We start from the raw sequence: 808,330 nt of genomic DNA, 5'->3' as shown, positions 1-808,330 counted from the left end.
GGCCGGCGTGTGGCTTAAGTACGGCTGAGCGGACGGGAAGCCCTGTTTTCCACACCCTGTGGTCGTATGTATTTGGATTTTGAATGAGAAGATATATATAGGACTTCCCTCTTCCTCACCCAGCTAGAAAAAAGCTTCTTTAAGCATCCTGACAATTAGAGCCGGTATATGGCTTATATCCAGCCAGTAGAGTATAATATCATAACTTTCAAAACATAAAAAGTAACATACAACAGCTGGGATTCGCTGGTGGTCACCCACCCAACTACTAACCAGCCGGCGTGTGGCTTAAGTACGGCTGAGCGGACGGGAAGCCCTGTTCTCCACACCCTATGGTCGTATGTACTTGTTTTCCTGTAAGAATAGAATATATAGTGTAGAATGATACAAATGCATGTCTGTTCTTACGACTTCTTTTCACACAAGATGAATAACATCTACTAAAAGACATTAATGTAAACTTTGCACGTTCTCTGTTGGCGATCTCACCGCGAAACTCAACACGTGAGCAAGTGAACTGAATTCGATATCAACGATGATAGTATTACAATAATAAGAGCATAAGTTAAGAACATCAGATATCAATACACAGCCAGGGGATAACCATGGCATAAGGAAAAAGGGGGTACTAGTTCGCTAGGGTCGTAAACATCTCTTCGTTTCAAAAGGCAATTCAACTGTCTTAGAAGCGCTGGGTGCCGACATTGCGACGGTTATCCAAGTCAGAGTCGACGCGAGGGTCAAGCTTGTTCGCCACGTTGGACTTGTGAGGGCCGGCAGTGGCACTACCACCCGTAGTGTTGTAGCTGCTGCTAGCAAGACCCTCATGGCGAGCACGGTTGTCCATATCAGAGTCGAAACGAGGGTCGGCCTTGTTCGCGAGGTTGGAGTCGTGAGGGCCATGAGTCGAGGTAGTAGTGCCGACGCCGGCGCCTGTGCCGTAGCCATGGTTTGCACCTGAGGCATAGGCACCAGGAGTACCGACGGCACCAGTGGCTCCAAGGCCGGCGGCGCGGTTGTCTGGGAAATGTAAGTTTCTGATATGCTCATGTGTGGAGAGAGAAGTCAACCTACCTCGGTCACTGTCAACACGGGGGTCGACCTTGTTGCCCAAGTTGGACGAGTGAGGGCCATGAGCACCTCCTAAGGCCTCGTGGCGGGTGCGGTTGTCCCTGTCGCTATCAACACGGGGGTCAAGCTTGTTAGCGACGTTAGAGTTGTGAGGGCCGGCATTGGTGGAGTGGGAACCGGTAGTTCCAGTAGTTGAGAATGGAGCATCTACGCCACCAGCAGCACCAACAGGGGCATGCTGAGGGCCGTGGGTGCTGGAGTGGGTAGTTGTCGCACCAGTAGGGCCCGTAGTGGTGGTTGTGTGGTGAGCAGCGCGGTTGTCTTATGTTCAAGAATTAGTTCCGTACCTCATGTACACAGAGCCAAAACATAAAAAACAGCAGACTTACCACGGTCGCTATCGACACGGGGATCGACCTTGTTGCCCAAGTTGGATGAGTGAGGGCCATGAGCACCGCCTAAGGCCTCGTGGCGGGCGCGGTTATCCTTGTCGCTATCAACACGGGGGTCAAGCTTGTTAGCAATATTGGAGTTGTGAGGGCCGTGGTTGGTGGAGGTGCTGGTGTTATGGGTGTCAGAGGTCGAGTGGTGGTTGCCACTGACGGCCTCCTTGACTTTGTGGACGACTCCAGACATTGTGTGTGTTCTGTAGTTGATAGTATCGAAATAGGAATGAAATGTTTTGCTTGAGGTCTCTAATATGAAGTCAGATAGACAGGAATAGAGAGTTGTTTATATAACCTCCTCCCCATCCTCGTGGAACCAGATTGTCCTCCCGGATGACGTAGCATCTAGGGTTTTCTTCTGGGGTTGAACTTTATAGTAAATGTGAGGCTTGATATAGAACAGTCTGATTCGACCATGTCTGCATCATGAGTGGGGCCAGTGTGGCGCCTTATTAAATTCTTTGAAATTCATTGAATTAAATTGAAGCAATTCCCCTTATGACGGCATAGGATGACACCAAATAGTGGGCCATAGAATGAGTCTAAATAAATCAGATAGAGCTCAGGAGAAACTACCTTAATTGGCCGGGGGTGCTGCAGGGCTGAGGTCATTGTCCGTCTAGAACCTTGGATCGACTACGAACGGATGGGTACTTCCTTTTAGAATTCACTACATCCTACACGCTGAATGATCGATAAAATTAGTACACGAAGCAGGGCAATTTTTGACAGCAGGTTTCTGGCCCGTCGATCAGTTGGACGGGATATGTACTCTTGTACGCCTTCAGGTTTCTGTACGATCTAACCAACGCAGCGGGAACTTGTTACACTTGGCCCAGCTGAGGTTCACGGAATCCACCAAAAACTCTCCCAAGCCATGGCAGAGACAGCTCATTAATTCCATGTAACAATACTCAATCAGCATATGTGATATTGACATCATTCAACCTTGTTGTGATCCTTGTCGATCAATTGCTGATCATGACCTCAGCCCGATACAACACTACGTACTGTTAACAATGCTGCACTCGGGTCCAGCCATACTGAAACCACTCATGCTTAGCTCCCAGTCCTCGTCTCTGTTCCCTTGTCCAACGTTGTCCCTATACCAGGCCAACTGCTAGCTGCACGGATCGACCCCATGATGATGACGTCATCGGGGTTAGAATGAGGTTGAATTTGATATCCACTTTTAGGAACGTTGTTTACGTTCTCTACAATGCCTTCGATGAGGGCATTCACCTTTTTATCAAGCCATTGAACCTTAATCACGGGTGTCAGATCATAGCTGTCCACAATGGGAATACACGTGGAGACGACCAGCTCTCGCAAGAACAGTCCTTGCTTTGTGCATTAGGAAGATAGACAGAAACAGATAACAGCTTCGCTCGTCCGAGCTTTACTAGTAAGTTCATATATAATGTCATTGATTTAGCACTAAATCGTTCCGCATGTCGTGGCAGGTCTTCATAATCTGGGTCCACAGCAGCTAGCAACACTCCATACACGATATCTACGCATTCTACGGTCTGTGAGCTACTCGCAAGGCATCAATACTCCCCCCGCCGTCCGCTTCAAGCCCTTTACATTCATTACAGAACCAGATATCGTACCACAGCCCAAATACCCGAAGATTTTCACGTCAGAAGTGAACTCAACTCGAATTGTTTCGCCTATATTCCACGAGCAATTGACAGCAATAACTGAATATATGGACAACGTCAGGGCTGTGATTGCTTTCTTTCCTTTTGTATCATGCTTCTTTGAGAACCGCTAATCGATGGCGTTAACCAGCTGGCCTTGCGACCAACAGACACTTTAGTGGTTGAATGATCACTTGACCGGGATACGGGATCATTTCAGGGCTATGGCTGACTTACTCACAGTCCTCAAGGGAAGGTTCTCACTACACAGATGGCTAATATCATCTCTTCGACACGAACTAGCATCGCCGCAGATACTTCGGATAACTAGAAAAAGAAATCGATTCATGAGTAATACAGCTTCCATCTCAGAGCAAAGAATGCAACCAAGTCCAGAACTCAGTCACTCGGTCAACCCTAGTGGCACCCTGAAAAGAATAGCCTCGTGCCATTGTACCATGATAGACCATAATCTCTTGATCCTGCTATGAGCGCTGGATAATTCTGTCATTCTGTGCGGTACATTTTTTTGTCACACCGAGTAGGAGACAGCTCCTTTTAAGCAGTTGTTTTTTTTGTTATCTCACTCGCGCTCACATGAAGATTCGAATTTGTCAGAGAGCAGCTCGACCCTCTACTGAAGGTGAGATTCCGGGTACAAGTTCGCCTGCGTCTTCGGTTTACGTGTCCAATCACAGGGCTCTTTGGATCTCGCAGTTAGGGTACGTTCCGTCAAGCCAAGCTTCGCACTCGTTGCCTGGACAGATCAACTACGATAACTTCTTTCATAACAGCTATCGTGACTCTAGAGACCCTTTGCGCCAGTTATGGGAGCGAGCAATTGAGTTCGTCCGTGCCACTCCTTGTTAAAATGCGGGCACCTAATTAGGCAAGTATCGACAGATATTCATCCAATTGACCCATTAAACGTCTCGGCTTCTACTATCGCACCCGGAATGACGTTTCCAGAAGTGCAGAGATTAGGGCATTCTGCATAACAAGTGCGGGGCACCAAAGGATCACGCAAGAACGGTCAACAGTGCCATCATCTACTGTAGGTATAAGAAACGCTATGCCCTCAACCCAAATCATCCCTTTCGCATTATTACAACTAACGCAAGAAACAATTCTTCGTGACTCTTGCATATTCAGCAAACTGAGATTAGAATATTCATTCAGTGCAGCGACTTTACCAAAGGTTAATGTACCCATCCTTGGCAAACATGTATCGACACAAGGCTGATCATTGTGCTTTCAGCACGCATGATGCGCTCGCTCTGGCTTGCTTCGCTTTTTCCCTTGGTAGCTGCCGACTGGCAATTTAAGTCGCGTCCCGACCTAGCGCCTCCCAGGCTGAACATCACCATTCCTGCAGCGCCAGATGTTGAGAAAGGTTATCTCTTCGTTGCCCCTTTTGCAGGTTTTCCCGATGAACCGGGAGAAATGCATGGCCCTCGTCAAGCGGCTCCTTATATCTTCCGCGATGACGGAGAATTGATCTGGTCAGGCTATGGCTATTACTCCATCTGGGCGACAAACTTCCAGAAGGCACGCTGGAAGGGCAAGGACATTCTCTTCAGTTTTGAAGGAGATCATAATGCGGGCTACGGTCATGGCCATGGTCATACTACTATCTTGGATCAGCATTATGAGACCATTCGGGAGCTGCGCGCTGGCAACCACAAATTGACTGACAAGCATGAATTCCATATTATAAATGAGGAGACTGCTCTCATCCAGATTTACCAGCCTGTCCCAAAGGACCTCACGCGTTGGGGGGCAAGCCCAGATCAAAAGTGGATTGTGGATGCTATCTTTCAAGGTAACGACTAACCTCCTATATCCGATAGCGATGGAACTAAATATGGTATAGAGATCGACATTGAGACAAGAGAGCTTCTCTTCGAGTGGTCTAGCTTGGAACATGTGCTTCCAGATGGTGAGTTTAACATTAACATATCTAACAGGGACAATACTAACGTACTACAGAGGCAATTCTGCCCATCAATCCCGGGCAAGCTGGGTCCGGGTACAACTCGTCCGATGCGTGGGACTACTTCCACATCAACTCCGTCGACAAAGATTCTGAGGGCAACTATCTCATCTCAGCTCGTGATGCCTGTGCTGTCCACAAGATCAACGGCACCACAGGTGAAATTATCTGGCGTCTGGGTGGTATCAAGTCCGACTTCGATCTTGGACCCAACGTAAAATTCTGCTTCCAGCATCATGCCCGTTTTGTCTCCAAGGACGGCGACATAGAAGTCATCTCCCTCTACGACAACTCCGCGCACGGGACCGAGAACGGCCGTGGCCATGAAGTTCACACCCATCCCTTTTCCCAGGGCAAGATCATCGAAATCAACACAGCGACTTGGAAGGCATCAATTGTCCAAGCCTTCCACCCTCCAGATGGCCTCTTATCAAAATCCCAGGGAAGCACACAACTCCTCCCCAACGGCAACGCGCTCGTGAATTGGGGTTCCGAAGGCGCGCTAACCGAGTTTCGTCCTGACGGCACCCCAATCTTCCATACATACATGGACTCCGGTTTCCTAGGCTTAGGCGTCGAGAACTACCGTGGCTTCCGGTATAACTGGACGGGTCTCCCCAATGAGTCACCAGCCATCGTCTCCCTCGAAAACGACCGGGGCACTACCGTGTACGTGTCTTGGAACGGAGATACCGAAACCAAGGTCTGGCGCTTCTACCATGTTACGGATGAATATGGCTCGCGGCAGTATCTGGGTGAGACAAGACGGAATGGATTTGAGACTTTCTTTTCTCTCGATGGCCGCACTGTCCACGCGGTGTCGGCTGAAGCTATTGGCGCTACTGGTCACGTCCTCACTTCGACCGGTATTGTGAAGACGGAGGCAGAGGTTTTGCCGCCTGCCAATGTCGCTGGGCTGTCATCGTCCGTTTCGTTTCTTGACAATATGCATCAGGCCTTTTTGGGTCAAGGTCACTGATAGGATTGCAAGGTGCTCAGGGTCGATCACTTCCGTAGAGATTGGTATGTTTTTATGCAACTGGTATAGTATTGGAAAGAAAGGCACAATAAGCTGAGCGCAGGCAATTCCATTCATTTAATCACATTGTGCCAGTCATATCCATGAATATAAACTAATTATCCCAAATCACGCACAAAGTCAAACGTATGAGACTTTAGAACAAATTCAAATTGACAAAAATGTCAAATATGAATAAATACTCATACAAAATACAAAGGACAGTCGCCCACACGCACACAGAGAGAGTAAGAGAGAAAAGACAGTCTCAACTACCCCAATATCCAAAGTAAACAATCCAAAGTAAACAATACGACCAGTCTTTATATCAACTTTTATCAGACCCGCTATAAAACCTATAAGAGCTTTGAAACCGTCTAACCTTTATCGCTTACTTACGTGTGGATACTAATCTAGACGAATGATATCTCGGAGCGGACATCCAGCATTAAGCTCCAATATAGTATGTTTCTTTGCCTCTATATAGCGCTTCTGGCACCGGTTCCCGACACACTTATTGCAGCGGCCGTACAAGAAAACCCAGCGGGGTCCCGCCTTGGATTGCGCTCTACTAGATGTTATAGTGTAGGTGTGTCTGGTGAGCTTGGAGGTAAACCTGATGAGCCTGACGACGATCTTCTCTGCGAGGCGCATACCCTGGATAAGAGAATCTATAGACCGTCCTTCACAATTGGCATGGAGATCTTCGGCGTCGGGTTTTGCTACATCCACCATCGGTATGCCTTAGCTAGCAGCCGAGTTCAATAGGTACAAAGCAATAATAATCGAAATCCGATACGTTTGAGCTAAGCAAAGCGCAAATCGCCAATTGTACTATCAAGGCAGAAGGATAGGAAGAGTGACAAGGTGCTTATTTTAGGCTTCAATTTATAGTTTTCACTTTTAAATACTATCAAGAGGTAATTTCATCTTTTCTTTTCCCCTTTTTGCAGGGCGCTCTAGAGCGCTAGGCGACAGGGTACCGTAAACCTTAGATAGACACATCTCGACCAAGGAATCTGCTCCGGTGGGGGACTGACTATTGGATGCGGGAGAGGGTTAAAAAAAAAAAAAAAAAAAAAAAAAAAAACATGAAGAAAAAAAGAACGGGGCAAAAAATGGACACACCGGTAATCGAAACCGGGACCTCTTGAATGCAAATCAAGCGTTATACCACTAAACCATGCGCCCTTGATGGAAAATTGGGGTGGCAATTAGAATTATCATTGTAAGACTTTGCGATTCTTTTGGCAGCAATGTCTTTAATTACCTTGCCAATGTTTTTTCTCTTACGGTTTTGTCAATGCATTCCTATGAATACTTTGACTTCACCATGTGATGTGTTACCATCGGTCTGTGCTTTCTTAAGAATCGCAGTACAATGTCGACAAAGGGGCTTAGAGCAAGGCCCTACCTTTCTGAAGCGATATTCAACTTGGAGCCGGATTAAAATCAGTCTCTGATGTAGAAGTCGAATTAATATGCAAATTATTAGCATGACAGCAAGGTCAAATGCTGCGGTCCTTCAGAGGCAGGTCTCCATGTCACAGGCAAGAAAAGGAGCAAGTCCCTGCCGAATATATGTGCAGCGAAAGACCGTGGCCTAAGTCATGTAGACATGATGGAGATATGGAGGGGCCAATGACAGGGTGAGAAGCTGCTGGGGCGCACAGTGCCTTCTCAATAGTCCGTTCTAATCGTTCCCTGCACCCATATTTCAGCAAAAATGGGGGGTAAAAAAGTTGGTCCCAGGGAGGCTCGAACTCTCGACTTCTGAGTTATTAGCTCAGCACTCTAACCAACTGAGTTATGGGACCAATTGATTGTTATACATCGACTCGAATAATGATATTATAACTATTATGTTACTTAAAGAATTTTCCTTAAAGTTGCGTGGTGCACTGACATTGTTCCGATGAGATGTTTCAGGATCCAAGTATCTCCTATAGAGTAAAGTTAACGCACGTCATTTTGATCGAATCATAATGCTCATGAAGATAGTAGGCTACATTGGTAGGGTTAAAATATTATGTTGCGTCTATTAGCTGTTGTGGCATTGGTTTCCACATGCTGAGAGAAATATATATTTCTGACCGAAGGTGGAGTATAGCCCTAACATGACATTATGTGCACATCAACAATTGACTACATTTTCATAACAAAAATATTTTTGGGCTAAAGAAAATGGATAATATTAAGAAAGTTAACTATGAGTACTTATATTAAACAATAGAGGTAAGTGCAAAGGTTGAAAGTAAAAAAAAAAGTACAGAAAGACTTGGTTGCCCAAGAAATGCCAGCCCCAAGCAAAAATCTGTGGACTCGCCGGTAATCGAAACCGGGACCTCTCCAATGCGAATGGAGCGTTATACCACTAAACCACAAGCCCTTTTTATTGGTTGACGATTCGGATAAGACCTAGACAGACCCATGGATCAACCGTGGCATATCGATATCCTACTCTGATCTAGAAAGCGACTCAACTATATTTACAACAGGCCATCCGGTCTTGTTCCCCCATTCATTCGTCTTCTCAATCAATTCGCGGACCATCGCTGGGCTTTTAAGCCATGGCCCACCTATCTATGTTAGCAACAATTCCAGGAGCCACCTTTGTAAGACTAACAGAAGGAGATGGGCCCGAACGAATTGACCCACACGGGCGCAGAATGGCTAGAAATGGCTAGGGAAGAGACCTGTATTGCATGATAGTCAAGCGCCCTTTCGAAGTCATTGATTCGGTCAATTTGCTGTCGCGCATTCAAGGCTGTGTGCACCGGCTCAGCAATGATCAGGGTTGCCAAGGCAGTGTGGTAGTATTGTAAGCTCGAGGCTGATTTTTGTTAGCCAAATATGGCATACAATACATAGTCATCGCGAAGCGTTCATACCATGCCACCCACTGACTGTCCATTGGCACGAGAATTCGCTTTTCCCATAGAGTCCCGCAGTATTGATAGGCTGGAAGGAGGCTGGTAGAGATGCCCGCCACGTGTCAAGCTCATCTTTGAGTGACTCCCACTCCTGCCGTTCCAAGGGCAACGCGTCTCGATCAAGGCATCGGTTGATGACCTTCCCTAGTAGGTATGTTACCTTGTTGGCAAGGCCATCCTCGCCCCCAACTGTCGAAGGAAAGTGCTCTTGGGAGAGGTCTATCATGAGACTTCGCTTCTCTATAAGCGCAACAGTGATATCTTCCCGGAGGTAATTCCAGAAACCAGAACCGAGTAAGCCCGTTTCAAGCCCGGCAGGCCGGCTTGCTAATAAGGAATACGATCCTTGAAGATGGTTTTGGCAACTTACATTTTCTACATCGAGTTAGCGTGTTATCAGACAGTGAGGGGATACTTACGTGATATTATTTCATAGGATCTTAGAAGGCAAATGGCGGCAAGCGTCTCGCCGGTCCAGAATTCATCTAGACTTTTCGTGAGCTGTAACAGTGTCTGGACGCTCTCGAGATGGTATGACTCCGCCAAGTCCCATAGGTCTCTATTAAGGTAACAAGAGCTCTGACTCGCAGCGGCAAATGCTAGAATTGCACTGAGGAGCAGCGAGTTCCTTCGAGCGCAGGAGGGGACTATGTCACCGAAATGTCGCTTTGCGTCATTAAGATCATACCATCCAGCTAGATGCTCGATATAGTAACGAAATATTTCGGCGATATGGGGGTGTTGAAGTGTCTTTTCGGGGTCTTTGGTTGAGACATACCCAGTAGGTCGAGGCCTAGAATTTGTGCTTTGACCTGGGTTCACCGGGGAGCTAGAGTGTTGCACCTTTGCAGAACCGTTGCTCCACTGGCAATCTCGAGAACCTCGTCGACAGCGGAGACAGACGGGTCGTTGTCCGTCGCCTATAATACATATAAGCCATAGTTCGGACCGCTGAAGTTAAATTGATGGTCACACATTTAATTTTTCTTGATCTGCATTCCTCACTATTTTGTGTTAATAAAAAAAGCACTGCTGGATTCAAACCGAATAGGAATGGAGTCTACTATACCACCCTAATATAATATGTTTGTGGCACTACATTAGTGTATTGGGACATGGCTTAGCAAGGGCTAGGCTTACTGTTTGTTAGAAATGGCCGAGGCATAGTTGATGCTTCCTGAGTCTCGAGTGGATGCCAACTCGAGTTCGCATTATCCTCGCAGAACGAAATGCGTCACATTTAAGACCTCCTGATACGGCCAATCAAATCGCGCAGCTCAAGTGGAGTCTCTGTTATTACCACTGATCTTGTACCACCACGCCCATAAATTGTGCAGGAATCACTTGAAGGGATATGCACACGGACTATTGCTATAGGCACACGGCATATCTGACCCACTGAAACACGAAATGCGAAGTGCGAAAGCCGAGCCCTCCGCACGTTCTATATTGGAAAGCGACAGTTATGGCAGACAAGGCTATAAAATCTCGCCCAATCCATCAATATGCGATGGAGACATAATTTTCTAGCATGCTCTTTCAGGAATATCACCCACCGACTTCGATTAATACCACTTTAGAGTGACATCTATTCGAACAGCAGTATGCAGCGCATCACCCCCATTATTGAACTCTGCAAGCCTCCTAGGCTGAATTTCTCATCCCGTCGAAACATGTCAAGTTTCCCCGCCAGAATTTCCCCCTCTCAGTCAGAAATTAGGAACCGCCAACTCTCCCCGCAGAACGTGGAAATTGCAATCCGGAGTCTCCACCACGATGGCCTCGTCGTAGTGGAGAATGTCGTGCCCCACGATGCTCTGGACCAACTAAACACGAAAATGGTAGAAGATGCGAAAGTCCTTCAGAATAGGAAGGAAAATAGCCCCTATAACTACAACCCCGGCAATATTCAGCAGGACCCTCCTCCGGTACGACAGTATTTTGATCCTGACATCTTCCTCAGTACGTATCCCCGGTCGACTTAAACTACAATGTATACTAATGGGAGACCAGATCCAATAGCTACCCAAATCACTTCGACAGCCTTGGGCTCGCGCCCAAAATGGACATTCTGCTCTGGGAACTCAGCCATGCCACCTACAGCAGAAAGCCCGCATACATCTCAGCCAGTCCACTCTGATGCGGACTTCGACCACCCTACACACCCGTTCGCCTATGTGGTTAACATTCCACTAATTACCATGACGCCAGACAATGGGTCTACGGAGGTGTGGCTGGGAACACACCTTGATTCTGGTCTGCATGTTCAAGAAGGAATGCACGGCGAGCGAGCAAGTGGGAGAATCCAACTGGATGTGCTGGAGAAACGGAGGACAATCCGACCGCCGAGTCAACCTGTTGTGCCTAAGGGTGCAATAGTTCTGAGGGATTTGAGGCTATGGCATGCTGGAGTCGGTAACAAGACCAATGAGGTTAGGGTTATGTTGGCGATGAGTAAGTCTCTGGCTTGCCCTTGATGTGCAAGTCAATTAACTGATGGCACCAGTTCATTTTGCGCCGTGGTACCGAAATACGATGAGGCTGGAATTTGCGGAGGACCTGAAGCCTTTAATACAGGAACAGGCAAGCTTGGAAGTTCCCGTCGACTGGGTTACAAAGTCAGTGGCCATGTCGCGGTATTTGAACCGGGGATTTGGAAACTCGTATGATTTTAGCCAGCAACCATGAAGGGCTTGCAAAGGTCAACTACGTAAGAAACTACGTAAGAAGACGTAGGCTAAAAAATATAAAGATATTAAGAAATCATCTGTTTTTACCTCATTGGCCTTTGGGGCCATGGGTGCTTATCCCGACAAACTGGGAGAATAACTAGTAGTGTCGTGAGAACTCACGGTATCAGAGTATCGAGCCATTCTTCTTTTCGACAAGGACTTGCTTGTCCGGATGGTGTTGAATCTCAATTTCAGAATCTCAAGAACTGAGAATGCTTAACACCTCTTAGGTAAATTTTTGTCACAGGGGCCAAGAAGGTTAGGTAGGGGCTCTTCCGGTAGACATGTCAGCTGAACCATATAATGTGACAGTCGAGAATCTGACCTTTAATCAAAACCTGATAGTTGATCTAGCTCATGATGCTATTTACGTCATCAAAGGTATGATCTTTATTTTATATACTGTTGTATACTAAGTGTGTATTTTGATGTAACCCGTGATGAGTAATAACGAGTTCAATAAGCATACAACTAATGGCTTCTAAGGCCGACGTGTCGAAGTTGAGATCGAGGGCTATCATTAAAAAGAATTCTCTCAGTGAAACCCAAATTATCTCTGGGTTGTCTCCATCAGTCGACCAAGCAACAGAGGGCGCGGCGATCACAACAGAAGTTGCTCAGCGCCAATTGTGGGTGGATTGACTTGAGTAGCAAGCTGCGCTGTGTGAGGACAAGAGGAGGAATAATACGTCTGCTAAGTCCTAGGTAGTATGATTTTGCTATTCTGAAGGTAAATTCAAGAGGTTTAGAGCTTGGCCTTGTTGGTACTATATGTACCTGGCGGATCATTATTCGGCTTCCCCGCCGCCACCGGCTGTGTCCTTGAACTGTGAGCTTGTTATCAAGCCCATCCGATACGACATTCCGGGCCTGTTGGATTGCTTGGAGATTGTGCCTTTTTCTTCTTTCTTCAAGGATCAGAGAGATTAATGATGTTGTGTATGTAGTATATAATAATTCACTTCGTATCTCAGCCCTGAGTATGCTTTAGTGAGCTAGGCATGAACGCTCTGATTTACAGGCTATTAGTGTCAGCAGGTGCTTCCATCCAATATACATATTTTGCTTCCCTGTTTTGTAGGCTCTCGTGTTTCCCTTCCATCTACAAATCCTCAAGCACATATTGGATATCCACTAAATTTCAATACTTTATCCGTCCATGATATCTACTATATAGGGTAGAAGATCTGCCGAACAAATAAGAATATATAGACTAAAGAGGATAAAGTCTGAGATTATTTAATACGTAGGTATTAATAATAGAAACTAATACTTACTTTTCTAATATTACCAAGATTCGCCAATTTTTAGCCATTTATAGCTAAACATCCTTCATCCAAAGAATATACGTTCCTTATTGAAAATTTACGTTCTTATAGCTCATCCAAGGTCGAGCTGTCTCTTTTTTCCTTCTTGTTCTTACCTGATATTTCAAGATTCAATGTACGTCCATTGGTTTACTAGACTTGCTATGACTATCAGAAAATGATAGAGTCTAGATGGCTTTGTAATGTCTTTGATCGGTAGAAATGTCATTCCAAGTAAAAAGGGTTATCGAGAAGCTATGCCTCATTAACACAATTTGGTTATAAGGTGTCGTTCTAGATACGGCTATTGATAGTTTCAATAATAGGCATAATTGATAGTCACTTGAAAAGAGAGGAAAGACGAAGAGTAGCGTTTTTAGAATGTATGTTATAAACTGTCCAAACAAAGTAATTAACCCCAGCACTTATAAGATAAAAGACACCCAAAAGATTGATTGTTAGCTCCATATATATTTATACAGGGTGAGAAATATCAATGCAGAGTTTAAATAGGGCTATGTTTGTATTAGACAAGGATACGAACGTCGAGAATATGAAGCACTACTCATTTCATAGAACCAGCTTGGCCAACACGCTATGTGTGTATCTAGACGAATAAGTGGTACCCCACATCCTGACTTGAACACAAGATTGACTTGCAAACCATCAAGACAGTCTGGCTCCTAAAACATTATCTCACCTGGATATTCAGTGTTTTTATGCCTGTCACAGATAAAATAGGGAGGTTCTTGTGATGATGCGCTCGTGAATTACTTCGCAGAATTCCACATATCTCTCGTAAACATTGAAAGAATTAGAAACCCCACGCCATGCTTGAAAATTCTTAAATCCATAATAAATACACAAAAATAGGTATCATAACATCAAGCAAATAGAACCCCCAACCCCCAACGGTATACCGTATCACGGCAAGTTCCTCTCCTTAAACTCCTTCCACCTCGCCCGTAACCCACTCTTCCCTCTATTAACCTCCGGAGCATCAGAATCCCCAGACTTCTCCCCATCATCCTTCCCCTTGATCTGTGCAGTAAGATCCGGATTCACCTCCCCCCCAGCAGAAGATTGTGACTGTGTCGACTCTGGAACAAGCGTCCTCTCTGACATAGTCTCATCGACCACTTTCCCTTTCTGCACCGCAAGTTCCCTTTCCCGTCTGCGACGTTCTTGGCCCCGTCGGACGACGGCCTCGGCGCCGCCTCGCTCGCCGAGCATGACTGTTCCTCCTGGGCCGGGAGTGATGGCGCTGTAGTCTAAATTCCAGCCCATTTTTTTTCGGCGGTTTTGGTTGTGGTTTTGAGGATGTGGATGTGGGCGTGGTATTTGGTTCTTTGTTCTTGGTAGATTTAAGGTGACAATTGTGAAACACAATCTTGCATATGAGATTGGATAGATTTATGGAGAGTATTGACAGAATCTGGGACCCGGAGATACATATACTGACTAAAGGGGCAGTGTTCCACCAAAGGAATGGGAAGAGGTGGAGTTAGCCCTATAGAGCGATTACCCGAAGTGGTAGGGAATGACTTTCCGGAATGACGTCATGGGAATCACTGCCACTTTACCCTAGTTTTAGTTGGAAGGGATACTTGTCGATCGTAGGGGAGTTTGTTCTTGGTGGTTTGTGTCGGTTTGGTTGTCGTCTTTCACTGGTTCGGATTTGAGATATGTGTGTGGAGCGTTGGGCACACTGGCGTCAGGAATGTATTTAAGTAGTCCGGGGGCTGGGCTGCGTACTCCGTGATCGACCTGATGTTTGATGATGTCGCGGGATGTATAATTCGTACTGTGAGGTTCTTTCATTCCTTTTACGGCAAGGAGACTGGCCCAGCTATCATCATAAAATGATTTAACCGTGAGAAAGGCATGTTCTACTGTGCAGGATCAAACGCCTTCTTAAACGTCTCCAGGGTATGAACCCAGACTTTCCTCGGGAACTCCTCCGCCCGGTACCCGCTCATAACCTTCTCATTCGTCGTATCCTCCCCTTTATAATTGAGAATATACGACCCTCCACCGACTTTCCCAGTCGAAGCAACGCTCGTCTTCAACCCCTCAACGAGCGGAACCCCGACATTCCCCTCCCTAGGCACAGCAGGCGGATAAGCAGCGGAGGTAGAGATAAACACATTCCGCTCGCCGCTCTCCTCCGACGAGATCGACATCGGCCGGGAAAGGAAGCCAACGATGGAACCCGCAATCGGACCGATTGTTTTATTCATGAGAGGTGTGCGGACAATGCCGGGGAACATGTGAACGAAGCTGATGGAGGGATGTAATGTAGCCAGGTGCTCCACGGCGAGGGAGTTCATGGTCGCAGCATAGGTAGTGGATTTCATGAAGGACCAGGATTTCTGCAAGTCGAGGTTGTCTTCTTCAATTTTGCCTTCCTGGCCGCCGCCCAGGACGGTGACGACGCGTGCTGGCGTTTCGGATGCGCTGAGGAGGGGGAGGAGGTTGTGGACGAAGCGCATACGGGAGTAGTAGCGGAGGGCATGATTATTTTCGAGGCCTTCTTTGGTGTCTGTGTCTCTTAGTATCTGTTCTGGATATGCAGGTGATAGTGGTACTTGCTTTGCTTTGATGTTGCGAGATGTCCTGTGGACAGGAATAAGAGATCGATGGCTTTTTCTTTCTGCTTGATTTCTGAACAGGCTTCATCTACGTTCTTCAGGAGCGAGATATCTGATTGAATGAAATGGAAGGTTCCCTCAGGATTTGCTGATTTCAGTTCCTCCAATATCTTTGATCCAGCGACCGCGTTCCGTCCTATGAGGTGAATGGTCGGCTTTTTGATGACTTTCGTTAGCTCCTTGGCTGTTGCTTCTCCGATTCCGCTGGTCCCTCCCACGAATACCGCGACGAAGCTTCCATTGCGGGCGTGGAGAGTGGCATTCGACCTTCGGACTTCGTTGATGCCCACCATCGTGGTTGTAGGGTTGGGGATAGAAGATAGTGATGGGATCAGACGAGGTCTGGATTGAAACTAGCTTGAGTGAATATGACTGAAGTTATCAAGGTAGTCACAGTATTGAGACAAATAATAATGATCACACCCTACTTGGTTTATGAGGAGATAGACGTGTTCAGCAATGTCGCGCGCCCGAATTGCTATGCCCAATCCATTGCGTCACCACCCGCTCGGCCAATGGGAGTTGGACTTGACCAATCAGTTCCTATGACTGTACCCTAACCAGACCACTCATACTTGGAATAAGGTGAAAAACGTAGTAATTCCCGATGAAGGTCGTTTCCAAAAGGAAGTTAGGAACCGGGACTACGAAGATCGTAAACGAAGGATAAGTCTCTATTCTCGTGGTTTTCATTTCTTCGTTCAGCCATCCATATATCATGGCATTAGAATAAGAATAATTATATGGTTAAAATAGAAAGCTCGCCTTCATGCCTTAACAATTATCGTCTGTCGCCACGGGTATTAAGGGAAAAAACTATTGACATGAGTATGAAAATACCCGAAAGAGATTAGAAGAAAAAATAAAGAAAGTTTGGTCGTAACTTCATGAAAATTCCGGACTATTCGGAATCGTACAGTAGTTGCAAAGTAAGCCGAGATGGCTTAAGTTGACGATACCGTCGCTGCTGATTTGAATGCTGCTTCAACATCAGTCAGTCGGAAGCCCGGAGCTCGCCCCAGGATAACCATTTTCTGCAAGAGTGCTAGGACACATTAGAATCCTAAGCTTTATAAATATTGTTCCACAGCATCGTACCTTGAACAAACTCCTCGATATTGAGGACCCAAGATCCTTGCCCTGTTACACCGCCCTTCAAACCTGAGGTGCGCTCAGGGTTAACATCGATATTCCGAAGCGGGGACGATTTAGGCTCTTGATTGCCACCTATGTCCATGGGTATGTCCTTTGATAGATCATAAGCGGTTTTCTGATAATTTTCCTGGTTTTCAGTTGCCGGAGTAGCGAAAAGACACGGCGAACCATCAAGGCAGAAGCCCTTTTCCTCAAGATAGCCCTGAACATCTCGACAATCGAGCCAGGTGCCATCGAGCCCGTGCAATTTAAGAAGCTCCTGTCTCTTTTCTGGCGAAAGTTTGTTCTCCATCCCCTGGATGCTGCCTGTCATTGAGCTAAGGATTCGACCCGGAAGTCGCATGTTTTCTGGAAATAGGGGCTTCCCATCAGCCTGCACCTGAGGATAATGAGTGCCCGCTCCACCGATGCAGTAAAAGGGGGCCTTGGATGGCTCCAACGGGTCTTTCGGCCCTGCGCGGACGAGAGCGGCAAGGTAGCGGGCCATTTTATCCTCTTGACGGATGCACGACACGAGACGGAAGACACGGTAAATGTCCTGTGGGTCGGTCCGAGGATCGGTAAACAATCGATAGGCGTATTCTATGCATTGACGATGAAGCCGACGGGCAAATGTTGACTCGTTGAAGCTATAGGTGAAGGCAGAACTGCCGTTCATTGGCCTCTCGACTTGCTTTGGGAGATTGCCGAGATACGAACGTTGCGCGTATCTGGAAGGTGACATTCGAACGCGGTCATTTCCTGGTTGCTTGTAGAACATTCCATTCGCCCGGGGACTCATGTTCATTGTGTAACCAAAGGTAAACGCATCGCCGGCTGCTCCTGTCGACGATAGAGTGGCTAGTCCGAGACGGTGGAGTTCTGCAGTAGACGGTGGACTCCCATTTGGCGAATCTTCGCTCTTCGCCTGCGATACAGTGCTGTTGAGTTGCTGGAACAGGTAAGGGTGAGTGAGATGAAGATCAGACTGGATAGCCATATGATAGAATTTGGAAAGCGAGCCAGATATCCTGCTCATGCTATCTTCTAGCTCCGACACGCGTGATTTCATATCCTGAAACATGGCTTCCTTCTTTAATCGATAGGTCCTCTGTGCAGCTCGGATCTGAGCCCGACGGTCCTGCTTTGCTGTTAGCTATTCCCTGGAAGGAAACCGACCCCCAGAAGGGCAGTATTACATTCGGAGAAGTATTGCCAGAGGACATTCTCGGTCTACCGCGTTTTCTCACTCGGTTCGCCGACTGCGAGGGCTCGGGTGTACTTCTCTGTTCGAGATTATGGCCATCATCCGATCCCGGTTTTGCACCGGTTGTCTCCGATATGTGCGGAAACCGATCGGGCTGATAATACCGCGCCGACAGAGTTTGTGATAACAGATAATCGGCCATGGTTACCGCCTCGTCCAGTGGTCCGAACGGTTGAGTTGATTATATATCTGCGGAACTTTTCTATAGTGATATAATCATGGAGATGGAAGCGATGCTGGTATATATTCTTATTGACGATAGTAACATGATGGAAATTGCATGATGCTTGGCTGTGGTTTTCTGTGGTGTGAGATCTAGATTTCGCCTTCCATGTGCCTCGGCTGTTCAGATAATCGACGGTCCTTGATCCGAGGATCTCTTCTACTGGCCAATCAGGGGCCGGACTTGTGACCCAATATTTGCCCTATTCACGTTAGCATCATGTTTCCTTTTACGATAAGATACCTCATTACGTGCTCTTAGTGGCGCCTAAAGGACACCGATTCCATCGTGGCACGACTAGTTCTCTTTCTGACCCCCGTTCCGAATACGTTTAGCGTGGTCTATCAATGAGAGTTGATAGATTTCCCTTTTTGGTTAAATATGAAACTACATCTTATCACTTGATGCGTTTTGTGGCTTTGAAGCAGTCACCATCAAAGCGACAAGAGCGTTTCTGCCTCTGAAAAAATCACATTAGTCTCAGCCGAGAACGCGAAAAACCCATCCGATCATGAAAGTTAGCCTTGTGATATCCATCCCGACCCATCACCACCGGACCGATCCCGAGGACGCTGGAGTCGGGTTGACTAACCAAATCTGCTGATCAAGGACGGGAATAGATACGGCAAAGCTTGTGATCAAACACTTCCCAAATACAGTTGATCGATATGCAAATAGCTTCTATACGGAATCGACCTTTACCTTTGATCCCAGATCTGATGATTCCCCTGATACCGGCAAGCTATGTGCACGATAAGGGGCGGAAGTGGGTTCTGAAAATGCGTATCAATGCCCGTTAATGCCCGACTGTCGCTTGTGATGTCAGTTGATTTTCAGCTGCCAGAGAAAAAAAGGAAAGATTTAGCTAACTTAGTGGAGCCTAGAACCTAGGATCGTGAGTACTTGTTTAGCTAATGGTCTGTTGTGCTTTCTCTTCGACCTTGTTCGACACCTATTGAGTCGGATAGGTGCTAGACATCCGGGTTTACATGCTTCGACGTAATGCGATAGTCCAATATAGGGATATTACACCGTGCCAAAAGAAACGGGGCCAGGGAGAGACTAACATAATGAAAGTTTGGGTCGTGTTATCCCCCCGATATACTCGATTGTAGTAAGGAGAATATGCCACTCGTAGAATAAAGTAGCGGTACAAGATATTCTGCTAAGGCCTAGGACCTTCCCTTCAGGTGATGATCGGCGCTTCTAGGGCTATTTAGGCCGACTACAGATTCGATCATGCCATAGTTGGAAGCCTCTAATCTCCAACAAGAAATGAAGTGGGAAAGTTTACTATAGGCTCTTCGAATAACGTTCAAGGGTCTAAGATAAAAGTTAGACCGGACTGGTTCGGAGCGTCATCGAAAAAGCCCGGACCGATCTATTCCCCAAAAACCTCCGCAGCATCCCAAACCCTTGCCATATATCAACTTTAATCTATGTATATCACACACCATAGCAGCATACAAAGAGGAGAGGGATGGATGTGCGATCAAAGCCGGGCTTCTCTGGAACTTCACATACGAGCTTAGGGAATCGGGCACTGGACGGTGACACAACACCGCTCACAAGGTTAAAAATAAGAATAGTATGACCATGATGTTATACATCCGAGCTGCACTGGCCGTGGTTTGTGCTACACTGATCTCTCCATTTGCGGGATCGGTGTAGGACAAGTGGCGCAAGGAAGTGATATTAAAGCTCTGGACAAATCTAAGCCCCAATATATGTAACGTCCGAAGGATGAGGATGACTGCATTAAGGGCTTTTGTCTCCGAGAGACTGAAGTGTTCCATCAGTCTTTTGTACAAATGAAGGGGGAGAAATAGCGACCATAGTCTCTAAGAGGTATATCTGCGATTATGGATAGTGCTATACTATATACCCACGAACTTATCCCCGGCTGAGACAAGAGCAACCTTACGTGCTTTATATATTAGTGGGACACACTCAATCAAGAGTTTATCGTAACATAGGCTCTCTGATAGATTTGAATCCCATCTATCTCAAGGTTTTACACCCACCAGCTGTGGACGTTGAGCATTACCTGGGTTACACATACAATGATACTATCAAATGTTCTCAATCGTTAATGAACCGAGCAGACTGATTTGTTGACTGGCTCATCACAGTTGAACAGGTCTCATACGAGACTGTCGTGTTCACTGCACTTTGCTAGGATATCGGTAACAACGCCGGGTATTGAGGTCATACAAGAGTCTATGTCAGCTTACACGTTGCCTCGAAGAGTATAATCTACCACACATATCCCTAAAAATGATATCTATAAACATCGACTTCAAAGAAGGCCCGATTAACATAAATATGTCTACCATAACCCCTAAGAGTTCCCTCTAACCAAGCAAACCAACCCATATCAGATACAGGCAGCCTATGCCCAAATCCACCGACCGTCAAAATGCGTTTCTTCATCCCATTTACCCTCATACTAGCCACCATTGCTCTCGCCACGGCCCTAAATGCCGACAACATGGTGGATGAAAACAAACTCACTGTAGAGGAAGCGGCGCGTTGCCTCCGCGGATACCAGAAGTGCTTGGAAGTAAGTGCCTGCTAACTTCTCACACCGGTTTTGCTATGAGCCCTTGCTGACGTTCTATTCTTTGCTAGTCGTGCCGCCGCCATCATGGTGGACAAAGATGCTACAACGTGCGTGATCTTGCCCCCTAGATTTAATTGGTTTGGTACTGATTTGTATACACGTAGGCGTGCCACGCCCATTACTGCGTTTGAATCACTCATTCGCTGGCATGGATTGGTGTGCTATCTACCTTTTACTTCTCACGGGGGTGTGGAATGGAATATGGCTGGTATTTTTGGAATTGGGACTTTTGTTCGCTAAAATTTTGCTTTTGATTTTAGCCTTTGATGCCCCCGAGGATAGTGGCCACTCATTTAAGTCATATTATTGCGATTACGGAATTCGAACTACGGGTTATATCTAAGACCAGTAGCAAGACGGGTGACATTGGAAACGTAAATATCATCCTACAAAAATTAACAGATAATGCCATAGAGTGCTTATCTTCAACCTCGATTGAAATGCTCATATGTAGTAGACGAGCGCATGTGCAACCAATGACTGGGCTAGGGCGAGAAAGACACAACCCGAAGGCCCTCTTAGAGATAAAGATTTCTTCAAAATCAAAAGCATTGAAACTTGGTTAATTAGAATAAAAAGCCTCCCATGAACCGTCCTAGTAGTTCCATACCCTAGATTTTGGAGCAACATCAAACACTACCTTCTAAGATTGTGCATATGAAGAAATAGAGATTGGCCGTTTCTCCACTGTCAGGGGGCGCATGAATGCGAGCTTCTTCAGAGAGAAGCTCAATACAATCAACGGGTTCCCAACATGCCCTTGCTTCTTCGATAATCGCAGCATTAGGCTCTCTCCGTTTGAAGAGGACGTCTTTCATTCGCGTTGTCCAGTACCCGTGCAAAACCTTGGGCAAGAGGAGATTTAGCTCGAGGTATTTATATCCAAACTCGGGTACGAGATCATCTAGTTCCTGGAGTAATAATCTCTCTTCCTCGCGCATTTCAGCAATGTCGTGACTTGGAGCGGACTCGGACCACTCTAGCCGGTTATGGTCCCGCCTACTAGTGTGTTTAAGCCCCGATCCTTGAAATGTGAAATAGCGCAGAACTGCTGAAGCAATTTCAAAGCTGTCGTTTTCATCTTTAAGCAAGAAATCGAGTAGGCGAGTGCGAACGCAAGTCTGTCTACCGTGAATGGTCCAATAGGATGTTTGAAGGTTCTCCCTACCAAAAAGTCCGTGTAATGCAACGGATATTGGAAGACATCCTGCACTAGGAGAGCATAAGCATGAACAACTATCTGGAATCTAAAGAACTAAGGCAATCTCTCCAGAACCGTCGTTGCGGTTCGTTAAAGGCTTGGAAGGAGTCAGCCACACTCTGGCGAACACGTTTGCAGGTCAATGGACTCCCCACACTCAGATTTTCTTGCACTGCTATGTACACAAAGCATCCGATGATACTGCTATAGAAACTCTAAAATTGGTGGAAAGCCAATTTAGGATGATATGGGGTCTAGGCCTATATCAAATAACTACATGGCACGCTCAAGAGCGGTTGCTGGATCAAGATTCCGAGGATGACCCAGTGAGCACTTGTCTCGAAACCCGGCCTAATACAGCGTCTTCATCGAGTCTAAACGGACTATTTTCTCCAATATGGGACAGCTTTATCGACCATCAATCTATTTGGTACAGCTATCCCATTCTCATTTACAAACCCGCATAATCAGGCCGCACTTCCATCGGGAAACTTTCCTGCTGCGACTTCCAAACGAACTAGCTCGTCTACTGTCAAGTCTGACTCAGCTAGAGCACGAAGCATGGGATGCCGTTCAATAACCTTCGTTATTAGAATCGTGTATATTTACGTGCTGGATGACATCTTGAGGACAGATATTGAAGACGGTACGTCAGCGCGGACTAACAGTTCCGTGGAAGATAGTCTTTTACACCGAATGGCAGTCAGTGAGTGATGTATCTCGCTGAGAGAATATTCTCCCTTTCTTAAAAGAAACTCTAAGCCATCTGGCCAAGTAGCTGCCGATTCGAGTGGCACGGTGTGTGTATACATAAAACTTGGGTTTGACTGCACCGCGCATTATAGAGCAAACCTTGACTGATGTAGAATTGCCCAAATAAAATCGGAGATTTAAAGAAGTTTCTCTCAGTCAGAATGTAGGTTGCTAAGCTATGGTCGACGAGGCTTGGTGAGTATCTTCCTACTTTGTGTAAACATGCGTACAAGATCTTTCTTTCTTCTATAGGTACTAATGAATGCCGTACTAATCTCTGTCGCAAAGCTGCCATGCAGTAGCTGCCGAAGGAGATCCTGATGGTAATTTGGTTCTGGGTTATCCAGGCCATTTGATGCGGGAAAAAACAACATGGGGTCCAGACCAGGGATCAAAGTAGTCCAGTGGCGTGAGACCATCTCGATCTAGTTCAGATAGAACGTGAGTATTTGTAAAAAGGCTTACAGGTCGGCTGCATTGTTGTTTAGCATCGGGAAAGCTTAGGAATTTCCAATATAGCTCCTGATAGGTAGTTAATGCTTGATCACGCATGCTTTGCTGGTTGAGTATGGTAGATACTAACATGCAGAATTGTATGACCCCGTGGGTTTATATAATTGGGTCTAGCTCTTCCTTCCTCATAGATTTGACGAAGTTGGACAATAGCAATGTTGAAAAGCTTAATCATACATTCTACGTTGAGTGACAGTCTATCCCTCCTGATTTTGTCAATTAATGAAAAGGTTGAGAGCCAAAAAGGACTGTTGCGCGAAGGGTTAGACGCGGGGCTAGCGTCAGTCCGCCCGGCTCTTGGAAATAAACAAGGAGGCGGATACTCTTGGTGGTCTTCGATACCGAGCCGGATGATATCGACTATTTGGTGACAATTCTCGATGTAATTGCGATCTATGAGCGAGTCACAGTCCTTCAAGACCGTACTTAACAAGTTCATAACCTTTGCATTAATTCAGCCTTCTGAGCAACGCGACTGATTTCCTCGTCTCCCCGCACGCCTGAACAGTAGTTAATTATCCCGCTACAAACCATGATTCCTAGCGAAAGGACGCCGAAAGCCCCAGTTGTGATAGAGAATGAGTCACCCATGCTGTCCATATGCTTTGGCTAAAAGAATAAGGGAAATTGGAAAGGAAGAAAAAGGTCCAGGTACAAGGAGTATGATGTGGAATGGGAAAAGTTGCAGGTCAATATGTGGAGTCCTGTGCCAGGCTTCAAAGGCTGATGAACTCACGTGGTTGGATTCGTGCCTAATGGTTATAAACCACGCTATAACTAAAGAATATTCAGTTGGCATATTCGGACTCGTTGGACGGCTAAATACTTATCTGGGATTATTTTATTATCTCGAAGTTACTTTTATCTCCCTTTCTGACGAAAGACTCAATACGCCGAGTCAGTCTATGCAAGCATCCAGCTCTCGATGATGTATATACTTGAATTCCAGGTCTTCGATTAACCCTAAATTTCTGTTTCTGCTAATATAAAGTGACACGGCCCGTTAGTTAGCTAGAGTCTCAGGTTTCAAAGTATTTTGTGGCTTCATGGATCCGGAGAAGAACCTAGCCATATCATCGTAATCATCAACCTCCCCAACCCAGCTCACGTATTGATCCGGTCGGACAATGACAGCAGCTCCATGACTAGGGTCAATACCGTAATTAACATAGGCTTGACCATGCCCCTCGTGGTATGACTGATCATCTACAAAGACCTTCCAATAATCCCAACCCATCTGCTCGTCATAGGGGTGGAAAGCCTCCGGCAGATCTAGAAGTTCTAGGCTCGCCCGCGGTCCGGCATGGATTGTCAGAACTTCAATAAGGCTGTCAATTGCCTGACCGTACGGTGTGTATTGACGAATGAATGAGTTCGGGCTTCCTAGCTTCGCACCGAGCTTTTGCATGCGCTGCATGTTTCGGGATGTTGTAAGCTGGCCAGAGAACACGATTACCCGCCATCGCCCGTTGCTTTTCAGGAGCTCCTGCAGATGCCATGGACGGGCGTCGGATTGATTGAGGACCTTGAAACTCGGCATACGTTTCCCAATGTCAATCTTTGATGCCAGCTGCGGCTTGCTGATGACTCGATGCGAGGGACTGCCGGCGACATCAGTCCCATCGCCTTGTTCAACAGAGCTACCTTCTTTCGCAACGATGACACTGGTTCCATAATTGACCGCTACAGGATTAGTATATGCAATATAAAAATGATGGCGGTAGAGACGAATGAGCTTACCAATGCCGCTAGCGAACTCATTTCCTTTCTCAAACGCGTTCTTGAACTCTTCCATGCTGACACCCTCTTCGTCCATCACGTCCCTGGCTGGACGACCAGAGAACAGCCTGGAAAACCAATGGTCGAAAGCAATTAGATCCTGTGCAATGCGCCTTCTCTCCGATTGATATGTCTTCAAAATTGATCCCTCGCTGTACCCTTTAACCACATGAGCGATTTTCCATCCAAGGTTGTACGCTATGCGAGCAGCCAGTCAGTGTTGTCTTCTAGTGTGGTGTATCGGGTATGCTTACTATCCTGCATGCTCACATTCATGCCCTGCCCCGCTTTAGGCGAATGCGTATGAACCGCATCACCAGCGAGGAAGACACGCTCCATTAGCGAAAACTGGTTTCCCACACGCTGCCCAATCTGATACGCAGTCCACCAGTCACAGTACGAATAGTTCAACTTATACGGGTGCAGAATGCGCTGCGCGGACCGCAAAATAATATCCGGGGTAATCCACGACCGATCCGCTTTACCTCCAGTCTGCGCGTGCTCCGTCGCCTGCAGCTGAATGTACAGCCGGACGAGTTTATTTTCCCGTGGGATCACCATGACGCTACCGGCGTCGGCGGAGTGAATGGCACACCGCTGGCGGATATCGGGAAAGTCCGTGATGGGGACAATGTCCAGTACGCCCCAGATGTAGTCGGTGGAGTCGCCCTCTAACTTGAAGCCGAGCTGACGTCGCACCCATGAGTGGGCGCCGTCGCAGCCAACCATGAATTTGGCCTTGACTGTCTCGACGGAGTTGGCGTTGTCATTTTTTCTTGCAACGCGGATGAGATCATCCGTATCGTCTGCCGCTAGATTGCAGCGGAAGAGACCGTCATTGATGACCGATTGAGTGCCGTCGGCCGTTTTGTGATGTTGTTGTCGCTGAGCGGGCGTCGCCTCTTCCTCGGATAGAATGCGCAGAGTGACAGATATGGGGTAATCGTTAAATTCTGCTGCTTTGGACTCATCAAATTCGAAAGTAGTGGGTAGCACGCCGCGCTCAACTATAATATCGCTATGCTCTTTTATCGAATCGAGGAAGAACCGCTCAATGCGACCCTGGTGCAGCACGACCTGCTGAAACCGACTGATCCCAGGAATGGTATCTGGGATCCGGTCCGATCGTCGGAGAATACCATCCTGGTCGGGGTTCCAGAGGCAAATCTCAAGCATATGGTTCGATTCTCGCCAGGCACGGTGCGCGAAATCGAACGAGTCGAAGATCTCGAGGGTGCGGCATTGTAAGCCATCCGCTTGGCCATTGAAGATCCGCAGCTCTGTTAGCTCTCAGTGCCAGACTGAGGGATAGGAAAAATATACTTTGGTACCGCGCTTATCAACAATTCGGGTCTTGACGTCGAATCGACTCAACCAGTTTGCCAGCATGAGGCCGGCAGGTCCGGCTCCGACGATAAGAACGTCGACATGGTCTTCTTTGGAAGCAAGTGCTCCAGGCATGAAGACAGGATTGAACACCATAGTACAATTGTTAAATAGGGGAATACCAGCGCCTTTTCATGTCTATAACTGTGATTGAAGGCTTGCACACCTGCATCCGAGCCGGAACCCATGGCAGGAATAGCCGGTGGGGCATATGTGTTTACCCCGCAGAAAATCAGATCAACTCACTCTATAACCCCAGGGTCGATCATTCCGGAGAATTTTACCGTCCAATCCCCTACCCAGGACAACATTCGGAAGCGGGTTTCGGATCTTGGATCGGAAGTAGAAGGTATCGGAAGGATCTCGAGAAACCTTAAAGTTGGCCCAGCCCTAGGTTACCATCCCTTCGCCCGATATACGAACATGCTAATTGGCCCAAGTCTGCGCCGGGAAGGCATGAAGGATCGGGATTTTGCATACTGATATGCAATATCGAAGTTAAAATCCTTCAGGGGGTTCCCAACCGCGACAACCGAGGATAGGCGGGAATAACGTCATGTCTTGGTAGGAGACTCGAACGTCGAGGCGGTGTACCATCGACTCAAAGGATTCTTTGAGCATCATTTTGTATATGATAGGCCGGGATCCTCGCCATTCCTCGGTTCTAACGATGGTTGGTCCATGGTGTGTCTATCAGTCATCCCTTGAATGGCTTTGTGGTCTTCTGAGCGTTTCCCTGTAGCTCGACTAACGCGAGAAAGTATTGGTGTACTCGTACAGTAAAACAACAGTGCCACAAGGTTTCTGCATTATCTATTTGCTGGACAGTAATCCTACGGGGCGTCTTCGGTAACCAGTATCAATATCCAGAGTCGTTGCTCTTGGTCTTAGTACACCAGACCCGGGACCCGGGACCCTAACATGCTGTTTCCCTCAAGCGAATTAATTCACTAAGATAGAACACAAAGTCCTTCAGTTCCCAGAAAAACATGAAATAAACTCACGCATAGATATTCACGGCAATGTGGTTATTCTATCAATCTGGTCAGATTGTTTCTTCTATTTTTAACCATTCTGGAGCCGGAGGTCCTAAAACGATAACAGGATATGGTTGACAAAGAGGGGTGGGGAATAGGGAGAGAGCAAAAGAGAGAGATATATATAGAGAGTACGCTGCTTCTAGGCGAGGTACTCGACTTCTCCTTTGGTAGTTTCGAGGAATCATACGATCTCATTGATGGGGATGGAACTATATCTTTCACCTTAGGCCGTCCACTCCATAAAGGACCAACGTAAAGCGGGGTGTATATGAGTGTAGCATTCCCTATACATATTTTAAGATATCTATTTACTTTAGAATAACGCTCTTCATAGCTTGAGCATCTGGAAACATGCTATCGCACCACTAAGTGTGGAATCCTGCCCTTGGATGTTCGACTGAAGACATTATCGGCTAAGTTCGGAAAGGTTTACCTTTATTTAGTAGCCATGTGTGAGATTTAAAATAGAATCATCGCTCTAATAAGCGATACATACACTTGATGGTCACCTGAAAGTAAACCTCTGGCCCCAAGTTTGGTAAATAATCTTACATCAAGCCCTTTTAATGGATGTAAAAGGGGCGTTTGATCATGTGGATGCTGCAAGACTAGTGAAGCGCATGCTAGATCTAGGCCTAGATACAGACCTCTGCCGATGGGTACAATCATTTCTGGCAGACCGCAGGATACAGCTAGTGATCGACCAACAGACGTGTTCTGTACAGCCGATTGAATCAGGAGTTTCACAGGGCTCACCAGTATCCCTATTCTCTTCATTTTCTACCTAGGGGGGATCTTCAAGGCTATTGAGCAAGCTGTTCCTGGTATCAGAATAATATCTTATACAGATGATATAAGTCTACTGATATCGGCCAGCTCAGTACAGCAAGCCTGCCAGAGACTAGAGCTAGCTGCTAGTATAGCTATTGAACAGGGCAAGCAACAGGCAATTCAGTTTGATATAGAAAAAACAGAAGCAGTTCTCTTAACAAGGAAGAAAGGGAAGGAGCTTAAGAATCGGATAGAAGAGCATGGAGTCTCATTTAACTCTGAAGCCACACGATGGCTAGGAGTAAGGCTGGATAGAGGCCTAACCCCTAAAGACACATTACTATACCTGTCTATGTAAAGCCCGCAAGGTAGAGGTACAGGTACAAGCTCTATACCCAGAACAAGGTCTTTCATCAGGCCTAGTACAACGCATTCAGGTAGCTGCTGTACAGGCAGTAGCTCTATATGGAGCAGAACTCTGGTGGCAGGGTCAAAAGGATCGAGTTAGGGATATCTAGTATATAATAAACCGACAGGCACGCTCAATCACAGGGATGCTAAAAACTATTCTACTTGAGCCACTTATTAGAGAAGCAGCTCTATATCCAGCGGAAGCCCTGTTAGATAGACGCTAGAGGCAGTATATCCTAAGACTACTGGGATTACCCAAGGGCCATCTGGCTCAGGCGATTCTACCAGTTAGCTTCCGCATGGGGAACTGCCACGCACAGCCTGGGGAACAGTCTATAGATGATCGAATATGGGCGGAAGGCCCTAAGTCACGTGGCCCATGGAACCTAAGTCAATATCTAGCAGCCAGGATGGCCATTATCTTAAAGATAGATCCCTCAGCAGGATTAAAAGAAGTAGTGGAGACTTTTCCCAAGGTATTTCCAGGCACTATACTAGTGTCTGCAGAGGAAGAAGCCCTCCATAGAGGCCTAATAATATGGTCAGATGGATCACGCCTAGAGAATGGACGGACCGGTGCAGATATTACATGGTTAGAGCTCTCAGGTGTATGAAAGACTAAGCAGGTACCACTAGGACAGGAGAAAGAGATCTTTAATACAAAGCTAGCAGGTGCTTGTAAAGCAATTGAAATAACTGAGCAGCTGGGACATAAAGGCTCAATTAGGATTCTATTAGATTCCCAGGCAGCTATAGCCCGGCTGTAAAACAATAGAACTGGCCCAGGGCAAAGCTGGGTAATTCAGGTCTAAAATACAGCCTGAAGGCTTGAGAATCAAGGATAACTATTTAATGGATCCCAGGCTATTGAGGGGTCCTAGGGAACAAGAAGACCGCCCAGAGACAATAATGGCTTGTTAGGCACTGATAAAACAATCTTACAGGGCCTAACAGCGCTATCAATCCTGGAAAGAGTAGAATCTAGATCCAGTGGCAGGAGCAGTACTAAAGCAGCTCACTCATTAGTACTATTAGCTTAAGGTTAGGCATGCAGCAATACCAACCTATCTGAGTCACATAGAGTTCTGAGGCTCATCTAGGTACCAAAGCTGCCAGGCTCCACAGGGGACAACAGGCAATCAATTAATAGAATACAGACAATGGTGCCGCCAGAGACAGGTTCTGTATAGGGCCTTAGTCAAAGCAGGAGTATCACCACCCGGGTAGAAAGAAATAGCCCCAGAATCCCATCTCTTTGCTCATTAGAGAGCCATAAAGACCTTAATAACCTTCTTTATAACGATAAGGAAGCAGTCAGGGAGAAAGATAAAGCCTCTAGGAATAATCTTTAGGGCATAGAGCTGGTAAAAGAAGCAGAAAGTAGAGAAAAAGAATAGCAGAAGAGACTATCTAGGCATATCTAGGTAATACCTAGCAAGCAATGAATACCGAGGAGAGTATAGCCTAAAGTCTCTAGCGCAGATAGGCAGCTCAGGCAAGGAAAAGGACTAGAATAAACACACAAACAATAGAGGGGGGCCGATAGAGCCCCTAGGGACCATCTAGAGGAAGTGGCTTAGGCCACTGCCTAGACATATGTGTCATAGTCAACGGCTCGATACGGACGTTAAACTTGATTAATAATAATAATAATCTTACATCATCTCTCGGGGACTCGGGTTGCTTTAACTCCGTCCCACCAATCTATACTCCGTAGCAGTAAAGCCCACGGAGTTACAACGGCCATATTACTAGGACATAGAGCTAGTACCCTATCTAGTCACCGATCTATGACCTTATTGGCTAGACCCGACCGCGCCATATTGACCTGGCGGCCGCCAGTGGAGACCAAGGTTGCTAGCAGCCAAGCTCCGCGACAATCCATTCTAGCATATATACTCGAATATAAAAGACTACGAAATAGACACATTCCCCCCAATTCATATCCCACAACAACCTCAAACAACTAAATTCCACAATTACTAAACTAGACGCCACAATGGCAACCACCTACGCCAAAGACCAACCCGCCGACTTTCAAAACGAGATCCGGCACGTCGCTATCATCGGCGTACACCCCCTAACAAACCATTCCAAACCATCTACTGTGTAAAGGTAGAAAACTAACCAAAGTCCCTAGGCCGGAGGTTCCGTCGGCAAACCCATCACCCAAGCACTCCTCAAAACAGGAAAGCACACCATAACCGCCCTAACTCGCGCCAACAGCCTGACCACCTTACCCAACACCATCCACACCATCCCAGTCAACTACGACGACGAGCCGAGCCTTGTAAGCGCCCTTACCGGCCAGGATGCGCTCATCATCACCCTACCCGTGATGACGGCCCCGGATACACAATCCAAGATCGTGCAAGCTGCCGCAAAAGCCGGGGTCAAGTATATCATGCCGAATGTGTGGGGGTGCGACGTCACGGATGATGCGTTGGCGAAAGACATCCCGAACTGGGATAACGTTCGTGGGATTTTCGATGAGATCGAGAAGACGGGCGTCTCGTCATGGATTGCGCTTATCTGTGGGTTTTGGTATGAGCATAGTCTCTGTCTGGGGCCGGGCGGGTTTGGGTTTGATTTTGCAGCAAAGAAGTTGGTGTTGTTTGATGATGGGGAAACAAAGATTAATATTAGTACACATGAGCAGTGTGGGAGGGCTGTGGCGAGGTTGTTGAGTTTGAAGGTGTTGCCGGAGGATAAGAGTGATGGGAGTCTGACATTGAGTCGCTGGTTGAATAAGCCGGTGTTTATCTCGAGCTTTTTGATCAGTCAGAAGGATATGTTTGAGAGTTGGAAGCGGGTTACTGGTGAGACGGAGGAGGATTGGACGGTTGTCCATGAGTCCAGCAGTGAGAGATATAAGAAGGGGCTGGAGCGGATGAGGAAAGGAGAACATGCTGCTTTTGTGCAGGCTATGTACTCTCGTGTCTTCTTTCCCAATGGAGGTGGGGACTATGAGTATAAATATGGTCTGGCTAATGAGGCCCTTGGTCTTTCTGAGGAGGGTTTGGATGAGCATACCAAGAATGCTAAGGGTATGGTTGATCGGGGATATCATTATATGACAAACCGGAACTGAGACCACCGTGTTTAATTTTCATTACAACGTTGCCCACCAGCAGAAGAAGGGGCTTAGGATGACGCAGATAATCTGTGATTGTGAATTTGTTGCGTTCTTTCCTTAGAATAATGAGTTTGATGTTGTCAATATGAGGCTTTGCCAGATATTTTTGATTACAGATAGCCACCTTTTAAGGTGTAGTGAACAGTACGGTTGGATTGAAACTCGAACAAACCAACTCGCTCTAGAGTCTAGCAACACAGCTGAAAGTCTTTATATACCTATCCATATCACGTATCAATCCGCGACGGAAGGTGTCTTTGTCGGTAATCTTCCTCTTGGTTTTCTTCAAGCGATGTTCCACCTTTGTACCATTCTTCTGCAGGAATGGTGAGCGTGAAAACAGAACCTTCAACACCCGTAAGTATTTACAAAACGATATAATTGTTATATGCCGTTCCCATAGTCAGTCCAATCCAGACACTCTTCGGCTTTTATCCCGTTAGTCGAAAATCTTGCCTGGATTGAGTAGACACCTTAGATATTATCAGTGGTTAGCCAACCAAAAGTTAGCTTCAGTGAGAGATTTAGACTTACTGAGGATCCAAACTGTGTTTCAATGTGCGCATAACCCCAACAGTCTCAGGTCCTAGCTCTTCCAGCAAACACTCTTTCTTCCCGAGACCAATACCATGCTCACCCTAGGATAAACATTAGGCAATCCATAAGAGTAGATAAAAGGCTTGGCAATTCGCCTTTCTGGAGTCGACATTACTAACCGAAACAGTTCCTTCCATTTCCACGGCCCTATGTACCATTGCTAAGACGCAATCCCGAACAGATTGCTTTTGGCTCGGGTCGTCGGGGTTATACATGACAGCTTGATGGAAATTACCGTCCCCGACGTGGCCTAGCACGCTTGAGAAAAGTCCTAACGTGCCGGACTCCTTCTTAGAAAGGTCTAAAGGAATTAGTCAACATGCTCGGAAGCACCTATGTAGGGGAACGCTGTACCAATGATCTCAGCCATTCTCGATAATGGCACGGCAACATCTGTAGACCAGATCTGGGTACCCTCCGGTCGCTGCGCTAGCATCGCCCACAGCGACTCTTTCCTAGCTGCCCAAAGGCTGTGCATTTCCTCTTCACTTTTTGCAAATTCGAAATCCTCGCCTCCGTTCTGCGAGCTGATTGCTCGAACCCGTTCAACATCTTCATCGATGCCTCTCAAGGTTCCTGAAAATCTGCCTCGCATTTAGCGGTGTCTAGGAGTACGAGCGAGGGAAGACGCACTTGAAAAGTAATGTCGGCTTTTCGGTCCAGAACCTACCACCCGCACCTCCGTTCTTATTGATCACCTTCATCTGAGTCTCGTCCATCATCTCCAAGGCAGCAATTTGTATTCCCGTGCGCATGATCTTGGAAGCTGTAGCTGCAGCCTCTCGGATTGAGGGGAATGTAGCCACCGCTACACTCTGATTCTCTGGTATGGTTGCTAGTTTTAGGGTGATTTCTGTGATCATCCCAAGCGTCCCTTCACTACCGGTGAACAAGGATGTCAGGTTATATCCAGCTGATGTTTTCCTTCTCACTGTCAGTCTGTGGCTGAGAGTCGCAAGGAGGCAACATACCGTGGCCGGTGCCTCGTCTTGATAACAGTCCCGTCTGCCAGAACCACAGTGAGGTTGACGACCCAGTCCTTCATGGTACCATACCTCACTGCGTTTGTTCCGCTATTTGAAAACGCGCCATTTAGAAATAGCCCCCGGGCTTACCATGGACGATACGGAAATGCATGGACTTACCTGCAATTGGTTGCGACCATGCCCCCAATCAAAGCCTGCGAATAGATCGATTAGTGAATGCTCAAAGGCACTCGCAAATAATAAGCGTACTGTGGGACTAGGATCAAGTGGTAAGAAGAGGCCACTATCTTTGATCGCGTTGTTAAGATCAACCCAATTAACCCCCGGCTGAACTACAATATCCATGCTGATAGAACTATCAGCTACTACCTTTCCATCATACTTGCGATAGAAAGAACTTACTCCTCTGGGTGGAACGCGATAACTTGTTTCATGTCTGAAAAGTCGATACTCAACCCGGAATATGGTGCAACAAAATGCCCCTCGACACTTGAGCCTCCAGCAAATGGAACTAGATATTTTTCATGAGCAGATCGTTCGTGCCAGGTCAGACGCTAAGGTGGCTTACTCATAGGAATCTTGTAGGCAGAGCAGACTTTCGCGATAAATGACACCTCGTCTGTACTTTTCGGCCGAGCCACAGCCACCGGCCGTGCCTGGCAATTCGACGTCGACAATTCGGAGTACCCGTGGGCCGTGATCTCCTCTTCATCCCAAGAGATGATGTCCTTTCCCAGAGTTTCTTCGATTATCTTGATTCCCTACCCGTAACACGTATTAGTATGGGCTACGGAATCAAGTACATGACTTTGGAAAACATATTTACCTTTATCATAGCAGTCTTATCCGCATACCTGTCATCCCTTGCAACAGCAGGCGTTGCGGCCTCGGGCGGAGACGATTGCCAACGTGAAACCAGTGCGTACCCTCCAATCCCAGTGACCAGGCCCGTGAGAGCCCATTGGGCGGAGTTGCGACCGTGAGAATCGCCGCGAATCCGCTGCGTGGCCTCCACATGGTTCCAGCGAGCGAACGACACCCGTGTTGGGGTAGTTGCTCTGGTCCCAGGGCCGAACCTTGGCAATAACACTGCTCTGGATGGCGGCCGCATGGGTGCTATTTATATGAAGCAATGTTTTTCGAGGTATAGTAACGTCTTTTGTACGCTGACAGCGGAGATGTTCTTCGAGATGATTGGAGATGGAATGGAGCCTCTTGAATGTTATTCATCACGAGGCGCGGCTTGTCCCGATCAGGAGTATCCGAGCCTGCAAGTTGTGATTATGTAAATGGACTAGACAGATCGATCGATATATTATTTATAGTTCAATTTTAGATTATTTAGCTACTCTCTGAGTGGAGGAAAAATAGATAAAATGTATCCATACGTTTAAATTTATATAGTAGTGCTTTCTTTATCTGATCCGAGTTGGGAAGGGGTTATGAAAGTTCTCAATGGCATTACATTCCTGAGCCCACAAGCACGTACTCGGCAGTACGCTCGAGCCAAAACGAGGGTTCATGATTCTTGACACATATATAGTCTAAATATACATGTATCTAGATGAAACTCATAGCTACCCTACTACTAAGGAAGATGGATCCGCCCAGAACTCCGTATTAATCCATGGTTATCCATCAAATGGCAAACCTTGCCTACCATTTCCACGCCTCAACTATGGAATCTAGGGCTGTGCCTAGAACCACAAGCATTGCCCAGTGGTCCATTCGATACAGCGTCGCTATTACTCTCAACGACTCGTGCCGGCATATGAATTCGCGCTATTTCCTCCCCCAATGGTAATAAGATACGAGCAGTGTTACCGATTCCAATGCAGTTCGAAGAGGTGTACAGGAGTGTCTGGTGGCAGGCCGTCCAATTCAATCGCCCGTGTTAAGTGATGGCTGCAGAATAGGGAGGTCTCTCGTTGCCTTTGCATAGCTGTGTTGGCTATTAGCTGGTCTTGGGTTTCTAGTCTGGTGTCGGTCTGGTGGTCGTTCGGCCGTCCTCTGGGTAGTGGCATGCATCTTGGGCGACAAAACAGAGCGACAGTTTGAAAAGTATGAATATGTATATTTGGAGGGGAATGGAGTGGGATGTTTGGGAAACGGATTTACGTCGAGCGAGAGAATAAGAAGGCGGATAAGTCGTGGTATCTGGATCCTATAAACATTGAGTTTCCAAGCAGAACACTCTCTTGAGTATTATTCCGATACTTTGAGGAACTCCCAGTAAGAGGATAGGGGCTCAGCATACATTTGCAAACGACCTGAAGTTCCTAGGTATATTCTTTACTAAGTCCTAAGGCTTAGTTGCGGGAGGTAAGTTGCATTAGTTGCAAAAGACATCACTGTGCTAAAAAGATGTCTTCACGCCGAATTAATCGGAAGTACTGTATTATATATACATTTGACAACAATACACTTAGTATTGCCGCAGTATCATGCCCTGAGTAGAGCTTGAATGGTCCCGAAGGAGGATTCTTTAGGTGATATCAGGTTAGGCTGAGTGCATTGCATGGTAGAGACTATTCCATACCAAATCATGGTTAGTACTCTGCTCTGCAACTATATGACTGTGTATATACACGCTATGGGATGTCACTTGAACAACAGTCTATTTAGATTATACCATCTTGCGCAAATGCCATCCTCAGTCTGCAATGTTGAGCCACTATCCTCAGCAGAAGCCCTTGCATACCTTTGCAAGTTAGCTCAGCCTCATAATGCTTTTGATGAATTGGTGTATGTTCTATGAATCCGCATACGTTGATAACTGAATACCCACGCACGTAGTGTAGGTATTTAGGCCTTCGTATATTGAATTTGTTTTGTCTTGGATTTCTGGGGTATTCCGCGCCTGATGACACACCACTATAAAACATGGATCCTTGCTCATAGCTCCAAATCTAGTAGAGAAAGTGTGGAGACGAAGTACCTATAAGGTAACAGGCAGGCGGTATACAAGATGGCTCAAGGAGATTCATCAGCAACCATGAGCTGCACCACAATGCCAGTATAACCAGATGTCAAGAACAAGGCCCGAAACACCTTACGCAAAGACATCGGCCCAGTATCGGTCCCCCTTCAAATCTTGAACCCATTTCAAAGCGGTCTGCTCGTCCTCACCGACCGCCTCCGCACGGATCCGCGCCATCGCTTTTTCAATGCCCAATCCAACCACACCAGCACCACAGATGTAAATCTGAGCTCCCTGGCGGAAGAAGTTTGCGCTCTCGTCCCGATCAGCCCAGATACGGTCCTGGATATGTTTGCAGTTCTTAGACGCCTGTGGGTTGTGCGAGTAGGCTCGACGAACATCAACAACGCCCTGTGCTTGCCACTTGTCGAACTCATCCCTGTACATATCGTCCTCATCGGGGCTGTTACAACCATAGAACAGTAGGGCCGGCCCTACTTTAATTCCACCAGCTTTCTTAATCGCGCGTTCTTCAACAAAGGCGTGGAAAGGTGCCAGGCCAGTTCCTGCACATGCCATAATAATTGGGGTACGATCATCCACCGGGAGGTGAAATCCAGCACGGCTCGGACGCAAACTGATATGAAGGCGATCACCAACACTAAGGCGTTCCAGATACGTACTCGCGACACCAAGGAACCGATAGCCTTGGCGACTACCCTTGGCGGGAGCATCAATCACGCTGTAGGTCAGGGTACACTCCGATTCGGAGGCTAGTGGTGTGGAGGAGATGCTGTACTGACGCAACCGCATTGGTGGCACAGATGCCAAAAATTGCCCTAAAGTATAGGTTGCTGAGGGGTAATCTTCAAGGAGATCCAGGAGAGTAACATTAGACTTCTGGAAATCCTCTTGTGCTGCCCGTTTCTCCAGCTCCTCTGCCAGGCGCGTGTCGGGGATTGACTTGATGAGAGCAGCGGTAGCGCGGCCAGTTGCAGCTTGACCAAGTTCCACCATGCCAGTCAGTATATCATAGATGGTTAAAGGTCTCCCAGTGGGGAGAGATGTCACTGTAGAAGGATCGATGGTGATAGTGGCATCCCACGGCAATCTAAACCGGTTTATGACACGGCGTACGGTCTCTGGTGGGTTAAGGGGCAACACAGCCAGGTAATCACCTGCCTGATACGAGAGCCCAGTTGGTAGACGTATACCAATGTGGCGCTTCCTGGGGGTCCCGGGCTTGGTCAACAAACGGACTTCACTAACTTCACCAAGCTGGACATCCTGCCGAAGGAGAGACGACCGGGTCTGGACGTTTACTTCGATTTTAAACTCTTTTTGAGTAGCTTTTTCAAGACCACCGGACTTTCCGCCGAGCTTGCGCACAGCCGGCCAGAACTGGCCATCTTGCCAGTCGTTGAATGTATCGAAGATGTTCCCTTGAGTGATATCAGCGGCCAGTCGTTCAGTGAGGCGCTCTGCTCCTGCGTTGCTGAATGCCTCATCTACCACGATGGGGATTTTTTGGTAGGTCGTGTGCCACTCCTCTGTAGAGAACCGATCAGTACATGTCGCGTTGGAACTTGACAAGGGAGCAGATACTTACTATTGCCGACACCAAACACGGCGAACCGAACGTCTTTTAGCTCTGATGGGTCCGTAGCCTTCAGCCACTCCACAAAATGTGCGGCATTGTCCGGTGGCTGTCCTTCGTAGCTGGCCGTGATTATTGCAATCGGATCCTTACGTGGAAGCGCAGCAGCTGCGCTATCCAGGCACTTAACCTGGGGGGAAAACCCATTGTCAGGTGCAGCGGTAGCTAACTCGTTTGCGAGAGCCTCGCATGTTCCCGTGTTAGATCCATAGAGAATCAGGAGTGGTGTCCCACCCTTTGAAGGAGTTCCTGGCTGCTTTGATGCCTTCTGTGTAGATTTTGAGGCTGCTTCCGAGCTACTGACTCCTATCTTGTTCAAGAACTCTGGATCTCTGATCCTTGCGTTCATGTAGAAGTCTTGTGGTTTGATTGTCAGGGTTGTCTTGATCTGGAGTTGGTACGACGCGTTATTCTTCGTGAACTGGAATACTTGAAGAAGTGTTGCAACAGCGAGCAGAGCTTCCTGCCAGGCGAAGGGCCGGCCGATACAGGCACGGATGCCGTTTCCAAAAGGCTATTTCTAGGTCAACTATCCCGCCTTTTAGAAATTAACGGGAAATCATGCGCTTACCTTCCAGGTATTTGGGGGAAGCTTCGCGAACTCTTCGTCCAACATACGGGAAGGTCTGAATTCTTCTGCGTTAGATCCGTAAACTTCAGGGTCTCGGTGAAGCTGTCCTAGAAGGATATTGATAGTTTCCCCGTCTTTAATGGTATATCTCCCATCAAGAACCTGATCGCCCTTTGCTTCTAGACTAAACCCAGGGGCTGTGGGATGGAGACGAAGGGTCTCGCGCAGACATGCCTCTAGATAAGGAAGCTTTGACATATAATCAATGGTAATGTTATCCTTTCCAATCACTCTATCTACCTCTTCCTGTGCTTTTCTGTATGCTTCCGGGTTCTCAAGCAACTCATAGAATAGGAAAGAGAGCAACCCGGACGTCGTCTCATGGCCTTTAACAAAGATGGTCAATATCATACTTTGGAGAATAATAGGAAACGTAGAGGTCCTACCAGCGATCAAAAAAGTAATCATGTTGCGAATGATGGCATCATCGCTAAGTTTCTCCCCAGTCTTTGGGTCTTTATTCAAGACTAGCGCATTTAGAAGATCCTTTTTGTCTGTCGGGTTCTTCCTGCGAGACTCTAAAAGCTCCCTGGCTGTTTGTGTTAGTTGCTCAATGTCTGCCTGGTATTGCTTTTCCTGATTCTGATATAAAAGGCTAGCGAAGCCTGGCCGCCGAGATCGAGCGAAAGACTCCGTAAGCATTCCACCCATTGCTGCAACAAACGGGTGCTGTTTCTCATGGTAAAATGAGTTGAATCGGTCGCCCATGGCACATCTTAGGCAGAGATTAGCGTTCAGTCAAGACAGTGAGTGGATGAGAGTGGGTGGCGTACAAGGCGATTGAGTCCAGGGTGAGCCTTGTGAAATCGTCTGCAACATTAATTGGAGTATCGGGGCCAAAGCGAGCCCATTTCAGCACCATTTGAGAGACAATATCCTGCATTTCTGGCGCCCATGTCAGTGAATGGGAACCAGATTGAGACCGAACATCGGTAGTAATCAATTACCTGGAAACATTCCTCTGATGGACAGAGGTCCGAAAGCTGGCATCAGAGTGCGATGAGCTATCTCCCAATTGTGCTCCCCCGGGTATGCTGTGAATAGACCATCTTTGGTTGCGTTTCGGACTTGCTCCAGTGGGCCACGCACTGCCTTCTGGAATTTTTTCTCATCAAAAAGATCTCGCGCCAGCGCATAGTTCGCAACGAAGATACGTTCATCTGGGAGTCGTAGCCTGAAAATAGGTCCTAGTACAGCATTAGATATACAGGTTGTTCTTCTTTTCCTTTACTACTTTCTTTTTTGTAGCTTTTGTTCCGTTTTATTGACATACCGTAAATCTTAGCAATTCGTGCAAGGCTTTCCTGTGGATGTTCAGGGTCCACATCGAGGACATTGCCGAGAATTGGAATGCCATGTGGAGAAGGAATAGTTTCTGTCATGGTGCAATAATGACTTATGTTCAGAAAGTGGGATAGTGTCAATATTTTGAGACTTAAAAGTAGCAACACAAGGTATGTGCTGTTCCCCAAAATTGCGCATCCTTTTATACACACCACTACTCGGAGAGTCTGGACGTCACCGATATTGTTAAGTGTAGACTGAATGACGTTCATGGAAACCATACTTGCCTCGGCCGAGCAAGTTAGCTTTGGAGGAACCGTGGCAGAGTTACCTTTATCGGGTAGATCTTAACATCATAGAAGCTTGTAGTTTATCGCTGTTTATATTATCTATCGGCCAAAGCCGGACTGGCTTGTTCCAAAGCAAATTCGCTTCTCAATATAAAAATTATTCGAATATCGACCCTTTGTAATCGATGTGTAGAAGCTGGAATAACAACGTGATATTGATGGCGATCATATAGGGCATGACTATTATTACAGAACTTATGTGTACAATCCTTGGATTTCATTACTATCGACTGTTCAAGGTGCACTGAAGTTGTAATTTTCTACCTTCTGGCGCTTTGCTAGCACATAATATCTGCAGCTGCGTTCTATGGCGCCCGTCAAAATCCTGCTGATTTTAAAACTGGTGTTCTATATGTTCTTGTGTTTCGATATACGGAGAAAGAAACGGTGTTTTCTAATTCTCTAATAGAGAAGAGGACGTTTAGAGTGGGACAATGCCTCGTATTCTTCAGAAATTGTCGAATGGTTCATACCAACAATATACGAGGTCTATGTTGGCATAGATCTAGCCATGTGAGGACCGTGTGTCAGCCTTACGAGCCTTGCGTACATGAAATAATTCTTAATCCGTGATTTATTTATTCATCCGTTCTCCACTGCAACATGTTATCCTCCCAGCACCCTGAGCTCCTTATTTGCGTGGCATCCCATCTTACCACAAGTAGCGATATAAATTCGCTATGCGCGATCTTCAGCCCGGGTGTATGTCTCTCTAAACCACTATCTCCACCAGCTCGATCACCCCTACGTGACCCTCTGGGCGGCAGCAAATGGCAAGGAACACACTCTGCGACTCGCAACCCAAATCGGAAATGATCTTAACGTCGCTGAATCCTATGGAGGAAGTACGCCGACGAGGTTCCGCCATGTACCCTGCGTGGAGATCCTCATGGCAGAAGACATCAACGTCCACCTAGAGATCCGCGAGAGGGAGCTCGGCCTAACCGCTCTGCAATACGCAGCAAGGAGCACTGACCTAGAGATTATGAAACTTTTTCTGCGCTGAAGCGCTGAATGCCGCCGTGAGCCGGTCGCGAACCGAAACGGTGCAGCTCCTCCTCCAATGCGAAGATTTCGACCTGAACACACGGCACGGTTCAACGAGGAAGAAACCGCTTTGGCAATTGCCACTAGGATAAATGCCGAAGCCATTCGAAATATGCTCATCGACGGGCCCCACGTGGACCTGAATGTGGTAATTGTCGGCGACAGCCTTTACACGGGCCCACGACATATCCCTGTTACTATACATTTTGATCCTGTATGATGGGGCCCTGACACGTCTCCTGCAATACGTCTCGCGCATCGAACCGTCTGTCGTGGATACAGATGGCAATACGACCCTACATGTAGCGACTAAGCACGATACGGCGGCCAGCTGTGCGGGCTCTTCTCCGTCATCTTCCAAATCTTCTTCACGAGCGGAACAATGCGGGTGAAACGCCGTTCTTCTCTGCTTTACAGGGATGTTCTTCTCTACCTGTGTGCGAGGAGCGAAAGGAAGTCTGGGCAGTGTTTCTGAACCAGGCGTTAGATTACGACTGTACTACCTACCAGGGAAGAACCCTGGTCATGGAATCGACTCTATCCAGAGACATGGAATTGTTCCTTACGATATTAGCCCGAACGGAAAAAAGCCACATGTTCCTGGCTGACTCGGGGGGAAATACCCCCCTTAGTAACTCCGCGACAGGAGCCCATGTGGAAATTTTGCGGTATCTCCTAGACCATGACGCTGATTTGAATCATCAAGCTCATATAGGTGAATCTCCACTTTTGCTCGCTATCAAGAATAAATGTTCGGCAGCGGTGCGGGTGCTTCTCGCTGATGATAGAGTAAACATAAATGCGCAAAGATCAGATGGGATGACAGCATTGATGATGGCGGCGGAACGGCATGATCGAGAACCTGCGAAGTTGCTGTTAAATAGGAAGAATATTGATCTTGATTTGAGGGATAATTTTAGTTGGACTGCCCTGATCGTGGGCCCTGTCGCCATCTGACCAGCTATGGAAACGAGAAGATGGCGAAGATATTTACAGTGTACGCAGCGAAGCTTAGTGTGCGGTTCCGACTGCGACGTCTTTTGTCGGGTTTGTTTTCATTTCCTCCAAGATACTGTCGTGGACAGAAGCGAAATCTCGCGGAATATCTGTGATGCGACGTTTGCCAAGTTAATTGTCTCTCTCTATTTCTCTATGAGCCGTTAGAAACTACATCAATGCTCAATTTACATTAGTGTTACATTAAGTGTTTTCGAATACATTTTAGCTTTTAGTAAGATATTGTATAGAAAGCTGGAAGTTTACGTAGCTTCACCCTAGGAAAAGGAACTCGGGCCCGGTAGGGGAGATCAACAGGGTCCTATTTGAGGCATATCCGTCATTTAGCTCGGAGGATTAAGCATATAGTAATATCGCAAGCGTCGCTACTGCTAAATAATCTAGCCAATCTCTTCCCACTCGCTCTTGACCCGTACTTCGACATTACACGAACTAGCTGAAGACGCGCAGCTATCATGGTGGATTATTCCTATCTATCAATGCCTACCTTAGCTCTCGGCCCACTTCGCATGAATTTCCCAACTAGGAGTAGCCCATCTATATTTCTCGATTGCGAGGAAAGTTGATATGTGGGGCAATATAAGGAGAAAGCAATTGTTAGGCATTTTCATCATGTGCGGTCTTGAGCTTTGACATAATTTGTAGTTTCACCGAATCCGACGCCCGAAATCTGTCGGAGTCAGTGACAAGTTATTCGGCATATCTTTTTTTGGCTTGTCACCAGCATAAAATCATCATCTAGGGTTAATCCATCGGACATGACCAAAAGTAACTGTATCATAAGTCCACCGCTCAATACCCTACAAATACCCCAATCTAATCCTGACCAAACCCTATCCATACAATTCATGGACTATCAAGTAAGGATGGGTTAACAGGTCGTGTGGGGTTGGAGTATGTGTGCCAATACGATAAATCTTCCGGACTGATGCGGAGGCGCCAGAATTTCCCTTTTTGGAGTGGTTACCCCCTCCCCCCCCAAAACCCCGGGGGGTGGATTTTTGCGTATGGCAAGATAATCACGTGACGGGTAAATGCATGAAGAAGTTGGCGTATAAAAAGCGCTCTCGTCTGGTCTGGATATCTCTATTTCTTTTTGAAAGGAAAAAGTGAACCTCCCATTTCACGATTCATTCTATTTTACTATACTTAAAAAACATGGAGGTTCGTTGAGGACATACATACAGCGTGCGCGCTAACCCATCAAACATCGCCTGACTGGATTATAGAACCCTTCTTTCGTTCTGCGGGCAGTGAAAGACGTGGTCATTGAGGACCGTCCTCGACCCGAACTCAAAGATCCTCACGATGTGTTGGTTCATGTATCTCAGACGGGAATTTGCGGTAGTGATGTAGGTTTTCGTGGTCACCTCCATCTGCAACTAAACAATATAACCTTACTGGCCGTATTCACCAGGTCCATTAGTGCGTGATTTCATTCAGAACACAAACAACCGCACCGACCGTACTAACAACAATAGTTGGCAACGAGGCCGAATCGGCGATTACGTAGTCACAGGCCCGATGGTCCTCGGACACGAATCCTCCGGGGTAATCGTCGAAGTCGGCGAAAAGGTAAAGCACCTCAAGGCCGGCGATCGTGTTGCGATGGAACCCGGCGTCCCCTGCCGTCGATGCGATTACTGCCGGAAAGGCTCGTACCATCTATGCGGGGACATGATTTTCGCCGCCACCCCGCCATGGGATGGCACATTGGCCAAATACTACGTCAACGCAGCCGATTTCTGCTATAAGATCCCCGACAACATGGACCTGGAGGAAGCGGCGATGACCGAGCCGGTTTCCGTCGCAGTGGCGATCGCCAAGACCGCAGACCTCCACGCGCATCAGACGGTCCTGGTTTTGGGGTGCGGGCCGATCGGGGTGCTCTGTCAGGCGGTCGCGAAGGCGCATGGAGCCAAGACGGTTATTGGAGTTGATGTCGTGCAGTCGAGGCTCGACGTGGCCAGGTCGTATGGAGTCGATCATACCTTCATGCCGCCCTGGGCGGAGCCTGGAGCGGACCCCATTGCGCATGCGGAGAATGTCGCGGCCATGATGAATGAAGAGCTTGGTCTTGGGGATGGGCCAGATGTTGTCCTAGAGTGCTCGGGTGCGGAGCCGTGCATTCAGTTGGGCATCTTTGCGGCCAAGAGGGGCGCTACGTTTGTTCAGGCAGGGATGGGCACAGAGAATGTGCTGTTCCCGATTACAGCTGTGTGTACTAAGGGGCTAGTCATCAAGGGCTCGATTCGGTACCTCGCTGGCTGTTATCCTGCTGCGATTGATTTGATTTCGGGTGGGAAAATTGATGTTAAGAGGCTGATCACAAACCGATTCAAGTTTGAAGAATCGGAACAAGCATTTGAGCTGGTCAAGGCCAGACGACAGGATGTTTTTAAGGTTATGATCGCCGGGGTGCTGTAGAGAGAAATGCGCCATTTAGATCAAGCTATGAGTAGCATTGCAGATATTGGAATATGCAAAGAATGTTCATATGCTAGCTATTTTTCTTTTTTTTTTTTTGATCAAGTTATTCCTCGGAACACGGTCTCAGCCAGATATATTCAAAGAGTGGATCTATTTAACAAATGCCATATTCTATCTCTCCGTTGTGTGGTTTTTATCAACCTCTATTAAAAGTAACTTGAATAACCGCAGTTTGTCGACAAGAGAGGTGCAAAGTTTCAAGATCCAAAGTAATTGGAGCAACGTAAGCGATCGGCATTATAATTCTCTGTGCATAATCTCTCTAGATTGCCATTAGTGTTGAGACAGTCTATGACATTTGATAAACGCAAAACGAAAGAATGAGGAATCACCGTAGAATGGTCCTGTCTAGGTCTGCCGCCAAACATGGTCGTCCAAGTATAATGAGCAAAAATCTTTCTCTCTTTGTTCTGGACCTAAAGTCAATTAGTTCAACTAAGATCCTATGAACCTATTCTCTTTCTTTGTCGGGGCGGGTTGGCGCACCGGGAAACATAGTCGGAGTGGCTTATTACAATCGCAAAATTCGACTGAACTCGGAAGAACACGACAGGCTCTTCGCCTCTGTGATCAGCCACAGTAGAAAGTCCTACGAGGCTAGCACAAACTATACTCTGAGAGCAAGTTCCGTCTTGATCTGTGCTTGCCACTAGGGTGGAGAGGCTCTCAATGGTTCTCATCTAAACACGCTGACCGGCTGGCGGCTTGATGCCGGGAGTTTACCTTGTGAAATCGGGCGTTGATGGCGCTGGAATATCTATTTGTCGGATAGTTATAAAAGAACTAACATCTTGACCGATAGCCTGACTATCTTTAGGGCCATGAGTCTGCATACGATCTAATTAAGGGCTTACACGGCCCTGATTAATCTGTATGCTTTGCTCCCATAGTGGCCCAAAGCACTTCAGAAGAGCGCTAAGTATGCGGCTCCTGGTCCCAAGCTTCTTGCCGTCGTCTTCCCCGTCGGGCTATGCCGCCAGCCCAGATGGCTTCCCAAATCCCACTGACATGTGTGGTATTAGGTGGCTAGGTGCTTTCGCTTATCATGGAAGGATAAAGATGTTATGGCATAGAGGCGCATTCGAGGCTCGTCGCAACCTGTGTCCTACTAATTTAGGTCAATAGTTCGCGGCAAGATTAAATGCCAGAACATCGCCAACAAAACAATTTAGTCAGTTATAAATACTTAGTCCGTGCCAGGGCATTGTGTTCGCTTTACGAAGGTACAAAATGATCCGAAAAGATTATGTCACCGCAAATACGCATGAACCAGATTCGTCGATGCTGTACCGCCGGTTGCTATATATGCAGATTGCGGGGAGTCGTTCCCGTAGGTGTCTCAACAGCTTTGGTATTCTCCATTCAATCAATGACTGAGCTTACCTACCGTGGGCGGTGATGGATACATCAATCGGCCAAGTCTCTTAGAACTGGGGACTGACGGATGAGTCGAAAGCAATAGTTGAGCTCAAATGCTGGTTCCTTCATGAGTTGGCGTTCTCGAGATGAGCATAGTAATGAGTGGTAGAAGACAGGATCCGTATGCTCCCATAGCTTTGATTGTGGTTTACTCCAGCCGCATATACATGCCTTTTCGAGTTAGGGCAAAGATGTACGGAGTTGCATATGCTGAGATTATATAAGGAACATGAATTCTCCGAAGCTCGCATTCCACCAAGTCAATATTAAAACAATTGAGTCTAAAGTTAACGCGCAAGGTTCAACATTGTCCGATTTTCTAGTGAGTGAGCCTCCGTGTCCCGCCGTGAGAAACATGAAGTTACTAAGCTATGCAATTCATACAAAGTGGCATCCCAAGCAATTCAAGATATCCTCGAAGCGGTACCATCGCGTTACCGGGGGCCGGGAGGAGCAGTTGCGGTCTTAAAGAATGGCGAACTGGCTGGGAAACACGCTTGGGGTTATGCCGATTTGCAGAGGCGGATCCCCATGGACTCTTCAACGCTGATGCCAATCTGTTCTATCACGAAACAGATGCTGTGCATGATACTGAAAGATCTCGAATGCAACCCGACGCCGGAGATGGCAAAGCGGGGCAGTGTGCGTCAGCAGTTTTCAGACAGTCTTGACCAACTACTACGCCCCGAAATAATGGGGAAAACGGGACTCAGAATAGCGCACCTTTGTAACAACCAGTCTGGGATTCGGGATTATTGGGCAATGTCCATGTTTTGGGGTGCCCACCCTGATGGTGGATTCAAACTTGGAGAAGATGCCAAGAAGACGCTCGACCGCACCAGGTCCTTGCATTTTGAACCTGGCACCCAGTATGCGTACTGCAACCTAAACTTCCATGTTCTCGCACGAGTTGTCGAGAAAGTGAGTGGAAGCAAACTTGGTGACCTGCTCGACGAAAGACTCTTCTCGCTGGCTGGAATGAAAACTGCGACCTTGTGCGAAGACAACGCTAATCTTCCGCCGCCCTGCGTTGGGTATGAAGGGTGTGAATCTTTTGGCTTCGTTCCGGCTACCAACTGTATGCAGTGGTCCGGGGATGCCGGGGTTGTAGCATCTCTCAAAGACATGGTCGCTTATGAGAGTTATTTGGACAAATCCTGGGACAACCCGCACAGTTTGTATCGAGCGGTCGCCCGGGAACAGTCGTTCAAAGATGGTACAGCGGCACGATATGGGTATGGCCTAGCGCACGGTACTGTCGGAGGTGTGGTCACTATCGGGCATGGCGGTGCCCTTCGTGGTTTTCGCCTTCACAGACTCCACGCGCCATCCGAAAGACTGTCGGTTGTGGTTATGCTCAATCATCAGGCTGATGCAGAAGAGGTAGCGGATCACATTTTGAAATCCGTGCTCAAGTTATTTGGGCACCAGTTGCCATTCCTCAAAACCGCCAAACCCTCGCCAGATTGGGTTGGCACATTCTTCGACCCTGATGCCCAGCTGGCAGTTGAGGTCAGTTATGGCAGTCCGGGCCAAGTGATCGTCTCTTATACGGGTGGCGATGAGACGCTTACCTGTGTCGATGAAGTCAATGGCCAATCGACTACCATGAAGGGGAAAATAGACCGCGACATCCTCACGATTCATCGCTTAGTTGATAATCGCGTCGTCAATGCCCGACGCGTTGGCTCTAGTCAGGAGCCGCCCAAAGAACATTATATCGGCAAATATCGCTGTGCGGAGATCGACTCAACTTTCTATTGCAGCGGCGCGGGTGGCATGTTATATGGGGCTTTCGACGGATTCTTAGGACAAGGGCCAGCACACCTTATGCGATACCTGGGAGATGATATCTGGGCTCTCTCGTGCCCTCGAGGCTTGGACGCCCCGGCACCTGGTAACTGGACAGTCGTGTTTAAACGCGACGGCCATGGGTATATCACTAGTGTTGTGATTGGTTGTTGGTTAGCCAGAAAAGTGGTATTTATCAAACAGTGAACTAGCATTTGGACGAAATGTAAGGAAATAGGGTTTATGAACACAATCTCCAGCAGCTCGCCAAATGCCATAAAATTTTAGGAAGATCGCTCCTTTAAATCCCTTCTACTGTGATCCCAATGCACTCGACCAGATTGCTTTACCAACTCTTTAGTTTCCACTCCAGATTTCATGGGCTCCCGGTGGTTGTTAGGTGCAAGAACTAACCTGGCTATCAGTACTTGGATTTACGAGGCGGAATTGCAGTAAGCCATATGAGCGTTAGCCAGGTAAGGCTTGACTAGTACTATGTGCCCCTACATCGGATGCCCCACTTATTCGTTAATTAAAGCAAAGTCGGGTTAAGATAGCAACACTTGCGACATGCCGACCATTTTTTCTGAGTTTTGGGAGTTAGAATCGAGTGGTTTCTCGGTGGTCCGATCCGAATTTGGAAATACGACCTCATGCTTTAGAAATAGCAAACGCATAACTATTCAACCCAAGAAAAAGAAAGAAAAGGCGACTATAAACGCACCCAACAGCCGGGATTCCCTGGAATAGTCAACTGGCATGTGGCTTAATTACGGCTGAGTGGACAGTAAGCCCTATGGTCGCATGCATCAGAAAATTTGGTCAATTACGGCTGAAGACACTTGGCCCAATGATCTATACTACCCAATGGCTGGTGGATATCTTGGTGAACCGCATAGACACTCTTAACTTCAAGAAAACAACTCGCTAGAATATACCTAAAGGGTATATTTGGCCACTAGTTGGTGTGAAAAGTGAAACATCCGGCACCCTCAGCAACTATTTTCAATGGAGCCTTTTGCTAAGAGCCCAAAAATCTGGTTGGGCCAAAAGCTGATAGTCAGTACGCATGCCGCTGACGTAGAGCTATGGATTTGGGGAGAAGAAGTCATGAAAGCAAACACAACTATGCTGCAGCACCATTTTCTGTCCTCGTAACACCTGTCGAGCGGGCAAGCCATGTCACATCAGGGCAGGTTCAAAGTCAATGACTCTATGACAGATGATACATATCCAACAAGGTTAGTTTAGGGCCATTGATGTTGGCGACGGTGATGTACTGTGTACGGAGGTCCATTTGAACTCCTTAGGTTTATGACTCGGCCATTCCGGTTATCATATGGGTAATGGACCCAGTGAAAACGCTGAGGGTACTGGTTGTTTGGGTAAAAAGGTGAGACATACGAGTTTAGCTCGCCAATTTAGCACACTGTCATACATATAGTGTAGTCGAGGTCACGCACTATCAGCACATTCATGTTCTCGTTCACGGCAAGGTTGCGATCTTAATAGGATGTGTTATTTTTAAATGTGCCAGCTCTCTATCTTCTTTCATCAGTCATAACAACTTCATCTATTCTTCGCAGATTCTCAAATTTCAGTCCATGACCTCGATTCCTCTCGATCGCAATACTCCATGTCCGCAAAGTACAAGTGGTTCAATCCCCAACGGGGAAACGACCTACCCCTTCGGCGATTTATATGACAAAAGGTCCATTGGCACGGTGCCGCGCCAACTGGCCAATATTGAAAAGGTAAGTCGACTGAAAACTAGCGCTCTCTGCCCTCTAGTGGCTGACATGTTATAATGATGAGGAGACTCCTCCATACCTTGAATATGGCAAGAAGTTGACTTCTGGATGGCCGTACTTGCACAATCTTTCCGACTTTGCGATAGCGACTGTAACGCCGCCGCGGTAGCCAGACTCTTTCATCCCCAGACGATGCGATAGGGCTGTAAGTGGAAGAACGAAACAGTTGAAAAGGGCCAGTTGAGGCGAGCCCAGAAGCCAAAAGTGTACAGGCTAGACTATTACTCCGATGGTGAGCCAAAACATGACACTTGCGATGACATAAATGGACTGCAGCAGCTTTTCGACGGCGACCTCAAGTCTGACGAACGAGCTGGAGATGCAAGGTTCCAGCTCTTTGTTGTCGAAAACATCTCACCACAGGTCATTGAGAAATTTGGTTCAAGGCTCGATGTTGGCCCCCAATCCTTCGCGTCACAACTTAGGGACTGCACCAGGTACAACCTCCTAGACCATTGGAGAGTTCCCCCAAGCATCCACCTTGTAACCCACGAGCGGTCTTAGTTTACCCTTCGATTCGCGACAGCTCAGTATTTCGCGGGTTCGGAATCCTCTGTGAAAGAGACTAAGGAGGTGGGCGCATTCAATGTTTCCAGGGGACTGGACGATGTGAGAACAAGAGTCGCTGGGATGGAGGCAATTGTAGGCACCATGAGGACAAGGGCGTCCTTCTGGCTATGCCCTATGGATGAAGAGCAGGCAGAGAACCCTCATCGAACCGATATTGGTAGGTGATCATACCCCCACTATATCTATGTGATGATGGGTAAGCCCTTTATTCTGTTGCTGACCCGCTTTTCTCTTCCCCTTACGTATCCTCCTCCTAGATCCTACCATCCAAGAGGACTGGCCTCTCTGGCACTACCTCCGTAACTAGCAGACTCCTCCGTCCATGAAGGAAATGGAGGACCACGATCAAGAGAGCTGAGAAGGGCGAAGGACCTTGTTTGACGACATCATCCATTCGGCCAAAGCTCTCGATTACTGGAAGGCCACGTCGTCACCAGAGAAGCTACGGTGGGCAAACGCTAGCGTTCCATTGCAAGCCCTCCTAGACCGTACCTGCGCCGAGTGGCTAGCCATGAAAGAATATGTCAAAGCTCGACTCATTCAAATCGTACTAGAGGTATCAATCCTAAATACTTCCGTGTCGTCGGCGTCAAGACCAACAACATCTTGAAAAAGCTGAGCAACTGGAGGCGACGGGTCCCCTATTTACCGGATAATGCTAGAAGTGGCGCTGGGAATGCTGTTGGGGTTTCCCCACAGTTATCTACATTGCTGGGTGGTCTTGACGCACCTGATCCCAGGTAGAATCACAGGAGGGGTTCCTGTGTTGGCCAAATGCACAACCTGCCAGGCGATGTGAACAAGGTCAGTGAATACCGCTACGAGGTTGCCTCACTACTCACGGACATGGACAAGCACCAAAAGTACCTCAGCCAACTCGCCTCAATCGTCACGGCATCGATCAGCATTAACGATGCGCGGCGGGAATACGAGGCAAACCAGAATGTGAAGTGGCTGACTATCATAGTGACCATCTTCACCCCTGCTGGTCTGATGAATTCAATGCTTTCGATGCAGCCGCAGGCCAAATAGGGCCAACCGTTCGAACTCTGGTTCAAAACCGCGGTCCCGTTACTATTCCTGGTTGGCCTAACTGCCCTGATCTACACCGAGGCTAGGCTCTGACATTGGTAAAAGACAATCAAGCGAAAGTGGGCCCGATTGCACTTGTAAAACTGGGAATCAGGATCATCGCGCAATGGTCATGTTGAAGGTGACGTCGAAGGGACTTTACAGCTCCTCGTCGGAACTGACAAGGATTCGGCGTCTCTAGGGTTCAAGTCGAAGCACATGACCCTGGCCAATTTGCTTAGTAAGCTATCAGGTGATGATTTGTCCATTGATTGTATGACATTTCGGGTCCTAATCCCCTACCGTAGTGTTTCTGCACCCTGAGCACACAGCGCTTCCCGCAAAACTGTTTGTTTTGTGTGTACCACGGAGTATACCTAGAATTTAGTATCGACCTCCAATAGCTAGGAATCTCGAACTTTGTCTATGCCCTGCTAAGGGATACACATCAGTGGGGTAATCTTAGCTTCGAGTGGCGCTTGTCCGAACAAGGCTTCGCGTAAGCTTTCAACATCCGGGCTGTTCGCTGCTCTCCATTGCCGCCTCGGCAACAGACAATCTCACAGAGGGGTTTTCGCCATGACACTTCAGGAACGTGGTGGGGAAGGTGACTGTCAGGAGACCCTTACGACCGATGCTACATCTGATCTAGAGAGTCCAACCAAGTTTCAGCGTGAAGATTCTCAATTGATATACAGGCATTCCTGATTCTCGCGGAAATTGATACAAACTGCTTCAACGAAAGCGGGTAGTTCCGACAAAAAATGTCGAGAATATGCATGCTACTTTGCTGATCTTCCCTTGGCCACATGATTAATGGTCACAGTGCCATCTTGAATGTGATAAGGATTAGGTTGTATGATGATGTCGCCTCTGGTGGTGCCCGGCAATTACTACATCGTTCGGCATGAACGGATGTATGCCTGCTCGTTCATCAAAAACGGGATACAATCTTCGTCCGATTAGTTCAAAAAGCAACATGTACAGTTTGCAAGGATCACTTGGCGCCTTGAACATCCAATTCAATATCTCGGAACAAAAAACACCCATGAGTTCTATGGTATTCTCACTCGACTTATCAAATTCTGATGCTGCGACAAATCCAATGCCGCCAAACTCCGGTAAATGAGTTCTGTTTCATATTTTGGGGGTGGCCCACTTGCGAATCGTCCAGATCACCCACGAAACACTCTAATCTTATAGGGTTACATTTAACTCCCGCCAAGAGCTTTGTCTATTATTCTTGCATGATCTTTGGTTACCTTGGCACTTTAGTCTTCTATCGCTCACAAATGAATTGTTTCTTTGTCCAATTACAGCATTCAACATCGGGTTTGGAAATGAGGGAACATGCATAGGGTGACAAACCCTCTCCTAGGATCCAGTTACCTCGTCGAAAATATACCTAAGCAGAAGGTGGACTGTCTGCAGAACTGAGAATCATGGAATTAGGTGCCGATGTAACGTGACGAAACTATAGTTTCTGCAGGTCTCTCTCAAGACTCACCTCTCATATACGCTTTTACGTACTGCTAATTGATATGGGTCAGGTACTGGCCTGCTTCCTGATCAACGCCGAACAGTTTGTTAGTCACTTTGCCCAACATTTGTGTGTAGAACGTGATTATTGCTGTCTCTCGGTGCTATTGTATGCAAATAGGGAATCGAATATAACATACAACTCCCTAAGCGCCGTCAAATGTCACCGTTCGAGCAACCTGAGTTCTAGTACATGGAGCCCTCATTTTGTCGGAGGAGCGTAGTATCCACACGACATCGTAGTAAATAGGTATCATGCCTCAATTAATTTATCAACGTAGCATTGGCGGATACCACATATGATACACTCCCAAACGAAGTGAGCAAAAGGACTAACGCCAACTCATCGAGGACATAAAGACATAAGAACCCCGACTTGCTATCCATACAATGGCATCTCCAAACTTGCTTTGATTCCTCCTTCAAGCCTACTGCTAGCCTTCTACAACGACGGAATTCAGTCCCCGAACAAAGATGCACCTCAACACGTACCTTGTGGCTACCTTTGTGGCTGCCAGCACGGCTCTGGCACACATGGAAATGGTCCGCCCTTTCGCCATGAAGAGTCAGTACGATCCCAACAACGACTGGTCCAACATTGACTATGATAATACCTCCCCACTCGAGCCCAATGGTAAGCCTCGACTCGCCCTTCTATCCCATAACTCCAATCATCACGCCCAATCTAACAATTGCGTCTAATTCACAGGATCGAACTTCCCTTGCAGAGGCCACCACAAGGACACACCCTGGCGCACCGTCGCCAACTACACTGCCGGTCAAAGCGATCACATGGGGCTGGCCCCTGGCAATAATCATCGTGGTGGTTCATGCCAGATCTCGCTCAGTTACGATAACGGCGAGACATTCCGGGTCATCCAATCTTACATGGGAGGATGCCCGCTTAAGCTTGAGTGGGATTTTGAGATACCCTCCTTTGCACCAAGCGGCAAAGCGCTATTTGGATGGAGCTGGTTCAATATAGAGGGGAATCGGGAGATGTACATGAACTGCGCGCAGGTCGAGATTCAGGGCAGCTCTGCTTCTAGTACGAGTGCATTTGACCAGCTGCCCGAGATCTTCACTGCGAATATAGGAAATGGATGCTCGACTGTGGAGGGCAAAGATACCGTCTTTGCTCACCCTGGCGACAAAGTTGGATATGCTGGAAAGGTGAAACCAGGTGACGCTCCGTTCCCCAAATGTGGTGGAAATGTGGAATAAAGAGCAGAGTAATTTGATGGCTGGTTCATCTATTTTTTGTTTTCGTTATGTTTCTATTCTTATCAACGTGTTATTCTTCGCTGAATATGCGCCTATTTACTTTTTTCTTTAGTTAGCTATAAAGTTGATCCTTTAGTTACCTGTGTTTCTCAGCAAATAAACTGTTTACTTTGTTATTTGCAAATCTTGGATGTAAGGAAGCAGCGCAAACAGGGTGGAGTCTACAAGTCTTGGTAAGATTCCATATTGTGCCCGACCTTTTTTACCTGCTCATCACTATATTCCTCTATGCTTGTCAACGTCTCTCGCTATCGCGCCGAAAATTTATCTTATAACTTATACATCTACCTCCCACATATATGCTAACTAACTTATGATAAGATGTTCTATTGGGAAAATAATGTTTGAAACAGCTCTACCCCACAGGTTTGTTATTAGCGCTAGGTTAAAGATATTTATTTTTGATCGGACCGGGCCTTCTTTTTTTCTCATGAACACAGATCCCCAAACTCAAGGTCACTCTGTTCTTCTGGTACATTGCCTACACCAGTCATCCTACAAAGAACAAGGTAGCAGTGGAATATATACGCAGACCCAGGGCGGGTGAAATATGTGTGATAAAGCAAATAAATACATCAGGAGACCTACCTTCCCACCCTCCATCTTGTCATGCCACAGACTTTATAACGCAACGGCCCTCTACAATGCCAAACCCATAAGAAAGAGCTGGGGGCTTTCTGTGCCATTCCGCCTTTCTTAATCTTGATAAACAGGAACAAAAATTTTTATTTATTGTGGCCAGAGAGACAAGTGCGAGTTTTATAAATTGATGCCTGGAATGCTGACTATGTGTCCGCTATGAGAGCTTGAACAACTCGTCCCAAAGCAGTCTTCAGAGAACGGACGATAGTGTCATCGTAGATTCCCCTAAGAGGGTAGGAGTAAAAAGCCTTCGCGGCCGAAGAGTGTACGAAGGCAGCAGAAAATCGAAATCACCATAAACACCAAACTCACGGATAGCAGCTACGTAACTTGGGAAGAATTGGGAATAGGTAAGAATAGGTCTCGTTGTCTCATTTAACTTACTTCTTTACTCGAGAACCCCATTGGAATAGAACTACCCGCAGTTCATGTTACACACAATGCAGCCAAGACGATCCCCCAATATACGATAAAGCGCCAAGCGGATTGTACAGTATCCAAACCAATGAGGCAGAGCACATCTCAGTTTAGTTGATGACCATGAGAGCCGGGAGGAAAAGGAATAGAATGTAAACAAAACATGGGTAAGAATTGGAGAACAGAGTAAGGCCATCTCTAGGTATGAAAATGCGCATCACTGCATTACATACATGTACATCTCTAGTCTAGTATTCGGCAGGGCTACAGAAGGCAATTTGGATCTACGCTACAGGGCAACCCCCGATCTTCGCCGTATTTTATGACCGCCCACACAACATATATCTTCCCTCCTCGCCACATGAGCCCGATCAATTCTTGTCCATCAATAGCGGGCACACACTTTGGCAACACTATGTCGTCTCGCCGAGACATTTGTCTCCCATCATCTTATGCATTTTAGTTAACCTCCGCGAATCAAGACTTTGAGTATGCACCATATTTCCCTCCAGTTTGTCTGCTAAGCCTCAAATTAAAGCGAACAAGGTCCTACTACCTTTGGTAGACCAAAAGCTTTGCAATAGGGGTAACCACATCGCCTTACTCCGGACTCCGTTGCTGTACCTCATGATAGACCGTCCTACGTTTGTCGCTCCCTCCGAACGACTCTTGATCCGGAGTAGCCCACAGACAGACCGCGATTAGCGTACGTCTTAAGTTCCAAAGTTTCATTCCCTGCAATATATTTTCCTGTCCACGTGCTTTGAGAACGGCCGTTACGTGTCAGGGCTCTATTGGGTAAAGATGCCGTTGAGAAATACATACATCTTAGACGCGGGATCTTGTATGTACTTCAACTAATGGTGTTGCAGATCTCGTCGCTTTCCAATACCACTCTGCCGTTACGTATTTTACATTTTGTTATGATTACACATGGGAAGGGGACTGGCGAGATTGCTGATTGGCATGGCATTAGCTCTTTAGCCTCGCTTGTCCCTACTCATTCGAGCGCATTTGCTGATATGGGAATCAGAGAGGATTAGGTCGCCCCTTTTTATTTTTTTGGGAACAAAAACAAAAAGGCAACCTTTTGCCGGGGCGACCATGATTCGGGGAGAGGCAAAGATGGGGGTGGGAGAATGAAAAAAGTAAATCAGTAAAATCCATCAATGTGAAAGAGATAATAAAGTCAACACAAAGATAATTATTGAATATACCCATGAAATTACCTAGTATCGCAGGCATCTGGCGTATACCGGTGAATTGACGTCTGCGGAAGTATGTACACTGTTGAATACTATGATAGTTAGGCCACATATAAAAGGCCTCATAATTCCCACCTAGATGGGCCTCCTAGATAGTTGAAGCAGGATCATAAAAAATTTGATCGTTTTGATATCGTTTCATACGAATATCCTACATGATATTCTACAATAATCAACAAGGTATTGTATCTAGGGCTTAGCGGTCAAGTAGAGATACCAACAGTTGCACTAGGTAGGGAAGTCATGTGTGTAGCATATATATATAAATATGCACATATATACAGAGTATAAATATTGCGTGAACCTTAGGGTCTATCTACTCCGCGAAAAGGGCATTTCTCTGTCAAATTAACTTGATATCCGACTCAACCATGAGGGGCTCTTCACCGCTCCTTGCGACGACCGTGTGAGAATGACAAAATATTATTACCATCCAATCGTCCATACATACCGATATATTAATAGCATGGATGTTTAAAGCAATTGCCAAGAAAGAGTGCCTGAAGTGGACATTGGCTCGGGAGGGTCCGTCATCCATGCCTTAACTGTGGTTCGGTATGGTACGGATATTGGTATGACGTATACCGAAGGGAGAGTTGCCAATCTGGAGGGTAAAAGAAAGGTACCTACATACGGAGTACTCAGTATGGTATGCCAATATGTTCTTTCTTGTTCTTGAACATCAGTATTAGCTGGACCCACGCTCCCGGCACTTAAATCGAGTTTTTGATACCAGTACCCGTACTCTACTGACGGGGTGAAGTTTGTACTGTACTAGTATGTATGTACATACGCTGGTAATGTTGGTCTCCACTTCTCTTCCCGCCCCCGGTCGCATTTCATTTCTTTTCTTTCCTTTCCCTTCGATTTCCCTTAACTTTTAGGTAGTCATTGCTCACTCAACACCCCCCCCCTCCGTTCGGAATTTTCCCACTCGATTTCTTTCGCTCTTCGAACCTTCTCTCCGTCAAACAATCTATAAATTTTGGTAGCAGACGGTCGGTCTTCCGCTTGGGATCCGTCTCAACATCCCATGGAACTTCAGTAGGATCCCCAAAGTGGGTGACAAGACTCCCGTAACGGCTGCCGCAATCTTCGACCTTATACCTCAGAACACCCACTCTACCCGACCTTCACTTTTACTGACGACGTGAACGAATTTTCTTCTCCTTTCTCCTTCCCAATAATACTACCTACCCCCAATCTCACTGGGACCCCATAATCAATCGACCTGTCCTTGTCTAATTCGAATCCGGAGTGGACCAGTTCACCCATGCCCACCGGTTCAATGGACGCCCTAGGGGCCTTCACCCACCTTACCGATAATTTACCTCCGTGGATCAATCGTATCTCTGACTTGGCCGCTCACACCGCTACCAAGCACGCCGAATACGCCGAGGCTTACAAGAAGCTTGCGGTTGCATCGGGAAATCCACGTCGTCGCAAAAATAGCTCCGTTTGCTCCATACGGACCGGTGAGTTGCGAAAAGCCATCACACAACCTCAGCCAAGCGCAGATGGACCGACCCAGGATCCCACCGATGCACCCAAATCCGCCTTGTCGCCGAACCCATCGGCCCCCAATCCTCGAAAGCGAGGAACGGACGAAGCCCCGTCTTTTGCGTCCGAAGAGAACCCCTTTGTGAGTACGCGTTACAACCTTGTAATCCACTACGATGGGGATACCCAGAAGTCGCTGGAGGAAATGGTCCGGCATATCGGGACTGCGAGGAATAACATCCGGAGAGGCCGGATGTCGCAGATGGGGGCTATGGGAGGCGGCATGCGTAGTGGCACCTTTAGCAGAAGCCCGAGGATGAGCAGCGGGCCTCCCCTTGTTTCTTCCGGGGATGGCCCGGATGATCAGCTGCTATCTACCATCCGTAGCACCCGGAACCGCGGACCTCCACCTCAAAGCATGACGACGAAGGAATCGCCGTTTGATCGAGCGGATAAGCAGCTAGAATTGGCCCATAGTTTGTGTGAGAATGCGGCTTACCAGTTCCTCCGGGCGGGTGACTGCTCGACCGAATTGCGTGGGGTGGAAGACAAGTTTAAGACCCTGCTCGAACTTGCGAAGGCCGAAGTGCAACGTCTCACGGAGGAGCGGGAAAAGGAGCGTGCTACTAAGGAGGCAGAGGCCCCGAAGGTCGAATCCGTACAATTGACCGTCAGTCCCACGGGCAACAAGTTACCGGCTTCGAGCGCTGGGGCGATCGAGGTGGACGACGGTACGGAATCCGAAGAATCTATCGACTTATCTACCTTCCGCGCCCGACGAATGATGAGGGCATAGCGTGAACTGTTACTCATTGCACCGACTTACCATTTAGGAACTCCCCTGGCTTAGAGCAGTAGAGTGTCACCTTCCGTGGGAGGTAAAGAGTATAGCTTGCCTTTGAGCAGCTGTTTTGCTTGTTGAGTTGTTTTAGCGATGATACCTGACCACTCCGTTCATTTTTAGTCTCACACTCTCACTCATCATTTATTTTTTTTTTGTGTGTTACTTTGGTCCCTTCTTGGTCTACCTGAGCGATTGGTTACTTTCCCATTGACTGTCTTTCGTTCCTTATGAGCATGTTGGGCATACATCGGACCTGGGAGCGTGGCGTTAGCATTTGTTAGCATTTGGCATTCGATTTTTCTATCTTCTACGTGAGAAGTATACTTCTCGATCTGATTTTGTCAATACTCGAATATCAGAAGTATATATCATCACACATGGCATTGATACCATCTTTGCTCATTCTCTTTCCCCGGTCTGGTCTGATCCTATTGTGAGCTGATGGGATCATGTGCCCCGTCAAATACGTGTCGCCATGACCGTACGATACGATACAGGAGTGATGCCCTGTGATAGGCTCATGTCTGACCCCTTTTTGGCCACTGGCGTCGGGGGGAACTCCTTCCGGGGACGCTTCGTGCATTCGCCTGTTTCGGGTATGATTAGCACGGTGCTGTTCGGGTTGACACTTGAACGCTGTGCAGAGTCGTCCTAGATCATCAATAGGAAATCCTGTATGCCGGTGAGGTCAAATACTCCCGCGTTGTCTTTTGCGCAAAACCACGGGCCCCCGAATCATATAAGAAGGTAATCCCCTGATAAAGCAAAACTAAGTCTCGGCGTCCGGTGTCAACCCGACCGGTCTGCGTTGTAGACAGCTTATCCGTGTCTACCAGACTTGGGGAAGAAGGGCCTGAGTCCGGGCCGTGGTAGGAGTTGGAAAAAGTACCGACTGCCTAAATCGGATGTCTGCGTAGTGCGTGATATCCCCGTCCACTATAACCCTTGCTGGCGGGAGGGAACCATTCCTACTTAGGTAGTCGGTCGAGTACACCTGGCACCTGGTACTGACATTACATAGGAGTGATGTACACATATAGTATGTATGTACCCTGGTGAAAGGGAAGCCTTTGATGGAACCTGCGTTTTACCGAAAGATCATCCCATTGCGCTTGATAACTTTTGACGAATTAATTCCGAGTACATCGAATTCCCTCGTAAGGAAAGAATCGAAAGGATAACTGAAGTAGCCACCACGGCACCACGACCTGAAGGATTCGTGGAAGGAGGTCTAAGCACAACACCACTCCCACCAATACTCGCTTGATACCTACATCCCGTACATACATCTGTAAATACGTACCTAGATGTATCCTCAGGTATGTTTTACTCAACTTTATCCGTCTAAAGAAGAAAAAAAAAACCTATCTTCTTTCCTTTCCCGCTCAGTTCCTGAGTTACAACACTAGAGTAATAATAATAAAAAATAACCAGGCTAAGAGTGAAGGAACGGCACGAGGCGGATACAAACCCCGCCCATCAACCCTAATTTGATATCCGGCCCACCTATTCTATACAGTACCGCGGGTACCGCTTAATGCCAACACGTCAAGCCTTGGTTTATCTTGGAGGTGAAAGAGAGGTGAGGTGTTGTGTGCAGTAGTGTCGGGGCTTATGTAAATGGGACCTTTTGGCTACCCCGCCAGTCTCAACTTTTATTTTGTCCGAAGTGGGTTGAGGTTTAGTTTTCTAGTACGGTACGGTGGCTTGTCAGGTTCGTTACTTCGTGGTCTTTTCTGCAGAAGTGGTGGGGATTTCTCTCTCTCTCTCTCTCTCTCTTTTTTTTTTTTTTTTTTTTTTTGGATAAAACGGGGAAAAAAAAAGAAAAAAATATTATCACATCAGCGTGTAGGTAACTGACAATCTTTTGCACTCTATCTACACAGTACTATAGTAATTAGCAAGGTGGAATAAGGTTCACGTAAGGATCAGAACATAAATATTAGATTCCAGACTTAATGACTTCATTAAATGTTTAAATAAAGAATACAAAAGATCTGTTGACCTGGCGTAACATTCTCCTTGACTATGATTAATTACATCAGATCTCTATCCTGCTTCGTATCCGGGACGGAGTGATTTCCTTTTGCTTTGATGCGGTAAAAGCTCTGTGACTGTGCAGTGTGAAGTTTCATATAACGCTTTCCTCTTCAATTTCTTTTTCCATTTCCCCTTTCCCCTTTTTTCCTTTTTGCCAAATAAATGAGAAAAAAGAAGGGTAAATTCGGGGGCATCGTGTGCTGTGGGTGCCATATAGGAACCTTATTCTGTGGTGGCTTACGGGAATCCAGGAATGAGTATGCCGGGAACCAACGTGATGGACAGATGTTGTGGCATGTATAACTATAGATAGGGCGGTGAGTAGATTCATGATTGGGTAAGTGGAGGTTCTAGAAGCCTATGTTCTTTGTCAAAGTGGTACCCCGTAGGTGGTGACCTGATTCTGGATAGCAAGTAAGAAACTGGTTGAGAGACGGGATGCTGACTATTTAATAGAGGTTGAATGCTGTATAGCGTATTTAGGTATTGTTGATGGGTGAACATGGGAATAGATGTTGTGTTAGGGCTTGACGATTCACGTTAGTGTGCTTACTTAGATCTCATTCGCCAATTCCACATAGTAAGGGGATGCCGGATTGCTCGTTTGGGAAGTGCCGTGGGCTACCTGCAAAGGCATCGATCGCCTTCTGTCTACAAGGAGGAGTTATCAAGGCTCTTTAGACCGCGGTAGATCGGTAGGAATCCCGAAAGCGGATTGTAACTTATTTATCATCAAGTGCATTATCCACATACCGGTGAAGGGGATGTCAAGGGGTCGACCGAATGGGGAAAAACCCACAAGTGGTTTGAAGTTGTTGTACGCCTACCCTGCCATCCACGTGGGATTGAGAAGGAACCTTACATAATATAAGCCAAGAAACGTTTCCCGAGCTAACAAAACGTCGAACATCTCCCATATATTACCTCTGTTCACACAACGACCTCTCACGATCATGCTTGTATCCGATGCACTTCAAATCTATGTCTGGCAGGCAACTCAATATTTCATGGACCTTAACTTCTAGGGGATACAAGGCTCCAACCCACTAAAAAAGTGCGATCTTGATGCCACCCTATTGAGTATGTAGGCCTCGCTGGGGCCGCTTCAGGACTCTTAGTGTGTACACTGACTTGCAACCACACCTTTAGTGGCCTGGTTTGCCCGGTAAGATAACAAAGTCGCCAATATCTCATAGCTTGCATGATTCTAACTTGCGAAACCAGATATGCCCCAATACACAGGATTATGGGAGTCTCTGCAACCAGGCCTATCATGGCCTTCCTAGGGTTCGCATACTGTTGCCGATATATTTCGCAACTGGCGTAGTTGACAACTACTGGCCTTTTTCTGGAACTAGCATCTGAATGTGTCGCGAAATTAGGTTTGGCCGCTGTTCAGATCTTCAGGCTTGCTGCTGGGTAGTAGACCGCATTCGCGTGTCCACTCCATTATCGTATTCTGTCTAGCTAAAAACTGAGCTGCGTAGACTGATGCATCATTGACCACCAAAACCTTCTTAAATGATAGTTGGTGTTGCCTATCCCACTCCCGCAAGATCAGATCTTGATAGGCTGGAAGGTTCATCAAGGCTCCCGACAGAATGAGTGCACATCTACTTGGGTCACAGATCTCAGCCAGCGGCTTGATTTGTTGGGCTAAACAATTGGCTGCGGATGTCAGGATTTCAAGGGCTTGTGGATCAGGATCCTGTTCCCTGAACCCTAGCTTTGTGACCACCCTTGCAATGTTGCTTACCTTTTCCTTAGGCTGGGCATTTGAGTGATATATGCCTTTCAAAACTCCTACTTCGTTAGAGTTGAGCTCGTTTAGGATTACCCTCTCGAACTCTGTGAGTTCGTGCTTAGCTTGGAACTGCTTTTGCTCAACGCTGGATAAAACAAGTTGAAGTGCGCGCTTTCCGATGTCAAAAGCGCTTCCTTGATCCCCAATCAGGTAGCCCCAGCCTCCAGTGCGGCCAACCTGAATTATCTCGCCAGCAAGCCCCTTTTTGAAGGCTGTTGCTACAGAACCTGTTCCAGCGACCACTGAGATTCCAAATTCAACAGAATTATCCATGGCAATACAGGAGCCGAGTAGTATGCCATCACTGGTAAGGCGAAGGGTTCCACAATGGGTCGACACACCAAAGAGCTCCTCGAGGCGGCGAGTCAGGGTTGCAATTTGATCCGCATGGTGCAGCCCGGCCAATCCGACCCAGACCTTAGAGAACTTTGGTGTTGTGGGAAGGGCAAAGCCCTGCCTGGCGAAGGCCATCGATGAAGCCTGGTCTGTCGCCAGCTTTATATGATTAATGATTGCTCCTAGGGTGACGGAGTTGAAATTGCAAGGACCGGCTATCCCTTGACCTATAACCCCTGACCGAGTTGCGATCGAGACAGTGCAATTCGTTCCGCCCCCATCAACACAAAGGCAGTATTCTAGCCCTTCCTCGAGGGTCACGGGCTTTGGAGAAGTTTCTTTTTTAACCCCTTCGACAAAAACATGGAAGCTTCCGCCTGCGGACTCGAGCATTTGTCTGGCAACATCTGGATGATAGCCAGAAATAGCCACGGCGCAGGCTAGCTTGACACTGCCCCCACAGCCCTCGATCAGGATATCAATGGCAGCATCTCCTTCAACTGTTTCAGGAATGTCAATCGCCTGTGGTGAGGGTAGTCCGTTTTGGTCTATAATGTGCATTGGGGCTCCGTTGCAGGCTTGGCGCACAATTCTTCTTCCGCGCGCTTTTAGTTTCCAATTCTTTACCCGAACGTCAATCATAAGTCCCTTGTATGTCTTTCCAAGCTTTACCATAGAGCACGTGCTAATCATATTGAGAATCTGTTTAGCAGCGCTGCCTGCTTTGAGTCTAGTGCTACCCGAAAGGAATTCAGGGCCAACCAAAGCACAGATGAGGTGGTCGACTCCGAGTTTGGCAATGCTGGATGGATGTGTGTTTGTGATTCCGGCCGTGAGTGCATTATTTTTCAGAGCTACCTGGAGACCTCCTAAAACGAATGGAGTTCGACCCGAGGCTGAAATGCCAATAACTGTGTCCTTAGTACTGAGCTGTAAGGCCTCCATTCGCAACGCTCCTTCACTTTCCATGTCCTCAGCACCTTCTTGAGCCTTGATTATAGCCTCAGTGCCTCCTGCAACGATTGTTATGAACTGTTGGGGGTCTGCCGAAAATGTTACCGGCAATTCACTGCAATCCATGAACCCGACCCTGCCACTATTGCCGGCGCCGACATAGATGAGTCTGCCTCCAGCTCTGAGCCGCGGAACTACATCATCAATTAAGGAAGCAATGTCCGACAGACAGGATGCGATAGAGCCTGCCACTCGGCTCTCCTCTTTATTGAATGCTTCGCAGAGGCCAAGCGTGTCGAGAAAGTCGATTTTGTCCGCTGTGGAGGTTCGGGCCTCTGTCTGCAGTAGGTGTAAACGTTCATGCTCCGATGGCGCCATAGGGACGGAAATTAGCGTCTGAAAGTGGTGCAGCTATACCTCGAACAGTGTCTTGTATATTAATCTTTATAGACGCACATATATGTAGTTCGACAGGGGTCGGGGTGTACTAGGGCTCGGAGACATTGATGTATCGTGGAGCTCGGTGGCCGATATCCGCCCGACATCCGCATTGCATTTTGCACGAGAATAATACGCTCATCAGGTCAATTCACGTGTCGTCTTTTTCGTAAATGTAACTTCATTAAACGCTAAGCCTGTTCAGAGTTGGCGCACCCACCATCCATAGCTCATCCGATGTCCGCTTGGCGCTAGAAACTAGACTCTTGCTGTACCTTCGGCTATATATGCACGTCACGTCCATTTCTGAAATAGATTTCTTCATGATGATTCCCCGTTGATCGCACCCGCACAATGTCTGAAACCAAGCCCACAGAGCCAGACGTAATTTCTTCCTCCCTAGATGACGAACGTACGCCGCGGGCACCAGCCCCCAAAAATGTCTGGTCCAAAATATACCATGACCCCTGGTTCCAAGTCTCCCTGATCTCATTCATTTCGTTCTGCAACCCGGGTATGTACAATGCTCTCACTGGAATGGGAGGTTCCGGCCAGGTAGACGGCACCGTCGCTGCAAATTCCAACGTAGCGACTCACGCATGCACCGCCGGCGCAGCCCTGGTCCTAGTGGGCGCCTTCTACAAATACCTTGGACCCCGATTATCCCTCCTCGCAGGCGGGTGGACCTACGCCCTTTACGCAGGATCCCTCCTGCACTTCAACCGAACAGCGAACGGCGCATTCGTAATTGCAGCCGGCGCAGTTCTAGGTCTTGGCGCCGCTTTCTTCTGGGTCGCTCAAGGCACAATCATGGTGACCTATACTAATGACGACACGCGCGGGAGAGCCATCGCGCTCTTCTGGGTAGTGTTCAACCTCGGGGGAGCCATCGGCTCCCTGGCCAGTTTCGGGCTAAACTACCACTCCAAGTCCGGCACCGTGACCGACTCTACCTATATCGCGTACATCGTCGTGATGCTGTTCGGCTGGGTTCTCTCAACACTCGTGTGCTCCACCGAGTCGCTGTCTCGGAAGTACCGGGGTAGCAGGATCTCGCAGGACGCGAAGGTCCTCAGCTGGTCGAATCTCCAGCGCTCGATTAAGGAGACGGTTAGAATCGTCTTCGATTGGAGGGTCATGTGCCTGTATCCCATGTTTTACAATGCCAATGTGTTCTATTCCTACCAGCAAAATAGCGTGAACGGCATGACCTTTGATCTCCGGACGCGCTCGCTCAACGGTGCGCTGTACTGGATCGCGCAGATGATGGGCGGGCTGTTGATGGGCTCCATATTGGATCTGAACTGGCTCAATCGTCGCACCCGGGCGCGGATCGGCTGGGGTGTGTTGTTCGTCACCGGGATGGCTATTTGGGGTGGTGGGTACCAGTTCCAGGTGTGGAATGATCGGCGTCTGGAGCATGGTGTGAAACAGGATATTGATTATAAGGCTGGTAGTCGGTATCTTGGCCCAATGTTCTTATATTTCTTTTACGGTGCCTTTGATTCGTTTTGGCAGTCGTATTGCTACTGGATTATCGGCGCTCAGTCTCAGAATCCGGTGGTCAATGCTGTGATCATCGGCACTTACTCTGCTCTCAAGCCGGCTGGAGGGGCCATGGCTTGGCGCATCAATGCGAACAAAGTCAGCGCCATGACTCAGTTTGCTATGAACTGGGGACTCTGTATTGGTAGCCTTGTAGTGGCTATTCCTACCGTGTTTACTCTCAGCAAGGGGAGAGATGCTACGGGTGCAGGTCACTGTTGAGTCGGCGGCGGCTGATTGCCAGTGGCTATTAGGTCACAAGGCTCTTTTAATTAACTTAATCAGATTTGTCTGTGGCCTCGGATTATTGTATATAGTCGCCTAGACACGGGGTCCTAATTTGGCTTGCTTGATGATGTGCAATTAAGATTCTACGATGAAAATCAAGTCTCCACCAAGGGATTTTGTAAAACACCTTGGGAGATCTCTGGATAGGTAATATATGACCCTGCGCGGGCGAAACGCTTTGATATTCATTGCGATACCAAGGCTTTTAAGGCTTGATGAGGTCAATGAAGTGTAAGCGGACGAGAAATACTAGTTCGCCATCAAACTCCATCAGACCATCGTGTTCCCAGAATTCCGTACAAATATTTCTGATCGACGACATTGACTCCGCAGTTACATACATACATACGCAGGGATTCCAGGATGTTCGTGGCTCCATGGCCAATGGATAAATTAATACGCATAGTGTTTCTTGAATACATGAAACTGTAACCCTCCTTTGGGGCCAATACCCCCAGCAGTCGCTATGACCTTTTTTCCGAAAGCATGGATGTTGGTAAGAAAAGAAACGGTATGAGATCCTTAAGATACACCCGGGGAATGGTAATTTCACATGCTGCTAAGTTCTTTCCTAGTAGTAATACCGTATACGTATGCTGTATTTTCATTAAGTTACCTCCTTCTTGTGCCAATAGCCTTATAGATGGCGGGATGGCAGTTGCTACCCTTTTCTAGGAGGATAAAACATGATGACGGTTAGGGCTAGATCGACTTACCGGAAATAGTGGCCGAGATCCGATAGCGGCGGAATTCGGCATCCGGGTCGGACTTCTTTGTCCACCACAACTCTCCCCACACATTTCCTTCCATAGGTGGTGCCTTAGGCGTTTGCTGACCTCAATAATAAACGGTTCTAGACAGCGCTATCTCTGGCTGGATCCAGAGATTTGACGTGACAATAATCTCCGCCAGATCCCCATTGCAAGGGCCATGGGTGGGCCGAGGAAATCTGCTAGCTGTCTAATCTGCCGTCGGCGGAAGGTACGTGCCCACACTAGCTTGGAACGATATACCGACATATATGTACTGGTGGAGGACCTTATTTAACGTGAGTATGGCCAGATTAAATGTGACCGTAGCGCTGGGTTTTGCACCAACTGCCGTAATCTCGGCGAGCAGTGCGTGTATGGCAAGGAAGCTGCGACTGATATCAACGTTGCAGATGACGGACTCACGTCTAGCGACTCTGTCACGCAGGCGGGGCTCAAACGGCGACGAGTCCTGCGGTCCTGCTTAGAATGCAAGCGAACGAAGTCCAAGTGCTCGGGCGGTTCTGCCTGTACCCGATGCACGAAAAAAGGCCTGCATTGCTCGTTCCATGAGATAGAACCAAACATCCAAGAGGAGGCCTTTGTCCAGAGGTCATCATATGTGATCCCGGCATGGCTCCTAGCGAGGAATCTGCCACCAATTGATCGGGTGCGCGAGCTCATTGACATCTACTTCGCCCAAATCCATACAGTTCGCTGCATGGGGTTCTTGCATATTCCAACTTTCATGGAACGTTTTAGGGATCGCAAAATGGTCTATACTGAGATGTCCGGGCTGATATACTCCATGTGTGCATTGGCTGCTCCATTCTATTGTGCGAAAGTGATGACTGCTAAGGAAGATGGCTCTAACTCTAGTGTGCCATTCTTCAATGCTGGGAAAGGCTGGGCAGAGGCCGCGATGCAATGCATGTTCTCGAGCTTTGGTAGTCCGGGGATTGAGTGCCTCATGACTGGGGTGCTTCTTCATGATTATTATTTGCGAGTCGGCGATTATGCCAAGGGTTTTCTCGTCTCAGGCTTTATTGCTAGACAAGTTCAACTCTTGCAGCTTAATATGGAGTACGATGAGGATATTCTGTGTCAGAAGAATAAGATGTCATGGGCCGCAAAGGAAACCAGAAGACGCGTTGTGTGGGCGTGTTATCTGCTCGATGCATCTATCGAGTGCGGCATTGACCAACTCTGTCTTATTCCCTCTTATGACGTTCAAGTGCAGATGCCCTGTTCGGAAGATCTCTTTGTGCGTAACACCCCGTGCATTACAGAGACATTGGTCAGAGGCGAAGTACTTCCTTTTGTTGATCCTCCCCGGATAGATCCAGCGGTTAATCTTGATATTCGCGCATTTTACATTAGAGCAATGGTTACTCGCTCGAAGATCTTGAAATACGTCAAGCATCTAGAGGGAGAAGTTCCCTGGGAAATCACCGAAAACGCACGGTTTCACAAGCTCGACTCTGAAATCAAAGAGCTTGATGCTTCCATCCCGGACAACTTCAAGATGTCCGCGGAAAATGTATATATCTTCAAGGCTTCTGGCCGCTTAAACCTGTTTTTCGGTGTACACATCCTCATTGCCCAGACATTCAACGACTTATACCGTGTCGGTGTATCGCGACTGGTATTTCCGAATACTGCGACTAAATGGATCCGGGAAAATGCGCCAGACGAATTCCTCAAACTCTGCCATCGCACCTGTATCAGCAAGGCCTTCTATATCGGAACCCTCCTCAAAGACCTCTGGAACTGCCACAGGCTGAGCATCATTGACCTTCCATATGCGGTGCATGCACAGATATGTAGCAGCGTCTTGGTCACCAGTCTTTCCTCATGGGGAGAACCCGATCCCCCGCTACCACACCTATCCCAAAACGACTACAAGAGCGTATTGCAAACCAACGTCAAGATCCTTAAATACCTGCAACGGTACATCAAAGCCGACCTGTACTACGAATCCGCCAACCAGGCACTGAGACTCTTCAACACACGCTTCTCACACGAAACGCCAGAGCGCAGAGCACCTGGTTCGCTGGTCGAAACCAGCCCCATGGATGGCACTGATTACAGTAGGCCTTCGCAGTTTTCTCTGGAGTATATCTTGAATCCCCTGGGTACCTACCCCATGGCGCGTCAGCAGGTCCATCATTCTGACCACGCGCATGTGCGTGATGGGATAGCGGACCAGCCATCGTCCTCGCAGTCAGATATTGGAGCCTTCTGCCCGTCCGCTGGAGATAATCCGCCGAGTATGGATGGGCTCTCGGGTGTTCATGATAACTCCTTTTTCAGCCAGTTTCCCGACTGGGCTTCAGATATTCCGATGATGAGTGATATGGGATATCCTACGTTTCTGGATCAATATTCCGTTAGTATTGGGGATCCTACTCTGATGATCTGATCGAGTCTATGAGTTATTGACGTTGGGGTGGGGGAGGTTTATCTAATATGTTTGAGTGGATTATGGAAAGGAATTGATATCTTGAATACTTAAATGACAATATTGTACAATACTATTGCAAAAGCTCTTTTGATGATTAATACTTAAGAGACTGCAGAAATACTGGTCAATCCATTGGCACCTAAATTTAAAGTCATATATTAGAAAGAGAAGAGTTTAAGTCTACTATATTATCGATTTTTTGTATCTCGATTCCTTAAGGTTAATCGATCTCAATTCTGGTTATCAAACCTCGGGCTCTCTGCTCCCTGACTCTAAGTGTATTCACAGCCAAAGCCTATTCAGGAACCCCTGGATGCTGTCGTGATATTGGCGTTTCTGTGGCCGTGAACAAAGCGAATAGGATGTTCTATCTATTCTTCCCTCGAGTTTCATTGTTCTAGGGCTAAGTATGATCCCCGAGAATCTGATATACGATAAGGGCAATATTACAGAAGAAAGATAACGGTAGTACGATTAATATTATACAAAACTCTGATTATTGAGATTGATATAGGTAATATATTACTAGAGGTGTATTGATGTTGCGCTCGTCCACATCACCCTGCCGTAGAGATTTATTTCCTGGAGCTCAATAGGTAAAGCTTCAGCTACTGTAGCCTGCTTCGGCCAGGATTTAAATTTAGACTATCTAGGGAGTTTATGACAAACCTACTTTATAAATTTGACATGGCAAAGATGAGAAATTAGGGTTTGTCGCGAGAGTTAGTAGTAAGCTGGAGGCATCTACCAATGGCAGGAATGTATCCTTTGGCCAATAAAGTGTACGGGATCCGTATCACACCACTTCTGATTTCTCTTGTATGACACACTTCAACGGTCCAAGAATAGGCTCATCGATCGGACGCAGTTATGGGGTATCTTAACGGAAGATGTTCAGATCGCTAAAAATTAGAAGAATAATGTGAAGCTGGATGACGAGCCATTCACAGTTTTATATCTGTCGGCCATGACCTGGATACAAGCCCTCTGATAATCGCCCCATATGAAAAGACATATTGTGTAGGAATCATTGGCTATCCTTTTAAAGAACATCTGAGGCCCACGGTAGGTCTGGTCACGAGGACCCTGTGCCAACCAGGTATTTGAAGCGTCGTGAGCCCCTGTCTTCCTAACTTAAACTCACGTTCCTAAAAACGCACGGCCACTATGTCTCTTGAAACTATTACAGCAGTAGAGTTCTTGTCCCACACAGGAATTCTCGTCCAAACCATCGCGAGAAATCTGCGTGACAACAGACTAGATCGAAAGACGCTGCAGACACATCTCCTGGAATATGCCGCTCGCGCCGAATACGACGGCCGGTTGATCAACGCATCTAGGCAAGACTCTCGATGCGTCGAACATGGCTTATTCCTAGCATATGTCCACGTCGAGTTGATCACATGGCTAGCCCGATTTAACTACACAATTCCTGCAACATCTGTCAAATGGTACAGCTGGAAGAAACTACTCACGAAGTATCGTCTTCCTCTGTTTTCCGTTTCGTCGCAAACGGCGGAGTTGAGGGGTCAGTTAGAAAACATCAAAGCGAAGGCAGATTTAGTACAGGAGGACCTTGGAATCAATAATGTATGACTGCATTTACATTTTCGGCTGCTGACTTGCTGAAGTCGAGGAAAGGTTGACGTCCCAGCCACCTCTATCAACTACCGCAAGGTTCCGGGGTCACTCCCAGCCGGGGCTGGGCCTGAAGGTAGGCCTTCCATTTTGCAAATTATATAGCATCGTTGTGCTGACTTTGATGCTTTAGAGCTTCATGATCTCCTTCGGCGTGGTCTGCTTGCTCAGCGACAGCTAACCTGGTCATCGGAGTGATCACTGCCAGCCTTTCTCTCCCACGTATTGTTGCACAGCACGTTTCATCATTTTGTTCTCTTCCTTCCTTCTCTCATTCATGCTCAAGCTCTTGCGTAATGGATAGCCTCTGTTAACTATCAGATATTCGATATTCGTCTCTACTTTGCTGCCTATTGTCGGTTGGCGCTAACTAGCTCAACACCTTGGGTCTGCGAGAGAGTCTATCTTAATTGAAGAAAAAGGCCCTAGCATTACCTAGTAGGCCTCTCTCCCGCATTCCAGACTAAAGAACCGTTGAAGTAGAGTATATTCTATTACTAAACCCACATAACTCTGTCTCTAGACTCTCGAATATTAAAATCAAATAATCTTAGATGTTTATTGCTACCACCGCTAAGCCAAGCACAATATAGGCACCGTTTTCAAGTTATCAAGATATAAAGATTGTTTTACATTTGGCGAACCACCCTGCCAAAGTTGCATTGGTGCACTATAGTTAGTTCAACGAATACTGTCCTCAATGAATAATTCCATTTAATATATCGTCAACTGAGTGAACACTACTACAACAGTAAAGGTTGAGAACAATAGCCAGCATCACATTTCACAGGAGAAAAGGGAATCAAATACAATATCCACATTCACACCTACTAATCTTGGCCCAATCTACTAATCCTAAATATGGATAACCTCTCATCCCCTCTCCAACTCCATCCAAGCCTCTCATTCCTCTATCTTACCGTCTACTGCATACCCCATTGCCAATATGCTAGTACGCTAAATAGTGCTAGCCTTGCGAGTAGAGACAATATGTCGTCCTCTCCTTCATACCAGTTGGTCACGCATCCTTCCGCAGTTGCAAGCGGTTATTAATGGATGAATTGCCGTGTTAACACAGGCATCCCCATATGAGCCTATGCTACACGACTACCAAATCCTCTAAATTCTGGCTTGGCACCGTCTATCAAACCACTGAGTCGCCTACACGGTCTTGCTGTGAGAGCAACTGCACTTAGCCTTGCCCCGATGGCAGCAAAGTCCTATTACGACAAAAAGCATTAACCGATTTCTTTTTTAATGCCGGCGATCGGGTGCTGCTACGCCTATACTAAGGATATAATGTCCAAACAACTGTAAAGAAACCGAATTTCAGTTTGTGTTTCTGTCCACTAGAGTCACATTGAAGCCTCCTCTCTCTATGCTTTGTATGTGCTCAGATGAAGTTTGATGCATGGAGCATACTCCATCATCCATTCCGACTAGTAGCCGCGAAGAACACGTCGAGCCCGCCAAGTTGATCAAGATGCATGTTAGAATTCCGTTCAATGAGAGTCTAGCAGTGAGACACCCCTACGCTCATAGCATTACTGACACGCTTCACCAGAAGGCATAGCCAGCAGTCTACGAGCTATGGGACCCAGTCGCAGAGTACAATGGATGTCAATTCTGCAATATCAGGCACTCGGATATCTAATTCCCAAGCGCAAAATTCAAACTTGAAAATCAAAGAATGATAAGTTATGTGTGATGATTTGGTTCTAAATAGGGGTCTGCGATGCACTTGAGTCACTAGTGGAATCTTTGCAGTTGGCTTTTTACATGGCATGATGTGGCCAGTCCGCTCATGGCCTTTCCTGAATGAAAGACCTAAATAAAATATGGGGTCATATCCACCTATCAGTGGGCCATTTCGGCAGAAACTCGTCTGCGAATAGATCCGATGCATGCGTTACGAATGATGACATGCACTATAGTGAGGACTGGTCCTCTACCTGTATAGTTTGCCATACCTGGGGGATCATGTCCGTTCAATTCCGCAGCGTGGCGGCTCGTGAAGCTACAAGACAGGACCCACTGGTCTCCAGATCATGAAATGGATATTTTAGATCAATGGTCAAGGCTTACTAGAGACGAGACCATTTGACCAGCTTGCCCCAGCCCCAGCTCCTAGGCAAATCCTCTGAGCGATATGGCCGTCAAGCGACCGTTGGTACTCTAAGAGTCAGCTCTGGCTGTGATATTACTATCGAATCTCGTGCCACGAGTGGCAGGACACCAAATTGTCACATGTAGCCCTTCCTAGGACATCTTGAAGAAGTCTCTGGGGGCATCTGTTGAATGTTCATACGGGCTCACCCTCCCGCCACCGGCCTAACGAAGACAAGAAAGCTCTATGTTGAAGAATGTACTGCATACAGGTCCATTCATCAAAGCTAATAAGATATTTAGGCCGGGAGAAACGTCTGCCCCCGCCTTGTGGTGGGCTTTTCCATGTCGTCTGGCCTTTTCAGGGGAGACCCTATCACTTCTATGGAGGATGGAGCATTTCAAAATTCCCAAAAGACGGTTGCTATGTTCTATATTCCATTAGCTGTGGCGTAGATATCAGGACGGCCTGGCCCCCTAAGGTTCCATCAACACCAACCTCACGAACTACTTTGCATACCTCGGAGGCAAACGGATTCAGTTGACCCACCACCCCATTGATAGTGTCCTTGGCACTCAGGATTTCTCCGTTTACGTTAACAGTGATACGCTTGCTCAGATTGCCCCGGGCGACAGCGGTTGTCAAGCATCAGTTTGTTCCGGGAGGCAAGACGATACAACATGACCACCAAAGCTTTAACACCAATCTCAATGGACCAGGTTGTAGAGAAGTTCTATATCAGCTAAATCGCCCTTGAGGAGTCGTTTGGGAAAAGGGGAAGGTTTGAGGGGTCAAGACGGGGGTAGGAAGGCTGCTCATATATTCATTTATATATGCTCCTTTATCGTAGCAGACATTTCAATGATGGTCTAAACCTAATATCGAAGCAAGAATGGTAAGCAGTATGTTGCTGATGTGTCCATAACGGATGAGTTCAAGATGTCTATCATCTATTAACAATCTCCTCGATATTAGAATAGCAGAGTTAACTACAGCCTCTGGTACGGAGACACAGACACTCAAGGCACGAAAAAGCATGATTACGAAGCCAATGCCGAGATGATGGTGGCCGTGGAAGAGCACGGGTGTTAGCTACGGTGGCATATGCTATCTTCTTATGTATATTTGGGTTATGTTGACTCACTGGATATCTAGTTTCTCGGACACTTTATCTTCGTTGCCAAAATTTAGCCTTTGCAAGACACGAAGACAGTGGTACTATCGACTTTGAATTCGAGGGTTAAAAGAAGAGACAATTGACGGCAGAAGATGGAAATATTCTCCCCCGGGAAGTCCCTACGGCTACTACGTGTTCCGCACACAAGGTTGAATCCACTGACGTTGTCTATCTCCCGTTTAACAGCCTATTGGGCTACGATCTCTAGGGTGGTTACAAGCTCTCCGGCGGAGATGCGGGCTAGCTGTTGACGATCTCACTGCGGCTGTACCTATCAACGGCTTTTGTGCACGTCTCTTTGTGGTAGTTGGTCAGCACGACGATAGAGTCCATCTACTGAGACACATAATTATCTCGGATGGGTTGACTAATGGCCTTTACCAACCAATTTTTTCTTTTTTTTTTTTTTTTTTTTTTTTGATAGATTGATTGTTTCTTCAGGGGGTGAGTCTCCTCCAAAGACTTTGGCTTGTCACAACTTAATCACTGATATAGAGCTCCGATAGCAACGCTACGACAAGCTATTATGGCCCTAGACAGTGCTATGATCTGCCAGCTCAACTGGAAGAAAAGCTGGGGGAAGCTAAACGTCTGTCCTCATCAAGCTTTGTCTCTTTTCCTCGAAATTATTCTTGTTTCTGGCCGTCGTTGGGAGTGAAAAGGGCACCTGCTAACAAAATGCTAGAATATATTGATCACCCCGATAGGGGCTGTTCAATGGTCATTTATCTCACACGAAGATATTCCGGTCTAAGGCCCTTCCGACAAGGCTAGGAATGGCTACATACCTTGCTACAGATGCCGAGTAAACAGCTTTTGTGCGGAGGAGATCTTTGCTATCGGCCAGGGTCTGAGTCTCTTTGATAATTAACTATATCCATAGTAAGGTTGCTATCGCTATGTTTTACCTGCAACGCGCCGGGCGAAATGCCAATTGTGACGCTACGAGTTCTTTTCTCTGCTCAAGTTTCGTTACTGATTTAGCCCGGCTTCTCTCACTATGCTCGGCAGTGCCGCGGACATCAGCCTTATACTTGAATAGATAAAGAAATCGTTTTACACGAAGGCCAGGGAGAAAGATGATAAGGTTGCTATTGCTTTCCCCGCGGAGGCTAGCGAACAAATCGCCACCGCCGCTAAATACTCTTAGGAACCTGGCCCGCTCACCATTAGTATATCCAATGCCTTCAGTATACGGCTACGGCATTGCACGATAATTACAAGCTTGTCCATAGCTGTTTGCTTGTCTACTGCACAGTTCCCGCGGCAAGACATGTTCATAAACTACGTGCTCTGGCTGTGCTCCTTAAAGCTGCATTTACAGGCGTATATTGGTCATTGGAGAAAACAGACAAGGAATATGGTCTCCGTGACATTTCTACCTTTAATCGCCCATGTTGCGAAAAGGGCTATCCACATATAGCCTATTGCTGGACCCCATTGATCAATCTGGACAAGACTTCGAATTTACTGCCGAACAACTTGAAGCTCTTGCTGCAGGATCAAGCGAGGCTAGCGCACCCTTCGAGATCCCCCGTTTGTTTTGTGAGCAAGGGCTCGTTTTCATGTCACCAGTGCGCTGAGCGCGATAACCTCAATGCGAATCGGTAAAGTTTGGGGTCGATCACTTACGCTTTCCGTGCTCATGCTGCTAGGTTATCTGGGCAATGACATCGAGGTTCAGTGGGGTTTGGGATGGGCAGAAACCCCCCCCCCTCGTTTGATTTTGTTTGGCAGTTGCCGATGGTGTTGTGGACGGTGGAGATCTATATATTGTCGCACTCAGTAGTACTGGTGCCTCGACAAGCGAAAGGAGCCAAGCTCAAGCTCGTTTTGCCTATTATAACTCACATGATAAGCTAGTTAGGTCGTCAGAGATTGAAGGTTGAATATCATCCTAGGGATAGTGCAGTTGTAGGCGTGCATAGCAATATTCTCCTCGCTCCCATCCTTTATGTGCTTGAGCTCACGCCCAGGGCAGTATTGGCAAAGAACAGAGGGAATGCTACCGTGACTACAGCCAATCGTCAAAAAGGGAGATGGCAGAGACTGGAACCAGGTATCCTTCGCACAACGAACCGTCCGTTTTGTTTTGCCTATTGACAGCGTTTAACTTCAGAGGATAGACATTAAGTACAACTGCATTCTGTAGTTGAAGGCATCTGGACCTCGGCTGTGATCAATGAATTAAAATTACTATTCTGAATCAACTCCAGGGAAAGGCCGAAACTAAGTAAATCAAACGTATTATCAGGGAGGAAAGGTGTGTGATAACATGGGAATCTCTTCTATGGGGGACAATAAAAGGTAAAAGTAAGGTAAAAGGGGGGAGGAGCTGCCAAGTAGGGAGAAACGAGAATAAGACGGGGGAGAATAGAATAGCTAGATGCATGCCGTGAAAAGGGTCAGATAGGAGTAGTAGGTGTTTGACCAGCATAGTGTCCACAGCACGGCCGTGAGGCTGCTGTGATATGTCGCGTAGATTGCAGCGCCGCACAGTAGCCTATAAAAGGACAGGTCTATAAATAACACGCCCGCTGGATGCGAAAAGGAGCTGCAAAAAGGACGTAAACGGACACCATAGGCCGCTTCCCTCTCCCTCGTTAGTCACCGTTTGTTGCGTCAGCAGTTCTCCCAAGGTCACTAGTCAGCGAATACACTGACAGATCTGAGAAACTCTCGTGGGTGGGCGCCGGTAGTTGCGTCTTTGTGGTGGGCTGCGTGGCTCGCTTACCAACGCAACTGTTTGGGGGAAGGTGGACTGGAGACATGAGATCGCGGGTTTGGCCGGGAAACAGGCCCTTGTCAAGGTCACTTTGCCACAGCCTGCGTGACGCATCGAATGCCTTGTTAACTAACCCGCGTCGAAGGTCTTCATACTCCTCGAATAACCGAGGTAACGGGGCGTCGGGATTCTGGGCCAGGAGCTTGGCAAATATAATTGCATCTTCTACCGCGTATGCGGCAGATTCATCGCGTGGTGGCATCTGCATTCATATCAGCGTTATTGTAACCAGATTGCCGTGACGAAGGAACCCACCGCATGTGCGGCATCTCCCAGCAACAGTATCTTATCCGTGTGCCATTTGCCTCGTTGGCGAACCTGATAAACCGGGTATAGCATCCAATTCTCCGTTCGGTCGATGATCTCCCGGATGTACGGTAGACTGGACATGCCAAACTGCGCCCGGACCAAGTAGCGCATTGACATTCTCATATTGTTCTGTACCGATACGTCCGTTCCTGGCATCGTCTGGTATTTCTCGATCAGCAGTTCGCTAACGCGGACGATCGCCGCAACAAAAAGCTTCTCGTGTTTTGGATCGCAGTAACTAGTCAGGAGCGAGCTATGTCGGGCGAGGTGTACCGCTGTTTGGTTAAAAGGCATCGGTGTGGTCAGGCTCCGGGTGTCGGTCATGCTTTGTATAAAGGAGATACCGGTATATTCGGATCGATTACCAGGATCCACAATCTTCGTACGTGTTGCCGAGTGTACTCCATCGCAACCTAGCACCAAGTCCCCGGTGACGGTCGAACCATCTTCGAATTGTAGTGTGACATTCTCCGCCGTCGTGCTTCCTCCGACCAGCTTCATATCATAGTGAACTGAAACGTTGGGCAAATTTCGAGCCACTACCAGCATGGCTTCTGAAAGAGCGCTACGCAGGACCCGGCGACCCTTGTAGCCACCATAGCCATTTCCGTTCTCGTCAGTGAAGCGGAGGGGCCCTAATCGGCGTCCGGCACGCACGGAAAATAGATCAATGGCGTCCACTTCGATACCGGCTCGGTCGCCCATCTGATTCAATTCGGATAAAATCCCTAGCTCATCGAGATACCTCTGGGCGACCGGTGTCAAACTGATGGCACCGCCAGATGTCGTAGATTCCGATGCGCCATCATAAACCGAGATGTTCAGGTTAGGGATGAAGGAGGAGAGCTCGTCGGAAATGGCAATGGCGCTGGCGAGACCAGCAATGCCGGCACCGACGATGAGGATATCGCGTGGCATTGTGAGTTATCCCGCAGCGCTTCGTTTCTCCTCTCAGGGGATGGTCGACAGACACACTGTCGTAGGAAGGAAAGAAAAGAGGGACGAGGACGACAAGAAATTGGTGGGAACCGGTCAGCGAGGGTTGCACAGGGGCCAGAATTTGCCCTGCAGTCGGGAATCATATTGTTTCGTTGTATGCGCATCGTCGCACTGGTGGATGGGATTAGTGTCGAAAAATTAATTTAATTTCCGTATTTTTTCAATATTTTTTTTTTTTGACTTGTTCGCTCTTTACCCTTTCCAGATTGGGAGGTTCTCCGCGTCCGGCCGAAAGTTCATCATTCGGTGGCTCGGTTACACGAAGTCGGAGGTCGCACCAATCAGAGCGTGGCATTGCCCACCCCTCATGTGTCATGTCCAACCGTGAAGAACTTATCCGTTTCCATTGCTTTTCTGATTGGCAGCCCCCGGCATAAGCTTATAGATGGGTCTAGACGTCAAGGTGGCCATCCTTCACGGAACGAACCGACCGTTTTGCCTATTATATAACTCACACATGATAAGTTAGTTGACGTCCTCGGAGATTGAAGGTTTGGTAACTGTATCCACTTCAATTAGGCATTATTCATCATGATCCAGGATCAATAGCGTTAATACACTACATAATATGTACAGGACTGCTCACTTTGCCAAGGAGCGACGGCGTCAAAGAATCAAAACTTTGAAAAGATTTTTTAGTCATCGTTCAAGGTGTACTTCCATATGCCATTTGGTAACAGCGCTTGGCGTAACGTTTCCAACTTCTTCTTCAACATCACTGTCTCCGCTTCTAGTTCTCCAATATAATTGACGGCATCGGTCAGGACTGCCATCTTCTTGGAAGCATGCTTCCTTTGACAGTAGAACCGGGGCCGACCACTCCCAACCCCTCGGGTGTAGTAACTTTGCAGTGACGATTCAAGGGCAGTAAAGTTCTTGCTCAGATTCTCCCGATAACGCTTTTCAATTCTATTATGGGCGGATCGCCGGGACGAGGGATGAGCGGGCCCTTCATGGGGCGTGGATCGAGACGATCCAGACGGGGAAGAGGGAGGTGGCGAGAGTGAGGCGACTGGGGAGCTAGTCGCCGAGCAATGAGACTGTTGCGGGGACCCGCAGATTCTAGAGGGCGCGTCCAACGCCCTTTGGATTGCATCTGGCTTCAGTGACGGTTGCACTGGCGCTCCCTCGAAATTGTTGGGTACCGCCAAGGAGTGTTTCAGAGACGTCCAGTCCTCGTACACGTCCCATGGGAGAAGGTTGGAAGAAGAAGCCGACCATTGAGGCAAGTAGCATGAGAGAGAGTCGAGGCTGTCTTGCGAATTTGGCTGCGTAATAATTAGATATGAGACCGGCTAGAAACAAAGGCGTTCTTTTTTTCTTTCCCTATCGGGGGACTTACTCGACGATGGAGACTTGTGGAGGGTGGTTCAACCATGGTATCAAACGCAGGCATCGGCGCCAAGCCAGTGTCTAGGCCAATTATATTATCCCAGGTATAAGGAAGATCTTGGGACTGAGATTTCCACGGCAGAGATGAAGTTGGCATTTTGCGTTTGGTCGGAGGAACGGGTGGTTTGAGCTATTGATCCATATATAACACGGTACAGCGGGATCAACATAGCTTTAAATAAGCCTGATTTCCCCGAACTGTCTCGGAACGAGGCGCCGCCCACAATACAAGATTGTGCCATGCTGTTTGGATAGGTCACGGCCAGGATTTGCTTTCCGACGTTAGGGACTTTTTTTAATTTTGTTTTCGTGCGATCCTTGTTGCAAATGACCTCATGCGACCCTGTCTGGACCACAAAACTTTTCGCTCGGCTCCGACTCGGCCTTTACTCTCCCATGTCAGAATCCGGGCTCAAGTCTTCCATTTTCATCTCTCTCCTTCCGTTCAGCCCTAAATTTGACTTGATTCGTGGCATTGACCAGGAAGGTTAGTCGTAGATATCCAATGACTCACGGAGAATTGATTGCGAGCGAATTCGTAGTCAAACTCAAGTATAGCAGTTTGTTTTTTGTAGGACGGTGTGGAGAACCCCTTTAAACAAATAAGTAAACATTAGTATTAATGTTTTCTTTCCTCCCCTCCTCCCTAGTACTTTTACCCTGACCCCAACCCCACTTTGTCACAAAATATTGTTGACCCTGGCCAGGATCTGACTTATGTCTCAAGTAAAGCGAAAATTAAAAAAAAAAAAAAATTCATAAAAAAATATGCACCGGAAAATAATCTGCTGTGTGTGGGTAGGAAGGAATTAAGTGAAACGCTGCACTGCAACCATCCATACTAGTTAGCGCTGTTGCTGAAAAAGGTGGCAGGATGACCCCCTGTTCAAGATTTTCATTAGCGCGAGCGATTGTATATTCTAGATTGATGGCCCGACCACTAGTCGATCATTCTTGTAGAAACATTATCATCCAGTCTGGTCCTGCGATTGGCTGGAGATTGCATATTGGCCGGTCAATGTCCTTTTAGGATTTTGCGGAGAGATGACCACGGACACGTCGCAGCCATTCGGTCGAAGGACATTTTCGCGCCTGTACGTCCGATCATGAACCCTTTCTAGGCACGGCATGAAGGCCTCGGGTAACCAGCTGAAATGGTCATGATGTCAGTTCGTACCGCATGTCGAAATTCGTTCGATAGGCTCGGTATTCACCCAATCCCTTTTTTCCCATCCATTGCGTCATTCCAGGTGGTGAACCAAGCGAAGAGCTGAGAACTTGGACTTCAGACCCAAAGATAAATTAAGTTTGTCTCTTAGCGGTGTGCTTCGCCCACGTGGGCAACTCACGAGGAATGAGGGGGTTCCTTTTTCTTTTCTGCCTGAACTCAATAACAACTCTTTATTTTCTTTTTCTTACCCTAAAATCTTCTCTCTTTCACAAAAGCTTCTCTCCCTAGGTCACATTACAAACGTCGCAATGAACGTTTTCGAAGAACAACGAGGCATGATCTCCCTGTTCGCCTCCAAAGGCAAAGAGGGAGCGATCGTTGCCGTCATTCTTGAGGAGCTCAAGTGGGTCCCTTGAACCCAAAAGAATCCCGGAAAACCTGACTCATTGACATGACGGTAGACTCCCATATCGCCTCCATGTGGTCGAAAACCCACAAGATATCGATGCGAAATGCCTTCCAGTGCTCAAAAACATTCAAAGCGACGGCGAGCAGATTGATCTTTGCGGCTTCAAAGACGTGGTGTCGTACCTGATCGAACGCTATGACACAAAGCACGTAGTGTCCTATAAGCAGGGCTCCCAGGAAGAGGAGGAGGTCAAGAACTGGGTCGCGTCTTTATCCGAACCACATGGCGCCCATTCGGAGCAGCATCGTTTTAATCTCGATGCCGACGATGGAGTCCCCTTTGCCAGGAAGGCTATCCACCTGTATCTCCACCTGGAACAACATCTCCAGAAGTCGCACAACAACTACCTCGTGGGCAAGAAGTGGTACGTGGTTGATTCATTTATACCTCACCGAAAGCTTGGTCCTTGAAGGCTGACCATATATAGCACCCTCGCGGACCTCCTTCATCTTCCCTATGTGGCTGCTGCGGGCTCGGCCGGCCTCGATCTGGAGCGGTTCCCGGAATTAACTACGTGGTTTGACCGGGTTTACCAGCGGCCGGCGGTGCAGAAAGGCTTTGCTGCTTTCCATATGAAGCTTCGTGGATAGAGAGAACCCTTTTCTTCCCACATCAATTGGCCCCGCCATTGGTCAGCTAGCACCAGACCAATTAGTCTTTGTATCGAACGCTTTGTCCCTTTTTTCCTTCCTTCGCTTTTCATGCTGCTGCTGCTTCTTCACTGTATCCACTATTCAATTTCCTGTATAGAGTAGTGTATATTATAGATATATATACTGGTGGTAAGCTTATCGTGAGCTTTGTTATAGATGGGGGCAAAAATGGGACATTTCATGATAGCTTCAATTCTCAGCTGCCGATGATATCCGCACCCTTGTTGATGAAGGAAATTATTTCCCTTAAGACCTTCCTTTATAGTCGTATGTTACAAGCATGCAACCGAGGAGTCTAGAATTTTCATTGCATGAATCAATCAACTATTGCGGAGTAAACGATCCACTGGATAAAAATAGGGGCCTGGTGACTAGACCCTGACCGCCCATCACACCAGATTAGGCTAGCACTCAGAGCTAGCCTTAGGTGGGAAAGCGGTATGTCATATGACCTGAAGAAAGCGCCTTACCGGTATCAGTTGTAGATACGCATCCCTTTTGATTTCCATTTAATTCTTTTATGGTATTTTGAATATATATAGCGCCATAATATGGTATAGAAAATGACAGGCAAAGGTCAGGCCAGGCAGATCAGATAGGGCTGTTTGGCCTACGGATATCTAGCATTGGGCCGTTCTAATTTCTAGACCGCCTACCTATTTAATTGGGGTTCATATTTAGGTACGGTGGGCAGTGCTTGCATGCAAGTCCCTAAGAATAGCAAATGCGGGGAGGAATGAAACATGTGACTTCTAAACGTTTACTCAGATATAATCAAATCAGGTAATCATGGTAATGATATCATCGTCCATTCGCTGGAAGAAAAAATATGCCAAGTTAAGTACTTTACTTGGCTACGCTGCGCGTTCCATCGTGGTCAGCCACAGACGCTGCAAAGTACAGAAAGTACCAGTCCAATCCATCGCCTGACCTTTGCCTCACCGGTCAGAACACCCGTACTTACCCGGCCGTACGAGATCTCCCGTATAGTCTGATTAATTCGTTGTCTAGATAAATGGCGGCCACAATCAGCTTGATCGCAATGATTAGCAGTGCTGGCTAACACGGTCAACTTCCAACTACTCAGAAAGATAGCCTACAATACCCAACAAATTCAATATGTGCATTGCTTTTTTCTCTACCGCTCATCCCCAGTATCGCCTCATCATCTGCAACAACCGAGATGTATGTCTTTCCTACCTAGACTAACGCCTCTGATCGCCAATACTGACCGCATCACAGGAATTCCTCCACCGACCAACCTCCCGCGCAGACTGGTGGCCATCTCCCCACTCCCACGTCCTCAGCGCCCGGGACCTTGTGCGCCCCATCCACCCCACCTGGATGGGAATCACCAAACAAGGCCGCATCGCCGTGCTAACCAACTACCACGAAGAGTCGTGCGCCAAAGCCGTCGGCAGATACAGCCGCGGCGAGGTCGTCAACCGCTGGCTCGCATCGCCGCTGGAGAGCTCGCAAACCACCCAAGAGTTCGTAACCCAATGGACCGCCAACGGGGAGATAGCCAACATTGGTGGCTTCAACCTCGTTTGCGGGAATGTCATGGAGCCGCTGGCGATCATGGCCAGCCGGGTGTCGGAGACGGAACCCATATTCTGGATCGCGGACAAACCGGGCCAGACGGTCGGGTTGAGCAATACAGACTACGATGATCGGTCCTGGCCTAAGGTTGTCAAGGGCGAAGAGGCCGTAGTTGATGCGATTGCGGCGCATGTGCAGAACCAGGAGAGTGAGGACGCTCTGGTTGAGAGGTTGTTGGATGTGCTTAGTGCGGATACGCTTCCCCGGCTGGATGGTGGTGCTGGGGTGCAGGAGTACATTCCTCATCTTCCGCATAGTGTTTTCATTCCGCCTATCGGTCGTGATAAGGAGGCGCAGGTTGATGAGGTAGGGTCGCAGGATAAGAGGGAGGAGAGTCCAGTCCTGCCTTCTACTCCCGAGGGGACCCCCAATCATGCGTATCTAGAGGGGTTGTATGCGACGCAGAAGCAGACGGTTGTTTTGGTGGGATTCGATGGACGAGTCCGGTATTTTGAGCGCACATTGTACGATGATGACGCTCAACCGGTGTCTACGGAGAATCGCGATCGGTCGTTTGAATTCATGATTGAGAAGTAGACGGGACGGGAATACGGGGGTTATTGATTTTCGTGCTGGTTTCGTCCTCCCTTGTACAGTTAAGAGTGTATTATGGCGTTTCGATGGGATGGTTTTCGGGTCATGTATGTACATAGGTAATTTAATGACAGATCTAACGACGCACTCTACCCTGTCTCAGTATGGTCGTACTGGTAGTATTGGTTCTCGGAAGGTCGACGAACCGCGACGCTTCGGTTGCCCACGTGAGTCGAATCAGGCCGTTCGTCACGTTGTGGATTCCGGGAGTCTTCGTCGGCATCCCGATCCCTTACTGCCTAAGGTTCAAGTCGCATGTTGTGTGGGTTCATTGTGGAGCCTTGATAATATCAATTGATTGATACCGAGCTATAGGATCTTACATACAACCCAGGACTATCGTTGTCCGTCTGATATCCTCGTGAGTGTCGAGTTGGCCCCCTTATTTGCCCGTACTATAGCGCCACTGATGCTCACTAGTAGTACTTTCGTCGCACACAATCTTCCGTCCCAAGAGGAAGGATCAGTGCCCAGAATCTTGAAAATTCCAAAATGCGTACCCAACTACCTTGGTAAGACAGGGGGTTCGGAAATCCCCGATCTACTCCCACGGTGCCACGGTATTCCTGATCCCCTTGGTCATGTTGTTTTCCTTTTTCTTGTTTCAGTGTGGCAAACATTTCCTGTAAACGCTTATCCATTCACTTGTCCCACGTCTGTGCCATTTCCCGCGTACCACATCGGACCATATCGGCCTGTCAGAACAAAGGGAAGAAACACTATCATCAGGCCATCACGGGACAAGTCATTATGCGGATAATGACAGGTTCTCCCCTGCACGCCATCGGAGATAAAACCTGATATGCTGCTGCCTTCATGGATCGGTTGTCAAATTTGTCTCACTTTTAAATCTACCAACATTAGCATTTCATCCTGTGCTCAGTTCACACCATGACCAACTCTATATTAGATACTAGTTACTCCTCAAGGCGCAAGCCCCACCGCATCGGTATCCTGACATCAGGAGGCGATGCACCTGGGATGAATGGAGCGATTCGCGCCGTCGTTCGCACAGCGATCCAGAACGGCTGCGAAGCGTGGGCCATCCATGAAGGCTATGAGGGGCTCATTCAAGGTGGTGCGATGATGCATCCTCTCCATTGGGAAGATGTTCGAGGCTTTCTGTCGCGTGGTGGGACACTCATCGGCTCCGTACGTTGTGACCGTTTTCGCGAACGTGAAGGCCGTCTCCAAGCTGCCAGAAACATGGTCCTCTTTGGCATCGACGCCCTCGTAGTCTGTGGCGGAGATGGAAGCTTGACCGGTGCAGACCTTTTCCGATCTGAATGGCCTGAGCTGCTCAATGAGTTGGTATCCACTGGTATTTTGACAGTGGCTCAGGTCGCACCTCATCAAAATCTGAACATCGTTGGACTGCTCGGCTCGATCGACAATGACTTTTCTGGCACGGATGCCACCATTGGGTGTTATTCTGCGTTGACTCGGATTTGTGAGGCGATTGATGCGGTGTTCGATACGGCATCTTCCCATCGTAGGGGGTTCGTCGTTGAAGTCATGGGCCGGCACTGTGGCTGGTTGGCATTGATGGCTGCCATCGCCACTGGAGCGGATTGGTTGTTTATCCCAGAAAGGCCCCCGCGTGATGGCTGGGAGGATGATATGTGCTCGATTATCACCAAGGTACTATCTCTTGTTTGCTTTCTCGTGCCACACCTACCGAGAACAGGCATAATAAACTGACACAATATTACTAGAACCGCAATCGTGGCAAACGTCGCACCATTGTTATCCTAGCAGAGGGGGCCCAGGACAGCAACTTGGATCGTATTTCGTCGTCCGCCGTTAAAGAAGTTCTGAGCAAGCGCTTAGGACTCGATACCAGGGTTACTGTTTTGGGCCATATCCAACGGGGCGGATCTCCATGTGCCTACGATCGCTGGCTGTCAACGCTACAAGGCATCCACGCCGTCAATGCGGTGCTGTCTATGACCCCTGACACGCCTTCTCCGGTAGTCATCATCCGGGAGAACCGAATCAAGACCTCCTCGCTGGCTGAAACCGTTGCTCTCACGAAAGAGGCCAACGCTAGTATGCATGCCAAAGAGTTTGAGAAAGCAGCGATCCTTCGGGATCCCGAATTCTTGGAATATTACAGCGCTTACCGCCACTTGAACACGACTGATCATCCCAAGATGCTCTTGCCCGAAGACAAGGTATGTGGCTAGATTGTATGGTACAGGAATTAGGTCTAATGTGTATAATAGCGGATGCGAGTTGCGATCGTTCATGTTGGCGCCCCAGCTGCAGGAATGAATCCAGCAACCCGCGCAGTAGTTGCCTATTGTCTGTCTAGAGGACATACCCCGATCGCCATTCACAACGGCTTCCCTGGCCTTTGCCGGCACCATGCGGACACGCCTGGGTCTGTGCGCCCAATGCACTGGCTGGAATCGGGTGATTGGGTCAACGATGGAGGATCAGATATCGGTACGAATTCGGGGCTACCTTTGGACGATATGGAAACCACGGCTCAGTGTTTTGAACGATATAAGTTTGACGCACTCTTCGTCATTGGAGGCTTTGAGGCATTCACGGCCGTCAGTCAACTACGCAAGGCGCGTGAGCAATATCCCGCTTTCCGAATTCCCCTCGTTCTTCTACCCTCAAGCATGTCCAATAATGTCCCTGGCACGGAATACTCGCTCGGAAGCGATACTAGCCTGAACACTCTTGTTTATTTCTGCGATGTCGTCCGTCAATCCGCATCCTCCTCCGGTCACAGCGTGTTTGTGGTTGAAGCTCAAGGAGCCGAGTATCAGGCGACGGCTGCTGCGCTGGCTGCAGGGGCCATGACTGTATATACACCCGACCGAGGCATCAGCCTTCAGAGTCTCTCCGGTGACATCGAGTATCTGCGCCAACAGTTCTCACAAGACCACGGCGCCAATCGTTCCGGCAAGCTGATCATCCGCAACGACCAGACGTCCACCATCTACAGCACGACAGAGATCGCAAATATCATCAAACACGAGGCCAAGAATCGCTTTGATGCGCAGGGTGTGGTGCCAGGACACTTCCAACAAGGCGGAAAGGTCTCCCCCATTGATCGAATCCGCGCATTTCGGTTGGCCGTCAAGTGCATGGAACATCTGGAGACTTTCGCTGGCCGGTCGCCAGATGAGATCATGGGTGACGAGAACTCGGCTACGGTTATCAGCATCAAGCAATCCCATATCCTTCTGCTGCCGATGGGAGGTCCCGCTGGGGTCGAAGCCACAGACACCGATTGGGAGCGACAGCGGCCGAAGACCCAGAACTGGTTAGAGATTCAAGAAGCCGTGGATTCCTTGTCGGGACGGTCTTCCATACGTGTCATTCCGAATTGAAGCGAGCATACCATACAAAATGCCCTTTTTCTTCTCCCGTCTAAGTAATTTCTACGAAGAAGATCCCATAATACAAAGCAGGGTTTATCGATACACGCTTTCTCAATTCTTGCTATTAACTCGAATGAATCAAATTTATTGAACAAATTCAAATCAATGCACTACTCAAGCAAGCAATCATGACCAAGAAGTCACCTATAATCAACATCAAAAACACCAGATAAAACAATAGGACACAAACCCATCCCAAAACACCAAAAACTACCGGGCAGAAAAACATATCCTCATAAATCATAACCCAAGACAATCTCAATCTTAAATCCAACCTGAAACCTCCTCCCTCAACCCCCTCGACCTCGCCTTCCTCTTCCTCCCCTCAACGCACCTCATCTCCCCCACCTCCTCGGCGTTCCCTTTCCGAACACCCGGAGCCCCAGACCCAGAAGAAGAAAGCGATGTTGATGACGATGATGATGAAGCCATACGATTCCTCCACCTCTCGGCCCTCTCCTTCCTCTCTGTCCTTAACGTTTCCACCCCCCGCACCAAATTCTGATACATCTTATCCCCCACCGCGCGGTTCACGGATGCATACCCGACCACATGCCGCAGGTCGGGCTCCGGGCGCGCGGACTCCTGCTTGATTTTTGAGAGTGAGAGCTTGCTTAGTCGGTACTCGAGGGATTCATGGGAGTTTGTTGCGTAGGTTAGGGTGCGTTGTTGTTGCTGGCGGCGGAGGGGCTGCGTCAGGGGTTGAGTGTTTAGGGCCCGGGTTAGGTTTTTTGTGAAGCTCATTTCTTTTTCCTTTATTTCTTTTGGGTGTGTATGTTTTGTGTAGTTATGGTTGTATGTGGTTGTAGATGTAAATGTGGAGGTAGCAATGGTTGTGGTTGTAGATGTAGTTGTAGAAATGTTTGTGGTTGTTTACAGTCGTAACTGTAAACGTAGTTGAAAGGTGTATATAGTTGTTAGGACAACTGTAGATATAAAACACACCCGACCAATAAGTCGTAAATAGCGATAGATAGATAGATAGATGGATGGATGGATGGATAAAATAGCCGTAGACAAAGCTCAGTATACTAGTAACAAACAATAACTAAACATCCCTCCCCTGGCCCCCCTTATGAAGCACCAGACAACCCTCCTCTCCCTTCCCCATCATTCCCAACGATGACTCGACTCGAAAATCAGACGAAAAGGCAACGGCGGTAGGAAAGCGATCATCCGGCGTGGCGATCGCGGTCCTGTGACTCCCGATCAGGCCACCAAGCCCTAAATCAGGCGGTGTCAGAGCCAATCACGCGTCGATCGCCGGGTGGATCGTATGTTTTATGATGTAAAGTTACTAAAGTTCCCGTTGATCGTTAACTATTTTACTTTACTGAATTATGGATTTGGTTGACCGGAGGAGGATCCTCCGTGTTTTTTACCTCATTGTACATATTTGTCTACATATTTTAGGGTTGGATGTGAGGGGTTTTTCTTTCTGTTTTTTGTGGCGGACTCATTACTGTGTGTGGTAGGCATTGGATTCCAGAGCTTAGGTGTGCATTTAGTATGAATGTATGAATGTATGATGTATGTAGTTGTTGTAGTAGTCTACTTGTGTACAATCCAGCTAGGTCTCTATCTAATCAATCCTCCGTAATATATTTCCATATCCTTCAACAACGAAAAAACAGGAATATTCAGCTCCACAACAATGAATGAAGTGAACATCGTTGGGCCAATTGCAGCCATCGTATTACCGTGACTTTGCTGGGATCATATCGCCTTATGTGGGTTTGGTGAGATGGTTGGTTTCGGAATCAGTCCTGAATGGAAGGGAATGTGAAACGGGAGGGATACTATACCCCGCTTTATCAGTTGTTTCCTATCTTTTGGGGCCGAGTTAGAGTTAAAGTTAGGTCGTTGGGAGGGGAAGTGTTGAATTAGGGTTAAGTCGACTAGTCCGGCGGTGATTGCTTCATTGGTTACCTGTACATAGATAGCTCTCGTAGGATAGGGTGTAGGTGTAGTAGGTGTGGAAAGTGGGATGAAGGGGATACACGTCATGGTACTCTATCTTTCTTGTCTGTAGTTTTCAATCGAGCGGTTGCATGTCGTATACATATCAATTGAGATACATGAGGTCCCGATGGCCCGACATCGGTACTGAATATATATGTAGTGCTCTCTGAGACAAGATGGGATAATTTGAGCCTTGGGGAGTCTATACCCACGATATACATGGCTGACCTAGGCTCATCGTAGCCCAACCACCTCCCGGCAACTCACATACGTGGAAATGACATCGGAGTACGACGATGTGCGGAGAGCTACGCCGGATCTATCGGAGGAAGGGCCGAGATCTTGTCAGGGATGAAGAGAGAACGGTAGGCCATAGGTGACGATCTTATCTCCCAGGGCTAGTCAGCGCTTGGGGCTTCGACCTCTTGGTGTCGTGATGACACTGGCTATCTCGACGACGCAAGAAGACAAAGCCGACATTATTATACGAAACTGGTTAGAGAGACGTTGCGAGGGTAGTGGCAGGTGAGGGACACAACGTCTTATGCTCCCTCCCTGGTGTGAGGCTATGAGGCTGCATGTACTCTGAACCGGATCGATGGTGGCTGGATAAGGCAGGAGTGATGGTCATGATCCCAAACCCATTTGCTAAAAAGTAACGTCTATCCTGGTCGTGGTCAGTGCCTTCCTCCAGCTTGGGACCTCCTGTCATTGGTTAACCTCAAAGTCAGTGCAGGCAATACTCGGCCGATGAACTCAACCCTGGTGAGATACTGCCGGTGTGTCACGTTGAGATTGAATCCCTCTGTTTTGCTCCAGGCCTTTGTTCTGCACCCTGCCTAAGCTGGCAGGTTACGTCGCATTGTCAATCCTCCACTGACGGAGCCGCGATGGTGGTACAGCATATCGGTGTGAAACGTCAGACATTCTGCCGACGTGCGACCATTGCTCGAACGGAGGACTGAGCTCAGAGCAATGGGCGGTGGTGTTTACGATTAGGTGATCTATCAAGGCAAGCCAGATACCTGCCTGGGTACCGATCAACCTGGATCTAGACTTTCTCTCGCTTTTTACCCTTCGCGATGTAGAAAAAAAGGACGAAAGACCTCGCACGCTCGAAGCGAACCACAGCAATGGATCCGGCGCAGTTTGAAATTCAATCTAAGATGCGTTTCTCCAGGTAGTCAATCCTCGACGGACTGTGTGGCCCCTGCTATTTTTATCCAATGGTGGAGGCGAATCTACCGCTGCAAAAATCATCGTAAGGCTCGCTTCGATCTCTAAATGAATGGACGGACGTCCAAGTCGGCTTTTTTTTTTTTTTGCTTTTCTCTGAAGATTACTATCTTTCTCTCGTTGGTCTATCCTATCCCCAATGACCTGGGGTTGGTGTTGCGTGGCCTGGGGATCCTATCGGTCTATGGAAGACTAGGGACTAAGGTGATATGTGTCAGCCTCGCCTCTACATAACGGAGATACTTAGGCAGCTTCAGTTACCTCTGGCTCGGGTATACCTGTCCTCGCCTTCCTACCCTCACTGCCACTGAGCCTTCTGCCTGAACTATTGGCCCCCAGATTGCCTTCGCTTCGTGATCGTTCCATGCCCTACGAAGGCCATCTTAACCATGTCATCGTGAGTACCTCCCAATAACCAGCCGCTGCTCATCAGATAAGCTGACACCTTATAGTACCCGTACCATCTCTAAGAGGCCACCTAAGCTTCGAGCTGCCTGCAATGAGTGTCATGCCGCTAAGGTAAGCGGGGATTCTCACATATAATTGCACAGAAACATGAGATATAACTCTTGCTTGTAGGTTCGCTGTTCCGGAGAGAAAACCGGATGTCAGCGCTGCGCTAATCTTGGACTGGACTGTATCTTCTCGATCTCTAGGATTGGGAAGGTGCCTGGAAAACGAAGCAAAGCCAACCGCGCTGCAGCGGCTGCTGCTGCTGCTGCCGCCGCCACCGCCGTTACCGCTCCCCCATCTTCCTCGACAGCCACTTCGCTCACGGTGCCCTCGCACTTAGAACCTTCGAATGAGACGGTTCTTACATTTCAGTCATTTCCACACCCGCTCAGGGATCAAGGTGGGTCGGCGATGACCTCTTCGGTACGCCATGCTCCTTCCAGCTTCGCTGCGGATTCAATGATCGCCCCGATAATGGTGCATGAATATTCGGGTAACATACCGTTTTACGCTGGGGACAGCTGTGCTCCGGAGACCCTTTCGCTACCTGACACGGTACCGACTTCATCGAATCATATTTCCCACCAGCTGGGCCCCAATCTTGATCTGGGACTTTCAGAACCCGGCAACTTCTGCTGGACCTCGGATTTGGAGCCTCTCAGCGCCAACAGCCTTCCCACCCCGGGGCTGGAAATATCGGCGAGTAGAGGCCCCCTAAGCCTCGATCGTCGACTAAGCCACGACTGGGAGATGGAGACAAACGTGGCCAACGGCAGCCGCGACAACAGTCGATCTTGTACGACCTCAATCCGGCAACCCGCAACTCCACCGGAGTACCTAGCCGATGAAGGCATATACCCAGTCAGCGCCCTTGGAAACTTAGGACCAGAAACAAGCTTCGCGGTATACCTACAACTCCTACACAGTATTGAACAGACACTCGTCATGGGCCGCCAGTGCACCAAGGAGAACCCTACACTCGATGCCGTACTGGCCGCCAACCAGCAATACCTGACCACCCTTCTGCAGCTGACCGAGAGCCTCAATTTCGACCAAATGTACGACGGTCATCTGCTTTTCACCGTTGCGCTAAGCAAAATCATCACCTTGTTTAGCTTCGGATACCGCGACTTCACCTTGCTATCAGAAGCCCATCAATCTATGGGCTGCGCAGAGCGTCTAATCCGCTTCGGCGTATTTGAGATCGGCTTCGTTGAACAAAAGGATATATGCCGCGGTATCTTTCTCAGAGAACTGAAGCGCGCACGATTGTGCCTATCCCGACTTATGGACGTGCTGTGTCGGGAGAAATTCCCATTTGCGAGCGGACGGCACGAACGATTGTGCGAGGAAATGAAACAGCATTTGGATCAGTTAACGACTGCATTGGAAGCAAGCGAGACATAAATTTTTTTTTTCCAATTCTTTTCACTTCACTTAGCCTAGTTTCTTGAGTAATGACGCTTTATAATGACCCGAAGATTGCGAACATTTGTCCACCAGTCTAGCTGGTTCAAAAGTTCTAACTGAGTATACCCTGGGAGAAATTTGGGTTTATATAGGCAGAATTGAGGATACATGTCTCCACTTATGCTTTTAATTGTCGTTGCTTTCTTCTTGGCCCATCCTAGCTTAGGATGAATTGAATATCTAGATACTATCCCGTAAGCCTGTCTATACTGTTGTCTTCTAACTTCTCCCTACCTGATTCAACCATTATAGTGTAATGTGCTGAAGATTCCTAAACATACGGTTAACATTCAGCATCTTGTGCTTTCGCCAATCAATCCAAGACATCTTACACTGTAAATCATATTCGGCCTCCGAAAAACGGAGCCGTATACTTGGGTTCCTTGGGAAAATATGTGCTCTCAGGGCTAGCTCTTCCGTGATTATGTACGTGAAACTTCGACGAGTCTACCCGGGATCAATGCTATGGGTCCGAGAGAACAGGAGTCGCTCTATCGTGATTAGACTTCAGCGGAAGCGGTTTCTGGGGTTTATCATGCGACAAATGTTGATCTGTTCGTAGTCAAGCGAATACAGAGCATTCCCACCGATACGGTCGATATTGTATAATTGCAAGGTGTTATCTAGCCCTTTGTTTCGTTTATTGAGGCGCCGTGGGAATGCTGTCATGTTGCTGCGCATGAGATCATGGATGATAGGTGTATATATTCAGGGATGGCTCGGGAGTCCGAGGTGGGTATTTGGAAGATGTTTGTAGTGAAGCTGTGAGTAATGATGTTGAATGGATGATGTTCATGCTTAATACATGGTTCAAACAAGTTGGGTTCATCCTTGTTGGGGGAATGTTCCAGTTCGGAGTCATGCATGTGACATGTATGTCTCTCATTCTAAGCAATATTGTTCTATCTTTTCTACCTTCACATAACCCCGGGCTCGTGTAAGTCCCTAGCTTGATAATAGAACACAGGAGCTAGAAATTCCGCATCTGTTGTATCGGTATGTTTATATTCTGCCCCCGGCTCTACATCTTTAACCAGGTTAGAAATCCGATTACTTTCTAGAATCAAAATGAACCGCAAATTATATTCATGATATAGCTAACATTCACAGGTCTTGTCAAAACAGCCATAGTACACAATCGCAGCTCATATATAAATTAGGTATTAATAGACCGGTCAGGATCGTATTATCTCGGACGCGCTGCTGATGAGACCAGCAGCTGCCACATGGGTATCAAACAGAAGGGATGGGTGTTTTCCAATATATGCTCTGGAGCTGACTCGGTCAGAACATTATTACAGAGTTCAAATGAGTGACTTTAGTAGTAGATCTTCTCCTCATAGATGGGTGGAACGCCCTTGTCCATGTCCCAGTGAATCTTGTTCTTCTCGTCCAGCCATGCATCCTCGTCCGTGATAGGGATCACTCGCGCAGTATGCTTGATTTCCTGCTTGCTCACTCCCAATTCGTCCCGAGGGATCCACAGGAGAGGCGGCTGGGAAGTAATGGAAGGGTGGAAATACGCGTCACGTTCAACTTCTGGGGCATAACTGGTCGCGGAGTAGGCGTTGGGGACAAGACGTCGCAGCTGGGCGTAGCTACTGTACTTATCTGGGCGCAAATACTTGGTCAAGAAATTTCCCTCCGGCTCCGGAACGGGTCTAGTCAGGCCCTTCTCGGCCGAGTCAACGTTGGTCATACCATTGTCGACGCCCTCCTTTCCAGCTCCACTGGCGCCGGCACCATCGGATTGCTCGCCGGCAGATAAACCAAGTTCTCCCTTCTCATGGGAAAGAAGGGCCTCTTCCTCAGCTTCCAGATTCTTAGGGAGGTAGTTGATGAGAGGATCCAGCGCTTGGTTGAGAGAAACGTGATAAATGACCATGAACACTAGGAAGATAATCATGAGGATGAGAGGGCCAAGGGCTATCCGACGAGCGCCCGTTGCAATGGCGAAGAGACCGATGAGGCAGACGTTGAGCAAGTAGCAGCCAACGGTGATATGCTGCAAGGCCCGCACATAGCACTTGCCCTGGGTGTCAATATCTGCATTAGACACATATAACATATTGTACCGATAAGCGAAGTAGAACAGGTAGAGACCGATGGTGGCGAACCCGAGCACCAATGGGGCAATACACGAGTAGGTGATGGCTATTCGTCAAGAGATGCAATTAGTCCCTTTCCATACCAGGGGCACGGTCAGATTAGAGTGCTTACCGATGACTACCAGGAAGGTAAACGCGGGATATACGGTTCCCCAGCCCAGACCAGAAAGCGAGGACCAGCGATTATACATCTTGCGAGGAGTGTTATCCAATAGCGTCCCAAGGACCTTGCCCAGAATCAGACCGGAAATCTGAAGAAGCGCACCAGCGCTGAAGGACAGTCCCTGCAAGATGATGTAGGAGATATAGAAATTGGAAGCTTGAGGGATCTTTTGAGCCAGGAGCTGCGCAGCAGATGTAGGGTTGTTGATGATGTCGGAAACTACACTAGAAGCGGACGACGCAATGGTGACAACCAAGAATACCTGGACGACTTGGAATGCGAAGTAGAAGTTCTGGGTGGTCAACTCAACAGCCGCAGCGCTCGGAGCACCGCCAAGCTTGGCCATCACTAACAAATCAATGAGCGAAGTCCAGTAGCAAATACTACGCAGGGAGAACTCACGTCTGAGGATGATCGGCAGTAACGCCATCAGCACGGACATTAGAATGGTAGGGAGAAGACCGGTGATAACACCTCTGATCCAACTTGGGACATGGTTGATAAACCTAAGGAAAGGAACTTTTTCGGTCAAGAAGGTAATGTTCGAGATGGAACCCACCACGGCTGTGGGGATGGCCCAAAACACGACCAGAGCAACAACGAAGGCGACAGTTCCAAAGTAACGAATGACGCGCTCCCACCACCGAATGCGGAGATTGGACCAGATAACCTGGGTAGGCTCCAGCCCAATATAGCGCGGTGCCATATGCAGAGGTAAATTGTGGGCCACTGTAATCATACGTTAGGCTCAAGACCTTGTGAAGCAGTGAAGTTAAAAGAGGGCCATGGGGAAATGTACCGGACTGGAATGCAGACTGAGCATCTGGCTGATGATAAAACTCGACAAAGACGGACGAAACTAACTTCGCATCACCAGCACGATGCTTGGCCTGAAGCTCTTCGATCTCGGGGGTCAGGCGCTCGATTTCTGATCTGGCCCAATTGATCGTATCAACCTTCTTTCCAATGAGCATCTTGAGCCTGTGCGTGGGCCTCTCCGACGGTTTGACCCAGCGAGCTGCAACTGAGCCCGATTCGTCACTAGGTTCTTCACTGGGTGTAAGTGGGCCGTCTTCAACGTTGCCCTGCTTCTTCATAGCCTTGAGGCGTGCACCATTTGCGAGAGTAATGAGCTTTGTTTCCGCCGCTTCGAGCTTCATGGCGGCATCATCCCGTTCCTTGACTTTCTCCTCCAATTTAGAAGTATCGGTAGCAATCCAGACATTCTTCACCTTGTCGACACCAAACATTTTGCGAATCTTGTCGCGGCTGAGATAGTCCTGAGTGACCGCAGTGAACAGAACGGTCCGGGACGAAAGTCGGCTGGCGTAGGCAGGGGAAAGGGCGTAGGCCTGGCGCAAATTAATGTAGAAGATGCTTTCGCGTGTAACGGTGTACATGACAAAACCTGTACGAAGCGACACGTAAGACCAGAGGAAGGTAAATACCCAGAAATTTTCACCAGTTCTTACCAAGGAAGAGCCATGCAACAAAAGCATGGGCGAAGTAACGCGCGTACTTGCTTTCTTCGATGTTGGACATGCTCAGGATGTTCAATTGCTGATTGTTCCCACCACCAGTTGCATTGATCGGGAACAAGATCGGGAATGTAATGAGCGCACCCACCAGGCAGATCATGGAAACCATTTTGAGGAAGCGAAGTAGAAGGTAGGCGTCCATTGAATGATGTTGCAGGACATACTCATCGGGTAACTTGTACATGTCCATGATCCATCCCCATGGAGTAGTTGACGAGGGAGGGGTGCGCTCCCAGGGCTGCAAGACTCCCAGGTACGTCCGTGGCATATACATCCGGCGCTCACTGCGTCGAAGGATTAAGAAGATCAAGACCATCACTGCGGCTGACACCAATGCGGGAACGAGAGTGGTGACGAGCGCCGATGCCGTGGGCGGCGTTTTACTGGGGTCATCACTATCCTGCGATCTGTCAGATACGCTCTCCTCAAGCTCCCAGATCAAACGAGGTATAATCAATCGTTGAGTAATTGCAACTCACATCACGACGGATGAGGTGATGAAGGCCCCTCAGGCCAACATCGTACATCGCCATTGCGGGCGCGTGTAAATTTTCTGCTTTCTGGCGCTATCTTCGTCCAAGCGCTCTTTAAATCGATGTTTGTTACACGGGTATAGTACTTTGGAAGGTGTGATTCCGAAACCGCTGCGGGCAAAATCCGCAATCAGGTCAGGAAACCAGATTGTACGGATGTGAATCGGTTTCGAAGGGAGGCTTCAAGAAATAAAAATAGAAATAAAATATGAGAAAAGGAGTGGAAAGATCGAGATAAAGATACGCGAAAAGAAAAGGAAAATAAAAAAAAAAAGGAAGAGTGCAATGGGTCAACCACAGTCCAGCTGAAGAAGGAGAGGTTAGAAAAGAATGATACAAGAGGACCCAGGGAACCAAACCCAAGCTTCAGGGAGGGGCTGAACAGTTGTTTTTCCCTTTTTTTTTTTTGGTGATCCTTCGTCAAGAAAAGTGAAAGTTAAAAGTAAAGGCACATACTGATTGGCCAGCCAGGAATGAGAGAGTGTGGAAAGGGGACACAAACATTTACGTAGCTGCCCCGAGCTGAAAATGCTTTTTGTGCCTATGGAAGTCGTGGAACCATGCGAGCCAGTCAGCACCTGAACCCGCGAGGAGTGAAACATGGATCTGAGATGCGATCGCGGGAACAGAAATCAACGACTTCAAGAAAACCCGATCAGCTTGAATTTAGCTTTTTCTCTGGTCCAACTCATAGCGCTAAATTAAAATTTAAATAATTGAAGGAGCTAAAAAATCTTTTGTGGATTATTCCGTCCGATTTGTCGACGCCGTAACAAAACTGTACAGTCATGAGTTTTCTCCTCGTTTAACATGACACCAGGACCATAAGGAATTAAGTAATTCAGTTCTATTCAATTTGTGGTGGAGGTCTAGATTGATCCTTATTCTATATTAGTTAGATAGTAGTCCATGCATAATACTCTTAGCATCCGGACAATCAAGGAATAATGCCACCATCGGAAACAAATTTCGAACGGAAGATAAGGAAAAGTTAAGACTGAACTAGACTTCTTTAGGGTCACGAAGTGGATGAGTTGGCTCAATAGATCGCTTTTAGCGTGAAAGGAAAAAAGAAAGTACTCCCTTGTAATGATTCCTTACCAGTGGAAGTATTCAGAATTGTGGCAACCCCCCATGACTCGAGTATTCCCAGGTACCATGCATCACTCCGAAGTACATCCATGGGTACCACTACCACAGTAGGACTTGCCTTACGTACCCATCGTACCCTGTACCTTGGGTTGGTACCCGTTCCTGTACCATACGTACGTCATACGTACTGGTACTCCAGCACAACTACTAGTAGTCTACTCTGTATGTAGTAGCACTGATGCTGCTGTACCACATGTTACTGTAAATTAAGCACCTGCAGTACGAGACCTGTGGAACAAAACCCATAGATAGACCCGTTTTACGGGGTAGATTCTTCAACCGTGTTACCCCTTCTTGACTTGGGATCTATTTCCGAAACAACTTGCTAAAGCCACGAGCACAACATACTATTTCATCGGGTTATATCGTGCATTTTTGTCTACTCCATACACCGTTAAAAGATCCACGGAAATGTGGCTTGTGACTCTTGTCCTTCAGCTAAACCTTTGCCACTGACCTCAGCTACGCAAACCCAATCAGACCAGTTACACGCAGATCGGCAATCTTCCCGTGTCCTTAGCACCAGCCACAATTTCAACCCCAAGGAGAATGAAGTCATGGGATCCTTCCTTTCCCGACCGAATATCCCCGTCCTACGAAATTACCTACGACTTACAACTGTCAATACAAACATCCAAACTATCTAATCGGAGATCCGAGTCCTCCAGGCCACGGCCAAGATAAGAACTCACCCTCCAAACCCTAATACTTATAATCCATTCCTCGCACTTTTCTCTCCTAGCGCGAACCGATGAGTACAAAAAGTCCCTTCGGCAACGATAGCGCTCCACACGCACCATGGGTCCACGCTGCTACCCATGACGCTTACACGTTCCTGTGACTTATCGTTGCTCCACTGCTGTATCGCTCGTATGGGCTGATTTTGGCCCACTTTATCCGGCACCGATCGCTCAAGCCACACATAATCAGTCTTCGCCATATTTTTAAGAGCTGCATATGGAACGTCATCTGCTCCCAGCCACTTTGTAGGTCAGGTCAATCATTGTGATATCATGTTGGGTGCCGATCTTGGAAGGTTCCTGGTTATGGCTGCAGGAGCAGATGGTTTCATGGTAGGTAGGTTATGGTTGTTTGCCTTGGTGACTGAAGAGGTAGGTGGTTGGTTTCCTTCTGGAAATGGTAGGAGATTGGGTTGCTACTAGAGGTGTACTTGGTTTGTGGGTTTGTCTGCAGGGTAATGGGGGACGATGGGGGAGGTGGATTACCAGGCAACTTTAATCCCAGAGACGGCTTGGGGGAGGGGGGCGGTAAACTGGAACATACTTTATAGGGATAGCAGAGAGGATTGGAAAGGTCTGCGTAAGTTCTAATTAAGACATCGAATAGTAATTATATAGACGCTGGATTTTCTACCTAATCGAAGATATATCTCTCCTGTGCCTAGAAATGGAAGAACCTTTGCTGCTTATATCCCTGCTTGCTTGGATACGCTCATCTTGTAGGATTGTGGCTTTGTTAGGACAATTGTTTTTGTATATATTTGGCATCTTGACTGCTCGCCGTACCCCTCCATACATGATACCCCGGAGCTGTTGCTTGTGGAATATTGACGAGGATAGCTGTATATGAGAACTCACTATTGTTTCTACTATCGCAAGATGAAGCCTAAGCCCTGCTGACTCTATTTCGGTATGTGTAAGTGATACATATCCCATGTTTATTAGGTATAGGGTAATTGCGGTAGCAAGAATGGGTGACAACTGAGCACCTGCTCTTTTATCTGTGGTAGTATATACAAGAACATGAAGTACAACCCAAGGAGTCAAAAATCGGACAAAATGGGCACACGGCTGCCTGCAAACCGTTGAAGGGGTTGTCGCCATCTGAAACAATGTGGCGAGCGTACATTTATATGTACATGGAGAAATCAGTGACCCAGTTTTCGAGGAGCTCAGGCTTCTTCCTGTATCTCTGGCATAGAACTTTGCAACTCTTTCTCGAACCAATCAATCCCCCGCACTGGTGGTGCTAGCATCAGAAGGCTGAACATAATCTCACTGAACTGGAACTGGAGGTCTACCGGGAGCTGCTTGTACATTTTCAACAGCTCAACTGTAGACCAGCTTCTTTCGGGTTCCTGTAGATCTGCTTCATATCCTTCTAGTAGAAGCAGCCATATGAATGACTCGCATGCGGGATACCTGTCCAAATCATGGTCTCTCACCAACGTGTGTAGATAATCGAGAAATCGGCTAGTTTTGCTGGGGGATCCCTGGAAATCCCAGAGGGCCACTGTGATGTAGATCAAAGCCGCAGTCCGAGTGATCTCCTGGGTTGGCGCATGCTTCGTTATGATATATATGCGAGAAGCGTGCGGGACTTGAGAAGGACGGGGTCCGCTGGAAAGTAAAGAAAACAAAGGGCTGTCCATTTGAAAGGCAGTGCGGCGTTGGGGAACGGACGACAAATACTTATCGGTACTGTGCTCAAGCATCAATTCTTCTGCGCCTCGAAGGAATGTGACCAGCCATTGCTGGCCACCTTCGGGAACTGTGGAATGGGGCGGCATCATCATAAACTGCACATAATGCAACCATGCCTCGGGAATACGGTTAGACCCAACCCTTGAACGGAGGATCTGGACAGCCTGGTCCAAGGTTCCTCTAGCGTGTTGCTTGCTGCCGAATCTTTCTTCTTGTATCGCCAGGCCCGTCAAAGCCATGGCCAGACTATCCATGTCAATCTCCATAGTGCCGTTCATCACTTGTTCGATGCCTTTTTTGCTTAGCCCGGCATGCTTTTCAGCCTCGGGACTAAACTCTAGGTGGTACGCCTGCGCCTTCCAACGAGCACAATATGCAAGAACAACCGCTCGAAACGACAACGGATGGCTGAGGGCCGCTCGAAAGACTTGTTCTTTAATGGTGCTATTCTGGCCGGACCAGTATGCCAATCTATTTGTCCAAAAGTCCAGCAACACATAATCCTCTCTGCTGCATGGTATCGGTAAGGAGTCGAAAGGATCTTTCGGGGAGGCATCAAGTATAGTGACGGGAGAAATGGGGTGTGAAACAGATTCTGAAAACTGGTATCCGATTTGCATCTAGAAGGAACAAAAATCCCGTTGTGTTAGTAAAGCAATGATAGTAGAATTGCACCGCAAAGTCCCGTACCGTAGAGCCTCTTTTAGGTGCAGTCTCATTGGCAGATCTTTTGTATTCAATAATTTCGTTTTGGTCACCACTTAGAAATAGCTTCTTTTGCTGCCACGACAGATAGCGGAGAGGCCGATGGACCCTCTTATCGGTGTCGCTCCGAGGATGTGTATGTTTTAGTTGTTTTCGTTTCTCTTGTACGTGATGGCGCATAACATGGGCTCGTTTTTCTCGGGATGACGAGTTTGAGTCGACAAAATAAAAAATTTGGTTCTTAGACGAGGAGTCTTCGGAGGTGGGCAGGTGGTGCCTACGCCTTTTGGCCCTCACCGGATGTTCGGGGGCATTCTCGGGGGCTCCTGCTGAGAAATCAACATCAGCTCATGAGAAGAGGAAAAGAAGTGGGTTGAATGCGCCAACCTCGTTGTTCGGAGCCCGGGGAGGGGGAGGTGCCTTGCGACGCTGAGCTTGGATCGGAATGTGTCAAATTAACCAAAAGGGGATTGCCCACGGACATTGCGAACCGCCTCGTAGCAGTGAACTCGGGCCACTCTGAATAGACGAAACAAATGTCAAAGCTCCCTTAGAGGCGCATGTCGAGAGGGTTACCAGAATATCCTCATCGGATGAAGTAATTCGTCAGAAGAGATCATTGCAGGAGAAGAGGATGACGGCCGAGACCTAAGGAAATAAGTCATAGTCGTGCTTATCTACCACCGGCGCAGGATGACCCCGGCTTGCCCGTACGGGGTTCTTATTAGGGATGAGAGCAGCAAGCCAGTGGGGTCATTAAACAGGTAAAAGGTCTCGTTGGTTCAGCTCCGAAAGTATAACCAAACGGATTCCTCTACTTCATTGGCCCTGGAGAGCTTTGACCCCCTCAAAAAGCACGCTTCTAGCTTCCCCATTGGTAGGGGAATGGCAATATTTAGGAAGCCCTGGGCTGAGCCGCTGTCGGTAACTGGGTTGGAAAGGATCCGCTTGGTTGTGAGCCTGAGAACCTTTACCCTAACTCGGCTAGTCTAATGATGGTCATTCAGGATAGTCCTAATCGAGTAAGGGGATCGTACTTTTTTTGATGACATAAGCATCACCTCCCCGAGAGAAAACCACTTAACACGTCGGGCCCGCAATAATGTCTTCCCGACGCGTTTCGCGTGTCCACCGCGTCTCTTGACGGATTTTTGGCAGGGCAACTTGAATGCAATTATCCCAACCATCAACAACAACAATAATCCCCCCCCCCTCCCCCCAAGATTACCCACAACCAATACTTATCGTGTGAAGGGGGATAAAACAAAAAAGCGGACTACGCCTAGCTTGCTCGTTCGACCCAACTGTAAAGCGGCCTTGATCTGGCTGCCCTCCCGCCATGTCGTCCCTTTTCGACGCCGTTCTTCAATCCGAGTTGGACTCCAACGCCGGCTCTCGCGATCAGCGTCTTCATTCAGATCAACTTCCCAGCTCTCGCCCGCACCCACCTTCTGAAAGCAATGGCCCAATGAGTGATATGCATGCATTTCCCGACGACCAGGTCGTTGAATTAAATGCTTCGACCGTAAACCGACTCCGGAATCCATATGTGAAAGGGCCCCCACCTGTGATCGACGTGGCAGGCGAGAAAGTGCAGCAGGCGTTTGCAGAACTGCTTGAGACTTATATGGAGGAGCCCTCATGGTCTGAGCCGCCGCCTTCTTCGGAAATCCTCAGTGACAAATACTACATTGCTCAGATCAAGGGCATGCACAAATGGGAGCTTTCCACACTCTATGTGGACTTCACCCACTTGACGTCAATGGAGAACCCAGTCCTGGCAGACGCAATTGTAAATCAATACTACCGATTCCAACCGTTCTTAACGAGAGCGCTGCACAGTCTGATCTCAAAATATGAGCCCGATTATTATGCCCTCCATCGCAAACTTGACAATGTGCCTTCGGATGTCGGCACGTCTATGATGGCTGGCAATTCAAGTGGGAGCGTATCTGAAAAACATAAAATGGGTGAATTCATGCAGGAACGGACACGTCACCAGCAGACAGATAAATTATTCTCTCTCGCTTTCTATAACCTACCTCTTGTCTCCCGTTTGCGCCAACTTCGAACCTCACAGATTGGGAAACTGCTTTCGATCTCTGGCACTGTCACACGGACGTCAGAGATCCGGCCGGAGTTGTCCCTTGGTACTTTCATCTGCGAGAACTGCAAAACAGTTTGCCCCGATGTCGAGCAAACTTTCAAGTACACAGAGCCTTCGGAATGCCCTAACAGCACGTGCGGAAACCGCTCTGGTTGGCGCCTGGACATCGGCAAGAGCACGTTTGTCGATTGGCAGAAAGTCAAACTGCAAGAGTCCTCGCATGAGATTCCCACTGGTAGCATGCCCCGGACCATGGATGTCATTCTTCGCGGTGAAATGGTCGACCGTGCCAAGGCTGGTGAGCGGTGTATTTTCACCGGCACGTTGATCGTTGTCCCTGATGTTAGCCAGCTCGGACTGCCCGGTGTACGGCCGGAGGCGGTCCGTGATGACTCTGCATTCCGCAGTGGAGATGTGGGTGGAGGAGGACTCACGGGTCTCAAGGCGCTTGGTGCGAGGGATTTGACCTACCGTCTTGCTTTCCTCGCCTGCATGGTCACCCCAGACACTACAACCCCCGGCCAGCAATCGAACCAGCAGTTGAGTGGACAGTCTCATAACATTCTTGCTTCTCTAAACCAACTCACCGAGCCCGAAGCCAATGAGGACAAAGCGCAGGAGGCGTTTCTTCACACCTTAACCTCGTATGAGGTTGAGGACTTGAAAGGACTCGTTCATTCAGACTATATTTATTCCCGACTCGTGGACTCGATTGCTCCCATGATCTATGGCCATCGCCAGATCAAAAAGGGATTGCTCCTGCAACTGATTGGTGGAGTCAGCAAATCTACAGAGCAAGAAAATATGCAACTCCGTGGTGATCTCAACATCTGCATTGTCGGTGATCCTTCGACAAGCAAAAGTCAATTCTTGAAGTAGGTCTACGAACTTCTCACCCTTTCTAACGGGATAACTGACTGTATCATCAGGTACATTTGCTCTTTGCATCCTCGCGCCGTATATACAAGTGGAAAGGCCTCATCAGCAGCTGGTTTGACCGCTTCAGTTGTGAAGGATGCCGAGACCGGTGAATTTACGATTGAGGCCGGTGCCCTGATGCTTGCGGTATGCATATACCTGCTACTTCCCCTTTGGCTTGCTCCCAACATAACTGACTCTATTGTGATATATAGAATGGCGGTGGTATTTGTGCTATTGACGAATTTGACAAGATGGATATCAGCGACCAAGTTGCCATCCACGAAGCTATGGAACAACAAACGATCTCCATTGCAAAGGCAGGAATTCACACGACTCTCAATGCACGTGCATCTATCCTAGCCGCGGCGAACCCCATTGGTGGACGATACAATCCGAAAGCCACCCTACGAGCCAACCTCAACTTCAGTGCCCCCATTATGAGTAGATTCGATCTGTTCTTTGTTATTCGGGATGACCCCAACGAAGCCGTAGATCGCAATCTCGCTAACCACATCGTCAATGTGCATATGAACCGAGATGAAGCCGTTCAGCCAGAGCTCAGTACCGAGCAATTACAGCGCTATATTCGATTCGCTCGGACGTTCCGGCCAGTCTTCACTGACGAGGCTAAGGCTCTGTTAGTTGAGAAATACAAGGAGCTCCGTGCCAATGACTCCCAGGGCGGCGCCGGCCGCTCTTCATACCGTATCACTGTCCGCCAGCTGGAGTCTTTAATCCGTCTTTCCGAAGCCGTCGCTAAGGCTAACTGCGTAGAGGAGATCGTTCCGAAGTTCGTCCAAGAAGCATTTGACCTTCTCCGCCAGAGCATTGTAACTGTTGAAAAAGACGATGTCGAAGTCGATGATGACGACGAACTTGCCAATGCCAAGGAACGTGACGAGGATCACGAAATGGGCGATGGTGACCGTGACCGAGAAGGCGACAGCCCCATGCGCGATGAGGTGGAAGAACAACCGGCAGCATCGCGCCCAAGGACCAAGATCACTTTTGACAAGTACATGAAGATCCTGAACCTCGTCGTGCGCCGAGTTAACGAAGACGAGTCCACTTCCGGCGAGGGCGTGGAGGAGGAGGATCTCATTGTTTGGTACTTGGAACAAATTGAAGCCGAGCTGGAGAGCGAGGAAGATCTACAACGAGAGCGCAGTCTAGCAGTAAAGGTCTTGAAGAGAATGGTCAAGGTTTGTTCCCTTGCACAGCGTTCACTAGTCGGATTGTATGCCTAACGATTTACCTTTAGGACAACATACTCATGCCCATCCGAGGAGAAGGCCTGGTTGATGCAGCAGATGGTGACCAAGAGGCGTCCTTCCGCACTGTTTACGTTCTGCACCCCAACTGTGCGGTCGATGATATCGTGGTCCCGGATCCTAATAAGCGGCGGTGATAAAATAAGCATATATAAGTTGGAGTAATACTGATTACGAGTCATGAGGTGTGCTTGTGAATTGTTCATTCGGGTTGGATGTGGATTTCTGTGGATATATCGGATTAGACTAATAGGTTCGGCGCGTACGGTGGTTTCATTCCTCCTCCAACCAATATGAAGATGATGAAGTTTGATGATCTCTATCTCCATGCTTTTCCTAAATCTGACTACCCAGACCTTTCTATAGTTTTCAATTATCTTTTCTGATTCCTCTCTCCTTGTTGCTCCCAATTGTTCCCCAACTCACCCTCTTCACTCACTACATCTTTTCTACCTTATCCATGCCTTCTTTAACTTCGTCCTATCCACCACCTACTACGCGTCTATAAAATACTCATTTCTCTTCCAAACATGTTCTTCTTATGTCTTGGCAACTATCGAGGACTTAGATCGCCGTCCGTCTTCCTTGTACCAAACACCTCACAGCTTATAATCCCTTTAGCCTACGCTCTGATAGCTATCCAAAGTCCTTCATATTTTGTTCACGTTCCCCAACAATGAGATCACTCTCCAGTCGTCCCTTCACATTTCTCTCCTTCATCTGTATCATTTATCTTATATTCAGTCCACTGCCCTTCGCTTTAGGCTCGCTTATGATCCACTAGCATCTCGCAAAAAAGAAACTACTCCCTATCAAATCCAACGTCTTCTCTCCTACTCACCTCCACCTCATAAACTTACCCGAAAACATATCCCAACCGATTTCCACCTAGTAGCTTTCCTTTTCCTTTCATACTCCACATTCCTATCCCCTTTACATACTCACTGACAGTAGCTTCAGGCTTTGCCAACGTGGAGAATCCCAAACTTAGGTAATATCGATGCTTTCTAACGATGATCCTGAAGTTGCGCATGTTCTCCAATCATTTGTTTACAGCTCAAGGCATCGTTAAGAAACTTCTTTCAAGAAAACTGGTACAGGAACTCATCTTAACCCCCAAAGAGGGGAGAGGTCCTGAAAACCCCTCCCGCACAATTGTACAATGGATCAGGGCATTGAGAAAGGAGATCATAGTACCCGCGGCCCCGCAGAACAGAGAAGGTACGGGTCCCTCTGTAGATGAGCTTCATGGTAATAAAGAGGAGCTTACAAAACAGTTCAAAGCCTCTATGATGACGCTTCACGAGAACGAGCAGTGGTTCGAGCGATTTAACAGAACCCACTGCTCTGACTGCCGGTGGGGACTGGTGGACCCAGTTATCACATCCTGCATGCATCCGTGCTGTGAGGAGTGCTATTACTTTCCCATGAGCGAGGGTGAAACCTGTATCTGCTCGAGTTGTAATACGGGCATTGAATCAGCGGCAAGGTGCGACTTCTGGAAGCTGGAGAGGTCGGCGGGCCGTCTCCTACCCTTGATATAGGGACGAGCAAGAAAGGATCTCCCAAAAAGAACAAGAAGGTAATTTGGGAATGGCCTCTCTACGATGGTAACGCATGGGAGAGATGATGATGAGAATGAAGAGCCAGATGACGATGAAGAAACAGACTGGATCACTAGTTGTGATGGAGATATGCCTAGTGCTAAATTGGCGAAGATTTCCAGAAATCGTCAAAGGCTGGATTGAGGAGAACTCGGACATGAAAAAGGCCATATTCACGCAGTTTCTTGGCTTTGTCAGACTGCATGGGTACAGTGCTGGAACCAGGCGTGGGGTGCCACTTGTGTAAGTCACGACTCTTGTTCTCGATCCACGGAAAAGAGTCACTGACTCCACACAGTTAACCGGAACATGAGCATGAGCACCCGTAACCAGGGCGTGGAGAGATTCAAGAGTCGAGGAAATTCGGATCTTAGTCGCTAGTCTTAAAGCCGGGGGGATTAGACTTGATATGTCCATGGCGAATAAGTGTATCCTCGTGGATCTATGGTGGAATGAAGCAATAAAAGATCAGGTACGATAGATCCAGGCCATTTGTTTGGTGACGCAACTAATTGTTTCTAGGCATTCTGTCGCCTTTACAGAATCGGACAGTCCAAAGATGTGGAATTCGTCAAGATCATCATGAAAGTCTCAATTGACGAGTACTTGCTACGAATGCAGACGCACACGACGGTTGAAATCACAAGTACTTTGGGAGACGAGGTTCTGAAGAATCGAGATTCCGTCGTTGAACTCCAGGAATTGTTCGGCGGGATACGCAATTAAAACGAATCAGGTGTTCTTTTTGTTGAACGCAACCGCAGACCTCGTTACTGGGTGTCATAACCTACAGATGAGATGAGGTGTGATTTGAATCCAACAGTAGTTGGTCTATTGTTGGGTTCCTCGTTGCAGATATTCGGTTGATCTACCGTTATTTTTGGCTGTGAATGCTTTTGACTGTGATTTTCAAGTTAACTATCTTGATATTCAAACGCAATTGACGTCTACTTTTCTTTTCCTTTGTATTATCGATTCCATGTCCTTTTTCCTATTACGCGTCACTCAACAAGCAGCACATAATGAAGATGGTGATTTGCAACTAAACAGAGCTAACAGGGTAGACGCAATATCAAAGTCAAAGGCTGTACAGTCAAGAACTTAGTCACCATAAGCCCGCTTGTTCGACTAGGCTTTTCGATTCCACATTAGTATTTATCAACTTCATCAGATACATGACAGGTACAAGATTCCCGAAAAAGAAAAGCTGAAAGAGAGGAATACAAACCATTAGTACACAGAACCCACTGGAGAGACATCAAATACACACCACAATCACTCAAAATACACAACAGGGCGAGGCCTCAAGCAACGACGCTGAGCACCACCAACCCGACCCTCGGCCTCACTCGACCTTGGAGAAGGAAGCTGAGAGGGCAAATGGAAAGTTAAAGGATGAAAAAAAGCACTCAACGCATGGAACGACTCTCTAAGATCCTCCATCTCGACCCCCCGAACATCGACATCGAAATGGCCGTCATCACTCACCGACCCATCCTCAACTTCGGTATCGGTCTCCTCCATATGATACCCGTCCCGAGGTCCATCGAGCACTTGGTATCCGGAACCGAAATCCCCGGCAAAGAACCGATCAGTCGGCGGACGAGCCCACATTCTGGGGTTAGCACTAACTCGCTGACGGGGCAGCTGCTCGTACTCATCCTCCGTGGAGTTTTCTTTATCTTCGTCCGGGGAGGAATACGTAGTGAATCTCGACGTGAGAATTGAGTGATTTTCCAGATGCGAGTTATCGGTGTCCTCGTAGATGGGGAAGAGATGTGACGGGTGAACAATGTAGGTAGAGGAGGGTCTGTTGTGAATATCATCAGTATGGACCTCCACGTCTGTCTCCGTCTCGATGTCCATTGCTCCTTCGTCAACCTCCGTCGAGACATTGGCCCCAGTGACCGAGCTGCGGGTATCCGGCTCAGTGTCAGACCCAGAGCCCATGTTTTGGTCATGGTGAGTAGTAGCTGTGTGTTTGGCTTCCGGACTGGCATGTGGGTATTGGTACATCCCCTCGTCATTTGGGAGATCGGACTCCGGCTTCTCTGTGGTTTTGAGCTTCTTGTGGCCCCGTTCAGTGTTGACCGGGTCATTGTCGATCTCGGTGCCCCCTTCTAGGTCCTCATGTCTGCGCACCTTGGGGTTGGGTTTTGTCGTGCTATCTTGTCTCGCTGTGTCGGTGGTGGACTGGGTAGATTGCCACTTTGGCTCGCGGCGGGGGGTGGGTACCTGTGTTTTGTTTTTCGAGGTGAGTATTGGACATGGGGGAATTTCTTCGTCTGGGGCTTTCGCTCGGATGGCTATGGAAGAGAAACCACGCACATATTGATCGATGTCTAAGCAAAGCTCGAAATCGACCTCGTCCATCATATCGCCCAGCTGCGTAGACGGTGTGTCGGTTAGCTATTCTTCTCTTTTCACTGTCCTCGAGGTCTAGAAGGTTTCGTATCCAGGTCTGAGCATCGATTACAGGTGGTAGGTTTGACGCCTCCACATCTCTGTTGCTTAGGGTTTCTGGCTTGAAATTATTAGGACTGAGGGAGGTTGATGGTGAAGATCGTTTGGTTTAGGGAAGAACTTGCCTCGTTCTCGGGAATAGATTTATTGCTGCGATGAAAAATAGTATACAGATTGTGGGTTGTACCAAGATAGAGATGAGGTGGGAGGGGATGTGAGGTACAGACACATTAAGTATTAAATGTACTTGCCTTTGGGTTGGGCGCCATAGTAACCTAGGTGGTAGATATCCAAGCTCCTGGTCACAAAAATGATTGCTAGAGGGAATTTTGTAGTGCAAAAGAGTGCATCATGAAATGCCATGGCCTACTATTCACTGGACACGTTAGAACACTAACTTGCAGAGTTTGAATGGAGATTTTCCTTCACTTGCCAGAAGGTGTCACGGCCGGGTTCCACTTCATGAGCTCAATACAATCAATTATACAGTGCGTAACACGTTTATCAAGACAAGCCTTTAGTCAAGCAACAGATTGATTGCAATTGTCCAGTCATCTAGTTGAGTAGGTATAGTATGATCCAACTTATTAGATCACATACTTCACTAGGGATTGTTCAATCCACCTATTACTTTAATTTCGGTCAGTCTTGCAACGGAGCTGCACAACAGCAATGGGAACAGCCTCTGTTGACATTCCTCTGACTTTCTCACAGGCATATGGCAGTTTATTGATAACATCAAAGCCAGTCTTTGCAACACGGGCAGTGGGGCATCAAGAGAGGTAACACGTAGACTTGGAATACATATCAAATTTGGCACAAAACGGCGTAGTAAACTCAGAAATAATCCCGCCATATGCCGTTGAACATCTTGTTTCGCGTCACACTATAAGCCCTGCTACATCCACATGTCTGTTTATCTGAACTGGCCTGGACCTACCATGCCACCCCTAGCGTCTCCAGCCCCGACTTGCCCAAACATATCCAATAGGTGCCGAGAAGAAGGCGGAGGTCCCTGTGGACCGGGGTTGCCGTCAAAAGGCCCCTGGCCACCATGACCAAGGCCCATCAGGGCTTCAGCATTGGGTGGCATAGGCGGAAAACCAGACGGGGGAGGGCCGTTAATGTAACCCGGAGGAGGCATCATCGGGGGAGGCGGGAAACCTGCCGAGCCACTACCGCCAGCACCACGTGGGAAGGGTTGGCGTTCGACGAGTGGTGGAACATTGCCATGCATTGGCATCATATTAGACATGAAGTTCGGATTGACGCCCCTCGTTGGGGTCGGAATACCCGGTGGGGGAGCGAGGGGCCCAGGACCACCACCTTGCTGGGGAGGGAGCTGGTGGCCGGCCCATCCCGGAGGCGGCAAGTGCTCAAAACCGGGCGGTCTCTGGACTCCCATTCCAGGTAGACCCTGACCCTGAGGAGCTCGGCTTCCACCCGGGGTGATAGGAACTTGGCGACCTTGAGGGAACGGCATGTCTTCGAAGTAACCCATCGGAGGCCCGTTCGCGGGTCGTCGTCGCAGTTGGTCATGATCCGCCCTCTGCATATTAGCAATCGCCGGGTCGTCAATGAAGTTAGGAACTTTAGGCGCAGATGCGAGCCCTGGAGGGGGTGGGAGCATTTCTGGCATGTGCATCATACCAGGAGCCGCACCGGCGCTTTGAGGTAGACCATGATTACCTTGAACCTGATTTGTGACTGGGGTGACACGGACTTGTTGCATCAAGCGAAGCAAGTGCTCCCGTTCTCGGGCTTGAGGGTCCACAGCGGGTCCAGCACTCCGAATAGAGCTATCCTGCATGAGCATGGGGTCTGGCCGTTTGATCTGCTCCCGGGAAGGAGAGGAGATAGCACTCTGAATAGAATCTATTTGGGGGAGAGAGGGAGGCCGATTGGGTTGCGCGGTGTCATTATGAGGAGTAGCATTGCGTGACTTGCTTCCCCCCAACATCTGTAGAATACGCTGGAACCCTTCCTGATCAGCATCAGTAGTTGACGGCAGAACAGTAGGAGACATATTTCCGATCTGAAAGTCGGACTCTTTCGCCGGACTGCCGGGAGGTGGACTGAACAGCCCAGCAAAGCGAGAAGATTTGAAAGATTTCGGAGGTATGTTTTCCTTAGGGGTAGCCTGGCTGACCACGGTAGCCTCCAAAGGTGATGAGGTACTGGTTTCCTGGGGAGGTTTCTGCTCAACTAGAAGCCCGAAGAAGCGTTCCATTGCCGTATCTGATTGGAAGGGTGCGCCATTGCTGCTGAAGATTTCACCGTCGGTTGGCCTGGGCTCCGGTTTCTGGGTAGGGATAGGAGTTGGTTCTGCAGAAGTCTCTTTCTTCTCCTCTACAGGAGCTTGCGAAGATCCTGCTTTCATCCTTTCTTTCCAGCGCTCAAAATCTTCCTGGGTGTGCACCCTTCGGGGTTCATCCTTATCAGTTGAATCCAACCACTCAGGCTCCTGTTCAAATTTGGCACCGCGGGTCCAGTCACGATCAGCTCCATGTCGGTCTCGACGCCAATCTCGGCTCCGTATCGGCGTCTTCTCTTCTTCGCCATCGGGTCCATCCTGGTTGCTCTCATCGCGGAACCAACTTCCTTCATGTCGGGCACGCCCCGGCTGGCCATCCTTCCGAGGAAAGAATCGACTGTCCTTATCTCTGGCTCCTCGTTCAAAATTCGGAGTTTGCTGATCGCGGTCCCGGTTGAAGTCACGAGATTCCCACCTATCAAATTCCCCGTTACGTCTTGGTTTCCTCTCGTTTTCATCCTGACCAAAGGGGCGACGGGGACGACCGGCATTCCAGTCATCTCTGTCCCCACGACGGGGAGTGAAAGGATCGGTTTTCCCATCTCGTCGGTCAAAGTTATTATCGCCGGCTTCCCTATCCTTGAAGAACTTTCCGCGGAAGTTTAAACGGTCATTTTTGGTATCATCCGAATCAGGTTGCCTAGACGGCCGTTCCGTAGCATCTATCGAGCCCTTGCCCGGTACGCGGGATGCAGACGCAAATGCAGTCTTCGGTGGCCCAAGGATAATGTCCTCTAGAAGGAATTCGCAAACCCCCGAGTTAGCGATGATCTCTTGCAAGATTCCGTCCTATTACAGCTGAACGGCAGCCCGTGACAGTGCCATTATATTTACCTGAATTCGAATTCCGGGAGATATGACGTGATTCAAAGATACTCGATCTTCGAGGTGTTGTCTCATTAGGATTACTGGGATCGCGAGGGCCGGTGGATTTTCGCTGTGTCGTTGGGTCGGGTATCGGGCTAATTCAACATCGGCCAAGTCAGCTCCCGGGTCATGATAGGTGCAATCCGCAGAGTCCCCTACCCCATCCATTCTTCTACCGGAGGTAAGTTGGTGGGCTTGGTGACCAGAGGCGACGAGCGTAGCCATAGCAGCTCATCGATCTGGTAACGTCGCGCCATGAGGATGGCTAGGGTATGTGAGATGTTATCGGCAGACCGTTAGAACGTTCTCATTGGTTCACAAGGATCAAAGGCGGGAGCTGGAGTAGAGTCGCAGGGGACGTAGAATCAGAAGGGGAGAGGGTGTGTGTGTATGTAGTCCGGGGTAACGGTTCTTGTGTAATGGAGGGTGCGGTGTAGAGAGATGAGCAGTGAAGCAAAAGCCACTTGCTAGTGGCAAGATTGCCGGAGTTTCAATCAGTTAGTCAACTCGGGGGAACTCGATGAGGGGCAAAGGGGTTTTTCGTGGTCAGATCAAAGGATTTTCTCTGGCGATTGAAAATGTAACGTTCGATGTAGCAGGAGATTTACAGGGAAAGAATAACGGGAGATACGAGCGTTGGAAAGGAGGTAGTAAATAATGGGGGTGGTGAGAGTTGATTTCAACTGAGAGAGCGAACTTGTGGCCGCAAAACGTTTGTTTCCACTGTCGGCCTCAGGCTCTTGGACTCGACTGCCCAATGGGGAAAGTCGCTTTCCACCCCGACCACAACAACAGCAATTCATATTTTTCACATCCGCATGTTTCTCTTGCGTATAAGCGCTGCTTGGAGCAATTCCCTTTTCACTAATCACCAGAGTCCAGTATCCATCGTAATTCCCTAGAATGGCCGACACGACTTTCAGGATGAGGCTCCTTCGCTGCTATATATTGTTCCAAAAAGATGTATAGTCATGGCCAAATCATTATGATTTACCACGTCACGAATCAAGAGGGATACAAGTATCCTGCTATGAAATATAGAAAGAAAAGGTCGGAAGAAAAAAGAAAAAAAATATAGCCAAATGAATCCTTAGTATTATGACTATAGAGTAACAAGATCTATGCCCACATGTATAGATCCACTGCAGCCTTTTCTCCATGGATTGGGCGTCTACTCAGCGATGTTCTCAACAACCTGCACCACAGATCCTCCACTCCATTTTGCGACCCGATCCTGTTCCGAGGATTCGTACAAGGACTGAGCCATGGCTGTGAAGGTCGGTACCTCCTTGCCGCTCAACGCCGGAATCTGGCTCTGGATCCAGCTAACAATTCCAGCCCGAGTAACCAACGTCGTGCCACCTCGGACTTGAGTCGTGCGATACAGCAGGTGCAAAATCTTTCGCTTGGCTGGTTGACTAATTCCAGGTGATTCGTAGAAGGAAAGTGCTCGCTCAAAAACATTCGCACGGCGGTAGATCTCCATATCCTGATCTTCATTAGTATTGTTTCGTATAAATTGGAGCATGATGTCATACAGTCTTGGTGCGAAGACCTTTGATAAGCAAATCCAGTAGCCAGTTTGTTTCCTCGAAATAACCATCGTCTTGTTCAGGTTCGTGCAGCAGGATCTTGTCAATCCAATACGACGGAATTTTCTCCAGCTCCCAGGAAGGCGCCTTCTGGAGAAACATGTTGACTTTCCCATACAGCTTGTGCATTGGATTGACGAGAACCGCGAGACAACTAGAAGCACACTCCCCCACAATCCACGGTATAGGAGACTCAAGACCAGTCTGCTTCACTGTCTCAAGCAGTTCACCAGTGAGAATGAACACTGACCGCCATTCGGCATATTTGGATTCCTGGTAGTGTTAATCTTGGTAATTCGCTAGTTCAATAGTATTGGCAAAACATCAACTTACTCTGAGCTTGGTCATCAAACGAGTCATGTTGGCGAATGCCTGTCTTCGCACTTCTTCATGCTCTGAGCACAAGCACAGCATTAGTTCTGCCACCCGGCCTTGCTCCACGGAGATTTCCAAGTCGTCCTTTTCCCATCTGTGCAGCCCATTGTGAGTTTTGCCTTCTGTGGGCAATGCACCAAATGTCTCTTCCAAGTCTACAAGCAATTTCTCATTTCCAGAACCTGGAGATGCCCACTGTGCCACACTAGACTCCTTCTTTTTTCTATTCTCACATGAGCCCTCGTCGATATCTTTCAAAGCCTTTTTTAGAGTCGACCTAGTACGCTTGTCCTCGGTAGCAGCTAACAGGGTATCACGAGCAGCTTTCAGCATTTTCGAGTCTTCACCGGCATTTCTTAACTTCCCAAGAGTATTAGCAATCCATGCACTAACGGCACTTTCTGCGTCACCTCCAGACTTAACAACGAACGGCCATTGTTCAGTGATCGCAGCTACAATGGGGCTGATTGGCTTTAAGATATCCTCCGACAACGACCCAAGCAAGTCCTGATAGTGAACTGGTTTTTTCGCTACCCGGCAGACACAGTTATCGAAGAACGATAGCTGATGGTGGAGACGCTCCGAGTTGGACGTTTCAAAGCTGGATAGAAGCGGCAAAAAGGAGCTTGGGCCCTGTAATATAGAGTTTTCCGTAAGGACAGTCTTCAGCAGGGTATCAATGTCCCCGAGAGAATCACGAGACGATGCTCCCACTAAAACCTTTAGAATAGACGTGAACGCGGAGAATTGCATGGAGCCTATTATCATATCAGCAAATCGCTCACAGTGGGGATTCCTGGTGGGGCTCACCTGGTTGTTGCCACCAACGCATTGATGCGGATTGCTGCGCGATCTTAAGGATGCTTCCTAATTGCGCAAGTAACGATACTGAGTCTTCTTCGCTAGAACTTGACTCATCTAGCCGTTTCAAGATATCAACCAGAACGAGCGATACGTCAAAATTTTCTTCAAATGCAACATCAGGCACAATCTCATAAAAGCAAGAGAGCAAATCTGCAACGGCTTCTTGTTGTTGCAGATCCTCCCTGGCAGTTTTTTTGTACAATGATACAATATCCTTCATTACAGGACACCGGCGGCAGAACTCCGCTACCAATTTACCAGTGGCTTGAGCCCAGAATGACTGACTGACACCATGGTCTGAATTAAAAAGACGAAGGACCTTTCGCAGTTTATTGAAAGAGATAGTTAGAATCCGGACTGCGAACAAAGTGATTACCTCCGTGTTTAAATTCAAGCAGCGGGTTAATGTTTTCTGTGTAAGAGGACGAGGCAGGATGTTCTCGATCACCACTGACACGGGGGGTGGCATAGAAGGTAGTTTATCCTTCCAACCAAAGTTCGTTGGAACGGGCAAGCTGACTGTGGAGAAAAGAAGCGCAGACTCTGCCATCCATGATGATGTAGGTTTCGGGTCTGAAACGAACATGGTTTTCTTCGTGAAGAAATCGGCAACAAGTTCTGGAGCTTCTCTGAAAAGAGCTACTAGAAGCTCGATCTGCAGGCTATCTGCATCCGGACGAAGAGTCTGGGCGAGATAAGATAGTGTTCCGTTACGAACAGGCACAAACGTTCTATATTTGTCGACGTACACTGCAGAATCGAGTCCCAATTCGATCGATGTGTCGTCTTCAGCCGGTAAGGACTCCGGATCGCTTCCATTGGGGTACCAGCTTGTCTCCGACAACAAGACACCGTGGTTTGAATTGGTGCAGATATTCATCATAATCTTATGGATTTCACTAGCGATGGACACGCCAGTGGGATTCGGCTCCTCAGACTCCCGGTCATAGCCGTATAGAGTGACGAGCCTCTCCAGGTTGCCTCGGTTGAAAAATTTGGTCTTCGCATTTCTAGAAAGCGAAGTATCTTGCAAAATATCCCTCTCGATGGCCTTGATAATATCCAAAACAATATCTCGGGGATCTTTTCTTACATACTCAAGGAATGCTCTGATGACCTTGTACTGTTCAATAATGTCGCTTTTCGCGCTAGCATGCTGGAATCTCAAGTTCGCCAGAACGTATCTTTGCGCATTCCGCCGGAGAGTTGATTTTTGGCTGTCGTCCAACACCTCCTCTAATTGAGCTTTGTTCGGAGTCAAAAAGACTTCTATGCGTTTAAAAGTAATATATCGCACAGCGTAGAGGTGCCGTGCAACGGCACCTCCATCAAATGTGACAATCTCAGTAAGGAGACGAAGACAGGGCGAGATCAAATGCTCCTTGGACTTCGTTGCTGTCAAACCGCGGTTGTAAAACCTCAGTTGTTCCTTTCGTAGCAAGAATTTGCACAAAGCCAATCCGAAATCCCGGAAATCCAAATTAGTAGATACCGTCCTGATAAAAAGAGCCAAAACAGACGGAACGACGGTTAATAAAGACTCATTGTTGTTGGTGTCTGCAAAATTCCAAGTTTGGATTATATCTGGAAAGCAAGAAGGTTCTTCTTCATGCGAGATCTGTGAATCGCAGTAGGCTTTCAGGATGCGGAACTTCTTGGCTTTCTCGCCCTCGTTCTCAGCCTGTCCAGTCTCCAGGAGAAATTCTTTAAATTTCTTTATGCCTTCATATTATTCTGTGAGCATGATTTTACACCAATTCAGTATTCAAAAAGGGCAATGGCGCGCTGACCTTGTTTGACTTCGTTTATATTCTGTTGGAAAGTCAAGAGAGTGCGTAGTTGCCCATGAGACGTGATGTTCGTGGAAGCTTCGGATTCCTGAGTAGAATCCAACTTTCTCCTCTTATTCCGATGATCTTGAGACATCTTTCCGGTTTTGTGACGCTCCGGATTCAACTTGGAGACTCAAGATGCTGAGAGATAAAATTGAAGTTATGTAAAGTTCAGCTCCGGTTCAAAATTTTACGTCATCTGATTGGCTGCCGACAACCCAAAAGAAGAAATTTTGACCCGTAATAAACGGTAGAATTACTAGTAGCAGCTGAATAGTGACTACTCTACCATGCCAGATCGAGGTAGGAATCTCGTTCACAGGTTCTGAGATTTATAGTAATATGTCTACATATCTATTCAAGTATCATTTTGAACATGTACAAGTCTCATTCTTAGGGGAATCTAATGGTACTTCCATCATTCTCTTAGCCTTCAATGAAAAACACTTTAATCTGGGTATTGTTGTTAAAACGGCAGGAATCGTATATACCTAAACAATGGCAACATGGCATGATGAGATCAAAAGATGTATGAAATTAACCCCAGGTTCCTCCTCCACCACCTCTACCTTGACGTCTCTGCGCAGACAGACGCCAATCATCCTCGCCCGCAAAGCGATTGTGTAGAGGTTGGATACGCTCGGCCTTCTTACGCTTCGACAGACGATCAGTGGGTGCGACCTTGAAGAAGGTTGGGGCTGCCTCGACAAGCCATTTGGGCTCAATAGCTGTTGTGCAATGCATGTATTCCTTTGTTGTAAGAACCAACGTATGATAGATGACATGCTCAGCCGGCTTGCCAAACAATGCAGAACTGGGATGCATATACACGGGTGTACCCTCAACAAGTGTTTTGTATCCTTCCTGGGGATCTTTGCGCGCTGCATTTCTAAAAAACCCGGTACACAGTGCTTGACGCACCTTCGTGGTGTTCCTTCCGCATGAGACGATCCGGTGATGGTATCGGTCCATGATACCAAGAAGCTGCTGGCGAACATCTTGAGCGCGACGGATCTGACGTGCCTGAATGAAGTTCTCGAAACACCAAGCGTTGTTGAACTTCGAGTTTTTCCAACCGTTATACACATTGAGCAGAGTCAGGTGATCGCCTTGTGGGTCGTGGAACTTCGCTTTCTTTTGGTCTGCCTGCTGCTGCTTCTCTTTGGGTCTGTAAAAGACCGATTGAATAGAGAGCATGGCAACAATGCTAAGCATTTCTTCGGAGCATCCCATATCGACTGATGCGATGAGGACCTTGGCAAGTGCTGGTTCCATGGGGAAGTCTGCCATCTTCCTACCTAGCCGAGTCAAAAGACCTTCGTCATCGAGCGCAGATAGAGCGTAGAGCTCCTCTAACGCAGTAAGCATAGTGTTGGTCGGAGGTGGGTCCATGAAATCGAAATGAAGGAGATCATTGATACCCATAGCTTTAAGCATGAGAATCGTATGTGAGAGATTCTGTCGCTGGATTTCGGGGATCGTGGTTGGCAGCATTTCTGATTGGTAGGCTGCTTCGGTATATAAACGGAAACACTTTCCTGGGCCCGTTCTGCCTGCACGACCGGCCCGTTGCTTGGCCTGCGCCTGTGAGATAGGGGTTACCACCAAAGAGTCCATGCCGAGTTTCGGGTCATAAGCGTTTTGCTTCACAAACCCAGGATCAATGACATAGTAGATGTTGTCAATTGTAATGGATGTCTCAGCAATGTTAGTCGCAATAACAACTTTCCTACCCCCAGGGGGCGCAGGTTCAAAAATCCTACTCTGCATCTCGCTAGGAAGAGCAGAGTAGACAGGCAGGATAACAAGCTCTGGTACAGAAGAACCTAACGCTTTCATTCGTTCGTACAGAATCTCACACGCAGTATCAATCTCTTCCTGTCCAGTCAAGAAGAGAAGCATGTCACCAGAGGGCTCTGTTAAGTGAATCTGCATAACTGTGATCAGGGCCGCATCCAGATAGTCGGACTCCGGCTCCTTTGAATACATAATCTCGACAGGGAATGTACGTCCAGGAATTGAGAAGATGGGGCATCCGTTGAAGTATTCTGAGAACTTCTCTGCATCTAGTGTAGCGGAAGTAACGATAAGTCGAAGATCAGGCCTCCGCTTTAGAGTCTTCTTCAACAGCCCAAAAAGGACATCAGTCGCGATTGTCCGCTCATGCGCCTCATCAAGCATGATAACAGAGTATTTCTTCAAGTCTGGATCCAGGAGAACTTCTCTTTGGAGCATTCCATCAGTCATATACTTGATTCGCGTCTCCGGGCTAGTGCAGTCTTCGAAACGAATGGTATATCCAACCTCCGCACCGAGCTTGCAGCCAACTTCTTCAGCTACACGTTTGGCAACAGACATTGCAGCCACACGTCTAGGTTGTGTACATCCTATAATGCCATTATTTCCGTAGCCACCTTCAGCTAGGTACTGCGTCAGCTGCGTAGTCTTTCCGGATCCGGTGTCTCCGACAACAATCAGCAACTGGTTGTCACGAACAGCATCAAGAAGCTGCTTGCGGAATTTAAAGACCGGCAGACTTTCACGTTGCTGCTTAATCGACATGGAAGTTCGCTTGCCGAAAGACTGATTCTTGCCCATTGTAACTCGTTTCCACTCAGGCACAGCGTCATCAGGCTTAGGTTGCTGTGCCGTACGAAGATCAGCTGCAAACTTCCGATCTTCTGGTGCGACCATAGGATCTTGCCATTGTGCATTAAGATCAACATCCGCAGCTCGCTCTGCAGCCTTATCCTGAGCCTCCTGTTGCCGAAGATCTCTTCGTTCTTTAGCCAAGTTGGTACCCGCCATAGCTGATCGATTCATAGATCCATCTGGAGCTTTGACAACTCTGATAGGGGATAGCTCCAAGGACATCTTAGTTTGGCCAGCCAAGAAGGGCGGTTCTTCATCTCGAACTTCGATATCAACATCTTCTTCCTCTTCGAATGTGCCCTCGCCTGCCAGCGTAGCATGATACTCTTCATCAAGATCGGGGTAGTCGGCCGCTGACACAGCGCCAGATGAGATAAGCTGCTTAATTTCCCACCTCTCAGGTGAAGTCAAGCGCTTTCGATTTTTCATGGGCCTACCGTCTGATTCCTCGATGACAGGCACCTCCGAACTCAAGTTACCGTATCGCTCCTTCGCTGAGGTACCATCGAGGCGTTCCATGTTGGCACCTGACGCAAGTCGGCGTTGCGGGATAAGATCAAGTCCAGTCACTTGATCAACTTCCTTCATCGACAGTCCAATGCGAGACCCCTGTATACTGATAACCTTGACTTTTACTGGTTGACCTCTGGAAACTAGATCAGACGGGTGATTTACTCGCGCTCCTTCTTGCATCGCAGAAACGTGTACGAGGCCATCCACCTTTCCTTTGACGCCTAAAAGGTTCACGAAGGCCCCAAAATCCTTCACTCCTGTGACATGCCCATCATAGACCTTGTACAATATCGGGGCATCATCCAGTTCGACAGGAGGGGGTTTCCGAAAATGGTCATCCTCCTGGCTCCGGTCACGCCGACGCCGCCGCTCACTGTGGCCATTGCGCACTTCATCCCGACTAGAATACTTCTTTCGAGATCGGCCGAATTCGTCGACGTCGTCATCTCTTTTACGATAACGTGGGCTATGTGACCTCGACCGCGAACGATATTTATCCTTGCGACGGCGCCCACGTTCGTAATCGTCGTATCGTGGGCTTCTGCTTCGTTTCCTGCTGCTCCGAGTCTCCTCCGTTGTGCAACCCTTCTCTTCTCGAGCCTTTCCTGCGAGCCCTTCAAGCATTGCAAATGTATCATCCATTGCATCGGCCTTGGCATCACTTTCATCTGCATTTTTCCTATCCGTGTAATCGTCTTCATCCCACTGGGGCGCCTTGTCAGGAACAGCTAAACCTTTGAATACGCGCGCCTTCTTTTCGAGTGCATCGAGTGCATCCATATCGTCATCTCCCTCAGCCTTGCCAGCATCATCCGCTTTCCTCGCCTTGTATTTCGGGTGCATGGTGAGCACTAAACGATCAATACTCTCCATCAAGCTCTGAGGGAACTCCGCGCCCATCTCGTCCAGGGTCGCTTTAAACTTCGAGAAGGAGTCACATTTTAAGTGCTGGTCAATCACAAATTCAGCTAATGTCTTGTCATTGATACCCAAGTGGTTCTGGAGTTCGCTGGTAATTCGCGAAACGAGCGAAAAGAGCTCCAGGGACTGAAGGTCATCCATGACCGGCACTGAAAAAGTGGTCGCAAGTCAACCGACAATTGAGAAGGTTCAAATTGTTTCAGGTTGGGTGAATAATCTGCAGAAGAGAGTGCTAGGCACCTCTCTGGTCACCAGGTCGCGTTTCGTCAGTCTGAGAATGCTTGAACGGGAAAGCTCATTGTCGCGGAAAATCGTTGTGGCGTTTTGCGGACCACTTGCCACTGATAAGATAAGCCAACTTGTATTGAGATGGTGGTTACGGAGCATATCTATAAATCATGGTTATTTGCCTTGATTTTTTGCACGCCCTGATTCTATGTACTGATTTAATATACAATTAATTTACACTTATATGGTACACCTAGATCCAGTTCCTATCGTCCAATAACGACCGTGTATCATTCAGTCCGTACGATAAAGCTTTAGCTTGTATCGTTCCCGCTGCATCGTGATGACTAGAAAGTCTAGAGGGGAGAAAAGTGCGATGATTTGTCCAAACGAGACTCATGATATAAGAATCAAGAAGGCACTGTATATTATGCAGCTTGCGCCTCCGGACCAATCCTTTCTAAAGAGTTATTATCAGTGGAGAGATCAATTGAGGCCGTGTCTTCACTCTCGATAGAGTCAAAATCTGCTTCAGCAAGTAAACGTTTATGGTCCTGGATCTGCTTCTGCAAAGCGATCTGGCGGCGAAGTGAGGCGTCCTTTCTCAGTTTCTTGTTAGCAGAGAATTCAGTCAGCGCCCTGACCATCCTCTCCTCGACTAACTCCTTCACATGGGCGGCAAGAGTTCGGTCTGTGAAGACTCCACCGAAACGGAAACTGAGCCACGAGTACAGGATTACAGACTTGTGCAATATCTCCAAATCGTGCAAGTATTCCTTGTTTCCGGACACGGGCTCTTCCAAGACCTCCAAGTTTAAGTCCGGTATGTCCAGCAAGCGACCTCCTGAATGCTCGGCGACACACTGCGCAAATGCACAGGCAACACCGCGCGAGGAGATATCCCGGGTATGCATAGGAGCAGCCATAAAAGTCATCTGATCCTCGAATCTCAAGCCGCTCACAGTGTCTATGACCTCGGCATTACTTAACTGTCCATGAGGGTCGCACATGAAAAACAAAGGATGGACTTGAGAGACTTCTATAACACGTTTGATAATGTATTCCAACGGAATGCTCTGTGGGAAGTATGCAGCGAAGTTCTGGAAAATAGGTTCGGGGGGGAACAGACCAGCTGCAGTGATCGGAGGGGGCTCAATTGCCATTGCCTGGTGGATATAAGGAAGATCTACCTCTTCTAGGGATGACACATAACCGACGTTTGTCCCGTCATCCTCGGCAGAGTTTCCATTTCCCTGTTGAGCAGCCGACCGATAGCGACCAGCGCGTCCTGCAATCTGTTTAATTTCAGGCACGGAAAGCCTCACAAGACCACCCGGCACCCTTTTCACCAGGGTTTCGAAGATCACACGCTTGCAGCTCCTGCGAAATTTTGTTAGTATTTATGAGGGTAACGGTAAAGTGACAGTAGACTCACAGGTTGAGACCCATACCAATAGCATCACTAGCAACCAAATAGTCATACTCATTGTTGGGGTCATTGAAGAGACTGGCTTGCTGAGTACGGATTTCGGCTGGTAAGCTTCCATACACGATCGCTGCTCGTTTCCCAGTGACCTTTTCAATGTCTGCTTTTAAGGCGTGTATTCCAAGGCGAGAAAAGGCCACCAGACAGTCCCCCTTTTGAAGATTCTTCAGGTCGCCCCTCAGACTTCGGTCCATAACCTTTAGAGGATTTAGTCGCTCATAGCGGTGAATCTCGAGCTTGTCTCCCGTAAGAGCGGCGATTTGCCGGATCAAAGGAACAACCCTTTGCTCGCCACAGAGATGAAGCTCCTTAGCACGCGCGCCAAGAACAGCACGCGTCCAGGCCCATCCGCGTCTGGAATCACCGATCATTTGGATTTCATCGATGACTCCTACATCATACGTTTGCCCTAAATTAACCATCTCAACCGTATTGCTCACAATTGGTGAAACCCCGACCTCAGGGATCTTGACATCATCACCCGTGACAAGGCTGCATGTGGTTCCGTTGGCTGTAAACCGATGGTATACCTCTTGCGCAAGTAATCTTAAGGGGCCAGCATAGAAGCCACTTTTGCTAGCCTCGAGTCGTTTCAAAGCCTGATAAGTCTTTCCCGAGTTCGTTGGCCCAACGTGTAGATGTATTGTCCGTTGTATGGAGCGCGCCTGTGGATACCACTCTGCTGGGAAACGCATATCCGCCACTCTCGCCTGCTGTTCTAAGTTGGGCACAGAGTACTTCGAAGTGACATCCTCCGCATACAGGAGATATTCTAGCTCAGCCCTTAGGCCCTTGGTACCGGAATTTATGTAAGCCTTTTGTAATGTGAGCTTCAGCTGCCGTAAAGTGCCCAAGGCCCTGGTTCCTCGGTCCTCCAGCTTGCATGCGTTCATCACATAGCGTTCGAATCTCTGCCACCCAGTCAACGACGATTCGGATCTCTCTGCTAATTCTTTTTTTATCTCCTGCAGTAGAGTCGCCACGATGATCGAGAAGTCAGGAGTGGTAACATTCTGCCTTCCACTTCTTGTAGATGAACGCAAGGAAGGTCTGGCTGGAGACTATTCCAAAGGTGGTCAGTTAGTAATCTAAGGGTCACTGTAGAAGCGAAGAGGAGGGTAAATACAGTGTCGGCCTTGGTCTGCTTGGCCTCTTGCGCCTTCTTCGATGACCGCTTCGATCTCTGAAGGGCTGGTGTCGTGGTAAATGTCCGTACCCCTGAACGGAAAAATGGCCGTAGAGTGCATGACAGGCAATAGCTGCCTCTATTAGCCCATGCCTGCATTCCTTCAGTGGGAAGGTGGGTTTCAAATGAGTGAGCGGTTTAGAACGGCGCCGCGGGCGATTCGTAACCGAAAGGTTTAAGCTGCTGCAGATTTTGCGAGGCCGAAACGCTGCATATAGTAGTAGTGCATGGAGCTAGCAGGGAAGCCTGCGACTAGAACTGTGCAGTGCATTTAACGACCGGTGACAGGTTGGTTGAAAATTTTAAAGCATCCTTTCGATAGTGACATGGGGAAATTGATAGTATCCATCCAAGTCCCAGTACATCTTCCAGTTTTGGTATGCAACGGCTGCCGCCTTAGTCATACAAGCGCTGTCCCCTACACTGTATTCTTTAAGGCAGCAAGGGTTAATATCCTGATGAGGTCAAGGCTCCAAGAGGTACCGACGCCACACCGCATGAATGCTGCCGATCCGCCGCAATCTATGATGGATTGAATGGTGGGGACACTTGGGAGAGGGTCTCTAGTAACAGATACGTTTCAAAAAGAAAGAACTTACTCCCCTTCCCAACCCCTCCACCCCCTGATTGGGCTTTCTTGCTTGTCGCCTGTTGCTCTCTATTGTTTTACCCGAACCAGTCACCTCCAAACTGTAATCCTATTGCTTTCCAGTCTACGATTTCAAACCTCCATAGCTGAGGGCTGCCGGTCAGCCAAGATGAACTCCTCCATACTTACTATCCAACGCGACAGTGAGTCTTCTTTTGTTCCGCTATTTCTGGCTAATAACGCATTTCTTGTACTTACTATGTTGTTTCATAAGTCATTCTCAATACTATCCGGTATACAGCAGGGGATGAGGTGTGTTGGGATTCCTGTTCCTTGCAGACAGCGGAACTGACGGTGATGATGTACAGTGGAAAGTCCTGGTCGTAGACGAAACCAGTCGGAAATTGATTGATAATGCTGTGAGCGAGGATGATATTCTCAACCTCAATGTTACCAGTAAGCACGCGCATCCCGACCGTTGAGTAATTACATCGGCTAATGACGTCTCTTGCTAGATGTCGAGCAGATCGAGGAAAAGCGGAAGCCGAACCCTATGGATGCGCTTTATATCCTATCGCCCCAGTCACATATTGTCGATTGCTTAATGTCCGACTTTGAGCGAAAGAGATACAGGAAAGCGTGGTTGGTTTGGACATCATGTCGGTCACATCTCTGTTCCTGCGCCTGCGAGTTGAGTCCTAACCTCACCTACAGACCTTGATCCTCAGCAGCGCACTAGACTTGAACGATCACAGATGGCTCAAGAACAAATCGCTAGCTTCCGAGTGATGAGTGCCGACTACTTTCCGAGGGAATCGCGTCTTGTCACATTCCGAGACCCCTGGAGCTTTCCAGTCTTGTTCCATCCTGGCTGCAACCACTTGATACGCGGACATCTGGAGGGGCTGGCACAAAAGGTGGGCTATCTTTATTCTCTTTGGGAAAGATCAACGGAGTGGTCGACTGACTGAGAACTCAGATTGTATCCCTTTGCGTGAGCTTAGGGGAGTACCCGATAATTCGATACTACAAGCCTAGAGCACCAACCCATGAGGCCAGTGTGCTGTGCTCGCACCTTGCCCGGTTTGTCCAAAATGAACTCGATCAATTTGCCCACTTTCAAAAAGACTTTCCGCCTCCTTCGCAAAGACCTCGGGGCATCCTTATGATCGTAGACCGCTCTATGGACATCGTCGCGCCCCTTATTCACGAATTCACGTACCAGTCTATGGTGCACGACTTACTACCGATCAAAGATGGAGACAAGGTCACTTATAAAACAATTATAAACGAAGGTAGCCGTAATGAAGAACTCAAGGAGATGGAAATCTCCGAAAATGATCACGTTTGGGTTGATTATAGGCATCTTCATATGAAAGATGTGCTTGGAAAGCTGGGTGAAGACTTCGCCAAATTTAGAGCAGCAAATCCTCAGTTTGCTGAAGAGTGAGTGCTCGCTATCTTGGGATCTTGTGTTTATAGATATTTCCACGTTGCTAACCTTCCCATAGAAACGACAAAGCCAACGTGAACACAATCAAAGACATGTTAGCAGGCCTCACAGAGTTCCAACAGGGCAGAGATGCATATACGCTGCATCTTAACATGGCGCAAGAATGTATGAAACACTTCCAAGAGCACAAGCTACTGGAAGTGAGCTCGGTTGAACAGTGCCTGTCGACTGGTCTGGACGAGAACTACAAAAAGGCAAAGAATTTGGCTTCACAGCTTGTTCAACTGCTTGACGATGATGCAGTGGCACATTTGGATAGACTGAGACTTCTACTCCTCTATATCATTTACAGAGGGGGGATTCTTGGTGGAGATATCAGAAAACTCATGGCGCACGCTCAACTGCAGCCGCAGGACGGAGACGCTATCTACAATATTGATCTACTTGGGTCCCGAGTGGAGAAAAAATTGAAAGACGAGAAGATACCCGTTCAGCCGCTGTTCAGCAGGAAGTCTCCGTCGCCAGTGGAATCCGATGAAGCTAGTCTATCAAGGTATGAATTGAATATGAAATTAATGCTGGAAGAATTAGTTAGGGGAACGTTGGATCCGGCAGTTTTCCCTCCCACTCGTCCAAATACGGAGACAGAGGGCATGGGAGGACATCAGGATACCCTCTCGCAGGCCTCCCTGCGGAGTGCCAAACCGACGTGGGCTCGGACTCGTTCAACCACAGAGCAACCCCGACAGCGCATTATTGTCTTCATGGCTGGTGGCGCAACCTATGGCGAGGCTCGTTCCTGCTACGAAGTCTCTCAGGCGTTCGGCAAGGACGTTTTCCTTGCGACATCGCATATGCTGAGCCCCGGCTTGTTCTTAAAACAGGTCGGAGACCTCAGTGTCGACAGAAGGCGTCTAGATATTCCTGCCGAACGGCCGAAGCCAACTGCACCAGCCCATTTATTCGAGAAAGATCCTCCACCACAACCCCAACCAGCGCCTAAGAAGACTCCAGCCCCGATGCCCAATCTCAACCCTCCGGCACCCCCTTCTGCAGCTATGAGCGCGATGTCCTTAGGATCAAATTCTCAAAACGGTTCTGCATCAAGCCATGGGAAGCCACATAAGGAGAAGAAGGAAAAAAAGCGACATCACTTCTTCGGAAGATCATAGTGCACTGACCTTTTTTTCAAGATCACTTCGAGGATAATAACACCACTCCTTGACTACTGACGGCTATACCCGTCTAAATATTTCATTCTACTATAGCGTCTGTGATACCAATCTCTCAGGTTTTATTTTGAGCACCGGAGGCGCCACGGCGCTAGATGGATAGTTTTTGTATCTTGTTCCACCTTCTCTGATATAATCTTCTATCCATGTATCTAGTTAATGTATGTACTATTTTAACGCAATCTCCCCATAACGGAGGTATTGCAAGTCCCGAATTTGAAAAAGAAAAGAAAGAAAAACATCTCAAACTAAAAAAATGGGTATCTATCAAGCACACCAAACGCCAAACCCAACAACCCAAGCGCCGTGCTACTGCCCCAGATACTTCAAGACCTCATCACTAGTATAAAACAACTCCCGCAACCTTTCTCCCCTCTTCCTAGCCTCCAAATGGCCTCGCCTGACCTCCTTGGCATTCAACTTCTGTACCTTAGCCGATCTCACAACCTCCCTCCCCTTCCCAACCTCCTTTCCCTCCCCATCATCCCCAGCCCCTAAACCAACCGTGTCAGCCTTCACTTTCCCCTTCAATGGCTCCCGAATCCCTTCCCGCCCCGCAACCCCCAATCCCACTCTACTATCCGGATCCCACCCATAAGCAGCCAAATATCTCAACCCCCGCCTCGTCCGATCTAAATGCGACGGCGGATGCGAATGTGCCAAACACACCTGGTGCGCCAAGGACGCCTCATGCGGCCGGTCGCCCGCAACCGTAGGCCCCTCTCCATCAATCGGAAGATCACAAACGTCACATCGCGGCGCAACAACAGCAGAAGGCGAACTCGGAGCCGACTGTACGGTCTCTACGGCCGAATCACGATGTCCATCTTCACATGATATCCTCGGCGTAGCGGGTTCCGAAGCCTGCTTTTCTTTTGGTAATACAATAGATAGATATGTGTTCGCTATACTGGGGCCTGAAGAGGCAGGTTCCGCTGGCGCAGTCTGGGAGGTAGAGGTAGTGTTGAGTTCGTGTTCGGAGCGAACGAAAGGGACTTGTTTGCGGCGGATGCCGGCACCGAAGGGTCGTTGGGCTTCTACTGGGAGGAAGTAATCGTCGTCATTGTCGTCCGGCATGGTTGGTTCGTACGATAGGGCGGGTGGTTGTAGTTTGTTAGGTGACTTTACTGAATGGTACTAGTTACTAGTATATATATAGCTTGCTTGCCTCAGGCCTAGTTCTATTCCGTCGAAGCAGAGGGCGGTGGGCTGGGCGGTGACTTTATTTCGGGTCTAGACCCACCAGTTGACCCATGATTAGTACAGCTTAATTGTCCCTTTCCCTTTATTTTTGTTTCTCCCTGGGCTTTGTGTACATTCATCAACAATGCCTATTCCCTTGCTTGCACAGGGGTACCAGGAGGGTATCTCCTCTATTCCTTATGCGTGGGCGACTCTAAAGGTCGTGCCATGGGTACTTTTGGTTGGTGCTTTGAAGTATTATTTTGGGGGTGCCCGGAATCAGTCGGAGCGGTTGCTGCATTCGAAGGTTGTGATGGTTACGGTATGCTTATATGTCTTTGTTCCTGGCCTGATATAGGCCTAAGATGCCTAATGTGCGTTTCTACAGGGCGGAACATCAGGAATTGGAGCCAGCGTTGTTCACGAACTTGCATCCCGCGGTGCCCAGGTCATCCTCCTTACGCAACACGCCCCATCGGACATCTTCCTAATTGAATATATCGAGGATCTACGGAAATCAACGAACAACCAGCTCATCTATGCCGAGCAGGTAGATTTAGCCTCTTTGCACTCGATCCGCACGTTCGCGACGAAATGGATCGATAACGTCCCCCCACGCCGACTGGACATGATTGTCCTGTGCGCAAATACGGCAGTGCCTTCTTCCAGTCGAAAGCTGACCGGGGATGGACTGGACGAGGAGTGGCAGGTGAACTACCTTGCCAATTTCCACCTCTTGAGTATCCTCAGCCCGGCACTAAGGGCCCAGCCGGCTCATCGTGATGTGCGGGTCATTTTCACGACATGCTCGAGCTATATCGGTGCCAAACTCGACATGAACCAGATAGAAGCGACTTCTATTCCTGGCGCTGGTGCTTCTAACCGGGGAACGAAGTCTGGCAATAATGGGAAGAAAACAAGGGCTCAATCGAAATCAAAGCCTAGTCTTTTCGGAGCAAGTAAACTTGCGTTGATGGCATTCGCTCATTCCTTCCAGAAGCACTTAAATGCTTATGAACGCCCTGATAAGATGCCTCCGTGTACGCGTGTGATTGTTGTTGACCCTGGCTTCAGCCGCACTCCGGGTACCCGTCGCTGGTTGACGGGCGGTTCCCTCTGGGGACTTCTTCTCTATCTCATTGCCTGGCCATTTTGGTGGTTGGTCCTCAAGTCACCGCAACAAGGCGCCCAGAGTATCCTGTATGCCGCCATGGAGGCCAAGTATGGCCGTGGCACGGGTGGTTGGATGATCAAAGAATGTCGGGAGGTTGACTTTGCTCGCACAGATATAAAGGATGAAGAGGCCGGGAAGCTGCTTTGGCAATTTAGCGAAAAGCAAATTGAACTCAAGGAGAAAGAAAGCGCTGTAAAAAGGGCACTGGCCAACAAGGAGCAGCAGGAGAAGGAAAATCAGACAAGCAATAACTCATCGAATCCTAAGTCTGCAGTGAAGGAACAGACCCCTGGGTCTCGACGAAGCCGAAAGGCGAACAAATAAACCACACGCCAAAAATGATTCGAACAAAAAAAAATTGATAGAGCTCCAAAAGCAATTTTTACATTTTCATGCTTTCTATATCTATGACTGTACTTGTGATATATGTTTGTAAGATCATGAAGGAGCACATAATAGCCAATTATTCAGTTAAACAAAGAGATATGTGGCTCGACAAAAGAAACAAAGAAAAAGAAATTCGTCTCATCCAGTCTACTGGGCTTTTTGTGTCTATCGAGGGGCGATTTCGATGATCCCTCCACCTTCGCATCATAGATCCAAGCATCCTCACGTAGATGATTCTTTAGATTAAAGTAATTTATTTCTTCAGCTGTTCCAGCAGCTCAGCAGGGGGCTCCTGGCGGTAGCCCTGAGGGTTGTTCTTTGTCCAGCGCCAGAGGTCCTCGCAAGCTTGCTCGAGAGTGCGCTCAGCCTTCCAGCCAAGCTCGGTGTGGGCGCGGGTGGGGTTAGCGGTGAGGTTGAGGACATCACCAGCACGGCGGGGGGCAACATCGTAGGGGAGATCGCGGCCAACAGCGGCGGAGAAGGCACGAATCATCTCGTAGACAGTGCTGCCCCGGCCGGTACCCAAGTTCCAGGCACGGACACCAGGGTTGTTCGAGCGCAGGTAGTTGAGAGCCTTCAAGTGACCATCAGCAAGGTCAAGAATGTGAATGTAGTCACGAATGGCAGTGCCGTCATGGGAGGCGTAGTCTAGCGCCGGACAAGTCAGTCAAAGCACATTCTCGCGCAAATCTGGAGAAGCTGGAACACTTACCGTCACCGAACACGAGGAGCTTCTCGCGCTTGCCAGTAGCGACCTGGGCAAGAAGGGGCAGCAGGTTGTAAGGAACACCCTGGGGGTCCTCACCCATGATGCCACTGGGGTGAGCACCAGCGGGGTTGAAGTAGCGGAGCAGAGCACCGTTCCACTTCTGCGCCTCAGCCTCGTTTCCAGCCTTAATGGCATTGTTGCGCTGAGCGTTGATAAAATCGGTGATGGCGGTCTCAACGGAGAACTTGGTGTTACCATAGGGGTTGGTGGGGCCCAGAGGGCACTCCTCGGGGATGGGGATCATGTTGGGGAAGCGGGTGGCATCACCGTAGACGGTAGCCGAGCTGGAGAATACAATGTTGTAGACATTGTGGCGGACCATGGAACGGAGGAGGTTGATAGTGCCGTAGACGTTGACATAGTAGTAGTCCAGAGGCTTCTCACCGGACTCACCGACAGCCTAATATCAAAAGCGCAGTTGTGAGTGATCGAGATACTCGAGGCGGAATTGGATAAGCATACCTTCAGGGCAGCGAAGTGAATGACGCTGTCAATGTCGGGATGAGCCTCGAAAACCTTGTCGAAGGCGGCCTCGTCGGTGATATCGACCTGGGCGAACTCGGCCTTCTTACCCGAGATCAACTCAATGCGACGAAGAGCTTCGGCGGAGGAGTTGTAAAGGTTGTCAGCAACGACGACCTTGTAGCCAGCCTCAAGAAGGGCAAGGGCAGTGAAAGAGCCAATGTAGCCCGTTCCACTATATGGTTGCGCGATCAGTCCATTGAGTCCATGGTGGGGCATACTATGCCGCGGAGGGTGCTATATCTTACCCAGTGACAAGGACTGAACCAGAAGGCATGATGGCAGCTGCAATTGAAGACGAGAGTAGGAGGCGTAGGAGAAGTGATTAGAAGGGGAGAATTCTCTGGAGAGAAAAAGAGAAGAAAGAAAGAAACTCAAAGACAACGAGCGCTGGTAACGGGATATTTAAGGGGTACCGCAAATGGATTGGTGGGGAGGAGGACAATTGCGGAGGGGCATCCGTTCGGGTGGATTGACCTGGAAGTTACGCATGTCACCCTGCAGGTGATGCTGGTATTGGTAATTTTGCGAAAATCAAATATAAACCACCAAATTCAAGCTTAGTATGTTATCTATGTATTCTTCACATATTGATAGACTATCATACGTGTTTTTATGCATTTTCAAAAAGACTATTCTTCATTTATTTATTTTATTCTTCCACTGAACGCGAATTCTTCTCTTTAATGAAATAACCCCTATTGCTCATCGCTAATTTTCTTTGATCGGTGATCAGCGGTACAGTCCCAGACACACGTAATGCACCTTAAGCTCTAACAGCCTTCTTGCGTGACGATCAACCCTTCAATTTTACAGGGTGGTATAGGATGCGTACCACTTATTTTCCCATCACTACACGTGCGTACCACGTACTATATACTTCCCATAAATCCATCCCGCTTGTCAATGGCAGGCCCCCCTTTCCTTAAATCGGACATATATATACGCAAAACAGGCTTAGGCTAAGAGTCTATACTTCAAACGAACTCCGGTAAGCTGTAAGACTGTCCATCGGATAATCAAACCCTGTGAGAAATCTGGTCAGTCACCCCATATCACCCCATGCGGTGTTCGCTCGGCATCATTCGACCGGGCACGGCAACCCCGGTTAGATGCCTTCCCCGGGTAAAGAACGGGCCATTCGGCAACGATCTCGGTTTGCAATGTCGGATAATATCTGGCATTTGCACTCTGGGGTCCCTAGAAGATAAACGAACGAATCCGAAGGAACGTGTTGGCGAGACATCTCGAGAGGGTCGATTCTCTCCGGTCCAGTCGTCCTACGCTGAGCGGGTCAAGTTCCACTTCGTCGGTGGATTAAACAGGCCCTACATACAAAGATGACCCAAGGGTCCAGCCCGTTAATAGCAGTCAAGTAGCAATGCGATTGTTGTTCCAACTTCGCGCCGAGTGTTGTCCGGTCGATTGGTCCCGAGCAATATACGGAGTGCTGCAATAAAGTGGCGAGCCATCTTACAGCCTCACCGCGTCCTAATATAGCAGTGCCATGAGGCTTCCTACGTATTTAGCGTCATCTTACCAATATCATCGCTTCTATAGGCTTTCACATAATGAACTTTGCTTCACAAGTTATCTCCTAAGGAAGATGGCGCAGGGTTGAGACGCTTTATAGAGCAACAAATGAACATACCCGCAAACCCACCTAGCTCATAAAGCTCATAAATGATGCTAGAAAGAATCCAACGTTATATTCCAGTTACACGCTTATTGTGCCACTCATAGAGACTTAAGTGTTAAAATTTTCTTGACTTTTGCCTGTCGACTTGAGATAGAACCGGGAAAGAAATGTACATTCAAAGAATAGAAACAAATATGGATATACGGCATCACCACAATAGACCGCAGAGGAAAGTTCATCCGAGAATATCTTGTCGATTGCCCTCTTCACTTATCGTTACTAGCGTCATCAAACTCCTGGGGAGTTGATCATGATCCTTTCTCACACATTGACTTTAACCAATTAGTGGGATGATCCCTTGGCCTTCTCAGCCAAACCCTTCGCCCGGCCATTCACTTCTTCATCCCGGGTCCACAAGCGAGGATGGCGAACAGCTCGTGAGGAACCCGGGTTTGGGGTGACAGAGTCTCTCCCAGGCTGGTGCAAGCACCGGTTAATTACTTTTTACTTTGCCTTCTTTGGCATAGAGGCCTATCCATGCCATGTCTTAAAAGCACCAGCTCTCAACAATGTATAGGTATGCGGAGCCATTCCCTCTCTAACCGAGCAGTTCAACATCAAGACCGATGGCCCGCATGAAGAGGTTGACATTACCAAGTCGTTGGCTAGCCATGTCAGCCGGGAGAGTCTTGCTATACGCCACGGTTTCCATAACACGATCCCTGTAAAACTGTTAGCACCGTTGCCTTGGAAGATTTACACCCACAGAAAGGATGAGCTCCAGGAGGCAGAAATCATAGAGACAACTTACTTCACGGCGATAACCAAACGTTGTTGTTGTTCGGGACTAGCTCCAATCCCGACCGCGGCCAAGAATTGCCACACATACATATCGTCGCCTGCATTGATAGAGCTAGGGAAGACGTCCCCAAAAGTAGGCTCTAGAGTGTCAAACAAGACGTTGAAATTTTCAACCCATTGTTGCCAGTCCCGTTCAGTGGCCTGTCCGGCTTCCTTCACGATCTCTGCACGGCTTAGTAGCATAGTCAGAATGCCTAGTCCGATGCGGGTCCTAGCAACCATGTGTACATGAGTCTGCGCGATAACCAACCCCAAGAGCCCGATAATAATGTTGAATGGAGCCTCATTAACATAACCCAGTAGGCTGGGCATAACCGCTTGCGAGAACAGATCGATAGCCTCTCTCATGGCTAGAGAAGGCTGCGTTTCACCAGGCGCTGGCTGTCCATGCCGAACCACGTCCAAACTATCCAGATGCACGACGATCATAGTAAGGATGGTAATCCGCTGTTCCTGATCAATGTGACGGAAGATACGGGGAATAGCCTTCTTGCCCTTGGGGTACGAAAGGAATGCAATGAAGGGGTGCGGGGTGCTTGTATTGGGAACGATAGGTTCCATAACTTTGAGCTCCTGCCACAGCTTCTGGTTGAGAGTGTGGACCTTCTGTCGCCACTCCATGTGCTGTTGAATCGCTTCGGGTTCGTTTTCGTTTGGTGGAGGCGGCATTGTGCGTTCCATATCTTCCAGTTCCATTAACGTGTCATATACACTTTCGATGTTTGTTAAGATAGACTTCCGGTCACTGAGACTAAGGTCGGTATGCGGTTTCTTAGTCACCTTAGCTCCTTCAGAGGTCTCGGGGCGCTTGATATTGAGCATTGGCTTTGGTGTCTTCGCATTACTGAAAGAGATCTTGCCCAAGCTTCCCTCGATGATAAGTTGCTTATTTTTCGGTTTAGCCTTGGCGGCTTCAACTGCACGCTGGACCTGCTGCTGCATTCTTTGCATGTGGTTATCGGCACTCTGTGCCTGTCGTCGGGATCCATGACCACCGAGACGATTACCCGTCTGGAGAAGGTAGGTTTGTGCAAAATGACCGAGGGGCTGATGCGGGTGCTGTCTGGGCGCACCTCGGATCTGGCTGTAGACTTGATAGTAGAAGTCCTCAGCTAAGACAGCCTCCGAGTCTGCGCCTGCAACATTACCCGCGGCTGCTACTAGTTGCTGGAGCTGAATACGGGTGATGAAATTCTTGTCTTGCGGAGTCATCAGCCCATTACCCTTAGAAAGAAGGAAAATCTTGTGATTGCGCTTTGCACGCTTCGCATCTTCCATCAAGTACGCTACACGCTGTTCCTCCGTCAGCTGCATCAGCTGCTGAGGGTTTGTGATCAACGGCAGTGTGCCATTCGTTCCCCGTGAACCCTGCGACGTGTGGTAGGGCATCGGTGGCGGCGTCTGTTGCTGCTGTGGCTGCTGTTGTTGCGCCTGCTGCTGGGTCCGCTGCGCACGCGGGGGCCCTTGATGGTGAGGGGGAACCATGTGCTGGGGAGGAATATTGGCATTCTGCAGCAGATGCAATGGTATATTGGGGGGAGGATACGGCTCATGAACCATCGGGGGGTGATGCATCATCTGTGCAGGCGGCACACCTTTGGCAAACTGGGCCTGTAAGAATTCAGGCGGCAGCTGTGGGAAGCCTTCTGGGAGACCAGGGATCTGCTGAGGCCGCTGCAGAGGATGGAGTGCTTCAGCCATCGAGTGAGGAAGGGACACTGGGGGTAAGCCTGGCGCGGGTCCAATGCCCTGGTAACGCAACTGCGCTTCCACTTCCTCCAAACTCAACATCTTCCTGGTCTGCAACGCCGGCTGGGCCATGGCTGCGGGCGCGGGCGCGGGCGAGGGGGTGGACTCGGGCTTCTTCTGCAGATTCCATACACTAGATTTCGCTTGGAGATCAGGGATGTAATCCGGGTCCGAATATTTCTCATATCCCGTGCGCTTGGGCTTCTGGGCTGCGGTGCTCGTAGCAAGAGTCTCAACGGGTACCTCGGCGACAGGGGCGACAGCAGGAGCTTGGGGCTTCTGTAGGCTATAACGGACCTGCTCCTCTCCAATCGCATCGGCTACCTGGGCAGTCTTCCCGAAGAAGTCAAAGTCCTTGCCGACATGGCCAGAGCCGAGCTCCTCGCCGAACGTATCGTCGTTAAACGCATCCTGGTCATCATCGAGCTGATCTCCCAGACCATCATACGTATCCTCGAAATCAATTCTGGAAATAGACGAGAGATTAGTTACTTGGTGGCGAGGAGTCCCTTCGTATATGAACTATGAAATTGGAAGCGACACCAAGGGGGATGGGCAGTCTTACACATCATCATCGTCGTCATGATGTCCTTCCACTCGGGCGCGAGCGACTTCGGCAAACGGGTCAGGGGTATCAAAAATACCCCTCTGTCCACCTCGATCCCTCGGCAGGGTCGTATCAAAGCCGAAGAAGGACATCTTCAGCGGGACGTGGATGCAGGAGGATGGGGTAACAGGAGAGCGAGATTTACCGCCGCATAATTGTAGTGCGGGATGAAGTTGACCTTCCGGTCTGATATCACCCGCTTACCGACTCCAGGTTAGTGCCAGCGCAGGATATTCATGCCTGAGGCAACAACATTTGACAATTCAAGTTCAACAAGTGCACGGGACCTCAACATGGATCTGTTCCTTTTTTGTTCCATTATGGCAGCGAAAGGGAATACATTGGCCTTGTATAACCTTCTTTCCATTCTCATCTGTGACAATCGATCCAGCTTCTGCCCCAATCCCCAGGCAGGAATAGATCGTCGCCTTCAGAGTTGGCTTTTGCCCCATTCAAACATAAAACACAGTCTGAAGAACTGATGTGTATAAATCAACACGTATGGAAAGATGAATCGAACCTTTTTCTTTTAAAATTTTTTTTTTTTTTTACTTTCTCATATTTAAGTATATAAAGAACTCCTTTCATTCTTAGTATTGAAATGTTTACCTCACTAGAACATAGCACCTCTAGCAATAAATTTACCTACTTCCATAGCTACTACTACTGTACGAATAGGGGAGTGAGTCTTGGCCAATAAAAATCATAGAGAACATTACGTTGGCATTCCGCAGCCAAATCATGGTCTCAAGACGAAAGGTTCGACTTTTTCTTCTGTTCCTATAATTTCTCCTTGACTTGTGAAACTCAACATTCATATTTGTTCCCGTCCCCGACGGAATTCCTGTAAAGGGTGGGGATCCTGCAATTTCCTTGCTGACTAGAGGGTGATTTCTTCTTCCTGAAAGTGTCTCTCCCCCTTGTCTCATTGCTGTGGCCTCCATCGCCGCTCCCGCTGTCATCCTGTACTAAGTTGGGTCCTTCGGACGACATACTTAGACAGCCCTGTTTCTGATTGTCGGCTTAATTTACGAAACCATTTAAATCATCTCCGCCCTTTTCTTCTCCTTGTCATTCGTTTAGTTCCGCGTGCTACATCCCCCTTGCTTTGCGACCTGTCCGTTTTCGTATAGAAGCCAAGTTCGCCCCTCAGCCTAGGCACCCATCGTCAACATCAACAGGGTTCCAATTGTCCCGTGTCTGGCACGGTAGGGACATCTTATCACCATGTCATCGGGACCGGTGAGATATGTGCGATATCTTCTTTTCGCCGCTGTGGTTAGTGGTTTTCTGTCCCCATGCTATTCCTTACCAGTGGCTAACTTGGGATATATCGATATAGGGTTTGGCGCTTTTCTTTTTCGTCTCCAGAAGCGCTCTTCCTATTCCCGAAACCATCGGGTCGAAGTTAAACCCGTCAAACTACAAAGACACTTCCACTTCCACTTCTTCATCCTCATCCTCTCATGGCAATGCAGCTACCTCGAAGGAACATACCAACGGTGTTCCAGGGAACGGGAGCGCCCTTCAGGGTGAACGGGTCAATGCTACTTTTGTGACTTTGGCACGCAATTCCGATGTCTGGGATATCGCGAAATCGATCCGGAGTGTCGAAGATCGCTTCAATCGCAACTACCATTATGATTGGGTCTTCCTAAACGATAAGGAATTCGATGACAACTTCAAAAAGATCACTACGGCACTGGTTTCTGGCAACACCCATTACGGCGTTATTCCAAAGGAACACTGGTCGTATCCTGAGTGGATTGACCAAGACAAGGCGGCCAAGGTGCGCGAGGATATGGGCCAAAAGAAAATCATCTACGGTGATTCCGAGAGCTACCGACACATGTGCCGTTATGAGTCTGGATTCTTCTTCCGTCACCCGTTGATGCTGAATTACGAGTACTACTGGCGTGTGGAGCCCAGCATTGAACTGTTCTGCGATATTAGCTTCGACCCGTTCCGATTCATGAAGGAAAACGACAAGAAGTATAGCTTCGTTCTCAGTTTGTATGAGTACTTCGACACCATTCCCACTCTCTGGGATAGTGTGAAAAAGTTCATGAGCAACCACCCGGAACACATAGCCAAAGGGAACTCCATGGGATTCTTGAGCGACGATGGCGGAAAAACTTACAACAAGTGCCATTTCGTAAGTTCCTCGCATGTTTAGCCGTGATTCAGCTTCACTAACGCGAATGTTGTGAGCAGTGGTCGAACTTTGAAATCGGACATCTAGAATGGCTCAGATCCAAAGAATACCTTGATTACTTCGAATCCCTTGACCACGACGGCGGCTTCTTTTATGAACGATGGGGCGACGCTCCAGTGCACTCTATTGCTGCTGGTCTGCTCCTGAAAAAGGAGCAGATTCATTTCTTCAATGAAATTGCCTACTACCATATTCCCTTCACACACTGTCCGACTGGTGAGCAGTTGAGGCTGGATCTCAAGTGCCACTGCAACCCCAGCGAGAATTTTGACTGGAAGGGCTATTCCTGTATGTTGATACTCACTGCTACCAGGATCAGCTTACTGACGTATATTACTTCATCCAGGCACTTCCCGCTTCTTCCATGTTAATGATATGAAAAAGCCCGCGGGTTACGAGGATGAAAGTTGACTAGCCGTCCTCGGGAAAGTCTTCCTCTCAATTATCATCATTGGTGGCATTGTCCTTGCGATCAGCAAAAGCGTTCGAGTGCGAGTGGTCCATGGCGGACTATATCTACTTGATCGAATTGCCGCTGTTTGGACGGCCTATCTCAGACGCTGAGTAGCACCATACGAGAAGGTAGAATCCTTCGCTAAAATTGGATCTAACTGTAGATGCTGGACATTGGCCTTGTGGGCCCTTCTTTGTTCTTTCCATACGTTCGTGCGTCGTTCGCATGTCTTATTAGAGGGATCTTTGTTCGTTTTCTTTCCTTGTTTCTAGGAAGTGATTGTGCATATTCATGGAGCGCTAAGGTTACAGCAGGGCAATTATCATACTGTGTTTTGAGTTGAGGGGGAAAAGCAATTAGCCCATTCAATATCAAATCCCATCATAAATGTACATAGCTATTTATAACGATAACGACGATAACAGTCCGTTCGACAGAACCAAGTAGATAGTACAATACAGGCATTCTAGCATCGCCTTCTCACCCATCCACCTTGTCAGGGTATCTCTCCTCTCCAAGCGCAATTAATTAATCCCTCTTCGGCTTCTTAGTACCATATTTGGATCTGCTTGTCAACCGGTTGGCAACACCACCCTATAAAAGCCGTCAGCAACCACATCACTCAACCAACCCATCGACACTAAAGCGGAAAATGGCGACTTACCAGATCCATAGCACCCCGAACCAAATGGTACTTCACACCAGGGCAATCCTGAGCACGTCCACCACGAACAAGAACAACACTGTGCTGCTGCACATTATGGCCTATAGATCATCCAAGTCAGCGTCAATTGCCGAACAAACTCCCTCCCAGACCAGCATCAGAACGGGGAAGACCAACCTTCACCAGGAATATAAGCCGTAACCACCTTGCCACTACTCAAGCGTACTCTTGCCGTCTTCCTCTCACCGGAGTTAGGCTTCTTGGGCTTCGTGATACCCGTCTTCAAGCACACACCCTTCATCTCAGGCCTATCTTTGAGCGCGGGAGACCGGGCACGGCGCGCCCGCTGAGCAACACGGCATCCGCGACGGACTTGGTTGTAGGTTGCCTGGCGGAATGGGGAGGTCGAGAACTGGCGGATTGCAAGGCTGGGAGTGGCTGCGGCCGCAACGGCCGTGGGTGTGCGGAGGATGGGTTGGAATCGGGGGATGGAGTATGAGGGCTTCGGAGCGGCAATGGCAGTGAAGGTGGGACGCTGAATGATAGTCCGCAGCGTACGGATGGTGAGAGATGAGACGAATGGCGGCATTCTGGGGTGAGAAGTGTGGCGATGGCGGTCCTGTATTGCCTTCTATTGTCGGAGGTTCTGGTATAATTGATCGGGGACAATTTGCGATAGCGCTCACGTGATTCATCGGCTATTGCAGACGTGGTGCGCAAGGGACACCGGAGGAGCTGGACGCGCTATCCTACCGCTGCCTTACCTGAGTAGGTCACTGGTCTATCGTCAGAGCTTCTGGTATCTCTCTAACCTCTACTGCTTTCTTGCCCGGCTTCATCTTAAACGTTCACTTCCCCCATCATCCTCCACCACTTATCCACAGTCTCTAGAAGCTGTTCCATCCCAATAGATCTCCCCAATATTACCATAAGTCTCTCTCCTTCAAATCCACTACAATGGTACGTACTCACCTCCTACCCATCACCACCGCCCTCCATACAACACCCCATCCAAGAAACAAGAAACACATCAATTAACAAAAAAATCAACCAGTCTCTCCGCATCGCCCCAGCCACAAACCACCGCACCCAAACAACCAACACAACCACCCGCCAAAACATCCCCATCTCCCTCCCCCACCCCTCCAAAGGTGCCCCCTCAGCCCCCGGTCTCCCCGACACCCTCCGCGACAACATTACCCTCCCCGCGCCTCGCGGCCCTCCCTCCTCTCAATCCGAAATCCCCGCCTCCGCGCACCCACTCGAAGCCCGTCTCCTCGCCTGGCGCCAAACGCAGGATGCAATGAAAATGGAATCGCTCCGTCGGGCATACGGCATCGCCGAGCCCGTCCGCCGCGGCATGGAACTGAAGTTGGTACGGGATGGATCGTTCCGCCCGGCTGTGCTGGGGGGTACCAAGGGCGGGAACGTCCATGAGGATATCCTAGTACTGGGGGGCCGGGATGCGGAAGTTGGATGGGAGGATGTGTTTCAAGGTTCGTCTTGTTTTGTTGCTATATCTACCCTGTCTTATCTTCTTCGTCCTCATCTTCATTGTGTCGGTTTCGATTGCGGGATTTTGGGCGGGGAGGGGTTGAAAAGATATTAGTGGGTTTTAGTAGTATTCGCGCGTGACTAACTTAGTATACTATAGGAGACGAGTTCAGGGAACCGGCCACTTTCCACGACGAGATGGAGAAGAGGCTACAGATGGATTTCTAAGGACATGGACATGGGGCTTTGACGGGGCTCCGGTTATGAAACGTTTCGTTGGTCGTTTTATTTTAATTCGTTGGATGGGTCGTTATGATTCTTTTCTCGATACAGGCAGGATGCATACAAGAGTATTTGGGACGCGGCTCATGATATGCTGAGCGAATACTACTAGATGCAATTTAGACATACGGTTGCATGGACGAATTTCTGGCTAACACGTATCGACCGTGGGTGGGATCGTAGGCTGGGTCGCAGATATAAAGGGAGCCTTTGTACACCCTATGTGTAGCGATATTGTCTCAATAGTGACAGTGTCCCGGGTCATGTTACGATCAAAGGAAACCACAAGCCTTGCACTACTTATGATTGCTTCTACCTAGATCTTGCAGAGGCTAGGTTTCCCGCGGTCTTGAAGACAAGATTGTTGCGACAATTCTGTCAGGGTGTAGTATGTGCGACAGAAATTCCAGCTAACATGTTTCCGACGGTAATGGACGTCACTTGATGAGCCATGAAATAGTAAAATTTTGCTAATATGTAGACACATGCTGATAAACAACAGCTTCGAGGATCAAGGAAAATAGGGTATATACGAACGGGGTGAAGGACAAGAGCAGCATCGAGCAACTCAGGTAGTTATGCAAGCAAACGGAAACCATAGGACCAGAACACTGTCAAAACAAAAAAAAAACATATACCACACAAATGCCTCAGTGCTAGACGAGCAAATAACTAACATCCGGAACGCCGTCCCAGTTTACGGTCACAAGTGGCCAACTAGATAACCCGCATCGAGGCCACGAAGCGATGGCCATGCCAAAGCGCTCACAAATAAAAAGAGGACAGAACCAAGACAAGATAGATGGACGGGGAATGCGACATTATGAGCCCATCGCACCCAGCAGGAAACCAACTGGCCAGGGCCTCTGCTAATTTGGGTAGAGGACGACAGAGCAGAATAGCCAGTACCGGATGTCCAGTTTATGTCGGAGCTGGCAAGGATACAACCCCCATCATCTGCTGTATGTGCAAGTATTCAATCCAATGATTTCATTGGATAATGCAACGGCATCCCGGGCTGCGTTCACTGGCTTCGCGTTCCCGTGTGTACTGTGCCTTGGCACCTTTTGCATCCTCTTCGTCGATAAGCTCCTGAGGCTTGACCGTCATATGCACCACGTTAGGGGCATCGTGGTTAAATTTAGAGTCTAGACCATAGGTTAGCACATATCCAAGCGTCATTTTAGATAGTAAAAATATCGCATACCTGATAGAGGGGCTTTATCGTCAAGCAATTTACCAAACGAGATCAGCCGAATGTAACTAGGCGACGATGGTCGCGGCTCCCAATCTATGAAGATGCGCACGTCAGCTTCAGTCGCACTCAAATCGGGACTGATCCATGATATCTAATACACACCTTGCCGCCACTCTCTAAAGATCAACTCCTTGAGTGTATATACGCTCATAGCAAACGGATCGTAGTTTTCAACATTCACCGACCGTTTTCGGAGATATTGCCCGTCGATCTTGAATGGATGCCGCGAACCTGACGTCAAGAGCAATGTAATCACCAAAGACGGGCCGTTGTCTTCTTCCTTTGCATCAGACTCTTGCGATGGCTGCTCTGCAGGGCGCGTCTCAAGTGTCGAGGCTCCCGACTCAGTAGGGGGTTGGTTGGGAGCATTCGCATCACTTGGTGAATGCGTTGTGGTAGCGCTTTCGCCACCGGCGACGGGCTGCGAATCGGACGTTTCAGTCACTGTATCATGTTGAGGGGTACTTTCATGATGGTCAAGAATTTGTGAGCTCTCTGCAGGTGCTGAGGGCGAGACGGGAGCGGGTACTGGTTGCACATTGGATGCTTGAGAAGGTGCAATAGTGGTAGAGAGGGAGCGCTCATTGTCGTGTCCAAGGCTCAGGCTATCCGTCTGCAAATTGTCGTCGTTGGAGGCCATGTTCTAGCTTGATTCCCCCGGATGGGCGCTGACGCTAGGAGAGGTAACAATGATGGAAAGCGATAGGGTGATGAGGATGGGAGAGGATGCTTGGGGTGTTAAACGAGGGGAACGGTGATTGATTATTCTACTCCGATAGGAACAAGGATGGCGAAAACAGTTGTTTGGCAAGCGGGGGGAAAGAGGAGAAGGAACGATAAACGAGAGGAGCAAACGAGGATGAGACCAGTGATCCGCGGCTAAAAAGGAGGCGGGAGTGGGTTTGAATAAAGGGAAAAAAAGAGGTTCAGGCCAAACGGAGGAACCAAACGGAGGGATTCTATTTCGGGAGAAAGATGAAGGGGGCCATGCGACCGACGAAAGATAAAGGAGAGAGAGAGAGGAACAGGGAGTAAACAGTGTTGAGCTGGGTGGGTGTACTTTTTGCCCGGTAGGTAAGGTAAATAAGTATGGGAGGGAGGCGAGAAAGCCAAGGAGGTGAGACAATTCGAAGAGAGGAGATAGAAATAAATGCCTCGAACTGAAGCAAAAGCACCGGCAACAAGAGTTGAAGTTTGGTTCTCTGGGGGCGGAGAAGAAGGGGAGAAAAAAAAATAAAATAAAAAAAGGGAAAGAAAGGCGGTGATCTGGTTGGTCTGTTAGTCTTGCCGGATCCCCTTCTGTAACCCTACAGGGGAAATAGCTTGGTTGAACGAGTGGAATGACAGGTTATAGATGAGCAATTGATTTGGTATTTCCCCCCCCAAACTAGATGGTCACTTTTCCTTTGTCTTCGGATTTGATGACAAAACTTCGGGAGGGCAAATAGAGCACTGTTAACTGATTGCCGATCATCTCGTCCCGTGCGGAGATCCTGCAGCAACATAAAAAGTACGGACATATCACATGTAGCCGGAAGTATGTATGACGTGGTTTGTCTTCTTATGTCTGATTAGAATAAATTAAAAATTGCGGTGCATATGTGTCAAGATATCTATCAAGAAGAACCTATTGCCTCCGTTTGAGGGATACCGATATATACATTTTTAGAGCTATCCCCCCCAACATGGTCCCATTCTCTCATCGTCAATTTAATTACTGATATCGGAAGTAATGCAAGTCAGTCCGGAAGTCAACAGAAAGCATAAAATAAAACTCGGGTTGTGTTTTATTCTCTGATCAACGTACTCATCCTACCAGTAAGCTCCTGGGTGGAAATGCTCTCACCTTGATTGTCTCATAGAATACCAAAGGAAAAGGACTACGCCGCAGCAGATGAACATGAATAACGCGCCTGAAAATATCCCACTTCAAATCTCAACGGATTCAATCCTTGAGTAGATAGAATTTTGTATTTTCAGTATTGTAGATTGGCTGACACCAAGCCATTGTATTCTTAAGTACTAGTGCCTCGGGATCAAAAGCTTCCATGGCCGGCCAAGCGTGTTACCAAACACCATTATAGGTCTTACAAATGATATCATGTCCAGTTCGCCCCCTATGCACGGAATAGCTTATATCATCCTCCCACTGTTATAAAAATTGGTCTACACTTTTATATTGATCAGTGTGGCAGTTTGCTGTCATGTAGTGAAATTCTACAAGTGACATCCGTGTACCCAAGGAACCCACTAGTCGATTGAGTTGCTGACTTGTTCCAATATTATCTATCTCCTTTGTGGCTAAGAAGTGTGCGACTGTATTACTCAACTAATTCGTCCGGAGTGGAGAATAGGCTCCTCTTCTAGAGCTATATGCCTTCCTAAGGAAAGACCTTTCTTCCACAGCCTCTGGGAAACAGCAGAGCGTCGAGAAAACGCCAATCTCAAAACAGAATCAGACTTGGCTGTTGGCGGTGAGCGTCTCCTCGACTACGTCATCTTATAGATACTGCTATATGAGGAATTCGGTAGAACTCTTTTCACTTCTTTGGTCCAAGCCCAAGCTGAGCTAGCAGACTTCAAACATCCTGTACGCGGAAACTCATAGCTAAACAGATCGGGTATGTGCGGCTGCTCTAGACTTTCGGCCGATACTTCATTCGATACTTCATTCCTATGCTAGTGAATAGCCTGCTTTTTCTGTATTGCTCTTCATTAATCCGTATTTAATACAGCTAACACAGCTAACAAAGCCCAGTTTATTTAATAATTGCTTGGAAGAGGAACGCTAAGTGATTAGAGCATTTACTAGAAAGTCTGCCGAGTCTGCATCAGCATAATGCCCATATTCACATATTCGGGCATTCACAGCCACAATATAGATTTTATGCTGGACTTTCAGGCGCCCATTTGATTCTATATTAGGTCTAGCCTCCGTTTGTTGGCTTCCCTAACATAAATAGGGTTGCCCTCCCTGTTCTCGAAGCCTTCCAGTGAGAGATCCATCCGGCAACGTGAGGACCTAGGTTCTTGATTCCTCGCCATTCTTTTCACTTATCACGAAGGTTCAGTATTTAGTTTGGCCAAGTCGATAGTCACAGAAGAGAGACATTTCTTCTCTTAATGATTATACACATGTGTAAATGGACCTTTACTCTAGCCGAGGACTTATACGGTCAAATAGTTTGGGGCCGCTGCAGTGTATCCTTGGACGCTTCTGGTCTTATGGTCTCTTCCCGCCACACAAGGTAAACAAAAAGGCGTCTGCCTGGCAGTCTAACAATCAGACTATATCCTGCTTTGACTTGCTTTGCTCTCTTAGGTAGTTACTAGGTAGAAGTTAGCCCCATACAGATAGTCAAGCGAAAACTTTGGTCTTTGCACCCACTGCTAAATATCTCTTTCCAAAGTTCATCCTCGTTCAAGAGTGATGATATATGGGGCCCTAGGCATTACTTTTAGCCTAGCAGACCTATAATTGTCCACGAGCCAATCGTTAGTACTTCCACCAATTCGATCAGTGTCTGACACCACAACAAGTGTAGGCTTTGGCGCATGGCGATCCTCGAGCTCCTTGGGCTCAAATCTCCAATCAGAATGGATGACATCGGATACCTCCTTAACTCCCGTCCCAATTCTGGTTACATCTAACCGTGCCCCGAGCCATTTGGTGGACAAAATCGTCCTCACTAAGGCTGTGAATTTCCAGAAATTGAAGGTTGACTTTTCCTCATCATCTATTTTGCTAAAAATCACTTGCCGTAGGAATATTTTTCGCGCCGTCCAAAGTGGTCAATTTAGACCCAATGATACTTCTAAAGAGCCACTGAAGAAGATGAGTAGGAACTAGCTAAGTAGGTGTCCCGAAGGAGAAACTAGTTTTGCCAACTCAGCGTCTTTGCGTAGACTTTAAGATATTTCAGAGGCGAGAAGCCGGCGGTCAAGAGGCAACCTGCCGTTTTGCAAGCGGGCAGAAAAAGCCCCTAATTTCGTAGTCATATTTCATAGTTGCTTAAGCATTCCAGAGACACGCAAGGAGCAATGGGATGTACTGACCGCTACCTATCCGGTACGCAGTTGAGGAGCCCGTTGACCAATCGTCACTTTTGCTAGAAACACTAAAGCTAATGTGATTACAAAATATATACCTTGCTTTGATTAACCAAGTTGCTGTTCTTGAACGGTACTCTTTCTGAGTCCGGGAGAAAGTACCCCAGATGGATTTCTGCAAGCGCGTTGAGAAATCGTTGATACTTACGCTTTGATTCTGTATATGAAGCAGACCTAGCACGTCTCCTCCTTCCTACGCTTCAGGTATATTCTTGCTTTCATGTTCTGTCCATTCTTTGAGCAAGATGAGCTTTTACTCAACCTTTGGGTTCAAATGACGCGGTTCTCTTTGTTAAGGAATAATTTCTGCCGTTTCAAGAAATCGAATATCTAGGGCATAGTCGCAAGGATCTATGCATGACTATTCCGAGGTCGGCGTATTGGTTGTCCTACCAGTGTAAAAACCGTCCTTCTCACAGCTCTTTACCCTGCATTCCCCATATTGTGGAGATGCATATTTGACCCTACCGCCGATTCATCCCGGAAACATCCTCGCAAGATCTACACATGGTAGGAAGATGAGCAAATCACCATTAAAGAACGAGTTGATCCGACGCGCTCCCCCTCGCTCAGTTTAGTGTAGGGGCGAGCAGCAATGTCAGGTGATATCTTTGATCCACTGTTGTGATACTCAGTGAAATAAGCACCTAAGAAGTGGGTCTTGAATCCTACAGGTTGTGTGGAAGTGGACGATTGATAATAAGTCCCCATATAGAAAATAATTTACTCATCGAAGGCCTTTGACAATGTGTATGGTGGGTCGTCTAGACCGACGAGACATGTTCCTACGCGAAAATATCGGGAGGAATTGGAATGATGTTGCCATCTCATAGATCACTAGAGGGGGAAGAATTTTTCACGATCTTCCGCTAAAGTTTTTCTATCTATAGAACGACAAGTATAATTTTGTTGATAAGGGCCGGGTAAAACGGCTATCTTAGAAGCGGGAAAAATTGCCGAAAATCCTGTTCACTTAGTGTACTGTACATGTCGCCTCATCAGTCAGACAATTGAGTAATTGCTAGGGCCAAAACTAGACTATCTCCACCTAGGGTCGCAATATTTTCTGTGCTGCGTCTCCCTGATCTACAAGATACAGTGGCTATATGCAGACAAATTAACCCTAGAGAAAGGGGGCTAGAAAGAAAAAGGGGAAGATAAAGAAAAGGAAAAATGAAAAAGAGCAACCAATTAGAGAAACCTAGGGTTTTACAGTATTCTGAGATATAGTTGGACCATTACTTTCCATGTTTTGGAATGGAGGAATATGAGGTTGATGTCACGGACGTGTAATTCCTTAACTACTACTAGCAAATTGTATCCCAGATGGGAGAGACTAAAGTGCCAATCTGATGACAGGGATTAAAGGCTCTCACGCCACCCAACCACTCTAATGTTCAAACATGTTACAATCGTTTCTTTTTCGGCCAGGTCACCTGCCAGGCAAATCTTCTTTCCTCACCTGACCATACACTTGAAACATTGTTCATTACTATTACTTAGGAAGAACAATACAGTCGAAGAGGGTCCAGATAAGACTCAGTGGGTCCCCTTACCTTCTGGAATGTCTGAACTATAGAGCACCCCCAATACTTGCTTAGCTCTGTCGTCGTCTGATCGCCACAACAAGATTTCTACCTCCAAACAAACTGGAAAATGGCATCACAACCCCTGACCTTCGTGACATCACTCGCTACTGAGGACGCGTCGACAATAGCAAGTAGATAGTTGGTCCTAATGAAATAAATTCAAGGAGAAAATGAGGTACCGAATCATCCGATCGCATTTCAATGTCAGTTGTATTGCGATACCTTGGGTCGAAATTGATGTGCCGGTGTCTGGATCGCTCAGCCGTGGTACCCGGATACACTACAACGTCTAGTTGAGGTCAAGTGGACCTTCAGGTGCTATCGGGCAATTCTGGGCTCTGATATGCAGACTCCGCTGCAGATATCTTTTTGATGCAATCCAAAGTCTCCTGGACTGGGCCTAGACTTGGTTGGGTCATATGCCTAAGCTCCCAATACATCCCGACCATTGTGCTTTAGCTACTAGTCTCTACTATTTACAGACAATGGACGCCCTCCTACATAGTTTGGTTTTTCTCTGAATCCATTGTCCCTTCTCCCTTTTCTCTCACACACAACAATGCGACAGCGCTCGCTACCCACCTCCGACATTATGACTCGGACAAAGTCCAGTGAGCCTGAGCTCACCATCAACTTCACTGAGCCAGCGGTATTCGTGCCCACGTACACAAATAAACCCGCTGTGCTCCGGGGTTCTTGTGAACTGAAGGTCAAAGAAACGTTAATGGTGAAAAGATTGACGGTGAATTTTCGTGGAGTCTCCCATGTACACTGGCCTCATGGTAAGAAACTTAGGGTGCTAATAAAGCACCCAATCTACAAACCGACACCAGGAATTTTGTCTGACCCAAAAAAAAATTAGGTCTTCACGACTCAAATACCATCACAGATCGTACATTGACGGTATTCGGCCCGAAAACCCCAGGGACCGTAGTACCAGATCATGTCGATCAGGAAAATCTCGGGACGCTGGACATGGGGCGTACAGAATGCAATACATCACGTCAAAAATGCGGATTGTGGAATACCATCGCAAACAAGTTTTGCCCAAAATGCAGGAATGCTGCCGCGCCAGATTGTCGGCTATTATCTCCCGGTATCTACACTTACGATTTCGAAATGATTCTGCCCCCTCAACTACCCGAATCCGTTAATGTACGACGGAGCCATGTTCGATACAACGTCCGAGCATGCGTTGAATGCCCGGGGCCTTTCAGACACAATATTATACGGAATATGCCAATCGCTGTTATGCATTGCCCGGCAGAGGACTTTGTGGAGGATGCAGAGCCAGTTTACATCACCCGGACCTGGAAACGTTTGCTTCGATGCGATCTCCTTATGTCGAGAAGAGGCGCTCCTCTCTGCCATAGATTACCTGTGGCCGTGTCCTTTGCCGAGCTGGGGAATGCAAAGTTCCATGGGTTGCAAATTTATCTGTCAGAGAACGTCCAGTTTCTCCGAAAAGACGGACTCATTTCCTGCCTCGGTCCTTTCAAGAGGGCCCTCTTATATGAGGCGACAGATGGTCTTGTATCGACTATGTCTCCCTACAGATTGGGTGAGGATGACCACCCGGCAGGAGACAAGAGCGGCTTTGGTGTACAAGAGAGTGTTGTGCTTTCGGAATGGGCGGAGAAATCCGCGAACTTCGAAGTTAGAACGCTAAATATCGACTTGGCGTTACCCCCATGCCAGGACCATTTCGAGGATGATTGGATGCATTTTACCACCGAGTATAAGAGTGTACGGGTGAGCCACTGGCTTGAGGTAAGACCATCAGTGATTTTTTTGGTCCTAAAAAGAAAACCATTGTAGTAATGACGTCTAGTTTGTATTCTCCATGTCTAGATATGGGGCGCCAATTACAAACGGCGCGCCAGTCGTGCAGAAGATCGCCAGAGCTCCACTGGCGCTGCGATCCTGTTATGCACAACAGGCAAACGCATCCCTACCAGCTTATTCACAGTCATGTGATATTCACCATTTTGGCGCAATTTCCGCTGAAGGATCGTTCGACCAAGATCAGCCATGTTGGGTGGGAGACGATCACAGATATTCAGTTTCGTGATGACGAGTTTGAGTTTCCCGAAGGATGAACATAAGCTTTCCAAGTTCACTTAGCTTTCCTTGCGACCAATGATAGTGGCAAGTTTGGTTATGAGAAACTTGAAGACAATGGTTAACCACGAAACTCGAACGACGAAGGAAAAATTTTCTTCTTACTTCGCATGTTGATTCCATGGTGGGGACGACTCGGGGTGGAAATAAAGATGCTCTGTGAACGGGTATTACATCATTGGCATGCATACAGATCCACCTTCACCCAAATTTCTAGACCCCGATCATGCTTCTAAGTGGCCCTTCGTGCATTCCCCCAGTCAGAGAAAACCCTCATGATGTCAAGGACAGTAGCACCACGGTCTAATCGATTGTGGAGGTGAAAAGCAGTCTTCCCATAGGTGTTCCTCCCATATTGGAGTATGTGACGCCACATACTACTATATGCGGTATCTCCCGTCGACGATTGTCGACCTGGTCATGCCCTGCTTAAAGTCTGTCTTCTCCTGTCGTCATGCTCAAAATTTTTCTTTCTCTCAGGTCAACAACGTCTTATATATATAACAATTTTTAATTTCTTCTACAAACCGGCTATTGTGCATTGCATTGTTCTTCCTACGTAGGATAGTGCTCTCATCATGGCGCCTCCGACTTATGCGGGGATGTCAGGGCGGAAACTGTCCCTGACAGTCTCTACCATTGCGACAATGGGCTTTTTACTTTTCGGATATGATCGTGAGTCTCCTGCGCTTGAATTCATTCAGTGGGAGCAACGCTGACAACAACTACAGAGGGTGTGATGTCGGGCATCATCTCGGATCCCGCCTTCAATGACATGTTTACGGCAACGAAAGGCGATAACACCATGCAGGCTACTGTAACTGCAGTCTATGAAGTTGGTTAGTAGTCAATACGTCGTCAGCACTGTATCTTCCTCCCGATAAAGCTGATCTTTGAATGTAGGTTGCCTCTTCGGCGCAATTCTTGCATTGTTGTTTGGCGATCGGCTGGGTCGCCGGTGGATGGTTATCATAGGTGCGACTGTCATGATTGTCGGCGTCGTCATTCAGGTGTCTGCTATGCCAGGCTCGCTTCCTCTACTTCAATTTATCTTCGGTCGAGTCATTACCGGCATTGGAAATGGAATGAACACCTCCACAATTCCTACATATCAAGCCGAGTGTTCCAAAACCAGTAATCGAGGACTTCTCATTTGCATTGAAGGTGGTATCATTGCAATTGGCACAGCCATTGCTTACTGGATCGATTATGGCGCGCACTACGGCCCGCAAGATCTGGTTTGGAGATTCCCAATCGCGTTCCAGGTCTTGTTTGGTATCATCATCATTGTGGGCATGGTATACCTTCCGGAATCACCTCGCTATCTCATCGCTCACGACAAAATCGCCGACGGTGAGCGGGTTCTAGCCGCGCTGGCAGGTACCGAGATTGATGATCACCACACTCAGTTGGAAAAGACCCTGATTTTAGATTCCGTCCGAGCGTAAGTTCCCTATCCTATTGACATGTATCTAGCCTGTGAAACTCATACTGGAATAGTTCGGGTGCCGTAAAGGCCAAGTTTACCGATCTGCTTACCGGTGGCCCCTCTCAACATCTGCGTCGTATGCTGGTCGGTTCATCCTCGCAGATGTTCCAGCAGATCTCTGGTTGCAACGCTGTCATCTACTATCTCCCAGTCTTGCTCGAACAATCTATCGGCCAATCCCATAACTTTGCGCTCTTAATAGGTGGTATCAACATGATCTGCTACGCTATCTTCGCAACATTCTCTTGGTTCTTCATTGAAAAGATCGGTCGCCGAAAGTTATTCCTCGGGGGCAGTTATGGGCAGTGCGCTGCAATGATCATTGTATTCGGGTGCCTTATCCCTGGAGACTCCCAAACCGCGAAGGGTGCCGTCTTCGGCTTCTTCCTCTACATGTGTTTCTTCGGTGCCACCTGGCTGCCCCTGCCATGGCTCTATCCTGCCGAACTTTCCCCTATCAAGACCAGAGCCAAGGCCAATGCTATTTCCACTTGCAACAACTGGCTGTTCAACTTTACCGTGGTCATGATCACCCCTGTGATGGTGGAACATATCGGCTGGGGCACATATCTGTTCTTCGCTGCCTGGAACGCTGTTTTCATTCCAATCATCTGGTTCTTCTACCCAGAAACCGCAGGTCGTAGTCTGGAAGAAATCGACCTGATCTTCGCCAAGGGCTATGTCGAGAAGATGAACTACGTGCGTGCCTCGAAAGAACTCCCCAAGCTCTCGGACGAGGAGATCGAGGCCAAGGCAGCCGAATACGGCATTCTCAACAACGACGAGAAGATCGAAGAGAGAATCGCCGAGCATCACCCTCCGGATTCTCAGGAATACTCCTCCTACCTGCCTACTCAGATGTAAAGACATGGTGGGAAATATCATTCAACAACCCTCTATTCTAAATCGAATAGAACCACAAACCTTGAAAAAGAACTTGTATTGCGAAGGCGTTTCGGACTGTCTGAACTTGTTGGATACCCATTGCACTAGGGGAGGTTTTTCTATATGAGAGGATGTATGCTTGTACATACGGTTCATGATTATGCCACTTATGTCTGTAGTTTATGATGAGTCTTGGAGGCTCATCATACCTCCTTCAATGAATATCATGATGTGTTTTAAGGTTTTGCAACACATCTTTCTACAGCTAGAAATCATCAAGTATGCATTATTCTAGCAATACGTCTCACCAAAGTTCCTAGATACACCCCCGGCATGGCGGCGCTACTTTACCTCTACACATAGCTCCAGATGTAGACCGAGCGTACCTATGTACATATACATACACAATATAAATGTAAATGAACTAATATTGAGCAGCCAGTCCCTCTCTCATCAATATCTAAGATTATGCCGTGTGAGCCTAGCCAAGTATTCAAACCCACAATTCTTGGTTCTACTGACAATGGACAACAACCAACCCTCCTACTGCATAGAGCAAGACAATACCCAGAAAGCTTATTAGCACCTGTAATCAATATAGTAACACTAATTATTATTCCCTGGCTAGTCCAATATGTTCCACCCGTACATGTACTCTACCCCAGCACCTCGGTAAATATGTAGCTACCATGGATGAACACAAAGTAAAACTGGCTGTACAGGGCTACAACACGATTGATAGTCAATTGAGGCTCGAGGTTACATAATCCTATAGGTAATATAGTATTATATTATTTCTTTGCACAGTTTCCCTTATGTGCATGGGTACTACTGTGATGTAGGACTTGCTGTTCACAGCGCTGAGATTCAGTTATAGCGAGATCGCAGACTTAGGGTGGGAAGAAGGGTTCGTAACTTTTATATGGAATACGCACGGCAAGTCCTCGAACGTTATGGACAGTGGTACATGGGTTTTATAGGGGACAGCGGAGGCTTTGAAGAGAGGGTGTGTTGCCTTAGAGACGGAGTTCATGGTGAGAGGGATGTAGAGTGCTATGAGTGGCTTAGGTGTAGGATTCAGGGGGTTATATTAAGCATCGAGATTGAGATATGAATTAATTAAGTCTGTTATTGACAACTGGAGTTTGATGGAGGGTTTGGCATCAAGCTCAGAACCCTACCCAAGATGTTGGTGTCCCTTGTAACCTTCTACTCGGCTTTATATTGTACATGTCTCCCTTTCAGCAAAGGAAAAAAGACCCTAGTTACCTTCCGAGCTGGAATCGTGTTGTTTTGCAGGAGTGCTTGAACTATATCCTCATACATCAGTACAAACCCCCGCACTAGACAGTAAACAATCGAGCACAAGCACTAACCTTGCAATCTTCTTTGAGACAAACCAAACACAAGTGCCCACGAGAGCAAATTTCACCCATACTCCGATGCACCCAGGATGAGCTCGGGGCATGGGTGGGCGGTGGTAGAAGTACCTGAAGTTGATGGGGGCGGAGCGCATTTTGATGATGTATGTTTGTTGCAGTGGTAGATTGGCTTAAGGTGGTAGAGGGTGAATTACTATATGAGAATTAATTGGAATTAAACCATAGACAGATAACACTGCTTGTCTCTCTATGATGGACCGGCTTTTATGTGCATATGTATACTGTTTTCGGAGTAAAGGTAATTGTCCGATCCTTAGGGCCGACTTTCGGACTCGGCGTATAGACCAAGTCAAAATTAGGGGTAGGGATGACGTGGGTGCTATTGTCATTATCTCTACGTGGGGAGTTTAGGGATCTAGTTAACTTTTCTTCTTAATTTCTTACTTTCCTTTCTTTTTGGTGTTAGTAAGTACATGAGGCTTGGTTTGTTCGTCTGCACTAGGCTTATGCAACTCGGGGTTTGTTGTTAAGGATGGCTTCATCTTTATCATACTACGCAAATAGGGAGGGAACTTGAATTTGTTCTTATTTGATTATTTTATCCTTGAATTTGATCCTTTCTCACACACACAAACACTCACACTCACTTGAGCTGGACTTCGAGATATTGTTTCCCTGGTCATCTGGTAGCAGTATATCAATTATCAATCTTGGGGAGCTAACTTGCGAGGTTTCAATAATCGTGGTCATGTTTAGGCTAGAAATGCTCTTCGTCACTGGCGTCGCTATCGTAACAGAATGCTTGTGGGAGTGGAAGTAAAAGGAAGAAAGCAGACATTAACGCTGAGATTGAGCAGTGGAAGTCAGTAAGTATTTTAGGATGGATATCAGACACAGCATCCCCCAAATACTATGTAGGCTTGGGTTGTTCATTGCGCATGATGAGCATGTAAGCTAGGGGCTGGTGACGACACTCAACCTAAATCCATCCGGCATACTGCTCAAGAACTTCATTCTTGACCCCATCAGAGCCGTGACGCACTCCAAGGAGCCGGACGTTTCCTATCTTGCCACCGAAGTCGTCCTCCACCTTGCTTTCCCAGTTCTCGAAGAGCTCGCTCAACTTCTTTAACACCTGTGGATCATCCCGGATCAAGACAGCAATCGCGTCATACCCACCCGCACCGGGAACTACACCCCCAATGACTCCGTCAATTGCTGACACGGCATCGAGCAGCTCTGTTTGTACTTTTGGCTCAATGGGGACTCCCGCCTTGCGGGTCATGCTGCGAAGGTGATTTCGTGAGCGCTGGATGAGGCTGCGGACGTCATTGAAATCTTCGGGAGATTCTTGATTGGGACTCTGTGCTAGCTGCTTAAGTTGAAGGCACAGTCTTTCATTGTTCGACTGGAGGGCCGCCCAAAGAAGATCGGCTTCCTGCTGGTTTTGCTTTCGCCACTCGAGCACTTTCTTGACCAAAGAAGGGGAGTTTGAGCCGCACTCAACGTCGCACAGGACCATCTGCATGCCTCGAGGAAGTCGCATGCCGAAGTCTAGGCATTCCGTATCCCAAGGATGATTAGGATCGGCATCCTCCACAACTGCAAATAGTCGATCTTCGAATCCAGGGGAACCGACATCACAAACGGATTCCAAGACGCTCGGGGAGAATCGACGATATAAGCAAGAGCCATAGATAGCAGCAGCCACGTCAAACCCAGATCCCACTTTACCCTGAGCGGCGCAGTGCGCAGCCTGTGCTAAGTTATGTAGCTTGTCCCGAGAAGCTCCGAGGTCGTCCGGTTGTAAAGTTCGATGAATGACCAGGGACGATACCAGGGCGGTTACCAGAGCGGCAGAGGAACCTAATCCTGTCTTATGCGCCTCATGGAGGGGAACACCAAAGTTCACGAACCTTCCAGGAGCCTTGGAAGCTTTGGAGAAGGCGGTCTCGGAGTAGTAATCATTGTCAGCGAGGATTGTCACGGAGAGAGATCCAAAGTCCTTCGAGTCAGCGACGTAGCTAATGTAAGTAAGGGCATAGTTGAGAGAAGTTTCGACAAATGGATTACGACGCCTGGGACCCCTTAGCGCTTTAATAGATAGTGGAGGCCGCGAACACGCTCTTACCCTTCGTTTTTCTGAGCCACCTTGATACCGCCCCCATTCTCACAACGCTGTATGCTGTATTCCCACAGAGCGTCGACAAATTGTGGCGAGCGGACAACCACTACGTCTTCTTTATCCTTGTCGTCCACAGCACTTCCGTCATGGACTGTCTCCGTTTCGGGCCCTCCTTTCACTGAACTCGAGGACGCACCACGTCGATGACCCCTTCTCAACTGTTGGACAATGACATGGATCCTAGCATCGAGCGCGATTACCGTGCCTGTATAATTGCGGTCTAGGACGAGATAACCACCAGTAAGTAGAACCTTGCCCGGAGCGGACAAGGCAGTGCTCACAGAGGGCGGAAATGACATGAAGGCGGCCGGCGATCGTTTAAGCGGGGGCTCCCTTTTGCTCAGGGAATAGTTAGATGGGCTGGTTGGAGTCCAACTGGATCGGCGACAACTGGATATCAATAGTCAGTCAATACTCCGTATGCGTCTAGAAACAGCAGTTCTGCGACTTTAAACAAAGACCCGGTTGCGCTCGAGTTGTACGCACCAATGCGAGGATACTGAACGCCACAAAGAGCGAGCGTGGGGGAAAGGTTGGTGTTATTGACAAGAAGTAATGTACCCCGGTCTCATGTAGTAGTCTATGTTATTTCTTTCCCGAATCGATCAACTCTGCCCCGCCTTGAATCGTCACCGAAGACAGGATAGAGAAATGCGAAACTGAATGCCCGCAGGGGATCTGACTGTTCCCCAAGAAGATCATACGCTTATTATTATAATTATTAAATATGTAGATAGGACTGTTTATTTTCCTGAGGGAGAAAGCCGGGAGCTCCCCTAAACTCGTATTATTGTTCCACCGTTTGGGGTTTCCTGCTGTGGCTGCAGCTGATATAACATTGTGGCTGAGCCGGAGGGCTTGAGCTCCTTCGCTGACTAAGAAGCTTTTTCGCTTCTCACCTTCAAACAATCATCAAACAATGTCACCCAGGAAGGTCGTTCCAGCGTCATGCTATTTAATACTAGGTTATGCATTCGGCCGACTACTTAACCGCCGAGAGCAGGTTTGAATGACAGTTGATGCTCTGATCATCGTATGATATCGGACATTTCCCCATCGGACATTTAACCTCTGCTTGTCCTGTACTCCGTACTTATATATCCCAACAAAGTAGTTTCCAAGAACGAGGGAATAATTTGTACCTGCTAAGCAAGGATTAAACATCATCATTGGCACTAGAGAGGACAAGTGGCCAATACTACACGAGATGAGAAGTTTATCCCTTTCCTCGAATAACATGTCTCAGACTCAGCCTGCGATTACGTACCGAGGTGGATTGCTGGATTGCAAAACATGAAATAGTTCTATTCTGCCGGTCCATCTCTCTCTCTAAAAAACAGAGGGGGGAACAAATAAAATTCAATTCTAGCATACACTACTAACTGCCATGGAACGGTTTGCTATAGACTCGTCTATTAATCTGCCTTAGGCATCTCCGTCGGTCGTTCGGCCTGTCGGATATCCGGAGATGAAAATCCTGACCCACTCGGGGCTTAGATGCCAAACTCCGGTCAGGAAGAAAAAGACCCGGGACGCGGTGAGTCACGCTTGGCCAGCCAGAAGAATTCACGCTCCTGAATCTTCCTATGGCCCCAGTGTGATCGGCCCGCCGATTGGGTCAAGTCCCCTGATGGCTTCTCATCCTGGGGTTCGAGAGGGCCACCTGACCTGTGGCATTAGCCTTAGGCAACGAGGGAATGACGGGGTCGAATAGTACTTTTTGAAATTTTTTCTGTAATTCTCGTGTTTTCTAGTTTGCATCGGATGGATTTGGAAAAAAGCATAGCCATGCTCAGTCGCTCCTTTTAAATTACTCCCCCCTGGTTCCCGGCTGGGTCCTTGAAATGTAGACTGTTCATACTGATCTTCGTGGATACATACATTCCTTAGAATTCCTTCTAACAGGGTACGATCATCAAAGGTACGATATTGCATTTATTATCCATAATGCAGTCAAGTCATATCCGGGATCGGCACTAACCCTCTCTAGGATTGGTCGACGGATATCCTCGCCCTTCTCTCAAATATCCATCCCATTCCCTCTAGTCCGATCCGTCATATTTTTCGACATCTTAAAGAGAAGATTTTTTTCCCTTTACCTTCTTTTCGAACCCCTTGTATATATTAGCGCGTTCCTTTGACGACCGTTAGTCGTCAAATGAACCTGCATCCTTACTATAATTTTGATTGCAAGGTACGAATCAGATAACACCTCATTAGGAACCGCAGAGGCAACATCAATTGAAACCGCACGTGTCTAACCATTAAAACAGCATCGCCTCTTCACGCTGAAGAGGGCTCCTGCCAGATAAATGGTCTTCAAACCGTTTACCCATCTCGCACGTCAGAGTTTCACCAAAGCCTTCACCCATGGCTATGCTCAATCGGTAGTTGCGGCGTCGCAGACGTCCTACGCGTCCTCCACCACATTCAATTCTCTCGCCAATCAGCCGGCAAAGTTCTCCCGAACTGCTTTGCAAAATGTATTCCAACCCTCCAGTTCTTCCGGCGCTGGCGCCAAAGCCAGCCAAGGAGGCTCGGGCTCCGGTGACTTGGGTCTCGCGGCATATTATGCCGCGTGGCAACAGGCCCAACAGACCGGGGATGACAGTGATTGGAAACAGTTTCAAGTGAAGCGAAAATTGGGATGGAAGCCGTCGACGCAGGAGGAAGGGGCAAAGTCTAAGGAGAATAGCGTGAACTCGAATCCTCACAACTCGCCCCATCTCACGGCCTCGGCCAACGCCGATGTTAGTGCTCAAGTAGAGGAAGCGGTAGCTCGGGAAATTCAGATTCAGGAAGAGCAAGCCCAAGCTGAGGAAGCATCAGAAACTAGGGAGAACTCGGCCACAGAGGCATTCCCTGAATTACCACCAGACGTGGCCGCCATCTCGGATGCCTCTACGGAACAGGCACGTGTGGCTTCCGATCAAATTGTCCAGCTCGCTCTGTCAAAGCAGTACGCGGAGATTCCCAGTGCTTTCGAGGCACTGCTCAGAGATGGCATGACTCCCACGGTCGGTGCCTATAACGCTCTGCTGGAATCGGCCGTACGGCTTCATGGTGACACCGCTCACGCGATTCCTAAAGCGCTGGATGTCTACTCCGATATGCTCCGTCGCAGGGTAATTCCCGATGATCAAACATACCGGACTCTCGTTCAGCTCTTCGTGGAGCGTGCGCATGATGCCCTGAAGTCTAAGGCATCGCTCGAGCAGGACCGAATCCGCTACGGAGGGATGGAAGAGCCTGGCAAGTTCATGCTCCACTCGAGCGAATTGGAACAAGCCATTCTCGATGAGGACCACTCACTCGGTATTGCGATCAAGCTCTTCGACACTGCCACTACAAGACACACCGATCTCGTCTTCCCACTGGACACCTACAGCTACCTGATCATCGCCTGTGCCAAGGAGGGCCAGGTGGAGAATATGATCCGCATCTACGCCCACATGGAGACCAAGAAGGTCACACCGCACGCCTCTATCTTCCCATCCATGATCGATGCTTTCGCTTCTACTGGGGACCTCAAGAGCGCCGTGGAGTGCTACAATGAGTATAAGGCTCTGGCGGTTTCAGACGATAATGGTACTTTCAGCATTGTTAAGCGCCTGGACGGCCAAGTCTATGCCGCGTTGGTCAAAGCGTATCTATCGTGTGGTAAGGAAAAGGAGGCCTTGCGCTTTTTGGAGCGGATCCGAGCCTCTTTCGATGAGGTGACAGAAAATCGAGAATCTCGGAAAGATGCAGTTGAAACGGTGATTGTTCGAGATGGCCTTGTTTCGCACTCCCTAAAATCGGGTGAGCATGATAAAGCGTTGAGTCAAGCTAAGACACGGTTGCGCGATGGGGCCCTGGATCATGCCATTGCCGAAATCTGCATGGCTGCGGCGGATGCCGGTAACCTCAAAACGGCTTCCGAAGCATACGATTCTCTGCCTACTGATAACGCAAAACGTCATGGCCCTGCTATCTCGATGCTGGCATTATACGTGCGTCAAGGCAACGTGTCGGCGGCTAGGCCCCTGTGGGTGATGCTAAGCACCGTGGGTCAGACAACACCGGACATGGTTCAGCCGACGGCAATGTATTCGGTGGCCTTATTGAAGAGTGGTCAGATCGAGGAGGCGTTAATTGAAGCCCGTAATATGTTTGGGCGGATCCGCAACGCCTTGATCGACAACTCTTATCTACTCAACTCCGCCCGGGAGCAGATCAATGAAAGTCTTCATCTCATCGGTCGCGTTCTTATTCAGACTGCTGCTGTCCTCACTCCTCAAGCTGTCATGACTCTCCTCTGGTCAATGGTCGAGAATGGCGGACTGGTTTCCCCGGTCGCTGATCACGCTGTCGCCAGCCTCGGTCCCATTGCCATCCAACAACTCAACCCCCGCGATTTAACCCTTGCACTCCAGGTTCAGGCAGGCATGCTCGTCAACAGCTCTGCGTCTTTGGACGTTGCCCACCCAATCCGCTTCTCACACATGCTCGACATTGCTTTGGCTACCGGACTTCAAATGGACCCGTACACTACCCGTGTCGTCGACCAGGCCGTTGGGAAGCTATTCAACAGCCGCCCGGACATGGTAAGAAGATGGCACGACCACCTTGGACTAACCTCCAGCCCCTCTTCGTTCCTGTCCGATCGCCACACTCCGGTCTCTGAGATGTCGTCGACCATGACCTCAGCACCCAGCGAAGACTCGTTCGACCCGTACGCCTATGCCACCGACTTCAAAGGCTCTGCGTTGATTGCCGAACAGTTGGAAAGCACGAGCGGTCGGCCGGAGTCTCATCTCAACGAGGCCTTGACTCGATTGCGGACCATGCGCCGCTCTGGCCGTCATCCTCGCTACATTACCTATGCCAAACTGATCACCGCCGCCGCTAAATGTCATCGCAGCGATCTGGTCCATGAGATTCTCAGCATGGCTCGGCGCGATGTCCCTCTTCTGCATCAGTATCATGCTGTCAAGTACGGTTGGGTGTCTATCCTTGATGCCATGGTTGCTTCCTGCCTTACCCTAGGTGACCGCAGTCTCGCCTCCAAGTATCACCAGGAGCTTTCCGAACTCGGCTCGGCCCCTTCCGCCAACACCTTCGGTCTTTACATCACAACACTCAAGGAATCCATCAAGACCTTTGATGAAGCAACGGAAGCCCTGAAGATCTTCCACCGTGCGGTTGCCGAAGGTGTTGAGCCCACTTCATTCTTGTACAACGCCTTGATCGGTAAGCTTGGCAAAGCTCGCCGTATTGACGACTGTCTTCTGTACTTCGCCGAGATGCGTGCCAACGGTGTCCGACCAACCAGTGTCACCTACGGAACCATTGTGAACGCCCTTTGTCGAGTCAGCGATGAACGGTTCGCCGAGGAGATGTTCGAGGAGATGGAGTCGATGCCCAACTACAAGCCTCGCCCCGCCCCCTACAACTCCATGATTCAGTACTTCCTTAACACCAAGCGCGACCGCAGCAAGGTTCTTGCATACTATGAGCGTATGCTCAGCCGTAACATCAAACCTACCATGCACACCTACAAGCTACTCATCGACGCCTATGCCTCTCTGGAGCCTGTGGATATGAAGGCTGCGGAGAATGTCCTCGAAACCATCAAAGCCGCCAGACAACAACCTGAGGCCGTGCACTATGCATCCCTCATCCATGCTCATGGCTGTGTGATGCATGACATGGAGGCTGCCCAGCAGGTTTTCGAGTCGGTCGTCTCCAACAGGAACGTACGGCTGCAGCCTTGCCTATACCAAGCCCTTCTAGAGGCTATGGTGGCCAACCACCAGGTCGCACAGACGGAGGAGATTGTGAAGGACATGGCCCAGCGTCGAGTCGATATGACTGCCTACATTGCCAATACCCTGATTCAGGGATGGGCTACTGAGGGCAACGTTAACAAAGCCAAGGCCGTCTACGATAGCGTTGGTGTGGACAAGCGGGAGCCTAGCACGTACGAGGCTATGACTCGTGCCTTCCTTATGGCTAACGAGCGCGAGGATGCCTCTCGCATCGTGCAGGAGATGCTGTCTCGTGGATATCCGGCCGCTGTCGCCAGCAAGATCGTTGATCTTGTCGGTGGTGGTGCTACAGTCGCCGCTGCCCTCTAGGCGCTCGCGTCATGTCTGACGACTTGCCTTCCAATTTTATCGTTTGAGGCCGCACTAGAGATGCTGTTTTTCAAATCGGAAAGGGAAAAGAAAAAGAATATATTCATTTTTAATCTGTTCTCAGGGCTGGATCCCTGTCTTCGGCTGTTCCCAGCCCGTTTGGTCTCTGCATTGGCATTTGGGAGGCAATACAATGCCTATTGGTGTACATTGCTTTCTACATTTTGTTTATGATTTGCATTCAGCGGGTGATACGGCGTTCATGTAAAAATGGGGTTATTGGTGCTGTTTGATCTCTGGGTCAAATATTTACTATTATCTTTGTTGTTCCTAGACACTCCCAACTCACAAGTCAGGAAGATATACTGACTGCGGTTCGTTTTGGATTCTAATGCTTCTGTGGAGCTCACAGATCAGTTTTGGATAATCAATACAAGAACACAACTAAAGGAAAATTCTTTGTACCTCCTAACTATTCCCGTAGGGTTAGAGTAGGGTAGAGATGGTTGTTTGCGGCGTTACCGCCTTCGAACAGCTCCGGCTTATCGGCCAACCCCGCGGAATAGATTAAGTCATACAATCCATATACCTTCTGACTCCTTCCCTTCCCTGTCCCCTCCACTCCAATTAAATCATAGTCGATAGCAGACAGCTTATGCGTCCTCTCCAGCTGTCATCTTCGGCTCATTCATCGTTCCGTCACATTCAATTCGCTCAGGGTTATCTTAAAACCCCGCGACGTCTAGCCACCATGAACTCAGGGAGTCCAACTGCTGACCATGCCAGCCCTGGTGGTGACCATGGAAAACACCCCAGAAAGCTGATCTGTAGGTACTGCTCTTTAGGTCTCCTCCAGCGCAGCTACAGCTCTAGGAACTAGCTACTAACACATCTCTGCATTTGCCAGTCGCACCAGGTGACATCGACGTCTCCACCCCCAATGACCAGAGGACGCCCGCCAAACAGCCAGATACTGTTACGCCCACAAGTGTTTCTCGCCTCATCGCTGAGGCTCTCCGCTCGGAGACCTCCACGCCTGACTCTGTCACTGAAAATGAGATCGTCTCCCACCCCTCTCGCGCACATCAGTTCGTGACCAACCCGCCCCTCACCGTCTCCCAGATGCACCCCACCAACCCGCTCCACCAATTCCACACCTGGTTCCGCGATCCACGGTTGTCAGCATCATCGGCCCCGGAGACTTGTACCCTGGCTACAGCGTCTTTGCCCTCGGGTCGGGTGAGTGCGCGCATTGTATATCTGAAGGAGCTCGACGAGCGGGGCTGGGTAGTCTATAGTAACTGGGGCAGTCGGCAAGGGAAGGGTGCACAGGTCTTCGGCACCCAGATTGATGCAGACAGCGTTCTGGGCGCCATGCCTGAGCCAGACGCAGAGGACGGGGAAATGCCCCAAGGCAACAAGTGGGCGGCTCTCACATTCAGCTGGTCAACTACCGAACGGCAGGTGCGTATCGAAGGCCTCATTGAACCCCTCAGCCGCGAAGAGAGCGAACTATACTGGCGGACCCGCGAACGGGGCAGCCAGATCGGCGGCTGGGCCAGCTGGCAGAGCAAGGTGCTCTGGTCCGCGGAGCCGGACAGTTTGATCGAGCAGCGGCGGAAGAGTCTTGCGCAGGATGTGTACCCCCAGGCTCAGATCCCGGGTGACGTGAACGAGACAGACATCGATGATGGTCGGGCGCTGCTAGAGAAACGGGTGCGGGAAATAGAGGAGAGGTTCGCAAACACGGACCAGATCCCGTTGCCTCCTTTCTGGGGCGGCGTGCGCCTGGTGCCCGAGTCCGTGGAGTTCTGGCAGGGACGGCGTAGTCGACTGCATGATCGGTTCCGGTATGTGAGGGTGCATGATCCGAAAAGTGATTCGTATAAGTGGCGGATTGAGCGGCTGTCGCCATAGACTAGAGTATAGAGTAGATGGTTTGGGTAACTATATAAAAGAATTGAATAGCGACCATTGACATTCGACGATGATATACTCCTAACATACTCATTTTCACCTCTTATTATAATACAAACTCGTAATCTCCTAATCCTACTCTGTACTCTGCTTGTTATACCCGTCATGTCTTCAAGTACCACCAACTTCACTTACAACGATACCCAAAATACTTGGCAACAAACCGCCAAGAACCACCATCGATAACAACACTCACTCCATCCCGCAATCAACAACTACACACAGTACCTAACGCCCCCAATCAACAATCCCCAACTCCCTAAAACCATAATAAAAAATGTCTACCCACTCCCGCTGGGTCCTCCTAGCCCTATCCAGCGGCGCCTTCGCCGCCCTAAACGGCCTCTTCGCAAAACTGTACGTACCCAGGGTCATCCACCCAACCCCGTAAGAACAAGAACCACCCCCTAACACAACAATAGAACGACAGACTCCCAAACAACAACCTTCGCCAAATCCCTCCTTGCCTTCCTAAGTCTAACAGGCGACCATCCCACTCTGGAGATGCTAGTCAGGGGTGTATGTCACGATTAATTAATCCCTTTTCCTTCCTACCCCTTCTCACCACCTACCATGCCCCCTTCATCAATTATTCAAGAATTTAACCACCTCCCCAAAGTTCCATTTGCATGTGTAACCATACTAAAATGAGAAACAGGCTTGTCTGGGCCTTAACGTCCTCTGCAATGTGATTATGTGGGCTCTTTTTACGAGGGCGTTGACGGCTGCGCCGTCGACGGTGAAGGTATCAATTACGAATACGGCGGCGAATTTTCTTGTCACGGCCGTTCTGGGGATGCTTGTTTTTCGGGAGGAGGTAAGGGGGCTTTGGTGGGTTGGGGCTGGGATGATGGGGGGTGGGTGTGTTTTGGTGGGCATGAGGGATAATTAGATTCTTTTTGTTTGGTAATAGATCCGTTTATTTGTAGAGTTGGGTTGGCTTTTATTCTTTGGAGTTCTGGGGGAATATACATACGCAGTGTTATATGATAGGATATGTATTGGGATTTGGACTTGTTGGATACATGCATGGAGAATCAGGGTCATACAGTCTCTATATCTATATATACATACAAACATGAACAGGGATATCAGTGTTACCGTTCTTCTAGTTCCATCAGTCTGTCATTTTCGTCATCAGTGCCAGTTGGCATGCCTCTTCCTTCGCGCTGGTCGGGTAAGGCGACTCGATTTGTTCGTCGCCAACGGGGTAGTTGGGAGCCCACCCGTTGCATGAAATGCCATACCCGCTCTTCTAGCGTGTCGCTGGAGCGAGCACTCACCTCGCCGCCAAAGGGACCTTCCGTGGCCTGGGTTGCGGCAAGGGCATGTTCCTGGGCTTCGACTTTGAATTGGTACTTGAGACAGTCTTTGACGGTGACGAGGCCGGTCAAGCGGCCGCGGTGCTCCACGAGAATCACGCGAGGTCCGATCTTCTTGAAGATTTCAATCACGGTCTCTAGGGGAAGACGTGGGTGCACGGTTAGTGGTGTGTGGTCCGCATATCTGCTGAAGTCAACGTAGCTAGAGCCGACACTGTCCTGGATGGCATCAAAGGTATCAGGAGCCAAGTGGTTTCGTGAGGTGGAAGACGCCCTATGCACTACGGAAGCCTCGGCGGCTTCTTTAGTGAATACGCACCGGGCACTGGGGGACAGTATGCCTTCCGCTCTGATACGATCAATGGCGTACCGGAGTTCTGTGCGGCCGATGTATCCTACCAGGGTCTTCTTTGTTCGGTTGTCTACGATGGGGAAACCCTGAAATTTGTTGTCGCTCAAAAGGTGCTCTGCTTCGCGCAGTGGGAAATCGGATGCAGGAAGCGTGACAGGGTCGGCCGTCATCGCGTGCGACACGGGGACATTGAAGACATGGTCTTCCTTGTTATCAAGGAAAGGGAAACCGTTAAACCATATCATTCGGTCCGCGATGCCACCATTGCCGAAACGGTCACTGACGGCCTTCGTAATTCCTACCACAATCTGATTGTCGTGAATGTTAGTTGCGTATGACAAGTTGTAGTATCGGTATAAACTTACCATGGTAGGGAGGATATAAGTCAATGCTCCAGTCAACTCAAACATAATAACAGTGACAGAGATAGTTAAATGCATAATACCACTCAAAGCTGCTCCTGCACCTAAGAAAGCGTAGGTTCCTGGGGTAATACATGGCACGTCCGGCTCACAGGACGCGAAAAATGCCGAGTCAGGGAAGTGCTCGTGTAACGCCTGGACAAGGATTCCAACCAAGCGGCCAAATGACGCTCCGATGGCCATCGATGGCACGAAAATCCCCGCAGGTACTTTGCAACCGTACGATATAATGACCAAGAAAATGCGGAGTATCGTGGCGATGGCAAGCGAGCTGACCGAGGACCACCGGTTTTCGGCCCTAGCATCGTTAGCAATGCTTGCGAACCTCGTTAAAAGTACTCACTCGCAAAGACCATGGTAGTCATGACCGCCTTCACACTCCCGGAACAGGATCTCCATCATCTCCGTCATATTTATTTTCAAGAACGTGTTGGGATAGCACAGTAACGCCGTTATGGCGGCCAATACTACTGTTTCCATAACAGCATGCTGCGAGAGGTATTTCTTCCGGAAGGCTTGAACTCGGAGGTTCCACTTGATCACAAATGCCCCGTACAACCCACCAAACACACCCAGAAGGATAAAGAATATCAACTCAAAAAAGTGCCACGTGCGGTCGTATTGCACTTGGAACATGACCAGCTGTCCAGTCCTGAAAGGGTTCATCGCCTGGGCCACGTTAGCACCTGACGATCACTTCATATGTGAGGTACATACCGCTAACACGCCGGTCGCGACCAGGGCGCAAAAGTAGCTACGCCATAGGGTCTTGAGCGGGAAATAGGATGCCATTTCCTATACTCGATCAGTATCCTCGCCCCTAAACAATAGATACTCATGTGCGTACCTCAAGGGAAAAGAGCACTCCTCCAATGGGACTACCAAATGCGACAGCCACACCTGCTGCTGCTGTGGCCGTCAAAACCTCCCTTGTCTTTGAAGCACTCTGTTTATATTTGCTAAAGAGCCGCGAGATGACATTTCCAGCGCAAACAGCAAAGTGAACACTAGGTCCTTCTTTACCCACAGAGAGACCCGAGGCGATGGCCAACGGTAGCGCAATCGACTTAATCAGAAGCGTCCATGCACCCAAAAAGCCTTTCATAACAAACCCAGCGATGATGCATTTTATTTCGGATATACCGGAACCTGCGGCATATGGGGCGAATGATTTAACCAAAATCGCGGCGATAAAGGCAAACAACACCTGTTTAGGATTTAGTGACAACCTCTGCAGAATATGAAACGTGGATGACATACCGCAAAGAAGATATACACGATATAGTTCATGAGCCAGAAAGAGGTCCATGTCTTCCATTCAGGACAACCTAGGAATTGGTGAGCTCCATCACAATAGCCAGTAAGGCGGCAGTCGCAACACACCTCCCTCCGAACCCCAGCAACAGAATGATTCATTGAGGTAGAATGCTGTCGTACAATGGCCCAACTTAATATCGGACAGCCACTCGGTGATGATGTTTAAGAAGGCCGAAATAAACCCTATCACAGCGCCCACGATCGTGATAACTAGCCAAGCTTGTCCAGCGTCGTAGGACTCGCGCACCTTGCGTCTCCACCCAAAAGCGCCTTCTTTATCCCAGAAACCAAATCCATCTCGTCGCTTTGCTCTCCGTCGCGCTTGCTCATGAACCGCATCCTGAACCCAATCGATCGTTGTAAAATCCTCATATCGTTTGATCTCACTGATTTCTTCTGTAATTGCGGTGGAGTGGCCATTGGCCGGTTGCTCGGCAGTCGAAGTCGTGGATAAGCCTGATAACCTCCTCCAACTCCGTCGCTCAGACAGTACTGAGGGTGAATGCGGGGAGGTTGATGAGTCAGGCATCGAGCTCATACCATGGACTGAATTTGCGATAGGAGCATAGTCGATGGCGATCAAGAAGAGTAGTAAGTAGTAGAACTGATCCTGGGTTATGACGACTGATCAATTGATCGCAGCTTCATTATTGGGCAAAGCCGCGCGGCCACGTGAGAAAGCAACTAAATGAATTTCCGCCTTTCGGCATCTGAAACAGAAGAATAGAATAAAATAAGACTATTGGAGCTATAGACATTATTATAAACTGCCTTTAAGAAAAATTGAATCAGGATGAGAAGGAAAACAAATGCAAGCACAATAACAGCTCACAAGTTTTAGTTGATTTGAGGTATTGAATCCACTGATAACCAAATGTGTATTTTATCGGCACTGACGCCACACGCTATATGGATTTCCACGCCGCACGCCCCAGTGTCAATTGGTTAACACACCTCCTTCACTCTTCATAATTTCAGGGTTCTTGATCAAACACAAGAAAAGCTGGGACTGGTTCCTCGTAACTATCGACTTTACTTTCTTCCACAATTTTCAGCAAACTTTCCCATTCTCTACGTTGAGCCAACGCCGCGACCTCTCGACGCGACTCCGCGATGCCTCCCAAAGAGAAGAAGTCCACCCCGGACTCTGCACCCCCTCATGAGGTCACCGGCCAGAGCGCTCTTCCCAGTACGCGGGCAATACCCTCCGGAATAGAATTCCTCGGTTGACTGGTTTTGCAGTTTCTCGGATAAAAAAAATCATCCAGCTAGACGAGGACATAGTACAATGCTCAAGCAACGCTACGTTCGTGATTGCGATGGCTACAGTGCGTGGTTCTTTCGCGCCAGCGTCCTACTTAACTTGCTCACGCTGACGGCTTTTAGGAAATGTTCATCCAATATCTCACAGAGCAGGGGCACAACGTCGTCAAGTCCGAACGAAAACCACGAAAGCTCATTCAATACAAAGATCTAGGTCAGTCACGCGCAGTGTTTTTCTGCGCCTTGCGGTGTACTGATGTGAATCATAGCTACGGCGGTTTCGCGAATCGATAACTTGGAATTCCTCTCCGACGTTATTCCCAAGACTACCACCTATAAACAATTCAAGGAGAGGAAGGCGAAAGAAGCCAGCAGAGAAGGCGAAATCGAGAAAGGACAGCGCACCCTGAATGGAACGGTACCACACGCCAACGGAGAGTCGGAACATCAGGAGGATCTACAAGCTGTGGAAGAAAAGCCATCGAAGAGCCCTCGGACGCCGGTGGTTATGCATGCGACTGGCGCAGTGAGCACGCTAGTAGTCGATCGAACTATTGATAGCCAGTATAAGGGAGAGGATGGGGATGTGGAAATGGCTGACTAATGAATTGGTCGTTCTATACTTCCAAAATCATTGGGGAGTTGCATGTATGGGGAGTTCATGGATTTGGGTGCTTCATTTGTTGGCCAAAACGATAGTGTTAGTATGGTCTCTTTTGCAATTGGGTTAATGGGAATGGACGGAACGGGAAATCACGGGCACGCTCCGTCAGCTTGGAACAGTTGTTGTTTGGATTGTTTTTATATACTAAAAGGGAGTAATGGGGAAAAACAAAATTCAAATTGAATAAAGAATATTATAGAAACTAGTACTTCAATCTTCCAAAACATAATCTCAATATTGGAATTGAGGATAACAATTCCCGAGTACAATGGGGTACTCGTCAAGGTAGAAAATAAGGTGAGTGCCGGAGTGTGACCCAATCAGCCAATGAGGCGCCCCGTGATTCCGAAGCGAAAGCTCTGGTTCGACTTTCCGTATGCCGCGCCTCCGACTTCAACCTCCAACATCTGGAAAATCCTCCCTCGTCCACCTTGACTCCCCCCTCCACCCTCCCTCAACCGGTCGTCCGTCTTTGCAATTGACTGCAATTGCTTTGTCCGCCATGTCTCTCTCCTCCGCTTCCAGCTCTCTGTTGCGCGCTTGCGCCCGCCAACAGCTGCCCACTGCCCGCGCTGCCATGGCCTCCTGCCAGCAGCGGAGGGGAGTCGCTGATGCGTCCAAGTCCTCCTTCGACAGCCCTTTCACCAGCGCCAAGGAATCCTCGAACTACAAGGTCCCTGATTTCAGCAAATATGCCTCCAAGAAGTCCCCACGCTCCAACCAGGTCTTCTCTTACTTCATGGCCGGCTCCCTCGGTCTGGCCTCTGCTGTCGGTGCCAAGGCTACTGTTCAGGGTAGGTCTTCCCTGGGCATTATCGATTGAAAAGGAAGAACGGCGATGTATCCGAATATGGAATTGGGATAGTTGGGTTGTTTGGATAATCGGCGGATTGGATCATTCGGAGCGTATGGCTGATGACATTTTCACCAATAGACTTCCTAGTCAACATGTCCGCCTCTGCCGACGTCCTTGCTCAGGCTAAGGTTGAGATCGGCCTTGCTTCTATCCCTGAGGGCAAGAATGTATGTTAAGACAGTCCCTACGAAGCCGCTTTCTGTGTGACATGATTGGCTGATCTCATATCAAACAGGTCATTATCAAGTGGCGTGGAAAGCCCGTTTTCATCCGTCACCGTACCCAGGATGAAATCAACGAAGCCAACTCCATCGAATGGCAGTCTCTCCGTGATCCTCAGGCTGATGAGGACCGTGTTCAGAAGCCCGAGTGGCTTGTCATGCTTGGTATGTGATATGATCCGGAACGGCTACATATATACTTTAGCCGATATCTAATACATTTGCGTCTGCTTTAGGTGTCTGCACCCACCTTGGTTGTGTCCCCATCGGTGAATCTGGTGACTTTGGCGGCTGGTTCTGCCCCTGCCACGGTTCTCACTACGACATCTCCGGCCGTATCAGGAAGGGTCCCGCCCCTCTGAACCTTGAGGTTCCTCAGTACAGCTTCCCCGACGAGGACACCCTCATCATCGGTTAAGCGAGTCAAACAATGCCTATTTGAGCGAGCGGTTTATCCGACGGACGGGAAACGACGTTGAAGGGGATAGGAGAGTGAAGGTTTGTAACTGCACTTTAGATGAAATTTCTCTGTGTCTTGTCAAGATGAAAGAGACCTTGTTTTAATACGGATCGATTAGAAAAACTGAGCCTTGTGTTTCTATTACTTTCAACAACACCCCCCGTCCGTTTCTTTTTCGCTCCTAGAGCCTGTATCACTCATTGTCCTCGGGATCTTTTGCTCCTTTTGTTCTGGGTATAGAACCTTTCTGTCACTGGCTACCTTACCGTGTCCCCGCTCATCTTGTTCTTCCAACGCCTTAGAGGGACTGAGGAGAGTATCGATGAAAACAGGAGATGGTTGACATATAGATGTATACCTTCTGTACCTCCTTTACTTGTATCTACATAGTTGTTTTTCTGGGTATATTGACATGCGATTTCTTTTGTTCGTTCTTCCCGTCCTCTGGCCTTTTGATCTATCAGTAACGTAAAGTTAATATCGTTGAATATCATGGAGAATAATGGCACGATACTACTAATAAAAGCTTATAACCAAATTAGCGGTAAGCGACCGCCAACTCATCTATCTAAAAGTACTATGCGAGAAACAGCGGTCATACGAACATTTGCCGGTGTGACCCAATGCCTAGATGCAATAGATAATCATTCATTCAAGTCTATTTTACACAAATGCTCTATGCGAACATCTATACCACGTTTATACACAGTATTTCAAACAATGGTAGGCTAATTACAATGGCACATCTAGCTCGATACGCTTACATGCAGTCAATTCACCGCGGTCGGATAAGAGCAATCACTAGGCCCATAATAGCTGCACCAGCAGCCGCGCTCTGGAGAGCGAGGGATGATAGGTCCCGTTGGGTGAGGACGATGTTGCGATCGCTGAAAAGATCGCCGATATACTGACGCCATGATTCAACGGATGTAGGAGGCAGGCGCGCGAGTTGAGATTTGGCGGATTCGAGAAGATCGTTCAGGGCATTCGGGGTGTTAGGTGCTGTGGTTTCGGGTAGTGTTGTTTCGGGTGCAGTAGTCGCTGAGTCTGCGATGTCTGTGACTTCGGTTGAAATCACTGCGTCAGAGGCTGTGTCCTCGGCCGCTAGGGATGGGGCAGCCGCGACGAGAGGAGCGGATGAGTCGGCGGTAGAGGGCACAGCGGGGGTTTGCTGGGTGGTGCCAGCAGGAGCCAGGATTTCAACGTGGTTGATCGTCTTTTCCTTCTCTATAGCTTCGATAACCTTCTCCTCGAAGCCCTTGACCAGTCTCTTCCGGCGCCAGGGTTCCACGGCGATCTGGAAGATCAGGAAGAGAAGAACGTTCATGCCCATCAAACCCCAGGTACCCCAGGTACTCATCCGACGGATCTTGTCCGACCAGACCTGCTCCTCGTGGTACCGGGAAAGGATACTTTTGTTTAATTGCGCGGCAGCTTCCTCGGATTCACGTTCCGCTGCTGTCAGAGCCTCCTGCGCTTCGTTCTCAGCTACTTCGTTGGTGTGGTCGTTACGGTAGAGATGGGTGAATCGTTCCAGGTCTGCCGGCGACCAGGCATGTTTCCGCTGGAGAAGTTCGTTGACTTCACGCTGCGAGGTTGATCGATTGTTGATGGCGGCCGCGTAAGCATCTTTGGCTTCACGGACTCGAAGACGGGCTGCTCGAACTCGGTCCTCTGTTGGGGAGATTGGCGGTCAGTAGAGGCGGCCGGGTAACTCTCCTCCGAACAGAAGTATGTAAGGGGGCAGGTTCACTTGATTCATACCTTGGGTGTGTATATCTTTCTTGAGTGCTTCAATAGATGAATATCCAGTCAAATCATTCAATCGCTGGCCCGCCACGAAAACATTGGATTGAAGGTTATCCATCATGTTTGTAAATTGTTTTGAAAGCTGGGACCTGCGATTCTCCAGATAAGACGGCAGGCCATTGCCTTCGATTCCCTGGGAATTAACATCACCATTTACCCCCTGTTGTTTTATGTGCACAGTCTCATTCCCCTCCTTGAGAAGACCAGGAGTCTCCAAGCTCCCCGCTTTGAGGTGAATCGTTGAGCTCTCCTCAGGCAGAGCCGAGGCAGGCTGGTCCTTGTCCGCCCACTGCTCAGCGGTCTTTCCATCTTTCAATTTGTCCGCCTCATTGGATGAGTACAACGCAGGATGCGATCGGAATTGGCATTGTACACAGACTGAAAACTGCCGGCGTAAATCTTGACCAGCCAGAAGAGGCTTCGGGCCAACGGCGGAAAGAAGCGGTGATCGGACCGGACGAGATGGCCTTGTGAAGGTGGCAGTTGACCGGAGAGACTGCCTGAGCAGCAATGGCATGGACTGCATGGCCGGTTTGAAGGGCCACGAGAACCTGACCAGGCGCTGGTTCGTTTGTTGAATGGCTGTCAGGTGGTTTGTGGTTGGGGAGTGGATTCCAAAGGGAAGGCGGGAAAGTCGGCGGAATCGAATCGCCTGCGGTTTTCTTCGGGTTTCTGATAAGAAACACGATAAGTGATTGTGGCGTGGGTATGCTCATTCCACCATGCAATATGTCTGGATATATGAGAATGGCTCCAGTAATGATACGCAGTTATCTACTTGTACGTATCTATGAGAATTTTCGATTTGAATTGTCGACGGCGGTTCTACATAGAATGGAGCGGATCTATCACTAAGTCCGAAGCACATACCAGGGTCATAGCGATAAGAAAATACACAAACGATATCTTTTCATCTCTTGACATTAGACGTAAGCTAGCCCATACAAATAATAGTTTCATGACCTATAAATCTGGAGAAAGTACAGAAAATTACAACCGGTCATACCGCAACCCAAGCGGCCCTTACACACAGCAGTGATCCCGATAGGTGACAAACAGATGGCAGTACCTAAAGCCTTCCATGCTTGTCTATTATATTCAGTCCTGAACCTTGTGATCACCCTTGACGGCTTCCGCATACGTGGGTGGTGGCCGTGAATCACTCTGTGTTTGATCGCTGCTACTACCGGCTGCGGGCTCACCCTGGGGCTTAGGAGTAGGCTGTCGCTGTTGCTGTGAGGGGTTCTGTGCCGCCTGAGCTGGCGCCACCGTACCGTAGCTTCTCTGGGATGGATTCTCAATCTGTTGGTGAGAGACGTAGTAATATGTCACGTGGCCATTCTCGACGTCCCTTCGATGGGCCTCTCCAGGGATGGGTTGGTAATATGGATCATCAAAATCCAGTTCTGGGTACTTGAGAATGATGTACCAGGCATGCAATAAGCCTGGTACATAGCCGAGGCAACAAAGGGCAAGATTGATGATCGAGTCGGCCGTGCAGATGCCTACTTTGATCCACACTGCGTAGGGTTAGCGAGGAGTCTGACATCTAAGTGATGGGGGCACGATAAAGTAGTGGGGCAGGCAACTGATTTAGAGGGATGCCGATACGCACCTGCGACTGGTGGGAAGAATATCGCGAGAATCGCCAGGAAGATGTCTGAACCGCACATGATTGCTTCGGTAACTAGGTGCTATCTGGATGGGCCTGTTATCATGCAAGTCTTCAATATGGCAGAGACGCGCGCGCTATGTATTCTATAGTAATGTATCACGAAGTGAGTAGGTGCTGATAGTAGATTGTAGATGTTTGGATGACGGCAGCAGAAGTTCCAACTGTAGATGCCTGCGGGTCAGATGACGTCGTTGCGATCACCTGATCCTTGACGAATGGGATATCTCAAGCAGTCAAATAAGTGCCTTTATATTTGAAGTATGGTTCAATTTGTTTGGAGTATCATTTTCTATCTCACAGTTACTCCTTCGCATTGAGAACTTATGCGCATGTTCTCTTCCCCTCTACTAGTACGATACGGGCAATCGCAGGGGGGGTTCCTCCAAGAATATATATATTAGCCGTAGTGCTATATAGTTATGTACACCACTCACTACACGACGTAAAAAGCCCAATTCAATACTAAGTTGCGTTAAATATCGGGTGTCTTTTTTCTCTTTTTTTCATTTTTTTTTTCAAAAGGAAAACCGTTTCTCTCATCAACGACCATACATTTCTAATTCAGTTTTTCAGAGATATGATATACTCAATGTGTGGTATATACTTTGTGACTCATGTGAACTTTCTTCGAGTCCGTCATCGAGACTCAAGAGCGCAGTACCTTACACAAATCTATACTATCGATTATGTACTATATATATCTGTTGAGATGTCTATCATGAAATAGATCAAACGATATGAATGGGTGCGACATCTATTCTGTATGGCTGACTCTACAGTATATTATTACTAAGCGCGATTATGATAACTACGGACGAGAAAAGAAAAATTCCCCGATAGTTCGCTTGAGATTTGATTAAATTGGGAGAGATCCACTTTAAGAAGTCTGGTGGATGTGATGGATGTGGAGTATCCTGGTGTGTTTGTGCAATTAGTCTCCCTATGATTACCCTTACACTCTTTACATGGATACTTTTCTCATATTCAAGGGCTGTAATCCCTCGCTCTGGCCTAGCTAGGTAAGGGCCGGTCGAGCCTTCGAGTCTCCGAAGCAAGGAAAATAAACTGACCCACAAATGGGCCTGTCGTAGATTTATACGGGAGTCTCCACAGTTTGCATAGAAGTAATTAAAAACTGCACAAAGTTTCACGATGAACAAATGTGCCTGATCATGCAGAAACATGGTGTTGTCTTACTCGTATGTCAAGTCACTCGAGAGGCTAAGATGGTGATCGGCCAGCTCAGCTGCTGCGCACCTCACTGGGTAAGTAGAAGCCTAGAAGAAAGATTCCGAAACACCGGCCTCAAGGGTTGGATATTATCGATAGCACTAGGTACCACGCTGGTTTTATACTCTTTCGTCTCTGTATCTATGGGATCAGTCTAGTCTTTTGTCTCTTTCAAACAGATAGTGCGTAAGACACCCATACCATGGGATTTGCCTGAAAATTGGTCAAGCTTAATGAGGACATCTAGTGTATACTATTTTCTCCAATGAAATTAGAATGGATTGAAAAATATTTTCTTTCCTCTTTTTTATAGCAAGCGGCGGCATAGTAATTCTCAGTCCCAAGGGTCCAACCCGTCCTGTAGTCTGGAACGCCATGCAGCCCCACTTGATGAAAGAGGAAACTTCATCACAAGACAATTTAGAACCCTAAGCCAGGAACAGAGGCAGGTAAGGTAATTCACCGTATCAATGCTGCGGTGCGATCACAGATTACTATCGCTGGATAGGTGTTGGTGATCTGGCACCTGTGATGCTGTATTGGACACCAACGGGGCGAAAAAAAAGAAATAGCGCAAGAATATTCGACGGCTGGTCATGAAATGACCATTGATGGTCTCCATGTGCCACGTCAGAATGTTGAATGGGAGGGACAGTTATCTATCATGTCTCGGACTTGACCCTGTAGTTTTTATATGTACTGTACCGCTTCCAGCACGGAGTTTAGTATCTTCAATGTGAGTAAACTTTGCTTTTCCTGCAGTCGTCTTTGGCTCGGTTGGTCTTCCACTCGACTGGTCAACAACATTCTACTCTCCGGGATATCTTAAGGATCAGATTTCCCCTCCCAAGAATATCTCCAAATAAACATTGAGTTCATATCGCACTGTCGATCGATACTATCACATACTCTTTGTTCTTGAAACCTTTAATCTAGTCGGACCACCATCAAGTTCGATTCCCGTTCGCGTGAAAGTGGATCTTGTTGGTGAGTTTAGTCAAGTTTAATTTGGGCGCGGCGGCGGCAGCAGCAGCAGCACCACCAGTTGATCGGGATCCTAAACCTTGCGGAGGCAGTCTTTCAAATGTTCTAGTCCACCATTCCATATAGGTACTAATTGTTGGACGAACGAAGTTTAGTGACGAGTGGAGTCTAGTTTAATTGGAACGACGCCGACCCTCTTGTGAACCGCCCATTTTGTCGCTTCCTTTCCCCCCTTTTGCTTGAAGGCTTAAACTTAGCCTTGCTTTTTTGCCTGTGCCCTTGCGACACGATCGACCGACCGTGATATTATTACGACTACCCCAACCTAGGTTGGAAAGCTTCCGAACCGTTTGCCGGTTACTCAGCCTGGTTCTGTGCCGTTCATTGTTGAGCTCCTCAGGCAAGGAATAATTCCAGGATCTGGAAACCACGACCTTCTAGCCCATTACCTTCTTCTGTTCGGGGCAATTTTCTTTTTTTCCCTTTCTCTTCCCTCTTGTGTTTCTTCCCGTTCTTCGCAGGACTAGGCCACTCGTTCACTTCAATTCTTCGTCCCGTCGACTTTTGCTGACCTTTTTGTGCGCTTTGTTTCTTCTTTCGGACCCTGCTCCCTTTCGCTCCTTTTTGTACAGCTTGACGCGCTTCCAGTCCTTTTCGATCAGTGGTCGAAACGTTTTCCCCCCCCCCCTCTAAACTTTTCCGAACACTTCGCCCCGGAATTGAGAATACAGAGTCGCCAGCTAGCACCAACATGAGAGTATCCGCCAACTAAATCCCTGGCTGAACTGAACATCCGACTTACAGTTTGAGTGAGGGTCTTCAACCGCACGCCTGCATCTCAGTTTCGTCTTGGACAGAATCTCCCCACTGCCATTGGGACTATCGAACTGTTGAAAGACAATCGTATAGTCGCAGGCTGACATGGCAACCTGCATATCTCTCAAGGGCTCGACGCAATGTCCCGCCTGGAATGGTTCCTCAATATCAACTAGCTCCAGTCTCTACACGGATTTGTACGTCTCGCGGAAGTCAAAACCCTGCGACACCCCGGATTGGTTGAACTGACATTTTAATAGCCCATTCATGCAGAATGTAACAAGCGTAAAGCAATTTGACCAGGAGTTGAGCGATTACGTCAAAGGACGCTACGTTACCCAGAAGTAGGCCTTCCTTGTCCGCTAACATGTGGCTCATCTAACCTATCCTGCTTACCAGATATGTCAACTACTTGGGTTGCCAAAGTGCTAATCTCACAGATACTGATGAATTTTATGCGCGCTACACTATTAGCGCCATATGCAGCGGGCTTGTTCAAAGCTCGAAGAAAGATTGCGATCTATCCGATAATGAGTCCAAACCGCTCTGTGCCGATACCTGCGTTAGTGCTCCCCTGCCTAGCCAGTGCCGTATTTTCTTTTCTAACCACCTGGGACAGGCATTGATGGCTACAAGCGAGGCAACTATCTTACTTAACCCTGATCTTTGCCCCAAAAGATCTGGTAATTATATGAGTCAAGTCCGTTCGGACTTTACCGTGTGCGCTCTTCCCGCAGATTCATTAACTGTGACCTGCATCTCGGGAGCTGACAACGAGTCTACCGAATGTGGATATGGGTCGAATCTGGTCGGCTTGTGCGGATTCTGCGGCGCAAGTTCACCTAATTCTACTGATTCTTGCTGCATAAATTCGAACGCCGCGACTCGATGCAAAGACGTGACGATCCCCACCTCATCGGCCGTCCCGCCCATTTTCACATCGACATCTAGTCCGACTGCAGGGGCGTCGTCCGGCCATCTCTCGGGAGGCCAAATTGCGGGGGCTGTGATTGGAGCTGTGGCTGGAGTGGCCCTCTTAGCGGCACTAGCTGCGCTGGCTTTAATATGCTGGAGACGAAAGCGAAGGGCTCGAAATGACAACGCTCTGAATCAGCCAAACCCCCAAAGGAAGGGGTTCTCTCCAATGCAACCTAGTCCCAACCAGCAAGGTTTTGCGCCAATTCCGGGGGGACGAGTGGCCAGGATGTCAGCCCTGCGTGAGGCCCCTAGCTATTCACCTGGACGCTCTCGTAATTCTGGGGCCCTCTTTGGTGCTGGGAAATACAGCGATTCCTCTAATTCGGATCATTACGGGGCGAGTCCCGGGGCTATGTCAAAGAAGATACCCCCAACCGCAGGCAAACGTACTGCCTCGCTATCTAGCGCATCGGCTTTGGCTGGCGCAGGTAGTGATGGGTCACCTCGCTCCGGCATCGGTGGTCAATACTCATCCCCTGAGGGAGTAGCCAGTGGCCAGTCCGAGCAAATGTCGTCATTCCATGATTATTACTCACAAGACGACATTCATCCTGGGGACAAGGTTGCCGTCCTTTGGGCGTATCAACCACGAGCGGGTGACGAGTTTGGTCTGGAGCGAGGAGAGATGCTGAAGGTAATTGGAATTTGGGATGATGGCTGGGCGACTGGTATTCGAGTCCCAGAGAGTGCAGAGGACTATGATACCCGGCATCGAGAACAACGCGACAGTGGTGTGTCAAATGGCTCACACAGACCGATTGCTTCTCCTTCGCCAACCGGAGAGATAAAGGCATTCCCCATCGTCTGTGTGTGTCTACCTCAGCATTGGAGAAAAATTATCGATGGGGGACAGGGTGATGATGGCGTATGATAATCAGCAGCTACTCGTGCCCTAGCTGGAGAGCACGATGTCCTTAACTCTAATGCCGGTTTATGTTATTACGATAGCGCTTTTTGTCACTTTTCACCCACGACCTTCGCCGGGGCTGTTTGATAGATGTCGTTTGCTGCGGAATCAGCGGGAAAGGATTTTGTGCGTATTGGCATCGAAGGCCACCATACACGTACGCTTCCATCTAGCCATGCTCCTGAGACTCTCGCATACATCATTTTTCACTGATGGTTTTATCGACAACACGACACCCAATTGCTTCCGAACACGCCATGACGCAAAGGTTTGATTCTTTCACGTCTCTCCATCACAGTTGCGGACCATGCATAGGCATACTTCCGCGACCACTCGATATGTTTCCTATTCGTTCGTTCATATACCCCTTTACGGCAATGTAGATTGCTCTCCCCTTCTTCAAATACTGTTTCTTTATCGATACATAACATTTACTTCTACCCGACTGCCCTCTGCTCCGATGTAAGGTGCAGCGTGCTAACTCTAGAGGTTCGACTAATGATGAGTCGACGTTCGAAACGGCGATACCATCGAATAGGGGGCATTAGGGCTTTTTCTTCTCCTTATCATCGGGATCTTCCAGTACATACTATTGAAGTATGATTTAGTATATACCAAATTCTAGACCGTGGCTAGAACCTAGTTTTTTTCCAATCTAGTCGCTCTTACCTGGATGTCATCTTTTCCTGTAGTGCTGTCGACTTAGACAAGTATCAACTATCTGTTCGAGTACAATATAGTAATTAGAGCCGACCGTGTAGTATTTGTAGACATTGTACTGTTACGGCGAGCATGTGCAATTGTGTCTATGTAGAGGACATGCTTGCAAAATTAAAAAGCCGTAAGTGAGGGTTGTATCACTAATACTAAACATATGTGCAAACTTGGTTCGCTGGATTGAAGTCCCATGGTTGCATGTAGTAGATACGGTCCATTCAATTGGGACTTAGTCATCAAGACCCAATAACTAACTAACTAGTTATACCAAAAAATTGATAAAAAAAGAAACAAAAGTTATTCCCTGCCAACATAATTAAGATCTATTTAAGTCTCTACAATCTAGTATTGAGACAAGTTCCCCACACTACGAACGGGAATACGTGTCCGAGAATAGGCAGTCCCATGAAGAACCTTAGGGAGTACTCCGTAAACACTGGCAGTAAGTGCATACAACGGACAAACATGCTGCAGGCTGCAACCTCAGTACAGTAGCTCGGATGACATTCCAACCACATACTCATTTTTACTGCTGGAATATTCAGGGGCAAATGACTTATGACGAAAACACGGCCTGGTGGTGCGACGGATATATCACGTGACCAGACCACCCCCACCGGCGGCGCAACACCGCAAAGCACAACAACCAAATGCCCCTCTATCTCCATCCCCCATTATTATTCCTCTCTCACCCCCTCACCCGAAACTCGTCTCCGTTAGCTTCGTTTACCTCCAGACCTCCGTGGACACCTTTCGGGAGCAATCCTTTCCTTCTCTGGTAAGTAACTCAGATCGAACGGTTTTTCTCTAGCTGTAACAGGCGTTGTTCTTCATGGACGGGGAATTGCCACTAAAATCAGGGGAAAATAGCTACTGACATCGCGTGCCGGCGCAGCCAGCTTATCAACTTCGGCTTTTGTTTATTTCTATATCCACACCGCAACCATGTCGGTATGTATTATACTCCCATCTTTCATCTCTGTGGACGACTGATCTTGTGCTGACTCGATGTGCCTGGTGATCTTGTAGCTCGCATCTGGGTATGTTGATGATCGAAGCCCACATCTAAATAGAGCTTGAAAATCAGGATGAACCAGAAGTTCGGAAATGAGACTAACATCATCCGACAAATAGTGTCTCGATCACCGATGAGTGTCTCAACACATTCAATGACCTCCGTATGGGCAAGAAGCTCAAGTTTATCATCTTCAAGATCGCCGATAACAAGAAGGAGGTTGTCGTCGAGGAAGCCTCTGCGGAACCCGACTATGAGGTCTTCCGCACCAAGCTCGATGAGGCCCGCGATGCCAAGGGCAACCCAGTCCCTCGTTACGCAGCCTACGATGTCGAGTACGATCTCGGTGGTGGCGAAGGCAAGAGGTATAATTGCAGCTGTGGTGTCCTTCACGAAAGATAACTTACTAATGTGCCGCTGTATAGGAGCAAGATCGTCTTCATTTCCTGGGTTCCCAGTGACGCTTCTACTCTCGTACGCTCCTATCCCTCTCTTTCCCTCTTCTATCAAAGCCGCCGCTGACAACCCATACAATAGTGGTCCATGATCTACGCCAGCACTCGGGAGAACTTGAAGAACGCTCTTAACATCCCCACCTCCATTCACGCTGATGACAAGTCCGACATTGAGTGGAAGACTATTCTGGTCGAAGCTAGCGGCGGAAAGGCTGGTAAATAAGTAACGGCGCCGGCTGGGCCCGGGCCAGGTGAGCTTTGTGTGTGCTGGTTATTACACTGCGCCGCTCCGTTTCCAGTTCACGGAGTGTCTCGGAACGAAACAATTCAATGACATTCTCCTGCACAAATTCTAGTTCAATATGAGACCGTTACGACTTGTCTGCTTCCATAGTGACCGTATCATCGTTTTGCGCGATCGTGGCACTCTCCGTGACCGAACCTTTGGGGAGGGGGTTTCTTTTTTTTTGTCAGCGTTTACCTGTACAGAATATTGCTGCCTGGTATGGGGTGTGATTTCACAGGATCGGTGTAGAGTAGAATACACGACGTCACCCCCATCTTTAATATATCCTTTGATGTCGGTCCTTGCGTAAGACTGATAGGTCGTGTTATGATCCCGAGATTGCCCGTCAGGTGACCCAGTACGACTGATCTTGGTAGCACTGTAGAGAGAGAAAATGGGTTAATTGAGGAAAATCAAATCCACAACAATTGGGATATTCTGTAAGTTCCCTCACCAATTAGATAATTGACTATAATTTGAAGATGGCCTTGGGGGGAAAAGAAAAGCCAATTATATTGAATAGGGATGGAAGCATCAGGTGTTTTGAGTGAAGGGTGCAAAGGTCGGGACGGTCTGGGACGTGGACCAATGAGGGCGCAGGCAAAACGGACTAACCTAACCGGCCGGATACTCGACTTTCCACCTCAAACCACAGTCGAACGACGTCTTCGTTTCCCATCGCGAAGTCTCGATCACCTCCTCCGCTCCCATCCCACCTTAATTCATCCTCAAAATCGAGGAATCACATCTCTCGTTCACTGAGAGTGTATTTGATCTTCAATTGGTCTGTTTTTGTCGCGCGCACGCCCTCCCACACAATGTTCATTCAGTCTATCTCTCGGGCTGCTGCTCGCAGTTCGGCTATGCCCACCACTGCTATTCGTTCGTACCGTACTGTCTCGGGCCCAATGGCTTGCCTGAATGCCCGTCCTCAGCCTGTAAAGAAGTCTATCGCTCCCCAGCAGACCCGCGCCGCTTCCGAGCACGCCATCTCGAATCCCACACTCGCCGGTATCGAGAAGCGCTGGGAAGCTATGCCCCCTCAGGAGCAGGCTGAGCTGTGGATGCAGCTGCGGGACCGTATGAAGGTTGACTGGCACCAGATGACTCTCCAAGAGAAGAAGGCCGGTATGCTTTACCTCCCCACACAATCCCCGCTGCTCCCGATCGATCAGAATTTTGCTGATGAGCTTTCCTCCCCCGCATTCTAGCCTACTGGATTGCCTTTGGTCCTCATGGCCCTCGCGCACAGGCTCCTAAGGGAGAGGGTCTCCGAATTTTCGCCAAGGTCGTCCAGCTCACTGCCGTCTCCGTCGCCCTGTTCTACGCCATCCACTACTTCGCTAAGCCCCAGCCTAAGACCATGAGCAAGGAGTGGCAGGAGGCCTCCAACGAATACGCTAAGGTATGTGGAGATTACTCCCACTTGAGATCCCTCAGTCTGCAGTAGCTCTGAAAAATGGATACTGACGACAATTGTCACTACAGGCCGAGAAGATCAACCCTATCTATGGTGTCAGCGCCGAGGGTTACGAAGGCAAGGGCTTCGTTCAGAGCCCTCCTGCTGAGAAGTCATAGATTGTAGGCCGGTGACCCGGGCGGACCAGGTATAGCAATTGGACAAGCTGGATAGGATGTGCTGGGTATCTAATGGATACCTATCGCCGTCCACCTTCCGTTTTCTGATGCCGCCGGTTCTGTGCCTATCTTTGCGTGCGCACTTCCCTTCGCCTCTGTCTTATTTGTTTCGCCCAATGTCAGCCCAAAAGACTTGTATCTCGTACTGTGCCATAATCAATGTATCTCCTTTGTAGCCATAGAATCTATCGTTGTGAGTGGTAGTAACCATCTATCAAAAATCTGTGGATGTCGGGTATAGATATATAATTTTTTATGTAGATAGCGATGATCATTTCCCTAAGGACTACTGGAATTTCTTCGCCCGGAGAATGGTTGGTATTACAATTGTCGACTGTGATGTTTACGCCGGAGTTACATGACGGTTGTTGGAGAGGTGCTTATATTATGTATGCAAACGCTTGTGATCTTTACAGTACCCGCGGCAATAAATTAGCTCCTTTCTTTTTTTCTTCTCCTTTTATTACCGTAATCTTTTGCAATCACTTCTTCAGGTCATAGCAAAATGTTATTGTATGTATTTCAAAGAAGCATTTTACTCGTGGTTGTGGAATGTCCATCAAGCCCCGGAGTAAATTAGTTAACTTGCTTGATGGAGAATCACGGGAACACGTCAGAATTTTTTTTTTCCCTTATGCTGGCGTTCGTCCGAAATAGGAGTATCACTCCTTACGGTGTAAGGCCGCATGTGGGTTTCAAGACATAAAACTGTCACAGTTGGGTCTATACCCATTATGAAGTGTTTATTTATTCACCGTATTGATTTGAGCCGCATATAGTCATGCTCTTGACTAGTCACGGCTCTACTGGATAGTGTGCTGGACAGATGGCATTTTTGATGGGGTTCATTACTCCCTTGTATCCGAAGACTGCCAAGAAGCTCCTCATTTTGTGTGTAAATTTCCATGACAACCAACGGGAAACAGATCCGTCCACGGGTTGTATTGGCGTAGACAAGACGTATACAATTTATCCATCAGATTAAAATATTGGAGGGATTATACTAGGTGTTACAAGAGAACAATCGCCTAGCAACCATGAAGCTGATGCAGCTCTTTTCCATGTTTTCTGCGCGTTGCTCGGTACATCACGGGATCGTCGGCAAAACCGCCCCGGAAAGGCTAAGACCGGACACAGTCGCCCGTGTCCACCTCAACCTCAACCTCTTCCCTTCCCTCCCTCTTTCTTCCCTCTCCCCATCTTCTCGTCCCTTTGACCTCATCTATCCCCATTTCGCTCTTAAACACTATCATAATGTTCAAGAGGTGTGTTACGCCACCAAATATTGCCTTGTCGGCCCTTTGACTTTTTCCCCCCCGCTTGCTAACAGCTGTTTTTCCCTTTCACAGCGGTCTTGCCCGGACCTTCGGGAGGGCTGCTTTTGCCCGGCCGACCCCCGTCGCCCGTCGCATTCCCTCCAAGATCAATGGCCTCCCTTCCCTTACCAGACTGGCCAGCACTGAGACCGCTGCTGCCGGCAAGATTCACCAGGTCATTGGTGCCGTCGTCGACGGTATGTTCGCGGCTCCCGACGGAAACCCTACCACCCGGCTACGCGAAAATCTTTTCCTGGCCTCAATTCCATCTCAAAAATCATCAACAACGACCCAATGACTGTTTCAAAATACGATATCTAACTTTCGATTACAGTGAAGTTCGAGGGCGATAAGCTCCCTGCCATTCTTAACGCCATTGAGACCGAGAACAATGGCCAGAAGCTCGTCCTTGAGGTTTCTGTAGGTACCCGAGGAGCTCGAATGACATCAAGTCAAAGTAGCTAACCGAAACTAGCAACACTTGGGTGAGAACGTCGTCCGTACTATTGCTATGGATGGTAAGTCACACTTTTACTTCTATTATCCTAGGAAGTGCCGGCGTGGGCGTCGATATATTCTCGTCCTGTCTTCACCGCTCTCCTATACGCGGCCACGACGAATCCGGCATTGTGGCTGACATTTTACTCTTTCAGGTACCGAGGGTTTGACTCGTGGTGCCGCTGCCCGCGATACTGGTGCTCCCATCACTATCCCCGTCGGCCCTGCCACCCTGGGCCGTATCATCAACGTCACTGGTGACCCCATTGACGAGCGTGGTCCTATCAAGGCCACCAAGTTCGCCCCCATCCACGCTGAGGCCCCTGAGTTCGTTGAGCAGTCGACCGAGGCTGAGATTCTCGTCACTGGTATCAAGGTCGTCGACCTGCTTGCCCCCTACGCCCGTGGTGGTAAGATTGGTCTCTTCGGTGGTGCCGGTGTCGGTAAGACCGTCTTCATCCAGGAGTTGATTGTATGTATATCCACAGCTAAAAGCTTCTCACTCTCCACTCCGTTCTAACCCTTCCTTCACAGAACAACATTGCCAAGGCTCACGGTGGTTACTCCGTCTTCACTGGTGTCGGTGAGCGTACCCGTGAGGGTAACGATCTGTACCACGAAATGCAGGAGACCGGTGTCATTCAGCTCGATGGCGAATCCAAGGTGTCTCTCGTCTTCGGTCAGATGAACGAGCCCCCGGGTGCCCGTGCCCGTGTCGCCCTTACCGGTCTGACCATTGCCGAGTACTTCCGTGACGAGGAGGGTCAGGATGTGCTGCTCTTCATTGACAACATTTTCCGTTTCACCCAGGCCGGTTCTGAGGTGTCTGCCCTTCTGGGTCGTATCCCCTCTGCTGTCGGTTACCAGCCCACTCTGGCCGTCGACATGGGTGGTATGCAGGAGCGTATCACTACCACCACCAAGGGTTCCATTACCTCCGTCCAGGCCGTCTACGTCCCTGCTGACGATTTGACTGATCCTGCCCCCGCCACCACCTTCGCTCACTTGGACGCCACCACTGTCTTGTCTCGTGGTATCTCCGAGTTGGGTATCTACCCTGCTGTCGATCCTCTTGACTCCAAGTCTCGTATGCTCGACGCCCGTATTGTCGGCCAGGAGCACTACGACACAGCCACCCGTGTCCAGCAGATGCTCCAGGAGTACAAGTCCCTCCAGGATATCATTGCCATTTTGGGTATGGATGAACTGTCTGAGGCTGACAAGCTTACTGTCGAGCGTGCTCGTAAGCTTCAGCGTTTCCTGAGCCAGCCTTTCACCGTCGCCCAGGTCTTCACTGGTATCGAGGGTAAGCTGGTCGACCTCAAGGACACCATCCGCTCCTTCAAGGCCATCATTAACGGAGAGGGTGATGACCTTCCTGAGGGTAAGTTCTATTGATATCTACCATAACTTTTGTGGAATCGTGCTAATCCATGTCTTACAGCTGCTTTCTACATGGTTGGTGACCTCGAGTCTGCCCGTGCCAAGGGTGAGAAGCTCCTGGCCGAGCTCGAGAACAAGGCCTAAATGTAATATTGTTTTTAAGCGCCCTTTACTTTTTTCGTTAGACATGGAATTCCTTTCTTCAGTTTACCGTTTCCTGTCGATACGTGTACAGTATTCGAATTGAGAAAAGGGAGTTGAACGAAAGGCTTATCCTCCCTGTTCAGAAGGAAAAAGGAAGGGAGCACTATTACACCCACCTTAAAAGTCTGGATTAATCGTCTGGACTTGTGTTACACTACGTGCTCATGTAAGTAAGTTAAAACGACCACATTCAGCCTGATACCCTCGGGGCTGGGACAATTGTATTCATTTCTTTTGTTGGACAAGACCTGCCTTCCTTTTCCGTAAAGCTTGTAGATCTATACTGCCGTAGTTATGTTCACCTTGCCTGCTATGTCAAAGAGTCTTTGTTTCGGCCCTTAGCGATTTATGCAGTATCGATAGTAAGCACTTGAAGCTGTCTGTATGTCTAATAAGTATTAACCATATAACAAGACATGACCGATCGCCAATCGGTGTCCAGTAGATGAGATATGATGACAATCGTGAAGTTCTAGACTACGTAGGAGTCTTCTCAGCCGGTTATTCAACTATATAATATCGACGGTGATTCCAATACATTCTCAGAGGCGAGGCCCCTGGGTCATTGTATTATACTCCTCGACAAAAGAACAGTAATATCGAGACTGGAAAGTAACTGTAAGTCGGGCGTTTGCCTTTACTCCCTCGTGGTTGATTTTGATCACCCAGTTTCTCATAGTGGAACATGCAGGTCTTGGAAGAAGATTGATTCCCTGGAACCCATCCAGTATCGAGCATGTTCTAGCAGGATATTAAGAAGGATTACATGGTACTACATACACATACATATATATAATAGTTATGTCGCAGCTCCTCCAAGCTTTTAGACTTAGCATTGGGCCTTCCTTTTTTTGGTGGATGCTGGAGTGTTGAGAAAGCGAGCATCTATATCTATGTCTGCTGTGTTGTGTCTGTGTCGTGTTGGAGAATGTTCGTGGCTATAACTTCGATTCATAAAATGTGCTCCTTCTCTAGTAGCGTCTTATCGTTACTGGCTGTTACATACTACTCGTGTATTGTCACACCTTGAGTTACAGCATAGCGGAGTAAGAATGTTGGCCAGATCGATGTCTACAAAGAGAAGCAGACTAGCGCTGATGGCCATATTGCGCGGAGGATAGCGGAGCGCTGAAGGCAGACTCCTGATATAACCATGCTTTTAAAGATCTACGGAGTGCTCTGTGTTGGGACTTTGGGTGAGGTTGTGACCTTAGTAAATGGGATATGTATTGCTGTGATGTGGATGGGGGTTTTTTAAGATATTGGAACAGGCTTTGGCTTGTGTGTTGCTTTGTCGCGTTCTGGGTGTATCTCTAGTTCTGGGGTTAGATTGTTTATGTTATTTATTCTGTGTCGATTCCGGCTGCTCGGTAGAACGGGGGGTAAAGAACACTTGTTGGCCTAAGGGCTTATAGTTGATAGGATGGAGGAAGTTAAGGCTGTGGAGGAGGTATCTGGTACATATGCGATGGGTGATGATCCTCTATTTACAGTTCGATTGACATTATAAGTTTCCTGATACGAAGGATTAGTATTGTAATGCCCAAGTCTTGGAGATGACTATATAAGGACTGAGTTCTAAAGACTGATTTCTAAGGACAGGCAAATGATCTTAATCAAGAACTATGAAGCTAGGAAGAGACAGGCGAGCAACTGCTGTTGTGGATGGTAGCTTTACTAGATTTACTAGAGCGAAAGGTGTACTCGCAAATGCCCCAAAGATACAGGGGTATTACAGTGTTTCCTCTAATGCTAGGACCTGTGATGAGAAACAATTAGTATGCGCGGTCCTTTCTCTAGGGAACTTCTGTGTCAGGAGTGGGACGAATCTTACCAGCGCGGTCCTGGTGGGGATGTAGACTTGAAGAAAGTTACTCCGGCCATTCCATGCGAAATCAGTAGTGAAGAATCGAGTCTCCTTAATATTGCGCTTTAGCCCACCGAATGCTGGATCATCGGTGTCGAGTACAATACGGTACGTGCCTGCCTTCTCGACACCAACGCGGTAATCGGTGAAGCTGTTGGTTGGGTGAAAGTTGAAAATCCAAAGAAGCCCTGCACGCTCAAAGACGAGAACTTTGTCGGTTTCATTCTTGAGGCTGATGTATGCCTGTGGTGAATGCAACCAACCATATTTCTCCTCGGTCAATTGAACGGCGCGGTCAAATTCGTTGAGGAATTTGTATCGCAGGAGATGGTCCTCGGTTAGGTTCAGCTGGCGTCGTGCATACCAGAAGGAGTTGTTATTTCCTTCTCGGGGGAAGTCGAGCCACTCTGGGTGACCGAACTCGTTGCCTTCAAAGTTGAGGTAACCCTCACCTCCGAGACTATGGGTGACTAGTCGGATCATCTTGTGCAAGGCCATGCCTCGTTCGATGACAGGGGTGAACTCGGTTAGGACGGACATATGAGTGTACATTTCTTTATCGCATAGCCACATCATGAGTGTTTTGTCACCCACAAGCCTTGACAAGAAATCAGAAAACGAAGCTTGGTAGGATGTGTTTGTGGGTTGGTACACTTACGCTTGATCGTGGCTTTCTGCGTAGGCGATCGTCTTCTCGCCATGGCGCCTGTTTGTCAATGTGAAGGACAAGTTTCCTATGTCCCACTCATCGTCTTCCTTCTCTTTCAAGAGCTTGATGTACATGTCTGGGATGGCCATGGCAAGGCGGTAGTCAAAGCCTACGCCGCCGATGGAGTGCGGTAGACAGAGGGCTGGCATCCCAGAGACATCTTCCGCCACTGTAATACAATCGGGATAGAGGTTATGCAGCATTTCGTTGGCGAGTGCCAGATACATCACACCTTCTTCGTCAACAGAAGAACCGAAGTACTCATGGTATCCTCCAGAAAAGCCCCTGCATACTTTTAGTCAAAATTGGGTAGCATTGGTGAGACGGTCGGGTACTTACGTTCCGATTCCATGATGAGTGTAAAGCATACTTGTGACACCATCAAAGCGGAAACCGTCAAAGCCATACTCGTCCATCCAAAAGCGCAAGTTGCTTAGAAGAAAGCGCAGAACTTCATGATTACCGTAGTTAAACAATCGACTGTCCCACAGCTCATGTCGACCTTTTCCACCACCATGGAAGTACAGGTGGTCCGTGCCGTCAAACATGTTCAATCCGTCAAGCACGTTCTTTGATGCATGACTGTGAACAACATCGAGAAGCACTACAAGACCCATACTGTGGGCCGTGTCAACGAGCTCCTTCAAATCTTCAGGTGTACCGTAGCGGCTGCTCGCTGCGAAGAAGTTATTGACCTGGTATCCGAAGCTGGCGTAGTAGGCATGCTCCATGATGGCCATTAACTGAATTGCATTATAGCCCAGATATTTGATTCGAGGGAGCATGTTAGCAGTGAACTCTTTGTATGTCGCAACCTTGGTTTCGGGAGATGAAATTCCCACATGGGCCTCATAAATCCGAAGACTTTCAGGCTTCTTCGGGTGAGTATGCTGGAACTTATACTGTTTCTCGATGGGTGGATTCCAGAAGACCGACTCATATGTTGGTGACACATCCAGATCTTGCACCACACGTTTGATCCACGCGGGGATTCGATAGATTCGCTCTCCGCTGGGGGTTACCATAGTTATCTGGACAATATAAGTTATATTGAACAACACCACAAGGCTCAGTATTTGGATGTATACCTTGATCTTGCTACCATGGGGGATAGCCGGAGCACCATCTTTTGCTGGCACTGTAATCTCCCAGACGCCAAAATCGTTCTTCGCCATTGGGTGGGTCGTAACATCCCAGTTGTCTGTCAATCTCAGCATTGCTTCCTCGAATGGGACCCTCCACGTAGCTAGACATACTGAAGTCTCCAACTAGTTGCGCCTCCACGGCATTTGGAGCCCATTCTCTATAGACAATCTCACCGTTGGGTTGAACGTTGAGACCGAACCTCTCGTAACCCTAAAAGGCGATTGAAGTCAACATACATGGCCAGTACGGATAGGTCTAGTAAGAATCGCAACCCTCCTAGACTAAAGCAAGCAAGGATCAATTGATATGTTACCTTGCTAAATTTCTCCAGGCCTCCTTCCGCCTCATTGATGGTCTTGACCCAACCTTCGATGAAATTGAACCTCTGCTTTAGAACTTCCCGAAAGGGTTCTAGCCAAGGGTCCAGCTGTATAACACCTAGAAAAATCTCAGCGATAAAGTGGAATTGAGGAAGCTACCCATCACTGGAGGACTGACCTGTACCGTCTGGTGGGGAGCTACCCGCAGCTTGAGAAGATGCCATTTCCGGCAGCTGACAGGAACTGATAAGGCCCAATCAGGTACAAAACCTTATTACTGAGGGTCGTGAAGACAAAGTGAAATCAATTCGAGCTCACACCACAAATAATCGTAACCACGGAGTATTTAATAATTGGGGAGAATGGGAGAAGAGGTGAGGACGGAGGAAAGCTGATGTCCTGATGCGGGGGTTGTTTGCTGAGAGGCCAAAGCTCTCCCGTGACATCACCGTGAAATTAAATCCCTGCATTTGTTTGCTTCTCTTGTTTGTCGACCACTTCACAATTCCCTCTTCTTCAACCCTTCTATTCGATCGTATGCGATGTCTTACTTAATCCCCGAGATAAGTGAGTTTTATTATGTTGGACTAGTCTAACTGAGCTCGCAAGTAATCAAATGGGAAAAAAGGCATAGGGATTCCATGTCCAACCATGTCCGAAGGAGAAAATAACTGATTATATTGACAAAGGTGCCATCTAATTATACAGACTAAGAATTGAATGCCTATCCTTGCACTAATCTTGCTTAGTGATGGCTATGACGCCGATGGTGATGGTGGCTAGCACTGGGAGGACCCGTAGGTGCTGACATGTCATTTCCGAATGGGCAAGCACCCAGCTCAGTGGCGACAGCAGGAACTGGGCTGCTGGTGGGCGTCTCTCGCTCAGCTGTGGTAGAAGTTGCCTCCTCAGCTACCGTTGTCGGCTCCGAGGAAGCCACAACAGCCCGGACCTTTGCAGCCCCTGAGCCGCTGTTGGCCATCAAAGCACTGTACGGGGTCGCTCCAGGGTAGAAGGTGGTAGGGATAGTCGGGATCGGTATAGAGGCTGTAATGCCAAAGTCCGTCTTGAGGTCGGAAGTCATGGTGGCTGCCGAATAGCCAGATGGGGCACTGGAGACGGTGCTCGTGGTCGCTGCATAGACAGTATAGCTAGAGCCGGACTTGAGGCAGAATCCAGAGCCATAAGCATTACGGCAAGAGTACCACTGTCTTGGCCTAGAGCTGTCCTCAGTCCACATGGCAAAGTCCTCAATGGTGATGTCGTAGCAAGGGGCACTATCCGGGCAGACAATTTTGATAGGTCCTCTGTTAGCGCCATTCGCCTCGGTACCCTTCCAGTTTCGGACAGTGACATTGCTCAGTTCGACACCCTCTCCTCCCTGAGAGTGCATGCTGGTCCAGTAACTATCAATATCGAATGAGTAGGCATTACCATGGCCTGATGAACGGAGTACAGGATTAGCATCAAATGCCCAACAAACTCGCTATTTGTCTTGTTTGAGTGCCTGTACTCACCGATGAAGTTCTCAAATAGCAGGTTCTTCGCGGAGCCACTACCACCGTTACTCTTGATGAACATCATGTTGTTCGAATTCCAGGTGTAAATGTTCCGGTAGGTGATATCACTGATGTCAGTATCCTTCCCAAGAGAGCCCATGCCGCATCCACCGCTCCGATTACAGTAGATGTTCTCAATCAGGATGTTCTTAGAAGGGCTCTGCAGATATGTTAGAAGCTATATCGTGGTGGAAAGAGGGTTGTGGTGATTGCATACCTTAACTGTGATACATTCGTCTTTGTTGGTTACCTCAACCTATTGGCATGTTAGCTCATGAAGGTCCCTTGAACTATTTTGGTCCGCTCACATCATGGATCCAGATGTTCGTCGACCACACATCAACGCCATCCAAGCCGCCATGGTTACCACCGCGCACTGCCATGTTGTACACTTCGCCGTTGGTGGTAGTGTCCAGGGAGAAGTGGAAAGTAGGCGCATCAACAAGAATGATATCATGAACCGAGAAATCTGTAACGTCCCAAAGTCGCAAAAGACGAGGTCCACTCCATTTGTTGTCTTTGTGGAACTCATATCCCAAGCCCTGCATGGCACCCGACGATGTGCTACTGAAGAGCTCAAAGTCGCTAGTATGTTCGACCATGATCATGTTTCCGCCATCCGTACCAGTACGGTAAATGGTTCCGTCGAGCTGCAGGGCCCATGCTTTGCCATTAGCTAGCTTGACCCAGGTTTTCATCGCATAATCTCCCGATGGAATTTTAACCAGACCACCCGACTTGCAATCGGCGAACGCCGATGCTAGAGGGGGTCCGAGATCGGTTGACTTATCCGCCTTTGCTCCATAGTCGAGAACATTGCAAGTCTTCGTGGCGGCTTTGGTGGAAGCCGAGGTCAACGGTCCCACAGATCCAGAAAGGCTGGCCACCGCAAGGGTCGGTACCAGGCTCACGAGGGAGAACAGCGACAATGTATTGATCCGCATCTTGTTGAATGGGATCGGAAGAGAATTAAATGAGCGTGTTGGTTAAAACAAAAAGAAGGGCAGAAACGCGTGGGCGAGAAGGTCTCTTAAGTAGAACTAGACTCTGTTCTCGACCTGAATCACTTCCCTTGAGATATGGCGCCAGCATCTATTAGCCCTAGCTTCAAACAACCTTGGGCTACTGTACTCTCCCAGGTCTGAGCGACAATCTGTCAAGTCACCGGAGCTTCTAGAACCAGACTTTTGTCTGAATCAGATAAATTAGGTGGCGCGCTAGGAGCAACAATGCATGCCAATGTGTATTAAGAAATCATGGCGTGCTTTCGACGATTGAGCCAAGCACGAGCACTCCATACTGTGTTTCGCATCGCATATCGCCCGCTGCCCCCGTTCTGCATTACACCAACTCTGACGTCCACAGAGCTCTGCAGAGCTGCTCGATGATGTACGCACAATATTCTGTCCTTCATGGCAATTTCGATGCCTTTGCCGGTTGAGGCGGAATGACTCTCAAAAGAAGTGGACCCGAGGTCAAGATGAAACGCTCTAAAAGCACCGCTTTCGGAGAATAGCCGACACCGAAAGAACAATTTTGTGCAGCAAAAATCAGGAGACAAGCAACTCCAACTGAAGTTAGAGGGCAAGTATAAATGAAAATCTGAAGTTAAATTAATAGCTCATTGACTAGGTCAGTGATCTGGCCAAGGGCCACAGAGATCTGTTGCGAACAGTCTTATATTGGTATTTGGTTCAGACTGCAATATATGCAAGTTGTACTGATCGAGGTCACTACGCTCTCCTTTATGTCTACCCAGGTCTGAACTCGGCTCTAATTGACAGTTTGCTACTGCTACACCTAGAACTACTGCATGGGTATCTCCTGCACCATCTAAAACGTTTTCTAAAATAAGAATGGTTTGAAAGGGGCGAAAAAGAAGCGTGCGTCTGAATTAAATGTTGTATTCTCGGAAAGCCCCCAATATGTGCAACGAAACAGACATCCATCTGGACTCAATCAGACAGCAAATCGATAACAAATATTTAATCCTTCACGCTAGTCATTGTCGGCATGCCGAGTACACAGGTCTCAAGAATTTTAGTCTAGTGTGGCACCGTGACCACATTTCTAGAGCCACTCGCTGTACACTTTCCCGGGGTTAGCGAAACCCTTCATATTTCATTTAATCCACGCAAGGCAGTTAAACGAAATAATCATTTACAGGCTGGCGCCAAGGGTTGCGACAACACTGCCGACCGAAGTGCCTAGAGCAGGCAGACCGACACCAGAAAGGAGACCTGCAATGTCAGGAGAGAGCTTAATGAGAAGGAGAGAGCCATCCTGGGCGACGACAGTCAGGAGGTTCTTAACAGGCTCGCCGAGGTCCTTAAGGAGGTCTCCAACGTTGCCAGCGGTCTTAACAATCTCACCAACGGAGGTACCGACGCCGGGCAGGCCGAGGCTGGCGAGGAGGGAGGCGATAGAAGGGCTAAGCTGGATGAGAAGACGCTTGGCATCGGGACCGGTGACTTCGAGAACATCCTGAACCTTGGGGGCGACGTCCTCGACAATCTTACCATCGGCGGAACGCTTTAGGTTTTCGCCGAGTGTGGAGACAATCTTGCCAATGGGAATACCGACTCCAGGGAGGCCGAGGCCAGAGACTAGGCCAGCAACCTCAGGAGACAGCTTGATCAAGAGAGCGCCAACGTCCTTGCTGACAACGGTCAGAAGGCCGTCGACAACTGGGCCAAGGTCCTTGACCAGGTCGCCTACCGAGGCAGCAGACTTGACGATCTCTCCAACAGGGACACCCACAGCAGGAAGTCCGAGACCGGAGAGCAGACCAGCAACCTCGGGGCTGAGCTCAATGAGGAGCTTCTTCGCGTTCGGGCCGGTGACGGTCAGAACCTGGTTGATACCGTGACCAGCATCCTGGATAATGTGACCGCTGGCACCTGAAGAGGGCGCTGGGGTTGCTGCAGGAATAGCATAGGTGGTAGAGGCCACGGAAGTGGACTGGGAGAGGATGCTGACCTCAGGGAGGCCGCCCGCGGGGGCAGCCACAGCAGAGGAGGCTAGAGCAGCGATGGCAGTGATAAAAGTAGCCCTCATTGCGATGGGTTTGTCTCAAAGAAACTAAAATGAATGGAAGGGTATATTATCTGAGGCTGTAGCGGTTAAGGAAGGACAGAAGTTGGAGAGGGAGCGAAAGAACGAACGAATGGTGCGCTGCTGATCGAGAAAGAAACAGCAAGAGCGCTGGGAGGCTTTACCCTTATATACTACAGCTTCTCAGGGATCGACCTTTCTTTATTGTTTTTTTTGGAGAAAGCAGCTGGACAGCTTGATGACCCAGCTGGCGGGTCAACCCTTTGGCAAGAGTCCTGTGTCATTGCTTAGGTGAGTAAAGCATTATCACAAGCTTGATGGAGACAAAGGACCACTAGGCTGTGGATACTGAATACAGACCAAGGTACAGGTTGCCCAATGTACCCTTCTTGTGTCTTTAGAAACTCTGTTCCGTATCTTGTCTACGTTACTGCGTTACCTATGTTAACCTACAAGGTAGGTATCAAGACGAATTTCGTAGATTCTCGCAATGAAGCTCTGGTGACTCTTACGACTCTAAGAATATGGAGTTTGGAGAAGAGACTCAACTTGGCAGTGCTAAAAATTCGTTCCATAGACGTCATTCAGGAGGCCGATACTGCAACAAGCGTGCAATCATTGCTCGTTTGGGGAGTGCCGGATCCGATGATCTACACGCAATGGATTTTAAGACATTATGTCTTCCACGCCTTTCCTAGTTGCCTTTTGACTACCACCGTGATCTACATCTTAATCTTACCAGACATCTCTTCCATCACATGCTTTGATAGGAGTCGATGGAGTCCCAGTTTGCTACTCACTATTGACTTTATCGTACTTAGTGGAGAGATTATTGGCTAAACACTAGAACGAACACGAGCTCATTCATCCGGCGCGATAAAGTGTATCTTGGTCTAATCGAAATAGACCTAGAGTCGACTTCCCCGTCTCAAGCATGTATGGCGTGTAGGTTCTAGAAAGAGAAAACTTTCCTTAGTATGTTGTTGAGGGCCACCCGGGAAGCCGGTCTAACCGTGACGATCTTCAGCGATATCTCTAAGCTAACGTTGCTGTAGCTTGCTCTATGCCCAAGAGTACGGGGAACGCCGGAGAAGCTATTGAAGGTTACATACAGAGCACTCCGTATATGGCGAGGCCTGTCGATGCATGGGAGATATAGCTTTGCACCGATGGATTATTATTTCGGATTCTCAGCGAGACCTTACGACTTCTTAGTGGTAGCTCACATCACTGGTCGAGATTGACACCCACGCCCTCTTGGCCCCTTGTAATGATACATAGACTTCGCGTGTCCACGGCCTAATACGAGACACTCAGCTTCCTCTGTATGAAATTTAACCCCATAGCCGTAGCCTAGGGCTGGAAAAAAAAAAAGAAACCAAATTCAGGAGGGAGCTTAAATGGCTCGGCGGCTCCACCCCGAGGGCTTCCGCACACGAGCTGGAAACCAGAGTACCTATCTATCCTACTTGAGCTCAGAACAAGCTAGTTTTGTATATGGGGACTATGCTAAAAAGCTTTCTTGAATGGGTTGCTTTCACATGAATTTTGCCAAAGATTCGAATTTTGAGCCTTCGAATACTCAAGCCCTGCCCATGGGAAGAATATAGAAAAGGGGCTCCTCTAGAGCATCACGACAATTGCAGAAGGGGGGTCTGATCATCATCATGAAAACAATCGCGTCAACGGAATCCCACGGAGAAATCCCCGAGAACCAACACGCAAGAGGGTGCATGATCGTTAGGACCGTTACGGTCGATGATCGACAAGCTTAATAACTCCATTGCCGATCGACTCCATCAGGAACCGCGAATGAACTCCCTGTAGCCGAAACTCGACGGAGTCCTTTGTTACTATTGTTTCTACTATTGGCAAATATTATGGATAAAACTAAAAGAGACCCTGACAAACTACATGACACTGTCCTACGGCCACCCTCCGTTACGGTATATATCGCGACATTCGGGAAGGAAAGGGGAGCCCCCCCCTAATTACCGGTGCTCCGGTGGTGGATCCCGAGCCATTTCGGGAGCCGCTATTCTTTCTTTCCTCTTCGTTCCGCCCGACGACGATCAATGACTTATCAAAATTTACCTGCTGGCTCCCAGGTGTGGCGAATGAAGAATTTGGTCTTGTCAGCTGACAACATACGAGAAGTTGTCAGGTATGGCGACTCTGGAGGTATATGGTGTACGACAGGGTCCTCAGTGCCTGTGAAATGGTCCACATCTGCTAAGGAGCTGTGGCACGGAGAGTGTTTCTGGCCATTAAAATAGTAATATGGCGAGCTAGTCATATCTATACAGGGTATGTGTGAATATATCTATTTACAATCACGTGTCAAAGACAAAAGTTGTGCAAGTATATCAACTTCACGAAGCAGGACTGGGTGGCAACTCGCCGGTGAACCAGTCACTCGCAGCCTCTCCAAGCTCGAACTCTATGGTTCCTCCCTGGGCAAAAATATCGTCCCACGTGAACCAGTTCTTCTTCCAATCTTTTCCGTTCAACCGAAGCCTCTGCACATGGATTTTACTGTCGCCGTTGCCGTCGCCGCCGGTCGCGGTGATCTCTAACTTCTTCCCGTCTCCAAGCTCAATCGTCAAGGACTCGAACCACGGAGAATGTACCAAAAAAGTCGATTGCCCCGTGATGGGATATAGACCAATCATATTCCATATGAGCCACGTTTGCATGGCGCCAGCGTCGCTGTTACCGGGGAGACCTTTTACCCCAGTACCATAATAGGTCTTTGCAATGTTGCGCGATCGGGAAACCGATAGGTCCTGCCGGTCGATGTAGTGGTAAAGATATGGGATATTAAACATACTAATGGGACTGTCAGCCAGGCTATCCGCGCTAATATGGGACTAACTAGAGTGAAACCCAGTGGAGGATGAGGAAAACTTACGGTTCGTTGGTGGGATCGAAGATTATGCCACTAGAGCCGCTGGCTCCTTCGGTGAACATGGTGTCCAAACGTTTGAGGACAGTCTGGGCCCCGCCCATCATCTCAATCATATGCTCCATATCGTGAACACTTGCCCAGGAGTATGCCCATGAGCTAGCCTCGTAGAAAGGATCCCCCCAGTAGCCACTGTCCTTCAGTGGATCCGTTTCGATGAACCCGGTGGTGTCACGTGGAACCACAAAGCCCGAAAATCCCAGCGAGGTCTGTTTTGGATTCCAATGGTTTCTCCAATTTTGTGATCGGTTCAGGTATTTGTCTGCATCTTCATGCTTCCCAAGACCGGATGCGACCTGATAGAGACCAAAGTCGTTACAAGCATACTCGACCGCCCGAGTGACAGCGCGGCTGAATTTGGGTGTGATGAACCCGAGACTAAGCCAGTCGGACAGCGCACCTCGTCCCTCTTTGGTCGAGGAGTCTGGCGCCATAGGGTCGGCCGGATCGTTTGGCGGAACCACTTCGGCATCGTTCACCATTGCCCGGTACCCATCTTCCCAGTCAACAGCCCCTCGCACGCCCTTCACATAAGCATCGGCAAGGATATTGTCAGCATTTGAACCACCTTGTGTTCTTCCATTGTAATTCGATGAGCGAGCGTCGGGGAGATAACCTTCAAACCGCCAGATGTCAATCAAAGAGCGGATCTGTTCTTCATATGCTGCGGGCTGCAGTACTTGCATGAGAGCGGTAGAACAGCGGAAAAGATCCTAAACGCTTGTGAGCCATGGGACAATTTATATCGGCGTGCGCGAAGCTGTCGGAAGACCACACGTACCCAGTAAGTGAAGATATCTTGATAATACGGCTCTGAAGACGTCCAGTCGGGGTTCTCCCCGGTCTGATTGGTTGGGATTAGATGCATGAAGTAGAGGGATGTGTATAACAAGGTGAGACTTTTCTCGTTCGTGTTCGTTGTAATCACCTTGGACAAGACTTTGGAGCTCCATTCCGCCTGGGCATCATGAACAACTGACTTGAATTCTGTTCCCTCCGGAACCTCTTCTTGGACATTTTTACATGCTTTTTCTGTGGATAACCATGAGATGCCAACGCGCGAAGTAACTACAGATTGCTCGAAGGTAAACAATCCTCCAATGCGCGTTGTGCTCGAGGATGAAGATGCAAATCCACTGGGTTGTTCGACGCTATCTCCCGCACCAGTTGCGATATATGTTTTGTTACGAACTGGAGCAGCATCGAAATAGCCACCTATACATGGAGGTCAGTTCCCCGGTCATGATTGAGGGTTAAAAGTCAAAATAAACCTACAGAAATAGATCGACCAATCGGGTGAACGATTCCAGCCATTATCATACACTCCCTGGCCTTCATAATGCCCGTCGGGGAAAAGAGTGATGTTTCCACCTCTGTACCCTTGGCCTAGTCCCTGTCCTCGAAACGAAGGAAGGACATGAGAGACATCAACCAGGACATTTCCTGTGGATCCAGTGGGGAATGTATATTGATACATTCCTGCATGAGCTGATGCGGTCAGCTCGACAATGGTTCCCTCCGATGTCTGCGCCTTGTAATAGCCGACCGACGCTTTATCTGTGCCCTTCCGGGCGACAGTCTTGTTTGACAGAGGATTACTGATGTTTCCTACCAAGGGCAGCTGTGAAACTGTTCCGTACTTGGGCGCTCCTCCTGTGCCTTGCTCATGCATCATGCTGAAGCCAGAAAATTGGCCATTGGGCAGGTAGCCAGAATAGGCGTCTGTCCCTGAGACGAATAGATCAGGACCCAGCTTGACCATGCCGAACGGTCGAGCGGCACCAGGGAAATCATTTCCTCCACCTTCAGTACCCAGGCTTATGAAGTTAGAAGCCGCCTGTTATGAAACTTGCGCGCGACCTGAGACTTGATACTCACAAGAGATTTACATAGGTCGTTAAATCCGCAGAGTGGACCAGTGGCTGGAGCAGTGTTAGCACCAGAACAGTGCCTAGCAACGCCATGGTCAAGAATATTCCTAGAAGGATGCTTGTTAGGGCCGCCAGTCTTCCTATCTTCGTTGGTGACTCGGGAGCTGTCCTACAAGAGACGGAACGCAATTGAACACGGCTTACATCAGGATGCCGCAGGTTGCAATGGCTTTTCAATATATCTGTTCTGAAGTCTGAATAAGCGCGCAGTTGTGGGGGAGTTACACAGCCATTTCCTGAGCTACGAGGCACTAGTAGTAGCGAGGAGGGGAAAGTATGAGGCCACCGATTGTGAGGCACAGCCGCACATGTCCTGATCACAGGCGAACCAATACATGGGCTTGAGAGCCCTGTGGGTTCGGGCAAAGCAAGGATAGGCTGCACAGTAATAGAACTATGGAAGAATACCCTGTCTAGTGTCAAAAGGGGTAAAGACTAAAATTTTAGGCCCGGAGGCGGTCCCCATATAGGTTCTGGATGGAAGAGTAGCCCGCACACAGTGTGCCTCGTTGGTACCCCGTACTTCATGACGAAGAACTATCTAGTTATAGGGAAGATGGTCCAAGCCCGTTTTCACGAAAGAGTGCGCATTCTTTCCCTTAAGCCAGGCTTACCGGAATGTCCCTTTTTCTTGTCCACAAAACAAGCCGAAAAAAAAGACAAGGGAAATATCCGAAGCCACGATAGGGGAGCGAAAGGATAGGGCAAGCATGGACAACATAAGCACTAGGTATGTACTCCATACATTCCTAGGCCCTATCATATTCAAATTTGGTCTCAGGCTAAGATCTGACTTCGTTTGAGCATTATTCTCCAGTCGTAAGCTTACATGGCGCACATGCCGCTATTCCCCTGACCACACTGGTGCTTTAGCCCCCACCCCTTAGGAAGCTAAGATTCTGAAGTATGTCGATCATCCTACTCTCGGCATGATCCAGAATCAAGGGTTATCCTTCTGATCATGAGGAATCACCAATAACATGCTCGGCTCAGGGCGCCTCTGGACTCGAGATCTGATTGGACGGTTCCTTGCCCTAGTTTCCGGTGACTGGCTCCTGATATTACGTAAGGCTTGCTGCTGCCTGAGGATTTCCCCTTGCTTTCCAGGCCAGTTATACCACAAAGTGTTCACTGGTCACGATGGCTTGATCTAAGACTATATAACAAAGAATATGCACTCAAAGAAAAGAGATATTGATATAATGTTGATGGCCATCCGTCCCAATGATTTTCGCATTGGCCTTGGCCTGCGTAATAATATGTTTCGCGAATCCCGAATGCAACATATCTCCGAGCAAAGCCTTGCTTTCCCTGCGCCCGGTCTGATTGGGGTCCAGTTTCGTTTTAATAATATATGATCCATAAGTTATGACCCATATTCTGATATTAATGGTTTACCGCGGCAATTGTTTTTTCTCCACTACAGAACAACGCCCGCTCGAAGGTTACACCACCTCTGTTTATGGTGCAATCGTGCCTTACTATAACGGTTTACACCTGATAAATGAGATACAAGGTGGTAAACTTGCCAGAAATTGTATCTAACCGTGCACTGAAGGCTGCCGCCAGAGGCACATATCATAGAATTAAGTAGATTGATAGTCCGATCAAATAAAAAGAAAAACAAGTGACAGCCTGTTCATCAAAGGCCAGGCTACTTAAAGTTCCTCCAGTCAACCTGGCACACTTCAAAGTCATCCCAAAATCCCCTCCGGCAAATCAGGACCTACAGCAAACCCCAAAAGTCAGCCCACACATCCCCAAAAATCGAAAAGAAAAAAAGGACAACCTACCCCAAGCATGTAGATTATCCGGCGAAGCAGGAGATCTCCGCATGGCATGATCCCCATTCACCAAATCACTATCGACATAATGTTCGACGATAAAGCCAGATGGATTGAACCTGCAAAACGCGTATTAGACTAGACTCGAGAACACAACATCCATATCTACAGCGTAGACTCGAAACAAGCCAGTAGTCGAAGTCGTGCGTCTCGAAGGATGAGTGGTAGACGTGGGAGCTAGGGCCCTCAAAGAAAAAGAGGCTGTGGTGGTCTACTAGTTCTTCGCCGCGGTCTAGGTGTAGGAACGTGGTGATGTCTTTGCCAGCTGGATCGTGGATGAGCTGGTATGTATATTTGAATTCTTTAGTTCTGGGTATATATAGAGACTGAGGGTGTTTTCTGGTGAACTTACATCTCTGGGTTTGAAGTTGAATCTGGTTGTGTAGAAACCGAGCGCCTTTGCAAAGTTCGTCACACATCCCGAAATGACCCAGTTTGTGGACTGGTACTGGACCTAATGCAAGGATTACTTCTCTGTGTTAACTTAACCCCGTCTCGGTTGAGAGGCTACCTTGCTCAAATCGCTGCGTCCTATTCCCTGGTCAGTGTTTCTCAGTTGGCTTCAGAAATTAAATCAGCTTGGCTCGAATGTGGGAACCTCGCTACTGACAAAGTTGTACTTCAACTCATTTAGTTTCAGTCTTGCTACCCTGGCCATAAACCAAGTGAAGTAGAAATCCGTCGACAGGGTCCCGGAATGTGACCGCAAGGCCACCACCCGGAGCTCGATCCAATTCATAAATCCCTGTTGCGCCGGGGAGAGTTTGAGAGGCGTACTCGAGGTCTTCTTGAGTTTCTACCGCGAAGGCAGCGCCTCCGAATTCATTTGTATTGCCCTGTTTCGCGTAATATAAGAACGGTTCGGGTCCTGTGCCGCCGTAATAGATCTCGTTCCCGGTTTGGGAGATTTTCTGAAGACCGAAGTATGAGAGAAATTGCGTGGATTTCTATATGTGTGTAATACACGCGGGATAGTCGGGCAAGTCGGATTTGGCGGTAGGTTGTGTTATTGTTGGCTGGAGAAGTCATGTTGAGAGGGTGTGGATGGTTTTGGAAACAGAAGAGTAGAGATTCTGATGATCAGGCTATTCACAATGTCGTCATATCTTTATTGGCGTGAAGCTCTTGTTGATATTTAAAATCTCAGTACGTATGCACTTGAAGAATGAAGTCGGACCGACTTGACGTGGTAGTATTTCTCCAGGAGCAGAGCCATGGTAGAGGGGACTAATTTCGGTCCATCTTCAGTCCGGGTCCAATTCTTCGTCGACTCCCACTATACTTCCATGTATGGGCTCGAGAGCTTTGTTCGATCTTGATTGAAGGATGATCGCGTGGAGTAGAACGTTGCATTCCGGCCTTTCCTACCCGGGGTTTGCTATCTTCGGACTAAATTCGGTTTAACCCCCTCACCTCACTTACGACTGTTTGGTAATTCGGGATTGTTTATAACTGATCACGGCTAAGAATCATGGAGTCACGCTGATTCTAAGATACGATGTCTGGGATGGAATAAATGCAATCGCTAACCTGTGCGGATTTAGAGAACTACCCAAGAGAACAGTCAACCTGGAATTATATCAGAAGGCATCATCTTATTGTTTATTCCTGGCTCCACAAATACCATCAACTTCCAATATTCAACCCAAGCATAGGCTGCCTTTCTGCGTTAAATAATAAGAATATGCAAGCTTACTTACGCAAGCGAGCTAGACCCTTCAGCTCGACCTCTCAACAAGTCTACCGCGAACCCGCCCGCAGCACCACAAACCGATATGGTCGGTACAGAGTTCCTAATCAGTGGAGCCGGACCAGCCGGCACATTCCTGGCTTGTTTCCTTGGCTCATACGGTTAGCAATCTCCAGCGAGATGCGCGTTAAACTGAAACACAGGTAGCAAGATATCACAGGGCTTAAGGGCCCAATGATTAGCTCTGCACCAGGGACAGCAAGTACCCCAAGAGCACATATCACCAAAACTACGCTGACAGATCAAATAAGCAGAGATTTGGAATAGAAATTCGAAAGTTATTGAGGTTGACAGAGTGTAAGGCATCGCAACTATTTGAGATTTGGTATATAAATATAAAAATATGGGCACTTGGTTAAGTTGTTACGGATATGTGATCCGTATTCAGCCACACATCGGTCCTTGGGTTGGTGGCAGCAGAATTCAGAGCGAAATTAGAGCCAACACTAGGTAGCATTCCTTGGAAACTCACGTTAGACGATGAATCAAGCTATTGCTTTAGTATCTGGCATGAATATGACAGTAGTTCACGATATTAATTTGCATGAATAGCTCCATAGATCATTCAGACTAATTCCGGGGATTGCTATATTAAGAAGCTGATAATGCGTGGCCCCAATATCCAGTTAAGAAGGAGTGAGATGGGCCAATACTTTACATATACATCGTTCTGTCATTGAAAAGATGTATCTAATCCCTGCTGGAGATAGATTACGGCAATGAAAAGAATATGGCATTGATGCCTTTTGACGGCATAACATTTGCTAATTAGGCAGCTTATTCTGGAATCGCGCATACGGTTTCATCTCGTACTTCCGCCGGAACATATCGTCGACGTGCGTTAGATAGTATGTGCCTGGTGAGAGGCTGTCAATGCTTCCCTCAGGAGTGTAGTTCCTTTGTTGGTATGCCTTCACGCGGAGTTGACACATCTAAATCGATTAGACTACCGTTGTTATGGGGGTACACGCGTATATAAAGACTCACCTCATCATATACATCAGGAGTAACCGCTGTACGCTCATCTAAGCGATTATGCAGCTGGATCTTTCGAGCTATATCCGTTATATCGCCTCTGACCTGGAAGCTGAACATGCTGCTCGCAAGACCACCGCCATAGCTGAACATACCGATGCTCTTGTCCTGCAGCTCCTCACTCGGGACATTGCTCAACAGACTCACCAGCCCGGAGTATAAGCTGGCCGTATACATATTGCCACAATTGGCCGGGGCCGTAAGCGACGGCTGGACGCGCTCCAAAAACTTCTCCTTTATTAACCCGATACAGGCCTTCTCAATGCTTTTATCCGTCAAAGACGCCGCATACTCAACATTGCGGATCTCGGACGGGACATCATCGAAACGGTTGGGCTCTAGCCGGAAATCGTTAAATAGCAGACGACCATACCCTTTAACCACCAACTTGCAGTTGGGGGCATGGAAAACCATATAGTCAAAGGTATCTAGAAAGCTGTCCTTGTTCTCCACCCCGTTTGCCGCGCCATTGGTTTTGGCTAGCCTCTTACTGCGATATCGTTCATAGCAACCATCTAGCGCCTGGATGTAACAAGTATTCGAGAAGTGCCCGTCGACAAGAGGGTACTCGGACTTGAAATCAGCCTTGTAGAAGTCGTACACATGCTTCATGTACGATGCACGGAGTGGCTCCAGCACCAATGGCGCGTCCGGGCCAATGAGCATGGCGACGCAGCCAACACCGCCCGTCGGGCGCGCCGCCGGCGTGTCATATAAGGCAATATCGCCCGCGACGACGATCGCGTTGCGGCCGTCCCAAGCGGACGATTCGATCCAGTTAACCGCGTTGAACAATGCGTTCGTCCCGCCATAGCAGGCGTTGCATGTATCGACACCTTCGATATCAGGGTTATCGCTGAACAGCTGCATGAGGACGGACTTGCAGGACTTTGACTTGTCTAAGAGGGTTTCTGTTCCGACCTCTAGGCGGCCGATCGTCTTCGGATCGATTGAATATTTTCGGAGCAGCGAGGAAACAGTCGTGAGGGCTAAGGAGTAAATATCTGTTTATTACTGTCAGAAAGCTGTGTTAACAGGATTTAGAGGTTTTGCTCCTGGCTTACCTTCTCGGTCATCACAGAAGCTCATCTTCTGCTGGCCGAGTCCAATGGTAAACTTTCCGGCACTCGCCCCCAGAAAGCTCTCTAGTTCGGGCTGCGGTACATACTAAATTTGTTTATGGTTAGTATGCTTTCAGCTTATCTTTGCACCGGAGTAAGAGCGTACGCGGCTGGGAAAGTAAATCTCGATGGCTTTGATGCCAATGTTCTGGGGCTTCATTGACATGTTGGCGAACTGTGAATAAAGAGCAACGTAGGATTTCAGTAATAGGATAAAACTCCAGGGTCTCGAGGGTGTGAAGAGCGATGAGGTGGTTATATAGGAGTGATATTCACTGCTGACGAGTTGCTGAAACGGTATGAGGTCTACTATGTAGAATTAGTACTATGTTCACCTAAACACGGACGAATGGAAGAAGTGAATCCACCATGGGAATCCTGGGATGGACACTACCGTGTATATTGGAGCACCTCAGGCCATAACCCTTCTTATTGGATAGGTAGGTAGTAGATGTTTTGTTTATCTTTAGAGCGCCCTGCAGGAGCTTGCTGGACTCAGGCAATGCTGTTGCCGAGGTATGTCGGCGTTAGTTGATCGTCGAGTCGTCTATCGACTTGCAGATCTCGCATGCAATGAATTGTGAGTTATTATTGAGGTGTAGCATCACCAGCCTCTTGTGTTCGGAGATCCTTGGATGTCATGCCTTTTCTCCCCACTCTACACTAAAAATACCTTTATTTGTAAGCTAATAGCTAAATCATTGTCGATTCACATAGAGCTGCAGCGATGGATTGCCTTCGGTTCATTAACAGGCAATATTGGCAATCTAGTAGATCCTACCTTTCAAATAGGGCTTACTTAAGTACACTCGAGCCATATACACCAAAATGGTCTTGTACGATAGATAATCTTGCACCGGGAATAGAACGATTCCAGACCTTTGTTAATTGTCACTACAAGTATGCTGCTAAAAACCTTGAATCCTGCTATTTAGTTTTATATAGTACTGCCTTGCTTTTAGCTAATCAGTAGGATAAGATATGGCAGATATCAATAAGGAACCCCGAGGATGTTTGGAAACGTTAAAGGGAGAGGACACTGACTAGGTAACACGGAATCAGTCTGAAATTATGGAGGTTCGAACTGAAAAAGAGAAAGAAAAAAGATAGCTGAGGGTTCCTGTAGGAATACTAGTTAGGCAATAGTTCATCTAGTAACACACCTTCTGGCGGATGACATGCATATTTACGCGTCGTATAAAAACATATAACTACATCGCCTATGTATAGAATTCTGAATCTATTAAAGCAAAGTTAAGCAACCACTAATTGAAGAGGTTGTTCGAATGGCAGATGCATTGGGATGTTTTGCGAGTATCTGCGTCAACAAGAACGAGGTATCAGCGCGCGTCTTCCTGTATACGCCGTCTCATTCTCTAAACAAAAATGAAACAGGCTAAAACAAAGACAGATCTGCCTACAGTCGTGTAGGCTGATATCTGCATATAGCGTGCCATTTTCACGAATCACCCCTAGTTGCGCCTCAAGCTAGCTGGTCAAGACTATCTCGTCTTGGAATACGTGTTTGGGTGGGCCCTGTGCTATGTGGCCAAGATAGTCTACATAAATCAGTACAACCGGATAATTCCTGTTCCGGGACAAGTCTCTAGGTGCTATGAATATACTGTGCAGACGGGGTGTGGTCAGGATGGGATTAATACAAGCGTGTTTTATGTACTCGTCAGTTCAGCGGATGAGTTCGCAAAAAGCTGACTCTCACTGATAAGGCAAGCCAAGGAGATATCGTTCCAAGCCACAAATTAACCGCAGAGTTATCGTGCCAGTCGGTGAGAGATGTTCATGCATGGGGCTGTCTGCATGTAACCTAGGGCGGCTTTTGACTTCGGCCGAGTCAGTTGTGGCTTCACCGGTGACGATGACGATGACGACAATGTTGAACCTTTGAAGAGGATTTGTCCATGTTATATGGCTTGAGATGCTATTCAGGGCTTTAGAAAGACAATCATTGGTGGCTGAGTGGCTTCTATTTGGGTGAGTGTAGGTCATGCCATGCACTGGTTTGGGGGAAGACCCTCTTTTATAGGGGGATCATCCAGATGAGACATATCGAGCAAGGTAGTATCATTGATCAACGATTCTTGCCTTTGGCACTGCAACCACAGTAGATTGAAAATGGAGTCTAGCGGGCTCTTGGCGACCGTGCTCAGTGGACGGAAAAATGACATCCGGCCAACAGGGCAGAATTTCTCCGTCCAGATCCACAATGCGGATGTCGAAAAGAAGCATTGCCGAGTCACATCGATTCCCCCGGACTGCTCTATGGAGCATCGTGCGCGGGGAAAAGAGAGGTTTTGCGGGCGGCGCCGCCTATGGTGCTTAGCATGCTTCGGCAACAACCTATCGCAGTGCCGATCTGTCCTTCTAATGAAGTAGAGCTATGGAGCCCCCAGTCTACCAATTGATGGAGACGAGCTGGGGAAGGACTGGGGAATATATTGAGGATCTCCCCAGAGGTCGTGCTGAACCTTTTTGTTCTCCTCGAGAAGGCCCTCGGTTGAGCTGTCTGCCACCCATAGGTCCTGACCAATTCCGCCAAAATGGGATTGTTCAAGAATTATCGAGTTTATGTCTTGACGACAGTGGCCTACTCCGGGTCCCTGCTCTTTGGTATGTCTTTATGTAGACATAAAATGACTCACCTGCATGGTCTAATCTCGCTCTTTAGGGTTTGATACCGGAGTAATGGGCAGTGTCCTAGCCATGTCCAGTTTCAAGAATGATTTCGGGCTCCCAACGGGATCCGATGGTTTTGCAGACTCACAGAATGCCCAGGTCTCCTCCAACGTGGTGTCTCTGTTAACAGCCGGCTGTTTTTTTGGTGCTATCTTCGCTGCTTTCCTCAATGACCACCTCGGACGTCGCTACTCCCTCATGATCCTTACTGTGGTGTTCCTGATTGGAGCTGCCCTTCAGGTTGGCGCAAGTCATGCTATTGGCATGATTTATGCTGGCCGTGTCGTGGCTGGGTTGGGCATCGGTGGAATGTCCAGTATTACACCAGTGTTTGTGGGTGAGAGCTGTCCCCCGGAGATCCGAGGACGGATTGCGGGTCTGTTCCAAGAATTTCTAGTCATCGGAAGCACATTCGCGTACTGGCTGGATTATGGAGTGGCACTGCGCATCGAGCCTAGCACAAAGCAATGGCGGATTCCCGTCGCCATCCAGCTCATCCCGGGCGGGCTTATGTTGATTGGACTCTTCTTTCTCAAAGAGTCCCCTCGCTGGCTGACTAGTAAAGGCCGTCATGAAGAGGCGCTTCACTCTTTGGCGTATATTCGAAACGAGCCTATCGGCAATGAGGCCGTGCAGACAGAACTGGCTGAGATCCGTGCCTCCATCGAAGAGGAAAGAGCCGCAACAGAAGGGCTGACATGGAAGGAGTTCCTTCAGCAGAGCAACCGAAACCGCTTCGTATTTGCGTTTGTACTCATGCTTTGTCAGCAGTTCTCAGGCACGAATAGTATCGGATATTATGCGCCGCAGATCTTCCAGACCATCGGTCTCAGCGCGACCAACTCCTCTCTTTTTGCCACCGGCGTGTACGGAACCGTCAAGGTCGTCGCGACGGCAGTCTTCTTGTACATTGGTATTGATCGTTGGGGACGGAAGAAGAGTCTTATAGGTGGCTCGATCTGGATGGCTTCCATGATGTTTATCATCGGTGCCGTCTTGGCCACACACCCGCCTGACACATCCGCGTCAGGAGTTTCCTCGGCCTCTATTGCCATGGTCGTCATGATCTATCTTTATGTCATCGGCTACAGTGCCTCATGGGGGCCAACCCCTTGGGTCTATCTGAGTGAGGTAAGACTAGCTCTTAACTAACATATCGTCTGAGACATACGCTGACTAACTTTCTTAGATTTTCCCAACTCGCCTACGTGCATATGGCGTTGGCCTTGGAGCAAGCAGCCAATGGCTGTTCAACTTCGTTGTCACCGAATTTACACCCCACGCGGTGCACAACCTGGGCTGGCGGACGTTCCTGATGTTCGGCATCTTCTGCGTGGCCATGGGTGTCTTTGTCTTGTTCTTCGCCAAGGAAACCAAAGGCCGCTCCTTGGAGGAGATGGACGTTCTCTTTGGGGCAGTCGATGAAAATGAGCGACGCGCTGCAGTGGAACATAAATTGAACAAGGGCGTGGCTACTCACATCGAGCGGACCGAGGATGACAAAGTCTAGACGAGACTACGAAGCGACGATCGAAATTTTGTACAGAGTATAGAACGGATGAATCCCGGAATAGAGTTTGGACAGAAATAGACGTTCGGGCTGCGTTTTCTTTTTCTTTTCTCCCTAATTCCTTTTTCATTGTTTTCTTGGATCGTGTGACAACCGGTAGGGAATTTGAAATTAGGATTGCTCAAGGGTCAGCCAACAACGGCTGGATAGACAAAGATGGTAGACCGTTGGCAGTCCTTCCAACAGCCGAGTTAATTAATATCATTCATTATGATCACCATGAGCCGGGGTCAAGTGAAGGAAAACTCACTCGTCCGTGAATCACCATTTTGTCGTCGTAAAGCAATTGCGACAGTCTGTCATATTTCTTTCCTACTTGGCACTGATGTAATCTAAAACATTGCAATCTCCCTATGTGACCCTCACAGTAACAACGAACCATTGCCGACAACGATATTCGAGAAAAGGGGGCTAGCCGCTGTGCATCTCAGAGCATGTGGATAGTATTATTGGCAAGGGGCCAAGTCGATCTTCCAATATCAAAGGCCTGTGAATGTAACTCGGTTCCACAGAACCTGGAGTAGTTGACGCTATCGCAGCTTCCTATTGTACACTGTTGCCCTGAGTTCGATGAATAGCTTCAGAATTTCCAATTGGGTGAAGCTAGGCATTTCTTTGCCCCCTAAGCAGCATGAATATAACACGACGAAGGACCCCTGCTAATCACCTGTGCTTTGACTTCTTTGATCTTGAAAACTTCCGTCAACCCGGAGTTACACCGAAATATCAGGTATTGGACATCTCTCGTGTCTGGATACTTTTGGTGAAATGTCTGTACCCACCCTTGATCAACGCGACGAGGGAGGACCTCTTTGATGACCTGATGGTACCAAAGTTATACCATCGTTCAGGATGTGAACTTCACGGCCTGGCTGGACTTTCCCAAGCAAAGCGTAAAACAGGTTCTTCACGCCGACTTCGTCACTAACATCGAGAGTTAACTCTCCAAGTTGGAGACTAATCCGAACAATATCCACACGCTGAAGGATCTTAGAAGTTACACATAGAGCGACCCACGCGAGGAATATCATAGACGGGACACAGCCGAATGGGATGCAGCGCTTGCTCTTGGACTTAACAATACCTTTCCGGGACTCTGACCAATGTACTATATAGGTCGTGAGGGTGGTGTTTTGGGGGCTCTCTCGCGTCACGAGCTTGATGCGCTCATTCTTCCTACACCTCTGGCTGCCTATGTCCCATCGATCGTAGGTACGCCGGTGATTACGGTCCCGCTTGGCGCGCACCCCGCGCGAACAAAAATAGCGTACAACGAATTCGGTAACTTGGTGCAGACTGCTGAGAATGTTCCCTTCGGTATTAGCTCCATGGGTGCACACTGGAGCGAGGAGACGCTGATAGGCATGGCTTATGCGTTTGAGCAGCAGACCCTAGCTAGGCAGAAGCTGAGGCGCTATATTGAGCAACGTGTTGAAGTGTCGAGGCGATATGAAGATGAGGAAACTGACTAGTATAAATAGCAAGCCTTTTGACTGTAAAGTAGGTAATACTTTATATAAGACAGTTGTCAACGTACTTTCGTCTGGACGGTAGGAGAGTGGGTATACGAGCGGAAATCTCCGAAAAACTCAAAAAGGTACTGCTACCCGAATAGGTTTAGCCTTAGATACATCGTCCCGATAAGAGCAACTGAGAATCTTTCTTCACGCGGGGTCATCTGCCGCCCTTGGTATCACGAGAACCAAGGCACATCTGCCTCTACGCGCTACTTTACCCGTTTGATACGTGCCGGGCTGACAATGGGAGACATCGAAAACACCTGTGCCTCCCTGCGCGCCCAAATCGCCGCCACCGAGGCACACCTAGCGGGGCTGAAACGAGATCTTGAGAGTGCAGAGCAAGCGGCTGTTAATGCCCGGGCGCAGGACGCTCCAAACGCTATCTTTACAGTTGACAGCCAAGGTGGTGAAAAGAGGAGGTGGCCGCTGCTGGACGAGGAATATCAACGATATGGACGACAGATGATCGTACCGCAGGTGGGGTTACAGGGTGAGTGGTTTACATTCTCTGAACAAACGCTGCTTGACCGATTTTGTTACTAAAATTTGCTCTTCAACCCAACAGGTCAGCTGAAGCTTCGATCCGCAAGAGTTTTACTTGTTGGAGCTGGTGGTTTGGGATGTCCGGCCGCGCAGTATCTCGCCGGAGCTGGAGTAGGCACACTGGGCCTAGTCGATGGGGATACGGTGGAGTCTTCGAATCTTCATCGGCAGGTGCTGCACCGGAGCAAGAATGTGGGGAGGTTCAAGGTGGATAGTGCGATTGAATCTCTGCGGGAGTGAGTTTGGTTTGGTTTGCGCTCCCTGGATACCAAACACGTTTGCTAACCGACTTGCTATAGATTGAACCCTCACCCTACGTACATTGCTCACCGAGCGCATCTGGCACCCCAAGATGCGGCTGATATTTTCAAGGGTTATGACCTCATTCTCGACTGTACGGATAACCCGGCGACGCGTTATTTGATCTCGGATACCGCTGTGCTTCTTGGAAAACCATTGGTTTCAGCTTCTGCCCTGCGGACGGAAGGTCAACTGATGGTGTTGAACAACCCTCCGCGACCGGTAGGAGATAAGACGGGCGGTCCATGCTATCGATGTGTTTTCCCGAGACCACCTCCGGCAAACAGTATTCTTAGCTGTGCGGATGGTGGCATTCTTGGCCCGGTTGTCGGCACAATGGGTGTTTTGCAGGCTTTGGAGGCGATTAAGATTATGACCGGTGCAGATGAAGATATTAAGACCCCATCGCTGCATATTTTCTCGGCTTATTCTTCCCCTTTGTTCCGAACCATCAAGCTGCGTTCGCGCCGGCCAAATTGTGCCGTATGTTCTACAGAGGCTAGCGTGACATTGGAGACCGTCAAGTCAGGGTCTACCGACTATGCTTTCTTCTGTGGAAGTGTCAGCCCAGAGAAGCTGTTGCTGCCGGAAGAGCGCATCTCACCACTTGAGTATCGGATGAAGTATCCATTAACGTCTTCTAGCCCGGCTAGTGAAAGTGCTAGCAAGGAGCCCACGATCATTGATGTTCGGGAGAAGGTTCAATTCGATATCTGCAACCTCGAAAACAGCATCAACATTCCAATCTCGTCAATCTTGTCGTCCTCGTCGACGACGAGTAGTCCCAACGGGTATTCAGGCGACGCGCTGCCTTCGTGGGTTCCGGCGGATATCGCATCACCGGACTCCATTGATCCGATTTATGTGGTGTGCCGGCTCGGAAATGATTCGCAGATTGCAGTCAAACGACTGAAGGAACTGGGTCTGGATCGCGGAGGCAAGAGAGTCGTGGCGGATATTCGGGGCGGATTGCGCGCCTGGCGCGAACAGGTTGACCCCGAGTGGCCAGAGTATTAACAACATAGACATATATGCACATACATACACGGGTGAAGCAACTTAGATCAAGCAACGCACAAACATCATTTCCTTACCAATCGCTTCAAGAATAGCATCTCAACTCATGAAAAAATCGTAAAACTCGTATCACATCAGACGGAAACAGGCGTATCCTGCAACCACGCCCACTCAACCTTCACTCGACCTAAATCCATGTCCGCCAACTTTTTAAAAGCCGCTGGGCTCACGTCCAAATCTTTCATTGCACATCCCACACCTAGGTACCCGTTAATTATCACATAGACCTAACCGGCTGAACCCCCAGGACGAAAAACAAAAAAATAAAAATAAAAGAAATATAAAAAAAATACATACACCGATCAACAATCTTGACATCAACACTACTACTCCCCCTCTTCAATCGAACCTTCAACCCACAAAGCGGATTCGCATTCGGATTAGACCCTGTCGCCGCAGCATCAAACAGAACATGCGATACCGCGCAGATCAAATCCGAACTAGAACTGGTTATTCCGCATGAGCCCACGGCGGGATCGTAGTAAGTTAAATCACCCGTATAGGGGCCTCCGTGCGCTGTGGGGAGGTGCAGGTTCTCGTGTCTACGAATCATGGTCACACGGTTAGGTGCTTTGTTAGATCGTTCGGAAAAAGATAGACCACTTACGATTCTCGGGTGAGGCCGACCGCGAGGCCGATTATGAGGGCGATGAGGATTATGCCGATGGTTGCTGAAATGAAGATGATGCGTTGTCGTTTGGAGAGTTGGGACCATTTGGATTTGGGCCATTGCGTCCAGGAGTGGGACTGGAGTGGGTTCACTGGAGGTGGTGCTGTGGCGACAGTAGGGACGGGTTTCCGCTTGGGGATTCCAGTTGGCGGGTAGGGTTGGGATTCTGGATCTGGCATCTTTTCCATTTTGTAGTTGATTTCTTGAAGACTAGTTAGTGATTTTAAAAGTTGTGTAGCTGGGTAATGGTTGAAGTGAGGTGGTTTGTTTGATATCTGGTCGTGGTTCAGGGGTAATAATGGTAATAATGCGATGGGATTCTTGGCGGCCTCTACTGTTTGATTAATGCATGGGTGTTATTAATGGTTGGCCCTTTGTGTAGCGATAACTGGGGGTGAAGCTTCTGGGAACATTATTGATGACTTTGGGTCCTGGTGAGGATTCAATGGCTAGGTTTGGATCTTGCCGTGGCTAGAGAAGCATATTTGTGCACAACAACTCATCCAGTTGATATCCCCACATGGCTGGTGATTTTTGATGGGGTTTTCTTGGGAGAGCTCATCCCTGTCAGGAAGTTATACCCAATTAAGTTAGGGGAAGAAGCTGAAGTGATCGCGAAGAACTAACCTATATTCAACTTAATTCGAGTCACGGGATTGGTTAATCAAGATAGACGACTGATATTTGGTCTAGTTTTGGTCATGCTTGTAAGAGTGCTGGATCATTACTTGAAAAGTCTTATTGCCTATTTGAGTATTGGCAGTAGATCACTTGGCCTGTAGGTAACACAGACGGGACTCATTGAAGGCCCTTAATAATCCTATTCGAGAATAGAATCCACACAGAACAGGTGTTTGTGAGGTGCTCCTCACGTGCCCGGAACAATTGGATTGGAGTCGAAAAAGCTTCGATCTGTACAATGACGCAGCCCCAGCCTGCTCTTCCCTTCCCCAGACTTCCCGAGGTCGCTGTATGTGGGGTCAACATCTTCACCGTTCACAGAACGAGAATATTCTCGGCGCCGATCCTCTGCCTTCTCGTCTTGGCTTAAGTCCTCATTCCACCCCCCACATAGAAGAACATGAATTTTTTGGCTTTCACCCTGGCGCGTTAACTTCCCCTGTCATGTGTCGAAACTGTCCACTCATTCCTGCCTGCCTGGACTGAAGACGTTGTCCATAGCCGGCGCGAAGAAAAGAACACAACTCTTTGTCACACCTAGATCACGTGACATAGGACGGACGGTCGAGGAGGGGTTTTTGATCGGCATCCTTCATGAGCAAAAGTTGAGTGACTGGGAAAGAAAATAGAGGCCGCCCGGCAGAGCACGACGACACCGCGACTCAACATGTCGTCGCGACCCAGTTCGGAGGACTCGCAATGGCCGTTGCCAGAAGAGCCTGAGGTAAAACCTGAGAAGCAAAAAAAGAGCCTTCCGGCAAAATTAAAAGCAGGATGGAGTAGCCTGGGAATTGATATGCCGACCCTACTCCTGATGATGAAGTATGGCCCCTGATAGCTATTATATGCATTGCGCTAATGAATGTACAGAGGCGCCATTCCGCCGACAATTGCCCTAGCGATGTAAGACCGGTTCTAGAAGAGATTGAGCCTGGCGGGCGAGCTAACATCGACCAGTTTTCAAGCAGACACTGTGGCGTCCGAATACAACACAGTTGGATACCTCATGGCCATCATATCGGTGCTGGGCTTTTCTATCATGCCCCGCGCCAAGTTCATCCAGATGATGGTCCTTGACGTATTGGCCGTGTGTGTTGCATCCGCAGTTACCCTGCTCATGATGTACTCCTGTGTAAAGGCACGACAGCACACTGAGGTGACGTCTAGTGCAGGCGCTAGCATCGTAACCGCACCGTACAACTCTTCTGCCTCTGCCATCAGCGGAGTTTGGCTGTTTTTTCAGATATACGTCGTCCACTCATTCCGGGCCAAGTACCAGCAGTTCCAGTTCCCGGTTATTATTTACTCGATTGTCGCCAACGTAACTTTCAGTTATGCTGCGCGCATGACGACTATGACGGCTGCTATAGTCATGGTAACGAAATTGCTCGAGACGTGCCTGATTGGCTTGGCACTGTCCACTGGCGTATGTTTATTCATCTATCCTGTCACTTCCCGAAAGGTTGTATTCAAACAGATGACTGGCTATATTGGATGCTTGCGCGGGGCTCTTCAGGCGCATACTAAGTACTTCCAGTCTCTGGAAGAAGACGACATGTTTGGTAGGGCGGAAACCTATGATTCAAAGGTGGAGAAAATCACCAAGGAAGGTAAGGTATACAGTCCTGAAGCACAGGCTATCCGGACAGCGGTGCAAAAGATTACCGAGATCCATGGTAAGCTTCACGGAGACTTGACCTTCGCGAAGCGTGAGATTGCATTTGGCAACCTTGGTCCTGATGACCTCCAGGCGGTCTTTCGAAACCTCCGACAAGTCATGATCCCGGTAGTGGGCCTCAGCTTTACTGTAGACCTATTCCAGCGTCTATCAGAATACAACAAGTGGAACTCGCCGATCGATCCAACCGCAACTGATATACCGGATCTGGTACGCCATCGTGTTGTCCAAGAATGGAACGATATCATGCGGGCAGTACATGACCCGTTCAAGTCCATGATCCAGGCAATCGACGAGGGCCTACAGCATGTGTCATTTGTCTTGAAGCTGGCAAAGCCACCAAAGAAGACAGCCACTGCCGCAAATGGTACCACGCCATCAAGTGGTGCCGAGGATATCGAGGCTTCAGCAGTTCCATCTCCAGGCGACCAGAATTTCGCGGCCAATCTTGAACAGAGACTTCGTGATTTCAAGGTTGCTAAGCGGATAGCCCTTCGAACCTGGAGTGAAGAGAAGGGAATCAAACTGCCTAAAGACTTCTTCGATCGCCCCACAGAAGATATGGAGGACATCAGCTATGGTGATCCATTTATTGGCCGAGAGCGCAGTCAGCGACAATTGTACCTGTTTCTCTATGTAGGCATCTTGCCCTTGATTCCTGTCTGGCACCAGGTATTGACTATTCAATAGATGGAGCAGTTGCTCAGCTCAACCGGTCAGATGGTTTTAGATTTTGTGAAGTTTGCGGACGAAAAACGGGACAGTGGAAAGCTCTCGAGGCGCCATCTCATTATACCAGGCTGGAAGCGTTTGCGAAAATGGGCCACAAGCTTGCTCAAGGCTGGTGACTCACACGAAGATGACAATATGGGCGACATCAACACGCAGAACCACGTTCTCCAATTGGGTGAAGCATACAAACACAGGAAGGATCCAGAACACCTCCCGCCAGAGACCACCTTCCAAAAGATAGGCGACAAGGTCAGGCTTATCCCCGCGATGTTCCGCACAAAAGAGTCCGCGTACGGCTTTCGGGTCGCGTGTGCCACCATGACTATCGCCATTGTTGGTCTCCTTAGCGATACCCAGACCTTTTTCATAAAGCAACGCTTTATCTGGGCCATGATCATGGTCAACCTCAGTATGTCCCCTACATCAGGACAGAGCATATTTGGCTTCGTGCTCCGTATCTTTGGTACTGTATTAGCTATGGTCCTCAGCTTCCTAAGCTGGTATATTCCGGGCAAAGAGACCCCTGGGATAATTGTTTTCTTCTTTATATTTCTCACCTGCGTCTTCTACGTGCCAATCAAGCTGTTTCGCTTCCGTATTATTGGCATAATAACCATCATCTCAACATCTATGATAGTCGGCTATGAACTACAGGTTCGCAAAATTGGTGAGCAAGTCGCAACATCGAACGGACAGCAGTTTTACCCTATCTATCTCCTTGCGCCATATCGACTGGCAACCGTCACGGGCGGTATCGCAGTGTCGTTTTTCTGGACGTTCTTTCCCTATCCTATATCGGAGCACTCCGTGCTGCGCCAAAGCCTAGGTGCTTCTTTGTACCTCCTTGCTAATTACTATTCAATTATCCACGAGACTGTTTCGGCAAGGGTGCGTGGTGAGGCTGGTGATATGGCACTGAAGACCTCAGCCGGGCGCAGACTTTTGAAGTCACGGAACCAAGTGTTTTCGAAGCAGATGCTGATGCTGAATGGTCTTCGCACGTACTCCGAATTCCTCAAGTGGGAGGTACCGATCGGAGGTCGGTTCCCAAAAAAGCAGTATGATTCTATAATAGCATGCATCGAAAAGTGGGTACTTCATTGCCTCCTCATGTTCAGCCAACTAACTGTTTGACTAGTATCGTGAGCTACCTTAGTCTTCTGGGGTATGCCTCTGACACATTATTACAAATTGGTGACGATGAGGAATCCAACTCTGCCTGGCTCCATGACTTCAAGCGACTTGTTGCCAGTGCGGGTGTTACAACCCACGAGATCACAACTGTGCTGTGTCTTCTCTCGGCTAGCATCACAGATCGCAGACCTCTTCCCCCATATCTCAAGACACCAAGACCGTACAGCTTTTCTAAAAGACTGGAAGCGATGGATAAGGATATTCTGAATGTAAAGCATATTGCAGAGCCGGGGTTCGCCACCTTTGCGGTACTACAAATCTCCACTAGGTGTATTGGTGGTGATGTGGAAAGACTTATGAAGTAAGTGAAGAAGTCAACATTATAGAGCTACAATCACTGATCAAGGTAATAGGGACGTGAAGAAGTTGGTTGGCGAACTTGACTTCTCGTTTCATGCTGTAAGCACCGCACATAGTGTCAAGTCGTCCTCCGAGGTATCACGCTTTTCTAGAGTGACTGAGCGGAATAAGCTTGAGTAGCCGATATATAATGCACGATAGAGTGAACATAGAAAACAAAAACATGGGATTTCTTAATCATTGAGCGATTTAATGATGGTCTCGATATATATCATCGGAGAGGAGCGCAAATGCGAGCGCAAGGGTTAGGGGTCTCACTATCCAGCATGGCTTAAGATCTGTCTAACGTTTGACTATGTATTTTGGATATAATACAAGAATAATGATTCATTTAACCTGTGTTTGACTGAGCATCGAATAACGAGAAAGGCGTAACGAGCAGTACATATAGTTCATTTCACAGCAAGAGCAAATGCCTGATAGCACTCATTTGACTTGGAACTGAACGGTGTTTGACTCGAAGTCCCCCCGTTTCGCGTCTGATAGCTGTTCAAGCTTGGCACCATCGACATCGCTCACAGGTGATTCCCACACTGCATGCCATCTTCCCTGGGCACGAATCGAGAAATTATGTTCTGCCATGAGAGGCATGGGCGGCAGGGTGACGACAGTGTCCACTGTACTCTGTGGGGAGATCTCAAGGAGGTCGTCCGCAGCAGGAGGCAGCTTGCGGGAGATCTTGATAGTGTCGAGGGGCACAGCCTGACCATCTGTCTCATCCTGAACATTGAAAACTCCGAGAATGCCGGCTTTAGGATCGAACGGGGTGCCCCACTTGAGCATAGTTACCGGCACATTTGAAGGGTTTTCGATTGACGCTTTGACGGAGATAGCCGCCTGCTGGGATGGTGATTGTTCTATGGAAACCAACTGCGGCGCGAGAAGGACTTGAAGCGCTACAGCCGCACCCATCATTGTTGTCGGAACTGAAGACTCGCAAGAAGCAAATTAGAGGAGCAGAAAGTGGGCGACGTGGAGAAAGTACAAGGTATCATATGGGGTGCATGAGAGAAGGAGCGGCACTTCTCAGTTGGTCAGATATATCTCAGCCATCGATTCGCCACCTACGCAAGGCAAGCCCAGCACACGTTTCAATTAAATGTCATCACGGCAGTCCCGATGAAACCCAAGACAAATGATCGGCGTGTCATTTTATATCCGCACCAATGATCGCAGGAGAAATGTCCGGCCAAGTCTGCGTGGCGTGGTGTCGCTATGAGGGGTATTCCCATGATTATTGATTTATGGGCAAGGGAATCCCTACATCCGAAATATGCAGGGCTTCTGCCTAGCAATTTAATTGCAATTAGCTAGAAACCCTTGGGTAGCATTTCTCGATGAATCATCCCGTGGTGGCCGTGCGCTAAGCATTTTGGCGTTGCTTATTCCGAGACTAGGGCGCCTTTGACTAACACCACGATCATAGGTCTTTTGACTCCGTATATACTCCGTATGTCCATGGCTTCCGATTATCGTTGCCTGAAGATCTTGACCGTGACGGGAACATGTCCAAAGAACGAGACTACAGCCAAGACTCGGGAGACCGGCGGCATAGTCGCTAAAAGGTGGTCTTTTGTGGCCAGATCCAACGGCCCCATCCTTATCGGTGGAGAGACAGTAGATCATATACTGAAATGGACAACACATATACTCCCGGGCTCCGCCGGGCCAAGTCTCGAAATAAGTTTAGGGTTGGGGAAAAAGGCTTCTCTCATGATCGCGATCCTCTAACTTGAGAGACATGAGGTCGAATTTCACATTTGCCAAGAGATCCCTGATATTAGTGATTACAGCTTCGGGTACTACCTTCTCTTTACAGCGAGGGATATCGGGGCCGTACCCGTGGTGAGGTTTCAAGAGGTGCATAATGGCGATAATAACGGCCACCAAGGAAGAGGGAGGCAGGACTATAAAAGGCCTTGTTGTCCATCGGCTTTTCACCTTGAATTCCAGGCAACTCAGCTTCTTCAGTATCAAACTCACTTCAAATCTTTCCTCACAACCTAGCCCTTCCTTCACAAAACCGCCAGAATGCGTGTTACTGCTCTTTCAACTGCTATCTTTGCGTTGGCTTCGACCGCTGTGTCGGCGCCGGTTGTTGAGAACTCGTCGCCTTCTCTTGAGGTCAAGCTGACCCAGATTGACAACACTCGTGTGAAGGCAGTCGTCAAGAACACTGGCAGTGAGGAAGTGTCCTTCGTTCATCTGAACTTCTTCAAGGACGCCGGCCCTGTCAAGAAGGTTTCCGTCTTCCGTGGAGGTAGGCTCCCCTTCTATACGCTAGGAACTACCAATGGCTCTTATTGACAATTATACAGACGATGAAGTTCAGTTTGAAGGAATCAAGCGCCGTCTTAGGTCCAGTGGCATCACCAAGGAGGCCATCACCTCTCTCGGTGCCGGAGAGACCCTAGAGGATGAGTTTGATATCGCCTCAACCAGTGATCTCGCCAATGGCGGCCCCGTGTCCATCCGCAGCCACGGATTTGTTCCCATTGTTGTGGACGGAAAGGTCACCGGCTACATCCCCTACAAGTCTAACGACTTGACCGTCAACGTTGACGGCGTCAAGGCAGCCAAGGTGACCAAAGCGCTGTCGCAGCTTACTCGTCGCACTAAGGTTGCTGACTGCAAGGGTGACTCGGAGTCTGCGTTAACCACGGCTCTTTCTAACGCTGCCAAGCTAGCCAACCAGGCTGCCGAGGCTGCCGAGTCTGGTGACGAATCTAAGTTCAAGGAGTACTTCAAGACTACGGACAAGGAGACCCGGACGACCGTTGCTGAGCGCCTGCGTGCGGTCGCTAAGGAGGCTAGTTCCACCTCCGGTGGCTCTACAACCTATCACTGCAACGACCCCTATGGGTACTGCGAGCCGAACGTTCTCGCCTACACTCTGCCATCGAAGAATGAGATCGCTAACTGCGACATCTACTACTCCGAGCTTCCCCCCTTGGCTCAGAAGTGCCACGCCCAGGATCAGGCTACCACCTCTCTTCATGAGTTCACCCACGCCCCTGGTGTTTATCAGCCTGGCACCGAGGACTTGGGCTACGGCTATGATGCCGCCACACAGCTCAGTGCTAAGGACGCTTTGAACAACGCTGACTCGTATGCTCTGTACGCCAATGGTAAGCATTCCAAATACGAATGAATATGTACCATGCATTTGCTAACTTGTAATAGCCATCGAGTTGAAGTGCTAAATGTGATATGATACCGCACGTACTCTGCTGATTGGCAGATGTTGTATATAGTTCGTTCCTAGTTGATAGGTTGGGGTGACATGAACATGTACTCTGGTAGTTCGTTATGTTCATATACCGAACGCTTATGCTTTTTATCCAGTTTGAATAGGTTTGATAAACTGCATTGGCCCAGGTGTCTTACCTAATGGCTTGGGCTTTTAATGGGCCTTTGGCTGCATCAGCCAATCGAAGTAAGATAGACAGTTTAAATATTTAGTACTGCGTAGAGTGCAAGCAACAGCCTGGAGGCACGCCCCTACATACTCCCATCGATCGTAATCAGGAATGTCCTTCTCGTAGTACGTCTCTCAGACATTTCCAAAGCCAACTTCAGGTCCTCGAATAGACCACGGCCACCCATTTCCACTAGCAAAGAGGGCGAAATTGGCCCCTGCAAACACAAGCTAGCCTGGTGGTGCAAGAGCTAGCTACTTGGACTCAATAGACATCACTTAGTGCACTGGCGCGTTGGGCCCATGATATCCAAAATAGTAATACAGTGGCTCAGTTCGAATATGTAGAACAAGGCCATCTATAGTCGACATATCGAGCCTCACTTGGCTATACTGTCGGTGTCAACAGCGCACTTCTATCAAAGATCAAAGCGCCATGCCATACGTCATTCGTCCCATTCTTCAACAACTCAGTATAAACACAAGTCCCGGTAGCGTTCACATATCCCCGAACCCCAATATCCTGATGTTGAAACTCATTCAAATAGACACTTATTCCCACCGTTTCAGTCTGCCGAAGCCCACCAGCAATGGGAAGCAAATCCGTACTAAAGGTCATATTCAGCGACTTCTGCCTGCGCGAAACAGCCACCGGAACATCTCTATCACTTAGCGAATACCAATTCGGTCAGAAGACTACCCCCGTTCTCATTCCCAAGAACAACAAAGTTCTCCGTATAGGGCGTACGAATATGATACCGCCCATCACCAAGCACTAGCCCCTCAAGCGAATCAACTCAAGACACGGGACCCCGTTGATCAGGCACATCACCAAACGACTCACTCAGTAGAACCGCCTCCTCCCGTTAACAGCAGGTCACCCATCTTCCCACACCATAGGGGAAAGAAAGGTCTCCCCCCTCAACTGCGACGACCCATTAACCTTCATCCTAGCTAAATAAACAGCATACCACTCGCCCTGCGGAGCCTCAAAAATACTCGCATGTCCCCGTCGACTACACAGTCAGATTATCAAACCCATACGCACCATTAAATAGAACCGGATTTCCCGGCGCAAGCGTCCATAGACCCTCCAGCGATCGTGAGCGGGCGATATTCGCCCGGTGCATATCATCAGCCCCCACTGCAATATTCCAGTTTAGTTCATAAACCCCTCCCTTCCATGTACATCTATAAAGGAAAAAGGGGGAAAGCAAACCATACCCTCCACAATAACCGAATGATACCACTCCCCTCTATTAAACATCTTCGGATCCTCCGGTCTAGCCCGCGTATCGCGCTTCGTCATTCTATTCCACAACTTCCGGTACTCTACACATTTCACCGTCCCCAGATCAACCTGGAACTGGTAGATACCCCAAAGCCCGGTCTACTTGCTAGGCGGTGCCATCAAGTTCAAATATACATTTCCAGACACAGGATCCTAAAATAGGGACGGATCTACACCTCATGGCTCTGCCCAGATGGGTTCGCACCGGGTAATCAGATCAGGAGATGAGACCCATATGAGGCGTAGCTAGGCTTTAGAGACCGGATCGTATGTCCAGGGGGTCATGGTTGTTAGGTAGGAAGGTATTGTTTGTGTGGGTGAGCGATGGGGCCCAGGGTTTTTGGATTTGGGGCTAGGATCTTGCTTGGTTTGGAGGATGGTAACTTTAAAGATGGGGGTCCGGACTTACCGGCGTCATTTGGTGTTCCGTAGAGCATTAGTTGGTCGGGCCGGGATAGGGCATGGAAGTGGAGGGACCAAGTGCTTCGGTCTGCGGATTTGTAGATTGGGATTCCGGGGATGTATTCGGAGGAGGATGTTGCGAGGTAGGATACGTTGTTCACGCGGAGGATGAAGGGATCGGGGTTCCAGCCGGGTAGGATTGGGGGTTTCGATGGCGGTTATGGGGAGGACTAGGGGAGCAGGATGGAGATTTTGGGTAGGGGGTCCATATTTGTGGTTGGTACTGTGCATTTATGGGATTTTCTTCTTCTGGTGAGCTTTTCAGTGAGGGTTTTGGAGTTGCTTTGATAGTAATCGGTTCGTCTGATGGGGTCCGGTAGTTCTTCAAGAGAATTTCTCTCGCAGAAAACCTTTTAAGGTTGATAAGCTCCAGTGGAAATGGAACGCTTCTGGAACTACGATGACTTGTATAGCAATTTGAGGTATATTTAGGAAGAGAGGGCTACTGTAACTCGGGCTTACTTGATTTGGTAGAATCTATGTACATTGGATGTATATGTAATGTGTATATACCTGGATTCTACCAGTAATATAATCATTTGAAGTCATTTTGGCATCGGGTGAAGGCGATCGTAAAGTATATTCAAGAACCTGTGGGATGTACGAAAGGTTGTTAACTACAAGTTAGGATTGAAGCCTATAGAAAGATTAAGAAGGCTCCAAGCTGATAGATATTAGATAGAAGGGTAGAGCTATCAAATAATTGTTCGTGATCTATCGTGTTGTCCTGTGGGTATTGTCAAACACCCCAGGTCTAACAGCTTTTTTTCTTTTCCTTGACTACGACCTTACACTCTCATGAGCCTTAAACCTCTCAAGTTCAACCCCAGAGACACTCATTACAAGCTTGCCACAAACATTTGCACACAAATGTGCAGACCTAGTCCCGACCATCTCACCATCTGGACTAAATAATCCCTTTTAGCAAAACCAATTACCATCCCGGTAAGCCCGGCCTCACAATCGATGAGAATAACCCCAGCTCAATAGCCTCTAGACCGACAACAATATGGCCAGTCAATGTGTTATACTCACACGCTATCGCGACGACAAAGCCAAGATCTCTAAGGACGCGAAGCTGAAGAAGCAAAGAAAGCGCATCGCAGACATGACAAGACAGGAAGAAGTTAAGTACGATCGATTAGAGTAGAAGTATCCATCCTAACTGGCTAGGTCCATGAGCTGGAGCTAATTGATATAGCGTCGCTCAAAGCAGAAGTTGAATTCCTCCTGAAGATTAACGCCGAACTGAGGGCCGTGGTAGGGGAGGATTTTGACAAGGAGTGTGTTGAAGAGGATGTGGAGTGATTAGTTTTCTAGTCTCTTGATACGCCAAAGGGAACCCAAGCAGGCTCGTATTCGCCTCGCGACTATGTGAATCATAATATCAAGTGGAGTAGGGAGAATGAGTGGTAGGCTATCGCCGACAATCCCGTCGGCGTCCCAATTAGGAAATTATTGCATGTAACCCTCCCTTGGCGTGGGACCATGAACCATATAACATAAATTGTATCAAGGAGACTAGTAAGAGAACTCGCTATTCTTTACCCCAAGATTGACCTTCATTGTTCGACCAAGGACTTCAACCACCATAAACAAAAATGCCCAGTCTATCAACAATCTCTCTCCTTCCCGCATTGCCAGAAGATGCGCCAATACTATCTCGCGTTCACTCCGACGCCTTCCCCAACAACACGCTCTTTGATCTCATGTTTGGCCTTCCGACAGAGGAGAACATGAAGGGATTTACGAGCTATCTCTCGGAACTTATCGCTAGTGACAAAACAGGACTATTTGTGAAAGCCGTCGACAACAGCACTAATCAGATTGTGGGCTGGTCTTGGTGGAACTTCTACCTCGATCCTGAGTCTCATTTAGCAGGGGCTAAGGCTTTCGCGAAGGAACATAGCTCGCCGCCTGAGTCAGCCATTAACCCCGAGACCTTCATGGAATACTTCCAAGCGGTGATCTCGAGACGAGAGAAGTGGGTTGGCGGAAAGCCTGCCGCGTGTAAGTTATGCTTTTTCTTTTTTTTAACCCATACTCTAGCTTCTGGTTCCATTTTGCTCTTGAAGTGTCTTATACTGGAACTAATAGTTGGCCCAGACCTCCAAGTCCTTGTTGTCATCCCAGAATACCAAGGGAAGGGAATTGGCACAAAGCTCATGGAAAGGGGGCTTGAGAAAGCAGCGACCCATAACCTTCCGATCTGGCTAGAGTCATCTGAAGATGGATATGTATTGTATAAGAAGCTGGGCTTCAAGGACCTTAACGATACCATTATCATTGACTTCGCCAAATACGGAGAATCAGGTAAATGCATCACGGCCTGTATGCTGTTAACTCATGACAGCTCCTAGATAGAATTTCAATGAATGTAGATCTCGTGAAGGCATATTTCCTGAGATGCAGGTCATTTTATTAGGGTTTGACAGTACTGCTACAATCCCAAAGTCACTAGGTGGGATACAAGAGGGCCGGGTGAAGAGTGTCCTCCCCCTACCAAATTGTGTGACGACAAAGGACTATATACAGCTCTGGAGTTGTAAGAAATTCGATCTTAGTAAAGCGAAAAAGGAAGTGCAAGGCTTTCAAACGAGCGAGAAACGTGAACTAGAATAGGATCATCAAACAGCCACTATTCAGTCATGGCACGTAAGAATTATTGGCTTAAAGGGGAACAATGACAAGTAAGTTTGGGACATACTGATGAAGAGATGATGGGCCATGGGAAAAAAGTGGGATAGTAGCCAAAATTAGCATAGAGCATCTCGAAGCGCAGCATGTTTGTGAATCATTTCCATCATTTGTGTCTGGTTGAGCGGCTTGGGAAGGTAGTCATCCATTCCCGCTGCAATGCATTTTTCACGATCACCGAACATTGCATGAGCCGTCAGGGCAATAATTGGTGTGTGTGGAAGTGTATGGAGCCTTTCGTACTCCCGGATTCTAATAGTTGACTCGAATCCACCCATAACCGGCATCTGTACATCCATCAAGATCACATCGTACTGTTTATGGCGAAACTCATCTAGAGCTTCTTGCCCGTTAGACACAACTGTCACGTTATGGTGATACTTTTGCATTACTTTAAGAGCTACCTTTTGATTCACCTCGTTGTCCTCGGCAAGCAAAATGACCAAGGGGTGTGTCTTTTCTGAGGAACTGCGTGAAGGCCGACCTTCCAAAGCCGGAAGGATGCCATTGGCTAATTCGATCGGACGACAAGGTGTTGTTACGTAGGATGTGATGCCCAGATCTAAAGCGGACTTCATGGGCACTGAAACCACTGGACACACCAGTACAGCAGGAAGGGTCTTGAATTGGTCGAAATCTCTCAGATGAGAGACAGAGTCTATCGTCTGGGCAATCAAGACATCGTATTGTGATTGCCGGCGGAGCTCTTTGCCGTGTTGAATCACAGTTTCTGGCGGAGTACCATCCTCAAGCTTCACGACATCCACGTCGAGGCCCATCTCTTGTAACATCTGTTGAATTGTCCGCGGGTCCTCATTGCAGTGGCCATGGACTTCTTCAACGAATAATACGCGACAGCATTTATATGGTATAACATACTTGGCAATGTCCTTGACAGGAGGATCTAAGGATGTAAACGCGCAGGTGAAATGGAAAGTGCTTCCGACACCCACAGCCGAGGTAACCCATATATCTCCTCCCATTAGGTTGACCAACTTCTTCGAAATTGACAAGCCAAGACCAGTACCGCCAAACTTCCTTGTCATGGAGCCATCGGCCTGTTGAAACTTGTCGAATATCAGATCCAACTTGCTTTTGTCGATGCCAATCCCAGTATCTGAGACAGAAAACTCGAGCATATACTTGCCGGTAGGACATATTGGCGTTGCCTCCTTGATGGTAAGCTGAATCTGACCCGTCTCGGTGAATTTAATGGCGTTCCCGATCAGATTTAAAATGATCTGCCTCAACCGGAAAGCATCCCCAATCACATAGTCCCGGACAGAATTGTTGATATGGTATGTAAGATGGAGGCTTCTTTCACTCGCCTCGACAGCAAGAATTTTTAGGGCCTTGAAAACCGTTTGCCCCAGACTGAAAGGAACAGCCTCAATCTTCATGTGGTTGGCTTCGATCTTTGAGATATCAAGAATATCATCAATAATCACAAGGAGGCTATTTCCTAGATTATGGACCACGTTTAACATCTCTCGGGTAGGGGGAGGGAGATCGTCGGTGTCAAGTGCCAGTTGAGTCATGCCAATAATACCGTTCATGGGCGTCCGAATCTCATGGCTCATATTTGCCAAGAACTCTGATTTACTCTGGTTGGCTAATTCAGCTGCCTCTCGGGCTGCAGTATTCCTCTGGATGCTGTCGCGTAGGTTGGAGATCATTTTATTGATCTTTTGCTTCAGTTCGTCCATTTCGCCTGACGCACTGACGGTAATCAGTTTACTGAAGTCGCCATCAGTGGCGGCATTGGTGATTTGTCCAAACGCTCGAACCTGCGAGGTAAGATTGTCGGCCATCATATTGACATTGTCTGTCAAGGCTTTCCACTCTCCCTCAACATTGGCGACAACGGCCTGGCCCCCTAGGGTTCCATCAACACCAACCTCACGAGCCACTTTACATACCTCGGAGGCAAACTGATTCAGTTGACCAACCATCCCATTGATAGTGTCCTTGAGACTCAGGATTTCTCCGTTTACATTAGCAGTGATACGCTTGCTCAGGTCGCCCCGAGCAACAGCGGTTGTCACGTCCGCAATCTCTCGAACTTGATTTGTAAGGTTCATCGCCATCCTGTTAACACTCTCTGTTAGGTCCTTCCAGACCCCTTCAACCCCGTGAACGGTCGCCTGACCTCCTAAAACACCGTCCGTACCGACTTCTCGGGCAATCTTCGTCACCTCCTGGGCGAATTGGCGGAGCTGGTCAACCATTGAGTTGATAATATTTTTCAGAGCCAGTATCTCTCCCTTGCAGTCTGCCCGGACCTTCTGAGTGAGGTCACCATTTGCAACGGCAGTAGTCACGGTTGCAATGTCCCGTACCTGCATTGTCAGGTTATTGGCCATTGCGTTGACATTGGTTGTAAGCTCGTTCCACATCCCTTGAGTACCGTATACGCGTGCTTGCCCGCCAAGGACGCCTTCGATACCCACGTCACGGGCGACACGGATAACCTCAGTGGCAAAAGTACGGAGCTGGTCTACCATGGTGTTGAACGTATTCTGCAACAGGAAGATTTCGCCTTTGGCAGGACGTTCGATCTTCTTGCTTAAATCCCCATGCGCCACCGCAGTAGTGACCACTGCAATTTCCCGGACCTGATTGGTAAGGTTCAAAGCCATGGTGTTAACATTGTCAGTGACTTCTCGCCAAACGCCGTGCATCCCAGACACTTGGGCCTGGCCACCGAGAATGCCCTCGGTTCCCACCTCCCACGCTACTCTGGACACCTCACTGGCGAAAACCCGGAGCTGGTCAAGCATGGCGTTCATCGTGACTTTGAACGTGATGATGTCTGAGTCCATTTCTAATGGGTGGATTGGAACTTTCGTGGAGAGGTCCCCATTGGCAACTTTAGTGATGACCTTTGCGATCTCCTGTAATGCCGTCTGAAATGCTTTATTCATCTGTTGGTGTTTCCGGAGGTCTACCTCATGATCTGGGTGTTTATTTGCTGCACGGTGACGAAGCAATTCACAGAAAAGGCTAGAGACGACTTCCCTCGGAAGTCTGATTTCTTCCCTCTGCTCATCAAGTGCCCTTTTCACGAGAGAATAATGATCCTCACTTGCAAACTCATTCTCAGAGCTAGTATTCACAGGGCGACTGATTTGTATGTCATCTAGCCTATCCTCTAGATTAGGGCTGCAATATGGCAGCTTGCTAGGGATCGGTGTGCACGTACCATTCAAACTTCCGCTTACGAGGTGAGGGACTTTTGACCCTCCTGGTGCACTCCAGGGACTGTGTAGACCGCGGTGAATAATCATTTTCTGTTTCTGAATGCGGAGGCGATATGTCGCCCTGCTGCAGTGCACTATTTTCGAGAAATCCAATATGACCAACGAAGGCCTCAAGCTGTTTCTCAAAAGCTACCTTTGCGTCGCTTGGCTCTCCTGGTAGCTGAAAAAGGATGTGGTACATCTCCTCCGTCGGCGAAATCAACGGCTGCACAGAGCGGGCAGTATCAACCTTAGGTGGTAAGGCAGCTTCCAAACCGGCTGCAGCAGTCCAGAAGGCCTTCTCAACCGCTGCCATGGTCATCGATTGTTGTACACACGGCTATTGACAGTTTCTATGTGTCAAGAATAGGTTCCCCGCCAATTCATGGTCGAGGTGAAGCTATATTGGCAGAGTAGTGATCAGACAGGGTGGACGTGTAACTTGCAGTTTACTTGAGCAAAGTATAGGAGAAACTTTGTAAGAATCAAGATATGCTGCTCTATGACCATGAAATGGAACGAGCTTTAACATAAAATACCGCAAGAAACAGATGGCAGATGGATCAATCTAGCAGTAGCCATACAACACAATTCATGGTGAAAGAAGGTAGTGTAATTTGCCTCTTGAGGCCAGACGTTGTAAGGACAAGGGATACCATGGGAAGGGTCTCCCCCCAACGAAGGTTCGCCTCGACGGCCAAAACAGCGAATCTCACAGAGAAAGCAGAAATGATTGGATTAATGCGACTCGGATTCTTTAACCCTAGATTTCCCCCGCAGGGAAAAAGGGCCATTGAGGCTAGACTCAGAAGAGAATGGGAAATGATGAGGAAGAGGCTTGACGTTTCTCCAGAGATTCCGGTGATTCGCCGCAGCCACGGGCACATGATTGGCCAAGCCCCAGACCCTTGGAATGGAAAGCCCATCGAGCACCCAATGGACCCTTGAAGTCTATATTAATATTGTCCATAGCAAGGGTCAAATCGGCTCCTGGATCTTTGGTTTCGCCGGTTCTAGAACTTGTCTATCAGACCATCACCGCCATCGCCTAACGGATGATGACTTCATGGCCGAAACTACCTCTTATTTCGCTAGCATTATAACCTTTGTGGCTTTCATGAGGATTCCTCATGCCAGGTGAATTGTAATACCCCTTCCTTTCTTCTACGATTCTTACTCTGGAATCTTTGGGGCACTACTGGACCAAGGCTCTATTATTCTAGCCAGACCATAAGAGTATGGGCTCGTGCTAGACTTCCAAGACAAAGTTCAGCCGATCGCCCTGGGTTGTCCGGCCTCCGAGGCCCAATGAAGAATCGTGGATATCTGTTCCTAACCCGCGGGCGCAATTGGGACTGATAGATCGGTTTACTGGTGGCAGGACATTAGCGGGAAGGGGCACGCATATTCCGAAAAAGCCGTTTGGAACTAACAGTGTTCAATATATTTGACTCAAAAGGTGCGTCTATGTTGTGCGCATAAAATTGCCAGATGTACATTAGCGCCTGTAGGATGAGACATTTCTCTCTGTAAATTGCTATGTGGGTTGTTTTCGATGTGTCAGAAAGACTCACCCGATAACGTCGAAATCTCTTTCACTTTATTTGTGAGGCGATGGTACGACAGGAGGTCTTTAATACCTGTCCTGGATTGTCTCTTTAGAGATGTTTTATTCCCGCTAACTGACAAATCTTTTGTTGTGGTAGAGATTCGAAAACACACCCCCCTTCCCAGCATCTGTCCCATTTTCCCCGAACAGGCAATTACTCTTTTAAGCTTAAGATCCTTGTTTCCTCTCCCTTGATTGTCTTCAGAGCTTCCAGACAAACAATTTACATTCCTTTAATCTGGCTCCATGATCCACCGATGGCCAGATGCTTTTCGCCCTCTGGTATTTGTTTTTGCTGTCAAGTTCTACGTGTTTTGAACCCTGGATGCTTATCCGCATTTACGTTTGAGAAAGGAATTCGAGCATGTGAGATTCTGAGATATCAAGTGACGCGTCCTTTGATAGAATTTATCGAATTCGCTAATTTGTCTAGACCTTGATCTGTGGCATCTTCATGGCCCTTAGCGCAACTATGGGCTGCTCATGAGGGCTTGGTTCTTTTCCCCCTTGCTTTAGACAGCGACAACTCCTTACCTATCAAGCTCTCGAGTCGTCCTTTGATATCACGCCAACCAAACTTTTGGAAGACAGATATATTCGGTTCTAGGTAAGGTCCGTGGATATATTTACAAGCCATTGCCGAACATATTTAGGCAAGAGAGACCGTATCGTAGGGAAACACATGAGGTCAGGATTCTCTCTCAGCGCATTCCACGAATTGTCTGTACCAAGGATTGGCATTCTAGACTGTAGCTCCCAACGTGTCTTGTTATCCAACACAGTCTCCTCTAACATTGGCAGAAGTGGTCTCAACAGGTGTTGGGCGTCTGTATGTGACTGTAGTTGGCAATTTTTTACCCACTCTCCGTATGGAACTTCAGTCAAGGAGCCTCGTGGAAGAGCTTCGTTTACGCTCTGGAAGATCTCGGAAACAGGAATCATCGCGTCTCCATGGGGCTCAATAAGATTGTATGCACGGCCAGCGGAACCTTGGGACGACGCGATTTGTAGAAGTGCCATTACGACAAAATCTACCGACACAAAGGCATCGCGGTGCTCTGAGAGCTCAGGATATTGGCCCAGGCGCACGCAGCTTGGAATCAAGCGACTGAAGAAATCATCGGAATTCCCCACCCCTGTCTGGCTGTGGCCGAGGACAAAGCCTGGACGATGAATGGTCACGGCTAGACCGTTCGCGATAGCATTCCACGCAATAACCTCGGCAACAGATTTGCTTTGTGAATATCCGGTGTCATATTTCAAAGCCTCAAGATAGGCTTTAGGGGTTTTATCTTCTGCAATGTAAGTGGCCCCGGACACATACCCTACGGGGCCGTATACAGAAGTACTTGATAAGTGATGGATAGCTTTAGGCCGTTTTGTGTTCGCGAAACGGACCATGTTCAATAATCCTAGCACATTTGCCTGTCGGTGAGGCTCGTACGGCTCGATCCAATTCACACGAGCTCCCAGATGAAAGATTACGCTTGTCCATTCCGCAAAATACATAAATCGTTCGTTAGATAAGCCTAGATGTCGCTCGGAAAGGTCTCCTGGGATAGCCCAGAGCTTTTCTATGTGGTGCGGTCGAAGCGCATACCGTTCGAAGGCCGCGATGATGCGCTTCATGGCCTCCAGCTCATCTGTTGCACGCACTAAGCATGCCACTCGCTGAACATTAGGCCGAAGAAGTAGCTCCTCCAGCAGGAAGATACCGATAAACCCAGTTCCACCGGTAAGAAAAACGCGACCTTCACTTTCGATCGTCCAGTCTGGTATGGTGCCAGGCATAGGTTGTAAGTCTTTCCCGAGATCTAGGTCCTGCCCCCAAGAAGCTGCAGTATTCTCAGTCCATCTTTCACCTTTCCGCAGTGATCCAATAAGTTCATTGAGCTCTCGTAAAGTTGGACGCTCGTATATCATGGCAATTCGAAGTTGAACGCCAAGGACATCCTTGACGCGGGTTACCAGGCGGGCAGCGTGTAATGAAGAGCCACCCATTAAAAAGAAATTGTCATCTGCGCCGATGTGGAAGCCAAAGACATCTAGAAGAATTTCTTGAATTGGCGATAACCGCTCATGCGAGTTCAGTGCCATCTTCGGCACTATCTGCTGAGAGTATCGCTCAACCAACGTCTCACGATCGATCTTGTGGGTATTTGTCAAAGGTAGACGATCTACTATTTCCAGATGTGGGACCATGAGATGGGTCGCAAGCTTGACATATGTCTGCGTGATAGTCGATGCAGTCACATCGTCAGAGATTGGTACCACGCATGCCAGCAAGAGCGAATCTCTCTGGCTAGTACTACTAGCCGCGATCTTCACGGCTGCTGCCGCAGTAACCAACCCTGTTGCCACCAGGATGGACTCGATTGCTTCGAGCTCTATACGCTGACCTCGGATCTTGACTTGATTGTCTCGTCGACCTACGAATTCGAGCAGGCCGGCAAGACTCCACCGACCGAGGTCCCCCGTTCGATATACCCGCCCACCGGACCAAAGGTGCGGTAGCTCAATAAATGTACTACTGGTCTTCTCCAACTCACCAAAATAACCCCCTGCGACTCCTTTGCCACCGATTAACAATTCTCCTACTTCTCCACAGGGCAAGGCGCTAAGACCTTCGTCCACTACTATGACATTGTATCCATCCATCGGCTGCCCAATGGGGATGCTACCCCTCTCCACATCTTCAATGGAGATACTGTGGAATGTCGAGAACATGGTACACTCTGTCGGCCCATAAAGATTCAGCAATCGCTTTGGTGGGCCATGTTCCAGGATTTTCCGGGCCAGCTGCGCAGTCACTACCTCGCCCCCAGTCAGAAGCGTGTCCACTGTCGTATATGCTTGCGGATAAGCATTAATCGTTGCCGCCAACAGCGCCGGCGTTTGCCAAAGCACATCAATCATATCGTCTCGAATACATTTTGCCAGCTGGGCGGGATTAAGTACTGTGTCACGGTCTAATACTACCACTGTGGCACCGCGAAGAAATGATCCAAGAGTCTCCATAATAGACACATCAAACGTGACATTGCTCAAGTGGCCGAATCGCTGGCCTTGCTGGATCGGAACAAACGTTTCGTTGAGACAGTAATTGATAATTCCGCTGGCAAGTACCTGGACCGGCTTTGGACGACCAGTCGAGCCAGACGTATGAAATATATGGGAGCGATATTGTACCTGGGGCCGGTCAATTGCCCCCTCCTTGACCTTCTCGCATACTTGAGTAGGTAACAACCTGTGATCCACCATTATTTGTTGAAATTCATAGCCTTTCAGCCGGTCTGAATTGCCCTGATCCGTCAACAAAAGAGTGATATTGATGTTCTTTAGGAGATCGACCAGGTGCCGATCAGGCTGGTTCACATCTAACGGGACGCATGTTCCTCCAGCATATATGACAGCAATTTGTGAAACAATATGGTTTATACCTCGAGGTGAGAGGATACCAATGGGCCGTTCAGCTCCTATCTGTTGACACTGGATCTGATATGCAAGATTGAGCGCTTTCGCATGGACTTGTGCGTATGTAAATTGACTCCCATCGTCCTTTACAGCTAGCGAGGATGCAAAGCGTTCAAATTGTCGCGCTAGAAGACCAGCAAGCCCTATCTCTTGCGGAGGTTCCATTGTCGCGGAACTATATATACTACTGAATATGGGTATAGTGCTTTTGCTGGCATATTGGGAGCTCTGCTCGCCTTAATGCATGCGTGTTGTAAAGGCCCGTGGAAGCTGAGAACCGGCCCTTTTACGCTGTCCTACACTGGTACTACCTTTTAAACTCATGAAAAAGCGCACATCAGAGTCGAGTATCTTCCTCACTGCCCTATGTATCTGCAGTGACACCTACCGGGCTGCGGTACGGACGCGTACACTCGCTCATGTGAAAGTTATACAAGTAGGAACAACAACCACATTATTGTGGAGTCTCTTAGTCGATTTAGGCTGTACTCTACACTTTATTTGCTATACTTCGCCAGTTAGATACCGATTGCTCGATCAGTGTGGAACCTATGGGGCTATTATTGTAAAGCTAACAATCGTGAAGATCTACGTCAACATTCCTAATTCGGGAACGATATATATTAGATAACAGTTTCGGGGCACAATTTGCCGTTGAATCGTGGCTATTCGATATTTCCAAGCCACTAGCCTCAGTATAATGCTGTCCAATTCTAATCTAGTTTGTAAGGCGTCCGTTGTGAATAGGATATAAGAAAGGAAACATCGTCGGTAAAAATTCCCCGACAACTGAACCTCGGAGTTAATTGAACCACGTCAATTCATTCCCCCCGCAATCTCACTACACTACCAAGTATTGTTTTCCCCCAGGCCCCTGTACACCAGCCCACAATGCTACAAATCAATCTCGATCAAACCCTCGTCACACAGGCGTCTGGAAAGGTCGTCCTAATCACCGGCGCCGCCAATGGCATCGGCGCAGCAACAGCCTCGCTCTTCAACGCCCACGGCGCCAAAGTAGTGATATGCGACCTAGAAACATGCCAGAACACCGCTAAAAACCTCATATCCACATTCCAAAGCCCAGAAAATGCCCTCTTCATCGCAGCCGACATCCTCAATTGGGACCAGATGACCGCGCTCTTTAAGCGCGCGGCGGTACATTTCGGGCCCGTCGACATCGTCATCGCCAACGCAGGGACGATGGAAACGCAGCCTGTCCTGGACCTAACAGATGTAGACGAGGAGGGTATTCTCAAGGAATCGACAGAAGGATTCAAGGTACTTGATATCAATATAAAGGGGACAATGAACAGTCAGTACACTCCCCCTAATCTACTGACAACCCCTTACACCACGTTAACAATATCTTAAGCCCTGAGACTCGCTCTCCACCACATGAAATCCAACCCCTCGGCATCAGGATCCAAATCCATTGTCCTAATGGCCTCTACGTCCAGTTACTTCGGCGGCACCGGTGTAACCGCCTACGTGACCTCCAAGCACGGCGTCTTGGGTATGCTACGCTCCTCGCAGGATGTCGCCGCCCAACACGGGATCCGGGTTAATGCCGTTGCGCCTTTCTTCACGCCGACGCGCCTTACCGCGGGGTTCGCGCAGGAGTGGGAGGAGGCTGGGCTGGAGGCGAATACGCCCCAGCGTGTGGCGGAGACGATTGCCTATGTTGCGATGGATGGGGGGAGGACGGGGTCGTGTGTTCTTGTGCGTTTCCCCCTACCCCCCACCCCCTTCTTAACCCACTTTCATCGTTTGTGGGTGGTTTTGCTAATGTGTTTAGGTGGCGGGGAAGTATTTAAGGGAAATGGAAGAGACGATTACGGGGTTGATTCCGAGGTGGGTCGGGGAGGATGTGGAGGAGTTTATGGGGAGGGCGATGCGGTTTTTTGTTGATATTGGGGGGTATGTGTTGCCGAAAATTCTTTAGGTTGAATTTTGTCTGGGCTGGGATGTTGGACGGTCTTAGAGGTATCGTTATCTTGTACCTTTTCTCCCCTTGTTTTTAAAACTGGGATAGGAGTTCATGGAATCAAGCCGATGGTGAGGTTAAGTGAGGCGGTACGTGGGTGGAGATTTTGTTAGCGACGACCTATTCAACAGTCGCAGTTCCCAGAATGTTACAAACATAGGGGAGAAAATAAATGGGATACATATTAGAGGGTTTTATAAACTTGGCCAAGAACGAAATAATTCAAATCAAAGTTGCGAAATATATCCTGTAGGCTGAACCTAAGATATTTTTAGCTTTCCCTGGCAGAGCGTCAACCTTGGTATCTCAAGCCAAGATAGCTCATTATGCTCGGTAACCGAGCGCAATATAAGATCCACAGGCATATAAGGAGTAATGAATTGCTAATTGTATATATGTAAGGATGCTGCCTAGCCTTGGGTGCTTGTTGAGCGTACGTGGCATTGAACTAAGTCAAAAGCTGGAGCTGCTCGGGGAAAGTTGATCGAGATCAGCATTGACTACAATAAAACTAAATACCTGATAGACGTATCTACCGCTAGAGAGCACAGAATCCAGCCTGCCGCCTTAATGACTCGGTCTACCTTTGTGCATGCGTGTCGGACAATACAACAGTACAATGATATCCATTTCTCTTAAAACTGGACTAATGACAAAAAGCAAAGGCATGAAAACCATTCGAGGCATTCGGGGTTCAAGCCTGCAGCAACCCCAAGGGTCAGTCTGAGATGTTAGGCTTGGTATAGGGGCGACGAAACACTTAGATGCCAGCCCTGGCTTCACTTTTTGTAACAAGCAACCCGAATAAACATAAAGGAAACTTCTGATTGGCAGCTTTGTGAAGCGAAAGATTGCTGGCAGTGCAGCTCAAATCACAGAGGCAACATTACCGGGTCCGATGGGCGATTACTCTACGACCCATCTATATAGCAGTCTTCATATACTTATATTTCTGGAACCTCGTGAAGTTATCCTTGCTACTCATACACTACATCTTTCCACAGCTGCGACGTAAATCCCGTTGGCGATATGGAGCATCCATCTTCGTATATCTATTCAAGATCAAACTCCGATACGACGCCTAGGTAGAGACGAAACTTATGTTATCTCTTAAACCAGAAAAAGATGGCGACCGCTTCACCATTATCCAGCCGGAGAAGAGGCCCTCTATGCAGGTACACTCAACGACGGTCGAGTAAAACCAGCAGCAATAGGCGGCGTCAACCAAATATTCAGACCACTCAGACAACAGCAAAAAAAGTAATCCCACATTTCCAAGGTGGTGGCTTCGTCGTCTTTGACGCTCGAGAGATGTCCTACGGAGTCCTCTCACGCACCATAAACAAATACTTCGACGGTGCAAAGGTCTTCTGCCCCGACTACTGCCTGGCAAGTGCCCCGTAGAGCTACTTTCCTGCGCAGTTCCAGGACGCCGTAACGTCATACTGCTACCTGCTGGATGAGCTGGAGATTACATCTGTTTCTGCCGCATGATTCATTTAGATATTTCTGCTTTTTGGCTTCGAAGGGACACAGTATATGAGAAAGTACTTCAAGTTTGTTCAATCGAGAAACATATGGAGAACCACAAAGCGCACTCTTTCTGGGCTAGACAAAGATTAGGCTCTCGAGAAATCTTTCCAATCAATTTTGGCCAATCAACCGACTTCTGTCAGATTTAGTTCGCATATGCAGGGGCATAAATAAATGACAAGCAGTTAGGACGATCATTTACCTGAGATGGAGCGTTGATCATTGAGACGTCTCGTATGCGATCAGATGCCCATTGGCTCGCTCGTCTCGGGCAGTTATGCGTCTAGCCCTATGGTAATCTCTACATGCTTGGGTAAATCACGTCCAGCTGCTACGGCAACCACAAGGGTTTTAACATCGTTAAATACCTCGGTAGGAAGTAGCACGAACAGAAGTGGCCTACTGTATGGAAAATGTAGCTTATCAATAATCTACTAGACGGAACAAGTTGGAAATCTATGAACCAGCGCGTCGCATCGAGTATAACATCATCATTAGCGAAACCTGACCAGCCCTTTTTTTTTTTTTTTTTGCTACATGGTCGCCACACATTAAAGTGCTGTTTCCAGCTCCCCGGAGACCTAGAGCGCCGAGGAGTAGGTTTATCTGCCACTAGTCCTTAGGAGGTGAGCAATGATGCTCTATGCCTCCGTTCGTGTAAAAAACTCACTGTTGGCTCCACTTGTAGCAGGAGCAGTATTTTGGGAGAGAAAATTAAAAGGTTTGGCATATGACATCCCTCCTGCTACATTTCCTGTGTTCCCTATTTCATGCGGTAGTAAACGCCTATTCAGAGCTACGATTGGCTAGCAAAGAGATGTTGAGTTGCGAACAACAAAGTCGATGCTGCAAGACTAGAACAGGTGCCACTTGAGCTTCATTACGTTTACGGAGAGCTTCGGTCATTACTCAGGATGCATTGGTCAGTAGCATTTAAATCAGAGCAAATTAATTGTTACTTATCCTGCCGGGTAGTCAAAACTATGTATACTGTCCGGTTGGTCCCAACGCGAATCACCCAATTAAAGCTGGAGAATATTCGAATTATGGAAGGAATGTTAAGGTCGGTGCGAGTAGCAGGTAATTATGCTGCAATCTTCAATGACTAAGGAACAATTAAGGCTCAGAATAGCTACTTAATAGGCTACCAACTGCAATTGAAGCACTTACCAAGCTGTAGCCTAATATGAATTCCTTCACAAGTCCTTAGATGGTCTTACTACAGTGTCAATACCTCATTAAAGGAAAATTAGGTTGATTATTGAGGAAAATCCGGGATGTAGGGTTACACCTATTTCTGTCCACTCGTGTTTCAACAAGTTTCCATTTTGGGACATTCTTGAACGATCAGTGGGGATAGTGAGGCGGGGCTAACTGTTGTCTTACATCACAGCTTTCTCTCTAAACGTACCTCACCTCAGTATAGTGACGTCTCTTGCAGAGTAGCTCGCAAAAAAATATCCCAACGATGAGTTGTACAACTACAAGAGCGCTTGGCCGGGGGTCAAGCGCCCGGAAGGGTTCATTCCAACCACATGTCGACTGACTCGACCACAATTACAGAGACGCGAGAGCTCACAAATCACCCCAATAGCTTTCTCGCTGTTGTGAAGTTGCTAGAACCTGTCCAGTCCCCCCTGTGATATTCCACATACCAACCGACTATTAAGCGAATCATGGTCCCAAATGTGAGCAGTAGCGGTAAATCTTCTCTCGACTGGAATGTAGGACACCAATGATCGGCGCAGATCATCAGCTTTTATCCTCTCTAGAAGCCCCGAGAGTACGTATCACTTGTGTCAATGCGCCCAGGACTTTGCAATATAGTAAATGTTCCGATATCGACACCCCTTGCATGGATGCTATCCCCGCTCCTTAAATAAGTTCTATAAAGTCATATATCGCGATATTCCGTTCTGCCCCAAAGATTCTTTCTTTTGTTGTCAATATTTCATTTCCTGTCAACTGGACTGACTGATACTGTGTATAGGCAGTACGCTTTCTAAACTTCTTGTGTCAGATAGTATTCTCATTGCGAATTTACATAACCAATGGGCGTGGAGTCCATTGATGTTTACCATACGGATAATGTGCCGGGACCGAATACCTACCCTGAAACCAGCCAGCAATGTTTGGTTACTTCGCATGCTTCGGACTTTGCCGAGGCGACTCAATATACACACCGAGAAGATACCACGAGAGGACCTGAATGGACACCAGGCGTGAGAGAGTGGCTCGTCACGATATGTATCTCAATCTTAGTAATGATGGATGCGTTTAACATGACTGTGGTCATTCCCCTAATACCAGTATGTTATGTCTACACAAAAGGGGCGGAGCGGGAAGGTCCCAGATTCTGACCTGGACGTTGCGTAGGGTTTCTCGGACGTCTTCCGACAACCTCTTGAAAACACCCTTTGGGTAAATACTTCCTACCTTATTGGCAATGCTTCTGGCCAAGCTGTTTTTGCCATGTTAGCCGAAGTACTTGGACACGGATCTGTTTTACTTTCGTCTGCTGTTCTCGCAACAAGTGGTACGGGCATATGCGGCGGTTCGTTGAACCTATCTGTGCTGGTAGCGGGTCGATTCGTCCAAGGGATTGGTGGAGGAGGGGTGATGGGAGTTTCGCTTTTGATTATCTCCGACCTTATTCCGAAGTCGCATTGCGTCCAATTTTCTACTTACGTATTTCGCGCACAGGTGATTGGTATGATCATAGGCTCCATCGCTGGCGGGGTGTATCATGACTACACTACTTATATTTGGGCTTTCTATTCAAGTTTTGTGTTCTGCGCGATTGGGCTCTTGGTGATTCCATTTGCACTTGACCTAAAGGGGCACGGTCAGGAAAGCAAGGGGACTCATACGGGAAGTTTCCGTACAATGGACTGGATAGGGGCCCTGTTGATCCTTCTTAGTATTGGATCTCTACTTACAGGAATCAGCTGGGGTGGGACGCTGTATGCCTGGGATAGCTGGCAGATATTGTTACCGATTTGCATTGGTGGCAGCCTAATGGTCATTTTGGCCCTTTTTGAGACAATGTGGGCCACGCAGCCAATGTTCAGCTCAAAGGTGTTTCGGGACCTCCCGTCAATAATGCTGCAGACAGGCGGTTTTCTGCATGGATTCATTGTCAGTCTACCCTGAGTTAGCTAGACCTGCTTGGAAGGAGGATGACAGCTAATGATAACTTCAGGTTTCTTCTCACCTCCATTGCCTGTCGCTGTATCTCATCTTCGTCAAGTCCCTCAATAGTACATGGATAGGACTGAGTCTAGTTGCTCTTACGGGTCTAGCTGTACCTACCCTCATGATATCGGGCACAGGGCAGCTGTTTCGGCGGCCACACCTTTCTGCCTGGATTGCTCGTATAGGTTGGTTGTTTACTATTACCGCGACGGGATGTTCCATCTTGCTCAACACATCGATCCCGACAATAGGTTGGCTGGTTATCTTCCTGACTGCGGGACTGGGTTATGCTCTGCTTTTATTGGGACATAACGTTTGCATCCATATAAATGCTCTGCAGGTCTACCCTAGTCGAGAAAACGGTGAGAGTGGGAAGGTCTCCACCTCGTCCATCCTGATCTACTCGATACTACGCACATGGGGCATGTGCATCGCCATACCCATCAGCGGAACTATCATATTCAACTACCTATATGCAAGAGACATCCCTGATGTATCGATCGGGTATACGGCTCGCCACCCTTGGGGATACCTACCCCAGGAACAAAAGGCCGCTTACGTCGGCGCACTTCGAGCCCTCTGGCAAGGGTACACGGGCATCGCCGCTTTGGGAGGAATATCGTCTTTATTTATTCGGTCTGCAAGTGGAGCATAAATGCCTGCTTGTCTTTATAGTGTAATAGTAGTCCAATGACATCCTCAAATGTGGTCAAATATACAGGCGACACATCTCACGCCTCGATATCTGTAACCGTCTCGCGAAGCAACCACTCATAAGAGAAGATCGAACTGAACTGCGTCAACTGTTCGCTCTTCTTCGATGCGAGCAAAGCCAATCAGAGCACCGTTTAGGTTAGCGTGCAGGATGCATCAAGGATTTCGGATGTGTCCGCGCCGAGCGCGCTCTTCGCTCTCTGTCTCATTAAGGTTATGAATAGCCCACCGACCTTATTTCCTTCCCAACCCCGTGCCCTGCCATACCCTACTTCTTCCTCCGTAGCATCTTCAATAAAAGAAAAATAACCCACCCATGCAGCAAGTCAAAAACACTCTCGGTAAAGTAAGCGACCAAAAAAGAAAAAAGGAAACGATTCACAATTACCTCCTCCCTCAAACTAATGAACGCCCGTCCCCACAAGAAACGTCGAACTCCATTTGCTCAAAACCCTTGGCACAAAAGCATGCGTGGCTCAACTTGCCTTACCGCAAGAACCACGACGTACGATGTGTTGTATATTGCAGCGCGCTCCCCCCAAAAATAGCTAGTTGGTCCTCCCTTTATGGCGCCTTTCCCCTTTTGCTTGCCTTGCTTTTGACTTTGGGTGAGATTTCAGCCTCGTGCGCCGCCTTTGGGCACCGACCTGATTTAGTGTGCACATCTCTCTCTCTTGTCTCTGCCTGAGAAGGCCGTTTATGATATATTAGATTTTAGTTTCTGCCTTTTATCTTTTCTTGTTATTGTGTTCTTGACGAGACGTGATTTCTGTTTGTTTGTTTTTCTTTCTTTCTTTCTACATCTCTTTGTAGTATTAATATTGGGGTATTTTTTTTTTCTACGACTATTTCTTCCTCTTCTTGATTTTTCTCAACTGATCGATACCTTAAACCGTTTAATTTATACCCAAATACATAACTAAACCCAACACCCCAAAAAAAAACCAACAAAATGTCCCTCAAACACACAGTTCCCCTATCATCAACATCGTCACCACCACTTTTCTTCACAACCCTCCAGCTCCTCACTCTTATCTTGATCCTGTCCATCGTCGGCAAAAGGATCACAACCCTCCTCCTCGCCTCCGTATTCACCTTTTGGTTCAAGACCAGACTCACCCTCTACCAGGAGTATGTCGAGGAGCGGCGGTCAACTCGGCGGGAACGAGAGCGCCAGCTCCGGAGACAGGAGGTGAGGACTATCTCGGCGGCGATTGTGGAGCAGTTACTGAGAAGTGACACTGGTGTTTCGGCCGTGGGTAAGGAGGAGGTTGGGAGTGAAATGGCGAAGATGGTTAATGGCGTGAAGGATGAGGTTAAGGTTAATGGGATTATGCATGAGGTTGGTGAGGGCGAGGTTGAGGGTGAGAGTGAGGTGGCTTTTGGAGAGATTGATGGGGGTGTGGTTGTTGGGGTGGAGGTTTGTGAGGATCTGGTTCACGAACAGGGGGACGAGGAGTCTGTGAAAGTTGGAGAGGTGGAGGAGTTGGAGGGGGAGAAGGAGGTTCTAGGAGAGTGGTGGGATGAGGAGGTTGAGGAGGAGGTCGGGGTGGCTGACTTTCATGAGGATCCTGTTGAGCAAGATGCGTTCGAGGAGAAGCTGGAGGCTGATGTCGTTGAGGAGAAGGTAGAGGTGACTTCCGCACAATGGATTGATGATATCACTGAGCACCAAGAGGAGAAGCAGGGGATTCAGGATCAGAAGGCGCAGGAGATTGCAGAAGTGCCCCAGGCCAAGCAGGATGACGCCCGTGAGGAAGAACAGAAGACGGAAAGCAACACACGGGAAGAAGAAAAGCAAGTCACCGAGGCATGGGAGGAGGTGGAGGACGAGAAGCGAGAAAAACAGGAGAATCCTGCTGAGGAGAAGAGCGCCGTCCAAGAAGACACACCCAAAGTTGCTGAAAGCCTTCAGCAGCCCGAGCTCGAGAAGGAGGTCGAAAAGCGTGAGCCAAAACCAGTCGAGTCAAAACCCGGCGGGCTATCTCAATCACGCTGGAGCAGCTCCAAAAAAGTACTTGATCCACGAGCGACTACCTTCCAGCCAACGGAATTTAAGACCAGTGCGAAAAGCCATTATCAGTATTCCGTCCCGACAACAACTCGTCCTCAATCCTCCACGCCGCTTGCATACAGCTCCATTGGGATTTTGTCATCGTCAAGTACTAGCTCTCCCTTGTCTGCTTACTCCCAGCCGAGCATCTTTAGCTCCATGGGGAGAAGTACGCAGAGCTCAACCCCATCTTATGATGATTACGCCCAGAGCCCTTCCTATGGGTATACCTATGCCACTACTTCCTCTTATGGGAATTCACCCTCCTATACCAATTCATCGACCTATGCGAATACGTCTTCTTACGCGAATACTTCCTCGTATGGGAATACTTCAGCTTATGGAAATTCGTCTTACAGTTGTTACACTCCGAGTCCTTACTACAGCAGCTATAACTATGCATCCGCGAGTTGAGGAGGGGGGACGGAATCACCGGAAGCTAGAAGCAGCAGATACCGTCGAGGGTGGTCGGAACAATTTTTGACATTCGCGGGATTCTGTGACACAAGAAAAAAAAAAAGCGAAAAAAAGGCGCCGATACTGCTTCATTTTACTTTCTATTGATTGTCTTCCTCCTACCGTTGAGCGTTTCACTTTTTTTAATTGCATTAGCGACTAGCGTGTTGTTATACAATTTTCGTTCTTAGACACTTGTGTGTACAACTTTCTTCGGAAGCTTTTCAGAGCAGAATAGGTGGTTTTTCTTAATTATTCAATAAAATGCGCTCTACAAAGTAATATAGTGTGATGAAATTAACCGCTTAAAGCAGAACCCCCGAGTGTGGGATTGGCAGTAGAGCATGAGCAGGTACACTACGCAAAAATGAGCCGCTCTTGCCTCTCAATTATGATAGTATCACGTTGGATTATCCATTCCCCCCAAAGCAAAAGGTACATGAGACTTGTTGAATATTAAACTTCTCCTAATGAGAAGATGTGTGTCCATATGCCAGTCCCACGCCCTTCCCACTCATACAAAATTATTAACCACAAGCACCATTTGCTCAATGAACCTTCAATAATATGATGAGCAGACAACAGAATGAAAGAAATATAGTAGATCAGATGGGATAAAAGGCCTTCTCTTTTGCAATATCACTTAATTCAGTGAATGCACCTGAGTTTGATGGAGCAGTGCCAAAGAAAGGATAAGGTGTCGGTACTCTCCTCAAGGGACTTCCAAACTGCTCAGTCTCGGACTCCGAAACAGTCTCAGACTCCAAAATTGAAGACTTAGTCGCAAGAGGGGCAGGAGCCTCAGAGGGAGGAAAATCCACAGACTTGCGAGGATCGACCTGCTCGATCTTCTTGGACGTTCTTCTGTGATGCCTAAGCTTGGAGAGCCAAGCGTGGAGTATGTGTCCGACCGCCATGGCAGAGCTTATTGTCTTGAGTGTACAATGTACGAGTAAATAAGAGAGAGAGAGAGAGAGAGAGAGAGTGTGTGTGTGTGTGTGTGTGTGTGTGTGTGTGAGAGAGAGAGAGTGAGAGTCAATGTGTGGGGGTGGGTTTGGGGTCAAGGAGTTGTAAGAGACTAGTGAAAACGCATGATGGAGGTTTTATAGTATGTCTGATTTAGTCAGATAGTCCTCAGAAGCAACTCGGGTAGCGAGAAAAGCTTAAACTACTCGTTGTGCAAATTTACTCCATGATGAGCACATAGGGGCGTATGCTCTAAAGTCGAAACTCTAGAAGATCTATATAATTCTCTACGACGACATCCAAGTAAACTGGGATGTACTGTGTGACTCAGAGTCTCATTATATCTCCGTTAGATTATACAATCACGAGTAGCACTAAACATTTTCTAGCCTTATATCTGATATCATCCCATTATTCAACTCACCCATTTGCTTTCATGATTCCTTTGCCTTAGGCCAAAGTGGGACTCATTCTTTTGGCCACCACGATACCCTGTCTTCTCGCGGCTCCAAGCATATGGAATCCTCGCGACATCCCCCTTCCCGATGGCTTGCCTAATCCCCGCGAAGAGCAGCTGAAGACAATCCAATTAAAAGCACATGGTACACTCCCCAACACCCCTTTTCCCCCCCAAATTAGTAACGATGGAATCACCAATCTCCAACTAGTAGCCTTGAATGAATTACTCTTAAACATCGCCAAAAAAGTAGATAGTTATCAGTTCCTGAACCCCCAGACTCGAAAGGCCATCATTGAAGCCCTACCAGCAATTCTCACCTTAAGCCTACGTCCCAGCTAGATCTTAAATAATATTCTCTAATCAATACACCAGCAAAAAGTACACGCCTTGACCGCCAATAACCGCCGGTGTTTGAACAAATACCCTGTCCCCGGTGCAGACACAATTTAGCCACCGATGCGGAACATCAGACTATATACCGGCTATCTTTTTAAACGGAATCTGTAATGTTTCGGTCAAAAGCTCTTAGCTATAAATTAGTAAAGTGTTAATAGTAGAAAAGAAGTACAAATCAGCTTCATTTTAATAGCCATCTACTGCTTGATTCTTAGCATTCTTATTGTATCCTTAATTAAAGTTAGTTAACAGGTCTTCAACCCTGTATTGTAGACGTCCTTACCAAAAGACGCTGTTTAAATAGTCACACAGTACGCCTGGGGTCATCAGGTGTGGCAGGCATGCAGAAGAAACGAAGCAGATAAGGAGCCAGAATGGAGGCCACGCGTATACCTAATAGTGAGGCAGCAGGACAGCACTGTGGCAGGTATTTTAGTTGATTTTATGCTTTTTCGTTGTGGTAATATGCTGATCTCATATGTCTACTAATTAGGACTGAGGACCTACATGATATGCAGTTTAGATTCTGTCTCACTGGTGAGATGCCTGCATAGCTAAATATTCAGTAGTTGGGCTTTATCAGTCTGATAGAGTCTTGATTATCTGTTTAATTACTTAAGTCTATATACCTTGTTTACTCCAGCTTACTTACAGTATTTGTAACTACAGATTCTGCGAAGGAAAAGTAAGAGAAATCAATGATAGATAAATAGACAAGTATCCAAGGCAAACAAGGTTATTCTTTAGGTAATCCAATAATTGCCTCAAAAATAGATAGCTATAATAAGAAAGTATAGAAGATGATACTGCTATCTTATATACTAGATTAGCTTATATATTGAGCAGCTATTTTAAAAGAACTATCTTAAATTATATTTAAGCTAGTACCTTATAAGATATTCTTCTATATATTGCTATTAATTACTAGCAGTGCGTCTTGTAGCTTGCGCCAGGACTGCCTGCCGCGCTGGGCAGCAGTTACTGACTGAAACTCAGCTACCCGCATTCTCCGGTCAAAAGTTTCTAATGAGACCCAGCCATTGAAACCTTTATCTGCAATCCAGGACTTTACAACTTCTTGTAGTGGCATATATGCACCCAGCTGGGTCTCCAGGGGAAATGGTCGAGCATGCCGTGACCAGATAAACTGCGGCGCTTCACCTTCAAGATACCACGGATGGGATGTTGAAAAGGGAGGATCAAATCGTTCACCGTCTGAGAGTTGCACGTAGAAGATATTATCCAGAGGACAATGGTCTTGAAGATCGCGCAGTGACACTCGTAGATTATGATCCGCGTTAGGTAGTTTACCATCCGGATCAAATGGACTGGCCCATAGTTTGGTGAGCTCGTGGAAGCTATCCAGGCAGAGCCCAAAGTTCGGTCGATCCACAGCTTGCGTGATGCGTAACGCGCTCTGCCATGTCGAACAATGGGTCGACCATGACATAGGCTCATATGCAATGGCGACAATCGGCTGTTGGGCACTGGCAATGTCTGCCAGCTGCTGTAGCTCCGAGACGACCACTGCCTCCTCTCCCGTGCTGTCGCTGCTATATTGCGCAGGCACTTGGAGGTACGTCGCTTCAAGGATTCTCGCTATGTTGATCCACTTCTTGGCGGTTTCCAGCCTTCCCTCGAGGGGTGAGTTGTGACCCTCAAAGTTCTCGAACGGAGCCAGCGATAGGATTTCTACCTGATGTGTTTCACATATCCTCCGAATATCCTCCGCTGCCTCGGAGAAGGATAGTTCTTTTGTCCGGGCGTACACTTCCAGATCAGAGAAGACAATTTCAATCCCCGCAAAACCGTGAGAAGCTGCGACTATGATTTTGTGGTCAAGCAGGTGAGAAGGGTGCTGGCCCAACGACAAACTGCTGATCGCTAATTTGTTGCCGAACATGTTCGCGGGTAGGATATGAAAGTGAAAGTGGCAACACGGGACATCACCTATGATTTACATGCTATTTGAATGTGTTGCCGGAAATCGATTTCCGCAACGGAAGAAGCAAAGATGAATTGATTCCCTTCATTTTCCGTAGTGAGGCTGCAACGTATGTCCGAATAAAATGTATCTGCGCTTATAATCCTGGTATTTGATTTCCAAAGAGGCTATGCAGGTTCGTTCCTCCCATCTCACGTGTAATGATTCTATACACCTTGATAATATGCATAAATTATACCTAAGTGGCGATCTAACGAAACATCAAACGTAGAGAAGGAAGAGAGAAAGAAAGAAAGGAAGAATTCTATTATACAGAAACTGTGGAATCTTGTATTGTAGGATCAGATTAACAGCCAATAGAGCAAGAGAAGAGAACGAAAGTCTATACTAAATACTACATACTCACATGCAGTACACACGCCCAAGCTACATGTGCAATTTAGGGTGAAAGACAGGGAGCACTCAGTCAGCATACGAGCTGTACCCTATAATATTATGGTACGCTGGTCTAATATGATCTTCCAAGGAACATTTATCGCCGATGAGAGGCTTACGCATCTAATTCCTAATGAACAGACTAAAATGAATAACCTTATCCGCGCAGAAATATAGTGTCCTGCCTTATACAATGACCAGCCACAAAGACGTAGCAATAAAATGTGGTAAAACAAAAAGAACGGCGAAAGTCCAAATATCACATTAATGGTGTCAGACATGCATTGGTGAAAAGCACAAGGCTCAGTATCATGAAGGTCATCGGCTATACCCGGAGGTGCGTTTATAACTAGCGTCGACAAGAGCGCGTTACTGTTTCAACCAACAAGCAGGTGGGATATCCGGTGCGTACTTGTCACCGTAGAAGTTGAATTCCACAAGTGCAACGGTCCCGTCCGTGGAATATGCACTGGAACAGAACTGATAGATCCCCGCTGGTTCATGGGCCAGGTTGTTGAGGCACTGGATGAAGTGTCCCTTGACTGGCTTGATCTTGATGAGGAACGCCCTCCAGTTGACATTTTTGAGGAGCTTCAGGAAGCCACATCTCCTGCATGGAGAGCATGTATCTGGTACATTCAATCGATCCTAGTCCAATGGTTGACTGTCCAAAACCATGGGTCCCATGTCTACAGTGGTTAAACTCCGTCACGGAGAACCTGCTCGTGTTGTTCAGGTAAGACGGTATCAGGTAAAGGCGGAGATTCACTAAAATTACACGGTTGAACCCCTGGTGGCGGAGTGCTATCCAGCTCTGATTGCAACCAAGACCACTATCAAAAAAGCCAACCAGGCCGCTCGTGAGTATCTCCGGGAGGAGCTGGGCCCCAAACACCTTGCGCGGAAATGGGATGGGGTATACAGGACTGGTGGCAATATCCGTATTTGAGCCATCTACAGAGACTACACCAACAATGTTAAGGCTATTGTACGGGTAGAAGAAATATTGATGAATGATGAAGAGGTTGACAACCCTGGTGTAGAGATATAACTACTGTTGTGCTAGATAGATATTATTGTATAATAACCCGGTAACTATTAGAGTGACATAGCCTACCAGTTTACCTGATTGCTGGAACCTAGCCCTAACCTAGACCCAACCGGTGGCAGATACCCGAAATACATCCCTCCGTGTTGTCCCGGGTGATCATAGTAACGTGCATAGTGATTGTGCAAAAGGCATTGCGGTTGAATCCGCATCCCAAGGAGAGTAACTGCCTCAAACACTTCATCATAAACCCAATCCAGCCCTGCCGCTACCAGTTCCCCATAGCCGACTTTGACGCAGCCATCGCTCTGGCCGCTACATTCACCGGCATCCTCCTGGGCACATTACAAGACGTAGTCGTGCGACTTGCAGGTAACAATGATGTCGACCTTACCCGAGTTATGGCCGCGACAATCGGTAACGAAGGGGAGTGAAAAACAGGGTTGGTTCAGAGTTAACCAGGGCAATATACTAAGCGAACTACCTACCTTAACAACCAGCGATGCAAGTTTTGTCTTCACTGCTGTTCAAGCGTTTAAAGTTCCTGGGCCTTACCTAATTTGCACGATATCGCCTTGCATACATTCCGGACGCTGAAGATCCGTACGTCGCGAGCCGAAGACGCAGGATATTATCGTAAACTGGGGGTTGGAGTATGACCTTGCTACAGATAAGTTTTGGTTTACGTATGTGAATCACTTTATTGAGCCTATTGTAGAGCTGCTGAAGATCGAGGCCAAAGAAGGTGGTGGGAAGGTCGTTGCGAAAGCTCTTTTCCCGCATGAGGAGAATTTGATGAACTGGGTTGACTATCGCTACAGTGACTGGGAGCGGTGAGCCGTTTGCGAATGGTAACGCTGTCATGCAGGAGAAGCTATTTGGGCCTGGTTTGGTTATTGGTAATTGCTTTTTGTTGGTAGTTTTGGTAGAGGTATGTGTCCTCAACTCCCCAGGGATGCATATTAACGCCAGTTATTCGCTACCCATGGGAGTAACTATTGCCATTGAACGCTGTAAGGCAATAGATAGTACACAATGCATTTAGAGTATTGAATGTTTCATGTAAACATCGATCGACAATGATCGTCGGAATTACGTACACACGGTTCGTGAGAAGATCGTAGGTGGGCTGGTGGATGTGTTCGTACATCCTTGCCTCTTGGAGGTATACTTTCGGATCTTATATTAACCTGACAGTTCCACCGACGATCGTGGATCCTGTCAAGCTGGTCTACTAGTAGTTCATGATTATATTGCGAAGTATATAAAAAAGATTCATAAAATTTGATTTAGATATGTTCGGATAATGCCATGCAGCTATGATTGCTATAAATCCTTTCGCGGATATAATATTCTCTGCTATGGTTCTACGTACTACTACTACCTAGTACGATCAGGTCGCTGATAGCTCCCTATACAACTATGTTTGGGCAAATTTTACTCCGGTCCAATGCCTGAATTAGATCGATCGAAGGTTCAACAAAATTAGAGATATACAATATCCTGCAGGGTATTGGCATAATAAGAGATGTCATACATTCCTACCGGTAAGGTCACAAAACACAGAGGCTTCAAACTAGGTTAACATTGTTTGTAGCTTGCTTAGAAAATAGTATTACATAGAATTAGATACACGAAGCTTAATTATCGCCCCTATAACCTTCTACAGTCTCATTCCCACAAATTCCCTAAGTGAAGAACCTTCATTCAATGATTTAGAGCTTGCCCTGGCCGGCATTAGCCATGACCCACCGGGGAATGTTGGAGGCAAGGTGAGCAGGAGCGATGTTCTTGCCAGAGAACTTGGAGATGACAGCGGTATCAGCCTGGCTGAAAGATCCAGAGCTGCCGAAGGCGTTAATCTGGCAAGTACGGCCGAAGACAGATTTGCACTGAGCGTTGGTAGTGGCATCAGGGGCGCTGAAGAGTTGGCCGCTGATGGGGGACTCCACGGGGGCATCGACATTCTGGAAAGCGTTACCCTCGGCAAGGACGTAGCCGCCAGAGCCGATCTCGAAGGCGTGACCCTCAACGTTGTGGAAGTAGTTGTTGACAGCGTGGAGGAGGGTGTTGCCCTGAACCTTGGGCATACGGCCGGAGGTGTTGTAGAAGTAGTTACCCTTCATGGTGACCATGTCGTTGGATCCATCAAGGTAGACACCCCAGTAGTGGTGGCCGTTGCAGGTAGCAGAATAGTCGGAGCGGCCGTCGATGAGGGAATTGGAGATAGTGACACGGTTGTCGGCCTGGGTACCGAGGACGATGTGCTGACGGGCGATACGGGCAGTGGTAACGTGGTCGATCCAGACAAGGTCAGCCTGGTTCAGGGTGATGGCATCACCACCCCAGACATACTGAGGGTTGATGTCAGTGATAGCGATGTTCCTGTACATCAATATTAGTATGGATTGTAGAAGGCTATAAAAGCGAAAATACTCACTGGATGATGACGTTCTTGGCGCCGCTGACGATACGGACACCACGGCCCTTGATGACACCGGCACTGCCCTGGCCAATAAGAGACTTGTTGGAGTTGATGGTGATACCGAGAACACCGGCCTTGTTGTAGGTGATGCGGGACACTTTAGGGGCGTTGGGCTCGTAGTTGTTGCACCAGTTATCCTTGTTGATGGCGAGCTGGCAACCGGAGCCAGTACCCCAAGGAGCACAACCAGAAGTGGTTTCAGTGCCCTCAGTGTGGGTAAAGTCGAAGGTCTTGGTAAGGACGATAACACGCGGCTGGCTGTCACCGAGATATGAGACCAGCTCATCGGTAGTGGATGGGTAAACCGGAGTAGCACTGCCACCACCAGTGACGCCCTTGGCAAAACCCTCAGCAGCACCAGAAACGCCGACGGCGCCAACGGTGCTGGCAAAGGCGGCCGCAGCGGCGGCCAGGACAGACACGTACTTCATGTTGAAAAGAAAGACAAATGGAAAGGAAGGAAGGACTAAAGGGTGAAGTGTAAAGAAAGAATGAGTTGTTAATCCGGTTCAACAGCAGGTAATGGTTGCTAGCTTTATATGTAAGAATCCAATCCTCCGGTGGAGCTGCAAAAGGCAGACACCCTTTTGATCATATCATGTTCTAGAATGGAAGTTAGTGGAGGCTAAACATGAAACGTCCGACAAACGCCGGGGGTGCAGTAGAGTAAAACCAAGTCCCAGTCTTCTGGGGCAAGAAATACCTGAGTAATTTTATACCGAGAGATCCATTCTCTTTAATGGAGGTATGGGTGCTCCACTTCTCCAGCAGTCCGTTACAAACTGAACCGGAACCATTCGGATCACTGGCCGTCGAGAGGTAGGGCAAGAACTACATCTGATGCTTACCCATGTTCCCCTGAATGGAGTTTCTGAGATGTGCCGACCAAGACAGGGCCAGTAATAACCCTTGAAGCTATGTGGCTAAGGTTCATTAACGATGTTTCACGATTGCCACTTCGGGTTTTTTTAGTTCGGTAGTCTAAAAAGTCTAGTCTCGGATGATGCGAAATGAGAATAATGGAGCAGTTTCTCCGGCTTGGCATTTAATTTAAGCAGCCGGAGATCTACCGACACCACGTTTTCAGGTGTCTTTGTACGGATTGGATTCGTACTTGCTAGGATGTGGTGTTCATTCCTCACGGGATCTTTGGATTAGGGTTGGAGACACAACATTGCACCGTGCAGTTGATCAACACTTTAAGGGGACCTCCATTGGTTTTTTCCTTCGTAGTTTTTAAACTCTATATTTCCGGTTCATCCAAGGGCATTATGTTTTTATTTTTCCATAAGGTCTCCCATTCCAATCGCTTGGGAGCCCCGAAATAGAATGGTATGCAGGCATACGGAGCAATATCTCCTTTTGTAGCGTTGTGGACATCCAAACTCAGCAACGGTGTGAAATCGATCCACAGTGGGCCTCTCAGCTTTTCGGTTCCTGATGATATCAGATCCGCATGAACACCTTCTCCATTGTGAAAAGCTCAGTGGGGATAGACTGTTAGAAACAGTCATACGAAAGTTGAATTCTGAGCTATCCGTAAGCCACTTGAATATCACTCATGCTCATCAAAAGCCTGAGCGACGGCTACTCAGTAAAAACGTAATCCCTCGCAAAGCGTGTGAAACTTGTCTGTTTGAACATCATGCATTCCAGCGCACCAGTTTCCTTAATCCTAGTTTCATTCCTGTGGGCATGTCTTCCACATTATGCACTGTTGGTGCACTGGAGCCTACTTAGATTACTCATCATTTATCTTCGTTGTCGCCTGTCTTAGCTTCTCCTAATGAGTACCACCCTATCGAGATTCTTACAAATACGAACTTGCGGAATTAATCAAAAAGAAATAATACGGAGCCATTCACTCCTAAACCACATCGAGGAGCTTTCAAAGTAAAACAACAGCTTCGTAGAAAGTGCACATGGTTAGCAATCTCACTGTGTTCGAATGAGACACTCTTCCCCATAAAGAACTAGCTTTCAATGACCAAAGGAAGACACTTCCAAGAAAGTTACTCATTCTAATTTAAAATACCACTTTCAAGGTAGAATGCAAAAGTGGACCCCATAAGCTTGTAATAAGCTCGAATGACAGGTGGGGTTCTTGAGGACTCATTCGGAAATGACGATATACCTAGGGCATAAGTGGATTGGTAGCCACAATCAGCTGATTCCAATTTGCTTTAGCCACGGCGAATCAGTTGAATGGGTGAGAATGTGCCGAAAAAAATGAAGAACGTTCCATAGCCCTAAGGTAAAATATGAATATCCACTAGCTTAACCCCTTGTTGGTAGAATATGAAATGACACTCGACTACGGAATAATCCATGGACTTTCATATACACCATCGCTTGAGCTACTCACGAAAGTACGGCGAAAGCTGCGACTCAACCTACCTACCTGGCTATTATGATACTCACAAGTTGGGTCTCGCACTCTAAATCGTTCCGTTGGATATTTCAGATTAACGACACCCAGTGTCTTAGGCGATATGTTCATTCGTTAGAGACTAACCATGGCTCTATCCAAGACGGTGGGGCTTAGGCAAGAAAGGCTGTCTACTAAGGTACGTGTACAATAGTTGGAAGCCAAGTGGGAACGAGTCGAGCTAGTATCAAGCTGTAACTAGTATCCGACTAGAAGTTGAATGCGAGAGACTAAAGCAGAAGTAGTTACATGATGGTAGAATACGTATCCTTATATATTCGTAGTCCAGGGCCATGGTATTTTATAGCGTTGCTATGTATTATTACATCGCTGCGATGCCCTTCATATCCCTGATATGTCCGTGATCAACATGCTTAAATCAGTAACTTCCTCTGTTCCATTATCGGTCTGATATCTTTATCCAGCCGCCATGGAGTTTGCTAGCAGTAGTGTCCTATTCATCCGGAGCTGGGAGTCTCGTAACGTTGACCATCGACACCAATCCCTCGAATCATTGAATCAACTCATAGCAAGCGATCTTTCCTATGATTCTCACTGGCGCTTCACTGCTGAAATTCAGTATATCTTCTACAAGTCCCTTGGAATCCTCCTCAAAAGCTTTGAGAAACCCTTCCTTTTCTTCGAATGTCAGAATGGTCTGAACAATGTACGGCGACTCTGCGGCGTCGTACGCGCAAACAGTCCCATGTTTCAGGCTGTACTATCTCCATGTAGCGTTTGACTAGTGGTATATGTGTATTCAGGTAGTAGTCGAGGTCGAAGAAAGATGTATTCGATGGATATAACACAGAGACTGTGCATGCCATTTTGTTTGTCCGTGAAGATCTCTTCAATTGGGCAATACTTGCTTGTCCGGGCTGGTACACTGGGGACTTCGGCACGAGTGAGCTATCAAAAAAGCAAATATACAAGCGTGCACAAGAAAGCAATTACTTATTATGGCTGACTTCTCATAGCATAACCTCCCGAGCAATAGTACAAAGGATGCAGTCGGAGATAGGACGTATGAAATAAGCCCGCACTGGTATAGGCGACATTCGGCTTTACGATATCGTGGAACATTAATAATGTCATCAAAGTCGCCGAGATGGAGATTCTGTCAGAGATGGGCCCTCCAGCATTTTTTAATATTTTGATTCTTGTTCCATGGTACTAGCGTGGTTTCCTCTCCAGAAGTCTAAGAGCAATAAGTGTTTCTGTACCCTATTGTTTATATATTTTTAACCCTCTACACACTTTCACCAGCTCTATTCGACCTTGAATATCCCAGCATTTACCCTGTATAGTTTAGCTATGCTACGAAGGGTACTTTGCTAATCTTACAGAACGGTATGCAATCGTTTCAGGCCACAACATGCGTTGTTCAGTATGCTCTATGGTGTACTCATGGCCAGGTGGAAGCAGTGTTTGTTCTGAATAGGAATAGTGCACGGCCGGGAGAAGCCTTTATGCCTCAGGCAGCGGCTATATGCTTGAGTCTTGGCAGTGCATGCCTCAGGGTCGAGACGGCAACTGGACTCGGTTCCGTTTCCCCTTTGGGCAAGCGGCAAATGGTGAACGCAAATTGACTCGTGATGTAATTGGGAACAAGAGAAGATGGATTGCGATGGTCATGGCGCGGATTTGATTATGTACAAGATAGTGGCCCCTCAAGTCTAATTAGAATGCATTCTTGATAAATCATTCTGCAAGGTCTATCCTTCTCACGTGCGAGGAGAGAGAGACGGATTCCTCCAAAGCAGATTCGCCGTGTATCCCCGACGCTTGCAATTAGCCTTTGCATGATTGGCCAGCGGGCTGAGTCAGCAACCGGCCGGCCGTCAAACCCGAGGTTACCTCTTGGGTAAAGCTCACAAAACATCACTCTCCAAACTCCCTTCGACTTCATCTGTCGTTGCCGCTGGCTGGCTGTGTACTTGGTTGACTTGACCGCCCTCTCTCCTCTCCATTGACGATTGTCACCCTTTTTCATTACGTCTCCTCCGCTTCAATCCGCCTTCATTCTCACTTTTTTTCTTTTCTTTTGCACGTCATAGCCGCAAGTGTCCTCTCGCCCACCATGGCTGCTCTTCGCTCGACTTCGCGCCTTGTCGCATCCTCCAAGCCTCTCTTCCGCCCCGCCGTCTTCGCTCGCTCCTATGCGACTGTCGACCCGGTTGCCCAGGTGAGCGGGACAGGTTACGCCAGTTCTAAAACTGTTCCCGAATCTAAGACCTCAACTGCACAGGATCCCAACCCATCGGAGACCCCGAGAGTGAAGACATTCCATGTCTACCGCTGGAACCCCGACCAGCCGACCGAGAAGCCCAAGATGCAGTCCTACTCTCTGGATTTGAACAAGACCGGACCTATGATGCTCGACGCCCTGATCCGCATTAAGAACGAGATGGACCCTACCCTGACTTTCCGGAGAAGTTGCCGTGAAGGTATCTGCGGAAGTTGTGCGATGAACATCGACGGTGTCAACACCCTTGCTTGCTTGTGTATGTGACTCGCAATGTTTTAGGTACGACAAGGCGGGAATTGAGGTATTGACTGTGCTATATAGGCCGCATTCCTACCGACACCGCCAAGGATTCTCGCATCTACCCTCTTCCTCATACCTACGTTGTCAAGGATCTGGTTCCCGATCTGACCCAGTTCTACAAGCAATACAAGTCGATCAAGCCTTACCTGCAGCGTGATACCAAGACCGAAGATGTGAGTCTTGCACCATATCCTTGACTTCACTCGGTTTTAACGGCAAATTCTAACATACACTTAGGGCCTTGAATTCCGTCAAAGTCCTGAAGACCGCAAGAAGCTTGACGGTCTCTACGAGTGCATTCTGTGTGCCTGCTGCTCCACCTCCTGCCCCTCGTACTGGTGGAACAGCGAGGAGTACCTCGGACCTGCTATCCTCCTCCAATCCTACCGTTGGTTGGCCGATTCCCGTGATGAGAAGACTGCCGAGCGCAAGCACGCCCTAGACAACAGCATGAGCGTCTACCGTTGCCACACCATTCTCAACTGCTCGCGGACTTGCCCCAAGGGTCTGAACCCCGCCCGGGCTATTGCGGAGATCAAGAAGTTGATGGCCGCTCATTAAGGGGCTAGTGAATTAAAAGAAAAAGGGGTGTTTGTTATATATTCTGAGATATGTCTTCTTCGGTGGTTTCTTTTTTGTATCCTTTCCTTTCTATTTGTTTAAGCTTTTATTCCCTCGGTTTTTGAGGCCGTCATGTCGGATGTTTCAATAGGTGTAAATTGTGAATATTGATTTCAAAGCAACTGGCGATGAATAACCGTGTTTAGATGTGTACCTACGGGTATTCAATTCAAACTGCATTTCTATTGACAGGATCAGGAAAGGATTGTGAATGTTATCCATATCTGTTCGGAAGAAAGAAAAACCCGATTTTGCCGACGGTCTGTCCCCTAACCGCACGTGAATGACATAGGTCGGCCCGCCGGGGAAAATATATATATCGGCAAGTTTTCAGTGTATGATATACCGATGATATATAGATCCGTGCCCTGGACTAAACCATGGCCATCGTCTTTGTTGGTGCTCTCGGTCTGATCCGATGTAATCTGAGCATGGAAATGAGGATTGAATAATAAATGAAAAAGTGATCGGTAGAGAATTAAATGCTTCTAAATAAACAACCTCACACAAAGACACGCGGATCAACAATGGCCTTCTAGAAACAAAGAAATAACAACGATCTCACGTGGCCTCGATTTTACTGATATTTTTATGTATTGTGAAGGATGCATATGTTTGATTGGTAATGAGTACACATAACTTCTCTGGTCACCATGCGCCTCCCTAGTTAACTCGCAATTAAGATACAAGTAGAGGCCGCTTGTGGGTTGAAGAATCTATGCCGGGAGCCAACGACTGGTCCTTAGATACAACATTGGCTTCACCAGTGATCCAGGTATTCTACTATTTCACAATCATACCATGAACAAGCGTGCAACATTCGATTACTCTAAGTTGTAAGCAATGTCACTAATAGATATTAAATGCATCCATTGGGACGAGGGGAGCATTCTTAGCCAATCAGCCCTGTAGACTAGGAAACATCGCCGTATCCAAATACACAAAACCACACCTTATAAGCCCGCCTTATGACTGCCCATCAATTGTCATCAGTCTCTATCACGATATGAACCATCTCTCTTTCAAACAGACTATCCATCAGGACTATCTTGTGATTATCTCGTCACCTAGCGTACACCAATTCTTCCACCAAGCCTTCCTCCGTAAGCGCACGGAGTGCATAGAGATCGATTTCTTATCCCGGCCTAGGATCAGTCTTTACACCTACAGAGCCAGAGTGCTTCACGATGCCGCTCTAACAAATGTCAGAAGCAAATAATATCTGAGCCGCATTGTCTGCAAACTCAAAGGTGGGTTCTAGATGGGCCGCTTGCGTTGGCGTTGCTACTGATACATGGCGCCATCCGAACTCTGAGATGAACACCATTGATTATCGTAGTCGCGCGAGAAAAGACCAGTTGTGTAGTTGGGAATGCTTTAGATGATGGGGACGCAGTCTAACCAAGAGTAGGTGGTCGAGCATGTCGATAAGTTCAGTGAAATGCGTCGTTGACACTGCCGTTGGATTTTTCATTTTCCTCTCACGCAATCTGCAGGCATAGCCTTTAGGTCGTGGACCCCAATTAGACGAAAGAGGGGCAGGAAGGCTACGACAAGATCTGGACAAGGGTAATCTAGATTTTTTATGCCCTCGTTCAACTTGCCCGCTTGTTTCCAGCCGAAGTCACGGTGGTTTGGCAGGTGAACGGCATTCTGCGAGGAGAAATATTCGATATAGTTGACCGTACGGACGAGGCTGTCTAGTTTCCGGTAGTGTAAGGCAATATGGCTGGAGTCATCCTTGTCGGGAGCGTATACATGCGCCACAACTTTGACCGTACCCCGTGGAAACTCCTCGAATAGTTTAGTTTCTTCAAAGTCTCTGGAAAGCTTAGGTGTCAGCACACTTCGAGTCTTCTATATTGGAATGTGAGCCAATCATCATGCTCGCCCCGTTGAGGCGAGAGAGTATAGGTTGGGATGATGGTTACGAGGATGGAGACGCCGATGAAGAAGGATGTTACGGTCTCGATATGCTAAATTGGGTTCAGTGAGTGGTGCTCTTAACCTGAGAAGTAGCGATAGTTAAGAAACTCACTACTCGACCTGGACAAAGCGATTGGATGGCGGCTGTCAGCCATTAGTCACCGCAAGACGGTTCACGTGACCTGAAACGATAGACTTTTAGTGCTTTACATTGATTTTCTAATGATGTCCATCGTGCCATACTCACAGATACTGTACGGAGAACAGAAGTGAGGTATGAATCCTATCGAACGAAAAACCCTACTTGTGCCTTAATATTGCCTTATTCAACACTGATATGTGCGGAAAGAATCACAGTTAACGTGGCACAGTTGGACATTGGAAGTAGGACAGCTCAGCGTACGTAGGAATTTCTTTAGTATGACCACTCGAGTAATTAAAGTTACTTCCACAGTATATTACGGACCCTCCCATTGCTAGCATTTCATTGTCTCCTAAATCCCTTTTTGGGACTCGACAGCACTTATTCTCAAGAATATTTAGTGGTAATAAGAAATATGAAGTGGAAATAGAGAGCGTGCCAAAACACTTCTACCCACATTGAGCCATAACCAATCCTAGACAACCTCCAGGGGGATATTTCAGGATGGTTTCATAGCCACAGATGCACCACTCATGTCACAGCAGAGACCTGTAGAAGACTCGGAGAACATCACACGAGCATGGACTGTTGCTGTGTGGATGATTATTGGATGACGCTGTTGTGCTTTCAACCTGTGATATCGCTGCGTTTAATGTGGTAGAGTGTTACCTTACTCAGTGATTTTATTCGACCGCCCAGTGAACTTATTCCTTGTCTATAAGTCTGACCTATAGTCTGCCGTGCAGCGCCATAGGCTACAATATAAGCCTTTATTGATTTCCCCCAAGCTCTGTGAGAACGGTTTGGGCGGGCTTTCCGGGTACGCGTACCCGCCCACCACGCTGCAAGGATCCCGTGGGCAATTGATTTTGTCGCCCACTGGATTATGTTTTACATGATATATTTTAGATCGTGTGGGTATGTACTCCGTATGTATACATAGAGCACCTTTCATTGAGCATACAGACTTGACCGGATTCATGGTTGAGGAGCAGTTGTGCTTCAGGTTTCGACTATCGGACCTGTGAGCCGAATGGGTCAGGTCAGTCAGTCGGACCGAGTGTACTGAGGACTATTTTAGGGGTCTTAAGCCCGACTCTAATTATGGATTACATCTTTATAATACTCATTTAAAATTTAATTTCTTGTGTCTTTATGAGTCAACAGCTATGGAAGTGAAATCCCCCGTTCCAAGCGCCACATCATTGCGGCCTCTGGGTATAATTATCTTTTCCTTACTCGAGCGATTCTCTGACAATCATCAGGACATGTCGAGAAGTATTCGACGACACGAAGTCATTTGGGAATCTATCTCAACGTCGGTCTGACCGCCCGCTACAGGCGACCAAGCGGGGGGACCGTGAAGCCAAGGCTCTTTGGCGCGCTCTCCATACTCATCTCAAAGCACCCGATACTGTCAGCTATCCCTGCTGGGGTCGATACACCAAGTCCTTATTTTGTTCGACTTCCCAAAATCTCACTCAGTGAGGTCGTGGAATGTATCGACGAGAACACCAAACCCCGGAGCTCAGATTGGAGAGAGGAGCTCGACAATGTGCTCGAAGACCAACATAATCGTCCCTTCGAGACATTGCCAAACCAGACTCTTCCATTCTGGAGGATCTGCGTTCTCGAAGAGCACTCAACCCCCACACATTTTACTCTCATCTTCATATTCTACCATTCGCTGATGGACACCCAAAGCGCTCTTTCTTTCCATGAGGAACTAGAACGCTACATGGCTCAGGACACTGCGGCCGAAGTCCCTGATATGATTTCTACCCCATCAACCCCTCTCCCCCCTCCACTGGAAGACTTGCATACGCTTCCCATATCGCAGGATTACTTGCGATCTCAGGAAAAGCAACACTTCCCTCCACCAGATAGCTGGACAGGAGCGCCCCAATCCCTCCCCGTTAAGACCCGCTTCTCTTCTCTATGGCTATCCCCAGCCGAGACGCATAACCTAGTAAACATGAGCAAGAACGAACAAACATCCGTAACAGGCGCGCTCCAGACCCTCATCACGACGAGCGTATTCACCGTCCTTCCATCCACATATCGCACACTACAGGTCGACTGTGCAGTGTCGTTGCGAAGGTTCCTTCCGGAGAATATCACAGCCACGCCTTTGGGATGCTATGTTGGCTCATTGTCTATGGAGTATCGCAGGATGACATCTTTTAGCTGGAGCGAAGCTCGCCGGACCAAAGCGATTATCGAACAGATCATTGAAAAGAAAGGAGGTGATATGTCGGTTGGGTATTTGCGATTCATTCCCGACCTGCATCTGTGGATGCGTCAGAAACTGGGTCGAAAGCGGATGAGTGCTTTTGAGTTATCTAATGTAGGGAGGATTCCTGCGTCGAGGGGACGGTTGCAGTATGAGATTGAGAGCATGTTGTTTAGTCAGAGTGCTAGTGCGTGCAGTGCCGCGATCAAGGTTAGTTCCGTGACAGGACGGGATGGGAGGTTGGTATTGGGTTTTACTTGGCAGGAGGGTGTTGTTGAGGGTGATATGGTTGAGCAGATTATAAGGGTACTCAAGGGTGAGGTCGAAGGGCTAGTAGTGCAGAGTTAGTGATTTATGATGGTTATCCCAAGGTTGAGTGGTCTATGTACTGAGGGAGAGAGGAAGTGCGTCGTGTAATAAACCGCTTAGTATTATTAAGATATTATCTCAGACAATGTAAGACTTCGACTACTTCTGATGGAGATACAAGAACGACAGTATAATCTGCGACAGCTTCTCAGGCTGATCCTCTGGTGAAAAATGCCCACAACTCTCGAGAATCTCCAAGTCCGATCCAGGAATCGCCTTGTTCAGTTTATATGCCCAGTCAACAACCTGCCACGCATCATCGGCACCCCATATAATCTTAACAGGTATCTTTCCCAGCTCATGAAGCCGATCCGCAATTTCCATTGTGTGTACCGGATCATAATGTCGCACTTGGTGCTGAAACAGGCTCCCCTGGCCGATCGGTCCAGAGATATACTCCAAGAAAGTTTCCAAACTACCATCTGCAAACTTCTGCTTATCATGTACAGAGTCCAAGAGCCATTCTCTGAAATGCGCACGATGATCAGGGTCACCTGCGTCGATCAGTTGTTGCAGGCCATTCTTCATTTGTTCTCTCGTTCTCTTCGATGGATAGCTGTCGAAGCTCACAACGTCGATGAGTGTCAACGAGCGTAGCCGATGCGGGTAAAAGATCCCAAAACGTTGGGCAATACCGCCGCCAATGTCGTGTGCCACGAGGTGGAATGTGCCCAGACCCCAATGTGCTAGCAGACCTTCGAGAATCGGGACTTGGCCAGACATTGATGTGTCAACATTTGGGTCCCATGGGCGCTCGGACAGACCATAACCCAACAGGTCGAAAACATGGACTTTGAATCCGGCTTCTGTAAGGCGTGGGACTACGTTTCTCCAGAGCAGGGATGATGAGGGTGTTCCGTGCAGGAGGACAACTGGCTGGCCGGTGCCGTGGATGCCGTAAGTGATTCTGTTGTCCTTGATCAGGACGTTATTTGTAACAATGGGCTGCATCTTGTACACTCCTTTTGTGGAGAGGTCTTTGCCTATTATGGTTTTAGGAATGAATATTGAACCTGCTCCGCGACTTCTTATATATCTTTCGCATATGTCCTATGTTAGATTTCCTTTAGCAGAGCGATACGACGTCATACCAAGCATTATTAATGCTATACGAAGTGATCGAGCGAATAGTTGCCGTTTTGGGGACTGCGCAGCTAGCCGGTCGATGAAATGCTTAGAAATCAACCACCTGTCAGACCGGTACCTTGCCAATGTCTTGGTTATAGGGACAGCGTATCTTGGCTGCTGAATTGCGATTGTATAACCCGATACGGGGATATTCTGGGGGAATATATGACATGACTCTAACGATTGTCTTTTTTCACAAATGGTAGAGGACCTTGGGCACCTTTAATCCTGGGAACGGTAAACTGCCCTGATTTACTCGACATAATGCTAGAGCGAAGCACAGAGTTGTAATTGTAGCCCAGGAATATTCTGATATTAGAAAGGATCGATTAGCCCGATATCAAAAATGAAGGTGCATGACTCGTAGCACGACCGGGTCATTCGTATCTCCATTTGGCCTCAGTCGACGACGATGCCCCCCCGCCTGTCCGCGGAACTAGATGACCATTAATGGAGGTTACGAGGTAGATACCTAAGAGTTAACGAGTACCACTTAGAATATGCGTAAATACCGTGTTCATCTGCGCGAACATAGCACATTATGTACGAGGGAGATATCCAATCTGCTCAATGAGCTATCGAACCCATACCCGATGTACCGGACCGATCTGGTTATGGATCTGCGACATAAGGTGAGTACTGCAGCCCTTCATACACCACATTCACTCCAGCTGATATAGCAGCACACAGAAATAGCCCAGAATGACCATAGCTAAGGGCTGGTAGTCTTTTACACCCGCATTAGCCAGATAAAGACATCTGCAGTCTCAAGCCTGAGGTTATGCTCCAGGCACATCACGAATGGCTGGTTCATTTAATTTATCGTTCCCATATACATCTGGACCATGTGTTGATCCTGGATCTCACTCAGGGCAAGCTGGCGCAGTCCTTCTAGAGCTTGATGTTGCGTGGTTGGTTCAAATTTACGGAATTGAGCCCGGACGCTTAGCATCGATGCTAATGGTCCCGTTTTGAGCGATTCGTCGACAAAGTTAAGGATAGTGCCCGTACCCCGGATAAGGAGAAGCCAGTTGGCTATGCTGTCCTCAAAATGGATGAAGTTACCTAATTAGAGCGGCTTTGCGCAGCTAATGAAGGATGATATGGCGGATAAGAGGAACAGAGGAGCCGAGTTATCTGGGTTGATGTTTGCCATTTCGGGTGTAGCGAGCCTCAGTGCTGCTTCATGACGAGTGCTCGCCTGAGAAAGATGGAGCTGTGTCTTGTCCGGACGCAGATAAGCTAAGTGTAGAGCTGAAATGGCTAGAATTACACGGAGAGTGTATGGAGCGGCAAAACCGATTTGTGGGACTTCCACTCGCCAGAATGTTTGCAGCAGCGGATGGAGTGAGAATTTATAGGCGGTGGATGTAGTATAATGTGCAGTAGCTCTAGATCCGCGAAGTGGAGCTCGGAAGTCGCGGTTATCTGCGTTTGGCTGTCACTACCTGGGGAAGTGGAAAGGATCGCCCCTGGGAGTGGAAAGGGGGCCACGTTTTGACTGGCAGATGATAGGTGGTCGATCTTCCTCGGAGCAAAATAATAGCCTACACTATGTTTCCTGCAGTTGCTACAGGTTGGCTTCTCTTTCCCACACTAGAGTTGACTTAGCCGATCCACTTCTGTCGGTCAATCATCTAGCATGAACTTACCTTGACCTTTCGCTGTCTGCACTTTAGACAACCACTGCGTGACTTCTGATGAGACCGGCGCCCTTTCATTGCTGAGCTATTTGGAATGAGGGAGACAGAAAAGAACAACACCTTGCCTCAGTGTAATGAGCGTCTTTAGTTTCAATGCGTAATTTTTCCAGAGGAATTGCGTTGATGTGTCGTTAGGCCAGGACGTTTTAGTGATGCAGATATTGGAAGTTTCTATAGCTCTAGAGCTAAATGGCAATCTTTTCTTATGCCCAAAAGATCTTCTCGAAATGATAGTCACGCATTCCAGCCTTCACGGGCTCTTTCGACCTCATCCAGCCTCAAAAATTGATAGGCGTAAAACAGATATCCTTCCATAATGAAAACGTCTCCGATCTGCCCCCAGCATACTCACCCCTGGCCTACTCGGTTGCTTCCTCTGAGGTATCGCTGTGGGAAATCGAACCGGATGTAGCGCCCGATTTTACAATAACTCGCAAAGGTGGGATGGTTGTGCTGCTTTGGATGGTAGGACCGCTATACCTCAGAATAATGCGACCCCAGTGGATTAGCTAACATGGCTTTCTACCACGCACCAAAGAAGACATAAGCTCACCACCAAACTAGGGTATGAGTCACGCATATCAGCTTTTGTCCTGGCTTTCATGCGACCTAAAGCGCAATTGGTTAGTGTTGGATCAGATTCACGGGTTGCGCAGGACGATGGTCGGTCTGAGAGATAGACGCTCTTAGACTCTAGAGCAGTGCCGCTCGACCTTGTGATAATGATAGTTGGAGGTATATAATACTGGGTTTCTTGTATTGACCTCAGACCACTCATTCAATGCTAATTCAATAATATTATAGACAGTATTGTAACATTCGTCGCAGTGGGCAAGCGACTCCTCCAGGAACCACACAGAGTTCGGATCGCAGCGCATGCCTCATGTAAAGACTTGGTGAGGAGCAATGAACTTGACCTTTTTGCCGTCAGTTACAATCAGACCGATTTCATGGCACGTACCATACCTGGATGGCCTGTGGACAACTGCTCTACTAACAGTAACGGCTAGAGCGACACGAAGACTGGAGAAATTGTTTCTGGAACTCACACAATGGACTGGAGTCTCAGTGGAACTAAACATGCGCTATATAAAACCTACCACGACCGTTGGAGAGCATGTATCGCATCTTACAAACGCGAATCGCGGCCATTTTTTGGCAGATACGATCACTGCGAATCCACTAACACAGGCCCCATATCCACTGCGCTGAGCGTCTTTCCATTCCTTACATATCATGTCAACGATATTATGGACTAGAACGAAGGAATTTCCTCCGCTAGTCCGTATAGATGGAAGTGAAGGCATGGACCAAAAGACAGCAGATCTCTTCTCATATGGGATTGTGGAAGAATCGATCTGGACCGCGTAAGTTGATGGTGACTGGTGAAGTAAGCTGTTAATTTGTAGAACTGATTAATTGATTACAATTAGTATCATCGAACCTAAGAACCGTTTCCGGCAACATGTCCTGGGCTCGCAGAACATCTCCTCAACTGTTGAAGACTTATGATCGACGATATTGCATACACTTACTTCTGCTCGGAGGGACTTGTTCCAAGACCAAAAGATTGGGACAGGAACACTCGTATGTTAATATATTCGTTTAGCTCTTACAAGAAGGGGTGAGAAACTGACGATGGGCAGATAATTCAGGGTACGTATTTGGGGAAGATGTGGTGCCGTACAGCCCAGAAAACGACCTTTGCCATTTCATTGGGTCGGGCCCACCACCAATCCATTTTATGATGCAAGAGGACAATATGGAAAGCCTAGGGATACTAGCACGAGCTATTTAAGAAGTCGTGATAAAGCACAAGTTCCGTGTGCTTCTGTCTGAAGGATGTCGTGACATCTGTAGGGTTTTAAGCAATGATAATGTACTACTAGCTGAGAGTGTTCCAGATGGTGAATATGACCGATCGACCTTCAGACAGATTTTAACTTATTTCAAAATACAGGGCGGCTCCTACTTCGGGTAGCCGCTGTTGTTCATTCAGGAAGTGCAGATCATATTGCATCGGCTTTGCTGTATGGGTAGCCGAGTGTGGTAATCTCGTATATAGGGAGTAAATTTTTAGCAGAGAAAAGGTCAGTTCGCCTTTTAGAAGAACTAAAGTATCTCTAGGCAATTGTCTCAAGGCAGGGTGATCTCCAAAATTGGCGCAGTAGCTCCACCATTTAAGGACAAAATGCTCTCTCCAGAGACACTCACCCAGGCATTGGTAGTCTGCATCCGCTCGGATATCTATGACTCGACTCGCGCAGTTCAAATACAGGCCAGGGATGAATCAGGTCCCGAAACCGCCACCCAAGCCTTCTACCGCTGGTTGCCACCACAGATTTAAAGCTGTAGCATCACGGAAATGGATCTGGTCATGTATCAACTATGGAATCGACTCTCATATAGAATATCTCCTGAAGCGGTTGCAATTCTGCTAGAAGAGCGTCTCATAAAACGAACGGACATCTTGCAGTAGGTAACTCGCATCTCCATTTTTCTGCGTTTTATTAGCTATTCGTGCATTATTGTATTATGCAGAATCACCCGTCAGGTTTAAACGTCTAAACAGAAAATCGAGCGCTTTTGAGTATACTGCAATATGTTACTGGAACGGGGTCTCAAATGCTGCAAAAGACACCGCCGCTGCCTCTGACCTGGTGAGCATGCTACCCGGGATGAAATGAAAGGTAAGAATACTCGCGAACTACTTGGAACTCGGCCTGACTACTAGAAGGAAAGCGTGTCCGACGACGACAGTGTCGACAAGCCAGAGAGAAGAAATCTGGCCAAGGACGTTGGTATCGGTACAGCAAGTTTCTTTGGAAACATCGCACTGCTTCCCTTCACCAGTGGGTGCCTTCGAATGAGCCCCTTAAATGACCTGTCTGTTGAACTATTCATCGCAGACACCGCACTAGTGGTGAACACTGTCGCCTACGGAGGAAAGGTATTAGAGGAAGTAAGACTCTGGAGGACGAGAGGATAGTGACTGTTATGCTAGTGTCTTTTGATGTATAAGATAGCTCCGACTTCCCCTTATGTCGGTTATAATTATTGACCGGGTATACATAATAGGCCGAAATATCTCAGAATGACACTTCCACATCGCACGAGCTGCATTCATCGTCGAGTCAGGGATATGCATTCAAAACTGCACAACAGGGCATAAAAACGATGGGATCCACACACAAATGGCTCTTCAACAGGTGAGTCAATAGGATCATACACATGGTATTACCTCATATTTAGCCTATGCTGACCAAGCATAGCAGAAAGTACAGTAGGTACGAGAACCGGGCTACCCATATATTCTAGTGTGCGTAAAATCAAGACCGGGATGATGAACATGTTGAAGCCATCTGCCGCAGACAACTTGATCATGGGTTCAAAAGCCCGAGGCTTAAATAGTTCCGGCAGATGGTGATTAAAAAATTCCGGGAATGACTTGATGGGTGCATATAGGATAATCAAGTATATTTTCTACAACTGTGTTGTAATATCATATAGAAGATAGATGGTACGAGAGCTTCATAGTATAAGGATTGGTACTATATTCTCACAGCAATTTTCATATGTTCTTGGACAAATATGGGACGGAAACCTTATTGATTGGGTGGCTCTAAAATGGTAGAAAGAACATCAGTCTCTGTAGGAACAAAATCTGCTAGCAAGTTAAACGTCTAGCACTGTGTTTGCAACCTTATCTATTTACTTCAATTATCTGGGACTACTGATGAGAGACCCACTGCGACTCGGGCTCGGCTTCGTGTTCGGCTTCGGGCTCGGACAGTCAAGGATTCTATCCATTATATCCTGCTAATGATGCTTAGATATAAGTGAAAACATGCGAAGCGTTTCATGAGTCTAGAGATTATCTTATCAGCAAAAGCTATCGGGAAATACCCTATGCTTAACTCTAACCCTTCCTATTTTCTTCCCTAACAAAATACACCTAATAAAACAATAGCGAGTATATAAGTAGATCATGCTGGTTTCGGCTACGGCCATAACCATCATTCAATACCTGTACTTAGTTTTCCGAGGATCAAGTCTCCTCGGATCAACAAGACGATGACCCCCCTGACCCTGCATCACGCCGTAGTACCCCTTCTGCTTGACCACAATCCCCTTACACCTGCCCTGCAAATTACCAAATTCCCCACCCCAGGAGAATGACGGCCATCTGATAGATGTCAAAAGCATAGGCCGCTTAATCAGTAGTACTCATAAACCCGTCCGACATGCTTATCTGCGCCAACTGCATGACATTATGCCCAAGCGCAATAATCGAAATTACCAGCCTAAACGACTGATTCCATCGTTTCCACTTAGGCATCACCTCTAGACTCTCCTTAGATGGGTTACGACCAAGCCAGAAAGACATGACCGCATTATCGTTGAAAGCGAAGAGCCAGAAGATCAGCTGGGTAACCAGACTGATTTTGAGGAATGTGTCGCTTGCGTCCACCTTATGCTTGTCAGTGGCCGTGACGTTCATGATGATGCCGAGGCTGAGAAGAAGGAAAATTATGGCGTTCAGTATAAAGTACAATGGCCGGGCGTCTCGTGGGTTAAGGAAAACTTGTTTCTCCGCTCTTAGGGCTTTGGTGAATTCGGCGGCGGTTAGGTTCACCGTGAACATGATTATAGTGTTACAGACGTCGCAGCTGACTTTGAATGAGTATCGAGCATACAATTTCAGGTTACTGCCAAACCAAGTGCAATAGGACTGTGAAGGAGAGGGAAGAATTAGTTAGTTCCCGGTCTGGTACTTCTGGGGAAAGATTGAAGGGGACACCCTCTGATAGGAGTTTAGTTTGTTTGAACTCATTGCCAATGCTGATTGACTGATCATAGGGGATGTAGGGGATTCAAAAGCAAGGGTTTGAGATATTTAACCTGGCGGTTGTCTTTTATTCAACAGAAAGATCTTCTCGAAGTGTCCGTTTGCCTCTATACTTGTCCATTTTTGCTATTCTCACTTCGAGTCTTTCCGGGTTTCCTCTATTTACAATTGATCTGAGGGTAAACAGTGTGGGGTACCATTTGGCTTAACGGACCCCCTACACCACGTTCCTGGGTCGGTTAGATTAACTTAAACGGCTAATATCTGCCCTTCCCGACGGGTATTATGCAGCCAATAATATGGAACCGGCTGTATTGAATTGGGCCGATTTTACCGGCACTTATCGAACTAAGAGGACAGCCGGGCCGAGTCGGCTATCGGCCGATGTGCAATGTGTACTGGGCTTCACTATAGCGAATAACTATAGATGGGACTGATGTATGCAGTAATTGGATGATTGGGAGTTTAGATGAATCCTCTAGCATTATTCAGAAATGCCGGATTTATAGAAAAATTTAGAATGTTAATTTCTGGACGAGGGAGATGAAGAGAACACTGGCAACTGTCATCAAATTAACCTGTATTTTCTGTCTATGGTCTGCATGCACGCTATCAAGGATATCTCCCCGTCGACTTCAACATATCCATACACCTTTCCACTGCCTTCTGCATCTCATTTGTAGCTTCCTCCAGCAGAGCCGTCAAAGGCACACGCCCAGCCTTCTCCTTCTGCACCCGCACGTACTCATTATTCAACACCTTGTTGATATTAACCTTGGACACACCACAGTCAATGCACTTGGAAAAGATCTCCTCCGTAAATGGATCCGCCCCATGCAACACCAACCGGACCTTATCCCCAACGGTGTCATGAATGCGCTTCAATCGATCATACTCCAGCTGAATGCCTCGGGGTCCATACTCGCCATGGACATTGCCGAAAGCAGGGGCTAACCAATCAATCCCAGTATCCACAAACTCAACACTTTCCTCCGGAGTAGTCAACATGCCCTCTAAATCTGCCGTATCCGCAACTCCATCCTCTCCCCCCTCAATCCGTCCGGGCTCAGCTTCTGTCGCGATGCCCCGTTCATGACAATACGCGACCAATTCTTTCGTGAGTGCGAGATTCTCCTCTTTCTCATAGTGCGACATGTCGACCATAATACCATCGAATCCACCTAGGTCTGCCGCGTAACGAATAATCTCCGGTGTTTGCGCGTGATCCATGTGGACAGCAATCGGCACGGAGGCCTTGCGCGCGGCCTCGGCAGCGGCGTGGACGAGGAGCCCGTCGGCGTAGTGTACGGCCCATGGGAAGAGGAGGATCATTGCAGGCGATCGCTTTGCTTCTGCGGCTCGGACAGTGGCTAGGATGCCCTCTAGGTTGTAGCAGCACATTGCGGGGACGCCATAGTGGTTTGAGGCGGCGTGGTTTAGAATATCGAGGGCGCGGTTGTTAGAGGGGGGCATCTTCGTTGACTTCTTTGGGTATCTCCCTTGTGGACGGGTCACTTATAGTAAGAATAATGGGTATTAAGGGGCAGCTATCGGCGCAATGGGATTATTATAGGTGTTGTTGCGATGGAAGTTTAAGTGAAACCCCACTCGGTGGGATGCCCGAGGCCGGACTTCTTCCGACTGACGTCACGGTGTTAAATGTGCCTGAACTGTGTGTCTTGAGTTGATGCTTGTATAACCATCACATAACTGAACATTATCTAGACTAATTACACTACCACAAGTCCTCTCTTTACTCCTGTCCAAATACCTTGATCACACTGGTCGCACCCTCTCTTCCCAACCCAGCCCTCCTAGCTGTGAAAAGCACATTCAGCGCCGCGTTGCCCAAATGCAACGGGCAATGAAGGTCTCTCGCCTTTTGTACAACAGTCTCTAATTTTGAAATGACTTCATCGATAGTCTGCGATCCTGTCGGTGCCTTCTCTGCAATCTGCCCCTGGATCATTTCCAGCCCCTTGGTGTTGAAGATCTTACTGCCGCCTGCTGCCGCGCTAACAAGGTCATAAAATTGTGCGAGATCTACCTTGAGATACCGCGCGAAAGCAATGGCCTCTGCAGCAGCCACGAGGTTGACACCGAGCATTAAATCCAACACAAGTTGCAGCGCATCGCTTGGGTCCTCTGTCGATGCGGTCACAGAAGCGATAGGAGAAGGGTAATACTGGCGCACCATAGCCGAGTCATCCTTAGGCCCGTAGCCCTGTAGTAGGGAAGAGAGATAGATCTGCTCGGCCGTAGTACAGAGGGGCGTCGGGAACCGGTGTTGACGAGCAGACGTAGTGATAATACCCTATGATAACTTCAGTACCGGCTCAAACAACATGAGATGAGCCAATTATCAAGAGGACTTACCGCATCCTTCAAAATGATCGTCAACGCGCTGGCCCCAGGATTCCAGTCCTCCTCTACCATGCGCGGGAACCGATTCTCGTGCATCCACGTCCATGCATCAGACCTGATGATCTGGCCTGCTGTCTGTCGAGCGTCTAGACCCAACTGCGCTGCCAGTCCCATCGCCTCACTGGCCCCGAGGATGTGAATCGCTGCTAGAACCTGGTGTACCATCTTCATGTTACTTCCTGCTCCGACGCCACCTGGCACGAGGTACAATTTGCTGGGGGCGGACATGGCCTGTAACAGATCCCGACCGCTTGCGAGTGCCTCCTCTGTACCGCCTGCCATGATGGAGAGCGTCCCATCAGCGGCGCGCTTCGCGCCACCTGAGACGGGGCTGTCGATGAAGAGGATATCACCGCGGCCGCGGGATTGAAGTTCTGCGGCGACGGACTGGGCGTAGGAGGCGGGGACTGTAGAACAAAGTAGGAGGGTCGCATTCTGGGGCAGGTCTGAACCTCACTTTTAGTATTTCATGTACTCTGGGTTCTTCTAGTATGGCAGTGAAAGATCATAGGGAGGCGGGGTAGTGTGGGGGGAATACATTGTACAATGCCTGCATCGTCAAATAATACTGATTGTACCTGAGGCGCAGAGGCAACCATGCACACGTAAAATGACTTCCCCTCTGCAGATTCCCGCAAAGATGAAGCGGGGATGCCCCCGGCTGCTTGGAAGCGCTGTACAGAGGCGGGGGATACATCAAATCCATGGACGGGATAACCCTCCTGGACAAGATGAGTGGCCATGCCGAAGCCCATGGCTCCTAGGCCCACAAAGCCGATGGCAGGTTTTGACATGGTGAAGTTGCAGTAAAGAATGACTTAGTTTTGATTTTCGAATGTAGTAGCAGTCTTTGTGAAGGGTATTATGAATTATATGGGGTTGAATGCGGTTAATAAAGTGGGATAACCCAATCGGCAGTCGCTGTTCTCGCCGATGGTCTCAAAGTGGGATGTCTGTGGGGGTTTCGGAGTTGCGCCGATGTGTACTTTCCGGCTGATATCTATACTCATTCTTAGTACTCAGGTTATTGATTGCTCGCTGTAGTTAAACACACGATCTATCCCGACCGTAAATGATACCGATTATGTATCCAGCCTTATCAGGAGCTCTACTACTCTTGCTAGCTCTCTTTATAATGTCTACAGGACATGCATCTAGTTAGAATGGTCCTTTTCCACTAGAGTTCTTCCGGAAGTTCTAGGATTCAAGAAAAGTCTGCCCATGCAGATTGCTATCTCAGTTACCAAGATGCATATACCTGTACATTCTACTGCCACTTTCGTACATAGTTATATAGGCTAATGTCTGAATCCTTACAGGCAGTGCTTCCTGGACTCAACTCTCACCTAAGGAGAGTTCATGACACCACTTACAGGAATGGGTCTCTCATTCAACAATCCATCAAGCACTGGGTATACACACTTATTGCGACGTTGATTATACAGCGTTAGCCAAATGTTGAGTGCGGCTATAATACGGAAGTGTTGGTATATGTGGCGCTCGCATCACCGTTGTCAATCCGAAACTATGATCTGCACAGTAAGGATATAAAGCGCAAACGAAACTATCCACTCTTAAAAAACATTCATTACCGTATCTAAGGCAGAGAGTTATCCGAAGCCTCTAACTACTGCCTGATATTACATCATATTGCCTATATCCATCGTTTTCGGAGATGATAGACGCAGGATCACGAGACCTCTCATTTGCTCTACGCCCAAACATACTACACAATCAGATATTCTAACCAGTTTAGCTCGGCTGATGCTGTTACAATTAAATGGTGATCGAGGCGAAATCACCTTATGCGACCGCAAGAGCCAGTACGTCCTAGCCGAGGCACCTTCAATTGATCAAACCCCTCTCCATCGGCGTCGTGACAGGACTACACCGTGTGATTATGCTGCCATTGCCTTCATTGAGGACGATCAAGATGTCTTCCGAGTTCCAGACCTTACACAGGATTCCCGCTTCGATTCATATCGGCCAAATTTCCCCACTGATCATTCCTATATCGCAGTCCCGGTTCGGACCTCAGATGACGACTAGTCATCGGATCCATTGGAGTATATGGGACCACTCGGTGCGATGAGGTAAATGGCGAACAGCTAAGGCTTCTTCAAGATGGGGCGGGTGCCGTGTTGGGCCATCTAGCGACATTACGAACAATCCGCGAGGAGCATCGGGGGGAGAGGATGTGAAGGCCCTGGGCGTCTTCATGGAAGGTAAATCTAATATTGATGAATGGCTGTTGTCCGGTCCTAGTGAAGAGCAATCGCCCGACTCCGATTCGTCAGAGATGGCAGACCCTGTGACTTCTATTCGTCTCGCCAACAGCCAGAGGACGCTAGATATCCCTCCATCCCACATACCCCAAGTGGAACGAGGCATGCCATTTCGCGGTCGTCCGAATTCTTATCGCTCACGGTCGCCCCCACGCAAAGGACGGGGAGGATTCCTAGCCTCGGAAGAGACTTATTCAGTTCTTCAGAGGGCGTCCGTCTTAATCAGACAAGCCCTCGATGTCGATGGAGTAGCGTTCCTAGATATACGCGGATCCAACCAGGGTCGTCATGGCATTTCACACGCAGCATCAAGCAATTCTCGATCACGTTCGCCGGATGAAATGCAGGGCGCGCACTCAGCAGGCCAAGTACTTGGATGTTCACTTTCTCGAGAGAATAACAAGGATATAGTTGTTCCAGTATCACTTCTGAGAAGCTTGGTCCAACGGTACGGGAGAGGGGCGTATTTTTCACCTTGACGAGGGGAGACTTTCGCCCTGGAGCGATGAGAGTACGTCCGACATTGATGTATCATCTTCATCGCTTGAAGACATGGCGTCGACCTGCTATGGTATCGATATGCACCAGCTTTCCCATACATTCTCGGAAGCGAATAGCATCGCCTTTTTCCCTCTTTGGGATTTCCAGGAGAGATGCTGGTTTGCGGGCTGTTTCGCCTGGATTAAAAATTACATGAGTCTGTTTGTCGAATCGAAAGATTTAACTTACCTCACAGCTTTCAATAATAGTGTTCTGGCGGAGATCTCCCGTCTAGACCTTCGAGCTGCAGATCGTGAAAAGGCTGATTTCATCTCCTCCGTATCACATGAGTGGCGATCTCCCCTGCACGGCATACTCACCATGCTTGATATCATTAAAGAAACCAACGTTACCAGCGTGCAACGGTCCCTAATTGACATTACTGTGAATTGTGGTAAGTCTCCTTGATACCGTCAGCCATGTATTGGACTACGCCAAGATCAATAGCCTTGTCGAACCAACGACCCACAATGGGCAGCCGGAACATCCAGGGGCGCCGCAGGGATCCCACTTCGATGCTCCCGCGTTGATTAACCAGGTGAACCTGGCCGTCTTGATCGAAGAAGTGGCCGAAGCGCTGCTCGCCAGCCAGGACCATCTAGGGCGTAATGCGGAGGCTCTTTTCTCTGCCACGGAACAAACTTCTGACCGCGCATTCCGTGAGTCCAATCTCCGCAATTCGGTCCCTAGAGTAATCTTTGTGATTGTGGATATTCAATGGAGGGAAAGCTGGGATTACTGTGTCTCCGCGGGTGCCTGGCGCCGAGTTGTTCTGAATCTGTTTGGGAACGCGCTCAAGTTTACATTTTCGAGGTTTGTTCAATTGAAGCTTCGTCACGACACACTTAAAGGCGGTCGTCAGAATCTACCGGCTGTCCTCATTCAAATTAGCGATTCCAGGAGGGGGATCTCACCAGACATCTCGTTCACAGATCTGTACATACCAGTTCAACAAGAAGATTCTCCTTCACCAGGCATTGGAGTTGGCCTGAATATCGTTTATCGCATTGTAAATTCGATGCGTGGGTTGATAGTTATACGAAGTGAACCTGACCAAGCCAAGGAACGGTGGTCAGCGTTCTCCTGCCCATCTCACCAGCTCAACAGGCTCCCCTCTACCTCTTCCGTATAAGGACCTACGCAACTGATTGAGGGGAAGAACAGTATCCCTCTTTCCAAATACCTCCAAGTACGGAGACCTCAAGACAGACCCGATTATATTCGATACAATGTTGCGTAGCCTGGAAGAAATGATCATACAGTGGCTTGGAGTGCGTGTTCTCACACCCCATCAGCGGGAGCATGAACACTTCGACATTTCCATTATTACAGAACATGAATACCGCTATGGCGGAGCTGAGGAAAGCTCTGTCATGTATGCCAAAAGGTCCAGGGCTCGAAAACACCCCGCCACATCATTTCCCATTATCGTGCTCTGCAAGCATGCACATAGTTGGTTTAATAAGCAGCGAGATCCTCGAGAGCCAGTAGTCTTTCTTCAACAGCCGATTGCCCCGAAGACCTTGGCTGCTGCTCTGATGAGCTGCCTCGAACAAAGTACTCAGTCTCGCGTCGTGGGAAATGAAGAAGTACGCAATGTGTCTAGGACCGTTGATGAAGACACAGGCGACAGCGAGTTGAATCTTGCCTCGTCTGCTCCGTTGAACAACACGGAGCAGGATCAAAAAGAGGCGACTGACAAGACATTGGTTACGCACAAGGTAAAGGAAATAAGAGGCAGCCAGGACTCTTTAGCTCCTGATCAGCAGAATCGAAGGCAATGATGTAATGTTCTCCTAGTGGAGGATAATGACTTGAATCTCAAGGTATGCATGCACCTACATGCCGCGTATACCGCCCGTCATTGACTGCCGTTTTTCAGATTTTACAAACTACGATGAAAAAAGCCGGATTTGCCTATCAGAGTGCCGTCAACGGACTTGAAGCAATATAAAAGGTAGAAGGCGAGGCTTTTGACGCGATTATCATGGGTAAGTTAGGCCGGCCTTCTTTTGGTTCGTTTACTAATAAGTTAGATATCTCTATGCCGGTCATGGATGGCATGACTGCGTCTCGACAGATCCGCAACTATGAAAAGAGCAATTCACTGAGTCCGATGACTATTATTGCATTAACTGCGATTGATACCCAAGCCATGAAGAAAGGTGCGATGGGTAGTGGGATTGATATCTTTCTCACAAAACCTGCGAATATGAATCAAGTGAAGTAGATTTTGTCGCGACTACCGAACTGACTTTTTCTTGTGAATCACAATTCCATAATCTATCGTACTAATAGTACGGGCTTTTTGCTATTCAAACTAGTCTTCTATATAACTTCTAGTGTCGAAGGCCTAGAACTGAACACACGGTCTCTGCCATGGTGTTTGGCTCAATTATGCTCCGTACAGTTCACTGAAACTCAAAACGGTCCATATCACCGAATCCCTACAAAACCGAGTACTTGGTATCCACAGGATTCAGTGGGCCTTGACTCCACAGCTATACACTGGGGTGATATGATAGGTTGTACCTCTTTTCCTCTCAGGATGAGACTTGATGATTCATGCAGAATTTATCTTCTATTTTCAGAATATATATACAACCATCCAGCTACCAATACAATACGTGGCTCAGAAAACAAGTAACAATATGGATGCATTAAATGTCGAACTTAACCTCCTGAGTCAGTTGCGATGCCTCAAAACAAATACTCGGCAGCCTTCCTCTCCTCTACCGAAACCTACCTGGGTATAATTTTCTTTTGACTACACCTCTCTTGCCGCACTGAAGGCATTTGCCGAGGGGACGATGAGCTCGGAATTTGTTTCTACAGATGACGCGCCAAGCGCGTTTATCTAGCAGTCTGTTTTACGTGCTCGTCTTTCACGGCTATCACCATCCGACCTAACGACACTTGGTCGCGCTGCCAATGTAAGAAAGTTTTAGGTATTTCTCCAGCACATACCGGACTTTTCCAAAACATGGATTATCACAGCAATACGTTACAAGGTTTACTGGATAAGCCACTGGGCATGATCGCATCACAGCTCCGAACTACAGTAGATCCGCGAACATCCTCTTTACCGTCTCACACTCGCGTGCTGGCGACACATATCAACCGTCTCGCTGACAAACCTTGCATCTCCTTCGGTGCAACTGTTAAACCATCAACTGATATCATGATCAGCTTGTGGGCGAGCGTGAACTGGTACGATTTGGATATTGGGTTGGGGCTTGGAAAGCCGGCGGCCGTGCGGCGACCTCAATTTAAACCGGTTGAATGTTTGATCTATTTTATGCCCAAGAGACTGGATGGTGAGGTTTTCGTTGCTCTCTCGCTGCGCGAGGAGGACGGTGCGGTTAGCCACGGATCAAGGGTTCTCGAAGTTTGGAAGGTATGTTGCTTGGTTAGAGATTCCCTCTTAATACAATTGCTCCATGAAATATTTTGTAGCTTGTAATAAGGTTCTCGTTTACTATGCTACATTGTCTGTATTTACCTCAATACCATTACCTATCTTCAAGATCGATTCAACGCACTTGGGGAGGTAGAGACCGACGTGGAAGGAAGTATCACACTGGGCAGAATTTTTGAACGTTTTCTGTGCAACTATGAATAGTTGATTTTTTTTTTTTTTTTTTTTTTGCAAAGTCAGCACACTCAACTAGCTAAAGCTAACTGTATTCTTTGAATTGCTTGTATAGCTTACTAGAGGTGTTAGTGGTGAGGATAGCTGTTGAGAGTAGGAATAAGAATCATGATTTGGATCAGAATGATCTCCACATAGTGCATTAACAGGATATATCGATGTGCAAGCCTAGTAGGTCTTCAACTAATGTTGGACGTTTTTGATAGGGCGGGAAAAGGGAAAGAATTCCTCAATCTTACAACGTTAGAATCGGCTGGTATTCTGGGACAAGAAAATTTGGGTAATGCTGACTATCTGAACGCAAGCCTTGTCTTATGGCACCAAGAAGAACCAATAGGGAGTTACCGAACGGTTTTCTACTAACGAATATATCGGACTAAATCTGATTGGAGTAGTAGTTAACTAGGGTAGGTAGGTGGCATCGCGGTCAGAATCATCATCGCCCCTTACATTGCGGCTGTGTTGAAACAACCCTAAAGTCTCAATCGAGGTCAACCAACTTGACAATCACAGATATGTAATCAGTAGGATGCATATTGTGTGGGGTTTCGGGCTGTTAGAATCCGCCCCCGACCCGTGCCCGCTAGCTGACAACGTTTATTTGCGGAGCCGCTTGATCCATTTGACCTCTAGATCTTCCCATTGCTTCAATCACTTTGGACTCCATGACAGACTAGCCGAAATCCCCTCACCATGGCTTTGAACATGCGTCAGAATAGGAAAGAGCGAGCATTCTCCCGTCGTTCCCGCACGGGATGTCGGACCTGCAGGATCAGACATATCAAGTGCGATGAGACGCCAGGATCATGCACTAACTGTACATCCACAGGACGAACATGCGATGGGTATGCTATGGTCGTACTCCCCGCGGCTATGAGGAAGGGTGGACGTGCCCTGGCCCGGCCCAGGGCATATCTCAGCCTGAATCTCCCCGGGGCGACCTCGACCGAACGAAGATGCTTTGCCTTTTTCCAGAACCATACGGTGCCCATGCTCGTTGGCTATTTCGACTCACACGTGTGGCAGCAATTAGTTCTTCAGCTGAGCCAAGCAGAGCCGGCCGTGTGCCATGCCGCGGTCGCACTCGGGGCACTTCACGAGATCACGGAAGCGAGGGACACCGTTGGGAAAGTTGCGGTAATGAATGGGCGTTTACATGACCTATTCGCTCTGGAGCAGTATTGCCGTGCAATCTCAATGCTGCGACAGCGCTTGGGGTCGAAAGACCCCCAGCTCCGATTTACCGCATTGATCTGTTGTCTCATCTTTGTTTTCTACGAATTCATCCAGGAGAAATATGTCACGGCCCTCATGCACCTCAAGAACGGGATGTACCTGCTGGCAAACCAGAAGGGCTACATTGCGCGTTCGTCCATCTTGACTAGGCTCTATCGTCCACTCAACCGACCCTCCACCGCTGAAACAGCACTCGCCAGCGCCTTCGCTCATTTAGAAATCCAGTCCGCGCACTTCGACTCCCCGGAAACCTACATCCGGCTTTATCCTACAGATTACCATCTAACCGAGATCCAATACGACTACCTTCAGATCCAAAGTCTCCAGGAGGCAAAAGAAAAGCTGGACCCAATCATAAACAACGTTTTCCGATTCTTGTCCACCAGTGATATCCGTGTGAGAGATAAATCAGCCAATCACCTGACACTGCATATCGAGCAACACAAAATGCGAACGAACCTGCTAGACCACATATCGGCATTCGAGGAATTTCTTCTGCGGTTTTCGCCCCGCACAGAAAAGGAAACACGTAGTATAGACCTGATCCGATTGCATCACCTTATCCTTCTAATGAACGTGGAAACCTTCCTCAGTCTATCGGAAATGGTCTTTGATGTGCACGTCCATACCATGGAGAAATGCGTAGATCTATGCGAGCGGATAGCCGCTAGCTTTAGGGCTGAGTATGCGGATAATCCTCCCAACTTGCTCATGGACCTAGGAATTATTCCACCCCTATCCTGGATATCTCTGAAATGCCGTGGTTTTGGACTTAGAAGGCGAGCGCTGGATGTTTTGCGGTCATGGCCGCATCGGGAAGGGCCACATCACTCGATGGATTTGATGTATATGTCCCGGGAGGTTGTGGCGATTGAAGAGGGAGGGTTTGATGAATTGATGGGGTGTATTCCGGAGCTTTCGAGGGTACGGACTGTTGGATTGGAGAAGTTGGATGGGTCTAGTGCTGTACTGCTTTATGCGCTTTCAGATCCGTGCGGGGAGCGATTGGATTTGCGTCGGCGCGTGTTTCTTATGGATGGTAGAGCGTATTGAGTGATAGAGAAATATGTAGAATAGGCTACTCGATCAGTATTATATGTTAAGGGTAGTTCTCTTTTTCCTTTCATGGTTTATGAGAAGACGGAGTTTCATTAAGGTGGCACGGATGTCACTTACATTACAAACCGTTCTACTTCATCATTCCACTTACTTAAAATAACGAAACAAAGCCTTGCTATTGATTTGTCCACGATCAAAACCCACAGCACAGCTTTCCATCATCTTGTTCAGTCCAGCCCTCGCTTCCTACACAATAGCGGCACCAGCGTAGCCCATCATGGCCGTACTTCTGCTTGATGGCTCGAAGCCTGGGATAGTGAGGACAAAAGGACCACTGCCAGTTTGGCTCGTGCTGATTGGCCTGTATTATCAATCTAGCGTCAGCTGTCAAGGTATACCACTAGATCATGAAGTGGCCTTTACACCCCATTAAGATATGCGCCTGTGTCGGGAGACAGTTGACGGAGTGCATAGCCCTTCTCGTACGTGATATTTTTGATTTTGTACGCCACTTCCGAGGGGAGAGAGTCATCCCAGCCTTGAGATGTAATTACATGAGCAATAGAGTCTCGCTAACCCCAGGTTTAGGGCGCTATCCACGGGTGTCCTGCTACCGGTCATCGTACCCGATACCGAAGGTGCGGAAACTCCATTCTGTGCGATGTATATCAGTCGCCCGTTTAATATAACGAAATATCAGGGCTGTGGCTTGCCGTCGGCATTCCTTGTGGGGAGGTGATCTCATCTAAGGCCTTTGCGAACAATTCAATGTCTTTGCACTACTCGGCGTGGAATGAACCGAAATGCCCTAGCACCCTGCTTGGTTCCGACGGTTTCAATAACTGGTATGCTTTTCATGATATCATACCACGGCGCCGTCGCCATAAGGTAGACACTGGAAGCCACGGTTGCTGCAGAAGCATTCAGAACGACCCTCAGGGGAGCGAAAACCCTGGCTACGGTCTCATTCTTGGAATCATAGAGAAGCAAAGCACCATTCAGCGCCAGGGGTGGTCCGCTTATAGTATAATAGCCGTGAACACCAGAGTCTTACAGGCGGCTCAGATGGCCCTGGACCCGGGCAACCAGTCGATACCAAGCACAAGGTATAGCCCCATTAGTTGCTGACATTGCCAGACTGACGAGAGTCAACGAGGGCACCGGATATGCTTTCAGAGCCATACTTAATATGACACCGAAGGTTCCTCCCACCTCCGCCGCGTATTGCCCAGAAGAGATCTTCTTTCCGACAGTCATTAACCGCCACAAGCTCACCATCAGGCGTCACGATCACAGCTTCAAGAATATTGTCGGTGCCTATGCCGTACTTGCCGGTGGCCAGGCCGTGTCCGCCACGAGTCGCTCATCCCACGACCCCAATATCCTATTGGGGCTTTGGTTAGCTTCGTGCTCTCTACTTAGTTGGACACCGGGAGAAACTGTCTTACAGCGTTTGTTCCGCACATGGTAAGGGCATTGTATCCGGCCATGGCGGCGAATAGCTCTCCATCTTGTACGCCCGCCCCCGCAGTCACTGTCTGTGGGGTCTCTTCCTTTTCCCGTCCGCGCTACGAGCATCGCACGGCTCCGCGTGAAACCGCTCATGAAATGGTATACCCTTCAAATGATGAGTCCAAATCCTGCAAGAGTCAGCAAAACCCACATCCCTAATAGCGAGCAATCCCAGCCAGTATATCCACGTACGACAAGCTTCTATACCCCGTACTGACAAACAAACCAAGTAAAGTCAAGTTAGCCTCACTATACACCTCTAATGCAAAGGGATATGCACCCAAGATGTAATGTATACCCCCTCTCCGACCCATGTCCCGCATTCTTGATATTCGCCCACAAACCCCACCGTCTCGCAAACCCAACGCAGCCTGCACATGGCCCACCTCCATCACATTCACCACATAAGCAGGATACTTCCCAATGATCACACTTTCTCTTGTGCCCTGACATCACCGTTGATACTTATCCCGTGGGGATAGAGCGTGCTGCAGCTATTATTAGCTCATACAGTGTCATCGATGCTGGCTGGATCGGCCGCGTAGAAGGCTGACTTGATCCAGTTCGATAACACCGTGTTTAGGGATGTCCATGCTGAGGTCGGGGGCCAGTAGGGGCCGGAAGGGGTCTGGAGGGGGTGGATGGGGATGCGAGATTTGGACCGGATTAGTGTGGATTGGGGCTTCTTTGTTGGAGGGATGGGGTTATTTATCTGGGAGATTATTGGGTTTAACGATGTTGGGAATGGATGGATAATGGTCTTGATTTGGTTTCCGCCTGATACCATCTTAACTAGGTTAGGAAATTTATTATGGAGTGATGTGTCGGATGTGTCGGATGATTACTTTCCGTCTTATATTTGTGGTTCCATGATCGGCGTTCGTAGTCGTGACTATAAGAAGCGAGATGAGTGCGAATACGCATAACTTCCTAAATGGGAAAGGTGGCCGCCCTGAGCCCTATCCACGTTTGAAACTAGTCTTCAGCAAGTGGTCTGTCTAGGGGCCATGGCTATCGCGAAATGTGTAAATGTCTGAAATTTTTAGGGCATAGTGACCGTTTGCAGGCACAGGCTACCAGGTGATACAAGCCAAATTACTTAGGGAATCCCCTTTGTCAACCCCGCATTAGAAAAACGATCATGTCTGATTTACTGGCGGTTGCCATCCGACCTGATCCATCTGCCACCTTATCCGACACCGTTGTTGCTCATCGAGCGATCGATAAATCTCACTCATTACATGCTCTGGCCATCCCTGGATGAACCAATACGAATCCAACTGCTTTAACAAAACAATGAAGTATGATAGTAGTAGTAAAGAGAGCCATTTGCGCTGTTGAAGATCAAGGATAAACTCCTCCGGTAGTTGGTAGAGCCATTGGAAAACTTTCGCACATTTTTCGCCCCGTGGAGCGTCTTCCCTCTGATAAACACTGTCAAAGGCCCCAGCAAGGCGTTCAACTACTCGGGAGTATACAGCGTGACGGTAATCATCAACGAGATATTCAACCGTGAATATGTCTTGGTATTCTTGGAGACGGCATTTCCATTCCAGTAAGGCAGCCTCAACCACAGTCGGATTGGCGAACGAAGATGGACTTTTGTTTTTGTCAGCCCCGGCGGGAGGGACTGGATCGATCGAGAACACATCTCGGGTCATCTCGACAATAGATCGGACGCCACGTAGCAGTGTCAGCCATTCGGGATGGTTGGAATCACTGAACGCGATGTATTCGCCGGCCCGCGGACCTTTTCCCAAGTGACACAGACAGATGAGCACTGCACCAGAGTACACGGCATGACATGTAGTTTCGTTCAGGTCGCGAATCGAGTAGCTCACTTGACGAAGAGAGATATCATAATGACGGTCTGCCTCGGCAATGCGCTCATTTACCGCGATTGTATTAGGTAAAGAAGACCGATTTTGGTCTAGATGAGCGATATGATAGCCGGAGAAGGCCAAAAGGAGATGCAGGATATGATGGAAGCGGAATCCTAATTGTGGGATAGCCGTTTGCATAAAGTATCTACTTTCCTCATCATCTGCCATGGCGGTAGAGGTTGATGTTATATAGTGGTGGAAGAGCCCTAGATCAGCTGTACTAAATTGGAACATATGGTTAGTCGGTGGTGGAGAGACGGTCTCTGATGCCGGCCCCGGATTGGCTGAGAGAGGTTGTCGTCGGCGCCATCTCCGCTTAGGCGGATTGAAGTCTGTCTGAGTGGACGATATATAGACATGATCTTTATTCAGTAGGGGTTTGGGAAGATCCGTCTCAGGGGGTTGCGATGAGGTAATTCCTGGTGGACCGGAGGGGGGCGAAGTATCTGACGAGGTTGGGTCTGACTGACCACCTCGAGAGAATTGGCACAAGACGGAGTGGTTGATACATTGCCCACATGCGGGTTTGACCTCATCACACTATAAACTATTAGTGTGATCGTGCGGTTTGGTTTTGAATATGGTAGTTATCGTATCCGTATGCGCGGTGGAGTGGAGGGAAAGGAGCATTCTCCGCCACCTTGGATGCTCACCTTAATTCTGCGCCGCTTACAATTGCTGCATCCATTCCTCGATTTCCGATGTGATCTCCGAGAAATTATGGTTCGATTGCAGCCTGTCATCTGTGGAACAATAACTTCGTGGTTAGCGAGCAGGTGGAAAATAGGAGAAACTAGGCTAGGAATACAATTCAGGGTACAGGGCACATTCGTTCAACTGCTTGACGGAGATTATTACGGGTCTATAAGGTTCGATCCCTACATCAGAACGTTGTTCTTCAGCTAGCGTTAAGTTAGGGCTCCAGAAGGAAACCCTGTGGACGTTATAGGCTGTAGCCTAGACTAAGAAGGGTCTGCCGTACTATCCCAAAAATAGCAAGCGGCCCGACGTCCGATTTGGGAGGATTATCAAGATTCAATCCACAGGACGAGTTTAGTGGGTCAACGTGAAAAGCCCCCGAACAAAGATAGACGAGAGCGCTCACAACTAGACCAATCATGTGCTGGCATGAAGGTGCTTGATGGCATCGTCGGAAAAAGGAAACAGCGCTCATTGGGTACATCCGTAGCGGACGGAAGTGCCCAGCCAATGTGGCCGCTACAGTTATCGGTTTTGCTTATTGAAGATAATCGAGAGCGAAACAACCCGCGTGCAGTAATTTAGATATAGCGAAGAGATCGGATCTCATAAGACTAGTAAAGATCTCACCCACCTCCGCCTGCTGAACGACTCGACTCTTCTTCTCGGTCGTATGCGATTAGCCTTTAGCGTTCTAGCGCTGATCTTATGTTAACCGACCGGACTCTTGAACATAGACAACTCAATGAGGCACATTTCCACTAACGTCGGTCTGGAGAGGCCGAATGAAGGGAAAGAAAAGAGAAGCCATGCCGGACTGGTCCACAGGCAGCACCTACCAAAGGTAAAAAAGGTAGGTCAAGGAACAGAAGGTGGAATAAAGAGCCTAGCAGCAGCAAGTAACGGATGAACTCTCCATCATAATAACTACGGGTGAACAAAGAAGAGAAGTTGAGCTCACGTTATAATTCAGGAGGCCAATACGACCGTGACCCTCCACACACTATCACGTTGCCAGAGAAGAACCTCCCGAATTTTTATATAGGAAATGTAAGTCTAACTCTGAAGGAGTGTGAATGCAAGCCGGTTGCTGCGGCTCCAAGGGCGAGGAAAGTCTACTACATGTCTAACTTCCAACCAGCGCCCCTTATAGTGTGCAACTTACAATGAGCTGAAAATACCTCGACAGCGGTCGAGCATGTCGAGACATGTGAGCAGCTGGTCCTAGATGTGTAGTGAGATAACAGACCTGTAACCTAGGACTGGGAGAGGAAATGGAATGATGGGCTACAAAAGGAGGGGAAGCCGGAGAACAGAAGTGCAAAGGTTGCTGAAGGCACAGCAAACGTTATGGCTCTCTCAAGGCGTCTGCAGGCTGTTCTCAATGCCAACCTTAAAAAAGATCACACATGTTGTTCGAGAAGAGATAGCAACAGTGTTTGTCTATTGTGCCAAAAGGTGACCGTTAAAATCTGGACTGGATATGAACCCCTTCACAGGGCGCAGTACTTAATTTTATTTAATTTTATTTAATTTTAATTTAATTTTTATTTTTTTTGACATAAATGACCATATTAATGGAGTCGCATATGATTTTCGCAGATGTTCCATGTAGCGGTCGTGAATGTTTGGCTTTGCTATTTTCTCCGCGGTATGTCTTGAATACCAAGACTTCTAGATGTACTAGCATTGTAGGGGACTCTTAGGCCTAGACTAATTGGTCAAGATATGAAATCCCGAGAAGAGACTTCTATTCGCATGGAAATATAACGCTAGTCGAAGGAGAATATCGCCTTGTGGCCAAAATTATCTTGGTTACGAAGACCAACAGGTGGAGGAGTACCGAAAGAATTGGCAAAAGACATCTGGACCTCCCCAACTTTATTCGGTTCCGTTAACGAAGCGATTCCAGGTATTATTTGAATCTAAGTCACATCAGGCTGCAGTTGAAGAGTTGGTTTACTCGATATTTGAGTGGACCAGAAAGGCCTAAGCCAAAGAATGGTGAGCCAAGGTCTGGCTAGAAAAAACGTATGTACTGTAGGGAGGACGTAAAAGGACTAAGCCATTCAGAAAAAGGCCAATGATAGACCTGTAAAGCTAATGCTCGAGACAGGCTGGACGTGTCGGACTTCTTGCTGCATCGGATCCAGTCATTCAACCCGTGGGTGTGGGCAGAAAATCTATAGAGAAAAGAGAATAGTTGTCCCCACCTGGTCTCTGGCTGCTAACGTTATATTTTCAAAAGTATACTCCATATGTCCTATGCAGGCCTACCATAACGGGAACAGCGTTTATTCGTTTACCTGTCCTGCTTGAAAAGCCATTAGACAGTGGATTCTTTAGTAAAGGTTAGAGTGAACAGGGGAAGGGACCGCACAGTATAGTATGTATGGTACCAATGTGAATTTCGAATAAGGGATTCGTTATCATGATTGAACAGCAATTTAGTTTACTTTGTTCAGCTGTTAGGAAATAGGCAACACCATTGCAAGGTGAACTTGACACCGTGAAATCGGAGTAAATTTCAACACAAGCTATAATCGAGACACGGATTCAAACAGCGAGAAAGTGTGAATCTAAAATAGTTATGTACCCCCTCCCAAAGGTCCAAATTATTGTGTGACCGTTAGTAAAAATGCGCGTTAGTCGCTCGGGAAAGTTGTCCATCAGTCAAGCTTTCCCTCTGCTGTGGTCGGTGTAAAGATCGTGGTGGAGCTTTCAAACCCACTGTGGCATGGCCATAGCCCCCGTCTCGCCTCCTATGACAGTTCTGTATAATAGGCATAATTATAAGGGGAAAGGATGCTGCGAACCCCCTCACGGGCTCACACCGCGATCCTTTCGCCCTGTACCACAGTATGTATGAACAGGAAATCCAATCCTCTCATTAGACGCATGATCTTTCAACTCATTCTCGTGGCGCTGGCTATATTCTCTCTAAATTCCTTTACCAGCTATAAAAGAAAGTGTACCCAATTCCGTGAACATAGACAGCATACCATCTGTATAATCCAGCGAACATGACCTGATCGCTGGATAATATCGTCGCGTTCATTACACTCCTCCACCCCCCTTCGCCTCAGCGGCCTTGCTGGTATGGAAATACATCATACGTAGACAGTGGCGGTCTGCCACTGACAGTTAGTTCTTCACTCTTCTCCCTGAAAGACACACTACAGTTCTAATGTATCTTTCGTTTTGAATAAGGTCCTGAACGAATAGATCGGTCCGATTCCTCAAGGCCTTGGGACGACTGGAGGCTTACTTATGCCGCACTCGTAAGTGTAGACAATCTGCTTGAAGCGGGTCTTTACCGCGAGAGTGTCCTGATATAACCTGACAGTCGACCCCAATGTTTGTTTGTTGTGGGCTTACTGGGATCCGGGTAGTATATGACACGACGCGCGGTCCAGACCAATTCCCTTAGATAGCGAATCTGATCCAACACCGCCACGGAGGCTGTGCGTTGCTGGAGGGCTATCGGAAGCTGCTTACGCTCGATCAAGCAGCGAGTTGGTTGCTGGACATGAGATCAGGATGAGGGTATTGATACCATGCTTAATGTTAATGTTTAGTTGTAGAATAATAGATTAGGTCATTAGTACTGATTGCGAACCTGTCAACTAGTTCCTATTCGCTGTTCATTTCATCAAAAAGAGTTCGGCATTAATCCAGGAGCTCTTGTGCAGGCCATCCTGGTCTTACACGCCTAAGAAAGGGGAAAAGAAGTGGGCTAGAAACTAACTCGCTTAACCATAGCCTATTATATCAATTGTCTATATAAAGTACAATATATGATCTACGCCAAGATAGTCTTATCAAGAAGGGTTCTGAAGATAGAGGAAGCGGAGCGTGCGTGTGGAGACGATGGTCGATAACTCGGTAGTTCGGGCCAATGAGCCTATCCGGCTCGCCCAATATCTCCAGCATGTGTGGCCCGTCGGCGATTCGACAAATAGGGAAGAAAAGGGAATATGGTAGCCAGGAATAGCTATGCACTATGTCCATATGATGAGTCTGAGAGGTACAACAAGCCCGTCAAGTGACATCGTGCATATTGGCAGCTCAGTGCCCAGTTCACATAAAATATCCTTACTTCAGAGTGACTTATAAGTACTGCCTGCTGTCTGTCTATGTTTTGCGCATTCATATACCTTGTTTTATTTGCACTTATTAATAGCTTTGTTTATTGGTCTATCTATTGTTTACGTGGATATAACCATAGTGATGCGTTCTACTCTATCTCGATCTCTATCTCTATCGGAAGCAGCAAGGGCACGGCAGGGCTGGACTTCCCTTCGCCGATTCTCCCTCACTAGCAAAAGACATGAGCAGGTGAAAGGGGAGGCCACACAAAAGAATGAACACAAGCAGAATCCTGCCACTTCAGGAAGTGGATACAATAGCGCCATCATCCATACCAGACTGGACACCCGCCCTCCAACAATAGTAGGGAGCAAAGGGAACTATTTAATTACCGATGGTGGGCAAGAAATCCTCGACGCCAGTGGTGGTGCTGCGGTGGCCTGTCTCGGGCACAACAATGCTCGCGTCAACGATGCCATAATGCGTCAACTGCAGAGCTTCAGCTATATTTACGCGCCATTCTTCACGAGCGAAGCATCGGAAAAACTAGCCAAGATGTTATCCGACTCGACGCAGAAGCAGATGTCAAAAGCGTTTATTGTTAGTTCCGGTAGGGGTCATCCATCATCAAGTCATAGTGGAAGACATCACTCATACGTGAGCAGGGACGGAAGCAATCGAAGCCGCCCTGAAAATGGCACGCCAGTACTTCTTAGAATTGCCAAACCCAGAGCCCTCGAGAACGCGATTCGTTGCCCGGCGCCAGAGCTACCATGGAAACACACTCGGTTCCCTTTCCTTGGGAGGCCATGTTGCGCGCAGAGCGCCGTATGCACCGATCCTTACTAACAATATTTCCCATGTCTCACCGTGCTACCCATACAGAGATAAGGCCACGGGGGAAAGTGATGAGGCATACGTCGCGCGGCTGGCGCAGGAGCTGGAGAATGAGTTCCAAGCTGTTGGTCCGAGTAATGTGTGCGCATTTGTCGCGGAGACCGTCTCGGGCGCGGTAAGATACCCAGCCAAGGTGCTATTTGCCTAACTAACAATAGTGCCAGACGCTCGGGTCTGTTCCACCAGTGCCGGGATATTTTCAGGCCATGAAAAAGGTCTGCGACCGCCACGGAGCGTTGCTCATCTTAGATGAAGTGATGAGTGGGATGGGTCGTTGCGGCACGCTCCATGCATGGGAACAAGAAGGGGTTGTACCTGACTTACAGACTGTTGCTAAAGGCCTGGGTGGTGGCTACGCCCCTATTGGAGCTTTGTTGGTCAACAAGAGGGTTTCCCAAGTTTTAGAGAAGGGAACTGGCAGTTTCGTGCACAGTCAAACGTACCAGGGCCATCCAGTCGCATGTGCAGCGGGGTATGAAGTTCAGCATATTATTAAAGAGGATAATCTCTTAGAGAATGTCCGCAGCCTTGGTGAGTACCTCGGCAACAGTCTGAAAGAACGGCTTGGGGATCATAAGCATGTCGGTGACATTCGAGGTCGTGGATTTTTCTGGGCAGTGAGTATATAGACTCTTGTCCACAAGCAGAGGACACTCCGAGGCATTCAAGCAGTGCTAACAGCAGGAGCAGATTGAATTTGTGAAGGACAAGGAATCCAAGGAGCCCTTCCCGGCGGAGCGAAAGATTGCAGCACTTATTCACAAGACCGGAATATCAGAATACTCCATTTCATTGATCTATGGCAGCGGGGTGGCTGATGGAAAGAACGGAGACATAATTCAAATTGCACCCCCATATAATGCTAGTCGGGAGGATATCGATCTCATTATGGAGAGGACAGCGCTCGTCATAAAGCGCGTATTGGGCTGAGTGTGGCAGTCCAAAGGAGCAAAATACTAGTTGGGGATAGCAAATAGGGGGCTATTTACATCTATTGAAGGAATCTACAAATCGATGATGCTAATCATATATTTAGTCATTTTTTACCGAGGCCTAACTCATGGAGAACCGTGCAGTTTTAAGGAATTCAATATATGTTCTGCTTCAGCCAAGCTATCCTACCCATCGTGCGGTAGAGAGTTCAAGCGTATGGCGTAGCTGGGCTAATATTCATCATCTTCCCCGCCCCCAAGGCTAAACCGGTTGGTACTGTTATCAATAGCCTTCTTTCCATCAGTCTTTGCAGTCTCTGCGCCTTCCTCTATAGCCTTCTTTGCCGGCGAAGGAGGAAGATATTTTGTATCGTCCTCTATCTTCTGCACTCGAGATCCCATTCCAGCTAGAATCTTCCTTTGCGTCTGCATTATACCGTTAGCTTCATGTACCAAGCAAGAGCAAGGTAGATAAAAAGTCCCGGGGAAAAAACGAGGAAAAGAAAAGGCGGGCTGAGGGTGGATTTCTTACTTCACCTGCAATCTGCTTCACATTAGCCTGCGCGCCATCACTCCAATCATCTAGCTGGCTTTGTTTCTGCATAAGCTCATTGCCGCTGCTGTCAGATAGTTTGCTCATGTCGTTGCACAGGTCTAAACCTGGCATGATGCTTTTCACCGATAGTTGGTTCCACATTTTGGCAATATCAGCGAAGACGCTGAAATAAGCTCTAATGTAAACCACAGAGCTGAAGATTTGCTGTTTTCACGTGTTAGCTCACTCTCCCGAGAAGACATTGTGGATTTAATAATGGGAAGAGCAAGGTTAAGTGGAAGGGACATACCGATCTGTGCAGATCAGTCAGAGTGAAATCACCGATCTGGAGGCCGTCGAGATCGGAGGACTCTCCACCTGTTATGGCGGCTGTGACAAGTTTGAGGAATTTCTTGACGCCAAGATCTACTGCCGTTTTGATCATGTTCGACAATGCGTCAAAGAAGGAGACAAGCTGGCGAATTTGAATGCGAAGCCCAGCAATGAGCTGGATGCTTTCGAGGAGGATCTTCTTAACCGCTTCCTGTAAAGGATGAATTGATTAGTTGGGGGGGCTATTGTTTGGCGGAGGGACAATTGTATGCATACCAAGGATAACTTGGTATTTGCCAGTTTTGTTAAGAGGGCTTTTGTCTTTGATAACTCCGTTTCCTTTTCACCTAGCGCTTGTACACTATGGTCATAGAGCGATTCAGCGTTGCTCATAGCTGACTGGGCACTTTCAAGACGGGCCTGGGCAGCTGCTAAAGCACTGTCTCCTCCGGACTGGCTTTGGCCGTTGGTATTATAATTCATGTTGGCCATTGGAGTCATCTGGCCTGCAGCAGCCCCTGGCTGGGAATCGGCGGTCGCTTTGAGGCGGGCAACATTATCGTAAGCTACCTGGTACTCGCTCTTCCATTGCTGCACCTTGGGATCATCGGCGGGCAGGGACGTTTGGCTCATCTGGTGCCGCTGTGTGATCTCATCTTCTAGCTCAGTCGCCACCTGATCTATTATAAGCATCATGAAACCAAGAGCAAGAGCCTATCCCAGTGAGGAACGTACCTTAACGGCAGTCTGTAGGTAACCTTGATATGTTGCATCTGGAGTTCCGGGTTGAGCAGATGCAAATGCTTGCAAAGAGTGCTCAAACATCTGTTTCAAGAACGCCGGCCCTGCATTTGGATTTTTCTCATCCGCATCCCATTGAACGCTCCCCTCCGGACCGCCCGTAAGGACGGTATGAAGCGCTGTGAACAAAGGCATATCTTTATGAACAGCCGCATAGACATTATAATACTGACTCGCATTGTTCATTTGCTGGGTGGGGTTTAATGGATTACCACCTTTCATACCCCCAGTATTGGAGTTATTTGTGTTTCCCATGCCACCCATTCCCCCCATCATTCCACCGGTTCGGGCGCCCATCATACCGTTTAGCAGTCCAGTGCCAGTATTGATCAAACTGCGAATCATTTCTTGGCCGAAAACCTCCCATCTAACCAGTAGATCGATTATTAGCATGGTCAATATGAATACAACCAAAAAGATGTTGAACTCCATGCACCTACCCAGATGGTATGGCCTCCGCCGCTTTCTTATATTGCTTCTCCATTTCATCTAGGTGCTTCTCGTACTTCTCGGCTAGCCTCTTATTCTCTTTGACCTGTGCTTCCTGATCATCCTTGATGGATTCCTGGACCGCCAAGTTGACCTTCGTGTCCTGGAGATCATGTTCCGTGTTGGTGGACTTCTGCTCGCAGGCTGCGTGGAAGTCGGACATGAAGTTAAGCCACTCGAGGAACTTATCGTCAATCTTCTTAGCCTCCTGGTAGCATTCGTCTGCGGTATCGCGGAGCGACTCCATTTGAACACGAAGGGAAGTGCGAGCATCCTCGGGTGTTTGGAGGCACTCTACGACGTCCTCGACCTAATAGAGGTGTGAATATTTGTTGATATAGGTTGGCAAAGGGGTAAAGAGGAGGTAAAATGTAAGGCCAAGAGGCAACACTCCCTGAAACATACCGTCTCATAAACACCAGATGAAAGCTGTCCGATTAAGTCCATCCCGCTTTGAGCCTCCATGAACGCTCTGCATCCAAGCGCACCTCCTTCCACCAGGTTGGCCCTCAGGGAGGTGTATCTATTCCATGGTAGGACGAGTGTTAGTGATGGACAACAACGGAGCAAAAAAGAAGGCCCACCGCCGAAAAAAAAAAAAAAAAATTAAAGGTACTTGTCCAAGAGGGAAATTTACCTCAACTTTGATCCGGCTACAATATCCAGCATGATGGAAGCGGCTTCCGGCGCGGAAGCCGTGACAAAACAAATGCCCATACTATGTAATGCAATAGGCGCAGCACCTAGCATGTCTTCCCATTTGTTGTCGGGGTTCATCAACAGTGAGGATTTGATCTGGGCTATAATCTTCAAGGCGACCTTGGGGTCCTTTTCGCGGTTCTGGTCCGCTGTCGCCACGGTGCTCAGGTGGGAGTTGTTGTCGACTGTCATCTTGCTAAATGATAGGATATTTTCCTGAAGTGAAGTAGTTAGGGAAATCAGTCCTTGGTGTACGGTACGCCGAAAGAAAGAAGCGAACCCGGCGAGGGGAAGCGGGATGCGGTTATATTTAAAGGATGGATACCTTGGGAGTGTATGCCTACACGCTAGGCATAATATGGAACATTGTATATATACGCTACCTCAACAACAGTCAGTAGTAGTCTCTTAGGTCTAAATGACCATCAATGCCGCTGTTCAATGCTATGCCATGAAGTTCAGCTGGTCAGCCAGCCACAATACCTTCTGGCTTATGGGACTACACGTATGTGTCTCGTTCATGTAGGTCCTAACCGCTTGGGTCACCTGGATCATTTGAGACTAATCACAGAACATGATCTAGACTCTACACTTCAGGCAATCATCAGCTAAACCTAGTTCTGGAGTATGATAAACCTGTAGACCCCGAGGTTGCCGGTGTGTGGGCCCATGTGGGGAATAGGTGAATCTATAACATCAAAGCCCTCATTGAGTGTAGCTTCGGAGTATGAGACGTTTTCGTATTGCCTAGGCGTTGACTTAGATGGGTCGCTCATGTCCTAGTCCGAATCCACCAAGGCCTAGATAGTTAGCAAGATAGCAGATGACCAGTGCACAGAGAGAGATCTACTAGGCTGTAGCAGTTGAAAGCAAAAATAGCATTAACTTTGCATTTGACGTCCTGACAGACGAATTCTAGGGCTACGTGGCTAACCTTGTCTAATCAATCGGAACATCTACAGTTCGTTACGGTAATGCCCGGTATACGCTAGACTAGTACTGAAAAATATACGAGCCCGTTACCCGCCAATAGTCGATGTTTCTGCAGATTTCTAACTCGCTTCGCCGCGATGCTAAAATCTCACCTCGTTCAACTCGGTAGTTCTGGCCGTTACAAGCTTGACCTTGGCTGCATGAACACCCCGGGTACCCCGCGGCCTAGACCTTACTGCCGTGTTCATGCATCGAACTAACTTTAGTTAGTTTTTTATGCACCAGCCTAACCCATCGGTCAGTCCGGGTTGAGGAGTAATTACTCGTCACAGGCAGCCACTAGCCTCTATTCGTGAGTTGAATGTGTGCTTTGCAGATTCACACCAGCTGAACCAACCGTTCATGTTCCGGCTGCGGATGGTGGGACATTTAACATCTTGGACGGTGGCTGACTGACACAGAGTCTGGATGTTCCTGTCAAGATGGCTTTTATTCGATAGCAAGTCCCTGACGTATCGTGCCGGTTCACTTTGAATTTCCCAATTTCCCTCTCATAGAACCATTCTTCTTTGCTCCCCTGCGTTTCTACTGTCGGCCTTTTTCTGTTCTGCCGTACAATTATCAAAATGGTTGGTCGTCGAATTAATTTCACACCTATACACCAAGACCATGACCATTTCAGAAGCGGCCTCTACCATGGATGGCATAGCCTGAGCAGCCAGGGAAAACCGAGAGACTATGGAGAATGGGCCCTAGCGCTGATCGGTGATTCCTCTAATCATGACAAGCTCAGGACAGCACTGAGGGAAGAGGTTCTTGATGAGGTATGACCCTTCGATATTTCCTAAGGTAGCTTCAACGGAGCTTGTGACTATGGATCTAACAGTCAGATTTAGAACCTTCATTCGATGATCGAGAACCTGTTCCTGGGCCTCCATGAACTTGAAAGGGAGCGGTCAACAGATCATGTAGTCTCGAAAGGTGAAAGAGACTTAGAATGGATCCTCCAAGAAGAAAACAACCTGAGACAAAGCATTGCTGATGCGGAGAGCAATCTAAAATCGGAGTGGCTGTTTATGGCAGCCCGCGCCATGGATTCTCTGACTCTCGCGATGGATCAGATGTGTGCTGCGGCTGCAAGGTTGAGTGCGCCGCTAGATGATGTTAACTGGGCGTTTGTCCGGTTGTGTTTTTCGGATTCATCATGTGCATTTGAGCTGGCGGATTTGACTGTTGACGCCATGTTAGAGCTAGTTGCGCATTCTCAGGAGGAGGTAATTGACTTGCCCTTTTGGCATCACTACTTGAACGGATGCTAAGACTCCTCTAGGTCGTCGATTTATGGAGTCGGGAATCGTCAAAAATCCGTAAAACGATCAGTGATACTCTAGTCGATATTCACAACGATGAGAGCTTGCAGAGCAAAAGAATCGAGGAAGAGGAATCAGAGATTGAGAAGAGAGAACGCAGTCTCCAGACATTTCGCGATACGCTGAGTACACTAGAGAAGAAAAAGCACGAATGTCTAGCGCAAAGTGGCGAGATTAATCGTCGGATGCAACAGGTGAACGAGCAAATCGAGTCGACAGGTCGTCGCATTGGTGAATTAAGAAGACAGCAGGCCGACCAGCGCAGAACCTTGCAGCAGTTGAGGGACTTGGAACGTATGGTCACGGCATCCAGCTCCTACCTAAATCAGATTCAGGAACTCCAGGACTCCTTTAATGCTGGTGTCGTCGCTCTGAAGAAAGTCCTTCCTGTGGTTACCGGTGAGATGAGGTCCTTGCACAGCGCAGAGATTAATACTCGGGAAGGTGATTCGAAAAGACGGATTGCAGCCAGGCTACTCCAGGGTGGTGCTGAGAAGGCCCTCTTCTGTCCGCAGTTGGTACCTTACGCTCAGCAGATCCATGACTTGGTGATGGTCGCTTACAATGGCACAACCACCTTGCCGGACGATGTGAAATCAGCCGCCTTGGAGCTTGAAGGAAAACTTGGAAATCCTGTCCCAGCATTTCCTCTTGGACTTCCGGTCGACTATTCGGTCTTAAAGCCCAAAAATAGAACTCCAATGAAACCTCAACAGAGAGAATTGGACTATCCGGTCAGCCACGGGTCGCTTGTTGCCTTTTAGCGGGTTTACCCTTAGCCTGGTCTATGGAATATAACGGAATTATGGCTAGTATGTTTAGGATCGAATATGAGTCGAATGTTTATTGTCGTCTTATTTTTACTCCAGCGTAGTACTCAAACTTCTGCATCTTTTGGTAATAGTGAGTTTATAGTATGTAGCGACATACGTGGGATCAATGTAGAGAGATCGTTCAAATTTGGCCCTATTCTGAGTATTGTCGCTGATAAGATGGGGAGGACAGATTGGAAGATAACTAGAGTGCCTTCGTTCTATAATGGCGGTCTTTTAACTATTTCAGATTTCGTATCATACAGTCATCTTTGCTGCGTATTATGTTCCAGCACTAGATCAGCATCCGTATACTCTCATCAAACATTGTTTATAGACGTCGCACTCGAAAGGATACTTAAATATAAAGCAAGACCTGCCTATAACAGCGAATAACACGATAACTTCGATCCATTCCCCGACCTCCGACTTCACCGTAGCTTCTCCCAGCTATATCCTACGTATCCGCAAATACTGCCAATCGATGTCAAACAGTACTTCAGGTCCCCAACCACAACGTCCTTGTTGCTGCGATTGTCTTCGATAAGTCTCCAACTGCCGTTTTCTGTATACTTCTAAATCTCCCCATTGCAATGAAGCCTGCAAAGCCCGGTGCAACCCGCGCTGGTCCGTTCGATATCTGCCTTGGCTATACCGCTCCAGTTTCTCTACCCAAATCCTGACCACTCCCATATCTTGCCGTGTTCATTGAGTTGAAAAACTTCCCAAGCCCAGTCGCAATTTGCCGACCGAACAAAAAGTCCTCTATTCTTTCCCGGTGTCCGCCGCCCAGGGAATGCCCGATTTGGCTGTTGTTATGCAATTGAAACAATTTGTACGATACGGGCGGAAAAGCTTTTAAACATGACAGGTCTCTGGGACATATTTGAGCACGACCTTAAATTCAAGGCTCTGGTACTCTGCGGCGAGCGCGATGGTTCGAGGGTTCTCGTCAATCCAATCCTGGTTGCAGCCATTGTAGCGCCAGATAGAGTCTGACAGTAGTTGATAGACGTTGTCTCCTGAGGCCCAGATTCCAAGGAATTCCCATACGGCTCAATACAATCCCATGGTCTTCCATTGTACTCCCAGCCGGTGCCATTACTGTGTCTTTGGTACAACGCGTAGCCAGTAGTAAGGGAGGCGGAGCCATAGCCTCAGTCGTCTATGACTTTTCCTGGTTCGTCATCTTCAATTGACATCAACTGCTTGATGGTTCCTTCGCAAAGTAGTTGGTAGAGCTCTCTGCAAGGCGTGGGCAGCGAGGAGATTGGGATTTTAAAAAACCCCTCGTGCAATCGCCCTATCATTGGCATCCCACTATTGGCCTCCATATCCATAAATTATGTTTGGTACCCATGCATGCAGTGTCCTAAAGATGAAAGAACGATATCCCTGGAGCTTCGTGCGAAAGGGTGCCTTTGCTGGCAATGGAGATCTTGTACGGAGTGTGGGGTACTGATTCGATGTCTCTTTGACAAGATTACATACAGCCATTCTGTCACATTCTGAAATATGTCTTCTACCAGCTGAGAAGCTTGAAGCCACGGTGTTCCCTATCACCAATCGGCCTTTCTTGCTGATTGAGTGTATAGTCCTTTACAATACCAAACAGAACGTCAGATGTATGGGCGCTGTATCGTGAGGACAGTTGGCCATCGGGAATGCCGCGGATGGGCCCGGAACCGCCGAAGCCACAATGTGTCCGGTGACAGACTATGAGATGGACTAACTATAGCTCCACCTTAGCTTCGTCACATTTCCTTCCACTCGTATCTCTCAGCCAGCCTCGTGTATGACTCTCCCTCTGTTCAGCTTGTATCTATCGTGGTAAATGTCTCATCGCACGAATCATGACCTTTGCCTAGTTAATGGCTTCGCCCAATGCGGAAATTTATGTCGCGTCCTGTCACCCAGCACAATGAGGTTACCACACTACAGCATATCTCAACTAATATGGTACTTTATATGCGGGCCTACCTGTCTCCCTGGCTCATTTCAGTCTTCCACTAGGTGGGGAAAGCCTTCTGTGTTATCAACTGGCATAATACCATCCGAACACTTCCTTTGTGCAATACCTAGAGCCTAAGGCCCAAATTCCTACCTTCAATCCTTGACCTGACAATGACCGTGAAATTCAATGACAGCGGCTTCTTTCCTACAGGAGGCCTAGGGAGCCTTCAGGGTCGTAGTCCAGGTATCGTAGCTACTCCACAAGACATTGCCAGGTACGAACGGCAGGCTGCAGAGACCAAGTGGGATAACTACGGAATAGTGAAGGATGTCTTTTCAAGCCAGATTGATTTCCTCAGCTATCTATCACGGGCAGTTTGTAGGGATCTTCTAACCATGCGAATTCCCTACTCCATGCCATTACCCAGTGGACCCAATGCGCAGTAAGTCGTCTATCTGACTTTCAATCATCGGTGCAAGCCATCTATGCTAGGGGGAACTAGTGCTTGTGGACCCTAAGTAGTCCTACAATTCAATCATTAACAAATATGCAGAGTCATAGGTAGTTACCATTTGAACTGTGCCCAAGCACTGATTAACGCCATATCACGCAGCGAGAGATGCTGGACAACCGTCCAAAATCTTGCTAGTCGTATCAAAAGTCCGCATGCTACTACCGGTCACGCGGAGGATATCATAACCCTACGAAAGGAAACTGCGCAGATCCGCGACCAGCTTGTCGAAATCTTCAATGCATGTGGCACCTTCATTGGGGCAATCGATACCCTAATGTCGGACCTTAGTGTGCCGCCAAGCATTTCAAACTCCTTGACCGACCGATCGGATTTCACAAGCAATCTGCGTACGATTTCTAGTCAGGTAATTGGGCATTGCTCAAGGTTCTTGGTACCTACCCAGCTGTCCAAGTTCGAGCAGTTAGAGGGGCACATAGGAGACTATGAGAATGCTTTGGTTCGTAACATAACTCCATTTCCCACACATCCTCCCCCATTCTCGTTCCCCTGCGTTTCCCGTGCGTTGTCTTTGAGTTAATAAAGGCGTGAAGTAATATGAACTACTACTAATACGCTACGCAGCAACTACACAAGAGCACTGCAAACAGCATTTACTCGACTCATCAAGCCGAATCGGCTCGAATTATGGAACCACTCCGAAAGCTGATTATTGCAATCGAAAATATGTTCCAGCATTGTATCAACGGGGACGCAAAGAAGTCAACCCAGGAGAGTACTATTGATGGCTTGTTCGAGACCTATAACTCATCGTTTTCCGTACGTTGTCCAATAAAAACCTTCGTTTACTGCGGCCTTTGAAAGCTCATATTTTCTGACAGGACAACTTGAACAAACCAAACCACTTCGCAGTCCTGGCTCAGGTAGCCGAGGCGTACGTACGCTTTTCACAAGATCATCTACAACCGGGAGCAGACAAATGGCAAAATCTGATTGATGATTGTCTTTTCTCGCTGAACCCACCATCTCAGGAAAAGCTGAATGAGTTCCAGAGAGCGATCCAGGCTTGGGCGGACGATGCCAAGAGTCATGTTGGTGATTTAGATAAGGCACGTTGGCACACTTCCGTTGTTCTACAGATTTCAATTGTAGCTAACATGGTGTAGGATCTGCATGGGAAATATGAAATTATGCGCGGAAATGGGTTGCCTGACTTCTTGAGGCATGGAGGCATAGTCTCCTAACTATCGGGATCGTCCAATGAATAGTTGAGGACCAAGCCTCCTATTATCGGTTAGGTTTTCTGGCAGGAGACTCATGGGGGCCTCACGGTCGCCACGTACTCAGCCCTCGTTACATGTAGATTTCGTGATGCGAAATCAACGCAATGATAGCTTCATATAACCCTAAATTTGTTAAGTTCTATTTACTGTTGCCTTTTGCATTCCAAGACTTGCATTCGTATGACGTCCCGCAAGTGGCTTACTGCTATACGTGACGTCACAGTTCCCTTATATTGTTGTATCTCCACAAATCCAAATAGGTATTTCATTAGGAGACTTCAGGTTTCATGGTCTTCAGGGGGATTCCTACGTTAACTGGTAAATAACCAGGGAAGGTCAATGCCTGAAAACCTTAAGACTGATGTACCAGGTATACATAGAGTACTAGCTTATGGCATAAACAAGATATTGGTAGGATTAACGTCAGAATGCAAGCTAAACAAAGATATTCGATTCTTCTATGCTTTAAGCTTTATCAGCTGGTACTATTAGTTATTCATGAAGATTGGGGACGAATGGAAAAGGGAAAGCCTATTCGCGCGATGATAAGCGGTTGCTGATATATATTGTTGAGGTATGCAGGACTCCATGCCCCTTACTTGAGCCACCTGGTCAGTAAGAAGCAGCAAGGGGTGCACCAAACCCCAGAACTAGGGCGGAACGGGAAACAGAGCAATAAAGCGTCCCGAAAACTGGCCAGAGAGGCGGTAGAATGAACATAACTTGACAACGGATGTTGCAACGCAAATGGGCTAGTTTCATCCAGGGTGATATCAGTCATGCCGTATTAGGCTAAGTGCATTCCCAAAGGTGGGTCGGTCCGCAACCATATCTAATTTAAGGCCAATCACATCGCGGGAGCGCATCTCGAGCCATTGAACGAACGGTGCGTGATCCCTATATCCAGTATATTCCCAAGAGGCAATACCGGATTAGGAATATTAGTGTGATCGGTCATAAACGAATACGTCATGTACAGTACCCTTTGGACTTGGTGGAAACCAATGAAAAGACTTAAATTTGCCTCCTACCAAAGCAGAAGGATGATTCAAGATGATATTCGAAACGTGCTTAGTGACGCTGTTTCCCTACAAACATGGCCCATCATTTATCGTTCAATAAACCTTCCACTATCGCACCCACTGGATGCTGCTGGAGGCCTTACGATTACAACTTTTGTGCACTTGCTTCTCCAGAGCGCATCCAGGTCTGAGCTGCTCGTGCCATCATGAACCACCAAGATCAGATAACAAACGATACTCTAAGTAATGATACTGAGGAAGGGAGGCCAGATAAGGAGAAAACCGAGTGGCCAGACTCTCCAACATCCGCTGACTCATTCTCCCATGGGAAGCTCATCGAGGAGGGGAACGATGTAGAACAGCGGATCATAGACGCCGGCGAGGCGAAATATCATCGCCTGGGATGGAAGCGCCTTACGATTATGTTGATCGTTGAAGCTATAGCACTAGGATCCCTATCTATGCCATCTGCATTCGCAACCCTCGGGATGGTTGCTGGCGTCATATGTTCTGTTGGGGTAGGTATGCTCGCCATATATACCTCTTATATCATTGGACAAGTTAAACTCGCATATCCTTTTGTGCGGCATTATGGTGATGCCGGCACTCTAATGATGGGACGTACCGGGTATGAATTATTTACTGCCATGTTCCTCCTTCAACTTATCTTTGTTACGGGCTCTCACTGCCTGACCGGTACGATCGCATTTCGCCAAATCACGGGAAGCGATGTTTGTTCTCTGGTCTTTGGTATTGTCTCAGCCATCATCCTTTTGTTACTAGCCATTCCTTCATCATTCGCCGATATGGCCTTCCTTGGCTATATTGACTTTGCATCTATCATTGGTGCCATTGGGATCACTGTCATCGCAACGGGAATCAAGGCTTCGAACGAACCAGGTGGACTCCCAGCGGTGAACTGGTCTCCCATTTCGCAGGACAGTCCGACCTTCGCCCAAGCATTCATAGCCATTACCAACATTGTATTCGCATATTCCTTCGCCACATGTCAATTCTCCTTCATGGACGAGATGCATACGCCTAAAGACTATATAAAATCGATATGGGCGCTCGGACTACTCCAGATAGTCATTTACACCATCACGGGTGTCACGATCTACGCATTTGTCGGCCAAGACGTCAAGTCACCTGCACTATTGTCGGCTGGGACGATGATAAGCAGGATTGCACTTGGTGTAGCGCTTCCAGTGATATTCATATCTGGTTCGATCAATATCATCGTTGCTGGTCGCTTAATCCACGGTCGGATATATGAAAATAGTGTGATACGATATGTCAATACACCCAAAGCATGGATAGCCTGGTTGGCTGTAATCAGTAGCATTACAGTAATCTCATGGATTATTGCGGAAGCAATTCCCTTTTTCTCCGATTTGTTGTCTATCTCTTCATCGCTTTTCGCATCTGGGTTTTCGTTCTACATTCCCCCGGTTATGTGGCTTATGCTTCTGCGCAAGGGCAAGTGGTATTCTAAAGAAAACGTGTTCTTCAGTGTTGTGAATGGGTTGGTGTTTATCATCGGCATTGTGATCTTGGTTGGGGGTCTTTACTCCAGCATTCAGGATGTTGTAAGTTAACCCATCGCCTTGACGAATGAATGTATGTGTATGCTTACGGTACTTTAACAGAGGAGCAACTACAAGGCAGGCAAGGTCCACGGCGCCTTTAGCTGTGGCCCTGTCTAGCGGGCAGAGCGTATGCTCTCTTGTATGTATTGGTCAGGTCCTGCTCCAATACACAAACGTTCCGTCGCCCAAAGATAGACGAGAGCATTACAAAAGAGCTGATTAGTCCAAAGGGGTATCCAGTCGAAGCTTATATACGTACCGCGAGGTCAGTCCTACTGTCATTATACACCATCAGGCGATATATATCAAAACCATACCTGAGACTTTCCGACATATGTCGAGTACATAACAGCACAGAATGATGAAATGTGTTAGAAAGTTTGATCCCATAAACACAAATACATGCTCAAATGAGTCAACCTCCGCGTAAATGCTAAGCTCTGGACTAACAGCGTAGGTAGTATCCACAGCCACTATTCAACTTACCTGTCGTGTATAATAATGGGTAGTGGCTGGTACTTGTATCATTTGTCACCGCTGTAGGTAGACAAGCTTAGAATATCTCATCTAATCTAAGTTTTATGTCTGTGGAAGGTATCGTAATCAAATTGTGTGATACGATCAGAAACTAATCAGATTGATGGTCCTGGGAACTCACAGGAAACCCTATCTAGGTGGGAATCATGGGCACTTTTATATGTTGCCTGATTAGCATAGTATTCAACAATCCGCATACTTCGGCAGGTGGTCAATTCGCCAGGCATATGTTAGGCGCCTGCGATACTAGATAATTTCATGGGCGTATTCAATAATAACGTCGCTATCTGTCGTTGGAACGCCGTAAATAAACATCGCTATAAAATCTACGGCGAGGAGAAAAAACATTCACACAACATTCCTACCCACCACACTATCTGGCAATATCTGTTGAATATATTTGTAGTTCACAAGATCTTTCAGTCTTTTTCATGTTGCTCAGTGAAAGGGGGACCTGTAAGACTTGAGGACCTTTGTATGGGCTTGGCTATATAATGGCCCTCACCTACCCCCTATATCGCTCTAGCTAAGCACTTAGGCAGCTGAAATTTATCGTTTTCATATTTCAGAGATATTTCCGCAATATATACAGGGTAGTACATTCAAATAATGCTATTATCTGTTGTCAACCTAACCAGCGATTAATCCTGGTTTTCTGTCCTCAGTGAACCGGAGCCATACTTAGTTTCCATTCCAATTGATGGCCCTATACAAGTTCGTATTATAGATCCTTCGATCCCACCCGCCGAGCTTTTAGGGCGCCACGTAACATTAATCCACATGCCCTTTCTCATTGTTTCCCTTTGTCAGCGGCCTTACAGAGTACCCAGTTGACACGGCTCACCAGCACATCTACCTGCCAGGCCACAGCCACCCCCCTATCTAGAATCCTTTCCTCGTGAATAGGCAGCAATTGTCCAATCGCGATCGTATTCGTATGCACTGCCCCGAGATGCTTAGGGCTGAACAAAAGGGTTAGTCCTCCGATAGGTCACGCAGTTTCCGTTAAAAAGACTTCTTTTAAACTTGGCTCCACATTTAAGCGTTGTGTGGAGCACACCATCCCTCTTTGGGGTTCAATAGCCTCTCACTTTGTCTAACACAGGGTTTTCTAGGTTAGATTTTGCCGAGATTTGTAAAAGCCTGTCCCTGGCGAGATTTTAGTTGTCTTTGTTTTGCTTCCTAGGCACCACCTTCTTTGGCTACCATCTCCCACTTTGGCCACAAACGCTCGGTTATTGATAGGCAACCGTGTTAGAGATCAGCCAGCCTCAATACCAAAGCAGCGGCATTAACTATTGAAGATGGAGGGTGGAGTAAGGCGGATTCCGCTCAACGGGGAGACGGGAGAACCGAAACATTCTCAAAAATAGTGTACACCGCAACCATTTGCCCTTCTAACATGAAACCGACTAAGACTTGGGGTCGAATCCACCTAAGTAGTAAAGTATAGTGACAAGCCACGAACCCAGAACGAAACTTTATCCGTAACAGGCAGAAAACACGATTGATGGCTTGCTGGGCCCGCGTATATTGGGCTTTCGTTATTATTTCGGAGAATGGTAGCTGTTGATTGATGATCATTCGGAGTTGGCTTCCTCAAAAAACTGGACGGAAGCCTCAAACGTGGCGAGATTAGCTACATCTATGTCCAAAAAAAAAAAAAAAAAAAATCTGGAAGTGTATTACGGCACTAGCCTAAATTAGCATGTAAAATGAGTGGAACCCCTTCTGCAGAGCCCTGGGTGCTGGTTGTATCATTGGGAAATTATTGGCCCTTCTGGTAGAGAAAATTAAGGTTAAGGAATTTTAATAGACAATCAGGGTGCTTCGTAGTCTACTTTGTAACAAAGAATCCTATTCTCGTAGGAAGGGAACATATTATCTATCGCTCCCCGCCTTCATAACACTATGGAGGGTGATAGATAGAACCTCGCATAGGAGAAGGTGGTCTAGCACCGTCAAAGTGAGCATGAACGACGCTCCATTTACTGTTTCTAGACCCCCAATCAGTGTAGGGTAATGGGTTGTTAGAACCCTACTTGCCCTTGGCATAGTTCCTACCTGGTTCTAGTGTCCGGGATAAAGTATTTTGAATGCGTTACATGTCAAAGTGATGTTTACGTATTTAAGCACTTTGGCTCGAGCGCAGTTAAAGATAGTCTAGCACAATATAGTATCAGGCGACAAGGCATCGTACGAAGCATCATGACTCCATCAACCCTGAGTAGATCCTGACTTACGACTCGATCCTGCGGCCGAGATGAACCAACCACAAAACCATCCACTAGTGGATCACGTCACGAAGGCCAAGGAGCGATGTCTCAGAGCAGTGGCTCAATTACTGGGGATTGAGCATGCCTCGTGGCGATGCAGCTGTCTTAGAAGTCCCTGAAACCGTTCTTAAGTTCTCAAGTGCGCCCCGTTCCTACACAGGGCCTTATTTATATGAACTGTCCGCAATGGATCGAAAAGTGAAACGGGTCAAGCAAACTTCTATTTTCAGTCCACCATGATTCCGCTTTCATTTGCTGCATCTTTTTTCTACCTGTATATAACCGGCTCGGTATTCTTCGACACAGCACATTATCTCCTGCACCAATGGTCAAAGTCACAATGGCGTTTCCTCCGATGGCTATCATGGTGTCACCAATTCCACCACCTTTACTACAATCGCTCGCTAAAGTTCAATGATCGATACCTCCGCCAAAACGCCTGGATCTCCCTGCCGCTGGAGATGTTCAGTAAAATCCTCGGAAGCATTGTCGGCTGGTTCCTCGCTAGAAGCCTAATCACAGATACCAATGGCAACCCCGACACCATGCCATTGGTGGCCGTGTCCGCCTTCGAGTTCATAAGGACCACGGTGGTCATCGGTATGAGCGGCCGCGACTCAAACCACATCACCTTCGACACAGTCCCCAAAGACCGCAGCTGGCTTTTCGTCGGCCCCGAATTCCACGCCCTGCACCACGTCTACCCCGATCGGTACATGGGCTCGATGGTCAAGCTTTTCGACTGGGTCATGGGCACGGCCTACTCCGTCCGAAACAAAAAGGTCGTCATCACCGGCGGATCAGGCGCTTTCGGACGCGCGATCCAGGGGCAACTCTTATCAGAAGGCGTGAAAGATATCCAGAAGCTGCGGTTCGGGAAAGACTGGACGCATCACGACTTCTCGCGCGTCGGCCCTATCTTCGAAAACGCTGATATTCTGATCCTGACGCACGGCACGAAAGGCCTGGATGCTATGAATGCCAACTGCAATTCGACCATTCGCCTCATCGAGCTATTCCTGGAGCAGAAGGGCCTGGGTAAGGGTGGGCCGAGGAAGACTGTCCCCGAGATATGGTATGTCGGCAGCGAGATCGAGATTCATCCAGCTTGGGGTATTCCCGAGATGCAGCGGTACTCGGCCTCCAAGAGGGCATTTATGCCCTATGCTCGTGCGTTGTATGAGGATCCTCGTGTAATTTATCGGCATATTGTACCGGCAGCTTTTGACTCGTCAATGGGGAAGGCGATTGTGTCCGCGGATTGGGCTGCCGGTGTGGCTATGTGGTGGATTCGGCGCGGCGCTTATTATGTCCCCGTTACCTACTCGGGGCTTGCATTTTTGCATTTTTTTAAGTTTCTGTACCTTGTTCGGCCGGATGTGAGTGTTGCTTCGAAACTGAAATGAGACTGGGGGTAGTGGACTTGGGTTTGGGTGATATTGTATATAGTTATTTTGATTTCCTACCTGTATTATCGCCCCTGCGTTAGACCTGAATTGAGTTTAGGTTTGTACATATCGCTCCGCTCTTTTATACTCTAGTATGTATTTGCGTGCCAGAAGCACCTTCACCTTATACGTCGGCTGCTTTATGACGGTTCGAATCTTCAGCAGTATTCTCGAGATTCGGGGCCTAAAGTGTCCTGAAACATGAGGACTCTCACTGTCATAATCGGGCCCAATATCTTCAAGTTCTAGCTGTACTGATTTGAAGGCTTTATAGCACAGAAAGTCTGCATCTAGCGAAAGTTCACTAAAGGCTCACTGCGGTTAATTATTGCCTCGTGAAAGCAGACCTTGCTAGCAAACTTGAGTAGAGAGTATGTCACAGCCGTTCCTGCAAAGAAAGAAGACAGGGGCTAGACAATGGGGCGAGTGACTATCCTGGCGATCGAGCATATTGACTGGCCATATGCATGTATTTCGCCATGCAACGCCCCAGACCTGTCAAATTGGTCTCAGGTGAGGCGACAAGAGATTGTATTTGGTCAAAATAAAATTCTAGGATAAGAGGGTACGTTGGCTTGGGGGAGGCATGATTTCGTAATCTATTATTGAGCTAACCCAACTTTGAACCAGTGTTGAGATTGTTCGCTGTCTAGAGTTTAATTACATGAGGGGAAAAAAAGACACATCAACGAGCGCACCCACCCGCTTTGCTGTTTCGATCTTGCGTCAACTTTCTGGTCTGATAGACGTGAAGAGCCAACCTATGATATGCCAATCCAACCGTTGCCTGTTTAATGCACAAATGTTGTGTTGTTCCCCCAGGCATTGAGAGGTTGGCCACTCATACTGTTGATCCATGTCTCTCCGCCAAAGGGCAAGTCGAAGATATAGAGTCAGCTATGGGATACATCATTTGGTCAGAGAACAACTGTCTGTACAAAAGGCCACCATCAGTCTTAGGTACCAACGAACCGATCCGCCACCAACGTCGAGTTATTTGGAGCCAAAGTTGCTATCTGGTATTCACGTTGAAGCCGAAATGCCTTCTGCTTCTGTCTTTCGTACCAGACCTATCAATGAGCCAGAATGTAATCTCCACTGACGATAGAAATACCTTGAGCTTGGGGAACCAGACCACATAATATAACGACCCAACCCAGGGCAGGACATGACAAACACCTGACTGATACCAAAATGTGAATTCATTGTTGGGTCTGTCAAGTTACGACGGAGCGCCGGAGCGCCCCTTGGTTCAACTTGCTGTAATTCTGGATGCGGATGGGCTCCGCAGGTGGAGCACACCCATCCGCACCCGGCGTGTCTATGTCGAAAACCGAGGCATCGTCATGTGGCCTAGCGGATGGGGATGCGCCGGAGCGCAGTCCCGCGAGGTTTTAGTAACCCTCGTGGGCCGGGAGGCTCATCTACATACACCGAGTCAGTCATTCAGTGTTCAGAGAATCGATTGTGCACCACATGGTAACAATATTTACCAAGGGCTTTTCAATACGAGTAAGCTTCGCTAAAGCGTGTTCAACATCTAGCCGACGCGTTTGACTAGCGACGGGGGCCCTGGTATCTCGTGTTGAGGCAGTGTTTTGCCTTGGTTGTAGCATGAAGAGCCTGGTTTCTCTCGTTTGGGAGAGTGCTATTGGGAAGGATGTTAGCTTCTGTCGCCAGATCCACGTTCCGATGGTGGTTGAGAATGGTGGAGATGGGTCGCGTACCCAAGAGGCAATATAACATTACGACGACCAGACCGTGGCATGCCTTTTGCCTAGAGGCTGGGGATGAGAAGAGGATGGAATGAGAAGAAAAGTGAGCGGTGTTTGTTGAGAAACACAAAGACGGTCATGTGAGGTCCCAAAAGCGGCAACCACGCAAACTGCCTCAGGCTGAGGTCTCCCTGCCTTAGAGCACCCACTCATTCCCCGTTTTCGATATTCAAGTACACACACCTTACTGGCTCTACTACTATGGGAGGCGGCAATATTGATCATCCTCCTCCTCTCCGATGCGTAACATTCCAACCATGCCAACGATATTAATTACCTCAACAGCATCCATATCAAGAGAGCTACGGAGTAGAGAGCCAGAGAAAATACCTCTAATGAGCTATGGGGTAACATGGGCATAGTTCTAGGGGGAACAGGGGGCGTCTTGCATGCCAACAGCTCAGAGATCTGGTCCTTAGCTAAAAATAGAGATGAAAAACATTTACTTCGACATCTTTGCTGTGCGAGGCTGTATTCTCTTGATGGAAACATTGTGAACACGATCAAGAGCCACAGAATGTGCCACTCATTAAGAAGGTAAAAGCTACAAGGATATGAGGCAATAATGCGCCGGTCAATGAGAGACAGGGCCTAGATGTTATGTAGTGGATCACTGCAATCTAGATATACGTTGGTTTTCACCCTGGTTTGTACGAAGCTGTTCCGATCTTGTGTAACAATAAATAATTCATAACAGCACAGTTATGATATCTAGATATCTACTTGGAACATCATTGTTTGTACCCGATAGGACAAGAGTAGGTATTACAGATATGGTGTGGTGGGCTGTTGTTGTTCATGGAGGCTTAATAATCATGGTATATGCTGCAGAATAAGTTATCCAATAGTGAATGGCTTGCTAGACAGATAGGCAACAGCAGATATGCCTGTCATGCTGCCGGCCAATCGCGATACAGTGTATAAAGTAGGATAGAACACGTTTTGTAACATGGAGACATAATCCAAACAATCCAAAAATAGCCCAGGGAGTCGATCATCGGTCGAGTGCAATCCTCTTGGAAAGACTGCTTCTGTCTGCCCTTTTCTGTCCAAGTCCCACATGTTGTCCGGCTTATAGTTTATGGACTAACTGATATCCCTTTAGAAGAAGCTGTCACTAGGTTCGGGCGGGTCTACCCCCGATAACCCCTATGCTATTGAACACCACCTCCACTACTTGAAGGTGGGGGTTGGAGTAAACGGTGCGCCGTACGAGGCTAAGATTCGGTTTTGCTATGCTTGTCGAGGTGTAAAGTGTGGATCATTTGTTCATCCCTGCTGCCTACGGAGTATTACTTGCGGCCCTACAAAGGTCTAGGTTGCAGCGTTTGCAGAACGCTAATTTGTGAGTGGTCTATAGCAGATGTCTAGCAGATATATAGAATGCATGCGCTAATCACCAACGGCCATTCTAGAAGGCAAGCGACTGACTTTGCTCCTTTACGACGTGTTGTCTGGGCGTGGGTGTTTCCCGGGACATCCCTGTTGTGGATTTTATATATCATGTCTTAACACCTCGCATGCCAATTCCATTTGACGTTACGGTCCAACCAAGGCATATTTAGAACCCAGATCTCGTTGGCAGAAATCCCCCAAAAGAAGGGATAGGGGCGATACCATACCATCATCGACGTCTAGAAAGCCTCTATCGGAAATATTGAAAGGAAGCTAGAGATAGGGGTAGGCTTGATCGGCTGGATGCTTGCCAAGCCCCATCCGCAAGCTTATGAGAGATTTGAAAGAGCACGGAGGAGGGAAACTGACCCAGGGCTCTCGCGAAAACGGGTTGCCTCAATAAAAGATGCTGACAAGTCGATTAACTCTCCTTTGAAGCTGTGTTTCAGCCACAGAGCACTTCATCTGACCAATATGGCGAGAATACTATGCAACTCCGAGCCCGTTCACAGCCATTCTAGACCAAGATATTGGAGAGTGATGAGTCAGAAATCATGAAGATCAGAATGAGACCCACCCTAATAGCATAGTGCACGGAGGGCAAAAAGAAAGGGGTACGGACCCTCGTAACTTTTGCAGCTAAATTGTCCCCTCTCTTTTTCAAGAAACTCGTGATAGAGCCAGCACATACAGAAAGTCTTAAGGCAAGGAGCAAACAGAATCTCACCAATGGCATTTACGTGCTGACCATCTGCTCCGAAAAGTAAGGATTCGTGTGCTTGGCCTTCGTACTCTGCCCGACAGAACGCAAAAGGGCAAATAGAAATAGATAATGGCTGCTCCGCACAGCCTCAACCGAAAAGCTCACTAGGCTAATTGCCCACACCCACAAGGCATAGCCTGCTTGAGCCTCGTAAAATCCCGTGCTAATCTCTGACAGTTCACTCTAATGAATATCAGTGGGGCTTAATCTTAGCTCTGAATGGCCCCGACACGAACAGGCGTCCATGGAAGGAGAATGGCCTGCACCGAAAAATGCTGTAATTGGATACCTAGAAACCGTGTCCATGGGTAGGGTTTGCGGCTATGACCAGGGTGTATTTGAAGGATAGAGAGATTTTTGACGTAAGATTTTGATATAAGTAGACGAGAAGTGCACGAGAAGTGAATGGACTTGCAAAATTCTCTCCTTGTCTAGTCCTCTTATCGTCACTGATCTCTAAGAGACTCTATACCAAAGGAAAGAAGCTAATTCGCCTAGTCGTCATCATGGAGAAAGTTCCTTCCAGTATGTTTGCACCTTCAGGCCTCTCCTCTCAGATATGCGCCCTTCATCACTGACACTGACCATGGTAGCCCCCGTTCCTGTTTACGAACAACAGCCCCAATATTTCCCACCCCAGCCAGTCGCGCCTCCTGATGCACACGTCCACTCTCCTGTCAAAGATCCCAGCCAGATGGTGCCCCAACAGCAATATGTGCAGCCGATGGGCGGTCATCCAAGCGGATACAACGCCGCAACTCCACTGCACGCTTTACAACGTGGCCCTACTCCAGTCGACTGCCCAATCTGCGGAGTGCGCGAGATGACAAGGACCGAGGCGGAGTCCGGAAACACAACACAGTACGTATACCCAGTGTAATCACGTTTTGAAGGCGTTCAGCAGCCTAACAGAGAGTAGTGGGTGGGCTGCACTTATTTGCTGCTGTTTCTGTCTGGGATGTATCCCGTACCTCATGTCATCACTCAAGGACTACAACCATTACTGTGGGAAGTGTGGTACTATGCTGGCTACATGGCACAACAGTGGAAGAGTTGAGGTGCATCAGAATGTGAGGCAATAAGTGGCCTCCGAGTGATTTTCTTTTTCATTGTTTGCCGATTTCTTGTCTACGGTCGGAGTTTGGGGATTCCCATGGTTGATACCAAATTTTATTCATGAGAGGTGCTACGTTATCAATAATTAATTACTGGATGCAACTTATCACGGAAATGAAGGTCAACGGTGACAAGGGGTGTATAAAATAACAAAGGGTGGCTATAAATAATGGCACTAATCCGAGCTTTTATCTTATCTGGCATGATTAGATTTGACGCCATATCCGCATATCATGGCGAGAACTCCGCACTGCGTCGCCCACTCCACCCCATTCCAAAACTCATATGTAACCATTGTTGCCCATAAAATGCCTCCAGATCGAGGTCGAGCTTCTCGAGCATGTGCATCTTGTCGAAAGCAGAAGACAAGGTGTTATGAATCAGGTACTGGCGGACGCCCATGTCTTCGCTGCGAACGCCTCCAGCAAAGATGTTCGTTCGAGCAGAGTTTCGTCCGGGACGATCGTCCTGCTGAGGATACAAGTGTGCATGCAAGGTATGCGCGCGGCTAGATCCTTCCAGGTGTATAACACTTATATGATGTAGAGTTGCACACCTCGAGAGGATAGTTGGGACCTTATTAGAGCGACTTGGGGAGGACTCGTCTACTATTACCAGCCAGTCCGTCGCGCAGCCAAACCCTTCAGGCCATATATCATTGTCCTGCAACAATGCAGCGAGCGTGGTGTCAAAATCGGATTACCCATCTGCTCCACCTGTTATGGTCATCCGCGATCTAGCATCGGATATCGGGGTAAAGTCACCAGATGCCAGCTCGCACGAGCCAATATTAGATGGCCTCATACCGGCCGGTCTCGCACTCGATCTCATAACTATGTACGTTGCTCCCCCCTTCTTCCAGCATCAATGCTCATAGATAAAGCTTCCTAGAACATTATGGTCGGTGGGTTCTATTCGATCCAGCAAGTGACCCCATGGCTTTACTAAAGAGGGTGAGCCAATCGCCGTTACTGTTCTGCGCTTGCTGCTTAATCGCTGTCCGCCATACGACAGAAAGCGTGGCGACTAATCTTGCCCCCAAACTCTATCAATCCGCTCGATCTTTGATCTCAGCAGCTCTACTCATCTCACCGCAGCCGTTAGAATTCTTCCAGGCGGCCATTGTCCTCTCCCTGTGGTCTACGACGGTGGGCCAGGTTCCGCTAAGTATCGACAGTTGGCTTTTGAGCGGCTTTGCCCTGCAACATTGTCAATCTAGTCCGCTATTCGATGCAATCAATCACAGCCCTAACCACACTGAACTAACAAAAGCCACCCTTGACAGTTGGTGTATCTGGAACCATCTCTGCCTCGCGCATCTCCAATACTGCGTCGGGACAAGTAGAAAGTCCATGATCGATGCTTCCCAGATTCCAAGATGTCGAGCGATTGCCGGATCCGACCATGCAACAAACTACGAGCTCCGGATGGTAGCCGAGATCTATCTCTACTGGACAATCTACGAGCACACAACGACGGAGCCGACGGATCTCTTGAAGTCAACAGCAAGTCTACAAGACTGGAAGAAGGAATGGCAATTTATCCTAGGTAAAAATGATCCTCTAACTAAGACATCCATCCATGCACTAACCAAGGCAGAACAACCACGCGCCCAATTCCTGCTCATGGGATTCCACTTCGCCCACCTTCTCCTTTACGACCAATGCTTGAAATCCAAAACTGCGCGGGTGCGCGAGTCAGTTATTTCCGAGATGATCCGACATTCCACCTCCATCATCCGACTAGCCATTGACACCGCAGACGACCATACCCGCCATTTAACCGACCATATCTACCATATGATCACTTTCGCGGCGATTATTATCTGTCGGTTGCTGCACGCATACGAGGAGCAATTAGTCCTAACGCACAACCTAGACGAGCTGGACTCATTGATCCTCAGTCTCGTGCAATGGATGCAATCGATCGGTCTTCTGTGCCATGCAGCACACACCCTCGGCCACGTCATTGGGAAAGTGCACCAGAGGCTCCGGCCAGCGGTAGTTGTGCCAAGCCAGGCTACAGAGCAGAACGACGCCTTCTTCGGGCAGGACCTGGTGAACTACTTTCCCGGGTTCCTGGGGGTTGAAACGACAGGCGACGGGAGTTGGGATCTGTTACCCAGCTGGGATTTCTTGACATAATTGACATATGTTGGCTAGGGATTCCGGCCGGTAAGCATTTAGTTGTTAGTGATAAGCTAGCTCTAAATAGCATCAAGAAAATAACCATGATTCTAATAAGAATGAGCTCCATATAAAGCTCCAAGAACATATATATCATTGCTGTCGGGATAGCCTCACCCGCTGATAATATTGTATATACAAACTCAACCCCAAACCATTTAAACATTCAATGCCAAACTCAAAAGTAAGCTATTTCCCAGAAACCCGTTTCTCAACCCACCTCAACCCCAAAAAGACAATTCCCGAAAAAGCACCCGTCAACTCATGACCAACATTTGCCCCATTCCCGATCAACCCAGCGATCGACCCAACATACCACGCAACCTTCATCCCCAGCGCAGCCCCCACAAAGCCCGCGCCAAACGCCCCGATGGCCGACCACCCAAACTGCATCTTTGCCGGATCACCCCAGGCTTCCAGATCGTAGCCCTCCCAACCGCGTCGGAAGACGATATGCTCCTCCGCTACGACGACGATGTGTATGACAGTCCAGTAGCCAATTACGCTAAGGAATGTCTGCAATGTGTCCTTGAAGTACTGGGCCGCACAGCAGCCTACAATTACGGAGAGGACGAAGCCGAACGTGACGAGGGCGATGCGGGGGATGCGGAGGGCCCAGGGGCCGAAGTTCTGCGCATGGAGAGCGAAGGAGTAGTTGTTTGGGATGTTGTTCTGGCAGTTCCGGGTCAATTAGCTAGTAATCGAGCAGGGTATTAGGAAGATATGTACCTACCGGGATCGCGCTCAGTGCAGCTAGAACCATTAGAAATTTACCAAACCTACCGGCTGGTTCCAGCGCCATCTTAAGTAGCCCGCCTACTCCGGAACTGATATATGCTGCCTTCCACTGCGGAGAATGTATCGTGCCGGTGTACAGCGCGGCGCCTAGGGCTTGGACTAGCACGGAGGGGATCAGGATGCCGATGTACGTTGCGCCGAAGATCTTGGCGCGGGAGGTGTTGATCGGCATGCGGACATTGTAGTCCGCTGCGCAGTTGACCCATGAGACGGAGAAGGAGAAGATGACCGCCATGAAGGACAGAATCGCAGCCGCTCTGTCCTCGCTGGTGGTGAAGCTCTTGGGTTCGTTGCTGCTGAAATGCGACGCTCCTGTTCCTGCGGTTACACACCAGACTATCAGCGGCGGGATCCAGATAAAGCTATCGATTTTGTGGATCCAATTGATCCCTAGCACGCAGATGATCCAGACAACCGTGCAGATGATGATAACCCCAACCCAGGTTGGGCATTGTCCGTCGGAGAGAGCATTGAGGACTGCGGCACCGGAGATAGAGTTAATTGCGTTCCAGCCGGTGGTTGCGACCATTGAAAAAACAACGACGAGCAGATTGCCCCAGTAGCCGAAGGAGTATCGCCTGCTGTGGATTAGCTCACTACATACCGGCATGGTGGAGTTGTACCTACGAGAATGTGGTCATGCGCAGTCCTGTGAGACCAAATGCTGCAGTCCATGCTGGAAGCAGGTCACTGATCAAGTTAACGACCAGGATGACGATCAAACTATCCCCAAACCTGAGGCCCATGGGCCCACCAAGAGCGCCTGTGGTAAGAGTGGCTACAGCCATGTTCGCACTCAGCCTGATTTTGTCAGCTGCGTTTTAGTTACACCAATGGTCATATGGCGTGTCCATACCAAAAGGTGCATGCATTCCAGAAATGAGTAACATTATCCTGCCGTTGATCTGGTGTAACCCTTTGGATCCCCCCTGTCTCTATGGAGAGAGTGTGTATCCATGATGAATAGGCCTTCTCAGAAGCCTCTATGCTCGACGAAGTCTTGGTATGTATATCTGTGATTCGGTCCATCGTGGTCAGCTCTAAAGAGCATACTGAAGCTTTCCACACACACTCACCTACTCGCCAACTCGCCCAGTTATATCTAGTTTCCACTGTACAACTCATACAACTAAACCCCGCGGCATCCCGATAACACGATAATCACCAAACTGACGCCATATCAACCACGCAGATCCAAGCTATCAACCCGCGGCATACCGCGGCAAGCCGGTCGACTATCCGGACCTCACAAATCTTACTATATATGCCCTCAAAACTACACCTCCAAACTCCATTGTTAAAAAAAAAAAAGACCAAAATGGACCAACACACCCTCCGCCGCCGGGGTCTCGGCCTCCGCGGGAAATCCCCCAAAGCCACCCCGGGCTACATCCTCTACACGCCCCTAACCTCACAAACAACCCACCTCATCTCCCCAACAGGCAAAGAAGTCCACAAATGGACCCTGCCCTACCGCGCAGGCCGTCACGCGCGCCTCCTCCCCGACGGCACATTAGCCTATAACGGCGCACACCCCTCCGCTCCCGCCCTCTTCCCAATGTGGACCAAATACCGCGGTGGCGCAATGCTCCAAGTTTCGCCGTCGGGGACCATCCTCCGCGAATACCACGATCCAAAAGCCCACCACGACCAACACCACCTCCCCGGCGGGAAAATTCTCTACACGACCCTCGAACCATTGTCCCCGGAACAGGCCTCAAAAGTCCAGGGCGGGATACCCGGTTCCGAAGCGCCAGGCGGAATCATCTACGGCGATTGTATCCGCCTCGTGGAGCCGTGGTCTACCTCTACCGTCTCATCATCCGCAGACTTCGAGAAAGGGGGGAACGGGAAGGGTGGCGCAAAGCTCCTTTGGGAGTGGCGGGCGATCGAGCATCTTGACCCCACGGTGTTTACCATGAATGAGCATTATCCGCGGGAGCATTGGCCGCTTATTAATAGTGTTTCGTTTGATCGCGAGGGGAATGTTGTTGCTTCGATGCGGAATACTTCTTCTGTTGTTGTTATTAGTCGGGAGACGGGGGAGGTGGTTTGGCATCTTACGCAGCCGATTGTCAGTCAGCAGCATTGTGCATATGAGGTTTGCGAGGGGCATTTCTTGATCTTTGATAATGGTGTGTTTAGGCGGGGCAGTTCAGTGCCGTTTTCGAGGGCAATTGTTGTTTCGCGCGCGAAGAAGGAGGTGGTGTGGGAGTATAGGGATAACAGTACCGGGGGGATTGGGTTGTTTACGCCGTTTATGGGGTCTGCGCAGAGATTGGGGAATGGTAATGTAGTCCTTTGTGAGGCGGCTACGGGGAGGATTTTGGAGGTTACGGAAGATGGCGAGGTGGTGTGGGAGTTTGTGGCACCGGAGTTGAGAGATTATCGGCGGGTCCTTGGCGATAATGAGCTGAGGCAGATGGAGAAGCTGGGGTTTGCGTATGAGAGTAATGCTGTTTTTAGGGCGTATAAGTATCGTCCTGAGGAGGTGCCGTGGTTGAAGGAATAAAATGGGGAGAGGAGATATTCCACTGCAAGAACAAAGAAATTTTCAAATTGGTATCATGAGCCCAGATTAAAGATTAGTAGACAAAAATATCGACCATTGTTATATTCGTAGCAGTCCTGGAGGTTACTATGCCAGGATCAAGGCCGTTTAACCTGACTCTGTCCATCCATCTCCACCAATGGACGACTGCCCATTTCCACCAACTGGCGACTGTTGCTCAGTTCCGCGCCAGCCTTCTCCCCCGGAAGCTCCACGACGTTAGGCATAGAGGGTGTATAGCCCGTAGACGGAGGCACTGAGGACACTTGAGTCGTCATCGTTTCTGATGTGTTTGTGTCTGGCTTCGAGGCATCAGCAGCCTCGGGCAAATTTGCCTCATGTAGGCCAGGGGCTGGAGTCGATGAAGCAGCATTACGCTTCCGTCGACCCCAAAAGAAGAAGGACGCGGCCACAATCGCAAAACCAGCGACAACACCAATAACAATGCCAGCAATAGCACCGCCCGATAATGAAGATCCCGAATTATTACTGTTCCCCGACTGAGCCGTTCCGGTTGGGTCAACACTCGTTGCCGCAGGAATCGTAGACGAAGTCGTAGCCGCCGTAGAAGACATGCTGGACCTAGTCTTATCACTCCCACCAACACCATATGCACTCACTGAAGAGGGTGGCATATCATAGACATTAAAGGCCAAAAGAGGTTGCGACGCGAGCTGCTTCCACTTCCACCCCTCGCACGTTACGCCGGCCGACCTTATGCATGTTGCTTCCTTCCAGAACTGCAAACAAAATTTGCCTTCTGGATCGAACGAGAATTCTGAACCTTTTTGGTGGTAGATTGGTGTGCAGTTTCGGGGTGAATTGCCTGTCACAACTTCAGCACCGGTATCATTTCGCCAGACAAGAGTCCATGCGTTGGCGCAGGAGAGTAGGGTAAGGGCGAAGCATGTTAGAAGTAGTAATGGTAGACGAGCCATTGCTATGGCTGGTAAATGCTGCTTCCGAATCCTAGAAAGTATCGGCTGTCAGCCAGTTAGTGGGGGCTGTCTGGGAATAAGTATTTGTCAGTTGCACCCTCATCCTGGTATGCGCTAGGGATCGGGCCTATCCCGCTGAGGCCGCAGGCATGGATAAAGATTGTTTGCACGGCGGGTGGTGTGGATAATCTTTACTTAAAAGGAATCCGGAGCATTTGGCAGGAGCTCAAAATGAAGCGCACTAGAACCAATTCAGACACAACGGGATTATCATGTCACGGCGAGGTCCCTTGATGAGGTTAGCCATGGTAAACCTTGAGGATTGCAGAGCCTCTGTCAGGGCAGGATATCCCCTGATTGGATTGTAACACTACCCGAAGGCCACAACTCGTGCGCCCCAGTGGGTGTTTGAGCCCCCTTGGGTATGATCCAACAATCTTGGCCCTGCAGTTAACATTTTGAAAGGGGCTGATTGGTGACTAATTGGCCGAATACGAGGAAATGGATGCAAGGTGGAAACAAGTCCTCCAATTGGGCTAATTCTAAGGGGTTCGATCAACTAAGGAGGGAAGTCCCGTCAAGATGAATACTTGAAGTTGGAAGACAACGGGCCTATCCTTGTGGAGACTGGGAATCAATTGGCCAGAAGCGAACATTGTGATCTGGAAGATCACTTAATGTTGCAGTCTTGACGCGGAGTTGAATAACATAAGGAGGTTGAATAACTTAAGGATCCGCACGTATGACTAATGGGTCGTCTGCATGGATACCCAAACAGGAAGGTGTTATCACAAACCCTGTGAAGCGCTGTACATGATAGTCAGCCTTACAGAGGACATTACTTTAACCCTCTCTCCGTAGCTGAATGAGATATGTATGAAGTGTTCTTCCATACATGCCTCGTCGAATCACTCCCATGACTCACTGATTATCTCACATCGTCCCGGATATGTATGACGTCATCACCTTGTACCCTAACCTGAGCAATTTACTGTCTAGTAGGGTATAGGAGCCCCTTCAAAAGGCTGAGTTATGGGTCACCCACTCATGAGCAAACCCCCCTCTCATGACGCCTGACTGTACTGAGCACGATCCACAGGATCTGATCAAGTGGTGACGCCAGCGGGGCCGCCGGGACTCGAAGCTTAATATCTTCCTGCGTTCAATGCGGCCGGAAATTACCTAATAAAACATACCTTACTGCGGTGAGAATTCCAATGTCCGTACTTCAATTCTGGAATCCTTTGCCGGTTCATCATGCATAGGGTTTTAAATGCCCAGGCATAGTGGATATAAAACACCCAAGTGGGGTGAACGCGGAACACCGGTATGATCGTTGTAGATCGAGTCTTAAAGGTTAATTGGGGTGTGGGGATTTGACAGAATATGCTCCGAGACAGCCTTGGAAGTCAAGGAGTCTTACTATTCGGGAAATAACCTTTCATGGAGAACCGCAGGCTCCAATCGGCCAGACAGCAATTCACCAATGGCTATGCAGGACGGGCACCACAAACTGTAACCCAGAGGTAGAAACCCTGAAAAGCAAAGAAGTCATCACTGAAGCTTCCAGCCTAGGTGGGATCCAGGTTTCCATTGACTTTTGAGCCCGTGCCCTAAACTCCCAGTCCGATCATGTTGCATAGACTCGTCTCCTGCACGTCATTCCGATCATAGCTTCCGCTGCTCCCGACCTGTTCCTCTCCTGGAGCGTCCGACTCTATTACCCCCTTATCCTCCCCGTCGCGTAGTCAGTAGTTGCTAGTTTCGCGGCAGTCTCAACACAAGATATAGACCGTTTTTCTACTGTGCTTCGAAGGACATTTTGTACCCATCACTTTGGTAAGCACGGCGAACTCTCTCGCCAAGATAGTGAAAGAGCTAACGATTTCTAGACTATGCCCGCCATCCAGGACTTAACTCCCCGAGCCCGGGACCACATCATCAAGCGAGGCAATTGGGCTAGCAGGAATCCTGGTGTTGTCTTAGTCTTTGTAATCGTTTTTATCGTGGGCGTCGGCATCATCTCTCTATTTTTATACCGCGCATGGATGGCTCGGAAAGCAAAGAAACAGACCTACGAGATAGAGGAGCAAAAGTGAGCCACGGAATATCGAGCGTATATCACCACGACAGAGACAACTACTCGCTGGGAATGTGATTCATGTTCGTCCGAATAAGTCCAATCTGGAATTGGCGATACCCACTCCTGTTAATTTGCGGTGTATGGGATGTGTGATGGAACTCGACGGATGAGGAGTGTCGGATGGAAAGGGGGCTTACACTATACGGCGTTTCTTCTAGTATTTACTGGCATGGTTAATGAGGTTGATATTCATAATCTAGGAGTTAATGAGAGATACTTGAGAATATTCATTCAACATGACTGAGTAGGGAACATATGTAGGTAGGAGTTAATACGAAGGGACCCATCAGGCCATCTATTCGGCACTCGTTATGACCGAAAGAATTATGCACTGCCGCATACTATTGGTGGATGGGATACGAGCTCTTGGCACTAGTTTGATATCTAGCTCTCGACTTTTAAAAACACCTGAATTTCCTTCTTTCCCAACACGCTTGAATATCTGTGCACTTGTACTTATATTGCTGGAAACATGCCTTCTCTGCTTTACGTATCTTCTGTCCTGCTAGCCACGTCATCTGCGACAGTAACATACCTTTATTTCTTCCACCGTTCTCTCGGACATCGGCTCCACCACGAGTTCCACCAAAACACTCTTCCCGATTCCGTTTCTACAATCGCATCGCTTCCCCCCAAAGTATTTAGTGGAGAATGTCGTACATTTTATGACCATGCTTCTCGCCGCATCGATCGTAAACTACTCCCAACGCGAAAGCTAGAAGACATATTTACTCTCTTTCTACGTCGCAACATGACAGCTTTCTCCCGCTTTCCTCAGGCTTGGATAATCCGGTTGAATGTCACACCTGTAGATCGCAGAACATTTCATGCGTCTCATATTCAGTCGCTGCAGTTCAAAGAGGGCGACCTCATTTGCGGTCTCTACCGCGTTCAAGAACGGGCAGACAACAGAGTCGTGCTAGAGCTTCTTTTCGAGGGGGAAGTGAGTGGACGACTGGTCTTGCGATATTGGGAGGATGGTGACGACGTTGTATTCTGCACTGATACGATCATGTGGATAGGAAAGGCTCCCAGCGGACAAAGAAAGCGAGTCATTGTGCCTCTGGAGAATCCCATTCTTCGTTTCTTGCATGAGCTGGCAGCGTGGTGGTTGATTGATTCCGGCGTGGCTTATCTGATGGATCTTAAGGCAGCCGAGCCGATGTTGGAGAAACGCGCTGAATGAAAATAGGCAGGTTCCTTGAGGAACACGATGCTAGTGTTGAATGGAGCTGCATATAGACTATTCCTCGAGATGATTTTTTGTTTTGTGACTTTGTTCTCTTGTTTTCCTTTCATTATGGTCGCTATTATCGTTTTAGTGTATAAAACACCTTCTGTGGGCGTTAAGGTCTTGTCTTCCTCCCATGGATATCGTATTTTTCCTCTCACTCTATCATCGCAGCCAAAGCTATTGATACCGACCACCATATTTTCATTTCACCTAGCATCACTGTGTCTAATAGGCACATTGCATCGTTCACATTTGACAGCTGTACCAAAATCTTCAACTCGATGCGAGCGGATAGTACTGGAGCTTGCCATCAGGTCCACAAAAAGCTCGATCAGTTAAGGCATAACCATTCCCTTGGCTGTTTAAAGTGTGATGCATACCAGACAGACGGTCCAACCGGCCAGTCTTCGTCAGCAACCCTTTCACGATATATACCTCTGGAAGGAGCCGCCACGGATCTCCGAATTGTACGTTGTCACGCGGTGGTGAACTTTCGCCTAACGGGGATTTTGGGCGAGGATTCTGGGTTTCATTCATGTCGGAGTGCTCCAGTGCTTACCAATTCCGGCAATTGGGCATTACATGATGGACCGGGACCACTCTCAAAAAAGATAGATTGAGGAACTACACTATGGTATGGCTTGCTCCTTCAGTAAGGTATAGGTGTATAGGTACCGGGCGATCGGGTGGCTGATAGTTGTTAGGAAAGGGTACGGTGCTAAGAGAACCTTGCAGAAGCTAGAGTTTTACTTACCTTGGTTCATTATCATAGCTCTAGAACTAAAGAGCATCAGTCAACAAAAATTGCGGAGATGGAAATAGAAAAGAAATGAGAGGCACGCTTGTGGTCGAAAAAATGAAGCTTCATTAGTTACTAGGGTTCAGTATTAAACGATCGCCACGTACGTTTCCCTAGGTAAGTACTAACCATACTAGCATGAGTTATTTAAGCTGTCTAGTTGGCAATCATGTTCCCTATTTGCCCTTCTGTTTGTTTACCCTCCTACATTACGTCCATGGCACGGTCCATCATTTTAACATAAACGGAGTACCCTTGACACTTCAAATTCCACAACTATAAAGGCAACCATTTTCTTGTCGTAACACATGCTAGGTCTTGATACTTTGACAAAGAATCCTTTCAAGTATCTATACTAGTATATCTAGTCCGTTGATCGCGGTCGGCTAAGTTACAACCAACCTCGCCTCTATGATATATATTTATGGGCACAGAGAATATAAATCAGCTTACCATCAGTTCAGCATATATACTTTAGCAACCATGATAACCCAATAATGACTCTACCGATAATTAGACACACTCCGGATTTAGATACTCCATGTTGAGTATAGCTTGGTCTGCTCTGGGGGCAAGCATACGAACGTGAAAAGTTTCAACTTTCGAATAGGCTCTGAAAGACAGGGTATTTGTGATCAGAAAATACAATATGAATTGGATGTGCCTCCGCTAGGCTGTTATCCGTGCATTGGCGTACAGAATATCTGCTATGTGCCTCATGTTTCACTTGTGATGTGGGACTGGTCGGGTTAATGAGGTTCAGGGTCGCCCTGGCAGAGGTTTCTTTCGAGAACAAAACTTAGTTCTAGAAAGGATTTACAGTGTTTCACTTGACGCTGTGAAAATCATATTGATCATGCCAAGTGCTGAGGCTGTGAATGTCGACAAAACCATGGTCCGCGTGGACTGTGGAGAGATTTTCGGAGGATACTCGGTGAATTTATATGTGGGATGTCATCGACTGGAACAAAGCACCTAGTATGTTGGGTATTGTAATCGTTTGTTGCTTTATGCTTCTATATAGTGCAAATTGTAGAGAGAAGAGGGGAGCCTGTATGCCAGTACCGAGGGAAGTCTTGCATTGGATAATTTGGCATGCTCAGGTTCAAGGCACACCCTTCTGTTTTGCTGCTGGCACCACCGGTGGTGGAAATGCCAAGCCTGCTGCCCCTTCCAGCTTGAAGGTGTACACATGTTTGATCTAGCGAATATCGTCTACGTTTGCGTACAGGTGTTCATATGCCTCTAGGCTTGTACAATGGCTGACAGATGACACCCCTCGTGCTCTCATTGATCGTGAGTGGAATTTCACTGGCACCGAGGATACTACCAACGACCGGTGCTGCGTCACCAAGGTTACTACTTGCGAGGGTGGTACCTCGAAGGGCCAGGCTTGGATCCAGGACAAGTGTGCTGATGGCAAGTTTGAGCCCTGCAAGTGGGACAACGCTGCTCGTAAGGCGATCGAGGTCGGCTCCAACAAAGAGTATCGTCGGTGTTGGAAACAAGGGTGTTATCCGTGGAAAGGGTCTCCGCATTACCAACGGCAACAAGAACGTGATCATCCAGATCATCCACTTCACTATAAGTTCCGATTTAGAGCACCGTTACTGGGCGTCCCAGCTAGACTCTATCAGGAATTGAACCCTCAGTCACTTTCACTGGTTGCGACCAGATCTGGATTGATCACAACAAGGTGAGGGTATTCCCGTGAAAAAGCATATATGTGCAAAACTGACCAAGTGACTAGTTCTCCCTCATCGGTCGTCAGCACATCGTCAGCGGCTGGCAGCCTGCCGGACACGTCACTATCTCGAACAACGAATTCGACGGCCGCACTTAGTGATCTGCTGGATGCAAGGACCCTCCTGCTCATCGGTGAGAAGGACTACTACACCTTCACCGGTAAATGAGTCCACGACATCTCCGGCCGTGCTCCTCATATGCGAACCACTAAGACCAACTCCGGAAACTCCTTCCACGGCGTGAAATAACTACTTCCAGAACATCAGTGGTCATTCCTTCGACGTCGATACAACACTTGGATGCCCCCTTGAGCGCAACGTGTGGGAGTCCGTTGGCACCCCAATCACCGATACTGCCCTCAAGAGCGGCACTGTCATCTATAACGTCTCCAACACCCGGGCTGGCCGTGGCCGCGATCGCTAGGAGCTGTGAGGTCGGCCAGTTGAGCAAGTCTGCACAGTTCCCTCGCGCCGATGCCGATGTTCTGAAGAAGGCCAGCACCTACAAGGCGTCCATTCCTCCTAACACTCCCGTTGCCAATGTCCCTAAGAACGTCACGGCCAACGCGGGTGTTGCCAAGCTCAAATAAATGAGTGAAGCGAAAACGAACTGACGCTTCGAGGGGAGATACATTGAAAGGTGTTTTTCACTTCGATTCTTCACTTTTTTTCGATTCTCCAGCTACCTTTTCGGGCTGTCCTGTAGATACTTTTATTTAGGCCTTAGAAAGGAACGCAGTGTGCCATTAGTCAGCTTTTACTAATCTTCGGCCTCGGCCTCGGAGTCTGCTGACCAACATGACATCACCATTCTAGGGTTCTCGTTGAGAAAAGTACGACCTAACGATTCTCATGATGCTACAATCCTGCATATAAACAGGACAGCAGCTTGAATCGGTCAGACACAGAATTCACATAGAACCATTAAGCATCTACCTCCCGTGGTAACGAAAATGACCATCGCCCTCCTGATCACCGGTGCGACCGGCAAACAAGGTGGTGCTGTCGTCGACGGCTTACTCGCCCAAGGCGCAGATGTGGAGATCCTCGCCGTCACCCGCAATGCGCAGTCTCCATCGGCCCAGAAATTGGCTCAAAAGTCGGAAAAGATCAAGCTCGTCCAGGGTGATCTGAACAACCCCGCGGGGATCTTCGACAATGCCAAGAAAACTTCATCTTTGCCGGTTTGGGGGGTGTTCAGTCTGCAGGTATGAATGCGGATACACTACGAGGAAATGAACGTTTAAAATAAAATAAAATAAAATAAATAAATAGAAATGGAGGCTAACGTTGACGGAACAGAACCCCTTTGCCAAAGGCGAGAGTCTCGAAAGCGAAGAACGCCAAGGAAAGGCACTGATCGATGAGGCTATCAAAAATCGCGTGCAACACTTCGTCCAAACATCCGTAGATCGTGGCGGCGATGCGTCGACCGATAACCCGACGAATGTCCCCCATTTTATCACGAAGTATAATATCGAACAGCATTTGTTCGAGAAGACTAAGGATGGATGCATGGATTGGACGGTTCTCCGACCTGTGTTCTTCTTTGACAATCTTACACCGGACTTTATCGGCAAGGTGTCTGTTACGGCGTGGGACGCGTATCTGGAGGGAAAACCACTCCAGTGCATTGCCACCAGTGATATTGGAATCATTGCGGCCAAGGTCCTCTTGCAGCATGACCGATTCAAGAACCAGTGTCTGTCCCTGGCTGGCGACGAGCTTACCTTCGAGCAGATGGCGAAGAAGTTCAAGACCCAAACGGGAAAAAGCATCCCGACGACATTCCATCTCGTGGCGTATTTCATCATGATGGTGGCTAAGGATCTGAGGCTCATGTTTAAATGGTTTTATACCCAGGGATATGGTGCGGATATCAAGGAGATCAAGAAGATTCATCCGGGTTTGAAGGACTTTGATACCTGGTTGAAGGAGGAGAGTCAGTTTACGAAGCATTAATGTGTAATACCTATGCTAGTTTATGTCTACTGCTGTTGGGTTATAGCTCTTTTAATGTTTTACTCATCTAATGTACTTAGTGGAGCTTGATCTGGGGTCTGGGGATCAGTTCTGTCTGGCGTTTCTGGGTTGCCAAAACGGGTCTGAATGATCGATAAAAATGAAGTTATTCCGCAATGTTGTTTGTCTTTCATCGTCACAAATTGCTTTCACTTCAAAGAACTGAATCTCCTCCGACATTAATGAAAGATCATAGGCCATCCTACCCTGAGGACACTCAAGGGACGGAAGAACCTTCCTTACCAGCGTTCTCCTTCGCATAAAGCTGCGCAGCGAAAGAGAAACACTCCCGATTACGAGCGCAGAACTCCATCACACTATCAGCGTACTCCTTCCCAACATGCAACTGCTCTTCCAATCTATCTACCACAACAGCACTAGATTCTTGCCTTGCATGACCCTCCCTCTGCTGAGCTCTCAAGAACAAGGGAGCAACGTAATCCCTAGCGGCAGAGAAGCCAGATCTCAGAGCTCGAGCAAAGTCATCTACACCAGTACGGAACGTCTTCGACAAATGGTTGCTTTCACCACCGGTCTGTTGGCAAGCAGACATACTATACTCAGCCGACCACCCATTACGAAGAAGCCCATTTTCATCCTTGTCACCGACTTTGGCGCTAATATAGTAAGCCCGAGGAATAAGTGGTTTGATATCTTCATGTTCTCCGTGGTCTTTGACATCGGCATCCGCCACAACACCGCTACGCTTGGATACCTTCAGCGTTGCTGGAACGAGGCGGAAGGACTTGGCTTCGGTAAACCCGAGCATGTGCGCAGGTAGACATCCCTCCGATCTGTGGATTACTCGGATGACCTCGCCATCGCAGGAATCGGAGCTATACAGGGCAATCTCGTATCGATCGTCGTGGGGGTTCTCCTTTTCCATGCGCGTTGATTGTGTGATGCCAGTTTGGAACTTCTCGCAAGAGTTAGGGTGGTTTGTGTGATGAGTGGCTAATGGTGTGCTGTCGCATTCCTTGTCTTGATACTCGATGATGCGGTAGGAGGAGGCATGCGGGGCTAGGAGGCATAGCAATGCAATGTGGGATACAACATGAGTTAAGATATTCATCTTGATTATGGTGCGTGAACCCTCGAGGAGAAGGCTTAGGGCCTCTTTAAATATAAGTAAGCTGTTTGAGGACCGATCCTAAAGGGGCGTGGATGTTGGGCGATGACTTGGCCCCCCATATACATGCAAGAGACCCACCGTTAGGACGTATGAGAATCAGATTTGACCTGCATCCTTACGCGGTTGAGCCCCCTAGATGGTAGCCCACCAATGCCACCTCAGCCCGGGTGGGCCTTCGGAGTGTAACCATCTGTTCGCCGAAAAATAATACAATTTCCCTTGCCAATGAAGGGCACGTAGACTGACGATCATCTGGGAATGCCAAAGTCCACTCTCCAATAATCCCTCTACGCCTAACACAAAGTGTCAGGTAGTTAAGGAAAACATCAGCTGGGTATCACCTGAAGAGACCGAACGGGTCAGTATTTCTCTCCACTAGGAAAGCATCCATATGCACCTCTTAATGAACACGACACAACCCCGAAAGCCACAAGGCAACAGTGAAAGTCAACTGGCGAATTTAAACTAAATTCCTAACAATCCCAGTACCCTCTGGATTGTCTAGAAACACGAGTAGCTAGCGCCCAAAGAAAAGCCCAAGATACATACGCCAATCAACAAGCAACAAGTACCCTACCATATCCCATGAGCCGCCAACCCACCCCATCTCAGCTCTTCACCACTATCAACAACATCAAACCGAAAATGCGACTCAGGCCCATCCTTCGCAAACTTTGCTGCATTTTCAAAAAGTCCTTCTCAGTCTTTCTGATGGGCAAGGGCCCAATCACCCGTAGGAGCCATCTCCTTTTTCACCGCGGGGATGTCGTCAAATCCATCGATACTCAATAAATCTTGTCCCTGAGGTCTAACACAATGGTCTCTACAATCTTTGTTTCCAAGTCATGCGCGCGAGTGTATTCCCTAATGGACAGCTTCCCGTTCTGGCGCACCTCTCTAAGAAGGTGATATAGTGCGTCAAATAATAGCATCCTGCCTCTTCCGCGTCTGATTTCATTGATCTAGATGGAAAGTAGCTTGGTGATTTCACCCTTGAAGTGCTTGAGAACGACTGTATACTCGGAGCAATAGCCAAGGGCTACCTTGTAGAGGAGAGTGTAGACCTCCGAGCCTGATAGACGGCGTTTCCAGGCGCTGTCGAGGTGTCTACGGAGACCATATCCAGAGGCGAGGAGATCAAGTGGGACGAGGCGGAAAAGGTCGCCCTCGTCTGTCCGGAGACTCTCCAGGGAGGAAAAAAGGAAGTCCCGCTTTGGCAACCTCCGGTGCGAGGCCACGGTCGACGGGACGCTCCTCGGCGGAAGCGCCCTCGAACGTAACTTTCGGTCTGAAAGGTAACATGATCACGTTCTGCGAGGATTAGGGTTCTAGGATCAAGGTAGGTGTGGGTTTTCGACATGCTTATTTCCTGGAAGGCTGTTACGGGAGAAGTCTATATCGTCTTCCGTGGAGTTACTTCATTCTTACTTACGCTTTCTGGCGGCTGTCATAGAGACATAACTTTGCCGAATACATGACGTCTATGACTGTGGGGACTTACGTTGCCTTTCTTGGGCGCTTCTCTTATTATCGGGGTTTGTTTTGACATTTCCAGGTGGAATTATCCGGCGGGAACCGTGGATGTCTCGAGCTAGTTGTCATGGCTACTAGTCAGGGCAACTTCCAGACTAGGCATGAATCTATAAGTATTCGAGGCTGTTGATGTGAGATACGTGGTATTGGTCTTCACATATACTAACAAACGCAAGCGGATGAAATATTTATGCCGAGGAATTACATACGATCGTTATAGAAACTAAGCGACTAGTACTACAACAATCCCAACAAATTAACCGCCGAGCTCCTCTTCGACTTCTTCCCGTCGACATCCAACCCCATCAACCGACGAACCGCCATCTGCGCGCCCCTCACCACGTAATCCATAGTCACAACCGAGTCATTCGGAATATCTACAAACTGCCCGATAAGCGCAATATTCTCCATCCCCTCCGGGATAACATGCGGCCGATCACCGCAGTTCCGGGGTAGCAATGTTGCAGTCATCCGCGGCACAACGGAGGGAATAGTGATCGAGCTTTTGAGAATCTTCTCCACAGGGAACTGCAAATGACAAAGTATCTCCTCCATAATATCCTTCCCGGGGCAAGCCAACATAGGCTTCATAACATAGTCTCCGACAGCCTCGGGGCTCAGACCATAGCCCCAGAGGACTTGCACGTCGTCGGGCTGATCAGGGAAAAGCGGCTGCTTCGGGATATTCAGACTAATGACCCAGCTACTATCTTTTAGTGTCACGAACGCCGCCGTCCCGGGTTCGTTATCTGTTAATTTGGTGAATCGAGAGAAGAAGTCAGGATCCTTAAGCGTGACCGTGAACGATTCAAGGCGAGATTCGGGCATGCGTGTACAAAAATTATACGCGTTCCCGAATTTGGGGTCCTTTGTACATAGCTCGAGCCATAGAAGCCAGTTTTCGTCGAGGTCCTTCTCGATCTCCGTTAGCGTCAGTGAGGGTGGTTCGGTGTTGCTGCCGGTCGTTGTCCCGGACATGACTGAGCCCAGAGAGACGATGACGATGTCGTTTGGTCCGACGTCGATCCTGTGGTCGCGCTCGTCTCCTCTGTGTGCGCAGATAGAGGATACGCGCTTTTGTTCGTTGGCCGTGTCGATGACGATATCCGAGACGGTCGTATTGAATTGGAAATCAACCCCTTGGGAGGTTAGAAAGTGGGCGATAGGAGCGACGATGGCCTCGTGACGATTATACCGGCCGGAGTCAAGCACGCGGGGAAAGTTGAGGTTGTGAATATCGTGCATAAATTGGGCGATGTATCGCCGGAATTCGGCGGCGCTGTGCCACGGCTGGAACCCGAACCTGGAGATGGTTATTCCTGATAGTCACATCACGTTTCTGGGTGCCAACGCTCACGTTGTGGCTAGCACTATCCAATAGTTACTCTTGAAGAAAGCCTCATTGAAATGGTCCTTAATGCGTGTTCGCCCTAGAGTCTTCTCTGGCTTTGAGGTAAGCATGAAGAGATCGATGCGGTCGCGCAACCCAAGGTTGATTTTCCGGGGATCGATACGGCCCAAGCTTTGTGGTTTATTAGTTAGAAGGCGTGTGTGAGATATGCGATCCACGAGGCCGGTATTGGCGTACTCGAGGATGTCGTCTAGGGCTGTTTTGTTTTTTTGTGTTCTTGATGGGACGAGTTTAAGTAGTTCCTGCATGGGAGCTCCATTGAACGGAGGCATTCCTCCGGCGCGAAAATTGTATCCATTTACTGGATCGCCTTCGCTAATTGATCCTCCGCCTGCCATCCGAAGCTTTTCTATTATATGGACTTTCTCTGGTGGCACATTGGCTTCCTGGATTAAGTGAACGGCGGCTGTGAGGGAAGCGATGCCGCTCCCGAGGATCCAAACGTCCAACCTATCGGGCGGGCGCTGCGACTTGCCAACGAGGTTCAAGGACGTGCCCGATCTAGGAGACCTGAGGCTGGGCATGATGATCGTGTCTTGTATAGCAGGACAGAGAATGAAGAAGGCAATTTACCAGGGGAGAGGGCAGCTAGAATACATCTATTGTGATCTCCATCGAGCTTTTATTGAAGACAAGTCCAGATGGACCGGTGGCAATGAGAGTTTCTCTGATGTAAGACCTTACGCTATCTTCTGGGTGAGCTTCAAGTCGCCGGGTTCTGATAGGAACCTTGGAACGAACAGGTCAAATGTCTGGTAGACTTACTTTGATTTGCGGAATCGATAAGTCTGGATCGCTGCCGTTATGACGCCACATAGCCAATTTCCTCCATATAGCTTCTTTACTTTCCGCGGAAAGAAGGAAAAGGGTCTGTACGAGGGGATTTTGCAACCTTAAACACACATATATCTCTCATAACAGGTGTTGATTGGTAGGTAATATCAGGAACGCTTCCAGCCACCATTCACAAATATAGCTCATGCCTAGAACGGTATCAGGACCACTGCAATACATAAACATTTAGTCCACGAACGGTCTTTCTTTCCTGGATTTAACAAGTATATCGTAATATTCCTGCATTGTTCTGCGACCCTTCCCTTCAAAATACTTAGGCCCAAGGTCAGCAGTATCATATCCGTTGGGATAGTACTTTTCTGCTTCGTCCCCGGGCAAAGGGAGCCCTAACAACCAACTAAACCATGCTGACAGACCCCAGCGGTTCCATAGTGTTGGCCGAACGTAGTATGGTGCGCCACTCCAAATCCGTACATAGTAACGACCATATTCGTTGACGTCGGGCGTGAAGACCTCCTGACGGAGGAAGTTTGGTCGTGGAAGACACAAATACCGCAAGTAAAACCTGCGGACGGCCACAAGGGAGGCAAATATGGCTGAGTAGATCCGCGGAGGTGCTTCATAGCTGCGATTCAATCAGTAACTGGAAATTCACGTCGCCAAAAAGATCTCACATCATCGCCTCTCTCAATCTTTCATCCATCATGCATGATGCGAATCTTATACCCACGCCTTTCACCCAACCGGGCAATACGTAGACCAGCACATCCATAGTCTTATCCGCTACAGCCTTGTTCTCCGGACTGGGCTTCATATGTTCCGCTTCGTACTGATGGCTCCACTCCGTAATCTCCTCGATGAAGTGTAGTCCATCCCGGAACCCGACCTTCCCTGATGGCAAGACGCCGAAGTCAATCTCTAATGCGTCACCTAAATTCTTCCAGTACGTGCCAATGGCACATTTCTCCAACTCGCTCAAAGTTCGCCATTCGAATATCTCCACGAAGCGAATCGGTTCGATCGCAAATAGGCTCAGGGTATATAGCATGTCGGATTCGAGAATCTTACCACTAGCCCGGTACCAGGTATGAAGGAACTTCGTTCGCGCGATAGCATTAAGGGCGCGGTCGGAAGTCGGGCAAAAGGTCATAAATTGGCCAATGAGAGCACCTGTGTCGGCGTATCGCTTGAAAGAGGTCGCCGTGTTGGAGAATTGAGATGTCTTCAGTAGTAGGCTTGAGATTGAAGGGATACCGTATGTCTAGTTCGGCTAATCAGCACTTGTCTACCTCGTCTAGGGTTGATGTGCCCACCCGAAAAAGCGCGAACTGAAGAGCCTTCAACGAAATCGACGGAAACTCAAGTTGGAGTATCTGTTTTTGAATAGCCCATGCATCATTATCGGTCATGTGCGCCATCCCTTGACGCGTTGAGTATTGGGGGTATTTTCGGTGCATTCTGCGTAGCCTTTGGAATCGTAGATATGTGACCAGTACGAGATAGGCTGCGATGAGGGTCGCGGACGTGGTTATACGCCTGGTGGGATTTGCCCACAGCACGGTCAACATCTGATCGAAGGGGATGTCTTCCGACAAAGGTATTATGCGAGAGAGATATTTCTCCATCATTGATATCAATCAGTTCAACTAAGCTGTCCTCTATGGTGTCTATCCGAGTCATAGAGGAGTACAAGAATGCTACCTTTATACGCGTCATCCGCAACTTCCATCTTGTAGCACCAAGATGCCCAACACGTCTGCATGTGCCCGGACACGACTCAATATCCGTCAGGCCACCATCTCGCAGGCTAGATGGACCCAGGTAGTTTAGCAGTCTCAGTCATATGCGGCGATCTCTAATCTACCGCAGGCCGAGGGTAGGGATGAGGAATTGCGGGGAAATATGTCGATCAGCCGTGCGGGGGACGAACGATCAAAAGATAATAGCAAAACGGCGGGCTTACCATCCGAACCTCCGATCCCTTCTAGCAAATAGAAGAAAGAGCATTGGTCGGAAGGACCGAACCGACATCATATGAGCCGCCGAGCAGCGATAAGCTGGCGACGAGGAGATATACGGCAGTGTGAAGAGATCCGGGGTTGAAAGTGCCGAATGAACAGGAGGATTTATCGATCAGGAGCACAAAACGGGGTCTATGAATTATGTACGTCTCATGGGTCATGTCAGAACTCTCTCGGTGGTCAAGGGCCAAAACTTGGTATCATCGCAAGCCTCAGTGTAAAGTCACCGAAAGCAGATCCCGAATATTACCCTACTAGACATATCGACGTCAGGACATCGGGATATAAAGGACTCCTGCGTGATCAGCATCTGATAGGATGAGGAAACAGGGTCATGGCAATGCTGTTATTGTCTATTGGGTACTGGGCTAACCGGTGATCGTCGCACAAGCCGGTGCGGCGTGAAATAGCAGGTGTAGGCAGAACCACGCTGTCACCAACTGGTTTGCTGTATGGTTCTTTAGCCCTTAATCTAATCGATTAAAGCCATCTATCTCCCCTACTCTTTTCACGAAACGTTTTGGACATGAGCCTGACATTCCTATACGGAGAGACTGAAATTATGGGCAACAAAGGAGTTCCTTTGTGGCTAAAGGATTAGATGGGACTCTACATGCCAGAAATTCTGTAGTTAATTGAGCTGATAGCTCTAGTAAAGGTATTCTCTTATGAATACAAACATCGAACCTTGGCTTTATAGACCTGAGTACGCCTTAAGGTATAGTAGATTCAAAAAGGTATATGCACCGCGAAGTAAAAACAGACCAAAGTACTGCAGACTTAAGCACCACATTCCATCAGGTTTTATCAGACTCATCCACGAAACGCTATCTCAGTGTGCATTACAGATAGTCCAGCCATCAAGATAGGTACAGTGTCCCCTTCGGCTGCCCTGTCGGGTGAAGAACATTGCTATAGAAATCTATCTAGTCTTTAGGGAACGCTAGCAACGTGACCAAAACCAACGCCAGTAAGATCAACATTCGACATATCATCCGACCATTTTCTCATTTCCCTGGTAAGCATCATTTGCGTGCCCGATACCAAAGACATACTCCTAGCCGGCGGCCAAAGAGCGTCGCGATCGTCCACGCATCGATTAATACTTGTCTCAACCCTAATTTCACCCGGGGCGATGCTCATCCGGCGTTCAGACTTGTGAGTATTGGGCGTACGGTATGCCTGCGCTCGCACTTCAGAGTAACGGTCCTGTGAAAAGTTCGTGCAGTGTTTTTGGAACGGCCAGTAGTCCTCAAACTCGGTATATTCGGATGCGGTAAGTCGACCTTTGGATTGATGATAGCGGTGTTTACAAGATTGCGCACAACGTCTAAATATTGGAGGCATTAGAACAACCGAGGCGCACACGATAGCAAGGTCGATTTCGAGTAACGTCCATACTCTCTCTTTCGTCCCGCTTTCTGAGAATTATTAGCTGAAGTTGGGGGTACTATTCCCATCTACACCATACTCACCACTTAAATTGCCGGTGTGGTAATCTCGAAATTCTATCAGTCGCATAAGGCTACAAACACACACCCTAAGCACGTCAATAAAAGGACATTTGATGTGAGAGACTTTCAAGAACCTTACACTCCACCGACAGCAAATAGGATCGTCACCAGTATCTTTCTCCGGGGAGACATCTGCAATCTCCACACAATGGCAATAGGGGTTATAAGGAGCACAATATCCTCGAGTAGTGATACAGCTCCAGTGGCCATAAAAAGGGCCTTCTGTCCATGGATACAATATCCATCGACATCTTTGTTCCAGAAATACTGTGGCGGCCAGCATTGGAAGGTATTTGCAAGAAGAGCCGCCAAACCCCATGACACAGTGAAGACAATAAGAAATATGGTCAGAGAGCGCACGATTTTCACAGTCCCCAGCAGCCTGCGGAGAAGGATTATGATCGACACCTTAACGCAAACCTGCGAAGGAGGCCAGAACTTCTGGGTAATCCAGAACATCTTGTATGTTTTAGCATATTGTCCATTCCGATGCTTAATGTCGCATACCATTGTTACGCGGCGAGCAGTCTTCGCCGGCAAGGTCGAAATATCCTCCCCAACACCCTCAAACGTCGCTAATCCTGTCAATCTTCACATAATTAAATTCAAAGCACGTTGTACGTACCGATGACCGTGGTTATGGTGATGCCATAGGACAAGAGAAGCCCTAGACCTAGAAATACGTCACCAGCGTCTAGACTTCCGGCGCTCAAATGATGGCTACACAGGCGGAGAAAGTAGAACAGTGTGGCTAACACAGCGCCAGCAATCGAAAGGGCGATGAGTAGCCGGCTCCAATATTCGGGAGTGGTCATTAGCTAGACCCGACCTCCACTTGTGTTGAGATAAGCCCACTGAGATGCTGTAGTCACAATACTGTATTGGATGATCGAGTTGGCACTTGGATTCATCATGGACCGACTCGCCTCACGGCGACTAAATAATATATGCGAGACAGTACAAGACAGAGGAGCATGCGGTAAGAAAGACTCGTTTACCGCAAGCAGCTTGGTGACAGTATTTGATTATAAAACGCTTGCTTGTTTTTTTTTTTTTTTGTGTATTCAGGAAAGTCGTGATGTCACAACATTTAGGTCACAAAGTGGCGTCGTGAACCATGGAAAGCCAGAACAACTTGCTCGGATGTCATTGCGGATTTTCAGGGAACCAAAATCCTAATTATTGGCCGTCGGTCAGTTCCGCAATGCTGATTACCTCGACGGAACGATTGAGCACAGGCATCTCATGCCTCTCATACCTCTCTGGGGCAATGGAGGGTGTCGTGGAGGCCCCATCTGGCATCATCACCAACTCTCTGGCCAACTTTGGCGTTGGCAATTTCTTCTTCTATACATCTCTATGTGGAGGGAAACAAATCCCGACCGAAATTCTAGAAGCTGCATTGGATCCATCTTTCTACTGGTATCAATTACCCTCAGCCTGATCCATCGCTTCCTTAGCCGCACATGCGACCCGTGCAACCTCCCCGCCCTCCGTGGAGATCTGACTCAATCTTTCCTTCCAGAACTTCCACCGTTCAGGACATAGCTTCGCCGGTCCCTGGTACAATGGGCCACCAGCCATAGCGCGTTCCTCCTTCTGCTCTGCAACTGTGGTTTGCTGTTGCAAAACAGGTCCGCTGTGTCTGAACCACTCCCTAGCCACGGCAATATTGCAGTCAAGCTTCGCGCCCGAAGAATCTTCCTCGAGGGCATCGCGCAGAGCCCATACAGCGAAATTCGACCATTCCACAATACCTAGGGGTAGTAGGCGTGCGATGAATGAGTTTAGGCTGATCCAGTCCTGAACGCCTTGGTCCGATTCTGTGGCTTCCTTGGCTGTTGGAACCACTAGTAGTAGTCTGTCAGCCTTTGTTGATACATGCCCGATGGTGCGTGGTATACGTACGATTCCAAGCTTCTCTCATCTCTGGCCCCAGAAGTGGTAGGTCCACCCAAAGACTCGTATCATCCTAGGATTCTCAGTGAGAGCTTAAGAAACGGAAGGTGGAAAAGGACACTCACCCCCCAAATTTGTATTTTTGTTGGTTGTATCTCAGTCAACGCCTTCACAAGCTGCACCAAACGCTCCTGCGATGGGCTATTACAGGGAATTTGTTTGGCAAGGTTAATGAAAATGACCCAGAATTCATAAAGAAAGTTCTCCAAGCTTTCCGCATTGGAAAGGAGTGGCTTCGCAAAGCCATGGATGCTCTGCGCCGCGTCGGAAGCTGTGACGGAGCTAGAGGGCTGGAGGTAGTCATTTAATATCGTGAAGACTTGATTTTCTCGATCCGACGGCGATTCAATTCTTGAAGATAAAGTAAAAGCAGACATAATTGTGGATAGTGGGTGTGAAACTTGGTCGTTACTGTGGAAGTGGACACGAAGGCTGCAAGAGCTGACCTTCTATTTAATGTAACCTGCTTATCAGGCGGGGGTCCATTTTATCGGGTGAGGGCAATGAATCATCATGCGTTTCTTAGGCACGCGCTGATCTGCAGCCTGGGGTGGATATGATTGGAGGCGATGCTACTAGTGTCGGTCCATCGATGAGAGAACACTTGGCATTCGGTGGCTAATTGGTCTATCCTGCAAACAAATCGGATCTTAGTCAAAATTGGATACATATTCTTAGAGTACATTCTAGCTAATAGTAAATCAAGCGCTGGAACTAGTCTTTCTCCTGCGGACTCCCGACGTCATATCAGATTCCAACCAGCTTCAGCGACACTTCCCACAACTTGGCCGCTTTTGCCTCATCATACGCCCAAGGTGCGTATCCCTCTCCTGCCATCCCGGTGCTAGGATCGTACGCCTTAGCGATGTGACAATCCTCGAGATACTTGCCTCCATATCCCTCTAGTTCCTTGGCCACGGCGGCCCACGCAGTAGTGGCCGCCCCGTGCTCCGGGGTTTTCCACACACTAGATATTACATCGTCTGTCTCCCATGCGTCCCTCTGCTCTTTGGGGACGTACTGCTGCAGACCGGTTCGAATACCACCCGGATGGAGACTAAATGCATGAAGGCCCTGAGCGCCAAACCGTTTCTCAATCTCGTTCGCCATATAGATATTCGCAGTCTTGCTCTGACCATAAGACTTCCACGGCTCATAGATCCCTTCCAGGGTAAGATTATCAAAGACAACCTCGCCCCAACGATGCGCCATAGACGAGACATTGACCACACGCGAGTTGAACTCGGGCGTCGAGGAAGCCAACAGGGTGGGCCTTAGTAGGTTGAAAAGCAGGAAATGGCCCAGATGGTTGGTACCGAATTGAGTCTCGAATCCATCCTGTGTCCGGCCCTCGGGCGTTGCCATGACCGCGGCGTTGTTGATCAGGATGTTCAGTTGGGTACTCTTGGACAGGAATTCTTCCGCACAGGCCCGCACGCTGGCCAGCGAATCGAGGTTCAGAGTCAGGAGGTGGACGTTGGGTTGCTTCAGGAGGTCTCCCAATGCTGCCTCTGCCTTTTTCAAGTCACGCGCGGTGAGGTAGAGCGACGCTCCGGTGACGGAGAGGGCTTGGGCTGTGTAGATGCCGAGGCCTGAGGAGCAACCAGTGATCAGGATGACCTTGTTCTTGAGCTTGCCTTCCAGGCCATTGTTCTGTACGATCTCTAGGGCAGTAGGATGGCAGTTGGGGCCATTGGTGGTAGCGGTATTCGAGGTCATGGTCAAAGACGAAGATGGTTCAACCTTGGTTCTGACAAAGTGCTGCGTTGATATATATTCTGAAGCGGATCTTGGAAATTGATGTGTTGTGTTGGGTAGGTCAGGAAGACTAGGGACTGCTACCCCTTTTATATTCGTAAAAATGCCCAACATCATGTTAATTATATCAGTGAAAGGACTGGAACTTCACGATGGAGTTAGATCATGCTTAAAGCCGTGGTTGAAGAAGATCTTCATTCTCCATAGGAGATGCGGCCGCACGTGCGGGAGACTACTTACTAAAGGGTCCGCACGGCCGCCCGCATCCCGCCCGCAGCTTCATTCTTGCATACGTGGAAGTCAATCTCATCATATCATGCCGGATCAACCAGACCTTAGCTCTCGAGCTACTAACGCATGTCTTACTTGTCGCAAGCAAAAACGGAAATGTACCAAAGAGAAGCCACGATGTTCGGTCTGCCGAAAGACCGGGCGAGCCTGCGATTACACTCCGATCAGCAGAAACTCTGGCTCCGCGAAAGACGCTGCGGAAAGCTCAGAATTGCAAGGAACTACTGGGAATGGCCCTCAATCGCCGAAAAGCGCTCATCTTACGGGATTCGAGTCGAATGCATTGAAGACCCCAACCATGAGCGGTCTCTCCACTCTATTTCTCGACTCTGATATTTCTCCGGAACGAAGCTATCTGGAGAGCAATAGAAACATTGCTTTTCCCCCGGTCTACTTCCGTTATCTCCGAGGTTCTGCGCAGGTTCAGCACGAGGTGGACGTCTATTTCAATAGTGTTCACACTTTTCTCCCTATAGGTAGGAGACCCGGCCATTATTGGCTTGGCACGGAATGGTGTGGACGAATTGGACTGAAATGTTCTCTTGGCAGTTTCGAAATTGAGGCTGTACCAACAGCTTTCGAGTGCGAACCGTAACTATAATGCCGACCTTGCTCTTCTGTTAATCGCGATGCAATTGCATACGCGACCATGCGGCGACATAGAAACATCAGACGTAGATCTCTACAGGGTGGCGAAGGCTTGCTATGCGTACGTGGAGAGTAGCAATGTCTTCTCGATAAAAGTATTACAAGCACTGCTTCTCATCGCATTGTATGAGATATCTAATGCTATCTACCCGGCGGCGTATCTGACTGTGGGAAATTGCGCACGGCTTGGTCATGCCATGGGAGTGCATCAGCGAAGTGATGCACCGCAGATGCTTAATCGACCAGGTGAGTAACTTCCGCCCACGCACGGGATCGGCACTTGCTGAGCGCACAGGGACATGGGTGGAGTTTGAGGAAAGGCGCCGGACCTGGTGGGCAGTTATCATTCTGGACAGGTGAATCATCGAATACGTCCGCGTCCTTTGTACAGACAGAACAGGCTAATGGCTGTAGATATGTCAACCTCGGTGGTAGGAACCGCCCTTTTGCGTGCGAGGATGCACAGCCAGAGGATCTACTCCCGGCGGACGACAAGTGTTGGGACCGAGGGGTATGCACAGGCTCTCGATATGACAGCGGTATAAACAAAATACTGAATATAATCAGGAAGTTACAGTGGTAGAGCCTCTTGCAGTCCGCGCGAACACGACAATCCACGTGTGTCCGTTTACTCGAACATGTCAAGCAGCGCATGTGCTGGCCCGCGTGCTGGGCCACCGCAATGATCGCAGCTCTGAGATCGATTTTCGACACGAAGAAGCGATGCAACTTCACCGAACCGCGCAGGCGCTATCACATACATTGTCAACCGAACTAGAACAATGGATCGAGAATGATTACGATCCAACCGGCTATCTGCCACTGTTCTCTGCCATCGGGATCTGCTATAGCGCCCTGCTCCTGCTTTATGATAGCTACTGCTGCATTGGAATCAAGGAGGTAGGCGCGAACGTGCAAGTGCAACAAACAGCTCTCTCTGGCCTAGATGAGGTAAGCCGGGCGGTTTACCACTTTGCGAAACGGATTCGCTCCTCTATGGAACTCGGCGGTTCTCTTAAGATGAGCCCCCTCATACTCGACTGTCTATACCAAGCTGCTGCCAATTTCGTATGGAAAAGCCGCGAGACAGGAAACTCTGCCATGTTGCAAAGGGCAAACGAAGTGCAGGGTACTCTAGAAGTCCTTGGGATGCGATGGAAAGCCCCCCGTAAGTCTCCCTACTGAAACCTTTTCGTTTATCACGCTAACGCCCTAGATTTAGAGGCATACCTATCAATTCTCAAAACATCAGGTGGCCTATGCTAGAATCTGGTAAAGTAACAGTATCTGCCATCTTTAGCCACATCTATACCGACCCAATGAAATACACACTGAACCGAAACCCACTCTAAACACCAAAATCTACTCCAAGTTAGCGCCATCCTCACTCACAAGAAACTCAATAACAACCCCTTCAGTGCATGATATGTTGGCCTCGAGGGAGGAGTCGTAGGGGCTTTTGGCACGATGGGGGTTCTAAACTGGGTGGTTGAATACCACATTGGACGAGTAGTCCTGAGCTGTGAGGAAGTCCCCGCTTAGTGGCCTGATCTGGAGGAAATGTGAATGAGTGTAGAACCCTAGTCTCAGTCGATGGAGGTGAATACTAGCTGAGTAGACTCTGAGCGAGAAGATGAGCCGATACTATAGAGACGGAATCTCTCGCAATGCAGCGAAGGGCTAGCCAGATGAATGGCCTATTCTGCGGCACAATCAAATGCTACCTTTAGTGCGCCTGATCGATTCGCTGTTTGAGGCACAATTCGCCTCCTTTTTAAATAGCCGCCATGTTGTATAGGTAGTTAGGAAATTTGGTGGGACCCATGGGCGACAATATTAATTGCAGCGAACAGAATACTTGAGACAGGCATTGTTCCGACCACTATGTTCATATAAGTACAACTGAAACTAGGCATGCTTAATCTCATTTTTTGGCAAGAGAGTTTATAGCTATACTACCCCCCAGTCTACTATCCAGGTTACTTACATCCTTACGTATTCTCTACAAGGATTATATGCAGCTCAAGGGTCTAGTCACTGTTTGCCGGGATCATCCCTGCTTTCACTATAGCGACTATGCTCCCAAGTCTATAATTCGCTTGACTGCTTTCCTCTCAAGTTCTCTCAAAGCTTGTCTGGCTTGGCCGCTCTTGGTTTATGATCCTCATCTACCGTAGGGAAATATGCGGGGCGCCGATGGTGCCCCATAGTGTGAGTATCCCTTGCATGGACTCCTTCTCTTCCCCGCTGCTCGGTCGCTTATGTCCATCACAACAAGCCATTCATGCCTTTAAACCATTTTCAAAATGGTATACTTGGGTTTCCGGGGTAGATCGCTTAGAACCGTGCTGAGCTTGGTGGCGGCGACAGCATTTGCACTGCAAGGATATGATCAAGCCGTCATGAATGGTCTCTTAACATTACCGACCTTCCTCGGTGTGTTCCCTGGAATGGCCAACGCCGCCATCGAAGGTACCACATAAAGGAGAAAGTTTATCGGACATCCATTAAGTTAACTTTGGATAATAGGAACCGTAGTCGCCCTTTATGAGGTCGGCTGTGCCTTGGGCGCTCTGTCCTGCGCATTTATCGGCGACCCCCTCGGCCGGCGTCGGACAATTTTTGCTGCTGGATGCACAGCTCTGGTCGGTGTTATCCTGCAATCCTCTACTTTTGTACTCGGACAGCTGGTTACTGGCCGGATCATCACAGGTGTGTTACTAGTTCGAGCAGGTCCTTCCTCCTTCGGTTATGGCTTAACTTTCTGATATAACCAGGGCTCGGCGTGGGCGCGTTGACGGCCACTGCGCCCATGTGGGTGTCCGAATGTTCCAACGCCCGTGAACGGGGCCAGCATGTCTTGATGCAAGGCTTCTTCGCTATCGGAGGTATTGTCGTCGCGTCGTGGTTGGAGTTCGGGTTCTACTTTATCAAGAATAGCTCCGTGAACTGGCGGTTCCCCATCGCCTTCCAAGCATTTTTCTGCTTAATCGTCGCATCCCTCGTCCTATTCCTACCAGAGTCACCCAGATGGCTCGTCAAGCGCGGCCTTTACAATGAGGCCCAATCCGTCATGGGCGCCTTAGAAGACTGGCCCGCCAATTCAGCCACAATCCAGCAAGAACTAGACCAAATCCGCACGACATTCGCCGACGAACAGGACAGACCATCATCAATATGGGCCATGGGCCCAGACCGACCATTCCACCGCACCGTCCTCGCCATCGGCGTCGCCCTCCTCGCCCAAATGTCCGGCATTAACATCGTAACATTCTACTCCACGTCCATCTTCGAAGGTCAGCTGCACTACAGCCCAACCGAATCGCGGATCTTCTCCGGTTGCATCCAAATCTGGCAATTCTTCGGCTCCGGCCTAGCTATCTTCTTAATCGACCGCTTCGGCCGCCGAAATCTCCTCATGGCTGGCGCCGTCGGCATGTGCGTCGCCCAAGGCTGTCTCGCTGGCCTAACGTCAATCCGCGGTAACAAAGCTGCCGGAGAAGCAGCTATCTTCTTCTACTTCGTTGCTATGTTCTTCTTCCCGGTCAGCTTGTTCCTCATTCCCTTTATGTATGCGGCGGAGATCTCGCCCTTGTCTATTCGACACAAGGTTACGGCTATCAGCGCATGCACGAATTGGTTGTTTAACTTCCTCGTGGCGGAGGTGACGCCGCAAGCGATGCGGAATATAGGGTATCGGTATTATATTGTGTATGCCTGTATTAATGCATTTTCGTTTGTGGTGTTTTATCTGTTTTATCCCGAGACGAAGGGGCGCTCGCTGGAGGAGATAAATGATATCTTTGTGAGATCGAAAAATGTCTTTGATCCTGTTAGGGTTGCGGGACCATTGTTTGTGGAGGATGGGTCTGAGGTGGAGCGGATTAGAGAGCGTAGTGATGTAGATCGGGTGGATGAGATTGATACGGAACCTGCTGAGGAGGGTGGGAAGTGAGGCGTTATTGAATACCCGTCCTGTATAATTGGCACTTTACGTGGAATTCTTTTGGCAGGTCTTCTATCTACCCATTGGGCTGCTTTAGTATTCATTGCTATCACAAAGTTCGTTTTATAGGCAATTATTATACAGTGCCCCACAAAAGTTTGCATAATTTGATAGCCGCGCACCTTACCATGGTTCAACCCTCTATATGAAAATATATATATCTTGCAATACAAGATGGATTATATTAGTCTAAGTATATTAAAAATAGAATAAAAGGCCAGCAATTATGAAAGTATGTCAAAAAAGAAGAAAATGTTGGGTGCTTCTGATTATGGTGTAGAAAGATCGATCTCTTCTAGTCCCAGGAACAGGATGTTGCTATCCGTCTCTTAGGTCAGCAGACCCACCCGCCCTTCGGCGTGTTGGTCTGCCACAGGCATACGATAATTCCCACACAAACAATAAATTTGATCAAAATTGAAGATATTCAAGGCTCCTACACACCACCAATATGACTAAATTTAACGCTGAAGTTGAGAAGCGTATCTCTAAAGCCTAAGAAATTGCCAGACACCAAAAAAAACCCAATATCAGTGCTTTATCGCGTGAATTTAATGTTTCTTACCAATGGCTTCAAGCGCGTATCTATGGCAGATCTACTCTTTCTTCTTGTCCAGCTCCCTCTATAAAGATTCTTGATAATATACAAGAAAAGACACTGATCCGTTGGATCTGTCAGTTGAATTCTTTATATACTCTGCCTACACCGATGATGATTGAACACAGTGCCAACCAAATATTGCGGCAGAATATAGATAAGGAAGATAAAGGCCTACCTTGTACAGTTAGCAAGAACTGGGTTTACTGTTTTATTAAATGCCTCCCAGAGAAGTTTAAATTAATTAAACAGAAGCTAAAGGAAAAGAATTGTCTTAAAGCTAAAGATATTAGTCCTATCCAGCACTGGTATAACTGCTTAGAGCGGTTTATTAGGCAGATTCTAGCAAGAAATATCTATAACTTTAATAAGACTGGCTTTCAGTTAGGATAAGAAAAGAATCAAAAGGTGGTAACTATAAAGCCTAAGTAAACTGCAAGAGATTATCCTGCTGGAGACTCTAGTAAGTTAATCTCTACAGTTAAATATATTTCTACAGATAGCTTTACTGTTATATTACACTTTATCTTTAAAGATGTCAATTATCTTAAATATTGGTACAATTCAGATATTCCTGGTAATTGGCATATTACTGTATCTCCTAAAGAATACTCTACTGATTTAATTGGCCTGGACTGGATTTAACATTTCTATCAATATGCAAAGCACTGTCTCTTTAAGAAGGATAAGCCTTAATTATTGCTGTATAATGGCCACGGATCTTATCTTATATATAAGTTTCTTTAATTCTATAGAAAACACTATATTATTCCTTACTGCTTCCTTTCTTATATAACACATCTTATCCAGTCTCTTGATAGATAACCTTTTCAGGTTTATAAATACTACTATTACCAGCGAAATACCTATCTTGCTCAAATAGGTGTTAAGATAGATAATAAGAGTGATTTTCTACAAGAGATTAGTCCAATCCGTGAGAATATCTTTAAGCAGTGTACAATTCAGGATATATAGAAGAAGCAAGGGCTCTATTTCTTTAATCCAGAAGAGATAATGAAGTCTTTATATAATGCCCAAGCTTAAGATCTTGATCCAGTACTGCAATATAATGTTTTGCATTATATACTGTTAAGGGCTCTATATATATAATCTTTTTCTTTGATTTCTTTTTAAATTAAGGCTTGCAATGGTGCAGGTGTCGTTATAGATCACTTTAAAGTTGACTGGCCAATTCAGTGATTTTAAAAGAACTTTTAAATATACGGTTAAGACACTATATAAAGCTCTGGTTAAGCTCAGGGCTATTATTTATGAAGTCCTGTACTTTACTAATACTGTGACGAAGACCTCTTATTATAGAGGGAGGTAATAAGCTTGATAGTAGTGGCGGTGGTGTTATGATTATCTTAAGATTACAGTGAAAAAGACAACAAGATCTCTACTGGATTTAGAGAGTATAAACTTTAGAAGGCAATTAATCTACCCCACAGGCAGATACAGAGGTTTCATCTAGTATAGAGGCTAGTCAGGTGGATAAAGAAGGCCCAAGATTACCATATTGGATAGATACTCAGGGTGATGTGGTGTAATTGCTCAAATTTTGATCAAATTTATCGTTTGTGTGGGAATTATCGTATGCCTGTGGCAGACCAACACGCCGAAGGGCGGGTGGGGCTGCTGACCTAAGAGACGGCTTCCCTTTTTCTATATAAACTGGTTGCGCTCCTCACTATCCCCTTACGCAAGCGTATCGTCCACCATGGATGATGCTATTCGTCCGAATAGGACGGATTTTGATCGAGTTCTCTGTGAAAGTTTCAAATTATGGTCCTCTTATCTTAACACTTCCGATACTCCACCCCAACTCCCGTTTGATTGTATCAACTTGAAGAAGCTCCTCAGGCGAACGCCTTCTTTTCTTGGATTCGGCCTGCTTCCCCAAGATGTTCATATTCCCTTGAGACTTGTGAAAAAAGGGTCCAGAGAAGGCCATTACGGCCTTATGTCCAGCTGTCGCTCGATTTGGAGGACTTCCTGTAGCAAATGCCCCCTTGAGCCCAAAGCCATACCCGCTCACCTAATATTGGGGGTTCAAAATCCACTCACGGTGCAGATTTCTGACTCTGCTCCCTTAACAGAGTGGCCAGGTATTAAAGGAATATCGGGCCATGACGAAGGCAACTATCTTGCAGTCTTATTCCTTGCTTGGGCTTATATTTTTTCAGCACGATGGGCAGAACTATTAAAAAGTGTATCGGGTTGCAATATCAAATTTACAGCTGAAAATAACCCATTTTCTATCATACCCGGCAATGAATGTGCGGCTGAGATCGACTTTGGATATCATGTTGAAAAAGACGAAGCTGGCTGGTGGGCTGCTATATTATCTTCCGGGGGCTGCCGGCACATAACAGCAGACTATAACCAGAGAACATACTTGTCCCCATGGTCTGTTACGATCTCGGATACATCGCGCATTGCTGTTATGGGAAGTCCCTCAGTTTCTGGTATTGAGCTGCCGTCATCCAGCGTTGCCCTTGAATATCTAGCTCGGTTTTGTTCCCACCATCGCCTTTACGGCCAATGTTCTGCTGCTCTCGCTGCGGTGCTTTATGTTCCTTTCCTTAATGGGAGATCGGTGTCACTGCCAACGCCAAAACAAATCCTACGCCCACAGTCACCCGCAATATTCGCTCAACCAAATATTGATGTCATTGGGGAGCATGGAAACCTCCTCCCTCATTACATGACACTGAGCTCCAATGTGTGGGGAGTGCGGTCCCTACTCTGCAGCACCTTCTTTAATGCAGATATCGAATGTAACCTGGTCAGTGCTTGGCTAAACCCTGCATTCACTATAATAGATCCTCTTCTTCAAGCGAATGATATGCCTATGCTCGTGAAGGTCCTAGCAAATCGAGAACCTAAATTTGGCAGTCTGTGGCTCGGCGCAATTATTATGGGCATTGCCAAGTCTACAATACAAGATATTCGGACTGGGCTCACAGCGCTGGACCTTCACGCCGCTGCCTGGACCGGGACAGATCAGTCATTTATAACATTGAAGCCAGGCATTAGCGACGGGAAAACGATACGCCGCGAAGATGAGTGTCGCCTACTCTTCATTACAGGTTGCGATGGATTTACTAGAGTTCCAATTTACCCTTGGAAGCCTTTTGGAGACACTCTGCTGTACGACACAGAACCCCAGGTTCAGCAGCATGCATGTTGCGGATGCCATTATTTAGAATATTACTCTTGGAACTGGAGTCTAGCAAATGGTGAAGAACTTGAAGATCTGGGCATAGGTCTTGTTCCTGATGACGAAAATGATTTAAATACAGATGCACGAGACCAATATCCAGTAGCACGACACGATCTTAAATTGTTTTCAGAGTCATTGTCAGAGGCGGCTACACGCGGAATATTTGGCTGGTTACGGTCAACAGGATATCCAGCTAATGAAAGGCCTATATACCAGCACTCATGGATTGATATTGAAAGCTCTGATGATGAGGGTGTGGATGGCATCGAATCTGGTTCTATTGAGGGCTCTGGCTCACAGGAATTCATCGATGAATGGCTTAGGAAGCTTGACTGAAGTTTCAGGTCGATCCACTCCATAAAGCCATCAGGGCCACCTGCGGGATGATCTTTGCATTTCGAACATATAGCGTATTTGCCGGAAATTCCGTGGTCCCCAGTTTGGCAAATTTTCCACTGTTTCCGACAGCCAGCTTCCTTACAGGTGAATCTATTATGCGCGTCATTCCAGTGACTGCATTTAGAGTTCCTGCTGGAACCTGCTTGTCCAGAACTCCCTTCATCTACTGGGGCTGTTACGTCGCGAGCAAAGTATCTTTGTCCGTGACTATAGCAAACCCAGATACATTCACTATGCCCTCTCTTAATAGCCTCGTCGCATATCTTTTGTACCACCGATGGTTTAGCGGCACTGAGAGTCCCCGAAAGGAGGGGGATTCCACCAAGATCACTAACATTGCCTAATTCACTATCAGTGTTTGACAATTTATTGACGTCAAAGTAACTCACCGCTTCGAGGAGACATGAACAGCACAGTTGTCGAGTATGGGTATGGGTATGAGTAGGCTTCAGGCGAGAATATTTCGTTAACCTCTGAACTAAAATTGAAATAGGACGCTCGCTCCCTTCCAAGGCCCCCCGGTACTTATATCAGGATGTTTTGCCAGGCCACGAAAAACGATGACTACAATGGATACCAACCACGTAGGCCAAACTTTGTTTATATTCTGCCACCAAATAGAGCATCTATCAGGGTAAATGCAGTGTCTGCGCCACCTGCGCTATAGCCGCCAACATACTCTTTTACTCCTACTAGCCGGCGAAACCCTCAATTAGCCGCTGCCAATATTTGCTCCTTGGGCATACTTACCGCTCACCAATTATAACCTACTATTCAATCAATTTGCGTCAGGGTCCTTATTGTTGGCTGTTACTGTTGCCTAGTACGCCGGGTGCCTAGACGCGCACTACATTCCGAAACGACAGTCGTAACAGCTATGCTAGAAGTTACTAGCCTGATATGATTCGCTGTTTTTGAACGCCACCTTTGATAGACGCTCCAAGGATGACAAGCATCAGACAGAAGGCAAACGATACAGCAAATAAATAAAAGAAGGGACTGCGGATGACCAGATGGTATATGGAAGGTGAAATACTTGACTCTAAGTCGATTTAAGCCTCTTTGGTTCGTGAACAAGGGCATGACGACTGTCAAAGTCGCTGGTGTTTGGTTTCCAGGAGATGTGGGTCGTCCTCCTCAGGCTCTTGGTCGCACACAAGGAATATCTCTCACATGTGGCAACAATCAAAAAAGGGCTTTTTCGCCAGGTAAAGGTGATTTCAGTGAGTAGAGAAGTATATATAAGTTATCAAGGCTACTTATGTATAATATACTATCAGATCCCAACATTTGAAGGAATTTGAGCCAGGGGCCTTATCAGACTGATACTTGGAAGTGCATCTCACGGTCGAAGACGGATTCCATGAACCGTTTGGGTATGGTCCTTGAAATGAGGAATGCTGGAAGGGACAAAATCATCGTTTCGTATGCCACATAATCCACATTGTCGGGTGCCGGTTGCGAATGCTGCAAGTTCTTCTCTACGCAGGTTTTCCACATGGTCCCAGAGCTTATTGATCTTGCTTTTCTTCTTTTCACGAAGAGCGGGAGGGAGTCTCTGGTCAGATAGGCAAAATGGGCATTGCAATAGATTATATCTTGCTGGAACAGTGTTGACTGGCACAGATGTTTTGGGGACCGAATGTTGAGGCACAGCTACTACTGTCATTTACATTCCTCTACGCGGAGACTCCTTTCGATCCTGCCACCGGATCATGAGACGGATATACTTCAACCGGTGACGAAACGCCTCTCCCTCTGTCTTCGGGGGCAGGGAGTAGAATAGTAAATCCACCAGCTCCGCGTGTTCTGAAATCTGATAGTAATGGAAAGGATGATACTGAGCCTTACTTTAGGCCTGGAAATTATTTTTGTATCGCTAGTTAAATAGATTTGTGTCTATATAGTGAAAATGTCTCTGCCAGTTTTTTTGCTTCTTCTTTCCCTGGAGTTCAGTAAGCTTGCTGCTTAGATTTATGTCTGCCTGTTTCTTTTTCTCTCCAAGCTCTGTTCCGGCTGCTGCCTTTACACTTCAATATTCTCTTTGATATATCTCTGATGTGAGTCTTTGACAAACCTTTTGTAGGCGCCTGATGTCAGGATCTCTGCAGATTTTGCACTTCTGTTAGTCTGTTAAACCTAGAGGGGCAGTGTTGTCTGCCAGGAGAGTTGCTAATTAGAGCTCTCTTTATAGAGCTCTATTTAACAGCCGCTTAAAGAACGCAGCGGCTGTATCAAAATCCATTAATTCATTAAGGTAATATTTGACAGTATTGGACTTGTGATCAGCAATCTGATCCTGTACCGAGACCAGTGCCCTATCTGTTCCGTAGTCAGCCAAAGTCCCTGGTAAACTAGGAATAGATAAGGGTTATACTATTTATAGTATTAATACTGCCATGTTATAGTACTTTCTAAGTCAGGTTATCTTCTTCACCTAACTTCTCTCTGGTCTGTTTCAAATTTCGGTTCCAAGTTTGGGCTTTGAGGAATATTGAGTCTAATATTCAGTAGCCTTTAGGGGTGCGCTTTGGTTTGCGAAAGATAGGTTTATTTAACTATTCTCTCTTAACTTTCAGATACATGTCTCTTTGATGGGAGAGGATTAGGTGAGTATAAATATCTTCTATATCTCTAATCTCAGGCGCAAAAATACCATTGTGCCAGGCCAGTGACAGAAGCTATAGTTCTTGGACAAAAGTCTACGTAATTTCCCGCAACCACCAAAATATATATAATAATCGGAACACCATAATCTCATATAAAACAACCAGATATTATTATTTTTATATGATATTCAAATATGTGATAGTTATATTGTATATAAAGAATAGTATATATTTTATTTTATACTAATAGCATGTATACCATCCCTTTGCCTTTAAAACTATATTCACACGGCTCTCTATAGACCTTATTAAGAAATCAAAATAATCCTCTCCTAAGCTCTTCTATATATCTTTAATTACCTTATAAAATTGCTCTTTCAATTGGCTTTTGGTTCCATTAAATAACTTAAGGTCTGGATAAAGAATATAGATACGCTCTTTTAGCTTAGCCCAGCCATGCTCAATAGGGTTTAAATCAGGTGAGTATAGAAGCCAGTTAACAAGAGGAATACTATTCTCATTAAACTAATTCTTAATAATATTGGCTGTATGAATAGAAGCATTATCTTGCATAAACTCCATATCAGGTTCCTATATAGCAGGTAGGTAATCTTCTATAATTTCTAAATAGAAGCGTGAAGAATACCCCTCTCAAGCAGATTCCTTATCCCTACTCATTTGGTAAATTTCTGTATAACCATCATTCCAGATTGCTGCCTAAATCATAATAGAGATTCCTCTGCCTTTTATATATGGAATAATATACTTTTTTTTCCATTTTTCATTAAGGTAATTGAGCTGCTATATCTATTAATTTTTCTTTTCTTTGTCAAGCTTAATGGAATATTCATCACTCCAAATAATCTTGCTCCACTGCTTGTATATCCATTCCTTGCGTTTATATGCCCATTGATAGCATAGTTTAGCTATTTCCTCAGTTAATTAAGGTCTTTTTTGCGCTCTTCAGTGACCATACCTAGATTCTTTTAATATACACGCAACAGTGTGTGCAGAAACAGGCTTGTTAAGTAATTTGCAGATATCTTCTGTTTTTATAAAGGAATCCCGCTTAATTTGTAAAAGAATATATCGCTTATCAGTATCAGAAAGAATCTCTGGCCGTCTGGAGCGAGAAGAGCTAGACCCAGTAGTAGAGGTCTAATATATTTCAATAGTGGTTTAAATTGTTGTATATGGCAAATTCATTGCGTGTTGAATATCGGCCTTTTTCTGGCCTGCAAGAAACCGACCAATTATAATCCCACGTTGAAATGGTTCCAATTCATGTCTACTAGCCCTGTTAGAACTAGTAGATCGTAAAGGTGTGCGAGGCATGGTCCAGATGGTTGCAAAGATGAAGCATAGTATTGGGTAGCGCGTCGCGTGATGCGGAATTACGTAGACTTTTGTCATGTGACTGTATAATAGTAAATTAAAAATCAGATTCTCTTTATACTCGATCACAAACCTCTTTCTACACCCGAGTGAGAAACTTAATTATAGGTAGATTTAAGGGCTGGGGCTTATAGTTAAGGCTTCTGATCCTCTTTCTTAGTATAGAGAAGAGTTATAATTGCAGTGAGGATATTTAGATATTTAGGCACAGGGTGTCTGATAATATAGAACTTAACATGTCTTCAAAGAATAGTGCCAGTTTTATTATTACTAGCAAGATACCCATTATCTGTAATACTGGAATAGTCTAACAGGTAATCAATATCATTCTTTATATTAGAGAAAGAACTGTCACTGAATATTATAGAAGCTATGCTATCTTCTAGCTTCCCGGGTTTATCACTCCAGTTTATTTTATAACCAGAATTGCAGAGAGCCTTCTTACTCTAGCTATATAGTAAAGAGAGTAATGATTTATTATCTGCTAGCTTATCTTTCCTATAAACAGCTAGGCTGCTATCCAGCTAAATATTGATTGGATATCTTATGTCAAACAATGAAACCGCTTGGTAGGCAGTAACATTAGATAAGTTAAGGCCTACAGTATAATAGAGCCGTTGTTTCTCATTGGCAAATACTGAATTATAATAGATATAGTGTGTAGTTTAAAAATAAAGTAGGTTAATCGCTTTTTCTGTAGGTCTAGGCCTAGGCAGTCTGCATAAACCTATCCGCTGGCTAACAATATTTATATATTATTGTCTAGATTAGAAATCTGGCTCTCACTTGCAAGGAAAAGAGTAACTTATATTAATATAATTATTCTCAATCAGCGGCCCTATAGTTTTAAAATTTCTCATGGAATAGAGTCTCTTAAGTGTTCTCTAATAGTTTAAGAGCATTCTATAAGCTTTGATTAATCCCCAAAACTTCTTTTCAATCTAATCAAACCAAGACTTAATATCAGCTACAGTGTGATTTTGGAGCAAAACATCTGTATTATAGCATGCCTCAGAACAGAATCTAGACAGTATAAACGCCTCCAACACTAAACACTGACATAGAGCTTACTGAATCTATTTGCCTCATACCAACGCAGCCGAGACATTTATTCTAGGGGCATACAGCAGGAGTATTGGGCTGTTTACAAGATATAACTTCCAGCACTGAGCATAGTACAGATAGGATTTCTGATCAGGGTTGCTCTGCAATCCTTTCTTCCGAGGGAGTCCTGAGAATATCATGGTAAAGAGGGCCTGACTGGGAACAGGAAACGCAGAAGAGATGAAGTTCCTGGAAACAATACTGGAAGAGGAGGACAGATAGCATTATTTATGCGAAAAAAAGAATAATGAAGGATCAGTGGATTGGATACTTATAATCTTCATTTTCTTTTCTCGCTCTTCCAGCACCAGCGAGCCTGAGGGAGTTCAGCAAGTATAGTTCAGAACAGACACTGAGACAAAGTGGGTCACACTGATGTTGTAACACCATGTAATTTTGGATCTCTAAAGCGGCGTGCTTGAGCTTCTTTTTTGGGTTTAGCCTCCGGGGCCAAGGCGGCTGGATACGGCGTCGAGGGATGCCGTTGTAAATTGGGTCGAAACACATATTTATACCGTTGGCCGGAACCCAATTCAACCAAGTACTTATCAGACTATATAATCTTAGTCCAATCAGGGTCGCTATAATCTTAATATTTTAGAGCCCAATTATAACGCTGCTTGGCCATGTCTGGCATTAATTTAGGGCGCTTTTGAGCACGCTATTTGCTATATTCTGATTTCTAAAGTATGCGGTATAGTGTGGCATGGGGAATTGTAAAATATAGTATTTCTGGGACCTCTTAGTAGGTAATAAAAGGATTTTATTTAATTAATTAAATCAGCGACTGTTCATCTCTACCTGTAGAGGGTTTTGGATGACCAGAGCATGGTTGGGATTCAAACTTCTGCCTTGAAGATGATCAGTTTAGCGTAGTATAGATAGTTTGGAGGGGTCGTTTTAAACGCCTTGTAATTTCAGTAGCTTTTACACCACCTTCATAAAGACCCCGTATATAAGCTCTTTCTGGTGGACTCAGCTCTTGATAACGCTTAATATTAGCACTGAAGGGACTCAAAGGAGCCCTTCTAGGTGTCATGGTGTTTGAAAAGATGAGGATTTTTCAACGCGTCGGTTGACGCGACCGGGTGATTAGCGCGATTATGCAAACTTGACTAAGAGCTGTATATGGAAGGCTTATGGCCTATCTTGTCTTATCTTATCTTATATTGGTTGGGTCGGGTCGATTGATGACGACATAACATGTTTCTCCCTTTGCCCCGTCAGTATCAATCAGTAAGTATCAAATGAACCCAATCAACCCAAGAATTCTCGCATTCCACCAAACAAGAGAAACAAATCACCTTAGCAATGTCCAGCGATGACACAGTCATCTCCCTCCTCACCTCTCTCATCCAAACCACCAGTACCAGCGAACACGAACAGGAAATCGCCCGCTTCCTAGACACCCACCTCACCAACCTCGGCTACACGGTCGAACGACTCCCCATCGCCAAAGACTCCACGAGAGAAAATGTTTACGCCTACCTAGGCACCCAGCGCAAAACTCGAGTATGTCTCACATCCCACATGGACACCGTCCCGCCCTACATCCCCCTACGAATAGAAGGGTCGACGATCTACGGACGGGGCGCATGCGACGATAAAGGCCCCATGGCGGCGCAAATCTGTGCGCTAGAACAATTGCGAGCAGAAGGGGTAGCCAACGAGGGCGACGTGGGGCTCCTCTTCGTAGTCGGAGAGGAGAAGGGTGGCCCCGGGATGCTTGCGGCGAATAACCAGGAGCTGAGCTTCGAGGGCGTGATATTCGCGGAACCGACCGAGGGGAAATTGGTGACAGGCCATAAGGGGCATTTGGTGTTTGAGGTGATTGGGGAGGGCAAGGCTTGGTTAGTTCGTTCGTTGTTTTATTTGTGTGTTTGTTCTTGGGCTAATTACGAGAGCGTAGCCATTCCGGGTATCCCCAGCGTGGCGTTAATGCTAACATCGCACTTGTCGAGGCGCTCAATGACCTCACGAAGACAGAACTCCCCAGCTCGTCGCTCCTTGGCCCGTCGACGTTTAATATTGGGAAGATTGAGGGTGGGGTGAGCTATAATGTGGTTCCGGAGATAAGTAAAGCGCTCTGTGCCGTGCGGGTCGCGACAGATATGGATGGTATCAAGAAGATTGTGTCCGGTACGGTTGGCAGGCATACGAATGTTCGCCTGGAGTTTAAGTTTGAATACCCTGAGACTCTGCTGGATCATGACGTTGAAGGTCACATCTAGATTCGCCCGTTCCCATGAGGTACGAACTAACTGATGTGACTAGGATTTGAGACCGCGCCTGTCTCTTATGGGACAGATGTTCCTCGGTTGAAAGGAGACCATAAGAAATATCTTTATGGGCCAGGGTCTATTCTGGTGGCCCATGGTGATAATGAGCAGATTGAGATTAGTGAACTCGTCGAGGGTGTACGTGCGTACAAGAAACTAGTAAAACACCTGTTGAAGTTTAGCACGTAATAAATGTGGTGGTTCTAGGGAGCAAAGGCAGCTAGCCAGATATTCTGAGGCAAATGAGATAGTAGTACCGAGTGATGCATTCGGGTTACCTCTGAAGACCCCGGTTGAGCGAATCTAATGGGATTGAAGAACTTGGGAAACCGAGCTTCTATGAGATTTCCAAGATATGAACATTACCAACCTTGTATCTTAAACTAATTAAGGTCTCCTTCATATATTAAACATTTAATGTATCCGGGCTGGGCTGTCTCACCAACGGTCACAAAATGCAGGGAGCGTTTTGTTACGACAACGCGAAGTTGCGACTGTTTGGCGCCATCAACTAGGTCTAGTCTGCGCTGGCCGACTATCAAGCATTTCTCGAGTACTTGAGGCAAAGTGTTCTAAGCTTACTGAGATAAATAAGCATTAGCAATCACGATTTGGGGGCCGGCGCCTCGACCGCTGAGTCAGCGGGTAGCGGCCATATGAATAGCCCGAGAGATCTCGTGTATAGCAGGACCCCAGGTGGATTGTCCTATGAAGGGTGATGCGTCCCGATTCTAATACCTAAGACCAAATCATTCAGCGTTATGAGATCTATCAACCAAAATGACCACTATTTCAGAATTAGGAAACGCCACATTAGTCAGCCATCACCCTGACCATCTTTGACCTCACTTGTCCTATTTTGACTATTGATACATGTGTCAAATTGAGCAGTATTTAGTAGTGAGACTAGAGGCAAGAGATTCAGGAATTCAGAGCCTCGTGCATTAATATCTTTGGCCATAGAATTACGAGTGTATTCCGAATACAATAGATGTTGACAACATCAATCAAACTCAATGGAAAAATACTTCTGGAATTTTTTCGGGGGCGCTACTGGTTAAAGCCCGGTAATCCGTAATTCCGCACTGTCTCTCTAAGCAATGGGACTTCAATTCCGCTCCACCAATGAGGAATATTCTGGCGGATTATAAATTTCCCCAGTGGGCTTACAAAGCTCACCAGATTGCTTTGGCTCCCGCAATATGATTGGCTGATGATGGGGCCATCGGGGTGTAGGGACAGAATTATTAGAATTACGAATTTTATGGAGATGGAAACTAATGGCGGGGTGCCAAATATAGGGCGATTGCACGAGGGGCTATATAAAATCCAAATCTCCTCGCTGATCGACCTTTCTATCTCATCAGCTTCCTACGAAAGACTACCACAGCTACCAATCTATCTTCCACACTTCCTGCCTTTTCATCACCGCCAATACCGTCAAAATGGGCTCCACTCAGGTCGAATTCAAGAACGCTGCCACCTCCACTCTCCTTGAGTTGGTTAAGGCTCGTCGCACCTACTACGGTCTCAAGGCTGAGAGCCCTATCTCCGACGCCGCCATCGAGTCCATTGTTGAGGCCTCTGTCCTCCATGTGCCAAGCTCCTTCAACACCCAGACCTCCCGTGTCGTTCTCCTGCTGAAGGAAGAGCACCAGAAGGTGTGGGATATCGCCATCAAGGCCATGGAGGGCCTTGTTGCCGCCGGCCAGGTTCCCAAGGAGATGTACGAGAACCACACTAAGCCCAAGCTTGAAGCTTTCCGTGCCGGCTACGGAACTGTAAGTCCAATTACGCCCTCCGCTTTACTGCTGAGACGGACAATTAATGTGTATCTAATTCTACAGGTTCTCTTCTTCGTTGACTATGAGTCTCTCGCCCCCATTAAGGAGAAGTTCGCAATCTATGCCGACAAGTTCGACCCCTTCGCCCTCGAGTCCAACGCTATGTCCCAGTTCCTCGGTATGTCTATACTCAGAGAAAGCTCACTCTCATAATGGAAACCATATTAACACCTTGCAGTCTGGACCGCCCTCGAATCCGAAGGCTTCGGCGCCAACCTCCAGCACTACAGCCCTCTCATCGACGCTGACATCCAGAAGACCTGGAACCTGCCCGCCTCCTGGAAACTCGATGCCCAGCTGGTCTTCGGAACTCCCACCTCCGAGCCCGGCGAGAAGGTTTTCGCCCCGATTGAGGACCGTTTCAAGGTCTTCGGCAAGTCTGCATGATTTCCACGATAGATTCCTTACTTTGTGCACTTTCAGCGTCATAAACTAGATTAGAATACTATTTTTTTTCCATTGAATTTTGATCGCGTTTCGAAGTAAGTCCTGTAGAACCGAAGCCTGATTGGTGCGTGTCATTGTGGGACATTGTAGTATGGATTGTCTAGCAGATTTATGCTTGATGTAGCGTTACTATTATTGGTAGATGAGGTGTTGTGAATGAATGGGAGCCGTTGCCCCACGATCAACCACAATTGATCCCACTATCTAGAGCCAATGGCCATGGGACGAGAGACTATGCCTCAATAAGCGTGTCTAGATAATTGCATGACGCGGACTTAATCTGATAGTGTTGAATGTGATCTTCTATACGCCGCCACTGATAGGCCAGAAGCAACAGTAACGACATAGGACAACCGCAGCTAACTGAAAAATGAAAGCAGGCAGCAATGAATCGGGGAATCCCTCATGGTACAAGCCAATGCAGCCAAGTATCATATCCACGGCCAGAGACGCAGCGATGAATCAAAATCCCACGCCACAAGCAAGTCTACACGAGGGCACAAAGCACCATTCGCCAAAATCATGAACGGACCCACCGAAAGGAACTGAAACTCATCACCAGGAACCGCATCCAAGCATAGCTAAAATTAGGGTTTCTCCACCAATCCCTGCGTTAAGCTTTTTCACAGGGGGCTCCACTCGTATTCGTGCCCAGAATTCCCTAATCCGGTAATATCCTCGTTTTTCTTGTACATATGGTCTACGACATGGTCCAGATAAGCTATAAAGTAGAGACTGGGCTCTAATCCCCTGGAAGGAATGCCATGTCCCTTTCTCAGTCCTTTCTCTATCCTTGGAATATCCTGTCACCATCTCAAAAAATGGACTTCACCTTCCACCCCGGCGTAAACGGATCAGCCCCCTGGGTCGACTTCTACCCCTACAACCCATCCAAACCAGCCGGCTACGCCTTCGTGGCCATCTTCGGCATAATAACCGTCATCCACATTATCCTCATGTTCCCCTATAAAGCAGCCTACTTCATCCCCCTAATACTTGGCGGAATATGTACGTACCTGCACCTACAACCCCTTCTCCCCAATCCAACCAACCAATACAACTAACAAAATCCCCCCAAAAGGCGAAGCATTTGGCTACTACGGTCGTGCCTGGTCCCACAACCGCACAACCGCCATCGACTCCTGGTCCCTTCAACAAATGCTCATCCTGTGCGCCCCCACCTTCATAGCAGCAACAATCTACATGGTGCTCGGCCGCATAATCCGCTCCTTCGACGCCGAACACCTCTCCCCCATGCGAACAAAGAAAATAACCGTCATCTTCGTCCTCAATGACGTAATCTGCTTCTTTACTCAGCTCGGAGGCGCAGGCGTCCAGGTTACCGGTGATGCGAAGGTCATGGATATAGGACGCAAGGTCGTGCTCGTGGGCTTGGTGTTTGCGCTCGTTGTGTTTCTGCTGTTTGTTTGGGTGGCCTGGGCGTTTCATCAGCGGTTGGGGAGGGAGCCAACGTGGATTGTGGAGCAGAATCCTCAATTGGGGTGGAGGGAGTATATGTGGGCAATTTACGGGAGTTGTGCGTGTTTGATGGTGAGGAATTTTGTAAGGTTGGTGGAGTTTGGGGCTGTGAAGAGTGATTTGAATCAGAAGGAGGTGTATATTTATGTTTTTGATGCGTCTTTGATGGCTGTTTCAGTGGGGGTTTTGGTGGTTTGGCATCCTGGGTTGCTGATTAAGAGAGCGAGGAGAGCGGGGGTCGCGGGGAGGTTGTGTGCTGGTATGGGGGAGGGGGGTAGGGATGGGGTGCCCTTGACGGGGGTTAAGGGGTATCAGAGGTGTTGAGGGTTGGGGTTCGTGTTTTGGTGTTTGGGGTTTACGGGGTTGTTCTTCTTCAGTATTATAGACTTTTGTGGTTTATGTTGGGTATTAATTCACTGGCTGATTAGCATGTATGCTTGTTTACAAGATGTATATGAATTCTGCCAATGTGTATGCTAGTTTTCGTCCAAAAGTTCAAGCAAAGATTGGTGAGGGCGAAAGTTCTAGATAAGTGTAAATTATAGGCCTAGTATTGTTGTATCCTTTACGTTCTTCACTACCCTCCTCGAGCTCAAATCCTGCAGCCTTGTGAGTATGTGTCACTTTCTCGATTCTCCCTTCGTTTGTCCAGACGACTGCGTCGACGCCGTCTCGGAAGTACTTGACCATGCTACTCACCCTATGAGCTACAATGGTCACTGTGTGCCCTTGGCGGGTGAACTCTTCCTCTATAACTTCCTGCAGAACCGCTTCAGTATCCGGATCCATAGCAGAGGTGGCTTCATCCAGTAGAAGAATAGGTTTGCGACCCGGTGCATAATGCGTCTCAGTGTCATGGATTTCCAGATACAGAGTAGACCGTGCGTGAACGAGTGCACGTGATAACAGTAGTAGTTGCAGCTGTCCTGCTGAGAGTGCAGGGAGTGAAGACATTAGAAGACCAAGAAGAGGCTCCCCGGTCGCGGAAAGACCTTTCGTCGAAAAATTACGGATATGGTCCCAGAGTCCAGTTTTCTCAAGTGTGTCGATCAATGTTGCATCCGGGAGATTCTGCTCGGGATCAAAGTTGAAGCGGAGAGTAGCTCCTGTTAAGGTAAATGGATCTTGGGGAACGGTGGTAAAGCAATTGCGGCGTAGATATATTTTTTGATATGATCCACACACTGGTATCTTGTCTAGCAGACGACTGTGCAGAACAGTACCTGATCTCGGAGCGATCCTCGCACTCGTGGTCCTTGTGATATCAGTCATTGTACTGTAGAACTCGTGAATTACTATCGAGATCGACGACAACTTACCACATCGTACCATTGGTAGACACCCAACCGGTAGAAGCCAGAACCATGTAGCCTCCCATGTAGAACAGCGTTCTATTATCACTGGATACGCATATGGTAATTGCGCGACCCAGGGGCTTTGGCCGACCAAGTGGTAGCCACTCTCAACTAGGGGAGTAGGCAGAAGCCCAGTCCACTGAGATAGCCTATGTTGGCTCCGTAACCATTTCCACGCCTCATGGGTAACCACCTGACTGTTGGGCAATGATATGAGGGCCATTGGGAAGCATGTGAGCTTCGCGCTGTATGCCTTTCGATATAAATGCTAGGTGGAAGGGCGATTAAAATTGGTAACAACAAAGCTCCGGTAAGGAAGATTTGTGGTGATAATCAGAGTCACATTGTGAGCCGTACCCGACGGGGATTAGATCCAACAGTAAATAAGATTAGTGCCTTATCAAAGTGGTTATTGCCTCATATCTGCATGCATGACGCATCTAGGGTCCGGCTACCTAGTCTAACACTAAAGGTAGAACAGTCGCAAGAAAGCTTATCTGCGCTATTACAACGATAAGCTACTAGCCGCGTGGTCTGATCACGGCTTCCGGCCATTGAATCCATTCAAGAAACTCTTCGTTCAAAGACGACCGAATGCCCTTGATAACATGCTCATCCCAGCCGATAAAAAGCCAAGACGTGGTCATATATTTTAATAAAATACTCCAGTAAGCCAATATAAGGAGCGCTAGCGGTTCCTTTTCCTCCAGAAGTACGACAAACGGCTCTGGTCGTCGGTATATCCAACCTATAACCATCGGCAACAAAGCTACACCGTCTCGTCCGGCGCTTCGCATCTTGTAGACTTCCTCAAACGTTTCCGGCAGGGCGTTGACAGCGTGGATGAACAAGTCCCTGTTGGAGCCAACGGCCTGCGCGTCGATCAAAGCTTTCAATTCGGCAATGTGAGTACAATGTTTGAGCAATTCAGCCTGTAGTTCGGAGGTGACATGTTGAATGCTATCGTCCGACTGAGGCTCGAGTATACCCGAGAAGATCTCATCACGCTTCGATGACAGTATGGAGCGAACCCCTCGCATGAGGACTAGCCATTCAGCTCTTCCTTGGTCGCTGAAAACAAGATATTCACCAGAGCGGGGACCGTGTCCGAAATACACCAGGGAGATTAGAACGGCCGACATATATATCAGTTGGCAGTTCTCGGAGTTGAGCTGCGATAAAACGGCAGTAACAGATCGGACTCCAAATGTAAAATGGTCATCTGCTTGCATTACATACTGGCGTCGCAGGTCTGGTTGCTGATGACAAAGATGCAGAGCTGCCAAGGCCAGGAGTAAATGAAGAATTGATGGAAAAGAAATACCCCATTGCGGGAGGTGAATGAGCCACACTCGATGTGAATCTATCGACTCTTCCGATAACGTACGATAGGTCGACGTAGTATAGTGATGAAAGAGTTCAAGATCCGCAAATGAAATCCCTCTCGCACTACTGTCGCTGGCTGAAAGATTACATTGGACGGCGACGGAGTTCGTGTCGGCGTTCTGGCCCCCTTCATTGGGTGACGATGATGCGAGAGACTGATACTTGGATTCCTTGAAGCGGTACCGATGACGGGCTGGTGAGGCAGCCGGCGCTGATGGTGATAGGGATGTCGGAGTGGATCTCGAGAAGTCGCAGTCAATGGAGTGGTGCAAGCAATTGGTGCAGGATGGCTTCTTCTCGTCACACTGTGATGTGTAAGTGGCATACCGAGGTAAACGCTGATCTACCGGTTCATATCCTCTTAGATGGAAGCAAATGAGAGAACGTAGGAATGTCCACATGGTGAGGCTTCCATTCCATGTAACGAGGGTATGCGATCGTAGAGAAAAGGGAAAAAGGTCCCCTAACTTTGGGAAGGGAGGAGAGATGTTAAATACAAACGGATACTTACTTTTACACGCCGTCTCTTACAATTTTTGCAACCGAGCCGAGACTTCTGATGTGCTCTGCGAGAGCGAATCCTATGCGTGGTTTCGCTCTCCATACCTGTGGTGCTGTGTTGTCGTATTCGTTTCTATTTTATCCGACTTGGGCTTGAGCGGAAATAACGAGGACGTTTGTACCACGTTCGGTATGTTCACGTGACCTTTGCTTAGTCACCCACCTAGATAAACAACTCACCTGAGCCCCTTGAATACAAGAGAAATGTGCCTTGCCAACAGGTTATGAGATTTATATATCTTCTTTTTAGAGCTGAGAATAAGTGGCTTGGAGCCACCTGTTTTGTCTATTCAATTGCCTCCCAAGGAATTGATAGTAATTTCAACTGGAATGGCGCCGAAGAAAGGAAAAGCTTATACTAGGGATAACTCTCGGGATTCTATATCTAAACTGGGCACTCCAGCAGCACGATTACTACCATAAGATAATAAATTAGAGGATCCTGTACAGTGTCAGTTATATATAGGGTATATAGAAACATCCTTATATATATTTCATCCCAACGCTGGTTGACGGTAAAATGGCGGCCAAAAACGGCAGCCTGTCGATGCCGTTTTAAGCACCCTTTGTACCCAATAGCATCTCGCATCCACGTTAGTCAGCTTTAATCACGTGGGTGTGCTCACCCTAGATCACTGAGTGCTCAGTGAGCGCTCATGGTGCGCTCATCCCTACTCAGTCCAGGCTTCCTGAGCGCTCCCTGATCAACTCGCCCTCTATTCAGTCTGCTCAGGACACATTACAATTATATCATGAGCACTTCCAGGATTTTCACCATGCATAACGGCCGCCTGATGATTATGGTACTCATACTCTACTCTAAGTGGTTATACATATATTTCCTTCTATTTAAGGACTACTCCTAACATTTAATATTTTTCTCTTCATTCGCTTAATTTTTATTTCCTGTGTACTATATTTTTTAAGGATTTTGCTTTTCTCTTTTTGTCTTCCATTTGATTTCTCTTATATTTGACATTTATTCTAAATTAAAGAGCCAGTCTGGCTTCCTGCCCCTTCTCCCTCAAAATCATATTTTAATAAGGAATCTCCGCTATGGGTACTGCAGCTCTTTGTGGCTTCAGGAAAAAGAGTATCCTTGGCCCAGAATACTATCGGCAACATTGCTGAGACCTAGTGAATACAGGCATTTCTCAGAAACAATATAGCAAAGCGACAAAGAATAATATTAAAGGCATTAAGGATAAGTAGACAAAGTGAGAACTCATTCCATGTACTAGAGTAAGCTCATAGGATGCTTACAGAGGATTAATATCAGGTACTGTGACTTTCTCAGGGAACAATGACTAGAATTTCTTGTGGCTGCCTGAAAAGAAGATGTCATGATCTTCTTGAAATAGATAATAACTACACAATAAAAAAGTTCAGCAGTTTACATGAATACTAGAGACTATAATATCAGCTGTATTGCCAAGCTGTTAGCCGCAGTCTCTATACCAAATACTACAGTGACATCAATGATGTAAAATCCATCAATGTCTCTCCCTGTTCTATCCACTAACTACTGGCTAGTATATGACTGGGACCCTGGTTTCCTTATATAAACTGGACCTGTCTGTCAGAGACAAATCTGTCATGAATATTAATAACTTGTATCTGGTGCTTTATCATCACTAGGTACTAGATATAATGCTACATCCTGATAGCAGGTAAATTATCCAGCTAGCCTTTCTTCTCCTTATTTCCGCTTATACTGCTAGTCGGCCAGGGACATTAGTATATATGGAAAGGAATAAGCAGACTAATATTTCATATTTCTATAGCTGTGGTAATAATGATAACAATGGAGACAAGGAAGCAGATTAGGAATTTAGAATATAATAAGCAAGGACCTAAAAATCCTTTGCTATAGCTAGATAAGTTTAATCTTGTTACTAAATCCCTATAGCCCCCGTGACCACTTAGTAATGGAGATTGATCTGAAATACACAAAAGATTACTATAATAAGCCTAAGCAGTAAGTATTCTACTGAGAAAAATTATTACTAAAGCTAATAAGATTACAGTAAAATTTTTCTGATATCTGAAGTAAAAATGTCAGTATTTAATATTATAATACTTGTTATTATTATGGCAATTATTGATAATATATTTAAGAGTAATATTTATTCTGTCAAGAAAGTTTTCTCCAGTTATATACTTACTTCTTAACACTCTAACTGTATAAAATTTTATAAGGACAAATTAAATATTCCAGTATATTAATAACCTATCTTGACTGGGTATAGGACTAGGATGTATGATATAAAGCTACTGAAATATTATATATATCTTTATTATCTCTAATGGCTGAGTTTGGCTGTTGGTATGATTCGGGCTACAAGACCGTACAATCTATAGCAAGGCAGAGATAAAGCAGTTAACAGTAAGTTATTTGAACTGCTATTTTGTTATATATCTATTTGGACATTACTGAACAGCTGTTAACATATTAAACCCCTAGATATTGCATCACTTCCATTTCTACAGTAAGTTATGGAACATGTGTATGCCAGTGTCTTCCAGAAGTATATAAACTAGTGAGTCCAGTGCCTTGTCCAGACAGTATTTCTTGGAATACCTTCAGAGAATATATTGATAAATATCCTCAGTTATCAGAGTTATTATATGGATTCTCATGCACCAGCCTACTTTGATAATCTTACATCTACATAAAGAGCTTCAATCTCATCTTATCCAGAAATAATTTATCTTCAAGGACTATGAGATTCTTTAGCTGCAGAAGCGAAAGAGCTTTATAGATTAAGCAAGAATACAGCAGGCACAAAGATTGAAGAACTTAAGGCTAAGACTGAGACTAGCCTATGCTATATAAAGATAAAATTAGAAAAGAAAATTTTTAATACTACTTAATACAATTGACATAAAGGAAAAAAATAAGCAGCATGACCTGTCTTTTATTAATGTCAATAACAATGAATATTGCCCTGAATCTGTCGTTCACAAGCTGGAGAAGCAAAGACGCGTAGCAGACCTGATAAGACTCTCTACCAAGGATCTCTCAGAGAAAGAAGCTCTAGACTACCAGCTTGTACTGGCAAATACGCTGATTAATCTCGGCTGTGTGGTAAAAATACTATCAGAGAGAATATTGGAGAGAATACCTGGGAGAAGATATGGCTACCGACTCTGACAGGGCACTTCCGTGCCTTCATCTTATGCTTCGCTTAGAGAGAACTATGACCTAGGTCTGAGATCACTAGGCGTACGGCTAACAAAGCCTGGAGGCTGCCAACCCCACCATCCTCTCTACAACACTGCCCCAGCGAAGGACCAAATCATATCAGTACTATACTATACTAAGCACATGTCCTAATCCCCCTAACCAAAGAATTGTTTCCCAGCCCAGGCAGATGAGATGCCTCACAGTAAGTGCTCGCCAATTATCGTCTCAGCGGCCTATATAAAAATCAACAGTACAGGGTGTTTGGAAACTGAAGTCACCACCTATTACTCTTTGATTGTTTCAGTAACCCTAAGCCGAAACCAAGCTAAACTGAATTTGGAATGGAATGGAATAACAATTCTTCCGTGTCAGGCAGTGTACTGTAATAACAGATAATATTAGTTACATAAATGACATGACCCAGATCTCGGCTTTTGTCCCTTGACATGGAAACTTCTAGACTAAGAATGAGCGGTGAGCTATTTATGAAATTATCTAGAAATCATTGGAGAGTTCTTATTTACAGGAAAGAATTGTATATAAACCTCAACTATCCCCGGCCCTTCTTTTGCAAAGAAATTATAAAATAAGAAACCGGAGTGGAATATAAAGAACATTAACCTACTGTGTATAGAATCCTATTATAATAACCTGACCACGCAGATACCCGAGAGCAATTGTAGCGTCTTTGACTGCATGACAAGAGAATGAACGATACTCAGCAGGGAGCCACAATAGGTTCTCGCCTCCTAAAGCGATCCAAGTATTCGACAAAGATACTAGGGGATTAGAAGCGGGTTCGTCCAGATATGACACGACCGAACGTGAATGACCCTTGAGCGTCTGGCGCTCTGTGCCAGTCATGGTATCCCAGAGCTTGATAGTACCGTCGTAGGAGCGTGACGCCAGAGTGTGCCCATCGGGCGAGAAGGCCACTGAATTGACCGAATGTGAATGACCCTTGAGCGTCTGGCGCTCTGTGCCAGTCGTGGTATCCCAGAGCTTGATAGTATTGTAGGAGCCTGACGCCAGAGTGAGCCCATCGCACGAGAAGGCCACTGAATTGACCAAGAGCAAATGACCCTTGAGTGTCTGGCGCTCTGTGCCAGTCGTGGTATCCCAGAGCTTGATAGTCTTGTCATCCAAGCCTGACGCCAGAGTGCGCCCATCGGGCGAGAAGGCTACTGAAAAGACTGAACCTGAATGACTCTCGAGCGTCTGTAAGCTTGGACTCCATAAATTTTCCATGACTGGCAGTCTTTGTATATGTTTCAATATTTTGCTATAAAATATCATTTTCACAATACTTTGGGCAGGTGCGAATACCAGCCCGGAGCCATAGAGTTGAAGTGGAGCAATTCCAGCTATATAAGTATTCTGAAGAGTAAATCTTTTTATATCATACAGAAAGTCAGAAAACTCTGTACTAATACATCTCTATAATATAAATCAGCCACTGCTTAGCTATAAGGTTTAAAGAGACTTACCCATGTGCTTGACTTCAGTGTATCTATCATCTCCACCGCATCAGATATGCTTTCAATTAAAGTTAATGCCTCTAACCAGTGAAGAAAATGCCTTTTTAGAAAAGAGAGAACTTCAAACTCAGAGATATGACCTTCACTCTGTTCAAGATGATACACCCAGTAGCGGGAGGAGTACTGCAATTCAGCTGTCAGGTGCTGCTTAATAACCGGAGGGTCGATATCCTTGCGTTCTGTACCGTAGCTTGCTAGGCCACAGATGTTGTGTATAAGCCGATTTTCCATAACCCGGAGACAATGCAACGCTATTTTCGCGTGTGTATCCTTCTCGTCAATATGGAAGTCACCATCTGTGCTAATTAAGAAATCTCGAAATGATAAATGCAGAAGTCTGACTGGCATATCTAAATCACTTGGAACATTAAGCACCGACCGGAATACCTCCACTCGCCTTTGTATTAGATATATAGGTTTCCCAATGAGGTTTGCAAGCGCGTTGACTGAAAGGGGACTGGCAAGCACAATAATAACACCTAGTATTCCATGGAATTCCTGTTTGAGCTGTTGTGACTCGTTATCGTTTTGACCAGTAAGAAGCTGGGTTAATATTGGTAAGTATGTTCTGTCCATCAACGAAGCAGATTTTGTTGCCGGATCTCTAAGAAATTCGCTCAGACGCTCTTGAGGTGACCATTTCATATCCTCAATAAAACGGCACACGGTGGCGGCGAGAATGAATAGGGGAACTGCGGTTTTTGCAAGCTTCTGGATATCTTGATCTCTAGGCCAGCTGTTTGGAAGTAAGTGCTTTTTCCTGATCTCCAAAAGCCTGTGAGTCAGAAACAGGGCTATATCATGTGCAATTATTGGCTCGGGTATTTCATGAAGAATAAGATCTTGACGGTCTGTTTCTTCAACTTCCCTAAATCCTAGAACGGTCGGTAGTTCTGGGCGGCTGGTCAAAAATATCCGTATTTGTATTGCTTCGAGCTGTTTCAATCGAGGTAGAAGCTGTATAATAGAGCCTATATCTTTTGGAGATTCACACTCGTCCAGTGCATCAATAATTAGTACTATGCATTCATCGCGTTGGCCTTTCTCTTCTAAATCACGTAGCGGATTGAGCACAAGCTTATCGAACTGTTCTTTAAGTGACTTTACGGAAATATCAGGGTCATTATTGAGCGCTGTCTTGATACTGGCCGCGAGTTCTGGGAACTTGGCCAGTAGTTGCCATGCAATTGTTGCAAAAAGTCGTTTTGCACTTCCCCGGTTACCTTCGCCTCTCTTAAAGAAAAAGCTTGCTCCAAGGATTTTTTTCCCCTTGAATAATGCACCCAGTGTTCGTGATATTGTCGACTTTCCAGTTCCAGCCATACCATTTAACCAGAATATATATGGGCTTGAGAGCGAAAGCCCCCACTGTGACACTTGTGCTAGAATCTCAGTTCGGGTTCCAGAAAGACATTGGCCTTCATCGTCTTCCATATAAGAGTCAAAAGAGGCCTCCTTAATTGGATGGAGCTTTTTAAAGATAATATTCTGGTCTATATTATCGACGACGCTCTGAGTATAACTTGGTACTGTTAGTTTGCCAGATTATTTGAATATAGATTGGGATATATCGTGCCTCTGTCTGTCACGAAGTTTATCAACCTCTGCAATCAAGCCCTTCGTATCCTTGATTACTTCCCTCATGCTCCTTGTCTCTTCTACCTCTTGGCTATCAACCTTGCACAAAAGAGCCCTGCAATAGGCGGCCGCAACAGCAGCCGCGTAATAATGCCAGCTATCTTGCTTATGAGTGTCAGCGTAGTCGCAAATGCCTCGCACTACCAGACAGGAAATTTCATCCATAATGCCGGCAGCCTCCATCTCAAAACAAACTGCGTTGCTATAACCTCGTCGTAACTCATCTCGGCCCTGGGGGTTCTTGACAACACCATTTCCCGACAGGATAAGGCCCCGGTGAATAATAGGCTGGTGATCCGAGCGTGGAGAGCGCAATAAGATCCTTCTTTCACTGGAAGCCACACACTCACTGCAATCGGACCCCTCGTTGATATGGTGGAAATTTATATCGAACAGGATATCATCTGTACAAGGCCGAGCAAACTTCGGGATTTTGGTAATCTTCCGTAGAATCTTTTTCAGTGGATGTTTCTCCATCAATTCATCTTCCTGTAATGACCCATCCGCACTTATTAAAATCGGTGGAGGCTTATTAAGGTATCCTTTCTGAGCAACACCACCTTGCTCGTACTTTACAAAGTCATATTGAATAACACCAGGATGTCCGTCTTGAGGGATGCTGATAGCGAGATCACCCAGGCGGATGTCATGCTTGGGGAGGTTTGGAATACCGGCGCCGATTCCAACCATCAATGCGAGTCGGACATTTGGGAACTGTTGGCTAACTGCTGTTGCACAATGGGCGGCTTCGATTGTTCCCATTTGATGAGGCCGGGCTATAACCACCTTGTGCTCAGCAATCCTTCCAAAAGAGTAAACATATTTTTTGGGTCCTATTCCTTTGGGGCGACAGGAATACTCTTCATCCAAAGTGTACCTGACTGCGACAGCCTCATATACCAGGGCACAGAATATAGCTATTGTGATACTTTCGGGAGATATCTGCTCAACTTCATCGGAGCTCGCTTCCTCGTTTGCAGTCTCTGATGACACTGGGGATCGTCTTTGTCGTTTTCCCACGCTGGGCTGATATGTTGATATTGTACGCTTCTTTTCTGGCATAGTTTTATTTCTCTATTAATATTAATCCACAAAGTCCTGATGTCAGGGGCAATACCATGATCAGTGATGGCTTGTGGTCAATGCTGTAGTAAGATGAAAGAGATCACATTCTAGATGAGGGGGCAAGGCTGACAGCAGATTAGTCACTAACTAAACGGACGTATGAATACACACACACACACGCACACACACATGCCCTGTAGTACCTATACTATTCATGAGTAACAAAATACTCAGACTTTTCTGTAGTCCCTTAACTTTCAACCCTTTGTGAATTAGCTTCATCATTCATGTTCTTTCATCTCTTAGAGGTGTCCCATGAAGAGGGTAAAGGCTTAATCCTTTGACTCTGCCGAGAATTCCATTAACCCTTTTGAGTAGTAAGTCGAATTCCAAGTGGAGAGGACAGGAAGATTCAGCCTCGCAACTGTGCCTCAGAAACGACTTTGTATGTGAGATATATAGTGCGATTTCCTCTGCAGAACAATTTTGGAACGGTTCTAAAGACGGCCAGAGACTTGATTTTCGTAAAGCATTGAAATATTCTGCTACTCGGTAATCACTGGTACAGTGCTTGATATACAAGTCACTGTTGCCGCAGGGATGGCATTTTCGTGCTGAAATCGGGTGAGTCCTTCCACAGATCATGCAGATCCTGCCTTGCATTGCGTGGCACCTTTGGTCAGCCCTTAAACGTCCTTCCACGGATTGTAGTTCTTCATGTATCTGATATAGTACTTTCTCGATCCCATTTGCCAAATCACCTGTTGATTGTAAGACAGTCTGCTCTAACAGTGTAAGGTGAGCCTTACTGCGGACTCCGTCAGGTAAAAACCTTAGCATATCTATAACCTCCCACTTAACAAAGAAATCAGGAGAAAGTCGGGTCTGGGCCTTCACAGATATTCCGGTAAATTGCTCTGCAGAACGAAAAAGGTGCGCAGCAAGAAGAAGGTAGCCATATTCCTCTGCAGTTCCAAGAGATGGAAAACCATAAAACCAGTTAATAATCCAGGGCCGGAGCGCCTTAATGCAATCATATTTATCACAATTAATAGCAAGTACGGCGAGTCTCTCTGCATCCATTGGATCAACCTGCTCTGGCTCCCGATAATGAAGAATTTCTAATATAGTCCTCATTGCAGCCGGATCGTCTCCATGTAGGGGTATCGTGGGGCGGTGTGAACTTGCGATCTGCTCACCCTCATAGAAATTGGAACTGAATAACTTTGCAAGCATTGGAGAGGCCAAAGTGAGAACCTTGGATGACACAAGAAACCGTCTTGCATTCTGACCTTCAACAAGCAGAATAACATTCCCGTCTGGATCGAGCTGTTCAAGGCCAAGGTCGTTATCTGCTATTTGTGCTAGAGCAGAGTCCATGCCTGATATGCTGATCTTGTATGCAAAGGCGATATGAGAGAGATTGTTATGTGGGAGGTAATACTTATGTACTCGTGAAATATGAGGGGTTTACTGAGGTTGCACTTGTATTGTCAGTACACGTGGTCTATACTAGTACTACTTAGGCAGTTACTTCTACCACCTCCATACCCCACCCACCCTTGACAATCAATTATGTATATACACCGTCATGACTTATGTATATCTCTACAGACCTGATCCCTAGATACATACACGTGATGGTAGTAAAGCTCGGAAATATTTCGCGTAAATGACGCGCCTCGAGTGTTAATCATGATCTGACTGTCTCACTTCATACACGTCCACAGACATGGTCGGTGACAGGTTTCCTAAACTCGCGGTTCTCATTGATGCGGACAATGCACGGCCATCCATTGTTAATTTCATACTCTCTGAAATCGCGAAATGTGGTACAGCTCATGCAAAGCGGGCATATGGGGACTCGACTAGACCAAATCTATATAATTGGAAGGATAAGCTCCTTGAGCAATTGATCCAACCAATCCAGCAGTTCGCGTATACCTACGGTAAGAATATGACCGGCTCTGCTATGATTATAGACACGATGGATCTTCTGTACTCTAGCCGGTATAATGGGTTCTGCCTTGTCTCAAGCGATAGTGACTTCACTCGGCTGGCCGCTTGTATCCGCGAGTCAGGACTAAGTGTACGGATTCGGGGAGTATAAGACATCCAAGCCCTTCGTCACTACCTGCGACAAATTTATATACACTGAAAACTTCGTGCGTTTCAATAAGCTTGTGCCGCATGCTGACAGAGTTATTGGGCCTGAAAGTCATTCGTCGACCCTACTGACTCAAAAAGATAGCTACTTAGCAGGCCAGTTACAAATGACAGTAGAAGCAGTCTCTGATAACAATAGCTAGGCAAGGCTCTCTATTGTTGGCTATCTTCTCACAAAAAATTACCCTGACTTCGACTCGCATAGCTATGGATATCATAAGCTCAGTGATCTTATCACTGCCTCATCTTTGTTTGAAACTGCCCGCCGCTCCTTACGAGAGGGCTTACCCACAGAGATCATCGTACGCGATAAGCGTCGGATGCCTAAGAGTTCTGCTAAATAGGTGGATATAAGTAATTTCTCCCTCTTTGCCCTTTATCACTATTGGCAATTGGAAGTAAATCTTATTTGCGTATATGTTTTTTTATCGTCCCCCTCTTTTATATAATCTGATGACGTTAACTAAGTACTCTACGGTTTTTTTATAAGTGATCGAAGCGACCATTAGCTACAGACGCGCCCGAAATCTCATTCTATACCTCACATATAATTTTTTGACAGGGAATAAGGGAGGGAGGGGGGGGGGGTGTTTATTTAACGGCCGTAGTTCGTGACGGGTACGGTTTCCACCAATGACAAAGGCCGCCAGGGGGTAAGCCCTGAGTGTCAACAACTGTGCTAGCTTTATATACATGGAATAGACTCTTTGGCGCATCTACATAGCTGCCGTGATAAAAGGAGAGTCAGTATACTGAAATTCTTCCCATAACAGAAACCCTATATCCCAGGCCCCTAACCCCGCGATGTTGCGGTTCCTTGAGGTAGCTACTTCCTCAAGTGTACAGGATTTTGATGGCATGGAGGGAAAAACTAACCCAAAACCCAGTAGGAGAAAGGGAAAAGAAACCTCCACGAGTACAGATGTCGGAAGAGTGGTAGTACTCCCACTCCTAGGGAGCTCCGAGGAGCAGTGTTGTCGTACCTCATGAACAGCGGAGATTGTAGGCCCGTAGGCTGATGGAGAAGGACGTGAGAGCCGTGCGGTTGGCCGGTATAGGAGACGTGAAAACAATCGAAAGGCGTCAGTATCTGTTCGTGGAGGGCCAGCTCTCTCGTGCTTGGCGCAGAGCGTTCGATCAACTTCCAGGTCGTCGCGGTATTCATTTCTATCTCCAAGAAATGCTGGGTTCATGAAGATCCCATAATTGCCGCTCTGCTTTTAGCCATCGCTACTTGAGCGATGTTTCCAGGTATCTTTTAGGCTGACTTTTCCCGCTAGGCGCCTTTTCTAGAGCAGAAAGGGAAAGAAGTCGAGGTTATGGTCTTACCTGTTAATGCCGATCTAGAGAAGAAAGCGATAGAACAATACCTACAAGAGAGTCTCCTATCCGGCGAATGTGATGCTGGTTTCAACAAAAATGGATTGCTTCAGTCATGTACTTTGGGCTCACTTTGTCCAAACACGAAGATGGGTGGCCCTGAGTATTATCCCTATTTTTATTACGCCCAGGAATATCATCATGAGCTCCGATTACGAAAAAGATATCTCGCACACAGAGAAGCGTTGCTGGATTTCTATTGGAGCTTATAAGGAAAGAGTGATTCTTATCAGTTCCTCAAGGAGTCAGGGCTGATTACTCAGTACAGGTAGGTACCAACCAATATATGGTAGTAAAGAGGTGCATGCTTACCGTTAGCAGTCATCTAAAGACAACACAATTTCTAGATGCAACTGATTCCTGCGGTGAAGGTATTCTGGCACTATTGCTGGTCAATGGATGGCACAAGAGAAACCTTCTTATTCTTGCTGGGCTGGCCGTCCTGATCAGTATCTCTGTCACTGCACTCACTACAGCTGTTGCAAGGGATTTGGATGCCGGGCTTACTGCGGGAAGCTACACTTCTGGAGTAGCGGCATTATTGATCGCGACCCTGACGTTCTTTAGTGCTATTTTATAGGATTCGCAACGTACTCTGAGAAACAAAGACTGGATTGTCTAATAATATCGGATACAGACCCTTAAGAATGTAGCGCGCTTCTGGATAAGCCATTTGTCTATTGGCTATTCGCATGGTTGACACTTGGACATTGGGAGCTATAAGTCTATCTAATCATCATCCCAGTCGCCCCACCCCGTAACGTCCTTGGCAATGAATTAACCACCAGCTAGTCGAATACCAATCTCGTGTCATCGCAGGCTACAAGCGAGACCGACACATACTAAATGGGGAATGAGCGCCTAGCTTTTGTGAATTGCGTAAGATGGCACTTGTGGGCCAATAAATTCAGGGGATGTACTGGTGTAGATAAACTGTGCTGGCAACTTCATGCAAGAGTAAAGAATCCTTTGTTCAATAATATCATGATTTCTGGGGTCTTCCAGACCTCCCTGAAGCACATGCGGATCTGAAGAGTTTCCCGTGGCCACTCTCCTTTTGGGATGTTGAGAATATACAGGTTGGATTCAAGGAGCTGATCATAGAGGCTGGTCGCTCTTTAGGCAAAGACCAGCAGGAAGATGTTAACGAAGCTCTGGTAATCTTCTCTTCGTGCTCAAAATTACAGACGCGTTGACAGGGAGGGAAAATGGCGAAGTTGAATCACTCTATCTGGAGACTGCCCGCCCTTGAGTTCGTTTATATCCCTCTCGCGTCTGTTGTCGACCGCTGCTTGGGCAAATATATGTACGATCAAATACTGACAGTTCAAACAATATGTTTTAAACTATAGTTATCAGACAATCATATGTACAGCTTCACAATCTAGTACTGCATAAAAAGGGATTGAGTAGTTCTCGGCATAGAAACATGCCTTTATACTAGTGATTTGGTCAATAAGAAGAAATTGTGCTGTACGTGCCTGCATAGCGAAAATGCCCGAGTGCCCTCAACATTCTAGCAGAAACTCAACGATCGCTGCGATACACCGGTGAAGCCCCAGAAATACCCATAAATAGCCCTTGTGTATCGATGTAAGGAGTATAGATAGAACAGGAGGGATAAGTTAGTAGAGCAGTAAAATTAATATTTGACACTTTATTTAAACGCTTTGTAGATATAGAAACTGAAATTTGTCCGTTATCCTGGGAGGACCACTCGTATACGTGACAGGCGGAACAGATGAGAAAAAAGCAGTATGGTGGCATGTCATCTATCAACGCAAAACGGCAGATCAGAGGTGGGGGATCCTATTACAATCGAGGATATCGACAATCGAACTACGCTAAGTCTTGGGTTCATCTTGTTGGCACTCCCTCAGGGCTGCAGTAGTGCATAATATCAACCAGCCTTCCTCTGAATTACAATAGTACCCTCTTTTCCGCTCTTCAGGGAAATACGGTATATAATTGGGGAGTCCTTCGGAGGTGGCAGTTCTACCGTACGAGGTTAATTTTGTGTGTACAGTACCGTATTAATATGCTATGTTAGCCACAAAGCCCAAGTTCAATGGCATTTTTAACCTCCAATATTCTAGCGAGACAGCTGCTGAACGAATAGGGAAACCATCAAGGTACTTATACGAAATCAGCAAGGCGTCCAGAATAATGGTTGATCTAAGGGAGGCATTCTTGATTCGATGTACTATGTTAACTGGAGCCGATGGGCGCCACTAAGCTGAAAGTATCTCCAGCGACTTTCAGGGATGTGCGGCAGCACAAGGCCTGCAAGATTTGCATGACATGCAGGAAGCGGAAGGCAATGTCTCTGTCCTATCAAGGCAGAGACGGGCACTCCCCACGTCCTTTTGCGAGGAGGTTCACCTAAAAGGGCGACGGACAGGCCAGCGTATGGACGCGTTCCTGAGACAGAACGCGCTGTACTCTCAATACTTGCCCAACACATATACTACAAATTCCTCAATATAACCTACGACACTGGCCTAGTTCAGAATGGCCAGTGATGTCTGCCCCAAGTTCTATGTCACAGGTTATTGATGGTGTGAGCGGCCTGGCAGCCGAGAGTAACGGAAAGTGAAACGAGAACCCCACCTCTCAGTAGCAGACTGGCTCTACTGAAGCAATATATTAAACTGTATCAGATATAGGAAGAGGCAGAAAAAATCTTCTTAAAGTAGATATATGTGTGTACTTTTATGCGCTTGTGGGGACCTGCTCAAGACACACAGCTTCCGCTACAGTTCTGATATTCACCAGAGATCCTGACAAGGCAATATAGGACTCGGTCGATTCTCGAATACCTGGTATATTCGTACTTACAGTTCTTCACTGGTGTTTATTTCCAGGCACTATAGTCTGAAAGTACTAACTAATCCATGCTAGCCGCACTAAAAAAAAATAAATAAGCATATTACAACCGAAAGAATAATAAAAGCCGCCTGAAATTTCGCTCTTCTTCTTTACAGCTTAGTAAGGCTTACCCAGTGTCGCTTGTCCCATGACTATGTACAGTAGCAGAAATGGGTTCATACTACAATACTCTGTGGAAAATGCCGAGGTATGATTGAACATTAAGTATCCTATAATCTGCTAACTAAACATATAACTGAGTGTCAACTACCAACTGTCTTATCATATATACTAGCATTTCTCTATTTATATTTTACTCAGAAGTGTGACTTATATCTAGTTAAGTTAGAACAGTCTTTTTGTTAACTAACATATATCTATGTAGAGTGAACCCCCCGCTTCAAGCAAAGCCCTGGACTTCTAGACTTGGGTAGTTTTATAGATGTTTATGTTGTACGTCAGTATGTGGCAAAATAATTTAGGCGAATAAAGCCAGCTACACTCGAGCTGAAATATGCCTCAGACAGACCTTATCCTTTGGATCTTGGGACATGTTTGTACCATCATAGATTTTGTGTCCATTTTAGCCATACATCTACATCAAATGCGGCATCTAGATTAGGAGCTGGCCTTGAAACACTAGTCCTAACTAGTGTATTCTTATGAGTACTTTTAAGGACTGTTTTCTCAGTAAGTCTCTTCTTAGGCTTTTTATATTTCTTCTGGATTATCCTGTGCTCCTCAGCCATGCATACGCCTTTAAAATAGACTTTCTGATCTGAAATAATCGTATATTAGTGAGATTTAATAAAACAACAGTTTTAGGTTGACACTCTAGATCAGAGCATAAGCAAGTATTAATAAGATTTATAAGCCCTGGAGAATACATCACTTGTAGACTGTCGCGTTTATATTTCCCATCTAATATTTTGTCGAGTATCTCTTTATCCGTCTTACCATCAAACGGATGTTATAATTGACACATTTCATATACCGTACAGCCAAGTGCCCAGACATCTGAGGCCGAGGTGTACTTCTTCCCGCGATGATGTTCAGGAGACATATAATAACCTGTGCCACTGTGGGACGTAGCGAAAGTCTGGGGAAATACAACTTTTACCAATCCAAAATCACCCAGCTTTACTGTCTCATCTTCTTTGCAGAAGATGTTCGCTGGTTTCAAATCACAATAAAGGATCATGTGGTCCCTATTAACTGGTGAGGTTTTGAGAAAGTCAGGCGGGTTTGTGCCGTAGTGGCAGCGGTATAACGCCATAACCAGTTGTGCAAATATGCGCCACGTATGCTTCTCTATCAAATTTTTGGCTTGCTTCCTCTTATTAACCAATCCTTTTAGATCTCCCTTACCGCAGTACTCCATGTAAATGTATACAGTCTCGATGTTTTTAGCGTGGTCCATACCGTGGTACCTGACAATATTTGGATGTTCCAGAGAACAGAAAATCCTAATCTCATTTTTAATTAACTCATGTTCTTCTAATTTTCCTTTGTATTTAATCTCTTTACGGCAAAGTATCTTCCCTCATCAATTTCAGCCCTGTAGTATTTATCTGTGATCTGAGGCCTGTACTTACAGCTCCATTCAATTTGCAATGGACTCTGTTCACCACTCCAAAACTGCCACTCCCTATCTGTACATGTTAATTGTGCCGCATCTCAAGATATACAGAGGAATACAGGGTCACCTAATTCGTTCAGGATTTCATAATTCTCTGTCGCTGGTGGTCTGTGTGCCATTCACTTGAGGTGTATGGATTTGGAAGGGGCAGTTAAGCGAAGGCGCCTCAATTGAAAAAAGCCCCCACGTCAACTAGCATATAATGGTTTTATTTTAGCATACATCAATTACATCAATTACGAAAATAGTTCATCCGCTTCCTGTCAGGGCCTAGGCTGAATCCTGCCTGGGGCACCAAGTCTACTTTATTCACTGTTGATTTAATCTTACAATATAAAATCCCACAGTTCCTGTATGATAGAATTATTTCTCTCATCCTTCTCTACATTTGATGTTTTGTTAGATCGCCATGTTAGATATAAATGATATTATCTTCTAATGTGAATAGGATCAACTTCCATCCGATGCTCGCCACGCCCACTTGAATCAAGAATTCAGTAAAATAAAATAAAGTGAAAAATAAATGAAGAATAAAATTCAAAATTCAAAAACCGCTTGGGCTATAATTTCATAAGTGTCACGGGTTTAAGCAGATCTAGTAGTAGCTTGAATTCGGTTGCTGACCAGGCATTATCGATTCGGTACATACGGGAAGCAATCAGGAAAACCATCAGGCTGATGGGACAGACCTTATCGGAAATGGGCTAAAAAGCATAATCCTATATAAAGGCTCTGAAATGCAAAGATTCCTCCGCTTAGTATACCTTACAACAATGTATATTGCTTGTATATAAACCGCTATTCTTCGGCACTAGGCTAGGGTTTCGCGGGGGCCGTCAGGCCGTCATTTAACAAAGGATAAGCTGCTGTAGCACGAAGCTAAAAATATTTATCAGCCGGTATTAGCTTGAAACACAGGAATCCTATACAGTGCAATCGCTACTTAGTAGCAAAAGAAGATACTAATTTTCTGCCGATATAAAGTTGTAGGTCAAAGCATCAATCTGCGGGGGAAAGGGTTAATTTTTATACGACAGCACGCATGAGATAAAGATAACTGCCTGTAGGCCGGTCACCTACTAAAGATATGTGTAGGAGGATGCGACACCTCAATAGATGGGAGTAAGTTGAAAGGGCTAAGAAGGTTTTATGATACACAACTGGGGATGTATTCAGTTCACACAGAAGGGGAGTTTATGCTGTAACTTGGATACACAAGCTCCATTTACACGGTGTGAGGCATACAGACTGGGATCTAGTACTATGTAACCACTTGATTTAACTTGCCCACAGTACCCACGAATTCAAAGGCACCCAGTATGGTGCCCTTTTGATTTTGAAAACAACATAGCCTCATCCATATTCTCTGTCTATTGGACCTGACTGTTTATTGCGACTATCTACCCGGTGGAGGAACATAACTTATCCGGCCTCAATTGTTCTTGGCGCGATTAAATCCGTGTAAATTGATAGCACGCTTGGAATTGGGGAGCAGGGGTCCCCATATATTGGAGAATGTCTGAGTCCCGGAGAGTCCGAGCCTATCAACGTCACGTCTTACCGCTAGCTTCATTGACGCTCTAAATTAGTAGGTAGCAAGCATAATCGCCGAAATACGGGTTATCGTCTCCACTAGTACAATCTGTGAAACAATCTAAGTCCATGCATCCCTCTCAGATTAAAGAAACTGCAATCCCCATGTCCCGAAGCAACCGCATATCACTCCATCGCGTCCTGCCCACGGACGCGTCCGTCCTGGCGACAATTCACAACAATGCCTTCCCCGATGATAATTTCCTCAAGCTTATATACGGCCCTCCAGAGGAAAATATTGTAGGCTTGGCCAAAGAACTTGAACAAACCATCCGTGACAACCCCAACGCTCGGTTCCTAAAGGCCGTAGATAATGAGTCTGGAAGCATCGTGGGTTGGTCGTGGTGGAGTATCTACCGCGATGCGGAGACCCATATAAAAGCGACGGAAGATGCACTGAAGAAGAGTACTACGCCGCCGCCGGGATCGAGATGCCCGCAGGCGTATGTGGATTATCGTCGTATGGTCGTGCAGAAGCGGGAGAAGTGGATCGGGGGCAAAGCGGTTGCCAGTGAGTTTCTCTACGCTTTTGGAAGACTTTCTCGCACAAGTTTGACTTCATGGAATCCATTTTTTGGCCAAGTGAGTGGATGTGGCTAATTAATATTATATAGTCCTGCAAGTCTTGGTGGTTCTTCCCGAGTACCAAGGTCGTGGAATCGGAACCAAATTACTGATGACTGGGGTTCAAGAAGCGAAGGATCTACGTTTACCGGCGTGGTTGGAGGCTTCGCCGGCTGGGTATGCGGTTTACAAGAATTGTGGGTTCCATGATGTCGGCGAGAGTCTTGATTTTGACTTGGTCAAGTATGGTGCCGTGGGTGGGAGGCAGGGGTATTGTATGTTGATGGACCATGATGGTACGAGTTGAAGCGCGACCGGGCTCTGTTTTCGTATTCATTTGTTTTTTTGCAATCCTCATTTTGAAGTTAATGATTTTGTTTTTACTGTTCAAAATAGTATACCATGTAAGGTGCCAGGCTTCCTTGGGCGGGTGATGAGATAACATATGGAACCTTCCCAAGGATGCTGCTTCAATATATACATGTCCTTGAAACTGCCGAGTCCTCTCACATCTGCCCTTGCTACAAGGTTTCTGGAAATCGTTGTTTATTCCTTGTTGTGTATCCAAAAAGGACCTCAGTTTATCATTTATTTTGTCAATTCTACAACCCTATTATGGCTTCAAAATGTATTGAAATCGAAAACCGTATCAAGGAGGCCTGTATAGCCTATACTAGCAGAGAAATCACAAAAATCGCACTATTGGCGCGTGAATTTAATGTGCCTTATAAACGCCTACTTGCTAGAATTCAGGGAAGAAATTCTTAATTAACCTGCCCAAGCACTAATAAAGTGCTTGGTGATTCCCAGGAGGAGGCCTTGATTCAATGGATTAGTTGTTAGGCGCACTTTACAGCGCCTGCGGTTGGTATATTCTTGATAGAATACAGTCCCTTAATACCATAATTTATTGATATCAATGTGGGTAACTAATATATTTACTGTATTTTATCTCTTGGCAACCCGCGGGCTAACCCGTTGACCCGTGGCCATCCAGGGAAGTAACCCGGCCCAAGCCGGGTTATTGGACGACCCAGCCCATTTCTTGGCGGGTTGGGCCGGGTTTCGTGGGCTGGGCCTAACAAGTCTAACTACTGCTCAAGATGATATATCTCTTTAAGGATAAAGCATAGAGTCAGAGTAAAGCTATCAGCTATAATATACTTAGTTATTGAGATTATTTTATCTATCTATCTAGTTAGATTATTTTTTACAGCTTGTATAGTCATAACTTTTTAACTCTTTCCTAATTTCAGTTGGAAGCCAGTTTTACCAAAGTTATAGATATTCTTGAGTGGAATCTGCTTAATAAACTGCTCAAAGTAATTGTACCAGCACTAAAGAAAGTATATATCTCCTGCTTCAAGATAATTCTTATCTCTCAGCCTTTACTAGACTAGCTTGAACTCCTCTGGAAGATATTTAATAAAGCGAGAAACCGCAAAAACAAATCACACACATCTCGAAAAAAGAAAACATTGCCTAATCAGGAAAACTAAAGACTATACTTGCCATGCATATGATACGAAACACATACCTCAAGGACTGAATCTGCCTGGTGTGGCCCCGTAGTTTCCGCGCAACGCCATTTGTCTCCAAATCGAAGATGACTACGGTACCATCAACCTGTACGAGAGTCAATAAAATGATTGGCTGCGAGTCAGAAATTCTGATACGGCTAGAAGAAGGGAATACGGACGACTTTGTTCTATATTTTTATCTGTGGAGCTTAGGAACGACAATATCGGGCAGAGCAATCTCTATCTATAGACTTCGGTGAACACGGTCGAGTCAGTTGGCTCTCTTTTACTAGTAGAGCAAAGCAAAAGCCATTTAACAGGGAATCAGAGAGGCCTGCTATGCTAGGCTTGAAGAACAGAAGGATAACATGTGTCTGCAAATGGCGAATGAATTTCTTAGAAGTTAAGAGCAGTGGGAAATGACATTGGTTGACAATTAATTCACTTGAATTCCGTCTAACAGTCGGGAGCGCCAGTAACATGCCCCTGTCATGGGATTTTTCACCAGTGTGGGCAAAAGAGTGACTTACTTGGAAGAACTGCGTAGCAAAAAAAGTCCGCGGCTGGGCATCTCTCGCAAGCGATCCCAATTCAAGGTCCAGTGGCACTGCGCGAGCTCGACAAGAAGAGTACATGGCAATCGATAGACTCCCCAAAGTCTTGTTCTTTCGACGTGTTCGGAACCGTCGTGGAATGGTTTCCATCCGTCATGAGGGAATTGCAAGAAGCTACCGAACATGTCCTTCATTGATCCCTGCAAGCCTATACCTACGGACGAACGTGCACGGGTCTTGCAGATGATATTTACGGATTGGCTCTCGATTGCAGAGGATTGGCGTGAATCCTACGGTCGGTTTACGGGGTAATTCGGGCCCTTCCCAGGGGTTCGTCTCAGTCGACCAGCGTGCTCCATTACACGCTCTATCCGAGCTACTCCAGCAACGGGGAATCAAGTGCCTCTTCATAGAGAGCGAGAAATGGGACCTGGCTTTCTGCTGGTACCGACTTCGTCGGTGGCCTGACAGTGTGCGGGGTTTGGAACTATTGAGCCGAAGTTCCTTACCAAAGGACCTTTGACGTTATGGCTCCTTGCCTTTTACAGATATAGCCAGCGCAGAGAACTTCGGAGCCTATAAACCTTCGCCTCACGTGTATCGCGGAGCGGCAGCCCGCTTCGAGTTGGGCCCCAGCCACTGCGTCATGGTGGCAGCCCATCTCGATGACCTGAAGTCGGCCAAAGCACAAGATTTTCAGATAGTCTATGGTGAATGATTTCAAGAAGAGATGAGAAACATGTGACTTGGGCAAAGAACGACGGATATGTGGATATCTACATCGCTCTGAACGAGGGCGGTTTCGTTGAGGTTGCGCGACGACTCGGCATTCCTACTGTGATCACGCAATAATCTCTAGATATATGTTTATGTCAAGTGGGGCGCGTTTTGTTTCGACCCTGACGTTTGTGGTTCTCTCGCGATGCAAGGGCATAGTTTATCATAGAATTTCCTAATCCTTTGGTTTAATTCGGGTTCCCCCTCTGGATGACGTAGCGGGCGTAGCCATCGATTGCAACATCGGTCATCAATTTGTCAGCCCCCTCAGCTCGAATGACAAATTCGAATTTGAAATCAAATACATATATTCAAATTCACTGCCGTTATATGTATTCGATCAAATCGCTTTCCGAATAAAAGAAGCAACATGGCGGGACAGGTATGTCATGCATCTTAACGGCACCAGCACCTCCATGCTAAGTAAGACCTTCAGGAGCACAACGTCTACCGTCATGCTGATGCTGATGGTCACTTTCGGCGGAAGGACTCGGTTTTCCGTTCATTTGTTTCCAGCGATCCCACGGCTGAATTCCCTGCGGAGAAAGACCGCTATGTCCTATACTTGGGTTACGGCTGCCCATGGGCGCACAGGACTAACATAGTTCGATCGCTGAAGGGCCTGGAGGAGATTATCCAACTGGTGGTTTTGGATCCCGAACTGGGGCCCGACGGATGGTTCTTCTCCGGTCGGTGGGGGTCGGCAGAAAAAGACCCTCTCTACGGATTCACGTGGTTAAGACAGTTGTATTTCAAGGCGGACCCGGCGTACGAAGGGCGGTACACTATTCCGGTGTTGTGGGACAGAAAGAAGGAGACCATCGTGAACAATGAGAGTAGCGAGATAATTCGGATGTTCTATACCGAATTTGACCATCTGCTTCCAGATGACCTGCGCGAAGTCAACAATCCGGGTGGGGGACTCTACCCTCAGCATCTAAGAAAGGAAATTGATGAGATGAATGAATGGGTCTACCATCAGATTAATAACGGAGTGTACAAGACCGGATTCGCAACAACTCAGGAAGCATACAAGGAAAATCTCTATCCGCTGTTTGAAGCGCTGGATCGCATCGAAAACCACCTGGCACAGCAAAGACACCAACCTTATCTGTTCGGCAAGCACATAACTGAGGCGGATATCCGGTTGTACACGACAGTGGCCCGGTTTGATGTAGCCTATTATCTGATCTTCCGATGTAACCTGAAAATGATCCGGCATGACTATCCACGGATCCATCTGTGGTATCGTCGCCTGTACTTCGACGAGTCCAAAAGGACGCAGGGAGGTGCCTTTAAGAATACAACTTTCTTTGATATTGTAAGTGGTATCCTTAGGGCATGTGGCTGGCTTGGAACAGTTGCTGATTACTTTTTGCAGTACAAATTTGGTTACCTGAAGGCAATGGGCAAGCGAACGGGCAGCTCGCAGATGATTATCCCTGCTGGTCCGCTGCCAGATGTCTTGCCACTGGAGGATTCATAACACATTTGTAGCTCAAGGTTAAACGATGTATTTCAAGTCTTGTCCTAATCATAAAATCTGTGCTGATATGAGGCTAAATTCGGGTAGCTGAGCACCCTTTTGGTCAATCCCATGTGAGTCCCCGAAATGCTGGAAACGTACGGCAGACTCTTGGGACAAAAAATGTCTTACTTTTGGCCCCAACCTAGTAAGCTAGCCCTTTTGTTTCAGAACTTTTTCGTGAGACACATTTCAATGACACCATTGATTCAATGTCAATGATGGGGCACATAGTGCAAATGATAGCAGCCTCGTTGATCTTGCGTCCTACGACCATCGCCAACAGTATAATATAAAGACCGTAACTCCCTGTGGGATGAGAGACTCTTATTTCAGGCATCCTTTCCTGCACAGGTTTCTAAATACCAGAGTGCAGATTATAATCGTCACAACGAAATTCACCTAAATTGCCTTTAATCTCACTGCTGGGCCTGGTTCCGTGTACTACCAGAATAGGGCGTTTCTCGGCATGGCGTGGAGGTTAATCCAATGCTTCATTATCCGTTTTCTAAGCTGGTATCTAGTGGATCAATACCAGCTTCAGCTTCGAGAACAGGTAGAGAATTGGAGATAGAGGAGAGCTTTAGCTAGTGAGGTGGATAAGGAAGGCCCTAGACTACCTTATTGGGTAGATACTCAAGGCGGTGTTGTATAGGAGCTTGAATAGCTTCGTTTTTTTGCGTTGAGATGGGAATTTGCGTTGAGGTGAGGCAGACCAACACGCCGAAGGGCGTGTGGGGCTGCTGACCTAAGAGACGGCTACTGCAAGTTTGCTCAGATTGTAATTTCTGTGGATGAAATAGGCGTTCTAAGCAGCGCTCAACCCGGAGAGAGATCTCTGAACCATTTAGTAGATTGTATAACTTCTTTTGATTCTTTTCAACCTGTAGAGAGGTCTTTGGGGGCGTGTTTTCAACACTTGAAGAGAGAGGATTCAGAGGAGATATAGTCGCTCTGTACATGTGTAGATCAGGTGCGGAGATCTCTGGCACTGGAGATAGAGCATCCTGAATAGCTTTAATTATAGAGGATCTATCTGGAGGATAGTTACTACGCTCTTTAAAGGAGTTGTGAATAACCCGCTGCTTTAAAGGTCTTCTTGCGTACAGCCACGATATCACTTAGAAAGTTCGCTTTATCTCCCGGGGGCCCGGTCCACTGCGCGATGATATTATTCGCAGTACGAAAGTGTGTTTTGTATATAAGAAAGGACTTTCCATCAAGCGGTTGACAGAGATAAGTTATATGAGGTCTAAAACTGAAGAGAAGGATCTCATAAATCTCGCAGAGTTACAGAAATTCAACTGTTTTATAGGCAGTATAACTGTCAAAGATAAGCACATGTTTTCCCCTTTCTTTGTACGATTTTGGGTCTCTTTATGAAAGTTATGAAGCTATTAGACTATACGTTCATCATCTATATAGCCCTTTTCAGAGACTGCGGTATAGAAATTTGGTAGTTCTTTATTATACCAGGCCTCCATAAATCGCTTGCCTTTAAAGATAAAAAGCGGCACCATGATCTAATTGTCTGCAGCAATATATTTAAGCGCAGTTATATTCTGAAATCTCTGCTTTCAGAAGATTATGAGCTTTTCTTCCCTTTGTACTCAGCACATTTTTGCCTTTCTATCACCTGGTTGAAATCCAGATTCATCAAAGTTATACATGAGACGATCGGGGATCTCTTTAAGCAAGCTTTTAAGCTGATTATACCAGTATTAAAGCTGCCTGATATTCTCTGTATCTAGACGCCTTTTCTCCTTTGGTCTCTGAATTTCTGGACCAATTTTTAGGTCCGGAGGAAGCCTTTTAGCAAAGCGATACGCCCACAATTCATTAATATATCACTTAGGATCATCCCGCCTCATAGCTAGATTAGCCCCATCCATTAAGCAATCTAAACGTTATAGGAAGTGTATATCAGCATTTCAGCAATCCAGCTGACCAGAGCAGCCTCTTAATACTGATTAAGCGCTGTATTTACAGGGATTCGAGTCGTACGAGGCTTTCTTTGATCATGGACGCGGCCGTGAAGTGTGCGATAGGGAACCCGACTCGCGTGATTTTTGCTATATTCTTTTTTTTTTTTTTTTTTTTTTTTTTTTGAAAACGAGCAGCTTCATATGTTCAATTGACATGTGCACCGTCAAATTTAGGCGTTTTAGGCATATTGGGCGGCTTGTATAGCTTCACAAAAATGAAAGGTTGATAATATTCCTCTACCCATCTCTAATACCGCTGCTGGTTAAGGACTCCATTTCTTCTGCTTTTTAAATTCCTTAAAATACTCGCCAGCTAGATCAGAAGATCCGCAGGCTACAGAATAGCTTTAGTGTAAAATGGAAAGCTTTCTAGTAGCCCAATTGCTTATATTCAATATCTTGAGAAGACCGCGCCAATGGCAATACATACTAATCTTCTTTTATAGCAAGGAAATAAGGCTGTATGAGCTTAAAATAAGTCAAAAATAAGCAAAAAGACAAGATAATATGCTTTATTAGGTAACACATCCTTTTATCTATACAGGAAGCTAAAATCGGGTTTAGCAACTTGATGTGCAGCTTAATGAGCAGTCTGAGCAACATACACCTATGCCTTGACGACGAGCTCCCTAACGCTGCAGTGGCTGTGGGGATAGTTGGACATACTATAAGAATTGCTATAGTAAATAGCTTTATATCCTACTACTCAGGCTAGTTGAATCCTATTTTATAGTTGAAAGGTGTAAAGGATCCGCTGTGGCCTCGCCAAATCCGCGGAACCTGGCTCACAGTCAGTCGGCAGTAACTGATCCCGGCCCTATTTGCCTTAGAATAGTCATTCGGCAGCTGCTGACTTGCCCGCATGGGAAAATGTCCTGGTGCAAAATAAGTACTTAAAGGGCGAAGGAAGATTCCAGTTAAAGCATGGGGTGTGGTCTTCAAGTTGGGAAAATGGGAAAAAGATAGACCAGACGGACATAAATGCACATCGGCGGTTCTCTGGGTACAGTAAAGCACACCGCTGCAACGACGGATAAAATCCACAATCATCACCACTCTATCTAGTCGAGATTTGCACCATTCTGGGAGAGGGTCGCATATCGCTAATGCCATAAGAAAAAAGTTCAATTGTCCGTATCAATTTATCAATAAACGACAGTGGCACAGTGGGTAGTCTCTCTCAACAAGAAAAAAAAAAAACACTGCTCAGTTCTCGTTATTCTTCTCATCAAAGCAGATGCACATTGCAGCAATGAGAGCCATATCAATACCAGGAGCAACTGAAACAGCATACGACTGCTGATCAAAGATTATATCACGGCCGCGGAATAGCTTGCGATCAATACGCGCAACCACAGAGCCCGTAGCTTCATCGACAATTTCAGCCGCACTATCCAGCCAGTTGCCGCGCATGGCCAGACTCTCGGTATTACCGGTACTCGGGGATGTGAAAGTGGCGGTCGCTTTGGATCCGAAAACTGTAAAGATGATTAGCGACTGGGTTATCGTCCCCATCCAAGGGGATTCCGGAAGTAGACGGGATCCATACGTTTAAAGCTACTTTTGACTTCTAGGAATTTCTTTCCAGCTGGTTCTTGAGCGGCAAACGTGGTATGCAGGTGAAAGTGCTCTTTCACGATGTTGAATAGGTGAGTGCCAGCCATGTCGTATACTGATTTGCGACCGGAGATCGACATGACTTTCCCTTCCACCCGTAGTAAGGGCTGGCCATTCACAAGCTTTATGGTGAAGCTATCACCGGTTAGCGAGAGGACCTTCTCTTTAAGCGCTAGCGTCTCGGTCTGTTGAGCGATGAACTGAGGGAAGATCGCTATCGGCTTGGGGACCGGGGATAGTTGCGGCGCGCCCATTTTGATTTCAGTTTCGTGTCTGGCGGTGGAAGTGATTTGTCTTCTCAAGATAGGCTGTTTTCTAGGAGGGGGGGAGGATCCAAGGCAAGCGAGAAATGGAGTTCGTACTCTGTAGATATGGTCGGTCCATGCCTTTATATCCTCCCCAAATGCGTCATTTCACCCTCAGCGGTCACAAGATTACGGGTCGCATCTCCTACCATCCGGCGAGCGGAGCATACACGGTCTCTTGATTGGCTAGTGGAAGTCTCTGCTCGCTCGTTTGGGTAGCTCGTAACCTTGTTCCTATACCTAGCGATTAAAGTGAGTTCCACCGGTGTCTGATTGGCACTCATTCCGCCAGAGGCCCCACAGATGTACAAATGGAATCATAACATTATCTACACTACGCCGAGAGTACTCCGTCGATCAGATCTAGCTAACCTATCTCTTATTAATTGGAGAGATCAGAAGGAATGGATTGTTAGAATGATCATTCCCGAGGTAACTGGTATCCACAACACGACGAAGGATACTCTAAAAATGGCCGAAGGACAGGGTCTTGCGCACCATCCAGATACATGCATATTGCAACACACTCCGGGTGAATCCTCCCTTCCACCCACGGCTCATAGTGAGACAGAGTGCACATCAGACCCATCCAGTGCGCAAGCACCACTAGCGCCCGACAATCTCTCTGTCGTAGTAGGCCCACATACTCGTGTTCCAGTCGACCGATCCACGTCGCAGCCACAGCCGCATTCTCCGCCGTTGCGGCAAGCATTAACAGGGGACTCAAGAGCTTGACAGCGTTGTAGTAAGGGTTTGACGCTGGTGTGGTGGACAGATTGTCGACCTCACAAAGCGTAGCCAGTGCTTCGTGGAACTGGTAAGGCGGGAGGGTGTACTGCCATAGCTTACCTTCCCATTCTTCACTGTGTAAAAAAGGATCTGCCCAGATGCAAGATTGTAGCAGTGGACCGGCTTCAGCAATAAGACAGGTGAGACCGCTTTGAAGGCAGAGCCAGTTTATGTCGCTGGGGTTGCCAGTGAAGACCCAGGACTCCGGAGCAGAGAACGAAGCAGGGTAGAGAGATAAGAGCCCCATAATCATGCAAGCGGCGATCAAACCATCAATGCTTTTCTGCGTGAGTCCAGATTGTAGCGCTGCTTGGAAGAGGGCGGCTGCGTTCTGTGAGAAGTGCGCCTCGGCCAGTTCGTAGACTTTGTTGCCAGAACATGTCCGGTTAATGTGAAGTGTACCGGCTGCGAGAATGGTGTACATTAAATAAGGTGCCTGGTATACCTCGTGCTCAGCGATGATATTCTGAGATTACAACCGACAGGAGGGGTAGAGCATCAATTGAAGAACAAACCTCGCAGGCGACATGTATCATCTGTGTTCTCATGACATCGCGAATCTTCAGCGTCCCAGGGCTACCATTAGCGGTTGAATCTAGGAACTGGTCAAAAGCAGCCACCGCTATTGAAAATGCCATGCTTGAGTTGCCAGTAGCCCAGGCAATCTCCTTGTTCAATCCCTCGCTGAGCCTGGTTATAAATTGCGCAACTGAAAGAGTGGGGTTTGCGCTAATTGGTCGTTCTGTCTGCATTTGCAAAACGTTGCCGCTCTGAGTCAGGATGAATGATTCTGGAGAAAGGCCAATATAGATACACCGCGCCCCATATTTCTGACATCTGTGGCAGACTGGTTGACGCTCATCACACTACCATCCCCGTTAGATGGTTCTCGCTTGTAGCAGGTGTATGAAGGGTCTTAAAACACAAGTACACTTGCCTTGACCCTCCGTCTTTTACAAGTGGTACAACCATTTTTTGAATTCTTATGTGACCGTCGTGGGTGATACTGACCCTCGTTTACTCGGAATGAGGTCTGCCACCTCTGGATTAAGTTACGGTGCATAACCTGGCTCCTCGGGTCAACAGAGATCGGCTTTAGTAACCCCATGAAGTAACCTTCGATTGTTGTCGCGAAGCGGAAGCTATTTCTGATCTAAGGTATTCTGATGTCCGAAATACTGAACAGATAAGGAGCACAGCCCACTCAGCATGAGTCTGGCCTAAAACTGCCGCCCATCCAGGCAGCCGGCGCAGTGTGCTTAAGCTGTCAGCTTCTCTAACCTCCACCACTTGAATACGAGCCGTCAGACCCACCAGGTTTCATATTGTCGAGAAAAAGAGTGGGACTCGGCCAATTTACATGGGTGACCATGGGTCTTGCACGTATTGCGGATCCCAGTTGGCGATCCTCGGCATTTGCTGGTTGTACGACTACAATCCTTCGACCACTGTCAGTCGGAAGCACAGGATCTGGCAACATTACAAGGCCTGCGCACTTAATCTAACAGCCCGGTCTGTCAGCGTCTGGGCCTACCACACTAGCCCTCCGCTCGAGTCCCTTCTCTATTGACTCCGCGGCCGAAATCGCCTTCAGGCATTCAATCCACTAGCCTAAGCCCGACCCCTACCCCGACCCAGAACCTCAGGCACACCAACCAACAGCTGTCCTTTACCTATCACCAACCACTTACCCTACCATGCTGCCTCACCTAGGCACTTGCTAATACATAGTTGAATGCCACGCCACACCACATACACCCAGTCAGATTGAACCTGGGAGCCTGACGTCTGCCCCCCCACCCCTTCCCTTCGCTGCCCAACTCTCCCCTCTATCAACGCATAAAAAGAAGATCAGATCACGGAAGAGAAGTAAAAGTTCCACTCACAAAAATTCGAGCATCATCCGCTGCGCAAATACTTACCACATTATATCCAACTAAAGCCTGCATCTCTCTATCTTATCGCAAGCAAAGAAAGATGCCCGGATACGCTGCCGCGTATGTACCGTACCGTGCACACTCTTTAATTACTTTGGCCATCAGGGACTAACTGGTCGATTACCTAGCTACAATCCACCATCCGCTCCCCAGGGACAAGTACGCTCCGCATATCATTTCGAATAAGCTATTGGTGGTCTAGATTAGGTGCTAATGATGAGAACGTACAAAGACTCAGGAATCCAATGGAGGAAAATAGGTATGCGGGACGGGATAGAGATTGTGAGAGGCGGTGCCTTATGTACGTCGAGCTTATTGAGGGACGAAGCAGTGAAAAAAGTTGAGCTTGGGCATGTTGATGGGAGAGGTGTTACTCATATGAATGAATAAAGCCTTTGCTGGAGGGGTGACATTGACATTAACATTGTTGTTGTGATCTCAGGGGCAAGATGGGCAGAATGATGCTGTATCAGCTACACGTACGTAGCCTACTGAGGACCGGATGCCATTTCAATAGATACTCAATTCTATGGACGACTCTATCGACTATCTTGACTGCTTCTTCTTCTCTACTCTACTACTAATGGGTAAAGCCTTCAGGGGCTGAAGTTGGTGATCAGCCAAGCCACTAGAATCACGTGGTCTCGTATAGATTCATATCAATTATTCTTGGTTTTTCCTGATATTCTGTTATGAATCCTTGTAGCCCAGCAAACTGGTGGAGCTCCTCCACTTTTCTCCTCAGATCAAGGTCGAATAAAAGAGACAGAATAAATCTCAGAAATCACCTCTTGCAGATAGGAAAGGAGACAATGGTTGAGCAGAGAAGAAGCCCTCATTTAAGCTGGCGATGGAGGTACTAATAATGGGCTACAGGGAGTCCAGTCACCACAGAATCACTCTCTCCCCCACTGACCACCCACACTCACCCATGCTGGTGGATAGCATCGCTCAGCTCACCTTCACTCACCCGCACTCTCCCTGTGGTTTAGCGTCTCTCACCCGTAAAGCAGCAGGCCTTCAATGGCGCATATAACTTCTGGCCGCGTTAATAATACTGGCTTAAGTACTGCTGAGCGGACGGGAAGCCCCGTTCTCCTTTCCCTATGGGCGTATGTATCATTTTTCTAAATAAAATGGCTTATATAGACGGAAGGAGGGACTGAGGATGTGCTCAAAGATGTTCCCAGTCCATCGGATGGAGAATCAATAGAGGAATGGTGGTAGCTATTGATAAGGCATGATATGGAGTAACATATGTTATCTCTTGAGGCACTATATGGAGCTCACTCTCATGGGAATCATCATCTCCTTCATGCCTGACAGTCGGAATCCGCCAACATATTTTCTTCAGCTCTACTGCATACACTGTGAAGATGAATTCAGTTTTAATGTCAGGAAGCTGTATATATATCCCTCTGAGCTCTTTATGCCGCTTAAATCTGTATATACAGCAGCCAATGAATCGGTGAAGAGCCGCTGCATATGTGACACTAAGGGGATCCGATCTGAACATGTTGCCAAGATAGGGTTTAATATGCTGACCATAGCAAACAGATTATAGGAATATACTGAGCATTCTGGGCCAGCAGAGTAAACATAGATTAAAAATATATATGGCATGTTAAGAACAGATATATAAAAACTGTCATTATCTGTATCTAGTTCTGCTTACTGTTGTTACAATCATACTTCTGATGACTTTCATATCCTGACATTAACTACAAATGCATTATCCTGGTTCTCGCTTGGTTTCCATCCAGTGGCTACCGTTATCCTTGTTATTTCCGTTTCTTGAATTTGACAGACGTACCCTACGTCGTTCGCTCATCTAGCATTGATTCTGGTTGATTTCCAGCTTGCCAATATTCCTGTCCTGCAACCTGCTGGTCGCCTGCAGCCGTTCATGGTATTGTTGCTTGTCCTGCACATACTTTCTGCTTTCCTTATTCACTTGTTGTTCCTTTCATGCGATGATGCGTACATGTCATTCACACGCAAGGTAGTCGCCTGTCGCCTTGCTGTTTCACCGTTGACACTCCATTCTCCCATCCTCTTAACGCCTGCAAACCCTCGTACACTTCTCTTCCGACCTGACATTTTCACCATTCGCGTTCCTTTCGGATCTTCGTCTCGTTTTATCATCCGTTATCTCGTCATCTTGGCCCTTACAAGTGTCACCATTTCGTCGTTGGCATCCGCTCCGGGGGAACGTCCCGTTCGATCGTTCTGCCCCTAGACGTGTGCTTGACATACTCATGTTGATGCCTTGACATCTTCAACGTACCACATGTCGTTTATGGAAGTCCGCGTAACAGAGTTTGCCTACCAAATCTGGAACTTCTACCTGTATTCTCAGAACGCGGAGGTAGCCAAACAATTTGACGACAAGACCCTACTGTGGGCTGAGTAGCTTCACCTGCATTTGACCCTCCTATCAGCGAACGACATTATATCTATCCACTGTCCTGGAATATACAGCGATCAGCAGCCCACCGAGGCGTTTTTGATCAGAATTCATCAATAAATTCATCAATAAAAATGGGTAATCATCTAGTCTTGGTCCTCCAAGGATCCAGTTCTGAACTTCGCTTTATATCTCTTTGGGCTTTTAGGGCCAAGTTCGTTCTGCAAGCAATGTGGCATATCGAATCTCCTTCTGAGGTCTCTATACCTCCACCTGATATTTACAATGAGTGCTGGAACGAGCCATCCGAAATCCGGACAGGGGTGCTACGACAACTGAAAGCCATCTGTGAAGAGATATTAGGCAGGGATAAGTTCCCGCCTACTTTCTGGGCATTCTGCCAGGTTGCCGACATTACAAGGCTAGAAGAAATGATTAATGATGTAGACTCGGCTGATAGTCCTAGAATCGGACGACTTTTACTAGAACCAACGATTAAGGATTGCGATTCTATAATTGACCAATGTAAGTCCTCCACATCTTACATTGGAGAGAAGATTTAATTTTAAGTCTTTATCAGGGCTCCAAAATATAAGTGTTCGCAAGAGTTCAAACTCTGGTACAAGTCATTCAGAGCGCTCGGACAGAGCAACTCGTAATGTTTGTAATCTTATTCTAAATCTACTTGACTTTGCTAATGACTCAACAGTGCAAGAAGCGAGACAACTACAAGTGTATTCTGACCGAGACACCGGACCCAGCGGCCGCCCATATATATCCAAATTGCCTTCTCAAAGCCTCCACACGCCAACCGAGAACCGTTGGAAGATTCTGGGATATCATGAACGTATTTTGGGATGAGGGTCGCGTACAGAGATGGAAAGCAGAAATTTTTGGTAACGAAAGCAGCCTACAAAAGCCTCAGCATGGATGCTTTAACATGCTGAGTCTCGACAAATACGCATACATTGTGAGGTAGTGGCCGATTTGCGCTTCGACCAATGGAAAACGCCGATTCTAGGACCCTAACGCTTCAGTTTTACTGGCAAAAAGGATTATCAGATGCAGTGGCTGAAGTTGATCTCATGACCGATCCCTTATCCTCTCGTAGGCTATATGGTGCCAAGGGAAATTCTTTAGCAGATCTTACTGGCATATACAGGATAATGGAGAGCCAGTGTTCAAAACTATTGCTTCCGGTGATGTTTTCACCCTCATTACCAACAACCCTGAGACTATGCCACTCCCGAGCCAGCCGTCACTGGAAATGCAGTGGTATCTCCAGCGAATTGCAGGATTGAGTGGCGCCGCGGAGGCGGAAGGTAATTCAGGCGATAACGATGATGACGCAGGCACTACAGCCCTCCGCAATGCCGCTATACAGCGTACTAGAAGTATCTATAATTGGTTGGGGGTTTTCACTTATGATGATGAAGGCTTTACAGTCCAACAGCCGCCGATTCAGGTCCGGCAGGTTATGATACACTCGTGATACTGCCTCGGCCCAAGAATGTTCCACAATTGCCTCTATCTTGCTCCAAGCTGTAATATATGGTAGATGGGTAATGAGTAGCGGCACTATATTAATGAGAAGAAATGAGAAGCAGATAGAAGGAAACTTAGTGTGTATTCCGTCATAAGTTTAGTAGTTAACGTCTTCGGACAGCGAACAGGCCATGGTAGCGAGCGGACCACCTCTGTATTCCATGAAAAATGGCCCACCTGAAAAGCCTGATGTTTTAACTATGATCCGAAGCCATATCTGTCAAGGCTTTACAGGGTAGAAGAGCTGGGCAGAGTCAAGACACGCGTTTTGAGGTCAACTGTACCTGCCAGTTTGCTAAAGGGGCGAGCACCCGCCGGCCTTTTCCACAATGGACCCGTATCACCGCTATCCATGGTGAAAAGATCAGGCGGATATCCATCACAAAAAGCACCATTATCTCGCCAATTGGATACGCGGGTTTCAGACTCAACATGGGGTACAGGACGCAGGTCTCCAGGGATTCTTTCAACTTGGTCGAATTACTTATATGCAATTGATAAGCACAGACTTTTGCATCAATGAAGTCGCCACCATCTCCAGTTTGTTGTTTCCGCCTCACCCATAACTCCTTATCGGTGCTCTCAGAACCGTTGACGGTCAATACCGGTGGATCACGCAGCGGTACCTCCCAAACCTTCAGCTTGTAATTGCCACAGTCTGCCTGTCCGGAGAATATATTGAAAGACCAGCCATGCTTAGGAAAAGTGAGTCAGGCACTGAGAACAACACACGAAGTCTTCAATATCAAAGAGGCTGCCCTGAGAAAGGGGGAATGACGAGTGTGGGCATTGCTAGCATGGGTTAGCTCAATATTAATAGCCCGTATCCGACTCACTTACATGATCAATGGCATGGATTTTCCCCTTGTATTTGAGCACAAGCACCTGGTCCTTCAGCTGTCGTGGTAGATCAATGTCTGCTTTGACCGGAGGCCCAGTGTTTGTGTTAGGGATGCTGAAAGCTTTTACAGCTCGGCGCGATGCGGGAGCAGTCATTAGCTAGACTAAGTTCTAGAAACGCAGAGGTCAGGCCAATCAGATGCCAGGCTGCTAGTAATGGCTGTTGTATAAAGGGGTCCATCGCTGTTGCATAATTATAGCTATTGAGACACTTGGTATGACGATGACAGGGAGTAATAGGACTCCCGCCGAAGATCTGGCTAAGAGGGTTGAGTGTGAGCAGATTAGGGAGACGGTTAGGAACTTCCCCATGAAGGATATTCGGCTGATGGATATTCTTACACGCTAGGCATTTGAGAATGCCATGATTGTTGTCAATATTATAGGTGGTAGTACGAATGCTGTGTTGCATTTGATTGCTGTCGCCGGCTCTGTTGGCGTCAAGTAGACAATTGACGACTTCCAAGCTGTATCTGACAAGACGCCATTCTTGGCTGACTTGAAGTCCTCCGGCAAATATGTCATGCACGATCTGTATAAGGTCGGTGGCACGCCTGCTCTCCTGAAGTTCCTCCTCAAGGAGAGACTGATTAATGGCTCGAGAATCACGATTACGGGGGAAACGATGAAGGAGAATGTTGCCTTGTGGCCTGATTTCTCTGTGGCCCAGCCCATCATCCACCCTCCCAGTAGCCCCATCAAGCCCTCCGGCCACCTGCAGATCTTGCGCGGATCGTTAACGCCAGGTGGGTCCGTCGGCAAGATCACTGGACAAGAAGGTCTACGGTTCGAGGGAACAGCCAAGTGCTACGACTATAAATATGCGTTCATCGAGGCACTCGAGAAGGACGGGATTAAGAAGGGAGAAAGACAGTCGTAATCATCCGGTAGGAAGAATCGAAGGGCGGATCCGGCATGCCCGAGATGCTCAAGCCGAGCGCAGCCATTATGGGCACCGGCCTTGGAAATGATCCCTCACCGTTCACTGATGGACTATTTTCTGGTGGGAGCCATGGTTTCTTGATCGGTCACGTTGTTCCAGAAGCGATGGAGAGTGGTCGATTGCGCTGGTCAAGGACGATGATAAGGTTGTTATTGATGCGGAGAAAAGGGTGGATGACAAAGAAAACGGCCAATTATTCACTGTAGACAGATTCATAAACTTATTGCGCAAAGTCGTCTGCTAGTATCTGACTGGTAGTTGGACTCGTGGAGAGATGATGGTAGTTTGTGGAGCTATATATTGCGAATGTGGAAAATCACGCTACTTAATTAGCTGAGATTAATTTTTAGAAGCTTTTAGTACTATTTCTCGTAAAAGTCTACACCGTTCCTAGTATCATATCCCCTTTCTACCGCTAGTAAAACTGATTATTCGAACAGCCCTTCTAACCGCCGCGACAAGTTCGATTGCTATAGAAACCCTGGCTGGCTACCATGGCCGAGAAATCTCCTACAGTGAAACAATAGTTGTGCGATACATTTGTAAAAAGAGAAAAGAGAAATATATTTTTATTCCGGAACCTGATTTCTCTTGGGCTTATTGCAAGTGTTCTGTTGATAGATTTGTCATATGTGTAGAAAAGTGGAACGGAGGCTCTCGACATGCATATATCGCGGCAAAATGGGAAAAGTAGTGCCTCTGAAGGTCGCATAAATCCGGCTTACTCCGTCCGCACTAGAGCATCGAATGGATCAGCGTCCTGGCGATCAATATCTTCCCTCAGAATAGAACTCGCACGGATACATGAATGCTCCGTCCGATATGCAAGGGATAGAATCACGCCATATTTCCGAACAAGCCCGGAGAAAGAAAAGCAAACAAAACACTAATGGAGTTAATGCTGTATATCTACGCTTGAGCTAGATGGCGACCTTGTCCATTGTTTCGTATATGAATAGCGCGTAGTGAATACATATGAGAGAATGAAAGAATATCCCAAATGGTGTTATAGACGGTCGAGTGAGCATGCCGCGCACCGACATCATAAACTAAGAACCACCTTGAAGGTCTCGTCGGGGGCCACATAGTCCTATTGAGTGAGACTATGTTAGGCATGATGACTATAATCTTTATCATATGTTACCGGATAATCTGTTGACTTATAGATCCTCTGCGGGTCATCGTTTCCATCCGGCTTCACTAGTTCTTGAACACTTTCGGAGTTCTTTTGGCTCTCAGGATCCTGTGTTGTGAGCTGAGTATTGTTCAGAGTTGTCAGATGGTCCCAGTTCCTGATCTTCCTGCGTGGCTTCAGGGAATAGCTACCGCCTGAGCCCTTGTAGTTATTGCTTCTGTCGATGCTACTGAAGATCCGTGGGAAGGAACGCGCCAGCAGCGGTCGCATAGTTGGGAGACAAGCGCATATTATACCAACGTTTATTTCAATCATGCTATGACCACAATTAATATACTTCCTTACGGTACGGAGGTACAAAGCCAGTGACGGATGAGACATACCACCAATTTGCAAGGGTGACCTTGAAGTGCGTAAAATCATTGCTGGATATATACGGCATCATCGTGATGATTCGGAGAATCGCCACGATGCAAGCGCTAGAAAAGCATTATTAGCTGCGACTGTACTCTGGATGGGGCTTGAGCGTACTTACAATGAGCCCGTTCCAAAGACTACCATCAAGAGCATCCTTTGCCTTAGTGATGTTTGTAACGACCAGCATAGTTTTATTGGGAGAATCAAGGTGACAACGTCAGAGAACACATTGAAGGCTGCATTGGCGTAGACGAACGCGAACGCGTCGACACATTTAGCCCCCTTAATAGTAATGTCCCACATAGCCTGCACTGGAATACACCCCATGGTGAAGATGAAGATGCTGAGCAGACTGTACACGGCAACAAATGTCATGATAGCAAACGTCATTTTGCGGAAGAGTTTGTCGGGGTTAAGTCTGAGATAGAATAGAAGAATCGCGGTTTTGACGAACCAGACACCGAGAGCATAGATACCTTCTTCTGCGAGGTCATACTGTTCTTGGTTAGCACATCGTCAGTGTTTGGGGACTTAAGTGAAGTTCACACCTTCTTGAAAGGGGTAAGTTTATCAAGATGTAAGTCCCAGATATGTACCCCGTATCCATTCCGAATATCTTCGCGAGTCAGATCATATCTAAGTGCAGTGATATGGGGCTAATTATACATACTGATCAGGCTGAGAATGGCAAATATCCACGCACATATCTGTCCAACAATACAGCAAACTATAAGGGAGATTAGTAACTAACAATCAGAAATGCGACAAGGCGAGTAGGCGACGAAAGGAATGAAGCGTACAATCATCCAGGCCGGACGTTCTCAAAAGGACAAGGCGGGTATATAACCGAAGAAGTAAGATGAGTGTTGCAGACGAGCACATTGCGATGCTAACAGAATAGATCTTGAACTCAGATCCCTCGGGATTGTCAAAATTAGGTGTAACTCCGGGTGGTGGAGGGGCGGCTGGTATTTTGCTCAAATTCATGATGGCCCGCAGATGTCGAGTTGGAAATCTTTGGGCCTTGGGCTGGAGCAGTGTACACCAGGTGATGAATTAATAAAATAAGGTACGTCCCAAAGGTGGACAATCTTTAAGCCGAACCAAATTTCTGACGCGAAGGGGTTCATTGTTATATCTATAATATTGCCCTTATAACTGCATTGGTGATATATCAACTGAATGTACTGATGCATTCTCGATAGGGTTCGGACCTCATCCAGTCACGACATCCATAGCACAAGCACGGACTGATCTTCGCAACATCAGCATCTCCGGAAGAATTCAAAATGTGCGCCATTACCATTTCTCTGGCTGCAGCAGTGTAAGCCTTTGGAATACATTATGCATGTAGATCATCGGCGCCAGTAATGCGTCGCAGACTGCAGGGGTGCATTCCGATACTCAATAAAGGCGCTAATAATATTCAACCGTCTCGGCCGCAAAGCTATCTATGTCATCAGTATGGCTCTAAACTCTAGACCATTTGATTATACGATAGATCATATTTCATCTAAACAAACAAATACGAAGCTATTCAGAAAGGCTTTTTGAACCCCTATTCCTGATCCCTGGTGTTCTTGATTATAGAGTCCTCACAGAAAGCTTACACTCCAACACTATACGCGGTCAATTTTATGATATTAGAACCCATGTTCAGGCGCTTACTGTATATACTGGCGGCGCCCCTATCGCACAGCTTAAAGTTAATACTAGCCTGCCTTGAGAGTCCATCTATTCCTAGAACCAAAAGGCGAAAGTACGCGATTTTAATTCTACCGTTAAGTGCTAAAATTTCATTACATTCAAGGCAACAGGCGTACAGACTGACAGCCAAGTAAAGCTTCTACTTAATAACTTATTATAAAAGCTATACCGAAAGATGGAAACGGCGGTGGGAAAACCTATAAAGTACTATTAAAGTAGGTATATCTACAATCCCAGCTTAGCACATTCCTGAAAAGAACAGCTTCCATTTAGTTAAGAAAATTAGTAATTCTAGCCATCTAGAAAAGACAAAGAAAAGAATATTTGTATTTCTACCTCATCTACAGTAATTAAACCTTGCATAGTTAGAAGAATATTACTTTTAGCGACAAGTCTGTCTCCTGTGACTTACTTCGGTCAACAGTGTGGGGGGGATACACGTATAGAGCAAAAGGAATTAAAAAACATGACCCTGATAGTACACATCATTCCTACAAGACCTAGATAGAGTTCATACCCTGGGGCTCTTTTGTATACAGTGAAGAAGGGCCTATTCACATCTATCAAACACAAACTGTAGACTGAAAAATTCAGATAGAGAGAACTTCCAAATCTCTGAATCAACAGTTTAAACCGCTTTTTTAAAAAGAAAGGAAGCTACAGTACTCCGTAGGGCCTAATCGATTACTCTGCACCGGGAGTTCAACAAGTAGAATTACACCTCGTTTTTTGCCTTGAAAAGCGGCTTGCCCTTGTCTACTAGTACTAGATGCTACTCAACGGACTGATACAATAGTGTACTACTACGGCTCTTTCCACATTGAGTATCTCGTACAGATTACACAGCGTGAACATACTTGAACTTAGGGATATATATTGGGTGTTGATGTGCACTCGCTGCTTGTGGCGCAATGTAACATTCCGCCGGTTCCAATTCTACAGATCCGAACAGCAGGTGGTAGGGAGATCTACTACGAAGACAAACCGCCATCCCGCGGGTGGCATATCAACCGAGACGCCACAAAGGTAAATGCTCCACACGATACTATTAGTTGGCTTAGTGGCATGGTAATAACATCCTGACCTATGCTGTATTGGGTAAAGATAGTCACTCAGGCGGGGTTAGAAATGGATATGTCAGAACTGCCGATACTACAGTACGGGAGTCGATAGTTTTCATGATTCAGTATCGGAAAAAGCATTGATCTTCTTGGAGAATAATATCACTCAACCTTATTCAGGGACAGATGATCTGACCTACACGCTTTCGGGGAAGAGATCGTCTTGTTGAATCTATGTATACTCTTTGAATATGCAAGCGAGGTCGATCGTCGCCTCATTACGAGGTCGCGATTAGAAATTGGAGATTTGAGTTACGCTACGCCCCTGAACTTTGGCTATAGTTTGAAGTGGAGCAGCAAATTTTGACATCTCAATCGATCTAGGTCAACAACCTTACACGGCCAGGGTGAGTTCTGGAATTGGGACGATCCCATTTCGCACCCCTGCTGTTTCAAGGCTGATGGTTGGTGGTGCATCACATCTAGACCACTCATACTCCACATTGCAGCCATGTATAAGTTACTTCTCATGTCCGAACATGACCGGGGTTCGTGTCAGCAAGCATACGTCCTTTGCTACTTCCATTGTTACTTCGATTGTTCTCAGTTCTTGATTCTCTCTGCTTGAAATGGCTAGGACATATCCAAACGATGACCTCATCCAGGATGACCTGGATCAGGTTATCGTGGCTGTTGCCCGGTATAAGGAGCGGTCATCGGAAGCCGACAGTTTCGACGCCAAATATGACCTGATGGCGAAAACCGCGCGCCTTTACCAAACCATTCGCGGACCTGCAGATATGGTTTTTGCCAATTTCGAGAACGTACGCACAGGCGAATAACAGGACTTACTATCCCCGACTTCAGGGTATCTGTTACTAACTGCCGACATGTAAATTAGGCTGCGAATATTGGAGCTATTAGAGCACTTCTTGAAGCTGGCGTCTTTCACGCCATCCCAACCGGGGGGAAGAGCATCTCTGCCAAAGAGATATCAGAAACGACAATGGTAGATAAGGACGTAATTGGTATGTGGGAATGACACTCTTCACCATGGCCGATGGTAGGACATATCTAATTAGGAAGATAGTACGACTCATGCGGGCTGTCACGCCGCTCGGGCCTTTCCGTGAGACTGGGGTGGAGCAATACGCTCACACCCCATTTTCGGAAATGTATATGGCCCCTCAAATGATGGCGGTCTTTAAGTTGATGTGAGTAGCCACTGGCGGCTAACCACACTCACTTAATTAACATTCCCAGGGTTGACGAATACTTCAACCCTATGTTGAGAAACCATGAGTTTCTGCGCCAACAAAATTGGAAAAACAACTTCCGTCTGCGTAGTAATCCGTATACGTTCGCTCATAATTGCGAAGGGGAAACCATGTTCGAACATATAGCAAAATTCCCGGATCGCTTCACCTGTTTCAACGAAGCCATGGTGGCACAGGATTCCGGGCTAATCGCAATTGGTCTTTACCCCTTTGCTGAGCAATTGGGTGACTTGGCCAACGACGATACGGCTACTATTGTTGACGTAGGAGGTGGTCGCGGCCACATTTTACGTCAGATCAAACAAAGTGCTCCAGAGTTGAAAGGTAGATTCATTCTGCAGGATCAAGCCAGTGTAATTGCCGATAATGGAATGGAAAAGCAACCACATGGCATTGAGACCATGGCTCATGATTTCTTCCACCCACAGCCAGTTAAAGGTATATGAAACTGCCCTGCTGCCTTTCCGCAATGTGTTGGTTTTGTGGCTGACTGTTCTACAGGGGCGCTAGTTTATTATATTCGGCGATGCCTTCATGACTGGCCTGACGAGCCAGAGTCAAGACAGATCTTGGAAAGCTTGGCGGCAGCTATGGATCGCGAAAGGTCCAGAATGCTAATCACTGAATATATTCTACCCGATGTGGGCTCCAACATGTTTCATGCGTGGATGGATCACACAATGATGGCATTCGGTGGACGTGAACGCACGGAAAAGGACTGGGAGCGCCTGCTTGATAGATCCGGTCTGAAGCTAGTCAAGGTGTGGAGGGCCCCAGGAATCCCCGTCGGTGTCATTGAAGCTCACTTGAAGTGAGTGTGTCATGTTATTTGATTAAACATAGCTTGCACATGGTCAGCTCCTCTCAATAATTATATCCCTATGGCTATCTGGCAGGTGTATGCTGCATATCTCATGTACGAGTGGAAATGTATACCGTTTCCATCTTAGATTCTCCCGGATCCATGCACATAAGTAATAGTGCTGTCTAGTCACATCTTGCTCTATTTCCTTTCTTTCCTTTCTGATAACATACCGTAGTGCATAAATGGCCAGGATCTTACTTCGCTTGTAGCTTTCCTTGGTATCGTTACTAGCGAAGGTTACATGTCTTCGGGTATGGTGATGTCTTCGTCCACGCATCTCACCCACCTAAGAACGGTTTTCGGCGTCTTTTAGTACCAAGTACAGTACCGTTTGCCGGATCCGACAATGATACCAATCAATGTTTGGGGATGTTCGGGGATAGTAACATAAATACCTACCCTATTCCCCATGGGAGGCCTTTTCCTATTTACCTAATCATGTAGCTGGACAGCGGGTGTCCAACTCTATCTAAACAAACTGATTTGATGAGCTTAATTCGAATCTGGATTCTAGATGCGGATCTTTGATTTCTATGAAGCCCAGTAGACATTGTAGTATTATCATGAAGCCCTGTATAGCAAGCCAAACACATGAAACGACGAGATACTAATAGACATGCCATGCGCGGCCCTCCAGTTCGCGTTATAAATATATCGCATCCAACGGCAACACAATTATTCGATTATCTACGAGTAAATGATCAATGTGTGAATCGCCAAACGATCTAAGACGGCTCCCGAGAAAAAAATGATATTAGCAGTGGAATGTGCATCGAGCGATGGCATTGACAGATATGGTCTAGAAGTAGTAACGCGTGTTAACTTCATCTTGGCGAGATCGCGTCATCAACGAAGGCGATGATACAAGTACGAGCCAACCTATCTCGGTAGAGAGATTTATCAATTCGAAGCCGTGTGCATTCGGCAGTCACAGACCGGCTACCGCCTAGGCTGCATGCCAAATCGATAATTGCTCACGCTCTTCGACAATGGCGTTATCAAGCCATATCCAAGATGTAAACAATCCCGCCAGTCACAGCAGCCCCAGAAGATGTTCAATCATTATGGCGAGCGCATCATTTATAAATGTCGATGCGACCCAACTGATGACACGTAGAATGTTCAGACAGCGAAGGGAGTTTCCAGCCTAATATCTGTTAACTCTAACATTGCACCCCGGGTAGGACCATGGGATATTTTTCCCAATTCAGCCTGCTTCTAGCAGCAACAGTGGGCCATCCATTCAGTGAAACAGGTGGGCGGTATCTATCTCGTCCGGACTTCACGCCTCCTACACTAAATATCACTGTGCCAGCGCCCAATGCAAATGGCTCCGAATATGTTTTTGTCGCTCCTTATTCAGACTCTATCCAACAGGGCGGGGCATACATTTATAGAAAGGATGGCGATCTAGTGTGGTCAGGCATTGGATACTACGCTGGATTTGTTGGGAACTTTCATCCGACTATATACCAAGGGAACACCGTGCTCCAAGCCTATCAGGGAACTATAGACTTAACACATGGTGAGGGAGTTGGTCAACATGTGTTGCTAGATCAAAGCTATAAGCATGTCGTGACTGCAAAGACTGGGAACCATCATATTCCGTCTATCCACGAATTTACCGTTGTCAATGGCGAGTCTGCCCTGGTTGAGATTTATGTTCCTACTGTTGCAAACCTGACAGAATATGGCGGAAACTCATCTCAGCAGTGGCTAGGAAATGGGCTATTCCAAGGTTCGTAAGCTCAAGGTTGTACGATTATATCATCTAACAAAGAACAGAATTTGATATTCGTACTGGGGAGCTTGTTTTTGAATGGAATTCCCTGGATCATCTGGACCCTGCAAGTTTGTTCTGCTTTGCCCTGCGTGTTTCAATGTTCGTTCTCTGACACAAAAGCATCTAGATTCCTGGAATCCCCTAGGCTCATCTCCAGGTAACAGTGGACTTTCCACCGCCCAAACATGGGATTACGTTCACCTAAACAGCGTCGACAAAGATGATGAAGGAAACTACCTCATTTCATCGCGGCATTTCAGTACAATCTATAAGATAAACGGAACCGATGGCTCCATAATATGGCGGCTCGGAGGAAATCACTCCACCTTCACCCAAGACTTCACTTTCGGGTTCCAGCACGACGCCCGCTGGCGATCACAGTCAGACAATATCGAAGTGATATCCTTTTTCGACAACTCCGGAAACGACAAAACGACCATCAACGATGTCTCAAGAGCGTTGATAGTCCAGCTTAACCATACGGATAGTACTGCGAGTGTTGTCCGCAAAGCCACTGCACCATGTGACCTACAGGCTCGGTCTCAGGGTAACGCGCAGTTCCTTCCGAACGACCGGTTATTCGTTGGCTGGGGGTCCGCAGGCGCATTTACCGAGTTCAATGCCGACAACGAAGTTTTGTATCATGCTTTCATCCAGGATGCTGTTAGCTATCGTGCGTTTCTGGCAAATTGGACTGGTACCCCGACGGAAGCCCCGGTTCTTGCGACGTATGTAGATTCTGCGAATACTACTACATTTTATGTTTCATGGAATGGAGATACCGAGACTCGGGTTTGGAGGTTTTACGAGATCCATGCGGGTGCGCTAGGCGATAGAACCCAATACCTTGGAGAGCGAAATAGAAAGTCGTTTGAAACGAGGTTCGCTTGGGACAGCGGGTATCGTTTGAATAGCAGTGTGAGATTCTACGCGGAAGCTGTGGGAAGTAAAGGGGAGGTCCTTGCACGTACCCCCCCCTCTCCTGCGGCTGAGTTCATCGAGTTAAAGGGTTGAACTTCGGACGAAGACGATGACTTATTATCTTAATATTTATCACAGGATAGACCTTCTAAATAAATATTCACGACATATCCATTAACCTACCGAAGGGGAACAGTCTTCATATCCTATACTTGTATGAATCTTAGAACAAACCTTTGTGAGCCCTGAGGTCAGAGTATATTGTCTAAAAGTATAAGTCGAAAGCATTCATGGGTGGGTCAGAAGGTGATTTGTCGTCCCTCTTTAGCCCCTTGCCCTTGCACACCCGGCAGCGGCACCTTTTACAGGGGGCCACAGAGGCTAGACAAAAGCATGAAAATACCTGACGCTAAATATCTTGTTAGCCTTGATAACCTGTCTGCATGCAGGACAGGCTGCAACGAACGCCCGGGCTTGCGTTCCGGGTATCTGTTCGAGGAAGGAGGAAAACTTGGAGGCTTAGCCACGCAGGCTACTCTGCTTTTCTTCGAAGTTCTATATGCACCCATTCCTTAGCAGGGATTGTCAGATGGGTTTTGGGTTGAGAACAAAATTTAACGTAGGAGGGAAGCAGTGGTTCTCATCCCCGGATGAGGGATTCCGCTGAAGCAGAATCGATTAACTATCACCGTTTTTTCCCCTCCAATAACGTTTAGCGTACGGGATCGCGCTTGTTGGCGAACCGTAGAGCAATTCCAATTATAGATTGGATGTGCGTCTTATGTCTCCTAGGTGGCCTGCGCGTTGGTCCTGCGGTTGGCACCCTGGGAGCAGGTCGGTCTTGCTGGAGTGATGAGACTGCAGGCTACGTGAAACTCCTGATAGCTGTGTGATTCACTCTGGTAATTCAAGGAATGCTTAATAGTCACCTATTATGGATAAATGCGCCCTAGCTGTCACCTTGAGCGACATGGAACACTGAATTATGCGTAGACCCGAAAATAAAACAAGAAAAGAAAAGTAAACGAGTGAGAAAAAAAGCAAATCACACAGACAGTCCCCGTTGGAGTCCAAAAAGGATGAGGTTAGCGCCACAAGGTAATACACCCACCGTCATGGCATAGCGTATAATTTCGAGAGTCAACAATTATGGTCAACATGACCTCATCTGTGACCATTACCCTCCAGCGAATACCCTGGAGAAAGCCAGTGACCAAAACAGGATCGAATTCGTGAAGCTGACATGGGCATGAAAAACAGTAACAAAGCAATCTCTATGATATGGGATTGGATCAAGGTTTAGTAAATGTGAGCGTGTAAGCTGGGAGATTTTCATCTGAGAAAACTGTACAATATAAGTCGTTAGGCTTAGTATATAAACGCCCTGAGGAGTTTAACCAAGATGCCGCCGAACCATGACTGTCTAAACTTAACCCTATGACCAATTAAAAATATATAACATGATCCTTTCGTTGATACATTCACCATACTTCTAATTTTATTCAGAAGACAACTTAACCTCATGACACTACGTGTCTGCTTTGGAGTTTTAGCTGGTCGACAAAAACTGCTCATGTGGTGCTATTCTGTTCCATCGGTGACACAGAGTACGTAGAGATGGTAGATTCTTGATTTAATTTCTTATGTGAAAAACACTCGGGCAACGAAAGGTGCTCTGAGGTCTGACTGTAGCTCTGGTGATCTTCTGCCTAAGGCCAGCATGTCTTTCACGCAATATAATATCAGTTATTGTTTATTGTGAAACTTCGTGTTCCAGCTCGATCGCATTCCGTAGCCACAAAAACGCGTCAGTCTATAGCCAGCGAGCGCGCCTTCTCTGAAGATGTGATTGTGGAAGAAAGGATACTCGATATACCACAACATCAGTAAACTGACCCGGCATCCATTTATGTTTCACAACGCAAACTGCTGCTAAACTAGCCACCAAGGCGCGACGCAATTCCGCTGGCAAGATATGCCATTGAGGCCCGCTTCTAGTTCCCGTTAGATGTCGAAGCGAAAGATACCAAGCGCGAATAGCGGCAAACACTCACCAACGGTTGGAACTGGCACACGACGCGCAGATAGTCAACCACGAGCCCCTTCTGTTGCTGGAAGCCTTCACACTCAATGATTTGTGTCTTCAGTTTTTGCTTGGTCTATGGCTTCCATCATCTTCAAGGAAGGCCTCCGGGCGGTACCATCTAGAAGGACGACTCCTACAAAGAGGGCGCCACCTTGTCCTGGCAATTGTCGAGTTTCATGGGCGTATCCGGTATCAAAATTTCCATGAAGGTCGCTCAATATACAGAGTTGATTCGAAATGGTCCTTTGAATCAAGCATGAACAAAGGTCACAGCGACCAGTGCCGTGGGGAGACAGAGTAAGGTTTTACAAGTCCAGGTAAGACGAGCGATGGTGGCCGTATTTTGAAGTAAGAGAGCATTTCCGATATTTTGGGCCATAACAGCTCAGAGAGTGCAAAATTTCGCAAATGCTAACTACACACTAACGCAGTACTATCCCGAAGGACGGACGACCGAGGACCGCCCGCCACATTCCACCGAACCGCACCCTGATCATCACAACATCAAAACCTTCGTAGCGTACGTCCAAATGGCTACTCAATCGTGGTGATACCCTTTGCATAAGCATCAAGATATTCGCTTAGGGAAGCGTCTAGAAGAATCAGCTACAATCGAAACAGACAGCTAAGCGTAGAGAGACATACAAACTCGAACCCCATGATTAAGATACATTTCCATATATTCCGGAATATCCTGCGTAGAGTCAGATACGGTTCACGTAGTACAATGGTTATACTCTTACCGCCCATTGAGCCCCATCGTCCAGCCAACCCTTGATAGTTTGAGCCTGCGCCGTGGTGTAGGTCCAATAATTGGAGAGGGTCTTAATGCTAGTGGACAACACCGTATACTTCTCTTCTCCAAGCTGTTGAAGTGCCTGGCGGGTCTGCTGGATTTGTTCAATCTGGGCCTGAAGATTGTCTCTTTGCGCCGTCTTGTTCCGGATTTGGCCTTGGATGACTGCGAAAATGAGCCTATATCCGACTGCGGCTAATGCCATGTAAAGATCAATGCCCCGTTTACATACCACCAATAGAGATAGCAATTCCAGCAATTGCAGCAGCCGACGCTCCAAAGAAGATCAACCCTCCGATCTGTACAAGTTAGCAAATCAACACAAGCACAGATCGCTTTGGGGCTGCATACGATAACAAGCGGTGCCGCTGGCCCTGCCATAACGGCTCCAACGCCTATAACGGGCAGCCCGACGGCAAGCGCTCCTCCGAGCGCCATCAGCGCGATGTAGAGATCACCCAGCGTTTTGTTCAAGTCAACCAGATCTTCATTAATCTTCTTGATCTCGCTGGTTAGCTCCCCTTCCTTGTCCTTGGCCCAGTCCCCGAATGTGGCAACAAAACCGGCAAAATTGTCCACAAGTGTCTGGAAGTCTGACTTCACATTTTCGGCTTGTTGTTGGTAGCTCGTTGCTTTCTGTAAAACGTTAGCGTTTCCCGCTCCAGGAAACAAAGTAACAACCAAAAATAGAAGCAAAATATAAATAAAAATAGAAACGAAATGAAGAGGATACGCACGTCGATGAATGAATTAATTCTTTCCTTGCGCTGGTCCACGGTGTAGTTCTGATCAGCACAAAACTTAACAATAATTGCATCGAAACCTGCAGCCCGTCACAATTAGCAACCAGAAAACCCCCACGACAACTGAGACATATACATACTCGCGCCGTACTGGCTAATATCCGCCGCAAGCATCCGACTGGAATCAAGCACCTTGCGATAGTCCTGCATACCGATTAAGATATTACCCCTTCGCATCACTCAAACTGGCATGGGAGAAAACTCACATCCCTGTGCTTTTTCAAAGTAGGAGCAAAGTTCGACTGGTGAACATTATCGATCTCCGCAATCTTCAGTGATAGCGAGGTGAAAACGTCCTCGATGTCTCTGGCAGCCTTATTGGCCGTGTTAGCCTCCTCTTTGAGCTTGGCTTTGGCTTCGTCCGTGGAGAGTGACTGAGCAGCCCCGAGAGTGTATTTCTTCTTGTCCTCATCTGTCTTGATGGGGTTGTGCTCTTCAGCTCCGGCTTGGAGAACGGCACGCTCCTCTTCGGTGAGGGAGGTGGCTGCGTCGAGATATTTGGCTGGGCTAGGATTGCTGCCGACCAGGCTGTCGACCTTTTTGGCGACCTCGTCGTAGGATGGGGGAGAGCCGCTGAGCATGTAAGGGGGTGGAGGTGGAACAGTCATCATTTTGGTTAAGGAGAAAGATGGTTCGTGTTATTTACGCAGAGCGTCATGGTGAGAGGAGACTGATTTCCCTGAAGAGGTTGAGAATTGTCATGTTCATATAGCTTTGCTTGCACAGAATGCTGTCGAGCCAACTGAACAAAGAACCAAATGTGGAGGTGTTACAATAGGGAACATTCAGCTGAGATCGAAATGTAAACATGGCACCATCACCATGTTGTACGCGTCAGCAATGACATTCCTGGGCCGGAAAGCATTGTCGCCACGATGCGATGTAACTATCATAGGGCATAGCCAAACCGGGCCATTGTCGGAGTCTTGGGATTCCCCGCTTAGCACAACCATATTTGCCTTGTTAAGGCCATTTCTGTCGACACGCTTGAATCAACGTCATATTTACAGAATGGCGTCTCCGCTATAAAGACCAATATACCCGGTCGATGCATGCAGGATTACGTGTTATTCCTAGGAATTTTTACAGCTTCTGGACAAGGGACTCGTTGTTGGCACCGGGTGCGGGGAGGGAGGTGGCGGAAAGGGGAGGTTCAGCTCTGAGATTATGGAGCAATTTGCTGGCTTATGCCTGTAAATATTGCATGGTTCTTTAGCGTTGCATTACATATGTAGCTAACAGATTTTAGCAGTGTCTGGGCGGCCGTCGGCCATGGTGCATGAATAATCGGCTGAGGTTCTGTGGGTACCTTGCTAACGGAGTATAATGCTTGTCCGTGCTAGTAACGGAAGATATAGTCCAAATGTTTCTCCTACATTATTGGCTAAGTATATAGGGGAAAGGCCGAATTGACCCTTTCGTGTTTAGTTACAATGAACCGAAGAAATATAGGAGTCGCTACTATTAAGAACGCTAGCGTGTACCGTAAGCGGTGCTATAACAGGATACCAGTGGGAAGAGTTAGAATAGCCTAAGCGTAACCGGCTGCCTCCAGTAGCTCATCGTAATGGAGACTGTCGATCTGAGTCGCGTACGACCTCAGGTACTTTGCAATTTTCACATCTGTTGAAACGATCAGCTAACATCCAATCCATTAGGCTCCAACACTCACATGTTCGGACTCCTTGCTTGAGGTTTAGTTCCATGTACTCCGGGAAGTCCTAAGAATGTCAGCACAAGAACAGGATACCCGTGGAAGGTCGAAGTCATACCACCCAAGAAGCCCCATCCTCCAGCCAGGTTTCAATGGACCTAGCATCGACAATGGTGGCACTCCAGTAGGTATTCAAGACACTAACATTGTCTCTAAAATCAGAGAAGTACTTTGCGTTGACATCGTCCCCGTTGGCTACGGATCGAAGTTCGTGAAGTATGGTGAGAGCAGTTGGTTTCTTTGCGGACATTCGTACCACCTCTGATAGTTGTTAACAAAAACCATCAATATGAGAGAGACCGACTTACCGGATGCCGCAATTGCATACGCAGAACGTACGGCCTCAGGATTTCCCAGTCCAAGAAGTCCTGCGATCTACCATGTAGGCACTTAGTATGACATGGTGGTAATTCGAGGCCAGCTAGTTAGACATACCATGATCAATGGGCGGAGGGGTGTAGAAAGCAGGGCATCAAGTACCGCTACCCCCAGTTTAAATGGCGGTTTCGCTGCCGAAACAGCCAGACGAGGAGCTGAGGGGCTCCTAGGTTTAGCCCACATTTTGACGCGGTTGTTGATCTCATTGAGGAGGTCTAGAAGCTCCTCCTGAATTTTGTCGAGGGTGCTCTGTATTTCCGTTGCCTTGGCTTCGAATTCTTCAGCATCCTACCTAAATTAGAGGTGGTGTTCCTAGTGGGAATCACAGCTTCTTACAGAAATGTATCCCCTAATTTTGGAGAGTCTTTGATCAATGCTCAGGTCCTGATTTGCGCAGAACGCAATCACCTCCTCGTCGAAATCTAAGTACCCATAAGTCAGGTGGCTATATGAATAATGCTGGATGACACTAACTTTCTCCATACTGTGCAACTTGGTTGGCGAAGGGAACGCTGTCTACCATTGTTTTAATATATCGCTATACGAGTTAGGCCTTGTTACTCATTCATGTGTATGGACGCCTGCACTAACCACAAGTATTGGCGTAAGTTTCTCATCGGTGTAGTTCGTGCCGAACTGATTATCATAGCAAATGCAGTTGAGAACGAAAGACATAAGTAATTCAAAGATATTATTGGCTGCATCGTAGGCACCGTTAGCAGCGTCCGACAGTGTTCCGTCAACATCATCGGCTGAGAGGGCCTGAATTGCAGCTCTTGTAAATGCCTGTCTGTCTGCGGCTGTCAGGCTATACGCTGGCTCAAATGCAACCAGAGCATTTTGCTCCTCAGCCGAAAGATTTTGGACGGCTTGAATACACAACTGCAGAGATGCTGAGCTGGTACTCTGTTGCTGAAGTTTGGTAAAAATGGTTTCAACTGGTTGGGAAGCCATGGCGTGATGTTTGGAAAAGTAGGGTTGTGACGAGGGGGAATGATTATTACAGAGTTTTATATTCTCAAATGAATCAATGGGAGTTTAAATCTACTTTCGAAGATGATCGTCGAAGGGTCACCCTAAATTCTACTAGGCCTAATCCCTGAAGAATATACATATAGCCTTCGTGATACACGATACGTCGCATCAGATTACGTAGCACACCGTTAGACAACGTTACCCTCGCCAGCAGTTCAAATTTCAATTGATATGACGATTTCGTGCCCTTGCGAGGGCCATAATGGGCGGATTGGCTGTGCGACCCTCGAGGGCTGAAGACAAAAGTACTGTGCATAGACTAATTCCAGTTCGCCACATAACGAGCTTAGTACAACCCACCATTGACAATCGATTCGGAACTTCAGCTATGGAGTAAATAACAGATTGCCCAAATAGCATTTCCAGACCCGATAACGCTCATACAGCCAAGGCCAAGATGAAACAGGCAAAAAGCCCGGATCATGCCAGCTGCTAACGCAATTCTTACCTACCCATGACCTTGAGTTGCAGTTCAAGTACTACTCTAGCCCTTGTAGAGGGGCGAATCACCTCGTATCACCTCACTCGGTTGATACAAGCTGAAATAGCCGAATTCTGGTGGGTGGCTTTTATACCCATCGATACAGTTCCTATAAGACCGAGATCGCAGCCCATGACTGAAGGAATCATTCAAGCCGTTCCTCCCCAATTCAATTAAACAAAGCCCTCTTAAGCCATGATGCACCCTCTACCAGCTTACACCACAGACAGCTCTCCGCCCTCGTACGATGAGGTCGCTAAAAAGCTTCAAGACCTTATCGGCGACAACCAATCTCCAGAAAAAGTGCTGGATATTGCCAACACTCTCTCCGACGATGAGATTAACACTCTCGCGAATGGGCTTGACACGCATTACCCACTCCAAAACGACCAGCAAAAGGCTAATTTTACGGTCGGTGTTGGCCAGACGTTGTCGTCCGAGGAAGGACTGGCTCGCCTGAAAATAGCCGGAAATGCAGCCTCTCAGGCCGTGAAGGAAATTGACGAGATCTTCACAAAGCTGCAACTCAAGCTCGCACAGATTGACCAGATCTATGAATCCGGGTTTCAAAAGACATTGATCGGCCTTCGGGACGTATGTGAACACTGCTGAAGGCTCTCCTTTCCGGTACTGACTCAAGAAGACGTTCCAAGGTATCCTTCGGGACAGCAGGTATCTTGCAACTAACATTGGTCAACATGGAGAACGTAAGTTATCCAACTCATTCCTATTAACTCATATGGATCTAACCACATAGTAGAGTTTGACAAGATAATCATCAAGTTTTGTGCGGACACCAACTATACCGTGGAAGAGCGAAAGACTCGCATTGCAAAGTTCATTGCTGTATGCCTTTTGCCACAATTGTGGTGAAGTGCGCCATCGCTAATCAGTACCACAGGATGCCCAGGAATTTGAAACTAGCGCAAAGGCTGTACAGGAGCGATACTCCGAGCTTTCTTCCAGCTTCCAGGCTTTCATCAGCTCCTTCTCGGGCTGGGCCAAGGACAAGGAAGGCGAGCTCACCAACCAGATCAAGGCCTTGGTGGAAGAATTGGAGAAGCTAAACCAGACGCTCAATGATATCAAAACAGCTCAAACCGCCATTACCTCCATTGCTGGAGTTGCTATCCCCATCGCATCATTGCTTATTGCTAGTAAGGTCTTTCCGGGGCTCGAATCGATCATTCTTGTAAGTGACTGTGTTTCATTACGACTGTCCAACGGTAGGTCTGACTGCCCCACAGATCGGAGGACTCATTGCCGCTGGTGTGGCCATCTCGGCTGTAATTGGACTGGCGATCGCTGCCAACAGTATGTCACATCGCCCAGTCTATAGGTATAGAGCGTTTTATTTACTCTCCCTAGGAGTCCAGAATGACATTGACGAAAAGACCCGCGAGAAGAAGAACCTAGAGGAGGAATTGGAGCAGATCCGTAAAGCACGGGAGGAACTTCAATACCTGGGTCTGACATCCCTGTCAGAGTTCAAGTCTTGTGTCCTGGTTCTCTCTAATTATTGGCAATCTACAAGCCGGGATGCCCAGCTCATCCAGGCATGGCTGGAAAAGGGAGCTGACTATGCAGTAAGCCAGCGCAGTCTCAGTCAACTTCCGGGGCTAACTAGTGTAGGATCAACCCGAGTATATGAAGATGAACTTGGAGAAGGCTGTGGATACCTGTAAGTTCATCTCTATTGAGGCATATCATCTGCTGACCTATTATAGACGCATCCATGGCCGTCTATCTTTACGAGTATGCAGCTGGAGTGCAAGGGTATATGGGATCTAAGGGCTTCGTGCGGTTGAATGTCGAGTGATAGGATATTCTAAGAGTGTTGAGATGGGCCTGGAAGCTACGAGAGCGCCAATATCTAGAACTATTACTCATCTGTCTTATCTCTCCTTTGTGCGCATGTACGTCCTGGGACAGAAACGCATAGGGATTTACATTTCCACTCTTATTGTAGCCCAGTGCTAAAATATATGAATTTGTTCGGACAATATGGGTTACATACTTTCCAAGCATACCTGCATCGTCAGTACCGCAACGTAACTCCAGCCCCCAAATGGAAACAATAATATCAACGAGGCAATATCGATCAGATGGGGGTACCTTTGGCTCGCGTAAATGAAACCGGACGGATATAAATCCAATTCGGGCCGAGGCGAGCGACAGATGCATCGAACCCTAATCCACCACTAACATCCAGACCCGCAGTTTCCTACAAAAACTGGATTTCTTCATATCTTCTGACATTTTACTGCATCGGATGCACACCAGGCTAACAGGTCTGACATGGATGGCCAACGCCAGCAGGAACAACTGCTCATTTGGTGACGTGTACTTGAGCCAGGGGTGGGTTAGAAACTTGCACATTAATGTTGGCCGCGGGTGATCAGGCGGAGGCTTAACAAAGGTCTTGCTCCGAGTTAATTATTTCCCCGCTGTTGATTGTTGATTACCCATCGACTACCACAGCCGATAAACGACTCTTTCTATTTGTACCAGCCATCATGGCCGACGTATACTCCACCCATAGTACATGTATTCTTTTATATAGTAAGAGGGATCACTAGTAGTGCTCGTTGTCAGGAAGATAGAAGATAAAGATCATCCATATTCGAACATCAATGAACGAGTCGGACTAAGCTTCGGATCCCCCTAGAGCTGGAAACCACCACCATTGAATTATTTAAAAAAAAAAAAAAAAAAACCTAGAAGGTCGCCCAGGGTGCAAAATGTAACCTATAATCCACGCGAAGGATAAAAATCGATGTTGGGTGGAGATAGGCTTTCGTAATTTGAAAGGTGAAAAAAAAATAAAAGAGGCAAAAATTGCTCCCAAGCGGGGTCGAACCGCTGACCTCCAAGATGCATACAACCCAGCGTGAGCCGTGATCATATAAGCTTGATGCTCTAAAACCAACTGAGCTATGGGGGCAAGTTAGTCGAGGACTTCGTATTTATGGTTCTTAGCGTAGGGTGGCTATCAATAGTGAAATCACTCCGTACTTCCTTCTTCGCCCTCGGCTTAAGAGTAAGCTTTACTAACAACTTGCACGCTTGACTTATGATTAGGATAGCCCAGACCATATAATCAAGCTATGAGCAAGGAGCACTGCATTCGTTTCTCTAATATCAAGGTACGCAAGATCCGATTGACAGTAAAGACTGCTCGAACACCACATAAATACAAGTTAGAAGAAAAAGCGCAATTATCCCACACTAATAGTAGGCGCCCACAAATAATATTCGCAATATCATCAAGAATCCTCTGAGGCTTCGCTTCAGAAATTCGGTTCGCCTTTGAGGTGATACTAGCTGGATCCCAGCCTAGCTTGGTCGCGAGCACATCGGTCCGCAGGCTTACGGCAACATTCGCCGTATCTGGGCCAGCACTCGGTTTGGTCTATGTTTTGCGAACGTCTTCCCACTAGTCGTCCGATAGGGCCTGGGCCTCTAAGTCCCCGCACCGTGGTTTTGTAGGTAGGATAGAGGAGGCCGTCAACCCATCCAGTTAGAACTTTTCAACCTCATAGGCGATTGTCTTATCATTAGAGAGCAAGGGGTCGGACTTGGTTACGTGGTCTCCGGTCATGAGTCGCATGGTTACTTTTGATGTTCCGTTTAGAAGCTCACTGAGGTTTTTGACCTTAGATGGGTCACTGGACTCGGAATCCGATGTGTTGTTTAGTTGTTACGATAATGATAATACAGTTATAATACGAGGATACTTACATTTTCCCTAGAGGGCGTCGAAGACATCGCTGTAAACAGCTTCATTGGTTTCCTACTTGGGGCCTGTGAAGTCATCGTCTTCAAGAAGACTGGCACCAGTACGTTGAATCGTGACTGTCATGGAAGACTCAATGTCCTTGGCCTGCATTGGTTTCCGCGTGGATCACGTCCTCTTTTCCTACAGCAGGAGCCTCCCAGCTACCGCTTTGAGGAGTCATGGTGATGACGACAGCTTCATTTACCGCAAATTTGCAGGCGATCGAGAACTCAAAGCTGGCGGGATGGATGGTCTACGGGTCACCACTCGGTTCCGATTGAATATTCTCTTTGGGGATGAGGCCTTCTTCGACGGAGAAAACATGTTTCTTGTGCTCGTCCTCCGCTGTAGGATTGTCGCCCGTGGTAGAGCCCAGGAATGTAGGTCCTCCCAGTGTCTTCGCTTAGGACGCAACTTGGATGAAATCGTCGAGGCTCAATGGCTGCGCGGTGGAACTACTGTCTCCGAAGTCAATATCGAAGCCGAAGGCCCAGAAGTCAACATGAACACGACCGTGGACTGAGAAACCGCGGATGTACAGTCGGACACCAATCTCAATACTGGTATTGATGGTAACAATCAATAGGTCGAGCGTAAACCGAGCACCGACCAGATGCCTCCTTCAGCCATGAAGTAGAATGGCTTGTAGTTGATCAAGAAGTCAACGAAGCATTGAAGTATACAAACAGTGGGGCTAGGGAAAGTTGCACATCGAGGCGGCCGCATTCTATACAGGCCTTGGGCGTAATAGCGAAGTATGCCTGACCTGAGATTCTTTCGCCTGGACGCCCAGTCTACCACTACCGCTGGGCAGAACCCCTCAACGTCAAACAAGACGTTATTTCTTGTTTCGTATACGAGGAATCCCGGTATGGGAAGAGTACTCTAGGGGACAATACGTGCGCAAATGTGAAAACGTAAGCTTGCCTCACCCTTCCTACGTATTTCATATACTATGACGTTGCCAAAGCATCTACGGAATCTTCCCTGACCGATCTATTGTACCAAGAATAGACGGATTCCCAACTCAACCCGAAAGATACGCCCACACCACCAATGAATACTGCATACCTCATTCCGGGCCATATGATTTAAGATATCCCCATCTGTGATCCCAAACGCTATTACTAGAGCCTTTATCTGCTTGTCTACAACGGAGGTGAGCATAGGAGCAACAATCAAGGAGAATAAGATTGAAGCAGGAAGTGTGCCGTAGCCATACCTTGGAGAGCTCCAGTTGGGCGCTTCGTTTACTAAGGGTCATAAAAAAGATTTCAGCTTTAAACTGTCTGTAGTGGCGGGTATCCGGCCAAGTTTAACATTAGCACATCCCAAAGCAACGGTGTTGACTGGAGATTTGATCTACCAGGCGTCATCGTGATGGGCATGTCCCTAAATATTTCGTATCCGTCCGAGAGTCTGAGGTAATTTGATTACCAGTAGAGAATAGTTAGAAAATATACATGATATTCAAATACTACACAGTTGAGGTTCAAGGAGGTTGAAGGAAATGTTGTAGACTACAGAAAGTAGTAAGTCTACTGATAATGTCCAACATGCACTACTATATATGTTATCTAAACGTCGGAGATATCTTCCTGGAATCCTGGCTTTCGAGCAGAAAGGGAATGCACATATGCGTCCCTTCGTAATCAGCCCCGATTACCTCTTATTGCAGCGTGGTATCTATGTTTGTCATAGAATAACTATGATCCTCTGTACTAGGACATTACGGATAATATTTTATATGAACTTTAATGTGATGGTTCCCAAAGTGTTTAGCAGTTTCCAACTTACATGTAGTTATCGTGACCTGAACAAGACGTCACTATGGTCGTCGTACAGAAACCGTTCATGGACAGTGAAAGCAATCATGCAGAATATGCATAGCAACAGGACACAATCTTAATATACAAGTACTACTGCGTCAGCTCGTAAAATTTATAAAGCCCAGACCCTACTTCCCTAGTCACCTTTCCATATGGCAATGTGATCTCGGCCCTCGTATTGGGAGGGACTGTAACTTCCAAGTCGAATTTGTCCCCATCTACTTGCCACTTTGCGCTAACCTTCCCATAGGGACTAACAAAGCAAGAATCCGCACTGGTGATGTTCCCTCCAGGAACTGGTGCAATCTTAATCTTTTTCCACCCAGGCTCCGCCGGAGCAAGCCCACCGATAACCTGGTGGATCCAGTCCGCGACGGAGCCAAAGGCATAATGGTTAAAACTTGTCATCTCCCCAGGATTAACAGTACCATTCGGCAAGAGACTATCCCAGCGCTCCCAGGTCGTCGTCGCGTTCTGCACCACTTGGTACAACCACGATGGGACCTTCGTTTGAAGAAGCATGCGATAGAAGTCGTCTGTGGCACCAATCTCGGCCAAGGCAAATCCAAGGGGAGGGGTACCGGCAAAGCCTGTACCAACGAGGTAGTCATTATCGGCGATGATCTTGCGCAAGGTCTCACCGGCGACGGATCGCTCTTCTACCGTGGTGAATATGCCGAAGTGCAGACCTAGAGCGTATGCGGTCTGTGTTCTGTTGGCCATTCCGCCGTCTATTATCCACGCATTACGGAACTGTTTGATCAGGCTGGCATGCTGTTGATTGTACCTCTCAGCTAAGTCGTCATAGCCCAGTGCAGTGGACATATTGACTAGAAGCTCGGTCATGCGCACTAAGTAAGCATCGGCGACAAGATGGGTGGCCGTGGTTGCATCACCAGGGCTGTCAGGTGGTGCTTTTGGGTCTAGCCAATCTCCGAACTGAAAAGTGTCTCGATTCCAGAGGCCACTGTCATCGCGCGGAATTCCGGTCTCTATCCAGGCCTGGGCCTGTGAGTACTGTTCTTGCAAGACAACCAGATCACCAAACGACTGGTAGTGGTTAAAGGGGCCGCCAACAGTGACATCACCCCAAACTGCGGCAGTTCCTTGCTTCGAGTCTGTGTTCGGGGGGATAATAGGCACATAAGGCGGTACTTGCATTGTGCCGTTAGCTTGCATCTCAGACCAAACATCGCGATGCCAGCCTCGCCAAAACCCAGCAGTGTTGTAAAGGTAGTCAGCGGCGGGACCAAATGCGTGTGCATCTCCGGTCCATCCTAGACGCTCGTCTCGTTGGGGACAATCGGTTGGGATAGAGATAAAGTTGCCTCTCATGGACCACAAAACATTGTTATGGAATTGGTTGAGTGACTCATTCGAACATTCGAACCAGCCCGTGCGCTCCATGTCGCTGTGTACTACCACTGCCGTAATAGAATCCCCGTCCAAAGTTGTCGTTGACTCCGGCCAGCCATCTACCTGTGCATATCGGAAGCCATGCGTGGTGAATCGTGGCTCCCAGATCTGTGTACCATTCCCGTTCAAGATAAGCGTGTCAGTAGCTTTAGCTAGACGCAGTGGGCGAAGAGCAAGCTCTCCGCCCTCCAAGACCTCTGCGTGATGAAGAGTAATGTTGGTTCCGCGCGGCCCGGCTACTGACAACCTCAGTCTACCGGCTAAATTCTGTCCAAAGTCAATGAGGGTCTTGTTCGAACTGGACTTGAAGATCCTTTGGGGCTTGATTTCCTCGACCCGCCTCACGGGTGGGCCGTCCGGGGGAGTTAGCTTTCCTTTCAGCGCAGGTAGCCTCTTGACAGTCAACCAACCATCAGGATTGAACGACCCAGACGACCATCCTGCAATACTGGGCTCTAGCCGTGAGTCATATGTTTCCCCATTGTAGATTTCAGATGCGACAGTGGGCCCAGTATTTGCTTGCCAAGATGTATCGGTTGGGATATCTACTTTCGTCCCGTCTTGCAGGATGACAACGAGCAAGGAAAGTAAGCCGATTGTGTCTCCATAGTTATTCCGGTACTTTCCACCAAATCCAACAAGTCCAGAGAACCACCCCTCGGCAACAGTGGCGCCGATTCCATTGCTACCTTGCTGAATAAGATGGGTAACGTCGTAGGTATCATAGACGTGTCGGTTGTTGTATGATTGCCATCCAGGCGCCATAACATAATCACCCACCCTTTGACCGTTAATTTCCGCTTCGTAGACGCCCAACGCAGTAATGTAAAGACGAGCGGATTTTACTTCCTGATCCACGGAAAAGGACTTACGGAAGTATATTGGAGGTTTAGGAGCATTAACGTCGGTCTTGCGGTCCGCAGCAATTGGGATAGCGTTTCCCCAGTCTGACTCGTTCAGTAGACCTATCTCAACTGAGCTCCAGTCCGACCATGGAGTAGAGGGCTGATCCGGTTGTCCATGGGATCGTGCTCGAACACTAGCCTGCTCGGCCGTCTCTAGAGGAGTATCCGGCCATGGCACAAGAATAGAATCAGACGAGTTGGCAGAGTAAACTCGCGGTACGCCATTTCGGAGGACCTCAATGTCATACCCAGTCTGCGTCCAGTTTGGTGCAAGGCCTTCGAATCTCCACGAGATGCGAGGCTCAGACTCCGCAACACCTAGTGCAAGACGGTGGTGCTCAAACGATAGCTGCGATATAGACACTGACATCGTAGTGAAACTATGAATTTTGAATTACGTTTGGAGCGGACTGGTATTTAGAGCCGCTAGCAGCCGAATTGCCACAGCTAGCAACACCAGCTGTTCATATACCCCTTGAAAGCATTCTCTACGCTATAGCAAATCTACATGGACGGTCGCCTTTTCCCCGATCACCGAAATCAACAGTCACCTAACTCCAGCAAACTTTGGTACCACACTGATGTCCCTTCGGCTTTTCTTCGGTGATACACCGAGATGTTACTTGCTCAGGGGGCGGGGGGCACTATATACGTCATTTCAAGCACTTTCCAAGCACTTTCCAAGCACACTTGAAGATTTCCCCTCCCTTGTGGCGGCAGAATGGACCGGATTCCCTGCATGGTAATGTGGGGCAATGCTCTGGAGAAATCCCACTGTCTGCGGGGAATCCGGGGAATCGCTGACTATACTGTCGATCGCCTTATTTCATTGCGGACAGTCTTGCTCATTGGACTTCTCATGGCATTGGCCTTCGGTGGTCATTCAGCCGAGGGAGAGGTTGTTGCCTGTCAATCAAAATCAATATGCCCCCGACCATTGCGAATGGCGAGTTGAGAGAAAAGCAGATGAACGGGGAGAGGAGAGCCGACGAAGGCCTCACAGGGAAGAGAATAAAGGCCCGAGAAGCGAGGAGTTCCACGACCAAGCCCTAAGCTCATTGTGCGAGATAGAAAGCTTCATACACTTGCAGTTGGTACCATACATCAGTAGTATCTGAAATGGGGATTGGTCAAGGGGGTGCAACTTCAATGCAGTAACAGTGGAGTGAAATTCATTGGCTGTTCTACTCACCGCATTGGACAGAATATCAAAACTGGTCTAGCGCAAGAACCCTTCTATCACAGACGAATTAAATTAAATATAAGGGATAATAAATCATGCCACCCACTTACTTGGTCCACGCGGGCGTTCTAATCACTTTTTACTGTCATGGACCTCATCGGGAAGATAGATGGGTCTTTGATTGAGGGCCCTTTGGCGTCTTCTAATCATGTGTACTAATTCTGCGCGAACTCTTTTAGCCGTGCGTGAGCGGTTCGCTTCGGAATATATATAGAACATCGCTCCCCAGCTAGGTGGAAGTATCGATTATCTTCTCAAGCTTCTGAATTTGTGACAACGATATTTGTCCTCTGTTGATAATTTTGGAAAATAGTATGGTATATACATATCAAGTTGTGAACTAAAAATTAGACATACTATGTCTAAGGACCCCGTCGGTACAATGAAAGGCGGGGCCTCCGTGCCCAAGCTCGGATAATTGGCATCTTATTGCAAATGCTCAGACATCCACCATGAACCTTCCATACATAGTTATTCATTGGCCATCCAGACCATATATCCGTGACGGATAAGGTATGGTGAATGCAATGTTAGCTAGGTCCAAGCCTGAAGAATATCTAGGTCAGACCAGTCTTATCTCTATTAACCGAGGGGGGACTGCATTAATCAGACTATCTAGAAAAATTACTCAACAACCCCTCAATTTTTGTCTCCACCGTTGTCTTACCTCTAAAGTATATAACTTGGCGTTCGACTACCAGATCAAGTTCCCTCCTCCTGATCATTCAAGAAAAGCTTACTTTACATTTACATATATAAAGCAAGTGATATTGGAAGCTATCATGACTGGTTCCTTGATCAAAGCGCTAGGGCTGGCGAGTGTCGCCTCGGCTACGCTGCAGATTGTTGGTGCTTATTTACGACTCAGCTGATACCATCTTCTTGCTAATGTCGGCATCCAGGTCCCGGGCGCTACATGGACTGCGGCCGGAACCAATCAGCATGTGCAGGCTCATGGCGGAGGTATCATATGCATTAGCACCTTTGAGCACTCTCGACCATTCCTGTGTACTCACGAGCATCAGGGATTATCGAAGTCGACTCGACCTTCTACTGGATCGGTGAAAACAAGTTGGGTGGAAGCTCCTTCCAATCTGTTAATTGTTATTCAAGCAAGGTGAAGATCTACCGAATGATACATTTTTTCAAGCAACAAAATGGTCCTTCAAGCTTACACATGGTAGAACCTGGTGGAGTGGACGTTTGTAGGAGAACTTCTTTCTCGTCAGAGCAGCGGAGACTTGGGCCCCAACCGTGTTCTCGAGCGACCACATGTCATCTACAATGATGCCACTTCGAAGTACGTGATGTGGATGCATATCGATAGCAGTAACTACGGTGAGGCAAAGTCTGGTGTTGCAACTTCATCAAGCGTGTGTGGTGCATATGAATACATGTAAATTTACACCTTCTTTGGTACTTAAGTTGTACGACGCTCGGGCTGATGCACACATTTCCAGAGGATCTTTTCAGCCCCTAGGTCATGAATCGCGTGACATAGGCCTGTACAAGGATGATGATGGTACTGGATATCTTTTGACGGAGGATGTAAGTGACCAAGAATGCAGGCCCCATAAGTGCGCATCGTCTGACCCGCTTAGCGACCGAATGGGCTGAGAATCAACAAGCTGACTGATGACTACACCAACGTCACCGAAACCACCCATCTCTTCCCAGAACACATTGAGGCCCCAGCTATGTACAAACAGGATGGTGTATACTTTCTATTTGGATCTCAGTTAACAGGTCTCGTCCTCACCTATCCACCCAGTTTGAGTCTTATTATTTGCTGACTTACGATACAGGGTGGTGTATGTGAGAATTCGACGAGGGCGACACAAGGCAAAGGCGGTTCAGTATGAAGAAGGCTAACTACATGGATAGCAAACAACGATAATAAGTATGTCACCGCAAGGAGTCTTAGTGGGCCTTGGACCGACTGGGAGAATTTTGCGCCATCCGGAGCTAAGACATTCGAGTCGCAAACCACCTTTGTTGTTGCGGTTGGCGATTCCGTGCTGTAAGTGACTTATAGGAAACTTGCCACAGCGCGTTTTAACATGTTTAGATATATGGGTGATCGGTGGGACTCTGAGAATCTCATGAGGTCAACGTATATCTGGCTTCCCTTGACTATCGATGGAACCAAGGCCACACTAGTAAGTTGTCATATAAAGCAGCGATGCTTTGAACATAGAGTCCACTTCTCTGACCTGATGTTTTCGAAAATAGCAAAATGAAGCCAACTGGGTGCTTCCGCTTGAGGGGACTTGGTCCACCGGCGGCTCCGAAAAGAATTATGCGGCAGAATCATCCAATAACATGCTCTCTAACGGTGCCAAGGTTATTTCGTGTAGCAGCTGCTCTGGTGGTAAGTCAGTTGGTTATCTCGGTGGCTCCGATGATGGAACACTCCGAATCAGCAATTTGGCGGGCGTAGGATCTGCCCCAATCACTCTCCGTATACGGTATGCGAACGGGGATAGTTCTCAACGTTATGCGAACATTACGGTTAACGACCAATCACATGTGTTAGCCTTCCTACCTTCTGGTAGTGGGAATACACCATTACCTCGACCCTTCATATTACATTGGACAAGGGCGATGTGAACACCGTCACTTTCAGTGGATACAAAGGAGGCTGGGGTATGATGCCCAATTGTCGCTGAATCGTATAATGTCTAACTCGATACATTATAGGTCCCGATGTCGATGAGTTGATAGTTCCCCAGGAGTAGATAATTGGCTGCCCTGATATGGTTCATCTCTTGCGTTGGGGTTGCTGGAGTCACGGGATTGTTGGTGGTGTTAATGGAAAAGAGTTATGCATCTCTACTTCTAGTCGTGATAACCGGTAGTGGACAACTGTACTTCAACATAATGGCGCTTAGCTTGAAGTTCTCGCGAGGTCCGCCAGTCTGTGAAAACCTCCGAAATGATAATACGATAAATTCAGTCTGACTAAGTGCTCGACCAAAACTATCTGAGGTGTAGGGGAAGCCCTTTATATAGGTAAGCCCATACAAAGGTCCTCAAGGTCCTACATTCCGCCTTTCATTGAATAACGTTGAAAATCGCCGAAAAGGCTTGTAAATAACCAATATGGTCAACACAGTCGAATACATGTTTTTGTGAACCAGAGAAGTATAACCTCCATCTAAAGTTGAGGGGCACGGACACCAATCACTCCACTTGGTACACATAAATCCTCTACAAAGAATCCAACACATTGTTAGCCCGGCTATCATCAGTCGCTTCTGAACCTGTTGGCATTTGGTTTACACTTTAAACTGACCTCACCTTCAGGTCGGTTTCCTAAGCTTACCTATCGAAGTCCGCAAGAATATTTACGAACGAGTGCTCGACGTGCCGCACCAACTCTATCTTTTCCAAGATCCAGAATTTGGAGTAGAGACTTTCGTGCCCGAAAAGCCCCTCGATGGCTTGCATCGTTGTACACCAATCGAGAAGATATCACGTGATGCTATGGTAGTTCTATACAGCACGATTCACCCTCCATGAAGCAACACAGCCCCAAGGATGCCTCCTAGCATCCTTCCTACCCTGCATTGGGCCTATCAATGCAATCTGACCGTCTCATCTATGTATCAGCCTTCCAGCCATGCAGAGTATAGGGCGGCTATAGTAAATAGACAGGAGATGACTGACTTTCCTAGCGATGTGTTTGTGGGTCCCTGAGTAAGATCATGGTTAGGGATTACAGCAGAACACATTCACAAGTCCTAGAAATCTTCTCTGCCTAGGCATATCACCTCCGCCGAGGTGGAAACGTCGAATAACCGTTCCAGACCATGATTACTATTGGATATAAATTACTTGAGCTGTGAATTTCCTCGGCATGATTGTCAATACACGCTCATTCGCCCTCTCCCAGACCAGAATGACATCTTCCCCACCTATAAACCGGTGGTCCTGGGTGTGGTGTCCCGACTCCCGACGGGTACCCCCCACAAAAGGTCCGCGAGCCAGGTGTCACCAGCAATTACCGACAAAGCCCAATACAATGGCATTCATCTGTTTACAAATACCTGGCCAATATCTCACGGAAACCTCGTATTCCAGGACTCTTTCTCTAAGCCTTCTAACTATTTTATAAATCCTGACGATTTTCCTAAGAACTATTGCAAGCATGCCTAGAATCCAAGAAACGGATATGTCCACCCATTTCAATAACTGGCCCAATGAGCAAGGAGTAGGCATGATACACTGATGTTCGAAATTACCGCTTACTGAAAAATCAATAGTTTCAGCCCAACTACGAACAAAAGATCCCGGTTGAGCTCCAAGTGACCGGAGAGATCCCGGCATACACTGCTGGAGTTCTGTACAGAACCGGTCCAGGTCGGTATGAAGTCGATATAGTGGAAGGAAACACCTTCCAGATCTCTCATTGGTTTGACGGATTTAGCCAGACTCACCGGTTCCAATTAGTAGCTCCAGAAACAACCAGCTCAGGTGTCCGTGTTTTCTACAACTCGCGCATCGCTACGGACAGCTTGATCGAGGAAGTGAGAAAGACAGGATCGTTGGACCACTTCAGCTTCGGCCAAAAGAGAGATCCATGCAAGACAATGTTCAAAAAGTTCCTGAGCTCATATCAACCAAACCAAGGAGCATCTATCTCCAACATTGGCGTGACACTATCCATCAATATGCCTGGGCTGGAGAGTTACTCCACCAAGCAGGGGGGTGGGCGATGGGACGGTATAACGACACTATACGCGGAGACCGACACTTCCAAGTTTAAGAAGATTCATCCTGAGACTTTGGAGCCAATCGGGCTGGCTGAACAGAGAGACCTCCACCCCGACTTAGACGGCCCACTCTCGGCCTCGCATGCTAAATCCGACCCTAAGACTGGAGATGTTTATAACTACAACATAAGCTTTACCCCACGGCCAACCTATCGTGTCTTCCGTGTCTCGGCCGCAACAGGAGAAACCACCATTCTCGCTACCTTCCCCGCTACACCCGCGTACCTCCACTCTCTCTTCCTAACAGAAGACTATGTCATTGTCAGCGTGTGGAATGCCCACCTGTCTCCGGCAGAGCTCGCAAAGGGTTCCCTCATCGAAGCCTTACAACCGTTCGACCCCTCCCAGCCAGCAAAATGGTATGTTGTCGACCGCAAACATGGCAAGGGTCTTATCGCAACATACGACAGCCGCGCATTCTTCTGCTTCCACAGCGTAAACGCTTGGCAGGAACCGTCCCTAACTGACCCATCCAAAACCGACATCGTCGCAGAGTGTGTCATGTTCGAGAGTTCAGATGTTCTGTATAGACTCTATTACGAGCTGCTGCTGTCGAATTCACCCAAGGCTCAGCAATCTTCGCACAAGCACTTCTCCGGTTCAAAGATAGCTCGCTTCCGCCTTCCCTCCATCCCCACTACTCCGACCGCTGGAACACAGACTGCATCTGTGGATTGGACAGCCGGGGAATTTCCTCTCGAACTCCCCACCCTGAATCCGGCATACCTTACCCGCCCGCACCGGTACACGTATGCTGTGGTAGGTCGGGGCGAATCGACTTTCCTTGATGGAATTCTTAAATTTGATAGTCAGACTAAAGAGTCCTACATTTGGCACAGGCATGCGCAATCTCCTGGGGAGCCTATTTTCATTGCTGACCCCAAGGGGGGGACAGAAGACGCTGGCGTGCTTCTCAGTGTGGTTTTGGATGGTATGACTGGAAGAAGCTACTTGCTGTGTCTGGATGCAACGACAGTTACGGAACTGGGTCGCGCTCAGGTGGAGGGCCCTATAGGGTTCGGGTTTCATGGCCAGCATATTCCGACGAGAGGAATGCCTACGGGAGATTTCTAGGCCGTTCTTGGACTGTTGTGTATATGATCCTAGCAGCGACTTGTCCTATTTTTATTGTTCTTTTAAATTAACGGTATTCTATACTGATGCATTTGTTAGGTGATGAATAATTCTTCAAAGTAAAAAAGGCAGCGGTAGAGCCAAATCGGGAGAAAGCTTATCCGTATTCGAGAAGATTTTGCATATTCAACTTCGCATATGGTCTGAGTAATCTGGGCCCCATGAATTGGGGAAAATTTGTGGCGTTTAGCTTAGGCGAGGGCATTCTCCTGAATTAAACCGCTATGTTCCCAGTCAATTGACTACTTGAACAGACTCCAACCTTCGTTTCCAGCTTCGGCTACATCAGGGCAGAGCAAGACAACCCAACCTAGCCGTTGCGTAATTCCTCTTGCCAAAGGGTCCAGATCTCAATGTCATATGTACTGATACGAAACGTCTCTAACCGAGATCTCAGGTCAGCGTTCCCTAATCAAATTGGTTGGCGAAGGTCCATTTCAGGATATTCACCCTGACCTGGCCGAGAGCTGACTTACACATCTCCACTTAAGTGGCCGTGATTTTAGTGTATTAGCCAGATGTTGACATGAACATGCTCTCCCCTGCGAGGAGAAATTGGAGCGTTGGCTGTTCTCTAACATAATCTGTATAGAGAGGCGGATCATGGTCGAATTGCGTGGCAACCGGATCCTTAAATCAAATGACGGGGCTGTTAATAAAGTGGAAGAAATCAAATGAGCGGCAATGAAGAGATCCCTCTAGGATAAAAGCACTCTGTCCAAATTTGCTAAGTAGTATATTCAACGGGCCACCCCTTCTCCCGATATGGCTTCACGACGAACGAGTTGTCTGTGCCTCACGTCCCGGACGAGGATAGCACCTGATAACATTAGCGGAGTATGATTTATGTTCGACAACGGCGTTTGATGGTGGGGAAAGATGGTGGTCGTGAATTTGACCCTGACCTGTCAATCAGGGCCAGTGGAGTAATGTACGTCTGGCTGACCTCAATCAAATTCCTTTTCTTGCTGTCTGACTACCTGACCCGCGCACAGCTGACGGACTATGGAGCATATAAATCCTAAGTTTTGAATAGAGAGGAATATGGAATGCAAAATGGGCCAGACTCCGAATAGAGACGATTACCCACTTCAGTGATGTAACCTGTTGTTGTCTTTAAAGGTTTGACAAAAGTTTGTGGACGCATAAAGTATTTCAAGGAATTATACGCGTTTTAGAATACCAGCAAACTTCCGAACGTATGGATGCCCAGCCCTATGGAATAGGGAATTGCTTGCAGAAAGGGGAGGAAGAAAAAGAGGAAAGGATAAAAAGCGTACGAAAAAGCAAATTCAAGCAGGACCTGCAGAGGAAAGTCTCCTAGAACCGTTTAGCGTTGTAACGCAAATTATTTTTCCAAAAGCCCAAGAGTTGTTTTGGGCGTAGTCCCATATACTATCGTTCCAAATACTTTAGGATATGTTCTAACAAAACGATCTCATACCTCAGAATCCCGAATCACGGACTTACCCAATTTTTCATCCCGTGTTACGGGATTTCCTAATCTGCATAGCGGATAGTTGGTTAATAAGTAATTAAAGTTGGATGGTCGATAAGATTCACGAGCGGGCTAGCGCTAATGTAGCTCTAGTTAGGTCGTCCAACATGGAGAGCAAGTCCTCGGCCTGCTTATAGACAGACGATAGTCAATATTGTATATCTCAAGAATTAGGAACAAGTGAAACATTTCCTTAGCGATTACTTTATGTGAAATGGGCAAGGCAAAGGCATATAGGAGAGGACCATACATATTTGGGTATTTTGGCACCGCCATAGGAAGGTGGGGACAACATGTGGCCAGCAAATAATGCTCACTTCAGAAGACACGTAGATTCAGTGTTAGTATGTGAATATTAGGCAAGCTGTCTTGTAGATGGGTCTGGCTGCGGTAGAGCAATCGAGCGATGCGAGTCTATAATCATAGTGGGATTGGTCGGCTGCTAGTTCAAACTCATGCTTTCTGGTAGCTCATCATATTCTGCTTAACATAACTAGAATAATGATTTAATTGTGACATGTAATTTGAATAGCACTAGTAATCAAACACCGGTCAGGCTGTGAGTTGACGCTTCTCGTATATCTCCCGGCTCCACCATCAATTATCGAGAATGTTTCAGTGGATGTGTTGACCAAGCATCCAGAAATAGAACTCTGCACAATCCTTTCCTGCCTCAACTGTCTCCTTCAATGCATCCAAACTGCCAAATAGCGTCGGAAGTGACACAATGTCAACGATTGCCACCCAGTCTTGAATTGGCAGAGTGCACAACCCACTGTCCACGTAGCATGAGGGATGCGTCCCAAATGCGAATGGACTCAAGTCATCACAGGTGGTGTTCTGAGAGCCGCCAACGAACGGAACAAGCTTCCGCTGGAGACACAGCATCACAGTTCGCATCCACTCTTGGCCTGCGGTGCTGAGCTTTTCGCGGTTCGTGTCGAATTCAGAGCAGTATTTCTGGCCGTAGCCGATGGGATAGCCTGATGGGCCGCAGTGGTAACGAGATTCAAGGCAGAGAGAGTAGAAGCTGCAGTTGGTGGGTTGGAGATTAGAGCATTCGGTGGACGTGCTTTCATTCGTGATTCAGCGTAGTTAGAATACTGTTATGTTGGAGGTAATACTGTTGGGGCATAACTCTTCCAGATACCTCAACAACTCCCTTCCTTCGGCATTGTATAGGCCGCTCAAAGCTAACAGGGCAATCAGGAGCATCGTGGTTCTCACAAAGGTGATCGGTAAGTGTATCCTTGGCAACTAGGTGTCGTAGGAAGAGAAGAGAATTGTGGAAACACATGGCAGCCATCCTCATCGTAGTGGATATTTAAAGTGGACATACAAAGGGGGAATTACCGGGAACAAGTCGATAATTGGAATGGGGCTTAATGGAGCGAGTGAGTGATCTTCAGGGGGTAGAGGCTTAGAGCGTTTTGGACGGCTGAAATGACTGTAGAAAGTATCAATATGTGGTGGGATCCGGTGTGGGGGGGGATGCCGCCTGTGTAAAAGGATTTCTACGCGTTCTATTTTATACTTACAACGATCGGTGGAGGAACCCGTCAGAATTCAACTGAAACACAATTAACATAATCAAGTCAAGCTAGACCAGCCGAAATGACCTTTTTAAGACTTTTTCAAAATCATGCCCTACCTAGTCCCGGGATCCTCGAAAGACATATGATCTATCTGGCTTTCACCCTGACCATCAATTCCTTCGGATTGTAATTGAACCGCTCCACCATTTCCATAACAGTACCCGGCTCCGCAAGTTCCTACTCAAAGTTGAGGACAAGGGCTGCTGTTACAATTGAAACCTCCATATATGCCAGGTTCCTACCGATGCATGCACGAAGGCCTATACTAAAGGGGATACAATATTCTTTCAGGTTCCGAGCTCCCTGTTCATCTTGACCAAACTCCTCTTAGAGATCCACTGCTCCGGAATGAATTCATGTGCTTGGCGGAACAGCCTCTCATTATGATGTAGTGGGTATATAAGGGCAGAAATAGTGACCCTAGCGGGAATATAGTATCCCGCGATAGTAGCACATTGGCCTGTCGTGACACGCGGCAGGCCCCGTGCTAACGGCGGTCGACATCGCCAGTTTTCATCAAGGACCGCACGGAGATATAGAACCTTCTGGAGGACCCTGGACGGTAGGATTCTAGTTGAGGTATATTCTTCTGTCACCACCGCCGCCAAGGATATGTATAGTTTCCGTTGCTTATCGGGGCTTGCTGTCCTAGTCGTCTAGATCACAATTATCCAATAGAGAGAGAATTTTTGATCCCGATCTCCCCGCGCAGCAGTTTTTGCCATCGTCTTGTATGGCACTGTAAAGTACTTTGAACTTATCGGCGTGGAAGAAAGCCTAGACAGGCCTATTGAAGAGGCTACTCCAGGGAAAGTACTCCCCTCTGGGCTTGCAACCAGTCAACCCCTACTTAGTCTGATGCGTGCAGGTATATACGCCGCGGTTATATACATGCCTTGGCTGTTAATCAGTCAATCTTCCAAAAAGAGGCAAACAGTCAATAGGTGGATGATAGTAGCCTTGCAGCTGAGACGTATAGTACTTAGAAATTGTAGCGATTCTCCTCTTCTCCATCATCGACTGATTATATTAATACAGCTTTAGGATGATGAGCGCCTCCCTAGTTAGACACTTGAGGACTGAGTCCCTGGGCCATTGGCTAAAGTCCCAGATCGAAAATTAAAACGTCGTTCAATGCATTCTTCAATGAAGACGAAACCCTGCTATAGAACCATACATATTTCTTTCAAGTTACAGAATTCTATCTACAAGTTTCGTGTTTGAAACTACTATTAATGCAGGCCCACCTCTAGGAGCTCGACAAGTTTCTTCCGTCTTGTTCGCTTCCATCAACCAGCCAAGCAGTAGACCAAGTCTCCAAATACTCCTTACTCCTACGTGTCACCAAATCTAGCAATAAGTAAGTCAAAGTTCCTTCCGAAACATTTCTCTCTTAGGCAAGTTGCAGCTGCAGGATCCCACCCTGTCCATAAGATCCAGATTAATGCGACATATTATGGATGCCAGGTCTGAATAGAAAGTCGGGAGTTGACTGCATTAACTAGGTAGACGAACTCGTTTCCGTCCAAGCTATGGCCCGTAGATCTTAAATGGGCTGTCTCCATACTGATAGCTCTATAAGTTCTACATGTTATATACGTACGTACGATACGGTTGTTACGATACAAGCGAAAACATCGCAGTTACTAATCACAAGCATACTCGCAGGATTCTTGCCAAGGTAAGAAATATAGTACAATATTGTCTAGTTAAAGGAAGCTATTGATTAATCTCGCACTTTGCTGCTAAGTTCCATTCCACAGTTGAAGCGGACATCCTCCTATGTAATATTCTGAGTATGACGGGATGTGGGATCCCTGGAATATTTTGATCTAGGGCTAGGTTATTATGTACATGCGCGAATTTATCCGACTATAGCATTAGATACCCAGCGTCCAAACAAAGGACACACCACCACTGACAGTTTACAAAGCAATTGTACGCACATTGGCGCAATTCAACTTGATCGACCAAGTCTTGGTATCCTTAAAACTAGCGATGACAATATATATTAGCCGCGGGGTCCAGGAAATCTACAAGAATGCCAGCTGAATTCCTATATAGCTCTGCAAAAATGCCATCAGTAGTTTATATATTCACAATTAGCTCCTAACACTGATATTTAAATAATATGATACATATAAATAGTATTTATGGGTCAAGGAGGCTAAGTCCCGTGACCGATATGACTCAACGGGAGGAACGATAATCCGGACCGAACGGCGGGACTAAAGAACGACATGACTCCGAGGTCGGGAGGGGCTCAAACTTGAAGCCTTTCCTGCTGTGTTGAAGTATCGAGACAATTGGGACATCATGACTACCAACGCGACACCAACTGAGTCGCAGAAATACCTGTCCACCCGAGGGGGTGACTACGGCGTGCGCCTCGCCCTATGTTATCGCCTAATGACAAGCTGCTAACCTGTGGAAGCTCTCCTTCGAGACCGTGGTGCTGAAGGGATTGGCTGCCGATGGTGGCCTTTTCTTGCCGCACGAAGTTCCGATTGCAGAGAACTGGGTATGTGGTGGACATGCGCCCATACTTGATTCCGAATTCCTAGAGGCATTGAAGACTAACAACAGATCACAGCAAAGTTGGAAAGATCTCTCCTACGCCGAACTCGCCCTCAAGATTTTCAGTCTCTACATCTCGACTTCCGAAATCCCCACAGACGAGCTGAAAGGCATTATCGATCGCAGCTACTCCACATTCCGCGCCGACGATATCGTTCCATTGGTTCATCTGAAGGACGACAACCTCTATCTTCTTGAGCTATTCCACGGACCAAGCTACTCGTTCAAAGATTGTGTGTTTATTCTTCGGGCTATAACAACCTTATCGGGCCTACGAAGCTAACGGCTTTAGGCGCCTTGCAATTCTTAGGAAATCTTTTCGAATATCTGCTAGTACGGAAGAACCGTGGTAAACAAGGCAAAGGTTCGGAACGCAAGGATCATAGCCCGTGGAAAACACGGCTATATCATACAAAACCGGACCAAACTGACTAGATTACAGATAGACATCATTTGACGGTTGTTGGCGCAACGAGTGGCGATGTAGGTTTCTGTTAATTACACTTGACCTAGAAGGGGGATTGACTTTCATACAGACTGGGTCTGCCGCAATCTACGGTCTTAGAGGCAAGAAAGATGTATCGGTCACTATCTTGCATCCCAAGGGCCGTATCAGCCCCATCCAAGAGGTGCAGATGACAACCTGCACTGAAAAGAATGTCCACAATCTTGCCGTTACGGGGACATTCGATGACTGCCAAGTAAGTATTCTGAACCGGGTTAGTCTGTAAGAACGTGTCATTGAACTAAGAACGTAATAGGATATCGTCAAGGCGCTGTTTGGCGATGCTGACACAAATGAGAACGTGAAGCTGGGTGCTGTGAACTCGATCAACTTTTCGAGAATCCTCGCTCAGATCGTGTTCTACTTCTATGCATACTTCTCGCTTACGAAAAAGTCGCCCACCTTCAAGGTAGGAGATAAAGTCCGATTTGTCACCCCCACTGGAAATTTCGGCAACATCCTTGCTGGTTACTTTGCGCACAAGATGGGCCTCCCTGTGGATAAGCTGGTTGGTGAGTTTCTCCTCTGCCTACTTTGAACTACTAACTCTATACCATGTGCTAACATCGGACTTTCACCAATTTAAGTGGCCACGAACGAGTAAGCCCCTTCGGACAGAACTTCCTATCTTGGTTTTGTTGAATTTGGCTAATCTTCTTTCAAGGAATGATATCCTACATCGGTTCTGGACAACTGGCCGTTATGAGAAGCAACCTGCTGAAGATTCTGCCAGCAAGACTGATGAATGCAAGGAGACGCTGAGCCCGGCCATGGATATCTTGGTCTCTAGTAACTTCGAAAGACTGTTGTGGTTTCTGGCAAAAGGTACATGAATCGCTTTTCTGAATCTCGAAGCTTCTGCTAATTATTGATAGAATATGCCGCGGCGAATGGCAAAGATAACCTTTCTAGCAAAAAGCAAGCTGGTGAAGACATTGTGGCCTGGTATAGCTCACTGAAAGCCGCAGGTGGCTTTGGACCCATCCACCAGGATATGCTGAATAACGGCCGACAAATTTTCGAGAGTGACCGTGTGAGCAACTCGGAGACCTCGGCGACCATTCGGTCTTGTTATCAAGAGACCAAATACGTCCTTGATCCCCACTCCGCTGTGGGAGTTACAGTTGCCGAAAGATCGATTGCCCGGAAGCCCACGCATCACATCTCGCTCTCAACTGCTCACCCAGCGAAATTCTCTGATGCTGTCAACGAAGCCTTGAAGGAGGAGGCCGGCTTTGATTTCGAAACCCAGGTGCTCCCAGATGAGCTCAAGGCTCTCTTGCAAAAGGAAACACGCGTAACAGAGGTGGAGAACTCATGGCAGGCTGTGAGAGAGATCCTTAAGAGTCAAGTACAAGAGGATGTGAAGGCCCAGGAAGGGGGTCTTTAGATGAAGCCCAGCCCTGTGGGAGAGAAAACGAGGTTCATGTGATCATATAGAATAACTAGACCTGGAAAAGCGACCGTCATGGGCCTCATGAGAGTTTTCCATAGTTTGGAGACTTTTTAGACGCCTTCGTACGAATACCTGACCTGGCCAAAGACCTGTATTTGTGTATTGACTGATACTCCTTTTTAATGTACATCATGAACTCAGAAAAATCAGCATATTGTTCCACATTTTCATTGATTGATTTTGCAGGATTGAAGAACCAATATGACTTCTTACCATGTCTTGCGCCTTCAATTGATAGGCCTGTATCGAAGCAACATGGCGTGCCGTCCAGCTTTCCCTCGCACATTTTCCCTCATCTAACCGGTGACAATGCCCAAAGAAGCTTGTAACAATCCCTCAGTGCGTGTGACTATAGACCTTGCAAATTAGGCCTCCTGAAAATAATTCTATCTTGTTCCTACGCTAGCTCAAACCTATATCTTATCCGTCATCATCAGGATAGCCTACCCTAGATATTCAAAGTTACCTACAATTCACGTTCACGTCCTATAGGATTAGTTCTCGGTGAACAATATATAACACAGATGAACGCGTACGTCTCATTAACCTCATTATAAGTGTTTGCATTGTCATCCATTTCCACCTTCAAATGGTAGGAAGGTTATCACGTAGTTATATTCTGCTGTCCTAACACCTCTCTAAAGAACGACACCACCTAGCTGTGCACATAAGTTGCAACGAAATCTTTTGCAAATATGCAAAGTCATAATAGGATAATCGACTGTCGTACTTAATTTCCACTGTGCACCGGGACTACTTGAGTTTGAAAGGTCTTTCCCTGGTCGACGCCGCTCCCCTGGGATGAGATAAAGACCTCGCTGTGTTGAGACGCCGATGACGAGCCTTTGTCTTCTTCATAAGCAAGAAACTGCTTCCTTTGATCACGTACAGGAGTAGCTGGATCACAGCCATGACAATGACTTCAATGCACCGATTACTCGTTAAATATCCTGGCGATAGAAGGCGCGGGCTGTAAGAACACTCACTGCGCAGAATCTGAAGGATAGGGGACCACAGGTATCCCTTCTTGGCGGCGGGGAAGCCCGTAGTCTTCCAGACAAGGTTCGGGGCCTAGGGTGATATGTGAGATCTGTTGAACATTGGAATTAAAGAGGTTGATGGCCCTTACGACTATCAAACGGAGAAGATATGTATGTCAGTTGAGCAAGATTCGCTTGACCTTGGCTACTGTCCAAGGCTCCTTTCCAGCACGACCAATGGCCTCCATGCGCTTGACTGAAAGAATGTGCTCTTCCTCTGTCGTCCACCATGTTTTCTTCCCGTCCTGTGGGAGGTTGGGAAAGAAGAAAAAGCCAGCTAGCGCAAGTGGCAGTGTGATAATTCCATCGATGATAAACAACCAGCGCCAGCCAGCGTGACCGTGCACACCGTTTAGATTCGTGTAGGCAGCAGACTGTGGAAATCCACTGAGTAGAGTTCCAACCGACTCAGCAAGCCAGAAAACCATTGCTCGCTTGCCAATTTCCCGAGGCGTGTACCACGAACCAAGCAGATAGTGGATGCCAGGGTAGAAGCCTGATCTGCACTAAAAGTTTCGGCATTCTGCCAAGAAAAAGATGTGAGGAGCGCCCACTCGAGAAGCCCGACTAAAAAACGGATGGCATAAAGCGAACGATAGGACTGCACACTAGATGTACATGTCGTGGCGATTCCCCATCCAACCTCCAGCCTTGCCTGTGTTATGTATTATGGAGAAGTACGGTACTTACCGAGGCAAATGTCAAGACAAAGGCATCAACCTTGAATGAAAGCCAGCGCTGATCCGGTAGAAGCTCCCATATATCCCACATCTATATCCCTTCCATGATTTAAGAGCCTCCATCTTGACCTGGTTGTTGGAATGGGTTGGTTCAGACTCTGGATTTAGAGTGTAGGACGTGCTTTCCTCGTCTCGGTGGATCATGATCAAGGCGTGCTCAGGATGCAAGATCTGAGTTGGCCAAAGTTAGACAGGGCTTTTGGCAGTATTTGAATATCCGTAGACATAGCCTTAGCGCCCGAAATTTGCTAATCGGTACATTCCATCACCCCATATCTTATCTTGGAGCTAGCTGTATATCCCTACTACGTGCGTCTGATTGCATATCTCGCCTAGGTGGAGACTTTAAGGGAAGCGAAATGTTGCATTGTATCCTGTTGAGGCAATGTCCTGAATAATGAATTCGAAGTAGAATACAAAACTTCAAACTGACAACTCTATGCTCACTATTGTATTCGATGTTTATGCTGACACTCTGGGGTTGCCCTGCTATACGCGGCAGAGGATTGAGCCATAGTTTGACGCCATTGTACATTTACCGAGTTTAACGGCGAGACACAACGACCAGACTATAGATCCCTATAACCAGCAAAGATAGATGACCTGGAGTTTTGCCGGCCCGGGTGGGGGGACTGTAGTGAACCTGCTGATGTCACCATTTGATGTCATGTCTGGATTAGTAGATAACTCTCTGCAGTTAAACTAGCCGAGTGATGATTGGCTAGTCGAACTTAACTCTAGATCCTAATCTTTCGGTCAAAATCAAGGTATAGGATTTCAGTTAAGTTATAGCGAAGCATGGACTGCTACTTAAAAACACCTCAGCTTTTATACATGGATGTATCTTTTTAGATGGCATCTCATACATATATGAATATCAGAAACAGTTCAGAATGGAGCATGGCTCAGCCCCTCTTGTGTTAAAATTAGCTAACTTAAAACTAGTTCTTATTTATGTAAGCCATAGCTAGACGCCTATTCGGTGATTCGGCGCCAAGTTTAAAATTACGTACAGAGAGGAGGCGTTAGGTGATTGCCATGCTGTCCACGTCAACTGCAAGGCTGTAGCACAATTGAGGAGTATGTTCAGCTCTTTCCTGAAATCATTTGAGGGTCACCTAGCGTATAAGCTACAGCCCTGTCACGTACTTCAGAATTCAGACTTATCCCCATCACAGCTGCTCTCGGCATTTAGCTCTCGACTATGAAAAGACGCCGCTTACGATTCGAGCATTGCACGGTGAGATGGATATGTGCTCTCCAGTCGAACTTGCGGCAGCAGAGAAGATTCTTGATGAGGAACAGAGGATCTCCTACTGGAAGCTCATGAGACCAATCTTTACACCCTGGACCGCATCGGCAGCCACAACGTTTAATATCTCTTGCCTCCGTGCGGTTAGGTAGAAACCAACTCAGCAGCTGCGAGTGCAGTTTAAATGAAAGCCAAGTCCAAGTCTCTCAGATTTGGTTACCCCTGAGCCGATCTCTAGATTTGACGCCCAGTGGGCCAAAGCGAAAGTATATTTATAACCCATATTCCAATTCCTTCAATGAGAACAGGGTATGCTGCCCTGCTTATGCTATATACCCACAACAAGCTGGCATTAACCGGTATTTCTGTTAAGTCATTCAGCCTTGCGATTGACTAATTTCCCGTGTTCATGTCAGTGGGGACTGTGCTCATCCCGGGTATGACACTGATCCCAACGCCACGGTTTCATCAAGGGTTAATAACGGTACTATATATAGATCTACCTTATACCTGCGCTGAATGCTTTAGCCTTCAACTGCGTTTCAGCCACATCATGGAGAGAGAAAGAAGCACGGGATAGTCATCTCCAAGTCTACCCAGTGACTTGTTCTACCGCTTATGAAATTCTAGCCGGTTTCGACTAAATCGTGGCATTGTGAAATGGTCTTACTTTGTCAATTCCCCATCATGCACGCTTCCCAAATATGGACTAGACATAAGTCAGACGCCGGTGGGTGTCATTTAGTTTTATAATGACCAAATCTTGGACTCAAGCTTTGATAAATGGACAACCCGACACACTGGCCTAATATCGCGGTTGACAAAAACTAGCGTGGCCGTTGATTTGACACAAGACTCCAACCGGCAGTTGAGATCGCTTGTCAATTCACTCGAGAGTGATTCTGCACTCCCTGATGCTATGGCATAAGGCCCGCTGGTTCGTTCTGATGATCATCCCCACATCATGATGGATATTGAGATGTCTCGGAAATCCTTGCGAGGACGTTGAACTTTATTACTAATTTACTTCTCAGAAACAGTGTCATCTTAAAAAAGAAAAAAAAAAGAAGTAATTGAATGCAGGGGTAACAGGCTGACAGATGGTAAACTTCACACTGCAGAGTTGCCACAGATCGCAGAGTAGGTCAATATCAATCACCATACACTCTACAACAGAAGATACCTGGATTAATACAACAGAGCTATATACATAAGAAGTGATGAAACCGCCAAGAAAGGTTACTGACTAGGCAAAGGCGAAGTGCAACGTGGAACGATCAGACCTGCACGCCACATTCTCGCCTAGGGCTCCTCCATATTGACCCAGAAGCATGAAAGAAAACCCATGCGCTGATAAAACCTATCCTACCGAACGTCTAATCATGATCGGGGGTTTATCTAGATTTGGCCAAGCTATATCCATGTCTGCGCTAATACATATCAATCAATGGGTTCAACCTAGGTTAATCCCAGCTGGATGATGATTGATCATGTTCTTCACATCGGCCGAACCCATAGGGACCTAGGGTTGCAATCGGGGTGGGTCAAGACCAGTTTTTCGGGCCAGTGATCCACGCCCGGCTACTACATCGGCCCAAAGCATTCTGCGCTGGCGGATGTCATTTGTTACCTACCCTTTACCTATTCCACTCTGAGCGTGGGGGCTAAACCTGCCTCTGTGGTTCAGTAATGTTAAGCAGTCTTTAACATACTACGTAGGGTCGCATGTGGCGCTTATTGCACAATAAGGGGTATCAAGATTGCCTAGAAAAGGACTTCTAGACCTCAAAAATGCTTTTGTCCTTCTCACCAGAATCTATTTTTACCCCCACTGTTACATGTGTTGTAAAATGAAGTCCAAAAAAGAAATCTACGAGGGTATGACAGTGACTCCGGCGTACCCAACCCGAAGCCCCACTATTCAGACCACCTTTTGTCCCATGCTTCAACTCTGAAGCAAGTCGAAGCAAGGGTCGCATATCCATCACTGACAGTGCTAAGCACCTAACGACGGCTCCAAGACATGCGTTTGTGGAGATCCGGTTCCCCGATTGTCGATCACTCGACAAATGATCCAATCGTTCGTCTCGATAAGGGGGTTCACTGCCCATGGGCCGTTTCAGTCGACCCAAAATATGTGAAAGTCTATCCGCAAACGGCCATAGTTAGGTTTTTATGAACAGGAGCTCAAGTTTGAACCGGAGGATCCTAACGCAACGTCCGATTAGTTTGCGCATGTGTCGGACGAACTGTTGCAATGGATCTGCGTCGTCAAATATAGTTATGCTAACAAAGCTTCGGCGATTTGTGTTTCTGTGAAGAAGATCAATATTCTTGTCCATCAGTGATATGTTCAATTACACCCTGTCTTCTATACGTTTCAAAATCGCGATATAGATAGCAGATAAATTCTAAACAAGTGGTATAGTAGTATCAAGTCTCATCGTAAAATCACCAGCGCACCAAAGCCCACCTTCATAGCCCATAGCCAACCCTACCAACTCTCATGCAACTTCCCCTCCTCCAACTCACTCCCATTACTTCTACTCCTCTCCGCCCTCCTCTCCTCCCGCGTAACCTCAATCTGATTATAAACCATGATACTGTTCGCCGAGCCCGGTGTAGGCGGCACCGGGCTCGCCTTCAACCTGTGCATCTTAACATCATCTACCATCCGCTCCTCACTCTCCGTATAAGTCAACGTAGTACTCATCCCATGAGCACCAGAAGACGGCCCGCGCCGACCCCGACTCCGCGGATGACTCGCCCCTCCACCACCGATACTCTTAAAGCCCGACGGGGTCTTATACGCCTGTGACGACTGGAACGAGCTGCCGTAGAACTTGCCCAGCCAGGATTTGAACAACCCGAAGATCATGGGGAGGTTTGTCGTGATGACTGCGACAAAGGTTTCGCGCGTGCCCCATTCGCCGCTCAGTGCGGCGCCGTTTTGGGGGTCCTGTGCCATTCAGGTTAGAAGGTTGGGTTATGGTTATAATGTTGGGGTGGGTTATTGGGGGGGGTGCTTACGACCAAGACGAAGATGCTCTTCAGGGTTGCGCAGACAAGGACGAAGACGCCGGAGCTGAGGACGAAGGTTGAGGCAAGCTTTTTTAAGAGGCGTAGTTTGGTATTCCAGAGGAGTGGGATAGGGATGGTTATCAGGTAGAGATCGGTGCTGACATTTGCGGCGAAGGAGACCCAGACTATCGGTTTGGAAATGGCGGCCTGGCAGACATCTAGAGTAGGGTTTGAGATGTTAGGGGCATGACCATGGTTAAAACGGGGTGGAATACGTGCTGCCAGGGTCTGGGTTGATTTGCCAGTATTTGTGGAATGGTCGGCATGCGGCGAAGATGGTTACGACGCTCGCGATAAAGGTTCCGATGACGAGGAAGAATCCAACGTATACGGGGATACGATAACGACGACCGAGTCCGTCCTAAGTGGTGTCAGTGCTGATTCGTGGTGTATGGGTCGTCAATGGGTATACCGTAAGTCGAATGTAGAATGCCAGCATAGAAAGTTTGAGCGACCAGATCAACGCGGAGTAGGTCGTCCAGCCTGCAACCTGGATCTTGGACCCAATCACCCTAGTAGTGGTATTGTTGGTAAGTGCCCCCAATACGCTCTTCACGTAGATTCCGACATACCTCTCTCGGTATTCCTGGTTGTTGACGGACAGCGTAGCCCGCTGCGCATCCGTCATACCATTGTTTGCGAGCCCGTGAGCAACATTGCCTACACTGTATGCAAGGGCTGTCTGGGCGGTGTAAAATGCCTACAAGGATTAAGATTAGCCGTGAATGCAGGTAGATGGTTTTGGCTCTATTGTGGGTAACGAACAATTGCGACCCATACAAGGTAATCGTCAGCTCGTAAATGTTTAAATCCCACAGCACTCCATCGAGAGTACGTCCTCAGTAGCGTCGCAGCAACGCCAAAGGCGTAGAGTGTCCATGACTCGACCGCAGATTTGTGGAAGGCCGCTTGAGCAGCATCTTGCCCAGGATCTCGTGCCACTATGCTAGAGGCGATACCAGACCACATTATTGCACACTAGGCTAGGTTCACGAGAGCATGGTGGGACGAGACGGCAATGGGAGCATACAGAGCACGGAGTAGAAGAACAGGCCGCTTGGCTGGCCTTTTGTAAGGTAGAAGACAGGATTTACTTCTCAGCACACCATGGGTCCGCCATATCTATTCATAATTGAATTGCCGACCCCAGGGGTGCAGCAGTGCCCTACCAACTAAAACCAATTTTTGCGGTGACCCCATAGGTCAGCACAATTTCCGACCTGGTCTGGCAGGGCGACTGGTTCAGAACACTTTGGGAATGAATGCCGTTAAAGTTTTCAGGCATCCGAAGGGTCCGGAGCATTGATGACTATTCAGACCCACGATTCGGATTTTCCTTTCTGATCCAATCGCGTGGCAAAGGATCCACTGGAATCTCGATAGATTGAGCTAATCCATTAGTAACGGCACGCTAAGCAGGGATCCCAGAGCATAATTTTATGGAAATGTGGAGCTTAATGTGAACCAGGGTAGCATTCGCCTAAGATGGTATGAGACCAGGGGTTAGTCAGGGCTTGCATTAGCTCGACAGGCGGAAATGAATCAACCCCAACCGCTGTCCACCAGTGAAGAAGATAAATAATTCCAAGGTTACCCATGCTCTGGCGGTACCCGCAAGGATTCCAATCCGACAAAAGTCTATTTTGAGCCCTCACCTCTCCCCGGTCAGGTCCATTTTTGCGATTGTAGGGGCAGGCCTGCTCCCCTGACTACTTTGACTCTTTATCTTTCCACGGTTTGTAACCCTTCGGTGATTCTATCGACCAATGTATCCGTTTAAAATAGAAGTGGCCACGGCCCTGGCGGTGTGGGCGATAACCTCGGCCGGTCTCAGCACCAACAATTCGCTTCATGGCCTCTGCCCACGAGGAAATGATCTAGGGGAGCTCGGAGGCAAGCTTTCGTCCACTGCGAAGGTCTATTGCCCTGGCTCGGAAGGGTTCAAGGTCGCATCAACTCGGTGGTCAGTATTGGACGCCCCGAAAGTGAATATCGTCGTAGTCCCAGGCACAGAAAATGACGTTGTGGAGACGGTAAATTCCCCTTTTTTCTACTTCCGTAGAACCGCCAGCACTCTTGATCTGAGTACAATTCGAGTATTAGTGCATTGCTAACTAGGCTGGATAGGTGAAATATGCAAACAAGAAGGACCTGCCCTTCCTGGCGTACAATGGCGCTCACGGAGCAATCACTACCTTGGGCAAGATGGACCATGGTATCGAGATCTACATGAATCAATTGAGCAGCGTCGACATTTCCAAGGATGGAAAGACTGTCACCATCGGTGGAGGAACCCAGTCAAAGGCTGTTACAGACAAGCTGTGGGCGGCAGGAAAGCAAACAGGTCAGTCTCGTTTGCCCAAGTTATCACTGGGAGATACTGACCTGGGAAACAGTCACCGGAACCTGCGAATGTGTCAGCTTTCTTGGACCCGCTCTTGGAGGAGGACATGGGTGGCTGCAGGGACATCACGGGCTCGTCGCGGACCAGTTCGTCTCCATGAACATCGTCCTTGCTGACGGAACCCTCAAAGTACTCGACGCAAGCTCTGACCTCTGGTGGGCGATGAACGGTGCCGGCCACAACTTTGGAATCGTCACCTCTGTTACGACGAAAATCTTCGACATCCAGCACCGCGACTGGGCAATCGAGACTATCACGTTCAGCGGTGATAAAGTCGAGGCCGTCTACCAGGCAGTCAACGACCATCTCTTGAAGAATGGCACCCAGCCCGCGGGTTTGATCAACTGGTCGTACTGGATGAACAACCCAGACGCTGACCCCAACAATGTAAGTGCATATATAGCTATTAGGCCCTCGGCATTTTCTTACCATGTTAGCCTGTCATTCTGCTCTACATCATCCAAGAAGGAGTGAAAGCAGTCGACTCAGCCTACACGAAACCTTTCCACGATATCGGTCCGTTGTCCACCGAACCCATTGGAGGGAGCTACACCGATCTCGCCGGATGGACTGGCATCGCGTTATCCTCCCCACCATGCCAAAAGGCCGGACTCGTTAACCCTCGCTTCCCCAACTATCTCGAAACATACGACGTCCCAGCCCAGAAGAAGGCATACGAGGTCTTCGCCGACGGAGTGCGGGGAACCTCTCCCTTCAATAACTCCATTTTCATGTTTGAGGGCTACTCCATGGAGGGTGTAAAGGCAATTGACAGCAAGTCGAGTGCTTTTGCCTTCCGCAGCGAGAATATCCTCTCCGCCCCCCTTATCACCTATGCACCTGCCGGGGCCGACCTTGATCAGAAGGCAGCTAAGCTAGGTAATGAGCTTCGTCAGATTCTCCACAAGGCTAGCGGACGTCCGGATGTGCGCGCCTATGTTAACTATGCATATGGAGACGAGACACCAGAACAGTGGTATGGCAGCGAGAGCTGGCGTCAAGCTCGCCTTCAGTCTTTGAAGAAGAAGTACGATCCGGAGGGCAAGTTCAGCTTCTTTGGACCTGTTGCCTAAGGTGGGGCGAGACCTTGGAACTTTGTACATAATGAGTAGTGTGACCGGGTGCCATTAGGAACCCGCAGCTCCATTTTACATATTAATCAGATTTGTCAATAGCTATTCCTAGCATATCGCTTACTTTCTTGATTTAGGCAGGGTCTCCCAGATTCTATCTCATCTTGAACTGTAACAGCGAAGCCATACTCTTAAACGCCTAAAAAAGCATTAAACAATATCTACTGAATCTAGAGTGTGCCCACTGTCGCGACGCTAGTAATATGTATAATCACAAAACTAACACGTCACATAGCAAATATGTACGTTGCATAGCTGTGGAAACCGCGACCAGATTCACAGAACAATCTCCTCCTGTCGCCGCCTAATGGCAATCTCGGTGGTTGGATCAGCGTTCCATTGGAGACCCTCCTTCCTGGCCCGAGGTATCGACTCGCCAACCAGCTTAAAATCGTATTTCAACAGGATATGACACAGGGCAATCTTTACCTCATTGATAGCGAAAAACCTCCCGGGACAAGCATGGCGCCCGAACCCGAACCCCATATGCTCCGGGGATGGCGCAACTGCCTGTGAAGATGTCTCATGGCCCGGAACACTACGCAGCTTGAGGAAACGATACCCATCGAATTCCAAGGGGTTTGGATATATCTCTGGGTCCCACATACGCTCGCTAGAAACAAACAATAATGTCCCTTGGGAAATGTGTGTGCCATCGGACAACTTGAGGTCGGCCATAGCCTTACGCCGCATAGAAACTGGCAAATTGATCAGTGCTCTGAGTCCGCGCAAAATGTATGAGGATTAACTCACTAAGACCGATCGGCTTGAGTCTCTGACTTTCCTTCATGACACTATCCATGAGCTTCAGCTTGTACAAAGTGGGCTTCTTCCATCCTTCATCCTGGATGACTGTAATCACTTCTTCGCGCAGGGCTTGGATGAGCTCATGGCGCCCACAAAGATCAAAAAGGACTTGTGTTAACATATCAGTCGTAGTATGGATAGCCGCAAGGGAAAATGACATCTGTGCGAAGGCAGGCTCGTATGGCCGACCCTTGGCGGCTTCCTCCATCCATTGCATAGCATCTGCGTACCGTTTGGGAGTCCTTTCAGCACGAATAGCAGCGTCTTTGTCTCTTCGTCGGTTCTCTATCACCGGTTGAATAATCGCCTGTGCCTCCAGTAGCTGGGAGCGAATCTTCCGGCACGATGGCAGAAGCCGGGCAACGATTGGCCGAAACACTTTCGGCCACTTACGTAGGTCCCGGGCTGCCATGAACGAGTCGACAGTATAAGCAACAGTGATGCAGAGCCAGTCTGGGTTGCGGCAGATCTGCTCTCCTAGAAACACGCGCGAGGACAGCTGGGCGACAATGTTCAAAATACTAGACTTAAGACAGAAGGTGTGCCAATCTAGGTCATTAGCTTTAGTTGCTTCTACCCCCTGGGACCCGTCAATGAACCTACTAGTATCGTCCGTCCAATTCGTCTTGAGTGCTATCGCTGTCTCGTCCACAAGTGGCTGAGTCACATTCCCTGAGGCATACTTTAGATGGGAATCCGTGTAATAACCACGTCTTCTATCTTACCAAGGCTCTGAGTCAATCTGGTCCGTACCGCGTCCTGAAATATGTCATCATCGTTAGTTCCCTGCCGGAACGGCTCAAAACCAGCGACATTCGTGTGGAAGTCCTCCTCAATGAAATGGCCAAAGCTCAAGACGTCGTGACTGCGGATCTCATTTGCATACTTTGCATCGAGAAGCACCATGTACCCATTCTCCGTTACAATTCGGGATACCGGTCCCTAGTTCAAGTGAATAGCCATCATCAGTTCCTGATCCTGCAGGTTCCATAGAGACATACCTTCGCTAGACCGGCTCTAATAATGTTATGTGCGTTAGCTAGGAAGCGTTTCCGGGCGTTCGTGAATCGGATTTCCAATGGCTTTTTGTCGTTGATGAGCGGGAACTTTGACTTTGGGGAGCATATCAATAGTGCAATTGCAGTGAGAGTAAGAGGGAAAACGAGATAAATCAAATTCTTGGCCAATGCTCTCTCGAACAGGTTGAGCAACATTGTGCATGAAATATTGTGTTTATGATGAGGCTGTTAAGTTGGGCATATGGACAGCCAGAGGTGTCCAACAGGAGAATTTATACTAGGGCAGTCAGAACATCTTCGACAGTTGTTGATGCTGTTATGCTTGAACTGGTGGTATAACCAATCTATTCACAATCCAGTAAGGAGTATACCCATCCACATCTACCCGTGCAGATCAATAAAAGTGCTTGTTTGCCAATGAATCAGTGCTGGTGCTTTACCGGCCAATAGGATGCAATATCGGCTTCAAAAAACAACTTCATTCGCGAGACGGTAGTGGGGGCACTGACTCAGCGTTAAGCCCAGACCAGTAAGGGTTGACCTTTTCTTCAACCATTAGAGCAGAGAATGATTCAGTGTTATCCCTGACTAAGTAACGATCGGCCTTGGCGAAGATGTTCTACCCCAGTTTAGAAACCGAGTGCTTCTCATTCCCTACTGTCTCGACCCTCAACTCCCCTGCAACAACTATTTTTGAACAATATCAACGTGGGACCCCACCTGGAAGCGGACCGCGTCAACATCCATCCCCTTCAATAACCCGGGATACTTCTCGATAAATTCCGGCGTCAGACCCCACCCACTCTCCCGCATAAACACATCATAAAACTCCCTCCTAATCCGAAAATTATCGTCACCATCGCGCTCCAGAATATCCTCCCCCCACGGCCACCGCACCTTCTGACAGCACGCCAAGTAATCAATAATTTCGGGAAAGTCAACCATATCCCAGTTCTCAAGAAGATTGATGCGTATCTGCGGGAAGACAATAACGTCCAACCCAGATGGATGGCCCCGTTGGATCTGCATCAGGACGGGCCGGAGGAATGGCGGGATCCGAGAGAATGTCTCAGGGCTTTGGGATACGCGCCATTTGCTGTAGACGTAGATCAGCCAGCCGTTTGCCAGCCGCTCCGGCTGCCGGATGGCTCGCAGCCGGATGACTTGGCTTATTTTGTCTGCTAGGTAGTTCCGTCTTGTGCCGTGTAAGAGGTCGAGTGGTGAGGGGACGGGTGGGCAGGCGGCGACCAGGTCTGGATTAGCGAGCCAGGTGCACGTCACTGACGAGATGGGGGGTATATGCGCGCCTTCGTTGATTGGGGTTAGACACCATGCTGGGACGGATACCGGCGCCGTTTGGGTGGGGTAAAGAAGATCGACTGAGTTTGTAAAGGTGGAGTTGGGTCCAAGTGAAGTATCTTCGGCTCTGTCATCTTCCGAAAGCCTTGATGGTTCTGGAAGAGGTCGTCCCTCATCTTCCCCATGGGAGATATTCAAAGGCCGGAGCCATGTCGGCGATAGTTCGCCTCCCCGGCGGTAAGAGGCACCAGGCAATAATAGTTGTTGACCAGTCTTCTGGATGGGATGGTTGTGCGTGTTCGCCGATAGTAAACCGCTCTCCTCGCGTTCCCATGAGGAGACAACGGCGCGAAGACGTTCCTGGCGTGCGCGGAGCATCTCATTCTCGCGCCGAAGAGTGTCCATGGCCGCCATCATCTGCTGCATCCAGCCAGCGCCGTGATGTCGTTCGCAGTAAGCAACACGGTCCTCCAGCGCTTTGATTCGTCCTTCCCGCTTCTCTCTGAGAACTTTTTGGGCCTTGCGGTCTCGCATGCGCTTTCTGTCTGACGCAGATAAGTTGCCATTGTTGGGGCTTGGTTCCATTGTTACTGAAATATTGGTTGTGGCTTGAAGGCGAGTGGAACGGCCCGAGACGTGAAGAAACCGGTAACTCCTTGTCGGCACAAACCTTTTAACGTAATCACCCAAGTTATCTTTTCACTAACAAACTTTATCAAACATTCTTTTCAAGGAATTTAGCTATATTGTTTGACGTGCGAAACCAGTATTACTTAGGAAATCAAATCATTATAACTAGAAGTGTACCGTTGCTCCCCCAGGCGCGATATACATATTTTTTAGCAGTATGTCATTAGGCCCTTGGGGCTTACCTGTGACATCGCCGGGCTTTTATTACTCAAAATATCCAAGCATGCCCTAAATGCTCTGATCTAATTTTTAGATAAAACACTAATAGAAATTGTCCCCGGATGTCTGCATTATAAGGCAAAAAGCCTATTAACTAGATAAGAAATCCAAAATATGTAGGCGAACTAGAATGAAGACATGAAAGAATTAGAAAAAAAAGGTATACAATAAAATTCAATTTTGACTTTATTTTTGTTCTTATTAATATATCCTGTGAGCTTTACTACAGATTTTATATGGAGAATATATGGGTACTTTTGATTTCTTCATAATCGCACTTTCGTACAGCCCAAACCACCAAAAAGCAAGAATCCATTTCCCGTTCGTACCAGTCTCAGTGCAGAAAGTGGACGTGAACTGCCGATTAGCGTTTGCCACCGTATCGATACATCCAGGCCGTAGAGCTCGGCCAGATACCTTGAAAAATGTGTACGTGAAGTTGAGGTATTGTCAATATATCGAGGCCCTCAATGGCGGGAAATATATGAAAGTAAGGTAACGACTAAGTGCTCACGAATAGCAATGCCGGGTTCTTCTCTATCCGACCATCCCCAACATGCAGCTCGACGAGCATACACGCAGACTAACACTAATTCTAGCCCTTGGTAGGCACCTCTAGAATCCTCGTAAGCTAGCTTGCACTATCAGATTTGTGTCACAACCAGCGGTACGATCGAATCCGGCGTTCGCTGTGTCATACGAGTCATGTAGATATAGCTTCAATCGAAAGTAGTCATATGAACCGTATTATCCAATACATATATATATAAAGAAGGTCTGATCACGAAATCATACGTTTATACTCGCTATTCTTTCTTTTTTACGCACTCAAAACACCTCTCTTGAATATGGATGCCCACACCGAGGAGGGCATAACCCAAATGCCCTGGCGCAGGCAGGCGGCTCGGGCGAGGAAAAGGACTAGGTTGAGTAAACAAATGATAAACGGGGCCGACAGAGCCCCTAGGGTCAATCTAGAGGCAGTGGCCTGGGCCACTGCCTAGGCACATGTGTCTGTCATAGCCAATGGCTCGATACGGACGTTAAACTCGACTAATAAAAATGTTAATAATGATAATATGGATGCCCATCTTACTATAAAACCTTTCGCGTACTTTTTCGACCCGGCTCCAGTCGACGTCGATTACACATCTAACAATCTTTTCCTGTTCTTGGAAGCTGCTACAGGAGAACCAATTCGTGGTCAATAAAATAGCAATTGTGTCAACCCCCTTGACATGGGTTTACGGTGGTCCGCCGCCACCTTGTCAGCCGCGGTGCAAAATAAGTGTACTGGCGTGACGCCGAAGCAGCAGCAGCGAAGCTGCTTGAAGAGATAGGCTCCGCCGCTCAGGCCAGGGGACATGAAATGCGTCACAACGAAATTGCAAATCAGGAAAGATCAAAACGACGAGAAACGCCACTTATTGACAGCACCACCTCCGCTCCAATGAATATGTTCCCTGCGGCAAATGCAAAACAGGCGAGAATTTTGGCGGAAGGAAATGTGTTCAGATTTATTTATGATGGTGGGCGCTATACCATCTGCTCCGTAGTGGATTAAATCTGACTTTATATGCTATATATACACGATGCTGATTGCCAGAACTATGGACCAGTACGTATCTCCACTTCTTTTAACCTTCAACTGATACCTCGCTTACATAACCACAGGGGACAAAACGTCCTTAGGGAATCCTTGGACGACTTCAGTCTTTACCCCAGGAACCGAAAAAATATCGAGGGCTATGGAATAACCCACTTTTCCAAGAATGGGCTGGTGAATGTGCCGAGGCAAACTTTGCGGCTAGTTTGTATTTGTCCGGGGGGCGCTCCTTTAGCGTATCCGGGGAAACTGCGAAAGCCTCCCTTCGGATGATCTTAATAGATTTGGAGAACAAGCTCCATGTGGGTTAAAACGGTCATGTTCAATAGGGAAAGCTGAATGATGGACAGCTTCGGTACGCAAGGGCGATGATCGAGGGACTTTCCGGGAGTTTATTCTACTCAGCTACCATTGCTCGTTATGCTCGTGAGGTTCCAGGTTACCATTTAGCAAGTTAATGACAACCTGATAAACGCCGTTACCACATATTTGGCTATATAGAATGCATGTTATAGCCCTAGTGGCTGTGCTGTTTGATCGTTTAATCATCTAATTTGTATTGACACAGACTGTTATGGAGTGGACGCTAGTTAAATAGTGCTACCGGTTCAATACCTTCTTCAATACAACAAGCGGCAGGCGGTGGTTAATATATCCTAGTACTCGGGCACATCAACGCAGATATTGCGAGACACGGGAGCTGATAAGCAAAGATTTTTACGTTTCTATCTAGCCACAGCCTAAGATTGCCGAGGAAGGTTATGTAATAAGAACTGAAAGATATGAAACAATCGATCTGTAGCAAGAGAAATTCTACAGCACTACAATCATCGAACTAGATGGTGCCGTTATGTTTGGTAGTGTATGCGTGCTTAGGTACTACCGGAGAGTAATAGTGTCACTATTATGGTATTCTAAGATGTATGCTTTCACCTACCTAATGGAGCAATGTCTAGTACCAATAGTAAATAGTATATAATAACTGACTGAGGAGATGGTCTACTGGTAGAAGGCCCAAAGCCGCGATAGGAATATGATTTCTTGTTGCTATAGTTTGTTAGTGAGGGTGATGTGGTTTTGACATCTCGCAAAGGGACTAACATTTGTGAAATTCGTATGCTGCACCACTTCTCATGAAGGTCAGGGGCCTCAGTAAAGTATGAGGCCAATGGGCGCCCACCCACTGCGGATGGGGGCCATGAATCACAACATGCGTTGTTAAGGTGGGAACACCGGATAGACCTGACCAGTAGGGACGGGTAACTGATTCTTTGTGATGGGCGTGAAAGAAGAACAGTCGCATGATGGGATCCGAGGGAACTGAGAAGCGTTCTAGAGACTATTACCCTCCAAGTATTTTAGCCCGAAAGTTATGCTTGTTCAGGGAAATGGGCAGAGCTTGTCTAAGTTTGTTTAAGCCACAATCAATGAGCTAACGCTTACAGACGAGAGCCCAGATCCTAGCCTAGCCCAGATGAGGTTTTGAATTCTGCGAAACATCGCAGTTGATTTATTACGTCACGGACGGACATAGAAGCAGCCAATGTGGTGGCTGAATGCCTAATAAGCTCACACTGAAGACCGCGGCAGATATTGATGGGAAAGCTTCTGAGCTTACTGATATACCCACCAACTGTGCGACACCTTCGGCTGTTCTTGCTTTTAGCCCCCGTTCATTCATTTTCCGTTTCGGGCTTGGTATGGCGAGTGCTCGCATCTTCTCGTATATTCACCCAATAAGATCGGCGTCGTAAAGGGTCACCGACCGACTTCTAACCCTTCACCTAGCCATATCTAGTACGGGTACTGCTCCGGGAGCAAGAGACATGAGGCTACAACATTGCTTCAGCCTTGCATGGGGGAAGTATAGAAGCCTCCCTCAACCCCATGTAAAGGCAGCACCAGCAACACATCAACAACAACACAACACACTCAATCTTCTGTTCATCTCTCCTTCAATAAGCAAAAGCCTTTCCTCGATCATCATGCGCGCGTCTGCCATTCTTTCTTTGATCCTCTCCGTTAACCCCGTGGCATTCGGCTGGGAGTTGCAGGCATTCACCGCGAACAACTGCGGTGGAACTGCGGTTCAGTCAATGGCGTTGAGCGGCAAGACTGACTGTGAAAAATTCGACTCCTTGGTTCCCATCAAATCAGCTCGCGGCAACGGTGCCCCCGATGGGCAGCTCTGGGCATCGTACAACGACGACTGCACCGGTAACCTCTGGACTCTGTCCGGTAATGGTGACTGCTATAACTCCCCTGACAACTGGCAGTTTAAGAGCTATATCGTAAGTTACTAGACGTTTTGGAATGAGAAACGCTCCAACCCATTGGCTAGGTTCGGTAAAAGGGTTTGGATGGTGACTTGGTGATACTTATGCTAAGCCTACTCAGAACTTTGTGTGCATCAGGAGAGGAGGTACTGTTCGGGGATTGGATAAGGATATGACTTACCAGGAAATAGGGCGTAACTACATACTATGTACATACTTCGATCGGCTCTTACAATTTACTGGACGTTCAAGGACAGTCCATCAAATACCATTTCTAGACTGAATATATTTTGCACTTAGTCCATGGTAACATGGTGGTGGACATATTACCTGAGTAGGTCTTATTATCTCAAAGTTGTGAATTAGGTAGGTCGAGAGTAAGCCTCATGGAAAGCAGTGCGAAACACTTTATTGGAATGGATTCTGGTTAAATAGGGGCATCCCTATAAGCCAAACGACAAGTAGTTATTATCCTCACCTACTAAACGGCGCTCGTCCACTACTCAGTGTAGTATTCTGGTGGTACGCTAGAAGTACCACCTAGGTGTTGGCGACAACCTCCGTACGCAGGTCTTCGGGCCAGCGAGCGGCATCCTGTCCATTACTCCTTGTACCAACGTTGAACCTAGGAATAACCTTTTCACCCGTGAAGCTGAGGACAGGCCGAAGCACCTTGAAAGAACGATCCACCGCTCCCGAATACCGGATTTCGAAGAAGCGTGGGTTGAAGAGTTGCGCTCCGCAGTTTTGCACCAGCGACCTCATCATAAGGGGGATAGTGATAAACATGTTGTCATTATAGCGGAAAGAGAGCTTATCGTGTCGCTGCCACACTTCCTCCCAGACGGTCCGTGGATAAACACCCACACTATTCACGAGCCACTGGGAGTAGTAATTAAGGGCGGTCTACCTCATGTTAGCGAAATGTTGCCTCTGACACGTATTCGAGGATGTGGTGGAAGGGACAAGCCACCTACATCCATGAAGAGTGAGCCACCCTTCTCGGCCCTTTTAATTACGGCATTGATGATACCGCAAATGCCAATAACACCAGTGCTGCGTCAAACGTTAGATAACGAGGGGAGACTCTTGTAGGAGAATAATTGTTCATACCAATAGTCCGAATTAGGAAAAACGGGAGTAATAGCTTCCTCATGTCCGGTAGCACGACCATACTCGAGCGAAACACCGCAGTTCTAAGGATTGCAGCGTTAGAAGTCTTGACTGTTGAGTATACGGAACACTACTTACTGCATCACTGATCTGCTGCCAGCCACTCCTATACTGCCATGGGCCATGCCAACCATAGCAGTTTTCGCGAGCATAAATGATACCAAATGGACGGTCTTGCACCAGATCCAGGACCGCATCCCTTCCAAATCCAAGCCTCTCCATCACACCGGGTCGGTATCCATCCAGCACAACATCAGCCTCGTAAATAAGCTCGCGAAGTTTTTCCTTCCCCTCTTCGGTCTTGAGATCAATCGAGCAATTCCACTTGCCCCAGTTTAGATCAGTATGCAGAGAATACATGTCCAAGACGCCAGGCCCAGTTACTCTCATCACACTTGCACCAAGCTCAGCTAGCCCTCGAGATATACTAGGTCCCGCAATCACACGACACAAGTCAACGACTTTGAGACCGGCCAATGGCCGAGAAGCCCCGCTGTCCGGAACAGACTTCCACCATCCGGGCTTGTGTATCTCATTGGGAGCGTGATTGAGGTCATAGAGACCCACATGTGCATTTGCCCTACCATGCTCACTAGCTTTGTATTCTTCAATGGAGTAGCATATTGTTCCCGCTTGTCGGTATTTTTCGTTCATCATTTCGTCGAGCTCTTCTGCTGTGAACTGCTGCACGTGATCCTGAATAACGTCCCTTGCTTCTGCGATTGAAGGGGCTTCGCGATTGGGGTCAAGGCCCAATGCTGTCGACGAATGTGTAGCATCCATGCCACCTACTCAATGTCAGCGCCCAGATTGACCTACGGCACAATCGCCTATGAGATAGGGGAATCGTATCTACCGTGAACATGGTAGCACCGTCCATCTTTAGTCTTGTAGATATTGGTAATCGCTCCCCGGTGAAATGTCCCCTGTCCTAAGTCTCTTCCTGGATTAGGAAATATCAGTCGAAGTCGCTCAATCGGCGAGAGATCGGGGTCCGTGGATTTGCCACTCGTGTCGACAGTGTCGATAAGAAGCGTCGACATGATGAAGAGGGTAGCATGGTCGCTAGTAATACTTCAGTTAACAGCGCCCATCACCATAAAGTGAAAAGTAGCATTTCGATCTATGGTCGGTAAAACTAGGGGAAAATATCAGGGGAAAATTAGTAAACCCACGTATCAATCATGACTTCCACAGGCTCCTGATTATATTTTGCCTTGAGGAGAGCGTTTATCCAAAGGGCCTCAAGTCCTTTGAGAGCTGAGATACTCTCTGCAAAACGCCAGTTTATCGGAATCTTCGGCTTTGCGTTCCCGGTATATGTAACGTAGTCTGCGAGAGAACGGGCATGCTTGGGGATGTTGGACGCGAGCAAAGTGTTTTCCACAATACCCTTGCGGAGAAGTTGAGCAGCCTCTGTGGGGACCGAGTACGCCATCGTCCCTTAAGCTTCGCTCAAGTATTGCTAGCTTTAAATTTGGGTTCTCTTTGCTCTGTGGAGGGGGTCGGAGGATATATGAAATGTGTGTCTTGGCGGTTTACTCTCCGGCATATCTAATAATGCAAGGTTGCGGTGTATAGGCACCGGCCGTTCATGACTGGTAGATTCGGGACGCCATGTCTCTGCTGCATCTTCAGTTTTTGGAGAAGGGGGTTTGCTGTTAATTCAGTGGATTTTCTAAAGACTTGTTCTGCAAACTGTATTTGAGAGTGAAGCTGGGCTGCTTCCTGATGGGCAGTAGGCGTGCGGTGTAGAGACCTAAAGATGCACATCACTCGGCGATCACAGTTCAGATGTAAAGCCGATGTATGAATGGCACTAGAGGACCAAAGTCGCCATGGGCATGAATACGTCCACCTAATTAGCTTGGTAGATAAGCCTTAACCTTATGGCCATGTAGATCTCTAAGAAAACTGTATGGAACTAGTAGTTATACAGGACAATATGAATGTCCTGTCAAGATACTTGCTGCAAGGGCTGTGTTATCAAGCCAGACTACGCATCCAAGTCTTGGGAGTTCTCGTCGTTCTTGGGCCGAGGCGGAACATAGTTTCGCAATGTCGCCTCGTCGCAAATGATGCCACCATCGATAGCCTTGTAATATAATGACATAATTGGGAGGGGGTATCGCTCTCCTCACGAACATTAGATGCGTAAAAAATATTTCCATTATATTGTATTGGTGTTCATCTAACAACCCTCGTAACGAACATCTTGAGTTACCGTACATTTCTTGACAGGACTATCCCTCCTTTCTCTGTAAGATCAGAAGTAAAGAACTCTCAATATCTGCTCTAAACCTTAGAGTGTAAAAGGACCCCAAATCGAATCTTAAGATGACAAATAAGCTTAGCTGGAACGTAGGCGTCAGCTTTTCTAGCCGTCTCTATCCTGATCTCTCCTTTTTTTTCTTCAAGACGTCCTGCCTTCCGCATTATCCATCAAGGTATGTTGCTAAATCCTGGAAGCTGGTACCGAGTAGGGATTAGCGAGTATGAGGCTTCACAATGATATCAGACTAAACGTACAGCGATATCAGTCTGCCAGCATCCTCCAGATATCAATCAACCCTAAATCGATCCATTCCTCGAAGATGTCCCCGTAAATGTCAACATCGTGGCCTGGAGAAATGAAGGCAATTGTATACTCTGTGCGTACTTTCTCAGTAAGGTCTGGATTGATTTGCTGAAGGGCTCGAGTGACAAAGATGATATCCTCTTCGGGCGTCGGCTTCTTCGAAAATGTAAGACAGATGATAGTCATAGTGAGTTCGAGCGCCTCTGGAAGGGAGAAGGGGGTAGAATAACGTGATTAGGTAGAGGGATATTTCCTGCACAAGTCAAGGGGTTAACTGCAAGGAGAGGCGTCGCAATGTTGGATGGATGATCGGTCTCGGTTTTAGTCTTGGGAGTCAGCCTAGTTTAGAGATACGTTTTAAACAAGTGGTGCAGGATATAGGAAGGAAAGCTATTGTGAATGAATGAATTTTTTGCTGCCTGGGTTATGCGTGAGTATCGATGAAGGGTAGGCAGCAGCTGACTCCCAGTAGCCCTAACAATGTAACCATGGCAGTGCCCCAAGTCAGACCCTGAGTGGAGAACGATCCATTCCCAATTATTCTAGTGGTTGCTGTCAGCCCTATAGGTGGGCCAAAATGTAAGTCCATTATCGTACACAATCTGAGTGTGTCATACCAGCACGGGGGGTATTAAGCCATGGAGCAGATGCGAGTAAATTTCAGGTTGGAATAACGTGAGCTATGCTCTCACACTGCTAGGGGACTCTGTTACCCAACAGCGTGTACATATAAGTTCAAACTGTCGATGAATGCATGGGTTCCAGCGTCAGGATAAAAAAGCCGACAAAGACTTACCAAGCTTTGGGCGCACATTGCGAAACCCACGCTGCAGCTCCACTTTGAACTACTGACAGTCAGATCCATGGAGATTTCAAGACCCTTGAGGCCCGCCACTACCCTTGAATACGTCGTCATTCTATTTTTGGCTACCGAATTAGATCGTGCAGCCCAGTGTTGCATTAGATTGCAATACAAGGCGAATAAATTGCTGATGAGATCGTGGGACTTGTGCGAAATGGGTGTCAAACGCCGAAAGTGGAGCAGATCCCGAGCTGAAAGATCTTGATGGTAGCAACCAATCTATGAGCCTTCTTTGTATTTCTCATGCCCATACCAAGGGAGTTTAGCAAATCCCGTCGTACACTTGCCCCGAGACGACCCCCAAGAATGTGTAATACCCAATACTCAGAGCTAGCTGCGAAAATTAGACTACAGCCCCAAACGCCAGCGCAAGTTATAAGCGAGATTCAAAAGCGTAGTTCAAACCAAACTGCCCAGCTGAGCTATTCAACTCCTGTCGGCTAAACTAAACTCCCTCCCGCTTCTCACAATGGCTGCTTCTCCGGAAGTTATCCTTGGCCCAGGTGCCTGGAATACCCCAGAACTCTGTGACCGATTCGGTTCATGTCTTTCAGCGAGGGGGCTCAGAACTGGTTCTATACAGCATCCGTCAACCGGCACTGAGCCACGCACCAAGTTTCTACGAGCTGGCGTTGACAGCCTCCAAACCACCCTTGAACGGCTTCGTGACTCGAATGATGTTAGCGTTGTTGCTCATAGCTAGAGTAATCTGGTCAGCTCCGGAGCGGCGGAAGGGCTCGCCACACGATAAAGATACGAGAAAGTCAGGGTATAGGGATGATTATAAACATAGTGCATCTGTGGCCCCAAACGGGAACAGCCTAGTCGGGGCATCTAGAGGACATCTCCTTCCCTGTATAAAAACCGAGGCATGGAGGCTAACTGCTATCGTGAAGACTGTTGAGAGTTACGAACCACCGAATAACCATTGTTTCGCTAGGGAGGTTATGCATACAACAACGTCGGTCTCGAAGGCTCTTTCCACGACCTCCCGCTATCTGAAGGGGTCAAGTGGACTACGGCCCTTACCCATACCTCTTTTCCAGTCTTTTACGGCTCCGCCTTTCATCGGACTTGGTATGTCATTTCAGCTGCATATATTTGGGGACAGGAAGATCGGATGCTGCTGCTAGATATACAAAAACGTGTGCTGAATCTGCTTGGGACGAGTCGAACATACACCCTTAAGACATCTCATCACCCGTTCTTGATCATGCCCCAGGAAGTTGCAGATATGGTCCAGGGCCTATCTACACAAGTATCACAATAACACGTATCCACTGCGAAGAGGTGTCAGTTGATGGGGTGTCTATCCTTCGGGTCTGTTTTCCCGCGATTGTCAGGTGACCGGACAGACAGTAAAATTGTAGTGCCCATCAGTGCGTAATATTGTTATAAAAAAAAAAAAAAAAAAAAAGAAAGGGAAGAGGAAAAAGCCCCGGGGCCAGAATTTAAATTTAGACCAGCGTCTTTTGCACCACCCCAGGATACAATAGGGAGACCCACTCCGTCTTTATGTTAAATATCGGCGGGATAGTTGTGCACCCTGGAGGCTTAAGGCATACAAATGAACACAGAAAGGTCAGGGTCTTATTAACTATTATGCATAGTTAGTTACACTAATAGCATACACTGGCATGCCATAGTATAGCGAAGTCAAATTGATTGAGTCCCCACATAGCTTAGGATTTTGATCAAGAGACCTCGCTCTGGATTTTATATATTTAACCTCCAAATAGTATATATCCCACACTGTTGGCGAATTTCAACTTACCAAAATACCATTTCAAGCTACCCTCAACTCTGCCAATGTCCAGGAACATTACACACAACATGTTCAGGCACCAACAACTCTGTTCCTGGAATCTTACCATCATAGTGAACCTTCCAAGCTATTATTCACTCAGCACATGCCTCTCACTGCCTTGAAAGCCACTTACTCATAGGGAATGGCCAGAAACTGGTCTCATCTTCACGCATATAGCTGTAGAACTTATTTGGCCGCGGGATCTTCTTCAATTCTCCCTGTCCTCCAGGGGCACGACGGAGGTTGTCTAATCGGCCAACGACACGTAACATCGCCGTCAAAGCAACCTTACTCGCTTCGCCGCCTAGGCATGTATGTGGACCGACACCGTAGTGGATATATGACTCCATGGGACGGTTGAGGTCAACTTCATCCGGGTTTGGGAAAACCTTTGGGTCGCGGTTGGCGTCGACCTGCACTCTTCGTTAGACAAATAGAGTAAAGGTGAGAAGACTACACATACAAAGCTGACGAACACGGTATCGCCAGGTTTAATTTGAACCATGTGGTTCTTGTCGTCGAGAGTGAGATAGGTCTGGGATTTCCTGTACGAGCCAAAAATGCCGTTCAGGCGAATGGCCTCCATAACGTAGCGGAGAAGCATCTCATCCGCCTCAGGGGAGTCATCCTTAGCGAGTTGGTTGATGTTGGGAAGATGCTTCTTGCCCTTGTCCGAGAGGTAGTAATCCATGATCTGAGTGAATACCTGGGCTTGATTGGGCACCATCGCCACGGCTGTCGGGAGGATCTGGGACCAGGTAACTTCATAGGGGTCCAGACCACTTTCCAGTAGTCTCCTAACCATGTGAACCCCGTAATCCGAAAGTGCATTTCGATTAACGCGGACGCCATCGACTAGTGAGGACAGGAAACTGGAAGAGCCCACAGCTTTGACATTTGCCTCGACAATTGGGCCAAGCTTTTGTGCCGCTTCGCGAGCCTTGTGGCGGAGGGGGAATGACTTCGAGGGATCTACGTCGAAGAAGATTGCGGTAAAAATCGCTGCCATGATTAGGTACATTTCGTGCTCTGTGAGGATTCCGTGGGGATGGTCCTTGCTCTTGAGAGGCAGTGAGAAGACGTTGGCTGCGAAATGGACGTGGGCTAGATTCCCAACGCTACATGGGAGAGGCCCGGTCAGTAATAGCGTCGTACACACATGCAAGACCAAAAGGTGCAAGACTTACTCTCGACTAATATCGACCTGGTTGACGTTACCCACCCTGCATGACTTCTCCGCGACCAGCTGCTCGGTGATTTCGAGATAGAACTCCTTGACAGCTTCGTGCCATTGGGACCGATACAAGGACTGCGCCATAGTTTGACGCTGGTTCGCATGGAAAGGGGAATCACCCGACAACATGAAATCCCATCCGCCTTTTCCAAATACATAACCTGTCGCCTCACCCCAGGTCACACGGAAATTTGATGAATCCTCAAGAATGCGGCGGACATTTGCGTAGTCAAAAATCTCCGTGCGAGGGGGGATATATGCTGGTCGATCCCAGGAGTAATCCTCCTCACGTCCGAGGGCTCTCATAATCGTACGATTTTCACTTGGTACTGTCATGGGGTAGTGCACGTAGATAGAATCCTGTTTAAACCATTGTGGAAATGCTCGCAAGGCCAGCTTATAGAATACGCAACCTTGGTTGGTGTCCAATTCATAATGCGTCTCGGTGAAGCCCCAGTTCGTCAGGTTTCGTGCATTATAGTCTTTCTGTTTTGCTGTCAGTATGCTATTCAGCAATGAAAGGGTGGAAATCACGAACCGTGTAAAATCGATCACCCCTAACCAAGGCGACTGCGTCGGACAGGACGGCCCGGGAGACAGTATAGCCAGGTGCAATGCCAACACCAGGGATCATAGGTTCCTTAGGCTCCTCAGCCACGATCCCAGGATAGAGCTCCACATAATCTGGGTGCTCATAAAGATGTCGTAACTGATCGGCCACTTCCGGATCGGAATTGATTTCCTCGAAGCTCTGGTACGGCTTCAAGTCAAAGAACTTACGGAACTCATTCAGTGACCCAACGTTCCACTTGCGTGCCTGCTCTATGCCAAGGATTTCCACCGATCGCAAGACTTTGGGAACATTGCGAGCCCCAAATGAACCCGATACCTCTTCAATGGCCCGGGTCAAGATATCCACTAGGTCTTCGTCTCTAAACTTACCATTGGCCTGTCGCTTCAGGGAGGCGAATTCGCGCTTGGAGGGATCTTTGGGCAGATCCATTGCAAACCTCCTCATGCCTCCCATCAGGTCCTCCAAGGTGGCGGTCTCACCAGGCTTGCCAACAATTGCTTGATATGCCTTTTCTGTCCATGCTTCGTCTTTGCGACTAATTGTCGAGTGCCAACGATAGGCGAGGTCGAATTCCACCGAACACTGGTTCCCAAGGGCCATGGGAACTCTGTCGTGTTCTGTGTGCTCGCGTGGATCCAGGCTCCATGTACTGTCTGTACGGTTGAGATTGATAATTGTTCGTAGGTAGTCATAAAGCGTAATATTTATGTACAGGCCACAAGTGACAAGACGCCCTGTTTGGAAGAGGTCATTGTCGTACTTATCCCAGGCGGCTCGGGCTTCAACTGGGTCGAGGATGTCGTCTGGCGGCTGGGTAAATCGACCATTCTCGTTGATAGTAGCAAGCTGCTCCACTACATAATTATGGAATCGGTTCAGCATGACTAAAATCACGCCGGAAGCCGCTGGTAGGGCGAGCAGACGTGGCTCGGAGAAACAGTCTGGCTTAATCTTCCCATCTTTAAATGTTCGCATCATGTTTTGCTCGTCTTGGTTGTCACCATACAAAATAGACAAATCTAGATACGAGGAGGTCTTGTTTATGTTTTGATTAGGATAACCAGTTTGGAAAATATCTGGAGTTTCTCAGCTCTGCGACCGACATGAATGGTCATTCATACACCCACCGTGAATTATCAACGACGCCCAAGTGAAGAAAATGCTCGAGACTTTGTTCGGATGCGGCTTGAATGTGTCTCGCGCAAAGAGACTATCAAAGATTAACCCAGGGTCAGGGAAGCTGGCTGGTCTGACCTTTGACGGCTCGATAGTCCGGGCATATTCCGTATTTGCAGCACCCAGCCAAGGCATGGCAGGATTGTTATATGAGCCATCGGCTGAACGGTAGGCATATTGGTCACCGACGTACCTATTTCGCGTGAGTACCACCATTTACTCACGTCCCAGAATCTTGGATACTGACGACAAGGGAGGATGAGGCAGTGAGTTCCAGAGTTCACCCAGAAACATGTGAGTAAGCTTAACCCGTGTATTAGAGTCAGTCGGTAGTTTAGCTACCAACTAAAGATGACTGAGTTAGCATCGTGGCTCTCTATCTTCACTGTCCATGTGATTACCTGGATGACCCGTTCCATGAGCATTGTTTTGTCGTCGACAACCTGTCCGCTGGCTTTGTTCTCAACCACATTCTTCAAGGTATTGACGTCTTGAAGTTTCAGAGCGCGCAAATCTTCCCAAATGCTACCATGTTCTGAATCGTCTTTGATGTAGCTCCCGTCTCCGGTCTCAGTAGGCAGAGGCCGACGGGCGGCCTGAATTAGTGCCGCATATTTCTTAAAGCTGTCTACCATTCCACCTTGCTCGGGACTCATGTCTTGCATAGATGGTTTCCTAGGGTACTCATGGTCCTGCTGATGGTGGTTTATTGATAGCTTTCTGGCGTGTCCATTGTGCAGTTGTGAGACCTGCGCAGACGTGGGCCTGCTGCTAGATGCTTCGGCGTCTGGTAAACCTCGCATTGCTATTCACATATCCGTAATGTAGGACTTCCAAATGATTCATCAAAATATTTTCCCTTTGATGTGGTGTTCTACCCGTCGACATGGAACTGGGAAGTGCGTGTTTAAATGGCCCCAAATTCTCTCCGATCTCTCTTACATTGACTTTATCATCCTCTGGTTAGCAACGTAATATACCGAAGCATTAATAAATGCTACGCTATGCGCCAACGTACGAAATATCCACAGGACAAGTCCATTCAGCCAGTACTACAAAATCAAATCACCCTGAAAGGCAAGTAGCTATCAATTGACCTCCACGGCCCCATGGGGCAGCATTTCGGTATGATCTAATTGTGGGTCCGGGATCGTAATTAAGCTCCTTATTGACATCAATGACTTTATGGGACAGATGGGCCACTTCGCTCTCACGGAATAGTGTTTGCTAATTCTAGTTTACAATTAACATTGTACTTGTAACTATGGTGTCGCCTAAATGCAACATTCTGTCCGATCCGAGTAATGTTACTATTTCCACAGAATCTACATCCCCGCGTCTTCGTGACTCCCCAGCCATCGGGTCAAATTAATGTACAGTTTCGAAGGTATAAGTGAGATACATGGGCGGATTTGAATTTTGTTTCAGCTACGGTATCCTCGGTGAGAACCTGCGAGAAGGTAAATTATGCGAATGCACACACATTCGGAAGATTCGGGCGATTGACTCCACACAGAAGATGTAAACTTGCCACTTGAGCATAATCCTGGATTGGATGAACTAATGCTATGATTAACTTTGACTGAGCTCAAAAGACGTTCGGGGAGCACAAAAATTACTTCATAGCAAAATTGTCCCAAGGTTGCCGCTATGACGCGACCATATTTATAGTTATATTTTATATTAATCGCGGGTTTTTGCGTGGTATATAGGTCTTACTGGTGTTCATTTTTCATAAGGACTATAGTAGTATGCTGATTCTCGGATATGGTAGTCGTCCATGGCTGAAAGCCAGGCTCCTCAATCCTGGCGTGCCGGATCCTGCGAAGGTCGGTTCAGGAGCAGCTCATCAATCTCTGCTAGGATATCCGGAGTAAGCTGCGGAAGCAGCTTCAAGCTTTGTACGTTATCCACAATCTGTTCTGGCTTCGAGGCGCCGGTAATGACGGAAGAAACATTTTCATTTTTCAGACACCACGCGAGGGCGAGTTGAGACAACTTGAAGCCTAGTCCATCGGCCAACTCCTGTATTTACTTTAGTCCGTGGTTTCTTTAAACAAACATAGAGAGGCATAAATGCAATCCTGACCTTCAGCTTCACAATCTTCTGAATAGTTGCCGACCATTCCTTGTTCTCCCAGTCACTCCTAACTTTATTCGCATATTTATCTTGACTCTCTGCGAACCGCGAGCCAGGCGGTGGCTGGGTGGTCGCGTCGTTATACTTGCCGCTCAGCAGACCCATCTTCAGAGGGGAGAACGTGGTCAGGCCAATTCCGCACCGGGAGTATAACCGTTGGAATTCTCCCTCAACCTTCTTCCGGTCTAGCATGTTATACAGAGGCTGTTCAACGATGGGGCCCACCAGACCCAAGGCCTTTGCGATGCCGCAGGCTTCACTAATTTCATCTGCAGACCACTCCGACGTTCCCCAATAGAAGGCCCAGCCTTTGTCAATCACAAAGTTGAACGCACGCACGGTTTCCTCCATTGGGGTTAGGCGATCGGGGCGATGGGCGTATATAATATCGACATAGTCGAGTTGTAGTCGTCGGAGCGAAGCACGTGTGCCCTCGACTATATGTTTGCGCGATAGACCGTGGTTATTGATCAGTATCTCGCCGTTCCCTAAGCCCCAATTCAGCTGGGCAAAATTGATTTGAGTTAGTTCCTGGTTGCCACGACATTTTGTATTCTGGTCCTCTACCTTGGTACTAATCACTAAATCGCTCCTCTGCCATCCGAACTTCTTAATCGCTTTTCCCATAACGATCTCCGACTGGCCGTTGGCATAGCTGTCTCACTTCAGTGGGCGCTCTTGGATATGAGTCGGGATCAATACCTTTCCGCTGTATCGAAAAAATTAACACCGCTGTCGTAGGCTTGTTTCATGCAATTGAACGTAATCTCTGTCGCAAATCAGTGCCCATACCCGCATTATTCGTTGTAGTCGTACCATCATCAACGTGGCCCCCGAAGCTTTGCAGCATGAACTTGTTAGCGACGGTACTTGTTTCTGACCATCTTTACCCGTAAAAACTCACGTCAACCAGCCTCCCAATCCGATCGCAGATACATGGAGGCCCGAGTTGCCAACTCGGCGATAAATCATGTCTCGGTTTTTGTTTGGCCAAGCCATTGTAAATGGTGGTTAGTGGAAATCCAATATGCAGCGTTGCTTTTCCGGACACTTCCAAGAGTCGGTTCTCACTTGCGGCAGTGCTGCAATTTATTGCGCTGACGACTTAGTCCATGCCACTACTTCCTGGTACGCTTGTCCGGAGCTTGCAGTTAGACCAATGCGTCGTCCACTCAGCCACCTGTCTTCCAATATCGAGAACCACATATTGCAAGCGATAAGGGACTGCCGTGCGGGGCTCGGAAGTGGAGATCGGAGAAATGCTCGGAGGGGCAGTCTGCATGGTTCCCCTGTTATGTTTTGTATTGGCATCTTTCTTAAAACAGCCAATGGTACTTCACTTCGGCTAGGACATTGCAGTAGAGCGACAAGATCACCCAATGGGCAGCTGTGAGACTGAGGGTCCGGGTATTTTAGCCCTAAAGTCAACAAGTGGAGCGATGGCGTGCGGAGTGGAGGCCGTCGCGCAACTGCTATCCATGCATGATTTCTCCCTTGCCCTCGCTTTCCTGATTCTGGACTTCCCCGCATCGATGATTACTTGCTGTCGCACGTTAAAACTGATCTGTCACTGTGTTGGCTGGAAGACCATCCGTATTGCCTATCACCAGCTACACTCAAGGAGGCCAGAGTCTAGCCATCGGCTCGGAGTTACGCTGAAACAAGCGTTGAGAGCTAGCGCTCTTCCATAATGCATATTACGCATCTGTTACCAGGTTAACCGTCAGCATGTCCTCTGTCAGACCGGGTGTGACCAAGCGGGCTTGTGATGGGTGCAAGATTAGAAAGATCCGCTGTGGCGGCGGTCAACCGTGTCGGTCCTGCACCAAGGCAGGAATCAAGTGTACTTATGTTCGGGTTCAACAATGTCGAGGACCCCGGCGATTGCGCTCCACGACCCAGCTTCTCATTGAGAAAGCGCAATCCGATGCCCAAAGCCATGCCTGCGAAGCGTCACACCCACCTAACGACCTGGATGAGCATACGATGCCTTTGCGACAGAGCGCTGACCTGAAATGGTCTGTCACATCACTGTCTCTAATCTATCATGCCCCATTCTGATGACCTGCAGTTCGCGCATTCCTATCGACGTCCTCACGTCTCCGCTTTCCATTTACCACGTGCGCATGTATCCGGTTTGGCCCATCGTCAACGTCGAAGAAATTGTGTCCGCGCTTCAACAGGACGTCACTTACCAAGAGAATGAGGCTTATGCATTGGCAACAGCGGTTGCGGCGGCAACGATCGCCCAGCTTCGCTTAGAGCAAGTCTCCGGTGTAGGGGAAGCAATAACGGCTGACAGGCTAGCAGCAGAGTGTCTGCGCTCTCGCGACCTGTGTGGTTACCGGTCCAGGGCTAGCCTAAATAGTATCCGGACGTCCTTTTTCCTACATGTTTACTACGAGAATCAAAATTCCGGAGGGAGTGAAGCACTCCTATATTTGAGGGAGGCTATTTCCCTAGCTCAAATGATGGGCCTCCACAGAGAGGCTTCGTACAATAGCCTGTCATTCGAGCTGCGTCAGCTGTGTCGCCGGGTCCTATGGTTACTTTTCGTCACTGAACGGTAGGCTACTTGGGCCTCCATCTATGCCATATTCCGTTAACTGATGTCAACAGAGGAGTGTGCATTCTTCACAGGTTCCCAGTCGCCTTAAAAACAAACATCTCACCACCGGAAATAGACGAGCATGACGAATCCCAAGTTCTCCCCGCATTCATCAAACTCCTCAACCTGTTTCAGATGTTCGAGAAATCAGGGATGTTCGATATCATACAAGATGAGCACTCGGACCCAGCTCGCGCTGGACATGTCAACTGGCCCTTCTTGGAGCGTCTCCAGCAAAACCTGCAAGATGGATCCATGGTGTTCGACCATGTCTCGGACGTTCAAAAGGCGGACTTGTGTGTCACGCGGCACTGGATGCGAATGATTCTATGGAAGTTGTCCCCGAATAAATGCCTCGCATCTTCTCCACCTGCCGATGCGACCATCTCCGTCGGCTTCCCAGTCATGGTCGCAAAGGAACTGGTGGGGATCGTGTCTCAATTACCTCGATCGGCAGTTGAGGCTCACGGCCTGGGCATGGAGTTGAAAATCTACGAGATTGCCAATTCCCTTGCGGACGCTATTACTGATCTCACTGGACTGCCACATACTCCGGAATGGCAAGGTGATAATCGTCCAAATTATATATTACATCGTCTCCACTCGATCTTATCGACTTTCCGCGGTGGGGGGAACAAGAAACTCGTGGATGTCCTTTATAGAAAAATGGCCGAGGCGCAGCTTCTCGTTGAGCCGGTTTTGCCCACACCACTTCGAAGTCGGACTAAAAGGCGACGGGTATCTTCTCGAGAACGCGAAGCACGGGACAACGACCGCCAAGGGAGTGGAATCCCCGAGCATGATCCTGTACTGTCTGTTTCTGAAGACCTAACCACATATCCCTTCGACAGGGATGGAGCTTGCGAGCTGCCGTTGGGGAGCCAATCCGGCGCTCAATACTTGAACCCTAACGAACCAAGTCAGCCGACATATGATGAACTGACTTCTGATTTCCTGTTCGATCCAAGTAGCGTAGCCATTGCCTCGGAAAATATGGTGATGGATTCACCATTTTTGGATTCACCATTTTTGTCATCCTTTATGCCGATCAATACAGTTGACGAAGACTTGTCCTCGCAGATTCTCTGGTCGTCAACCCAAGACTTCATATTCCCCGGGGCTGACTTTACAACATTTGCAACAAACAGCGAATCCGTCGGTCTCCACTAATGCAGGGTCCTCTTCCTGAACAATATTGAAATAAATTAATAATAAATAATACTATCTACCTCGCCAGTCCCACCAGAACTCAATACTTAAACCGAAAATCAAGTCTTTTGTTCCCCTCATTCTTCCGCGCAGCCTGATCACTCTGATACGCCACCTTATCCTCCGGACTCATATCAGTCCACTTTCTCTCTTTCTGTCGGTTCAGATACCTGAGATACTCCCTCTGAACGACGAATACCACCATAGACAAGGCACAGATCGCAATAAGCACCTTATTCCCAGTATAATAGTATGGCTTATCCCCATCCCGATAAATCTCTGATCTACATCAGCCAACCAGCCCTTCAACTTTCCTTCCACCGAACGAAAACAAAGGCACTCACGAGAAGAAACCACTGACCCAACCTGCACAATAACATTATACGTCGCCGCTGTAACCGCCCTCTTCTTCACATCAAACGTATTCTCCGAAATCCAGGCCGAAACAATCGGATGGAAATACGGATACCCCGAGATCAGGGTGGTGATGGTAAAACGGCCCCAATCGCGTCCGCCGCTAGGCAAGGCCAGTAATGCGGCCAGTAATGGTAAGGACCAGAATTCGCCGACGAGGCAGTGGAAAGTGCGTTCACCGAAGTATTCACTGCTGGTTGATAATGCCAGCATGAGGGTTATTTGGAGGGCTGCGGAGGGGATGGACAACATGTTTGAGTCGAAGGTTGAGAAGCCGATTCGTTTGAGCGTTAGGGATAGATAGGCTTGTACGGGGCTTTGGGGGATGTAGGCTACCAGGCCGATTAGATAGAGGCCCCACATAGATTTGTCAGACCAAGCCTGGAGGACATCTCGTAGGGTGGCACGTTCGTGGATGTGGGTGAGGCCTTTAGAAGGGTCGTCGCGGAGGAGGCGCTTTGGGTAGATTAGTTAGAGGGTAATCGGAATGGGGGTAGGGGTGTGAAGGGACGTACGTTTATCATGATTACTTCTTGTCGCTCTGTGTACCAGGGCTTTGGGCAGAGGATGCTCTTGGTGTTGGTTGGGGAGCTGGGAAGGTAGAGGATACTCTGGGGGAGTGGATTAGCCTTCTGTTAGCAATTATCCTGCCTTCTTGGAATGGTACTATAAATAAGGGTACGTACCACGAGTCCGATGACAAAAGTCAGAAGACCTTCGATGAGAAACAGCCAAAACCAACCCGTCTCTCCGTGAACTCCGCGCATCTCCAGGATTCCTGCGGCGAGTAGGGAGGAGATGATCCGGGCGACCTATGTACAGTAAGGCTTTCGTCAGGTGTTCATAGAAGCTTCTTAAACTCACATTCAGTGTCGACCAAAAGAACGCAAGCCGCACGCTCAGCTCCCTCGTCTTGTAGAAATACGTGGCGAAAAGAATAGTACCAGGAATAAAACCACCCTCAAATACTCCGATCAAGGCACGGGTAACGTAAAAGCTAGCTCGACCTGTCATCCATGCTTGGGTCCAAGAGACTAGAGACCAGAGCATCATCATAATGGGTAGAACGCGACGAAATCCATATCGCTTGATGAGAAGCTGGGCGGGAAATTCAGCCGCAAGAAAACAGACGAGTTGGATTGTAGTTCCCTAGAATTAAGTCAGTACGGATTCATGACACGGACAATTGAACTGTCATCTGTACGCACGTTATTATAATCATTCGACGAGAGATTCAAATCGTCAAGTAGGTTATCTGTAAGTGCGTTGGACAAATTTCCGCGGTCGAGCTGCAGGCCAAAGAACTATATTTGATTAACATCAATGGCCACCAGAGGATCAGGTTACATGGAAAGAGCGCATACCATAACACAAATCCAGGTCAGAAGTAAAATATCCGTCCTGAACACTACCGCTCTCTCCTCCTTGGCCGTCCAAGACACCGTCGGGTCGAACCGATGATACCCTTCAAAGGACTCATGCGGCGGTGTAACAGCGGAGAGGTTCTCTTGTCCGACGGCAATAGAGACCTTCGAGGAATCATTTTCTACCGATGCGTTCTGATCGGTAGGACCTTTGTAAGCCCGTTCGATATCTGCCATCTCTGATGTCGTCTTCCACTCACACTATCCTTTTCCCCTCAAACACTAAAGGCAAAAATAAATGAATCAAAAAGACACACCAAGTCGAGAAACACGAAGAATATCTACCTACCGGGAATGGGAATGACAGACGGGGTTATATATACAAGCCATGGCCGCCACACCACAATCCAATTGTATCGTACCGCACTATTTTAATTTCAATGTGAACATAACCTAGTATTCACGGCACTTGGTAGCAGACATACATCCTTATGTTCTAAAGTGCAGCCAATAGATGGTCCGGCGTGCACTTTGCATCACTGAGCCTTCCGAGCACATCATCAGCTAGTCTGAGCTTTGACTTCTGGGGCTTTACTTTGTTAGTTTAGCTCTGCCGATGTGTGTTAGTCAAGTGTCTTTTTCATCGTTTATCTGCTTCCTTATGCATAAAATTATAATTCCAGTCTATCGAAGATGAATGGGATTCTATACAGTGTACGGAGTATAATTCTACCAATTCATAGGAATAACCTCGAACCGTGGAAATCTGCCGGTTCAACATTTTCTTTGCATTTTCCCCGGATTTTTGCTCGGCTCAACTCTAGTCCTTCCGAGGGAAGATTTGCCATTACTAAGTCTAGTCTAGTCTCGAAAACATGAAGACGAAGTATGCTTGGCAATATCTGAACTTCCGAGAATTTCGCCGACGCCCCACAGATCCATATGTCAGTATTAGGGAGTAGAGATTTCGATCATATACCTATCGTCCAAAGTAGTTTATTAACCGGCTCAATGAACCATGTGGTAACTGTTAGTGAAAGGGCTGTGAGCAGTTGCTTGATTTTGGATCGAATCACGCAAAGATAATATATTGGACTTTGTGCTTTTGGAAACCAGTGATAGAGGTAATATATACATAGATAGTGTCTACTAGTGAAATGAGCAATGCTTGAGCGACTACCATTTCTCATTTGTTTATTGGATGGTAATCATGCTCACATGGCTTAATCCAATAATACAACGTTATCTATTACGCTTTGGTCTTGGGAAACGGTTGTAGATATCGTGGGATAATAGATCCTAGGTCTTATTGATTTCGTCATTTTTGAGAAAGGGATATGGTCGCGTGGAACACCTCGTCTTCTCTTGAGGTAAGCAGGTGAAAGGTAATCGGTTTAGCAACAGCCCTAGAAGGATAACACGGCGCTTAGAGCAACATTCAACCCAACCAAAGCCTACTGGATCAGAGAAAGGAAGCCAGTAGTTATACCCGCTCCGATGTCTAGGTCCTTGCTAAATTCAAGCGTGGTCCCTCTTAAAGGATGCAGATAAATATGTAGATGAAACCTGCCTCAAGCCATCATTGGAGCTATACCGAGTGACTCTTCCCTACTGTATTCGGCCCCTTATCTATATATTCAAACAGCTGCATTGTTACAAATAACCACGCCATAAGACAGAGTCTACCAGCAAGGAAACTCACAATATGCAACTCTAACCACCACCATCCCAATTACACTGCAACATTCCGATACAGGCCGAATCAAATCACCTGTATCTGCGCATATTCGCCTCCAACGCGGGAATCTCAAACCCCAACAGCATTACCACGGCCATCCACCCCAAAGATGAACAAATCTGGCGCCCGACCATAGACCATAATGTCTAAACTTATCCGCATCCATCCATGGCACACAACTCGGCGTCCTAGCATGAGCAAGCTCATTCTTATCCTATAAGATAGCCTAAAGCTACCTTTAAACCCCCAGCTTTCGTCTCTGTCACCAATCCAGTAGGATACAACCTAACACTCAGTGCTTTAGGATCCTCAACCCTAATCAGTGAGTTCAACGTCTTCCTGAAATCTGTCCTGTTTCTGATTAACCGATAGTGAATCCCGGTATCTTTTTAACAGAAACCGTGATTGATGAATTTAGCCCTAAGGAACTGGCGAAGACGCCCCCAAAGTGAGCGCCTGTCTTTTTCATATCCATTTTCATTAAAGTGGGAAGGACTATATTGCTGATGATGTCAGTGTGGGCGTTCAGGTCTGGCGCGGAGAGGCCATCGGCTGTGAGGATGCCGAAGCCGATATTGTAGTCTGGAACTAGGCCAAGGTAGGAGCTGTAGTGGCTGATGCTGTTAGTGAAATGGTAGATATCTCTCGTTGAGGTGCTGTGGTAGTTGCTGCCCCTGTAGATGATCTAACTGCCTCTATGCTGGTTCGGAATCCAATGGACTTTTCCTGTGTCCATTTCCTCTTCCACGCTGGATGAGCGATACACCAATATGGCATCTGGCAGCAAGTCAGGGAAGATAATATTAAGAAGTACTCGTCGGATGACAGTTTCCTTCCCATCACTGGAGGCGGAGTACAAGGAAGAGCGTGACGGTATTGGCTGGGAGTGTCTCGATATCGTCTAGGTGAAAGAGGATAGGTTGCCTACACTCGATCGGCAGAGTAAGCAAAGAAGCTTGGTGGGTCTGCGCATGAGGGTAATCCACTCTGAAAACAGTGCATTTCTAAAGAAAACGTATGAAGTGAAAAAAGTGTTACGGGGCTTATGAATATAAGGGGAGAAAGCCTTGTAGTATCAAAATATGAGTCAATGAGCGCCGCAGTGAGTCTAGGAAGTAATAAGGCTGCGAACCAATCGGAGCCTTATTCAACCTTACCGGGATTACCCGTGCTCAGAGGTCATTCCCTTGGTCAACCCTAGTGGGTTTAGTCTTCAGGGAGCTCAATTTGTATGCATGTCTTCAAAATGTGTGGGTTATATTCTCTGTTGGCTGGGGATTCCGGCTGGCGGTCCTGATTGGACCGGCCAGTGGGATGATCCAGCCGGCAAGCGTTTAGGTGTTAGTGATAAGCTAGCTTTAGATAGCATCAGGAATAATAACTAATCATGATTCTAATAAGAACAAGCTCCATGTAAAGCTCCAAGATTCTCTACTTCTATCCGATTGCATTCTGCTTTCCACTTGGCCCTTCTCTAGTCGTATACGAGGGTTGCTGCATCACCTGGATTTATGTTATATCACGTAAATTGTGCAGCCCTCCGTGTTCTTGTCCGTTGAATGTGGATAATATCTGTAGTAAATGTTAGATATATGAGTCTGAAGTTTACCGCCATCGTCATGTGAATGCACTGTAGTGAAAGGTTGGTTCGTTTTCTTTCAATCGAGACACCATGGGAGACGCAATATACGGAAAAGAAAGGAAAAGAGAAAGACAACCAAGGAGACAGGACGAAAAAGCTACGATAAATTCTATCAGTCCGAGAATCCAGTTGTCTATCATGTATAAAGTGCGTCTCTCAGTATTCCAACTAGCCACATTCTCAAATGAGCTGTTCTCGGGTAGCTGGAGGCCCTATGGAAAGACGAAAATGCAGGAAATCTCACGACATCCGAGACGCAACTCAAAGCACTAGTTGCCAAGTTTCTGTCTTTCGAGGTCTGGCCCTAGATTAATATCAAATCCCTGTTTGGTGACCCTGAATTACATGCCTTTTCTTTGTCAAATTCGATTTTTCATATCATGTTCTGTTACGTATTTTCTATATGTAGTTGATCCTACCTACCATGACATTCCGAGTGATGGGAGGTCATGACGGTATATTTTCACCGTAGCGATGCTACGAGAAGCGTGTACACATATAAGTATGCAGTTGATGATACTGACCTTGGAAGTTAAAGTGGGACTACGGTATGCCGATCATGGTCTCTTGGACACACAACAACTGCCTCATCACAACCGGAATCAGTGGCCACTATCTCTCGTACGATCTTGCAAGTGAAGCATTGGACAATGTGACGTAGCCCCCACGGCTTTGGTCAATTTCTCAAAGGGGCATTTCAACACCACCTAGGATGCACTGCGTCATTGTGCATATGTTCCCCTCCATCAAGGATAAATGTAGGGCAGCAATGCGTGAAGAGCGAGGCAATAGATATGGATGGTATCGGAAGTTGCAGAGGAGTACTTTAAAGCCAAAGGCCCCAGCATTCCCCTGCCGCATTTTTTTCTCACGATCAAGCCCCCTGTTCGTTAACTGCAGAAAGCACGAGGCACTCCGGAAATCTTTATCAACATGTCTTTCCACCAGTCCTGCCGAAACATTCATATCAAACCTGAAAATGGGTACACGATGCTCCTAGCTGATGTTCGTGACATGCGTGGAAACTACATCCATCGCAAGATTCGCCTAGATGACCATATTGGGAACACTGACGGTATTAACTCCCCAAGGCGTTTATACCTGTAGGTATTTTGCGAAGGATTGCCAATGACTAAGATAGGTTGGTTCATTTGGGGTGGCACCAACTTTACGCGGTCTGCCCGTAACGTTGTCCTTGAGGATACTCCCTGGGGCCCCAAATTGTGTGCCGACCTACCCATGATAAACGGTGGGTCTCGCGGACGCCAAGGAATGATGCTGTCCGATAAGATCCAGAATGTAGATGGTCGTCTCAAATTCCTTGTGAGTATATGTTCCTGCCTTCTAGAGATAACTTAATAACCACATCATGGTCCAGGGGCCTTGAGGGTGATCTGTGAGCAAGGATTGGTGGTAACGGAGTCGTGATGATATGTGTGCCTTCTGCTCGCGTTCGCGCGAAACAAGTTTTGTTCAATATTTCATCACATCTGCCCATTTAGCATAGCATATGATATGATGTTCGCATTTTCGTTTTGAGGCCTAACTACTAGATGAAAGCTGCAGGTATTAGTGCCTAAGGGGAATTTCTACCCAATCATCGACCCGTATGCCATGTACATGTCGACTAGCTAATGAGCATCATCCAAGTCAGTAGTTCATGCAGAAAGATACGTCCAATTTCTCCAAGAGAGATCTTGGTTAGATAGAGTTGCAAAGTAATTACATGGCCAGACTCTCTATCTATGTTGCCAAAATTAGTCTCGTACAGATCGTGACTTGCCACATTCGTGTGCATGCAGTTCGCTCGCACAGTGGGCATATACTAGGCGTAATTTGATAAAGTGGTTAATCAAATCACGTAGCCTAGCACATCTCCGGCATCTCAGCCATACTTAGGCGTCCGAATCTACCGAAGGATTTCGCATGCTTCCCATACAGCCCGTGGCAGTATTCCATCGAATTCGTCTCTACCGCAAACTATGTACTATTTCTAACTACTATGCTTCCCAGACTAAGTCGCTCGGTGAATATACTGTGTCACGATTATGTGTTTTCAGTTTGTGTACCCTTCGTTTGTTTTATTTCCTCAAGCTTTTATTTGGTTATCGGTATTTATGCCAGTGGCTGTGGTCTTAACTTCAGTATTTTTCATTCTTACATATGTACGCAGAAACTAGAAGAGCCTAGATTGTTCGACCTAGAGAACCAATAGGTGGATTAGATACTTTCGTAGTATGTGGTAGAGATCGAAACAAAATGCCTCATGTAATAGGCCTATTTTGGGTACTCATTATAACTATCTATTCTGCAGCCCTCTCTTCCAGAGGAGGTGGTTGTCCTGCTAGATACATCTTTTCCAAAGTACTTGCCTTGCATGGTAATGCCCAATGATTTGAGTACGTCTAACGTAGCAGGACGGTCTCATTTTTAGCGATACGAGCGCATGCCCTAAACACCATACTTGGCACGCCTAGAATCTTGAGTATCGCAGTCAGCTTGCGAGATGGTGTCATCTACACGCCGTAGAGTGGGCCCTATGGAGTATAGCCATTAGCTGAGGATTCAGCAAGTGGTCCATGATGAATTGATAAATAAAGCTAGTAGACAGGTATGTTCCCTACAGAGGAAATTTGGAGGGCAATTAATCGATTCACGCTAGAAATGTTTTTCGAGGCTATCGAAGCTCGACTATACTATCGTCGTCGTACGTCTTACGATGAATCTGCATGTTTGGGTCCCTTTCTAGGTTTGTTACAGAACTTACCAGGGCTACCTGTTCAACCTACTTACTCATTGCGGCATATAATACTGGTAGAGAGGAGAGTTGCAAGAGGGGCAGTTCAAGTAAGGGTTATCAGTAGAAACACGTGCTGATAATCTTATCAAAAATCAAGGGGGCATTGCCAATACTCGCTGGGAGTTCCGTCCGTTGTTGCCAGCACTAGGTGATTCTCATGTGCTTCAGTGCAGCATTGTTCCCACAAGCTCTTCATAGCATCTTCTCGCTCAGACTCTGTCTGACTGCGTATTGTCAAGGCCTCCGCCATGCCCATTGATAGGTCATCTTTCAGTCTTTCTATCATGGCTATTCCTTCCTCCAGTAGCGACACAGGGTGGCGGGAGGCCTCCACAGCGGCCCGATGCCTGCCACCAATTTGTTGTCGTGGTGGTACGTTCCGGGGGGAGCAGATTCGGTAATGTGGATCGACTAGATGAATCATGATATAGCGAAGACGTCCAGATTTGGATGGATCTGGCAGTGTGATACCGCAGCGTATTTGGCCATACGACTAACTGGCCAGTCGAGTCAGTAGCAATAGAGCCGAGAGACTGAAGCGCCTTGGTAGGGCGTACTCCGTCGAGGTCCAGATTCCGGTATGGGATATCCCAAACCCATTTGAGACTCGTATGGTGATAGAGCTTGAATTCATATTCACTCCTGTGTGCTTCTTGTTGCAAAGAGATCCGAGCTTCTTGGATGTCTTCAGCGTCGTAGCAACGCACAGCCGTAGCCATAATATGCTAGTTAAGTAATCCGGCGACATGAAAACCACAGTCACCATTGTAGCTCCTTCACCAGATCAGCCCCAACCAAAGTATCCGACCTGATGATGGGAGAGTCTCCTTCTTTGATGGATATATAGCAATTCCTTTTGAAATCAATGGCCTTGTCCCTCAACTCCTTTAAACACCAATGTCACGCGCGGCCGTTTAACCGATATTTATGAAAAGCCTCTTCGTACGATCGAACAATGGTGGCTGGTCATTCCAACAAAGCATCTCTTTGTCTCGGATGACTACGCAGCTGGGACCGGAGAAGGCTCCCTTGCAGGACTATGTAGTTATAGCTGTGGGTACGGCTTCTGCCCCCTTCATCAGTGTACATGTACTGGTGCTGGGGCTTTGGTCGAGCTACCACCGAAAGGTACAAGTATCACCAGATACTCTCCCTCCTGGGCCGAGAGTGATTCTTCATTATGCCAGCGATGATATTGCCGGTCTCTAATCTGCCAGGGTTATAGTGATGATAGCTTTGCTTGCGGTGCACCTGACAATGACATTGATACCGGTGTGGACTGAGGTGATAAACTGACCTGCGGCTTTACAAAACGCTACACAACCTTGGACGAATTGGCAGGTGATCTTACGTCGTTGGATACATACTGCGTGGATTACTACTACCTTTACATCTTAAACCGGGTGCTAGATGATGCATTAGTCGACAACACCATCTCCAAGGGAAACCATGGCCACAAATTCGACCTTTATAAGCAGTACCTGGAGAAAGCCATTCATTACCAACTAGAATGCTTCGAAGATCTTCCACCGCTGCAGTGGTAATAGATATTTTAAATGCACCCCCAAATTTCCAGCAGGCGGCAACGGAAGTACAGTTTTTTATCCAGTTTACTTTGACTACGTCACGGGGCGGACGGAAGTTTATTATGATCTTATTGACGTAGATGGATTCTTCGCAGCTATCGCTTAGACCTATGGAATCCAACGGGATTGGGTCAAGTACGACACTATCGCCTATCCAACCAACGACGACTGTCTGTCTGCCCAAGGTGCTCCAAGGGGAAACCTGTCACGTCTACCATGGCTTCCTCATGAGGGCTGATAGCTTCACTTTGCAAAACCCAAAAGACATTACCTCCAAGTCTATTCCCAACATTCATAAATTTAGATCAGCGGCCTACCTAACACAACTCGAGATCAGCATAGGCACCTGGAGAGACGTGCTCGATGATGAAGTCCAAAGCTTTTCCACAGCGGTTTTCACAGTTTAACAAGCGGTTGTTAACATGAAAAGTGTGGTCGAAGCCGGGGATAAATATGGGGAGTGAGAGAAGAAAGCCCCGCAGGGATAATCATCTCAGTGGTCCTTTTAGTCCTTCCCTTTGTTGGTGAAGCGGAAATCTTCACCGTAAGCCTGGTTACTTTAGGTCGGATGTTGCGGCTAGCTACCGATGCTGCGTTTGTGGGTACCACAGCTTGGAGTGTGGTGGAGGATCCTACTATAACGCCATTTACCATACTCATGGCTTTTGTTGGGGATGCGAGGAGACCTAACCCATTTGAGAAACATTACGGCATCGCGACGAAAAATGACAATGGACAATATTGGAAAGATGAGGCCAATCTTCAAGCAGAACAATGCCAGCTTCCAAAGTGTCATTGATCAATGGAAAAAGGAGTTATGACCACTCCGTGAGGAATGATTTGCGGCGCACAAGGTGGATATCCACTCTTTTACTCCTTTCAACGCTGACTCTCTCAGAGATTCTATGATAGACTATTGCAGGGGGTGATATGTTATTGTACTACTAGGATGATTATGGGCTTTCTTTCAGTTCGGCGTTCAATGTAAGGCGACTAATCTGGACCAATAAAAACAAAACAGCTGAGGTAGTACTTGTGACCGGCTGCGCAAACAGAACATCTGCTCTTAGCGTAGGCCGCGGTGACTTTAGCGTCTTCATATGTTAGCGAGGTGCCGAACAGGTTCCATGAACAAACGGATTAATCTATCGCTAGGGCAGGGGAGACACGTGATCCCTTGGGAGGTCTGTTAGAGACCGTTCCGAGGCGTTGAGCCGAGTAAATTCTTTGCCAGTCCAGCGCCTTCACTTGATTCCTTCAAGATGGGCGATACCACCTACTGTACCGGCCAGGATTACCTATCCCAACTACCGGCTGAGTTACTCAGCGAAATCTTCCAGTAGTGCCCGGACCTTTTTACCCTCTAGAGCCTACTGAATACATCATCGAGGACATGGGCTGTCTTTAATTCAAGGGCGTCAGAGATAGTCAAGGCTGTATTAAACTCGACCGTCCCAGTCCAAACTCGAGTACATATGCGCCAGGTTCTTACCCTTCGCACAGGAACACAGTCCTATTCCAGTTATGCCTAGGCAAGGTATAGCAGGTAGTGTCATTCCCAGCTCTCTCAAAATATCATTGCAACACCTGCACAGCTACGGAATTTTGCGAGGTTATCTCATAGCATCCATGTTCTCGCACATCTCTACATCGACAGATGCCTTCAACGTTGCTTGAACAGTCCTCTCCTCCAAAGAGGATACCCCATGGGATTCAGAGATCCTACATGGACAGAGGAGCAACGAATGATTCCGCCCTTCTGGCGTGTGGTGTTTTTCAATGAGCTTAAGTTGGAAGGGCTTAGGAGCCATCTAGACTGGTCGCCTATAGACCTTGAACAGTTACGAGACCATGGTCCTTACCGGCAATTTGGAGGGCTCACTCCAAGATTTCAAGCCAGCACAGCATTGCGCTATATTTTGGAGGAAATGAATCCCGAAGGCTCGGAGGAAGAATTTTCAGGCGATACGGGACAGCCATTCGAGCTGCCCAAGCTTCCCATGGGCATGGAGTTCGGCCTGGCGGGTCAGCCACCTCCGTCTCTACGGGCTGTCAATCAGGGTTGGGATGCTGCTGACCCACCGCCCAAATCGACGGCAACACCGAAACCAGAGACGAGGTGGATACCAGAGCGGAGAGTGGCTTCGGATACTGTTTCCTCACAACCAGGAGCTTTATAGTAACCAAACTAGTGAGCAGTCAGGAAGTGACGAATACGAGACCGAGGACACCGACATCGATGAGTATGAGAGTGATGATTTCGATAGGGATTATGGATTAACGTATCCGATAAGCGAGTCGGCCACTCCATGCGTTTTGACTCCAGTCGGAAACCTCATTCAATTCAACCATCTACCATGCCTCGAAAAGCGCGTCAAAATTCAAGAAATTTAACTGAGCAAGAGGGAAGGCTTCTACTTGCTATGTCTGCTCTCAAAATGAACTGGCCTTAAATAAAGCAATCCTTGCATGTAATGAAATAGGCAAATTATGTGCTGCTAATAAAATATAAGTTTAAAAACAGAAGCGCTCTACTAGACAGCTAACTACTACAGAGATCTTTACTATTCAGGAGAGCTTAGAGCAATTCCAGTGCGAGAATAAGATCCAAGAAGCTCAGGATATTATATCTATAGATCCAGCACTTTCTGCAGTTAGACCACGCGTATGAGCGCCACCGCGTCGCAGTGATTGCCATATTCTAGGACATACTCACAGACAATGTCCTAATCGAAGTCCTAGTTAGATTTTATATAGAAATACAATTGTTTTGTTGATAAAGGCCCTAGAATTTGACTCTGTGGCCGACTGGCTTACGGGATACGTTACGATTGGGTTGCTTATTAAGGATGGAATCTTCATCTGAGGAGAGTCTCATAAGCGAAAGCCCTCCCAGTGGCCCTGACAACATCCCACCAGTGCCTTTCCTGATTCAGAATTTCGGACAAATTCCACCCAAAGAGGAGTGGCGAGTGCTCCACGGAAAAACGATCGGTGTACACTTCTGGTACCACATGTGTGATAATCGCAAGGAAGGCCCATGTCAATATACAAGCAGCGGTCTATCTTCAATATGGCTTTGCTATTTGGGATGAGCAAAGAATGATTGACATGGGACTGTGGTCAGCCCGAGCCCTAGTCGATGCGTCCGAGTATGTCAGAAAATGGTATGACTTTCTGAGCAAGGATGATCTCAGATGTCATGATACTAGACGCTGGTAATACGTACATGATTTCCGAGGAAAATTAACCTTAATCTGGATCATATAGAGCACCGACAGTAAGGATTGTGTTCATCTCTTGGCCTGAGAGCTCTATCTGAGTTTCCAAGATCACGACCAAAGCTCTATTGATGAGGAAGATTCGCACCCCCTGACCGCAATAAACGCGCAGGATCAAGATCACCAGCACGATTACGACCGAATCCCATAACTGCACTGTCAAGTAACTATGCCCATGAACAAAAACATAAAGTTGGGGCCCGTTTATTCTAGATAGACGGCAGGTATCAGCGTGTTGACGCTATAATAAGAAGACATACTAGAACACTGTACATGACTCAAGCCTGTCAAAGTTCCAAAGCTTTGAGATAGAACAGTCCAACAATAAATGTACTGGCAACTAGGGGGATCTTTCTTGAATAAATACCAACGCCCGGAATACAATTGCTATTTGTTAACTTAACAAAATAGGCTTGAAGACCTCATAGGTCCTATCAATGGTAGCTGTTGGAAAGGCTCCTGCAACTTAAAGAGGCTCTAATACTTAAGGACTAACGTTGATTCATCTGTTACAATGGTGCTATTGCTACGGTGTGTAGATCTAATACGGATCACTATTCCACTCAGAATATGCATACAATGAGTGGTGAGTGTCCGAAGTAAAGTCTCCTCGAGAATGAAACAATCTTGGTCGCTGTGAAAAGACCACACGGACCTTCCAATTCACAAGGCTTGCTCTCTTATTTCTTATTCCTCCACAATCCTCGCATGGCTAGCAGACCAGACCCTGAAATTTCCAACCACAGAACCAGTAGACAGAACGATTCCAGCATTTTTGATGGAGGCAAAAGTAATCACAAAGATAATAATAAGATATGCTCAGCGCAGTGCAAAACAGCGAACAGGTCCCAATCTACCACTACTGTTCAGCAACCCCGCATTATATATAGGTAACTACTTTACAAATCTTGGCATGCAGCCCTGACCTTCACTTCCAGAGCCTCCCGGACGGAAGAGAATCCCGCGCAGAAATTATAAGACATGAGAAATACACTTCAAACTATCCAAGGGCAAAAGGAAGGGCTATGACAAAAGCGAACTTGAAAAGTACCCCACACGGTAGGCAGGCAAGATTCATACTCTAAAGCATACCCTTCTAAACTGACCATGCGAAGGCGACTATGTACCGTTACATTCATAGGTACATGGGGAGTAGTAAGTTTGCTTGACTCAGCACATCCCATTCTATTGGTTAACAGTACAAAGATTCAAGGGGTGGTTACATCTCAATTCGGAGTCGCATGAGAAAGCCCTCGTTGTCACTAGTAGACACCTTGCTTAGTGTGCCAGGCGTGCATCAACAGGCAGTTTTCTCCAACTCTTCCTTGTCGTTACGACGGGAAAATCAAAGAAGCACCAGTATTACTACTCTCTGCTTGTTTTCGGGGCAGGTGGTACCATTAGGAGAGTGACATCGGGCTCCAACAGCCCAACTAATTCAATTTTTTTTTCACTTTACCCTTATAGGAAATGCAATAAGAATGAATAGCATACCACTGGGTACGTCAAGTCCTTGTCATGTTGATGCCTGTGTGGTCTACAAATATGAGCTCGAGATCCCGCTCCTATCGGTAATATTCATCTTTTCATTCACATTTTGTCACCACAGCAGCCACAGGCATTTAAGTACAATGAGGGTCTCTTGTACCATCTTACCCCTTCTTGTATTTGGACAATATAGCCCTATCAGCACCGCACCTCGTCAGGAATGAGGTTGCTGTATCAGCTCCATACAGCACGGATGAGACCACCCTTGAGGTGATCGAGTTCAGCGAACACGACGCCGGTGTCGCACTCGCTGTTCTTGAGAAACGAATTTCCATGTCTTGTAGTGTCTTGGGCGTGTATGTTAAGAAGATAGGTACCAGTTCCAGTATGTAAGTCAACCTTCCCATCTGTGCATCACACCTTATTCTAACGATTCTCCCCAAGTAACACATTTCTAAACGGAGCCTTCTGTCTCACATTAATGATCTGCCGTGGTGAAGGACACAAGGATTGTAACAGATACATTAGTTACATCCTCGTCGGTTATAATCTGATCTTCTCCACCGCTGCCCGCTACTGGGGGTCAGTCGGTACATCACCGACCGGCCCGGTTGAGCAAAAAGACGCCGTCGTCCGACGATCACTTGATAGCAGCGAATTCCTTGAAGGCTTTGACCAGGAGCTCCTGGAACAGCGGTCTCGAATTTGATGGACTGGAGGAGCGCCTACTTTCCGAGCTCGATATTGCCAGACGGGACACCGATCCCGCCGTCAAGCTGCATGCCACAATCAAGGGCATACGGCGACGAAAGATATGATACTACCTTTACCCTGTTTGGTAATGGTGATGGCCATGTTATTCTGCCGACAGGGCTTCAGTCCTGTGACAACTCGACCGACACGTCCCAGCTGGGCAAACGTACTGGCTACCATGAACATGCTTTCAGGATGGTTTTCACTACGAGAGAGAAGTTGCTACTTACGAAGGCTCATCAGAAAGATATGTAAGCCGCGATGGCGCGGCGCTGGGCTGAACAGGCTTGGCATTATGACGAGTCTTTGGACAGATCAAGACATAGCACAAGGCCAACTTTTACTTCAGAATCAGCCCGGAGGTAAAGGGCTTCGGTTTGAACTATGAGAGTGTTGATGTTTGTGGCGAGATGGCCGGCATCATTTAGTCCTCGCAAGCCGGTCAGGTATCCATACAGAAGGCTTTTTAGAGTGCGCGACGTTCGCCTAGTTACCTGAGTCAACCTAGAGTATGGAGTACATGGTCTTTCGCGTTTTTAAAGTTTCCCTCTCAAGATCAAACATTTGCATCATTTGGCTTTCTATAGGCCGTGTTCCGCCATCCCTTTGAATAGTTGAAGTTGGATGAAGACTAGACAGGAAGGCATTATATTCTGGAGACTGGCAACGAGCGCCGGTCTTTCATTTTCCAACGAGGAAAGACTTAAGCTCTGCGGAGTCAGATGTATATCCACGGCATATATCGGGGTTTGTGCAGCCTTGCCTTTGCCTCGGCCTCGGCCTCATCCTTGTGAACAACGGCGTCTACCTTTTCACTGATAGGCGCCAAACGATTCTCATCTTCCATCACCAGGCCAGGAGAAGCAAGTTGTGGCATTGGTTGTCACACACATTGAGCGAGCTGCCGCTGTGTCGCCCAGTACACAACTACCACTACTGCTGCTGCTGCTGCTACGAAGAAGGATTTACACCAAATGCCGCTGTTTAAACGCATATCCCGCATTAGATGGGGTTTCCAAAGCAACCCAGGTCGCTCGCAGATATTCAGACGCCAATCATATGTGCATTACCCACAGAAGCGGATGCTGTGGAAGTGGCATTCGACAAGTTCTGGGAAGATCATGGAGATAAATACGACAAATTAACCACCGATGTAAACGTGTATACGCCGGGGATGGTTTGCAACCACTATGTTGTGCTCGCTCATATGCCAGGGATTTGCAAGAGAAACGCCGCCAATGTCGCAGCTAATTTTCGATCGAGCTTTCCTGGCATCAAGTCCGCCTTGCTCGTCAATATCTGCTGAAGAGTTTCAAACCGATAAGATGGCGCCGAGATTACCCTGGGCGACGTGATCATCAGCGACGGCGTGACAGAGTTTGACTTTGGGAGACGGTTTCCTGGGAGCCAGTTTATACGAAAAGATACTCCGACGGACAATCTCAGCTCACCCAGGGCCCAAATTAGAGCAATATTGGCCAAGTTGCAATCGCAGCAAAATAGAAAACGCCTTCATGACAAGCTGGCAGTAAATATCGATGCATTGTTCCCAAATCTTGAGACTAGAAGGATCAAATATCCCAGTGCTGGATGAGACCAGCTGTTCAAGCCTACTTATCCCCATCGACATTTCAGGTCTGGAGACTGTGAGTTTTATGAAGGAGGAAGAATTGCCGTATTGCCCAGAAAGCATCTTGCCAGCAATTAGGATGTGATCCGACACACTTGGTTGTTCGTGAATGAGTGCCGGTTGCGAAGACTATCACGCGGGCACCGTCGTCGCTGATTCATTTCGGTCGGATTGCGACTGGGGACACTGTGATGAAGGCCGGGGAGGATCGCAATATTATCGCAAAAGACGAGGGGGTCATACCATTCGAAATGGAAAGTACAGGGGATTGTGACTATGCAGACAGCCACAAGTTGGGACAGGCATATGCGGCCGTAGCAGCAGCAGCTGCATGAAGGCCTTACTAGATCTTTAGGCTATGGTTGACAGGCCAGTAAGCTCAGAAACGGCAACAGTATGCACTATTTGTAGGACCCACGAGGCATGCCAGCTAACATGTATATGTGTAGTTCAAAGAGTAAGGCCTACATTTATCCCTATGTCTATCCCGCCGAAAATAGAGAAAGAAGGTCACTGACAGCAAATGGCTCTAACTTCTAGAGCCATTTTTCCGTTCTATGCGGCCAATTTTACGGATGAACTAACAACAATTAGATTGTGGCCGCTCCTTCAGCTTTCACAACATCGATGCTCGTCATCAAGATTATTTCTGTTCCCCATCGAAGCACTTGCAATTGATTTTTAGAAACGAAGGCTTTCTAGTAGTGGCGACATCATGATGGCCTTTTGAGCAATAACTGGGTCTTTGGATCAACGGAAAGTCCGTGCGGGACAGTATCCTACGGTCAGTATGAGAACATCCTTGCAATTGATTATAGAGCAGATGCGGTAACATGATGAAGATATCCAAATATACATTGGGAACCAACTATAGGGCTAACCTAAGAAATTGAAGACCAGCTTCTGAACAAAATCCTCTGGTATCTTCATGTTTGCTGACCTTGTCGTGGGCATTTAATCATGGAAAGCTGCAAACGCTCCTCAAGGAACTCCCTCCTGATCTTGAGGAAGTATTTTAGACTCTACTAACCATAGACATGGCTAGTATACAATGGATTCTGGTAGGGACTACCCGGCAACACGTTGATCCCTGGGACAACCCTAAGATGAACAGTGATCCTGCGGTCGCCGTATTATCCATTCACCAAAAAGCCTGATCGAACAGCGACGCGGAGGGACTACACTCCAGTTTATCTACCTCTCTATTCACGACTCTTTGCTTCCTAATCAAAGGCTGAGAACCTTTACAGGACAACCCCGTTGGTGCCAGCCACGATTATCTAAGGAGATGTTGCTTTCCGTATGTGATGGGATGAAACTGCCCATTGAGAAAGATTATCATGTTGTTCGGAGCTATCCTTTTCTGCCCTACGCAGCCAAGTACATATTCTACCATGCTGAGTCTGCGCAAGCCTCTGGTGTCTTCCAGCGAAAGTTTCTGCAGGCATTGTTAAAACATTCCAAGATGGACAAGATTCTGACAGCATTCTACAGACTCCTCACCGACCATCGGTGTGGATATGTACCGCATTTTCTACTACTGGATGGCCCCATCTATATAGTTCGCGTCTTTTCATCGTTCAAGGGGCACGATGTAGACACGCAGAATGGCGTATACTACAGAAATGCACTGCAGGTAGCTATAGCCGGTGGACATATAAAGATGGTGCAATTGCTTCTGGATCCTAGAGCTGACGTCAACACAAAGGGGGCCAAATATGCTTTCCCCTGCAAGCTGCAGCGTGGCATAGAAAGGAAATCTGGAAAATCTTGCTACGGCATGGTACGAATGTCCTTGCTAGGGGGGGGCATTATGACAACGCCCGTCGAGCAGCGGATAAGGTCAGAAGGACGTCTATCATGAAGCTATTAGGCACGGTAGATGATGCCAAAGTGAAGCCTAAGGCCACAAAGTCCGCTTCTTCTGCTATTATACAAAACCACGACGATTCACAAAAGTGATGATTAGATTAGAATCACTTTATCAGAAACGTATTGTACGTTGGTTCCTTATCCTTCCCAGTCTGCAAGTTTTCATAGAGTCCTTTATCGGTCTCTACCAATGTTAGGTCTATATATATATTGTGTCATAAAATGACAGGGCCAATAGGGTTACTTCGAATAATAGCTATCCTCTGCAATGACTCATATATTTGAAAGAAGATAGGAAACGGCCATGTATAGGCTCGATAATTAGCCGGTTGCCAGGAGGAGTATGTGTCTTTTGGAGTAGGGTTATTTGAAACAGAAGGGAGATCGGAGAATGAAATACTACCGAGAGGAAATAGTCCTATGATGGCTCACTGGTCTATGTAAGGATATAAATGTCATTCCTCGAGAAAAAAGGGCAATGCACAGACACCTAATTCGATCTCCCTCTCTAGCCGAATGACCACTGGCTTATTCAACTAGGAGTTCAATCGAGTCTCCATCTGCAGCGGTGATGATTGGACTATCTATCATAGTCTAGACGGAGTAGGTCCAGTAAGCCAAGTTGGCTTCCCATAGGCTCCTCGACATTTGTTAGTTGTCACTAATGATGTATAGCACGTAAGCTAGGCTACATATAAGCTTTTGATCAAACAATGCGTGTCTGAGATTCGACAGTAGCGCAGCCTCTATGGGGGCTTTTATAGGGGAGGATTGCGCCGGACATGCAAGTGAGATTGGATAGCCGGTGACGGGATTTATGGCGTCCAATGAGTTTCCGAAGTCCCCACCGGTTATATGATTGATGACACACCTCTCCCTTAAAGGGCCAATGATTATCAGGACCTATTTGACTATTAGTATTAGGTAGTAAGGAATTGGATCTATCAGATGGGGGCCTATATCGTCTCTATATTGATTGCTCTAACCCAAGCAGAGCGGCCCCATATAGTGACACAAAGAGCAGATGCGTCTACAACAACAGCGCTTGAACGAACGCAGCGGCATACTACACAGAGTCTAGGGTGCCCTCTCATGGTTAATCAAGAGACAACACACTTAGCCCAGAGTACAGCCCGATGCTTCTGAGTAAATCACAATACCATGTCGGATTGACAGATAGGGTTGATCCATTTACCAATGGTCATCATTCTTGCTAACGCCGAAGTAGTAGCTGAGTTCCTCTATGCCTACACAGCCACTATCCCAGCTGAATTTCTCGATCGGTTAAATGCTCCCTCTAAGCAGTCTCCGAGCCTCTCTTACTGCCCCTGTCGACATTCCCATACCATGATATAGGGCAGGTAGCCTGGCACCGTACTTCTACTTTGGGAGCAAATGGCGAGATCACGAGAAGCAAGGTTATTGTTAGATGACTACCGTGCATACAGACATGGGAAGGGACAAATTAACACACAATGAAAACAACGAAGGGCAGAACGTACGCGCTAATCGCAATATACAGAGAATATACCGTCTTTCCCCCATAACTCCGTCGACGATTTGTTATATGAAATATGATTCAGAAATGCCAATCTGAAGGTTGAATCTGAAGTCCGTTGCAACATGAACGGCCTTCTAGCATACGTCCATTCCATGTTTACTCGTTTTCAATCACGTATATTAGCATAAATCAATTTGCGAGCCTGATATTTACTTCTATATGTCATGCTACCCTGTGAGAAGTCATACGTAAGGTATTATACGGGGTACCACATCTCCTGTTTTGAGAAGTACATCCGCCAGCAACAGCAGCAATTACTCATTCACGTTAGTAAGACTTACTTCCCTATAGACACTTCTCAGGCGATGGTGATCGTGTGCCGTAGGAAACTACGCGTGTGGTACAGCCTCGTATATATCCCTTGGCAGTCCTAATGTCAACTCGGATCCCACATTCATCAGCCAAATGGAAGGTTTTGAAATGAATACAGGAAAATATCCCGAAAGCTTATCTCCTACGATTTGGGTTTTCGCAGAATAGACCTTACTATAATTGTTTGCGTATCACCATCGATGCAGGGTCTTGCAAGATATGCCTTGCTCCCTGTCTGCGTAATCATCCTCAGCAAGAGATCTCATTCAACGACTGTGATAGCCGAAGCATTCTTTGTCTCCTTGAATCATCTGATATGTCGCTTTGTGGGAATGTTACCAGAATAGACCAGCAATCAATACGTCAAGGCTTCATTAAGAAGTACTGCTATGATCTCACATCTAGATCATATGCCGAGTTCAGAGACTGTAAGCGAAGCTCTTTTTCTTGTGAACAGTTTCCTTGGGCATTCACGGCTGGATAGTATACAAATACCCGTGCAACCGTATCACGTACTATGGAGCCGTAAAAAGCATCAATTCGACAGAAGCAAATGTTTTTGTCAAAACTTCTAAGGCTTACGCCCAATTTGTCGTGCAACTATGCCCGCAGCATTGATTACATCACGCCTAGGCCGCTTCGAATCATATAGAATTATCTCGGGCTGGTATGTAGGCTTCTCGGATTTGTTACCATCCTTACCCATGAGAAAAGCTCACGGAGCCCCAATCTCTCTTGTGCGTGCTCTAGTATACAATTTCCGAATGATCTATATTTATGTCGTGCTCCGTTGCGCAAACTCCCGCGTTTAGGTCATCGGCATGCATATAACATAAGCAGTCGATGGTTATTCCATAGGGTTCAAGTTGGTAATTGTTGCCACAAACAAGATCTTCTGTTGGGCTTGAAAGAATCAGGCATCTTAGTCCGCCAGAGCCAGTTAGAAACTGATATTGAAGGCGCTCTCACTTATTCGTCGAGAAGTTACCGTGTGACCGGTCACACCGATCTTTGAGAGCTATGCGGCTGCATATGCTCCATATCAACAATGGAGCTAGACAGCTTGCCAAAACAGAGTAAGAACTAACATTCCTACCTCAATACTCTCCGCCTAAGAAGCCGTTCCATTCAATCGGATGCATATATATTGGGCTTCTATCTTCTCTCGGAAGACATACAACAGAACAGGAATCTTTCCACGAACGACTTACACGACTTTGTCTCCCCATGACCAACATGAAGGATCTTCTCTTTCTTCTCATTATCGGTATCGCGCTGGCCGCCAATGTCTACCGTACCGACTCGGCTCTGAGTTTCCTCATCTCACCCTCACGTGGCATCCCGAAAGGTCCGCAACCACAGCAATTTGACATCAACACCAACTACTACACAACAGTTCCCACTTCTGGCGTTGTCAGAGAGTATTGGCTTGACATCTCGAACGTCACCGCGGGCCCCGATGGGGTCCAAAGGCCCATGATGGTAGTCAACGGTCAGTACCCAGGCCCCACCATCGAGGCTGACTGGGGAGACACCGTCGTGGTCCATGTCCAAAATAGCCTGCAGGACAATGGAACAAGTATCCACTTTCATGGAGTACGGCAGTTCCTTAACAACCAGATGGACGGCGCAGTGTCAGTTACTCAGTGCCCTATCGCGCCTGGAACCAGCTATACCTATATCTGGAGAGCCGAACAGTATGGCTCTAGCTTCTACCATTCCCACTTTTCTCTTCAGTCATGGGAAGGGGTGTTCGGTGGCCTTGTAGTTCATGGCCCTAGGACAGCTGACTATGATGAAGACCTTGGTGTGTTGTTTCTCAATGACTGGTCACATCGCCCGTTCAACGAGATGTACATGGGCCAGCTTAGGGCTCCCACCACGCCAACGATAGACACCGGCCTGATCAATATGACAAATGTTTGGTCCACCAGTGCTACCAATACTGTTGGTAAACGGTTCCAAGCCGAGTTCGTCCCTGGAAAGAGATACCGAATTCGACTAGTGAATGCCGCAATGAATGCCCACTTCAAGTTCTCAATAGACAATCACAACCTAACAGTCATTGCTAGCGACTTCGTCCCAATCGTCCCATTTATGACAAACAATGTCGCCATCGGCATGGGTCAGCGCTACGATATCGTTGTCGAAGCAAATCAACCTGTGGACAACTATTGGATCCGATCAGTCCCTCAATCAGCATGTTCCAACATACCCACCGGCGATAACATCAAAGGCATTCTCCACTATCACGGGGCAAACGGAACCGCAGAGCCCTCAACGAATAAATGGGCCTACGAAGACGACATTCAGTGCCAGGACATACCTATGTCCGATCTTGTGCCCTGGGTTTCACTAGACGCCTTGATCTCCGATGCAATCAGGATTACAAACCCAATAGCGACTATTGCCACGATTAATTCTGGGGTATTCCTATGGACCGTTGGTAGTGGCGCCTTCAACCTCTCCTGGCGCAACCCGACACTCCAACACCCTCCGATTCCAGGTATCGACAGCATGATCCCAGACCCTGGGGCGATTGAGCTCCCCAATGCCAACCAATGGGCCATGTTCATCATCACCACCACCCTAGGGGTCACACATCCAATCCATCTGCACGGTACATTCCCCCCTCACACCCCATTACTCCATATGCTCGATCCTTGCCTGTTGTGGGCGATTTAGCTAATGAACTCTCCGTTTCATGCAGGGCATGACTTCTTCGTCCTTGCTCAGGGTGTTGGACCCTTCTCAACGAATAGCACCTTGCAGACACGCAATCCTCCCCGGCGCGATGTAGCCATACTGCCTGCTGGAGGACACCTTGTGATTGCGTTTCCGGTTGATAATCCCGGAGCTTGGCTCCTGCATTGTCATATGGGTTTCCATTCATCATCGGGCTTTGCGCAGCAGATTGTTGAGCGAAAGGCTGAGTTTTGGAAGTTTCTTAACCCACGTGTCTTGAAGGAGACCTGTGATGCCTGGGATGCTTATGCAGCTGTAAATCCGCATGGGGTGCAGTATAGGGGAACCGAAGGTCCGTATGAGTCTGGGATGTAATATTCCGAGCTTTGTGTAAGGGCCACAAATTAGGTGTGACGCTAAAGGGTGGGTCTAGTAGCTAGTCGTGATATGCTGTCAGTCCGATACAGGGTGTGATTACGGCGCAGCATTTGCCGAGATATATTGCGTATTTACTGGCTAGGCCAGATGGCAACTGTTCCTTTTCATCGGACAGGAAATCTGTTTAGGTCATATGTGTAATGCTCGCGGAGTAGATAATGAGTGTCAACTGCCTTGATTTAGGCAGCATTTTGCACACTGCGGCGGAGACTTGCAGGCGTCACGATTTCCTTTGGAGTCCGATCAACATATACTAATTTGTTAAGACGGTCGTTGGAAACGGAGAGTTATGGTTGGCAGATAATTCCATTTGCCCTGAGTACGATTTAAAATTGTAGGTGACACTGAACCTGATCAGGTCTTGTTGAACGTGGCACAGGTAGCATAGCTCGGATATATAATTTTTTGTCACACAATGATTCAATATGCGGCGATAGATAGTATTTAGGGCAGTAGTAGGTAGCACCATAGGCTGATCTAGGCTACTAGCTGACATCGTATCTATCTTGATATACGATGTGGATCTCATCATCGTACATACTGATAGAGTATAATGCAGTTAGTGATGAATATACTGTTGTGGCTGTGCGAAGTAAGGTTAGGCCACAGCCACGTTAACACCAATTAGAGGCGTCGATCTCCCATACCCAATCACTGCATAAAGGTATGCCCTTCCAAATCCGGCAGTCGATTTTACTTTTGCGAGAGTTCCAGACCGCCCGCAAAAGATCTTCAGGTGACAACAAACCTTCCTGATCGTGTGAAATGAATTTCTACCACATCACAACTCGCTCATATCACAGAGAAAAATACGCCAGTATGTTATAGCAACCAGGAACTTCTAACGAAAGATGAACGTGACCCGGGAGTCGCCACTCTTCGTGGCACAAGAGGTCCTCTGCGTCTACCCCATTAGCACCATCTATGATTCGTGTCCACGATACCTCTTCTACGCTCTGCTCCTAGCTGTATGCGTCACGCGCTGGACTGGCTGGTTAGCTGACGTCTTCCTTGGTGCCGCTGCTACGTATGCCGGCTCGGCTGCTATTCAGGCATTTATTCTTGTCTCCAGCTCAGCAAAGCATCCGACACCGCAGCCGGTCTCCATTCCATTTGTTTCCGATAATACTACCCTATGGGATGGCTTTCCGGCGTTGAAAACCGGAACCAACGAGATTGACATTAGTCCTGCAGCGATCGAGCTCGATGCAGACGCCGTTCTTTCCATCGTAGTGACGGGATATCTCGTGTTCCTACCACTGCAGTGCTGGTCTCGAGTCTTTGCCCAAGATCGTATCGGCTACATTATTTTCTCGTTGTGGAATGTTTTCATGCTAGCGGGGACCATCTGCTCTTTAGCCTATTGGCCTAGACTGAAAAAGACCCCAGCACAATATACCTTCTGCTTACCGCAGCTACCTCCCCAGGATACGATATCGAGTGACGGATGGGAGACATGGCAGTACCAGTCATCGTGGAACAACAGCGTGTGGGACATCTTTACCAATGATACACTCTTACTCCGGCTCAGCGACGTTTGCTTATACCCGTGCTTCAATTCCAGTCAGGTGCTACGTCAGCAAACCTCACTACAAGCGGTCGTAGCGTCGGGAACCAACCGATTCGCAAAACGCCATAGGTTCTGGGGCAAGGTGATCTACTCCCAGCGGTACATCTACAGCCTGGTCGGCCTTACTATGGTCCTGAACGTCCTGTTGCTGCTCATCAGAGTGCTACCGTATCGCTCCCGAATTCCATCGGCGCGAGTCCGGCAGGTCTGGCAAGAGAGAAAAAATATTATCGGGGGTCTGAAGGAGGACTTTTATATTGCGGTCCATGCATCTCGACACAGTCGCGAGTCAGTGGTAGAGAAAACGAGAATAAAACTGTCATCATGGAAACCGGCATCGCAATTGTTTACTCTACGGTCAGCAACCTCCTGGGCGAAAGTGATCTTTGACGTCATCATTCTTGGGGCGTTGCTATTCAGCATCATCATCAGCCCACTCACTGTTATCGCCTTTGTGGTTTGGATTGAATACTATATTTATCACGACGGGCCGTCCCAGGAGGAACCGCAACAGGTTGGACAATGGTCATCCCTGGTGTCAGTCGCGCTGTTGATGATCTCTGCGATGATTTACAAGTTCAGGTACTGGGTGGCACCGCGACATGAGATTGAGCATGACATTGAAGAGCTACGAAAGGAAATTAAATTCCTGGAGAAGCTGAGAGACGAGAAGTCGAACACATAGCAGCTATATACCTAGTTACACCCAAACTCACAGATAACCATATTTCTGATACAGGATTTGCTTGATATGCATAGTGATCTCTCTTCATAGCACGTAATACATCAACATATCGCGAACCATCCAACCAACATTGACGCAATTCAATCTGCCCTGGCATATACTTTACGGCTGCTGCCGACCAATTGCTGAAGATGCGTTGGGTATTTACCTGTCTAGAACACCTGTGGGTCTCACTTCCTAACTTACCCTGCTATAAACTTGTACTAGATAGGTCATGTTAGAATTTTCTCGTCTATCTGCCTAGCCGGGAGGGGACTGTGGGTGTCACGACAACGGATTTTTTGCAACCTCAAGTTTTCCCGCCTCCCAAGGATCTACCCTCTAGGCGTCCATATTGTTATAACTTCGCTTGCTTACCCCGAATGGCGAATTTGTTGCCAAGACAGCGCCCTGAGACATGAATCAAAAAGCCAATTATTAAGAGAATACAATATGACAGAGGGTTCCTGCTATATAATGGGTCATGTTCAGGCAACGCTAATAGAAGTCACCGCTAACCTAGATTAAGCATGATTTGGTTCCAATGTATAATAAACACCACGTTGTCCAATAAAAAGACCACTGTGGTCGACCCAACCCTAGCATGCTGACGATACCTGTTTGCACAACCTTAGTCGCCAATATTTCGAACGCCCAAGGCCATATCTGCACGGCTCGATACGCCTTCCTGCCTTCCACTACATTCTGCAAATGCACTTACTACCTATGATTCCGCATCGCACTTTTCAAGGCTGTACCATAGTTCCAAACGCGGGAGTCGAACATACTACAATTATACTTTCGAATGGCGTTCTTCAGACATACATATGGGGGAATAGGACTCTGAACCGTTCTTAGGAACACGGCTGCCTACTTTTATTTCCCCGCCCTGCACAATCCGTATTCTGGGCATTCGTTGCCTTGGCACCAAACCAAGGTTTTGCCATGCTGCCTGACTCCAGGCAAGCACGGTTATGGGCGGGCTTCATGGATTGCTATTCTTAAACAGGCTATAGCCACGCCCTATCCACTACTGTTTCTTCGTATACTAAATTATAGACTGAAGACTTTGTTACTTATCCGCCCAATATCCAGACTTAACTATAACTGGGGATTTGCCATCAAAAATCTAGGCATTCTTCAGTAAATCCCTCAAGAGAGAATGTTTATGTCGGCTACAGTATTTAAACCCGTACACCCTGAATATTCGATATACGTCCCAAACTATACCTCCTAATCTGGGCCTATCTAGGTAATGCTCTACCGTTAGTTACAGTAGCTAGCTGGCTAGCGGCGGGCTTATATCGGGATCTAACGACAAAAATAGGAGCAACCACGACAATTGCGTGCATAATTGATATCTACAAACGCCCATAAACAGAATCCAGACCTTAAACCTAACCCTCAACCACCAACCCACGCTTCTCAACGAGCACTTCCGGCCCGTTCTCAATCTCCCCATCGGACCCACCCCGCTCCCTCCGAGAAGACCAATAAGTGACAGACTTGCTCACCATAACCCCAATAATACAAGTAATACCACCGGCCATAACCCCAAGCAAGAAGGGGAGGATAGCAGGATATATAAGGCGCATGAAGTCCACGATCAGCATACTCTTTTGTCTATGGCTATGCAGTTGACACGAATACTGATGGGCACGGTGCGATTTGCACGCCCGGGCTTTAGGCGTGGTGAAAGATCCGTAGAACATGCGGCCGACTCGGTCGATTTGGTGTTTTATTTCGGAGATGGAGTTTTTGCTACGAGGCCTGCCTGGACGTTGGGTCTTGTCCCCGTCGCATTTCTCGTCGCATTTCGAGTTGGGTGGAGCTGGGTTGATCGTTATCATTGTAATGCGTAGATTGGAGTGGGGGTCTTGGGAAAGACCAATTGAGATTAAGTTGGTACCCTCTGCGGGCTGGGTGGTCTGGTCGAAGAGCATCAGGTCCACGCGGAATAGGTTAGCTATTGCGCCTGATCTGAAGCGCTGGACTGGCAGGATGTTCATTCCATATCGTAGAGTGAGGGTTTCGGGATCTGACCCTGAGTGTTTGATGGCCGTGAGCTGTGGTGGAAGGGGCGCTGGAAGGGGCGCTGGAAGAATGGTGTTGTCGTTCACTTTCAGTGTGTCATTTATGGTTGCAAAGGTTAATGCCTGCGAGATTAGCCGGTGGAATACTTTACGGTGTCGTGATCGCTTACGATGTAGTCGTCTGGGCGGCGCTCCTGAGCCGTGCCCTTGCCGCATATCGAGGAACCAGCGCATGGGAGATGGACCTCGTGGCCGGATACAATGGGGCGTGGTGCGCGAGAAGTATGGCGGCCGGTGATGTCCGAAATACCAGGTCCTGTGCTCGAGGCAGCGGCATAGGTGGCAAACCAGAGAGTGGCCGCCGCGGAGAGAGGTGAGAGACGCATGTTGAAGCGGGAGAGAGCGAGCGGTCATATGTTGATGGTTGCAGTGACAATAGTCGTAGCAGTCACCTTGATCTTGGACTTGGACTGTTCAATCCCGGTGTCATGATCGCCGATTTGGAAGGAGGTTGGCCTCAGAAATGGAAGGATAGAGCCGCAGAAACAATAATCGTCGGGCGGAGCGATGGAATGCCACGTACCCTACATCAAGCCCAGACCGCTGGAATCTACCTGTTGTACTAAGGATAGGATCGTTGAATTTCTTAATAGACAGGAAGCCATATCGTGAAGGAGGAGATGGATGGAGCCAAGTCCGAAGTGGTACTGGTGCGACACTTACTCGGTTGCCTATGTACTGACGGCCTTTTCTCCACATTGACGCGGGATAGCGTCATATTTGGCCACGGACTCCTCGGGCTCCGTCGACACTCAAAATATAAAATATACATAGGTTCGGTGTCTTCAAGACTAAGAGAGCTAAGGGACTGCAGGATTCTTGTACTGAGTATTTTAGTGTACTAATGATAGTCATCTTGCATGTGTAACTTTAAGGTCCGCTTATCTGATGTATAGAAATACCACGTGAACAGTGCGGCTGTCAGAAATACAGTTAAATCCTCATACCCTGATAGGCATGGGCCCCGAAACCCTTACTCTAGACCAAACAAGCCCTAGGTCGAGAACGCACCGTCAAGCACCGATTTATGATAGGGTATTGTCGCCGAAGGATTAACTAAGGAATATGCATGAAAAGACCAGTAGGCAACCACATTTTGTCCGGTGGAATGGGCATCAAATCTGATAAATCGATATTTTGCGAAAGAGCGAACGTCTCTCTGGAGTAAGCACTCGCCAATGTAAGATGTTGAGGGGCCACTATCCCTTACTGTGTTGTATTTGAACCACATTGGATTTAGAGGCAGTATCGTTATCCGGAATAAATTCGGAAGTAAAGGATATTATAACCATCCAACTTTATATATACATCAAGCAACTTATTGTGTATCCACTTCTCCATCAGGAGGATGGGCAATATGCCCTCAAGCGGGTATCAACTAACACGACCGACCCGATTGAGTTAGACAGTGCGTGCAAACTTAGCCCTAACTCTAGGCGCCTTTTTTCTTCTTTCTTTTTTCTTTCTTTCTTTTTCTTCTTCTTCTTTTTTTTTGGACGTAACGCGCCTATAAGATTTTAACTAGTCTTAGGAAGGACTTATAATGACCGCTAGGAAAAAAAAGCTTAAACATCCCGTCTAAAAGAGTAAATATATAAGCTAATCTTAGTAGTATTAGGAAAATGCTCTAGATCTACGTTCCCGTATAATAGAGTGCTAGTGGTATGATACACCGAGGACCGAAAGTCTGAGACACTGGAACTAGGGAGGAACACTTGGAAAAGAATAAAAAGTTAAAGTGACTTTGGACTGTCACGGATAGACCAATAATGTTGGATGGTGCAATGGGTCCAGCCCGAGGAATCAGACAGGCAGCAGTGAGAGTGCAATTAATTTGACTGCAAGCTAAGCTTTTCCCTACCTTACATTTCGTCTCCAGCCTCGGGGTCCGAGGACCCAAAACAAAACAACCAATTTCTTTTAAAAAAAGAGATCTTCTCCGGATAGTTTTAGGCAGCCATTTTCTATGCGTGAGACTTCCTCCGAATCGACAAAATTCTCGAGTGGTACTAAAGGATCTGTTATGAGAGGGTAGACCGAGCAGGCTCGTGGCTCACGGAGGCTTTATCACTAGCGCGCTCCAGACGGCGCTGTGCTTTTACTGGGATTTCGGGGTTCGGGACCTGGATTCACTAGATGGCTCATCTTATACCCTTGCAACAGCGCGTAAAAAGGGGGCGGGGTAAAAGCAAAAGTTATATGAGGATACCTGAGAGGTGAACTACACACCTAGGCACCGTTCCAGGCCCATTTCCTCGTCAGATCTGTGGTCGCATAACAGTAGTCTGGCTTTAAGCGCTGTGTCCTATCCTCTACCACGCTCTAGGTCGGATGGGAAAGTGGAGTTAACAGGCTGAAAACTAGATTGTAGTTCCATATAGCGTACTTGAAAAAAGATTAGGTGCATTTGCCTTCAGGCAGGTAAGTTTATTGCACAAGGATTACTATATGTTGTACTAATAGCGCTAAACCCCCAACTTTTAACGCGATCAATTTCGTCCTTGATAGGTCTATTTAATATTATCAGAAATGGCGCTATTTTAAGATGATCATCCAGGAACATAATGTACCCCAAACGACTTGTGAATCTACCTCCCTCTGTCTCCAAAGCTTTAGTTGATGTGCACCCCATTGAATCATCATGATCGGTAATAGAATACGATTGATCATAGTGGTCACAGTGGCATTGGCCTTACTATGGCTGTCGACATGTTCGCTGCAGCGGTTATATTACCTTCTCCGATTACCGTTTGTGTGGAAAACGTCCGCTGCGGAGTCGATCATATCTCAACAACGAGATGATTTCGATATCACATTCGCCGAGTACGACGCAGACTACTCCACATATGCAACAGGTATACGGCCCTATGTACCTCGACGGCTTCATCATATTCACCTCGGATCGGCTGCACCGCGGCAAGAATGGCTGGATGCCAGAGCCGAATGCCTCCAACATCACGAACACTGGGAATCCTTCCTTTGGACCGACGACAATGCGGACACTTTCGTGCGCGAGAACTATCCTCACCTTCATACAATGTGGACAAGCTACCCGTTCATGGTACAACGTGTGGATGCACTGCGCTACATGGTTCTTCAAAAATACGGGGGTATGCGCCTGGGATCCCATCCCATCGCACTACAGGTGATCGATAGGCTAAACTACCATGTTGTACAGGTGCTGTCCTTGACTACGACCTGGCCTGTAAGCGATCCTTAGAACCATTGCGCCGATTCGAGTTCGTGGCTCCAGCCGCCCATCCCGCCGGATTCTCCATTGGCATGATGCTCGCCTCCCCGAACAATCCCTATGTCCAGGCTCTCGTCAACAATCTACCAGAATATTACCAAGTATGGCCATTGCTTCCCTACGCAACGGTAATGTTCAGCACGGGGTGTCATTATGCTTCGTAGGTCCTACTTTGAATGTGTCATCACTGTACAATGCGGCTCACCGTCCCTGCAGAACGATCTATACCCTACAACCAAACCGCACCAATCTTCGCATCCTATCTGGCCCAGCAGACCAGCCCAAACTGCACATGCTAAACGGACTCGTCAACACACCGCTGTTCCAACACCTCGGTTCATCGTCCTGGCACGGTCGAGATGCGCATCTAATCTCCTTTTTCAAGAACCTTGATCAGCGTATACTCTTCGCAGGTCTCGTAATCGCCTTAGCTGGTACTGGAGTCACCATACTATTCTGCGCCAGTCGTCTACGTCCGTCGAAGCTGGATGACGAAGAACGTCAGTCGCCGTCCTTTGCCATGAAGCTGATAAGGAAAATAGCATAGGGAAAGGTGTTTAGGCAGTGACTAGGTGCCATGTATTTGAATTCTATTGTAACTATTGTAACTATTCGGTTCTATGTATGTTATTTATTTACCTATACAGTTTCATTATATCGTGATGGATTGCAGAAGATCCGCTAAAGACTAGTCCACTCTCTCCAATGTGTTGAACCACATGTATCGGCTTAGTACGAGGTATAGTACGCGATCCCATGAATACTGGCTCTCATGTTGGCTGAATGCGGCTCGTGAGACCTTGTATGTCTTCCATGAGCTGACTAGAAGCGCCTTGCCATTATATTTGTCCAAGGGAACGACGTCGTGTACTGCGCGCCGTTCAATCGGCGTGTTTATAGGCGTGGTGAGGAAGGCTTTGAGGATGCGCCAGGAGAATGGGATCGAGGAGGGGATGAGGTCAAGAAGTGACGAGTATTTTCGTAACAGAGGTGTGCTTTGCAGCATGTATGTCACGGGCGCTTGGGGCGTGCTTTGGACGTATTTCCTAATCGCGGTATATTAGCATAACCTTAGCTTCGGATGATATAAAAGGGTCTTGACAGCATACCGTACGCCCGCGCTGACCGATCGATGGTTGATATGGCCAGATATGCCGCCTTGGTCGAATGTCAAAATCTATGCGACAGCATCGGTTAATAGATACATGGCAAAGTGGCTTAAATGTACATACCACATCCACGTGCCACTTGTCCACGTGTGCGGAAACAAGGTCCTTTATTCTCTCTTCGTCCCACCACTTCTTAGGGTTGTCCTGAAGGTCTGCATCGTCCAGTACAACACAACGGTCTTCTGAGATGCCTATGCGTGCGCAACTGTTATGGAGCTCCTTTTGTCGCTTTTCTCCCAGTCCATCGTAGTTCCCTAGTGGCACATTAGGTGACCCGTCTCTTTGCCGTGAGGGCCATCTACCTACCGGAAGATATGACTAGCAAAGAGCGCTTCACATCCGGGTTTTCTCGGCCATAGGTGATACTGGGACTGAAAAAAAGCGTCTCGTCATCTGGATGTGCCGTGACGAGTAGGAAGCTCCGAGCTTGCTGGAAGGCAGTCGGAACGAGGCGTGGGTCATTTGCTAAGTAATAGGCAAGAACAATGTACAGGGTGAAAGTCGTAGCTATTATTCCGAACGAAAGCGAGACTGCGAGGCGCCTAAAACTTTGTCCTTGAACTTTGCGTCCGAAACGCCGCACAACCCCCATAATGCGCATTGTAGGAGTAGGCGACGGTCTTAGGACCAGATAAATGGGTATAGCTGTCGCACTGAGGTCTTCTTCCTTGCTCGTATTTTTGCTACTTTAGCTTAAGGCCAGGGCATCGATCGGAATCCACGGGCCCCGTCAGACGGCTTTCTCGCCAGGCGACTGTCAATCATCAGTGGGGTGGTCTAGAGCCGTGAGTTCAGTGGGGTAATGCTAAAACGAATAGAGTGACCCACCCCGAATGCTTAGCAGAATTTGGGCAAGGCTTGGCTTTTCGACCAATCTGATTTCACGAAATGTGACTGCCTAGGAGACAAAACCCTTAGTTTAGCGCGTTGATGCAGGGTTCGGAATGATCAATCGGCCCCGAGGCGGGAAAATGTCTCTTATTTGTTCGGGAGGAAGCACCTAATTCAGATGTCACCCGGCGGAGTCACGACTCTGCAGTAGTTTGTTGGTTAGTGACTAAATGAACAATCCAATAGTCTTTCCGCATGTCCCCATATGCTCGTTGGTGTTTTATTTTGTCTTTTTTCGCTCTTGAGGGATATTTCTCTGTGCATTTACTCGCGATTTGCCATCTACGGACTCCGGCTTGGGACCGGAAATACTCCGGTACTACACAGCGCTACAAGTTGGCATATTGGCATATCGAGGCTGACTAACACTAGACTGTTCAATACATCAATATGAAGGGTCCAATATACAAAGTTATATGGTATGAGAAAACAAAAACCATAGAACAGGTAACTTCATAACCCAAGAGCATAGGACGCCTTGGACCAGTCCCTACAGAGCCCAAATATCGTTCGACAAAACTTTCCCAACTCAACCTTGATGTCAAGCCTCCTCCATGACCCCTGTGCATGATGAAACAAACGTGCCGACGGGTCACTGATGGGCTTCGACCCCATGTTCCCATACCTGCCTCTCCCGGGACTACCTTGGGTCAGCACTAAAGCAAAGAGAGAGATAGCTAGGGGACCACAGCTCACCTGAATCCAGTAATAGGGAGGACTAAGATATCCCTAACCACTTTGCTTTCCCCTCCATCGTCCAAGCCAGATAGCGCATTCCATCGAAGGCCAGTGGTTGTCGCCAACCATCCCTTCACTACCTCTGTAAAAGCGGCCGGGCCTGTAAGAACAAGCGGGTCTAAACCTTGCAGTGTCTCCTGCGGGGCCTTTATCTGTACTGCACTACCATTACCGTGTAAGAATGGGTCAAGGCTTGCGGAAAGGCGATCGATGAATCTCTGAAAGATGGGATGCCTTGGCGCCGACGCAAACGCCCATTGTGTCAGCTGGACAGGCTGCGCATAGCCCATGCGCCAATACTCATCACCCTGGGGAGGACAATCCGCCTCCAGGCCCACAATAGCTCGTACTGTCCCAGTTGCACTGTACATTTCGTTGGTCTCTGGGTCCTTCCATTTCAGAAGATCACCAGGAGCGATCCAGGTTGACGGGTTTCGAAGTGGCTCGGTGTCCATGTCGCCGTACTGCCCTCGTAAATCACACGTTAGAATGTTACCACCAAATCAGTGTCTCCCCAAAGCTTCACAACGAGACTCACAATACCGCCTATCCATTTCGCTACCAAGACCCGAAATACATCCGACCTCTCCACATCGCTCGGAAGAGCATGGAACTTCTCTTCAAACTCAGGCTCAAACCGTTTCACAAACTGCGCGACACCATCATCATCCCAGAGAAAGTATGCCATCTCGGTCTCCTCGACATCCTCAAGCCACCTTTCTGCGCTGTGGCGCATCATCTGCGACCATGTCTCGATCTGCGTGTTTTTCCATGTTTGGTGTACAATTAGGGGGATCGCCGAATGCCGTATATTCCTCTCCGCGGTCAATGTCGACCGCTCCGTAGCTATCTTCGCCGCATCGACAATGGTCTCCGGAGGTGTAGTGAGGTCTTCGATCCATTCATGAGGAATGTGCCATGCTACCGGTTTGTTAGTTGCGATGTAACACAACGATGAGCTGGAATGGTACCTCCTCCGTGCCCTCTTTGATTTTGCACGTATTTAAAGAGCAAGGGGTATTGACTCTCGAGGCCCGAAGGCGCAATATAAGGCCAGTGGGCGGCGTAAATGAAGATGAATATCAGGAGAGACGAAAGAACAAGTAATCGCCGGAGTCGCCAGCGCGGCGGCAATGACATGATGAGCAAGGAAGCGTTCGTTCCTTAATATAAATTAGCCGTCCTTCGTGCTGTGTAACGTTCTATCTGATCATGGTCGCATCGTAGAGCGAGCCAACACCAGGGCCACCCGATGAACGATTCTCAATACGCGATTACAAAAGAAAGCCCAGGTATGTCGGCATATTAGGGGGCTGCGAGACATAGTCCATGGAACCATAATTGCTCTAGCCTTAGTTTCAAGATGATCTACTAATTTACTCGGGCAGCAGCGTAGTGATCCACCCTTGTAATATGGGTCTGACCACATTAGTCGGTATCCTTGGTTCTTGTATGACTTCCCGCTCCCAAATTTTTTTTTTTTTTTTCTCTCTCTCTTTCCCATCTCCACCACCAATCACTAACCAGATTTTCTCGCCAAGGAGAAGAGAGACGGAGAAAAACGGAAAAGGAAGAAAAGTACTATGCAACTAATTTAGCTCATCACACAGGCTTACTAAATGCGACCAGAGAGCACTCTAGAACCCCTTGACTTAATTTTTGAAAGCTTATCCAGAATAGGCTATTCAAGAAAAGTGCTCTGACCTTTCAATGTATACCAATGGTCAATTCTAATTTATCCTATCACTGTGCGTCAAATCGGCCTTCAAGGCTGTCCTCAGTAGCATCTATCACATGACCACATTACAATTTCAATACTTTTTAACTAGATATCCCCTTTACCATAGGAATATGGCCTGACACTCTGCGTATAGATGGTCCACTCAACGCGGATGCCTTTGTAAACGTCGGTGAATCGCCTTGCTGTACATTGCTTGTCTAACTAGGGTTGTGGACTACAATTATATAACTCCCTATAGGTCGTGACTTCATTGTAAGTAGTGATGGTACGTCCTCTTGGACTATGTGGTAATAGCATCTATGGGGTTTGTTAACTCCATAGTAATGAGCAGCATGGCCCCAGGTGCGATCTTAAAGACACCATACATCTCCACTAATGTCGTCTGGGTTTTCATATGTAGGTAGGTGAGGTCGGTTTAATCAAAGGCACATTTAGATATGTACAGGATTGTCTAAAACAGACGGGGCCATCATATCAGCTGTAGTCTGCGATTAAACAAGTTCGAAAGAGAGAAGCAAGTGCCTCGTTCATCGACGCGCCCTAGATTGCAAACAGAACCCCCGGTCTCTCATGCACTGGTCATTCCCTGATCCCAAAATGTCCATCCCGCTATATAAGACATTTAGCAGGCGATTTCGCCCCGGACCACCCTAGTACCACAATATCCGCAGATGGATACTCATACGTTCGGAGAATGATCCCTGGCAGAAGGCCGATCATCGTTCGTCGCGCATGTTGAGGCTAACACGCCCTCTGGCGGATACCCACCGTGCTTGTTCCCAGAAATCAATAGGACACTAAAGAGAGTTTGTACTATTGACTCTCAACCTCTCACAATCAGGTACATACGACCATAGGGTGTGGAGAATAGGGCTTTCCGTCCATTCAGCCGTACTTAAGCCAACTGTGTAAGCTCGACCAGAAGACAGGAGCGCCCGCTAGGGCTCGCTGCTTTACGAGTGAGCGACGCAAAATTGTAAGGTGAGATGGGTGAGCTAGATGATTTAGTGCAATCGCATATTGAGCAATCTAGTGCCTCCATCATATTAAATAAATAGGGAGAGCGCCTTTTGTGTTTCGCCCAAAATCTTTTCTCTCTTCAAATCATTTCGTAACTTTACCCTAATATATTGTCATCTATATCTATAAATATCACATGACAACATATCGGATTTATCTAAAGAGAAGTAACAAAGAAGAAAGATAGAGAAACTCTATAAACTCGGTAAATTACGCGGCTTCACTACAGAGTACAAATAAAAGCAGAAAAATAAAATAAAAAAAACTAGGTTTACTATAAGTAAAGAACTCCAGCCACTGATTAAAGATATGATCTAGCTATTAAAAAGTAGTAGTTATAAGATATATATATTATTCTGCAATAAGCCTGAAAATAGATATTTTATACAGGAGAAGTCCAATCTGTTTAACCAATCTTTTTAACTAGATTTTAAAGCTTTTCTCTAAAAGTTATATTTTGTCACGGTGTGCCTGCGGGCCACCTATCTGCCTGTCTGAATCCTGAGCATGCTTATATATGTGCGTGCAGTACAAAGCCTAGGGCTTTGCATCCTAGACTTTTGATGATAACGCAGCGGTTAAGCTTCTGAATGCACGCAGAGGTCACACTGTGACATAGTACTTAATATTAAAAACATATTATTTAGTATATTATGACCTTTCTTGCTTTAACATTATCATTATCATTATCATTATTAATCGAGTTTAACGTCCATATAGAGCCGTTGGCTATGGCAGACGGATGTGTTCATTCTAATCCTTTTCCTAGCCCGATCCGCCTATCTGCGCTAGGGCCTTGGGTTATGCCCTCCTCGGTATTCATTACCTGCTGGGCGTCTTCTAGGCGTGCCTAAATTGCCCTTTGTACTATACCTCCCCTTTGCTTTCTGCTTTCTCCACTAGCTCTAGGCCCCTAATGTCGTCCCTATAGGTCCTATCTATCTCCCTGGCCGCTTCCCCTGGGAAGTGTTCAATATTTGTTGTTACAAGAAGGGTCACTAGAGCATTCGTGGCCCTCTGATCCTCAAAGAGACGGCATTCTGGGACTATTTCTCTCTGTAGAGGTAGTGACACTCCTGCCTCGACTAGAGCCCTGTACAGGGCCTATCTCCGGTGGCACCATTGTCTACATTCAACTAGTAGATGGCCTGTTGTTCCCTGTGGAGCCTGGTAGCGTCAGGACCGAACCCCCTGAGGCACCAAGTCTACTTTATTCACTGTTGATCCGATCCTACAACTCAATATCCCACAGTTCCTGTGGATAGAATTCTTTCTTTCTTTCTTTCTTTCTCTTTTCCTTCTCTACGTTTGATGTTTTGCTGGATCGCCACGTTAGATATAAACGATATTGTCTTTCAATGTGAATAGGATCATCACAGGCAGCTCTGACATCTAGGTGAGTCTTGGACCCCTATCTGACTGAGGTAGGTCGATATTGCTGTATGCCTAACCTTTAGCTGATAGTATCGACGAGCGAGCTGTTTTGGTGCTCCTCCTGCTACCAGATCTAGTTTCCATCCTTTCTGGGATCGAATGCGCTATTGGGCCCTGTAGGATCATTTCCCCGGGGCCTGTATAAGCCAATGTTGTCTCTAGGCCTGCTTTGCATCAGTACACGTTCTGCGTAGATACATTAGACTAAGGCTCCTGTCTACGTCCCTGGGGCCCCTTTCTGCGGCTATCTCAGCAGCTTGATCAGCCTTCTCACTCCCTAGTATATCTTGATGGTCTGGGACTCATTAGATAGTGGTTTGACATCCTTGATTCTCAAGCCTTCGAGATAGATCTTGGGCCTTGATTATCCAGCCTTGCCCTGGACCAACTATATTGCTTCCGTCTCCATCTCCATAGCTTGGCTGGGATGCCGATATGGGTTGCTACAAGTCTAGCTACCAATTGGCCCCTGGCGGTGTAGGTAACTAGCAGTATGCTAATGAGAGATATCAGAATGAGGATCAAGCTGTTAGCAGAGGTCTATAACTAGATTTTACAAATATTGTCTAGGCCGGGACCCTGGAATGCCAAGCTTCACCTAATAGCAGTCTGCGGCGTTCTTATTACTCTCCATGATTTGTAGCTCAGTGCGAGACTTGTCGCTAATCTTTGAACCTCAGCAATACCCATATTGGGTCCTCTCCGGATATACCTTCCTATTGGCAATGTGGAAACCCCTTTTTCGTTTGTACAGGAGTGAGCCGTTGCTTCGCCTACAGGTCTGGAAAAGTAAGCATTCTACAACCGGCGACGGCCTTTGCCCAATCTGCTACGGCTTTCTCGGTTGCTGATACTGTAGATATCCAAACAAGTCCGCTATGATCTAGACAGTCGGTGGCATTCTACCTATACGATCATACCAGACGCGCTTCGACTTTGGACAGAACTCAACCTTTGTGGAGCTTTCCGGAGCTTCAAGCGCTTTAGGTCTCTGACATCGATTGGTTAACCCCTTCAGCGGATAGGCACAGCCCCAAAGCCATTCTGGAATCATACCAACACAGTGTGGAAGGCCTGTCCGGCGATCGCTGAGAGTTTGCCAATTTACTGGAATCTTGACGACCTACTGGATGGCATCAAAACCGCAGATGAGAGACTTCAAAGACGTGAAAAACGACATCCGAAATGCCATCTGAAGGGGGGCGGCGCTTTTTGAAAGATGAATAAGTTTGCGAAGCGGATTGATAATAATATTCCATATTATGTGACTCCAATCCTTGGCTCGCTCTTTAAGACATCCTATATCAAGGCATAGATGGGCGACGTAGATGCACAATTGATCGTCTCTGAAATTCGAGAGTTCCTGAAGCGGCAATACCCCTTCGAACCTTCAGCCGTACCACAGCCGGAGCGTCTTCAGGTCTGCCGGAGACGATGTGGGGGACACTCCAGAAGTTCAGCCTTTAGCAGAGATTTACAACCCTACTGAAAACAGCCAAAAACTCAACCCTGAGAGGAAAGTTTTTACTGGCCATCAGGGCACGATGGGAGAGTGAAAACAACTGTTTCTATAATGCAACTAGTAGCCCACTACGACTATCAAATAACAGAAGCTTGAAGACTATCAACCGACGGATTCTGCTTGTTTATACCTTTCTATTTGAATAGTAATATGGGAGATGATGTCAGGATATGAATAAGCCTTTCGGAGATTCGCTAAATATGCGTAGCATAACAGGGTTCCCATTATTGCCACACCTGATGAGATGCTATACACATTAATTCCTCATCAGGAAGTAGTGTCTCAGATCAAAAGAGCCCCACCATTCGTACTTATCACGGACCCAGTAATGAAGTTGTCTTTCATCACATAGATGTATGCTTCTGCAACGTCTTCAGGTTGACCAACCACTCCAAGAGTTGTTTGGCTCTTCAAGACATCGAGCAACCCGTCCTGAGCGCGTGCAACTCTATCCAACATCTCGGTATGCACAGCACCAACTGCAACCAAATTCACTCTCAGAGGCTTGAGGTCAACTGCAAGACCCCTTACTAACCCCTCCAAACCAGCAGTATAAGCTCCTGCGATAGCAAAATTCGGAGGCGGCCGCTGCGATCCCGCTCCCCCAGTGAATGTCATTGAGCTTTCTGGGCCAACTTTTAGGAAGTCGAAAGAAAGTTTGGCGAGGATGACAGGGGCAAAGAATCTCACAATGCCGGCAGCATAAACTTCGTCAATCATGATGTGAGACACGTGACCTAGGTGGAGATCGTTCCCAGAGGTGAAGACAACGTGGTCAATCTTGGAGGACCGTGTGGCTGCTCTCAGAATATTTGTGAGGTTCTCCTCTAGCTTCTCTGCTACAGAAAGGTCACATGTCTTCCCATCCAACCGGTTGTGTGCTGTTGGGTATGCCTCCAGTAGCTTCGCCAGGGCGGACTGGAGTTTATTTGGATTGGAACCAGAGATATATACGCTCGCACCCTGCTCGAGAGCTGCTTCCGCAACACAGAAGCCAATCCCTGAAGTGCCACCGAAAACTAATAGATGCTTTCCCTCCAGTTTTGAGGAGTACTTTCGTCCATCCATCTTTGCAGTGGGAAAAATATATATATATATATATCAGGAATAACGTTGGTTAGGATATTGCAACCTAACATATTTTTACTCAGTCTCACGCGGGTAGATATGCCCTTATAGTGTTTTCATCATCTAAGTTACGACGACCATCCAAGCAATGTTCCGAGTCACTAAACGGCATCTCAAACTCCACTCACAACGACGATACGGCTGCCACTCCAGACCCACCGGTTGCTGCCGTGTAGACGTCATATAATCGTGCAGATCTCGCGCCTTTTTTACCTAATATGGGCTGGGGGCTTGAGGTACATCTCAAACTTTCTTTTAGACTCGCCTGAGTGGTGGACACGGATATTCTTATTAAACTAAAATAGATTAACCCGATTTTAAAGGAGCGTCATGGGCATTGGATACCCTGAAAAGTCAAACATGCTACAGCGGCGTAAAGTAATCCAAGAATAAAATGAGCGAATGCTGCTGGGTACTTATAGGACGTTGATTGCTAAAAATGTTTTCTAGACGGCATGAAATTGGTTCCCAGAAGCCCCTGGTCACGTCCTCGGCATTTGTCGCTGGAAAAATGCGTCCAGTTAGACAAACACAGGTTGTGTGGTTGCTGATGCAGTATTGTGTAATATTCTATGTCAGATATCACAGAGGGGTTAATAAGATTTCCTCGAGGACGAGCGAGATAGATGTTAACGATGGGAGGTTTGCCGATTCAAGCCAGGATTAATACGGGTACCTGTTTGAGTATCACCCAAGGCTATGTAGCCCTAGGCTGGTTGGTGAACTAACTAGCTAACTGACCGACTGTCCCACCTAGCTGATTAACCATGTTGACCGAGAAACCATCCGGGATATCCGAATCGACACGGCAATTCCGACGAAAGTTCGATTGCTTTCGCAAGCGGCAGGCCCTCGGCGATAAAAAGGGCGCTCGAGCATCTTTCGGTCCTCTCCTCCCACCTACATGATATTGTCATACGACACTCTAATCGCTCCGAAATTATTCCATTAGTGAGATCAGCACAGAGACTACTTCAACGTGTTCATTTACAAAGTCTAAATACTTTGGTTTCTAGGCCCGTATGCAACTAGCTTCGCCGGTATGGCAATTTTCAATTGACCTTGGATAGTGAGATAGTGACCAACATGGCCACCGACCTACGGGACAGAATGCGTCGGTTTGTCGACTTCATCAACTCGAACGACGAAAACGTTGGCAAAGAAGTTGTTTCCGAATCCGCTGTATTTCATGTTCCGTTCAGTGACACTCCCCGTAAAGGACTAGCTGGCTACATGGAAATCCTCGCGATGATGCGGGGTGGCTATCCTGATATTCACTGGTCTCTCGAAGAGACGGTTATCGAAGGTGACAAGGTGGTAGCACAGTTCACCATACGTGGCACACACGGGGGAGAATTTTTTGGCATCCCTGCTTCAGGAAGGCGGATTGAAACTATGGCAATGAATCTTTACCGGTTCACGGATGGCAAGATTGTCGAAGAGCGCGGGCTCCCGGATTTGTTTGGTATGATGATTCAGATTGGGGCAATTAAGCCTCCTGGCCCCCAGTGAGCCTAGGTTGTGAGCAGTTAAATTCAATCATCTATAAACCTAACGGTGTAATCAAATTGTACACATACTGCCTTTGTAGCTAAGGCCAAGGTTTAGTAATTTCAACGATCTTTGTGACACCAACTAGTTATTTCAAGCAACTTCCCGCTTGTGGCCTTTGCAGAAGGTTGTGCTGCTTTAATGTGTCGAGGGGTTTACCTGCAATATTTGTGCAAGTATTCGCACATAACTGAGCACTACAAGTGTGTTTTCTGTTCACACCGATGAATATTCTATCAAAGTACTTACAAATATTCATGATCTTGGTGTGCCTTCTTGTGCGCAAAGATAATTCTCGAACAAGTTTCTAGATCCTGCCATACCGACTCTAGTGTGCTAGCAAGTCCAAGATGCCTAAGAAGCCGAGAACTTGGAAAAGCACAACTGACATGTCAAATTCAAAAAATGCTATAACCTCCGCCGCAGCCCGTTCACCGAAGCGTATAGCACCATCCATATATCCGGTCCAGTAGGGAGAGGTTTTAGTGCCAGCAAAGTGTATATTGCCGGCAGGGTTGCGTAAGTAACACCCGTACTGTGTAAGCACTCCAGGGGGACATAGGCAACAGGCCCACCGCGTGAGAATTCCTCCATATCCCATTGCTGTAAGAGTACCTGACTGGCACTAGCCGCCTGGGGCCCGAAGAGCTTGACCAGGTCGTCTATGACTAGCCTTTTTACTTCGGTTTGTGAGACTTTGTCAAGCGCGCGCGTCTCATCGGCTTCGATAAATTCCCAAGATAGCACCAAAGGTCACATTGGCTGGGGTGTTATCAAATGCTGCTCAGATAACGCCGGTATCACTCTGCGGCTGTGCGTTCAGCCCTAGCTTCCGGCACTAGGGCTTGGGATAGATTGCGATCGCCTTGCCAATGGAACCCATTGGCATGCGCTGAGTGAGCTGATCCCGGCCCGCGGGCAGCAATGGGTCATAGAAAATCCGTCCTGCCAATGGAGGAGACATGGCAACAACAACGTGTTTAGCTGACACTTGCAGCCTGTTGGACATTACCGTGTATCGGCCACCATTGAGCTTAACCTTGCCCACTGGTGAGTCTAGGTAAATGTTTTGTGCTCCAAGCTTCTCGGCCAACGCCGTCGCCAATAACTGAGTACTGACAGGCAGAATAAATTGAGCTGCCAAAGTCACCGCCCTCAACCATATCAGCCTGCTTACTTCCTACCTTAATGTATCTTTACGAGAGTATCTCCTAGAGAGCCAGAGAATGAAGAAACGAGTTTGATTGCTGCCCATAAACATCAGAGCCCTAGTAGCGGCTCTCAGTACCGCCATTTATCCGGCTGTCCTGGGCTGACCCGGTGGCGCCAACAAGTCGATTGATAGATCCTGGGGTTGTCTGGTTACCCGCAGCCGCGATGTATGACAGCATGTACAGAAGAGATGGTTCTTTGGTCTCTGTAGAAAGAATAGACCGTATAGCAGTCTCGAAGAGGAACAGCGAATCTTGCAGCGTGATCCGAGCTTCAAGGAATGATTTTAGGGTCATGCCATCCCATATTGACGCTTTTGGATATCTCCATGGGGCATCCACGTCCAGTTCACTCGCCAACTTGTTAAGTTCTGTCATCAGACTAACGAGCTCGGCCTGGGCTTCCGAGCCCACGGGGGGCAGACCACCATTGGAAAGATTCGCCCCTTAAAAGATAACCCTACCATTTCGATACAGAGATCGATTTCCCAGCCGTGTATGTTGGGTATGCTGTCAGGCTAAGCTCAGCTGCGAGGGCGAGCACACGATCCTGGGTTGGGCCGACGAATTCCGCCCCGAGCTCCTCAACCTCTCTCCATTGGGAAGATGGGCGTTGATTACGCGTAGGCGGTCGCGAGCCTCAAGGATAGCAAAGCTCTTGCCGGCCTTTGCAATCTCCTTGGCTGTGGCTAGACCCGACAAACCACCGCCGATGATAGCGACGTCGACATTCTGAATACCTACCGCAGACGCAATGAATAAGGGAATATGCCAAATGGAAACAAAGAGATGCATGTTCATTCAATTTTGAAATCTTGAAGTTCCTGCAAGTAAAATCGCTTCAATGATGGGTGACTATGTGTTAAGAGCAGAAGAATAGTGTTTTGCCGTCTGAGGACTTTCACTTATGCTCATATATCACTGAGCATACACTATTCCCGTAGCTCTATTCCGGAAATTCACGGTATCGACGTACTCGTTTTGTGATAGGTCTCATGATTCTTGTAGAAACAACGTGTGTGAAGATTACATGTTACAATAACTGTCCTGTTTCTTTCCATTCGACGCTGCGCCTACTAGGGAATTCTGATATCCGAAGCCCGTGTCTTCGCACTACAAGGACTGATGCGCCACTAGTCTCGAGTGGGAAACAATAGCGCGATCCCGGGATTAAGTTTGAAATACAATTAACGCTTTATTTGATCTTCGGCTCTGATTCTGATTCGTCTCCCGATTGATTAGGATCCGCAAGTTCAGTATCTTTACGAAAAAGATGGTTTTTGAATAGATTTTCATCCTATATTTCCTCCTTCCCACTTCATAGATACACTATTGTCGACAGGTTAGGTCGTAATAAAAGCCGTTTCATGTAGCGTACGGAACCAACCCATTGAGTTTGCAGGCGAAAAGGGAACGCTTTCATTACCAACGGCCGTTGAAAATCTAAGCACACACTTTCGTTCGGTGGGGCGTTCCACTCACTAGTCAGCTGCTAGGTATGGAATTATAAATCAAAGCTTGAAGGGCGCGGAATCACTGTATTGGCAGTGAAAACAAATCTACAAATGGACGCAAGAACTCGGTGTTCGGAAAATCAAATCGATGTGGGTCACGTTCCCGAGTTTGGTGTGAACGTTCTTACTATAGAGTCCTGTTGATCAAATATAGCTTCAGCTGGTAACTACCACTATTGATGATGAATAACCAGCTATGCATAGTTAACCTACCGCGTATAGAAAGCATCTTGTCGGTCATGTGATAAATTCATCCGTATTATAATAGGCTTTGTCCTTGCCTCGTTCCAACACCAGTATTCCGGATACTTCGTTAGGGAACAAAGTCTGTTAAATATGACAAATATTTCGCTTGAAAGCACTTGCCACGCCTATGTTACAGGCATTTCAACTCCTTACGATTGTGTGCCCCCTCTAGCTGCTGGCATAGCTTTCTGTGCTCTTTTCGGAATATCCAGGTTACCTTAGGGCGATCCTCACACGACCTTATTTTCAGCACCCGCCTTCTTCACTGCTGGTATATACTTTATACTTGGTCGACTCATGAATTTCTTTGGACAGGGATCATCTTTACTTAGCCCTAGGATGTACCTTTGGTTTTTCTGCACCTACGACTAGATATCATTAATCGTCCAGGCCGCTGGTTGTGCCCTTTCCTCAGCGGCACTTTCGGACCCAAATGGAGATACGAAGCCCGGAACGTACATAATTGTGGGTGGTATAGTGTTCCAAATGATGACTATCACCGTGTTTACTATTTGTGCCGCTGATTTACTATGCCGTATCGTCCGCCGCAGATTGCTTTATCTGATAACAAGAGAAGTGAAACTGTTTCTGATTGATACCACAACTTCCGTGGCGTGCATATATATTCGAAGTATTTATGAATCATTGAGCTGCTGCAGAGTTGGTCTGGTTGCCTTATAACGCATGAGAAGTACTTCGTTGCCTTCGATGGAGCTATGATGGTAGCAGCAGTGGCCGTGTTCAACTTTTTCCACCCTACTCGACTTATACCGGCCGATATGGTTCAGTGAACGGGGCGTTCGCATCTATAGGTCATGAAATGGCACCTTCCAGGACGAATAGTTCTCCCGCAAATGTACTATGGTATGCTTGTAGATACGGGCCTACACAGTCAAAATAGATCGGCTCACCGAAGCCTAGGCTGAGCCCACGAAAATGGGATTGGATGCCTAGAGCCGATGGATGAAGGATCTGTGCTTCCTATTTTGATTTTCATCCTTTCATCTTCCTTGCTCCCCTCTTTTTCTAGCGTATGTACTCTTGTTTTACTTTATGAACCTCACGTCATCTAGGCAAAGGGAACTGGCATGCAATACCTGGTAGACAACAAGGTCACAAAGGGCGATTTGGTGATGGGAATAAGGGACCATTGCTTTTGCAAACGAGATCACATCTATACCTGAAATAACCCCTTCCTCCTTGGATGAAATATCGAAACATGTGACTTAGAGCATATTTCGAGCTGGTGGCTCCGTATAAGTGGAAGTATTCACTGCTGTGAATACAATACCAGTAGACTGTTATTTTCTTTTCTAACTTGATCCGCAACTAGCACTTCCATGGCTATCAGGGATGCCAAAACCGGATCGGGGTATTTTGTAGCCATACAGTATGGGCAGCTACCTTACACCTGGAGCTCTTATTTCTTCTGTTTCACTCGACGGACTTCAGGAACTGACCATAAATACGGCCACCAAAGAGAGTAATTCTCTTGTTGTCCGTTTGCACAATGCCGTAGTAAAATTTCCCAAACAAGGCAGACGTATGCGCCTGTCCCACTCATTAGATGCCTAATATGATGAAGGTCTAATTAGTAACAACCTTGAAACAGGCCGTACAGGAATTAAAAAAGGATGGCCTGTAATTATTGAGGGCTGAACAACTCACCACCAGCCGTGACCTTCGAGAATAATGCCCCATGGAAGGCCAATTATCCGACGCCATTTACGTAGGTCGTTACACATCTGATTATCAAGGTTCCAGATAATATATCCCGTAAAAAAAAGGCCTAATCCATACAGGCCAAGATGCCACATTGATCTGAGTATGGCGAGATCACGGGCACTCTGATAGTCTAACCCTTCATTTGTAGAGATGGGCATGTCTCGCTTTCCGCTGGCAGGGCGGCCCTCCTTAGTTGGGTACCGGAAAAGGGGGTGCAGAGCCATATGCATACTATATATGCCATGGAATATAGCAGCCAGAGAGAGGATCGCAAAGACCCTTTGATGAAACGTGGGATCCCCGAGGAAATGGTAATATAAAGTGACAGACACCGCAATGCAAAATAGAAGTATTGCTAGAAAGAGGCGGAATACAGCAGACCGTTGGTGCGAGAACGAGGAATAACATATCACACAGACTGTGTAGATCATTGATAATTCATCTACAAGTTGCATAGGATCTGTCCATTTTTATTAGTCACATACACTGCCCTCCTTCATTGCATTGACTTACATTTGAGAGTCGCATGAAATAGAAAGCTGCCAATTCCAACGAGCAAATATCCAGTATAAGCGACAACAAAAATCGGATCGTGTCCATTGCGCCGACAGTTAATAATGCCTTTGGTTCCCAACCAAACGAAAAGAAGATTTGTCATTGAGTTAACGATTTCAGCCGCGTATATAGTTGCATAGTAATCCTAGAATACCCATAAGAATCTTGTGCAGATCACTATTTGCATCATATTGTATCATATATAGCCGCTATAGGCTTTCATACCTCCTCGCACCAGTTCAATGTTGATGTTGCAGGGGTCCAGAACCCCGATCTTTGAGCTGGATACTGAATCGACATTGTAAAATGCCACCAGGATGACCGATAGAAAAAAGTAACTGAAACTATTGTGCTGTGTAATCAATAGCGCTGTGCGCCAAGGAGAGGTGATTTTCCACCTTCACATCTGGCACGTATTGCCCTTTTATACTTTGCTTCTAGTATAGAGGTTACATATCAAGTGTTCTCATTTGCCCCTTTTGACCGTTGAGAACTCCTTTATTTTCTGTGGGAGCCTCACGATTGGGAAACAACCTGCTAATGATAGTCTATGCACACCAACGGGTAGTTAGTTAGCTTCCCCGAATACCGAGCTAAATGTCTCAGTAGGATCTGAGCTCCGGCTCTAAACTGTATCTGGCAAATATGTCGCGAGATCGGCGGCGGCCACGGATCAAGGCGCTTTCCCTTCCGTGGATGGCAAATGTAAGTAAGGCAGAAGAGGCAAGCCGCATGAACCCCTCTTTAAGCCCCAGTCAAATCTTGTGTACCTGACAAGATACTGATTTTCCTTGGATCACTTTTTTCTGTAGTAGTCCTGATGCAGATGGCTGATGGGCTTGCCTCCAGAGCTCTTCTTTACCCGACTACCGACGCCTTTCAATTCCCTCCAGCATGCCCTGTGGGTCTAATGACAGCCGCCGGGGAGGCCATCGATGTGTGCGCTGTCGCATGGCACATTTGAAAGTATGATTGACTACAGCTTTGGTAGTCTCACCAATAAACGAGTCACTAACGTGTGGACGTGTATCAGTGCGACGGTCACCGTCCATGTTTACCCTGCAGCCAGCGAGGTTTTGCCTGTTCCTCTCCTAGAAGACTTAGCACGATGATATTTGTCTCATCTCACCCAAAACCAGCAGAGGTTTCACCCGGCTTAAATTCGCCCAGCGGTCCGTGGATATTTAGTGACGTATTTTTTAACGCTATCCGTTACTCCTTTTCTCCCCTAATCTGCATTTTCTCGTTTGACTCGATTGGTGCAATCTTTCAGGAAAACAAGCTAGTCCAGGATGTAGTATTTCTCGTTGGTAAAACGTATTTGCTTCATATTTCTTACCGGAGGACATATGACCTACGAGAGAGCCTACACCGTCTCCAGTATCAAGTGCTTCAGGAGCTCGATATCTCGAACACGAAAAGATTCACGGCTGCTCTCTTATCTGCTTGTCTTCTGAGCCTTGTCGAGGTACGTCTTTAGCGTGGCGGTTATCTACCTAGAAGGCTAACATAGCGGAAGCTTATAATAGATGAGAGCGCGAAGGGTTGGCGGTCGCTCACTCGTAAGATACGAGCATTTATCTTATTCCATGCTGGTATCACCGAAACACAACCGCATTTAAGAAGTTCTGTCTACTGGTTCGCACGAATCAGTAATGCGACCAGGGCTATCTGCTTTAGTGAAAATTTACCATTGCCACTCTCTTCCATGACCTGCGTAAAATTAGAGACGCTGCGCTACCCTACTTCTCAAATCTCTATTTCAGCCAGAGTAGAGGAGAATATAGAATTGCTGGCGATATACCTTGAGTCCTGGGCTAGAGTGCAGAGCTGGTAAGGCCAACCCTTGTTCTAAGTCCTGTGACCTAATACTTATATTTCCCCTCAGGTCGATATACTGGGTCAAGAAAAGTGAGGAGCTTTATTCTAAAGATAATTGTAGCAAGACGCATATCAGCAGCTGCCCAGCATTGGGGAAAACATACGGGAAGCTGCCATCTGAGCATATTACACTTGGTATTGAGATCATCTGTTCTGCGTCCAGATTGCAGCGGGCTATTATCACCACCATCCTTTCATATGTCGATACTCCGGTATCTGGTATTCAGCCTGCAATACTATCTTTACTGCCATATTACCAATGGTCGCTTGCGGGGCTTTCGAGGCAATTCGACCATCCCGCCTGGTCCTCTCTCGGCTGCAGTCTTCCTATAATGCATAACGATCTTATTCATCAACAAGCATTACAGGCATTTGAATTTGCGGAAGAAAGCCTACGTAGTACAGACTTTGAAGCACTTCTCTATATCCCTATTATGAACGTCGTGGGCTTTGAAATGCAAACAGAACAAGAAAGAACCCGGGTGCTTGAATTCGTGGCGACGCTGAAGACTAAAGGGTTTGCTGTAGCAGGGAAGGTTGAACGAGACCTGAAAACAGCGTGGGTAGGGAAGATGCAATAGATATGGATGCAGAAATGCCGAAATCATTACTCCTTGGCTTTGTCCGTTCTGTAGAGTATCGAACTACCGGGTGACGCGATGTGGACCTTCCCCAGTAGCTGATCGGCCAGGCAATAATATAAATACATCGGTCCAATGCTTCTTCATGTGTCATTTCAGTATAATTATCAGCTCATCGTGCAATGGCAAGAAGGTATATACGTAACAAAAGTCGACAAATTTATACTATATTGTAGTCGTTAACATCATACAGCTTGAATAAGGTCTATTCTAATAATTGCCATTAAATCGAAACGACTCAAAATTAGAGAGTCAAATCTACTTAATGTATAAATCTAACGAATAAGATGGTATAACTTCAGCTGATAGGGTACCTAAAGGTATATATATATTAAAAATAACGCTTTCTATTGATTATAGGTAGCCGGCCTGAATACCTGAAGAAGTGATTTCTATACCTGTAGCCGGTATCTACCATTTACATATATCATTTTGGGTATTTCCTTAAGTTAATCGCACACGATTCAGTACTAAGAATGCTTCATTGCCAAGCTGTGGTATATGGGATTTTAGACAAGCCTCTTCTTCCCCCCAAAGACATATTTAGGGGCATTGGTTGCGGTTTGGCCATACGTAGAGTACACGATATATAATTCCACAGTTGACAAGAGGCCCCTGTTCAAAATTCTCATACTATTAATCTACTCAATAACTGCTAGTGTTATTTGGAAGTGTTGTAATTCAGAAAAAGGTTAGAATTGCTGTTCTTCATTATATCTGTAAGCCTAAAGATTTACATGTAAGATGAACATTAGATTGTCTTCCAGTCAACTTGATCCTATACGTCATTTACTTCGTATCTGAAGTTCTATAGTTTACCTGGTCAAGCCTTAATTCACAACAGGAAGGCTGTCTAAGTATATATTATTCTTGTTCTTCCATTAATTGTGTTTGAGTAAAGACATCGGATTATGCAAAGTAATTATATTATATAGACCTCCAAATACAAAATCTCAACTCCCGGGGATATAGAATCTTCGCATTTAGCATGTCAATAATTGTAATATTAACTATAGCAGGTTTTAGTTTATCTCGTTATTTAATAAACTGGCTCTTTAATATTAATCTTATTCCAAAAGATAACACCTGTCAGGCCTTATTATACTTATTGGCCCGTTTAATGACCTGGGGGGCCATAGCGCTAAATAACAGGTCAGAATTCCCCGCAGCACATTCACTAGATATTCTATATTAAGGAAAGAAAATACCCCTGAATATCAGACCAGGCTATAATTAGCAATTTTTAATATATGCCTATTGGTAGCGGGCAATATAAGAATTAGAAGTAGAACTTGTCTAGAGAAGATCCTGTAATAGCAGAAGACCAATATTCAATCATACTATCTCACGGATGCCCATGTCTGTATCATACCACAGCTAAGAAGAATGCCGCTCGTGCTATCTGTCAGAAGTAATATAAGACTAATTCTCTCCCTCTTCATTACTAAATACACAGCTGGAGCATTCATTTATCCTGCTGAAGGGCCGGTAGCTGATCCCTCTATTACCCAGACTACAGATATTTTTACAGATCTCTACTATACTATTCTTGGTAATAATATAGCAGCACCGTTAGATTATACCAGTAACAGCTTAACAAGCGTGGACCCCGGCATTAAGAATAATATAGCTAAGATAGATAATATAGATCTGGAGAGTGACAGTAATACTGGTAGCTATAATTATAATAATAGTCAATAAAGAGAGTACTGTGTTCTTCTGTCTACTATGCCGGAGCTATAGTTACTGACAGATTTTCTTACTAATTTACAGATAGAGATAAGTTGCTGCCTTCTGGAATGCTAGCTGCTACTGACATGGAAGCCTCCAGACTAGTATATATAGAGAGGTTGTGTGCCCGGTGATGTCTCTAGCAGCTGATAATATTTATTAATAGGCAATTCTTGCTCAGGAGCTTACACAGCAGTTAATCCAATATTATAGCGGTAAGAATTATTATTAATCTAACCTATTCTCTTGAGAGTACAGAATCCGATATCTTAATAGCTATACTGCTGTTGTCTCTTATATAGTCTCAATGCCTGAATATTCTTTCTTAAGATAGAATCATGTCTTATTCTATAGATTAGGACTGCCAGCTGCCTGTCTATAAGTACTGAAAACTGTTCAGTAACATGAAATCTATATATACAGGAGATAGTAAGCTAAGTAAATTTACAAGAGTCCAGAAGGAGCAATACCCGTCCCCAGTCTATAATCTAGAGAAGGATAATATCCAGCCTAATCACGTATTTCAGATCCAGTTTAATATTGATAGTACTGGAGGGTTTGTTTCTAGCCTGACTGTTGCACGGCAGGCACTTCACTGGACTGCGATCTAGCTATCTATTAGTAACTTAATAAGCTTCTTATAACTTGTCTCTATCCCTATTTAATTTAAGAATTCTGAGACTAAAAGATAGTGACAGTCCTAGTAATCCCTATACTGGATTCTATATCTTTCCTTGGGCTGACTGTACAGGTAGAGATAATAGAGATATATATTCTCTTTCTGTATCTTTACTACCTGAAACAGGAAAACTTGGTGATGACACGGGACAAGTATAATATTATGGACAGATAAGGTATTCCTACCGGCCCTTTATATAACCTATCTGGAGTTGATTCTATAATATCAGCCTGACAGTGCTGCTAACACTCAGACTAAGGCCACGGCTATATCTGTTGAGAAACACTCAATATAATGAACAGTCCCGAATACAGTTGCTAAGGTATAATTTATAGTCTGAGTATCTATATATATTATGGAAACAAGTGCAGGTTTTGATCAATAAGTGAGATCTAGCTAAGTTCTGGGAAATAAAGCTACTTCTTATATCCAAGAATCTGAAGAATTTGGATCCATAATCAGATCTAGATCTCAGTACAGTCAAAGTTCTTTGGCGCATGGTCTGAGGCTGTTGATGCCACCTACCTAACGGAGGACTTTTACGATATTGGAAAGGAGATCATTCTACCTGGGCGGAGCCACCATTTTGACACGGAACCGGAAGAGCCCGCTGTATTTCTTACCTGGCGGCGGTGCTGTTTGGAGGGCTTCAGCCATTGGCTCTGGGATATTATTAACCAGATTGACCAGCTCCCGGAGCCACAGACTGTTTCCTATCGTGTGACATAATCTACTCATTAATCTTTCTCTTATTCTGCTATGGGTACGCGCAGCGATCCACCCCCTCTAAAGAACAGGCATGAAGAGACTGAAGAATCCAGACCCGAGAATAATAACTTATTATCCCGGAACAGTAGCCTATCGCGATCTCACATACAATAATAATCAGTAGTATCAGATAAGCTGGAAACTCTCCCGCAGAGGAAACAAAGCTAGAGAGAGAAAATCTATCTTATATCATTGACCTGGATAATAGGAAGCCTCCCAATAGAATCTTCCTGCAAGTCCAGCCTGCAGAGATTAGGATATCTGTATAGCCAGTATTATAATTCAGGAAAGGCTATCTTTGCTGCTAGAAGCCAATATATCTTTGGAAACTCGGGCCTTAAAACCCTGGCTATTGATCCGGGGCTGGTCCGGACCTGGGAACATGTAGGTCGCGCGGTCAGCCACTCTCCATTAGCTCTGCTATGGGCATACTGCTACACCAAGCACTGATACTATGTCACATGGACTGACTACCGCAATTGTACGTACAGTATCAGCGAAGAGTACCGGGTTACCGGAACACTTCTGGTTGCCCTTGACAAATGTATACAATCCCTGGGGATTGCCAGCGAGGAGCTGACGGTGCCCAATAAATCCCCGGCCCTGTCCTTACCGGGGTCATTCCTACACCACCGATTTCCATTCTTCTGCCACGAGACTGGTCTTATACTGGACTGGCTGCGCTGGAACATCAATAAGTTCTGCCTAGGGTTTGAAATGGTATACAGCCTCCAGCCGCGTACCCTGGTCCACTGGGAGCACACATGGGTTATAATGATGTTTCTTCGGTGCCTGCTCTACACATATGGCGGCCAGCCAGGGAGCTCATTCCCGCCGCTGCAATGGACTGTGACTGGATCGTCGTGTCCGACCACCCGCGGAGGGCTCCGACCTGGAGCGGGTTGATGAGGGTTTGGGCATGAACAGCCTTTAACAGGTAGTCTAAAGTAGTTGAAATAACTAATATATATCTTTCCAGCGGCATAGTAGACATCGCTAGTAGTTCATTAGACTATCAGGATCTTCCCATAATAGGTGAGGGTTGTTATCGGGATCTGTCACTGATTTTGCATTTGGGATGCATACGTCTACACCAGAGATCTCGTTCAGCGATGGTAGCTTTTGCCGGTTCTCCATGAGCAACGAAACTTGGACATCATACTTTGGATTTGCCCCAGCAGCATATCCTTTGATGCATAGGTACTCTAGGTTCGGTGGCAGCATATCCACTAAAGAGAAGGAAGCTTCCTGTGGATCGTTCTTCCGAGCGCTGGCACGTGCCAGGGCGATCAAGAGCTTAACGCCAATACTGAGCCGCCTCATGGCTGTAAAGTCTTGGAGTGATGTAGGGAGTGGTTCGGTGGAGTTCGCATAGTCTGGGTCAGGATCGACCGTATATTCGTAGTCTTGCATATGCGCAGGTCGCTCGTCCCAGAACTCTTCATCCGCATCCAGTTCGAGGACCTGGAGAGACTTGGTGTGCCATAACAATGCGTCCAGCAAATGCCTTTCTTGGAATATAGGGTGACTGTCGTCGCCCGAGCTTCTCCCCCCGATGGAGTACGAAAACTCTTCGAGCCTCCTGCACGACCTGATAATCTCAGCCAGGCTCATACTCGAGTAGTTCGAATGGTGGATGCGCACTTTCTTGAAGTTAGTGGATCGTGGTTCGAGCTCAATCTCTTCTTCCCGGTCTTCGATGGCGTCCACGCTGATCGTCTCAATCGCAGGCAAGTTGCCGACTAACTTAAGGTTCCGAGCTAGATTATAGTTCTCGTAGAATCGCTCATCGCTTAAGATCATGGCTTTATTACTTAGACAACGAATTGTCCGTAATTTCTGTAGATATGGCAAACCACTCGGACTGACATTCGCTCTCTCCAGGAACGCCTGCAGCATCAGATAACATTCACTCTCTGACTCGAACTCGGTACTGATTTCCGGGAAGGAGAACGACTCCAGATTCGGCGATACAGAGATAACCAGAGCCGCCAGGGCCTGTGACAGATGCATCAGATCCTCGGTAGCGCTATTGTCGCACCCCCTGTATCTAAGAATAAGTACTACAGGCATCGTAACTTGGCACAGGATTCATCTGCTCACTTATATTCCCGTGGTTTCTTTGTCACTATATCCATCATCATATCATACTGTTTCCCGGTAAATCCTGCATCGCGCACTGCACGCTGTAGTAAGTGTCGATCATCGTCATTGACCTTTCTTGTGGAAATTAGGGCCGGCGGCTCAACTCGACAATCGGACAAAGAACGATCCATCTCCACATGGCGAACGTACTGGCCAAGGGCCGGCTGTCGCAGGATTGACAACAAGGCATCGAACGTCCGCTCAGCATCCTCGACCTGCCGTAGTCGCACCCGATGAAGGCCCTCTTGAGACGGTGCGCTATGCAGCTGATCAATTCCGGGGCATTGGCCCGGTAAGGAGGCCATGTTTCTACACTGGGCGATCGGGACAAGTTTGGTAGAGATGCCCCGAGAGGACAGCAGTGCAATTTGGATTATGCGATACCGCCGCATTGAAGAGGATATGAGACAATATACCGGATTTATATCCAAATGTGATATCGTTAGGTGTGGGTAAACACCCAGGCAGATGCAGGCTTCTGCCTGAAGTTAGCGTAGTACTCGGCGCTAGTGCCATTTCAGGTTTAGTCTCGTTTCCCCAGCCTTATTATATACCCCATAGTGTCTCGTAAAGTGTACACAACTATGAATGTTGTCAGTAAAGCAATCCATCTATCTAGAGGCCAGGTCCTGTTTATTATTCGAGGTTCGCATGCACGAACCCTCGGATAAATATCCGACCGCACAATATGCGATCAAAGATGCGGAGGCCCATTGTTCTTCGGCTTGAATTCATCGTTCTCCCAGATGCTAGAACCCATTCTTGATACACTCTCTGGCCTCTGGATTTAAACATTGAGGCAACATTCCGTATCGTGAGTCGAACCTGGAAGCAAAAACCCATGCAGAATAAAAGGAAATTAAAAGAGCGCGAAAGTAAAAATGAACATCTATGAGGGCATTCGAATTCGACGACGTGCAGAGCGGCCTCCTACTGAGATCAATACCCCATCCGCAACCGGAGGAAGGCCAGGTGATCATCCAGGTTAAAGCTGCTGGTTTGTGTCACTTGGACTTATTCACGCTTCAAGATGATCAATATGGGATGATCTTGAAACGACCCATGGTGTTAGTCATGAAATGGCCGGAATCATTGTCAAACTCGGGCAAGGCGTCTCGGATCCCAAAGTCGGCGAGCGGGTGGTGACAGGAATCCCCACCCGTCCTGTATCAGACCAGAGTCTTTAAAAGCCATTGGACTTGGATATGATGGCGGCTATGCAGAGCAAGCCATGGCTTGGGTTGATAATCTCATCCGGATCCCGACGGGTGTCTCATTCGCACAGGCTGTTGTAGCCGCCGATTCAATCTCAACCGCTTATCATGCCGTGATTACAGGGGGTCGCGATTGCGCTGGTGGCACCGTGGCCACCGTGGGGTTGGGCGGGTTGGGTTTCGCTGCCATCCAGATTGCCGCCCTTCAAGGAGCGAAAGTATATGGGCTAGAAATTGATGCAAGCAAGCTGCCGCTTGCTCAAAAATTAGGAGCTATTGAGTGTGCTGGTGGACTCGGTCAGTTTGTCAATATCGCATGTGACACGGTGGACGACTTTGCCGGCACCAATATCACAACCCTCACGGCGTTGAACACGGCCAAATCAACTGGTTGCGTGGTTGATTCCAAGGAATATCACCTTGCAAGTATCGATCGGTGCAAATCTAGATGAGCTCAAGGAGGTCTTAAGACTCATCGACGATGGCCACCTTTGTCCTATTCTAGAGATTCCTTTCCATAGTATTCCGCAGGGACTCGAGCGGTTGATTCTGGGGAGGGTCACCTGGCGTTTGTTCGCCAATCCCAGTGTGAATGGCTTTGAATAGCGGAGAGAGGTTTAATTAGATGGATCTCACATATCTTTCACAGAAGAGGCGGATGATGAGGAAGATATTCCGTACTACACGATTGCTATATGCTCCCACTCTTTCCAATTGGCATTGTTCTTTCCGCGGTATCTTGTGGGATCCCCAAATAGATAAACTCGTCAATCATCTATTTGCACAGTCAGCATATGCACAACTCAAAGCAAAATATGAGACCCGCTATCTTTTGTTTCCGAATCAATTACGGGAGACTGATGATACTTACTTATGGTTATTAACACAATTGATGAAGACCCGGCGGAGGTGTTCATTTTGATAAGTGGCTACTTAATTCTTATCTGCCATTGGTTGCACGACCGGGGCATGACTTTTAAATGTGCAAGATATTATCTTTAACAAACTTGAGTAAGCATTATAGTGAAGTTATGGTTGTGAATATTGTGACTATAGTACCATAAATGTGGAAGATTCCACGTATTCGACAATTCTAGTAATAAACATATACTGCTAACATTTACTTATAGCTTGTTAACAATATTGTATTAACGTATTCCTCAAGCGAGTGGCCACTCCAACCGAGCGGCCATCTACTGTACTCCATATAAAATAGCACTTTTTAATACCCAAATATCTCGACAATCAAAGATATTAGAGCTATGTTATTTATGATCAATATATGTATAGGCTAGCTAAAGCCATTCCCTTTTTTAATCTTTTTTTATGTTTTCCTTAAGCCGTATAACACTAGAATAGGCAAAACAAACCAAAATTACCAACAAAGCACCAATATCAGCCACCACCCTACTCCACTTAGTTTAGCGCCTTTGATCATTAGCAACACCATGAATATCGCTATATTGCTATGATATCGCGTGTATCGCGTCGTTTGAATGATTATTTTAGGCCTATAAATATGCCTTTTTATCATTAGATCAGAAATCAGAGTCCTTGCCATTTCTTTATTGCGCCCCTTAGGATTCGGCGCAGATTACCAGGTAATACGGAATCCCGCAATCTCGATAACGCGAAAGATACAGCCGTAATTTATGTCAGAGCATACGGGAGCCTAAGGCATCAACCACGTGACCTGACCACAACACCAAGGAATCTCTGTAAAGTAGATTTAGACCTTAAGACAATCAATCCTATACACGTGAGCTACACGAGCTCCATCAATTTATATTTCCTTGTATAATATCTATTCAAAAAGTTTCCCCACCAGGCATACATAAGCAACGCGGCACATGACTCTGACTATCAATTTTAGATATGTACTCTTTTTCGTTGTTGAGATATTAGAGTATATTAAAGAGCTATTTTATATGAAGTACAGTAGGTGGCCAATCGGTTGGACTTGAGGAATACGTTATATACCCCTTTAGTTTTCCATTGCTAGTTTATGATACGAATCTATACGAGACCACGTGATCCTAGTGCCTTGGCCAGATCACCCACTCCATCCCCTGAAGGCTTTACCCATTAGTAGATAAGAGAGAAGCGCCTACGATAGTTGATACAGTCGTCCATAAAATTGAGTGTCTATCGGAATGGCATCCGGTCCTCAGTAGGCTACGTGTGTGTAGCTGATACAGTTTTATCCTGCCCATCTTTCCCCTGAGATCACAACAGTTTACAACTTTGAAGTGGAGGTCACAGTTTTATTTATTTCAAGTCTATTATTTGTTTTTTCCTGGATATTTATATCTGGCAGCTCGGCTGCCGACGAGTGAGTATCCGACTGAAACAACATAGCTATCCAATTATACAAAAGCAGACTCCGTCCCGTCCCCGTGGTCGGGATGATTCCCCAGAACGTGCATAAATGTGTATCATGGATCTACGTGGCTAGAACTGTTTCGGAAAGCGCAGGTCAAACGAGGCAAACAATAGGAGTTTAATAGATCAGTCAAATCGGATGTCCCCACCGAGCCTCTCCTCCTTTGAACTTCTGACATCCTGAATACAAATACAGTACTTCAAACTCCTTCGTCTGAGTGTTACTGCCAACTATGTACGACGATTTCGAGTGTCTGAGCTGTACAGATACGTTCTACTATGAAGATGAATGGGAAGAGCATATGTATGACTACCGCCACTGGCCTGAATGTGAAACCTGCCCCAAGACCTTCCGCACCTGGCGTGCTTGCAACCAGCACATGGATAACACAGGTCACCGGGCACCCCGCTTCGATTGCGAGACTTGCTATCGTGACTTTAGCTCCCAGAATGCTGCCAATCAGCATATGACGGCCGCGGGACACTGGGCCCCAAGAATTCCCTGTGAGACTTGCAACCTAGTTTTCCATACAGAGAAGGGTGCAAATCAACATATGAAGAGCGAAGCCCACTACAAGAATTACTGCAAGAATTGCGATATACGGTTTGGGACTGAAAACGCCCTGCGGATGGTACGCACTCTTTAACCTCATCACATCTAGTCTCTCAAACGTAGTAGTACCTGTCGCACTGATATATCGATGTGTAGCACCTTAACTCCAAGGTTCACCGCGGACGGAATATCTCGTGCCCATTCTGTAAGGATGGCCATACAGCTGCTAGCGGCCTTGCCCATCACCTCGAACGAGGCTCTTGCCCGAACGCCCCCACACTGAACCGAGATACTATTCTCCGCATCCTTCGCGAGCGTGACCCAAATGGACTCATCACGAACCGGCATATTAAGTGGCACAAGGAAGACGCTTGTCAATACTCGGCAACGGAGTATGCATTTAATGGCAACGGGTGGGAATGTTATCTCTGTCATCGGGAGTTTCGCACCGCAACATCCCTCAACCAACATCTCAACTCTATGGCTCACAAGCAAAAGGTGTATCATTGCCCGAACTTAAAGGGCAGGTGTGCAAAGCAGTTCACTACCCTGGCTGCACTATTCAATCACCTCGAGAGCGAATCATGCTCCTTCATGCGTTTCGAAAAGGTACAGCAGCAGGCCGGCAACATTCTTCAGGGACGAAGGGCCATTACCTTTGGATGATGGCCGAAGCTCTGCAGTCTATTCGCGACATGACATACTATACCGTCCTTGAGACCAATTCGCGGTAGTAATTTGTTCAATGTGGGTCGCAGGAGGCACTGGTTCTTCCAAGCTTCGTGTGCTTTATGTCCGCGGAGCTAGACGGCCGCGGAGTTCTATTTCTTGTATTCATCGAACAATACCTAAGTATGGAATTGTGCTCAAATCCAGTATTTCTAGTATTTCATTTTAGATATCTTACCCCAGTCTACAATCCAACCTCGGCACATGCCATCTTCCGCGACTCATTGCGATCATCACATTCCCTAACAGCTTTCAACTGCCGCGGCATATGTACCTCGTGTTCCTGCAACTCCAAACTACGAGTCAGCGAAACGGCCCAACACGCATCCAACGGCTATCCCCAGATGAGTATCCTTGGCTCAGAGGTGAGTGAGGAACGCATCACCAGATTAAAAAGCTTCAATTCCGAGCCGTGCAAATTCCATAAAAAGCCCACCCAAACCCCGACCTCCTTCTCCAAAATACCCTCGCAGCAATTGAACACACCACCACCAGAATGCCATCCTCCAACCCCCTCATCAACGTCTCACCCCACATCCGCGCCTTCCTCACCAACCTCCACGCTCAATCCACCACCCAAGAGTCCGCCCTAACAGAGGCCGACTTCCACACCCGCTCCTTCGACGACGTAATGCACGACAAATTCATCGCCCTCGACGCAGACAAATCCCAGTACCTCTACCAACTCTGCCGCACCATTAACGCCAAAACTGTCGTCGAAGCTGGCACCTCCTTCGGCGTGAGCACCATCTACCTGGCCCTCGCCGTGTCCGCCAATATTGCCGCGACAGGCGGAACGGGCCGGGTCATCGCGACAGAGAACGAGCCGACAAAGGCTTCCAGGGCAAGGGAGAATTGGGCAAAGTGCGGCAGTGTTGTTACGGATGTGATTGACCTCCGAGAAGGGGATTTGCGGGAGACCTTGAAGGAGGGCGTTGAAGGGGTGGATTTGCTTTTGTTGGATAGTATGCTTTGTTTCCGTTTCTACATCTAGTACAACTTTTGGGGTGATTACTAATTTGGTTTTGGTTTGTATAGTTTGGCCGCCGATGGCGTTGCCGACGTTGAAGTTGGTGCTGCCGAAGATGAGGTATGGCGCTGTTGTTGTCACGGATAATACTATTTCGGCGGAGGAGAGGTATGCGGATCTTCTTGGGTTTTTGAGGGATGAGAATAGCGGGTTTGTGAATATGACTCTGCCGTTTAGTAATGGGTTGGAGGTTAGTGTTTATTTGCGCGGGAAGTGAGCTCCTTTCGACTTTCCGACTGGGGGTACATCTTGTTGATTTTGGCTTTTGTTGGTTTATATCCTTACTTCAGTGCTTGGTTTGATAAAAGAACAGATACAAGGTACGAGGAGATCAAGAAACAATGCCAATTAGCCCGGTGGGCTTATAGTTAGATGTTTTACCTAGTTATTCCTCATTTCAGGGAGATGTTGCTATGTATAAAGTTGTATGTTGTCTCGCGACTATATATAGATGTGGGGATGATTCTATATATTCTATATACTGTAGGGGTTAGTGGGATTCCGTTGCCAGTCATGGATATTCTAGACTAAAACAATGTAGTTTAATCTCTTGAAATAGGTTATAAGTCATAAACGCACCAAGCTCGATGGAACCTCTAACTTATGATATGCCCCAATTTATTATTTCATATTTAGGAAAGCAGACGAAAGCGGTAAGCGGTAAGATGTGATTTGTGATAGAATGGCGGGTCACGGGACAATCCCCTTCCACTAAGCCTAACTCGGCACAGTCGCCTAGCGCATTCAACAACAACATCAACAAGACTGACCTGAATTGACCAGAATATTCCTGCTCCGAGACTTGACCGACTTCTCCACATCGATATGTACTAACTTCTCATACATTTAGGGTAGGGTCAACTGATTTTGGTCAATGAGATGGTGGGAGGATCGATACCATAGGCTCGGTTCGTCGATGCGAAACCCTACCATTAGACGAGACACGCCGCTGTCCTGGAAAAGTGACTTGAACGCCCACGAAAGAAATAACCTCAGTCAATAGTGGTTCGCGCTCCTATTAGGCAATATGTTTAGATCGACTGGCCCACGTACAAGTGTTCCTCTTGGGGGTGCGCGTACCTACCGAACGCCGAATAAAATTGCCTCGAACGGGCTTAGCAGGTATTACAATTACTGGCGACGAGCACCATTGGACAACGACGAAGGGTTATTTCCACAGTATCGCAAACAACATTGGTAGCCGTGTTGCGGCTGGATGAATATAATCAGCTCAGCTGCAACGTTCATCGCCGTTTCCGGGATGTGGGTCCGGACCCTGGGTAACGGCTGGAAACGGTAGTAGATTGGGATCTGGAGAGATTGAGCAGCCTGGCTTGGATAACTTTTCATCTCTTTGATTGACAACTACATAAGCGCAGTGGACTTATTATACCCGTCAACTTGAAGTATTCCGAAGCGGCAAGCTCGGTGAGGGCTGCTGAGGCTCAAGATTCGATATACACGGTTTATAACCTGTCGCCCAAGACTACGGACCTGAAAGCACGCAGGAACTTTTCTCCAGGATGATATCTGACTCCCTTTTTGGCTGCCTTCCACGGCGGAGGGGCCAGTTTATCCTCGGAATCTCAGTGTTTCTGCTGCTCCTCTTCTACCCCTTCCGCTCATCCATCGTACCCTCTGTCTTGCCGCCATCTGCGCCTCTAATCGCTCGTCCGCTGTCCGCTCGCACTCTGCTATCGCGCCCGCTATCCCGCGACGTGACTACGATCCCTAAGATAATCCATCAGACATGGTTCCCCGCGGGTAGCAATATGAGCGAGCGTGCTCAGGTCTGGGTTGAGGGCATGCGTGCCCAAAACCCGGACTGGGAATACGTGCTCTGGGACGACGAGACAAATCGAATGCTTGTTGAAAAGTATTGCCCTTGGTTTCTCGAAGCCTATGATAGTCTCCCGAAAGAGATTCTCCGGGCTGATGTCGTTCGCAATTTGTATATGTATCTATTCGGCGGGTAGGTCCTCCTAAGCAATTCGGCCGGCCAACGTATCTCATTGTAGCTAATTGCACAGGATGTATGCCGATGTGGACACTGAAGCCCTGCGTCCTGTTGCGCCACTGTTTACTGGACACGGAACCGCGCTTGCCGCACATCAGGATACCCTCTCGGCGACAGCACTATTCCAAAACGCCAACGTGCAACGGGCATTCCTGGGACGTATGGCCCGCACTGTGGATATTCTGAGCTCCGCTGCGGTTCCCAACGGCTGGATGGCATCACCTCCCGGTCACCCGTTCTGGCTTCTCCCTGTTCTCAACGTCATTGAACACCCAGAGGGAACTGGTGACGGGTCCGTTGAAGGACTTACTGGACCCGGTGCGCTGAGCTTGATGATTAAAAAGTACTGGGACAACTTCAAGGACCGTTCGCTGCGGCAGCATGCATGCGACACGATCCAGCGGCGACAGCCATCGTGGAAGTTGTTCTGCGATGAGAGCGAGATTGTTGGTGGTAAGACTGTGAAAGACGCGTTGGTGCTTCTGCCAGAGAAGCAAATCTACCCTTTTAGCTGGGTGGATGATGCGAATCATGCTTCTGTTTGCCAGGCAGCATGGGAGAACCCAACTTTCGATCCGGAGGAGTGTAAGCGACTCATGGATGTGGACGCCTGGCCTAGCTACTTTATTACCTATTGCACGCATTCTTGGTGAGGCGTGGATAGTAATTCTTCATAGCATAATATTAAGTTTTTGAATTTACTCATGCCCGTTTTCTTTCTTTTTTTTTGGAGGAAAGCTTTGTTTTTACTTGTTATTTTAAAATTTCCCTTCCCACTGAAAGAGCCAGGCTTACCCCGAACTAAGACCAGTGCATTTATTGTCTATTGTTAGGTAGGGTATCCTAGGACTATTATAGTGCGGCTCGAAGGGAAGACTAAAAGGCTTGAATGCCCGAGGGATCCGATCTCCTTGGCAGCGTGGCCAGTCCGGTCCATGGCGTGTCTTCCGCATTCGGTCCGATGACCTGATATCATAACCGGACTCTAGAACATGGTATAGACCATATTTGGTGCGGAATGCGAGATGGCACCAGTGAAGGTTGTATCGTCTCCAAGATCTTGAAATTGGGACGCTTTGTAAACTGGGAAATATGTGGAAAGACCAGTCACCCTCACAATTAAAAATAAACATAAGTATCCCTAACTGATTCCCCTGAGACTAATGTAACCTTGGGTCAAAAGTGAATTGGTTCCTCGGTCGTCGTTGCCCTGGATTTTGTCGCAAACGGACAAGCGCGCGTGTATTCTAATTTTTCAAATTCTTTTCATTTTTTTCCCCGTTCACTCTTCTCGCCTTAGTGGAATGTGGAGCGCGTTCGATGTTGCACGGCCAGGACGCTCCAGGCAACCATTTACCCCATCACCTGGTTAGGGCATGGGCAATCACAACCTTCCCGCTAGCTCCGGACGAATAGCACATCGAATGGCCGACCTTGACGCCTAGTTCACAAATTTAAGCAAGCCCTGGTGCCGTCAAAAAGGAGCTACTGCCCTCTTTCTTCCTCGTGTTATTGTCGTACGCTCGGTAGCAATGCTTGTCCAACCGGGCTAGCTCTACCCAATGGATCCCACTTAATGAACTTCTCTTACATTGCACCGCCACCTTTTGCTCCCCTCTGCCTGGGGTTTATATTTGTCTTCTTCAATTAGAGAAAATTCACATAAACTTTTACTTGTCGGAGAGAAAATAAGGTAAAAGGAAAGGAGTAGGAATGGTTCATCACGAACTCGATGCCGGCAAAAAGCCGACATGGAATATCACGGTGGATATTCTGTATGTAGCCCGGCCTTTCGCCGATCTTGCCCCGGCTATAACTGTGGACTTATTAACGATGATTAGGTCCTGGGTGTTCTGGTCAAACCTTACGGTCCTGTTTAATAAATGGATCTTAGACTCCACTGAGTTTAGTAAGTGTGATACGGTCGCTTTACCCCGACGAGGACCTCAACTAACCGTCTTTCTAGGATATCGTGAGTAATTGGCCATCTCACTATGCTTTCGCTTGCTAAGTTACTACAGCAATTCTTCTCACAACATGGCATCTTATATTCGCTACTGTGGTCACTCAAGTTATGGCGCGGACCACCACGATGCTCGAAGGCCGCAAAAATATCGAGATGAACAGCCGGTTGTATGCACGCACAATGCTGCCCGTTGGCATATTGTACAGCGGTAGTCTCGTCTGCAGTAACGTAGTCTACCTCTACCTTAATATCTCTTTCATTCAAATGCTAAAGGTACGATCTGTCCACTCTCGCCGTCATTTGCGCCCCCACCATGGTTGCGTTTGACACTCACCTCTCTTCCAGGCCGCCGGACCAGTCATCACTCTCCTCGTTAGCTGGTCATGGGGAGTCGCAACACCCTCCATGGAGGTTCTGATCAACATCCTAGTCATCACCTGCAGTGTGGGACTTGCCGTGTCCGGCGAAATCCAGTTCTCGCTGCTCGGTATCTTTTTCCAGGTAGCTAGCCTCGTCTGCGATGCGAACCGGCTTGTCATGATGCAGATTTTGCTCTCGGATGAAGGCCAAAAGATGGACCCCCTCGTCACTCTGTACTATACTGCGCCGATTTGCGCCGTCATGAACACCATAATCGCCTGGCATACGGAGCTAGTATCCTTCCATTGGAGTGTTGTTCCCAATACTGGCTACCTCACGTTGCTGTCTAATGCTGTAGTGGGATTCATGCTGAATGTTTCGATATTTGTCCTTGTAGGGAGATACCTAGTTCCCATAACGAATGAATGTACCATGCTAACCATCTCTTCAGATTGGAAAGACATCCGGACTGACTACGACGCTAGCCAGCATTCCGAAGAATATTCTGCTTATCATAGCCTCTGTCGTAATCTGGCATACGCAAATAAGCACGATTCAGATTGTGGGGTACTCCATTGCACTGCTTGCCTTGATGTACTACTCACTGGGATGGAAGACGATCAAAAGTGGTATAGAGAGCGTTAATGCTTGGTGGAAGGATCCGGGGAGGAGCACATACTCAGATAGAGTTTGATTATAGATCCTAGATAGAATTAATGCATAATGTGTTTTAGAGACTTGGTTCTCGTTGGGCTGTTGGGGGTGTGTGTGTATCTGTGTCTGCGCTAAAAATCTTCAGATTAGAGTGAAGTAGATGTTCTGTTACACTGAATCTCGCACAGGCGATTGCTTGTGTGACGCGAAATAGATTGTCGCAGTGTATGGATCTTATGGGATCAAATGAACTTAGCACTAATGGCACCACGCTGATTTACAGCTTCGAAAACACTTCGGAAATTTGTCTATCACCGACGCCCACACTATTTGAGGTACCTTGTCATCTACATATATGCCCAAGATGCTAAGCAAGAGGCAGGGAAGTTCCTACCTGACCTTACATGTCCACCGAGCTAGCGACCTGTCTCTCTCGGCGTACGAAGGGATATCTCTTCTTTCGTGTCTTTATGCCAACCATACAGTTGATAACTGAGCATAAATCTAAATACTTTTGTAGTGAGTACATGTACGACTTGATAAGAATGGAACCCTCTGCAGTATGGGTGGGTGTCAAGAGGGAGTGCCACATAAGGCCTCGCCTAAGCAAGGGGGTTCATTTAAGTTTCTTCCACATTACTCTACATCATGTTTCCTTTCTTGTAGGAGCGAGATAAAATATGAGGTCATTGCGTATCTGATCGAGAGATTATGGGTAGAACTGTCTCCCCCAATCGTTTCGCCGAGATATCTAACCATCTCAGGCATTGCACTGTACGATGCAAAGATACTGATAACTCTTATACCCATTCGTCCATCGCGCCGCAGTTAATCATGGGAATTTATCATTAGTCTTTCCCTACACTCAAAGTTTTAGGGGTAGATGGTGAGTATTGGCCGTTCAATTGGCGCATAAAATTTGGGAACATAGTAAATTATCGTAATGATATTGTTTTGTGGACTATTGCTACTGACCATTCAGAAGCTCCGATGGATTTTAATACATTTTATTACAGCTCACCTGAGCGACAAGTGGCTTACACCGATAATTTCGTGCGCAAGGGGTAGTCACAGCAATTACTCATGACTTGTTAGGTGCGAAGACAGGCGCTACTTTACTGAACCATGATGGGTGCACGTCCCCCCTTCCTGCACAGTGGATCGCACGTCGCATATAATGGGGAGTATCTCCAAGTTTATCTATCATATTCATGTAGATCTTCTACCTGTCTGAGAGAAGAGGGTTAGAGTTCTATGTACGTTCCTCGCAGCCCCATAAGTCTTGCGGACTTCATGGGCGATCGGCATGCGGCCCGAATGCTAGATTCGATAGTGGTGATTGGATACATCACAAAATTAGTCTCGGCTGATGTTCAAACTATCAGGCTGGTAGGATTCCCAACTACGTAGGTTTATTATAAAATGGTAAGGCAACGCTGCTGTCGGCCTGATCTTTTCATCATTCGATGGATACCACATTTGTACGCCCTCATGACATACGAATTCCACACTCTCGCCGCATTTGTTTCATTTAAGCTAGGCAGGATACTCGTTATGACCGTTAGATTTTTCTGGTAATGCGATGTTTTCAAGGATCGAAATGTCACTGTTATTGATTAGGGTTTCCAATTGCAGGTGGGCATTACCCGATTGGGCCATTCGTCGACGCATTCGGAAGGCCTCCACTTCGGCGCCTTTAGCATAAAACATGCATAACAGTAAACTTACGGCTAATAATAAGGTACAAAAGGGGTCTAGCCCACTCTCTGATGGCCATCCTTCTCATCAGTCGTGGTCATGAGTAGATTCAAATGGATATGACAGCGCGGGGGTTTCGGTGCACGATAAAGTCGACGAAAGAGCTTTTAGGCACAAATTGTAATTTGTGAATGCAAGCAGATCTCGCCGATATGATATTCTCTGCCACTATCAATTCAATAGTCCTATGCTTGGCTATCATCGGCCAGTCAACGGCGCGAATTGTGCCGCCCTGGAGCCTGGCGAAGCGGGGGGAGCCTCTTCTACCAAGCCAGGATCCTTTCTATAAACCCGACAATGAAGATTGGAGGACATCAAAACCTGGGGCCATCTTGAAAACACGAAATGTCACAATCGGCTCATTGACCGGATTGCCTACATCCCTTGGCAGTGCCCACCAGTTGCTGTATCGCACTACAAATGGACGAGGTCAACCTAGTTATGCGGTCACGACGGTATTGATTCCTCTCAATGCAAAGCTCGATCGTCTACTATCTTACCAGATAGCCTACGACAGCCCCAATCCCGACTGCGTGCCATCCTATGACCTCCAATTTGGAGCCTCAACGAGCGGCGACGACTCGGTGATAGAGCTTTCTCTACTAGCTCAAACATTTCTTACAGCAGGAATACCTGTTAGCATGCCCGACTACGAGGGTATCGAATCTGCCTACACGGTGGGTCCTCAAGCAGCATACGGAGTTCTCGACTCGCTGCGCGCCGTGTTGAGCTCCACAGACGTTACCGGGATGAACTCGGCAGCGAAGACAACATTATTCGGCTACTCCGGGGGCGCGTTCGCATCGGAATGGGCAGGGGAACTCCAGTCATCGTATGCACCAGATGTCAAGATTGCGGGTGCTGCCATCGGTGGTGTTCCGGTTAACAACACAAAGTCCTTTTTTACCATTGACGGCACCAAGCATTCGGGTCTCCTCGTGGGTGGTCTTAACGGCGTTGCGAATGCTTTCCCCCCTGTCGCCCGCTATATTAAAGACCATTTGAGACCCGAGTATGAACCGCTTTTTAATCTCGCCAAAGCCACTTGCATTGCTAGTATCTTTGATCCCGCCTACGGCTACGTGCCCCAATTGGCCAACAAGACGATCTCAGCATTCTTCGACAATGGTTGGTCCCTTGTGGATGAATTCGCGCCGCTGCTGGATAGTATTTTCGTTATGGGTCAACATGGGGTCCCGGACTTTCCCATATTTATGTATCAGGGGACTGCGGACGAAACAGTCGGCGGATTCGGAGATGTGGGTGACCTGGTAGAGCAGTTTTGTCAGAATGGGGCTATTGTAGAGTATGCAAAGGTGGAAAATGCCGACCACATACCCGCGCTCTTCAGGGGGTTTCACAGGGCCAAGTCATTTTTGATGGGTGTCTATGACGGTGCTGTACCAAGCAAGTGTACAGAGATAGATATACAGACCGTGTCGTAATTAACGAGCGGGAATCTGAAAAAAGCTCTTTCATTCGGACCAACCTACTGGCTAGAAAAGTCACAATAGAATATGGTCAGATGATGCTTGGGTTCAAAATTCCGTGCCTCCTCAAGTCGAGACTAGCACTGGACTTTCGCAGTGTGCTCCTATATTCGTCTTCGTTTCGCTTAACTTGAGACAACGCTCAGCAGATGTAGAGTGTTCAGATTGGGCCAATGTGGATCGTGACGATACTTCCGTCACAGACAGCACTCACTGCTTTTGAACGGAGCAACATTCTTGGGATTCAGCGATCTGGCATCAATCATAACACAACCAACCTCACATTGCTAATATCTATCCCAACTGGAAGTATGCGAACGGGTACCTCTCCAACTTCAGATATTTTGCCATGTACATGCAAACGCTATCTGCACCAAGGTACACTTGTGTATCTAACCACAAGCTCACTGCTGTCATTCTGAGACCTACACGATATACAAGATAAGTCTAATCATACTGTTTCAGACACTCCATGAGTCAAATATCTCTTCTGAATCCTCATCCACAATCCAAACCATCCTGTCTAATTCCTTAACGACCCACCATCAGAAGCAGGCACCTTATCTAACAACTGCGCCATCCCCATGGAATGCGGCATCGCATCCACAAACCCATTCTTCGCATACAACTTGCGGCCCGGCTCATCACCAAACAAGGTCACATAGGTACCCATCAACTTCCCATCCGCCGACCACTCCGGTTCCGGCGCCAACTCTCGAATCCTCCCCATGAGACTTTTCAAAATGACATCGCCCAACCCCTTGCGCTGATGCTCAGGTAACACGGCCATATCGGCGATGTGGAAATACCAGCCTCCGTCGCCGATCACACGGCCCATGGCGACCACGACTTCGTCGCCGGGTGTATTCTCTGAGGCCGAGCCATTCGTGTCGTGGTTCTTTGCTGCCATATTCCGGTTATATGTGACGTAGCACCCGTACCAGCTTCCCCGCATTGCGGCTTCTGCTTGGGCTGCACTGTGTGGGGATAGACCTGATGCCGAGCGGAGGTGAATGTAGTCTTTCACCGAGGGGTAGCCTTGGCGGAGGGTGTAGCCTTCCGGGCAGGTGCGTGGCTCTGACATTTTTGTGTTGTTTTAGGTGGTTTTATTGAATATTGGGGTTGGGTATGAGGGGAGTGTTGGGGCTTTTATATCTTTTGTGTACAATACGAGAAGGATGAGACTAGTACTCCGTATCCATCGGAATTGCGGAGTGGGATCGGAGCTCGAGTTCAATGATTCATAATCTTGGGTCTAAGCCTTATATGGAATGGTGTCTAGGAGAACCCTAGGATATGTTGGAGTGAACCTGCTATCCTAATGACTTTGGTGGTAAGCTTAAGATCTGGATACTTAGAGGGTGGAAAACATGACTTGAATGTTAATTGAACAATGTGAGGCGAAATATACAGTGGCAATCCAAGATACCCTTGCCTTTATTTTCTTCCTAGGCCCGAAACACACATTTATGCCGCACCCGCAATGTTAAATTGCTGTAAAAGTGAACGGACAACCCAAGATGATGGTAGCTTGGGTTGGAGAACGATTTGTTTTTTAAGGACGGATTGATATGATTAAAGATTCTTGGCTTCATGCAACGGGCAGATTAGGCACCAGCTTGGAATGTGAGTGACCCTCTCAGGGCCACCCTAGCCAAGAGGGTTGTGCTCGTCCCTGGCAGGCCTTTTTCAATAGTTAAGACATACCGGGTTGGGTTAATTCTTTTAAGGTATATGAAGGTGTATACCGAAGTTATTGTTTGACCCTCTATGTCATCATCCCCTGTCGAACACGTGAACTTGAATGTGTAGAAGGGTTTAGTGACTGAATTTAAATTTGTGAATCACGGGTACAATAATTAGATACTCTGAAAAATCTTATAATACTCGGTATTCCAGAGTTAGTTTAGGCTATTTATGGATCTAATTGATATCCTATGATCTGTTTAACAGCATACCAAAGGTATATCAGACAAGACAGAATAGTGCGTAACACAAGCTCGTATGACTGCGGAGAACCATACACTAGAACGGGATGGCAGTGGGCCGAGGGAGACAGTGAGAGACTTACTTCTGGGTTACGTGTAGTACACAACGAGATCTATCGCATGATGCTAGATGGTGTGTGACACGAGAAATAACGAAAGGTTGCAGCTGACCTTGTGCATCTGACCTAAATCTAGCTCTGTCACTCTCTTTCAATTTCCGTGGTTTCATTTAAGCTATATGAAAGACATTCAAACCGGATCTATTATAATAGCTTGAGACACCAATCTATTGGACTAGATGACCTCTGATAAACACTGATCTATCTTCAAAATATCAAGTACTGCGGTATCTAATACATCGGATACCTTTCAACGGTTTTGTGGAGGCGCGACTGCCGCACCATGCGAATCAATCGATTAATTAGACTCTCAATCCTGCTCATTACCCTAACTAATGCCGTCGATCTCAACGGCTATGAATACATCGTGGTTGGATCTGGAGCTGGTGGCGGCCCACTAGCAGCTCGACTGGCTCTTGCAGGCCATAAAACCCTCCTCCTGGAAGCCGGCAACGACCAAGGGGACAATCTCAACTATAGTGTTCCCGGATACGCAGCCAAAGTTACCGAAGATCCAGCTCTAGCCTGGAACTTCTTCGTCCGGCACTATGCCAACGAAACACGCCAAGCGCAGGATTTCAAAACGGTCTATGAGACGCCAGACGGCAAGGCGTATACAGGTCTTGACCCTCCTGCTGGTTCGAAAATGAAAGGAATCCTTTATCCGCGAGCGGGAACACTAGGAGGGTGCACAGCACACAACGCGTTGGTCTCTATGTACCCGTATCGCTCTGACTTTAACCATATCGCCGAGTTGACCGGTGACCCCTCCTGGTCGGCAGAGAATATGCGGAAATACTTCGTGAAGTTGGAAAGGAATAGATATTTAGTCCCTGGGAAGCCAGGCCACGGGTATAACGGCTGGCTAGGAATTGAAACGCCGCCGTTAAGACTTACTTTGCAAGACCCACAACTACTAAGTTTGGTCACCGGTGGTGCTTTGGCATTGGACAATGGGGCTAACGCTTTGGCTCATCTTGCTTCCTTGATTGCTGGAGACGCAAATGCTGATACCTTGATACGTGATACAACATCTGGGTACTACGCATTCCCTATTGCAGTTAATGATGCGAAGCGTAACGGACCACGGGAGTTTATTGTTGCCGTTCGTGATGCGGTCAATCGCGATGGAAGCAAGAAATATCCGCTTGATGTTCGGACGGATTGTTTAGCCACTAAAGTGATCTTTGATCATTCTGCTAGTCCGCCTCGCGCAAGGGGAGTCGAATTCCTTGACGGCACGTACTTGTATAGAGCCAGTCCATTGTCTAAAAAGGATAGAACGGGTACTGGTGGCACAGCCTCTGCATCCCGCGAGGTTATTCTCTCCGGAGGTGTATACAACTCGCCGCAGCTCCTAAAGCTAAGCGGAATCGGGCCAGCACAGGAGCTCCAGCGACACGGAATCCAAGTCATAGTCGACCTACCTGGTGTTGGGAACAATCTACGAGATAATTATGAAGTCATGGTACAGGGCCACGTCCCGAAGGACCTGAGAGCCCTTAAAGGGTGCACGTTCAGCTTCCACGGACAGCCCGACCCATGCCTTGATCGCTGGAGGAAATCAGTCCTCGGCGACCGTGGTACCTACGGGTCTTCCGGCCTCGCAGCCGCAATGCTTTTTAGAAGCACAGGTGCCACTAACAGTGACGTTGATGCCGCGCTTTTCTGTGCTATAGGTAATTTTCGTGGGTACTTCCCTGGACACAGCTACAATGCCACTGCGAGGCATGACTGGTTCACCTGGTCTGCGGTTAAAGCTCATTCGCAAAATAATGCCGGCACCGTGACCCTCCGGTCTGCCGATCCGCTTGAACCGCCAGATATCTTGTTCAATTACTTCGACACTGGGGCTGGTAACTATACAGCAGATCTTCAGGCAATATATGAAGCCATTGAACTTGGGCGTGAGTCATTCAAGCGCCAGCTTGTTCCTATCTCGGAAGTGCTCCCAGGTGAGCACGTAAGGTTGCAAGAGGATATCGAGACCTACATCAAGGACACCGCATGGGGCCACCATGCCGTATCTACTTGTCCGATTGGTGCTAATTATGACCCAATGGCTGTTCTAGATTCCAAGTTTCGGGTTCGTGGAGTTCATGGGTTGCGCATCGTTGATGGGTCTGTGTTTCCGCGTAGTCCGGGTACTTTCCCTGCTCTGGCGACTTATACCGTGGCGGAAAAAGCGGCGGATGTCATTCTGAGCGAGATCCGCAATCGTTGAGCATGGTAGATGGTATGGTTCGCGGTCTTCTTACTGCTCTCTAACTTTAACCCACTTTCTTTTCCAGGCAATGACTCAACTTCAACTTGGTTATCTATAAAAGTCTTCTATAAACACTTCCTACCCCATCCAAGCATTTACCTCCCCCACACCGGCAATTTTTGCAAACTTCCTTACAACTTGCAACGTAGCCCAATAACTAAACGGTAATGCTACTATCCACAACCCCAAGTTTATCCCCGCTGTAACAATCAACGCAGTCGGCACAGCCTGAACCCCAAACCCCACCGCCACGCCCGCGGTCTCAATTCCCCTCAATAACGAACTATATCTAATCTGATCTCCCGGTGAATCTGACAGATTCCCAATACACCAGTAGATATAATTCTCAACGATGCCCAGACTAATGCGCTCGAACAAGTAGAGCCCGAACCCACGGCCAAAGGCCTTCTGATCCACCCAGTCGAGAACGGGCTTCGTATGTCGGTATTCATCTTGGATAATCACGGCCCAGATCCAGGTTGTGGTGTTCAGCATTGCAATGAGGAGATACGTTGTTATTGCTCTTGTTTTCCGGTTCGAAAGCCAGGGGAGATCGACGAGCGAGCCACCAAGCCAGGTGGCTAGTGAGCCGACGATGGCGGAGAGAAAACTACCGAGTGCGCGGGAGCGCACGGTGAAATAAGTTGCTAAGTATGTTCCTGGGTATGCTTGGATCCAGCCGAAGTACCAGAACAAGGGGATAAGAAGGAGGATAGGTTTACTCCGGGCGAGACGCCACATAGCGGAGAGCTCTGCTCGCCAGGTTATGTTTCGGGGTGCTTCGATGCGGGTGCCATCATCCCGTTGGACGTTTTCGGGGTCTGAGAGGAGAAGGCCAACGGGTAATCCTAGACATTGGATTGCGATAAAGCCGAGATAGGTTTGGTAGCCTACTTGGCCCCGTTGGTTCACGTTGTGGTTGATGCCCAGGGAGATCGCGCCGCCGATGACGTTTCCGAAGTTCCGGAAGGTGAACCACGTAGCGATGTATCGGCCTCGTTTGTGTTGCTCCGGGTATCCTGTTGCGATGGCGCCTTCGACACTCCAGAAGAAGCCGGCGCTGAGGCCGCAGCTTACGGACCCTAGGTAGACCAGCCAGGTTGCGCCGGTGCGGTTGTTTAGGTAGAGACCTGCGGCATAGAGGGGGTATCCGATTGAGCCGAGCGCTAATGTGTAGCGGAAGCCGATGATGTTGGTTATCCATGGGCCTGCGAAGCACGTTACGGTCATGAAGGCGTAGAGGAGGGCATTGGCGGCGTTTACAAGGTCCGGACTTTGGGAGCCGCCCACGCCCAGGCCGTTCATGGCGCTCCAGATACCAGGAGCACAAAAGGCACACAGACCGACGATCAGAATTTGAAAGAGCGTAGTACGGAAGAATATTCGTTTTACTTGTTGGTGTTGCGATACATTATGTGGCGGTGTTGCTGGGAGTTGTGTGACTTGTTCGTTGTGCTTCGGTGTTGTTGTCATGCTGGGCGAGAGGGGGGTCGTCTTTTCCTCCCTATTCTACCTAATAATTTTCGGTGCTTGGAGAGTCGATCTGGTACTCCAAACGCACATATTCATCTACTATTGATTATATTATACATGGTGTTTCTTATCTGCCCCGAGCACGTAAGACGATACCTGCATTGCACGATAGCGACATTGCCTCGGGCATTGGTTTTTCATGCAGCCGAAGCAACGATAGATCGGAATCCAGACTTGCCTAACCATGCAGGGATTGACCAGTCACTGCAATCAGTCTTTGTCTATCACGTTCATCTGAGAAATAGCGGGGGTTGGCGCAATCTTGGCGCCGCTGAGCACATCATTGACCTATTGCAGATGCGGGGATATATCATATCATATCCATGACACCTACCTATATACCGAAGAAAACGACAGCCCTCTCTCCCAACCATCTAAATCTTACAATCCGAAAGAACCCAAAATGGCCACAGCAACAGAACAGCTCAACATATCCAACCTCGCCATCACCGACAGCACCGTAACATTTGAACCCTTCCCCCTCCCACCCACCAACCAACGCATCCTCGGCGCGCCCCATCCCCCAAACACCGTAATCCCTCTAGCCCTACGCGCATCTGAAGAAAGCCAAAGATCCCTAACCCTCGACTCCATAACCCAAACCATCCAAACCCTGCAATCGCACAACCAAACCTTCACCAAACAGCTCGCCCGCCACGGAGCCCTCCTCTTCCGCGGCCTCCCCATCCACAACGCCACCGACTTCAGCAAATTCGCTCATGCCTTCGGCTACAAGCCGCACGAAATCATTGGCATCGTTGTCGACCGCCCATGCCTCGCCCCAAATGTGGCTCCCGCAAACGAAGCGCCCAAGGAAGTCCAGATCTACAACCACAACGAGTCCCCGCAAGTTCCGCACGCGCCGGAGTACATCTTCTTTTATAACCAGCGGGCTCCAAAGAAGGGAGGCGAGACACCTATCTCGTCCTCGTTGGAACTGTTCCGGCGTGCGCAGGTCGAGGTTCCCGAGTTCATCGATCAGCTTGCGGAGAAGGGGGTGTTGAGTCGGGTTGTTTATCATGTCGAGAAGCAGTATGAGGGAGGGTCGACGTTGCGGCAGGCGTTTGGAAAGGAGATTGATGATGGGGATGATGAGGAGACGAGGCGGAGGAAGATTGAGTCGCAGATTGCGCGGTATGGTCGTGGGAAATATACGACATGGGAATGGGTTGATGGTGGGATAGTGGTTACGCACCGGTTACCGGTGATTCGGACGCAGCCGGGGACGAATCTGCCCTCGTTGTTTACGGGGCTGGCGGCGTATTATAAGCGGGTGCAGGCGAATGATGAGAGGAGAAAGGTCACGCAGCTGCTGTATGGGGATGGGACGCCCATCCCGGAGAGGTATTTGGCACATTTGGCGAAGATCACGGATGAGATTCGGGTATTGCATCGGTGGCAGGAGGGTGATGTGTTGGTTTATGACAATATTATTGCCCAGCATGGGAGGGAGCCTTGGGAAGGTGAGCAGGGGGATCGGGTCGTTTTGGCGAGTTTGTTTGATGGGCCGGATGTGCCTGGTGCGTACGGATTTGGGGATTGGGCGCAGGTTGTCCAGGCGCTCGATGGGTAAGAGGCACTTGAGGTCTATGCCGCGATTGATCGACCATGTTTCGTTTCTTTGGTCAGGTCTGTAACTAGCTGATGGTTACTATTTTACTATTTTTCGAGTAAGTGTCTTCTAGCACGAGGGAATTGAGGTTGAACGCTTAAATTAGGTATATGTATGGATTGAATTGCCATGATTAAAAGCAACCATAGTAGTAAAACATGATGTACGAAAGCTATTTCCGGAATAGAAGATATGTCCCACCTGACCGGCTTCAGGACAAAGATAAAGATCTGTACAAGAATACTTTTAAAAGCAACCCGATCGCTTATTGCGTCTTGATCAACCACCCCACAGCGCCCATCGCTCCGGCCGCAATCATGACCGTCAGGATCCAGGCTCCGGCCCTATCGGCGGTCTGAATTGGCTTCGACCTCGTGGGGTCCTTGCTGTTCTGGTCGTTGTTATCAATGTGATGTTCCGCGGCGTCGGGATTCGTATCAACCGTCTGCGGGGACTTGCTCTCCAGCAGCATCAGATTCGACGTGATCCCTCCCAGGGCAGCCATCTGCACCTCTAGGCCCGACATCCCATCCCAGGTGGGTTTACCCCATGTTTCACCGCAGAGGTTTCTGCCTTCGCCAGAACACTGTTTTGCAATTGCTTCTGCGGAGCCCTGCAGCTTGGGGACGATTCGATCCGCCGTCGAAGGGACTAGGATCGCTGTATGGGCCAGCCACATGGCTGTGTAGCCCTTGAAGCCCAATTGGTTACGGTCGCAGCTCATGATAGGCTCACATGCCACCTCAGACAGGACATTGCCGCCGAAGTTTTGGGGGAAGAATGTGGCAAGAGTGCTGTCCAGCAACCCATTGACGCGCTTCAGCCACTTTTCGTCGCCATTCGTCTACTCACAAGGGTTAGGGGTCATATTAGAGGCCTGGATGGAATAGGATGAGGTGACTCACGTAATTATACATAAACGCGCATCCGGACAGGTACGTTCCGTAGTTGTACGTCCATTGGTTGTTGCCGGAGTCTTTGCAGTTGTTCTCGTTCGATGTCGAGTCCGCCACATACCACTTCTCGGTACGAACGAGCGGGGAGCTCGCCGACCAGTCCCAGATCTTCTCAGCCCACTCTGCATAGGTGGCGTTCTTGGTAAAGCGGGCGAGACGAGCGGACAGCTCGAAGAGACCACCATTCGAGATGGAGTTCTTCATGGTGTAGCCTGCCTGGTAGGGCCAAATCTGCCACCGCAGGCCACCATTGCAAGCACTCTCATCCCACCGGCCAACCTGCATGTTGAATACTGCGCGGGCCAGCGAGGTCCATGAGGGCTTACCCGAGATTTCCGGGAAGCCGGTCTCCGACGCGGTGATACTAGCAAGACCCCAGAACATTTGGTCATCGTTTCCCTACCGGATTTAACAAGGTGGTTTGGTTTAGTCCAACCGGGGGGAATATCGAGATAACTTACCAGCCACTGACTGTAGTTGGAAGAGAAGTAATCGTAGTTATCACCCGACTGGAACATGAGATCATGTGACACAACCTTGTTGTATTGATCAACCCCGGACGAGGCCCAGTACTGAATCAAGGTCATGAACATAGCACCGGCGATATACCAAGTATCGGTGAGTTTGCCGGGAATACCCTCCGTTTGATTTTGGGCATAGAAGGTCATCATAGGATCGGCGATATCCTTCCCCGCATTGGCCAATGAATCTAGAAATGAAGCAAAGCCCTAAGAACTTGCACTCTTCCACCCGCATAGCCGAACTAGGAAATAAAAAACAATCGACATACCCTTACTATTCACCTGGACTGTGAGCGCCGACAGAGCCGCCTGCCCTTGAAGAAGGAGCAAGACGGCCCCACCGAGCTGTCGCCAACTTAGGCGCATCGGTGCTATATTTCTGATTTATGGTTTAATTCTGATTTAGTCGGTCTAGGTACTTTCAGGTATGGGAAGGGCTGGTTTTGACGGCGCTTTATTTGGTTCCAGGAACGAAGGGAAACGCATTATTATTATGTGGTGGAATTTTAAAGGGGGAACAGAAAGAGAGATTTGGCAGTGAAACGCCAAGGGTCTACTTTATCCGCCAAGATGCCCACGCCACTGTCGCTTGGACCAATAGGCTTCGTGCGCTACTGGCTAATTTGGGGGGTTTTGGCGCGTGCCGAGTCCTTGGGCGGTTTTGTTTGTTGCCTGGCTATACAAGTTTAGGGGGTTCATGTCATTCCCATGTAGATCTTCATTCAACCTTGCATCTTATCACGCATCATTCTTCCCCGGACGCTTACTTCATTCAAGGCGCATCATTACCCGTCCAAGAAATGACAGGAACTTCTTCCTTGGTTGGGTTTCTGGGCTTCCTTCCATAACCCTAGGAACAGGGCGCAGCAATAGAAAATTCAGATATTAGGGGGCACCGACAACCGACACGGAGGCATATACTACTTTAGTATTATTACCATTCTAACTAAAGAGATCAACCTCAAACGGATCCTTCACAATTTCAAAGCCGATCGAGATCACACTATGTGATTGCCTGCAGAACCATGCTATAAATAGCACTGAAACCGGCATTCCAGGGCGGATCGTGTTCGTTTAAGAAAAGGTGAAAGATCCCACCTCAATGCATCCAATGTTCTTCTTTTTGTCTTTGTTCTTGAAATATCTCCTCTTGCCGGACCGAAAGCACAACAAGCAAGGAAATGACTGAATAACGGGGTTCTCTCATTCTCCATCGTCAAAGTTAAAGCAAAGAGTGGGGGGCACGTGCACGCTTGGCCCTTTTCCTGAGAGGCTCACGGGACTTCGGCATGCATCCAACTCATTCTCCTTCTCAACTCTTGCCTTATGACTGACGGATACCACCACTACCATGCAACGGAATGATGAAACGCTGTCGATACTCGGAGTGTGCAAAGAGTAACCCAAATAGCACACCAAAGTCGGGAGCAACAGCTACAACCGAGCCAATGGCCCATCGCTGCGAACTACCCCTAACGAAGCGGGAGAAATATCCGCAACGCTCTTACACCCCGTCAGCTGCATGCAGTGCTTGAATTCTGTATACAGAACTTCCAGCACTTTACTCGCCCCAGCCTCCCCATCGTACTGCGCCAGGAAAAAGGTCAGCCACTCGACTCCACGGGGGATATAAAAAAGCAACGACCCGATGCATGACTTACCGCAAGACCCCAGATGATCGGTCGTCCGATCCAGCAACATTCCGCACCAAGCGCCAGCGCCTTGAAGATGTCAGTTCCGTTCCGGATGCCCCCGTCAATATGTACGCGGATCCGACCCTTGGCGGTTCTAGCACATTCGGGCAGAGCGTCAATAGTGGCAGGAGTGCCATCGAGCTGCCTGCCACCATGATTACTAATGATAACTCCCTCGCAGTTGTATTCGATTGCAAGCTCAACATCCTCCGCCGTTAGGACACCCTTGATCCAAATTTGCATTTTCGTCACGCTTCTCAGCCAAGGGATTTCTCGGGCCCACGAGTGCGAGCTTGAATTGACTCCCGTAAACCCATCCTCGTGCGTCTCGGCACGGATCATCTCCGACGTCTTCTCCAACATGGGAAAGTTCAGACCTGCGGGGGTTCGGAAATCGTTGCGGTGCTCGCCATACCGAACGCCAAGGATCGGACTATCTGCCGTTAAAAAAATCGCAACGCAGCCCGCAGCCTCGGCACGTTTTATGATACGCTCCTGTTTGGCCCGATCTTGCATGGTGTAGATTTGCATGGTATGTTCCATTGGTCCGATATCAAGTCCGGCCGCGCGAATTTCCTCCACAGAATAGTTGGCGAACGACGAAACAGCCATGTGGACCTGCTGTTTAGCACACGCTCGACTCGTCGCCAGTTCACCGTCGGAGTGTGCCATTGCCTGAATCCCCGCCGGCGCTACACATAGTGGAAAGGCGATCTTCCGTCCAAACACGGTGGTGCTGGTGTCTGCGTTCGAGACGTCCACGAGCACCCGTGGTCGCAGACGGTACTTGCTATAAGCTGTCGTGTTTTCTGTTACAGTGACCTGGTCTGTTGAACCGGAATTGTAGAAATCTAAATCCTCCCGTAATCAGCAACAATGGAATTTGCACGCGGAATATCGGGGTCTCGTCGCCCCGCACCTCTGGATGATGCGGCCAACTTTTGCCCCGCTGCCGATTTGATATCTTCGATGCAGAGAATCATATCTTTTGGTGACTGGTCAATCATCTTCTCTGCAGACCGGATTAAAGGTATGTAAAATGTAACAGAGGACGATGTTCATCTACTCGTAGTATGTACACCACGTACATATATCTTGCTCTACCTGGTGAATAAGTCAAGAGGCGCTTCTTATCAGATCACGTGGCAGCCTCTGTAGCTGCAGGTTTCATCTAAACGATCGGCTTACTTGTCAAATAATAGCGGGCGATTTTGCTGAAGATCGGCCCTATACTCCTATCACTGCTCTTACCGCCATGTAAATACGGTTGCTGAAAATGCGTGAGGGGTTACGGTAATTTGTCTACATACAGGCCAGAAGTCTGATCCATTATACGGAGTACAGCACCACTATCCCTCTCCAGGCTTCTGGCCGCTTACACATCATAATGGCTTCTTGTGCGATAGATGCTTATCATCTTCGATCCGGCCGTACGTATGCTGCTATTAATTGAGTAACGTAGATGTAACATACGCCAAAGAAACCGGTCAATAGGAGGGAAAAACATCGAAAGATACTGAGCCTTGATATATATCGCAACGGACCTCATGGCCCGGAGCACGGCGGCTAGTTTAAAGCATATATATAAATATCAACACCACCCCTGCATGATAACTATAAAGAACCCCCGTGTCGTAAACGAAGGATGAACAGAAGAAATTAATCTTACAGAATTCCATTGAACCATTTGCGTCGGAGTCGAACCATCCAAAGACCGTAGAAGCTCCGCCTGTTATCCAGACATTGCACATAAATGCACTAACACACTCTCAAGCATACTGTATCAAACCGAGATAGTATGCACGACATCACATTGACTTTATCTATCCTCACATAAACATCATACATCATAACAACCGACCGAAACCCATTTACTTCTTCTCCTCGCCCTCAACCAACTCTTCAAATCTCCTCAGGTCCATATCCTTCTCCAACAATGGAATCACATAGGGATCAAAAGTTTTCCAGTAGGGGTTCTCGAGATGATACTTCTGCGATCCCTCATTCAGGTACCGCTCCACGATACAGAAATCTTGCTTATCATGCACAGACTGCATAACGAACCAGGACAGAGTCTCCTTGTCCTTAGAGTAAACGGCCGAGGCCTCGAGGAGTTTAGCGTGGAGCTTGGAGATGGACTCCTCATCGGGCTTCGCGCGCATGTCTGTTCATACCATCGCCGTTCCATCAGCCTCGATCCAATTCAGACGCTCAATGAAGGTTAGAGATACGTACGGACAACGATTGTGTAGACCATTTTGGGCAGTTTGGGGATCTTTGATTCCGGAATGGCGAGGGTTGGAGGGGTAATGGAGCTAAGGCTGGGAGTTCTTATATGGGACTGTGGGGCGCAGGTGTTACTTTTGCCTTTTGGGGCTTCTTCGGTGAATACTGGGCTGGGTGGTGGTGGGGTGACCTTTTTGGAGATTGGAGGTTATGATATCATGGGGTTTGGGTTTTGATGCGTTGTGGTAAGTGTTTGTCTTGTCTCTTATGGGGATTATTCTCGGAATTGGGTAGGGAGGAGCGAGATCGGAAATTTCTCAAGAGACTGTAACGCGTTTATTCTTTGGATGACGAGGATATTAAAGCTTATCTTATCGATATAGCATCATATCTCGACGGCCTCAGACATAGGGGATATAATCACGTGGTTGGATGTTGTCCCGGTTTTACCCGCTGCAGGTCTCGTCTCGGATTCGTTCATGCCTTAGGTCTATATCAGGGTTGTGCCCTTGTGGCCTTAAGGCACATATCGTGTGAGTTCTGAATGATCGCTGGAGGGCTTTAGCTCGGTGATTGTTTTCACCACTTGGTAGGCACAGTACTTTTCACTGTTAAATATGAGAGACATCAAACGCCAAGGCCCCACTGGGATGTCCTTCCGGATTGCCGATCCGGGTGGAACTCGGATACCGAACATACGAAAGTCACCACCGGAGTAGTATATGGCGTAGACTTTTTGGTCTTGGCTCCTGAATAACCTAGAAAGTTAGTGTCCTCATGACACTCTGGAAATAGCGGATGTTGTCATTACGTATCAAGTTTGCAATCCCTGTCTAGGACTGCGTATTGATAAGTAGTTTATGCCTCAACCACTAGTGGTGCTTGGTGTTGTATCCTGGGCGGTAGAGTAAAGGACAAGGCTTCTAGTCATACATGTGCCGCTCGCTAGTGACCGAATCCTCAAGGAATAATCCCAGAACGTTCGTATTGTAGACCGAGAAAGGGGAGTAGATTAAGTTTATAACCCACAGTATTTGACAGGTGCTACAAAGTAGATACATAGACAAAAGACTCTCTTTGTTGTCGTCTACAGCACTCCTTTCGGACATTGCTATTCATTTAGACGAGATTACCTTTAAACACGCTAGGTCAAGTGTTGAATCCTTTGGCACCGCAGCTGGACAAACATGACCATTACTCCCGGACTTTTGCACAGACGCTTAACTGGTTTAAATATGGCCGAATGTAAGTCATTAAGACATCCGATCCACTTTAGAAGTCTACGGTGCGTAAAATTGGGTTGGCTAGGGGTGAACGAGAGTTGATTGATAATATTGTTTACTGATGATGAAGTGGATCTCTCATGGTGACCTCATTCATAAGGGTTAGACAAGGAAATAAAGTGGTCTATTTATTTTTGGTCATGAAAGTCATACTACAAAAAGAGTGAAGCCCTTCAGTAAGAGATATTTAGCTCCTAATAGAGAAAGAGAGGAAACAAAAAAACTCTTCTATACCCCTAATTGAATTTATATAGTTCTATCTTAAGCAATTAGGCGATCCTCCATGTCGCGTGTCTGTCGGGCATGCTATGCATCGAACGAGTGTTGTATTCCACCGAAACATCGTCTGTCCGCACGATAGCACCCAGAGGATGGCTATTTTTGTGACGTTCGTCACCAAGAATACTCTCCTGACTTTCGACTTGCGTAATCGAGCGGTCTGACCGTCTGTTTGTCCTGTGTCCGGTTCCATGAAACGTGTAATCCCGTAGGTAGTTCGCATCTTTCCGTTGGGGACTTTTCGCGCGGACGTGACCTCTAAGAGTCAGCTCAAGAATTGGTTGTAGAGTCGGGATGCAGGAGGCTAGGATGAGGACATTGGCTTCGACACTGTGGCTGTTAGTATGAGCTTGTTGCTATGGGAAGCCGTTGTCTTACTTTGTCCACATAACAAGATCCGCAGTTTCATCTGGTGTCATTAGTATCATCGGGTACGATGGTATATCCGGTCTCTCACATGTATAATCGTCCAGATGTGCTAAGTCTGGGAATTGACTGCTTTTCACAATGGCCATGGCAGCGGCTCTGTCTATTTTATCTATCATCGTCCGTAAAAGGATATTGTTGACGGGATACATACGCCAAGCCCATACCCAAAGCAGCGCAAAGCGCCAGCCGTTTCCGCAAAGGCATATGAAGTTTCATTAACACCGTACTTGGATAAATGGCAAGATACAGATCGACACATGCAGAGATAACTAGCAAATTATAAGCCGTGGTCTGGGCGGATGGCTTTTAGAGGAACCCACCTGCATTAGCAATACCATACCTAATGAGAAGCCATATGTTGCATGTTGCCCGGCCCTCATTCACAAGATTGTGCTCCCAAGTTGCCTGAGGTGGATCACATTGAAAGAATATCAAGAAAATACAGGCAAACGAGACTGTGGATGTAATTCCAATGAGTGTCCATAGCACTATACGTTGTGTCCTGCTTGGATTAAGAATCCGAGTCAATAGAGTCGTCACTGCGACCTTTGGAAGGGTGAAACAAAAGATGCCGACAGCGAAGCTGATCGTGTTAACCATGGTAATCGTTTGCACTGTACTTTCTTCCAAGTACCATGCGTGCCTTCCGTATCCCATATGTATATTTGCTGTAGTCATTCCAACGCATGCTAGAGTTAGGCACTATAGGAATTAAGTTAGGTATTCTCCAAGCGAAAGAATGATCTAAGGACACTACCAATGAACCAAGGATGATATAGTCATCAATACCAGCATTGCGAATTAAGTAGACACGGATGTATAATCGTGCGCCGACAACAAGGAATGTAATGGTCGATAACGCCCATATCACAGCCAGAATTCTAGGACCTTTGTTAAGGTTCGAGTTAGCACTGGCAGACATTTTGACAATGTCTGCCTTCTGGGAACGGGTTGCGGCAGTGATCCAGGAAGGAGAATTGTCATATAAACCAACCTGCCTTCGACTTGGGTAGGGCAGCCCACATCCACTATATGACTGGAGACAATGCAGAATTGGTGCAAACCCAAAAAATTCGATATCGTTGAAAATGGAGGAGGCTAAATCGTCGCTACAGCATGATTCCGCAGGGTCCGCTCGCCCTTATAGCGGTTGTATCCAATCATAACGGGAGAGCAAAGGAGATCAACTCAGGGATTGGACAGTTGTGAGCGTTTGGAATATAATTTATTCTTTCGGAGCATCCTCTGCACCTCTGTTCCCACTTCCAAGAATTTTAAGGTACTGGTGGATACATCCCGACTAATCAAACAACAATCTGGATTGTGATACCCTATAATCTGGGAAACTCTGCAATGAAAAAATAACAAAACATGAGTAGGCCTCTGATCGGCGGACACCACTGTGCAAATTTTTACGCTGCTTGACCTGTTGTGGAATCGTGGCAAGTTGCATTGCATATATGCCAACGCGGCACAAGAACGGGACAACCGCGCGAAGGATTCGATAGCTTCCCAGGGTGTGATTTCATATATGTAAGACTATGGGATATCCGCCCAATACTCTAGCTTGCTCTTCAGCTTTAGATAGAAGACCCCACATAAGGTGAACTCCAGGCAGCGGCCACAAGATGGCGTGTCTTGGCCATGCTGATCTTCGTTTTAGGGTGGAATAAGATCCGTTCGCTGATGAATCCGCAATCATAGTTTCTCCATCGTTTCCCCGAGTAACTAATTTGAGAAGCGGAAAACCACACTGTTTGTTGTCAACGCCTATATAAGGCTCGCCACCTTAAGCATTCCTTGAAGATTCGGTGAATCAACCAAGAAAGGGTCCTTGCTAAGCGTAGTAGTTGACTACAAAAGTCCAACAATCCTAATTTCATCACTCAACTCTAGACAACAACTCTCAATAGCACATTACAGAGACGAATATTCCTACTACACTCTTCAGATGGCATATGAATGCCCCTGACAGGGATCTATGGAGTGATGGCCCACCATGTGTAAGACAAAGATAAACCCGTGCCGGTAAGCCAAAAACCCAGAGTTGGCTACCACCAAGAGGTCTGTGAATAAGCTTATTGGGCTCGGAGGTAAGCCGACCATAACGGCTGGCTGATCCGCCGATTCTGTGACAACCGTGGATCAGCCACCCTTAGCGCCTATCTGCTGACCGAATTTTATGCGAATCCTTTCAGAGAATGCATAAGCCTTAACGTCTATCGTTAATCACCGTCTAGCCATTGAAAGGGGGGTTTTTCTAAGAGTGGAAACTTAGTATAAAGGCCTCCTTCTGCACAAGGCTTGGCGAATGCCTGTTCTCCTAACAAGGAGATTGGCTCTTCAACAGGGGACGACTATTAGTCTATGCCCGTTCGGGGGTTTAATGTCGCAATGTCTCAGAGCACTGCATATGTACCATACGAGGAAGCTAGACCGATTACTCAACGGCCGAATTTGCCACTGTCCTTGTCACGTAGTGGCTGCGTTCTGCTTGATGAACCCGCTATATTCTTCTCAGACTATCAGATCGCTTCATGCTAGTGATAAGTCCACAATTGTCAGCCAATTCATTGCTGTGGTTGCTGTTAATTTACTGAATGCTCTTCGGGAGGATACTTATGGAACATGATTCCGGTCTCCGGTGGCTCTTGGCTTCTAGGTGTCGGCGAAAAGCACGGGCGAACCTAAGGACGCCTTGTGAATATACAGAGCCTACCCTCTAAAGAGTCACCTTATAAGGCCTAAACCAGACTTGGAGGACACGCGTACGGTGCTTTTCGCACTAGGTTGTACAATAAGTGAAGCACACTAGCCTTGGACTCATCGCCGTTTAGAGATTAAGATTAACTTGAGCACGTCTGACACATAATTGGATTTAGGTAGCTGTGAATCGCTGCGCCAAAGGCTAAACTTCGGTAATATATGCATTTCTCTGGAGTATATACTATCCATTCTCCCGCCAAATTTTTTTTAGCCCCCGTGTAACTCGAATATTGGAATTTGAGATAAGAAATACTCGGTGCATTTACGCAGGAAAGCTCCTAAGAAGCAAAGCGCAGCTAGGAAACACTCGCATATCGGAAATGGTCTTGTTTCAAAAATTTGCTATCCCAGCAGTTGCAAAGGAACATTCTCCATATATTCGTCAGTGTCGCCCGACGTGTAAATTAAAATATGTATAACTAGGAAACCTTCAATCAGCTGTATCGAGTTCTTTACGTGGGCTTCCTGGGGAAGATGGCCGTCGTGGGTGCTGAGTATACTTTAGCTCTGAAGCCTGCGGATCGAGGCCCAGTTTGGAAATCGGATCCGACAATCGATCTTCCTTTATGAAACCCCGGGAGAGGTCAGAAGCCACTACTACGCCTCGATCCAATGGGATATTTTTGGGGACACAACCCAATACCAATTACATACTTATCCACACATGCATTGCCGGGGCATTGCCGAGGCATTAGAGGAAGCACAACGAATGCAAGCAGATTAGAAACCGTGAGCATCAAGCTCAAAGAACCCACTGGTGTGGAAGTACACCGTGTGGGCAATGCTTATCTATGACATAATTCCCTGATATTAGGCGACCCTCGGTAGTAGACATCGATTTGGGGATACAATGAGAAGTATCCACTAGCGCAGGTACGAATGTCCCTAGGAAAATTTTCAAGATGCGAAGCGAAGTTTCCCAAGACCGCATCATCGGCTCGGTCTTACCACTTAGCTTAGTGATGATTGGTCTGGTCTAAAAGCCAGTCTTGAGCTTAGCCCAATCCTTACCTTGATTATGACGGCAAGCCGATCAGTCGGCTACAAACCGATCTACTACAAAATGCCTCTGCCGGGACGATGGCCTTCCCACTGTAGCTGGCCCGGTACCTGCTAGGCTATGGCTAGCGATTCCGTATGCCAAATCACTTTCTACCGGCCAATTTAGACCTGCTTCCACAAAGTAAGTTTTGTCCGCATATAAAGCTGAATCGGGCCGTTGGGTATGTCTTTGCGGTTTGAACGATGCAATAAACCATCAGCCCAATGTTCGGCCCCGATCTTCGCATGGCAGAGCGGAGGCCTGGTACCTGACTCATGTAAACCCAGGGTTAAAAACTTTATCAACTCAAAATGCATCGCTTTGTCGTATTCGAGTCGCGTGGTCTTAGCAAATGTGAGAATGAAGCAGTTCCCTGTCTTTCTTCAAGGTGCTCTTCGTGAAGATTATTTACTCCAACAAGTTCTCCTAGGATTTATGCGTAGGAGTTTGATCTTCGGCATTATTAGGGCTATTTCATATGGTAAAGAATAGGCAAAATAGAGCATATTAGCATATAAACTAAACATGAACCCACTACGACTTTGCGTTGTACATATAGTTTTAGCTTCGCATACTATTGGAAACTCTTTACGGTATGGTGGTAGAACGCTTGATTTTGCTCAATCAAAAATAGGAACTCAAGAAGATCTATTCTCGAATGGCCAGAAATCTGTCTAACCCATGCGCTCCAGGGCCATATCTATATCAGGTAAATCGTAGTACACCACTCCAGCAAGAATAATTTTCTGAGCCAAAACCCATTGCTCTGATGTGTAATAATAGTTAAATGGTAGTTTGGAATGCTCCTTTCCCAAAGTGCAAGCAGTAACGTCTAAGTAGCCCTAGTCATCGTGCTCCAAAGGAGTAGCATCATCCACAACCGCATGCCTTAATATCTAGAACGCGTCCTCGTATACACGTTCTTGGGGTTGAGCTTTGAGGAGTACTGTCCTATCGGTCCGAAGAAATAAAGCGGATTTTCGTGATTCGCTGCAGCTTCAGGTTGCTCGCAGTATTGCATTGGGGTGATGTTTCGCGACGTGGACTGTTCAAAACATGGTTCATCATTACTAGTCTTCCCTGTACAACGCCGGCCCCTTAAACTTCCCCAAGAAGCGAGTATCTTCGGAATTAGTAATCATTGTTCGTCTTGGCGATACAGAAATACTAAAAGTGCGCTCTGAAGCCTCGCTGGCGACACGTTGATGAGCTGAAGCGCGTGGTGGTCAGGACGGGAGTCACCGATAGAGCATACTAGACTTAGTGCTAACGATATGCTGGAGGTTTACTTCTAAAGATACGTTAATATTACTCTACCATAAGTCATTATAATAAGCTATATTATTATTAACCTATAGGTCACGACCATAATTCCGATCATATGACATAGTAACTTGCGTCGTCTTCGAAATCCCGGACGTGGCAGATGGTCGTTCACAGGAGTGGCCATCAACCAATTCGTCTTCGCGGCTTTGTAGTAAGATAGAAGTATCGGACGGTGGCTTTGTAGACAGCATCCGTGTCAACCCGTCGTGTCTTCGCGGAGAAATATTGTAGGCCGTGGCTATTTCCTTGAAACCGTCCATTCGTACCAGTAGTTCCTTTGGAGTTCCAGCGGAACTGAGGGATCAAGCGCTGGATAGAGTACTTCAGCATCGGAATGCAAGTATAGGTGATTTCAGTATTCGCCTCGACCATGGTCCAGATGCCACGATTGATGAAATCATCTACAGTCTTGTTTAACTGTGAACCTGCCATTAAGGGGAAACTATATACTTACGCATAGGTTCCATTTTGCAAACTGACGTCTTGGTCACAGCCACCGTCCGAATAATACTTGCTGCACAGACACTGGTATATAGGTTGGGATGCGGTGATGTGTATTGATAGGGGGTGACCCACAACCCGTCAACTGCAGGCAATCAACAGTCCTATCTTCTCCCACGGGGGAAGACGAAGCTGGAAAACGGGGCATATTGGCAGTAAGAGGATGATGAAGTCGGTTATGGTGTAGGTCACAGCGAAGGCATACCAGAAAGCATCTTTGCTGATGCATGTTTTATCGTGAATCGCTTTGTTCCAGCTTACCTCCACTGGGATACATTGAAAATATCGACGCCATAATTGTTCCCAAGCCCCAGGTAGTAACGACAGCGAGAATGATATAGGCAATCAGTTGAAAAGTCGATATGACGAAGATACGAATGTAGCGCCATATAATCGATATTTTGGTCAAGCTTAGTATCAATTTGTAGAATATCTGGGCGATGAAAAGCCACTACATAAGTTAGAGATAAACTGTAACAGCTTTCTGACGCGGCTTGCCTTCAAAGCCACAGTCTTCTGCAAAGGGATGAGCTGGGTTGAGTAGTGCCCGTATTCATTTATAACCGCTAAATGAGACTGTCAGTAAGGCAATTTGATATTCTAGTAACCGGAGCAACCTGGCCTAAGTCCATGAAAGCAGTGAGAAGGATGGAACATGTCTTTATATCCGTTAGTTACAGTCAGGTAATTAAAATGCTTACACATACCAATGCCAATGTGATATATTCATCATCTACGCCAAAATTGAAAGTGCTAGTTCTGGAGAGCAATCGACAACCAACAAAGATAGACGAAACAATTGCCATCGCAGTGGAAGTAATAAAAAGCTTTCTCCCACCATTTGACGACGAGATACCCGGGCTTGACCTCAGACATCATGCTGTGATGGACCCTTGAATGCGATATCGATAAACAAAGCTACACAAGATCATGGCGAAAGAAGCTGCCGTCTTCCGTAATCATCAGGAGATAGCAAAGTAATGCTAGAACAAAATTTTTATCGAGTTGATTTGGGGCGACGGTGAAACTCTCAGGAATTGGAAGCTGTGTGCGGGTGTTCCACACGCGATAGAAGCTCTAGACGCATATTGTCCAATATAATAACAAAACCATTTGCCCATGAGAATGGCTGACACCGTTCTTGGTAGGATGAACTACCTGATAGCCCCCATTTGTCTCACATCCGATAATGCCGCGTTCGTGTCTACCACCAATTAGTTGTAGTATATCATGGCGATGTCGTTCTCCACACGACGATTAAGTGCCGGAACTAACGCCACATAGCGCAACGGATGGAACTTTCCGTCCGCCTCCAATTAGGCTATTCGATAAATATAACACCTCAGCCGAGGCACACGGGAACTCGATTTTTGTTGTTATTGTTTTCTGATCTTCTTTTATTTTTCCCATGTTTGGGCGGCATATAAGGGTGCCTGATCTACGCTTCTGCCAGCACCCCAGTTTAATAGAGCAGAGATCTAACCACGTGGTTCGTACATTAGCCCAGAGCGCTAAATTAGTTGTGAATACCATGATAATTTGCCGGTGCTGGTGCGAGTCCAAGGTTCAAAAAATACCTGAGAGTGGGGATAAGCGCATAAAATAACGCATCCATTGCATATATACCACTGGCACCCCTGTCAAAAAAAAATCTTCCACGTTCATCCTGATAAGTATTGCAATGCTGGTTTTCGCCCCCGTTCTTCTACTAGGGCTGATCGCACGGTCCGTCGCCGGTCCAGTAGCTCACACATCGAACGGTGACATTGTTGGTCATAGCTCTCCCGTACACCCGGAAGTGACTGAGTATTTGGGAATTCCGTATGCTGCTCCGCCAGTTGGTGAGCTGCGCTTTGAGCCACCGCAAGCGTATCATGGGAGGCCAAGATATGTTGCCAGCCGCTATGTATGTTTGTGTGAAATCCTTATTTCCCTTTCTCGAGAATCCACGTCTCTGGATTTATTAACATGACTTGCAGGGATTGTAAGCCACTGGAGGGAGGGAACAGGGAAGAACCATTGTGATTGACTAAATATAGTGACTGCCCATACACTGCTATGTCAACGATAAACTACCCCCATAAAACACCCCAGTTCAATCGGATTATGAACGCCTTTACCTCCATGAACAACAATAACAGTCACAGCGAGGATTGCCTAACACTGAATGTTTGGAACAAGTATGGACGGGCTAGTACACTAAAACCCGTTCTAGTTCATTTTCATGGAGGGCGTACGTCTAGAATGCATATTAAAAGATCTGACTGACGGCAACGCAGGATGGACTTCTGGAACAACTAATACCCCTTATTACGATGGGGCGAATCTTGCCTCTACTGAGGACATTATCGTTGTTACTGCCACATACCGCATGAACGTTTTTGGATTCCCTGGTATTCCTGGGAAACAGTCCAACCTTGGACTTCTCGACCAGCGCAAGGCAGTGGAGTGGGTACGGGACAATATCAAAGCATTTGGCGGCGACCCTGACCGAATCACCATGTCTGGTCAATCCTGTGGTAGTGCTGCAGCTGACTATTGGGCGTATTCTTATCGCAACGATCCTATCGTCGCTGGTTTCATCTCGCACTCAGGGACGGCGGAGAGTTTCCCTGCAAACTCCCCAGAGTTGTCCGCACAGCACTGGAAGGAGCTTACCTCGCTATTAGGATGTAACTCGGGAGATGTTCTCAGGTGCATGAAGAAGCAGAATATGACTTCATTATTGAACGCATCCGGCAAAATCAAGCCTCCTGCGTCTAGCAGTGCAGCTCGGACACCACCTGCCTTCCAGCCAACTGTAGACAATGTGACTGTCCTCAGTGACTACCAGCCACTTGCGAGAGCAGGCAAATTTGCACGTATTGTAAGTTACAGCAATAGTGCATGCCCCACGCCTACAGCTAACTGGTTCCAAACAGCCCTACCTCGCTGGCCACAACCATAACGAAGCTGGTTTCTATATGGTTTCTGCCTGGGCCAAGGGGTCTCTTCTACCCGAGTCAGAATGGCAAGCCTTCAATAAGGAGACATTCACCTGTCCTACTGATGACGCAGTCATGGCTCGGATACGTGCGGGAGTCCCTGCTTGGCGATTCCGCTACTTTGCAGATTGGGATAACACCCGCCTCCACCCAACCAGTGGTGCTTATCATGGCGTTGAATTGAATATGATCTTTGGTGATTCAAAAGCCATGACACACATTCCCGAGAGTGCTCCACAGTTACAACTACAGAAGAAGATGCAGCAAGCTTGGGCCGCCTTTGTGTTGGATCCTCGCCATGGTTTGGAAAAGCTTGGGTGGCCGCAGTTTTCGTTGAATGGTACGTGTCCGAAAATATTATTGAGAGGTTTGACTTTTACTAACTTACCGCAGAGAGCACGTTGATCTCGTTGGGTGAAAATAATACCCCTGATGTGAAATTCACACATCCGTCGGCATACAATGCGGAGTGTTGGAATACTACGGCATAGATAATTTGAGATTGTGATTACTACAATAAAAAATTCCTTAGAAGCCTGAAGGAGTAGATAGAATAAGGAACTTTCAAATTTCACCTAGGAGCTGACCACGGCGTAAACTAATTATCTTCTCTGGTTGGATTAAGCAAGCGAAGGGATACCATTCCAGCTCCCAGTATATGCTCAGTGTAGGTTAATATGAACCTATCAAAGTTATTATAAACATTGAATAACCCCTGCCACGGTCAAAGCCAAACATATTATTGTATATGTATCTGCCATACTAGAATATCTGCCCCAAGTTAATTAGCACGTAAGTCAAGGATGCGAAGCCCGGAACCACACCCACCTTTATCACTTATGGAAGACTGCTGCGAAATTCTCAATGCCACCATGGGCCTTTCCGACGGACCCATTGAGAACATGATTTCCGGGCCTTTCCTCCTGTCGCATACCACCAATACCGCCAACAGCAAAGGGGTAATTTTCCTCAAAGTAGAGACCCTCGCAACGACCCCGCGAGTCCGGCGGTGCTCCACTTATAGCCATCCTATGAACCCTTTCACTTGGTGCAAACGAGTAGCTTGTGTCCAAGGCATCGGGTGGTGCAGAGCCTCTCGTATCAAAGTCTTTTCCCCAATTAACTCGTATTTCCCTTTCAACACTGTGAAGTCCACATCCCATGCATGACCATATCAGGCCTCAACTCCCATAATGGGCTTGTCTCTCAACAGGCCGGCCTTAAAGTCGTCGCCGCCACTTCCTCCGACGGGTTAGTTGAAAATATAATCGTTCCGGTTGAGTATTGTGCTTTTGGGGAACGTAGGAGAGTTAGGTTGATCAGGTTTAAAGTTAATTTATAGGGTCTAATGCCAGTATAGAGAAAAGTGTAGGATGTGAATTAAATAACCATGTATTTATAGGTTGTAAGCCAGCTTCAGGATGGACCCGGTAATGAAGCGGTCCTTAAAAGTCCTATGTTACTAGCAAGTTCATAATTTAGGTCAGCTTTTAGGGCTAGAATGGACTATTGTGATCAAGTAGCCTTGTTTCCTCACTTTCAGTTTGCCTTTACCACCGTGAATTATCCAATCAGATTGTGATTAGCTGTGTTGTCCCCATAAGCCCGAAATCAAGGAGCAAACAGCAATACTTTTACTGGGAATGCGGGATTCCGAATTACCTAGTAATCTACTGCTGAACTCTAAGGGGTGCAATGAAGAAATGACGAGGTCTCTGATTTCTGATCTAATGATAAAATGAGCATATTTATAGGCCTAAAGTGATCATTCAAATGCCGCGATAACCGCGCTATCATGGCAATATAGCGATATCATGGTGTAGATAATGATCAAGGGCGCTAACCTAAATAGAGTAGGGTGGTGGCTAATAGCGGAGCTTTAGTAGTAATTTTGGTTGGCAACTTTGATGCGGAAAGCTTCCTGTCGAGTTAGGGCTTTTTGCTATGGTGGAGGCATTAAGAGAACTCTAGACTTCAACGTCAACCACTATTAAGCAGTCAGGGCTTCTGGTGATATCATCAATTTGGTATCCGTTCTGGCCTTCAGATTGTAACTGATATTGTGGCTTTGTAAATGTTGCCTCTTGCGAACTGACACACCTTATGGCCGGCATCAATCGTGTGACGCGACAGATAACCCTACGAAAGATGTAAAATATCCCTCCGTCAGGATATCCCTGGAAAGAATTAAGTTTCATGTGCACAGTAAGCTATTGCTCAGTGGAAGTGGACCGTCACCGTAGAATGACTCTATTTACTAGTAATCATTGATTGATTAATACATTTTACCAATGCAGGCGAACTCTTACGGGAAGTGCGCGTCTGACTTCAAAGAATGGTGTGCCATGTTCAACTATAAATATATTGTCCCATTCCATCAAACAGGTACTTTGTATGGCTAACAAGCTACAAAGCTATTCAGCGTGCTTGTTTGATCGTGTTATATCACTTTGAGCTATGTACCGAACTTTCATAAAACATTAATAACTATTCTCGAGTAAGCTGTTAAACTTAGATATTCTGAGTTCGTTAGATCCAAATGCACAGCTTGCCTCTTACCGATAACATCGTTCAGGTTTGGTAACGCCCCTAGGCTTTCCTCGAAATAAGATGTTCGAATTATTAATGATGATCCCATCGGTGTAACACAAGCAGACCCATAAAAGAATGGTCATGAGTCAATTTAAGTCAATGATGCTTGTAGTCGTGACCTAGTAAACTGCCATAAACGGGTGGCAACGGCTAGGGAACGGACCGATGGAGCACAGAAATGAAAATTTACTACTACGAAATGGTGCCACTGTTCTAGATACTGACTGTGCTACTACCTCTGGAGCTTTGATGACTTGCCTTGCTGTACCTAGGAGCTGTGAACCCTGGAGAGTTATTGGTTAGGGATAGCGATCATAACACTTTTTCATGGAATATGCAGAGCGAAGCAAGAGGACTAAGCAGCACATGCATTGGTGGTCAAAAGGTAAGGCGAGACCCGATTCTCATGACTTGACCTTACCCTATCCCCATCGTCGTCTGCCGACGCGACCTGCAACCTCCCGACGCACAGGATCGCGCCTAGTTCTGTTGCTCCTAGATCTGACCAAAGGACCGATCCTATTGGTTCACAAGAAAGGCCGTTTAACGTACCGCGTAAACTACCAATCAAATTATTGTGGTCGTCGTGCGGGAATGCAGGCGTGATGTTGGGCAAGCAAGGGAGTCGCAGGTATCGAGGGTGGAATGGCGCCCCTTCGAATAGTCGCACGGCACCTGGATACCGCGTCTGGTAGACAATTTAGATCTCTTGAAACCTGTGTGGTGATAGTGAATTCGTTCCTTCATCCCCGTTTTCCTCCTCAGCAGCTATCCGGATGATTTCCACAGTCGATGAGGAATGACAGTCAACCCCGAGATTTTGTCAATCACAACTGGTGTTCTTGGGTTGTTATTAATAGCCCTGAATACAGCACCAGCAACACTCAATGTTGTCCACCGACTGTCGAGCAGATCTCAGCCCATACGGCTGGAGACATTGCTACTGAGCGAACCGGGTTACCAGGATGAGGATGGAGAAGCGACCGAGTCATCCCTGCTGGAGTTCTCTGATTCCTGGCAGAGAGTTGCCATCGCGATATTATCTGTGGTCGGGCTAGAACTTTCGCTCGCGTCAGCAATTGTCTGCCTCCAGACCGGCCAGAGCTACTTCATTATCCCTTTCTGGTTGCTCTTAGGGAGTTGGGTAGGTTCCATGGATTGATTGATACGCATATGCTCAACTGATTACTAACAAACGCAGGCTCTGCTTTGCCTACAGTCTGTTGCTTTTTTTACAGAGTCGTCGACGGTGGAACGGTATCGGCTGAGCATCTATTCGTTCTGGGCGAGCTCACTCACAGTCGCGGTTCCCTGCATTGAGGTCAGCTTGCTCTGGTCTGCTGGCTACAACGTCAACCCCGGACACGTACAGACGGTCCTTGTCATAAGTCAACTTATTGCAGCATCACTGCGCAGCCTGTGCTCGATTCTTATACCCCGTCGGCCGAACGTATATCATGATGGACAAGTCGTTGACCAAGAGCTCACCTACAGCGTATATAGTCGATTTACCTTCAGCTGGGTCAATGGATTGATGAAATATGCCGCGGAAAATAGAAGTCTTGAAATTGACAGCCTACCGAAGCTACCGTTCGCCATCCGTTCCGAAAATCTCTACAGGTGTCTTGAGGAGACCCGTCAGTCACGCAAGCTATGGAAAGCACTGTTCCTCGGACATATCCGACCACTGATTTGGCAGGCTGCGCTGAGCTTGGTAACTTGCGTACTGAGCTTTGGGCCACAAGTTGCCTTGTATGGTATCCTGAAATCGCTGGAAGAGCGGTCCGCTGGGTCGGGAGGTAATCTACATTCTTGGCTATGGGTGGCAGCCTTAGGAGTGGTGATTGTTGTGTCCTACAGCATCGAGTCATGGCTTTGGTGGATAATCTCATCGCAGCTTTGGGTTCCTATCTATGAGGGGCTATCAGCTATCGTGTTCGCCAAATCAATGCGTTGCAAAGATGTTAAGAATATGAAATCAACAACGCAAGACAGTACCCCCGATGAAGAAGAAACACGAGAGGAAAAGAGTCGCCAGAGCATCATGAATCTAGCGGCGGTCGATTCAAAGCGGGTTGCCGACTTCGCTACCTTCAACTACCTCATTCCTTCGTGCATCATGCGTCTCTTGCTGGCTATTGCTTTCTTGGCCCATTTGCTTGGATGGCGAAGTCTCCTAGCTGGACTGTCGGTGTCGGCTGTGATAACTCCGCTGAATACTTTCGTGACGAGGCGGTACTCGGCTGCACAGCAGGAATTCATGAAGGCTAGTGATCAACGTACTTCAGCTGTAACCGAGGTACTGCAGGGGATCCGACAAATCAAGATCTCTGCGCTCGAGCAACAGTGGCAAGATCGTATTACGGAAAAGCGTCGTGTTGAGCTCGGCCTTCTCTGGAAGACTTCGCTCTATACTACGGGTTTGGTATCAGTCTGGATCTTAGGGCCGCTCATGCTCTCAGCTGTCTCTTTGACTGTATACGCCTTGAACTACGGGAACCTTCCTGCCTCGGTCGCATTTACTGCGCTCTCTGTTTTTGGAAACCTGGAGTCTTCACTAGCCGGCCTTCCGGACCTCATCTCGAAAGGGATGGAAGCCAAAGTCAGTTCTGACCGCATCGACAAGTATCTTGCATCCGCTGAAAAGGCCCCTTATACCAGCGACGTCGATTCGATATCGTTTGATAGTGCCACCATTGCATGGCCAAGCGCAGAAGAAGAAAGTCGCAAGCTTCCAGATATGGGTGACCGCTTTGTCCTCCGTAACTTGAACGTCCAGTTTCCTTCGAAAGGGCTAAGCGTAATTGCAGGAAAGACTGGGTCCGGTAAGAGCCTGCTCCTTGCTGCAATCTTGGGCGAGTGCGACGTTATACAGGGTTCGATAGCAGTGCCGCATTCACCTTCTCTCGAGGAACGACAGGACGACCGAGCTATGCGTGACAACTGGATCATAGATACGGCCCTGGCGTATGTGGCACAGAACCCCTGGATAGAGAATGCAACCATCCGAGACAATATACGCTTCGGCCTACCATACAACTGGCGAAGATACCGAAAGGTCTTGATGGCATCCGGCTTGGAAAAGGACCTCACAATCCTACCCGACGGTGACATGACTGATGTCGGCGCGAACGGTATCAACTTGAGTGGCGGACAACGGTGGCGCATTTCCTTTGCCCGCGCGTTGTACTCCCGTGCTGGGATTTTGGTTATGGACGATATCTTCAGTGCTCTAGACGCCGAAACTGGTCGCCATGTGTACGAGCAGGGACTTACTGGATCGTTAGCAGAGAACCGTACAAGAATCCTCGTTACACATCACGTTGGACTGTGCTTTCCTCGCACCGACTATTGTGTTCTTCTCGAAAATGGATATATGACGCACGCTGGACCGGTGGACCAACTACGGGCTGCGCAAGGCCTGACAGACTTCCTGCAAGATTTAAATGCTGAGATGAGAGGTTTACAGGATAGGGAGGTTGCACGCGATGCGTCGCGTAAAAAGCGCTCCTCAGTTGGTCCTCCGCCGGCACCAACGGACAGTCATGCTCCAAAACAGTTCACACAAGATGAATATCGTGCCACCGGGTCCATCCCGATGAAGGTATACACAGCATACATGACAAAGGACAATAGTTGGCTGGCATGGACGCTCACTTTCTTAACGTATGCAGGCTTTATGGCTCTCTTAGTCGGTCGAGTAAGTCAATCTTTCCCTGTGATTTTCCAATAGTTTCTAACTTGCTAGTCCTGGTGGGTCAGTGCCTGGACGAGCTCGAAGCCAACGTCTGGTACGGTGAACTCAGGTACAACATGGGATTATACAGTGCAACGATTCAAGGAGGTTCGAGTTGACAATGATCTTATGTTCTACCTTGGTGTCTACCTGGCCTTGTCGGCTGCCGCCTGTGTCATAGGCACGCTACGACAGTTAGCAATATCTTACGCATCATTGAAATCCTCCCGTCAACTGTTTGACGATCTACTTGCGGTGGTTCTTCGGGCGCCTATGCGATGGTTGGATACAGTGCCTCTCGGTCGGATCTTGAACCGATTCACATCCGACGTCTATACGATAGATTGGCGACTCGCTTTTGACCTTGGGCACTTTGTGTACAAGGTGCTGGAACTGGCAGGCATTATGGTTGCTGGCTTCCTCGTCTCGCCAGTACTCCTTGTTTTTGCCTGCCTGTTGCTCGTCTTCTGTGTCTACCTGTCGAACTCGTATCTCGCTGGTGCAAGAGAGCTCAAACGCCTGGAAAGCAATTCGAAGAGCCCGGTGATGGAACAATTTGATTCCAGTTTGGCTGGCTTGACCACGATTCGTGCGTTCAATAAGGTAGAGGTATATGTCCGACAGATGTACTCAAAGATCGACCGACACGCACAAACAGTATGGAATTCATGGCTCTTTAATAGATGGTTGGCCTTCCGAATGAGTATTGTTGGTGCCATCTTCTCTACAGGAGCAGCCGCCCTAGTTGTGTACGTCCCAACTATTCCTGCAGCCCTAGCAGGCTTCGCAATTAGCTTTGCTCTGCAGTATAACTACGCCGTGTCCATGGGCCTCCGCTTCTATGCAGAGATGGAAATGGACATGAACTCCACCGAGCGTGTTCTGGAATACTCTGACCTCGACACAGAAGACCAGGGGGGCTACGAGCCACCAGCCGCATGGCCTTTGCGCGGTCGCGTCGAGGTAGACAACCTGGTAGTCGCCTATGCGCCCGATCTCCCACCAGTGCTGAACGGACTCAGCTTCAACATGGAGCCCAACCAAAGAGTCGGTGTTGTGGGTCGCACGGGTGCTGGAAAGTCATCATTGACATTGGCTTTATTCCGATTCTTAGAAGCTCGAAAGGGTCACATCGTTATTGATGGTCTGGATGTGTCGAAAATGACACTTCAGGCACTCCGGAGCCGCTTGGCCATCATACCCCAAGACCCTGTTCTTTTCTCGGGAACCGTGCGGTCTAATCTGGACCCGTTCCATGAGTACACGGACACGGAGCTCTACAATGCGCTGGAACGTGTACATCTCCTTTCGTTTGAGGATGCTATCACCCTTGCTTCACAGTCTCAACATGATTCTTTTAGCGGAAGCGATACATTGGCGTCAACCCCCATCTCACCTACCACAGGATATTCCAAACCTTCCAGCTTCTTTACCTCATTGTCGGCTCCGATTTCCGAGGGCGGATTAAATATTTCTCAAGGTCAGCGCCAGCTACTCTGTCTTGCTCGGGCCATTGTCGCCCAGCCGAAGATAATGATCCTGGATGAGGCCACTTCCGCTGTGGATATGGAGACAGATGCCCTCATCCAACGGTCTATCCGATCTGAATTTGGGCGTCACGACTCCTCCCTGCTAGTCATCGCTCATCGACTTAGCACGATCGCTGACTTTGATCGGATCCTTGTAATGGACGCAGGTAAGGCCGTTGAATTTGGGCCACCTCTAGAACTACTCGGAATTGAGGGTGGAGTATTCAGAAACCTAGTTGAGAACAGCGGCGAGAGAGCAGTGTTGGAAGAGATGATTCTTGGAAAGCGAAATTGAATAATATCCATTTAGTAATGACATGGGCATAGGGTGAGGCCTTTTGATTTGGACAAATTGTATAGCTCAGTATGAATAGTTGCAATGACCGTAATATCCAATGTGAACCAATTTACCATCATAAAACCACAACTTAATTCCAGAAACCTTACCACCCTCTCGGACAGATATCACCCCCAACCACAATTTTATACCTCTTCCCCTGCTCAACTACACTCCTCCGCTCCACCACTTCCTCAAAGTTTGCGACCCAAGTCCGGGGCAATGCTATCTCAAGCCTTCTCCAATCGCGGCTAAGCGCCAATGCATCCCACGGCGCAATCCAAGACAGCACATCGACGCTCTGCCACCCAACCAATCTCTCAGCCTGACAAGGCAATCCCGCAATCGAAAACCTCAAATCCCTCACATGCGCAAGCTCGCAGAGGAGTATCTCAAAGAGAGCATCGTAAAACGACTTAAACCGGGCCTCCATCCGCGGCGGCTCCCTGCAAACCCGATAAATATCAATTTCAACAGACAACGAAGAAATGAGAGCCAGATACTCCCGTGGCATAACGCGCGAAAGCCGGAAAATTTGGTCAATGCCGTGCGTGAGAACTAACGTGTTGGATGTGTAGAGAATCTGGAAAGACTCTTGGTATCTTGTTTCGGGGGTCGATACGTTACGGCTATTAGTGACAGTGCCGGAAATGTGTTTGGTTACAACTTTTTGGGAGAGATTATAACTCACCCACGCCGACAACATCGGAACCAGTTTACTGCGTCCAATTTGTACTCGAAGTTCTCTTTTACCCAGGAGCTGGAGGCGAGTTTGAGCATTGCTTCTTCTGCCCCCGCGTGCTCGGGACAAGGGAATGGCTTATCGGGGCAGTTTTGCGCATCGTCGCAGATACGATGCCACCATGTCCACCGGCCTAGTTGGAGGTTGAAGTCGAAGTCTAGGTGGATTCGGCGGTTGCCAAATGCGAAGAGATAGATAAGATGGCGGATCTCGGGGGGGAGGAGAGAGAAAAATGGGCTTTGGCTTTGGGGATGGATGTTTACAGGTGGTGATGATGCATTATCGCTTAGAGTAGAAGAGAGACAACGGTAGTCTGAGGGCAGGCGTGGGAGACAACTGGGGTCAGTACGACTGCCATCAGACTGGTCGGACAGTATATCATTCTCGATGGATTCAATAACCGCTCGAGACCAGTTGGGGATGCTATTGATTGGGGGTGACCCAGGGGCTGATATCGGCGGCGGGTGGGTTGATTGGACGTCATGAGGGTTACGGTGAAAAAGCCGACGAAAGAACAGAGATGCCGACATTTATCATAGCGGTTTAGCGTTTCTAACTTTAGCATCCCTTAGGGATGTAAGCAGCGTGGCATTTATCACCCCTCGGAGGACGAGGCTGAGGTTGCGCCTGACTGTCGGTCAGCAGCCACCTTACTTCCGACTAATCTTGATCACGCTTAGCTTACAGGTCTACCCTGGTATAGCGAGGGCTTGGCTGTCTAACTTTTAGGGGCATCGATCTCAAGTTGGATGTATTAGAAGTTGACCAGGTTATATGCTATTTAGAAAGGATACACCTAATGATAGGACAACAGTTGCAACGCTTGATCAGAGAGACATGCAGAGAACAAGTATCCAAACCTGTGAACAAATAATACGTAGTCTCTGCGAATTCATGCGTAGCAATTTGAGTACCTAGGCTAGCCTTGACCAGCAAGGTCTCAACCCCCTTGTCGCCGTACACTCGCACCATTATTGTGAAGTTGCTGATTCTCAAGCCTTCGGGTGTCACAATGTTCCCGTTTTAGCAGTTTTCCGAGTCAATGTCTTCTATGCCCGTTATGTCAGCTCGGTGTAGAACATAAATTAAGAAGCCAAACGAGCCTGTCAGTTTTTTTCATTATTCGGCAATGTCGGAAGACAGTCCGTTTGTTTATGTAGAGCACGACATTGAGCCGAACACGGAGAGTTAAGCTATTTCGTAACTCTAACTAAAATAAAGGTGCTTTTTAGCTCCACTATAAGCAATTCTAACCAGTGGGAAATATCCATTACCCCCATTTTTCTTCAGATCGGGATATGTCGGCAAGACGAAAAGAAAACCATTAGCAACAATTATTGCCGGTGAATAATAATAATTGGGTAATAATATTGAAGGCCATCCAATCAGACTCATTTGTTAGGTAAGGATAGAAACCCCACGGGGTCAGCATCCTAATTGATTGGCTGATCTTCGATCAAAGTTAAGCTTATTGGGATGCGATGTTCTATAATTTTGGGTCTCTGGTTGGAGTGCTTTGGGGTATCTTTGTAGTAATCAAATCTACATCGCAATTTCAGAGCAAAATCCTTTAGTTTAGCGTCAAACACACTGTGGTAACATGACCATTATCCTAACGGAAATGTGGAGTCAGTTAGAATGTATATAGCCTGCGACATCTCCCGTCAGAATTCCCCAGCCAGATCCCCATCATCCAACCCTATACCCCGTACTGACCACACAAATAACCCTATCCTGCTATCAAAATGGCCCGCAATATCCACATTGCTGTCCTCGACGTTGACATCCCCCCTCGTAAACTCTACGAATCCCATGGCCTTTGCAGCGCTCACTTCCGTAACATCCTCCAAGAGACTGCCTCACACCTCAACCAGACCTCTCTAGTCAACGACGACCCCATTGAGATATCAGTAACCCCATACGACATCCGAGGAGGCCACTATCCAGACTTCCGCAGGTTAAAGGGTCACCCCGGGTACATCGCTCATCCCGATGCTGTCCAAATCGATGCTATTATAATCACCGGGGGTGCACCGGGCGTATACGAAATTGACCAGTCACCCTGGATGCAAAAGCTGGCAACATTCCTCAAGACAGTGTTTGAACAATATCCCGAGGTTCGCATCCTGGGTACATGCTTCGGTCATCAGCTTATCGGCCATACATTGATGAGAAAGTCGGACGATCCCGAGCGCGACGTCTTTGTCGAGAAGTGTCCCCTCGGAAGAGAAGTCGGCATATACACCGTTCAGTTGGAGAAGGATTTCGTCCAGGCCTTCCCATATGCACTCGGCCATCTCCCGCAGGAACAGCTGAGAATCCAAATGTTCCACGGTGACCGCGTCATGGCAATCAAGAAGGGGTCGGCCGGGACTCTCGAGGACAAGGCTTCTCTTCCTGCGCCTTGGATCAATGTGGGAAGCACACCAATTTGTCCCATTCAGGGACTGTATTACCCTGGGAGGGTCCTGTCTGTTCAGGGTCATTATGAACTCGACGCATTCGGTATGCAGAAGATGTGTTTGGAATTTGCCCCCAGCTTCGGGTGGAAGGACTCAAAGCTCGCTCTCTTCCTGGAACAGGTCGGCCCGGATTTTGGAGAGAGGAGGGACGACGCGAGGTCGTTTGCTGCAGCCGTTGTTTGTTTTTTGGCGGGCCTCGAGGAGGTACGGGTGGGCGAATAGCTGATATGTATGTACAAGACATTTTGGACATCGGCAGAGATACTTTCTCGTTCAATATCCTCACAAAAAGCAGAAGTTTCTTTCGATTTTCTTTTTTCTTTCCTTGTGTCACACGTAATCCACTCCCATATCCCTTTCCTTTGACGCTACGCTTCCGCCAGCAACCTTCTGCCAGCCTCCACTCAAAAGGCTCTACATTAACACCTCCCTTCTTGATTGCTGGGAAGTCTCATGACAACACATCTTCAGTCCGTAAGTCCAAACAATCCCGAGTCCCTGGATTACTACAAAGCATATCTATGTCAAACGAATCGAACCCATCCTCCAACCTCCAAGCTTTCAACCTCTTACCCAGCCCTCGACCAACACGACCAAGTTCTCATACAACAAGTCCAGAGCAAATGCTCAATAATACACTGGATTTTCCCGTATCCATCAAGTCAAACACATTGCTCGAATGCGGCTTCGCCCCACCCCTCTCAGGAAATTCCTTTCTAAGATCAGTCGACCGATTGAAGCTCAAGTTCCTATCTTCATTCAAGTCGAAATATAGCGCCTTAAAATCAGCTGTTGTATTGATCAACCCTATCTCACCTGCCTGCACGAAATGGTCCGTGACAAGGAGATATTTCTGGTCCGGCGTCACCTTGACATAGTGCGGACCGACAGTAGTGTGGCCCTCATCCGGGTCGTCTAGACGCTTGACGTTGTTTAGGTCGCTGATGTCTAGGGCGGCGATATGGTTTGCTGTTGTTAGGGCGAGGTAGATGAAGCGCCCATCTTGGGTTATGTCCGTGCTGATGGGGATATGATTAGTGGTGTTTATGAGGTTTAAGAGTGGTAGTTTAGGGGTGTTCTACTAGGTTGCAGTCGTATCCCGTGCTTTAGGCCCGAGTTCGTAGAGCAGCTCGGCTCTGCCGGGCTTGCCGTTGGCGTCTTGTTGTTGGGGATAGATGATCCAGTCTTGGCCTAGGTGGACAGTCGTCGTAAAGGCAGCACCATCGGGGATTCCCAGGGAAGAACTTTACATCATGGATGCCGCCGCCCTAGGTGATTGTCAGCGAATATGAGTCTTTGAGCTGATTTTTGGTGAAGACAACATCAGATATGGCGATAGTGTTGAGGATCTTCTTGGATTTCAAATCCCATAGTCGAAGAGTATTCCCACGCCGGATTTCGGTGCTCGGTTTCAAGATACTAATCTGCTCGACAAAGTCGGAAGTGGGAATAAAATTCCTCTCCGAATCGCTGCTGAGGATGTTAAGCGTTCCTTCCACATCTTCAGGCCATTCGTGGATGATGTTGAAGTCTGCGTCTGTCCCAACGAGACGTCCTGGGGATGTGCCTACTGCAGAGTCCATGTAGGTAATGTAGAATCTGCCATCAGGCTTTGTGCGGATTTCATCTGCAATGGACGGCAGAATAGCCCGATTGCTTTTCTTGAACGCTAGCCGGTAGGAATTGGTAGTGTCGAAGTAAAAGGCCATGTCCTGGAGATTATGAGGATCGCTACTTAATACTGCTATAGTATAGAGGTTTAACTGAGCTTTAAGCAACGAGAGGAGCCCACCACCGACTAATGTCTTGCCATCGAGGGAGGGCCCAAGGTGATGCGGGTCGTTGCCACTAGAAGGGACGTCCGTGACCCAAAGGAGAGAGCCAAATGTGTCCTGCACCTCAGTGAGTAAAGTCAAACTTCTTAGGGATAATCCATTGCTTACATCGTCTATACTGTATGTCGCAAGAAAGTCTAGAAGCCACATCAGATAACGCACCGATAATCACAGTCGCTGATACGGATATACATATCCTTATGGAACTTATCTCCAGAACCAGTCCAGAAGTACCCAATTTCCTTAGGCTTAGTGTTACTTGGAGTGAAGGGTGGGCTCTCAAGTAGAGGAGTTAGCACTTGCAAAATGGGTAGGGGAGGAGCATCCTCAGTTAGAGATTCCGTCACCCCTGGAATGCTAGGGATAAGAGGAGGCAAGGAAAGACATTTTCCGAGCGTGGCCAGTAAGGCCAAACCAGGCATACGAGAGATGACTTCATTTCAAGTCCGATTTCCGATGGACAAGGGCATTAACATCTTGTATTGTAACCAGATTAATAAACGAAAGTGAATTCTCGTCGAGTGAGAAGATTTGAGCAAGATACATCCTTTATATATGTGTCTTCCACTGCTTTCTTCGCAACGTCAACACTGAAGTTGGGAAAGGAACATTCGGTATACGACATTCTCGCATAGAAGCACGCAAAGCTCTTCCATTAGACTATATTCATTCATCGGCACTATTTGGAATATCGCAAAGCAATGCAAGAAGCAGGGACATGATCTGCGATGTTGAACGCCGGCCATCGGTATTTGACACTTGGCATCTTAAATGAGAGCAACAGGTGCGACTCACCACAGGCGAATACTCTAACATGAAATGTGTTTATATATGATGCTCTGCGTACTATGCGATGTCGTGATCAGGTACCGCTATATGAATGAGTATGCAAATCTAAAGTAGGGGCCGCCGCACCACTCAGGAACGCCTGCCAAACTATGCAACGGAGAGCAGTTCGTTTGTTCGTCAGGGCTAAAGCGATCCCAACTTGAGAGCTAGGTCTTGATGTTTAGGCCATACCGATGGCGAATACGAGTGCAGCTATGAGCATTAGGCAGTACTCATGTCAAGGCAAACTGATTCTCCTCATATGCTAGTAGAGCGAAGACCCCTTCGACCGGCAGCACAGACATACAGCAGCATATGCCCCCACTCTGGCAGGCTATCTTCAGGTGAATCTACCTGTGATCGGTGCTTCACATTCAAAAATATACTCAAAATGAAGGCCTTCAACCTCCAAAATCCCGATAGCCTTGGTCATCTGAGTACGGGTAACGGCTTTGTCCCTAACTTGAAATGGAGCTCTTCCGACTCTAAAACGCGGCTCTTCCTAGCTGGCTGGGTGCGCGGGCAAGTCATCCAGGATCTACTCCAGAGTCATGACATCTCCGGCGCACAACAGCATCTAAAAAAGCGCGCCATCTGGGAGCTATACTGGCATCGCGTGGTGAGAACCCCCTATTCACCTCATTCTAGTTTCGTCTGTAGTGGCTTTGTCGGACCAGTCTGTGCCTAGGCGGAATGGGTTTCCTATACGCCGGTTCCCTCCTACTCTCCGGAGTAGATGAGAATGGCCAGTCCACGACCGAAAAGCTGGAGACAGATGACATATGGTACTTCCCGAAGGGTGTCGCGCATAATGTGCAAGGTCTAGATGACGAGAATGAATACCTTCTAGTCTTTGATGACGGTGGCTTTGAAAAGGTCGGGTGAGTAGCATATCTGTTTCCCCTGCACTGCCGAAGTTAACAACAAACAAGTACAACATTCATGGTCGATGACTGGATAACCCACACACGACTCGACATTCTTGCGAAAATCTTAGGCGTTGATCCTTCGGTCTTCGACAAGGTGCCGGAGAAGTTTCCCTAAATCCTCAATGGCACAGTCAGCGAAGAGGCGACTGAAACTCCCAAGGCACATTAACTGGTAATAGTTCATACGTGTATCACACATACAAACATCCTTCGGAGCCTGTCCCTGGAAGTGGTGGTACGTTCAGGAAGATTGACTCGAGAAATATCCCCGTCAGCCAGACTATAGCTGCTGCGCTGGTGGAGCTTGAGCCGAAAGGACTGAGGGAGTTGCATTGGCTTCCGAATGTGAGTTTCCACACTCTTCATGTTTTCTCTCTGTAAGATAGATGATGAAGATTGCTGAGACTTGAACAGGCGGAAGAATGGCTTTACTTACATCAGGGTAATGCGCGTGCTACTGTCTTTTTAGGGGATTCAGAGGCTCGCACTTTTGGCTTTACCGCTGGTGATACCGCTGTCTTTCCTGGTATTAGTGGTAAGCCCGCATATACGAGCTTTGCATAATGTGTTATACTCTACTAAGTGTGGATGCTAGGCCACTACATTGAAAATACCCCGGACACTGATAAATTGGTCTAGGTCGAGATCTACAAGAGTGACAGGGTCGCAGATATCTCGTTGGCACAATGGCTTGCTCTTACTCCCGCCGATGTCGTGGCCACTACCTTGAAAGTCGATATCTAAGTCGTGAAGCAGATCAAGAAAGAGAAACAAGTTTTGGTCCGGAGGTGATTACAGCCTGCCTTGGTTCTTCTTATATCCAACCTCTACCGGTTACATGAAAACTGGTGGAAGGGGTAGCAGGGCAATGTCTTGTTGTTCATTTCTGGACATAGTTTAATTTCTGTGCACATTTGGTTTTGTTTACAATAACAGTGGGGATATGGTAATGCTGGTTAATATTATGTACTACCGGCATAGAATAAGCACACCTTGTAGGGGTTGACGCTGATACTCCACGCCTCTATCACTTATTCAACAAAGCCTTTGAGTAATGATATCATATTAAGGCTAGCTCCGTACACTATTTAATGAGTATCCAGTATACCACCCTCACTCTTTCCAGGTAGAAGCATGTTTGATATCCGCCCCTTCTAAGAAGTCCTTGATCTTACCGAACTCTTTAGACCTTTCTGACTCTGCAAACTGTAAATGATCCTGGACTTCACCCCATCCACTGAACAGCACAAATTCTTCTTTTTCAATCCCATCCCCCGCTTTATCCTTAGGCGCGACTCGAACACCACCCCTCAACGTTCTCGGAGCAATATACGCCTTCAAATGACCTTTCGTCTCCTGAAACTTGTTCAGGAACGCTTCCTTTTGACCGGCAGTAAGAAAATAACGCCCAATTGCGATGACGGGGACATTCACAGGGATTCCCTCATTCGCATCGGAATTTGTAGGGCTTTCAGACCCTGTGGCCGTGGCGTGTGTAGAGCTCTGGTCCAGTTCTCCATTTGATCTCAGATCGGCAGGATCGATATCAATGTGCATCATGTAGACGAGTTCCAATTTCTCCTTGAGGGATTTCATCAAGCCCTGATTTATAGGATTAGGGATCCAATCTTCTAGATGAGTTGCGATTGACCTCCATCCTCCAAGGAGGTAGATGTACGACGGGTCCTCGATCTGGGAGAACAGATAGACGGGATACTTTGAGTATTCGGTCTGGGCCTTAGCCGCTGCTAGGAGCTCGGATCGGATAGTTGCTCGGTCGATTGACGGCTTTAGATGGAATAGAGCTAGCTCCGTGATTGGTTTCGAATTCTGGGCAGAGCCCATATTTGCGACCACGCTAGGCTTGATTATCGTGGGAGTCGTCAATTAGAAAGGGATCGGGAAACCTTCCACTTGGTAGTGCGGACGTAAGGTAACTGACAGTTGATAGAACCTTTGAAGAGAATGTGAGTGTGTGGAGGTGCTGAGCAAGAGTCTACTTGAGTTGAATGTTATGCGTGATGCATATCAAGTGGGCCGCACTATTTTATAAGGTGCAGTGTTCTTCGTGTCCACGTCACCTCGGCCGCCTAGCTAGAGGGGAATCCCTCTACCTGACTATTGAGGTCATTGTACTTAATTAAACAAGGTGTGAAGTACAGAGACGTACACTACGTGATAATCTAATAGAAAGACGTCGTGTATGAAAGTTCGGCAATAAGAAAGCTAAGCCTAATGATCACCAAAGCTCTATATATGTAATTGCAGGGTGGATGCCGTATGGTGCCCTTTTGAGTACAGGCTACATCTGGCTCCAGCTGTGGTAATTTAAGACATAGTTAATATACACATACCGAGTTTGCGAGGTTATTGAGAAACTTTCAATGCCATTTTTTGAAGTTTTGGCAATTTCCACTTTAGGAAAATGGGGTCAGACACAGAAAACTGACTGAGATAAGCGGAAACGTGAGAAACTCCGCGCCGAAGAGGGACATACATACATCCTCACCGCCTCCATATATTAGAACTTTCCAAGGAGAGCTAGTCACGTGAGACATGGCCCCGCCTGCGGGATTCTCTAAAAAGATCCGATACTGCTTTCATGGTATCTACCATCCATCGTAACTTGCCAAGATATGTGCTTATGTTTCTATACGGGGGAGGTCGCCAACAATGGCAGAGACGCGGCCTTTTTTATATAGGCTAAATTATCATTTTTTTCATCAATGGCACCTCCTGCAACCTCTTACCGTCAGCCAGCAGTACGAGTATCGCTGGCTTGCACGCTGTGTCGGTGTGATGCCATGACCCCAACCTGCTCTCGATGCCACTTGGAAGGTAAGATCTGTGTATATCCGAAGTCTCGGCGTGTGGTGGCAGACGTCAGCCGCCATCAGCACAGCCCTTGACTGGCCGGGTGGCTATTCCGGAGCCACCATCATGCATGGTAAATGTGACGGGTTTGCAGTCAGGGCAAGACTTCGAATTGATCTCTGTAGACTAGCAACAAAGGACTTCCGAATCTACCACTGGTGTCTCGACCTATAGCGATACCCCTAGTGATCCTGGTATGACTGACCAATACCTTCTTAATTTCTACTCGTTCTTTTCACGCTGCACATCCATGTCTACTCCCATACTGGGCAATGAAACGACAAATGGCCAGTGGTAGTGGACAACTTCTCCTCCTCACCTCAGTTATGCAGTATATCGGGTCTATATTTGCATAGTCAGCTCTATCCGCTGTATGTAAAGGGAATGTAGAGCGCGCCTTGTTGACTTTGGAGGTCATCACTGGCTTCGACATGCAGGCCGTGTTGCTGTACTCTATTGCAACTTACCGAGGGAATGAGACTAAGAGGGAGTTAGATTTGCTTGATAAAGTAATCGGAATGGCCTTGGAACTCGGGCTGAACAAACAACGCTTTGCATTGGAAAACGAAAATGGGGGGGTGGTCCTTGAGGAGTCTTGGAGAGGTACTTGGTGGCAGATATACGTCACGGATGCCCATATCACGGGAAGCACACACACATTTCCCTTCCGAACCAGCAATGTTGAGATGGATGTGGATCTACCGTGTAAGGAGGACGAGTATGAGGCTGGCGTAAGACAGCTCGTCTCCTGATACGGTAGCACCATCTAACTGCAGAGGTATATAGAAAATCCCTCGTCCAAGGTCCTTGCAAGGATACGAGATGAGGGAGTTTTCAGGAGATGACAGTCCAGGGCTATCTTCCTTTGCGGAACTAGCTAGGCTGACTCGAAGCCTAGATCTGGCGCTGGCGTCCCGACAACTCCAAGGTGTCGTCAATGCGCAAGCGACCTGCGCCAACCTGGATGCCACCCCTCACGGCATGGCGATCTTTGTTGCCATCCTCGAAGAAGGATATTGTCCGTGCAGATGGATCTTTCGATGAGATCCTCTTCTAGGCTAATATAATCATCCATACGTACGTCGTTTGTCCCAGAAACCAAGCGATTGCGAGCTGACATGGATCCAGATACGTCATTGACGTCCATCGTCAGCTTTCAATGCTGGAATATACCCCGATTGAATCGATCGCTCATTGTGTACCACCTCCCCAAATCGCCATCCGGGGTTACAATACGCAGGACCGTCATCTGCATACAGCGAAGGTGCTGCGCGCAATCAAACAATCCGACAAGCTTCTAACCCTTCCAACCAATATTGCCGCACATACACCATTTATCATCTGCATGATCTCTAATATCACCGTTGCCCATCTTTCAGCGTGTCGTTTCGTCGTTCAAGGACAGCAATTGAGGCCGGCCCGCTAACGCATGGCTGAGCATGGGCGCTCTGAAGGTCCTAGGTGAGTACTGGTCGATGGGAAAACGAACCTACCAGGAGATGGGGATCATTGCTCGAGAGATACTCAGATTTGAAAAATAACGCAAGCCTGCATAGTAATAAGCCGGGTACACCCTGACCCAGGTTCGCCCTGATCAAGTGCTCCTGCGCCTGGATTCACTCCCAATAGCCCCTGATCTTGTATCATTGGATAATAATCTCGACTTCTGTGCACTGTTCGAACGAGTTGTTTATGATTGATATTGTTTTGAGGCGTTTCCTATCGTATCATCAGCCTTGGAACTGGTTTAGCTTGTCCGTGACGAATAGAATGTTGCCTCACCTGAGTAGCGATTTCCACAGTTTCTAGATCACTGAGCCAACTATGGACATCAATACTGCGGGTCATTTATATGATTAGGTAAGGATATACCGATATTCCTTGAAGATAATCTAGTTAGGCTAAGAGTTCAATGTAACATACTAAGTTATTGTTTTTCTCTGTTGGGTGTTCATTCGGGATTCGAGGCTCAATAGGCTATTCGGGAATAGCCACCGCCGAGTCGAGACAACAATACCCATGTCACCGACACATCGTATCCGTGGAGGAATCAAAATTAAACTCAACCAGATAGATTAATACGCGAATGAGCATCCAGAAGAGGATCTACCGGCAAATGAGTTTTGTGCTCCCGGGTATCAACCTCCTGACCTCCTCGACCACTTCCTCTTTCCGGATATACAAAGGCTATTCCCCAACGACATGAGAGCTATAAATAAAGGATCTCGACACCAACGAAATTAAATATACAATCAGTCCAAAAACAACACCCCAGAACCTAGTGCCAATCCTCTACCATATTGAATAAAAAAGTATCTCAAGCAACACGAGCCCCCAAAATGTCATCCACCATCCCCAAAACAATGCGCGCCCTCCTCCAACCCAACACCCAAAAAGCCCGCCTCATCCAAACCACCTCCGACATCCCCACCCCAGACCTTACCGCAAACGAACACCTCATCCGCGTCCACTGCGTCTCCCCCTGTGCCAATGAACTAAACTGGCTTAAATTCTTCCCCCCACCCAACCCCCGCACTCAAATCCCCTGCTACGACATCGCCGGCACAATCGTCCAATCTCCAGACACCTCCCCCTTCCACATCGGAGACGAAGTTTACGCCAGAACAAACTACCTCCGACCCGGCTGTGCAAGCGACTACGCTATCGGTGTAACTGACGAACTAGCCCATCGGCCAAAGAACCTGAGCTGGGCTGAATCCGCCGCCGTGCCGCTCTCCGCGCAGACGGCGTGGCAAGCTCTCTTTGTTCAATCCGGGGTAGGGGAGTTTGGGACTGAGGAATGGAAGGGGAAGAGGGTTCTTGTTACAGCTGCTTCGGGGGGAGTAGGGATCTGGATTACGCAGTTTGCGACACTGGTTGGTGCGACGGTTATTGGGACATGTGGATCCCGGAATGTGGAGTTTGTGAGGGGGCTTGGGGCGAGCGAGGCGATTGATTATCGGGTGACGGATTTGAGGGAGTGGGCACGCGAGCCGGGGAATGAGGTTGATGTGGTTGTTGATTGTGTTGGGGGGAAGTCGTTAGAGGATGCGTGGTGGTGTGTGAAAGAGGAAGGGGTGGTGGTTAGTATCTTCCAGCCGCCGGAGCAGGTTCGGCCGGAGGAGCTGGGGGAGAAGTCTGTGAGGAGTTTGTTCTTTATTATGGAGCCTAAGAGGGCGCATCTTGAGGCTATTACGAAGCTGGTTGAAGTGGGGAAGTGTCGGCCCGTGGTAGATAGTATTTGGCCTCTAGAGCTGTTCGAGGAGGCCTTTGCTCGGTTGGATGGGGGTCATGCTAGGGGGAAGATTATCTTGGATTTGTCTCTTAATCAGTGATTTGATCTGATCTGGTGGAGGGACACGGGGGCCAGACTGAGCCTTGAGCATCTGTTTTTGGGAGTGGTTCAATGCGTTGTATGAGCTGTATCTAACCTTTGTGTCTCAACGCCATTATTAGCTGCTGATATGAATCTATACGAGACACGTGATCGCTAGCGCCTTGACTGATCACCGTCTCCGACCCCTAAAGGCTTGATCCATTAGCGGTTGAGATAGTCGATAGAGTCGTCCAAAGAATTGAGTATCTATCGAAATGGCATCCGATCCTCAGTAGGCTACGTACGTGTAGCTGAAGCAGCATCATTCTGCCCATCTTATCCCCTAAGATCACAACAGCTGCTAGGTGGGTTATACACGAAATATGAAGGGATTTAAAATCCCAAGTACCACCTTAGGGCAATTAACTATAGAAAGTTCTGACAAGAATTCTATGAAGAGGGTAATCAAGAAGAGGTAAGAAAGAGTATTCTATTTTTCGAAATGCCGAGAATTCTGTGAAATTCATGTTTGAAATTCAAAAGTTTAGTAGAAGTCTGAAATTTTAATGAACACTGTCAATTAATATTACTTATTTCAGAATTTTCAGTAAAATTGGCAATAGCTATTCTGTATTTCAGAGGAGCTTTCTTAGAAAACAGCAGTTTGAACATAACTCATCACTACTTCGGTGCCTAAGGTTTGAGATTCACGATACGAAATGCTGAGAAATTCATTAACGAAATTCTTCAGTATGAGTGAGTATGCATTCTGTATGCAGATGACTAAGCCGGGCATAAGAAGTGCATAGAAGCAATCCCACATTTGGTGATCAGCGACTCTTGTCCAACCGCCAACAAGGTCCTTTGTTGTTTGAGAAGATTGCCAGTGGACGTTTGATATTTCTAGAAGTTGTAGCTGGACATCCGCAAGATAATCACTAAGGTCCTAGCTCCAGTACTGACAACTGGGAATGTTCTTACGATTGATTGCAATTGCTTCGTAAACACGCCCCGCATCACAATGTCTCACGACCCATTTCCCTCCATTCTCGTGACTCCAGAGGAATTCCACAACGCGATTAACACAACTACCCGCCGTATCGTTCCTGTAGCAGCAGGCCGTGATACACTACGCCCTTCTTACGAGAAACAGCACATACCAGGCTCCGTGTAGGTATACCACCCCACGCAGAAGAGCATATCTAATAAGAAAAATAGGTTCTTCGATATGGGTGTTATAGCAGATACAACATCGCCGTACCCGCAAATGCTTCCTACGGCAAGCCATTTTGCCAACTGCATGGGGAAACTGGGTATCCAACCCGACGACATCCTCGTCGTGTACGACACAGTGGAAATCGGTATTTATAGCGCACCGCGCGTAGCATGGGTCTGTCGACTGTTTGGACACAAATCGGTGCATGTCTTGAATAACTTCCGTCTTTATACAGAACAAAGGTATCCTGTTGCGGAAGGGAAGATATCGCCGCTCCCAGAGGCCGTTTATCCATATCACGAAGCAGATGCGAAGCAAGTGATCCCCTTTGAGGAATTGCGAGACACAATACTTCATGAACCAGCGAAATACCAAATTATTGACGCTCGGATACCGGGGCGGTTCTCAGGAATACAGGACGAGGCCGATCCCGCTCTTCGATCGGGTCATATGCCTTTTGCGATCAACATTCCACTGGCAGCTATGTTAGATGTGCAGTCTCACGCTTTCCTTCCCTTATCCCAATTGAAGGGACTTTTTGAGAAGGCGGGCATTGATGGAAAGTTGCCTGTCGTCTTGACCTGCAATTCTGGAGTTACTGCAGCGGCGTTGGATCTGGCGTTGCAGGAGACGGGGTTTAACATGGATCGGAGGGTGTACGATGGGAGTTGGATGGAGTGGACACGAAGAGCTGAGAGTGATCTGGTCGTCAAGGGTTGATATCTATTTTTCCCACTCTATTCTTGACTTGGTGAGACTACCGGTCAGAATATTATAATTGTTTTGTAAAGCATCGTCTATGCATTTCACCTCATGCTTGGGGCACATTCCACATCATGGTCATAACAATGACAGTGAATCAATGAATGTACAGCACCTTGATGCAAACCGCACCAACCCAAGTCTGTCACTTGGAACAATGATTGCCTTCGCCTTCTCACCGGCTTAACACCACTCCAAGAACCTTTGTCCAAAACACCTTGCTGGGTACATGACGAAGGAATTGGGTTACTACGCTATTTGCTCCAACGGCAGGTTTTCTGGTGTGTCATTTCACCCGGAAGCCATATCCGAGATGGAAGCGAGAGGGGGGCTCCAATTTTAGTCTAGATTATTGACAGCTCCACTAGCCTTAATCAATTTAAATGACCTCGCGGATTGCTTATATTATTTATTCCAGTCCAGAGTGCATGCTTTCATTCGTAATGTGTGGACTCAGATGGTGTTTAGTTGCTGTATAGATACCCTCACCGTGAGGCACTAGACGCTGTAGACGCATGACCCTGTTACCAACGTACTGCGAGAACTTGTTTCAAAGCCAACATATACCATGGCCTTCCCAATTTATTTGGAAGATTATAAATCTGTCAAGTCGTTGTATATTAGTAAGAATATCCGGAGACAGCTTAAATCCAGCATGCTGTGGAAAGACGCAGGGGAAACCGTGGAAGGTTGAGGTTTAACTGCAAACCTGGCACCATCTATATGAAACGTCATGACGCAACTGATGGCCGATATTTACAAGTTTTGCAACGTCAGAAAATCAGGATAGGGTATTTTCAATGATGGTATCTTGCTTTGTAGTAGCTCTATCAAGTGATCACGTTATACATACCGAAGGGGACAGATGTTCCATCCAACGGCCGCCTGGGATACGTTTAAAAATAGGGTTATGAGATGACATACTACAACTCCCACCGGCCGTATGAAAGCTCCCTTTAAAAGGTCCGTCTATGGCCGAAGCCAGCATCCCTGTTAGTACGAGGTCGGCGAATCCCTTTTTGGTTATCTCCGACCGAGATATTGATTCGGCCGTAAGCACTCGTGGCTATGCTACATAGGCAAGCGAATACTAGGTACGCAAGAGACTATAAAGTCTTCATATTTTCCTACCTTTCGTTCTAGCTATTATTCTACTCAAACAGTCCAGTTTACGAAGCCCAAAGACAGAGAAAGAGCAATCAACAATGGCGCTCTTTAAACCCCTTTTACCGCCAGTCAACGTCTCCAAAGAGTCCCAAGGCATCGTGAATCTCCCACGAGCCGAGGGTTCATTATCAGTCATAGTCCGTGACAGCCTACAACTCACAACATGGCTTCTTCTCGGGGGACTCCTACAAGGCCTCGCCGTGATGCTCCTTGGCATCTACGCCCTCATCCCCACCATCCTAGTCCTACTATACCGCACCGCCGACACCCTCCTAATGGCTGCCAACATCACGCGAAACCGTTACATGGACGGCGTGATCCGCGCTAAATTCTCCGCACAATCCCCTGACGCGAACGGTAATTTCGGGTCTGAAATTGCTTCGGAGTCAATCGTCGTCTTTCTTCTCGGCGCCCGCTCAAACCATCCTCTTGGTTTGCTCGCCCCCGGTTTCTACGAACTCAGTCAACGAGTCATGGCAATGCAGCGCGAGTTGAATGCCGACCCAGTGAAACACGGTCTTCTCGGCTCCTCGAGCTGGATCAAGCAAGACGACCCCGCCACCAACGAGAATATGACCGTGTTCTATCTACGGGACTACGATGCGCTGCATCAATTTGCGCACGGCAAGCTTCACGTGGAGGGCATGAAGTGGTGGACGGACATTGTCAAGGATCATCCGCATCTTGCGATTTACCATGAGACGTACATTGTGCCCAAGGGGCAGTGGGAGAATATCTACATTAATTCAAAGCCCACAGGGATGGGGGATACGTGGTTCCCGGCGGCTGGGGAATGCGAGGAGAAGGGCCAGGTGTCGGAATATGTGCGCCCGATCGTTGATGCCAGGCATCCTTCTCTGAGGTCTGCGGCCAGGAGGTTGAGAATAGGTCAGTTGGAGGCTAGGACGAAGGACTGGGATGCGCTGTATGATCGCACGTATATTTCATGATTAGATTTCTTCTGTGCTAAGGCCCTCATTCAGCCCTTTCTCTTTATCTCGTCCTCGGAGTGTTTAATATCCGATATGAAGCGTTTCTGACTTGTTTAATTGAATACCCATTGGTTGAATGGTTTATGATCAAGCCACATCGTAAGCACTAAGATCCCCACTTGATTATGTGCTGGGCTAATTGGATGCTTAGGCCATACTCAGATCTAATATTAGTGGACACTAAGCGGGCACAGTCCAAGAGCTATTCGAGCTATCCCAATTTCTAGCTATTCGTTGTCCTTGATACGTCATAATTCTATGCTTGTTAGATTGTTCATAGAACAGTAACATGGTCGCCTATCGACGGCCACGGCCACAACCACCCCGGATTTATAATGATGTTCTTTTGAATTGGTCTCACCCAGCGATTATTTTCCTCTTACTCCTTCTTGTCTTCTAAACTGATTAGGACTGCCTCAGGCAAGTCATTCCCACCCATGAAGATTATGTCAGAGTCTTATGGGGGCGCCCGGCCAGTGGAAAATAATGTAGGCTGCAGGAAATCAGGGCTATGGCCCCGTTGTCAAGCTAGGGAAAGGATCATTAAGAGTATACTTGACGGAAAGTAGTAAGCACGAAGACTAATAAAATTTCCTTTGCTCCTGTAGGTGTTATTCCATGCAATATGACCATGAACTACAACACCACCCTACCTAATCCACCTCCCCATCCACTCTCTATTGACCTTCTTCGCCTCCTCCACAAGCCCCAATTCCAACAACAACTGCACGACACCCCTAACAGACGACTGCAGAGAGCTACTCACCCAGGCATGCGTCGGAGCCGTATGCTCCCCAATAAAGATCGTATTGTGCTCCGTCCGATGGTAAGCCGGAATATACAACCGATGTTGCTCAACATCCGGACGGCACCACGATGTAGCTGTATGTTCATCCTGTAGCCAGCAAAGCCTTTCGTAGTCGCCAGTAAATAGCTTCCGAGCATGTTCACCATGCAATGAAACGACGGCATCCAGCGCAGTGTGCACATGCTCTTCATCTGAGAAGCTCACAAATCGATCGCTCCAGTCTCCGCCACGGTAGTGCATAATGAGACCTGGACGAGACTCGTTCAGTCCGTACACGGGATAGTACAAAGCCCCAACAGAGTTACTAGGCGGAGTAGAGTAGCCCCCGAAAATAGGCTTATCCCCCTTCTCCCAGAAACGCTCAGAGAATAAAAGAGCGACCTTGCAGGCAGATTTGAAGCGTAGACCAGCCTCACTGATCGCGCGACCTAGAACCGACGAGAACTTCGGCAGATCCATAAATCGAGCCATGGTGAACGGAACTGCCATGATGGTATAATCATACGTCTTGCTCTCGTACGTCCGATTCTCGACGGACGGATACCACGACAGCCTCGTCTGCGTGCGTTCATCGGGCCCAGAAACGGCCTCCAACCTCCTAACCTTCCTCTCCAGAACCAGCCGGTCACTCACATGCGGTAAAAAGGCATCAGACAAACGATTAAACCCGCGTTCAACACAAACCCACTCTGTCTCCCCGTAAGACCCCGGACTCCCATCCAACCCAAGGTTAGAATTATGATGCATCTCATCCCAAAACACATCATAATCGCTATCCGTCCAGATCGCATCCGTAACATTCACACTGGCATTAAACACATGCCTCATCATCCCCTGCTCACTCCACTCATCCAGTCCGCGATCCATAACCACCCGATGAGCCCGCCACACATCCCGCTGAATAAACTTCAACATCTCCTTCTCCTTCAAAATCCCCTCCATTTTACCCTTAACCCGCCCATATTCCTCCGTCGCCATAGGCGCCTTCTTCCCCAACCCCGACTCGTTCCTCAACACCTCTCCCCTCGTCGGTATCGTCCCATCAGCCAACCGCCCCGTCCCCCGCCCCAACAACTCATTCTCATGATGCTGTATCCATGGGATAAACTCGATCTTCCACCGACTCTCATCCCCATTCATGCTATTCAACAGCTCCGCAAGCTGAAAAACCATAGCATGGTCCGAGTACTCCACCGTCTCGCCATCGGTATACCGGACCCGAACCGGAAGCCTCATAGGCCCCATTTCGGCCCATTCGTCTGTCCCCCCGACGTATTTCGTGCGGAACCGTCCCCCGACCCGGTTGCTTGCTTCTAGGATTTCCCAGTTGTGGATTCCGACGCTGTCGAGGAGGAGAGCGGTGGTTAGGCCGGAAATGCCAGCGCCAATGATTGCGATTGTGGTGTTTTTGGTTGTTGCATTTTGGGTGGTGTTGGGGTTCTGGGGGGTGGTTAGGGTGTTGAGGTCATTGAACCAGGCGCCTAGGGCGTCGAAGTCCTCGAGTTTGGGGGTTGCGGTTGTTAGGGAGAGGAAGAGGAGAGGGAGGAGTTGGTGGGGTTTCATTTTTGAGGCTGGATGTATGATATTGGGGGGGGGGGAGGAGAAATCTGCTTTGTGGCGAAGTTAGGGATGTCGTCTTGTTGAAGTTATATTTGATGAATAGGGACCCTGCAGATGTATACCTTGAGGATAGTTTTGATCGGCTTTGTGTGTCGTTGTCGATCATTATTAGATGCGTCCGCAAGGTACTGATTGACGGACCTTGCCTCGGGAGGATAAGAGGATAGATTTGGTCTGCCGGAGGAAAGGCGTACCCATGAAACATGGAAGATCATCATCTAAATCTATTTCATCAAGGGGTACAAAGAAAAAGTTAACCCAGCGCGAATTTTGAAATCTATGTACAAGAACGCCACGCCATCCACATGCACCGTTTTATAATCCCAAAGAAACCTAGAAATGCGGAGTATTCAGAGCCACCAAGCACAGTAAGCCGGCCACCAATCCAGCACAAGGCAGGGTCAGAACCCAGCCCAGGAAGATGAATCCGAGCTGGCGCCAGTTCAAGGCTCCCATATCGAAGTTCATGAGAGCCACACCTGTAGCCGCACCGGTCAGACACTGCGTGGTGGAAACGGGAAGACCCAGCCTCGATGCCAGAAGGACAGTGATGGCGGCCCCGAGCTCTGTGGCAAACCCACGGGTCGGTGACATCTGTGTAATCTTGTTTCCCATCGCCCGCATTATTTTATAACCATAGAACCAGAACCCAGCGCCCAGCAGCAGACCAGCGATGACAAGAAACCAGATAGGGGTTTCCGACTTGGTATTCACCTCGCCGGAGAGGTAGGTGGCATACGAGCCGGCCCAGGGGCCAACGGCATTTGCGACGTCGTTAGAACCGTGTGCGATGGACATCATTATGGCCGAGACGACTTGACAGTAGGTCCAAAGATGCTCGACGCGATCGTCATAGCGATGGGCCCGGGCATGAACGGCGCGGAGATGGTCGGAGTCGTGGGTGATTACGTCGCGGGTGACGCCCTGGAGGAAAATAAATTTGGTCCAGCCCCAGTATTTGGCTGGGTTAAGCCAAGAGAGGTGTTCGACGGGCTGAAGGAAACGCTCGTGGGGTCCGATGATGGCTTTCTTCGGTTGGATCTGTGGAGTAGCCATGGCAGATTCTGCACTCCTTTCCACATCCGTGTTGTTGATGTCTTTCTGGTCAGCTGTTTTCTCGGTGTCCTTCTGGCCGGCGCGGACTTCGCCGTAGGCATCTTCGTAGTAGTTGATGACGAATTTATCACCCTTACCGGGGAAGTAGATGGGGCAGTTATCTTTGAGCAGCCAGGGTCCAAGGGGGAGGTGGTAAAACTTGATCCGGGCATCTTGTTTCACGAGGCGACGATGGAAGTAGGGGAGGAAGAAGACGACAGATATGAGAAGGCAACCGAAAAAGACGCCGAGGATAATACCGGTGGCCTTACCGGCACCGAAATCTTCCAGGGATGGGGCAGTGGGTGCTTCGACAACAATGAACAGAGCGAGTATAGCTCCAGTCATAGAGAGGTAGATAGGAATGAGTCGCATAGCCCACTTGAACGAGTCTTGCCGTTCAAGCACGGTATACTTGAGGATGCCGAAGATGAGGGCCGAGAAGGCACAAGCTATGGCCGGCGCGATACCCCACGACGCCGCGATCTGCGACACGCTACCACTCTTCCACCCCCAGGAAATATCTGCTTGTGTAGCGAAGCCGACACCGACCAACGCGCCGACAACGGTCTGCGTGGTTGAGACTGGCCATCCGTAATGGGTAGCCGACATCAGCCAAGCGGCACTTCCAACCTCAGCACAGCCCATGGCCAGCATGAAGGTACCTGGCTTGCCCATGAACCTATCAGGAGAAATAATGCCAGATTTGATTGTCGAAGTTACTCGACTGCCCAAGGCCACTGCACCGACGAACTCCGTGATGGTAGCTAGGATACCGACCTGCCACATCTCCAGGGTCCGGGCAGCCACGGACGTCGCGTAGGAGTTGGCCACATCGTTGGCACCATTTCCGAAGGCACTGAAGACGAAGGCAATGGAGGTCAACGCCAGAATCCAGTCATATTTTGCAGTGATGGCGGGAATCATGTTGGGCGGCGTGCCAAACCGCGCCGTTGAAAAGGAAAATGGAAAGAAAGAAGATTATAGGACTGATGTCTTTTCGAATAACTAGATATCTCTGCACTGCCAAACTCCCTTACGGGCAGAAGAGCATTAAGTAGTAGCCCTCCTATACTGGAACCCGAGAGACTAGGTTTGGTAAAATCTTGCCTACGATCTCTACGCCAAGGGATCAAGTGCTGCTTCTCCTCTCGGCACTTTAGTTTCAAATGATTCGTATGCTGGAGAACGTGAGCTCTGTGTTCACACGCATTGGTCCAGGGCACTTCTTCCGCTCGCAGCATGCCGAGAGGAGCGGACTTGGCGCCAAGGGCTGCCGAGCCGCCGTTTGCTGGTACTGGGTCTCACTGTTACCAATCAGAAGAGGGTCTAGAGCACGTTCCTGATCTTCTGGATGAGATTGAGGTTCGCAGTTGGAGTGAAGGGTTGCTGTGTCGGGGGAACAGTATACCTAAGCCCATCGTGGTATCTCGGCGCGTGACTTGGCAGAACCCTATTTTGCCTCGAACACTGGCATGATTTCGTGCTCACGAAGCAATTCGCCAGTTTAGGAAAGTGCTCGGGTGAAATCGAGCTTTCAAGACAATATGCCAGGCAATTGAAGACCACGTGGGTGCATATAACGATCTTAGTAGCACTTGCGGCGTCACAGACTTGCCTCGGACGCAGTGTGTGGGTCATGGGGGGCAGTGCACATGCGACCACTTGCCACAGCGGTTTCGAGTAGGGCTCAGGTAATGTCAGATTAGATATGAATCTAACTTTGAGGAAGATGGCTATGTTCCCAGTAGTCAGTCTTCGCATATGTCTAACATGAGGGAAGGTATAAGAGTGGATCATATATATGGATCTCTCCCCGAGATACGCATCAAAGGCGAGATGGCCGAGCGGTCCAAGGCGCTGGAGTAAGGTTCCAGTCTCGAAAGGGGCGTGGGTTCAAATCCCACTCTCGTCAGCATCTTTTTTTTCCAATTTTTGTAGTCTAATTCTGTTCAACTCCAAAAGTAAATACTAGCTTGACGCAAAGACTAAAACGTCGACTTTCTAGAGAGGCTGGGCAACGCTTAACAATGAATAATGGAGACGCTATAGTGAAGGTAGACCTCGGTCCCTAATAAAATGGCCTTGATCATGACTGTCATATTCCTAATTCCACCCAGTTTCAGGAGACCTTGTAATTTGAGTTTAGAAAACTTATTAAAAATTAAATTACTACGCTTTCTGCGCTTTGATGGTGGGTGATCGAATCATATAGATACTTGGACAATTGTGTATACAGATCTAAGTTGGGTCTTGTCTTTGGAAATATATATTCGACGGATCACCGTTAAGATCTTAAAACTCCTGAACACTTTTATCCACCCAGAGATAAAAAAGTCCAGTTGCGTACCCAGTAGTCACCAAAACCATCTTCCCAATTCATTTCCATGAGGGTAGCTTGCCTAAAGAATATGTTGGTAATTCCAGAAAACAATTATATGACTTGATATTATAGATGCTATGATATATCCGCCATTCATAAAAAGATCGCTATTTCTCATAAAATATCGTGATCGGCGCCTCAATGCCTGAACACCTGTTATAAACATGGCTCTCCTTCTTCGACATATTCTAATTGTCGTTCTCATCATCTAGATCATAGTCCAAACCATCCTCCTGATCATATATGGTACCGTGTATCTCTGTCATATGAGAATATATGAGACCTTTGTCGAATTTGTCACCACAGAAATAACACCAGTGAGTATGACAATCTTCCACTTCACACTGAATGTGGCCACACCCACTGATCTTTTCCGTCATGACTCCACAGCCCGGACATGGTTTGACTGCTGACTTGCCTGGCTTAATACATTCTTCGCAGCGCCAGTTCGTGACTTCGGGAGGTGCCCCCTGGGCACATACACGCTCTAGATATGGCTTTGCTGTCGCACAAGACCGGCACCAGACGTAGATCCATGTTCCACGGTCTTGAATCGCGCCTTGGAGGTTTCCAACGGCGTGGATGCCCATTCCGTGCTTTGCCAATGTACGGGCGGAGGGTAACCGTCGACAGAATGGACATGACAAGGCTGCCGTATTGATTATCCTGCCAGGGGCGTTGAGACCGTACCATTGCGACAGACATTCTTTGCAGATCCGCTCTTGACACCCTCGACGGCTACAGGCAGAGCTGAGAGCTGTGGGATGGAAGTTGCTGAAACAGAGGGAACACGCGACCTTCACAGAACGTCTCCGGGATACGTGGTCCTGTAGCTTGGAGATTATTGATTCACTGTTCCGAACCAGTTTGCCTCGAATAGTGAGGTGCGGGTTTGTATCAGGAAAAAGCATGATTTGAGCGACAAATTTATCGGGCCCGATTCTCGATACGGTATGGAAGAGCGATCGGTTGCTGAAAGTATGGCCGCTTGGCTGTTTAGTGTCCTGGATGAACCAGCGAACTGTGTTTTCCTCTTTCAGCTGTTCTGCGGAAGTTTCCACGTCCACTATCGTTTGCCGTCCTGTAGTACACCCCGGACAAAGATATTCAGCCTCCACGAAGTCAGCGGGACGGTACGGCTCTGGCCAGATAATGCGACTCAAGCATCTATGGCACTCCACATAGGGCGCAAGGGGAACTTCGTCCCTTGTAGAGGGAACTGCGGCATTCCATACTCTGCAGTAGTGGCATTTTGGCCGGACTCGTAGACTTTCCACATCGTAAACCACATACTGTGCCCTACAATTTGTGTTGTGGCATTCCACCCATGCCGCTGGCGTCTTGTCAGTGTCGTCCTTGGTAACACTACAGTGCGCGCGAGTCGAGTTGCCTAGACAAACGCCACACTGTCCATCATGACCCATGATGGTGACGGATCGTGGGTAATGACAGGACTTGCAGGTTACGACTGGACCAATAGGGATCAAGGTTTTTTCGGGCTTCCATCCAATCTGAGCGGTAAAGGTTGTGTGGAGGTTGAGTTCTAAGAACCGGTACGCGATCAACTTTTCAAAGAGCTCCCTATCGCTTGGTTTCAAAACGGTGGGCATTTCTGTTACTGCAGAATCTCCAGTGTCGTTTGTCGTCTGGTTTAATGACTGTCGCTGTTGGTACTTGCGATCAGCATCAAGGAGTAACGTCATACAAGAGATGGTCCAAGTCTCTGGCACCTCTATGTCGTTCCATCTGTCCTTCATAGTTAGAAGCTGACTCTCAGCCGCAGGGAGTAGAGGTGTGATGCCCAGCCTCAAGGCCAAGGCGGCGAGAACGCTGGAAGGCCGAGTAGATAACATAGTTCCCGGGCAAACGATATGCAGTAGGATCTGCCAGAATTTGCGTTTATACTTCTCTTTTGCGAGAGCGATAGGTATCCTTGGCATGTCTCGGTCCGTCATTGATGCAATGTGCTCCGGAAGGTCTGCTGGACTCTGAATGTACGTTAATTGAGTAAGAACACGGCTTAGACGGCGAAGGATGTCTGGATCGCAGGACCGGCCTATCTCCAGAAGTTCGGCCCTCGTGAAGGTCGTAATGTCCGTTGTTGTCTTCTTGTAATTCTCATTTTTGTCGTGATCGGGGTGCGTAAAAGTGAGAGTAGGATCGAGGCAAACACAGGGGAATCGCTCAGTCTCTGGGACAGTGTTGATAAGTTCTACGACTTCCCCAGTGTAGTCATATGATGCCTCTAGCCAGTCTGTCATCCGAGATCTGTCCACCGGGTCTGTTATACGACTGACCTGTAAACTGAATGCATTGAGCAACTCAGATCGCGCCGGGTGTGCTCGGTCGGTACAAATGTTTCGCCAAAGCGTGGCGAAGATTGCATTGACAGCTATGACGGTAACATCTTCTATGATAATTTGCTTTAGGTGTTTCACCGCTAATGCTTGGTACGATGGATCGGTAGCCCATGACTTAGTAAAGTCAGCGACGGGAGCGGTTTTCTTTTGAATAGAATTGTGCATAATATAGGGGGACAACCGTTGCATTTTGAGACTTCCAGCAAGACGGTGTGAATCTGGAGTTGGGAGGTACGAACGCGCCTCCTCATCTCTCTCATCCCGGAATTTATCAATCCCCTTCAGGTCAGGGTAGCTCAGGAGATACGGAGATGTTTCCTCGCCAACATCGTCGACAGCAGGCTTTCCCACTCCCATCCAGGTCAACAAGACTTCAATAGTCACCTTTGATATTGCCGAGGGTTTGGCTGATGGTAAAACAATACATGACCCTTGTGTCATGGTGGAAAGATAGGTATAGTAGCTAGCAGAGGCATGGTTGTAGGTATGGCACATGGATGGATCGAGAATGCAAAAGACCTGAACCCTTTTCTCACCCTCGCGTAGGAGGTTGCAGGCGGAAACCCAGTCCTTGAACTTGGGGCCGAAGCCACCATAGCAGGTAGAAATTGATAAAGCGATCTGTTCCCTCCCGTGGTTTTCGTCGGGCCCGCGGTTGTCTAGATTCGGGTTATTACCCCAAGCATGAGGGGGTGCGTCTGCATAGAAGAGTATAACCGTTTTGGCGTCTGACCGCATGACTTCGTAAGCTTTAGCTAGTCCTGTCTTAGCCGCTTCCGGGACGTCATAATTCCCTTGAGTATCTAGGGACGCAGCGATTGCGAGTAGATCGGGTTGCGTATCACTTGTGGTCAGCGAGGTATCGAACCACCCAGACCATTCTAGCAGGTCTTTGCAGACATAGTCACGATAGGCTAATAATCCAATCCTCGAGAAGCATCGAGTGAGCTCCGAGATGGATATGATTTGACGGAGGGAGTTGTTAAGCGACTTCAGGAAGCTATGCATGGAAGCGGTGGCATCTACGACGACTAGCAGGTCATACTGCTCTGCCTCGTTGGGGTGTAGCCCTTCCATCTTGATGAGCAATGTAATTGAGAGAAATCTGAGTTGGAGAGGCTAGAGTTACTTCCTGCTGAGCACACATATATATCCCCTTCACTGTGAGTCATTTGACTGAGGGTCAATGCGCCTCAATTCTAGTTAGGCGGGAGAACAGTATTTTCTACCTTTTCCAGCGTCCATGGGTCATTTTGGGGAGCCAGGGAGTGCGGCCATCTGGTCGAGTAGGGGACTTGATTAGGGCATTGCTTTCAAAGCCTCGCCATGACGTGCACCTACCGCCTTGGGAACGCTAAATGATCCAGGTTACATTCTGTGGCGGCTTATTCCGTGTAGCTTCGGCTTCATTGGTGGTCAGTTGGAATAAAGGGTATGAATGACTCACAATAGAAATTGTTGAGAGCCGCATCCCATGTATCATTCAATTAGATGGGATACTTGAGGCTAGAAGTCTTGCCCAGGTTGTATCTTATCGTACTATGCCAAGCCCGGACCAAGACTAGGCCCTCAATGTGGGGTGGGGGGGGGGGGGCGCTACTTAACTAACCTCAATATAACCCCGGATCATGCAATACGACAATTGCATACTTACCTATAGTAGCGACTATTCAGATCAGACGTTGGGTGTAGAGAACAGTAATTGCGATCTACCCTTAGTGGACTACCTCTGAGATCTATAAGCATCTGGATGAGTGCTCTCCAGTTCTCTTCCAGAGAGGACGACAATAAGTTCTCAAACAGCCATACAGTGTGATTTCCATAAAGCGAAATTCTAAATCATTATAAGTCTTCAGTTTGAACTCCGGCCTCGCAACCTAGGCTGGGGACATATTGAATTAAATAGTCTGAGTAGTATATATAGATGTATGTATCTAGTGACTCACCTTCTATTGTCTCATGCGACAAATTACCTTTTTCCTCGCCACCGATAACTCGGTTAGAGCTGTGAAAGGGTTTATTATGATGCTGCGAGAGCGAATCGAGGAACGGCTAGAGCTTGAATCTAGTTCCTATGTAGAAGAGTCACTGGGGTTCCACGTAAAATGGCAGCGACAGCGCCAATGACGTGTTTCATGGAAAACTCGGGAACGAAAGAAACTGTACTTGCCGACGCGATTAGTGTGATTCTTATGGCCTATAAATCAGGGGAGGGTACTGCCGGAACCATAGTCCTGTATATGTACGGTATTCAAATGTTATACACATCGGGTTCTACAGAAGTACAACAACATTTCCAAATAAGTGGTCTTTAAATGCCAGGCATCGACAAGTTCTATTCAAATCAGATCCAAGCTCCATTGACTTCACTTTGCGATAGCGTTCTTTCTGAGGCTTAACAGTCGCATTTAAGGGTGCATGTACTGTGGTATCAACTTAAGGGCCTGTCCTCGAAGTCCGGTCCAGAACAAAAGTGGACCTCTCACCGGCAGACATGCATCGCATTGTGAAGAGTAGAGATCAGTTACTAGCACTGACCTAACTTAAATACCCAGGAAGCCAGAGGTAACAGAAAGGCTACCTTAGCAAGCCTGGATGGCAATACAGGCCTGAGAAGGCACTTCGATATCGAACATAAATTTATCCGGATTATCGAGAAAAGCCCGGCGATATCGTAGACACCGCTTGCTAATCAACAGTTGGCCACGACATGATACGTCTGAAGCGTATTTGAAGAACTGCTGATTTCCCCGGACATTGTTGCCACGACGAATCATATCATCTATACGGCTTGCATAATTGATGCAATCGGCACAGTAGGCATGCCGGTCCATAGCCTCCGGCGGGATCCGAGTCTTGTTGTGGAGTAAGATGCCTGTTATTACTTAGCTATCGGTCGTGGTAGGGAAGGATTCGAAAGATATCGTACCACATCCTACGAGAAATAAACAAACGGCGGTAAGAGCTACCGATACAAGAGAGATTCTCATTTTGGTGATTTCCGTAACGATCAATGCTTCATTCTGACCAGCATGACTTTGAAGGAATGTTGGCCTCCAAAGTCGCTAAACCACTTCGGGCGTCATGCGACCCCCCTCTTGGATTACTATTCCTGGTCTAGCGTCGGGCCAAGGGAAAATGGCAGCACGTGAGGGTTCATCCTATTTTTGGAAACATCTGAATATTTGAGTCGGATTCTATGAAGTCCATGGATAGCTAGAAATCTTTATTTGCAAGTTTGATTGGTGGAACTACGACAATGGCGCGGGATGCCTTCACATATCTTCGACTCAAAGATATATTTACTCATAAAAATACATATTATAAGGACACAGCGCCTGGGTGAAGAACGCTCCATCGCCCAAGGTCAGCACTATACGAGCAGAACTGCCGCGGCCATTCCAGCAAATCCGCATACCCAGAAGGGATCAGCTCTGAGATCTCAGATAGTAGCAATTCTGCACGTCTTCCCACAAACCAGAAATCTCGAAATACATGTAGTTGTACGCAGTAACAAGCGAGTAATATAAGAGCAAATGGATGCCTCTGCTCGATTAAAGTGACAAACTTGTTGCGGATCATAAGCGGCCAGACATAGATCATACCGATTCGAGCGCATGGGTCTGCATGTTCAATCCGCTGGCAGGTGTTCTCCAACTCAGTGACCGCATTCTCGAAAACTGGTTTCTCTTCTTCTCCAAAGGTCTCGACCGTGAGCCGGTATCTAAGTGCAGTTATCTGACCTCCCAGACCACGGAAGAGACGGAATGGCGTACCGCTGCTCATTATATTAGCCAGAGGGACAGGGATCATGAGGAAAAGGGCGTTTCATACGGTTTTTCAGACCAGTCTTGATCTACTAATGGCCCAAGAGGAGACTTCCGAATGAGGGGCATAAAGTCGGCAAGAGTAGATACCCCGCGGCATAAGTTGAACATTTCAATTACGCTGCTCAGAGGCTGCGCATCCTTAGAGTCAGTGGGCGCTGCGCCTGTCCAGACAATGAGCAAACTTGAGAATGAGAAGAGCGCAAGGCAGTTCTCCTCTGTTGGCTTCCGGAGAATAGTTCGGAACGTTTGGAGCCCTAGAGCCATATGAAATGTGGAGTTGGTGAGGTAGTGACTATGCTTTTCCGGCTTGAGATATGACAGATGCATCGCGGATAGAGATAAGATACCGTGCATAAGAAATTCATAGGAATATGCGATTGTTGGGATTACAGTTCTCCACACATGACGGACCTCTTCTTGATTTGTGAAAGTATTGCATGTCGATATACAATAATGGTGCATCAGTTCGGGATCTTGCCCATTCCATTCGCGCAAGAAGCATGCCGTATGTGCTAAGCTGCTCTGAAAAATGTTCAAGGCGGCATCTGTCCGTGCCGATATCTCAGCAAGAGAGTTGTTGGAAGGTGGGGTGCATGGATCTATTCGTTGCTCAAAATGCTTGTTCTTATTTGAAAGCCGTGGTGCAGCTATAAGAGGCGGATAACTACATGCAAGGCCACGGCGGGTACAATTCAAGCATGGGTCGGCTTCATCGCACTAGAGGTTTGTTAATAAATACGAGGAAAAGACAGCTAGGGAATACCACGACAGACTCCCTATAAACGTACCTTGACTCTCCGCTTTTTGCACTGGTCGCAACCATTGCGGGACTTCTTGTGTGACCTCCGAGGCGGCATATTCCGTTTAAAGCAGCGGCAAAAAAGGTCTTCCGTTATGTATTGAGAATATAAACTACTTGTGTGAAGTCCGAATAAGAGATGTCGCCTGCTTTAACACGCGCCGTATTTCGTCAATACGATAGCGAAAACGAGAAAACTGATTCGAATACGGTGGTTATCGGCTGTGATTGGTGGTATTTATATAGCAGGTATCCACATTTCAAACTTTTATTTCAGTTGTGGCAAGTGTGGATCCTCCATTCCCTATAGGAGAAATTGTTCCTGGAGCGCGAAGCAGTTCCATAGAGATATCATATAAATGAGCCTCCAAGCTAGAGCCTTAATCTCGGTATTCTACCGACGAGAACCATAGATTTAGTCAAGTATAGTAGTAGTCATGCTGATTCAGTGCGTTGCAATTACGCGTCGGGTTTCTCGTTAGGGCTATTCGTGCTTCGGATGCGTACTTGCAGTGATTCCCTTCTACTCTGCATACAACGTTTACTGTCAATTTTTGCCTAATCTCAGTCATGCAGATAGATGCCTTGATTCCTAATCTTAGCTATTCTAAGCATCCGTGGCAACGATGTCTGCAATCGATCCTGGGGTAGGAGTGGAGACAGCCGCAGGCTAATAAATAGTAAAAATTAGGGAAACGAGAACGAACTCGAACTCGAGAAGGCCAATTTAAAACGATGGGCAGGCCCATTAAAATTAAAATGCAAAATCTTCAAAGACTATTTATTCAAAGACTATTCAAAGACTATTCAAAGACTATTCAAAGGTGAAAATCTAGCACGTCCTCCTTGCACGACAACTACGATTAATACCGATCCTATCCTTCGCCTTGTGATTTTCGGCGCCCATCAGATCTCCCTCAGCGATCATCATGAGTTCCAACCAAGATGGTGGATTCGACTTCAAACTCTACCGCTACACGCCTTCACTTGTCGCAGCAGTCATCTTCATTGTCCTTTTCGTTCTGATAACGACTTATCATCTGTGGCAAACCTTTCGTTCGCGGTCCTGGTACTTTCTGATCTTCGTAGCGGGTGGAATCTGTAAGTCTATTCTATTCAGATTATATATCAAAGCTGAAGCCACATCGCTTTTGCATAACGTGGAACTGATATAATTTCAGTCCAAATAATAGGATACATCTGTCGCGCGCTAGCTCATTCTAACAAGGAATCCGTACCCATCTATGCCGTCGGAACGGTGCTAGTCCTACTTGCACCGCCTCTTTACGCTGCGTCAATATACATGACACTAGGCCGAATCATCAGATATCTAGACGCAGAACGGCTGAGTCCCATATCCACCAAATGGCTCACAGCGATCTTCGTCACCGGCGACATAGTTGCCTTCTTAGCCCAGTCAGCAGGTATGCATATCTCCCTTGTCTTTCGCCTTATTTCACTTACTCCCTTGCTCACTATGCTCCAGGAGGCGGCATCATGTCAGCTGGAAGTATCAGCGCCATGCATACGGGAGAAAACATCACAATTGCTGGTTTATGCGTGCAACTGGCTTTCTTTACCGTTTTTATTATTGTATCCACCATCTTTCATAGACGCATCGGCAAGAATCCGACCCCGAGGTCTGCTGGGACTACTCTGGTTCCTCGTCACTGGCGCGAAGCTACCTGGGAGACTGTCATGTTGGGATTGTACATTGCCAGTGTTCTGATCTTGATCCGCTCGATCTTCCGTTTGATTGAGTATGCGCAGGGCAACGATGGGTACCTGATCAGTCACGAGGTATTCATGTATGTGTTTGATGCGACCCTGATGTTCATCACCATGGTGGGAATGAGTATATTCCATCCTTCCAAGGTTTTGAGTCCGTCGGCAAAGGAAGAGGCGGCTTCGGAAGGATCATATACGATGACCACGCAGCTACAGCGGGATGACTCCGTATGATTTACGTTATTGTTTTGGGCCTGGTAATGACTTGCCCTGTACTGTACGTATTAGAAGGATACATTAATTATGAACGATTATTCTTACGTTGTTGAACACTTCCTAGTATGACACAATTTATGCCCCATGGACCTACTGCCGCCAGAAGCGAAATGATTGGATACCTCTTCTAACTGCCCTCGAGGCTTCAACGGTATTTCACTGAACCCCCGATTCATAGTATACCGCCAGAGTCAAAGCGCCGACAACGACGAATTCTCGCCGAAGCCAAATGAGAAGCGTTTCTGGCCCGAGAATGCTAGTCTAATCATAAGCCGGCGTCTTGGCAGCCGTGCATTGCCACGAAAAGAACCGAGGTATGAGACATGTCCCCCATATTCATAATACCTGAAGTATCTAAACTCATGCTTCGGATAAACCACGCAGATCAGCCCACAGCCACACTGATCGTACGTCACTAACCAAACACACTATTAGTTGTTCTATTTGAAAACGACACCAAGTTTAGACCTTGAGGCCGTGAGGTATTCATTTACAACACATGGAGTCTAACACCGTGGTCGATCCGGCTTCTGACCTTACTCGATATTTATACAACAGACTCTTCGAGCCAAAAAACTACAACCATGGAACCCAACCAGAGAACCGACGGCCCACCACCACCCTACGAAGAAATAGGCAATAAACGCCAGGACGATATCCTCAATCCAGCTGTCCTGACCCTAGCAAACCAATCCATCCACGCTGAAACCACGCCTTCAACACCACTTTACCGAATAAGCCAAGATATCACCTCTACACATCAAAAGTTCTCATCTCTAAAATTCGAACGGATAGAAACGGCTCTATCATTACAGCCTGACAGCAAATCTTCCCCAGAGGCCCAACATCTATTCTTTCTTGCGCACCCAGCACACGCACAATACCGAACGGACATTCCTGCATATTATATCACATCTGTATCCTCAAAGACATTGGGCAATATCCGCTTCGAGATGACTAAATCTCGACTCCAGAAAATAGAGTTCAGGGCACTTTTAAGCGCTAAGAAAACTGCGTGTGATAAGCCGTTGTTTGATGAGGGAATTGAGGAACCTCTTTTCAGCGCCAAGCCGAAATGGTCAGGCAGTCGATATAGATGGCTTGTTGCCGGTGGCAATGAGGTAGCGTTTGAGGATGGAAAGGGTGAGCGACAGAAACTGGTCGTTACGGTGCCCCTGCAACGGGACAAGAGGGACGCCTTGGTTGCATTGTGGATTTTGAGGCTGTGGCATGATACAGCTGAGAGCAGGCTGGCTAGACGAGAGGGTATGTTGAGTGATTAGATCCTATTAGACTGGGCTCCATGATATCGTTTTGTTCGGTTAACCTTTCTACAGCTCTTGAAGCCTTGACGCCGCATACAGCGTATGCGGGTATGGATCTCAAGTTCGCCAAAAGAGCCGGGGCCCTGGGAGCTCTTGGAGGAGGTGGTGCTTAATTGGTTACATTGGTCCTCTATCCGCGAAGTTCAGAGATACAAGCATGGTCCTCTTCCGAGCCGTCAAATCCGATCTATCTGTATAGCAGGAACGATTCTATTAATTTCACATCTATCCATGGCTCTATCCTGCAGGCTCTATATACTACATTCAAGAAGAAAGAAGAAAGAAAACCATCTCAAATCTTCGCTCCATATACCTTCAACAACTCCCCCAACGCCAACTTCTCCTTCTCCGCCGGCCTCTCCCCCTCCGGAACCCCAAACACCAACTGCGCCCTCAACTTCCACGTCCCAGGCACCCCCCAAGCTTCCGCAACCCTCTCATCAATAACCGGATTATAATGCTGCAAATTCGCCCCAAACCCCTCCTCCTCCAGCGCCATCCACGCCATCAACTGATGCATCCCACTCGTATGCTCCGACCACGCATCAAAGTTCTCCGCATAGAGGGGAAACTTCTTCTTGAGCTCGGCGATCACGGGCTGGTCTTCGTAGAAGAGCACGGTGCCGTATGCGGCCTTGAACCCGTCTAATTTTGGGCCGGTTTGCTGAAAGCGTTCGGGCCCGATCTTTGCGAGGAGGATTTCTTTAGTTATGTTCCAGAGCTTTTCGTGCTGGTCGTTTAGGAGGAGGACGGCGCGGGTGGACTGGGAGTTGAAGGCGGAGGGGGTTTTGAACATGATGGAGCTGACGATGGATTGGATTTTTGTGTCCGGGATGGGGGAGGAGTTGCGGAGGGCGTAGTAGGAACGGCGGTTGGCCAGGGAGGCGAGGAGGGAGGCGCTAGCTTTGGACATTTTGGTGGTGGATGGTGGAGGGTATAGCTGGTTATGGGGAAGATATGTGGCCTCCCGGTTGTTTGGGATGTACTGAGTATTTATAGAATGACGCTGTTTGGGATCGGAGATATCGGGGTTTGGTAGAAGGCGGCAATTCCGAGTTCCAATTGGTTCTAGAGATCGAAATCTAGGATCTCAAGAGCTTGATCGTGCTCGTGGAGACTTGGGCATTCTTAGGTAAATATTTGTCATGCATGGTCCGTCGTTAGGGTTACTTCCTGCTTTTGCCTTTTTGATGCGTTGATATTCTTTGTAATTCTTAGATAACGAAGTTTATGTCTTAGTCAGAGTGTATTTTAAGTTAATTGGACAGGAATGCGGAGAGCGGAATTATTATTAATATCTAAAGACTTTTAACTTTCAATGACATTCGCATAGACTTTAAGTGGCCTCGAATTATTCAAATAGGGGTATTTTGGAGTTAAATAGTAACAATATCATCATTGAATGATTCGCATCAGGGACGATATTTTTAATCAGCTATATATCCACTCTATGTTGTGTACGATTGAGGCATGGAGGGGAAATGCTTAAAAAGGTGCCAATAGAGGGAGCCCTTGAAGGACTATTCTGTGCATTTCTTTCGAAACACACCCTCGCCCACAGTCTGTCCACAGGATCATCCGATTGACCTGGGGCGTGGCGCCGAGCGAACCATAGGGCAAAATAACACTCATAAGGGATCGCACTGCCTCCTCCAGAGACATGCACCGACTGATCGATCGCGGGCATGAAGCTCCGGGTCGGATAGTCATTGATAGCCATCGATAGTCATCGATAGTCATTGTGTGTTATAGTACCAGAATCCAGGTCATGACGCGGCTTTGGAGAAGACTGGGCCGGGCGCTTGAAGGGAAGGGAATACCTGAGGGTAGAGCCGTACTCGCCTTCCTTTATCCTATGAAACAGGACTGTAGAAGCAAACCGGGCTGTATACGGGACGAGTCCATAGAAAAGCTGTCAAAATTTGCTTTCCGTGTTTCTTCTAGCCCCAGCATAGCAGTTGTCAACATCTGTACAGTCTGAGGGTTCATCCGCTCAGACTTCGCCCAGTCTTTACAGCAGAATAGATTAAACGGTGCAACTGATTCGCCTTGCGGGGGCGTTGGCAACCATAAGTCTTCCGTTGTGTGATGCCAACCTTCTCCCAGACCATTGGGCTTCGTCAGGAGCGTCAGCTTAAAGAGAGAGTATCCGTTGACCTTCGTTGATGTCGGTTCAGTATAGAAATCATGCACTCGAACATGTTCAGGAATAACAGTAGCATCCTCGGGGATCTCGCCGTCGTGCAGATCCAGACATGCCTCTTCGAGTTCCATGACTCGTGAGAAGATAGCGTGGTAGTGGTCAACCCTATACCACCACTCTTGTCTCGGCATCCGCCGAAGCAAGTCCAGACCTTTGCGGCGGAGGCGCGGCCAGCGGCACTTCCAAGCGACGGCGTGGAGGGGGTATAGGAGACCAAAGTCCAAGCTTAGTGTCTTGGTTAGCTCGTCGGGGTAGCGGTCGGGGTTCGACACGATGTTCTCGCCGATGCGAAGGATCCCCTCAAATTCCTCTCGGTGGTCGTCCCAGGCGCACTCACAGCCAACACGGTACGTGGTGATCCCCATAATGGTCGAGTACCACATCAGACGAAGGACATCCGCAGCGTCTTGTTCATCCTTATTCCATGTTGACCCCTTCCGTCGAACAAGGTCGTCAAAGTTGGCCTTCCAGCGGTCGCGGGTTTGCCGAAGTCCCCTTGTGATGCTCAGCATTTCAGCACCCACTGGCCGCCCAACCATAAGGTTCTCATCTAGCAGTGAAAATACAGCCGTAGTGGCAGTGACCATGTCGACCATCGCCACCCTGACCTCACGGAGGCTTTCAAATCTGTCTGCTAGAACAAGCATACCGGTGTCAACCGGGTTAAGCAAAACCTTTCGTCGAGTTCCGGGATGATACTCGGAAGTGTTCAGGTTGAAAAGGCTAATAATTGGGGCCAATTCCGTTTCGACGAAATGCGACTGGAACGAGGAATATGCTTGGCCCCATGGAGTCTTCGGCCGGCTACCGGTCTTCTCGCGCCATGCCCACAGGAGATTAATACCGCTGGATATATGCGACGCGGCAGCAGGTGCGTTCCCCCGAAGAAACTCAAAGGCCGTAAAGAGAATGCTAGCCACCACTACAACAGGAATGGCACTCAAGTCGGAAGCTGTCTTCTCGATCGTCGCGCGAATAGCCCGGTTGTACAACTGCACGGCCGGGTCCGCATTGCCACTTGCGGCATTAAACGAGGGGAGCAATTTGCAACCTCCCTTGTGTTCATGTAGAGAGCCTATCGCGGCGATTGCTTGGCGAATGGCGGGTTCCACAAGACTGAGTTGGAGGACAGTGGCTCTCCAGAACCCGCCCTCAAAGAACCCAGCCAGCTGGGTAGATGACTTGTGAAAAAAAAATTCCAGCGCGTGTGACTCCATACTGGACTTGGAGGCCGTGACGGTCTTGAGCGGCTGGGATATCTTCGACGGCACGATCTCCAATGCATACCCGTCACATTTTCGTCCAGTATTCGTACACCTGGAGACCGGTCAGTCCAACAGACTCCAAAGGCCCGCTTTTTCTTTGCTCTCGACAGTTAGTCGTACCGGGTGCATGCGGGCTTGCCTTCGTCGCACTTGACTTTGCGGATCCTGGGTCGCACATCTTTTAGCAACGATCGGGCCCCTGTTTGTGCTTCCGTGGTACTACTAACTTGCAGGTGATACAGCCCGTTCGCACCTTTGGTTTACTTGCCCGTTTTCGTTTCACGGGAGGGGCCATGCTGAATCCGACTACAAAACAGTGGTCTATGAGACTTTTATGGCGGGTATTGTCAAGGGGTGGTAATATATGGAAGATCATGAAAGTGAGGCTGAGACGATCGACTGCCCGTCTCACCTCACGTGATGACCATTGCCTCTTTTGGTAGTCGTACTGTTGCACCCTAAGGCTGCGCCCAGGTTACATATTGCTCTTAGTACAGAGCGGCATCCGATAAGAAAAGTCCTTAGATATCCTCCCGCGTCTAGCCTAGATGGGAAATGGCTTGCGTTTTCCTCATTTGCCGAAGCTTGGTGCTACATAGCGTGTGTAGTGGTCTCACGGGATGTGGATGAAAGGTATACACATCCTAGCAGATCCTACCATATCGAATCAATTTAACGATGGGAATAGAATCCGGGCAGTGGTGTAGAGGCTCAATTCAGAGGTTAAAACCGTGTATTTCGCGCACCTCTATGTGGTATTAAATAGAAGGGAGTTACGCCACCTAACTATCTGACCCCACGGTAACAAAAGGTCAACCGGAGAAAAAGAAATTGAATCAGCGGGCTTGTCTCAGGCACTCTCATTAGGTTGTAGTAATCCTGTAATGTCGGTCACCTAAGATCGATTCTGGAGACATACGTCTTGCAGTGGAGACAATGAATCATTCGCGCGAGGACCCCTGGGGTTGACATGTAATCGCGCTTCTCGTTTAAAATGGCCATTTTAGTTACCCAAGACCCATCGTCAGTAAGGTTGTTTGGAGCACGCTCGGAAAGTAAAGAAGGAAAGTGTCGCGGCGGACTGTCGTGCAGGGTGTACTGTGAACGCTTATATCTGACGTTGAGTATAGGGCCCAGTCACACAAAGAACGGGCTCGATAGCCGCAGTCGGATGCAGGGAGATCATGATTCCCGAAACTATATTCCAGACAATGAAAAAATGGTATGGAAAATGACTGAATCCTGCCAAGGCGGCTCGTTGCTTGTACATACATGGAAGATCCATACTAGTATAGAATAAGATAGAGGACGAAAGATCGAATGAATATAGACTTGACCTACTTACTATCATCACAGTCAGACGTATCCATCATAATTAAAACAGTGCAGCGGTAAGCCGATAGTATAAATGATGCAATGAAATACCACGCGAAAAAAAAAAAAAAAATTTCAAGACTTCGAACCGCCCCCTAGCGAGACATGCAATAATTCGCTCAAAATAAAACACAAACCCATGCTCAGATGCAAATTCATTAGCTATCAATCATCAGTACCGGCTCACAGCGCCCTCTGCCCGTAAATAATATGGAGTCGCGAGTATAGATGAAGCGACGTATCCCGTAATTCCTTCCGCATGCCTGCCACTAGGACTTCAATCTCAGCACGACTCCATCCCAGCATACGTGTAAATAAGGCATAACAGTAGGGCGGCATGGCTTCAATCATGTTGACCTGGTGGTAACGCCCGAGCTCCTTCATCTTGGGGTCTTTGGGCCAGGGGCTTTGGGGAAGCTGTTGCCGTTAGAATTTATATTTGACCGGCCGATGGAAAAAGGGGGGCAGATACCTTGTAGACATCTTCACGGACGTTGACGAAGCCCGCCTTTTCCATTCGGCCCTTCCAAGTCGACACGGTGTCAAAATCCTTTCCGAACTTCCGGGCACTTAAGTGCATGTTCTTGACCCCCTCCATCATGGACGTAGCTTTAAGATGCGTGTCATCGTCAGAGAAGGAGTTGACTTCGATTGATGCGATTTCCATCCATCCACCAGGCTTTAGGTTGTTGAGGGCTTGAACGAAAAGTCGGTCGTGGTCACGGATGAAGCCTTCTAATTCACGCCCGTGGATGTAGTCGAAAGGTTGGCTGTAAGACCAAGGCGCTTCAAAATCGTCGACTTCGAAGCGGAGGTTGGGAGGGACCCTAATCCATTAGCAATGGCCAATAAGTACGAGTGTACCACGCCTACCATGACGGTTGAATGGGACTGAGATCGTTTCCTAAGCCGACCGGTCAATACCGAGCATCTCATATATAGAACGATATACCTACCTATCACCTCTGATTCAGGATGTTCGCTGTTATCGTTAGTATTCCGCTATTGATTTTCAGACCCGGACTTACTCTGCAAAGTCAATAGCCCAGATCCCGGTTCCCGTACCGATATCCAGCACACGGGCAGGGTTCTTAATCGGTGCCGCGTGTAGTTCACCTTTCAACACCATTCGGTAGATATGATGGCTCTGTTGTTGTTAGTCTAGCCATTCCGTTGGACATCCATTGCTCTGTTAGGCTCGACTAACCAAGTCCAGACGATCTTGTTCTTGTTCGTCGTTCGGCTGTCCGGATCAGTATGACTACTGAATGAGGCAACGGGCTACTTACCAGAATATATTCACCCTCATGGTACGAATGATACCGGCGACCATTCTACATACTTAGCAAGCGTTACGGAACGGCTAGTGGACAGAGAGATACCTCATATCTGTCTACTGTTAGCCTCGTTGTAACGGAACTGTGGCTGTTACATACTGATAATGCATCGCACTGGAAGTAATACTGGTGGTATAACTGGCGTCCCCCACTCTACAATCGTAAGTCGACCATCTGTGACGACACAGGGCCTAGTCACTTACGATGAGGCATACAAGGAATCGTTGTCCCCATCTGAGAAGGTCTGAATATTCTAGTTAGCTGGAATCCTTGGGAGTTAGGACCAGGAAGAACCAACATCAGGCTCGATAACCCCCTGAATGTGTCCCTGGGGTGTTTCCTCTGGGTCTTCTTCTGAGACTTCCTGCGGTACTTCCTCCGTTACTTCCTCCGGTACTTCTGGCTCATACGGTGGACTCTGCGGTGGAGTCTGTTTCCGTACGTGCTCAGATGGTCCTTCGTTACGAGTCGCCATCCTTGCAGGGACCGAGGCGATACGACCACAATTCCAGGGAGAAGGGAAGAGAGGGTGATGGTAGAATGATAGGGATAAATAATCCGGGGCAGGGGGGAAAGATACTAGCACTATTTAATTAAGATAATAATCATTGTAAATAAAAAGACGAAAAAGAAACCAAAAGAAATGAAAAAGAGAAAATTTAACCAAAAAAAGAAAAGCCGGGACAGAAAGGGGAGAATGGTGAAGAATGAATAACTGTGGTCCCAACTGCACGCTTGAATCAGACTCGTCAACAGGTGCATAGCGGGACCGCCGTTGAGAGACAGATCTGCGGTGTCTAAAAAAGCTGGCCGAATCAAAGTACAACAAGTCCTATTCGGCAGCTGGACTATTCCGTCTATTTCATCATAATATTACGCTCATCACTCGTTTAGACCACATTTGCACGGATGCACCGACAATGTGCCGCGACCGTCGATCGAGGAGGCCTGGCTTTTTTCGGAGGCCAACAGGCTTAGCCGCTATTAGTCGGCATTAGTGACCGTCTAGTCTGGTCGGTTAACTGGTTGAGGTCTTGGGTGGATCCACTACCTTGTCTCTCCCATTTTCCCTTTTGTGCTCGGGGCGTGTCGATTTCTTCTTCCTGTTTCTTGAGGTCGATTAGGGCATACCCGCATTTCTTTGTTAGGGGGGAAAAAATATGGAGAGACAAAGAGAACCATTCCGCCACATCGGATGTTGGGTAGCAAGGATTTAACAAAAATAAAAAGGAAAACGAAGATCTTCCGGATATATCTCGATATAAAAGCCTATACTATTTACTATATGCTATCGTATGTTGTTGACAATAGCTGCATTTCTGCTCGATACTATTCTCATAATCCCAGTCAGAATCGTAACCCTATGAGGGATACGCTCAGTCTATCTCCACTACCCGCTGTCAGCAATTTCAATCATGCCACGTCAATTTCTTCACGTCCATGTGGCTCCCTCCAGATAAATGAAAAACCGCAAAAAAGGTCCTTGGAAAAGAATGCCGAGAAGATTCCGGATCGAAATGAACCGTTTCTACGATGGTTCCATGTGGCGGTGGGGACTTTTTCATATGCACGAATCTTGTGCATAGAGAAGTTATTGACACTAAGCTCCACAACGCCCCACCCCCTAACAGATCGATGCATCACATCCCCAGATAGGCAAAGAGGCGAGATGATGCTGTGTTGGCGAATGCGATATTTTGAATCCTGTTTCGTACTTACCAGCCCACGGCGGACCGAGCACCCAGCACTTAAATAGTCTAGAACGCGATATGGGAGCGAAGGATGGCCATTTGCAGGAGTGGCAGTGATTCCACAAGTACGAAGGGGAAGACATGCCAATCAGATCCTCCTCTTGCCCTAGTGCGCCATGGGCTTCTGGCAATCTAACTAAAGTACACCGAATCTGGAACCCCGTGACCAATAGGGGTTCGGACATCGGGGTGTGTGGTTCTCTTTGCTCGTTTCTGTCAAAAGGCCCAAACCTACATTTAAGATTTATTTCAATGCTGATGAAGAAAAAGGTTTCCCCCATCCTGCGGGGGGATAACGTTCTGTCCAACTTACCGAGTCATTCTTACCCTCTTGGTGCACAATCTGAATCGACTACTGATTAGGGCTCTGAGTACGGAGTACAACTTCCGCGGCACACACGTAGCGGCTCACTAGTGCGCATTCAACGTCCTTCTCTCCTAAATCTTAGTGTGTTCCTTCCAAGATATGTGCATAAGATGCAATTTTTTATCTCCTGGTCGGTGGCGGGGAGGGGGCGCACCGTCTCTTGGCGCCCTATGATGGATCCCGATATACGAAGAGTCATCGGAAGACGGACGGCATCTCGTCGGATATTGCCCGTTTCTCTCTAACTGCAGGGCTTGTGCTCCTCAACAAGCCTATCACTCTCTCTCTCGGTTCGACTGTGAATTCGTATTCACTTTCATGCTACCTCCTGAAAGCAGTAACGAAGAATGGTTGGCGTACCGCGCAGCACTGGCTGTCGCGCCTGTCTCCAGCGGCGGGTCAAAGTGGGTGCTCCTAATGTTAAATTTGCCTCGGGCCACGGTTTTCCAAACGCAGAAGAGAAAGAAAAGAAAAAGAAAAAGAACGGATTACATGAGCCAAAAAGAAACAAAAGAGAAATTATACTATGCCTATCATATTATGTCGCGCAGAAACGGACCTTCCTAATGAAAAATAGTGCGACCAAACCCGTCCAGCGTGTCTCCGCTGTGTAAAGCGAAAAATAGCCTGTCCCGGTTATCAAAAGAGATTCCAATTCTACCATAAAACTGCCCCCGCCGTCGTCAAGTCGATTCCCGATCGCGACGATCAACGACCACCGCCGCAAAATGCGAAGCACCAACAAATGCTCCTCATCCGTCGGATGGACCAGACCTTGGCCCCCAACCTGACCGCAACCGCCCTCGATACTCAGCTCAAAGAGGTCTTCTCGGATGTCGTCTCCGCCATCTTCCCGAACCTATATGCCGCCTTCTCCGCCCGCGTCGACCTCACCTGGGTCGACTTCGTCCGCCACCACTCGGCCGCCCAGCCCAGCGCCGTGAACTGGGGCATCCGCTGCCTGAACACTTGGTATTTGGCGCGGCGACATCGAGATGACGGCCAGCTGCAGGTTAGTCGACATATGTATAATCGGGCCCTGCGCGGGCTGGTCCAGGCGCTGCGTGACCCGACGAAGGTCAAATCGGATTCCACGCTCGCGGCCGCGATGGCCCTGGGTGTATACGAGATGCTGGACGGGGTGGGCCCGAATTCATGGTTGGTGCATTCGCGGGGGATCGGGGCGCTGTTCCGATTGCGTGGGGCGGATGCCCATCGCTCTGGCTTCGGGCGGACCATGTACACCACGTACCGGGCGTTTCTGGTGGCGGAGGCGTTTGTGTGCCAGGAGGCGTGCTTCTTGGAGGGTGAGGAGTGGAGGAAGATGAATCGGGACGCCCTGCGGGCGGAGGAGCGTGAGGGGAAGGCCGGGCAACTGGGTGAAATCACCGAGACGGCGTTTGGCGAAGTCTTGCTTTGTCCGGGGTACTTGGTGCGTACGCGCGAAGCGATTACGGGGCCGACCTCTGAGGAGTCGAGGGAGGCGTTGGCGGCGGCGATTCGCTGCAGTCGAGACATTCTGCGAGGTTTGCAGGGACGGTTGGCGGCCATTTTGGAGCTTCGTTTGAATGGTCCGGTCGTTCAGAGGAGGAATACCCTGCATGGGCATGTTCCTGAGGAGTTCGCGCATACTATTTCGCATAGGAGTCTGCGGGGGATAGACTCGGCGCTGGCGCTGCTGGATCAGCTTCTTGTGCTGCTTGTTGCTAAGAAAATCCGCATGCTGGGTTCGGTTGATAGCGAACCCGGAGAGAGTCCTTGGGATACGGTCACATATCGACCGGCTCCGGAGGGCCCAGCGCCCGTCAGTGAAGAGAAGCTGGGTGAAAACCCGGTCGAGGCCCTCGATTGGCTCGATCAGCTTGCACTGTCTATGGGGACTCTGGCACTCAAGACATGAGGAATTTTTGGCTCCGCGTCATTGAGGCCCGGTTACCATGTCGACCAGGACCATTCCTTTCATTTATTCTCTTGCCCAGTAAATCGGGCCTGTTCTGCGTTATTTTTGTTCTATTTTTGTTCAGCTGAGCATAACTACTGCCTACAATGCTTCGTTGTCCCCGCAACCTTAAGAATGCGGAAGAACAAGCCTTGAGTATGCTGTCGAACCGATGGCTAGTCCCGGTCGCCACAAGCTCAATTTCATATTGCATAGCGTTCCTTCTAACAGAGGCAAACTCCGACAAATGTGCTGTATGAGAAGCTAGTCTGGATGAAAATTCGCCCAGCTGTGCTTGCCGGTCCGACCGGTTATTTGTTACCAAGCATCCTTGCATCGGCGTTGAATGGTTTTTTGGACGCATAGCCGAGGCGCTTGCATTTATACCTAAGAAAGTACACAAATATCTCATGCCCCTGTGTTCTGATAATGTGTACTCCAAACTCTGGCTTGCGTTTATATGAATTAACGAAGAAATCTGAAAAATATATATGTATAATTTTATTACACATTGTAATTTCCTGCCCAGCCTCGTTGAGGTATTCCCTGTCCAATAAGATTATATGTCTTCAACCCCCCATGTGTAACCCTAACACCAATTACATTAAAATTAAGTCATGAAAGAGACTCAACGTACGAAATTGCAATCAAAAGATTGAATGAGACTCATTGTAAACGCTAGCATTGCAAAGATTGGTGTTGGTCGACCAAATCTCGAGAGGGTGCACAGAGCTTACACGAATAGCAGAGGAACTAGGAGTTACCCAGAAGAGCGCGGAATATAGACTCGGGTAACCCCGAAGCACTGAAGGCAAAATGAGCATCCTTGCGAATGTGCGCCACACGTACTTTTTGCTGCTGGGAACGGGGAATATCGCCATGGCCAATCGTGTCTCCCAAGCGCAAGGCAAGAGTTTCCTGCAGGCTGACTCACCGTTACGATATTGATTGGCCGGGATGAATAAGCCAACTACTAATGGTACATTCAAACTGGCCAAGTCAGATATATAATTGGGTGACTCGGAGTCGAAAAAGTGGACCATTGTGGGCAGAAACGCCAGGGTGGATACATATGTGTAATGGCGGTGGGAGGAGAAAGCGGTTCAAAGATACAAATTGAATACTGAGATGTGCCATTATAGTCGGTTGCAATCGAAAATCGAGGAATAGTGGGGGATTTCTCGATGTAAGAGACAGAGGAACAATATCTAACGGGCGGCTCTTTTAGCCGGTTCTACGGCAGATTTATGCTAACCCTAGCTGTGTCGGAATTTCCCCGTGGGGAGATATCGGCGTCACGGAGAGAAAATTAAGCACTAAGACGGTTGCCTTCATCTCCTTTCTTTGGTGCCCGAGGGCAGTCACAGACACAGCAGTAAGATCCCTCCGGACAGTCCGATAATGCAAGGCTGGAGGACCTCAACCCCTCGTGCCTGTGCAAGAGCACCCACAGCGAAAGGTAAGATGGCGGCACCGCGACCTCCAAATGCAGCTGTTAATCCAATTGCGCTGACATGTTGAGCTTTGGGAAGAAGCTTAGTGGCTACAACGACTACTGCAGGGAAAAAGAGACCAAGAGAAAAGCCCTGGAGGGAGGCCGCCACTGCTGAAGCATAGAAATTCGGGGCAAACCAAAGGACCAGACCCAGTCCAATAGCGAGCAGGGAGTATAAGCATCGACTTTGTTAGGGGTTGCAACTGCAGATGAGACATTTAACGTACCACGATGGATATCTTCTCTCCTACTTGCGGGGTTACGAAGCCTAGGAGTACTCGGCCTAGCCAAAATCCGGTGGCCGTCATACCACTGGCAAAGGCTTCGCCATTGCGGATTTGCTTCATGAATGTGACTCAATACAACCCCTGAGGGGACTTCGATTCCCACGTAACCGAGAAAAGGGAACCGCGCATATCCAAGTGACCCTGGCATAACTCTTCCGGAACACCACCTGGCGAAGGTCACCTTCGTTTTCAACAGAACGAGTTTCCAAAACAGCTGTAGCGGGGGAGTCCCAGAAGACTGTAAGAAGGAAGCCAAGCTCGAGAGCAGCGCAGCCGATCTATAAATTAGCTAGTGATTCTCCATTCCGCAGCATAGAACATACCATAATATAGTAGAAACAATACCATTCCAAATGGGCCTTACGGATGAGGGACGTGGTAATTAAAAGGGCTTAGAACTCCGCCCCGCACCGTAAAGACCATGTAATAGCCCAAGCAGCTGGTTTGCGTTGGCCATATTACCGAGCCACGCATTCCAGGCTGCATGTCCAAGACCATTGCCAAAGCCCGCAAAGACGAATGAAATCATTAGAACCGGATACGGAGGTTGCAAGCAGTTAATGATATGTGCAATCAGATGACAGCCAGCCAGGAGACAGCAATGCTACGCCGCGGCGGCCAAAATTGATGTGGATTTTATTATTCAGGAGGGAGGAAAGGGTATAACCACCAAGGGGCGAGAAGAAGACGAGCGACACCACTGCGTAAGAAAGACTATAGTGGGAGTCAAGCTGCGTACTTTCAGTAACTGTCCAAAACGTCTACTATCTGTGTCTAGAGAGTTAATATAAGATATCGAGGGCTAGGTCTACTAGCAATGACTAATTAAACTAGACAGTTTAAAACAATTTACCCCGTACGCGGCGTCATTCATTCCCGTCACTAGAAAACTCCAGTAAGTCGCAAGTACTTTGAGTACGTTTGATCGGGGATGGTTCCATCATTCGGTCTGGTGAAATACGTGGGGGAGGCCCCGATATCTCGAACGATCGTCGAATTTTCCCGCCGTGTGATACAGGCCCGCCTGTTATCGCCATGGTATTGCTCTACGACTCCGATCGTTGGATGGGTCGAAAGAAGTGATTGAAGTGACAATTGATTCTGATGAAATGTGATGGAGTATGCCATCCTCCTCCGCGCAATTTTATGCCAAGTGCCAAGATGAACAACTAGACTGGGAGTACGACGTCGGATCGGCTGAACTTCGGATAAATTACTGAATCTCGCAAGTTGATGTTGAATTGGGGTGGATTATCATAGAACGAGAAGTTCCAACTTGAACCATATATAGTATTCTTCCTCATAAAGCCAACATTCTCGATAGGGTGAGACATAGTTTGGCGGTATATGCGACATAAGGAGTTTGGAGTGAACCGACAAGTCTTAAGACAGCTGGTCAGCAAATTAAACCCCCACCCCATTTAGCAAAATATGCACTCCGCGCAGAACGCTGCAGCTGAGGTGACTGGGACGTGGACTCTTCGAAGCTTTTTCCATCAGGCTCGCATTCCAAGGATATCTCGCTGGTGGTGCTTGAGGCCTCGCACATTGGCTCTGAGGGCCCGTGCTCACTGGGTTACCCGTGTTGCGACAGAGCACAGCAGACGTGGGATTTGTGCGTCGCTCCCCTAATAAAGCGCTGACAACCATGGTTTTCAGATAAACAAAAAAAATATACGGAAGCACGTTGGTCAATGCACAAAAATTAATAGTCGATAGTTAAACTTTGTGGCGTCAATGGTTTGGGCCTGCTCAAGTCACGGCTAAACGTGTTTGTGGGAAGTTTTGTACTCCAGCTTGGGAGTTGATTGACGTTCTTGAACCCTATTGGAAACTCAACACAAATCATGGGGCTGCGGATTCCATCACGCGCCGCCAGACTCCCGCTACTAAGCCAGTGTTATTGACAAGACACCAATGAACTCGATCGAGGGCGCGACCTGTGCCAAACCGTTCAGCAACTAGTCACCCCTTGAATATTGCGGACCATGCATGCCCTGTCGGTTAGACTTCGAGGGATACTTCAGAGATTCAGTCGTGCGCGCGGAACATAGGAGTGCTTGTCGACTACCGTCAGCTCCCGGTTCCATGTCTCCAGCAACACTATATTTTAGGATGTCAAAAATAGCACGACAGCTTCGGAGATCCGGTCAGGGCCCGCTCCGCCCGAGGATAATGTTTTTATGGCCATCCATGTGGCTATGAAGGTTCCACTGGTACCTGAACATCTCTTCTCTGCAAGGGGATGATGGTCATGGTCACGTGGGGTGAGGTAGCAATCGGATCGGATGTCTTCCCGAGGTTCTTTCCGACTCTGAATGATTCGGCCAAGACTTGGAGCAACTATTTTTGCACGGATCCTTCTTCGGAGTGGCCCCATTATCTGCACTAATGCGATGCCAACAAACATGTGTCCTTGGTACTGCGGGGTGGCTCAGAGAAACATATGTCTCAACTTCCGGAGGCCGAGGGTGCCGGAACCGGAAGAGTACGGGATGGAGAATAATGCTCGAATTTGTGGCATCATGAAATGAGGATTTCTCGGTGAGGGGGAAAAAAAAAAGAGATCACATGTTACACCGGGAGGATCGGCCAAGACGGCAAGAGAAGAATTGTTTCTTGACCCCCTGACAGGTACACACCATGATGACAGTACCTGTTGATCGTTGATGTCACAGTGGATGATTGACACCGCATAGGGTAGCACATTATGAATCCGTGTGAAAGAAAGAGATATGCAAATGGCAAAGACTTCGGAAGGGGGGGAAGATGACAATATCAGGAGTGGGAATGTCTCCATGCAGGACCATCTTGGGAAAATCCACGGACAATCCCCGGAGGTCCAGAATGGTCCTTTGCCATGCTTTGGTCAGGGACAAAACAGGAGCCACCAATGAGGGAAGGATGGGTGCCTAATTTTGGAGGCATTGCCACACTCTGGTCGCCCGTGCTTGCGTGTCCCATTTTTTCTGACTTGAGATCTCTGATTTATCATTGGCTGCCATTTCGGACCAAGCCTTGGGTTTGTTGCATTAGTCGAAGCTTGGCCTGCCGAGAGCCAATCAGAGCTAGTAATAACGTCATAGATGATCCAATACGGCCGCGTCACATTCATATCACAAAACCCAGGTCACGTCAAACGATCGCCATTGGCCGTTGCGTGATTCCGTTTCTAAAAAAGAATATTAATAATTCTTCTTGGATTTTAAGCGACAAAGAACGCCAGGGGTCTAGACGGGAAAAGCCAATTCCAGCATCAGACTTATTGTCCTTGTCGTTACATCCGGAACTCCAATGGTTCATCCCCACACTATTACATATATATATAGGGACCTCGGTGCATATCCTTTTTGACATCTACCAGGAAGAAGAAGAAGAAGCCTACAATCCTCAATTGTTTTACATATACTACCACTAGCACAATGGCGTCCAGAAGCAGTGTCAGCGAGCGGACGGAATCCGTCTCCTCCCATAGCTACAAAAAGTCCCTCTCGAGTAAGGCCGACCCCAATGCGGCCCTCAGAGAAGACCAGCCGAGTAAGTGTCTCTCACACGGGATGGGTTGAACATGCAATTAATAAAAACAGTTGCCAATGCGATCGGTGGTACATCCTTGTTCTCTTTACGGTCAATGCAGCATCGCGATGCAAAGGGCGAGATCATCAGTGAGTTGTGAGCCACAGCCCTAATTCATGGTCCGTGGTTAACAATTCTTAGCCGACCCGGATCGATCTAATCCGACTCGTCCCCGTCTGGAACGTCCGCTAGATACCATCCGTGGATTTGAGGCGGCTATCGAGGCCCGACGACGGGAGAATGCCATGTAACTGATGGGATACTGGGTTTGGGTTTTCGGTGTTTTGGGAAATCTTTGGGTTGATATGATATGATGGGAATATTTGATTGAGCGATTGTATGCATATTATGAATCGGGGCCTTGTGAATATATGATGGTCATTCTTATAGGTTTGGGAGTTCTCAAAAAAAAAAAAGAGCCAATAATGTGCGAAAGGTACATTGGTCAAATGCTGTTAAAGTGCTTTAGGCAACTATCAAAGCTCAATCGAAGAATATTTGAATGCCTCCACTGCCCATAAAACCGCCCGAGGGATAAGAATTCAATATCGTCTGCTCGGAGATAAGGCATCCACTCGGCATCCACATCTACACTACTTAGTGATGCGCCGGCATTTACCTTCATTGTCCCACTTACTCGCCTTTGGCCAATCCCAGACCGACGGCGGGGATCCGATGCACCATGTCCACGACGTTAATTGCGAGCTAAGCTTTCCCGGTATAGACCTAACTGCACACATAAAGCGACGCCGTGGCCGATGACGCGTTCGACGCTGTATAGCGACGCTCCTCCTGGTCTGGGGACGGCGGATAAAGCATAATGGGACGTTTCTATTAATACCAAATTGCAGAGTTTGTCCTGGGAATTTAACAGGAGCAGATATCCTTTTCTTCCCCCCTGTGTTGCTCAGGGTGTTATTGTTGCCAGTCGCTCCTTCTATCCCTACACCTTGACGTTCGTTAGACAGCATAGTATTTTCTCTTCGCTAGGGTGAATACTACCCATCTTTCAACTTTGATCCACTATGAAGCTTTCGCTCGCTGTGGGAGCGGCACTGTTGGGCGCCGCGTTGGCCGACGTTGACCCCATCGTCATCAAGGGCTCCAAATTCTTCTACTCGAGTAACAACACTCAGTTGTGAGTGCCTTACCCCTCACCCCGACCCATTTCATGGTATACACTGACTGTATCAGCTATATCCGTGGTGTTGCATACCAACGTAGGCCCTTCTAATACCCCATATCCACCCCTCATTACTAACCCTCGCAGAGGACTACTCTAGCAACGGCACGACCAATGGTTCTACGAGCTACAAGGACCCCTTGGCTGATGCCACGGCCTGCAAGCGTGATGTGCCAATCATGCAGGAACTGCGGACCAACACCATTCGGGTCTACGCTATCGACCCAACCGCGAACCACACCGAATGCATGCAGTTGTTGTCCGATGCAGGCATCTACGTGATCTCGGACCTGTCCGATCCCAGCCAATCCATCAACCGCGACGATCCCACCTGGGAGACAACGCTCTACTCTCGCTACACCGCAGTCATTGATGAGCTGGCTCAGTATGACAATACTTTCGGTTTCTTTGCGGGTAACGAAGTCTCCAACACGGTTGACACTACTGATGCGAGCGCGTTTGTCAAGGCAGCGGTCCGAGACATGAAGACTTACATCAAGCAAAAGGGCTACCGCACCATGGGTGTTGGATACGCTACCAATGATGACTCTACTATCCGTGTGCATATGGCCAACTACTTTAACTGTGAATCTGAAGAAAACAGTATCGACTTCTGGGGTTATAACATCTACTCCTGGTGTGGTGACTCATCGTACTCGGCCTCTGGCTACAAGGACCGCACAGAGGAGTTCGCCAACTACTCTGTTCCTGTTTTCTTCGCCGAGTATGGTTGTAACGAAGTTCAGCCTCGTCAGTTCACCGAAGTCGATGCCCTGTATGGTGACAACATGAACAGCGTATGGTCGGGTGGTATTGTCTACATGTACTTCCAAGAAACCAACGATTACGGTATGTCGTGCCATCCAGGGATGAACACCACACCAGCTAATCCAACCTTCTCAGGCCTTGTTTCCATCGTCGACAGCACCAGCGTCAGCAAACTGGCCGATTTCACTTCTTACTCCAAGCACATCGCGAGCGCCACCCCCTCCGGCGTGAACAAGGCCTCCTACACCCCCACCAACACTGCCCTGCAAAGCTGCCCTGCTGTCAACACCGCCTGGGAAGCCACCTATACCCCCTTACCCCCAACCCCCAATGAGAATCTGTGCGGCTGCATGAACGCCGCCGCAGGCTGTGTCGTGAAGGACTCCGTCGATAGCGACGACTATGCCGACCTGTTCTCCCTGATCTGCGGCTACACCGCCTGCACAGGTGTCTCTCGCAACGGTACAACCGGAAGCTACGGCGCCTACGGCATGTGCAGCCCCAAGCAGCAGCTGAACTTCCTGCTTAACAAGTACTATATGGAGCAGGACTCGGCTGCCTCGGCCTGCAGTTTCGGCGGGTCCGCCACGGTGACCTCTACCACTAAGGCGACCGGCACTTGTGCCAACCTGATGAGCCAGGCTGGTACCGCCGGCACCGGTACTGTGACCTCTCAGCCTACTGGTACTTCGGGATCGGGCTCGTCTGCCTCCTCTTCCACCTCGTCTGGCCTGGCACCGACCACCGGTAGCACTATGGTGACTGTTGGACCTGTTCAGTTCGTCGCTTACATTGTGACTGCTGTATGTAGTGCTTTGTTTATGATTATGCTGTAGATACGTCTGTATTAGGGGTGTGGGCTTGGTGGTACACTCACTTTAGTTGCTCATTCGTTTTTCTTGTATAATAGATCGTTTACTATTAGTAAATATATCTAGCAATCTTCTATATACAATTGATAAGGTTATTGTTGTATATATATAGAGACATGAGGTGCTCGGAGAAAACGACACCTAATGAACTACATATCGATAAACATCGTCTGAAATACAAGACAATTCCTTGCTAAATACTCTGATTACCCGACGGACTTAGAGAACAACTATGATAAATAATAAACAAAAGCAGAAGTGTATAAAATACCAAATAAACCAGCAACCCCAAGCTTTACCATACTGTCCAGGGAAATGTATCTCCATGCAGTTAAGTTACCACATTGAGCGATTTTGAAAACATATATCACGTCTGTGACGATTGGAATCAGCCTTTTTGAGCTTCCGATTGCTGAATTGATTGATGTTCCTGCGGTGCTGGAGCTACTTGCGATGAGTCCAGTTGTTGTTCCCCCAGTGGCTGTTCTCCTAGCCGTACCTCCCATTCCTGCAACCTGACAGATAAATCTATTCCGAGAAACTTGCCTTGAGTGCCCCCTTCGAGCTGTACCAGGGCTTTTTGGTTTTCCTCCGGCGGTTCAACTTGAGATCTAGTCGTGGTCGGGCTTTACACGTTCTTGTGAGCTCCATATCCGCTTTTGCTACAGCGGCTATAGTTCCGACTCTCGTTCTTGCGTTACCTCTTCTTCTTTACGCTGGGAAGGTCCGGTGCGGATTTCATCACAATGTGGCACATACAGGTTTGCTGGTGAGTTCCTGGTGTAATGGCTTTGACCTCTGCAGTATCTTCTGGCTTGCTGGTAGGTAGTATAGTCGTCCCACTCGCGCTGAGGGGATGTAGAATGTCTAGTAATTCTTGAAGGGGTTAGCTTTAGAATAGATGATCGGATAGGTATGATGGGTCATAAGGAATTAAAATGGGTAACAGCGCCACCATGAGAGTTCAAAGCTCAACTGATCTCTTCCTTCCAAATATATGTTCCTTCGCATACATAATAACGACTTATTGATAAGAGCTAAGGTGGGAGTCATAATGCGTGTAGTATTGCTAAGATAGAATAATTATAATTAAACGCAAGTCAAAGCATAAAACAAACAGCCTTCCCATATGCACGACACCCTACTCAGGGGATGCCTAATAATGTACAAGTGACAACCGGCGGAAAGTTGGCAAGTCCCATGTATGTAGGAATATCCCTGTCTGGAAATACTCGGAACAATTGTTTCTAGGACGGATAGTGCCCTAGCATGCCATGTGTGCTAATAGAACGAATGTAGACAGGCAGGACCTCCATGGGCATTATTCGCTGCCCTTGGTCTTTGATGTACGGCGTTCTGCGTGATAGTGAGTAAGCAGTCTTACAGGGGGGGAGTTTACATTGCCCAGGAGATTCATCTCCACGTATTTTCACCCTTAAAGGAGCATATACTGCTATAGATGAACCGAGGATATTGATACTGTCGGAGCAGCATGTTTCATAATCTACAGATTGTAATACAGACAGCGACTGGTTAATAAACCGAGCCTAATCATGATATGCGGCACGTATGGCAACCTCATTTACATAGTCATACCAACCAGCCTATCCGTCTGATGTGTCTATTTTGGCCATTCAAGTGCTACCGCCACGGCTAATTCCAACCACACCCTTTCTTTCACCTCTTTAATATTGCGTTCGTTTCGTTCGTTTCGGCCAAAATTTCAAATCCAATCATTTCATCATTGGTTTTGATAGCTACTAGCTCCTTTCTGATATCTACGCCCTTCCACTTTGTCGATAAGCTTGCGTCTCAATATACACCATGCCTTGTAGTACATCTCTAAATTTATTTTGATATTTCTCCCAACTATAGCATAGACATAGCGGGTGTAAAGACGGCGGGGCTGTGGCTCCCATCCCCCCTCCCCCTGGTATAATTTGAATAACTGAGGAGCATTCATTCGATTAACCATTGCACATCTTTGTTTGGTCGTAACCTTGGGCGAAACGAATCTTGATGGAGGACTAGGAACAGGTGATTTGATGCGGTAGGGCGACTCTATTATCAGACCGTCTGTTAGGATTATGCTATAGTAGAGCCATTGTCACCGATGAAAGAAACGATGTTGTGTGTTTCATTGATCATGTAATGCCTTTGTTCGCATTTCAACACCAGAGAGCGCGAAACAGCTTCTAAGGAGATTCCCATAGTTCTTGAGGCCTGCTCACAAAGGCGATTCTGTAAGTAACCACTCATAATCTAACACTGTTTCGGTTTTGGAAGGTCTCGTTAACCCAGGATCTTCTCTCATACTCAAGGCGTCTTACATGATATGGGAATTCCGTACCCATTCCCTTTGCCCTGTTGGTCTGTTCGGGCCAGGTAATTCCCTTTGGACAGTGACTCTGCATGAGATAGGGCTTGACTTGGTCTCTAGACTGCACCTTCAGCAAATGACTTGCGTGTTCAGTGTATATGCCTATGATACACCCGCTCTGTCCTCCCGCTAGGAAGTATGCGATTAACTCTTCTTAGCCACCCAGAATTGTGCCTGATATGCATTCTTGCTCAGCCCCTTCTTGTTCTGCGCATAAGCCACTTCCTTGCCACGAGCTGCCATCCCAGGGATCGTAATATCCCCACAAGACGCATCCGTCTCCTGGAACACAAACCCAATATCCTCACTAAGAGCCAGAATTTCATCTAACGACAACTGCAAAAACGGCGCACTTCCATATAACAACGGGCCTAGATTGACCCACTGACCTCCGGGTCGGAGTAAGCGATGGATGTTCTCCAGATAGGAAACCAGGTTCCGCGCGGTATCAATGAAGAATAACGTGACTATCACATCGTACTTTCCAGTGTCCTCTGCAAATACCGTTGTGAAATCGCCTTCTACCAAGACAACAGAGCGACTTGCCAACCGATTCGGAAATGAGACCGAGCGTTGGAGGTCAGCGGTCGTCGCGTGATGCGACCACCAATCGATGTACGGGTGGAAGGAGTTACTGTTCGTATCTGAACGCCCGGCGAGATACCTGTATGCGAGATTCATATACATGGACCACTCGTTCATGGTCACCTCAAATCCTGCGAGGGTTAGTCTTTTGAGTTATCAGCAGTACGCGACTTATAAGTCTCACCTCCTAGACCATCAACCTCATGCGCCAACCGTCCCAATCCACCACCAGGCAGTAATACTCGCAGTTGCTGCTCCACTGTTCTCGACATATTTGCAAGAGTCCCAAGAACGCATGGGAACGCCTTCTGTCGCTCGTCATGTCCTTCATCGGCCCAGTCGCGAACGAAATGCTTCATTGCCTGTGAAACGCTCGTCCGGTCGGTGTTGATGCCCGGTTTCTCGTTCTGTTTGATGAACTCATCTAATTCCCGTTGGGGGATATTGTAAAAGCCCATCCCATGCTTGACAATATCATACGCCAAACGCTCATTTGATTCAAAGAGATGATCCACTGTATTTAGTTTGCGCGTATATTTAACCGTGGATTCGACCCTCTAACCACTTGTTAGCATTGTGTACCAGAAGGTTTATGGGGATACATGCCGCGCGCTGTCGCTTCGGGATTTTCTTGTACCAATCGCGCCATCGTTTCGTCTCGACTAGATTGCGCTCTTTATAGCGATGGAAGGCGTGTAGAGCTGTGAGTAGTCTATGGCGGGGGTGTGATGTATCCCATGCCCCAGTAGATCGTTGAAGGCGATGCTGGAGACGGGAATATTCTTCTTGTTGGCGTGACTCGGCAGGGTCAACGATGGTGATGTTAGTGACGAAGACTTGGGTTACTGTCTAGGAGGCTTTTAATAAAATTGTTTTTCAATGAGGTTCAGAGATTCTTACGTCCAGTTGGGGGATGTATTGGGGAATCGCATCTTTAGCCCATGCGAGGGAGAGAATATAAAGAAAAAATAGAGTATACAACATGACGTTCTACGCATGACGGTCCCGCTATAGAACCAGGGAAAAAAAATGAAGAAGAGAAAAAAAAAGAAAAAGAAAAAGAAAAAGGAGATAGTCCGGATTAAAGCTTCACGATCCATGACACCCCAAAGGTCCTCGCTTCGAAGGTACTTGGAGCATTGCCAAGTCCGGCGGGCTGATTTGGACGATATTGTTGGAGATTGTTCCTCTTGGCATTGAGAGCCATGGGTTTTAATAATGAAGACATATAATTCAATTAGTCTTATAGTCTATATCTGATACTATCTCACACACTAAGAAAGGATGAAGTCGGTATCTCACTGCTTGACATCAATATCCAAGGCGAAGTGAAGATGGTAACAATGGTCTGAATACTATTTGAAGAGATTCCACAGTCTTCATGCATTCTGAAACACGCAAGCCTTTCAATTCCAAACTATCAATGACTGATTGTGCTTTGAGGTGTCACTCCATATTGGTTCTCTATCTTCATGTCACGCCATATTCCAACAGCAGACGACATTGTCAACGAAGCGAGACACATTATAATCACCGGCTTTGAGCACCACCGCGCTGCCCAGCGTCTCTATATCTTCAGCAAGCCAGGCGATTGTGAACATATCCTCTTTCTTGATACGTTTGTTGTCCAACAAGTACTCCGACATCGTAGTATTCCAGATACTCATGATCAGCCCCAACACGCTGCACCTTCGGTGTGTGGAATGTCTCAGGTTAAGTCCCCACTCAAGGTAACGTTTCATTCGAGCTATATCGCTCTTAAGCACTTAATTACAGATTGACCACTTTCGAAGATCGAGCGCCCCATGAACTTGGCCTTTCCGTATTGTTCGAGGGTCTCAAAGAGACCAAAGTTTTGTCTTTGAAGTTCTTGCTTAAGGACGCTTAGGACATGTTATTGAAACTGTGAAGATACTGCCATGATCGCTCGAATAGCTTTCTTGTCGCTAAGATATATGATATGTTGTATTAGTTCCGGTAGTAGGTCTGTCAAGAACATGATCGTTGTTCGATTTGTGGGGCTTGAGCCGATGATTTTTGTATATCATAATGTCAGGCATGGGACTCTTGTTTTCATGAGCCTTTATCTTAAGGATATTGCCAGTGAATATAGTTACATAATGGCTAATTGGCATTTTTTTTTTGGAATGCGCTGTTAATCGTATTCTCAATTTGATTAGCCTGGGACTAAGGTAAAGGACAAGAAGGCCCGCTCTATTATATAATGTTGCTAGAACATCATCGTGCAGTTATGTGCGGCGCATATAGCACATTACACTGTTCAGCAGACTCTTTGATGAAATAGCAATATTGGATTTCTTTGTATATTGGACCTCAATTATAGATTTCCACCATCGGCCTATATTCAATCAGTAGTATGGCGTTCATTGTGGGTATTGCCTCAGTATGCTAATTGAAAATATAACAATGACTAAAGGTTGTGTTTTGTGGTTCTCTTTATTGAAAAGAGTCAAGACTCATATCCGATTATATCATTTTGTGACTTTTTAAAGGAGAATAATAATATGATAAAGTTAGGTGCTCTAAAAGAACAGGAGCACCTTTTATATAGCCACAATGACATTCAGTGATTTATGTTAAATAATGGAAGACTAGGTGACTTGCCCTAAAAAAGGTGAATAAGTAATATTAAATGATTATAACCTCCAATCACAGACCCCGTAAGGAATGCGAGGAGGCAATAGTGTAGCGTATGCATACTTATATTCATATTAACATTGCACTGTGTAGCATGACAAGGGGGTCCTAACTTCTATTGCTGGCTCTGTTCTATATACCCTGAACCTGGAATTTCGGGTTGGCTCCTTTCTGGACCATAAAAGCTGTCTGCCTTAGTCTGCTGATGGAGAGGACCACAATTAGTGAAAGGTATTAGATTATTGTGCCTGTAGATATTCCAAGCGCTGACAATAGATATCCTTTCCCCCAATATTCAATTTATTCGTAAGTGAAGGAGCTGCACTTATGCTGTTGAATGCCTAAGCATAACATCCCTTTTCTAACGACTATATCTCTTGATATTTCGCCTTGCATTCACAACAAATCATACTCAGCCGTGACTTGTGAACCCACCGGAAATACGGATTTACGCATCTCTATGTTGCTCCGCAATCTCCACATGTATGAAACCCACCCTCATTCTACGAGGTGGAGAGCAGATCCCCTACGCTACTTAATAAGGATGTCATGAACAGGGAATTTACTTTCAATCCTTGCAGCGTAGTCGTCGTACACTCAATATGGCATGGACACATCTTATTCGCTTCATCGCTTTTTTACTACACTGTTTGTCTACTTGTAGGTTAACATAATAAGTAGAGCTCTCTTCTGTTTAGGTTACCTCAAAAACCAAGCTGGCACTTCAGGTCCCCAAACTGCCAGCGATTCATCCCCCGCAGGTCCGTACCCAATTGGCGTCTCTTCATTAATAAGGTCACCATCTGCATAATGTTCCACCATATTACCAGTAGTGTCCCACCAGTAATCGAAAAGTTGGGAGCCGAGGATATGTCTCCCGACGCCCCAAACAGACGTATATCCCTTATCAGCCAGCCACTGGTGACCAAGGTTCTGCGTGTCAAAGTCATGAACCTCGAAAGAGCAATGATGCACATGAGACGTCTCGTTCGCACTCAAGAAAAAGCTATGATGGTCGACATAGTCAGCCCCGCGGTCGATGTGCGCAAAGAGTGCGACGTTCTTTCTCTGTCCTTCTTGTTCAACATGTAGGAAGTCGCTGGGGACGATGTTAAAATTACTCGTATAAAAGTTTACCATTTCCTCGAATCGTTGGACACAAAGCCCGAAATGTCCGAGCTAGTCGGTGCTTTAGTGCTTGTCCTATAGACATAGGTGTCAATGTAGGAAATACTGTACGTACTTTATGCACGGCGGCGGGACCGGGTTTAAATCGCTGAAATCTCCGAACCCGCGGCTTGTCAGACTCTGTATTCACAATAATCTTCATACGGTATTCAACAGGCCCAGCTGGAACTTGTCCATAGATCAGATTGACCGGGAATCCCTCTGGATCGGTGAGAGTCACCATATGTCCTCCACCAGGAGCATCCGGTAGCTCTTGTATTTCGCCGCCTGTAGGCAGTTGTGCAGCTCTACACCATTAGCGATCAGTCCAATATCACAGAACAGATAAAACTAACTCACCTCTCCAAGTCCTGGTACGACTCCACCTCGAAAGCCCCTCCCAGGAACTTCCTCTCCCCCTGCTGTGCATAGTACACATACGGGTCTGTCCCATACCCCCGATACCAGACCCCGTCATCCGTCCTCTTAACAACCTCCATCCCAAAGTCCTGTAGAAACGTTGTAATCCCATTCAAGTCCGGGTGCTGGTACCGCATATGTGACAACTTGACCAATCGAATCTGCTTTTCGCAGTCGATATTACATCGCTTTCTCCACGACGCGACCGATTCTTGGTCTGGGCCGATGGCGGCGATATCAGGGATCGAAGCTCCATGGCATGGGGTGGGTAGCGTGCGCTGTAATTTCTGTAGCCGGTTAGCAAGTCCATCTAGAGATCTGTAAAGAGAAGGAGTTTCTTGCCGCTGTCATGTTGGAAGGTCTGTTCGAGGTGTTGGAAACGTTTTTCTCCTAACTCACATTATTACCCCCATGTTTATTTCCCCACACGGCGTAGGTTAGGAGTGGCGTGGAGTCCCACCTCCCACATATCCTCGTTGGACGTTGGTTTATGAGGGTGGTTGTGTGCATAGGTGGGAATAAGCCCCACATGAACACTGTTTATCTGACTAATGGATATCAAATTATCTTGCACTTGTCAGGCCTTGATTTATTGTCCAAGATTGCATCCTATCAGAGGTTGAGAATATACAGAATATAAGGTTTGGGCGAATATAATTTACATAAATTTGTAGTATTTCCAGCCGAATGTGACATCGACGAAAGAAAATAGAATGAAAAGCTCAAACGCAAGAAACAGACAATTGAAGAACAGACATATGAAAGTCTAACGGGAGTTAAGGTGGGAGGTTTCCGATCTATATGGGAAGAATGAGACGACGTATACGAGCTGCCCTCCGTGGAGGATCACTTAGACCAATCCCCTTCCACGCTGCACTCTCTCAGTTCCACGGAAGTCGATACCGATGCCTTCCGAGCCTTAGCAATGAGAATGGCAGGATTAAATATGTTGAAGACCAAAAGTGAAAGCAGAACCATCACAGCATCTAAGATAATCGCGTATATCTCATGCGTGAACAAATACCCCCGCCACCCCTGAAGTAACTCTATACTGCGAAAGACACCACGAATAAGGAGAAACACAATGGAGAGGTTCACCGCGATACAGAAGTCTCGAAGGTGTTGGTCGCGCATGATTTGGGTGATTGCACGGAACATTACACACTGGAAGAAGATGGCAAAGATGCAGAGATGCAAGCTGGAATATAATTCCGGCCGCCATCGTGTATGTGCCAGGCCACTCATTACCATGTTTGTCTAAGGTGGATGGCGACATGTCTCCACCGATTCCTTGCAAGACCAGGGAAAGAAAATAGGCACCGATGAATATGATTAAATAGGACCGAGGGTTAAGGAGCGACTTCTCTTTTCCGAGAACTGAAACCATCATACTAAGGATGCAGTAAATACCTGCGGTCGTGAATGTAGGTGCTTCGGATTCTCCACATTAGCTTTGTTCATCAGCATGGCATAGGGAACTTACCTAGGATTAGCAGGACCAGCTGCTCCTCTAACAGGATAACCGAGTAGGGGCATCTGTAAGCAATTGCACGTCCAAGCCATCCGCCAAATTCCCCGAACGCTCCAAGCAAGAAAGTAATGCCCAGGAAGAGGTTTTTGGGCCCGGAGTGTCTGTCCAAAATGCTAGGCAAAGGCGATGGCATAAAGCACTGTAAAAACAATGCCGGCAGCTATTAAGGGCCGGTATCCAAATAATGAGTGGATATTTGTATCGTATACATGGCAATCCGGAACTTTCATCGGAGCGCGAGAGGTCGCTCTAACAAGTAGATGTAGATCAAAGGAAGTCATAACACTGCTTGACAAACTCTAGTTCAAAGCTGATGAATTGGACCCTTTCATATTTTGGAGGGGCCGAGTTATAAATACCTCTCCCTCAGGTCCACTCATCATTTTGGACATGCTTTAACTGCGCGTAAGCAAATATAGAACAGATTACTGCCTAACTGACTACGCACCAATAAAACAATCTGGTTAATGCGACAAAATGTTTGACATGATTGTGGCCGATATTCCTGTGTCTAACATTGGGCGGGTGGCAATGTCTTACAAAATTCATTCTCGAACAGCAAGCACATATGTGTACAATAGCTGACCTTGTCGTGAAGTCGCCTAAAGTCATAAGAAGCTACCAGCCTTAGTGACACGCAACACGGTAGTCTAGAAAAGAGCCTATTCATGACTACTCCAGGTAGCCCACAGGAGAAGGTGCTAGGCTGTCGTAGATTCGAGCGAGCTATACAGAATTTCCAACATACAGTTAGTAGCAACCTTCAAGCTCTGATCACCATCACACGCTGCGAAGACGAAACGATCCGGGCGCACGATGATATACTCTCCGCACACCTCCTTCCGGACGAGGAATGGTTCATAGTAGGTGGGCTTAGGTCGACCATTACAGAGTGGCGACTGTGCAAAGTCCTCGGCGTTAGCTATCTGAAAGAGGTTTTTATAGTCCGAAGCTTCGTCGCAAGTAATTTGTTCAACGATAAAGGAGATATTGTCGACACCAAATTCACCCCGCGATATCTCCTGTGTTACCCGCATAGCGTTTCGAGCGGGCTCAAGTTCCTCATCGTTGCGCAGATATACGAATAGCCGGAAAAGACTATTTTGCTCAGATCGGAATATAACATCTTCGGTGAAAGACACTTTTCCGGACATATCCTTACAGAATACTTGAGGAAGTTTCAGGCTTCCCTTAAGCTCCGGAACAACGGCGTCCCATCAGAATGTGTATATCGGATCAACCTATCCTTTCTTGGTGCCAGTTCTAGATCGCGTTTCCACCTCGGAATTGAACGAGCCAGAGATACCAGTCCTGTACGAAGATTCTAGCATAGTGTGCTTCACACGAATTTGTCGTTCAGGATTGTAACAGCCAGGGACTTTTCAAGCTGTTGCTTTCGTTCTGGCACCACGCGGACAGAAATTGTTTGTGGATTTTGGGCGTGGTTGGATGATATCGGCATAGTAGTGCGGGTCGCCATGCAAGAGAAACTGCATCGCGAAACCCGAACGCACTTCCTTGTCCCCCGACTAGAATGGCCAGCTTCGCCGTTACGTACGGTTGTGAGAGACGTACAAGGAGGGAACACATGAGCAGCATCGCTGCAGAGAACCACACGGCCTTACGCCCAGGCGTTGCAACTGCGTGCGGAAAGGTAAACGGGCGGAATCGAATAACATGTATACAATCTTCGGGGAATTGCACGCCATGAGAGAGGCCGGATAATCAGCAGAGGCTAGGTAGTAGCAAAATCCAGGTCCTCCTTACTTATATGGGCTTCCATGGTATGTCACATTAGGAAAGACAATTTTCTTTATCCATTCTGGTTTAGCCTTCTCGTAACCATCCTCTCCTAGACGAACGACAAATTCAAATCTCCACAGCCGGCCATTTTGGACGCCGAATCGTCACACGGCTGGGCGGTTGGGGTTGCAGAGAAAGCGGAATTCATCTGGAAAAAAGATGTCATATACTTGTTCCAGAGTATATCCCAGTTTCCACAGTGGGCATTGGGGATGCGACTCGGGCGTTGGCAATGTGATGTGCCAGTTGAGAGCTACCCAAGTCTTCGTAGGGACCCCTACTCAAATATATCGGTAAGGCAACTTCACATTAGTACCGACAGACACGTACTCAGTAACCTTCTCCATATGTACCCCTTTCGGCCCGAGATAATTTTCGCGCGTGAACCCTGTCTTCCCATCGGCACCAACGGGAAATCGTGCCCGAATCTCCCACTCCATCCCTTGCGCATCATGATATTTGCTGTATGTCCAGTTCCCATCTTCACGCAGTTCAAAAACGGTTTCAAATCGCAGAACGTGGTATTCGACGTCCTCTTCCGGAAGCTTTTTTCGAGTTTGGGTTGCTTGTGACAGTAAACCGATATGGCCGGCTCCACCAACTTTTTGATACAATCAACGGACGCATCCTAACGGACACATGCCACACTCATTGTGCTATAGAGAGAAAATGGGCTTCTCTTCAAGGCTGTCTCTGTTCCACCGATAAAGTTGAACCTGCCCATGCCTATTTCGCATCAATCCTGTCGAATATAGAAGAAAGAAACAGAAATAAGGTAGAAATCCACGACTTCCAATTTCGCTGTAGATGGGATCATATATACCGATACCCTGTAGGAAAAGAATGCCATCCTCGTCTAGAGCGTTACCGCAGGATCAGTGCTGATATCAGCTTCTCGCTCTAAGATGACATTCGATATTGACATTTGACTCAAATAATTCAATAACATCGCCTCAGTTGGGCCACAACCACAAATCACTACATCAGTCATCTCCCAATCTTGGTTCTCCATGGCTTAAGAAGGAAATGTCTCTCTGACAAAAAAACGCGACCATATGGAATGCACGGAGGGCTGCAGTTAGTATTTGAAAACGAAGATTACCGCGTTCATTCCGCTTAAAGCCCGCCTCATGTCCCTCATCCTGCACCCCTGCTAGTGAATTATAACTATAATTGCACGATCGATGAACGTGGCATTTGATTGCATAGTTATCGGCAAGGCATACCTATGGGACACGTAACAATCGCGAATAGCTTCAATGCACCGCATCCAACGGCCCGTCCTAGGAACTCCACCTTGAGTATACAGTTAGAGCCTATTGGTCACAAACTCCGGATCGACTGCTACTAAAGATCCTACTGTTAAGCGCATGGGGCCGTTTGGGTGTCCATCTCCGATCAGACCACCTTTACAGGTTACATTTCTTTGTGGTCCTTTAATCAAGTGCCACCGAAGATACCCGCCAAGGTGCATTATGCGTCTGGGTGAAGATCCAACAAGGGGTAGTCTCTCGCCTGCGCCACAAGTAGGAACTCCAAAATCCCTTCGTTGAAAGTGGTAATTAAAGTGGGCATGTTGATGCCAAGAAGGTACAACAGTTCCAATTCCCAAGATATATATACTTCATCTTGATGCCATACCATGTTATATCCTCACTACATATTGTTCAACAACTAGGATATTCACTTACTAGACCAATAAGGGTTGAATATATTGGGTTACAAGGTAGGGCCTTCAGCCAATGCTGCTTTTTGGTATAGTGGGAAAAGCGAAGGATTCCTCAATTAGAGATGCAATATCTATTTGAACCGGCTAGGCAATTTCAGATGAGCGTAATTAGGTATATGACCCATAGAAGTATATCTCCTTTGGAGCACTGCCCTCGCGGACTATTTGACTGTATGGCTACTTGATCGACTATCGAGGAGGATATGTAAAGGAACTTGCAAGTCCTAGTTGCTCAGTCGGATATCCAAGGAATCCTTGCTACGGCATGATAGCTACTTTAATACCGCCAGGCCGTTCCTTGCAATCGGAAAATTGGCAATCAATATATGTGATGTTCTTTCCTGGTGCAACTGCCGCCATGGCCTAGAGCATTAGTATGTTGATAGGAACGTGCTATTCCTATCGGCCGTATTATTGCGGATTTCTGATGTCCTGCGGGGTATCAAGAACGCAATAGTCTCAACTGGAGAAGTGGGTGTAGCACATTTATGACAAACCTTTTTAGTTTGACGCCGAGACTCGCTGCTACCTCTTATCGCTAAAATGACCGTAGGTTTAGGGCTGATCATGCTGCCCCCACACGCCAAGGGTAAGGACGTAGTGTAGGTTATTGTAGTCAATGCCCTTGCACACAACGAATCATGGCAAACAAGGAACCAGACATCTGGCCTTGAACTCATGATATGCGTATAGATGACAGCTCGGCGGAAAGAGCAATTGGTTGACATCTAATAGTCTACGAGATTCGTAGCAGAACTGCCAGTGTCACCTGCCGGTCCGTATAACTGGTGAGGGAAATATGATCTTGAAAGAAGCTTTGGTAATGATGAAGCAATCTGCCTAATCCCGCAAATGTCACTTCCCCGTAATATGGTCTTTGGGGGTATATAGTTTTATAGGGTAGTGCTCGGTTCAATGTCCTTGAATGGGGATGATGCGGCATATACCGATCTGCAAGAAGGGCTGAGTGCGCCCTTTCCTTTGTTATGAGAGATATAATGGGATTGCATTTCTCCCTAATTTCTTCCTGGCGGTTCGTGCAATATACCTACAGGTTAATGACTCGAGCCGGCAGCCCACAATCAATGAAAAGTCAGCCATTGGCCCAAAATCGCAGGTCATGCGATTTCACGGGTTAAAGACACTGCCATAACAAAAGAGGAGCGATTCGTCTCACATAATAGTCAACGGGTCGTACCAAAGGTCACTCCCAAGGTTCTCAAGCAACCCTTGGCATGGGGCTACATGAGACTTGGCATCTTGAAGGCTTATGCTCGAATGCCATCGCTGTGTGACGTCCACTACTTGTACACCCAATAGACATGCAGCCTGCAATAGTAAGAACGTTCCATAGCTGCAGGCTGGAAACATCCACAACCAAAGCTCTTTTGACCCTTCATGAAGTGATTCTTTCACCGTGGGGATCTCGATCGATATAGATCTTTCAGGCGTGATGAGAACCTTGGAGACGCCAAGTATTTCCATTGTTCTTGGCATGCTACACCCTTGATAATGTCTGTAGCAAATGGGCTATGTCGGCTAATTCTGACCGAAGAAACGAGAGGAGTTAATGGAAAAGTTTCTTTGAGCAATTTGCTACGGAGTTGTGGGTATAAAGCCAACCCAGTTTTCCGTTGTTGCACGTCCTCCTTCTGCCATTCGCAAACTCGGATCAACTTTTAAAAGGCGTTTCAGCACAGCCACAAGAACCATGAGATACTCAGTCCTCGCTCTATTTGCCTTGGCCTCCGCCGCTCTGGCTCAAGAAAGTACCAGGCAAGATCCAGGCCCGTCTCCAACTGCTTCGGTTGGTTGTCACCCGCACGGGGATCACTGGTATGACTCCGCACCCTTCTGCAATGGAATAGCACTGATAGCCAAAACTTGAATAGGCACTGCGATGGCCCAGCATCGGTGTCGGAGACTGTCACTCCGGCAGTACCCAGCCCAACTGAATCTGTAGGCTGCGAGCCGCACGGGGACCACTGGCATTGCGACGGACCCGCTTCAACCGCCGCGGGTGCCACCACAACTGGCACCCATTCTCATACAGACAAGGCTGATGCCACTGCAACTCCAACTAAGCCCAGTCCAACTGAATCCGTCGGCTGTGAGCCTCACGGAGACCATTGGCACTGTGATGGTCCTGCGGAGACGGGGACCTCGACCTCAAGTGGCAGCAGCAGTGGCTCCGGTTCGACTGCAAGCAGCACAAGTACGGCTGCCACTGCTTCAGGGACAGGATCAGGAGAGGATAATGCAGCCGGGAACGTGGGTGTTCGGCTTTCTGTTGTGTTCGGCTTGGCAATGGGAGTGGCGGCACTGCAACTGTGAGGTAGCATCGTCGAGGGCGGACATTGTATATTCCACTCTTGTCAAGGGTCTAACGAACCTTTAATGTATCTACTAAAATTGTTTTGGATTTGATTAGGGAAATGGTACTATAGGATTGTGGAAATTTCTTTTTTTTTTTTTTTTTGTTTCATTAGGGTTGCCTGATCATATGATTCCTCCCGTATCCGAGTGGTGTGTCCTGTCAGACCATCCGGATATCCACACCTCTTGGCTTCGTTCCAACACCATGGTCAGGGTTATATAACGCATGAAAAAATCATCTTGGATCTGATTGGGACTTGTCACCTCCCAGCGCAGGATCATCTCAGTATGGAGTCCTTCAATTCCTTCAATTCCACCTCCCTTCCGCAAATGGCTTCATATGCAGATCTCGTGAAGCTGGCTCACCGGAACCCCAACCTATCCAGCTTCGAAAACCTCTGGGAGGCATACTACTCCTACTGGAATAATGATATCCTCGCCACTGGTAAGCTTTACGAGATTTGATTGTTCCTCGAGCAAGTACTAAGAATCACAGGAATCGTTACTTTCATCGCGCACGAACTCATCTACTTCGGCCGCTGTCTACCATGGATAATCGCCGATGCAATGCCAGGCACTTTCAACCGATGGAGAATCCAGGATCACAAAGCACCACCCTCGTTCGCGACTCAATGGAATTGCACCAAATACATCCTTGCCATCCACTTCATTGTTGAACTCCCGCTCATTGTCCTCTTCCATCCCATGATGGACCTTTGTGGCCTCAAGTACACCTCCCCCTTCCCAGCCTTCAAAACCGTCGCTGCCCAACTCGCCCTTTTCTTCATCGTTGAAGATACCTACCACTACTGGCTGCACCGCGCCTTCCACTGGGGTCCCCTCTACCGCTCCATCCACCGCATCCACCACCAATACGCGACCCCCTTCGGTCTCACGGCCGAGTACGCCAGTCCCTGGGAAACCCTTCTGCTCGGACTTGGCACAATCGCCCCGCCGCTCGTTCTAGGTTACTTCACAGAGAACGTGCATTTGATCACGGTGTTGGTGTGGATGGGTCTGCGCCAAGTCCAAGCCATCGATTGTCATTCGGGATATGATTTTCCCTGGAGCATGAGGCGCATTTTCCCATTCTGGGGTGGGGCCGACTGGCATGATGATCATCATCGCTACTTTGTGGGGAATTATTCTAGCTCGTTCCGTTACTGGGATAGTAAGTTTTTCTCCCTTTCCCCGGGATTTGACTCAGATGGCTGACAGTTGGGATAGTCTTGATGGGTACCGTTGCTGGCCCGAAGAATGGACGCGAGAAGAGACGTCGCGATTAGATTTTGATTCCTGACTTGAGAGGTAAAAGCTTTTGTTTTTGCTCTTGTTCCTTAGTATTATTTTTAATAGGGCTGTTCGTGTACAGATGTGGCCTTCTTTTTTGTATGACTAGAATGTGTACTATTACATGAGATAAATAATTAATATGAATAATATGCCTACGATCTATTAATCTACCTTGTAAAAGTATACAGATATGGAGTTCCGAAAGAAATATCAAATAAATTTCAAAATGAGCAACGAGATGCAGGAAAAGGGGGAGAGACAGAAAGGAAGACCGTCTCGTCCGAGAGCTCGGATATACATCCTCGGCCAAAGTTCGGGATTTAGCAAACACCGGATTCAGTCTGGACCGAATGCGAAAAGCTATGGCTATACTGCGCATGTTCTCTCATTCTGTCCATTTAATCCGTCATATCCACATGGGTGCTGCAAAAGTCAGCTTGGGCAGTCCTCTTTTCGTGAACGTGCTGCGACGTCACAGCCCATCTCATACAGTTTGTACTGTGTATTCGTTAGTGATGCCCTCACCTACAGATAAATATACATCATACTTTATCGCGGCCATCTTTCGGGACCATTTCTCTCTTTTTGCTTTTTGGTAGAGAAAATCAACATTGTTTAACCTTCGACGACGCAGGTAATTAGGCATGCTCTGGCACCTAGACTAAGCAGAAGCACTATCCACTATCCAGAGCTATACACAGCCACCGTGCGAAACTTCTAGTCTGTTGTAAATGAACGGCGTGTGCTCGGCCAATATCTCCTTGATAGTATTACATTTTGGTTTCGAACGAATGATCTCTTCCCGTACTTCTAGCCTTAGAATGTCGTAAGAAGCTGATATTCTTTCACTCCCAGGGTAACAAACTGCTTAGTTCAAGGATCTGTCTGTAAATATCATTTTATCATACTCTAGGCTCTCATTTTTGTCAGCATCCCTGCCCTTTCTAAATTTCACCTGAGCACGAGTATCAAAGGCTGTCAGGATTCGCCTTGTACTCATGAAACTCGGCAAAAGAAATTGTAAGAGCTATTGATTGATATATAACAGCATCAATGCCTCAAATGTTTGGACTCCTGCTAATAAAAGGGCTTTATTGGCTTCCCAATTCACCGGGCACTATGACACAAAACAAGATATAGTATATTCTTAGCCTCTAAAGAACTATCAATTAGAGGTTCCCTCGCCTAGTTGGGAAGTTCCAAAGAGGAAGGAGTAAGAGGTGTAATACACGGGGTACCTTCTATTCAGTGAGTTCCTTTGAGATGGTTGATTAACGGTACAAGGCTTTGTTAGCTCTCACCGTTCCATACCTTTGTTCCTTAAGGCCACGCTGTCTGGGTGTGGAGATCTATCACGAAGCAATTCATATGGTCTGTTGCTCAGTGCTCGCAGATAAGCACATCAAATTTGAAAACTCCGTACCTCTCCCGCAGTACATCTGTACTATTTGCACAGGGCTTCAGAGACATAACGAATACTATGTCGTCCAACAATCATCATATATGATGATCCCTCTACCAGTGTCCCCGACCGGGGAAGAGTGTTGTACTCCGGAGGAGTTTGAGTAACCTTGTTAACTTTCCAGATCCTCTCAAGGGTATAGCAACCGCTGACTTGTAATCAAGCATAGTTGCTATCCATGGCGCAGATCACCTTAAAGACGAAACCGAAGAGGGTAACAACGTTAGCTGGCTGAGTGACTCGCCACCAAGTGTACTCCGCAAGGTCCGCAGCATGACCTATCAAAATAATGCACGTTTCGCAAACTTCTTTGTGCACCAGGATCTGCATGGTATTGCTTCTGGATTACTTAATGAGCTAGGTAAATGTCGGACAGAGAAAGTGGTGAGTGAACCAATGTAATGTTTGGAATATCCATCTAGCAGTACGCTAAGCTACGCTGCGTGGGATAGGAAAAGCTGACGCCGATAATGTTCACTTGCCTCGGTCTTGGAGATATCATTGTGAAGACGGTATTTACTCTTATCTGAAAATTTGAACGTCAGGCTAAAGGATCATGCAGACATTATTCCTTAGTTCCTGGAGGAGGAACAGAACGAACCAATAATTGCTAAACACCAAAACCAGTGTGGGTTGTCTTATCCCTTGTGGGTCAACCAGCCCACAAAAGTACCGCTATTAAGCCGAATTAGCTTATGTGTAATTGGCCATATTCGGAAAAAGGGCATGTGGAAACGTTACTTATTAACCGTATTAAAAGTTCTCCTCTATTCATCCCTCTGAGAACAAGTTCATTTCCATATAGGTGGCCTATTTATGGATATCGCGAATAAAGTGAAGAGCGGTTCCCCTTTTAATCCCTTGGTCAATAAAAAGGCCCAGATCTGGATTATTGAGAATTAGCTCAAGCTCTAGATAGTTTTCTAAACTTACTTTATGTACTCTTCGATAGTCAGCATTATATGCCTTTCTATAGCCTGTAACCTCAGCTATCTACAGTATTTCCTCCCAGCTGCCTCCCATGTCCCAGGTATTACAGGATGCCCACTGGCAGATGCAGGCCCAGGCGTTGACGCAATCACTACGGAAACACGGACTGTCTCTGATGGCAGAATAGTGATACTAATTAGAGGATATAGTACTTTCACTACGAAGTGTTAAAAAACAGGCCGGAATTGTTCCGATAGTCCAACAAATGGTTCACTCCCTAGGTAATCCGTAGCGGTGATGCCCGAGCGTGGAGGTAATCCAGTTCTCACGACGGCAATGCGCTATTTCACCGCTTTACGCTGCCCGAAACTGGCCACATCAGTAGAAAGAAAAGCGGTAATGGAGAGGTTCCACCATCGCGCTTTAGAGGCGTTGCGATAACAGGAAATCCGAGGAGATCAGTTTCCCTCCGCCAAGACTCATAGGATGAACCATAATCTAGATACGCCCGCATAGCCCGCGTATGAGGTCGCCGGATAAGTTAGGTGGCTTGTCCACAGCACAATCACTAAGATTAAGTGTGCATTAGGAACTGGCGTGTCATGAAATGCAGCTGGCGTGAGGCGTCCCTTGGTGTCTGGATAGAGGAAACAAGGTTGTATCCATGACTTATGCACGGTGCGATGATGTTCTAGCTGTGCAAATGATAAGCGATACACAAATGCTCAGGCAGGTCCTTCCTATGCTGTAGATACGTAATATAACCCGCCTCAATTGTTGTTCATGTACTCGGACTTCTCATAAATTCCTACACTGCAATACCACGTTTCCACGGAGCGGGTAGCTTGACAATAATAGGAGGTCATTCGGCAGGTGACAATGGCGATGATATTTCTTGGGATTTTTTGCAGCATTCTTTGCTACTACAGCAATGAAAGGAATCCCTTGTAGGGTACAATCCAATACTGTTGTGGTTGCTTTGGCATGTTCGTGAAAATGTACATCATTAATATCCGATAAGGCAGTGCGATGGCTCCTTGGATCCCTTGACCCCAGTGTATCTCCCTCGAGTGCATGCCTGGGATATCATTGGTTTTAATATAACAGGGACAATGTATTTAACTCTTTTTCTCATGATGAACATGGAGTTGGAACGGAGATAGTATCTAGATTGTCGTAGTCGGTTAACAGAGCACTCGGCATATTAGTAACATTTCCCGGAACCTTTTCGAACAGAGAGAACTGTCGACACAAACATTAGGCCGAGTTTCAAAAAAGTCTCCGACGGTATTGCGAAGGGGCCCTGGTTTTAAGCATTTTGTAATCATAAATCCAAAAGTGGAGCCGCATAAGCAACCTGCATTAGGAAGCCCGGAGATTAGCAGGAAATATGCCGGACCAGAAGCCGAGCAGAAGGTTGAAGAAATCTTTTCTCACTTGGTAACCAATTATAGTTGGGCTACTTGGATTAGTAGTGGTTGAAGACCCACGTAGCGGATGCCTCATAGGCCCACAATGAACCGTCTTCATCCATTTGAAGCCCTCGAAAAAAACTAAAGTCAGCATAAGTCTTCATGAACTATGCGGCGGTATCCTGTTAGAGTCATCATCTTATTCTAACGGTCTTTACTATGGCTATAAAGTCCGAGATGGGTTTATCATTGGTAATTCGATGCCATTCTGTGCCCTATCTCGATGTGTATTTTCGTCCCCTCTATACCTTCGGAACCATGGAACGGATACAGCTCCACTGTCATCGCGGAGATAAAGGACATTATTAGTGTCTATGGATCATCTAGAGAACGCATTTATAAGCTCTTCTAACTTTTTTTTTCGAGTATACCCACTTCCCACGCGGACCGCCACTAGCGAACGTGCTGTATAAATCGCGCGAGGACCTTCGAGGAATCAACTGCCCAGATTGAGATCCCCATACTATACGCAGTCAAGAAAGACTAGACCTTAATCGAAATACAATGGCCGCTACCGACTACAAGTTCGAAGGCTGGATGGGCCTTGACCCTAAGGCCGCTGAGGGCAACATGGTCTGGCAGGAGTTCCAGCCCAAGACTTGGGAAGAAACCGACGTTGACATCCGTATCACACATTCTGGTATCTGCGGATCTGATTTGCACACCTTGCGCAGTGGATGGGTATGTCTTCGTTGCTCGAGGAGTATTGAGGTTCGGTTACTGACGGTGTCTAGGGTCCTACGATGTACCCCTGCTGTGTCGGTCATGAAATCCTCGGAATCGCCGTTCGGGTCGGCTCCCAGGCCGAAGGAGATATCAAGGTTGGCGACCGTGTTGGCGTTGGTGCGCAGAACGATTCCTGTCAGGGACGCAAGGGTGACTGTGAAGAGTGCGCCTCGGGCCTTGAGCAATACTGTCCCAATCTAATGGGCAGCACCTACAACTCGAAGCACTTCAACGGCGATAAGTCATATGGTGGATATGCTCTCTACCATCGGTCCCCATCTCGCTTTGTTATTAAGATCCCCGACGCTATCCCCTCCGCGATGGCTGCTCCTATGCTTTGCGGCGGTATTACCACCTACTCCCCACTTCGTCACAACGGGTGCGGCCCCGGAAAGAAGGTCGGCATAATTGGCGTTGGTGGTCTGGGACACTTCGGTATCATGTTTGCCAAGGCCCTCGGTGCCGATAAGGTCATTGCGATTTCGCGCAAAGCAAATAAGAAGGAGGATGCGCTCAAGCTGGGCGCCGATGCCTACATCGCTACGGACGAGGACGAGGACTGGGCTAAGAACAACTCTCGCAGCTTAGACTTGATCGTCTCCACAGTCTCCTCTTCTAAGATGCCCATAATGGACTATATTACTCTCCTCAAGCCCAGTGGGAACTTTGTGCAGCTGGGTGCCCCTGAAGACGGCGCTCTCACCATCCCTGCCTTCGCATTGATTGTCAAGAGGATCAAGTTCGGAGGATCCCTGATCGGAAGCCCCAGCGAGATTCGCGAGATGCTTGAATTGGCCGCTGAGAAGAATGTCAAGTCCTGGGTTCAGGAAGTGCCTATGAAGGATGCCAACAAGGCCATCGTCGACATGAACGCTGGCAAGGCTAGGTACCGTTACGTGCTTGTGAACGAGCAGTAGATCAACCATTCATGAACAGACATTGTACATAGTATGTAGATTAATAGAGCGGACAGTTAACGATTTAAACAATTTCTTCATATGATCGAACCGTATATGCCTCTCCGTTGATAAAGGCTGTTCCGCCCGGCGTGCGCAATTGTTCTCCGTCGTCAATATCCTTAGCGGAGGGTAAAACGTCACCGTCAGGACCGAGAACATACGTCGCCGTCCATCCGTCATTCGGATCCCATTCCTCTCTTCTGGCACTAACGTCCTTTCCCTCCCGGACAACTGCGGCATTCGACCCTGTCAAATGTGCGTATACCTGTCGCTGCCGCACTACCAAATAGGTCCCCCAAATCTTCGCCACAAACGTCCTCGCAACCTCCATCTCGGCGTTTGCCCCAAGGTCCACACCATGCTTAGATTCCAAGACCCACGATACACCCTTCCTCGGTCCCTCAGGGCCCTCCCTGAACTTCAATTCCCGCCACACCTCCTCATATTCCGTCATCGGTGTCCCGGGCAGGTCCGGCCGCGGCATAGATCCAACCTCAAGATCATCTCCGTTTGGCAACGTACTAAAAGTACCACAATCAACGGCATCGAACGAATTACGCGAGTCAATCTCATGAGTAAACTGCACGCGACCTAAGACCGTCAGTATAGGCTCAGTAAAGCAAGGTATATCCGTAGCCTACGAGGTTCATTACTATCCACCACGCGCTGGCCTGCAATTGCCCAGTCGATGTCGCCGGTGGTCTTATCTACCCGAAGATCTACGTACCAGCCCTTCACGGACATGACGATGGTGTCGGTCGTTTCGGAAGCGGGTTCCGGGAGCCATCGGAGGGAGACGCGTGTTGAGAGACGGGTTTCGGTTGGCGGGTTCAAAGTTGCCATTGTTTTAGTACTATTAAAGAATTGCAAGTGTTTGAGGGAGATTTGGGGGGAAAGAATATTGTAATTCGAGTTGGAAGGATTGACGATGTTCTCTCATCTGTATTAAATTTATACCCCGCATAAAGTGGGCACGATTCTTATTGGTGGGCTAGCGCCATTCCATTAGTAGTAATTAAGGGCTGATATGAATCTATATAATGATATCGGCTAGAAGTTGGGCAGTTCTTCCTTCAGCAGATTGTTATATCTTTAAGTGTAGAAGAAGCTGGTGGTCGATAAGACCAACAAAACATATTGTTTTCACCGAAGGCCTCACTGAATGAACCAATGGGTTTATCAACTCTGCGCTGATGAACTAATAGTGTCTTGTGCGACATTTGCTGCAACGAAGTAGAGACTGTAGGTATGGATAGACCCCCTTTTTTTTCCAGATAACAACTGAATTCGCAACCGCAATTGCGACAATTATCAACTGAGCAAAGACGCTTAAATGACCTGTCTCTCGCTTCTATCACTTCGTTCAGTAATGTACCGGTCTTCGGTTTAGACTCTTCTGCTAATTGGCACTCTAGCTCCACACTTTCAAGACGGCTCCTAGCGCTCTGTAGGTCCTGTTTTGTTCGCTGAATAATTAGGCCCTGCCCTTTTACCACCGCAACCGCCAATCCAACGTCCATGACCTCGAGTATATCTTCATCCTCGACTAACTGGTCAAAGTGTTCTACTATAACCACGCCAAGGGTCTCACGCAGCCCTCTGTCTCTGGTAGACTGAAGTGCGGTCGTGACAACATCTGAATCCTCGGGGAGACCAGTTAGTCTTGAGCATATTCTCGATCTTTGCATTGGCATTCTCCGCCAATGGCGACATGTCATAGTATTCTGCTATAGCAGCGACATGTACCTGTGGAAGCAACTTTGTAGCCATCGATACCTCAGGCTTCTCCGAGTGCATGATCGTAGTGGACTCGTTCTCCGACAGATTATATGTTATTACCGAAGCGGATAAAGCCTGTGGTAAGTCTTTAGGACTTAGTAAGACCACACAATGGACAAGGTTGTTTGATATTCATTACCTTCGTCTACAGTACCGACTCCTAGATCTTCCTCTGTCGCATGGGAGGTATCGTAATCCCCCTTATACATGAATTGTATCATGCATTCCACCGTCCTTATATCGAACTGGGTAACCTCAACAATTTCGCTTGATGCCTCCTGGATTACTGTCAGTTGTCCATTACATGTCTTTGGGATAGGGATACTGCCACTCCAGACCTCCTTCCATCGCACGCTGCGGCGTGTACAGGTGACTGAGAACACACAACTGCCTTGCGTACAGGGAATTTCTTCCCTTGGCAGACTAATGTCAGGTTACTATATTTGCCTGTCTCCATGATACTCATTAGACCCAAGGGCTTTGTAACTGTTGTAGGCATTGTACTCCAAGGTAAGGCTGCCATACTCTGCTAAGGAATAATGAATGTTGCTATTTCTACATAACAATGTATGAAGGAGGCCGGGTAGATATATGTTATTAGTTTGATAAGTGACTTCACATAATGCGCATTCTGCCGTTAGCTGTTCTGCTCCGGAATTTGACATCTTAACCTTATTGACGTCAACAATACAGCACCGGCATACGTTGTGGGAATATTCCATTACTTGTATAACTTGACAATTTAGAGTAGCTGTACAGGCACCGTGCAGACATGATCAGTGAGATGGCTGTCCAGAAAAGCCGCAACGTTTCCTTTACATTCAGATACTGTAGGGCGTCATAATCCTTCCTTGGCGGCACTGGTCGAAAGATATGTTCCATATCAATGTACTATTTGGCTGCTTGCGATTGAAGTTTGGATCTCCTCCTAGCGCAAAACTTAGCAGCATATCGTGAATCAACATGAGCTGATATAACGTTCATTATAGCGGAGTAGCACCTATTGAATGTTGTCCAAATACCCTAACAAATGCATCTTGGTTCATGAAATCCTCTATTGGCACCCGTCGCAAACCACCTTGTGGCGCAGATGTTTCCCAGCGGCTTGAATTCTAACAAGGTATATGAACGTGTTCTTGTACGCATAGCGAAATGTAAAGTGCTCGAGTATTCTAAGAACACTGCCTCACGATTCACTCATACGTTGTTGAACTATAGATTCGATCGCTAGTTACTGTTCCATCGTCCGGTACCTTAATCTCGAGTTCCCTACGACTTCAACTTCCAGGAAACCCCATGCTCGAGGAGATCATGTAAACGACCAAATAACGACTCGGCCATCACTTGTCATAGACTCCTATATCTAGTCAACTAGAAGAGATAATATAGATATCTGAATTGAACCTGCGAAATGCGATGGCTGTGTCCCCTTTTTTATACCAATTCTGGGTTTTCCAGGCTATCTAAAATCATGAGGTGATAGCCATGTATAGCGGAGACTGAACCTTCTTGGGAATTTTCGCATGGTGCTCTATCCCTGCGGAGACTAGGTCTGATTAGGAGACGCATACAATTGGCCAGGCGTTCCTCAAGGTGGTAATCTGTATACTTACTATCATATCACACTGCAGGCCATGATAGTAAGTCTATTTATCAAGAACGGACTTAGGTACTACCTTGCCACTAAATCCACGATCTAATCCCCGCAATTCTCTGCATACAACAGTCCAGAAACGCTACTTTGACATATGTGGCAATAGAGCAAGGATTTCTCGAGGGGATGCAGGTTTAGTCTAAGCTCCCAAGAGAATCTATGCCGCAGAGACTTAGAATTCGTTGAACGGAGTGCAGGGTGCTCTTCTTCGCATGGGATTTCATTTGACATCTCGGCTGCAGAACAAAGATAGAACATATGTAGTCTGCACATATCTATATTGTATACGCTAAACCTACATTAACTGCCAGTGACAGCGCTAGTGAGACTATTGTCGTAATTTCACTAACCCCCATGCATCAAACAGCCTATATATGTGAGCTCTGATCATAAAAATCTATCCACCACCTACATCCCCTTCTCATTCCTCCTCCCCTAACTCCACCCCCCAAAACTTCCCCATCCTCTCCCTAAACAGCTCATAGCAACCCCCTTTCCTCACAACCCTCATCTCCCCAAAATCAAACATAGTATTCGCCCTTCCATAAACATGATACCTCTGTAACCCATAATCAATCACCACATTCACTGCCTCCAAAAGCTCCCCCTCAATATCCTCCACCCGAAACTTCTGACCAGCACCAGTAACATTGGCACTAGACCCCACAACAACCTTGCCAACCTCATAATGCAACCTTACAATCTCCAAAAGAAGCGACCCGCCACCAACATAAATAGCCATCTTCCCGTCTTTCGTCGTCTTACTCAACGTCTCAGGAGACAGTCTCTGCAAAAGTGGATGATCAGGCTTATAAGGCGCAATGATCCCAAGCGACATATCTAAATCGTGCACTAGGGCTTTCGTCATATTGAATCTATCCTCGGGCAGATCATGTAGTGCTTTATGGAGGTCGTAGTTGCCGATTATGCCCTGCGTGTGTCCTGGGCGACGTTTCTTGGCTTCAAAGGCTCGGGTGACTGCGTCGCTGGAGGAGGCGATTATGCCGTAGCCTACTTCTGCGGGGACGATGGCTATGCCGCCTTTTTCGAGGGTTTGGAAGACTTTTTAGGGCGTCTGCTTGGACGTTTGGGGGGGCGCCCGGGGTGGGGATTATATTTGTTTGGGGGGTCATCGTAATGGTTTGGATTGGGATATGGGAGGCTTATGGCACCCCGGTGATGTTATGTCTAGGGTCTAATGTTTAGGGGGGGGGCACATTGTTTCTTTTTAATGTAGGATGGTAGAGTGGAGGGGCTAGTTGCAAGTTAGGGGCCGCGATGCTAAGTAGGTTCTTGTCTGCGTAATTCTTGTTAGTGCTTATTGTTTCTAGTGCTTAGTGAGGCTTGTTGTTGAATTGGATTGATACCTCCCCGCGTTTTTAGGTTTAATTTCTAGGATATAATTAGTAGTAGTAGTAGTAGTAGTAGTAGTAGTAGTAGTAGTAGTAGTAGCAAACAGTTATTCCCATACGCACCCAACGTGTCTTTCTATAGAAACTATATATGCGAGGGGCATAAAAAAGAATCGTCGTCCCAGGAAAGGCTTGAACTTTCAACCTCTCGATTAACAGTCGAACGCGCTAACCAATTGCGCCACTGAGACGATGTTATGATTTTTGCCAAAAATAATGCCTCTATAAAACATAGCGAAACGTCTTGTTGTCGATCTCCGTTTGATCCTGCTCACGGTCAGCTTCTTCTGTATATTCGACACGCACCGATGCGAAGGAAAACTTACCAGCATGCCCTTTTCGACACCATTACTCTCATCGCCCTCAAAGTTAGATTCTTCCCGATCCCTTCTCTTATTCTCCAAATACATATAAAGGTAGAGAGCGGTAATCGATGTCAGCTTAACCGCGTACCCAACCAACATCCTGAAAAACAGTTAGCATTGATACCCAGAGTAGATCTCTCTGGTCATGAACTCACGCAATATAGGCACTATGATACCCCGGTGCCTCACTGCTCTTAAACGTCTGCGGCCCAATGATGTTTCCCACACAGTACCCCGTAAAAAGTAGGGCACCCGTCACTTGTTTCTTTGTGTATCCGGCAATATTTGAACTCACGACGGTAAGACTCATACTGAATCCCAGTCCTTGGAAATAACACAGCCAGAGCGCAACAAGACGACCCCACTTATTCGAGTCCGGCAGGCCGACGAGCAGCCCCGAGCCGATGATGCAAACCAAGTTGGCGAATATCATACACGCGAATCTCGAATGGAACTTGTCGCTGAATCTCGTCGCAACTACACCTCCGAAGAGAAGGGTGAGGAATTGGACGGCTCCGCCGGGGATTTGGAGATATTGGGTTCCGAGGGTGTCGAAACCAAAGGATTTGACGATGATGGAGGTGAACTGCCTCTTTCGTTAATATGGGTCTCGGGCGGAAATGAGGATATCGAAGTAGACATACACTAGTCAAGGCAGAGTTGGGAATTTGGGCCCCAATAGCCATGACAAACAGTAGCCATGTTTTGGGGTCTCTGGCTGCCTGCCAGACCTGGTACCATTTGAAATGGTGGTTTTTTACACCTTGTCGGTTGACTGCCACACGGTCGACGGCAATTGCTCTTTCGCGGTCGGTGAGGAATTTGGCTGTTGATGGGAGATCCGGGAGAAAAAGAAAGGATGCAATGCCGATGACAATTGACACCGCGCCGAAGATGAGGAAGACATACATCCATCTGGGGAGGCCGGTTGTGATGTGTCCGATGGCGTAGCCGAGGAGGCTGTTTTCCGTCAGTTGTCTACTATTTGTTAGGCCCAGTTTATGAAGTGGTGCTCACCCTCCGAACATGGTGGCAATGCCGTTCGTGCAGTAGTAAGTCTCCAGGCGCAGAGGCTGCTCGCTTGAGGTATACCAGATGCTCATCATGAGGACGAATCCGGGGTTAATGACGGCTTCGGAGATTCCGAGAAGGAAGCGGTTGATTGCGATCCCGGCGAAGTTGTAGCAGGCCGGGGTTGTCATCAATAGACCTCCCCAGACTATACCCCGTTAGCTTTGCTTCAGCTATTCATCCACAAACGACCTACCAATAGTCGTGGTACTCAAAAACTTCCCAATTGGGAGTTTCTGAAGAGCCAATCCCGCCGGCCACTGTGCGACCAGATACCCAAAATAGAAGATGGACCCTTGTTCCGATTAGCTATACTCGATTTAGTGCAGAAGTAAAAGCCTACCCAGCCATGAGTAGTCCTGCCCTTTCAGATGTGTGCCTTCTTTCAACCCGTAGACCGACGAGAAGTTTAGACTGTTTTTATCAAGGTACTAAACAGTGTGAGCCTTCAATCATGGTTAACCGTTGCGTCCCTCTTACCTGCAATAAGTATATAAGAAATAAAAGCGGCATTAACCTTGCATCAATCTTTCGCAGAACATTCTTCGCCTCCTCAGGCGTGTATTCCAATCCACGGGTTTGCTGATAAACTTCATAATTATCATCTAGCTCTGACGACCCTGTAGACGAGATAGAAGGCGACGAGACATTTGTCTCGAGATCCTTTGTCGAACCCATTCTGCAAAACCTCTCAAAGCTACTACAAAAGCAAGTCCAGCTCGCGCACTTTTACCACCATTTCCTCTAGCGAAAGAGCCGGCTTTTATAATCCATCTTGCGAGACGGCACGAATCGCGTAAGTCAACCATGCGGGCCAAAACCCCACAGACATAGCCCGATCATAACCATGTTGGGGAAACTCGCAATGGGCGTAGGTTTCAGACAAGAAAGATATAATTTGACATTAAGAGCTGTTTTCCTTGCAGTGTGCTTGATGTCGAGTGGATGGATGGTTGTTTTGGTGCGATCACGACATCGACCCCACGATTGCGTCTTCCCGGCAGTTGCTGATGGTGTCATAGCTGCAGGTGTTTCTCGGGGAAATTCCGACCCTTTAATATGTTATTCGGGGCATTTTTCGCTATAAGTGAGGGCCGGGTCTTGCGTTTTGTCGTGAAAAATAAAGGTTGGTTGTTAGATATCCCTTTTTTGCGGCAATGCTATGGGGCAGCGATGTCGACCTGTAGTAATTACCTTGACTCTAATATTCAACGAACGATAGATTCTTCTAATATATTTTACGCAATTTATAATTAGATTTACTTTATTCCGAAATATTCTCCGCCTGTAGAAAACGGGTCCTTGGGCAAAATAACCATTACTGTATTTATAACTCTGCCGCTGGAGTAGTATTTGAGCTCAAAGTCGCCATATTATTTCTCCAATCAACCACGTTTGTAGTATCAGCGGATTGGAGCAGGAGTCCATGTGGATACTTCATACTGATTGAATGAAAGACAGACACGTTATTTATAGAATCTGATACCAAGCAAGATAGTAATAGCAATATTCATAAATGCCTCCAAATGAGAAATCCCGATAGACGGACATAGATAACAGCTGAATAGTAAATTGACAACTCCCTTAACTCTCCTTTTCAGTCCCTTCTATTGGCAAAGTGTCCATTGGTGCGGCATACTAGGCTGGTTGGGATCGGTAAATTCTGTATATCATCATCTATATAAGTCCTAGAGTACAGGTTGGGTTAAACATTAGCCATAAATACATACACAAAGCAGCTATATAATACAGGCGAAGTAAGTACACCGAATGAAAAGCCTATATAACAATCATATAACAATCCATGGCAGGCCTCCGAGACATTAATGTGCCAAAGCACATAACCCCCGGACATAGTAGGAGGCTTGAACGATGAGGCTAACCGTTAGATCCGAGGATCGAATAGAAGATTACTTTCTGTCTTTACAAAACAGCAGCAGCCAATGCTATGACAGCACCTCCGAACAGCATACCACCATCACCCGTAATCTGAGGCATACCACCAGTGCTGACAGCGGAGGAGCTGGAGCTGGAGCCCGAAGAGGAAGCAGATGACTTCGAGGTGTGAGTTGTTGAAGCAGCACCCTTACTGCCCGACTCGGACGTGGTGGTAGCCGAAGCAGACGCAGCGGCACTAGTAGTCGACCCGGCGGTGATGGTCACTGGCACGTAGACCATTTCGCTTTGCTGAACAGTTCCAATTGTGGTACCGGGAAAGTTGGCATCAGGCCCGGCTGCGATTGCTGTGCAGACGGCAGAGGTTGTTCCGGCCAAGGAGCAATTAACGGTATAGGAGCTGTCGGGAGAGACATGTTAGCAAGGGTCTGAAGTAGATTCAAGTTATTGGGGAGGGGGAGGAAAGAGAACGCACAAGTTTGGCTTTTCGTTCAACTCCCAAATGGTTGTTGGGGACATGTCGGTGAGCGTGAGACCGGGTCCCAAACCACAGTCATACTCATCCTCATCGTTGCTCGCAGTCGTGGTCGGGCTCGGGGCACAGGTGATGCTATAGGTTGTCGCGGTAGCGTCCTATCTGCATGTTAGTCGATACTATGAATTGATAGCCGCGCGGCCAAGTGATCGTCCGATCGTCAATCGGTGGGGCACTGACATTACCAACAATAGAAGCCTCGAGGGATGATGGGTCTAATCCGAGGAGAAACATAGAGGTGACGCTGGAGTTCGCTGAGATGAGGCCGGCCATAGCCAGGCCCATTAACAATTTCATAGTCATAATGAAGTGAGTGGTATATCGTAGATCTTCAAGCGACTAGAATATCAACGAAAGGGGGAATATGAGGTGAGGAGACAGATTAAATAGATAATCAATGCCACTCTGAAGGAGAGCCAGGGGCAATAAAAACTCAGAATCCTATCTAGCCTTCTTTTGGGTTAGAAGCATGAGGCCCTAGAGATATAATTGGGATTCTAGGCCTGCTTAGCGACATTTTCCCCCGAAGCCCTACATCGCTATTGGCGCTGATAAAGCGCTAATAACCAGATGGCAAACCAGGGTTGGCTAAAAGATTAGGTAACAGTTGGTCCAATCAAACCTATGGATTGCCACTTGGTCTGGAGAGAAATTTGAGTTTTGGTACCTCTTGAGGCCCACTTGTGCCCATGTGGCATGTTCGGTACTCTCTCCATAGGTTGAAACAACCCTAATGTCCTTGCACAACACACTCTATACAGCTCTGAATCGAAATTCCAGTCCAATAAGCACCACTGCTCGCAGGTAACGATCGCTTCAATTATAACGACCTAAAAACGGTAGTTATCACGATCATTCAGCGTCAACACTCGTTCACTGACGGGGACCTGAAACTGGCATCATCGCGATCGATGAAACCGTCGAGAGTACCAGAATTAATTGAGCCATCTCGCCTTTATTCCAACTCCTCCACGGTCGTTGGAAGATAATGAAGGGTTGCAGGAGGGCAGTCGCAAAGGGGCGCTTATAAACTTATACTAAATTTTCGTCTTCTGTCCAAGTCAGTTGAGCTGGTGTAGCGACTCTCGAATTGTCGTGTTGCCTTGGTGGAACCAATGGAATAACAGTGCTGTTTTGATCAAGCGCCCCAGAGGGTATAAAGTAGCGGGATCCGAAGATCTGAAGATCAGAGACCTCCGTATCCCTGCCATCGCTATTTTCGATGAAAGCCAAACACAAATCACCCTAGAACCCACACAGGAATAGGCGTTTATGCGTTAAAACCCTCGCCTTCACTACTCTGGTCACCCATGAGTCCACTGCCATCTGACGTAGAGGAGATCCAGGCATCGTGTTCTTGTAGGCATAGGCTACGGCATCAGTTCCTATTGCGCCGCGCTGCATCTGCTTTTTGCAGAGCATCATTGCATGATTTCGCAGACTATGCATCTCAAGACCCTCGGCCAGAACCCACGGTTTGAATAAAGTAAGTACCCGGGGATCTTGATCTACGAAGACCCTGCCCCAATACATACAGCAATTAACTCCGAGAGCGTATCCGGATCTTGCTGCGGCAAATGGACATTGTCCTCATCCCATCGCTGCTTAGGGTCCTGAACACATCGAATACGGACGAAAAGTTACTTAGAATTCCGGCGTGGACCTCGAAAGACGCCCACGTCAAACCACTTGACACCGGCACTCTATGAACTACAAGAATACTTCATGTTAGCAGGATGTAGCATACTCTTTGTCTATGCTTCCTATCATATTGGCTTGGGACGAAGCCCGAGAAATTTGGAAACCTGATTTGCGTGGCATAAGTGGGATAAAAGTCCGGAACGCGTTTCGCGTTTCCATTTATCGGAAAGAGTAATAGTAGGGCGTCTAGGCTAGTAGGGCTTAGAATAGACTTGGCCAAGAACTGGATAGCTGTCCGCGAGAGAACTAGGTACACGAATTATTTCATGGGTAAGGCAAAAAAGAGCGAAACATGATCGATAAGCTGGTAGCGCAGACACCGAGTAATCAATTCCTCGACTAATGACTTGTGCGCCATGATTGCGTGAAACTAAAGAAGCTTATGATATCCTGACTCTTTTGTCTCTCCTCCATATAGACCTTCTCAACGGCAAGAGCAGCCAAGATAGTTGTTAGTGCAGCGACCGTTGCGACCATCGCAGCCGTTTTCATTGCATGATCCGACATTGCTGCCACATCCATATCCACACTGACAACCTAAATAAGAGCCCTATGTAACGCATCAGTTCGATATCACATTGTTTTCAACCGCAAGGTGAACCTTGAAATAGACATACAGAGGTGCAGGTAATACGATCACCGCTAAGCTCGCCATGGCAGTTGTTATCATAACAGTTGCCGTTAGGATAGCCACAGTTGTTGGCAGCAGCGCCTTCCTCGGGGCTCGCAGAAGGGTGCGCAGCAACCATGGAGGCCAGGCCGACCAAAAGAACTGTTGTGAAGCGCATGGCTGTACGTGTTGGGCGTGCTTGTATAGCGAGAATGTGGCTGTAGAAGATGATATGTTTGATGATGTAGAAATATCACCTTTGGACGAGGGTTAACTGCTCGTATTTATAGCTTTTCATGACCTGCGTGCTCCCCTCCCCAATATCACAGTCATGGGCACGTTAGCCGGTTAACCGAAAGAGGTGTATCTACTTGCTTCTTTTTCTCAGCTCTACAATCACCCCTTATGGTTACTCTTCGTACAGCGGTCGGAGTCATCATACATGTGGTAAGACATGCAGTACTACAATCTCAAGCAAGGGATGGGTCAATATTTACGTAACTGTGTAAGCGTATGCTTGACAAGTACATTGTGTCGGTTTTCTTGTTGCCTATGACTATTCTGCATCGCAAACATAGCCCAATAAACGACTCTTTATATTGACTTCCAGCTTGCCAGACATACATTTGAGAAGTCAAAAAGGACATTGTCAATTAGTACGAAGCACTTCCACTCTCGGTTCCCTCAGTGCTCAGTCGAGAACAGAGGACATTGAAAATGTAGCCTGATTGCTTACGCAGCTTGCAGTCTCGCTAATGCTAGAAGGCCCTTACAGAAAGCGGAGAACAGTCAGATGTTGTTCCACTTGCAAGCATCGTGACAGTCAAAAAGAGTAGTCCAGACTGCTGCACCTGGGCTAGCCCCAGGTTCCTTGTACATAAAAGTAGTGATGAGTTCGACGGAAGAGTAAAGGCACGCCTCATAAGCGTAGGTGATAATCCAATAGACTATAGTAGTGATTCGCTTCCGCCCAGCAGATAGCTTTACACGAAGGATCGGGGATCCATTTTAGCATCCTGGCCTCGCGATTACCCTTCCACACCTTGGAATTTGGCGTTGTGGGGAAGCGCGTCGTTGATGATTTTGTCTATGTTCTATTTAATCCACGCTTCAATCACTGCTTCGCCTAGCATTCATTCTTTCTTCAACGTACTTATAGTAATGCTTGTAACCAGAAAATAAGCTAGACAGCAATAGAAAGCAAAGCCCATCTGTTCCTACAATAACAGACTGCTTTTTGAGGGTTTCTCTTTTCCCCCTCGACTAGGAACCAAATATTGGCTGAAGAGTCTCGCCTAGCACCTCAATATATATAGCGTTTTCTAAACACAAGTTATAATACACTGAAAATTATATGTAACGAAAAGCCGAACAGGGTCTCATAATTTCGGTGGAGTAGCTCGCAATATTAGAGAAAATATAGCAGCTTAGCAAAAGCCTAGTCTATTAGCCAAAAAAAAAAAAAAAAAAAAAAACCCTAGACAATTAAGGAATATTCTTTTCAGCTTTATGGCACCCAATCCGCCCCTACCCCTCAATTTGTTAACCTGTTAAGTGATTCTAACTGATTCTTATCGCCTCTGCACAGCTTCGCTGGCAGTGTAATGAAATAGCATTCCCCCGGCTGCTCCTATCGCATTCCTAGAAATTTCTGCCTTCGTCTTTGTGGTGCATTCATGAAAAAAGTCTCGAGTGACACTCGCGGGGCCGGTGATATAACTGATTCTACTGCACAATACAACTATCAATATGAGCGCAGTGGATCGGCGCATTGCCACTCGAGATGATAGCGGCCAAGTTCATGCTGGACAACGTCCATCCCAAGCTCCTCCTGTCGAATTATATCACCGGGTTTAACAATACTTCCAACATTTTTAGATACTTTTTCACGATATCCTGGGGCGACTGTTACGTTTGGTCACCCCGGGCTGGACACGATTAGCTTTTCATATCGTCGTACGACCATGAAATGTCTACTGCCGACTGTTCTCATTGCGACAAGAAGCAATTGGTCTTGAGACCCACAGGTTCACTATGGGCTTATTGCATTTGCCAACCAAGTGATAAAACATGGCGCGACGCGGGACTGGTTAGCTGAATATTTGCAGATCCTGTGCTTTGAAATGGCGGCTGCAGGGCTGATGAACCTCTTTCTGTGTCTGGTTATTTGGGGGATCTGCGATTATTCCGACCCACAAGAATAAGAAATGGCAGGGGTATGCAGCTATGACAGCAGCTTTATACGCAAAGACCTACTATCGGAGACTTCAGTGACACACACTAAGCATTGCAATCCGGTCAACGACTGCGCCAACGTAACAGGTACGTACCCGTTTACAAGTGCAGACGGTGCACCGCTACGCTGCACCAGGTTGATAAATGGCGTTCGAGCTTTCTAGGGTTATCTATCTACTACTAATAACCTATTACTAATGCTTCTCTTAGAGCGTATTCCAGCAGTCTACACATCGCCTTTTCCCATAGACGACAATATGCGACAGGACAGGGCTGCGACACTTTGTTGTCTGACAATGGAAAGTGTGGGGGGGAGGATTCCGTACAACTTCCAGAGCCTCGAGCGCCAAAAAACCTACTGAAGACACCCTTGTAGCCATGTCTAGTTTCTATCATGGGGTTGGCCACTCTCACTATGAACAGAAGGTGTTTTGCTTCTGTTGAGAAACCATTGCGGCAGACAGCAGAAAGACGAAAGAAGGCATTTTGGGAAAGAGAATATTGACACTCTCGAATCTTTCCACTGGCTTGGCTGTTCGCTGGTTAAACAAAAGAAACACCAAGTGGCAGAGCCAATACTTCAGCGCGCATTGGAAAGACGTGGCAGATTGCTCGGGGAAGAACATCCAGACACACTTATGTCCATTCAGCTACTTGGCTGCTCACTGTATGGACAGAAGAGGTATAATGCAGCAAGGCAACACTTCCAAATGCTGTTAGATACACAAGAAAGAGTGTATGGGAGGGGACACCTGCATACACTTGAGTCAATTTTCTGGCTCGCCCGCACACTGTATCAGTTGGAAAAATACAAGATGGCGGAGCCACTATTCCAAGAAGTGGTGGAAGGAAAGGAGAATATTCTTGGAACTGTGTGCGAGGACACTATACAGGCAATCTACGAGCTTGGCCGTTCGCTATTTAAAAAGGAAAATATAAAGCAGCGGAGATAGCATTCCTAAAGGTAGTGGAAGCGCGAAAGGGGGTTCTTGGTAAGGAACACGAGGACACGAAAGCCTCCATCGGGTGGCTCAAAGGCTCACAACGTCTACTTTTCCAATAGCCCATAGGTAGTTCATTTATTGGTTTTCCTTTCTATCCGTTTCATTTTTTTTTCCGGCTATGGTCATCTAAAATCTGCTTACCTTTTTTCTCATCCAATGGCTACAGCCTTGTTGCATAGAGCCAGCACACAGGTGGGCCCTTGGGCAACTACATCAGCAAGTACCTTTAGCCAAGCCAGTAGGGAGGTAGCACTGAAGAGACGGAAACCAAAACCAACTGACAGATCTAAACTTCTCAGAATATCTATGACCTACGGCTGTCTCTGTGCCGGCTACGGGGCGGGCTGTAGAATCATGCCATATTGAATAAGGACGTATACCAATTATATCTCAAGACATTAAACTAGCTAATCCGAACGCGAACGCCCTGCGATCCAGGCTTAACATGCGGCAAAAACATATCGCGATAGCAATCCACAGAAGAACGATCTGTCTCAAACAGCTCAAAGTCGAAGTTACGGAAAACGTTCGCGATGGTCAAATACATCTCCGCGTAGGCTAAATTGATACCGAGACACGACCGGGTGCCTTTACCAAAGGAAACAAGGTATCGCGTCAACTTTCTTCCATCAGGAGCGAGAGGGTCCCCAAGCCAACGCTCGGGTTTGTACGTATACGAGTCGGGGAATATCTCTTCGTCGTGGGCGACGGAGTAGTTATCCATACTAACTACTGTTCCCGGGGGTATCACGTAGTTCTTGTAAGCGAGAGATATGTGGTCCGAAATTCGGAAGGCGCGCTGGCTTGTACCGTAGGACATGCGGACACCTGATGGGTTGTAAGCCTAGGTTTCGTTTGCTTTGGCACAAGGAGAGCGGGCTACGCACATTCTTGGATACAAGCGGTTAGATAAGGAAGCTTTTCCAGGTCGGTTAACGATGGCATATTGTTGGGATCGGGTATCGTAGCTTGTAGCTCCTCGCGTAAACGTTTGTAGATGTTGGGCGTGTTGATGATGTGAAAGCTCGCCACGGACAGGGCATATCTTGTCGTATCGAAGCCTGCTCCGATAACAGTGATAGCCTCCTGTTGTAGACGGGTCAAAGTGAGCTCTTCTGGAGGCAGATCAGAGTCTAGCAATGCATTGAAGACGTTTGTCTGCTCTGAGCCTTTCCGTTTTTCTTTGTTCGCAAGAATATCGGAAACTTGATCGGCCATTTCCTGCTTGTATGTTAGAGACACTGAAACGCTATTTTTACCATCCGCATCACTCTAACAGAGTGAAATGGATCATGAACTCATTCATAGAATACCTGATTATAATTATGCACAGACTTCAAGCCCGGCTGCAATGCCTCCACCACACCCTGTGGCAGAGAATTAAAAATAGTGGCAACCCAAGGGAACTGTGTAATCAAATGAACTCCATCCAGTAGATCGAATAACGCTTGGATGAAGGGAGATTTGAAGTCTGGTGCCTCGAGAAAATCATATCCACGATCGAGACAAAACCGGACAATGATATCCGATGCGATGCATCCCATCATCCAGTCAAGACGAAAGATCTTCCCGGTCCCTTGATACTCCCGTCGCAAGCGGCTGCAGAGCTTAGTGATCTGCTCCTGCATCATCGGTACGGCGTTATTGATTGCGCGTTTTGAGAAATATGGGTTGAGAGCTGCCCGGCGATGACGGTGGACCTCGTGTTTGTGTGTTGGGAATAAGCCATTAGGATTGTTGAAACGGTGCTCGAGAGCTTTCGGTTTATCCCATGGTAGTGATTGCGAGTACATCTCCTCGAAGAAGGAAGAATCCTGAATATGGATTTCATAAGGGCTTAAACGGATAATGGGGCCTTGGATTTCATAATTAACTCAGGTTCTTTCCCAATTGCCCAACCTCAACATCAAGGATTAAGGAAAAAACAAAATACATATGCTTACCATACTTCTCATGCAATTTGCGGTAATGCCACAGGTACTGTCCACCTGGAGATTTGAAGAATTCATAGTACGTTTCGTACCATTGAGTAAAAGCAGCAAGCTTAGGACCCGGAAAGTTTGCCAACGGATGCAATGTGATGCGATATATACCTAACACCAGACCGTACAGGAGAACAGCCACCACGGTCGCTGTGAAAAGAGCCACTGGAGACTGAAATGGTGGTCCAATAACCGTCACAAAGTCCTGGGTGAATCCCATGGTGCAGGGGTAGAATATTGTTCAGAGCCAAATGCCTAGGGATTTTTGCTCCGCAAGTTCGATACCCATAGACCCGGCAGTCTGGCACCACGATTTCTGCAGGAAAAAAGAAAGCCATTATCTCAAATATGACAGGCCCCTATAGTGGGTCATGGCTATGCGAACATGCACATCGTCGTCGAGTGGGAAAGTGAACGGATGATACGTTTTCGGTTATGGATTAGCATTGACCTTCGCCGAATTGTGTCTAGTTTCGGGGGTGTTGCCATATCGTCAAAGTCTCGTCTGAGTCTTCCTTGGAAATTGAAGGAGACCCACATCCTGCAGAACCAGACGATTGGTACGATCCGTAGTGCCGAGTATGCAACTATTAGACCCACCGCAGTAGTGAGAACACGGAGTAGTCGGCCACCTATCACATCCGTGGGAATAATCCACCGGATGTTCCTGATGGGCGACAGTAACTGCCAAATCAGTAAGCAGAAGCGACAATCTCTCGGAATACGCCGTATGAGGCCTGTCGTTGAGTTTAGACGCGGAATTGTCTGGTTGTCTGTGCAGGATACGTGCATCTTATTCAATATTTGATGTAAACATGCATTATACCGGCCAAATTAATCAAGCCTGTTTGTTTGTTCCTTTTCTTTTTTTTTCCAGCTCACGGGTTCCTAGAAATTAACTTATAACAGGTTATCTATAAGTGAGGAGAACTCGAAGCACTGGCCAAAACGGCCAGAATGTCCCCGTCGCACGACGTCCGTCTCCATAAATGGCGTAACTTAAAAATATGTCAAAGCGTTCGTACAGAAGTTCGGTAGATGGTGAAGTTAGTGGCTAGCTGTCCTCGTTGTAGATCCAGCACTAGGTCTTACAGGCTTCACGTGTGAGACTTAAGAATCAGTGCGCATGCAAGTCCCATTTCTTTCCAATGGTATCATCGGTGTTATAGAGTGATGGTTAGGGCTAGATCTCCCAGAGTAAAGCTCTATTCTCTATGAATTTGCCAAATAAAATCTTCCTTTTTCTCCTTGTGCGTTCCAGTTGGCGGACTGACTATAGATGGAGTCGAGTGTGTATGGATGACACCGTTCCAAGTACGGTCCAAATTATTCGAGGCATAGCTTGCGTTCAACTATATGAGATACCCACTTTCGCTACACCAAGAAGGAAGGAGGATGCTGGGGCGGGAAGGCAATAACAACGGCTTATATGCCAGGTTTCAAGCTTAACAGTTCATGCTCGATGGGATATATCAGCTGTACTCCATTTTACAAAGCAATCCAATTGGAATCAAAGCCGGTGTGGTTAGGCCAACGAAGCGAATCCTGTAAACCAGGAGGGAGATCCCTGCAAAGAGTCTAGGCTAATTAACAGTATCGCCCCGTTTCTTTCTTTATTTCAAATTTGCTTTCTGTCTGAGACTTTTTTTTTCTTTAGTTTGCTTGGACCGATGAAATAACCTTTCCTTCAGTTAGCGCGGACTTCATATGAAGATCGACAGTCGCTCACTGAACACCCGAATATAATGTGGAGCAATAAGCCAATCCTAGACACTTGGGGGATACGAGGGGCACCGAAACGATGATGCTATCTTCAACCAGCTTAGAAATCAAAAATATTTTCTGCGCCTGCATTGCTGCCATACGCGAATTCATTTGGACCGAAGGGCAGGCCATGCCGAAGACGTCTCGTCCGCACAGCCGGTTCACCATTGAGATTCTACTCGCGGCCCACTTTCATCGCACACTGTAGTAGCGACATTGACATTACGATAGTTAAATCCTGATGATGGTGCCCGGGAGGCACGCATGCCGCAAATGGTAAGAGTTGTGAGTCGCACAACTGACATGTCTGGGGCATAGCATGCAGACGCTGTCATCAACCTTACATATCATTCTCCTATAGCTTCCCAACGGTTCACGAGGGGCTATCATCAACCAAAGCATAATGGAAGGCGATTATCCTGTGGCAAATGGTAGATGCCGAACAGATTGCGCTAAATATTAGAAAGGCACTCTAAGACGTCATCGATCGTTGAGATTGTTGGCGAACTGCCATCGCCGTACGTACTTTTGTGTTTCCGAGTTGTCACAGGCTCCAAATGGAATCTGCAAAACGGCAAACCAGATGGTCCTGCAATTGAGGGCCACCGAGACGGGATTCAGGTTGAGCTGTGCGCTAATGATCGCCCTTATTCACTCCTTAGTTGGAGCATTGCAGGTCTCAACATCCTTCCGCCTTAAGACATGCTGAAGGACAACTCGGAATGTGCCCGCATATCTATTAGAAATAGTCCCTCTTGCTTAGGCTATTCAGCATTGTAGCAGTTTACATCGAAAGATGCCGAGGGATGCCACTAGAGGCTTCAATAATCAGCACAGATATACGGTACGCTTCGGTGCGGTCAATCGCGAACTCCGACTTTGTCAGAAGACCGAAAAACGATTCAACCTTCCAAGTTCCATGAACATATCTATGTAGCACTCAATAGATATTGTCGAGCTTGCCCGCCTAACATAGCCATCTCCCTTTATCACAACAGCACCATGTGGGTAAGACCATGAGTCTCTTGGAAACTAACCGCGGACCTGCACCCATCCAAGCCTATGGTCGAGACCAAGAATCTGTTCTAAAGGCTTGGTAAACAACAGAGGCATAGGTGATGTCCATGATTTATCGTATTATTAGCTCATCAAGCCCCTTGCAAACATGAGACGTGTAACCGCAGATCTCCGGGCTCCGAATCTGCACAGGAGCAAAGATTTGCAGAAATGTGTCACCTAACAACCAGATCTAGACCGGACCTGAATAGCAAAGAAATAGAGACACTTCCTCGCGAATTTATGTATAACTAACCAATTAGTTGGACTGCAGCCTCCTCCAGAGATCGTGAGCTTGAAATTTCTTTGGTGAGATTAGGGGTTGTTATCGCCTCGAAGGTGTTCAATAATTGACTAAGACTGTTACAGGCTTGTGATAGATCCGATGAACCGTATAAATCGAGGGATTCTCCACCAGCCTCCCCTAAAACTTCGCCCAACCTCTCCAGATCGGATCAAGCGGTGAGAGTCTGCAGGAAATTGATCTCTAACCTCCTAAGGCATCACGTCTATACTCCGACCAAGTGGCTTTTGACATGTTACCAGCGCATATATCGCGGATTTTCCATCGGACAACATTGGGTGAGATAATGGGCGAGGGCAGCCACTATGGGCTTGCTAAAGTTAATGTCAACCTTCGTTAAGAATGTGATAACATACAGTACGTGGGCGATATTGTTGGCAGTAACTCAACCTCGACACCTCAGAGGATGTCTACTCGAGCCTATCTAGTGTACGGATCAAGCTATCAAGCTTCGCAACAGCAGGTGAAATGGACACTATTCGACATTCAAAGACATTCATAGTGCAAGATTCCATGTGAATTTCTCACGGAGAATTCATACTCATCGCGGTCACAGATCCTCAACCCAAATCCACAGAGGTCCGTTCAGCCGCAGGGAGTATCGTATGCAGCCAGCCCTGCTGATCGGGATGCATAATTGATGCGACTACGTATTGCCTTCAGGAAGCAACCTCTCCGCAAACAATTGTTTGCGAATCACATCCAATAACCGTCGAGGAGTGCGTCCGAGTGCAATGCAGAACCAGGCGGGATACGTTTTATGCGATAAAAGTGGCAAATCTCAATGTGTGCGCCCATTTCGCTAATTCCCATCGCGAGCACATTTCAGCATGCTTTCACTCTGCTGGACGACTCTTTCGCCGAGGATCAAGGACGCTGAACACAGCCCGGTTTATTGTGGCGCCTAATCCTATACCAGCCGAGCTTGCCACACGGGTGGATACCAACCATCTTTGTTGTCTTGGGGCTGATGCAGTCCTACCTGCGGGTACCTCGCTCCTGCTTGGCACAGTTAGGGTCTCATACTCACTACAACTGGGGGAGCTAGGCAAGATCTTCACCTAGTTACTCGAACCTAGGAACACTCATAGGGCTCGATGGACTTCTCAGCCTTGTACACAGCCATCCGATAACGTCATGGTTGACTGTGATGGGCTTTGGCAAATTGCGCTAGAGGCCCAAACATGCTAGTGGATGGGCCATTCTATACCCCATCCACTTTATCGAATGCCGATATTGACAAATTCAATCGGGGGCGATGTAACACGAAAAGAGTGCCAAGATCGAAGATCTCCTAGGTTTGAAGACACACGAGCTCCACCAGTAGCTTGCCAAATCAGATCCTCTCCACAGGTCCCGAAAATCTTATAGCGGAGCTTGAATTTAGGTAACAGCTTTTCCCCCTCCTTGCCACGGCCGCTACGTTATAAATACTGGACGATGCCGTAACAACTCCTCAGGTCAAGTTAAGTCCTACGTCTACAACCCTGTCATTTTACTCACAATCATATCAGAACGTTCACCATGGGCCTTACAATCCACACCGTCGGAACCTCCACCCTCCAGCGCGGGGCCGAGCGCGCCGTCATCACCCTCGACGTCGCCAGCGATGGAAACGACCAATCCACCGTCTCCCAAGATGTAACCCGCACCTCCAACCGCCTCCAGTCCCTTCTCAAAGCGATCGCGCCTAAGCAAGAATCCGGCGACCCCGCCGTCGACGCCCCCGTCACATTCTGGAGCATGAGCTCCATCAGCACCGGCAGCTATATCCCCTGGGACCACGAGAAGCAAGAACACCGGGCGCGCGTCTACACGGCGCGGACGAACTTCGAGGTCAAATTCCGCGATTTCAGCAAACTAGGCGAGTTTGTGTCGGACGTTGCGAAGGATCCGTTTGTATCGGTGCGGGACATCGATTGGCAGTTGACGGACGAGACGAAGCAGGCGCTGGGTCAGGAGAGCAGGAAACTGGCCGTGTGGGATGCCCTGGCCAAGGCGAAGGATTATGCTGGTGCCTTGAATATGAGTAATTTGCGGCCCGTTGAGATCGATGATGTGCAGGGGCACTCTGCGCCCGCGATGTATGCTTGCGCGAGGAGGGCCCCGGCCTTTGGGGGTTCGGCGGGGGAGCAGGCGTTGAATTTTGTGCCCGAGGATTGTGAGATCCGCTGCTCGGTTAAGATGCGGTTGGAGGTTGAGTAGGTTTGTGGACGGGCGGAGGCTGCGAAGTGAGGGCATGCTTTAAAGGATAGTTTGATACCACGGTTGTTGACTTTGGATGCCGTTTTATATACCACTGAACAAATTGCGGGAATCTGTCATATTAGGGTCAAAGCACAATTGCTACCGTAAAAGTCAGGTAGGGTAGAAAAGTAGGCAACGAAGATATAAAATAGAAAGAAAGGAAAAAGTGGGCGTGAGGCAGAGTTGCCCCCAATTGCCTTGGCTTTCCCTACATGGTGATATAGGGGCATTAACCGGATGGCAAGAATTGCATAGCAGAAAGCAGAAGGTGAAATATGCAGCTAGGCGAAGAAAACGAGAGAATAGGACGAAATCAAAGATTTAAAAAGAAAAATAGATTGCATCATCCGTGAATCGAACACGGGCCTCATCGATGGCAACGATGAATTCTACCACTAGACCAATGATGCTGGAAAGAAATGGTCCCGGAGAGGCTCGAACTCTCGACTTCTGAGTTATTAGCTCAGCACTCTAACCGACTGAGTTACGGGACCACTTGTTGAAGTTCGCTGTTGCTATTATGCTAATTGAGCCTGTGCTATAGTAGTGCTGGGCAGCTGCTTGCAGTGCATTCGATACAGCCTATTGATATGCTTGTTCTTGCTATAAGCTTGTTTTATCCCTTAGGGAAACATTATATGCTTCCCTTAGGCCGTGTTCTAGCAGTCTGATTGTTTGCTCTGTTCAAGGTTGGGTTGTCGGTCTTCTTGGGTAAATTTATATGACAAGATCATGAAGCTACTCATGGTATCGTCATTCAGGCCAGTCTCAATACAATAAATATATTTGGGTAGAATCCAACTGACGGTTAGAGTAAACTAGTGGCATGTGTGGTAGTATAACAAGACTTTAAATGTCCACAGCCAAAAGGGAGAAGACAAAAAGCTACGCGTGCACGCATCCATGCATACCAATAAGCCCGTTTGAAAACCCAGAGATATAAACACTCAGTCAGCCTGCTTCAAAACATAGTATGTCTCATATGAAGTATGGAGGGCTTCAACGAACTCTAGGCCGGCCTCTTTGAACCATTCCAGGAGCTCCGGCTCTCTAAACACCCTCAGCACAGTTTCAATACGATTCTCTTCTATAATATCCTCACCGCCGGCATCAGTCCGCTTGACCACCTGAAGCAGATAGCGATCAGTCTTGATTGGCCCATCGACGACCGAACTCTCAATCGGCAGTTGCCTATAAACAATACCGTCATAGAGCTTACTCGGAAAATCACATTGATCGTGCACATCTACACCCGTTGTACTCCCTTTCGTGGGCTGCGGGGACAATTGCGTTGATGTCAGATCATTTCGCACAGATAGATAGAAGCGTCCTGACCGCGGTCGAAGCAGCGCAGCAGCCTGAGCGAAAAACCCCAAGGGCTCATTGGGACTGATAAGATGACTGACACTGCCGCCTGCGAAGAGGAGTAAATCGACCTTGTTGATGTGGTTCTCTAGCAGCTCTGACGAGGTGAGATGGAGGGCTTCTCCGACGAGCCAATCAATGCGACCGACTTGTGACATGCTCCGTGCCTGCTGTTGCGCGGACATTGCACGATGGATCATCGCTGGTTCCTTGTCGACCCCGAGGAACTCGACATTTGTCAGAGGGATATTTTCTCGCACGGCATGGTCGGCGAGATTGACAAGTACGCGCCCAGCGCCTGTACCGACGTCTAGGATGACGAGGTGTTCACCGTGGTGGTCAAGAGGCGAGTAAGTCTCTAGCTGATCCTTGAAGGCAGAGGTGTAGATCTTTGCATCATCCTGCGCATTCAGGGACGTACCACATGCCCTCGCTCGCAGGTTGTGGTATTCCGCCAGATAAGCGGAGTCATGGAGCTCACTCTTGCGTCCTTGGCCGTCGCTCATAGCGCTTTCTCAAGAGAGACAAGATATGGTTACTATAACGGGTCTATAAGCAACGCAGCGAGCTTCAAGATAAGTAACTTGTAAAGACGCTGTACTAGCTAGGTGGGGTACAATTGGCATATGTATATACCAGGCCATCCTTAGGATCGACTTATCGATTCTTGGTGTTTGTGAAGGAAGATACAATGATGAGTAATGAGGGAAGTGGCAACAGAGTTGATGTAAGACGTGGCTCGTGCGCACCCAAACCCTGGGAACTAAACGTGGGGAAATTCAACATCGACAAGCTAAATATGGAAAGTTTGAGAAGTATCACGGATGTTTCCCAATAATAAACTTGAAACACAATTCAAGTGGTAATAAAACTTATAATATACATTAATGCGAAGTAAACATGGGCAAAGTTCTCCAGTGGTAGGTGACATATCACGACGCTAATTCATGTTGAAATCGGTGCCCGCGAGCTTCTACCGGACTGGCCTGTTGCAGTCTGAACATGCATTGCTTCTCTCCAGCGGCAGTACTGCCAGAAAGATAGATTTAGGCCCTGTTAGCCTGAAACTCCCTTGCGCATCTATGGGAAAACCAGACTACGGCCGGAAGGGCCAGCAAATTTTGCACATCCAAGCCCGACACCAACACCGAGTCCCACCTTTACCTGCGTTGACATTTCAGATGGATCGGAGGGTACGGTGGGTAACGAGACGGGGATAGACGAAGATTTTGATGTGCTATATCCCACGGATGTTGGAGCCCCTGTCATGCTAGTTGGTGTCAGTGCCATGGTAGTAGGCAACAGTGTCGTGCTAGTACACATCGGTATAGTGCTAGTAGGTGTCAGTGCGTCGTCGTCGGATCTTTCGCTCTTTTAGTGATATTGAAGAAATGGCTAGCAAAAGAGATTTGGGCCCATTGGGTCATTAGCATTCTCGGATCTGAAGATAAAAAACGTTTCCACCGTCTAAGTTTCGCTGGGTTGACACTATCCAGTTATATTTCACTCGCTCGGATAGGTTTGCTGTTGTTTTCTGTCAGGCTGGAAGAAACGAGAACCTGAGAAGCATGGCGAGTAAGGACATACTTTGTAGCCATTCGTAATAGGGATTGTCCTTTTGCCGTAGCAGAATCGAAAAACCCTCCAGGCTGGTGGACTCTCGTAGCTGAACCACTTGCTCAAGTTCGTAAACCGGATTATGCCTATCCATATGAATAGCATCCGCTAGTGGCGGATTATAGATGGTACCCAGCTCCACTTGGACCGAAGGATGGAGCAGCAGTGCAAGTACTAGGGGTACCTTTAACATGTTCTTCGAGGGTCTTGCAAGAACAGGACATCAAACTTCAAAGACATTCAGTGGAACGGGTGCAGGTGTTGATACAAAGACTTCACAAGTGAGGAAGTGTTCATTCTTGGGTTCGGAAAGAAAAGTCAGGGTTTGCTTGTGCTACCCTAAAGACGATCCATTCTGTAGGGCTGTAGGGCATTGCTTTCACTCTTTGAGGGAATTTGACCTCTAGCGATGTTTGAGTTGTCTTAAAAATCCGACATTAATATAGAGTCTCTCTTTGGCGCTGTCATCGGAGGAAATGGTGCCTCTCTCTCCTTCTGTATGTGAAAGGGAAATTCCTAGAAACATATCCAATAGAAAAGGATTGGAGATATAATGTTTTAGTTCAACAATTCTTCCCATAAGAGCCCTCAAGGGGCATCGATAGGGTTGGCAAGGACCTGTGAGACCTTCGAGTCGAGGTATTAATAGACAAAGAACTCCGCAGGGCAGAGAAACGGGGCTTGTTGGCGGGAAGGAAGATGCACCATTGGATCCCGTTCATGCAACTAGGGCTCTGGTCTTAGGGACCTGGGGCGGAAATACCACCCTGGGGGTGGCGCCAAACTCCTGAAGAGGAAAGATTGGCGTTTTAATAACCGCCACTAAATGTCTCTTTGCTTTGCTTACCTTTCAAATCCCCCAATTCTCTCCCCAGATTTTCTCTGTAATCCTCACACACCATGGCTGCTACTACAACATCTTGAGCCTGAAGTTGCGAAACAAAGTGAATCATGCTAGTCGCGACACGCCAGACTCTCTTTATCGGAATTGGCGTTAGCCTTCTTTTGCTGCTTTTGTATATCTCGAGGAGCTCTCTGTCCCAAGCAACTCGGATAGTTACTCCAACTCCAACGGCCCCAGCCCCGCCTCTTCCACCGATCCATCACAGTGCAGACAATGCTACCTTGGGGGTACGGCTCATCCGCACACCTTGCGCTTTATATTCTATTTGGTCCTCCGGAACGTTACCCAGCTGACCTTTGACGAAATAGTTTCAAAAGATCCTCGCTCTCTCCACGGGTCCTTCATGGCGAACTCGGGGATTATTAGCTGCCGCAAACCTGACAGGCCTCTCCATTGATATTCCACCACAGCCACCAATTCACCCTGACCTCGTTACAACATTTGAAACCCTAGGACAAGATGGCATTGAGCGACCTACCCACGGTGCAAGCATTGCCTGGCTTGCGCATCTCGATATCATCAAATACACAATCCAAGCAGACCTCGACACTGTCCTAATCCTCGAAGACGACGCAGACTGGGACGTATCCATTCGCTCGCAAATGATCAAGGTAGCCGAGGGCGTCCGCAATCTGACAAAAACAACCGAGATTGGTACTGCACCGTATGGCCGTGACTGGGACGTCCTTTGGATCGGTCACTGCGGGGAATACTGGGAAGACATGTACGAGACGATCTTATTCGAGGATCCCACTGCATGCCCCCATAAATACTACTTTGGCTGGGCGAAGTCGTTCGTCGAACGTATGCCGGATCACCAGCGCGCAGTGTATAGGTCGGTCAATCCGGTGTGTTCTTTCGCATATGGTTTGTCACGGCCCGGCTCTCGGAAAGTGCTGGAGCTGCTAGGTGCAGGGCAGGACGAAGCATTTGACGTGAGCATGATGCACTCTTGTAAAGCTGGAAAATTGAACTGTATATCGGTTTTGCCCGAGGTTGTGCATCAGTATTTTCCCAGCCCAGCATTCGGAGTCAAGAGTAAGGTAGATATTGGAAATGGGGAGCAGGCTGGTCCTGACGAGGCTGAGTTCGAGCATATCAAGGGTTCGACGGAGAATATTCTTGAAAGTGCGCGATGTCGTGCTTTGTGGGATCAGAGATGCTTGAAGGAATGATTTTCTTTTTCTTGTTCTTCAGATCGGTTGGTTATGTTGCCGTTTTTTTTTTTTTTTTTGCACATCCCTGGACACTTCACCTATGTCTACCAAGCCATGCTTGGCGTTGGGAGTTAAATGTTTGTATTATTTCAGGATTTCTATTTCGTTATTTGTCTGTTTGTCTTGAACGGATACTGTAGAAGTGATTCTGGATACAATGTGAATGAGGGCACCTAGATCTTTCTGCAAACTCTTACGCCTCATATACTTAGCGAGGAATTGTTCCATGCTTTAAATGGAGTATTGAAGAAGAATAAGTAATCATTCATCATTTCGTTATTTGGCATACGAATTATTATCGTCTCTAGTCACATCATTCGTTCCCCATTACAGCTTCTCCAAGAACACAACCTTGCTGCCATAATCCGAGTTGAAATAATACTGCAGGCCCATGTTCATCAAGGTCGAACCAGAGTATGATCCACTTCCATCGACACTATACAAGGCCTTGGGATCCAATCCTTGCAGCCTGATCCAAGGAGTAGCATGATTGACATTAGCGGCAAGCTGGAAATAGAAGAGGACTGCATGATTGCCATCCTCCGAGATGAACAGCGCCGCCGGCCAGTTGGACTCTTCAGGCAGGCTGAGACGCCACATATCACCAGTCAGTACGATCGGGTTGACCTTCTCAGCCAAAGCGAGGAGTCCAGGGACTTCAGCCTTCTCGTCCTCGTGCAACTCAGCTGGGTCAAGCTCGAGACCAAATGATCCGCCCATCATGGCGACGTGACCGCGAAAACCTACCGGAATGGTGCGTCCTGTCTGTGCATTCGGCACTGCGGAGAGATGTGCACCCATTGCGCTGGGTGGGTATGCCAGCGAGGTACCAAACTGGATCGTAATGCGTTCTAGGGCATCAGTGTTGTCAGAAGTCCAGATTTGGGGGAAGTACTCGAGCACACCGGGATCGAAGCGTCCACCGCCTGAGGCGCAACCTTCCCAGAGGACGTCAGGGAAGCGCGTGGTCAGAGTTTCGAATACGCGGTACATGCCGAGAATGTAAGCATGGTCACTGCTGGGTGAGGATGACTCGTGCATTGCCCGGTTAAAATCCCACTTTACGTAGGAAATGGCTGAGCTGTTCAGAATGTTGGTAACAGAATCGATGATATAGTCCTGCACCTCGGGCAAAGCAAGGTTCAGTACGAGCTGGTTACGTTGCAAGGTGCGTGGGTATTGACCGGCATGGAGCACCCAGTCCGGATGTTCACGGTATAGACTCGAGTTGGGATTGACCATTTCTGGCTCAACCCAGATACCAAAGCGGAGGTCGGTCGATGAGTTCGCCGCCTTCAGCTTTGTGACATCCTGTACCAGAGGACCTAGGCCATCGGGGAAACGGTCCGGATTGGGCACCCAGTCGCCCAGACCGGCGTTGTCCGAGGTGCGTGGGTACTTGTCGCCGAACCAACCGTCGTCCATCACGAAGAGTTTCACTCCTAACGCGGCCGACTCTTCCGCTAGGCGATAGATTCTGCTCTCGTTGAAATCAAAATAGAGACCCTCCCAGCTATTGAGCAGCACGGGGCGGTCCGACGTGGCAAACTTGCTCTTGATCAGATGATTGCGGTATAGGCGATGCAACGAGCGAGACATGCCGCCGATACCATCCTTTGAGTAGACTGAAACACATTCCGGAGAGGTGAGCGTTTCACCGGCGGCCAGCTGCCAAGACAGCTGACTGGGATTAAATCCCAGAAGTGCGCGTGTGAGACCCTGGGATCCCTTCTCGACATCTACGGCGAATGAGCCAGTGTAGACAAGCGAAAATCCCCATACCTCGCCATGAGCTTCGGTTGTGGAGGGATGCGTTAACGCAAGGAAGGGGTTGTGTAGATGAGAAGAGAAACCAGTGCTGCTTCCGAAGCTGTACATTTGGGAGTGTATCGTCAGTTCGCTGTTGCCAGCACAAGTGTTTTCTGAAAGTCACTAACCCTTGAGTTCCATATTCAACCTTTCGCCTTTGGCGATGGGCTTCTCTCGCCCAATCACCTCTGAGGCTAATCATATCAAGATCCTCGTAAGGGAAATCGACGCTGAAACTAGACAGGGCCTCGACCGTGATGTTTTGAGTGCCCTTGTTCGTAACATTTGCACTCCGTACAATCGCGTCGTACTTGGGAAAGATGGAGTATGACAAGTCGGCCGCGATAGAGCTGTAGTTGTCGTACAGATGTACCACCAAGGTCGTGACATCCTCCTCAGTACCGTAGGTCGCAGGCAGACCCGGCAAGGCAGGTTTTCCCCGAATCACTGAATGAGACTGATACTGCAGATCGGTTACAGTGTAGCCTTCGGACTGGCGAATTCGAACCGCAGGAATACGGAAGTCTCCTCGGCCTTGATCTGGGAACTCACGGCGAAAGCGGCCCTCCAAACCGACCCAACCGCCAACTCCCTCAGGCCCAGATGATGGAAACAGGTCACCCGTGATGCTACCACCGAAATGATCGGATACCAGGTCGCCATTGGTCTCGTTTACACGGAAGCGGTATGAGACATTCTCGCCATTAAGGGTGAAGGTCTTACCGTCCACGACAACCGCTGTACGTGTGTCAATTGATATGGGAGCTCAATAGATGGTTACAGAGAACTGGCTTATCATTGTTCACTCACCGTCGCTGGAAGAGTCCTGCGCCATGACTGATAGGCCGTTTCCAAATACCGTCAGAAGGCCTGCAGCTGCCAAAGCAGCTCGCTTTGTGGAGCCAAACATCTTGTGTTAAATGAGAGAGAAGTGCAGTTGAGGCGATCCGAGCCCCCAATAAGGATGGGTATCCATGCATTTAAATAGTCTCGGGGAAGCATGCAAATGATTATTCCCCCAATCAATTGCCAAGTCGCATTCCCACACAAGCATCGTCATTATTGCCCTTTTCACCGACGAAGAGTTGGATTCGATGTTGACAGAAGGCATTGGAAGTGGGCCGACGAAATTCGCGCATCTATTCGAACAGAAATGAACGCTGATTTCTCTTCCATCGTCACGTCATGGTTCCTTTTGAGAAGTTGGGATGAACAGACCGATTCCTCATCTAGGAATGTGGGGGTTTATCTTGCCAAATGCGGAGGAATATCGGGGAAATTGAGTAGTGTTTTTCTTTCCCCCACATACCCCGTACCCCCATGTCCACTCTTTCCGAGGGAGACTTTGGACTCTGGAGGACCATTGGGGTGCATTCTTATGCTCGAACTGAGTAGGACCTACTGTACGAAGTCTACGCTACGGGCAAATCTCCGAGAGTTTGTAAAAAGCTCGGTGGAGCAAAACCATATAATCCTCGATAGACTGACTGAATAAACTTTAGTGATAAGTATGCGGGGTGTTCGTTGCTTTAGATCGGATTTTGGGGACCTTTCAGAATGACGGAAATCTAGCCCACGGAGTCTATCCGAAGCCGGGGCCTTCTTTCGCCTCGGAGCTATCTCCGTCGCTCGTATGTGCAAATTATCCTGTGCCCCGAGGCCATACCGCTATGGTTCTTACCGAGTGAGGCTGCCTGGAGATCGGACCACTTCGGTCTCTTCCTTGTCTTCCCCCCCAAAGTGATTCTGCTATATAGATAGTATGATCAAGAATGAAAGAAAGGTCACTAAGGACATCTAGCCAGGAGCCTGCATGATCATACCATTTCGGTGCCCATAGATAACTCGTCTTGGCGTACCTGAGCCGAGAGTATAGGTGAAGGACATATAGCCAGGGAAGAAATTCCATCTTTAAAATGAAAAATTCTCTGCCACTAACCTCCTAGGGCGCAGATTTCACACAATGCACCCCCCATTCGTGGGGAAATTATCCGCTTACATCTCTAGCAGAACTAGCAGGCGTGGAGCAAAAGCAGAAGGATGTGTCAGAGCCAACAAGAAGTCTGTTAATCTATGCAGTACCATTCCTTGAGGCCCACTACATTTCCTTTGCAAAGTTTGCTCGCCCCTCTCCAGCCATGCCCTGTAATGCACGTTCTCGAGCTTCAACAAACATTTCAGGAGCTGGCTCGTAAGTCCTATTGGAGGTCTAGCCATCACGGTCAACAAGTCCGTCCAGAAGATCCCAAAAATCCTCTTGATCATTCCAGCCTTCTCCTTCCCTATAGTGTATTTGTTTATCCTCATCGGAAAACAATATTGGACACGAAACCTTATTGTTAATCTCTCCCCAATACCTGTATCGGTTTTGTTGGTCAGTCACAGGGCCACTATACTCACTGGAAAAGAGAGACCATACCGTGTAAGGCGAATAAGACACTCGCTGAACGCTAAAACATCATCATTCCAGGTATTTGTGGAAACTGCACAACCTAACATCTCGTCCGCCCATGAGGTGTGTGGAATTTTTCGTGAAGGATAGGATCTGCACGCTCCGTGTTAGATTTGTATGCCTGAAGTACTACCGACTTCTCTACGCATTGTCTGACTCGGCATCTCTCATCTTCGTTCTTGATAGAACCGTAGTATTTAAGGAGCTCTAACAACATCTCTCCTTCGTACTGTACGAACTTTGCATATCGAGCTTGGAGTAAAAGGGGACCGGGGCGTCCTGCCAATCGATCACTCCAGTAATCTTAGTCCCGACGGCAAATATATTGGGGAATGGAGGTCCCAATGCCAGATGGTTACTTGTTTAACCTGTGGTCATTCGGAAAAGATAGTCGAACACACTCAGAAACTTTTCGTAGAGCTCAATATGGGCATCAGAGGAGTGTTGTGCTTCTGGGTTTTCGGGTAGATCTTGTTCCTTTGGAGTTGCATAGCGGCTAATCCAAGTGATTTCTCGTTGAGCGATTGCCTTCAGATAGCCATTACAGTGCTTCACTACGTGAAATCTTCAGTAAATCCCATTAAGAGTAGTAGAGAAGCACTCAGAAGGCCCTTGATCCATATCAAGAACAGCCCGCTCTTTATCCCAGAATTCCTTTTTGGCAACTGGCCCTATAAAAAAGCGACGATCCACTTCCATCTTCTTTGACTCCGGTATATCACTCGTAGCCTCAGCCTTTTCACATCCGGGAAACGAATTGTCTGCAAAATATAGACTCCCGTAACTAGAATGACTTACTCAGGTTCCCAGGAGAAACATATCAGTGAAACAATACACAGACAGACTAAACGAGAACGATAAACGTTTACTTTCGAGCGAACAATCTCATCTACAATCTTCAGCTTGTCTTGTAGTTTTAGATTGACCTAGAGTTCATTAAGTTGTGTCCTGGCGGCCTCTTCTACCAGGATATACTCAGATTCTACAGGGTTTTCCGCATCCCCACACTAAGACAAGATCTTGGGAACCGGAATTTCAAGAATAGCCCTTGCCTGTCTTGTTAGAACGGTACCTACTAACGAATGCACGCATTGCCAAACGCACGAAATCCATGGCCGCGACCTCCGACACTGTGGTCTTGCACGAATGGCCCACATTGGGGTACGATATACGTGCTGTGACAGAAGCTCCGTTGCCCATAACAAGTCGGAACACTTTATTGAACCCTCCCTCTGCCACCTTTGTCACCGATATACATTCCTTCCTTCGCACCGGGTTCTCTGGCGGCGAAGTTCTTGAGCTCAGGGACGTTGAATCGTCTGTAGCTATTTTAAACCTGGGACTCTTCATCCCATAGCCATCGTCCGCTGGTATAGTGGAAGGGTTTCTTGTATTCGGATTTCGATTGGTCGGATATAATGCTATAGGGTTGTCGTGGAGGACGAGATGTTATGTTGAAGAGAGAATTGCGGCACACGCGAACACCCACTATGCGGCGACACGATTGGATATATAAACGCATGGTGGCTTCTGAGTAGTGTTTTAGCTGTATCTTCTGATATCTAAGTGTATTGCAAGAGGCATGGGTTAGTACTAGAAGTAGCAAGGGATGGCTGACGTCCAGATATGTTGCCAGATCTACGGCAATGCAAGGGAGATCCAATTAATTCAACTAACAAAGATCCATGTCACACAAGTTTCCCAAAAGAGCGTTCTAATCTTCGCTGTCTCGCTGAAGTTGTTTTATTAGTGAATATGGTAGACATTCTGATTTTTTGTATAATCGAAGTAGTCATCTCAGTGTAACCATCTCTAAAGAAGGGAAGATCTAAGATTCTCACAGTAGTTTCGAGATACACCGGCTGGTGATCCTGTGCCTACTATATGGGTCCTACAATCACTAGATCGTGATGCCCTCAAACTACGAAGCTTAGATCAGGACCTTCCGATACAGAACCAGGAATTGACATAGCTTATAGTAATCACCTACTCGAAGAAAAACGCTTATGCCAAGGCGAATTGGAAAACAACTTGAGATATCCAAACGCTAGTAAGGGCAATTTTGTTAAATCAGCAACAATCGCTTTAGGCTGTCTTCGTCCTCCTCTGCCATTGTTAAACCAAGCCCTAGAGAGCAAATGTCCACCACTTAGCATCCACCCTGAAGTATCCTCCAGCCAATGGGTGGTGCACCCTGTTTGCCGATGAGCTGATTCCAGAAGACAACCTTTCCGTCGCTCCGAGGATGGCTCAGCTCAACCATAAAGCTCATTTCCTTACTACAGGAAATGGGCATAAATCGCTGGATCCAGCCCTGGTGTACTTGAAACGTGGGGAAAGTGACCATTCCTACAGTGTGCCGCTTACGTGGCTGGTTATCCCATGTAGGCGTATCAAATCGATCAACAGCCCAAACCTCCATGGTCGTGGTGCCTTCGGCATACCGATTCTCTCGTATGGCAGGAATCTCGATGACGAGAGTGCACGTCTGGTCGTGGTACATGATAGGCTGGAATGTCACGACAGATTTAATTCTCTGGTCGTCGCCGTAGCGGCTTACAGCGAAGCGCTGGCCTGAGTTATGTTCGTGAGGATTGTGCGCGTCGAGAATCTCGATATATGATGGACCTTGGATTGTGCAAAAGTCGGAGGGCACGAGTATCTCATCCAGGTGGCAGGTTCCCGGCTCGGTATAGGCAGCGTAGTGTCTGTCGTGGATGGGTTCAATAAAGTCATCATCTAAGGGGTTATCGGGGTACTGAATGATTTAATAGTTAGACTTGTACTGTTCAAACTTTGCTTCTGAGGGTAGATAGCTCGCTTCAGACAAGCATGAAATAGATACACATGGTATCTTACCGGGCAATGAAGTGGCTTCTGGGTCTGCCATGGAGCGCCCGTTGCAACGTGTAGAAGGCAAGGAAGAACAAGCAGCAAATGAAGCATTTGGACTAGTAGACACAACTCCTACAATCACAATGTCAGGGCTTCGAAGGTGTTGGTTGATTAGAGAACGGACGTCATGGATCCTTCTAGCTGGATTGGTAGACAGGACGGGAGAAGGAAGAGAACTGTCCAAGCATTTATATGTCCACAAAGTGCTTACCAAGACCAAGTCCATATCACCTTACTGTTTTTAGATCTCCAAGGAAAGGTTCCCCGCTCTACGACACTGTTACAGTATTATAAATTGCATCTTGCTTCCTCCAAGTGACCCAGCCCAACCAATACCAAGAGATATTGCTCGATCAGCACGGCAATGTGAAAGCTTTAGTGGCTCATAATGTATCTGTTATGCCACAACCATCATGGGGAATCTACTTCCAGAACGAAGATCTGGTGGTTTAGACAGACGATCATCAAGCGATAGTCAAAGTGGAAGTTTCCGCGACACTACCCTTACCGGTCCAAATATGAACAAAGATGACAAGGCGTAACGGTCGGGGTTGAAATACAAATCCGGTATGCTTGGAGACAAGAAATAGAACCATAGAGCTTTTGGCATCATGTCGGCTACCGAAAATTTATATCGGACAAGTAACCCATTGATTCTAGCTTAGGTTTCACAAGCCTGCAGCAGGAGCTACCTACACCTGAGGATTTGAAATAATCAGAGCTCCATATCAATACCGCGAATGCTGAAGATCAGAGCTAAGCAGGAAGAACTCTACATAGCCTCCAGCCCATCATAGCATGACTACTGTATCTTAGGTTTCTTCCATTTGCACAAGCTGCGTTTATACCGCATAGAAATTAGATGGCAAACCCCAATAAAGCTAGGTACCTTTCTATCCAAGGAAACATTGGGGTCGCTACTGTAGGAGAAAAGAAAAGCCCTTCTCACATCTCAGTAGGCATTTCTTCAAACACAGTGATTATATGACAGTAGGCTGAATGATGACGAAGGCCTTTATGCGCTCACCGCACATCAAAGACATCCCTGCGTTAACAGCGCCCATACCCAATGACTAGTGAAGATTTCGTAGCGGACCTTCGTAGGTACCCAGTCTGCTACGCCAATGCGAAACACTCTGCGGCCTCATTTACAACAGCTAGAGTTCGAATTCGAAATACTGCATAGAACCGATGCCCAATCATCCAAGTATATCATGCAGACATTGCTTACCCATGGAGAAATGATAGTTTCCCGAACCTGCCGGAGTGATTGCGTGTACCATAGTCCCGAACGCAATGGTTGCTCCGGTTATGAAGTCACCTAGTTTACCTGCAGCCATTACACCCAGAGCGCGGGATAATGACGCCAGATTTTGACTAGTGCTAAGCGACGTCAAGATGACAAATCAATCGGTAGTTTTGTTGTGACTGGACAGTGCAGGTACATGTATTTTGCGAGGGTAGAAGAGCAAAGTTTCAAGATATGACATGTCATCTCGCCACAGGATATAAGAACTGCGAAGATCAACCACCAACTTTAGCAAAGTCTACTTCTTGAATACTTTGCTCCTTAATCGGCCTTTAACTAGATAAGGATCTAATCCCTTTCAGTTGCTCTCGACACGGCAATGCATCTCATCCGAATTTTGCCAATCCTAGCAGCCAACCTAGTGGTTGGCTCCTCCATTCCCAATCTTTTTATCGGTACTATTGAAGGGTGTGGAAGCAACAAATATGGACCGGACTGGTATGTTTGGCCCGAGGATGTGTCAAGATGCGCGGGAACCGACCTAGGCCCGGTCAACTCCTACCTCGAACACGGACTATGCGACAAACAAACAGTCATACCAGGTCATGGAAATATTTCGTTTACCGGTTGCACAGCTCGTATCCCTCCTTATGGACAGGGGGGACCCCCTACTGGCGTCTCCGAGAGTGGCGTTCCAGTATTGATCTGCACACCCGCAAGTCTGCCCGAAGCGGATTGTCCTTCGCCCTGTAACTACGGGCCACCCGTGACCGTTACTACCAACTACACATGCGTGAAGAGGTTGAAAGACTCAAAAAGATGACCCATTCTATACTTCAGTCTGAAGTGTCCATTTGCTTGTTCGGCTTCACATCGTTGAGCGCGCACCATCCGCCAATTATCCTTTGCTTCAGTTGTCCAATATGGATTATTCGCAAGCATTTCATTCCTTTATCCAGAGCTATGTGTCAAGAAATTGTCGGGTTTGGAATAGCTACTGATATCCATGATGGGAACTCTCTATCTATGTTAATAATGAATATTCCACTGTGCGTACTCCACCCAATTATTCACGTAGAGATCCCCGCCTGAGCTGAGTCCGACGTAGATAGCAGATCTGGCGCATCATATATACCCCGCATGCAACACCATGGTACATATTGAGATAGGATCTCTCTCCCGAAAATAACGTAACATCTTCCTCACTTTAGCGCCACAGTTCAAGAATAGTACCATTGACCAGCTCATGCACCTCTCTCGCTATATCAACGACCCTCGCAACTTATATAGGATAAATCCTGGAGACAATCAATACAAGAGGAGCATTAGACTGCCGCAGTACAGGGTGATCAGATTACCATGATCTATTTGGAGTCGGTCGTTGCTGATGCCGTAGGATGGTGCGGTCCTTCGTCATCGAGTTGGCAAATAAGACGAAGAACGCAACCGGTGCTGACGCTGGCCTGACCAAAGTTGTTCGTGGATATGTACAATACTTGCCGAATTAGTTGTCTCCATGGGGGTTTTAGTGTGCTATGCTATGATACACTCAACTGTTAACTTGGGCTACTCGTTTTTCGGTATAGTACCTTGCAATTTATTTAGTCAGGGCCATTGTTCTCGGCCCATATCTTAATGAATACAAAACCTGTCGATAATTCCTGAAACCAGTCACATCATATCCACATTCACAAAGATTCATAATCCCTCAACTACACACAGGGCGTGGGTGGGGGGGCCCCGAGCGTAACCGCTCTCCACCTATAGGCCTGATCGCAAAAAGACGCATGCACTTCGATTTACAATAACAGGTACTGGGGGTTTGACACATCCCTTAAGTAGCGGGTCACTCTCGATTAAATTATCCGAAATTATTCTCGTTCCCGTTACGGGTCTACAATACTCGAGTATCACCGTAATGTCCGAAGAACAGGCGTCATATGGTAAGGAGTCCAGGCCGATCATAGCTGTAGTCCACAAACTGACGCTTCACTAGTCACTCTTGATGTATTTTCTTCAGAGATGTACCAACTGATGCCCGGGATTAAATACCCGTGTGCCTCTATCAGCTGAACAACTCATCTAGACTCAAGGGAAACCCTCTCGCCATCGTAAAGACCGGCGATTGCAAGCTATCGCAGAAACAGAAGCAACAGATCGCAAAGGAATTCAATTTCTCCGAAACGGTCTTCTTGCACCGTGCTGACCAGGATAGGTACCCTCGGGCAGACATTTTCACCCCCGTCAATGAGATGGAATTTGCTGGTCATCCTATCATTGGTACCGGTCATTTTCTCTTCCGTCAACTATCAGCCAACAACCCCGGCGGATCAAGCAATCTGACCAGTATGACCAAGGCAGGACCGGTTGCAGTGTCCTATGGCCCGGCCAGGCAGGTCGTCTTCGCGGAAGTCCCGCATAACATACACATCCACTCACAAGAGGCGACACTCAGCCGGATTCTCCCGGTCTAGGCCGCTGGCATCAGACGTGCGTGGCGTAAGAGACACATCCCCGGTAGTTACCATGGTCAAAGGTGTTACATATGCCCTAGTGGATCTAACTGAGAGGGTGGATCTTTTTGCCGACCTTGTCCCGGGGGCTAGTCCTGAACTTGAGCTTGATGAGGGATGGGCGCCGTCTTTCACTGGTATTATGTATTACCGGACACTAAGATCTCGACCAGAGGGTGAAATAACTATGTGGGAGCTTCATGTACGCATGATCGCCGTTAACTTGGAGGATCCTGCTTGTGGAAGCGGCAGTTGCTTGCTGGGCGCTTATGTTGCGTTGTCGAGTAGTAAAAAGGGTCGGAAGCATCGGCTTTACATTAACCAGGGCTCTGAGATGGACAGAAGAAGTCATATTATTGTGGATGTTATTTTAAATGAGGAGATGGATCAGGTTTCGAGTATTAGACTTGCTGGCGAGGCTGCTTTTGTACCAGACGGGAAAATTTCTGTGAACTAGGGACATTTTAAGATACTACATTCAAACCCAAGTAATCCACAACGCTGTACGGGGTATATTTCGAGGTTATTCGTCATCAACAATCCAAATGGATGAATTGAACTTCGAGATTAAGTCTTCTCAATGACTGACTGTAGCGAAAGAGTTAGGACCTGCGGCTACTTCACTAGATAAGGAGAGATGCCTTCTAGCAACAATTGGCTGTACAATAAAGGCCATGATCATTGATCTTGGCACATATCGACCCGAGACAAATCCACGATACCGAGATCAGATCTTAATGCAGATGCGAAATATTGTAGTATAGATAACTGGGTGATAATCTGGCTTCACGCCCTGTGTCAACCCTTATCTCGGCTACCCACGGCCATGTTAATTTCTACGCCCTATGTCTTTCTTTACGCCATACGTACATATCTTAATTGAGTAGAGACCTACTTGAGAGCTTCGCTATGATACTTCGTCCAACTATAGTCTTGCTATTCTTTTCGTAAGTTCAATATGGCCACAAACATCGATAGACACCACATAGTCGCCATTGAGACCGTCCATTGCCCGATCCCGAGCTTCGACGTAACCCAGCAATATTCTCTAGATGTGCATAGCTGGACCAATGAATCGGGTCTGGCTTCTCGCGTCAAAGATGCCACAATCATTATAACCACGACGATTCGCCTCTCGGCGGAGATCCTAAACCCCGAGATCACGCCAAAGCTCCGCCTGATAGTGATCATGGCGTCCGGCACTGACTGTGTTGATAAATCAGCCGCCAAGGCACGAGGAATAACCGTGTGCAACTGTCCGGGCACAAATGTCGATAGTGTCAGCGAGCATGCTATTGGTCTTTACTTCGCCACTCGGCGAAAGCTGGTCAATCTACATAACACCACAGTTGCGGTTCCAGCAGATCCGGATCATGACACAGAATGGAAAAAGATCGGCTCACTTCGCAAGCGACTTCGTACCGCTGATGGGAGAGCCCCATTGCTGTGCTGTGATGAGACTGTCGGTATCATTGGATACGGATCATTAGGAAAGCGCCTTGAGGCCTTAGCCCGCGGACTTGGGATGAACGTGATAGTGGCTGAGCGTAAAGGTGCGCTGCCCCGGCCGGGCCGAGTTTCCTTTGAAGGAACTCTGAGGCAGTCAACTGTGTTGATTTTATGCCTGCCGCGAGGCCCGGAAACAGTTAATTTGATCTCAATCGAAGAACTACGCATGATGCCGTCTCATGCTGTACTGATTAACGTCGCTAGAGGTGGAATTGTGGATGAAGGCGCTCTGTTGGAGGCGCTCAAGCGAGGGGACATCTCCGGGGCAGCTATTGATGTCTATTTGAATGAGCCTATTGGAAGAGGGGACTCACCTTTGTTGTCCCGGGAAGCTACAGATCTGAATCTGATTTTGACGCCGCATCTCGCCTGGTTTTCTGAAAGAACATTGCAGAATCTTCAGGCTGCAGTGAAATGTACAGTTGAACGGTGGTGTGTTGGTGATACGATAAACCAGGTAGAGTGCTGAACCATAAATAAACACGGTGACAGCTTTTTATATCTGCTCCTCAACCCTACAAAATAGTACTCATCTTGTTTCGAACTACCACTCGCTTTTCTAGTTTTGCAGTATCCTTCTTTGCTACACGTACTCTATGTCAAAATTGGCTTCACTAAGCCGCCATTGACCTAAATAGTAAGTCCACCGCACAAGCGGGAATATAAAGCTTGTCCTCACTGAAGTCTGGAAATCTGCTTAGTGTGAGACCTAATATCATATTATTTGACATCCGGTATCTTACAGTCCGAGCCTAGCTGCCTCAGAGCGGATAATTTCAGGGACCTCTGCCTCGAGGCTCTGTTCCTGGGGCTTCCAACCTAGCGCATTCCTTGCTCGAAGAGCAGTCGCTCTGGAGTTCCAACCCCAGCTAGCAGCCTCGAAACCAGCGGGTGATTTTATGGCCTCGTCGAGAGACCATTGTTTCTGCTGGGGTTCCTGTGAGAGGTAACCCAGCTTGAAAGCTTGCTGACCTATCAACCTAGCCAACTCGCCCCAAACGTGCTCTCCATTCTCCGAAAGAAAGTAGCCCTTTGCACCCCAGATTTCATCATCGTTATTTCTCGTAGGATCAAGAGCCGCCCGCACTAGACTGTCATACAGCCTACTTAGGTCATAGACATGCACGTTATTCCACCGACTCAAACCTCTTCCAATCTGGGGGCTATACTTCTGTTTCAGGACAAACGAGGCCATCTCATAGACTTGGCGACCACGACCTGAAATAGGGCCCCTACCACGACCGTAGATGGTCGGAGGGCATACAATGACCGTCTTGACACGGTCGGAATATTTGGAACCCACGTTCAACACGATCTTGTCCACATTTCGATGGAATGCAGCCGCGGGCAGATTAACCAACTCATCCACGCCATCCCAATCATTGAACACCTTATCGTCAGGTTCGCCGGAGACCTTGCGTACTTCCGAGTCAAAGTAGCTCAAGATCCCATTCCCTCCAGTATGCAGCCAGTATCCCGGTCGCTCGGGGCTGTGGCCTTCAATCATGCCTTTTGCGATAGCATTCGCGGCTCCAACATGGTCCGAAGAGTCCGCGGTGTCTGCTTGTTTCGTCCCTGCTGTCAGCCGGAGAAACTCCGATTCCGAGGATTTATACAGCTACTCAAGCGTACGGATCACAATGTCTGCCCAAGCAGCTTCTTTGGCGATTTTGTCTGCGTCGTCCAACCCGCCCAGAACTACCCGTACTTTTGGGTACTTCTCCTGAACCTTCCGGGCTTTGTCTTCGGTTCGAATTAGTGCTGAGAATTCAAGGTCCGGATGGTTTTGTTGGAGGACGTGGAATGCATCGCCACCAATATAGCCGGTAATTCCGGTCACAAACACCTTATTGGGCATTATAATCATTTTGAACGTATAGTTGCGAGAGCCTAGAAAGCGGATTTACTTATGGGTTTTATAATGACCTATGTTATTATTAATTGGGGCCCATAGTTTCAGTTTTACTCACTCCAACGTGGGTAGAATGATATAGTTATGTTGGGGGGTGGGGGGAGCTTATTAATATCGTCAGTCAAATTCCGCTTTCTTGATAATCATGAAATATAGGAAAAGGATAGAGATGGTGGAGAATGGGTCTTTTTATCGATCAGTGAGATTTGCTAGAGAGAAGAAGTGACGATAGGCAGTATTCTTATATTTATTCGTCTTTATAGTCTTGCTGTTGATGTGTTGTTCTAGCTATACTATCTTGTTAACTTTTATAGAATCTTCATATACAACTAAACACCTTCAACATATGTATCTGAACGAGGGCTAGTAATGTGCAAAGCCTTTTGACCATCGCTTTACTACAACTAGGGCAAGAAAAAGCGGTATACACTGTCTTGCAAAAACGGCGCCCGGGTCTTCTATTTCACTCTTTTCAAACCCTAATGCATAATGGACCAAACCTTATTAGGGAAAATGGCGGAAAAAGTATATTCCTGATACATTTCGATACTTTAATCGCATGTAAAATACATTGACGTCATATGTAACCATACAGGTATGCAAAAGTTAAGTGGGCGACACAAATGACCCTGCTTATCATTCCTCTCAGCTTGTCAGCATCGGCCTTCCCCGATTTATGAGATAAATTTACTATGTAAAGCTAATATATTATGATTCTAATATTAAGCTCCTTGGTGGCATGTTTTGCCTTGAGGAGACAAGATCCGACCCCCTCAACAACTATATTGTCTCACAAGCTGGTACTTGGGAACGATCCCTTTCATATGCCCCAATCCCCGGTGACTTTGGCCGTGAACATACGCCATCTGAGTATAGCTAGACCGCGAGTTGCCTGACTCCGAATTACCGCCCTTTGACCGCACCAAAATACTTGTCCTCCCTATGACATGGAAAAACCCCGTGACAGGCAAACCGTCCCTTCAGATTCATGCCACAGCTGCACGCAGGATTCACCTGGCAGATGGCAATATCATTGATGACCTGGTACGGGTCCGTGAAATGTGCTTAACATTGAAGAGTGGTGTTCTTGCGCTTGACCATAAAAATGGATGTATTCCCATCTCATATTACTATATTTTATTAGTGAATGAATGCATTTAAATGCTTTAAAGTGGTTAATAAGCATTTGGAAAATGATTGGGTGATAGAATTTATGTAGTAGAGAATGAGAACAGATATCATTGTACGGTAACAGTATTTATTTAAAAGATGAGACCTTTTCGCAAAGTGCACATAATCTGTGTTCCCGTATAATGAATTAATGTGTTGAAGTGATCAAATTGTCAATACTCGGTGTACCTGCAAATAACGATACACAGGTAATTAGTCTGACAAATCATTTCGGTCGCCAGGCCTGAAATATCTGGCGCGCAGAATCCAAATCCTCACCGCCCAGATTTAACCATTGCATATCAATGAATCCCGCTTCATAAGCACAAGAGTTGTACACTTCCCGCCGAAGCAGGTAGGCATCAAACGAGACAGTCGAATCCTGATCTGAAAAAAACCGGTATTTCACACCGTCTGGAACATGCTCGAGGAATTGCATATCACCAGAAGAACGTTCTCCATCATCAGTAGACAGACTGTCAAGCCAGTCGAAATTAGGCACAATTCCGATGCATCTACCACCGGGCTTCAAGTTGCACATGATATTCTGCCACATTTTCAATTGATCCTCGGCAGTAGGAGCATAGTTGAGAAACCACATGGCAAGGACAAGGTCAAACTTTCCGACCTCCAAGGGCTTGCTGCAATCTGTAACACGAAACTCAAAGCGGCTGTCACCTTCATGCTCACGCTGCGCGACTTGGACCATAACGGGTGAGATGTCTAGCCCTACCACTCGTCGCGCTCCCTGATCGACTGCTTTCTGTGAAAAGTAACCTGTACCGCAGCCTAGGTCGAGTACTTCCTGGCCCTCGATGTTGCCAAGGTATGCTAGGATCGTTGCGGTTTGGGCCATATCGCCGGATCGCTTCTTGATGCGATTATAGTTAGCACCAATCTGGTTATACTGCACCGACATGGCTGGAGAGTGAAGAATATAATATTATGGACGCAGCGATGAACCGAATACGAGGAGGCTTGTAGCTTATAGGCTTCGTAGTAAGGTCTATTTCTGTCTGGTCCACGCATAGAACATCGATGCTGCCATCGGAAAATGGTCTGTGGCCATTCAACATTTCGGTATTATAGGTGGTCATAAAAGCGGTCTAGCTCGATCACATGAGTGACTCCCGGATGCAACTGACTTTTATTAATACTACAGTAGCATTGGCCGAGAATTAATATCTTATCCTATTATTTCTACTATGGGCCCGTTATAATTGATAGATTTTCATCAACAGAACCCAACAATATAACATTAGTTATGGGGTACCTAGGCCTCGCCATAACCCGTTACCCTAACCCGCAACGGGTAACCCGCGGGTTATGGCGAGGCCTAGGGGTACCTAATGATTAACAGACAAATTTTGGGAAAGGGGATCATATAGTACAAGTACCTCCCAAAATATATTTCCATGATATACACTTCGAAATTATCTTGAACCCTACATCTAAGTTTATACTAGACTGTCTGTAGTTAGTACCCCATAAAACAAGCCAACCACGTTGCAGAACTCAATATCTAACTATATTTAGATTGTTTGAACCTTGGCACTAGGGTTTGAAAACAGTTTTGAAGTGCATATCATGGAAATATATTTCTGGAAGCACTGTACCGCCCCCTTCACCGCTTTGTATGTAGAACTTGGCAACATCCTGTTCCTGGGACTAGAAAGGATCAATCTTTCTACCCCATAATCATAAGCACCCAACAATATCACACTTTAATGCTGTTATGAATCTATACGAGACACGTGATCTCCTAGCGGCTTGGCCGGATCACCAACTCTTCAGCCCCTGAAGGCCAACCATCTCAAGGGGAATAGAAAGACCCCTAATACCACACATTTGACCTATATTGCCTACTCTGATCGCTTGCTCCCTCCTCCTGATGGAGGTGGATGACCCTCCTGCGGAGGGTGCACCCCCGGGGACCCTACCCGTACCTGAAAACTCTGATTCCCTCCAGGGGCCTACCACCCCTATCCCTCTCCCCCGCATCTTCCTAAAGCGGAGAGCTCTATTCTCCCCTTAGAAGACTCCTACAGCACATCCTGCCTATATACCTGACAGGGCCTCCTCTCTGTCTATTCACTAACAGGTTAATACAGTTGCTAGTAATCAGCTCCTTCTCTTCAGTGACTAGAAGCTGGCACTATCTTCTCTTGCAGAGGCACTGGATTTAACTGTCTCTTCTCTACAAGACCAACTAAAGGAACTTATCCAGGATCTAGCAGCTAGATTTATTACACTAGCTAAGCAGAATCCCTTCCAGTAAGAACTATCAAATCCTGCAGTAATATCCTTCCAGCCAACTAAGCAGCCTGTATTAGCAAAGCAAGCAAAGCATGCCCCTCTAGCCAGTCAGGCTATATAGATACCTTCCTGGGCCTCACTAGTAGCACCTAATAATAGCCAGGTAAACTGGCAAACTATTGTCCATAAATATTATACACTAACTAAACAGTAACCGGTATAATAGAAGCTATAATAGCTAAGAAAAATAGATTCCTATATCTTTCTCTGGCTATTAACTTTCTCTAGTCTATATACTATTAGACCACACAGTATCTGTATCACTCTCTCAGAGTAAATTCCTGGCAGGATTAAGTAAATATAGACTATATCTACAGGCTTTGCTATCTCTATCACAGAAGAGGGCAGGGCTTTTCTACTCTCTATATAGACTAGGGAGCTAGCTGGAGATAGATTCTTTAAAGCTATAACAGAGTATCACTAAGTTATTATTTCCTGGATCCTGAGGTAACTCTGGTTCCTGAATGGATAGGCAGATACCACAATTAATAATATTAGTATAGAGACAGAATAAGTCTCTAGTATTAAGCTACTCTTAACTAAGCTCTCTAAATATTCTGTTAAGAAGGACTCTATTACTGCAGTTATAGTCTTTCTAAAGAAGCTATACTATACCCTATAACTCTTTAACTTCTCTAGCCTGTTCAGGCTAACCTATCCTAAGCAAAAGTCTCTTCAGTACTTTTATTGCTACTATTTCTATGATTTCTGGGTCTGCTACTCTAGCAAGCACTGTATCTCCTGTAGATTCTCTAAGCAAGACTATATCTGCTATATCTAATATATTAATTGCTCTGGACTCTATACAGCAGACTATTAGAAGTGTTCTACTAGGCTACAAGTATAAAAGAGCATTGTCACCTGTCTCTCCTAAGATACTCTAGCTGCTATTTATAAAGCCGGCCGGCTTGCCTTCTAATAATAATAAGTCAAATAATCCTATACTGATTAGTCTACCAGTCTATACTTTTCAGGCTAACTATAAACCTGGCTTCCTAATCTATTACTAAGCTAACTATTAAGCTAGTTTTTTCAAGTACTTACTAGCCAAGCTCTTTCTCAGCTAGAACTATAAAAATAATTCAGGCTAATATTAGAAAAAATAGCACTATTTATAATTTACTACTATTATTTAAAATAGATATTATTCTTATTCAGGAATCTTAAATAGATAAAATAAATTATTAGACAAAAATATATTCTTACTACTAACTTTTTAGTCTTACTATATACTGGGAGACTAGATCTAGAACTCTAATATATATATACTAGAATCTCTTAGTATACTTATTTTCTTAATCTATCTTATCTAATATTATAGCTATCTATATAGCAGGTCTCACTATTATTAATATCTATTACTATCTATATAATCCAGTTATTCCAGCCTAATCTGGATTAATTCTATTAACTCTCTATATACTATTCTAATACTCTTCTCCACGGAATACTATTCTAGTAAGAAATTTTAATATTTACTATCTTCTCTAGCAGCTAGATATTAAACTATAATTAATCTTAGCTAACTTAATAGATTTAATAGAGTGGCTTAAAATCTATAAGCTAATACTTTATCTTAAGCCAGGCATTTCTATCTATAGATATAATATTCTAGATCTTGTTTTCTTAAATCTATCTATAAAGACTATAGTTAAAGACTATTTAAGTATCTCAAGTAATTATATAACTATCTTAATAATAGTAGACTGGGATAAGTCTTTATCCCGCCTAAAACTGGGCTTTACTAACTGGAAAAAGACTAGGGCTATTCTGATCTTACTGCTTTTAAATCTCTCTATTAATATACTAGTAAAGAACCTTATTAGTAGAGTATAGCTAATAATTTATAGTATATTAGATTATAATATCTATAGACTTTTATAAATTCCTTAGTGAACTCTAGAACTTACTATCTTACTATAATAAATATAGCAGTAATAAATTCTAGACTATATCTTACTTTAGAAAGCAGTCTCCCGCGTGAAAGCTAACTACTAAAAGAAATAGATTAATTAAGTTATATTATTTACTGATATCTTTATTCTTATAAAGTAATATAAGTATTTAGACTAGCTTATTATTTCTTCTCTAAATATCTAGAATATCTAGATTATAACTTTATAAGACAAGATAAATATCTTTCTCTTATATCTCTTAAAAAAGAGAGTCTCTTTTCTAGATTAATAGAAAGAAGATTCTTTTACTAAGTCTCTGGATTTACTAGGTCTTCTATTTAAGGAAGACTGCTAGTCTACTCTCTATATCTCTACTCTATTTACTTTTGGAGAGAATAAACTTGCTATTATAGTCTGGAGAGAGTTCTAGCCTATTCTGGATAACTTAATTACTCTATTCTACTACTACTGCCTATAAGAAGGCCGCTACCTATATATTCTTAAGACTGTAAAGATTATAATACTGCTAAAGTTAGATAAGAGAGATCTTATCTAGTCAAGTATCTAGTACTTTATTAGCCTACTATCTATCTTAGATAAGGATCTTAAACAGTTCTTTATATAGTATATAGCTATACAGGTAATTCAGATAAAGCTACTATTACTCTACTATTTCAGTATACTCTCAGGCTACTCTGCAGTAGATCTAGTCCAGGTCCTTATTCACAGAATAGAGAAAATCTTCTAAGCAGGAAAGATTACTTTATTACTATTACTGAATATAAAAGAGATCTTTAATACTGTAATCTATCAGTAGCTGCTCTTCTAGCTATGTCTACAAGAATAGAATAATAGCTTAATCTAACTGATCTAGAACTAGCTATTAGGCCATTTAGTCTTAGTAAAGATTAGAAATACTATAGTAATAGACTTATTAAAGAAAGATCTATTATAGAGATTTCTTCTCTTTCTAATTCTTTTTTTATTATATATAGTAATAGTATTCACTGCCTATAAAGAGTTCTTTAATTATATAGATAATCTAGAACTGCTATTTATTAGATATATCTTTAAGAAAATCTTCCAGCAGCTTATTAAAACTTATTAGTTAATTACTATACTCAGTATAGAATCAGGCCTTCTCTTCTCTTTAGAAAAGATAGAGATATAGTACTTCTCTAAGTAGTAGAATTAATCTCTTTTTACTATTCTTTTTCCAGAGCTAGATATAGTCAAACTATCTAGTTATATTTACTGGCTAGAAATCTTGCTAAATACTAAGCTTATCTTTAGACTATATATAAACTATATCTTCAGCCGGGACAAGTAGCTAGTATAATATCTCTAAAAACTAAGTAATATCTAATAAGATTGTCTAGTTATCTCTATATAAGTAGTAGTTATATAATATATTATATTAATAGTACTCTATAGAGCAGAAGTATTCTATACTGGTATTAAGTAATAATAGATTATTAATTCTCTATAATTCTTGTTCTACTTAGCTGTCTTAGCTATTCTTTCTATTTATAAATTATTATCTACTGCAGCACTATTTTATAAGATAGATCTGTCTAATCTAAGAACTTTACTCAACAGTATCCTCTAGAGAGCATATATTAGATATATAAGTTTAGACACTAAGTATTTAATTATATATATAATAGATAAAACTAGACCTAAATTCAAAACTAGACTTAATACTATACTCTGATATATCTCTATCCCTGTACTAGAACATGCTTAAATAGAGATATCTCTCCTGCTATTATCTATACTTCTAATATCCTATAAAGAATATACTCCCGTATTACTGTAGATATTAGTCTACTTAGATAGCTTATAAACAGGACATGGTACCAGTTATAGATATACAGTATACTATAGCTCTATTCTTCTTATCTAGGGATCTGGCCCTGCCGGCCTGAAAACTGAGGTCTATAATATAGAGCTTATAGATATAGTAGAGAGTCTCCAAGCTATAATTAAATAGCTATATATTTAATATATTATCTGCTTAACTATCTTACTTAATAATTTAGCGGTAGCCAGTCTTCTTATATATAACAGGCTAATCTCTCACTGGTATAGACTTACAGATATCTTCTAATAGCTCTTGATATAATAGAAGAAAGCCTTATTTCTTCTAGACTTATTATATAAGTCTCTAGAGATGCGCTGGATTCTAGGTCACTCAGAAATAGTAGAGAATAAACTTACAGACTAACTTACTAAGTAAAGTATAATAATTAACAGCTTCTATATTTCTTTCTCTCTATCTTATCTCAGGCAAAAGATAAAACAGCAACTCTATATAGACTTCTTAGCAGTATATATAAAGACTGCACTACAGGCCTATTATAATCTGAATATTAGGCCCTATATAAAGAGCAGTTACTCCTGGGAATATAGTCTTCTTTACTGGATTCTAGGCTGGCTAATAGCTATCTATACAGGCCATGAAGACTTTATAGTATATTATAAAAAATACTACTATCTAGACTATCTGGTAATCTACTCCTATAGCAGACTAAAGTCTTCTGCTTACTTTTTCTTCTGTCTATATACCAGGAAGCGCTGGAGGAATAGATAAAAGTATCTAAAGGCTGGTCTGTTAGAAATAATTAACTAGCTCCTTAGTACAGCTACTAGAGCTAAAGAGTTCAGCTATATTATATAAGTTTTATTCTTTTTTAAGGATATATACCCAAACTGGGCCCGCTTAAGCACTAAATAGTGTAACAGTCAATACTTCTACCTGGATAGAGGCAGACAGCATCCCTTTCTATCTATAGGTAGCTAAAGCAGGTTTCCAAGCCTAGAAGACCTGGCTAGAGTAGTACCAGGCACTTCTTCTACCCTTCTCCAACATATAGTATTCAGATTTGCTGCTTCAAGCATGTACTTAGCTAGTTCCTAGTGAGATTTCTGTTTAGGTAGCACATCCAGTTGCCCCTAGGGAGGCCGCGGATCACGTTGCCGCGTGACCCGCCGAGTGACGCTAAATAGTAGCCATAGCCCCTGAAGGCTTTACCTATTAGTAGTTGAAGGAGAAGCAGTCAAGATAGTGGATATAGTCGTCCATAGAATCGAGTATCTATCGGAATGGCATCCGGTCCTCAGTAGGCTACGTACGTCTAGCTGATACAGCATCATCCTGCCCATCTTTCCCCTGAGATCACAACAAATGCAAATGTTCATGGGAGAAGAAATTAATTGTTCATCAATAACTTTAGTCACTATATGCAGAGACAGACATGTCAATTGAAGGGAATGTTCCCTGTTGCTGAGTTCAAGAAATGACTGTATTACCTTGGGACACCAGACGAAGCTCATTCCTCACAAAATCATGATTGTCTTTTAGGCCTACCTAGACACCAGCGCTAAAACCCTAAAACCTACTGTGGGACTTTAGGCCCCCTTACCGGCCGGATCATACGTTACTAATGACTGATCTATTAGTGGCGGACCTGACCACCCACCGCCTTCGCCGGATGGGTGGTCGGCGGCGTAGAGGCATTTTCACCGTAGAGGCAGATTTTGAAATTCTCATCTTTTTGAAGCTATACAAACCATCTAATATGCCTAAATCATCAGAAATTCATGATGGACGCGTTGATAAGGCCGTTGAAGCTATACAGCAAATGAAAAATCCTAATATCGCAAAAGTTGCGCGGGAATTCGGGGTTCCCTACCGCACACTCTATGGCCGCGTACACGATCGAAAAAAGTCTCGTTTGACTCGCATGCCTGTAAATAAAGTGCTAAATCAGTATCAAGAGGCTGCTCTAGTTCAGTGGATTATCAAAATGCGTGATCTTTATCTCCCTGTCACTATTCAACTCCTTCTTGACTGGGCAAATCAAACCGTGCAGCATACTAATCCTGAACAACGCGTTGATCGATCATGGGTGTATTGCTTTGTCAAAAGACTTCCTCCTCATCTAAAAATTAGCCCAGAGATATAGAAAACAAAGGAGAAGAAGCGTATAGAAGCAGAGAATGTTGGACAGCTTCAATTCTGGTATAATCAGCTTGCAAACTTGCTCAAAGGGGTCCCCGCTCGCCTTGTGTATAACTTTGATGAATGCGGATTTCAACCAGGTGAAGGAAAGTCCCAAAGCGTGCTTAATACAAAGGAAAGAAAGATCCAAGATCTTCCTAAAGCAGAGCATTCAGATAATATAACTGCGCTTGAATATATTGCTGCAGATGGTTGGATTATGACACCGCTTTTCATCTTTAAAGGCAAGAAATTTATGGAGGCCTGGTATAATGAAGAACTACCAGATTTCTACACTGCGGTCTCTGAAAAGGGCTATATAAATGATGAATTATTGATTGACTGGCTTTATAAATTTCATGAAGAGACCAAGAATTGTACAAGAAGAGGAGAAAAACGTGTTCTTCTCTTTGACGGCCATACTGCTCATAAAATGCTTGAATTTCTACAACTCTGCAAGACCTATGAGATTCTTCCCTTTTGTTTTAGGCCTCATACAACTCACCTCTGCTAACCGCTTGATGGAAAGCCATTTCTTACATATAAAATGCACTTTCACAGTGCGAATAATCTCATCGCGCAGTGGTGTGGTGTCCTGGGAGATAAAAGGCGCTTTTTAAGTGATATTGTGGCCATACAAGATAAGACCTTCAACTCATGAATTATTCACAACTCCTTTAAAGAACGCGGCATCTTTCCTCCAGATGGATTCTCTATAATTGAAGCTATTCAGAATGCCCTATCTCCAGTGCCAGAGATCTCCGCGCCTGATCTACACGCGTACGGAGAGACTATACCTCCTCCTAATCCTCTTTCTTTAAGCATTGAAAACACGCCTCCAAAGACCTCTCTACAGGTTGAAAAGAATTAAAAGAAGCTATTTCATCTACTAGATTCTACAGAGATCTCTCCGCGAGTTGAGCGCTGCCTAGAACGTCTATTTGATCAGCAGAAACTTCAATCTGAGCAACTTGCAGTCATGAACTCTACTTTAGAGCAAATTGAATCGGTCCAGGCAACACAACGCTGTAAATCTACTAAACAAGAGATTCAGCGCCTTGGGGATAGTGGTATACTGACCGTACGGGATGCAAATCGATCTATTGCAGATAGAAGAGTCAAAGAGAAGTTGAATAAGAAGAAGAAGGCAGATAAGGCATATAAAGAAGCATATGGTCATCTCCCACCCGCGCCTCCTGTGGAAGATCAAAAACCTGCTTCATATAGTGAAAAGGCAGCAGAATCGGGTAATCAGTTTTATTTTATAGATTCTATAGGATCTAGGCGTTGAAATGCGAATTGCTTCAAAATCTGCCTCTACGGTGAAAATGCCTCTACGCCGCCGACCACCCATCCGGCGAAGGCGGTGGGTGGTCAGGTCCGCCACTAATAATTAGGACTGTCAGCCGGAATCCCTAGCTAACATGCCTTTTCGCTGGGTGGCCCGAATGCCACTGATATATTCTTGCAAGCGATAAATTGATACTCACCTCATTTCTTCGGGGAAAAAATAGTATACTGAAAACGGCGAAACTAGCCACAGGAGGGAATTCCCAGGTCCATGCTTTTATATGCTAAAGTTTATCTTCCTAGTTTCTAGATTTCTCCAGATAAAATATGTTGCTGTCAAGCACTGGACCCATTATGGTGTTCAGACTAAGGCATTCGCTAGTCTATAACCAGGCCGGCATTCCGGAAATGCCCCTCTGCACTTTCTTTTCTCACACCAACAGTTTCAACACACCACTCAAGGAAAGAATCAAAGCCCTGGCCGGGGTTCTCTTTGTAGGTTTGCCAATGCTTTATTATAAGGCTTTTAGCTCAGCGAAGAGTTCCTCGATTGGATCCAAATCTGGCGAGTACAGGGGTAAATATACAAGCTTGACTCCTGCTTGCGTGCACATTTGTTCTATTTTCTTAGAGGTATAAAAGGAGGCATTATTTACAATAAGAAAAGATTTTGGTTCTGGCTATTTTCTACAGTGTTGAAGAAACTGTTTAATAAAGTCTTTAAAGACAGAGGCGTCAGTCAAGCCTTAGAAAACACGGGATAAAACAACTCTATCCTGAGTATAGATTAAAAGAATCTGATACCGTTGGTCACAATGGAATTTGGTCTCTTGGGAGAGTCTGATACTAAGTGAAGACCAGCCGGTTCTTCTAAAGCCTATTCTTTTATTATATCCAGATTTATCCACATAAATAAGGTGATATAAGCAAAAATCAGAAATAAAACCAGAGTATATATTGCGCAAATCTATATTTCATTCTCTTACTTTCTGCTTCGCGACATTTTTGAACTATCCTTCACGCCTGAGAGCACAACTAATACAGCATGTTATTACTATTTCTTGGAACACATCCCACATAAAAAGCGCCATCTTATCAAGATATAAATAAGGCTTCTTATGTAGATAATTATAAAGGACTTGAATAAACAGGCATAAGACCTCGTGGCCGCCCTTTTTATTAGAAGGTGCCTTCACATTGCCAAATTGGTGCATATTGGAGCGAAGCCGTCTGATCGTACGCTCATTGCAGCCAGCAGCCTTAGCCATCTGGGGACAGTGAGTTCATTACTGATGATCATATCATGGATTAATGCCAAAGTTGAGGCAACAAGATTGGGTGCCATCCTTACAACTGCACTCGGATGGATCAACCGGAAGGATTTCTAGAGAGGGGAAATATATTGAGGGAGAGCAACAAGGTGCTGTATACGTGAAACAAGGTACTGTAAGCTATATTTAGTCGTAGATACTGTACAAGGCCAAGAATCAGGGTTGTTCGGAATAATTCAAATGTAGTTTAGCCTATACTGGCATTAGGGTTTGAAAAAGAGTGAAAGAGTGTAAGACCCGGGCTCCGTTTTTGCAAGATAGTGTATCAATCGGCCCCTAGCATGTCGAGATAGAATTCTATAGTCCTTGTTCAAGTTTGTAATTCACCCTCCTTGATCTTTGCGAAAATCTCCATAAACACAGACGAATCTTCAGTCCCAACTATTCGATGGACGCCTTGAATGACATACCGAGGCACACCAGAATTGCCCTCTTCCTCTCTATTCTTCCGCGCTTCCTCATCCACAACATCTGCTGCCAGCCCAGAATCTAACCACGCGCGCACCTCCCCAGAATCAAGCCCAGCATCCACAGCCAGCTCGGTCAGTACCTCTCTAGAAGAAATATCCTTCTCCAGCTCATGATACGCCTCAAGGATCTTCTCCACCAGTGCATTCTGCACCTCAGAAGACTTAGTCCGGCTCAAGTAAACAAGACGATGTGCATCGCGCGTACTCCCAATCATACCCCCACCTTTGAAATAGATGTTGACCGAGCGCCCAATTTGATTCATGCGGTTGAAAAGCGTCATCCGCTGTTCCGACGTCATGTCGCTTAGTCGCTCGTCGATTAGTTCGCTCTTCGGCGCGCTGTATGGGTGTGGGTTGTAATCGAGGTAGTAGGGAAGCCATTTGATGGAGAAGACATCGGACCTTCCACCTGGATAGACCTTTTGGAATAGTGTGATGGCTTTGTCTAGTTTGCGCTTGCCGATGTAGCACCACTATACTTGAGCGTTACATGTCTGGGGTGTTGTATTTTAATGCAAGGGGGCGTGGAACCTACTGCGCAGACAAAATCGAAAACGACTTCGATTTCGATGACGGTCATGTTGGAGAGGAGAAAGGTGGGAGATCTGGATTTAGAGTGGAAAAACGGATTCAGACCAGGTTAGGTCGGCCTACAGGAATTTTTGAAAGAGAAAGCGTAAAAGGCGAGTTCTGAAGGAGTTTAGAAATCGTGGAGGGTAGGAGGGGAAAAGAAGGTAATATAATAATCAAGTGATTGATGCCTATATTGGCGAGATGTGCTTCTCAAATATTAAAAAAAAAGACAAAAAGAAACGGCTTCCGATGCGGGGAATCGAACCCCGAGCTGCTGTGTGAGAGACAGCGATGTTAGCCATTACACCACATCGGATATTTCTTGAAGAACTGGCTGAGTATTTAACTTTACTAAGCTATTGCTCGTTAAAATAGTTATTCTGAGAAAAATAAGATAAACTTCTATCAATATTACCAACTCACTTGGCAGTGAACATTCATTTTTCCTTTTTTAATCCCTCTAAAAGCTTTTCTCTAGGGTATTACCCAACAATAAAACCCCATCAATGGCTTATCTGATTGTGTCTTCATCCTTCGATAGGAAAACTCCACTAAGACAGTATATATTATGTGTTGACCTACCTCTCGCGAGCATTAATAAGGTGCAAAAATGGCACAGGACAGTCACCTTGGCAATTTCAGGCCACTGATTGTGCTTATTTTCTCAAGAACGAAGAATGTTGGGCTCTAATCACCTGGTATGTCTTTTCGTTGAGTTTTACTAAGTGCAGCATTTCGACCAAAAGGTCAACTCCACTAGCTGTTTACCCCGCTACCCGGATGACCCAGTTTCGTAAACTCGAATGGTCTCCTCATAAGCGAAAGAAAACATTAGTAAGAATCGAATCCTTGTATAGCATCGTTATTATCATTATGAGGGCCACGGAAACCAGAGCCGACTCAACCTTCGAGATAGTAACTGGTTCTATCTATCTCCTACACGGACGTATAATCAGCTAGTAGGCAATGCTACCTGTTGACAAGCTATGGCCATTGCCTTTACTATAGCAGCAATTGGCCTGAGCGGTACTCGTTCCTCTGTTGCCTTCTCGACAAAGTCTTTAAGCCAAGCCACCAGGACGATATCATCCTGAACTTCCCTACAACCGTGGGATCCAATAATGTCCGCACAAAGGATGAAGAATGGGATAAACTGGTGCAGCAATACGAGACTATAGAATGAAACTTGTGATCAGTAGGGAAAGCCTAGTCTCTGTTAAAAAAACATACCTAATGCCCCAGAACGAGTGCAAATCCCTATGCATCAGAGTCTGAAATGTTTTCAAAGATTTCCTCGCAATATCCACGGTGTGTCGGGGTAGGAAGTGACTGTCGCGGTTGCATTTCTTGGACTGAGAAATTACTATGAGCATCTTATAGCTGGTGAATAGGATGTCCACACAAAACCATGTATCAACATGATTAGTTGTGGTGCTAAGAAGTTCTTCCTGCGTCACTTTAGATAAGAAGCCGCACTTATTGGCAATGGATCAGAGATGTTTGACGACTTACTGCGCTCCAGTCGGACATGATAGACTGCACCTCTGTGATGAGGCCATCAAGAGCCTTGTCATACATATCCGTATCCTGAGCCATTCCACCGTCCACTAAATCCAGGTATCTCATCAGAACTAGAGTGAGACGCATGGATGCCAGGAAATGAATCTGAATAAAGCGAGTAGACGCATCGTCAATACCAGTGATGGTGGGATCAGGGAAGTTTACTGTCCAAGTCCCACTGGGGATGAGGGCCGGCTTGCCGAAGGACAGACGGAACAGACAATCCATTCGTAGAAGGTGCCAAAATTCGAATCGTTTCCGATTCTTGTCAACTTCGCTTTCACAGTTACCAGGCGACGCAAGCCAAGAACTCTGTTCTTCTGGATGCTCGTCAACGGAGAAATATCCCAAGGCTCGAGCAATTGTACAAGCATAGCCGAGTATCTTCCAGGACAGTTCACTATTGCACCCCTCAAGTGTTAATGATATCTAGTTGGAAGCCATTAGTTTCTCCATTCATCAAAAGGCTTTACGATAATCCTACCATAACAAAAGCTGCAAACATATCCTGGGGGGTATTTTCGATCTGTCCTATCCAGTCGTCCACCAGCATCATAGACCTGTGATAAAGATATTGTACGACCTTACCCTTTCCGTCATGGGATTCCGGATCTTGCAGAAGGCCTTGAAGAAGTATGTTGTAGTAAATGATTTTTAACGTGCTGTCTAGGTGGACGTGTGGCATTTCGAGCAGGTCAGGCATAGACATGAGAAAGCTCTTTTCCAAAGGAACTCGAAACCCCTCAAACTGATAGGCTCCGTAGTATACTAGCCAAGGAGATCAGCGCCAAGTCTGTCCACAAATGATTGAGAAAGACATACTATCAATCCATCTCATTGCCATATCTTTGGAGATTCCAGGAAAATCTAGAACATCGCTTTCTAGTGGATCTTCCAAGCGCCCAACTTCCACCATTGCAGCTTCCATCGCTTTCACGCATGTTTCATTCTCCAAAAGACGAGATTCAACGTTTCGCAGATGGCAAAACACATTGGAAGAAAGCAGTGATTTGGCTTGAGCATCTTTGATGCCATTCAACATGCTATTTACCATGGCCGGTGACTTAGGGGTTTGAGATTGGCTACTGTGAAGCACACCGCTGGTTGTTGATTGAGTTCCATTGACGTCTGCGTCTGAGGACAAGACAGACATTGAGCGGGATGCGTCACCATGGTCCCTAGTACCTCGATTAATGTCACAGTGGTCCTCGAGTCTCTCCAATCGCTTGAGAATATCCAGCAAGATGTCTTTCTCCGAGGCACCGCTAATTTATGTTTCTTTCAGCAACGAAAGCTCGATTCTGCCTTAAGAGGATTCGAATGATGCAGCTCACATTTGCTTCTTTACCCGAGGTTTCCGAGGCACATACACACATTCTTCATTGCTGGCCTCACATTTATCACATCGAGGTTGGACTTTGTTACATCGAATCTAGCCATTTGCGTCATTGCTGGTTCTCAGGGGGATTTTATCCTCCAGACTATTACCTTTTTGGACTGGCAGCGGGTGCACTAAGCTTGATTTTTAGTAATAATGATGTTTAAACGGAATATAGTGAGGCTCGTAAACATACCGATATGCGCTTCGGCGACTTTTGGCCGCTCATGGCTTGGATTGGAATGAACTGACAAGGTTCAATGGAACGGGAAGTTACAAAGTCCGAAATACCGGGAAAGAACATCTATCTGATTGATGGTCACGTTGCCGAGCTTTGAAAATCCCCGAATCACCGGGCATTAGGGTCCCACCCGATCATCTGTCGCCACTTGTCCGTCTATGACTAGAGGGTCTATTCCAAAAGTGGTAAGGGTAAAGGAGCAAAATTAAGAATAGACTCATCGTAGGCCCTAAGTAGTGGGTCAATACCCCCATGAGTCCTTAGAATTGGTAGACGAACCCCTAAATGGAAAAGAAACTAAGTAGAAGAAATCTCCAAGATTAATATACTGCTCCATGGTATAGACGAAAGTACAAGACGAGGTAAATCAGCACTAAGGGTCCTGGATCATAATTGGATGCGCCATGGAAATGTTCCACGTTTCACAGAAAATGATCCTGCCTAGACGACCATGCTCGTATTCTATGCAGTCAAACGTAAGCTTCCTTGGCCCGCTTCCTAGACATTCTCCATGACTTATAAATTAACTGTTCCCTCAGTGTTATTAGACAGACTCTGTATCACAAATCTATCAGAATGGGCTATCTGTCAGATGGTTCTCCGCCAGAGAACTTGACTGAACAGCAATGTGCCCCCGGAGAGCACCATGCCACTCCCAAAATCGCAAACGGGGATGCAGAAGACATTGTCTTGGCCTCAGACCGAATAGGCCAGGCGACTGTAATTAAAGATGAAAGCGAAAAAATGGCAGAGCCCCAACAAGCTGCCTCTCTGGGCAACTACTTTGTATGTCGTTCTGCTCTCATGAATAATTGGGCTTACACTCACATGACTACAGAGAGTCCTATCTTACACCAACGGCAAGGATCGCATCATACTCGCGATGGCCTTATTGTGCTCCATTGGATCTGGTGTGGTATGTTCATCTCTCACTCTAAAGATACACTCTAAAGATACAGGAGTCTGATGATTGTCAAACAGCCGCTGCCCCTCATGAATATAGTATTTGGTAGTATGGTTGGTGAATTCAACGGATACTTTACTCCTAACACAGCAGTCACGGAAGCACAATTCAAATCAACCGTAAGTAAATTGAGGTAATTAATCACCAAGTCTGAATGACGGCCTTATCCATTCATGAGGCTAATTACGGATTTAGCTTATATATCGTTTACCTCTTTATCGCAAAGTTCGCCTTAACATATATCTCAATGGTACGCTACGCTCTCGGAGGCACCAAGTAGCGACATACTCACTATTGGCAGTTCTGTTTCCGCGTCATCGGGCTTCGGGTCTCAGCTGCCTTACGACTGGAATACACGCAGTCACTTTTCGCTCAGCCGATTACTACCCTCGATCAAGTGTCAGTGGGCACAGTCACGAATACCATCACGACCCTGTCCAATTCGATCCAGCAGAGTATTTCCGATAAGCTTGCTATCCTGTTCCAATCGCTAGCCGTAGTATTCACCGCATATATCATCGCCTTCAAATTTTCATGGGCTTTGACTCTCGTTACCAGTGCCGCCCTTCTCTTTATTCTCATTGCCTGTAGCGTGACGGTTCCCCTTATCACTAAAGTCCAACAAAAGATCGACAATGCCGATGAAAAGCACTCGTCAATAGCAGCCGAAGTCTTCAGTTCGATTCGGACCGTTGTTTCCCTCGGAGCTGAGGAATCTCTCTCAAAGAAATATGCCGCCTGGATTAAAGAAGCACAGAGACGAGGACAAGGCATGTCCATTCTCATGGGAGCTCAATTTGCCCTCATGTTCTTCGCCATGTATTCGAGCTTCTCTCTGGCGTTCTGGTTTGGACTGAAGCTATACAGGGAAGGCCACATTGACAATATCAACACGGTCATCACGTAAGTATATGATCATGACTTAACGGTTGTTTGAATGTACTGAGTGACTCGACAGTGTATTTTTCTCGGTCATGATTGCAGTGACTGTTTTGGGGAACATTGCAACCCCCTTGATCTTGGTCTCTAAGGCCGCCAGCGCTGCAGGGTCGTTTTTCAAGATGATAGACTCCGAAAAGGTTACGCTTGGCGGTCTTCGTGATCCTGACGCTTCAGCCCAAGAAGACATTGTCTTTCAAGATGTGCAATTTACGTATCCTGCGCGACCAGATACTGCAATTCTCAAAGGGTTGAACGCTCGATTCGAAAAGGGCAAGACCACTGCACTGGTTGGTCCATCAGGTTCTGGTAAGAGCACAATTGTGGCACTAGTAGAACGCTGGTATCAGCTTGGAGCGGGCGAAGAGGACTGTAATCGAGGGACCATCTCCGTCGGCAAACACAACATCAATGACTTGGACCTCAAGTGGTGGAGATCACAGGTCGGGCTTGTTCAACAAGAACCCTTCCTTTTCAACGACACAATTTTCAACAATGTTTCTTTCGGCCTCACCGGAACGAAATGGGAAAAGGAAGCAGATGAGGTAAAGAAAGAGATGGTGAAAAATGCCTGTCGAGAGGCTTTCGCAGAGGAATTTATTAATCGACTACCAGAGGTATGTTAACTTTCTGTTATGCGTGGCTGCGTCTGAACTTTATAGGGTTATGCGACCGTTGTGGGCGAAAATGGCACGAAGTTAAGTGGCGGCCAAAGGCAACGTCTTGCTATCGCCCGAAGCATAGTAAAGGAGCCCACCATTCTGATTCTGGATGAAGCGACAAGTGCAATTGATGTTCGCGGTGAGAAAATTGTGCAAGCAGCCCTTGATCGAGTTTCAAAGAATCGTACTACTATTATGATTGCTCACCGGCTATCTACTATTCGACGAGCAGATCAAATTGTCGTTCTGAAAGGCGGCATCAATGTGGAGCAGGGAACACACGAAGAGCTCCTAGAAAATGATACTGGATTGTATTATGGTCTTGTGCATGCTCAAAAGCTTGAGCTTCTGGCAGAAGGTGACTCTGATAGAAGTGAAATTACGCATGAGTTGGAAGAGGTCAAGTTGGCCCATTTTGCTCTGAATGAGCAACCACAGGCTGAAGAGCCAAACAAAGCAGATAAACGCCGAGGCTTTTTCAGTAGTATTGGTCTCATCCTTTACGAGCAACGTGCTTATTGGCCATTTTACCTGTTGACTGTGATCAGTGCAGTTGGCGCGGGTGGTAAGATTCTATAATTTTCCACAAATGGTGACCTTTTAACTAACAAGTTATGGCTGAAAGCGGCGTTTCCACTTCAGAGCTGGCTTTTTGCAAAGCTTATCAATGTGTTTCAATATACCGGCCAAGAGCTTGTTGATGCCGCCAACTTTTGGGCCTTGATGTTCTTCATTCTAGCCCTCGCGGTCGCTCTTTGCTACTGTATTGTGGGATACTCCGCCAACTCTCTCTCAGTGGTATATATGACTATGAATACATACTTATGCATCTTATGTGAGCTAATCTAAGTATAGAGGATCTCTTCATCCTGCCGAAACGAGTACTTTCAGAGCATATTAGGGAAGCCCATAGCGTTCTATGATCAGCATGAGAATGCCTCTGGTTCTCTGGTTTCTCGACTTTCAACAGACCCGAAGCAGGTCCAAGATTTAGTCGGCCTGAACGGTGTCTTTCCTGTTATCTCTATATTTAGCATGATTGGCTGTATTGCAATCGCCTTCTCATTCGGTTGGAAACTCAGCCTCGTTGCTGTATTCGCTGCCCTGCCGTGTACCTTTCTGGCTGCCTTCATGCGCATCAGATATGAACTACAGTTCGAAGCAATGAACGCAGAAGTATATTCTGGTAGCTCGCAGTTTGCAGCAGAGGCTATAGAAGCCTTTCGAACAGTATCGGCATTAACAATGGAGGACGCGATCGTTAACCGTTATGAAAATCTATTGCGACAGCAGCAAAACAAGGCATTTCGAAAAGCCTGGTACGCAACATTGATATTTGCTTTCTCTGATAGTGTTGAATTGTGCGCTATGGCGCTCACCTTCTGGTAAGTATTTCCCCTGGTGAGATGTGTTTTTATTATTACCTACTTACTTAGATTTCCTACTAGGTACGGCGGCCAACTGCTCGCATCTAGGGAGTACCAGCCGACTTCGTTTTTCGTTATTTACATGGCCATCATACAGGGAGGGCAATCAGCGGGTCAATTCTTCAGCTTTGGACCGAATATCGCGCAAGCCACGGCATCCGCTAACCGGATATTGAACCTACGACCGAGCTCAGGCGCAAAGGGTAAACCGAATATCGAAGAGAAACAACCCGCCCTGTCGTCTTCCCAATCCGGAGCTAGTGTGAAGTTCTCTGACGTTGCATTCAAATACTCGTCCCAAGATGTTCCTCTTTTTACCGGGCTTAATGTTAACATTGAGTGTGGGCAGTTCGTTGCCTTCGTTGGACCATCCGGCTGTGGAAAGACAACTGTAATATCGCTATTAGAAAGATTTTACGATCCATTTCATGGAGCGATCTACCTTAACGGCCAAGATATTCGCTCCATGGAAAAACCGTCGTACCGCAGAGCATTATCTCTAGTGGCCCAAGAGCCAAGGCTCTTTGAAGGCACTATTCGGGAGAACATCACTCTCGGTCTGGACAAGTCGGACTTCACCGAGGATGAGGTGATCCAAGCATGCAAGAATGCTGAGATCCATGACTTTATCACATCTCTACCTGAGGGTTATTCCACCCAGCTCGGCATCAAAGCGCAGACAGCTTTTAGCGGAGGTCAACGGCAGCGATTATGCATTGCGCGCGCATTGTTACGAAAACCAGCTTTACTTCTTCTAGATGAAGCGACCTCCAGTCTAGACTCGCAATCAGAGAAAGTAGTACAGGCAGCCCTTGAACGACTAGCGAGCAAAAGGAGCATGACTATTGTCGCCGTCGCACACCGACTCGCTACTATTCAGAAGGCTGATACAATCTTTGTGTTCGGCGAAAGCAAGGCAGGTCATGGATCTCGAGTCGTTGAGCAGGGAACACACCAGGAATTGCTTCGCACAAAGGGAATTTACTGGCAGATGGTTAGTATTTATGCTCTACTTCTGTAATTTTATTTTCCATAATATCTTTCGCTAATGATACTATAGTGTCAAGAGAATGCGCTAGATAGGTAGTGGCCTGCCCTATCTTAGATGTGACTTCATGCTCCGTTTTACGTTCTGTGCTCACCCTAGGCATTCAATTGTCTATATACATTCTGTTCTCAATAGTATTCAATTATAATAATATCAACATTGAGCATAAATATTTCCGTTGTATATCAGAAGACGCCAGGGATCATCCTCCATCGGACCCGACGACGGTACATCTCCCAGTCTTTCCCATAATTCACAGCACACTTTTCGTCGTCACGATAACATTGATGAATCTACAATCCTACCGTTATAATCACTTCAATATACGCGAAGATTCCTCCGCAACCGCAGGGAGCATAGAGACCCTAAAGCGTACAGCGTGCTCCCTATACAGTTCGTGTGGCGAGCTAATCCCCACCACCCTATGAATATCAATTCTTTATTTTTCTTCATTCTACGCCAATACCCTTTGATAAGTAAACTCACCTGAGCATAAAAAGTAAAGACTGCTGGACTTTTCCATCTGCAGTCTGGTATGACGCTCTGATTGTTTCTGCCTTTTTGCTCCAAGTTGAATATTGAACTCCTGCCCGACGGAACTTGACTTTCTGGTTGTCTTCAGAGAAGCGAATAAACCAGCCAATGACATGGATTAATATGGCACCCGTGAAGGTCAAGTGGGAAAGCTCATTTGGATGCTTGGCTAAATATTGTGCTTGTAACAACCAAAGCACGAGCATCATTGCTGAGAACCCGTAGATATTGTAAAAGCCGAAGGACCCGTACATCTCGTCAAGAATTTGAGAAACCCTGGTTAGGTAAGTCTACTTAGATGCTTTGAAAGTAGGCGTAGCTGGATTATGTCTTACCGCTCCTCGTTGACAAAGAAGTCCACCACAACCCACCCGCGTAAGACGACGGCTGTCACCATGATGTTCGTCAAATATCCGTAAGTCTGGTGCTAATACGCGGCGAAGGATAGATCAATACAATGCTTGGGTTAGAAGTCTTGGGTTCAAACTTATCAATAGGATATGGGGATGTAACTCACACCAGGGTCCAAGCGAGAATTCCACCTATCCGGGTACAGAAAAAATGTGTCCAATCCCACATTTTCCCGATGCGAGGGTGAAGCTCACCTCCTTCAAAGATATCGTACCAAAGAAACCTGCGCCTAATTGATTAGTAGTGGTTAATTAGAGATACGGATTGGGAGACTTTCCTGTTAAGAGGGTTTCACTCTTGTTATCTAGTGTCGTTCGAGCTCTAATGTAGAATAAGAAAACAATGATCACAGAAAAGACATTGGTTGTCTGTCCATACCAACCCTCTGCTCCCAGCGATGCATGCAGGACCAATGATTCCCGAGGCAGTCCCAACAGTCCATAAAGTGACGGTTGCGCTCCATACTGCTAAGCTGTTTAGCTTGTATCTTAGCCTTCTACTAGTCGGTGTTAAGGGGCTAAGGGCTGTTCGTCCAGGCAAGTGAACATAGAGGATTGTCTGAAGAGCAAGCCAGATAGCATAGCCTAAAATAGTTTCTTGGCTTGAATCAGGAAAGCGAGAGGCAAAGAACCGGAAAAGCCCCTCTGAGAAGGCGGCTCTAGCTGCAGCAGTTATTGAGGTATCAAAGTAATGATAAGCAATCCAGTAGCAAATCACAAAAGCCGGACTTGTGGTAAACAGAATGGAACTTGTTACTTCGGTAAATAGGGTTGGTGTCGGCAGCTGGTATTTGATATATCCTTTCAAAGATCGTTCAGATAGAATAGGAAGTCTTCTTGTTTCGCCATCTTCCATGTGTCTCTGTAATGATAAAGAGGACAACAACCCCCAGAATGGTGCTGTAAAAAGTGTTAGCACAAAGCATACTCGGGGAACCTGGATTGTTCTTTACACAGAGAGGGAATCATCTAGCTAAGGGGGATCATTAGGCTGTAGAGTTTCCGCAGCGGCGTGCTCAGCAGCGACGATCTAGCCGAAAAGGTAGGGATCTGTATAGCAATTTGACCATTCTAATAACTTAAACGCTCTGATCTATCTCTAGTATTGCTCACTTTGCCTTTAAACCGAAGTGCCAAAGCTAAAGAGGCTAAAAAAGCCTTATAAGCCTCCATTAAAAAAGGGCCCGTCTATAATTACAATGGCCAATATATTTTACTAGTGATTCAAATTCCAATAGCCATTCCAAACTTCATTTCAAGGCTTTGAAATTTCAGTCAACTTCAATTTCAGGCCCCACCCCTAGGTAGAAAGAACAGTGCAGACGGCTTAAATAGGGCAAACGGTATTTCGGACGTGCAGCCTGATCATCACGGACACTGAATCGACCACATCACCTATGCAGTAACAACACATCAACAGGCTACTGTCTCAAACAAGCCGAATCTAGCATCCACCAATGGTAGGACTCGGGCCCTAGATAGAATTCATTAAGTCAATCTTCCGGACTCCAGCCTTTAACATACAAGGTACTTACGCATTTAAATGACGCAAGTCCGTGTCCCCCCCTGTAGTTGCACTTGTCTGTAGTAATCGGTGGATAAGTCTCAACCTCGCAGTCGCGCTCGTTGTAGAATGTACAGCTCCAGCAGGAGTTTGTTCCGAGGACTTGGGTGTGAAGATCGTTCAGGAAGACAGAGGTGGCTCGGAAGTTATCACTAGTACAGGCGGTGTTGCTAAACCCGCCGTTGGTGTACAGGGAGCACGAAGTGTCTGAGGGTGCGGTGTCAAACAGGTTAATGCACTGGTCAGAGTTTCCCTCGAAGATCTTGTAATTAGTGTTGTCATTGGCGTTGCAGTCCATCACGTTGTCGTAGAATGTAACTGAGAAATGTTGGTTAAGGACAGTTTAGGAATTGAATTGGATGACGTACGATCATAGGCCTTAGCCTGCATGGCAAGGCCAGCACCAAGCATTAGGACTTGAAGAAAACGCATTGTAAATATAGTCGAGAGAATTCGCTATACTTTATACCTAGATGCTTGCTTTGTCTTGGTTACTTAGAAGCCCTTGAAAGGACAACAAGGGGATATTTATATTCAATCTACCAAGCTGTGATCTAGCCAGAATTCTATGGCTAATATATTTAGGGAAAAACGGCCCCAAGATACAGGCCCACTGTTAGGCCGATCTTTATAAGTACTCCTTGTATTATATTTTTCCGTTTCCCTCTTAACTCGGCTGATAGCAGAAGCCTTGCATTGGCCCAAAAGACTTAATATTGATTGTGAAGGAACTTGAAAAGTGATATCGGCACTCAATGGAGTCTATAGTAATTGAGTAAATAGGTCAGTCAAACCTTCTTTTGCCTGCTATCAATTTCACAATCTCAACCGAACAAGGGAGTATCACTATACCATCTTGAGAGTAACCCATGCTACAACCACTATAACCGCAATTGGGAAAAGCAAGGCGTGTCCACTATATTTGGTTATAGACGTCACTATATCCCGCCGAGAGATTTTCCTTCTGCCGGTAGAGCCGGCTGGGAACTCTTGCTATTCCCAAACAGGAATGTTGATAAGTTATTTAATTACTATTCTGAGTATTCGCTCGCCAGCGTCCGGTGGAGAAAATGCGCTCTCGGTGTGGGTATTCCGAGTATAAGCCCTCTCCGCTTATTTGGGGGCCAGGACTGAATCCCTGTGAAATTAGCAGTCCTCTGCTGTAGAAGGGCTACACGAAGTAATGTTTTTTCCTGCATCTTCTATCGAGTAAAATATGGGAATGAGAACAACTGCCTCAGGTGTTCATGCTATCCACTCTTCAATGTGTTTAGTAAAAGAATAACAGGAACTAATATGTGCTTGTTTGTTAGGCAAACTATTGAGGTCTGTTTGACCTTGAGAAATGGTGCTTTAAACGCTCAACTTCAACTTGTTAGTTCAGCATTGCCTGACGGGTGTGTTTAACTCTCATGCTATTGAGGAGCATAACATCTATATCCCACGGCCCTACTTTTAGTAATTTATTTTATTTTATTTTTTTTTTTTTTTTTCATATGTTGGAGGGTGTTCGACAGCTAGCAATTTGCATTGCAGCCTAAGCTAGTTCACGTGAATTGGTGTCTTGAGTTACAATATTCGACAAGCTTTAACAATGCCATATAGCAGAACCTAATTCTTACGGCTGATAAAGGGAAGAAGATGTGTGCTGCAACAAATACATTGTGTATCCTAATTTGAACTAGTCTTCCAGAGAATTGAATTGAGGCACTCTTTATAATTGTTTAAAAGGGACATAAACGTGGCACCAAAGGGCTATACATCTTTCTGGTTCAGATGGCACGAGATGTCCTGCCCGGAAGGCGCAGCAGACAACAGATGGATGTCAGTAACATCCTGGCCTGGTAGAAGCTCTGACTGGATCTCCAGCCACTGCGGGTTGGCTGTCATAGTTAACCAGATCGAGGGCTTTCCTAACTGTCTCGCGATTGCCAGAGAGTCAGTTACTTGATCGCAGGCCCAGGCGCGGGAGCCCATAAAGTTTGCGGGGATCTTGTTCTGGAAAAGATCAGGACTCGATGGGTCAGCGGCCTCATCCATAGATGCTGCCTGGGTGCGGCGTCCCTGCTGCAGGTATTGTAGACGCTGCTCTTCGGTCCTGGATAACATGTCAATCACGTACTCACGAGCAAGGCAGCCAAGGGTCTGGAAGCGCGGCTCAGTGAGGAAGAGATGGCGATACCACTAGATCTATGTGCAAGGTAGAGCTTTCTCGAAGTCATTAATATAGCCCCAACCCCGTGTGCCGTGGGGGAAGAGCAGCGGATACTGCAGCGGCTCGTATAAACAGGACAGCACAGGGACAAATCGCGGTTGCAGGCCCCCTCGGCGGAAAAAAAGAACCTTGCGAGGGCTTACATTGCGGAGGCCGTCGGTGTTAATAATGGCAGCAATCTCACCACCTGCTGGTGGCACGGACAGTTCCACGGCCAGGGGCGCGGCCTCGTCGCCCACCTGGCTCATGGCGTAACGCAGAGAGTGAACAAATGGACTCACTTGTTCCAGGTACTAGCGCACTGCGTTCACAGCATCTTTGGCCACAGTCTGCTCCCGGGCCCGCTCAGCCCGTGCCTACTCATCGTACAGGAACCAATGCATGCTATGGCCCTTGTCGGCCACGTCCAGCAGGCGGTGGTAGACATGACCCTCCAGGACAACATTCGCAAGTCCATGGAAGGGCACGAACCGGCCGGTGGTACCGATCGCGGAAAAAGCGAAGAGATTGTTCAGTCGGCGACTCATACGGGAGAGCTGGCCTTCATACCGCAGCAGCAGGGGATCTAAAAGATTGTCAGAGGGGGGTAGGCACGGTAGACGGTAACGTCCCTGGCGGCAGCACCAGCCATCTTGCTCTGTAAATAAAAGGGTGGTACTGCAGAAGGAGCAGGTCCTGGACCAGCACTGGGAAAAAGGGGTCACGACCATAGCCGCCAGCTCGTCCCACCAGCGGAGGGGTGGGAGGGCCAGTCTGGGCATTGCGCGGGATGAGTCTCTCACAACGGCGGCCCTGGCACGGTAGCGATAGCATACCTGATGTGCTGCCGCTGCTGACAGCCAGGGTTGTTCACACTGTGAAAACGTGAAGAGAAGGAGCCGAAGCGATATACAAAGTTCGGCATCGCTGATCCACACCTTAATAGCCAAGTCAATAAAACTAGGGAGTTGTTATTTGGGCCTCACACTAAACTAAAATAGGAAAGAAATATAGACATACTCATAATACTGTAAATAAGATTACTCATTGGCTTTGACTCCATTAGTCTTTTCTATTTAGGAAAGATCTTCTAGTACGATAGGATTACCCCCTGCCTGAGTGTCTGCCTGCTGGAGTGCTTCTTCGGTCCGCTCAAAGCCTGAGATCTCTCGATTTCTAGAACCCCTAGGTCTTCCACGGGCTCGTATAATCAGTGGTTCTAGTAGGTGAGGCCATTCAATTGGCGGATCTGGATCTAGATCACGCAGATCAAGCGGTTCTACCGGATCATCCCATGATATCAACCATGAAGAATAGAATTCTGAGATAGGTAGTGGTTCCCTAGACACGCGATAATATAGAATAATATAAATACACGGGATTCCTAGTGTTCTAGTGGTGATCCCTGTACAATTTTCAATCGGTGCCTTTCCTGGACCTATTGGAAGATAGCGATTTTGGATACTAAGCACTTTATTCAATCTGAAGATTATGATTGGTAATCGTACGCTCGATTGATCTGACCACATTTAGTTAATCACCTAAGGAGCTCTGGAGATCTCATTTAATTCGCCAGTGAGATCCCTCACTGCGCGATATAGCTATCTGGCCAAAATGTAGATAGGTATTTGTATAGCAGCGGAGAAAGGCTCTTTCTGTTTAAGATTATAGCCATTCAGATCCCATATAAAGCGAAAGCTTTCAAAATACTGGATATTAATATATCCGCTTAAAACAGGCCCATTCATAATCTTTCTAAGAAACTGATTGTGCTAATATAACGCTATACCATTCAGTCAGCATAGCTTTCCATTAAGTATCAATCTGTTTGAGAAACTCTTTTATATTAATTGTTGAAGCTGTTGAAGTAACTGAACTTGTAGATATAGACTGCATAAGTAGATAATCGCGTATAGCCCATTTTGTATGATGAGGATATTCTTATTAATATACCATACACATAAACGTGCAGCAGAAGATAGCCATATATTCCATACAGCATTTATTAAAGCGTCATCTTTATCAGTAACCACTTCTGCCGGGGGTTGAAGCCGTAGAAAGGTATATAACTCAGCCAGGTGTTCTAATATATAGCAAAATAAATCTTTTCGTTCATCAGATATAAAGCCAAAGGCAATATAAAATATGCCTCCCTGCAGTGTCAAGCCAATAATATTAAAAAGCAGCATATTATATTGATTTATTTTGTATATACAGTCCATCATCAGAATATAAGGATTTCTGCGGAGATTCTCTATTAATGACTGATGACTGAGGAGTACTGCAGGGACACGTTAATTCTCATATACTTGATATTTGATATACCAATTGCCTTCCCGAGGTATTAAGCTAATCAAGGCTTGAATTGGTGTATGACCATTAAGGCGCTCAATATCAACTCTATATCGCATATTATAGAGATCTCGGGCTCTAATTAATAGAGCATGGCCTTGGCGTAGAATAGATGTAATATAATGTATCGGAAGACCTTCATTAAGCATTCCAACAATCTGATCATATCGCCGGCGAAGCTCACTACATCAATGAGCTGGAAGTGCTGATATAGCCACAGAGCCATGATTATGAGTAGGTTCAATAGTCAAGCACCATCTCCCAAATATACTATTAAACTTAAGCTGCGCAGTAAAGGGGCAGTCAATTTGACAAGACCGGCCTATACGGATTCCCTAAGACTGGTTCTCTGCTGTACAGCCTCTATCGCAGACTATATCAATATATTTAAGGCTTCCAGTTCTAGGATCTTTTCTTGAGCGACGCTGAACAGCTGCAAAGCCGTTAACCAAGCCAAAGGCCTGCAGCGAGTCAAAAGCCTCGTCAGCTGAGCTGAATGTTTGATATAGAGGCGGTGCCGGGATAGTAACATTGCTATCATTCTCATCTTCGGGCTCTGATCGGTCAGAAAAGGTAATCTCATAATCATCAAGAAAATCGTCCATTTTAAGCCTTTTTTTTATAATTTTAAAAGCACTTTTGAATAGGGATATCATACAAATGCATTGAAAGGGTTTTACTAGCGCAGTTTTATGATCCTTCCTATTAAGGCTACGCGTGAGGTCCAAATAACAACTCCCTAAAACTAAAGATAGTTAAGGTCTCCTGTCATGAGCAATCTAAACTAGAATGGGTTAGAGCAGAGAAAGCCCAAGCCACTAGAGCCCATTGTGTTTCCGCTTTTGGTTATTGCATAACTGCCAATTTTGTACTAGTTATGCAGATTCCTTCTAAGTTGGGTAAATGTACCGTTGGACGTGCATATACGCGAATACTATGTGCGACTTGGTCATGCTAATGGAGTACCTAGATATTGAATAAATTTAGGCAGGTAGTAAAACTTCTATTGGAGATGTTCAATCCGCTTCTATCCTGCTAGTCATATCCTAATGTATAAACTAAAGAAGTTCCCCATGTGAGTGGTAACAGAAAGGAAGGCTGATACGAGTTGGACCTGCAACTAATGCAACAGAGGTTCTGTGCTCTATCCTGGAGTCATTTTAGGATAGAGTGTCAGGTTGTAATAATCCCAAATCGCAAGACCGGGTCCAGATACATACGGTGAGGCCCTGAGATGGACGCAGTCAGTAATAGGATCAATCAGCTGCTCACATCCGTGTCTATGACGATTGATTTGCTCTTTCGTGGGCAGAGAGATTCAATAAACCGACTTGGAAAAAATCTGCGCTTATACGAGGCCAAATTCAAGTAGCAGAGCACCCTTCTGGTCAATCCCACGTGGGTCCCCTTGCTGGATATGTCTCACTTTTGGCCCCAACCTGGTAATACGCGAGGCCCTTTGGTTCAGGAATTTTCTCGCAAGACATTTCAATGACACCACAGAGGCAATGTCAATGATTTTTTAGACATAGTGAAAATGATGGCAACCTCGTTGATCTTGCGTCCTACGGCCGTCGTCAACAGAATATAAAGACCGTAACTCCCTGTGGTATGAGAGGCTCACATATTTCAGGCATTTTTTCCTGCACACGTTTTTAATACCAGAACGCAGATTATAGCGTCATAATGAAATTCACCTACTTTGTCTCTATTCTCACTGCTGGGCTTGGTTCCGTGGTATGTCTATGTTTTAAACCACCTCCGTTGTCCAATGGTAACCTCTTTCAGGCCTATGCCATCGAAGCTCCTATCCCTGGATACGGTGTTGAGGAACTTTCCTGGGAAGTCCAGACCACCCCTGGCGGCCCAATTGTGAACCTCAATGGAACAGTCCAAGAGGTCCACGAACAACTGTTGATAATCAACCCCAATTACGAACAAGAATTCGCTACCCTGAACACCGACGAGAGGCGGGAGTTTGCTACCCAGAAGCGGGATACTGTTACATGCTACCAGTATCCCCAAGCCAACCACAAGGACGTTGAGAAGGGTATTGCGTACTTGCGTAAAGTTCCTGGACAGCCCACAAACGGGCCAGGGCCCAACAACTGCGGACGGGTCAGCTGTGGTTACAATGCTGGCATCTGGTGGTGCAATGATGTGAGTAGATCAGTAGATCATTTACCTGTCGTACCCTGGGGACGAAAGAGAACTGTACTGACGTCTCTTCTAGAACTCTTTTAGCAAGACCCTTCCCAGCTTCAACAACATTGCTGATGGAGCTCAGGTGGTTGAGAATAAGTGCTGGAGAGGAGGCAACTATTTCTCCGGAAAGTGTGATCATGCCGATCACTGGAGTGTGATTGTCAAAGGCGAGCGCTGCTAGAATAGCACGAAAATACCGTTTGCGAGAGAAATGACTCATATATCACCGATATTTGATGGTGTCAGCACCATATGCTGATTCAATTTTCAGCCAATATCGAATGAGCGGCAAATCTATCGTACATTTCTTTCCACAGGATAGTGCGGCCACCTGTAGCCGTGAATCATTTCAGAAACGTCTCGTGCGAGTCTGAAAGGTCCGAAGAGTTGAATGTCCAACAGTGTTAGCCGAGTGCTTTTATATCTCAATTCTTTTTGTTACTAGCCTCATTCAGTTGGCTAGCCATATTAGTTCAATGACTACCAGTTGTTGTTGGGACTGCCACTGTACCATCCCTTTTGATACCGCCGCAATATATCCATTGCTAGGAGCGTTGTAGGCTTGTCTCTACGTTAAGTGCACTTCGAGTGATAGTGTAAGTCAGGGTATCAATGGTCGAGACCGGTGTAGTAAGCCCCTTGAACGTGAACGTATCCCTAGAATAGCTCATTGCAGATGTACACCGAAATTTGTAACCACTTGCGATATTAAAATTGGAGGGGCGTTTAATAATATATCTGAGATGTTGGGAGGAGCAGGCAAGGTAGGGAAGGTAGGTTACAAGACGCCCCGCGGGACAGTAGCATCTTAGGTGCCGTACTGGACTTTGCAGAGGCATCTCAGAGATTTAGTCGCGCGCCACGAGGGCCGCAGAACAGAACACCAGGCACCGGCCAACCCAGGCCTTGACGAGGCTCCGAGTTCGTCAAGTAAGTAATAGTTTACTGTAAATAGACGCACGCATTGCTGGGAGAACAGTGGAGCATGGAATTCACCTCGGTCCCCTGAACGTCCATATATTTCGAGAGAACCGCGTTTTCCCTCACAGGCTGGGCAGATGACTACATGCGTGCCAGATCCATTACACTGCCAGTAGTCATTTCGGACCTTTTTCGTCCCTAAACAGTGCTTGCAGTCTACCATATGTCTCGATGGCGTTGAGGTCAAAAACAACGGAATGCTCTATGTTCATGTTAGTCACAGTAATTATGGGAGTTTTGAGATGTTCCTTGCGGCTTCGGCAGATCTGTATCACTTATGGTCCCAAGTCGTTGTGACTTTTGATTGATGGAAGAACTAATCACCTTGCTCTAACCTTCAATGTTGCTGAGGATGACACCGCGGCCACTTCACAATTCTCAATTCTTCTCTTGGTAGAAGCCTGCTTAAGTAGCTAGCTCCTATACAGCCGTTAGCACATCAGAGGACATATCAACCGTAGGGGCGTAGAGAATTATTGCGTCCTCGTGTGAGTAATACCGATTAATCTTCCGTTCAGTTATGGCAAAGCCCACAGGTTTATGTTGCTCTAGAAAGTGAGAGAAATACTTCTAGGAAGGAATAGCAAGCAGTGGTAGATTGGTAGATGACCATTTAGCTTTGGGAAAACGGTACTATGTCTGGCGTAGTGCCTATCTACATCTTATGATCAGTAGAAGACCGCAGTTATGCTCGGGACGGTGATATTCTATTAGCCAGAACCCAAAACTGGAAATAAACGATGTAAACCTAGACAGAGACAGTCAGCCCACTATCAGCAGTACCCGATATTTATCGGAAAAGCCGATAGGATTTACCCCCAGGTAAGACTTGCGCGGAAATTAATGACACAGACGAGTCTAGTGAATCTTTCAGATTTCGGACTTTCTTATTTTCAGTTCATAGATTGACATTGCATTAGAATGCCTTTGACAGCAACATCAAAAAACCCTGCGGTCACATCGTTCTCCGCTAATTCTCCTTTGAAGTACATCCACTCCACACGGTGATAAAAGTTATCGTAAATAACCCTTGAATTCCTTCAGCTTCGCCCGAAATCCACCCTTGTCCGACCGCTTCGCTCCCAGCAGATTACCCTCAGGATGGTCGGATAGTATGGTGTCCGATTTTTGCCCCTGGGATTGTGGCTTATTCTCAGCAATACAATCGTGCCTGCCATCTACTGGGGTATTAGGTGTCGAGTAAGGTACGAGAGTGGTCTCCGACACGCTATCGTCTGTCAACCTGCCTTCTTTCAGGGCAAGCTCCCTTTCTCGTTTTTGGCGTTCAATATAACGACGGGCAGCTGCATCGAGACCACCGCGCTCTCCTAACATGATTGTGCCTCCCGGACCAGGGGCCAGGCCACTGTAGTAGTAACGTGGATTGTTGATTTGATGGTCCACAGGAAAGAATGTGGTTTGTAATCGGAGGCGGATTGGTAGATGATCATTCAAGCTCTGGGGGCATTGCAGGTTTACATAGTCTCGAAGGCCCGCACTTTCTGGAAAAGGGCCGCGGAGATCTATCGAACGTTCTGCCCTCGATTGGCCCCCAAGCACTTGGATTGAGGGCGCTCACTCTTGTCCCGCGTTCAGGAATGGAGTCCACGGACGTCATAACGTAGTACTACTAGAGAGGCTTGGTTTGCACAGCACGAGAATGTATCGAGTTCTCACCAGGTGCCGGTTTTCCGACCTGAATGATATGATGTCGGAGACTATACTGTACTCCGTAGAATACGGAGGGAGGGGAAGAGGGGAGAAAAGAAAACTGACTCAAAAAAAAAAAAAATAATAATAATAATAATAAAAATAAAAATAAAAAGACAGAGTCGAATTCATAATAACAGTGAGACTAGTTCAGTGGGCTACATAAAGGAGATCCATTGAAATTGATTTTTATTGCTCAGGGAGGTTCTTGTCATTTGACCACTCTTGGGGAACTATTATTGTTGTTGTAATTATTTTGTGAGACAGGGTGGATCCATACGTGCCATTAGCTTTTCCCTTTCTCTATACTATTTGATACTAGACTCAGGCTTAGGAGTATCTACCGTACCTGGAGAGATCAAATCATAAAATCTACCAATGCAATTTATTCCCTCGGTTTGCTCCTCACCAGTTTGTTGTCTTTCTTTCTTCTGTTTTATCCCCCTTCCTCTCTCTATCTCTCAAAGTTTTGATTGCAGTTTTCTATTGATGCCGTTCTAATCATACGATGTCTGGTGGGCAGGCAGGCCGTGTAGAATAGCAGTTTTAGAGTATCGGTTGATATTATTGTTTTAGTAGAGCTTTCCTAATCAAGCGAGGATAAAAGTTGTTTTTTTCAATGTAAATTCTAAAGATTAGTCTGGCCACGATATAGTATGAGACTCAGACTTGCATCTTGGATCTTATTGTAAAACAATGAAGAATATCGGTAGAGACATGTCTCTGAAAAAAAGTATGCTAGCATTGAGCAAAATAGCGGCCGGCCCTGTAACCAACTAAGAGACCTTCCAAACGCTTGAGTAGGTTATTAAATACCCACACATTAATCTTTTGAGTGTATAGTCCATTACCCTTGGCTTCGCGCAATGCAAGGTGCATTATAGGAGTATAAACAGTGCCATGATAATTGCGGTCAATATTGGTATTAAAGGAAATACAAACCTAACCTTGCTGCCGTCGCTATATATTACTTTAATAATATTGCAGTTATTCCTTCTGTAGAGTATTTGTAATAGCAAGTCTTCTATTCTTGACTGCAGTAAACTTACTGATATTATTAAGTAGTTCTGCAACTGTATTCTTCAACTTGAGCCATTCAGCCGACTCAGTCTCCATATCTATACCAGATACATTTGTTGTAACCAGAATTCATTCATGTGTAGAGATGAAAGCCAAAAATTTCAACATGGCAGCAAGGACTTTATTAGCAATAGTATAGAAATCATCCTTTAACTTTGCCTTCCATTCGTCACAGGAACTGAAGACTAACTGGAATATGCTAACAAGAATCTTGTCTAAGCGTGCCCTCTCTTTGCCGGTCTCGTAGTTAAGTTTAGCTGGATGAAATGCTTGAATAACTCGCGTCTTAAAGCTATCAACAGTGGCGGTATGAACGCGTTGATTTTCGGCTCCAGAAATTAATAAACACAAGCTGTCATTGAGTAAATGATTGAAAGAGCTGAAGTATCCTGGCAGAGACCGCGCAAAACACTGGCAGGAGATTATAATTAATGGCTTGATATCACTCAGAATGCTAGCGGTAAGATTAAAAATTTTATAAACAATATTATTCTTCTGCCTGGAGTCAAGCCTGTCCAGCTGAATGTCTGATAATATAGGAAATAGATCCATTATTATAACATCTTTCAGGGTCAAGCCGCACAAATGTAGGACTGCTTTTAATCAGGAAAGCATTAAGGTCTTTATAACCATATTATCAAAAGGTAAATAATTGTTCTTTGGGTTTGTCAGAAGAATGAGCGGCATGTTACAGCAGCCATATACCAAATCTCTGAAATTAAAGAAGGCCTATTCTGGCCATCAATATTTCTTCCAGATAGTTTTCACCCGCAGAAAGCAAGGATTATCGGGGGAAAGCCAATTGAACCCGCTCTTCTGTTTCAAGTTCTGCCTTAGCATATCAGTGATAAGCTCTTCAAGTTCTGTTTTCTTTGTTTTAATACTGATAAAGGGCTCTAAAGGGTTAAAAGTATAAGAATCAATACTTCTTTTCTTTCAACTGTCTTTAGCATAGTTTGAAGGCGGGTTTACCGATGCAGTGACACTGTCACTGCCTGATAACTCTATATTATTAACCCGCAGTTTGTTAAAGTATGAGCACAGATAAACAGTATCTGAATAGTACTCTTCTTTATAGACAGTCGGTATTGTAAAGAGAGAAGGTATATTTTAAATTATAGTACTGAATCTATATTATAGAAAAGGGGTAAACTATATTATTTCTTTTTTCTTTTATCTATTTCAGGTAATCTTTAGCAATATATACACGAGCACTTCTCAATGTAGTATTTCCGCTTGCGGATGTTAACTACCACTATCCATTTTTAAATGAGGATTCCGGCGCTTTAGCTTCCCGGAATAGGAGCACCAGTGAAATTATTACCTAGCAACTCTATAGACAAGATAATTAAAGGATAACTAACAAGAAAAACTATCTAAAAGTTCTACAGTCTTTTTAGCTCTTCAGTCTTTTTAGTTATCATTCCCTTAGTATAGTGTTCTGCAGGATTTTGTTCAGGCCCACTTGTTGCTCTCAATACTAACCCAATTTATCTAGCCCAGCCCTGAAAGAGCGGAGACAACATAATATTACGATATTACAAATATACAGAAGGCACTCAATCTACTACTACCTTGACCTTACCCAAAATGATTCCTATCTACCAGCAGTGGTATAATACCATCAGTTTTGCCCAAGGCCAGCGCAATGCAATCAATCTCTGCAGGCCGGCAACAATTCTACACCGCTAATGGCCGCACCACGCAAATCCGGCGTGCACGGATTGCAGACCGGTGATCTCTTTAATCACCACCGCCACTGCCCCGGTCGAACTACGGCCAAGTCAGGCCCTTCAGGTTCTAATGCAGGTCCCTCAGGTTCGCCTCAGGTTCAAACCTGACAGAACCTGAGCTAGTGGGTCTCACTGACCAATTATTGCACATGCAGGTAGATAGCCCATATCAAAATAGATGTATCCATGCCTTCATCCAGCTCGCGTTAGTAACCAAATTTCAAAGTTTTTTGCTCTTTCCCTCAGCTCTGGCGTAATTATTCTCTGGTAGGTCTCTTCCAGTCCTCCTCTATTATCCTCACTTTATTATTTACGATGTCACAGCGTCAAATCTCGGTTCTCGGATAATTATCCCTCATCTATATATGAGGATACCACTCTAGATAATTATCCCTTGCTTCCATCCGATGATCCACAGCTATTTATCCCTGATGCTTCATATAGCCAGCAGACGCCTGCTTCTACACCTGGCGCCGAATTCACCCGGCCTCCAGTACCGCCCCTCCACCCCTAGCACCCTCGAACGCGTTGGCCCGAGAAACAGAAGACCAATCTCCTCTGGACAGAGATGGTAAATGACGAATTTTTCGTATGGTGGCTAAAGTCTGAGTTTGGAAGTCAAAATGAAGCGGAATATTTATAAGAATAAGCGCCAGGGGCAGAGTATTGGACGCATGTTTACCAGGTCGCCCCTATTCAAGATGGGTCTCCCAAGGTTATGTGCACGATATGCGGCAAAACCCTTAATCATCCATCAAATAGCCATCGCAGAACATCTTCTATGAATAAACAATTCTTGCAAGGGGTTAGCTGTTAGTAGGCAGCACCCTCATTCACAAGATAGCAGAAAGCTTATACGAGAAGGGGTACAGTTAGTATAATGTTTATCTCCATTGATTTATTTTGTCTCTACTAATTTCTATTTGACTTAGGCCTAGCTAGCCTCTCAACAACCTACGTTTGCTCCACAAGCTTGGATGGAAAGAACAATCACATTTAATACCCACTTAATACTGCAATTTCAACTCGTAGATCACGATCAGTTTCGTGCTCTTATTGAGACTGCCCGGCTTGCGCTATCCTTACCTGAAAACCCTTCCGTATATACAATTCGACGTCATTTTCACGACATGGTTGAAGAACAATAGCAGAATATTCTTTACAAGCTTCCTACAGGTACTAAGCTCTCTATTGTATTAGATTGCTGGACCTCACCCTTTTGCCAGGCCTTTATAGCTGTTACAGGCTGTTTTATTGAAAGGATTTGAACTATCCTGAGATCTTGCTTAGCTTTGAACCACTTTCTAGCACACATACAGGAGTCAATCTAAGCTTATTTTTGCACAACCTACTTCAAAAGCATGCGATTAGGGACCGGGTCTGAACTATTACCACTAACAACGTGTCTAATAGCTCAACATTAATAGAGAGTATCCAGGACTTTCTTGAGTCATTTGAGCTACTAAATCAGACACCAATCATTATTATACCATGTATGGCACATGTTATTCAATTAAGTCTGAAAGAGCCCCTTGGTAAGATGGGAGCAAATCCAACAGCATGAGCTACCTATCCTCGCAAGCCTAGAACGAGATGCTCTTACAACTCCTGCTGCTGAATCTGGTGTTGGATGACTATTCAACTCAGCTTGTGATGTATACCACTATCGTCAAGCGCACAGCCCCCATGAGTCTGTACATCACCATTTACTTGGTCTCCAGTAGTATGGGACCTATAATTGGTGCGTCGATCCTCCAATTCCTGTCATGGCGCTGGATCGGATACCTATAACTCATTTGGACTGGGTTCTTCTTCCCTCTCTTTCTTTTCGCACTACCAGAGACACGTGGCTCTGCTATACTGAGGGCACGGGCCCAGAAACGGCGGAAAGAAGGGAAGAAGACTTATACGAAGGAAGAACTCGATACCATGCCCTCTCTGGCAAGTTGTCTGGAAGAGCGCCCAGCGACCTTTATATACATGATATGCACGGAGTCTGTGGTCTTTATCTCAACGCTATGGTCTGCTTTCAGCCTGGGGACCATCTACTTGTTTACCCAGTCGGCGGAGCAGGTATTCGGGGAATTGTATGGCTGGGATGCTATCAAGGGAGGATATGTGCAAGCCGCGATCGTTATTGGTGAGCTCATTGGTTGGGTATGCCGTCTGCTCACCAACCATTGGTACTACAAGTCCGCGCTCCGGAATACCGAAATCCCCGGAGTCGAGATTCCGGAGGCCCGTCTCTATCAGGCGCTCGTGGGAGGTTTAGTCGGCGTCACCGGAGGTATGTTCGTCTATGCATGGACATCATACTCTTTCTTTCCGTGGATCGCTCCAGCCATTTGCTTGGCTATGGTCGGCGCTGGCAGTGTTTGTGTTATCGTGAGTACCGCAAACTATCTTGTTGATGCGTACAGCATGAACAGGCAGCGTTATTCCTCCATGGGCCCGATCTCACAGGATAATGCTTTAGCCGCTTGCTACCAGCTGGTCCTAAGCTGTGAGGAGAAAGTTATCGTTAACAAGATTCGCCTTCGATTGCTTTACGTTGCTTTCTACCGTGTGAAACAAGACATACAGCCAGGAAGCCAGTACGAGTACTCTGACGCTGCCAAGTTCATCGCAGAGGCCATATCCCATGCCAGTTCAATCGAGGATTCGTTTGATATAATCCATAAGAAGATAAGAACCTGGATTGGATACGGAGAAAGGTTCACTTTACTCGCAAACGATCTCGGAGGGGTTGGGGGTGTTATACATACTTCCCGATAGCGATTCCGAAACTCTGTAAGTTGATGCATCCATCACTGTGTCTCCTTCCTAACAGCCCCCTTAGATGGACGAAGGAACTTCCCAAGAGTTCGACCCGAGGAAACCGTGTTTCCATACTGCAGAAACTGAAGGAGAGTGGAATTTGTGAAGAAGCGAACGTAAGATCTCTGCATAGTCTTGCGGAACAGGAAGTTGAAAGGGTATCAAAACCTCTTAAAGATGCTGTGCACAGAGGTATAAGTCGACGTCTGTCACAAACGCCCTTCAGCGCTACTAGAGAACCATCGGGCACAGGAATACAGAGCCCAGAAGATATGTCAAGTAAGACTTGTCCAGGTTCGGCGCACTCACACGTACTAATCAATGTCAAAGGCAATGCACCAAATAACTTCGAGCAGCCATCCATAATGAATCCTTCAGTCATCAGGGTTGAGGCCACGTGTACCCAAAATAGGCCTAACTCCGTCTCTCAGAATGCTATTTGTCCTCCGATGCATCTCGAGCCTAGTTCGATACACATACCAGATGCGAACATGGTAGCTGGCTCCTCGACCACAGAAAGTCATCAGAGCTCAGATTCGTTGGATGACTTGCAAGCTCCGATCGACACTGCATCCTCATCATTTCACTTAAATGGGGCACTTCCTGGTAACCACCCTGGGCTAGGCCAACAAGCAATTCAGCGGTGTACCAATGTCTCCCCTCCGGCCGGATTCTTCCATGTGCTACAAGCCTTCCAAGGAGCTACAGTGCCTACAGGATACACCGACGCGACGGAAGCAATATCCACTGATTTTCATGGCCACCCCGGTCAATTTTGGAATGCGATGCAAGATGCCAGCAGACGGACCAATACCCAAGCCAACCAAAGAACGACTTGGCTTGAAGGCTCCCAACTCTCGAGTGATAATACAGGGATAGATGGCTACCATAACGTCTATCAGGCGATACAACCTTCATCGCTCTCGGGGTTTATCGATGCAAATTTCGCAATGCAAGGCGGTTGGGATACTTAGCTTTTATATGCGGCCTTCCGTTACTATTTTATTCATGAAGTAGCATTGTTCTGACTTAGTATGGGGCGTTCGTCTAGTAATACAAGGTAGAACATTCGTATTAGCATCATCATGGTCGCAATGTCTAGAAAGCATGGTTCGGCGTAAGAACCAATGCTGCAAGACGGCCATCACCTTCAACGACAAGAGTGCACTCGCTATGGAAAGATGATAGTTTCCTGGTAGCTCCAGCGTGCGTGTCTCGCCGGCATTCTCTATTCGCATTGTCAGGGCTCCGATAATCGCCATGGGTATCATTGCAGTGAAAGTGTGCCCTATGGTAGGACGGCCAGGAAAGAACAGAAGCATTTTTATGAATTGGTGCCCGAGACTTAGCTATACCCGACTCGCATGACGTCAAATATGGCCATCCATCAAACACATTATCTGATAGAAGCATATCGCGGAACGTACCTGACGCTCATGCTGGATCATTATCGTATCATGCATGTCGCTTGAATTGCTTCTGTTTACAGTACCTATATGGTATCTATATGAGTGGGGCCTCGTGACTATTGTAATATCTATCCAACTTGCCCTGAGGGAGAAGCGTGATGGACAAGTATAACATCGAAATCAGAGGGAACAGCACGCTGTCAAAACTGTGGGCGGCCATGGGGCTTAGGAGTTTCCTCGTAAGGGGGAGGAGAGCAGGAAAGCGGCTCCCCAACGGATCTACAGTGCACATTCAGCGGAGAAACACTTTTACCGAAGGTTCAGCTCTGCTGGCATTCGATGACAGGGAAAGTCTTGACCAACATCATAGACTGCACAGAGGAAAGAACCCTTGGTATATATATTGAGGAGTACACCACGGTTCGGTGATTATGCCACGGTTTTCTATTTCGAAGATCAAGGTCATGGCGGGTCAGTGAACTGGTCATGGAACGTACCCACGCTATCTGTGTCCTTTGTGGCGTTTATAGATATTCTAACACCAGTCCCAGAGCTGAAAGAATTAAAGTAGGTCTCTGTATCAACGATACATTCGGTCATCATTCGATGAGCAAAGTCAACAACGCTTCTGCATGCAGACACTGCAATGCTGGTTCCTGCCTACGGGTCGAGGAAGGCTCGAAAGGATGGGGTTCGATACGATGTGGCAGGTGCAGAACTAGACACTAAGCGAGCCAGAGGCCTGGGTCTTCCGCCGTCCTCACTTCGGGCAGACAGAGAATATAATCCCAGCCTTACAGTTGTTGTGAATGGGCATCGAATAACAAGTTATTCCTTCCATGGCTCTTGGATAGCCATGTAAATAAGTAGTGGCGCCCTGACATTGCGCAGTGTGAGAGGGCTATGGACGTCCTCCGCAACGAGGCATTCGCGATACTGGGCCTTTCCTGTCGAAACGAACTTCAGGAGTCACTTAGAATATAAACCAAGAAGAGTCTATAAGTTGTCATTCAAAAAAAGGACAAAGACACCTCAATCGGTCATCTAATGGTACGGCCATACTGGGTCAACCACGATTTCGGGCCGTTCGGCTAGCCAGCGCTAGCAGAAATCAGTTGCTTGTGCTGTTTTGCTTCGGTTGAAGAAAAGGATGTTCCGCCAGGTTGCCTGCCGTTGGTCTCGCACCTGGGTTCCAGGCGAGCATTCCCTTGGCAAGATCCAGAAACGCCTCTCGCTCCTCGCCCTCAAGGAAGAAGATTGTATCACCTAGTTTCCGGTCGGGAATGAGGCTCTCGTAGAGAAAGCGTCCTAAGATGTTTCGTGAGCCAGGGAATAAGCCATTCGAGAGAAGGAGACCAAAATACCATTAGTGTCAAAAAATGGCCCGCAGAAGTACTCTTCCGCGGTACGGCATACCGTGTTGTCTTCTCGTCTCACAGGTTCCGGCCACGAGTATTCTCGCATGAAATGGTACCTTTGTACAACTTCTTGAGGGGGTGGGCCGAGTAAGGCTATCATTTCAGCGAGGTGCAATTTTGCATCGTAATGACCCTGTTGATTATGGATGTGCCGAAATAGCTCTTTACCTTCGATCATATCCCACAGCTGGTCAGGTATTTATTAGTGGCGGCAATACCTTTTCAGAGAAACGCGGCGTACCAGCGCACCAAGATTCCATACGTCCGCTGGCATTTGCCATCCGTTACCCAGTATCACCTCTGGCGCTCGATAGTGGTCTGGCTGAATAGGCCAGACGCCCCAGTCGTCGTCTTCCTCAAGTCTCGTTGCCAAGCCAAAGTCAACAAGCTGTGGAATACTTTTCAGGCTTTTAAGTGGCCCAAAGTCGTTCCGCGACTGATACACCGGTCGGCCCGTCAAATCAATCTTGAAAGCCATCGGCCTTTCAAGCTGGGAACGCATAAAATCAGCAAGGACATTCGGATCCTCGAATGAAACCATGATGTTTTCAAGCTTTAAATCTAGGCAGTACTTAGTATCACTGATGGCAGTCGAGAGACACAGTATAGACTCACCTGTATGGACTACCCTGCACTCTTTGTGGAGATAATCAAGCCCAGTAAGAAGAGCACGAATGTGGGCTTTAATAAGGGGGAGGGGCATCCTTTTGTCGCCAAAGCGTCGTTGATACATCGACAATGGCTCCCTCATTGGTGGATACACAAGACATGAAAAAGTACCTGCTGGACTCTTAAGTTCGAAGGAGTCGAGTAATGTGCGTATGAGCGAGCGACCACGGTGAGATGAGTTCGCCATGGAAACGTGCTCTTCAATTTCACGTTCGTGACTAGCGAAATTCCCACTAGTGTTAGCAATTTTGAGCGCCACGACGCTCTCTGTTTCCTCGATATGCCTGTACGTCTGTTAGAGGCAAATATTTTCGACTTGAACTTATCCAAGCCTACCCTTGCAAGTCACGTGCAAGCCATACTGTGGAAGATACGCCCCAGCCAATTTTGACCAACGCCTGATAGCGATCCCCGAGTATCTCTCCGGGCTTCGCTGGATAGAAATACTTGGAGTCGTACACTGGCGAGATCTCTTCATCAACGAGTACGCCGGGCGGTAATGGTGGCCCTGGAGGAGACATGGGAAACGGTCTTTTGCGAATCAAGGCAGATAGACGAGGAATGGACGGCTTAAGAGCGTTCATTACAATAATACTCCCCGTGAGTTGGCCAGAGAACGTGTGTCGATCGATGAAGGTGAAACGGAGGGCAAGGAGCCTGAGCATGGATTTGTAACATATCACGTGATGGGATCATCAGCTGACTGTTCCTGGTACAGCTTATGGCAACAAGATGTCAGCCAATAATATCGACAGGATGCCTCTTCTGAAAACCGAGGGATCCGATCATATCTTGCAGGCTTAGGCTGCAGACGGAATGCAGGCCTTAAGATTAATGGGTGGAGCTGACGGGCGCTTCAGTAAGTCAGTCAGGATGACTACCTCATTCTCGTGTGATATCCGTTGGCTGAGAGAATGTATTGGGAACGCCCCGGAGAGTCCCTCCAGCTACTTACAGTTCCACGGCGCGGAGGTATCCAATGACTTTTGCATCACTACAGATGGATACCGAGTTGCATTCGCCATGCTCTGACCTTGGCGCCGTGCACATCAATTGATGTGATGTCAAGGAGTAAATCTGCTGGGTTGACGAATGCAGGCGTTTCACATCCACAACCCTTGAAATATTCGCCCACCAAGCTTGATAACACGATTTAAATCAAGTGGCCGCCAGATAAGAAGATGGCATTATCAAAAGGACCCCATGCCTCCGACCTTGGGAACGGAGTGACATCACTACTGTCACGCCAGCATCTGCTAGGGGTTTCAATGTCTAAATGGTATGAAAGGCAGTTGTTGCATCAAGCGTTGCATCAAGGCCTGCCTACGAAGCAAGCAAAGTGCTTGGGCTGCCTTAGTGCTTTGAGGCTCTTGTATTGGAGATCACCGTGGGACTCATCATTACAGTTGTAGTATTATGAAGTTTGAATGGTTCCAAGTATAGAATCCATGGTCATACTTGTATGGGGGCTCTGACTGGCCCATCGCAGCATCAACGGATGTGTTGCAATTCCAACAAAGCTTGACGTAATGTGCTGGTATATGTGGAGGCAGGAAAGGTGGAGTCCAGTCGAATTGGCCTAGACAATATTCATATGTACTGTCCAGGCGGCCTGAGTGTTTCATAGCCCGGGTTCCAACTGGCCACCAAAATTTTCATAGATATTGAGAAGAAATCCAATTGACTGAATGCTAAAAGTCAGAAGACAGCTTGTTCTGAGATTGCAAGTGTTACCCATGTTGCTTATGGTTGCAAGCTCTTGTCCAATGAATTGAATTTATGGATTTATCCAGGCTTGTCACTAGGTGGCCGGCGTCATACACTTCCTTCCACACTATACGTCTCTGCACTACTTATTAATTTTCCAATTTTAATTGCTTCTCCTGATGATCATTATGACAGGTCAGATATTCAAGTCGAATGCGGGCCTATAAAAGTACGTCGTACGCCCGTGCCAAATTCTTATTTAGTTCACAAACAATACAATTTAGAAGCCTTCGATTTCATTGATCTTACATGGAGTGATCAAGGAAAAGAAGTGTTGTATGACACGTTCTTTCCGCTGGGCCTAATCGGAGCAACAGCCCCCTGGATTAAGATTACTGGCAAGTGTATTTATTTAGACGTCTCGATAAACTACTCCACCTCATAGCAGCACACAGCAGTACTGTACGAGCAATATCGAAAGGGACTGTACAGAAATCCCTTAGTTTTATATTTTGATTCCCTGTTAGACAGTCAATTGTAGCTTCCATACTTGTTGTATTTAAGAGCCTCTATATCCTCATCATTTGAGTTTGATGCTTCCTCTTCAAACAATGGCCTCCTGCAACCATTTCAAATACGCTCATCGGCCAACTCAAGGCTGCGGTGGAAAATCCAGAACTGTACAGCAGCCATGAAGAAGAGATTGTGTCCCTTGCATATCGTGCTGCAGTCGAACTGCGATGTCCTTTCGACTTCTTCCAGGATATAGCGCATGCAGTTAGTGTCCATGCTAAGGGAATCTCTTACCGATGCTAATTCTACGCTAGGCTTTACCTATTGTAGCAATCTATGTGTGCCAGCAACATAAAATCCTCTATATATTGGAAGAGAATGCTACAAATGGCAACCCTGCAACCAATACGGCAGCCTTAGCTCACCAGACAGGCCTCAGCCCGCCGACGTTAGAGACATTGTTAGAGTATATAGTAGCAAAGTCATTCGTGGAAAGGATGAGTGATGACTATATCATGGACCAACTAGTGAAAAGTAGGACGCACATTCCACCTTAAACTCAACGACGATAGGGATTATGACTGGCCAATTCAAGGCATAGATGCGAGAGCGTATTTCTTCCGGCGAGATCCTTCATAATAATAATGATAATTCTTGCATTCGTATCATCCATGCTCTTCTCTCTGCCATGGGCCAATCGTCTATGCTTTTAATAGACGAAATTGTACTGCCATATGAAGAACCGCCTACGGAATATATGGCAAGACTTTCAATGACAATGATGGCCTTATTCAACACATATGATAGACGAAAGCCTCATTGGCGCAAGCTCCGGGATATGGCCGGGCTGACAGTTACCTATACAGGAGGCTTAGTCGGTCTGGAGATAGTATTATTATGCCGGTGAAGAAGTACATTAGTGGGTCGCATATGGTTTGATCGGGTTGAATTCAGGGGTCAGTTACATCAACGGTTCGTGACCATGCGGTTCATCTACAACTGGCAGAACGCCTTAGCACATAGCCGTCAAATTGACAATTTGAGACTCAGGATCTGTGGAAACTGTCATATTACGTACAAGTAAGTAACTGTGCATATTATCGCCCTACACCATTCAAATACTCCGGTAACTCAACCAAGAAAATGAGTCAGGACCAATACCAAGGGTCGCTATCACTGACTCGCCAATATACGGAGAAACCTCCGACTTCAATTCGGGAAAAGCACGGCCTGTCTCGGCCGGGACACGGCAACCACCTGCTGGGCCCCATATACCTTTGCTCAAAGCAGGATTTTCAACCCACTTGCTAAGATTTAAGGACATGAGTCAGCTTTGCATGGTGAATGAGCAAGGGCGAAGCCGATCCCCACTGTTAGAGTAGTTTTGTTTTTGACTGATATCTCTAAGATCGGCCAGGCTGTGGATACGATTACGAAAACCACGCGACCAGAACTGCCGATCACCAGACGCAGGAAGTACTCCTAATACTGCAGACCCTATAACTCGGATACCAATCCGGCCGTTGAGATAGGATATTGCCCCAATAAGTGGAATTTGCGCCCTGGCTATCCGTTCAGGTCGGATCTCTTTCGGTGTCGCTAGTTTGTCTGGGCGCGTAGGGAGGTTGAAGGGGGGGATTTCCTTTTTCGGGGTTAATGAAGCTAAGGGGTACTTCTATTGGATATCGTATGATGGTAGCGGCGATAAGTGATGGAATCTAAGCATGAACAGAAGAATATTTCTAGATAGTTGTTGGCGTCGCCCATTTGGAGAAAGACCTACGGAGCTTGGAAAATAAGCAGAGCTTGTGGTAGATCCTGTCATCTACTATAAAGGCAGATGCATACAAATGGTAGGCATTATCAATTAAGTGATCAGTACCCTTAGGCTCCTCACCGACCATCCAGACGTCCGTTCTAAATCTATATATGTTCGTAATATCGTTCAGCATGGCTACTATACATGTATATGCCTGTTTCAACCTTTTTTTGTTTTAATAAAAAATCGCACTTAAGAAAAAGACAAAGGAAAAAGAATAGCGTATCAGCGATCGGGATTTGGTGAGCTATGCACCGTATACTCCACGTCTTTTTTGATGATCATCTTCGTGCTGCCATCGCTGCCGATGCTATTTCGGTCATCACGATCTGAGTGGCCGCCCGTCGAAAACCCTGGTTGAGTGGAGGTAACCGTCGTCTCCCCGGTGCCAACCTTCGGACGGAAGAGATCTGGCTCGGGCGCAGCAACAGATCGATTCTGGAGCGACTGTAATGCATAACTGCCCTGGTTGCTGCGACCTCGATCCGAAGCATAGGGATAACTCCGGCTGGTGCTTAGGTTAGAGTCGCCGGCTGTACCGTAGGACGTCGTCACAGCGTTCATGAAGGGGCGGAGGCAGAAGGCAGTGCATGCGATTAGGGAATAGTTCAGGGCAATTTGAGTCCAGGTGTAGTGAGCGATGGCGTCAAAGGTAGGGTTTCGAGAGGTGGTAAAGGAGTGGAACTCGGAGAGGCGGACCGCTTCGAAGGCGACAAGGCTAAGCAATAATTCTATTAGCATTCATTCGAGCAGTCCTGCTTGAATCGCATGGAATACATACGGAATCCTAGCAGCGAATGCCACCATAATCACCAACTTCGGCTTAACAGCCATTTGGAGCCCGTAAATTAAGAAGATGGAAAACACAAACAGCGCAATTTCCGTAATAATATCGATCGCCGTAATAAATTGCCATCGGGCGAACTATCGTCCAGGTTAATAATGGCTGCCGACATACTTGGGTATCCCGAGTCAGTGGGATATACGTACCAGACTACTGCAATGCTCGACTGGAGTTACCCATGGCTTATTAAGTGAGCAATTGATCGTGATCAGGAAAACTGAAGCAATTATGCCGGCTGTTGAAAAGCCAAGGATTCCCCATAATGTATTCTTGTGCCTTCTTCGAGGTGTCAACCGCGAATAAATAGCCACGACGCAGCATCGTGAAAGGTACAATGTGATGAGATAGAGGACGTCGGCCGCAACAACAGACTGGATCTCTTTTAGAGGCTGTCTTTCTTCAAAAAAAAACAAAATATCTCAGGGTTCTATAGACAGCAAAAGTGAACATACGTTTTGGATTCTTCTGATAACATGATCGTCGAGGAGTCGGATCGCCGTTCCAAATCCGAGGTGTGCCGTGTAAAAAACGACCACCGACTCCACCACCGCCGAAAGCTACAAGATATGAAGTAAGCAAAAGTGGATGGGGCATTTTGTGAAACAAGCATCTGCGTTTGCCAAGTCCATTGGAATAAACTGTACTTACAGTCGCTCCCAGAAGAATCACGTCGTCAATTCCAAATGGTGGACTGAGAAAGAACCGCACGTAGAGTCGAATAAGCAGACACACCAATGACAACACCAGACAGATAGCAGAAACAATGATGATAATTCCAGCATGGTGGTCACCATCTACCGTTTCGAATGGTGGTGATTGGCCGGGAGGTACTTTAATAGCCATTATCTTTTAATGGCTGCACTTGCTAGATCAGAGGCTCCATGGGAGCCTGCGCCGAGTGTGTAGGTATCAAGGGTGGTTGTAATAAGGATAACTCTGGAAATGAGAGATGTAACAGGGATCAGGGTGAATAATATGTATATGGAAAGGACCTGATCCACTGCATGGGGAGGCCAGCTCAAGCAAGGGACAGCTCGTGGCAATCTACGGGGTGTTCCGTATCATATGCAGTACACTTGCATGAACCATAAACGTGGTATTGGCGCTACCGTATGAATAGCATGCTGGTGGGTGCATTTGTGCACGCGACTCTGGAATTGATTTAGAAGCAGTGCAGTTTCTAGTCTCAGGTTACTTCTCTTACTATGGTCGGGCCTGATCTGGGCCCGTAAGTCCGATCTTCGTGTTGCCTCTAACACTCTAGGGCTTAGCCAACTCGGCATTTTGGAACATAATCCCTGCAAAAAAGGATTGCATTGTTGCATTATAACTACCGTACAATCCTTGTTACATCGCTAGCGAGCTACTAATAGATCTAAGGTTTCAACTATACCTGCAGAGTTATTCAGACGACGAGGTTTTATCACGACTCCAATAAAAACCTTCTAAGATTTACCAGGCGTCGAACTCCAAACAAGAATCAACCATGGCAAGTCGCACACTCAAAATCGTACGACCCAGCACATTCTATGAACTCTATCTATTCTAACTAGTACCTGGGAACGCAACTGCCACACACTGGCCCATAATCTCTTCATTAAAGTTTGATCGTAGGCTCTTCCGCCCCATCCGAGCATTCCACTGCTGAAAGGAGAGAGCATTTCTGTCCAATTGGAACCCCAAGGCCAGGTGAGCCATAATACCGAAATTGAACCTATGACAAATTTGACATCAGCGGTAACTCCGACGCAACTACCTAATCATCGCTGGCCACTGGCCGGTTACACTTGGAGCTGAACTAGTGACGCGTTAGGTCAAAGAGGCAATATGCGGAAGTACTTCCGAACTATTGTTTACCCGTCGGATTCAATATCGATATGTTTCAGATTACTTGAAAACATATGTTTAATAGGGGCTCACTATGGCATTTTGGGTCCTATAGATAGTTCTCGTCCGAAGAGGGAATGTCGAGCCTTTGGTCATGCGTAAACACGGATACCTCGGCCAAAAAGCCTTTGATCTCAAGTAGAATGGAGTCCTAGACTTCAAAAAATTTTTTCATTCGCCGACACTGATCTAATATCGAAGGAGATTCCACAACACATCGACAAGGAAGGCTGAGCTAGAAAACTGCGGGCCCACTGTTTTTAGGGCAACGCACGTGCCAAGCCACTATATGTCATCTATGGCGTTATTAATGCTAATATAATTGATTGGAGTCAAGCACGCTACTGATGCAGCTAAGAGACTTTTCACAATTAGACCGCGTCCTTCATTCCACCCGGCAGTCGGCCCATTATCTCGGAGTAAGTACTGAATTCAGGTCAACACCCCTGCCCTGCCTGAATTTTTCTCTCAGCCCTGCTCAGACAAATAGTGTTTCGCATTAGCCATGACCAGTGACCACATCCTTTCCAACGTCTCCACTACGGGATCGGCATTCCCACCAAGAGGGCTTCGTAATAAGCTTCGGGCGGACCCTGACTATCGAGATTCTCACGGCCTGAGTGATCTGGTCCTGTAGACCAGCACGGCTAGTGTGGGTCGGCTATGGAGCCTTTGTGGACCTTTTGGAGGTTCGAGTTGATTTATTCGCGGAAGCCTGGAGTTGTTGGTTGCACTGTCCAGCAAGGTACGATGGAAGGGGGGGGGGGGAGTTTAGCAGATATTTGTGCGTTAAAAAAAACAAAACATACGGAGACATTCCAGGAGGGTAAATCAGTATTCGAAAAAGAATTCGTCTATCCGTTTGTTAATTATAATTAAGTGTTTACAGCGAAGGACAATAATATCTAGCCTTCTCACATTTCACGCTTCACCAACGCAACCGGAGGAACATAGACATGGCGGCCGCGGAAGATGTAATATAGGATGGCAATGAGCATAACGCCGCCGTACATCACCGCACACCAGTTCATGGTCTCCTTGTCGACTGTCGAGGTCAGAGGGAAGAAAGCAAACACAAACACCGGCACCAAGAAGCACAAGGCTCCGATGTTAATGGCCATTCCGTACCGACCCAGAGTCCACCGGCGGGGCGGGAGAGGCTCGCCACGGATCCGCTTTAACAACAAGCATCCAATCGTAATAACGTACGAAGACATAAGTGATCCGATGGTTAGGGTAACGATGGCCAACAACGCGGTGGTTGACCCAATGTTGATCAACGACAGGAGAACCGTTACCATAAGGGAAACCATCACCGCATTAAGAGGAATATTCCACCCAGGAGTGACCTACATAGGTCAGCACTAGTGGCCTGAGAATAAGTGTGGATTTTCACTTACGTATCCGAAAAATCCAGAAAAGGGGAGTCCACCATCTCGGGCGAAGGACCAAAGCTGGCGAGAGGCCGTGGCCAATTCAGTAATTGTACTAGCAGTGAGCGTAAGAACCAGGATAGCGGTCATGGTGTTCGTGCCAGGAAGACTGTTGGTGGCATTGTAGAATACTTGAATGAACGGGTACCCAGTGGGGGTTGCGAGGACCTCATCGATATCACCCAGGGTGAAACAGATCGTCACCAGCATGAGAAATCCCGCACAATCATTAATGAGAACAGAAGTGATCATAGCCTTCGGGAGAGTCTCCGATGCATCCTTGATTTCTTCGGCTGCGAACATTTGCACTATGTTAGCAAACAACGGCCAGGCGGAAGAATGTTTCGCTTACACATATGGACGGCACAGTCGTATCCGATCAAGGCCGTAATAGTAGTTGAGAATCCCACCAAGGTTGCTGTGCCGTCACTATTCCATCCACCACCGTTGTTGAATTCAGTAAAGACCTGCTTAGCGCTTCTGCGAGGAGCCAGAACCCAAAGAGGGATGACAATGGCGAACAGTCCAACAACATGGAGAATAAGAATTAGCACTTCGACAAAAGGCAGTTTCTTGGCCAAGAAGGTATTGAACAAAATCCCAAAGAAGGTGATAGCAATCACCAGGAGTGTTCCATGCCATCGCTCAAAGACATAGTCCTCATGGTTGAGCACGATGAGGCCCTGGATGATAGTTCCCGCAATAAAGGCAATTGAGACAATAGCGCATTGCCAGCCCATAGCACACAGCCAGCCTAGTTAGGTGATAAGCCACATGAACCACAATTCCTTAAGAATAAGGGCTCCTCACCAGTGATATAGCTCAGGAACTTTTGGCAGCTAGGAGGTGCGAATTCGGACACCCAATGGTATTGACCTCCAGATGTCGGGGCCCTGTTACATATCAATGAGCATGGATGAACGAATTCAAGGTCGGGAGGAAGAGGGTATTACATAGAAGCCATCTCTGCCAAACTCAGGAAAACCAACAGAAAGCCACATGCCACGATAAGGAAACCCCAGATCAAACCGGCCGTACCTCCGTCAGTTAAGCCTTGTTCGAGCAATCTGTAACATGGTGTTAGACTCTAAGTAAGCGGGTTCCGATGCAACCAAAAGACATACGTCAGGACAACCTCCCATGTTGCGATCAGTGTACAGCCAAAGCCGACAATAGAAATATACCGGAAGTTTCTCTGTTACGGAGTCAGGGGCTAATCTCTCAATATTGATCAATGGTGACAAGGTTCATACACGCAGCACCTGATCTCGCCCCAGAGCACTCATGTCCGCTTGGTCCTTGACGGTACCACGGTATTTGGCGGGCACGAAGTGACCTCCATGCGCCGCTTCATCGCCATAAGTGGTCGAAACTTGGGGGCCATCTTTCAAAACGTTGAGCGAGACCATATTAGAAACTCCAGCGCAAACTGATTGCGCATCAAGAAATGCTGTGGCTTAAGGAAAGGGCGGGTTCAGCACGACAGGGGGGTGTTGAAGAGGAAAATCGGAAGTTTAAACCGGAACGGTTCAAAATAAATTAGTCTTAAATTAAACTAGAAAAAGCAGAAGAACGATTTGAAACGAGCACGTTGGATCTACCAACAGATTTAGATGCGCCACTCGCTCGGAGATTTCTCAGCCGGGGTAGGCCAGGGGGAGTTGGAGACTTGGAGCGGCGTTTGGAATCCCCTTGATATTGGAGTCATCAATCATGCTAACGCCGTTCTAGAATCAATCTGGCATGCTAAACGGCACTTAGCCACGCGACTGACTCGGGAATCGCAGCCGAATTAAGACATGCAGGGGGCGTAAGCGAGCATGCAATACGGAGCAGTAACTAAGTTGATCATAAATTCCTTCAACTTTTCAAAAGGTTACATACCACAGTAGAACCCAAGCCCTACTAGGAAAATGAACAATTAGAAATTGAAAAGGAAAAAGATTAACTCTGTGCGGTTACCATGGAAAGGCCAATGTTAGGGCGATATTTTGATTGATATCCACTCAGGAAACGCCATTGCATCAGCCCATCCGTCCACTATCACTTTAGTTCGTAAACCAACCACCAACCGGATCGAGTAAAGGACCCCATCAGTTCCCCATACAACCCATTCAAAAGGAGATTTCGGCCCATCCCGTCACAGGCAGAACCAAACAGCACTTTTGAAGACAATCTGGAACATCGACAGTGGGGATTGAGAGAGAAGGAGGGTGTTTCTGTTATGCAAATTCCACGACCATGAATGCAACCAAACAACATTAGCGCATCTTCCAAGAACTGCCACTCTAGTCGTAGTCAGGGTTCGATCCTCGCTGTTAGATCGGGCTTTTGATAATGTCGCCTGTGATTGGTTGCCCCTCAGTGCTTGCCTGACACTCGATAACTTGGTTGTTCGACTGAGTCTCGTCGTCTGCACTCATGAACGAGATAGGGTTTCATAAGCCACGACCGATGTAAACCCTGAACAAACAAGACTTCAAGACTCGATGAGTATCGTTGGTAGTAACCATGACCTCGACTACCGCAATCGCGATTGGCGTTCTTCTAGCGGTGATTTTATACAAATGTCTCATTTATCCGTACTATCTCTCGCCACTCTCCAACGTCCCCAACGCACACTTCACATCACCTATCTCAACTAGGTGGATAGAAAGGCAGCGCAATGCGGGAAAAGAGGTCCTTACTCTCTATGATCTCCACCAGACACTCGGCCCAGTGGTCCGACTAGGCCCTGACGAACTCAGCGTGAACTCGCTCAGTGGCCTGAAGACAATTTACACGGGCGCATTCGAAAAGCACTCCTTCTACAGCGATGTGTTCGTCAATTTTCAAACGCCAAACTTGGTGGGAATGCTGCATAACACCCCGCACGCTCGTCAAAAGCGTATGATCAGTAGGATCTACTCCAAGTCGTATCTTCAAGAGTCGCAGGATCTCCGCGATATCTCGAGTATTGTTCTATCTCAGCGGCTATTTCCCATTTTACGACGCATAGCAAAGTCTGGAGAGGCGATCAATGTGTTGCCTTTGTTTCAAGCCGTGGGGATGGACTTTACGTCGTCTTACTTGTTTGGCACGCAGAATAGCACCGAGTACATCTTCCACCTTCCAGAGTGGCAACAGTGGTTGGACGAGTTTGAGAAGTTCAAGTACTTGAGTGTACAGGATCGATATATGGGTTTCATCGAAAATTGGTGTCTGTCACTTTGTCGCAAGGTCCAGAATAACGACCAGCCGAATGACGTGCCCATCGCCACAAATGCAGTGGTATATAACCAGCTTCGACAGTCCCTCGAGAAAGACCCCGACAACCGACCACTTGAATTAGCTATTGCCTCGGAGATACTTGATCATCTTGTGGCAGGCCATGAAACTAGCGGAATCACCTTCACGTATATGATGTGGGAGCTCTCTCAACACCCGGAGCTGCAGGCTGAGTTGCGTCGAGAGCTCCTCACGCTGACGCCGAATTTAAGATCCTTATCCATCTCAGATGACACAAGGGGGCTCGTATCTCTCCCGTCTCCGTCGGCCGTTGATGCTCTCCCTCTACTCGATGCAGTTCTCCGAGAAACCCTACGGCTACATTCCCCCGCACCAGCGCCACTACCTCGCGTGACACCAGCATCTCCGACTGGTGTCTCAATTGATGGTTTCCAAAACATCCCTGCCGGTGTAAAGGTGAGCTCCTCGGCGTATTCACTACACCGCATTGAAGAGGTTTACCCTCAATCCTCGGATTGGCTCCCGCAACGATGGCTGGAGGCTGGACCGGACAAGATCCACAATATGCGCAGACTGTTTTGGCCTTTTGGGAGTGGTGGGCGTATGTGCTTGGGTAGCAATTTCGCTCTGCAAGGTAGGTCGATCTTGCTAGTTTAAGAGTACTATGAGCTTCATGTTTAGGTACCTGTGCTAACACAACGCTGCAGAAATTAAACTAGTGATGGCGGCGGTTTACACAAACTTTACGACTTCTATCATTGATGACGAGGGCATCGAGCAGGACCATGCTTTCATTTCCTTGCCCATCGGGCGCAAGCTTATGTTGAAGTTTACTCCTGTCGAGGATGCATAAGTTGGAAGTATTGGGGGAAACATCAGAAATCATAACGGGTTAAATGACGAATACATGAATCAATGATGTCTTTTCTATTATTTTGTATCCAGCCAATCGACTACTTCCTACGACAGTACTACACAACTCAACGCGTACATGGTATGAGGTAGCGCAGTGGCGATCGCCTTCTGTTGGACGCCAGGGATAGAGGAAGCGGTTATGCGAGACTGCCAAACGTAGCCCAGCTCTCCCCTTTTGGTGCCTAATCCTGTGCTAAAGTGCCTCATATATGCTTGGGTGCGTGTCATACAGCAGGCCTTGTTGAAATCTTTAGCCGAATAAGCCAAAACCTGTCCGCGGATTAGAGGGTGGAAAGGCCCCTCCTTTGGGCTGTTCGGGTGAGACGTGGTCTTGCAATGCCCATTGACAAACGGTAATCCAGAAACGTTATTATGCGTAGCTCCATGGTTGTTCCCAACTGGTGAAGCAAGATGGCCGAAATGAGGTGGCTTACGCTGTGCTACTCTGACGTGTCAATGCATGACACGCAAGGCTACCCTAACACTGCTGCTTTACCTTGGTCAGCTACCGCCAGTCCAGTATTCGAGCCCACGACTAAATTTAAATTGCACACTGTCGCTTTGGTATGTGTACTTTCAGAAGTATACCAGCCGTGATCGCGACTCTTTCCTGTGTCTCATAGTCACTTTTTCCTGCTAAATTTCGTGCAATGCTGGACCTGGATGATGTGAGGAAGCGGTATCGAGAATTGAGCAATGTGGAAGATAGTAAGGAGAAGATCATCGAGGTTAGTTGCATGGTTTATCCTATATCCTGACCGTGTTTATTTACGATCGGCATGTAGGAGCTATTGTCTCAAGTTGAGGAGCTACAAAAAGATCTCGTAGCAGCACATGATGAAGTTGATAACTTTAAACATCTTGCTGGAATGTTTAAGGACAGGTCAAACAAAGATAAGGAGGCGCTAGAGGTGAAGAATCGTGATCAGGTAAGTAGAATATGGATTCACTCGCGCCTTTCGAACTGCAGAAAATGTCTCCCTTACAATTTCTATCTTAGGCTCGACTAAGCTTTGTCTCTGTTCTCGTTGATGGCGACTGTATGAATGTGGGTACCCTGGTTTTTCAACATTTCGGCCCTCCCTTTCTTCGCTGACCCTTCTATTACTTTGTTAGTTTCAAGATAACCTCATCCAAAGCGGATACGACGGCGGGCAAAAGGCTGTGCAGCTCCTGAGGAAAGCTGTTGAGGACTATCTATTCCAACGTGAACCTGAAGCAAACCCCAGGATCCAATGTAAGATCCGTGTATATGCCAACGTGAGCGGACTGTCGAGGACGTATCGTGATACCAACATCGCCCCTGCCGACGGAACGTTGGAAGCGTTCATTCAAGGATTCAATATGGAAAACGGGCTATGTGATTTTGTGGACGCAGGCAACGGAAAGGAATGCTCTGACGTGAAGCTACGAGGTGAGCTACAGACTTTCCAGCGCAGGAATGAGCCAAGTAGGCCTGCTTACAGTTTCTCTCTCTCAGCCCTGTTCGAGCAAGACATCCTCGATGTTCATTGCCAGCATATCCTATTCTGTGCGTCTGCAGACAACGGCTATGCACGCGTGCTGGGGCCACATCGAGAATCCGACCGCATCTCCTTGGTTGAGGGACCTCCCTTCGCGCGTGAGATGAAAGAGCTAGTGTCCCATTTCACGGCCACCAGTTTCCCTAACGTATTTCGGCCAACCAAAATACTCTCCAGAAGGATTTCTGTTAGTACCATCACACCACCGAGTACCCCGCCTCAGAACTACGCCTCTGCTGTCAAGGCCGCAGCCCCTCTGTCACAATCAATGTCGGATATGAATCGTCGCTCACCTTCACCCCCTACCTCGATTCGGGCGTCTAATCGCAGCCCCGTCCGGCGGACGCTATGTAAGAATGCGGCAGGTCAGCGTGTCGACCCCCCCTTGCGGTATTCCTCCAAGGAAAGCGTGGATGCTTTGAAGCAGCGCAAGTTGTGCAATCCTTATCACATCGCCGGCTCATGTCCGTACGGGGATAACTGCAATCATGATCATGAGTCGCGGCTTCGGCCCCAGCAAGTGGAAGATTTACGGTACATTGCTAGGTTGAGGGTCTGCCCGAGGGGCGTATGGTGTACGGAGGAGAGCTGTATCTGTGGTCATCGATGTCCAAGGGAGAATTGCTTGGGCCCCGGGTATAACGGGTGTAAATTCCCCAAAGTCATGCATGGGGTTGATTCTACCATTGTAGTTGCCGCTTGATGAGATGGTACCGTTTGTGTTTTTATGGCTCTATGGGCCTGGTTGTCTGTCAAATCCTGATTCTATCCTCTTCTATGTTAATATGTTTTTGCTCGGTGGCGGGTAGATTTAATCCATGTATCTCGCCGTCGCTCAGCCCATTCCCGTCCAAGAGATAACGAGAAAGGCACGCCAGTTAGATGTGCCAGTTAATTGCATTGCCAGTGCGTCCGACCCGGAACTCACAATTCTGAAACGGAGAAAATGGAGAAAACGATAGGAGGAAAAAATTAACCGTGTTATATAATTCGAGAATTGGTCCGCTTAATATCTTCATCTTGTTTGATACCCTCTGCAGCAACGAAATCAACAGCATCACTCTCTCCTCTGGAGACATCAACACCGTCAAAAGCCATTGTAGTATCATCTCTAGCGGCATCATGCACATCAACATACTCCTTAGGCTCGAGCCAGCCCCAAGTTCTCACCATACCCATGACTGGGAAACAAACACACAACACATAATAGCCAAGAAATGCAATCAATAGTCCTGTCGGGTACGAGATATAATAGAACCGCTGGATTGACAGCGGCGCCTTTACACCAAGCTGATTTAGAAACCCGTAGAAACTCGGCGCTACTGAGATAATGTAAACTGCGAAGGCACGGATGTTAAATCCGCGGAGGTAATAGAAACGACCCTCAGGGTTCATGGTGTAGAGTTCTTGGATACAGAGGCGGCCTCGACGGATCAGGTAGTAGTCGCAGATCAGGATGCCTGCGATAGCAGAGAGAAAGATCTGATAAGAGGAAAGAAACATGATGAAGACTGCGGCTGATGACAGTAGATACCATGGACAAATGGCATAGGATAGAACTGTGTGTGAATAATCAGCGACCGTACATAATTGCATGATTTTGAGTGAGGGTCACTTGCCTGCGCATACGAAAATGGCACGTTTGACATTAAGGTACTTAGGAAGCAACGCCGCTATGTCGTTTCCCACGCTGTGTATCGTATTAGAAACGTGTCTTATGCTCACATAGGTAGCACACCGTAGACTTACGGTATGGAGCTTTCGAATATATTAGAGAATATGGTTGAATAGACAAAAGCAAGGGAAATAAAGAAGCATCCCGCTCGATTCCCCGCCGTATATCGATCGCCTTCCATAAGGCGCTCAAGGATATTAATAGGGTTCCATATAAGCTGATTCTTGAGTCAGCCTGCAGAGAAGAAAATATCTTTTTCCTTGAAACGTACTTCACCAAATATAGGCTCACTAGTGGCCGCTATGACACATCCCATGATGGCAATGACGAAGTTGGCTATAGGAAAGCTGAGTACTTGACCTAGAATGACATCGTTCGGTCGCCTGGTATATCGCTGAAGATCGGCAGCATTAGAGACGAAGGTCGCAACACTTGCTAGACCTAGCCAAAAGAACTTTGCAAGCATCCAGGACTTCTCAGTCCCATGAATAGTTGAATGCGTCTGAAACGTGTGTTTGGAAGACCCAGACAGAGAGAGCGTCCAAGCCAGCATGGCAATAGTAGCACTATAGTAAGCAGCTATTTTCAGGTACACCAGTGCCCTCATCTTTGGTATCGGAATAAACAGAAACGCGCAGTTGACGAACCTAGATAATGTCAACTCTACTGGTGAGCGGGGAACTGGAATATATACGTACCAGAATACAAAGAAACATATCATTCCCGCGCTGGTGAGAGCAGATTTGGAGCCCATAGTATTAGGAATATTGGCCATCGACGGGAAAATCGACCGCAATAATACGCTGTAGCGGCTAATATTAGTGACGACTATGGCATTTTAGTGACAAGCAAGACGGGCGTACTTCAGACATTGTGCGCCCTGGACAGCATTTACACCATTCCATACAATGGCCATCACAGCACGGTTAAATGTAGGCCAGAGAGCCCCAAGCGGACCCCAACTGGACCTGCAGAGAACAGGAAATGGAATCCTATACAGAGCTCCTGCGCGACCATTGATAGCCATCAGGATGCCTGCCAAAATCTGGCCTCCAAATTGGCAGATGATTGACTCCCACATGGACAAACCAACCGTCAAGCCGGTAGAAGCAGCATAGAGATTGCTCACATTCCCGGATGCCGAGAACCAAAAGGCGAGATACGTGATATGAGTCCAAGTTCGGTCTTGCACCCTTGTCGGCCTGATCGAATCATTATCGAGAAACTCCACTGTCCGAGGCGCCCCATCCCTGGTAACGCTTTTCACTATCAATTTCTCGTGGAGAGCAGATAAGGCTTTCATCGTGGCTCATACACAAGTTGGAACACAACTTTGCAAGGGGCTGTGGAACGGGCAGCTCCTGAAGGGAAGGTTTATACCTGACGCGTACTGGACTACGGAGTCAGCCGATCGGCGACGGTTTGCTTTTTCCCAAAGGTGTCACAAGAAGATAATAAGTTCAGTGAGACAAAGAGATTCCAAGATCGCCGGGTCTTGGCTTCTGATAAAGCTTGGACTATAACAAGGTTCACCTTCTGGAAGAACCAATCTTCGAGTCAAGGTTAGGTCATGGCTTATCTCCCCCGCATGAACTGTTGTGGCAACTCGTCGGCACTCCCCGATATGGCGCTGGGTATAAATTCAATCCCTTCAGGTTCTTATCATTCAAAAGAAAATGGATCCCTTTCACCTGTCAACCTCTGGTCTTTGTTAACTCACCATGGCTACCCAAACATACACTCAAATCGAACTCTTGAGCGCCAATGGCACGGTATATCGTCGTGTGTCCACGGCTCCTCCCAGACTGCCGACAGATGATGAGATTCCAGTTGTTGATTTAGCAACTATTGATGCCACCTGGGAAGAAAGAAAGGCGTTAGCGGCGAAGATCAAAACTGCATCCGAGAACACGGGCTTCTTTTACATTCGCAACCATGGGGTCCCAGAAGACCTGATCCAAAGCGCCCTGTCACAGGCAAAGATCTTCTTTGAACAACCTGTAAGCGACAAAATGAAAATCGACTTCCGCAATTCCAAGGTCTCAGCCGGTTACCACCAGGTGGGAAGTACGCAGGTCAACCGTAAGGAGACTCGAGGTAAGCCTACTCACGCTGTGGTGGTTCTTGGTTAATATTCTCGCGATTAGATCTGAAGGAGACCTTTTCAATGCGATACGACCCGAGAATGGACCCGTTCTGCTCCAACTTCAAGAACGGATTAGAGAAGCACGAAGATGCTCGCTATGATGGTGACTATATATGGGTAGGAACTAGCCATCTTCCAGAATTTCGCGACGTAGCAGTTTCCCTCTGGCAGAGTCGCTTGGCATTATCTCGAAAACTGGTTCGCCTGTTTGCTCTCGCGCTTGGAGAACGAGAAGGTTACTTCGATGATGTCACGACCCATCCCGGTGCAGATGCACAATATATCCACTATCCTGGCGTCCCTGATGTTGCATCTGACTCGGAGATTGATGTCGGCATCGGATCCCACACCGACATCCAGTGTTTTACTTTACTCTGGCAAGACAGATCCGGCGGCTTGCAAGTATTGTCTGCCCAAGATGAGTGGCTCGATGCTCGCCCAATTGAGGGAACTCTTGTAGTCAATATCGGGGATTTCCTTCAACGCTTATCGAATAATCGATTTAAATCTACGGTCCATAGGGTCTACAACCGCCAAGCAGATTCACGCTACTCAATGCCTTTCTTCTTTGGATTCAACCCCGAGGCAGTCTGCCAGGTGGTTCCTTCCTGCGTGGACGATGATCATCCACCTTTGTATGAGCCGATTTCATGCGGCGAGGTATGTTATCAAGTTTCCGTTCAGATTTGACCCTCACTCACTCCCGTAGTGGCACAAAGTGCGATTGGCACGCTCTCAAGTCCAGAACAGAGCACAATAAAGATTGGAAGATATGGGTGATGGTGATAATCTTTTGTTCTCGGGCCAATAGCGCAAAGCTCTATCTAGTTTTCAAGTTTTTACACGTTGATTATTCTGCTTAATTTTCACATACGACGCAAGATTTAAGATAGATTTCATGATGGGCTCCTCGCACGTAGTTAGTGTACGTTGCAATCGTTTCCGTCTTTCAACTCCTTAGAAAGTCCCGGCTTACGCTTTCGTCAAAGTCCTGGCAAATTTTTGCTCTGATTCAATAGGTCGAGTTTGATATTTCCGAAAGCGGCTGAAGAATAGTGAGTGAGTGGGTCCCAAACCAATACTCGATGCTTTTGAACTTCAATTATGCCACAAGGTTCTATGGTACTGGTATTTTTTTTTTTTCTTGAATTGTTATAAATACTAATTGGTAGCGCTAAATATTTTATATATACAATTTTCTTATTATAATCTTTGATTTAGGGTGGTAGGCGTATGAAGTAAGATAAGAATATAAAAACATATTTTATGTTTGGGGATTCTGTTCGCCAAGAGCTAACAGGACTGAGAGGGTTAACTAGAGATGTCCTTCTAGATAGCAGCCTTCTTCCATAGAATCTTGCGACATCCTATTGATCGCTACAATTGTGGCTTGGTCAGCCAACGAGCGATTGGGTCTAGTAAGTATCTTCTCAAGTATACCTGAAGGCTGCCTTTGGCTAGCAATTAATAGATCAGAGTGTGATAGTTTGACACACATTACTATGAGTGGTCAGTAAAACCTTCTTTGGGCGAACTTCGCGAGGGATCCTGGGAAATGTTTCTACTGATCCAGGAGTATGACTTGTCCCATAAGGATTGTCTGGAAGGGCCTCGGCAATATTGCATACGAGCGAAGGCCGAATAATCTACCAATAGCGGTCCAATGAAATCTGTTTTATCCTATGGCTCAGACGCCTTCAGGAAAAGCAACTTTTGCTTTGTGAGGTTTCATTGGATGTCTCCCCAAGGAGTAAAAGCCCTAGAGGATCATCCAGGCGCAGTCGTTAATCCAGGCTGTGTTTGAGATCGTCGCCTTTGCTTCACGCCCTGAACGTGGAAAGAAAAGAATAGTACTCCCGTAAAAGTGGACGGCATACGCATAAAACCTGCACTATCATATATCAAGTGAGTTCCTCGAACGATCCGATCATTCGCTATACAATCTTTTTCGTTCGTCACTCACTTCAAGATGTATATCTCCAAGATAATTTCCATCGCTCTCCTCGCTAGCCTCACTACTGCCACCACAACATCTTCCGATGCATGCCACCAGGCCGAGTCTGCGCTTAACCAAGTCGCTCAACATTACGAAACACTGGCCGATGCATGGAATGGCAAAGCAGGGATAGGATTCTAAATTTGGTCTCCGAATAGCTTCCCGATCCTAAAATACCTCTTTTAGGATGCGATAAAGAACGCTGTTAATTAGCTATATGTCGAAACTGCCAAGATCAAGGAAATATGTACCAAGCTTGCGGCAATGGAGAGCCAAGGCCAGTCTTAGTGTGTCCCCCTTTTTTCGTGGCCATCAAGTCAGATCTTGGACATTAACAGAATGATTACTAGTGCCGATGCTGAGTCCAACATCAGTGACATGTTCTCATAAGGGAGCGGCGCCCAGGATCAAGCGAACAGATGGTTTTACTCGAATACTCATGGATATTAGAATATTATCTAGGATACAGAGCATCAATATGGACCAAGTATCCAGTGGTCTACCACGTTGAAAGCGATCATCTTGCTTTATCCACTTATAGCACTCGTAAGCTTTACGTGTAGGTTTAGTCCTCTACTATACCCACCAGCACACTAGCTGTATAAACGCGACGGTTATTATATCTACTAGGTATCCCGTCACATTATTTCGTACATTGAAGATAATAGTTATTAATAGATACAGATTTTGCTCGATTCCGACTTAATCAATATGTTAATCTGACGCTCTAGAGCCTTGCTAACCTGCTTACTGGGAGATGCATGTTCTACATTGAAATACCGGAAAGTAAAAACATGAATAAAGTACCCTATGATTAGAAGAACGATTCAATTATCTTGAGCTTAGATATTAAGTCTTCCTGAGCTTTCCTTAGCCCCCTTGATCAGATGATACATACCGCATCTATACCCCGAGGGTGGATTGACCTGAAGAGGCAAAACCAGAATAGACACATATTCACAGACATGAAGCCGCATCAACCTCATGTCTCTCTCCCTCCTTTTCCATTTTTTATTTCTGCCTTTGCTCTAGTGGATGCAGTAGAATAACCAAGTAGTAATATAGACATAATAGTATCGTACATCGTACGACAAGAACAAATACCGTAACGCAAAGCCAGATATACCCAATAGAGTCGCCCCGTAGTAAACATATATCTCTTTCTCAGACCAAAGAAGATAAAATGTGAGTCAAGTCCAGCCTTCGTAAATGAGCATTCACTGGTGTTGCACACTCAATGTTATTACAAAGATGCGAGGTAGAATAATGATTGCCTCTCTCATTGTCAATCAGACGATTTGACGGTAATGGTTCTTTAAGTACGAAACAGCATGTTGGGAAGGAAAGTGTTCAAAAACAATGTATAAAACAACTGTATCTCACTGATCACAGATATCTCTATCTCTCATATGATGTTTGAATGCACACCTACCTTGGGCAATTCAGTAATAAAGAGAAGATCTCTTGAAGAGTCCCACAAATAAAGGCTGCTAAATAAACCCACATGCATTTCGGAGCCATGCAAATATTCCAAACGCCATAGCTAGGTGACCAAAACTAAGAAAATACAAAGGGTAGTTTAACTATTCCGTCTTGTATCGTGGCGCCGTGGCATGCCAATAACAGCTTCCCCCAACGTACAATTCGATCGCCTTGATGTACTCGACAATCGCTAACGAAGGCGAAGAAGCCAATATCTTCTCTTTCAGTCGGCAGGCCTTCTCTTCTTCGTCTACAATCATACCTCTAAGTAATGTCCTCGCAACAGTATCTAAAACCCCATACTCTTTCATAAGTACACGCACTGCATTCCGGACACGGTCAGTATCCTGATCTTTCTCCACATGCCAGCTGAAGTAGTCGTTTGTCAGTCCGAGGATAATTCCCATACTAAAGTCGAACTCGCGTATTGACTCGTATTCTGCGTCTGTAAGGGTTAGGCCCATGCCCCAGCGGATGAAAAACGATGATATCCTATTCCTTGCTTAGCATCAAGTTCAGACCCGACCGTTGGTAGCCAAGTTCTATTACCAATAACCACAGTTACCAACTCGGTAAGGGTTGTAGTCCTCCATTCTAGTGAACTCCTCATCGCTACTGTCAAATGTATCCAGATAATGCGACAGTACCTCTACAACCTTCGAAGCGGAATTTGGATCTATAACGGCTGCCTTCTGGACGAGGAGGCCAAAAAGAGTTTCTCGAGGGTTAAATCGACCAGGATGGCCTTTCAAGAGCTTCTCGAGATCCATTGCCCGCTTGAGGATTTCATGCTTTTCGCATGCGGTTTTGTGATCTAGCTCTTCTGTGACGTCTATAGGAAGATTAGTCTGACATATGCTAGAGGAGCTGTGCAATTGCTATAAGCTTACCGTCATTGATCCATGCTAATTCAATTATAGATGACAGAATGACCAGTCTTTCCGGAATCGCCGTGCAATGGCAGATTGCGAAAGGTTCGTTGTCAGCAGTGAGGTGGCGCGTAATTGCCTTCTTTTCCTCCTTGGACCCTGGGCTACAAGAGAATTCAATCACTTTCCGGAGGGCTGCGACGACCTCTGCAGAGTTGTGAGCAATTCCCGCAGGGAATCGGCTAAAATGTTCTGAGACTTCAAATGCATCGATCAGATTCCACGTCTCTTCCATCATGGGAAGCACGCCAGAACAAAAAACGGTATAACAATGCACGACGAAACAAGTGGTGATTAGCAGTGGCTGTATTGGATGTAGCAATTATTCTGTCTAAATTAACGGTTTATATAGACAAAATGGCCACTTCTCACGCGCAAGGAAGGGCTCTACCGCCATCCCTCTTCCGGCTCGCTAATACCCCAAGCCATTTGAAAATGTCGACAGCAGGAAGCAGAGCACCGAATGAGTACTTGCATTGCCAATGAAGCATACCCTGTCATAGGTCCGGTTTCCAATTGGACCGGCGAAGGCCGTATGGTAACATCGCTAAAGAACGATATCCCCATGCGTACAGAGCCACCCCACTTGACGCAGCAATATCTGCGACGGGATTGATCCTGATTTCGTAGTGAGAAGTTTTATTATACGATTGACGGTAAAATCATAGCGTGATATCAGCCGTAATGAGGAGCTTATACGCGGGTGCTCATAATGGAGCTATAATTGGTCACTTCATAGAAAGCTCGCAATCATGAAAATATGCCCCAATTAAGCCCACATAATTCAACAACCGCAGATCAGCCTCAAGAGATCATACAAGTATGTGTACTGAAACAAATATATAAAGTAATTGAGAAGTATCAACCCTGAATGGGACAGATTATTGCAGTTTCTCTCAATCGCGAGAAATGTGGCGTGCTGAAACTTACGTGGCATCTGCATGTCTCGCCGTAGCAATTCTACTTGCATAAAGCTAGTCCGCGTTTAGCAGCAAGTATTATCTTTAATTTCGGTCTCAAGCATGTGTCAAATACTACGTTAGGTGTTTTGCAGGGAAATTCTACCCAGATGACCCCTCTGTAGCATCCCTATCGACAACCTATGCAGTCCCTAAGCCTGTCTACATCTCAAGTGGGGTACATCCTACCCTCCTTGCGCTTGCCCTGGTATTATGATTTTTTTCACTTTTCCTTTTCTTTTCTTTTTTTTTGGCGAGTTTATCTGAAAGGGGTACATCGTCGAGGAATGCTGAGGTCCGACATGCAGCTGAAAGGATACAAAAGCAAGACACCCACTCTGTAGAGCAGCTCCTAATGTCTCTCTAACTTTGCTCTGCATCAATTTCTTTGTGGACACGAAAACCGCTCTCTCCAACATGTTGGTGGCTGAAACCTTGTCGAAACTCATGCATGATGGAATGGTGTTATATATCTCAATAGCCTCGTTGCTTATCTTGTTTGTAGGCTTGAAGAAAATCCTATCAAGGGAGTCATTGAGTCAACGGGCAACTCTGGCAAATGGATACAATAAGGTATAAAAGTGCTACTCTGTTTTGAACTTAGCCGGGCCTCTGACGGTGGCTTGGTAGAATTCCTCAACATGGAAAATGTGGACGTCAGATTATCCACTGTATATCATTCCTGTCGGTGCTTTGCCCTCTTTACGAACCGAGAGAAAAGTTGATCTACCTACTCATGTTCACGATGTAAGGCGACCCAAAAGGTATTGCGGTCCTCAGCTCATACCCTGTATAGCAATATCAAACGAAATATACGGGAGCTATGTGCTCTTCGGCGTTTATGCGAAGTGTACAGGTCGACCTCAACAACCACTTGAGTAAGCCAAATCCGGCTGCATGATCATGATCTATGGAATGTAACAAGTTTTTGACTGCTGTGTTTCCTTGTTAACCCAGGCGATATTCTTCCCGAGACGATTGAAGAGATGGCGTACGCTTTCAAACGTGAATTGCCCGACTCCGGAGGTATGAACCCCATCGATCTTACTCTATTGAGGAGTACTGACACAGCTGTCAGAATGGCAATCGATATTAGCTTTTGACAAAGCTCTAAGAATAATCGGTCTCGTCTCGGGAAGGGCTAATGTAGGGCATCACCTTAGCCGTAAAGCCGAGTGGCTCGACCTTTATTGCCTGTACCCTATCCTGTTTTTCTCCTCCATCACAGCGATATGTAAATGGCCTTCCTTCCTGCGACCCATCGTTCAGTATATGACACCCCAACTTAAACAGATGCGGAAGGTTCGAGCCCGCCTTACCGAGATGCTTGCTTCCGAATTTGAGGCGCAACGCAACGGCAAGTCCCAGGCGCAGAATAACATGATAAACTGGGTGTGGAAGAACTCTACCGAGAAAGATAGGACTACCGAAAACCAGAGTTTGATCCACATATTAGCGACCGTTCCTAGCACATATACGGTGTCTTTTGCTATTGCGCAATGTATCTTTGACCTCGGAGCACGGCCGGAATACATCCCGATACTGCGAGAGGAATTCCAATCGATTCTTGATAGCTGCGGCGGCACCACGGGGTTAACAAAAGAGTCATTTAGTAGGATGACAAAACTTGATAGCTTCATGAAAGAGTCTCAGAGGCTAAATCCATTAGCACTTGGTATGTCCGTTCAAGTAAAGAGGCATCGTGGTCTACCTTGTCTCCTTTCAGACCATCAATCTGACGCTTAGTCAGTCTCTTTTGAGAGAACGGCTTTGGAATCAATCACTCTTGCGGACGGCACCCATATTCCGAAAGGTGCGCATATTGCAGCGCCATCCTATCACATCGGTCACGATCCAAAGTACTTTGAAAATCCCGATGAGTTTGACGGTCTTCGATTCCACCGCCTGCAAGAAAATGAGAAAAATGGAAGTGGAAATCTCAACAGCAAGCACCAGTACGTCTCGGTCAATGAGACATCCCTTCATTTTGGCTATGGGCTGCAAGCATGTCCTGGGCGGTGGTTTGCGGCTATTGAGATTAAGCTGTTCCTTGGGTTCCTTCTACAGAAATACGATATAGCTCTGGTTGATGCAGGCAAGGGCCGCCCCACGAGCGAGATTGACCGGTTCTTTATCTACCCTGATCCAGAGAAGATGGTTATTTTGCGAAAGAGATCTTACTGAGGCCGCTTGGTGGATGGCTGAGCAAGCCCATATATTTCACGATCACCCAGCATGGTTCGCTGTGGTCCGATATAGGCTTGAGATAGTTGTTAGTTGTTCTAGATTAGAGGTAAAACCTCCAAGTCCCAAGCATCATCTGGGAGGTAATTTAGGAAGGTTGGACTTACTTAAGAAGTTACTCGCAAGTAGCCACGGTCACCTTGATTCTAAGGTCCATAGAAAGGTACTCTTGCAAATATGTAATCATTAAGCGTGAGCGCTGTGGGCACAGTATCTGTTTCTGCTGGCAACCCCGTCACAGCAGCCGCGACAAAGCTGACGCAGACAACAACAATAAGTGAGGACTTCATGTTAAAATATTCAGGAAACTTTCAACAATGTTTCAAGAAGCTCTTCGCTCGACTGGAGCTTTTCTGGCGTCTAGCTTGGTCGCAATGAGGAATGTGCTTTGGCTAGAGAGGAGCCCACTATTTATATCCGGAAGGAGTTGCCCATTGCCTGTGCTCGTATGTTTAGGTGTCCAAAATTAGGTATACGATATTGATCACTGCTTCTTGTACGACTCCAACAGACATTGAGGCCTGTATCACTAGATTGATTTTGGAGCCCTCTTCAGCTTCACAATCCTAGGTCGTGCCAATAATGCCTCATACTAGAAATGCTGATCTACGCGCAACATCCGCCCACACCTTCTCTGAATCGTACCACAATTGAAAATCCAGCTTGTTGAATTTACCAAATGGAAGAATATTTCTAGACAGTCACGGTATGCTTGTATGTGATCTACTCCGTGTCAGACAAGATTCCTGAAAGATGGGTAGAACAGCCGCCAGAAGGAGACACAATGAGATGTAGCATAGGTCATGAACCATTGGGTATTCTACACTTCACTTCGGCGGTTCCCCGCTTTTATGTAGTAATAGAGAAACCGCAAAATGTTTCTTTGACTAGGCTGTGAGCTCACAGTGGCCCGTCGAGAAAGGTCAATGAGCGGTGGAAGGTATACAGAGGAGTCAAGAGAGACGAATTTAGTGGGCACACATCCATATCACCCTTCCGTCCGTCAGATGTCACACCGGTATAGGAAAACTGATCTTGTCCTCCTCCCTGGAAGATACACATAAGTACATATTGATTGTTTATCTCACGCGTCGATCACGCTAGGCTGTATCTGGTAGTTCCGGGGGATCATGCGGAATGTCCCAGCTCGGAGGCGGTGAGGACGCAATTGATAAGGAGTTCGAGGGAAAATGACGTCGAGTTCTCTCTCTTCAATTCCTTTTGTTTTCTTTTTCTTTTTCTCACTCTCAATCCATTCAGGGAGAAGGAAAGATGTTCCTTAACATATCTGGTCTCTCCCGAAGAGTCCTCAAACCCTATGCGGCCGAATTCCTTGGAACTGCCCTCCTAATTGTACTTGGAGACGGAGTGGTCGCACAATGTCTCCTATCTGATTATCAGTATGGCACCTGGCTGTCCATCAACATGTCCTGGGCTGCGGCCGTCTGTATTTCCGGCTATCTTGCCGACCCCAGCCCGACCATCAACCCAGCTGTGACCATCTGCACTGCTCTTATTCGTCCGACTCCTGGGCAATGGAGAAAGCTACCAGGTAAGCTGTTTGCCCAGTTTCTGGGTGGCTTTGTGGGTGGCGCAATTGTGTATATCAACTACCGGTCGGGCATCGAATCGTGGGATCCCGAGTACACGATTCCGGGTGGATCAATTCTGAGCCCACAAGGACATCATTCCGCTGGTATCTTCTCGACCTATCCCGCCGCCACCTTACGGTCGAACTGGGAGGCCGCCTTTTCCGAATTGCTCGGGTCGGCGGTGCTCATGTTTGGATCTCTGAGCATCTCGGACCCGGCCAATGCGCCTCGCTTCTATTCCCCTCAACTCTCCGTGTTTTTGCTGCTTCTGGCCATTGGCGCTTCCTTGGGCTGGCAGACTGGATATGTACGTAGCCTGTTGAAACCCAGGCTTATAGGTGTCTGCCCTGTCAACTAATACCCCTTTATCTAGGCTATTAACCCAGCGAGAGACTTCGGCCCGAGACTGTTTTCTGCCATTATCTATGGCAGAGAGGTTTTCACAGCGGCCAACTACTATTTTGTCGTCCCTCTTTTCGCCCCAATTGTCGGTTGTATCGTGGGGGCTGCAACCTACGACTCTCTCCTCTACGAGGGAGAGGGATCTCACATCACCGACGCCCTCGACAAAAACGAAGATCGACACGGCGCCCTTCGGCTAGACTAAGTACAGTATATGACCGATGTCTGATGAATGTAGTGTCAAGCAAAGAATGTGCTCTCCATCCCCATGTTGGATTGGGTTAGAGAACAAGTCATTTATCGATAATCTTTTACTCTGACACGCAATGATGGTTTGTATGGTGACTTCTGTTTTCGAGAATGTCGTATGAATTTTGGACGAGCTTTGGATGGTGCGGTGTATAGATGACGTTATAGAATGCCAGAATCTTAGCGTAGAATGTCTTGGTGTTTAACCCTGCTTGGATATACTTTGTTCATTGAAGAGATCTTTCGTGGATACGAGTTAGGAAAATAGAAAGATGTTCAACGATGTACACAAATGGCTGTGTCAGTGTTGTACTAGTATCATGTAGTAGGTGCAAGGCTTGATAACGCACCAATTGAGAAGTTGGTGTATAATAGATAGAAGATACAAGAAAGGCATAGGGAAGAGATGCAGAGCGGGTTTTGAAGTTCCAGACCTCGTTTAATAAATAAAGGAGTTTTCTCGGCCTAATCCGCCAAACCTTTTGATCTTCCTCGACATCCGTTACACTTCACCTCACCCTATATCATGTCTAGAGCCAAATCTCGAGCTGGTTCGCAAGTAAAGACATTTGCAAAACAAGCACAACGGACCTCAAGGGTGTGAAGGACATTCTATGGCCGTCATGGACGTTCTTCGCTAGCTCACATATTTTCCATCTTCATGGTAGCCATTAGGTTGAGTGTAGGAGTAAAGAAACCTGTACCTGGACTTATCCTCTACTATCAGTACGGAGTATATCCTTGGCGAGCCATAACCACAAGACTTCCAAGTTCTCATACTCTCTCGGCAAAGTGAGAGCTCCACTCATGGACTCAGGGCCAATTATTGATTGGTTGGCTTAGTGTACCAAAACTTTGCAGACGGGAAGTCAAAGGAGAGAAGCCGGCTAAAGTGTCAAGTCCTCAGGTTCGCTGTTAATGATATCTGGACTTAGTCGACAAATTGCAACCACGGTCCTGTTCTCCAACCTCGTACCTTAAGCCTAAAGAGGCTTCTTTTGCTCGTATCCGGCGACATTTTGCCAGGTCATGAAGCCTTTATGTGAAGGGAATAAAGCAATTACTATAGAGAGTAACAGGCACACTAAAGTACCGGGGCCGCGGAGGTCATGACCCCGATGCCCCCGGCAGCCAAACGAGCGGTTTCAATATTATAGGATTCTCGCTGAGCTAGTCAACTCGTTTGGGTGTCGGGGCCGGTTAGATACGACAGCGTTGTCATATGCCCCCATCGAGGTTGGCTTGTGTTCGTGGGCGTAATTTCCGGTTTAGCCTATTGGGATTGTGAATATTTGTGTGGCGTGCTACTATCATGGACCGATTGGCTATCCTGATGGTGAGAACTTTACAATATCGCGGCGATACTGCGGTGAATTGACTAATGAAGGGACGGGTCTGGGCCATGTATTCTGTGAGTCGACTTGAAACCTAAGCTCGGCTTGGCAAGTCTTGGGGTCACTTGGCTCACTATCGGTAATTTGATGCTGTGGGATTTATCCTGGGGATAATCCCATCTTCCCGGTCATACCATGGACTAGAAGTCACTAGAAGGTAGCCCATTAGATTATCTCGAATATAAATATGCAATATAGCATGAAGAACATCAATTGGCCTAGGTGTCGTTACCCGCAGACCATCTGCCTTTCCGCGGCAGAATTTCCCACTCCACCGTTCCACGGTGGAACTAATGCTCGTACGGGCGTCTCTAATAGCGTCAAAGTCGGGCTTGCTGCGCCACAGAAAGGGTTCCTTTAGAGTGAGACAAGGAGGGCCTATTGGGGAAGAAGGGTGCTCCTCGACATTGCCTAATGAGGAGAGCTAGGCCGGAGTTATATCCCAATATTGTCGGAGATATACCATTCACAAAGGCTTGGCTAAAGTTGATCCGGGCTGAGTCGTGTTGGCGTCGGATAATTCCACTCCTTGATTCGGGACTCTACTTTCCAAGCGCTCACTAGCTATTGATGGGCAAACTATTGACTCATGACCACCAATGAGACGTTTAGAATCCATGTCAATTGTCGCAGGTTGATAACGCAGGAGGTTTTGGTCATTTAGGCCCAGAAGGGGCCTTCCCAAACTCCAAAGGGAAGGGGTTCAATATATGCTCGACGGATGAAGGTTCCGGGTGGAGATCTCCATCTAAAGAGCTTAAGGTCATATTCTGGTTGAATTCTATCAAGAGCTTCAAGCTGACCACCGTTTCGCCCTAACCTCCCATTCCTCAGCTATACCCGGTCTGGAAATTGAAACAAGACATACCAAGACTCTTAGATTGCCCATCGATACAGAGCCATCCCACTTTTTAACCTGTACGCAACGGAACGGCGTATAAAATCCTCATCAATACCCCCCTCGTTCTCTCCCCCAGACAAGCAAAACAATCGTCATATCTACCTTCCTCGTTAGTACCCAACCACTCTTCGCATTCACCATGTACCAGAAGCTTCTTCTCGCTCCCCTTCTCCTCGTCTCGGCTCTGGCCAGCCCTCACGATGCCTCCTCCCATAACCAGTTCCACCAGCTGAGTGAGCGCGCCGCTTTCCCCCTCCCCGCCTCCAAGGGCAGCCAGACCTTCAAGGAGCCTTACTACGTCAAGGGTTCCTACGACGGTGGCATGAAGACCTTTGGCCGTGGCGTCAAGTGTACTGGTCAGAAGGAGGGTGGCGACAAGGACGCTGTCTTCATCATTGCTGACGGCGGTGTCCTCCGCAACGCTATCATTGGTGACGATCAGATTGAGGGTGTGCACTGCGAGGGTTCCTGCACCCTCGAGAACGTCTGGTGGAAGGAGGTCTGCGAGGGTATGTTCATTCCCTCCCCCCATCTACCCACGACCAAACAGGAGCTAATAGTCATGCATAGATGCCCTGACCTTCAAGGGTACCGGCAGCGGTGTCCACAAGGTCATTGGCGGTGGTGCTCAGGGCGCCGACGACAAGGTCATCCAGCACAACAGCGGCGGTTCTGTCACCATCAAGGACTTCACCGTCCAGAACTTCGGCAAGCTGTACCGCTCCTGCGGTAACTGCAAGAAGCAGTTCAAGCGTACCGTTGAGATCAGCGGCATCAAGGCCAGCAACGGCAAGTCTCTTGTCGGTATCAACCCCAACTACGGCGATAGTGCCAGCATCAACGGCTGTGCTAGCAGCGTTAAGGAGATTTGCGTTGAGTACCAGGGTACCGACAACAACGGCAAGGAGCCCAAGAAGGTGGCCTCCGGCCCTAGCAACAGCTGCAAGTTCAAGGCTCCCTTGGCCAGCTGCTAGGTTTAACATTGACTAATTGGGGGGTTCCTAAATTGTTGGAGTTAGCTGTCAGCGATATTGCTTCAGTACTTAACCTTCTGCCCACGGTTTTTTTTTTTCACTATTAGTTAAAAAACCATACACTTTATCAACACTATCCCTTTCCACATCTAGACGAACATCGAATCGAATGCGTGCAGATTCTCACCTCGCATCCTTGGAGCTAAAAGTGGTAGAGAACAAGTAGTATGTGATTAGATATCCTTCGATATCATTGAAACTATGCCCACATTGAGGGTGAGGCCCATATAGTGAGGGATAGTTTGGACTTGTTTCATGAACCCCACTTATACAACAGCCGTGGCCATCTTGGTCCTGAGTGCTTTTGGCGCAATGCCGGTGACCATGCTTTGTATCCTCTGTTTAACGCGTTACTAGTTTGCACAGGTCACGGTTCCGGGGTAGCTCTTCCATTATCATGGTCGCATGTATCTCAAGGATCTCTTCGTAAATTTTTCATATTATGAATCTATTTCCAAATGTCACACAAGACAGAAGAAAATACTACCAAAGGTTATTCCAGAACTGCCAAGACCAATGTCTGGACAATATTGTTGCTTTCGCGCGTTATATAGAAGTACAACGAAGCTGCTTATGAATATAAGTCTTCTATCGTATCCACCATCACGATGTGAGTCAAGTCAACTTTGGCATCAAAACAGCCAAACCCTATATTTATAATCATGATTATTAATAACATGGTAGTTCTAATGGCAGCCAAGGTCGTCAGTGGTACATGCCAAGCAAAAGTACGAGGCCCATCACTCACCAACTACCACGTACGATGTCCTTCATAGTCCATATTCACGACTTCCTATACTTCAGAATACGAGATATCGTTAATTTCAATGGCTATATAAACGGTTTTGTGACCAGGCTTTGAAAATGTAGCGCTATCAAGGAAACTATCCCAGCCATCACCAACAACACTTTGTTAAATCCTTAACACAAACAAAGATTCCAATTTTTACCTCTTCCAACACCCCTCCAGCCAATATTTGAAAATGGCATCGTACACGGGCAAGAACGCAGTCATCATCGGTGGAAGCCACGGTATCGGTCTGTCAACCTCTCAGCTTCTGGTCGATGGGGGTGCAAAGGTCCTCGTCACTGGTCGGAGCCTTGGACCCATTGAAGCAGCAAAGCAGCAGCTGAAAGAAAAGGCCGATGTTGTATCCTGCGACATCACTTCAACTATAGCCATCTCCGCTCTTGTTCAGAAAGTCGAATCCTACTTCGGCACGGGACAAAATATTGACCTGCTCTTTATCAACGCTGGATATGCAGCTTTAGAACCGTTCGATGTCGTGTCAGAAGACTCTTTCCGTCGAACATTCGACACCAACGTGTTCGGTGCCTTCTTCGTTGCTCAGAAACTGTCCCCTCTTCTTAGAGATGGTGGCTCCATCGTGTTCACTACCTCAGTCGCCAACCGGGTCGGTATCCCCGGCATGGCGACGTACTCGGCTTCAAAAGCCGCTGTCCAGTCCTTTGTGCAGACCCTGGCTGCAGAACTAGTTGGTCGGAAGATCCGGGTTAACGCGGTTTCCCCTGGCTTCGTGAAGACCCCAACCATGGGCGTTGCCGGTGCTTCGAATGATGATCTGCGGGAATTTGAGAACCAGGGTGTGCAGACTACTCCTCTGGGTAGGATCGGCGAGCCAAGTGAGGTCGCGCGCGCCGTCATCTTCTTAGCGTTTGAGGCGACTTTTACAACAGGCTCGGAAGTGGCCCTTGATGGTGGATTGGCGTTGTTGAAGGTGCATTAGTAGTGTGCCGTCGAGCTTGAGTGAGACAGCATCAGTGCGTATCTTATGGCAATCTTGCTAGATAATGCATTAACATTTATTCAAAGGGTGCTCAGAGGCTTACAGTCTTAGTACCTAGCTATTCTATGTTTGAACTTGTGGTAGTGTTTCAATAGCTCTCAATGACCTTTCCAGTTAATCATCATCAGAATTGACCACCTCGTTAAGTTTGCATTATAGGCCAGGATATGCCCACAGTGTGTATAAAGAACTCAATGAACTATTCAGTCTATGACAACGCCAGTCATGCAAACATTGTACATTTTCAATATCACATCAGAGGTATACTAGCTATCAGAGATAGGGCTGAGCCACAACCGATCAACATCATCCTTCAATGCAGATCTCTTCTTGGCCATACATACATTTACCCCATATCTTGGCCCAACGCCTGAATTTCTCTGGTTCGTCCGCGGTTTCATCCTTCGAAGTTCATATTCCCGCTTTTCACGATTGCCAGATCTTGGAGGGACCCGCTTGCCAACATTGGTAAAGAGTTTCGAAATTACACGGTAAAATAAATTGAAGGATTCGGTTGCTACATGATGCCAGATTGTGGTGATATTGATAATGAAAGGAGCTTAAGCATGGCTTTATTTTGACAGTGACTCCCTAACTCGAACCCTTCTTCAGCTCGAAAAATTCTATTAACGCAGATAGATCCTCGGGCCCATGTCCCTCACCCACTGCCTTCTCCATCAAGGCTTTCATCGGAAGAATTGTCTGCGATGAGACTCCTTGTTCCTCCCCAGCTGCGATAATATTTTCCACACCGGCCAGTTGCATCACCAAATTAGACCCTTGCGTGGCGTAACCTCCCTGATCAATCTGGTTCGCGATGGAACCAAGATAACCCATCATTGCCGACAGCCAAGGGGTCAAAAGTGGCAACAGACCCGTAGCGGTATTGCCCTTCTCGGACTTGATCAGAGCAGTTGCATGGAGGAACCCTGAAAAAAGACCGTACATGCCCGATAGCAGAGCCAAGTCATGTAAGGAGGCAGATCCGGCATCTAGCCCAAGATATTTTCCAGTTCCGAGGAGAGACAGGTGGCTTTCAATGTTTTGGAACAGTTCAAGAGATCCTCCACTATAGAAAAGAACTGCGTGCGGAGACCCAACCATGGCAGGAACTGCCATGATACCGCCGTGGATGTACCGTGCTCCGTGAGAGGTGACCAGATCTGCAAGTTTGCGGGCTTGGTTGGGTGTACCATTGGTGAGGTTGACGATGGTTTTGCCGGGCAATATGTGAGACGTATCTCGAAGAGTCCCTTCCACTGCATGATTGTCAAGGAGGCAGAACAGGATGAGGTCACTAGCGCTGAGACCATCTGATATGGTGGACGCTAGCTTGGCACCTTTTTCGACGAGCGGACTAGCCTTAGCGGTTGTTCGATTCCACACAGTTGTTTCGTAGTCATGGTCGAGATACTTTTCTGCAAGGGCCCTGCCCATGGCTCCGAGGCCAAAGATGCTGATTTGCTTAGGCATTGTGATAGACAGAGGTTGGTGCTTATCCTGGTTCTGTGGAGAGGCTGATAGTAGACCACCATAACAGCCCTTATATATAGAGACCCCCTCAGTACAACATATCCAATGCCCTCATTCTATCCAAACTACTGTGACTCAAAACTGATTTCAAATCAAACATTATTAATTCCTAGTATTCCTTCTAGTTCCAAATCGCTCGGCGTCTTTAGAAATTCGTATTCAAAGCTTGGCATTCCGTAGCTTGCAAGAGCGCACCAGGCTTCGAGCGTATCTTATAGGTCGCTGTATTTGATAGTTAACTGATAGGTATTGAGGTAAGCTATATCTCCCCACGGTGAATTGAGAGTAATGCATGCCAGCTTAGGGCCTCAGCTCCCAATTACATATATGTCTTCGTGGGGATATATATAATAAACCAAAACATTGAGTTCATTCATAACTATCACGAATTCATGTCGAATAAACGCTCTAAAGCCGTAACCTAAGCTACACAAAGGAACTAGGGCAATAAATAGCTAGAAATCGCTGGATGGTAAGCCAATGACCATTGAAGACTCTGTAGATGTGTTACCTTTCCATGCAAAGTTAAAAAGATTGCTGAGATACAATTTGGAATATATTGTCAAATTATTACAAATAATCTCAACAGTTGGCCGGCTGGCCCAATGGTAAGGCGCTTGACTACGGATCAAGAGATTGCAGGTTCGAATCCTGCGTCGGTCATTCTTTTTATTTTCTTTTTTAGATCCCCCATTATCTCGGTATCCACTTAAATAAAAATACTTTCAACTGCCACCTCATTCTCAAGGACAGTGTTTCTGGCTGTCTCTATCAAACCTTTTACAATCTAGATAGAACAATTTTCAACAGTCTTTGCCAGAACAACTAGGACTAGTCGAGCGTTGCCATGTTACATCAAGCACAAGGTATCTAGTTCGATATTTAGCTCCAACAATGTGAGAGCATGCGAAAAGCTCAGCTTTCTTCAATCTTTCTACGAAAGATCCTGAACTATCAGGTACCTTATATTTTGAAACACCGTTAGTGATGTTGTTTGTAGCTCAACAGTTGGAGCGAACATACTTTACACCTGTGAGCTAGACATTATTGTTGGATACGAGTAGTAAACAGCCTTAACTCCCGATGGAGGACAATCTAAAGTATATGGACCTAGATGCCGATCATATCTCCACGCACAGCTTCTCCCAGGCGAGAGGCGACCCGCACGGTCTGAGATACTACTGTTGTGGGGGTTTACTTTCCTCTGGAGGTATATATGTACCAACCTAATAATATACTAAATTCTGAAGCAATCTGTTACCAATATTGACAAGCAAACATGTACCCGTCCGACATACAATTCGTTGTCTGTCTTTCTGGATACTTCGTGAAAGACCTACAAGCTGTTCGACAAAGTCCAACGTACGATCCACTAATAGACAACATCCCCCCTCAAACACCTGGGTTCAAAAGTGTCGTGCAGGCTGGCCATGCTATCTCCATCTTGATACACCTTCCGGATGGAGCAGTAGCAGTTGGTGACTGCGCCGATGTTATCTTTTCCGGGGCTGCGTCGCGGGACCCCCTTTTCATCGCCGAAGAGCATCTTCCTATCTTAGAATCTATCGTCAAACCCCGGCTCCTTGGATGTGATGTCACTGGATTCCGGCAGAATGCAGTAAAGATAGACGGTCCGTGGCCTGAGCTAAAATGTACTAAGTTGCATTCGGCCGTTAGATATGGGATTACGCAGGCGCTACTTGCGGCTACCGCGTTGGTACATCGTTGCACGATGGCCGAGATTATATCTCGAGAGTGGGGGACTACACTGTCACGTCATCCCATTGACATCCTGGCCTCTTGTCACCGGAATGACTATCTGCAGCTGGACCGGATGATTATGAAAAGAGTTCCGATGCTTCCCCATGCCTCCTTCGTCCATGTCCACGATATAGGGCCCAATGGCAGTACCTTGATAGACTATATCAGGACAGTATCTGAGCGCGTTCAGAATAGGGGAACCACTGGATACCACCCCCGTCTCCATTTTGATGTTTACGGAACGATCGGTGATCTGTTCTCCGACAATGAAGATCTAGCATCTTTCCTTGGCCGGCTGGAGCGATCCGCTCAGCCGTACGGTCTACTTATCGAGTCCCCAATCATTGCACCCACTAAGCACGAGCAGATCCGACAACTAGCGAGTCTCCGACAGCTTCTACGAAAGCGATCCCTCCGTGTTCAGATTGTCGCAGACGAATGGTGCAACACTCTAGAAGATATGCGGGAATTTGCGGACGCGGGGGCTGTTGATTACGTGCAGATCAAGATGCCTGATCTCGGAGGAATACACAATAGCATTGATGCAGTGCTTTACTGCCAGGAGAAGGGTATAGGCTGCTGCCTCGGAGGGTCGGCCAATGAGACTGATATTTCTGCCCGGGTTACCGCGCATGTTGCCTTGGCCACGAAGCCTGGTTTTCTTCTCTCCAAGCCTGGGATTGGTGCTGATGAGGGGGTCATGATCCTTACGAATGAGATGCTCCGTGCGTCTGCATTGGCGTGGCGGACGAGAACGAATAAATTATAGCGTTTGGTTGGAGATGCTGGGGCGGATGGTTTACTTTACTGCATGACAAGAAGTGCCTCACCATGGGTTATTAAGTATATGAGTTACTCGCTGCTCCTTTCTGTTTACCCCTCTTCTTGTTCATGCAGGCTCCTCTTTCTAATATTTAGCTGCATGACCTGAGAAATCAAACTGAAACCCTAACCGGAAGAATATGATGCTGCGGAGATCCTTGGATTATGGAAACATGAGGACAAAGCGCTGATCAATCTCATTTAACTGACTCGCCAATAATTTCGCTGCGTGGTCCTTCCTATCTCATTAGTCCCGCGGCCTTCCCGGCTATAAGTTGGCAATTAGTGTGCTGCATGACTTTGGGGTGGATCCTGCGCTCATACGAACGTTCCCACTTGATCTGCATGAGCAAAGCAAGATTTGCAGCGTTTATACTGCGCATCGTGGAAACAATTCCCCACCTAATGGAGAAATCCTAGACGTGAGATGATCTCCGCTGCACTTTTTCTGTGCTTTTGCCACGTCACGGCACAGAATGAACTATCGACGATAGTTTGCAAATCGAGTGTCGAGTAATTTCCCTAAGTAGCTCTACGGGGAGATTTTCCTGACTTGCACAACATAGCTAGTACGAATGGATTCATGGAAGAACTGAGCATCGTAGCTAAGGAAATGCTTAGGCACGGGTCCATCACTCATAGAATACCTTTGCCTTAAAACCGCCCATGGTGACATTCTCAGTTAGATCAGTGGGTGACCTAGTCCAATTCTTCTTGATTCTCGCCCTAGTCCATTCGGGTGCTGGAATATCAATGTCCGTAGTATCCTTATGATACCCCTCCCTCCGAAGTAGCGGACTATCCACACTCTTCAGCTGCAAGCGATCGCTCGGCCGCACAAAGTACAGTATCCCGAGCCGATCGTGGTGCTGCTGATCCTCAGGGGGAACAATCACGCGGTGCACGCCGCTCTTCAACCACCCATTCGACAACATGGTCATGATATCCGCGATATTCACCGCCAGCGTTCCCGGGCGGATCGCGAGATATTCCCATTCTGAATCATCGTATTTCTTGACCTGGAGGGCGGACACAGGCTGCTGAAATACAAAGGTGATGGTCCCGTTGTCGGTGTGTCCGCGGGAATAGAGATGCTTGTATTTCTCATTCTCCTCTGGTGTACGGGCTCGGTAGCACATGTAGCGGAGACCGCTGTCGCACTCTGCCTCGTAGCGATGTCCATCTACGAGCTGCTCTTCTGGTAGCTCTAGGATGATTGCAAGGAGCCGGAAGAGCTTGTAAGCGATGTGTTCGTGGCAGTGACGGTGGAACTTCTCGATTTCCTCCCAGTAGCGTCGCACTACGTCTGGGTGACTTCGGTCGTATTGGGGGAGGAACTTCATGATGTTGTAGAATTCGATATTGTCACGGAGCCCGGGGAGAATCTCGATCGAGCCGAGGGGTCGGTAGCCATTGTAGATTCCTTCTTCCAGGGGGGCGCGGAAACTGCGTCGTTCTTCCTCCGGAAGCGAGAAGAATTCTTTTGCGATGGCGAATTGCCGGTCGATCTGTTCCTGGGTGAGACCAAAATTGGCCACGTAGAAGAAGCCTATTCGGTTTTATGTCAGCCAGTTCAGGGTGGGATGGGAGAGGAGGTTCCTTTTTACCAACTTCGTGGGCAGCGTCTTTCAACTGCGCTGCCAGCTTCTCTTTCCCACCGGGACGATCAAACTCGGACAGGTCGATTGTGACCAGGTCTGCATATTTCACTGTTGCGTTTTAGTATTTTATACTTTTTCTGACCGAGCACTGGGCTCCTCACAGTCTTGCTTTGACTCAGGCGGATGAATGTATTTTTCTAGTGGCTTGGTGGATTTGGTTATTGGTACTTCCACTACCGACTCCGTTTGAGTGGCCATGATGTGTGATGATGAGGGTAATTGAAGAGAAATTAGACAGGGTAACAGTAAATGTCGAGTATCCTGGCAATACGCTTCATTGCACCATTATAACAGGTACTCGGAAGGAGAACTTGCAGTCCAATGACGATCAATCGGATAACCTCGGTCTTGTGTCGCGCATCAGACATGGTCTACCCCTCCTATACCATACCTCTTGTCTTCCCCTCCAATATGCTGTATCTGACTAGAGTTAGTTGATTCGTGGAGATCCCTACCCCAAGAGTAGTATGACGTACCCGGAATGCCTCGTTCTCTAAGACCATGCAGATGAGGGGCTGGCGTGCTGCAATACCCCTCCGGTGAAAGATCAAACTTGACTGGCTGAATATGGTCATAGTGAAGAGATGCGAGTCTGATGGTTTCCAACGTATGTGTGGTTGTGTTCGAATGATCCCTCAGTATATGGTAGTTGGTCTTGTATCTCACGTCGATTAGGGCTAACGACTTGTGCCAGAGCTATTCACACAACAGGGACGAATGTTGGCTGATTTACTACGCCGAAGGGTCTCTGATATTGGGCTTTTTATATCTAGTGTCGTTATTATATTACAAGGTATCGTTGCACCTGGTCTATCATACATCTATAATACATGAGACGGGAAACTTGGAGGCCTGGACCTCAATCAAACACGAGCCTACCGACGCTCCAGGACCTTGAGGACCAGCTCATAGGTACCAATTGTGAGAGCAGCAGAAGGAACGGTCCGAAGAAGATGCGCCGTCAAACCGCCATACAATGCCGCCGCGCCCTCCTCTTTCAGCATCAACCGCGCACACTGGACGATCCCGGTATACTTCTGGCGACCGTCCGCCATGGGAGCCTGTCGTAACCTTGTTCTGATGACCTACGACGGGTTAGAAAAAAGATTCTCATCCAAGGCAATAGCTTAGAAGCTTACCTCATGAGGGTATGCAATCAAACACGCGATGAACTTCGACAAACCCGAAGCTCCACTCATAGCAAGGCCCTGAACAAACCCACTCGTATCACCGCTTTTATCATCCAGGTCAATTCTCTTTGAGATCATTCCCTTAAACTTCTCATACATCGCAAGGTGCAGTGTCGTCTCAATCGTACCGAGGAAACTCGCAGAGAGACCCCGATAAAGACCTTTCGGTCCCTCCTGCTGTATGACCTGTCTGGCGCAGTCCAGGCTGTTCTTGTATCGCCGGGCCCCAGCCTTATCGAGCTGGAGTCGCGTCTTGACCACCCAGATGGGATTCGTGGCCGAACCGGTGGCGATTCCAGCACATGCAGCAGACATAGCATGTACGAGGGATGAGTCCTTCTCACATCCTATGATCTCCGGTAGAATCCGTTTGCAGTTTCCGTAGGTGTAGAATTTCACCGCGCTGGCCGGAACAACACCAGTCAGACTGGGTCCGAGGCCCTTGAAAAGACCTCGCCATCCTTCTACGCGATGAATGGAGAAGAGAATGTCGAATGTGTCGCGGAAATGAAGAATGGAGGTGCGATAAAATGATGGGCGCAGATGGGGCTGTGCGGGAACCGGGCGAATTTGAGCTCCCTGGGTTCGATAATAGTCTGTTTGCAACCTGCACTCATGGTGACCTTGATTAATTTACTGGCACTAATCAGGAAGTAGAAGGTATCCGAGGATCGTATCATACCTAGTTCGTAGGACATCGAGTGGGCTTGTGAGAATCGCTGTGACCATTCCACCTGTGCTGTATCGGGACGGGTGGTTAGTACACAAGTCACAGCATAAATCATTCAAAATTACTCACGCGCCAGCGATCAAATGAGACCACGATCCTAAAGACGAGACATGGGGTTTTGCATTAGTCGGGAGTGGCGACGTGAGTGAACCTTGGGCAGAATCTCCCGGCTTATGTGCGATGTTTTGCATTTCTGGACAAGAAAAGGTGTATTTATGATATTTTTCACTCCGTTTGCTGCATTGGAAAAGAAACAAGTAAACGGCCAAACCAGAAAACGAGAAAAAAAAGAAAGAATGGCGCCCTTGTGCTGGATTGTTTTGCGGAGATAATCCGGAGTGAAAATTGAAAGTCGGACTTTTTGCTGCAAGTGGAGTCCCAATACCCTCCTTCTGATTGGATGACCGTTCAGGGCCGACGGTCTGGCCTCCTTATCGATAAGAACCAGTTATCGATAGCAGAGTCACGTGGACAGGATATAGAATCAGGTTGGAGCATCTTCGTGTTATTTAATTATTGCCCATGATATATTCTCTGCGCTATACTAGATTACACTTATACTCTGAGCTTTCATAAATCAGAATCTGACCCATCGTTATGATACTTGTCACTAGCAGGACACGAGTAGACCAATATCGTTAGTGAAATCATGACACTTGTAGTATCCATTACTGGAGCTCAATGGCCTTTACATTTCAAGCGCCATTAGGATTATTTCCCCACATACTTGTCAAATACTGAGCCATCCCATGTCGGTCTCAATAAGGTCTGCAGAGATCCATATGCTGTTGAAGTGTTCGTGGTTTCGAATGAGCGAACATCGTCTGAGCTGGATCATCCGTTTTCCCCCGTAAAGCCGATGATAGAAGCATTTCTAGACACCGGAACGCATGTTTTTCTTAACACTACATTGGTAATACCCACTGGGATTTAGATAACAGACGTGAAAGTAGGAGGATACCCGAGGTCGGCCGAAATCGATGTTACCCCAGTTGTTAGAGACAAAGCCATGGCCTGTTTCCAATATCGACTGAGTGTCTAGGAGTCTGCTTCTCTCTCTAACTATTTCATGATTGAGCTTTGAAATCAGCTCCGGACAGTGAACATCTATACCAAACGCAAGGACCCTCGTGAAGTCACCGGCAAGATGGCCACCAGCAGTGCAATGTACTCATACAACATTTCACCGTTCAATTTCCTGTAGCACGACCATACGTCGCCCTGTTGAGATCAACCGCCCAGAAAAACCGAATACTTCCATTGAGCCGTATGTTGCAACTGGGCATAGGGACTTCTCGCGAGGATGTCTTGGCCAAAGATAATCTGGACATAAGATGTGGCTCGAAATGCGCCAGGCTTTTGACCAACTTTCTTCTGATATCTCTGTTTGTGCAACTACCATCACTAGAGCAGGCGACAGAGCCTTTACGGCAAGCTTCTAGAAGAATGTATGGTTGCTAGGAACGATCATATTGATGAAGAGGACTTTTTATCTCCATATTTAAAAGCACGCGCTAAGGTCTTTACTTTAGCAAATATAGTGTTTTAGGCTATTTGATCAAGAGCCGTTCTTTCCATGCTTACATCTCAACTACGTACGCCAACACCACCACTAGTCAAAGGCCCAATTTCCTCTGCTTTTCAAACTCCTGGAAATACCCATCAGCTAGATCAAAAGATCCGCAGTCTACAGAATAGTCTTAGCGCAAAACGGTAGCTTTCTAGCAGCCCAATTGCTCATATTCAACATCTCGCAAAAGCTGGGCAAATAGCGATGCATACCAACCTTCTTTTACAGCAAGAAATTAAGGCTTTACGAGCTGAGAATAAGTGGAAATATAAGAAAAAAGCTGGAAGACGTGCTATAATAGAAAATAATAGGCTTTTAATGGTACAGGAAGGTGAACATCACTTTCAGCAGCTTGATACGCAGCTTAATGAGCAGGATGAGGAACCTCCACTTTTGCCTCGACGTCGAGCTTCGCAACGCTGCAGTGGCTGTGGGATAGTTGGACAAACTATAAGGGATTTACCTAGTAAATAGCTTTATACGTCTTGAAGAGTTAGGTCAATCGGGTCTGGTTTTATGGTTGAAAAGCTTTAGGTTTCTCGAGGATGCATGAAAACTGCCGGCTCGGCCGTGGATTATGTTACACCTCAATATTCTAAATCAATTCATTTTCTCCCGCTGTCAGGGCTTCACTCCTTGTAAGTAATAGAGCCCTCCAGGGACCCTTAAGCCTTTTATTGGCTTTCCTCAGCCCTAACAAAATGCAAAACGCCGGGCTGAGAGCTCGCCGACACGTATATGCACTTCCGGAAGGTCATCATCAGTGAGTACAGGAAGCTCTCATCCTTCTGCTCGACATATTTCTCACCCAGCAGAGGCTGGATGGCCCAGGTTGCTTCTTCGGCCTTGTAGAAAGGAATGCGGCTGAATAGATGGTGGACAACGTGGTAGTCGATAATTTCGTGGAAGAAATGGCGACCGATGAAGCCAATTGTACGGTCGACGGTAGCTAGAGCGCCCTTAGTGTAAGTCCAGGCTTCGGCGGTATAATGCGGGAGTTCGGGGTGAGTGTGTTGTAGGTAGGTAATAGCGACTGAAGTGCCATGTTAGCTTTACAAAGATAATACATGGCGGGGAAGCGGAGAGAGACATACTCAGCCAGTGGTGAACCCAGAGGTAAGGAATAAAGTACAGCAGAACGACGTTCCACACGCCAATCTGAGTGGACGCATAGTACAGAATGGAGGCCATGATCAACAGTCCCAGATCAGACAGCGCAATCGAGATCCGTTGCGAGCCCGTAAAGAGGGGACCAAGAGGATTGAAATGGTTGGCAGGTCCAAATTTTCCTGCTCCATCGGGCAAGCTCTTCGAGCCGGCGGTGGCATTCAGGAGCAGATAGATTTGCCATCCGAACAGCTGCTGGCCGATCAGCTGCACAAAAGACACAATCGGAGTCTCCTCCGCGAGATGCTTAATTTTTTCAATACGCATGTTCTTCTTCTTGGCTAGGTCCTCCTCTGTCCACGGCACGTACACGGTATCCTTCTCCATGTGGCCGGTGTAGCGGTGGTGGCGTGCGTGGGTGATCTTCCAGGAGAAGTAGGGCACCATTAGGAAGGAATGCGCAGCCCATCCAACGAAGTCATTCAGTTTCTGGTTAGGAGAGAAGGCTCCGTGACCGCATTCGTGTGCGAGAATCCATAGTCCAGTACCGACGCAGCCCTGGAAGAAGCCATAAGTGATCCAGGCGAGGGCACGAAGCGGTAATGAGGGGATTAGGTGGATTTGGAAGGCGGCGACTGTCAGAATGATGCAATACAGGACATCACGAGCCAGGTACAAGAGGGATGTTACGGTCGAGGATTCGAAGCACTCCTTGGGGATTGCATCCTTGAGCTCTTTCAAGGTAGGAGTGGTGTCTTTTTCGTCAGCCTATGAGACTTGAGTGTCAGCAATGACTCGCATCTGTTTTTCCTGTTCCCTCGCATTGAGCACTCTTCATTTCTGGGGTCAGATCCAAGATGAGCGCATACCTTCCCGGCTTTTCTGTTGTGTAACTCGGCCATGGCTGTCGCACGCTCACACTCGATATAGAGCAACAGCTACGAAAAATGTCTGAACCCCTCTGTTTAAAAATAAAAAAGGGACAAAGGAGTGAAGACTAGCTGCTCAAAAAATAAAAAATAAAAAACTAAGCTCTGTCAGAAATAAAGAACCAAAGATAAAAAATAAAATTAGAATTAAAATAAAGCCCTAAGTTACATAAATCCCAGCATCGCCATTGGTCTATGAGCCCCTGTCTCCTAAATCTTCCAGAAAAGGTATGGAACCCTTGAGGGATACCTTTTGGAAACCAACCTTCCCATAAGTCTAATTCCCCTGATAATACAGACTGTTTAGCAGCGGGACTATTTGACGATCCAGCCACTGATGTGGATCCATGGTATGATGAGAACCAATCTACGGCCGCCTTCCAGTTTTTCTCCACTAGAGGTTTTTTTTTTTCCTTTTCTCTTTCGTCTAATGAAAACGGTTGGGTGTTGACTCCTAATTCTGAATGAGGAAGGCAATATGTCTCTGTATCATACTGATAGCTCAACTGGAACGAATCGTATAGATAACAGCACTAGGGAATTTGGGAAGCGAAGACACAAACCTTGCAGATGCTTTTCTCCTTTTCCCTTTTGCCCTGTCGATCAAATACCTCTTTTAGGCGGTTCTTTTTCCGTTAACCTTTCATTCTCAACGTCTTCTAGCCGCAAACACTACCGCCTCAGCAGATTCCCCTTAGGGTTAGTATTCAGACACGGCAGAGTTTCGCTAGGAGTATTTTTCTCTGGACTGAGCCACAAAATGGTAGTAAGATTACGGAGATAATGCAGTATGCCGAGGCTGCGACAATTTGCAGGGCTCCAGTATCACGAGATATTCACATGACATGTCCCAAACATCGAAGGATTACAGCAGAATCTTTTTCTTTTTACGTGAAAGACTGGGCACTGTCCTCTTAAAATGGCAGAAGGCACGATAACCCCTTCATTAGGCCGAGAGAAGCGCGCGTTTCGTTTCCATGACAGATTCTAGCCCGCCATATCCGCCACCAAATCCACAAACTTAGTGTGGTTCTATTTCAAAATGATAATATGCGCTTTCCAACTACTCTCCGTAGGGAATAAAATCATCATACGGAGTATAGAGACTATTGTATGATCATAAAAGCATGGACATGTATAACTTCTCAACTTGCTGGTCTTCTGCCCTGGGTCCCCTCCCTTTTTGTCCTCAGTCATTCCGTAACCCTTCTCTTGCTCCTTACGCAGAGTAATCTGTCTAAAAAACCATCAAGATAATTTATACTAGAGGAAATAGATGAAGCTCCTAGATGAGCTTCGAAGCATCAACGAAAACACCAAAAAATATGCCCTTGCAGATGCTCCTGAAAGCCTTTAGTGAAGTCTCGCAATGCGTTCTTAGAAACGTGTCCATGCGACAGTATTTGCGGGACCACGACATCTGGTGTTCAATAGGAATGCTTCACAATAATGTTGTGAATTTGCTTTCTGGGATTGCTACTTTCCAAATATTCGACACTTTATTAAGATAACCAGGCCGCAACGGCGGCTACGTGATCTGACTCTGAGAGAGTTGCTTGGAAAGAGATTAGAAGCTCTAGGAGCTACCAATAATACCTCTTTCAACTTACCTCGATCATACGATGTGGACATAATGGTTACCAGTTAAATTCCTGAAGCCAGCTCTGACAACCTTGCCTGGTGGGAAAGCAATGGAAAGTACATATGTGGAGATGAATCACTGTACGTACAATCATATTGCGGCTCAAGGGGCGAAGAGGGCTTCGGTCACAATAGTTACAGTTAAAGTCATCCCAGATATCCTATCCACTCCACGGGAAAGCAACAAACGGTAAGAACGTCGACACAATTCAGAGGTACACAGGTAGATGGATTGAATTCGACACCGTCAATCACAATCATGACTAATGACTAGTATGTTGTGTACGGATAGCTTGGTCGATGAGGATGCAAAAAATTCCAATTCCTAAGCAACGCCCTCGAGAGTATTTCCGAGTTCATGAACATCCTTCAAGCCATAACATTGAATTCTACCACTGCCCACCCATACCCCGGCGAACAAGGCCCATGCCCTAAAAGTCCAGTAATGACTCGCCTCCATAACTCAAATTCCCAGGAGATATGGTTCTCTTACTATAGGATGGCAGAAAATCTCAGTTAGGTAATCGAACCACTTGAGGCCAACTCTTAACCTCAAGATTATGTGTATGATCCCAAATCATCATCTGCGCAAGAACTCCTCGGTGGAAGTTGGACGCCAGTTCTAGTGTTGGCATGCTGCATCCATATCTTCAACGTAATTTTCATGCACGTGCCTGAATCATGTCAGAGACGACGAATCAAGCTATTGTATCACTACATGCAGTTCTAGGCCTCCACGAGATTCAATATCCTCTGTCTTTTTGTAGTTCGCGTTGCGACACTGGAGTCATTTTAGGGTCTTTCCTCGGGCTTTACTAATCGATGGCCTTGAAACGGTTAGTTTTTCCTAATTCGGCGAAATCCATACCCCAGATCCATTGGAATGGAAAGTCAGGTACTGCTTATTAAAATTCGATTCGAGACCCAAGTTGCTTCCTAATGTCCAACTTACAGTTCTAGCCTTTCAAGTCGACAACCGGCAATTGATATTCAAATCGTTCTTATCTAAGCCATCTAGATCGTACATACATGGGGCTATTACAGATCATTCTCCTTCAGAGCTCCCTCCAAGTTAATCGTGTTCTCTTGTTATGTCAATTCGCCTGGTCTAGGCGATTTTCAATCTGGCTATTGTTCTAGTATACTGCCAGATAGCTTAATCTTCCTTCTGATGGTACGACAGATGACGTCGCCTGAGTGCTTACTATTCATAGAGCGATGAATGGTGGGTTTCCTTCCACGGCGCATAATCATGCATGGTCGAGAACCTTGTACAATTCACCCCGCTTACGCTCGGACATCGACGTCTCATGGAGTAGTACGCGTTACTAATGAGGGTGTGCGCGTGATCCTGAATGAATAATATAAAAGGCGGGGTTGATCATCGCCAGTCTGCTGCTATGCCATGAGACAAGTACATTAATCACAACTTTGTTTCTATCCAACGAACAAGTTCAAGTTCAACCCACCACAGAACGCCCTTCACTTGCATCCATTATGGCAGAGAAGTGTCCCTTCCACAGGCAAGGTCCAAAGCCCAACGTTGCTGGCAGTGGCACTCAGAATCGCGACTGGTGGCCGGATCAGTTGAAGTTGAACATCCTCCGCCAGCACACGGCAGCCTCGAACCCGCTAGATCCAGACTTTGATTATGTCGCTGCATTCAACAGTCTGGACTATGCTGGTCTCAAGAAGGATTTGCGAGACCTGATGACAGATTCACAGGACTGGTGGCCAGCAGATTTCGGTCATTATGGCGGCCTCTTCATCCGCATGGCCTGGCACAGTGCAGGCACATATCGCACCTTCGACGGTCGAGGCGGCGGCGGGCAAGGCCAACAACGGTTCGCACCGCTCAACAGCTGGCCGGACAACGTGAGTCTCGACAAAGCCCGCCGCCTGCTGTGGCCGATCAAGCAGAAGTATGGCAACAAGATATCCTGGGCCGATCTAATGATCCTAACTGGAAACGTGGCGTTGGAGTCAATGGGCTTCAAGACAATCGGCTTTTCCGGTGGCCGTAAGGATACTTGGGAGGCGGACGAGTCTGTTTACTGGGGTGGTGAGACGACATGGTTGGGGAACGATGTGCGCTATTCCCATGGCTTTGCCGGGTCCGCTAAGCATGGCACTGTCGTTGCCGATGAAGAACCCCATCGTGACATTCATTCTCGCCAACTTGAAAAGCCGCTCGCGGCCGCTCATATGGGCTTAATCTACGTGAACCCAGAAGGCCCTGATGGTAACCCCGACCCAGTCGCTGCCGCCCGAGACATTCGCGTCACATTTGGTCGCATGGCAATGAACGATGAGGAAACAGTTGCGCTGATTGCTGGTGGTCACACGTTCGGCAAGACTCATGGTGCGGCGTCTTCGGACCACGTCGGCAGCGAACCGGAGGCCACTGATCTAGAGGCACAGGGGTTGGGCTGGCAAAACAGCTACGGCTCCGGCAAAGGCGCACATACCATCACCAGCGGTCTAGAAGTGACCTGGACGAAGACCCCTACTCAGTGGAGCTTGAACTTCCTCGAGTACCTATTTCGATTTGAATGGGTACTGACCAAGAGTCCTGCCGGTGCGAACCAGTGGGTAGCCAAGGATGCAGATGCCTTCATCCCGGATGCGTACGATCCGTCCAAGAAGCACCGGCCACAGATGCTTACCACTGATCTATCATTGCGATTCGACCCCGCTTACGAAAAGATCTCGCGCCGCTTTCTGGAAAATCCAGAGCAGTTCGCAGATGCCTTCGCTCGGGCCTGGTTTAAGCTGACACATCGGGACATGGGGCCGCGTGCCTGCTACATCGGTCCGGAGGTCCCAGCTGAAGACTTCATCTGGCAGGATCCGATTCCGGCAATCAATCATCAGTTGATTGATGATGCTGATGTTACTGTACTTAAGCGGAGCATCATTGGGACCGGGGTGGATTCCTCCAAGCTTATCTCAACCGCTTGGGCATCCGCATCCACTTTCCGGGGCAGTGACAAGCGCGGTGGCGCCAATGGTGCGCGCATTCGCCTTGCCCCACAGCGCCATTGGGAAGTGAATGACCAGCCATGGCTTGAGGAAACCTTGTCTGCATTGGAAGACATTCAAAACCGCTTCAACCGTGCTCAGGGAGGCGAAAAGCGAGTATCCTTAGCGGACCTCATCGTACTCGCCGGCTGCGTGGCCGTAGAGAAAGCTGCCAGTGATGCCGGCCATGTGATCACTGTGCCCTTCACTCCAGGGCGCATGGATGCCTCACAGGATCAGACAGATGTTGAATCTTTCAACCAAATGGAGCCCGTGGCGGATGGATTCCGGAACTACGGCACATCCACTGCTCGGGTGCGAGTTGAACACTACCTGGTTGACAAGGCGCAGTTGCTCACCTTATCCGCGCCTGAAATGACGGTCCTAGTCGGTGGTCTGCGCGCTCTGAATGCTAACTACGATGGTTCCGCTCATGGTGTGTTCACAGCCAGACCAGGTCGCCTAACGAATGATTTCTTCGTCAATCTCCTGGACATGAACACCTCATGGAAGTCATGCGGTCATGGCAATGACATCTACGAGGGTATCGACCGTAAAACCGGCTCCAAGAAATGGACTGCTACGCGGGCTGATCTTGTGTTTGGCTCTCATGCCGAACTACGGGCCATCGCCGAAGTGTATGGCAGCAGTGACGGCGAAGAGAAGTTCGTGAAAGACTTTGTTGCTGCTTGGACTAAAGTCATGAACTTGGACAGATTTGGTCAGAACTAGGATGTTACTTTTTTTTTTTTTTTTCCCCGGTTCTTATGCATTGTTATGTTCCCTGGATATACATGTTGCACGTACAGTACAAAGATCGCCATATTAGCTCTAATAAGATTTCATACATAGTTCCAACCTTATCTCAGATGTATCATGATTTCTAGGTGCCTTTGGCAATATGCATTCCTTTTAGGAAAGCTGCAGTGGTTCTGTAAAGCATCCAATGAACACAATTAATTAACGTAATTCAACTTCCACTACAAGACTTACGCTGCGTCTATCTGAACCAATCACCATGCCGAACGGAATTTTAAGCGAAGTGCTTCGAGCATTCTATTGCCTGTTTGTTTTTTTATCTGGATCTAAATTCTCTTGGCTGGACTTAGACTGTGTTAGAGCGTCCAGAGAAAGACGTTGTTTGGCATTGACGCGTAGATAGCTTTGATTGCGCCATCAAGCCCCAGTCTCGCAGCATAGCGTGGATAAAACTAGTCCAGACACAACGTTCCTGTCCTAGATAAAGGAAGTAAAAATATAAATATCGTGGAACTGCCGACCGGAGAATCCCATACGAGAATGAGACCAGATAAAAGTTGCCCCTGTGGAGCTGCTAGAAGTAGTAAGATCACAACAGTACCCTAATTGTTCTCCGGTATTGATGCCATGATGGCCTCCTCACTTGATCACCATCCATCGATTGGTAACGAACTACCACAAGAGAAGAATATCTTAAGTGAAATATCTACGGACCAGGAATCCTTGGACGAAGAGATTGTCAAAGATTGGGATGATAGGGAGGAGAATGCGCTGCGCCGAAAGTGAGCAATCGCATCTTCAACTTGATACTCTATACAGAGAGCTTGTCCAAGAGGCCATTGAATAACTAAACCACCATACCTCAAACGCAGGATTGACTTCATTCTCCTCCCAATCCTCGGTCTCGCCTTCTTCGCGCTTCAGGTTGACCGTGGAAACATCAGCGCAGCCCTCACGTCCACCATCACCGAGGATCTGGGTATAACAACCAACCAAATCAATATTGGCACGCAGCTGCTCTCTGCAGGTATTGTGATCACAGAGATCCCATCAAATATTGTCCTCCAGCGGATCGGGCCGCAGGTTTGGCTTTCGATACAGCTGTTCGCCTGGGGTCTTGTCGCGACGTTCCAGGCGTTCGTGCAGAGCTATCCTGCTTTTCTAGCGACGCGGTTATTGTTGGGGCTTCTAGAGGGGGGATTCATTCCGGGTAGGGGTCTCTATTCAGTACACACTAGACACCGCTAGATCGCTCATGAATTGACATGACTAGGTGCTCTATACTATCTGTCGACATGGTATAAGAAAGGAGAAACCAGTTCCCGTACCACTCTCTTCTTCTTCGGACAGATGTTTGCAGCTGCAACATCAAGTCTTATATCGGCCGGTCTTTTGAAATTATCAGGTAGATGCGGACTCTCCGGCTGGCAATGGATTTTCCTTGGTACGTATAATTCCCGGTTCGAAGATAGAGGGCCATTTCCATTGAAAACCCTCCTCCCTAACAATGCCATAGTCGAAGGCCTGATAACAATCTTCGCTGGCATCCTCTTCACCCTCCTCATCCCACCATCTGCAGGCAATGGCTACGCCATCATCAGTCTCAAGCGCTGGAGCTACTTCACTCCCCGCGAATCCCACATCATCCGCAACCGAGTTCTCCACGACGACCCGCACAAAGCCCGTGGCCACATCAAGATCACAGCGAAGGATATCTGGAAAACCGTACGCCAACCGACCACCATCCAACACTTTTTCATTACCCTGGTCGCCATGTCAGCCTTTCAGGGTCTTACGCAGTATACGCCGAGCATGATCAAGTCGTTTGGATTCAGCGCCGTGCGCGCAAACGCGTTAGCTTCGGTGCCCGTTTACTGTGCCATGGCTTGGTGCTTGGGGTTGTCTTATTTCGCGTATGGCTTTTTTTTCTCTCTCTCTCTCTCTCTCTCTCGCGTAAGGTGGAAGGCCAGGAACTAATTGTTCGAATAGAGACCGGCTCGGCCATAGAGGCCCCTTCGTCCTCTTGGCCATCACCTGGAACGTGATCTCGTATGCCTGTCTCAGGACCACACCATATTCCTCGTCCAAATGGCATAAATATGGCGTTATCACCGTCGCTAATGTCTCTTATGCTAGCATGCAGTGCGTCCATTTCTGCTATCCCTCTCCCCCGCCTTTCAACGATGCTAACCATGGGAATGGAATAGCGTCTTGAATATCGGCTGGTTGTCGGTTTACTGTAAAACGCCCCAGGAACGGAGCGTCTCCATGGCGTATGTGTCTCCCTCAACCCTATTCCCCTCGTACTTTTTCTGGGTTCATCCTTGGCTAATGAAGATGATAGGTTGATCATTATGGCGGCCAATTGTGCCGGTATCTCTGGGTCGCAGATCTTCCGTACGTCGGATAAACCCAAGTATTTGCATGGTCTGACGGCGATTTGTATCCTGGCGGGCGCTTCGTGGGTTTTAACGGTCGCGCTGGGGTTGCAGTATTACTTTAAGAGGAAGGCTGTACGAGGGCGCTGAGAAGGTATGACTTCCCTGTTCATGTACGGTCTTCTTAGCTCGTATGATTTATAAGGATGGGATGCGTATATATCTGGTCCATAAACTCTTTTGTTATTAAGGGTTTCAAGATAGAAATTCGTTCTTTGTGTCGAGACTTGGTTCATTTCGCATGCCGCAGACACACAGCGGGCCAGTATGTAGTGGTTAGTGTATGGCAATCAGTGCCCTAAAAAGAAACAGAGAAACGGAAAGAAAACAAAGAAGAAGGGAAAAAAAGAAAGACAAGAAAGGAACAGCGGAGAAAAAAAGGGACAATCAATGCCCAAGGATGTACAGAACCCAACCGTCGCCCTAGCAACACCATGAAAAATAAGAACATTATATACATACAATCCGGCCACCCTTGGGCCCTTCACCTGCTGGAATGCCTACGGCTTAACCAGCCAGCCGACTGCGCCCGTGATTGCGGCGATCATGATCACCATGAGGATCCAGGCGCCCGCACGATCCGCGGTCGTGATCGGTTTTGGCTCATTGGGTTTCTTATCCCCCCCCGATGACGGGACATTGTGCTCTTTCGCATCGGGGTTCGTGTCAATCGTGTTGGGGGAGTCCGTTGCGGACAGCATCAGATTAGCCGTGACGCCGCCCAGGGCCGACATTTGGGCTTCAAGGCCCTTGACTCCGTCAAATTTGTTGGCTCCCCAAGTGAGACCGCAGAGATTGCTCTGGCCATCGGACTGGCCGTTACACATCTTGGAGATGGACTCCACCGAGCCCTGTAGCTTGGGCACGATCTGGTCCTTGGTGGACGGCACGAGAATGGAGGTGAAGGCCAGCCACATGGACAGATAACCTTTGAAACAGATTTGGTTTCTGTCGCAGGACATGATGGGCTCACAGGCAACCTCGGACATGGTGTTGCCACCATACTTCTCCGGGAAGAAAACCTTGAGGGTCGTCCCGAGCAGACCGTTAACGCGCTTCAGCCATTTCTCGTCGCCGTTCGTCTACATAGACTGTTAGCGGGGGTGGACCTAGGAGAGATCTTCCTTTGAACAGGCGGCCGGAGTAGATACTTACGTAGTTGTACAAGAAGGCCGCTCCGGATAAGTAGGTGCCATAGTTGTAGGTCCACTGGAGATTGTCCGGGCTCTTACACTGATCGTCGTTGTTGACCGAGTCGTTGATTGTCCACTTGTTGACGTCCATCAATCCCGATTTGGCCGACCAGTCCCAGATCTTCTCCGCCCACTCGGTATAGGTGTCGTTCTTGGTAAACCGCGCCAACCGCGCCGCCAATTCGAACAGACCGCCGTTGGAAATCGCATTCTTCAACTGATACCCAGCTTGGTACGGCCAGACCTGCCAGCGTATACCACCTCCACAGGTCTGACCGTCCCAGCGCTCAACCTGCTCGTTGAATACCGCACGTGCCAGGGAGGTCCAGGAGGGTTTCCCTTCCCTCTCGGGGAAGCCAGCTTCGGATGCAGTGATGGCCGCCAGGCCCCAGAACATTTGATCATCGTTACCCTAACCACGTGACGGTCAGCGTGAGAGGCAAGGGTCTCATGAGGGCGACATACCAGCCATTGACTATAATTCGCGGAGAAGAAGTCATAGTTTTCGCCCGCTTGGAACATCAAATCATGCGACACCACCGCGTTTTGCGAATCGTCGCCCGTGGCTTGCCAGTATTGGATTAACGTCATGAACATGCTGCCGGCGATATACCATGTGTCGGTCAGCTTCCCGGGGATTCCTTCGGTCTGATTCTGTTTGTAGAACTCCATCATCGGAGGGATGATTTCCTGAGCGCCCTTTTTTAATGAGGCTAGTGTCGCGCATTAGCGAAGTTGTAACGGTGGAGCGTCCGTGGGGGCATTTTGCGACCGCGATATAATATTCTGGAGGAGAGGGGGGGGGGGGGGGGGGGGGGGGGGGGGGGAAGCAAAGCGGCATACCGTCATCATTGGCCACAATGCCCAAGTCGGACAAAGCCGTCTGGGCGTGGAAAAGGAGACATATCGAGGTGGCCCATAGCTGTCGGCTGGTGAGAAGGTGCATTCTCTCGTTGAGGTTTACGTTCCAGTGGAGATCGGACGCAGTAATCGCAACATCGAAAGCTGAGAGAGAGTGGGAGAGTGAGAGAGAGAGAGAGAGAGATTGCAGAGGGCAAAGTGCATCCCGCAAGGCTTAATTTAAGTGACCCGTGCCATGGCCCCATCTTGTCCTGACTAACTCCCTATCAAATGGTCTCCACGCTGCCTTGGCAGATCGGCCCTGGTGAAACGGGGCCAATCATGATGGAGAAGTCGCTTTGGACGTCTCGCCCAAGAAAAGTCTTGTTTTTCCTCTGGTTCTCTTTTCCCGTTCCTTAACCTTGCCGGGCTCTCTCGCGCGCGCGCTCTCTTTCTTGCCGCACGGGGAGCATCCCGGGGTCACCTGACTAGGGTTGAGGTTACAGTGAGCCAGACAAGAAAGAATCAACTCGACTCTGCTACACCTTTTGGACCCTGTCTTTCCCTGTCGATCGTGGAGTCAGGGGTTTTTGTTCTTGCTAATTCAGCGAGCCAATGTAGAAAAAAAATTGGATCCGTGCCCCAATGCGGCTATGATACGCTGAGAGTCCCGTCCGACCCCCACTGCCACCGCGTAAGTCCTTCACCAAGAAAGATAATTATAGCTCTCCAGGTTCGTCAACTGGAGAGTTACATTGAAAGAGAAGCACAGTGCTACCCTGGAGGTGGGCCTCACTGCAGCACGATTGAAAAGAAGCTTCAGCAAGCACCCTTCTAGTCTGATTAAGAGTATTTTAGCACAGGAATGTATGACATAATGCACTCTCTTTTCTTCTACGTTTCTTTCTTTCCTTTTTTTTTTTTATTTTTTTTTATTTTTTTTTCCCTTTCGCCCTTTTCCCTCCCCGGACCCCACTCATTCCGGAAATGTGGAGAGTTAGTCCGAATTACGTAGGACTCATTGAAGCCACTTGGACTCAAGAGGTTGTGGATGTTGAACTGCTTGTCAATCTTACGTTATCAGTTACGCCGGCGTATTCCGATATGGACGGGAGTAGATCGGAGGAATTAATGTCCTCCACGACGCTTGTTCGTCGAGACATCGCCAGATGTAATTAGCGCTTACTTGTCGCCGGGGAATGACCCAAGATCGGTCATCTAGAAGCATACTGGTAGTCTTTCATTCCAACGGGTTCATTAGCCCTGACTCAAGTCTGACTCACAAGCTAAGCCACTGCTTGTATATATATATATATATATATATATATAAAGAAAGAAAGAAAGAAAGTGAAGATGGCCCGGAGACCCTCTTCGTTTCCCTTATTCAACCCCTCGGAGTGATCCATCATACCACGGTGAACAAAGAATGGAGGCACCAACCCCCATCCTTCAGCTCTCCAACTACGTCGTCCGTCCCTACTATCCCGGCGACATCGAAGCCATCAGCCGAGAAGCCAACAACCCCCAAATCGCCCGCTGGCTCCGCAATCAATTCCCCCACCCCTACAGCCTCGACGACGCCAAAGCCTGGATCTCCCTCGCGAACTCGGCGTCGCCAGTCCTCGACTTCGCCATCTGTCTACGGGAGGATAATGTCGCCATTGGGAGCATCGGCTTAAAGGCCAAGGGGGACGTGTACTATCGAACCATGGAGATCGGGTACTGGCTGGGCCAGGACCATTGGGGCAAGGGAATTGCTACGGAGGTTCTCTCGGCCATGACGGCCTGGGCGTTTGAGAACTTTGCCCATGTTCTGCGGCTGGAGGCGGAGGTCTACGAGCCAAATAAGGCGAGCCAGAGTGTGTTGGCGAAGGTGGGCTATGAGTTGGAAGGGCGGAGACGGAAAGCCGTGGAGAAGAATGGGGTTGTCATGGATGCGCTGATTTTTTGTACCTTTAGACGAGAGGGTTGATGTGTTCTTTTTCCTACCCTCTTTTATAATATATATATATATAGAAGGGGAGAGAGAGGGGGGGGGAGAGAGAGAGAGAGAGAGAGAGAGAGAGAGGCTGAATGTAAAGAAGAATACCTCCCTACTTGGGAACTAGACGGATCCACGCAGAGCTTCTCGGGACGCAAGGGGGTGTTTTATATGTACACCATTCCGCGTACCTGGACGAAAAATGTTCTTTTTGAACATTGAAAATGCTTAAATTAGAGAGCATATCGGATAGTTCCTTCCGAAGTTGCCCAATTCGAGTTTGACTCTGAATTATTGGAGTGTCAAAGGATGATCATTTACGATATGGCCCCCCTTCATGCAGACAATGTATAAATCCATTACTAAGCGGCATTGTCCGAATGCGGTAACCTCGGCATATCTGGAGTTGAAGAATTGTGGGAACAATTTCACCCAAAATCATTCGTTCCGCGACCACGACGGGGAAACATTGGGGACCCATCGTGCTTTGAAATCAATCGAATTTCTGATTAGTATACGGAGTTGCCAAAATGGCGGTAACATGTTCGACTTGACGGGAATCTTGTGTTCTACAACACTCTTTCCGCACATCTACCGACTATTCCTAGAGCCGGATACGGACTTCAGAAGCACCATGGCCGCCAGATACCACTCTGACCGCGTAGATGTAACCCCCTTGGGGGAACCGCTCCACTTCGCTTTCAGCCAGCGAACCGCCCCGAACCGCTTTTACAAAGGTGCCATGACGGAGCGGTTGTCGTCCTGGTCCCCCACGGATCTGAAAGCGCGAGGAGTCCCCAGCGATGAGTTGATCAACCTGTACAAGCGCTGGGGGGAGAGCGGCTACGGCATGATCTCCACCGGAAATATCATGATCGCTTACGATCAGCTCGAGGCCCCGGGAAACCCCATCATTGACCTTGAGAATCCCTACCACGGCGAGCGTTTCGTCGCCTTCTCCCGCATGGCGGCCGAATCGAAGAAACACGGTAGTTTGATCGTCGCGCAGGTCAGCCACCCCGGTCGCCAGGTGGAAGAGCGGGTGAACTCTGATCCCGTGTCGGCCAGTGATGTGCAGCTGCACACCGAGGCGCTCAGGATGAAGTTTGCCAAGCCGCATGCGGCATCGAAGGATGAGATTCAGGACTTCATCAAGAGGTGGACTCACGCCGCCGTCTATCTCCACAAGGCGGGATTCGATGGGATCCAGCTCCATGGCGCGCACGGGTATCTGCTGGCTCAGTTCCTGTCGCAGACGACGAACAAGAGAACGGATGAGTATGGTGGAAGCTTGGAGAACCGGGCGCGTTTGATTGTCGAGGTCGCTCGCTCCATCCGACAGGAGCTGCCGTCATCGTCGGGTTTCATTCTGGGCATCAAGATCAACTCGGTCGAGTTCCAGGCTGATGGTTTCACCCCGGCCGAGGCACAACAACTCTGTCAGATCTTGGAACAGAGTGAATTCGATTTCGTAGAGCTCTCCGGTGGCACATATGAAGCACCCGCATTCTCAGGGGAGCGGGAATCTACCGCAAATCGGGAGGCGTTCTTCCTGGAGTTCGCCTCGCTGATTACTCCGGTGCTTAGCAAGACGAAGAGCTACGTGACTGGCGGTCTGCGGTCGGCTTCGGGAATGGTGGCCGCTCTGAAAACGGTAGACGGTGTTGGTTTGGCGAGACCCGCCTGTCAAGAGTTCAGCCTTCCACGGGATATCCTCGATGGCCGCGTAACCGGTGTGATCAAACAGAAGGTCGACCAGCAGAACTTTGGCTTGACAAGTGCAGCAGCGGGAACCCAAATGAAGCAGGTGGGCAAGGACGAGCAGCCAATTGATCTGAGTGACGAAAATAACCTGGCACTGTTCTTGAAGCATCTGGGAGAGTGGGCCTCGAAGATGCAGGAGGACGCACCGAGGATGAACCTGTACGGTTTCATGGACTTGCCCAAGGGAGAGGCCTATCGGGGATAATCGTTACTGAAGCGCGTTATTATATGATGGTTAGAGCTGTCATTTGCGATTTATAAAGCATCAGCTCTATAAGCTGACCCGTACAGGAAGGAAACAAGGCAATGACTGTGGATCAAGTTAAATAAAGAAACAATCTTCAGGGTTGAAGTGTGCTCACATTTCGCAACGTCATCCTCTTGTCCGTGGATCTCCAACTCATGGACCTGTTTCTTGAAGTCTCTTTCGTCGAAATTCGGTAGATTCTGCATGACCTTTAAGTAAAGCCACACGCGCTGTGCGGGAAATCCTTGGTAAAGCTGCTGCAAATGAAACTTGACGTCCAACCTGTCATCCTGAGTCAATTTGGAGCGAGCTAAAATCACATCTATTTTAGTCTTCTAGAAAACCATATGTTGCGCTTGCTTGAGATCGTCAAAATATGTCTTCACTGTCCCGTCTGTAGATTCTTGTTAGTTTGTTTATCCTACTTTGCCAGGCTGGACGAGTTGGAACCTACCTGGTTTCATGAGCTTGTACACTTTTAGTACTTTCGATTTCCTCGACAACTCAACCATCTTCGATCCCACGACTAGTGCGACCCATTGGGACATGTGAACCTCAGGCTTCGGAAGTTCGATGGTTTTGTCCCTGAGGTGGACGCTTCCAACAGATTATTGTGCGATCTTTTCCAATTTCTTTAGGAATGCCAAGCGAGGGCCAGTGGCATTGTCCGTTACAGCTTTGAAATAGGCCCTATCGTCTTCGAGGTATGCTTTGAGGGTTCTTCCGAGAGCTAATCTAGATTTGTACACTAGTTTGCTTTCAACGCTTCCTCGAGAAAGACACTGTTGATCAGATTGATGTGGTAGGATGATATGCGGAAACAGGTAAAGTAGAACCGGTCTTCAGACCGCGAACCCCGATTTGGCTTCAAGACGGGTTTACCGTTGATGATGGTCGAGTAGGAGTCCCCGCATTTCTTGATAGGAAGACTTTTTGAGTAGTGAGATGGCGCTGTCAGGGAACAGATGCTGTTTTCTGACCATTTCACGCATCCTATTCCACTCACTCTGGAGATCCTCTGCACCTTCTTCAGCGGGTTTTATAACAACGTACTTCTCAAAACAATGATTAGTTTTGCAGAGATCGGCGCAAAATTATGATATTCCGCGTACGCTCCTTCAACGAGTTTCTCGGTGGCCTGATCGAAGAGTGAATCTGAAGAACCTTTCAAAGACCCCATACGCATTATGAGTCAATGTAACTCTTCCTCTTCTGCCACAGGCTGGCAGAACGTCATGAATTAAACTGCATGTGCGTAATAAACATCATTACGTCTTCCGGGAAAGCTTGGCCATGCACCTTGCTGATCCACAGCATATCTGGACCCATCTCAAGATCTAAAAATGCCTTGAGATAGGTGTACCAGACATCACGGGACGATTTGAAACCCTTCTCCCTCATGTAGATCTCCAAGCGATGTTTGTCATTGGAATCGTATGCCGTGATACTGTCATAGTTGTAGCGATCGCAAAGGGTAGAGTTCCTGTATTTCATCAAAAAGAGAGACTTTCTTAGGGTATCTCTCTCGTAACGAGTTAACTCTAGTGTACGGTCGGCTTTGAATGTATCAGATGATCTTCTGATAATTCTAGTAGCACGGTCTTCCAACCTCCCGAGATCATCCTCGATATGTCTGGGGTTTTGGTACCCACGATCCGGGTACATGTCGACCAGCCCAAACTCGCGAGATACCAGTACTTGGATCAAGACATTCCTTGTTAAGCCTATCGCGTTGACGAAATTGGACGACTGCGCCTGTGGCCTGCCGTTGCCTGGCCTTCTTCTTTGACACCGTGTGAGGTGCAGTGGTGGGGGTTGCTCGGCCGCGGCGAACTGGCGAAGGAGGAAACGTGGTATAAAGCGATGATACTCAGCCTTGTACAGTATATATTTGTTCATTGGACATTCCATAATTAGCCAATAATTTTACCTGCATATAGGCGCCGTGGCCATGGCATAGCTGACGTGGCTAGTGGCCGCTTCTTGCGTTATTGATTCCTTGTGCCAAGAGGGATGGCCGACGAGATGTTGGTGATAGGTAATCTTTTGACTTCGAGCCACACACTTGTTGCTGGGTTCATTTGGGTTATGAGAAGATCCTAAATTGTTATGTACATAATATAGAGCGGGGATTGAAGGCCTTTACAAAATAAAATAAAGAAGATATCATCATTACGGCCGATAGTTAGTATAGTGTATCCAGGGTGACAAGCCAGCTTATCCTTGACTAGTATAGACTCTATCCAGGAATTGTACTGCGTCGTGAAAGACCTGGTCTCTCAATTTTGTATCGATGAAAATCGAGGGAACTGCGCATCCAGTATAGTTAGCGCATACGGCAACTGATAGAACAAAAATCACATACTCTCAACCCATCCATGCAGTTGATCATCAAAGAACCTTCCCTCAATACGATAGGGCTGTTGATTAAGTGTATTAGAATTTGGTAATAGCAATACCGGCTCTTCAGCATCCTCATCTTGTGATGCGTCCTTTGAGAGGTTGATCTGGCGATTCAGAACGGCGGCCTCCTCTTGCAGTCTGCTTATAAACACCGTTTGCTCATGCAGAAGTATATCGATTTTCGCAGAAAGGAACAATATATTCCGCGGCAGTGACTCAATATCTGCTAGAATGGGATGGAGTAATGGGCTATCCCAATACTTCTCCCGCTCCGGACCTGCATAGGAATCCATCAACGGTAAAACAAAAGCCAAGGGATCTTGTTCGGGGAAACTGGCCGGTTTCGGCTTTTCCCACGGTGGCAATCGCAGATCAACCTGGGGATCAGTTAAGGGGAATTCAGCTGAGCCTTCGACAAGCCAGGAGCCTAGGTAAAACCCACGGGTGCGTAGAAGATCACCGCCGCCTTCACATTGAACTCCGACCGGGCCAACCATTGCGCAACGCCCAATGCCAGATTCCCTCCGGAGGAGAATCCACTCACGCTCATTAATCTCGGATCGGCGGCCCAGAGTCTCTCGGCATTTTCAATTAACCATTCTGCTACATCCTGGATATCCTCGTGTGCAACCGGAAAAGTATATCGAGGGGCATACCGATGTGATGTCGAGATCACCACCGACCCAGTTTCTACCGCAATTCGTTCACAGAACGGTGTATTGCCTTCAGGAAGACCGCCGAGGAATCCACCCCCATGTATGTTGAGATGGAGAGCTCGTGGTTTGGATTGTGCCACTTTCTCTGGAGGATGATATACGATGGCGCGAACGGAGTGGCCTGGTGTGCGCTTTAGAGGAATCCAGATGGTGGTCCTGGGATGTTTCGAGCGTATACTACGCCAATACTGAATTGTATTGGCGAACAAGACGATGGGCTGGAATACTAGAAGGCGCCAACGAAGACCAAATGGAAGACCTGGGCATAGAATCGCCTCGTAGACGGGACCAAACCAGCGGTAAAGGAGCGACATTTTTGTCTTTGGTTTCCGCGGAGCAGCCCTGCACAACGTATATTAATAGAGAGAGCATGACGATCCGCGATCCTCGGATGAGTTCGTATTCGGCTGCATTTCCCACTCTGCCACATGAGTCACTACTCTCGTGTGACCTTTTCTGAATTTATCCTGCCAAACAAGGGTTCTCAGATTTCTGTGATACCATGTTTCTGGTAGAATGTCGATGCTATTCTCAGATGTCGGGGGATAAGTCTCGTCGTCTAAAGAGGTCAAAAAGAGGGAATAGTAAGAGAGAAATGTCCAAATCATTTGGAATACCCTCTTCGGGGTCGAACAGGATTCTCTTGTTTTCCATGATCATTGAGAAGGGAATAGAATAAATATCTCTGTTGATCGTAGTATAAAATGCAGGAGATGTCTCTTGACTACATCCGGACTAGTGCTCAGGTGATTCGATCTACCTTTGCAATCCAAACAAAAAGGAATGGCAATATCTCTTTCCTTTCCCTTTGAAAAACACCTCTTGGACTTCTTTAAGAATAATGATAATACTGAATGAGAGACATTTGTGTCCAATGTCAGACATCACTGCCGGGGTAACTGAGCTGACATCAAGCAGGTTGAAGCGCACTGCCAACAAATTGTTGTGTCAGTCAAAGATTTCATATATTAACCAATCTTGCCAAAGACATGCAATTCCACAGAAACATGTTTGGCGAATAAAACCAACGCTTCTACTGTTGGATGGAGAAAGAAGTTTTTTTTTTCCGCCGCCAAATTTGGGCGCAGTTTGTTCCCACTACTGAACCTGAACCGCTATTTTCATTTGTCATTCGAGAAGTCCTCCTCCAGGTTAAAATCTTGGCACCTATAACCACATCAACGATCGTCGATGACTTGGGCCTCTCCGCTCGGAGGGATGGCATTACATGGTTGAGCTGATAGGCTGCTCTTGATCGATCGTTCTCCCCTCCAACAACATCAATTCACAATTGAACAACATAGGGACCGAAGTTGAACTGCCTCATACGGAGTGGAGTGGAGAACCGTCCTCGATAGTACAGACTAGTCTACACGCTGGGTCCTGGGGCCAAAATAGGCAACATGGCTCAGTTTCCGTGGTTGTTCTTTCGCCCCCTAAAATCTCAACTCACGCCAAGTCTTCACTGCCATTGTACCATGGTTTAAGGGAAGGCAGCAGTCGAGAGAGCCTCATCAACAAATCGAACGTGGGGGCCAAGGACCCTGAGCATGTTTACTATTCTTCATCAGGAAAGTGACCTATTGCCCTATGACGCCTTACTGGCTTAGGCAACATGCATTGTCGATACAAATTTCGGAAACGGGATGTTAACATACTATGGCTTCCTCTTATGAGGACTATTAGGAGCGATACCCAAGGGCAAGTGGTAAAAGTGACCGCTAAAAAAAAAGGTAATGATAATTATAATACTTGATAATAATGACAAAAAGAGACGAGATGCCTTGCGGTTGTTTCACTGCCGTATATATTTCGACATGATTACGGAATCATATATTGTCGCAATGCTGATCTTATCTTAAGTATCAGGATCAAGATATTTTTAGCTGGAGCTCACCCTCAATGTCACTAGTGGTGGTGATGAAGAAGAAGAAGATTTGAACAAGTCGGATTGGTTTTGGACCCCCCGAAAAAGCGAACCGTTCGGAGAGCCCCAGTGAAAGTTCTAACTGACCCACCTCAGCCTTGTCTTTGGACAGGTGGGCTAGGCTGCGCCTCTCTTTTCACTGCTGCCAAGATCGCAGTGCGCTGGTTCCTTCGAGTTATAAATCCTGCGGCCTGCAATGTAAGTCTTTGTTCAAGGGGACTTTCCTTTGTCGATTACTCCTATAATCCTATTGTTCCGCAGCTTCCGAGAAACGCAGATTCCGGACGCTGTTCGATAATGCGTCTCCTCGGCATCATCCTGGCATCAGCTGTGCTGGCTGTTGCCCAGAGGTCTACTCCTACCTCTTCTTCCACTACTCCGTCAAGCACCTCTGAACCATGTGCAGTCGCCAGCCGTCTCGCGGAGGAGAACGACAATGTCGTCCCAGCTCAGATCGCCTATGAATGTTTGACCTCCGTTCCGGTAGCTGTGGAGCAAGATAAAGCCCTCATTGACCAGCTCAAACTCTTGTGGGAGTGGCATTCGGAAACGGGCTATCTGAAGAACACTCCTGACACGTGGGAACTGGGCTCCGTTGACCTTCTCGCGGAGTTGGACAAGATTAAAGAGAACCTTTCCTCTTACGACAGTGAATATGATGTGCAGGTCGCGATCAACACGTTGACTCTGAAGACGGGCAACTTTCACTTCAACTATGTGCCTGATATCCTACAGGTCTTCTGGTTTGCGCGTTTGCTCCCCGTGACCACCGTCTCTCAGGATGGAATAAGCGTGCCGGAAACTTATGTTGTCGCGGATCTTCGTGAGAAGGAAGCTGACGATAGCGTTAAGATCTCCCCCATCGCCAAAATCAACGGTGAAGATGTGCAGAAGTATTTGAACAGGATCGCGACCCAGGAGCAGTATATTGATCCCGACGCCCGATTCAACAGCCTCATGTGGAGGGGTAACACATCCCTAGGCAGCTTTGTCAACATGGGGTTCGGTGTTTATGAAGGAGCAACGACGAACATCACTTTTAAGAACGACACTACGCATGCCGTGAAAAATGTCGCCGAGGTGCGTCAGAACCTGACCGAGGTGACCAACGGAAAGTCCTTTTTTGAGGAGCTTTGCACCGGTAGCTTTGCTAGCGCCGAGGCAATGGCCACATCTGACAAAAGAATCTCTTACAAGGGGACTCCTCACCATTGGAAAAGGCAAAGCATCCCTAGCCACTCCTACCCCAAGCCAGTTGTCGAACACAGTTCCGGCATGGTCGCTGGTTATTATATGACCGAGTCTGGCTTCGAAGATGTTGCTGTCTTGAAGATTATCACCTTCTCCACGGGTGAGGAAGAGGACAGGGGTAAGGCCGCTATCGAGTTCCAAAGTGTTGTGAAGCAGTTCCTAGGCAATGCTACGGAGGCAGGCAAGAAGAAGCTCGTCATTGATCTTCGAGAGAACGGTGGTGGTGACACTGATCTCCTCCTCGATACCTTCATGCAACTCTTCCCTGGCGAGGTACCCTTCAGCGCCCAGCGATACCGGGCACAGGAGCAATTCAATCTCATTGGCAAGGCCATCAATTCAGTTTATGAGAATAAGTCTATGCAGACTTTAATCAAGAAAATGACTGGTCAAGGTAAGCAGAAGAATGTCAGAAGCTGGTCCCACAAGATGCTAATTTCTCCCTCCTTCAGCTTTTGCGGATACTGATCTCGTCCGATATTGGGCTTACTGGAATTTTGTCGATGTTAATGGCGACAATTTTGATTCGTGGGACGAGTTCTACGGTCCCCACAAGTACAATGACGATGAATTCACGACTATTTTCAGGTACAACGTAAGTACAACCCAATTGGCGTACGGAAAACTTGAATATCCTGGCTCATGTGCCGTAGATGTCCAACAGCAACCCTATCAGCATCTTGGATCAGGAGGGCTTCACTTTCCTGAATCCCCGCGCCGCAGATCCTCCCTTTGCTGCTGAGAACATCGTGATGCTCTCTGACGGACTTTGCGGATCCTCTTGTGCTTCATTCCACGAGGAGCTGAAGAACATTGGAGGCGTTAAAGCCGTCGCAGTTGGTGGCCGTCCCCAGGAAGGTGCCATGCAGACCATTGGTGGCTCCAAAGGAGGAGAGGTCATTCCCTTGAGCACTATCCCTATTTATCTTCAGACAATGATGAACATCACTGCATCCTTCGGCATTGATAGCCTCGATCACGACTCTCTCAAAAAACTTGCTAACCCCGACGTGCTTCTCACTCGCGCTGGTGACGCTAGCAGCCGCATTCAGGTTCAAGACCAGATCCGCAAGGGTGACGAGTCAGGCACCCCCCTTCAGTACGTCTATGAAGATGCCGACTGTCGTATCTTTTATACAACGAAGATGCTGCTCCAGCCCGAATCTGCATGGGCTGCCGCGTGGTCAGCATATACCGATGACAGCAAGTGTGTCAAGGATTCTACCAAGAAATCGTCCAGTATTAGCGGTGGGTACAAGCCGTTTGGCCCTGGTGATCTGAATGGCAAGCAGTCAGAAAACAGCACCTCGTCGGACAAGGGCGAGGAGAATGCCGCTCCAGCTTGGAGACCTAGCCTTGCTATCTGTGCCGCTGTCACAGTACTCGGCTTCCTTCTCTAGAGCTGAACCCTTCACGGCAGTTTGGATATTATGGTCAAATGTGTTGAGCGGTTGCATTGAGTGTATGATACCATATATTTTATAATGGCTATTTCTGGAATTATGGGCTAAATGTTTTGGGAACTGTACATACATAATGCGGTATTGAGTTAGACGACCTCTTCGACTGTGGATCAGTAGTTCCTCCTAGCTCTAAAATTTCGCGATCTGCTAACTATCCGTGGTTTTCAATTCTATTCGGCTTTCCTATGCCTGGCTACTGCCTTTCCTATTTGCCGCAGAAAGACCGACCGAATAGATCCATGGCTCTGCTCGTGTGCTTCTCTGCTAGATGTCCGCGCACATTTCATCCGCTCGCTTCCATACCTTCACTAGCATCGGCCCAGAGGTGAGATTAGTCCTTTCCCGACTGACTGGCTCCCAGGACGACGATGGTAAAGAGAATTCGAAGCATGTACGAGGGAAGCCTGAAGAACAGTCTGTTCCAGATAGCTGATGTTGCGACCAATGTAGCCCCTTGTTGAAAGCAACAAAATACGGCTGTAGATCCCTCCTGTTTCCCCTAGCCGGCGCTCTGGCTTGTATGCTTCCGGGTCTAAAGATATGGCCTCGTTGCGGTGAACCACATACGTTGAAATCTCGACCGAAGTCTCACCTGCGACGAACTCACCTCGGACGGCGGCGGTGCCTTCCAGAGGTGTGCGACAGGGAATATGGAGTAACACAGGAGGGAACATGCGCATGCTTTCATCGAAACAAGCTCGAAGATATGGCAGATGTTTCACCTTGCCATAAGGGACAATGACCTCATCCTGGTCGAGCACTCCGACGATCTCCTCTCGCAGTCGCTTCAGACAATGCAGATTTTTCAACAAAAGAAGCATCACATTTGCTTAGCGCGATGCCTGTAGTATCGGATCCCGCATCCATCATGATACTCACTCCGGCAGCGATCTCCCCCCATTCGAGGCTATTCGGGGAACCGGTATTATCCTCCATCAGTGCAGCGAAGAAGCCACCCTGCTATTCTCCCCTCACCTACCGCTTCGACCGCGTCGTGGCCCGGTTGTACACGATCCCGCCCCAGACCTCACTCAACTTCCATTTCTGGCGATACATCGAGGACACCAGTTTGCTGACTCGCGCGAGTGTCTTGTTCCAGTCATACGCCCAGACCAGGTTTGAAGTGACCCATGCGTTGGTATAGAGGCATTCGCGGAAGTGCACCTTTTTCAGGGTCCTGTCTTTTGCTTCCGAGGTGATGATGTCGCTGCGTTGATCTAGGAACCGTAGATCCTCGCTTAGTGTCCGATATTCGCGATGGCGGCGATGGTATACAGATTCATCCACATGCGGTAATCGATCGTTAGGTCCTTGGGGTCTAGAATTTGGCCCTTCGGTAGTGGGCTGGTAAATCTTTTATCGAATGTCTTAACTATATGCTGCGTCATGTCGGGCTACCTTGTATTCCTACTCTTCCATACTATTGATGGCATACGCGCTGGGGAGGATCAGGCATGGTCTTCTTTATCGACTACGTCTGCCAGGTGGAAATGAGACCCGGACAGTGTGTAGTAGAAGACATCTTTGGTACATTTTGCGCCATGTCCGTAGATGACTTTGATAGCAACGGGATCTGCGTAGGAGAGTGCATTCGGCCCGATCCGGATGACTAGATGCTTTTTGTGGGCTTCGAAGATGATATATGAGCGGAAGCCCGTGTGGGAGTAGTAGATGAGGGGGAGGTCCGAAATTCAAGATAGAAATTTGATTGGGATATTTCCGGAGACTTTTGGCACGAAAGAAGTTGATTATTGGTATAACTAGGTAGTAGATGAGGAGGATGTGGAAGGTGACGATGAGAAGTAAACTGTACATCTTGATTCGCAGGCGATATGTGGGATATTGAAATATGGGCTTCTTTCAATCTATCTATTCATCTTTCATCTTGTCGTTTGTGAAGCGGCACTTTTATACCAGGTCCATTGCTATCTTTACTGGCATAGATCCATAGGTTTAGGGCACGATTAATGTACTGCTCGAAAAGGTAAAGTTCGCCGGGATGGTCGCCTAATACTGTAAGTGCCGGCGAGAGTGCGTCTAAAGACGGCAATGAATTCCATGCCACGTTTCACCCTGCATAGTAAAACGCACTCATCGTCCTGGAATAGATCCACGACGCGGGACTCTCGTCCTATCAGAAATCATGTACCTAGTGTATCGTACACCGCTATGGAACTGAGCGACTCAGAAGCTGAGAAGCTGCCCAGCTGACCATGCGGGGGTGTATCGCATACTTATATTCCCCCACAAACTGACTTCCAAATGCCGAAAATTCCGTGAAATGATGGCTTCAAACGTCCTTTCATGTCTGTATATTATCCTGACTTATCCTAATTAGGCATGTAGGGAGTCGACATTGGTATGAGGCTTCTGAACGTGAGTATGTGTAGTTCCGACCATGAAAGGAACACCCCGTACCCCTTTCCGTGCAGCAGTTGTCCTTAGCATTTCACCTTGAGCATCTGTCTGGGATGGAGTATCTTTAAGGTGTATCCACTGCCTGCAGCTAAGATCGTGTACGGGAAAAGAACACAGTCTAGGCGCGAAAGAAGCCTAACTTGTCCGTGCAAGTGGCACACTCAGGACCAATAAAGATCAACATTTGGCGATGAGAAGGTGCGGTGATAACAATCACTTTACATCCGATTCTTAGCGTCCCACTCTCTTCAGCCAGACTCCTAGATCAAATGCTCCATCACTCAGGTCTTTCACATTACCAACAAACTTGAAGGTATACCCAGAATCCTGTGCTGGCTCATAGCCATCCGTATACACAATGCGACAAGGCTCGGCACGATAATTGCCGGTTTCATACGCTGCCAGTTCGTTGCCATGTTCCTTTGTCAGAACATGATATACGATCCCCTCCACGACCGACTCGGGTTCCTCTAGGAGAGCCGGATATTGGCCCCAAAGCTTGCATTTGTATCCTTTGACAAATGCTGGTCGGTATTCCGGTTCGTTTGCCAACCCGAGAATCTCACTAAGTAGGAAGGGATCGGCTAGGGTGCCGTAAAGGAAGTAAGGCCCAGTGGGTGAATCTGTGATTGGAGTCAAAGTAGAGGGCTGAAAGAATTGGCTTGGGGAGGTACTCTTCAGTTTCAAAACTAAGGGTGACATTTTCGACTGCGGATGTTCCGGCGGCGGCGGTGGAGGAGGAGGAGGAGGAGAATCCTTGATCTCCGTTCTTTCTTTTAGTGGGATAGACATGGTACTGTGTACTCTACATAGTGGACGGAGTATGGTTGCATTTAACTAGGGTCTATTTTAAGCAAGATCCGTAGTACAGTGGGATTGTATGAAACGGAGGGTCCCCCGCACTGCTCTAAAGTGGGGTAATTCTATAACTTCGACCTCTCTCAGACAGCAAATCGCAACTCTAGAATATCTGAAATCTATACTTGTTTACATTTTTATTATACTAGTAACTATTTAAGATAGCATTTCATTAAAATAAATAGTTATTTTCTAGCTAAATAGACAAGTCTAACTGGTATATCCACTGAGCAATAATAATTTGAGGCTACTATTGATCAAGGTTTGTACCGGGGACCGGGCCGCGCGGGGAGGGCAGAGTAGCCCTATAGTTTAATTTCTCTAGTACGCTGTTCTCTGTACTCCGGTGCGATATTGAAGATAATACACGGTAGTCTACATTATATAAGTTACTTCATTTCAGGTAGCAACTCATTCAATTCATCATCCACTTCACTCATCATCTTCCTTCCACTTCGCCAGGGTCAGAAGAAAAAGTAAAACAAAGTCATCATCATGACTGCTACATATGCTCAGTGGTTCGCATCTGCCTCCCAGGATGAGGATTTCTTCCTTGAACCCAGTGAACACTCGACCCTGCAATCCTACTTCGAAGGCAACTTCTCTCTCCAGGATGCAGTCTCCCGGCTGACGGGCCCCTCTAAGCCCCAGTGGAACTCCCACCAGGCCAGCCAAGTGTGGGAGGTCCTCCTAACCCTGGCCGAGGACTACGACGAAGCGCACGATGACATAATTTCTCTCGTTAAAGCCTTGCTCTCCCAGTCAGACGCGAAGGGTCGGGCAGACGAAGAGATGTACGGCTTCCCATTCTGCTGGCGCGCCCATCATGATTGTACGTATTAGCTAGAACCAAGCTCCCTGGTTGAAGGTACATCGACACTAATTCGCGGATGTGTAGCGTTGTGGGCCCAGGAATGCAATATAAAATCCTTCTCGGACCCGGTTGGTTCCAAGTGGGTGACTTACCAGGCCTTCACCGCTCGCCTGATAGCTTCCTCTCTTGTCGGAGCTTATGGCTGGGTCCTGTTCCATACCGTTGACGCTCTGGAGAAGCCCGTCAACCCGGAGAAGCTCACAGCGAGACAAGATGTTGATATCGCTGCTGCTGCGCAGTACTTTATCTATGCGGCTAATGACATTTTGCACCATCCGTTGGGATCCAATGGATATGACGAAAATAATATTAATGTATTATGGCAGGAAGGGAACGAGTTTTGGGAGGGCGAGCAAGGTTTTACTGTGGAGAGATGGGAATTTTGGAAGAAACGCTTTGGACAGGTGCGAGACCTGGAACAGTTGCGCGACGGCACCAGAGAGGCCGCCAGGAGGGCCGAGGTGGGAATGGAGAAGGCTGAACGGATTGGAACGAAGAAGGGAAGGAGGTAAAGGATCCAGACCTCCGGAGTAAACTAGAACCGTGGATTTAGAGGACAAATTTTTGGACAGATAGGGCGTTGGGCTATAATGGAATTTCTTTTTCTTGTTTCATGCTAAATTCTATCTAGCTTTTTCCGGGTCAAACTCAAGGCTTAAGGCGACGAGTTGGGATCTAAATTCCCGCTATCCATCCAAGTAGTAGAACTCACAGAATGCTGCTTATGACCCTTTCCACCTTTCTTCTTGTTTAGTTAAATGGAACACCATCTGTCACATCACCATATGTTCCCACCGTCCAATTTCCTCTACATGAATACTTAAATTTCGCTTTCTCTAGACTTCTTTTCTGGATCTTCAAGAATGTGGATAACTCACACCACCCATCGCTCCGATATTCACACTCTCTAAAGCTGCGATGCAACGGCAGAGTCCGTTGATTCTGCAAGAAATGCACATAGGTCGTCTCGCCGGTACCATGGAGATAAGGATCCATGTGTGGCTCGTGCGACCGCCGTGGGTTCACCTTATGGGGTGTCTTGATGATTTCAATATTCATCCGTGCAGCAAAAGGGACAACCTGACTAGTGTGAAAACGCTGATGCCGAGGAGGACCATCAGGGGGAAGGTATTGCGAGAATTGCTTAAACCCAAACGCAGTAAGAACAGCCACAATCATATTATCGTGTGTAAAGTCCAGATAGAGAGACTGGTTAAGAGGAAAGGTGATCGGATTGGTGTTGAGAGTGACGTTCGCGACAGTTGTGTCGGCTGGGTGATCCCAAGGACGACCTTCGACTCGAGCGATAAACTCTTCAACCCAAGTGATCCCCTGTGCACGACCTGTAGGGCACTGGAATCCTGCCACGGCGTTGAAGGTGATATCAATGGCATAAGCGAAGCCTTCCCACTCCTCGTAGTTGAAAAGTTGACAGAAGGAGCTGTACCCAATGCTGACCGTTTCGTAGGCGCAGAGTAACTGCGCATTGAAGCTATCCTCTACTGTCCAATTATAACCACCGGAAAACATCCTCAGTTTCCGTGTCCTATTTTCGAGGTAGATATTCTTCCATGTCTTCATGGGCTCCGTATAGAAGGAGCCGAATGACTTGAATGCACCAGGACAGGCGTTCATCGATGCCAGTGAGTTATTAAACCCTGTTTCCTCGATGATTGCCAGTAGTTTTGCATTCTCCGTCCATTCGAGGCCGAAAAAGCCAGAGAGAAAGTTCTCGGCACTCTTCAGCATCCGGTCTTGGGTCGTGGTACGCACCACAATCTTGGAGTTGTTGTTGTAGAGCGCTCCGTAGTTGAAGTAGTTGAGTACCCCACTGTCGAACAACTCCTGACGGCCGTTGGGGACTAGGATTTCCGCTCCCAGAGGGTACGACCATTTAGTGAGAAAAGCAAGAGGACCGGTGAAGACCGTGCCTTGAGCGATGGCAAAGGATATGTTCTTGGCCCACTTGTCTAATGCTTCCCCAGTTGAAGGGTAACGAGAGCCATGGCGATGTAACATATGCATTTGGGTAATGTTCGATCCTACAGGTCGAGGATACTCATCGACTCCAAACCCGCGCTCATCCGAATGGTAGGGGCTATTATATGTGAGCGCTTGGAGCCTTAGTAACGCCGGGCTTTTATGTACCTCAAATTACCCATGGAGTGAAAAGCATTCCGTCCCCTTGCTCCCGGTATCGGCTGTGATGTTTCTATCGGATGGTTTGGGAGATATGTTCTGTAGCCGAATGGCGCCGGGTTGGTCAGTGCCAGAAAGGGCGCGACACCAGTGGCAGTAGGGCCTAGAGCATGTCTGTCAGAAGAACGCATAGTTTGTATCAAACCATATTAAAAAAACACATACCCTGGAAGCTTTGAGGCCTCGTTTGGAACCAATTAGGCTCGGCACTAGTAGCAGTAGGCTCTGTATATTTGCTAGCCTCTTCCTGAGAAGCAGCACTAGCACACGAAGCTGCCGCTAGAAGCCAGAGAGTCAAATACCGGTGCATCGTGGACTTTTTTTGCCGCCTCCCCAGATAAATTTGTGCCCACGTTTGCGAGAGTGGGGGACAAGGGAGCGAGTCCTTTATAACTGCTCACTCCTCTTGCTTTTTGCAGTCCTCGATTATCCTTGTAATACCTCACTATAATAGGAATGTGAAGGGACATTGTCTGCGGACCAATTGAAGAGGTTCTTAATTGTTTATTGATTCAATCAACTTAGGCGACAGTGCCTTCGACATCTAGGATTCTCAGATGTCGAGCAACCCTTACTGCTGGACATGGAATGTGGTGGTACACTTCATGCATGCCAATGATTGATCGTCGTGAGCTGAAATTCAGCCAGCCCATTTGATGGTGCCTGTCAAGTTGTGAAAAGCTCATGCTCCAGCAAATCTCTCCGAGTGAGCTACAGTAAACAAAGATCTCAGTGCTGTTTTGTGGGTATGGATTTAATTTATTAGAACCGTCCCGCGTAAAGGGACTGGGATTACTGGTTCAGGCAACGGCAAAGATCAAGAATGCAGGGAGGCATCTCAGGTGAAAAAGTAGGAACAAGAAAACGAGAGAGGTAAAAAAAACCAAAAAAAAACCAAAAGGAAAAGAGCAAAAGAGTAGAATAGCTCCAGAAAAACTAATTGGTGCCTGTCCCTTTTATTTACTAGCCGGTTGGCGTGTGGTGTGTAGTAGTTCATGCGAAGAGTATTCTAAGCCTTAGAAATCGTAGATCACTTGCCAGTTAATTAAGTAGCATGTATAAAATAGAATGTTCCCTTATTTTTCGCGATTGCCATAGATACTATGAAGCCTATCCTGGGAACGACCGCTATTTGAAGACATACTATCTATCTAGGTGGGATTGGATATGCTGGAACCCCGGTTTACTTCTTGTGACGTATTCTGGTAGGCTACACTATATTAGCCAGTGGATGGTAGCTGGCTGCTGGTATGTACGTACTTCCATTTTCCTTCTATCACATTAGCCAATATTAAAGACGGTTAAGTTGCGCTTCGGTGATCTTAAAAGGGGGTAGGTACATGGAGTTCCCAACCGAGGGAAGATAGGAATGTTATACCGATAATACTTGGTTGGGAAGGGAGGGAATAAGTCATGGTCCTATTTTCTTGCTGTGTTAAATAGTATAGGTCAACTGCTGGATTCATGTAACATTCATGGTGTCTTTCTATCCAGCATTGTCATAAAGAATACGAGAGAAAGAGAGAGAGATGAGACTGCGGAAGTTTAAGCACGGTTGATGCAACCATAGCGTACCGACGTTATAAATCAGGTTCTTCCTTCACAAGGGCATTCGAAGGATTTGTGACTCATACGAGGAATACGCCATAACTAAGAGTATAGACAAGCCAATAGAAATGTAACCGAGAAATCTCCACCTTCCTCGACGTATGTTCCCCTCGTATAAGGTTACATGAGAGAGACATTCTAACGTCCCATCCACCAAGAAGGTTGGTTAATAAGTAGCTACAATCCAATCCTCCTGTTCGAGTTAAAAAGGCAATAATGAACGTCTCCGCAGGGGTGTTGCGAAGTCTTCCTTCGCCTTTTTCTCTCCTTCCTGACAGTCCACAGTCAAATAAATGTCCAGAATGGAAATAAATCCCGACGATCCCCTATCGGTTGTAGTGGTTGGAATGGGGCAGATGGGTCACAGCCATGCGCTGGCCTACCACCGGAACCCAGGGTTTCGGATTGTCGGCCTCTACAACCGAAGTCCAGTCAAGAACTTACCCGATGAACTCGCACAATATCCGTTTCTGCCAAGTTTCGAGGAGGCTCTCACGCTCAAACCCAAAGTTGTGTCGATCAACACGCATACTGCCACTCATGCGGACTATGCCGTGGCAGCGATGGAATCCGGAGCACACGTCTTCGTGGAAAAGCCTCTGGCAACCACAGTCGAAGAGGCAGAGCGTGTGGTAGCGACTGCTCGACGAACAAACCGTAAATTGGTCATCGGTTACATCCTACGGCATCATCCTAGCTGGATCAAGTTCATCCACCATGCTCGGCAGCTCGGTCCGCCATTCGTCATGCGGATGAACCTGAATCAGCGATCCAGCGGTGATGCGTGGGCCATTCATAAACGTCTCCTCCAGGATGTCAAGAATCCGGTTGTTGACTGCGGCGTGCATTATGTCGATGTTATGTTGCAGATTGCCGATAGCAAGCCGATTCAAGTGCGTGGCATGGGCCTCCGTCTCAGCGATGATCTTCCGGCGGATGGACAGGTAAATTATGGGCATCTCCAGGTCCTCTTTGCCAATGGGTCAATCGGATGGTATGAAGCTGGATGGGGTCCGATGATGTCGGAGGAGGCGTACTTCGTCAAGGATGTGATGGGTCCTCGTGGCTCGGTATCGATTGTGATGGACGAGAAAGCACCAAGCAACGGCAATCCTGGCGACTCTGCTAATATCAATAACCATACCAAAACATCGAATCTACGTGTGAGCACGGTGGTTGACGGTCACTCTCAGGACGTAGTCCTATCAATGGAAGGGGAGCCAGATCATTATGGATTGTGCGCACGGGAGCAGCAGTTTTTGTTGGATGTCATTCGCGAGGATCGAGACCTCGAACAACATATGGACGCTGCCGTTCTATCGCTGTCTATTGTACTTGCAGCAGACCGCTCAATGCGCGAGCATCGTGCAATTGACATTGGGTAATGGCCTCTTTACGAAACGAGTCAACGGAGAAGTTAGATCTCTTGCATCCTCAGCGCTTCCGTTGCGATATATACATATAGGTAAATCCGGCCAATTCTTCACACTGCTACTGTACCCTGGGCTCCTAGACACAATGTCTTAAGAAAAGTCAATAACAAATCTATTAGGCTTATGTATCTATATCTCCTTGATATGCTTCACCCAACACTTGTGTACTATGGTGAACCAGTAGAGGACCCCCCTTATCCGCCTAGGGAAATGCGTCAGGTAATATCATTTTAGTAGACACAATCCCACGAGACAGATAACGCAAGCCGTCAGACCTTCTCGTCATCCCTCATCTTATTCTCTTCTCCTTGTCCCTCAAGTGCACTCCCTGCAGTTGACTCTTTGCCGGCCACTACCTCTACCTTCTTCCCATCTCCACCGTGCCCCTGTGCTCCAATCCTCAAGAACGCACACAGTGGAATGCCAAGCGCCGCAATACCCGCACAGTACAAGAACGCAGCGCTATATGGCTCAATCGGGTCACCCTTGAAGTACCCGCTCGTTGCCGTCCCATTCGTCTTCACTGCATCGAAAATGGCGGTACTGATTCCCATGCCGATGGCCACGCATAGCTTCGTCACCGTCTGGAAGATCCCGCCCGCGATACTCTGTTGCTCCGCTGGGAGGGAGCTCATGACGTACATGTTCGCCACGCAGAACTCGAAGTCCGCCCCAACCACCGCGAGGAGCAAACCCGGGAAGATGAAGGCCCAGTAGCTGCTGTCTGAATGCTGGAGGCCGATGAGAAGGAAGGATCCAACGTAGGCGCTCGCGCCAATGAGCATGAGGAGATTGTTGGGCACGCGATGCATGACGAGCCCCGCGATGATGTTGACGATGATGCCCCCAATGGCCATGGGCAGCATGTGCACGGCGACGGGGAGCGCGGAGTAGTGCTTGACCTCCTGCATGAAAAGGGAGACCCAGAATACCATGATCGGGAAGGCGAGGAAACCGAGAAGAAGGACCACGATGACCAGCGAGAAGTCGCGGTCACGCCAGATGGACATGGGGATGAGGGGATAGGAGTACCAGCACTCCCAGAACACGAAGGCGATGATCAGGAGGGCGCCGAGGATGAGGCAGACGAGGACGTACGGGGTCTTCCAGCCTTGGGGGGCGTCCGAACCGAGACTACGGGTGGAAGTTGTAAGCCGGAGGCCCTGTTCGCGACTGGAATGGGTGGACTCACCTCAGTGCACCGGAGAACAACCCGATGCCCGCAATGGTCAGGATGGTGCCGAGGACGTCGAATTTCTCGATGGCTTGAACGGATACCTTTTCTTTAGCCGAGTGGTCGGGCGGGACGGTGAACAATGAGATGGCGACAATGACGACGTAGATGATGGCTAGTAAGAAGAAACTGGCTCTCCAGTTGAATAGTTGCGTGGCGATGCCGGAAAATATGCTTCCGAACACGAATCCCATGGGGTTGCCGGCACTGAAGCAGGCAAAGACCTTGTTCTTCCTTTTCGACGGTTTCTCGTAGATGTTGGCGAGCATACCCTGCGCCGGTGGAACGGAGACAGCCGACATCAGGCCCATGACGCCGTTGAGAATGTCGACTTGTATGGGCGTTTTGGAGAAGCCAGCGGCCAAAGCGAAAACGGCGAAGAGAGCCATACCCCCGATGAAGAGTGTCTTCCGGCCAAATAGATCCGCCAAGCGACCAAAGAATAAGAGAAAGGACCCAGAAGCCAGACTGGTGACAAGGCATTAGTTACGGGCCGATTTCTATACAATACATCTCAGACGACCCACGAAGATGAAGCAGTCAGCCACGTTAGCTCCGCGGTGGTCATATTCAGGTCCCTCTGAACTTGCGATGTGAGCACGGTAATGGCTCCCGTGAGAAGGGACGACATAGCGATCGCCATTGTCGCAACGGAAACAAACAAGATCTCTTGGACAGTGGATGAGAAGACTTCCGGTCGAGCTTCCTCGTCGCGCGGCGTGGGAGCCATTGTAGAGTTGACATTGGCATCCAATTTCTTCTCATCGCACCCGCTGGCCACCGCCCGTTCGGTTTCCTCCATTTTATGCCGTGAATGAGGATTACACAGGGAAAACCCTGGATATTAGGAATGATGACGAGCTCATGTAACCATTTTTCTTGTTTTTTTCTGGTTTTTTCTTGACACCATTACCAATGGTGCGGAAGATTTTCCGCTGCAGGCGGGAGCTTAGCCCATCAATTTATCATATTATATCGGCAGGGGATTCCGGCTGGCGGTTCCGATTGGGCCGGCTAGTGGGATGATCCGGCCGATAAGCGGATTTAGGTCCTACGAGAGATGTCAGTGCTGAAGATAGCTCTAGATAGCAATAAGATGATCTTGATGAGGATGAGCTTCAGATAGCTTCACCAAAATATTATTGGTAAATGCACCGGAAAGAGATGGGTCCCTTTCGGATATCATTCTATTCAACATTTTCCGGAGAGTCTTCATGACGAGGGTATAGGGAGAACTTTCGGAGTATATTCCTCGTGGACTGTACTGTAGGTAGAAATGAATGTATATCACCTCGAAGAGAACAAACTGCAACATGGAGTCAGTTCCGAGGTAGGGGCGAAATCACACTATGAGAGGGCAGGTGAATTCTAATTACGTATATACTAGATAAATAGTAGTCACTGGGTCTTGCACTAGCCTTGGTTGTCTAGTTGGCTGAGTGCCCGTGCCTCTCTAACTATCCCGTCAAGCTATCTAATTCAGCTAGGGTTAAAGCCGTCTCGTGAGCTAAATCACTTCTGTCTCAAACAAGTGTAGAGCCTCCCACCAACTGTTTTATTAATACGTGAATAAAATTTTGGTTTTCCTTTTTTTCGATGGAATGGAAATGCTCACCCCGGCTGGAGAGTGATTTTCCTCTGTGGTCAGAGCTTCACAGTTACTCTAGATCATACCTATCTTAGCCTAAGCAATAGTTCGTCTGATCACAGAATCCAATGGAATGGGACGTACTCCGTACCCTTCATTCTAGGAATCTATCCAAAGAAAAGCAAAATCCCTTTTGAGCAACCTAACTCATCGGTCAGGTCTTCAACATATTACATTTAGCACTCCGTATTCTGCGACAAGGGCTTCAACCACTCTGGCGATTCCGGGGCAATCTCCACACCTAACGAATAACCTTTTCTTCCCTTTTTTTTTTCTTTTTTTTTTTTTTTTTTTTTTTTTTGAAGAGCAAAAGCCGGTCCCTATCTACCCTAGGATCTAGGTATAGAAACAATCTATTCCCGCAGGCATGGTCGCGTAAACCTGGGTACGACGCCATGATGGTAAGGCGGTATTTCTCTCCATTCCTCCCGCTACCGTACTTGATCACCTGACGCACGTCCCCACCTGCCGCACGAATTTCTGTATGGCAACCAACATTAAAAATGAAGCTTTAAAGCAACATACTAAATAAATTATACTTAGATTTTTTGATGAAG

At 47.5% G+C, this 808,330-nt stretch overlaps 277 protein-coding genes and 10 non-coding genes across 287 annotated transcripts; 138 read left to right on the top strand and 149 right to left on the bottom strand.

Annotated features, from left to right (window-relative positions):
• Positions 1–579: 579 nt before the first annotated feature.
• BDW43DRAFT_269765 (uncharacterized protein) lies at positions 580–1,770 on the bottom strand. The gene is made up of 3 exons (XM_032041273.1): positions 1,461–1,770; positions 1,075–1,392; positions 580–1,020 (listed from the first exon to the last, which is right to left on the bottom strand). The coding sequence occupies exons 1-3, from the start codon at positions 1,705–1,707 to the stop codon at positions 683–685; spliced, it is 903 nt and encodes a 300-aa protein (XP_031902685.1). The 5' UTR covers positions 1,708–1,770; the 3' UTR covers positions 580–682.
• A 2,474-nt stretch (positions 1,771–4,244) lies between these two features.
• On the top strand, positions 4,245–6,226 carry BDW43DRAFT_28279 (arylsulfotransferase family protein). The gene is made up of 3 exons (XM_032042675.1): positions 4,245–4,982; positions 5,034–5,099; positions 5,150–6,226. The coding sequence occupies exons 1-3, from the start codon at positions 4,424–4,426 to the stop codon at positions 6,130–6,132; spliced, it is 1,608 nt and encodes a 535-aa protein (XP_031902684.1). The 5' UTR covers positions 4,245–4,423; the 3' UTR covers positions 6,133–6,226.
• Positions 6,227–7,290: 1,064 nt separating this feature from the next.
• Positions 7,291–7,362, bottom strand: BDW43DRAFT_t70. The gene has a single exon. It is a non-coding gene; the product is annotated as a tRNA-Ala (tRNA).
• A 552-nt stretch (positions 7,363–7,914) lies between these two features.
• On the bottom strand, positions 7,915–7,988 carry BDW43DRAFT_t69. The gene has a single exon. It is a non-coding gene; the product is annotated as a tRNA-Ile (tRNA).
• A 441-nt stretch (positions 7,989–8,429) lies between these two features.
• Positions 8,430–10,269, bottom strand: BDW43DRAFT_318213 (uncharacterized protein; the record flags this gene model as incomplete). The annotated part of the gene is made up of 5 exons (XM_032048668.1): positions 8,430–8,750; positions 8,798–9,004; positions 9,063–9,479; positions 9,524–10,024; positions 10,245–10,269. 5 exons carry the CDS (start codon positions 10,267–10,269, stop codon positions 8,629–8,631), a joined length of 1,272 nt encoding a protein of 423 aa, XP_031902683.1. The 3' UTR covers positions 8,430–8,628.
• BDW43DRAFT_t68 lies at positions 8,489–8,560 on the bottom strand. Its single transcript has one exon. It is a non-coding gene; the product is annotated as a tRNA-Ala (tRNA).
• Positions 10,270–10,701: 432 nt separating the features above from the next.
• BDW43DRAFT_318211 (phytanoyl-CoA dioxygenase family protein) lies at positions 10,702–11,792 on the top strand (the record flags this gene model as incomplete). Its single annotated transcript, XM_032048667.1, has 3 exons — positions 10,702–11,066; positions 11,118–11,558; positions 11,611–11,792. Exons 1-3 carry the CDS (start codon positions 10,709–10,711, stop codon positions 11,790–11,792), a joined length of 981 nt encoding a protein of 326 aa, XP_031902682.1. The 5' UTR covers positions 10,702–10,708.
• A 2,174-nt stretch (positions 11,793–13,966) lies between these two features.
• Positions 13,967–14,430, bottom strand: BDW43DRAFT_318209 (uncharacterized protein; the record flags this gene model as incomplete). Its single annotated transcript, XM_032048666.1, has 1 exon — positions 13,967–14,430. One exon carries the CDS (start codon positions 14,428–14,430, stop codon positions 14,068–14,070), a length of 363 nt encoding a protein of 120 aa, XP_031902681.1. The 3' UTR covers positions 13,967–14,067.
• Positions 14,431–14,731: 301 nt separating this feature from the next.
• On the bottom strand, positions 14,732–16,161 carry BDW43DRAFT_28265 (putative short-chain dehydrogenases/reductase). The gene is made up of 2 exons (XM_032042656.1): positions 15,736–16,161; positions 14,732–15,685 (listed from the first exon to the last, which is right to left on the bottom strand). The coding sequence occupies exons 1-2, from the start codon at positions 16,085–16,087 to the stop codon at positions 15,033–15,035; spliced, it is 1,005 nt and encodes a 334-aa protein (XP_031902680.1). The 5' UTR covers positions 16,088–16,161; the 3' UTR covers positions 14,732–15,032.
• Positions 16,162–16,441: 280 nt separating this feature from the next.
• BDW43DRAFT_269759 (bZIP transcription factor) lies at positions 16,442–18,457 on the bottom strand. The gene is made up of 3 exons (XM_032041272.1): positions 18,128–18,457; positions 16,893–18,069; positions 16,442–16,839 (listed from the first exon to the last, which is right to left on the bottom strand). Exons 1-3 carry the CDS (start codon positions 18,335–18,337, stop codon positions 16,739–16,741), a joined length of 1,488 nt encoding a protein of 495 aa, XP_031902679.1. The 5' UTR covers positions 18,338–18,457; the 3' UTR covers positions 16,442–16,738.
• A 2,380-nt stretch (positions 18,458–20,837) lies between these two features.
• Positions 20,838–21,109, top strand: BDW43DRAFT_309170 (uncharacterized protein; the record flags this gene model as incomplete). Its single annotated transcript, XM_032046660.1, has 2 exons — positions 20,838–20,981; positions 21,050–21,109. The coding sequence occupies 2 exons, from the start codon at positions 20,838–20,840 to the stop codon at positions 21,107–21,109; spliced, it is 204 nt and encodes a 67-aa protein (XP_031902678.1).
• Positions 21,110–21,670: 561 nt separating this feature from the next.
• Positions 21,671–21,982, bottom strand: BDW43DRAFT_309169 (uncharacterized protein; the record flags this gene model as incomplete). The annotated part of the gene is made up of 1 exon (XM_032046659.1): positions 21,671–21,982. The coding sequence occupies one exon, from the start codon at positions 21,980–21,982 to the stop codon at positions 21,671–21,673; it is 312 nt and encodes a 103-aa protein (XP_031902677.1).
• Positions 21,983–24,511: 2,529 nt separating this feature from the next.
• BDW43DRAFT_318206 (putative FAD monooxygenase) lies at positions 24,512–26,748 on the bottom strand (the record flags this gene model as incomplete). The annotated part of the gene is made up of 4 exons (XM_032048665.1): positions 24,512–25,191; positions 25,249–25,485; positions 25,542–26,565; positions 26,611–26,748. 4 exons carry the CDS (start codon positions 26,746–26,748, stop codon positions 24,512–24,514), a joined length of 2,079 nt encoding a protein of 692 aa, XP_031902676.1.
• A 3,835-nt stretch (positions 26,749–30,583) lies between these two features.
• On the top strand, positions 30,584–32,462 carry BDW43DRAFT_28211 (aromatic alcohol reductase). Its single transcript, XM_032042592.1, has 2 exons — positions 30,584–30,966; positions 31,036–32,462. Exons 1-2 carry the CDS (start codon positions 30,895–30,897, stop codon positions 31,984–31,986), a joined length of 1,023 nt encoding a protein of 340 aa, XP_031902675.1. The 5' UTR covers positions 30,584–30,894; the 3' UTR covers positions 31,987–32,462.
• On the bottom strand, positions 32,229–34,799 carry BDW43DRAFT_28202 (putative D-lactate dehydrogenase (cytochrome)). The gene is made up of 11 exons (XM_032042578.1): positions 34,441–34,799; positions 34,183–34,375; positions 34,017–34,125; positions 33,864–33,960; positions 33,774–33,808; positions 33,600–33,701; positions 33,262–33,552; positions 32,983–33,212; positions 32,748–32,929; positions 32,566–32,669; positions 32,229–32,504 (listed from the first exon to the last, which is right to left on the bottom strand). Exons 1-11 carry the CDS (start codon positions 34,723–34,725, stop codon positions 32,471–32,473), a joined length of 1,662 nt encoding a protein of 553 aa, XP_031902674.1. The 5' UTR covers positions 34,726–34,799; the 3' UTR covers positions 32,229–32,470.
• Positions 34,800–36,666: 1,867 nt separating this feature from the next.
• On the bottom strand, positions 36,667–40,204 carry BDW43DRAFT_318205 (bifunctional cytochrome P450/NADPH--P450 reductase; the record flags this gene model as incomplete). The annotated part of the gene is made up of 7 exons (XM_032048664.1): positions 36,667–38,084; positions 38,144–38,705; positions 38,763–39,148; positions 39,209–39,537; positions 39,596–39,707; positions 39,770–40,009; positions 40,096–40,204. 7 exons carry the CDS (start codon positions 40,202–40,204, stop codon positions 36,667–36,669), a joined length of 3,156 nt encoding a protein of 1,051 aa, XP_031902673.1.
• Positions 40,205–41,059: 855 nt separating this feature from the next.
• On the top strand, positions 41,060–41,462 carry BDW43DRAFT_309164 (ankyrin repeat domain-containing protein; the record flags this gene model as incomplete). The annotated part of the gene is made up of 2 exons (XM_032046658.1): positions 41,060–41,158; positions 41,190–41,462. 2 exons carry the CDS (start codon positions 41,060–41,062, stop codon positions 41,460–41,462), a joined length of 372 nt encoding a protein of 123 aa, XP_031902672.1.
• Positions 41,463–43,636: 2,174 nt separating this feature from the next.
• Positions 43,637–45,023, top strand: BDW43DRAFT_269738 (NAD(P)-dependent alcohol dehydrogenase). Its single transcript, XM_032041271.1, has one exon. It carries the CDS (start codon positions 44,045–44,047, stop codon positions 44,945–44,947), a length of 903 nt encoding a protein of 300 aa, XP_031902671.1. The 5' UTR covers positions 43,637–44,044; the 3' UTR covers positions 44,948–45,023.
• Positions 45,024–46,240: 1,217 nt separating this feature from the next.
• On the top strand, positions 46,241–48,427 carry BDW43DRAFT_298838 (beta-lactamase/transpeptidase-like protein; the record flags this gene model as incomplete). The annotated part of the gene is made up of 2 exons (XM_032044626.1): positions 46,241–46,340; positions 46,830–48,427. 2 exons carry the CDS (start codon positions 46,241–46,243, stop codon positions 48,425–48,427), a joined length of 1,698 nt encoding a protein of 565 aa, XP_031902670.1.
• Positions 48,428–52,011: 3,584 nt separating this feature from the next.
• On the top strand, positions 52,012–53,129 carry BDW43DRAFT_269735 (uncharacterized protein). Its single transcript, XM_032041270.1, has one exon. It carries the CDS (start codon positions 52,761–52,763, stop codon positions 53,028–53,030), a length of 270 nt encoding a protein of 89 aa, XP_031902669.1. The 5' UTR covers positions 52,012–52,760; the 3' UTR covers positions 53,031–53,129.
• A 457-nt stretch (positions 53,130–53,586) lies between these two features.
• BDW43DRAFT_318203 (uncharacterized protein) lies at positions 53,587–54,435 on the top strand (the record flags this gene model as incomplete). Its single annotated transcript, XM_032048663.1, has 2 exons — positions 53,587–53,845; positions 53,921–54,435. The coding sequence occupies exons 1-2, from the start codon at positions 53,686–53,688 to the stop codon at positions 54,433–54,435; spliced, it is 675 nt and encodes a 224-aa protein (XP_031902668.1). The 5' UTR covers positions 53,587–53,685.
• Positions 54,436–57,531: 3,096 nt separating this feature from the next.
• BDW43DRAFT_28166 (uncharacterized protein) lies at positions 57,532–59,317 on the top strand. Its single transcript, XM_032042538.1, has 2 exons — positions 57,532–57,621; positions 57,708–59,317. The coding sequence occupies exon 2, from the start codon at positions 58,093–58,095 to the stop codon at positions 59,113–59,115; it is 1,023 nt and encodes a 340-aa protein (XP_031902667.1). The 5' UTR covers positions 57,532–57,621; positions 57,708–58,092; the 3' UTR covers positions 59,116–59,317.
• Positions 59,318–61,209: 1,892 nt separating this feature from the next.
• BDW43DRAFT_269731 (uncharacterized protein) lies at positions 61,210–61,639 on the bottom strand. The gene has a single exon (XM_032041269.1). It carries the CDS (start codon positions 61,532–61,534, stop codon positions 61,295–61,297), a length of 240 nt encoding a protein of 79 aa, XP_031902666.1. The 5' UTR covers positions 61,535–61,639; the 3' UTR covers positions 61,210–61,294.
• A 508-nt stretch (positions 61,640–62,147) lies between these two features.
• On the bottom strand, positions 62,148–64,845 carry BDW43DRAFT_269730 (putative glucokinase regulator family protein). The gene is made up of 4 exons (XM_032041268.1): positions 64,267–64,845; positions 64,054–64,175; positions 62,428–63,994; positions 62,148–62,368 (listed from the first exon to the last, which is right to left on the bottom strand). The coding sequence occupies exons 1-3, from the start codon at positions 64,673–64,675 to the stop codon at positions 62,582–62,584; spliced, it is 1,944 nt and encodes a 647-aa protein (XP_031902665.1). The 5' UTR covers positions 64,676–64,845; the 3' UTR covers positions 62,148–62,368; positions 62,428–62,581.
• A 224-nt stretch (positions 64,846–65,069) lies between these two features.
• On the top strand, positions 65,070–66,888 carry BDW43DRAFT_269726 (major facilitator superfamily domain-containing protein). Its single transcript, XM_032041267.1, has one exon. The coding sequence runs from the start codon at positions 65,090–65,092 to the stop codon at positions 66,500–66,502; it is 1,413 nt and encodes a 470-aa protein (XP_031902664.1). The 5' UTR covers positions 65,070–65,089; the 3' UTR covers positions 66,503–66,888.
• A 1,177-nt stretch (positions 66,889–68,065) lies between these two features.
• On the top strand, positions 68,066–69,739 carry BDW43DRAFT_298834 (fungal specific transcription factor domain-containing protein; the record flags this gene model as incomplete). Its single annotated transcript, XM_032044625.1, has 1 exon — positions 68,066–69,739. One exon carries the CDS (start codon positions 68,066–68,068, stop codon positions 69,737–69,739), a length of 1,674 nt encoding a protein of 557 aa, XP_031902663.1.
• Positions 69,740–70,621: 882 nt separating this feature from the next.
• Positions 70,622–71,872, top strand: BDW43DRAFT_269721 (glyoxalase family protein). Its single transcript, XM_032041266.1, has 3 exons — positions 70,622–71,371; positions 71,423–71,495; positions 71,553–71,872. Exons 1-3 carry the CDS (start codon positions 70,949–70,951, stop codon positions 71,615–71,617), a joined length of 561 nt encoding a protein of 186 aa, XP_031902662.1. The 5' UTR covers positions 70,622–70,948; the 3' UTR covers positions 71,618–71,872.
• A 5,351-nt stretch (positions 71,873–77,223) lies between these two features.
• On the bottom strand, positions 77,224–78,835 carry BDW43DRAFT_27903 (FAD-dependent oxidoreductase). Its single transcript, XM_032042254.1, has 2 exons — positions 77,744–78,835; positions 77,224–77,690 (listed from the first exon to the last, which is right to left on the bottom strand). Exons 1-2 carry the CDS (start codon positions 78,713–78,715, stop codon positions 77,307–77,309), a joined length of 1,356 nt encoding a protein of 451 aa, XP_031902661.1. The 5' UTR covers positions 78,716–78,835; the 3' UTR covers positions 77,224–77,306.
• A 393-nt stretch (positions 78,836–79,228) lies between these two features.
• Positions 79,229–80,720, bottom strand: BDW43DRAFT_27887 (uncharacterized protein). The gene is made up of 3 exons (XM_032042220.1): positions 80,139–80,720; positions 79,383–80,064; positions 79,229–79,296 (listed from the first exon to the last, which is right to left on the bottom strand). The coding sequence occupies exons 1-2, from the start codon at positions 80,283–80,285 to the stop codon at positions 79,432–79,434; spliced, it is 780 nt and encodes a 259-aa protein (XP_031902660.1). The 5' UTR covers positions 80,286–80,720; the 3' UTR covers positions 79,229–79,296; positions 79,383–79,431.
• Positions 80,721–81,667: 947 nt separating this feature from the next.
• Positions 81,668–82,418, top strand: BDW43DRAFT_298832 (glutathione S-transferase family protein; the record flags this gene model as incomplete). Its single annotated transcript, XM_032044624.1, has 3 exons — positions 81,668–81,762; positions 81,821–82,192; positions 82,256–82,418. 3 exons carry the CDS (start codon positions 81,668–81,670, stop codon positions 82,416–82,418), a joined length of 630 nt encoding a protein of 209 aa, XP_031902659.1.
• A 711-nt stretch (positions 82,419–83,129) lies between these two features.
• Positions 83,130–84,829, top strand: BDW43DRAFT_27847 (NRDE family protein). The gene is made up of 3 exons (XM_032042174.1): positions 83,130–83,425; positions 83,493–83,666; positions 83,724–84,829. Exons 2-3 carry the CDS (start codon positions 83,601–83,603, stop codon positions 84,618–84,620), a joined length of 963 nt encoding a protein of 320 aa, XP_031902658.1. The 5' UTR covers positions 83,130–83,425; positions 83,493–83,600; the 3' UTR covers positions 84,621–84,829.
• A 739-nt stretch (positions 84,830–85,568) lies between these two features.
• BDW43DRAFT_309150 (phosphofructokinase 2) lies at positions 85,569–88,024 on the top strand (the record flags this gene model as incomplete). Its single annotated transcript, XM_032046657.1, has 3 exons — positions 85,569–86,318; positions 86,393–86,851; positions 86,903–88,024. 3 exons carry the CDS (start codon positions 85,569–85,571, stop codon positions 88,022–88,024), a joined length of 2,331 nt encoding a protein of 776 aa, XP_031902657.1.
• Positions 88,025–88,339: 315 nt separating this feature from the next.
• Positions 88,340–88,819, bottom strand: BDW43DRAFT_309149 (uncharacterized protein; the record flags this gene model as incomplete). The annotated part of the gene is made up of 1 exon (XM_032046656.1): positions 88,340–88,819. The coding sequence occupies one exon, from the start codon at positions 88,817–88,819 to the stop codon at positions 88,340–88,342; it is 480 nt and encodes a 159-aa protein (XP_031902656.1).
• A 2,818-nt stretch (positions 88,820–91,637) lies between these two features.
• BDW43DRAFT_298829 (Zn(II)2Cys6 transcription factor domain-containing protein) lies at positions 91,638–93,133 on the top strand (the record flags this gene model as incomplete). Its single annotated transcript, XM_032044623.1, has 2 exons — positions 91,638–91,670; positions 91,853–93,133. 2 exons carry the CDS (start codon positions 91,638–91,640, stop codon positions 93,131–93,133), a joined length of 1,314 nt encoding a protein of 437 aa, XP_031902655.1.
• Positions 93,134–94,514: 1,381 nt separating this feature from the next.
• BDW43DRAFT_298828 (putative DUF221 domain protein) lies at positions 94,515–97,538 on the bottom strand (the record flags this gene model as incomplete). The annotated part of the gene is made up of 6 exons (XM_032044622.1): positions 94,515–95,350; positions 95,417–95,815; positions 95,870–96,196; positions 96,267–96,875; positions 96,940–97,405; positions 97,485–97,538. The coding sequence occupies 6 exons, from the start codon at positions 97,536–97,538 to the stop codon at positions 94,515–94,517; spliced, it is 2,691 nt and encodes an 896-aa protein (XP_031902654.1).
• Positions 97,539–100,441: 2,903 nt separating this feature from the next.
• On the bottom strand, positions 100,442–102,539 carry BDW43DRAFT_27230 (uncharacterized protein). The gene is made up of 3 exons (XM_032041528.1): positions 102,227–102,539; positions 101,825–102,168; positions 100,442–101,754 (listed from the first exon to the last, which is right to left on the bottom strand). Exons 1-3 carry the CDS (start codon positions 102,321–102,323, stop codon positions 100,603–100,605), a joined length of 1,593 nt encoding a protein of 530 aa, XP_031902653.1. The 5' UTR covers positions 102,324–102,539; the 3' UTR covers positions 100,442–100,602.
• A 507-nt stretch (positions 102,540–103,046) lies between these two features.
• On the top strand, positions 103,047–106,936 carry BDW43DRAFT_269695 (MCM DNA helicase complex subunit MCM6). The gene is made up of 4 exons (XM_032041265.1): positions 103,047–104,821; positions 104,876–105,011; positions 105,080–106,069; positions 106,129–106,936. The coding sequence occupies exons 1-4, from the start codon at positions 103,179–103,181 to the stop codon at positions 106,273–106,275; spliced, it is 2,916 nt and encodes a 971-aa protein (XP_031902652.1). The 5' UTR covers positions 103,047–103,178; the 3' UTR covers positions 106,276–106,936.
• An 840-nt stretch (positions 106,937–107,776) lies between these two features.
• Positions 107,777–108,468, top strand: BDW43DRAFT_309144 (putative SNF2 family helicase; the record flags this gene model as incomplete). Its single annotated transcript, XM_032046655.1, has 3 exons — positions 107,777–107,985; positions 108,076–108,214; positions 108,265–108,468. The coding sequence occupies 3 exons, from the start codon at positions 107,777–107,779 to the stop codon at positions 108,466–108,468; spliced, it is 552 nt and encodes a 183-aa protein (XP_031902651.1).
• Positions 108,469–109,017: 549 nt separating this feature from the next.
• On the bottom strand, positions 109,018–113,643 carry BDW43DRAFT_309143 (uncharacterized protein; the record flags this gene model as incomplete). Its single annotated transcript, XM_032046654.1, has 4 exons — positions 109,018–110,127; positions 111,146–113,292; positions 113,354–113,481; positions 113,546–113,643. 4 exons carry the CDS (start codon positions 113,641–113,643, stop codon positions 109,018–109,020), a joined length of 3,483 nt encoding a protein of 1,160 aa, XP_031902650.1.
• An 876-nt stretch (positions 113,644–114,519) lies between these two features.
• Positions 114,520–118,187, bottom strand: BDW43DRAFT_27146 (NPA1/URB1 family protein). The gene is made up of 5 exons (XM_032041432.1): positions 118,008–118,187; positions 116,164–117,939; positions 115,312–116,111; positions 114,925–115,251; positions 114,520–114,875 (listed from the first exon to the last, which is right to left on the bottom strand). The coding sequence occupies exons 1-5, from the start codon at positions 118,141–118,143 to the stop codon at positions 114,558–114,560; spliced, it is 3,357 nt and encodes a 1,118-aa protein (XP_031902649.1). The 5' UTR covers positions 118,144–118,187; the 3' UTR covers positions 114,520–114,557.
• Positions 118,188–118,405: 218 nt separating this feature from the next.
• BDW43DRAFT_269688 (putative RNA helicase-like splicing factor (HRH1)) lies at positions 118,406–122,391 on the bottom strand. Its single transcript, XM_032041264.1, has one exon. The coding sequence runs from the start codon at positions 122,274–122,276 to the stop codon at positions 118,587–118,589; it is 3,690 nt and encodes a 1,229-aa protein (XP_031902648.1). The 5' UTR covers positions 122,277–122,391; the 3' UTR covers positions 118,406–118,586.
• Positions 122,392–122,465: 74 nt separating this feature from the next.
• BDW43DRAFT_269686 (ATP-dependent RNA helicase SUV3) lies at positions 122,466–125,353 on the bottom strand. The gene is made up of 2 exons (XM_032041263.1): positions 123,799–125,353; positions 122,466–123,743 (listed from the first exon to the last, which is right to left on the bottom strand). The coding sequence occupies exons 1-2, from the start codon at positions 124,740–124,742 to the stop codon at positions 122,792–122,794; spliced, it is 1,896 nt and encodes a 631-aa protein (XP_031902647.1). The 5' UTR covers positions 124,743–125,353; the 3' UTR covers positions 122,466–122,791.
• A 226-nt stretch (positions 125,354–125,579) lies between these two features.
• BDW43DRAFT_27124 (Sec1 family protein) lies at positions 125,580–128,352 on the top strand. Its single transcript, XM_032041402.1, has 7 exons — positions 125,580–125,827; positions 125,899–125,936; positions 125,993–126,080; positions 126,140–126,283; positions 126,339–126,541; positions 126,604–127,070; positions 127,136–128,352. Exons 1-7 carry the CDS (start codon positions 125,794–125,796, stop codon positions 128,247–128,249), a joined length of 2,088 nt encoding a protein of 695 aa, XP_031902646.1. The 5' UTR covers positions 125,580–125,793; the 3' UTR covers positions 128,250–128,352.
• Positions 128,353–128,618: 266 nt separating this feature from the next.
• On the bottom strand, positions 128,619–129,386 carry BDW43DRAFT_309138 (putative G-patch domain protein; the record flags this gene model as incomplete). The annotated part of the gene is made up of 1 exon (XM_032046653.1): positions 128,619–129,386. One exon carries the CDS (start codon positions 129,384–129,386, stop codon positions 128,619–128,621), a length of 768 nt encoding a protein of 255 aa, XP_031902645.1.
• A 250-nt stretch (positions 129,387–129,636) lies between these two features.
• BDW43DRAFT_318195 (putative oxidoreductase) lies at positions 129,637–131,275 on the top strand (the record flags this gene model as incomplete). The annotated part of the gene is made up of 2 exons (XM_032048662.1): positions 129,637–129,813; positions 129,880–131,275. 2 exons carry the CDS (start codon positions 129,637–129,639, stop codon positions 130,987–130,989), a joined length of 1,287 nt encoding a protein of 428 aa, XP_031902644.1. The 3' UTR covers positions 130,990–131,275.
• Positions 131,276–131,305: 30 nt separating this feature from the next.
• BDW43DRAFT_298817 (NAD-dependent epimerase/dehydratase family protein) lies at positions 131,306–132,620 on the bottom strand (the record flags this gene model as incomplete). Its single annotated transcript, XM_032044621.1, has 4 exons — positions 131,306–131,700; positions 131,765–132,221; positions 132,284–132,518; positions 132,592–132,620. 4 exons carry the CDS (start codon positions 132,618–132,620, stop codon positions 131,306–131,308), a joined length of 1,116 nt encoding a protein of 371 aa, XP_031902643.1.
• A 1,514-nt stretch (positions 132,621–134,134) lies between these two features.
• BDW43DRAFT_27068 (deadenylation-dependent mRNA-decapping factor PAT1) lies at positions 134,135–137,519 on the bottom strand. The gene is made up of 3 exons (XM_032041354.1): positions 137,158–137,519; positions 134,794–137,058; positions 134,135–134,704 (listed from the first exon to the last, which is right to left on the bottom strand). The coding sequence occupies exons 1-3, from the start codon at positions 137,289–137,291 to the stop codon at positions 134,581–134,583; spliced, it is 2,523 nt and encodes an 840-aa protein (XP_031902642.1). The 5' UTR covers positions 137,292–137,519; the 3' UTR covers positions 134,135–134,580.
• A 216-nt stretch (positions 137,520–137,735) lies between these two features.
• Positions 137,736–140,554, top strand: BDW43DRAFT_269664 (glycosyltransferase family 15 protein). The gene is made up of 4 exons (XM_032041262.1): positions 137,736–138,477; positions 138,542–139,354; positions 139,414–139,702; positions 139,761–140,554. The coding sequence occupies exons 1-4, from the start codon at positions 138,427–138,429 to the stop codon at positions 139,823–139,825; spliced, it is 1,218 nt and encodes a 405-aa protein (XP_031902640.1). The 5' UTR covers positions 137,736–138,426; the 3' UTR covers positions 139,826–140,554.
• BDW43DRAFT_26959 (uncharacterized protein) lies at positions 137,761–138,293 on the bottom strand. Its single transcript, XM_032041255.1, has one exon. The coding sequence runs from the start codon at positions 138,159–138,161 to the stop codon at positions 137,841–137,843; it is 321 nt and encodes a 106-aa protein (XP_031902641.1). The 5' UTR covers positions 138,162–138,293; the 3' UTR covers positions 137,761–137,840.
• BDW43DRAFT_309133 (mitochondrial 37S ribosomal protein uS12m) lies at positions 140,397–141,121 on the bottom strand (the record flags this gene model as incomplete). The annotated part of the gene is made up of 3 exons (XM_032046652.1): positions 140,397–140,462; positions 140,533–140,633; positions 140,710–141,121. The coding sequence occupies 3 exons, from the start codon at positions 141,119–141,121 to the stop codon at positions 140,397–140,399; spliced, it is 579 nt and encodes a 192-aa protein (XP_031902639.1).
• A 217-nt stretch (positions 141,122–141,338) lies between these two features.
• Positions 141,339–142,207, top strand: BDW43DRAFT_269659 (proteasome maturation protein). Its single transcript, XM_032041261.1, has 2 exons — positions 141,339–141,492; positions 141,587–142,207. Exons 1-2 carry the CDS (start codon positions 141,490–141,492, stop codon positions 142,139–142,141), a joined length of 558 nt encoding a protein of 185 aa, XP_031902638.1. The 5' UTR covers positions 141,339–141,489; the 3' UTR covers positions 142,142–142,207.
• An 839-nt stretch (positions 142,208–143,046) lies between these two features.
• Positions 143,047–144,539, bottom strand: BDW43DRAFT_26952 (uncharacterized protein). The gene is made up of 3 exons (XM_032041244.1): positions 143,669–144,539; positions 143,516–143,599; positions 143,047–143,456 (listed from the first exon to the last, which is right to left on the bottom strand). Exons 1-3 carry the CDS (start codon positions 144,204–144,206, stop codon positions 143,299–143,301), a joined length of 780 nt encoding a protein of 259 aa, XP_031902637.1. The 5' UTR covers positions 144,207–144,539; the 3' UTR covers positions 143,047–143,298.
• Positions 144,540–149,540: 5,001 nt separating this feature from the next.
• On the top strand, positions 149,541–151,199 carry BDW43DRAFT_26866 (uncharacterized protein). Its single transcript, XM_032041138.1, has 2 exons — positions 149,541–150,047; positions 150,128–151,199. Exons 1-2 carry the CDS (start codon positions 149,825–149,827, stop codon positions 151,081–151,083), a joined length of 1,179 nt encoding a protein of 392 aa, XP_031902636.1. The 5' UTR covers positions 149,541–149,824; the 3' UTR covers positions 151,084–151,199.
• A 571-nt stretch (positions 151,200–151,770) lies between these two features.
• On the top strand, positions 151,771–153,750 carry BDW43DRAFT_26878 (putative MFS monosaccharide transporter). The gene is made up of 4 exons (XM_032041159.1): positions 151,771–152,061; positions 152,118–152,225; positions 152,290–152,830; positions 152,887–153,750. The coding sequence occupies exons 1-4, from the start codon at positions 151,965–151,967 to the stop codon at positions 153,737–153,739; spliced, it is 1,599 nt and encodes a 532-aa protein (XP_031902635.1). The 5' UTR covers positions 151,771–151,964; the 3' UTR covers positions 153,740–153,750.
• Positions 153,751–155,907: 2,157 nt separating this feature from the next.
• Positions 155,908–157,626, bottom strand: erg8 (phosphomevalonate kinase; the record flags this gene model as incomplete). The annotated part of the gene is made up of 2 exons (XM_032048661.1): positions 155,908–157,220; positions 157,274–157,626. 2 exons carry the CDS (start codon positions 157,624–157,626, stop codon positions 156,122–156,124), a joined length of 1,452 nt encoding a protein of 483 aa, XP_031902634.1. The 3' UTR covers positions 155,908–156,121.
• A 2,013-nt stretch (positions 157,627–159,639) lies between these two features.
• Positions 159,640–165,363, top strand: BDW43DRAFT_298812 (pentatricopeptide repeat protein; the record flags this gene model as incomplete). Its single annotated transcript, XM_032044620.1, has 8 exons — positions 159,640–162,773; positions 162,804–162,927; positions 162,967–163,047; positions 163,078–163,170; positions 163,210–163,364; positions 163,395–163,428; positions 164,117–164,273; positions 164,354–165,363. 8 exons carry the CDS (start codon positions 159,640–159,642, stop codon positions 165,361–165,363), a joined length of 4,788 nt encoding a protein of 1,595 aa, XP_031902633.1.
• A 144-nt stretch (positions 165,364–165,507) lies between these two features.
• On the top strand, positions 165,508–166,411 carry BDW43DRAFT_26453 (uncharacterized protein). The gene is made up of 3 exons (XM_032040678.1): positions 165,508–165,780; positions 165,846–165,942; positions 166,082–166,411. Exons 1-3 carry the CDS (start codon positions 165,701–165,703, stop codon positions 166,313–166,315), a joined length of 411 nt encoding a protein of 136 aa, XP_031902632.1. The 5' UTR covers positions 165,508–165,700; the 3' UTR covers positions 166,316–166,411.
• BDW43DRAFT_26768 (chloride channel) lies at positions 166,412–169,749 on the bottom strand. The gene is made up of 7 exons (XM_032041021.1): positions 168,903–169,749; positions 168,780–168,847; positions 168,367–168,726; positions 168,237–168,314; positions 167,863–168,188; positions 167,463–167,817; positions 166,412–167,405 (listed from the first exon to the last, which is right to left on the bottom strand). The coding sequence occupies exons 1-7, from the start codon at positions 169,372–169,374 to the stop codon at positions 166,521–166,523; spliced, it is 2,544 nt and encodes an 847-aa protein (XP_031902631.1). The 5' UTR covers positions 169,375–169,749; the 3' UTR covers positions 166,412–166,520.
• A 200-nt stretch (positions 169,750–169,949) lies between these two features.
• Positions 169,950–170,703, top strand: BDW43DRAFT_309123 (histone-fold domain-containing protein; the record flags this gene model as incomplete). Its single annotated transcript, XM_032046651.1, has 4 exons — positions 169,950–170,025; positions 170,079–170,164; positions 170,223–170,313; positions 170,369–170,703. 4 exons carry the CDS (start codon positions 169,950–169,952, stop codon positions 170,701–170,703), a joined length of 588 nt encoding a protein of 195 aa, XP_031902630.1.
• A 402-nt stretch (positions 170,704–171,105) lies between these two features.
• On the top strand, positions 171,106–172,934 carry rip1 (ubiquinol--cytochrome-c reductase catalytic subunit RIP1). The gene is made up of 4 exons (XM_032041260.1): positions 171,106–171,557; positions 171,698–171,786; positions 171,855–172,005; positions 172,077–172,934. The coding sequence occupies exons 1-4, from the start codon at positions 171,140–171,142 to the stop codon at positions 172,256–172,258; spliced, it is 840 nt and encodes a 279-aa protein (XP_031902629.1). The 5' UTR covers positions 171,106–171,139; the 3' UTR covers positions 172,259–172,934.
• A 9-nt stretch (positions 172,935–172,943) lies between these two features.
• Positions 172,944–174,707, bottom strand: she9 (putative mitochondrion biogenesis protein (She9)). Its single transcript, XM_032041259.1, has 2 exons — positions 174,065–174,707; positions 172,944–173,974 (listed from the first exon to the last, which is right to left on the bottom strand). Exons 1-2 carry the CDS (start codon positions 174,633–174,635, stop codon positions 173,076–173,078), a joined length of 1,470 nt encoding a protein of 489 aa, XP_031902628.1. The 5' UTR covers positions 174,636–174,707; the 3' UTR covers positions 172,944–173,075.
• On the bottom strand, positions 174,708–176,036 carry BDW43DRAFT_269613 (putative stress response RCI peptide). Its single transcript, XM_032041258.1, has 2 exons — positions 175,725–176,036; positions 174,708–175,629 (listed from the first exon to the last, which is right to left on the bottom strand). The coding sequence occupies exons 1-2, from the start codon at positions 175,780–175,782 to the stop codon at positions 175,208–175,210; spliced, it is 480 nt and encodes a 159-aa protein (XP_031902627.1). The 5' UTR covers positions 175,783–176,036; the 3' UTR covers positions 174,708–175,207.
• A 2,883-nt stretch (positions 176,037–178,919) lies between these two features.
• On the top strand, positions 178,920–180,663 carry BDW43DRAFT_309119 (SH3 domain protein; the record flags this gene model as incomplete). Its single annotated transcript, XM_032046650.1, has 4 exons — positions 178,920–179,011; positions 179,075–179,158; positions 179,214–179,376; positions 179,434–180,663. 4 exons carry the CDS (start codon positions 178,920–178,922, stop codon positions 180,661–180,663), a joined length of 1,569 nt encoding a protein of 522 aa, XP_031902626.1.
• A 1,383-nt stretch (positions 180,664–182,046) lies between these two features.
• On the top strand, positions 182,047–183,347 carry BDW43DRAFT_26320 (actin-binding ADF family protein). The gene is made up of 6 exons (XM_032040525.1): positions 182,047–182,194; positions 182,312–182,367; positions 182,446–182,456; positions 182,551–182,796; positions 182,857–182,905; positions 182,969–183,347. Exons 2-6 carry the CDS (start codon positions 182,362–182,364, stop codon positions 183,107–183,109), a joined length of 453 nt encoding a protein of 150 aa, XP_031902625.1. The 5' UTR covers positions 182,047–182,194; positions 182,312–182,361; the 3' UTR covers positions 183,110–183,347.
• A 491-nt stretch (positions 183,348–183,838) lies between these two features.
• Positions 183,839–185,205, top strand: BDW43DRAFT_269603 (cytochrome c oxidase subunit IV family protein). Its single transcript, XM_032041257.1, has 3 exons — positions 183,839–184,300; positions 184,384–184,577; positions 184,661–185,205. Exons 1-3 carry the CDS (start codon positions 183,991–183,993, stop codon positions 184,748–184,750), a joined length of 594 nt encoding a protein of 197 aa, XP_031902624.1. The 5' UTR covers positions 183,839–183,990; the 3' UTR covers positions 184,751–185,205.
• An 859-nt stretch (positions 185,206–186,064) lies between these two features.
• Positions 186,065–188,151, top strand: BDW43DRAFT_309116 (F1F0 ATP synthase subunit beta; the record flags this gene model as incomplete). The annotated part of the gene is made up of 7 exons (XM_032046649.1): positions 186,065–186,075; positions 186,160–186,323; positions 186,461–186,546; positions 186,602–186,644; positions 186,780–187,096; positions 187,159–188,008; positions 188,069–188,151. The coding sequence occupies 7 exons, from the start codon at positions 186,065–186,067 to the stop codon at positions 188,149–188,151; spliced, it is 1,554 nt and encodes a 517-aa protein (XP_031902623.1).
• Positions 188,152–189,665: 1,514 nt separating this feature from the next.
• Positions 189,666–192,654, bottom strand: BDW43DRAFT_269592 (1,4-alpha-glucan branching enzyme GLC3). Its single transcript, XM_032041256.1, has 8 exons — positions 192,432–192,654; positions 192,247–192,371; positions 192,044–192,143; positions 191,876–191,988; positions 191,127–191,818; positions 190,737–191,072; positions 190,046–190,676; positions 189,666–189,970 (listed from the first exon to the last, which is right to left on the bottom strand). The coding sequence occupies exons 1-8, from the start codon at positions 192,475–192,477 to the stop codon at positions 189,944–189,946; spliced, it is 2,070 nt and encodes a 689-aa protein (XP_031902622.1). The 5' UTR covers positions 192,478–192,654; the 3' UTR covers positions 189,666–189,943.
• A 344-nt stretch (positions 192,655–192,998) lies between these two features.
• rhgB (putative extracellular rhamnogalacturonase) lies at positions 192,999–194,756 on the bottom strand (the record flags this gene model as incomplete). The annotated part of the gene is made up of 4 exons (XM_032046648.1): positions 192,999–193,693; positions 193,771–193,972; positions 194,030–194,068; positions 194,121–194,756. The coding sequence occupies 4 exons, from the start codon at positions 194,754–194,756 to the stop codon at positions 192,999–193,001; spliced, it is 1,572 nt and encodes a 523-aa protein (XP_031902621.1).
• Positions 194,757–195,972: 1,216 nt separating this feature from the next.
• Positions 195,973–196,869, bottom strand: BDW43DRAFT_309113 (uncharacterized protein; the record flags this gene model as incomplete). The annotated part of the gene is made up of 1 exon (XM_032046647.1): positions 195,973–196,869. The coding sequence occupies one exon, from the start codon at positions 196,867–196,869 to the stop codon at positions 195,973–195,975; it is 897 nt and encodes a 298-aa protein (XP_031902620.1).
• Positions 196,870–199,088: 2,219 nt separating this feature from the next.
• BDW43DRAFT_269587 (alpha-1,2-mannosidase family protein) lies at positions 199,089–202,187 on the bottom strand. Its single transcript, XM_032041254.1, has 5 exons — positions 201,710–202,187; positions 201,107–201,648; positions 200,613–201,046; positions 199,778–200,544; positions 199,089–199,695 (listed from the first exon to the last, which is right to left on the bottom strand). Exons 1-5 carry the CDS (start codon positions 201,793–201,795, stop codon positions 199,239–199,241), a joined length of 2,286 nt encoding a protein of 761 aa, XP_031902619.1. The 5' UTR covers positions 201,796–202,187; the 3' UTR covers positions 199,089–199,238.
• Positions 202,188–203,456: 1,269 nt separating this feature from the next.
• Positions 203,457–204,635, bottom strand: BDW43DRAFT_298802 (uncharacterized protein; the record flags this gene model as incomplete). Its single annotated transcript, XM_032044619.1, has 6 exons — positions 203,457–203,488; positions 203,556–203,623; positions 203,691–203,887; positions 203,959–204,060; positions 204,269–204,517; positions 204,573–204,635. The coding sequence occupies 6 exons, from the start codon at positions 204,633–204,635 to the stop codon at positions 203,457–203,459; spliced, it is 711 nt and encodes a 236-aa protein (XP_031902618.1).
• A 1,319-nt stretch (positions 204,636–205,954) lies between these two features.
• erg13A (putative hydroxymethylglutaryl-CoA synthase) lies at positions 205,955–208,003 on the bottom strand. The gene is made up of 5 exons (XM_032041253.1): positions 207,907–208,003; positions 207,619–207,821; positions 207,456–207,558; positions 206,344–207,395; positions 205,955–206,288 (listed from the first exon to the last, which is right to left on the bottom strand). Exons 2-5 carry the CDS (start codon positions 207,676–207,678, stop codon positions 206,121–206,123), a joined length of 1,383 nt encoding a protein of 460 aa, XP_031902617.1. The 5' UTR covers positions 207,679–207,821; positions 207,907–208,003; the 3' UTR covers positions 205,955–206,120.
• A 2,067-nt stretch (positions 208,004–210,070) lies between these two features.
• Positions 210,071–211,716, top strand: BDW43DRAFT_298800 (sugar porter family MFS transporter; the record flags this gene model as incomplete). The annotated part of the gene is made up of 3 exons (XM_032044618.1): positions 210,071–210,140; positions 210,199–211,337; positions 211,396–211,716. 3 exons carry the CDS (start codon positions 210,071–210,073, stop codon positions 211,714–211,716), a joined length of 1,530 nt encoding a protein of 509 aa, XP_031902616.1.
• A 1,618-nt stretch (positions 211,717–213,334) lies between these two features.
• BDW43DRAFT_269576 (HesA/MoeB/ThiF family protein) lies at positions 213,335–214,698 on the top strand (the record flags this gene model as incomplete). The annotated part of the gene is made up of 3 exons (XM_032041252.1): positions 213,335–213,786; positions 213,862–214,075; positions 214,139–214,698. Coding segments are annotated over exons 1-3 (1,020 nt in total), but the record flags the coding sequence as incomplete, so codon positions are not given.
• Positions 214,699–215,290: 592 nt separating this feature from the next.
• Positions 215,291–216,074, bottom strand: BDW43DRAFT_309107 (RlpA-like double-psi beta-barrel domain-containing protein; the record flags this gene model as incomplete). The annotated part of the gene is made up of 3 exons (XM_032046646.1): positions 215,291–215,415; positions 215,514–215,758; positions 215,824–216,074. The coding sequence occupies 3 exons, from the start codon at positions 216,072–216,074 to the stop codon at positions 215,291–215,293; spliced, it is 621 nt and encodes a 206-aa protein (XP_031902614.1).
• A 1,160-nt stretch (positions 216,075–217,234) lies between these two features.
• BDW43DRAFT_298798 (uncharacterized protein) lies at positions 217,235–220,651 on the top strand (the record flags this gene model as incomplete). The annotated part of the gene is made up of 5 exons (XM_032044617.1): positions 217,235–217,389; positions 217,525–218,881; positions 218,936–220,065; positions 220,116–220,472; positions 220,525–220,651. 5 exons carry the CDS (start codon positions 217,235–217,237, stop codon positions 220,649–220,651), a joined length of 3,126 nt encoding a protein of 1,041 aa, XP_031902613.1.
• A 65-nt stretch (positions 220,652–220,716) lies between these two features.
• BDW43DRAFT_26073 (uncharacterized protein) lies at positions 220,717–221,730 on the bottom strand. Its single transcript, XM_032040236.1, has 2 exons — positions 221,555–221,730; positions 220,717–221,457 (listed from the first exon to the last, which is right to left on the bottom strand). Exon 2 carries the CDS (start codon positions 221,444–221,446, stop codon positions 220,958–220,960), a length of 489 nt encoding a protein of 162 aa, XP_031902612.1. The 5' UTR covers positions 221,447–221,457; positions 221,555–221,730; the 3' UTR covers positions 220,717–220,957.
• A 104-nt stretch (positions 221,731–221,834) lies between these two features.
• BDW43DRAFT_269564 (neutral protease 2) lies at positions 221,835–224,205 on the top strand. The gene is made up of 3 exons (XM_032041251.1): positions 221,835–222,791; positions 222,850–223,659; positions 223,715–224,205. The coding sequence occupies exons 1-3, from the start codon at positions 222,563–222,565 to the stop codon at positions 223,732–223,734; spliced, it is 1,059 nt and encodes a 352-aa protein (XP_031902611.1). The 5' UTR covers positions 221,835–222,562; the 3' UTR covers positions 223,735–224,205.
• A 3,056-nt stretch (positions 224,206–227,261) lies between these two features.
• BDW43DRAFT_269563 (GNAT family N-acetyltransferase) lies at positions 227,262–228,098 on the top strand. Its single transcript, XM_032041250.1, has 2 exons — positions 227,262–227,712; positions 227,809–228,098. Exons 1-2 carry the CDS (start codon positions 227,304–227,306, stop codon positions 228,060–228,062), a joined length of 663 nt encoding a protein of 220 aa, XP_031902610.1. The 5' UTR covers positions 227,262–227,303; the 3' UTR covers positions 228,063–228,098.
• BDW43DRAFT_269562 (uncharacterized protein) lies at positions 228,079–232,526 on the bottom strand. Its single transcript, XM_032041249.1, has 2 exons — positions 231,602–232,526; positions 228,079–231,543 (listed from the first exon to the last, which is right to left on the bottom strand). The coding sequence occupies exons 1-2, from the start codon at positions 231,958–231,960 to the stop codon at positions 228,459–228,461; spliced, it is 3,444 nt and encodes a 1,147-aa protein (XP_031902609.1). The 5' UTR covers positions 231,961–232,526; the 3' UTR covers positions 228,079–228,458.
• A 700-nt stretch (positions 232,527–233,226) lies between these two features.
• On the bottom strand, positions 233,227–237,033 carry BDW43DRAFT_318173 (non-ribosomal peptide synthetase). Its single transcript, XM_032048660.1, has one exon. It carries the CDS (start codon positions 236,884–236,886, stop codon positions 233,851–233,853), a length of 3,036 nt encoding a protein of 1,011 aa, XP_031902608.1. The 5' UTR covers positions 236,887–237,033; the 3' UTR covers positions 233,227–233,850.
• A 579-nt stretch (positions 237,034–237,612) lies between these two features.
• On the top strand, positions 237,613–238,666 carry BDW43DRAFT_309099 (SDR family NAD(P)-dependent oxidoreductase; the record flags this gene model as incomplete). The annotated part of the gene is made up of 3 exons (XM_032046645.1): positions 237,613–238,036; positions 238,097–238,443; positions 238,520–238,666. 3 exons carry the CDS (start codon positions 237,613–237,615, stop codon positions 238,664–238,666), a joined length of 918 nt encoding a protein of 305 aa, XP_031902607.1.
• Positions 238,667–242,292: 3,626 nt separating this feature from the next.
• On the top strand, positions 242,293–244,091 carry BDW43DRAFT_298793 (MFS transporter; the record flags this gene model as incomplete). Its single annotated transcript, XM_032044616.1, has 3 exons — positions 242,293–242,550; positions 242,618–243,379; positions 243,444–244,091. 3 exons carry the CDS (start codon positions 242,293–242,295, stop codon positions 244,089–244,091), a joined length of 1,668 nt encoding a protein of 555 aa, XP_031902606.1.
• Positions 244,092–245,102: 1,011 nt separating this feature from the next.
• On the top strand, positions 245,103–246,617 carry BDW43DRAFT_309097 (uncharacterized protein; the record flags this gene model as incomplete). Its single annotated transcript, XM_032046644.1, has 1 exon — positions 245,103–246,617. The coding sequence occupies one exon, from the start codon at positions 245,103–245,105 to the stop codon at positions 246,615–246,617; it is 1,515 nt and encodes a 504-aa protein (XP_031902605.1).
• Positions 246,618–247,264: 647 nt separating this feature from the next.
• BDW43DRAFT_309096 (uncharacterized protein) lies at positions 247,265–247,576 on the bottom strand (the record flags this gene model as incomplete). Its single annotated transcript, XM_032046643.1, has 1 exon — positions 247,265–247,576. One exon carries the CDS (start codon positions 247,574–247,576, stop codon positions 247,265–247,267), a length of 312 nt encoding a protein of 103 aa, XP_031902604.1.
• Positions 247,577–249,385: 1,809 nt separating this feature from the next.
• BDW43DRAFT_318164 (sugar phosphate isomerase/epimerase family protein) lies at positions 249,386–250,384 on the bottom strand (the record flags this gene model as incomplete). Its single annotated transcript, XM_032048659.1, has 1 exon — positions 249,386–250,384. One exon carries the CDS (start codon positions 250,382–250,384, stop codon positions 249,386–249,388), a length of 999 nt encoding a protein of 332 aa, XP_031902603.1.
• Positions 250,385–251,537: 1,153 nt separating this feature from the next.
• On the top strand, positions 251,538–252,343 carry BDW43DRAFT_309094 (putative sexual development protein (LsdA); the record flags this gene model as incomplete). Its single annotated transcript, XM_032046642.1, has 3 exons — positions 251,538–251,597; positions 251,691–251,802; positions 252,087–252,343. The coding sequence occupies 3 exons, from the start codon at positions 251,538–251,540 to the stop codon at positions 252,341–252,343; spliced, it is 429 nt and encodes a 142-aa protein (XP_031902602.1).
• A 1,155-nt stretch (positions 252,344–253,498) lies between these two features.
• Positions 253,499–255,352, bottom strand: BDW43DRAFT_269554 (polysaccharide lyase family 1 protein). Its single transcript, XM_032041248.1, has 3 exons — positions 255,098–255,352; positions 254,350–254,997; positions 253,499–254,294 (listed from the first exon to the last, which is right to left on the bottom strand). The coding sequence occupies exons 2-3, from the start codon at positions 254,823–254,825 to the stop codon at positions 253,625–253,627; spliced, it is 1,146 nt and encodes a 381-aa protein (XP_031902601.1). The 5' UTR covers positions 254,826–254,997; positions 255,098–255,352; the 3' UTR covers positions 253,499–253,624.
• Positions 255,353–258,902: 3,550 nt separating this feature from the next.
• Positions 258,903–259,931, top strand: sdh2 (succinate dehydrogenase iron-sulfur protein subunit SDH2; the record flags this gene model as incomplete). The annotated part of the gene is made up of 3 exons (XM_032046641.1): positions 258,903–259,326; positions 259,392–259,543; positions 259,608–259,931. 3 exons carry the CDS (start codon positions 258,903–258,905, stop codon positions 259,929–259,931), a joined length of 900 nt encoding a protein of 299 aa, XP_031902600.1.
• A 3,285-nt stretch (positions 259,932–263,216) lies between these two features.
• Positions 263,217–264,731, top strand: BDW43DRAFT_269546 (uncharacterized protein). Its single transcript, XM_032041247.1, has one exon. The coding sequence runs from the start codon at positions 263,750–263,752 to the stop codon at positions 264,638–264,640; it is 891 nt and encodes a 296-aa protein (XP_031902599.1). The 5' UTR covers positions 263,217–263,749; the 3' UTR covers positions 264,641–264,731.
• An 11-nt stretch (positions 264,732–264,742) lies between these two features.
• BDW43DRAFT_269545 (alpha/beta fold hydrolase) lies at positions 264,743–265,767 on the bottom strand. Its single transcript, XM_032041246.1, has one exon. The coding sequence runs from the start codon at positions 265,610–265,612 to the stop codon at positions 264,761–264,763; it is 852 nt and encodes a 283-aa protein (XP_031902598.1). The 5' UTR covers positions 265,613–265,767; the 3' UTR covers positions 264,743–264,760.
• A 597-nt stretch (positions 265,768–266,364) lies between these two features.
• BDW43DRAFT_298787 (Zn(II)2Cys6 transcription factor domain-containing protein) lies at positions 266,365–267,510 on the bottom strand (the record flags this gene model as incomplete). The annotated part of the gene is made up of 6 exons (XM_032044615.1): positions 266,365–266,436; positions 266,526–266,594; positions 266,634–266,829; positions 266,911–267,178; positions 267,238–267,385; positions 267,442–267,510. 6 exons carry the CDS (start codon positions 267,508–267,510, stop codon positions 266,365–266,367), a joined length of 822 nt encoding a protein of 273 aa, XP_031902597.1.
• Positions 267,511–268,728: 1,218 nt separating this feature from the next.
• On the top strand, positions 268,729–269,004 carry BDW43DRAFT_309089 (uncharacterized protein; the record flags this gene model as incomplete). The annotated part of the gene is made up of 2 exons (XM_032046640.1): positions 268,729–268,859; positions 268,926–269,004. 2 exons carry the CDS (start codon positions 268,729–268,731, stop codon positions 269,002–269,004), a joined length of 210 nt encoding a protein of 69 aa, XP_031902596.1.
• A 2,701-nt stretch (positions 269,005–271,705) lies between these two features.
• Positions 271,706–272,137, bottom strand: BDW43DRAFT_309088 (uncharacterized protein; the record flags this gene model as incomplete). The annotated part of the gene is made up of 1 exon (XM_032046639.1): positions 271,706–272,137. The coding sequence occupies one exon, from the start codon at positions 272,135–272,137 to the stop codon at positions 271,706–271,708; it is 432 nt and encodes a 143-aa protein (XP_031902595.1).
• Positions 272,138–272,926: 789 nt separating this feature from the next.
• BDW43DRAFT_318160 (class II fructose-bisphosphate aldolase) lies at positions 272,927–273,814 on the bottom strand (the record flags this gene model as incomplete). The annotated part of the gene is made up of 1 exon (XM_032048658.1): positions 272,927–273,814. One exon carries the CDS (start codon positions 273,812–273,814, stop codon positions 272,954–272,956), a length of 861 nt encoding a protein of 286 aa, XP_031902594.1. The 3' UTR covers positions 272,927–272,953.
• A 276-nt stretch (positions 273,815–274,090) lies between these two features.
• Positions 274,091–275,611, bottom strand: BDW43DRAFT_318158 (NAD binding domain of 6-phosphogluconate dehydrogenase-domain-containing protein). Its single transcript, XM_032048657.1, has 3 exons — positions 275,304–275,611; positions 274,718–275,211; positions 274,091–274,655 (listed from the first exon to the last, which is right to left on the bottom strand). The coding sequence occupies exons 1-3, from the start codon at positions 275,557–275,559 to the stop codon at positions 274,095–274,097; spliced, it is 1,311 nt and encodes a 436-aa protein (XP_031902593.1). The 5' UTR covers positions 275,560–275,611; the 3' UTR covers positions 274,091–274,094.
• A 1,087-nt stretch (positions 275,612–276,698) lies between these two features.
• On the top strand, positions 276,699–279,820 carry BDW43DRAFT_309085 (hybrid sensor histidine kinase/response regulator; the record flags this gene model as incomplete). The annotated part of the gene is made up of 7 exons (XM_032046638.1): positions 276,699–276,790; positions 276,890–277,498; positions 277,554–277,974; positions 278,030–278,599; positions 278,886–279,311; positions 279,548–279,581; positions 279,627–279,820. 7 exons carry the CDS (start codon positions 276,699–276,701, stop codon positions 279,818–279,820), a joined length of 2,346 nt encoding a protein of 781 aa, XP_031902592.1.
• A 2,108-nt stretch (positions 279,821–281,928) lies between these two features.
• Positions 281,929–283,630, top strand: BDW43DRAFT_318154 (Zn(II)2Cys6 transcription factor). The gene has a single exon (XM_032048656.1). The coding sequence runs from the start codon at positions 281,936–281,938 to the stop codon at positions 283,529–283,531; it is 1,596 nt and encodes a 531-aa protein (XP_031902591.1). The 5' UTR covers positions 281,929–281,935; the 3' UTR covers positions 283,532–283,630.
• A 1,204-nt stretch (positions 283,631–284,834) lies between these two features.
• On the bottom strand, positions 284,835–285,537 carry BDW43DRAFT_25912 (uncharacterized protein). The gene is made up of 3 exons (XM_032040059.1): positions 285,242–285,537; positions 284,986–285,177; positions 284,835–284,921 (listed from the first exon to the last, which is right to left on the bottom strand). The coding sequence occupies exons 1-2, from the start codon at positions 285,439–285,441 to the stop codon at positions 285,069–285,071; spliced, it is 309 nt and encodes a 102-aa protein (XP_031902590.1). The 5' UTR covers positions 285,442–285,537; the 3' UTR covers positions 284,835–284,921; positions 284,986–285,068.
• A 651-nt stretch (positions 285,538–286,188) lies between these two features.
• Positions 286,189–287,755, bottom strand: BDW43DRAFT_318144 (Zn(II)2Cys6 transcription factor; the record flags this gene model as incomplete). The annotated part of the gene is made up of 2 exons (XM_032048655.1): positions 287,586–287,755; positions 286,189–287,472 (listed from the first exon to the last, which is right to left on the bottom strand). Exons 1-2 carry the CDS (start codon positions 287,673–287,675, stop codon positions 286,189–286,191), a joined length of 1,374 nt encoding a protein of 457 aa, XP_031902589.1. The 5' UTR covers positions 287,676–287,755.
• Positions 287,756–291,753: 3,998 nt separating this feature from the next.
• BDW43DRAFT_25892 (pyridoxal phosphate-dependent transferase) lies at positions 291,754–293,625 on the top strand. Its single transcript, XM_032040039.1, has 4 exons — positions 291,754–292,330; positions 292,386–292,732; positions 292,782–293,234; positions 293,308–293,625. The coding sequence occupies exons 1-4, from the start codon at positions 291,862–291,864 to the stop codon at positions 293,545–293,547; spliced, it is 1,509 nt and encodes a 502-aa protein (XP_031902588.1). The 5' UTR covers positions 291,754–291,861; the 3' UTR covers positions 293,548–293,625.
• A 1-nt stretch (position 293,626) lies between these two features.
• BDW43DRAFT_25850 (uncharacterized protein) lies at positions 293,627–296,722 on the bottom strand. Its single transcript, XM_032039981.1, has 8 exons — positions 296,345–296,722; positions 296,113–296,230; positions 295,659–296,017; positions 295,153–295,585; positions 294,694–295,092; positions 294,395–294,628; positions 294,082–294,309; positions 293,627–293,975 (listed from the first exon to the last, which is right to left on the bottom strand). Exons 1-8 carry the CDS (start codon positions 296,596–296,598, stop codon positions 293,781–293,783), a joined length of 2,220 nt encoding a protein of 739 aa, XP_031902587.1. The 5' UTR covers positions 296,599–296,722; the 3' UTR covers positions 293,627–293,780.
• Positions 296,723–297,698: 976 nt separating this feature from the next.
• BDW43DRAFT_25837 (uncharacterized protein) lies at positions 297,699–299,566 on the top strand. Its single transcript, XM_032039968.1, has 3 exons — positions 297,699–298,163; positions 298,236–298,613; positions 298,670–299,566. Exons 1-3 carry the CDS (start codon positions 297,966–297,968, stop codon positions 299,471–299,473), a joined length of 1,380 nt encoding a protein of 459 aa, XP_031902586.1. The 5' UTR covers positions 297,699–297,965; the 3' UTR covers positions 299,474–299,566.
• A 1,732-nt stretch (positions 299,567–301,298) lies between these two features.
• BDW43DRAFT_269520 (uncharacterized protein) lies at positions 301,299–303,601 on the top strand. The gene is made up of 5 exons (XM_032041245.1): positions 301,299–301,917; positions 302,029–302,446; positions 302,572–302,766; positions 302,829–303,056; positions 303,114–303,601. The coding sequence occupies exons 1-5, from the start codon at positions 301,646–301,648 to the stop codon at positions 303,189–303,191; spliced, it is 1,191 nt and encodes a 396-aa protein (XP_031902585.1). The 5' UTR covers positions 301,299–301,645; the 3' UTR covers positions 303,192–303,601.
• Positions 303,602–304,458: 857 nt separating this feature from the next.
• Positions 304,459–305,958, top strand: BDW43DRAFT_298780 (transmembrane amino acid transporter protein-domain-containing protein; the record flags this gene model as incomplete). The annotated part of the gene is made up of 2 exons (XM_032044614.1): positions 304,459–305,841; positions 305,902–305,958. 2 exons carry the CDS (start codon positions 304,459–304,461, stop codon positions 305,956–305,958), a joined length of 1,440 nt encoding a protein of 479 aa, XP_031902584.1.
• A 2,847-nt stretch (positions 305,959–308,805) lies between these two features.
• Positions 308,806–310,168, top strand: BDW43DRAFT_25799 (uncharacterized protein). Its single transcript, XM_032039929.1, has one exon. It carries the CDS (start codon positions 308,891–308,893, stop codon positions 310,058–310,060), a length of 1,170 nt encoding a protein of 389 aa, XP_031902583.1. The 5' UTR covers positions 308,806–308,890; the 3' UTR covers positions 310,061–310,168.
• A 1,202-nt stretch (positions 310,169–311,370) lies between these two features.
• Positions 311,371–311,895, bottom strand: BDW43DRAFT_25793 (uncharacterized protein). Its single transcript, XM_032039922.1, has 3 exons — positions 311,830–311,895; positions 311,596–311,750; positions 311,371–311,526 (listed from the first exon to the last, which is right to left on the bottom strand). The coding sequence occupies exons 1-3, from the start codon at positions 311,846–311,848 to the stop codon at positions 311,497–311,499; spliced, it is 204 nt and encodes a 67-aa protein (XP_031902582.1). The 5' UTR covers positions 311,849–311,895; the 3' UTR covers positions 311,371–311,496.
• Positions 311,896–314,471: 2,576 nt separating this feature from the next.
• BDW43DRAFT_269513 (LITAF-like zinc ribbon domain-containing protein) lies at positions 314,472–315,336 on the top strand. The gene is made up of 3 exons (XM_032041243.1): positions 314,472–314,560; positions 314,629–314,896; positions 314,955–315,336. The coding sequence occupies exons 1-3, from the start codon at positions 314,542–314,544 to the stop codon at positions 315,115–315,117; spliced, it is 450 nt and encodes a 149-aa protein (XP_031902581.1). The 5' UTR covers positions 314,472–314,541; the 3' UTR covers positions 315,118–315,336.
• A 123-nt stretch (positions 315,337–315,459) lies between these two features.
• BDW43DRAFT_318142 (uncharacterized protein) lies at positions 315,460–317,366 on the top strand (the record flags this gene model as incomplete). The annotated part of the gene is made up of 4 exons (XM_032048654.1): positions 315,460–315,647; positions 315,698–315,988; positions 316,035–316,699; positions 316,751–317,366. 4 exons carry the CDS (start codon positions 315,460–315,462, stop codon positions 317,293–317,295), a joined length of 1,689 nt encoding a protein of 562 aa, XP_031902580.1. The 3' UTR covers positions 317,296–317,366.
• Positions 317,367–317,393: 27 nt separating this feature from the next.
• BDW43DRAFT_269511 (purine-cytosine permease family protein) lies at positions 317,394–319,442 on the bottom strand. The gene is made up of 5 exons (XM_032041242.1): positions 319,212–319,442; positions 318,992–319,148; positions 318,763–318,936; positions 318,071–318,713; positions 317,394–318,009 (listed from the first exon to the last, which is right to left on the bottom strand). Exons 1-5 carry the CDS (start codon positions 319,258–319,260, stop codon positions 317,527–317,529), a joined length of 1,506 nt encoding a protein of 501 aa, XP_031902579.1. The 5' UTR covers positions 319,261–319,442; the 3' UTR covers positions 317,394–317,526.
• Positions 319,435–320,649, top strand: BDW43DRAFT_269509 (uncharacterized protein; the record flags this gene model as incomplete). The annotated part of the gene is made up of 1 exon (XM_032041241.1): positions 319,435–320,649. Exon 1 carries the CDS (start codon positions 319,454–319,456, stop codon positions 320,645–320,647), a length of 1,194 nt encoding a protein of 397 aa, XP_031902578.1. The 5' UTR covers positions 319,435–319,453.
• A 28-nt stretch (positions 320,650–320,677) lies between these two features.
• On the bottom strand, positions 320,678–321,955 carry BDW43DRAFT_269508 (EGFR-like transmembrane domain-containing protein). Its single transcript, XM_032041240.1, has one exon. It carries the CDS (start codon positions 321,622–321,624, stop codon positions 320,785–320,787), a length of 840 nt encoding a protein of 279 aa, XP_031902577.1. The 5' UTR covers positions 321,625–321,955; the 3' UTR covers positions 320,678–320,784.
• A 2,244-nt stretch (positions 321,956–324,199) lies between these two features.
• BDW43DRAFT_25769 (uncharacterized protein) lies at positions 324,200–325,118 on the top strand. The gene has a single exon (XM_032039909.1). The coding sequence runs from the start codon at positions 324,240–324,242 to the stop codon at positions 324,951–324,953; it is 714 nt and encodes a 237-aa protein (XP_031902576.1). The 5' UTR covers positions 324,200–324,239; the 3' UTR covers positions 324,954–325,118.
• Positions 325,119–326,242: 1,124 nt separating this feature from the next.
• BDW43DRAFT_318140 (pectin lyase fold/virulence factor) lies at positions 326,243–328,135 on the top strand (the record flags this gene model as incomplete). Its single annotated transcript, XM_032048653.1, has 8 exons — positions 326,243–326,746; positions 326,904–326,986; positions 327,032–327,238; positions 327,270–327,406; positions 327,438–327,496; positions 327,551–327,642; positions 327,813–327,930; positions 327,989–328,135. The coding sequence occupies exons 1-8, from the start codon at positions 326,657–326,659 to the stop codon at positions 328,133–328,135; spliced, it is 933 nt and encodes a 310-aa protein (XP_031902575.1). The 5' UTR covers positions 326,243–326,656.
• Positions 328,136–328,289: 154 nt separating this feature from the next.
• BDW43DRAFT_25739 (NmrA-like family protein) lies at positions 328,290–329,646 on the top strand. The gene is made up of 2 exons (XM_032039888.1): positions 328,290–328,753; positions 328,848–329,646. The coding sequence occupies exons 1-2, from the start codon at positions 328,499–328,501 to the stop codon at positions 329,505–329,507; spliced, it is 915 nt and encodes a 304-aa protein (XP_031902574.1). The 5' UTR covers positions 328,290–328,498; the 3' UTR covers positions 329,508–329,646.
• Positions 329,645–330,862, bottom strand: BDW43DRAFT_25742 (uncharacterized protein). Its single transcript, XM_032039890.1, has one exon. The coding sequence runs from the start codon at positions 330,637–330,639 to the stop codon at positions 329,785–329,787; it is 855 nt and encodes a 284-aa protein (XP_031902573.1). The 5' UTR covers positions 330,640–330,862; the 3' UTR covers positions 329,645–329,784.
• Positions 330,863–332,469: 1,607 nt separating this feature from the next.
• Positions 332,470–336,295, bottom strand: BDW43DRAFT_318132 (oleate hydratase; the record flags this gene model as incomplete). Its single annotated transcript, XM_032048652.1, has 5 exons — positions 335,752–336,295; positions 335,113–335,699; positions 334,735–335,063; positions 333,590–334,025; positions 332,470–333,535 (listed from the first exon to the last, which is right to left on the bottom strand). The coding sequence occupies exons 1-5, from the start codon at positions 336,064–336,066 to the stop codon at positions 332,470–332,472; spliced, it is 2,733 nt and encodes a 910-aa protein (XP_031902572.1). The 5' UTR covers positions 336,067–336,295.
• Positions 336,296–337,392: 1,097 nt separating this feature from the next.
• Positions 337,393–338,788, bottom strand: BDW43DRAFT_309065 (uncharacterized protein; the record flags this gene model as incomplete). Its single annotated transcript, XM_032046637.1, has 5 exons — positions 337,393–337,880; positions 337,935–337,999; positions 338,053–338,432; positions 338,481–338,548; positions 338,599–338,788. 5 exons carry the CDS (start codon positions 338,786–338,788, stop codon positions 337,393–337,395), a joined length of 1,191 nt encoding a protein of 396 aa, XP_031902571.1.
• A 610-nt stretch (positions 338,789–339,398) lies between these two features.
• On the bottom strand, positions 339,399–340,309 carry BDW43DRAFT_309064 (DUF3632 domain-containing protein; the record flags this gene model as incomplete). The annotated part of the gene is made up of 3 exons (XM_032046636.1): positions 339,399–339,823; positions 339,882–339,945; positions 339,998–340,309. 3 exons carry the CDS (start codon positions 340,307–340,309, stop codon positions 339,399–339,401), a joined length of 801 nt encoding a protein of 266 aa, XP_031902570.1.
• Positions 340,310–340,556: 247 nt separating this feature from the next.
• On the bottom strand, positions 340,557–341,853 carry BDW43DRAFT_269495 (uncharacterized protein). Its single transcript, XM_032041239.1, has one exon. The coding sequence runs from the start codon at positions 341,805–341,807 to the stop codon at positions 340,680–340,682; it is 1,128 nt and encodes a 375-aa protein (XP_031902569.1). The 5' UTR covers positions 341,808–341,853; the 3' UTR covers positions 340,557–340,679.
• Positions 341,854–342,008: 155 nt separating this feature from the next.
• Positions 342,009–344,575, top strand: BDW43DRAFT_269493 (fungal specific transcription factor domain-containing protein). The gene is made up of 6 exons (XM_032041238.1): positions 342,009–342,457; positions 342,531–342,875; positions 342,925–342,985; positions 343,044–343,140; positions 343,197–343,797; positions 343,852–344,575. The coding sequence occupies exons 1-6, from the start codon at positions 342,280–342,282 to the stop codon at positions 343,893–343,895; spliced, it is 1,326 nt and encodes a 441-aa protein (XP_031902568.1). The 5' UTR covers positions 342,009–342,279; the 3' UTR covers positions 343,896–344,575.
• A 360-nt stretch (positions 344,576–344,935) lies between these two features.
• BDW43DRAFT_318131 (sugar porter family MFS transporter) lies at positions 344,936–346,584 on the top strand (the record flags this gene model as incomplete). Its single annotated transcript, XM_032048651.1, has 3 exons — positions 344,936–345,101; positions 345,159–345,341; positions 345,407–346,584. The coding sequence occupies 3 exons, from the start codon at positions 344,936–344,938 to the stop codon at positions 346,582–346,584; spliced, it is 1,527 nt and encodes a 508-aa protein (XP_031902567.1).
• A 2,369-nt stretch (positions 346,585–348,953) lies between these two features.
• On the top strand, positions 348,954–350,795 carry BDW43DRAFT_309060 (uncharacterized protein; the record flags this gene model as incomplete). Its single annotated transcript, XM_032046635.1, has 1 exon — positions 348,954–350,795. One exon carries the CDS (start codon positions 348,954–348,956, stop codon positions 350,793–350,795), a length of 1,842 nt encoding a protein of 613 aa, XP_031902566.1.
• A 787-nt stretch (positions 350,796–351,582) lies between these two features.
• BDW43DRAFT_25684 (uncharacterized protein) lies at positions 351,583–352,097 on the bottom strand. The gene has a single exon (XM_032039883.1). The coding sequence runs from the start codon at positions 351,939–351,941 to the stop codon at positions 351,669–351,671; it is 273 nt and encodes a 90-aa protein (XP_031902565.1). The 5' UTR covers positions 351,942–352,097; the 3' UTR covers positions 351,583–351,668.
• Positions 352,098–357,003: 4,906 nt separating this feature from the next.
• BDW43DRAFT_298767 (M20 family metallopeptidase) lies at positions 357,004–358,434 on the top strand (the record flags this gene model as incomplete). The annotated part of the gene is made up of 4 exons (XM_032044613.1): positions 357,004–357,008; positions 357,286–357,816; positions 357,876–358,186; positions 358,241–358,434. The coding sequence occupies 4 exons, from the start codon at positions 357,004–357,006 to the stop codon at positions 358,432–358,434; spliced, it is 1,041 nt and encodes a 346-aa protein (XP_031902564.1).
• Positions 358,435–359,690: 1,256 nt separating this feature from the next.
• On the top strand, positions 359,691–360,476 carry BDW43DRAFT_309058 (Nitroreductase-like protein; the record flags this gene model as incomplete). Its single annotated transcript, XM_032046634.1, has 3 exons — positions 359,691–360,026; positions 360,093–360,207; positions 360,268–360,476. The coding sequence occupies 3 exons, from the start codon at positions 359,691–359,693 to the stop codon at positions 360,474–360,476; spliced, it is 660 nt and encodes a 219-aa protein (XP_031902563.1).
• An 881-nt stretch (positions 360,477–361,357) lies between these two features.
• Positions 361,358–362,339, top strand: BDW43DRAFT_309057 (RTA1 domain-containing protein; the record flags this gene model as incomplete). Its single annotated transcript, XM_032046633.1, has 2 exons — positions 361,358–361,544; positions 361,618–362,339. 2 exons carry the CDS (start codon positions 361,358–361,360, stop codon positions 362,337–362,339), a joined length of 909 nt encoding a protein of 302 aa, XP_031902562.1.
• Positions 362,340–362,341: 2 nt separating this feature from the next.
• Positions 362,342–362,879, bottom strand: BDW43DRAFT_269481 (uncharacterized protein). Its single transcript, XM_032041237.1, has one exon. It carries the CDS (start codon positions 362,802–362,804, stop codon positions 362,511–362,513), a length of 294 nt encoding a protein of 97 aa, XP_031902561.1. The 5' UTR covers positions 362,805–362,879; the 3' UTR covers positions 362,342–362,510.
• A 787-nt stretch (positions 362,880–363,666) lies between these two features.
• On the bottom strand, positions 363,667–365,360 carry BDW43DRAFT_318115 (Zn(II)2Cys6 transcription factor domain-containing protein; the record flags this gene model as incomplete). Its single annotated transcript, XM_032048650.1, has 2 exons — positions 363,667–365,061; positions 365,268–365,360. 2 exons carry the CDS (start codon positions 365,358–365,360, stop codon positions 363,892–363,894), a joined length of 1,263 nt encoding a protein of 420 aa, XP_031902560.1. The 3' UTR covers positions 363,667–363,891.
• Positions 365,361–369,125: 3,765 nt separating this feature from the next.
• BDW43DRAFT_309054 (uncharacterized protein) lies at positions 369,126–372,742 on the bottom strand (the record flags this gene model as incomplete). The annotated part of the gene is made up of 3 exons (XM_032046632.1): positions 369,126–369,713; positions 369,992–371,554; positions 371,645–372,742. 3 exons carry the CDS (start codon positions 372,740–372,742, stop codon positions 369,126–369,128), a joined length of 3,249 nt encoding a protein of 1,082 aa, XP_031902559.1.
• Positions 372,743–372,858: 116 nt separating this feature from the next.
• Positions 372,859–374,172, bottom strand: BDW43DRAFT_269478 (uncharacterized protein). The gene is made up of 2 exons (XM_032041236.1): positions 373,555–374,172; positions 372,859–373,506 (listed from the first exon to the last, which is right to left on the bottom strand). The coding sequence occupies exons 1-2, from the start codon at positions 374,123–374,125 to the stop codon at positions 373,031–373,033; spliced, it is 1,047 nt and encodes a 348-aa protein (XP_031902558.1). The 5' UTR covers positions 374,126–374,172; the 3' UTR covers positions 372,859–373,030.
• A 182-nt stretch (positions 374,173–374,354) lies between these two features.
• Positions 374,355–375,255, top strand: BDW43DRAFT_318111 (NYN domain-containing protein; the record flags this gene model as incomplete). The annotated part of the gene is made up of 3 exons (XM_032048649.1): positions 374,355–374,774; positions 374,851–375,024; positions 375,055–375,255. The coding sequence occupies exons 1-3, from the start codon at positions 374,478–374,480 to the stop codon at positions 375,253–375,255; spliced, it is 672 nt and encodes a 223-aa protein (XP_031902557.1). The 5' UTR covers positions 374,355–374,477.
• Positions 375,256–382,461: 7,206 nt separating this feature from the next.
• Positions 382,462–383,427, top strand: BDW43DRAFT_269477 (GNAT family N-acetyltransferase). The gene is made up of 2 exons (XM_032041235.1): positions 382,462–382,902; positions 383,006–383,427. The coding sequence occupies exons 1-2, from the start codon at positions 382,497–382,499 to the stop codon at positions 383,260–383,262; spliced, it is 663 nt and encodes a 220-aa protein (XP_031902556.1). The 5' UTR covers positions 382,462–382,496; the 3' UTR covers positions 383,263–383,427.
• Positions 383,428–386,176: 2,749 nt separating this feature from the next.
• On the top strand, positions 386,177–387,292 carry BDW43DRAFT_309051 (glutathione S-transferase family protein; the record flags this gene model as incomplete). Its single annotated transcript, XM_032046631.1, has 3 exons — positions 386,177–386,188; positions 386,243–387,127; positions 387,188–387,292. The coding sequence occupies 3 exons, from the start codon at positions 386,177–386,179 to the stop codon at positions 387,290–387,292; spliced, it is 1,002 nt and encodes a 333-aa protein (XP_031902555.1).
• A 2,602-nt stretch (positions 387,293–389,894) lies between these two features.
• On the bottom strand, positions 389,895–391,291 carry BDW43DRAFT_269473 (LURP-one-related/scramblase family protein). The gene is made up of 2 exons (XM_032041234.1): positions 390,866–391,291; positions 389,895–390,794 (listed from the first exon to the last, which is right to left on the bottom strand). Exons 1-2 carry the CDS (start codon positions 391,185–391,187, stop codon positions 390,523–390,525), a joined length of 594 nt encoding a protein of 197 aa, XP_031902554.1. The 5' UTR covers positions 391,188–391,291; the 3' UTR covers positions 389,895–390,522.
• Positions 391,292–391,659: 368 nt separating this feature from the next.
• Positions 391,660–393,090, bottom strand: BDW43DRAFT_298760 (Zn(II)2Cys6 transcription factor domain-containing protein; the record flags this gene model as incomplete). Its single annotated transcript, XM_032044612.1, has 3 exons — positions 391,660–392,463; positions 392,543–392,893; positions 392,965–393,090. 3 exons carry the CDS (start codon positions 393,088–393,090, stop codon positions 391,660–391,662), a joined length of 1,281 nt encoding a protein of 426 aa, XP_031902553.1.
• A 1,711-nt stretch (positions 393,091–394,801) lies between these two features.
• Positions 394,802–395,074, top strand: BDW43DRAFT_269471 (uncharacterized protein). The gene has a single exon (XM_032041233.1). The coding sequence runs from the start codon at positions 394,815–394,817 to the stop codon at positions 394,998–395,000; it is 186 nt and encodes a 61-aa protein (XP_031902552.1). The 5' UTR covers positions 394,802–394,814; the 3' UTR covers positions 395,001–395,074.
• A 1,431-nt stretch (positions 395,075–396,505) lies between these two features.
• BDW43DRAFT_309048 (uncharacterized protein) lies at positions 396,506–397,863 on the top strand (the record flags this gene model as incomplete). Its single annotated transcript, XM_032046630.1, has 4 exons — positions 396,506–396,896; positions 396,952–397,031; positions 397,081–397,341; positions 397,534–397,863. 4 exons carry the CDS (start codon positions 396,506–396,508, stop codon positions 397,861–397,863), a joined length of 1,062 nt encoding a protein of 353 aa, XP_031902551.1.
• A 307-nt stretch (positions 397,864–398,170) lies between these two features.
• On the bottom strand, positions 398,171–398,912 carry BDW43DRAFT_309047 (uncharacterized protein; the record flags this gene model as incomplete). Its single annotated transcript, XM_032046629.1, has 3 exons — positions 398,171–398,578; positions 398,649–398,708; positions 398,757–398,912. The coding sequence occupies 3 exons, from the start codon at positions 398,910–398,912 to the stop codon at positions 398,171–398,173; spliced, it is 624 nt and encodes a 207-aa protein (XP_031902550.1).
• Positions 398,913–399,039: 127 nt separating this feature from the next.
• Positions 399,040–399,696, top strand: BDW43DRAFT_309046 (dehydratase family-domain-containing protein; the record flags this gene model as incomplete). Its single annotated transcript, XM_032046628.1, has 3 exons — positions 399,040–399,111; positions 399,166–399,208; positions 399,284–399,696. 3 exons carry the CDS (start codon positions 399,040–399,042, stop codon positions 399,694–399,696), a joined length of 528 nt encoding a protein of 175 aa, XP_031902549.1.
• Positions 399,697–400,867: 1,171 nt separating this feature from the next.
• Positions 400,868–402,298, bottom strand: BDW43DRAFT_298759 (putative integral membrane protein (Pth11); the record flags this gene model as incomplete). The annotated part of the gene is made up of 6 exons (XM_032044611.1): positions 400,868–401,210; positions 401,278–401,373; positions 401,430–401,806; positions 401,860–401,927; positions 401,982–402,038; positions 402,112–402,298. 6 exons carry the CDS (start codon positions 402,296–402,298, stop codon positions 400,868–400,870), a joined length of 1,128 nt encoding a protein of 375 aa, XP_031902548.1.
• Positions 402,299–404,708: 2,410 nt separating this feature from the next.
• BDW43DRAFT_318106 (S-adenosyl-L-methionine-dependent methyltransferase) lies at positions 404,709–406,171 on the top strand (the record flags this gene model as incomplete). The annotated part of the gene is made up of 5 exons (XM_032048648.1): positions 404,709–404,903; positions 404,981–405,107; positions 405,170–405,293; positions 405,343–405,794; positions 405,858–406,171. The coding sequence occupies 5 exons, from the start codon at positions 404,709–404,711 to the stop codon at positions 406,169–406,171; spliced, it is 1,212 nt and encodes a 403-aa protein (XP_031902547.1).
• Positions 406,172–407,409: 1,238 nt separating this feature from the next.
• Positions 407,410–409,018, top strand: BDW43DRAFT_298757 (arylsulfotransferase family protein; the record flags this gene model as incomplete). The annotated part of the gene is made up of 3 exons (XM_032044610.1): positions 407,410–407,959; positions 408,007–408,072; positions 408,132–409,018. 3 exons carry the CDS (start codon positions 407,410–407,412, stop codon positions 409,016–409,018), a joined length of 1,503 nt encoding a protein of 500 aa, XP_031902546.1.
• Positions 409,019–411,358: 2,340 nt separating this feature from the next.
• On the bottom strand, positions 411,359–413,343 carry BDW43DRAFT_269469 (uncharacterized protein). Its single transcript, XM_032041232.1, has 8 exons — positions 412,817–413,343; positions 412,691–412,754; positions 412,545–412,630; positions 412,159–412,443; positions 412,040–412,106; positions 411,755–411,972; positions 411,657–411,705; positions 411,359–411,604 (listed from the first exon to the last, which is right to left on the bottom strand). The coding sequence occupies exons 1-8, from the start codon at positions 413,219–413,221 to the stop codon at positions 411,546–411,548; spliced, it is 1,233 nt and encodes a 410-aa protein (XP_031902545.1). The 5' UTR covers positions 413,222–413,343; the 3' UTR covers positions 411,359–411,545.
• Positions 413,344–414,141: 798 nt separating this feature from the next.
• On the bottom strand, positions 414,142–415,656 carry BDW43DRAFT_309042 (uncharacterized protein; the record flags this gene model as incomplete). The annotated part of the gene is made up of 8 exons (XM_032046627.1): positions 414,142–414,233; positions 414,283–414,331; positions 414,383–414,585; positions 414,633–414,699; positions 414,760–414,990; positions 415,039–415,124; positions 415,177–415,240; positions 415,294–415,656. The coding sequence occupies 8 exons, from the start codon at positions 415,654–415,656 to the stop codon at positions 414,142–414,144; spliced, it is 1,155 nt and encodes a 384-aa protein (XP_031902544.1).
• Positions 415,657–416,411: 755 nt separating this feature from the next.
• Positions 416,412–418,037, top strand: BDW43DRAFT_318104 (uncharacterized protein; the record flags this gene model as incomplete). The annotated part of the gene is made up of 8 exons (XM_032048647.1): positions 416,412–416,812; positions 416,859–416,925; positions 416,979–417,064; positions 417,120–417,410; positions 417,466–417,532; positions 417,587–417,804; positions 417,851–417,899; positions 417,946–418,037. Coding segments are annotated over 8 exons (1,271 nt in total), but the record flags the coding sequence as incomplete, so codon positions are not given.
• A 1,020-nt stretch (positions 418,038–419,057) lies between these two features.
• Positions 419,058–419,162, bottom strand: BDW43DRAFT_t67. Its single transcript has one exon. It is a non-coding gene; the product is annotated as a tRNA-Ile (tRNA).
• Positions 419,163–421,915: 2,753 nt separating this feature from the next.
• BDW43DRAFT_309039 (glycoside hydrolase family 78 protein) lies at positions 421,916–424,516 on the bottom strand (the record flags this gene model as incomplete). The annotated part of the gene is made up of 1 exon (XM_032046626.1): positions 421,916–424,516. The coding sequence occupies one exon, from the start codon at positions 424,514–424,516 to the stop codon at positions 421,916–421,918; it is 2,601 nt and encodes an 866-aa protein (XP_031902542.1).
• Positions 424,517–425,641: 1,125 nt separating this feature from the next.
• BDW43DRAFT_269458 (glycosyl hydrolase family 43 protein) lies at positions 425,642–428,492 on the top strand. The gene is made up of 13 exons (XM_032041231.1): positions 425,642–425,950; positions 426,009–426,234; positions 426,292–426,352; positions 426,415–426,506; positions 426,574–426,785; positions 426,850–426,937; positions 426,991–427,135; positions 427,195–427,200; positions 427,274–427,409; positions 427,458–427,548; positions 427,622–428,035; positions 428,090–428,401; positions 428,475–428,492. The coding sequence occupies exons 2-11, from the start codon at positions 426,172–426,174 to the stop codon at positions 427,997–427,999; spliced, it is 1,272 nt and encodes a 423-aa protein (XP_031902541.1). The 5' UTR covers positions 425,642–425,950; positions 426,009–426,171; the 3' UTR covers positions 428,000–428,035; positions 428,090–428,401; positions 428,475–428,492.
• Positions 428,493–429,248: 756 nt separating this feature from the next.
• BDW43DRAFT_318099 (carotenoid oxygenase family protein) lies at positions 429,249–431,238 on the top strand (the record flags this gene model as incomplete). The annotated part of the gene is made up of 2 exons (XM_032048646.1): positions 429,249–429,602; positions 429,655–431,238. The coding sequence occupies exons 1-2, from the start codon at positions 429,540–429,542 to the stop codon at positions 431,236–431,238; spliced, it is 1,647 nt and encodes a 548-aa protein (XP_031902540.1). The 5' UTR covers positions 429,249–429,539.
• Positions 431,239–433,411: 2,173 nt separating this feature from the next.
• Positions 433,412–434,384, bottom strand: BDW43DRAFT_298746 (uncharacterized protein; the record flags this gene model as incomplete). Its single annotated transcript, XM_032044608.1, has 2 exons — positions 433,412–433,868; positions 434,335–434,384. The coding sequence occupies 2 exons, from the start codon at positions 434,382–434,384 to the stop codon at positions 433,412–433,414; spliced, it is 507 nt and encodes a 168-aa protein (XP_031902539.1).
• Positions 434,385–436,665: 2,281 nt separating this feature from the next.
• Positions 436,666–439,103, top strand: BDW43DRAFT_269444 (threonine synthase THR4). The gene is made up of 10 exons (XM_032041230.1): positions 436,666–436,773; positions 436,826–436,912; positions 436,985–437,201; positions 437,261–437,332; positions 437,411–437,451; positions 437,505–437,669; positions 437,730–437,985; positions 438,061–438,073; positions 438,138–438,298; positions 438,349–439,103. Exons 1-10 carry the CDS (start codon positions 436,708–436,710, stop codon positions 438,861–438,863), a joined length of 1,593 nt encoding a protein of 530 aa, XP_031902538.1. The 5' UTR covers positions 436,666–436,707; the 3' UTR covers positions 438,864–439,103.
• A 982-nt stretch (positions 439,104–440,085) lies between these two features.
• Positions 440,086–440,397, bottom strand: BDW43DRAFT_309034 (uncharacterized protein; the record flags this gene model as incomplete). The annotated part of the gene is made up of 1 exon (XM_032046625.1): positions 440,086–440,397. The coding sequence occupies one exon, from the start codon at positions 440,395–440,397 to the stop codon at positions 440,086–440,088; it is 312 nt and encodes a 103-aa protein (XP_031902537.1).
• Positions 440,398–444,263: 3,866 nt separating this feature from the next.
• BDW43DRAFT_25348 (uncharacterized protein) lies at positions 444,264–446,283 on the bottom strand. The gene is made up of 6 exons (XM_032039844.1): positions 445,808–446,283; positions 445,615–445,742; positions 445,455–445,554; positions 445,262–445,403; positions 444,992–445,200; positions 444,264–444,920 (listed from the first exon to the last, which is right to left on the bottom strand). Exons 1-6 carry the CDS (start codon positions 446,009–446,011, stop codon positions 444,456–444,458), a joined length of 1,248 nt encoding a protein of 415 aa, XP_031902536.1. The 5' UTR covers positions 446,012–446,283; the 3' UTR covers positions 444,264–444,455.
• Positions 446,284–446,682: 399 nt separating this feature from the next.
• Positions 446,683–448,657, top strand: BDW43DRAFT_269437 (putative FAD-dependent oxygenase). The gene is made up of 4 exons (XM_032041229.1): positions 446,683–447,075; positions 447,170–447,386; positions 447,439–447,833; positions 447,884–448,657. The coding sequence occupies exons 1-4, from the start codon at positions 446,809–446,811 to the stop codon at positions 448,517–448,519; spliced, it is 1,515 nt and encodes a 504-aa protein (XP_031902535.1). The 5' UTR covers positions 446,683–446,808; the 3' UTR covers positions 448,520–448,657.
• Positions 448,658–448,855: 198 nt separating this feature from the next.
• On the bottom strand, positions 448,856–450,600 carry BDW43DRAFT_298742 (cytochrome P450; the record flags this gene model as incomplete). The annotated part of the gene is made up of 5 exons (XM_032044607.1): positions 448,856–449,277; positions 449,333–449,935; positions 449,990–450,058; positions 450,112–450,328; positions 450,388–450,600. The coding sequence occupies 5 exons, from the start codon at positions 450,598–450,600 to the stop codon at positions 448,856–448,858; spliced, it is 1,524 nt and encodes a 507-aa protein (XP_031902534.1).
• A 241-nt stretch (positions 450,601–450,841) lies between these two features.
• BDW43DRAFT_318097 (bZIP transcription factor) lies at positions 450,842–452,289 on the bottom strand (the record flags this gene model as incomplete). The annotated part of the gene is made up of 2 exons (XM_032048645.1): positions 450,842–450,881; positions 451,175–452,289. 2 exons carry the CDS (start codon positions 452,287–452,289, stop codon positions 450,842–450,844), a joined length of 1,155 nt encoding a protein of 384 aa, XP_031902533.1.
• Positions 452,290–455,775: 3,486 nt separating this feature from the next.
• BDW43DRAFT_309029 (uncharacterized protein) lies at positions 455,776–456,522 on the top strand (the record flags this gene model as incomplete). Its single annotated transcript, XM_032046624.1, has 2 exons — positions 455,776–455,917; positions 456,008–456,522. The coding sequence occupies 2 exons, from the start codon at positions 455,776–455,778 to the stop codon at positions 456,520–456,522; spliced, it is 657 nt and encodes a 218-aa protein (XP_031902532.1).
• A 513-nt stretch (positions 456,523–457,035) lies between these two features.
• BDW43DRAFT_298740 (CoA-transferase family III domain-containing protein) lies at positions 457,036–459,106 on the bottom strand (the record flags this gene model as incomplete). Its single annotated transcript, XM_032044606.1, has 6 exons — positions 457,036–457,401; positions 457,473–457,551; positions 457,609–457,691; positions 457,747–458,426; positions 458,525–458,733; positions 458,844–459,106. 6 exons carry the CDS (start codon positions 459,104–459,106, stop codon positions 457,036–457,038), a joined length of 1,680 nt encoding a protein of 559 aa, XP_031902531.1.
• Positions 459,107–461,577: 2,471 nt separating this feature from the next.
• BDW43DRAFT_298739 (uncharacterized protein) lies at positions 461,578–462,378 on the top strand (the record flags this gene model as incomplete). The annotated part of the gene is made up of 3 exons (XM_032044605.1): positions 461,578–461,787; positions 461,873–461,977; positions 462,049–462,378. 3 exons carry the CDS (start codon positions 461,578–461,580, stop codon positions 462,376–462,378), a joined length of 645 nt encoding a protein of 214 aa, XP_031902530.1.
• Positions 462,379–462,905: 527 nt separating this feature from the next.
• On the bottom strand, positions 462,906–466,702 carry BDW43DRAFT_298738 (peroxidase/cytochrome P450 family protein; the record flags this gene model as incomplete). The annotated part of the gene is made up of 8 exons (XM_032044604.1): positions 462,906–463,000; positions 463,049–463,328; positions 463,379–464,033; positions 464,103–464,635; positions 464,688–465,799; positions 465,851–466,092; positions 466,147–466,244; positions 466,301–466,702. 8 exons carry the CDS (start codon positions 466,700–466,702, stop codon positions 462,906–462,908), a joined length of 3,417 nt encoding a protein of 1,138 aa, XP_031902529.1.
• Positions 466,703–467,652: 950 nt separating this feature from the next.
• BDW43DRAFT_25328 (putative voltage-gated K+ channel beta subunit (KCNAB)) lies at positions 467,653–469,281 on the bottom strand. The gene is made up of 6 exons (XM_032039841.1): positions 468,944–469,281; positions 468,856–468,878; positions 468,742–468,808; positions 468,607–468,694; positions 467,989–468,543; positions 467,653–467,924 (listed from the first exon to the last, which is right to left on the bottom strand). Exons 1-6 carry the CDS (start codon positions 469,036–469,038, stop codon positions 467,700–467,702), a joined length of 1,053 nt encoding a protein of 350 aa, XP_031902528.1. The 5' UTR covers positions 469,039–469,281; the 3' UTR covers positions 467,653–467,699.
• A 486-nt stretch (positions 469,282–469,767) lies between these two features.
• BDW43DRAFT_309025 (Zn(II)2Cys6 transcription factor) lies at positions 469,768–471,817 on the top strand (the record flags this gene model as incomplete). The annotated part of the gene is made up of 3 exons (XM_032046623.1): positions 469,768–470,057; positions 470,111–470,605; positions 470,659–471,817. The coding sequence occupies 3 exons, from the start codon at positions 469,768–469,770 to the stop codon at positions 471,815–471,817; spliced, it is 1,944 nt and encodes a 647-aa protein (XP_031902527.1).
• On the bottom strand, positions 471,317–474,024 carry BDW43DRAFT_318093 (putative MFS transporter; the record flags this gene model as incomplete). The annotated part of the gene is made up of 8 exons (XM_032048644.1): positions 471,317–472,135; positions 472,201–472,726; positions 472,786–472,881; positions 472,957–473,082; positions 473,135–473,419; positions 473,479–473,574; positions 473,635–473,864; positions 474,018–474,024. The coding sequence occupies 8 exons, from the start codon at positions 474,022–474,024 to the stop codon at positions 471,897–471,899; spliced, it is 1,605 nt and encodes a 534-aa protein (XP_031902526.1). The 3' UTR covers positions 471,317–471,896.
• A 3,923-nt stretch (positions 474,025–477,947) lies between these two features.
• Positions 477,948–478,401, top strand: BDW43DRAFT_309023 (CVNH domain-containing protein; the record flags this gene model as incomplete). The annotated part of the gene is made up of 3 exons (XM_032046622.1): positions 477,948–478,089; positions 478,156–478,337; positions 478,393–478,401. The coding sequence occupies 3 exons, from the start codon at positions 477,948–477,950 to the stop codon at positions 478,399–478,401; spliced, it is 333 nt and encodes a 110-aa protein (XP_031902525.1).
• Positions 478,402–479,899: 1,498 nt separating this feature from the next.
• BDW43DRAFT_309022 (uncharacterized protein) lies at positions 479,900–480,533 on the bottom strand (the record flags this gene model as incomplete). Its single annotated transcript, XM_032046621.1, has 2 exons — positions 479,900–480,307; positions 480,372–480,533. 2 exons carry the CDS (start codon positions 480,531–480,533, stop codon positions 479,900–479,902), a joined length of 570 nt encoding a protein of 189 aa, XP_031902524.1.
• Positions 480,534–482,662: 2,129 nt separating this feature from the next.
• BDW43DRAFT_298733 (uncharacterized protein) lies at positions 482,663–484,495 on the top strand (the record flags this gene model as incomplete). Its single annotated transcript, XM_032044603.1, has 4 exons — positions 482,663–482,739; positions 482,770–482,884; positions 482,963–483,538; positions 484,190–484,495. 4 exons carry the CDS (start codon positions 482,663–482,665, stop codon positions 484,493–484,495), a joined length of 1,074 nt encoding a protein of 357 aa, XP_031902523.1.
• Positions 484,496–486,502: 2,007 nt separating this feature from the next.
• BDW43DRAFT_309020 (uncharacterized protein) lies at positions 486,503–486,878 on the top strand (the record flags this gene model as incomplete). The annotated part of the gene is made up of 2 exons (XM_032046620.1): positions 486,503–486,558; positions 486,614–486,878. 2 exons carry the CDS (start codon positions 486,503–486,505, stop codon positions 486,876–486,878), a joined length of 321 nt encoding a protein of 106 aa, XP_031902522.1.
• A 1,050-nt stretch (positions 486,879–487,928) lies between these two features.
• On the top strand, positions 487,929–488,887 carry BDW43DRAFT_298754 (uncharacterized protein; the record flags this gene model as incomplete). Its single annotated transcript, XM_032044609.1, has 4 exons — positions 487,929–488,213; positions 488,259–488,450; positions 488,591–488,650; positions 488,681–488,887. 4 exons carry the CDS (start codon positions 487,929–487,931, stop codon positions 488,885–488,887), a joined length of 744 nt encoding a protein of 247 aa, XP_031902521.1.
• Positions 488,888–493,533: 4,646 nt separating this feature from the next.
• BDW43DRAFT_318090 (Cupredoxin) lies at positions 493,534–495,842 on the top strand (the record flags this gene model as incomplete). The annotated part of the gene is made up of 3 exons (XM_032048643.1): positions 493,534–493,584; positions 493,660–494,917; positions 495,008–495,842. The coding sequence occupies 3 exons, from the start codon at positions 493,534–493,536 to the stop codon at positions 495,355–495,357; spliced, it is 1,659 nt and encodes a 552-aa protein (XP_031902520.1). The 3' UTR covers positions 495,358–495,842.
• Positions 495,843–496,168: 326 nt separating this feature from the next.
• Positions 496,169–497,713, top strand: BDW43DRAFT_269427 (uncharacterized protein). The gene has a single exon (XM_032041228.1). The coding sequence runs from the start codon at positions 496,272–496,274 to the stop codon at positions 497,673–497,675; it is 1,404 nt and encodes a 467-aa protein (XP_031902519.1). The 5' UTR covers positions 496,169–496,271; the 3' UTR covers positions 497,676–497,713.
• Positions 497,714–498,784: 1,071 nt separating this feature from the next.
• Positions 498,785–500,674, bottom strand: BDW43DRAFT_269422 (uncharacterized protein). Its single transcript, XM_032041227.1, has 2 exons — positions 499,918–500,674; positions 498,785–499,870 (listed from the first exon to the last, which is right to left on the bottom strand). The coding sequence occupies exons 1-2, from the start codon at positions 500,131–500,133 to the stop codon at positions 499,112–499,114; spliced, it is 975 nt and encodes a 324-aa protein (XP_031902518.1). The 5' UTR covers positions 500,134–500,674; the 3' UTR covers positions 498,785–499,111.
• A 1,424-nt stretch (positions 500,675–502,098) lies between these two features.
• Positions 502,099–503,499, top strand: BDW43DRAFT_25205 (uncharacterized protein). Its single transcript, XM_032039822.1, has 3 exons — positions 502,099–502,228; positions 502,316–502,917; positions 502,986–503,499. The coding sequence occupies exons 2-3, from the start codon at positions 502,449–502,451 to the stop codon at positions 503,219–503,221; spliced, it is 705 nt and encodes a 234-aa protein (XP_031902517.1). The 5' UTR covers positions 502,099–502,228; positions 502,316–502,448; the 3' UTR covers positions 503,222–503,499.
• On the bottom strand, positions 503,451–506,543 carry BDW43DRAFT_298728 (putative deacetylase LmbE-like domain-containing protein; the record flags this gene model as incomplete). The annotated part of the gene is made up of 8 exons (XM_032044602.1): positions 503,451–503,460; positions 503,822–504,103; positions 504,167–504,234; positions 504,290–504,480; positions 504,533–504,886; positions 505,612–505,757; positions 505,814–506,319; positions 506,394–506,543. 8 exons carry the CDS (start codon positions 506,541–506,543, stop codon positions 503,451–503,453), a joined length of 1,707 nt encoding a protein of 568 aa, XP_031902516.1.
• Positions 506,544–511,854: 5,311 nt separating this feature from the next.
• Positions 511,855–512,640, bottom strand: BDW43DRAFT_298726 (uncharacterized protein; the record flags this gene model as incomplete). Its single annotated transcript, XM_032044601.1, has 1 exon — positions 511,855–512,640. The coding sequence occupies one exon, from the start codon at positions 512,638–512,640 to the stop codon at positions 511,855–511,857; it is 786 nt and encodes a 261-aa protein (XP_031902515.1).
• Positions 512,641–514,189: 1,549 nt separating this feature from the next.
• On the bottom strand, positions 514,190–516,257 carry BDW43DRAFT_318081 (flavin monoamine oxidase family protein; the record flags this gene model as incomplete). The annotated part of the gene is made up of 8 exons (XM_032048642.1): positions 514,190–514,214; positions 514,641–514,797; positions 514,827–514,965; positions 515,009–515,031; positions 515,131–515,388; positions 515,540–515,858; positions 515,938–516,051; positions 516,084–516,257. 8 exons carry the CDS (start codon positions 516,255–516,257, stop codon positions 514,190–514,192), a joined length of 1,209 nt encoding a protein of 402 aa, XP_031902514.1.
• Positions 516,258–517,563: 1,306 nt separating this feature from the next.
• BDW43DRAFT_269396 (uncharacterized protein) lies at positions 517,564–518,210 on the top strand. Its single transcript, XM_032041226.1, has one exon. The coding sequence runs from the start codon at positions 517,709–517,711 to the stop codon at positions 517,901–517,903; it is 195 nt and encodes a 64-aa protein (XP_031902513.1). The 5' UTR covers positions 517,564–517,708; the 3' UTR covers positions 517,904–518,210.
• A 432-nt stretch (positions 518,211–518,642) lies between these two features.
• On the bottom strand, positions 518,643–519,996 carry BDW43DRAFT_318079 (ceramidase; the record flags this gene model as incomplete). Its single annotated transcript, XM_032048641.1, has 4 exons — positions 519,728–519,996; positions 519,461–519,647; positions 518,891–519,407; positions 518,643–518,793 (listed from the first exon to the last, which is right to left on the bottom strand). Exons 1-4 carry the CDS (start codon positions 519,800–519,802, stop codon positions 518,643–518,645), a joined length of 930 nt encoding a protein of 309 aa, XP_031902512.1. The 5' UTR covers positions 519,803–519,996.
• BDW43DRAFT_298722 (uncharacterized protein) lies at positions 519,820–521,964 on the top strand (the record flags this gene model as incomplete). The annotated part of the gene is made up of 4 exons (XM_032044600.1): positions 519,820–519,836; positions 520,925–520,970; positions 521,022–521,335; positions 521,391–521,964. The coding sequence occupies 4 exons, from the start codon at positions 519,820–519,822 to the stop codon at positions 521,962–521,964; spliced, it is 951 nt and encodes a 316-aa protein (XP_031902511.1).
• Positions 521,965–526,017: 4,053 nt separating this feature from the next.
• On the bottom strand, positions 526,018–527,829 carry BDW43DRAFT_269392 (uncharacterized protein). The gene has a single exon (XM_032041225.1). The coding sequence runs from the start codon at positions 527,273–527,275 to the stop codon at positions 526,199–526,201; it is 1,077 nt and encodes a 358-aa protein (XP_031902510.1). The 5' UTR covers positions 527,276–527,829; the 3' UTR covers positions 526,018–526,198.
• A 45-nt stretch (positions 527,830–527,874) lies between these two features.
• BDW43DRAFT_318077 (chaperonin 10-like protein) lies at positions 527,875–529,167 on the top strand (the record flags this gene model as incomplete). The annotated part of the gene is made up of 3 exons (XM_032048640.1): positions 527,875–528,418; positions 528,528–528,951; positions 528,989–529,167. The coding sequence occupies exons 1-3, from the start codon at positions 528,239–528,241 to the stop codon at positions 529,165–529,167; spliced, it is 783 nt and encodes a 260-aa protein (XP_031902509.1). The 5' UTR covers positions 527,875–528,238.
• Positions 529,168–530,975: 1,808 nt separating this feature from the next.
• Positions 530,976–532,442, top strand: BDW43DRAFT_25118 (C2H2-type zinc finger protein). Its single transcript, XM_032039811.1, has 2 exons — positions 530,976–531,575; positions 531,653–532,442. Exons 1-2 carry the CDS (start codon positions 531,177–531,179, stop codon positions 532,160–532,162), a joined length of 909 nt encoding a protein of 302 aa, XP_031902508.1. The 5' UTR covers positions 530,976–531,176; the 3' UTR covers positions 532,163–532,442.
• BDW43DRAFT_25124 (O-methyltransferase) lies at positions 532,363–533,671 on the top strand. Its single transcript, XM_032039813.1, has 2 exons — positions 532,363–533,190; positions 533,264–533,671. The coding sequence occupies exons 1-2, from the start codon at positions 532,722–532,724 to the stop codon at positions 533,470–533,472; spliced, it is 678 nt and encodes a 225-aa protein (XP_031902507.1). The 5' UTR covers positions 532,363–532,721; the 3' UTR covers positions 533,473–533,671.
• A 946-nt stretch (positions 533,672–534,617) lies between these two features.
• Positions 534,618–535,974, top strand: BDW43DRAFT_25111 (glycosyltransferase family 32 protein). Its single transcript, XM_032039809.1, has 2 exons — positions 534,618–535,227; positions 535,286–535,974. Exons 1-2 carry the CDS (start codon positions 534,779–534,781, stop codon positions 535,923–535,925), a joined length of 1,089 nt encoding a protein of 362 aa, XP_031902506.1. The 5' UTR covers positions 534,618–534,778; the 3' UTR covers positions 535,926–535,974.
• A 794-nt stretch (positions 535,975–536,768) lies between these two features.
• BDW43DRAFT_269383 (uncharacterized protein) lies at positions 536,769–538,365 on the top strand. Its single transcript, XM_032041224.1, has 6 exons — positions 536,769–537,047; positions 537,114–537,181; positions 537,239–537,244; positions 537,294–537,511; positions 537,584–537,991; positions 538,050–538,365. Exons 1-6 carry the CDS (start codon positions 536,986–536,988, stop codon positions 538,290–538,292), a joined length of 1,005 nt encoding a protein of 334 aa, XP_031902505.1. The 5' UTR covers positions 536,769–536,985; the 3' UTR covers positions 538,293–538,365.
• Positions 538,366–540,162: 1,797 nt separating this feature from the next.
• BDW43DRAFT_318075 (secretory lipase-domain-containing protein) lies at positions 540,163–541,564 on the top strand (the record flags this gene model as incomplete). Its single annotated transcript, XM_032048639.1, has 1 exon — positions 540,163–541,564. One exon carries the CDS (start codon positions 540,163–540,165, stop codon positions 541,453–541,455), a length of 1,293 nt encoding a protein of 430 aa, XP_031902504.1. The 3' UTR covers positions 541,456–541,564.
• On the bottom strand, positions 541,278–542,644 carry BDW43DRAFT_269380 (GNAT family N-acetyltransferase). Its single transcript, XM_032041223.1, has one exon. It carries the CDS (start codon positions 542,582–542,584, stop codon positions 542,024–542,026), a length of 561 nt encoding a protein of 186 aa, XP_031902503.1. The 5' UTR covers positions 542,585–542,644; the 3' UTR covers positions 541,278–542,023.
• A 1,246-nt stretch (positions 542,645–543,890) lies between these two features.
• BDW43DRAFT_318074 (GMC family oxidoreductase) lies at positions 543,891–545,831 on the top strand (the record flags this gene model as incomplete). The annotated part of the gene is made up of 1 exon (XM_032048638.1): positions 543,891–545,831. One exon carries the CDS (start codon positions 543,891–543,893, stop codon positions 545,829–545,831), a length of 1,941 nt encoding a protein of 646 aa, XP_031902502.1.
• A 199-nt stretch (positions 545,832–546,030) lies between these two features.
• On the bottom strand, positions 546,031–547,346 carry BDW43DRAFT_309000 (major facilitator superfamily domain-containing protein; the record flags this gene model as incomplete). The annotated part of the gene is made up of 2 exons (XM_032046618.1): positions 546,031–546,073; positions 546,190–547,346. The coding sequence occupies 2 exons, from the start codon at positions 547,344–547,346 to the stop codon at positions 546,031–546,033; spliced, it is 1,200 nt and encodes a 399-aa protein (XP_031902501.1).
• A 321-nt stretch (positions 547,347–547,667) lies between these two features.
• Positions 547,668–549,131, top strand: BDW43DRAFT_25052 (TauD/TfdA family dioxygenase). The gene has a single exon (XM_032039801.1). It carries the CDS (start codon positions 547,810–547,812, stop codon positions 548,977–548,979), a length of 1,170 nt encoding a protein of 389 aa, XP_031902500.1. The 5' UTR covers positions 547,668–547,809; the 3' UTR covers positions 548,980–549,131.
• On the bottom strand, positions 549,132–550,971 carry BDW43DRAFT_25051 (glycoside hydrolase family 76 protein). The gene is made up of 4 exons (XM_032039799.1): positions 550,765–550,971; positions 550,436–550,683; positions 549,924–550,373; positions 549,132–549,862 (listed from the first exon to the last, which is right to left on the bottom strand). Exons 1-4 carry the CDS (start codon positions 550,859–550,861, stop codon positions 549,284–549,286), a joined length of 1,374 nt encoding a protein of 457 aa, XP_031902499.1. The 5' UTR covers positions 550,862–550,971; the 3' UTR covers positions 549,132–549,283.
• A 274-nt stretch (positions 550,972–551,245) lies between these two features.
• On the bottom strand, positions 551,246–554,446 carry BDW43DRAFT_318070 (alpha-hydroxy acid oxidase; the record flags this gene model as incomplete). Its single annotated transcript, XM_032048637.1, has 3 exons — positions 551,246–552,082; positions 552,157–553,040; positions 554,425–554,446. The coding sequence occupies 3 exons, from the start codon at positions 554,444–554,446 to the stop codon at positions 551,930–551,932; spliced, it is 1,059 nt and encodes a 352-aa protein (XP_031902498.1). The 3' UTR covers positions 551,246–551,929.
• A 1,521-nt stretch (positions 554,447–555,967) lies between these two features.
• On the bottom strand, positions 555,968–557,328 carry BDW43DRAFT_298711 (uncharacterized protein; the record flags this gene model as incomplete). Its single annotated transcript, XM_032044599.1, has 7 exons — positions 555,968–556,307; positions 556,356–556,386; positions 556,435–556,502; positions 556,558–556,675; positions 556,727–556,811; positions 556,863–557,108; positions 557,164–557,328. 7 exons carry the CDS (start codon positions 557,326–557,328, stop codon positions 555,968–555,970), a joined length of 1,053 nt encoding a protein of 350 aa, XP_031902497.1.
• A 4,309-nt stretch (positions 557,329–561,637) lies between these two features.
• BDW43DRAFT_269371 (uncharacterized protein) lies at positions 561,638–562,106 on the bottom strand. Its single transcript, XM_032041222.1, has 2 exons — positions 561,995–562,106; positions 561,638–561,941 (listed from the first exon to the last, which is right to left on the bottom strand). Exons 1-2 carry the CDS (start codon positions 562,005–562,007, stop codon positions 561,664–561,666), a joined length of 291 nt encoding a protein of 96 aa, XP_031902496.1. The 5' UTR covers positions 562,008–562,106; the 3' UTR covers positions 561,638–561,663.
• Positions 562,107–563,722: 1,616 nt separating this feature from the next.
• BDW43DRAFT_298710 (Alpha/Beta hydrolase protein) lies at positions 563,723–565,516 on the top strand (the record flags this gene model as incomplete). The annotated part of the gene is made up of 5 exons (XM_032044598.1): positions 563,723–563,955; positions 564,081–564,274; positions 564,321–564,907; positions 564,963–565,365; positions 565,419–565,516. 5 exons carry the CDS (start codon positions 563,723–563,725, stop codon positions 565,514–565,516), a joined length of 1,515 nt encoding a protein of 504 aa, XP_031902495.1.
• Positions 565,517–568,416: 2,900 nt separating this feature from the next.
• BDW43DRAFT_308992 (P-loop containing nucleoside triphosphate hydrolase protein) lies at positions 568,417–573,177 on the top strand (the record flags this gene model as incomplete). Its single annotated transcript, XM_032046617.1, has 3 exons — positions 568,417–568,761; positions 568,819–571,317; positions 571,366–573,177. The coding sequence occupies 3 exons, from the start codon at positions 568,417–568,419 to the stop codon at positions 573,175–573,177; spliced, it is 4,656 nt and encodes a 1,551-aa protein (XP_031902494.1).
• Positions 573,178–573,255: 78 nt separating this feature from the next.
• Positions 573,256–574,535, bottom strand: BDW43DRAFT_269368 (uncharacterized protein). Its single transcript, XM_032041221.1, has 2 exons — positions 573,911–574,535; positions 573,256–573,821 (listed from the first exon to the last, which is right to left on the bottom strand). The coding sequence occupies exons 1-2, from the start codon at positions 574,489–574,491 to the stop codon at positions 573,326–573,328; spliced, it is 1,077 nt and encodes a 358-aa protein (XP_031902493.1). The 5' UTR covers positions 574,492–574,535; the 3' UTR covers positions 573,256–573,325.
• A 1,148-nt stretch (positions 574,536–575,683) lies between these two features.
• On the top strand, positions 575,684–576,645 carry BDW43DRAFT_318062 (type 1 glutamine amidotransferase; the record flags this gene model as incomplete). The annotated part of the gene is made up of 1 exon (XM_032048636.1): positions 575,684–576,645. Exon 1 carries the CDS (start codon positions 575,707–575,709, stop codon positions 576,643–576,645), a length of 939 nt encoding a protein of 312 aa, XP_031902492.1. The 5' UTR covers positions 575,684–575,706.
• A 192-nt stretch (positions 576,646–576,837) lies between these two features.
• On the bottom strand, positions 576,838–578,680 carry BDW43DRAFT_298706 (YncE family protein; the record flags this gene model as incomplete). Its single annotated transcript, XM_032044597.1, has 8 exons — positions 576,838–576,921; positions 577,061–577,442; positions 577,506–577,581; positions 577,625–577,691; positions 577,746–578,154; positions 578,188–578,321; positions 578,367–578,395; positions 578,443–578,680. The coding sequence occupies 8 exons, from the start codon at positions 578,678–578,680 to the stop codon at positions 576,838–576,840; spliced, it is 1,419 nt and encodes a 472-aa protein (XP_031902491.1).
• Positions 578,681–579,477: 797 nt separating this feature from the next.
• On the top strand, positions 579,478–580,759 carry BDW43DRAFT_298705 (RmlC-like cupin domain-containing protein; the record flags this gene model as incomplete). Its single annotated transcript, XM_032044596.1, has 6 exons — positions 579,478–579,733; positions 579,775–579,967; positions 580,019–580,120; positions 580,195–580,360; positions 580,430–580,531; positions 580,655–580,759. 6 exons carry the CDS (start codon positions 579,478–579,480, stop codon positions 580,757–580,759), a joined length of 924 nt encoding a protein of 307 aa, XP_031902490.1.
• A 301-nt stretch (positions 580,760–581,060) lies between these two features.
• BDW43DRAFT_269363 (uncharacterized protein) lies at positions 581,061–582,015 on the bottom strand. The gene has a single exon (XM_032041220.1). The coding sequence runs from the start codon at positions 581,858–581,860 to the stop codon at positions 581,129–581,131; it is 732 nt and encodes a 243-aa protein (XP_031902489.1). The 5' UTR covers positions 581,861–582,015; the 3' UTR covers positions 581,061–581,128.
• Positions 582,016–583,407: 1,392 nt separating this feature from the next.
• On the top strand, positions 583,408–584,315 carry BDW43DRAFT_308986 (fungal specific transcription factor domain-containing protein; the record flags this gene model as incomplete). Its single annotated transcript, XM_032046616.1, has 3 exons — positions 583,408–583,620; positions 583,676–583,911; positions 584,018–584,315. The coding sequence occupies 3 exons, from the start codon at positions 583,408–583,410 to the stop codon at positions 584,313–584,315; spliced, it is 747 nt and encodes a 248-aa protein (XP_031902488.1).
• Positions 584,316–584,753: 438 nt separating this feature from the next.
• On the top strand, positions 584,754–586,562 carry BDW43DRAFT_269358 (NADP-dependent oxidoreductase). Its single transcript, XM_032041219.1, has one exon. The coding sequence runs from the start codon at positions 585,229–585,231 to the stop codon at positions 586,222–586,224; it is 996 nt and encodes a 331-aa protein (XP_031902487.1). The 5' UTR covers positions 584,754–585,228; the 3' UTR covers positions 586,225–586,562.
• Positions 586,563–587,120: 558 nt separating this feature from the next.
• BDW43DRAFT_24824 (sulfurtransferase) lies at positions 587,121–588,420 on the top strand. Its single transcript, XM_032039766.1, has 2 exons — positions 587,121–587,375; positions 587,424–588,420. The coding sequence occupies exons 1-2, from the start codon at positions 587,227–587,229 to the stop codon at positions 588,139–588,141; spliced, it is 867 nt and encodes a 288-aa protein (XP_031902486.1). The 5' UTR covers positions 587,121–587,226; the 3' UTR covers positions 588,142–588,420.
• Positions 588,421–589,091: 671 nt separating this feature from the next.
• Positions 589,092–590,705, top strand: fmaE (monooxygenase fmaE). Its single transcript, XM_032039776.1, has 4 exons — positions 589,092–589,277; positions 589,368–590,275; positions 590,334–590,441; positions 590,494–590,705. Exons 2-3 carry the CDS (start codon positions 589,389–589,391, stop codon positions 590,365–590,367), a joined length of 921 nt encoding a protein of 306 aa, XP_031902485.1. The 5' UTR covers positions 589,092–589,277; positions 589,368–589,388; the 3' UTR covers positions 590,368–590,441; positions 590,494–590,705.
• BDW43DRAFT_24865 (flavin monoamine oxidase family protein) lies at positions 590,561–592,945 on the bottom strand. The gene is made up of 2 exons (XM_032039773.1): positions 592,833–592,945; positions 590,561–592,757 (listed from the first exon to the last, which is right to left on the bottom strand). The coding sequence occupies exon 2, from the start codon at positions 592,711–592,713 to the stop codon at positions 590,992–590,994; it is 1,722 nt and encodes a 573-aa protein (XP_031902484.1). The 5' UTR covers positions 592,714–592,757; positions 592,833–592,945; the 3' UTR covers positions 590,561–590,991.
• BDW43DRAFT_24828 (inorganic phosphate transporter) lies at positions 592,909–594,993 on the bottom strand. The gene has a single exon (XM_032039767.1). It carries the CDS (start codon positions 594,790–594,792, stop codon positions 593,104–593,106), a length of 1,689 nt encoding a protein of 562 aa, XP_031902483.1. The 5' UTR covers positions 594,793–594,993; the 3' UTR covers positions 592,909–593,103.
• Positions 594,994–595,698: 705 nt separating this feature from the next.
• On the top strand, positions 595,699–595,780 carry BDW43DRAFT_t71. Its single transcript has one exon. It is a non-coding gene; the product is annotated as a tRNA-Leu (tRNA).
• A 336-nt stretch (positions 595,781–596,116) lies between these two features.
• BDW43DRAFT_269348 (uncharacterized protein) lies at positions 596,117–600,161 on the bottom strand. The gene has a single exon (XM_032041218.1). It carries the CDS (start codon positions 599,683–599,685, stop codon positions 596,437–596,439), a length of 3,249 nt encoding a protein of 1,082 aa, XP_031902482.1. The 5' UTR covers positions 599,686–600,161; the 3' UTR covers positions 596,117–596,436.
• An 895-nt stretch (positions 600,162–601,056) lies between these two features.
• Positions 601,057–601,597, bottom strand: BDW43DRAFT_24757 (uncharacterized protein). Its single transcript, XM_032039760.1, has 2 exons — positions 601,538–601,597; positions 601,057–601,483 (listed from the first exon to the last, which is right to left on the bottom strand). The coding sequence occupies exon 2, from the start codon at positions 601,440–601,442 to the stop codon at positions 601,191–601,193; it is 252 nt and encodes an 83-aa protein (XP_031902481.1). The 5' UTR covers positions 601,443–601,483; positions 601,538–601,597; the 3' UTR covers positions 601,057–601,190.
• A 217-nt stretch (positions 601,598–601,814) lies between these two features.
• BDW43DRAFT_269345 (Zn(II)2Cys6 transcription factor) lies at positions 601,815–603,407 on the bottom strand. Its single transcript, XM_032041217.1, has 3 exons — positions 603,227–603,407; positions 602,443–603,155; positions 601,815–602,386 (listed from the first exon to the last, which is right to left on the bottom strand). Exons 1-3 carry the CDS (start codon positions 603,293–603,295, stop codon positions 601,930–601,932), a joined length of 1,239 nt encoding a protein of 412 aa, XP_031902480.1. The 5' UTR covers positions 603,296–603,407; the 3' UTR covers positions 601,815–601,929.
• Positions 603,408–604,030: 623 nt separating this feature from the next.
• Positions 604,031–605,295, top strand: BDW43DRAFT_269343 (RTA1 domain-containing protein). The gene is made up of 3 exons (XM_032041216.1): positions 604,031–604,338; positions 604,419–604,661; positions 604,724–605,295. The coding sequence occupies exons 1-3, from the start codon at positions 604,167–604,169 to the stop codon at positions 605,197–605,199; spliced, it is 891 nt and encodes a 296-aa protein (XP_031902479.1). The 5' UTR covers positions 604,031–604,166; the 3' UTR covers positions 605,200–605,295.
• A 299-nt stretch (positions 605,296–605,594) lies between these two features.
• BDW43DRAFT_24690 (uncharacterized protein) lies at positions 605,595–606,691 on the top strand. The gene has a single exon (XM_032039752.1). It carries the CDS (start codon positions 605,826–605,828, stop codon positions 606,522–606,524), a length of 699 nt encoding a protein of 232 aa, XP_031902478.1. The 5' UTR covers positions 605,595–605,825; the 3' UTR covers positions 606,525–606,691.
• Positions 606,692–607,946, bottom strand: BDW43DRAFT_24689 (nitroreductase family protein). Its single transcript, XM_032039751.1, has one exon. It carries the CDS (start codon positions 607,477–607,479, stop codon positions 606,859–606,861), a length of 621 nt encoding a protein of 206 aa, XP_031902477.1. The 5' UTR covers positions 607,480–607,946; the 3' UTR covers positions 606,692–606,858.
• Positions 607,897–610,593, bottom strand: BDW43DRAFT_269340 (Zn(II)2Cys6 transcription factor domain-containing protein). The gene is made up of 3 exons (XM_032041215.1): positions 610,262–610,593; positions 610,155–610,199; positions 607,897–610,086 (listed from the first exon to the last, which is right to left on the bottom strand). Exons 1-3 carry the CDS (start codon positions 610,408–610,410, stop codon positions 608,415–608,417), a joined length of 1,866 nt encoding a protein of 621 aa, XP_031902476.1. The 5' UTR covers positions 610,411–610,593; the 3' UTR covers positions 607,897–608,414.
• Positions 610,594–610,878: 285 nt separating this feature from the next.
• On the bottom strand, positions 610,879–613,947 carry BDW43DRAFT_269328 (class I SAM-dependent methyltransferase). Its single transcript, XM_032041214.1, has 10 exons — positions 613,044–613,947; positions 612,949–612,989; positions 612,841–612,898; positions 612,698–612,742; positions 612,616–612,651; positions 612,437–612,555; positions 612,365–612,390; positions 612,282–612,312; positions 611,881–612,235; positions 610,879–611,825 (listed from the first exon to the last, which is right to left on the bottom strand). Exons 1-10 carry the CDS (start codon positions 613,218–613,220, stop codon positions 611,592–611,594), a joined length of 1,122 nt encoding a protein of 373 aa, XP_031902475.1. The 5' UTR covers positions 613,221–613,947; the 3' UTR covers positions 610,879–611,591.
• Positions 613,581–614,568, top strand: BDW43DRAFT_24573 (uncharacterized protein). The gene has a single exon (XM_032039732.1). The coding sequence runs from the start codon at positions 613,941–613,943 to the stop codon at positions 614,499–614,501; it is 561 nt and encodes a 186-aa protein (XP_031902474.1). The 5' UTR covers positions 613,581–613,940; the 3' UTR covers positions 614,502–614,568.
• Position 614,569: 1 nt separating this feature from the next.
• BDW43DRAFT_24574 (Zn(II)2Cys6 transcription factor) lies at positions 614,570–616,997 on the top strand. Its single transcript, XM_032039734.1, has 2 exons — positions 614,570–615,267; positions 615,441–616,997. Exons 1-2 carry the CDS (start codon positions 615,211–615,213, stop codon positions 616,761–616,763), a joined length of 1,380 nt encoding a protein of 459 aa, XP_031902473.1. The 5' UTR covers positions 614,570–615,210; the 3' UTR covers positions 616,764–616,997.
• A 5,009-nt stretch (positions 616,998–622,006) lies between these two features.
• BDW43DRAFT_308972 (DUF2406 domain-containing protein) lies at positions 622,007–622,411 on the top strand (the record flags this gene model as incomplete). Its single annotated transcript, XM_032046615.1, has 3 exons — positions 622,007–622,121; positions 622,172–622,249; positions 622,302–622,411. The coding sequence occupies 3 exons, from the start codon at positions 622,007–622,009 to the stop codon at positions 622,409–622,411; spliced, it is 303 nt and encodes a 100-aa protein (XP_031902472.1).
• Positions 622,412–622,985: 574 nt separating this feature from the next.
• BDW43DRAFT_24414 (glycoside hydrolase family 72 protein) lies at positions 622,986–625,075 on the top strand. Its single transcript, XM_032039712.1, has 4 exons — positions 622,986–623,298; positions 623,355–623,380; positions 623,431–624,192; positions 624,247–625,075. Exons 1-4 carry the CDS (start codon positions 623,186–623,188, stop codon positions 624,945–624,947), a joined length of 1,602 nt encoding a protein of 533 aa, XP_031902471.1. The 5' UTR covers positions 622,986–623,185; the 3' UTR covers positions 624,948–625,075.
• A 2,082-nt stretch (positions 625,076–627,157) lies between these two features.
• On the bottom strand, positions 627,158–628,954 carry BDW43DRAFT_269303 (N2227-like protein-domain-containing protein). The gene is made up of 5 exons (XM_032041213.1): positions 628,849–628,954; positions 628,555–628,797; positions 628,133–628,505; positions 627,334–628,079; positions 627,158–627,251 (listed from the first exon to the last, which is right to left on the bottom strand). Exons 1-4 carry the CDS (start codon positions 628,930–628,932, stop codon positions 627,508–627,510), a joined length of 1,272 nt encoding a protein of 423 aa, XP_031902470.1. The 5' UTR covers positions 628,933–628,954; the 3' UTR covers positions 627,158–627,251; positions 627,334–627,507.
• Positions 628,955–631,258: 2,304 nt separating this feature from the next.
• BDW43DRAFT_269300 (trihydroxytoluene oxygenase) lies at positions 631,259–632,617 on the bottom strand. Its single transcript, XM_032041212.1, has 4 exons — positions 632,536–632,617; positions 632,134–632,480; positions 631,850–632,081; positions 631,259–631,785 (listed from the first exon to the last, which is right to left on the bottom strand). The coding sequence occupies exons 1-4, from the start codon at positions 632,542–632,544 to the stop codon at positions 631,306–631,308; spliced, it is 1,068 nt and encodes a 355-aa protein (XP_031902469.1). The 5' UTR covers positions 632,545–632,617; the 3' UTR covers positions 631,259–631,305.
• Positions 632,618–634,425: 1,808 nt separating this feature from the next.
• On the bottom strand, positions 634,426–636,518 carry BDW43DRAFT_298687 (putative monooxygenase; the record flags this gene model as incomplete). The annotated part of the gene is made up of 10 exons (XM_032044595.1): positions 634,426–634,920; positions 635,031–635,035; positions 635,104–635,253; positions 635,300–635,325; positions 635,492–635,599; positions 635,636–635,804; positions 635,844–636,128; positions 636,176–636,253; positions 636,315–636,357; positions 636,396–636,518. 10 exons carry the CDS (start codon positions 636,516–636,518, stop codon positions 634,426–634,428), a joined length of 1,482 nt encoding a protein of 493 aa, XP_031902468.1.
• A 2,449-nt stretch (positions 636,519–638,967) lies between these two features.
• BDW43DRAFT_308967 (uncharacterized protein) lies at positions 638,968–639,590 on the top strand (the record flags this gene model as incomplete). Its single annotated transcript, XM_032046614.1, has 2 exons — positions 638,968–639,092; positions 639,149–639,590. The coding sequence occupies 2 exons, from the start codon at positions 638,968–638,970 to the stop codon at positions 639,588–639,590; spliced, it is 567 nt and encodes a 188-aa protein (XP_031902467.1).
• A 135-nt stretch (positions 639,591–639,725) lies between these two features.
• Positions 639,726–641,083, top strand: BDW43DRAFT_269291 (sterol desaturase family protein). Its single transcript, XM_032041211.1, has 3 exons — positions 639,726–640,077; positions 640,129–640,803; positions 640,860–641,083. Exons 1-3 carry the CDS (start codon positions 639,921–639,923, stop codon positions 640,916–640,918), a joined length of 891 nt encoding a protein of 296 aa, XP_031902466.1. The 5' UTR covers positions 639,726–639,920; the 3' UTR covers positions 640,919–641,083.
• Positions 641,084–645,260: 4,177 nt separating this feature from the next.
• On the top strand, positions 645,261–646,432 carry BDW43DRAFT_318057 (NAD(P)-dependent alcohol dehydrogenase; the record flags this gene model as incomplete). Its single annotated transcript, XM_032048635.1, has 2 exons — positions 645,261–645,470; positions 645,524–646,432. The coding sequence occupies exons 1-2, from the start codon at positions 645,294–645,296 to the stop codon at positions 646,430–646,432; spliced, it is 1,086 nt and encodes a 361-aa protein (XP_031902465.1). The 5' UTR covers positions 645,261–645,293.
• Positions 646,433–646,482: 50 nt separating this feature from the next.
• On the bottom strand, positions 646,483–647,371 carry BDW43DRAFT_24006 (uncharacterized protein). The gene is made up of 2 exons (XM_032039660.1): positions 647,116–647,371; positions 646,483–647,065 (listed from the first exon to the last, which is right to left on the bottom strand). The coding sequence occupies exons 1-2, from the start codon at positions 647,315–647,317 to the stop codon at positions 646,497–646,499; spliced, it is 771 nt and encodes a 256-aa protein (XP_031902464.1). The 5' UTR covers positions 647,318–647,371; the 3' UTR covers positions 646,483–646,496.
• A 2,957-nt stretch (positions 647,372–650,328) lies between these two features.
• Positions 650,329–651,040, bottom strand: BDW43DRAFT_298683 (uncharacterized protein; the record flags this gene model as incomplete). The annotated part of the gene is made up of 2 exons (XM_032044594.1): positions 650,329–650,939; positions 650,971–651,040. 2 exons carry the CDS (start codon positions 651,038–651,040, stop codon positions 650,329–650,331), a joined length of 681 nt encoding a protein of 226 aa, XP_031902463.1.
• A 396-nt stretch (positions 651,041–651,436) lies between these two features.
• On the bottom strand, positions 651,437–651,510 carry BDW43DRAFT_t66. The gene has a single exon. It is a non-coding gene; the product is annotated as a tRNA-Asn (tRNA).
• A 31-nt stretch (positions 651,511–651,541) lies between these two features.
• Positions 651,542–653,433, bottom strand: BDW43DRAFT_308962 (putative MFS transporter; the record flags this gene model as incomplete). Its single annotated transcript, XM_032046613.1, has 8 exons — positions 651,542–651,586; positions 651,646–651,784; positions 651,840–652,270; positions 652,329–652,644; positions 652,702–652,903; positions 652,952–653,050; positions 653,099–653,186; positions 653,236–653,433. The coding sequence occupies 8 exons, from the start codon at positions 653,431–653,433 to the stop codon at positions 651,542–651,544; spliced, it is 1,518 nt and encodes a 505-aa protein (XP_031902462.1).
• Positions 653,434–654,111: 678 nt separating this feature from the next.
• Positions 654,112–655,573, bottom strand: BDW43DRAFT_269279 (uncharacterized protein). The gene is made up of 3 exons (XM_032041210.1): positions 655,367–655,573; positions 655,127–655,284; positions 654,112–655,051 (listed from the first exon to the last, which is right to left on the bottom strand). The coding sequence occupies exons 1-3, from the start codon at positions 655,487–655,489 to the stop codon at positions 654,679–654,681; spliced, it is 654 nt and encodes a 217-aa protein (XP_031902461.1). The 5' UTR covers positions 655,490–655,573; the 3' UTR covers positions 654,112–654,678.
• A 1,653-nt stretch (positions 655,574–657,226) lies between these two features.
• Positions 657,227–657,675, bottom strand: BDW43DRAFT_308960 (uncharacterized protein; the record flags this gene model as incomplete). The annotated part of the gene is made up of 2 exons (XM_032046612.1): positions 657,227–657,424; positions 657,505–657,675. The coding sequence occupies 2 exons, from the start codon at positions 657,673–657,675 to the stop codon at positions 657,227–657,229; spliced, it is 369 nt and encodes a 122-aa protein (XP_031902460.1).
• A 3,464-nt stretch (positions 657,676–661,139) lies between these two features.
• BDW43DRAFT_308959 (cytochrome P450) lies at positions 661,140–662,938 on the bottom strand (the record flags this gene model as incomplete). The annotated part of the gene is made up of 4 exons (XM_032046611.1): positions 661,140–661,564; positions 661,624–661,957; positions 662,050–662,591; positions 662,680–662,938. The coding sequence occupies 4 exons, from the start codon at positions 662,936–662,938 to the stop codon at positions 661,140–661,142; spliced, it is 1,560 nt and encodes a 519-aa protein (XP_031902459.1).
• Positions 662,939–667,315: 4,377 nt separating this feature from the next.
• On the top strand, positions 667,316–668,105 carry BDW43DRAFT_23948 (SIMPL domain-containing protein). The gene has a single exon (XM_032039649.1). The coding sequence runs from the start codon at positions 667,367–667,369 to the stop codon at positions 668,045–668,047; it is 681 nt and encodes a 226-aa protein (XP_031902458.1). The 5' UTR covers positions 667,316–667,366; the 3' UTR covers positions 668,048–668,105.
• Positions 668,106–668,428: 323 nt separating this feature from the next.
• BDW43DRAFT_t65 lies at positions 668,429–668,499 on the bottom strand. The gene has a single exon. It is a non-coding gene; the product is annotated as a tRNA-Gly (tRNA).
• A 10-nt stretch (positions 668,500–668,509) lies between these two features.
• Positions 668,510–668,583, bottom strand: BDW43DRAFT_t64. The gene has a single exon. It is a non-coding gene; the product is annotated as a tRNA-Ile (tRNA).
• A 296-nt stretch (positions 668,584–668,879) lies between these two features.
• On the bottom strand, positions 668,880–670,072 carry BDW43DRAFT_269275 (class I SAM-dependent methyltransferase). Its single transcript, XM_032041209.1, has one exon. It carries the CDS (start codon positions 669,958–669,960, stop codon positions 669,037–669,039), a length of 924 nt encoding a protein of 307 aa, XP_031902457.1. The 5' UTR covers positions 669,961–670,072; the 3' UTR covers positions 668,880–669,036.
• A 291-nt stretch (positions 670,073–670,363) lies between these two features.
• BDW43DRAFT_269273 (uncharacterized protein) lies at positions 670,364–671,777 on the bottom strand. The gene is made up of 2 exons (XM_032041208.1): positions 671,042–671,777; positions 670,364–670,978 (listed from the first exon to the last, which is right to left on the bottom strand). The coding sequence occupies exons 1-2, from the start codon at positions 671,262–671,264 to the stop codon at positions 670,881–670,883; spliced, it is 321 nt and encodes a 106-aa protein (XP_031902456.1). The 5' UTR covers positions 671,265–671,777; the 3' UTR covers positions 670,364–670,880.
• A 127-nt stretch (positions 671,778–671,904) lies between these two features.
• On the top strand, positions 671,905–673,209 carry BDW43DRAFT_269272 (uncharacterized protein). The gene is made up of 2 exons (XM_032041207.1): positions 671,905–672,202; positions 672,284–673,209. The coding sequence occupies exons 1-2, from the start codon at positions 672,023–672,025 to the stop codon at positions 673,148–673,150; spliced, it is 1,047 nt and encodes a 348-aa protein (XP_031902455.1). The 5' UTR covers positions 671,905–672,022; the 3' UTR covers positions 673,151–673,209.
• Positions 673,210–673,394: 185 nt separating this feature from the next.
• Positions 673,395–676,264, bottom strand: BDW43DRAFT_269268 (alpha-galactosidase). Its single transcript, XM_032041206.1, has 3 exons — positions 675,812–676,264; positions 675,130–675,739; positions 673,395–675,062 (listed from the first exon to the last, which is right to left on the bottom strand). The coding sequence occupies exons 1-3, from the start codon at positions 675,909–675,911 to the stop codon at positions 673,520–673,522; spliced, it is 2,253 nt and encodes a 750-aa protein (XP_031902454.1). The 5' UTR covers positions 675,912–676,264; the 3' UTR covers positions 673,395–673,519.
• An 835-nt stretch (positions 676,265–677,099) lies between these two features.
• On the bottom strand, positions 677,100–678,975 carry BDW43DRAFT_298676 (uncharacterized protein; the record flags this gene model as incomplete). The annotated part of the gene is made up of 10 exons (XM_032044593.1): positions 677,100–677,185; positions 677,222–677,358; positions 677,421–677,451; positions 677,499–677,732; positions 677,822–678,018; positions 678,055–678,250; positions 678,295–678,379; positions 678,419–678,460; positions 678,558–678,692; positions 678,943–678,975. The coding sequence occupies 10 exons, from the start codon at positions 678,973–678,975 to the stop codon at positions 677,100–677,102; spliced, it is 1,176 nt and encodes a 391-aa protein (XP_031902453.1).
• A 627-nt stretch (positions 678,976–679,602) lies between these two features.
• BDW43DRAFT_308954 (uncharacterized protein) lies at positions 679,603–680,399 on the bottom strand (the record flags this gene model as incomplete). Its single annotated transcript, XM_032046610.1, has 2 exons — positions 679,603–680,211; positions 680,313–680,399. 2 exons carry the CDS (start codon positions 680,397–680,399, stop codon positions 679,603–679,605), a joined length of 696 nt encoding a protein of 231 aa, XP_031902452.1.
• Positions 680,400–683,515: 3,116 nt separating this feature from the next.
• BDW43DRAFT_298675 (PhzF family phenazine biosynthesis protein) lies at positions 683,516–684,567 on the top strand (the record flags this gene model as incomplete). Its single annotated transcript, XM_032044592.1, has 4 exons — positions 683,516–683,540; positions 683,594–683,621; positions 683,684–684,008; positions 684,040–684,567. 4 exons carry the CDS (start codon positions 683,516–683,518, stop codon positions 684,565–684,567), a joined length of 906 nt encoding a protein of 301 aa, XP_031902451.1.
• Positions 684,568–685,020: 453 nt separating this feature from the next.
• On the top strand, positions 685,021–686,198 carry BDW43DRAFT_269264 (D-isomer specific 2-hydroxyacid dehydrogenase family protein). Its single transcript, XM_032041205.1, has one exon. It carries the CDS (start codon positions 685,069–685,071, stop codon positions 686,086–686,088), a length of 1,020 nt encoding a protein of 339 aa, XP_031902450.1. The 5' UTR covers positions 685,021–685,068; the 3' UTR covers positions 686,089–686,198.
• A 107-nt stretch (positions 686,199–686,305) lies between these two features.
• BDW43DRAFT_269263 (uncharacterized protein) lies at positions 686,306–687,475 on the bottom strand. The gene has a single exon (XM_032041204.1). The coding sequence runs from the start codon at positions 687,124–687,126 to the stop codon at positions 686,359–686,361; it is 768 nt and encodes a 255-aa protein (XP_031902449.1). The 5' UTR covers positions 687,127–687,475; the 3' UTR covers positions 686,306–686,358.
• Positions 687,476–688,257: 782 nt separating this feature from the next.
• Positions 688,258–689,742, bottom strand: BDW43DRAFT_269261 (class I SAM-dependent methyltransferase). The gene is made up of 2 exons (XM_032041203.1): positions 688,981–689,742; positions 688,258–688,890 (listed from the first exon to the last, which is right to left on the bottom strand). Exons 1-2 carry the CDS (start codon positions 689,618–689,620, stop codon positions 688,850–688,852), a joined length of 681 nt encoding a protein of 226 aa, XP_031902448.1. The 5' UTR covers positions 689,621–689,742; the 3' UTR covers positions 688,258–688,849.
• A 9,993-nt stretch (positions 689,743–699,735) lies between these two features.
• BDW43DRAFT_269254 (DsbA family oxidoreductase) lies at positions 699,736–700,787 on the bottom strand. The gene is made up of 2 exons (XM_032041202.1): positions 700,542–700,787; positions 699,736–700,479 (listed from the first exon to the last, which is right to left on the bottom strand). The coding sequence occupies exons 1-2, from the start codon at positions 700,584–700,586 to the stop codon at positions 699,847–699,849; spliced, it is 678 nt and encodes a 225-aa protein (XP_031902447.1). The 5' UTR covers positions 700,587–700,787; the 3' UTR covers positions 699,736–699,846.
• Positions 700,788–700,823: 36 nt separating this feature from the next.
• On the bottom strand, positions 700,824–700,895 carry BDW43DRAFT_t63. The gene has a single exon. It is a non-coding gene; the product is annotated as a tRNA-Glu (tRNA).
• Positions 700,896–701,475: 580 nt separating this feature from the next.
• BDW43DRAFT_269253 (transcription factor domain-containing protein) lies at positions 701,476–703,974 on the bottom strand. The gene is made up of 8 exons (XM_032041201.1): positions 703,714–703,974; positions 703,628–703,651; positions 703,474–703,571; positions 702,962–703,404; positions 702,624–702,907; positions 702,092–702,568; positions 701,810–702,027; positions 701,476–701,751 (listed from the first exon to the last, which is right to left on the bottom strand). Exons 1-8 carry the CDS (start codon positions 703,819–703,821, stop codon positions 701,532–701,534), a joined length of 1,872 nt encoding a protein of 623 aa, XP_031902446.1. The 5' UTR covers positions 703,822–703,974; the 3' UTR covers positions 701,476–701,531.
• A 360-nt stretch (positions 703,975–704,334) lies between these two features.
• On the top strand, positions 704,335–708,771 carry BDW43DRAFT_308945 (ABC transporter ATP-binding protein; the record flags this gene model as incomplete). Its single annotated transcript, XM_032046609.1, has 10 exons — positions 704,335–704,544; positions 704,597–704,674; positions 704,740–704,855; positions 704,918–704,972; positions 705,024–705,625; positions 705,681–706,278; positions 706,324–706,888; positions 706,949–707,121; positions 707,179–707,708; positions 707,772–708,771. The coding sequence occupies 10 exons, from the start codon at positions 704,335–704,337 to the stop codon at positions 708,769–708,771; spliced, it is 3,927 nt and encodes a 1,308-aa protein (XP_031902445.1).
• A 212-nt stretch (positions 708,772–708,983) lies between these two features.
• Positions 708,984–710,598, bottom strand: BDW43DRAFT_298668 (ergosterol biosynthesis ERG4/ERG24 family-domain-containing protein; the record flags this gene model as incomplete). The annotated part of the gene is made up of 7 exons (XM_032044591.1): positions 708,984–709,091; positions 709,126–709,220; positions 709,285–709,307; positions 709,339–709,608; positions 709,668–709,759; positions 709,852–709,966; positions 710,126–710,598. The coding sequence occupies 7 exons, from the start codon at positions 710,596–710,598 to the stop codon at positions 708,984–708,986; spliced, it is 1,176 nt and encodes a 391-aa protein (XP_031902444.1).
• A 588-nt stretch (positions 710,599–711,186) lies between these two features.
• Positions 711,187–711,738, bottom strand: BDW43DRAFT_308943 (uncharacterized protein; the record flags this gene model as incomplete). Its single annotated transcript, XM_032046608.1, has 3 exons — positions 711,187–711,216; positions 711,278–711,624; positions 711,675–711,738. The coding sequence occupies 3 exons, from the start codon at positions 711,736–711,738 to the stop codon at positions 711,187–711,189; spliced, it is 441 nt and encodes a 146-aa protein (XP_031902443.1).
• A 2,139-nt stretch (positions 711,739–713,877) lies between these two features.
• On the bottom strand, positions 713,878–714,152 carry BDW43DRAFT_308941 (uncharacterized protein; the record flags this gene model as incomplete). The annotated part of the gene is made up of 2 exons (XM_032046607.1): positions 713,878–714,086; positions 714,146–714,152. 2 exons carry the CDS (start codon positions 714,150–714,152, stop codon positions 713,878–713,880), a joined length of 216 nt encoding a protein of 71 aa, XP_031902442.1.
• A 3,386-nt stretch (positions 714,153–717,538) lies between these two features.
• On the top strand, positions 717,539–718,442 carry BDW43DRAFT_318049 (uncharacterized protein; the record flags this gene model as incomplete). Its single annotated transcript, XM_032048634.1, has 3 exons — positions 717,539–717,589; positions 717,641–718,012; positions 718,086–718,442. The coding sequence occupies 3 exons, from the start codon at positions 717,539–717,541 to the stop codon at positions 718,236–718,238; spliced, it is 576 nt and encodes a 191-aa protein (XP_031902441.1). The 3' UTR covers positions 718,239–718,442.
• Positions 718,443–720,052: 1,610 nt separating this feature from the next.
• BDW43DRAFT_308939 (uncharacterized protein) lies at positions 720,053–720,373 on the bottom strand (the record flags this gene model as incomplete). The annotated part of the gene is made up of 1 exon (XM_032046606.1): positions 720,053–720,373. One exon carries the CDS (start codon positions 720,371–720,373, stop codon positions 720,053–720,055), a length of 321 nt encoding a protein of 106 aa, XP_031902440.1.
• Positions 720,374–725,490: 5,117 nt separating this feature from the next.
• On the top strand, positions 725,491–727,352 carry BDW43DRAFT_308938 (uncharacterized protein; the record flags this gene model as incomplete). The annotated part of the gene is made up of 4 exons (XM_032046605.1): positions 725,491–726,275; positions 726,337–726,351; positions 726,401–726,657; positions 726,709–727,352. The coding sequence occupies 4 exons, from the start codon at positions 725,491–725,493 to the stop codon at positions 727,350–727,352; spliced, it is 1,701 nt and encodes a 566-aa protein (XP_031902439.1).
• A 1,355-nt stretch (positions 727,353–728,707) lies between these two features.
• Positions 728,708–730,474, bottom strand: BDW43DRAFT_23765 (putative protein kinase). The gene is made up of 5 exons (XM_032039624.1): positions 730,211–730,474; positions 729,821–730,158; positions 729,447–729,766; positions 729,152–729,392; positions 728,708–729,095 (listed from the first exon to the last, which is right to left on the bottom strand). Exons 1-5 carry the CDS (start codon positions 730,456–730,458, stop codon positions 728,899–728,901), a joined length of 1,344 nt encoding a protein of 447 aa, XP_031902438.1. The 5' UTR covers positions 730,459–730,474; the 3' UTR covers positions 728,708–728,898.
• A 3,381-nt stretch (positions 730,475–733,855) lies between these two features.
• On the bottom strand, positions 733,856–735,990 carry BDW43DRAFT_269239 (uncharacterized protein). The gene is made up of 6 exons (XM_032041200.1): positions 735,962–735,990; positions 735,406–735,908; positions 735,210–735,314; positions 734,904–735,128; positions 734,695–734,837; positions 733,856–734,631 (listed from the first exon to the last, which is right to left on the bottom strand). Exons 2-6 carry the CDS (start codon positions 735,598–735,600, stop codon positions 734,139–734,141), a joined length of 1,161 nt encoding a protein of 386 aa, XP_031902437.1. The 5' UTR covers positions 735,601–735,908; positions 735,962–735,990; the 3' UTR covers positions 733,856–734,138.
• A 1,522-nt stretch (positions 735,991–737,512) lies between these two features.
• Positions 737,513–739,990, bottom strand: BDW43DRAFT_269234 (amino acid permease-domain-containing protein). The gene is made up of 7 exons (XM_032041199.1): positions 739,331–739,990; positions 739,202–739,272; positions 739,031–739,144; positions 738,888–738,970; positions 738,430–738,831; positions 738,045–738,370; positions 737,513–737,993 (listed from the first exon to the last, which is right to left on the bottom strand). The coding sequence occupies exons 1-7, from the start codon at positions 739,484–739,486 to the stop codon at positions 737,559–737,561; spliced, it is 1,587 nt and encodes a 528-aa protein (XP_031902436.1). The 5' UTR covers positions 739,487–739,990; the 3' UTR covers positions 737,513–737,558.
• On the top strand, positions 739,651–739,990 carry BDW43DRAFT_23674 (uncharacterized protein). The gene has a single exon (XM_032039607.1). It carries the CDS (start codon positions 739,691–739,693, stop codon positions 739,871–739,873), a length of 183 nt encoding a protein of 60 aa, XP_031902435.1. The 5' UTR covers positions 739,651–739,690; the 3' UTR covers positions 739,874–739,990.
• Positions 739,991–740,464: 474 nt separating this feature from the next.
• On the top strand, positions 740,465–742,270 carry BDW43DRAFT_23653 (cytochrome P450). Its single transcript, XM_032039603.1, has 2 exons — positions 740,465–741,939; positions 742,013–742,270. Exons 1-2 carry the CDS (start codon positions 740,589–740,591, stop codon positions 742,156–742,158), a joined length of 1,497 nt encoding a protein of 498 aa, XP_031902434.1. The 5' UTR covers positions 740,465–740,588; the 3' UTR covers positions 742,159–742,270.
• Positions 742,271–742,531: 261 nt separating this feature from the next.
• On the top strand, positions 742,532–744,512 carry BDW43DRAFT_23664 (CCCH zinc finger DNA binding protein). Its single transcript, XM_032039606.1, has 4 exons — positions 742,532–742,948; positions 743,006–743,149; positions 743,221–743,268; positions 743,337–744,512. Exons 1-4 carry the CDS (start codon positions 742,871–742,873, stop codon positions 744,444–744,446), a joined length of 1,380 nt encoding a protein of 459 aa, XP_031902433.1. The 5' UTR covers positions 742,532–742,870; the 3' UTR covers positions 744,447–744,512.
• A 212-nt stretch (positions 744,513–744,724) lies between these two features.
• Positions 744,725–746,721, bottom strand: BDW43DRAFT_298661 (permease for cytosine/purines, uracil, thiamine, allantoin-domain-containing protein; the record flags this gene model as incomplete). The annotated part of the gene is made up of 5 exons (XM_032044590.1): positions 744,725–745,302; position 745,433; positions 745,537–745,635; positions 745,690–746,221; positions 746,282–746,721. The coding sequence occupies 5 exons, from the start codon at positions 746,719–746,721 to the stop codon at positions 744,725–744,727; spliced, it is 1,650 nt and encodes a 549-aa protein (XP_031902432.1).
• Positions 746,722–747,103: 382 nt separating this feature from the next.
• BDW43DRAFT_269230 (isopenicillin N synthase family dioxygenase) lies at positions 747,104–748,668 on the top strand. Its single transcript, XM_032041198.1, has 3 exons — positions 747,104–747,515; positions 747,566–748,224; positions 748,274–748,668. The coding sequence occupies exons 1-3, from the start codon at positions 747,140–747,142 to the stop codon at positions 748,322–748,324; spliced, it is 1,086 nt and encodes a 361-aa protein (XP_031902431.1). The 5' UTR covers positions 747,104–747,139; the 3' UTR covers positions 748,325–748,668.
• Positions 748,669–751,143: 2,475 nt separating this feature from the next.
• Positions 751,144–752,206, bottom strand: BDW43DRAFT_298659 (terpene synthase family protein; the record flags this gene model as incomplete). The annotated part of the gene is made up of 3 exons (XM_032044589.1): positions 751,144–751,534; positions 751,592–751,874; positions 751,933–752,206. 3 exons carry the CDS (start codon positions 752,204–752,206, stop codon positions 751,144–751,146), a joined length of 948 nt encoding a protein of 315 aa, XP_031902430.1.
• Positions 752,207–753,377: 1,171 nt separating this feature from the next.
• On the top strand, positions 753,378–755,114 carry BDW43DRAFT_318042 (cytochrome P450; the record flags this gene model as incomplete). Its single annotated transcript, XM_032048633.1, has 5 exons — positions 753,378–753,503; positions 753,561–753,677; positions 753,727–753,808; positions 753,991–754,605; positions 754,681–755,114. 5 exons carry the CDS (start codon positions 753,378–753,380, stop codon positions 755,112–755,114), a joined length of 1,374 nt encoding a protein of 457 aa, XP_031902429.1.
• A 1,332-nt stretch (positions 755,115–756,446) lies between these two features.
• Positions 756,447–757,373, top strand: BDW43DRAFT_298657 (aquaporin-like protein; the record flags this gene model as incomplete). The annotated part of the gene is made up of 2 exons (XM_032044588.1): positions 756,447–757,073; positions 757,140–757,373. The coding sequence occupies 2 exons, from the start codon at positions 756,447–756,449 to the stop codon at positions 757,371–757,373; spliced, it is 861 nt and encodes a 286-aa protein (XP_031902428.1).
• A 1,823-nt stretch (positions 757,374–759,196) lies between these two features.
• BDW43DRAFT_269225 (pectate lyase) lies at positions 759,197–761,207 on the top strand. Its single transcript, XM_032041197.1, has 2 exons — positions 759,197–760,221; positions 760,283–761,207. Exons 1-2 carry the CDS (start codon positions 759,852–759,854, stop codon positions 760,684–760,686), a joined length of 774 nt encoding a protein of 257 aa, XP_031902427.1. The 5' UTR covers positions 759,197–759,851; the 3' UTR covers positions 760,687–761,207.
• A 228-nt stretch (positions 761,208–761,435) lies between these two features.
• On the top strand, positions 761,436–762,494 carry BDW43DRAFT_308926 (putative short chain dehydrogenase; the record flags this gene model as incomplete). The annotated part of the gene is made up of 2 exons (XM_032046604.1): positions 761,436–761,457; positions 761,683–762,494. 2 exons carry the CDS (start codon positions 761,436–761,438, stop codon positions 762,492–762,494), a joined length of 834 nt encoding a protein of 277 aa, XP_031902426.1.
• A 591-nt stretch (positions 762,495–763,085) lies between these two features.
• On the bottom strand, positions 763,086–764,149 carry BDW43DRAFT_23608 (NAD(P)-dependent oxidoreductase). The gene has a single exon (XM_032039600.1). It carries the CDS (start codon positions 764,025–764,027, stop codon positions 763,146–763,148), a length of 882 nt encoding a protein of 293 aa, XP_031902425.1. The 5' UTR covers positions 764,028–764,149; the 3' UTR covers positions 763,086–763,145.
• Positions 764,150–764,678: 529 nt separating this feature from the next.
• BDW43DRAFT_t72 lies at positions 764,679–764,750 on the top strand. Its single transcript has one exon. It is a non-coding gene; the product is annotated as a tRNA-Arg (tRNA).
• A 420-nt stretch (positions 764,751–765,170) lies between these two features.
• On the top strand, positions 765,171–766,617 carry BDW43DRAFT_308924 (putative methylaspartate ammonia-lyase; the record flags this gene model as incomplete). The annotated part of the gene is made up of 2 exons (XM_032046603.1): positions 765,171–765,297; positions 765,362–766,617. The coding sequence occupies 2 exons, from the start codon at positions 765,171–765,173 to the stop codon at positions 766,615–766,617; spliced, it is 1,383 nt and encodes a 460-aa protein (XP_031902424.1).
• Positions 766,618–767,302: 685 nt separating this feature from the next.
• On the bottom strand, positions 767,303–768,529 carry BDW43DRAFT_308923 (putative oxidoreductase, 2OG-Fe(II) oxygenase family; the record flags this gene model as incomplete). The annotated part of the gene is made up of 3 exons (XM_032046602.1): positions 767,303–768,219; positions 768,278–768,379; positions 768,433–768,529. 3 exons carry the CDS (start codon positions 768,527–768,529, stop codon positions 767,303–767,305), a joined length of 1,116 nt encoding a protein of 371 aa, XP_031902423.1.
• A 548-nt stretch (positions 768,530–769,077) lies between these two features.
• On the bottom strand, positions 769,078–770,572 carry BDW43DRAFT_269221 (mitochondrial carrier domain-containing protein). The gene is made up of 4 exons (XM_032041196.1): positions 770,321–770,572; positions 770,204–770,260; positions 769,471–770,128; positions 769,078–769,416 (listed from the first exon to the last, which is right to left on the bottom strand). Exons 1-4 carry the CDS (start codon positions 770,440–770,442, stop codon positions 769,207–769,209), a joined length of 1,047 nt encoding a protein of 348 aa, XP_031902422.1. The 5' UTR covers positions 770,443–770,572; the 3' UTR covers positions 769,078–769,206.
• Positions 770,573–772,201: 1,629 nt separating this feature from the next.
• Positions 772,202–773,922, bottom strand: BDW43DRAFT_269218 (oleate delta-12 desaturase). The gene is made up of 3 exons (XM_032041195.1): positions 773,798–773,922; positions 772,916–773,696; positions 772,202–772,854 (listed from the first exon to the last, which is right to left on the bottom strand). The coding sequence occupies exons 1-3, from the start codon at positions 773,828–773,830 to the stop codon at positions 772,496–772,498; spliced, it is 1,173 nt and encodes a 390-aa protein (XP_031902421.1). The 5' UTR covers positions 773,831–773,922; the 3' UTR covers positions 772,202–772,495.
• A 3,053-nt stretch (positions 773,923–776,975) lies between these two features.
• Positions 776,976–779,251, top strand: BDW43DRAFT_318036 (catalase/peroxidase; the record flags this gene model as incomplete). Its single annotated transcript, XM_032048632.1, has 1 exon — positions 776,976–779,251. The coding sequence occupies exon 1, from the start codon at positions 776,996–776,998 to the stop codon at positions 779,249–779,251; it is 2,256 nt and encodes a 751-aa protein (XP_031902420.1). The 5' UTR covers positions 776,976–776,995.
• Positions 779,252–779,908: 657 nt separating this feature from the next.
• BDW43DRAFT_308919 (major facilitator superfamily domain-containing protein) lies at positions 779,909–781,806 on the top strand (the record flags this gene model as incomplete). Its single annotated transcript, XM_032046601.1, has 7 exons — positions 779,909–780,060; positions 780,151–780,488; positions 780,552–780,722; positions 780,795–781,191; positions 781,268–781,420; positions 781,486–781,551; positions 781,623–781,806. The coding sequence occupies 7 exons, from the start codon at positions 779,909–779,911 to the stop codon at positions 781,804–781,806; spliced, it is 1,461 nt and encodes a 486-aa protein (XP_031902419.1).
• A 278-nt stretch (positions 781,807–782,084) lies between these two features.
• On the bottom strand, positions 782,085–783,942 carry BDW43DRAFT_23552 (glycoside hydrolase family 76 protein). Its single transcript, XM_032039590.1, has 4 exons — positions 783,753–783,942; positions 783,375–783,622; positions 782,872–783,321; positions 782,085–782,798 (listed from the first exon to the last, which is right to left on the bottom strand). The coding sequence occupies exons 1-4, from the start codon at positions 783,853–783,855 to the stop codon at positions 782,217–782,219; spliced, it is 1,383 nt and encodes a 460-aa protein (XP_031902418.1). The 5' UTR covers positions 783,856–783,942; the 3' UTR covers positions 782,085–782,216.
• Positions 783,943–785,175: 1,233 nt separating this feature from the next.
• On the top strand, positions 785,176–787,699 carry BDW43DRAFT_298646 (uncharacterized protein; the record flags this gene model as incomplete). Its single annotated transcript, XM_032044587.1, has 2 exons — positions 785,176–785,698; positions 786,396–787,699. The coding sequence occupies 2 exons, from the start codon at positions 785,176–785,178 to the stop codon at positions 787,697–787,699; spliced, it is 1,827 nt and encodes a 608-aa protein (XP_031902417.1).
• A 650-nt stretch (positions 787,700–788,349) lies between these two features.
• Positions 788,350–791,174, bottom strand: BDW43DRAFT_298644 (putative lipase/esterase family protein; the record flags this gene model as incomplete). Its single annotated transcript, XM_032044586.1, has 7 exons — positions 788,350–788,489; positions 788,525–788,657; positions 788,722–788,765; positions 788,795–788,879; positions 789,014–789,616; positions 790,114–790,521; positions 790,587–791,174. 7 exons carry the CDS (start codon positions 791,172–791,174, stop codon positions 788,350–788,352), a joined length of 2,001 nt encoding a protein of 666 aa, XP_031902416.1.
• Positions 791,175–792,460: 1,286 nt separating this feature from the next.
• On the top strand, positions 792,461–795,624 carry BDW43DRAFT_23512 (uncharacterized protein). The gene is made up of 4 exons (XM_032039587.1): positions 792,461–792,593; positions 792,724–794,432; positions 794,491–794,633; positions 794,692–795,624. The coding sequence occupies exons 2-4, from the start codon at positions 793,085–793,087 to the stop codon at positions 795,436–795,438; spliced, it is 2,238 nt and encodes a 745-aa protein (XP_031902415.1). The 5' UTR covers positions 792,461–792,593; positions 792,724–793,084; the 3' UTR covers positions 795,439–795,624.
• Positions 795,625–795,765: 141 nt separating this feature from the next.
• BDW43DRAFT_298642 (cytochrome P450) lies at positions 795,766–797,316 on the bottom strand (the record flags this gene model as incomplete). Its single annotated transcript, XM_032044585.1, has 7 exons — positions 795,766–795,855; positions 795,897–796,330; positions 796,377–796,461; positions 796,513–796,738; positions 796,777–796,895; positions 796,974–797,128; positions 797,229–797,316. The coding sequence occupies 7 exons, from the start codon at positions 797,314–797,316 to the stop codon at positions 795,766–795,768; spliced, it is 1,197 nt and encodes a 398-aa protein (XP_031902414.1).
• Positions 797,317–797,661: 345 nt separating this feature from the next.
• BDW43DRAFT_269201 (gamma-glutamylcyclotransferase family protein) lies at positions 797,662–798,686 on the bottom strand. The gene has a single exon (XM_032041194.1). The coding sequence runs from the start codon at positions 798,619–798,621 to the stop codon at positions 798,151–798,153; it is 471 nt and encodes a 156-aa protein (XP_031902413.1). The 5' UTR covers positions 798,622–798,686; the 3' UTR covers positions 797,662–798,150.
• Positions 798,687–799,272: 586 nt separating this feature from the next.
• BDW43DRAFT_308910 (DUF3632 domain-containing protein) lies at positions 799,273–800,163 on the top strand (the record flags this gene model as incomplete). Its single annotated transcript, XM_032046600.1, has 2 exons — positions 799,273–799,609; positions 799,676–800,163. The coding sequence occupies 2 exons, from the start codon at positions 799,273–799,275 to the stop codon at positions 800,161–800,163; spliced, it is 825 nt and encodes a 274-aa protein (XP_031902412.1).
• Positions 800,164–800,401: 238 nt separating this feature from the next.
• Positions 800,402–802,160, bottom strand: BDW43DRAFT_318032 (histidine phosphatase family protein; the record flags this gene model as incomplete). Its single annotated transcript, XM_032048631.1, has 3 exons — positions 800,402–801,749; positions 801,800–801,953; positions 802,016–802,160. The coding sequence occupies 3 exons, from the start codon at positions 802,158–802,160 to the stop codon at positions 800,402–800,404; spliced, it is 1,647 nt and encodes a 548-aa protein (XP_031902411.1).
• Positions 802,161–803,106: 946 nt separating this feature from the next.
• BDW43DRAFT_23496 (Gfo/Idh/MocA family oxidoreductase) lies at positions 803,107–805,045 on the top strand. Its single transcript, XM_032039582.1, has 2 exons — positions 803,107–804,923; positions 805,011–805,045. The coding sequence occupies exon 1, from the start codon at positions 803,752–803,754 to the stop codon at positions 804,841–804,843; it is 1,092 nt and encodes a 363-aa protein (XP_031902410.1). The 5' UTR covers positions 803,107–803,751; the 3' UTR covers positions 804,844–804,923; positions 805,011–805,045.
• A 115-nt stretch (positions 805,046–805,160) lies between these two features.
• On the bottom strand, positions 805,161–806,927 carry BDW43DRAFT_298638 (major facilitator superfamily-domain-containing protein; the record flags this gene model as incomplete). Its single annotated transcript, XM_032044584.1, has 4 exons — positions 805,161–805,184; positions 805,254–806,025; positions 806,084–806,593; positions 806,653–806,927. The coding sequence occupies 4 exons, from the start codon at positions 806,925–806,927 to the stop codon at positions 805,161–805,163; spliced, it is 1,581 nt and encodes a 526-aa protein (XP_031902409.1).
• Between the last annotated feature and the right edge of the window lie 1,403 nt (positions 806,928–808,330).

This window comes from Aspergillus alliaceus (genome assembly GCF_009176365.1).
Source record: "Aspergillus alliaceus strain CBS 536.65 unplaced genomic scaffold BDW43scaffold_11, whole genome shotgun sequence".
NCBI lineage: Eukaryota > Fungi > Ascomycota > Eurotiomycetes > Eurotiales > Aspergillaceae > Aspergillus > Aspergillus alliaceus.
This window is presented reverse-complemented; position numbering and strand designations above follow the sequence as displayed.

What these genes read in the sequence shown, in the direction of transcription:
- BDW43DRAFT_27903 (XM_032042254.1), bottom strand. Translation starts at nt 78,715, where the DNA reads ATGCCACGCGATATCCTCATCGTCGGTGCCGGCATTGCTGGTCTCGCC. An exon ending in TGGGAGATGCCGCACATGCG is followed by an intron (nt 77,691 to 77,743) that starts GTGGGTTCCTTC and finishes ATATGAATGCAG; the next exon opens with ATGCCACCACGCGATGAATC.
- BDW43DRAFT_269437 (XM_032041229.1), top strand. Translation starts at nt 446,809, where the DNA reads ATGTATCCGTTTAAAATAGAAGTGGCCACGGCCCTGGCGGTGTGGGCG. An exon ending in AAAATGACGTTGTGGAGACG is followed by an intron (nt 447,076 to 447,169) that starts GTAAATTCCCCT and finishes TAGGCTGGATAG; the next exon opens with GTGAAATATGCAAACAAGAA. An exon ending in GGCGGCAGGAAAGCAAACAG is followed by an intron (nt 447,387 to 447,438) that starts GTCAGTCTCGTT and finishes CCTGGGAAACAG; the next exon opens with TCACCGGAACCTGCGAATGT.
- BDW43DRAFT_25348 (XM_032039844.1), bottom strand. Translation starts at nt 446,011, where the DNA reads ATGTGGTCTGGTATCGCCTCTAGCATAGTGGCACGAGATCCTGGGCAA. An exon ending in CATTCTACATTCGACTTACG is followed by an intron (nt 445,404 to 445,454) that starts GTATACCCATTG and finishes GACACCACTTAG; the next exon opens with GACGGACTCGGTCGTCGTTA. An exon ending in AATCAACCCAGACCCTGGCA is followed by an intron (nt 445,201 to 445,261) that starts GCACGTATTCCA and finishes ACCCTACTCTAG; the next exon opens with ATGTCTGCCAGGCCGCCATT.
- BDW43DRAFT_28202 (XM_032042578.1), bottom strand. Translation starts at nt 34,725, where the DNA reads ATGCGGCCGCCATCCAGAGCAGTGTTATTGCCAAGGTTCGGCCCTGGG. An exon ending in ATCGCGTTCCACCCAGAGGA is followed by an intron (nt 33,961 to 34,016) that starts GTAAGTTCTTTC and finishes TAGTTCTATCAG; the next exon opens with CATGGATATTGTAGTTCAGC. An exon ending in AAGCCGACATTACTTTTCAA is followed by an intron (nt 33,213 to 33,261) that starts GTGCGTCTTCCC and finishes AATGCGAGGCAG; the next exon opens with ATTTTCAGGAACCTTGAGAG.
- BDW43DRAFT_269554 (XM_032041248.1), bottom strand. Translation starts at nt 254,825, where the DNA reads ATGAAGTACGTGTCTGTCCTGGCCGCCGCTGCGGCCGCCTTTGCCAGC. An exon ending in GCCAAGAACGTCATCATCCA is followed by an intron (nt 254,295 to 254,349) that starts GTGAGTATTTTC and finishes ATTGATGTACAG; the next exon opens with GAACATCGCTATCACTGACA.
- BDW43DRAFT_269481 (XM_032041237.1), bottom strand. Translation starts at nt 362,804, where the DNA reads ATGGATCCGGATACTGAAGCGGTTCTGCAGGAAGTTATAGAGGAAGAG.
- BDW43DRAFT_25205 (XM_032039822.1), top strand. Translation starts at nt 502,449, where the DNA reads ATGATCGGTAATAGAATACGATTGATCATAGTGGTCACAGTGGCATTG. An exon ending in GGTTCTTCAAAAATACGGGG is followed by an intron (nt 502,918 to 502,985) that starts GTATGCGCCTGG and finishes CATGTTGTACAG; the next exon opens with GTGCTGTCCTTGACTACGAC.
- she9 (XM_032041259.1), bottom strand. Translation starts at nt 174,635, where the DNA reads ATGCAGTCCATGCCATTGCTGCTCAGGCAGTCTCTCCGGTCAACTGCC. An exon ending in GAAAGATATACACACCCAAG is followed by an intron (nt 173,975 to 174,064) that starts GTATGAATCAAG and finishes TCTCCCCAACAG; the next exon opens with AGGACCGAGTTCGAGCAGCC.
- BDW43DRAFT_269473 (XM_032041234.1), bottom strand. Translation starts at nt 391,187, where the DNA reads ATGGGCGCGCCGCAACTATCCCCGGTCCCCAAGCCGATAGCGATCTTC. An exon ending in AGTCAAAAGTAGCTTTAAAC is followed by an intron (nt 390,795 to 390,865) that starts GTATGGATCCCG and finishes TCATCTTTACAG; the next exon opens with TTTTCGGATCCAAAGCGACC.
- BDW43DRAFT_25111 (XM_032039809.1), top strand. Translation starts at nt 534,779, where the DNA reads ATGATATCTGACTCCCTTTTTGGCTGCCTTCCACGGCGGAGGGGCCAG. An exon ending in TATATGTATCTATTCGGCGG is followed by an intron (nt 535,228 to 535,285) that starts GTAGGTCCTCCT and finishes CTAATTGCACAG; the next exon opens with GATGTATGCCGATGTGGACA.
- BDW43DRAFT_26866 (XM_032041138.1), top strand. Translation starts at nt 149,825, where the DNA reads ATGCGACAGCGCTCGCTACCCACCTCCGACATTATGACTCGGACAAAG. An exon ending in CCATGTACACTGGCCTCATG is followed by an intron (nt 150,048 to 150,127) that starts GTAAGAAACTTA and finishes AAAAAAAATTAG; the next exon opens with GTCTTCACGACTCAAATACC.
- BDW43DRAFT_269587 (XM_032041254.1), bottom strand. Translation starts at nt 201,795, where the DNA reads ATGGCGTTGCTAGGCACTGTTCTGGTGCTAACACTGCTCCAGCCACTG. An exon ending in AAGATATCTTCACTTACTGG is followed by an intron (nt 200,545 to 200,612) that starts GTACGTGTGGTC and finishes ACAAGCGTTTAG; the next exon opens with GATCTTTTCCGCTGTTCTAC. An exon ending in TTCGATCCCACCAACGAACC is followed by an intron (nt 199,696 to 199,777) that starts GTAAGTTTTCCT and finishes CAGTCCCATTAG; the next exon opens with TATGTTTAATATCCCATATC.
- BDW43DRAFT_24573 (XM_032039732.1), top strand. Translation starts at nt 613,941, where the DNA reads ATGTTGGGTAGCAAGGATTTAACAAAAATAAAAAGGAAAACGAAGATC.
- BDW43DRAFT_25799 (XM_032039929.1), top strand. Translation starts at nt 308,891, where the DNA reads ATGATTCCGCTTTCATTTGCTGCATCTTTTTTCTACCTGTATATAACC.
- BDW43DRAFT_269513 (XM_032041243.1), top strand. An exon ending in GAGTCCGGAAACACAACACA is followed by an intron (nt 314,897 to 314,954) that starts GTACGTATACCC and finishes AACAGAGAGTAG; the next exon opens with TGGGTGGGCTGCACTTATTT.
- BDW43DRAFT_269477 (XM_032041235.1), top strand. Translation starts at nt 382,497, where the DNA reads ATGTCCCGAAGCAACCGCATATCACTCCATCGCGTCCTGCCCACGGAC. An exon ending in CGGGGGCAAAGCGGTTGCCA is followed by an intron (nt 382,903 to 383,005) that starts GTGAGTTTCTCT and finishes AATATTATATAG; the next exon opens with TCCTGCAAGTCTTGGTGGTT.
- BDW43DRAFT_23664 (XM_032039606.1), top strand. Translation starts at nt 742,871, where the DNA reads ATGCTGGACCTGGATGATGTGAGGAAGCGGTATCGAGAATTGAGCAAT. An exon ending in GTAAGGAGAAGATCATCGAG is followed by an intron (nt 742,949 to 743,005) that starts GTTAGTTGCATG and finishes ATCGGCATGTAG; the next exon opens with GAGCTATTGTCTCAAGTTGA. An exon ending in AGGTGAAGAATCGTGATCAG is followed by an intron (nt 743,150 to 743,220) that starts GTAAGTAGAATA and finishes TTTCTATCTTAG; the next exon opens with GCTCGACTAAGCTTTGTCTC.
- BDW43DRAFT_269564 (XM_032041251.1), top strand. Translation starts at nt 222,563, where the DNA reads ATGCGTGTTACTGCTCTTTCAACTGCTATCTTTGCGTTGGCTTCGACC. An exon ending in GGTTTCCGTCTTCCGTGGAG is followed by an intron (nt 222,792 to 222,849) that starts GTAGGCTCCCCT and finishes ACAATTATACAG; the next exon opens with ACGATGAAGTTCAGTTTGAA. An exon ending in GTATGCTCTGTACGCCAATG is followed by an intron (nt 223,660 to 223,714) that starts GTAAGCATTCCA and finishes AACTTGTAATAG; the next exon opens with CCATCGAGTTGAAGTGCTAA.
- BDW43DRAFT_269765 (XM_032041273.1), bottom strand. Translation starts at nt 1,707, where the DNA reads ATGTCTGGAGTCGTCCACAAAGTCAAGGAGGCCGTCAGTGGCAACCAC. An exon ending in CCGTGTCGATAGCGACCGTG is followed by an intron (nt 1,393 to 1,460) that starts GTAAGTCTGCTG and finishes CTTGAACATAAG; the next exon opens with ACAACCGCGCTGCTCACCAC. An exon ending in CCGTGTTGACAGTGACCGAG is followed by an intron (nt 1,021 to 1,074) that starts GTAGGTTGACTT and finishes TACATTTCCCAG; the next exon opens with ACAACCGCGCCGCCGGCCTT.
- BDW43DRAFT_269358 (XM_032041219.1), top strand. Translation starts at nt 585,229, where the DNA reads ATGTCATCCACCATCCCCAAAACAATGCGCGCCCTCCTCCAACCCAAC.
- BDW43DRAFT_269686 (XM_032041263.1), bottom strand. Translation starts at nt 124,742, where the DNA reads ATGAACGCATGCAAGCTGGAGGACCGAGGAACCAGGGCCTTGGGCACT. An exon ending in ATTGGTATGGGTCTCAACCT is followed by an intron (nt 123,744 to 123,798) that starts GTGAGTCTACTG and finishes AAAATTTCGCAG; the next exon opens with GAGCTGCAAGCGTGTGATCT.
- BDW43DRAFT_269234 (XM_032041199.1), bottom strand. Translation starts at nt 739,486, where the DNA reads ATGGTCTCGCTCAACGTTTTGAAAGATGGCCCCCAAGTTTCGACCACT. An exon ending in CGACTGTGCCGTCCATATGT is followed by an intron (nt 738,371 to 738,429) that starts GTAAGCGAAACA and finishes AAATGTTCGCAG; the next exon opens with CCGAAGAAATCAAGGATGCA. An exon ending in TTTCTGGATTTTTCGGATAC is followed by an intron (nt 737,994 to 738,044) that starts GTAAGTGAAAAT and finishes TGACCTATGTAG; the next exon opens with GTCACTCCTGGGTGGAATAT.
- BDW43DRAFT_269759 (XM_032041272.1), bottom strand. Translation starts at nt 18,337, where the DNA reads ATGGCCGATTATCTGTTATCACAAACTCTGTCGGCGCGGTATTATCAG. An exon ending in CTGGCAATACTTCTCCGAAT is followed by an intron (nt 18,070 to 18,127) that starts GTAATACTGCCC and finishes ACAGCAAAGCAG; the next exon opens with GACCGTCGGGCTCAGATCCG. An exon ending in TATCGAGGAGTTTGTTCAAG is followed by an intron (nt 16,840 to 16,892) that starts GTACGATGCTGT and finishes AATGTGTCCTAG; the next exon opens with CACTCTTGCAGAAAATGGTT.
- BDW43DRAFT_269520 (XM_032041245.1), top strand. Translation starts at nt 301,646, where the DNA reads ATGACCGTGAAATTCAATGACAGCGGCTTCTTTCCTACAGGAGGCCTA. An exon ending in GAGACTATGAGAATGCTTTG is followed by an intron (nt 302,447 to 302,571) that starts GTTCGTAACATA and finishes TACGCTACGCAG; the next exon opens with CAACTACACAAGAGCACTGC. An exon ending in ATGTTGGTGATTTAGATAAG is followed by an intron (nt 303,057 to 303,113) that starts GCACGTTGGCAC and finishes AACATGGTGTAG; the next exon opens with GATCTGCATGGGAAATATGA.
- BDW43DRAFT_23653 (XM_032039603.1), top strand. Translation starts at nt 740,589, where the DNA reads ATGACCTCGACTACCGCAATCGCGATTGGCGTTCTTCTAGCGGTGATT. An exon ending in TAGCAATTTCGCTCTGCAAG is followed by an intron (nt 741,940 to 742,012) that starts GTAGGTCGATCT and finishes ACAACGCTGCAG; the next exon opens with AAATTAAACTAGTGATGGCG.
- BDW43DRAFT_269695 (XM_032041265.1), top strand. Translation starts at nt 103,179, where the DNA reads ATGTCGTCCCTTTTCGACGCCGTTCTTCAATCCGAGTTGGACTCCAAC. An exon ending in AGCAAAAGTCAATTCTTGAA is followed by an intron (nt 104,822 to 104,875) that starts GTAGGTCTACGA and finishes CTGTATCATCAG; the next exon opens with GTACATTTGCTCTTTGCATC. An exon ending in TCTTGAAGAGAATGGTCAAG is followed by an intron (nt 106,070 to 106,128) that starts GTTTGTTCCCTT and finishes ATTTACCTTTAG; the next exon opens with GACAACATACTCATGCCCAT.
- BDW43DRAFT_25328 (XM_032039841.1), bottom strand. Translation starts at nt 469,038, where the DNA reads ATGGCTTGGCCAAACAAAAACCGAGACATGATTTATCGCCGAGTTGGC. An exon ending in ATTTAGTGATTAGTACCAAG is followed by an intron (nt 468,544 to 468,606) that starts GTAGAGGACCAG and finishes AATTTTGCCCAG; the next exon opens with CTGAATTGGGGCTTAGGGAA. An exon ending in AGAAGATTGTGAAGCTGAAG is followed by an intron (nt 467,925 to 467,988) that starts GTCAGGATTGCA and finishes AAGTAAATACAG; the next exon opens with GAGTTGGCCGATGGACTAGG.
- BDW43DRAFT_25124 (XM_032039813.1), top strand. Translation starts at nt 532,722, where the DNA reads ATGCCATCCTCCAACCCCCTCATCAACGTCTCACCCCACATCCGCGCC. An exon ending in GGATTTGCTTTTGTTGGATA is followed by an intron (nt 533,191 to 533,263) that starts GTATGCTTTGTT and finishes TGGTTTGTATAG; the next exon opens with TTTGGCCGCCGATGGCGTTG.
- BDW43DRAFT_24824 (XM_032039766.1), top strand. Translation starts at nt 587,227, where the DNA reads ATGTCTCACGACCCATTTCCCTCCATTCTCGTGACTCCAGAGGAATTC. An exon ending in CAGCACATACCAGGCTCCGT is followed by an intron (nt 587,376 to 587,423) that starts GTAGGTATACCA and finishes TAAGAAAAATAG; the next exon opens with GTTCTTCGATATGGGTGTTA.
- BDW43DRAFT_25739 (XM_032039888.1), top strand. Translation starts at nt 328,499, where the DNA reads ATGACCATCGCCCTCCTGATCACCGGTGCGACCGGCAAACAAGGTGGT. An exon ending in GGGGGGTGTTCAGTCTGCAG is followed by an intron (nt 328,754 to 328,847) that starts GTATGAATGCGG and finishes TTGACGGAACAG; the next exon opens with AACCCCTTTGCCAAAGGCGA.
- BDW43DRAFT_269508 (XM_032041240.1), bottom strand. Translation starts at nt 321,624, where the DNA reads ATGGCTCGTCTACCATTACTACTTCTAACATGCTTCGCCCTTACCCTA.
- BDW43DRAFT_27124 (XM_032041402.1), top strand. Translation starts at nt 125,794, where the DNA reads ATGAACTCCTCCATACTTACTATCCAACGCGACA. An exon ending in GTGGTTGGTTTGGACATCAT is followed by an intron (nt 126,284 to 126,338) that starts GTCGGTCACATC and finishes CCTCACCTACAG; the next exon opens with ACCTTGATCCTCAGCAGCGC. An exon ending in TGGAGGGGCTGGCACAAAAG is followed by an intron (nt 126,542 to 126,603) that starts GTGGGCTATCTT and finishes CTGAGAACTCAG; the next exon opens with ATTGTATCCCTTTGCGTGAG.
- BDW43DRAFT_269225 (XM_032041197.1), top strand. Translation starts at nt 759,852, where the DNA reads ATGTACCAGAAGCTTCTTCTCGCTCCCCTTCTCCTCGTCTCGGCTCTG. An exon ending in GTGGAAGGAGGTCTGCGAGG is followed by an intron (nt 760,222 to 760,282) that starts GTATGTTCATTC and finishes AGTCATGCATAG; the next exon opens with ATGCCCTGACCTTCAAGGGT.
- BDW43DRAFT_269201 (XM_032041194.1), bottom strand. Translation starts at nt 798,621, where the DNA reads ATGTCACCCTTAGTTTTGAAACTGAAGAGTACCTCCCCAAGCCAATTC.
- BDW43DRAFT_23496 (XM_032039582.1), top strand. Translation starts at nt 803,752, where the DNA reads ATGTCCAGAATGGAAATAAATCCCGACGATCCCCTATCGGTTGTAGTG.
- BDW43DRAFT_24690 (XM_032039752.1), top strand. Translation starts at nt 605,826, where the DNA reads ATGGAACCCAACCAGAGAACCGACGGCCCACCACCACCCTACGAAGAA.
- BDW43DRAFT_27068 (XM_032041354.1), bottom strand. Translation starts at nt 137,291, where the DNA reads ATGTCCTTCTTCGGCTTTGATACGACCCTGCCGAGGGATCGAGGTGGA. An exon ending in CATGACGACGATGATGATGT is followed by an intron (nt 137,059 to 137,157) that starts GTAAGACTGCCC and finishes GTCTATTTCCAG; the next exon opens with AATTGATTTCGAGGATACGT. An exon ending in CGTTTGGTTATCGCCGTGAA is followed by an intron (nt 134,705 to 134,793) that starts GTAAGTTGTCTC and finishes ACAGTTTTACAG; the next exon opens with GGATCGTGTTATGGAAACCG.
- BDW43DRAFT_269730 (XM_032041268.1), bottom strand. Translation starts at nt 64,675, where the DNA reads ATGGCGCCATCGGAGCATGAACGTTTACACCTACTGCAGACAGAGGCC. An exon ending in GGAGGCCTTACAGCTCAGTA is followed by an intron (nt 64,176 to 64,266) that starts CTAAGGACACAG and finishes TAATGCACTCAC; the next exon opens with GGCCGGAATCACAAACACAC. An exon ending in ACTCAAAGCAGGCAGCGCTG is followed by an intron (nt 63,995 to 64,053) that starts CTAAACAGATTC and finishes GGAAAGACATAC; the next exon opens with AAGGGACTTATGATTGACGT.
- BDW43DRAFT_23512 (XM_032039587.1), top strand. Translation starts at nt 793,085, where the DNA reads ATGCGTCTCCTCGGCATCATCCTGGCATCAGCTGTGCTGGCTGTTGCC. An exon ending in CAAGAAAATGACTGGTCAAG is followed by an intron (nt 794,433 to 794,490) that starts GTAAGCAGAAGA and finishes TCCCTCCTTCAG; the next exon opens with CTTTTGCGGATACTGATCTC. An exon ending in CGACTATTTTCAGGTACAAC is followed by an intron (nt 794,634 to 794,691) that starts GTAAGTACAACC and finishes CATGTGCCGTAG; the next exon opens with ATGTCCAACAGCAACCCTAT.
- BDW43DRAFT_269261 (XM_032041203.1), bottom strand. Translation starts at nt 689,620, where the DNA reads ATGTCGGTGCAGTATAACCAGATTGGTGCTAACTATAATCGCATCAAG. An exon ending in GCAATGGTTAAATCTGGGCG is followed by an intron (nt 688,891 to 688,980) that starts GTGAGGATTTGG and finishes CGTTATTTGCAG; the next exon opens with GTACACCGAGTATTGACAAT.
- BDW43DRAFT_26073 (XM_032040236.1), bottom strand. Translation starts at nt 221,446, where the DNA reads ATGATGGGTGCGGCTGTAGCGCTTCAAGTCCTTCTCGCGCCGCAGTTG.
- BDW43DRAFT_269264 (XM_032041205.1), top strand. Translation starts at nt 685,069, where the DNA reads ATGGCCACAAACATCGATAGACACCACATAGTCGCCATTGAGACCGTC.
- BDW43DRAFT_269348 (XM_032041218.1), bottom strand. Translation starts at nt 599,685, where the DNA reads ATGGAAGGGCTACACCCCAACGAGGCAGAGCAGTATGACCTGCTAGTC.
- BDW43DRAFT_25892 (XM_032040039.1), top strand. Translation starts at nt 291,862, where the DNA reads ATGCGTTCTACTCTATCTCGATCTCTATCTCTATCGGAAGCAGCAAGG. An exon ending in AGCGTTTATTGTTAGTTCCG is followed by an intron (nt 292,331 to 292,385) that starts GTAGGGGTCATC and finishes ATACGTGAGCAG; the next exon opens with GGACGGAAGCAATCGAAGCC. An exon ending in GTCGTGGATTTTTCTGGGCA is followed by an intron (nt 293,235 to 293,307) that starts GTGAGTATATAG and finishes CAGCAGGAGCAG; the next exon opens with ATTGAATTTGTGAAGGACAA.
- BDW43DRAFT_269363 (XM_032041220.1), bottom strand. Translation starts at nt 581,860, where the DNA reads ATGGGCTCTGCCCAGAATTCGAAACCAATCACGGAGCTAGCTCTATTC.
- BDW43DRAFT_26878 (XM_032041159.1), top strand. Translation starts at nt 151,965, where the DNA reads ATGGCGCCTCCGACTTATGCGGGGATGTCAGGGCGGAAACTGTCCCTG. An exon ending in TTTACTTTTCGGATATGATC is followed by an intron (nt 152,062 to 152,117) that starts GTGAGTCTCCTG and finishes CAACAACTACAG; the next exon opens with AGGGTGTGATGTCGGGCATC. An exon ending in AACTGCAGTCTATGAAGTTG is followed by an intron (nt 152,226 to 152,289) that starts GTTAGTAGTCAA and finishes CTTTGAATGTAG; the next exon opens with GTTGCCTCTTCGGCGCAATT.
- BDW43DRAFT_24689 (XM_032039751.1), bottom strand. Translation starts at nt 607,479, where the DNA reads ATGTCCAAAGCTAGCGCCTCCCTCCTCGCCTCCCTGGCCAACCGCCGT.
- BDW43DRAFT_24574 (XM_032039734.1), top strand. Translation starts at nt 615,211, where the DNA reads ATGGTTGGCGTACCGCGCAGCACTGGCTGTCGCGCCTGTCTCCAGCGG. An exon ending in GTCTCCAGCGGCGGGTCAAA is followed by an intron (nt 615,268 to 615,440) that starts GTGGGTGCTCCT and finishes AATGAAAAATAG; the next exon opens with TGCGACCAAACCCGTCCAGC.
- BDW43DRAFT_269469 (XM_032041232.1), bottom strand. Translation starts at nt 413,221, where the DNA reads ATGATGACTGTTCCACCTCCACCCCCTTACATGCTCAGCGGCTCTCCC. An exon ending in TATTAGCCAGTACGGCGCGA is followed by an intron (nt 412,631 to 412,690) that starts GTATGTATATGT and finishes GACGGGCTGCAG; the next exon opens with GTTTCGATGCAATTATTGTT. An exon ending in AATTGCTATCTCTATTGGTG is followed by an intron (nt 411,973 to 412,039) that starts GTATGTAAACGG and finishes TCATTTTCGCAG; the next exon opens with TCATCCAAGGCCAAATCCGG.
- BDW43DRAFT_269562 (XM_032041249.1), bottom strand. Translation starts at nt 231,960, where the DNA reads ATGACCATGGCAGCGGTTGAGAAGGCCTTCTGGACTGCTGCAGCCGGT. An exon ending in CGTAAGCGGAAGTTTGAATG is followed by an intron (nt 231,544 to 231,601) that starts GTACGTGCACAC and finishes TCTAGAGGATAG; the next exon opens with GCTAGATGACATACAAATCA.
- BDW43DRAFT_318154 (XM_032048656.1), top strand. Translation starts at nt 281,936, where the DNA reads ATGGCTTTGAACATGCGTCAGAATAGGAAAGAGCGAGCATTCTCCCGT.
- BDW43DRAFT_23552 (XM_032039590.1), bottom strand. Translation starts at nt 783,855, where the DNA reads ATGCACCTTCTCACCAGCCGACAGCTATGGGCCACCTCGATATGTCTC. An exon ending in CATTGTGGCCAATGATGACG is followed by an intron (nt 783,623 to 783,752) that starts GTATGCCGCTTT and finishes GCGCGACACTAG; the next exon opens with CCTCATTAAAAAAGGGCGCT. An exon ending in CGAATTATAGTCAATGGCTG is followed by an intron (nt 783,322 to 783,374) that starts GTATGTCGCCCT and finishes TCACGTGGTTAG; the next exon opens with GGTAACGATGATCAAATGTT.
- BDW43DRAFT_25118 (XM_032039811.1), top strand. Translation starts at nt 531,177, where the DNA reads ATGTACGACGATTTCGAGTGTCTGAGCTGTACAGATACGTTCTACTAT. An exon ending in CTGAAAACGCCCTGCGGATG is followed by an intron (nt 531,576 to 531,652) that starts GTACGCACTCTT and finishes ATCGATGTGTAG; the next exon opens with CACCTTAACTCCAAGGTTCA.
- BDW43DRAFT_23765 (XM_032039624.1), bottom strand. Translation starts at nt 730,458, where the DNA reads ATGAACGCTCTTAAGCCGTCCATTCCTCGTCTATCTGCCTTGATTCGC. An exon ending in GTGCAGGGTAGTCCATACAG is followed by an intron (nt 729,767 to 729,820) that starts GTGAGTCTATAC and finishes AGTACTGCCTAG; the next exon opens with ATTTAAAGCTTGAAAACATC. An exon ending in GCCATTTTTTGACACTAATG is followed by an intron (nt 729,096 to 729,151) that starts GTATTTTGGTCT and finishes GAAACATCTTAG; the next exon opens with GACGCTTTCTCTACGAGAGC.
- BDW43DRAFT_269613 (XM_032041258.1), bottom strand. Translation starts at nt 175,782, where the DNA reads ATGTGCGGTTCAGACATCTTCCTGGCGATTCTCGCGATATTCTTCCCA. An exon ending in ATTCTTCCCACCAGTCGCAG is followed by an intron (nt 175,630 to 175,724) that starts GTGCGTATCGGC and finishes AACCCTACGCAG; the next exon opens with TGTGGATCAAAGTAGGCATC.
- BDW43DRAFT_269279 (XM_032041210.1), bottom strand. Translation starts at nt 655,489, where the DNA reads ATGACTATGAAATTGTTAATGGGCCTGGCTATGGCCGGCCTCATCTCA. An exon ending in AGGCTTCTATTGTTGGTAAT is followed by an intron (nt 655,285 to 655,366) that starts GTCAGTGCCCCA and finishes ACATGCAGATAG; the next exon opens with GACGCTACCGCGACAACCTA. An exon ending in TTGAACGAAAAGCCAAACTT is followed by an intron (nt 655,052 to 655,126) that starts GTGCGTTCTCTT and finishes CTCTCCCGACAG; the next exon opens with CTCCTATACCGTTAATTGCT.
- BDW43DRAFT_24828 (XM_032039767.1), bottom strand. Translation starts at nt 594,792, where the DNA reads ATGATTCCCGCCATCACTGCAAAATATGACTGGATTCTGGCGTTGACC.
- BDW43DRAFT_23948 (XM_032039649.1), top strand. Translation starts at nt 667,367, where the DNA reads ATGGGCCTTACAATCCACACCGTCGGAACCTCCACCCTCCAGCGCGGG.
- BDW43DRAFT_269343 (XM_032041216.1), top strand. Translation starts at nt 604,167, where the DNA reads ATGAGTTCCAACCAAGATGGTGGATTCGACTTCAAACTCTACCGCTAC. An exon ending in CTTCGTAGCGGGTGGAATCT is followed by an intron (nt 604,339 to 604,418) that starts GTAAGTCTATTC and finishes ATATAATTTCAG; the next exon opens with TCCAAATAATAGGATACATC. An exon ending in CTTCTTAGCCCAGTCAGCAG is followed by an intron (nt 604,662 to 604,723) that starts GTATGCATATCT and finishes ACTATGCTCCAG; the next exon opens with GAGGCGGCATCATGTCAGCT.
- BDW43DRAFT_26952 (XM_032041244.1), bottom strand. Translation starts at nt 144,206, where the DNA reads ATGGCCTCCAACGACGACAATTTGCAGACGGATAGCCTGAGCCTTGGA. An exon ending in CTTTAGAGAGTGGCGGCAAG is followed by an intron (nt 143,600 to 143,668) that starts GTGTGTATTAGA and finishes GCATCTTCATAG; the next exon opens with ATTGGGAGCCGCGACCATCG. An exon ending in CGATAAAGCCCCTCTATCAG is followed by an intron (nt 143,457 to 143,515) that starts GTATGCGATATT and finishes CCTATGGTCTAG; the next exon opens with ACTCTAAATTTAACCACGAT.
- BDW43DRAFT_269458 (XM_032041231.1), top strand. Translation starts at nt 426,172, where the DNA reads ATGACTGGTTCCTTGATCAAAGCGCTAGGGCTGGCGAGTGTCGCCTCG. An exon ending in GCGGTTGGCGATTCCGTGCT is followed by an intron (nt 427,410 to 427,457) that starts GTAAGTGACTTA and finishes TAACATGTTTAG; the next exon opens with ATATATGGGTGATCGGTGGG. An exon ending in ATGGAACCAAGGCCACACTA is followed by an intron (nt 427,549 to 427,621) that starts GTAAGTTGTCAT and finishes TTTCGAAAATAG; the next exon opens with CAAAATGAAGCCAACTGGGT.
- BDW43DRAFT_318158 (XM_032048657.1), bottom strand. Translation starts at nt 275,559, where the DNA reads ATGTCAAAACCTGCCATCGGCTTTGTGGGCCTAGGAGCCATGGGCTTC. An exon ending in CGATGCAGGCATTGTACAAT is followed by an intron (nt 275,212 to 275,303) that starts GTATTCCCCCCA and finishes AGTGAGGTTCAG; the next exon opens with ACCTGCCCCAGAATGCGACC. An exon ending in CGATCATTTTGAAGGATGCG is followed by an intron (nt 274,656 to 274,717) that starts GTAAGTCCTCTT and finishes AAGTTATCATAG; the next exon opens with GGTATTATCACTACGTCTGC.
- BDW43DRAFT_269422 (XM_032041227.1), bottom strand. Translation starts at nt 500,133, where the DNA reads ATGCGTCTCTCACCTCTCTCCGCGGCGGCCACTCTCTGGTTTGCCACC. An exon ending in GCCGCCCAGACGACTACATC is followed by an intron (nt 499,871 to 499,917) that starts GTAAGCGATCAC and finishes CTAATCTCGCAG; the next exon opens with GCATTAACCTTTGCAACCAT.
- BDW43DRAFT_269300 (XM_032041212.1), bottom strand. An exon ending in TCGTACCAGGACTTGGAGAG is followed by an intron (nt 632,082 to 632,133) that starts GTGAGTTAGTTT and finishes CTAATGGTGTAG; the next exon opens with AGCTGCACAACTGCCTACAG. An exon ending in GTCCCGCCGCCGTGCATAAA is followed by an intron (nt 631,786 to 631,849) that starts GTACGTACAGTA and finishes AGCACCGACTAG; the next exon opens with CTCGGACATTTCGGGCTTTG.
- BDW43DRAFT_28279 (XM_032042675.1), top strand. Translation starts at nt 4,424, where the DNA reads ATGATGCGCTCGCTCTGGCTTGCTTCGCTTTTTCCCTTGGTAGCTGCC. An exon ending in TGTGGATGCTATCTTTCAAG is followed by an intron (nt 4,983 to 5,033) that starts GTAACGACTAAC and finishes AATATGGTATAG; the next exon opens with AGATCGACATTGAGACAAGA. An exon ending in GGAACATGTGCTTCCAGATG is followed by an intron (nt 5,100 to 5,149) that starts GTGAGTTTAACA and finishes AACGTACTACAG; the next exon opens with AGGCAATTCTGCCCATCAAT.
- BDW43DRAFT_269603 (XM_032041257.1), top strand. Translation starts at nt 183,991, where the DNA reads ATGTTCATTCAGTCTATCTCTCGGGCTGCTGCTCGCAGTTCGGCTATG. An exon ending in TCTCCAAGAGAAGAAGGCCG is followed by an intron (nt 184,301 to 184,383) that starts GTATGCTTTACC and finishes CCCGCATTCTAG; the next exon opens with CCTACTGGATTGCCTTTGGT. An exon ending in CCTCCAACGAATACGCTAAG is followed by an intron (nt 184,578 to 184,660) that starts GTATGTGGAGAT and finishes TTGTCACTACAG; the next exon opens with GCCGAGAAGATCAACCCTAT.
- BDW43DRAFT_25684 (XM_032039883.1), bottom strand. Translation starts at nt 351,941, where the DNA reads ATGCCCTTGTTCACGAACCAAAGAGGCTTAAATCGACTTAGAGTCAAG.
- BDW43DRAFT_25912 (XM_032040059.1), bottom strand. Translation starts at nt 285,441, where the DNA reads ATGGAGGTGGGCCATGTGCAGGCTGCGTTGGGTTTGCGAGACGGTGGG. An exon ending in ACGGGGTATAGAAGCTTGTC is followed by an intron (nt 285,178 to 285,241) that starts GTACGTGGATAT and finishes TGACTCTTGCAG; the next exon opens with GATTTGGACTCATCATTTGA.
- BDW43DRAFT_269239 (XM_032041200.1), bottom strand. Translation starts at nt 735,600, where the DNA reads ATGGCTATTAAAGTACCTCCCGGCCAATCACCACCATTCGAAACGGTA. An exon ending in TGATTCTTCTGGGAGCGACT is followed by an intron (nt 735,315 to 735,405) that starts GTAAGTACAGTT and finishes CATATCTTGTAG; the next exon opens with CTTTCGGCGGTGGTGGAGTC. An exon ending in TTATCAGAAGAATCCAAAAC is followed by an intron (nt 735,129 to 735,209) that starts GTATGTTCACTT and finishes AAAGAGATCCAG; the next exon opens with TCTGTTGTTGCGGCCGACGT.
- BDW43DRAFT_269735 (XM_032041270.1), top strand. Translation starts at nt 52,761, where the DNA reads ATGCTGCGACAAATCCAATGCCGCCAAACTCCGGTAAATGAGTTCTGT.
- BDW43DRAFT_24006 (XM_032039660.1), bottom strand. Translation starts at nt 647,317, where the DNA reads ATGGCAACTTTGAACCCGCCAACCGAAACCCGTCTCTCAACACGCGTC. An exon ending in GGTGGATAGTAATGAACCTC is followed by an intron (nt 647,066 to 647,115) that starts GTAGGCTACGGA and finishes TGACGGTCTTAG; the next exon opens with GTCGCGTGCAGTTTACTCAT.
- BDW43DRAFT_269563 (XM_032041250.1), top strand. Translation starts at nt 227,304, where the DNA reads ATGCCCAGTCTATCAACAATCTCTCTCCTTCCCGCATTGCCAGAAGAT. An exon ending in TGGCGGAAAGCCTGCCGCGT is followed by an intron (nt 227,713 to 227,808) that starts GTAAGTTATGCT and finishes TAGTTGGCCCAG; the next exon opens with ACCTCCAAGTCCTTGTTGTC.
- BDW43DRAFT_269254 (XM_032041202.1), bottom strand. Translation starts at nt 700,586, where the DNA reads ATGACCGTCATCGAAATCGAAGTCGTTTTCGATTTTGTCTGCGCA. An exon ending in TTTTCGATTTTGTCTGCGCA is followed by an intron (nt 700,480 to 700,541) that starts GTAGGTTCCACG and finishes GCTCAAGTATAG; the next exon opens with TGGTGCTACATCGGCAAGCG.
- BDW43DRAFT_28211 (XM_032042592.1), top strand. Translation starts at nt 30,895, where the DNA reads ATGGCAACCACCTACGCCAAAGACCAACCCGCCGACTTTCAAAACGAG. An exon ending in GGCACGTCGCTATCATCGGC is followed by an intron (nt 30,967 to 31,035) that starts GTACACCCCCTA and finishes CAAAGTCCCTAG; the next exon opens with GCCGGAGGTTCCGTCGGCAA.
- BDW43DRAFT_25052 (XM_032039801.1), top strand. Translation starts at nt 547,810, where the DNA reads ATGGCCACAGCAACAGAACAGCTCAACATATCCAACCTCGCCATCACC.
- BDW43DRAFT_269218 (XM_032041195.1), bottom strand. Translation starts at nt 773,830, where the DNA reads ATGGCCGAGTTACACAACAGAAAAGCCGGGAAG. An exon ending in ACAACAGAAAAGCCGGGAAG is followed by an intron (nt 773,697 to 773,797) that starts GTATGCGCTCAT and finishes CAAGTCTCATAG; the next exon opens with GCTGACGAAAAAGACACCAC. An exon ending in CTGGGTTCACCACTGGCTGA is followed by an intron (nt 772,855 to 772,915) that starts GTATGTCTCTCT and finishes ATGGCACTTCAG; the next exon opens with TCGCTATTACCTACCTACAA.
- BDW43DRAFT_24757 (XM_032039760.1), bottom strand. Translation starts at nt 601,442, where the DNA reads ATGGACCGGCATGCCTACTGTGCCGATTGCATCAATTATGCAAGCCGT.
- BDW43DRAFT_269396 (XM_032041226.1), top strand. Translation starts at nt 517,709, where the DNA reads ATGATGACTATCACCGTGTTTACTATTTGTGCCGCTGATTTACTATGC.
- BDW43DRAFT_28166 (XM_032042538.1), top strand. Translation starts at nt 58,093, where the DNA reads ATGCCCACCGGTTCAATGGACGCCCTAGGGGCCTTCACCCACCTTACC.
- BDW43DRAFT_26453 (XM_032040678.1), top strand. Translation starts at nt 165,701, where the DNA reads ATGTCTACCCACTCCCGCTGGGTCCTCCTAGCCCTATCCAGCGGCGCC. An exon ending in AACGGCCTCTTCGCAAAACT is followed by an intron (nt 165,781 to 165,845) that starts GTACGTACCCAG and finishes ACACAACAATAG; the next exon opens with AACGACAGACTCCCAAACAA. An exon ending in TGGAGATGCTAGTCAGGGGT is followed by an intron (nt 165,943 to 166,081) that starts GTATGTCACGAT and finishes AATGAGAAACAG; the next exon opens with GCTTGTCTGGGCCTTAACGT.
- BDW43DRAFT_269263 (XM_032041204.1), bottom strand. Translation starts at nt 687,126, where the DNA reads ATGATTGAAGGCCACAGCCCCGAGCGACCGGGATACTGGCTGCATACT.
- BDW43DRAFT_24414 (XM_032039712.1), top strand. Translation starts at nt 623,186, where the DNA reads ATGAAGCTTTCGCTCGCTGTGGGAGCGGCACTGTTGGGCGCCGCGTTG. An exon ending in TCGAGTAACAACACTCAGTT is followed by an intron (nt 623,299 to 623,354) that starts GTGAGTGCCTTA and finishes TGACTGTATCAG; the next exon opens with CTATATCCGTGGTGTTGCAT. An exon ending in CCGTGGTGTTGCATACCAAC is followed by an intron (nt 623,381 to 623,430) that starts GTAGGCCCTTCT and finishes TAACCCTCGCAG; the next exon opens with AGGACTACTCTAGCAACGGC.
- BDW43DRAFT_23674 (XM_032039607.1), top strand. Translation starts at nt 739,691, where the DNA reads ATGCGCCACTCGCTCGGAGATTTCTCAGCCGGGGTAGGCCAGGGGGAG.
- BDW43DRAFT_269478 (XM_032041236.1), bottom strand. Translation starts at nt 374,125, where the DNA reads ATGGACTCTGCTCTAGCACAAATAGCAGATAACGACCTTGGCCTTGAA. An exon ending in TTTACCTGACGGAGTCCGCA is followed by an intron (nt 373,507 to 373,554) that starts GTAAGGCTCACC and finishes TACAATCAACAG; the next exon opens with GTGATTTGGCAAATGGGATC.
- BDW43DRAFT_269493 (XM_032041238.1), top strand. Translation starts at nt 342,280, where the DNA reads ATGAGCGGTCTCTCCACTCTATTTCTCGACTCTGATATTTCTCCGGAA. An exon ending in GCAGATGCTTAATCGACCAG is followed by an intron (nt 342,876 to 342,924) that starts GTGAGTAACTTC and finishes CTGAGCGCACAG; the next exon opens with GGACATGGGTGGAGTTTGAG. An exon ending in GATGCGATGGAAAGCCCCCC is followed by an intron (nt 343,798 to 343,851) that starts GTAAGTCTCCCT and finishes CCCTAGATTTAG; the next exon opens with AGGCATACCTATCAATTCTC.
- BDW43DRAFT_27146 (XM_032041432.1), bottom strand. Translation starts at nt 118,143, where the DNA reads ATGTCTCAAGATCATCGGAATAAGAGGAGAAAGTTGGATTCTACTCAG. An exon ending in GTTTGATGACCAAGCTCAGA is followed by an intron (nt 115,252 to 115,311) that starts GTAAGTTGATGT and finishes TAACACTACCAG; the next exon opens with GAATCCAAATATGCCGAATG. An exon ending in AAGGTCTTCGCACCAAGACT is followed by an intron (nt 114,876 to 114,924) that starts GTATGACATCAT and finishes AATGAAGATCAG; the next exon opens with GATATGGAGATCTACCGCCG.
- BDW43DRAFT_269345 (XM_032041217.1), bottom strand. Translation starts at nt 603,295, where the DNA reads ATGCCGCCTCGGAGGTCACACAAGAAGTCCCGCAATGGTTGCGACCAG. An exon ending in GCAAAAAGCGGAGAGTCAAG is followed by an intron (nt 603,156 to 603,226) that starts GTACGTTTATAG and finishes ACAAACCTCTAG; the next exon opens with TGCGATGAAGCCGACCCATG. An exon ending in CAAGACTGGTCTGAAAAACC is followed by an intron (nt 602,387 to 602,442) that starts GTATGAAACGCC and finishes TATAATGAGCAG; the next exon opens with CGGTACGCCATTCCGTCTCT.
- BDW43DRAFT_28265 (XM_032042656.1), bottom strand. Translation starts at nt 16,087, where the DNA reads ATGGTGGGCATCAACGAAGTCCGAAGGTCGAATGCCACTCTCCACGCC. An exon ending in TCTCGCAACATCAAAGCAAA is followed by an intron (nt 15,686 to 15,735) that starts GCAAGTACCACT and finishes TAAGAGACACAG; the next exon opens with ACACCAAAGAAGGCCTCGAA.
- BDW43DRAFT_269546 (XM_032041247.1), top strand. Translation starts at nt 263,750, where the DNA reads ATGGACACCCAAAGCGCTCTTTCTTTCCATGAGGAACTAGAACGCTAC.
- BDW43DRAFT_269495 (XM_032041239.1), bottom strand. Translation starts at nt 341,807, where the DNA reads ATGATGTTGGGCATTTTTACGAATATAAAAGGGGTAGCAGTCCCTAGT.
- BDW43DRAFT_25793 (XM_032039922.1), bottom strand. An exon ending in CTCGTATTGAAAAGCCCTTG is followed by an intron (nt 311,527 to 311,595) that starts GTAAATATTGTT and finishes CGGTGTATGTAG; the next exon opens with ATGAGCCTCCCGGCCCACGA.
- BDW43DRAFT_26320 (XM_032040525.1), top strand. An exon ending in GGTGGTGGCGAAGGCAAGAG is followed by an intron (nt 182,797 to 182,856) that starts GTATAATTGCAG and finishes GCCGCTGTATAG; the next exon opens with GAGCAAGATCGTCTTCATTT. An exon ending in CCAGTGACGCTTCTACTCTC is followed by an intron (nt 182,906 to 182,968) that starts GTACGCTCCTAT and finishes CCCATACAATAG; the next exon opens with TGGTCCATGATCTACGCCAG.
- BDW43DRAFT_269383 (XM_032041224.1), top strand. Translation starts at nt 536,986, where the DNA reads ATGGTTCATCACGAACTCGATGCCGGCAAAAAGCCGACATGGAATATC. An exon ending in AATATCACGGTGGATATTCT is followed by an intron (nt 537,048 to 537,113) that starts GTATGTAGCCCG and finishes AACGATGATTAG; the next exon opens with GTCCTGGGTGTTCTGGTCAA. An exon ending in CTTTCATTCAAATGCTAAAG is followed by an intron (nt 537,512 to 537,583) that starts GTACGATCTGTC and finishes CCTCTCTTCCAG; the next exon opens with GCCGCCGGACCAGTCATCAC.
- BDW43DRAFT_269738 (XM_032041271.1), top strand. Translation starts at nt 44,045, where the DNA reads ATGGTCCTCGGACACGAATCCTCCGGGGTAATCGTCGAAGTCGGCGAA.
- BDW43DRAFT_269688 (XM_032041264.1), bottom strand. Translation starts at nt 122,276, where the DNA reads ATGGATGACCTTCAGTCCCTGGAGCTCTTTTCGCTCGTTTCGCGAATT.
- BDW43DRAFT_269303 (XM_032041213.1), bottom strand. Translation starts at nt 628,932, where the DNA reads ATGTTGTATACTCTATTTTTTCTTTATATTCTCTCCCTCGCATGGGCT. An exon ending in TCCCGAAGCGACAGCGCGCG is followed by an intron (nt 628,506 to 628,554) that starts GCATGTATCCCC and finishes ACAAGTGGTTAG; the next exon opens with AGGGTCGAATCCACGGTTAA. An exon ending in TGAGGTTGATGGTCTAGGAG is followed by an intron (nt 628,080 to 628,132) that starts GTGAGACTTATA and finishes TAACCCTCGCAG; the next exon opens with GATTTGAGGTGACCATGAAC.
- BDW43DRAFT_269444 (XM_032041230.1), top strand. Translation starts at nt 436,708, where the DNA reads ATGACTACCAACGCGACACCAACTGAGTCGCAGAAATACCTGTCCACC. An exon ending in AAGCTACTCGTTCAAAGATT is followed by an intron (nt 437,202 to 437,260) that starts GTGTGTTTATTC and finishes TAACGGCTTTAG; the next exon opens with GCGCCTTGCAATTCTTAGGA. An exon ending in CCGTGGTAAACAAGGCAAAG is followed by an intron (nt 437,333 to 437,410) that starts GTTCGGAACGCA and finishes ACTAGATTACAG; the next exon opens with ATAGACATCATTTGACGGTT.
- BDW43DRAFT_269721 (XM_032041266.1), top strand. Translation starts at nt 70,949, where the DNA reads ATGTCTCTTGAAACTATTACAGCAGTAGAGTTCTTGTCCCACACAGGA. An exon ending in AGGACCTTGGAATCAATAAT is followed by an intron (nt 71,372 to 71,422) that starts GTATGACTGCAT and finishes AGTCGAGGAAAG; the next exon opens with GTTGACGTCCCAGCCACCTC. An exon ending in AGCCGGGGCTGGGCCTGAAG is followed by an intron (nt 71,496 to 71,552) that starts GTAGGCCTTCCA and finishes TTGATGCTTTAG; the next exon opens with AGCTTCATGATCTCCTTCGG.
- BDW43DRAFT_269511 (XM_032041242.1), bottom strand. Translation starts at nt 319,260, where the DNA reads ATGAGTTGTACAGTGGAAACTAGATATAACTGGGCGAGTTGGCGAGTA. An exon ending in CTGGGCGAGTTGGCGAGTAG is followed by an intron (nt 319,149 to 319,211) that starts GTGAGTGTGTGT and finishes ACCGAATCACAG; the next exon opens with ATATACATACCAAGACTTCG. An exon ending in CTGCACTGAGCGCGATCCCG is followed by an intron (nt 318,010 to 318,070) that starts GTAGGTACATAT and finishes CGGAACTGCCAG; the next exon opens with AACAACATCCCAAACAACTA.
- BDW43DRAFT_269230 (XM_032041198.1), top strand. Translation starts at nt 747,140, where the DNA reads ATGGCTACCCAAACATACACTCAAATCGAACTCTTGAGCGCCAATGGC. An exon ending in CAACCGTAAGGAGACTCGAG is followed by an intron (nt 747,516 to 747,565) that starts GTAAGCCTACTC and finishes TCTCGCGATTAG; the next exon opens with ATCTGAAGGAGACCTTTTCA. An exon ending in AGCCGATTTCATGCGGCGAG is followed by an intron (nt 748,225 to 748,273) that starts GTATGTTATCAA and finishes TCACTCCCGTAG; the next exon opens with TGGCACAAAGTGCGATTGGC.
- BDW43DRAFT_25769 (XM_032039909.1), top strand. Translation starts at nt 324,240, where the DNA reads ATGCCTTCTCTGCTTTACGTATCTTCTGTCCTGCTAGCCACGTCATCT.
- BDW43DRAFT_269592 (XM_032041256.1), bottom strand. Translation starts at nt 192,477, where the DNA reads ATGGCATCTTCTCAAGCTGCGGGTAGCTCCCCACCAGACGGTACAG. An exon ending in CCCATGGTAGCAAGATCAAG is followed by an intron (nt 191,819 to 191,875) that starts GTATACATCCAA and finishes TATATTGTCCAG; the next exon opens with ATAACTATGGTAACCCCCAG. An exon ending in TCCCCACCAGGACCGCGCTG is followed by an intron (nt 189,971 to 190,045) that starts GTAAGATTCGTC and finishes TTCTCATCACAG; the next exon opens with GTCCTAGCATTAGAGGAAAC.
- BDW43DRAFT_269664 (XM_032041262.1), top strand. Translation starts at nt 138,427, where the DNA reads ATGTCATCGGGACCGGTGAGATATGTGCGATATCTTCTTTTCGCCGCT. An exon ending in ATCTTCTTTTCGCCGCTGTG is followed by an intron (nt 138,478 to 138,541) that starts GTTAGTGGTTTT and finishes ATATCGATATAG; the next exon opens with GGTTTGGCGCTTTTCTTTTT. An exon ending in TGACTGGAAGGGCTATTCCT is followed by an intron (nt 139,703 to 139,760) that starts GTATGTTGATAC and finishes TACTTCATCCAG; the next exon opens with GCACTTCCCGCTTCTTCCAT.
- BDW43DRAFT_269380 (XM_032041223.1), bottom strand. Translation starts at nt 542,584, where the DNA reads ATGTCAGAGCCACGCACCTGCCCGGAAGGCTACACCCTCCGCCAAGGC.
- BDW43DRAFT_27847 (XM_032042174.1), top strand. Translation starts at nt 83,601, where the DNA reads ATGTGCATTGCTTTTTTCTCTACCGCTCATCCCCAGTATCGCCTCATC. An exon ending in TCATCTGCAACAACCGAGAT is followed by an intron (nt 83,667 to 83,723) that starts GTATGTCTTTCC and finishes ACCGCATCACAG; the next exon opens with GAATTCCTCCACCGACCAAC.
- BDW43DRAFT_269275 (XM_032041209.1), bottom strand. Translation starts at nt 669,960, where the DNA reads ATGAGCGACGGCCAAGGACGCAAGAGTGAGCTCCATGACTCCGCTTAT.
- BDW43DRAFT_269368 (XM_032041221.1), bottom strand. Translation starts at nt 574,491, where the DNA reads ATGTCGGCATCTCTGTTCTTTCGTCGGCTTTTTCACCGTAACCCTCAT. An exon ending in TTCCGATGTTGTCGGCGTGG is followed by an intron (nt 573,822 to 573,910) that starts GTGAGTTATAAT and finishes CCCCGAAACAAG; the next exon opens with ATACCAAGAGTCTTTCCAGA.
- BDW43DRAFT_26768 (XM_032041021.1), bottom strand. Translation starts at nt 169,374, where the DNA reads ATGAGCTCGATGCCTGACTCATCAACCTCCCCGCATTCACCCTCAGTA. An exon ending in TTGCTGGGGTTCGGAGGGAG is followed by an intron (nt 168,848 to 168,902) that starts GTGTGTTGCGAC and finishes ACCAATTCCTAG; the next exon opens with GTTGTCCTGAATGGAAGACA. An exon ending in CTTATATCCTCCCTACCATG is followed by an intron (nt 167,406 to 167,462) that starts GTAAGTTTATAC and finishes CACGACAATCAG; the next exon opens with ATTGTGGTAGGAATTACGAA.
- BDW43DRAFT_318173 (XM_032048660.1), bottom strand. Translation starts at nt 236,886, where the DNA reads ATGGAACCTCCGCAAGAGATAGGGCTTGCTGGTCTTCTAGCGCGACAA.
- BDW43DRAFT_269726 (XM_032041267.1), top strand. Translation starts at nt 65,090, where the DNA reads ATGTCTGAAACCAAGCCCACAGAGCCAGACGTAATTTCTTCCTCCCTA.
- BDW43DRAFT_25837 (XM_032039968.1), top strand. Translation starts at nt 297,966, where the DNA reads ATGGTTGGTCGTCGAATTAATTTCACACCTATACACCAAGACCATGAC. An exon ending in GGGAAGAGGTTCTTGATGAG is followed by an intron (nt 298,164 to 298,235) that starts GTATGACCCTTC and finishes AGTCAGATTTAG; the next exon opens with AACCTTCATTCGATGATCGA. An exon ending in TTGCGCATTCTCAGGAGGAG is followed by an intron (nt 298,614 to 298,669) that starts GTAATTGACTTG and finishes AGACTCCTCTAG; the next exon opens with GTCGTCGATTTATGGAGTCG.
- BDW43DRAFT_269268 (XM_032041206.1), bottom strand. Translation starts at nt 675,911, where the DNA reads ATGTTTGGCTCCACAAAGCGAGCTGCTTTGGCAGCTGCAGGCCTTCTG. An exon ending in GCAGGACTCTTCCAGCGACG is followed by an intron (nt 675,740 to 675,811) that starts GTGAGTGAACAA and finishes ACACACGTACAG; the next exon opens with CGGTTGTCGTGGACGGTAAG. An exon ending in GTTGAATATGGAACTCAAGG is followed by an intron (nt 675,063 to 675,129) that starts GTTAGTGACTTT and finishes CCAAATGTACAG; the next exon opens with CTTCGGAAGCAGCACTGGTT.
- BDW43DRAFT_24865 (XM_032039773.1), bottom strand. Translation starts at nt 592,713, where the DNA reads ATGAAACCCCACCAACTCCTCCCTCTCCTCTTCCTCTCCCTAACAACC.
- BDW43DRAFT_269340 (XM_032041215.1), bottom strand. Translation starts at nt 610,410, where the DNA reads ATGATCTTCCATATATTACCACCCCTTGACAATACCCGCCATAAAAGT. An exon ending in ACGGGCTGTATCACCTGCAA is followed by an intron (nt 610,200 to 610,261) that starts GTTAGTAGTACC and finishes TGTGCGACCCAG; the next exon opens with GATCCGCAAAGTCAAGTGCG. An exon ending in GGCAAGCCCGCATGCACCCG is followed by an intron (nt 610,087 to 610,154) that starts GTACGACTAACT and finishes ACCGGTCTCCAG; the next exon opens with GTGTACGAATACTGGACGAA.
- BDW43DRAFT_25051 (XM_032039799.1), bottom strand. Translation starts at nt 550,861, where the DNA reads ATGCGCCTAAGTTGGCGACAGCTCGGTGGGGCCGTCTTGCTCCTTCTT. An exon ending in AGTCCAGGTGAATAGTAAGG is followed by an intron (nt 550,684 to 550,764) that starts GTATGTCGATTG and finishes CTTCATTTCTAG; the next exon opens with ATTCATTGGCCAATGCGGGG. An exon ending in GCGCGTTTATGTATAATTAC is followed by an intron (nt 549,863 to 549,923) that starts GTGAGTCACCTC and finishes CCTTGTGAGTAG; the next exon opens with ACGAATGGCGACGAAAAGTG.
- rip1 (XM_032041260.1), top strand. Translation starts at nt 171,140, where the DNA reads ATGCCGCGCCTCCGACTTCAACCTCCAACATCTGGAAAATCCTCCCTC. An exon ending in TGCCAAGGCTACTGTTCAGG is followed by an intron (nt 171,558 to 171,697) that starts GTAGGTCTTCCC and finishes TTTCACCAATAG; the next exon opens with ACTTCCTAGTCAACATGTCC. An exon ending in CTATCCCTGAGGGCAAGAAT is followed by an intron (nt 171,787 to 171,854) that starts GTATGTTAAGAC and finishes CATATCAAACAG; the next exon opens with GTCATTATCAAGTGGCGTGG.
- BDW43DRAFT_269291 (XM_032041211.1), top strand. Translation starts at nt 639,921, where the DNA reads ATGGAGTCCTTCAATTCCTTCAATTCCACCTCCCTTCCGCAAATGGCT. An exon ending in TAATGATATCCTCGCCACTG is followed by an intron (nt 640,078 to 640,128) that starts GTAAGCTTTACG and finishes TAAGAATCACAG; the next exon opens with GAATCGTTACTTTCATCGCG. An exon ending in CTCGTTCCGTTACTGGGATA is followed by an intron (nt 640,804 to 640,859) that starts GTAAGTTTTTCT and finishes CAGTTGGGATAG; the next exon opens with TCTTGATGGGTACCGTTGCT.
- BDW43DRAFT_269328 (XM_032041214.1), bottom strand. Translation starts at nt 613,220, where the DNA reads ATGGCGACTCGTAACGAAGGACCATCTGAGCACGTACGGAAACAGACT. An exon ending in AGGGGGTTATCGAGCCTGAT is followed by an intron (nt 612,990 to 613,043) that starts GTTGGTTCTTCC and finishes TAGAATATTCAG; the next exon opens with ACCTTCTCAGATGGGGACAA. An exon ending in TGGGCTATTGACTTTGCAGA is followed by an intron (nt 612,391 to 612,436) that starts GTAAGTCCGGGT and finishes TAACGATAACAG; the next exon opens with CGAACATCCTGAATCAGAGG.
- BDW43DRAFT_269221 (XM_032041196.1), bottom strand. Translation starts at nt 770,442, where the DNA reads ATGCAAAACATCGCACATAAGCCGGGAGATTCTGCCCAAGGTTCACTC. An exon ending in CTCGATGTCCTACGAACTAG is followed by an intron (nt 770,129 to 770,203) that starts GTATGATACGAT and finishes CCATGAGTGCAG; the next exon opens with GTTGCAAACAGACTATTATC. An exon ending in TGATTGCATACCCTCATGAG is followed by an intron (nt 769,417 to 769,470) that starts GTAAGCTTCTAA and finishes AACCCGTCGTAG; the next exon opens with GTCATCAGAACAAGGTTACG.
- BDW43DRAFT_269273 (XM_032041208.1), bottom strand. Translation starts at nt 671,264, where the DNA reads ATGTTAAAGGTACCCCTAGTACTTGCACTGCTGCTCCATCCTTCGGTC. An exon ending in CTATTACGAATGGCTACAAA is followed by an intron (nt 670,979 to 671,041) that starts GTATGTCCTTAC and finishes AGAAAACAACAG; the next exon opens with CAAACCTATCCGAGCGAGTG.
- BDW43DRAFT_27887 (XM_032042220.1), bottom strand. Translation starts at nt 80,285, where the DNA reads ATGCCAACTTCATCTCTGCCGTGGAAATCTCAGTCCCAAGATCTTCCT. An exon ending in CCACAAGTCTCCATCGTCGA is followed by an intron (nt 80,065 to 80,138) that starts GTAAGTCCCCCG and finishes ATTATTACGCAG; the next exon opens with CCAAATTCGCAAGACAGCCT.
- BDW43DRAFT_269731 (XM_032041269.1), bottom strand. Translation starts at nt 61,534, where the DNA reads ATGAATCTACTCACCGCCCTATCTATAGTTATACATGCCACAACATCT.
- BDW43DRAFT_26959 (XM_032041255.1), bottom strand. Translation starts at nt 138,161, where the DNA reads ATGACAGCGGGAGCGGCGATGGAGGCCACAGCAATGAGACAAGGGGGA.
- BDW43DRAFT_269427 (XM_032041228.1), top strand. Translation starts at nt 496,272, where the DNA reads ATGAACGTGACCCGGGAGTCGCCACTCTTCGTGGCACAAGAGGTCCTC.
- BDW43DRAFT_269272 (XM_032041207.1), top strand. Translation starts at nt 672,023, where the DNA reads ATGCTAGTCGCGACACGCCAGACTCTCTTTATCGGAATTGGCGTTAGC. An exon ending in CAGACAATGCTACCTTGGGG is followed by an intron (nt 672,203 to 672,283) that starts GTACGGCTCATC and finishes TTGACGAAATAG; the next exon opens with TTTCAAAAGATCCTCGCTCT.
- fmaE (XM_032039776.1), top strand. Translation starts at nt 589,389, where the DNA reads ATGGCGCTCTTTAAACCCCTTTTACCGCCAGTCAACGTCTCCAAAGAG. An exon ending in ACGAAGGACTGGGATGCGCT is followed by an intron (nt 590,276 to 590,333) that starts GTATGATCGCAC and finishes GCCCTCATTCAG; the next exon opens with CCCTTTCTCTTTATCTCGTC.
- BDW43DRAFT_269253 (XM_032041201.1), bottom strand. Translation starts at nt 703,821, where the DNA reads ATGTTCTTTCCCGGTATTTCGGACTTTGTAACTTCCCGTTCCATTGAA. An exon ending in TGTTTGCAGCTTTTGTTATG is followed by an intron (nt 702,569 to 702,623) that starts GTAGGATTATCG and finishes GCTTCCAACTAG; the next exon opens with ATATCATTAACACTTGAGGG. An exon ending in TCATGTCCGACTGGAGCGCA is followed by an intron (nt 702,028 to 702,091) that starts GTAAGTCGTCAA and finishes AAAGTGACGCAG; the next exon opens with GAAGAACTTCTTAGCACCAC.
- BDW43DRAFT_23608 (XM_032039600.1), bottom strand. Translation starts at nt 764,027, where the DNA reads ATGCCTAAGCAAATCAGCATCTTTGGCCTCGGAGCCATGGGCAGGGCC.
- BDW43DRAFT_269392 (XM_032041225.1), bottom strand. Translation starts at nt 527,275, where the DNA reads ATGCCTGTAGTACTTATTCTTAGATACAGGGGGTGCGACAATAGCGCT.
- erg13A (XM_032041253.1), bottom strand. Translation starts at nt 207,678, where the DNA reads ATGTCAATGAAGCCCCAGAACATTGGCATCAAAGCCATCGAGATTTAC. An exon ending in CTTCTGTGATGACCGAGAAG is followed by an intron (nt 207,396 to 207,455) that starts GTAAGCCAGGAG and finishes AGTAATAAACAG; the next exon opens with ATATTTACTCCTTAGCCCTC. An exon ending in CTCCTGATGTATATGATGAG is followed by an intron (nt 206,289 to 206,343) that starts GTGAGTCTTTAT and finishes TAATCGATTTAG; the next exon opens with ATGTGTCAACTCCGCGTGAA.
- BDW43DRAFT_269471 (XM_032041233.1), top strand. Translation starts at nt 394,815, where the DNA reads ATGGAGGTACTAATAATGGGCTACAGGGAGTCCAGTCACCACAGAATC.
- BDW43DRAFT_25850 (XM_032039981.1), bottom strand. Translation starts at nt 296,598, where the DNA reads ATGACAGTCGACAACAACTCCCACCTGAGCACCGTGGCGACAGCGGAC. An exon ending in ACCTACAGACTGCCGTTAAG is followed by an intron (nt 295,093 to 295,152) that starts GTACGTTCCTCA and finishes ATAATAGATCAG; the next exon opens with GTGGCGACTGAGCTAGAAGA. An exon ending in TGAAGCAGATTGCAGGTGAA is followed by an intron (nt 293,976 to 294,081) that starts GTAAGAAATCCA and finishes GGTATAATGCAG; the next exon opens with ACGCAAAGGAAGATTCTAGC.
- BDW43DRAFT_25742 (XM_032039890.1), bottom strand. Translation starts at nt 330,639, where the DNA reads ATGAATATCTTAACTCATGTTGTATCCCACATTGCATTGCTATGCCTC.
- BDW43DRAFT_269545 (XM_032041246.1), bottom strand. Translation starts at nt 265,612, where the DNA reads ATGCAGCCCATTGTTACAAATAACGTCCTGATCAAGGACAACAGAATC.
- BDW43DRAFT_27230 (XM_032041528.1), bottom strand. Translation starts at nt 102,323, where the DNA reads ATGTCCGTGGGCAATCCCCTTTTGGTTAATTTGACACATTCCGATCCA. An exon ending in CCCGGGCTCCGAACAACGAG is followed by an intron (nt 102,169 to 102,226) that starts GTTGGCGCATTC and finishes TTGATTTCTCAG; the next exon opens with CAGGAGCCCCCGAGAATGCC. An exon ending in CACCTAAAAGAGGCTCTACG is followed by an intron (nt 101,755 to 101,824) that starts GTACGGGACTTT and finishes TGTTCCTTCTAG; the next exon opens with ATGCAAATCGGATACCAGTT.